The sequence below is a fragment of the Athene noctua genome, chromosome 12, assembly GCF_965140245.1.
Source record: "Athene noctua chromosome 12, bAthNoc1.hap1.1, whole genome shotgun sequence".
In the NCBI taxonomy this organism is placed as follows: Eukaryota; Metazoa; Chordata; class Aves; order Strigiformes; family Strigidae; genus Athene; species Athene noctua.
This window is the reverse complement of record NC_134048.1, coordinates 13,767,106-14,887,585: the sequence shown is the minus strand read 5'-3', so window position 1 is coordinate 14,887,585 and position 1,120,480 is coordinate 13,767,106. Positions and strand designations below refer to the sequence as shown.

The window sequence follows — 1,120,480 nt, the reverse complement described above, 5'->3', positions numbered from 1 at the left end:
AAAAAAACGATAATAAGAAGTTCCATCCCTCTTCCTAAGACAAAGCACTGCTCTGTGCTAGTGCTAGGGGAAGAACAAGCCTTTTACCTTCTGGTGGGAAGCACCTACAAAATTCCATGTCAAGAAATTATTAACTTCAAGAAACAAGAGCCAAAGAAAAGGCTTGGAAATCACAGATTTTGTCCTAAATATCAGCCTTGGCAGCAGATACTTTTGCTACATAACAAGAGAAGGAGGTGGGGAAAGGAGGAAGAAGGGACTGTGTGAGCTGTGGCACTTGGGACTTTTTGCCTGTGCTGTTTGCATATTAACTCTTTGACTCACCCAAAAAGATGGCACATCATCATGAACATTCATATATATTATTGTTACTCCAATGCACTCCTTAGGCTCCCACAAAGATGTTATCTCCATACCTCTTTTCCCCAAGATAGAAAGCATCTTGGAGCTACCAGCATATCTTCTGGCCCTTCTTTCCTGGGGCTAGAAAATCCAAGACCTTTTTCTGAAGGGTCCCCTGTCCTGCTTCTGCCTCAGACACCCCAGGTACAACTTTTCATATCTCTTCTCTAAGAAGCTGAAAGCCTGACCCCAGTCTAATTTCTCCTCGGGTTCTCATTAGACTCGTTACAGCCTTGCCTAGCTTGCTGCAATTTTCTGCTGATCAACAGTCTCGATGGACACACCCTTCAAGGAAGCAGCAGTTCCTAATTTTCTTTCCTATGAGATAGCCTCCTCCCTTTGCCATAAGTCTTCTTTTTATAACGCACTGCCAAACCTGCCCCTTGCCCAGAGGTGACCAGGCAGGGCTTTCTGACCAGGGGCACCTTTCTCTTTCACACGTCCTCAGGGCATCCCCCCATGCCAGGGCCCCTAAAAAGACCAGTCTTCCAAGACTCAGTGCTGTTACAAAGGCAAATCCATTTACACTCTATAAGACACCAAAATTAGGAAAATGGCAATACTTTATAGCAGCTTGGTTTCTCTTCTGATGGTCTGGTATGGAGTGACATATTCTTGTGTGGGCTTGGGCTGGTGTGTGATGAGTGTTACACTTTACTATGGTTTATTTCACAACTTCTCCTGCCTGACAGACAACCTAAAAGTCTGAAGACCATTAGCCCTGCCCTGAAAAAAAACCCTAAATGAAACTAAAAACCAGTCCATGACAAAGAGAGTGGCTGAGTTTAATTTATTGATCAATCAAAGCAGAGACCAATGCGCGATGGTCAAGGGAGCAGAGAAGAGTGTGTTTGATTGCAGGATCTGTAAGGGAAAAGTCAGGGCGAAGGGTATGGCTCCAGCACTCAGCATTCGCCACGGCGTTTGAGGACCAGAGTTCCCCGGCTAAACCTGAAGAGAAAGAGGGAGACCGAAATTACAGATGTGGATCTCAGATTTATAATCTAACTTTACCCAAATAAGACAATGTTCTTGTGCTCTCCAAGTTATAAAATACTTAATGTTTCACCTCTTTCCTTATTCCTCAGGTTACATGCTTTCTCACGTTAAAGAGATTTGGGGCAAACCCCATAATTTTGGACACCTCCTACAGTCACAGTTTAAATCACTGTGTCAGAGAAGGAGTCAGCAAGCTATGAGCTTGCAAACAGGGATCTGGATTTAACTGCAAGGGAAGGAGAAGACTTGCTTGGGCTTAAAATCTGCAGTACCTGGGGAGTGACAGAGGAGTGAGCATCAGGAGAGGAACATGGAGTGGGGATGGTTTTACCAAGTGGTTAACGGGAGCTCTGGGGCTTCCACACCAGCTGCCACCACTGCATGTGTGTGCTGGTTCCTCTGATTTCATGGCTGCGCAGTGAGCTCCATACTTACGAAACTGCATTGCAGAATTGGCACTTGTTTCCATAAGTTCTGCCATCAGAGCCGCAAAGGGGGTCATACTCGGCGGTGCAGATGAGATTGTTACCCTTGTGTTCACTGCAGTCAATCTCCTAATAATGAAAGAACACATGTTAAAGCTTTTGTTCCCTGTATTTTCTTACGTGAGTGATTTATGTTTATTTAATGTTTATGACATGGCAAAGTATAAAAGCACTTTTCAGGTTCAAGGCTCTGTTGTTCTAAGTAACTCTGCAAACTCCAAGGCAGAGAACGTGCTTTCCTGGGGCAGCCTGAAGTGGGCAGAAGGCAGGTGCCAAAAAAAAAAAAGTAATAAATACTATTATAAATAGTGAAATGACCATGCTGACATTTCCAGGCTGACCCTCCCACTGGTTGCTCTGGTTCAGCAGGCTAGCAGAGGCCAGGTTACAGAAAGTGGATGGTCGTAAGCCACACCACAAAAAGTACTCCCACCCAAGGAATTGCCACTACTAATAGCGCTGGTAGTTTATAACCCTCCTGCTCTCCTGCAGAAGGGCTGAGGCAGCCTCTCTTGCTCAGCCCCTTTCCCAGTAAACGAAGGTCTCACCACCTGGTGACTGCTGTGTGCCCAGGTCAGAGTGGGGACTGCATATCTGAGTGATGGATTTGGTTTAATACCCTTTGGCCCTGGCATACTTTAACTATTTTCCTCAAATCCTATTTCCAGGCCAAATGCACCAGGACAGTTGAGGCATTTCTATTATTTAGTTATGATTCAGTAAATCTGTGTTTTACAATATATTGTAACAGCAGTTAAGAGTGCAGGTTTCTGCACTTTACCTCAAAGCATTCTCCGATGTAGCGCAGGTTTACGTCCACTCCATTCCTTTGGGAAGAAAGCAAGTTGAGAATGAATGACCGCAGTGCAGCTGCTTCACGAGTCAAACTACCTCGTTACGCTCTAAATACCAACACGAGCACCTACTGATCTCGAAACCCACACATGACCCAGCCCCTCACTTACGCCACAGCATTGCAGAAACTACAGCGGTTTGTGTAGGTAACTCCATTGGTGCCACAGACGGGCATGTACTCCAGGGTGCAGGGAGTCTCATGACCATTGCGGGCTTTCAGGTGGCCGGTACAGTCGAGCTGAAACAGTCACAGAGCAACATTTTAATCTCTGCTCCCCTTTGCATTAGTCCTGTGTAATGGAGCATGGTGCAAGAGACATCTCCCCCTCTTTCCAGAACTGGAAGGGGAGAGGATCTTCCAGCCCCAGCATGGTGGAGTTGAAGAAGAACAAACAGTTGAAATCCTGCACACTGGTAGAGCATGACCCTGGAGTATCTGCTTTTTACCCTGTCCTGCAGTGGGCTTCATCCCTATCATACTGGGGATTTTCACCATGAATACCACCGTGAATGATCTTTGCCTCAAATGCTTTATGTGGCACCAACTTTTGCAGCAAAATATCAATGCCACTTGAAAATAGAGTTTATACTCACCTCAGTGTTTCTGTGGTACTCTGAGTGTACAGAAATGGAAGTTGTTGTATTATGTTAAATTGCACAGCCAGAGTGTTTCTTTATTTTATCTCTCTAAACTAAAAATAGAGATACTTCTCCACGGTGGCTCCATGTATTGATAAACAAACTTTATGGTAAACGTTCTGACAGAATCGCTTTTTCTGTTACAAAATTACTTTTTAGTCAAAATCCAAACTTCCTCTGGGGATTTCTTAGCTTCAACAAGCCTCTAAGTCTAAAGAGAAGTGTTTTGATAATTCTGAAGCATTACTGAAATAAAAAGTTTCCATTCTTAAGTCTAGTGTCACACACAAGATAATATTTTAAAACTCACCAATTTTATCTATTCAAACAAAATTTAAAAGAAATTCTTGCAAATCTGAAAATCTTCATTTTCATCTCATTTCTGACAGATTGAAATTGTATGTCTTTAATACAGAATTAATCCTAGGCAAGGTTTCTGTCTAGCTCTCTGCCATCATTTCACCCACCACTGCTCAGTGCAGCAGGGGAAGGAACCTATCTCAGACCGTACCTTAACACATCTTCCATCATGCTTCTTGTCGATGGCTCGGTTAAGGCTAGGGGGAAAGAGAGAGGAGGAAAGGAAGGATTAATCTCTTCATACCATGCAGTCATCTCACTCATTAAGTCTCTCCATCATAAATCCCCAGTAATTAATCAGATTCAGGAGCTTTGACACGGAAGATCACAGGCATTAGGGAAGACAGAAACTTACGAAAAATCTAGTCCACCCCACAATTAGTCACAACCCCAAAGGCTTTTGTCTGCTGCTTGAACTGGCATTGTAGGTAATCAGGAGACCTTATACTCACAAGATTTCTCTGCAGAGGGAGCACTCGTTGGGGTAGGTCACATCATCGGTCCCGCAGACGGGTTCGTAGTTGCGGGGACAGGCAAGCTGCATTTTCGTGGACAACCGGTACATGCCGCAGGAGGCCTGTTAAAGAGGACTCGTCATTTCTCCAAGTGGGGAGAAGGGCGTGCTTGCGTTAATCATGTTTTCACTGCGTTGGGAGACTACTGTTGGTCATTTTTTTTCTCTATCCTTCCTCCACGGTGAAGAAGAGGGAACAAAATATGCTGTGTTTCTTACATACAAAAAGTACCTTATTGATATTAAGACTTTCAGTGCTTTTGGCAAGAATTGCAGGCAAAAATGATCATTCTTTGGGGACTCAAGACAGGGAAGATATTTAGGCAGTTATTCAATAGTTCTATAGATTTTCTGCTGGCACTCTATGCTTTGCTAACTCTCACTCTACATTATTAATCGCTGTCTTTTTTGTCATCAACATGGTAAGTTATCTTTCTCTGATAAAGGTATTTTCTTACTTTGGGGAAAAGAGGTGGTTTAATACTTAGGGGCACTTTTTCTTCCTTTCTCGCTCACTCTTCTTTTTTTTCTCCCTCAAGACTTCCCTGGGATAAAGTGTGAGTATGAATTATTCATCTAGACTGAGAAATCAAGACCAAATGACAAAGAAGATCTACTACTCACCCTTTGTCGAGCAATAACAATATCTACAAAAAAAACAGAGATTATAAAATATAAAAACTGTACAACGTCCTTGACTAAAACTCCTTCAGAATCATCAATTTCCCAACAGAGTAACCAAAAATACACTTTCTCATTACTGAGAAGTGATTGTTTTCCCAAATGTCTTATCTACTCTAAGTAAACAAGAAATTATATACTAAGATTTTAAAAATCAATTATTCATGAAACCCGAAATTTTGACTCACTAAAGAAGAAATAGGACATAAACTTTTCTCTGTTTGCAGCACTATTATCCCCACTAAGGCTCCTAAGCTTAAATCAGACAAATGCATCCTGCCGATCTGTAGTATTTATCTGCACAATGATAAAGTTCATTAAAAGAGAGCCTGCGTATTACTAAATCGTCACATCTCCAAAAGGAAACTCTCCTTTAGGATGTATATATGTAAGGTGAAAGGTTCAGGAGGACTAGAGATATTAGCATAGACTGTACAAAAAACAACTTACCAGAAAGGCAGCTGAGAAGCACAAGCCCAAGAAGGGCGACACTTTGTGTTGTCTTCATAGTAGAGATGGTCGTATAGTCTGCGACTTGCAAAGATGTTACTGGAGTTCCGTAGATGGTTCTCAGTCTTCTCTCTCCGCACTATATATATACATCTCCCTGGCCTTATGAAGTAATCCCAGAAAGTAATTATTTGCTCTGTAAACTAAGAAAATTGTATTGATTATTGAGTTGAGCTCTAAAGAATACTTGTTTGTTAGAGAGATGCCCAGAAGAATTAAACAAAAATGTGAGCTACACCCAGCTTGTTAACAAAGGCGCCCTGCTGTACAATGAGTGATTTGTACTTTCCAAACAAGAGCACTGTCTCAATACTAGATGTTGTGAAATTACGTATGGAAGTTGGTAAAGCAAAAAAGCCCATTTGTTGAAAGTGTTTGAACTTATGTGCACCATACTACATACAGTAGACAGTATTTGGGCTCCCAGAGATTTGTATGGTACACCAGAGTGGGGGGACAGCAGCGTGGGACACTCTAAGCTTTTACAGACACAAAATTTGGGGTTTGGCAGGCATCAGTGTACTTTAAAGATGCTGAGGGCTCAATGAATCTCTCCACACTCTCTCCTGTATTTTCCTGGTACACTGGATTTCTCACCAACAGGAAGGAAACAGTCATGACAACAGGAAAACATTACCTGAAATTTCATAAGTTTATAAGACATTTCTATGTAGGAGCAAGAGTTATTAATCTGTTAGCAATGGGCATGAGTCTGATTAAGAAATGATGAGAATCAGTAGCCTTAAATCTGGACTGGGATAATGTTTCCTCTTAATGGCAAGTACGTGGTATTAGGTGCAAGTGAAATGGGCTTCTTAATACTAAAGACATTCAAGAAAAATTTGCAGCAGCTGCAAACAGAATGTGAGTCCTTAAGCTCCCCACTTCTCCCTCTATTATGTGGCATTAAATTTAGAGTGTCAGCTGGAAGTCATGTTTTAGGGCAGATAAGTGAAGAATAATGAGCTAGACTCTGTTAAGTGGTTCAACTCTCACAGGTATATGGAAAAACAAATAAGAAATATTGTATAAAATAATATATTTTTGATTTAAGGTAGCCACAGAAGGAAGTGAGGGATGGAATATGTTTGTGCTTTAGAAGAAGCTTGATTCATACACGTGGCTTAAAGTCAGACTGGGTTTTAAATAGAAAATCTGAATTGTGTTTCTTATTATCCTGGGAGATGTTCAAGTCTTGGCATGGGCAGATAAATCATAAAAATGTAGCTGTAAGTGTAAGGGAACTGTAGTCACAGAATAGAGTTTATGGGTTTTGGCCTGTTCATATCAATGAAATAATTTTCCTGAAAAATAAATGAGTAATGCTATTTGGATCTTATTCACAAATATCAGAAGTCGAAGGGTTCCTTTGAAAGCTGTTTCTGTTGTATTCTTAGCATCCTGAGTGACTTGACTTTCAGATTGCTTGAACTGATTGTGAGCATACTTGGAAGGGAAGCAGTAATCACAGAAGCATTAATACTGATTATTCTCCAGGGACAAGAATGCCGAAGCCTGAAAACAAGGCTTGCTCAGAACTTGCACCAGCCGCCAGCAGAGATGGCACTTGGTGGCTCTGTGCTGGTTAGTGAGGCTACAGGAACGTAGTCTGCCTCCTCTTCAGCCCTGCGACCCGAGTTCCTCCATATCCACCCAACTGATCCGAGATCCCCAGTTACCAGAATCTGTGCTGCTTCTCCAGTCGCCTCTCCTGCCAGGCTGAAATCATGCTGGTGGCTCAGGAGCTGTTGTGAATGACAGAGTATCTGCTAGGGAGCAGCACTGTTCTCATGTTTGGCCAACACCTGCCCTCTGATTAATTAAATCCACTGGGGAGATCACCCTCTGATCCATGTGCTGCTTCTGAGAGTCTGGGTAGCCAGCCAGGACTGCTCCAAAAGCAGCTCTTTTCCTCCAGTAATCCCTGCCACTTCACAGGGCAGCAGGGAGGAAAAGAGAAGAAAGGAAGGAGTCTTGCTACAAGGTCTATGAGAAAAGATGGGAGATAATTGGTAGCAGCCAGGGCAGGACAGTGAGAGCTGTTGGGCTACGTGTGACGTGGGATTGCACAAGGAGCTCCATTAGTAAGAAACAGGGAATGGGGCAGAAGTAATTGCGGGCGGCAGATGGGTTGAAAACATGTGTTAGGAGCATTCAAAAACAACTATCACCATGCTTTTGGAAGAGTGAGCTTTGGGAAATGTCATACACATGTTGCAAATGGGAAGGGCAAAGTGAACTCACCTGCCAAAACCACTCTGTGATATTCAAGAGTATTATGATGGTGGGCTCAGTAAAGTGACTTTGGGTATAGGATTATTTTAACATTTCTACAGATGTGATACCCATATAAAGGTTTAAATAAAACCCTGCTATTTCAAGTTCTTAGAGGGCAAACATTCAGGAAGGTTATGGCCACATGAATGGGATAAACATTGGTAGTCCTATGATGGATCCTCTTGTATTAAGGTACATTTTCAGTAACTCTGGAAATTCTGCCCAGTTTCTAATCCAGCATTATTTCATCCCATAGCAGTGATATCTTCCTGGGAATCTTTTCCTCTGGTCTTGAGACTCCCTATCTCAAGCAAGTCCGTAATTTACCACAACCTAAAAATTTCTTCATTTATGTTCCCTGCTTTAGTCTAAAACTTGTCACAGGCTTCATCTGGCTACGAAAAGAAATTATACTTCTTAATTTTTTTGAAAAATAGAAAAGATGGCTGTGTGCATGCAAGACCACACGTTGTTATTTCAGCAGCGGTATCATTGTCCTTGCTCCCATATCCTGCTGTCACACTCCATACCGTAATCAAGAATAAAGTGGTACTATGCTCCAGTCTATGGTACTGCAGACACAAACACAAAATGCCTTTGAGTAGCATGTGGCGCACTGCAAGAGCTCCCGAAACAGGTTGCTGTTCCCAGATCTCTGCACACGGGGGCAGAACTGGATCTTCTATGAGAATGGAATTCAATTTACAGCAAGCAAAGCCCCTGCTCTAAGCCGCACTCGTCTAATATTTCTCCTTGTAGTTCAGCTATCTGATTGCTGCCTGCATATCTCCAGTCTTTTAAGCATAGATGATATCACAGGCAAGAGTGTCTGGAATAATTTGACTGTCTGGGAGCTGCATACTAAGAGCAAAAGACTGAGGATCTGCTCTGCACATCCCAATCCCTCAGTGAATCTCGGCTCTGCCTCGCCACAATAGCTCTGACACAGCCAGCCCCCAAAAACGTCTTCAAGTAATTTCCTTTTAAAACATAATTTTATTTTTCTCTGCATCAAGAAACTACATAGTAACAAACCGTTTAGCCTGAATGAAGTCTCAGAGAAAAACTGCATTAACGGAAAGGTCTAGACTGGCCTGAGGTATATTTTGGCCAGCAACAAGTAGAACAATACACTAAAACAGAAGCATTGATATAAAATAGAGCAGAACAAAATAATGACATGCAATGTGTTAATCAGGTTGTGGGGTAATTGAATGGCATTTCCTAAATTGACAAATATCAGATAATGACATAAAGTGCCAAGGTACTGCTTGAAGAATTGTTCCATAAAATACCTCGGCAGGCAGACAATGTTTCCTGCCTTGAATTTCCTGAAGGGAGAGTTAGATTAGTAATGGTGAGAGGATTTTGTGTTGTTGTGGCAGGATTTTATTGAGCAGCAACAGAAAAAAATTATTTCCAGTGAGGTGCCTGTAGAAGCGGACTGTATTCCTCTCCATCCTAAGGAGCAGCCTCCCTGGGGCAGGGGGGCTGGGTTGCCGCTGGGGTCCTGCTCTGCCCTCGGTTACTCCTGAGTGATGTTGCATAACTCCGCATCAGTGTGGAGGATTTGTCCCTGTTCGTTTTTACTCACAGTTTCCCCTCAGTTGCCTGGTGGATTTTCCTGTTTAGCGGAGATGGCCCCTGAAAGATGCCCTCCGAGGACCACTGGGATCTTGAGTGCAATCAGGAGCTCCCCGTGTCTCCAAGGCATCATGGCTTCTGGGGGCCATCCTTATCCTCTCTGCTGCTCCCCAGGAAAGAATATAAGTGCTGGAGCTGGTGTTTTCTTACCCTCGACTCCCTTGCTCAGTGGAGGGGACAAGAAGGAGCATGAAGCTCCTGAGCCACACACCCCTGGCACTACCTCCCAAATCCTCAATTTGTCTTGGTCCTAAGAAATTGCATCTGGCATTGAAATGCCTTCCTGCACACAGACCTCCCTCTCACAGGAGGGGCATTCCAGCCCCAGGAAGGGACTTGGCACTGAATGGTTGCACAGAGTCATGTCTTTTGGAAATAAATTGTCTCCCTTCAGAGAGCTGCTCTCTCCAGTCTCTGAAAAGTGACACATTGTCACTTAAGATCATTAACTATTTGACTGTGAGACTGCTGCCTGTACAGCATGCCACACTGCCAGCGCTTCCCTGTTAATGAATAATAAATTAACGCTATGACTCTGAGCCCTTCTTTTCATCAGCCGAGATTTCCAGAGGCCGAAGAATCCAGAGGATCCTCTACAAGCGACAGTCAACGTAATTACCTACAAGTAGCAACTAAGTGGTGGGTGAGGTGCAGAACAGGGTGTAGTGGCAACTGCTAGCAGTCCTCCAAACATCAGGTCTGTTAGGACTGGCTACCCACTGGTTTTCTGCAATACCCCGCAGCAACGAATGTTGCAAACCCAAATGTGAGCAGCCAGATATCTGCCTGCCCAGAGAAAACATCCTGTCCCATTGCTTTGGGAAGCAGAGCAGATCACAAAAGGGCTTCTCTCACCTAAAGGTGGGTTTCCAACCCTGCTTGCAAGGGGAAGAGGTGCAGCTGGGAAACTTCCCTTCTTCACCACTTCTCTTGTGGGCATAGGAAATTGGGGCTAACCCTGGAAACTGAAACAGGGATGAGCAGCTCCTCATGCCAGCAAGACCCTCTGGGCCTCCAGGGCTTTTGCAGAGCAGCCACAAAACACAACACCTCATTGCACCAATCTTGGGACTGTCTCCAATTATGTGTATGTTCAGGTTTGCTTGGGGCCTCTTCATGCTGCTGAAGTCTACCATACAGTAACGCAGGGGTGAGGCAGCAGGTGTCCCACAGCAGAGGTTAGGAAGGCAGACAGTTCCTCTCAGCCAAGCAGAGTGTCTGCCCAGGATGCCCTTAGAGGAATAGATCAATTGGAGCATTGCACCAGGATGTATCTCCAGACCTGATTTTCTTTTGGAAAGCTGGATGAAGTCAGATGTCTTCAAGATCTACCGATTGCCTTTGGGGCTGGGGTTGATTTCTTTGTAGATCAGAACAATGTATTCCCTCTCCCTGTAATTTTCCCGTTCATACCCGCACCCCAGAATTGTTGCACTGATGAAATCATGGAACATCTTAGGTAAAACCAGAAAGAGACATATTATTAAAGCAAGACATAAATGCTGATGCCTTTTTTTATTAAGCAGAGACTTCAAGATTCATCAGGAGCTTTCAAGGTTCAGGACAAGGCTTTAGGGGAGCATCTGCCATGGGGAACATGGTCAGGGAGGATTCTTCTTTCTGAACTGAAGCCTATTGAGAAGTTAACACTCTTGAAGAGATGTCAAGCGAAGAGTTTGATGGCTTCTCCTGTGGAGAAAGAAATCAATACCTCAGAGACAGAACATCTGGGCTTTTACTGTTTGTCTCTTCCTCTGGTGAAGGATGTATCATAGAGGAACTTAAAACAGAAAACTTCTGAACTCTATTCCAGCTATTTCCTTTTATTACTAACATTCAGAGTCAAGATAAAGACTTAATTTAAAGGAAGAACAAATAGTTTGTACGAAATAGACTTCGTTTGCTGCAAGAAAGCTCTTCAGCAAATTACTTAAGAGGGAAATGAAGAACTCTATTAAATGTTACCTCTTTATACCCGAAAGAAAGGAATTCCTGGCAAATTCTCCCAATAAAACACTGACCCTTGCTAGTAAGAGAACAGGTAAACACAAAATAAAATAACTTTACTTCTCCAACCAGTCTCCAAGACTGATTAGTTTGTTTAAGCTCTTAGTTCACCATTAGTGAAGAGATTTATTTTCATACATACAGGAATGCATTGCAGAATGAGCATTTATTGGCATATGTTATGCCATCGGACCCGCAGTGTGGGATGTAATCCAAAGTACAGACGTCTGTAGGTACCACATAGTCACTGCAGTAGACCTGTAACTAGATGCAATGTATGTTCACAAAAAAGCTCTCAACAACATACACGTAAGAAAGGTGACATTAGGAGACCCCACACACCCTGAGCTCCCTCCAATACCGGCCAGCAGCAGATGCTAAGAAAAAGCACAGGGGCAGGGCAAGAATATGGTGGTACATTGCCTCCAGCAATGTAGAGCCTGTGTAATCATTGTAAGTGTTGCTGCAGTGACTTTGACAATAACTTGGACATGAACTGAATACTGCACTACTCGTTGAAACTATCATCAGATGAAAATGGCAATTTCACCCAATAATATCTGTGGCAAATATTATTCGGACAGCTGGATGACTCAGGATTTTCAAATGCTCGATCACAACGTGATTAGTAAGGATTTATATAGAAACTGCTTTAAGAAAAGAAATGATAGAAAATAGAAAGATATGTCCCTTACCTGCAGTGCATCAGTATCTGGAAAAAAGAAAAAAAGAAGGAAATATGATACAAATGCAATTCATGAGTTATGTTAGAGTTTAAAAAAACTGTGAATGCATGCCCTGCATTCTTTCAATTCAGTGTTTGTTAGCAACTTTCAATTCAGTGCTTGTTAGCAAATAACTTCTTAGACAAAATGATTTTCAGGCAAAATTTCGTGCCATATTGTATGTTAGCAATATTGATTTTATAGTATGACTTGTTTAATGAGGATTACAGCCAAGATGGAAAGGGGTGTACAAAAGTAAAGAAGAAAAATGCATTTTCCATGGTTCAAAGGATAACAGGACATGTACTCAAAGCTAAGCAAGTTATTAAGGCAAACAGGTCATAAAGCTGGCAAGTGCACAGAGGTAGTGTCTTGTATGCATTGCCACAATAGCTCTTAAATAAGAGTAGTATTTAGTGAGATGTAACTTTTATAAAGCTTCTACAACTGTTCAGACTCTCAAGTTACATCTCAGTTCGGGATGACTACAAGAAATGTTTGCTTTCATTCAGTAAAATAATTTGTGTTTCTGCAACATTTCAGAGGTTAAATACTGGATGTCTGAGTCTCCGGGTTGTACCACGTACATGTCACTTCTTTCATTATGCATAAACTAGCACTGAGAGTAGAACAGTTCCCACAGTTGTTCTTACCCACTCAGTTCTGTTGCTAAAATATTACCCCATAAGTGATAGTCTTTGATGTCAAGTCTTTTCAACACTATCTTTCTAGGAGTAAATAAGTCCTTGTAGAATGAAGCTCTTTCCAGTCTGAGGATGTTTTTGTGGTTTTAAAGACAGCCAGCGCTTACTCAAAGGCAGAGCAGGAGGCAGTAAAGCTACTCACCTGGGATGCAGCAAAGGGCTAGAGCAAGGAGCAGCAACACGCCTGCCGTCTTCATGGTGGCTGAAGCGTCTGCAAGCAGCAGAGCCTGTGTTTTGCTCAGTAAACGTAGCTCTAATTCTGCCCTCAGGTGGTAACCATGCTTATATGTATGTGCATGTTTGTTTGTTTGTGTGTGTTTGTGTGCATTCATATTTCGCTTATCCACCCTTATTCTGAAGTAACATTCCTGGTCTTCTGTTGGGGTGGCAGTCTTGACAGAGGTAAGCTGTGCTGCAAGTCAGGAAGAACGCTACTTCAGCAACAGCAGTCGCAAGTTTAGACATGTTAGACACACCTTCTGTGTCATTATTTCAAGTGAAATATGTGACAAGTTCCTTCTGAAGGACAATAGAAAATTTCTGCAGGCAAACGAGCAACTGTAGAAACCTAAGCACAACCGCTGTCGGATTTTCTCTGCGTACATGAGCAAAATGTTGAATAAACCACTTCCAGAGTTGAAAGTCTCTACTTTTATTTCCGTGATTCATCCCAGTAAAGCATCATTAATTCATAGCGAAACCAGGAAAGCAGTGAACTGTGAAGGAGAGCAAGAGGGTGCCCCAGACGCTAAAGAAAGTTCTTGGACTGGACAAGAGATGGCATATGCAAAGAATTTACATTGTTATTTCCCCTAAAAACCATTAGCATTGTGGATTAGATTAGCAGTAATGGACTGATAGGCTGATGATGACAGAACAATGTGAGGCCCTAGCCTGGATCCTAGAAAAGTTGAACCCAATCACTGCTTCAGCCATTTTTCCATCTCAACATAAATCCTTTGTTTTACCACCAAAACATGGCTTTTTTGGACAACAACATTCCATCAAGAAAATCAAGCATCCTCCTCCCTTTGGCTCCCAAAAGAAATGAATATGGGAGATAGTACTTTTTAGAAGGGATATGCTCAGTTTATTTACATTTCTCTTGTGTGGATCAAAAAACCACCAATTCAATACTCCAACAGAAGACAAGAGCAAAATAAATTTCATGGACTATATGCCAATGACAGGTCACACTCTCAAAAAACAGGAGGATACTTTGTCCTTGGATTGTGAAACACTGCTGAAATACTCCTTGGGCTGGCAGAGTATTATGTTATTAAAGACTAAAAAAGAAGACAGCTAGGCAGGAGTAAGAACCATCCCTAGGAGGGCATTTATCGTAAAACATTCGGAGGTTGTTAAAGGACAATTTAAAGATGAAAAAAATCTAGAAATAAGTCATTTGGAGGATCTAGACAAACAGGTAGGGCCCACTCACGTGTCTGAAAAATACGGGTTTGCTAACAGACTGCCCTTGCAGAGTGCTATGCTTCGGGTGAGGACTGTGCTCAGGAGCCCAGGGATCAGCTCTGGGTTCAGACACCACCGCAGCCTGAGCGGGTTCTGCTGATGACACCCAGAAAGGGCACCAGAAATACCTTAGGAGAGATCAGCTGGTGTCATTGCCTCCAAGCAGTATTTCAGCCCTTTACAATGTCAAACGTCTAAAAGGGTCTGAACACTAACGTAGGCTAACATTTATGTACAAAGTCACACAGCTCTGAGGTTTAATGCATCTGTATTTAATTTTCTGTCTTTTATGAGAGGAAGGGGAGCAAGATGTTGTTCTTGTTATATCCCAGAACTGTGAGCACGTAACCCATTCAGCCTGGCACAATCATTCAACAAATCAGAAGAAAATGTTTCATGAGACAACACATGAAACAAGACAAAGGAATGTTGCTGATGTAGTTTATTGAGAAAGAAAATCAGGAGTGAGCTGAGTTCCCCAGAGGATTAGATGAACTGAGGTGAGACCTTTAGTTGGGATTTGCCAGTGGGCATCCTGTGGTGAATTCTCTCAGCACTGATACTCAGCATTTTCCAAAATGGCTTAAAGTGAGAGTCTCATTGCTGTCCCTGAAAGCGAGGAGAGGAAAAAATGGATTAGACACAGAGTGCTGCCTGCTGTAATCTGTCCTTTTGCTTGACTCCTAGAGAAGGTGTCAGACAGGATCCTGCCACAGAGCCAAAGAACTTGCAGACTGAGAGTCTCATTAGTTATTTGATTATTAAGAGATGAGTGAAATTATTTAACCCATTCTTAAGACTGAAATATTTTGGAGGAAAGTATAATGAAACTTCAAATTTAATTTTCTTTGCAACATGCAAGAAAAATTCCATTGAGGTTAACACTCTTCAAACCGCTCACACTGACAAACCAGACATAGCTCTTTGTATTCTTTAATGAAAAAACCCTGAATGGTTGGCACGATGGCTGGCGTCCTGTCCTGTCCCAAATCCCTAATCAACACTGGTTAGCAAACAAGAAAGTGGCAACTCTGAACTTGTGCCTATAGGAGGCAACTGATAACATAAATGTGACCTATGTGTCTACATACACAACTGCATTGCAGAAGTTACACTTATTGCTGTATATTTTGCTGTCAGAGGCATGGAGTCAAGCAAGCAGACAGGCTTAGGGTAGTCACTGCTGTCAATCTGGAAAAAAAAAATCTAAACTGAAGGATATGAAGGAGTCAATAGCAGAAGAGTTTGAACCCCTAGCTACAGCTGCGGTGCTAATGATAATGATCTAACTAAAAGTAATTAACTTCCTTGCACAATCTGATATAAACTGAGGTGTCAGTTTTTCCTATGCCAGAAGAATTTAGTAATATAAAAATAGATCATAATTTCCTGTTTGAAGAGATGTATATCATAACCTGACCACAGCATTTCTAAGCAGCAGCAGTTCACTCGGTGAATGTGCCATTCTCGTGATCACATTGCACTGTGTTCCCAACCTGGCCAGGAAATTAAATAGAAAAACACTGGTGTCTGGAGAAGGGTAAGTGCTGATGCCTGTATAAAGGTCCAGTATCTCTCCTATACCTTAAAACAGGAAGATCAGCACTTAGCTAGATACTGTGAGAGTGGGATTTTGTTTCTTTGTGCAGTGGGTGCTATGCTTGCTGAGAATTATCGTAGTGCGAAAAACTTGTATGGATCCAGGAAGAGGCTGAGGAATTTCATGCAGAAGAAATTTATGGAGGCTTACTGACTACACAGAAATCGCACCTAGCTGAGGCCCATCACTTGAAAATATCTGGAGGCTGGAAGGGTAGAAGTCCCATACATACTCTACTCTCACTCCTACACAATCCTTACGACCCCTCTGTAAGAGCAGGCTTTGCATCAAGCCATCATGTGCTTGATGGATCATTGGTTGGGCTCCAAAAGTCATGCTCTGTTCTTATTCTCAGTTCTGCCCCGATGGATTATTTCTGATACTACTCTTTTACTGATCCCTTCTTGTGCAATCACCCTCTTCCTTTTCTGACATTAGCACAGATAATGTGTATTACATGTGAAGAAAGCAAAATCTTCCCTGTGCTTGAAGCACCGCAGCAGTGACACTCCTGTAGCACACTCTTGGTCTGGGGGCTGCTGCAGACACTGCCAGTGCTTCACCTGACATCAGTGGGACTGAAACATGGTCCCTCATCACGCAGTTCACTTACTGTAGCAATTTCCTTCTTACATTCACCGTCATACTTCTTGCCAACACCAGCTCCAGGCTCTCTGGGAAGGGAAGAGACCCATGTTAGGGAGCTCTGTGAGCAACCTGCTCTGCTGAGCCCACATCTCAGCAACGTAGATCAGCCTCAGGTACAACGTAGGGGATACAAGGGACATCCAGCTTAGGTTGTGTCCACATGGCTCTCATACTAGCTCAGGTGGTGACACAGCCTGCCGGAGTGCTGGTTTATAGCATGATGCGAAGGACAAGGGAGGGTCCAGGGTATTAACATGAATGAGGATCTAGGTTGTGTCACACTGTAGATGTACCTTAGGTTAGTTGCTGTCCTCTGCAAGGCACCATCTCCCACACAGACCCTTTTAACTTAGTCAGGAAAAACATTCTCTCCTGTGTTAGATCCCTACCCAGCCTTCTACTTCTCTCTCTAGATCAAAGGCATGGTTTTCCTTCTAATCACAAAGGAAAACAGGGTCTAGTTACCAGAGAAGAGGGTCAAAGTCCAAGCACCTTACAGGAAAGACCTTGGTAGAAGTCCTTATATTCAGAAGAGCAGCTGTCAGGAGTGCTAAGCACTCATTATCCCTCACGGTACTCACGGGTTACGGGCACACAGCAGGCACTCATTGTCGTAGGTGACCCCGTCAGTACCGCAGACGGGGCTGAGGTCTTTGTTGCAGAGCAACACCACTTTGCCTTCCTCATTTGTTGTGTTGGGATATTTACTGCAGTCCACCTGTTGAGGGAACACACAACAAAGTACTGGTGAAGGCTTACTTATAGGAAGCAAGTAGATATGGTGAGTGTGTCTGTCTGGCCACCTAGGATACAACCACAGCAGGAAAAATACTTTTTTGTGTGTCACTGATGACAGTTGACTTGAAGATGACCAATGCAAGATTCTAACATGTCATATGTCCTTTTATTTAGTGCTTGAATTATTTATTAGGGGAGTCAACAAGCAGCTTTGGCCACTCGGAAGCAGGACGTGCCCCTTGCCCGAGGGCAAAATGGTTTCACTTACAGGGATGACTTCCTTGCATTCTCCATCATGGTCTTTGCTGACATTGGTTCCATATTCTCTAGAGAGGGAAAGACAAATGTTAGGAAGTTCAGCAAAGACATCTTGCTACACCCTAGGTGCTGGAAATATATAACTAATACAAGGGAAAGCTGTCTTTTTTTATCAGTTAGGCTTATATATATATTTTTGAGAAGGTAGTGCCATCCTCCCTGACCAGTTAGCACTGAGTGGCTGGCAGGGATGTAAAGACCCTGAGAGCTTTAGGACCATTTGGAGCAGTTCAGAGTAGAGTATCTCTCCATCTTTTTGCTCTGCTTTGCTGTGATGAGATATGCCCTAGGGGCTGTCATCTAGCTGATCCTTGAGCTGGAGAATTAAAATCTGAATAAATTACACCAGCAAAGGAGACACATGGTGACTAAAGTGATGTCTAGGCAACAGAGTGCCACACAGTGATATACAAGCTCATTTTGAAGGAATTGACACAAGTGACATATGACAGATCACTGTTGAAAAGTGGTGCTGCCAGGAGCCCTAAGCACTGCTGTCTGAGATCTCCTATGCAGTACGTACTGGTTGTTGGCACAGAGCAGGCACTCATTGCTGTAGGTGACTCCATCAGTACCGCAGATGGGGCTGAGGATCTTGGTGCAGACCAACACCTCCTTGCCTTCCTCATTTGTAGCATTGGGATATGTACTGCAGTCCACCTGTCAAAGGAATGAACAGCAACAGGGTGAAGAGGACATTTTGCATTCACAACCCTCATTTCGCATGAAACAGTGACCAGATACAACCTGCAGTGGGTTTTTTCACTACTACAGCACGAACTTGTGTTGGTGGGTCAATCTGGTAGCAGGTGAATCCTTTCTGCAGAGACCTCCCCACACAGCAGGAAAGAAGGAGATGGCTGTAGCCATGCAGTGCCCCAGATGGGGTGTATCAGTGGTGGTCTCTCATGCTCACTCAGCATCATTTTGCGAAGGCTACTCACTGGTCCCTCATTTTTATATTCTTTGGCCTCTCCAGTGCACTTCTGTTATTACTCTTTCATTCTCAACATACTGTTCATGATTTTTTTACAGAGGAGCAAGACTGATGACCTGGTGTGTGGAAGCTGGAGTATCTCCTAGTATTTTGTTCTTTCAATAGGTTGTCTGCGAGTAGGTTCTGATACCACAGTCTATTGCTATCAGTTTAGAGCCAGTCATATATGACCAGTTTAAATCTTAGACTAGTTTAAAATTACTAAAAAATGAATTAATAAAAAAATTTTCTATCATTACTACTACTACAACAGTATTAACATACACCATAGATGTAGAGCCAGGAACAGAATCATTTGATGTTTTACACTGTAGAAACTGATTACAATGACACTAATTTTATGCTAAGTGAAAAACAGCTAAGCACCTACAGGCCTGAAGTTCTTCCTCATTCCTGAAGCCACACACCTGAGAAAAGAGGCAAAAAGAAATCTTCCACTCACCTCAACCCCAAAAGCAGCATCTGGAAAAGAAAAGAGGCAGAAAGTGTGAAACAAAGCCAATGTGATAAGACCTCAGTTAAAGTTGGAAATCTGGATGTAAAGTTCCTATATTCAGCACCAAACGGAATGATTTCCAGCAATTGGTTTCCTGAATGAAACAGGCTATGTATGATTTTTTTTTTTTTTCTATGTTGATAAGTATAATAGCTTTGCTTATTCCTGGCTGTGATGAAACATGTTTTTGAATAGCTTTATTCTTTTTTATTTTGAGATAGGTAGACTTATTAATTGAAAATAGAATAGCTTTTCCTTCCTTATCTTTTTACACATCCATTTTGACCCTAAAAAGCTGCTATTACATATCTGAAAAGAAACCTGAGTCAATACAGATAAATGCAAATGCAAATAGTCACCTACAGGATAAGCAAATACATACAGCATCTGTTGTCAAGAATATGCATTTTAAAGAAGCTAAGTGTAAAAAAAACATTGTCTTTGAGTTTGTAATTTCATCAGATGTAAATATGCAGCGAGAACATCAGACACTGGCTTGTTTTCATCTCCTGTTTCTCCATTAGCAGCAAAAGTACTGCAGGAAAGTTGCCAGGCCCCTGCAAAGAACTTGCTTGTGCCATTACAATATTTCATGACTAGTTACTAGAGGTCTGAACACCTCATTACGGCCTTGTTTCAAGTGTTTATCCATTTGCTGAAATAGTACAACAAGAATTGTAAGCAGCATAACAGTGTTAAAACAACAGTGTAAAAAGTGTAACAGCACCAGTTAGCAGCACAGAACTCTACTTGCAGTTATTTGTGTTTATGACAGACAACCAGCTATAACAGTGATCCGTTTAAGACCGTCCTGAAATTTTCTCTTACATGATGCCAACATACGGATGCAGCCTAGCTCTTTTAGAAGATTTTCTCTCTTTGAAGCCACTATCTTATCCTTTTAAAGACAGCCAGGACTTGGACATGAAGCGTCTGCGGCACCTTGAAATTTACTCACCTGGGAAGCAGCAAAGCGCAAAGGAGAGGAGCACAAAAACACCTGCCGTGGTCATGGTGGAAGTATTTCTTGAGTCTGCAGGCTGCCAGCTCCTGCTCTGCTCATGAGATGGTCTCTCTGAGGCCAGCTGCAAATATATACAAATGCAATGTCTAAACTGTTCAACTGTAACATAAAACAACCAGCAGAATCTGTCACCAGTACAATGAGGCTGATAATATTTATTGAGGTCTTGACTTTCAGGTAATGGTCTGCATCAGCTCAGCAATTGATTTTGGCTGGACATCTGGTTAACAGCTTGAGACAAGTATCACATGTTCTCAGTGGTCAAAACCAAACAAACAGACTTTTAGACAAAAGAAACCTCTTTAGGATTCTGGTAGAAACATAAGGAGCACAAAATATTGAGGGCAGTACATGGTAGGTCCTTCATTTATCTCTGCAGAGTGGCATCTCCCATCAGGGAGCAGCTTAGGCAGAGCATGTAGCATTACCCTGCTTGCAGATCAGGCTAAGAGTCTCTCCTTTCTGGTTTTGGATTGGTTTTTTTCCACATTCCCAGATATTCACAACTATGTATGAATACAGGTCAGGTGTGGCTTTCCCATCAGCAGAACTGGTTAAGCCTTGTCAGGTGGAGTCTGACAGAACTGTGTCTAACCTGTGAAGCTAATGGTATTTAGCAATGGTTTGATAAAAACCACTGCCTGGGTATAGAAGAGTTCAGTAGAAGACTTGAAAGCAGGTTAAAATTCTGTCAAATACCACTAAAAATGTCACTTGAACCTTATCAGCAGGGAGCACCTATTTACAGACCCAGTCACAATTAAACACGCCGACCGATTCAAAGTGTTCTGCCAAGCTATCTTAAGAACAAAAGACACTGAAGGTTTGGGAACCTATTTGCATAGCACCAGCTATGCTTGAAAGTACAGTAGGTCCTTTCCCCCTACAGATATTTTAGAAAATCATACTTAAAACATAGAGCCTGTCCCAATTTTCCTGTCTGTCTTGCACTTCCAGGCTTTGTGCCATCTCCAAATTGCTCCTTCCTAGGAGAGGTCTGGGCCTCTGCTGGTTTAGTAGGTGTAATTTTGCAGGAGTAGCTTCTGCCTTTAACCCAAGTTTCTCACCATGATCCTTTTCACAGGTCCGAAATGGGAAGCATACCTGCGTTTTTTTGGTCATGGGAGCTAAGCATTGTGCTTAGGATAGACTTCAGAGCTGTGGGAGCTGCAGAGCAAAAGATGCTTTATGGATGCTCCCTTGCACAAACAAGGCACCGCTCATTAATCAAATGAAACTCAGCTGAAATCATTGAAAGTTAGTCCAAGCCATTGTGTTAGTGTCTGATATATCATAGTGATCTAAAGGGTATATTTTGATCCTTAAATGTATAAATTTTATAGTGCACAGAATCACCTTACTGGGCACTGGCATGCTATGAAGGCCACAGCATGGCTGTGTGGATAGATAGGTTACATTTTCACCTAAAAGAGATGGGTTTCTTCACAGAGAGAAGCATTAAAATAATTATGCTGCTGGGTTCGTTTCTATAAATTACAGGGAGCATACATGAATATTTTAGATAGATATGGCACATCTTCAAGATGTATTGCCCTAATGTGCCTTGTGGATGGCCTCTCTGGAAGGAAAATACTTCTCCCAGAGTACATACAGGAGCACGCTGAGGTTGCTGTCATGTGCCATGCTGGTTGCCTGCATCAGTTCACCCGTACAGTCTCTGCACAGTGGGAGGGAGGTTCATCTTTCTGGGTCAAATATGAACTTTGCCACTGCCTTCTCCAGCCAGGCAGCGAGACCTCTGTGAATCCTCCTCACCAGCCTTCCCAGCCCCGAACTGGCGGCTTTTGACATGTTGCCTCCTGCCTGGTGCCCACGTGCTGCTGCCCCAGGCTACTCCCTGCCTTGGATGATGTTGTCCTCTAGGCAGGACCAACATATCTCCTGATGGGTGGAGAGCACCGTCCTGCCAAAGGCTGGCATGTGTTGCCTGTACACACCAAAGAAAAATTTTCCACTGCAACTGCCGGGTTCAGTACTGGGTCTGGCACTTCCTGGCCCCAAGCAACCCAGATTTCCTCCATCACAACACTCATCCAATGTTCAGCAGATCCATTCCTTCCTTCTTTTACCTACAGACACTTCTAGGGAGACTCAAGTCTGTGACAATTAACTGCTGACTGGGGAACACCAGTCTCCCTGAGCTCCTCAGGTACCCACTCCAGGAAAGCCACAGAAGTGACACCCAGGAATCTCTAGGTTTCAGATTCATGCACAGCCTCCCCACCTGGGGTCACAGCTCCAGATTATCCTGCCTCTGATAACAGTGTGGAAAAATTCCACAGCTGGCTAAGCTCATGCAGTAGGACAGGTTGCTCATTTGTTAGCTACTCCTGGAAGAACAGTTAGAAAGAGGATTTGGTCTGCAATCCTGCCACTGATCTCGTGCTGTAATCCACTTCATTAGGATCTTCTAATCCTCAGAGTCAGAGGCAGCATATGGCTAATGGCCATTTGGCCTCATATGTGCGGAAGCCAGCACAAGGGCAGAGACCCACAAGTAAGAAAATACAGTGCCACATCTCGGGGTACCACATGTTATGGTCCTGAGCACCAGAGGGTCTGCAGGCTGACACCAGGGCAGGATCTGGCCATTATGCAACATCCTCTCTCACTTACCCAAGGAATTTCTTCTTTAATATTTCCCACTACAGCTTTTGCCAGTATTGATTTCATATTCTCTGGAAGAATCAAAACTGATGCTGGGAAATTTTCTTATCAGATATGTGACTCCTCAGCATAAGTTAATATACTGATAAATGAATGACAAACTATTTAATACACTTTTCCAAACATTCCTGGGTTTTGTCACATTATTTAATTCCAAAATAGCTGTTGTAGAAGTGGGAAATAACAATAATTAGTTGTAGCTGTTTCATGAAATTTCCTCTAATCATTCCAAAATGCCTGCTAAATACAATTCAGACTGCAGTTTCCATCTTTGTCTTTCTCTTGGTCACAATGTGGCCAATAACTATTTGTAATGAGCCACACACCTGGAGAAACTGATAGAGAACAAATGGAAGATCTGCCTCTCACCTAGTGCCCAAAGGCACCATTTGAACTAAGCAACAAGCAAACAGCATCACTGATATGATTTAAACATATCAGTATGAAAACATATCCATGTGTTTATGAACTTATTAAATAGAGTTTGATTCAGGTAATGCCAGTGAATGTTTTCCTGAACTAATAAAACCATGTGCAGAACTTTGTACCCTGCAGGTGAAGGCTAACATGGTTTCACATTACTTATGCAATGAATTAAATGTACTTGGCCCCACTGCAAGGACAGATGTTGACACATGGGAATGAGTCCAGCAGAGGCCACCAGGGTGGTCAGGGGTTGGGGCACAGGGCATTTGGGGTAACCTGTAGGAGCTGGGCTTCTTCAGCCTGGAAAAGAGGTGGGTACAGGGCATCACACTGCTATCAGGTCCCTTATGGGGTTATAGAGAAGACAGAGCCAGAGTCTTCTCAGCTGTACGGCAAAAGGATTAAATTCTGACCAAATAGCAGGAATTATTCTTTGCCACGAGGGTGATCAAGCAGTGGTACAGGAACCAGAGAGGCCATGCATGTCCTTCCTCAGTGATTCTGAAAACCCAGCTGAACAACGAAGGCCTTGAGCATCCTGAGCTGACTTTACCTTGCTTTGAGCAGGGGTTGGGCTAGAGACCTCTAGAGAGCTCTTCCAACCTGAGTTATTTTATGTATATGGTACTTACATAACACTCTCTCCTATGGATAGTTTTCATTAACGAAGGAACATAATACTTCTCATTGACCCAGGAGAGCAGTCTCAGAGTTTTCCTACAATCTTTGCTAAAGGGCCACACATAAGTGGTACAAAGAGCTCTCAGCACATTTTTATGGGGGATGGCCAGTAAAATGCACAACAAAAGGAGTATATAGTAATCATTGTTAAAAATCACACTAAACTATTCAAACTTGAAAACATCATCAGCTCTCAAAGATTTCAGCCTGTCCACGTCTGCAACAGCTCAGGTCCTCACCATCACGACACTTCCCCAGAAGAGCATCAGCATTTGAACCTACAGCAAAGTTATCTGCACCACAGAAAATCAGTTGCCAGAATAGCAGCCACTTCACTGCTGTGCTGCAGCCTGGACCAGGCACAGGTCTCAGGAGAATGAACTCTGAGGACATGCAGTCACTTCTCACCTCACCAGCTCCAGCTCTGGGCAGTTTCTGGATGATGAGGATGTCAGGTCAAGGGTTCCATTACATAGAGCAAGAATTACTCATGTGAAAGCAGGAACATGCTAGAATGAGCAGCAGAAAAAAGGAGGCACTAAACAGCAGAACATCTGGCTGCACAACAGCCCAGGCTATCGCTCTTTGAAGTGAACGTACTGCAGAGAAGGCGGTTTGGAGGTAATGCGGGAGATGTTATCCTGCAACTAGTCAGAGGAAAAGGAAATCACTGGCTTAATCAGTTTTCCTGACACTTCAGTGATCTCAGCTGTGCATCACTGGGGGCTCCTTTCATCTTTGCCACGGTCCAGGCAGGAAAAATGAGAGGTGGCTGCAGGGAAGCAGCAGCTGACCTGGGATTGACACTGTTCATGGCTGCCTGGCAGGGGAAAGTCAATCTGGCAACTTCACTGCAAAGGTTGGGAAAGTCTCCTTCAGGAGCTGGGGTCAGGAGAAAATCTTCCAAGGGTAGGGGGGAAAAAAAAAAAAAAGAAATCAGTAGATTCTTATCTGCAAGCAGACATTATTTATAGCTCAATGTACAGTTAAAATAGAATGAATAAGCATGTTCTGCCATGAAAGCAAATTGCTTTGAGGTTATATAAACCAGGGGAATAGTTGAACACGTCTCCAAAGGACAGCAGATGAGGCATTTTCAAGCTACCAGTCATCTAGCAGCATGCACGTCATCAGAATAGCACACGGCAGGGGGAATGTGGCTGTGTCCCTTAGATATCAGACAGCTATGCAAGCCAGAAGAGTGTCGTTGCCAAGAGAGGCTTATAGGCACAAGTAAGATATTTTAATTGACTAACTAGCAGAGCTAGGAAAAGTTATTCAGGATGGTTGGGATGAGCAATTGCTTCATGCTACTGGGCAGCAAAAAGGAACAGGAAGGCCTCAAGGAAAACTGCATGATCCCTGGACAGCTGCAGTCGAGAGCCTGTTTACAGAGAGCTAAGCATCCTGAATGCATCTGCAATATGAAGGCTATGGCAAGGCTCACTGGGGAGACAGGTTACAGCCTCCTGTGAAGCACGGGGATCATCTCTTCGCAGTGAGCTGCCAAGTCTCATTAATTTATCATAGGAACATGCCTTCAGTGCTCATTCCCCTCAGTTGTGTTCCGTAAGATTGACAGACATGGCTATAGACCACAAAGTGTTCTTGACAAGAGGGTAATTAACCTTTGATGTTTACATCTCCCTCCTCTTGGTAAGTAACACACCAAGTTTGTGCGTTTGAGGGAGGGCTGTCTGTAAACAAGTGATAGTTTCCTTTTATGCTCTTGATCAGAGGTCAGGAGGATGAGAATAATGATTTTGGTGAAGTCTATGTGGAGTAGTAGTGCGGGAGAATTTCCCTGAGTAAATGGCCAAAGCCTCGGACTCAGGGCTCTTGGACCAACCCAGGTCTGTGAATGAGATCACCATCAACCTGCAGCTCCACAGCCCTGTGGGCCAGGATCCGGGACCTGCTTCATGCAAGCTCAGGACAGGGTGACCTGGGGCTCTGCCCAACTTGAGGGAGCTAGAGGTGTGGAAGTTTATACACAGGTATAGGAGAGAGAAACTGTTCTAAAGAAATTTCTAAGTTAAATAAACCTTTCAAGAGTGTGTGCCCCTCCACAAACCCCATATGGGAGGAAACAACCAGGAGTCCAAAGCAGCTGTTCCTGGAGGAGCTAGTCCATCATCACCACAGTATCCTGGAGGCATTGCCCTGCCTGTTAACTGCCCCAAGAATCATCAGTGTACCACATCCCCAGGCAAAGTTTTCTTTCCATGTGAAACCACAGGATGAGGCAATGCAGAACAGGAGCAAGTAGAGCAAGAGCATAAAACAGAAACACACTCCCATGCCTCACCTTTTCAGCCAAAAACCTAGTAAAAATTCACATGAGAAACAATGGAAAATACAAAGGAAGGTGGTTGCTTTCATTTATGGGAAGAAAATCAGGAACCTCTGGGATTTGGGATGAATGATGGTTTGCTTTTTAGGGAAGATCTTGTAACTAAAGCAGCAACAAGGGATTTTCTTTCTGAAGGATAGGGTGCAATAGGCTGAGAATGAAAAACCACTGCTCTCCCTAGTGGGAAAGAAAGGGAGAATAGGGTGAGAGACAGGATGCATCATGGTGCTATAACTTGAACATTTGGCTGGAATAGGAGGAACCGGATGGAAAGAATTTCTGTAGCTGAAGGGCTATTAGCATCATAACCATTGAACACTTCCTCCTTCATTATTAAGATCAAAAGAAAGGGCAACAATTTCCTTTATTCTGCAGAGCTGAGTTTTAAGGACCACTGGCTGATTCTTTGCAGCTGGAAATGGGTGAAGCACTGTTGATACTGACAGAAAGGAGCATGCTGCTGAACTACAGGATTTACTATTTCACGGACATTGAGGTAGATAGCAGGACTTCTACCATCTCTAAACTATTGCACTAGCAGAGTAATGCAGTTATTTACTTAATATGTTAGTATATGCATGAAAACTGCTATGTTGTACATGATCATATGGTCCCTACATCCCCTGGCCTGGGCATTGCGCCCCATTTGCAACCTGACAAAAATTCTCTCAGGAGAGCTGAATGCCCTGATATCTGCAAAGGTTTTGTGTGTCTCTTTTTCTGCTCTTGAAACAGGTTATGTTGCACTTACTTGATGCTGTCAGTGAAGGTTGTTTGTGCGTGCTTGCATAGCAAAGAAATATTTCTGCTTCTTGTCTCATATTTTGCATCTTTTTGCCATCCTTCTCTTCATACGTTTGAATGCAGCCTGTGGAGAATAGTGATATTAGAAAGCTAGCGTTAAATCACTGCCAAATAAAATGTCAACAGAAGGTATATGCATCACTTACGTCCAATCGTACGCTGCCTGCTCAGCATACTGCTGCTATTATTTGGGATGCTGCCACAGAGAGCAATGGGAGTTCAGGCTGCTTCTTGGTTTGCCTTCCTTCTTAGTCACTGGGCTGACTGCTGTTCCCGAGTCCCTGGGTGTCCCACGTTCTCCGCAGAAGGGAAAGTCTGCCATTAGAGACTCAGTATGACCATTTTCCCAAAGGGGGACGGGTGCTGGGCGTGTAAATAAAACTCCCAAATGACACAAGCGAAGGAGAGTTCATCTGAGTTAACCACCAACAAGGAAGTGGCTTTACTGTCTCTGACTAATTATAATCCTATCAGTCAACAAACCTATGCCATCTGAATATGCTGCATCATTTGGATTTCCACTGTGGCTATTTTCTTCAGCTGTTTTCTTTTCTCTGTTAAATCTTCACAATTTCCCCTCAAGCACAAACAGCAAGTGAAGAGGGAGGAAAGGAGGATAAGTTGGAAAAGCACAGGGAGAGGCCAGGGATTAGGGGACTGTCACTCAGAAAGCATGTTCTTTCCATCAGACTGACACATTATAGGCACAGATCCCACATTCATCGGTGTAAATGAAACCATCTGTGCCATAGATGTGCTCTGGAATTGGCCAAAGGGCCTTGACTGGCCATCCTCAGCGATGCCCCTGGGGCGTGTGCTATAGTTAAACTTTAAAGAGAACAGAGAAAAAGAGTTTAAAGCAATAAATTTCCAAACATTCCTCATTCTTCAGGGGTCTAGAATTAAATTAACGTTTTACTTCTATGAGTGAAAAACAGGCAGGATGCGATGCACTATGTGAACGCTCTTTGTTTGCAAATTCACAAGTATGTTTAAACTTATGGGGCTGCACCTCAGCTGGTGAAAATCTGGAAAACCCTCCTGGGCTGAGTGGATGTCTGCCAGCTGGAGACAGGCTCCCTTCCACTACTGCTTTCTGCTTTTTTCATATCTACTCGTTGATCAGCAGAGAGCACACAACCAGAGCCACGCAACCAGAGCATGGCAAAGAATCAAATAAAATTGTATCAAACATTAAATTACAACAAGAGAATGAACATTCTGGAGTGAGAACATACTGATGGATGAAATGGGTGGATACCAGGATTATATTCCTTTAAATATAAAGGCCTGAGGAAATTTTTTTCAGTTCCCAAACTATTTTCTTTGCTAACACCAGTTAAATAGACCTGTGTGACTGATACAATGAGTTTGTATAATTATTTCTAGATTTTTGGGGGTTTTTTTTGAGGAACACATATAAAAATGGTGAAAAAATAATTTAAATATTCTGAAAAGAGTTTTAAAAATCAGTGGAATGAGCTTTCTTACTCTCAACCACCCATTAAGACAGTGACAGAATATCTAGGCCCATCCACATGCCTCTCTAGCAAATACAGCATATTAAAATTATCAGCAAATTATCAGCAGATGTAATTTTGAAAGGTATAGATTGTAAAGTGTTTGAATGAAGTTTAGGTACATACACTATCAAGGAAAAGTTGTGGGTTTTTTTTTTTCGAGTCACAGATGGGTGAGGGCTGATAAATGATGAAAAAAAAAATCTTTTGGCTCAGTATGAAAAGACTGAGTATTGTTTTCTAAAAGCCACTTATCAATCAAGATTTAAATGATTTACCTCATTCTTCCTCCTCTTCGTGTTGTAAGAAAAATGACTGTAGACTCAGAAAACATCGATAAGGCTGTAAAGATAAGTTAGACAAACAAGGAAGGAGAGAGGACATTAATATTTTTAAAATATTGCCTCTGCGATATGTACTGGTGCATTTACAGGTCACGAATCCTGAGGCTGGACTGTCATCAGTGTGAAATATGTCGCAGTCTGTCAGCCCTTGGTGCGGCTTGAGAGCTCAGTCCCCGCTCTCCAGAGCCAGAGGGCTGCAGCAGTGGCTGCAAAGCAGAGTGTGGAGCTGGACCAGCTGTGTTTCAGCAGTAAATTTTAGATGCCTGATGTTGCAGTCATAACAGGCACTGGAAAGTCAGTTTTTTCTTCACTGCATCCTTGAGTGAGGGTGTAAGGCTGCGCCTGCAACTATTTCTGTTCATGGCAAGAGTGCAAAAATAAGAGCCCACTGAAGCAAGACTAAATCCATGCTTGCATCTGGTCCTTTTAGCGCCTCTTTCCAAGTTAAAAAACAGGCTTTCCTAGCATGACAGTTGAATGTTTTTTGAGAGTAACCCGACCATTTTGAAGCTGCTCAGGCTTTTGCTCAAGGTGAGTAAGAAAGTCAGCCTCAGGGCCCCGCAACATTATGCACCTGAGAAACGATGGAGCGGTAGGATGAGCAGCACCAAAGAGTCTATCACCCTCACAGTGGAGATGGTTACTGAATATATTAGCAGTCTGGCAAGCACTGAGCTCATGACGTGTTGCCTTGGTGTTCCCCAGCACAGTAATCTCTGTCTATCTATCCATCTATCCAGCCATTCCTCTATCTGTGGCCAAGCAGGCACCCAGCTCAGTCAACCATACCTTAAAAACACCTTTCAAGTCTCTTGGTGACAATTCAAAGCTGGTATTGTTCTACCTCTTTCCTAAGCCACAAAAATTCAATGCTTCCTCTTGAATGTGCTCGTCTTTGCCTGACCATTGCTTTCTCATCAACATAAAGTAGAAAGACATTATCTCATTAACACACGCTTAGTAAGTAACCCTGGAACAGCTGAAAAACAACTCCAAGGCACAGAAGACAGCTCTGTCCCTGAGAAGAAGGCTGCCCTACTTTTATAGAGCTATATTGCTTCATAAAACACCCCCCTAAGCCTAGAGAATATTTAAATTCCAATGTCTTTCCCATTCTATGGCCCAGTTTTAGTGATTTATTCCATTATGTACTTTTACATGAAACCTGCTAGTGAATACTGAATAGAACACTCTGTCTAATGACCACTTTGGCTTCTTCCCTGGATTGCCCTGACTTAATCTCAACTTTGTGCCTCCTTGAGTTCATGTTTGCCTTTGGTGTCATCAGACAATGAGCTCTGCACAGGCGGCTTGGCACAGCTTTACTCAGCTAATGCCATTCTCTTGGATCTTGACAGTTTTACTGCAAAGCCTTGCAAAAGCCAGCGGTCAGACCTAAGTCAAAGTGAGTCTGCCAAAGTCCACAAAAAAATTGTTCAGGTCTTATCCCTGGGGATAACCAAGTAACACTTAAAGACTAAAGCAGCATGTTCTACAAAAACACCTTAAAAGAAAATGGTAAAAGGTTATATAAACCAAAGGAACATTTACATTAGGACACAGACCCAAGAAAAGTACAATAAGCCATTGTTAGTTACAAATCATCTTGAAAAGTACATGCCAGCCACGGACACTAATGGCACAGAAGTACTATGGCCTCATTCCCTGGTACAATACCCACAGTATCTCCAAGTCAGGAACATTTGCCTTCAGCCTATTCTTCTAGGCTGACAATTCAAAGAGTGACTTTCCAAACTGATCCAAATAATTGTGTTATTCTCTGGTAAACTACAATGGGACATTGAATCAAGGAGGTGCTAGCTGTAGTCCAGAAGAAATCTTTTAACCCTGAAATATTGGACTTGTAATAGTTTCGGTGACCTGGTGTGGAGCTAGTGGTAGAGGCTGTACCTATGTTGCCCACAGATGAAGGATAGTCCCTAGGTCCCCCTACCTCCCTGCCGTCCATGTGGACAACAAAGAGACAGCAATTGTATCACCAGGTCCTGAGCTCTTTGACCTCAAAAAAAGTAGGCAAAACATGACTATCAGGCAGAATTGCTTTCCTATGACTTGTTATATATTCAGTTAAAACTGGTCACAAGTGAACCACCATATTTGAGAAGTCATCACAGTTCAGCAAAGTTCCTGCTAATTGGAAAAAGGGAAATATAACCCCCATTTTTTAAAAGGGAAATAAAGGGGACCCAGGGAACTACAGGCCAATCAGTCTCACCTCTGTGCCTGGCGAGATCATGGAGCAGATCCTCCTGGAAACTATGCTAGGGCACATGGAAAATAAGGAGGTAATTGGTGATAGCCAATGTGGCTCACTAAGGGCAAATTGTGCCTATTTAATTTGGTGGCCTTCTACATCAAGATTACAGCCCTGGTGAATAAAGAAAGAGCAATGGACATCATCTACCTGGACTTGTACAAAGCACTTTACACTGTCCCACACAACATCCTTGTCTCTAAATTGGAGACATGGATTTGGTGGAAGGACCACTCAGTGGATAAGGAATTGGCTGGATGGTCACAATCAAAGAGTTGTGGTCAACGGCTCGATGTCCAAGTGGAGAGCAGTGACGGGTGGCACTCTCAGGGGTCAGTACTGAGACCAGCACTGTTTAACATCTTTGTGAGTGACATGGACAGTGGGATCAAGTATATCCTCAGCAAGTTTGCTGATAACACTGAGCTATGTGGTGCGGCTGACACTCTGGAGGGAAGGGATGTGCCATCCAGAGGGACCTGGACAGGCTTGAGAGGTGGGCCCATGTGAAACTCATGAAATTCAACAAGGCCAAATGCAAAGTCCTGCATGTGCGTCGAGGCAATCCCAAGCATAAATAAAGGCTGGGCGATGAGTAGATTGAGAGCAGACCTGTGGAGAAGGACTTGGGGGTATTAATGAACAGAAAACTGACTATGAGCCAGCAATGTGTGCTCACAGCCCAGAAAGCCAACCGTGTCCTGGGCTGCATCAAGAGAAGTGTGGGCAGCAGGGCGAGGGAGGGGATTCTCCCCCTCTGCTCTGCTCTTGTGAGACCCCAACCTGCAGTGCTGTGTCCAGCTCTGGGGCCATCAACATCAGGACACAGACCGGCTTGATCAGGTCCAGAGAAGGCCACAAAGATGATCAGGGGGCTGGAGCACCCCCCTGTGAGGACAGGCTGAGAGAGTTTGGGTTGTTCAGCCTGGAGAAGAGAAGGCTCTGGGGAGACCTTAGAGCAGCCTCCCAGTATGGGGAGGGACTCTTTATCAGTGAGTGTAGGGATAGGATGAGGGGTAAGGGTTTTAAACTGAAAGAGGGTAGACTGAGATTAGATATAAGGAAGAAATTCTTTACTGTGAGGGTGGTGAGGCACTGGCACAGGTTGCCCAGACAAGTTGTGGTGTTCAAGGCCGGGTTGGACAGAGCTTTGAGCAACCTGGTCTAGTGGAAGGTGTCTGGGCCTGTAGCAGGGGGCTTGGAACTAGATGATCTTTATGGTCCCTTCCAACCCAAAGCTTTCTACAGTTCTGTGGTCCTTTTCCTTCTCAAAGGGCATTAGAAGGCAGGCAGCTGCAGTGATGTACCAGGGCTGTCCCCAGGGGTGATTTCTGTTCACCAGTCCTGGAGCTATTCTGTTGCGTTAATAAATCAAGATATTTCATGAGTAAACACTTCTGTTGTCTGTGACCGTGAAAGAGCTTGACATTCTCCTCCTGTAGATTGTATTCAATAAGAGCATCTACACTGAGGACAAATTCAGTGGGGACAGGCTGGGATCACCTTTCCTGACAGCAGCTGCTGCCTCTTCCCTCTTTCATGGGACAGGCTGCACAGGCAGTGGGAACCAGGACCTCTTGACTAGGCAGCCAGTTTCCCTTTCTAGCCCACAGAAAAGGGTTTTTGAGAGCAAACTACCACCCACATCCTAGACATTGTCCTGTGGAGGAGTTAAACTATGCCCTTGAGGTGAATGTCTCCCTTCACTGACTGTAAAGATGGAGTCCGTGATCAGGTCATACAGAGATATTAATACGTAGATGAGACTAATACTGACAAGGAGACTCTGAGAAGTAAGGAAGTGCCTGGGAGCTCCAAGGGGAGGCCAGGCCTTCATCAGAGCAGGGATGGCACTGACACATGGCAAGAGAAGGTTTACCCACATTGTCTGGTAGAGCAGAACAACAGAAAAATACATATGCACCACTAGAAGTACCATGTCAGGGAGGAGAAGGAGCAAAAGGGATGAGATGTGGTACTGAGACAGAGAAATGTTGCCAAGTGAGTTTATTGAACAAGTGCTTCAGGGGCTAAGGAAATGAGACAAACTGAAGGAAAGTTTCTGGGGAAGATCAGCCCATGAGGAAGTCACATGTAAGGGAGCTCATGCTTCTGGGCATGCAGTCATACTCATGAGGTTGAGAGTCCTTCTGCTTTTCCTGGCGAGAAAAGGAGAGAGAAGGATTAGACACGGAGCATATTCAGTACTGAAGCCCTGTTCCTTACTTTACTAGCCCAAGTGTTGGCTTAGTGTTGCCTGGAGACAAAGAACAGTCTCAAAAGCCCAGATACTCCCATTCATTATTACCATAAAGGAAAGATGAAAGATTTCACACATTTGATACAATCCATTTGGTTTGGTGAACTACCTTCCACATGCCCTAATGAACCTGTGGAACAGATTACATGCTGGTGAAAATGAGTAAAATATCTCTGAAATTAACAAACAGGAGGCCACGTACATATCATAGAAACATGCCCTTTGCATTTTCACTTAAAATGCAAAAAAAATCTGCTTGTATAAGTCATGGTGCACCAGAAATGTCCAGTATATGCCCATAAGCAGTTAATCAAAAACACATTATGACAACAGCTCTGCATCTGTAGTAGCTACAGGAACTGATCATGAAAGGAAGGGGTTTACTTTTGTACGTACAGATAAGCATTGCAGAAAAGACATTTGTTGCCGTATGTTGTGCCATCAGAGCCGCAGTGGGGCATATATTCCATGGTGCAAATAGAAGAGGGTTCTTGCAAGTCCTTGCAAAGATCCTGCACACAGAAGATAGACATGAGTGTCCCTGCCTGAGAGCAAACCATGGCCCCCCAGCATAAAGGATGACACCCCACTGAGACATCAAACTGTCTGTAAAATCATAATAACCAACTCAAAGTTTCTTCCTGGTGGCAGATGTGACCTTGTACTGTTTCTGCTCACTGCCACGTCTTTTCCTGAACCGTGACAGAGCAATGCGATGGATGTTGGCTGGTTTATGACCAGTGTGAAATTCCCAAGGGATCTCCTCAGGTCTGCACACCGTCACCCCCCCAGTTTGTAACCCAGAGCAGAGGACAGTCCCCCATGAGTGTCACAGACACAGAACCTTACTCTTTGTTCCCATCATTTCCCACTCACTTTTGCAGCATTTTCTTCACAACGTCCATTGCTTCTTTTGCCAAGATTGGTCCGATGTTCCCTAGAGGAAGGAGAGACTGTTGCTAGCTGCAACCTTCCCCATTACAACCGCAGTGCAAAACCAAACCTCACTCCCACATAGGGCACAGGAGATTTTCAGATAAACTAGCTCAGCATTGCCTGCACCACACTAATAAGAACATGCCCCTATGGACCAGGCACATGCCTTTTAGAATAACACTCCCCCCAGTTGATGCATCCCTCTTCGAGGGGCTCTGGACTCAAATGCCCTTGTCAAACAGGAACCAAGGCAAGCAGGAAAATGGGGGCTGATATACAGGACCCATCCAGCACACAGGTTTCAGAAAGCACCCTTACACATTACTCAGCACTAACAGATCCAACCACCACCACTGTAAAACCCCCAGGGAGAAAAATGAGTACTTACAGATTGTGGGCACACAGCACACACTCACTAGCGTAAGTGACACCATCGGTACCGCAGACAGGATCGTAGATCATCGTGCAGACCATCGTCTGTCTGCCGTCCTTCAGCACCTGAGTCTGGTACTGGCTGCAGTCAAGCTGGGGAACAAAACCAGCAAAAGCTCCGGCACAGGCTCTGCTGAGCAGGGGCACCCAGAAATAACCCCCCATGCTTATGCCTCTGCCTTTTAGGATCTGCCATAGGACGAATTATGGTTATGTATTAACTCATTCTTCATGGAAAACTAAAATTTCCTTTCACAGCCTTCTGCTGGAGAAGACTGAATCAAGGCTTGAAGGTGGACATTACTCATTTAACTTTGTATTTATCATGATGCCCCCATACCTTACTGATATTACCAAACGCAGCTCAAAAATAATCTGCAAATCAAAATGGCATGGTTGGTGCACTCCCTGCAAGAGAGCCGACTGTGACCAAGGTGTTTTTCATGGCCCACAAGAATGGAGGGGAGATGTGCTGACAGGCCCTTTGTTGCAATAGGACAGCTCTGAGCATTAAAATCTGCCAGCAGGACTGACAGCAGTTGAAGCTGATTTACACCGGTTGAAGAACTGGCCTTGTGTTTTAGCACTCCCAGTTTCTCCAATGTGGAATCTTCCTCCCTGATTTATGTATCTCACCCAGTCTGAGCACAGAACGTACTCAGGAAACAAAGGAATGACATTTCATAGTTTGTATAGAAATGAAATATCTGACTCGGGATGCTGACTCTTTCAAACACATGCTAATGAGATGGCTTTGTTCTTCTATTCCCCAGTGAGTGTAAATAGTTTGGAGCTGGCCAAATATAGTTAATCTGGTATTTTTACAAGATTCTTTGTTAGTATATATTAGATTACATTGCATTTACAAAAAAAAAAAAACAAAAAACAAAACAAAAAAACAGAGAGGGGTTTGAATCCCCTGGTACATTAGATATCAGCATTCAAAACACAGGCAATTTTCTAATCTTTGCAGAACATCCTTTTGTAAAATGCAAGCATCCAGGAGGCAATGGGTACCCTGGGTCCTCTGCATCCCCTTCCCATATTACCAAAACAGACTGCTAAGTTTCTGCAGCAGCTATGATAGGCTGCTGTGGGAAAGGGATTTCTTCCTGTAAAGTCTTAAAACATTTATACTACCTGTCTCATAACTCATTCTTCACCTCTCCTCTCCTCTTTCTTTTCCTGACTGCAGGCGGAAATGGGCAAGATTCCTACTGCCAGGAGGGGGATACTCACACTCAGAAGGAAGGACAGCACAAGCTGTGGCCCCCAGTGCAGGCTACACCACCAAAACCAACCAGCATTTATACAAGCAAACAGCACCAGCTCAAGATCTTATTTTTCTTTAGATTTCACTTACTTGGGGAACTTCCTCTATGCACCTTCCATCATGCCTCTTGGCAACACTGGTTCCAAATTCACTGGAAGAGAAAGCAGAGTTAAAACTGCTCAACAAGTAACTGCTGAGCAATCAAGGGGTGACCTCCAGGGCTTACATGTTATGGGCGCACAGCACACAGTCATTGCTGTAGGTGACACCATCTGTCCCACAGATCTCGCGCAGGATGAAGGGGCAGGCTGCGATGGCTTCACCAGTTTTGGTATTGGTCAGGTATGCGCTGCAGTCAACCTGGGGAGATACAGTAACAGTGCTGGGTCAGCTGCTGGGCAGTGGAAGAGTGCCTCATCTGCAATCTCTCCACTCTAATCCTCCAGATTTTAAAGGTTTCTGCCAGAGGAAAATTAGAATCATAGAATCATCTAGGCTGGAAAAGACCTTGAAGATGATCCCGTCCAACCATTGACCTAACACTGACAGTTCCCACCTACACCAGATCCCTCAGTGCTATGTCGACCCGACTCTTAAACCCCTCCAGGGATGGGGACTCCACCACTGCCCTGGGCAGCCCATTCCATCGCCCAACAACCCGTTCTGTAAAGAAATACTTCCTGATATCTAGTATAAACCTTCCCAGGAGCAGCTTGAGGCCATTCCCTCTTGTCCTGTCACTTATTACTAGGTTAAAGAGACTCACCCCCAGCTCTCTGCACCCTCCTTTCAGGGAGCTGTAGAGGGCAATGAGGTGTCCCCTCAGCCTCCTCTTCTCTAGACTAAACACCCCCAGTTCCCTCAGCCGTACGACCTGTACTCCAGACCCTGCCCCAGCTCTGTTGCCCTTCTCTGGACACGCTCGAGTCATTCAATGGCCTTTTTGTAGTGAGGGACCAAAAACTGAACACAGTCATTGAGGTGCGGCCTCACCAGTGTCGAGTACAGGGGTAAGATCCCTTCCCTGTCCCTCCTGGCCACGCTATTACTGACACAAGCCAGGATGCCATTGGCCTTCTTGGCCACCTGGGCACACTGCTGGCTCCTGTTCAGCCGGCTGCCAATCAACACCCCCAGGTCCCTCTCTGACTGGCAGCTCTCCAGCCACTCCTCCCCAAGCCTGTAGCCCTGCTGGGGGTTGTTTGGCCAAAGTGCAGAAAAGGTTAGAGTGTTTAAGTTTAGTCTTTCATTAGAAATGAAATAATTGCAGTTGGGTTTGATATTGTCTGCTAAGAGAGGGAAGAAAGGAACAGCTGGCCAAAAAGATTCTTTTCCTAGAGTAGTACATACGCAAGTTGTAAAACAAGCATTTAATTAACCCAAGGAATCTGATTTAAAGTGTTTAACATTAAGTCCAGCTTGACATAGGTAGTGAAATCCAAGATTTTGTTTCAGCTTTTCAAAAAAGCAGCAAGAACATTTCACCAGCTGTTGTTGCAAAAATATTTACAATCTATAAAATCTAACAGCTTAAATGTTTGAGGATAATCAGACAAACACCTATTGGGAGTCAGTCTGCACTAACTAAGCATCACTGACACTTCACTGTCATTTCGCATAGTTTCCCCAGTGCAGTGTCTATTACCCCTATTTCCCACATGGTCCAGGAGCAATTTAAAGCAAAACCAGCAATTTAACAATGTGTCTTTACTATAGAAAATATAGTGTGGTCCCCCAGGATGCATGAAATTATTTTTGGTGCTTTAGAGCTGCTCTGCATAAGCAGAATAAATGCGCTGAGTTATTATCAGCACATATTGTTACTGTGCAGGATAATAAAGCTATTTTTGTATGCATACCTGAGAGCAGATTTTTCCTGGCTGACCAGAGCGCAAGGATTTTTTTAACGTGCCTATCTAGTGCAATGGAAATTCTAGCACTGAATAAATACACAGACATCTAACATAGCCTTCCGTCTTCCCCTCCTACTGTGTTAAAATGGGCTACATGGTTCTTGGGTTGCCTCTGATGATTTTGGTTCAGAGATTGGCAGGACTGGGACATTTTGTTTCTGAAGTCCCCGCCTGTTCCCATTCGTTCCTGCCCTCATGCACAGCACATTGACAGCAGCCGCTGTGAGCAGCTAAGGAGAAGCACAGCACCAGCATGAGCACCATCCATCACCCCTCCACGCACCCAGGAGCACAGTGGGTACACCGAGCCCAGCCAGGGTCTTCTGGAGACTGGACAGAGCAGGAGATGGCACTTATTTTATAGCTAGTTACACTTACAGGAGTACTTTCCTCCTTGCATCTTCCCTCATGGCTTTTCTTAACATGAGTCCCGTGATCTCTGAAAGGGAGAGGTTGGCGTTAGCATGCTCACTGGCTAAGCCCTGTGACACCCAGGTGTCACAGAAAGCAAACCAAATTCAGAGACAATATGATAAAGGAAGCATCTGATTGCCTAATGAACCAGCTTCTCCTGGTCGTTAGCAAGAATAATCCTAAGTGGTAAGAGACCTATCAGGTCTCCCCAGTGTGTGCTATGCAGCAGCCCCATCTTTCCTCTGTCCAAATACCACAGCCCTCATAGTGTGCTCAGATTGAGAGCTGACTCTCCCACAGCTCCCCTGAGGAGCACAGAGCATCAGGGAACAAAATCAAGGTGACAGGAACTTCAGGAGGTTGAAACACAGAGAGACATACAGATATGTTGGTATCAAAAGAAAAGCTGTCAGGAGCACTAACTATGGCTAGTCACTTCAAAAGAGAGACCTATGTACAGTACTTACAGGTTATGGGCACAGATGCCACATTCGTTGTCATAAGTAAATCCATCTGTGCCACAAACTGGGAGCAGGATCCTTGGACAGGCTATCTTGGCTTTACCACCCTTCATCACTCTTGATTGGTATTTACTGCAATCAATCTACAGAAAGCAGGAGTGTCAAACCTGGGGAAGTCCTTGTTCTCCAAGAAAAACCCCAACGTAACCTCCTGCCACGGCTTTTATTCTGGGGTGCTGAGACAACACTAGTGCTACATCTCAGTTCTCTCAAAACCAGGCTAAGCCAGTTCTGCACGAATCCTCTCATGCACAGAAGGAGCTACACAGTTTGTGAGATATCAGATCACTAAGGTAAGTAGCTAGATCAATCTCAAATGCAAGATATGCCAGAAAAGCAAAAAACAGATAAAAACATAATCCCCTTTTCATTCTGCAGTATAGATATAAACAAAACACCAAAATCATTAAGGAATTTGGATTTTGCTGACAACGCAATTGAAGACCATCCTCAAAGGAAGATCTAAGCCCAAACCGACCAATTTCCACATTTATATGTTGGCATGTCCTAGACACCAGCTCTAGAAATTCTCAACTGATATACTCAGATCAAAACTTCAGGTGTGCTCCATATATCCCCACCCCAAAGGTTGGTGTAGGTGTGAATTCATAATGAAAACTCTCTGCCTAGCTCCCATGCTGCCCATTTGCCAGGGCTGTGTGGGCAAGGAGGGCCCAAGGACACCTGCCGCAGGACAGAGGGGATTTGTAGGAATCCTCAACACAAGGGGCTGACAAGACTTAATAGATATGTGGAGAAAGCCAAGCTTCAGGCCAGCTCACTTTCAGAGTAGATGTAGCTTCAGGGAACATTTCAGTTGATACAGCTAAGAGAAGAAATATGCCTTATATTGAATACTTACCTCAGAAGTCTCTGGTCTGCATTTTCCCTCATGCTTCTTGTTAACATGGGTCCTCTGTTGTCTGGAAGAGAGAAACAGTAAAGTCAAGGAACTAAATGCTTAACCTCTTGGTCACAGTCACATGCAAAATGAAGCAAACCATGGCTTCAGACTCTATAAGAGTGTATCAGAATAGCTACATTACTTTACATTACGCATTAACAAGCTCATCACATCTTCTCATAACATGCAATTTAAAACAATATTCTGAATTACTCCTTCCACTGCCCAGCCCACAGACTAACCCAAAGAGCTGCCACCTGACTCTTGAAGGTTCCCCCTCATGAGCACAAAGAAGGTAGCAGAAAGAAACTCAAGGTAAATCCAAACCCAACCCAGTTTCTAAAAGACTTGAAGAAATAGGCATAAGCAGAAATGTAGAAGGACGGTTCTCAGGACTGCAAAGCATTGCTGGCTACTTCGGAGTACTCTGTGTATGGCACTTACCCATTGTGGGCACAGATCCCACATTCATTATCATATGTAATGCCATCTGTGCCACAAACAGGATCCAGGTTCCTTGGACAGGATACTAATACTTTGCCATCTTCAGCAGTTACTGATGGGTACTTACTGCAGTCAATCTGTCAAGACAAGGGGAATTAGCTCTGGTGGAGCCCTTGCTATGCGAGAAAAGTCGATGCAAAACCTTTTCATCCTCTATGTCAGCCTCCATTGTTACTGCAACAGGACAAAGCTCTGATACACTAAAGCTAAGTCTTCAATCAGAAATGAACTTTCTGAATATTATCCTACTTCTCTAGGAGTCAAGAAAAATAACTATCTTGGAGAAGGGATCCTTGAAGCAGAACATGTACAAAATTTTGGGCCCATTCTCATTAAAAAAAAAAAAAAAAAAAAAAAGGGTCTTGAATTTAGTTGGAAATACTTTTCACTAGCTGGAAATCTGACTAATACTGGTTTGGTTTGTGTTGTTTTTCTCCCCACTTCTCCAGCTCTGTGATTACTTCAAATTCCCTGTAGTTAAGCACAGGATTTGAAAGGATAGATAAAAAATGGTTATCTATCAGTCGGAGAACGGACTTTCTATGTCACAGAATTTTGATGCTGAAATATAGAAGCTTCTCTTCCTGAGGCACCAGACTGTTGGCCTCATACAAATATACAACGAACTGTACTCTGTAAGTATGTATGCTTAGTGCTCTGTGTCTGTGAAAGCAATCAGCATGGGAGTTTTGAATCCCCACTGCAAAGGGTGGAAACACTTCTGATCTCCAGAAAGAAAACTGCCAACCTGCACAGCACGTTGGCAAGTGAAATCTTGGGCCTCCCCTTCCCCTGGGCACAAAAGCCAGCTGAGTACGTTGGGAAGCAAGTTCTGCAGCACTGGCTCACTGCAGCTTCTCATTTCATATCCATCTCCTTTCTCCTTCATTGGTTTGGTGTCATATGCATGGGATGACTCTCTCTTTGAAGCAAGGAGGATGCACAATCCATCCTTGCTGTGCAGAAAAACAAAGCATGGACTGGAACCCTTGTAAGCCTTGTCATACAGTCCTCTTACAGTTTCCTAGGGAAATCTGTGGGGTTCTCAGGATTCTATTAACAGCCTTAAGAGATGGATTTTTAATTTCTATTGCACTTACAATCTCCTGTTTGCATTCTCCATCATATAATTTGCTAACATTGGCGTCATGTTCCCTGAAAGAAATAAATGCTTTGGTTAGGAAGCCTTGAGAATAACTTTTCCCATTACACACTAAGTACTGCACCAAGAAAGCAAGGTCCCACTTGCCTTGTGGGACACTACAACTGCTTGACTTGTCTGAATGCACCCCACAGATGGTAGCAGCAAATGCATGGTATTTCCATATGACATGATAATTAAGTGTTAGGAGTAATTAGGTGTTATAAATAACACCTTAATCTGTTCATGGCTCTTCTTGGGATTGTCCTCTGATTTGTTTGTGATTCCCCTCATGAGCACAGACAGAAAACAGGGAAGAAAACTCAGGCTGGCTAGACAATTACAAGCAGTCACTTCCAAAGAGACGTACAGAGACACCTGTCTTAAGAAAGACTAGTGTTTTACAGATGTGCTTCTGAGAGCCTTAACTATTGCTAATTATCCAGAAGGATTTCTATGCAGAAGACTTACGCATTGTAAGCACAGAGCCCGCATTCATTGTCATAAGTGAAGCCATCTGAGCCACAGACTGGTTTTAGATTCCTTGGGCATGCTACTAGGACATGACCATCTATTTCAGTTCTTCTATACCTACTGCAATCAATCTGTAAAAATAACAGAAATAGAGAAAAAAAAAAAAAAAACCCAAACCACATTTTCAGTATAAATATATGACACTCCTATGTAGCTTGTTTATTCTCCCATAAATAAAATTCTTTATTTATGTCTTTTTGGGGACAAATCATACTAATTCCACTATCGAAAGTGAAAGCCAGAGTCAGTTCTGTGGGAATTCTGTCCTGCTTTAAAAAAAAAAAAAAAAGGCATAGCAAGAAGGACTGTGGATTTTGTGAGGTCCTTCATAAGACCCTGCTGGAGCTATCCAGGTGGTGAGATCCAACCTTCAGCCAACACAACATTTTCATTTTATTCCCAATTACATAGGCTAGAAGTAGAAAATGGCAGAGAATTAGAAAAGTGCAGAGACATGGTACCAGGTAGCCTCAAAAAACCCTCTCATCTTTGGTTATCATCAGATTTTAATGCCCTTTGGGCTGTGCAGACCAGCTGTGCATGTTCTGTTTTCCTTGAGTGGTGTTTGAACTGTCCCCTTTTACAGTCAGCTGAAGTCTTCCACAGATTTTGTCTTACCATGACAGGTTTCGGCTCGCATTCTCCATCATGTGCCTTCTCCACACTGGTCCTGTGTTGCCTAGAAGAAAGCAGACCTGTGTCAGGGATCGCAGAGAGCAGCATCACCTTGAGGCTGGCAGTGTCAGCACCCAGCTGCTAACTCACATTCTCCTCTGCCCAGTCCATCTTTGGGGGATGAAGCTGCCACCCTTACCTGGAGCCCCTGTCCCTACAGCTTCTGCTAGGCTTCCAGCAATACTCACTTGTTGTAGAAGCAGATCCCACACTCGTTGCTGTACGTGGTGCCGTCGGTGCCACAGACTGGTTTCAAGTTCCTCGGGCAAGCTACCCAGACCGCCCCATCCTTGCCAATGCCACTGGGATACTGGCTGCAATCAACCTGCAAAAGCAGCACAGAATCAGCCCCAATCTTAGCTCCCTCATGGAAAGAAACCCCCATGCAGCCTCCCACCACTGCCAGCACAGTGCCTGCAGCTCCTACCAGGAGGTAAATTACAGGTATTATTTTGAATCTGCTCAGGCAGTCAGGAGGAGCGAATCTTCTCTACAGAAGTTTCTGATTCTGCTTTCCTGCTGGGGTCCAGGGGAAGCACGACACAGAGGAAGGATTGCTGTGCGTGAGACAATGCCTAATGAAGGCAGCTGGTAATTGGGAGCCTGGATGAACACCAAAGCCCCTTAGCTCAAAATTGGATCATTTCAAATCATGCTGCAGTCTCTGGTGAGTTACAGGAGTCTCGTAACTGCGTGGGAAGAACCTGCAGATAAATCCACTGCACAGACCCTGCTGTTTTCCTCTCTATGACATAGGTATAGGAAACCTGTTCAAGGAACACAGTTCTGCAGGTCATACTGTATAGAAAAAAATATCAGAATCACAGTCTTTGATGCTTTCAAGCATATAATCTTAAAACACTATTCCTCACAAGGAGGTAATCTACTGCCTTTGGCTTAGAGTAACTAAACTATGTCTTAAGAGTTAATATAATAGGATTGTATAAGTATGTTTCACTTTATTTAATGAACTGAAAATATTGTAAAAAAATGGGAGATCTTTTACTTTCTCATGAAATTGGCAATATCATTCAATCACACACTGGGAAATATTATTTGAACAGCTAAGCTTTCATTAGATTTAATCCACTTGCTCATCGGGTAATTACATACTGTTTGTACTTTACCAGAAACCTGGAATAGAACAGAATAAACAGATCTGTAGCTCACCTCAACTCCAAAGGCAATACCTGACAGAAAAAAATGGAGACAGAAAAGAAAAAAAAAACTATTAATATGCAAATGATAAATGTCAATCTTTTCATGAAACTTAAATTCAGTGATAGTTGCTGACCAGTTTATTTGGTTTAGGAAAATATGGAGTTTTACATTATGCCAGTAAATGGTCATAGGATGTATTAAAAGTTACTAAATAAAGTTTAATTACACTTTTGAGGGGAGATAAAACAGGGGAGAGCACATACATTAATCCATCCCTAAGATGTTACAGGGAAGCGATACAGGTACTTTCAATTCGCTAGTCCTGGATTTTAACGTCTTTTAAGAGACTTTATATTTGATTTTCAAAAGTTTGGACGTGAGTGTTTAGAATGACTGCTGACTGCTGACATTGTTCATCTCCAAACACATTCTTCTCAGTTACCAGGAACAGCACAGTAAACTTACAGAGCAATCCTCGAGGTTAAAGTTTGCATTTATACTGCTCACATGGATAACGATGTGATTCTAATGATTTCTAACAGTTTTACTTTGCCATGGTACACAGTTACTCCCATGTGCAAGCTCCTGCCCTGCACTAGGACTGCTCCTTCAGCAGTTCGCTCCTACAAACCAGGAAGATGAAAACAGTCACTTTTATGAGGTTTGTTGACATCTCAGTCTTGAAGTCTAATTTTTTTGCTATGGTCTCTCAGGAAGAACATTTCTTCATGGAATAAGGTTCTCCTCCAAATTACAAGACTCAAATACTTTTACCAAAATGAAAAGTCAACTGTGATTCAGCTAGACCAATCTCTGCAACATCCCAAGAAATACTCACCTAAGGAGCAGCAAAGGGCTAGAGCCGCCTTCACGAAAACCCCTGTTACCTTCATGGCAGTCAGAGGTACCGCTCCCGTGCAGTCTGCTAGCTCTCTGTGCAGGAGAGGAAGATTGCAGGTCGGAGCAGGAATATATAGCATGCCACAATATCAAGTGGTCCCACCTTATTAGGTAACGTTCCAAGTCTGTCATCAACAATCAAAGCCAAAAATATATTTACCCAGCTCTAGATTTCTAGGTAATTATTGACACAGGCTTGTATGCCAGGAAGGGGCCTTTTGCACGGCTTGAGGGAAGCGTGGAGCGTGCCAGGACCCCACTCCTCCCGGATGGATCTGCCCCAGCCCTAGGCTGTCCCTCCATGGTTGCAGCACGTTTTAGACTCCCATCTACCCTGCAACTGGCTAAATGCAATTCGATCTTTCTCCTCCTCCTCTGCAGTTTTCAACTGAGCTGACAGCTGACAGTTATTCAACCTCAGAGCATGATTTTGTACTCTCCACCGCTGTATTTCATCCCAGTTTGAGTCCAGGCAATTTCAGCCCAGAAGGTCACCCTGCGCTCTGTGGGAGAAATTCTGCTCTTCTGTTTTAAAAAACTCAGCAGTGCCCCACTCCACGTGCCAACTTTTTCTGTACTACAGCAAGGAGTGAAAATAGTAAGTTTGGTTCAAAAATCCATCTTTTTCACTGATAACTCCCATGGTACCCTCTGCTCATCTGCTACCATCCTCTCCATGGGCAGTTCCTGACCCACCTCACCAAGCCTAACTGATACCATCCCACAGGGCAGCAGACAAAGTGCTTTTGATGTCTGCACAGACTAGATGTACTCTATTTCCTTTATCTAGGAAGCCAGCCAACTCTGCAAAGATTGATATTAGCCTACATATGGCTTCCTTCCTGAAAATTCACTATGTACATTATTTCTTTACACTTTATATCTTTAGTTTTCTTCAAATTTTTCCTGAAGGTTTGCCCACTATTAAGGTAACAGAACTTGGATTGGTCCTGAAGGCTTTTATTGTCCTTTATTTAAAGGTTTTTGGCAATTCTTTGCATTGATCTCAATCCCCGTCTTCTCAATTGGGATCCTAAATTCTCCAAACTTCTCACTAACTTTTAATCTTTCAAATTCTGTACTTGGTAATCAAAATCCTTACTTGCAGGTCTATTTTTGACATAATTTAAACAGAGTGAGCTTGTGTTGAATCATCCCAGTTTTATTTTCTAAGGAAAGGATATCTCCAACATCTTTCTCACATGAAAAGCAAATCCACAACACCACGATTTTGGGGATTACCTAATGGAAAATTCTATTTGCTTTCATATCCATGATCTCTGATAATATTAGTAGTTTGCAGTGTGCATCTGCAAAACTAAAGTCTCCCCAAATGCCAGCATTTACAGCTACATTAATCTCTAGTGACATTAGAGAGATCTCTATTCACATACCTTGTTTTCATTTCCTTCCACCTGATATTCAGCCCCAGATGTCTCCTGCCCTGTCCCTTATCTCAGTTCCATGAAGTGTCAAGGATTCCAGACCTTTGGACCAATGCAGGCCTCAGCTACAAGGACCTCTGTTCACCATGATTACAGTATCCATCTCTCAGGGCTTATTCCAGCCAAGACTACCATCAATTAATGCTTCCTGGCAGAGGAAAATGTATCTTGACAACTTAATTGCCAGTCTCTGTGAAAGCTGTCATGGTCAAGCAAATTCCTGCCAATGTCCACAGAGATGACACCTGAATCTTATAAAAAAGGAGATATTATTTGCAAACCAAATCTGCAGTTAAAATAGATTGACTCAGCATGTTCTGTCAAGACCAAAGCAATTCTCTTCCAACTAAGTTATTAGATTTGGGGAGTAATTTGCAACAAGAGACAGATTAAAGGGCCAGAACAGCAAACACCTGTTAAGGATCTGGGGAAGGAATTGGGATCCAGAAAACACCACCACTGCTATAGCACGTCTGCTGTCCCCCACGTCAGCCAAGACACCTACTGCTCCCCTTTGGGCTCCTGCCCCGTGCACAAGGAAGATTCATGCTGTGACCTTACAAGCGAGCCACCTGCTTCACAGAGAGCAATTCAGCAAAGCTTTTTCCACCAGCATTTGTCTGACAGGACAGAGCCTTTCAGGACCAGAGCAGACGCTACATCCCACCCAGGCTGGACAGGGAGATGCAGGAGATGGAGACCTTTGGTTGTCCCCATGTGTTTACACCCCTGTGTTTGTGCAATGCCCACTTGCAGTCCTACTGTGTTGATGTCTGCCTGTTTATTTTCCCTTTGCCAGGCATGCCAGGAGTGGGAGGGTCTGCAAAGTGCACCTGGCCAAGCAGCCCTGGACGTGAGCACTCCACTCCTTTCTTCTGCTCTCTCCAGGTTACCTCTAGTGCCAGCTGTGAATCATCTGTTGCCATTTCTGTAGAATTTCACTGAGACAGGCCAAGAAAGGAAGCAACTCCTTTGACACCAGAAGGCAGTAAAGCCAACTCACCCGTTTTTCAGCAATATATGCAGAAATTATCCGTGCTTCCCATCCACAATCCAAGTGTGTGATTGTCGCTACACCTAACACTAAATTGCTTCTCTTGGAACCTTCACTGTCAAGGATCTGGATTGTACTTAATGAGTATTGCATTTATATCTTACTATTTTCAGTGAACAATTTGAGCGGAGCTGCTCATACCTTCATGCAGGGGAAAGAATTGTAAGTTCTTGTGTTGCAGTCCCGGTGGGAGGGTTGGGCAGCTGGAGGGCTCCTGCAGCAGACTGGAGCAGGGAGAAACCAAGGAAATGGCCAGCACAAGACCTTCCTGTAGTAGGGATGCCCTTGCAGGAAAAGACAGATGTGCTAACAGATGCCAAAGAGAAGCCCTAAAGAGAGGAAAGATGGAAGTCCATTCAGCAGTCCCAAGGTTTATCCCAGAGAGGCCATGGAGCAGAAGTTGTGATAATCAAGGCAAATAATACTGAAACTCAAAGGTACCCATACACAGCAGTTTCTAAGTGGCAATGAGTGTCACAGAGATGTAGAGAGAACTAGAAAAGGGCACTCTGTAGCAGACTCAGAGGGGCTTCGCTGCACAAATGGCATCGGGCTCTCCATGTCACAGCTCACTCAGTTCTTGAAGAAGCAAATGCCCCTAAACTGTAAGGTTTCTGATACCGTCTACAGCAGCAGACTGCGAGAGGTCCCCTGGCCAGACCACACCATGCTGCCTTGTAGGGGTTCTCCCTCCATGGTGGGAAGAGCAGCAGGGAGGCAGTGGGCAGATCTACCAGGCTCCAAACAGACAGACTGCAGATTGAGAAACACCATGGTGAGTTCAAGGTCTGTTGAGGCATCTACCAGAGTCAACAGTTCTCGCTATATAGCAAGAACAGCATTTGCACGTCCTGAAGAATTACATAAGTACCTGACACCTTTTACGGAAAAAAAGCAAGAGATTCAAGCTCTCTGCAGAGAGTAGTTTAGCTCAAAACTCAACTGTGTTGAGAGACCTGGAGACCAAAGCTGTCAATTCATAATGCCAGTTTTGCAAAACCTCAGAAACTGCTATGAACCACATGGAGTCTGTGGATATTGGCAAGAGACACCCTTAATAAAGTGTAATTTACAGCAAACTGAAGAATCACTAGAGTGCTGGTACCTTTCCAGTTTTGTAGAGTGCTGTTTTGGCCTCATTACTGTGTTAGAGGGCAATGCAAAGGGTAACCAAGAGCAAATATAAAAGAAAGGGTAATAAATCCCCAATACCTCTCAAGCTCTTGCCCTCTTCTCCCCAGGAACCTCATAGCAATAACGTATGGCATGGCTCACACAGAGTCCCGCCGGAGCTCCGCTGCACACAGCAGTGCTCAGGACAGACATCACCAGTGAGCCCTCGGAGTCACCTGCAGAAAGGGGTGGAAAGCAAGACAGGACTGACCGGGCAGGGTGCTGAGAGCGGGAAGGAGTCACCTGCTAGCTCTAGTAGGGCTGACAACAGCAGCGCAGGCAGTTTTAGCAAGTCACTGTTCTGCACCTTCTCAGCAGACAGGTTTGGAATCTGATTAATGATCCCTTATTGCCAGCTGTGATTTTTATGGATGATAATTTCTGCTGGCAGCAGGAGACATTCAGAAGGTGCTCAAATACTGAGAGAAGAGGTTACTGGGGCACAGTCTTCATCAATTCATTGCTTTTGGAGCTCAGTTAATGTCGGTTTTATGGGTGATTATTTCAAAACCTAAATACTTGAAATCACTACAACTCATAATAGCTTTCAAGTGCACTGATTTTCATTTGCAAGAATTTATTTTAAGCCACAAATTGTGCACTGTTTTTATGAAATCATGTAGATGTCCCTGCACATTATTTTAGCTGGAATCAGTGAACAGACATCATCAGAGAACATTTTTACTGTCTGATATTCATCATTCCCAGGCTCCATAAATAATGTTCACTTGTTCCATCACAGTCCAAAGGCAGACAAATTTGCATCCCACAAAACAGCTAACCAGGACCAAACCGGTGACTTTCACCCTGCATGACTGCACTTCATGAGGGGATTTTCCACATAGAAATAGGCAGTCATAATTTATTTCTAAATCATAGTGTTTGCTCACGTTAAAAATCAGCATACAAAATATTAACGACTACTTATGTCAGTGTCTGCTGATAATAAATCCCGATTTTATTATTATCAGCAGAAATAAAATGTGATGCATGCGTAAGCATTTTGAGAGTTTAAAATCAATTCTCATTAACTGCAGTAGAAAAAAAAGGATTTGATAACTTAATTGAAAGAAAATCTGTGTCTTTGGTAGGAGTGAAATTAATTGGTATTAGGTAAAATCCTGCCAAAAATCTGAAAGAAAGTCACTTCAGCCTTATCTGTAACAGAAAGTGTTTACAGATCAGGTCACAGCTAAAATGGACTCAAACACTCTGTGTGTTCACTCAAGGTCTTCTGGAAATGTCCTGCAATAGAGTTTATTCAAATAAAGAACATATTTGCTTTAAGTAACAGCTATAAAAGAAAGTACAGGAAGTGCGTGCAAACTGCCAGCAGATTTCTATTAACCCACCACCACAGTCTCCTGCTTCACAAATCCCACCCCATTCTCAGATGCATTGCCCCCGACGAACCAGGGGAGCCCTTAGCTCAAAGATTTGGCTTTATCTTAAAACAGTTTTAGACTATAAATGAATTATAACTGATTTACAGACAGTTTTACCTCAAAACAATTATTACTTTACCTTAAATACCTTAAGCCATTACAACACTATGGAACTTCTCACTTCTCCATCTCCCCTAGCACCAGGACCCCTCCCTGCAGGAGACGGCTCCTGAGGTGGGCACTGGCTGAGCCCTTGCGCCCACAGGGCCTTGTCTGGCAAAGGAAGCTCAGGCCAAGGCAGAAGGGTGACCCAGAAGTGCATGGCGAAGGTTCATGCGTCATCTCATGGAGGTCCTGCTTGGCCAGCACTACCTCAAGGGTGCCATCAGTACTTCTGCCCTCTCAGAGCAAGACATACTGCGGGCCAAATTCAGACCTCCAGATCCAAGGCGCCTTCCCGGCTTGCCCCCAACTCCAGCTTCAGCGGGGGCAGGGCTCAGCACACCATCTAACGTGATCCAGGGTGTATCTGCTTCCCACAGCTGCTCAAAACAAAGTGGTCTGGATTTCCTGGTGCCTCAGAAGAGGACGCTTAGTGCAACAGCTAAACTGTCAGCCCCACACACGGGGTGCTTTAAAACCAATTTGGCTCTGTGGGTTTCCACTGTAAACCAATTAAATGTCAAAACAACCCTCTGAGGTAGGTAAATATCTTTTAATGTCCATTTTACAGGCAAGAGAAAAGGGCTTAAAGGGCGATGAAGTGATTGACCCAACACCCCACAATGAGTCAGAGAGAACCTGACCCCTGGTTCCTTTCACAAAACCCCAGATCACGCTCTTCCTCCTCAGGTCCAACATCTTCACCAGATATTTACAGCAGCTGGTGCACCCCAGGGCCTTCTGCACTTGCTTATTGCCCAAGAGGAACGCTGTGTAAAGCTGGAGTGGGGACTCGTTTGTCCCTCCCACAAGGCATAGTGAAGAAAAGTGACATGAAGCTGCTGAGTTATCTTTATTGTAGAAGCACGCTAAGACACAGCGAGGCAGCAGAGACCACAACGGCACACGTGGGGCAGACCTGGGAAGACACCACTGAGTCCCCACAGCCCTTCGCCCTCCACCTGAGCAAGGACAGGCCCCGTTCACTGCAGAAGGGGATGAAGGCAGCTCTGGCAGTCCCAGGGACTCGGCATCTCCCCTGGTGCTCAACATCAACTCTTCCTTTACTGTCCTAGGGAGACATGGGGGAGACAGTTTATTACTGTAGTCCCAGGAGGCAAAGGGACCTGAAACGACCACGAGGAAACCTCAAATCTGGGATGCTCCCATGGTCTGTAAGAGCTCTGAGCCACCCCTGTCTCCCTGCAACGGGGGAGAGCAGCATGCTGCTCTGCCAGGGTCCTCCCCTCTCTGCAGGGACAGCTTGGCTGAAAAAACAGAGATGGGAAAAGGAATGGGCAGAACCCAACATCAGGGGCATTAGAACGTTTGCACATTCCCATGGGCTCACCCCCACCATCCCCTGGCTGCAGCGAGAAGGAAAAGCATGCTGCAGAGTCCTTTACCCCAGCCCTGCAGTCTGTCCAAGCAAGGCTGGACACTCCAACCCTTGTGAAATGCAACCTCCAGAGCACAGGCTGGCCAAGAGCAGGTAAATCACTGCCCCTCTCTCTGTACCTTTGGTCACAGCTGATCCCTGGTGTTCACTGGCAGTCTGAACTCCATTACTTCTGGAAAGAAAGAGCAAAAAATAAGTCCATCCCCAAGCATGACCACTGCTGCGTATCAGTGTGACAGCACCCCCAGCCAGCTCTGCAGCCACACGAAACGACTGCAGCAGAGCCTGGCACCAGGGCAGGCAGGTTGGGTTGCTGCCAGCCTAGGAAAACAAGACTAGTTTCAGCCTGAAGCTAGGTGCTTTCCACACCTAATAACTAACAGGGAAAGGTTCTGCTTTTTCCTACTTCCACCACCATAAAAAGAAGCATGACCAAATAAAGAGCCTTGTAATAAAACCAGGACTTGCCCATTGCAAACCTGGGAATTGTCTCTTTGTTAAGAAATAGGTTTTAAAGAAAGGAGAAGCTGGATATTCCCTTTTTTCCCAACATACTGACTAACACGGGCAGACTGATAACTACCACATGGGTGATTTGTGGAAAAACCTTTGAACAAGTAAAGGAACTGTGAGATATGCAGCATTAAAAGTGAAATGTGCTGGGAAGACCCACAATTAATTCATCCATATGACACAGCACTGCAGCCAGCTAGCTTACCAAAAAAGATATCTAAATCCAGGACTCAGTCCTACATTTATCTTCAGTAAAGCAGAACAGGATCAAACGAATTTGGTTACAGCACAGAGGCACAGACCTTCCAGGGAAGGTGGGGAGCTCAAATGCTGGCCAGCCTGAGGCCCCAGGGACAGGCGCTCTCTGCAGCAAGATTTTCCACCGCAGCAGTGCACAGATATACTCTTCAGTGTCAGATCTCTCTCAAACCACACTGCTCCCATCCCTCCCCGACAGCATTCTGGTCACCAGGCATGGAGACCTGCCAGAAACACCTGGATATTCAGTAGAATCTTTGCAGGCAGGAGTGGATGCAGACACTGAGCTGCAAGGGATGAGGCAGTTTGGACACATTTAGTCAGGCAACCCAGAACCCTCCACGGATAATTTCAAAATACAACTCAAGGAAATATTACATTTTTGGGTAACAATTTCTTATCTTCCTCCAAAGTTTAAAGAGAGGCCTTTGAATTTTCATTCTGTACATTGCAGCTGTCTAAAACCACTTCTGATGCCAAATGCACTACTGGAGCTGGTTTCGTCCGGGTTTTAGTAGCATATATTGAGTGTTTGGATCTTCACTAGAAAGAATTCATTATACTGCAAGTGACCATGAATTTCAGTGCTGACAATAACATTGCTCTGTACGTTGTTCATAAGCTTCCATAAATTTCCAGTCTCATTCTTCAGGTGACATAATATACATAAATAAAGACTAAATCATTGTGCGTGGGGGTTTATGTTTGGCTTTTTTTGCCCCAGGGAAAAAGCTTATCGCTTTTCCTTTTAATTGCATCCAACTCTCCTTGGAATACTTAACATCACTACAAGCTGTCTGACTTTCAGTAAATGGCATATTCCTCTAATTGCAAAGGCTTGAGAGCTGTAACAGCTTGGTAAAATACAAAACAGTAAGGAATTCCAGACCAGGCACAGTTTTGTGGGAATCCTCTCTATTTTTCAGTTGCCGTGGTACACCCAATCTCATCTGCCTTGGGCAATCTGAGCACAGTCACCAACAGGATTGAGTAGTGCCTGGTCTCCCTTCACCCCCAGAATACTCAAGCCAACAGTGGCTCCATCGCACTAAAGGTCAAGACATGAAGACCTCAAAGTATGATCACAGGCAAAACTATTTCTCTGTGCCCTACAATTTCTTCAACTTTTGTTTAAAGTTGAGAGCGCTCTGCTGCTTTACAGAAGAGGGGAAAAAGAGCTGGGATGTTTACTTTTTAATGTTTTGGGGACCTGCTGGGATCCTGGCACTGAGCAGAGGAAGGCATGGCATGATGCTATGGCATAATAGCTATCCTGTGGGAATGTTTTTCGTTGCCTACGAACACACTGATACCAAATTCATATTTAGAAGCCAAAGTTCCCATCCAAAACTTTATAGAACTTCTCTTTGGCTGGTTCAATATTTTGATTCTCTTCAGGTTTGGAGTGGGAACAAATGTCAGTATTTCCCTGGGGATGAACATTCATTTTCTCAAGAGTTCATGCCAATACAGAGGACAGTCCTCCCTGCATGCTACAGGGCATCCCACACACTCAAGAGACACAAATTGAGAGACCTGGCTGCAAATCAAAGTGCTGGAGACTGCCAAGCTTCCACTGGTGGAAAGACAAAGCACAACTGAGAAATGTTTAACTCATCCGTTACATGGAATCGCACAAAGTATCAAGGCTCAAGACCTTTCCTAAAAGTGTGCCACCTAGTGAATCATTTTCATTTCCCAACCATCTCCCTAGATACTATTTGGGAAATGAGCCCTTTGTGGTTTACACAGTTCCGGTCCCTCTGGCCTCACCAATGTCCCACAAGGAAAGCCAAATGTTTTCCCAGACATGTCACTCTCTTACCATACAGCCTAGATACAACATGGAGACTATACCCAGGTTATATATTAAATCCAAATCTGAACCTCTGTCCAAGTCAATCCAAGTCAAACATCTGGACTATGAGCACCGCACTTCTGGGGCTCTAATAATCCTGCCACAGATGCAGGGGCCAGGCTGGCTCCCCAGCATGCACTTGGAGTGAGAAATGGGATGATACACACAGCCAAGAGGCACTTTAGGTGGCCATTTTCTCCACCTCTCAGCAACATCCCACTCCAGGGGAGGAAAAAAAAAAAAAAAGAAAATTTTTTTTTTTAAAAAAAAGAGGAGATAAGGGGTTCCAATACCCCTCTTCCCTCCCAGCCTGCAGTACAACCGAGCCCTCCCAACCTGCAGGACTCCCTGAGCTGACCCTAACAGTTCCAGAGCACGCTGCACCACATAGCTAAAGAGCAGCTGCAGAGCATGGTTTTAATTAACCCATTAGTTCAGTTAACTTGTAGTTTGATTAACCTGTTAGTTAACCTGCCTGCAGGGTCAAGGTGTTGACCCCCAGCTATTGCTGAAGAGCACTGCAGGGCAGCTGGTGACTACCTGCCACCTGCTTCTCATATTTCACTCTGCATTGCGGCTGCCTGGATCAGGCCCCCACAAGCTGAGATGGTGCCAACAGGGGAATTTCACAAGGGAAAGGGAAAAGACTGATGTTTCCCCAGCCCAGCCGTGGCATGCCGCTTACCACTTCAGGGGCAGGCTTTCGGCATTCACCTCGATAGTTTACCGTGATGTAGTTTGAAGCTCTCCTGCAAAGGGAGGACAAGACATTGCTTATTATTCACTTGCAATGCCACAGCTCTCTGCCATCGGCATGACAGTCCTCTGTGGGCTCCTTAATACTTTGATGCTACTTCCAGTACGATGGCATTTATTACTCCCCAAACAATCTTATGATTGGGCAGAAAGGGAATAGGGGACTCTGGAAACTTGTGTATCTTAATTAGCTGTCATCAGATTAATCTCAGGCATTTTGATCTATGTTTGCTTAACAGCAAGGCACCAAGGACACACTTGATAGTGAGTCATGATATATCAAAACAAACACTGTGCTGCAAAAGACACTCGGGAATGGTGGATGGCCCTGTATTACTGAAATCTCTCCGCCTACTCACATGGCAGCTGAACACAAGTCACATTCATTTTTGTATGTTTTCCCATCAGTGCCACAGACTGGTTGTGAGGATTTGCTGCAGAAAATCCTTCCACCCTTTACCCCGTGCAGAATTCGATCACAGTCCAGCTGAAGAGAGAAAGAAATCACATTTGGTGCTAGTTCACTTGTGAGACCCTCGTTTATGTGACTTAAAAGCACTCACAAACCAAGCCTTGCCATGGAATCCTTCTGCCCTGCAACACATCCATCACACCTCCAGCAAGGCCAGGCTTGTAAAGGGATAGTGTCTCTTGTTGGACTGGCCAGCCAAGCTTCTAGGGACAGAACCCACCCTGCCCCACTGCCGGCCACAGACCCACTCATCTGATCCACCTCGGCACCTTGGTCCAGGGCAGGTTGGCTTCTCTCATCGGGGATCTACAAGAAGGTGAAAACTTCTGCTACCTGTCCTTAGTCCTCCTTATCAGGGCTTTGATGCAGTTTCATCTCCGAGAATGAAGATGAAACCCACTGGCCAAAATTAAGAAAAAAGCTCTACAGCAGACTCCGCTGCCCGAGGGCGGTGCGACACGCAGCACAACTTCTGACACCCACTGAGTTAAGAGACACAAGCATATATGAGCAGCTATGACTAATTAAGGGTGCCCTCTTGTTTCCTCTCAAGCATGACAACAGGAACATTTAGACACAGCTTTCCTACAAACCACACTTGGCACAACCCGGACAAACTCACAGCACAAGGAGTGGTCTCTGGGGACCCCAAAAAGCCTCTCACACTGAGGTCTCCACCCTACAAGCACGCCAGGGTAGGGGGGAATGTTTGCAGAGTCATAGCAAATTTCAAACGGCAGAGGTCAGAGATACCACAGCCTGTTCCCTGGCACATACACAGCCCCTTCTTCACCCTGGCCCCCCACTTCTGCTCTAGATGTTGAAAAAAGACCAAGACAAAGGGAGTGACTAATGAATTCCCATCCCCTTCTCCAAGTGCTACAAAACACATTGCAGTGACTGTAAATGGTGCAATCGGAGGAGAGCTGCAGCTGGGATGGAGAACACATTTCTGGAGATGCAGCATTTAGCACAAAATGATGGTTTATCAACAGCACTATGGGACAGGAAACAACATAGGGAAGGAAAGTTTCATGCGAGGTGGCACGGAGGGCTCGGTGACATTGGGGTGCTGTGATAGCACCTGCTGGTTTAAAGTCACTTACTAATTTCATTAATGTGTTGCTTCCTCCCTCATCGCGGTAATTACCGATGACGTGAAAGCAGACAACCCTGACCTTTGCAGTTCTCTGCTAGGTGCCTCCCCTTGTGCCAGATGCTGCTGCCTCAGTACGACCCGTGTGCCTGCATTACTGCCCAGGGCAGGCAGCCCCCACCCCCCAGCAACCCACATGTCACAGGTCCCAGCAGCCAGTGCCACCACACCTTTGGCTCTGGGAAACTGCCTGTGACAAAACCCACGGGTGCCCCTGGAAAGAGGAGAGGAGCAGATTTGCTCCCTGAATCACCTCTAGTCAGTCAGGCTCGTCAGCATCCACCCCCCCTCCGGAGCTACCAGGAAATACCACTAAGCCCTGAAGCAGACTAGTGTTATTACACTTAATGCTTCCTCTAGAATGCATCAAAACTGCCTTACCTGAACCACCTACTGGGATTTTTAACTCAAATACTCCTTTTCTAAAAGTGGTCAGTGACAGAGGCTTCAGAGAGAGTTGAAGCGGTTTGCAGCGAGGTCCCTCCAGCTCCATAGAAACACATTTCCTATATCCCTTCCAAAATGTTATTTAAATTACTGTATGCAAATGCTGGAGGGACTAAAACATCAGGTCATTTTTTTTAATCATCCTAGCTCTTGACAACACCCCGTGACAGTGAGATCCACAGTTCAGTCACCTTTTTTACCATAACTTATTTTCTCTTATTAGTTTCATATTTTCCACTTTTAGCTCTATTGAAACTATTGCATTTTCTTTTCATGGAGACAAGGGAGAACAGACTCCCCCATCTTCCTCCCACATTATTCCATACACAGTCATCATCTATCACTCAGTGTTTCCCCCTTTAGCACTCCCTCCCCCTGTCAACCTTGCCCTCATCCCCTGGTCAGCTCCATCACCCTGCTCTGGCCATGGCCTTTGACTCAGCACCTTCTCAACATGTGGGGGCTGAAACTCCTACCCACTTTGGCTACATGTGGGGGGCAGGCATCCAGCCTGAGCTCAGGACCAGCACCCCCACAGCTGATATACTTCCAGAAGGAGCCAAGCTCACGAGCAAAACTGTCTTAGGAGGGTCCCATATGGGCACATCCAGCCCTACTCCACTTCCCTCTGCTTCAGTGCCAGGTGGTACAGGGGCTAGCATCAGGGTACAGATGCTTTCAGTCATTCAAACCCTTCCAAGGACACAGGGCCAAGTGAGAATATTTAGGGCCACAGCAAGAACAGGAGCAGCGGATGGGAAAGGAGGTGTTGGGGGCTCACACTGGCAGAGGAGCACCCCATGAGAGAGGTCCTCATTTCTGCCCAAACAGCTGCCATCCAAGATGCAGAAGGAGGGTTTACCAGCTGGTAGGCATCGGTGTCATCTCTGCTCTGTGCCTTGCGGCCAGGTGCGTGGTTGCAGTTTCTACCACTCTGAGCCACGGTTCCTTGTGGGCTGGCAGGGAGAGAGAGGGGAGAGGCAGCTCATCACACCACCCCTCCTAAACAGGGGGAGTACAGTGCACACCCACCCTCCCCACAGACCCCCACAGCTCTCAGGGAGCTGCTTGCACTATGGCATCCACTCGCCCACTGGGACAGGAGCGGGCGAGAAGCCCCCCAGCCACATGCTAACAGGGAGGCAGCCAACAGCAGGACAAACCTTGCCTTGTGCACAGCGCAAGTGCATCACCACCCCCCAAGGGCTCTGCACCCCTGTGTCTGATGGCATCACTTGGTGGATGGGGAGACAAAGGGACTGCACCAGCAAAAAGCAAGAAGTACCAGAGCTCCCCAGAAAAGGCTCTGAAAAAGCATCAGCCAAGTCCTGCTCAGGTCCAGCAGCTATAAAACAAACAGGAGTGCCTGACCAGTGCCCAGAAAGTAGTGCACCAGACACTGCCTCCAAGCTAGCAGGTGAGGATGAGTCAGGGCCAAGGCAGACACATGTGCCCTGTCAGGAGGCAGGGTTTGCTGGATAAAGGTGTCCTGAAAGGGATTTTGAGCACAGCAATCACTGATGCTTCATACACAGGAGTCAAGGCCAAAAAGGAGCAAGGGTTGCATGACAAACGTCCCCACTCTGCATCTTTTTGCCATCATCTGCTTAGCCAGTGGGGACAAGTGGTGTACTGAGCACCAAACACCGCAGTGTTCAATTCTCTAACCCAGACAGTGCTGCTTGTATGACACTGAAGCATTCCTGCTCCAATTAACATCCTAACCACCCCTAGGAAAACACATGTAGACGGAAGGGGACAGAAAACAGAACCAGGGCTTGTGGGGTGGTCGAGGGGACAGGCTGCCATCCCAGGTGCTGCTCAACTCACCCTCTGCTTGACGAGAAGGGACGTCTCTCATCCACCCCCTGCCGTGACCCTGAACCACCGCAGTTCTTCTGCAAAAGAGGCAGGGTCATGTTCAACAACCATAGTAACAACTTTTATACACCTAGAGAAGCAGCAAAAGTAAAGCAGCTCCTGTCCTTCCCCCTCCTCCTCCCAGACCCAGAGAATTACAGGGCTGTTCTTAGAGAAGCAGGTTTGATGCTTGCTTCATACCCACCAAATGTTATCATCTGAGGGCTTACAGGATTGTGGGGAGTCTGAACCCACCCTTTATCTTTCATATAGCATCACACCACCAGGGAAGCGAAAGAGACTGTTCTGTCAGGTCCAAACGTGCCTACTTTGTATGCTCATATGCAGTTCCATCCCACAAATGACTTGAGGCTTTGCAATGCAACCTGCTTCTCCCCCATTGTTAGCTGGCTCCAGCATCCCAAGCACCATGCTCACCCCAGGCTGACCACAGGCAGTCCCTGGCCATCAGGATCCCATAGACTCTCACCATCCACTTTCTCTGAGCTCAGGGCAAGCTCTAAGCTCCATCTCACCTGTTTTGTACTCTTTGAAGCAAGTGGTTTGTTGCGCTGGGCAGTTCCACCCGACTGACCTCCTCTTTGGGCTTCTTTTTTGCTGGAAGAAGGGGAGAGGAGGAAAAGGGAATGCTATGGCAGTGCAAGTGCCACTGGCACTCAGGGCTGCCATGTAAGCCATTATCATGCCATTAGGCACCACCTTCCCATCTGCAGTTCCTGTTCTTGGTGGTTCTGTTACTAATTCCCACCCCTAAGCCTTCTCCCTTCTCCTCACCATTCCCACTGTACGCTACATCCTGGATCCAGGTGGCTGCTTTCATATCAGGGCTGCTTCTGCATATGCTCTATGGGAGTAGAGAGAGAGCATCTGGAAGGCAAAGTACATGCATGGAAAACTCCTCAGGAGCTGCCCACACCCAACAGTCCCCTGGGAAAGGGGTTCCTCTCTATCAAACTTGCTTCTCCTCCTCTACTCCATGCTGCTTCTCACCTGCCCCTGGGCCCTTTGCGCTGAAAGGGAAGTGGGAAGAGTGGCAATGGCCGGAGCCCTACTGCTGGAGCATCTCTCGGAGGGCCACTGGGATTCAGGACTCTCTCCCAGGCATCGCCCAGATGCAGCTCCACAGGCAGAAGCTGCAGTTTTGCAGCCGGAGGTTTCCCTCTTTGCTGTTGTGGCTCAGAGGAAGCTGTACTCACAACTTCTCAGCGCACATGAGACATTTGTTGGTGTGCTGCTTGCCAGAGGAATCCCGAACAGGGTCATTCTCCCTCGTGCAGGACAGTCGTCCACCAGCTTCAAACTGGGAGCGATACTCACTGCAGTCATCCTGTGGAAGGAGGGCAGCAGTTAGGGTACCCTGTCCTCTTTGCCTTATTGATCCGATTCTTAGAAACTTGGGGTTTTCTGTGAGGAAAGCATTGAACCATCACAAACGCATCACAGGAGAGCCTGCGTATGGGCAATAGAAGAGGGTGTGCAGTACCAGACGCTTAGTAGATAAGCAGAGGACTGAGTCAGAAAAATTACGGATCCTTCTGCCTGCACAGCACGTGTTGGGAGTTTTCTAATATGGTCCGACTAATTATTATTCTCCCTGTCCTCCAAAGCATGCCAGTGATGCGACCGATACAATAATGAACTCCCTCCCACTTCTCTCAACATCCTTCATACACAGCTACAGCCTTTTCCCAGGTTGCAGCTCAGATAATAATTTCATTTACAAAGCCAGTAGTTTCTCCAAAACCAACAACACTTTGGGACATGTCGATCAAGAAGCAGCAGTTAAAACATAAAAGCACAATGCAAACATACTTAATAGTCCATGAGCAGTGGAAGGTTGTTTGGAGAGTGGATGATTAATTTGTTCCCTGTTCAAAATTGCTGTACAGAAACCTGTTATGCAACATGGATGTAAACATTCAATCCCCATAATTTCAACTATTTCAGACATGCAATAGCCAATTCCAAACAGCAAGTACAGAGAATAAGTAACTGGATCCCACTTACGCTTTGTTTTTAACAAATAGTTTTTAACACTTGAAATTTTCTGCCCATTTATAGGAGTTTTGACTAGCTTGCATTAAGGTCCTTAACAGATCACTGGCCTCATCCTTTGCTTTGCTCAGAAGTTTCCAGCACCTCATCCTCTCTGCCAGGGGAGGATTTCCCCAGCATTGTGTCCTGCTCCCATCCAGGGCACCTCAGCCTCTGGATCCTCAGTTTTGCTTAACACTGGCAAAACAGAGTACAAAGCCTTGCACTTCTCTAGAGCCAGACTAGCCATGGGTAGGAGAGACATGATCTGCACAGGACGAGCCTGCACCTGCTGTGGCCAGCAGCCACATTGCATTGCTCCCACCAGAAATAAATGTCGCACCCCACTTCAGAGGGGCTCCCCAAGAGCCTCACTGCTTCTCCCCAACACCAGTGTGTACTCACACCCCTGTGCAGTTCAGGCAATGCTTCCCTCCCCGACAAGCCCAGGAAAGCAATCCCAGACCCTCTGTACCTTGTTCCCTGGGACCAGCCCAGCTCAGCACCCTGATCCTCCAGAGACAGATCTGCCTTCCCCTAATTAACCCCTCTCAAACAGTCTCCCTTTGAACCAGCATTTCTGGAGCTCTGTTAACTTCCCAGCCTCTGCTGCAGAAACCTCGCTGAGTACATACAAGACTTGCATTTGCCTTTTTCATGGCCTGTCACATCCCTGACCCACTAATAAATGCAGGGCTTTCTAATCCTTTGTCACTTCTAACCGACAAGCAGGAATTCTTGTTAATCACTGACTGTGTGATCTTGCACTGTTATTACATTTTATCTTGTTTCTATTACTCCAGGCCTCAGTGCTATCCAATTAGTCCTGAGTGATCTGCTGATCCTCTTCTGCTGCTGCCTCCCAACTTTGCCATCAGCGAATTTCACTTATGCTTCTATTTTTTTGTGCCAAAGTCATTAGGAGAAGCACTGAAAGAGGATTATCCCCAAGACTGAGGCTTAAGGGGACCACACCAGTCCCTACCATAGCAGAAATTGAAAGGTAAGTGTTGGAAAACGATTTTTTTTTCCCCTTACAGAGCTGTTTTTGCCAGCAAAGCATCAGTGTGACGGTGGCTGCAGGATGACAGGGCGCAGGTGGTGAATGGCAGCTCTGTGAGAACAAAGTTTCCAGGAAGAAAAGCTGTAACTGAGCCACAGGTCCATGGAGATAGCGCAGGGCTGAGCTCTCCTCCCAGAATACAGGGATATCTTGAGCTTTGCAGAGTTCAGATTTAGATCTTTTCACCCTGACTTTTCACCTAATTAGCACCGCCAGCAGCACTGACTCCTCCACCCTTGAGCCAGTTTTCAGGACAGCACAGCACACCTGTTTTCTCACTCTGATGGGATTTGCCTGTCCCTAGATCCACAGGTCAGTAGGATAGACTGTAACATTCAGGCACAAATAGTTCACTTGAGGGATTCAAGAGCATGAGCAAGAAATAAAGAGGGAAAGGAAAGTGGATCTCAAAATTAAATCAGTGGAGACAGAGCAACTGAGTAGAATAATGTTGCCTTCTCTCTATCTTAGGTGAAAATCCAATAAAGTTTTATATTGACCTGCCTAATACTTTAATCTCACCTTATCTTTTCCTTGTCTGTTTTTAGATAACTTCCGCTCATTCTCTCTTTTGCTGGAAGAGAAGCAAGATGAGAAAGTGAATACCACAGTGCTCCAGGGAGCGAGAGATTTTCCCTGTCATCAACTGCAGGAGGGGCAAGCGATCCCATCCATATGCATCAGCAGTTGGGTCACTCCAGCAGCTGCTTTCTCAAAAGAAAAGGCAGGTTTTTTCTCTACTCACAACTTCTCTGCACACATGATACACTTATTGCTGTGTTGTTTCCCAGAGGAATCCCGGACGGGGTCATTTTCTCTGGTGCAGGAAAGTTTCCCTTTCTTAAACAGGTCCCGAAACTCTCGGCATTCATCCTATGAAAATGCCAAAAACAAGGGTTGACACAGGTATGCTGGCAGAGGGATGCATCTCCCACAAATCCACAAAGGATTATCCACCTAATAAATTACATTTCAAACACTGTTTTATTTCCTTGCGGCATAAGCCAGTGGAAAACTACAGTTTGCCTGATATGTTCTCTTAAACTACAGCATGCAATATAAGCAGATTTGTCTTTGCATCCAGGGTAGCTTTATTTCTATTTCTAATAGGTAAGACATGCAAGATCCTGCCTAAAGGACATAGGTTTTTCTCTAAGTATAAAAGCTACAATTTCTCAGTGAATTTTGAATAAGAAAGTAAATTTTCCCATCTCTCGTAAGAGAACACACTACCAAGAATTCTAAAATTCCCTGCACAGTAAAAAAAAAAAAATGCAGCTGCAGGCATAAAAATAATCCTTGCACACATCACATTTCCAGGTATGCTAGAGTAAGAGGTGGGTATTTTTACCTTGCACTTAACATGATGTTATGCGTTAACTGAATCAAAGCACTCTATTTCACAAAAGTCTTTTGTCACAAAACCTGCTTAAGCATTTCAACCCGGTCTTTACTTTCCTCTGAAGAGATATGCTATATCTTTCAGGGCACACAAGCAGGTTTGTAGCATAAGAAACACATGCTACATATGAAGTCTTTAGCTTCTTTTATGCAGCACTTTTAAGGTTATTTGTCATGTGATCTGTAATACATTTTTTCGCTCTCCCTTTGTGTAGAGGAGATGGTTTGATAACTTACCCCAGCTTTGCAGATGGGGAAGTCAAGCCTAGAAAATTACTTGCCAAAAGCCAGACAGAAAATCCATGGTTGAACAAAGAAATTCAGTGTAGGTCTCTTCCTGACACTGTGAAACTGTCCTTCTGCCTTCAGGACCACACTTTGGCAAGTCAGGTGTTTAAAAAAGATCTCCTTCAGGACAGCTGTGCTTTACAAAACCTTTAAATTGCCCAGACACACAAGAGCTACCCTGCTTAACCAGATGTAAAATAAAAAAAAAGAAAAAAAATAAAATCACTGCAACAAACACTTATCTGATGGAAACCAATTCGCTCCTATCAAGAATAAAAAACCCAAGGCTCAAAAATACAACTCCCTCCACATAAAGACCTGCTATCTAGAAAAACATCTATGGGTAAAAGAAACCAGCCAGGTGCATCAACAAGATAAACAAGGGACAATTAGAACCAGCCTGCTCCCACACCCTGCCCTAGTCAGAGCTCACATGCACCATCACTGCTATTAATTATCTGTCAGATGCCAATGGCATGCCTTATAAACAGGCAGGTATCCTCCTCAGACTATGCTCTGGGTCAGGCACAGACCATATTAATTGTCCGATAGGGACTAGATTGCCTGGGAGGAGTTACAAGTAGTTTTGATTTCTTTTGCGGATGGCACAAAGCCTCACACTCCTCCTGACCCTTTTCCCGAGGCAGAGCATGTTTGCCTTGCTCCCACTGCAGGCACATCGCTGGGCCTTTCCCCATCGGCCAAGCCAGCGTTTCCCACGCCACAGACAAGGAAATACACTCAGCACGCGGGCCAGAGGCAGAAGACACAATGCCACCTCAACACCCTGCTCCCCATCTGCCGATAAAACTGGCTTCCAGAGCGATGTTTCACCTCACCTCTCCCAAGGAATTCACGTTCCTGTTTGCCTCTCCACCACTCCCTTTGTTTTTTGAGTCTCTTTCCCTGCAAGAAAGGAAGGTGTGAGTGACAGAGCAGTGTGCAGTCCTCCAACTAAAGCCAAAATAGCTGGTGATTAAAGGCCCATCCTGCCAACCCCACCTCCCCATTGCGCAAGGGAGGACAGACCAGCGCCGGGGCTCCAGCTCAGTGAGACATGCCCAGGGTGTTTAGCATCTCCATATTGCGGGCATTTTGCCATCCTTTCTCTCCTCCTAATATCCAGGTGTTTCCGTCCTGTTAAACACCATCTATGGAAACAAGGAACTCAATCCCTGTATGTTTTCACTGTGGATTTGCTCCATGCACCCTGTGGTGCGTGTCCCCACCCCCATGCGATGAGCCAGAGGGAACTGCTGGGTTGACAAGTTTGCTGAAGAGCTACTAACTGGTCTGTCTGGCCCAGGAGTATGATTTTACAACACAAAGCCTCCTGAGGTGGCTATGGGAGGAGAGGACACGCTACAGATAGGGAGGATGGTTGCCGGAGCCAGCACGGGCTGCCGATACTCACATCAGTCTTTGGCACATCAGGCACTTGTTGAGGTCTGCTTTGCCATCTGGGCTGCTGACAGGCTCTTTGTTAGTGGGACAGGAAAACTTCCCACTGCGCAGAAGTGACCAAATTTTCATGCACTCACTCTGAAAAGCACAGAGGAGGACAGTCAGCGGAGATTCCCTCAGAGGCCATCAAGATCCCGAGAACAGTTTGTTCAAATTTAAGCTTTTCTGGGTGGGCTACGTGCTCTTGACAGCAATAATCTGTTCACACCAGGTCTGAAGCTACCACACCCCTCAACCTCATCCCTCACCACACATCACGTGCGGTACAGGCTGCACCCAGAGCCCCGCTCGTGGCTCCTGAGGCAGAAAAGACGAGAAAGTTCAAAACCCGTTGCAAGGGCCATTATTCATCGGAAAAGGAATACATATTTAATTTGCATACATCTGCAAATTGCTACCTGCTGCAGGGAAGGACTTATAAAGTTAGTCAAGAGTGGAAAATGTAGCCCTAGAAGTGCCAGTGGGATGCAAGAGTAATGAATCGACCAGAGTGACTGAAGAGCAATTCAGGTGCAAGACTGAAGCACAGAAAAGTACAGTCCTCTTAGGAGGCAAAGCAGTAATATTGTGTAATGCTGCAGCAACCAATTGTCTCTTCTGCTGGGTAACTGAAATGCAGACTAGGGAGAATCAATGAACCATTAAGTTATTTTTGGCTACTATGTTTTCCAAAAGGATCTTTATTAAGAAGAGGCAAGCTTTTTTTGATTAAAATATGAACGGAGCTGACTTCTCAGTCATTGAATCAAATAATTTTCCAAGGCCCAAAGGACTTGCCTTAATTCTTTTAATTATCAAACTCAGGAATTATCAGAAGCAGGGGTTTCTGCTGGATCAGAAGCAAAATTCTGAAATATCATTAGAAATATAATTCATGCCATTTCTAACTTCATCTCATGAGATTTCCAGCCCAGAGCTGTTCAGATACGTGCTCAGCATAGCACACCAAACTACACTGCCAGCTAGATCCACTGCTGTATTACAAAAGTATAGTCTGTAAACACAGAGAAATTCACTGCTTTTTCCACTGAAAGAGCATTATGACATCTAAGTATAGTCCGTCTAAATGACTTTGCTCAGAGCATGCATTAAGCAGTGTAGTCGGCAAAACAAAAGGAGAATCAGAATAGAAAAGGTTGGACTTGCCTTAATCGAAGCTTGGCTGGCAACATCTGCGACAGAAAAACCAACAATGAAACCATACAAAATCTTTGAAGGGAAATTTTAAATCAAAAGCATTTAATTAAAATACTTGATGCAGTTTCCTAATCCACCCAAATACCTCTAGATAAAAGCTAATCCAATGCATTATTGTACACTGATAGAAAGGACTGGGCATTAGAGACTTTCTGGAACATTGCACTTTTTGTCATTCAAATGCAAAAGCAAATCCATTTTTTGCATCTTTGTGTCCCCTTTCACTGTGTTACTTTTCTCAAGTTTAAAATCCAAGTTCCAAGGATGGTTTAGTAACTCTTTCTCTATTCTACCCCACTGCCTTGGTAGTTTTATCAACCTTACAAAAGTATTTTTTACTTTCTTCATCTTCACTTAAAATTGGGATACCAGAGCTAGGCTGTATCATTGTCCCAAACTTCAAATTCCTTTTCAAGGCCCATTCCATTTGCAATACTTCACATAAATTACCAAATTAATAATTAGTCAACTGATACATGTTTCTTTCTACTAAGCTACTTAGAGCTAGTATAATCAGTTTCATCCTTTTGTCTTGCATCATCAGTGGCATCACAGGGAACCATCAAGAAATCTTCCCTTAGCTCTTTTTCAGTAGGAATAGGCAATAAAGTGAAAGACCACTGCATCAAGCCTAAACTCCTGCCGAAGTCTGTCTGTTGTAACCATATAAAAATTCATTCCTTAGTAAGTGTTGACAAGAAATTCCTATTTTTCTGATTTTACCAAAAATTGTATTGCACTTTTGTTCAAAGTCAAGCTTTTTATGCAAAAATTCAGTCTGGTTGGAAACTTGCATTCCTCCACTTAGACAGCTGGGGGGTTGTTTTTTTCGTTTGCTCTTAAACTGTTAACTCTACTAAAAATAGACACTTTTACCTAGCAGTAGAACTGCACCATTTTCACATGCAAGAGAAAAAGCCATTATCAAGAATGGGTTATAGCAAACCAATACGAGTAGTACAGTAAAAAAATTATGGCCTTCTCATTATATCACTATACTTTTTAAAGAACAAGGGCTCTCTAATCCTCTATCTGTCTTTACAGGAACTCCCAGGCTATGTCCTCTGCCAGTCCCAGATTTTAGCACAGAGAACATCAGAAGTTACTAACCTGAAAAGAAGCAGAAAAATGCCAGAGCAAGGACCACCGAGGCACCTTCTATTTTCATGGTGAGGGTGGCAGCTGTTTGCCTATGTTGACTCTATTAGCGCATTGCTCAATGAAACCCAAAGAAAGGGCTCAGGTCAGATCACGTATATATAGATGACCAGATCCTCCGCCTTCATTATGACATAATCTTCCCAAGAACCATCATTAGTTGCAAAAACCAGTTTGATGACAGTAGCTCTAAACTCTAATGATCCCATTAACACAATTAATTTCCATAAGGATGGGGCACATTTGAGTCACTCCCTGCATTTTGTCAAGGTAATAAAATTATAAATAGATCATTTTGGTTTCCCCACAGAGGCAGAAGAATTCTTGCCATCTTTAGGGTGGTTCATAAGACAGAGGTACCCCAGTAGCACACCACTAATACCCTTTCATATCTCAACAAAATAGCTGAAAGGGTTTTATTTTAATAACTTGGCTCCAGGAGAGACAAGAGGAGGGCCACGTCACCCGAGACCTCTGGAAGTCAGTTTACTTTTATTAAAGCACCTCAGTATGAACCTAAATAGTAAATATTCAGGCAAGGTTGAAAAACATGAAGTTTGAGGCCTTGTTCAAATTCTTTGAGTTTGATGCCACAGTTCACATAGCAGCTGTGCTAATGAGAAAACCATACTGCTGAATCCTCAATCCCTTCCCTGTTTATCCCTGTTGTCTTCAGAAAAAATTGCGGTGTTATTAGTGAAAACCTTTCCTCAGTCCACATGAGACATGGCAAACCATACAGATACTGCTCTTTAAGCAGATCAGTGCTCACAGAGATGTGTTTTTCTTGATGCTAAAGGGTCCAGCAAAGTAGCCCTGCTCAGGTCTCTCCTGAAGAAGAGATAAAAAATGAAGGTTGTCATCCTGTGCAGCATTTCCCAAGAGACTCAGAGGAAAATAAAGATGACATCAAAGTGTTGGAATGTGATTTATGTGGAAAGAAGCAGCGTGCTTTGTTCTCCAGTAAAAAGAGGAGAATTTGAAGAGAGAAGTCTTTTGCAGGGTTTGAAACAGGTGGATAAATGAGAGAGTCAAGCAGCCCAGAGCAATGAGGGGCTTGAGCACAGGCAAGCAGGCTGCAGCTGTGCAGAGAGGCAGGTCATCACCATCTGAGGAAGAAAACATGCTTCTGCATGACATATTTGTTTGGCCAAACAGGCCAACACAGCTCCATATAAATCTTTATAATAAATCACTGCCACATGTTTCTCAGATCAGAATAGTTGTTCGTGTTCACAAGTGAAGCCAAAGCCAAGTAAGTAGAGTCCTAACTTGGTGTGTGGTCATCCCTGACATTTCATTTCAACTCAAACTGAAATTATGTGCAGGTTCACAGCAGAGAGTTTGGAACAGAGAAGTAAACTGCCTGAGGTCATACAGATGGTTCGTGACAGATATGAAGAGTTGTGTGTTGCCCTGAATCATAATTTCTGTATGTGTATTTGGTCATGGAATTAAAGGGGAGGCCAACAGGAAGAGAAGAAAACTAACCTGATATAGCATGTCTTGGTAAATCCTTGGGAGAGATTAAAAAAGATCCAGAATAGAAGCAAAAAAAAAAAAAAGCATATGGTCATTTAAAAGTGGATAGAGCTGGAAATCTATTTGAAGAACAAAACCAAAAGACATCATTTGTTACTGGGGTGTCTTCCCATGAGTCAGCCATGAGGTGATAGGGTTTGGAGAGGGGAGGTGCATTTCTGAATGGGTTTTGGTTTTAAAATTTTCTTTTCCTCCAAAAGCCCTATTTCTCTAGAGAAGTGAAACAATTCCTTGATTTAAGACAGCTAGATGACCACCCTGTTTCTGAAGGAGGTACAGTAGGTACCAGACCCAGTCAGACTGGCCAGGTGAGAGCAGCTCCCAGCCTGGCTGTGTAGACAGAGTCAAGGGAGAGGAGAGAGGTCCTGACCCCAGATGGGTCCTGTGACCACCACATCTCTCCCATCATCCCACCACTGCAGCACCCTGTCCACCAGCTATACCCACACTGACCTGTGGGAGGAGGTTAGAATGACCCAAACACAACCAAAACCATGTTCAGTACCAAACCTATAAAAAAAAAAAAAAGAGAGAAGGATTTCCCTCCCAATTACTACTGCATAACTACAGCCTCCTAACAAAACAGTTGTGGTATGAAATGCAATGACAGGGGATGGGGAGAACCCTGCAGAGCCATATGGTTTGAAGGATTTTCTCCTGTGTGCTTGACTTACAAAAGGAAACCTGAGCAGAATAATGAGGGATGACAGCAAGTGTGTATTAAACATAAATCTTGTCTGACTCACTCGATTGCCTTTATTGATGGATTTACACAAAGTCTCAATCCTGCACTGGAATCCAGAGAGCCCGTTAATTTCCATAGGAGTTTGTATTGCAGGATCAGATCTGTAGGAGAGATGATCCTGATGCTTTAGCAATGGGTTTAGTACAGCACCTAGCTACTCTTAATTTAAAAATGATGACAAACAGCTGAAAAGCAATATGCCACTGAGAGAAGCAGCTGAGAGCAAGAAGATATATTACAAAGACCCCCTTTGTTCATGTTTCAGTTAAAATTTTGGAAAAGTAAACAGCATGTAATGATTTTATGCCTGGTAGGAAGCTCTCGCTGTGTCCTTTCCACCACGTTCTCCTAGAAAAACAGGATAAAAATAATCATGGAGGAGCAACTAGGAAAATGCAAGGGGAAATGGAGCATAACATGAAATTAAGGCAAACTCTCGTCAGGGGGAAACCCTGGTTGTGAGGAGTCCTAGGGACAAAGTCCTACAGCCACTGAGCTGGGCCAGCACCATGGTAGGCAGGGCACAGCCACAGGGGACATTCACCTCTTTCCTTGTCAGGGGCCTGAGGAGAATGTGGAAGGGAGCCAATGAGCAGCCAAATGATTCACACCCCTATTAGTGATGAACAGGCTTACACTCCCTTTCCTATAACAATTCTCCCATTTTCTGATGTTCCCACATTTCACTCCTTCACGGGCTCTGCCTGCACAGGAATGTATCTATAGATATATTTACACAAATAATTGAGATGCCTTGTCCACTCAGAAAATTGTTTTTCTTCCCTTTAGTGACATGGCACTGTTTTGCATATGGGATCACCACCTTTCTAATGAGTTTAGCATCACTTAGGGATGTTTTTGTAAAGGAGAACTGGAGATGAGTCCCTTTAACCAAGTAGTAAGCAATGGGACAAGAGGGAATGGCCTCAAATTGCACCAGGGAAGGTTTAGACTGGATATTAGGAAGCATTTCTTTACAGAACGGGTTGTTGGGTGTTGGAATGGGCTGCCCATGGAGTCCCCATCCCTGGAGGGGTTTAAGAGTCGGGTCGACATAGCACTGAGGGATCTGGTGTAGCTGGGAACTGTCAGTGTTCGGTCAGTGGTTGGACGGGATCATCTTCAAGGTCTTTTCCAACCTAGATGATTCTGTGAATGCCAGTCTCCAGCCCAAGCAGCTCTAAAGGTGCCCTCAACACTTGAGAATGTGTGCTGTCCATCTCCATTTTCACACCAGAGCAAGGAAATGCTTTGGCTCAGGTCTCCAAAGCCACCACAGCAGGACAAAACGAGCCCTGATAAGGATCTGCAGCCCATGTTTCACCTACTTTGGCACCACTGCCAGGGACAGTCCCCTTCACAGCACCATTTGCCTTTCTGGTTTTCCCCCCACTGGAAAACTTGCATCTCTGCAACCAGTGCTGTGGCTTTGGTGTCATCAACATTACTCTCAGCAAGCAAATTGGACTTTACTCAACATCGCTGCTGGGTCCCTAGACCAGACTGGGAAAGCAACACGTGCTTGAGTCTGTGCTGCCAATGCTGCTCGCTCTTCCTCCTGAGTGCCAGCCAAGATCACACCACCACAACCCTTCACAGCCTCACAGGTCCCAGCATATGCTCTCAGGTGGTTTGCGCTCTGTCATCTCTCCAGGTGCCCTGTTCACACCAGCACAGGCAGCCTTCGAGACTAGGTCACATCCCCTGCTCTCCTCCAGGGAAGTGAACTCCTGTATCACTAGGAAAACTGCATCCCACTTATAAAACCAATGACATGCCTATATTCCCACCATCGTTGTCCTTTCTTGTCCCGACACACTTTTTACCTCCCTGCCATCTCTCTTCCCCTTCAGAGGAACCCCATCAGTACCACCGCTTAACACTAAACTTCTCTGAAATATTTAAACTTCTCTGTTTTCCAGCCAATCACTTCACTCCTCTCACAACCCAGAGATCTTCTGCACTAAAAGAGAAGAGGCATAGTTGTTTGGCATATTTAACAAAGGAAACCCAGACTAGGTGGCATTTTGCTTCACAGCCAAAGCAGAGTCCAGAGCTCTCAATTTCAGCAGTGTTCCATGAGTTACACCTCTGAAGTAAGGCATTTCAAAATGCAGGGACTTCAGAGACACTTACTCATTTTTAATCAGTCTCTCACCATTATTAACACTTCAGGTTCAGAGCAAGCAGCCCCTTGCAGCTCACTTTGGGCTCATCTGCAGCTGTCAAATAACAAATATCAAGGGAAGACTATTGTGCTGCCATGCTAACATGGCAAGCTAACATAGCCTTCGGGGCTGCATCTGCATAAGTGTTGCCCACAGAGGTGGTCTGTTCTTCACATCTTGCCTAGTGCCTTGGGAAAAGGACTCATCTCTGCTGTCAACCACCCCATGAAGATGGCTTTCTGCCCCCCAGAGACACCCAGTTATGCACCCACCCTGGGCTAGACCCTGCTGCAAGAAGAGCTACGAGTCTCACCCATCTCAGCACAACTTGGGAGACACCTCATCCTCACACATCCCATGCAAGAACAACGTTGATGACACGGGACAAAGCTCTTCTGCTTTCATGCACTTTTGTGACCAAAACCTAGTTGCTGATCATTCAACATTCAGCCCCAAGCTAGTGGAAATGAGTTTGAGTTTCTGGACTGCGATAACCGCGTCTCAGAGCTCCTCTGTTTATACCTACTGCTGCTGCAGCTCTCAGGTGAGTGCTGCCCAGATCTCCAGGGAAACAAGTCGGTCATCCTGAAATTCCGATGCCACTGCAGGTACCCGAGGTCTACACCATGGTCCTTTCCCTTCAGCCAGGATGAACTTCTTGAACCCAGAGCAAAGCTTCAACAGCCTGACTCAGTGAAAAGTCTGTCCCAAACGGCTGCTCATTTCCCACCGTTGTTGGGTACAACCCAGCTCAGCAGCACAGCAGCTGACTCTTCACCAGGCTGCATCGCTGCAAGTGCAAATTCAGTAGTGGAGTGTGTTAACTCTCAGCATCCTGGAACGCTATTCCCTCTCTGGTGGCTCACCAAGGAGATGAACTGCCAGAGGCCAGGAGAGGAATGACAGGAATTTCCTGATTTCATCCACCTCTGACGATCAGGTGCACAGCGAGTCCTGTGCAACTTAGAGCATGTGGAGCCTCAGCAAAAAAACATTTCAGAAACATGTCCAGAGCATGACAAAAATCTTTACTGAAGAATAAAACACACTCGGGGGAAAAAAAAAAAAAAAAAAAAATCTGTGTCAAGTGGACTTACTGTATCAGAAGGAAAGAAAGTGGATAAACTTAATTTGTATCAGTTACTTTGCAAATCTCTGTGCACCAAGAGCATCTTCCCCTAAATTCACCGTCTACTGCATCCTCCCATGGACCCAGGTGTCTCATGGGTCATGACCTTCCCTGTCACCAGGTTTCCTGTCCTGCCCAAATCTACCTTTTAGCTCTGATCCAAAAAGTCACAAAAAGCATCTCGGGTTATTAACTGTCTTGCACACCATTTGTATGTCCTCAGCACAGAAAGGTCCTGGGTCTCCTTGTCAAATCTGCAATGCAATGGCAGCAATTTCCAGCACTCTGCTTGAACCAGTCTGGGCCTCATCTTTGTAACCCGTCCCAGGCCATGAGCCACCATGACATGTGGCTGACTGTCCTGGACAGGCCTTTGTCACTGCTGACTTAGCTTGACGGTGCCAGGGAGGAGGGGGAAATGAATCAGGAAGTGAGCAAGAGGGGTATATCCAAAAGGCAGGGATGAGGCCAACGTTGGATGATCACAGTAATAGCATGTAACACATGCCATCTTCAAAGGACTAATGAATCCCTACGAGGTTCCCCTGTTATTATTTGCATTTCATAGATGGGGACATTAAGATGCAGAAGGCTGCATTATCCTCTGGGTCACACCTACTTCAGTCCATTCATCCCTGGTCTTACATTGGAACTCACCCCTGCGGTGAGAGAGATCCTCCCACAAGTCAAAACAACAATGCTATCTCTCACTCAGGCCTGGTACAGGAATCATTAGTATCAGCTATGGTCTGGCTTGCATGGCACACCAGCCAGACTGGTCCTATTGATCTTTCCTGGCCTTGAAAACTGATCACTTCTTCCCTCCCATCAGGCTGAATGATACAAGAAACTCTCGCCTCCTGCTAGTTTGGATTTTTTTATATATACTTATTTTTTTTCTGGACGTGAAATATAAGACAGAGGAATCCAGAGAGATGCATCCAAGTGTCTAACACACCATCCAGTGTCATTGCACCCACCAGTCTCAGTCTGCCTGTGGAAAGGTCCCACCTTCCAGCCAGGAGCCTCCCCGCAGCTCAACAACTTTTGTTCACAGAAGAATGAAGCTGCCCTGGGAAACTGCACTCACTGGGAGAGCAAAGTTGCTCCCCAAGCTATAACCAATGCCATGTGGGGTTGGGGATGCTGGAACCAGTCTCTGCATTCAGAGGAAGATCCAGATCGAAGCAACGAGCTCTCCCCGCCAACTCTGGGGAAGCAGCCTGCCATTCCTACTGTCAACGCTTTCCAGGGCAGTATTTGCTCACTGAAAATTGTTAGGCTGGAGATGGCTGGAGTTGGGTTTTGATCTACAAGGCCTCAGCAACTAACATCTGCACAGTGAAAAGATTTCTCATGGCAAAGCACCACGACATCCCACAGAGCTGCAAAGGACTTGCAGCCTCCGAAGGCCACCAAGATCTCTGCTCTGATGGGCCTTACCAGAGCTAGCTGATTTCACCTCAGTTAACAGTATTTGTAGCTTAGATAAGGGTAATCAAAATCTCATCATTCAGGGCGTAAACTGATCGCCTGCAGGGGTTAGAAAGGAATTTTACTTCATGTGCAGCATTGCATAACCGCCTAGATTCATTGTGGATATTTTTCAGCCTCTGCCGAGCACCAGCCATGGGCCACAGCTAGAAGCGAAGCATGGCACACCGGCTGAAAAGCCAGAGTCATCATGCAAAAAAACACAGCCCTATTGTTTGGGAACAAAGTAGAAATTTTTCTGACTCTGGCTTCAACTCACACATGGAAATAAAAGACAATGACTGTCACTGGGCTACTGAAACAGCAGAATTTCAACAGAGGAAGAAAAATCTGTCCTGAGATTATTTTCCTGTGGACAGCAAGAAAAGTGCCTGGAGAGTCCATAAGCACAATGCACAAAGGATTACAAAGGACAAAATGACCCGTTTGAGTAACACTGCCCCATCCTGTGCTGCCACAGCTGGACCCTGTAAGTGCTGCTCCAATGAGGGGTGCCAACAACCTGCCCTCCAGTGAGGACTGAACCCTTCCATGTCACACAACAACCCTCATCACCAGCCCTCCCCACCTGAACCACAAGGGACAAGAACATAGTGTTTTTCTCTCTGCAAAATTATTATTTATGTTTTATCAGTAGCAAGGATTCTATAGTGTCAGAATTGGCTGCAGGGTGTGGTGGCCTAAGTGCCAGTACCCATCGCTGCAGTAACAGCAGGAGGCCAAAAACACACTCCATGTGGGTGTTGGTTGGTCTTATAGTATCACCACACCCCACTCTGCTAATTGCACTATGAAACTCTGATCTCTACCCTATCCCACAGCCAGCCTGACGGCAGGTACTTTTAGCCACACATGTGATCCCTCAAGGCACCAGCCATTCCTCTAGAGGAATCTGTGTGGAAGTTGGATCCCAAATTTCTTTGCCCTGTAGAAGGTAACTGAGAATAAGGCATCTGTGTGCACGTATCTGAAAGACGACCAGTGTCATTACTAGACATATCTGTTGCCATGGGCTGTGACCAGAACTGCAAGCCAGTGGAGATAATTTTCAAAGAAAACTACAAACTTTTCACTAAAAAGAAATAAGCAGCTAAAACAGACAGCAGAATTTTGCATGAGAGCTATGGATTTTCCATACTCTTCCATTTCTCCTTCCATATCCCCCAAATTTAGGAGAGAGCATACAATTGACATGAATATTTGCATTTAGTCAGAACTCTTTTTTTTAGACTGAAAGCCACAGAATGTCTTCAAGGCACCCATAACTTACTTTTCAGCCACTGTACCACCCAAAGTGCTGATGATGTGGCAGTACTGGGGAAAAGGGACACTTGTCCCTTTATGTGAGATGTAAAAAGGTTTAAACACCTTTCTATGGGAAGGAGAGGCATGCTGTCAAATAGCATCATTACCTTCAACAGCATCACTCTGGTTGCTGAAGGAGTAGTTCAGCCTTATCAAAGATAATGGCACAGCCCTCGATGCTTCAGAGGAGAGAGGAGCCACTAGAAATGCATCAGGATTTTGGGGAATCGCTTTGGGTCTAACACACTTAAAGAAACAGTCTCCATTCTGTCCTCACAGCTCAGCTGTCTCCACTCACACACCAAAACCCAAGTTTCATGCAGTCATTTAATGTGTAACCCTGGAGTCTGCTCCTCCACACTGTGGTCAAATAATCCAGGGTGCAAGTCTGCGGTCAAATTCCTTGCAAGTTCGTACCTGATTTTCAACTAATGTGCTTGCTACTGAACTAATAATCCCTGTGCTCTGGCAGGAGCATTTGCTAAGCCATTTCTGGCAACAGTACTAGGACACCATGACAAATTCCAGCTAGCATAGCTTCCCTTACGCACAAACATGACTTCTGATGTTAGTGTCCCATGGCAAAGCCCTCTATAGTGTCTGACACCAAGACTTGTCCACAATACCGTCTGGCCAGATACCAGCAATGCTCATGCTGAGTGTAGAAGAGGTTGCTTTGGCTGTGCTTTAAACTGCACAAAGGCTGAAGAAATACCCCATGAAGCATCTGTTCACATGGCCAGAGAGCTGGAGCACACCAAGCCCAGGAAGACATGCGCCAAGTCCTGCACACCCTGTGAGTCCAGCCTGCCTCTGCACCTCTGTACAGGTATGAACCATCCCTCCCAAAAGGAGTGCTAAACACTCACTGATCAGTGATCTGCTAAGCTAATGGCACCTTCTAGCATCTCCAGCAGGCATTGCTGACTGCCATGGCAATCTTGGGGTTTTTTCAGCTTTTCTTCTGGAAGAGAGGAGTGAACCTTCTTCCTCCTCCACATCACCAAGGACTGCACCTACACTGTTGTCTCCTCTGTTTATTTCTAGACTTCTCCAGCCTCCCACTTGCCCTCCGTCAAAAAGGGGGAAAGAAATTTCCCAGAGAGTTGTGGGTCTTTTGGGCTCTTTCATCCTGTTTGTTGTTGTCTGAAGCATTCCCTCAGCCACTGCAAAACATCCTCAGAGTCCTTTTGTCTGCTTCTCAAGCACAGACATTTCATGGGAGTTCAGCACACATTTGACCCAACCTGTTTCCCCAAAGACTGTTACAAACCATGCCTTTTCCACAGGCACTCAGACACACTCAGAGCTCTGTTATCCCTGCAGCAGGAACATGCTCACCACGGGAAGTCCTGAGGTTTATGTGGTTACATTTAACAACCTGTGGCTTTTCGCTTGCATTTACTAACACCATTTCACACAACACACTATCCTATGCACCCATATCCAACTTAATAAGCATCCCATTGCAGGCAGGTCACCAGCCTAATGGTGGAGCAGATCAGCTAACAAATGCCTAATGACAGCAGTGGGAAGCAACATGTTCCCCAACAGTGATTGATTAGCAAATTGTCTAGTGGGAGTGACATGCAGCAGACACCCCAGCATCCCAGAGCTGAAACAAGGTCAGGGAAAGACCAAGTCAGTGCTATTTCGGTTTTGTTTTTTTTTTTCCTAGGAACATCTAGATCACAACCTGGCTCTTTTCTCCTCCAGTCAGTGCTTGGCAGAAGGGTAAAACCAACAAAACATCACATAAGCAGTGTGGGGCAAAGGAGCCCAAAGGTGCTCAAGGGTGTGTATCTTGTTCTAAAACCTCCAATATCATGGCTGAACACACTCCAAGTGTTTGTCTTGCACCATCACGGACAAACAGCAAAATTGTCTTTCCTGACAGACCGATGGGATCTCCCAGCCTGTGGCCCCTTTCCAGGGCTGGGGTCATATTAATTATTTATTTCCCAACTAAAAATAAGGCCATAATCTAAAATTTTGGTTGTGGAATGAAGCCTTCCAAATAGGATTGAATAAAGCTTGCACTTGCACCTTTTGTGAGAGTCATGGAGCTGAGGATGCCACATACAGACTGTTGTGTGTGAACACATCTGTACAAACAGGGCTGCACTTTATGCACAGTGTGAACCAAAAAGGAGACTTCCCCTTTGCGGCACTGAAACCGAGAGCCCAGTGACAGACAGAGCCCTGGGGCTGGGGAGCAGCAACTGAGCTGTTGCCTCAGGAATTCCCCCTTCATTTCAGTAAGTCTGTGCTTGTAGCAAGGTAAGTGTTGGGGTTTAACCCCAGACAGTAACTAAGCACCACAAAACTGCTTGCTCTCTCCTCCCCATCCCTGTGGGGGGGAGGAGTATCAAAAAGAAGTAAAACTCACAGGTCAAGAACAATTTAATAACTAAACTAAAATATAATAACAATAAAATATAATAATAATAATAATAATGAAAAAGAATAGAGAAAAAAAAAAAAAGACAAGTGATACACAATGCAGCTGCTTACCACCTGCTGACTGATGCCCAAGCAGTGATCTGCCCCTCCCAGCCAAGTCCCCCCAGTTTACGTACTGAGCACGACATCCCATGGTACAGAAGATCCCTTTGGGTAGTTCAGGTCAGCTGTCCCACCCATGCTCCCTCCCAGCTTCTTATGCACCTGCCTGCTGGCAGAGCATGGAAAATGAAAATATCCTTAATTTAGAATAAAAGCACTACTTAACAACAATTAAAACATGAGTGTGTTATCAACATCATCCTCACACCAAATCCAAAATACAGCACTGTACCAGCTACTAGAAAGAAGATCAACTCTATCCCAGACAAAACCAGGACAGTAGGTTTCCTGCATTTGCAGAGTCCTTTTCCTTTACTCTCCCTTCTGAATCTGTTACAGATACACTTGATCTGTGCTGCCTGCCCTACCATCCAGCTGTCTTCACTGCAGAGGCTCATCCTTGTCTGAGCTACTGCCTGCCCAGAAGGTCTGTCCATCCATCACTGGCTCAGGACCAGATGCAGCACACAACTCTATCAGTGTCCAAATGCTATTTTCTTCTCGCACTGATTGCCTTACATGTTTGGTCCCATGGGCTGTTTGCCTGGTGTGCTGACTTCAGGAGACATGCTTTGCGTTGTTAATCACAGTGGCTGGAGATGTGGTGGAGCCTGCTTCCAAAGATGCAGGACGGAGATACACCCATGATTCACTCTGGCATTAACACTGCGCTGCCTCCATGGAACACAGAAGTGGAAAGGACCTCCTGGGTCATCAAGTTCATCTGCCTGTTGTCACTAGTAACCACATCACTAGGAGATGTTTGATTGGCCTGTCACAGCTAATGGGCTCCTCAATCTGGCAGAGGAATAACAGGGTCTAAAGGCTAGAAGCCACAACAAGGCAATGTCAGGCTGAAAACCAGGGGTGACCATTTAACCGTGCCTGGGTCTGTGCAGGCAAAGAGCAGTCCAGAGCAACAAATTTTCAGACTAGTATTTTGCCAAAACAAGTTTATCCTGTGGCTTTCTGCCCCAAATCCACGAGTCTGAAAATCTCTGAACTGGTGCTACAGGGTTTGAGAGGTAACAAAGAAAAGCAGTTTTCATCACCTGTGTAATAATACACTTACCAATAAGGGTTTTTTTTAAGGAATTGCACCTAGGAGACATCCAGAAAAATCCACAAGCTGAAAGATTAAAAAAAAAAAAAAATCACTGCCCTGACTGAAACAAGAATTAACTCAAAACAACCTCCTGGTTACAGCTAACTGGCTTAAATTCCACTCTAATACTACACCCACCATCAGTTTTACAAAAGCAAACAGTTAAATGGAATTTATTATTTGTTTTCAAGGTATGGCATCAAATTAAATCAAGAAATACCATATCCACATGCCCTAGGCTTTTTCCCCCACATGCTTTTGAAGATGCTCTCCTAGAGATTAGCCTGACATCTAAGATAATTAAAATATCTTCAGCATGGAGATTTAATTAATAACAAGCAAATAAGCCTCTCATTTACTAAGAAACCTGGACAACTTTTGTTGTAATATTTTTCCTAACTGAATATGTATATGCTGCACCATGGTTATAGTGCTGCTAGTACCCACTTTCAGTTCACTATCAGTTCCAGAAAAAAAAAAGTTGAGGGGAGTTAAAAAAAATTCAAGCCAAATAAGATGTTTCACTTCATTCTTGTGTTTTCCTATAGTCTGCATTTCAAGTAAAATCAAAATATCTCACTTTTAAATGATGTAAATCACTGCAATAATGACTGCACAATAATGAACACTTTCACTGCATAGGGCTGTTTCAGGCTTGTTTAGCTCATGTCATTTAGTGGAATTGTCCAGAAGCCACAGCACATTCTATACAAGAGAGCCTGACTTTGTGGTGAGAATGTGATGGAGGGGATTTTGAATCACTAAGTGACAGGACATGAATTCACCTTGCTACTGAGCAACAGGACAAATAGTTAAGTTGTGCTCAAGAATGGAAGACATCTCTACAGCTTCTTGCTTGATATCTGTAGGACCTCTCAAAAAGCCTTGAAAAGGTGCAAAAATCCTATAAAAAGAAAAAAAGTATTTACCCCCAATTACAGTACTGTTCAAGGGAATAAACTACTCAGTCCATCCCTGTTTAATGGATGTCTGAAGACCCTTTTCAGATGATCATGCCATTTAGTCTATCTCAATGGGATCACAAGGCCTGAGCAGAGGATCTATGCTGAGGATTTGAGCTGCATTAGACTTGTTGCACGTACATGTGCAAAAAGCAGTCCAGCTGTGTCATTGGCAGATCACTCAGGTTGTCACGTTGTGAAGGGTACCCATGGACCTCAAAGACAAAGTGTCAAGTCTTGCAGAAAGAACAGCCAAACTGAAAGTGTCCTGGGACTAGAGAGATAGCAGCTATAAATTCAAGAACACCATGGAGCACTCACACAGACCAGCAGCTCCAAAGAAACCATCTGCGAGCAGTGCATTCTTTCATACTAAGGATATTCCTCTGAAAACAGTGAATTCTGCCAATAGGATGAAAAAGGTCAGTGCAATGGAAACAGGCAACTGAGGACCAGAACATCAATTGCCTGCTGGATGCTAACAGGGTGGTCTCACATCTGGACTGCCCCCTACTCTGAGCTGAGGAAGAGCTCATGGTGTGGTCCACATGGTCACCGCCAATGCAAGATGGAGAGAACAATCTTGAAGGCAAGATTTAGCTAGTAGCTACCAGGCTAAAGGCCAGAACTAACTCAGTTGCATGCTCAGAAATGCTTCCCCTAGTGCTCTATAATGAAATCCAGAGTCATTGCAAGGTTGAGAATATAGTACCTTGAAGACAGACTTTAACAGGTAGAGCCTATACAATAAAGATCCAAGTACTAAATCCAAATGAAAATGGATCAAGGCTACTGGCACATAAAGAAGGTCTTTTAAACTAAATATTGTGGGAAAGCCAATAGTTTGACAAGACATGTGGTTTGGGAAAATGCAGTCTCCAGTGGAGAAGTCAAGAATTTTTTTTTTTTTTTTCCTTGAATAAAAGGATAGGAGAGAAGCCAAAAACAGTCAGGGAGGAAACAGCAGACTGCAGCCCCAGCAGACATCCCTCTCAGGCCTGCAGAGAGAGAGAGAGAGAGAACAGAACAAGACACCATGTATGCATTTCTATCCAAGCACCAGTGGTCTAAAAAGGTGAGTGAACAGCAGTGCCCTGGTTTCAGACAGGGCTATTAACATAACCAGCACCTCAGAAACCTGGTGGAGGGAAGATAAGCAGCAGGACATTGTAATAAGTGGGTACAAATTATACAGGAATGAGAGTAGGTTGTGCGGGTGGGAGAGCAGAGCATCAAGGAGCGGGGCATTAAGGCATACGTTAGGGAGAGCTTATCAAAGAGCACAACCAAGTTAACTGTATCAACAAATGCCACAGAGTCTGTAGGATTGAAGGCCCATGCCCAGACATTATAGTATAGATTTACTCCATCATCTACCCATCCAGAACAGGGCAACAACTGCAAAACTTTAAGGGAGATGAGTGAGGCTGTGATGGATATAAGAGGATACAAGCACAGACAATGGAAGATGTCCATCTCCCTGTACAGATGGGATAACTGACAGAGGGAAGATGTCTACATTTAAGACAGGAAGCTACTGCTCCCTCCAGCAGCAATTAATGACCTCTGAAGCAGAGAGCCTCTTCTTCAGCACATGCTGAGCAGCACCCAGGAACTAGCAGCTTTTATTCCAAGTATATTGCCAGTGGCTCTTTGCACTTTAAAACTGACAATCTTGATGGTAGGCTTGACAACCTGCTACTGTAAGTTTAACTTGTAGAGGGAGCTGCCTAAAAACACAGACACTTGTTCAAATAAAATTTAAAAGGAAAAGCACACCCAGGAGGTGGGAAGACCATTTGAAGAAGTCATTAGAGTAAGTGTGCATCTCTTAAGGGGAAAAAATTTAGAGTAAAAGCTAGCGTGCTTAACAAAGTGGGACAATAAACAGTAAAATGAGGCTTTCTAAGCAGCAGCACTGTCCAAATAATGAAAGTGTAAAACTCAAAGTTGAAAACGTAAAATCTGCAACCATGCCAAAATACACTGAAGATTCTAAGTAGAATTTTCCAAGTCACAGGCACTAATAACAAAAGACAGCGAAGAGTCCATGATCAGCAGGCTAAGGGAGCCTCTAAGGAAGATAACACCATAGCAGAGAGGCTAAATTAACTCTTATTCACAATAAACGGATAAATCCCAATAACACAGAGCCACAGTCAGGGATTAAGCCCTGCCAGCTGCACTGAAGGGGCTCAAACAGGCAGTCACCCCGCTCAAGCTCCATGCTGCACTTTTGGGGGTGACCAACGGAGGAAGACTCATCACAGGTTTTGGGGAAACAAGTCCTGTCTCATCAGTCCATTTTGGGCTCTCAAGTGTTTCCCAAGTGCAGGCAAGAAATGGCACTGCTTGACACAATGAACTTCTGTTTCTAATGAACCAATTTCAAGATCTCTCCTCTAAAGGCTTCTGAAAAATGTAAAGTACCATAAAGGAGCAGCTTCTTTGAGTTAAAAACGGTTAAAATGAAAACAGTAATAAGAGGTCAGCTCTCCCACTGGAGGTGAGACCCAACAGGAATCTCTGCAGCTCAGCTTTTTATAAATGACTCTGAAAATACAATTAGCAGAGGGACTAATGGAATGATTCAGAAGAGTTCAAAGCTTCAAGTCAACTGAGAGAAAAGCTTAAGTCACTCATGACACAGTGGCTGGACAAGAAAGTGGCAGACAAATTTCAGTATTGAAAAATGTAGACAGGGGGAAAAGCTAGCTATACTATACCTGCATATTACAGTTCCACATTAGCAACCACTGTCATGGGGTGTATTATGGAGACATTGTGGGTAAGGTCACAAATAAATGTCACCTCGTTGTTGAGCAGCAATCAGAAAGCTTTAGCACCTGATAGGAACTGTCAAGAAACAGAGAGAATAAAACACATTATTTCTATCATGCTGCTGTATGACTGCTGGGTCTGCTCAGCTGCATCATTCTGCACAGTTGTTGCACCATGGCCACCTTCATCATCATCACAACAGGGATGTAGGGAGCTAGACAGGCCACAGAGAGGAGCAGAAATAGGAAGAGCTTTTATCTAAACTCACAGCAGCTCCTATGGTGGAAAACAGGCAACAGAACAGGGTATGGTTATGACAGGAGTGACCTAGAGAAAACGAACAGTAGATGTTGTCCAGGATTACTCACAGCACTAGAATTAAGGGATACTAAATAAATTATCATATAGTAGGTTTAAACAAACAAAAGGAAGTTGTTTTTTTTCCCTTCCTCATACAATCTAATTGCATTGTGGAACTCATCGCCCCAGGATGTTGTGGATGCCAAACACATCAAGGGAGTCAAAAGTCAATTAAACAAATTTATGGACTGGTCCATCAGTGGCTATTAAACATGATGATGGAGATGCAGCCTCTGGCTGGCAAGTCCCTAAGCCACATGAAGCTTTATCACAGGAAGAATTTCTTTGTGCTTGCCCTGTTTATTCTCCTCAGCATCCACAGCTGACCATGGTCAGATCCAGGAGTTATCCCAAGCTGGTGCAGGCTCTCAGAGTGGATGTGGTCATTCTCTGATCTCAGCTCACGCCAGTTCTGGTCTAGAGATCTGGACTGCCTCTTTGTCCCTGTCCTGAAGTAACACTAAACCTTCTGAAAACAGGATGGATTGCCAACATCTTGGGCTAAAATTTTGAGCTTTAAACCTCAGGAGATTCCTAGGACATGAAATCCAAAATCACACCCAGATGTCAGTCCTTTGTTTGGATGTCATGATTTATATTCTGAGTGACACTTCCTCTTCTGTCTCCCTAACAATGACAAAACAAAGACCTATAAACAAATCCTGGCTCCAGATGTTCTTTTGCCCTCATTAGCGACCAGCTTGGCTAATGCTATTTCATCAGCCCTTTGTTTCAGGGTGGCAAGCCAACATCAGCAAGTCAAGGACACTTTGATGGGCTCCCCCCCCTTGGGATGTGACAAATTCCCAGGACACTCCTGCCCAACACTCACCACAATAACGAGCATGGGGCTGAATTACTGCCCTTGACAACGTTTGGTACGTGGAAGAACTTGTGCTTGCTAATTACCACGATTGCTCCATAAAAAATCCCCCTCAGGCAGCCGCGTGCAATCCTGGTGAGCCACAGCCCTGCCCCTCAGCAACCCACTGCAGCAGCCCAGGTGGAGACTACATTTCCTCTCTTTGAAGAGCCTCCCCAGCGTTGGAGGTGTCCTACCCACTCAACAGATCTATTCCTAGACATATCAGTTTCTATTTATTTTCCCACTGAATTACGCTGGTGCAGAGCAACAAGGTTGAGAATCGGTCAGACCAGACGCATAAATAGGCTACAAAACAAAGATATTCCTCTTCTTTTGAAGCCTACTATCCATTATTTTTTATAAGAGATGCAGCATATTTATTTCCCTGGTTTGAGCATTCCTAAGCCTCTTTACTAAGCCTGGCAGCAAGAACCTCAAAGCAGATGCCAAACCCTGCAATCTTTTTATGTGTGGTAGAAATAAACCGTGTGCCTGGGAGAGCTGAACCCTGACATCCATGCGAGCCACTGACGGACTGGCACTCAGGAGCCAAAGCAGAGCCAGCAGCAGGGTCTCTTCTCCCTGCAGAGATCCAACAACCACATGTTCTGCTTTCATGTGAGCTCCAGACTCATTCATGTGCCAAGTTTGGAAAGAGATACTCAGATCTGACCCCAAAGCTCCTTAGATCTACCCATGCCAGGTCTCCACAGGGAGATTTGGGCAGTTTCCTCCCAACAAAGGATCCTTTACACTTCCTCCTCCTGCCACTTCTACTTTTAGGCACTTCATGAATTGAAGAGTAGAGCCCAAAGAAACCCTTCTAAAAGGGCAACACAGCTCCCAGAGCCAACCGTGCTTCCAGATAAACATGGGCCAAGCTAATGACACCCTTTTGGCCAGCTGGCTGCCTTGAACTGATGAAGTCAAACTACATGAGTCACACCACCATAGCCTAATCCCCAATACCAGAGTAATTGCAGACATTTTGAACCAGAACAAGCTGCAAGGGCAGAGGGAAGCTAATCATAAAAGAAATAAATCAAGGGAAAATACTTGACACTTCATTTTTGGCAGGGAGGGGCTGATCAACTTTTACTGTGGAGGAATAAGGAGGAGTGAGAAAGGGAAGATCCACTTTCACTTCACTCCCAGGATGCCCAAGGACTTTCACATCCCTGCACAGAGAACAGCTGCTGTAAGTCTTTACATCTCAATGATAGATTCCTCGTTTAAAAATAAATCAGTGCAGCCTGGGATGCATGCCAACACATTTCCCCCAGTTTTCCTACGTCCTACATTTTAAAGGCAGCTGATAAGCTCCATCCTTGCTGATCCCTCATCCTTCCTTTAATAACTCCCCATGTTCCCATTAAAACCAGTTCAATGCCCTCCTCACCTTTACATTTTTCCCAGAGCTGAAGCCCTTGCTCTGGCTGCTCTTGTTCAGTTTTGCATCCTATTGTGTTACTGCTTCAACAGCACCAATCTTTGAAGTTCTTTTGGTAATTTCTCCCACAGGTGTCACCACAGAACCCTTTGTGCACCAGGTCTGAAAAAAACACCTCTACTGAGTTTCTCTATCTCAGAAAATACAGGCAAATTAATAGTTCAGCACCAGTTGGAACCAATACTGTTATTCTTAACATATTGATCTTGACCTTCAGGTTGATATTTTCCCCTAAAACTTACAAATAGGGACCCAAGGTTTGCAAACAAGGTGCTCAAGCACGCCATGTTGTGCAACATGCAGGCTATCAAACCTGGGATCTCATTACACCCTCTGCCTCCCACTCCAGGTTGTGTTCCCTTGTTACATCTTGTTTCAAATTAGACTGAAAGCTCGTCATGCCAGCGGCAGTGGCTCCCTGTGGCACCACCACAACAAACAGGATTAATAAGCAAGACTAAAGGCAGCTCTCAGAAGCATCAAAAACCAAAACAAAAACCAAAGAGATGTTGGAAAGTCCATGCCCCTTCCCTGAGTAAAGAACAACTCTCAAGATGCTTGAATAACTTCAGGACATCCGTGAACTTGACTTCTCTATCATGAGTTTCATTTTTCACTTCTAGCCTCAGCACTTCGCAAATTAAATGATCCCAAGTGCAAAGATGCTTTGCACAGTCTGAGGTTTTTTATGTTCTGTTTCATCAGCATAGCTCAAAGATTTAACTAGTCCATTCAAACTGGGTCATTTGTGTTGTAGACAAGAGGGCACAATCAGTAAGCAGGGGATATAAGGATTTTGGTAGCAAGAAAGTAAGCAACCTGTCCTTTGTCAGCAGACTGCTCTGTCCTAGCCCAGAATCCCCCACCCCACCCCCCCAAGCATGGTTTTGCCATTGTCTTACTCCCCTGACTTCTGTTTTAGCACTTACCTAGCACTTACAGCTGGCTGGGGAGGTGATATCTGATCAGCTTTCCACCTAATTGCACCCTGAGCCCCAGGTGCTGCCCTTCCATTATGCCAAAGACCTGCCATTTACATAACCGGCCATCACCTCCTAGGGGCTTTACACCAACAATCATTTTTCCAAGAGTCTGGAGAGGCTGACCTGGAAGTATTGACTGTTGTTTATCAGCTGGACTATTGAGAAAAGAGAGATTTGCCACTCACCAACAAAGGAGTCAGTGGTTTGGGTAAGACACTCTTCACCCTCCCTGGAGCTAAGCCTGGGGTTCAGTCCACTGTCCCCCACCATCTCCTGAAACTTACACTGATCCACTGCTGAGGTGCACAATAACAGCACTGAGGTTTGGGAGGTGAGGGAGAGTTTACATTGCACAACCATTTCACCCTGCTGCAGCAAAGATAGTTTCATCCCACTTCACTGGACACGATTTCTGTAACAAGCAGCTTTCCATGACAGAAATTCCCAGCCCCAAAAGTATAATTCTAATAGTTCGGGTGCACAACAGCAGATCAGATATCACTGCTCCTCAGGAGGCTTTAAATCCTTTCTCCCCCTGCTCACCTTCCTTAAGAGTATCATCTCCACAGGTCCACCTCCCCCAGGCCTAGCACATAACCACTGGATTTTGCTTCTACAGGACCTATAGACACCAAAAAAAAAGTTCAAGAAGTGGTTCTGGTGATTTTCTCTAAGTAGGCATTATGGGACTGTCCTAATGGCACTGCTGGTTTCAGAGCAGCATATCCTTGGACAGCATCGCTGCCACTGGCACCACAGACCTCCAGAGAAGATGGGTCTCCAGGTTACAAAGGGACATGGAGGGCCCACACATTCACAGAAGACAACACCACTGGAAAGCAGAGCTGTCATTCCGTAGGAAATCCTCAAACACGATTAGTTTTGCTCTTTTAATCATCCTCCATCTAACTGGTGCTCAGGACAAGAGGACTGACAGGCAAAACTACACTCCCCCTCTTACCCTTTGCTTACAGCAGCAGTTACAAAGAGTCACAAATGAGACCACCATATTTGCATGCCATGTAACTTGGCGTTGCAGCTTTCCCGCTGGAAGAAAGGGTTCCTCTGTCTGGGTGGGGTAGGGCTGTCCAGGAACAACACCCCTTTCTACAGAAAAGGAGGAAGAAGTTAGTTATCTCCTGCCTCATCCCAGAGCTTTGGAGTGAAGGCACTTAGGGCAACTGCAAACAAGTGCTCAGCAGCACTGCAGTGATGTGGTTTAAGCAAAAATACTTTCCTGAGCATGGAGCTAGGCAGGCCTCAGGCAGTAATGGGCACATGATGAATAATAAACCCATCTGAAGCAACAAGCATGAGTCAACCCAGATGAAGAGTTCCTCATAGTTCCCCCCTCCCCACTGCCTTTGGCTGTTCCTTGGAAAACCCATATGCATTATGAGGGTGTCCATAAAACAAACATTTGGCTGCTTTCTTGAAGAAACCTTGGAGAGCCCAAAACTGTCTGTGTGGGCTGAGTCCTCAGCAGGGTACAGTAACCAAAGCAAAAAAAAAAACCCTCCTCAGGGCCTGCTATAGCATTTGGGATGGGGGGGGGGGGGGGGAAGTAGAGCAGAAATCTTTGTAAAAAGCTATTTACATCTGTTTGACCATTGTAAACAGGTCCCCAGGCTCTTGCCCACTTGGAGGCATTTAGATGACAGGCTGAAGCAGCAGCTTGATCCTTCCCAGGCAAAAGGAGTGGTGCAGAGCAGCCACAGGTAACCAACAAGAGGCATACACCGCCTGTGCCAAGGACTGAGTGCAGGCAGAGCAGTCCCACCTGCCATGGGAGGCAGGAGGGGGACCACAGCAGGCTCCCCGCAAGGACCAAGGTGCTGTCTGCAGTGCTGCCTCTCGGGTCACAGTCCCACGTTTGCAGGAGAAGCTAATGAAAGTGAAAGATACCTGCACCCTCCTCCAGACTCCACCTTGACACCCCAGCCTTCACCGACAGGCTGATCCTCCCTAGGTTACTTATCTTCTCCCACTCAAATCTCTTGATCTGTTTGCCAAAGCCCAGCCTGCTCCAGGAGGGTCTGGCTGCCCAGATACTGCTAATTACTGCAGGGCCACAGCTCAACTCTGGACTACCACAGTGCCAGGTGAGCTCTAGATCTGGTCTTCCCTTGTTTTGTCCTTAATGTCCATTGGAAGTCCAGAAATTCACCCATTCCAGCACCACACATTGGTCCCAGACCCTGGAAAGTCAATCCCATGAGGTACAGAGAAGAGGGAACCCATGTACAGAGAAGAGGGATCCCATGTACTAAGACCAAGAGAGTCCAAGACAAACACTTCTGTTGTTGCTGAAATTAGTGTGGATGCACAGAAGTGACCAAGCCATCCAGCAGCCAGGCACAGCTCTGAGCAGCTCCTGCTGGAGTTTGAAGTCAGGCTCACACAGCTCACTGCCCCAGCCTGCCTCCACATTTGCTACCCCAGCCTTCCTTACCCAGAGGCCAGCACCATCTCCAGTTCTTCCTGCATCACAAGAGGGACAAAACCAGAAGGACTGTGGAGGTGGTCTGCTTGCTAAGGAGCAAGAACAGTGGAGAAATGGGATGACAGAAACCAGACTTGCATTGTCCTGTATCCAGCAGTCCATCAGCAACTTTGTGCCATGGGAGGTGGACAACAGGGTCCGCAGAGGTAGCAGATAAATGCTGACTCACCTCCACATGCTCTGTCCTTCCAGAAGGAAAGTTTCAAGTCTGGTCTCATTCAGGACAGCACTGGGCGTGACAGCCAGCTCTGCTGCTGGCTTCTGTCACTACTCCTCATCCTGCAGGATAAAGACTTGCCCTGTCCACTATTTCAGGAAGAGAGAAAATCAGTTTTGAGCCCCTCCTCTTCCACTGTGGATGCCCTGCAGTACACAGACAATGCAGCACAACACATGGCATGCAGAGGGCACGTCCTCAGGCCTGGCACCCAGTGCTCTGCCCCAAACCCAGAGCATCGGCCACCCCATGGCAGCTCCCCTTCCCTTGGGGACAGGACATCCCATTGTGGCTGGGGCTCCCCCCAGCAGGCACCCAACACCATAAGCAGCCAAGCAAACACTGCCGCCTCCTCCTCCAGCCTATTGAGCAACCGCCAGTGGGTGGACACACACCCAGGCTAAACACAGCTCCGGTACCACCGCCCCCACTCGCCATGGCTTATACCCAGATCACCAACCACATTCTTGCTTTGGGTGCACTAGTTCTCACGCTCCTCCCCGGCAGGGAGCCTGCGTTGCTCAACACCACTCTAGCTCTGGTTTCCCCTACGCTGAACCCGGAACCAGATTTCACTCATCACAGAACGTGCCGGCCCTTCTTGCCCACACAGCTCTGTCCCAAGGACAGGGAGGATCCGATGCTGCCACCACTACAGTAAGAGCTGGCCTGCGCCTTGCCACTTGGGCTGCACTATGGCAAACTGTCCCTGCGAGCAGGGGTGCAGGCCCAGGACTTAATGGGGAGGGAAAAGTCTTGGTGTTGCAATTGCCATTCTCTCTAATCCCTGTGTTTGTCTGCCTCTGAGCACAGGTCAACCCGTGAGGCGCCTGACGTCTGAAAGACGGAGGGTTTAAGGCTCACAATGCCTCCTCAGCACAGCCTTTACCTCCACATGACACATCTAGCTTTTGCAATCCACGTTAGCACTCATCTGCCCTATTTCAACTTCAAAGCACTTCACAAACATTAACCAATTAATCTCTCGCCACCCTCAGAGGGAGGTGAGCATCTTTATTTTTATCCATTTCCCCATCAGCGAGAAGTGGAGAGTTAAGTGCCTCTCCCAAGGCCATCCCTAGCTGACTCCCAGCTGACTGCACTTGACTCCAAGCCCCAGACATACACGGTACACTTTGGACAGCAGGAATGCTGCAGAAACAGTCACAGCCACCTAAGCAGAGCTGTCATCAAGCACTTTTGATCCATGCCCCATGTGACGGCTTCTTGAGCATTTTCTGTCAGTGCTTGAGCATTATCAGTCAATGACCTGTAAGGAAAATGATCCAAGACAGGCAAAACAGAGCAGGCCACTGACACACAAGCTGTAGAGCCAGGGGCACACAAGCAATAAGAGTTTTTAACAGTCCCATAAGAAGTTCTACATCTTGCAATAAAAAGCAGAGGCCAGTGGGGATGGTACCAGATTATAGGGACAAACTTTGACACAACTGAAGTTAGACAGACAGCCAAAACACAACATGAGCTACTGGCAGTGCTTAGCTTTTGCTAAAAACTGGGGCAGAATGTCCCAGCTCATTCTGCTCTTGAAATCACACTTATTCCCTCCAACTTGGGCAGTTTTGTTTAGGGAAGCCCGCAACCCTCTGAGGCACTAGTAATGGTAGGGAGCTGGAAAGGGAGCTGGCCTTCAAGTGGGAGACTGCAGGATGTCAGTATGTGTCGCACCAGCATGGTAGCAGCTCACTCAGGTGGGACACACATCACCAGTTGCGACGCTCCCCCTCAGCTATCCTTGCCATCAGTCAGGACTCAAAACACTGCCAGCAAGCAGCACAGCATGCATGTTCAGCAGGTCCATCATGTATCTCCAAGGTGTAACCAGCCAAAAAAGTATTTTGCCACACAAAATTGCTGTTTCTTTGTTGAAGACATGGGCTGCACTCCTTCACCCAGCAGGCAGATGGTCAGAGCTCCCATGCAAGGGGATCCAGGTGTGCTCAGGAGAAGGGAAGGAAACGCCTCAGTTCCTCACAGCTCTGAGAGGACAGGGGGCTATGGAGAGGGAAAGCGACACGTGTGCACAAGGAGGGGTTGCACACCAGACTTCGCCATCAGGGATGGCTGCATTTATTATAACTTTTTCATGGATTAAACTAGTCACTCAGGAGAAGGGACCACCTGAGCCACAGGAGCACTCCCGCTCTTGCTGTGACGCCCTGGGACAGACCAGGCAGGGCTGGGAGGTTTCTCCCTGCTCCCTTTCACTTCAGCAGCAATTTCTGTCCCCAGGGTTCCTCGGAGCATGACAAGTGAAAGTCTCTCTGCTTTTGCAACAACATTGACCCGGAGTGGGACTCCTGCTCCTCCTCCACTGCTCCTGTGGCAGGGACAACCCACAATTGCAGGGTTTACAAGGAAGCACTGGTTCATTTTTCTCATCATTTCCAATGGCTGTGGCTCGGTGCTAACTGCTGACAATTATTCATTACCATTCATCCCGAGGTCCCAAATTGCTCACTAAACCCTGTGAAGATGCAGGGATCCCGAAGCCTTTTGGATGGAGAGGGGCAGCCTTTAAGCAACACTCTGCAATGTCAGATCAATACTGGAAAGAGCTGAAATCAGTCCAGCATCTTGCTGAAGTGGCAGGAGAAATTCAGGCAGATGAAATGCAATTCTCTAACTGCAGTTATTAGAGGCAGCAGGGGTAGAAGCCTTACTTCTATTACAGATACGATACCATCCCAAGGGAAGGCTTTTCTTAGCATCAAGAATCACTCTGAATAAGTGTTTAAAATAGTACATATAATGTGCCTTAAATTTATTGCTAAGCACAGTCCTTAAGCCACAGTAGCACCTTAAAAAGCCAGACTTGCCCACCTATGCAAGGGGCCTCACATCTGCACCTACAACGTGGTTGCAAACATGCCCTGGGGAGGGGAGGCAGAGGTGTGGCTCCCCCAGGTCCCGCAGAAGCACCCCAAGGTGCAGGGAGAGCATGGGGCTGGCTCGCAGCAGACAGTGCCACCTGCTGACACCCAGTCCCCAGCCCATCCTTCCCACTGGGGCCCCTGTGCACCCTCCCAGTTCATCAGTTCTATCTCACATGCTAGTTGGACCCCAAAAGCAGCAGTAATTCTGTAGAGTATTCTTGGATGCTCGCTGGGCCATTCCCCCTTTCCATGTGCTTGTGTGGGACAGACACTGAGCTGCTGGATGCCCCGCAATCGGGCCATGACCATCGCTGTAGCATGGAATGTGACACCACATGCCAAGAGTGTTCTTCAAGGCAGGGAGGAAAAGACAGGGAACTGCACTGGGATATAGCAAGGAACAGTTCCTGAGTGTGCTTTTGTCTTTCTCCCCAGCTGAAAACCCTTTTCTTGGATATCTTTCTTGAACATTGCCATCATCTGTTCCCCCTGAACCTCTCACCACTTTTCTGGGCACAGAGAGGAGTCCAAGCTGCTTAGATACACCTTGGGAATGAGCAGAAAGACCACCTCCCCTGTCCATACACTATTAGATGTGCATTTGGATACTGCAAATGCACTGTATGCCCACATGCCTAAAACTAGATCTATCCCTTAGATAGCAATTGCGGGGTTTAGCTTGACCCCACAGTGATGTAACATCCTCACAAAACCCTTATGAACTCCTCCAGGCAGCATTTACAGCATGGCCCAAACCAGAATCAAAGCATGGAGCAAAGCAACCAAGCTCAGCAGGACTCTGGGACCCTCAAGGACTGGGAAGGCCCTTGCCATTCACTACAAGAAGTTTAATACATGGGTGGATTCTCTATCATGTTCCCAAGTTTATAAGCCTTTAACTTGCTCTGTTTTTAGTTAAAATGGGTTGGAAGGTAGAATCCTCCCCAAGAAATACACTTCCTAGGCCATTTTCAAGCCCAAAGTTGTTTTTCCATTCACTGGCCATCAAGATCCTTAGCTCATTAACTTTTGTTGCCTTTGAGAAGTGAAGGAGAAGCCAAAGGATTCACTAGGACAGATATTTAAGCCAGCTTACAAAATGAAGTTCCAATTAAAGGGAAAATCTCCAGAAATAAGAGCGTTGGCATATTCTTTGTGTATGAACTACCATTATTACTGATTATTTACCCTGCAGCAGTCACTACAAGCCCTACTGCCATTGTGCCAGGTACTAGATAATATGCACATGTTAAAAGGCAATATTCTGTTCTGTAGAAACTGTAAAGAGAGAAAAGACAAAAGACAAGAAAGCATCGTTCTCAACTGGAAGCAAAACCAGAAATTAATTGACTAACCTAAATTATACAATGAATGGCAATACTGAGCTGTGCACACTAATTTGTGTATAGAACATGCTTATTAGATATATTAAAGGCCACAGGATGCTGCTATCACTTTGTATAAACAGCACCAGCCTGCACTACTCAATTCTCACTTATAAAGCATACCCCCCAAATCTTCCCTCCTCCTGCCCTGCCCTCCCCTTACAAACACTCTACTCTAATTTTAGAACTAATTAAATTAAACCTCTGAATCACCTCAGATTTCTGATTTAGGCTTACATGATCTTTGCTACAAGACCTTTCTATGCTGTTATTTGGCAACACTCCCCCAAACACACCCGAGACTGCCTCTTCCGCAGCCTGGCAATGAGCATCAGCTCACAGGAACATGCACAGGGCAAGAGCTAAAACCCAGGGAACTCTTGCCAAAAAATCAACCACCACCTTATACATCCATGGTTGGTTTGCACATTGCACAGCAGCACTGCACTGCCCTGACTCCATGGGAGGGCTTCCCTAGTGTTTAATTAACATGCAGGTCTCACTCCAGAAATCAGAGAGACAGCATCCAGACCTTTCCACTGTTACCCAACCATCTAATGTTCAGCCAGAGATTGCAGCCAGGCTCTGGATGTGCCCAAGAAGGAACAAAACCTCCAAACACTATGGAAATTTCACATAGTTTGCAAAGAGGGAATGAAGCCCATCGCCCACAAAGCCCCTTCTTAGAATCCTTTTCTAACAGAAATAGAACCAACACAAAAAGGAATAAAGTGACCTGTTTCTAAAGAACCCACTCTAGCTCTCTTGCTGTGGGAGTTATTGGCGAGCACAGAAACCAGTGCAGGTGCCAGCACAGCAGGGCTCCTCATAAACCTGGCACACACCAAAAACCTGCCCACCCATGAGCAAAGGCAGATGAAGGCACACCTCTGATGGGAGGGCTTGGTCCTCTGAGCCATCTGAGTAAGGTCCACCCTGGAGGGGAACCAGCTATTCAAAAATCACCTTTGCTGCCCACAACCCTCAAACACATGGCTTTGAAACTAAAAATACCATCATAGATCACACACCAGCTTTCAAATAAAGCCCTACAAAAGCAGGGCAATCCCTGAGAGTATACTTCTGCTTCCCTAAGTCTCATCATTACCTGGAATTCAATTTAATTTAAGAACTCACATTCAGTCTGCAGATCACTCAAAGCCCAATTACAGTAGGATCCATTTCTTCCTAAGGTAGCACCCAAGGGACTTCCCAACATAATCCCCCTACCCAAATCAGCCAGCCTCCCTCCAGGTGCAAGGGGGCACATATTTGTAATATCGGGAGGAGTCACATGCCTTGGGTCAGCTGAGCTTGTTTCCCAGTCTTTTTGTTTTTCTTTTCTATTTCCACTCTTTAGTCAAAGTGCTAAGTGGCACAGGAGAACCAAATTCAATTAGCAGGATTAATAGCAATTTAGCCCCTGTTGGAGTCAGGGTTGTGCTCTTTAGGCCTGGAAAGAAACTACATGTCACTGCAGCAAGATAAGCAGCAGGTGATGCCAGAAGCTTTTTACTTCCAAGGAGAAAATTGGTTGTCTTTCTGCAAGCCGCCTCCTCCTCCATTCTGATCAGAATTTGGCCCAGATGGAGCCAATTCCCTTCCAGCCTGCTTCTGCCTCAGCCCCGCTCTCTGCACATGGGAGAGCTCAGCTCCCCCTGAACACGTTAGAGGTCTGAATAAGCTGTCTTGAAGCAGCTCTTTTTTTTCCTGTGCCTATATAAAAGAAACAACCCTGTCTCACAGCATGTGTAGGAAAGAGCAGAGCACTTGGATGTGGAGCTGAAGTTCCCTTATCTGTGGGATTTGCTCATGACAGCCTAACCCCAGTGTGCAGGAGGCTCTCCAAAGAGGACTAGTCCCAGCTACTGGCACTCTGAGATGTTCCCCATCCTCTGCCCAACCTTTCCCACCACAGGGTCCATTCCTGCAGGCAGGAAGGGAGCATCACTCTGGTAATTTGTGCTCTGGTCTCGCTCTGTTATCACAGCGCCTCACAGCAGTTATTTTAGCTACAGAGCAGCTTTCTGGCTTCCTGTGTTGTCCCTTAGTGTTCTTCCTAATTGAGGGCTTTTAGCATTAACAGCATTTAGCAGCTGTTCTTCCACTGGGAGGGGGAGGGACCAAATCTTTTATTTAAACTTCTCCTGTAAGGACTGGAAACGTGATCTGCACCCTAAGCAGATACCCCTCAAGTGACAAGCCTTCCCCACTCTGCCTGGGGCTCCTTTTAGCCACAGGTCCTGTGAACAGTTGAATTCACCAGTCCATATGTCATCCCCAAGCAGGAACTAGGGGTCTCCGGCTGAATATTTCCTCCAGGGCCAGGCAAGGGGCTCCGCATGATTTGGTGGGAGTTGGTGGCTCCCAGGTCCAGTGCCAGGCCACCAGTGTCCTCTCCCTACTTTGCCACCTGCAGGTGAAATACTGGACAAAACTGGATGGGTTCACCAGCAGCTCCTGTCCATGGAGGGGCGGAGTATAGCTTGACCAACGAGCAGGGCAAGAGCAACTAGGAGCTGTGCGGTCTCACCTTGGTGCATTACACCGAGAGGAGCACACTAAGCAAAATGAGATGGGAGAGTAGCCAGTGGGACACACTGAGGTTCATGCCTATTTCTCTCCAGCCAGGGTGGGATCTGCACGGCAAAAAGCTGCCTGAGACCTCAGAAGAGGGCTAGGATGTACTTTTGTCAAGGTCTTGTATGTTTTGAAGTCCGGAGAGAGGCAAGAAGCAGCATGCTCCACCAGTGCCCTGGGGACATTGCAACAGAGTCACCAGCAAAAGCATTCAAAGATCACAAACCAGACCCAGATGATGATGAATCACAGCTTAGAAACCGCAAACGGTTCTTCAGCCTCTTCAAAATAATGGCATTTACCAACAGGCTCGTTTGGGGTGGTTCACATTTTCCAGCCTTCTTCTGAACCCGAGAGAGAGAATGGACTAAAGCAAAAGCAGAGCTCCTCTTGCAGTGCTGGCACCGGGGAATTGGGGTGATAACAGGGAGATGTTGCGACACTTGGCACAAGCTCACACGTTGGTGGTGCTGGGGCTGTGGGAAAGGCTGTGTGGGAGCTCCTGGAGCCGGTGAGGGTGGGCGAGGGGCAATCCCTCAGCACGCTGAGCCTGGACAAGCTCATGACACCCCTCTGGGGCACTGTGAGGTGACCGAGAAGCAGAGCAGGGGATCTCTAACCTGATTCCCAGCTCCCTCTGAGGCTTGTCTAACCAGGGGCACAGGTGAGGCCAGCCCCACCATCACATTTGGAAGTCTGAGGGATGTCAGAACAATTTTGTTTGAAAATGCTTCCCCTGCTTTTCAGCAAGGAACACACATAGGTGATACTAAGTGCACTACCATGGTAAAACACTGTGTGCTCCTTGGGTCCGAGTGCACGGGCGATCCCGAGGCTTCAGTCAGAGCAAGGCCTACATCCCAACAAAGTACATGCAGTAAAGCTCTTAAGTATCATCAATGTTTTAATCCCTGATTTAAATATTAATATAATGGAAGAGCATAAAAGCAGTATCCCTGAAAGCACAGGGTTGCCTAGTCCAGCACCGTGTCCTCAGAAAGGACCCAGAGACCTCCTCCAAGTTTTTTACCTCTCCAGTCCACTGTGGACTTTTTAAGTCTCATAATTTTAGTTCTAGTTTATAATAATACAGCATCATAAATGCAAAGCTGGGCATCATGATAATTATTTATGACATGTTTCTGGCCAACACTGAGTGTTTCTGTAGAGGCTTTAATTATCATATGTGCATCTTTGTTCCACGTCCATAAAAATCCCAGAGCTCTGTATGGGTGAAAGCTGAATTTATAGGATCTTGGAAAGGGCAGAGCCTGGAGCCAGTGAGAAAGGCTGCTCCTAACCACCAAAATGTCAGATTCAGTGAAAGGACATGAATGTCAGCAGGGCACAAAATGTAAAAATGAGGCAACAGGTGACAGTCCCAGCAGGTGGAACTGTAGTTCCCAGAGTAAAAGGATTTGTGGCAGCTATGTCTGTGCCTGATCTGTGTCTGCACCTCGATGGAGGTGACCGGGGAGAGGTCTCTGGATCTGAGGTCCCAGCTGAGCAAGAGGCTGACACCAGGAGTGTGGTGTGATATTCGGGCTCAGGGACACGGGCAGATGGTACACCCTCCGCCTGTGCTCTGCAGGGTAGCTGCACCCGGGGCTGCCCAGCCCTGTGCCAGGAGTGTCTGATCACCCTCCATGTAATTTTGGTGGATGCTCAGGGAGAGCGCGGCTGCTGGCCACCAGGCAGCTCTGCAGTTCAGCCTGAGCAGAGGAACTGCAAAGCACAAAGCTCGGGGATGTCTCAGCAAAACAGGCAGATGCAGGACAGCGTGATCAGCATCACCAGCTGCCTCCAGCATGCCTGTCACTATCTGCTCCTGGCAAGCATCTCAGCGCTGGAGGAGAGCTGCCCCAAGTCTAGGCACTATGGGGCTGCCTTGAGCTTGGAAGCAGGCTGGGTTTCTTCTTCCAAAAAGCGCAGAGGGAAAAATTCAGGATGCAACATCTCTGAGTATTTCCTACAGAAATCACAGTATAACATGAGAACCTCCTCTGGTTTTTAACAGGAAAACCAAGTCTCTTGCTAAGTGGGGCTTGAAATTATGACCCAGGGATTTCCAGAAGCTAAAAAAAAAAAAAAAAAAAAAAGAGAAGGAATGAAGAAAAGAGGATCTTGGCGGGGATAAATAAGGATAAGAAGGAAAAGCATACTGCAGGCAGCAGCCACAGGCTTTGGCAGCCACTTCCTCATGTAGAAGGAAAAAAAAAACAAGTTAAAAGCTGCTTGGGGAAAGGAGGTTCAGCAGTGGATTATTTCATCTCCATTACCAGAGCAGAAGGACTGCTCCTCATATCCCTGATGGACTGAACACAGTGCTTTCACTGCAAAGCACTTTGCTTTCACAACCAGGCTGAAAACGTACAAGGTATAAAAAATAATGTCACATTTATTAGGGAAGCAATTCAAGTGCAAAGCTTACCGAGGGACGTAGGGAGCTGATTACATGAAGAAATCAAAGGGAAACCCTTGATCGAAAATAAGTGTTTAGCCACTGTGTTCAAAGGCTCCCTAAATCAAAGACAAAATCCTTCTTTAATCAAAGCCATTGACTAAAGCTGAAAGCACACAGAGGCACCAACAATGCCTGCAGCATCACCTTTCATGGCAGGATTGCCGGTGCTGATGCTCTTATACCCCAGCACCTCTCCCCCAGTACCCCATTTCTGTGTCGTAGAAGCAGTTCTCAAAAGCACGGTTTTACAGAGACAATAAACATCAGCCATCAGCTGAGGTCCAATGCATCACAGTGTCCCTATTTTAGCTGCCTTAAACTTTCATCATCTGCCTTTGAGCATGAGCAGTCATTAGGAAAAGGAGCAAGAGTTAATTGGGCCTTATCTAATCTCAGCCCAACCCAAGGGTCAATAGCAGTCAGCCAAAGTTTATCAGCAGCAGTGTTTAACCATCAGCTTTGAGGAGCTTTTACTCAGACAGGTGCGTGGCATGCTGACGCACAGGTGGGGTCAGGGAGTATTGCTTGTCCACACCAGAGAGCAGATACGAAAGATTAACACAATAATAAGTGCACATTTATTGTGGCTAAAGCAACCAATGGTAGCACTAGATGCTGGCAGGGTAAGAGCTCGCCAAGAATAAAGTTCAAATTTATGAATGAACTTCTGAACTAACATGGGTCTCATTGCGTCTTGTGGCAGCATGGCTTCAAGAAAAAGCCATCTCTGGAAACAACCTCTGCTGAGCTTTTCTCTTCCCTTTTTTGGTATGTTCAGGATCAGTGTCCAGCAACAGAAACGTTATCACTAGCTCTAGCCCGTGTCCACTACTTTTTTCTTTTTCCTCCCAAAATCTCATTTTAGTCAGTCTGTGAAAAAGTGTACTCCTCATTTTAAAATCTCTCCCTAACCAATGGGAAGAAGAAATGCTGCCAGAAACGAAAGCCTTATTTCATAGTTTGCATTACTTTTTCCTTCTTTTCTGCATCTTTCTATTTTTTAATAGCCAGTTTTTCCCATGGAGCTAAGCAGTCTGAGAGCTCTCTGCTGAAAAACCTCATCTTCTCTAATTGTCTGAAATGGTACAGTGAGATGGACTTAAGAGTTTCGGCCTCCTCTAGTCACATATTTAATTGAAATCAGAAGTACAATAGGTTTTTTTTCTGGGTCTTGGTCCAGGGAGCAAGCCATGTATCAATAGTCATTAGCACTGCCAAAGGAACTCACAGGAGTAGCTAGAAATGCCAAATATTTCTGGGGTTGTGATGAAAGTCATTTGCAATCTTTTTTTGTTTATCAACTGGCTTATGAAGTGATGGAAAGTATTATAAAAACTTGACAAAAACTTTGACAAAATGTTTTCAAAAAAATTAAGAAAAAATGTGAAAATATTCTGTGTTTCAGACCTCCACTAAAAAAAAAAAGCTCCTGGTCTTGGGGACATCGGGTTAGTTAAGGACCACAGAGGCGACAGGCTGTTGTTTCTCTGCTGGTTTCTGAAAGCTTCTGTGGAAAATATCAGCTCATTGAGTCATGTTATGAACCTCTGCAAGGACTCCACGACCTTTTTGGTCCAGCAACAGTGTTTGGCCACCCTCATGGTAAATGTTTTTTTCCTACTACCCAGTTGGGATAACCAGCCTGTCTCTGCTGCCTCCCACCCTTTTGCTGTGCAGCTCCGGGGGGGCTCTGGCTCTGCCTTCTCCCAGTGACCCGGCCAATTCTTCACCTCCTTGCCCCAGCTCTGCACCAGGCCAATGCACCCAGAATTCACATGGACTTCATCCAACTTTCTAAAGAGTCAGTTTTCAGGTATAATCACTTCAAACTCACCTGGGTAGAGGGGACCTAAAGGCAACAACAGCTGCAAGCAGAGACTTTTATCCAAACAGGACAGGGCAATAGAGATCCAGGATGTTTATCAAGAGTGGTTAATACTAGAGCTCTTAAGTTACCCCACGCACACCTCAGAGCAAGGTCCAGCCCTGGACAAGGGACGTGGGGTCCTTGGGAGCTGGGGCAGAACTGATCTGAACTCTGCAGAAGGTCAGATTAGACCAGATCATCCTCCAGGAGTCTGTGACCCTGAAAGAAAGGTATATACCATGTGCTGCCCACCTTGTTTGGCTGTGTGAAAGAGGGAGTGGACAGGGGGTGCTGCCTCTAGTTCAGAGAAAGGGGGAGTGCCTTGCTGGAGGAGATTAACCATGTTTGCCCAATTATCGGCCACAGCGCTTAATCACTCTGCCCTGGATCTCTCTGGCAGCCGCAGGGGCAGTCGGATGTGGAGGCGGGTGACAGATAGGATTTAATAAAAAAGCAGTTTTATGAAGGAATTCTTTGCTTTTGGCATTTTCTGTAGGAGTGGGAAAAATGATGCTTTTTCTCCGATAATGCCAGGGAAAGCAAAAAGAGCAGAGCCCCACATTTCAGCTTCTGGGCAACTGACCCCACGTGCTCCCACTGCCTCTGCATTCCATGGAGATCCCCCATGGGAGCCAAGGTGAGGGGCACAAGTGATCAGGGGAGAAAGTCTTGCCAGGAGCCAGCACCCCCTGCACTGTTCCTGACCTGGGATCACTCCTGGGTGGACAATGGCAGCAGCTGCCCCATCTGCAAGGGACAGAGCCCTAAGGCCACTGCTGTGACTGGAGTTGACCACAGCCCAGAGGTATTCCCACCAGCCACGTGCCATCACCCAGTGAGCCATAGCAGATGAGGGAAAGGTTTCCGTGGACTGAGTCTGTGGGGTTTGGTGTCACTGCAGTGGTGGGAGAGCACAGGAAAACAGGCCAGGAGCTGGGCTGGGAACTTGCCCCCAATACGGGGGAGCTGTGCAATTGCACCCCAGCCAATTTCAGGCAGTAATCCTTACAAACACATCACCTGTCTCCAGCACGTTCCTCCTCCTCAGGAAGAATCTGATTGGCATTCAAGCATGGCCTCTTCTGAACAACCCAACAAGCTATGATTTATGTGATGCCTTCGACTTCAGACACTGCTGTCAGCAATATGCATTCTCAGGCAAAGCCTGCAGATTTACAAAGGTCACCATCATGGACACACTGCCCTTGCTGAAGGATAACAGACAGAAGCCTTAGTAAAAGTAGAAATGATCATTTGCTAATTTTCCCCTGTAGCTATGTTCAGGCCCCTCCCCAGAAACCAGAGGCCCCAGGGGCAACATTTCCAGGACAGAAGAAAAAAGAAATTGATATACTGTCCTGGGCTCCAAAGACTCTCCTGCAGTTTAAGAAATTAAGTGATATTTTCACAGCAGCTACTCACAGAATCCCTTTTCCTAAACTGTCAGAGTGTTCAATATCTTCCATGCACCCAGAGCAACAAAATAGCTTTCTCAGCATTAATGGGAAAGAATCCAAGACAAAAATCACTATGGACCAAATTATGGTTGTTTTTTTTCCTGCAGGAAAAATCAGTGTTTGAGCAGTATCCCCTGGATACAAGAGCAGCTGATCACTGACACCAGCTAACTCACCTTGCTGATGCAAAATGGCTTGATTTGTTTCCCGTGCCTGAGTGGATCCAGCTGTGTCATCTCCCTTCCTCCAGGTAACTTGCAGATCTTCCCGTGGGCTCCTGAATGCACAAACTACCTCCTCCTTTCCATGGGCACACCACTGCACGGTGCTTGCTCCTCTGCACTTCCTGCACTGACTGCTTTCAAAACTATCTGGGATACCATAGGCAAGGTCCTGGGTATACCTGCAAGCTCCACACCTGGCAAATCCAGCAGGTAACAGAGCTGTAGGGATTTTTAGCTTTAAATCCAACAGAAGCAGAAATTTTGACTAGAGAGAGCTTTCAGTATCCTGGGAAATGCCTTTTGTGACACCCCTGGGCTTCACATTTGATTCAGCCTTTCTCCAAACTTCACTCATCCCACCCATCACAGGGCAGCAGCAAACTCTCTACCTGCCTTGTTGACCAAACTGAGAAATAAGGATCCTCCTGCAGGTCCACAAAAGGAGCCTTCCCTTCATGTATCCCAAAGAAGGTCCCCACAACCTCCACCAAGGGATGAGGCTCAGAATTGCCACTAGCACGGGGCCATGGTGTAGATTTTGGCCATGCAGCCCCTCCTTGGCAGCAGGGCTTGGGACACCGTTGGGAGAGGGCCAAGGGGTCACCCCTCACCTGCATGTCCCAGCAGAGGAGCTCCCATACTGCCCCAGCACCACCAGCGAGCATGACCTTGTGCCAAGTGTCGCAACATCTCCGTTATCACCCCAATTCCCCGGTGCCAGCACTGCAAGAGGAGCTCTGCTTTTGCTTTAGTCCATTCTCTCTCTCTTGGGTTCAGAAGAAGGCTGGAAAATGTGAACCACCCCAAACGAGCCTGTTGGGTAAATGCCATTATTTTGAGGAGGCTGAAGAACCGTTTGCGGTTTCTAAGCTGTGATTCATCATCATCTGGGTCTGGTTTGTGATCTTTGAATGCTTTTGCTGATGACTCTGTTGCAATTTCCCCAGGGCACTGGTGGCTCTTCTGTGTACATCAAGTCTTCACAAAAAGCAGATTCCTGCTCTAGAACAACAAGTGCTCCTCCAGCCTGTCATGGATGGGCCATCACAGAGAAGTAGGTAGGTTCCCAAATTTTTCATTCCCCTGCAATGCAAATTTTTATTCATTTGCAACATTTTACCATGCAAAAAATATAACTTGGAAGCGTTCAGATTTGGCCAGATGATGTAGATCCTGCAGAAGGAGAATTACCTCTTTGGGGTGATCCACCTAGAGGCAGACCTGCCAGCTCAGCTTGGCTCCTCACCCACCGCCCCTTCCCCGCATTCCTTGTGTGGCAGCAATTTCCCCCCCAAGTGCCTCCCACAAGCCAAGACAAGCCACAAGACACCATCAGCAATTGCAGAGGTCTTCTGTCCCGTACCGTGTGTGGTGATCAACATCCAACAAGGTGACCAAGAGGAAGCCATCCCATACCAGCACCTGCTTTGGGACCTGCCTATCGTCTCCGTTTCTCTGCGACGGGCACTGTGCTTGGCAAGTCACACAGCACGGCTGGCAGAGCCGCCTGACTCATTTTTCTCTACTCCTCCAGCTGATGTGTTTGGAGGAACACGCTGCTCTGACAAGGTGACACATCCCGAAAAAGCCCACACTGCTGAAGACATCTCCCTGCTCCTTCTACCAGGAGCATCCAGCGCAATAGCAGTTCGCAGCTCTTTTTCATTCCTCCCCAGTCAAATAAGCCCCAAGCATTTGTGTTTGATTTTCCTGAAGGATATAGTATAGATGTCAATCAGGAGAGAGCAGCCCTGAAATCCCACATTTTTGAAAGCATCTCATAAACACACAGATGTCAGTAGAGGCGCTTGGAAAGAAAGGGCAATTGCTAGCGGAGAAACTGCATTAAAAACCTAGTGTGACTGCTGTTCGGCTGCAGCAGCATTAGCAGCCTATGTTGGATTCTTCTTTTGGCAGAGGCAACTGCCCTTGAATCCATTGGTTTGGCTCAATTTGCTGTGGAATAATTAAGTCCGGTCCATTGTATTGCATAATCTGGAATTTTTTTCAACATGCTTCAGTAGTGAAGTACTTACAGCTCTGGGAGGGGTTACGAACATGAAATTAAGTCAGTGCATATCTATCAGGAACCTAATAAGTGGATGAAGAGAGAATTGTCCGGGAGACAGGAGGGGTCAGCAGCCGGTCTCTGCCTTTGTGGAGGAAGGAAAGCAAAGGAGAAAACTATGGTGTTACACGCACTTGAAATGTCCCAGGAGCCAACAGTTCCCATCTGCAAAGCAGCTCTTGTAAATACTGAGGATTTACCCATCAAACTCAAGTTTGGAAATGTGCCTGGATGTTTCCAAGGAATCTGAGGAAAGATGTTTCTGTTTCTGGACAATCAAAACTATCACATTTCCTGGCTACAGCAAGGATCTCCAAAGTGAAAAATGTGCAAATGTTTTTTACCAGGAGCGGGCACATCCCAAACAAGGGTAATCTGAGAAACTCTTTTCAGCACTGCTCTATTTACACGTGTTACAGATTGACAAGGAAAATTTTTTCCACAGTTGCCCTGGTGTATAACCATCAACACCTTTGCTAAGTCCAGCTTTGGGAAGTGAGACCAAAGCACCTATTGGCACCTATTGGTTTTACTCACGCTGCGAACTTGGGGCAGGTGTGTTGGAGGAGTAACAGGGAACGGTGTTGGATTGAGATGAACCTCTTTCAGCTATAAAAAATGATCATACCTCCTTGTCTTGCTCCTCAGAGGGTGGTAACACCACATGAACCTTTGTCCCAGGCACACTAAAGGACTGTTGCTTGCTCACAGAGGTCCACTAACACCCAGCCCAGCTAGACACATCTGCTGAGCAGGTCATACCCAAAGCCAGCTTTACTCACCAAGATAATAAAATAACAGATGCCATTAAGAGCGGTTCTTTCAGCCTCATGCTGCAGTTCACCCCGGGGAGAGCAGAGGGAAGTGCAGATGAGAGCAGGGAAACTCTCCATCACCACCAGAGCAAACTCACTAGGGTTGTTTATGGCAGGGGGAAGCATCCTCCAGAGCCGCATTCGGACTGGGGTCTCCCTTGGACAGTGGAGCAGCTGCGGATTGAGCTGAGATTTCTGTCTCACAAACAGCTCCTTGAATTGCTCTTGGCATTGACTTTTTCCTGTTCAGCTAATTAAAAATCTGTCTTTGAGTCATAAGCCCCCATTAGTAATAATTTGCTTTGCACTTCTCCAGTGATTTATGGCTGAGATATCAAAGTGCTTTAGAAACATTAATTAATCCTTCTAATACCCCAGGGACTGATCCACTCTCCACAATGCACCATTGGTGGAGTAAATGTAGGAAACCCCCAGGGTTTACTCCAAACTGCAGGCAGGGAGAGGGGAAGGGAGCAGCATCCAACCCAACAAGCTCGCTTCGGCTGCCTGCCTGCAATCAGAGATGTGCAGTCAAAATAACAGCACTGGGTGTGCAGCCACAAGCGAGCCCAAGGCACATCCAAGCTCTCTGCTCTCCAGCAGCAGTTCTTGCTCCTGTCCCTATCAGTCCGGGGAGGGAAGGGGAGCTGTGACACCGCAGCTCTGCTCTGTGGATCACCCCAGGAAAGGCATGTGTGGAGTAAAGCCATCTTCACCCAGAGCCCTGCAAGTGGCAGTGGCAGGGTCGTTAATCAAAGCCACGCTGCTCATGTTAACACATGTATTTCCCTTGCCATCCTGCCCATTTCTCCAATCTGCTTGTGCAGTTGCTCTTTCCCAGCTTGCAGTGCAGACCCAAGGCTGTCTCCCACACCTGAGATGCGGCTCCAGTCCTTGCCAGCGATTAGGATCCTTACCTCCATTGGCTTCGGAGAGGCTTTCATCCTTGCGCACACCAATGAGCCATTTGCCACCTGGTCTTGTCCCCATACTTTGAATGTTGTCATCACAAGTCTGCTGGGTGGAGTTGGCCGTGCAGGGTGGTGCCAGAGACAGGACAAGGTATAAGGTCCCAGCATAGACTGCCAGAAGCCAGATCTCTGAAATCTGGAGAAGTGTTCCTTTTCCTCTTTGCTGGCCCCAGCAAAGCATCGCCTGGACCATGAAGGCAAGTGGTGTTTTCCTGCTCCTCTCCCTGGCACTCTGCTGCTACCAAGGTGAGTGCAACATTTTGCTTAGGAGCCATTTCCTCTCTTGGTAAAGCTCCCAGGTCTGTTGCGTGGGAAGGAAAGCCTGGGAACAGGCCAGCTGGTGCTGGGACCTTGCTGTGTCCCTGGGCAGGGAATGCTGGAGAATGCTGCAATGGCCAGAGTGCATTAAATCAGTGGTCTGTGAGCAAGGCTAAAGCAAAAGTTTTAAAAGGGTGTGTGGCACCTGCTCCCAAAAACGAGCAGTCCTGCTGGGCTGACACTCTTCCTTCAGGGCTAGGATTCGGCCTGGAGCTGGTGATTTCTAGGACAGTGCAATGCTTTTAGACTGAATAAGTGCTATTTTGGTTTTAGAAAAGCAAACCCAAGAAGATAGGAAACACATCTAGGCAAGGGAAAATGCAGCTCTCACTACCAAAGTCAATATTTAAGCCAACTGTGTTTTCAGAATCCCATATGGTACAGAGGGATGCAAACGTGAGCTGTTGCTGCTCTTCAGGTCCTGCTTACCAGGGATTTCTCTGTTAGTGGGTTCATTCAGAACAGGAAGGTGCTTCTGAAACAAGTCCTCCATCATCCTATTTACTGTGCAGCAGTTGCCACTGCAGAGCTGTCCGAGCACAAAATCTGGACTCATTTCAGATGAACTGAGCATGTAGTGAGCTATAGTTCCTGGATCTGGAGCAGTGCTAGTCCAAAGTAAAATCCCTGAAACATTAAACAGTGTGACTGTCAGGTCCTCAGCGCCAAACTGTTTCACTCTACAAACTCACTGCTACTGGGCTATACTGGTTGTTAATATAAACATAGTCTAAATCCTCCACATAGATGTCTTCTGGATCTATAAGCAACCCAAGGTCATCACTGCCTTTTGCCAAACAAATTCAGGTTGTTTTCAAAATACACCCACTGTATTTCCCACCCATACGATCCCAGCTGTCAGCTCAGGGCCAGCTTCTCCGTGGAGAAGCCCCCCAAAGTCACAGCTTGCTCCCGACAGTTTGGTGTGAGACTTCTGGGTCCAACCATTTCTTCTAGTAGACACCTTCAGCAACTTGTCTTTTGGTCTGGTTCCTTGTGGTACAAACCCACTGACACCAGAAAAATCACCCTGGAATTACTCCAGCACTGGTCCAGCATCAGCAGGAGTTTCTCAATTACCCATGAACACATGATAAGAGATAACAAAAGCCACCTTTGCTCCCTGGCAGCTGGCAGGGAAAGTTACGAGAAGTGCATCTGGCCTTGACAGGGCCTTGCCACCATCATGGTGTTTCTGCCAGAGGAAAGAAACAGATGCAGCAGGGAGGGACCCAGCTGCAAAATGGAGGAGATCCAAGGGAAGAAATTGTTTGCTGGGGCAAAGGTGTTTGAGTGAAGACATGTAGTCCTCACTTTGCTATGTCCCCCTTAAAACCAGGACAAGTGATGGGTGCTAAGGCATCTTCTCTCTCTCTCTCCACTCTTTCTCTAGGAAAAGCTGAGATGGATGGAGCTGCTGACAAAGGAACAGAGGTGAAGGCTCCTATTTTTGTGTAGCACACGGGTATGCCCGGCTTTAGTGAGACAGCACTAAACCATACACTGGGGAGCCAGCATTGCCAAATACAGTATAGTGAGCTGCTGGGTTGGGAGCCCAAAGATGCCAGTGCCTGGGAACCTCCTTCCACCTGCTGTGCCACAGCAAAATCCCAGTGATGGTACTGGTTTCCCACTGCATTTCCCCACACTCAGTGGAGGAAAACTGTTATTAAAGAGATGAATATTGGTGTTACCTGCCAAGATCAGAGCTCCTCTTACTCTCTGGCTTGCAAATGCAAGCGCAGGTATCGTAGCATGAGAATAAAAGCTGTGAAGAACATTATCAGGCACTGCCCATGGAGCATTACTTACTCAATATTGTTACTCCTAAGGGTATGCAGCAGTGCCTAGTGGAGCCAGTTGGCCAAGGGACTGCATGGTGACAGGCAGTCCCAGTGATTCTGAGAGTTCATAGCAGAGCTCTGAGCAAGCTGGGGCGGGTTATCAAGGTATACAAAATATGCACCTGCCTGTGAATGCAAAGCTCCCTTGGTAAATTGAAAGCATGTTTAATATTTTCAGCATTACCCTTTTGTGTCTCCAGGCAGCTTGTGGAAATTATGACCTAAAAAAAGGTTGTACAAAGATCTTTGACCCAGTCTGTGGCACGGACGATCTCCTGTATGGCAATGAGTGTCTGTTGTGCTTTCAAAACCTGTGAGTATCTGGACTTTCTGCAAGCCTAAATATCGTGCAGATGAGGGCTACCACATGTATCTGGGATTTCCTAGAAAGAAAGCTGTTTGCACACAGCTGGGTGGAGCATGGGCAGTGAGCCCGGCACATCTGGCATGAATCTGGCCTCCTGCACAGATGCTGCACCCGCTGCTCCGAGCATGTGGACTCTGCCTGCAAAGCAGGTCCGTTGCGTGTGGCTCGCAGCACACAAGCTGCCCACGAGCAGGGACCGCACGGCCAAAATCTGCCAACACCTGCAGCTGCCAAGCTGCAGCGATTGCTTGGACTGTGCTGGCGAGTGTCCAGGAACTCGGGCAAATGGCAAAGTCCTCAAAGTCTGCCCAGATCTAGCGTGTAGGCAGAAAAATGTTTTTTCAGGTGACCTCAGATGTGTGGTGGCTGAGGAAAAACTGTGTTTTTTCAACCCAGCAATTTATAGCTGAGCTCTTCTTTCTGTCTTCTCTGCCTATGAAAGGATACAATTTGCTCTGGGTATTTTTAAGAATGAGCCTTATATTTAATCTGTGCTGGTGCCAGATTTCACTGTCTTAGCAGAAGGCCGGGTCCAAATGCTAGCGATGTCTCTGGCAAGACTTGATTCGTTTCATCTGGCTTGAGCCCTAGATAATTTAGAGTGTATTTATACATTGGAAGCACTCTGGGTCAGACAAGTAAAGGAATTACTTACAGCTCAATGCTATTAGGTGGTTTGAAAATCTCCGTTGGGAAGATTGAGTCTTATCTGTAGCCAGATGTCCTGGTCGGCAGGGCTAAGGGAGCTTCACCCTTGACTTTACCTGGTGGAGGAAGGGATTTTTGGTGATCAGGCTCACACGCCCATCTGCCATCAGCAGAGACATCTCTAACAGAAGCTCAAATTCCAGCTTTTCTAACCCTGGATTAATGGACTTGTGGAGCCAAATTCTGCTTTTAGGAGCACTGCCTCCCAGCTAATTCTACAGTTACAAGGAACAGAGTCCAAATCACCAGGAAAAAGAGCCTGGATAAGAATTGTCGGTCTGGTTGTCTCCTCTTTCCTTCATTAACTCAGGCTGCTGCCCCATATTCTGCTCCTGGCCTGGTCAAATGCTGGTTTTACACTTTAAGGCTGAAGACGATGCAGTCAGGCAGAGACATGCTGAGCGGGATCTCCTGAACGAAGGCGCCACAGTTAATGACCCGGCGCAGCATGGCAGGGCGGTAATGACCACGCTGGAAGCCAGCAGCCCAGCACCAGCTGTCGGCTGTATTGTGCACCAGATGGGGGTGGGAGGTTCATCAGACACAACATTATTAGGGCTTTGGCCATGGACCAAGAGCGGAGTAAAGAGAGCGAGGAAGGTTTCAAAGCCAGCTACGCACAGAGCTGAGTGGCACCGAGGATGCTCCGTCTCCCCGGTGTGGAGCATGGCTTTGGAGGGGATGGGAGACTCCAGTGGTCACAAGAAGGAAAACTGGGGTACAAAAAAGAAAAAGACTGAGCCAGTGGTGTATCCAGAGCTGGTCAGGAATCAGGAGAGGGAAGGGATGGACAAGAAGCTGGTGCTGGCAGCCTCCTGGCATTGACAGGCGCTGCATCCCTGGACTTCAAACTCCAGTTTGTGCAAGCTCTCAGCAGCTGCAACTGGAAATGTGCTACTCCTGCGGATCAAAGCCCTGAGCCTTGCAGGTCCCCTGTAATATTCCCAAGCAAAGAAGTTTTGGGGTGAGGAGCAACAGCCACTTGGTCTCCTGGTCAGGGTGTCTGGGCCAGGCACCAGGACTGTGAAGCTGCCTGGAGCCAAATGTCTCAGGGGAGAGATTAACAGAGTGTCCTCATCTATAAAGCTTTGGTCCATGGGGAAAAGTCAGGTAGCCCAGAGGCAGGATGAAGTGTCATTTGCAGTGTTGTGTGTGCAACCGGTCTGACAAGAGCCGGAGGCCCTCAAGGAGACTGGGAATAACTAGTGCGAGAGCATCTGCAGCTGCGGTGTCTCACTTGTCACCTTTGGTCACTTCACTGTGACCAGTGTGCAAGATGCTTTTTGCAAAATACAAAGCAGCTTGAAAATCATCTTACCAGCATTTCTCTATGCACCTGAGAAATGTGTCTGTCTTTCCAAAGAGAATAACATCGTGATTCCACATAAAAACAGAACAATTCAGAGTAATTCAGTCCGCTACTGCACAAAAAATAATAACAATAATTTCTTGCAGGTGCCTTTTTAATATTTTTATCACTTTTGCTGCAGAAGCAATCAGGAGGGGAGGGTCCGAACAGTCCCAAGCAAGACACAATGGCAGGCATTTGTCTGTAAAAACCTACAAAACAAAGTCATAACCTTTATCATCTGCAGCCAGACAGGCATTAGAGGTTGTCTTAGTGCTGTCCTACAGCACAGAGGTGAATTACTCTGCCAGGATGTGTCAAGAAGCACCAGCTCTTGAGCTTATTGGAATTAATTAACACATGTCCATGGTAACCCTGAATTCCCTGTCAAGAATATGTGGCCTTACTTAGTGTGAATAACACTTAAATGATGATTTAAGCAGTATTTTCCTTTCTTTCTTTCTTTGTCCTCTGAGCCAGACTTTTCTGTGTATCAGGGACCTGAAGGCATCCTCTAGCATTTCTAACGTCTCTTCCAGGCAAAGAAACACTAATGTGCGCATAAAGAACAGGGGAATGTGCCAAAAGCCCTCTCCACGCTCCGACTCCGCTCAAAACTAAAAGATGCATCCGTTCCAAAGAAGATACCAGAAGGCTGTCCCTCACCTATACAAATGCCTAATAAAATGGAAGCATTGCCATGTCTTGCACTGGGATTTCTTACACACACAGCAAATCCCTTTCCCTGACACTGAAAATACCTTCCTGGAGAATATAGTTTGTTTTGGTAACGTCTGGGAGCAAACTACTGACAGAGTGCCAGGGACAAGGCTAAGACATGCCCAAGGAGAGAGCTGGGCTTTGGCATAACAAGGAGCATCAGAAATTTTATCATCACCTTTTAGCATCAGGAATTTTATTTTCCTTTCCTGAACGTCCAGCATCCAAGCAATAGGACATTTTAGCATTTTCATGACTTGCAATTACAGTTTCTAAATGCAGCGCATTAAAGCCCTTACTCCAGGGCTTTTGCCAGGAGGAAGAGTCCAAGTCACCTCCATGCTGACCTGTCTCCAGCCTTGTCCGTGTGTCAGTGCCCCATCATACTGTCCCTCGGAAAACGAAAAAAGGCCCCGTTTTTTCAGGCAAAAATCCTTTTCCCTCTAGTGGCCCCCCTGAGCTTTGCTGCTGGCACCCATGGGCGCGCCCCGGGGCTGCGGGCGGGCGGAAGAGGAGACGCGGCTCCCGGCGCAGCGGGACGCAGGGTGCGGGTCCCTGGATGGCGAAAGGGAGGAGGTTTCGGCACTGGAGGCCGCTGTTGCTCCGCCGGAGCCGGTGGCCGGTGCCGGAGCCGAGCCCCGCAGCTGGAGCCCGCAGCTGGCGGGAGGCGGCGGCGGCCGCGGGGCGGCTCGGGCGGGGCGGGCGGGGAGCGGCGCCCCGCGGCCCTCGGCGAGATGCCGGGGCTGCTCTTCCCAGCCCTGCAACGAGGCCGACAGACGCCGAGGTGGGGTAGCCGAAGCGCTCGGCCTCCCCACGTCCCCGTCCTTCGCACGACAACCCCCCCCGGAACCCACGGGCAGGTTTGCAGGGACCTCATGCTCCAGCCTGGGGGGTCGCAAGGACACGAGTGGCCCCGCAGGGTCCGTCCGCGGGAGCTGTGCCCGAGGGATGTGTCTGCCTGGCACTGGTGCAGCACTGCCGGCTGTTCCCCGGTGATTCGGGCACCGCTGGTGCCAAAGGACCGTCATGAGTCAACGCAGAACAGCCCGGGACAGGGTGGTCAGGGCTGGGGGTTGAATGCTCTTGGGTTCCCCATGAATTATAGCCCTTGAGTAAATGGGTGTTGGTACTTTGGGCAAACCAAATGCTTTGTTCTTAGCAAATCCTGGACTTCGCTTGGGTTAGAACGATGTGTCTGAGTCCTCTATGTTCCTTGAAGAAGTGGCTGAAACACCAAAAAAAGCCCACATGATCAAGCTGAGAGAAAGCTCTAGCTTTCACTTGAAATTTCAAATGCAACCAGATGCAGCTGGGAGGGGGGGCGGCACAGGTCCTCTTCTCAGATTTGCCAACAAGTCTGCCTGTGATCGAGGGAGAGATGAGAAAGGACTCACTTTGTCTGTATGTAAAACTAATGTACTAAAACGTAGTAGCCCCAAATAGGCTTGGGATGCCTTGACATCTTTGCACAAAAGGGATGCTGGAATTGTGCCTCCCTCACCTGGGACGTTTCTGATTCTGCTGCATCGCAAGAAGGGGAGCATAGCTTTTACCTGGAGAGGTCTCTGCAAGTGGGACTGGCAGGAGGGGAGGCTGAGCCTCCTCACACTGTTCGCTCACTGCTTTTGGACTTCGTGGTGTGGCTAAACCCAGTTCAGCTCCAAACTCATACAAGTTGGTTTCTTCCACCCAGAAGAACACTGGAGAGGTTGCACTGAGGCCAACTTATGCCAAGAAAAATATCTTTCCTTCCCATGCCACTTCTGGGAAATGTCACCCAGTATTAGCCAAGAGCGTTTCTTCAATGAAGTGAGGTGCTGACCGAGCTTGCAAAACAGCAGGTTGCATCAGCTGGATGGTTGAGCACGGACTGCATCTCCCCAGGCACTGTTCTGACGAGAACTAGCATTCCTGTTAAATGTCAGCCACATCCATTCTGCAGCAAGGTCCATATCAGGCTTGAGATTATGGGATGCAGACAGTCAAAGGCCATTCTGTAGGTACTGCACACATCAGGCAGAACCAGCAGCAAGTTTCCAGGAGGGAACAGTTCCTGTCCATATTCCAGTTTTGGCTTGAACAAGTGCAAATCTGAAGAAGATTTAGTAGGTGCAGAAGTGTTTTACTGACCCCTAGATAGGGTTTGGTTTTATTTATAGGAGACTCATCCTCAAAAGTCTTCTGCCCCCATAAAAATGAAGCTGAGGAGGGGAGCGCTTCATTTCAGCTGCTCCTCCACCATCTGATTGCCAGCAGAGCCTGGAGCCGTCCTGCAGGCAGCCAGCATGACTTTTCTGAGACACCAGCTTGCTTCCCCATGTCTCTGTGATGCTGTTTTCAGTGCTGGAGAGCTGGCAGGGACAGGGCAAAAGGGAGAGTGATGGGAGGAAGGGTAATGGCTTCAATTCTTCTTTGCTTTGTCTGTCTAAAGAGCTGCAGCTTTTCAGACCACCTTCTAAGGGCAGCACTTCTGGTGGTGGGTGTTTGGGAGAGCTCTGAATCCATTTTAAATGATGCAACTGGCGAAAAACAGGACTCACCAAAACACATGAAGAGCTCAGCCATCCACCTTCCTCCTCCTTCCCTTCTGGCTGCTCCCAGAGGGCTCAGCCAGGGCAGCAGAAAAGGCCAATGGATTCACAGGCACACGGTGGGCAAGAAGGAACCTGAAGGATGGTACAAACATGGGGGGCTCAGCATTTACTGCCTGGGAAAGCATGGGCATGGAGCCACGTGGTGCCTGCCCCACCACTGCTCAGAATAACGTGTTCGAATGACAAAGGGGATAACACTGAAAATAACCACAGTTGTGGCAGCCTGGGGCTCCACAGAGATTAGGATACCCACATGGCCCAGCCCCATGCCAGCCCTTGCCCTGCCCGCCCTGGGGAGCACCAGCACATCTACGGGAGGAGCAGGTGGTTTGCAGCTGGCAATGCTTCTCCTCCTTTCCCTCCTCCTGCCATCCAGGGGGCATCTCTCATGCACTCCTTTGCCAAGATTTGCTGTTCAGGTGGAAGCTTTTCAAAGCGGGGTTGCATCCTGCTCAGTGCCTCCAAAACAGCCCTGGGTACTGCCAAGCCTTAGGAATGTCACAAGAATGACGAAAAACAGACAGCTGAGGACAGATCGCCCAGGGGAGCATTTTTCTGATCAGAAAACCGTGTTTCTTCAAAACTGAGACTTTTCTGCCAGTAAAAATTCTGGTGAAATTCAGCTGGGAAGCCTTTCCCCCTCTGCTCCTGGAACACTTTACTGAAGTTCCCATCTGGGAGGAAATTTCCTCTTCTATTTCCATCACTGGTGATATTTGATATTTGATATCAATGTCATGATAGCAAACTGCAAAGTCAAGATTCGAAGTGGACCAGAGGACTTTAATGACATGCAAGGCCACAGCTGAGAAGCAGCTCTGGATTTCTGGTAGTTTCAAAATGTTCCAGTTTTCAAACCTATTTAGTAGGGGTAACCTTTGCCCACTGCAGCCTTCCCCAGACTTTCTCTGCTAAGGCATCTTCTATTTTAGCCACATTTCCAACATCAGATTTGTTTTTCTAGTCTGGAAATAAGCAGAGCCTTCATCAGATTTGTTGCAGATGCCAGAGGGCACTTTCCCTGGGGTGTGTTCAGTTCCAGGGGACTTTTTTTGGAGGGAACTGAATTAAACCCTGTTTGCCTGGTTGGCAAAGAGTTTCCCTTTGCAGATACCCCATGGGAACCTGCCTGCTGCGGGTGAAAGGCTCTGCGTGTGCTACAACTCTGCCACGTGTCACCTCCTGGATCTGGCCTTTTGCAAAGGGTGCAGTCAGCGGCATCCCCACGCCCTGTGCAGAGCAGAGGTCTGGAGCCTGCTCCCCTTTACAGATCAGGTCTGCACACCAGACCTACATAACCACTTCAGCTACTGCTGGGGTTGTGACAACCTCAACAAGAGATATCAGGAGTGCCAGCAAAAACAAACAGTTTTATTATTGCAGAGAGGCCGTTGCCCAGCACAGCGCAGCAGCACCGCTATGTTAGAGGGTCACGCTGCCAAGTATGAGGCCAGAGAAAGAAATACCAATTGGTCCCACCCGAGTAGGAAATGATAGTGTTAACTCTCTGCAAAGCAAAAGTCTCACTGAAATGGAAGGATGCTTTTAAACTGCAGATTCCCTTTCATCTAAACCACGGCTCAGGCTACCTAGGGGAAAAGCTGTCCTCAGCAAATGTATGGGAATGAGCTGGAAGTGGCTCTGTACCAATACAGACAGAGCGCACATAGGGCTTAGTGGGGCTGTAGCAGGATCATCACTAAATAAGAGAGCAGACACTTCTCACTGGCAGGCTGAAAGCACCATGATAACCACAGACATGGAGGAAATAGCCACTGCTAGAGCTGCAAATTTGAAGCAGGATCTCAGCTTTTGCTTTCTAATGTCTCTGAGCTGTTACAGACAAGTCAAATGACAGTAATAGTTTGTATTTCTCTCTATCAAAAGACAGCAAGCTTCCAGGAATCGGAAGCATCCAAAGTGCTCTGCAGACAGCGCAGACAGCGAGGCAGCCCTGCCAATGTGTCTGCACTAGTTTTCTGGCCTTCATCCTGCATCAGGCACACTCCACTTACAGCAAGGGACAGGAGGGGCTGGAAGTGCCAGCTCCGCACCTGAGGCTGGACTCCTCACGCTCTGCACGCTGCCGGAGACCTCCCGGCGCTGCAGTCGGCATTAGCACTGCGGGTAGATTAGATGCTGAGAAGTTCTGATTCCTTCCAGCTAAGCAGCACAACTCCTGGAAAGCTCCCAGGCAGAGGTCCTGTCCTTCACCTACGCCAGAACAATAGCCTGTTGTAGCATGACTCAGTGAGGCTGGATTGCAGGTTCCTTCCAAAAACTTAGGCGCTTTGCTAGTTTCAAAAGAATGCCACAAATAATAGAAAATCCCCTGTGCGGTTTAAATCCCGGTAGGGGCTGCTGGCCTCTGGGAGAAGGTCAGGTCCTTTGCACACACCCTGGCATGGAAGCATGTGAAGATCCACCCCCACACCTGCTGCACGGGGTGCTGGGAAGCTCTTTGCTGGCAGATGGTGCTAAGGTGGCTCGAAGCCACAAAGACATTAGGTCAGTGCAAGTGTCCAGCTTGCAGGTGGCATCACTCTCAGGGACCAAGATCTGATGCGTTAATCAGAGACCCCCTGTCAGCCCTCTTCTGCAGGCAGCATCCACACGGGGGAAGGGAAACAGCAGCTTTCCCTATACACCCTATAGCACGCTCTGGGGCACTGTGTCCCCTGCCAATGTCCTCACAGGTGCAGATCGTGTTTAACTCCAGTGGTAGGATGCCAAGTCCTGACACCAAAAGCCAGGATGCCTCAAGTTTCAGCTCCATGAGAGGCTGAAGCATGGTGGGGAAGAAAGGGCCGAGGCAGTACTGAAGCTGTAGGCAAGGCAGGGCTGGGGCAGAGAAAGACATCCCACAGTCCCTGCACTGATGGCTGCGTGCTGGCTGTAAGACAGATGAACTAATGGATACAGCAGTGAAATGGCACAAACACTTGCTTCAAAGTGTGCCAAAACCAGTGGGTAAAGAGAGGCTTTGGGTCCAGCCCAGCAAGATACTAAAGGTAGCTGCAGCAGCATTGCTGCAGTTGCTATTGGGCTGAAAGCGTTTCTGGCTGCTCTGGTGCTTAGGTAGGAGTTATTCCTCTTTCCTCACCCCACTCCTAGTCACAAATTCACAGGAATTTGTTAACCAAGGGGATTGTTCCCTGCATATTGCCAAGAGTAAGAGGGTGGCCAGATGTGACTCTCCTGACCTCCGCTGGCCTTCCTGGCTTGTTCGGGACACTGCCTGCATTGCAGACAGCCAGTGGCAATGCTGCAATGAAGCAAAACATCTGCACCAGGGCTTAGCTCCTCTCCTTCAGCTGGCAGCAAAACTCGAGTGGATGAAGCGCAGGGCAGGAGGGGAGCACAGGTCTTGTCCTGCTGTGGTGGACTGGATGTTTTAGGGGACAACACACATGTTCACCCTGTCTGGAAAGCTCCAGGGAACATGAAGATCGGGCTATGGTGTCTTAAAGCAAACCAAGTAAAAGCCACCAGGGACAGAGCCCTGCATTTCTGCTTTCCAACCCTTCCCTGGCCACTGACCACACCAGTGCCCCGAGCTCAGCCACCCAATTCAACAAGAGCTTCTAATTTTGGTGCTCAGAAACAGCCACTAACATGCCTGAGATTTCCAGTTTGCCTGATAGTGCTATAGATGAGAATAGCAAAAAAAACCAAAGACAGAGATCAAGGCCAAGGTTTTTCTCTGGAAAAACTGTTTGAAAGATAAAGCATAAACTAATTTGGCCATAATGAGTGCCCCATTGTTTCTGCTGTTTCTTCTTACTCCAGAGCCACAAATATCCCCAAGTTCTTGGCAAAGGAAAGCAGCTAACTGATTACAATTAACATCCCAAAAAGCAATTAAGAAAAGTTCAGTTCACCTCTATAGGCACCAGGGCAGACAAGCACCTTTTGGTAACAGGTGACACATGTTTCCCATGCCAATCCAACTCCTTTTAAAGATAATTCCTGCCTTGGAGGCAGCTAATTGACTGCAAAGGCAGGTCTAAGCTTTTCCAGCTCTCTTACAGGCAAAGTGCATGATTTTGGCCTAAATAGGACATCTGGACAAGGAAATATATATTTAGAGTTGCATAGTTGAACTGCCACTCTCCGAAATAAAGCTCATGAGAGCAAAGTTGCCCCCAAGTAACCAGTCCCGCCAGCAGAAGCACTTTCCCATGCAAACAAGTTCCTGTTAATGAGGGAAGTAGATGGTATGTGCAGCCTCCACAAGTGACACAGTGCATCACTTCCAGGATTTTGTAGCTAATCTAAGTCCATAACTCTTACTCGCTCATGGAAAACACTGCCAGGATGACCCCCTGAAATGCAAACAAAGGAAATGAGTTCCAGAGTCAGATCTTCAAGGATCGCAGCTGGAGACTGTATATGCTGGAAACAGTGTGGTTGCAGTTCTGAAACCTATGCAAACCTTCCTCACCCAAAACCCTGATCTGTAAATATAATGGCATCTAAATAGCCAGAAACATCTTAATCAAAGTGGAAGCTAGAAAATAGCACCTCTGTCACATTATCATCAGGTAGCCCAGCAAACCTGCTGTCATACACCTGCAGAGTCAACGTACCAGCTTCCACAGTCCCTCTCTGCTGCTGTTATTCAAAGCATTTGAGTTTGTGGAGCCCTTTGAGCAAGCCCTCGACTTCAGGTCACCAGCCCGACACATGTACACTGCGCAAAAGGGTCAGTGCAACTCCATGTCCTCGTTTACTTTGCATGTATTTGGCTGCAGATTGGCATTCCCCACATCAAGAGGAGATATTCCTGTGAAAATCTGATGCTGGGCAACCCACTGGCCAGCCTCTAGATGGGATCTTGTGTGAACACCTGCCCCAGGAAAGCCAGGAGGGAAAATGGAACAGGAAACGGCAGGAGGTGCATAAATGTAATTTTCTCTTTCTCTGATCGAGCGTGTTGAAGAATAACTTGCCCATGTTGAGACAGAGTGTGAAAACCACATTGTCAATAGATAGAAATCATGAGGTTGTTGCGCCAGTCGGGGCAAGAGGTTTTATTTCTAGACTGTCAAGGGAGAAATAATTCTTTAGAAAAATCAATTAAATTTAAATGAGTACATAGGAATGGCTGTTCTAGCCCCAAAGGTCCATCTAGCCAAGCACTATGCTTCCAGCACAATATGTCCTTCATCAGGAGAACATAGTTGTGCAGTTCCCAGGGGCACCATGAGCATAAGAGATGTGTGGAGATGTGAATCGCCACACAAGTAACTGCCATCCATTCCTACCCTCCCAGTTCACCCTCTGTCTGACCTCAGAATTAGGCTGCTTGGGTAATTCTGCTGGCAGATCTGAGGGCCTGGAAACTCCCTGCACAGCCTCAGCTCAAGGTCCTGGCCAAGGATTCATGGGAACCATGTCCCCATCGGCAGACCCAGGCAGGAGTTATCTCGGCAGGGAGCTGCTGCGTGGCAGGAGGGTCACATCCCCATCTGCATGGATGGATACAGAGGAGCTTAACTGTCACCAGAGACATACCTGGATCACGTCAGCTGGGTTGGAGGCCTCAGTCACACTCTGCCACCCCTCCCGAACCCGGGAGTCAGAAAAACATGTATGTGCCCAGCCATGGGGAAACCAGTGAAGTGTCTGCTGTGCTCCCATGCATTTACAAAGAACCTAATTAAATATCAAGAGATGCTTTTCTCTGTTCACAGCTTCCATTTTCTACTCAACACTCAGCCACCAAGGTCTGCAGTCTCGGCTCAAGACTTTGCCTTTGGAGCTGGTTCTGGCAGTGTCCCGACTCTGGAGCTCTGGAGTTGAATCCTTCCAAAATGCCATCAACAGCTGTGCTGTCTCTCTAATATCATGTTAACAACCTCAAATTAACACACTCATTAAAAAGTAAAGCTTGAAGGAGCCTAAGGACCTCAAAGCATAACCAGCTGTATCAGGTGTTTTCCCAGTTTCTTTTCAAAGGCTTCCAGTAATGGAATTTCTACAACTTCCCCAAGAAACCATTTCCCAGCATTTGTGTCTTTCTGGTTTGGCTTATGCTCATGACATCTAGCCATGACAGACAGAGAGAAAAAAGCATTTTTTTCCTCTTTTCAGTAGCTTTTTACACATTTGAAGAGCTTCACACCTATCCTGTTTTGCCTCAATCTTCAGTCAGCAATTTTCTTTCTTTCCATGTCTCCTTCTAGGTTGGATTTTCTCTCCTTCTCCCTGTTCCTACTGTTGTCATCTATTCTTACCCTAATCCAAACCTGAAATCTATGGCTGATGCTTAGGGTAAGCTCCATTGAGCCTCTTCCACCAGCCTTCTCATAGGAGACCTTGGCCCGCAAAGACCATGCATTATTCAGAGCAGTTCTCTGGCATTTCTGCTTCACTGACACACAACACAGCACCGATCATTTCACCTTTATAGCTCCCAGAAAAGCCTGTCAAACCTTGGCCTCCCTCACAACTACTTCTTTAGCATCCTGAAAGCCTTCAGAGCTCCTCAAAGCCTCACGCTGAGACTGGTGACTTCTTGCTCTTCCAGCCCTAACAACGCACAGGGCTGACTTCTAAGATTGACAATATCTCTGCAAAGGCGATGTGAGAATTTGTTTGCCCTCCGGCTCTTTAATTGCTGTTTTTTCCCCCTGAAGATCTGTGAAGTCACCAGCCATGATGAAATCCTGCATTTCTTATGTCTGTAAATATTTTCTAAAATTTTATTTCCTTCTTAAGACTTTAAAAACTAGGCCAAAAAGAACAACTGGGGTATTTAAGAATCAGGTTTGCCTTTGCCTTTTTTGATCAAGAATGCTTTAATGGGCTCAGCTGTCAACATCAAGACTAACTTAATAATAAATGTCTGACATTTCAGTCATTATTCAGAGGTTTTTATTCTTCCCCTCCCTCCAGTGCCTGGCTGTTTACTTAAAGATTCACTCATGTTGGTGTTTCCATTGTGGGCCTAGGAGCTGAAACAGGAGCAAAGCTCCTCATAAACACCCTTCAGTTGCTCCTAGTCAACAAGTCACTCAGGAAGGCCAGACAGGAACAAGTGCAGAGGAGGAGAGAATGCCCAGGGAGGGCAGTGCTATGGGAACCTGCTAATAAACCCAGCGCAGTAGTCACAGCTCTCTAAAGCCTGGGCTGACTGCCACACATTGGATTAGTGGTAGCATGGTGCTCCACAGGAGGGAAAAGTGACAAGCTGGGCTTTGCTGTGCAAGAGCCTTTGGCTTTCTTCACCTTTGTGGGCTCTTAACAGCACTGCATGGGCTGTTCACTTCTTTCTGGCCAAAGGAGTGAACCTGCTCTGCAGAAAAACTCGAGCTCAAAGAAGAAGAGTTGTCAAGCTTTTAGCAGAGCCTGCCCAGGCCGGCTTCCCCACAGGGACGTGTGCGGACTGCAGCACCACTGCAGAGTGGGAGGGGACAAGCAGGAGGGGACAGATGCAGCCCCAGCACCTCTGCACCACAAGTCATACCTGGAGGTGTCAAAACACATGAGAAGGGACAGCTGGTGCTAGGCCACTGGTTTTCATAAAACACATAATAAATGTTCAGGTTTTTGAAACTTTCCTCTCTTACTAATAAGGTCCTGGCTCAATGCGTTCTGTGTTTTGGGGATTTTTTTCTTTTTATGTTGTATATGGCAGCCTAATTACAGTCATTACACTGCTTCAAACTATTTAAAAGAAGTTGCTACATATAATTATGTGCATGTAAGTGAGAATAATGCCATGTCTAATACTGCGAGACTCCATGTAGACTAGAGGAATCTGTCCAGGCTCTCCCAGCAGTTATCCAAAAGGGTTAACACCACAGATTGGACCCAGACCAAAATGCATCTGCTTGGACCCAGGACCCAGCAGCATATTAGATCAGTTGCCCATCATCTTCATCCCATGATACATGTCACCATGGGTATTGTTTGCTATATTTAGCAAAACTAGAACAAATTTTCCTGCAGTGTAATGCTCACAGGTAATTGCCCACCCCACTGAAACCACTGCAGGCTGATTTCCAGCAAACTTGCAGCTTTCACATTACCCATTCAAGAGACGGTGAAGAGCTAAATTCCTGGAAATGTTTATTATGATTGGCTCATCCTGCCGATCTCGCCACAGCCTAACAGGCTCCCACCTTTTCTAATGAAAACAAAATTAAATCGCATGTTGATGTAGCTCCCACCCGGCTCCTTCCCGGGCGAGCCCACGCAGCTGACAGCATCAGACATTTGCAGAGACACGTCTTCCCAGGTCAGACCGTCGCAGTTAGTTCACTGTAACTTCAGCTCGTTTATTTGACTGATCGAGATCTGAAAAGACTACATAAGGCCCTAGGTGTCCTTCAGTATTCACAGCACTACATCACGCACACAAGGGAGATATGGGTCTCCGGGGAGGGATGCACAGCCTATTTAAGGGTAAGGATGGCTGCATGCCCAGCTCCATCCATTTGCTTCTGTGGCCAAGATCTTACTTTATGCTAGAGACTCAAGTGCCAAGCCCAGATCCTATTTTCATGGCCATGAGCACCGTCCCATCTTCTCACTCTGCTTCTCCACCTATTCAAGAAATCACGGCAGGGACTCGCTGCCTCGTCAGCTGGTTTGTTGCTGTATGCCCTGCTGAAAGTGTTCGCTGTTTTGTTATGCAAAGGATAGTACAAAGAGTCCCTTCCGTGCAGCAGCAAGCAACACAAACATTTCCTAAATGAGACCAGCCAAACCCAGAGGCAGATACCAGTTCAATCTATAGGGAGATGCAAATTATTCCGCTGCATGCTTGACTGCCAGGAGTTCTGCAAATGCTTTAATGAAGTCTGGACTGCACCAAGGCGAGGATGTCAGAAATTAATTCCTGATGATCTCCAGTACAGAAGCTCCTCTTTATTTGTCTTTCCATCCAAGTTGCTTGGGTTTGCTTCTTTTCTCTTTAGGAATTAAGTGAATAAGTAATTACATGCGCAGAAATAAAACTAGCAAAAAGAGTACAAGAGAAAATGCCTCCAGCCAACTGATGGAAGTTGAGGCAAGCAATGGCTGTAAGAAGGCGGCTGCCTTGCACAGCCAGGACTCCCGGAGCAGAGTTTGGTCAATTAGAGCTCTACCAGCAGCAGACTGACTTAAAAATACATAAACCAGCTGGCCCTGAAACTTCTGTTTTCCTTGTCTACCCTTTGCTGACAAACACCAGCCATTTTTACATAGCCTCAGGAAAGCTCATGCTCTGCAAATCATTAGTTTATGCAATTATGGGTTTCTCTGTTGAATGTCACATGTGCAAAGGTCATTGCCGGAGATAGGAAAGGGGCTTCTGTTCCCAGAAGAGGCACAAAGATGTGTAACATTTGACTGGAATAGGAGCTCTCCTTGTCCTTCAGCTGGCAGGACATGTGTCCTCCCACACATCACCAGCCTCTGGCTGTCCACTTTGCTGTGGCCTCTCTCCCAATGACCACATGTCCTCTCGCTGGGTTTCACACTGGGACTTCAAGTGAGAAATATGCTGCTGTTGATAAAAGCTGTTTGCACAATATATCTGCACACCTGGAAGGTGTGAACGGCATCTCAGCTCCAGCAGCCCAAGTGTTCAATAGCAGTCATTGAAAATGAGCAGGTCACCTGGAAGCTTGGGGATCTTGGTAGCCTAGGCTGGGAACGAAGGGTGAACGTACCTCCCTGATTCCTTACTGTCACTTAGACTAGCTTTGGGTTAAAATGATTGAAAAATCAGGACAAAGGTCCTGCTCTGGAAGAACATCAAAATCAACCAAGCAACCAATCAAAGATAAAAGCGTAACGACCAGTCCTTGGGATCATGTTTCTCTAGCTGGGCAGGTGACAACCTGTCTGGACTCCAGGCTCAGAGCACGGTGCCAAATCTTCCCTCCATGCTGGGCACTGAACAGGATGAAGCCCAAGCCCCACAACCAAAGAATCACTGAGCAGATACAACTGCATTAAAAATTTTGCCTAGTGCTATACTTGAAGTCTGGTGCTGGCCCATCCCTTGGTGTCATATCCCACTGGGGCCATACACCGCTTTCCTTTTTTTTAGCACTGCCAATCTATCACAAGCCAGGTAAAAGTCTTCCTGCACTGAGTGATTCAAACGAACTGTGCCTAATAGACCATCTATCTCATTTCTATTTGTTTTGGCATCTTTGACTGTTTTAAATCCCACTTAAAGCTGTCTCATAACCAAGATTACACCAGTCACAACTGCCATACAAACATCTCTGTTACTATCTGTACACTAGGAACATGGCTTTTTTTTTTTTCTCCCTTTTGCTAATACAACACTGGCAGTAAATCACACTGAGGTAGGAGGGTGGGGTGTGACGATAATTATGTTGTCCAAATCCAAGGTATGACACCAACATTGCCTGCTGGTATGAGACACTGTGGAAACCTGTGTAGGCTTGTAGCACACAGGCGTACTGAGCAGGATCCACAGGTGCCCAGTTTAATAGCTACCGCTCAGCACTGCCATCCAATTCTCCTCCAAATAATCAGACAAGCTTGGCTGGTGCCAGGCAAAACAGACATCTCCTCTAATACCAGACTCCCACTGAGAGCAGCTCTGGAGGCGCCCAGCCTTCCTGCACAAGGACAGGATCCGAGCTATGAAGCAAAGTGTCCAAAAGGATTTTGACCAAATGACATTTAAACAATGGTTGAAAATTCATCCAGCCCACATCGCCTGGTTGCTGCCAGTCTCTGGCTGTTTCCAGTCTCCTGGATGCATGTACACAGCTGCCCCAAAAGGGGCAGGGAGGGTTTTTGTGATGCAAAATTTAGGGCCACGATTTATGTCAGTTCAGCTGACGTGTCAATGAAAGCATCTCCTTCCAAGCTTCCCTCTGCCTGCTTCACATACCCCTTCCCAGGAACTCCCCAGCTGCACAGCTTTCCACAGGAAAGGCTGTTTTATGAAACAGAATTTTTCTATAGAAAGCTTTGATTTAATGAAATTTATTTTCCAGAAATTTGTTTTTAAAAATGAATTTTCCCCATCAGTTTTCTATTTCAAAATTATTCCGCCATATATTTCACCAATCCTATATATGAAAATATTTAGATTAGAAGACTTAAAACTCAAAAAAAACCCCAAAATATCCCAGATTTCTTTAAAGGGAGTAGTTCCTCTGTATGAACCAAGGGTGTCCAGGATTTCCTCTCTGAGGAATTTCTAGGAACTTCTAAAATGGGACATTTCCTGGCATTTCACACCAGACACACTTTGACATCCCAGACCTCCTACCAGGTGCTCCAGCTCCTCCACAATACAGTCTTCATGATCACTCTGTTTCTAAATGTTTCAGGACAATCCCCAAAGCATTTGCTCTGCACACGAAGCAGCTCTTTGAGCACCCTGACCGTCTGTGCACAGCATTTCATGCTTCATGAGCCTGCATTGAAGAAGGGGGAAAAATAGGATAATCCTAAAACCAGTTCTCACAGCCCTTACTTGTGTGCATTGCTCCAGATTCGTGCGGTTTGGCCTTGTTTGCATTTCAAGAGCCTTCAAGCAAACATTAGCTGAGAGGAAAAACAGATGGTGCAATTAAACACCGAAATTCTCCACCACAGGATGCCCCGCCAAATCTCTCAAACCTTCCCAGGATGGCTGAACAGGGAAGGCTGGAGCAAACAGGCTCTTTGCTATCTCAATGCTATGCAAGGAATCGGGTGAAGGACCACTCCTAAAGCCACTAACAGTTTCCTTAAGGCAGAAGGTCTTAGAGTCCTGGAAAATCAAGGCAGAAGGGCCCAAAATTCCTATACAGAACCTCATAGGGTCTTAAAGTAGGACTCACAGGCCCGCGCCTTCCTCTGTGCAGTGGAGGCAAAAAGCTGAAGCACCTCTGGAGGCAAGAGGATGGAGGCTTTGAGAGAGAAGCATGGGCTCAGATGCTGCAGCACCCTGTGTGCCGGGATGAAGCTGGAGATCATCCCACCCCTGTGCACTGGCCAGCGAATGTCCAGGGGTGCCTTGCAGAAAGCTGCCAGCAGCCGTCACATAGACAACCCTGCCTCCACACTAGCATCCTCCTGCATGACGGGGCCCAGGGGACCACTGAAGCGCTGCAGAAAGGCCTAGGGAAGCAGGAGGTGCACCCAGGGCTGCACCTGGAGGGGAGCAGAGGCTGTTATCAAGGAAGGGGCAGAGAAGTATCTTCCCTAAGAGCTCACCCTCACCTGCAGGGCTCGCCAGCCAGGAGGGCCTTGTCGGTGGGATTGTTTGCCTGCACTGCCAGGATGTGTCCTGTGTCACTCATTCAGGAGTCACATTAAACTGTTCTGCTTTTTCCCAAAGAGCTCCACAGAAGCTCCCAAATGTGATTTTTTTTAATATTAGTAACATTCAAGAGCCAGATATATTCGCCTCACGGCTTGTGCCACCAGCATCTGGCCTACAGCATACAACACTCTGGTTTCCCAGGAGCATGTGAACCTGTCTCAAAAACCCCCAAAACAACCAAGTAAGGTCTTGACAGCTTTGCCTTTCCTGACAGAACAAGTCCAGACCTCAGGAGCCAGCATGTGGCCTATAGCACACCCAGGGCTCACTCTTCCCTTTAAAAAGCTTCATCCTTTCTGTGTCTCAACTTGCTTGTTTTGTTTTGTGGAGGGTTTTTTTTTCCACCCAAAGTCAGTACAGCAATTCTATCAATCGCACTCCTAACAGTTCGCTTGGTGCAAAATACAGAAGGAAGCATTCATTTTTCCACACTAGTACAGCACAGGCCACCTTCTCAGTTTCACAGCAGAGACAGCATGAGGTCAGGGCATTTTAGACCCTCCACGCTCCTGGGGACAAGGACCAAATGTTGCAAAGCCCCCCTGTCTGCCAAATCCAGGCAGAGGCTGCCAGAAGGAAGCTGCCTAAACATCACAGCCAGAATCCACATACTCATTTCTCCATCCCAGGCAGAGTTTGGGATGTAGAGGATTAACAGTAAACTCTGCACCATTTCGACCAAACGCAACCCCTCTGCACAGGATGGTGGCAGCTCAGCTCCCAGGAAGCAGGGGAAGCCCCTGCCAATTTTCTGAGTAGAGCCCTTCTCTTCCAGGTACTGACACAGAGCGTTTGGTGAGTTCCACGTGACCTTGGCATTGCCAGAAAACGCTGCTGTCCAAGAGCAGTTGTGAGGGGATATTGAGAATAACGGGTGCTTCTCTCCATTGCATTCAGCAGTGCCATCACTAGCACACAACACACCACGAGTCTGGTCATATTTTAAGGAGTGTTTTTCCTAAAGAGTCCTAAAGGAGGAATTCAGCTTTTCTGTTGAAAGTGAAGTAGCCCCCGTGCTCCCAGACCTGCTGTTGCAGAAAGAAGTTTACCAAATCTCTGCCCAAAAGCACTGTCCTCCTGGACAGACAGCCATCCTTCTCTTTGCAAAGCTCTCTTGGACCTTCAGAAACACACACTATTTGAAATGACTCACACCCCTGAGAGATATTGAAACTGAAGTAACACCATGTTCTCACAGCCAGTTCACAGGGACTGGAGCACCAGTCCTGCACCAAACCATCACTGCCTGCCACCCACCCTGCTCCATACACACAAATAGCTGGGCTAGCTCAGCCCCAGGGCCATTCAGCCTCCAGCACAGACCAGTAATGTCACTTCGGTAGAGAGAGTGAAAACAGGTTCCCCAGATCACCTTCCTCACCTCTAATATCCAGCAGTGCAGCTCTAATATCCAGCACTGAAGCTCAACCAGCAAAAAGAAGCAGCTCACCAACCTCAAACCTACATCTTGCTGCAGTTTCTTACCGTCTCCTCTACCTCCCCTACCCTTAGCACACGTCTAAAAGCACTGCAGCAAGTGGTGTGGCCCATGCTCAGAGAACTTGGTTTTTATGTGCAATGCACTGGCTCCCTCCCCCAGACATTATCTATAGGGAGATCACACCCCTCACCTCAAGACACATACAGAACAAATCCTTGCTTTGCAGTGACAGTCCAGGGCTGAGGAAGGGACAGTTTTTACTACTCTTCCCAACTGTAGATGTTTGTTTTATTCCTGTAAGAGGTTTAATGAGGACATCTCTCAAAAAGCTCACTCTCCCACAATAATCCAGCCTGCTCCTTGCTTTTATCTCTGTAAGAAGGAAACAAGATCTGCTAACACAATCACTGTGCTCACTTGCTTTTAAGTCCACAGAATCAGGGAAAATATGCCTGTGTACAACACCAGCACTAAGCAAGAGCCATTTCCAAGTCATCTGCTTGGGTGCTTTATTCCAAAGTATGTTTGGTTTGATTTTTTTTTGTGGGGGCTTAGAGTAAAGATGCTTTCAAAATATGTCCATGAATCCCTGTGGAGGAAGGCTGCACAGCAGGTTGTTCAAATGCGTTATAGGAACTGTAATCGAAGGTGTAGGAGAAAAGAGCCAGAATTAGGATCCTCAAGCCAAGAAACGGCAGAGCCCCGGCAGCATTGCTGCCTCAGTCTTTGCAAAGGCTTTACAACCCACCTCGTTCTATGATGCGGTGAACAGTTTTCCATGACGCTGCTGTAGGAGCCTGTGTATTTCTGCAGTTCAGGCCAGCTCACATATGGAAGAAACCTAGTGTCTGTAAACAGAGGATCAGGATGAGAAATGCAGCACACAATGCTCCGAAACAAGGGCTGGAGCATCGTGACATGTTTCTAGTGACACGACCCCCAGACCTGGACTGGGGGGACCCCTGAGTTCCTGTGTCTGGCCCCACAGTGTCAGAGAGCTGATGAATAGCTGTTGAACAGTGATTGGCCCTGAGCACCTGCTCTGCACAGCACCAGGCACCCCCCGTGCCTTCACAGTCAGGATCCTTGGCCAATGGAAAAAAAAAAAAGCGCAACTTCAAAATCTCACGTGACAAGACAGCTAAAGTCTTGACATGTGTCTTCTGCTGCAACAAGTACTCAAAGTTAAAAAAAAAAAAAAGGGAAAAAAAAACAACACAAAGCAAACTACAACAAAGCTTCCTTTTTTAAACATGATCTCCTTCTTCAAACCCTATATTACAGTTTCTTTTGCCCACGCATTTGAGGAGACAACTTGCTGATTCTCTCACTGCCAGGAAAGGTCCCAGCAGCAAGGGTGAGTAGCTCTTCAAAGCTACATTTTCATTCTACCTTTGTTCTATTAAACTCCCAAATTAAGATTATTCCCAGCAACACACTAACAAGACAAATGCATCATTTGTACTCCAACTCAGCCCAGGCAGAAGCAGACGGCTGCCCTGAGAAATCCCTGCCAGACCCACTGCAAGAAAGGCGAGACAAAAATGTGATTTTGCAGCTGGGACTCTTGACTGTCTCCCAAAGTAGCATTAATCCACCTCACCTTCCTAAACTCCACCAGGAAATAGCTGCAAGGAAGGGGTGGAGTAGGAAAGAACCACTTATGAAGCATCAGCTGCAGTCTAATTGGAGCTATTAGCAAGCTCTTAGTGGTGTTTATTAGCCTTTACCCAACACTGCTGAATGAAGCAATCCTGACATCAGCCTTCTGGCTTGGAAAGCTGTGTTTCAACCTCAGCTCGAGGAAGAGAAGTGTTTAGAAAGGTCAAGCTTGTTATAATCACAGCTGTAGCTCTCCTAGCCAGCTCTAAGATTGTTTTGAGCTCACAGAAACTGAAGTCCCAGATAAGGGGACCCACTCTGTGTATGGGAGGAATAAGAAGATCTACTCAGAGGAGGTCCATTCTGATATCTCTCTGAACCGGAGGCCTCCTGCTCTAAGCTATGGCTATTAAATCGAGTTGATGGCATCATGCTGTCTTAGCTCTTCTGAGAGCTGGGGACTGCCAACTGTCTGCCCCAGCGTTTGGGGCAAGATGCATTCAGAAGACAAAGCAGCAAGCCCTGAGCCCAGCACAGGACAAGCTAGCCATGAGTCAGGCAGGATTAAAATAAGATTTACAACTTCTGATGTACAAAACATTCATCACTGGCTGCTGTTGGATGTCTTCAGCCTGCGAACAGTTTGTCTAACATGAGGTGTTTCTTAAACATGTCATGCCTTTCAAAGGACATGCAGCCAAAAGCTGCATGCCTCAAGCAGGACTAATCTCCCTGAAGTCACTTATAGTAACATTTTTCAAGGGTGTTTATCATATAAAAGGGACATTTAAAAATATACAAATGTATGTTATAAATCACAGCCTCTGCTGGGAAGGAGCAGGAGGAAAAAACCTATGTGATGTAACAAACTTTTAGAAATAACTCAATGCGGAGAAAATGTACATGGAGGGATCTTAGCTATGGGTTTGCCATAGCTAGTAATGGTTAGTACAGCGAGGCCAAAAACCACACAATCAGGCTGCCACAGTAAACGTAAGCACTTGGCAAAGTCAGAACATATTTAACCAGAGGAAACACTGAACTTCTATGTATCTTTCTCAAGAACATGCATAGTCAGGTAAGATCTTCCATATCTCTGTGACGGACAATCTGCCTTGATTTTGTGGTCTAGCTAGCACAGTTCACAATCTGTACTACAGCTTCCTTTTCAGATAAGCAAAAGTAGGTCTCTGCCATCTCAATGGATGGGTCTGCCTGTGCCTGAGGTGTCACAGATGAAGGAAAACCAACAGAAAGCCTCGACTCTTAGGACTGAGAGCCAGACCAGTACCCAAAAAACTGAGCAGTCCTCTGAGCTCTGACTCATTCCCAGGGTAATAAATGACCGAATCCAGTTTAAAATCTTAAACAAGATTTCCAATTTATTAAAAGAACAAAGGCAAGCAAACAGCGCTGGGTGTACCGGGAGCATCTGCTCTACCAGGCCACACACTGACCAGTTCCCCTCTTCGGTATTTATTTCCTTTTTGGTCTATACATATTCATAGCCATTAATACATATTCATACTTATTCTGAGAAAAGGTGGATCTATGTAGATGAGTTACAGGAACAGGCGTGTCTCTTTTGGCGCATGCTCTCTTCATCTGTTGGGGTCTTTTTACCCCCATCTGGTGGTCGTTGGATGAAGTCAATAGTCTTCCTCGGCCTGTCCCTTAGGTTACCCCGGACTTTGTGCATGCGTCTTGTAAACTTCTCCTTCTTAACCCTAGGCAGTTGTCAGCAACACCGGACGAAAACGGTTTGGGCCAGTATATTAGAACACAGAGTCAGGATGACTTTGCCAAAAAAAAACCCAAACAAACAAAAAACCCCCTATATACATATTACGTTACCCTACTTCCTTAGGTCTGTGGTTATACAGAAACAATCTAATTAAAGAGTACATATATGAAAAGAGTCATATTTTACTGTATAGTCCTAATATTGTTTTATATTAACACGAATCATGTAAACCCATTCCACAATCCCTCCTCTTCTTTTTCTATAATATTGATTCATGTTTTCATTTCCAACTGCGTTAATGCTCACTAGATTGGTATTCATTCTGGTTCCTCTTTTGTTTTTATTATCATCTTTTTTCTTTCCCTGATTCAGAATCAATAGATACAGCAGATATTTGCATTCCTTGTACAACCAAATGTATTAATCTGGTAAAACAGGGTATTAAACATGGAATTATTAACAATCCTCCGATTATTCCCAACACAATTGTTCCAATTTTAGTAAACCAGTCACCACTCATAAAGTCTCCCCACAAATTCCCTAGATTGATTTTATTCTAAGTTTGAACTGGAACATGGGCAATTTTCTTCATTTCTGTTACTAATTCGTTTATAGCTTTTCCCTTATCATCAATTTCTAAACAACAATTGCTAAGGTTAAATTTTCCACAAACACCCCCTTCTTGTGCTAACAAATAATCTAAAGCCAAACGATTTTGATATAAAGCAGTTCTCATTTTAGTATTCTGCTTTGCAATTAGTCCAAGTGCATCCCCAGTTTTATTCACAACTATTTCTACTACAGCTTGTAATCTTATTATTCTGTTAAGCATATATATTGGGGTCCTATAGCCCCAAGACCTGTCTTCTGCCCACATGGCTGGATCGTAATAGGTAATAATTCTCTCAGGAGGCCATTAGTTATCTTTCCAATTTCCAATTTGCAAATCTTGTTTATATCGGTTTTTTGACTCTTTTGTGTCTGTATTTACTTGGACTCCTAACCGCTCTCCCCTACTTATGGGTAACAGGAAAAAGCTCGGCCTTATAGTTCCTATTACACAGGATCCCGTCGAATTACTTGGCAAATAGGCATAAGCTAATTTGCCACAGATCCAATAGTGTCCTTCGGGAGTTGGCCAACCATGTAATATGTTTTGTCCATCAGTCCAATTTTTAAATTGCTTATTCATTTCTAGAGGGCTTCCCCACTTATCCCAACGCTTCCAAGCTTCATTCCACAGGTAACCTCCTTCACATTCTAGGTTACCCACTTGAATTCCGTCCTCTTTTAGGTTTTGCCAACAACCTCTCCCAGTTATATTAGTTTGGAGTATCCATTGTTGTTCCTGTTGCCTTTTCCCATTGTTTTCCATACTTGGGGTTCACTTATATTGCTCTCCATAGCCTCCCATGGCCATCGTTCACCCTGATTTTTTCCACCACAAACATAACAGTTAGTAACATTCAATGAATTAGCTGTTTTCGGCTAGATTTACAAATAAATTCTTAGCTACTGTAGGAATTTCATATTTTACTCCTGTTTCCATCTCATGATAAAATGAATTAAATAGTAATCAGCGTTGTACTGATTCTTTAGATCTCTCTTTTATTTATATATTCAATACAATGCCTGGATCTTCTCCTGTCACATAGATTTTTAGCCCAAGTTAAACTATATTCCTTTGCTTCCATTCTTTTGGGTTTTTAATAGTTATATTGACGGGATTACAGTTACGAGTAGTACACTTTCCTTTGCTCATATGTCCAGTGATTATGGAAGCCTGTATTCCCGGGCACTGCTTTTCATATCCCCAATTTTGGGTTGCCCAGCACACACACTCCCATCCTCTCCTGCCACATAGATGGGCTGATTGATAACTTGCTGTCTCGGTTCGCTTGTAGTTTGGGTCAATTTGACACTGTCCCGGACATAAGTATTTCGGTTGGTATGAGTAATATTGTCTCCATTCCACACTTCCACAATTTGTATCTGGATCGCCATCAGTTGCATCACAGGCATCAAAGGATATCCAAACTGGTGTGGTCAAATTGGTGACTACTTCACTGGATCCTATTTATCTTTCATTTTCATCATTTATTCTAATTTCCATCCAATATTGATAAGGAAGTTCTTTTGGATCATAGCATATGGTCTTGTTTTCCTCCTTGCACAAAGCATATTGGGTTTGATTATGGGTACAGCTTCCCATTTTCTGACCTTTACAACTGTAGACAGTATGGTTTACTAGAGCTTGGGAACTTACTCGTCCTATTCTTGTATTCACTATACATTGGCTATAATTATTTGTGGTAGCCAGGCTTAGAGAACTCACCCCGAGTAGGATCAGAAGAGGTCTGGTAAGGGCCACAGTGGTTGGCAGTCACCGCCCAGAGGGGTTGCAGCCCTTGGCAGCCCTTTTTGGCTGCACCACCAGTTCCCTATCCAGTCTTGCCCTCTTCCTTCAATAGGTGGTCTCTTAAGTATCTTAAAGGTTGTAGGGTTAGCTCCCAGTTTAATTTGTATGCTATGTTTTAGAGAACTTGATGGTTTTAATATTTTGAATGCTTCCCGTTATTGATATATATATATATATATTGTTTCCCCAATTACACAGGAATAGTTCTGATAAAATTCCCACAATAATTTGTTTTACACTATAGTCTGTTTTCTTATTTTCCTATTATTACAACCCAGTCAATCCGACAACAAAAATATCTTTTTCTTATTAACAACTCTAATTGATTAGTACGTTGACACCTAATACAAAAAGGAGATAGTGTGCTCACCAGACATACTCTCTGTGACCCATTAAATTGAATTATATATTTTCCACAATAATAACAATAACAAACAAGATATAAGTTACATCAGCGACAAATGGGACAAGGTTGAGTACTGGCTCGATTCGGGGTTCTGCTGTCTTGTGTTGTTAATTGGGGTGTTTCTCCCATCCAATGACAGCTTCAAATTAAAATCCCTTTGAATTCGAGTCTGTAAAAAACACACATATAACTTCTGCTCATCAATTATATAACCTCATTAAGTCCATCTGATGGTTAACTTAGTTTCTCCTGGTTCAGATATTACTTTCCACTCTTTCACTGGACCTTTTACCCACGATGCGTGTGTCCATCCTTTTTCGGCAGTTCTCACAGCTGTCTCTGTAGTTAATAAAACAAGAAAAGGTCCTTCCCAAAGGGGAGATAAATTCTCTTCTTTCCATGTTTTTATTAAAACTTTATCCCCTGGTTCTATTTGATGAATTGGGAATCCTAAGGGTGGGGTTTGAGCCACCATCTCAATCTCTCTTAGCTCTTTTAATCTTTTCCCAATGGCAATTATATATTTCTGAATATTATAATCTTCAATTACATTATTCCCCAGGGGCATTCCCTGGAAATAAGGCATACCATATAACATCTTGTATGGGGATAACCCAGTTTCACTATGTGGTTTTGTTCTTATGTTTAAAAGTGTCAATGGTAAACATTTCAAGGCATTTGAGTCTCAACCATTAATTTGGCTAATTGTTGTTTTATTGTTTGGTTCATCCTTTCCACTTTTCCTGAACTCTGTGGATGCCATGGAGTGTGGTATTCCCACTGAATACCTAATGATTGACTGAATAGTTTTATTACTTTAGAAGTAAAGTGTGTACCCTGATCAGAATCAATATATTGGATTATTCCATATCTAGGAATCAGGTGTTCTAATAAGGTTTTTACTACTATCTGTGCTGTAGCTCGTGCTACAAGGTAAGCTTCTACCCATTGCGTCAAATGATCTACTATTACTAATAAATATTTTATCCTTCCCAGTTTAGGTAATTCAGTGAAATGAATTTGTACCTTTTCAAAAGGTCTATGAGCTGGTTTTCTTCCTCCCATTACTACTTGTCGGAACACCTTCTTATTTATCCTCTGACAAGTTAAGCAGCCTTGTGTGATTTGTTTTGCTATTTCAAAAATTCCAATACAACCAAATTGTTTAAGAAAATGATCACTTAATGCTTTTGTGCCCCAATGTGTTTGTATATGTAAGTATTCTATTATTTGTCTGGCATAAGCTTTTGGTAACATCTCTCGTCCATCGGGCAGTATCCATTTTCCCCGTTCTAACTTAACTCCTATTTTCTCTAACTTTGTTTGTTCCTCAGGAGTAAACTTCTTTTCTCCTTCTTCCTGTTTCTCTTCACTAATATTCTCCTCTGTTTGTACTACATTAATTCTGGTGACTTGAGCCCTCAGGGCCGCTTCCTGGGGCTCTTTATCTGCCAAATTATTTCCTCTAGTTCGATAATCTAACCCTTTTTGATGTCCCCTCACATGTACTACTGCTATTTCTTTTGGTTCTCTTAATGCCTTTAAAGCCTTTACTATTAATTCTTGGTGTAGAAGACCTTTTCCCTGGGTGTTAATTAAACCCCTTTCCTCCCGGATCTTTCCAAAAGTGTGGACCACCTCATATGCATATTTAGAGTCTGTAAACACAATCCTACTTTTCCCTTTTAACAACTCCAGGGCTCTGCATAAGGCATACAGCTCACAAGTCTGAGCTGACCACGATGGCCTTAGAGGTCCCGATTCTATAAGTTCTAAGTTTTTATTAAGTATCGCATATCCTGATTTTCTTTCCCTCTACTACGTGGGAGGAGCCATCTATAAATAATATTTCTCCTTTCTCCAATTCAATGTCTCTTAAATCTGGCCTTACTTTGGTTTGAGTCTCAATTACTTTTAAACAACTATGTTGGAATTTCTCTGATGGTTCTCCAAACAAAAATTGGGCTGGACTTTGGGCAGAGGTTACCTTTAATTCTAAATTAGGGGATTCAATCAGTATTGCTTCATATTTTAAGATTCAGCTATATGTTAACAATTTTCCCGCTTTTTGTTGTAGAACACTTCTGACATTAGGTGAAGTATACACCTTTAAAGGAGAACTAAAGGTAATTTTCCTTACTTCTTTTATTAATAATGCTGTGGCAACCAAAGCTTGGAGATAAGCAGGCCATCCTCTGCTTACTGGATCAAGTAACTTAGAATAATATCCTACAGGTTTCTTAACTCCTGCCCAATCCTGAGTAAGAACCCCATATGCTGTCTGCTTTGGTGTATTCACAAAAAGATAAAAAGGCTTCTCCATATAGAGTAATCTTAATACAGGTGCTTGTATTAATGCCTTTTTTATTTCCTCAAATTTCTGATCATCCTCTGTAAACCACTTAAGTTGGTTATTAGTTAATTTCTCACATAAAATTTTTACTTTTTCACTGTAGCTTTCAATCCATGGTCTACAGTACCCTAATAATCCTAATACTTGTAGAATTTCTTTCTTCATTTGTGGGGGTCTTAAAGATAGAATCCCAGATACCCTGTCGGGGTCTAACTTCTTTTTCCATTCACTCAACTAATGTCCTAAATATTTCACTTCTTGTTCTACGAACTGTAGTTTTGACCGGGATACTTTTAATCCCTTCCTTCCTAGGAAATGTATTAGCTTAATGGTGGTTTTTCGGGTTTCTTCTTTAGTTTCTCTGGCTACTAATAAAACATCCACATATTGTAATAATTTCACCTCTTTAGGGAGCATGAAATCTTGTAATATTTTCTCTAGAGTCTGTCCAAATAGATTTGGTGATTCTGTGAACCCTTGCGGTAATATGGTCCACCTTAATTGTTGTTTTTGTCTTGTTTCAGGGTCTTCCCATTCAAAAGCAAAGTAATCTCTAGACCCTTCATCCAGAGGACAAGCCCAGAAGGCATCCTTTAGATCAATTACACTGTACCAAGTATACTTGGGGGATATATGGCTTAATAGAGTGTATTAAGGATTAGCTACCACAGGGAATTTAGTAAACGTTCGCTGATTTACACCTCTCAGATCCTGTACCATTCTGTATGACCCATCCTGTTTCTTTACAGGGAGGATGGGTGTATTATGAGGTGACATATGTGGCTCCAAGATTCCCTTTTCCAACTACCGGCTTCAATCCTTTTTGACCTTCCATTGGTATAGAATATTGTTTCACTCTGATTGGACGGCATGGGTCCATTATCTGAATACTTATGGGACCCATTTCTATTTTTCCAGATTCCCCTTCTTTATACCACACCAAGGGATCAATGGCTTCTTCATCTTCTTGTGTTATAGTATACAACTTAATTTGCAATTTATCCCCTTGACTCTGGATGCTTAGGTTCAATTTCAGAATTAAATCTCTTCCTAATAAGTTATATTCCGCTTCAGGGAGCAGAAGTAAATCATTAAGACAAATTTTCTCTTCTGTTTCTATTTCTATGTCTTTCAAAATAGGTACCTTAAAGGGTTCCCCTTTTGCCCCTACTACTGACATATAACTCTTCCTTTTTTCTATTTCCTTTGGAAGTTTCTGAATGGTTGATTTTTTGGCCCCTGTATCAACTAAAAATAAAACTTCCTCTTTGTGGGGACCAATTAACAATTTTATCAAGGGCTCTGTCGATGTTGAAGTCCCCGGAAGGTGTAGCCCCTGACACCCCTATTCCTCTTTAAACATTCTTTCAGCTTGCTCCCGTTTGTGGCAGTTCCTTTTAACATGCCCCTTCTTATTACAGTAGTAACAAACGGGGACAGCAGACCTTTCTCGGTGAGGTCATTCCTGGGATGGCCGCTCTATTTTTTTTTCCCTTCTTTCTCCAGAAGGAGTCTCATTTTTCTGACTGCCGCTACAAAGATTTTTGCTTTCGTCTTCTGTTTTTCTTCATCTCTTCTAACATAAACTTTCTGGGCTTCTCTAATTCTTCCAATCCCCTTTCTTGCCAATCTTCTAATTTTTCTATTTTCTTTCTTATATCACCCCAAGATTTTGCTACAAACTGTGTTCTGAGAAGTGCAGTTCCTGCCACTGTATTCAGATCAATGCCAGAATACATCTGTAAGCTTTTTCTTAACCTCTCTAGCCATTCTGTTGGAGATTCTTCATTCCTCTGTTGTTCATTAAATGCTTTATTAATGTTTTGTCCCCAGGGAACTGCTTCTCTTGTTCCCTGTATAATTAGCATTCTCAAATCCATCATATTCTGTCTTCTCTGAGGTTGTTGATGATCCCAATGGGGATCCACAATTGGCCACTTCTGGTCTCCCAGGGGTCCCGCTTGATTCTATCTTTCCCAAATTCTCATTCCAGTTTGCCTTATCATTCCTCTCTCCTCTGCAGTAAATAGGATTCCTAAAATGGACTGTATCTCTTCACAGGTATATGTATTGGGACCTAGGAATTGATCCAATTTTTCAGCTACTCCGAGGGGATCATCTAATAAGGTCCCCATTTCTTTCTTACAGTTTCTTACATCTGTGGCATTTAATGGAACTACAACAAACCCAGTGCCTCCCTGATTGCCTCCGAGGGGTACCTCTTGCAAAGGATATAGAGGAACTTCTTCAAATATTACAATTCTATTCCATGTACATGCAGCCGGAGGTCGTTCTATTTCTGGTGCTGTTGGTGGTGGAGGCAGAGGTGTTACAGCTGCAGGAGGAGCAGCCGCCACCAGAGGTGGGTTGTTAAGATACAGACGTGGCAAGTTATCTAGTGGTTCCCATTTATTATCTTTTTCTGTCCCTTCTTCGTTCTTATCCCCTTCTTCTTCCTTAGACTTCTCATCCATTTTTAGTGTAAGTATTGAAGCTGGTTAAGGACGTGAAGTCCTGATCCACAATTTCACATAATCACACTCCTCCTGACTTTTGGTTCTTTTGAGTTAATATATATATTCAGAGCCTGGCAAATCCAGTCTTCAAAAGATCAAAAAATAGGCCAAAAGGCATGTGGTTTTAAAGGTTCCTTTCGGCCATTCGACCATACAGTATTGAATTAATTTTAATTTACTTTTTCCTCTTCCGGGGCCCCTTTCATTCCAATTTTTAATCATTATTCCTTACAGACTATCTGGTGGTATATCTGGTAATTTGCTCCCTTTCTTCTAGTCCCGGGTCTTCGATTTCTTTTGACCCATCTAGGAATTTTACTGTGGCAACTCCTACAGCCCTTGGTTACCAATAAGAGTGCCTTGCAGGGGGCTTAGGACCTATCACCCACCCATGAATCCTATAGGAATTGCTTCGGTCCTTCACCGGCCAAGTCCCTCGCAGGAGATTGGAACCACGGTTAGAAGACCTCCACAATCACTTCGGAACTAAGTTCCATCTCAGTCACACTCTTACACACACAGGCAACCGAATCCCACCCAACCGAACGGTATACGCTTTTAACTTACGACTCCGTCATCTTTGTCTGGATCTTCACACGCAGAATTATGGGTTAAATAAACTGCTGCAGCCGACAAGGGAGCTCAGAAAAAGTTTTAAATTCTTTGCTTTCCCTTATTTAGGTTCAGGACGGCTTTAGTCCCGACCCGACCCAATCAGGAGCCACCAAATGGTAGAGCGCATCTCCTATATCGAGTCAGAAATCAGGAACTAAGACCATCCCGGATGAGCCCCCAAAATTGTAATAAATGACCGCATCCAATTTAAAATCTTAAACAAGGTTTCCAATTTATTAAAAGAACAAAGGCAAGCAAACAGCGCTGGGTGTACCGGGAGCATCTGCTCTACCAGGCCACACACTGACCAGTTCCCCTCTTCGGTATTTATTTCCTTTTTGGTCTATACATATTCATAGCCATTAATACATATTCATACTTATTCTGAGAAAAGGTGGATCTATGTAGATGAGTTACAGGAACAGGCGTGTCTCTTTTGGCGCATGCTCTCTTCATCTGTTGGGGTCTTTTTACCCCCATCTGGTGGTCGTTGGATGAAGTCAATAGTCTTCCTCGGCCTGTCCCTTAGGTTACCCCGGACTTTGTGCATGCGTCTTGTAAACTTCTCCTTCTTAACCCTAGGCAGTTGTCAGCAACACCGGACGAAACCGGTTTGGGCCAGTATATTAGAACACAGAGTCAGGATGACTTTGCCAAAAAAAAAAAAAAAGCAAACAAAAAACCCCCTATATACATATTATGTTACCCTACTTCCTTAGGTCTGTGGTTATACAGAAACAATCTAATTAAAGAGTACATATATGAAAAGAGTCATATTTTACTGCATAGTCCTCACATTGTTTTATATTAACACAAATCATGTAAACCCATTTCACACCAGTGTGTGAAACAATTGTCTGCTGGGGTCACAAGGTTTTGAAAGACAAAGACGTATCTTCCAAAGTTTGTGGTTACAATTGCAATCTGCTTCTGCAATTACTTTGCGGGAGGGTGTTGGTGGAAGCTACCTCTGGCACTGACTCTGCAGGCTGTTGGCGGAGTCATGCCTTAGCCACCGAAATCAACAAAACCTCCAATGTTGGCAGCACAATTTCCCCTCTTGACCAGCAAACGCTGTACACCATGAAGGTGTTGCTGCAACCACAGCCACCCACAAGCAGCAGCAGCAGCTCTTTTGGAAAACAAAATGTGTTGAAAAGAAACTTTAATTTCAACTTGTTACAGCTCAGACTCATGGCTTCCAAAAACCAGTCACATTCAGCAGAGACAGCCTGTGTCCAAGCTTCGTTCTCATGATACAGAGAAATGATTACTTGTTTTGAGATTTATTTACTTATAGAAAACTGCTTAGCAACTTATTTATTTACTTATAGCAAGTTATACTATTTTTTAAATATTGCTAAGAATCCTGCTTGCCCAGACTGTTCTGTGGAATTTTACCAAGGACTGCTGTGTTCATCAACACAAAGCACTGTGAAAATCCATCAAGGATTACAATATTCAGCAAAATATTACACTTTTGGCCTTGAGTAACAGGTGGCTCTAACTAGTTGGAATTTTGCTAATGAGTAAAGATAGCCATATATGAATGGTAGAAGTTCTATTGGTTCTCTTAGATAAGATAGAAAGTAAACCGTCTGGAAAACACTCTTATTATTCAAGAAATGGGCCAAGAGAATCTGCGCATGCTCCAGGGAAAAAAACCAAAGTGAGAAAGACTACGAGCCTTCCTCCCAAAGACCCCCAAAGATGCCCACCAGGAGGCAATGCGCAGGTGCAAAGATGACATAAACTGTTGACATCAGCCTTTCGAACTAACCCAGCCTTACTCATGCATATGTATGTTTGTGTTACATAGTCCAATGAATATGGACATCCACATGGTAAAATGTGCGGTGGGTGTTCAAGCTTTGTGGAGAGATCCCCTTGCACCCCAGCGCTGGAGTAAACATACCTGCTGTATAACTCTATTCGAGTTGTACTCACAAGCATTTCCTTGCCTCCCAGGTGCTGTTATTCATCAGGCCATGGTGCTGGAAGGTGGGTCCAGCTTGGTGACTTGTGCTCACCCAAGCAGCCCTGCCAAGTCAGCCTCAAGCTCGTGGGAGGGAGAAGCTGCTACCATGGTCCTGACCCGTGGCCCTTCTGCTGATCCATCCCGAGTGTCTTGGAGGGGGGACACCACATTCCCCTCTCTGGAACTGACCACCACAGAGATGGTGGGAAGGGTGAGCCGGCAGGAAGGAAAGCAAAAAGCAAATTATCCACGAGGAAATCTTGCCCCACCACCACCTTGGGTACTACCACAGAGGTCTCAGACCACATCATCCCATCCAGCCCAAGGTACACCAGCTGCTATGGCTGCAGCCCAGTGTGAACCACCCTGCCCTGCAAGGAAACGCTGCTTGGTCTCAGGGATGCCTGCAGGTGATGATGTGAAATGTGAATAAGGAAAGCAGTTTGTGCAGAAAAGTAATGATCCCTTTGGGATCTTCCTAGTTTATATGCAATTACACCAAGCAGCTAAAAAGGAGGAGTGCTCAGCAGAGAAGGGAGGTGGATAATCTGCCGGTGTAAAGCCCTGCAGCTCCCAGAAGCAGTAAGCGATGTAAAGCAGAGCTGACATTTGAGGATGCATATGATCTAGTTTACGTATGTCAGGACATCTGCTACTACAACCTCATACAGCTAAAACTACCTCTGTCTTCACCTGCAGCTGCTGCTGAGCGTAGTGTAGAGTAACTCACTGAGCTGAGCCTCACGCAGGGGATTCCGCTCCTTCATGCCAGTTTATAGCCAATTCAGGATTTCAGCAACTATTATTTATCACCAGGGCTCCCTGCTAACTGTTACCACACTGGTGAGGAGTTATTCAAAATGTTTCCAAATTAGCAACTCTGCATTCATTTCTTTTATGTTCGTTTCAGTTTATGAGGAATGTCAGCAAATCACAGGATCCCACTCAGGGTAAATTACCTGGGGATTTTACGCATGATCATTCTGCTGAGCTGCAAAGGCAGCCTGGCATGCTGCTCACAGTGCCTAAGGCACCAGGGAGAAGGAGCCCAACTGCTTCCAAAGCACGATCAGGTTGGAAAGGTGCTTAAAACATCTTGCAAGTACGGATAAGGCTTCCCCGTGCAGACTAGAGCATGCTCAGGCCATGCACTCATCTCGCAACTTCTGCAAGGTAATTTCCCTCTCTCCAAATTTATCATTACTGAATGAGAGATGAGACAAGAGCCTGCTCTCTTTCTGCCTGATTTTATTCTCTGAGACAAGAGCTTTTCTCCCTGGCAGAAAGCAAACCAGGGTTTATTTTGTTTAGAAGCGAAGAAATAGCAGGTCTTGACACCATGGATTTCTGGCAACAGTTACGCCTTGGAAAAACAGTTGTGTTGGCAGTAAAGTGAAAAGACTCCTGTCTGTTGGATCAGGCTTTGGCCTCTGTGGATCTTTCTCCTGATCCCAGGCAGATGGAGCATGTTTCCTACCCTGCAGTATTCCAACAATTTCTGCTATAGGATCCCTGCGCCAAGTCAGACCAATCTCAGCAACAGCACAAGAGTCAAAGCCAACGGTTCCCACGAGGGGCCTGGAAAAGGAGTTTATGTGCAGGCAGCAGAATCAAAGATTCCAAGGGATGTCACTTCTCTTTTCAGAGGTGGAGGAACAGGAGAACCAGGGGGATAACACTGAGGACCGGCTGCTCCATCACATCAGAGTGACACCGGTCACAGGTTTCTCAGGGTGTAGGGGTGGTCCTATGCAACAGTGTGGGGTTTTTTTATGCTAAGCTTTGAAGGACAAGGGCTGCCTGGCAAGATGAAAGACAATGCAGATGTAAAGCAGAAAGACCAGAACTAGAATTTTGCTCTGGCTGACATAGGCCAAAATGAAATTGTCCTTAGCCATGCCTGAAGCCGTGGAAGAGCCACAGGACATGGGAGGGAAGAAGCAAACTGTTTGCTTTTCTTGCAAACTCTTCTGGCTGGACTCTGCTTTATACCATGCAGATCCCTCCATTGCAGTAAGGATGGGTTTAGCCCTCAGTACAGAAATGACAAGTGTCTTGCCTGTCACGAGCAGCCAGCCAGGAGCTAGCAAGTAGCTGAGCTGAGCTTTGCACAGCAGGGTACAAGCAACTGCCCTGTAACAGCTTCCAGGGCAGCCAAAGCAGAGCCAGCAGAGGCACAGCTGGTAGGATGGCTCTGGCTGTAGGGAGGCAGGACAGTGAGCTGGAGGAGCTCTGCAGCCCTGGTCCTTCCCCGGGTGCCAAGGCCTGGAGAGACACTAACAATCTGGGTAGGACATAGCTCCAAATCCCAGAGCTGGCCTTTCCAAAACTGCGATGGCGTTTGGACAAAAGCTTTGGCCTTTCTTTTTTTTTTTTTTTTTGGCATGTGGCCAAATAAAACAGTGCTGTCGAGCTGCCTTTAGCCTTGTGCTGTGACTCCCTCCCTAGCTAATCTGTTGTCTGCAAGCCCCGAATCCTCTACAACTCTTATGCTCTATTTTTGCCCTACAAGATGGCCACAGCTGATTTTCACATTAAATTTCCTAGCCTGGAAAAAAGCAGCACGAGGAAGGGCAGGTGATATTTCTTTCCATTTCCCCCTTCAATGTAAAAGCAGGGCAAAGCTTGCGGAGGGACCAGAGCAGAACGGCTGCCAAGCTGCGGCTCTGAACATCGCTCAGTACATGGTGGTGCCCCAGAAATAGAAGAGCACTAGATAAAAATAAACCGCTGGGACTATTTCTCATCTTGATCCTTGGGAGCAAGGAAGTTCCTTCCTCGTGGTCCTGCTTCCACCCCTGTGCTGCTGCTGGCCCCCCCAGCCCCAGCCCAACGCCATGCTGCTGGCTGCCTTCCTGATGGACTCTGCTATGTGTGTGTCCCTAAGTATAAAACCAGATGGGCGGTGAGGCTGGGGACTTGTACACAGAGATGGCTGGAGTGTCCTGTAGTGGTTTTGCAACTTTGATCTCTGGAACATGTATTTCAAGCCCAGAAAGGGCTTCTGTGCTGGCCAAGGAAATAACTACATAAAAGGACAGAGAGAGCTGATAAGGAATGGGGTGAAAGGACTGTGCTGCAAAGGAAAAAGGCAGCCTACCCCTATGTCTTGAAATGCCCAGGACATAAAGTGAGAACTGGCAAAGGTCAGGCTTGAATTGGCTCTTGCAGAGAATGGCAAGCAAAATAACAAGAGAAGTTTTAGCTGTATACATCAGAGGAAAAGAAGAAGAAATGGAGCTCTTTTACAGAGGATGGGGTTTAGATTAAAGTTAGTCTGAGTATGATCCAAAACTAATGCATCCTCTTTCTAACACCCTGTCAGTGTGCAGAGGCCATGAAAGTGATAGGAACGAGGAGATGCACATGGAAATGTCACATCCTTCCAGATCAAGAGTCAGAGGGCAGCGAGCTCATGTCAAGGGCATTGCTGGTTCCTATGCCCCAGAACCAAACACCTGACACTGAAACCCATGGAAATGCTCATCAAGCATAGAGAGAGGAGAACAGAAAACACAGCACCTGGACTTAAGAAAGGAAGAAATGCCATTTTACCAACTACAGACCATTCAGGTGTCACATGCCAGGCATAGAGCAAAGTCCAAGGGAGGGGGGAGTTGGAGGTCGGAGCCTATCAGCCTGTTTTCCACTCTCCCAAGGGTGCCAGACAGCCTGATACTGCTCGTAGATAAGATACTGCCTCTGTAAATGGGAGGAATGGAGATCTAATCTACCTCAACTGCAGAAAAGTGTTTGCTGGAGCTCCATGCCACTAAATTCCTGATAGCCTGGGGGGACAGCAACTAGCCCGCTGGCTGCGAGGCAGATCAGCTCCAGCACCGGGCTCCTGGTCTGGCAGGGCTGTGGTAGGGGGCTGGGGCAGGCTTGGACAGGGTTTTCTGGATGGTCTCAGCCCAAAACCAAGACTGGGCTCACAGCGTTCACAGGCCTCAAATGTCCCAGGTAAATAGAGATCCAGAAGCAAGAGTCTTCGAGCATCGCTGTGGGAGTATCTCAGCTTCGTGACTTGGGACTAGTTTTGGTCCCAGACAAAAATACTGGAGGAACATCTATTCCCTTCAGCTCCTGCCTGTCTGTGGCATACGTGTGAGTGCTAATTCTCCTTCCCATAACTGAAGCACTTGACTTGCCATCTGATTTCTAGACATTTCTAGGAAAATCCCTAGCTCTGCTAAGCAGAAAGTCGAGACTGCAATGTGTCTAATCAGTTATGCTAATCTAATGCTGCCACGCAGAGCCAGCGCACGCAGCTCCCATCACTAACAGGCTCTTGCTGCATAGCCCAGCGGCAGCGTCGGTTCGTTTATTTGGAGTGATTTACCTTTGAATTTCTCACCCTCCTTCCAAGAAGCCAGCACCCCCAAATACAAATTGCCCCACTGCACCTACTGGTGCCTCTCCAGGTTTTGGAGATGGCCAGGAAGCAGGTCTGGGGGGCTCAGCTTGAAGAAGCTTAAGCAGGCTGCAGGGGAGTACTGGAACAACCACAGCTCTAATTCAGTTTCTACCCATTTTCCCTTTTGCCTTCATTTCATTACTGATTATTATTTTTTAAACTGAAGCAAACAGAGTCAATTCTACTTCCAGCTGAATTGCTTAAGGGCTGGCTCCTCTCCTCCAGCCAGCAGATGATACAATCTTTATGCAAGCTCCTCCTATTCGGACCTGCAGTCTTCAGGGAGCAATGCCTCATTTGGGGAGATTCCCTCATCTTTTACAGAAAGCAGCATTTAATTTCCAGTTAGTGGCTTTTTCATGCAGTTTTTCAACTAGGTAAGAAATTACATTAATGCACAGACTTAAAAGGAAGTAATTCCCAGCTTAAATTGGGACAAAAAGTTGGGATGTCAACATATTTTCCAAGTGAGGCATCCAGAACAATGACACAAAGGGTCATTTCACTTCTGTTTCCAGCCTTTTCTACAGCCCAACATACTTGTTATGCTGCAGATAAGTACAAATTTCTAAATAAGTTGTTTCAAAGCAAAAGACAAACCATTCTCCTTTGAAAAGTGTCAATGTGAGATTTCACAAAGATTTCTAAATATAGATACTTCAAAAGAACAAGTGCAGTAAGAAGACTGGTCAAAACGTATCCTTTTCTGGCAGCTTTGAAGAACCCACATTTTCTGATGAAAAGATGCTAAACTACAAATGTTCCCTGGGCAGGTCCCTGCACTGCCGCAGCCCCAGCTCACCCGCTGGTCGCAGCACAGCCAGTCATCCCGGCGCAGGGGGCTGCGTCAGTCCCAACCCAGCACCGAGCAGTGCGGGATGACAGCCTGACAGCCTTTCCCAGGGCCATCATGGATCTCTTCCACTTTCTTCACCACTTTCCTCGCAGTCTGGGGTCCCACTGGGGAGTACACATTGCTTGGGACAAGGGGAGTGCAGATGCTTCTCTGGGCTTCAGGACTTGGCTCAGCTGCCTGGTCAGGACCCCTGCAATTGCCCCATCCCTTGTCTCATTCCTTGTTTAATCTAAACTTGATGGGCCTTCCCGAAGGGCAGCAAATCACAGCTCTGATCCTACCGCCTCCTGCAAGGCTGCAAAGGTGACTTTGGTCTCCCTCAAACCCCATCCCCTGCCTCCCCACAGATGTCCTACACTGCGCCAGTGAGAGCCCTGCGGTCAGGGAATCAGTGCCCAGGCAGCTGTCAGCAATGGGGACAGTCCTGCCTTTCCTGAGCAAGTTAGTTGAATCTCACTAAAAGATTTCTGAGTGGTTTTTTAATTATTTGAGCTGTTCTGGAGCACTCCCTGCAGACTCCAGCCGGGTTTTGGGGGGAGCATGCTCTTCTGAGAGAGCTGTTTCCTATTTTTGTCAGCACATTGAACATAGCCTCTAAATTAAAATCTTGTATTTCAAGTCTATTTTGATCAACTCTGCTTCCTTCAGTTTAAAAGATACAATAAGAATAGATGAGCTCTTACAAATTAAAAGCCTTTCTTGCTTAACAAATTGTCTCTCTGTAATAATTAATTGTCTGGAGAGAGATTCCAGCCCTATGTTTTTGGCCTCATTCCAGACTGCATAAGGGGAAAAAAAAAATTATATTTGGGAAATTGTTGCCTCACCACACCAGCTCTCATGCTTCCAGTACAAGACAGGACAGGTCTGACCAGTCTACCTGCCTTTATTTTTTTTAATAGGTGATTATTATTAGACGGCAGGTTTTTTGCTCTGAGCCACTACAGCCATTCGCACTTTGATAGTTCCCAGGAGCTCGTGGAAGCAATGCATGGGTGCTCGCTGGCTGCTACTAGCTTGCCAGGTGCTCCAACTCTGTGCTGACTTTGGGACTTTGTCCAACCTAAACTTCCTTGAGAAATTCCTTCCAGTGTGTGACTATCCTTATGATGAATAAGTCTAAATTAATCTCAGGTTTTGCAGTCTAAGCCCTTGGCTGCTACTTCTCTCAGGGGTAGGGATCTTCTGCTCTCCTCCCCTGTGATGAAACTGTAAATACATGCAGGCTATGATGTCTGCTCCTTCAAAAACCTGTAAGTCTTTTCTCAAAGGACATGTCCTCCAGGCCTCTACCAGATGTGCTCCTCACCCTTGGAGCTTTTCCGCCAGAGAAGTCTTCATGAAGAGGAAGGTCATAGTTGGCTTTGCTCACCCTGGTAGATGCTTCAGGTCTTCCTGCACATGGGAGATGAGGAGGCTGGAATCAGCCAGGGTAGCCTGGGACTGAAAAATCCCACCTGCAGCAGAGGACATTCACACTGTGGGTCAGGGCAGAAAGATCCTCCACTTCTTTACCCCCTCCCATGTGCAGCATCACTGCAAGCCCAGGAGCAGCATCCCACCATCGCAGCTCCCATTTCTACAGTTACCTGCAGTGGGACACGAGATGGAGGCCGCAGCAGATTGGCACAGAGGAATGGCACATTACAGGGAGGCTGTCACAGCCTCTGGCCTGGCCTGGCTGAGCTTGCCCATGCCACTGCGAGGAGCCACCCTTGAAGCAATGCTGCTCCCTCCCTGGGTGGCCCTCACTGTCGTGGACTGCATGAGGAGACCAGCTGGTGCTGCACATCCACACCAGTGCCCAGCTCCTCATCTCAGGCTGGGAGCCGCTCAGCACCGCATTGTTTTCATGATTCCTCTACAACCCTCTGTCCTTGCAGGGCCTCCACGTGCCCTATCTGCCCGTGCTGGCAGAACAGGCAGGGGCACAGCAGGGTCCCAGTGCGGGGCCCAGGCAGGGTCTGAGCTGGCAGCAGCAGCCGGCAGCCTGCCTGGGCAGTGCCTGTGTCCAGGTCCATGCACTGAGCTCCGTGCTCCTTGCCAGCCCCATGGCGGTCCCGCTGCAGGGGAGCGTTTTGCTAATCCTTTCGTTCCTGCCCTGTGCCCAGCAGCACAACCTCCTGCCAGCTTTGCAGGGAAATGCTTCAGAAGCACCTGGGACTCAAACAGTCAATCCTTCCCTGCAAAGCAGCAGGGCAGGAGACGGCTTCCAGCCCTCAGAGGTCCTAAACCACCCAAACAGGCTCAGGGCCAGCACTTATATACCCTGACCAGACTTCACTGGTCCCAAGCTGAAACCAGACAGCTCATTCCTCCAAGAATTGGCTGACGTTCTGGTAAGAGAGCCCAAAAATGCTAGGAGGGGTCTGAGCAGGGCTGCAGCTCAGATCATCCCTTCCTCCCACCCTGCTCCTGGACCAGGAACAACTTGCGACTCAACCTCCTCCGCACCCAGAGAGGGCAACAGCTTTGCACAGCTGCAAATTAACCTGCTGCCACAAGATATTACCCAAGCCACGATCTCAGCAGTGTTTGGAGGAGGATTAAATATTTATCTAGAAAACAAGGACCTGCACAAGTGCATTTGGCAGGATTAGTTCTAAAGCCCATAAAAGACCCACTCAACAGAGCCGTAGCCAGTTGCTCCCTTCCTTGGGGACGTCTTCTGCACACCGATGGGTGGGTACACGCTGTGCCAGGGCTCCCAGCCCCCTCCCAGCCCTGTGGTCTGGGGTGGAATGGCTATCATCTCCTCCCATGGACCCCAGCCTTTCCTTTTTCTCTTTATGGTGCATCAGAGAGATTAAAACCCCTGTACTGGTGTCATACAAACTGCTCTCTCCCTAGTGTTTGAGTGAATTGAGGACCTTCCTTGGCCCTTGGACACACTGGAAAGTATGTGATCCATCAACTGCCTGAAGGATGTTCCGTACTAGTGTGAAGCCAGACAGCACCCTCCAGTTCTCGTTAGAGCCTGGAGAGCTTTGTATAACACAAATAGACCATCAGCCTGGAAATAAACCTCTACCATTCTCTCTCTCCACTAAGAGAAGTTTAAGAAATATATCACAGACTGTGCCTATAGTCTGACACTATATCACAGCAGATGGGAGCCTGCTAAGTCTCCTTGGGATCAGCATTGCAGCAACCAAGGGGGTGGGAAGGGCCTGAGTATCCTTTTCTTCTCCAGTACATGTGTCCTGATACAGGAAAGGTGCCTTTGGACAAAGATATTTCTGGAACAGCCAGGATTTATGGCATACCAAAAATATATATGCAAACAGGATGTTGCTCTGGAGCTCAGCCACAGCCCAGCGAGGGTCTCCCACTGCCGTGGGGAGCTGCCTGGTCTGCAGGCAGGAGCAGTTCCTTGCACAGCCGCCAGGCCCCCATGGTGGACTCACTGCAGCTATTTTACATGTCTTTTCCTTGCAATATTTGTTTCCCACAAGTATGCTCTGCCTTATACAGCCCCTGGCAGGGAATATTTCTGTCATAGTTTACCATTTTGTCCAGGACAGGATTTCACTGAAAGTATTTGTTTAAAAATTACAAAAACACATTAACATATCAGGGAGGTCTCTGCCTTTTATTTTCACCATGTATATCTACTGAAAATCAAAATGTTCAGATGATTCAAGTAAGCTACTGGCCTCTTCCGTCTAGCCAGGAAGAGCATCAGTCTGTGACAGGGTCAGGACCTTTCATGGCTTTTTAGTTTTTGTTTTTTCCAGAGAAAATAACACAAGTCCCATTTCCCTAACCCAGGATCTTCTGACAGAGTTCACATACACATCTCTGAAACCCAGCGGGATACCCCACTTTCTTCTCTCAGTCTGCACTGCCCAAGGAGCTGCTCCACACCCAGATCCTTTGTTTTCTAGGTATTTTCTACTCCTCTTCCCCTCCTCCTCTGGCATTTCCAAACCTGGCCCAGGCTGGGGAGAGCAGCACAGAGCCACACCTCCAAGCCCTTCTCAGAGCTCAGCTGCCATATGTGATCTCCCAGGTTGACTGACACCTTCCAGGCATAACTTCACCATCTGAGGCTTTTCAAGAGCTCTTGCATTTGCCAAATCTTGCTTCCCTATTCCTGGAGTCACAGACTTTCCCTGGCTTCTCTTTCAATTTCCAGCTCCCAGCATTGGTGTAGCCTTTAATAACTGCTGCTTTACACACACATACACACAGAGGTCATCAGAAGACCTCTCTCTGCTGTTTCCTGACTCATTACTCGCTTCATGGCTCAGCACAGCCCACTTGTGAAATGTCCCAATCTGTGAGTGTCTCTGGTTGCTGCTTGGTCCGTGCAGCCTGGTGAGCCTGGCCGAGGTGGCCACGCTGCCTGGGCATGTGTGGTGGGTTGGCTGTTGGGTCTGACGGATCTCAAGTGCCTCCTTCCTTTTCGGAGCTTGTCACCACTGGTGTTTTCCAGCCACAGCCTCTCCAGCTATTACATTTCCCACTTCCCAGGTGGCTTCTGCAGATGCACAGTGCACAGCAGCCCATGCCCCTTTCGCCTCTAGGCCTGGCTGCTTCCCTGCACCTCACTGAGCGGGCCATGCAGGCTCTGTACCTCTCACATCTCCAGTGCTATGTTCTCCAGTTAACTCAGATCTGCCACACCAGCCCATACAGCCCCTCAGAAGCTCCATTAGTCACCCAGCCATTGCACAAGGTCAGATTTCAAGGATCTCCTGCGCTGAGGGGTTTGTAGAAGTGGTGGGATTCCCCATGACCCAGATGCCCCTCGAAGCTCTAGACCGCTCCACCACCACACCCCCCCACACCCTGCACCTTCTTCTGCAGAGCTGGGACCGAGGGATCCAGCCCAGGGACAGACATGGCAGCCTGGCCCCAGCTCCAGCCCAGCGCTGGACTGGCTGCTGCGTGGGGTGGGGTGCTGGTCCAGGCAGCTGGGGCAGGCAGTGTAGGGGGGACGGGGCAACTGTTCCTCTCTGCTGGCTGCCTGTGGGGGCTGATGGAACCGGGTGAGAGTTTGAACCCTCAAGGCTCCTCAGAGACGTTGGGAAGATGGAGCACACTGAGCTCAGAGCCTGCCACGTGGGGTTCTCCTGCCTCCGAGGCAGCAGGGACCTTTTATTGAAAGGGATTAGGGAAAGGGGGCTGGAAAGGGGGTCCTAGAGTCCTTTATTCCTACATGGAGCTTCCCATCCTGAAACTGAATGAAACAAAGATCCCTCTCAGAGCAGAACCAAGCAAGGGGCAGAACTAAGCAAGGGGCCCTGGTATAAAGAAACACTCCAGTGACTTTAGCTGACGCAGACATTCCTGAGCAGATTTGAATCTTGTTTTGCAGGAGGGATCTCTGCGGCCACACACTGCACACACCAGCCACTTCAGAAGCTCCCAGCAGCCAGTCCACAGCTCTGCTACCCAGACACATCACAGGGCTGCCGATCAGCGGGAAAACTCTCCAGCTCCAGCAGATCATAAGCTTATTAAAGATAGATCTGTGCTTTGGTTTGCAGAGATAGACACATCAAAGGCATTTTGGTCTGTGTGCCAGTGCTGCCGGGATCCCCGTTTCGCAGAAATGAGGGCTGGGACATACTCTTCATTCCCAGCACAGAGTGTTGGAGGAGCTCAGCTCAGCTGCAGGAGCAGCAGGATCTGCCTCCTTCCATCTTCGGGAGCCCAGGGCCACATCTAGACTGTAATAAGTTAGTCCCTGGCTAATCACTTGGGTGACTCAGAAGTGGCTGGTGGGGACTGAAGCACTTCACTCACAGCGCATTGCTGCCAGCACTGCTCTCCCCAGGTCATGCAGAACCAGGGGCATGGCCAAGCTTTGCTGGAGCTCTGCTGACAGCCCGGGACCTGCTCAGCTCAAGAGGGAAAGCTAAAAGGGGAAACAGGTCCTCTCACAGCTGGCCCAGAAGTTGATACTTGCACAGTGCTTTGAAACCCACAGATGAAAGATTTAAGAGACATGAAAGGCTGTCACTGCCTGTTTGTCATTTGGTGTGGGTTCCTCCCTGCCATCGCACATGCAGGGCACAATTTTCAGCAGAGGTGAACGCAACCTTGCGGGAAAGCTGCCCAGCCTGGAGCATCGCTGACACTGGCCCAGAGCATGCGAAGCCTCTCCCTGCCGTGGCACAGAAACCCCAACACATCGCGTGGGCTCCTCCTGCCGCCTTGAGTGACATAAGGAGCAAATTTGCACCCCAGTGTTGGCTGGGCTCCAGTTTCCTCTGCCTGCTTTGCAGCTACCCCCCTTTTTCCTTATCTCTCCCCAGTGCAACCCAGGAACCTCAATCCTCCCTGCGGCTCCTGAGCCATCTCAGACCCAGCTCCAGGCTCAGATGTTCTTGCTCTCAGGGGGCTCACACAAATTGCAAAGCCAGGTTTGTGCTGGGAGCAAATGATGGCATCAGGCCTCCCAGCAACAGGCAAGTGGGTGCCTGCAGCAAAGAGCCACTCAGGAGGGAGGCTTTGCACATGGCAAGCAAGCAGCAAGGGCCCTTGAATCCTCAGCGTTAGCAAGGAAGGTGACGGTAGCACACAAGGAAGCAGGAGGCATCCCACACCCCTCCCTGTGCCTGGCACAGCTCAGTGGAGCCCAACACACCGCGTGCCTGGAGTACAGCTCACTTTCAGCATTTCAAATTTGCCGGATGATAACCTCAGTGTCTGAGTTCACAGCTCTGATCCCACCCACTTGTGGTCTGACTCATGTTGCAGTCACCGTGCTGCCTGGATATTGGTACGCGAGAAGGGAGGGAGGGAGGAGAGGAGAGGAGAGGAGAGGAGAGGAGAGGAGGCAGCCGCCGCTCGGAGCACACGCTTCTGCCTTCACAAACTGAGCCGCGCACGCCGGGGGAAAGTTGGAGGCAGCGCAGCCACAGAGGGCTTCCACCTGCTCAGAGGCTGTGGGAAAGCAGCACCTTTCCCAGGTAAAGCTTTTCTCTTACTTTTTGCTTGGTTGTTACACTGGTAAATCACTTTATAGGTGAGATCTCAGAGGGGTTTGTGGGTCCTTGCTGAGGTTGGGGTGTACTAAGCAGCCCGCAATGGGACACCCCAGTCAGAGCAAGAGGGTGCCGCTCATCAGACCTTGGCACCATCATCATCCTGTTGTGCCTGAAGCAGAGGCCAGTTAGGGGACTTTCACTGGCTGTTGCTGCCAGGGATTGCTGGAGCCAAGAACATCAGGGCTGAAGGGAGGACATGGGTAGAGCGTGTCCAGGGCACAGAAGCAGAGCCCTGCTCTGCCTAAGCATCCGCTGGTATGAAGCATCTCTGCCCAAGCAGCCTCCTCACAAGGTCTGCTGCTAAACCAACTTCTTGCACTGAGCTGCCCGAGCCCTTTCTCCAAGCTCCCCAGCCCCTCCATCCAGCCCTCCACACCCTGGCAGTTGGTGGGCATCTGCTGGAGCAGGGGTTGCCCCATCTGGGGGCACAGTTGGCTCTGTGGGGCAGGGTACCCCCAGGCTGGGCTGTAACGCTGGCACAGGAGGGTGCATAGTCCCCTGGCTGGAATAGACTTTGGCAGGAGGCTGAACCCTGGGGCTTCTGCTGGGAACTCATGCAGCTCCAAGCACACCCATGAGCCTGGCACCTCTGTTTACAGTTTCACCTTTCCTGGGAACTCTCCGTAGAATAGACTTTAGAAATTCTGGCTGCTCTACAGGTTTACAATTACCTCTTTGGGTTTTCTGCTTTCAGGGATCCCAAACTCCCTCTTACGCACAGAGCTCTTATCCTCCTGGAGAGCATGACTGAGGGCTGGTAGCTGGAATGGGGATTGTGTCCTGCCTCCCCCAGCCCCTCTACTCATGCCAGAGACAGTAATTGCTGCTGTGTATCAGTCAGAGTTTAGGCTGGGATGAGGCAGGAAGAGCACCAGGCTCTGGAGGAGACCAAGGAGCAGGGGCAAAAGCATCTGGGGATGTAGCCTGGCAGGATGTTGGTGTCTCTCCACAGTCCCAGAGAGGTTGCAAAGTGGCTTTGCAAAAATGAGACTGCATCTGTCAGCGTGCACCTGTAGATTAAAGGGTGAACTGTGTCAATCCACCTGAACGAGGGCACCTTGGATGGGTGAGCACCCACGAGCAGCACACCTGACAGCCCTGCCCCCGAGAGCGGAGGGGAGATGAGCGATTCCAAGGAAGAGATGGAAACGAGGGCGATGGGGCTCACCGAGCACAGGGGCAGAGGCACGGTGGAGGATGCTGTGGGGTGCAGCACTGCATGGGAGGTGTGGGGAGAAGCACAGTCCTTCCAGAAAGGCTGCTCATAAGCTAGAAACAATCCCACAACCTCACCAAAGCCTTCCATAGACAGCAGGGCAAACTAGTTTCGGCACCACTCTCACATTTGTCCCCTCTCACACGGCCTTCAAGCCCCAGCTCTAGCAAATTTTGTCTTGTCCCATTGTGAGGTAAGATCATGGCTCTCACACAGGATTGAAACAGCCCTTTGCCAGGGTCCCTGCAGCTCCTGGCACTGCCTGCGCCCCACCACTGAACCTTAAACATCCTCTTTCAGACCAGAAGAAATCCCCACCCTCCTCCCCATTTCACAGCCTTGGCTGAAGTACTTCTCACAGCATGCACAGATGTTTAATCTCTGGAAGCACTTGAACATAATTTCAGAAAAAGCCATGACGTTCTGCTGTAAGCTCTGCAGGGCCACGGAATTTGCTTTGCTCCTAAGTGACTTCTGCCAGCACTTTGCTCAGAAAGAAGCTAATGCAAGAGGCAGAGTGACATTTCAGGTCTGCCTGAGAGCTGACCCATCCTGTCCCCAGGGCAGAGCTAAAATGCTTCATGCAGAGTTTCTCCTGAGCCCCCAGTCATGGCTGTCAGTGCCCTTTTGGGTAGTGGGAAACACTTCCCAAAGACAGGCTGCCACATTCAGGCACTCTCCAAGTGCTCCTTTCTGCCCGTGTCTCCACTCATGGTGCCAAGGTATCTAGGCTTTTAGCAGATTTTAAACAAATTTATTATGCCAGAAGTAGAAGCACATGAATGGAGAGCAGCAAATGTACTACCTGCACTGCCAGAGCGGGCGCTGCATCTCATTAGTCTTGATGGGAAAGCACACAAAGTGCTGGAATAAATGACGCTGAGGATGAGGAGGAGGAATAGAAAGGTAAAATGCAACAGAAATTTCCCATGGATAAATCACAGCTCCCTCCCCAGAGGAGTTAATTGCCATTTTAAATGGGCACACAGTGGATCAAATGTAACACGAGCTGCAACAGAGAGGAAAATATCTATTCAGGCAGGAGAAGGCAGGAATTACTTTTAGCATTGTAAGGAGGCTAATGGGGAGACGATAGTACGTTACAATGGAAGAATCATTAATGCTCCAGAGAAGGCTATTAATAGAGTTCCTTAAAGATCAGCCTAGAGATAAATTTTTTTTAATGGTTTTCATTAGTGATCTTGGCTCAGAAAACAGGAGTTTCTCCAAGAAAATGTACTGGTGAGAAACTTGGGAGAAGTTTTAAACTGGACAAGGGACTAAGTATTACAGGAGAAGAACCAGAGGATCCAAAGATCAACAGAAACATAACGGTCTGGCACAAGTTCATATGCTTAGGGACTAACTGCAAAAATTGTTACTCTAAGCAGCTGAAAACACCGTAAGAAAAATATCTGGCTTGTAGGGAACCCTGGGATAATTGCAACAAAACAAATCCAACCTGACAAGTCTTCACAGCAGAGATATTGTCCATCAGAGCACCAGTGACCCTGGAAAAGGTGCTAGAAGGATGACCCAGAAGCGGTGCCCTACTCTGGTCCCTCACTGTCAGGAGGGTGATTTTGAACCAGGAACAGATCCAGGCTGTGATAATGAGGATAATCAGGTAAATGTAAAAGCTGTCTGGTGAGACAGGGCTGGAAGGGTATAATTTATTCAGGCTATTGCTAGAAAGGCTGCCATGGGAAACAGCTACTCCACTCATACATCAAGGAGGAAATGAACTCTCTCTGCCAAAATGCAACAGGAGCAGAGGATACGGGACTGGTATTAGAGGTGGCTGCGAGTGACCCGGGCAGAAAAACAGAAGCAGATGTAGAATTCCAGAGGGCCAGTGCTCCAGGAAAGAGCCCTATGCTGAGTGCACTGCCCTGGGAATGGTGCTCTGACGGCAGTGGGCTGATCCCACAGCCTGACATCTACACCAGCCCTCCAGCCTGCTTCTCCTGCAAAGCCACGTCCGGGGGTTGTGATCCCTCAGTGGACTGTTTCCATGAGATAATTTGGCAGATGAATAGGGGAAAGTCTCTCACACACCCATTACAGTTAGGGTTGCAACATCCAAGCTGACAGGCTGATCCTGTCCTGTCCCGTGGAGGAACAAAGTCCCAGGCAGCTGAGCCCTGCAGCCCGCATGTGCAGGGAGGGTGCCCACGACCAGGCTTTGAGGACAGCTGAGAGCCCAGCTCTACCTGGGGTCCTCTGCAGTGATGGGGACACCTCTGTCCCCTTCATTTGGGAACCCTTGCTTTTCCCTTCCACAGCTCAGCCCAGTGGCTCCATATCCCACTTGGAAACACTTTCTACTCCCTGCCTGAGGGTGGGGAGAGAAAGTGCCCATTTCATGCCCTGAGCTAATTACAAACAACAATGAGAAACAAAACAACTTCTGGCCAGGTCTGCAGCACAGGGCTGCGCTGGGGCCACCTGCACCACGGCGGGTGCCGAGCGTGCCAATGCACCCAGAGCTGGGACCCAGCAGCAGAGCCCAAGCTGATCCCCGGCAGAGCCCACGTGAGCCGCGAGAGCTGGTTGGTGGCAGGAGTAGGGTGTTGATGTGTGGTGAAGCAGCCACGTAGGAGGCTGTGATCCACCCACAGCATTTTCTAAGTGTGCTACTCCCCCTATAATTTATCCTGCCATTTCCACATGTTGGGAGCAATGAAAAAACATCCCTTTCACTTGGAAATACCCTTCTCTGAGAACAACCTGTTCTCGTCATTGCTGTCAGCAGGCAGGCAGCGCTCAGCTTGTTCCACGCTCCTTTTGTGCGCGAACAAAGAGCTTTCCATGGCAAGAGCCTGCGCTGCAGCAGGAGGTGAGGAACCGCTCTGCACGCTGCCGCCACAGCTGAAAGCATCACATCCCTCTCCCAACAGCCTTAATCCCAGCACCCAAATTCAGAGGACTCCCTGTCTGGCAATGAGTTTGCTCTGCTCAGCAGAAGGCTTCCCACAGGCCGGTTCATCACTTGTCATTCACTTTCAATTCCTTTAGAAACAGCAGGGCTGCAGGTATCATTGCTAATCTCACCGGTCCAGTCCCCATCTCTCCGCCATATGGCTACTGGCAATCAGCAGTTATTTACTCATGCAGTCTCCCCGGTATATGCCCTCCCATGGCCCCCATGCCTTTAACCTTGAATCAAAGACATAAATCATCTGAAGAGTCTTTCAGCCTGCTCCACATCCTTATCTTGTTCTTGCAGGGTGAGTTTAACGTTAAAAATCTCACCTCTGTCCTCTGCCAAGGCTGGACCTTTTCCTTTCCTGGAGTTTTTTTCTTTTTGCTCCATCTCTGCAGCCAGTTGCATGCTGCAGGGAATCAGCTCTACCTCCTGCACAAGCCTGTGCACCACCAGGGATAGCTTCACTGCTGATCCACGGGCTGCGGAGAGCCCGGGGAGCCGGGTCCTGCACCACCCATGGAGACGGCACTGCTGTCCCCTCCCAGCGCATTGGGGACAATGGGGAGACCCATCAACTCACCTGGGAAGCGCATGGGGGGAGACCACAGCTGTGGCACAGCCAGCTGGGCTTCTCAACCTTCTCCCAACCCCCTCTCTCCCACGTCAGGAAGGCGCATAAAGGGAAACTGAGGCACTGCAGCGATAAGAATGTTGCTTGCAATCACACAGGAGCCAAGGCCCTTTTGAATCTCGTAGCAGCATGGTCCTGAAGCACCGTAATCAGCAGCTAAAAGCTCTTTTGGTGATTAGAAGGGTTTACTGTGTTGTCTCTGCCCTTGCAAAATAAGGCATTTTGTTCTTTGCATCCAGACAGAAAATAGCCATTAAAAAATGTCTACAAGGGATGTTCTCCACTGTGTCCCTGTCCCACAGCAGGAGCAGCTCCATCCAAACTTTCCCTGAAAAACAAACCTCCATGCTGCCCTTCAGCTGCTAGGAATGGGACTGATGAAGCTGTTAGAGCCCTTTCCAGCCATCTCCTCCCCAGGACGTTGCACCGCTGACAAATGGGTTCCTCTTTCCTCACAGAGCACTGAGCAGAGTGCAGATTTCCTCTCCAGGCTGCATGGATGCTGCTGGCAGGGCCCAACACAAGGCATGGGCTGCTGGAAAATGCAGATACAAAGTTTAATGAGACTTAGAGCCACAGCTGAGCTTTGGAAATTACGTAGTGGTGACTAATTTTGCTAAATTGCATAAGAAAAGCATACTGCTTTCTCAGGAAAACTTTCCTCATATCCTCCCAGTCCTCCTTTTTATCGTAAGCCTGTAGAAACTCAGTCCCACCAAAATCCCTGCCTTTCCTCACGTCTCTACTTTACATAGGCACCCCTGGGGCTGGGAGGGGCCAGCTGGCAGAGACATGTGTGCCTGGCTGCCAAGACACTTTCCAACTCAGGTTTAAGTGGGCTGGAGCATCCAGGGAGGTGCAGACACCCTGTTTCTAGAGGGGTGTGAGGGGCAGCTGAAAGGACCTTTGACCACTGCAGCTCTGAATTGGTGCTTTCTTTGCAGATTGTCCTTGGGAGGTGGCAAAGCTCTGTGCTTGCTGGAGCACTGCTGACCGCTGTCACCAGCCAAACATGCAGAGCACATGAGATGCCACAGGACCTGACCCCATGGTCACTCAGAGGAAAGGAGAAGGCAGGAGAGGAAAAGGGAGCAGCTGGGACCCACCAGCAGCTGCCACAGGGGATCAACTCTAGCACTGAGCTCCCAGATGGAGCCAACAGGCACAATCAAGTCACATGGCCACATCTTTCCCTCGACCATGTCATTCCTAGCATATGAGGCTGAACACGTGAAGTGACTGCAATGTTCTCCAAGGTCACTGTAGGCCTAAGGTCGCTTTGGAAAGGGCTCTCGGGCTGCCTGGCAAAGGGTCACTCCAAGTAGCTTCAAAGCCAGTGAGAGCAGGACTGCTCCATCCACGCAACTGCACTATGGATCCGTGCTTCAACCATACAAGCTCTCAAAAAAGGATGGACTTCCCCCTGCAGGTGCTGGTCGGATCCTGCCTCGCCATCCTCATCGTGATCACTCTCTGCGGTAACATCATTGTCTGCCTGGCTGTCACTCTTGACCGCCGGCTCCGCAGCTTGACGAACTGCATCATCGTCTCCTTGGCCATCACCGACCTGCTGCTGGGCCTTCTGGTGCTGCCATTCTCTGCCTTCTACGAACTCACCAAAGAGTGGCCCTTTGGCAGCATTTTGTGCAACATCTACACCAGCCTGGACGTCATGCTGTGCACAGCTTCCATCCTCAACCTCTTCATGATCAGCCTGGACCGCTACTTTGCCGTGACCACCCCACTCCGCTACAGCCAGGTGGTCACTCGCTCCCGGGTGGCTGTGGGTTTGGTTGTTATTTGGACTGTTTCACTGATGGTCTCCTTCCTACCCATCCACCTGGGCTGGAACACCAATGGGACAGCAGTCCAAAACACAGTCCCTAACTGCAACAAGGAGTGCATGCTGGAGGTGAACCCTGTGTACGGGCTAGTGGATGCCTTACTCACCTTCTACATCCCTTTGATCATCATGTGCATCACCTACTACCGGATATTCAAGATAGCAAGGGACCAAGCCAAGAGGATAAACCACACATGGTGCTGCAGCAGCAACACCCCCATGCCACCCATGGTGAAAGAGCACAAAGCCACTGTGACACTGGCGGTGGTGATGGGAGCATTCATCGTGTGCTGGTTCCCCTATTTCACGGTGTTCACATACCGAGGGATGTGGGGAGACCGCAGCGTGAAAGGCACACCCATGTCCATTGTCCTCTGGCTGGGCTATGCCAACTCAGCCCTGAATCCCATCCTCTACGGGACACTCAACAGGGATTTCCGGGTGGCGTACCAGCACTTGCTGCACTGCTGGAGGACTGGGGGCCCCAGGAGCTCCCACCTGCCCCCGCTCCAGAAGGCCCAGTCCAGGGGCAGGAGCTGCAGGCGGGGACAGGGTGGGCAGGAGGGTAAACCTCTGAAACTGGAGATGAGGAATGGAAAAGGGATCTTGCTGACTGATGGAGCCCACAAGAGGTAAGAGCCTTCTTACACGTGGGGCTTTGATGGTAGGTCCATCCCCAGAGAGGAAGGCAGAGGTGGGGACCCCACATTGTCTGTAAACTTTTAAGCAACAAGCCGATGCCCCAGCAGGAGATCCTTGCCTAGGCAACTGTTGCTCTTTGCAGCCACTCAGAAATTCATCACCAGCAGCAGGGACCCAGCTCGCGTCTCTCCATACTGGTGGCACAGGTCCAGCTACTCCAGCTTCACATGTTGCTGGCCAACCCTGCAGTCACCACCCATTCGCAGGGACCACAAAACATCCCTGGCTTTGCTGGCTAATGGGGACGGTTTTGCCATCAGAATTTGCTGTACGGAACAGGGTGCAGTCATTAGCTGCTGCTGTTCCCAAAAACCAGCCATGTCCTGCTCTCTGGTGGCAGGTGGCCAGCAAAGACTGGGCAGACAGCAGAGATGCAGGGCCTTAGGAAAGGTGACTGTCCATCACAGGGAGGGCAACAGGGTGGTAGCCCTGGGGCACAGAGTTAAAGCACCTGCGGTCAGGCTGAAAGTCCCTGCAGGAACCAAGATCTGGGTCCCCAGCTCCCTGAAGAGCAGCTCAGCAGTTTCCCTTCCTGGCCAAGCCATGCACCCTCAGCATTTAGGCTGTCAGTTTGCATCAGCAACGAATTCAACGAACAGCAAGTTCCATTCCCATCTCTCGAAAGGAGCAAGAATAGCCAAAATTGTATTTCTAAAAACATTTGCCAATCTAAATACCTATGTAAAATTAGAGCCAAAAATTCCCTCAGCATCACCCCAAGCATGTCACAGGGTCAGGCCTCTTGGAGGGGTGCAGGTGTGCTGAGGGAGCAGGATGGGCGCAAGGCGGGCGAGCTCTGTGCCAGGCTGTGGCACCAGTCCCCTCCCTGGGCACCCACGTCCCTGCAGGGCTGGGCCACCCGCCCACCACTCTGCTCAAAGCATTCACCCGCCCGAGCATAAGGAGAAGAGAAGCACACTGTCTGCCACGGTGCAAGCTGCTGCTCCTGAGACTTTAATCTACCTTCTAGGCAGTATCTGATAAGAAGCCCAGAAACTTTCCATCCATAGATAAGGAGTCCTTTGACTCCCTGTTCCCAGCATGACAGCAAAGAAGCCGCATTCATGCTCTCCTGCGGCATGTGCCCTTGATCCTGTCCCAGAGACACAGTCTCAAGCCACCAAAAGAAGAATGTAGAGAGGTGAACCCAAGGGCAAAGCCATCCAGAAGACTCAGCCAGCAGCATCGTGCCTCCCCTGGGGCTCAGATGTGACTTTACCCAAGACAAATGGGCAGCCTGGGGCAGGGGAGACTGCCCCAGGAGACACAGAAGGATGAGTGAGTGTGAACAAATATAAAAACACAGTTCCTGGGGCTGCCTTTTCAGTTTCTGAGGAACTAATAATGTGTGCAAAGGTACAACATTTGGTAAACACCGTTGCAGGTTGTATATAAAAACATATGGAGAGCATGTTCCCAGCATGGTAGAGATGCTTCTGCAAACATACAGAGACAAAGAAAGAGCTTTGCTGTTTACTCACACACAAGTGCAGCTCCTGAGCAAACCAGGAGCTCACGCACCGCGGCTCTGCAGTCAGACAGAGGGAGCTGGTGATGGGAAACAGGCCGGTGGGACTTCCCTACACAACAGAGAGGAAGAAGAGACAAAAAAGTCAATGACTTCTCAAAGTGCTGCTTTACCACAAAGCGAGAACAATGAGTTGGAAAGAAATAAAAGGGGAAGAAAAAAGAGTTTCTGTTTTTCTGGCAGAGGTCAGGGTCACTCATTTCCTGGCTTTCCCCCTCTCAGCTTTCCCAGGTAGACAAGGTCCTTCCCCTGGTTCACCTGAGGGCCTGATCCTGCTATGGGAGTGACATCCAAAGCCCACTCTGGGGTTAGCAGCAGCCAGGGAACCCCTGTCCCCAAACTCTCAGCATGTAGGTGCCCAGCATCAGCAGGACTTGGCAAAAGCCCCAGCACAGAGACCTGGCGTGTGGCTCCAGACTGTCCTCACCCTTTCAGGGTGAAGCTCCCCCACTGCTAAAATCAACCCCAGCGAGTATCCCAGCTGGATTTGCTTCCAAGGGAGCAGGAGGTTGGAGGGAAGAGGGCAAGCGGCAGTCAGTCCACAACAGTGCAGATACAAGAACTATGGGGAAGCAAGAGAGGAAGACTCAAGCACGAGGACGTTTCTTGACCTTTCTAAATCCAGAGATCTCCTTCCCATCCTACACAACACCACTACTGTGGTTTCTGCTCGCAGTCAGAGTTGCTTGAGCACCAAATGATCAGTTATTGCTTTTACTGTCACTACTTCCCTTCTTAGCCTGCTCGCTTAAACAGGAAGGATATACCAAGGGTCCTGTGAGGTCCCTTCCAACCCTTTTATCCCCAGTCAGATGGATATAGACATCTGCTCTTCTCAGATGATCTGGATCAACTAGTACCACACAAAAGAAGTGGGCACAGGATTTACCTGTACACCAGAAGCCTGGCAGCCAGCCAATTTCACCCCAAGCATGAACCAAGCTGGTTCCTCTCCCCACTTCCCTTTCACATAGTCTCCCCACTCATCTGCCCTGGCCACGTTAACAGAAAAAGCAACACAAATCACTCCACAAACTCATAAACCCCCAGATAGGAAGGACCAGAGCTCAGAAGGTATCTGCTCAGAGCAGCTCCACAGGGTCATTCAGGGGAAAGCAGAACTGGCAATATTTTGAACCGTTGCCCTTAACAATATTCTTTCCAGTTATGACGCATAGGGAAAAGATCAGCAAAGAGTGAGAATACTGGAGAACTGCGGCTGGTCTCAGGGGTGTCAGGAGCAGGGAAGGAAGTCAGTTATCCCTGCTTTGGGAATCCAAAGGCCACAGGAGCACTGCAGCCTTTAAAGGGCCAGGCAGGGATGCAAGGGAAGACAGCTGCTTCTGTCTCCCCACCAGGCACCAGAGAGGCGAGAAAATTCACTTCACACAAAACTGGAAATGGAAACCACTACTTGTATGCACAACACCTAATGGACCCCAGGAACCTGCTTCGGTGCAGTGAGACAGGACTCTGAAGAAGAGCAGGCTGAGCAGTGGGCATGGCTGTAGGTTGTGAGACCAGTCCCTGAGGTCCAGAGAGATGAAAAACTCAAGAGAAGAAGCATTCAGCACTAACAGGGAGGTACTGGGCAAAAAATGCCGGAGCTGGGCCAGTGGCTCTGGGTCACCCTCTTGCATAGATCAGCTGTGCTCAGGGCAGTTTGGGGCAGGACTGTGGCCACAACATATGGGCAGACAGAAGCCAGTTGCCATAGGAAAGGATCGCTGTTCCAGTCACGACATGCCTGCCCCAGCCTGTCACTGTGGGGGGCAGACACCAGCCAGGTAGTACCTGGTGCTCCACAGAGCAAAGCTGGGCTTGACCAGACTGGCACTGACCAACTGAACTCTTCTTTTTCTTGCTTTTCTTTCCATCTGCATGTGCAATTTACCCCTTCCCAGAGCTTTCCCGTGAGTCTCAGCCAGCCCGCTGCCCTAGGACCCATGTCTCCCAAACTTCAACTCCTGGCTGCCCTCTTCCAAAATCCTATGAGGTTGGAAGGACAACACTCAGTTTTCCTCGGGGAGAAACTCAACAGCAGAGGTGAGGGCTGCAAGGTGAGTACAGGGCCAGGGTCACTGGGTGCAAATGAAGAGAGAGGGCAGCTCTCCATGCTGTGGCACCCACTGCATTTTCCCTGGTCCAGCCATCCTGTCCCAATGGTACTTGATGCAGAGGGTGATACTATCAGAAGTGAATCCTCACTCCTCTCTCCAGCACCATTTGCTCTCCAAACCCAGCCGCAAGCCCAGGGGAAGTACACAGAGATGTGCACCCCTTGGCTGTCCTGGAGGGGTGGGCTTACACAACCACCCTGCAGTGCCCTGCAAGATGCCTGCATCCTGCCTGTCCCTCCACACGCTGCAGAGGCAGCTGCATTCAGAGCATGGATTTCCAGCATTTTCATGCAAACTTACGTCAGCTCCACATAAATTGCTAGCAGCTTTTACAGGAATGCTGGCAGGGCTCCCAGGGTGAGGGGCTGTTGCTGCACCGGGCATTGCTGCTCTCTCCCAGCAGTGCTGGGCTGGAGGACATAACTGCCATGCATGGGGATGCCTCTCAGCTCCAGAGAGCCACTTTGTGCAGCCCTTCTCAGGAAGAGCCAGGCAAGGTCACCCTGACCTCTGCATGCTCTCCCTCCAACGCTGCATGCTGATAACCTGGGCTCTCCCATATTGACTGTGCCCTGGAGGGGGAAATACGGTCACTCACGTGCTGGAAGCTAAATACACTTGTCCCTGCCTCACACTGAGCATTACTAACCTTAGCCAAGGACATGGCGATGGCGAGAGACGGTGCTGCCTGCCTGCATGTGCAGCTGGGACAGAGCTGGGGCTGCTTCAGGAGAGCGCAAGGCCCCCACCCTGGGGCACAGCATCAGCCTGCACCTCTCAGAGGGACTCCCCGTGAATCACCCTGGAAATGCCATTGCCCATCAGCAGGAGAACTAGAGGCTTGGAGAGCAAGGTGGCAGGAGCAGGGCAGGGCAGTGAGGTCCCCGTGACCCCATCAGGCCCCGCTGGGCTGCACGTCCCTTGATGCGACATACCAAGGCACAAGCATCACTCAGCGGAGAGATCACAGTGCAGAGGCTGCTCCCTGGGGGAGCATCATCACAACCCCTAGCACTGCCCCACAAGAGGGAGCAGCATGAAACCCCATGCCTGGAGGGTACAACAGCTCACAGTGAACCCCCTGGCAGTGCAGACACCAGGCAGAGTCATCTCTGCTGCCATCATTGCCCGACAGCAGAGGCAGAGAGGACACCAGTTGAAGCTCTTCTGCTTCATGCTTTCCCTCTCTGTGCTGCACATATGTTCTGAAACTCATTTAGTTTCCATGAGGTAAAGGCGAAACACCAGCCATCCCCTGAGAGATTGCTAATCTAATCAGCAGAATAAAGCAAAATCGTCAGGGAGAGGTTTGCAGATCTGAGGTCCTGGTGTGGCCACAGATTTCCTCTCTGCACCATGGGGGCGGGGACAGGAAATGTCACTTCGCATGGGACACCTGCCAGAAAGAGTCCCCAACCCACGTGTGGTGACAGGGAGAGGGGCCACGAGAGAAGGAGCGCCCCAGGAGCTGCCGACCCCAGGACACCTTTTATCAAGCCATTTGCAGAGGTGGCAACCATGACACTGCTGGCCAGCCCAAGTGGATGGGGACAGCAGCCAGAGGAAGCCACAAAGCAAAGTGATACTACTTATAGGGATGTCAGATGATGGGTCCTGGGGTGACGCTCACCTCTACCCAAATGTCAGCATATAGCCATGATCTGCTGAGAGCACCCTCCGCATCACACCACAGTCCCTCCCAGGAACAGTGGGTGCTTAATGCAGCATCCGTTATGCTGGGGAGCAAGAAAAGAGAAGGGGGTGAGGGGAGACACCTACCTGCACCCCGCAAAGCTGTTGAAACCCCTTTCTGTTCCCCTGCAGGATCCCTGCTCTGGCATGCAGCATTCGCTCCATCCCCAAACACTGCTGGAGAGGCCCTTGTCTGCCCAAGTTTCTTCCCAGGAGGGTGATGTGTTTGAAGAGCCCTCAGAGGAGCTGCAGAAGAGCTTCTTCCCTGCCCTGTCGGGGCTGTGACACCTCCAGCACTGAGCCTCGCAGCAACAGGTCGTGGTGCCCAAGGAGCTGGGTCAGGAGCCAGCATGTGCCCCTGGCAGGGCTGGGATGGGGGTGCCCTCCCCAGGCCCAGGGTGGTGGGTCAGGCTGAGAGGACACAGGGCAGGGGGAAAAGGGCTATGGTCAAGGTTTTGGTGCCAGACAGACCAGCCTAGGACAGAGAAGGGGAGCACAGGCACTACCCTCCTCCCTGGTACCTTTTCCAAGGGACATATCCACCCTTCAGAGGGGGCAGGGGTATGCGGCAGGAGGGCTCAGCACGGCGGATGTCGGCAGCCAAGAGTGCCAGATGTCCGTGCACAGGACACCCAGTCCTCCAGCATCCATGCTGGGGCAAGACTGCCTCTGCCATTGGGAAGGTTTTGGCATTATCGGGGCTGTCCCTGCTCTCTGTGTCTGCTTCACACCCTCTGTCTCAGCCCAATTGTAAGAAGGAGAGAGGCCCTGGAGCCTGCTGGGCCATGGGGAGACACTAAGCACCCGGGGTTTGACCCTGAGCTCTGCCCTTCCCGGCAGCTCAACACTAAGATGAGCAAAACAGGATGTTTCTGCACTAAGCTTGTGCAGAAGTCATCAGCGGTATAAAAACCTATTTAACATAGAGGGAAAATTAGATGATTCATTTATTTGTGTATGGTCTGTCCTGGGAAGAGCCTCCCCGTTCCCCTGCACCCTGCTGTCCCATTCCTATCCCTCTGCTGGAACACAGCCTGGACACACACAACACAGACCCCCAGGACATGTGTTGCAACCACCCCAGAAAGGGCTGGCACCCCCCCAAAGAGCACCTTCCCCTGTGGGACCAGCTAGATGATTCCCCCCCAGTCCCTGAGCTGGTGGGAAGAAGGGAGCAGCAAGCAGTAAGGACCAGGTAGGACAGGAATGAACAAGGTGCTGTGGGGCAAGAGTTTTCTTCCTGGAATAAGCCTGACCCACGTTACCCCCGGGCACAGCATGCTCATTCTGTGCCCCAGAGCACCCCCGGGTCACAGCAGGGGACAGGCAGACCCCTGTTTGCGGGATCCCCCTGGGAAGGGAGGGCACTGACCCCCAGGCCAGCTGGTTTTGTGTGTGCCAGGGCTCTGCCCTGGGAAGGGGAACGGGAGAGGGCAGAGCTCGGACCCAGGTGCCCCCTCCAGCTGCTCGGGGACACCCCTGCCCCAAGCCTCGGGGGGCTGGGAGGGGCTCCCTGCACAGAGCCAGGCCGGGGTGCCTGACCCCCACTGGGTGAGTGTCAGGACCCGGGGGAGCGGGGGACACCCTGGGGGAGCGGGGGACACCCGGACTCGCACCGCCGCCGCGGTGCTGCCGCTCCCCCGCCCCCCGCTCCCCCGCCGCCCCCCAAGCCCCGGGCCCGGCCCGGCGCGGCGGCAGCGCAGGCTCGGAGCTCCCCCTGGTTGTTGCCGGGGACAGACCTGCCCGCCCGGCCCCCTCGCTGGCGGCCACGCCACGGGGCTTCACCCACGGACACAGCGGGCTGGGTACCCCCGAACACCCGCGGCTCGGGCAGGGCTCCCCTCCGACCCGGCGCACGGGACCCCGCTCCGCTCCCCCAACCCCGTCGCCACCCCCAGAGCCACCACAGCCTTTCCCGTCAGCACTCAACCTCTGAGCCTCTGTGGAGTTGGCTCTTCCACTAGTCACTGGTGGTTGCAAAGAGCAAACGGCTCCTGGAGAGCAAGGAGGGCCGGGGGAGGGAGGGGTTGGGGTCCCAGAGCCTCACAACACCAGCCCGGGCAGCGCTGAGCCCCACCGCAGCATCCGCGGGCAGGCAGAGACCTGCGGCAAGGTGATGCCCTGGCAGGTGGCATCCCCTCCCCGGGCCTCCTGCATGTGGCCTGAGGACAGAGAGCTACAAGACCCCTGGGGTAAGAACCCCAGAGCGGAAGGAGATATCACCTCACCAGCACCTTCCTTTGCAAAGAGGCTGGAAACGAGTCTCCACAGCCAAGCACGCGGAGGACTCATCTTCAGACAAAGCCGACAGGAGCAGGCCTTGAATCGCCTGTAGCATCCACACTTTGCTCCAGCTCAGGGAGAAAGAACTGGCAAACACACACCCAAACCCCTGCCACCTATGATAACAATTAGAGACTTATCTAATTGCAAAAATAATTGCAATTGAAGTGCTTAATTACCATACTAAGCAGGAAGAGCCGCTTCCGACTGTTCCAGTAGCACTCCCGATCCATCAAACAAGGTTTGGGGCTTGTTTGGGTGTTGGGTTTTTTTTTGATTATTAGATTGCAGCCCCAGGGGATGAAGAGATTTGCTAATTAGGGTCTTGGAGAACAGCTACCAATTCACAAGCACTTGCTTTTAATTTCAATACTAACGAGGCTGGAAGGGGGAGACATCCAAAATGCAGAACAAGTGTGGAAGTTGCTGTCTGTGGCATTACTGCCCCCGAGCCCCTCGGGGTCTGGCAGAGGCCTGACACCGCTCAGTGCATGGACTGGTCCGGAGGCCATGGGGGTGGGTTGGCTCAGTGCAAGCACAGGCAGGGTGAAGCTGCTGCTCCAGGTCACTGCTGTCACCATAGCCTACACGCTAATCCCACATCGACAGGCTTTCTCAGTGATGGGCTAATCCCAGTCCTAAAGCAGCAGTTACAGCCCCTGGGGGTGCAGCGGCAGGAACTTCTCCAGGTGACATTTGGTTTTGTTCTCTCCTAAACCTACAACAAAAGAGAATTTATATTCTCTCTCCAGGCAGTTCTAGGAGGGAATTCTAGGAGGGAAGAGAAACTGCTTAGGAAGCTCCTAACCAACATCTGCTTTCTCAGATAGGAAATATCCCCCTGCTAGCAGTGGGAGTGCAGACAGGGACAGCTGCCAAATGCATGGGGACACACCCATCCTCCTGTCCCTGCAGGGAACACGGGAGCTTACACTGCCCTGATATATGGGACCCCATCCCCACCCTGCTCCACCACCCACCCTAGAGACCTGTGGTACCTGGCTGGGCTTTTCCCACCAAACCACCTTCTCCATCCTTGCTGCGGCTCTGGGTAGGGTCCAAAAACATGCAGAGAAGAGACACAGGGAAGGGGAGAGGCACACGGGAGGCAGGAGCAGCCACAAGGTGTCCAGGCTTCCCCTCCCTGAGGAGTACAACTAAGAAGCGGTGGCTGCCATGGGCCAGAGGTCAAGAAGCATTTATTTCCTTTAGATAAAGAGAAACGTCAGAATAATGAGAAAAAAGTGTGGGGGCTTTTTTCAGGCTGTTGTGATTAAACACAGAGGAGACAGAAAGGTAACAAATAGCCCCAAGCAGTCAAAAAATGAGAATCTTTGTGTTAGAAATCTCAAGATTTTATTTTCTGGAATAAAATGCATATTGGGGTCACTCACCCAACAGTTTTAGCTGAGGATTCAAGCCTCTGGAAAAGTTTTGGTATCCATTGCCTCCCTCCAGATCTAAAAATTACATTTCCATGCCAAACCATCTTGAAACCAAGGAGAAGCACTCTCTTCCAGCCTGAATGAGATGACCATGGGGACAGCATCACACAGTGCCAAGGTGCGCTCCTGGCCTGACCGAGCCCTTCTCGTCCAGCGTTTCCCCACCACCCGGGAACGCCAAGTCTGGCAGTGCCAGAGGTGCAGGGATGGTGGCCATGGGACCAGGAGCGTGGCCATGGGACCAGAGATGGGTCAAAACCACTAGAGGGCACAAATATGACAGAAACAAGTCCCCATATCAAGAGACCTCCAGCTCCCCTGGGGCAGCAGTGCCAGAGGTCCCCAAAACCCCCATCACGCCCCCATCTCCAAGAAGTCCACCTGGGTCCTGCTGGGCCCAGGGCTTCGCTGTCCCCCAGGCACTGGGGTGGCACTGCTGCACCCACAGCTCCTGGTGCTGCATAACAGCGGTGTGTCCGTCTGTCCAACCACGTGTCCTGGCCCTGCTGGGAGACCATCATCCCGGACAGCCCCATAGCTGCAGCCCGGGGCGGTGGCAGCCCGTGCTGCACACAGGCCGTGCCTCCAGCTTGCTGCCCTCCTGTTCGGGGGCTGCATGGCCTCATAACACCCACCTAGCACCAGCTGGCACCCACACACCAGCCAGTGCCTTCTCACACCCAGAAAACAGGCTGAAGGAGACCCCCAGGCCATCACCCCTGTTAGCAGTGCACCTTCTGCTGGTAGCCCAAGACCCCATCATGCAGGGCTGGCTGCAGAGGGCCAGGTGTCCCCAGCCAGGCAGCAAGGCACAGGTCCCGCATGGGAGCCATCTGGCCATTGCCTAGGGCTGTGTCCAACGTCCTTTTGTCCTTTTCTTCTCCTTTCTCCCCCAGAGTGTCATTCAGGCAGGTGCTCCCCTCCCTGTGCCTGCAGCCAGCACCGCTTTCATTAAGGCTCTACCACCAAACCAAACACCATTTGTCAGGGAGACGGATGCCAGAGGCAGCTCTGCTGGAACAGATGCCCCCATGTCCCCCCCCAGCAAACAAACATTGCAACATCTGCTTTCCCAGTGTGCCGCACACCCGCTCACACACACACACACACACACACACACACAAGTGTTTGGGCTGTCCGTGTGGGTTTGCTGTCCCCAGTGCAGGATGAGGTGCTGGGTCACAGGGCACCCTCTCCCAGGCTATATTCTTGCACCCAGCACGATGGGCACCCTGGGACTCCCTTGCAGGCATCCGAGCTGCTCTCAGCACGGGGCCTGTCCTGCTGCAGCCCAGCCACCCACCCTGGGCAGGGCTGGCAGGGTGCTGCCGCCCCAGTGGTGTTTGCACAGCTGCCAGGGCCGCACACTCCCAGCCTGACCAGCTCTCCCTGCTTCCAGCTCTCATGCCAGCAACAGCAGCAGATCTCCTCCCGGCCGGCAGGAACTCAGAGCCCCTGGAAACAGAGACAGCAACGCCCTCCGACCCCAGGCATACAGGCACTGCTGCTGATTAAACGCAGTGCCAGCACTGATAATTAATTTCTCGGAGGATGAATTACTCGAGAAAGCTCTGGAGAGAATGTTGTTCTTCCTGCCACACACCCATCATCTCTATTTGGGCTTTTTAAAAAAACTAACATCAAAGGGGGAGGAAAGAGCATCCCCTGATGAACACCCGCAGCCATGCCCTGCCTGGGCTGGGGGTGCCTGCCAGGGTCAGAGTCTCTGCTGGGGGCGATGTTCCCTGGGGCCATGCAGATGCAGACAGGGTAAGAGGATGTGCTGGCACTGCCAGTGTCCCAGTGGGCAGGAGACCCTCATCGCTGGCTATGGACTCTGAGTGAACCCCCCCCCCCGGCAGCTCCTTATGCCCCTGACTCAGCTCACATCATGGGGATCCCAGTCTCCCCAAGGGACTTCCCTGAGGGATCACAGGGATCTGTGTGGAGGGCGCCCACCTGCCCTCCCCCCAGGCACTGCCTGTCATCCATGGGGTGGGTGACAGGCGCGGCTGTCCCCACCCCAAAGCAGCAGGGCCAGGAGCTCATCCCCTCCAGCCCTCATCTTCCCCATCAGCATGCAGCACATCTCACTGTAGCACAGCTCCCTCCAGGTGCTGGTGCAAGGCTACACTGGATGCAAAGTCAGAGCAAGAAGCCCCTGCAGACAGCACTATTACACAGGGCTCTCCATCCCTTTTGCTTAATGGGAGGCATTTTTCTGTTTCATTTCCCTTACCCTTGGAGCTGAAACCTCGTTTCTGCAGCAAAATGCACCAAGCTGAAGAAATCCTTCTCCCTTCCAGCTCACAAACTCTACTCTCTCCTCCACCAGTAGAAACTCCCACCGCACAGGCCACCCTTTCCCTGGGATATGTCGTATTGCCAGAGGGACAAATGGTCCCCATTCCATGTCCTCCCGGTGGTGCCATATCCCTGGGCTGCACCAACTCCAGGCTATGTTTAAGCCATTCATCCTCATTCCCCAGGCTGAGACGTGAAGCTGTCCTGTTCTGCAGGAGAGCCGGGCACCCCATAACCCCCCAAGTGTGGCAGCAGGGCCATAGCCCCTTTCCCTGGGCAGGAGATGGGTGCCAACATCCATGAGCAGGGTGATGAGACTGAGGTGGGGGCTGGCAGCAAGAGTGCAGCAGGACACCTTGGGGAAAACAGGGGCAGAGGTACCGAGGTACCGAGGTGGCTGCAGGGTTTTGTCCTCTCCATGTATAGATCTTGCAGATATTTGCAAATACCTCGCCTCACCTCCCCCCTCCCTCCCTCCCCCAGGGCACTTCACTCACTTGGCCTGCTTCAAGGTTGAGCTAAGTCCACCGTTCATTATTGGGTAATTAAGCTCTTAATTAACGGGCCGGTTTCCCCTCAGAGCCCTGCCAACATCTCGTGGTCCCTCCGGCAGCCGCTCCCCGGCGGGTTGGATGCTGCGGGGCTGGGGGAGCACTCCCCTCCCCGGGATGGCTCCGAGGCGTTTCTCCCACCTCCTCTGGCTCCGGGGCACCATGACTCAGCCTGGAGGCAGGATCCTGCTCCAAAAAGGTGCCTGGGGCACAAGTGAGGCTGATACGTGTCTTGGCTCAGTGTGATACTCAGGGAATTGGGGGCAAACAGAGTTGAGACATTCCCACCATGACTGATGCTTAAAAACTCCAAGACTAGAAAACATCTCAGCTTATAAATCATAAAAAAAAAAAAAAAATCGATATTGAAGATATTTCTGCCTAAAGAAAAAATCTCTCAGCAACCTCTGCTGCCTGCAGGTCCCATCTGCCCCTTCTCCCTGTTTTGGGACTGAGTAGGGAAGGGATGCAGCAGTGCCGTGCCCCGACCCCGAGCTGGCTGTACCCTAGGGGACACCATGGGGACCCTGCCCCCGGCTCCCCACCAGCCTCCAAGCCACAGAGAACCGCAGCAAACCAGCCATGATGAGCTGCTCTCCTCGGTGAGATGGCAGGGGCTGCCCTGCAGCGCTCCGGCTTTCCTGCATTTATCACACGTCGGTTCCCCTTAACAGTGACGAGAGGGTTATCCTGCCCCCGGGGCAGAGCCGCCGTCCCCCTCCCAGCGGGCTGGGGACGCAGGAGATTGGCACCGAGTGGTCCCCATCCCGCCACCCGGCCGGGGTGGCTGGGTGGGAGGAGAGAGGCGAGTTTGGCTAATCCAATTGGAAGCTAATTGTGTTTCATTGAGGTTTTATCTCTGCAACTGGCAACACGCTCCTTCAGGAGATTTAGTGGGAAGTTGTCTGGTCCCTGCCAAGAAGGCTGTTTTTTTCAAGAAAGCACATTATGCATCAAAGTTGAAATTCAAATCCCTTTTCCTCCATTCCCAGAGTATTTTTATGAGGCTCCAGATACTCCTCGGTGCATCGTGGTTTGCGGGAAGCCCCCAGACACTGCAGAAGCCCAGGACCAGCTCCAAGAGACAGCTTGAACTTTTTCTGCTTTAGGATTTTCCCCTTTGCTTAAATTGTTGCTGGGTGAGCAGAGGACTGGGGGCAGGCAAGTCAGGTGCACTTGGGGCAGGCAAGTCAGCTGCAGGCAGGGAAGAAGCCACTGCCTCTGCACAGCTCCAGGGCTGGGGACAGACCCCCATCCTCCCAGGGCTTTCCCACCCGGGGCTGCTCCTCTCCATCCCAGTCCTGCTGCAGCTTATGCCCCCCCCCAAGACCCCTCACCCCCTAAACCAGCTGCAGCCTGGTGTCTGCAGTCCCATCCTGAATGGGGTTGGCAGCAAATCGAGTGTTTTTCCCTAAATATGCTCTGGTTCGCTTCCCTCCAGAGAGGGGTTAGCAGTTTTCAAGCACAGCCATGCCAGGAGGTGAATCAACCCAGCCTGGAGCCTGCATCCCCAGGCAGGGGTGTGCAAGGGGGGGACACAAGGTGGGCACCTACGGGAGTGGAGAGGGGGCAACACAAGACCACAGCCGCCTCTCAGCCAAACCCTTTGGGGTGTAAACCCACTCGGCTTGCTGTGGGCAGGCCAGGAGCGGGGGCAGGTGGGGGGCTCTGTCACCCCCCTGCCCCAGCAGCCCATCTCAATGCGTCAGGACAGGCCCAGCATCTGCAGTAGCTGGAAAATCACGCTCCATTTTCAAAAGGGAAAGCAAAGTGTAAATCTCTCTCTCAGACACACATTTGTTCCTCTGCAGTGAGAAAAGTGGCGAAAGCTTTAATTTCCGAGCTGGGAGGGAGAGACAATGATACATCAGCAGCACCCCGGGTGCAGAGAAAGAAAACATCAATTCTGGGATTACACCAGTGGCTACTGAGATTTCTCCCCCCCTGGCTGTAACCCAGAAATACCGCAGGTTTCCCTGCTGGCTCTGCAGCTCTTACCTCTCCACCGTGTTTGGGGGAGGTTCAGACACCTTAGTGGTGGTGAGGGTGGTTGTGGCACGAGCGTTTGCCTAGATGGGCTGGGCTGGGGAGGGAGGCAGTTATTCCCTCCTCTGGCTGAATTTTGCATTCAGAGCGGGTCAGCCACAGCACTCGGCTTTCCCCAGAGGTTCCCTTCATAACAGGGAGCAAATTCCACTTATCTATCAAGGGAAGATTTGCATTTTAAACATCCCAACTCCAAATATCACCCAGTTTGATCCCCTAAGCTGTACAAATGCAATGGAGCAGGGAGGTGTCCGGGGGCGGCTCACTGGCGTTGGACCACAGGGAAGAAAGGAAAAATCCACAGTTAAAAGCATTCACGGATGTTTAATCTGGGCTCAGGTTGAGGGTGGGAGCAAACATGGCAGTGACCTTTCCTCCCTTTCAGGACACGGGGGAACAGGTATTGGAGGCTTCAACCATTAAGGATTACGGATTTCGTGTCTGAGATTTTGTTTACACAATAAGACTTAAGTGATTGCTGCATGGAGTGTAGGTGGATTCTCCCCGATGCCTGCAGAGGGATTAGTGCCTATAAAGCAACCAGAATGAGCTAAAAATTGGAGAGATCAAAGTGCAGGAAGAGGAATCCCACGTTCTCAGGGAGGGGAGGGGAGAATGAGGCCAGTGGTCAAGCCTGAGACAGTTATGGCTGCTGGCCCCAGAGAGCCCAGGGAAGGACATGGAGCGCTCCTCACCCTGCAGCTGCAGGGGTGCCAGGGGGCATCTTGTGGAGCAGCCAGACCCCGGGTGTTTTCCATCCTCTCCTGGAGCTGCAGAACCTCCCTCCCTGGCCGGCTCTTACCCCCAGGAGAGGGATGACCCCAGCCCTTTCTGAGCTCCCTGTGGCCACGGGGCCATCTCTAAGGAGTGCAGCAGAAGAGGGGTGTCCCACCCCAACCCCCTGCTGCAGCACTGAGGCATGGGGGAGGCTCAGCGCTGTGCCCTCAGGGGAAGGGGCTCTGGTCCTGCTGCACCTACAGGGTCCTCCATGATCAAGGTGACACTGCCCCATGTCAGCCCATGCCACACAAAGAGGGGACACACTTGCCTGTGACCCTCCGGGCTCTGCCGAAGCCCCAGCTGTGCAGTGCCCAGCCTGCTCTCCCTGCCTGCCTCTACCACCCAGCTGAGCAAATGAGCCTTCTCCTCTTCACCTTATTAAAACCATGAGCTGATTCGATTAAAACGAGGCACCAGCTCTCCTCCCCAGAAGGCAAATGGGATGAACGTTTAAGGCATGGAGTTTTCTCGCCCCCAGCACCTCGTTAACCACTCCAGGCCCCTGTGCACAGGGCACTGCCTCCTGCCAGCTCCTTCCCTGCCACCCACAGCAGCTGCCTGCACCTAGGGGCAGGTAAATGCACCCAGGGTGGGAGCTCGATCTATCTGCCAGCACTGCATTACTGCATCTTGGCCTAGGGACCAAGAGCCCAGCAGGGCCATGCACATGAAAAACCAGCCCAGGCAGGGCAGGCCCAGAGCTGCCTCTAGGGAGGCAGTCTGCGGGGGTCTCTGGTCACAGCAGCCCACAGCAGCAGGGCTCATATATCTGCAGGCAGCTCCTTTCCATCCTTGGCATCTGCAGTGACCAAGTTTACACCATCACTCAGTTTTCTGAGAGGCAGAGGGTGCTTGCGCCCACCTGCACAGCCACCCTGCATCCCCAAGCCTCTCCCGCACTCAGGCATGGGACACAAGTTTTATCCTCACTCCCGTCTTGAAACCTGCAGGCAGGCAGGCAGGCGCTTCTTCGCCACAAATGAGTCTGAAACGGTTCGGAGAAGGACTAATTCCCTCCCTCCTTAATGCATGGAAGCTTCTTACGCTAAATCTATACAGACACAATTAGCATTATTCATATTCCATATGCTCCGCTCCCTTGTGATGAATATTAATCTGTTCCCCGCTCCCAGGCATTGGAGATAACGGCGTTGCACCGTGCTGTGCTGCGGTGGCAGAGATGGTCTGAAGGAGCAATGCTGCAGGTGGAGGCAGCTTCACCCCGCCTTGGGAAGGGGATACTTTGTGTATTTTGGGAGGGGACTTTCTGCTCCCATTCCCACTGAACTGGTCCCTCCAGGGCTGCCCCAGTCCCCCCAAGGCATGCAGTGGCATCAGACAGTTCAAAGAATCCCTGGCCCTCCCTGCAGGTTTGGGAGGTGGGATAGGACTGAGGCAGATCATGTTTTCCAGCCTTTCTGAGTCCATGAAGTGGTCACAGGTGTTGCAGGAGCTGAACTGCTTCCCCTTGGCGTTCCCCAGGGCACGAGTGGCTCTGCCAGCAGCCCCAGGCATCCCTGCTGCAGCGCCCGGCCGTGTCCCCAAGGCCAGCACAGCCAAGCAGCTGTGGCACCTGGGTCCCCGTCCCAGCCCTGCTCCCACCTCACTGCACAGCACCTCTCCCATAAAACAGGCCATGGGGCAGCAGCATCCACCGGTGCTGCAAAGTAGCACAAGAAGGGGGCAGAGGAAACGAAGCAGTGAATGCAGTTCATCCACACGACTGTTGCTGTCTTGCAGGGACACAGGGGGGAATTAACGATTCAAAGAGCTTTTTCAAACCAGGGGCCATCCTGCACACAGGCAGGGCTGCACGGACATCCCCAGCCCTGCGTCCGTCTGTCCGTCCTTGCCCTCCATGTGTGGCTTCAGGCCAGGCCGGGGGTGCTGCGAGCAGGGGGCCTGGGGGCTGCGAATTTAAATGCCATACGCGTGGTGGGGGTGGAAAGGATACAGGCCAAGAGGCACTGCGTCGCTATACATCCATTTGCATGCTTAATCCGCTGCTGGGGAGTATAGCGTCAGGTCCCCCATCTGCTCCGCATCTCGCATCATTAGCTGGCTGGTTTCCGAGGCGGCTCTGAGCAGAGGTGGGAGTCGAGCAGAGAGGGGAGAAGAGAGGCTGGTCCCAGCGCTGTGCACCATCACATCGGCTGCCTGGGGAGCTTGAGGGGATCTTGCCCCTTGCTGGAGCTGGTGGACAGCACTTGGGGAGCTGGGGAGGGGCGTAGGTGAAGGGGGGTCGGTCCCTATGGCTCTCTGGGGTGATGCTGTGCTCTGAGCTCCCTGCAAGTCTGGGGTCCCACAGTGGCGGGTCCCCTGTGGACAGTGCAAGGGGGACAGAGCTTTTCCTCACCTCTCCCAGGTGCTGCCCACACTCCAGCTCTGCCTAGGGGGGGGGGCCTGGGGCAGCAATAGTCCCCACAGCTGGTCCGTCTACACAGGCAAGCCAGGAAGCACCCACAGCCACCCATGCACAAGGGAGAGCTCAGCTCCACCACACTGATCCTGCTACATCAACTCACCCGGGGCGATGGCACTGGGGCATAGCCCCTTTAAATCCCTGCACTCGTAGACCGGGCTGGGACACCGTAAAGGGAAAAATAAGGCAAAGAAATTATTTTCTTCTTGTCGGCAAGCCTGGAGAGCTGCCCGTTCCTCAGCAGCGTGCTGCCAGCCCTCCCACGCACCGCACGGCAGAGGACTGCAGAGGCCAGCATGGGCTGGGGGATGCCGGGGGGGCCGGGGAGCAGCGGGGCCCACCCCTGCAGGACACCCCGGCTTGATGGGTTGCCCACAGGGTGGCAGGACCTATGCGGCCCCTCTCACCCTGCGGCGCACAGCACATCCCTCTGCTCCATTACCTGTCCCATCTGTCCCGTTCTCCAGGACTATTCCCCATGTCCGTGCTCTACAAGGGCTCAAACTCACCTAAAATCCCTGATAGACTCCCCAGGTTGGGGCCGCAAGAAGCCACCCCAGCCAGCTGTGCTGAGCAAATTGGGGTTCCTCAGCAAGCGGTGATGATGGCCTGAGGGATGGAGGAGCTGGGGGATGAGGAGGGCTGGGGAGGGGAAGCCCTGCACCCTTCCAAGGTTACTCCCCTTCCACTTTCACGCCCGGCTGGGTTTCTTCATTACTTACCCAAGCTGTAAATTGTCTAATTTGGAGCACACCATTTATCCCTGATGTGCACTTGAGCAGTCAGATTTTGTTTTCAGGTGTGTAATTAATTTTTTTAACATGATTTCTCTCCTAGGAAACTGCAAACAGTGCTGGCTTTTGGGGCGGGGTGGCTCGGGTGAGTGTCAGGGCAGGGAATGGGCAGGAGAGGAGCTGAGGCCAGATCCTGGAGCCTTTGCCGCAGCTCCCCATGGTCCTGCTTTCCAGCCAGAGCCCCATCCTCCAGCACAGCCCTCTGCCACCTCCAACACTGGCACGCTCCCCATGGGCACCAGCAAGAGCTTGTGAGGGGAAGCAACAACCGCTCTCCCTGTTCTCAATTCAATCTGATGGGAATTACCATTTTTATTAAGACCCAACATGTCCTCAGCTGCTGGGAATGTGATTTGCTCCTGGAATGAGATTACAGCAGCTCCTGAGGAACCCACATTGGCATCCGTGTCACCGTGATGACGCTCTCATCCCTGGGCAGAGGCCCTTCCATCGCCGGATGCTCCCAGGCATCTCCACTTGGGCACGGTACGGGGGGATCCCTGCAGATGCACTGCCCTGACCTCTTTCCCCTCAACTGGGATGTTCGCTGTTCAGGGATGACACGGGGCTATTTTTACATTGCTCATCACCTCTCACAGGCCAGGCACAAGGGGGGATGGATGTGAAGCAACAACCGAGGGTGGGTAACTTCTGTCCTCACTGCACATCCCTGTGCCCAGCTGTGTGCGGGTCGGGGGTATGGGGGTGCTCATGTGCTGCTCCGCATCCCCAGCCAGAGTAATTCTCCTCTGATGAGCAGCACAGAGAATCACCTGCTGTGAATGTGCAAGTGCATCGCTTCAACTCTCCTGCTGCCAGGGAAGTTGTTACATGATTTTTGCTGGTGGTTTTCCAGATGAAAGGAGGTGAAAATCACCCGGACAGAGGCAGGTGGGAGAATCTATGGAGGGGGAACTTCGGTGCTGACTCTGTGCAGGTTCAGACCCCCTGCCCCATGAGGCCCCTGGGCATGGGGTGGCAGCCTGGGGGCATGCAAGATGCTTCTGTGCCACCCCCATGTGGGGATTCAGGCTAAGGCTGATGCTACAGGATTTTGGGGGCAGCTGGTGCAAAACAGCCTTACAGCTCTGCACCAGCCGCCCCCAAACTTCTGCAGTGTTGGCCCCAAAGAATACTCTGCTCTGTACAGGCTCAGCCAGCCACAAGGCTGGGGGCACTAGAGCTGGTGACACTCCTGAGACAGGTCCTCTGCACTTCTCTGCTTGCTGTCCTGCCAGCACAGCAGGTCCCACCGGCAGCAACTGCCTGCAAAATAAAACCACTGCTGCAGCCCCCCCCAAATGATCCTCCAGGAGTGGGTCTGGCAGTGCTGCCCCCCAAGCAGTAGATGCCACCATGGCCACCACAAAACAGGCAATGACATCCCAAGGGGGATGCCACCACCCAGCCCCCCAGGCCAGACTCCTTGGGGTTTTTTTTCCTACATGTTCAATTCTCTGTTGTGACTTTTGGGAAGGGATGGTGCAGTCCCTGGTGGCCGTAGGAGGGGGCTGAGCGCTCTGCTCCCACGTCCTGCTGCCCTTTGTGCTTTGAAACTGCCTTCCAAGGAGCTGCTTATAATTCGGAGCAGGTGCTCACGCCATTTCAGGGCAAAAACTCTCGTTTGCCTTCAAAACCGCATCGATCTGCAGTCTGACATAAAGGGCAGTGCCTGCCCTCCAAAACAGGACAGCGGGCACATGGGGGCCTGGTTTGGCTTTCCTAAACACAGATGGGATGAAGGGACTCCAGTCCATACTCCATCCTGCAGCAGCACCCCATCATCACACTGGAGCCACTTGCCCATCACTGCCCGGCTCTGCAAGCCCCTGGGTTCAAAGGGAAAGGCATCAAAGCCCCGATTTCTTTGATTTCCCTTCACTCTTTTTTTATCCCCCTCCTCTCCCAAAGGAGTTCAGCTCCCAGGTACTGCCTGCACAAGAGCAGAAATGAAAATCCCGGGGAATTACTGCTGCCCCTGAGAAATTCTTCCAGGGGTCCTGGCAGCTGAGGCAAAGCCGGTCACTCACTGCCCCATGTTTGGCCACCAGCAGGACTACGGGCAGGCTCCATCCTGGCTGCCCCCAGCATCCCCTCCATCACTTTCTCACCAGGAACGGGCACCTTTTTCCACAAGGTTTGGTGCCACATGAGTGTTATAAGCTCATCTGCCTAACAGGAACAGCTGATTTATCTGCCTTCCCTCTCCTGATAAGGGCCTTGGCTGCAGGCTCGCCAGGCGGAGGAGGTAATACTTAAATAGCTTCTTTTCTTATACTTCCTGTGGGGATTATAATGCCTGTCTTGAGTCCACCCCTGTGCTGCCAGCATGGGAAAAATCCCCGCAGTGGCACCATCAGCAGCACTGTCAGCAGGCAGGAGGAGACCGTGTCCCATGGCACTGCAGCCTGGTCCCTGGCACCACGGGCTTCCCTCTGCCACCTGTGCACAGCGGGTACATCCCCCCAGGCACCTGCGGTGGCACAGGCAGAGACGTGGAGCTGAGTATCTCCTCCTGCATTGCACACACCAACGCAGCCACTGCCAGTTGCCATGAAGTGTGAAACCTGTCACCACAGGGAGCCACAAGCCCGGGGACCTTTGCTCCTGAGTATTTGCTTACAACTAATCACAGCTACCCCAGCACCAGCATCCCCAGCCAGAGACTGGTGTCGGCTGTCCCTGCAGCCTCGGCAGAGCCGCTAGCTCCCCAGTGCCCAGTTGCAAAGCTCCAGGCTGTGGTACACACTGTGGCTCTTGGGGATTATAATCCTGCAAATGCAAAGGAGAAGCGGGTCCTGCTTCAACCTGCCTGTGACCAGCTCCTCCTGGCCACTCCAGGGAAGTAACAGGGCCAGTGGCTCCCATCAGTAGGGTGAAGGCTCAGGAGAAAAATGACTATTGATCATCACTGCGAGTTCAGCAGCAAGGCACACGCAACCCACAGCTGTGATCAAAAGTTCTGGGGGAGGCATCTTGCTCTCACTGTGATTTGTACATCCATCCGGGGCTCTGGGAGGAAGCCTGTGGCACGTCACCATCCAGCACATGTCCTGCACAGGTGCATCCCCTGTGGTGCATCCTCTGCTGAGCTCTCCAAGCCAGTATTTCCCTCCGTAGAAGGCAGTAGAGCAGGCATGTTCACTCATGGACAGCAGGGGTGAGCAGGCAAAGGCAGGCATCCCATGACCAGAGCCTCTCCATTCCCTCGATTCCCACGCTGGTGGCATGGAGACAGCCCCAGGGACCCAGGGGTGGCAGGCAGGGCTCCCTGCTCAGCCAGGGATATCAGAGCCACCTCCCGGCCTGCTCCCTGCCCTCAGGACTGGCTGCCCTGGTGCTCCACAGGACAATCAGCCTTGGTGCAACGGGAGGAATGGGGTGAAAATGAGACATTGCCATCCCTCCAGGAGAGGATGTTGGCAGGGAAGACAGAACTACGCTTCCCAGAGTGCTCCTGGTCCTGCCTGCTGCCGGGGGAAAGGCTGAGGGACCCAGCCACCAGCTCCTCCCTGCTCCTAAATGATTCTCCTTATTATTTATTTGTGGTTTTTCTGCACTTAACTGTCTGCCTCGTCCACTTAATTGGGGATTATTGCCACTACCTGCCCGTCCGCCAGAGCCCAACTCATTACTGGGGCTTATTTATTAGCAACGAGGCAGCAGAAACGCACCCTGCAGCTCCCTCTCCTCCGGCGCAGGCAGCTGGACGTGATGGAGGAAAGTGAATGGGGCCAGTAACGGTGGGACTGGCCACGGTTCAGCCAGGGCCAGGTCAAAACCAGCCTCTGCTGGGCACCATTGCATCACAGCAGCCTCCTCCAGTGTCTGGCGTCAGCCCAGGACACCGCTATTCTTGGCAAAGCACGGAAGGAGCAGTGAGAGCCTGGCTGCTCCTTAAAAGCGCTCCCTGAGCTCTGGAAAGGTCAGTCGCACAGTGTTGTCCTTTCGCTCGCAGCGAGGGACCCCGTCTCCTCGGCACAGTGGCAGCTGAGTGACAGCCATGTGGCAGGGTGATGCCAACAGCTTGGAGGAGCCCACTGCGGGAAAGAGAAGGGACTGATGCCCCCCAAGCCCAGGAGGAGCTGGCAGCACCCTGCAGCCCCTCTCCAAATTGCTGCTCCCATTTCCAGGCAGGAGAATCCAGGAAGAATGTGGGACAGCAGAAGCAAGCCTGCATATTGAAAGCTTTGATAAATAAAACATGGCGAGAAGGCAATTGGAGCTGCCCACTTGGCTGCGGGCAGCTCTGCGGAGGCTGCATGGGGGGAATTCACAAACGGTGCCACCCTGGCCATCAGGCCGCCAGCCCCAGTGCTGCTGCTCTGCTCACATCCAAGATTTGCTGCCTCAGCACCGAGGGGGATTGATTTATTCATCAGCCTCTCCATCCCGCAGCAGCCCTGCAAGGAGTGGTGCAGTGAGCTGCTGTGTGATGTGACGAGCAGCACGGCAGGGAGCAGGGAGGGCTGACCTGGAGGTGGCTCCCGCCTGACCCGCATCCCACCTGCCATCATGCCTGGTGGAGGAGGGACTCCCCAGGGTGGGAAACATGAGCAGCAAACTCCCCCAGGGCCCGGCTGCTGAGCCCTCCTCAGGCACTAAGGCACAGCCATCCCACACCCCTTTTTCAGGATGGAGAGGCAGGACTCCTTTTTTTCACAGGGCGATCAGAGATCCCCATGGATCAATTGCAGAGACAAGTTGCAAAGCGAGGAGCCAACCCCACACAGCACCGACCCCAGAGCAACCCCAGGGCTCGGTGGGAGTGTTCTGCACACCCACAAACCCAAAGCAAAGCCCAGGGGAAGGAGCGCTTTGCCTGCCTGCCGGGGAAGCGCAGGCAGCAGCCTGCGGAGAGGAGCCCATGGGGGGCTCAGGAGTCCTCGTGGCTACGCTCTGCACCAAGGGCTGGGTGCTGAACACCAAAGTTTTGGTTTCTTAAAACTACTGGGGGCAAGTTCTTGCTCTTTGCCCCACTCCCCCCTTCTGCCGTTCCCTGCCCCACCCAGCAGCCTGCCCACATCCCCGGCGCAGCCCCCATCCACAGTCCCTCTGCTTGCTCTGCTCCCCTCGGCTTCTCTGTGAGCCCTGCGGACCCCAATGGGCCCCCAGGTCTTCATCACCCCCCCATCCTCAGGACACCTCACAATAGACTCCAGGCAGGAGCTTTGTCAGGTGCAGTGAGGGTCTCTGATTTGGGGAGCACCCCAAGACACCCAGAGATGCCCTGTCTAGAGATACCTCCTCAGCTCTGAGGGGCGGGTTGGGTCATGGGAGGGGAATCGCTGACCCTGGGGGCGAGAAGTGCTGGGTCCTGGGGGCAAGATGAATATAGGAGGGAAATGCTGGGTGAGGAGGACTGGCAGGTGGGATGGACAGGTACTGGGGAGAATTGCTGGGTACTGGGGAGATGGAGCTGGCCAAGAAATGAGCGGTACTGGGAGGCATGGCCAGGTACTGGGAGGTGGCTGTTACGGGCACTGGAGGTGCAACTGCTGGGGCCCAGGTGTGTAGCCAGGTACTGGGAGGGATGCCTGGGTACGGGGGGCAATTGCTGCGTGCTGGGGGGGCATAGCCGGGTACCGGGGGTTGGCTGGAGAGCAGGGGGCAACTGCGGGGTACGGAGGGAATGGCTAGGTACTGGAGGAGCAATTACCGGGAACTGAGGGGACCTGCCGGGCAGCGGGGGCACAAACGCCGGGTACCGGAGGGGACTCGCCGAGTGCGGGGCCGGGAGGCCGGGGCTGGGGGCTGCCGCCGGGGGCGCGGGGCGGGCCGGAGGCGGGCACGGAGCCGGCCCCGCCCGGGAGGCCGTGCGGCGGAGGGGGAGTCAGCACCGGGGCCCCCCCCCGTACCGCTACGGTTCCCGCCTCCCTTCCGGCGGCGGCTCCTTCCCTGCGCCGGGGGCGGTCGGGGCGCACCGGAGCCGCGCCGAGCCCAGCCAGGTGGGTGCGGGGCCGGGGCCGGGGCCGGGGCCGGGGGCGGGCCCGCCGTGCCGCAGAGCCCGGGGGGGGGCCGGGCACGGGCACGGGGACCGGCCCGCCGAGCCTCCCGGGGCCGCCGGCTTATGTAACGGGGCGGCGGCCGCGGGGATGCGGGATGCGGCATGCGGGGAAGGATGCGGGGAAGGATGCGGGGCGAGATGCGGGCTGCGGGTGGAAGATGCAGGGCTGAGCGGCGCGCCCCCAGAGTGCCCCTCCGCAGAGCTGGGGTGTGTGGGGGGACACGCCGATGTGGAGGGGATGGCAGGAGAAGGGCTGTCACCCCCGGACTGTGCTTTGCATCCCCCCCTCCAGCCCCTCCGTGCCTGGCCGTCCCCTGCGGGGGGGCTCTGCAGAGCGGCGCCGTGGGCAGGGAGAGGAGGCAGCCTACTCCCCACCACCACCCCCTGCATTCACCCGGGGAGGCTCCGCGCTGCCTTCTGCTGTGAGGAGCTCCTGGTACCCACCGGGCTCTTCCCACGCCTCTCCATCACCGGCTCCTTCCTCCATCCAGCTCTCCGCGGCTAAGTCCGGCCACTCGTGGAGCATCCCAGCTGCACAGTCCCCTGGGCTCCAATCCCTCTCCTCACTGCACCGTCCCTACAAGGTCCCTCCTATGCCCCACGCTCCAGCCCCTCTCCCTGCCGTGTCCCCAGCGCCCTGGCTGCAGCACACAGGGCAGGTGGCTGCCGTGATCCAGGCCTGGCAGCACGCGGTGCCACTGCCACCCGCATGGCACAAGCATGACCGGGCAGCTGCTGCCCGAGGCAGGCAGTGCGGTGAGTCAGAGCAGCGAAGCAGGGCTGGCACCTTTGCTCAGGACAGGGCTGATGGCTCAGGGCTTCTCCGTGCAACCAGCCAGGCTCTGCGGGCAGTGGCCGAGGCTGGTGAAGGAGCCAGAGCGATTTGAATCAAGATGAGGTGCTGGGTTTGGCAAATAGAGGATGAGGAAGAATGGACCGGGCTCAGGGTGCAGAGAGATGTCCTCCCTACCAAACCTGCTCTCGTGCTCCTGAGGCCGCGGGATCCCAAGGGTTTCCAGGACAAGGCTCCAGCATGACCAGGGGAAGCAGGGAGCTCACCCCCGGGTGTCAAACCCTCACTGTCCTGGGGAAACCAGAGACGGCTCAGCTGAGACAAACCAGCACAGAAAAAATGTCTTGTAGCCTCCCTTGGCTATGGGCTGGGTGTTTGTTTCTTCGATTGCATCACGTGATAACATCATCAGTATTGAAATGACCCCATCCAGACAGAGCTATTAACACCCGGCAGCGCTGGAGGATGATCGTGGTTCGCACCTTGGCTTTTCCCCGGGTTTCTTCAGAGGTGGCTGCCAGGAGCAGCCCACCACCAGGCCCAGTGCTGCTCGCTGGGAGCTGTGCCGGGAGCCAAGGGGAGCCACAGTGAGTTGCCCAGCATGGTTTAAGCACTGAAGCTTGAGAGGTCCCAGCAGAGGTCTGGTACTGCAGAGAAATGTTCCGTGGAAGAGACGGTGATCGCTGTCAGCGTGGTGCAGCTCTGTCCCCACCACTGGGCACCTACATGCCCCCATCGCCTAGAGCTCAAGAGGTCGGGTCTGGCAGGGGGGTATGGTCACTGCAGCCCAGGCTGCTGCTTCCCACTGGCACCGAGCCCAAGCCCTTGGGCATCATGCGCTGCCCAAACAGCCAGGGCTGGACCCCCCTGCCCAGAACAGGACCTTCCCGGCAGCCGGAGGATCTCTGCTCTTGCCCACAGCCTCCATGTGTTCCTGGCCAGGCCTCCCCATTTGTTCTTATGCCAGCATCATCCTCGAGTTTAAATGATCTTTCTCCCTCCCCGGTGTTTACTCGCCGGGTGTATTTATAGAGAGCAATCAGGCCTGCTCAGCCAGAGTAAACAAGCTGTGCTCCTGCGGGCTGCTCTCGCGTGAGCATTCTCTGCTCACTTGTCCCAGGAGCTTTCCCCTCTGCCTCTCCTGGCTCCACAGAGCCTTCCTGGCTTCAGAGACCCAGACTGCCTGCCTCTTCCAGCTGTGGGCTCTCCAGGCGGTGCCTCCAGGCTCTGGTATCTCTCTAGGTCTCCCAGTGCCTCGCCAGCAGCCACTGTCACCTTCTCTGTGCTGTTCTGTGCCACAGGTGCCTGCTCCTCCTGTAAGCAACCAGGCCAGCCAGTCCATCCCTTCCTAGCTGGTGCCACCAGCTCCTGCTGTAACACTCATCAGAGGTTCAGAAACATTGGTCATCTCAGCCAAATCCCAGACCCCTGTGATGGTGCAACCCAGACCTTCCCCGGCCTGTGGCAAGATGAATTGTGCAAGAGGCATTGAGGTTTTTGAGACTGAGGGTCTGCTTTTTGAAGGCAGGGCAGGTTGGCTCAGGTACAGAGCCTCAGCTGGGAAATGCCTCTGGGGGCTGCCCGGTGCAGTGTGGCACCCTGAACCCTTTGAATACCTGTGTGAGAGCCAGGATGGTGCACTGCTGGCACTCAGTCACACATCACTTTTCCCTAGCATCATGGCTCTGAGCCTTCCTCCTTACCCCAGTGCTCAGACGTGAAGCTGATGCCAGCCCCAAGCCAGGTCATAAGAGCATCTCCCTTAGGCAGGAGAAGTGCTTTGAGATGTTGTCCAGAGTTTCCCAGCCCATGCACCCCACTGCTGCCCTTCCCGAGCCCACCCTCCTCCACAGACATTTGGACAGGCTCAGCTATAAAAGCAGGGTGCCGAGAGCCAGAGGTGCCAAAGCAGAAGAGCTGTGGAATTGCTAATGGTCTTATCTCGAGTATTAAGTTTTCCCTGGATCCTGTGTCTTGTGTTCAGACCTCAGCTGGAGAAAAGCATCCCTGCCAGCGCCTGGGGGCACCGCAGTCCCCGAAGCTGAGGGTGTCCTGGCACTGTCACCCTGCTCTGCTCTTCCCTATCCTCTGCTTTTGGCTGTGGTTGGTATCTGGTTGCCTGGACAGGCAGACAGACAGAGCTAGTGCACTGTCCAGGTGAGATGCATCTTCGTGGTACTGGCAGGCTCTGCCCATTGCAAGGCAGGAAAGAACACACTTTGGTCGGCCCCAGAAAAAAAACACCCTGCAGGGATCAGAGCAGCGCCCCCCAGGACCCTCTGCACCCTCTCGGGTACCTCTTGGAGCCTGCTCGTCCCACCCTCTGGGGTTTCAGCAAAGAACGGCTGATTTGCACCCCAGGCTATGCCTGGCAAAGCAGGGGACAGATCCTGTCCCAGCCCAGCTCGTCTCCTTGGCACTGAGCTGCCCCGAAACCAGCCACCCCCAGGCACGTGTCCCTGCAGCACTCTGCAGCCCATCTTACCCCGCTCCCAAACCTTCCCACATCCCAGAGGAGGCAGCAGTTGTCCCCAGTAAAGGTCACCTTCATGCTGCTGCTAAGCCCTTTCCAGGCTGAGCTTTTAGTGCTGCATTTCCCAGGGAATCAGTCACCATTCCGTGATCTCCTTGGGGTCCCACTGGGGACCCTTTGCCCCTTCCCGGCAGCCCCCAGAGCTCGGGGTCCCCGTGGTGAGCCTTTACCCTCCCCAAACCCAGTGCTGCGCCTGGGGGCTGGCAGTGTCTCCTGCTGCCGGGGCTGGGATGAGGCATCCCAGCTCTTTAATGCTTTTAAAAATGCAGGCTCCAGCCATCCCAGCCTCTGCTCCTCCAGCATCGTTGTTTGCCTGTGTTTCCCCCAGCTCCCCTGGGTCATGTGTTTATCTCCAATTTGCCAAAACCTCCCTCCTCCTTCCCCAGGGTGGAGGAAAAGCCTTTGCTCGAAGTCAGGGTGATTTTGTAACTTCCCCAGGAACCTGCTCCTCCAGTCGCAGAGCACAAATCACACTCGTGGCACCCATCGTGGTGGCACCGGCTGCACAAGGGACAGACCACCCCAGAAACTGCTGGCGTGGCACCCAACACCCTGGTACCTGGGTCTCTGCACAGCCCCTGCCCAGGCTAGCGTCCTCTAGGAGCACCCCCTGCATCTCCCCAAGCATCACAGGGGGATTTAAAGGACGTTCAGGGAAGGCACAAGATCCCCGGGCAGAAGCTTCCTGAGGTCCAGCAGAAGTGGGGAGCCCAGAGTGGGGCTCAGATTGCAAAGTCTGAGCAAGGGCGTTTGTTTGTCAGCTTGGTTTAACTTGCCATTATGTCCTCCAAAGAAGAAATTCATCATTTACAAGCTGAGGAAGGCAGAGTTAATGTGAAATTTTAAAACCCTCAAAGAGTTGAGAGCCCTCTAAATATTTAATGAAGGCATCCAAACTGCCGGGTGTCTGCAGAGACAGGCAGGAGCCCTCTGCCAGCAGTGGAGGTGGTGTTCCTGATCCAGGAGAGGACCAAAGACCCCGACAGGCTGCCACCTCCTGCAGCCTGTCACCTTCTGCACGCCCCACTGGGCTCCCACCCTTGGTGGCTCTTGGCAGCAGGTTGCTCCCACCCTTGAAGTTCAGGATGTGGGGGGGTGCGCAGACCCCCTAGGTGGGGAAAAGGGCAGCGGGCAGTGGTGTGCTCCATCCATCACCCATCAAGTGATGATGCTATGTCCACCCTCTCCGGTCCTGAGGCCCCACTGTGGAGCTGATTCTCTCGCTGTTGGTGTGTCCTGCAGGCCCTGCTCTCCCTGCGATGCCCAGCCACCTCCGCGAGCTCCTCGTCCCCCTGCGTTAGGTGCCGAAGCCTGCAGACGCCCGGCGCTGCACACACCAAGGTAGGCAGCACTGCCCCAGCTCTGCACGCCACCACTCCTGGGGGGCCCATCTCATTCCTTGCGGTACAGGGGGCACAGGGCAGCCGTGGGATGGATGGGGGGGTGCAGAGGTACCGCCCAGGGCTGCCTCAGTGGAGCCAGTTGGGCATCCCAGGATGGGGGATCCATCATGGGCATCCTGGTGAGACCCCAGTGCAGATCAAGGGCATCTGGACCAGCTCAGGACCAGGCTGAAGTCATGGGAGTGGGGAACAGCTTGGGCTCTGGGGCGGATGCTGGGCACGATCCTGCCTGGGGAACATGGCAGGTGACAGTGACTGTGGAGCTGGTGCAGGGCCAGGGGGTTTTTTCTTTCTTTCTTTCTTTTTTTTTTTTTTGCCTTTGAAAGCCCCCAGATGGGAAAGGTATGAGCCAAACCCCACTGAAAGCAGCCAAGAATGAATTTTCTGGCCAGAGCCCCAGCAGCTCTTGGAGCAGCGCCGTGCCCGCCCGGCGTCACACTGCAGCGGAAACCCCAGGCGCAGGCAGGCTGGGGGAGTTCTCAGCCGGGGTGGACAGTGAGACCCCCACCCATCCCAGCTGCCCCCCAGTATGGGGGTCTCACCCCTCCCAGCGCTCCAAGCCAGGGCAGTGCAGGCTCATCCTGCTCCCACCAAGCCACAGCTTGGCTGCAGCCCAGACACCCAGATGTCCCCCCCATGCTGCCCCAGAGCCCCCCACCATGCAGCCATCTGCTGCTGTCAGAGGACAGGGTGTCCCCGGCATTGTGGCCCTCACCCAGCTCTGTTTCCTGGGGCACGGGGCATCTCAGCTCCCAAACCTTCCCTCTCATGGGGTGCAATGGGCCCTTCTCCCGCAGGAAGGCAGATGCTCTCCCAGACCCAGGCTGAGAGTTTGAGTAGAGTAGGACCAGCCATGACAGCATCCCCACTGCCCTCTCCCTCCCACTCTCCAGCCTCGGCAGTGCAGGGGAGGGGGTAAAGCACCCCATGGTCTCTGCCCTCATCTCAGGAGCCCCAAAGAGCTTGCAGGATCTTTGCAAAACCAATACCTCTATCAGCACAAGGCTGAGCCCCAGGGGAGCAGTGCCCAGGGTCTCATTTTTGAGGGCACTTTGGCTGGAGGGGGGTCAGGCAGGGGCCACTGCTGCTCTGCTGTGGTCTGGATGCCTGGTCTTGAGCTAATCTTGCCTTGTCCTTCGTGCCTTTCCCCAGCTGGTGCAATGAGGGTGGGTATAACCCCCCCGCAGCTCTCTGCAGGGAGCAGGTGCCCAGATCCCATCCCAACACGAAGCTAGGAGGGGACTCTCAGACATCTGCTCCCCACACAGTCCCAACCACCTCCGCCATCAGCACCTGCACAGGCCCTGCATGTCCCTGCCAGGGACCCGAGGAAGGAAATCAAGATGTGCCCAGGCTGGCTGCTTCCCCAAAAGTGATGGCTGGGGCGGCAGGGAGGGATGAGGAGGCAGTGCAGGGGCTCTTGTCTGCTCCCTGAGCAGTGCCTGGTGTGCTGCGCCCAGCTCCGCTCTGCACCGGTCCCTGCAGAGCTGTGCGGGTGTGCGTGCCTGCCATAAATATTGATGGGGTGGACTTAGCACAAGTGTGCCTTTATATACAGCGATTGGGATGTAAATGCTATAAGTACCTGCTGTGTGGGCAGGAGAAAGCAGTGTAGGTGATAGCACTGAGGCTGAATGCACAGTGGCTTTTTTACAGGGAAGGGGGATCCCTCCTGCGCAGGGTGGGGAGGTGGCAAGCAGCCGGTTGAGTAACCCCAGGGGTCATAAACCTGTTTGGGGAGTCGGCCAGACCCGCAGTGAGCCTAAATCTTCTGGCTGAGACTGCAGTGAGCCGCCGCGGCTCCCACAGCCCGCTCCCCGCACAGCCACACCAGGATAAACACCGAGGGGCTGCAGTGCCTCTGTTTAATAATGCATGGCACAGAGGCACCGGACGCACGCCGGGAGCCGCGGGGACGAGGAATCACCACTGCAGCACTCGACCGGCGGGGTCCATCCTGGCGTCCCCCGGCGCTCACGGGACGTGGATACCTCTGGGCTCTGGGTGGCCCTGAGAGTGGGGTTGGGTGAGCAGAGCTCCCCATCGCAGGGCACAGAGCAGTGCTGGCAAAGCCAAGGCAGTCGGTTGCACAGCAGCTGATATCCCAGCCACGCTGGATGCTTCTTAGCTGGAGCCTGGAGCTAGGTCCCTGTCCTCTTGGGCACCCTTGCTGGCAGATTCAGCCCCTCCATCACTGTTCCTCACACAGATGTAGGTGTACATGGTCTTTTTGGGGAGCTCTCGAGGGCTGAGTAGCACTGGGAGCACCTCACCCTCTCTGGCATCCTCCTGGGATGCTGCCATGCTGGGAACAGCTGGAAGCTGTGGACTCGGTCCCCTCCTCTCCCCATCCCTCCTTCAGCCGCAGCCATCCTGGCTCGCACACTGGCTGCCATGCCCTGGACCAGCAGATGAGTGCTGGGGCCCTGCAGGCACCAGTTCACAACCAGTCCCTGCAAATAGCCCCCCCCGGGGGACACACGTCCCTCATTGCACGAAGTGCCGTGATCCATCCCCACCGACCATCTGCTGCAGCAGCTCCCCGCCACCCACTCCCCAGCCCACACTGCACCCCACAGCACAGAGCTGGGCAGGGATGGACTGCCCAGTGCACCCCCCTGCCCCCCGGGCAGGAGCCTGGCAGGAGGGGGCAGATGGGTCCACAGGAGCAATGCCGACAGGGCCGCGGTAGAGATGCAGATGGGTCTGTAATACTGATGCCGACGTGGCCGTGGTATTGATGCAGAAGGACCCGTGATAGTGATGCAAGAGAGCAGGAAAAGCTGCAGCGGCAGCCCGGAGCCCCTCTGGCTGCAGGGGTGCTTTGCTGTGCCCGTGCGGAGCAGGGCATGGGGAGGGCAGCAGGCAGGAGCCTCCCCCATCCAGCCAGTAAATCCCAGAGCAAGGGAGACCCTGAGGCATGGGGCCAGTAGAAGTCACCCTGTGACAGTGGCTTTGGCCTGTTTTCTCTGTCCCTCACTGATGAGCTCAGGGGATCCTCCCCCCCCCCCCCCCCGCCCCGGCCCTCCACTGCCGCGGTTCTGCTCCCACAGTTGGGCAGAGCATCTCGGTGGAGCTGGGGTCAAGCCGTGGCACAAGCCCACCTCCCTCCCTGCCAGCCCCAGGGCTCGTGGCACACTCCCACGCCAGCCCTGCAGTGAGACGACCCACGTTCACACCCTGTGCCTGGCATGGTAGTGATAATGGGGGAGTGCTGGGGGGGGCACCCACGTGTGCTGGAGCAGGCTGTGACTTGCTGCAGGGACAGAGCGGTGGCCCCGGCATCACCAGGGGCTGAACGTGGGCAGCTCTGAGCACCACAGGCTCGCTCTCAGCACAGTGGCATAATGGAGTGACCCCGGGTCCCCTTCACCTCGCGTGGTGTCACCGGCGGGAGGGACAGCAGGGGTGGCAGGGGCTGTGTCTGCAGTCTGTGCTCAGCCGCTGCGCTGGAGGGTCTGGCTCCAGACTGACGCTACAGCACGCTGGTGCCTGTCCCCATCCCTGTCCCCGCCGGGTGCCAGCCCCAAGGGGCCAGGGCTGCTCTTCAGAAGCTGCAGCTGCTGCGTGTTTTGTGCTGCCTCTTCCCCTTCTCTCCGCTGCTGTTTTTGTTTTGTTTAAGAGGCTGGGTTACGAATTTTAAACAGGCTCCTGAAAAACCCAATTACCTCCAGAAGACAACCTGATAAAAGCTGCCTAAGTGGCACTGTGGAAATCGCCTTGTGCAGCAGCCGAGGGAAAACCAACATAACAAAGCCTTTGGAAATGGAGTTAACCACTTTTAATCCCTTGGTGCGATGAGAAGGACCAATAATTATTTTCTGCAGAGATGGGCTGGGGGGGGGAGGGGGGGAATAAGTAAAATAACTGTCCTGTGCTAATGGGTGGCAGCAGGCCAGGCTGGTGATGGTGCAGGGATGGGTGCAGGTACTCAGGCACCCGCTTCCCTCTGCCTGGGAGCTTTGTGAGGGCCCGCAGAGGCTGTGACCTTGCAGGGTCCCCGTGTGGCTGTGGGGCCTGGGGACGATGCTGGCAGCAGGGTGGGCAGGAGCCACTTGGGGTGTTGCTGGCAGTGGATGTGGTGGGCGATGCGGCAGCGGCAGCCAGTCCCGTGTCCTTTCCCCAGGCGCTGGCGGGGAGTGGAGCGAGGCGCTGCCAGGGTCCTGGCACCCACACCGGCTCTGTCCCTGCCACGCTGCCCCTGCAAGCCGGCACGGAGGTGACTTGCAGGACTTGGCATGACTGAGAGCTTCCTCCTCCATCTGGCCACGGCGCTGCCCCCCCCATCCCTCCCCGTTCCTTTCCTTCCTGCCTCCCCTGGCAGCAACAGGCAGCCACCCAGCAGGTGACACTGCCCAGGAAGATGCCAGGGACAGCTGTGCCTAAGGAGTGCCCATGCCAGGCGCAAGCAACCTCCCAACACCAAGAACATCCTCCAAACACCTGCCAGAGCCAGCTCAGCTCTGGAACTGCGGGTTCCCCTGGGCTCATCCCCATTCTGGGAGCAGGGGTGTCTGCAGGGGTGTCTGCAGGGCAGGAGGATGGAGGTGATGCCCAGGGCAGGTGACAAGCCCCTGGGTGCCCTTCCTGCAGGAGCCCACCTGGCAGAGCAAAGCTGGGCACCCACCAGCCCATCAGCTGCGGTTGTGCTGCCAGCACCAGCGGCTGGAGCGCCGGGGCGGTTGGCCACAGCTCACATGAGCCTCGTGCTTCCCACAGCAGCAGGGACGGAGGCTGATTCGCCCACCTCCCCCCGGCCACCCCGCATCTCGTGTGGGGTCCCACGCTTGGGGACAGTACTCCAGGCCACTGAGCTCCAAGGTGGGCAAGCCTGGCATAGCACAAGAGATGGCCTTGCTGGCTTGGCCACAGCTCGTACTGGGAGCAGTCCCTGGGCACGCTGGGAGCTACTGGGGGAGGATGTGCTTAATGAGCCGAGGCATCTCCAAAGATTGAAAGACTCAAGGACCCATCCCAGGAACAAAAGGAGGCGTTTGTCAGGCGCTGAGAGACGGGCTCGTTAATTCCTCCTGGCTGTCACACTTATCTGTAATGAATTTGTGCTCCACTGTATTATTTTTAATACAATAGGAGCGGTGCCGCCCGCCCACCGCCCGGCTGCCGGGAGCGCTGACGTCAGCGCCCGGAGCACGGCTGCCGCAGGACAGACGGACAGACGGACGGACGGGCCAAGCACAGGCCTGTCTTGCCGCCTGCATGCTCGTCCCACCAGCCGCCGGCAGGCAGAGTGGGGCTGGGTGCGAGGGCAGGAAGCATTTTTTCTATGGAGGTGGAAAAAGGAGTTGTTGGTTGATGCCACGGTGGAAGGAGGCAGAGGGCTCAGGGCTGGTGGAGATGGGGTGCGCTGGGGGGTATTTTCGGGAGTGGTGAGAGGGGGTGAACACGAGGACCATGTCCTTGATGCGTGGTTCCTGTGCTGAGACCTGTCCGTGGCAGCGGCCGTGTGTCGGGGCAGGAGCCAGCAGTGGGTGCACACACACGAGTCTGTCGGTGCCGCGTTCCTGTGGAGGTGCTGGGCTGGCACTTGCGTCCTGGCTTTGGCCCCCCCCGACTGCAGGATGGCTCCCCACTGCTGCCCCACACCCTGCATCGCCCCCGTCCTCCCCACAGCAGCCCCAGCGATGCCCGGCAGCCCCTCCGCAGCCCACGTCGCCAGGCTTGTGGGGGCAGCCGCAGCCTGGCTCAGCTCCCCGCAGCCTCCCACATGCAGAGCCGGGGGGGGTCCCTGAAACGACCCCACACCCAAACTCTCTCCAGCACTCTCCCGGGCCATAGCCATAAGATTCCCTGCAGGGCTGCTCCTCCAGAGCATCACCATTACACACCAGCTATCCCCAGAGCGTGGCTCAGAGCACCACTCATCTGATTCGCAAAGGGCTCATCTTGTTTCTGATAACCCAGGGCTGGATTAATTAGGAGGTGCCGGCTGCCCCGGTGCGGGGTGGCGGGGCTGGCGGTGGGGCGCACGCTCGTCCCCAGCACCTCTCCATGCACCAGACAAGGATGGGGGAGCCCTGTCCCGCAGCCGGGGGGGAGCAGGAGGGGCTCCAGGAGCCCATCTCCCTTTGGGCAGGTGCAGGGGGAGCCGGGGGGGTGGTATGGTGGCCCCCAATTCCTCCCCAAGGGACCTCCCCACTGAAGGGGATCCTGAGCTCCGTGGGCATCGTGGCCTCGACGCCACGGCGCAGCCCCTCCCAGCATCCCCTGAGCACCCACCACCCACCGCGGGACCCCTCTGGGGGGGCAGCACCAAACCCCAAAGCTGGGGCCTCCGAGTGGCGGGTGTTGGCGGGGGGTGTGTGTGTGTGTGTCCCGAGACGATTTATCAGGGAGTTTAATTAAACTCCCGCAGGCACCCTGCAGCGCTGCGGAGGGGGACAGGGTGCTGCGGCTCGGAGTGCTGGGTGAGGGAGCAGAGGGGTGCGGGACCGGGGGGGCGGGGGGGGCTGCTCCCCGGTGGCTCCGGCTGCTTAATGCCTCGTTTCGCCCATTAATTGCCGCGGAGGTGAATCATTAACCCCGCGCAAACCGCGATCCCCCCCCACCCCTCCGCTGCAGGAGCGCGGGGCGGGTGGTTGGGGGCTCTGGGGGGGCCCCGTCGGCATCCCGGGATGCGGACGGGGCCCCCTCCCCGGTCACCGGGACGTTTCCCCGGGGGTCGTGTCCCCGCATCCCACCCCACCGTGGCGGGGGGCTGCCGGGCTGCGCGGTGTCGGGGCGGGGGGGTGTCGCTCCGGGCGGGCCCACGCGTGTCGCCGGGGGCGGGCGGGGGCCGGGCCGCGGCGGGGCGGGGCGGGCCGGGAGGGCGGAGCGGCGGCAGCGGAGAGCGGCGGCGGAGCCGGTGAGTGCCGCGCCGCGCCGGTGCTGAAGGGACAGCGCCGCCGCTGCGGCACCGGGCGGCCCCGGGCGGCGGGCGGGGCCCCGCGCCGCATCCACCGGGGGGTGGGGGGGTGGGGGGCGGCGGGTCCCCGCGGTACCGCGTCCCCTCCGCGACCCCCCCCCTCACCCCCCCGCCGTGGATGCCGCCCTCCCCGTGTCCCCGCGCCGCCCCCCCCCCCCCCCCCCTCCGCGTCCTCGGTGTCCCCTGCGCCCCCGGTGCGCGTTCTCTGTCCCGGGTGTCCCCCCCACCGCATCCTCCGTGTGCCTGCGGCCCCCCCCCGACTCCCCCGCGGTGTGTCCCCCGCGCTCCGCACCCCCCCCTGCGATCCCGGTGTCCTCCGCATGCCGGGTGTCCCCTACGTCCCGTGTCCCCGCTGTCCCCCGCCCTCCCGGCGCCCCCCCGTGTCCCTGCGTCGCTGCAGACCGTGCGGCCTCGGTGTCCCCGCGCCTGCCGGTGTCCGTCCCCCCCCCCTCCTCCGTTTGCTGTGTCCCTCCGCATCGCCCGTGTCCCTGCACCCCTCGGTGTCCCTCACCCCCCGACACGCTGCGCCGCCCCCCCCCTTTCCCCCGGTCTCGGTGTTCTAGTGCCCCCCGTGTCCCAACGCCCCCCGGTGTCCCCTGCACCCTCCCTGCGGCCCCGGTGTCCCGGCACCCCTCCGTGTTCCCACGTCTTCGGTGTTCCTCGACCCCCCGCTGTAGCCCCGGGGCTCAGCACAGTACCTCCTACAGGAGCTCCCCCCCTGCCCCTCCCGGTGTCGCGGGGTGCCCCGGGGCTGGGAGCAACAAACTTCCTCGGGTCCCGGTTCGTGGACACCCCCCCCGCAGCCTATCGGGGTCCCGGGGAGCTGGGGTGGGGGGACCCACGAGGCTGCGGCACCCACCGTGCGCACACACACACTCACACACTCTGTAAACTGCACACCCAGGCTGTGAGCACAGCCTGCAGCCCCCCCACACACACAGGGCATACGGGGGGCACAGGCACACACACCCCCCTCCCACCCGCGTACACACACACACACTCACACACACTCCGCCTGCAATCCCCCCCCCCCCCCCAAGAGCATGCAAACAGCCCGCAACACTCCCACACGTACACACGCGCAGCAGTCTGCGAATTTGTGTGCACACCCCCCCCGTACAGCCTGCAAACCCACGGACCCGCACACCCAGCCCCCCCGCCCCACAATAACACAGCCTGCAACCGCCCCACACAGTGTGCAAACACACACACGCAGCACAAACCCACCCAGCGCACACAAACACAGCCTGCAATCCTCTGCTCGCCCCCCCCCCCCGCCTTGCGAGCCCTTGCACGCGCACCCACAGAGCTTGCAAACCCCCAAACTCACACGCACTCACACTCAAAGCTTGCAAACAGGCTGCAAACCCTCACACCGTGTGGGCACACGCAGCCTGCAGCTCCACAAACTTATATATACACATCCCCCCCCCGCCCCATGCAAACACAGCCTGCAGGCACCCGCAAACACACCCCTTGACCAAACACAGCCTGGCTGTCCGGCTCACACGCACACACAACGTGTGTGAACACGGCGGGTGTGCACACACACACACATACGCACACGCTCAGTCCTGCACCTGCAGTGCCCCTGCACGCCGTCACCCGTCCCCAGCACCCACCGGGATCACACGCACACACCGAGTCACAGGCGCCGCAACCCCTACAGCCCCCAAACACTGTCACACCCTGCCAACAGCCTCTTCGCCAGCCCTCTGCAGAGCACACGCATTGCGATAGGCACACACGCAGCACCCCGTGTCTGACTGCGCCGCGCTGGGATCCCCAGCCAGGGTCTGTGTCCGCCCCCCCAAAAGCAGAGGCAACGCAGTGGGTGGTGACGTGGTGGGTCCCCATCCCGCCAGCCCCCAGGCAGCACCCTGGGGTTCCCGGGCTCTTACTGCCCCACCGAGGGCAGTGCTGGGGTGGAAACTTGCTCTGGGGTCCCTGCCTCGGTCCCTCCACAGGTCCCCAAATGCCAGCGGGGATGTGAGGAGGGGGCCGAAGGGAGCAGGCACTGCCAGCAGGCAGATCTGCCCACACACTGCCTACAGACCCCAAAAGCTCCCTCTGCCCACTCTGGAAGGCGTTTGGGGCTGGAGACACAGAGGGTGTGAACTGCAGCCCCAGGGACAGTCCTGTCCCTCATGCCTGGGTGGTGGGGACCCTGGGCACAGTGTCCCCGACCGTGTCCCTCTCTGCCCGCGCAGGTGGCCCTGGTCAGTGAGCCCGGACGGCAGTGGATGAGCGCTGGGCGCTGGCCTAGCCACACGCACACACCGGCACCATGGACTTCGTCATGAAGCAAGCGCTGGGTGGTGAGTGGGTGCTGTTTCCCTCAGGGTCCCCCCTCCAGGAGCGACACCGACCCGACACCCTGGGGAGCACGGTTGGAGGGACATGGTGGGGGGGACAGAGCCATGGGGAGAGCCACTGGCAGTGGGGAGCTGCTGCCGGAGCCCTCCGGGGCTCTCGTTCCCAGCGCCCGCAGTGCCTGGTTGGGGAATCCCGGCTCTCTTGCCGCTAAGTGGGATTCCCCAGCGGGTCCCCTGGGTGCCAGCGTCAAAGGAGCTGCCGGCATCTCCCCCGGCTGACGCTGAACTAGGGCAGCGCAGCCAGCCCACGGCACTCCCCATCCCCGCAGCCGCCAGAGCCCATCTGCAGCCGGTTCCGGCACGGGTGGCCGCGGGGATGTCCCCGGTTGTCCTTGCCGGGGGGCTCCGTGCCCTCCCTGTCTCTGCAGGGGCTTCAGCAGCCAGCACCAGGCTGCAGCACCCTCGAGGACCGGCCGGTGGTCTTGTGCTGCACAGGGGCCACCAAGGACATGGGCAAGATGCTGGGGGGTGAGGAGGAGAAGGACCCCGACGCACAGAAGAAGGAGGAGGAGAGGCAGGAGGCCCTGCGCCAGCAGGAAGAGGAGCGGAAAGCCAAGCACGCCCGCATGGAAGCGGAGCGGGAGAAAGTCCGGCAGCAGATTCGTGACAAGGTGGGCTGTGACAAGGAGGAGGGTGGCCCAAGGCGGTGGTGATGGGCATGGGGCACAGCACGGGCAGCACCCACTGCCCGCCCTGCTGAGGGCCTGTGTCCTCACAGTACGGGCTGAAGAAGAAGGAAGAGAAGGAGGCGGAGGAGAAAGCTGCGCTGGAGCAGCCGTGTGAGGGCAGCCTGACACGTCCCAAGAAGGCGATCCCGGCAGGCTGTGGGGACGAGGAGGAGGAGGAGGAGGAGAGCATCCTGGACACCGTCCTCAAGTACCTGCCCGGCCCGCTTCAGGATATGTTCAAGAAGTAACAGCACCACCAACCCTGCCATGGGGTGCTGGGGCACGGGCGCCCTCTCCCCTCCGACCCCTCCATCAGTTCCCTTGACCACGGGGGGGTCCCTACACACCCTCCCCACCCCCTCCTGCCCTCTCCCCCCCCGACCAGACCAAAAACCCGCCCCGTCCCGTCCAGGCAGGGCCCCCCCACCACGCTGTGCCAAAGGGGAGCGGCCCTGGCCGGACAGGGCGAACCGGGACCAAATGCACTGATGTAACCTCGTGGCAGGCTGGGGGCACCCCAGGCCCTACCAGCCCCCCCGGGGTGGCTGCCCGTGCCCCCTGCCCTGCCCCTCCTGCCCTCCCAGGGAACCCCGGCAGGCCTCTGCTCGCCTGCCCTCGTCCCCAGCACTGCCATCCCCCTGTCCCGTCCCGCCCTGGGCCAAGCCCAAAGCACAAAGCCAGGCGCCCTGCCCGCAGCTCCCCCCCCCCCCCCCCCCCATCCCCGGTCCCCGGGCACGGGGGTCCCCCGGGGCTGCCTGGTGTGCCCCAGCATCGGGGGGTTGGAGGGGACCCCCCTCTCCCCGCATCTCTGGCCCCATAGTTAAAGCCATATCAGTTAGACTGCAATACTTCAGCACCGGGAGGAGCGGGCGCCGCGCTCCGCCGACCGTGTACAAAGGCACGTGTGGGGCAGGGACCCCCCTGCCTCGTCCCCCCTGCCCCGTCCCCACCGCTCCCTCGTCCGTGTCTCGGCCCCGCTGGCCCCCGTTCTCGCATTAGTGTCTCTGTGCCAGGGTGCGCCCCGTCGCTCCATGCGTCCTCGTGTCCGCTGCTCACGCTCCCCCCCCCATCCCCGAGTCCCCTCTGTCCCCAGGGCCACCCACGGCGCTAAGCCGAGAGCCCCCCGCCGCGCTGCTGGGGCCCCCCGCTCTGCCCCCTGCAATAAAGCCAGTGTGGGGCCGAGGGCTGCAGGGCCAGTCCCGAGCTGGGAGTGCCTGACTGCCCCCCACCCGACGCTGGACACACGGGTCCCCCTGGGCCTGGGAAGGGATCCCTGGGCAAGCGCCCCGGGCACGTCCCAGGAGATGCTGCTTGCACCCCAAAGGGGGCACACAGGGGTATGCCCTCACCCCAGCCCAGCCCTTGCCGCACCGTGCTCCCCCCTCCCTGTGCTTCCTCCGCCACAGCCCCCGGCTGCTCACCAGGGCCCTCCCCGGGAGGCAGCGGGCAGCTGGGGGCCCCGCAGACATGCTGTGATCATCCTGCTCGAACTAGTCTTTGACAAACTAATAAAATAAAGGGATTTGTACATTGCTCTGGCCTCTTCTCAGCCATTGCTTCCCTGGGGTCCCGCATCAGCTCCCTCACCCCTCCATTCCCCTCAGTGCTGAGACCTGGAAGCTCATCACACTACCAGAGGCCACAGGTCCCAAGTCAGGGAGAAGGGAGAGGCCACACTCCGAGCTCTGCTCAGTCCAGCTGCCTCCCCACAGCCCCGTGTCCATCCTGCAGGCACCCTCTATGGGGTTGAGGACACAGTAAAAGGGACAGGTGCTGGTGGGCCTGGGTCCCACAGACACGACAGGGAAGCTTCTGCCCCTTCCCCTCAACTCTGGGACTCCCCTCACAGAATGACTGGGGATTTTCCTGGGGTACAAGGGACGTTTTGGGGTGCGGGGGCAAGGCTGTGACCCACAAAAGCAGGGGCACGAGGCTACAGGCAGGCCGTGGGTAATGGGGCACATCGTGTTCCCCAGCAAGGCAGGGCCCCGGGCAGTGCCCAGGCTTGGCACAGCCCTGGAAATCCTCCATCCAGAGCCAGCCTCGGCTTTGACTGATTTGCCATCATTTACCAGCAAAGAGCTCAGCTGTTACCCAGGCAGCATCAGCAGAGCAGTCACCTGGAAAAGCTTCTGTCAGAAGAAAATACTAGGGTAGGAAATGATAGAGATCTTGCAGGCAAGGTCTCCATCACAGGCAGGGTGCGCCTGCACCAATTCTGCGGTGACCCCGCACCTCCTCTGCGGTGACCCTGCGACCCAGCGTGCCGAGGCGGGGGGTGGAATGCAACCCCCACAGCTCTCCCTGCGGAGTGGGGACAGGGGACACACTACTCGTCACCCCAACCCACCCAGGGCCGGTAGCGTGGGACAAGCAGCATCTTCTGCTGGGGCCACGGCCATGCTGCACCCATGCTGGGGGGTGCTGCCAGGCGGGAGCAGGGTGATGGGAGCAGGACAGGGCCCTGCGGCTGTCCCCATCCTCTGTGCAGTGTCCCTCATGTCCCCTGTCCCCAGCGTGGGGGCACAGCGCCGCCTGGTGGGGTGACAGCACGGGACAGCAGGTGGGGACAAGCGGGGGGGACAAGGTAGACAGCGCCCCAATACAGATCCCTCATCAGCCAGGACCTCGCCGTGGCCAAGGGGGAGGAGGCAGGGAAAGGGAGAGCAGCTCAGCACCCCCCCAGCAGCCACAGGCACCTTCATTACAGAAGAGGATTTATCAAAATTAGAAAAAACAACCACACATACAAAAAAAAAAAGCCCCAGCTGGGGAAACATCCCCCAACTCACACCCCTCCTACCCTCCCCTCACTGCCCCAGTGTGCAGAAGGAACGGGGGATGTCTGGGAGGGGAAGGGGCAGGCTGTGCTCCCAGGGCTGCCCTCGTCACCAGAGCAGAGCTCCTCTCACAGAGGCTCCTCCCCAGCAGTCACCCTCAGTGACTGACTTTCTTTGGCCACTTGCCTTTGGAACAAGCCCCCCCACACCCCAGAGAGGAGGCAGCAACCCTCAGACAGCAAGAGGGGCCCTGCTAGAATCCCCTCCATCCTCCCCAGCACACAAGCTGCTTTTTTACAAATGCTCCCAAGAGCGGGACACAGAGCCAAGCCAAAGGTCGCAGCACTGCCAAGGAGGCAAGGAGGGGAGCCATCTCCTTACCCCGACCTACACTAATTAAGCACTCTCCCACCCCCGAGAGCAGGGAAGCGCTGCCTCCCCCAGTGCGGTTTCATTAGGAGTCATTGGGGAGCCCAAAGAGCTTGACGGTGCCTGCCTCCCGGCTGCTGTCGTATTTGCCATCTTTGTCGTCACAGGCGAAGGCCAGCAGCGGCCTCTTCGGGTGCCAGGCCACTGTGAAGGTGGGGGACTCACACTGCACCTCCCAGAGCTTCTCTCCTGCATGGAAAAGGGGCCACGTCAGCCTGGGGAGCCTCCGGCCCTCCACTGCCTCGTAGCATACACCAGAGCCAAGCACCTGCTGCTTCTCTCCCGCACAGGGCAGAGGAGGAACAAACGCTGCTTCAGCGCCTTTTAATCACCTGGTGACAAGGCACAGACATGACACGCAAATCTACAGCAGACTAACAAGGCAAAGGCTCCCCCTCATGGCACTCTGCTCTTCCTCAGCAGACACATATACCCAGTGCCCTCCCAGCTCCACCTGCACTTCTCCATCCAATTCCCTCCTTGCTGTTCCCCAAAAGCAAAATCGTTACCTGTCTCCACCTCTGCAATGTCAATGAAGTGATCTTCTGATGCTGATGCCAGCATCTTCCCATCATGGCTAAAACTCAGAGTTCGTACAGGCCAGTCAAGCCTGCAGCAACAGAGCGAAGCGGGCAGTGAGCCATCTGCACGGTCACCAGAGAGGGGAGGCAAAGAGCTTTGAGACAGCACTACCTACCTCGAGAAGCACCTCACACACACCAGTTCATCCACGTCCCAGAGGCTGACTAATGCGTCAGCACTGCCCGTGGCAAAGTACTTCCCCATGGGATCAAACTTGATGCAGATGCAGTTTGAAGGATGAGCGTTGATAGACTGAATGGGTTTCAGCTCTGGGTAGCTGTGGAGAAGAAGGGAGAGGGCAGGAAGCAGTGAGAGGGGCGTAGTGCTCATCTACAAGCAGAGCAGGCACGAGGCACAGCGGGACTGCCAGCAAACCAAGCTGGTGCAGGGCCACACTCTTGGAAACCTTGAGTGCTGAGTGAATGGGGCAAAGCATCAGGGTCACTCTCGGGAAGCCCTGCCCAGAACTGGGGCAACCTCAGCTCCAGGCACGTTTGTTCCCATCAGAGGGTGGAGAATCGCTGGAGTATGGGACTTCAGTTCCCCAAAAGCAACAAAGGGGCTTGTAGACAGGTATCTGCCACAGCCAGCCCAGCTACCCTGCCCACCCACTGCCACAGGCGCCTACCTGAGGATGTTGATGCAACCGTTTCCATTAGTGAGGAAGAACATGTTGTTATCGTTGTTCCAGGAGATCTCGTTCACCTCAAACTTGAACTGTTCCTCAGCTTTGGAGCGATGCGTCTTGGCATCAATAAAAGTGACCACGTCATCCTTGTTCCCCACTGCAATGGTCTGTCCGTCAGGGCTCCAACAGATGTTGATGTTCTCCCCTGGAGGGACAGAAAGGCAGCAGGTCCCTCTTCCACGCAACAATCCAGAGCAGCCATGAGTTAAGCAGACAGGCAGCTTTCATTCCTGATTCAAGGCCACAACATGCTCTACTAACTCCAAACCATTCCCAAATGGGAAAGATTGCCCGGTCTGCAGTCTAAAACACAAACCCTATATAGTAGCTCTCCAGCAAACACAGTTATTGAAAATCAAACTTAACAGAACTGCAGCTTTAAGCCAATGTGACCGCATCACTGCCCTTCCCATTTCAGCCAAGATGGGACCACAGCAACCACCAAACAAGGTCAACTCAAAGATCCTCTGAATCCAGTAATCTTTGAGATCCCAAAAAAGCAGAAGCCAACAATAAATACCTATGAATGAGGGTAAGAACAAGGCAGGCTGCAGTAATACCATTTCCAGCCCGGACAACTCAAAACTGGAGATTTACAAGGGCAGAGATGGCATCTGTGTTAACCAGCATATGAATTCAAGTAACTGTTGTCTGAATCCACACAAACTTCTACTTCCACCATGGCTCTCTGCAACCATGTCTTTCCCCAGTCTCCAACCTTGCAGCCCACAGACTACAGAGACAAGTACAGAGGACATTTTAACAGTCAGCATCATATATCAGTAGTTTCTCCAGTCCTGGCACCAAGTAAATCAGCCCTCGCATTCACTGCCGCTCCTTACAGATGGGTGCAACACAAAGGTAAAAAGAATTGGGAAAGCTGCCCCGATTGCCAAGACCCACAGGAAGGGTCCAAAGCACTGCACCACTGCAGATGGGTCCCCAGCAGCTGAGGACCCCACAGCCCTCCCAGGAATGCAAGGACTCACCTTTGGTATTGACAGTGGCGATGCACTTGGTGGTGCGGACATCCCAGATGCGGATGGTTTTGTCCCCAGATGCGGTGACGAAGAGGTCAGGGTTGCTGGGGTGCCAGCAGAGCTGATCCACACTGTCCCCGTGGCCCCGGTAGTTGTTCTCCTTCACCTGGAGGGAGAGGACAGCCGCTCATGGGAGGGATGAGCCCATCTCCACCCACCTCCTGCCCTCAAGACCAGTATGCTGCATCCCGCTCCGCTGCCGGTTACCGGATGGGGCTGGAGCCCAGCCCAGAGCCCCACCGCCACTTCAGTCACGCTCCCCACCCTTGGCCAGCCGGGATGGAGGAGCCCTCCCCACCTCCCCAGCCAGCCACCAGCTCCCGGCCCGGCTCCCTGGCCCGGGCACCGGCCTGCGGGGTCCTTGGCGACGCTTGTCTCTCGGGACAGACCCGAGTACCCGCTTCTAGCCCTGGTACCGACCACCGGGGCCCACTCCCGGTTCGATCCACCTGTCCGAGCACCCAGGCCAGGGGGGAGTCCCTGGTACCGGCCCGAATCACCAGACCCAGCCCAAGTGCTCCTGGGGTGCCCCGGTAACCGGTCCAAGCGGCCGCTCCAGGCGTCCCCCAGTGCCCGGTAAGGAACCGCCGCCCCCCCGCCCGCCCGGTGCCGGGGGAGCTCACCAGCCGGTCCTTCTCGAGCAGGAAGACGCTGGCGGTCTTGTCGAAGGAGCCGGAGGCGAGTCGGCGGCCGCAGCAGCTCCAGGCCACCGAGTGCACCTTGGCGCCGTGCGCCGGGAACTCGCGGCTCCGCGTGTTAGCGCGGAACAGCTCCTGCATGGCCTGCACGTAGGGGGACAGCGCCATGGCGGCGGCGCCGCGCCGCGACCGGGCCCGCCGCCGCCGCCGCCCCGCCCCGCCGCCGCGGCTGACGCAGCTTCCGCCGCCGCCCTAGGCCCGGCCCGGCCCGGCCCGCGGCCCGAGCGCTGCTGCCGCCGCTGCCAGCCCGTGGCGGGTTGAGCCGCCACCGCCCGCCGCGAAGATGGCCGACGGCGTCGTCCTCCTAAGCGACTCGGACTCTCAGGGCAGCCGCTCGCCGCCGCCGCGGCCCGCGCGTCCGCCCGCTACGGTGAGTCGGGGCGGCCCCTCGGGCGGGGAGGGGCGGCGGCGCCGCCTGCCCTCACCAAGATGGCGGCGCTTCCGCCGCGGGCGGGGACACGGAGCCTCCAGGGCCGCGGAGAGGCGCAGCGGGCCCCGAGCCCCGGCCGTGCGTTCCCGGGGAGCGCGGTCCCCTCGGTCACGTCTTTCCCAGGATGGTCCCAGCCCCCAGGGATCCCCTCCAGTCTCCCCCAGGAGGGCTCCTGCCCCCTGGGCCGCCTCCCGTCAGCAGAGGCCCGGTCCCCAGGCGTGTCCCCCCGGGGTTCTAGCCCCCTTGGCCGTGTTCCCCCAGGAAGATCCCAGCCACGGAGTGTCATGGTCCCCTCGGCTGCAGCTCGAGGAGGGTTCCAGGCCGCCGGGGCTCAGCCCCCGGTCGGGTACAGCCCCCTCGGCAGGGCGGCCACCATCCCCCTCACCTGGGCCACCCCGCGGCCGGGGGGACGATGGGCCGGTGCGGCGACAGCGGGGCACAGCCCCGGCTCTGGGGGGAACGGTCTGTCCGCCCCCCCGCACCGGGTGCCGTTGGCCCCGGTTCTGATGCAGTTTTCAGATACCGGCAGCTGCGCAGGACGGGCCGGAGCCGGGGCGGCCTCCAGCCCTCGGCTCCACCGGCTTCCCGGAGCACGCCAGGCCTGCTGGGTTTTGCCACCTCCCCAGGCTACATGCGGCCCCTCCTTGGGAAAGGCAGCAGGTCTGAGTCAGGGGAAAAAAATGGACTTAAATTGTCCGCAAAACGTGTTCCTGCTTTAAGATGCTGAGGGTTTGTGTTTTTTCTAAGCAAACAGGCGCTGACCCTTCCCAGGCATGTCGAGATCCTGAAAAGTGCCGTGTCCTGCCTGGCAGTGGTGCAGACAGAGCTGCCTGCCCCTGCTGCCCCTCGGACAGGCACGTTCTTGGAGCTCTGGGTGCTGCATCACCTGGCGTGTCCTGGGTGGGAGTCTCCAAAGTCTTGGGGCTGCTGTAGCTCTGCCTGGGTGCCGTGGATGTGACGGTAGCTCTGTTCCCCGACACTTCTGTCTCTGTAGCGGGTGAGGTCGTGCCGCAGGGTGGGATGCTGCGGGTCCGATCCTGCACTGTTCCTGCTGGTGCTGGGCAGGAGCCCCTGGGGACAGGAGCACTCACTGTGCTCCCCTTGCCCTCCCCAGGCACCCCAGCAGGGCCGGCATTTCCCCACCCCAGGAAGGCTCCCAGACCTGCTGTGGGTCAAGGCAAGAGGTGTTTGGAGCAGGGGATGCAGCCATTCGCCATAAGGAGCCCCAGGGGAAGCAGGGGGTTTGTCTCTGCCAGGAGCAGGGAAGAAGAGCCTGGGTTGGGCTTGGGCTCAGCTGTGCTGCCAGGGCAGGCCAACACTAGAGCTTGGGGCTGCCTCCCCACAGGCTGTCCCATCCCCTCGGCCAGGCAGTGGGGTTTTTGCCCCTGGTTTCTCTTCCTGGGCTGGTGCCAATGAGCCCCTTTTCCCCCTTGGGCTAGAGTGACAGTGCCACCATAGCAGAGGTCCCTGGTAGGGGAGGACTAAGGCACTCAAGTGCCACTGTTGCTGATAGCGCTGACCCCTCTGTTCCTGCAGGAGATCATCGATCTGACCTGCGAGGACACGAGCACAGGCCCAGCGCCATGTAGCAGCCTCACCATCATTGACCTGACGGAGGACACATGCAGCCCTCCCCACAGCCCCAGCTGTACTGACCAGCACGCTGAGCCTGTGCCTGCTGTCTCAGCAGCACACACATCCCATGTCCAGCTCTCATCCACCACAACACAAGAAACAGAGGCAGTGGTGAGGCCGAGCCCTCTAACACCCTGGCATGGTGCTCCCACAGAGCCCAGTGCCACCACGGACACAGCAGAAAGCACAGAGAACTGGAGCTGCTACTCACCCCCCTCCAACTGCCACAACTCCTCCTGCAGCCCAGAGCAGAACTGCAGCACTACCATTTCTAACAGTGACTTGGGCTCCCTGGCCAGCGCACAGCTGGACTTAGAGCCGCTGGCCCTGTCCTTCTCCAGCCTGGACAGCAGCAGCAGCTCGAGAGATGGTGACGCAGAGGAAGAGACTCCCCACCTCTACTCGCAAAAAGAGCTCCCCCCAAGGCTGAGCCCTGCCCCAGCCGTCCCCACAAGCCCAGAGAAGCCCCAGGAGCCTTTGCTGGTAACAGATGACTTACCGCCACACAAAGCAATCCAGCAAGTGGCCCCAGACAGGACCAAGGCTGACAGCAAGGCCTGGCTGAACAAACTGCACTATTTCAGGAGGAGCGGGGTCCAGCACCTCTTTCTCCAAGGCATAGCATCCAACAGGGAAACACAGCAGGTAAACAGGGTTCAGAGCATCTGCTGCCAAGCCCAGCCAGAGCCTGCTCAGAGTAGCCCCTGTGGTAGAGGATGGAGCAGTGGCAGTCCCTGCTCCGCTTTACCTTTTGAGGGAAGCTTTGCCGGGCAGTTGGGATCTCTGGTTATTGCAGTTCCCTTCATGGCAGGTTCCATGTCACAGCTGGGTCCCTCTGTGTCAAGGGAGCTGGCTTTCACCCGTTGCTTTGCCTTGTATGCAGCAGGAACCTGAGCTCATCTCCAGAGGGAAGCTGAGCATGGTGCACACCACCATGGAGGAGAACTTCCTGGAGGGCACCTTGGATTTCCTGAGCGAGTTTGTCTCCGGCCAGCGCTGTCCCCCCCAAGAAATTATCTCCCACCTGATCAGACAGATGCTGTTGAACTCCCACCAAGGGGAGATCCTGAAGGACACCTACATGTTGCTGATGAAGATCCAAATGTACGTGTTCCCTTTGCCGTGGTGCCCTGGGGCTGTCTAGGTGTTCCCAGGGGCCTGCCCAGCATAAAGGTCCATGTGCTCATCCAGAGAACAGGGAGCAATTTCCCCTGTAGCCCAGAGTGATCCTCCTGGTATCAGCACAGGCACACCCTGGGCTGTCTGAGGGTGGGTCAGGGACAGCCTGTGACACCAGGGAGTCCTCTAGGACAGAGGAGTGTGTTTGCCTTGCTCCTGAAGCACAGATCTCATTCTTCACTGCAGTGACATGGCAGAAATGCCTTCCCAGGGCTGTAGCGGGGCCCATAGGCTGGAGGTGGCTGGATTGGTTTTCCTGCTGCCCTCAGGGTTCCTGCGGAGAGGCACAATATTTTATGAGGCCACAAGCCCAAGAGTCCTGAGCCTCTCCATGGAGCACAGCCCCAGTCAGGTGCTTTCAGAAAATGAACATAATCAGGGGAGGAGAAAGGGAGAGGGCAGAGATGGAGAGAAGGCAGGGCAGGCCCCTGAGCAAGTGGGGGTGGGAAGGGCTGGGGAAGGGTGGGGGGCTGCCATGCTTCCAGGCAGACGGTCGGGCAGTTCAGCACAAATGGACAGTGCTGTCCTTGCAGGCTCCATCCAGCCAACGCTGCCACAGTGGGATGGGACTGGATGCTGCTGAAATACATCATGGAGGAACAGGTACTTGGCACCACGTGTCTCACATTGGGCAGGGATCATCCAGGACACAGCCTGAGGGTAAGCATTGTCCCAAGGCCTCACATGGCTGTGCTCTGCTGCAAAATGGGCCAGTCCAACATGTAGTTTTATTGCAGCCACTGAGGGCAGCAAGTCCCAGTTGGATATCCCACATGCATTCACAGTGCTCCCTATCCTGCTGCTTAGCTGGAGGCAGGTTGTGTCATCTGAAGAAGGCACAGCAACACAAAGCCTCTGTGGGTCACAGTGGTAGAACTGAGCCAGCCAGCCCTTCCTGGAGCTATTCATCAGTCATATCTGCTTATTCCCAAGACAGACAAATTCCCTGGTGCTCCTCAATCTGTGGCTCTGCCAGGCTCATACTATCTACATCTGCCCTCAGAACAAGCCCCCTGGCTGGCTCCTCTTCCTGCAGTATGTTGTGCAGACCCTGGAGGACGACTTCCAGCAGAACCTGAGGTTGCGCCTCCTGCAGAAGTCGATTGCCAAGAAAGTGCTTTCATGTGACAAGTGCTTCAACAATGTCAAGTAAGGGATGCCACCGCCTCCTCCCCCCCTGTTCTCTAACCAGATGCTGAGAGGCAGGAGCTCAGGCAACATTTGTCAAGACTCTAGGTCAGACTTTCAGACTTTCCAGGAAACAAGTTTGTGAGACAGAGGGAGCTGTAAGGCCCAGGTATAAAGAACAGGGGCAGGTTTACAAAAGCAAACCAGCAGAGATGATGCAAGTCATTTCCAGCTGCAACCTAGTGGGTTTTTCCCAGGAATTAGGTCAGATTTGTATTGCTTGAGACAGGACTGAGGAAGAGGCAGGTCTGTTGACAAGTGTATATATCCACTGCTCAGCACAGCTGCTCCCTAACCTGTCCAAGTGGGTGGGATGTATTCTTCATCCTTGGGGTCTTTCCTCAAGCTCCAAGTGGATCTAGAGGTCAGAATGCAGCAAAACCCGGCCCATCCCCACTAAAGTTCCTGTTTCTGTCCCAGGGAGGTGGTCGAATGGTTGGTCATAGCAGTTACGGGAGTCGGGTTCTCCAAGCCCCAGAAGCAGCCGCAAGAAACTACGCCCTCTTCAGCAGAAGCAAGGGCCGAACACAGCTCATCTGCACCATGTCAGGCCAGCACTGACCAGGCAGAGGTGGCTCCACCAGCTTTCTTCACCCAGAAGTAAGCCCCAGAAGCCCCAACTCCTCACTGGCATCATCATGGCGCCCAGGTCAGGGAGGAGCCAGAGTGGCTCCCTGTCAGGTCAGGTGACCGGTTTTGCTGGGTCTCCTTCGGGGTAGACATAGATTTGGTGAGCAAGAGACTTCCTCACCTGGTAGGAAACTGGCTCAGTAAGCTCCTCCTCTTGCATGTAGTGTAAGGCTGGAGCTCTTGGCCCACAGCTCAGGCTGCCTAGTGTTGCTCCACCAGTGCTCAGTAGAGCCACTGAGACCTCCTGAGGGCCTGTCTGGGGATTAGCTCTGCTTCCAAGAGCATCAAATTCAAAAGTCACCAAGAGACATCAAATCTAGCCTAGTGTTTCCTACGTCCCTCACTGCAGGGCACAAGGCTGAACAAGGTGCCATCCCTACTGCTTTACTTTGCAAGCTGAGGGGTAACGTCTCCTAGTGTTGACTGTCTCTCTAACCCAGGGTGATGCTCCTGCTCCAGCGGATGTTGTCCATCGCAGTGGAAGTGGACAAATCCCCGAACTGCAGCTCCTGTAAGATCGCAGATGTGATATTCCCATTTATACTGAACATTCCCCTGAGGAGCCAAAGGTGAGAGAAACATACCCAAGGCAGCATCTGCCTGTGCGAGCAATAATCTTATTCCCAATTTACGTCCAAGTCTGGATGCATAAAATACCATAGGGTCATTTTTGACCCAGCCAGCAAACACATGGCTGTTGGACTGACAGATCCCATGGAGACAGAACAGCACCAGCTGAACACATCTCCCCAGCTCCTGTGTTGCTGAGAAAAGTTGATTCTCCCACTTGTTATAGTTGCAGTACCTTAAAACTGTAGAGGGTCTGAAAAGTAGCACTCTGCATCAGCATGGTCAGATACTGGCAAACACATCACTGATTTGCAGGGACAACTGAGAAGCTCGTCAGAAATATAATGCAGTTTTTGCAGCTCTGCCTTGACATACTTTTGTTTGCTTCTCTAAGAAATGCAGCATCTGAAGCCAAAGCACAAGGGTTCTAGTGTAGACATGAGACCACTAGACCCACAGACATTTCAAAACCGTGTTTGCCAGCACCAGCAGTCAGCCCTTTCAGACCCTTTTAGCAGAACTTTCTCTGACCACACACCAGGTCTAATCAAGCCAAACTAACTCTAACCAAGCTATTGCTCCTCCCAGCACAGATCTCCTAGATCCGGCGGGCTGCTGACCCCACTTCACACTTGCTTGGCTGTGCTCCCTGCAAGTCAGCAGGAATGGGTAACTTCTGCACAGGCTGCTGGGCAGGGTGAAGTGAAGCAGCTAAGCTTGCTTCACAGACCGTACCGACCTCGAGTTGCCACAGGTCAGACCTAAGGATGTAAATATGTCCATGGCCAAGCTGCCTAACGACGGTCTCTATCGCATCTGGTGGTTTTCCTTCCACTGTGCTGCTGGGCAGCCCCTGCAGCAGATCAGCACTGATGGGACACCAGGAACATGCTAGAGCAGTTGTCCCAGGTCAGGCTGTGCTGTCTCCCTCAGAATAAATCCCTTTGTCTTCCAGGGAAGCTTTCTTAAACACCATGGAGAGCCAGCTCCTGCGCTGCAAACTGCTAGAGCTGCTGTTCCAGCATAGTTGCGAGGTGCCCACGACCTTGCCCTTGTCTCTAGCCAAGATCCTGTACTTCCTGAGCCACTCCTCTGTGCTGCTGCAATACCAGGTATCTGGTCCAACTTCTTCACCTTGTTTTCTCATGGGAAAACCTCTTCTAATAACCAGTTACTGTCTTCTGTCATAGGATGAAACAGCAACATGGCAGAAATGGGATGAGATGCTGCAGTACTTGAGTTTGATGCTGACGAGTTACCAAAATGTAGTACTGGGTAAGCAGCTTGTTCTGATCTTAATAAACATGCTCTCATCAAGAGTCTGCAGTAGAACAGCTGAAGTACCCTTCCTCATCACTTTTTAACTCATGGTAACCGAGTCTTAGAAATATAATGTGCCTCTGTCTGTACTAGTAACTGTTCCCAGCAGTCAGAGCAAAGAAGTCCTGTCGCATCAAGCAGAGCACCCAACTTGCTTTGTCAGGTTTAGCCCCTAAGAAATAGCCTACTTCCTAAAGGATCTATCCCAGCACTGAGAATTACACAAGGGTGTGTTTGTACCCACTAAGTTGCACACATAGTGGGTGGAAGAAGAGGGGGGTTTAGGAGGAAAAGCAGAAGGCAAAGGGATGATAAAGCCAGGATACACTCAGCACTAGGTAAGATGGGGCAGGGAGCACCACCCACAGTAGCCATGGAAGGAGCAGCATTTCTGACCCGAGGAGAGTGGCACAGTCAGAAACCACTCCTGAAAACTTTCTAAAGTCATTTTACCAGAAAGTTCTGAAGTCTTTTCCCAATTTCTGCTGCTTTAGCCCAGGGTTAAGGAGGAATGGAGAGGAAACCACCATCTCATGTGCAGAGTCTTATTCTCCCTGAAGCCCTAGACGATTACTGTTGTTAAGCTCTTTGGAGACTCTCCTCTGCAGCTGGACAGCTGTCCAGTCTGTCACTAGCACAGGAGAAAAGGATGCTACAAGCCCTGCCCACTCCCCACTTCTTGGGCTCTCTCCACATGCAGACTGACTTCCAGAAGGGGACTGTTCCTTCTTCCACCAGGCTAGTCTCATGCAGAAGCATCAAGGATAACCATGAGAGGACCAGCACAGTTGCCAACCGCTCCTCACCGCAGCTCAGCGCTGCCTGCAGCACGCTGCGATCTGTCCCTCAACAGGTCAGGCAGCCCACTGTGTGTTGCCTCTCCCCACCAGCATTTCCTCTTGCAGAGCACTTGCGGAGCTCACTCACCGACCGGATGGACTTGATCGTTCAGAAAGCCAAGCCCAAGCTGCAAGATGATGATGACATCAGCCATCTGGACATTCAGCTGAAGATAGAGGACTTCATCAGCCGCATGCAGCAGGTTCTGGGGCAACCTTTTCCCCTGCAGATCATGGAGAAGTTGTGCATGCTTCGGGAGTTGTTCCTCATTATCACTGCTACCTGATGGAGACAACCACCGCAGCAGGAGGCACAAAGAGCTTGGTGGTTCTTTGGAAAAGTGTCTCATTTATATGGTGTTGGAATTTCTTTTTAAACTTGCTTCATCCTACAGTTTCACAAGGCACTTTGTACACTTTTAAAAAATAAATTATTTTTGTATTTGCTGAGTCTTCTATCTTGGTGCCAGCTGTGCCCCAATGAAGTACAGAGCATTGTCAGCTGTATCTGGGGATAGCATTAGACTAACACAGCCATAAACTGACAGTAGTTTGCACAGCAAGCAAAATGCCAAATCACTTTTTCAATATTTAGGAAAAGGTAATAATATTTGAGAAAAAAAAGCAGGTGTCAGCTGCAGTGAGGGCACTCGCAGTGCAGCGATCCCTGAGCAATGCTGCTCAGTCCTCAGGAGAGGAACATTTCTGTTCCCAATCAAATACATCTACATGACTGCCTGAGGTGATTAGCATGTCAAGAGGGAGGACTGGAGAGCAGCATTAGCTGAAAAGGCTGCTGCGCCTCTTCCGGATGCAGGAAAATGTCTGCACTGCAGGCAAGCATGCATGATGAATATTCAATTCAAATATACTGCCATCAACTCAAATCACAGCTGAGGTCAGGCGGCAGTCAGACGTTTCTACAGGTCTCTTCACACCGTTCAGAAGAAACACAGGTTTGCAGTGGGAGAAAGATTCCTGTAGCTGCCCCCCCACCCCTTTATCTGCCCCTGGGGTAGTCGAGCCTTGGCAGGGTCCTAATGAGGAAACAGAGCCTCACAGCACCAGGCAGCACAGTCAGGGTCAGGAATGGAGTAGTCCTGATGTTGGTGCTCACCACACAGCAAGGCCTCATCCAGAAGACTGGCTTCAGTTTGCCCAGAACTGTTTGGAAGGGTTTGACCTGGGGCTCACAGGTTTGCTCCTTGTTCTTGAGGAAGCCTCTTCCCAACTGCCAGAGGGAGAACAAACCACTGCCCCTCTAATCCAGGGCTAAGCCATCCAGGGAAAAGTGAAGGTCTGGTTTTGTGAGTAGTAGCCAGAAGTATTCCCAACAGTAACCTCCCAATACTCTCTGCCCTAGAAAGCGGCTCTCCCTACATGGCATGCTCATTCACATATATTTTCCAGTTAGGTCCTTTTAAGTGGATTAGACTTCTATAATTAGATGAGAAAAGAAGCCACATTCCAGCAAGAGGTCCATAGTTATGGATGTTATTTTCTAATCTGTTGGTCACATCCCCAAGAATGATGCTGTAGTAAAATACAGAAAGTAGAGCAAGTATATCACACCAAGAGGCCACACTCTAATCCCAGTCTTTCCAAACTGAACTATGAGATTAGTCTGTGTAACCCAGACATGCAGCAGCAGCCTGTACCAGAGTACCTGGGTGCTTCAGGATCTATTTCATCACTTTTAGTTCTGCTAACAGTCTAGGAGCAAGGAAACCCAGTGTTCAGTTCAGACATCCCCAGCCCTGGAGAACCATGTGCTCCATCGGCAATACCTGGGCAGCTACAAATGCTACAGCAGCACTCAGACCAGAATTTAGAAGGTGGCAAAGCAGAGGTGGCCACACCCCTGGGAGCTGGGCACCTCCAGGTAAATACCAGCCCAGCTCCCACACTTGGGCCCACCTCCACCATACAGGTGCAAACAGCACACAAGCTGCAAGTCTCAGGAACATGAAGAATCACCATTTGAACAGCTTAAGAAAACAAAGATTTCATGTTTCATCTGCGTCTGGCTTTAAACCTAGTTTCCCTGTCAAAAGAGAGTTTTACAGAGCAAACATTCCACCCTAGCACAAGTGCTGCCAGAGCCTTATTAACTGCACAGCCCCATATTTCTTCCACAGATGCTTTGTCAGCACCAACACACACCAAGTACTTCCATTCACAGGATTTTATTTTCTTGTAACAAACAAACAAAAAATCATACACATTAGAGACATGGATACAGACAACAAATAAATTAGTATCAAATGAGTCACTGATTGCCAAGGTGCAAATGAGTGGTGACACTGAAAACTGCTTAGCTGGGTGGGACACTTTCAACACAACACATCACTGGCAGTGTTGTCAAAGCTCGAGAGGAAGCAGAGCCACAAAACGTGCTTCTTCAGAGGGGACAGCAGCTAGCTGAGAGAGCCAACCCTGCCTCAGCCTCCGGGAGGAATGTTTGGTTTAAGGCAGCAGAAACCCCAGAGCTCAACGGTTACCAGTTGTTAAGTAACCTCTGTATAATGTCCTGGCAACGGAGAAGCTCCCAGTACCAGACGCAAGGCTGCTGCCGCCACCTGGCAGCTACAGAAAGCCTGCTGCTGGCTGAAGGAGCTCTGCAACAACCATGGGATCGAGAGGACAGCTGTTTGCCACAGGACAAATGATTACAGAGCAATGCTGCCTATAACGTTTAAGGGATTAGATGGTAGCCAGGAGTTCCTTCCACTTCTCACGAAAGCAAATGTTAACTGTTCCCAGTAACAGGTTCTGACTAGGCCAAAAATTACATACAGCTGTATCATAGCCAGAAGGGATGTTTAAGCTTGATCTGCCCTCAGTCCTCTCCCAGCCCTGAAAAATGCATTTATTTAATGCTGAGGAAACAAAACACCCTATTTGAGAAGTGCTGCTGGTGTCTAATACACTTCTACAGAATTCATACAAAATGTTAGGGGGAAAAAAAAAAATAAAACAGCACCCAGAGTGCCAGAACATCTGTAAGTCTGTTGCCTAGGAGAGAGCAGGACAGTGTTGTTTTGCAGTAAGGAGAGGATTACTTCATTCAAGCCACACCAGCTCTGGTCATTTCCACATTTTTGGAGAAACAGGAAGAGTTGGCAGAGAAGCAATTCTTGCTTGTTACTGCCAAGCCCTATTAGATTCTACTCCCTGCCTTTCTAGAAAGTGCCTCAATGGTCACTGGTCCACTTTTCCTTTAAAAAAATTCCAAGAACTAGGTGTTAAACAATAAGGTCACACTGGATAGTAAGGGAGTGACACATTTAAAACTGACCCACCACATTCCCAGAGCAGCTTCCTTCTGGCAGTTAATGTTGCAGTTTTCAGTGCTTGCTTGTTTTCATCATTTTCTTCTGGTGTTCTTCATATACCAGACAGAACCCCAGTCCTCCTGCAGGTACTGCAGCACTGAGCAGGACAACAATCAGACTACAGGTAGACAAGCCAGCCTGCTTGTACGCCACACACAGTCCTGTCCCAGGGAACGATTCAAGGTTTGACTGTGGTGTAGAGTACTGGGAAGCACATCTAGTGCAGCCTAGAAGACCCAACTGGTGCAATACAGCAGACGGGATGGTTTACATTTGTTTAGTACTAGTGCAGGAGTTTTTCCAAGACTGGCTCTAGGAGGACAGTCATAACTTTTTCTGAGATGCAGAGCTGAAGGGAGACTTTCCTACTTTACTGCAGCACAGTGGGACAGGGAAGCAGAGCCTAGACACCCTGTAGCCCACTAAAGACACCAGAAGCATTCTTCCTAGAACCCAGTGGGAGTGAGCACGTTCAGATCCCGAGGCTTGATATTATGGGAACGTGGAGATTGTTTCCTCCCTTCTGCAATTGGAATGTCCATTTTGGGGGGCTTGAAGGTGACTGGATCCTCTGGCATCCTAGTAGCCTGAGCACGCATCAGCTCCATTGGGGATGGCTTCTGGGCACCTTTATAGGATTGGATGGTAAATCCTCCTGATGAAGATAAAAAAAAAAAAATAAATCACAGCATGTAAGAGCTAAGAAAACTAGCCAAGTCCTTTTTCCACTGCTGCCAGGAGTGAGCAGTGTCACTGATGCCCAACACTGCAGAAAACCTACACAAGACCCAGCAGATTCATGTTATCTAAAGCCTATTCCACATCAGTGGCTGGCACCTCCAGTTCTTGTTCCACCAGAGAGCAGAAAAAGTAAAAAGCTGTCACCTCCACACCCTGCCCTTCCACTGCAGCTCAGTGCAAGTTATTCCTACTTTCAGATTCTTGGCACAGGTTTTATCTAACTGCTTTATATTTAGGCAAAGAAATTATATGAATAGCACACATTCACAGGGTGATCCTAGAAAGTAACAAGGTAAGCTCCAGAAATAGCTAGAAAGTTTGTTGCATGACAGTTCTCCCTTAGCTCTTGCACAGCAGATTTTAGAGGACATACCTGGATCAGTGGTGGATTTCTGGATGGCTTTGGGTCCAAAAAAGCTCCATCTTTCTGATGGCAATTTGTCTCCACCAGCTTCCATGGCAAAGTCTGGGCCAGTGAGAGAACTAGAGGATCCCTGACTAAACCAACCCCTAGGGAAAAAAAAAAATCACTGAGATGTATAAAACACAAGAATACATACTTCAAGTGGCCTCACTGTGTCAGGAACTTTACATGTAATTATCAGGGGCAATTTAAACTATCTTAATAGGTTTGTTACCACCCAGGATGAAGATATGTATAAGTTCCACAGGCTTTCAACATTTGAACCTATCCAATACAGATGCACAGCAAGCTCTGAATTTCACCCCACAGCCAGTCCCTCACTGAGAAAGAAGGTTATTTGTAGCAGTTCCCACATCAGCAACCTGTAGGAGACCGAAGGAGGAAGTGGTCTGCCAGAACAGAGTACCTGTTTTTATGCTTAGGAGAAGAATGGGGAGTGCTGCTTGGAGTGGACTGAGCAGAAGTAGTCTGTCTGTCATCTTTTGTCATCTCTCCACTCTGCATTTTTAGCTTCTGTTAGGAGAGGCAAGAGAAACACAGAAGAAACAGAGCTTAAATACAAGACATAAGGAATAAACATCCCACTTTATTGTCAAAACTGGACAATTGTTTATATCACAGGCGGTAAAAGGTTTAAATGTCACTTCACCTAAAGTTAAACCCAGTATTACAATACTTGCATACACCCCTTAAGCTTCTTTCCACATCAGATATGAGCATTTTGGAAGTCTGCTATGCTCAAGGCACATCCTCCAGGCTAGAGAAAGCAAAATAACACCTACAGCTTACTCTGCAATTCAGCATCACTACCCACCAGTAATGCTTAATACCAGTATTCATAGTGAGGTTGCAGATGTAGCAGAGATAGCTTCCACAGCAGCTCAGCTACCTGGTAACGAGCCCAAGTGTCACGGCAGCCATTTGTCTGCAGCACTTTTCAGAGCAAGAAAGCTTTCGGTCCCACAAGTTCTCTAATGAAGGTGAGACCAGACCTCGTACAGAAGGTACAAGGAGTGCTAGACCCTGAGAAGTAATTCACATACAGCAGGATGAAAACACTGCTCTAGAACACCAAGATAAACCACATTTGAAAAGTATGCCTGGTCATAAAATAAACAGGAACTGGGTGTATGTGAACCAGGTTATTACAAGTCAGACAGTACAAACTGAACTTTGAAGAAGTCACTTGAAGGGCAGTTATAGTTCAAACACTGACAAAGGCACCTTCTCAGAATGTTTCCTGTGGCTATCCAAGCCACACTAATGCAATTCACCAACACACACCAAACTTTGACCTTGTGGGAGTACACTTGGAGAGTTCACTATTAAACTCCAACTGCAAGATTACTGTGGGCAATAGAGCTCATCAGAAGCATGTTGATTCAAGACTTTTGTCTTTATTTCCAGTAAGAGGCAAGCCCAATTTCATCTGCTAACTTCCACATCAGAAATGCACAGTCTACACAGTCTCTTGAGACAATTACACAGTCACAGGGCACCAAAGGTATAGCAAGAAACTAGATTCAGTGTAGGGATATCCCCCCTTGGAAAGACACTGACAGTCTGACATGACTGTGAAATGAGATAGATTTCAGAAAAAAGTTTGTTTCAAAACTATAAAGGCTAGTGTTAACTTCTATTTTAAAGTATGTAACCTTTTTTACACAATGAGCTAAAAGCCTTCAGAGGAAGCAGTTTAAGCAGAGTTCTAGCGACATGCGCCAAAAGTTACATCACCAGATAGGTGTTAAGCTAGCACAACAGAGAAATTCAATGCAAAACAAGCCTTACGTGGACTGCCTCAGCTACCCGGTGATACTTGGTCTCCTCAGTAGTGAGGCCTTTGTGGGGAGTGTAGCCAGCGTCTCTCAGCCCTGCCTGCTGCTCAAAGCGCTGAATGCTCTCCTGAGTCTGCTCTGGAATGGACAAGAGCACATATTCACACAGAAATGCCACCACAAGCAGTTCTAGCAAACAAAGGCAATTGAAGCAGCTGAATATAAGACCCTTTTTTCATCATTCATACCTACGTGTCGTGATGAGTTGACACAGGCAGCAAGATGAAGCTAAGGAGAACTGAAAACTATGTGAATTGAAAACTATCCTGAGTCATAGGGCTGAGTCAGATCAACAGTGATTTGTCTCAAATCACCAGATTTATTACAAATGCAACATCTGTAATTAAACCCATCTCACTCAAGAAGCTGCATCACTCCTAATTATAACTTTCTAAATCTAGGAGACCCCAATAAACTGGACATTAAGTGACCCTCTAGATTGAAGGCAGGGTTTTTTGGCCAACAGAAAAATCAAGTCTTTCACCACCCCCGCTATGTAATCTGACAGTCACAGCCTTGCAGAAGAGGTGGTAGACACTCCCAGTGATTCTAGATGAGGTAAAAGAAGATATTTCAGCCAAACAGAGAATCTATAGAGCATCTAATACACTGATATCAACTTCCATTCTGAAAAATATAAGCACTTCCCCCCCACTACACTAAGAAAAAAGTCAAAAGGAATTAGAGCGCAGAAAGATTATTGGAAAAGCCTTTAAAACAGATAACACTTCCCATATTAATGTTATTTGCAGGGATAATGCACTGTATATATAAAGAAACCTAAGGACCTTTGTTAATTTCTAACCTGTGACTGAATGTTCTTCCTGAGAGGGGCTGCTGACTTCTGATAACACAAGAAGATTTTTAGGCTATCATGGTTTTAACTAGATTAGTATTTTATCATTAGACTAAAACAGGAGCTGCTGTCCAGAAGTCTATACTCCTGGATGTTATTTTCTGATATGTTGGTTATTTGAGTTATTTTTGAGCCAAGACTGAAATAAGTGCAAATGTATAGCTATTCCAAAATGCTGGTCTGAAAAATCCAGAAGCCTTTACAAGCACAGCTTGGAGGAAAAGATGAAGCTCATATCCCAGCTACTAAGAGGCAGCAGGGACAGATTAACACATGAATAATTCCTCATTGCAAATGGGCATGTCTTCTCTGCACACATAACTGACCCAATTTGATTTTAAAGGATCATGCTTTAGGAGGTTTGTTTTTTTTAAGTGTTACTGTTGAGACAGCTGCTGCTGCTATTAACTAACATAAATGCCAGCAAGTGCTCCATTAGCACAGTATGCCAGCTCTCCACACCACTCTGGTTAATTTTAGAGCTCTACCTGTCATTCAGAAATAGAAAGTTAATAAGCAAACAGAGCAGCAGCAGCCACCGCCTCTGCACTACAGCAACAAGGCGGCACGGACTGCCGTGTCCTATCAGCAGATAATGTGCCCTGCACGCCTCCCCATCACCCCCCTCCAGCACCTGGAAACAGAGGCAGTAATTGTGGCCTATTCCCTAGTTCCTTGCTTCCTTCTAGAAGCATCCTCCAAAGAAACTCATACGGCTCAAGAGCAGAGTCTAAACCCACAGGTTCTCCAGTAACCCTGGTAGTTACCTTGAGGTGTTACCAAACTATAGAGCACAATTATGCCGTCACCACATCAGAGGTGAGCATTCTTACTTGTAATTAGAGAGTTCATGATGATATGAGTGGCCTTGGCCTTCACCACAGGTATCTTGTTCACACTTTCAGTGGACGATGAAGGAGTTATGACAGGTGCATTCATATTAGCATCCCCTTCCTCAAGCTGTAGGGAAGAAGCAGGGGACAGTTTAAGATGAGAAAGTAGCTCAGCACCTTGCCAGGACACATCTTTAACTACTCAAATGAGACAAGGCCAAGCTGCTCTAGCAGCTATCCTACATCCCATGAGAGAAACCTGCACACTTTTCTCACTACAGCACAGGAACATTTAGAGCTTGAACTTTGTAATTCTTAGCCATGGACAAGCAACTTGCATCAAACATTTGAAAACCTACCAAGCTCAGAACCAGCGAGTTGTTAGCCTAAGTATAAAAAGGTCAACAGGATAGAAACCAGAACATACCTACTTCCGTTCTCATAACTGCAAATCAGACTTCAAGATCAACTGGGCAAGAGCACCCTTCCATAGACAGCTCAAACACAAGCTATTTACAGAACAGCAGTCTCACAGATGACAGGCTGGTGTTTAGATCTTGTTTTTCCCCTCATTCCTGGTATCAGTTTCCTGCTCAGTGTATCTAGTGGTCACAGCTCTACCACTGATTATGAGACCCTAGCAACAAAGAACCAGACAATGAATGCTAGAAAACAAGAAATCCTGTGAAACTGACTTCCTCCTCCTAACACAGGAGTTACTGTTTCCTGACATGACAGTTTGCTTTTTGCACCAAGCCACAACTTTAGGTTTTCTTCCACAAGAAAGATTTTAAAACAAAATAAGGCAAAAAGTAAAGGTTAAACTTAAAAGCATGCAGAGTTATCTGCTTCTATTCAACATCATTTAACTTCACTTCAAACTTTAGAAAACAGCCTCTAAACTTAAAAGAGTTGATCCTTCACTCAAAGGCATCTCCATAGTAATTTCATAAAGTTTGGGCCAGATGGGACCTTCAAAGATCATCTAGGACAGCCCCCCTGCTGCAAGCACAACTTTCACTCAATGAGGCTGCTCAAAGCATCATCCCACCAAAGTTTGAACACTTCCAGGGAGGGGAGATTCACAACCTTCTGGGCAACCTCTTTCGGTGCCTCACCACCCTCACCATAAAGAATTTACATCCAACCTAAATCTACTCTTTTGCTCTGGTTTAATTACACCTGGTTACAGCTTGAAGCTTCTTCACCCATAAAGAAGCTCACATAACACACCTATCTCAGCCATACCTCAGTGTTCTCACAACTGGGCCTGGCAGCAAAGCCGGTCTCTTGTACCCAGCCCCCCCCCGAGGGCCCAGCAGGTCTCTGCTGCGGAGCCCGTGGGGGGGCAGCTCGCCCGGTGCGGTGCACCGGCCAGGCAGGAGGGCTGCGGGGGACACAGGGGCCGGTCCCGGGCCACCGCGGCAACCGGCCGGCCCGTACCTTCGAGAGCTCCTGGTACTTTCGCTCGGGGATGACCGGCTGCTTCCAGAGGACGTTGGCGCACAGGTCGGCGGGCGGCGGCGTCATGGGCGCCGTGTCCTCCAGGGCGTCGTCGTAGCTGAAGGCCCGCCGCGGCACGCCGACGGGCAGCGACATCTTGCCCGGGCGGGCCCCGCCGCCCTGCTCCAGCGCTGCGAACAGAGAGGGCAGCGCTCAGCGCCGCCGCGGCCTACCCGGGCCGGTGGGGAGCGCGGGGGGGGGTACGGGGGGGCCTTACCGGGAGCGTCCGGCTGCCGCGAGTTCATGGCGGCGGCACCGCGGCTCGACTGAGCCTAGTGAGGCTCGGCGGGGGGTGGCGGGCCGGGGGCTGGCGGGCCGCGCAGTGCCATGGCGGAGCCCGCGGGGTACCGGGACGCGGAGCCGCCGCCGCCGCCGGGAGGGGCGGGGGCCGCCCCCGGGACAGGCCCTTATAGGCGCGTGGGTCTCGCGAGAGCTGGCGGCGGCGCGCGGGGCACGCCGGGAGGTGTAGTTCGGACCGGGGGGCGGGGTCGAAAGGAGGGGGCGGGACCGCCCGGAGGGGGGCGTCCCCGGGGGCGGGGCTTGGCGCAGGGGTGGCCATCGCTGCCCATCCCGGCCGGACCTCGCTGCCCGCCCTGGCACGGCACGGCGCGGCACGGCACACCCGCCGCCTGCTCCTGCCCGCTCCCACCCCTGCCCGACCCTGCACCGGCTCTGCTGGCAAAACGTGTCAGCCCGCTGGAGGCGCGCCCGGCCCACCCATGGCCCTGGCAGCGGGGCTGGGGGTCCCCTCTGCATCCTCCCTGAGGGCCGCGGGGGGCGGGCATGGCGGCTCCACGGACGGTCCCGCAGGCCCTGGCGCGGGGCAGGGACGCGTTGCGCCACCGGGGAGGATTGAGGACAAATGTGCCCCGTGGGCAGCGGGCGCGACCGCTGGGCCTGTTGTGCTGGGTGTGGGGCCTGGGGGCGGCTCACGTGTCAGCACACTGGACGGCTCCCTCCCCCCTTCTCCCCACCATCTCTTCATATTGATCCGGCCGTTCGTCCATCCGTCCCTCCCTCGCTCGCTCGCTCGCTCGCTCCCTCCCTCCCTCCCCCCTGGGGTCGGAGCGGCCCCTTTAAGCGTGACCGTGACGTCAGGGGCGGCCACCGCTGGCGCCCGGCCCGCGGCCACAGCTGGCGGAGGGGGGGGGAGGCACAGCTGCGTCCCGGCCGCGTGCTGCCGGTGCCGCTGCCGGTGCCGCATGGCTCCCCCCGGCGCCCTCCGGGACCTGACGCTGGCCCTGGGGGCCGCCGTGGCCGCCTTCGGCTCCCTCCTCTTCATCGCCTGGAAGATCTACTTCCGCGGCATCGGCACCGGCATCGGCTGGAGCGACTGGTGGGAGCGGGAGCTGCAGGAGCTGCGGGACCGAGCTCCCCCCGGCGACGCGGTAAGGAGGGGACGGACCCTCGCCGGGACCCCCGGCCCATCGCGGGACGGGAGGGACACAGGGTCGCGATCTCTCCTGGAGCCCCGGTACCGAGGACGGGTCAGCGGGGCCGGGATCCCTCCGGGTTCCTCACACCCCCAAGACCGTCAGGCTGGGGTAGGAGCAGGGGTCGGGATCGCCCCGGTGATCACCAGGCTGGGGAGGCCTCTGGGTGGCCAGTGGGATCCCTCTGAGCACGTGGGGCTGGGGAAGGGGGCACAGGGTCAGCATATGTGCCCTTGGAACCTCACACCAGGATCCCCCGGAGCCGGTCAGCCTGGGTTTTCCAGGATATTCCGCAGGGTGATGGCCCTTGGGGACCCTCCTGCAGCCCATCCTGCTGGGAAGGGGTCCCCAGTCTGCACCACCTCTGGGGCCCACTGGGCTGGAGATGAGGGTGCAGAGGCTGGGGGGGCTGGCAAGGACCCCTTGCTGCAGGCTGGTCCTGAGCACCGGGCTGTGGGTCCTGGGACCGGCTTCCCCCCCACCCCACCCCCTGCGGCATCCCCACAGCTGGACTGGCGGCAGGTGCTGGTGCTGGGGCTGGACGGGGCCGGGAAGAGCAGCGTCCTGCACTACATCTGCAGCCAGACGGCCAGGGAGCACATCGCACCCACCCGCAGCTTCAACTCTGCCCAGCTCTACGTCGAGGGGCTGGAGATGGACCTGCTGGAGGGTAAGGCTGGCCTGGCCCCACCGTGTGCCCTGGGGCTGAGTCTGCACGGCCCAGAGGGTCCCCCCGCCTCCTGGCACCGGGCTGGGGTGCAGAACATCGCAGGTGATGGGAGTACTGTCTCCCTGCGGTGCTACGGGGAGGCGGCAGCCCCGCTCCCCCCCGGCACCGGTGCCTGATGCCACCCATCTCCCGCAGTGGGTGGCAGCCAGAACCTGCGAGCGTACTGGCCCCACTACCTGAGCCAGGCCCATGTGCTGGTGTTTGTGGTGGACTCGGTGGACAGGTCGCGCCTGCTGATGGCGCGCCAGGAGCTGCACACGCTGCTGGCCGCGGAGCCTCGGCTGCCCCTGGTCGTGCTGGCCAACAAGCAGGTGGGTGTCCGTCTGTCCGCCCGCTTGACCCCACAGCTGCTCCCAGGACTGTTTCCAGCAAAACTATCCCTCCCCAGGGCCCTGAGGGGAAATCCTAATACTCAGAATCTGCCAACTCTTGCAAAATTTGATTTCTCAGGGCCTGTCTTCTCCAGTCTTTGTTAGGAGGCTTTGGCTGCCACTACCAGTGTGACAGCTAATGAGTTTTAGGAGAGCACCCTGGCAACAGCGTGCAAAATCCCCAAGGGGAAATACATTCCCCAGGCAGGCGACCAAGAGCATGCCCGGTGCTGCTTCCCATTAGCTTGCGCCAAAGCCACACCAATGCAAGAGCGAGGCAGCCCTGCCTGTGCACAATCCCTGCCAGGACCACACAGGCAGGACAGGCTCCTGCCAGCCGGCAGTGCTGCTCCCGGCGCTGCTCCCCTCCTGAGCGGCTGCCTCTCTCCCTTACAGGACAAGAGCGATGCCCTGAGTGCAGCAGAGCTGCGGGAGGAGCTGGCCCTGCACACGCTCAGTGAGCAGCGGGAGCTCTTCCTCCTGCCCACCAGCGCGACCTGGGCCAGCCTGAGCACTGCCACCAGCGTCCTACGTGTGAAGAGCCTGTTGGTCACCCTGCTCTCCCAGCTCTGAGCCCGTGCCGGGGGTGGACAGGCCCCTACCTCCAGCACAGTTCCTCTTTGGGGTCTGTAGTGCGACAGTGGAGGCAGCTGGGTGGGTGCAGGTGAAGCTCAGACTCCCTGGTAGCAGGCTGACAGTCCTGGGGTGTCTGCTGCACCCCATGAGGTTTGGGGTTGAGCTGTGGCACAGCTGCCCTCAGGGAACACGAGTAGCAGGCTCTGCTCTCTGCTGTGGGGAGAGGGCAGCTGTCTTCACCACTTCAGGAACAAAATCTCCCTTGGGATGGAGGCACAAGCACGGCTCTTACCTCCTGGTGAGCGGGAACGTGCAGCACAGGGCAGAGCCCCACAGCTTCATGGCAGCCCTGCAGGATATTAAATGAATGGGGCTGAATAAGCGAGGTAACCCTCTCGTCTGCTGGCACGGACAGGTCATCCCAGGAGATGGGCTCTCCTTCCTGAAAAACTTGAGGAGTTACTAGTGGCACAGCCCTGCTGGCACAGTGTGCGCCAGTGGAAATAACCAGCTCAGGATGTCCCTTACTGGGGCTGAGCGCAGCTCTCAACTCCCCCAGTATTTAAAGCCCTGTTTAGGGGAGATGAAGGCAGGTATCACGCAGCTCTGCACTGCCCCTTCACCCTGAGAAAGGGTGAAGATACTGTTTGTTAAGAGCAGCACCCAGCAGGCATTTCCCCCCCCCGGCCTGGTCTCCCTCCCTCTCCGCTGCCCCAGGAAGAAGGGGAAGGAGCCGGGCTCAGGACCGCAGGAAGCCCTGCCTGCAGGCAGCAGGAAGACTGATTGTGGAGGCCAGGGAGCACATCAGGGACAGGGAGTACGCACCGGCCAGTCTCTGCTGCGAAACCTTTTGTAAAGTCTCTTCCTTTTGTCAATAAAAGAGGCTGATCACTCTGCGCTGCCCTCCAGCTCCTTGGCAGGGAAGGGGCCCCCAACCTGCTCTCCCGGGCTGGGGGCAGGAAGGTTGTTCATGGGGAAGGAAGCAGCATGTGGCCCTGCTCCAACCTCTGCTGCCTACAGGGAAATCAGCAAAGGCCCCAGTGCTATCCACAACCCATGGGCCCCCAGCCCTGCTGCTGCAGAGGGTGACACGTGCCTGATGCCCATGTCCCACAGGTTGGCACCGGGGGCTCTCCAGAGCGGGACTGCGCCAAGCAAGAGCCCACGAGCAAGACATTCACATCGGTTTGAAATTTATTTATTTAAGAAGGTAAAAGAAGTGCGGGCTGCCACACAGAAAGGGAGTGGCACGGCACATTCAGTCCCAATGCCACAAGCCACAGCCAAGAGTTTTCCATGCCTGGTTATAACTGTCTCTGTCTAATGAAGGTCCTTCCTCCATTGCCAGAGGCTTTGCATAGCTCAACTTGCAGGCACTGAGCCCGTGAGTGACTGTCACCTGTCTCAGTCCCTGCTTGCTTCAGAAAATGGTCAAGTCAAGCCTGCACTTGCAGGCAAACCTGAGGAAAAAGGGCAGTCACTGCACATCCATCTTTTCCTGCTTGAGTGATGCAATGAAATCCTTGTACTCCTCGGGATAGAAATTCTTGTACACATTGATCTTTCTTTTTATCTGCTTGGGAGTATCCTGGTAGTAGTTCTTCTCATCTCGAGCCATTTCCTGTGACAAAGGAGAGGGTAAGCCAGAGGAGTGGCCCCAAGAGCAAACACCAGACCAGCCCAGCCACGCTCCAAAGGCCCACGCAGGCTGGCTGCGATCGCTGCCTGACTCAGACAGGGATCGGCCAAGGTTCAAAGTGCTGCTTCCCCTTAACAACCTGCTGACTGCAAAACAGGATCCAGGACAGAGAGGATTAGCGATACTCATCCTGCAGAAGATCCAGGAGTGAATCGCTCCGGGTGCTCCTCACTCTGGGATAGCTAGTACATACCTTGTAGTTCTCCCCGTGGTTCTGTATCATGTACCGCACGTAATCAATGAGGTCTCGTGAGAGGGTGTTTGACTTCTTCTCAGGGAGACTGGCCTCATATTCCATCTCTAGGCAGAGAACAGATACCATGAAGCAGGGCAGGGAAGCAAGCAGCACCTCAGGAGCTCCCCAGCCTCTTCCCAGGATGAGCCCTGCCAGTATGTTGAAAGGAGGTGGCTCCTGCAGCACAGCTCAGCTGCTCGCATACATAAGGCTGCTTCCCAGCACAATCATGCAGGAAAACAAACAGGACAACAGCCTGCTGCATAGGTTGCAGGCTCCCAGGCCTGTACTGCAGCAACTCCAGCTCCCACCAGGAAGAGTGGAGCCTTTCTGCCCAGGCTGCAGAGCATGATTGTGCAGAGCTGCCCAGCCCACCACTAAAACACACTGGGTACTGCAGCCACAGTTTCTTGTCCCCCTGGTGCCAAACACCAGCACGTTTCGGAGTGATAAGAGCCCTCTTGGGGCTGCAAGTAGAAATACTGTGAAAAAGGCAGCACAGAAAAGTAAAGGAAATTCATGAGACAGAGGACACACAGAAACAGCAGAGCTGCTGTCCTGGCTCTTGGCTCAGCTCCAGCCTGGCTGGGAACACACAGCTGCCAGCAGGGTATTCCCCTACAAGCCCACAAGCCTGGACAAGAAGTAACACCCTTCCCCTACTCCTGGCACAGCACAGAGATGAGAAACAAAATAACCCACAGGGTCTTGGGAGAACCCCAAATGCAATGGCAGTGCTGCAGTTCAGCAGGAAACCCGCCAGGGCTGAAGGTGGTGAAGCACTTCTTGGGGAGGACAGAAGTGGTACTGACCATTCACCACGTAGGGCTTCCGCACTATTTTCTTTCCTTGTCCACTGCTTTCCATTTCCATCCCCTGTGTTAAATGAGAAAGAAGGCAACTCAAAAAAAATAATTTAAAAGAAATCTGTGTCTCCATATGTTGCTCCCAAAACTCCAAACTGCTTATGCAACTGCTGCTAGGACCAGGAAATCTCAGCTGACTTAAACAGAGCCTTATCTGCGCTATTAGGCTAGCCCATGGGCAAGACTATCAGCCAAGCAATACTGTGTGAAGAGAGACAAGTGGCAAACAAGTCACTGCTGGTTTTTTACATAAGTGTGATGTTTTGTGGGGCCACCTTTCACCTGGAAGCATTGCCACCAACGCAGGCAGCCTGGACTAGCACTGCTGTACACCAGAAGGCTTTCTTTGTGACCAGAAGCAACTTGCTGCAGCGTTCCCAACCCCACCTCCCTCTGGCAAGCCCCAGGAGACTGACTAACGTTATTTATGCTTGCTCCAAAGACCATTATTTCCCTGTGACACTGTAGCCTGTTCCCATCCCAGGATCTTGGCAAGAAAAGCTTAATAATAAAGATAAGAAACCCATCCACCTATAGACACTGATCCAGACACGCACTCCAAGGCAGGCTGCTCTCCACGCTGCTTTTTCCCAAGCCCGGCTACATGTCCTAGGGGAGGCCTGACCTTCCACCCCCCACAAAGGAGCAGCCCCAGCCGAGCCCCCTTGCCCTTCCTCATCGGCCCACGGTTGCACTTACCAGCAGCTTCTTCCTGAGGATGGGGACGGCCTTGTTGGGATCCTCGGCCAGGCCCATCTCGGCCAGATTCTGTGCCACCGACTTGGTCGGGTCCCAGGCATGGCGGATATGTGAGCTGCGCGGAGACAGGCACCAACATCACGGGCTGTGCTCACCGTCCCCACAGACACGCGTCCCCCAGGCGCCCACCGAGACGTTCGGCAGGTCCCCACGTGGCCGCCCTGCCCGCAGCCCGCGCCCCGCTCTGTGCCCACCCCCACGGCCCTCACCAGGCGATGCGCGGGGCGGCGCGGCGGCGGGCGCTGCGGTAGAGCCGCTTGCGGTTGAGGTTGTAGGAATACTTCTGCCGGCGGCTCTTCCCCTTCGCCTTCGGCATGGCGGCCCCCACGCTGCTGCCGCCGAGCGCTGGCTGAGCTGCGCCGCGAGGCACCACGGGAAACGTAGTCCCGCGCCGGCAGCGCCCTCTCTAGGCGCGCCTGCTTCGGACTACAACTCCCGGCATGCCCCGCGGCGAGGGGGCGTGGCGTGGCGGCCTTCCGGGAGCGCTGTGCGTCCCTTGACAGCCGGGAGCGCGCGTCGGCTCCTGGCTACGGCGGCCGGGGAGGGTCGCGGGTGGTCACCTTCCCTGCAGCCATGGCGGCCGCGCCTCCCCCGCCGCTGGAGTCCAGCCCGCTGCCCGTGTTCAGCCAGGAGGGCTTCGGGGACAAGTTCCTGCGCAAGACCCGCGAGAATCCCCTGGTGCCCCTCGGTAAGGGGGGAGGGAGAAGGGCCAGGGCGGCGGAGGCCGGTGGCGGAGGCCGGTGGCGGAGGCCGGTGGCGGAGGCCGGTGGCGGAGGCCGGTGGCGGAGGCCGGTGGCGGAGGCCGGTGGCGGAGGCCGGCCGTGAGCCGTGGGTCGGTCCCTCTGGAGCCCCCGCTCAAGGGCCTGCCCCCGGGGGAGGCACGTCTCCTCCTTGGGGGTGCTGTCTAACAACCCAGCAACGCTCAGGGGTGGGGGGAGGCGGGAAGGAGGTATGAGCTGGTCCTCGCAGCCCCTGCCCTGCTCCCCTGAGCCGTCCTCCTGTCTCTCTACAGGCTGCCTCTGCACTGTCGGCGTCCTGACCTACGGACTGATCAGCTTCCAGAGGGGCAACACCCGTCACTCGCAGCTCATGATGCGGGCACGTATCCTGGCCCAGGGCTTCACCATCGTGGCCCTCCTGGGAGGCATGGTGGTCACAGCCGTGAAATCTAGAAAGTGAGATCAGGAGAGAGGGAAGCTGTGGCCGCAGGTGTGCTGGGTGGATTCTGGCTTTTCTGAGAGACATTTGTGATGCCTGTGGAGCCACTGTTAGAGAGCGTCTGTGTTCCAGAGCACTGGAAATGCAGCTAATACATCTCTGTGATTAACCTGAAACATGGGCTGTGCCATTTTTTGATTTCCTGAGTGCTTATCCTCCTGCAACACTGGAGGTTGCATCTCACTAAGACTCTCCACCCCTGACAGACCTCTTGTCCCTGCTTGGTGCTGTCACAGTCTGTTAAAGTTGTGGGTTGTGGTCTTCACTGAGGTGTGGCTTTAGTCAGGTGGTGCACCAACATTTGAGAAATGAGTTGCGCGGGTTGGAACAGCTCTGTTTATGGCTTGATCTTGGCAGGACAGAGTTCATAAGCAGTGGGTGAGTTGTGTGGGGACAATGTGTAATCTGTCCAGTTGCAACAAGTGAGTAATAAAGGGAATTGCAGCGAGGTTCTGACTGATACTGGATTGCAGAGCATTGAGAAGCCAGAAGAGTAAACAGCATAGTAAGGAAAGGGAGCAGGCGCGGCTGTCTCAAAGCTTTGGTGATGCAAGCAGGATGGAAGAGATGTAACTCCCTGTGAAAACAAGTTGGGAACTCGCATTCCCAAAACAGGCCCTAGCCACGTTCTCTGGGACACGCTGCTGCTGCAGCTTCTTTTGCTGGGGAGTCAGTTCCTGCACAGCTCACTGCTTCGTGGGAGCTGGAACTAGCTGCTGAGCAAGTGCCCTCGTCCCAGAGGGAGCTGCACTGCCTGTGTCATGACGCTGTCATGGGCAGCTCCAAGTCCCACTGTTGGCATTGGATTGTTTGGATCATACCAGGGGTGCTTTATGAGCAACAAGGCTTTGCCCTCCCATGTCAGGGCAACAGAGCGGGGAGGAGATGGAGCTGTAGGCTCTGTTTGCTGTGTGGCTGCAGCAACTTGTACCTGCCTGTAGGCAGAGCATATCTCTGCAGGGGAAAGGGGCACAGGCAACACTGCCTTGTGCTGAGCTGCCTGGAGCGTTCCCAGGCTTCTCTCTCTGTGTGTCTGCATGTTGGTGCCTGCGCCCTGGCCCTCCCTGCTATGTGGTGGCTTTGTGAGCCCACTTTGCCCTTAGAAACTTCTCCGAAGGACAGGGTGTGAGGTGTAAGTGTGCTTCTGCCTGCAAACAAGTGCTTGGTTTGTCCTGTCCTGTGAATTGTGCTGGTGGGCCTCGGCAAGGAGAGAGAGAAGGCTCTTGCCCACCGGAGCTGACTTCTGAGATGTGAGGGTAGGGGATGAGCCATCGCTGGCACTGAGCAGAGTGAGCTTCAGCACCGGGGAGCCTGAGGCTCTGCCTGCCTTCCCTGGCTGGCTGCCTGCTCAGCACGTCTTTCCCAGAAGCAGCTGCTTTTGGCTGCCTCGCTGGCACTTCCAGCCCGGCCAGCTTGGGGCAGGGGTGTGAGAGGCAGCTGGTGGGCAGACCTGCAAGCGCCATCCCTCAGCAGCCCTGGCAGCCTGGAGATGGGCGCAGCGGGCTGGGGAGCAGCTCAGCCTGTCTGGACAAGCAGGAGCTCGCAGGGAGCAAAGCAGAGCCCCCCAGTCCTGCTGCCACTGCTTCTGCCCCGGCCTAGCACAACCCCCCTGGCCCTTCCCCTCGCTCCTACTTTTTCCTGTAGGATGTGGTTACCCTCCAGCCCCGTCCTTTCTGCAGGAGGCTTTGTGGCCGGGGGCTCTCTTAAACACAGACGTGCTGCTGAAGCATAAAGACAAGAGTGCCCTGTAGGATTGGTGATGTCGGTTTATTGTAACAGGTAATTTGAACAGTCACAGATACCAAAGCCGAGGGGATGTAGAACAGCTGTGGGCACAGCTCCCCGGGAGCTGGCTGCCCCTGCCTGACATGGGGGGGCACAGCAGCTGGGGGGCCCAGGGGCCCAGCTGCCCGCAGGGGCTGGAGGGACAGAGTGCAGGGGGGCTCACCACCCCTGGGAAGCAGCCAGAGGCGCTTCCTGCTGCGCTGCAGCAAAAGGCAGAGGCAGGCAGGTGAGTCCCGAGGTATCATCCTGCATCGGTGTCCATCCTGCACCGCAGCAGAGCTGCCTACGCATGCTGGAGCGCAGGGGGACAGAGTAGGAGCAATCAGCCCTATGGACAAGGGGGCACAATCCCAGCACACACCACCCAGTGACTCCCTACACATCCATTTCCCTTCCCAGCCCGCTGCTGAGCCAGTGCCCCAGAGCCGGGATGTCTGGTCACCCCACAAGGGCTGCAGCAGCAGGGCAGGTGATCCTCCTGACCTGTGGAGCTGTAGCTGCAGGGCAGGAGAGCTCTGCATACTTGCTTTTTGACTGAACAGGGCTCTGCAGTGAGGCTTAAGCAACCGTTTTGTGGGCTCTGCTCCATGTCCTCCCAGCCTGCTACTGCAAGCCCTTCCCAAGCCCCGACGGGCCAGACCCTGGGCACAGGCTCAAGGCTGCCCACAGCAGGGTGTGCACAGGCCTGCCCCTCTCCTGCTAGCCAAGAGTTTTGTAGGTTTCCAGGGCTGGTGCTGGCCCTGGCAAGCAGAGGAGAGAGCCAGTGTTTGGGTTGGAAAGCATGTGCTTTGTGGGGTGAGGAGCAGGGCTGAGGCATCTTGCCATGCTGCCTTAGGCGTGTCCAGCAGAGGACTGAGAAAAGCCACAGAGCAGCTGCAGACAGATGTGTGGGTTGTTCTCCAAGGACAGCACAAGCCCAGCACTAGAACACTGCCCAATCCTGCTCTGGGCCCCTGGGTTAGGGAGCTCGGGGCTCAACTTGCCCCACAGCAGCTGGACCTTCCTACCCCTGCAACCACACAGCCTCCATCTCCCATCCTAGTAGGAGGGGAAGGAGCAGAGCAGAGCCAAGGGCCCCTGAAGGCTGGCACCCCCCGTTCCCAACTGCTGATGGTCTGGGGTGAAGCAGAGAAAACATCCTTCACACTCATCCTGTGTCCCCTTCCCAGTACCCTGCAGCACTGTGCTGCCTGGCACCAGCAGCCCCACAGGATGGATGGGACACACACACACTGCAACTGCTGCTCAGAGTCCCACCAGCTTTTTGGGGTGCACAGCCAGGCTGGGGAGAGTTCTGCTAGGCTTAGGGCAACTGCTGGCAGTCCTGGCCCAGCCTGGGTGCCTGCACTGACATTCCTCAGCCCCTGCTAGCCCAGAGCATCCCACTGCAGCCATGCTCCTGGCAGTGCGGAGCTGAGTCAGGGCTGTTCTCCACCCTCCCAGCCCTGCACTAGCTCTGCTCTAAACACCACGGGAAAGGCATATGGCAGCCCGGGGTCCCACTAAGATCGCTGCCTTGGGGCTAGGACCCAGGCCCAAACACGGGGCTGCCATGCCTGCAGCTGCCCAGTGCCAGGACAGCCACAGGCAGGTTTATTCCCAGCACAGGGGTGAGGTGGGGAACACGGGGTGGGGTGTTCCCCCTCTCAGTCAGCCAGGCCGCTGGGCACAACCTGGCCGGAGGCTCCCCCACTAACTCAGCTCTGCCACCCAGTGTCGTTTCCCGGGGAAATGCCACCGTAATAAATAAGTGTAAAAAGAAACCGATGCACCTTTTAAGCAAAGGAAAACCATGGGGAGAGTTACAACCAGTGACTCGAGCACAGCCGAGGCGCGCACCAGGGAGCAGCGAGCAGGCAGGGTGAGGCCCCTCCTGGGCTGACCCCATGAAGCCGCCCGGCTCGGTGGGCCTGGCCTTGCCCCGCCGCGCTCCCGGCTGTGCCAGGCGGCAGCTAGCGGGACAGGGGCGTCTGTTTGAGGGAGATGAGCACCGAGCGCATCCGCGAGACATCCTTGCTCTGCTTGCTGCTCTTGGGGTTGAAATCACAGAGCTGGGCCACCTTCTCCCACTCGGAGCCTGGGCTTTCCTCCTTGGACTCCTTCAGGAATGCTTCCTCCGAGGCCCTGCAGAGACATTGAGGGTTATCACTGGCAGAACCCTTTCCAAGTAGACCCTCCCCTCTCTCTGGGAACCCCTCGTGTCCCCCTTCCTGTTCCCTTGTTCCAGCTGATGAGCTCAGCATCCTCTGGGATCCAGAGACACATGCTGCTCAAGGCTGCTGTTGGCTGCACTCACCCAAGACATCATTCATCCAGGGGCACTGGAGTGTCTGCCCGCTCCCAAGACTTCTCCACCCCCAGAGCCGTCCCCCAAAAGGCAGAAGACCCCACAGCTTTGCCTCTTCAACCAGCCCCTACAGGGGCATTTCCAGGAGCTCCACTTGCCTCCTAAGACTTCACTATTTGGAGACACTCAGCTGCATTATCCTTCCTCCAGAACCTCGCCAGGGCCCAGTACCTCCCAGCATCCCCCCTTCCCTTGGCTGGGCAGCCAGAGCTGGGGCCAGGAACCCCCAGACCCTGCGGGGCAGGATACGGTCTGTAAGAGGCACATACACATAGCCAATCACATCGGCGTCCGGCTGCTGGTAAAAGGCTTTGTCAGCGATCCTAGCCCCCGAGGCACAGACAAAGAGAGAGCCAAGAGCGGACAGGCAGGCAGAGGGTTAGAAAGAGAGAAACAGAGAGGGGGTTAGCATTCTTCCGCAGAGTGTGACCCACTCATCACAGCGTACACGGCACCAGGAAAACCTGCTGCTGACGGCAGGGCTGCACAGGCAGTGCCTCAACTCTGCCCCACTGCGAGGCCCAGGCCGGGGACCGGAGGCACTGAGATCCCAGGGTGGTCCCAGACAGGGCGGCCCTGCACAGTCACTGGAGCTGCTCAAAGCCCTGGGACCTCTCCCCTTGCCTGGCAAAGCTCCGTCCCTGCAGGGCTGGAGACCCCCAGACACCCCAGGAAGGCAGATCTGGCTGCACAGCAGCTCCCATCGTAGCCCTCATGGCTGTGCTGACCCCAACATACCTGTTGTTTGCCCGGTTCTTCTCCATCTGCTCATTCTGACGCAGGTTCCACTCCTCCAGGTCCTTCTTGGCTTTCTCACGCCATTCCTGCTCAGTCACCTTCGATGCCGCATCTAAGGCCAGAGCAAGACAGACCCCATCAGCCCGACTGGCACCCGCTGGGTCTGCTGGGCAGCCCCTTGGCAGGCAGGACAGCTGCAGCCCCCCAGGCCTGTCCTCAGTCCCCACGAGTACTGTTTGAAAGGCACTGCTGCCCCAAGGACAGCAGAACTTTGGCAGGAGCACCCACACAGTGTGAGGCACAAGAGACACCTCTCAGGGACGCAGCAGGGTCACCCCCACATGAGGGACCCCAAGAGCCCTGACTGCTATGTCACAAGGTGACACAAGCGTGGCCACACATGGCCTTGGCTCTCACCCAGCTCCTCCAGACGCTTCTTCTGCTCCTCCCTCCACTTGCGGATGCTCTCAGGTTCCTGGGTCAGCCGGTCAGCCTTGGCTATGGCTGCATAGGCATCCGTGGGGCCATTGGACTCCTGCAGGACATAAGCATCTCACCACCAGCACCAGCTCTTCCCACAGCCCAGACACCTCAAAGGGCTGGAAGCAGGGCAGGACTCCACACTCCCAGCACTCAGACAAGCCAGGATAGGAGGTAGGGACATCTGTGACAGTGTCCCCAAAGTGCTGCTCAATCTGCTGTCCCAGCTCCCAGCCCTAGGCCCTGTCACCCAGAAAGACTTCCACTCCTTGACTTACTGCTTGCTGCCAATGCAGCTCTCACATCCTCTGGGAAGCCCCATGGCAGAGGACAGCCACCAGCTTTGTGACATGCTCCCCACCAGCACCAGGCTTCACCAGCCCTGACTCGGGCCAAGGCAGTCCCAGGACTGAGCGTCATTACAGGCTTGGCCACAACAGGCGGGGAGAGCCCAGGCGAGAGGCAGGGCTACCGCTCTCTGCGGGGGCACCAGCCCGCAGGCAAGAGCCTCTCTCGCTGCTCTGAGCTGAGCTGCCTGTACGGCTCCTGCCAGGCCCAACACCACGCTGGCTCAGCACTTCTCTAACACCTTCTGCATGTCCAGCCCGACACCAAGCTCAGCAATGGGATTACAGCTTTCCTCCAAGATCCCCAATCTAATTAAGTCTGTCTCGTTTCTGATGTGATTATCATCCCGTAAACTAGGCACGGGCAATGCACATGCCATATGGCTGAGCACTGAGTGGGGTGAAGGGCTTGTCAGATGTTGGCACAGCTTCTCCTTGTAGCCAGCAGAGCTGGGCTTCAGGCTTCCAGAGGACCTGAGACCCATGTGGATGGCACCCATGAAACATCCTTGGCCATGAGGAAATGAGTTTAATGGGAAATGCTGCCAGGTCAGCAAAGTGAGTGTCCCATGGTGGCCCTGTCCTGCTTCTGGCCTCTGCCAAGAGATGCACCTGACTGCTCCAGAGGCCTCCAGGAGCTACCCAGGCTGCAGAGAGGGGGCTTCTGTGGGAAATGGAGGATTTGTCATCTGCTCTTAGGACCCAAGCCACCTACAAACAGATTTGGGGCAGGTCACGGAAGGTAGGACCAATCTTCTCTTTAATGAGGTATGAGAATGGAGCAGCCAGGACTCCCCCATGAGACCCAGACCTTTGCAGGAACACTACAGCTGTTTTGTGGCTGGATAGCAAACCAGTCAATCCTGGGAGCAGAGGCCCCATACTCACCCAATCCCCTTCAGAATCACTGGGTTGGGGCAAGGGGCTGAGCTCTCACCTGAAAGACATCTCCATTGACAGTGGCTCCTCCATTCTGGAAACCAGCTAGAGAAAAAGAAAGAGAAACACAACTTTGGCAGCTGCATGTGATCCCAGAGGGGCTGGTGTTCATGGAACTGAAGCAAATCAGTTTCTGGGAGTTTGTCTGTGCCATTTCCAGCCCAGCACACCCATCCACAACAGCACCACATATGTGAGCCAGGCCCCAAGGTCTCCTGTCCTTGGTGGGACTCAGACAGCACCTCTCCCCCAGACAAGCCTCTCCAGGCATTTATGTCTTTACGATGTTTTCACTGGTGTTTTATCTTATCTGAAGGTTAGGGAAACTGTTTCAGGCACGAGGCTGGACACAGGCAGGTGCTCTGACTGTAGAAAGACAACCAGACCAAGCCCAACCAGCAAGCGACCAGGCAGAGGCTGCCGATGGACACAGACAGCTGACCCAGAAGCTGTCGGCTGAGTGCCCAGCAGTGCAGGGCTGCGAAGGGAAGGCAACCCTGCCAGAGTCAGAGCCCACAGAAACACTGCAGTGTGCTCCACCAGGAGAGGAGGGCAGGCATGCACACCAAGGTCCTGGAGAGGCCAACTGGGGGGATGCCCCTGGGATGAGCTGCAAGGTTAGGGCTGGGAATGAGGCACCTCTGATGCCCACAGCTGGGGTACAGCCCCATCTGCCCCCCAGCCCCCGAGAACACTGTGAGCTGCACACCAGGGTCACAAGGCCAGCCCCAGGCAGGGAGCTCCACTGCCAGGAGAGAAGAGGCTTTAAAAGAGGCATACTCAAGGCCCTGACCTCTCCTCAGTGATGACCACAGGGCTCCGACCAGCTGGCTAGGTGCAAGCAGAGGCAGCCACATAGCCACAGCATAGCTGAGGCAAGCACAGTCCCCATGGTGCTCACCCCCATGGTGGTGGCTCTGACTACACCCAGTTCCAGCCTGTCTGACTGCATTTATCACTGCGGCTGTCAACACCTCTCCGGGCCCAGGTCTGCCTCCACAGCCCTGTGTGTGGAGAGGTGAAACCACTACTCCACAGCCCTGTGGGCCTGACTTAGGGGAAGGAGCAAGAGTTTGGTGTCAACAGCATCCCTTCGTCCAAGTGGAGAGCAGAGCCCTGAGGCCCTGCAGACTGGAGGCCAGAAATCAGGATTAGCACCTTCTACCTGCAGGGCCTGGGACCACAATGCCCTCAGTAGAAATGCACACCATTTTGCACACCAAAGGGCTCACCGGTCTGTGGGGACAGTGACATGGATGTCATCGCTCCTCAGCTCTGCCTGGATGCCTCCCACATTGCCCTGGCTGAGGGCACTAAGACATGAAGATGGGGATCCACCCAACCCCTGGAACCCAGCCTGAGCACAAGGGGGAGAAATTGCCCCACAGCTGGCAAGTCCCAGCTCAGGTTTCACCCCACATCCTAAGGTTTAAGAGGGAACCCCAACATCAAGCCCTTTGGGACCAAGCACAGGCCCCAGAGGGCCCTTTCCGGGATGCAGGCCTGGTCCCCTGGGGAACCCCATCGCCTGCCCACCGGGGGTGCAGCACGGACCCCATCACCCACTGGGGATGCTGTGCATCCCACGGGGAACCGCAGGCCCACACCCCTCCCCGCCCTCGGGGAAAAGGGGGCACAGTCCTCCTTTACGCCCACGGGGGTAGCAGCTCCTGCCGTGCCCGCCGGGCGCGCAGCCAGGCGGACCCCGCGGGCCCCCCCCGGCCGTGCCCGCCCGGCGCAGCGCGGCGCTCACCCGGTTCCGGCGGGGCCGCCTGCCCAGCCGGGGCGGCGGCCGATTCGCCGTCGGTCGGCCCGAAGCCCTCGTCGTTCTCGATGCCCGCGATTTCGCTCTCCTGCTGGGCCAGGAAAGCGGCGGCCGGATCCTCCTCGGCGCCGGCCCCCTCGGACGAGGAAAAGAAGCCGAAGTCGTCGGCCATGGCCGGCCCGCCCGCCCCGCTCCTGCTCAGGCTGCGCGGCTCGGCTGGGCTGGGCCCGACTGGGCCCGGGCGGAGCTGTCACTGCGGCGGCGGCGGGCGGGGCGGCCGCGCTGACATCAGCGGCGGGGCGGCCCCGCCGGGCGCGTCCCGCTCCCCCGCCTCCCGCCGCATCGGCAGCCCCCGCCGCAGCCCGCATCGCCGCTGCCGGCCGGAGCCGGTACGGGCCGGGCGCGGCCCCACCGCGGGCATGGGGGGCCGGGGCTCCGCGGCTGCCTCTCCTGCGGCTCGCAGGACCGTGGGCCCGGGGCACCCTCCCCACCCACGCGCGCAGTCGTAGCTCTCCGGGGCGGGAGCGGGCGACCCCTCAGAGCCACCATCTTGGCTTGGCGGCCGCCATCTTGGGTGGAGCCGCCGCCGGTGGACGGGCGAGCCGGCAGGACGGGAGGCGGCCGGGCAGGACCCACCCGGTGGCTGACAGGCCGCCCCGGTGACGGGCAGCCCCCCCAGCTCCCGAAAGGCTCCGGCCCACGTCACCCCCTCGGGCTCCGCTCCCACAGGGGACCCGCTCCCACAGCCCAAGGCAGCCGCCCCCCCAACCCCGGCCAGCTCCGGAAACGCCCGAGCGGCCTTCGGCACACTTCGGGACTCCTCGTGCGCCCGGCGGGAACACCCGAGAGCAACGAGCCCCCTTGATAAGACTCGGGTATCTCCGGATCGGTCCGGGAGCCCTTCGGCTTTCTCCGGAACGCGATCGAGCACTTCCGGTTGCGGCCGATAAACGGCCATAGGCTTCGCAACGGTGCCCCGCGAGCGCGCGCGCGCCCCGGAGCGGAAGTTGCGGGTGTAGGAACGTCAGTTCCGGAGAGTGACGGAGCGGCGGGTCAGAGGCAGCGGCAAAATGGCGGCGCCTGAGGAGCGGGAGCTGACGGCGGAGCAGACCGAGAAGCTGCTGCAGTTCCAGGTGCCGCGTCGCAGGGGGGGGCCCGTGCCGGCCGGCGGGAGCGGAGAAGGCAGCGCACGGGCACGGAACGGGCTGGGCTGGCCCCGCCCCACCGGCGTTGGGGTCCTGCCAGCCCGCGCCGGGCCGGGGGGGGTTATGGGGCTCACTGAGAGCCGGGACAGGCCCCGCCTGGAGAGGGCCCGGCGGTGTGGGGATGTCGGCCGGGCCTGAGTGGAGGACGAGAGGGGCGAGTCCCGTGGTCCCGGTCCTGGCGGGGGCAAGGATACTTCCCATGGGGTCCTGTGTGGGGCTTGGGCTCCCCGGGCTTCGGGCTCTCCTGGGCTGGGGCCTCGCTGAGGGGCCAGCCGGTGCTATGCATCCCCGAATGCTTCATTAGGAATGGTGTTCTGTCATCGTTAGTTGGCGAGGCAGGAAATAAGCGATGAATAAACCCCATTAACTCTGTACGGGAAAATCTCCTCGGTAAGTCCCGGCCATTTTAATTAGGTGGTCTGAAAAATTCCTTTTCTCGTCATTAGTGGTGAATGGGAAAGCCTTTCCTGGTGGCTTGGGAGGGTTAGACAGTGGGTTTCTATGGAATGCGGTTTCTCAGAAGATTGTTTCTAACCCTCAGAGTTTGGTAATGCCTACTGGGGGGAGGCCACTGGGGATTGTAATGATCTAATCTTGCTGTCTGCTGCATAACATGGGCTGGGTCGCTTAACCTTTAGTTTGCCAAGGCATCAGGGCTGTGCAGCAGCTGAATAATTAGAAAAAAAAACCCCAATCTGTAGATGTGGTTTATTGGTGAGAAAGCAGTGCTGTGGAGGTGAAATACTAGGGTTGCTCAGTGAGAAGTAATTAAACATGCTGGCCAGTAAAAATTACCTTCAGATGTCTTGGGTTTGTTTCTGAATTGTAGGGCATCATGTGGTGTTCCTTGGATTGCAGAGTTCTTTTACAGACACAATATTTACTTTCAAGAGTCCTTTGTCCGATTTTGTTGCTTCATGGTTTTTAAGGACTGTTTTGCATTTTTTGGTGTGATTTAACTGTAGAATTACAGGATTTAAAGGGACTTCAGAGGCATGTAGCCCTGCCTTCCACAGCTGAGATAGGTGCAGGTGTTCCTCATCATTCCAGGCAAATACTTGCAAAGCCTTCATCTCTGAGTGAGAGGGGTTCAACAACCACCTGAACTAACTAATGCATTTACAGATATCCCTTCTAAATCTTTACTAAAAATTAAACTGGTTAGGCATTCTTAACTTACAGAGGAAGAAGCAGAGCAACATTAACAATTGCTTTCCCAATGTTACCATTTCTCTGGTAAGTATATGAGGTTTAAGCCGTTGCCTTATGCTGCACATATATATGTGCAAAAGCTCTCCTCCAGCTCCCATTCTCTTGCTGTAAGATATCATAGTGCTTATTAATCTACTGAATCTGGACAGATAGGACCAGCTGCACTCATCAGTGCCCCTGTTGCTATTTTCAAACCCCTGTGGGCAGCTGTGAAACTAAAGAATCCTGTTTCCTAATGCTACCTGGTGTTGCCATGGACAGCAGGCTAGGGGCTGGAGGGGCAGGAGGAATCAGAAGGAAAGATTCATGTTTTCGTCCAGCTTCCTGTTGAGCCTTGGTTTGAAGTGGAGGGAAATGCTCCTTAGACTGTAAAGGGGAGAATTTTTTTCAGTTAGAAGATGGCCACTGTCCAAAGCCTGATGTTAAAGCTGTAGTCCAGATGGCTTGGATACTAGGGTACTCTCATTCTTCTGTCCCCTGGGGTATATGGGATTAGCTTTTCACCAGAGCTTTGCTAATGACCGACTTCACTGGTGATTCCTTCTCCTTTGGTACATCCCACCTGGCTGAAGGGGGCTCAGGTGTGCAGTTGTCCCTGTTTCTTTGAAATGGCATAGAGTAAATCTGTCTACCTGGAAAAGATTTTTTTTGTTCCTGTTTCCTTTAGCTGGACTGTGTTAAATATTATTTGCTGTTTGAGACTAGCCATCCTCTCCACTAAAATAATTTGTACATTGTTTTTTCTGCAAAACACTGTCACAGTAAGCTTGTAAACCTTTTGGGAATTCCCGCTGTCTTGGCAGGGAGCACTTAAATGTTTTCAAACATAACTACACTTTCATTATGATGCAATGTCATAAATGATTTGTACAGTGATCTGTGGTGGCAGAGCACTCTACTTCCACAGAAGGTGGCATGTCACTGCAATGTGAAAAAAGCTGGAGAGCGGACTAAGAAAGGAGTGGATGTAACAAAGATGAGGTAAGCAATAGCCCTCAGTAGTCTTAGTTAAATGGAGAGCCAGAAGGGAAGCACTGAGCAAGAGCTATAGACTGCTATTTGCCCAGCAAACAGCTGGTCTGGCTAAAGATGCTGTTGCCCTACAGTGTTCATCTTCTGGTGGAAATTGTTCTTTCCAAGGTAGAGAGGTGAATGTGTGCTGTCCCGTTTGTGTCCCAGTCCACCAGGGTTACAGTTTAAATACATGCTTTGTATTAATTCCACTGATGTTTGCTTGATGCGTTTTGATAGTGCTCATACAAACAGCTCTGCTGGCAGAATGCTGAAAGTAGCAGCTCTCTTCTGTGGACAGGGCTGGAATAGGACAGTTCTCTGCCACCCTGCTGTGGCAGGTTAATGGAGTAAAAAAAAAAAAAGGACCATTATGGAGAGATAATTGGGATAAACTTGAAATAAAAGCAACAAAGCACTTTTTCATGCTTTCAGCCTCCTTTTTACTGCAGAAGCATTGGCTTATAAAGGAATAAAAGCATCTAAATTTTTCATCTGTCAAGACTTGGCTGTCTTGACATCTGTAGAGAGAAACTTGATGTGTACAGCTTATGCTGTGGAGATACAGTTCCATTTGGGAGACAGAAAAAGCAGCAGAGCAGCTTTTGTAGGATCTTGGTATTGATCTGTGCCCATTACACTTGGGTTGATGTCTAATGTTATAATATGCTAATGTAGAGTAATGGAGTGTTATTTGCAAAGGAGAAAGTTAGCACTCATGATACCATCTCTGACTTCAACTAGGGAAAACAAAATGCTCAGGACTGAAAACATCTCTAATTTAAAGAGGAAGGAGGAAACAAACTTCAGGCATGTTACCTACTTGGTGTATTGCATATTGATCAAAACCCTCATAAAGGCATTTGCTGTTATATGCAAGAGAAACTGCCTCAGTAAAGGCTTTTTTCTGCTTGAAGTCAGATGTTCTCTACCCTTGGAAACATAATTCTCTGGAATTTGGCAGTGGGTTGGGAATTAAGAGCAGTGCCAGTTACAGTCCTGTGGATTTGCATCTCTTATGCTGTGTTTCAACATACAAAACTGTTCCCTCTGCAGATACGCTTGTAAGTCCAGTTTACAACCTTTGTCCACTCGGGGATATTCCTTCCTCTTTTGAAGCATGGAATTTCACTTTCCATTGCTTCAGTATTGAGATGATTGTAGCATTCTGAACAGTCTCAAAGGTGAGAGATACAAATAATTGTATCCAGCAGTAGCTTCAGTATGCTTTAGGGTAGGAGTCTGAGTAGTATTTGGGAAAGCAGTGTTGAACTTTCCTGGCATTTGTGGTACTTAATATTTTGTTTTCTAAATATTAGCCACTGGCTTCAGCTTGGATCTGCATTTATTTGAAAGTTTGAGGATGCTGCTTTAGTGGGATTAATTTTAACTACAGGAAGCCGTATCTTTTTATTACTTACTATGTCTGTGTAAGGTATATGCTCTTTGAGACAGCTGAGAGACTACAGTGAGTAGGAAACTAGCAGTTAGTGACTGATCTGAAGATACTGTTTGTTCTCTTAGCCTTAATGATACTTAGAACATGCTTGTTTGTCTGGCACATGAATAACACAGTTTGCAGCTAGCCATGGGATTCACCAGAAATGCTATGGCTGGTGCTGTGGAAATGATGTGTTTCAAGTTTCTAATCTATTTCTGTGACTAAGGTGAAGCAGTGACTGTAAAAGGTACTGAGATAACAGTATGACCAGTCATGGGGAGTGATGGTGAACAGTATTGGTGTTTAACAGCAAGTGTTCTCTAAACTGACAGTTGAGCTGCCTTCCTGCAAGTTGTTCTGAACCCATGTGTCCTACAGAACATCCCGGAGCTGTAGTGTGTCTGTCTTACGGAGCACATCAAAGTAACATTCAAAAAAGTGTTCCGTTTTAAAAGCTGTCTTTACACAGGCAATTTCTTTTCCTGCAATGTTTAATTGTGCAGCTTCACTGATCAGAAGAGTGGTAGGAGTACTAGGCATGGTGCTGCCGGGGTGGTTTTGTCACTTACGCTTCATGTCGAGAGCAACTGTATTAAGAAGCTAAGAAAAAAAAAAATATTCACCTCTACGGGGAAGTGCCGCTGAAGAAGGCTGAGATCTGACCAACAGCGTGCCTGTTGCTGTAACGGTGGTCGGGAAGGGGTGAAGTTAGCCGCCCCATAGTGCCTCTCTGGAGCTCAGTATATCTTGCAAGTGGTGCAGTGATTCAGTGCTCATTAAATGCTTGTTGATAGTTCTGCATGGCTGTTAATTTGGTGCTGCTTTCTGACCGAAAACTGCTAAAGCATTTTGCATAATTTAAAAAGGAGGGAATGTTCAGTCATGAAGCCCTGTTATTAGCGCTGAGCCATAATCCAGACATTGGGAGACAAAGGTGTGAATGAGCTTCTGAATCTTGTAAATTTTGCAAATGCCAGCAGAATTTCCAGGGTGTTAAGGAATGGTGATCAGAAGACTTTAAAGGCTTTGAATACATGCATTGTGACTCCATTGTAAAATCAAATAATTGAGAAAGTTGCAGGTGCCTTTAAAAATGTCCTTCTAAAAGGACAATGAAGTGCCTTCTGTAGGAGTTTAGGGTAAAAAAAAAAATCAGAATGTAAACCCTAAATTGTATGTGGTGAAGCACCTCTTTAAAGAAATGTAAATAAACTAAAATTGTAGATTGTGAAGCTGAGTGATAAACGCAGGTATCTTGGCAGCAACAGCTGTATTCACTGACCTTCATTTCTTCTATGAAATTCACTTCTGTAGTGCTCCCTTGCAAGGCTTGCTGCAGACTTAACTCTTAAATAAACATGTATACAGCACTGGGCAGTGACTTGGAAGTGCTTTTTTTCTGAGTGACTGCAATCATGTAGTTAATGTCAGCAATGCTTTAAACAGTCTGGTTCTGCACAGTAGAATGAAACAATGATTTCTACCTGGTAGACTGGGGAGAAAGTAGAGATCTGTGGAGACTTCATGAGGAAAAAGCAAAGAAATGTTAAAAAGCTTGAACGAGCCCAGAGATTGAATAGGGCGTTTGTCCACAGTGTGACTTGGGTAGAAATAGCATGTGGAATGTATGAATGGGGGCAGGGAAGGAAATAGATACACCATCCTTCTACAGTTAAAAACCCTCAATTCTGTTAATTCTTAAATGGTCAGCTTGTCAACACTGCCTATGGGGCTTTTAAATGAAGCAAGAAATGGGGGAGATGACGAGCAGAATTAAATAGGATTGCTAACAATGGATTGGATCTCAAGGTGTGGTAGAAGCTGTGCATAAGGATTTATATCATCACTGCTCTGTGTTCATGCTCATCATAGGCTGCCTTCTGCAGAAAAGCTAAGCTCTGCTGTATGACAGACATGGGGAGCAAAAGTTCCCTGCTGCTTGCCAAACTCCTGCATGGCAGAGATCTTCTCAGGTGCTGCGGAGAATCATGTGTGGAACTGGCAAGCAGAGCACAGGCAAGGCTCTTGTGTAGGTCGGCTCGCACAATCTCTGTAGCTCAGCAGGCACCGGCTGTCACCCTGTGTAGCAGCAGTCCAGAGGGGAAGCAGCCTGCTTCACTTCTCAGCGTGTCCCTGAGCCACTCAGGGAGGTGCACCCTCTGTTGTGTTACACCAGCGGGCTGGGGAGGTGTCTGGAGAGAAATCCACCAGGTGAGGACATGAAGCATCAAGAATCTGCAGAGTTCTCTTGGCAAGAATGACCTTGCTGGAGGAAATGTGTCATTTCAAAAGCCTCCTTGTATCGCCAGCACATTTTAATGTTGAATTTATTACACTGCTTGTGACAATTATCATTGCTTCTGCCAACTTGCATCCAAGCTTAATAATTGTTTCTGAAGGTATAACTGTTTTCTTGGCTTTCTGTAGCCCAGCTATAAACAAACTTTTTTACTCCTTTTAATTTTAAAATAACAGTAGTTTCCTTCCAAATGACCAGCACTGTTAATGGTGTCACCTGTAATGATCTTTCACTAACCAGTTCAAAGGATTGTTTTTAAAAGGGTAGCAGCAACACATTTGTGGCTTGATGCTTTCCCATGGAAGTGTGTGCTTTGGCTCTGTGGTGATAGTGCAGTACACAACCCTGAAATGTCTGTTCAAGCACCTTACAGCGAGTGGTGTGGGGAGATGTGTTTCTGTGGCATGGTGGCAGGGATGGTCACTTCAGCAAAGATTTGTCTCTATTCAAGAGGTGCTGACGTGGCCTCCTGTGATAACAAATACAGTTGTTTGATCTCTTGTGCAGAAGTTCTGATTGGCACGGGGTTGAAATATGCCTTCCCAAACACTGACGTGAGAGCTCAGCGGCTTTGAGGTCTGCTGGTGTGTTTGGACAATGTTTTCTGGTTTGGGTCCTGTCTCTGTTGGGCTGCACTTTTTTTACTGTATAATTCCCTGTGATGCTGGATGATGCTACCTTCATTGGTGCCTGGCTTATTCTGGTTTTAGTCTCTATGCTTTGCAGTGGGTGAAGTAATGGTCATCTTGGGTTTTCAGAAACGCTTTGCCTGTCTTAAGTTGATATTTTGAGGGGACGTTTGAGGGCTTCAGTGTGGCATATCCTTCTAGAGTGAAACCTGTGGGCAGCATTATGTTAGACTTCTGACTGGGCTGAGTGCAGTTGTAGTAACAGAACTTGGGCACTGCTGAGACTTGGCTAATGCTCAAAGAGTGCAAAGGCCTGTTTGAGGCCTCCTGTGTGTGTATGGATTTGAGTTGGCTCAGGTTGCTCTGCTCTTAAAATGAGAGCAAAACACTAAAAAAAAAAAAAAAAGTATTGTAGTAATGTATTGCAGTAATTCCTGTCTGTGCTCACATATTGCAAAGAACAGTAAAAATACAGCACTTCCCTGGCACTCATCTGTGTTTATTCTCTTTCTTTAGGACCTGACTGGCATAGAGTCCATGGACCAGTGTCGTCACACGCTGGAGCAGCACAACTGGAACATAGAGGTACCACTGCAAATAAGATTTGTAGCGGTTTCCAAGTACCCGGGTTAAATGGAGTACTCTGTGGAGAGGGGGAGCTCTACAAGTAAGATTCAGTCTGTTGATCCCTGAATTTATACTAGTAGCTCTGTATAGCAATAGCTTGATACATCTGGAGAGATGGTTTCAGAAGTACACAGCAGAGTTGTTAAGGCTGTGAACAGTCACTTGCCTGGCACTTTGTGTAACTCCCCATAGTGTGTGTGTGTCTTTGCAGGCTGCCACAGAGAAGGCTTTCCCGGCAGAAAGGAGTATTGGTGGTTACAGTTTATAATGAGCTGTGCTTATCCAGTGCTCTGGGGCTGTGGACAAATAATACCTACTGTTAGTGTCTAAAGTATAATAAAGGTATTTCCTGCCATCCTTAAATATCTGAAACCTCTTTGCTCTTTCTTGTGTCAAAGGCAGCTGTACAGGACCGACTGAATGAGCAAGAGGGTGTCCCAAGTGTCTTTAATCCTCCTCCCTCACGGCCATTGCAGGTCAATACAGCCGACCACAGGATCTACAGCTACGTTGTCTCAAGGCCACAGCCAAGGGCAAGTTATCTTACAGTGGATTTTTTCCTGCTTCTTGGGTGATTATTTGTGAAAAACAGAACTTGCAAACAGGGAAAGGAGTTGTTTTCTTTGTATGCTGTTATCTCCTTTCTAAATATTTTATCTTTTGAGAACATAACATTAGAGCTACTCCTACAGTACTAACAGAGGCTGAAGATATTTTCTCCCCAGTGTGATTCACAGTATGAGACAACCTTCTTTGTGTCATAGAATGTCTTGATGTGGCACAGTAAAGCTTTTTGATCAGTTCAGTAGGAACAAAGGACTGTCCCCTCCTCATGGCAGGGTGACAATGTATTATTTGTTTTTAGAACACCTCAAATTTATATTAATTTGAATACAGCATCACTTACTTGCATTAATGTTTCACAGACAAATTTGTCTGAGGACCTGTAAGACTCAGTGCTGTTCATCATTCTGTACAGTTAAGAAAATTAGCACAGAGCAAAAGCATTGCTGCTTGAATAGTCAGTGACACCAGGTTTTAGACATGTCACATTGAATTCTGAATAAATCAGGTTAGTCACTTAAATTTAATTTGACGTGTCCAAAGCCATGAAATATTGCTGAGGTCTTTTGTACTGGTTAGAGCACTGATACTCCCATGTGTGCCTGTGTGCTTGATGCTGGTGGACACTTTGCTTTAGCAGGCCTGTTCCTGGTGTGGAGACTGTTCTAATTCTTTATTTGTAATTTCAGGGCCTGTTAGGATGGGGTTACTACTTCATAATGCTTCCATTCCGATTTACCTATTACACATTACTTGATATATTTAGGTAAGTACCTTTTTGTGCTGACTCATGTATTGACTGCGTCAAGGCACATTCTACAGCTTAGGTTTGGCTGTACCTCTGTCACTTGGATCTTTAATGCCAGATTTTTACATTTATTTGCTCAGCTGGCTTTATCTGTAGCTTTGTAAAGTTCCTACACTTTAGTAAGAAATCTTATTGCAGAGGAGAAAGAGCATCTTCCAGCTTTATAAATGAAATATTTAATTTGGAGTTTCAACTCCATGTGGCTTTACAGTTTGAGTGTCACACAAAGGGGATGCAAAACAGTGTCATACTATCAGGTATTTCTGAACAAACAACTTGATCAGAATCATCTCCCATTGGGCTGGGCTGCGGGTTAACCTGCCTTAATCCCTCTGTTGTTTGGTAAAACCTGAACTGTAAACATTGCTGCTTTTTTCCCCTTTGGTGTCTGTTGCCTCTTTTCCCTTTACTGCCCTGAAGGGCTAGTTCATCTTGCCTCCTTACAGCATTGATAGAGAGGAAAGGAAATATTGGAAGGTGATAAATAGCCAGTGGTCATGCATCTGCATTGTTTTGGCCATTTCCCCTGTTGTATTACTTTTTTTCCCATTAAAGATTTTTTCCAGAGTTCAGTGTAACTTCTATGCATCAATAGAACTAAACAATATTGATATCTGCTTTGGAGTTAAGCTTTTTCAGCCTCAGAGGAATAACTGTTTCTCCTGTTTTCATTGGACTCCTAGTGTAATATTCTTTTTCTGCAGCTCTTTGCACTCAGAATTGTTAGACTTGGAATAGCAGAAGTGCAGTTTTCAAAACTATCTGGACAAAACTGTGTGGCTTTTAACACCCTGTCTTTGACTAAATTCCTCAAACCTCATACTGTTGGTGTGGCTTATGCCTGATGCTCCAGAGGAAGTCAAAACTGTTAATCACAAAGAATTCAAATACTTGTTGATGCCTGGTATGAGATATTTGACTGGGGGGCTTCTGTAGCAGTGGTATCAGTTTGGATCAGGTGGCAGTTTAGGTTGTGATTATAAATGTTCAAGGGTCCCAGCTCTGACTTTTTTCCTCCTTATGAATACCAGTGACTGTCTGTGGAAAAGAAAACCTGTTCTTCAGAAAGTCAGTAAGCTGAATTTCCAGTGTCCTTTGCTTCTTTCCTAGGTTTGCTCTGCGTTTTATACGCCCTGATCCTCGTAGTCGGGTCACTGACCCAGTGGGTGACATTATTTCGTTTATTCATATGTTTGAGGAAAAATATGGGAGGATACACCCTGTCTTCTACCAGGGAACTTACAGCCAGGTCAGTGTCACATGTTGGTGCATAGATCCTGGGGAGATGGAGAGTGGGGATTTTGCCAGACTGTATCAGGGCCTACATGGCAAAATCACTTTTAAATTAAAAGCCCAGTGTTTGTCCCCAAACTTCTAACAGGGTAATGGAGAGCTAGTGAACAAGTGTGTTGGAAAACCAGTGTCTGCCAGGCTTGATGACATGCCAAGCCTGCAAAGTTGGAAAGCAAAGCTGCTCTGACTGTTCCTCGACCGTCTGTATGGCTCTGTAGCCAACAGCTATTCTTTGTAATCCTGCCTTTGTTTTTATAAACTGATGTGGTATGCCAGAGTCTGTCCTTCTGTTGACCAAATTGGGATTGACTGCCTGGGTTTGTATTATAATGAAACTCTAGAACTTGGTGCAGGACCTCAAAATTGAGAGAGGGAGCCCCTGAAGAAATTATGTGAGGTGAGAGTCCATATGTTAGATGTGGGCTGATGGCGCTCTCTGTAGAAGAGGGACGTCCCAGTGGGTGCTGCCTCTTCCGCACCTTCTCTCAGCCTAGCCAAGGGAAGGGCCTCCTGCAGTGCATCCCAGCAGACAGTTGGATCAGCACTGCTTCCTGAGTGCCAGGGAAGAATGTGGAGTCTGTATCTGTTCCACACTGCACAGCGATGGAGCTCGCCGCCTCCGCAGCTCTTCTAGGCCCCTCTGTCTTGTCTGGAATCCAAACTTAAATAACCATGGAATGGTTACGCTACCAAAACTCAGTGCCAGTAAAACAGGAAGGCTATTCTGCACTTATCCTGTGGTCTTGTTAAGAAATGCTCTTTGGTGGGTGGAATCCAGAGGCTGTAGATGCAAAATGTTTTGGTTTTGTTTTGTTGGGGCCTGCAGCGTTATTGAGTTACCTTTTTTAGTAGTGTTTTCACTTGATGTGGTCTGAAGATTGTCCTGTACAGGCTAGAGTCGAAAGTTCAGCCTTGGCTGTTGCGAGTCTGCAGGGTAAAGGAGGGCTCTTCACTGCCAGCTGAGTCTGGCAGGGCAGTGGGGGGGTGTTAGTCCCCACAGTTGCCTACCTGACTTTGCTCTGACTTCAAGTGTTCTCCAGCACCACATCCTGAAAGAGGTGTGAAAACACCCCAGGAGCCCCCTTAAATGAAGGTTTGATCAGGAGGTCTGACAGGTTCATCTTCTATTGCTACTTTATTAAAACCACGCTAGTGGCAGAGTCATGGCCCGAGTAAATGTTGCTGAGCTGTGTCACGCAGGTCTTGTGGGTGCCACTTTCCCCTTGCCTAGAGACCCTGTAACTTTACCTCCTCTGCTCTTATGCCAAGGCACTGAATGATGCCAAGCGGGAGCTGCGCTTCCTGTTGGTTTATCTTCATGGAGATGACCACCAAGACACAGATGAATTCTGCCGGTAGGTAGGACAGTTTTCCAAATAATTATCTATGCACTTGAAATGCAACTTCATTCACATGATCTCTTCTCATCCCCTAGCAATACACTGTGCGTACCTGAGGTGATCGCCCTCATAAACACTAGAATGCTCTTCTGGGCTTGCTCAACCAATAAACCAGAGGGATATAGAGGTGAGTGTGTCCCTCCTGGGCTTTACCTATTCCCTCCCATCTCTAGACAAAGACAAATGCTCTTTGACAAATTTACGTGTTTGAACACACAGTTGTTTTTTGTGCAGACAAGAGATTTCAGGATTGCATGGGGAAATATGTGTTGGTTTCCATGTAGTATCTTAGAGGGCTTGTTTGGATGCCAGGGAAATACCTTCTGCTCTTCACCTCCACTGTTCCATGTGTTCCTGGGCAGTCCTAGTTGCATGCTCTTTGCTGTGGATATTCAAGCTGCTTTCAGTACTTTGTTAATGGGAGTTGGTGGGTGTGTGCTGAGGATTAAACTGAATGCAGAAACAAGTATCTAAATAGCTGTGCCCTTAACACCAGCTCATATTGTGCCTGAGGTGACACTTAGGTGCATTCTTTCCTTGAGACAGTCATCTTTACTCCACACCCAGTCTCACTGTCTCCTCAAAAGCCCACAGTGAGATCCTTTCAAGTATTGTCTTTCCAGAGCTGTTGATACCTGGCCTGCCATCGTTTTGATGGGGTTTTGCTGCAAATGGAGCCTTTTCCCAAAGTCCTGTTCCTGCTTTCTGTGTTTCTTCTCACCCTTCCTGTTTCATAGCAGGAGAGGCCAGAAGTTCTGATACCAAGTCATTCTTGGCTTCATAGTTCAGCTACCAGCTCTGGACACCTTGTAAGAATGGCTTTCTAAGGAGACATTCTTGTACTTACTGCTCTTTCATTGCTGCAGTGCTTTGGAGTCACAGCCTAGAAAGCAGAGCTGGAACGGATTGTGGCCTTTTGTTTAATCCATGGAGTGCTCTGATTTAGTTTGGAGGGTTCCACTTGTAATAACAACTCTCAAGTTGTGTGATGTACTATGTGTGTTTTAAGGAGAAGCCACGGGCAAACTGTAATTTAAAAGTCCCTGATCTGCTCCATTCCCTGCCCAAAGACAGTGCCTGCCTCTGGCAGAAACAACCTAATTTTCAGAAGAATCCAGAATGGACTCTCTGGCGTCTTCCCCATGACAGTATCTTCCAGAGTCTAGCCATCCTTAATTGTCTTAGCAAATGTTTTCCTGTGCTTGACCTGTACTTCTCTTCCTGGAGTTTAAACCCAGGGCTTTTTCTGTCCCATTCTGAATGGACATTCAGAGCAATTTACTTCCTGCTTGAATTAAAGAACCTTTTTCGTTACTTGAAAGTTTGGGTTTTTTCCACTCTGTTTCTATGTTCCAAGACACTTCCTCCCTTTGCTGATTTTTAGGGTTTAGTTTGACAAAATGGAGCCTGAGGCCTTTTCTGCCTTGGAAGAGATTGCAGCTGTTTTCCTAGGCCCTTGGTGATGGAAAGGCTTTGTGCTGTACCCCTTGCTGACCCTTCCGGATTGGGACAGTTACAGTGATGTTTGTGCCTGTTTCCCAGTCTCCCAGGCTCTGCGAGAGAACACATACCCATTCCTGGCTGTGATCATGCTGAAGGATCGCAGAATGACAGTAGTTGGACGTCTGGAAGGCCTCATCCAGGCTGATGACCTCATTAATCAACTGATGTTCATCATGGATGCCAACCAGACATACCTGGTGTCTGAACGTCTGGAAAGGTATGATGGAACCTGAGCTGCAGTAATGCAGACCTTGTGGAGGCAGGCTCTGCCCCTTCCTCCCTCCACACACCACTGTAGACAAGTAGCTCAGCATCTCCCATTCTGAAACACAGCCCCTGGGTTCCCCTCTTCCCAGTGGGATCATTGGTGCGTAAATTCAGGCCACCTTGTAGCCAGGGAGCTGGATGTGTTGCCCACTAATGAAAGGTGGGTGTGAGTGCTCTACTGTGTTCCGCAGGTGGAGCACACCTTTAGCGTGCTGGAGCTTTGCAGGTAAAGCTTGGACAATAGCTGGTAGGAGTCAAGTGAGAGCAAAGCAGGCAGGAGGAGAGCTGGCATCCATAGCCAGTTGGTGGGCGAGTGTTGCTGCCTGGACTGGCTGTCCTGAATTCCAACTGTGTTTTTGGCAGTGCCTCACGAGCACAAGCTCCAGTCCCTGGTAACTGTAGGGATTTGCAGGCTTTGTCCAAAGTAGGATGCTGCCTTCTGGTGTTCTGTCTGCCCCTCCCCTGCCCCATGGTCTCTGTGGGAGACCCAGTAACATATTTTGATGTCTCTGGTTTCTGAAACACACAAGGAATTACCTGAAGGAGATAAAACCTTAAAGAGCCTCAAGTATGAGGCATAAATCCTGAGCATTGCTTATGTGCTGTCTGTCCACCCTGTCAAGCTGCAGTGGGTGAGAAATCTCTTGTGTTCAGTTCATTTCCATTCAGGCTAGAGAAACAGTTTGTGTGCTGGGGACGGTGGAGACCACTTGCATTTTAGGAGCTTGTGGTGTTCTAAATGAGACATTACCTGATGTGTGTGCTCCTATGAGTTTGAGGCTGTACCCGCACCCTCAGGTCTGCCATCGGCCTGCCGTGCCCTCACTTGGGGGCCTGCTAACCCTGACCGCTCCCTGCTCATGTCTGCAGGGAAGAGAGGAACCAAACCCAAGTTCTGAGGCAGCAACAGGACGAGGCATATCTGGCATCCTTGCGTGCGGACCAGGAAAAGGAGCGCAAGAAGAAAGAGGAACGGGAGAGGAAGAAGAAGAAGGAGGAGGAAGTGCAGCAGCAAAAACTAGCAGAGGAGAAGCGGCGACAGGTGAGAACAAAGTGACTGCTGGAGAGGCTGCTGTGCCTCGCTGGATGCTCACCCTGTGCAGGAGCAGTGCCTGCAGCAGGGCTTTCTTGTCTGTTTGGAGCTGCTTGTCTTGCTTGGGGCCTGGGTGTCCTCTGAGCCTCCTGGAGCAGCTCTGTGCAGGGGACAAGCATAAAGGTCAGCTTGGTGCATGCCCGTTGCTCCTGCTCCATCCTTACTTCGCAGACGCTGCAGGAGGAGAAGGAGCGGAAGTCTGAATGCCTTCCTCCCGAGCCACATCCCGATGACCCAGAGAGTGTTAAGATCATTTTCAAGCTGCCTAACGATTCCAGAGTGGAGCGGCGATTCCACTTCACACAGTCATTGACGGTGAGCTTGGGGCAGAGCTGATGGGATTCCCAGAGTAAAAGAGGGGTCGAGAGGTTCTCTGGGTGGCTCAGCAAAGCCTTGGTTCCATTGGACTTTGTCAAATGGTGACCTTTGCCAAGAGCCTTAGCAGTCAGAGTTGTTCCTGGGTAAGGAGGGTGTCGTGAGGCCTGGTCCCACTAGCTCAGAAGAGAGAGATTAGAGAAAAAAATGAAAAACTTTTTTTTCTTCTCCTGAAAAGCTGAAACTTATTGCTCCCAACTAAATGGTGTAGGAAGTGCCAGAAACAGTGTGGACTCCCCAGGTACTCTGTGACAAGTCATGTTTCATATATGCTAAGAAAGTGGCTGTCTCCTGTCTACAGTGCAGTGATGGTGCAAATTTTGGTAACCTGCCCCCTCTGAGATGCCACAGATGCAGTCTGGCTGTGTCATTGCTCTCCCAGCTGGCACTTATTCCTGTGCTTCTTTCCCAGGTGATCCATGACTTCTTGTTCTCCTTGAAAGAAAGCCCTGAAAAGTTCCAGATTGAGGCCAATTTCCCTCGCCGTGTCCTGCCCTGCCTCCCGACAGAGGAGTGGCCCAACCCACCCACGCTGCAGGAGGCCGGACTCAGCCACACGGAAGTCCTCTTTGTGCAGGACCTCACGGACGATTGACACTTTTCCAGAAGACACGAAATGGAAAGAGAAATTCATATTATTATTATAATACAATATTTTTTTTAAAAGACTGCATACAAACGAGGGATCAGAGACCACATCGCCTGTGCCAGCTGTGCTGTGTGTGTGCACTGGCGAGAGGAAGTGTGTGTGCATCCTCACACACCCGTGTACACAGCCATCCCCTACACTGGGAGGGCAGAGCACGAGGGGAGCTGGTGTTGCCCCTCCGCCCTCCCTGGGGAGGAACAGGAATGGCAGCTCTCAGTAATTATGCTTTTATTGACAACAATAATAATAAACCCCAAGAACCTGACATCTTGTGAAGATTTGATACTCTGCTGCTCCTGACAGCCAGAAGACCGGGCACCTGAATGTGCTGGGAGTGGGGTGGGGGGGGAGGGCTGGACAGAATCTCTTCAGCTTCCCTCTGTATAAATATCTTTCTTTTAATATTTCTCTTGCTTTGTAATGACCAAAGGAGAACGGGGTTGACTATAGTATTAACTTTTTGATAAAGAGCTGGTTCGATTCTTACCCATGTGGGGTCTTGCCCAGGGTTCTTAGCCTGCGTAGTGTAATAAACTCTGCCTCTAGCATGTCTGTGCCCATGCTTTCTGCCCCTGCCACAACCAAGCACTGCGTACACTTAACTTCTGGCCTACACTTAACTTGGGCCAGCAGAGCTGCTGGTGTAGGGGAAACCAGAGTGTGTGCGCCAGGGGGAAGGCAGGGCTGGAGTCCCTGTTCTGCTGCCTGCCTGTGGCTGGTGGGAGGGAGATGGCCCTTCCTTTGCTTGGAGGACTGGGGCAACCCTCCTCCATCAAGATGTGCAGGGTGGGTGTGAGCCCCCCCAGGGGCTTGGTCATGACTGTGGAGCAGGGCTATGGGCTCCTGCCCGCAGCAAGAGGGGTTGGAGCCTGTTCTTTCCTTACCCAGCTTTGCACAGGTAACTGCTTGCTCACCTCCCCAGAGCACGGAAGGGAGCAGGGAGATCTCTCCACCCCCACCACTGCTGAAGCCTGGAAGCAGTGGTAAACCAGCCTCCTTCCCTGGTGGCTCCAGGGCCTGGCATGGCTTCCTTTAACAGGGAGAAGAGATCCTTCCTTTTCCTCCCAAATGAAGAGCTGTTCCCTTTCTGGCCACAGAATCTTCTGGAGCAGCAACCTTGCTCTTATCCTTTGGGAGCCTGAGCTCCTGCCCTCTGTCACATGGAGGTGGAGGAGGCTGTCTGCCCTGCTCAGCTCTAAGTGGTGCCCAGCCAGCTGGGGGCTGCAGGGCTCACCCCTTCCCTGGGGGTCACAGCCATGCTGGAGGGTTGAGCTGTAGGGGAGGTGGAGGGTGCCCCCCCGGTGTTGCTGAAGCCCCACAGGAAGCAGTGCTGTCCCAGGACAACCCATCTCAGTACACGCTGCCGAGGAGCTCAGGGGGGAGTGAGGGGGACACACCCCTCCGGGGCAGAGAACTCAGCCAGCTCCTGCTTCCACCCCTGGGCTCCCTCCTTCCACCTGCTTGGAGATGGCCTGGGGAACCCTATCCCGGACCCCATTCCTGACCAGAGTGTCAGCCGGGCCTCCGTCCCCCCAGCGGGGCCACCTGTGGTCAGCCCAGCCCCCCTCAAGCCCTCGCCTACCCGCACCGAGACAAGAGCCAGGGCACAGCGCATTGGTATACATCATACATTTATTAGTGAATATCCCTCTCAAAATCAGCCACAACATTAAAAAAAATAATGATTGCACTACTTGGTCAAGCAGAACTAGCAACTTTCATTTTAAAAAAAGTACAAATCTGTTAAAAATTTCAATCAGTATAATACACATATATATAATACAACATACTAGTTATGTTAAATGCTACAAAACCAATATGATTCCAATGGAATGGAAAAAAACCAAACACTTTTAGAGCTTTAAGAACCTTTTTTTCTATATATTAGCCTTTTTTCAAATACATACATGGGAAAAATGAGGTAACTGTAAAATGTGCAAGTAACAGAGCAAAAAAAATTATATATATATATTTATATATATATATATATATATATAAAAACTTTCTAACACAGAACACACGTCCTAGCACCTTCCGGGGAGCCGCGGGGGCCGCGGGGGTCCCACCGGAGGGCCCGGGGACTGGTATAATAGAACAGTAAACAGTCCACTATCCCACCACAGGAAATCATTGGTAAACAGTGGTATCTACAGCGCAGTCAGCAATCACAAACACCCTAAATAATTGGTTTTTAGTATTTTTTTTTGTAATTTTTTCTTTTTGTTATTTTTTTTTTTTAAATGATACTTTTAGCTGCTCATTGGAATAAATTCTGCAGCACACGAGCTGTGAGCTTTCGAGTCGCCGTCAAAGGACCGTAAGGCTTTCCTGGCTCCCTGGGCACCGCGAGGGTGGGAGGGGGGGCGTCTCCGGGGGCGCGAGGCCGCCGCCGCGCGGCACGGGGACTCCTTTGGTTATCTGTCACTGAGCGAGGGACGGGGAGGGGGCCGGGGTCCTGCCCAAGGGGCACCGAGCCCAGCGGTGCCAGCGCCCGTGCCACGGTGGAGCTGGTGGCGCCGGGCCGGGGCCTCGGCCTCAACGCTTCGCATGGCGGGCGGCCGCCGGCGGGGCTGGGAAAGGGAGGCAAGGGGGAGCCGGCCAATAGCGACCCGCCGCTCGCCGCCCCCCGCGCCTGACTGGCTGGGGGGGAGACCGAGGCCCGCCCATCGGCGTGCGGGGAGAGGCCTGCTGATTGGTGGAGGCAGTGCACGGCCCCTCTGCCAATCGGGAGCGGGCCTACTTCAGCCGCCCGGTGATTGGCATCGCCCCTCTGGGCCTATGGCGCGGCAGCGCGGGGAGCACCGTCCCGCCCCCCCACCTGCCGGGCGCGGCCCCTCGCCTCACGCCCGGCCCCAGCGCGGCGGCCAGGGCCAGTGCCGGGGGCCAGCCCCGCCGCCTGCCCCCCGCCCCGCGGGGAGCGGCCCCCCACCCCCCCACCCCGTCCCCTTGCACACGCCGCCACCGCGGGCGCCCCCCATGCCGCCGCCTCCCGCTCGGAGGGGCGCAGACCCCGCGGGGACGGCCCTGAAAGTCTCACGGTCCTGCTGCGGCGTTGCGGACATGTGCAGTACAGTGCATGGCAGTATCAGCTGAGCACAAAAACCCCTCTCCCCACCCCCCTCACCCCACAGCCGGCTAGACGTAGCCAAGACCACGTTCCAAGCTGGTCAGACATGCATGCATATTTGTGAACATTTACATAGGGCTGGCGTCCGCTCGGAGGCTCCCAGGCGTCAGCAACACGCGCCGCGAAGGGAGGGCGGTCCTCTCACCACCGCCCTCCCCGCCACCGCCTCCCGTCACCCTCCTCGCTAATTAATCATGCAAAACAACGGCCACGCGGGATTGCTGGAGCCGGGCGGCGGCTGCTCTCCCAGCCCCGCGCCCCGGCCCTGGCACGGGCAGGGCGGGGGGGATACGGCGGCGAGGGGCTGCTCACAGCTCCGCCCGCACCAGCCGGGCCAGGGCCAGGGGTAGCACTGAAAATACACCATGAGGTTATGGATAAACACACCCCCCCCCTGCTCTGGGGGCCGGGGGGCACCCGCCGCAGCCCGGCCGGGCCCCGCTGCCCACCAGCTGGGGGCACCGCGCCGTGCCGTCCAGCCAGCAGGACGAGGCGCGGAGCTATTTTGATTTACGGCAGCGGGACAGAGAAACATCAGCGGGAGCCGGGCAGCACACCAGGGACACCGCACACCCGTGGCCGCAGGGATGGGAATGGGGTGTCCCCCACCCCGGGCCTGGCTGCCTCACGGGACGCCACATGGCCCCGGGGCGCTGCTCCGGCCGGGCACAGGGGAACGAACGGGGAGAGGGGCCGGGGCCGCACCAGCACCATCCTCCCACCGGGAAAAGACCCCAGGCAGCCATAACCCTCCGGGGCTCCCCAGGGCAGCCGAGGCGGGAGAGGGGCCGCGCCGGGCTGCATGCGGGAGCGGGGACAGAGGCATTCCTGCCCCAGCCACGCCGCGCGGTTGCTGGTGTCCCACCTTGGCCGCACTCCGCCGGCCACCTCCTCCAGCTGCCCCCGGGGCCGGCCCGGCGCTCCGGCTCGGGGTGCCACCGGCATCAGACCCGCGGTGCTCCCTCCTCTCTCCTCCCCGCGCCCTCTGTGGGCAACGCCGAGGGGAGGAGCCGCCTGCGCGCCACTGGGTCAAACGGCCACGGAACCAAAAACGCGACAGAAAAGGAAAGGAAACAGGAGAAAAATAACTCCAACCTACCATGAAAAAAAAAAAGTGACGAAGGGAACAAATACTAATTCCCTAGCGGAGTACAAAGACCTGGAAAGTGATGGAGCAACAACAGCGTCTTTGGAGCATGGAGGGCACGGCCACGCGCCTCCCGCCTCCAGCACAACATGATTCGGGGCCCCGGGAGCGCAGCGGGCAGGCGTCTGGCCGAGTCCGTGCCCCGGCGGGGAGGAGGAGGGCTGGCCGGGAGCCCGGACTGCTCAATGCTCACCATATCCGAGGAGAGGCTTTGGGGAGGGGGGGTAAGCGCAGGGTCAGGCCCTAGCAGCGGGCAGCGGCCCCCGCCCCTGGCCCAGCGTCCTCGTCCTCTAGCGAATTGTGCGGCACAGCGCCCGCCAGCCTCAGTCCGCCTCCCGCTGCACCTCCGACGCGTCCGCCCGGCAGATGGGGCAGGTGCGGTTCGCCTGCAGTCAAGGAGAGGCAGGGCCAAGTGAGCGGGCCACCAGCTGCACCTAGGGCCCCCCCAACCCCACTGCCAAGGGCTGGAAGCACCCCAGTGTGCCACAGACCAGAAGTGCCCGATCCAGCCTGGCACGGTGCTCAGCCCCTCTCCCAGCACATCCTGTGTTGCACGGCACCGAGGCCACCCAAAAGGCAGCACCATGTGCCTGCAAAACCCCAAGAAGCCACCCCGCTCCCCACCCAGCTCCCCACAGCGGGCACAGGCACGGGCAGTACCTTTAACCATTTGTCGACACACTTGGCGTGGAACTCGTGGTTGCAGGGCAGGACGCGGAGAAGCTGCCGGGCCTCAAAGTCGCTGAAGCACACGACGCACCTGGAGAAGGCAGCCATCAGTATGGCCCTGTCGCACAGCCACAGGCCCCGGCCCCCCACCAGGCACCCCCGTACCCCCCCGTCTGAGCCCCATGCTCACTCACAGGGTCTGCTCAGACTGGTGGCTCTCAGGGTTGAAGCGGTAGGACGGGAGGTGCTCGATGTCTGCTTTGGTGAGTCCCCGCGGCTTGGCCTCCCCCAGCCGCTCGGCCAGGTTCAGCAGTGCCTGGAGGGAGATGCAGAGGCTGGCTCAGCTCAGCTCACACCCTGGCACAACACCCTTCCAGGTTCTCCCCACCCAAAGCTCTCCCCTCCCAGCTCCCCCATCCCGTCACCCCGCAGGGAAGCAAAAGCCGACGCACCTCATAATTCTCCATCTCCACATCATCCACGTCCAGGTCTAGGCTGATCGTGGGACCCACAGCCGTCGGCGACACGGGAAGCATAGAGCTGGCGGGCGGGAAGGACGGGGCGGTCAGTGTGGGGCCCCAAACCCCAACCTCTGCCCTCGCATCCCCTGTGCCAACGCTGCGCTGCTGTGCACCCCGTCCACAATGCCCCCCCTGCCCCGCGTGTCCCACCATATCCCCCCAGTACTCACAGGAAATAGGGCAGGAAGCTCGGGTAGTACGGGGGGGGCGGCGGAGGGGGCGGCGGGGGGGGCAGCGCCTGCTGCAGCCGGTACCGCTGGGTGTTCAGCCGCCGGGGCATCATGTGGGGGTATGGCTGTGGGGAGAGACAGGGCACTCAGAGCTGTGCCAGCCCCACGGCATCCCCCCACCCCTCCACAAAACGAGCACTCACCACACCAAATGGCAGTTCTTGGTGCAGCGGGTCGTGGGGGAGGTAATGCAGCGGCACAGAGGGGGACAGCGTGGGAGCGTGGTGGGACGAGGGGTACGTGAAGCCTGCGATGGGGTGCTGCTCCCCTCGCAGGTCCACGTCATTGTCTATCCTCTGCAGAGGCTGTGGAGGAAACAGTTAGGCTGGGAGGGGTGTCCCAAATTACACCCCCCTGGACAATAGCAGGACAGAGGCACCCTGGGGCATCCCACACATCAACTCCAGCTCAGGCCCATGGGGGCTGCAGGAGGACAAGACCCCAAGGTGGTCTTCTTTGGGCCGTGGGGTGCACTGTGTCCTCAACCCTCACCCCCACCCCAACTCACCATGCGCGGGTGCTGGGCTTGGAGAGGTACAAACTGCCCCAGGGGGGCCATGTGGGGTGGCTGGTGGGGGGGCACTGGCGGCGGGGGCGGGTGCAGGATGTAATGGTCGCTGGAGATGATGGGGGGGAACGTCTGGTAGGAGACGGGGAGCTGTTGCATGGCGCATGCCTGGATCAGCTGTGGGGGGAGAGAAAGAAAAACAGGGGTCAGACACCCACTGTGGGCATGGCTGCACCCTTGCCCCCTCCCCAGGGCCTCCGACAGACCCCGTGCCCTCAGAAACTTGCACTCCAGTGGGCTTGGGTACCCACGCGACCCCCGGGCACCCACAGCCCAGGCTGTCCCCAGGTGTCCCCGGCTGTGACTCACTGGGGGCGGGAGGCAGCAGAGCGGGTAGTGCTGTCCACTGAACATCACTGAGCATGCTGGGAGCTGCTGCGTGCTGCACCCAGGGATGTGCTGGCCGGCGTGGATGGGGAAGCCTTGCGTCGTGACGGTGGTAACCGTGTAGGAGAGAGGGACAGGTCCCTGGTGCACCTGAGGACAAGGCACCGAGGGCACGGTCAGAGTACAGCCCCGACTCAGCTGTCCCTGTCCTGGCAGGGTGGCAGCAGGGTGCTGAGCACTGGCACGCAGCCACCCGGCATCTCTGTCCCACTGGTGGGGGTGCGTGGTGTGTGTCTGAGTGCAGGCTGGGTTCGAGGAGAGGTCTGTACCCCTCTTTGCTCCCCGCAGACAGGTTAGCACGGCCTCCAATCCAGAACCACCACCATGGTTGATGGTGACAGTTGTGACATGAACCATATGAGGGGAACTGTCCCCAGCCCCTGGGAGCAGGGACCACCCTGGGCACACCCAAGCTGGCAGGGGGACCCCAGGGTTTAAGTACTCGGAGGACAAGAGCACTGGCAGCCTCAGGGCTGGGTGCTCCCAGCAGCAAGCGACTGGCCAGAGGGGACCCAGGGACGTGTCTCGGGACCGCCCCAGACACCAGCCCGGGGCCACCACAGTCACCCTTAGGACTGGGGCTGGGGGCTGCAGCACCTACCTGGTCATGCAGATCCACCATGAATGGGTTCTGGTGGGGTGGGTGAGCTGCCGGGTGAAGCATTCGTGGCGGCGTGCTGGGGAGAGCGTAGGAGCGGGGCTCATCTACAGGGATGTGCGGCTGCTGGGGGAAGGCAGGGTGCAGCTGGGGCTCATCCTGACCCAGCAGGGTTGCCAGAGGTCGGTCGCGTCGTCCCCACTGACGCCTGGCAGGGGGGCTGCGGGGCCACCGCAGGAGAGAAACAGAGCAGGAGTGACCCCTGGGCCAGGGGCACCACAGCCCCGGGCAGGGTGGCCGCAGGCGGGTCAGTGGCAGCCTGGCTCCCAGGGCATCGTGCTGGGCCAGGGTCCCTGCCAGGCCGAGGAGCTCCAGAACTGGTTTCTCTGCTCACCCTGCATGTGGCCCCCCACACCCCATGTCCTCAGCACAACAGGGACGTCTGCTCCCCAGGGACGCATTGGCGGGGCCAGGTAGATGTGCTTCCCTGCTGCAATCTCCCCCCCCCTACCCCCCAGGAGTTCGTGCCTTGCCCCAGCAGGACCACAAAACGGGTCCCGTGTCCCCACACACCATGGGTGACAGGGTTTCACACCACCCTGCACCCCGTACCTTCGCCGGAGGTGATCGGGGCTGCTGCAGGGTCCCCCCGAGAAACGGCGCTGGTTAAAAGGGGCAGAGGGTGGCCGCCTATTCACTGCCAGTTCCCATGGTCGCATTGGTGACGTCGGGAGGCGGATGGGCACGCGGGACCTCAGGCTCCAGGCAGGGTGAGACACCAACACCTTGGATCCTGCGAGAAGGACAGCAGGTCACGGCACCCCAACCCCCAGGGCTGCAGGGGCTCCAAATACTCTCCACAGCACCACCTACTTTGGGAGAGGGAAGGGAGGAGAAGCACAGGGCGAGGCCAGGACAGCCATTGCACCCACAGAGCGAGGAGGGATTGCAGCCCACCTGGCTCCTTTCCCCATGGCCCCCCCACGCTGGGAGCTCAGCCACCCACAGCACACAAGTGACTCTGAGCCACCCCAGCACCACTGTCCCCCCACAGCTCAGCCTGCCGCTCCCTCCCCGCAGGGATGGTAACGCTGATGACTGGAGCTCTTGCTGCTTCGGGACTAGACCTGCACCCACCCCATCTCCTGGTGCTGGATGCAGCCCTGGGGAGGGCTAGAAAGAGCCCACCCAGCCCACCCCACCCCCCAGTTACCAACCCAGTTACCATCCCTCCACTGTGTGGCCAGAGCCACCCCCCCATGCAAGACACAGACACCGAATGAGAGAGAAGCACTTGTTTTTGGCACAGAGAAAAGCAAGCGGCGAAGGGTCCTGTGGGCTGCGACAGCATCCCAGGCTGCTCACTGGCCGACTGGGAGTCTGAACCGGGGCGGGGGGGGGGTGTCCAGCATGTCCTTGGCCAAGACAGCTCCAGTGCTGCTCCCCCGTGGGCTCCTGCACGTCCTACTCTGGACTGACACTGCCACCCCGGTGACAGGCACAGGGTGCTGGTGGGGGACAGGGAGGCTCAGTCTGTGCATGTCAACTCCCCACTGCACACGGGGCACAGCCACCCCTCCCCATGAAGCCGGGGGGACAGCCATGGGTTGCAGCTGAAGCCCGGGCAGGCAGCTCTGCACCCCCGTCCGCCCCCAGAGGTGGGGGTCAGCGGGAACACAGCCCTGGGCCCAGCCCCATCTCCCTGCCCGCACCCAGCCTGCCTGGTGTCCCTGTGCCAGAGCCCCCCAGCCTGCCTGGTGTCCCCATGCCAGAGTCCCCCTCTCACCACACAGCTCGGCACCCCCAGCCCCAGCCAAGCCTGGCACTGCACAGAGCAGACATCTGCACACGGGGCTGCGCCTCTCTAGGCTCTGTCTCCCCCGGCCCCAGAAGGGCTTTCCCCTCGCTCCATGTGTGTCCACCCCCCTGCCCACTGCCCAGCAGGTCCCTCTGCCAGTCACCCTCGGCTTCCACAACCATGGCCAGCAAGTGGGAGCAGCCGTGGCCTTGGCACTGCACCCCACGTGCTCCTAAATCCAGGCCGCCTGCAGGATGGTGGTTGTGCCCTCCCAAAGCGACTTCTTCTTCAGCCCAACCTCCTCCTCAGTGCCAATGGCAGAGCCACACTGGGGCCAGGAGGGGCACCCTGAGCCCCGGGAGCACTGCTCAGCCTCAGGAGGAGGCTGGGGGGCGTCTCACCCCAGCAGGGAGAAGGCTCAGTGTCACACCTGGGTGACAGGCACCATGAACCACCGCGGAAAGTCACCAGGGTGAGCCCTGGGCCACACACGGGTCTCTCAACCTCACCCATGGCTACCACACCAGTCTGGAAGCTGAAAGCAAAGTTCTCTCTCTGTTTTGGGGGGAAAAGGAAAAAAACCAAAACACAGAAGACAGGCTGAGATCCCTAGGAGCCTGTCTGCAGCTGCTAATAGGGAAGAGGCCGTGCACAAGGACAGGGGTTTGCCCCACGGGTGTTTTATTCTGCCCCTGAGCCTCCATCTGCGTGCCAGGCTGGTGGCCGAGGTGCAGCAGTGGCCCAGGTTTCACCCCGCTCCCCAGGAGCCTCCCTGAGGCGTTACGGCTTCCAGTTCCGCATCCTCACCCTCAGAGCACACACGGTACAAAGGCCCGTCGTGACCCAGCGGGGACCTTCCAGACCGGACACCCCAGCGATGGGCTTGGGGACGGGGAGCGCCTCCGCAGAGGGACACTAAAGCCACGGAGGGGTTCGCCTGTTCGAGGGAGCCCCGGAGCAAGGAGGATGCCCGGGCTCCCGGGAGGGCACTCCGAGGACACGATTCCCGCTGGCAGGACGTCCCGGACTGGCCGGTGGCCGAGGGGCAGGGGGGTGGCACGGCCCCCCGGTCCTGCCACAACCAGCACCCCCCCACGCACCCACCCTGTCCCAGACGGGCACACCCGGCTCCCTCCCTCGCCCCCATGGCCAGGAGCCAGCGGCCACCCCGTGCAGGGTCACCGTGACCCCACGGAAGCCACCGCAGCCCCGGAGCGAAGGGGACCCCGGGCCCCGCAGCCCCTCGGTGGGGCGGGGGGCGGGGGGAGGCGGCTCCCGGGCCCCGCCGAGAACAAAGTTAGCAGCGCGCCAGCGCTCACGCCCGGTACCATCTGCTCGGGCAGAGCCAGGCTCCGGGGCTGCCGGGGGAGCCGCCCGCCCCACCACCGCCTCCCCGGGGCTCCTGCCACCCATCGCCGGCTCCGTCCCGGCACCCCGGGCTCCCCCGCCTCCGCAGCCCCTTTCCCCGCCGTTTCCGCGCCAGCGCCGCCAACTCCCCCAGGAGCAGGGGGTCACGGCTGGCCCCGCCGCACCAGCAGCCCCTTCGGAGGGCCGCCCCGGAGACCCCAGAGCCGAGCCCGGCCGCGGGGGTCTCCGGGACGGCGGCACACGGCGGGGCGAGCGGTACACCCCGGAGCACCCCGACGGGCGCAGCGCCCCGCCGGGGCACCCCACTTCGCAGCGCCCCAGTGGGGCACCCCCGCCTGCAGCCCTCCGCCGCGGGTGCACCGCGGGGCCGGCAGCCCGCGCCCCGCGACGGTGCCGGTGCCGGGCCGGGCGCGGAGCTGTGGCTTTAAGAGCGGCCGCTCCGGGGCCATGTGCTCGGCGCCAAACAAAAGCAATAACAAAGGCGGCCGCCGGGCCCCGCCGCCGCCGCCCGGGGCAGGTGCCGCCGGGGGTCCAGGGGGCGCCCCCCGCCCCGCTCCCGCCCCCCCCCCAACCCTCCCGCCCGGACCTACCTGCACCGATGGCCTGGGCCGCCGCTCCGGTGCCGCTGCGGCGCCCCCGCCCCCTCCCGCCGCTCTTTGTTCGCCGACGCCGGGCCCGGGCCTGCCCCCCCGCCCGCCCGCCCGCCGCCGGCCCTCCCTCCCTCCCGCCTCCCGCCCCCCGCCGGGCCGGCCCCCTCCCCGCCGCCGCTGTTTCCGGTGCCTCTTTTGTTTTCCGCGGCGCGGGGCGGCGGGGCCGCCGCGGTGGGCCGGGGCAGCCTCCGCCGGGCCGGGGGGCGCGGGGGGTGCCTGTCCCTTTAAGAACCGGCGGCGGGACGCACCGGACCGAGTCACAACACTCGGGAGGCCCCGGGGACGCGCGCGGCTGGGGAAGGGGGGGGGAACGGGGGAGGGGGGGAGGCGCGGCGCGCGCGCGACCCACGTGACCAGGCGTGTCACGCTCCGCAGCCATCTTGGAGGCGCGGGGCCGGGCCGCCACGCGGGGCAGCGCCGGGCCCCCGCCCCGGGGGGCGGTGTCCTAGCAACGGTCTCCACGGAGAGGGGCCCCTAGCAACGGGGCCCGGGCCCGGGGGCGGCCCGGCCCGGCCCGGCCGAGACACACACACACCGGGCAGCGTGCGCCCCGGGCCAAGGGGCCCGGCCCCGGGACCGGCCGCGCCGCCTCACCCCGCCGGGACGGGCTCCGCGGGGTCAGGCCGAGGCGGCACCTCACCTGCGGCTCTGCCCGCCCGCCACCGCTCCCGGCCCACCAGGCCCCAGCCCACCGGGTTGGCAGCTCCGTGAGCCCGGTGGGGACGGGCAGCACCGTGTGCCCGGGCGTTCCCGGCCAGCCCGTACCGTGCCGCCATGCTCCTGCTGCCAGGTGGGCAGCGAAGCCCGGGCAAGGGGGAAGCTGAAGGCAGGAGCTCGGCTCCCCGCCACCCTCCTGCGCTGGGGCGGGGAGGGGACAGAGAAGCGGCTCCCCTCGCCCTCACCCGCACCGGCAGCCTGCCAGGCCCACGCAGCCCTCCCAGGGCGTCTCTACCCAGATCAACCTGCCAGGCACCAGAAAAGCCCCTTTTGCTTCAGAAAAGCCCCCTGCTCTCTCCACTCGATTAAACAAGGAGCAGGAAACTCCTCGGACTATCTCCCACAGGTCAGCAAGCAAGTCACCCGGCTTGTCACCGAGAGGCTGTGCTACCGGCTCCCCGCACGCCCCCGGCAGCATCGTTCAGGGCCAGTCAAACCCCTGCGCTCAGGAGAGCGGCAGCTTTGCTGAAAGCCAGATGCTGCATCCAAGCCAAACTTCCCCGGGTTACGACGCACACTTAGAAATTCCCAGGTAGGCAAGCGAGCCAGCCAGCAACCCTGATGTAATGCCTATAAAGCAGCCCTCCCCTGACAGCTGGGCTTTAAAGTGCTAACAACCAAAAGGGAGCTAATTAATTTGTATCATCACCCCTTTTAAAGAAAACCTCAGATCGGTGGCAACGATTTAACTATTCAGTAGGCTCATCATTCCGATTAGCAGTTGGAGTCATTCTTGCCCCATCCCAGCCCCCTGCCCAGCTCCTTCTAGGCCCTTCTCAAGGCCAGTTTGTCAGCTCTCACCTCCTCACCCCAAATCCAGCTGCCCAGGGAGAACCACAGAGGCCTCGAGGATTCCCCAGGACATGGAACATCCTGGGGCGAGCTCCCTCTGCCACGACTGTCAACAGCACCACAGCCAACTGCTTCTGTCCCCATGGTAGGGGACACATGGAACATGAAAGCAGCAGGGCAGGGCATGGGGCAGACCTGTGACAGGGGCAGACCCATGTGCTCAAACAAGCACCCCAGGAGGAAACAGCCAAAGGACTGAACGATTACCCTCAAGGTCTGCTCCACTCCCACCTCTTTGCTTAAGTAGCTGGGGACTAGAGGGAAGAGGAAGAAAACAGCACTCTGCACTTTGACCTTGCCACTGCTTGTGGGCAGAGGCAGCACCACACCTTTACAAGGCTGCCAGGACACTGCCTGATCCTGGGCAGCGCACAGACAGCAGGCAGAGGCCACAGATGGTGGATATCTGTACAGACACTCCCTCCCGACCCAGCGTCACCAACTCCCACACGGCCAGCAGCTATCGATGTCCTCAGGACGGCGTCGGGAGAAGCCATCAATGGAGCACAGCTCGCCAGCAAGGTGCTGCTCCTGCTCCCTGCCCAGCCAGTCTGGACGGATCCTGTGGCAAAGCCAAGCCCTAGCCACGCCGTGTGCGGCTGTGCCGAGCCTGCCCAGCCAGCTCCCGCGAGGACGGGGCACCGCACGTCCAGCCGCAGGGCTAGAGCGTGTGGAAGCAGCTCAGCCCACGCCTGCCCCGCGCTGTCTCAGCAACACAGCCACGCGCACAGCCACCAAACATCACACTGCCCCAGGTCCAGGAGCTCTACCTGGAAGAGCCACGTGAAGAGACCAAGCGATGCCCCTCCGATGCTACAGCAAGGCTGGCCACGGACAGCAGCACTGCTCAGTGCTTCTGGGCCAGGACAAGGGGTCCCCAGCCAGCCACCGAGAGCAGCGACACCCCCAGCGAGCGGACACCCTGTGCCAGGCAGCAGCCTTAGACAAGCTCTCTGCTGTCAGGGGCTGCTCGGGCTGAGCCCGGCCACTCCGCAGCCAACGGGCAGCCCATCCTCGCCCTCGCGAGAGCCAGGGGCCGGCAGAACCAAAGCCTCCCCGAGCCCTGGCTCCTGAAGACACCATCTGCTGCCGCAGACGTGTCGCCTCCCTTGCCCCAGATATAGGTCAGGTCTGTCACAGGATTAGCTGGGGTGATTCGAGTGGCGTGACCACGTCTCTGCTGGAGCCACGCTCTGCCCCATCCCCTCCCCAACGCCTCCACGTTCCCCCTGGGCCTTTCCCCAGGTCCAGGGAGAGGAAGAGGCCTCCGATCCTTCTCTCCCCTCCCCAGTGCCTGGAAAACAAGTGGGAAGAAACCAGCACCAAGCACCCAGAAGCTCCCAGGCTGCGGAGTCGGGGGGTGCGGCAGGAGTGTCCCCACCCTACCCAAGGCCTGACACAAGCACCAGGGGACATGGGACACCCCAACACCAGCAGCTAACACAGGGTGAAGCGTTTCTCCACTGGGGAGATGGGGTGAGGAGCTCCCTCCCCGCTCTACACACCCCAGCGGAGCCGAGTTCACTGGCTGCGGAGGCAGGACGCCTCTGCCATGATCACACGCCACCCACTCACACCCCCGGACTGACAGCACTCCCGTCAAACGCCTCCAGCCACACACACGTGGAGGATGCTGACATGAGGAGCGAGTAGCTGCACAGGCAGCGGAACTGATAACGCCCGGTTTCCTGCCGATCTCTCCCACGTGGATTCTCTGATGTCTAATAGCAAGGCTGAGCTGCACTGCAGAGGGAGAACTAGCAACACCTTCCTCACCAAGAGCCAGAGCCCGCAGCAAGCCAAAACTTTTGAGACAGCTACCAAACCTGACACCTACCACAATGACACCATCCAGCAAGTTCAGAGAGAAGGAGACTCGCAAATAAACAGTAAGCTTGCACAAGCCTTCATTTCCTCAGGACAGGGTAAATAATCTGCAGAGATATCTCCACCTTCCTTCATTTGCCCTGGAAATACCAGCGTGAGCTGAATAGCATGACCAGAAGGCTGCTGGTGCAGCGGCTGGGCCCAGCTTGGGTACCTCTGTAGCTCAGCCACATCAAGCAATGGGTTGTGTCCTCTGCTCTCCTGGGTGGACTCTTCTGCCCCAGACAGCAGCACATTGAATCACGCTCACTTTTTTATGTCCTGGTGTCCTGCAGCAGCCAGCTGCACGTGGGTAGGGGGAGATGAGCGAACGCCGCCACATCCATCCCCAACCTGCTACCCGGGCAGCCTCTCCAGTCCTCCCCTTCCTTCCTACCACAAGACACCACAGTTCAGGACTCTGTACTCCTTTCCTCTTCATGTTTTAGTTCTCCTTTCAGAGAGCTCTTTCCTAAAACAGACCCAATCTCTCCTTGGGCAGAGCCGGCCCCCTTCTCCATCCCCACACAGCATCCAGCTCATCTGCCACCTTTCCTCAAGCACCCCTCCAAGTCCAGCCTGCTCTCTACATGGTGTGGACAGTGTTAATAGCATCTGCCAAGCAAGCAGCCAAGGGCAGGAGGGGCTGGGCTCCAGACACCTTCCCCACTGCTCTGCCGGCTGGGCTCAGGCGGAGCGGCAGTCTCTGGTGCCGTGGCTCCAGCAAAAGGATACGAGCAGACCCAGAAGCTGGCTGGTGGATGGCAAAGAGCAATTTCGTTACCGCTCAGCAAAACGAAGCGTCTCTTGAAAGCACTAGTGACAGTCAGGAAGTTGGGTTGGGTGTTTTGTTTTGCATTTTAAGAAGCCTGCAGGGACCGACAACCTGCAACGATTTTTTTCAGAAAGGAGCTCAGAGAAATCCATGGTTTTCAGCAACCATTTACCCTCTTTTGTCCTTGATTTAAAAATTGCCAAGAGGCTGCTTACAAGATGCACCAAGACAGGCAGTGTCCACTGCCTTAAGTGCAAAGGAGGCTTGCTGCAATACCTTCCCAGTACATCACTCACAGAGAACCCCACACCAGTGCCTGGGGATGGTTTTAAGAGCAAAAACATGACTTCCAAGCTGACAGCCCCTGTGCACAAAGCACGACTGTGCGGTGACAACAGAGCAGCCTGGGGCACAGGAGCTGGCTGACCTCCGCTACAGCTCTCGCAGGCCGATTTTTATTGTTCACCACTTTCCCAAAGCACAGGCACGGAGGGAAAAGCAACTAAGACACTCGGCTCAAAATGCAAACACAGCCAGGGAGCCCCATCAGCACAGCAGGGAAAAGACAACCTGCCAGTGGGGACCACGGCTCAGCACTGCCAGGCTGGGGCGAGGAAGGACCAGAGCACAGGCCCTCCCTTCCCGGGGGTGACAGCAAGGGTTGCTGGAGCACTGGGTCACCACGACACTGGCTCACCCGAGAAGCAGCAGCTCCTAACACACAGCAGCATCACAGGCCTGTCCTCCGCTCTGCATGGTTGAGCTGAAATCCCTTATCCTGCTTTCCAGGGTAGCCAGCTCTAGCTCTGCAGCCAGCAAGGCCAGGTCTCCAGGGACCAGGCTGCAGCTGGAAAATAATATTCCCCAGGCCTGTCACGAGCGTTGCTTGCTGGGGACACTGCTTGCCTCGCCTTATGCCATTCATGCAGCAAAGTAGGGAGCCCTCCCAAACCACCCTGCTCCAGAAAACCCAGACATCCCATATTGGACCCAGGCTCCCACCGGCTGCTCGTGCCCTCCAGGAAATGCCTCCTGCCCTGACAGGCTGAGGACTTGCAGGTGCAAGGGCGAAGGAAAGGATAAGCTCCCTGAGGTGGCTCTTCTGCCCAGAGAGTCGGCCAGCTGGCTTCTCCCAGCACCCTCACGAGCTGACAGCACAGATCCACGCTGCTCCCCTCCAGAACTGACCTGTCCCAGGGAGCCACGCAACATCCTCGTGCAGCTCCATGACCACAGGGCTCAGGGCCTGGTTGTCCTGAGTTCCTGGCATGCCAACGTCAGAGGGCCTCTGGGAGGGCTTCCTAGCACCAGCAGCTTCCTCAGACATTTTAGCAGCCTCTGGACACATCAGAGTGGCACCCTATGAGCAGTGCCTGCCTGGTGGGTGCACAAACCCCTTGGCCAACCATTCACCTACACAAGGCAGGTGACAAACCACGTTTCTCCAGCTGGCCCCGAGCAGGGAGCCAAGGAACGGTGGAAAACAACATGCGCCAGCTCCTCGATTCAGAGATGAAAACCCAAAAGCATCCAAAAGCTCCATGCTTTTCTGCCGAAAACCAGCACCGTGCCGCTTGCTGCCAGCTGCCCAGCCACCACCTCCCCAGCCGTGCCCCGCGGCTGGCCTCACGTGACAGTGAAGTGGATGCACACAGTAGGAGTGGCTGTAGTGACAGCATTACAGCTTGTGTCCGACACACAGCTAAGCCCAGCAAATCCCAGCGCTCTGCAGCTCTCATTTACAAACCCCACACGCTCTGCGCAGGTACACAGGCTTCAGTGAGAGCTCAGAGCTCATGGCCCCGAGGAAATGACACCTGGAAGGAGACAGCACAGGGCTCCCGAACTCTGATGTCCACCAGCACGAGGACAGGCCCACACCAAGCCCCAGGGAGAAGCAGAGCTCTTTTTACACCAGGCCCTGCTCAGGCTGGGAGGCCACCTTCTCAGGGTCAGCCCAGCCCCTCTGCTATTTCAGCACAGCTACTCCAGGGAAGCAGGGACACCTGGCAGGACAAGCAGGACTTCACCCCATCCTGCTCAGCTCTGAGCAACTTCGCTTCACTCCCCACCACTGCCCCGGGGTGGCAGGACTTCGACAGCTCTGCAGACACCTGGAAGAAGTGCTGTGAGCTGAAGCCCAGGCCCTACCTGCCGGCTGTTATTTCATTCCTCTAACAGGTCCATAAAACAGGCATAATTAAATCTCCCCTAAACTCTCTTCCATTTAAAATAAAAATCTATAGTCCCTATTTCATTAGCTGGCTCTGGGTTTTACAGCTTGATCAATTCCCCTCGCAGAGCCCTGGTCCCAGGCACAGGCAGATGCAAACACAGCGGGCAGCTTCCACGGTGCAAATCAATGGGGATTCGCAGAGTCTCCTCTCCCGGTTCTTTGTTCCTCGCTCACCAAAGGGGAGCCACACAGCGCAGCAGGTAGGGACAGTGTGTTTCACCTCTCATGGGAACATCACTGCCATGCACGGCCTCAGAGGTCAGATTTAGCACCTGGCAGGAGCAGAGGCAGTGGCCATGCTCCCCCTCCAGTGAAGGAAGAGCCCAGCACAGGGCCCCAAAAATGCAGCCATGACCCCAAAGGCGAGGCAGCCCAGCATGCAGGTGGGGTGACACCTCTGCACTTGCTCCAAGGTGAAGAGGGACAAGGTTCAGCTCTCAAGGCTGATGGCCAGAGTCAGAGCCCTCCGCCAGCATCAACTGGGAACCAAGAACAGCCACCACCGCTGTGACCTCCCCGCGCCTGAAGCGGAAGACACTCATCGCAGCGCCCTGAGCGCACAGGCTCACCATTTCCTGCCCTTCCCGGCCCTCCACTGCTGCTCTGCCACACGCCACCTTCCCCCTGCCAGTGTGCCAGGCTGGTGGCTGGAGCCGCCGGAGCTCCAGATAGCTCTCGCCACCCCTGCAAGCCTCTCCCTCCGCTGCAGTGGGGAGCTACCGGCTCCTGGCAGCAGACGGACGGGCTGCAGAGCAGCGAGAGCTGCACAGACAGCGGATAGAGCAGAGATCAGCACCCATCACACCATTCCCCGCCGCTCCAGACACGTGTCCTTCCCTCCCGCATTTGCTCAGCCAGAACACAGCAAGATGCCACTGTCCCCGACCTACCAGTGCCAGGACATGGCGAGGAGGCAGCCCTGGGGGAAAGGCCTGGCAGCCCCGGCCCCAGTGAGCTCTGCCCTGGCTGCACAAACCAGCGATGAACAGACTGCACCACCGGGACCTGAACCCTGATCTCCAGCAACCCGCCTGCGGGCAAGCCAGCACGCTGCTACCTGCCAGGGGATGTCAGGGCAGGTCACTGGGACACGGGAATAGCCACTGGCCAGAGCGCCCAGCTCCAAGCAAGCAAGGCCGGGGGGCACAAAGCCCTGCCACCCCACTGTGACTCCATGCATGGCTGCGCACCCGGGGGTGACACTGGAGCCTCCCAATCACACCCAGATGGCTCCCACCTCACCTCCCACACCGACACCTGCCCCGGCTCCACTGGTGCCGCTGCCTGAGCAGAGGGGCACAGAGGGGTGCGGGGGGGGCACAGAGGGGCCACAGTTCACCTGCTAAACCAAACCCACCACCTGAGGGCCACGACACCACAGAGCATGGCTCCCGCCGCCCACCTGGCCTCAAAGCAAACACCCAAAGGTGACAAACAAAGGCACCCAGCAGGCACTCCGCATTAGCTGTATTTTTAGACACCGCTATGGAGCCGGCCTTATTATTTTCATTGCAACGTGCATAATTACCCACCATGCACTGCAGTGACATCAGACGCAGCCTGCTCCCCTCCGACAGCCGCCGAGGCCAGCGCCTGCTCCTCCTCCCAGGGCTCCTGGCCTCAGGGACCGACCTGTCCCCCCGGGCTCTGCCCTGCACATCTCCCCAGGGCATGGGGGCACCCGGGGTCCCTGGGGAGTCAGAGCCGGTAGCAGAGCAGAAATGGGTGCAGGTGGCAGAGGGACGGAGCGAGGTGGTGACACGGGACAGCGAGGAGGCCAGCACGGGGACACGCTCCAGAGCGCAGACACGTACGGCCAGCAGTGCCGGAGCACGGGGCCGAGGTGCCAACTAGGCCATGCTCGTGGGACAAGGGGCTGTCCCTGCACAGAGGGACAGCACCTGCCTTGCCACAGGCTGCCCGTGGGGCTCAGCTCCCGCCCGGGAAACAAGCACCTGGAACACACCCCAGGTGCCCACAACCCGGACCCACACGTCCTCCGTGGGACAGGGCTGCCACGGGCTCCGCACACAGCCGGCGTGGCCAGCACTCACAGCGCAGGGGCAGTGGCACGGCCTCTCCCACAGCCCCGGGTGCCACCGCCTCTGCCCCATCCTTTGGGGCTTATTTGTTTCCTACCTCTTCTCCACTTAAAACTTTCCGAAGAGTTTCGCCACTTCCCCTCCCATTCCCTCTCACACGCCCGGGGCTCGTTCCCAGTCGGGCCCCACTTACCGACCCCGGGTCAGGCAGCAGGGCCCGGGGGCTCCGGCAGCGGCTGGCGGAGCACGCCGGGGTGTCCAGCGAGTCGGGGACACGGGACCAGCCTCGGCAGGAGCCACCGACTCACAGGCGGCCCGGGGAGCCCCTCGAGAAAGGGCTGCGGCCGGGGCAGGCTCGGGGCAGCCCCCGCTCCGCCGGCGAGGCCCGAGAGGCGGCAGGGCTCCGGTTCCGCCGCGCTCCCCGGTGCCCCAGGCAGCCCCTGCCGCGGACAAGCCACCCCCCCTCCCCGCGGGTCTCCCCGAGAACCGGGGGCTCCTCCCACCGGCGTGCGGCTGCCGGTGCACCGGGCCCTGCTGACCTTTACGGTCACCTCCCCTGAGCCCCGGTGCCCCACGCAGACACCACCCCCGCGCACCGGGCCCTGCGCTCGGCTCTGGTGCGCCAGGCCCCCGCCTGCACCGGCCATCCGCCCCCTCCAAGCCACCGCGCACCGGGCCCGGCCCGGCCCTGCCCGGCCGCCCCCCCAGGCACCGGGCCCCGCTCGTCGCTTCGCCCGTCGCACCGGGCTTCGCCGGACCGTGCACCCGCCCCCCTCGCACCGGGCCCTGCCCGCGCCCTGCACGGGCTCTGCCTGCCGCCCGCCCGGCCGCACCGGGGCCCGGCCGCACCGGGGCCCGCCCCCCCTGCACCGGCTCTACCCACCTCCTTCCCCAAGCCCCGGGTCCTGCCCGCCGCCTCCTCCCGGTGCACCGGCCCTGCCCCGCGCAGCCCGGGCCCGCGGCCGCCGCCGCGCCCCGTTACCTACCGGAGGCGCGCCCCCCCCGGCGCTCGCGGGCCGCTCGGTGCCTGCCCCGGCCCTGCCCGCCGCTCAGCCCGCTCGCATGGCGCGGCGGCCGGGCCCGCCGGGCTCGGTGTCCGTCCCGGTGCCGCTCCCGCTCCGGCCTCGGCCCGGCCTCAGCCCCGCCTCATGGCGCCCCCGCGCCCGCCGCCGCGATGGAACCGGCCGCGCCGCCCCCCGCGCCGCCACCATGGGCGCGCCCGTCCCTCTCCCGCCGTATTGCGCCCAAGAGCGGCGCCGCACAAAACCGCCCGGCGGGGCGCTGCGGCCGTAATGCTCCGAGTGGCAGCGGACGGCAACGGCGGCCCGGGGGGGAGGCTGCTGGGGAAGATGTCCCGGGCCAGCCCTTGGGAGGCGTGAGGGTGTCCCGGGACAGCCAGGGGCAGTTTGCAGGGGGGTGTCCAGCACCAGCCGCCGGGGGCTCAGGGGGTTCATCCTGGGCCAGCCCTCGGGCCTCCAAGGGTACCCCAGGCAGCCCATGGGGTGTCCCTGGGGGTGTCCTGGGGCAGCCTTCTGAGGGGCTGCGGGTATCCTGCACCAGCCCCGGAGGCTCTGCTGAGGAGGTCCCAGGCTGGTCCTCTGTAGCCCCTTCTCTGCAGGCTCCCTGACCCAGGTGTGGGGTGAGATGGGGACCTCGGAGCAGGGTGGGTATCTTCAGGGGGACCCCAGAGCTTCCCGGACATCCAGACCACACGGGTTCCCCAGGGAATAGGGGTGAAGAGGCCCAGGGCCACAGAGGCAGGGGTCCCACAGGCCAGGGCTGGCAGAGCCCCCCCCCCCCCCCCCCCCCCCCGCCACCTCCCAGCCCTCTTCTGCCTGAGCGGAGCTGCACAATCCGCCCTTGTCCCCAGCGGGTCCAAAGTAGGTCAGGAAGGCTGGGCTGAGCCCCCGTGGAGGAGAGCGGGTGGCAGGGGGGTGCAGAGGGCCCCAGGCACCAGCCCCAGTAGCCACAATACTGGGTTGGTGCCCTCCCCCTGTCCTGGTGGGACCCCGGTGTCCCGAGCCCAGGGGATGTGGGGCATTTCCCCATGCCCTCTCCAGTCCCGTGGGGTGTTTCAGGATCCCTCCGCATCCCCACAGGTTCCACATCCCTCCTGGGGGCCGCAGTCCCGTGGCTGCAGGTTGGGGTGGCTGAATCTTGGGGGATGGCACCCAGTGTGGGAACCTGTGGGCTGGCGTCAGGGAGCGTGGGGCTGGACTGGGTGGGAACTGGGGGCTGAGCACAAGGAATAAGGAAGATGAGAGAGGGATTCCTCACCCCTTAATTGCAGTTAATAATTGATGGACTTGTTTACTGCAGGAGGCAAAGGTCTCTGTCGGTGTCAGGGTGTGAGTGCAGACCAGCCCTCCCGGCAGCATCCCCAGTGACACAGCCACAGGTAAGGGATGTCGGCCCCTGCCACAGCCCCCCACGGGTGCTGTGGTCCATCGTGGGGGGAGGTGGGGATGTCTGTCCGCTGTGGGGCTGCCCACAGGCTGTGGCAGAAGGAGGGGGACACCATGGTGGTGTCAAGGATTGCTCTTCGTCTCTGAGCGCTGCCTGGGGTGGCTTCATTGAGCCCAAGCGATGGAGCCTCCAGCCATACCCAGGAGAGGCTCCTGGGGTCCCCAAGCACCCCCATGGTCTCCAGCACCCGTAGGCCAATCCTGTCCCCCCATGTCATGTCCCCCAGGAGCCTGTGCCCAGGGGTCTAGAATGGAGCCTGGTTCTTACTCACCAGCCCGGCTCAACACAGGGGACTGTCCCCACCAAAGTCCCTCCTGCCCCGGTGGCTGTTCCCCAGGAGGGATTTGGGGTGGCTGGTGGGAGGAGGCAGCCGTCAGCCCCAGGCGCTTGTTCTCTGGTGTGTGCCCGCAGGCTCGCTGGCAGGATGGCATGGCACTCGCTGCTGCTGCTCCCCTTCCTCCTGGTGACAGGTGACGACTTTGCTCCGCAGCTGGCAAGAGTGGTCAGGAGGCATTGGATGTGCTTTCAGCCCCTTCAACACTCATTCCGAATTCCCTGAGGGCAGCTGGGACCCCCAAAACAGCTGCCCACCCCGCTGGCACCATGGAGACCCAACGGCAACCTTGCTGCCCCTGGGCAAGGCAGAGCGGGCAGGGGGCGGGGCGGTGGGGATAGCATCCAGCATGGGTGCTGCAACTGGAGGACAAGCGTGGGCTTGATGTGGGGGGTGGTGGGTTCCCCTGCCTCCTCTGGAGACCCAAACCATGGCCGAGAGCTGGGGCTGGAGCTTGGTGGGTGCTGCCAGGTGTGCAGGGGGCAGGCAGAGCCCGGTACAGAAGTGGTGCTCAGCACAGCTCCCCCTTGTAGTTTCAAGCAACACAGCCCCCTTCTTCAACATGACCATCGTCTACGTGCCGGAGGACCTGGAGTTGGGTGAGTGGGACAGTCTCGGGGAGGCCCTGGGGTGCAGGAGGAGTGGGTGGGGGGTCCTCAGGCAGGGGCTGACACTGTCTGTGCCCCCAGGCCAGTATGCTTTTCAACTGAAGGCTATTGACATAGACGGGGACCCGCTCACCTACAGCATCAGTGGGCCAGAGGCCTTCTACTTCTCTGTCAATGCCCAGACGGGCAACGTGACGCTGAGGAACTCCCTGGACCGCGAGGTGAGGGCAGAGACCGGGGCAGATGTCCCTGCCCGAGCTGGGGAGTCTGGGGTGATGGGGATGGAGGGCAGAACTGTGAGTCCTGTGGGACAGCTGCTCATGGCAGTACTGGGGGTCACTCCCTGGTCCCGAAGCCCAGCTCCGGGTGGGAGAGTCCTCTGGAAGAACCATCCCCCCCCAGGGCTGGTGGCTGGGAGGGTGTTGGGGCTCAACCATCCAAGGATAGAGCTCTGCCTGGCCCAGACCAACCCCTGCCTTGTGTCCCCCCAGCTCCAGGCCAGGCTCACCATCACTGTTGGAGTGTTCGATGGGATGAACGATGCAGTGAGTGCCAGGGCATGGGCTGGGTGGCTGCAGCGGGTGACAGGGACAGGGAGGGGAGCGGGGTCTCAGCGCGGCCATGGACAAGGCTCAGTGGGGAAGGGGGTTGAAGGTGGGCTTTGCCCAGGGATGGGTGGTGCTGGCTGCCTTCGGAGTCAGGGTGGGCACAGGGTGCTGAAACTGCACCCAGCTCTGCCAGTCACCATCCTCCACACCCATCCTGCACCCTCCCTGACAACCAATAGGTCTCCAGAAAACTCACCATCATCGTGGAGGACCGTAATGACAATGCCCCAGTCTTCCAGAACCTGACGTATAAAACCTCCATCCCCGAGGTATCTCCCTGGGCCTCCCCGGCTCCCCCGGGCAGCAGGACAGGGGGGCTGGGTGGCTCCTGTGGTATGGGTGTGCCAGCAGCAGGAAAACAGTGTGCTGGGAACGGGGTGACCTCACGCCTGGCTGTGCAGTGACGGTGTGTCTGGGCGTGGGGCAATGGTGCAGCCGACTGACTCGGGAGTGCTCTGTGCCAGGGCAGTTCCCGGCGGGCGCCTCTCTGACAGTCTGAGGCACTGGGGCATGGCTGGGACTCTGCCCCTGAGATGAGTTTCTGATCAGGAAGTGCCCAAGCTGCCCCTCAGCCCCAGCCAGGGTGAGGCTGGATCAGGGTGCAGATGGGGTGTGGGGCTGAGCTCGACCCCCTTTGAGCAGCCCAGAGCTGGGATGCAGTCCCTGCCCCCAGGGAGCCCTGGGAAAGGTGTCAGAAGGGATCCAGCCTCTGCTCAGCATAAACAAGGGCAGCAGCTCATCCCTGCTTGGCCCACAGTACTGGGCAGCCCCTGGAGCCCTGCAGGGCCAGAGCACCCCAGAGCAGAGGTGGCAAGGGCCGGGCCCAGCACCACCACCCCTGCTCTCCCGGGTGATGCCATCACCCCTTCCCCGTGTGCCCAGACCACGAAAATCGGCAGCGTCATCTACACTGTGTTTGCCAATGACAGTGACACCGGGAACGCCTCCAAAGTCACCTACAGCATCGAGGAGGTGAGCACAGCGCACTGCAGAGTGGGGCATGCCATACCTGAAACCCATCCCTGAGCCACCCCCATGGGACAGAATGTGCTGGGGTACCCGGCCAGGGGCAGCCCCATGGCTCTGGCGGAGCAGGGGTATGTGTTGGGTCAGGAGGGCTGGCTCTGCACCCGCTGGGCAATGGGTGCAAGGTGCTGAACAGTTGCAAGCTGGGGACAAGCCAGGTGGTAGGGGTTCCCCATGGCCCATGGCCTAAGCCTGGCAGAAGGATGGGGGTTGAGCTCCCATCTCTACGGAGGCACCTCTGCCTTGGTGACACAGGGTGATGTCCCCTGCTCAGGTGATCCCAGACAACACGAAGAATCATTGGCTCTTCTACATCCTGGCCAATGGGAACGTGGTGCTCAATGGTTCACTGGACTATGCCAAGAACACCTTCTACCAGATCAAGATCCTCGCCAAGGTGGGAGAGAGCCAGGCTGGGTGTGCAGGGCTGCCAGGTAAGGGTGCCTTGGGACTAATGGGCACTCTGCTCCCCAGGACGGTGGGGGGATGCTGCACAACGTGTTGACCTTCCATGAGACCTCAACCTACCTGTCCCTGACCATCGAGGACCAGGCCAACCTGGACCCACGGTTCCTCAGTGAGCCCTACTCTGGCTCCGTGCCTGAGAACTGCGCCCTGGTAAGAAGCCCACCTGCCCCAGTGGCATGTTCCTACCCCTGTCCCTCCCTGGGGCTCTGATGGCCTGGGGGGTCTGAGTCACCTCGCATGGGGGCAGCTGGAGACATCATAGGTCCCTGCTGTGATGGCCATGTCCCCCACAGGGCACCACTGTGCTGACTGTCACTGCCATGGACAGAGACACGGGGGTGAATGACGAAATCTTCTACAACATCACCAGTGAGTGATGGGGCAGGGCGGGATGGGCAGGGGGTGAGCAGTGGCAGGGTGGGGTAGGCAGGGGGAATGATCAGACAGCAAGGGGCACCACAGGGACTGGTTCTGGGTTCCCAGGTGCTGCCAGCCTGCCCCGCTGGCAGACAGAGGGCCGGGCCCACATTTCCCAGTGGCTGAAACTGATTCCTGCTGTCCCCTCACCCTAGATGCCAGCGTCCCCTTTGCTATCAATGCCATGACAGGCATCATCACTGTGAGCGGGCCCCTGGACCGTGAGCAGCTGCCAAGCGAGGAGGTGCTGCTGGAAGTCACAGTGAGTAGGAGGCAGCAAAGGGAACTCCATTCTCTTCCTCTCCCTGGTCCCTCCAACCCACTCTCTCCTCCTGCCCAGGCATGTGAGAAGAACCTGGATATCCACAACAAGGTGGCCCAGGCCAGCACCCTGGTAAAAGTCGTGGTGACCGATGTCAATGACAACAAGCCCAAGTTCTACCACTGCTCCCTCCCCAGCTGCAACTTCCCCACTGGTGCCCAGAACAACTTCAGGGGCAGCATCATAGAGCACTCCTCCTCCAGACTGCCTGTGTCCAACCTCAGCATTGTTGCCCACGACCCAGATAAGGTGGGAGCCTGTCCAGGGCACTGGACCAGGGTGCAGGTATCTGTCCTGGCTGAACCACCCCCTCACTCCTGCATGTCTTTTCCCGGCAGAGCATCAACAGCAATTACAAGCTGTACCTGCAGGGTCCAAATGCCAGTGCCTTCACTGTCTCCCCCCCAGAGATTGTGGGCACAGGGGAGGTGCAGCTCCTGGTGCAAAACCCATCTGCTGTGGACTACGAGATAAGCCATGTCATGGTGGTGCAGGTGCGACCCATAGGGCTGGCTGGCTGTGGGGACAGGGGGGACACAGCCTTTCTCCTGCAGGGTTCAAAAGCCAAAGCCAAACATGGCTCTGCCCTGTCAGCTTGTTTGGTGCAGGGGAGCTGGGCTAGAGTGTGACAGGTCACTTTCTCATGTTTGGGAACCCACGTGAGACAGTGTTTCTTCTCTGTTCTGCAGATCATTGCTAATGACATGGGGAACCCCACAGACTGCTGCTCCACAGCCACTGTAACCATTGACCTCATTGACAGTAATGACCACATCCCTGAGTTCCCCCGGAGCACCTACAACCTGAGCGTGATGGAGAACAGCCCTGCTGGCACCATCATCTCCTCAAACATCACGGTCAGGCGCTGGGCAGGTGGCGGGCACAGCTGATGTCCCCAAGCAGGGTGCTGGCCATGCCTGGCACTGCTAGTGCCTCTCATGTTGAGGGCACTCGTCTCTCCATGCACACAGGAAGGAGGAGGTGGTGCCAGCGGGCACACAGGGTGTGGGACCCCATTCCCGTCAGGGCCACGGTCTTGGGGTGCTCACCTCCAGCAGCTGGTGCCCCAGACTCATCACAGCTCTGGGGGCTGAAGCAGGTTGACCAGATGCTTCCTCCTCTCTTTTAGGCTTACGATCCAGACAGCGGTGCCCTGGGCCAAATCACCTACCAGCTGCTCCCGGAGAGCATGTACGTAGGGGTGCAGTTAGCCACAACCAGGACATTGTCCTGGTGAGGGACAATGGTTTGAGCCCTGGTGACTGCTCTGTGTGTGCCATAGCCGTAAAATCTTCGCGGTGAACGCCACGACTGGGGCAGTGCTGGTGCAGAACGGGAGCTTGCTGGACCGGGAGACTCGGTCCATCTACTACGCCAACCTCCAGGCCAAGGATGGGGGCAACCTGGTGGGCACCACGGTGCTGGAGATCACTGTGCTGGATGACAACGACATGGCGCCCATCATCACTGGCTCCTACTTCATCTCGGTGGAAGAGGGGCAGAACATCAGCACACATATCCAGGTATGCGCTGACAGAGGCAGAGGGGACCACGGGGAGGCTGTTGGAGAGGAGCAGGGACTGTCCCCGAGGTGCCATACAACACCATTCCAACCCCTGACCTTTTCAGGCCATTGACAATGATGAGCCTGGCAACCACAACAGCAAATTGGGCTTCAAGATCTTGCCGGGACCGTTCAGCGACAACTTCACCATCAACGCAGCCACAGGTGAGGTGTGCAGCAAGGAGCCGCTGGACCGTGAGGCCTTGGAAGATGAGCGGGGGCAGATGGTGGTGACGGTGGAGGTGTACGACCACGGCGTGCCGCAGCTCAGCACCTTGGTGAACATCACCATCACTGTGGGGGTGAGCCCTGGGCACCAGCGGGGACATGCTGGGGCCGGCCAGGACTTGGAGCTGGGATGGATGGGCAGGGAGGGGATGTGGCATCCCTGGCTATGGCAGGGGCACCGCATCCCCAGGCTCTCTGTGGGGGCAGAGGGAACAGTTGATGCAGGCCGGCAGGAGAGGGCTTCTGTGTTTCCTGCCTGCGGGCAGGCAGGTGTCCACACTCCTGTCCCCAGCCTGCTATGGGGCACCCCGTTTCCTGGAGCAACTCCAACCATGGGCTTTGTCTCCTGCAGGACGTGAACGACAACGCACCCATGTTCCTCAACCAGTCCTATGAGTTCTCAGTCTTTGAAGACTCTCCAGGTAGATGTTGCATGCTCAGGCTCGTGGGACCAGCGGTGTCCTGGAGTCACTACCCACTGGCTACCGAGTGTCTGTCTCCACCTGCAGGGTCCTTCGTGGGTGAGGTGGAGGCCACAGATGCCGACCGGACAGAGATCAATTCCCGCATTTCCTTCCTACTTCAGAGGGGCAGTGGCTCCAGCAACTTCTTGATCCGCTCATCCTACCGGGCGACAGGGTACTACATTGGTCAGCTGTCCATGGACCCCGACATGTCCTTGGACTATGACACCCTGCAGCAGAAGTTCTTCTCCTTGGTGGTGCTGGCAGAGAACACGGCCACAGACAACGTGGGGGACACTGCCAATGTCTCGGTGGTGGTCCACATCCTAGACATCAATGACGAGCCCCCCGCCATCCTGCCCGATTCGCTGCAGGACGTGCGTGTGAGCGAGAATGGCACACAGCAGGGTCTGGTCTGCACGCTGGCTGCTTCCGACCCAGACACCAACCACTCACTGGTCTTTGAAGAGCTGGCAGTCACCTGCTTCAAGGGGGCAAGCAGTGCCGGGGAGGTGTGCTGGGACTGGTTCGTGCTGGCACCCAACGGCTCAGTACTGGTGAACAGCTCGGACATTGACTACGAGCTGTGTGACAGGGTGATGCTCACGCTGAGGGCTGAAGATCTGTACACTGAGAAGGGCAACCGCTACAGCCAGAATGGTATGGCACCCACTCACCGCTCCTTCCACTGCCACCGGGCACAGGGGGAGGTGGGACCTGCCTCTCCCACCTCCCAGGAGGAGCTGTGAGGAGCAGGGCAGGAACCGGGCAGTTTGGTGATAGAGGGTGTCCCCAGCTCATTTGGTCCCTGCCACCGGGACCTGAATGTGCTGGGAGGACAGGACTCCCAGGGGAAACAGAGGTGAATGCTACAGGGCTGCTCTGTTGGTGACCAGAGCTCTGCTTTTGGGGCATTTGCAGAAACCCTGAGGATCCTCATCACCGATGTGAACGACAACATGCCTGTCTTTCTGCCCATCTCAGAGACCTTTGGTGAGCAGCCAGGCCTGGTGCATCCTGTGGGCTGCTCTCTGCACCCACATGTGCTCTGCCATGCTCCCCGGCGGTGAAGACCTTCCCCCAGCCAGGGCAGGGCTGTGAGAGGTGCAGGGACCAGGCTGGGGTTACTCGATGCTTTCCATGAAGGCTGTGGGGCCGAGGGCAAGTGGGGGGATGCTTGGAGCTCTGCTGAGCCCTGGGGCTGTGCGGCTATGAGGTCTGCAGCAACTCTGGCTGCACATCAGCATTACGGTTGTCTGTCTGTCTGTCCCTGGCAGTGGTTGTCCCTGAAATCTCTCCTGTGGACCTGCAAGTGGCTACTGTGAAGGTGAGGAACTGTGTGTATGTGTCTGTCAGCCTGAGGAGCCAGACTCTCCCATCCGCACCATGGGCAGGTTGTGCCTGTTTCCATCCATGCTCTGCCACGCTTTGTCCCTGCAGGCCACGGATGCTGACTCGGAGCTGAAGGGAACCATCACCTTCTCCATCATCAGTGTGGTGCTTGTGGAGGACAACGGGGTCAGCCGGCCCTTCGAGAGCCTCTTCAAGGTGGAGACAACACCTGAGCAGGACAGCTACATCGGGAGCATCCAGTGAGGCCATGGGTTTGGGCCAGGGTGGGGGGAACATGGCTCAGCTTCTGCCTGCTGCAAGGCAGAGGTGCAGGCAGGGCCAGCACAGGCTGGCAAGGGGACAAAGCCATCCTGGGGTGCTGTCCTGGGCATGCAGGCAGGGTGAAGCTTAGGGGATGATGGTGCGCTCCCGGGGATGTCCCGTGGCATTGCTGATGTCCCTGTCCTCACAGGGTGGCCAGCAACCTCGATGGCTCGCTGAAGGGCGAGTACCAGGTGACGGTGGAGGCTCGGGATGGCGAGGCGCCAGGGCACACAGCACAGACCGTGCTGAATGTGAGTGTCACTCCCGTGCCCCCATCTGGGAACACCCTGCACCCTGCCCAGTCCCACTCACCCCTGCTCTCCCCACGCAGATCTTTGCGGTTGATCAGAGCTACCGCGTTCGCCTCCAGTTTGTCACAGCAGTGGATGAAGTCCAGAGTAACTCTGAAAGCATCAAAGCGTAAGGGGTGCTGGGCTGGGGAGAGGGGGTGCGTGGCTGTGCAGTTAGGGACAGTGCATGCAGGCCAGGACCCACCAACCGTGTCTCCCAGCGTCACAGACTGTGAAGGGGACTGAGGCAGGCAGGTCCCTATCGGAGCTGGGGGCTGCAGGGCATCCAGCTGCTTCCCGTGCACACAGGCAGAGCGGCAGCACACCCGGCCCAGCCTCCCTCCTTCCCTCCTGTTCCTAGGGCCCTGACCACCGTGACCAAGGCAGGGGTCTACGTGGTGGCCATCCGGAGCACGGAGGACACCCGTGCTTCTCGGTGAGTGGGGCCACGCAGGTGGTGGGGAAGGGCACGTGGCAGTGGCATTGGAGGGGTCACCCTGGGGCAGGACACCGTGCCCTGTACCCCGCTCACCCCATCTCTCTGATCCCACAGGGTGAAAGCCAAGTCGGTGATGGAGGCGTACTTTGTCTACAGCAATGGCACTGCCCTGGATGTCAACGAGCTGAGTGTGTGCGTGCCAGGGCAGGGGCCACGCACGGGCACTGCCACGTGCCCGGACTGGCCCAGCTCTCACCCCCCCGCTTTCCTTGGCAGGCTCATACAGTCCGACCCGCTGGTCCTGGCTGAGCTGGTGAACCTGGGCCTGGCTGTCATCGTGAGTGGGGCCGGGCAAGAGGCTTAGAGAGGCCACCAGCCCCGTGTGGGGTTGGGGGGGGGTTCTGCTGGCCAGGGCTGTGCCCTCACCCCTGCTCTGCCCCAGGGTCCCGGGGAGGTGGCAAAGCCCACAAAGGAGACGGAGCTGATCGGCATCATCGCAGGGCTGGCGGCATTCCTGCTCATCTTCATCCTCATCATGACCCTGGTCTTGGTTCTTACCACCAGGAGGTACCGCACCCCCTCCTGCCTCCCCCCCACCCCCCATCCTCACCAGCACCACCAGACCCATCCCTACCCTCCATCCCACTCCTGCCCACCCCATCCCACAGGAAGCTCCCTCCTGCCCCTCTCACCTACCCCATCCCTGGGTATTGCAGCTACAAGAGGAAGCTGAGTGCGATGAAGGCTCTGAAGGTGGCCACGACGTTCAGTCCTGCCATGGCACAGCAGGGAGCCGGCATCCCTGGCACTAACCAGTACAACGCAGAGGGGTGAGTGGGGGAGCTCCCTGCGGCAGGAGGGTAGAGCCCAGGCATGTCCCCACACCCCGGGGCTGCAGGGCTCGCTGTCACACCCCTCCTGCCTGGGGGACATGGCTGCCCTGGGCTGACTCCACAGCCCCACGAACAGTCACTCACCTGCCACCCATCCCTGGCCAGGGCCAACCCCATGCTGAACCTCTCACTTAATCCCTCCCATGACCTGGGCTTCCACGAGGACTCCATCTCTGTGGCCAGGTGAGCTCTGCAGGCAGATCCCAAAGGCCATGGGGCTGTCACCCTGTGTCCCCACTCTGCCAGCGCCTGAGCCCTCTTCTACCCCTCCACTCTCCACAGCATGAATTCCCTGGATGAAAACACAGTAAACTCACCGGGGGACAACCACCTCAGGGCCAAGGTGAGTGTGCAAAGAGCTGCTGGTGCCCAGCAGGGAGTCCTGCCATCACACCCCACGTCCCCTCCTCTCCGCTGTGGTCCCCAGGCTCCTGGACACCTCATGTCCCTTCCTCTCTATCCCCCTGACAGCCCCCAGCTCCCAGGAAGGACAGGAGTATTCCTGTCCCCTATCTCTGTCCCCATCCCCTCTGACCACACTCTCCTCCTGCAGCAGGATGACATGCAGCTCACAGACTCCACCAACGATGAGGTGCTGGTGGCTGCCCTGAACATGAAGGAGCCCACCGAAAAAGTGTACATCAACACCACCCTCACCACCACAGACTTGTGAGCAGGCACACAGGGTGCAGCAGGGCCGGAGCAGGACTCGGGCAGCTGCTTTGCTGATGTTGAGTTCAGAGGTCCGCAATAAACCTGTCCCACGGGGGTCACGGTGTCCTGTGGCCATCAGCCTGTCTGCTCAGGGGGCTCAGTCAGCTTGGGGTCATCTCTCCCAGCATGAGGTGCTGGTTTTGGTCCAGGCTGGTGCTGGAGGGGAGTGCTACCGAAGGGCTCCTGGCTTCTCATCCCCCAAGACCCCTTCCCTAGGCTGCCCCACTGCCCCCACTCAGCCCTGTGGAAGGGAGGTGAAGGCAGCCCCGTGCAGAGGTTTGTGCAAGGTTTTATTACCCAACAACCACGTTGACAGGTTGGTCCTCCCGCCCCCTTCCTCCCTCCCACCCCCAAAAAAAGAAATGAAGAGGAAAAAAAGATGTAGGTGATGAAGCCGCAGTGTCGGTGTGCCACAGCTTGGCAGTGCGGGGCTGGAGGTGGGGGACAGCCAGGGGTAGGGTGGCAGGGGGATGCCCCAGGGTTCCTGGTCTTCCCCAAGTGGCCGTGGCACCGCTCCTGTAGCTCAAAGCACTGAGCAGAGCTGGCTCCGAGTGAGCGCCACGGCACAGGATGGCCACTGTCCATGACTGCCAGCTGGTGCTTCAGCAAGCCCTTCGCAGTTCACCCCCCTCCAGGGGCAAAACACAGCCCCACAGGGCAAAAACAAGCCCAGGATGTACAATGGGGGCTTGGGGGGGCCAAGACTTGCCCCTTAAAGAGGGGAAGTGGCTGCACTGATGACCCTGGCCCCTCAGGCCCTGAGGGGATGGGGCAGCTCCCCAGGCAGCCCCCATTTGCAGCCTCCTGCCCATCAGGTGCTGGGCATAGGCCTGGGCCCCCCCGTCAGTGTGGCCCTGCGGGGCTGGTCCTTTGCACAGGGCCAGGCTGGAAGGGCCAGGACCCGAGTCTCAGCAGGACACTGCGGTGCTGCCGGCACAGGGATGCTCATCCAGCGTGGGGATGCTCAACCTCCTGCACACCAACCCTTCGGTCCCAAGGCTCTTCAGCCCGGCAGGGCGCAGGCAACATAGGAAGTGTTTGAAAAGAGGGTCATGGCCCCACAGGCCACCGGGTAATGGGTGGATCCAGACAGGACGCGCACGACTGAAAGTGTCTCTTAAAAAGCTCCAAAAATGCAAACACGGTTCAATAAAAGCCCCCCTCCCCCCCATCCTGTAAAACCCCAGCTGTAAAAAGTGGCAGCGCTTTGCAGCCATCACATCCCCAGCTGCCGTCAGAGGAGAGCAGCCATCGGGGCCGGAGAGATGTAGAGAGCAGCACGTGGGACCTCTCCGGCACCGGGGTGGCTGGATGGGCCCGGTGGCAGGACAGGCTTCATCCCCACTGCCAGCCATGGAGAGGATGTGCCCTGGGCTCTGATGGCCTCTCCCAGGCAGGTCCCCGGCCAGGGAGAGCTGGGGGCCATGGGGACAGACTCCCCGAGCACCTCCAGCCACAGCGATGGGGACAAGCGGCTCTCTGTCTCTCCCATCTCTCCCATTTGAGATCTGTCCTGGTGCCCCACATGGCCACGTCCTCTGAGCTCTGGGGTCCCCATGGCAGTGGGGCAGAGGACAGGGCTGTGGCAGGCTGGGCTGAACACGCCTGCCCAGGGCAGCCATGGGGACCCACGCGTGCATGGCTGTGGGCTGCTCGGAGCATGGCTGAGCCCCGGGCAGGGGAAGCAGCGGCACAGCAACGCACCAGCGTCTCTCCAGCACGGGGAGCGACGCTGCTGCCTGGGGTGCAAGCGAGGCCAGAGCTCGGGGAAGCCAGCAGTGACCTGCCCATGCCTGCCCTGAGCCCTCTCCGGACCCTGGGCCCACAGGCAAGAGACGCCTTGGGCTGGAAGGAGCCACGTGCTTCCTCATGCTGAAAAAAACCCACCAAGCACAGAGACAGAGCACCAGCCTCGTGTCCCAGGGCACCTCCATGGGGCTAGGCTGCTGGGGGGACCCCCGGTGAAGGAGATGCCTTGCCCCAGCGTGCAGTGCTCCATCACCCCCTGCCCCAGCCCCTGGAGCCCCACACACTGGCAGCGGGCGTCTCAGGACGCCGGGGCAGGGATCCCTCCCTGCTTCCCCCGAGAAGCCCTGTGGCACCCCCACCCCACTGGGGCGAGCAGCAGCTCACTCCGTGGCGGGGCCGGCGCGGGAGCAGCACCGGGGCCGCCGGACGTTTTGCAGCAGAGCCCGAAAGACACTGGGTTGCCTCTTGGCCTCGCCTTTGCGGGGGGCTCCCTTGATGGAGCCAGTGCGGGTGCTCTGGGGGGTCATCACCACCTGCCGACCGTGCTCCTCAATTTGCTTCTCGAGGTGCTTCTGTATGGCCATGCCCAGCACCTCCACCTCCATGGAGGCCCCGTACACCTCCCACGTCATCCCCTTCTCGTCCCAGCTCACCTCCCGGATGGGCTCCGGAGCCTCCTCCACCACCGTCCCCTTCACGTGCACCTCGGGGTATGAGGCCTGCGGGGACTTGGCCACTGGTGTCATGGGCCCGGTGGCCACAGAGCGGGTCTCCACAGGCATGGACACCTGCATCTCCGCGTCCTTCTTAGAGGGCTCTGGGCATGGGGGAGCAGCAGAGCCTGGCTCTCTCTTGGGGAAGGTGAAGGCAGCAGCCCCACCTGGGGGGCTCATGGGGCTCAAGGCCACAGACACCAGGGATGCTCGGCTGTCCACTTGCGTCCCCATGTCCTGTGTCCCCACATCCTGTGGTGGGGTCACCTCGAAGGAGTAGGACTCACAGAGCAGCTTTGCCGTCCGGGGCTGCTGGCTGCTCCCGGCATCTGCACCCTGGGCTGGGCTCCCCTCGGCTGTGCCCTGGCCCAGGGCGGTGGGGCTTGGCCCTGCCTCACCTTGGCTCCCGCTCCCCACAGTGCCGGTGCCAGGGGGGTCTGCCGTGCCCCCTTGGGGGTGCTTGGGAGCCTCACCACTCCCCATCTGGGGTACAGCACCCAGGGATGTCCCTGTGCCACCCTGGGGCTGCTCCTGGCTTGGAAGCTCAGCTGCTCCGGTGCCCACAGCAGGCTCCACGAACACCACATGTTTGGCAGGAGCTGGCGTACTCCCCATGTTCTTGCTGGGTGCTTTGAGGCAGGGCTCGGGCAGGGAGGGCACGGGGGCCATGTTCTCCATCTGGGCGCTAGGGACCCCCATCCCCATGGGACCACAGGCAGAGGCAGCTCCACTTGGTCCCCCGCAGCTCCCCATCGCTGCCACCACGCTTGGCTCCACGCTGGCGTCCAGGAGAAGCGCACTGGGAGCCGATCCTGTTGACAATGGCACCTTCTTCTCCACCACTGGGCTGGCCGTGGTGGCCTGGGTCTCTGGCTCCGCCACGCAGCAGGTCCTCATGGCACAGTCCCCCGCGGCACAGCCAGAGCCGGGCAGGCACTCGCCAGCCGACAGGCAGCCAGGAGAGCTGGCGCCGGGCTCACAGGCGTCCTCGGCCCCGGCCTGGCGGCTCAGCAGCTGCAGCCCCTCGGGCTCCTTAGCACTGCCCATGCCCGGGGAAGACTTCTCCCATGCTAGTCCTGCTGCGGGTCTGCAAGAGAGAGGACGGGGCAGTGAGAGGGGAGCAGCACATGGACCCCCAGCCCTCATCAGTTGCCAACTTCTTCACGCCACCCATGACAACAGGTTGGGCAGCTGCCCGGAGCACCGATCGGCCCCGGCGCGGTGTGTGGCAGCACCCAGTGCCCAGCCCCACGGGAAGGGAGGAATGGTGCCAGCCACCTACCGTAAACGCCAGCCTTCCCCCGGTGCGGCCTGACCGGGAGCGAGATCCAGAAGCTGCTGCGGCTGCCGGAGCGGGGGGATGTGGCGCAGGGACCCCTGCGGGGAGAGCAGCAGCTAGGGCACGGTCTCAGGCACCAGGCAGGGAGCCTGGGGGGGCTCAGCACCCCCCAACTGCCAGTGGGGAGCTGGGCACAGCATGGGGTGACAGCAAGCCGGGCCCGGGGGCCGAGGGGGGGCTGCAGGGCAGCCTGAGCCCTCCCCTTCGCAAACTGGGATCAGCGTTCCCAGAGCTGGGAGCGATGCGTGTTCTCCCGCCACGGGAACCCCCAGCTCAGCGCCTACACCCCACGCCGAGGGTGCGCCGAGCTCCCGGCCATGCCGGGCAGAGCTGGCTGCAGGCAGGCACCCCGGCACGGGCTGGTGTCACCCAACCGGCCCCAAACCCTCCCCAGCCCCGCGGGGCAGCCCTGTAGCAGGAGCACGGCTGGGAGCCCCGAGCTCTCCGGGAGCCCCCCCAGCTCTGCCAGTGCCAGCGAGTCCCCCCAGAGCTGGGAGCACACGGAGTAGGGCCCTCCACGCCTCCGGCCACGGCCACTCGTGGGTCCCGGGAAGGGCAGAGCCGAGCAGACACGGCTGGAGTCGAGCGAGTCCCCCCTCAAGAGAAGCGGCAGGAGCAGGGACCAGGCTGGCACCGACCCCCCCGCGGCCGCCCAGCAGCGCCGGGGCGCCGGAGGCAAGAACACCGCCCCCCGCCCCGTCCCTGTCTTCCCACGCAGCACCCCGCTCCCGGGGGGGTCGTGCCGCCCCGCAGCCCCGACCTGCCCTGCCAGCGCCCTCCGTCCCGGGGGGGCTGTGGGCGCCCTGCCCCGGAGGAGCAGCGAGCCCCGGCACACGCGTGTCCCGAGGCGCAGGCAGACACGCGTGTGCACACGCACGGGCACGCACACGCCAGCACATGGCTACGGGCACACCCGCACGCACGGACACGCGTGTGCACGCCCCGGTTCCCCGGCTGAGCCCTGGACAAAGCCGCCCCCCACCCCCGACAGCCCCGGTCGGGGGGAGGCCCCCCCCACCTCGCCGCCCCGTCCCGGGGGCCCGCGGCGCCGCCGCCCCCCGCCCTGGGGGTACCGGTACCGGGTCGGGCGGCGACCGCGGCGCCCGGCCGGGCCCCGCCACGTGCGCCCCGGGGCCGCCGTTACCTGGCGGCGGCGGCAGCAGCGGATCCTCCCGACCCGTCCCGCTCCGCTCGGCTCCGGCGCGGCGGCGGCAGCGGCGGCGAGCATGCGTGGGGCGGCGGCGGCGGGGGCGGTACCGCGCCCCGGGCCGCTCCCCCCGGCTGCCGCCCGCCCCGGCGCCACCGGGCAGCGGTGGGGAGGCGAGGGAGGGCCGGCGGCCGCGGGGAGCGTGGGGGTCCCGGCACACACACACACTCCGCTCCCCTCCCGGTGTCGTCGCTGTTACCGTCCCGGGAGCCCCCCACAGCCCCCCCGACACCCCCCAGTATCTCCACCCCGTATCCCCCAGGGACGGTCCCGCCGGCACCCCCCGGTGCACTCGGGCACAGCGGGACACGTGGTCGGCACCGGCCTGGTCAGGGGGTCCCCGACCCTTAGCGTGAGTCCCGTGGGTGGGGGGTGGCAGCGACACAGAGCCCGGTCCCCCTCCTACCTGGTGATGGAGATGGCCGCTTCCCTCCCAGGCATCACCGGGGCGGGGGGGGGCTGCACCCCAACCAGCCCGAGGGACGGCGACAACGTGCCACCGCGGCGGGGATGGGGGTGGGTGCCCGCGTACCCCTCGCCCAAGGGTGGGGGAGGACGGGGAGGGGAGAACGTCCCCGGCTCCCTCCCAGCAGCGCTTGCCTCTGCTCCCGGGCTCAGGCTTTGTCTAACTCCTTCCCACGCACTCCCGCTCGCGCTGCAGGGGGGAAGGCGGCCTGCTCGCCTCGCCTGCATCCCTGCATCTCCCCCAAACCCTCCAGCATCCCCCCAAAACCCCCACAGCTGCTCCCCATCACCCTATAGCATCAGATTTCACACACACACACACACACCCCAGGGATGTCAGCGCCGGGGCAGGAGCTATATAGATCTATAGAGTGGAGGAGGAGGGTGTGCTAACATTAAGCCCAAAACAGGGGAACCCCATCTTGTGGCTAATGTTGGCACAGACACCCCCCCGGACCTATAGATCTATAGGATGAGGCCAGTGCAATGGGAGCTGGCACACCTGGTTGCTTGGAGACAAGGGAGGTTGGAAATGCTCCTTCCAGTAAACAGCCAGTCTGGAACAAAACCCCGAAGGCTAAAAATAGGGAGGCAGGATATTGAAATAAAACAAAAAGCGTTGCTTTACCCACCCTGGGGCAGAGCAGGGCACCCCCATGTCGCCACCAGGCACCCTAATGGGGGAACAGGGTGGATGGTGTGGGGGTACATCGCTGTACCCATCAGTGTGTCCCCCCCTCAAGGTGTTTGTCACCACCCATATGGTCCTGTGGGCTGGTCCCAGTCTGGCAGCATTGACTGGGCCCAGTTGCCTGCTTGCAGTGGGGGGGAGCACAGTGTGGGGCACAGGTATGGGTTTATAACCCACACTGCATGTGTGAGATCACACCCCAGGATGGGCACAGACCCTGGGGGACACAAGGGACACCACGGGTAGGATCTTGTCCTGGCAGAGGAGGGGACTGAAATGTCCCCCATCTCCTGGCCAGGACTTTGTCACAGGGCAGGGGGCTGTGGGGTCACATCCGTCTGCCATTTGCTTCCACCCGCTGCTCTCCCTATCCCCATCTGCATCTCGGCACCCCACACGTCCTCTAGCCAGGGCGGGGGTGGGTCATAGGGAGCATCCTCCCCTCCCCACAGGCAGCCTTCATCCCAAGCCGGCTGCCTCTTCCTCCTCCTCTCCCCACCCGGGCACTTCGGGGCTGGCAGGAGAACAATAGCGAGGAGGATGAGTAAGATGGTCCCCATCGCCTTGGCAACGCACTCCCGCGCTGCCGGCGTGCGAGGAGTCAGGCAGCTGCCTGAAAAGCGCATTCTCTCTCTCGGCGGAGGGGGCTGCCGGCACAGGTAGCATGGCAGCCCCCTCCTCGGCGCCACGGCCCACCTCCCACGCCCGCACGGGCAGCGCCACGTGAACGCGCCGGGCTCCCCCACAGCCGCCAGCACGCCGCCGGCATCCGCACACGCCGGTGCAGGCAGACACACGCGCCCGGCACACGGCTCGGCCCAGGCTTGGCCCCTCGCCATGTGGCTCGCCGGTGCTAGGTTGTGCCGGGATGCGATGGAATGCAGCTGACAGGGTCTGGCTGGGAAATGTGTCCCGTGTGGGGCTGCCCGGTGGGCAGGTGATGGGTTTCCTGGTTCTGCTCACAGCCATGCTGCCTTCACGCACGGCTGCCCACGTTATCTGCGGGCAGGGCGGCTGGGCTCCGGAGCTGACGGGGTGCTGGCAAATGGGAACAGCAGAGGATGCCCGGGAGCACCGGGCTCCCATTGCCACATGTGTGTCCCACATTGCCCTCCAGGCTCCCCTCCCCAGGACAAGCCGTGCTGCCAGCAGAAGGACCGTCGGCATGGCCAGAACTGCGAGTGCCTTGGGATGGCAACAATGCCACTGTCAGACCCAAAAGCACCAAGCACCCGAAAAATAGCCCTGCCTTCGTGCCAGGCACTGGGAGGGACCCAATCTCTGCCAGCATACTCCGCCCTGGCTGCCCCAACACGCTGCCCATGGCTGGGGTTGACCTGCCCGAGCCCTGCAGGGTGGGAGGGCACCGTGGCCCGGACACTACAGCCCAGTGGCCAAGCACCGTGCCCTGGGTGCTCCTGGGTGCAGGCAGGGCCCCAGGGCAGGCAGGGACACAGCCCCAGGGCTAGCTGGGGGGCGCAGGGAGGGACAGTCCCTCACGCGGGGATGGCGGCGTGGGGCCGCGCAGGCCCCGGGAGCTGGGCGAGCTCCCCACTGTGCCCCGGCACCACGTCCCGCTCCCCCTGCACCTGCCCTGCACCGCCCCTGCTGACCCCGCCCTGCTGACCCCACCCCCTGCTGACCACACCCCCTGGGGGCATCTTCTCCTGTGCAGACTCTGCCCACATCATCTTCCCACCTCCCATTGGCCACAGAATCCACCAATCAGAAGAGTCTTGAAGTACACACCCTGCCCATGTCCCACTCCACAGCGGCCCCCCATGGCCATCCCGGTGGGGATCAGCCAATCAGAGAGCCGTTTGCTGAAGGGCGTGCCCTCAGCCACCCAGGGCACCCCTTATTGCCCTCTGCCCGGGTGGTGGGGTGGGGGCAGCCATGTTGGGGGTAGCAGGGAGGTGGCTGGGCTGGGGGAGCCCCATGGTGGCGCTGGGGTGGTGCCGGGGCACGGCCGGCCTGGCGGGGTGCAGCCCGCCATGGTGGAGGCCTTCTACAGGCGCGCAGCCGCCAGGATAGAGGCGGGAGCGGCCCAGCAGGGCGAGCTGCCCTGGCTGCGCGTGATCCTGGAGACCATCCGGCGCTGCAGCCACGTCCTGGAGGTGGCCTTCCCCCTGCTCAGGGACAGCGGTGCCTGGGAGGTGGAGCGGGGCTGGCGGGCCCAGCACAGCCAGCACCGCCTGCCCTGCAAAGGGGGTGAGGCAGGGAGCCACAGCCCCGCTGCACGCTTCTGCATCCCGGCCCTGCGGCATGGGACTTGGCTGGGCTTGCCCCGCCTGGCTCGGGGAGCGGGGAGGCTGAGTGGGAGGCATCTGCATTAGCACAGTGGTGGTCAGGATGTGTACAGAGGTGCCCAGGAGGACGCTGTCCTTGAATGCATCCCACAGAAGGACGGGAGGCACCTGGGGGAGGCAGCTCTGCCAACCTCAGCTGCAGCCCAGCTGCTCCAGCTCGCACCGGAGCACAAGAGCTGCGTGGCTGGCAGCCAACCTTGTGTGCGTTTGACTCCTCATCCTAAATACCATACACTTGCTGCCCTCAATATACCTCAAAGCAACAACAGTTGTTCTGAGCCTGCTGGGTCCCAGCCTCCTGTCCCTTCGCCCTGAGCCTGAGGCTTTTGCCATGCTGCAGCTGCACTGTTTGAGGCGCTCACCACAGCAAAGGCTGTGGGATGGCTGGCAGGTAGGAAGCTGTTTTTCATTCTGTGGTGATCTGGAAGAACAAGTCTAGCTGAAGCATTGCTGATCACCTATTGTGACTAGATGCTGCTGTTTCAGAAGAGTCAAAACCTTTCCTACAGTGTCTCCGTGCCATTTGTGGTAAAAAGGCAGGGACTCTTCACTTCTCCTCCTTTCCCAGGGGTTCGTTTCAGCAGCTCAATGGGTGCCGATGAAGTAAAAGCCCTGGCTGCATTAATGACATACAAATGTGCCGTAGTGGGTAAGTACAAGAGGAATGTAAAGCATGTGGTGACTTGGGCATGGGATGGGGCTGTGATACAGTGAGTCAGAAAAGCTTGTGAGGTGCTTTGAAAATCAGAAGTGCTCCAGAAGTGCAGGATGTTCCTCTGGGCACGGATGTGCAAGGGCAAGGCTTGCTGGGGCTGCAGAATACGCCACTGGCAGTCTGGGATGTTTGTGTTAATCAGGGAGCATCAAGCATCGTGCTTCTCAGATGCAGTCTCTGTGCTTGGGTTGTCATGGATTCAGCTCTGGCTGGTGGTGTTTGTGGCAGGCTCAGGGCCCATATCCTGTCCTGCCTTTGGCTCTGCTCCGCAGAGGCCACGTGGCATTAGAGGGGAGCCATGTGCGGGGTCGGGAAGTGCTGGCTCCTTGCCTGGATTCGCCAACAAGGTCACGATTGCCATAGTCACCTCCTCCCCCGGGGAGCAGATGAGCTGGCAGAGAACATCTGTCTGCCTTACCCGTTTTTTTCCAGATGTGCCTTTTGGTGGTGCCATGGCAGGTGTGAGGATTGATCCAAGTAAATACTCGGTGAATTCACTCCTCTCCTCCCTCCGCCGACAGACCATAACTCACGCTCCATTTGCACAGCCCTCCCTCTGTGTGTATCACAGCAGTGCACTCTGACAAGCGGGGGGAGATGTTTGTGGTGAGTAACACTCACCCAGCAACTGTGAAAAGCAGCTTTGGGTGGGAAGAGGGGTGGGGAGCTCTGGTTTATGGGTCAGCGCATCTGGCCAGAGACATGCTGAAGGAGTCTGGAGTAGGGATGCTCCTGCTGCTGCCTGCTGTGCTGGGGGAAGGTACAAATCAGCGAGGGGTTGGAAGAGCAGTGAGCAAAGGCACCAAGAGTTCATACATCTATTTTTTTCAATCCAGGGTCCCCAGCTGCTGTGAATTAACTCCCTGGAGATGTCAGGGTGTGCCCTGTACAGGCAGAGCAGGGCAGCTGCCAGATGCTATACCATGGCTCTGTGATTTTTCTTGAGGCCTGTAGTAACAACTGTGTTTTGATGTTCTTGTACAGGAACAGGAACTGGAGAAAATAACGAGGCATTTTCCCGTAGAAATGGCCAGGAAGGGATTTAATAGGTGAGAGTTGTTTTGTCCCAGTTCTGTAAGCAGTGTGTGGCTTGCAGGCAGGGGAACAGGCAGTGGCTGCCTGGTTGGGCAGGCACAGAGGCTGCCACTCCCTCAATGCCTGTCAGCAGCACTCTCTGCCCTGGTACTCTGCTATCCGATCACAATTTTGCTCTGTCTGTGCTGTGGATTTGGAGCAGAAGGAGCCTCCTCCAGCGCCAAGCACTGTGGGTCTGGCCCAGGGTGTCTCCCAGTTACTGCTGGGCAGGGTCTCACCTGGATGTTACCCTCATTCCTGCCAGCCTGCGCAATCACAGGGAGGGAGGAGTGAAGGTTTCTCCTGCCTCAGTGTGTGACAGAGAGCTCAGTGGGTGCTGGTCACCAGGCAAAGACCTTTACATTATTTCTTTACTTGGAAGTACTGAGAAGGAACACATCAAAGACCCTGTGAAAGCCGAAGTTATTCATGCCTGAGAGAAACTGAGGAGACCCTGGGTCATGGGCAGCATCATGCTTTGGTCAGGGGACTCCTTGGTGTGCCCAAGAGCATGACCAGCTTGCAGAAATCATCTGGCTGTACACATGCCATTGGTTGGAGCAGAGCAATCAAATTGCAAAGACAGGATTTGACAGATTTTTCTAACTCTGTAGGATCTGGGATTGATGTGCTGGCCCCTGATGTCAATACTGGAGAGCGGGAGATGTCCTGGATAGCTGACACCTACACCCACACACTGGGGTACCGCGTAAGCTCCAGCAGTGCTGGTTTGGAGCCAGGGATGCCTTGGGCACTACGAGGGTTTGAGCCCCAGAGGCTTAGGAGAGTGTGAGGGAATCTGAGGCTTGGGGAAAGTCCTCTCTAGAAGACTTGCTCCAGGTGAGACCTTAACCTTCTCTCTCCCCACCCTGGCCTTGCAGGACATCAACACCCAGGTGTGTGTGACAGGAAAGCCCATCAGTCAGGGAGGCATCCAGGGCGACACTCCGCCACAGGGCGAGGGGTCCTGCATGGCATCGAGAGCTACATCACCAACACAGAGTACATGGACTGCACTGGCCTGAGCCCCGGCCTGCCCAGCAAGACCTCTGTGCTGCAGGTGAGCACTCAGCCCCGCCAGAGCTTTGAAAAGGACACTTCCTCAGGACCTTTCTGCCCCTCCTCTCCAGAACAGCTTTCAGTGTCACCTCCTGCAGTGCTGCCTGGACATGATTTCCCAAATCTCTCCTCACCCTGTGACAGCTGGCACTCTTTTGAGCAGTCTTTCAGACCTGCAGTGCACGAATCTGTTCCTAAGAGCTGATCTCTTAGAAACTCAAACCAGCAGTCCAGGGGTGCTGCACTGCTCAGCCGGCACAGGCATTCCCAAGGTTTCTCTGTAGCCATCCTGTCTGAAAACACTCATACAATGGAAGCTGCGGCTGACCCTCACCTGTGCAGTGGGCAGAGTGACAAGGTGGCAGGACACAGGGAACTCTGCCAGACTAGATGGAAAGAGGCAACCCCAGCAGCAATGCTGCATTTCTATCGCCTCCAAACCACTCGTGGCAAGCCGTGATGTTACCTATGGCAAAAGTCCTGCTTGTGGGTGGAGCCTCGGTCTCTTCTGGGTGCTCTGTGGGTCTGGCCCACACTGGCCTTGCCTTGCTCAGCAGCCTGGGAGCTCGGTGGGACCCTGAGGGTGCCAGCCCTGCCTTTCCCCTCTCCTCCCAGGAAGGAGCATCCCTTCCCCGCAGCCCAGGGCCTGCTCACTGCTGCGGTGAGGTGCTTCCCCCTGCTGTAGCTCCAGGAGCTCCTGCTCCCGGCCAGGCACTGCTGCCCCGATCCACTGCCCACTCTGCCTGCAGCTGCCCGTTTCCTGCTGAGGCCACGGCTCTCTGCAAGGGAGAAATAAACTGGAAACCACGCAGCTGAAGTCTTGCCTGCGGCCAGCACTCTCTGCTTTCCTCCGAGCGCTGCTCCCTGCCGCAGCTCCCTGCCGCGGGGAAGAGGCTTCGAACCGAGGCTGCACCCGGAGCTGCTGCCCGCAGTGCCCTCGGGAACGGCCCTGCCTTTGCTCATCCTTTCCTTTCCACACATCCTTCTGCTTCACTGATACGGCAGAGAAGGAGAAGGCTGACGTCCTTGGCTACCGTGTGTGTAATTGTGCTGTGTTTGGGAGCTGTTTTTGCAGTCTCAGGAACCACTGTTGCTTTTAGGAGCTTTACCAAGCTGGCACTTGCTTTGGGGCACACGGTGCAAAATCATCCGTTCCCGTAAGGAGAGCTGAGCTACCCCCATGGCCCTGCCCTGTGCCAGTGCCGTGGCAGCCGATTGCAGCCCCTCAGCATGAGGTGCAGGAGGATTGCTCGGATGTGCCTAGATGCTGTATTGCTCGGATGTGCCTAGATGCTGTGTGCTGTCCACCAAGGGACTGGGTTTCTCACTGGATTTGTTTTCTAAGATCAGCTCTTAGAAACTGAACGACATGCTGTGCTTGGAATATCACGTCCAAGAGCTTTGGAGGTGATAAAGACAAGCTGAGCTGGAAGTCCTTATCCCATGGGTTCTGCTTTTCACAAACCTCTAACTACCCAGGAAGATCTCTGTCCTGCCAGGTCCTAGTCTCCATCCAGCCAAACCCAAGAACTGCTAGCTAGATCAGGGGTTCCTGGTTGTGCTTCTCAGCTCAGGCTCCTGAGAGAGGGCCATTACCAGAGCAGCAGGTCTGTTTGCAGTGTTTGTCCCCACAGTTTCCCTCTCCCCAGACCATCTCTGCTCTGTGTTGCTGTAGGGCTTTGGCAAAGTGGGGCTGCACACCATGAAGTACCTGCATGAGTACAGAGCCCACTGCATCTGTGTTGGGGAGACAGATGGAACCATTTACAATCCCAGAGGCATCGACCCCAAGGAGCTAGAAGATTACGAGCAGGTGAGTCAAGCCCAGTCAACCCAGCCCCTGTTCTTAGGGGCGGGTGGTCAGTGCCTGTCTCTGGCACACCCACAGAAAAGGGGGCTGCCCCTCATCTCCTGAAGAGCCCAGCTTTGAGGGCAGTGCTCACCACTGCCAGGCTGGGCCCAGCATGACTCTCCTGCTCATTCCAGGGTCACGGCACCATAGCTGGCTTTCCAAAAGCAGAGTTCTATGATGGCAACATCCTGGAGGTGCCCTGTGACATCCTCATCCCTGCCGCTATTGAGAAGAAGCTCACGGGGCAGAATGCACCCTGGGTGCAAGCAAAGGTACAGAGTACTCGTGCTACACACTCTAAACAGGCCCTGCATCAGTACACGAGTGACGGCAGCCCAGCCAAACCTCCATTTTTGGCACTCAGCACCTCAGGGATGTGTCCCATCACTGCACTGATAACTTGACCACTGGGACAGAGGGACAGGGCGTGAGGCACGGGTGGCAGATCACATAATTTAGCAGAGGAGAAAAGCCCAAGCCCTTCCCTTTGCAGGCAAGGAGCAAGGATCACTGGAGTGACCTTTGCTGGCTCTTCTGGCATCCTCAGTCTTCATTGCTGTATCAGATCCTCCTCCCAGGGCAGAGGAGATCTTACAGCTGAAGGTACTGGGTGTCACAGTGTTGACACTGAAAATTATAGGCAGCAGATAAGAGTGAGCGAAACAGAGGACTGCTACAAATACCAGCTTCCTCCCTTCACTGTGAGCTCCAGGGACCAAAGGACAGGGCGGGCTGGGGCCTGGAACTCCGCCATGGCCAAGGTCTTTTGCAGGCTGAGCCCTTATTCATTCTGAGTGAAACACGAGGTCTGAGCTTTTGCTCATCCTGAACAGCTCCAGTGGGGAAGCGAGTGCCCAGACCCCTGCCACCAGAAATGACCTGGTGGGGGGATCCCAGCACTAGGAAAAGCAGCCTGGAACTGATTTATTATTTTATTTCTTCCACCTATGTCACCTCTGCTCTGCTCGTGCTCTCAGATCATTGCAGAAGCTGCCAACGGCCCCACTACACCAGCAGCACACGAGATATTCCTGCAAAGAAACATCCTGGTCATCCTGGTATGTCCATATGTTGTCAGCTGCTTCGATGTGGATCCAGCCAGGCTCTGGGACCAGGCAGCACTGATGGTGTTGTCTCAGTCAGCCTGTTCCCTGCCTTGCCCCCAGCTCCTGAGCACTTCTCAGATGCTGGTTTCCCTTCTAAACCCTTCTGGTTTTTGGCTGCAGCAATGGTAGACCATGGGGCTCCTGGCCAGCACCGGGATGTCCTGCAGCCACTGGTGGCCAACAGCAAACTGTGCCACATCAGACGGGGTGTCAGAGCAGCGGGTGTCTGCTCAGAGGCAGTGCAGAGCCACTGTGGCTCTAGGATTTGGCCATCCAAGTAACCTCAGGCCTGTCCCTGAGGGCAGCACCCAGGGGTATGGGGAGGGACCCAAGGCAGAGGAGGGGAGATCCCCGGATCAGTCATGTGTCTCGGGGTCACCCTAAGCAGCAAAACTGAAGCGTGTACTGCCCTTGGCAGGACGTGTATGTGAATGCAGGTGGTGTGACTGTATCCTTCTTCGAGTGGCTGAAGAACCTGAACCATGTTAGCTACGGCCGCCTCAGCTTCAAGTATGAGTGGGACTCCAGCTACCACCTCCTGCAGTCAGTTCAGCACAGCCTGGAGCAGTGGCTTGGCAAGTCCAGAGGGGAGATCCCCATCATCCCATCCCCACAGTTCCAGGCCCATGTGACTGTAAGTGCCTACAACCATGGAGGGTTGTCCTGGCTGACCTGTTTCACGTTCCCAGACACTCCTGTCTGCTGTCTCAGTGCTGAAAGCTGAGCTTTGGCACACACAGAACCCCCCATGCACTCATCCCACTGATGGAGGGGATGGGGTGGAGATGCTGTGTGTAGTGCTGTGTGCTGGAACCTGCTGCACCAGCAGTGGTCCTGAGCTGAGCAGAGGGGCTTGATAAATGGGTTTGAGGGGCCAACCTCTAGCTTCTCCCACAAAGGATTCACTTGTTGTCCCCCTCAGGGTGCCTCAGAGAAGGACATTGTGTATTCGGGACTGGCCTATACCATGGAGCAGTCAGCCAAGGTACCTCCAAGGGCTCTTTGCCTTGCCCATCCCTGCTTGTGGGCCCATTGCCTCGCTGCAGAGGCTCTGGGCTGTATTTGAGGGGTGCCCACACACAGCACCCCATCACCACTCCTGGCAGGGCAGCACGAGGCCCAGTGGTGGCTGTACCCACACTTTGGGCAAAGCCTCATGCTCAGCAGGGTCCCTTGCTGCTGCTGGGTCCCTGCCACCCTCTCTCCATTCACGCAAACCCCTGTGCCCCATTTCCAGGGTTTCTGAGATGAGCCGGGGGTGCAGTGCTGGGGGGGGTTTCTCGTGGCACCCCTCAGGGAGGCGGCTGCATGCCGTGCTCAGCAGTGGGCACCTGAAGCCCACCCGTGGGTGCAGGGCCTATCCCCAGGGGAGCGCCGTGGGGCAGCAGCGGGAGATGCAGCTCCAGACCTGCTCGTAGGTGGCTCCAGGTCTTACAGAGCCGCTCCCTTGGTCATTTGACACGGGGGTGACATCTACCCCCTTGGGTGCTCCTGGGGTCTGGCCTGGTGCTCACCTGCGTGGTGCTGCCTGCACACTCCTCACTGAACCCTCTGTCCCCCCCTTTCCCCCAGACCCTCCCAGCACACACCACCCTCACAGCTCTCCTCTCTTTCTAGCAAATCATGACTGTGGCTGCAAGGTACAACCTGGGCCTGGACCAGAGAACCACTGCCTACCTGTGCGCTCTGGAGGTGTTCACCATGTACAATGAGGCTGGCTTCACCTACTGACCCAGCATCGGCAGGGCTGCCCCGGGCCTCGCTGCCAGCCACACGGTGAGGGTCATAGTCCTGCTGTGCAGGGACACTGCGTGCGGTGCAGAGGGGACACCCCTGTCTCTATAAATGGTTGGTTTGAGCACATTGTCTCTCTCTGCTGCCTGGCTCTCAGCTCTCCTGGGCAGGGGGGGGCTGTCTTCCCCCACACCCCCTCTGCCCCAGCCCCTTTACAGCCTTCCAGACACTGGAGGAAGCTGTGTTGATGCTGTTTTGGGTCTGCTTGCCCACAGCTGGCAGAATTGGATAAAGGAAGCAAAATATACAATTAACTCTAGGGGAGGGGGCAGCCCACAGCACAGCCAGCCCCAGAAACAGCCGTCTTGGTCCATTTAATAACACACAGTGGGCGCTGCAAGTACTGCTGCAACTGGCGCAGACATGGGGAGCAGAGCCAGGGTGGGGATTTGCAGGCATCAGCAAACCTGTTGTGTGTCCGTGCTGACTGCTGCAGCTTCGGTCTTTGCCGGCAAAGCTGACGAGCCAGCACGAGTGGGGGATTTAATCTGATATTCATGGCAGGGAAACTCATCCCAGACTCTCACCCTGGCCCATACTGCAGCCAAGGGGCTGGAGGCTGGCTGGGGACTTGGGCTGTGTTGGTGGCCCTGCCCTGAGGGGGCTGAAGGCCCAAGGACAGCACTCTGGGGTGGGCACAGGACCCCCTGCTGTGGCAGGCATCGCTCCATGGTGCATGGCAGCCAGCTGCCCTTGCGGTGGTCACGCTGCAGCTGAGCAAGCCACGGGTGCCAGCCATGTCCCTAGACCCCTGAGGGGAGCAGGGTCACGCAGGAAGGTGGGGATGGCAGAGCAGAAGCTCCCCATTGCTCTGCACAAGGTTGGGGCGCATCCCTAGGAGGTACCTTACAAACAGCAGCACGGTCCTGCTGCAGGGAGAGCTGGGGCGAGCCTGTGACCACCACCTGAACCCCCTCTGCTAGCACAGCCAGTGTCTGCAGGGAGGGAACCTCAAGCCCAGACTGTATCTAGCCTTGTCCTCAGCCCCAAAGGGCCCCTGCATTCACCTGTGGATGCAAAGCACTGCAGCCAGCACACAGGCTGGTGGCACAGGGACATGGCCTGCACCCCAGGCCTCAGCCAGAGCGTGGCTGGAGGCCCAGGGCACGGTGACCTTCTGCTGACACAGCAGCGAGCAGACAGGAAGGCATTTTGTCCTCACAAAGACCCAGTCCTGCCCACTCCCCCAGACTAGACTCAGCAAGTCTGCCCCAGCCCCTCATTCCTCTTCCCAAAACTCTCCCTGCCACCAAAGCGCAGGCCACCCCTCTCCCCAGGGAACCCACAACCAGACAGGGGGCTACAGACAGGAGTTGGCTTTATTCACGGACACGGGGGCAGCTGTGTCACTGGCAGCTGCCCTCGTATTGCACATCCAGCGACGAGGGCGGGGGGATATCCATGCCACGTCACAACACAGCGTCGGCACTACGGGACCTCGGGGAGGGCGCAGGCACCGCCACCACCCAGCAGGCTGGGGAGCGGGCTTGGGCGCCAAGGGTTCACAAAGGCAAAAGACCCGTCCACCCATAGATAGAGAGAGATATATAAAAAAAAATAGTTCCACAATGACCAGAGCAGAACCACAGGGACACGCGTGCAAGCAAAATGTACAGCAGCCCGCGAGCAGGTAAACATGCTTTGTACAGACACAGACACACCAGGACGCAGCCAGGGTTTATGGCGCTGGGAGGGATACAGAGCCACAAACCCGGGCTTCACAGACACACGCACACACACACGCACACCAACCCCTGCGGGCAGTGCCCACGGCTCGGGCACGTGCCAGGGCTCGGGGGCTTGGACATGGCGGGTTTTTCTCACTGCTAGACACGGTACAGAGACACGGACACGGTCCCTTGGAACGGAACTGGAGGAAGAACTCGTGAGCGAACAGGGCAGGGACACCCCTGCTCCTCCCCGGCATGCGGGCACCGGCCAGGGCCGGCTGGGGAGGAGCAGGGGGCTACCGGCGGTTCGTTGTGCTGCTGGTGGAAGAGGCGAGGACAGGGGTCCATTATGCCTCTGGCTCGTATTCCTGGTATTCCTCCTGTGGGGTGTGGAAAGAAAGAGCCGGTGAGAGATCTCAGGTCGGGCACAGAGCCCTTGTCCCCCCCAGCCCTGGGCCAGCCTGCCCGCGGGGCTGCAGGCCTGTGTGCGTGGGGCACCTGGGAGCAGGCAGGCTCTGGGCTTTGCTCTGGACAGCGATGGCCACCAGCACGCTGAGCACTGACAGCCTGTGCCCTCCACAGCACCCTGCACCCCTCTGCCACCCCGTCCCCTCACCTGCGGGGGCTCCTCGTAGTTCTCCCCCTCTGGCTCCAGCAGCGGCTCGACCAGCGGCTCCTCAACAGCCTCCTGGGCCACCTCCTCCGGCTGGGGGTGAACAGGGGGGTCAGTCACATGCAAACAGCCCCCTCTCACAGCATCCCACTGTCCCTGCCCCTGCCAGACCCAAGAGGGGCAAGGGGCGACCTGGCAGAGACCAGCAACACACCCGCCATATGGGGGTCTCTACATGGGGAACATCAGTTGGGGGGAGCAGCGGAGACCCCAGGCACACACCAGCCCACCAGGCCGGGAGGTGACAGGGGGGCTCTGTGGGAGCAGGGTCTGGGTGTGCGTGTCCCCGCACCGCTCCCAGCCCTGGCCCCAGGGCCCCAGGCAGGTGATGGGTGCTGGCAACATGTGGGTGCCGGGGGGGGGGGGGGGGAGTGCGGAAGCATCCTGCATCCCTGTCAGGGGTGGGTGGTGCTGGGTAACCCCTCCCCAGGGCTGGCAGAGCGGCTGACAGGAGGAAAAAGGGGGGGGCGGCCGATCCCCCCATGCAGCGGCGGTGGCCTCATTTCTTCAGCTGATGCTATTTTTGGGCTAAGCTGGAAGCCGACGGCTCACGGGGGGCGGCGAGATGCGAACCCCGCCGCCCCTCCCCACCCCTGCACTCCCGCAGCTGTCAGGTCACCTCGCAGCCGCTGGAGCGATGCGTCGCCGGCCGCCATGCAGCAGCCCGCGCACGCACACGTCCGCAGCATCCACGCACGCAGCCGGCACATGGGGGGCCCTGGAGCCTGCCCGGGGCAGTTGGGGACCCTCGGGGTCCCTCCCACAAGGCTGAAGAGCAGCCGAGGGGCTCCCCGCCAAGCCTGGGGAAGTGCCAGGCTCCCTGCGGTCGTGACAGTGGCTGGGGGGGGGTCTCACCTTCAGGTCCGCAGGGAACTCTTCCTTCTTCACCAGCCCAGTGGCCGCCGCGATGTTGCCCGCGCCCGAGAAGGCTGCTTCACCCAGCTGGGACGCCTGCTCCTTGGCTTTCTCAGCCACTGCAAGAGCCAGGGGTGCCCATCAGTGCCCCCCTCCCCATACCAGGGAGGGGTGCTCAGCCATGGCTCCATGCCCTGCATCACATGGTGGGGGGGTGCTGGGGGGGGGGCTCTGGGCAGGATCAGGCCCTCCCTGCCTCCCTGCCCAGGAGCTGGGGAGGGGAGGGGGCCGGGACACTGCTCTGCAGCTGGGCAGGGAGTGTGAGCAGCCGCCGCAAATCCTTCGTTGCGGGCCCTGTTATATAAGAGGCTTTAGCCGGGTGACATCAGCCCCTCAATTAGCCTCTGATCTCGTTAGACATGCTCTTGGGGCTGGAGGGGTACCGCGGCAAGGAGCTGGAGGAGACCATACCTGAGGTGACGCCTTGCACCACACCTTGGGTTTTACTCCCTGGGGGTAGAAAGAGACAGAGTTGGGGTTAGAGAGGCCAGCGGCTGGGCTCTGCCATGTGCCATGCCCAGGAACCTGGCAGGGCTCTGGGAGCTGGGGCTGCATCCTGCCCACACCCCAGGGCACCGCCGTGTGCCAGGCAGGACAGAGACCCCGGGGTCCAGTGCCATGCTGGGGCACGGTCGGGCAGGGTGAATGTCGGCTGGGCCACCGAGCAGAGCAGGAGCTGAGATCCATACCCAGAGCTGGTGCAAACATGGCACAGGAAGCCCCACAGCCGAGTGGCCCAGGGCTGGGTGCTGCCACTGGCCATGCCACCCTGCCAGGCTCCCTTCAGGCAGCGTGACTCTGCCCGCAGATGCCAGGACATCCCCCAGGATGGGAGCGGGGTGTCTGCAATGGGGGCAAAGGCAGGGTCTGGGCAGCTCCTGCGGGATGGGGCTTCGAGGCACTCCTTGAGCTGCTGGACCCCCGTTCCAGGGCACGCACCCCTGGACAGGGGTAGGGGTCCAGGGCAGGCACCCACTACCACCCGGAGGAACAGCTCCGGGGCCTCAGCCCTCCCCAGAGCTGGTACCCCCCGGAGCGGGATGGAGCCCCAGCCCTGTGCCCTCCCTCCCGCTGCGGGCAGGGGCAGCCTCAGCTCCCCCCACCCCGAGCAGCCCACCACCACAGCCGGGCACACTGCCTGCCCAGGAGCTGCCTGCTCCCTGCCTGCGAGGTCCTCTAGGACTTGGCCCGAATGGACCCCGGCCCCGAGGGGCAGCACGGAGGGACCCCCCAGCCGCCGGCTGGGTGCTGGAGAGATGCTGGCAGAGCCGGTGGCGCGGGATGCGCTCCAGGACACGGCCTCTCCGGGAGGACAAACGTGTCCCCAGTCCCTCTGCTCCGAGCCGGGCACATCCCAGCACGGGGGTCACCACCTCCATCCTGCCCCAGAGCATCCTCGGCGAGGAGCCACGGGGGCTGCAGGGGGGCCGGTCCCCGGGGGTCCCACCCACTCAGCGTGGGGACCAGCCTCGATCCTGCCACCGCCCGCGGGGCCCCATCCTCCTGCCTGCACATCCCCTGCGGGCACCGGCCCTCTGCCCCCGGGCACCCCGCCGGCAGGGTGGTCGTGGCGGGGGAGGGGAGGGGGGGTGCTGGGGAGCGGGGCCGGGGACGGGTCGAGGGGGAGCAGGGGGCTGGGCTGGAGGACGCAAGGGCAAAGGCAGGAGCGGGCAAGGGCAGGCAGAGGGGGCATGCAGGGGACGGGCAGGGATTAGCCGGGGGACAGGCAGGGAGCAGGCAGGCCGAGCCGGCCCTTACCGACATAGAGCACCCCCTCCTTGGTCTTCTCGGCGGCCTCAGCCACCCCCTGCTTGGTCTTCTCGGCGGCGGCGACCACCCCCTCCTTGGCCTTGGACAAGCCCTTCATGAACACCTCCATGGCGGCTCTGCGGGGAGAGGCCGCACGGCTTCACCCCGCCCCGGCCCCCCCCGGCCGCGCTCCCGCCCGCCCCGCGCATCCCCGCGGCCCCGGCCACGCCGCCCGCCCGCCCGGCCCCCCCGGCCCCGCCGCCCGCCCGACCTGGCTCGCTGGCGGCGGGGACGGGCGGGCCGGGCCGGGCCGGGCCGGGCTGCGGCGGGGCGGGCTCAGTGCGGCTGTGCCGGGGCCGCGCCGCGATGCGCTGCGCCGCGATGCGCCGTGATGCGCGGGGGGGACCGGGCTGAGCCGTGCCCGGCCGTGCCGAGCCGTGCCCGGCCGCCCCCGCCCCGCCCCGCCGCGGCACCCCCGGCCCTTCCCCGCCCCGGCCCGCGGGCTCCGTCCCCGCACGGCTTGGCGCCCCCCGGGCGCTCCCATCGCGTCGCACCTTCTCCCCGTCCCCACCCGCCCTGGTCCCGTCCCACGCGGTCCCCACGCTGTCCTGGCCCGGTCCCCATCACGCCCCATCCCCATCCCGCCCTCGCCCTGTCCCACCTCCTCCCGATCCCATCCCCTCCCCTCTACAGGCTGTCCCGATCCCATCCTGTCCCCTTCCCACTCCTGCCATGTTCTACCCTGTCCCTATGCCATTCCCGTCCCCCATCCCATCCTCATCATGTCCCTCTGCCCGCCTCATCCCACCCCATTCCCATCTCACCCCGTCACCACCCCATCCAGTTCTGATCCCATCCCCTCCCCACCCCATCCTACACTTTCCCATCCAATCCCATTCCTATCCCGTGTTATTCCCATCCCATCCCACTTTGATCGCACCCTCCCCATCCCATCCCCACCCCCCATCCTGACTCTACCCCCCCCTGCCCTGCCCCATACCACACCACCTTGATCCTGCCACACCTTATCCCATCCTACCCCCCATCCTGATCCCATCCCACCCTGAGCCCTTGGCCTCATCCCTCAGCTCCCTGCGAAAGGGGGGGAATCCCCCCATTTCCCTACTCCCCAGGAGGGGCAGGCACCCCCTGGCACCCCCTCCCCAGCACACCGCCCTCCCACCCCACCAGCTGCAGCTGGGATGGCTGCCTCATCCCACCCGCCTGTGGGCACTTAAGAGCCGGGGGCGGCCCGGGGCGGGGGGGCTGTGTTGGGCAGGATGGCTACTGGGGAGCAGGTAGGTGCTCTCCCTGGGGCTGGGCCTAGCAGCAGAGCCCAGGCAGCCCTGCCATCCCCTCGGCTGTGGGATCCGTGCCACGGTGTGGGGGTCGCTGGGGGGCTGTAGGCTCCCTGCTGGGGTGGCTGTGGGGCTCCTCCAGACTGTCCCTCCTTTCGCAGAGGAGGCAAGAGGAGCGGCGGCGGCGGAGGGCTCAGCAGCAAGATCTGCTCCTGGCAGAGAGCCTGGGCAAGCACCCCCTGCAGAACAGGTATGGGGGGGGTCTGGCCATGGGCAGCCTCTCCCAGCATTGAGAGGGGTGTGCTGGGGCTGGAGGGGGGTTCCAGCATGGCTGACCCCCCCCATCTCTCCTGCCTTCCCCAGGTGGGCGCTGTGGTTCTTCAAGAATGACAAGAGCAAGATGTGGCAGGCAAACTTGCGCCTTGTCACCAAGTTCAGCACTGTGGAGGACTTCTGGGCGTGAGTGTCTCATGGGTGGGCAATGTGCCCCCTCTGGAGACTCCCTGGTGGGGGTGTCTGGGCCAGAGGAGGGTGCTGGGCGTCCCTGAGACACCACTTCTCACCGGCTTCTGTGTCGTCTCTGGTGGTGCAGGCTGTACAACCACATCCAGCTTGCCAGCAAGCTCACATCTGGCTGTGACTACTCCCTCTTCAAGGTGAGACACCCCCTCTGCTGCAGTCCTTCCTCAGAGCCCCTCGCAGCACCCACCATTACAGGGGCACACTGGGTGCTAGTGGGGCTGGCAGGGTGCCCTGGCCCAGGACGGGAAGCCTGGCTGGGTGCTCGCAGCACCCTGAGCTGGGTCTGGCCGGGTGCTCAGTGCCCCTGACCATCGCCTTGCCCATCCCTAGGATGGCATCGAGCCCATGTGGGAGGACAGCCAGAACAAGCGTGGTGGGCGCTGGCTCATCACCCTGGCCAAGCAGCAGCGGCACACCGAGCTGGACCGTTTCTGGCTGGAGACGGTGAGTGTGGCCCCGCTCGGGCTGGCCTGCAGGGTCCTGGCAGTGGTGTTTCCCCCTGCCCCAGCACGGAGTCCCAGTGGGGACTGTCCTGGGCCCCCCTTCTCTTCCCGGCAGCTGCTGTGCCTCATCGGGGAGATGTTTGATGAGTACAGCAATGAGGTGTGCGGGGCCGTCATCAACATCCGTGCCAAGGGGGACAAGATAGCCATCTGGACCCGGGAAGCAGAGAACCGGGAAGGGGTCACCCACATCGGGTAATGTGGCTTCGGAGGGAGGGTCTGTGTGGGACCAGGTTTGGGGGAGGGGGATCTCTGGGCAGGGAACCAGCGGGAGAAGCGCTGCTGTGCTGTTCACACAGCCCTTTCCTCCCCCAGGCGTGTCTACAAGGAGCACCTGGGCCTCTCGCAGAAGGTGGCCATTGGGTACCAGGCCCACGCGGACACGGCCACCAAGAGTGGCTCCCTCAGCAAGACTAAGTTTGTGGTGTGACTGTGGGGGGAGCGGGGTGCTGCCTGCAGGGTCCCCCTGTCCCATCCCACAATGAATGTCTGCAGCTGAGTGTGGTCTGTGTATCCAGGGCTGGGCCAGGACTCTCGCACCCTGGGGTGGCTCTTGCTTGGGAGGGCGATGATGTGTTGCTGTCTCCTGTACCTGCCCGCTAAGTGAGAGGGGCCAGGGGCATCCTTGTGGGTTTGGGGCACAGCGTCTGTCCCCCTGCCTCTCCCAGTGCCTGGGACCAGTGTCCCTCTGCTCTGGGGTTCCAGAATAGTCCCCAGGAAGAAACTGGGCTCTGTCCTCCCCTGGCCAAGGCACAGGCACAGCTTGCTGCCCTGCGAGCTTGGGCGTGGGAGGTGGTACCAGCGCCCAGCTCCTCTGGGCCAGCTCAGCTTGGGAACATGGTCCCCATCTCTCCCAAGCCCCTGTGCACCGGTGGGATGTGGGTCTGCCTTCTTGGGGAGAGCAACTCCCCAGTCCAGGGCTGCCTAGTCCCGCAGGGTCGGTGCTGGGGCTGCAGAACTGCATCATCCCCTCACCCCCATGCTGCCCACCTCAGGCTGTGTTTGCTCATATCCCCTCCCACAGGCACCTGCAGCACAGGTCGCATGAAACTTTTTTGCTTCCTAAGGGTTTATTGGTGCCAGACTTGCAGGTTCATAGCCCCAACGAGCCCCAGGAGTTTGCTGACTCTTCTTTTCCATGGCCCGTGCCCTCTGCTGTTCCTCCTGACTCTTCTGACTGCAGAGGGGGTCCCTTAGTCCTTCCCTCTCCCTACTTCAGCATAGCCCAGCCCACGCTTTGTCCTTTAATCTTTTATTTGTGTTTTTGATTTTTGGATTCGTCCTTCCACTCTGCCTATTCAGGTTCTTGGGGTGGAGCTGCCTGCTCACCTCCTGACAGTGCTGCCTGCACTTATGCCCTTGCTGCTGCTCTCCTCCATCCCCTCCAGGAGCACGCAGGCAGCTCCAGCTCAGCCCAGGGTTGCACCATGTCCAGTGCAGCACGTCCAGCCCATCTGTCCCTCCCCGTGAGTCCAAAGTCAGGGCCACTTGTCACCCACCGCTGCGTGCTGCCCTGCCTGCACCTGGGTTTTGCAGAGGGCTGGTTCTGCAGAAGGACGACTCCGACGGGCTGTGCTGTGGCAGCTGCCTGAGGCGTGTCTGGCCCCGGTGCTGCAGGCGGGCGCTGCGGCTGTGGCACCCCGGGCTGCCCGTGGCGCGGCCCGGCGGGCTCCGGGGGAGCAGCCTGAGCCCTGCCCTGCTCGGGGACGCCGCACGGAGCGGTGTCCCTGGGACTCGGCTGCCCTTCTCCAGGGCTACCAGCCCTGTGGCTCCCCTGGGGTGGCTGTGCCAGGGCTCTGCCTGCCCTCTGCCACCCTGTGTTGTTCCCTGCGCCAGGAAGACGTGTCACCGGGGAGGGGGTTCTTGTTCCTGGCACAGAGTGTGCCCGGCCGTGTCCCTGGGGCCTTGTGTCCCGCGCTGGGCCTGGGCTGTTTCTCTGCGCAGGTACAAGGGGGACAGGACCCTGCTGCCCTCCTCTGTAGGGCAACCAGGGCAAGGGTGCTGCAGGCCACGCTGGCCCCGTGGCTGGCAGCAGGATCCGGCAGGCAGTTGTCGGGGGGACAGCAGTATGGGGGTGTCCAGCAGGCCCAGATCTGGGCTGCCTGCAGGCGGGGGAGCCGGGGGAAGGGGGGCTGCCGCCTGCCCTGCCCGCGGTCGGCCCGCACGGGCAGCGCGCGCTGCCTGCACTGCCGGGCCCTCGCCACGCGATGGTGCCGCTCGCCCGGCCGTGGCCAGCTCGGCACGGCGGGGCTGGCAGCCTGCCTTGCCCGCAGCGGGGTACCTTCTGCCTGCGGGGGGGCAGAGCCGCCCCGGCAGTCCCCCCGCGTGAGAGGCTGGCAGGAGCCACGCGTGGGGCTGGCAGGGCTGGAGCTGAAGGGCGGGAGGTGTGGGGGGTGCGTGGGGTGCTGAGACCCCCCCCAGTCCAACGCACCATTAATGGTCTCTCCTCCCCCCCTTCCCCAGCAGTGGCAGGATGAAGTGGGTGAGGACCAGGGACTGCCCCCTCGACCCCCTCCTCTGCCTGGCATGACCCCCCCATAGCCCCCACCTGGCTCTGGGGCCGAGCCCCTGCCAGGCCACACTGTCCCTGTCCCCTCACCCCATGGTAGGTGCAGCAAGGGGGCTGTGGGGTGCCCTGCGCCCCGCCATGTGAGGAGGCCGAGGGTACGTGGGGGGGCTGGTGGCAGGGGCTGCCGTGGTTCATTGCCATTCGCACGCAGCTGCCGTGGGATTCCACTGGATTGGGAAAGTAACAGGGGCCACTTATCTCTATGGGTTTATGGGCTCCCCGCAGCCCAGCCTGGCCGGGGGGCTGGCAGTGCCCACCCAGAGCCCACACTTTGGGGACATGATGGCTTCTGTCCTCGGGTCCTGCACCCCAGAGTCTCTGCCTGAGGGGCGGAGGGTGCTGGGAGGTGGGGGGCAGTCGGTGACCCCCTGGGTGGCCACAGCAGTTGCCAGGAGCCACCCAGCAAGCAGAGCAGGACCAGGGCTGCCCCCAGCCTGTCTCATGCTGGGCAGCTGTCCCAGCTGGCAGCCGAGCTGGCAGCCCTGTCAATAATCATAATTAAAAATTAATACTAATCAAAAGGGAGAGGCAGATGGCAGCAGACATGCGGCAGGGCTGCAGGTGGGGACGGGGGGCACTGGCAACAGGGGGGGACAGCAAGGACAGGAGGGTCTCAGCACCCCACGCTGAGGGGGGAGTGTGTGCAGTGGGGACCTGTATCTCCTGATATGGGTCAGGGTGCTGTGGGGTTCAGGGGGATGGGGGGGTGCAGAGTAAGGGACCCACATGGTGCAGCAAGGATAAGGAATATGGGGCTGGGGTTGCTGTGGGACACAGTGGGGACAGGGACAGCAGCACGGAGCTGGGCTGGCGCAGGGATGGAGACCCGGATTCCCCCTCTCCGGGCGGTGCAGGTCAGTGGTGCTGGGTGCTGGTGCAGGGTCACCTTGCCGGTGGCTGGCGTGCAGCCAGGGCCAGGGACTGCCGGCCCGCACCTCGGCTCGGCAGGCTGCCAGCCTGGCCTCTCCCTGCGCCACCGGCTCTGACGGCTCTGGCAGCGAGGACAGATCCTGCCTCCTGCCCCCCCAGCACGCAGCTGGTACCAGGATGGGTGCAGGCACCCATCCCATTGCAACCAGTGGGTGCTGCAGGATTAAAATCCCCCAGAGTAACTGGGGAAGGAGCTGCTGGCTCCGTGGAAGGGTGCGTGGGCCAGGGAAGAACAGGCAGCGCTGGCTCACCGTGGGAGTGGGCAGGCAGCGCGGCTGCTGGCGCTGGGGCTGTGCCACAGTGTTCCCGTGGTGCCTGCACCCATCTCCCTGCCCCATCACTTTCCTGGGGGCCACAGGGATGTTCTGGGCCCTGGCAGGGGGTACATGGGCATGCAGAGGACCTCCATCCCTGGGTACTGCCAGCATCCCTGGGGGGACAAGTCCCCACGAGGTGCCCGGTGCCCACCCTGCTGGCCCCTGGCGAGAGCCCAGGCTGAGCTCACCCTCCATCCAGAATCACCATGGCATGTGAGGAGGGGTACCCAGGCTGAGGGGTACCTACAGCACATTGTTCCCATGACAACCTCCCCAGAGACAGCAGCCAGTGTGGGAGATGTGGGAGGCGAGGGGCCCACAGACCCCTCAACGCTTGGGGTCCCGCTCCTTGCAGGACACAGCGGGGTGCAGCAGAGGGGCTGCACCCATGGGTCTTGCTCCTGTCCTCAGGCTCTGCCTGCCTCATCCTGTTCCCTGCCTGCTGTCCCTGCATGGCAGTGCCTGTGCTGGGCTGCTGCCCTCCAGCAGCTGGTTTGCACTGGGCGGGGGTTGCAGAGGGTTGGCATGGAGGGGTCTGTGTGGAGGGGAAGGAGTTAAGTAACTGCAGGGCTGTCCCCAGTGCCAGAAGCAGAGGAGGGGGAGAGGGGGACAGTATCTCCTGCCCTGCGCCTCAGGGAACCTGTACCTGAGAAGGGTCCCTTGCTGTCACTTCTCATCTGGGTAGCAACCAGGCTCCTGCAACACGGCTGAGCACTCTCCTTCCCCGCAGGGACGGACTGGCACTTCCCGCTCGGCAGAGGCAGGGGGGGAGCAGCCGGGTGGCATGGGGACAGGGACAGGAGCTGTGTGGCCACAGACCTGCAGGCATCAGACCTGCAGGCATGGCTGCAGCACGGTGCTGCGGCAAGCTGCAGGCAGTGCCCTGCTGCAGGCAGAGCTGTCCCTGCCACCCTGCCGTATGTTCCCTTGGCCACCACCCCTTTAGGGTTTGCTCTGCTGGCCCCATGCCATGGTCTGGGTGGCCCCTGGCTGACTGGCATGTGCTCACAGAGCCCTGTCGCCCCCAGGGGCCATGCCCATGCTGTCCCCGAGCCTCCAGCATGGGCACAGTGAAGCCCCTGCCCACAGCCCCATCCCTTGGCTCCCCCAACATATACCACCAGCTCCAAGGGATCAACAGCTGGGAAAAGGGGGGGGTCCATTAGCACCCCCACATCCTCCTGGTGTGGCACAGGGACCAGCCACTCTCCTGGCTCCGTGAAGAGCAGCTGCCAGCCCTGGCGCTGTTGGGGCACAGGGTACATGGTGGGCGGTGCCACCTGTCCCTGTCCTTTCCCTCCTGGCCCTGTCTGCCCTCGTGTCCCCTTGCAAGGGGCTGGTGATGCTGCAGCCCACAGCTAGCCCCTGCCTGCACCCAGCCAGGGGGCTGCCAGGCTCCCTGCCTGCCCGCCCCAGCGACACGTCTCTAGCTGGGAGGGCTGGTGTTTCCCAGGCGGTCGATGCGCCCATCGATCCCGCACAGCTCCGTCAGCTGCTCTCCCACCACCCTGCTAATTAATTGTCTGCTGCTGCTGCGGAAGCTCCAGGCACTCGGGGTGCCTGGGCTGCCTGCACCCTGCCCTGCCTGCGAGCTCACAGCCCTTGCCCCACACACAGCCTGGAGGCCCCATGGGAGCTGGCACCCACCTCAGACCCACACCTGACCCACCTGTGGAACAGAGAAGGGGTCTGTGTCAAGCTGGGGAGGGGGCTGGCAGGCCCTGGGCTGGGGTGAGGTGGGGGGCAGCACACGGCCACTTTCAGCCCTGCCATCTGCCCGTGTCCAGAATACCCTCCCTCTGCTCACAGCCGTGCCCTCCCCAGCCTGTGCCAGCCCCCAGCCAAGCACGGGGGACAGGGACGGGGACAGAGACCCTGCCTTTGTACTGGGCTGTAATGAGATTTCTGCTTGGCTGCCTGGATAGAAAATCCCAGCCAGAGGATGCAAAAAGCTTCTCCAAGCCCCGGCAGCCTCCTGCCCCAGCCCGGAACACATGGAGATGCCCCACCCCAGCACCCACAGCGCTGCTGGGGGGCATCCGACACCAGCTCTGTCTGGGACCACCCACTGCACTGGCTGGCACAGGGTGCCCATGGCATGTGCAGGCCAGTGACTTCGCTACCTATTCACCCCACTCCCCCTGTCCCAGCCCCATGCTGCCACTGGTGCAGCCACCCCACGCCCAGGCTGGGGGTGTCCGGCACACCCGTGAGAACCTGCATGCCACCACTAACACTGCCCGGTGAGGCAGGGTGTCCACAGGACCTGTGTGTGCAGGGTGGCACCATGCTGTGCCCCAGCCCCTCCAGCCACCCTGGCTTTCCCCCATGACAGCAGCAAATCCATCTCTTTAAAAAGTGGGGAGCAGGCACTGGGGGCTGTGAGAAGTGGGATGTGTCAGGATGGGCTTTGCTGTGTGTCTTAATGGAGCCCTTCCCGCCCCCGGCGCCATGCACCGTTAATCTGCTCTTGCAAATGGCTAATTTTGAAAATCCTCTTATCAGAATTCGGTCCTCAACATCCATATTTATTTACTTTTCATATTCATTATCTTTCTGTTCCTCCTGCAGTTGGAGTTGTTCTCACCAGCTCCGTTTCCGAGCATCCTCATGCAGGATGAGGCGCAGGATGTCCCACGCCATGCCGTGCTGTCCCATGCCGTGCCATGCCACGCTCTGGCACATGTCCCTCACACGGCACACGTGTTCCTCACATCCTCAGCTCTGCCATCAGCAGCAGCAGTGCACCCTCCTGGCCCCAGCACCCTGCACAGCCCAGTCCCCGTCTGGCGCCAGGGTCCCGGCCACATCCTGCTGGCGGGGCTGGGCATTATGCATTGTTTATTCGTCAGCACCTTCCCCGTTTGTAACTCAATTAAGCAGACGGCGGTTTTGCTAATACAATGGTGTTTAATATTCAACTTCCTTAAATACCACAAATGGATGGGGAGGCAGCAAGCGGGTGATCCATTATACATGAGCTCAAATACCGATTTTAATATTTGATGGGAGTTTAGAAAATCTCGGGGCTGTCCTTGCCGGCGGCTGCCGGGGCCAGGCAAGAGGTCGGGCACAGCGTGGGCAAGGGGATCTGCTGGGCCTGGCAGTGGGTGGGAGCTGCCTTGCCTTGGCTGGCCCGGCCAGACACGCACCTGAGGAATGTGGTGAGGGAGGAGTGGTGCCAGGGTGGTGACATCCCTAGGGAGGTGGCAGCCACAGCCCGCAGAGCCTGGGTACCACTGCTCACTGGGTGATGCCCTCCCTCCACCTCCACCCCAATCCAGTTTCTTTCAGGAGAAAGCCCTGGCACAATGGCGGTAGCATGCGGCTGAGCCATGACCGTGGCATGCTGGAGAAGAGAATTAATTTTTAATTCCATCTTAGTTACTCTGAGTAATAATCCATTTACAGCACCCAGTGGGGCCAGTGCTTCTGACATCCCCCTGGGGCTGCAGCAGTCACGGGACACCCAGGCTCTGAGCGCTCTGTGCTGGGGGCACCAGCCTGGCTGAGCACCGCGCTCCCCTCCTCAAAGCCCCCGAGTCCCGCGGCTCCCCATGTGCTGCCATCCCAGTGGATGGTCAGGGGGTCCCGGGTAGCCCCGTGGGCATGAGCCAGGCTGGCACGGCCCCTTGGCAGCAGGGCTCAGGGCTCCGGCAGCTGTGGAACAGGATCCATCTCATCCGTCCCCTTGGCTCCTCCTCAGCAAGAGGGAGAGCAAGCGGAATTGAAAGTGATCTTCCCAATCTGTATTAATTAGAGTCTATTAATTCGTCAGTGCGCCCTGCCGCTTCCCCACTGACGGCCTGGCCATGCCGGCCCGCGGTGCAGGGGGGACGTGGAGAGTGACGCTGCGTGGCCTCAGTACCAGTGTGGCACGAGCACGTGGTGAGGGAACTGGGTGAAGCCATGGCAGGACCGGGCACCACCAGCACCCCGGGGCAGGCGCCGGGGCAGGGAGGATGCGGTGGGCGCCTGGGCGGTGGGAGTGTTGTTGCTGGCACCGCCGGCACAGTGCCAGGAGCGGAGCTGGAAGCCGTCCCGGGAGAGCGGCGCAAGGAGCAGATGGGGCTGGCACCGCACCGGGGGCCCCGAGTCCCCTCCCCGCCGCGCTGCCCCGGGCCAGCACCGTGCTGGGTGCCCTGCGCTGGTGCCATCCCATCCACGCTGGGTACCCCCGCCTCATCCTGCCCCGCTGCCTGGCTGGGGGGGTCTGGCCACCGCGGGAGCCCGGGCTGGGGGTCCCAGTGCTGCAGAGAAGCTGGTCCCGGTTCCCATGGCAGCCCCCCGGGAGCTCACGTGCAGCGCGGTGACTTCAGCAGGAGCAGATGGAGCCGCGAGGAGTAAAAACATCCTGTTTCCATGCAAATGCCATCAGTAATAATGAGCCAGCCTGAAGGAGGTGGTTATCACCGCGCCAGAGCTCTGCCCACGGTGGGGCTGGGGGTCTCCTCTGCCGGCTGGCCCCCACCAGTGCCCGTGCGGGGTGTGTGGGAGCCCAGGGCGCTGCCTGGGGCAGCACGTGGGGACGGGAGTGGGCACCCATGGGTGCCACCCCGCGTGGGCTGCTGTGCCTGCACACATGGCCGGTGCACAACTGTATGGGCACGGGAGGACCCCGGCAAGGGGCGTGATGGTGGGAGAGGGCTCTGGCCGTGCCCTGGGGCCTTGCTGGCCGCAGCCTGGGCTCTGCCCGGCCCCGCCGGCGCCGCGTCGGATGGAGGCCACGGCACAGCCGGTGCCACCCGGGAGAGCCGCGCTGGCCTCACACCTGCTTCAGCTCTTGAAGGCGTCAGAGCAGTTGTTAATTGTTCCTGGAGCTGCTAATGAAATTATCGCTGCACGGCACTGGGAGCCGCTGCCCGGCCCTGCCCCTGCCTGGCCCCTGCTGCTGGGGACGGGGCTGCTCGGCACCGCTGGTGCTGGCTCTGGCTCCTGCGGGGCTTAGGGAGCACCTCAGGCACCCCAATGCAGCGTCACCCCTCTTCACCCCTCGCCCCTTGCCCACTCTGCAGTCTGCCCGCCGCTGACGGCAGCACTGCTCGCCGGGCACCTTGGCTGGGTGCAGGGACGGCAACGGGGAGGGAAGGGGCCGCATCCTGCAGCCCGGGCAGAGCCAAACCCCCTGGGATGAGGGGGGAGTTACCTGGGGGCCAGACCCCCACGTCTGGCGGTGAGGTGAGGCCCCACGGGTGGCACACGTCCCGCCAAGATGGTGGCCCCGCTTCCGCGACATTTCCCAGCCCGAGACACCGCGCTCACCCGCCGGAGCCGCGGTGGCCGGATGGTGCGGGGCTGGGTGCGGGCAGGACCCTCCTCTCCTGGGGTTGGGGGGTGTGTGTGTCCCACCCGTGGGGTGCCCGCCTGGGCTGGGGGACCCCTGGGCATCACCTACCCTGGGTCGGGGCACAGCCGCGCGCGGGGGGGTGTCCCGGGGGGGTGTCCGCTGCGCTCGGGGCAGGGTGCGGACCCCCAGCGCCGTCCCGGGGCGGGGAGCGGGTTCGGGGGGTGCGGGGGGTGGGATTCAGAGGGGAGATGCAGCCGCGGGGGAGGGGTGCGGTGCGGGGCGGGGGGGCGGCGGCGGGGGCGCGCCCAGCTGTTGCGCCGTCCCTTCCGCGGGCGGGTCCGCGCTCAGCGCCCGCATTGGCGGCGCCCGGGCGGAGCGGAGCGGCGCGGCGGCGGCGGGGCGGCGGCAGCAGCAGCAGCGGCGGGGCCGGGCCGGTGGCGGTGGCGGGGCCGGTGGCGCCATGGCCCGCTGAGGGCGCCGCGGAGCGCGGCCCGCCCTGCTCCCTCGCCCCGCGCCGCGCCGCGCAGCGCTCCGCGGGGCGCGCCATGGGTGCGCGGCCGCGCCGCCGCCGGGCCCCCGCCGCCGCCGCCGCCGCCGCCGCCACCACCGCCGCCGCCGCCGCGCCGGGGCCGCTCGGTGCCCTGCTCGCCGCTGCCCTCCTGGCCGCCGCCGGTGAGTCACCGCGGGCACCGGGCGGGGACGGGGCGGGGGGCAAAGCGGGGACCCGGCACCGGCACCGGGCGCTGGGCAAGGTCACCCGGGGAGCGGCGGCGGGCGTCCTGCGGGGAACCGGGTGCCCTCTCGGGGACGAGGTGGGCGGGAGCGGGGGCCGTTCCCTGTGCGGGGTGCCTGGCCGGCCGTGGGGTACGGGGGGGGTCCGCGGGGTGCCCTCCCGGGAAGGGGGCGTGCCCCCTGCCCCGCGACAGGCACTGCCGCCCCCCCGCCCCATGCCCACGCGTGGCCGCACACGCGTGCCCAGCCGGCTCTACCCCGGACGCTGTGCCCGCACCGCGAAGGCGGGGGGGAAGGGGGGGGCTGGGGGGGGGGGGGGGCTGGCGCTCGCCGCCTCGCCGTCACGGCTCCGCTCTCCCGGGACTCTGCCAGCCTCGGGCACGGGTGTCCACACCGGACCTGCTCCACGCGTGGGGTCCCTGCCCCACGCACGGCGTCTCTGCCTCACGCACAGCATCCCTGCCGTCCCCATCACCTGCCGGGACGGGGGGGACCGCGGGGACGGGGTAGCCTGGAGGGGTGCTGTCACGCCGCGTGGGTGGCCGTGGCGTGGGGGGGTATGCGGGACTGCATCGGTGTTGCTGCAGACGCGGCCGCTCCGGAGCCCGGTCGCCCCCAGCTCTGCCCGACCCCCCGGGCAGGACCCGGCGGGTGGGGGTGCGGGCTGACCCCGACCCCCAGGGCTGAGCGGCACCGGCTGCCGGGCCGGGGGGTGCGGTGAGTGCCCGGGGCTGGCGGCTGCTGGCAGGTGTCACAGCAGCCTGGAAGTGGCGGCTGCAGACAAAGGACCGGGCTGGGGGCGGGGAGCTGCGCGGGGCTGGACGTGCGCTCTGCGGGGGGTCGGGGGGGGACGAGGGTCGGGGGACCCCCTCTACGCGCGGGGGTCCCGGCCCACCGACCCTCCTGCTGCCACTGGAGACGTCCCGTAGCCTGGCCTCGGTGTGCCGGGTGGGCACCCAAGGGGGGCTGCAGCCCCCATCCTTCCCGACCGGGCACCTCGGGGACCCCACGCCCAGCGCTCCCAGCATGGCCCCGTCTGCAGGAGGGGGTCACCGCAGAGCCGGAGTGGTGGGTGGGCACCCCTTGGGTGCAGGGAACCCCATAGGGAGGGTGCTGTGGGTACCGACCCCTAGCTGGGCAGGGAGCACTGTTGTCCCCACGGCAGCCGTGGGGCCGTGGTGATGTATGGAGCTGCGGGGCAGTGGCACAGGGGGGGCGTCAAGCCACACCACGCGGTGGGAGGTGTGGGGGGTCCCGGCGGTGCCAGCGCCAGCTCGGGGCGGCGCGGTGTGGGAGCTCGTCCCCACCGCTCGCTTGGCAGGCAGCTCACAGCCGGCCGCGGCGCGACTGAGCTCAGCCACCTGCACGGCCGCCGCTTGGCACAGACGTGTCAGGGCTGGGCCTCTGCTCACCGGGTGCTGCTCCCACCTGGCACGGCACGGCATGGCATGGCACGGCACGGCATGGCATGGCACGGCAGGGCACCCCTTCCCCGGGGACACCGAGGCACAGGTTGGGGACAGGAGAACCCGGGTGTCCAGGCGAAGGGCCCCTGCCTGCAGCCGTGGAGCAGCAGCCCCGGTGCAGGTGCCCGTCCTGCCGTGCCCACGGGAGAAGGGTGAGAGCAGCAGCGAGGGCTGGGGCTCGCCCGTGGGCAGCAGTGGGGGCTGCCCCACTCGAGTGCTGTGCTGCTGGGCGGGCAAGGGCAGAGGGGCAGGTCCTTCCCCAGAGCTACCCCTGGCCCAGCGCTGCCGTGGGCCCTTCCCCTTCCCTGCAGCATCTGTGGCAGCCGGTGCCAGGCCCTGGTGCGGCTCCTGCACCCCGGTGAGTGTGACCCACACCAGCTCCTGCCCCAGCTCCTCTGACCAGGGCCACGGGCCCTGCTCTCACCGCGCATGAGCTACATGGTGCTGACGGCTTCACCGGGCTGCCAGCGACCCTCGGGCTCTGGCAGGCAGCCCCCCGACCGCTGCACCCCGCGACCTGGCACCCCAAGTTGCTGCATCCCATCAGAGCCCCAGAACCAGCGCCTGGCTGGGCAGCGGTGCCTCCGTGGTGCGGGCAGGACGGCGGGCAGGGCTGGCGTGCGCCGGCGGCCGGGAGGCTGCCGTGCCGGCTGTCAGCGTGAGCACGCGGCAGACGCAGCCCGCCCAGGGCTGTTTGTTCTGGCTCGGTGCCACGCGGGGTTGGCACTACATCAAACCGTGCAGAGCCTGGCAGGTGCTTGCAGGAGGGGACCAGGGTGCTGGCAGCGCCACCAGGGGCTGGGCAGCCCCGGAGTCACCCTGCCCAGGCACCTCACAGCTGTGGTACGGGTGAGTGCCTGTCCCACCTGGGTGGCCATCAGTGCCCAGGACCACCCCACGACTGGTGCTGGTGCCCGAGGGATGATGGCACGGGGACTGTGCACTGTGAATGCCCCACTGTGCCCTATCCTGCACCCAGGGGTGCACCCTCAGTCCCAGCACCCCTCTGTCTGTCGGCACATCGCTGAGTCCATGCGTCAGAGGCTGGGCTGAGCTGGCTCCAGACTGGGCACGCTGGGATTTCACGTAGTCAGGCCCGGTTGCCCAGTACCCCTTGGCCCTGCAGGCTGTCCGCTCTTTGGGTGCTGCTCCCATGTGGGTGTCAGGCAGATCACAGCTCACCCTGCCCCCCTGCCCAGGCCCTGCCCTGCCCAGGACTCCTGCCCACAGGATGGGGGTCTCAGGTCCCAGCTCCCTGCACCAGCCCTTGCTGCCGCAGGGCTGTGGAGTGCCGGGGCTGCTGTCACCACCGTGTGCCACCCATGGGTGGGAGGGGGAGAGGCTGAGGGGCTGGACCCTGCCACCCAGGACTGTTGTCTGGGGAGAGGGGCCTTCCCAGCCCCCCACCTGTCTCCCCTCCCTGCTCCGTTGGGGACGGCAGGCCTGAGGGTGACCTTGACACTCCTCCCGGCAGGGCCAGGACTCGGCAGGAGCGTTTGCTCTTCACTGTCAGTTAAAGGAGAGCCAGGAAAGCCACTTGGCTCCCCAGGCTCTGGACCCCAGCGAAAGCCCCAGCATGTGGGATTGGGCCAGTCCTGTCGCCCCTACCACCATCCCGGTGCCAGGCCCCCTGTCCCCCACCGAGCCAGGGCCAAGTTGGGAGACTTTTCCCAGGCAGTGGGATTGCTGCTGACTGGGGCTGGCACGTCTTACCATGGCATCCCATGGGCAGGCTGGGTCAGGGGGGGCTGTGGGGCTCAGTGGATGCCTGGGACTGGTGGGGAGCAGAGTTCTGTGTGTGCCATAGGGCTGAGAGGGAACTAGCTCCATGGGTGCTTGAGGAAGGGTGCCCGGCACTGGGTGCCAGGGTCAGTAGCCCCCAGGCAGGCAGGGGTGGTCCTTGGGGAGGGGCTGCCACCCCCGGCACCGTTGTCCCCAGACCCTGGGCACAGGGCAGCGTGAGCCAGGCTTGGGCATGTCTGGGGCCATGCAACCCCCTTGGTGGGCGCTGGCACCGTCGGGAGTCCTGCCCACCCTGGCACATGCTAATTGCATGTAATGGGGAGAGCGTTATCAGCTCAAATCCGTAATTAGGCAGCTCCATTGTCATGCAAACCCGCCTGACTAATTCATTCATAACAAGCGCTCGCTTAATCAGCGCCCAGACGCTGCCACGCGCTCGCAGGGAGACCGGCACCCTCCGGCCCCCGCCACCCCCACCCAGTCTCTCCCGTGGCCGTGGGGTTGGCACGTGTGGGGCACACGCCTGGGGGTCCTGGACAGCAGCCAGCACGTGGGGACACACCGGGAAATTGGGGACACGGTCCTGGGGCAGGTGGGGGTACCCCTGGGGGGCACTGTGCCCGTTGGAGCACTGGGGACGCATCAGTCAGCACTCTGTGCCCATCGTCACATCGCCCCCAGGGCTCGCCACGTGCCAGACTGGCCGGGAGCCGGGTCGTGCTGCCCATGTTGGCATCTGACCCTGCTGGCTCCCTGCCCGGCCAGGGCTGGCACCAGCACCTGCCTGGCGTCACCGTGGGGGCTGTGTGGGGTGGGAAGGTGGGTGCGGGGGGAGTGTTTGACGATGCCCAGATGCTTCAGGTGAGCGATGGGGCAGGCACAGGCAGCCGGGCAGTGCTGGGCGATGCCACAGCCCCTGGCTGGGGGGTTCCCGACAACAGCACCAGCTCATCACGGCGCAGAGCCAGCCTCTCCCCGCAGGATGGTGCCCGGCTCAAAGCCTCAGACAAGCTTTTTGATGGTGGCAAGTCACGCCAGCTCCCCTCCTCTGTGCCCTGCAGAGAGCAGGGTGCTGTCAGCGGGGACCCCTGTGTGCAGGACAGTGGGCAGGACTGGGACCCCCAGACTCCCCTGAGCACAGCCTAGCATCCTCTGCCCGATGCCCATCCTTCCCTCGTTTAGGTGGGTGCAATCAGCAGCAATTATTGCTTTAATTACCTGCTGCTGGGGCACAGGCCGAGCGCCGGCGAAGTACAAGGAAATCTTTCATGTTAATGGTGTGCCAGGCCTGGCGCGGGCGCGATGGATGGGACGCCAGCTGGGATGGAAACTACTGGCTGCAAAGCCCGCAGGGATTTGGGGAGGTCCCTGGAGGGGGGCACAGCAGCGGAGGCAGATGTTGGCATCGAGGTCCCCACGCTGCCACAGGGACCCCCAGGGCAGCAGGCATAGGTGTGGGCAGGGGATGGGGGCAGAGGGAGGCTGGGGCAGGGATGGCTCGATGCCCTCCAGGATGGCCGGTGTGTGGGTCCCACCTGGGCAGCACTTTTCGGGGCAGACCCGTGCCATCGAAGTGTTCTCCCAGTGCAGGCAGCTGCCTGCTCCCTCCCGGGGGCAGCTGTGCCAGGCAGACGCACACCGGCGTGCTGGTGCCGGGGCTGGTGCTGCAGCAGCCGCCAGCGGGCAGCCCCTCCTCGCCAAGAACACGCTGACCTTCCCGGCGTCTCCCGCAGCAGGCACCGAGGCGCTCGACGTGCTGCTCTCAGCACCGCCGGGGAGCGTGGCACCAGCACCGGGGGCAGGATCGGCCCCTTGAGGACCAGTCTTGGGGGGGGCACCCACCAGTGCCTGCTGGGTTCTGGCAATGTCCTCCCCCAATACTGTGCAAAGCAGCCTCCTGCAGCCTCTCCCTGCCCAGTAACACCAGTACATGCGGTGTTTCTGATGCTGGGGGGCCCAGGCGCTATGGTGAGGGGCTGTGTGGCCACCCGGGGTGGCAGCGGCTGTGGGGCGCAGGGAGCAGGGGGGGTCTGTGCGTGGGGAGGGGGCCGGGAGCCGCTGGGGGTCCCACGGTGTTGGGCTGAAGGCAGGTGTGTGCTCAGAGCCCATAGCAGGGTGTCCCCATCCCTCCGTACCCCAAAGTGGGTGTCGCAGCCCTGCTCCCCGCACCCTGCCCCTCCGCCAGGCCTGCCGGCGTGCTCGTTAGCCCACGTGGGCGGGGGATAATTGGTAATAAAGCCGCGCTTAATGCACTGGCTTTACCGGCTGTGATTTATTGGCGCTGTAGCAAACTGCGCTCCCAATTACCCCTTTGGCTGCCGAGAGAGCGGCCGGCTGGGGCTGTGCCCCCTGCCACGGCGGGGGCTGTCCCCGGAGCGAGTGGGACCCAACGCCCCACTGTCCCCCCAGTCCCTGTCCCCCATCCCCTCCCAAGTTCCCCGGTTCCCTTTGCCAAGGTGACATAAGCATCTCGCCTGTTTCCATGGCAACGCAGCGGCAGGTGAGCGGCGAGGCCGACGCGGTGCGGGAGCCGGCACGGCGTCGCGTGGGGGGCCGCTGCCCACGGGGCGCCCACGCTACGCCCGTGCCTACGGGCTGGGGGTGCCCACGCTGTGTGGGGTGTCTGTGGCGGGGGGGACGGGGGCTCACAGAGCATGGGGGTGTCTGCAAGGGGAGGGTGCCGGTGGCGCATGGGGTGCCCGCAGTGTGTTGGGTGCGTGGTGGTGCATGCGGTGGCCACGGGGTACCCGTCATGCGTGGGGCACCCACTCCTTCACCCCCTTGCCGGGGCTCCAGGGCTGCTCCAGCCTCCCGGCCATGCCGTGTGGCTCCAGCCGTGACCTCACCACAGCACAGAGCCCCACCGGTGCCCAGCATGATGCCAAGCAGCAGGATGCCATCCCACCCGGGGGGTCTGTGGGGTGCCTGGCAGCCCCCCTGCTCTGCCGCTCGCTGCATGTCCCCGGCTCCATTTGCTGCCCGTGGTCCCACCCTGCCCTGGTTGGGTGGGCAGCGGAGGGGCTCTGTGCTCATCCTGCTCCCCCCCCAACCCATCGCTGCTGGCCCCGGGCTTCCCGCACCCGTGATGGACAGACACCCAGCCCGGCCACCGCTGTGATCATTTCACATGTGATTGAAAGGCCAGTCCCCGCAGCACCGCTCCCCCGTTCGCCCAGCGTGCCCGCTGCAGCCGCCCAGACAGGGCGCAGCAGTGGTGCTGTGCAGCAGCAAACCTGGTATTTAATAAATAAATCGCATTGCCTTTCTGCCCGTCTCAGCCCCCAAGCCGACGTGGCACAGAGCCCCACGTGCCGGCGCGGGCAGTGCGGCGTGAGCACCCGGGGTGCCCAAGCGAGCGGCGGGTGCTGCGGCGAGCCATGCCGCAGCCGGCACCGGGGGTGGCACCGTGCTGGGGACCGCAGCGCCTGTCCGCACCGTGACCCCCCGGGCTGGCCCCGGGCTGCGGCTGAGGGGGGGTCGTTAAACCAGTGAATTATGAAATGCCTGTATATCCCCGACAGGGGTTTTAATTAAATTAATTGCCAGCGACATTGTAAAAGTGCTGATGGGGTAATAACTGACGCGTTATGGTGGCCGTTTATCTTCCCCGCGTAAATTAGCTGCCGCACCTTGCCCGTCCCGGCGGGCATCGCAGCGGGCTCACTCAGCACCCGCACCCTGGCTCAGAGGGGCCTGATCCAACTGGGGGGAGCAGTGGGGCCTAGAGCCCCCTGGGGGGACACAGCCAGGGCCTGAGGGACCCCATTGTCCCCTGCATCCCCATCACGCAGGCAGCTGTGCCAGGCGGGAGCCAGCCGGGGTGGGCACGGACAGTGGGGGGGCAGTGGGGGTCCCACAGGCTTGCGGGGAGCAGCGGGGGTTGCCAAAGGAAGGCACTTAATTACTGCGCATTCCATCCCATTTAATTGCTTATTAAATCCTAACCAGCCAATTAGCAGCAGCAATTACAGCTTCATTCAGTGACACAATCGCTATTTTATCGTTTGTTAATCAAATGCTTATTTAGGGCCCTGGTTTATTAACTCTTTCTGCAGCAGGTGCTGGCAGGGTGGGGGGAGTGGGGGCACCCACCATGTCCAGTCTGGGGGACATGGACACTGTGGGACCATGCCACATGCTGTGTCCCCAGTGCTGCTGTCCCATGGAGACCCTGCCCTGGTGCATGGCATCCACAGCCCCCAAGCAAAGCTGAGGGATGCTCAGCTCCCCTGAGGGAGCCACCCTCTGCTGCCTCGGAGCCACCTCTGCCTCTCTGGGGACACTGAGGACAGCCAGCCCCCCTGTGCCATGCCTGTGCCACACTACTGTGTCCCCCAGGCCGTGGGGTGCGCATCCTACTGCTCACCCTGCATCCCTGTGCCACCCCAGGCCTTGGCGGAGCAGGATGCAGGCCCCAGCCAGCACCTCGCAGCATGCTGGGGACAGGAGGTGACGGGCGCCCCGGGAGGCGTGAGCAATGGCCCTTGTTGGTCACACTACATTTCCTTTTCATTAGCGCTAAGTGCAGACATGAGGGATCGGCGCGGGTTCAGCAGGCGCAGCCACCACGCGGCTGCTCTCCCTGATGGATGGCGGGGCCGGGGGGGGGCTGCTGCATCGCTAGCAGCGGGGGGACAGCGACGGGGCACAGGGCCGTGCCGGGACGGGTGATTGCCCAGCCCAGGCATGCTGGAGGTGGCCGAGCCCCCATCTCCCTGCAGGTGCTCAGCAAAGCGCGACCGTGGCCAACCCCGTGTCTGGCGCATCCTCGGACCTGCTGCCGCACTTCCAGCTGGAGCCGGAGGACGTCTACATCGTGAAGAACAAGGCGGTGAGCCTGGCCTGCCGCGCCACCCCCGCCACCCAGATCTACTTCAAATGCAACGGCGAGTGGGTGCACCAGGGCGACCATGTCACGCAGCACAGCACCGACCGCGGCACCGGTGAGCGCCAGCGGGAGGGATGGTGCTGGCCCTGGTGACGGGGAGCTACGTGCGCTGCTCTCCGGGAGGGGTTGCACGGGGCTGAGACTGAGGGGACTTTTCCCGGTGTGCCGGTGCTGATGTGCCGCCCGCCCGGTGGCAGGGCTGCCGGTGATGGAGGTGCGCATCGAGGTCACCCGCCAGCAAGTGGAGAAGATCTTTGGGCTGGAGGAGTACTGGTGCCAGTGTGTGGCCTGGAGCTCCTCTGGTACCACCAAGAGCCAGAAAGCCTTCGTCCGCATCGCCTGTGAGTGTCTGCGGGTGCCTGGATGGGGTGTGGGGCGCTGGGACTGGCCCTCTCCTCACCCCCACGCCTCCCCAGATCTGCGCAAGAACTTCGAGCAGGAGCCGACAGCTAGGGACGTCTCCATCGAGCAGGGCATCGTGCTGCCCTGTCGCCCTCCTGAGGGCATCCCCCCTGCCGAGGTGAGCCCCCGCAGGGCAGGATGCGGCCAGAGGGGCCCCTTGCCCATGGGGACGCCGTGTGTGCTCCTGGATGGGGTGGCCCAGCCAGGCACCTGGTGACATCCCCTGTGCCCCACAGGTGGAGTGGCTGCGCAATGAGGAACTGGTGGACCCGGCGCTGGACGCCAACGTCTACGTGACGCCAGAGCACAGCCTGGTGCTGCGGCAGGCCCGCCTGGCCGACACCGCCAACTACACCTGCGTGGCCAAAAACATCGTGGCCCGTCGTCGCAGCGCCTCTGCTGCCATCACTGTCTACGGTACGGCCCCACCGCGCCTGTCCCCGCCGTGCTGCCCCGGTGTCACCCTCCCTGTCCTGTCCCTCCCTGCGTCCCCTGTCCCGGCGGGGCGCTGACGGGTCCCTCTCCACCCAGTGAACGGCGGCTGGTCGACGTGGACGCAGTGGTCGGGCTGCAGCACCAGCTGTGGACGGGGCTGGCAGAAGCGGAGCCGGACGTGCACCAACCCCACGCCTCTCAACGGGGGGGCTTTCTGTGAGGGCCAAAACGTGCAGAAAACCGCCTGCACCACCCTGTGCCCAGGTACCCGCCCTGCCCAGGTCACCGCCGCCACCCCTGCCATGCCGATGCTGCACTCCCCGCTGCACCCATCGCAGTCCCTGCCCCCCCGGGTGTCTCGTCCTCCCACCCCACCATGTGTCCGTCTCCGCCGACCCTGGGGCAGGGGAGGGGGATGGCAGCAGGGCGCTGACCCCTGGCTGTGCCCACAGTGGACGGTGCCTGGTCGGAGTGGAGCAAGTGGTCGGTGTGCGGGGCCGAGTGCACCCACTGGCGAAGCCGGGAGTGCTCGGAGCCGGCGCCACGCAACGGGGGCCGGGATTGTCACGGCCCCGAGCTGGACACCCGCAACTGCACCTCTGAGTTGTGCAGCCACGGTGAGCGCAGCAGGGACGGCGGGGTTGTCCCCTGGGATAGGGGACCAGGACGTGCTGGTGGGTGCTGATGCCCTGTCCTGCGCAGCTGCCCCCGGCGCGGAGGACGTGGCGCTGTACGTGGGGCTGGTGGCTGTGGCCGTGTGCCTGGTGCTGCTGCTGCTGGTGGGGGTGCTGGTGTACTGCCGCAAGAAGGGGGGCCTGGATGCTGATGTGGCTGACTCCTCCATCCTCACCGCTGGCTTCCAGCCCGTCAGCATCAAGCCCAGCAAGGCCGGTGAGCGAGGGCTGCGGGGATGGGGTTGTGCACCCACACTGGGACATGATATCCCTCGGGATCTGGGGGTGACCGTGGCCCCGGGGGGGCTCTGGGCAGGGGCTGTTGGCCCCAGGGCATCCCTGGCCCCAGGGTGGGTTCTGTGCCCCATGGGGTCCCTGGTCTTGAGTTGGGGCTCTGTGCCCTATGGGATCCCTGGCTGTGGGGACACTATCTGACGGGGTCCCCAACTGTGGGGTCAGTGCTTTGTGCCACATAGGTCCCCAGCTGTGGGTAGGGCCTCTCTGTCCTGTAGGGTCCCTGGTCTCTTTAGGGCCTGTGCCCTGGGTTGGCCTGTGTGCTCTGGGGACCCCAGGAGTGACTGTGCCCCAAGGGTCTCTGCCATGGGGTGGGAGCTCGATGCCCTTTGGACCCCCAGGGGTGGCTGTGCCCCATAGGGCCCTTACCATGAGGCAGGGGCTGTGTGCTTCATGCCCCCGGGGCTGGCTGTGCCAATGTGTTGCCAGCAGGGACCCCGCTGTCCCTGCCATGCCCCAGCACCACAGTCCCCTACTCTGTGCCGCAGACAACCCCAGCCTGCTCACCATCCAGCCTGACCTCAGCACCGCGACCATGACCTACCAGGGCTCGCTCTGCCCGCGCCAGGACGGCCCCGCCAAGCTCCAGCTGCCCAACGGGCACCTGCTGAGCCCGCTGGGCGCTGGGCGGCACACGCTGCACCACAGCTCGCCTGCCGCCGAGGGCGCTGACTTCGTGGCCCGGCTCTCCACCCAGAGCTACTTTCGCTCCCTGCCCCGCGGCACCACCAACATGGCCTACGGCACCTTCAACTTCTTGGGGGGGCGGCTCATGATCCCCAACACAGGTACGGTTGGGTGGGCACAGGGTGCTGGAGCATCGCCCAGTGCGGGCGGGTTCCCGTGGGACTCACACCCCCGCCTGCACGCCCCCACCCAGGGATCAGCCTGCTCATCCCACCCGATGCCATCCCACGCGGGAAGATCTACGAGGTCTACCTGACCCTGCACAAGCAGGAGGAGGTGAGGTAGGTGCCGTGGCCAGGGCTGCTGGAGCGCAGGGCTGCTTGCGGGTGGGACCATCCCTGCTCAGCTGCCCCTGTCATTGCCCCAGGTTGCCCCTGGCCGGCTGCCAGACACTACTGAGCCCCATTGTCAGTTGTGGCCCCCCCGGGGTTCTCCTCACCCGTCCCGCCATCCTGGCCATGGGTCACTGTGTGGAGGCCAGTGCTGAGAACTGGAGCATCCGACTGAAGAAGCAGTCGTGTGAGGGCACGTGGGAGGTGAGTGTCCGCTGGGGGCGAGGGGGTCGGGGTTGAAGGGGGGGATGCCCATGGCTGGGGTGCATCTCTGCCTGGGTGCCGCAGGACGTGCTGCAGCTGGGCGCCGAGCCGTGCACGGAGCTGTACTACTGCCAGCTGGAAGCGCAGGCTTGTTACATCTTCACGGAGCAGCTGGGGCGCTTCGCCCTGGTCGGGGAGTCCCTCAGCATGGCGGCCTCCAAGCGCCTCAAGCTGGTCCTGTTTGCGCCGGCCGCCTGCCCCTCGCTCGAGTACAACATCCGTGTCTACTGCCTCAGCGACACCCAGGACGTCCTCAAGGTACTGGGGGGGTCCCCATGCAACACCCCCCAGCCCATCTTGGAGCGATGGCTGCGCAGGCAGGGCTGGGCTTCTGGGGTGCAGCATCTCCTCCTGACCGCTGCCTGTGCTGGCAGGAGGTGATCCAGCTGGAGAAGCAGCTGGGGGGGCAGCTGATCGGAGCCCCCCGGGTGCTGCACTTCAAGGACAGCTACCACAACCTGCGCCTCTCCATCCATGACATGCCCAGCTCCCTCTGGAAGAGCAAACTCCTTGCCAGCTACCAGGTGAGGAGCTTGGCTGGTGAGTGGGGACAGAGGGGGTGTCCCTGACACTCTGACCCCACCCCCCTAATCACTCTCTGCAGGAGATCCCCTTCTACCACATCTGGAGCGGGCTGCAGCCCTTCCTGCACTGCACCTTCACCCTGGAGCGCCTGAGCCCCAGCACCTGCGAGCTGGCCTGCAAGATCTGGGTCTGGCAGGTGGAGGGTGACGGGCAGAGCTTCACCATCAACTTCAACATAGCCAAGGTGAGGGCAGGGCTGGGGGGGAGCACTCCTGGGGGTGACCCCACAGGATGGGCTCACACCCCCCCACACCCCACCGGTGCTCTCCGCTAGGACACAAGGTTTTCAGACTGGCTGGTCCCTGACAGCGAGGTGGGCGCCCCGGCCCTGGTGGGCCCCAGTGCCTTCAAGATCCCCTTCCTCATCCGCCAGAAGATCATCAGCAGCCTGGACCCACCGGGCACCCGGGGAGCCGACTGGAGGACACTGGCCCAGAAACTCAACCTTGACAGGTGGCCCGGGATGGGGACAGCGCTGGGGATGGGGATGGCGTGGCAGGGTGGATGGGGACAGGGGGCTTCTGGCCTCATCCTGAACCCATGGCTGGATGCCGGAATGCTGTGGGACTCTGGGAGCAGGATGGAGCCCATGGCGAGGCCGGTGTGGGGCTGATCCCAGGGCGCGGACCCATCCCTGCACCCTGACATGGTCCCTCTGTCCCCCCCGCAGCCATCTCAGCTTCTTCGCCTCGAAGCCCAGCCCCACGGCCATGATCCTCAACCTGTGGGAAGCGCGGCACTTCCCCAACGGCAACCTCTCGCAGCTGGCCGCTGCTGTGGCCGAGGTGGGCAAGCAGGACAGTGCCCTCTTTGCCGTCTCCGAGGCTGAGTGCTGAGCACGGTGGGGCGGGGGGCCCAACCCTGCTCCGTGGGGGGCAGGGGGAGGGGGCCCTGGCCGGCCCCCAGGCCCCTGCTGCCCCACAGCCCGTGGGGAGGGCTGCCTGGCCCCCTTGCGAGAGAGAGATGCCTGTGCCCCACCGCGGCCGGGCCCCCCCTCAGCGCTGCAGCGGCGGGGCTCAGCCCGGCCCCGGGGGTCCCGCAGCCCCGTGGCGGGGGGCCCTGGGTGTGCGTCGTGCGTGCGGTGCCGTCGTGCTGTCTGCGTGTGGGGCCGGGCAGCCCCGGGCCCCGTGCCGTGTTGTGTAAAGACCGTTTTTTAAATTCTGTATTAAGTGCATTCAAGTATTTACACTTGGCCTTATGTACATAGCGGTGCCGCGGGCGGGGGGTCTGCCGAACGTGAATGTAAATAAATTCGATATATATTGCTACGTGGGGCTGTGCCCGGCCGTGCGCTGCCTGCCCTGCCCCGTGCCCCCCCACAGGATTCGGAGGTGTGGAGCCAAGTGCTTTATTGGGGTGCCGGGGGTGGCAGCGGTGGCTGTCCCTAGAGCTCGGCCTCACGCCAGGCCACGGCCGCCACGAGCGCGGCCCCTTTCCCTGAACCATCCTCCGACTGCAGGAGGGTGACGGTGCAGTTGGGTGCCAGGTCCCGCAGCATCTTCTGGAGGTTCTGGGAGAAGCTGGGGGGGGACAGGAGGGGAGGGTGAGGGCTGGTGCCCCCCATGGTCCCCCACTGACCCCTGCCATAGGGCAAGGGTCCCCACTGAGTACCTGCCACCCCCAGCCCCACTCACTGTGGGTGCATCTTGTACAAGGTGCCATCCACCCCCACGGTGACGGACAGCCGGGCCAGGCCCCGGTTCTCCCGCATCTTCTCCACCACGGCAGCCAGGCCGGCAGCGCAGAGCTGGGCCGCTCGCAGGGACACGGTCTGGCACACTTCCCGCACCAGTATGCTGTCCTCAAAGCTGGCCTGGAGGTCCAGGTCCTGCAGGATGGCCCGTACCTTCTGCAGAGCCAGCCCATCCCTGCCATGGACCAGAGGCACTGTTAGCACCACTGTCCCCATCCCTGTCCCCATCTTATGGGCTGGAGATGTCACCACCCTGCAGGTGCCCATCCATGTAGCATGGCCCCTCTCTTGGGGCTCTGGCTTCACACCCCCCAGCCCAGGCTCAGGGAACCCACCGCAGCCCAGCACTCACGTCTCGATGGTGGAGAGGAACTTAGTCTGGAAGATGTCCCTGGTTTGGAGCTTAGGGCAGGGCTTGCCACGAAACAGGACCTGTTTCTCCACCAGCGCCAGAAGGACATGACGCACAATCTCACCCAGGTACATGCCACTGATGAGCTTCTCGAACCTGCCCCAGGCACAGCCTTAGCCAGGCACAGCCACTCCCACCCAGTCCCTTCCCCTCTCCAGGGTTCTCACCCACCTCTGCTTGCCCATGTTGATGGTTTTCTCATCCACCAGCCGGTCAAAGTTGGTGAAGAAGTCATCCAGGCAGCCATTGTCCCCAAAGGCTCCCCACTCCATGTTGATGCACATGCGGCCCTGCTCCCCCTCCACGGTGCCCACGTTCTCCATCTCCTCCATGTAGCAGGCATTGGTCCCTGTCCCTGCAGGCCCCATGCTGGTGTCACCCCTACCACAGCCCTGGCATAGCTGCCTGGCACCCTGTGCCATGCCACATAGGCTGAGGGTGGCGGGGAGGGGATGGGAGACCCCCTGAGTGCAGAGGTGCTCCTCACCAACGATGAGGCCGATTTCACATTTGGGGTCTTCATAGCCACAGGACATCATGGTTCCCACCGTGTCATTGACAACAGCCACCACCTTCAGCCCTAAGTGCTGCCAAACCGGAGATAGGGACACATGTCTTAGTGTCACCCAACCACCTTCTTGGGCTGGCACCGCCTGGGTGCAGGGTGGCACCCCGGGGACAGGGGCTGGACCCCCAGCCCTTCCCTACCTGTTTGCGCTGGGCAGCCTCCCGCAGCAGATGGACCACATCCTGCCCCACGCAGCCCGAGGCGCTGAAGCCTTTGGTCCAGCTCAGCAGTACTGCCTACAAGAGGCAGGAGCAGGGGCTGGGCAGCTGCCTCACACCCTGGGGCCCCCCTCATCCCCCTGGGGCCAGAGCCACCCCCTCACCTTATCCAGGCCCAGCTGCTGGCAGGGGAAGGAGAAGGTGAAGCCCAGTGGCAGGACCTGGTCCATCAGGTTCTGCTTCAGCTGGAAGTCCATGATGCACTCGATAATGTGGTCAAAGAGCTGCAGAGAGTGGCTGTGGTCAGCAGGGCCCAGGCTGGGGAGATGCCACAGGAGCTCTCCCCGCCCCAGCCCCAGCCCCGGGGCAGTGAGGGAGGAGGCAATTCCCACCCCCTTGCCCCATCCCTTGGCCACGGGTCCTCAACCTCACCGCCTCGCCGGTGCCCTGCATGACGGTGGTGGGGATGACATAGATCTCGCTGGCCATGTGGATGCCGTCCTGTGCCACACGCACCACCAGCACCCGGAAATTGGTCCCCCCCAGGTCCAACGCCAGGAATTCTCCTCGCTCTGCAGGGAGCCAACACAGGGCATCAGCAGGGCCATGGCCCCCCTGGCACTCCCTTCCTGAGATCCCTGACCCTCACCAGTGCCATCGGGTGTGCTGCGGACATAGGTGGGCAGCATGCGGACGGAGGAGTTGGCATTGCTCTCACGGCCCAGCCCCAGCTCCATCTCCCGCCTCATCAGCACCTGGACACGCTCCAGGTCGGCGTGGCTGAGCCGCAGTGGGGCCAGCAGCTGTTCCACCTCGCGGCGCTGGGCCGCCAGGCGCAGAGCCACCGCTGTCACCATGGCTGCTCCCCGCCCGGTCCCATCCACTGAGGGCAAGAGGGTGGCCCTGCACTCAGGGGCCAGCAGCCCTGTCACACTCTGCAGGATCTCCCCAAACCTGACCGAGGTAGAAGAAGATGGCAAGGGCTGGATGTGAGGCACCCTGCAGGGGTGGGACCCCACCAGGAGTCCCGTGTCCCTCCTCACCTGCTGTGGCCCCGGTACAATTTGCTGTCCACCCCCACATTGACCACCATCTGCTCCAGCTCCCGGCTCTGGCGCATGTGGCTGAGGATGGCAGCCAGCCCGGCGGCACCAAGCGCGGCGGCACGGCTCACCACCGCCCGGCAGATCTGCTGCACCCGGCAGCAATCCTGCTCGCTCGGCTGCAGCCCCAGAGTCTCCAGAGCGCTCCGTGCCATGGCCATGCCTTCCTCATTGCTGCAAGGGAAAGCACAGCGCTGGCTTACAGGGCCACTGGCTCACAGCTGCGGGCATCCACCCATCATCGCCCATCCTCCCACCTGCAGCAGCTCCTGGTCCCCTGACACTCACTTGCTGATCTCCAGCACATGCTGGGTCTTGAGTACATCCTTGGTCCTCAGGACGTCAATGTTGCTCCCAATGAGGAGTGCTTTCTCAGCAGCCAGGGCAGTCAGCACATGCCGGACGATCTCCCCCAGGTACAGGCTACCCACCAGTTTCTCAAACCTGTATGAAGCCTGAGCCACAGTCAGCTGTGTCCCCCCCAGCACCCCTTGGCCCTTTGAGAGCACCCAGGAGCATCACAGGGGGCCATGTGTTCCTGTTGGTGGGCCTGACGTGCTCTGGGATGGACAGGGAGCCCCAGGAACTCTGCCCTAGCTAGGGGGGTGGGTGCACCTCTTCTCCCCGGGGTTGGCAGATTCCTGGTCCACACGCTGGTCATAGGGGGTCAGGATGTCGCTCAGGGAGCCATCGTCTCCAAAGCAGCCCCATTCAGTGTTGACACACATCTGCCCGCTGGCCTTCCCTGCCATCTCCACCTGCTGTGCCTCGGCCATGAAGCAGCTGTTGGTGCTCGTGCCTGTGGGGAGCGGTGGGCGTGAGCACTGGAACAGCCCCCCCACACCCACCACCCTGGCACGGGGGGTACCCACTGCTCACCCATAACCAAGGCGACCTCACAGGGTTCCCCCTCCGTGCTGCAGGTCATCATGGTGCCCACAGTGTCGTTCATCAGGGCAACAACATCCACATGGCAGAGCTGGCCGGGGGCAAAGTAAGAGCATCATCAGCTGCTCCACAGGGTGAGACCCCAGCCAGGCCCCCCCCACCCCACAGTCACCCACCTCCTGCTTGTTGATGGCTGACTGCAGCAACTCCACAACATCCTTCCCCTCCACGTCACTGCAGCTGAAGCCCTTGGACCAGCAAATGAGTTCAGCCTATGGAGAGCACGTGGCTGGGCCATTGGTCTCTGGCATCGGGCCAGCTTCGCTCCCCACCTCTGATGTGCTGGGGAGGAGGTGGCTGCAGCTGCAGCCCCGGGACAAGGCTGCCCACTCACCTTGTCCAGCCCCATCTGCCTGCAGCTGAAGGGGAAGACGAAGCCCAAGGGGAGGCGTTGCTGGGGGCTGCTGATACCAGCCAGGAACTGGCGCACGCATTGTGCGATGAAGTCAAAGAGCTGCAAAGCCATGGCAGGGGGTGACCGGCTGCTCCCCTTAGGCAGAACCCAGGCTGCGGGAGGCAGCTCAGGGCCCCAGCACCGGCCCGGAGCCCTGCCAAGCCTCCATGGTGCCAGGCAGTCCAGCACCAGCCACCCCCTGCCACGGCCTCCTCGTACCGCTTCCCCCTTGCCCTGCTTGATGTCCCCTGGCATGTCAAAGATCTTGTACATCACTTCGGGGCTCTGGTTCCCATAGCCTGAGAGGGTCATCCGCAGGGTACGGACGTGGCTCTGGCACAGCTCTACCACCAGCAAGTCACCCTTCTCTGTGGGGTAGCGGAAGCAGTGTCAGGCAGAAACCTCCCCTGTGGCATATCCCCTAAAATCTGCTCCTCACCCTGTCCCAGGGACAGTCACTCACCCATGGGGAAGGCTCCCGAGAGCCTGACACCACCCTAGGGGCCAAGGGAACCAGCTCCTGGACTCTGCCCCTGCACTGGGGACTGGCAGAGGCAGTGCAAGGGCAGCTTATGGACCCCATAACTTGACCAGAGACCAGTGCACCCCTCCCCAGCACCCCCAGGGCCAAGTCCAGAGAGGTGTGGGGGGCTGCAGGTATCTGAGCAGCCCATCCCCAGGCCGGGCTGCCTTACCGGTGCCATCGGGCACAGAGCAGATGTAAGTGGGCAACATCCGCACGTTGGCCTGTGCGTGCATCTGGCGGCTCAGCCCCTTGCGCATGGCCTGCAGCATGCGGCCCTTCACCACCTGCAGCGTCTCCAGAGGGATGGTGAGCGCTAGCAGGGCTCGTTGTACCTGGGGACAGGTGGTTAGGGCGGGTCTGAAGGGCAGGGGATGCCTCTCGCTGGGCGCGGGGCAGGGATGGGCCTTACCGGTGTGCAGCAGGGCCCATCGCTCCGGTGGCCCAGCTGATGGCTCACTGGGGACCTGCGTGGAGGTAGGTGGCATGTCACCCGCCGAGCCCCGGCCCGCAGGAGGACAGGACACACGGTGCCCACGTCCAAGCACATGAGCAGGGCTGGGCGGGGGGCAGCCCCCCGGTCCTCGGCTCTGCTTCCCACCTCCCCTCTGCGTCCCTGCTCCATGGGGCCGCGGTCTCGACGGCATCGTCCCTTTGCAGTGTCCTCCCACTGCAATCGCGACAAAGCAGCCGGGGGTAGAGGGGGCAGCTGTGCCCCACGACAGCGATGGAGTCGGGGCTGTCCTCCGGGGCTACGGAAGGAGGGGGCTGCCCCTGCCTGGCCCTGCCTGCGTCTCGCCTCCACCTGCAAGAGGCCGGAGGCCCGTCTCTCCCCTGCCCGGGGCGGTGCAACACTCGGGGGGCAGGGGGAGCCCGCTCGGCCTCGTCCCCACCCCCGACCGCACCTTCCCCACACGCGGCTTCACTCGGCCGCCGCCGGGCCGGAGCCCCTCACCGCTTCAGGGCCGGGCGGCCCCGCTCCTCCGGGCCCAGCGCCCACCGGGAGGGGCCGTCCGAGCTGGGTGCGGCGGGACTGTGCTCCCGGGAGGTCCTCGGCCCCCGGCCCAACCGGGACAGGGCACCGCGGCGGCCGGGGCTGTCCATGGCTGGGGCGTCGGTGGCCGAGGGGGATGGGGGGTCGCTGGCCGAGGGGCGGCCGGTGCGGCGCGGGGGGAACCGTTGCCAACGCCGCTGCCGTTGCCATGGCAACAGCATCAGCGCCCGCGGGCGCCTCGCCCCGCCATTGGCCGGCCCCGCCGCGCCGCCGGCCCCGCCCTGGCCAATGGGGGCGCCCCGCGGGAGGGGCCGCGCCCCGCGGCCGCGCAGCATCGCCCTCCGTTCCCCCCGGCGCTTTTAAATTGGAGAGCGAATTTTAATTAGCTCTGCATCAGCTCGTCCCATTAATTAAGCAGCACAGTGATAAGCCCCCCCCCTCCTCCCCCGGCGAGGGGCTCCGCGGCAGGGTGAGGAGCGGGGGACCCCCACGGCCCAGCCCGGGGCTCCGTCCTGCCCTGGGAGCCGCCCGCAGGCAGAGCCGCCCCCCGGCCCCGGCGGACAGGGAAGACACAAGGACACGGCCGTGGCAGCTCCGGCACCCAGGGGCCCTCCGCCGCTCCCAGAGCATCGGGCAGGGCAGGCTCGGGAGCGTCCCCGATTAGTGCCACCCCCCAGCGCCCGAGGACTGCCCGCGGGCGGTGTGATTTTGGACGCAGCGTCTCCTGTTCCTCCTCCCTCCAGCGCCTCCCATTCCCCAGTGAAAGATAGCACAGCTCCTCCGTGTTTCTGCAGTTTCATAAAAACATACATAAATATATTTCCATTTCTTTAACAGAGAGCAAAGCTGCACAGGCACCTATAAAACACACAATCACTTCTCCACCCGGCCCTCCCTGCACAGGTCGTATAAAACATATAAAAGGGGGGTGGGAGAACAAGGCTGCAGGTGAAGCAGGGGTACAGTGCCACGCAGACCCTCGCTGGGGTGCGGGGAGCCGGGGAGGGGGGGTCCTGCCACACCTCTGGCCTCAGAACTTGCGCTTTCTCCGGCGGCAGCCTTTGGTCTGCTGCTGGCTGCCCAAGCGCAGAGCCGCACGCAGCTCCACGTCTACCCCGGAGTCTGTGGCTTCTGAGGAGACGCTGGGTTTCGCAGGGGAAACGTCGAAAGGAAGGTGCCAGAGGGAGCTGGGGCTGTCTGCCACCGGCCCCCCATCTCTGGCTGAGAGCATGGGAGGGGACTGTTGGTCTCCTAGTCCAGCGAGGGGGGTCCCCGCATCAGCACCTGCAACAAGAGCGAGTGTCAGCCCTGCCTGCCTGCCTGCCCTCCAGCATGAGCCATGGTTGCTGGGAGCATTTTCTCCCCCCTCGTCTCCTCCTGCGCTTGGACCCGTGGTGGGAAGCACCGGCACACAGTCAGGGACGGGAGGCACCCCGCCACCCCCCGGGAAGCTGGACATTTCTTGGTGCAACGGTTCAGAGCACACCCCTACCCCTGCGAGGGCTCTGGGCGCTGGCAAAGGTCCCGTGGGCACAGGCAGGGATGCATGCAGGCAGCTGGGGGATGCCAATAGCCAGCTAAGCCCACAGCCCCCTGCTCTGCTCAGGAAGAACAGGCCCCTTCAAGGGGAATTTGCTGTCCCAGCACAGCCCAGACTGAGCCAGGAGTGAAAGGAGAGAGCAGCCCTGACCCAACCAGGCATGCACAGAGCAGCTTCCCACCTGCAGACTTGCTTTCTGAGAGCTCCAGCATCCTGAGGAGTCCCCTCTCCTGCCTTCCACCGTCCTGCCAAGGAGAGAAGAATCACCGTCACAGTGCTGCTTCGAGGGAGCCCCGTAGCCAGGGCGGCCCCGTGGCCACACATTCCCCCAGCTCACGGGGTCAGGCTGGACACAAGCGAGAGTCCTGTGGTGCCAGGACCTCCAGCTGAGCACAGCCAGCTGCCAACGGGAAGGGCACTGCCCCGTGCCCAGCCTGACTGGTGCCTAAGCAAACGTAGCTGAGGGCAGTTAATAAAGCAGAGCCCACTAAGGAGGGAGGCCAGGGTGCAGGAAGACACCCCCCAAACCCAGCCAGCAAGCACGGGGCTGTAACAGAGAAGTGTGGGCACCAGGGGCTCTGCCACGGCTCAGGCACATCCCAGCACTGCACCTCCAAGGGCGGGCTCCATCCCGCTCCGTCTGAGGGGCTTGCTGCTGGAGGAAAGGGCCTTCTCCAGGGCACAGCCAGACAAGGAACGCACATCTTGTGCCCCCTCTCAGCCCTGGGGAAGATTCAGCCACGCCGGTCATGCAGGCTCAGGGAAGACCACTTGACCTGACCGCTTTGAGCCTTGCTGGCCCAGTAAAGTCCCCTCTCCTGGCTGCTCCCTGCCCCCAGAACTGCTCTGGAAGGCACTGGCATCCCATCTGCGGGGTTGGAGCTGCAAAGCACCCCAAAACGGGCCGTGGCAGGAACCCGCCAGCCCAACAGTACCACTAGGAAGCTTTCAAATGCCCCAGCCCATGCCCAGGCATGGCCTGCCCTCCAGTGAGCTGTCACCTGAGCTGCCCCCTTGGCACAAGGCAGGGCCAGAGGAAACACAGAGCCTTGCCAAGCTGTCCCCAAGGGCCGCCCAGCTCCAGCACCTTTCCCCCATGCCCTGTGTCTATGTCTGTGTGTGGGACCCCACAGGCCAGCCAGCTGTGGGGCACAGGGACAGTCAAACAGCCCCCACAGAGCCGGTCACATGCAGGAGCAGCCGTGTCCTGCAGCACTCTGTGAACCACACAGCACTTGGCTGTGTCCCAGCCAAAATCATCAACCAGAAATCTCATCATTTGCATCTGAATCCCCAAAGGGCTGGGGCCTGTGATGGATTTAAGGGATTATACGAAACTAAGACATCATGTTGCATCTTCATGCTGAGAATCACATCTCTGAATGCAGGCAAAGCTGCAGCACTAGCGCTTTGCCCAAAGGAACCAGTAGGAAGGCCTGGAAGGACCCTTTCTGTGCTCTCCCGGACTGCCACAAGCAGGAAAAAGCACAGTGGGGGCCAACACCTGGCGAGTGACTGTGAGCCAGCTGCTACCCACACTCCTGCCTCCCACCTCCTCTAGCAAGGCACGTCTCCCACACCCGGCATATCTCCACTGCATTCGCTCCCCCACATTTCTCCCGGGATGCTGCCGTTTGGTCCCAGCACCAAGCAGCTCCCCCTGCTCCAGCTCTGAATGGGAAAGAGCTTGTGGACAGTCAGATACGCTTGTCACCCTGACACTGCCCTCCATCTATATTCAGCCAAGGAAGCCCGCAGGACTGAGGCACGCTGTCTGGCAGCGGGACAGCCCTGGCTGCCTGCCTGCTGGAGAGGTTACTGGCAGCTCTGCTGGATTAGCTCACCCCTGGGACTGGCCCATGCTCTCACAGAGCATCGTGGGAAGGAGGGCAATAAGTTCTCTGGCCATGGTGGCCCACAGGGACCGGCAGTCCTACACCAGGTCAGCTCATCCCGTCAACCAGGGAAACAGCTCCTGCTGCCAACCCAGCCCCAAACCCAGCACAAAGCAAAGGAGACAGTCTGCAGGGTTGCCCCTCACCTTGGCTCTTCGCAGCCTCCTGGTTCCCTGAGCTTGCCTAGCAGCCTGAAGGCAGCTGTCCACATGCCTCTGATACTGCAGCAGTGGCACCAGTGACTTACAGAGGTAGCACTTCTCACACCTGCCAGGCAGCAAAGGACAGAGCACTGCATTAGGATTCGCCCTGCACCAGGCTCCCGGCCATCAGCAGTGACTTTCCTCCTCCAGGCCACACCACAGAGAAGACATGTCACCAGATCGGGTCTTGCTCAGTGGGGTCAGGCTGGCACCAATCGCAAAGACTGAGTGATTATCAGTTTTCCCTGCCTGCTCCTCTGTATCCTGCTGCTGCAGCAGCGGGACAGTAATCAAATCTGCTCATCTAACTATCTCAAACACCGCTGATTTCTCCCCAGACATAAAGCACCCTGTCAAAATCCACAGAAATGAAGCACGAGGGCTTTGCAAAGGGGAGTTGAATTCTGCCTGAAAAGCAAACCAAGTGTGTTAAATCAGAGACACATTTTACCAGGGCTGGATGAACTTGTCTGACTAGTAAATCAAGTCTTTCTCTGCACTGTCTCCATTCCACATCATGCCATGTTGGGAGAGGACTGCAGAGCATGTGCTCCTGCTGTGGGGCTGGCACAGTCTATTCCTCAACCCCCCCCATTTGTGTAGAAGATGCCCAGGCTCATGCAGAACAACTGAGTGTGCTTGGGATGGAAATTATCCTGGGTGAAATGAGAGGAAGGTCAGGTGTGGATTTATGCAGCTACACTCACTTCCACACCAGCTCTCGGCGGGGACTGAACCGTGCAGGAGAGGGCACCAGTTCTTCAGGAGGGGAGTGTCCACCCGGGGAGCTATTCAGGAATGGACCATCTCCAAGAAGAGACGAGCCCCCAGGGACCAGCCCCAGCAGCATTGTGTTCAGTTTGATAAGCAGTACTCTCCTAGTAAAACTCACCCCAGGCTCTAAAATGTGTACGGGAGAGCCCCCATCGAGCAAAACTCTGCAGTACTTTTCCCGTATTTTCTTTTCAGTCAGTGCTGATTACCCAGATAATGTGTCTAAACAGAAGCTGTCCTCTCTATAATTAGCCTAATTCCATTAGTGATGTTGCCATCCACTGTTTGTAACAGCAAAATTGCTTCCATAGCAGGGATTTTACTGTCAGATCCTCTCTTATGATGCTTTGTGTGGGTGGCAGGAGGAGGAGCTGCATGGGAAGAGATTAAACAAAGCCACTGCTATTCTGAAAGTCTAATTTAATTAAGAATATCACTACAGGTGCCATGTTGACAGCCTCCCTGTCCTAGCCTCTTCTTTTCCTGGGGTTACCAAGCTCAAATCTCCCATTAGGAACCGGCTGAGTTAGCAGCATTTTAGCTACAGCTTCCCCCACAGCGGCCAGAGACCACGCATCCCTGACCCACCATGGCTTGGGCTGAAAGGGAATTAGTGCAAAAATAAACAATCTGAGAACAGCAAATTCCTCTTGCTTTGGTTTAAATATAGCCAGCACTGCAACAAAAGGCACCGAGGGAAGGCAATTTCTTAGGGAAACACTGCTGTAAGGCCGATGGCCAACATTTATACCGGAAGAAAGACATCCACAGGCAAGCTAGAACAGAAGCACAGAAACAGTCCTGGAAGAGCAGGCATACCTACTTACTTGTCAATGTTTAAAGATGTTGGGCTGCTTCCACCACTGGCAGCTTTTCTTCTTGCCTCTCTCTGACTCCGAGTGAGCACTGGGGGAAGAACAGAAAGGGTCACCTGCCATCCAGCTCAAAAGCATCCCTACAACATGTCTGAATGCAACAAGTTTCCATCGCTTCTACTCCAGGCTGTAGCAGAAGTGATGGCAGAGGCAAAGAAATACTGGACTGGGATAGGCAGGGTCTTCTTCCTGCAGAAGAGGTAGCTGGCCAATTCTTTTTTTCTGGGGGGATACTGAAGAAGTTACTTTCCCTGCACTTAGAAGCCAGCTAGCCATTTCACACTGCAACTCGTCTTCTGCCAGAAACAGCTGTATCAACAGTATGTAGTTTACAGTAATTTTAAAGCTGATGCTCAGCACCGCAACAGCCTGGGAGAAGAGTTACACAGCTGCTCCAGCAGCACAGCACCGCTCCCTGCCAAACTAAGCGCCCGTGCCTACTGCAGGGGAGGGAGCGCGGTGCCTGTGAGCTGGGGGGAAGGAGAGCTGCGGCGGGGGCTCTGCGGAGGCACCAGCCCTTCTGCAGATGCGGTAGGAAGAGCGAGTCTTGCTGGGGAGGAATACAGCTCACGCTAGAAAGGGAAGGTGGCAACAGTTAGCCTACACTCGCTGCTTTTCGCACTGCCCGTGTGAACTGGGGATGATCTGTACTGTTCTTTGTGTACAGCCCTGTGGGGCCTCTGGATGAAGATCTCTAGCAGGGTTAAGCATCAGTGGTGCTGGTCTCCAGCGGCAGCGGGGAAGGGCCAGCTCGGACACACGTGGGTAGCTAGCGAGATCCCAGTGTGCTGATGATGGCTCCAACAATTTCTGTTCCTTCAGCAAGCCCAAGCAGCCTTCCCAAACCTGCTCTCCAGGCATCTGCAGGGAGCACGTCGGAGCGTGGTCTCTCTCAGTTGAATTCCTCTCAGCGTATTCCTGTTGACACACAGCAAAGATCCTCGGGGAACATATCAGATAGCTTAGCTTGCTTCACCAGGGATGTTAAAGACTCTAGCTCCAAAACAGATGTCACAGTAAGCACTCTCGGGCAAGCTGGCTAAGGGGACAATGCAGGGAGTTATTTTACAGCCCAGTAACATTGCTTCCCTCATTAAGAGAAAGGTCTGAATCCAGAGTAGAGGCATGGGAAACCTGTTACTGTTGGCACATCATCTGTGATAAAGGGATGCACAAAATTTTGTGCGGAACAAGTGGAATCCCTCAGAGTTTTAGCAAACCCCCATTTCCAGAGTGTTAGGCAACCCCAACATCTATCCATGATGCTGATACAGGATGGTCTTTCCCTTAGTAGCAGTCACCGATCTGCAGCCACAAACAGCAAACGCACTGCGAGATGCTCAGGAGCTGCTGGGGCTGATGGGAGACATCCACACTGAAGAAAAAACGCTCGAGAGTTTCCTAGGATGTGGGTATTGTCTTGTAGGCGATGACTGATACCACAGCTCATTTCTGACAGGCACTGAAGCGGACGTCTCTCTTTAACTTAGCCTGGCCCAGATTCGAAGTGGCAGCCCGACGAGTTGGGCTGATAACCACGGCCACCCCCCAGGCCACTCAGCCTCCCAACAACCCAACTAACACGTGTGTTTGACAGCGTGGTGAAAGCTGCTCTCCAAATCAGCGTGCACTCGTTAATATTCCCTTAACACCACCTCGGGAGCCTTGTACACCAGCTCAGGTGCTAATCAGTTCTATTTTCTTCCAAAAGCAGTGAACACATCTGGCATAATGGGCCCATTAGAGATGTCTGGGACCAGCTCTGCAGCTGCCCAGGGAAAGACCCCCAGCTGTGCTGCTGGAAGCAGAGGCACAGGAGAGAGAACAGGGCCAGCTGGCAAGGCACGACCCCTGCCAAAACACACTGGCCGCCCGCAGGAAGGGAGTTCAGAACACATGAAAGGGCTTGCCGCGGGGGAAATCCTCACCACAGAGCAGTGCTGACCCACTGTGTGACAGGAGCCTTGTAACTCTCCCAGATGCAATGCTCTTCGCTGGGTCAGACACACTCTGTAGTCCGAGAAAAATCTTTTCCCTGGCTCAGCATTTCTCCTGGTCGACAAATCATCCTTGGCCTGCTTGGCTCCAGCTCACACCCTGGGGAAGAGGAGCAAACCCTCCCCAGCCCAGGCCCGCTATCAGCACGCCCACTGCAGGCACCTCCTGGGGCTGCCGGGTCAGGTCGGTGTGCGGAGCTGCGAGGCCACAGTCACCAAGCTCCTCGCCTCGCTGCACAACCCACCAGCTCCCTCCCCATTCTCACCAGCAGCCACACCACTTTCTGTGCAGGATCCTTTTGGTGGCAGGCTCGCCAGCATCTTCTCCTTTCTCAGAAGTGATGAAGCTTTCCTCCACACCCATTCCATTACTTTCTGCTGTATCAGTGCCACTTCTACTGATGTCAGAAGCTTTTTAACAGCACCAGTGCTGCTGCTGAAGACTGACAGATGGATCATGTTGCATTTGAGGCTTGGAAGGAAGGGACATACCCAACCCTCATTGTCCTGGGCTCACTTGGGAACTGAAGGGTTGGGAGCATGTAGATAGAGGGCAAGAGGAATAGAGTACATCTCAAAGCTTGAGACTCTTTGCTGTACTCAGTAGCAGCCAAGACTTGCTTCCAGACCGAGACCAGCAGATTCCTGTGTTGGCAGCAGCAGCAGGCAATGGATGCGGTGACTGCAGCTGAGAGCCCCTCTCACACCAGCCGAGTGCATGAAGGAAGAGGGAGCTGGCACAGCACTTCCACGGCTCCACTCGTTCACTTGGAATTAACACCAGTCACTGAGCTGGAAACACAGGACCTGAACCTTCCCCAGCCTGGTACAGTAGCTAATGCAATAGCAGGCTCTTCTTTTTTATTTACGCAGAGCACAAGAAAATGGAAATTCATGATCAGATTTTCACACTGCCCAGGTATGTGGTGGTCTGGGCATCCAGCCAGGGCAACCATGTACATATGTAGGGGAAGCAACTGTAACTCACCTTGCCCAGCTAATTCATTTGAAAACCTGTCCTTAAATATCAACCAGGCAGAGCTGGCCTCCTGATAGATAACACTGGAAGACTCTGGTGCATGATTAGAAAAAGGAAGAGGAGAAGTAAAACCAGGAAGAACCCAGCCTTTTGTAATTTTAAAAACGAAAACCACTGACAGCTATCGTCTGCAGGACTGCATAATCTGCCATTCTAGAGACATCAGGAGTAAATCCAATTAGTAAGTCCAAAACCAGACCAGGAACCCCTGACCCAGTGCACCAAAGGAAAACTGAAGCTGTCTTTTTGTAACAGATCAAGTCATGGCTTAGAGGGCAGAACTTTGATTTTCTCTCACACAAGGCCATTGCTGTGCTCTCAAGGAAGCCAGCAGCCAGCCAAGAGCACACAGTGCTGCAGCAGTAGAGAACAGCTTCTGGACCCACACAGGAGCTGCCATTTGCTTCAGAAGACAATTTTCCCACCTCTTTTTCGTCCCCATGCATTAGCTTTACCTATGGGTTTTGTGCTAGTGGTGGATGCCAAGGTAACAGCCCTGCAAACAAAGTCCTTTTGTACCTGTGCAGCTGTGCCCAGCTACTGTCTGGCCTCTGCTCAGAGCCAAACATCCTCCCTGCCTCTTCAGCCCAAACCCCACTGACCAGCCCATCAGCTGAGACCTCTCCGGGTGACTGTTGCCCTGGGACCGGACTGAGGTGCCCCCAAGCCAGAGCCCCAGTGGGCAGGATTCTGCCCCACGTTACGTGCTGCTCCAAGTCCAGGAAGCCCGCGGTCCTGCAGAGTCTTGGTGCAAACAACACAGGTGTCACAGACTGTTATGGCTAATAAAGCCTGGTCTCTACAGGGAAAATACTAGAATAACTGGCAATAGAAAACCTGAATTACTGTGATTTTGTCCCAATACCATTGCTCTGCTTAGAGCCATTATTGTAGATGAAAATCCTTTTTATTCCATGCTACTTTTCTTATGGGGGGATTGTTCTGAACAAGCCAGAACAGCAGAGTAGCAATTCCAAAATAACTACCCTTACAAACATCCCCAAGGAGACCAGTCTGGAAGCGGAGTGGAGAGGCCAGCCTTGAACTCTGTCCTGCTGAAAACCAACACGAAAAGAAAGAACAAATTCCCCTGCACTGCCAAAGAATTCAAAGCTTTTTCCTGATCACAGTCAGGATTCCCCAGGATCAATGGATACTCACAGTCCAGCCACACCAGGGATCCAATTACCACAGGGCCAAAGACATTTCTGCTGAAAGGCATACTAAAAATTCTGCTCCGTTTTGTAGCACTGATAAGACCTTTATCAGTGTTGAGGATGGGACAAGAACTGTGATAATTTGTGATTTGCCTGAGTCGAATGTTTTTCATTAGTAGCTAGTTTGTGCCTGCAGAGAGAACTCCCCACCAAAATTAAGCACCAAGCAGTATCAGCCACTACTCTGGCTCCTGTTATCTTGACAGGATCCATATCACATTCCCAAAGAATCAGTATAACGGGACCTTGTATTTTAAAACTACATCAACTCCGCATTAAGATTACATGGTGAAACTTCCTCCTGCTAGAGGAATGCAGAAGCTACACTTCTTGTACTAGCTCCGATTTGCTCAAATTGCGTAAACATCATAGATTTAGGTTGCATTTAATAACCTAGTACGTAACTGAAAATTATATATTCAAACCTGAAAAGTTAATCTTATTACAAGCTACTACTTTAATATTACCTGACATTGTGCTAACACAGACTTTACATTTCAAGCAGCAGCTAAAACATAACTTATTGAATATGTTGATAACCAACCAGTGTATTTGTTCACTTAAGCTCTACAAGGTTGGTTATGGAAAACTGATATGGAGAAGACTGCAAAGAGGATTAAAACAGGTGTTCTGATCGTGCTTCTATGCCTCACTCTTCACATGAAGGAGAAAAATCCAAGCTCCCAGATCGATAGCTATCATTTTGCAATTTTAGAGGAACAAGAGGGAAACTTTTCTGCAATCTCTTGCAGCTGAACAAGCCATTTTTGCACATACAAATGTCAGACTCATTGCAGGTCGTGCTTGGAGTGGTACAGAACATTCTCCCTTCTCAAGAGCCCTGAAGGATGTTCACCCGCGTGGCTCAGCAGCCTGCCGTTTTCTACCACTGGCAGATTCTCTGCAGGTCCTCAACAAAACACACAATAGACATGTCTTATGAGTACTGCTTGAAGCATCCAGGCCTAGACCCTGGGGTAGTATTTGGCTTATACGCTTTCTAAGGGACTAATAACGTGATGAATTACAAAGTCGATCAGAGAGATGTCTCTGTGCAGGAGGTGCTGGGAACACAGGAGCCTCCAATAACACTCTCCTTGCCAGCTTGGAGATGGAACAAGGCAGAGTGGAGAAACCTCCCTACACGCCACCAATGAACCAAATAACCCGAGAGGTACAAGACAGCAGCACCTAGCCACAAGTAACAGGACAGGGGGATGAGCACAAAGAGCAAACATGCAGAAGCAGCGCTTGGCAGACCTGGGCTGTCCTCACCAGGCTCCTCTCCCACGATGCCGTTGCAGTACATGGCGTGCAGCTCGATCTCCGTGGCTGGGAAGCCTTGGTCACACAGCGGGCACGACACATGGTCAGCAGCTGTAGGACTGCACTCAGACACAGTTCTGCCAGCATCTTCATCTCCACCAGCCTAAGGAAGAAGGAGGAAAAATTAGCCAGACAGCTAATTGTGCCATTTCTCTTTTTGTTTGCCAGGTGCAATGCTCCGTGCTGTCTGGTAGCTACTCACCCTCCCACAGACTCAGATTTTCTTGGAAATTTTTATTCTCCTTTCATCACATACTGGTCAGAAATAACACCACTGGCTGAGTAAACTGTGCAGCACTAGTAACTAATTCTTCTTCCAAAGGCAACATGTCCTTCTGAATCGTGGTGAAACCTCCCTGCACAGCCATGCACACCATTTAAGGCAAACATCACCTGTACTACCGCAGAAAAATGGCAAAGCTTCCATTAATCAGGAAAGCTCAGAAGCGAAACTGATGGAAAATTCATGGGGCAAAGCAAGAGTTCAACACCTGACTTGTGCTCATCAGTTTCTGGACACGATCCACACTACACAGGCAGCACTGTCTGGGAACACAGCTTCCCCCAGGGATGAAGGGAGGGTGCTGTGCTCTGAGGGAGTCTGGAGAGATCACTAGGAAGCTCCTCCTCTCTAGAGGAGGTGGCTGGAGCAGTCATCACAGGGGACACAGATCAAGGAGAGGCAATACCATTAAAAATCCATGTCACACAAAATAACTAGCAGCGGCTTTTTGCCAGGGCAAAATGTCACAACCCGTGTTTGTTACCAGGTGCCATTACTACTCACCGATACTCTCTTTTTGCATTGGTTACACAGCTGCAAAGGTGCTCCACTACCCACCTGCAGAGATACAGCCTGCTCCCTGTGCTATTGATGTTCCCAAGACGCAGCAGGCTGCTGCCATCTCACTTATATCTCTGCCTAGTCAGGCTTGCTACAAGATTTTTCCACATTTAAGAAAGAACCTTTCCCTCCCTGCAATGATTTAAAAAGTTATTTAAATATTAACCATGTAGAAGAAACCTATAGAAAAATAATATAGGAGAATTTTCTGTTCTTAGGGTTAAGCAGTGACACGTAGACAGTATGCAGCAAAATTGCTGTCTGCTTCCCTCCAACAGCATAATTTCAGGGAAGCAGTAATTGGGGTCAGTCATGATGCTCAGTGCCACTGGAGCGCTTTGTCATATTACTCGTTTTATTACTTGCTTTTCCAAATGAGGGTCTGATCCTGATTTTTATGTCCTAAAGGGAAGGAGGGTGCTTTGCTGACTCAGAGGAGCTATGCAAAAGATTGCAGGACTGAGCCTTAACCTGAGAATCCAGCTCACAAAATGCCTTTCTCCCAGACATGGGCTGAAAGGCTACAGCTCCGAGCCCCAGTTACACCTCTCTCATTTCCACGGAGGCTCTCTGCCCTGGATTTCTGCGGAGGAGTTGCCACAAGAGTTCCTCCAGCTGAACACAGACTGTTGAAGTACATCACTTACAGCATTAGCACTCATACCCTGCTCTCACATCTCAGTGTCACTACATCTTGCGAAGTCCTCACCGTGGGGCGTCACACAGAGGAGCCGTAAAAAAACAAGATGTGTCAAATATGAATGATCAGATCAAACCTGCATTATCCTACTCAGACAACACATGTAAAAAAATATGATGGGAAAAGCAGCAGGCACTGCTCCTTCTAGCTGCCATTTTTAAAGCAATCTTAGATCACCAGTTCTGCACACCCTGCCCGCCTACATTCAGTGGTAAATTACTAATTTTAAATGGAAATGCAACATTCTGTAACAAAAGACACTACAGTCCCAAAACTGCTTGTACAAAACCTTGGTGTCAGTCTGGAAAACCTCAACTGCAGAACCAATCACCCCTGTCAGAGGCAGAGACTGTTGCCTCTCCTCTTTAGCAGAGAAAATTGCCTACAAGACATAGTACTTGCAGCCAACAGCCAACCAAGAGCGATGCTAGAGGCTGAGCTCAACAAGAAGACTCCTGTGTCCTGGCTCAGCATTTGCTGGGAAGAAGTCAGTCCCAGCAGTCTGCGCCCACTGCGTGCTAACCGCTGATGCACAGGGTAGCTGTTTCTGCCGTCTTCCTGGAGGACTGCAGGCTTCAGATTGGTACTTGCTGACAATAACAATGTTGTCAAAAAACCCCTAGGAAGCCTCACAATGCTGCTCCTGAACACTGTGCTGGTGATCTGGTGCTGTCCAGGCAGAGCTGTGAGACCCGGGCACCCTCTGCAAAGCACGAGGGACAGGGCAGTGTCCTGGCCACAGCCAAACGGGTCATGAATGTGTTTTGGTGACTGAGGCTACTCAGCTCAGCACAGGACTGCTGCCTCTCCTTGCTGCAGTCTCTAATTGACTGAGCAGTGCTTTGAGATACCTGCAGAATGAAAGGCACACGAGAGCAGAAGATGGTTTATTAAGAGGCCTGTGACAATGAGACATCGGAGCTGCAGACGCACTGTACGAGCTGCAGACTCCCAGAATGAGCTTTCCACAAATGAATCCTCTTGTCAAGAGCTGTACGATTCTGTATTCATGTACCCTGCCAGAGGAGTACTTGGCAACCCCTTTGATATCACTCTCTAAATTAATAGACAAAGGGAGTTTTATCAGAAGCAGGAACTGAAGTCAGATGTTGGTACAGCGACAGCTGCAAAGCAATTGCTGCACAGGTGTGACAACACGGGGAAAGAAGCCACACAACAACACACATCTGCATTGGGAGGTAGAGAGGATGGCCCTGCCACTGACTTACTATTGCTATTAACTGTTACTGCACAGTAATCAAGATTACTGGGCTCAGGTCACTCTGCTTGGACTGCAAACCACCACCAGCTCTCAACACTCCAATGTCATATTTAGCCCAGCCCAGTCTCTGGGTGAACCTCTCCTCTTGGAGATGGTCTGTGGAGAACAAACACCAAAGTTCAGAGGACTGTAATGGAAAAGCACCACAACATGAGTTGGAGGACTCCCCTCACAGCTCCTGGGATCCCTCTGCATCACTGACCATCACACAGCATTGGGCAAGCCACAGCACTGCTGTCCACACGGATGACATCCTCCAGCACAGCAGTGCGTGTGGTATAAAAGAAAGAGCTGGAATTGATAACCACTCTCTAGCTACGGTACTGAAAGGCTCCAGAAGCAGCTGCACGCAGTCCCCAGCCAACAGAGACTGGAGTTATGAACCAGTGGATAAAAGCAAAGAGGGAAGTTTTTGTGACGATCCCAACAGCAGAAGCCCAAGCTCCCACTACCCAACGGGAAATGCCAGCACAGCGCAGCTGAACCAAGATCTAGAAGGCATGACTGGAAACAGGATCCTTCCCCAACCTCAGGCTCTTTTACCTGCATAGGTGTGTCTTCGCTGCCCGAGCAGAGCTCTTCTCTCTCCGCCTCAATAGCTTCCAGTGGACTCGGCTGGGTCTCTGCAGAAAAACACCTCCATGTCAGCGCAGGGTTACAGCCCCCAAAGTACTGCCTCACTTGTTGATGTAACTTAGCCCATTTCTTAACAGCATTTTCACAGCTTCAAAACAGTTTTTAGACTTGCCACAAATGTTATCAGACAATGTGCAACAACGCAGCCGGATGAGGGGTTAAAAGTCACAGCACGGTGGTGCGAGGACAAAGCCACTGCAGCTTTACAGCTTCATAGGGAGTGAGACTAGACACAGGCAAAGCGTGTGGGACACTTGCTGGGATAGAGACAAAGCAAGAATAGAGCTCTCCCTCGCATCGAAACAAACAGCTCCCATTCTGTGGTCTGCCTCGCAGTCACACCTTCTTCAGACCTCCACATCTTCCTTAGCAACAAAATATGCCTCCAAGCACCACCATGACCTCTCTCTCTACAGCTGCTTGTGAACAGGAGTGGTCTCTTCATTAATTTTCTCACTTAAAACCCCGGACTGGAAAAATCTCAAACACAGTAGGAGAGACCAAGGAAGAAAAACTCGTTGGTCCCAAATATGTTTAATTAATGTAAGACAAAAACTATTTCAGCTCTCATGCTTTACACATATCTTGACACTGAAAAATCTGAAAATTTCTTGACTGCACTGAAGAGACCACTCCTGGCACCTTGTTTTGAGTGATTCCTCCAAATCAATGAACATCCTGGTGTCTTTTCAGCAGCACGTCCCCAGCAATCTCCGGTCACAGAACTGTCTTAGAGGAAATGGGTCCAAAAACCAGGGAATCAAACTAAATTACCTGGATAATTTCAGCCCTGACAAACAGAGCTGGCAAAAAAATCTTATTTTGTTCAAATAACCTGAAAATTCCCTTTTCTCTGATTTTTATAAGTGTGTAACTTTTGGTATAAAATTCAAAACATTCTCAAGTGCCTCTTACCTGGACAAACAGAGATCTCTTCTTCAGCAGAGTTTTCTGTAGCAATATCTGGGCTCCTTTTACTGCCAAGTGGGGTCAACACAGAGATGCTGCTCAAAATATAAATATAATATAAATCTCCAACGCAGTAGGTGTGACAACACACACTCGCCTGTCTCACGCAGTTCAGAACAGCAGATAATGCCAAGTGGTCAATAACAGATAGCCAGCATGGACCTGGATAACAGCAAAATATGGGTACAGAACGCTGTCCTAAGCAAAAACCCCAAAAGGAACATTTTTTTCTTCTAGAAGTCCTTGACAAAAAGGCACGAAGAGTCACTATCTCATGTCAGGGGAGCAAAAATACCTGCTCACAGCTGTGGGACTCTCTTGACTCTTTCTACTGTTAGCAGACCTGAGAGTTGTTGCAGGTACCAGCACTGTTCTTCCTTCTGTCTGGGGAAGGAAATCCTCAGAGAGGAAAGACACAGGCTTGCTTTATCCCGCATTACCCTCTCCCTCCTCACACTGTTAATTTTCTTCCTTATCGCTGTGCACGGCAGCCAGAAGCAGCATGGATGCAACACAAGGCAAGGCTTCCCTGCAGCAAAGTCCTAACAGCATTAGCACAGCGGTTCCTCCAAGCAGCACCGGGTACCGCTTCTCTCATTTTAACTTTGATTCCTCCTTTTTTTCCTCCCCCCCACACTGTACAGTGTCTTTCCGAAACAGGCAGGCATTGCTGAGTAAGTCTGGCACCCATGCTGACACACTCCGCGCTTTGCGTGGCTTTCTGATTAGTCTGATCAAGTATGCAAGAACACACTTTAAAAACATGAATCCCCATACTGACAAATAGAAGATTTATTAAGCTCAACCACAGGCCTTAGAGAGGAGAGAACAGCCACTGCTGATTTATGATAAATAACAAAATTCTGATAGGAAATCACAAGTGGCTTTTCTCTCTAAATAAAGCATCTCAAAGCATTTGTTATGAATCCAGGCTGAGCGAGTTTTACTCTGCATCTAACATCAGGGCTCACTTCAAAAGAACTCGCACAAAACAACTTGCTATGACATTTATAAAATGGGCTAATCAATTTGAAGTCAAACCACATTTCTTGCTACACCAACTATCTCCTGGTAACAAAGCCTATAATCATTTATTAAAACCCCAATCTACCATGCTCCGCACAAAGTGTAAAACAATCAGGCAGAGCGGCCCGCAGAAAGCAAAGCGGCCCCTTCTCACTGCTGCCGCTTCCTAAACTGCTTCACTACCTCCAGACAGCTCAGAGCCTGTTTTCCCTATTAAGCGCTGCCGAGGCCAGCCGGCCGGGGTGCCTGAGCCTTACCCGAGAGAGGACTGTGCTTGGCAAATTACCAGGAGCCAGATGGCAACACTTAATGTGCATGAAACTGCGAAGACGGCAGCCATTTCTTGCCTTGCTGCAGATGTGCCAGCTGCTCAAGGAGGGGCCGCAGCACCCAGGTGCATCTCAGCCTCAAGGGGGGCAGCCAGGAGCTCCTGGACAGCCTGGGGAATGTCCCAAACTAACCCCGTCAGCTACATCAAGGGAACGAGGTCCCTCTCTCTTCAGATTCAGCCCTGGCCTCTTCTGCCTTGAGCAGGCGGGAGGCCAGCGCTGCAGAGCGCACACCTCGGTGCCTTCTACACAAGCACACAAGCTCAGACCTCAGCTGTCACAGACTCATCAGCCTCAGCAGCCACAGGTTCCTCCTGCTCCCCAAGGCAAGCTTTAAGCTTGTTAGGAAGGTGCAAGCAAGAGGGATTTTCATTCTCTGCATATTGATATTAACTGCTCAGGCCAAGTGCTGTTAGATCAGAGGAAAGTTGGCAGGTTTGTTCCAAAGCAGGTTTAAATTATAAAACCCAGCAAATTAAAAACATGACATTATCTGCCCTCTCTTGTAACTTGTTCCTTGAATCCTCTCTCATTTGCCCTTCTTCTCCCACAGAGAAGGAAAAAAAAAAAAAAAGAGGGAGTAGGCTTAAATCTGAAGAAAATCATGTTGACTTGTCCCACACCTGTCATCTGCTGAAGTGGCTTTTCTGGAGCACTGCACTCTATCTTTGGCTGATAGGCAGTGCCGTCTGGCTTCCTCCTCCCTTCTTTCCTCTTCAGCAGCAAGGCAAGAACATAAAAATACACACAGAAATCCAGTAAACCCTCCACCATGCTGCCTATGTGCCTTCCCAGACAGGCCACGTGATGGTATCGCTGTAACTCACCTACCCATCTCCACAGCTTTGCTGCACCATGTCACATTGCTTCAGAGGGAAAGGATCAAGTCCTCATACTTGTACTAGGATGTGCCTTGCACATTTTAGAAAGTAGCAAGAGTAACCTATCTCTATGTCCCCATTGTGTCCCTCCTCTCTCCCACACTGCTCCAAAGCCACGTATTTCCAGGGATATCTGACAGCAGCGACTGCAGACAGCCCTTCCAGCAAGCCCTGCCACCAGCCCCTGCAGCAAGCCCTGTTGAGATTGCACCCCAAAATACTGCCGGGACAGTGGCACAACCCACACCACCAGAGCAAGCCCCATGTTCTGAAATCAGCCTACTCACCTCTGGGCAATCTGCATGGGTTCCCCATCTTCATGCACATCCTCTGTAGGCAGCACCTGGGAGGCCTGGAAAGGAAAATTCTGATATTATATAAAATAATGTACACAGCTAACCAGGACCTGCTGGGTCATCAGTTTCTGTCCATGACATTGCACCCAGTCTGTTAAGTATTTTTTTCTGAAAATGGCTAATTCATCCTGAACTAGTCAGCTTTTTCCCTCTATCACTCCTTTTGGTAAGGCATTTGAGCAGCTCCCTCCAATAATGCCTGGCAGTACTTTTTGTTACCTTGCTGCCTAGACACGTTCCTGGACAGTCCACGCCCATCCACCCATGCCAATCTTGTCCATCACCTTCCACACCCTCTGCCTGTTCCTAGCATCTACCCTGATGTACCTGTAGGCAGCAACCATAGCTCTTCTCCATCTACATCTGTGCCGAGCTAAACAGCCTAAGGATTTTAGCGTCCCCTTGCACTCCCTCAAGCACCCCAGCAGCCCTTACCTATTCCAGTTTAAAATCTATTTGCCTGAGCTCGGATGACCTGATCAACAGGTACAGCTGATGTTTCACCATGAGAAGTACTTTCCTGAAATTTCATATAGATAAGATCTCTTGCATTTTTCTTGACTCAGAAATCAGCTATCCCATCAAAGAGGGGGAACAGATTAACCTGCACAATCTGCAGCTGGTAAATCTGTGTGCATTTTATCCCATTTTTCATTTCACTCTACGACTCCACTTATTCTTTCCTTTAAAATTTGTTCAAAAGCCTTATGCACTGCCGAGGTCAGGCTAACATGCCAGTCATTACCCAGATCCCTTTCTTCTTCCTCAGTGTACACGTTACACTTGCCACTCTCTAATCAGGTGGAATTACAATGGTTTATTAGCAGTCCTTGCTGTCAGGCCCGCGATTTCTCATGCTAGTTCTCAAAGAAATCCAAGGGGCTTTCCTCCCCCTTCTTCGAGTCTATTTAACTCTCTGAGTTTGATTTCCACCACAGGTTTCAACTTCGATTAGCTCCAGTCCTGGCTGGCTGATGTACTTCCCCAGCAAGCCCCAAAACAAAGTCTCCTGCCAGATTTCCCCACAGTGACTCCAGCCCCCAAATACTCTGTTTTATCGACACCGTTCTTTATTTCTTCACAGCCTAACTCGTCGTTAGCATAAAATACCACACCTTCTCCTTTATTTTTATTTCTCTTTTTCCTGAACTGTGCATATCTTAACAATGCCTCTGCCCTGGTCATGAATACTGGGCCATGTTTTTGGTTTTCCTAGCACATAAGTTGTAAGGTATGGCACTAATTCAGGCCACCAGATTAAGTCTCCAGAATTGGGTCTTTCCCCTCAATCTTTCAAAGACCAACTGTCTGCTAACCTTATTTGAAAGGCTATGAAGGAACTGATTCTATTAGCACTGAAGTTCGTTAGTACAGGTTCACAGCCTGTACCTCCTGACAAGCAGGATTTGCTCTGTGCAAATATCCCTTGGCTGCAGGTGGCAGTGGCAGGAGTCGGCCACTGCCAGGGTGGAAGGTCTCTGCCCGCTCCAGGTGAGGGTTTCAAAGGCAGGATCCCTCCAGCACATCACTTGCACCTCCATTTCACTGGTACAAGCATGAGGCTTTTCCAAGGACAGCTCTGAGTCCCCGTGGATGGTTTCTAGCCTTGGCACAATCTCAAATCTCCCACCAACCCCAACAGCAAAGCAGCCCTGGTGGCCCTGGGGGAGCCCCAGGGCAGTACAGGCAGCAGGGGTCTCAAGCAGTGCAGTACATGGGGGGACATGACTGCTCTGGGCCCCTCCTTTGTCACTGCCAGTGGAATTGTATTTGATAGAAGGAAAAAAATGGAGACAAGGCACAAGCAAACATCAAACAGATCGATCTTGCAAGCAAACCACCTGCGCTGGCCTCAGTGTGTGACTGCACAGAGGCAAAAGAAGGGAGCAACCTCTCAAGCTGGGTTGATAAGGCAGATGAAAGGGCATTTAGAAACTATTTTCTATCAAGTAAATAAAAGACTGGCAAATTTTAGGCTAGGGTTGAAATTTTAAAGTCTGCTCCCCCTCCCTTTCCTTATTTTTTCACCTTAAAAATATCAGAAAGACTACATCTACATACACATTATGGCTCTTTGAGAGAGCTCTTGTGGTCAGGATGAGTACATTACAAGTTTCCACTCAGCACCACTAAAACCTCTTTTCTCCCCAAGAATTAATTAGGTATTAGCATTAAATGGATAATAAAAAAAAAAAATACCCCACAATTTTCAATACTGATTAAAAGTTCACGCCCTTCTGAGCTGCTGTAGCTTTCCAAGGGCTTTAGTGTAAACCTCCACAGACCTGCAGTCACCCCAATCTTCCAGATTAATGACACCTCCATTTCCAAAGGAAAAGAGACAGAAGAAAAAAAGCAGTTTGCCTTAAGAACCTTTCAGGTCTTTCGTATCTATCCTGAGGAAATGAAAAAGGGCACAAGTTGGTTTCTTTCCTCTGCAGGTCACCTCTAAAGCTTGTTTAAATCTGTATCTGCTAAACCCAAGCCAAAGCACTGTCACAAAAAGTCACATTTCAGCACAGGCTGCTCTGCTCTTTTTCTGCAACCAGAAAATGCAGACATGACGTTTTTCCTAAGTGTTCAATATTACAAGACAGAATATAAATATCACAAAACAAGTTAAGTATCTTTCTAACACCAGGGTAAATGATCAAATACACTTGAAAACAGGAACAACAGACCCGAGGCTTCAGTCATAGAGAAGATAAAGTTATACAATGATCCGGGAGTGAAGTCATTATGAAAAATGAGGGTTGGAAAAGGCTGACACAAACCTAAAATACAGCAGTAATAAATACTTCATCTGACTAGCAATCTGTTTAAACTTAGCAGTGACAGAAAGCTGCCTTCCGCTCCAACAAGAGAGTCCTGACAGAGACAGAGGCTGACACCTAGCGTCTAGCAGACCCGACAAGCAAGCAGGAGAGAAGGTGCCCAGCCACCAGAACAAGGACGATGAGCACAGCCGGTCTGACAGATCACCCCGGGGCAGGCAGAAGACGCCTGTGAGCACGCAAAGCCTCTCCCAGCCGCAACCGCAGGACCACGAAGGAAAAGAGCACTTGCAAGGGGAAGCATGTACAGACACAGAGGAACAAGTAGGTGCAAAAAGGAAAGGCTGCACTGCAAGGACAAAAGCCACATTCCTGTCTACAAAGGAAAAGGCAGAGCTCCCCACACGGCCACAGGGTTATAAGCTGGTTTGCCAGAGCTGGTGGTGGCCAGCATCATCTCTGTGCTCCCGACCCTGACACACTGCCAGGCTACACCCGTAAGAGAAGGACAAGTCAGCTGGAAGTCTTTATTTCAGTGGTGCATTAATGGAAGACTGCCAGGCTGCATGATGGCCCCTACCATTTGCGAGCAGGGTATCAGCCTGTACGCTTTTCCTCGTCCTTTCGTAGTAAGCCGTGTGGCTAGGGGAGGAAGTCCCTAAATTTAAGAGGCACATTAAAGAGCAGTGCCTGCTTTGCAGAAGGGACTGGATGCTAACACGGACAGAGGAGCAGGACTGCTCAGCGGCGAAGCTCTTACCTGGCAGTAGCTGGTGGTCGGTTCGTCATCGGAAGTAGAGTTCCTCTCTTCTTCCATGCTGTGCCCTGGACTCTCTGCCTCCCTCCTCTTCGAAGGGAGGAGCCAAGTGATGCTCTCAGACTCCTTCTGCCCATCTGGGTCTCCATCTTCTGTATCATCAGCAACCCCGTTCTCCGTGCTTATCTGCTCTCCTTTCCCAAGCTCATTCTGGCTCAAGGAAGAACTGGGCACAACTGGGTTACCAAACTCCTTCTTGTGCAATAGCTGCCTCTGAGCCTGCTTCAGGCTCTTCTGGTAAACCTCCAGCTGACACAAGATGACTTTGGTGTACTGGTTGGGGTCCACCCCTTTGGGGCAGAAGGGGATGCCCCAGTAATAGTGCACTGTGTCTCTCGCCTCCTCCTGCTTGTGCTTCTCCTCCACTGCATTCAGTACACCAAGCTCAGGGGTACTGTCAGGCACCTGGTTCTGCTCTGCTTGCTCTGTGGCAACACAGACTTTGGCGGCATGCCTGGGCTGCGAGGTGTGTTTGGTACCTGCTCCTCCACCACTCCTCCTGGGGCTGCCACATCGTTCCGCAGTCCAGCTCTTCCAGAGCGTGGCTGAGCTCCCAGCACCAGCCTCTCCTGCAGAATGGCCAGTGCAGGGCAGGGGCTGCTCTTTTGGTTTGTGGTCTGTTGCTTCGGAAGAGCTGGAGGGCCTTGTGAACAGCCTCCGAGGTGTCAGTTGCCAGGAGCCTGAAGTCACCCTGCCAAAGGTGGGACTCAAAGAGATGAGGTCCTCTCTGAATGTGCTGGGTAACATGTTACTAGAATCACGTTTTGCTGGTGAGGAAGGCTTTTCACTTGACCTTGTCACAGGCTGGTCCTTCCCCGGAGACACGATTATGCTGGATACTAGTGAGCTTTCTATGATTTCCTGGCTTAACCTCCTCAACACTACCAGGGGGCTTCGGGCGACATCCATCTGTCCATTCTCATCAGCTCTGGCGCTCTGTGAGTGGGAGCTGCACTCAGAGCGAGGGGTGTCGGGGCAAAGCGCCAGACCTCCCAGGATCTCAGAGCCCTCTTGCTCAGTGGGCTGGCTTTGGCCTCGCAAGCCCAGCACTTCGGCAGACAACTCAGGGGTTGCATCAGAGGAGTCCGAGGGCTGACAGCTCTGAAAAACAAAAGGTTGATTCTCTGAGAGGCATGTTCTCTATCAACAGAGCATACCAAGGGCTGCCTCAGCACACTGGCAGCTATCACCTGGACTGCAGACCCCACTGTACTGATCAGAACTGTGTACCCCAAAATGGGGGACAGCTGAGGTTAGACTTCATCCGCCCCTCTCACTAGGAATGGTACAAAACAACTACCCTGTGACTGCTGTAGTTTCAGCTCACACTGGAAATAGCTAGGCCCCAAGTAAAGCCTTCTTTTGTGCAGTGTGGCAAAGCAGGCACAGAAAGCAACGTTGCTGAAGAACCCTAGTAAGCCTCTTCACAGAAGCGCACTTACATTAAGGCTCTCAGCAATGGCCTTCCTCAAGAGCTCCTCCTCTTCCTCTTCCTGACAGTTCACTTGCCTGGCTTCTTGCTCACTCATTTTCAGGGCCAGTGCAAACTGTTCCTCTTCAGTCATCTCTACAGCAGATGAAATAGGATAACGTCAAGTCACAAATGGAAGTGTAAGTAAACACTCAGCATATCCAACACGTTGGGAGAAATGTCCAAGGGTCCCGCCTCCCCAGGAGGGATGCAGAGCAAAACATCTAAACCTCAGCTTTCCTGAAAACGTGTCACCAAAACCAGAGCAGGCAACACTATGTGAAAAAGGCAACCCAAATCAGGAACTTCAGTTAGGGTTTCTACAGCAACCTAAACTCTGACTCCCTGGGTATATTAACTGCAACTGAACATTTTATTTGCCCTCATCAAACAACACAGTCTACAGCTGTAGATCACATGTTCAAGGAGAGAGGAAAAGGACAAATTTCCAAAGTGTGCTCATTTTTATGTTGGATTGGCTCAGCAGCAAGGCAGGATAAAGAACACGTCATCTTTGATACACTTTTGTACTAGCCAAATAGCACGTCTCACTGCCTTCTGACATGCAGATACCTGCAATACCACAGGAGACCTACCTGAGAGAAAAAGAGCTACATGTTGTTCACCCCGAGCCGCAGGTAGAAAGCTCTGTGGAGGATAATGTTACTTGCTTAGTAGTATTATGGAAGATCTCTCCCATGCATACATCCTCCTTCTGCTCACATCACCAATCCACTGCATCACTAAGTCAGTCATGCATGGGAAACAGGTTTCCTACAATTGTAACTGCTATTTCAGCAGAAAATTTCTTCCTGAAATATTCCTCAGAGCAAACCAGAAGCCGAGACTGGCTATTTAGAAACAAAGCAGTTAGTTTCTTTGGAAAACACTTATTTACTTAGATTCAATCCAACACTTGCACTGTGCTTAAAATATACAATGCCTGCAGAATGGAGTGCAGCTTGGAAAACAACTCAACAGCACTCTCAGGAGCTGAAAAATACATCTTCTCACTTGAAACAAATTGACAGATTTCCTTCAAAACCCGCTCCCTCCTTCAGGCAGAATCCTGCACACGCCATCTCATGCATGAACCAAAAGGCTTCCTCTCCGATGGGCTAGAAGAGCTCTAAGAGATGCAATTTGAACAGGAAGGCCACCCAAGCACAAAATATGCCTTCGCTACAGCCAGTTTTGGAGACTGACGTTTCCCTGGATAAAGATGCATTCAGAAATTGCAGACTCCCATTTTCTAACCCATCGTCTTCCTACCAGCTGCCACCAACATAGAGCCTCCTTCGAAGCAGCCTGGGATTGCACTGGTCTTTGCACAGCCTGTGCATCACGGCACTGCTGCAGCGAGGAGCATCCTCACAGCAGCAGGCTTGGCTTTGCTTTGCCCTTCCCCCAGCTCGTTGCTAATGGCAGGCTGGTTCTCCCCCACCCAAGCAGGATTTGAAGCATTTTTGGACTGTTCTGACTACCAGTCATAGATTCCTTTCTGTGTCCTACTAAATCAGTACTTAGCTTTGGGTTATTTGATGGGTTTTTTTAAAATTTCTTTTAAAATTAAGAAAGGGGTTGAAGTGAAGGCAGACTGCAGTGCACTCAGGGCTCGTAGGGATCTTTTGTCCTTGGACAAAGTCACTCTATGATGTTACAGCCAGGAGGGACCAGGAAAAAAAAAAAGCATCCTTTAATGGAAAGCACACAACAGTCCAGTGTATGAAGAAGGCTCCTGTCCCCAAGAAGAGCAGTAATACACAGCATTTTCACAATAACAAACACCTCCCAATCATTCAGTAAATGTGTGCTGATTTGTTTCCCTGCCCAAACCATCACAGCAATCAGGCCAGATCCTGCAAACTCTGACACGTGCAAGAAAACGGGTGCATGTGATCAGTGTCCCGCAGCACAAGACTTTCCACGTGCTTAAAATAAAACAGGGGCCCAAATGTTCGCCAGTTCAGGCTATCAACATCCACGAAGCTTAATAAAAAGAAACATTTTTTGGCGACTTACTACTGTACATTTTGTTTTCTTCTCCCTCCCTGGCACAGTAATTTCCCCTCTGGGGACCAGGAACGTGCCAGACAAATGCTGCCTCTGGCAAAGAAACCAGAGACAAACAAGATGCACTTAACACACGTTCCAGTTGAGTAGGTGCTCCGGAGACAGGGAGATCTCGAATTTAGATCCACCTGGCATTACGGTAGAGAGAGCGAAGAGCAGCTCTGCTCATGCCTTCCAGGAGACTTGACCTGCTTTAAGCTGAGCGGTCTGGAGCTGGCGGCATTTTGTGCTCCACGTCTGATCCATTTCTCAGCACTGTGCATTTTATTAAACTGGATGTTGATTGCACCAGTCATAATTTATGAGGATTAGAAATCCAGAGTGTTGCGTTAGACCCCAACTGGTGCGTGCTAACAGGGAGCGAGCACTGAGTGTGCAGCAGAGGTGAGCTGTGCTCCCAGAGCGGGGCAGGGGCTCCCGCAGCCCTTGGGAGGAATGACCCCTCTCTGTCTGGGCAGACACGCTCCGTTATGCTCAGCTCACACACATCGCACGCCTCGCAGAAACCCGTTCCCACTGTCGGCTGGGGAAGCACTGGCACCTCCGGCTGGGAATTCTGCGTCTCACACTCCAAAATCCACTTGCCACACATCCATCCCAACGAAGCACTAAATCCCAGCGTCTCTCCAGGGACCAGGGCATCCAAGAAACCCACAGATGGGAAGGAGGGGTCAGGGAGAAACTGTTTTTAAGACATTGCAGCCCTAAACAAATTAAACCATTTCAGAGCCTTTTTAAATGCTAATATGGCAATTTGCTAAGCGATTTATGTTCCATTTTGACATTTGCAAAATGAATTAGATGCAAAACCCCACTAGTTGTAGTTCTAACACTTACTAATAAGAGACTTACTCAAAAATAATGGAAATGCAGGATCTCAGTATTTCCACATATCCAAAGTGCAATTACAGTAAAAACATTCAAATGTACTTTAAAGCATTGACTTCCTCCAGAAAAAGAGAGAGAGACTTCTTTAGGTTTTGTATTTCCATTTATCCTGTCAGGATGAAACGTCACAGATATATTTTAGTTATGGGTTTAGGTTAAAATTAATAAAACCACAACAAAGCAAAAATGGGAGGATATGCTTTATAACCAGAGCCTGCAAATATCTGAAATTTTCCAGTTTTGAGGAGAAAGAATTTGCTCTACCCAGAAGCACCAAATCTTTACAAAAGACCAATTTGCCTCACAATTCAAAGAATTTATTTAAAGACACTGAGAAAAATAATTACTACTTCAAATCTTAATTTGCCTAAAAGCAAACACCAAAAGTCTAATTATAGCTTCCTACAAACGAAGAGAACAGACCCACCATCACACGTGCTTAAACAAGCGATTGCTCTTCGACCGAGCGGCGACAGGCACCCCCAACCTCCTGCACTTCGAGGAGACAGAGATGCACACTTAAAAAAAAAAAAGGCAACTGTTCCCCCAAGAGGAGAAGAACTATTATCAACAATTTCAACATCTAGAAACACAGCAAAACTCCTCTGTTCTAGAGTGGCTAAAGAGCCAGGCCTGTTTCCCACAATTTTTTGGAGGACACCAAACACCTTTTGCACAACACCAGCTCCTGAAACCCAGAGCACTCAACGATGCAGTGAGGACACCCAACTTCAGCAACACCCTGTTCTTAGCACCTTATATTTGGTCCCATTTTAATGGCATCTCCAAGGGGGGTGTTAGCTTTTATTTGGTGTTCTGTTTCTTTTGGGAGACAAAGAAGAAAAAGGAAAAAAAAAAAAGAAAAAAAAAGAATAACTCTGCCCCCATCTTTGACTTTGCTATCTTACTTGTTCGACACAGGACACGCACAGTGGGTTTCAACTCCCACAAAGAGCCAGGCTGTTTCATGCTATGGCCTTAGGCCTCTATTAAAAACAATTTAATTCACACAAGCCCTCTGAGGACTGACAAGCCCAACTGCTGCTGCTTGCAGAGCACTGGCGTGCTCCATTTTGTTCAGTGATTGCTTTGGGTTTTGCAGGAGACAACATCTCTCCCATTTTAAAACACTCTGAATTTAACACGCTAGCTGGAGCGCTGCCTTGCGGAGCGCAAGAACGTGAGCGCAGTTCCTCTGGGGCAGAGCAATGGTCCACCTGCCTGGCTCTAACAAGTGGTGCTGTCCGGGGAGCACAAGCAAGCCTGGCCACGCTCAGTGGCCCCTTCTGCTTGGACATCCCCGGCATTCAGAAATGTTGTTTGCAGAATATGAGCGGGAACATCTCAGCCTGTTCCCTCTGGCATCTGTTTACAGACCTACTGTCCATGAATGCATCTCATCCCTTATTAAAGCTACTGGTACTGACCCCTCCACAACCTCCTGTGACAAAAACTTACCGGAGTTCACTACATGCTGTGTGAAGTATTACTTTCTTTCACCTGTTTTAAACCTATTTGTCTCCTGCTATTTTCACTGAGTGCACGAGCTGGTAAGGCGCTGCCTTCCTGATGTGAACTCTGATCCCACCTTCCTGTCTAACTGAGCAGCCCCAGGCTTCCCAGTCACTCCTCATAAGGCAGCTGCTCCCTCCCCTTCATGGCTTGGGCTGCTCTTCTCCGGATGTCCCCTGACTCCACTGTGTCCTTGAGATGTGGAGACCAGAACTGCACACAGCACTGTTGATGTGGGTGCAACAACACTTTATATAACAGCAAAATGACGTAAAACAAATCTCTTGTTCTTAACACCCTTCCTTATGATGCCCAACGTCGCTGGCTTCTCCAGCTGCCCCCGCGCTACGAGCAGATAATTTCACAGAACTGTCAGCTGCGACTCAGATCTTTCCCGAGCTCTGACTGCCAGGTCAGAGCATCACGACATTTCAGGGAAAGACAGCAGCAGAGGGGCCTGAGCAGCAAAGCAGTTTGTGACTGACAGTGCTTTCAGATCGGCTTCAACCAGTTTTGAAACTCGGTGAGGTACAGACACCCTCACACACTTATTTTGGAAGTGCACCAGTCTGCGCACACGCCACCTGGGGAGAAAACAAGTGACAGTGTGCCTATTCAGAAAGGCAAATTTTACCCCTGAGAAGGGTCTGCTCCAAGAGCTGTGCATCCCCAGCCACATCACAGCCTTTCTGCAAGGGAAATGATCTCTAACACAAACAGCAGAAGCTGCTCAGCACCAGTCTACTTCCCCAGCCCCACACTTGAGACCTACGTGCAATTTTTCTTTTAGCAGCAAACTTTGTTCTATCCAGCTGCTGTTTTGTTCTCTTCTTTTGCAATCCGCTCTCTTCCTTTGACTCCTGCTGCAATGGAAAAAAATATGGTGAGTGCATACAATATGTAAGAAATACTACCAGGCCCCTCCCCCCCACTACTCAGACACAAACACTGGTTCAAAAACAAGCCTCTCTATGTGTGTGAAATTTGAATTTCAAACATAATTCAAGCACATTCTGTAACTATTAAAAGCTGTGTGATAAGCATAATGAGCAAAAAGAGTTACAGACTGACATAAACAGTGAAGTAGGAGAGACAATAGACTTCATGCCAGTCACCACCATGCACTGCACCTGCTGCCCATGATTTTAGAGAGAATTTGTTTGGCCCTGCTAAAACATCGGTATTGGTAAGCACTCAAAATGGAAAAAAACACCTTTTTATAATGGAACATCTCACACCTGTAAGCCAGGACTGTTTCCATGCAGCTTCTAATACTCTGCTCAGACAATTTTAGGTGACCAAAACTGGAATCCTAACCATGTTGGGGACCCATGCTAATGCACCCCGAGGACAGGAGAGCCAGCTGTATTTACTCCTGGTGCTATTCTCTCATTGTATTGCCACAAGTGTTTCATTTTTAAAGCTTGAATACTTCAGAAATTTGTCGACTCGAGGCCTCCTGGAATAATACCCACACAAACAACCTAAGTGCTTGCTGCTTTAAGCACATGGACTGCAACAAGAATGGTCGCAGGCTTAATTGGCACACATTTATGCAAGTTGCTGTCCTAATGGCTTAAGCGAGGGCGTACACATTACCGAAGGCTGGCACTGGGCCCCTTCCAATTCGTGTCTCTAAATCAGGTAGGATTAGAATCAAAGCCAGTGTTTCACGCAAAGACCCACACCAGGCCAGGAGGGGGCTTCACACAGCTCCACCTGCAGCTGCAGGTGTTTTTGCTGTCTATAAGACTCACAGCAAACTGGTCACACACTTGTGCCTCATACAGCCTCCAGTGCTGGGAAGGGGGCTTCAGGGTGAGGCACGTGGCTTGGGCTACTTTAATGCAAATGGATACGCTGCTTATTTTCAAGAGTAATCAACTTCTGCGGTCCATCACCCATGTTTCTGAACCTGTGAAGTCCTTTGGACTGCACCTCTATGCTCTTTTATTCAAGACATCTCCAGCTTTAGTGTTATCTGTAGATTTTATTAATGTATATACACCACTTGCTCCCTCTTACAGATCATTAATGAGGATGTTAAAACACACACAGACCTAATATTGATCCTCTTGGCCTCAGCTCTACATCTCCCCCAAATGAGCCTCTCTTCTGTTCATCACCAGCTTTTGCTGACAGTCTTTTAGCAGGATTTCAATCCAGGAATGTTACTATCTAGACCAAATTGAATTATTTATCCAACTAAGATTTTGCAAAGACATACTATTAAGTGGTTTCCTGAAACCCTAATACATTACAGCTTTTACATGTCGTAATGCCTACACCATTCCTCACTTCCACTGATTTAAGAATCAGCTCACAAAACAGCAATCATGCTCGGCAACTACACACACACACACTCATGCTCACACCTGGGGGTTTCTTCCTTTGACCGATTCCTTCTGTTCCCCACCCAGCCTGGTTTTGGTAGCCCGTTTCTAAGATCTGCCACTGTGTCTCCAGAAGGCTGCTTCACAGCCAGATTCTCTCTTGCTAGAAGATGGATGCCTAGCTCACGCTTAGCGGGTGACATCCTCTCTCTTCCAGGGCCCTGGCATGTTGCCCTTCTCCACAGTTTTCCATAAACTACAGGTTCTTCTACTCTGAATTGCCCTGTCTTGCTCTGCAGCAGCAGCCCCATGCTGACCTTGCGGGCAGCTCACACCTAAGGGAGTGCGGAATAGTGTAGGATCACACCAGGATCACGCTAGGATTATATGCTGAAGGAGGTTAAGCAACAGCTCTCCCACTCTCCCCCAAAGCCCCAACTAACAGTGCTAAACCTACTTCAGCTTAAGACAGGGGCGATTTAATCCTAGCAGGCTCTGTAAATCCCCAGCTCTTCTCTCTAGGCATCAATCTTCCCCTCATCACTCTTGCACTTGCCGGAAGGTCAACCCTGACACTCTCATCTGCAGCTCTCTTCCAGGGCATGGATGTGATTTATGAGCATACCAAACTTTCCACCACTGCCAGCGTCTGCTCTGTGCACAGGGACACACGTTTACAATATGCACCACAGGACAAGACAGGGCTCAAACGCCTCCAGGGCTTTGGAGGGGAATGGCATGACCGGTGCTGGGCGGGCTGCCCGGTTTCCCCACGCAGCCAGATACGTGCCTCGGTTCCCCGTGCTGGGTCCTGAAGCATCTCGACATTTATAACGGTGGCTGGAGCAAAATTATTGCAGGACACGTGTTGTATGAACCTCATACATTTGAGAAAGATGTTTAAATTGCTTAGCAGTGTTCTACCGAACAGCCACAGTACAGTGAACCGCTGAAGCAAATCCAATTAATCCTGATGGGCCAAAACATACACACACATCTCAATTGCAAGAATTCTTAAATCTTCTTTATTTTTAAACCCAGAAAATAAAACATACCTTTTAATTAGGATTTATGGCTGTTTGTACCTCTGCTGGGAGAGAGCCCCGCAGGCCCCAAAGTGCTCTGCATAAAAGCAAGCACGGATGGTAGAAACAGAAGGGGCCAAGAAAATTCAGAGAAGACAACAGGGCTTGCTCTTTCTGACCCAACCTTTTAATGCTCATCTGTCTACAAGGATAATAGGAACTCAGGGGGCCACTCAACCAACTGCCTTTCTAATAAGATCACTAGTCCAAAAATAATCTTAATCAATTAAAATATTCCCAAACTGCAGCCAATACTCTTAGTTACAAGGTCATCTCCAACACACAACTTCCAGGGGAAACTAATTATTATAGCGGAGGCGAGGTGGGAACTGCACACCTCTGCTCAGTGCCAGCCTGGAGAGTGTCTCTCCTCCTTTGCCGTCAATTTAAAGCATAACGGCCAGAAGGAATCCAAATTCTCTTCCTGTGTGTCAGGCTCTGAAGTTTAATTTATGATGCTCTCTTATGAGCAATTTCACTGTCAGCATTGTACACAGATCAAGAAAAAGACGGGTTTCCAAAGTTCCCTGCACATTTAGTGGAAGGCAGCCACTATTCTTCTTCCTTGTTTTTTTAACCTGCTTGGTTTCACCAGACAGCAGGAAATCAAATTCCCATTTAAAAAATGCTTTTGCACATACTTAAGAGAACCTGACTCTGCCAGCAGAAACAGATACAGCTCCACTCACTTCTAAAAGCCCATAAATGGAAGCCAGTAGCCAGCCTCCCACATCCTGCTCCCTCGAATCCACATCATAAACCACAGAAATCAGCTTCTACTGACTCAGGGAAGGAAAGGCTACAGAAGAATGTCTCCATAGCTAACAGTGCAGACTGCAAAGTCAAAAGGTCTGGGTAATTTTACTGCTCAACAGCAGTTGGGACCATCTAACAATAGGGCACAGCCAAACACCACACGTCCTGCATGGGAAATACTCAGATGAAAACCAGACTAATTTATTTTTAAAAGCCAATTAGATGTTGGAAGTGCCACGTTTGGCTCTAGCCAAGGCTGCTGCTGAAATTAATATCACACCCTACTTTATTAGTCTCTGACTTCAGTTCAGAATCTGTTTCAGTTCTGCTCTGTCTTTCAGCTCATTAGAACAAACCTGCTGGAAGTGGAGACTTGAACAACGAGACACCACAGGGCTCGTGCCAGACATGTAGTTCCTGACACACAGGAGGGAGGCCTCTGTAGAAAAAGGGCTTCTACCGGGCTGTGAGGAGCCTGGATTCAGCCCAGTCTGATTTCCAAGGAGTGAGTGCAGCAGAGCCTCCTCGAGAGCACACTCACGCTGCCTTCTCCTCTGGGAAGGGGAGGCGGCGGGTCCCTCGGTACCTCAGCAGGGCCCGTGGGGACAGCAGGGTGCTGCAGCGATACTCCCACGTGGCTCCGCTGCGCTCGGATGGTCAGTGGTGCGAGGTGGGCGCTGCCATCCTCGCTGTGACGCTTCCAGTGCCATAGCAAGATGCCCCTCAGGCCGTGCCTGGTCCCAAGACAAGTGCCCACTGCCACAGTTGATGGAGAACATGACAGGGCAGGGGCTGGGTATTCCAGCAGATGCCTAAACACACGTCCCTCTTTCTACCAAAACCAACAACTGATCAGGAACATCAACACACACTGCTATTTATCCAGACTCCAAGTATCTCCAAACACAGGAATACTCAGGCAAAGGGAAGTTCCACACCAAAGGGAGGACAGGCTATGGATGCCATGCAGGAATGGATGGCACCATCACCCTGGAGTCTTCTCATATGTTCCCCAAGGGCTGGCAGAACTGATGAATCTGGCAGAAAGAGCTTGTGAGACTTCATGCAAACTCTGAGTGGAGGCAGGTACTCCCAAAGGATCTACCCAGGAAAAAGGGACCCTTCCAAAAGGTAGTAGATCAGCAGCGTGTGGGGATCAACTGCAGTGAAGGCTCCAGATCAAATAGGTTAGCACAACCCCTGGGTCTCTGGCTGTGCTTGATGCTCACACTTGGCCAGGCCTCCTGCTGGGTAACAATCATCTTTCAGATGTGGCTTCAGAAAATCTTGGACATCAAGAAGTCTTTATCAACAGCCCAATTCAAGCAGGAGGCTCATAAGACAGACCAGGAATTGCTATGCCTGCAGAGAGCACTGTTGAGCACAATTTGAAATATTGTGTATTTGTGAATGACCGCCCACCTTCTGGCATGGGCAACCAATTCCCCGCAGGATTTAAACAGTCAGGGGAGACAAGAACCAGTTTGCTCATTTGTGATGTTTGCATTTTTAGAGACACGTCTGCAGACAGGTCATCTCCTCTTGTTTCCACAAAGCCAGAGAAACTGTTCTTATTTTGTCTGACCCTTCGCAAAAAGAAAGAAGTGTTGCCTGAATCCAGGATTACATATAGCAGAGATCAGAAAGCCCCATGTCCAGAAAACTTCCTTCTGATGCAGCTCTGCAGATGCCACAGCACAGACATGAGCAAAGAAAGAAAACTTGGCAAAATAACATGGATGAGCTTGATAATCTAGCATGACTGAAAAATTCCTGGGAGAGGCAGTCTGCCAAAGATCATCAAAAGTGAGAAGCTGGAGGCTTTCCAGGTGCAGCTGCTACAAGATCTGCTGGTCTGGAAGCAGAACTAGGGACTTGTTCTATAGATACCTGCCAAGAGACTGCCAAGGAAGAAAGCCATCGAATCAATGATGCCCAAATTGTCCTTGTAGCTTTTGATTCATAAGGAACCATGTCCTAACAGATGCAAGATTAATTGAGAATGTATTGTTCTCTAAAATTGCTATTGATCTGAGCTTCCCACACCTCTTCTTGAACACATAACAAGGTCTTACTAGAGCAAGAACAACAGTTACAAGGTTCGAAATTGCAATTCAACTTGATGTACACTGAAGAGCTGAGACAGTTACAGAAGCCAGACAGTTATTTTTTTGAGATCCCAAGTAAATCACATTTTTGGGTTTGATTTTGCAGAAAACAACACGACAAGAGACTGTGGCACTGGATCTGGAAGCTGATGACTCACAGAAAGAAAGAGACTGAAATGAATAAATCCACTCATTCAACTCAGTGAACTGTTGTCACTTAAACAGAACCTAATTGGCTCTTTAACGGCCTCTCTGAGCATATCCTTTTCTGTAATATGACCGATTATGCCATCAGAATTTATTGTTTATAGACAAACTTACAGAACAGTCAGGGAGCCTAACCTTTTTATAGATGTGTTTTAAGAGACGTTTGTTTCCTCTTTTTCAGATACGTGCACATTGAGATGAATAATTGCAGACAATAACAGGTCCTGATCTTTTATGTACTGCAGCAGCTCTTATAGCTGCTGATTTCTTTTTTCCTTATAGGTTTCACAATAAAGGCCAGTGATGCAGCAGACATCTGAAGTTAACTTAGCATATTGCAGAGCTAAGGGTTTAACCCCACTGAACTATTACTGCCATATGTTCCATTTCTTTCAGGGAATTTCCCAATGGGAAAGAACTCAGACAATGTGAAGAAAAAACATCCAATATCATTTGCCCTACAGCTTTTTACTGTTTATTTCTAGTGCTTTTCCCCTCCTCACATGATAATCGCCTTATTGTAGAGAAGCATGCTGCAGATGTGGGAGCGAAAGGGACCTGATTTAAGATCTACAGCTTGAGAGTGAACTGAAACGCTTTTGAAAATGGTGGAATTACAAAAAGCAGCTTAGGATTCCCAGTCACCAGCAAGACAGGGCAAAGCCTTAACAGTCGTACATAAAAAAATTGATTCTGAGTAATTTCCTCCCACGTACCTCACTCAGTTGAGGACAGATTCTCAGGTCTCTGCGTTTCCCCCAGGCGGGAGTTCCTGCACTCATCCCAACGCCAGTGTAACAGACATCAATGTTTCAATCTTTTAGGGTAAGTCTGATGTTTGTAAGACAACGCTAAGGATCAGGGATCTGAGCCTTTATGTCTTAGCCAGGCACATCCACACTGCAGTTCACCTTTACATCCTACGGAAGTGGGTTAAAAACTCAGGCTTCTGTAATTCAGGAGCAGTTTACCACACACCAGCTGTGTCTGAACTACTCGCAAGCCTGTGTTCTGAATCATTTTCTTATCTATTTGCACATAATACAGAATCATGTTTCTATGGTTAAGCTGGAAATCAATCAAATAAAAATTATGAAAAAAGATTTGTAAAGGGATTGAGGAAAGGTTACTTTTAAATTACGTTTCAAATTCAGTTCTGAGAGGATTTGGTTATCAAATCCCAGACTCATAACTCACCCTCACGAAGCACACCATTCATTTCCTAGTCAAATAGGATTTGATTCATCTCACACGTAAGAAAAGGAAGGGCACAATACGCTCTGAGCAAAGCCTGACCTCGGCACATACAGGGTAGGATGCTCGGCCACTCTTCTGCAACAGCAGGGCCCAGCACAGGCTCTGGACACCACAAGCTGATCACTGACCTCTCCATCGCTGTCAGATATAACAATAAACGCATCCACAAAACTGCGCTTCTTCTTGGCATTAGCTGGGTTCTTCTTCTCTTCCTCCTCTTCCTCCCCATCCTGACTGCGAGAGTCCAGGCCCTCTGTGGGCTGCTTCTTCCTCGGCATCCTTCACTCTGAAACAGAGGGAAAGATTAAAAGCCATTTGTTTCCTTCCGATTTAGAACTCCCTTAACAGCCATCCTTTTTTTTTTGCTATTTTTAGGCAAAATACCCCAGGCATTGGAACCTTATTACAAAGCATGGTGGATTTAGTGTTATTGGGAGCCACATGTACTAGTCACCACTCATCTAGTTATGAATACTTTATTATTGCTGATTGCTAGGAAGGGGTTTCAGGGGAACGGCAACACAGACCAAAGCCACTCTGAATGCCCTTGCTTCAAAGCAATGAGGCTTTTGTCTTAAAGCTATCAGCAAACTCCTCCACAGCATCACTTCACAGCAGGTCTCCCGCCCTCCAACACAGCCCAGAACTTCCCCAGCTCAGCCTCACCCCTTCACCATCCTGATGCAGAACAAACCAGGCTGTGGCAGTGGATCAAGCTGAAACTTGCATGCCAGAACAAGAAGCCACCACAGCACAGCCATTTGTCAGCTTTTATATTCAACAAAACAAGTGGGAAAAGGCATGTTCCTCAAAGGATGCTGCTTTGCTCAGCAGCTCGGTGGAAGGCTGCACCAGCACTATAAAAAGAGAAAATGCAGGAAACGGCTGTAGGCAGGTTAGAAACAAGACAACAGGTTTATCTCACAGCCTGGATTTCTCAATGAGCATCAGCCCCCGGAAGTCCTCTGCGCAGACATGCCTGAACCATTCGTATTAAAGGCACTTGACAAGCAGGGAGGAACCTGCTGAGCATTATTAGTGCAAACCTGAGTGCTCTATGAGCAGCACAATTGAGGGCAGGTGCCCACACAATGCAAGCTAGTACTTCAGCATCTCCTTCCCTTGCCAGCCCATAGACTGTTGGAGAGAGAAGCTCAGCAAGCGTTAGCTGCTTTGATCAAAAAGGACTCAGACGAGACGATTGGGAAAGGTGGAGGAGAGCAGCAGGGCGGCACACAGAGTTAAATCACCCTCTCCTGTCTATGTTTGCTGTTTGGCAAGTAACTCGACAACAACATTCAGAGCTTCCTGAACTGTGATCTAAAAGAGCCTTACAAAGCAGGCTGAGCACGATCAGCTCTGTTTAAGTTAGAATTAAACATGTGCAGAACGGTTAAGCAACAAGCCCTTCGTTACACACCAGAGAATGGCAGAGCTGGAAATGCAAGTCAAGTTGGCCGGTTCCCAGACCAGTGTCCTTCCACAGGATCATTCTGCCTTCCTTCAAGATCACTGAAATAGCTCAAATGTGCTGCTTAGATCTAAAATAAGAGTAAGAGAAGATGCGACAAAGACCCTACATTACCCAATATAGAGCCAAACCCTTCTCTGTAACACCACAAAATTGCAAACAGCCACTGTGTGTAGAAATACTAATGAGCAAGAAGTTCAAAATCCCCATCAGTGCTAAGAACAGCAGTGCACTGCTCCATCTACAGTCCGAGGCAGCAAGGTGAGGCTGAGAGAGGAATGCATGCCTTCCCTCCCTACTATCTGCAGCCTTCAAAAGCTTCCTTAGCCTCTCTGCCTCCATTCCTCTGCAAATACATGCACACACATGCCTAGAGACAAAAGATGATTATCCTGGTGAGTCATGATTTGCACCGAAGGTTTGCTGAGCCCTCTGAAGACAGAATATTGTACAAATGGCATGCACACCTCCAGAAGCAACTGCAATGACCACTGCAGTCCACAAACGTTTGCCTGCTTAGGAAGGGGAAATAAAAACAAGAACTGCTTTTGGAAAAGCACTGGCTCTTGCAAAACAAAGCTGTTCTGCTCCAGCTGAGCTGAACTCAGGTCTTGTTGGAATATCCTCATTATACTTTCTTCATATTTTATCTTCTGCTCCAAACGGTCTCTTTGCCCTCTGCCTGGAGAGATGAACCAAGCTTCACACCCAGCTGCTGAGAAGAACCCCCACAAAGGGAGTCCATCGTGGTAGGAAATGCTCCCTTATCAGAAGAAAAACACTCACACAGGCATTTTGGCACGGCGCTGGGGAGGAGCATTAGAGAACCGTGCCTCCAGTACATGAGCCTATGCAGGGTCACTCTGGTTTTGGAGAGACAGCCTATAAACCTCTTTACCACCAAAACAAAAACAAACAGCAACAAGCAACTTCCATGCTGTCTTTTTTTTTAAATCTACACTGGTATCACCAGTTCTCCTCTGACTCTGCGATACATCTTCTGCTTGATGCACTGTGCTAAATAAGAGATCACTGAGAAATATCAGCTGGAGTTATGATGAGTCACCTACCTTCAACATTTAAAGGAAAGAAAAAAAAAGATGTAAGAGATGTAACCACACAACTCCCACAACACTTCTGAAAATGAAGGGACTTGTGGCAAAGAGACTCTCTGTAAATGTAACTAAGGGAACAAGACAAGTAAGAGATCACTTGTAGCTGTGCTAGTCTGAGGCTATGAGTAGGAGAGCAGTAATAGCTTTTATTAGGCAAACTGGTATAGCTGAGGGAAGAAAACACGCATCAGAACACACACACACTCCCCCCACTTCAGGTAGGGAAGTTAAAACACCGAAGCTGATTTTGCTTTTAGTGCTCTTGGAAAGGTTCCTAGTATCTGAGGTGATGATACTGGCTTTCAGGCTCAGCAAAAAAGGCCAAAGACTGAATTATCTAAAACTACCTTTGCAATCTGGCTCACAGACTCATTTTTCAGTTATCCATGGTTTTTTCCAACTCTGAATTTAAGATAATTTCTTTGTAAATGCCCTGACAGCAAAGGTGACCTCCTGACAAGGGACTCGCAACATGCCGCGCTTCTCCAGTCACATTTTTAGGGATATCCTTGAAGATCCCCAACTTGTGATTATTTGTCATTTTCCCTCTCATCTATCATTTTGATGAATCAGAAAGCAATTACCGACAGAATAATTCTAAATCTTGACACTGCAGCTACAGACCTGCCAAGCTGTGACAGCTTGAAAAATGCTTGAAAATGAAGCCAAAAATGAATGACTCTCATCCCCGGATGAGTTTCTGAGCCGTTTGAGACACAGGCTGTCGCTTTGTAAACAACTCCCCCCCACCTCGGGAAGAAGAGGCACGACGCTCCCCTGCAGCACCGCGAAGCGGCTCCGTGCTCAGGCAGGTCAGCACCACACGCCTCCCTGGAAATATCATCCCTGGACCCTCGGCTCGACCCCGCATGCAGGGCCCAGCTGATGCTCTGCGACCCGCAGGACACGAGGGCTCACGGTGCCCCAGAGGGGAGAGGAATTGTTTACAGGATTTATCCGTTTATGGAGCTGGCTCTTCACAAGAAGGGACAGAGGGACCGCAGAGGCCAAGCATGCCCAAGTGCTGTCATCTGCAAATGTCAGTGAGCTCTGCAGGAGATGCTCACTGCTCAACCTCCCTCTAGCCCAGACCAAGCAAGTCCCGCACGTAGCAACTCTCCCTGCTCCAAGGCCAGGCCCTGCGTGGGGGGAGAGCAACCCCCTCCCCAGCACCCACCCGAGATCCTCCCGCCCCCTTCCCGACCCACTGCCTTCGTAGGGTCAGAGCTACACAAGCGCTACCCTGGGGAGGCAGCATGGAGCGTCCCAAGGTGGGATGGGGGAGCTCGGGAAGAAGGGGATCAGCCATAGGTGGGGTAAAGCAGAGGGAGGGGAGTGTGTTGGGGATGCCCTCGAAGGGGAGGGGGCCAGCCCTGGAAGAAGGGAAACAGAGGGGCAGGAGGTGGCCCCAGGGCCTAGCCTGGGGGGGATGCCTCAGGGGATGGGGTCAGGGGGGGTCGGTTTTGCGGTGCCCTCTTCAGGGGACAGCCCCGGGAGAGGAACGCCAGGGTCACCCCCCCGGGGAAGGGACACAGTATGGGGTCACCCCCAGGGCAAGGGGCTGGGGTACAGCCCTTGAGGGGAGAGATACGGGGGTGTCCCCCCCACCCCCGGGGGACAGGGCTGGCGCTGGGGGGCCGGTCCCCGGATCACCCGGGGCGGGGGCCAGTGGGCGTGCCTGGGGGGGTCAGCCCTGGAGCTGCCCCGGGGGAACGGGCCGGGGAATGGCCCCGGGGGTCACACACACACACCTCCCCCCGGGAGAAGAGTCGATCCCGGGCAGGGGGGCTCGGCGCCCAGCTCCGGGAGCCCCGCGGCGGACGAGCCCCGAGCGAGCCCCGGGGCAGCGGGCCCGGAGCGGTGCGGCAGGCCCCGCGGGACACAGGTACTCACCGGGCCCGGGCCTCCCGCGGGCCGGCGCCCCGCCCCCGCCGGGCCGCCCCGTTGCGCGGCCACAGGCGGCAGCGCCGCTGACCTCCCCGCCGGGCCGCCCCGCCGCGCCGGCCCCGGTCGGCGGGTCTCTCACCCGCACTCAAGTTGGCGGCGGAGGCCTCATTGCCCTCACCCAAGATGGCGGCAGCGGCTTCCCGGCGCATCACGTGGCCGGCGGGGCGGTGAAGCGGGCGGTGCCATGCCGCGGGCGGGCCGGGCGCTGAGGGGGGTGAGGGCCCCGACGCTTCGTCCTGAGGCACGGGGGCAGGTGCTGGCGTTGTCGCCATTTTCTCAGCCCGGTGCCGGCCGGTGCGAGCAGGGCAGCGGGTGCCGGTTCCCCAGGAGGAGGCTAGCGCGGCGGGGGCGCCTTCACCCCCCCTCCCTGTGAAGCCTCGGTCCGCCAAAAGCTGCGCGTAACGCCGTCGCTGCGGCAACCGCTGCGCCGTTTAAAGGCCCGCAAAGACCGAGCCCCGCGGGGCGGGCGGCGACCCTCGGGGAGCCGCCGTCCCCCGCCCTCCTGCCCACAACCGACATGGCCGCCGACGCCTCCCTTCGCGGGCACGTGCGGGCGTTCTCGCGGGAGGTCGCGCCGCCGTTGCTAGGCGCGGGGGGGGGGCGCGGGCGGCTCTCGCGAGAGCGGCGGGGGGCGGCGGGGGGCGGGGTGGCGGCGATGGCGGACGGGGCGGGTAGCAACGGGGACGCCGCGGGGCTGCCGGTGGGCAAGGAGGCAGGTGAGGAACCGGGGGGCAGCCGGGTCCCGTGGGGTTCGCTGCGGCCTGGCCGGGCCGCTGACACCCCGGCTGTGCCCACACCCCCCGCACCTCCCCCCGTCTCCCGCAGTGGACCGCCTGATCCGGGAGAACGGGCACATCTTCACCGAGGCCCAGTGCAAGGTGTGCAGCGCCCTGCTCATCTCCGAGTCCCAGAGGCTGGCCCACTACCAGGTAGGGCGCGGGGCGGTGGGGCGCGGGGCCGTGGGGCGCGGGGCGGCGGGGTGGACGCGTTTCTCTCTGCTTTTCTCCAGAGCAAGAAACACGCCAACAAGGTGAGGCGGTACCTGTCCATCCACGGCGGAGAGGAGCTCGCCCACGGGAAGAAGATGAGGCTGGATGCGAAGCAGGTGAGGAGAGCGTAGAGCCCTTTGGGCCTAAATACCGCCGAGCGGGAGCTGCTGGGCTAAAGGCTGTTGTATGGCCAGGGCACCTTTATGAATAAATGAAGAAAACGCTCTCAGAAAGGGCACTATGAGAACTGAAGAGCTCAGTGGCAGGTGTGTCGCCAAGCCTTGTCTCAGTGAGGGCAGTTCTTGCAGCCCTTTGCATTTAAGCAGCCTCTGTGAGTATGTCTTCCACATTTAAACAAATGCACATTGCCTTTTATTGATAGTCCTGCTTGAAAGGACAGGAAAAGGTGAATAGGAGCAAAGGCTTGTCAGGAGTGTCATTGTGTAACCTACTGTCACAGAGACCACATCTACTGGAATTCTCTTTCCAGAGCAATCCTGCTTTTACTTATTTAGGTTTCCTCAGCTGGTAGCTGGGGTCTGTTGGTCAGTAAAGGCACTACGTTCCACTCGGCCATCTGTCTGCCCTGTGACTCATTTGGGAAACAGATTCTACTTTTATGATTGCTTTAGCTTTAATCCCTAACCCTCCAACATTTGTGGCGGGGGGGTGAGGGGTAGAGACGGATGCCTTCGCACATAGTGTTGGTCTTAGAAGTGACTGCTGCTGCCTGATCTGCTGGCATCATGTTGCAGATGACCCAGCTGATTGCGATGTTTGTGTTGCTCACTTCACACCTTGCAGAGTAAAAGGCTGCCTGTTCCAATTGTGGCAACAACACACTTAACCTTGTCCTTAACCCATACAGGCCAGGGCTGCCCCTCTGCCTGGAGTCATTCACTAATGGGTTACAAAAAAATAATGTGGCGCAGAAACACTCTCCAGTGAGGGAGAGAGTGATGTTGCATCATGGAAGTGCTACTCCCACTACTTCAACTGATCTCCCAAATGTCTCCAATTACCTTGTTTTCTTAAACCCCCAAACCTTCGTGTTTCTTGTCATAACAAGAAGGTTGGACGAGGTGACCTGCAGAGGTCCCTGCCAACCTCAGCCACTCTGCGGTTCTGTGTGCACAGGACAGCAAGCAGGAAGGCACCAACGGGGAAGACAGGAACAAGTGTTGTCCCATCTGCAACATGACCTTTTCCTCTCCAGCCGTGGCAACATCTCACTACTTGGGCAAGACTCATGCCAAGAACATGAAGCAGCAGTCCACCAAAGTGGAAGGTATGACTGTCTGCAGCATCTTCGTGCTGTACCGAGGGGCTGTTCAAGCAATAAAAAACCTGAGAGGCTCATTGGACCCCAAGCATAAGCTCTTGTGAGAGTGTGCGTACTCTTTACTGTGAAACCGAGTAAGTCAGCAGTGCATCTCCAGAGACACAGCTTCTCTCAGCAGCCTACTTCATGGGCTGGTGCTGACAAAAAGTTGTGCGGGTTTCTTTTTTTGCTTTGTTTGGGAGAAATGCAGCTTGCATCATTGTACCCATCCTGTGTGCAGGGACCAGGAGAGAGCCAGTCTTCAGGGAGCATGATGTTAAGCTGTAGAAATGCCTGTCACAGGATACGAAGCTCACTAAAAGCTTACAGGGCTTGAAGTGACTGGTAAAACTCAGATTCGGCAAATTCATCAGGCCTGCTCGACTACAAAGATGTAGCCTCTGAGGTTCGGGGACTTTTGAGCTGCAGGTAGCCAGGGACTGGGAGAGCACAGCTGGGAAGTATCAGTATGTGCTTGTCCTGACCTTGTGCTTTTCCTGTGGCACCTGCCGTTGACTGCTCCCATGATGGGTTGCAGTCCAGGCAGACCTCGGGGCTGACCTAGTGCAGCTGCCTGTGTGTGCCATCTCATTGCTAGCAGACAGAAAGGCCCAGTGAGTGGGGAGAGAGACCCTCTGTCCAGGGTGGATAGGGGCAACCGAGAGCCTGGGGTGCTGTAGCCAGTCAGGACAGAGGGAAAACGCAGCCTTTGAGTGCACCTAAGGATGGCAGCTTGTGCAAGCTCTGAGCTGGGATCTTCCAGGCAGAAACTTTGTCCCGGGGTGTCTTCATGGCTTTGCTAGGTTGTGCATGCACAACAAAGCCCCATCTCTGGGGTCTGGGTGGCCCACAGGATGTTTTTGTTCTTTGAAGCCCTTGCTTTTGGGTATGAGAGGAACCTTCAGGAAGGGGTGGATGTACACACGAGCAGTCTGGTGCGTACCTTCCATTTTGGTGTGAGAGGAGCTCTCTGGTCCTTGGTAGCCCGTAATGAGAGGGTGCAGGTTTCTCTGTCAGACAGGAGAGACGCTTCTCTGTGTGGATTCCCTGCGTCAGACCTAGTCCCGCCCGTGCTGTTTCTCAGGCAAGACTCCTCATGACTTCAGTTCAGGATCGAGTCCTGTGGCTGCACCGTGTTTCTAGAAACCCACTTGCCTTTGCTGCACAGGTGCTTGTACCCATGTTCTAGCTGGGTGATGATGATAGTAGGTGGAAGCTCATTCATGTCCAGGGTTTCTTGAAGACAGACATGCTTATGTTAAGGAGAAATATGCAAATATGTTGGGGTTTTTTTAATGCTAAAAGTTTTTCTGTCCTACTCTGGCTTGTCTTACCACATGCCTTTCAATTCTGCAGTGTTAAGGGAAGAGGTAGGAGCAACGTGTATTTATCCAGATGTCTTACATTCTCTGTCTAGGTTTGGATTTTAGGTGTCATGGGTTATTTTAATACGGGGTTTGGGGAAATAAAGTGACAGGTTTTTAACTCTGAGTTCTGTGACTGACCAAGAGTTTGGATTCACCCTACAGAAGCAGTGCCCCCACAGAAACATCCTGCTACCCTCCCCACCTCTACTGTGTCTTCTAACGAAGAGAACAAGGACATTACTGACCCAGACAAGTTCTGTAGCCTCTGTCACGCCACTTTCAACAACCCCCTTATGGCAAAGCAGCATTATGTAGGCAAGAAGCACAGAAAGCAAGAGACCAAACACAAGCTGATGGCACACTATGGCCGAACCCCTGATGCATCGGCATCGTCCTTCATGGGTGAGTTCTCAGCAGGCCGGCTAACAAATAGCTGAAGCAGGGTGGTAGAGTGACAGTATGTGTCTGACGGGTGTTTGGACAAGAGAGTCCATGCAGAGGGAGCAGGGGAGAATTGCTCGTGATGAGAATCTTGATTATACACCATAAGATTGATTTGGTTGATGTTCTAACCCCCTGGCAGCAAGAGAGGTTTTAGGCTGTAGCCGCTCGTGACAAGCTTTGAGTTGTGTTTTGCAATGTTGTCTAATCTGGGACACGTCTTTTTTATTCTCTGTGGATAATCCAGGGATTTTGGTCAGTACTGTTTCTAGCTAGGTGATTGCATCCAAAATGGAAAGATAAAAGTGGCATTTAGTGCTTAAAAAATGTCTTCAGAGGGGACTAGCCAAAGATGGAAGAAATAGGTTTAACTGCACCTGCTGCTTCAAAGCACATGAAAGCTAGAGAGATTTCTCCCTGAATGCCTTTCTACCTCTGTGTGGGCACTTCCATCTGATGAACTAATGCATCTCTCTCTGGAGCAAGCAGAAATGGGGGGGGGGAAAGACCTATTAAGGAAGAACTTCAGTCAGACAGTTAAAACTCATTTGGTTTATGATCTGCTGCTTATGAGCACTTCTACATGTTGAAAGCCCTTGGAGTCCCATGAAAGCATTAGGAGCTCACAGTAAACTCCCTTGTTCCTCCCAGCAGCCTTCTGTTGGACCTAGAAGTCTTAGTACCTGCTGGATGCTTGAGGTAAATAATAAGCAGACAAATCATTTTAAAATCTTCTTCAAGGGCTTCTTTCTCTGTTGTAAAAGCCCACACAAGCAGAAGATTAATTCTAATTCTTTGCAGGCCACCTTTAGATACTGGTAGCACTTAAGAGAAATGAGACTCAATTATCCAAGTAATATTCTCTCCCACATTGCATAGTCGTGTGGGAGATGGAAAAGGTGCTTGGTATCTAGTGTTACCCATCTGCTCTTTACCTAATTAGTGGGGCCTGATGAATGGTTCCACTTCAGTGTGACTCAGGCGCTGACAGTGGCAGGAGCCCCAGCCCAGGCGGGCTGGGTGGGCGGGCAGTGCCCTTGCCTGTGTGAGGGGTGTCTCCCTTGAAGCGCCGGCGGTACCCGTGTACCCACAGACACATCTCCATGGCACTTCAGCTGTTGAGGGGAGGTTTCAGAGCCTGGGATGTAATCGAGGGCTGCTCAGATGTGATGGGCTGCACTCAGGGATGTTTTCTCTTGCTCTCTTCGCCCATCTCTGTGTGCTAACAGCCATGCCTGTCCCTAAACGTCTTTCTGACTGTCAGCAGGTAAAGATGTGTTCTTCACAGTGCAACACTGAGGTGTTTGTCTGCTTAAAGTTCCTCTATGAACAACCGGTTTGGGCTGCAGGAGTGCAGTTTAGGCAACCTTGTGCACACACCAGTTTGCCACATTTGCAACAGAGAGATCTTGACCTTGATGCTGCAGGGAGGGCTGTAACGGCTCCTCTGGCCTTTCCCACCCAGGTCCAGCTCTGTTTTGAGAGTTGAACATCCCACTAGAGTATGAAACCTCTCAGAGGTGCAGCAACCAGGTGGGGAAATGTCTGCCACATCATGTGTTTGAGCTTCTCACTCAGTGATTATGCTGCTCTGCACCCCTGGGGCGAGTCTCCCTTTTCACCTTAAGGAAATGTTTTCTTTGTGAGGCTCCCAGGCAGAGCCCTTCCCTAGCAAGCCAAAACTGAGGAGCACTTAATGTCTTGAGGACAACTGCCAGGATTTTCCCGTGTTAGAGACTCTGGTGCTGAGCTGTGCTGCCGTGCTTGCCTGTTTGCTATCTGTGACCTTCCGAACTTTCATTCCAGCTGGAGTTGTCATGTTACACAAAACCATTGATCTGTCTAGTACAACTATTGTTGGAAACTTTTTTTTTTTTTTTCTGGCAGTTAACTGATACGCTGACTGTAACCAAACTGCTTGAGGATAGAGCTTAATATTCTCAGTTGGCACCTCAGCAAGGCTTAGCAGAATGCTGCATTGTGGAACTGGACATTGTGTGTAATCTCCTCTGGCTGCTTTTTTTATTGAAACACTACAAGCTTACAAATTAAGTATCTCCCTCATTTTTTGTTATGAGATGTACAAATCAGGAAAAACGGGAATTTGGGAGAGAAATGGCGTTGCAAAGCTAGTATAGCACCAGATTTGGTGTCCTAATGCGGAGATTTTTACTATGTCTGGTACTGTGAACTGTTTACAGGAAATGTGTCTTTGTTTTTATAGATAAACAAACCCATGTTCTGACCAGGAAAGCTTTTCTGGCTCAGTGATTCCCTCGCTGTGACTGGCTGATACATGGTGGGGTAGTGGGACTCTGCGACCTCCCCGCCTGGTCAGGCTATTGACTTGTTATCTGACTTTGTTTAGCGGTTGTTTAACACATCAAGTGATTGATTATCTCACTTGTTTCTACCTCAGGCACCAAGTTGTTGGCTAGCTGTGTGTGCTAACATTGATGTCTGTTTCAGCTGGGAAGGGGTACCCCTGCAGCACATGTAACATAGTACTGAACTCCATAGAGCAGTACCAAGCTCACATCAGTGGCTTCAAACACAAGAATCAGTAAGTAATGTTGTTGTCTAAGTGTGTTTACAGCCTCACTGTTCAAATCGATGGGTTAAATATAACTTGAAATGCAGTTTTGAATGCGTATTTCCAGCTGACTTGCAAGCAGATCAGCAGGGTTTGCGCAGGCTTGCGCTGTTTGTCCTGAAGCTGATTCACTTCGGCAGCTCCCTCTGCAGCCAGCTCTGGGATGCTGCTCAAGTACAAGTGCCCTGCGGTTGCTTTTGGTTCTTGATCAGTTTGGACCTTTGCTGTGAGCATATCAAGCCTGACCCCCATTAAACACTGTTTGTGTAACAACTGAGATTTTAATTTAATTAAAGACTGGCCCAGTGGAGATCTGCTTGCCATTTTAATCTCTCCCAGGGTTGCTTGTCTTAAAATTTGGCATGTAGTCATTACGCTCCAGGTACCTAGATTGGTGAGTTAAATAATGACATCCACTGCATATATTATCCAAAAAAATTGGGCTGCCAGATGATCAATACCAAAAATACTTGTTCTGGACACTGTCAAAGTTCAGATCTCTAATTTCAAAGCTTTCGGTAAAAAAGACTCAGTAACAACCCTGGGTTGGTACAGAGAGCTTCTTAGAAGAAAGAGGTATTAGGAAACCCTAGCTGAAGTGAGGACAGGCTTCTAGCCAAATGTCCCAGAGAGGACAGGAGGAAAACTGAGATCTCTAGCTGCCTGTCTGTAGAATAGCAGCCCCATGGTCCTTTGGCTCTCTGGAGTTCTGGATTGGAAGACACATGCTCCATCTGTCATCCTAAAACAGGAAAGTTTTAGCTCTTGAATGGCACAACCAGATCAGTGAACAGCAAGAATCCTGTTCTAGATAGGTAACACTGAGGATGTTCCCAGCACACAAGCATAAGTGTTCCCTTTCAGGATATGGATGTTGTCCGAGGTTTTGCAGCCACATAACTCCCTTTCAGAAAGCTGCTTCTGGATTCAGCCATTCAGTCCTGTTCCAGGCCAGCTTCTGCAGTCTGAGGACATCCAGGATACTTGCTTTGTAATGGAGCTCTTTAACAGTCCTTGAGCTGTGCAATCGCTAATTCTGCCGTGCTAAAGGTGTCTGTTTACACACACACACGCACGGAGGGCAAGGATGCACTTGGAAGCTTTTCTGGCAGGTTGTTGACTTGGCTGCAGTAGGCTGTCACTCCACTGACAGCCATGCCTGCTGAGCAGTGATTGCAGCTGGCAGAGTTCAGAGCACTTTTGACATTGTCTCCTTTTTTCCCTTCTCTTCCTCTCGCTCCCCTCGATGTCCAGGATGCCAGGAGCAGTGCCGGTTGTCGGACCGTTCCCACCACAGCAGTATGTCCGGGAAGAGTCAACTGCCCCAGGAGGCTACAGTTATTTCAGCCAAGACTTCTAGAGCAAGTTTCAGCACTGTTCTTGGAGTTGTTGGTGGCCCAAGAACGCACATCCTTTGCCAGCCCACAATGGTTTCATTATCCCTCTGGATAAGCAAAGCCCTACCCTCCTGTATGCACCCGTTGAGCAGAACGGGGACTGAATCTGTCAGAAAAAGGATCCAGCTGGAAGAGACTTGCTAGACAGCAAATACTTCACTCCCTTAGAGTAGTTTTCATTGTGTAATTGCTTCCTGTGAAGGTGGGTGCGGTGTGAGAGGAAGTGTGTATCTGGTATAAGGAGGGTTTGGCAACAGGCTGGTAGTGGCCACCTCCTCCCTCACCAGAGCAAGTAATGGATTCCTGCACCTGGAGGGCCAGCATCCATGCTCAGAGGTGGTTTTTGCTGGAGAAGAGCTCCTAGACTGTAGCAAGCAGTGCTTATGCAGCGTGGATGGGCAACAGTGCAGGTCGCCTGGCTTTGTACAGGCCTAAAATAGGAAATAGAGCGTGGCATCTCTTTCCATGCCTCCTCCGGTCAGGTTTGTGTGCAGAATTTCATGAGCCACCAATTGCCATCAGAGCCTTTCGCAGTACTGCAGCCGTTGGTTCTGGAGCTGGGTTGTTTGGGTCTGTCTAACAACTATTTACAACTTCTGGTGTGCAAACTGCTGCTGGTGGGAGCGGAGGGCTGTGAGAGGGGTTAGAGCTTCTGGCTCTCCACAGCCCTCTGCTCTGAGGATTTCCATGTGGAAGGAAGGAACTGTTTAGCCTGGTTTCCTATGGAAACAGGTGTACGTGATCATTCACCGTGTGTGTCTTTACCCCCTGTGACTTAAGCCAATCTCAGCCAAACTTGGCAGCGGTGGAGATCTCCAAGATCTGAATGCAATCAGCAGAGGAAGGTAGAGCGGGGTGAGTTCATCTCTAATTCTGGCAGGGTCTGCATGGAAGTGCAGCATTTTCCCTACTGCCACCAAAATACTCTTGGGGAAGGAGGGTTTTAAGGGAAAAGAGAGGAAATAAATCTAGATGCAGCAGAAAATTGTCGTATGACTTGATCAAATTGTTAGCTGACTAAAAAGCTACAAATCCTTTGGAAACCTGCCTTCATTAGTCCTTCATTAGACACTACTTGCCCAACCCCTCTCTTCAAAGTTCTTACACATTTGTACCATCCTGGAAAATGGATGTTCTATATTTCAAACCCAGAAATTAGGACTGATGGCCTCTTCATGATGCTGATGTACTAGATCTGTTAGAAAAGGCCCCAGAAGGAAGGGCAGGCATCTGAGACGGCTGTGCATTTTGGGCAAGTTCTTTAGATGTTTTGCCTTAAGCTAAGGCATTGCCTGTTCTCTGCTAGCCCACCGCAAGAGCCCTGTGCGTTGGACTGGCCTCATGTTTGGCACCAGTGCTCTGAGTCAGGCGCCCCGTGGCTTTGTCCCAGCGTCAGTGCCTCCATGGAGCTGAGACTTTGCTAGTCCGTGGCAAACATCCTACTGTTTTTCTTCCACGGGGCAGAAGGATGTGAATGGGGCTCCTCTGAGGACTACCCTGGCCTGTGGGGCTCCGTGGGGCCGGCAGGAAAGTGGGTGACGGCCATGGGCATGCTGTGCTGCCAGCGTGGGCTGAGCCAAGCTGCTGCCTCCCATTGCGTGGCACCAGCAGCTGCTGGAGGGCACTCTGGGGCCCTTGACTCCCAGCGTTTTGTGCCAGGGGAGCATCTGACGCCTTCACGGGGCTGAGAGCCAGGCTGTAGAGGCACTTCCAAAATCCGGTGTGTGTGCTGGTCAGGTTAAGCAAGGAGAGAGAGAGCTGGTTGCTAATCTCAGTGCTTGGAGTGAGTGCCTTCCCTTCCCCACTCCAGGCTGTGCATGAGCTTTGTTTTTCTTCACCCTGTGCAGAATCCGCCATCTTACCCTAGGACAGGCTCCTGCTGGTCTGGGTTCGCCTTCCTAACGTTTTCCAGTCTTGCTCCACTGCTGAGGACTGACCTTAGTCTCCTGCTACCGAGGGAGTCCTTTTAAACCTTGCGAGCTGATCAATGAGCAGAAAATTGCGATGAACTGAAGGAAGCATTGTGCGCCTGATAGCCCTGGGTGGCCTCCAACTCCAATCTCTGCTGCTTAGCTCTCGTCCCGCTGTGCCAGGGCAGGTGCCCGCTAGATGTGCTGTGCATCGACACCAAGAGGGATCCATTTCCAGCACTGTCTGGTCTGGTGTGTCACTCCTGTCTGTGTACTGACAGTTTTGCCTTCCCCTGTACACAGTGTTTATGTATCTGCTGTTTCCCTAAGGTGAAGCTCTCCAAATAGAGTGTTTATTACTACTTTTGGGTGCTGTCTCTCTGCTAGAGCCCTTCCTGGGATTTTGCCATACTTCAAGGAACAGGATGCAGACACATTTGAAAAATTTAGGAGGGGTGGGAGACTTGTGTTGCCCTCTGTCCTCCCAGAGGCCCTGCTCTCCTCCACAGCACCCTGAGGTCCAGACGGAGCCTTCAGTCCCTTCCTCTGTGCTGCTCTGACAAGCCAGCGAGGTCTTGGGCATGCCGCAGTCCCCAAGGGGAAGATGGGACAATCTGGGCTGGGAGACTGCTGGCTCTTCTGCAAACTGTTGTACAGCTTGTGCCAAAAAGCTCTGTGACTGCCTCAGGACGCTGGGCTGTTTCCTGGCACTGCTGTGGCAGCGCAGGAGTGCCATCGCAGCAGGGGTGCTCTGCTGCTGTCTGCTGAGGCGGACTGGGGTGCCCGGTGCCACCTGTCGTGCTCCTCCGTGGGCAGGGCTGCAGCGGAGTGCAGGGACCCGGCCTGTCTGGGCGCGGTGCAGGCCCTTGTGCTGGCACTGAGGGTGGCACTGCCATCGGACGTGCAGGTGGCGCTGGGGGGGGCGGGCTGCATCCACTTCTCATGGTGCACAGCTCTGCCAGGGCAGTGTCCCTGCTGCTGCCAGCCTGTCCCTCGCTGCCCCCTTCCCCTCCTCACAGCAGGGCTGTTGTGGCTTTGGCAGCTCCCAGCCCTTCCATGGGTGCAAGCGCTCCCCGGGGCAGGTGCAGGGGAGGCAGCGGTGGCGGCCAGGGGGCTGCCGTACCCCTGGCACGTCCCTGTCCCCAGTAGCAGCAGTGCCAGGACACAACCAGGTGGCCCTGCCGGCTGTGCTGGGGGTTGCAGTCCCTGTGGAAGGTCCAAGCACGGACCAGGTGGGTGCCAAAATCACGCACGGGTGTCCCTGCTCTGCTGGTTGTCCATCCTGTTGCTGGTCTCCCCCCACGGGCCCCAGCACCCACAGGCACTGCCGGGTGTGACGGGAGGGGGGCTGGAGCCTGGCTCCACCAGAGCCACCTGCGTGTCAGGGGAGGCAGAGGACAAGGGGTTGGCCCTTGTCCCTTGGTTGCTCCCCAGTGCCAGCGTGCTGCCGGACCAGTGCCCTTGCCCAGCTGTGGCCAGGGCTGCCCAGTCCTGCTCCTCCCCACAGGGGCCTCTGCGGGCAACACCTCTCCGGGCCAGGGCTCTGGCTGCCTGCGCCGGGCCGAGCCCCAGCACCTTCCGGGCTGGCAGGCGCGGTGCAGGGCATGGAGCCACCCGCCAGCCACGTCCCCCGCGGAAGCACCGCCGTCCCCTGCCCGTGCCGCAGCCAGCTCCATGGAGCCTGCCCGTCTGCTCCTCCGGCAGCGCGTGGGGCTGGGCCCCGGGTCCCCCCTCAGCTGGGGGGAGCGCAGCCACAGCCCCAACCGCTGCCATCCCTCGTGGCCCCGCTGGCTCCAGCGAGTAAATCAGGTGCAGATGTGAAGGCAGGGCCGGGCGCCTGCTTGCGATTAGGGGCTGGGAGCATCGGGGTGGCCCCGTTCCTGTATTGCAGCCGCTGCTGTGGCCACACCACTCCCGGGAGGAGCCCCCAGTGCCCCACGATGGGACAGGCCTTGTTCCAGTCCCACATGGGCATTGTGGTGTCCAGCCCAGCGTGTAGTGTGGGCCATGTCCCCAAGGGGAGCAGTGCCCATCCTGGCCCCATGTGCCCCATTCCCTGTGCAAGCTGCAGCCCCAGTGCCAGCCAGGACAGGCAGGGGCAGCAGGGCTGCCTCTTCTGTGCTGCCAGGCTGGCCCCAGCCCCACGTGCTCCCAGCTCAGCCCTCGGCACCCCAATCTGTGGGTGCTCCTGTGCCATGCTGGGGGCTTGGCCTAACCTCGGGCTGCACCTGCAGCCCCCAGGCCGGGCCCCATGTTCTCCCTCTCCCAGAGGGAGCAGCAGGTTCATGTTTGCCAAGTTCTGCCTGGTTAAACCTTAACCAGGCCGGATTGCTCCATCGGTCCCTCCCCTGATGGAGATAAGGATGGGCAGGCGAGACCAGGGCCTGGCTGGGAGCGCTGCCCTGAGCTCAGCTGCTCTCCTCCAGCGCAGGACCCGGCCCCTACAGAACATCCTGCCCAGCCTGGGGTGGGCTGCCTGCCCCTCCAGCTCAGCCCCTGCCCACCTTGGCAGGTCCCCGCTGATAGAGGGCAGCAGGTTGTGGCCAGGGCTGGAAGCCACCGTTTGTCGAGGCTGGCAGGGCTGGATGGGGCCAGGAGGCCTTGTGCTGGGCCAGCCCAGGACCCCCAAGCTTTGGGGTCAGCCCACTGCCTCGGTGCCGAGGGGTTCACATCACCCCGGCACACGGCATCAGCCTGACCGGCCTCAGCCCCCGGACCCCGTGCACGTACGGAGCGCTGGGAGCCGGGAAGCCTGCGCCCCAAACAACAGCCGTTCAGGGGAGGCCAAGAGAAACTTCCAGGAGGGAAGAGCCCCCCGGGCTCCGGCCCCCCCAGGAGCCACCGTGCCGCGCGCACTCGCGCTGGCCGCAGGTGCCACCGCAGCGGGAGCGGCGGCGAGCGCTGGGGCCAGGCACAAGGGGCGGCTGTGTTCCCGCAGCCCCGGCTGCCTTCCAAGAGCAATATTGTTGGCACCAGGCAGGCTCCCTGCGCCGGCAGCACATACACGGGCCTTTCATGAGGGGAGCGGGGATGATTTACTGCCTGGGGGAAGGGGCAGGGGCGGGAGGATGGAGCCCCAGCGTGCCGGCCCGGCGCCCAGCCCCTCATGCGTGCTCACTGCTGCAGAGCCCTGCACACATGAGCAAGGTTGTGGGTCTGGCTGGGGGGTCACTTCTCACTCAGGCATGGGGTAGAGGGGGTCCCCCTGCCCCATTTGCATCGTGCCAGCCCCCTCGCTGCCCTGTCTGCAGGGCTGCGCTCCCTCCGTGGACACCCCACTGCAGCTGCGCTCCCATCCTCTGCGGCTCAGTGGCCAGAGGGCTACATGCCCCTTGCAGTGCACGTGGGAGCGCCTGGGGGGGACAGGGGCAGCAAAGAAGGGTGCTGGAGAGGTGCACCCACAGCGCAGGATGCCGATGCTGGCACAATCCCCCCTTGTTGAGCTGCTGGTGTGGTGGAGGCCATGGTGGTGCTGCCGGCAGCAGGCGGCAGGCGGTGGGGCTGCGCTGCCGTGAAGGGCTTTTTGTTTGCCATCAGTTGCTGTTATAAATCAAGGCTGGCGGCCCGGCCCAGTGCTGCCCCATGGCAGGGAGGGAACCAGCTCCCAGCCACCTGCAGTGCAGCCCCAGCCTGCGCCCGGCATCGCCCTGGCCCAGCAGTGACGCTTGGTGTGATGCGGGGTGAAGAGCCAGCGTTGGTCCCCTCCCAGCACCGGACACAGCAGTGGGGGACCTGTCTGGGATGTGGGGGGATTTCTCCATGCCCATCCCAGGCTGTGGCTCCCACAGGCTTCCCCAAGTCACAGCTCTTCCCCAGCAATCCCAGCACTGGGAAAGACCCCGTCTCTCTGGTTTTAATTTGGTTTCGGTTCGAATCAAGCTGAACCCAACATTTTTTCTGTGCTTCCGGCATGCTGCGAGCTCTGCAGGGGTGGCTGCTGCTCCGTGAAATTGATGTTCTCGTCCGCTTCACGCGCCGGCAGGAATGAACAGCTGCCAGGGGCTGCCGGCCCTGGGGACTGCTCTGTTTGCCCCTGCCCCCCAGGGGGGGACCAGCACCCCAGGGTGGGGACCAGCACGTGGTGGATGGCACTGTGGGAGATCATAGCACCAACCAGCCCTTGCAGTGAAACTGTGTCGTGCTGGAAGTGGCTGGTTTCACACACTGGAGCAGCATGGACAAGGCTGTGCCCTGCTGGCGTGGCCCTACGGGGTGGGGGGTGACAGTAACAACCGTACCCCTCGCATGGAACCACAGGATCCACACTGAGCATGGGCAAGACTGCATGCAGGGCTCACCACGGCCCCGGGGGGGTCTTGCAAAGCAGAAAGACGATGAAGCAGCCGGCGATGCAACGAGGCAGAGCAGCTCTGGGGCCGGATCCTGACCGTGTGCTGGGGACACCCTCTGTCCCCTCTTTACTGGCAGCGGGATGCTCGGGGGAAGGTGTGCCTGGGGACTGTGCTGGCTCGGGCAGGTCTGAGGCTGGGCTTCCTCCAGTGCCCAGGGGTCCTGTGTGGGCAGGCAGGCAGCGGGGCCTGGGCACGGTGGGGTCTGCCCACCCCAGTGCAGGCAGCAGCATGGGGAAAGCGAAGGCGAAGTGTTTATGGGTCGGATTAGGGCCACTCTGAGCTGGCTCGCAGCCTCGCGGTGTTTTATGACGCTCCGTTATGGGCTCCTAATGAGGGTCACAGCCGCTTTATGGCACCGGCAGCGATAACCCTGCAACTAATTGCAGCACAACTAGCGAGCGGGCTGCCGGGCACCCGGCAACACACAGCACCCAGCCCGGGCCAGGGCCACCCAACCGCGAGGGTGCTGCTGCCGTGGAGCCCTCGGCATCCCCGGGGTCGGGGTGCTCCCAGCAGTCGCGGTGCCACAGAGGGGAGAAGAGGGGGGCAGAGGCGGCCTTGCCTCCCCCTCCCCGATGTGCTGCTCCGGGCGTGGGGGCCCAACATGTGGGGTCTGCCTGGGGGGCGGCAGAAGGGAGCAGCCGCGGGTGCCCCGCAGCCCCACGCGTTCTCCACCCGCGGGACGATGCTGCGGAGCCGGGACGGGATGGGGGGAGTGCCCGGGGGCCGCCCCCCCCCTCTCCCCAAGCTCGGCGGCGGGTCGGTTTGCAGAGGATCCGGCGTCCGGTGGAGCGGGGCCGGTTGCAGCAGCCGCGGCTCGGGGCCGGACCCCTCCCCGCGCTGCCCGCCCCTTCTTCCCCCCCCGCCCCCCCGGCGCTCCGGGCGGGGCGGGCGGCGCCGCTGTAACCCGAGCGCGCCCCTACAAAGTGCCCGCGCCCGCCGCCGCGGCGGCAGAGCGGGGCCGGAGCGAGCCCGGAGCCGGACCCAGCCCGGAGCCGGACCCAGCCCTGCCCGCCATGGGGCCGCGGTGCGGGGCGCGGCGGCGCTGAGCCCGCCGGCCCCCGGACTTTGCCCGGGCCCTCCCCGCGCTTTGCGGGCGGCTCCGCCGAGGGAGCCCCGTCACCGCCGGTAACGCCACGATCCTCTCCCTCGGGACACTCTTCCCCCCCCCCACACGACTCCCCTCCCTGGAATCCCCCTCGCCCCGGGACCCCCCAGCCCCCCCCGCCCCGTGCCCGCTCAGCCTCTCCCAGCGCCCTGGCCGGAGGGGTCGGGTTCCCCGCGCCCAGCCGGGGGCCGTGTCCCCCCACCCTCGTCCCCCGAGGGAGCGGGCTGGAAGGGCTCTCACCCTGCCCACGGCGCCCCCTCCCCCTGCCATGCGCACCCCCACACACACCTCGGCGTGCCCCGGGGACGCCGCGTCCCTCCCCCGGGGACCAGCCCGCCCCCGGGAGGGGGCTGCCAGCCCGGCCCCGCTCACCCCGGCCCTGCCTGTCCCGCAGGGTGGGAACCACCGCGCCGGAGGGGCCTGGAAGATGCGGCCCCTCTTGCAGGTCCTGGTGGGGCTGGTGCTGGCGGCCGCAGCTCAGGGCAGGGCGATGGAGCCAGGTACGTCTGCGGAGGGGGTGGAAGGCGGTTTGGGACCGATGGGGGGCAGGTCCTGCTTTGTGAACACCGACCCCCAGCTGGGCAGCTGGGGGTGCCGTGTGCTCGCCCCGGGCATGCAGCCCCACAGTTCTGACCGCGGGGCTGGGCTGGTGGGAGCGGGGGGGGCACAGCATGGGGGGCCGCCTCTCCATCACTGGACGAAGCTGTGGGGGGGTGGAAGGAGCAGGGTGGCTGCGGTGGGTTTGCTATGGGGGCGTTGGGGTTGTTTCTGCTCTCCATGTGCACACACCTGCTGCCAGCCATCGGCAGGCAGACGGCCACTGCCCAGCCTGTGTGTCACCAGGGCCAGCCAGGCTGTGGGGGACCCAGTTGTGCTTGGGGCACATGGAGGTCCCGCAGTGGGTGGGCAGGGGGGTTTGTTGCCCTCATTTGGTGCTGTGTTCGATGAGGCAGGACGGGCTGAAGCACCCTGTGCCGCTGGGAGAGGCGTCTGTGGAAGGACGGTGGCACGTGTGGCCTTGAACAGGGACATGCCTCTGGGGAAGCCATGTCCCCATGCTCCAGGGCAGAGTCCAGCCCTTGCCCGCTGCCGGGGTGGCAGAGTTGGGCACTGGGCTGTCACACCATGTGCTCTCCACACTGGGCTGGGTGCGTGGTGTGGCCCTGCTGTCGGGGAGGGGTGGGCACCAGGGTGGGTGCTCACAGCATCTCTCCAGAGCTATTTGAGAGCCCAATGCTGGAGTCAGAAGAAGAACATCTCCTGCTCGACCCAGGCAACACGTTGAAGCTGTACTGTGACGCCAACCAGAGCGGTGCCAGCGTAGTCTGGTACAAGGAGTCCAGGCCGCTCATCCCGGGGGATCGCATCCGTCTCCGGCAGAGCCTGCTGGAGATCTCAGAAGTTGCCTACGAGGACTCGGGGCTCTATGTGTGCCGGGCGCGGGGAACTGGGGAGATCCTGCGCAACTTCACCATCTCTGTAGTGGGTAGGAGCCCCGGCAGGGCCCAGCTCCACCCCGGGGCAGCAGGCAGCCTGCCCTGCCCTGCAGGCAGGGATGTCTCTCTCAACCCATTTACCTTTGTAGACTCGCTGGCGTCGGGTGATGACGATGAAGACCGTGATGGGGATGGACCCCACGGGGACCGAAATGAGGAACCTGTTTATATGCACAGAGGTCAGTGCCACCCCAACAGGAGAGGGCAGCTGGGGCAGGTCCCGGAGCGTGGGGCACTGCTGCCTCCTGCTCACAGCACGAGCATCCGGGAGCAGCGTTGGCAGCCTCCATGCTGCCCCTTGGCCCCCTGCCACTGCATGCCCCATGTCTCCCCAGCTCCTTACTGGACTCACCCACACCGGATGGACAAGAAGCTCTATGCGGTCCCTGCGGGGAACACGGTGAAGTTTCGCTGCCCAGCCTCGGGCAGCCCCAGCCCCAGCATCCGCTGGTTGAAGAACGGGCGCGAGTTCCGGGGGGAGCACCGCATTGGGGGCATCCGGGTAAGGGCCGTGTCGCCCCACCGCAGCCTCCCCTCCCGGGGTCTGGCCTCACCATCACACCTCGCTGCCTTGCCTCTTCCCTCTGCAGCTCCGGCACCAGCACTGGAGCCTGGTGATGGAGAGCGTGGTGCCCTCCGACCGAGGCAACTACACCTGCCTGGTGGAGAACAGGTTTGGCAGCATCCACTACAGCTACCTCCTGGACGTGCTGGGTGAGGGCTCCTCAGTGCGGCGGTGGTCCTGGCTCCCCACCCCCAAGCCTGGCAGAGGAGTCATGGGGAAGGGGGCGGAGGAGCCTCTGATTGTGTCCCTTGTGGGCACATGGGAATGGAGCCCAGGCTTGGGTTGCACTGGTCTGCTGTAATGCTGAGGATGGGCTCTCTCTGGCTTCATGGTGGGTGGAGAAGGAGGGAGACAGGAGCTCCTGCTCTGGGCCACTGTGTTGGTGACACCTCTCTGCTCTTCTCTGCTCAGAGAGGTCCCCGCACAGGCCCATCTTGCAGGCTGGGCTGCCCGCCAACACCACGGCCCTGGTAGGCAGCGATGTGGAGTTCTTCTGCAAGGTCTACAGCGATGCCCAGCCCCACATCCAGTGGCTGAAGCACATCGAGGTGAATGGCAGCAACTATGGTCCCGACGGGGTCCCCTACGTGCAAGTGCTCAAGGTAACAAGGGCTAGAAGTGCCTGGGTCCCAGACACCCACCCCGAAGTGGTGACAGGGGATGCACAGAGCCCCCCAAGGAAGAGGGATGCTGACCATGGATCCCTCTCCCTGGCAGACTGCAGACATCAACAGCTCCGAGGTGGAGGTGCTGTACCTGCGCAATGTCTCTGTGGAGGATGCTGGTGAATACACTTGCCTGGCGGGGAACTCCATCGGCCTCTCCTACCAGTCTGCCTGGCTCACCGTCCTGCCAGGTAGGGGTGGGGGTCCTGATGTGGGAGCTTGGACCCCCCCAGCATGCAGAGACCATGGCTCAGGCCAACTCACTAACTTCCTCCAGAAGAGGAGCTGGTGCGGGAAGCTGAAGCCCCTGAGGCCAAGTACATGGACATCATCATCTACACCTCTGGCTCACTGGCCGTGGCCATGGCCATCATCATTGTGGTGCTGTGTCGGATGCAGACGCAGTCGAGCAAGCAGCCCCTGGAGCCCATGGCGGTCCACAAGCTCTCCAAATTCCCGCTCATCCGACAGGTGAGTGCCAAGCTGGAGCCTGGGAGGCATGGGGGTTCCTTGGTGACTGACCAGCTCCATGAATGCCACTTGCAACCATCACACCTTAACCCACCACCTCATGCGGCTCCCTCGCCCATTGCTCCGAGTGAGGGACTCTCTGCAGCACCGTTGGGTCTGTTTGGTCCTGGAGCATGGGGTGGGATGGCTGATGTCTCTTGGCTCTCTCCACAGTTCTCCCTGGACTCAAGCTCCTCCGGGAAGTCCAGCACATCCCTGATGCGCGTCACCCGTCTTTCCTCCAGCTGTGCCCCAATGCTGGCTGGGGTCATGGAGCTGGACCTGCCCCTTGACGCCAAGTGGGAGTTCCCCCGAGACAAGTACGGTGCTGTGTGGGGCAGGTCTGGGACTGGGGGCGGCTCTTCCCAGCTGCCCTGGGGACAGCAGCATGTGGGTGCTGAATGGGGAGGTCTCTGGCCATCACCGGACACCTCAGCACCGCCGTACCCCAGGGCTCTGGGACTTGGCTTGGACAGAGCAGAGCAGCCACACCGCCTCTGCCCCTCAGGGTTTGGCCATGCAGTGGTGGGGAGCAGGGCCATCCCTGCGGTCCCTCACGGTTCTGCCTGTCCCTGCCAGGCTGGTGCTGGGCAAGCCCCTGGGGGAAGGCTGCTTTGGCCAGGTGGTGCGGGCAGAGGCTTACGGCCTCGACAGAGACCGGCCGGACAGAGCCATCACCGTGGCTGTCAAAATGCTGAAAGGTAACGGCTCCTCTGCCAGTGTCCCAGGCACAGAGGTGGCATCAGTGCCAGGCTGCGGTGTCATCCCAACTGGCACGGTGACATGGCCCTCCTTCCACAGACAACGCCACCGACAAGGACCTGGCTGACCTCATATCTGAGATGGAGATGATGAAGCTCATGGACAAGCACAAGAACATCATCAACCTCCTGGGGGTCTGCACGCAGGACGGTGAGGGGGCTGTGCAGGCAGGGCATGGGCATGGAGTGGTGGGGGGAATGGGGATTGCTGGAGTTGATGGCAGGCAGCATGGGACAGACAGGGGCTGAGCAGAGTGGATGCCCTTCCCAGGGCCGCTGTATGTGATCGTGGAGTTTGCTGCGAAGGGCAACCTGCGCGAGTACCTCCGTGCCCGCCGCCCCCCGATACCCGACTACGCTTTTGACATCGCTGCAATGCCCGAGGAGCAGCTCTCCTTCAAGGACCTGGTCTCCTGTGTCTACCAGGTGGCCCGTGGCATGGAGTACCTGGAGTCCAAACGGGTAGGACTGGCACAGCCTGTGTGGGCTGCCTGTGCTTGGCACAGCCTGGCGGGGAGTGTGGCCATGACAGAGGAGCTGTGTGTCCCTGGTGAACCCACTGTCCCCATGGAGAGGGGGCCCCCACTTAGCCTGGGCTGTCCAGAACCTCCCGACCACATACTGCCCTGAGCTTTGCGGAATCTCCCCAAAAATGTGGAGCTTAAAGCCTGACCCATCTCCACAGCCCGGTGTGAGGGTGGCCCCACCACTGCAGAGGTGCAGGCGGTGCCGGAGGGTTATGGGAGGGAGGCAGTGGCTCCGAGTATGGGGAGGGGACACACAGAGCTGGATCTGCCATCTCACACCCTCTGTGGGTGATGATCCCCCCCGGCAGTGCATCCACCGTGACCTGGCTGCCCGCAATGTGCTGGTTACAGCAGAGAGCGTGATGAAGATCGCTGACTTCGGCTTAGCCAGGGATGTCCATGACATTGACTACTACAAGAAAACCAGCAACGTGAGTAGGGGTGCTGGGAGAAGGGGGTGGGGGGTGGTGTTAGAGGGACCCCCAGCCAGGGCTGAGCAGGGGGTTTGCTCTCCCATAGGGCCGCCTGCCAGTGAAGTGGATGGCACCCGAGGCCCTGTTCGACCGTGTCTACACCCACCAGAGTGATGTGTGAGTCCTGGGGCTGAGGATGCTGTCGAGTGTGGGACGACGATGCTGTGGGGTTAGGCCAGTGCTGGAGTACTGGAGGGTCCCCATGAGGAGGACAGGGGTACTCCATGGGGCCAGCAGCAGTGGGGCACATCTTCCTCAGGGGTGATGCCACCCTCTCCCATCCCTGCTCCCATGGCACCGCAGGGTGCTGTGGGGCGAGCCACAGCCCTGCCTGCCCAAGGAGGGTCCTGAGACATGGTTGACCCCTCTTTGTCACACATAATCTCAGGTGGTCCTTTGGGATCCTGATGTGGGAGATTTTTACGCTGGGGGGCTCCCCTTACCCCGGCATCCCCGTCGAGGAGCTCTTCAAGCTGCTGAAGGAAGGGCACCGCATGGACCGGCCGTCCAACTGCACCCACGAGCTGTGAGTACCGGCCAGGCAGGGCGGGCAGGGGGCATGGTGAGACCCCACTAACACCCCCTCATCCCCCCTACAGGTACATGCTGATGCGGGAGTGCTGGCACGCTGTGCCCTCGCAGCGCCCCACCTTCAAGCAGCTCGTGGAGGGGCTGGACAAAATCCTGGCAGCCGTTTCGGAGGAGGTGAGGGGTGGGGGGGTCCGGTGGGCGGTGGGGTGGGTGCTGATGGCACCGGTGCTGATGGCACCATCTCTCCCTGCAGTACCTGGACCTCTCCATGCCCTTCGAGCAGTACTCACCCTCCTGTGAGGACACCGCCAGCTCCTGCTCCTCCGATGACTCCGTCTTCACCCACGACCCGCTGCCGCTGGCTCCCCGTCTCTTCTCCTACCCCAGCGTGAGGACTTAAGGGCAGCAGGGAAGGGTGGTGCTGAGGCCGCTTCTGCCCTTGCGGGGAGCGGGTCTGGGTTCCCGCAGGTTCACTCTTCTGCCCGGTGTGAGTGGTGGGTGGGCAGGGCTCCGAGCCACAGTTCCAGGGCACAGTGTCCCTCTCTCCGGGCTCCATTTTGGCACTGAGCCTTCAGTCCTGGCTGAGAGGACTGCAGGGCAGCAGGAGCCAGAGCCTCCCTGGGGCAGGCACTGCCAAGGATGCCCATGGCATTGCCCAGGGAGCTGGGCTTTGGCCAGCACTTTGGTGGAAGTGTCTCTGGACAGGAGCCCCGCTGCCTGCCAGGCTCCTGCTGTGTCTGTACATAGCCATAGAGATGAGTATTTATGTACATGAAATATCGACCTGATAAATTATTTTTTTGGAATAGACCCCAGCACAGTTTCTGGGCTGCTCCTGGGGGGCGAAAGGCCCAGCTGAGCTGGGAAGGCGGGTCAGGGGCTGCCTCCACCCCCTAGCCAGAATGGGGGCCTGGGATTGTTCCCGGGGGACACAGAGGCAGTGCCACAGGTGCAGGAAGCGATGTCCCCACTCCCGTGCCTCCAGGCCCGCTCCGGCACAAAGCACCCTCGCATCTGTTCCCCATTAACCGCTGCTACACTAAGCCACCGTGAACTCCGCTACCAGCATCACCCTGAAACCGATCCCCCAACTGCCACGGGCTCCCAGTCTGGGAAAGCGCTCTGGGGCCCAGCCCCGCGTGCTGGGGACTGCCTGCGTCCCCCCTGCCCAGGTCGGCCCCGGGACTCCAGATAAGTGAGTTATGGTCTCTGTGCTGCCTTCCCAGAGCCCCCACACCCCTGGGAGGAAAAGTTGGGGGGCTCTAGTGCCAGGGCCCTGCAGTCTGGTGCCTGCTTTGCCCCCCCCCCCCCCTTGCCCCGCGGTGCCCGGTTCTGCCGGGAGCATGGGTAGGGAGGGCTGCAGCTGTCTCACCCCCTCCTGCCATCCCGCTCCCTGAGTCTAGGGTTTCATCTAGGGCCGAGCTTTGCCGGCCGTTAGCCACAGGATCTTGTTTCCTCCTCCAGCTCCCAGCTGCGCTCACAGCCCCCCAGCCTGGAAGCTGACTCTCTGGCTCAGCCTGCCCCAAAGCAGCCTAAGAGGAGGGGGCCTGGCAGGCGCTGTGGGGCAGGATCTGGGCCTGGGGCAGCTGGAAAGTGGGTCTCTCAGTCTTCCCTGCTGTTGCAAAGGCACTGGGGTCTGGGCTCTTGGGAGATGCAGCTTGTGGCTGACCTTGTGCAGGGCTCGGCTGAGCCACGGGTGCAGTGACTGTCATACATTGTGTGTGCTGGGTAGCCCAGTGGCTTGAAGAGCCATCCTGGGGTCCCCTCCTTGTCATCCCCTCACAGGGCTGCTGGGGGGAGCCCAGCCCTGCCAGCATGGTTGCAGCCTTCATCCCCAGCCCTGCTCTTTTGGGACAAGCCCCCTGCTCCAGCACAGCAGGCGGAGGCAGACAGCCCCTTGGCAGGTGTGAAACCTGCCCGTCCCGGCAGCCTGCCTGCCTGGGAAGGATCCCAGCTGTCTGCTAATGTGCCAGAACCAATGCATTTCGCACAGCCCTGAATGGGGCATTCACACGCTGGAGGGCAAACTGCCCAGGCTGCCCACAGGGGCTGCCCAGCTCCCGGCCAGGACCAGGGGTGAGCATGAATGAGCGCGTGGGGAGCGGGCTGAGTCCCTGGGGGCTGTGCCAAGCTTGCCCCTCACCTTGCTTCATGCTGGGGTCTCCATGCTGGGGGGTGGGCAGTGCCTGGTGTGGTCTTGCTCTCTGGGCACTGCCTCTTCCCTGGAAAATGGGGCCACAGCCAATTTTAAAGGGTGAGGCGGAGGTGGGTTTGTTAATCCTAATGCCAGCTGGGGGGGGCACAAGAGGACATGGTAAGTGGAGACCTGACACCCTCTGCCATGGCCTCGCTTCATCCTCCCTCACCTAGCGAGTGAGCCGTGGGTGCAGGCAGTGCATGGGTGCAGGCAGCGCCTTGTGCCAGCTGGCTGTGCCAGAGCCAGCTCTGCCAGGCACGGGGCAGCTGGGGCCGTGGCTGGGCTGGGAGGCAGCGCAGGGCATCCCGCAGCCCCACGACAACTGGAGGCAGTTTTTATTGTTTAACATTCCTGGTATTTTCTGTCAGGGCTGAACCAATTGTCCTTAATCCGCCAGGCTCTGCTGGCCAAACAAGTGTGGCTGAGCCACCGGCATCCTGTCCCCACGAACAGGCCCCTTTTGTGAGGGGGATTTAGCATGTAGCCCAGTAAATCCTGCTGGTTTCCTGAGGCAATGTTCCCACACACCACCACCACCAACCCCCTCGCCTGCCCCCTCCCTCCCCCCCCCCCCCAGGCCCTGTCACTGCTCCCTGGCTCGGCCCTGCCTGCCCCAGCCCCGGGGCCAGGTACCTGCTGCCTGACCAGAACCTGCCCACTGGGGACTTCGTGTCCTCCTCGGGTCTGGGTTCCCCCTGCATGTTGCTGGGACATGTCTGTGGGTCCCTATGGGATGTGGGGTGTCAGTGGGGCTGAGGAGCTTCCCAGCCACCCCCCTGCACTGCTTGGTCCTGGTCCTGAGGGAGGTGCTGTGGTCCAGGGTGTGTGTGGGGGGGATGCTATAGCCGTTGGGCGGAATGCTGAGTCCTCATGGATATGACGCTCGTTCTGGGCAGGATGCTGAGTCCTGGAGGAGACACAACACCCCAGGGGGCAGGACACCGGCTGGTTCCTCATTCCAGCTCCGGGATGTGGCTCCCAGCCCCTAGCCCGGAGATGCCTTTGCTTAACGACTCTGTAATGGGGCCGGGAGCTGCTGTTGTCTTTTCTCCCTAAAACAAAGGCGACAGGATTTTATCTCCAGGGAGAATCTGCCTTTTGTGAGATGCTGAAAGCCTACGCCCGCGGGCAGGGAGGGATGACGCTGTGGGGGCTGAAAGGCACCAGGCTCCTGCCTCCCCCACCTGGCACTGCCCCTCTGCCTGCTCCTGCCTGCTCCTCCCCATGTCCTACACCCGCCGCGCCGTGTCCCTGCCCTATACCTGTGCCCCATGTGCACCACCGGTGCGAAGGGCCCCCCATGGGCTAGCGGGCTGGGGAAGGGGCCCATGAGCACCCACATGTGGGGGTACCCCGTGCTGCGTCCCGGGCACAGGCTGCGGCAGGGGCCTGTCCTCTCCCGCAGAGGGATCCGGACACCAGCAGTTCCTGTACCCCCGGACACGGCACACACAGATGTGTGCACACAAGATGTAGGCACAAACAAGTAAACGCCCCCCTCACACCTCCATGTCTGCACACACCCCCCAGCCATGCACACACACCTTCCCACGCACATACACACACACACAGAGTCGTGTATGCACATTTGCACCCCTCTGCGCACACACACCCCCATCCCTCAGGCACCCCCCCGTGCATGGAAACCCACTCCCCCACCCTATGCCTGCAGCCCCCCCCCAGCCACGCACACCCACTACACCCCCCGTGCACACTCATACACCCTTCCATGCACGCTCCTTCCACGCACACACATCCCCATGCACATGTACGCCACCCCCCGCCCCCTACACCCCCATTTACACACGCACAGCCATGCACACCCCCTTCTCCCCACCTCCAATGCAACTCCTTCCCCCCCGCCCCGGGCTCGGAGCGGAGCCGCCAGCCCCAGCGCTGGCTGTGGGCCCCGCGCTCCAGCCACCCAAACTGGGGCAGACCTAGCGAGGGCGGGCGGGGGGCTGCCCCGCTGCAGCCCCCCCCTCTCCAGGCTGCAGCCCCCCCTTCTCCAGGCCGCAACCCCTTACGCTAGCCCGGCCGGGGCCGGCAGCCGGCTGGCGACTGGGGAAGCCGGGCTGCGAGCCCCATCTCCTGGCCAGCGGGAGCAGCTCTGCACAGAAATGGGACCGGGCGGGCGCCCCCCCCCGCTGCACACCCCCGCCCTGTCGGCTGGTGACAGTGGCCTTCGCGGCAGGCCAGCCCTGGGGCTGTGGTGGCGGGGTGACAAACTCGGCTGGGAAGAACAGGCGTGGGGACAGATTCTGGCTCGGGTCTCCATCCTGTCACCCTTACGGGTGGATGGGGCTGGGAGTGGGGCAGGGCAGGGGATCTGGGCTGCCGAGCTGCACCATGTCCTGACGTGGATCTTGCTCGTACCCACTCTGGGTAATGGGGGCCAGTGTGGGAAGGGCACCCCATGGACACGGGAGCCTGGTGGCCCTGGCTCTACCTTGGGTGGATGGAGCAAAGCCCAGTGAGGGCTCAGCCCTGCTACCCAGAGGCTGGGGCCCTGTACACCCCCTCGGCGGGGGGGGGGGGGCAGCATGTCTGACTGAGGGCTGGGGGAGCAGGGAAGTCTCTGAAAACAGCTGCAGCACCCAGTCAGGCACCCTGAGCCTCAGTCCCTTGGGGACTATCCGCATGCTGCACATGGCTGCTGTGGGGACAGGTCTGCAGTTGACCCCAGGGACAGCTCTTCTGCACAGGACAGAGGAGCCCAGTGCTGATGGCTCCTGTCCCCAGCAGTTTGTGGCAGGGGTCCTGCCCCCCACCCACTACCTTTGTGTGTCCCGGGGCTCCTCCTGCCCTGCCTGTCCTTGGGGCTGCCCCCCCAGGTTTTGGGGGGGCCATGGGAGCAGCAGGATTGAGGGGGCTGTGAGGTGGAGGAGCTGGGAAAGCGGGGTCACCTCGACACAGGGAGCAGACCCCCGCGCCAGGCACACCGGCCCAGCTAGGAAAAACCACGGGCTGCCTCTGCAGGCAGATGTGGGCAGCCCTGTCTGCCTGCAAGCGCGGAACTGCGGGCTCGGCGCTGCCGGCACGGAGCCGGGCTGAGCCCCGCCGGCTGCCCCGGCTCTCCGCAGCTACGTCCCCAGCGGTTTCAAGCCCCGCAAGCGGTTTCCTGGGGGAAAGGGGCCCCCGGCAAACCCTCTGGGCAGGATGCTCTCCTCTCCTCCTCTGCTTCCTTCCTCTCCCCCGGCCGGGCCAGCCCTCCCCTTGCCCGCCACAGCTCCTTAACCCTTTCGCCCACGCTGCCGGCCATGCGCCAGCCCCACGGCCACGGCTCCCGCCCGCCCTCCCCGGCCCTTTGTGCAGGGCCCCGGTGCTGCTCCCTGGGGCCGTGCTCCCCACGGGCCCCCCCTCGGCCCCCCCTCCCATCCTCCCGTGTCCCCTGCGGTGCTCAAGTGCGGGGGCACTCGCAGCAAGCCCAGCATGCCCACGGCTCCCGTGGGACCTGCGTGGGCCACAGCTCCCTCTGCGCTGGGCTCTGGGGCTCCATCTCCCCCCATCTCCCCGGGGGAGAGCCAGCGGGAGCCCCTGGCGTGGGGCCGTGCTCCCTTCTGCATCGCCGCGGCGGGGGGGGGGAGCATCTATGGTGGGAGTCGGGGCTGTGCGTCGGGGATTGTGTACCGGGTGATGGGGAGCAAGGGGGGACAGGGCCGCTCCCATGGCGGGGGACCGTGCCGGGCTGTGAACAGGGACCGGGGCCTCCAGAGGGAGCCCGCAGTGCCGTGCGGCTCCGCAGCCGCCGGCCTGACCGGCTCCAGAGGCCCCAGAATGCTCTGGGAAGCCAGGCTGGGCCGGGGGGCTCTCCTGAACGCGGGGTGAGGAGCTTGCAGGCAAAGCCTGGCAGCGGGGACACCTCCCCGCAAGGCTGCCGTCCGCCTGCGCTCCCCGCTGGAGCCCGCGGACAAAGGCCCGTGCGGCGGCGGCAGGGCCGGCCCGCGCTGCCCGCTGTGCCGCACATCCGGGCGGGAGCGCGGCGGCGGCAGCCGGGTGCCATTTGCCTGCTCCTGTGCCGGAAGAGAGGGGCCGGGGAAGGGCCCTTCCCGCAGGCGCTGGCTGTGGCACGGGGAGAGGTGACACAGCAGATGGGGAGTGCATCTGAGGGCATCCTGCCACCCCCGCCCCGCTCCTCCCGCCACCAGTAACCACACGGCTGCGGGGAGCGGCACTGGGATCACTGCAGGGCCCCGTTGGGGCACCACTGGCAGGGATGTGCCGGGGGAAGGGGGGGGCAGTGGGATGGGGACAGGACTGAGGATGCCACCTGGGCACCACTGGACACCCTGCCCACCCGTGTCCCGTGGGGTTGTGCTGTGCCATCTGCTCACGAGTGGAGGGCCCAGCCTCTGGTGGGTGGCACCCAGGGGGGACCAGGCCAGGCACGGGGCCAGTGCCCAGGCTGGGATGTGCCCTGCAGATGTCCCTGGCTCTGCAGCATGAGAGGGGACAAAAGCAGCAGAGTGAGGGCAGCTGGTGCCGGTCAGGGTGCTGGCTGCCGCCCCCCTCCTTGGGGACAGTCCTACACCTCTCCCCATATTGGCCCTCGCTCGCTGGGTCTCGGGCACCAAGCTATGGGGAGACACAGGGTGCTCCCGCCCTGCACAGGGCCCTACCCACCCCCGGGGGGTTATAAATAAACCATTATCTTTATTTTGGGAACGTGGCGGAAACGTGCATGGCAGGTTGCTCCAAAGAGAAAGGAGGAAAGTTGGCTGCCAGGCCCCCGCCTGGGTGTGCTGGGGTGCAGCTGCAGTGGCTGGAGCCGATCCCCAGGGAGATGGGCTGTGCCCGATGCATTTCCCTGTTCGGGGCGGAGAAGAGGGACCCCAGTCCCACTGGGTGCTGCCCTGTCTCTGTGCAGGCGGGGAGGACTGCGTGGACACGAGGCCTTGGTGCTGAGCTTGTGCCACACTGGGCACGGCGTGGTCCCAGCTCCCACGTGTTGGTCACCAGGTGGGATGACCCAAGGCGGGTTGGGTGCTGCTGGCCGAGCCCCAGGCCGGGACCTCGGAGGTACAAACATGTCACGAGCAAAACCTCTGACCGTGGCGCTTCCTGCCAGGTCACCCCACCCTCCATGGGTGTGCTGGAGCAGCGCGAGGCTGAACATGGCGCGGTGGCAACACACTAGAACAGGGACAAGGGGTTGGGGACATCGGTGTGTGGGGCGGGTGATGGGGAGCGATGGCCGCCCCATCACCAGCTGCAGAGAAAGCGGGAGGGAGTGCCCGGGCAGGGCCGAAGGGGCAGGGGGGGAAGCCGGGAGCTCTCGGAGGAGCTGCCAGGGTGCGGGGGCTGCCCGCGGCTCCGGTCCTGCTACCCCGCCGAGGCGCCAACCCGCAGGCGATCCAGGCCGGTGTTTGCGGCTGGGGCAGGCTGCGGGGCGGCGCGGGCCGGGCGGCGGGTGCTGCCTGCCCGAGTGTGCAGAGAGGCTGCTCCGGGGCCCTGCGCGGCGGGGGGAGCGCGGCACCAGCACGGCCGGGGGCTCCCGCACGGCCCGGCCGGGGAGGCGGAGGGGGGGAGGCGGGGGGGGGGGGGGGGGAAACAAAGGGCAGCGGCGGGCGAAGGGGGGTGGGGGGGGAAGCGGGTCCGCCCGGGCAGCGCCGCGGCGGCACCCAGCTCCCCGCCCGGCACCCCGGGGGGCGGCCGGGCCCTGCCCCCCCTGCGCGGCCCGGGCAGCACCGCCCCGGTGCCACATCCCCGCGCTGCCCCGGCCGCTGCCCCCCGCCCGGCCGCCCCCGCCCCGTGCCTGCCCAGCCGTGCCGGTGCGGCGGCGGCGTGGCGCGGCGCCCAGACCCGCGCGGCTGGCGGCGGAGACCCCCCCCGGCCCCCCATCTGGAGGTAGCGACGGAGCCACCGCCGCCACGGGCCCGCCGGCCGGTCGAGGTGGTGGCGGTGGCGGGGGGGAGCGGCGGGGGGCCGATGGCGGCCCGGCCCGGCGGAGCGGGCGGGCGCGGGGCTGGCTGCGCGCCGCTCGGCGGCGGGAGGGCGGGCGGGAGCGCGGCGTTCGCTGTCCGGGAGCGGCGGAGCCCGGCGAGGACAGCCAGGCCGCGGGCACCCCGGCGCCGCTCCCCGGCGGGCGAGGCTCGGCGAGGCTCGGCACGGCACGGCACGGCGGGCCCCGCGGAGGGCGACGGCCCGGCCCGCCGGTGCGCGGGGTGGGGCGGCGGGGGGAGCGCGGCCGGGGGCGCCGGGCCCGGTCCGCGGCGGACAATGGCAGGGGGTAACCAGAGCCCGGCGGGGGCGGGCGGGCGGCGCGCGACCCCCGCCCCGCTAGCTGCCCGCTGGGACCGGGGCCGGGACCGGGGCCGAGGCGGGGCGGGCGGCCCGCGGGGCCGGCGGGCAGGAGCCGCCGCCCGCCGGGTGCCCCGCCGGGGCGCAGGGCCCAGCCGACTCCATTTTGTTGGCTCCCGCTCCGCCGCCGCTCGCAGGCCCGCGGCCTGCCCGCCGGCCCCGCGGCCGACGAGGCGGAGGGAAGCGGGAGGAGGGCGGGGGGGGGGGGCGAGGGGGAGGGCGGCGGCCGGCCGGGGCGCCGGGGCCCGCAGGTGAGGCGCGGCCGGGCCGCCCCGTCCCGTCCCGCCCCGTCCCGGCGGGGCCAGCCGGTGCCCCCCGCCGCCGCCGCCGCCGCCGCCTAAGATGGAGGGTGGGGGCGGTGGGCCCGAGGGCGCCGAGCCGGGCCGGGCCGCCATGTGCGCGGGGCCGGGCCGGGCCGGTCGGGCCGGGCCGCAGGCGGGGAGCGGGGCCGCGGCGGGTCGCGCCGGGGGGGGGCAGCACTGAGCGCCCCCTCCCCCAACCCCCACCCCGGGGCGGGCGGCGCGCGGAGGGGGGGAGGGGGGAGGGGGGCGCCCGCCGAGGGGGGGCGGGGGGGGGCGCGCGGGCGCGCGCTGATTGGCCGCCGCCGAACCCCAAGAGCGGTGCGCGGGGGGCGCGCGCGCAGGCGCGGGGCGCGCGCCGGCGGGATGGCGGCGGCGGGCGCGCGCATGCGGGGGAGGGAGGAGGAGGGAGGCGGCGGAGCGGCGCTGGCGGGGCCTGGCCGGGCCGGGTCGGCGCGTCTCCCTCTCGGCCCGCACCGGGGGCAGGCGGCGAGCCGGCCGCGGCGGCGGCCGCAGGTGAGCGGCGGCCCCGCGGTTGCGGCGGCCCCCCCCCCCCCCCCCCCCCTCCCCGTGCGAGGCGGGGGCGGACCGAGGCCAGGCGAGGGGGGCCGTGCCGGGGCCGGGCCGCGGCCTGGGCCTAGAGCGGCGACGGCGGCGTCGGCCCGCGCGGGGCCGGCGGAGCGGAGCGGGCCCCCGGGCGCGGCTGCCATTTTGCGGCGGCGGGCCGGGCTGACCCCATTGTGCTGTGCCCGCAGGTGGATGCCCGCGGCCCGGCATGGAGCAGGCCTGCGAAGTGAGCCGCCGCAGCTGCCTCGTCCCCTTCGGCACCTCGCTGGCGGCCGCCGAGGCCAAGGGTGGCCCCTTCGGCGAGGGCCGCGGCCCCGAGCCGCCCGCCATGCAGCTGGCCGCCGCCAAGCCCGTCTACGGCCAGGACCCCTCGTCCTGCTACATCCCGCTGCGCCGGCTGCAGGATCTGGCCTCCATGATCAACGCCGAGTACCTCGGCGGCGCCGCCGACGGCGCTGAGGCCCTGCCCGACCCCGGCTCGCCGCCCCCCCGCCTCCCCGCGGCGCAGGACCCGGCGGCCGGCGCCGACGGACCCGGCCCGGCGGCCGACGCGCCCCGCGGGACCCTGGCCTTCCCCCTGTTCCTGCGGGACGGAGGAGTGGAGGCGGCGGAGGAGGAGGAGGACGAGGGCGCCGAGACGCCGGAGGAGGAGGAGGAGGAGGACGACGACGACGACGACGACGACGACGAAGAGGAGGAGGAGGAGGAGGCGGACGGGGAGGAGGAGGAGGCGGCCGAGTCCGGCTCTCGGAGCCGGGGCCGCCCCGGGCCGCAGCAGGGCCCCGCCAGCCCACCGCCGCCCCGCTTGCAGCCGGCCGAGCCAGTGCCGACGACGGTGCCGGACGGCGGCCCCGGGGAGCAGCCGGAGCCTTCCGCCACCGCCGCGGCGGCGGCCCTGCAGCTCGTAAGCACCGCCGGGGCGCGGGCGGCGGTGGCTGAGGAGGTGGCGGGGGGGGGGTGTGCGCGCCGGGCGGGGGGCCGGGGCCGCGGCCGCTGCCATTTTGCGGCGGAGGCCGGCTGCGAGGCGCGGTGCGGCGGGGACGGGCCGGGCGCCCTCGCCGCCGGCACCCTCGAGGGCGGGCAGCCATCTTGCCGAGGGGACCCTGCCGAGGCGCGGGGGGAGGCTGCCGGCCTCGGGGGCGCGCTGTGGCCGCCGCCGGGAGCCGCTCGGGGCCGCCGGGCCACGGTGGCCGGGCCAGCGCGGGCTGTCACCGGGCCCTGCCGCGCACCTGTGCCCCCGGCGCGGCCAGCCGCGCTGCCCCCGCCGCCTTTTTTCCCCTCAGGAGCAAGAGGCACTGTCCCTCCGCCCGAGAACAGCGGATCGCTGCCAAGTTCGGTGGAGTTTTTTCCCCGTTACAAGCTTGGCTTTTTTTTGTTGGTTTTTTGGACGCAGTGGAGATAAGCAGGGGAGGAGGAGAGCTTTCTCCTCTCCTGCCTGCCCCGGCTCTGGCGCTGTCAGACGGCTCTTTGTCTGGCCTGGCTTGAGGTAGCCAAGCTGTGAGACTTTGGCGATGGCCAGGGAGGGGCTGTGTCATGGCCTGACAGACTTCACGGGCAGGAGACCTTGCTTGTGGTCGAGGATGACTTTTTTTTTTTCCGAACTTCTCTGCACACACAAATTCTTTTAGCTGGTTTTCTCATATTCCTAATAAGAAATAAAACTGATGGAACTCTTAGAGTTCTGAAAGGAGTTAGGTGCGTTTAACTTTTTTGTATAATATGCTTTTGAATGCAAGTATAATTTCTGGATGGTTTTCAGCGTGACTTTATTTGCAGATATATATATACTTCCTGCAGTTCTTCAGTAATTTTTTGGGTGTATTTCTTAAATATATTTTTGCAAACTTAAGGTTTCTCACTGGAGGATACTCTGGGTTTTAAGTATGACTTGATGCAGGGTGTGAAAATTCACTCGTGACAGCATTGACACCGAAACCATGTTGCTCTCTTTAATTTCAGTAGAGCCGCTGATGCCGGACAGATGCTACTAGCGCACACAGTGCTTGGGGAGACATACTTGCTTTCACTTGTGTTCATTTGGGAACATTCAGTGTTCCTGCTGTGTGCTCTGGTTGCTGGGGGAGAGCTTGTCACAGAGTGCCCACGGAAGGGGCGATGTCAGGAAGATGCTGACAGCAGCTTAATTTGTGGCATGGTTAAGCTCCGCTTTGGGTCGTGGATCCTCTTGACCATTCCTTGGGAAGAATCCGTCTCCTTGTGGAGACTCAGTCTCTAGTCATTGGGGGTAAGAGGCTGCTGTCGTCTGAGGTTTGTGCATATACTTAGCTTTGTTTTGCAGAGCAAAGCAGGGATCTCTCAGCAGACATGTGCTCAGTGATGCGGTTGTGGGAGGGTCTCACTTTGTAAACAGAAGCTAGCAGAGGTACTTTCACAACACTTGCCTCTGCTATCAGTGGCTTTACAGCGTGCTCCACAGAACAGCAGCTTGTATGGTGACAAAACTGTGGTGGTGATTGAGGCTGTTATTTGAATATGCAACAAGGGGTTGACTTTTCAGTAACACTGCCTTCCTGTCTGCTGTAGTACGAGGTTAGCCTTGCGGAATTGTTCTGGTGACTTTAAAAGCATAGCTGAGTTCAGAAAAAAAATACAAAGAAAAACATTTTTTAGGCAGCCTGAGACCCTTCTCTCCTTGAGTCTCACTCTCATTCTTCCTATAGAAAGTAGGTGCGAGTTGTCTGACTGGACCTTTATTTTAGCCCTGCTGCTTGTGATATGGGAAGAGAGAGAGATTTTTCTCTGTGCCAAGTTACCATTGAGACGGTTAAAATATTTTAGTTGTTGAACATGCCATAGTGTCTAGAAATATCATGTCTTCATGTAAGCATTTAATTCTGTTCTCATTTGTATTTGGGTAACTGAAATCAACTTTTTTTGAGAGCCTGTTAAAACTTGAAACAAAAAACTACCCCAAAACAACAACCACAAACCTTCGGGAGTTCTGCACTGCTCTTCTTAGGGTGGCTTGTCTGTGCTACTCTTTCAGGTAATCACCTAGCCTGATGATGGGGCTCTTCCACCTTATAGCGAGGCTTTTGCAGAGCTTTTATTCTTGAAGCTCACTGCTTTGAGTATGCCCACTGCTGCTCAGACTTCCTGTTTCGCCAAGAGGAAAGATGCATATGTCTGGGACCTCTGTGTCTGCCCCTTGCAAGTTTTGAATTTTTCACTTTGAAAGGGCTTAATTTCCAAAATGTCAAGAGTGCTTCCCGAAGAAGGGCCAGCATTTGGTTAAGTCTTTAGTGGGATGCAAAGTCCAGCATTTAAGTAATGCCCCTGGGTAGGAGAGGTGGTGGCAGGTATTGTTTTGCATGGGGATTTGTTAATAGCCCTGACATCACGCTTGTACTGACACACTGCCCCAAACAGAGGAGAAGTTGCTCAGGTAGCATTCATTTGTAAAGAGACATGTGCATATTCTGAAGTGATTTTAAGTTTCAGGTTAATCTTGGTGCTCCCAGCAGCTACTGGCAGATTTCCTGTTTGAGAGAAAGAAATTGTATCAGGGTTCTGGGTCATGTTTCTGCTTCAGAAGTGACGATAGAGTGACTGCTGGCAGCTGGTGCCTTACTTCCTTGTGCACGTGGTGGGTTACTGCCATTTAAATTTAAATGGGTGGGGGTTTTTAAATTTCTCCATTGTTTTTTATCATCTTGACTTGAGCTTGTCTTGAGCACTTCCCTGGCCTTTGCAAGTTGTAGTGCTCCTGGACAGCGTTATGTGGAGTTGGAGAATTGACCCCAGGCTCCAGCGCTGGGGAGGAGGGTCGGTGCAGTCTCGGAAGGTCTGAGCGCTGTGGGTCTTGCTTGAACTCAGTTGCTGAGGAACTGGAGCAGGTGGACTTGTTTGACAAATCTTGTGCTGAAATTTTGCTTTTTATGTAACTTTTGGTGCCGTATTACTTGGCTTTCTCTTCGCCAGTTTGCTGGGTTTGACTTCCTACCGACAAAGTATGTTAGAGTCATTTGGTTTGCAGAGTTGAGCACTCAGAAGCAGAGAGTTTTTGGATTCAAATATGCCTGTGCCGCTCTTAGTGCGTGTACGCTACGCAGTCTATGATCTCGGGTTATGCATTCACAAGCTGTTTTTTCCACGGAACCCTGATGGCTTCAGGCTGCAGGATGTGCAGAGCTGGCATGAGGCACTCACTCAATGTTGCTTTTCATTCTTCTCATACTATTTCCTTGTTGTCCAGCTCCACGCTGTAGGGAGTATGATGTTCGGGTAATGGCAGTGAGGAAATGAGGTACAGGGAAATCCAGAGCCAGATCTTTCATCCCTAAGGATGGTTGCTTCCAGTGGCTGGATGTAAGGAATGAGCAGGGCGTGTGTGTAAGGCTCCTGGAAGGTTTTTCCTTTACCAGGACCACACCGTATGCATTGTGTTAAAAGTACGGAAGGAAGGCCCCCAAAGTCCTCTCTTTAAGCCTAGAATTAATCTGTGAAGAACTTCACAGTTCCGTTGCAACCTGCAGTTGTGGGAGAATACTTTCACTATAAAGTGTTTGTGTCCCTCTTTGAGGGGTGTTCTGGTTCTTCATTTATTAACTGACATGTCTAGTGCCATTTCTCCACTAAAAATAAAATAAAGGAACCAATGCCATGTGATACTTGCTACTCCTGTAAACATTTCTGAAAGAGTTCTTCTACAGACTGTTGATTTGAGGTGTAGCTAACTACTGGTAATGTTATATCCCTGAGATGGAATAGGCATGGCAGTGGTTTGTTTGAGCAGGGAACATAAATTTCCTTGGTCAGTTGACATCTTACTGGTGCGGAGATTAATTCCCTTTGGCTGTCTGTGCTTCCTGCAGGCATGGTCTCCCTCTACGTGCATCTGGTGAGAACAGGCTCTCGGTGTACTGCTGTCCTTGTGTGTCTGATCTTGCACACACCCCTATTTGCCACTAAGATTTACGCTGTTTGGAAGGCCTTATATTTTTCTCAGAAAAGAGCACGTAGCTGGATCTTGCCTGGCTTTGCAGTCAGCTGGTATCCGCTGGGCCCCTGTACTGAAGTGCACTTGTGTCTTGAATAGCTCTAAACTTACCCACAAAGGACTTAAGACATGGTGGGCATCCAGAAGAAAGGGTAATTCCATAGTTAGGGCACTGTCCTGGGCTGTGTTATCACTCGACCATAAATTTTTGAGGTCCTTAATGGCTTTGGTGCTTTTGTGATGTGGTGACGCAGCATCTCTTTCTCGTGGTGGTGTGAAGCCGGGTGGGTGTTTAGGTGCTGCCACAGCAGGACTGTACCCTGGGTGCGAGGAGCAGCTTGCTTTGAGTGACTGACGGCAGGTTTTTTTGAACAGTCTGTAGGATCTAGACCTCTCCTGGCAGGGGATTGGATCCTGGAAGTATTTATTCTAGCAGTTGGCTGTAATTATTCTTACTCTCCTTGTTTCTTTGTTATTTAATCTTTGTGTATGTGATGTTACAGAAAATGCTGTTTCTCTAGTAAACATGGATGTTCTGGCTACCTTTTGTGCAGTGTGAAATTTGAATGCTTGATGCCCTCACAGTTCATGAGGGGCCATGCAGTGCTCTGAAGCTGAACATGTTATGTGCAAAGAGCAAACCGAGGTGTTTTCTTGCAGATTGAGCAGTTTGAAGGTGATGTTTTGCTGAATTCAATGGCAGAAACCTCTATGTTGGTTCTCCTTTTTTATATTTCAAGCTTATTTTTAAAGCTTGGGTAAGAAAGGCTTTGTTCAAGCAACGGCCTGGTTAACATGCTCTCTGCAGTCATAAATACTTCAAGTCTCTAGTGAAGATTGTTGCCAGAGGAGTGTAGACTTCACTCAGCTATTCAGCAGTGAAGTTCTGCTCTATACTTATACTTAGTATATCACCTGCTACTGTTACAGGAAAATAGCCAACAGTAGCAACAAAATCGGTTTTTACAGGTGCTTTTTTAGGATGCATGCTGCCTCTTGAGACCTGCTACCTCTGCTAACCGCCTTTGTATCTACTTGCTGGTGGTTTCTTACGGAAAAGTGAATCTCCCAGAACCTGAACTTTTTTTTTTTAACAAATATTATGTTGTTGATTCTAGTTCTACTGTTATAGCTTCTAAGCTTGCTAAAATCGGTGATAGTGGCTTGGTTGATGCTGTAGCAGTAATGTTCAACTTCAGGGCAATGTGTTCTGTTTTGCATGAAATCATAGATTTGTTGATTGCCTCTTGCAGTATAGTAACTTCTCATTGTACCCTGTTCCCAGAAGTGGGATTAAACTGTGTGATATGTAACAATTATTAGTTTGTTTTTTTAAAATTTCCCCAAGTCAACTGAACAAATATGTAGCTTACTGAAGAGGTGTCAACTCTGAATGGGATTAACAAGCTACTTGAGCCCCAAGAAAAAAAAAGGTGGTATTTTCTGAGTTATAATTGAGACAGTATTTCTTAAAGACATTCTTAACTCAAAAATCAGTATTATGGGTGATGATCAACTTTCAATCTAGTTGCTTAGAACGTACTTTGTTTTTCTTGCCTGTGACTGACAGCTTCTTGTATATTGTAGTTTTGATTGCTTTTTCAGTTATTTGCTCTGGCATTTAGAAGGGCACAGGGAATAGAAACACCTGGAGAGGGAAACTCAATCCTAGCAGGGGGACCTTGTTCTGGGAGTTGAAAACTTTTTTTTGTTTTAAATCAAGTTAATGCCATTTTTAATACCAGAAAAATATGACCTATGTTTTGTTCTGTCTGCATAGAGCCATCTGTGCCGTGCAATGCAGTCTTCGCTCAGTGAAATGGGAGTGAAATCCTTTATGGTGGTTAAGACATCGCCAGGATTTCCAAGTTAATGGGTGGAAAAGGTCTGTAAGAGAGTCTGCTTTGAATTAGAGCAGCAGTTTTCAACCTCTGTTGATTTGTGGACCCCTAAACACTTCCCAGGTGCAGACTCTTGTCTAGTGAATTTAGACCTATCAACAATAGCCTTGCTTGCTTTCATATAATTTCATGGCATCAGAGTATTTTTCTGCGGTTGTGAGTTTGCTGACTGCTGAGTTACAGAAAATGTTGCAAATGTGAGCTGCAGTGTCTGACCTGTGTGGATTTTGTGTTGAGTCAAATAGAATGTTGCATTTGTGCAACTGCTGGAACAGGCAGGGGTGCCCTCCCTTGCCTGACTTGCTCCTGTTGTGTTTTGCAAGAATGCTTGATAAAAGTTGCAGTTTGCTTTGCTGAAAGTTATTGGAAGTTTAAATGTTACTTTCATGTGTGTTGGCGTGAGTTTGGTGTTACCAGTTAAGGTCATGCTGGTGTTGGAAACTGCAAGGGTGGTGACATCAAAGAAGTGACTTGACACTAGTGCGGAGGGTTTAGGGCTTTCTGGTGTGCTGTGGGACAGGACTGTGGCTGCTCACTGGTGCTGCTGTACCACTGCTCTGTGGGGAGGCCAGTTGGGTGCAGGTGGCGTGTCCTGTACTCTTTAGGTTTGTAAAGGACTGAGTGTAGCCCTTGCAGGTGTGCTTGGGGGTTGTAGAGGCCTCCTTGCTAAGCTTGCAGGGTTTGCTGGTGGTGCAGGAACAGGGTGCTGGTGGGAGTGTTACTGAGGACACGCGCAGGGCATGAGCATGTGGGTGTGTGGGCTCCCTCAAGAGTGTGTCACGCTCCTCCTGGCAGGAAGCTGCAGCAAGGGAGCTGAAGGGTGGCATGAGGGAGTTCAGCATGCCTGCAGAGCTGCGCTGCCATGTGGAGGCTGACTGGAAGGTGGAGAGTTGGGTGTCCCACTGGTTCGGTCCTGGGTAGGAGTGTGGGCTGATCTGGGCGGGTGCTCCTGATTCCAGTGCCCAGGAGAAGGAAAGATGCTGGTTTGTGTTGGAGGCAGAGACTGTCACCCCTGGCAAGAGCCAGCTGAAGTCCTTGCTAAATTAGAAATCTGGTTTTGGTGTGACTTCTCACAGTAGCTTTGTAGCAGTGATTAAATGTGCAGCAGAGATAGAGATGGACTTGGTGTGTGCCCATCTCTTGTGTGTCCAAAAGTACTGATGAAGCCAGGAGGAATTTCAGCAGTGTGCTTTGCCTCTATTGAATGATGGAAAAGCACTCATTACAGTTCACATGCTGTCTTTCTGTGGTTACCATTAAGAATACATCAAGATTTATCTCACCTGGGTCTTTGGAAGAATAGCAAGGAGAAACTGGGAGAAAAGTCCTTGTGTATCATCTCTCTTTACCAGCTACTTGTGAGGTCAGGCTGATTCTGGCCAGGCTCCTTCAGTTCTGTCTCTAGCACAGCCTGAGCAACAGATCTGTACCGAGTTGACCCACTCAGCTCATTGTCGGGTTTGGTTGTAGCCTCAGCCGTGAAGGAGTGGTACGATTCACAGATGGATGGCTTGTCCAGCAGCCAGTGCCATCCGTCTGCTATCTCTGGGGCTGAGTTGCAGCCGTGACTGTGCAAAGCAGCAAGTCTGCAGGCAAAAGGGCCACCGCCTGTGGTGTGCATGGCATCCGGGAGGGGAGTGGTTCGGGAGTGCTGTCGGTGGCTGAACCCTCTGGAAAGGGCAGCACATCTCCAATCCTGGAGGCTTCTCCACGTCCCTCTCCATCCTCTTCCTCATGGGGTGCGGGTGGGTGGAGTGCTGGGGCAGGGAGCAGCAGGTGTGGTTGCCAGGCAAAGCTCTGTGTGTGTGAGTTCTTGACAGGGGACTTGTTCTGTGGGTTACATGCTTTGGAGAGCTGCAGATGCTGCTGGAAATGGCACATTCACACTGCTGTGGTCTTCAGGAAAAAAAGGTTTATAGGTATTAAAATAGCAATGTAACGTATTAACTTTCAGACGCTCATCAGAACTAATGCATGGGGACTCATTCTTGATTTTCAGACATGCAGAATTTGAGGTTTTTATGTGAGAAACCAGAGGTGTTGAGTTGGATAGAGCAATCCTACGTAGTGTTGCATAGTAGCCAAAGGATGGGGTGTCTTTTGGTTTCGTGTGCTTTAGGAAGAAGTGAACAGATAATTCCTTGCACAGTAGTATCTCAAGCACACTGGAAACCTCCAGCTTCTTTTTTCAGATCCTGTAGGGCCTCTGGTGCTGAGTATGCAGCGAGGCACTTGCCCTGAGCTCTGCTTGAAGTGTTCATGTTCCTCTTGTTTTGGAGGAGTCTATTTGTTATTTTCCCTCCCACTGCTGGTGGAAAGATAGAAACCTGGTTGTTGCCTAATGTGAGAAGGGCAAGGAGCAGGGTGGTTATCTGCCTTTTAATAGTTCCTCTGTTTGCCCTGATGTTACTTTGCTGTTTGGTTTTCCCAAGCACCTGTTCAGACACTTCCTACTATTCTGGCTAATGCTGCAACTGCCCACAGATTTCTAAATAGCAGCAGCGAAACAAGTCAGATTCTTCTTAATTTTAGTTGGCTGTCTTCTTACAGTATGAGTGTGATTATGTTTAGGAAGCCGGATTCACAACATAAAGGTTAGGAAGCCTCTCTGAAGCATGAGTTTGCAGAACCTGATGACTGAAGCGTGAACCTGACTCAGGGCATGGCTGTAAGCATGGATCTCAAGAAATAAATAACCGCAAGATAATTTTATTGCACTGCTAGTGTTCAAAAATTCTGATTCTGTTTTTAGTAGGGATTCGGCAAAAGCAGTTGAAATTTTAAATGCAAATTATAAAACAATTTTATATGAACAGAACATATTTTAGTTGTTGTTTTGGAAAAAGGGTTCACTTGGGCAGGGGGGACTTGCATGCTAAATACCATTTTGTTTTGAGGAGGCGGTGGTCTTGTGTAAGTGGCATCTTTGCATTTGAACTAACAAAGTGGTGTTGTACCTCCGTCTTCTGTGAGCGCATCATAATTTCTGCAGAAGATTAAATTTGCAAGCCCTGGTTAAATATTTGTTGCTTTTGAAGAAGCCTGTGGACTTTTTTTTTAAAAAAAAAAAAGAAAACCCCAAACAAACCAAAACAACCAACAAGCAAGTGTTAGTAGTTACACATCTAATTCAGTGCAAGCTTCCAATTTTTAGCTGTTAAGGTTCTAATATGGTATTCGGTCTTTGCACTGCCATGTACGTGTTGTTCTCCAGTACTGCTTCATTCTGGTTACAGCTTAAGCTGCAACGGATACAGTTCACATATATAAATTAGAATAGCCAAGCTTCATTTGGCGCAGTTTGAATCTGTTTTTCATTTCATGGATTTAAAAACTTCATTTCTGAAAATGAACATTGCATTTATCAGATGTCTTGCTTGTGAACAGTTCATTTGATAATATAAAGAAGCACAAAAGTAAGGCTGTAAAGGGGACAGATCTGATGGCTTGGTTTCAGTTGGTGTTCTTTTGCTAGTTCTCTGACATAAGGTATTTGTTGGTATTTTCTCTTTGTGAGACTTGGCAAAGTTCTGGTAATGCCTGCAGTTCCTCTCTTGCTCAAAACAGTGCTGATTAAAAGAACCAGATTTGAAGAGAACTTGGTTTATCCTTTAAAATGTATGCAGATAAGTAAGTGTAAGAGTTTTTCCTCTGTTTCAGGCTCCTGGCAGCTGTTTGAAAACTTATGTATGTTTGCGTGTCTGGATTTCTCTCCTGGGGATCTGGGTGAGATTGTACGCCTTCTCTCCCACTTTCTCCTCACGTTTTCCTCAAACCTTGCTTTGAGGTGCATTCCTGGTTATTAGGATGCTGAAGTGCCAAAGCTTTCTATGCACTGCTGTTCTAGCCATTCTATAAGAAAAACGGTATCCATTAAGGAAGTGAAACAGGGATGCTGTTAACCCCGTTATCTTGGTTCCTGAGACTTGGTGTTCTCTCATCAGTATGTTCTTTATTTAAAATCTGTACATTTATAACTTGGTAGAAATACTTCAGGATGTATGAATTACCCAGTGTAGTGCAATCAGCTCTCTTTATTTTAACCTTTTGGGGTAGTTCATACATACGTATCACCCTTTGCATTTGTAGGCTGCCGCATCCTGGAGAAGAGTACTAAAAACTAGCCAAAGACAACAAATACCCACAAGCATGTAGATAACAGAAGTTTGGCTTGAATCATAATCTCGGCTGTATTTTTTACTAGTGAATATTTAATTAGTGAGTATTTAACACTTCTGTGTGATAATGGTCGCAGATAAGAGGTGGTATACTTTTTCAGACATGAATGTAGGTCAGACGCCTGTTTGCTTTTCGCTGCAGTGCTGTACCAAAGGAAGTCTGGAGCAGTGGTGGGACAAAGAGCATGTCCCCTGGTCCCCACCAGTGCAGCCTGCTTATGGGTTTCCAGCAGGCTTCTCTTGTCTTTGACTTGAAGCTTGCCATAAAGTTCAGTGCCAGTGTGATGGTTATTCTGGTGAGGGGGGTGTTGTTTTCAGCGGATAAGCCACGCAGGTGTTGTGGTTTGGGTGTTTGGGGTTTTTTTACATACTCAATTGGGCTTACCCCTTTCCCTGTGCAGGGATTTATTCCTGTAAGTTTTCTCACAGTGGCGTGCAGAGGGCTGCTGCTCTGCCTACATGAGTACAGGTTCAGCGTTGCAGCCAGCCTCTCTCTGTAAAGGCTTAAAGCTTGTGTGCTTGGTAATGCTACTTTGTACTGGAGGAAACTTTGATTGATGACCTCTTTTTGCTTGACTTCAAATGCTGCCTAAGCTGTGAAGTAGATATAATTTAATTTCCTTTCTATTTTAGTTTTTTTTCTACCAATTGGTTTTGCTTTCAGAAAACCTTCTTTAAAACAAGAATCTTTGTTAATGAGAATTTATTTTTTGGCTTTCATCACAAGCAGTTATTAATATCAGTTGTTGACTTTGACTTTGCTTCAGTGTTGTTCTTAATCTTATCTCATTTTTACCTTTTGATGCAACATTCACAACTGAAGATTATTTCCTAATTCCTGTTGTCTTTCCTTCTATCTGTTTTCATTTATTTCTTAGTGCATGAGTATTGGAACTGATTGAAATAATGAACAGTGGATCACTGACTTCTTTCCACCCTCCCATCCCTAAAAGCAGGACAGTGGTAGGAGTTGCACTTTAAACTGTGTCTGATTGTCAGCAGCAGTCACTGTATGAGAGTTGCAGCCATCACTGCTTCATTTCTGTGACTGGAGTTAAAGGATCTGGACACCCCCCCCTGCTAGGAGCTGTTTAGACTTGGAACAGAAGGGTAAGCCTGAGCTCTGAGGGCTGAGGCTGCTCTGCTTTGCCTTAAACTGTAGATTTAACTCAGTGAGGTTGAACTTTAGCTGGAGGGAAGCACCATCTCATGAAAACTTTTGGGATAGCTTTCTTAATGCCATTCCAGACTAGTTCTGGGACAGCTTTTAATAGAATTTGCCCCAGTTGCTGCCCCTCCTTTGGGAGGGCAGAGGGTGAGTAACCTGTTGTGTGATGGTGAAATGGCTGGAGCTGGGAGTGGCATGTCCTAGGCATGGAGCACCTGTGGCACCAACCCTGTGTTAGTAGATACTACTTCAAGCAGACTGGCCTGGCTTACCCAGGTGGCTTCAAGTGTCATCTCTCCCTCAGGTTTGCTTTTTTAGATTTTTTTTTTTTTCTGGTATGAAGAGCTGCCGATCTTCAGCCAGTTCAACCATATCTGGAGGTTGATTGGTGGCTTGTAGGAATTGGGTGAACTGCTTGTTGTCTCATGCTGTTCAGGAAAAAAATAATGATCATTAACTTTAAGGAAAAGAAGGTGGAGGGGGGGCAAAGACAGTGGACTGACCCTCAACAGGCTTCCAGGTCTAACTAACAAGAAGTAGATACTGGGAACAGCTTGTTTGCAGTCCTGGAAGTAGATGGGCTCCAGGGGAGAAGTGCAAGAGTTGCTGCTTCAGGAATGAGAAGGTTTGAAGAGAGCATTGGAAACTTATGGGGCAGAGTTGTTGCTGCCTTCTGCCTCTGGCGCAGATGTATGCCCTGGCTCGTGTGCGGGGTGTGACTTACCTGGCAGCTACTAGTGCGGTGAGATCTGCTCACGAGATATCCAGCGCTCCTGCTGCAGGGCCCTGGGCAGGTATCTGCTGCGTGCTCAGCGGAAAAGGCTATTAGTGTCATTGTTTATACTGTATTGTTTAATTATTGTTTGGATATGGCTGCCTTCTTTTACTTTCTTCCTTGGCTTTGATTCTGTCCACTTTGTGCCTGAAACAGGCTTGGCACGATCTTCCTCCGTTATTCTTGGGGGTCCGTGGCTTCCTTCTTGCTTTTCTCCATCCTTGTTGCACACAATCTCTTTTGCTGCCCCAGCCTTTCTCAAGAAGCATGTTCTGTCCCTTGCTTCACTGAATAATGTCATGTTTATAATTAAGTCAGGAATAAGCTATAATAGGGCTATTTTTGGCCAAGCATTTCCATGATAGCTTTCCAAAGCAGGCCTGAATTTGAAGTGTGCAGGGCTACGATGGCTGCAGCTCGGGGCTTAACCTCTGGATGGCTAAGCTCTTTGGGTACATGATATTGAAAATGTTGACCTGTAACAATATATATCTGCCCCTTTGCATGTAGCTTGGTCTTACTGTGGCTCTGCCAAGATGGTTACATCCCCAGTCATGCTGTTGGGGCATGTGGGGTGTCTGCAGCAGTGCCACACAGTGCTGGAGGCGATGGTACTGCCCTAGTTGTTGCACAGAGATGACCAGCACTGCAGGGAAGCTGCATCCTGTGTCTGTCAGCATATGTGTGTGTTTGTGGACTTGTGCTTTGTGCCACTTCTTCTGGCAAGATTAATGGATTGGATAGCAGCTTCAAGTGATGTAGCCAAGAGTGGTTGCTGGATGAACATTATTTTTGTCACTTTTTAATGATGTTATTTTAAAGGGAGGAAGATTGGTGAGAGACAGTCAAGGACCAACAGTATTTGTACAATAATAAAATCACTGAGAAATGTAAGCTTTCTTTGCTCGATTGATGATCTTAAAGGTTTTTTCCAACCTAAATGATTCTGTGATTCTGTATGTTTCATATTTGTCTTATGGTGAGAATTTTGGGACTGCAGAGATGCTGCTTGTTTAGTTGTCTTGACTCTGAGAAAACCTTCTTTCTCTTGAAAATACTGTGTCAGTGCTCAGCTTCACTTAGTGAATTGCAAAGACTGGTGTGTTTGGCATAGTGCAAATTCAGGAGGTAGTTTTCAAGGTAGATGTGTTTGTGTAATCCTTCTGCTGAACCCTGGCTTGTGATCATTTACTCAGCAATCAGTGGTCATTTGGGGTCTTGCATTGGTGGAGAGGATTTGATTAAAAACATCCACTAGCTATGTATTTGTTTTTTCCAAAAATAGCACAAAGTGATCTGAAATAACTGTGTATGGTCTAGAATTTACGCTATAGCTTGTCCCATCTGAACAGCAAATCAATGCCAAACAGTTGATAACAGTAGACACTGACACCCTTTAGGAGAAGATCTAACAATACAAAAACTGTGATTGTTGCTCACCGACGGAGCAAGGCACTGCCCTTCCCTTCCTCACTAACCCAGTCTCATGCCTGCTTTGAATTTTGTTACTGTATCTCCACTGGAGTTACAACATGGTACATAACTGGTGTACAGTGGTTCACATGCTCTGTAGATAAACCCTCAATACTCTGACCATATGCAGGGATTACACCTGAAGTTACTTTTGTTTAAAAAACTTGGGCTTTCCCTAGCTCACAGAAAAGTCCTCATTACTGCAGGGCTTAGTTTTTGGCCATCAGGATGTATTAGCAGTTTCATCTTGGCATAGTAGATATTAATTGCAATAGGAATGAATTTTGTATTCTGACCCAAGCAATACATGCCTTGGGGACTGTAATTCTGGCATTGCACAGCAGAGTTCAAAGGAAGAGACTTGCTGTACCTGGAAATTGTATTAACTGCTGCTTTCACTCCTATTTTTTTTAATGTTACAATTTTAAACCTCCCTAGCAGAATTTTTGTTTCTGTGGGAATGTAAAGGCATCTTTGGCCAGGTGGTGGGATTTAGGGAGAGTAGAGAGGAAGATAGTGCAAGACTCCGGCCTGCTGCAAAGCTCTTCCTCGGGATACAGGGCTTTCTGATGTGCCTCTTCCACCCCACAGGTGGGGCTTTGTGGTGAGTGATGATGAGACCAACATCTGACTGCTAGTGCGGGAAGGGAGAGCACAGAATGGGGAGGAATGAGAATCGGAAAGGGGTAACTGTTTAAGAATTGTCTGAATAGTTTCTTGAAAGCCACGTTTTCATCAGGTGTCTGTGTGGGCTATTAGAGGGTGACAAAGAGTTGATTTAAATGCAGACTTGCCTCTAGGCAGGGGTTGTGGGTGTCCCTCAGGTGGATCAGTGTGAATGGCTTGGGCAAATCTCCAGCATAGTTTTACTGCTCAGTCCAGCTGACTTCGCTCAGGTTACAGTTGTCAGTAAGACGCACATACATTGTGTACTGTGCACTGCATTTGGCATAATCAGTTATGATATAGATATGCCCCTTAAAGCCTTGGGTTGAAAAACGTGTAAGAAAAAAAAATGATGGAAAAGTCACATTTGTGAAAAGAACACAAGCTGGACACAGACAAAAAAAAAAAGGCCTTTTGCATCTGAAAGTGCATCTGCATTTTAAAAGCACCAGCAAAGGCAGCACTTATGGTTCCCCTGCTCACAGATGCATATTTTTGTTCCAGAAAACCTGTCTGTGGCACGGGGGAGGCGTGGAGGCTGCAGCATGGCGGTGACAGAGTGAGGGTCTGCAGCCCCCTGCCCAGTGCTCCTTCACGTTCCCCAGTCCTGAGCTCCTGCTCAGCAATAAGTTATTGTGTGGCTTTTGATGACTGAGTGAGAAGAATTCCAGCAATGTAGTCTGTAACATCATTACCTGCTTCTTCTCATGTAACAGAGGAGTTTATCCTTTTTTATTTTCTTTAACCACATGAAGCAAACCCATAAAACTCAACCTGAAGCAGAATATACCATTTATTAGAGAGGTCTGTTGCATTTTAGTTGCTAGGATGTTGAACTGTGACTGGCAAGAGACATGCTTAGGGAAGGGTGGTGAGCAGGACGGAGACGTGAAGTGAGAAGGTGCATATTTGTGCTATGACAGCTTTAATGAGGAGCATATTGCTGATGCTTATTGGCAAGAATAATACCCGCAGTACTTACTAGAGCTCTTAAAATGCTGAACCCACCTGGGACATGTCATTGGCTGGTGCTGGTAAACAGGCAGGATACCCCACAGCTGGGCATGGGGACTCCTGTATCCTGTGACGACCTGTTTGTGCCCCCTCTTGGCTCCATTAGTCACATCACCAGTAAGCTCCTGAATGCTCTTCTTGGCAAAGGTCCTGTTGGTAGCCCAGCATCCAGCCCGAGCATGTGTGTACTTAGCGAACAGCACGGGATCTGCTCTCTGCTCTTCCACAGCGAGGCAGGAAGGGCATTAAACAGCATTAGGTTTCCGTGTGTTGAAAGATTTTGACCTTCTTGTGATCACTGCGCAGTCTTGGGAAGCAGAGCGAGTTGGGGTGACAGTTTCTACAGAGTTGATACTTGTGAGCAGGTTTTGGAGACAGGCAAAGTCTGTCTGTCTCCTAGAGGGGGGGTGACTGCCATTGTGCTCTGTTTCTCCTGCTCTGTACTTTTGTGGCAGAGTAGCGACAGTTCTACTCATATAAACTAAAAATGAGGACATAAGTGTTTTTTCTGATTGTCTCTGCCTTTGGTTTCAAATACTTTATGGTGAAGCTTTTTCCTGAGCACATCTGAGAAGCAGGGAAGTTATTAGCTTGTACATACCAACTTTTTTTTTGTTTTTGCAATTGATAAACAATTTGCTGTTCTCATCAGATTCTCATTGTCTCTTACTACTACTTTTTCTGTACGCTGCAACCTTTGAAACGAACAAACTGGTGTTAGTGAAGTAATGAGGGCTGGTAGTGACTCTGAATATTTACCTTTGCCAATGTGTGAAGTTTGAGCATAGTCATTTACCAGAGGTCATGTTCCTTACTGAAAAATAACAGAAAAACTCTGAAACCTGGGTTTATGTTTTGTTCTTTCAGAAGGATGGGGAGAACCATCATGTTCTTTGAAGGTGTAGGACCCACTAAGTAAAATCAGGACTTGCTTTTTAATGTAAATGTCTCTGGTGGCCAGATGTAATCTGCGCACAGGGGGGAGGAAAATCTCTTAAAAAACATCTGGAGCTTTAGTGATTTCTTGTGTTCTGGTTTTTCCCCAAAGATCCGAGCCAAGAAGAAACCTACTCCAGTGAAGTATGAAGTTGGGGATCTTGTTTGGGCCAAGTTCAACAGACGCCCATGGTGGCCATGCACAATTTGTCATGACCCAGTGCTGGACTGTCACTCAAAAATGAAAGGTACTGTATCTGCTCAGACCACAAAGTGGAGGCATTGTGTATGGCAGGGTGCTGCAGTTTTTAATTAATTTAAAAACATTTCTGACTCTTGAAAGGTATGAAGAAGTAGTCACTACTGTGTAAGACCTGGATCTGTAAAGTAGACTTAGATCAGGGAGGTGACAGAAGGAAAATGGGACTGAGGCTGATTCAAGTGGCAGAGGTAGCTGTTGGACATGAAGGCTTTTCTTTCCAGACTATAGGAAGGGTGAGTAGCTGGGTTGAGCTCAGAGTGGTGCAGAAGAAAGAGCAGCCCAGCAGCCCCTTGAAAAAGTGATGTAGAGAAAAAGGAGGTGGGTCAGAGAGCTGAGGACAGAGACATGCAATGGGTGGGCAAGTACAGCTGGGAAGTCTGGAGTGTGTGAGAATAGAGTCATGCAGATTTGGAGGGCAGGAGGCTGGAGAGGCTGAGGAGTGGGGTGTGGGCTAGCAGAGTGTAGCTGCTGAATACCTGAAGGTGTGATGGGAATGTGTGCGAGGAAGTGAAATTTTTTTGGTCTTGTTTGGCACAGGGAAGCAAGGGACTGTTTATGGGAAAATACCAGAAAAACGTGGAGATGAAGCTGCATATGTGAAAGTTTAGGCCATAGTGTGTCAGAGAAACTAAGAGCCAGTGGAGCGTGAGGGGAAGAGAGGGGGGAAGTAAGAGCTGTGCACGCATGAATGCAGGGGAGAGCTGGGAAGGAAGAGAGTCTTAACAAGCTCAAGGCACAGAAGTAAGTGTAGGTGAGTGATGGAGGAAACAGGGGATGTGATTGGTTTGTGTTTAGGATCATACTAGCTGCCATGGGGAGAGTGCTACAAATGCAAAGGCTTATTTATTTGTGCCTTGTTTCCCTTTCTGATTCTTTTTGTTCTGTGAGCAACTGGAAACCCCTTGAACTGGTGCTGTCTGCCACTGACAGCTCTGTAGACTGGTGAGGTTGCCACTCATTGATGTATTTTCAGTTTTTGTGGCCCTTGCCAACCTAAGAACCAAGTGCTGAGAGTGAGTAGACTTTTTTTTTGAGTGTCCATCAGCTCAGAACCCTTTGTCTATTTCTCTAGAGACAAGAAGTAGCTCTTCCTAAATTGTGCTCACATCATCCCAAAGTCTGGTTGCTGTAGTCTTGTTATTTCTCTACCTTCCTCTTCATCCTCTGGGAGGCATTCATCCTGATTCTAGATAATACAGAATTTTCTGTTTTAAGTAGTCCCTTTCGAGCTCTCAAATTCCTGTCGAATATGTTGCTGGAAGATCTGCCAGACATATTCTTGCCTGCCGCCCCGCCCCGCCTCCCCCCCCCATCCTTCCCCATGAAGTTTTGGACAGGATTTAATGTATATAGCTGTCCAGTAATCCCCTCAGTCTGTGTGTGAGGATTTCTAATAAAGGAATTCTGCAGGGAGGAAACATGCTATTAACAAATTCCAGCAAGGTCTGATCTCCAGCTACATGATAGACTCTCCTGTCATGTTTTATCTGTGTTCAGACCAATAGAGCTCTGGAGAAAATTGCTTTTTCCAGTTGTGGCTGTATGTAATCTGCTCGTCTCCCCTTCCTACGCTGAGGTGGCAGAGCGGGTGGATCTGAACTCGGGTGGTTTGGGGAGCTGCTGGGGCTCTATGCGCTGTAGGAAGCACAGTCCTCCTGCCTTGGCTCTCCCGTTGCCAAGGGAACGAGCCCTTCAAAACAAGGCAGGTCGCTTCAAACTTATGACTTGTGCAAAAACCTCTTCTCCTCCTGGGTTTGAGGCATGGTGTTTTGTTTAAAGGAGTTTGCCTTTTCTTAGTAAGCTCTTGGAGATTTTTTGGAGCTCAAAGATTGAGGCTCAGTAGCTTCAGTCCCAGCACTGTGAATAGGACAGATGAAGTCTGTCAGTATTGCCCTGGTCATTATTTGTCACCTCTCCGTGGTCTCGATCAGAATCTCAATGTTGGCATCACTGAAGGCCAGGCTGCTGCACTGTGCTGGCAGTCCTGGAAGAGACAGCATAAACCAAATGGGCTGTGAAGTTAGCTACATATTTAGAGGGTGAAGGTGTTCCCATGAGAACGTGAAGCACATGTTGCAGCAAAATGCAGGCAGAAGTTTACATCCCTTGTCCAAGCCTTGTTTGCTGTCTTCTGATGCTTATAACCTGTCCTTTTTCACCAGCACACCCAGTACTGGTTCAGCTCTTAGTTGTACTGTGTCTGTTCAGCATTCTTGCACAGAAAGCATCTTTGAAAAATCTTTGATTGTGCCTGTATGATTGAGTTTCTTCTCTTGCTCTGCACCTTTGTGCCCAAAATATGAAGACAGTCATTGCAATTGATATTTTGTCATGTTGCACCTAGTCCTTGTACAGTGTGTACTTAAATACTGCTGTTAATGTTTTATGCCCTAAATAAGAGTTTGTTTGGTAACAAAGCATTGAACAAGGTGGGATGCATCATGGTGGTGGAGGCTCAACCTGTATGAGTAAATTCTATCCAGAAGGATGTAATTTCTGGCTGTTGCTGGCAGACTGTTGCCTTTTCCCCAGTGGTCAGGTGGACTGGGGCTTTTAATCTTTAATCGGGGAGTAGCAAAAAAGATGTGCTGCCAGTATGTTGTGTGTATCAAGGAAAAAATATTTGGATATTTTTGCAAATTTTTTTGCAGCCAAACTAATCATTGTTCTAGGGAGATAACCCATCTTAGATCTATTAATTGATTGTAAGGGAAAAAACCCCCACTATTTAGAAATAGAGAGTAGCAACACAGAACAGAGACAGAAGAGATCAAAGGGGTTTCCCTTAGTTCTGAATAGAAATTTCCAGAACTGGCATTCTTGTGGGAACATTGTTAAGCAAAAAGCCATTGAAAATTACATGGCAAATTGTTACCTACTTCTGTGATTCTTTTTGCGTGTATTTATTCTGTTATATGCAAGGGGTTAATTCTGTTAAATTTCTCAAAATAGTTTCCAATCGGAGACCGTATCGAGAGTACTATGTGGATGCCTTAGGAGAACCTTCAGAGAAAACCTGGGTTGCTGGGAAGGCTATTGTCCTCTTTGAAGGAAGACATCAGTTTGAAGAGCTGCCTGTTCTTCGAAGAAGAGGAAAGCAAAAGGAAAAAGGCTACAAACATAAGGTGAAGGATCTGTTTTCTCTAATATGTTTTTGATTCTTTGAATCTACACAGTACAAAGTACTCCTTTATGCCTGAAACTGCACTTTGACAGCTTTCTTCTGTGGCAGTGACTGTAGCAACACAGCCAGGGAAGGGATTCTTTACATCCTTATGAGCATAGTGTATAAGCTGCTAGGAGTTTCCAGGCTCTCTTTTGTGTCAGGGTGTGGCCTGCTGCTTTTATTGCCCTCGACAGCTCCGAGAGGCAGAGGAGTCAGGTCTCTGTCAGTGTGAGATTTGTTTAGCAGCCCAGCCCTCTCGTGATGTCTGTTACTGCAAGCTTCTAAATAACTTCCTGTGCTCTCTGGCAGCCTCTTTTGGCGTATCTGAAGCAGAGGTGGAGTTGCACACTTCACTAGATTACTGACTGAGATAAAGCAGTGGGGTTTTTAGGCCTGCTTCAGTAATTCTCTCTATAGAAACCTGTGAGGACTTATAATTTGACTTGGAAAACGCTTTGTTGGTGAGCCTGTGGGAATGAGTTTTGTGGCTCATCATATCATCTCCGTTTCCAAACATAACAGCCCTGATCAGTGTAGCCACTATAATGTAATGTGACACAGGAGTCTGGACTACACCTTTAGGAAGGTGACTGGAGGAATTAACTTTCTAGAATTACTGAAGTGAAAAAGTACAGGGGTTACTGTGTTACTGTAAGAGAGCAAATAGTCATGCTAAGCAATGGTGTCTGGTTTTATTTTTTCTCTGTTTCCAAGAGGTTTATTAGCAGTTAAGTACTTAACCCACATTAATGCAAAACTCTCAGATTAAATGTGCTCTTGCAGATGTGAATCCCTGGGTGTTATGCTTTCATTTGGTTTTCCAAGGGCATGTTCAGTATCTTCTCTAAGTTCTTCTCTCCTTGTGTTCCCAGCCCCCTAACAGCTAGAGACATGCTCACAAGTAACTTCTGGTTATAGAAGTGCTGCATGGCTAGAATCTCATCCTATATGTCAATGGCAGTGCCAGTGTCACTGCAGTGGAGGGGAATCAAATGTTTGTTGCTCATGTAAATGTCCAGGTTTACATCACTGGAAGCCAAAATCTGATGCGAAGCTGAGAGTCTTTGACTGCCTTACCAGGCTCCATAGAACTTTTTTAATCTGCTGAGATGAGATTTTGTTGGTGTGAGGGTTTTTTGTTAAAGGAAAAGTGTCAGAAATGTGAGTTGTTCTTCCTGACTTGGACATGGTTTTGATCTTAGGGGCAACTGTGAAGCCTTTGACTTGCAGTTGTGCAGCCAAGAACTACACACGTGGATAAAAACCAAGTTTCTTGCTGGTTTTAGATGTTAGCAGAAGTTCCTGTCCAGTATGGAGAGTACTTATTGTTTTATACTAAAGGTGCAAAGTTAAAGTTAGAACACTTCTAGGTAACGGAGGTCTTGGATTTAATAGAGTGCATCTTAGTAGGGTGCGTGTGTATCATCTTTGTACCAAGGTGAGTTGATGGACTTGGAAGATTGAATCATGCTCAGAGTTCACGGGGTGCAGAAGAATCAAGAATGAGTAAAGCAAATGTGTCTGCTCAAATATTTTGAGGAAAATGATACTGTGTTTTCCTTGAGGTGCTTGTTGGCTGTTGCTTTGCATTTCTGTGCCAGGGATCCATACCATTTGCATTCCTCTTTACTGACTGTTGTGTTTCGGGGTGTGCTGGGATGCCAGGACATCTGGTTCCTGGGAGACCTGTGCTTGCAGGGACCTTGTTGCTGTTTTGGGAATGCACAAGGATTTTTATTACGCTCAGCAGGAGTGCAGGGTACTTACCTAGGAGGAGTATTTTCTGTGTCCACTAGGCACAGCCTGTGGGAATCCATGTGATTGTCTTAAAGATGCAAAATGTACAACTATCACTGTTCTGTGCCTTATGCACCTCAGTCTCACTTTTATCTTGTTGGTTACCACTCAAATTTTTTCTTTCTTTTTTTGTTTCTTCCAACTTTAAGGTTCCTCAAAGATTTATGGCTAAATGGGAAGTCAGTGTTGGACAGGCAGAAGACATTCTTCTCGGGGGGCCAGAGGATCAAAAGTGCAGCCAGAACTCCAGCGAGCTGGACAGCGAGAAGGAAGTGCGGTCGGAATACTATGCCAATGGCCCTGGAGCAGAAAGGGACAGGCAGCTGAATGGATGTTTTAAATCCTTGGCGTTTGAGTCCAGACACCCGGCCAGTGAAAAAGGAAAATTGCACATTAAGCCACATGGGAAAAAAAGCTCTGACAGCAGAAAAAGGACTAGAGTAAAAAAGAGTGGCACAAGAGGGGAAGCATCTAGGGGAGAAATCAAAGAAAAAACACCAGACAGCATAGTTAGAAACATGATTATTGGGGACCTACCAGGTAAACATGCATCTCATGAACTTCGCCGTATTGCCAACAGCCTAACAGCATCCAGTAGCACCAGGGAAAACCATTTGCTTTCCTCCTTTGGAGAAAGACGTTTTGAAAAGACAACTTTGAAACCAGACTATGAGAATCGTAAAAGTGATGCTATGAAGAACACTTTCCAAGGGGATTTGTTTTCCAGCGCATCTTTGGAGAGAGAGAAGAGCTCCCTGGGCATTTTGTGCAGCTCCAAATTACAAATACACTATTCTGCGTCTGATGCTGGTATTGAGAAAAAGCAAACTGAATCAGATTCATCCTCTTCCCTCTCAGATGGTGGGAACAGTGATGTAGATACCATGGACCAAAGTTCAGAGAGAGCCTCTAGTGCTCTTGAAGTTAGTGATTCTTCAGATAAAATGGAGAAGGAATTTCCTATGACGTCAAGTGGAAACATTAAGCTTTCCATGTATCTTTCTCAGAAGAGCAACAGAAGGGCCAGGAAGAAGTCATACAGAGATCGCAAACCTCTGGGAGGTTCAGTAACCAGCAGACTTGATGCTGAATTTGCAGATGGGGAGCTTGAAGTAGGCTTCTCTGATGCTGAGATGTCATTGACAGCTCTTGAGTGCTCTTCAGATGTGAGAAATGACAATCTTTCCCTAGCAAACAAGCACACTACTCCCCAAAGTGTTTCCAAGGACAGCTCCTGGCCTGCTGTTGCAAATCAAGCAATCTTAAAACCGAAAAGCGTGAAATTGCCCCGAATCAGGAGTATAAAATGCAAACATAAAGAAAAAGTTGCTGGCTTGGAGCCTCCTCTTGCAGAAGAAGAGGGTGGCATGAATCGCTGCTCTTCTGATACCAAAGGTTTCTCTGGCCTTCAGAGAGATTCTCTTCAGAGAAGCGGAAAAGTTGATGGTCAGAAACTGTTAAACAACATGCATGAGAAACCCAGGGATTCTGCTGAAATAGAAACAGCTGTGGTGAAACATGTCTTGTCAGAGCTGAAGGAGCTGTCTTACCGGTCCATGAATGATGATGCTAGTGACTCTGGTGCTCCAAAGGCCACAGTACCTTTACTTTTCTCTTCCGCCTCTGGTCATGGTCGTTTGCCTATTGAGCCAGATTACAAATTCAGCACCTTGTTAATGATGTTGAAGGATATGCATGACAGTAAGACAAAAGAGCAGCAACTGATGACTGGTCAAAATATAGTCCCATTTCGAAATACCAGCACAGCTGATGGTTCTGGAAGCAATTCTGCAAGTGGTCTGAAGTCCTTGTCTATTGTAGGTCCCCCATATAAAATAGAAAAAAATGGAGATTGTGTCCAGGAAACAGTAAATCCAAACTCCGCTATAAGCAACTCCTCATATTCACGCAATCCTCCAACCAAGTTGATGGGGATTGGTACTAGTAAAAGGGAGCCCGCGAGTACTGCTGTTTCTGGGACAAACGGCACAAATTGTGTGCCTAAACGCAACTGTTCAAAATCTAAGCAGTCATCAAAGCTTGGAGATAAAACAGTTTCAAACAGAAAGGACTTAAAACCAGGAGGGCCAAGTAAGTTGCTAAGTCGGTTATCCAGAGATTCAGGAGAACATGCATTCCGCGTTCATGGTTCGGTTACCAGTCCTCTAGGTAATGAAGCAGAAGATACTGGGAGAAAAGAGTCTGTTGATTTAACAGAACATTCAACTGATGAAGACTCTGCTTGTTTATCTGATGACAATTTAGATCGTATTGGAAGGAGACCTGAAGCTGGTAGAAATATTGAGAGCTGCACTTCTGCTGAAAATGGGGAGAGTCCAGACTTGGATTCAGAGGCAAATAGTGAGAGCTCTCTTGGTGATGAGTCTAATGATATAAATCACGTAGCACCCAAAAAGCGATGGCAGCGTTTTAACCAAAGCAGTGCTAGATCTAATAAGCACATCAGTAGATCTAGGGAACAAGGAAACTTGGAGAGTGCCTTTGGCTTGAATTCTCGTGGCTTTTCACTGAAGGGAAATGAGTGCTTGGGACGTAGGCATTCCCCTCATTCAAAGGTGCTTGAGGGAGACCTGACAGATCAGAACTATAAGAATCATTTAGACTTAGTTGAGAAACATTTGAATGTATGTGGTAAGCCAAACAACAGTGTGATGGACTCAGAAACAGAGCTTGGCAACTTTGCTCCCCAGTCTGAATTCTCTGCACAAGGTAAGGGAGCTGGACTTGCGCCAGAGTGTGTATTTGTATACATTTTACTTTTTCATTTAAAGCATAAGTTATGGAACTCGGGGCTCTTTGACAACGTGGAGATGTATACATCTGAGCTGAAGAAAGTGTGTTTTGAGTTCTCTGTAAGCGTGGAGAACAAAGGCGGCAGAGCGACCTTGGGATTTTGCTTAGCTTTTTGGTCAGAAAGTTTAAATACATTTACAAATCATTAGTTCCTCCACTGTGAAAGGTAAAATAAGCATCCTTCTGAGTTTGGGAATTTTTATTTTTTGTTTTAAACTTAGACCTTCAAAATGTGTTCCACAGAGCCACCTGCTTGGTGTTAGCTGATAGATCAGTGCTATAAAGTTGTGGGAAACTGAGCCTCGATGGCTGCTCTTACTTTTTTAGTGCTGTTTGACATAGACTCCTTTTGGCTTGTTCTGAAGGATTTCATGTAGGATTTCAAGTCGATGTGCTGGACTTCTTTTGGCATTTTAGTGTGGAACTTTATTAGCTGCTAATAACAAATTGGGGAACCCCACAGACTTCCGAATTTACAGCTCTGGTCTGGCTACCTGAGGGGTGAAGGGGAGAACGGAAGCGGGGGAAGCTGCCAGGGAGGCTGGGCAGGAGGTGGGTCTGGAAGATGGCAGAAGTAAGGCAGCATCACTGCCAGGGAAATGACCTTGGAAGGAGGAGGCTTCTGAGGATTGCAAGGTCAGACAGCCGTGCCTCTCCCACAGAGATGGGGATATTTGGTTAAGGCCAAAAAATTTTAAAAAAGCATGTGTGTAGGGAGTAGGTCTAGCAGAGCCGTGTTCAACGCACACCACCATCATCAGGCTTCTGCAGAGAATCTGGGGAAGCAAACGTTGATGAAAACAACAAAATGAGATTTTTACATGGATTTCACCAAACTAAATGACTCTAATCTATTTGCAGTATCATAAATTAATATAATTTGACAGAATTTTGAACATGTGTGCATTTTGTTGCTTATGTGTTCCTTCAGTGCACGTTTTGGTGTGTGTATTTTGCTACTAGTGGTTCCTGGCGGTTGTTGCCTGCACCTCTGTTTCAGCGTGGAAAAGGCAGCTCCTGGCTTAGTGGTCATAGGACCTGCCCCAAGACAGGTTACAACAGGCACAGAAAACAAGCCTGTAGGGTGTAACACAGGGTAAAAGTTCTGGTTTGAAGTCACGACAAGCATAATCGTTCACTGACTCCTCTGGCTGTTGCTGCACGTTTTTGAGGACTTAAGGCTTCACAGAGCAGGCGGGAGGATGGGTCCTGCTCTGGGGCTGTCAGGGCTCTGCCACAGGAGTGTCGCAGCCCGCTGGAGGGAGTGAGTGCCTGCTTTGCACAAAGATGCAGACGGGCTTTCAGGGCTTTGTGGCGGTTTTGCAATTGAAGCATCCCTGTAATGTGTTGATATGTGGTATGAAGATGCAAGTCTACAGAGGGGTTTAGAGAAGAGCTGCCAAAGAGGTGGTTATGGTAGGAGAGAAGTGACAGAGGAAGGCAGCAGGCTCCCAGGTGAGGTGGCGTTGGTGATGAAGAGTGTGGAGCTGTCCTGGTGCTTCACACAGGGATGCAGTGACATTGAGGGCCTGGGTTTGCTTTGCAAAAGTGACAGATCAGCAGCTGCAGTGTAATCCAATTCCCCTGCCCTAAATAGCACGTGAGCCTTGAAGCACACCTGCGTCCTGTCTGCAGATGTGCCATAGGGAGGCACCGGAGCCTCTGTGTATGAGGATCTGTGTGGGCTGCTGTAACACCCCCACCGTGCTGGTGGTAGTGAGTAAACCTCTAATGCTTTGAAAAGCCCATTCGTGGAAACCAGTCTTCCTTTTATATCAGGCAAGGCCAATTACATAGAAAGTAGAGAGGATGATGCTGGAAGTTAGACTAACTGCAGCTTACAGAAGAGGAGGTGTTTCTTCTCTGCCAGTGCTTTGAGGAGACATGGCTAATCCCTGTCCACAGCAAGCAGAGTGACAGTGTAAGAGATCACAACAGATTGCAGTGACAACTGTGTAATTTCCACTAAGTTCAAACTGTATGAAGTCTTCATCATGGTTGAATGACAACATTTGGCATATTTTTGCTACAAACTTTGCGGTGCAATTTAGAGCAAATAAGGCAGAAGTGAAGATTGGTGGAATTTGCTGACGTGAAACACTTTTATAAATATGGTTTCATCAGGTATGTGATTTGCCAGTGCCCGTCAGACTGCATTTGGGATTCTTGTATGGGATTCGCTTTGGGTGGGAAAGAAATGCAGTTAAGCCAGCCCTTCTGGCACAGTGCTCTGCTTGCGTGGCTTTGGGGCTCTAAATAGTTGCCCAGTGAGATTACTAATCATACAACTGGTTATGTGCTGAAATGTGTATTTCACCCAGACACCTGTGCAGAGCGTTAAGAGAAGCTGAAAATAGCCGTGTTTGAGAAAGTTGTTCCTTTCTTCTCTTTTGGCCAAGTTTGACGTTTTCATGCTTGTTTTAACCACAAAGCCACAATAAAGTGTAGCAGTCTTGTCCAATATCCCCGTTCTGAAGCGTTGCACTGGAATGCTTTGTTATAAAATGTTTCCGTTTTAAGGAAGAAAAAAGCCACCTCCTACACATGAAAAGAAGCAAAGAGGATATTTGCTGCTTGTTCCTAAACTTCCAGGAGACCACAAGTGTTTTTGTGACTAGGAAAAATCTTTGGACAATATCACTTAATAATTTTGAAAACTAAAAAAGGGGAAAAGTCAGAGGCGTTCTGGGAATTGGTAAAAACATAAACTTGCATCATCTTGCTTTTGCAGCTTGCTGAGTAAAAACGACATAGAGCATCAAGGCTCCTTTTTTTTTTTTTTATTTTTTGGAGGTTGCTGTGCACTGGAGTGTTGAGGTGGTATAGCACGGGTGGTTAGGTTTTTATCAAGGAAATACCTGTTACTAGGTTTCCCTTGTGGTGGTACAGTGTTGTACAAACACAAAAACATAGGAGCCCTGAAGAGCTTGGAGTTGCTGGCGAGGACTGTTTGCTCCCCGATCTCATTGTGGAATCTATTGTCAGGAAGCAAAGGCAATAAATGGGCTTGCAGTAACAGATGGGGAGTACAGGGCTCTTGTAGTATATACAAAAATATGCCAGAGAGGAGGGGGAGGGAAGGAGTTAGGCTTAGGTGTTACTAATGAAAGTAGTGACTGAACCACATTGTGGGAAAAAAGTGTTTTCCCATGTCCCTGCACTAAAACCAAAGGAGTTTCGGTTAACAGCAAAAGTAGCATGGTGAGTCTGCATTGCTAATGGTCTTAGATTTTGGTAAAAGTACTGCAAGAAGGTTAGGTGAAGTTTGTCTAGGGAGAGGTTGAGTGAAATTTCAGGAGCCCTCTGTCAGATATCTAATATTATTTGATTTCTTATCTGAACTGCTTGAAGTTTCATAGGTCCTTAAAAATCTCACCTGCCATGTCTGGATTGTGGAAAATAGGAAGATCAAAAATTATAAGGTTGTTATCAAAGAGAAAGAAGTATTGGGGCTCTTCCCACTTGGAGCCTCTGGAAGAGAAGGCAGGAACAACTGTTATCTACAGATCATGAGGTGAATGTTGTCTTGTGATCATCTCAAACACAGTCTTGAAGCTGCTTTCCTTTTTCTTAGTACATTCAGAGAGGAAACGCCTTAGAAAGCCAAGTAAACGGCTTCTGGAATATGCAGAAGAATATGATCACTTATTTGCACCCAAGAAAAAATCAAAGAAAGGCCAAGAGCAATTGCAAAAGGTGGGTGAAGGCTAATGTGCTCTTCATGGTTATTACTCTGGGGGATTCGGTCTGTGTGCTTTTGATGCTTTCTTGCTGGCTGAGTGTTCTTGCTGTGTGTGGTGCCGTGCAGGATGAATATTTTCACCAACATATTTCACTGTGCTAGGTGAATTCTGTGGTGAGGTCTGAATTTGAAGGAGGTCTTCCTGCACGATGCAGTCCTGACAGAGATACCCAGCGGGGGCCAAGTCCTTTGGTTTCAACTCCATCTTCAGCCAAAGAGTCCCCTCCCATCCTTGAAGCAGAGTGCTCCTTCTCAGAACTAGGATCCCATCCTAGCGGTCAACTTCTAGAAGGATCTTCGAGTTTTCCAGAGCTGGTGCTGTCTTCATCGGATGTTTCTGAAGTTTCTGCTTCTCCAGATGCAGAAGAGAGATTCCTGAAATCAGGTATGTGGGAGGCTGTGTGATTCTGCTTCCGTAAGTGAACACATCACAAGTTCAGTTGAAATTGTCACTTTGGTTAGCGTGAGAAGGTCAGTAGCTGTTAATCTGTTAGTATTTTTTTTGCTTCATTCAGTGACCATTCCTGGTGCTGGGAAGGGAGGGAGGGCAAGTACAGTGGGTGACCTGGTGAGCTGGATGGTTACACTTACACTGTTAGCTTTCTGTGGTGTGTGATGGTCCTCCTTAGGTCATGGCACAGAATACCCCATTGTCCAAATGAGGAAAGTCACAACTCCTTCTCTGAGTCTTTGCCATCTGTGCTTGCAAACAGTGGCATCCCTTCAGCTTCAAGGTCTCTTGCTGCCTGTAAAACCCCTTGGATGAACGTTGCTGTGCTGAGGTTGACACACAAAGTCTAATCGTTGCTCATGGTGTGACCTTTTGCTCTCCTAGGGAGCTTAGGGAGTTGTAGCACAGAAATCCCTCTGGAAAAGCTTTTTTTCCTTAGAGGTGCTAAGCATTTGTAGAAGTTGTTGGAGACTTGTACTAATAGCAGGCCAGGGCCTTAGCTTTCAGTAGGGTACAGTATACGGAGAGCAAGTGCAGTCTGATGGGCTTTTCCCCTTTCCAGCAGAGTCGGTATCAAGGTCTACTCTGCAGTACGCTCATTCTCTGGTAGTGTCTGAAGACATGCCCAGGGTTAAAGCCTGGTGTTCTGACTTGGGAGGGGACATTGTTCCTGTTCTAAAGGGCCTGTGGTCAAAAAAATTGAACCAAGCAGAGAGGTACTGGGAAGTCAGCCTGTTACGTGAATACCATGGGGACTTGTAGGTGTCGGATGGAAAGTTGGATTAAAGGAGGAAAAACTGGGGATGTGAACCTGAGGTTGGAGGTGCAGGAGAACAGTAGAGTGTGCAGCAGTGGAAGCAACATCTGGTATGCAGAGGTTGCATAGCTCTTCCCCTTCCTGAGAAAACTCTCCTCTTGCTGAAGCCTGCAGAGCCCAAGCTGTGGGCAGAGGCTTGCCTTGACAACGACGCCATGTTGTCCCCCCATAAGTGTTTGATGCATAAGCAATGCGTGAAGAGATGTGTCATGGAAGGGGCACAGCTGAGGCTGATAAAGCAAGCAGATGAACAGGGTAAGATGGGTAGAAGGCTGTTTCTGTGGAGTGTCTTGCACTCAGCGTCATCATTTCCTGGTCGTTCTAAGTTTATACTGTTGCCAAAATTAGTGTGGCTGAGCCCAAGTCTAGCAACTCGTTACCTTTTGCGTGCCAGCAAAAGGCTGGAGTAGGAAACGGTGCAGGTTACAGCTTGCTTGTTTGGTGTGTCTTTTCCCAGGTAGTTTTAACCAGGAGCATGTCCTTTAGCATGTTTACTATGTGCAGCATGAATGCTGATGTGAGTGGCGTGGGAGTAGAGGCAGGGCTGTATTTGTCAGTGGTAAGACTGGCTTATGCCAGATCAAAGTGATTGGGAAATTATGATTTCAGCTGCGCTGCCAAGATGTCTTAACCTCCTGGCATTGACTTCATAGTCTGTCTTCCGTGGGTGGATTTTTGTATTACATATTGAGGTATGCCTGAAGGTCATGGCAGACTGTGGTCCATTCTTGTGGAAGTTGTACAGAAACAGGTAATTGGCATCTCTACCCAAGGAGCTTATGATCCCAAACACAGGGTGAAGCAGATTGTTTTGAACTGTTGGCTGATATTTGTTTAATAGTCTGATTGAAGAGAAGAAAACTCCCATTTACCTGATGTGAAGAGTTTCATTGCAGGAAACTTCGAAAGCAAGCGTCAAAGGAAGCCCACTAAAAAGCTCTTGGAATCCAATGATTTGGACACTGCCTTTATACCAAAGAAGGATGAATGGACTCCCCCAAAGAAGGTACTTTCCTTCCAGCTCTTTTGAAAAACCAGATAGAAAACGAGCCTAGACAGCAGACCCTGCTGACTGAGACACAGTGCAATGGGCTGTGGGTTTTTGTTGGCAGTGGCCCAGGAGCAGAGGTCCACCCTTTCCAGAGGTGCTTGTTGCTGTGTTGTGATGAAGAAATCTGCTGAATCCAGATGTGTCCCCCACCCCTCCCCAGTTGTAATGGGGATTAAGTGTTTTGGCTGTAAAATCTCCTGTTCATTGCTTTATATAGAAAAGGGGTTATCCGGATGCTGGCTGGGGAGGTGTGAGCAGGAATGTTCTGTGCAGGAGCTTTCTGTCACTTACATTGCAAGGTAGCTTGAACTTAAACCTAAGGCTTTGTCCTTTTACGTCAGATTTCCTCTGAGTAGTGTTGCCTTTGTTACCTTCCCAAGTGAGCTGGTGAATGGTACGTAAATGCAGAACTGTAGCAGGATAGAGGCTTGAGTTGTATCGCATGTCGTATACAGTGCTTGGTGCAGATTTTTAAAGAAAATGCTTCTCTTCTCTGCTAAACACCCGATATTCAGTGGCATGGCTTGGAAAAAAGCAACTTGTGGCGAACTGTTTCAGGTGGTATACCTGCACAAGACTTGTTGTCACTGTTTGTAAGGCTGATTAATAACAGTTTTCCTCCTTTCCTTTTTCTCTGTGTGGCACAGTCTTAATGTAATTATCATGGTTGCAGTAATGTAGAGGCCAGTGTATTTGGTCTTAAGCTCAGTAAAAGTGTAAAGCCAGAAGAGAGTTTCTCTTCCCGGCAGCTTACAGGGTGTTAGCAGTGTTTTTGGGACAGCTCTGGAAACAGCGGATGATGCTGGTGAGCACAAGACACATCAGACTTGGCATTCCTTCCTGCCCAGAGACTGACTTTTCCATGTGGGATCTGTCACACACACAAAACAAATGTTTTCTTGTAAAGTCTCTAATCACTGATGAATTCATGACCTGAACTGTAAGTTACATGTTGCAGTCATTTGTAAAGGCTCTGAGTCGCTGAGGAACATGCGTCTCTGCTTTGCATCTGGTGATTTGACTCTGTTGTGTATTCGTAGGGCACGGGCCCTTCCGAGAGCGACAGCTCTGAGCTCTACTCGCCAGCCCACTTCTCGGACCTGGGAGAAGGTAAGTGGAGGCAGGGCTGTGGGGGTAGGCTACTGGTGACATTAGGGTCAGTGCCTGTGGCACTGTGTGTGTGTGTAAGGGCTTATGTTTCCTGGGCTTTCTCAGAGGGTGCTTGGCTCAGGTGAGGCAGTGGCAGAAGAAGTAAGTACTGAGATTGTTTACTCATGATACTGTTATGTCTTTGATTTCCCTCTGGAAACTGGAGACAGTGGGCTCATCTTTCCATGAGAGGACGTTCACTTCTCATTCATTGTCTGGGTGCTTGAAGGAAACTTCATCAGCACAGGTCCTGTACCAATACACTGTGTTTTGCCTGGTGACATGCTGTGACCAGGCTGAATGGTGGCTGCCCTGTCCCATGGACAGCTGTGCAGTTGCATTGTGCTCCCTCTCCATCTGCCTTTGTGTCACATTGGTATCAACATGAGGAAGTTTTTGTTGCGGTGCAGTGGGAGGAGGTAGTTATCAGCAACATAAGCTTTGTGTCGGTAACATTTCTGCTTTTCTGTTGGGGGGCTGTCACAGGAAAAGTCAGTGATACTGTTCAGCAACCCAGCAAAGGAAGCTTAAACCAGTATGAACTGGTGGTCCTCTGATGGTTGCAGGACAGAGGGCAGATTGCTTGGAGGCTGGTATTGCCCCAGCCCTTTTGCTCTCAAAGACAGTGGGACCCAGTCTGAAGCTCTCAGAAAAGGTGCAGAACTTGCTGGTGGCACCTGTAGCAAGGGAATTATTTCTGCATTTTCCTTGAGTGGTCTTTCTGTTGCATCCCAGCTTCTGAAAAGCTCTTGGAGAAGCAGCGGAAGCGGAAGAGACAGCGCCATCCCTCTGCTGCAATGCATTCCAAGAAGGAGAGAAATGAGGAAGGGCTGGGGGAGACCCCACACTCTGAGGTACTGTTGGGTATTGCTACATGCTGTCATCCCTATAACCTGTCTGCTACTTCCCAGGGCACTTCACAGAGCCTAGGACAGGTCATCTTTGGCTGGCTGACGTGTCAGTTGGGAGTTTGTCCTGCTGATGCAGTTGCATGAGCTGGAGTTGAAGCTGAAGATACCACCTCGATTTAGTAGCCGTTTTGTGATGATTGCTTAACTTGGGCTCAGTTTTTAAGCTGCTACTCAGCTAATCCTCTAGGAGAGAGGCTGTTCTGATCTGATGGAATCTCATCAGAACAGGATCTGATGGAACCAGATTTTTGCCTGGCATCTTGCTTTGCACGTCAGAAGATCTGTTGTAAAAGGTCTTCTTTGGTGGTGGTGGTAATCTTGCCCTTGTATGCACCAGTATGAAGTACAAGCACTAGACTGTGGACTTCAACCCCTTCTTCCACTTGCCCCTGCACACCAGGGTGAGCAAAGAAGCACGGTAGAGGGGATGTGGGGGACTGTATATGGCTGCTCACAAGAGCCTCTGATTATGTTCTGCCATCCAGCAGAAAGGGATAACTGGGGCAACTCCCTTCTTCTGCATCCCAGCAGTGTTGGTGTACAAGTATCTGACAAGCACATTTTGCCTTTTAGGAATGAGCCAGGTATCACCAAGTGTAGGGGAAGCAAGACTTTTCCTGGGAGAGGTGGGACACCTCTGGGCCTCTCACCATCGCCTCTCACTTCCAGTGGCCCAGGTTCAGCAGCAGGCTGTTCTGTCAGGATAGTCAGTATGTATTTCAGGAGCTAATTACAGACCTATATTGTTATATTTGTTGTTGTTATACAGCTTCCAGGAGAGCACAAACCTCACACTACTTTGAGCAGTGCCAGCCACCCTGCTGCTACTGCTTTTTGAAGAAGGTGTTTCTGATGGGGGTGATAAAGTGGGGTAATACCCCCGGGCTATGCAAGCCTTCCTGTGATGGTGTTAGTGGTCTTTCTGAAGTGTGCTCATCTGGAATCATGTTTCAAGAAGCCTGTACAAATGTCTTTGCCAGTGCTGGGGGGCAGTTAAAACTGTCTGCTCTTAGGTACTAATTAAGAGACTGGCTCAACTCTAAGCCACCAAATTCTCTGTGAATCTTTTATAGGGAAGAAAAGAGGGATCAATTCAGAGCAACAAAGTAGCTAGGCCACAGCTCTGAATCCTGTGCTCACCATTCACTGCAGGGGAAGCTCAGGGAGTCTTAACTGCCTCCAACCTTAGATATGTGTTAAGTACCTGAAGTTAGGTATGGTAAACCATGCCAAAAACCTCCAAAACCAAAAGGCAATGCTTGGCACCTTTTGCCAGCATCATTTCTCTGTGATTGTGTCTCTTAAGCTGCTGTGAGTGTTCACCCCTTGGCTTAGGTGAGTATATGGGTACTGGTGAATATTGGGGTGCCATGGGAATGCAGTTGCGCTTTCATGTGGAACTCAGACCATGCTGGTCCCTGAGTGACTTTCCACACACCAGGCAAGGAACTCCACTTTGTGCTGAATGGTGCTAGAAGAAATAGACAGTCTGATACAGCACAGCGAAGCCTTGGATCCAGCTGCTTTCAGAGGAAAAGAGCAGAGGAAAGCTTGTCTGCCTGGGCTGATCTAAACAGCTTTCTCTGTCCTTGCCTGTCTATGGAGCCAGGAGTGCAAGTTTACAACATCAGGGCAGCAAGAGACTGAGAGAAGGGGATGGAAAATGCTGTTGAAATGGTTGTCAAGGTTATGAGCCAAGGTCAGGCTGTGCCAGAGAACAGGCCAGGCATTTGAGGATGTGCCAGATACAGCAGCAGAGATAGCTCTGGAAGAAGACCCAAGATGAGACACCTGCCCTCTGTAGGAGGTATGTGGTTTTGCAGTGCTCATGCTGGGTAGGGAAGGAGGGGGAACAGTGTGACAAGTTCTTTAAAGTGATGGCCTTGAATGGTGAGCCCCTTCTCCATGTTTACAAAGCACAGGTATCTAGCGTTGCCCATCCTATGACATTGCCTTCCCTGTGTGGCTCTGGGAGCACTGATTAAAATAAGGCTAAGATCCTGGCCTGTGGAACATGCAGACTGGCCAACTGTTTGCAGAACCAAATAGGATGGGTTTAGGCTGAAAGAGCAGGGCTATAGAATGCTGTGCCGCACTGGGCAGTGTGGGCCCAGTTGTTAAGGTAGCATTGCTACTAACAAATGCTTTTGGATCTGAAGAGGGAATTGGTGATTAATGTTATATGACTCCTGGAGGCATTTTAGTCTCCCATTGCATTAACATGTAAAACACAGCCATCAGGACTCAAACCAAGTCGTCCTAGCAGCCATGGTAGAAAGCAGCCAGAAGGATTGAAAGACAATCCAGTTTAAATCTCTCATACCTCTGTCTGGAGCAAATCTGAGTATGTCCTCCCCCTTACAAAACACTGTCTTGAAATCTTAGCTACGGCAGGAAGCTAGTGCCACTGACCACTGGATCGGTGGGGCTTGTTTACCAGCACCCTGCCCCTCCTGACAGGGACCTCGTTGACCTCAGGAGGGGCTGAGCTCACCTTGTCTGTAACACTGGGGCCCCAGCATAAGCAGAAGCTATAGCTGATGTTATTTGCCCATACCAGTAGCTGATTAACCCGGCTCTTGTTCTTTGTTACAGTGACCCCTGCAATCCTGAGGTCACTGAGCTGAGCAGAAGAGGGAGCACCTATGTAGGAATAGGAGGACCTGAGCTCTACCCAGTCCTTGGAGCGCTGCTCACCAGTGCTGCTCCTGGAGCATTCCAGGAGCCAAAGCAAGTGCTTGGGCCAGAGAACTGCCTTGCAGCAGACTACATAATTCCTAGCAGAAATACAGCTGCAGGAGCAGAAGTATAGCACTTAGCTTGAGAAGATGCTATTGCTTATAGAGGCAAAGGTGGCTGTTGTGTTGTTAGATGGTCTTTTTACCAGTGATGTAGAGACCTTTTCCTTCCCTCTGCCAGGGCTTTGTGGTAGGGTGGTAGCAGCTTACATGCTCCTTACGGGTATTCCTGCAGGCTGCGTCACTGCCAGCCTTCCAGTGAGATTGTGATGATAGTCTGCAAGGCTGTTCGCTGTATGGTATGTTGGACTGGCAGTAGTTTGTAGGTGGGACTTTGCTTTTTTGGTGCTTAATAAAGGCAATTTATACCATACATCTTTGTATTGTGTTCTTTAATATACTGTCAGTGCACCTGTCCATCAGTGCTCCACTGTAAAATGTCCCCGAATAAAAGCATACTGCTACATTCAGGGAATGGAAAAAAAAAAAAACAAAAACAACAACCCAACAAACCACAAAACAAAAACTTGTCAAAGGAAGCATCATTATCTGGCCAGAATGTCAACTCCTTTAAACTTGGGGAAATCTTTATATCCTCCTTTTGCTTCGACTAATAATATGTTCAGGGGCTATTCAGTTCAGCTTAGAAGCTTTAGTAGCACTACAACTCGGGCTGGTACTCTCCCATACAGAAAGTGGTGCAAAGCTCCCTCTCGTGATCATTAGGTGGGCTGCAGTTTGAATTCCTCACAAGGTCTTCCAGGTGTAGTCTGTGTCTGGGCACACACTGGCTATGGCTTGGTGACCCAAGGAGGAACTGCCAGCTGTGCACTGAGAGCAGTCAGCTAACTGCAGTGAGCTGGGATATTGAAAATGGCAGTGTCCTTAATATGTTCTTGCTTAAAGCACTTAGCTAAAGGCATCACTTTGGTGCAGCCACGCTGGAATGGCAGCTGGGGCTGTGAGACTGCCACAGTGCTGCCTAGGCTGTACTGAGGGGCTGGGAAGCTGGCAGGAGGGTGTTAACTAGCCCTGACAAAAGTGAAGGCAGTGCTACCACGTGCAGCTCCAGGACAGCAGTGTCTTGTGGTAGAAACAATCTCTAGGACACATACTGCTCTCCTTCCCTCTAACAGTGTCTGGCCAGGTCCCATGGACTTGTCCAAAGGTGCCCTTCCACCTCTGGAAATGTTACAGCAGGATCCCTGACTTGGCCCATGAGGGTGTAGTTGGGCCTTTATCATTTGAAACCTATCTTCTTGGCAGGATGCTCCTTCAGCTGTAGCTGTTGGGGTCAGTGCTGTGATACTCATACAGGACAGATGCTTATAAAGGACTCACTACTGCAGGCAGGGTGGTGGTGTAAATGCCCTGCTGCACTGGTCACTTTGGTGTTGGCCAGCTAGTTCTTACTAGCACAGGCCTCAAGTACCTACATACTTGTATTTCACGTGGGTTAGGACAGGCTGAGACAAATGTGAGGAAAACTCTGGCTCGTTTTCTGGGTGACAACTACAGTAGAGGTTGTTTGAAGTTTTAATTTGCATTTCCACTGCAAGCAGACATTGGCATGCAGGATGCTTCAGGCTATTCCAGCCTACCCAATTTGTTTCTATGCAGGGCAATATTTTTCTTCCTCAGCCATAACTCCTTCAGAGAAGGGTTATGCACAGGAAAATAATTGTGTTGAGTGTTTATTTTTAAATAATCTAATAACTTAAGAACTCTTTCCTTTTCTTTCTTGTAAGTCTTTTGATGGAACTATTTGGGGGATGTTCTCTCCAGGGTGGATAACACATACAGATCAACTGCCAAACCTGTTCTGTGCTCAATGGCTGAATTTGTAGTTTCCAGGTCAGGACAGCAACTACTGACAGCCCTGATTCTGGATTTCTTTTTAAAGGGCGAAACATCGGTTCACGGGACTGCTGCAAGCCCCAAAGAGGGTAATGAAGAGGGGTCAGAGAACGACCATGGAGTGCCTTCATCCAAAAAGATGCAGGGGGAGCGTGGTGGAGGAGCAGCTCTCAAGGAGAATGTGTGTCAGGTAGTGTCCTTGAAACCTCTTTGAAACTTTATCTCTCTAAAGTGTTTTTGTGTAAGTTTGGGGACATGCTAGTGCCCCAGGTAAGCCCAGGTAGCCTCAAGGTGCTTGTTATAGAATTAACTATCTTTTTGTGGTTCTGTATTGAGCCTTTCCTCTGCTATTGCCTTTTCTACTGCTAAATTTCACAGATGTTAGGGATACACGACCAACATAAGATTCATTTTAGCTGATGCACGGTAACAGGGACTGGATGGCAAATGGCAGTGGTGATGCACAAACCACCTGAATTTACTAATACAAGAAAACCAGCTTTTTTCCACAGGAGTTTCTGCTGGCAGTCCTGGCCAGCACACAGATTGTTGCTGTCTGGGATGAGCGGGGGAAGGAGGTTGCTCAGAGCTGACACAGTGCTTCCTTCCCCGCAGATCTGTGAGAAGCCAGGGGAGCTGTTGCTGTGTGAGGCGCAGTGCTGTGGTGCTTTCCACCTGCAGTGCCTTGGGCTCTCCGAGATGCCAAAGGGCAAGTTCATCTGCAATGAGTGTTCCACAGGTACGGCAGCTTTTGTGAGCGCAGAAGCACAGGGTGCTTGCTCACCTCGTGCTTCCTTTGCTGGAGTGATGTGCCTGCAGTAAGGCCGCTAACTAGCTCTCAGTCCTCTGATTATCGGTTTGATAATGAATGACTTTCAGATTAACTGATCTTACTGTTGATTCAGGCATGTGGGGTGTGAAGAAGTGAGAAGGGATCTGGTGAGAGAGAAGGGGTAATTCTTCTTATCTGGGGAGAGAGGGCTGGTGGAGAGGATGAGTCTGGAGCGGGCTGGAAAGTGGGGAATGTCTAAGTAGGGTTTTTGATTTTTGGTTTTTATCTTATTTTTCCCTGGCTTGAAATCACAGCTTTTTTTTTTTTTTTAAATCTGGAGTTTTATTGCAGCTGCAGGCGAAACCAGCCTGCTGCAGAGACCTGTACTTTGGGATAGGTACAGCAGGTTAGGAAGTTGTGATGTGCTAATACGCAGCCTAGTGGAAGTGTCAGGTCTTCATTTAACCTTTCTACGTGACTGGTTTTACATCTGCTGCTCTTTCTCTAGGGGTCCATACCTGCTTTGTGTGCAAGAGCTGTGGGGAAGATGTAAAACGGTGCTTGCTGCCCCTCTGTGGGAAGTATTACCATGAAGCGTGCATACAGAAGTACCCGCCCACCGTCATGCAGAACAAGGGCTTCCGATGCTCCCTGCACATATGTATGACTTGTCATGCTGCTAACCCGGCAAACATCTCTGCATCTAAAGGTACCAAAATCTTCTAGGGTGCTCTAGGGGATGCAGTTCTAAGCTTTCTTTGCTTCAAGTCCACTGTGCAGTTACCTGGTTCTTTATGTAGATCTTGTCTTTGCCACAGTGCTTGCTGTAGCGTTTTCTGAGGAATAGCTTCTCTCAGGAGAGTGGAAGGGGTGGTGTCAGTTTGCGAGGTTGCTGCTCATCAGCACTCCTGATGGTCAGACACGGCAACTAAAATGTTCTCGTCTGTCCTGACGCTTGGATGCCTGCACGTCCCGCGATGCCACATGCCTCTCTGGGGTTTTGAATAAGTCTCTGGAGCTGTATGGACACTCTCCTGTTTCTCCTATGTACTTTACACTGTGCCACTGCTACAGATGGCGCCTGCTCAGCAGCACTGGCTATCAAGGCAATGGCGTAGAGACCACTGTAGTAAAAACTATGGTACTGTTCTAGTTCATCTTTTTTTATAGTGCAAACTCTTTGTCTTGTAGTAGTGACGGCCTTGGGCTAAGCTTCTCAGGCAAACATTTGTTTGAGCTGTTTGCAGCAATACCTTGACCTTTATCTCACATGATTAAACTTAACTTTTTTGTGATTGCCATGTATTTTTGCTTGTAAACCTGCCTTTCTTTAAATCCTCGGTATCTTAAGTGACAATAAGATCAGCTCTTATTTTTATCCTGAGGGTCTGTGTTAAAGTTGTCTTTTTTTTTCCCCACGTATCAGTATTTGGTGTAGAAGACAACACTAAGGCCTAAAGCCCACAGCTGACCACTTCCTCACTCAACATTTGCATTGTGTTCCTCAGGCTGCTGCCTTTTGGTGGTCAGGCTTACCCCTTCCCTCCCACCTCTTCTCCCTTTTTGTAATCTCCTGTGAGGAACTGAAAACAGGCTCTCAAAAGCCTTGGATAAATTAGGCCTGTAGGCAATTCTGAATTCTGCATTCCGGAATTTCAGGGTAAAATCTGATAAAATGGAGAGGCAAGTGCTGATGTTTTCAGAAGCTACACAGATTGGTTTTGTTATGTGTAGCTAAGCACTTGGAACACCCTTTCTGTAATTTCTGTCTGAGCTGATTTACTAATTATTTGTGTATGATAGGAAGCAGTCCCAGCCTATGAACTCGTGAACTGTCTCTGCACAGCATGCAGGAAGTTTTTCACTTCTAAATAAGACAATTTTATATATGTTATATACAAATATCTATTAAAGATATTTATAATTTTAGATATAATTTGTTATACTAGATACCCATTAAATTATTTAATATAACATGGACAGTCTATAAAAATTAAAGGTAGGTTTCCTTTTCCAAAGATCACCTATGGTTGCTGGGTTTTAGCTGAGGTATCAATAAAGGCTAGTTTTGGCAGGAAACAAAAAATTGTCCTCCTTTAGAGGTTCACAGTGTTCCCAACATGTTCTGGTGCTAGGTCGCTTGATGCGCTGTGTGCGGTGTCCGGTTGCGTACCACTCCAATGACTTCTGCCTGGCTGCTGGGTCCGTGGTCCTCGCCTCCAACAGCATCATCTGCCCCAATCACTTCACTGCACGGAGGGGCTGCCGCAACCACGAGCACGTCAACGTCAGCTGGTGCTTTGTCTGCTCAGAAGGTAAGACGGTCTGTGCTGGGTCCCCTGTCACCAAGGAACGGCCTGACAAGAAGTCATTAGAGCAGGCAGAAGCTTTCTCTATCCAGAGTGTGCCAGTGAGAACTGCAGAGAACGGATTGCATTCCCATCCATCCACATTTAAGTCCAGTTTCAGGCTAGGATGTGTTCTGGATCCTTGGAACGGTTCTTTTTGCAGCATGAGTAGGGTACAACTTTTGAAAAGGGTTTGCAGAAGATCATCATGCCCTTTTCTCAGTGGCGTCTGTCTTAGAGTGTGGAGTTCAGGGCTCTGTACAATGACTGATAAATTCCTCCTCTTTTTTGCAGGGGGCAGCCTTTTATGCTGTGAGTCGTGCCCAGCTGCGTTTCACCGTGAGTGTCTAAACATTGAGATGCCAGAGGGAAGCTGGTATTGTAATGATTGCAAGGCAGGCAAAAAGCCACACTACAAAGAAGTAGTCTGGGTGAAAGTTGGGCGCTACAGGTAGGTGAAGGTAGAACAGACTTGTCCCCATCTCTTGCTCATGCTGTGCTCATGGTGACTGAGGTGAGAAGCTGCTCCTCTCTGCAGGGTACAGTGCAGCAACCTGTGGCTTTTTTGCATGCATGTAGTGGCTAGTAAAATATGTGTTTTTCTCCTCCAGTAGCCTCTCGTCTCCCCACCAGCCTTGTTGGTAGCCCTCACAGACTTTTTGTCGGTGTCTCCGTGCAGTAGTATACTTCTGAGGCGGTTGGAAGTGGGGAAGACAGAGGTTTCATCTTGCCCTTCCATCTTGCAGGTGGTGGCCAGCTGAGATTTGCCATCCTAGGACAATTCCTGTCAACATCCAGAAAATGAAACATGACATTGGTGAGTTCCCTGTGCTGTTCTTCGGCTCCAAGGATTACCTGTGGACCCACCAGGCCCGTGTGTTCCCTTACATGGAAGGTGATGTCAGCAGCAAAGACAAGATGGGGAAGGGCGTGGATGGCATATACAAGAAAGGTAACTTGTCTTCATCCAGGGAGGGAGGTACATGTTCTTTTTCTTTTCATTCCCATTTGGAGAGTGGCATTCTTGTAACAGAAAAACGTTGTCTTAGAGCTAAAGTGAAATTAAATCTGTAGAATGAGCCGCTGCTTATCTGTCATCCAGCACACTCAAAATGTCCATTGGTCTGATGACTTCCAGAGAGGGAGAAGGGTATGCAGATCTTGAATGCTTCTCCAGCTCTGACATAGCTGCTCTAAATCCGAGTGAGCTGCTACTTTGTCATCATCCCTGTGTCTAATACAGTCATTATCTGTGTATACAAATGGATCTGCCTGACACCTCTGCCCAAAAGCAGGCAGAGCTAGCTGACAGTTTGAATGCTTCATCACCCATGGGCAGGTACCTTCCTGTAACTCCTGTAGCTGCCCTACTGCGCTGGCCTTTTCTTCACCCCCCTCCAGTGAACCTATCTCTCAAGTATGTGGCCAGGGAGGTTTGCTTGTGGAGCTGTGAGCACTGGGTGGACACTGGCAGCCCAGCTCTGGGTGAGGGGAGGATGTTCCTCGTAACACAGCCTGTTCTCTCACTTAGCTCTCCAGGAGGCTGCAGTAAGATTTGAAGAGTTGAAGGCACAGAAAGAACTGAGACAGCTTCAGGAAGACAAAAAGAATGACAAGAAACCTCCTCCCTACAAACACATCAAGGTGAGGGCAAGTGAGGGGGGACAGGGGCAGAAGAGAAGTCTTGAGCTGGCAGTGCAGGTGGTTTACAGGTATACAGAAACATTTCTACTGCTTGGGCATCTGGCTGCATTTGAAGGTTATTTGGGTCCTCTCAGTATCTTTACTCATGCTCCACAGAAAGGTTTCATGTGTGCACAGGACTGTGTGGAAGCTGGACACCAGTAGTACAGGTACTCTGATTTACTGGAACAGATCTGGACTTCTCTGCTGTTCTGTGTCAGTTGTGATCTGAAGGAAGTCCCTCTGTACTGTGGGAACTTAGCGGGGAGTGCTGGTAATACACAGTGTGCTCAATACTGCGTGCTACTGACGGCAAGGTGGGCATCCCAGGTGGTGCAAGGTAGGAGATGGTCATGGTGCAGTGGAGCAGAGCTGTGTGGGGGATGGTAACCCACAATATCCTGTTTCATCTCTGCTGTTGTTTTATATCTTTCTATATCAGTTGGTGACTGAACAGAAATAGTAAGAGATCTATGTGATGGAATATCAGGTGTCTTGCTGAATTTTGGGGAACTCTTCATGTTTAGAGCTGTATTTTGAGATATAATTGAAACAACAATAGAAGTCCTGTAGGATGGAGGTGACTTGAGAAGAGAGCTCGAGTACGTGTGCTTGAGATGTGGGTCCAGACTGATCCGAAACCCAGTGACTCAGGGACTGAGTTCTTTCTTCGTTGCCTCTGTCTGCTCCTTCCCTTTCTTATGTGGCAAACTATGAAAGCTTAACTGATTGCTGACACTTCCTGTTTCTAGCTGGGATTTCTAGGCAGGCAGGTATATCCTGCATGAGTTACTCTACAGTGTAAAGAACACAACTGAATGCTGTGGCAGCACTATGGGTCGGGCAGCTTCAGTGGAGGAAATAGTTTATCACTACAGGTATTTTTAAGCCTGTCTCTGGCTGCAACATGAAGGAACTTTGGAAGCAGTTGGAGCCTTTGAAATATCCTTTTAGTATAAATAATAATGGTCATGATCATTAGCCATGGCAGCTCTTCTGAGATCTGTGTACAAGGTGTTTGTCTCTGTGAAAGCAGAGCAGTTTGCAGGAGCATACAAGGAACTGGATGGAGAAGGCTTTAGGGTGGAATGGCTGAAGCTGGCTGTGTCTGCTCCCATCCCGGCATTCTAAGGAGATCAGCATCTCGGGATCCATCCCAAGGAGCACCAACACAAGAGGCTACTGCAAAATACACTTGGGATCCTTCATTGGATCAGGGTTGTGGCTAGTCCAAGCATTGTGTCCTGTTTTGGAACTGATTTTGTACCAGCAATGCCTCGGAAAGTAGGGCTGGCCTGCTGGGTGTGCATGCCTGCTGAGAGGGGCACCACACCCAGACACCGTGGTCACTTGCGGTGGTAGTGCCAGAGCCAGCAAGGGCACCTCTGCCCAGTGGTGGATGGTCCTAATCCTGTGAGTCTCGTCACTCTTAACGAGGTGATGAGCTGACACTCTGAGTAAGGGATGGGAAGCAGTGGAGGAAAACACAAGAGTGACAAGGAAAGTTGGAGGTGGGAGACAATACTAGGAGGAAGGGGAGGCTGTGTTGAAGAGACTATTCAGGAGTTTCTTCAGAATTTGCTTTTAAACAGAGGAGGAAGAGGATGATCAGGGCTAGGCCAGCCTCAGGCAGGCTGCCAGCATGGAACCTGCTCAGTGGTTGGGACTAGATAAATTGTGTGGGAGCTGGAATAGTTTTGCTAAATGATCCCCTTCTTTTGTGTCCCGGGAGAGGAGAGGGTGCTGATGGTATTGCTCACCTGGGTGAAGAATAGCAAGGAGCTTTTCTTCAGTGTCTCTCTCAAAAGTCCTGACTTTCTGTTGCCTGCTTTTCAGCGTTCGCTACCTTTAATCAAAACCAAAGGACCCTGCTCATGCCACAGACACGCCAGTCGCTTCTCCAGCCGGTGCTGCACTCTGCTTCCTTCTGGAGTGGTTTTTAGAGAGCTCCTTGTCTTAACTCTGAGCTCCAATTTGGGCCTTCCAACCCCAGCTTTGTGTGGTTTTTATTTCATTTACATCCGCAGGACAGTTGGGTAGGGAGCTAACTGCTTGTGGCCTGGTACAGAGGTGGGCCCTCTGTACTCACAGGCACACTTGCCTGGTTCTCATAGTGACTGCTGAGAGCACAAACCAGCTTGAAGGTAACGCATTCAAAAATCAGGGCTGTAAGGAAAAGGACCTGACACTTGGGAGACTGGAGAAGGTGTTGTTTCACGCAGAAAATGGGTTTGCTGTCAGTCGCAGGTACGGTGTGCACCCAGCAGGAGCACTGGGTCACCTGGGCTGGATATAGACACAGTGGTGATGGGGAGGGGGACACTTGGCAGCCTCTCTCCTCTCCGGGGTCACAGAAGACACACTGCACCAGGTGATGGTCACGGGGAACCCGCATATTCCCTAGCTCTCTTCCCTCTAACCTTTTGAAACAGTGTGCTCAGAAGTACGTATGTGCCTGTACTTGTGTTCTTCTGCCCCTCCCTGTAACTAACTCACACTGCAGCCCATCAGCTCATGGGTGAGGGTTGAGTGTAGAAGTGACAGTCAGGAATACCTGTTGTTCTTAAGAGCTAACGTCCTTTGTGTACATTCAAGGTGAACCGGCCGGTGGGTAAGGTGCAGATCTTCACTGCAGACCTGTCCGAGATACCACGGTGCAACTGCAAACCAACAGATGAAAACCCCTGCGGCCTGGACTCCGAATGCATCAACCGCATGTTGCTCTATGAGTGCCACCCCATGGTGTGCCCTGCTGGGGAGCGCTGCCAGAACCAGTGCTTCTCCAAGCGGCAGTATCCCGAGGTACAAATCTTCCGCACCTTGGCACGAGGCTGGGGCTTGCAAGCCAAAACAGACATCAGAAAGGTACGTCCTCTGTTTCTGCATGTAATTTTCTCTTGCCACTTCTCTCTTGCTTGTTGTTGGTTTTAATAGATTTGAAAATTACCATCTTCCATAATTTGAAGGACTTACTACTGTAGAATGCCGTTTAGGAAAGAAATGGATGAATTTCACTTTTTCAATCCTGACAAGAAAGTTTTGGCTCAGCTAACCAAGAAAATGGTTTGCATGTTGGTGTCTCACAGGGTAAGAAAGGTGATTGCTCAATCTGTCTGCTTGTATGGATGATGGGCTTTGAGTAGACCCAGAACACTGTCTTGAAAACGGTGTGTTCAAGATTTCTGTTTGGGGAACAGTGGTTAAACCTCCCCCCCCATTCTTGAATAGCCAGGCATTTCTAGCATGAGAATCTTGTATCAGAAACTGAAACCAGGGCTTGGCTCTTGCAAAAGGATAATGTCTTGGAGATACCTGTTTCAGAAATAATAATAGCTATCTCCGGCTAAAAAAACACTTGTATGTATTTTTTTAACTCCAGAGTTTTGCGGAACCACATCTGCACTGAATGAAGGAGGAAGAATGTTAAAGCAAAGAATCCTGAAGCTAGAATAGGGTGAAGTGAACAGAGGACAATTAGCATAGTAGGAGAAGAATGTCTGAAAAAGGAGTAGGGACAACATGCTAGGGTGGGGGCTTGATAGCAGAAGTAAAAATGTGAGTCTATCCTGTTCATGCTTTGCTGCCTGCTGTGATGCAGGTTAAAGCTTCTCTGCTGTTCCACGCACCTGTTATATTTCACTTTCAGCAGATGGTCTGGAAGCAGCAAAACGTAGTTGTTTAATGAAGGCACCTACTAGCCTCAGTGTGGCAGAGCTGGGGTTCCCTCTGAGGCCTGAAGTACTGTTTCTGTGGTACTTCACTGCAGGGGAGCTCCATGGATTTACTGCAGGAGCAGGTGCCTTAGGTGTGGTTGGTCCCCAAAGGATTACTGTTTCCAGATGGAACATAGTTAGGCAGTGCTTTGAGCTTTGCTGCAAAGAATTACTCTTGTGGTTAACTTTATGCTGTCCCTCAATATTAATTATTTCAGATTATTCACAAAGAATAATCTGATGGCCATTGCTGCTTTATTTAATTTAGTTCAAGTTATTTGTTGAGCATGTGAAGTTGGATGTATGACTCTTGGTGAAGATAAGTCAAACTGGCTGCAAAGTATAGAGGAAGATCTCTAGGAAAAGGTTTCCACAAAGGAAATGGGAACTATGTTTTGTTGCGAAGGTGGATGTTCCTCCATCCTGGAGGGAATTTGTCTCATCTTACCGTCTTGTTTTCTCTCTGGCAGGGTGAATTTGTTAATGAGTATGTTGGGGAGCTAATTGATGAGGAGGAGTGCCGAGCCCGAATCCGCTATGCTCAGGAGCATGACATCACCAATTTCTACATGTTGACACTGGATAAGGTATGTGGAAGCAATTTTTCTTGCCAGCATCCTAGACAGAAGTAAAATAATTGCAAGGAAGGCTTGATAGTGGTCTTCAGCAAGTAAGAAGGTGCTAAGTGTTGCTGATCAGCTGGTCTACATTTCCACTGAAGGGAAGACTAAAAGGATGGACTTAACCTACTGTAGAGAAGCTTCAGACTGGGTATTAGAATTAGGAGGAAAGTCTGAACTGACCTCTTTGAAGTTTATTCAGAAGAGGGGAGGCAGTTTTCTGAGGGCAGTTGTCTGAGGATTGTAGAGCCTACTTCAGCATAACAGGGTGAATTTTGTAACCTCAGAACCCTTCCCAGCAGCTGAACCGTGGAGAGTCCAGAACTGTGCTGGTGTGTGCCAGAGAGGCATTGGCCCTTAGGTGGACAAGTATCAAGTGCAGTGAGACCTTCATTTAAGTTCAGATCCCAGATCTTGCAGATTTCAGTAGATGGGTGGAGTTTTACACCCACAGACTTCTCAGTGGGTCCTGGAGGCTGGGTTGTTGATGTGAGTTCCAGGGTTTCTCAGGTGAGTAGTTTTGTCAGCTGCTTTCCACACTTTGTCACTCAACCTTGGGGAAGATTAGAAGGAAACTATGAAAGCAGGCACAGGAAGATGCTGTCAGTGTGGGACAGGATAACAAGGTGACTGCTTTCTGGCTCTCCCCTCCTTTTGCTGCAAATTCTCACTGACCCTATTTTGTTCTCCTTGTCTGGCTGATGGGTGGGAGCAGGAACAAAACCAAGTGTTAGTATCTCCCTCATTATTACAAAACCAAATCTCAGTTGCAGCTGCCCTCTTGTCTCCAACACGGTCTAACAAATGATAGTGTACTGCACAGAAGTGTATCTCGCACATCACATACTGTTCTGTTTTCTTTCTGTACATTGAGGTACAAGAAAGAGGAATTAATACTTTGCTTTTAAGCAGAAGTTGGAGTCTGAAACTGCCAGTGATGCACTGGAAGTGTGTTTATCCACTACTGACCCCGCAGGGAGAGCTGACTTCCCAAAAAGGAGCAGTAGCACTTTCCTGAGTGTTCGGGAGCCCCTGTGTCTCTGAAGAGGAATGTTGTGCAGGAGACTGTATTGCCATGTGATCTGCCATCTCCGACCAGAGACATCGGTGTGTGGGAACTGGCTGGGTGTCTGTTGATTGTGCAGGCGACACTCACCCTTGGTTAAAACCCATTACAAACTCTGTGCTTTCCAAGTGTCACCAGACTTTTCACTACTGACTAATGCTTTCCTGGTATGCTGCTACCTGTGCTGCAGTGGCTTGAACAGGAAATAATAGTTTACTAAATATGTTTTTGTGGGTTTTCTTTTAAATTTCAGGATCGAATCATTGATGCTGGGCCAAAGGGCAATTATGCTCGGTTCATGAACCATTGCTGCCAGCCAAACTGTGAGACTCAGAAATGGTGTGTGAACGGCGATACTCGGGTGGGGCTCTTCGCAATTGTAAATATCAAAGCTGGTAAGGAACCCCTTTCCATCAGTACCCACAGTTAAAAGCGTGGGAGTGTTTCTGTAAGGAAAGTGGAGGGTTTGTAGCTCCCTGGGAAGGTATTTAATTTTTGTTTTCACATAGGCAGTCATAAGACTTAACACCAGCACTGACATAATGAAACACATACACCCATGGTATAAATGGAGGCTCATAGTTCTAATTTACAGGGTCAAGAAATGAAACTAAGCATGCTACAGTGTGGCATTGAACGCCCTTTCTGGCGTGGGGTTGTACTGAATTTCCAATCCACACAGATCTATGGGGAGATTAATACTTGGTATCCTTGTGTAGTTGTGACAGTCATTTGTGTCATTATAATTTAAAAGTGCTTTTACTTCAGCAGTAAGATGTTCTGCTTCATAGTTCATTACAACTTGCTTGGTTTTGATCTGCTTTTGTGCCAGGGACTGAGCTGACTTTCAACTACAATCTGGAGTGTTTGGGAAATGGAAAGACCGTTTGTAAATGTGGTGCCCCAAACTGCAGTGGCTTCCTAGGAGTAAGGCCAAAGGTATGATGCCCCCCTTTAAGCTTTTGTTCTTCTGAAGTGTATCTTTGTTGCAGAGATCTCAGGAAGGGCGATCCGTTTTCAGTATGACCATGAAAACACTCTTGAAATGAGTTGAATATCCAAGTTTTCATTCTGAGAGTGCAGTTCTTAGACCTGAATTATTATAGTTGCTATAAATTAATGACAGGAAATTGTATTTTACAGCAAAAGAATAAATGAAAGCTTTTTTTCAGACTTTTCGGCTTACTAGCATGACAATTTCCATCACATTAGAGGGGCCACAGCTCAGCCCATCTCCCAAAGTAAAGGCCTGAGTAAATTGTGAACATAATGGAAGGCCCGCAAACTCACATTCCTTCAGACTTGGAGTTGATTTAGAGCCAGAAGGCTTCTACATCACCACCTTCACTGCAGTAAGAAAGTTCCTGGGTTTTTTTCCTTCTTTTGGTTAAGTGACTGAAGTGCAGACAGGAACAAGAAATTTCCCATGACTGAGGTAGAAAAATCACTAGCTTTTAGAACTACCTGACTTTTGAGAGCTTCATGTTGTAACTGTAATATTGCAGTAACAGGAATTGATTTCAGTTACCTTCTTGTGTGAGCTGCTTCTCACTGGAAAAATGAAACAACAGGAGCAGTTGGCCGAGTTCCCAGCTGTCACCAGCTACATCTATGTCTCAGCTGTTGGTTTGTTTCAAGAGCTTCACCAAATCGGTCTGTAATCCCTCTGCTCTGGCATGTGGGTACTGGCGGCTTACCCACAGTTAAGGGTTAAAAGCTCCAGCAACACGGTTGTTAAACCCCGTCAATATAGAGGGAAGGTTTTGTGAATTCTCCAGAGAGCTTAGTTCTGCAGAAAAATTAACTTAGGGTAAAAAACCCCCGATGTCTTTCAGAAGTTGACAGATGAGGTGAATTACACATCTGATTTATGTAGTTCTTTTTTGGGTTGCAATTTAAGGTTCAATTGATTTTGTGCTGCTCCTGTGTTATACATGGCTTGACTGTCATTTTTTCCCTGAAATTGCAGGTTGCATGATGGAAATCAGAGAAAGGTGCCCTTTAGTTGGCATTAATGTTCCTTTGTGATGCCTGAGGCGACAAATTCCATCTTGATGAGATGGGCTAAGAAACAATACCCAAGAAAACAGTACCTTGGTGTTTGTTTTTTTTTTTTTTAAATTCATCCCACAATAGATACATTTTTAATCTTCCTGAAGATACAGCAAGACAAAACTTGATTATGCTGATTATACTCGAGTTCACTCTTTAAAGGGACCTTTCTAACTGCGAGTGTGGAAGAATGCTTGGAAGTCCCTTGTACTGCAGTGAGCAAGTGAGAATCGCTTAGTCCAGCTGTTAGACCTTGCTTAGACATTCAAATTAGCTGTGAAAGGTTTTCCTTGTTCTCTTTGTAATTAGCTGGCGGAGGTGCTAAGCGCTGAGAATAGGTGGAATAGTTTAGGTGGAGTGATTTCACTGTCACCGTTTTCGGTTATAAGAAAGGCCTGACTTGTCCCCATTGTCAATGAGAATGATGGTATGAAAACAGAACTATCCACATGTGAAGGGGAAGGAGGCAGTCAAGAGGTGTAGCTCCCTGGTGGCAGGACGCCTAGCTAACTGCTGTGGAATTTTAAAATTGTAGGTCTGGAGACAAATGTTTTTAAATGTTTTTGTGTTGTTGTTTTTAATCGTGATAGAAGAGTGATGAAAATAGTGCCCAATATTTATGCAGAATAAAGATGCAAAAAATCACCTCATAGGCATCGTCTCAGCACACAAAGATTTTCTGCATGGAAAACACGTATTGGGACACGAAGATATGTGTAAAATGGCATAAAATTTAGTTCGTGTCTGTTTAGCTAAACTAAACTGACAGTGATTTGATAAGGTCACTGATTGGGACAGGTAGCATATTTATGGAGTTGAGTGTTTGGTACAGCAGTAGGCTTAGGCTGGAGAGGATCCGAGCTATGGGGTCAGGAGTGGTCTGAGCACCTAGCTTGAAGTGGGGTGGGAGGCAGCACTGGAGGAAGCCTTAGGCCAGAGAAGAGACCACTTAAGCCATTTAGATGCCAATCTTGGAAGCAGTGTGGTTATTTCATTACTGCCTGTAGCACAGCTGTTGGAAGTAGTAGTGGTTGAACTGTACTAATGACACAAAGATGTCAGGTGGTGTTAGTGTGGGAGAAGGAGAGGATGGAGCAGTTGCAAAGGAGTAGCTGGATATAACTGGGAATGGGCTGGACTTCAGAGATTTGGCATGGCAGAGTACACACCTGGAGGTTAATAGCAGAAACAAATCTGCCATGAGGTCATCAGTGAGCAGTCCTGGTGAAGAAGGGGCCATTGTGCAGTTCAGCTGCTGCAGGACTGAACTGCTGTTGGGACGCAGCTGTGAAAAAGGGAAATGCAGGTGGAGCTTTGGGAGGGATTTCCTATTCTTTTGGAGAAGTGTTGATGTCATTGTACACTGCCTGTGGGGTGTCATCTAAAGTAGCATGTATAATTCTGTCACCCGTGTTTGAGAGAAATAAACTCAGTAGGGGCAGAGAAAAGCCGTTAGGAAGGCAGGGTACAGACTGTGAAAGTGCTTGGTTTGTGAGAAGGAGAGTGTGTCCTGGTGGTTAATTCAGGGATAGAGAAAAACTTCTGCCAAAAAGAGCAGCATTGACAGTAGAACAAATAGGTCTAAACTGATCACAGATAAATTGAGACTGAAAACGGAGAGATGAGTGAGGAATGTCAGAGTGCAGGAAGGCCTGGGAGAGTCTCCTCATCAGTCATGGGTACAAGGAGACCTGGCTGCTTTGACTGAGGACTGAAGAGTCCATGAGAAGTGGCATGAGCTCAGTGTGACACCAGGCAGTCCCTGCTTCCTCATTCTGCTGTTGCTAATTGTATATATCCCATGTTTAACCAGCCTTCGGTGCAGAGCTTCCAGGCTCTTAAAGAAAAAAGAACTATGTGCTGTAGTAAACTGATTGACAAATCTTGATAAGCACTGTAGAGATGCTACGTACGTTGCAGGTATGGCTGACAGTGGGATTTTTATTTCAGGGTTTGTGATTATCTCCACTGTAGCAGGAAGGGAACAGATGGAAGGGACAGAGACCTGCATTAACTGACATTGTCTCACCCGCAGAGCCAACCCAACCTCACCGAGGAAAAGTCCAAGAAGCTAAAGAGACGGCCGCAGATGAAGCGCAGGTCGCAGGCGGAGGTGATGAAGGAGAGAGAGGATGAGTGTTTCAGCTGTGGGGACGGAGGGCAGCTAGTTTCTTGTAAGAAGCCAGGCTGCCCCAAGGTGTACCACGCAGACTGCCTCAACCTGACCAAGAGACCTGCAGGTCAGTGCTCTGCACAGCTGGGCTCTGCTTGGGTCACGGCCTTGGCTGGAGGTGTCCCAGGCACTGCCCACCACTCTGCACTCACTTCACAGCATATTAAAATTGGAGAGATCTTACTCACTTGAAGGGACTTTGTGGCCCACATGACACAACCCTGGTTTGCACCCCCCTGTGACTGCAAAAAGAATCATTGATTGCTGAAAAGAGAGCTGGTCCTTGCCCATGAAACGTGCTTGTGAGCTGACCCCATTGTTGGGGCCTGGCAGAGGATAGTCCCAACAGCAGTTGAGATATTGGTTCCTCAGATTAGCCATTTTCCCAAAGTTGAAGACAATTGAGTGAATTGAATGGTGAGGAAAAGCATTGGTGGAAAATAGGAGTTTGAGAAGAATGTGTTAGATGTCTGAATAGCCATGAGTTCGTAGTTAAGAAAGAGAACAGTATCAAAGCATATCCTAGTTTGCGGTGAAATGAGGGCAGACATTTGAAATATAAAGAAAAAAACCTCAAAAAGTATGTCTAGTTGTGTGCAGAGAAAGAAATAGTTTCTCTGCATGACTGATAAAACAGTTTCTAGTTTGTTAGCTCAAGATGTGCAAAGTAACATCTATTGAAGGGAAAGGTCTAAGTTGCATTTAAAATTCTTAAAGGACCTGGTTGAGGAGAATATGTCCTCTGTGGTTTTGGTTTGTCTTGGTTACTAAAGGAGTTCCTGCAACCGTTCCTGCAACCTGTAATGAGTGTTCAGGTTTAACCAATGCTCAGAAAGGGAAAGAGTTTGACCTGAGTCTTAGTAGGCTGGTTAGCCTGATTTCTGCCAGGCCAGGAGGATGGAAAAGCTGATACGAGGTCAAGTGTCAAAGAACTAAATGTTAAGAGTCTCAACAATGCTAGATAGCAAGTTTTTAGGTGCAATGAGTCATCAAACCTAATGTAGGTGTTTTGCTAAGATAATAAATTTGGTTAATAAAAGCAACTTCATTGAAGTAATTTGTTTAGGGGATTGTAAATACTTTGATTTGATACTGTAAGCACTGTGATAATTAGTAGTTCTCTTTGCAACTCTGTGCAGTGTTTCCTGAGCACGTCAGAGGCAGGCTGAGAAACATGGTACCAAGCGGTCTCTGAAAGCAACTGCCAGGAGAGTCACGGTGACAGTGTTTCTGTTGTGCACTGCAGGGAGCCAGAACTGGACTTTCAGCACCTCTAGCTGTAATTTGGCAGAAGGTGTAGAAGGGCTAGTAGCATATTTTGTAGATGACAGAAATTATGTGTGTGCATGTGTGAAGTTTTGGGGAGAATAGGGCATTTATACAGAAGAGCTTGATTTGCTTGTTGAACAAACGCTGCTCAGGTCATTCCTATGGAACATCATCATTCAGGGAGAGGGAGTCCTGAATACCATCTTTCTATACAGTTTTGTGTGCAACATCCTGGCAGGTTTTCTGTGCTTTTAAGTCTTGAATAAAGGAAAATCTAGCCTGTTCTCCTGCTTTCCATTTGAAAAACTTCTCCTAACAGCCTGACAAAGGATTGCCAGCTCTCTAATATCCATTTTTTTTACATACTGGGAGACTGTTGTCTCCTTAGTCCCTTTCTGGCTGAAACAAACGCAGCCTCTCCTTGCAGCTCTTATTTTCTAAAATTATTATCCTTCATCTGCTCTGGACTGTGTTCCACTTGCCTACGCATTTTTAAAACTGTGGTAACAGGAGTATTTTAAGAGTACTGCAGCTGAGGCCTTACTAACACCAACAAAAAAGAATAATTATGGTTTGTGTTTTACATAAAATTTCTCGGGAAATAAGATTTGACTTGTTTTGCAAAAACAACTTTTATATTTGTATGTTTGTGATTTGCCCTATCTTCCTTGAGTCCTTGTCTTGATCCTTTTCACATACTTATTATTTCTTCCTCCTGCAGTCCTGCTTTGCACTGGTCTTTATTTAATTGCACCTTGTTGGTGCAAAAGCATCTGTCCAGTTTAAATTCTGAGCCAATCTAATCAGATTTTTGTAGTCCCTCACAGCCTTGTTATCTACCCATTTCTGTAAGAGTATTTGCTGTTCTGTTTCCAGAAGTTTAAAATAAAATACAGACTAAAATAGACTCCTGAAGGATGTCATTGGAAATGCCTTCTCGGTTTGCCAGAAGACCATTAATAGCTGTTTATTGAGAATGATTTTCAGTCAGTTGTAGCCATTTTACTCTTTTTACTCATGTAGGCTGTTATTTTTATAGCCTGCTCCTTTGAGTATCGTGCAAGACATGAAAGGTTCAGCACTTTTTACTTCAGATGTTTCCTCTGCCATGGGTATTGCTGTCAAGTAATTGGCATTTCCTGCTTGTTTGCATGTTGCTAGTTGTGTGATCTTACTTCTGAGCTCTGGGCTGTCTCTGGAGAGGCTGCTTATTCATTAGGCCTTTTATCCTGTCAAAGACCATTAGAGTGGTTTGATAGGATTTATCCTTCCTGCAACACAGTGGCAGGTTTTGACTTATTTTATTTTCCATCCATACAAATGACCTGTATAATAATAGTCCCAGAGTCTTTCCAGTGGCCAGGTTGAGTCTTGAGTGTGGCTCTCTGTGTTGCTGATGGTGCGGAGGGAGCAGTGACAGCCTGTGCTGCAGCACTGTCAGCCTGGAAGGGGGAAAAACACGTGTAGTGTTAAACATCCCCACGATGAAAAGGATGCTGAGAAACTGGAAAAGACAGAAAAGCAGTGTGTATGTGTTTTGGGACTGGAACAGAAGCCTTGGACTGGCTTCAAAGGAGGGGCAAAACATGCTGTGTGTTGTCTCTAACCCTGGGGGAAAAACAAGGTGAGAGAGGGGAGTGGGAAGCTGAACTTGCACAAGTGCATCAAGAAATGCCCACAGCTGCTCAGTGCTGTGCTATAGTCATGCTCTCATCCAGAGCTGGAAGAGAGCTGGTAGATGAAGCCACAGATGTGCGGGCTTGGTTCAGGGAGACAGCGAAGTGCCCTGGCCCAGCTGGTGTGCAGGGCTGCTCTGCAGGGAGCTGCTCTCTGAAGCAAGATAGGGAGCTGGGGGGCAGGGTGTGGGGTGCTGGGTGTAGAATAAAGGCAGCAGGAGTATTTGGTAAGGCAGAAGCGCTGCTGGTGCTGTGGTGAGAGGTCAGGAACTTGGCTTTGTGTATTCTGGGTGAAAATGGCCTCCCTGTTCCTTGTGTTTGTGAACTGGTGAGAAGCGTTTGGCAGCAACAGCAGGAGCCTTGGCTGGGGGAGCAGGGGCCTGAGCTGGTGAGGTCATCGACAAGTGAGAAAAGCAGCAATCTCTGAAGTGTAATGTGGGTTTTTTAACTGTGATGGTGTTGATACTGATGGTGAAAGATTCAGCGTGGACGTGGAGCTCCTCGGTGAACAGCTTGGCTTTGTGTTAAGCAGTATTTTCATCATGGCCATACACAGAGGTTAAGGAAGATGCCTTTGAGTGCAGACAATAGAAACCTGCTCCCTTGAGATCATTGCCCTCTCACTTCTTCTTTCTGATAAACAGGAAGGGAGGTTGTTGGCCCAGAATTAACAAAGACTTAGATGAACCTGAGGCATCTACTTAAAAAGTTCATTGGGTGTATTATGCACACATAACTCTGTTGTCTGTGGAAGTCAGAGCCACAGAGATGTGCAAGCTGGGGGTGTCTGCTCTTCTCTAGACACACGTATTGGTTAGTGTGGTGCTGAAGTCAGATGGGGTTCTGGTCTGACTTGGTGTGGCTTGCTTGTGTTTATCATGACTGTCATCGCCCTTGTTACTTCTGAGGATGCAGGTCCCTGTTAACTGCCCGTCGAGCCTGGGAGCTATGGCAGAGACTGAGGAGGACACATAGAGTTGTATGGGAGTATTACAGGGGTGTTCCCACTCTCACCTGAACTCCCTTTGCAGCAGGCTCTTCCCCTTATACCACTCCTAAGGTATGTCTTCTCTCCTGTGTCTGTGCTGCAGGAAAATGGGAGTGCCCATGGCATCAGTGTGATGTGTGTGGTAAGGAAGCAGCTTCCTTCTGCGAGATGTGCCCCAGGTCCTTCTGCAAGCAGCACCGGGAAGGCATGCTCTTCATCTCCAAGCTGGATGGACGTTTATGCTGCACAGAGCACGATCCCTGTGGGCCTAACCCTCTAGAGCCAGGAGAAATTCGTGAGTATGTGCCTTCCATAGGAGCCCTGGCTAACGGCGAGGACACCCAGCCACCTGAGCAGCCGCCTGCAGACACAGACCTGAGCGTTGAGCCTGTGGACAGCCTACCTCAGCCTGTGGCCCTCAGACTGCAGTCACCAGAAAAGCCCCCTGCTACCCTAGCACTGAGGCTGCCGCCGTCAGACAAGCCCCCCACCACCGTAGCCCTGAGGTTGCAGCCGTCAAACAAGCCCCCCACCACCCTGGCCCTCAGGCTGCCTCCGCCAGACAAACCGCCAGCTACCCTGGCGCTGAGACTGCCACCATCAAATAAACCCCCCACCACCTTGTCACTGAGGCTGAAGCCATCCAACAAACCCCCCACCACCCTCTCGCTTCGGCTGCAGCCTTCAGACAAACCTCCCACCACCCTGTCGCTCCGCCTGCAGCCGTCAGACAGGCCCCAGGCTGCCCTGTCCCTAAGGCTGCAGTCAGAGAAGCAACCCATCATCGTAGCGCTGAGGCCTCAGGAGCCTGACAAACCTCCCACCAACGCGGTGCTGTGGCCACTGGATGAGTCCTCCAGTGATGCCTCACAGCCTCATCTGCCGAGCAAATCTCCTCCAGGAACTCCACACTCCTTGGACGAGTCGCTTGTTACTGCTGGTGCCCTGCAGCTCCAGCTGTCGGATGAGTCTCCTGCTGACCCCGGGGTCTTGGGGTTATTGGACAAGTCCCTCATTGACACCAGGACCCAGCAGCCTGAGCTGCTGGATGAATTCCCAACGAAATGCCTGCATCCTCAACTGTCAGACAGACTTCTTGCTGTAGCGGGGACCCTGCAGTCCCAGACGGTGGATGAGCCTCTTGTGGCCGATCAGCCTCAGCCATCAGACAGAGCTTCTGCCCAGAGCCCGCAGCTTCGGTCTGTGGAAGAGGCTCCCAGCTCCTTGGTGCCGCAGGTCCCAGCATCAGAGATGGCTCCTGGTCCTGGGGTGCTGTGGCCTCTGGCCCTTGAAAACGTCCCCAGCTCCCTGGTCTCACGGATCCTGCCCATGGAGAAGGCTTCTGGGTCAGCTGTGTCACGGCCCCCACCTCCAGAGAAGGCTTCCTTCTCCGGGGCACTGCGGGTCTCAGCCGTGGAGAACGCTCCCAGCCCTGGGACGCCCCGTCTCCTGCCTCTGGAGAAGGCTCCAGCCTCGGGGATGTCGCGGATCCTGCCCGCAGAGAAGGCTCCCAGCTTAGGGGCACCGCGGCCCCTGCCTCCAGAGAAGGCTCCTGGCTCCCGGTCACCGCATGTCCTGCCCATGGAGAAGGCCCTTGGCTCAGGGGCCCTGCGGATCCCGCTCACACAGAAGGCGCTCACCCCCGGGGTGCTGCGGTCCCTGCCTCCGGAGAAGGGTGCCGACTCCGGGGCCCTGCGGGTCCTGCCTCCGGAGAAGGCTCTCGGCTCTGGAGTGGCTCGGCCTCAGCTCTTGGAGAGGCCCCTCACTCTCACAACCCCGTGGCCTCAGGCATCGGACAAGCTGGCAGCTGCTGTGGCTCCTCGGCCTCAAGCCTTGGACAAGCCTCCAGCCGTGTCGGCTCCGAGGCTGTTGCTGTCAGAGAAGGCACTGCGGCCCGTCGACCAGAACGCGCAGCCAAAGGAGAGAGGAGCCCCAGTCGTGGAGCTGAGTCCTCAGCAGAAAGAGAGGACCATGTTAGCTGGCGAGCAAATCTCTTGGTCTGCTGGAAAAGCGGTGACACATGTCGGACAGGTACCTTGGCCTACGGAGAAACTACAGACACACGAGCAGACCCACTGGCCCACTGCAAAAGCCCTGACTCTTGCAGAGCAGCCTCCCCGGACAGCAGAGAAACTACCAGAGCAGACCCTTCAGCCCAGCTGGGAAGTGGCCTCAGCCCCTGCAGAGCAAACCCCTTGGACATCAGAGAGATTGCGTGCGTTTGAGCAGACCCCTCGGCCAGCCAGGGAAGCACCGGTGCCCCCGGAGCAGATGCAGTGGCTTGTCACGAACATTCAGACAATTGACCAGATTCCTTGGCTGAGTGGAAAAGCACAGACTCCTCGGGGGCAGGACCCTTTGCCTGAACAAAACACAGCGCTAGCCCGTAACCAGGATTCTGTCTGTCGTGAGTTGGCCGACTCAGAGCCAAAGTGAGGTTGGTGAATATGGGAGGCAGGTTTCAGTCTTTTAATGTTTAGGGAGGGGGAATCTTTTTTTTTTTTTTTCATTCACTTCCCTGAGCCCAGCCCCTAACCCATGCACATCCCATCCATATTCTCTCGTGACATGAGCAAGGACATTCATTTCAGTTTGAGTGTGGCCCAGCCAAAGGGAGAGAGCATCCGTGACCTTTTCCTCTTCCTTTTACAAATGGTAAAGCTGAAATAAAGAGTCCACTCTGGGTAAAAATCTCCAATTCCATTGAAATGGTCACATTACTTGATCCAGCGTGTTCGAGCTCCAGGTCTGATTCGTAGCCAGGTTCCCAGGTACAGCTAGGGGTCTTGCTCTTTTTACTGTATTTAGAGGAAGCAGATCAGTCAGGCTGCCCTGGGACTGGAGATGTTTAGGGATCAGGCGGTGAGCAGTCAGGTGTACGCCCTTGCTGGACTCTGTAGAAGCAGGGAAGGGGTTTATCTGTCGTCTGCCCAGGTCTCTGTCTCTGCAGGGTGTTGCTTTGCGAGGTTTGTCCATATGTTCACTGGGACGTGCTGCGTGTGTGGTTCACTGAAGGACAGGTATCATCTCCAGCTGAGCTGGGAGAGGAGCCCACTGCACTCGCTCAGTGCAGTTTTCTCCAGCAATAGACAATATCCATTCAGGCTCCGTTGTACAAAGCTGCGACTGGCTAGGCCCGATAAACGGGGAATCTGAAGGAGGTCAGGGAAAAAAGATCTTGGAAGAAGCCATCTGGCAGTTTTTTCATTCTTGTGTCTTAATCCTTTAGCACAGGATATGTAGAGTGTTTTCTGCACTTGAAAACATTGTGACCTATAAAGCAGCAATAGCAGAGTAGGGCAGAGCGGGTTTTCCCCAAGGTGCTGAGCACCACCCTGGCAGGGTGGTGGTTCTCCCTCTCAAAGTTCCATCCAGTCTCTCTTGACCTCTGTCGTCACCGTGAGCCAGCAGACTGAACAGACTTTTCTCCCCTTGCCTCAGAGGTGTTCAGGACATGGGCGCACCACGCCTGCTCTTCCCAGCAGCAGGATGCGCTGCCGAGCTGCACGTGAAGCCTGTACCATTCTCTACACAGCGCAGAGGCAAGGGTGCCGTAGCTGTTATCAGGACCCATCTTGACACCTTCCCCTTGGGTAGCTTCTGGCTTAACTCTTCTACAACCAAAGGAGACTTGAATTAACTGGACTGTGTTGGAGTGTGTGTGTGTGTGTGTGTGTGTGCGTGTGTGTGTCCTTCCAACTGAAAAGTAGTTCTCACACTGGAACACGGTGGGCTCCGGCAGCTGGCTGGCTTTCTTTTTTCCTCTTCTCCCTTTTCCAGTTAAGGAGATGTATAGTACCTGGTGGTCATCAGTCTGGTGTCCAGACTAGGCCTGCTGAAAGGTGTTTGCTCAAGCATTGAGGCAGAAGTTCAGTTGGCCGTGGTACTGGTGGAGCGAGCAGTAAAGTCCCAGGGACCTGCAGAGTGGCATCTTGTGACCCCTGGCACCCTCGCAGGCAGGAGGAGGACAGGCCTCCCTGGGCGGCACTGCTCGGCCCGGATGGGGTCCGCATCCTGCCGAGGAAGCACTGCTGACCGCTGACCAGTACTCTCCCACTCTCACAACACATTACCTCTGTGGTTTGCCTGAGCTTGGCTGATCCGGGTGCCTCAGCCGCGGATCTCCGTGCCCGCCCCCAGTCCCACGCGCAGCTCCAGTGTATCTCTCTCCTTCCAGGCAGACCCGTAGGTCCCTCCCCAGAAAGGGAGCGTGCCGCTCCAGGCTGACCCTCTCCCTCCCGTGTGGGGGCAGGTCCTTGTTCCCACCTGGCTTGCAAGTGCTCCCAGAGCAGACAGTCGTGAGCTTTGCAGTTGTCTATGAAGGGAGGCAGACACTTGTACCAAGACAAATCCCGATCCATCTCCTTTCCTGATGTACGCACCCCAAGACAACGTCCTGCTGTAAAGGCTGGGTGTGCTGGGCACAAGGGGACATTACCAGTGCTACAGTGCATCTCTTCTCTAGTCCGAATCATTTCAGATACTTTGTAGAATAGTTAGTGACTTCAGAAAGCTTTATGGCTTATGGAAAACTTACTGTTTAATGTTTTTTTCCGGGAAGACTGGCAGGTTAGTTCCTGCTTGCTGCTGAAACTGGGGAAATGCAAGCAGCTTGCATTTCTGCGTGACTCCTACACAAAGGGAATCAGGACAACTCCTCAGAGCCATTGAGAGAAGATGATCTAAGGGCATTCATTAACTTTTTTAAACAAAATTTAAAAAAAAAAATGGTAATGACGTTCAGTATATTAAGTATTTATCATGTGTGAGAATGAAAATAAATCTTGAATCTACATTTATAGGCCTTCCCATGAGCTGGACTTAGTCATGTAGATTGTGTAAGTAGGGTTACCTCCGTGCCAGCCGCCCAGCCAGCTACAGCTGTAACCAGAAAGGTATCTGCACTGCTCTGTCCACCTCCGCTTCGCATTGTCACGTGTTAACTAGTTACTTGTTTCATGAAAAATAAACTGTGAATATTTTTGGTGCAGGCTTTTTTAAATCTGTAAAATGGAGAAGTTCTCAATGAATTCTCGTAAGTGCAGGTTTGAAAAAAATAACTTCATTAAATTGTGTGCTCACATTGTAGGGTGAGGTTCACGGCAGCAGCAGCCTTTCATGCAGCAGGCTCTTAGCCAAAAGCTCGTTTTGAACAGTAAACGTGGATTGAACTGTTGCATGGCATTTCAAACCCACAGCCTTACTCCTGCATATCCCACGTCTCTTGTCTCCCTTCATGCCTTTTCCATGAGGATCCAGGTTTCTCACTTGCTACCTTCTAGCTACTGTCAGAAAGTTGACTTCAGTGTAACTGGGAGGCTGCTCGGTAAAATTGGCGTTTGGAAACTTCACTGAAGGAGGAAGCCAGGAAGCTGATTTTTCCTTCTTGCCCTCCCTGGGCAATGCTCTGTCAGATCAGGTTGGCTTTTTCAGGCACGCGGGGCTTGCGGAGGCAGTAGTGGTTCTGTTAGGAATGACAGACTGCTGGGTCACATCAACAAGATGGGCAAGGCCTGACCAGGTGTGGAGATAGGTCCTGGCAGCCCTACCCTGCCCCACCTGCCTTCATCCACAGGGAGCGTGAGCATGGGCTGAGAAACAGCTCCAGGCAACAAACCCCTCATGAAGGAAATGTGGGCTTCTTCAGCACTTGAGGTTACTTGCTGGTGGTGGTGGCTGGTAGCACTGCCATGGAGGAGAGGGAGATGTCTGTACCGAAGTAGTTGGGTTCATTTTCTGCAGTTCATTACTGTCTTTGGAGTTTAGCCAGTTTGAATCACTGAGGTTTGTTAAGATAGAGGAAAGCAATAGATAACACATACCCCTGGCTGACTGCTCCAGTAGAAGAGAGACTGCTGCAGCCCTGCTCTGACCTCACCGAGCCCTTGTGCTGGGCTTGTCCAGCTTTGCTGCAGCTCTCTGGCCAAGGTCATGGTGCTTTTTTGATGGGTTGGAGGGGTCTGATCACTCGGCTGCTAACAGTCTCAGGTCAGCCCTAAATGCACCCAAGGTGGGTGAGAGGTGACTCTTGTGTTTATTCACTGTTGTGTGGAGAGTTGTAGAAGCAGAATCGAGGGTGTCATTATTTCTGCTCAGAGCTGTCTGTTTCCCTGCTGTCTCAGAGAGGCTCACAGGAACTTCCCAGGCTCATGAGCCCATTCCTGCTTGTAGGAATGGCTCTCCTTCCCAGTTCTGGAGGGGAAGTGAAGGATTTGCTCCCATACAAATGCTTCGCTGGTCGACTCTCTTACTGTCAGGGTAGCCTGGCTGCCCCTGCTCCGAGCGGTGGCTTGGGGTCCCTGGCTGTGGCCTCTGTCCTGCAGCAGGACCTGCTTCAGTGGTGGAGTTCCACGGTGGGCAGGAGAGTTCCAATTGATCTTTGGTGATGGAGGAGCTCTGGTGAGGGGTGATGGCGTGGTCAGGGACTTTGATGGGCATGACCTGCCTGCCCAGGCAGGGGAGGAGGGTTGCAGAGGAGGAGCCACTGCAGGGCCTGTGGGAAGCATGGGCAGGAGGGAAGCAAGCACAGGCCACCATCCTGCGTGGCTTGTCCCATCTGCACCAGCTCACAGGGCTGGTGCCCGCTATCAGCCAGGGCTCTGGTGAATCTAGCAAAGTGGCCACTGTAAGGGATAATCAATCCCCTACTGCACGTCTTCAGATACTAACTAGCTCATGGTAGCTTGCTTTATTGCTATTCTCAAGTTAAAACTTTTCCTATTTAACAAAAAAAAACCCACAAGAACAAGATTCACTCCACAATGCACAAAGTATCCAGGTGGTACTGTGGGAGCATGCATTATAATTCAGGGTTAAACCCTGCACAGGCTTCGCTTTGAAGGTGTGGTTGTTATTAAAATTGAGGAGATGAGATGGTTGAATCTAAAGGACAGTTAAGGTGAGACGATGTGGATTGAGTGTGCTAGAAGAGCTTCAGCTCAATTTTACAGAAAAAAAGGAAGAAAAAGGAAGAAAAAGCAGCCCTAACCTTGATGCATCTCGGCAGTGGTTTAACCTGAGCACGCTGTGGATGTGTGCTGCTCCTACCTGGATGCCACAGCCAGTGTTGTGACAGGGCAGGAGGAGTTTGTTTGATAAACCTCAGACCTTCAACACCTTCTGATTATTTTTAATTTCAGCCTTAACTTCTGATTTTGCTTGATGTTTGGAATAACCGTAATTGTAACCTGCTTGTAATGTGCTTTGCCCTAAATTACTGATGAGGCTTTCGGCCTCTGCCAGCCAGTGAGTGTTAAAGCGAAGTGGCAAACCGTGCAGCTACTCTTGAGAGTAAAAAGGGGGCCGGTGAGGGCTCATGCTGTGTTTGACAGCCTGGACTTTGTCCACACTAATTACTCCCCTGTGATAGTGATAATGCAAGTGGCAGCATTTGCAGCTGAGGCTGTGCCTCTTGCAGCAGCATGGCCCGGCTGATGGGATGCTGGGGACTCCCAAGGCCTGGGAGATGGGATGCTGGAGCTTGGGGACCTCTCTGCCACTTGCCTGGCTTCAGTAGGAGTCTTGCCTGCAGGGTGGCAGTGCCCTTGCTTAGCAGGAGGTGGGAAAAGGCAAGATTTCTGCTCCGAGTCCTCCACAAGCCATCTAAGGAAAGTCGGGCGCAGGGGAACAGCATGCCTCAGCTTGGGCTGGAGAAGTGGCAGTGATGGACAGTCCCTACAGCACTGAATCTACCTCCTAGGGAAATCTGAGAAATGGATGTTGCTATGTCCTATTTCAAGGTAAAGTTTTAATCAGTTTGCCCTTGGCGAAGCACTTGGGCTATTGTGGTGCTATTGTAAACCGTTCGGCAGCTTAGCACAGTAGGGCTGAACTCACGGCTCCTGGCCTGCGGGCTGGAGGTTTCTTCGTTGGCTGAATCCTGTCCCCCTGTAGCTGGGGCTGGGCTTTGGCACGTGTGATGGAAACAGGACAAGGTGTGACTCGGTTCCTTCGATTTATGATGGCTTTGAGACTCAAACCAGTGTGCCAGTGGGGCCCCGTGGGCGTAGGGAGCGAGTGGAGCCACGTGAAGCAAGGCAGGTGTCCGCTAACTGCATGTTCTTTGTGTCCGTTTGGTACTGAGCTGGTTTCAGTTTTTGTTTTTTTTCTGATGTTTCCGAGTTGTTGACTTCAAGGAACTGGGTTTTGTGTATTTTTTTAGACACTGGGAACTTGTTAAAAGGAAAAGCAGCAGCACCGGGAGGCTCAAGGTGGAGCGTGGCTGGAGCTGAGGGCGGCCCAGGCCAGCGCGGGTGGGAGGAGGTCAGATGTGTCAGCAGCGGCTGGCGCAGGCAGGGAGCAGCTCTCCCTGCGACAGGCAGAAGCCTTCCCGCGCCCGTGCTCCCGGCGTGCTTAACTGTGGTGCCGAGTTCACCGCCCCGCCAGCCTGCTCGCCTCCGAGACACCGAACGTGTCCGATACCGCGCCTGGCTTTGACTGTCCCCTGCCACCCTCCGGTGCCACATGCTCTTGGCTGGGGTTCTGCCTGCCGGCTAGGCTGGGGGTCCCGGGGGGGCGGCCCTGGCTGCCCGCTGCCCCCTCCTCGGGGCCGGGGAGGAAGGACATGGGGGGCCACCCGTAGCAGCGGCATAAGTTGTGCTGAAGCTGTGAGCGGGAAGTTTGCTCAGAGGTGGGGAAGCCTTGCTGTGAGCAGCCCCACGCTGCGCCCTGCCCCCACGGAGGTTTGTTTGCAGCAGAGGGGAGTCCCCCGCAGGATCCCATCCCCCGCAGGGTCCCGTACCCCGACACGGTGGGAGTTGAGGTGCCTGGCTGAAGCGGGAGCTGGCCGGAGCTGAGGGCGGGTGCTGGGGTGGTGGCCGGGGTGAGCACTGTGGGGGACGCAGGGGTGGTTGGCCCTGGCTGGGACTCACCTGTCAGTTCCAAGCGGGGATGCCAGGTGAGAGAAACCTACATATTTCCAGCATGTATATTATTTTTAGAAGAGGGAGAGGGGAGAGTCTTGGACCATTGATTACTTTCATTTTGCTCCCCTTAGACTGTTGGCTGTGTATGTGAAACTTATAATGAAATGAGGGTTGCCCTGCCCAGGTGCTCCCAGAACATGTACTGTAATTCTTTGTATATAGAAGAAAAAAATTACTGTAAAGTAAAGTTTAACTTTACTCTCGATGTCCTCTTGTTGTTTGTCTCGCCAAGCGGGGGGGTGCGGGGGGAGCCCGGCTGCGCCCGGACACCCAGGGCAGGGAGGGGAGAGCCCCGACAGCCTTGCAGGCAGGGGACGGCTCAGACCACAATGAGTTTTATTTACATTGTACACGAGAGAAGACGCTTAAATAAATCTGCAAAGAATCAGGCAGCATCTCCGAGAGAATAAGTTAATAGCCACCGCTGGGCCACAGCAGTGACTGGGGGGAAGCGGCTCCCGCAGACACCGGCTGGCAGGGAGAGGGTCCCCAGGGGTGACGGCCCGCGGCTCCCGGCACCGCAGGAGGCTCCTGGCACTGCAGGGCAGCCCTCGGCCGCCCCACACACCAGGATGAGAGCAGTCTGCAGTGCCGCTATGTTGCGGACGGGCCCGTACAGCTAAAACACAGCAGGTAAAAACCCAGAGGAGTCTGGCGTGTGCTGGCTGCCCGGCCGGCAGCAGCAGTTCCCTTTTGACAGGAGGTCTCAGTGGTGGCAGCAGCTGTAGAAGTAGGCACCGCTCCTCTGGCCCAGGTCAACGCCCTTCTCCTCTGGAAGAGAGCAGGAGTGGCAGGCTGCTGGCACATCCACCCCGTGAAGTGGAAGCCATGTGGGAGCCCAAAAGCTGCTGGTCCTAGGCCTGGGCCCTGACGGGTCCCTCGGGGAGGGGTTCGGTGCCCCCGCAGAGCAGCAGCGAGGCTCATGGCCACGGCACGGCCCAGGGCTGCAGGCATAGCCGGGCTGAGCAGGCCTGGTGCAGAGCTGAGAGCCAGTCCTAGCTCCTGGCTGCCCGTTTGCCAAAGGCCACCTGTGGCCCAGTTGGGCAGACGTGCCGAGCCTGGCCTGAGTCGGGATGACGCCGTGACAGGACCCAAGCTCTGCAGGACAATCCCTGACCGCAGCAGCCCCAGGGAGCGGGGAGGTGAGGAAGGGTCAGACCCCACAGCACTCATCCTCCGCACCCTCTCCAGGGGCACGTGCACCCCCTGGCACAGGAGAAGGTATTTGGGGAGGGATGGGTCCTGCCTGCTCACCTGTCATCACCTGGAAGGCGGTGAAGTGGACATAGTCTTCGGCCACCTTCTGGAACAGCTCATCTGGGGGCAGAACGGGCAGGGTGGCTATGGGCAGCCCCACCACCAGGCACAGATTTCCCCCCCTGCCCCGGGTCCTGCTTGGGCAGGGGCACAGCTGGCAGCGAGAGGGCTACTCACCCACACTCTGGCCTGTCTTGCTAGAGGTCTCGAAGAGCTCTGCCTTGATCTCTGAAACAAGGGCCTGGGTTAGTGCTTGCTGCGGGTGCAGGATATGGCCCCATGGGCTCAGCTCCCCCCTCCGGAGTCACCCCTTGAGCACAGCTGCCAACAGCAGGGGCCAGGGCAGGGCCTCGCACTCGCAGCCCCGCTGCCTTGCCTGTGTCAGGACAGGCTGTGCCCAGGGAGGTCCCTGGCAGAGCTGAGGCCTCACCGCACCAGGAGCCCTGGTGCCTGGAGCCACCAGGACGAGGGCAGAGCCCCTCGCGCATGCCGGGCGCACAGAGATGCAGCAGCTTTGTCCCCCCTCGCTCCGCACCAGGGAGCCCGGGAAGGGCTGTCACCGCCCAGCCACGAGCATCCTGGCCCCATGCGGTGCCCGGCCATACCGTCAGCGTAATCCTGCACGTCGTGGAAGTCGACCCCTCTCTTCCTCCTGTCCTCTTCCAGCAGGTCACTCTTGGTGCCGCACAGGTAGATCCGGCAGCCCTGTGGCAGGCGGAGGGGGGAGAAAGTGCCCACGGGCCCAGCACTGCCACCAGCTCCCCTTGCCCTCCAGCGAGGCTCGGTGGCCCCCCTGCCCCCCCCGTACCTCCTCGCAGTTCTGCAGCTCATTCACCCAGAACTTGGCACGTTGGAAACTGCTGCTGTCAGTGAGATCTGGGGGAGAGGGCTCAGGGTTTGCCCCCTCCCTCATGCGCCTGCCTGCCACCACCCCAGCCCGTGGCCTTCACGGCCGCCAGCTCCCTCCTCACCCCACAGCACCGTGCCCTCACCGTAGCAGACGACGGCGGCCCGTGCCCCACGGTAGTAGATGCGGCTCATGGCCTCGTAGCGCTCCGAGCCAGCCGTGTCCTGGGGGGTGACAGGGAAGCGCTCAGGTGTGGGGGGCGGTTTTGGGGGTCCCCCCGTGTCAGGGGGGTGGCCGGGCATGGTGCTGGGGTGCTGGCACTGCCCCCGCGCTTACCCAGATGCCCAGAGTCACCGTCTGGTCCCCCACAGACATCACCTTGGCCACGAAGGCGGCCCCGATCGTCTGGAAGAAAAGCAGGAGGAGCGGTGGGACCGGCCCGGGGCCGTGGCGGGGGCCTGCACAGGGATGTGGAGCGGGGACCGGGGGGGGGCACCTGGGGGGGAACCGGCCGCAGGGACACGCGGGAACACGCTCGGGGACGTGGGAGGCACCATCCCGGGGACACGGTGGGGAAAGAGCCCGAGGGCGCGGGAGGGAGGCGGGCACCACCCCGGGGATGGGGGGGGCCACACGGCCCGTCCCGTGGGCAGCGCGGGGGGCGCGGTGCGGGCACTCACGTTCTGGTAGGGCCCGGGCCGGAAGCGGCGGTGGGCGCAGCGCTCCACCAGGCTGCTCTTGCCCACCCCCTCCTGCCCCAGCAGCACCACCTTGGCGTCCACCCGCCGCCCGCTCATCCCGCCGCCGCCGCCGCCGCGGGGCGGGGCCGGGGGGGCGCGGGCGGGGCCGGCGCGGCGGAAGCGCGCGGCGGGGCGGGGCCGGAAGTGCGGCGGGGCCGGGGCGGAAGTGCGCGGCGGGGCGGGGCGGGGGCCGCATGGCGGCCGCCCAGCAGGCGCGGGCCGGAGCCTGAGGCGGAGCAGCGGCGGCAGCGGCCCCCCATGGGGAAGTACTGCGCCAGCCTGGGCGTCCTCAAGGGGCCCTGGGACCAGGTCTTCGCCGCCTTCTGGCAGCGCTACCCCAACCCCTACAGGTGCGCCGGGGCCGCCCCCCCACCCCCCCCGCTCCGGGCTCCCCTCGGGGCTCTCCCCCTTCCCGCGAAAAAAGGTCCCTCGCCGGGATCTGCCGCGGCTCTCTGCCCCCTCCAACGGGCCCGCCGGGCTTCGTGTCGTCCGCGGGATGGCGTCGTGTTCCCCCCCCCCCGCCCTTTCCCGGGGTCCCACGGGGGCAGGACCCTCTGCTCACCCCCCACTGGAGTTGTCAGGGATGGGTGTCCCGCACCGGGATGCGGGTTTTCCCTCTCCCTTAACACCACAGACCTTTCCCCGCAGTGCCTGGTGGTTCCCAGCCCCCGGGGCAGGTTGGCTAGGAGCAGGGCTTAATGTTTTTTTCCCCCCCCCTCCTCATTTTAGCAAACATGTCCTGACCGAAGACATCGTACACCGGGAGGTGACGGCGGACCACAAGCTGCTCTCCCGGCGGCTCCTGACCAAGACCAACCGGATGCCCCGCTGGGCAGAGCGCTTCTTCCCAGCCAACGTCGCCCACTCCGTCTACATCCTGGAGGACTCTATCGTGGACCCCAAGAACCGAACCATGACCACGTTCACCTGGAACATCAACCACGCCCGTCTCATGGTAGGTGCCTGCGGGTGGGCGGGCAGCTGGGTGGCAGCGGCCAGTCAGTGCCCACAGCCGGGTTGTGCCTCACGCAGGTGGTGGAGGAACGTTGTGTGTACCAGGTGAACCCGGAGAACAGCAACTGGACCGAGGTCAAGCGGGAGGCCTGGGTCTCTTCCAGCCTGTTTGGCGTCTCGCGGGCTGTCCAGGTGAGCACTGCCAACTACTTGAGCAGCACTGTGGGCCCCCTGTTTGGAGAGGCCAGCTGCTCCCCCCTGCTCTAGCTTTTCCCTGTTTTTTCCTGCCCTTTCCTCTCATTCCCCCCATCTTTATGAGCTCTTGGGGCACCCAGAACCATCACAGCTGGTGGGCACGAGCCCATAAGATGTTCGGGACTGGACAAACTGGGACAAAGCCCCAGGGGCTATGTGTGACATGGGAGCTGGGCTTGCACCTTCACTGACTTTTCCCTTGCAGGAGTTTGGTCTGGCCAGGTTCAAAAGCAACGTGACCAAGAGCACTAAGGGATTTGAATACGTGCTAGCAAGAATGCAAGGTGAGCACCCGAGGGCAGGCTGGGGCTGACCGGGACGGGTCTCTTGGAGTTACAGGTCCCATTGGGAACACTCCAGTCTACAGGCAGGTCATGGCTTGAACTAATCTGACTGTGAAATCCTCATCCCTTGCCTTTGCCCCCATGTCTTGGCACAGCCTGCTCTTCCTGAGCAGAGCAGCCAGGCAGCACTTACAGGGCCAGGCAGGGGTGGAGTACAGGCAGGAGGGGGACGTAACGCAGCAGCAGTCACATGCCCGCAGTTCCCCTTCACAGCGTGGTCTGACGCATGCAGGTCAGGACCGCTGGGCTCATCTTCCCCACTGTGTGGGGAAGTCACCTCCATGCCAGGGTGACAGGACCGGTCTAGGTTGCATCAGCCAGCACACTCCTGTGCCAGGACAGGGTGGGGGCCCGCTGGGGCTGGGCTGACAATTTCTGTGTTACAGGAGAAGCTCCATCCAAAACACTGGTGGAAACAGCCAAGGAAGCAACCGAAAAAGCCAAGGAGACAGCTCTGGCTGCTACAGAGAAAGCAAAGGATTTGGCAAGCAAAGCAGCCACTAAGAAGAAGCAGTACGTGTGAGGGGCTGGGCACAGACAGGCACCGGCCGCACCAAAACAGATAGGAGCCTCCTTAGATTTTATATTTTTAAACTGTACAAGTCTGACAATCAGCTGCTGTTAGATCCTGAGATGTAATTATCATTAAAGAACTTACTCCCACCTCTGACTTGGCCTGGGGCTGGCCTGGTGCTGCACGCTGTCCCAGGGGTCCAGCCCGCTGCTGGGGGTCTGGGCTCGCAGGCAAGACACAGGCAGGGGTTTCACCAAGTGCCTTTACTATAAAAGTGTCGGGTTATGTACAAGAGAGGCGGGCGGCTGCGGGAGCATGAAGGCAAGTTGCTTAATGCATTTTTTTTCTCCTTCCTGGCTCTCCAGGGGCTGCGGCAGAGCCCTCCTGTAGCTGTGTCTGAGGGGGTGTGCCAGGCAGCCCCCAGCCTGCCCGGGGGTGCACCGGCAGAGGCAGGAGGGTGTCCCCGTGACGCGGGCCCTCTTCGACTGCCTCTTCCAGCACATTGTGGTGTGCAGCGGGTGCCACAGCACTGTGTCAACCCCGTGGCTGATGCTGCTCAGTGGCCCGGCCGCAGGGGGCCGAGCCAGGTGCTTGCCCCTTACCTGGGCAGCCGTGACGAGGCCAGCAGAGGCTGCGTTGCAGCAGCAGCAGGCAGAGAGGAGGCAGGCAGGGAGGGCAGCGAGTGCCATCAGGATGCGGGGCTGTGGGGGCTGGAGTAGCTGTGGTCCCTCCCGGTGCCGAAGGCAAACACGGCACCGTCCACCTCTATCTCAGCGTCCTCTGGGGCACCGGGGGGGGCGGGGGGGAAGGCCGGGTCAGGCCCGCAGCGGCCTCCCCTTCCCTGCCTCACTCACCTCCCCCTCCCTCTCCTCACCTCCCTCGGAGGGTTCCGAGAGCTGGGACGAGTCCAAGCTGTCAGCACGGGCCCGTTCTTCGCCGACGGGCGAGAGCAGCCGCTCCAGCTGCTGCCGCAGGCTCTGCTGCCGGTTACGTAGCCGGTCCTTGGCCCTCCGTGCACTCAGCTCCTGCTCCTCCAACCTCTGCGGGGACCCGGGGAGCCCTGAGCGGGGACCCGAACCGGACCCCGGCTGGAGGGCCCCGAGCAGCCACACGGCCACCCCCCTCACCTGGATGTGAAGCCGGGCACGGTGCAGGAGGCTCAGCGTGGTGGGACGGGCCGGCCCCGCGCCCACAGGCACCTGCTGCTTCAGCCGCTCCAGGCAGCGCCGGAGCTGGGCTCTCCTGCAGGGGGACGGGGTGGGGGGACACGGCGGTCAGCCCCGAGGCGGGCGCAGCCCCCCCGCCGCGCCCGCCGCTCCCCGGTACCTGTGCTTCTCCAGCGCGTTGTGCACCGACCTGCGGGAGAGCCCCCGGTGATCAGAACCGGCGCCGCCGCTGCCATCCCTCCACCCCCCCGGCCCCGCGCCGCTCACCTGCCGCTGCCCGCGGCCCGGCGGGACCGCGCGGGGCACAGCGAGGCGTAACCGTGCTCGGCCTCGGCCAGGCACCGGGGGCTGGCGGCCCCGCGCTCCCGCCGCTCCAGGGCCTCGGCCGCCTGCAGCAGCACCTGGATGCTGGTGGCCGCCGGCTCCATGGCTGGGGGGGTGGGCGCGGCAGGGGGAGCCGCGCGCTGATTGGCTGCCGGGCGCCCCGCGGTGCTGACGTCACCGCGGCGGGGAAACAACTTCGGGCGGGAAAGCGCGTGCTTCAAATTTGAATCGGCGGGAGCCCCACGCCCCCCCGCCAGGCCACGCCCCCCCGTCGGCGCAGGCCACGCCCCCGGCGGTTGCGCCCCCTCGCCGTGTCCGTTCCGCGCCCGCCTGGGGCCCGTCGGCGCGGCCACGCGTGTCCGCGTTAATCCAGCCGGCAGCGCGCCGCAGTGCGCACCCCCACTGCCACCCAGCCCACCCGGGGCACCCGCTGCCCGCAGTTCCCCACCCACCCCACCGCCCCCCGCCCCCTCGCGTGTCCCCGGGCCGGCTGTTCCCCCCCCGCCGAGAGCTGCTGCACCCCAGCGGCACGGAGCCCGGCCAGGCGGGTTTAGCTCTTTATTAAAATCCACGGTCTGGAGGCGGTGGGGAGGGGAGGGGAGCGCCGGGCCCCACGGGTGAGGGCCAGCCGCGGGGCACGGCACGGCCCGGGCGGCCCCGGGGCACCCGCCGTCACGTGAGGGCTGTTTGCACCTTCTCAGGCCGGGCCCCGAGGGGGCGGGGGGGGGGGGGGGGGGAGACTCTGCCCCGGGCCCAACAGCAGCCAAAGTTCACCTGAAAAAAAAACACCACGAAGCACATTTCCAACCCCGGGGGGGCAGGTGTGCGGCGGCAGCAAGCGGCTCAGGGAGAGCGGGGTATGTGGGGTGCAGGCGGTCCTGCGCCCACCCCGGCCCCACCAGCGTGGGGGCCGGGCTGCCACAGCACATGGGGGGCTCTGCCGCCGTGCGTGGGGGTCCTTGCCCCCGTGCCCACCTGGCCCCGAGGGGAGTTGTGTGGCTGAAGGGCTGCCCAGCAGCCCCAGAGCAGCCTGGATTTACCACCCCCCCCAGCCTTCGCCCTCCTGCGGATGCAGATCCGGCGCGGAGGGCGCTCACTGGCACGGGGAACGCCGGGGCACGGGCGAGAGGTGCGCAGCGTAGCAGTGCGTGCAGACGCGCACGGGTTTCGGCTGGCTGTAGTGCGGCAGCACCGCGGTGTGCGGCGAGCAGCGGGCACAGAAGATCTGCAGGGAGAGGGCCGGAACGGGGCTGAGCTGAGGCCGGGTCCCCAGGGGGGACCCTGCGCGTCCCTGCCTGGCCCCCTCCTACCTTCCCGCAGCTGCGGCAGTGGTGCCTGCGGCGCAGCAGGGTGAAGGGCGAGCGGCAGGCAGAGCACTGGCTGCACGTGCTGTCTGGCACCCACTCGGGCAGGCGGCAGGTGCCTGCTGGGCAAAACACATCGGTAAAAGCCCCCCACCCTGTCCCACATCATCACCCCAGCCCCAGGAACGTCCCCGATCCCTTGGCTGGACCCATCCTCCTGGGTGTCCTGTGGCTGCTCTGCTGAGCCAGCCCTAGACAGGACATGGCAACTGTCCCCATGCGCCTGGGGCTGCCCAGGACAGGCAGACACCCCCCAGGCAGGATCAGCCCCAGCCTCGCACCCTGCCCCAGAGCCGTGGCACCCTGGGCAGCCCGTTACCTGCCCTCCGGAGCCCGGCCGCCTCCGCAGGGCTGGAGCACAGGGGACAGTCGGCCACACGAGGGGCATCTGCCACACACAGGTCACCGTCCTCTTCCCCTGTGGGGACAAGGACTGTGGTGTTCTGGCCAAACCAGGGCTGGGCTCAGCCCCATGGAGGCTGGGCACTGTGGCTGTGTCGTCTCCACACCTGGGGCTGCGGCCTTGTCTCACCAGGGCCGGGCGATGCGCAGGGCAGAGAGGAGGGGTCGCCCGTCTCTCTGGGGGTTACTCACGGCTGGCACTCGGCTCCTCTGAGGGGTCCGCCTGTGAGGCAACGATCTTGAAGACTGTTTTCAAGATGCTCCGCAGGTCACTGGCAAAGTTGGTCTGGAGCTGATCAGCCACCCCTGCAACCGGGAGGGTGGGGGAGTCAGGGTGCTGGGAGGGGGGGGTCAGGTGCTGGGAGGGGTGGCGAGGGGGTCACTCACCCGAGATGCAGACAAAGAGAGTGTGCAGCATGTCCTTGGCGCTGCCGTAGCGAGAGCGCAGCTCTGCGCAGTGAGCACCTGGGGTGCCATCAAGCCCTGTCCCTGGGCTGCTCCTGGGGGGCTGGGGGCTGCACAGGGGGGAGGTGACAGTTACTCCAGGGGTGACATGAAAAATCCCTATCCCAGTGGGTGGGGAACTGCCATCTTGGTCCCACTCCCTCCCTGCCACACACCCCCACCGTCGGTCGGTGCCTGGATCATTCACTGTGCTGCGGGATCCGAGGTGCATTGCGCATGTGGAGGCTGGGGGGGTGGCACAGGGGACCTCCAGGAAACCCCAGGGAGTGGGGGGCTCCGCTCTGGGCACAGCTGCCCCCCAAGCTGGGGGGGTGGCCGGACCGCAGGGCTCCTCAGGTTCGGCTGTGCACAGGCTCCTCTCCAGCAGGCTGAGCTCCTCCACCGACAGCACCCGCAGCAGGTCCCTGCAGCAAAGGGACAGTGTCAGCCCCACGTCACGGCCCCACTGCTGCCCCACTGTAGGTGCTGGTGCTCATCACCCCCCAACACATACCTGATCTTTTTCAGGAGGTTGTAGAAGGGGCTGAAGACACGGGACATCTGCTCAGGGCTCCGCTCCAGGCTGAGGGGACCCTCGGGGTAGATGAGGAGGCCGCTGCAAGGGGACAGAGCCCAACACAAGTCAGGGGGTTGCCCAGGACCCCAACTTCCCAGGGGAAGAAGAGGCTGGTACAGGGGAGCACCCAATGGCCCTGGCCACCCCCTTCTCCAGGGGGCTGCACCCACCTGATAATGGCCAGGCGAGGGATGGTAAACATCAGCAGCGGTTCGTAGCCATCGATCATCTCCTGGGTCAGGTAGCCCAAGCGCAGGGCTCTGGGGGGGGATACCCTTACAGCAGGGCCAAGCCCCAGGACGCTGCCCCATTCCCAGGGCTGGGGTCCCTGCCACCCCTCTCTGGCACACAATACCCCTCACCTCTCCACCGTCTCACAGAAGAGCACAATGATCTCCTGCTGCCTGTAGATCTCCTCGGGAGACTTCACCGCCACCAGCGAGGACACATAGCTGGAGAGATGGGGGGACCGTGAGGCTCCTCTGGCCCTGCCACAGCCCCCCCCCTCACCCCAGCACCCTAACCCTGGCCCCCACCTCAGCTCAAACTCCGCGAAGAGCCGGTCAAACTGGACAAGCACAGCCCGGACGGGCTCCGGGTAGGAGCTGGGCTGGCTCAGGCTCTGCTCCCGCAGCACTGTCCGCACCAGCTCCAGGCTGCACAGCAGGTTCCTGGCTTGGGGCCGCAACTGCGCCCCGTCTGCCTCCTCCACCTCCAAGAAGGTCCCGGCCAGGAGACACTGTCGGGACCCGGGGCCGTCAGGAGCCAGCGCCTGAGGCAGCACAGCCCCTACCCCCAGGGTCAGCCCACGGTGGGGTGTGCCACCCTGGCTGGCACCCATCGCCTCCCGGTTTGGGGAGCCGGACCCCATTGCCTGCCCCAGGACAGCATCCCCGGGCGCACCTCGGCAGCAAACAGCATGTGGTTCCCCAGGTTGTCCACCAAGAGCTCCTCAGGGAACTTGACCAGGTAGTCACGGCTGTGCCGCTGTGTGGGGATACACTCCTCCATGATCTGCTCCAGGACGGCCAGCAAGTGAGCCTGGGGAGGGAGGGATGTCACCCACGGCCACCCGGGGGGACCGGGGTCACACCGGGGTCCGGGCTGCCCCCGTACCTGGCTGAGGTGTAGCTGGTTGAGGAGCACCAGGTACTGCTGCGGGTCCAGCTCCGCATCCAGCCCGTTGATCTCAGCCACCACCCGCGTCACCCTCTCGTCGGCAAAGAAGAACTGGGAGAGCAGGCGGGGGTCGGAGCGCTGTGGGGAGAGCAGAGGGGCGATGGAGGGAGCAGCCCACGGTTCTGGGGGCTGGGCTAGAGGGACCCCAAACCTCCCACGCCCGCAACTTGGGGCGGGGGGGCTGCTGGGGTTTGGATCCTCTTTTGTGGGTCCCCATGGGGCAGCCCCAGGTCCACAAACACCCACTGGGGCAGGTACGTGGGACCCCCACGGCGGCTCCGGCTCAGCCGAGCTGTGCCAAGGGCAGGGGGGAGGCAGGCGGCCCGCGGCCGAGCCCTCCCGGGGAGCGCCGCCGTCCCCACCCACCCGTGCCTCAGTTTCCCCAGGGGCAGAGCAGGATGAACAAGCTCGGCCGCATCCCGGGAGCGTGGGCACGGATCCGTGCGCGCTGTAAACACTGGCTCAGGTGAAAGGTCTGCGGGGAGCCCCCGGCAGGGAGCGGGAAGCCCGGAGGGCCGCTCCTCGCCCCATCTCTCCCCCAGACCCCCCCCCACGGGGCCGGGGAGATGGAGGAGGCCCGGGGGGGTGGGGAGGCGGGGATCTCCTCTCCCCGGGAGCGGGCGGCGTCGGGACGAGCGCTGAGCTGCCCGGTCCCGCCCGATGCTGCCCGCACCCCCCCGCCGCACCTCCAGCCCCGGGGCCGGGCACCGCTTCCTCCTCCTGCTCCACCCCACAGGGCCCCCGCCGCTCCCCCCGCGCTCCCCGGTGCTGGCGGAGCCCTCGGGCAGCCCCGACGGGGCGGGGGCCGGCTCCGGCGCGACTCCCCCCCGGCTCTCACCTTGGGCCGGCGCAGCCAGCGGCGGAGGGCGGCGGGCAGCATGGCGCGCCCCGCAGCTCTGCCGCCGCCCGGCTCCCCGCGCCCGCCGCTCGCCGACGGGGCGGGCCGGCACCGGGCACCGCCCGGGGGCGGACCCGGGCGGTGTCCTCCCAGCCCCGGCACCGGGACGACTCGGCGGACCGGCCCCCGCCCGGCCCGCGGCGGGACCCGGGGCTCTCCCGCTGCCGGGTGGCGGGAGGCGGCCGCCGCTCGACGTGACCGATTCTCTGTGGCAGGGCGGGCGAGAGCGGGACCCCCCGTGAGGCGGGCAGGGCGCCCAAAACGGCTGCCCCGGTTCCCCCCTCCCAGTGTCGCTCTCCGGTCTTGGTTCCTGGATCCGATTCCTGACTGCAACCCCCAGGCTCTCAGTTCTCCCCTCCCGGTGCCCGGGCCCTTCCGGTTCCCTGGATATTCCCTACCCGTTCTCCTCTCCCGACAGACCCCCAGGGCCCAATATTCCAGGGACAGGGACAACTCAGACATCCAGACTTGCAACCAACCTAACCCCGAGCATCCCCGGGCTGGGGTGGCACCGGGGGGAGGCACCCGCAGGCACCTGCCTGCTCTCTGCTGCATGGCGTGGGGTGCTGCAGTGGGAGGGGGGCAAAGCAGCTCCTCGGGGGGAGCAGAAGGGGCCAAGCAGCTAGGGAGGGGCCCCGGGGAGTGCTTGGGGTGCTGGGCACAGCAAACCGCCCCAGCTGCTCCTGTGCCACGCCATACCTGGCACTGCTGGCCACAGGATGTGGGTGCCGATAATTCAGGTAGCTGAAAGCCTGATGGGGTGGATTCATGGGTAAAAAATTCACCGAGGAAGATTAAATAAACACCACCTTGGCTTGAGGAAGTCCCTGAGTCACAGCGGCCCTGCAGCACCCAGGCTGAGCCAGCTGGGTGCGGGTGCAGCTGATGCTGGGGCTCCGTGTGACCCCACAGCCCCCGGCTCCGGTTTGGGCTGGGCAGCGTGTTCTGCCTCCTGTGGCTGTGGCTCCCTGCATTGCACAGTGAGCCTGGAGCCCTGCCTGTCCTGCAGCTGCAGGCAGCGCTGCCATACCATTCTGGGGGGGAACACAGTGGGCTTTTGTTGGCTGCCCAGTCCATGTGTCCCCGTGTCACCAGCACCATGCTCTGCCCTCCCCCAGGAGGGCAGCTCTGGTGACATGAGGTGTGGTACAGAGTGATGCCTGGCCTCACACACACCAGTGGCAGGGAGGCAAGGGACTGAGCTCTCATACCCCGGGGGGCACCCCAGGCCTGAGGGACCTGGTGCGCAGAGGGGCAGCACAACCACGCAGGCAGCCTGGGATCAGGCAGCAGCAGGAAAGCTGGGGCAGTGAGCACGGCGCTGCACGGGGGGAGCAGGGGAGCCCTGCCTGGATGGGGTCACACAGCTCCGAGGGTTCTGTGGTGCTGAGCATGGCGCTGCACAGCCAGGGGGCACCCAGGGTACAGGGGAGCACCGCTACATGGGGATGGGGTGCAGACAGGCTAGAAACCCACACATGTGCCATGGGCTCTTCCACAGTGGGAAAGCTGAGGCAGTGGGCAGTGTGCTGCTCACCGCCACTGCACCGGGGTACCCGTGTGCCAGGACTGGGGTGCAGGGGAGCTGCAACCCATACATGGGCCCGAGTCTCTGTGTCTGGGGTGATGCTGTGTTGAGGATGCCGTGGTGCTGAGCATGGTGCTGCACAGCCAGGATGCACCCAGGGTACCAGAAGAGCGTCGTTACATGGGGACGGGGTGCAGAGGGGCTGAGAACCCCCATTTGCACCCCGGGGTCATGCCAGTAAAGCCTGGGCAGCGTGCTGCAGAGCTGCAATGAGCTGGGGGCGCCGGTATGCCAGGACTGGGGTGCGGGGGAGCTGCCAAGGCACGTGTGGCCGTGTGTCTGGGGCCGAGGACACCACAGTGCTGGGATGCACCCGGGGTACCCGGGGAGCTCTGCTTCACGGGGACGGGGAGCAGAGGGACTGGCACCCACGCGTGCATTGTGGGGTCTTGCACTACCGGGAAGGCCGGGACAGCGGGCAGTGTGCTGCTTATGCTCCACGGAGGTCTGGTGTGCTAGAAATGGGGTGCGAGGGAGCGGTGCCTAAGTCTGGGACGCCCCGAGGGCACCGGCGGGCTTTAGGACCCAGGAGAGGGGAGGGGGGCAGAGACGCGGGTCGTGACGGTGCCGCCACCTCCCCCCGCCAGGGGGCGCGCTGCCGCGCCTCGCTGCCCTCTCGCAAAATGGCGGCAGCGGCTTCAGCTCTCCGGGCCTTTCCCCCCTCCCTCCTTCCCCCCGGGCAGGGGCTGGACGGGCCGCGCCGCCATATTGGCTGTTGTCCTGGCTGCGGCGGGCGGCGGGCTGCGCTCGCCATGACTCGCAGGCGGAATAAGGCAGCAGCAGTAGCAGCAGCGGCGGCGGCAGCGGCAGCAGCAGCGGCGGCGGGTGGCGGCGGCTCCGGGCCTCGCCGTGAAAGGGTGGGGGGTTCCGACGCTGGTCCTCCTCCACCGCCGCCGCCACCGGAACCGCCAGCCCCGCCTGAGGTGGTGGTGGCGGCGGGTAGCAGCGGGGAGCCGGGCAGAGCCACCGCTCAGGTACCGGGTTAGGCCCTGCGGCGGGGAGGGGGCTGTCTGAGGGGATTTCAGTCGGTGCGGGGATAGGGCAGGGCCTCCGCCCCCCCTAAGCCCTGCCCTATCCCTGCACCGACCCTGGCCTCGGAGCATCCCTGAGGCACCCCGCCCCTTGAGGCCCTGGTGCCCCCCATCTCTCTCTTCCCGTTTTTTGAGGGTCCTCTGCGGCTTCGGGGGTGGTGGGGGGGAAGCCCCGATGGAGCCATGTTGCTGGGGTGCACCTTGGTGGTGGTGGGGGCCCACGCTGAGGTGAGGGGGGAAGGTGGGAGGTGAAGCCCAAGCCCTTCTCTGGAGAGCTTGGCTGCATTGGGATGTGGGAACCACTTTTTACAGCGTCCTGGGGCACGCGTGGGGCTGGGACGGGGACATGGGCAGGGCCTGACCTTGGCTTTGCTGGGATGGATGGTGGAGCCGGCTCGTGGCCTTGGGTTGCGGATGTGTTGAGCTGCAGTGGCACTTTGGGATGCTTCTGTTAGATGGCCGGGGTGTTGGGGCTCCCACTGGTGCGCAGTGTCCTTGGGGGGCTCATCTCTCCCAGCGGTTAGGGTAAGCTGATCTCAGCCTTTCCTGGGGAGGGTGGATCAGCCAGCGAGCCTGTCCCCCACCATTGCATGCTACTCCCCCTGGCATGACCAGCAGTCTTCAGCAGCGTGGGAGCAAAGGCCACTTCCAGCCCAAGGGTCTGTGTGCCCCTTACTCCATCCCCGAGCATGTGGGGGATCTTGCAGGTCTGCTCAGGAGACTTGTGTGCACTCTGTTGGGCTGAACCCCGGGCTCGGGGATGGGCGTGCTCATCCGGGCGGCGTGCTGTGCTTCAGGGGGTGTTCCCGCAGCCCCTTCGTGCGAGAGGGTCCAGCCCTGGCACGGGGTGATGGCAGGTGGCTCGCGCATCTGCCAAACAGGCTGCGGGCTGGCTCCCGCGCCTCCCGCCACTTGACATCCCTTGACACGCCTGGCTGCTGCTGCCTGCTCCGTGTTGCGGACAGTGAGCCCGAGGGTGGGTCCCGGGTCTGGATGCACTGGGAGGGCTGGGGAGAGCCGTCCTCTTGGCCTGCTGTGCGCGGCGGTGGCCGCATCTGTCCCTGCTGAGACATGGGGTGGCCTGGGAGCCCCCTCCTCCCTGTGGCCAGCTGGGCGGGTGGGCAGGGAAACTGTGCCCCCATCTGCCCCTGCTCTCCTTGGCCTCTGACCTTTTCTTCACCTTGAGTCTGGAAGACGCCATCTGTTTCGCAGCAGCAGTTCAATGTGCGGCTCATTGTTGCGGGGCCCAGCCATGGCAGCAGACAATGGGGGCCCCGTCGCCCGCGCCATGCTGGGCTCGTCACGGCTGTCACGCCTCGGGCGAGCCTGCGGGCTGCAGCCCGGCTCCTGCCTCAGCACCGGGTGGGAAGCCCCAACCTGGCTGCCCTGTGCCGGGAGAGTGCGAAGCAGCGCCGGGGGCTGCACCCCACCCCGGCGCATCTGCGCCGCTGGCTACGCAGAACAAAGAGGTGGGCGGGAGGGCTGGGGCTCTCGGGTAACGCAGTGGGGGGTCTGCGATGGGCAAGGAGGGAGGGTTGTAGTTGCCAGGCCCCCCTTCATATCCCTGTGTGGTGATTCTGTGGTTTGCTTTGCCCTGCGAGTTCCCTTGGTCCTGCTGTACTAGAGGTGATAGGGGAGTTGCTGGTGGCCTCCCAGCCTTGTTTGGTGGTGGGGCTGGCTCTTTGGCATGGTGTGATCTTCCCAAGGGTCCAAAATGCTCCCGGCTGGCATATGGCAGCAGATGGGAAGCCCGAGGCTGCTCTCCTCCAGTGGGAGAAGGTGCAGTCCCAAATGTAGCCTACAAGAAATTCTCTGTTTGGTTTCAGTGTCTCGAGGTCTCGTTTGCCGCCTCCTCTGCCCTGTACCTGTGTTGACCTGGCGCCCTGCTGTGCAGTGGATCACACCTGGGGTGACTCACTGTCCGTGTGTACTTCTGCAGGTGCTGCCCACCACCAACCAGTCAGTGCAGACGTGCTGCCTGCTCTGTCACCGGGAGCGCAAGGACTGGGGAGGGCCGTCCCACAATGGGCTGGTTTCCCCGGGCGAGAGGCTGCCACCAGACTTCGTGCCAACGCTTGTGCAGAACCTCCTGGGAGAAATGCCACTGTGGATCTGCCAGAGCTGCCGGAAGAGCGTGGAGGAGGAAGAGCGGCGGGCAGTGCAGGAGCAGGCCCTGGCGGTAAGCGGTTATGGAGCTGGGGTTGGAAAGGCTGGGGCTGTAGCTCCCAGGACGACGGTGCTGACCACCCTTGGGAGCTGGCTAGGTGTGCGGGTGCCCTCCCAGCTCAGAGCTGAGCCCCTCAGACATCCCAGCCTCACTGCTCCCTGCAGCCACGCTGCCCTCCGTAGGGCTGCAGCCGCCTCCTCGGGGACACCGCGGTGGGGCAGAGCATGGCACCATGGGGGCTGGGTTGGAGCTGCCTGCCTGGCGAGGCTGGCAGTGCCGCTGCTTTTCTGCCATCTCTGCTCCATTGTGGGTTGTGCCGCGGCCCCCCAGCCCGAAGGCTGCTCCCCACTGTTACACTGGGTCTCCCTGAAGCGGCAGTGTGTGCGAGGGCAAGTGCCTGCCTGTGCATGGAGCTTGGGGGAAGAGCAGCTCTCTCCTGCTTGGCTTTATTTAACCCTGCCCTGGTTTAAGCAGGACCAGAGCAGGCGTGTGGCCTTTGGCACGATGTGGCTGTGCTGGCAGGGGCCCTGGGAGTCAGGCTGTGTTGCTGTTGGACAGATGGGCTGTTTGCCACCCCTGCAGCAGTGACAGGAGTGGCTCCTGTCTGCTGAGCCCCTGCCTCATGGCAGTGGTGGGGGTCTTGGTGCTGTTGCCCTGGGGCCAAGGGCCTCCCGTCCCAGCCTGCTGCTGCTTCACTCTGTGTTTTTCTTGCCAGGTCTCGTTATCCCACACATCCTGCAAGTCGCAGTCTTGTGGGGGTGGCTCCCACTCCTCTTCCTCCTCCTCCTCCTCTTCTTCCTCCTCGTGCCACGGGAATTCAGGGGACTGGGACCCCAGCTCTTTCTTGTCTGCTCACAAGCTCTCCGGCCTCTGGAACTCGCAGCACACCAACGGGGCTGTGCAAGGCAGCCCCCTCGGGGCACCCCCTGCTGCACTAGGTGAGTTGAAGCTGACCACAGGGTTGAGCAGAGCTTTCTGCCTGGTCCTTAGCTTAGGTGTTTTCCTTGTGGGCACCCAGTTGGTGGGCAGGGGTAGGCAGGCTGGGCCTCTGAATGCCGGTGCCAGCAGGATGCCTGGGTCCCTTTGCAAAGACAGAGGGTGCTGAGAGCTGGCCCTAGCTACGCTTTCCTTGCAGGTGACAAGCACCCCGGCCTTGCTCTCTCTCCAGAGTGCGCCAGCCAGGCGCCTGCCATGGCTCCGGGGCTCAAGGCCTGCCCCTACAGCCACGCAGCCTCCCCCACCTCCAGCAGCGCCGCCCCGGGCTCGCCTCTGCCTACCTCACTCGACTTTTGCAAGACGCTGCCGAAACAGTTCAAAAGCATGTGCCGGAGGGCCACCCCGCCAGGTGCGTGCCCAGGGGCAGGGCCGGCCTTATCCTCCCGGCCCGCTGCTCCACACAGCCCTCGCTGCCCCAGTGCCTTCCCCTTGCTCTGCTTTCCCTGGGGCAGGACTGAATCCTGTGGCGGAGACATGGTCCTGCCAAGGCCCTTGTGAGCAGGGATGGCTTCTAGCCTGAGCCCCCTGCTGCCTAGGGGGAGGGCAGGGTTTCCCTGTGGAGAAGCGACCTGTGCAGAGGTGGTGGGTGGCTCTGAGCCGGGCCCTGGCCCCTGCGGGACACCTAGTGTCTGACTGTCTCTGCACCTGCCCCTCTGCAGGTGAGGCCTTCCACTCCTCAGAGCATCATCAGCACTCGGACCTCACTGCTCCTCCCAACAGTCCCACCGGCCTCCCCTCCCAGCCGCCAGCGCTGATCCCCTCCAAGCAGACGCCTGCCCATCCGGGGCCCTTCGGCTCCCCGCCCCACGTCCCGCTGGGCACCGCTCCGCAGGCTGCGCTCTTCCCTGCACCCAGCACACAGGTGGCAGCCCCGAAGCCATTGTCAGAGTCCCCTCCTGCTGGCACAGTCTCGCACAGCCCGGGGTCGTGTAAGAGCCCTCACCTGCCCCCTGCCAACGTGCCGCTGCTGAAGATGCCGCCTCCGCTGTCGGGCTGCACTCATCCCTGCAACGGGCACTGCAGTACATCACTCATCCCTCCTGCCTCCCACCAGCTGCCCAGCACAAACAGGTGAGTAGAGGAGCCCTGCCTGCTTCCAGCCTCTCTCCTCGCTGGTCAACGCACCCTTTCTCCCACCCCTGCCAGCGGATGCACTTTTCCCTGCGGAGGGACCGGTTGCCCTGGTGTGGTGGTGGTGTGGAGAGCCACTGTCTTTGCGGGCCAGTTCCGCTGCTACAGACCCCTGGTTTCTGAGGGTTGAGCTCTTTTTCTCCCCACGTGTCTTCTCCCTGCGGTTGTCCTTTAGTACTGTGGTGCAGAAGAGACTGTGCTTGCTCCTTCTCCAGCTAAAAGACCCAAAGGAACCACCCGGTCAACCTGCTGTTGGCCAGCAGGACCTTTGTCAGTGAGACCCGTCGGGCAGCTGTGGCACTGAGCAAAGGTCCTCGAGAAGATGAAGCCTGTGGAGTTGTTCTGCTCGCCTGCTCCCCTGGCCCTCTCTGGGCTGCCTGTGCCCTGGAAGAGAGCACGCTGAGTCGCGGGCGCTGGTTCCTCTCCGCTGATTAGCGCTCCCTGCGGAGGGCCAGCCGGGTCCCGAGCTGGAGCTCGAGGAATGGTGCTGTGGGCCGTGCCCTGGCCTCCCTGTCTCTGAGCTGGGTAGTCTGTGCCTGTGGGAGCCGGGCCTGCCTGCACGTGGGGATGTCTGGCAGCTGCATGCAGTTCCAGCGTTTCTCACCTGTGCCCCCAGTGAGTACCGCTCCCTGCCCTGGAATCAGCTTGTGGCCTGGCAGAGGGACTCTGCTTTCTGGAGCTCTGGTGCACCAGCCTCCTGCCTGCCAGAGGCCCTGGGGGGCGAGGAGCTACAGATGTCTTCTGCCATGGGCTCCTCTGGCATCTCCCCTGGAGGAGGAGGATGCAGGGGAGGGGGTTTGTCTGCTCTGCAAATCCATCTGCTTGGGCACAGGCTGCCCTGGGAGGGGTGTTCTTACACGCCTAGTGTGGGATTATTTTTTTGTGACCCCCAGGCTCCCCCTGACTTCTTGCCCTTCTCCCCTTCTCCTCAGGGACCCCTCTTGCAAAGGGCACAAATTCCCAAACGGTACCAGCTGTCACCCGCCGCAGCCATGTGAGGCAGATGAGGGGCTCGGGGAGGACGAGGACAGCAGCTCGGAGCGCAGTTCCTGCACCTCCTCCTCCACCAACCAGAAAGACGGGAAGTTCTGCGACTGCTGCTACTGTGAGTTCTTCGGCCACAACGCGGTGAGTGAGGGGCTGGTCTGCAGCCACCCCCGGTCCTCGTGCTCTGCTCCGCGGCGGGACGTTACACAGTCTGTGTGTGCTGAGAGTGCGGAGGCGGGCAGGTCTGGCTGCGGCTATTCCCTGCCAGTGTGTGCGTTTCCTGCCCCCCCCCAAATTTCCATCTTGCCTCATCAGTCTGCTGGTCCCCTTGCTCCCAACTCGCAGGCACCTGCCCAGCCCTGGGGCTTGGCGCAGCCAGCCAAACCCTGTGGCTTCGTGGTGGAAAAAGTTCAGCAGGGGCTGTGCTGACTTGTCTTGCTGAGACCTCGGGGAAGGGAGCGGTTGTGGGGGACTGGTGTGGGAGCTGGGGCTGCCTGCGCGTCACGCTGGCTTCGCGTGCCTGCCTGGCTGACAGTGCTCCCCTTCCGCAGCCCCCGGCCGCTCCCACGAGCCGCAACTACGCCGAGATCCGGGAAAAGCTGCGTTCACGCCTCACCAAGAGGAAAGAGGAGCTGCCGCAGAAACTAGGGCACAACAGCAGCTCGGGAGAGCCCGCTGTGGACCACCGCAACGTGGACGAGCTGCTGGACTACATCAACAGCACAGAGCCCAAGCCCTTGAACAGTGCCAAGGCGGCCAAGCGGGCACGGCACAAGCAGAAGAAGAAGGTGAGGCTGGGCAGAGGGAAGCGCTGCCTAGGGCGGGCTGCAGGAGGGAGATCAGGGCAAGACTCCTTGCAGGGCTTTGCCCTCTCTTCCCTTGTATCCACCTGGTTTCTTGAACTTTGTGTTCTTTGCTGCCCTCTCCCCTGAGGTGACAGTGGTGTCTGGCTGCACGCAGGGCTTCCCCTGCATCTGTTCCTGCAGATGGTGGCCCAGCCCTCTCGGGTGCTCTGGGCTGTGCTCTCCTACCCACTCTGTGCTGCGGCTCTGACAAACGGCATGGGAGGGGCAGTGCCGTGATGGTTCGTGCTGGCACTTTGTGCTCAGAGCAGTGTCCAGCATGCAACATGGTGGCTGTTGTCATTCCCACGGAGGACATATGACAGTTCGGGGGCTGCAGAAGACATGGGGTGGCCATGCTGATTGCTGGCCCTTGGGTTTGCTACCTGACAATGCTGGTGCAGGGCTACCCCCGTGGCCTGCGCGTGTGGCACTGCAGGCCAGGCCACCCGAGCCTCATGGCACCTGTGTTGCAGGAGAAGGAGAAAGCCCAGCTGGAGGCGGAGGCCCAGAAGCGGGCTGAGCGTGCCCCTGCAGCCAGCCAGGCCAGGGAGCCGGCCGAGGAGAAGCTGCTGGAGTGGCCAGAGCTGGAGCTGGAGAGGGTGAACAGCTTCCTCAGCAGCCGGCTGCAGGAGATCAAGAATACCATCAAGGACTCCATCCGGGCCAGCTTCAGCGTCTATGACCTCAACCTGGATGTCAATGACTTCCCCAAGAAGGCAGCTGTCCTGGAGCAGAAGAACCTGCTCTCTCACCTCAATGGTTCCTCTGACCTGCAGGACATAGACCTGGCCCTGGCCCCGCTCAGCCTGGGCCCTGCCAAGAGCCACACGCTGCTGCGGGGTGAGCTGGGTCCCCGATGGGGCGAGGGGCCCGGGGAACCACCACCAGCCCCAGCGGCCGAGAACGGAGTGGTGAAACGCCTCAGCGCCGTGCCCAGCCTCTCCCGCATGATCTGGGTGCAGTCCAAGGCTGCGGACTCTGCCGCGGACGCCAGCGGGCTGAGCCCGGAGCCGAAGGAGGGACCGCAGCCCAAGGGGCCGGAGCCACCAGAGCCGGTGCCTGCCGGGAGCCGGCAGCGGAAGAACAAGCGGCAGAGCGGGCAGGCGAAGAAAGGGGAGGGCGTTGCTGCGGTGGCCAGTGGCCAGGTCCGGCTGGAGAGCCCTGGTGTGAAGGGGCAGGTGCTGGGAACCAAGCACCCTTCCAAGGCCAGTGCTGCGGAGCCTCAGCGGGCGGGCGGCTGTGCCGAGCTGGGGGAGAGCGGCAAAGGGCAGCCCTGGGGCTGTGGTGGCGGCAGGTTGGAGAAGGAGAGAAGCGGCGAGGGGAAAGGCCGCAGGGGAGAGGGCAAAGCCGAGCTGTCAGAGCTGGCGCAGCAGCACCCGCCTGCCCCAGCTGCAGACCGGCAGCTGCCTGCCCCCGCTGCCCTGGGGGGCTCCCCCCAGCCCAAGGGCAAGAACAGGAAGAGCCGGAACAAGGTGGAGAAATCCAATACCTCGATTGGTGAGTGCCGGGAGCGCCGCTCTGCACCGCCATCCTCCCTGTGACCCCGTCCCCCCTGCCCTTCTGGCAGCTCTGAACCTCTCTCTGCTCTTCTGCTTTGCCAGATGACGTGTTCCTGCCCAAGGACCTGGACGGGGTGGAGATGGACGAGACTGACAGAGAAGTGGAGTATTTTAAGAGGTGAGGGGTCAGCACTGGGGGGCCAAGCCCTGCCGGTGGGGCTGGAGGGGTCTGCACAGAGGGGCTGGTGGCTGACCAGGGGCTGTCCTCTCCCTGCCAGGTTCTGCCTGGATTCAGCCAAGCAGACACGGCAGAAGGTGGCGGTGAACTGGACCAACTTCACCCTGAAGAAAACCACTTCCAGCGCAGCCCAGTGAGGTGCGGGGGGGGGCCGCCCCCCACCCACGGCCGCTTGCGCTTGCCTCTCCTCACTGTGCCCCCCGCCCCGCGGGCCCCTGCCTCGCCTCGGTGGGGTCCCCTCCTCCGCGGGGGGCCCTGGTGCTCTCCTGCCCCGCGGGGACCCCTGGGGCGCCTCCCCATACTCCTCCTGCCCCCCCCCCCGCGGGGTCACCCCGGCCGTCCCATCCCCCTCTCCGTGGGCGCCTGGCTCCCTGCGCTGCGGGGAAGGACCGTGCTGGACCCAATAAAGAACTTTTTAATTTTTTATTTTATTTAAACCCCGCTGTCTGCTGCTTTCTGCCGCGCCTGGGGGATCCGGGACGGGTGTAGGCGGCGGGGAGGTTTAGGCGCCTCCATGCGCCTTCTGCAGAAGTGTGGCCGCCGCGGTGACCCGTCGGGCCCTGTCCGCGCGCCCGCGCGGGGAGGGGCGTGGCAGCGCGTTGCTGGGCGACGGCGCCCGCCCCGGGTCCGTCACTTCCGGCGCGCGGGATTTACGTCCGGGGCGGTGCGGCGGTTGCGCGGAGACGGCGCCATGGAGGCCGGGGCTGACCGGAAGGTAGGGCCGGGCCCGGCCGGGTCGATACCGACGGCCCTGGGGGAGCCGGCGCGGCCGGTACCGTCCCGGGCCGGCCTCACCTCGCGTCTCCCCGCAGAGGCAGCGGGAGGAGGCGGCGGCGACGTCCGACCTGTCCGGGGAGGAAGATGACGATTATGTGCCCTACGTGCCCGTCAAGCAGCGCAAGCAGCAGATGGTAACGGGGTAACGGGGCCCGGCGCTGCCGGGGGAGGGCTCTGAGCCTCTCTCCCGACGCGGGGCCGCTCACTCCTGCTTCCTTACAGCTGCAGAAGCTGCTGCAGATGCGGCGGAAGGTGGTGTCGGAGGAGGAGCAGCGGGACAGCGGGAGCGAGCAGCGGGGTGACGAGGATGATATCCCCCTGGGGCCGCAGTCCAACATCAGCCTCCTGGACCAGCACCAGCACCTCAAAGAGAAGGCAGAAGGTAGGGGAGCGGCTGGCGGTAGGGCCAGGTGGCTTTCAGTGGGCAATGAAACCTTCTCACTGTTTCCCTGACTCACCCCCCAGCTCGGAAGGAGTCAGCCAAGGAGAAGCAGCTGAAGGAGGAAGAGAAGATCCTGGAGAGCGTGGCAGAAGGCCGAGGTGAGTGGTGGGAGCTCCGTGTCTCAGTTCTGCTTCTAGAGCAGCCTTGTAAATGCTGAGGGATGTTCACAGCCACGGTGGGACAGATCACGATGGGATCCTTCAGTAAGTATGAGGTTAGCTGAGACGTTGCTGTGGCAGGCCCCTAGGCATGGAAGGCTGCAGCATTTGGTGCCTCTGTACCTAGAGGGGCTGTCAGGGGTGCTGCTTTCCCCCTTCCGTCTCCGTGCATGGTCTCCCAAATTTTTATCTAGATATGGAAAGTTTGCACTGACCTCATCAGCTTTGTTCTTGCAGCTTTGATGTCGGTGAAGGAGATGGCAAAGGGCATCACCTACGATGATCCAATTAAAACCAGGTGCGTTTCACAATACAGAGGTTATCTTCCTCATGGCTGAAGAGAACTAGAAGCCCTGCAGCCTTGCAGGAGGAGCTCTGCTCCGTGGCCACTGGCTTCTCTCTTACTCCCCTGCTTGGCTTCTTCCAGCTGTGTGTAAGACTGAAGGCTGTTGAGTCACCCTGGATGTCATTTTATATGTAGTTGAGATTTACTAGAGTATGTTTACATTAAACTTGGAGATCTGAGGTGAATCTTCAGATCTTGGAGGTGATTAAGCTGGAGAAGGAGATGGGGAGGCCACAGAGCCAACGCTGCTTGAGGCAGTGTCAGAGAGATGATTGAGACATGCCCGAAAGATTTTGTTGTTCCATCCACCATCCATAGACTGTTCTTGTCTGTTAGCTTGGGATTTGTTCCTCAGACTTTAAGGAAATGTTTAATGCATGAAACTGGCTTGAATCTGCTCCCATGCTCACACCATGAAGCCCCTTAGGGTTACCTGTTTTCCCTGGGGGGATATCAGAGCCTGACAGGGACTTCCCCTGGGCCTGCATGGGGGCTGCTGGCTCTGGAGCCTCAGCCTCATTCTGCACCACATTTCTCTGTTGCCTTTGCAGCTGGAGAGCACCTCGTTACATCCTGGGCATGTCGGAGGCACGGCACGATCGCGTGCGCAAGAAGTACCACATCCTGGTGGAGGGGGAAGGCATCCCACCCCCCATCAAGAGCTTCAAGGAGATGAAGTTTCCAGCAGGTGGGCCAGGAGAAGAGCCTGGCAGGGCACAGGGCAGTTTTTCTGGGAAACGCATGTCAGTGAGTGAAGCTGTTGACTCTTAACACTTAGTGTTAGTGGGGTCGCAGCTTAAATTCCCAACAATGTTTGTGTCGCCTAGCTGCTGGCCCAAGGGGTGTTTGTCACTGGTGGAAGAGCTGTTGCTGGGACATGAGTGGGAGGAAGAGAGGGAGATGATTTCAGGTTGTGAATGTGTTCCCTTGTTCTCTGACAGCTATCCTGAGGGGCCTGAAGAAAAAAGGAATCCAGCAGCCAACACCCATACAGATCCAAGGCATCCCCACGATGTGAGTGCTCTGTTCCTCTCCCAGAGTGGGGGTGGTTGCTCCCTACAGTGGTGTGAACCAGGTGCTCTTCCCTGGTGACGGGTGCGCCCCATCCCCTTGCTCAGCCCCGGAGGTCTGAGCTGTTCTGTGGTGCTCCTCCTCACCACTGGCCCCATTTCTCTGCCAGCCTCTCGGGAAGGGACATGATTGGCATTGCGTTCACTGGCTCTGGGAAGACCTTGGTGTTCACCCTTCCAGTGATCATGTTCTGCCTGGAGCAGGAGAAGAGGCTGCCGTTTTTCAAGCGAGAGGGACCCTACGGACTCATCATCTGTCCCTCAGTGAGTGTCAGGAGGAAGCTTTGATTCTCAGTGGCAATCCCAGATCCTCCCTGCACGGGGGTGTAAGAATAAGTAAGTTTTGTCTCTGCAGCGGGAGCTGGCCCGGCAGACCCACGGCATCATCGAGTACTACTGTCGCCTGCTGCAGGAGGATGGCCTGCCCCCGCTGCGCTGTGCCCTCTGCATTGGGGGCATGTCTGTTAAGGAGCAGATGGAGACAATCAAACAGTAAGACCTTCTGGGGTGGCTTTGTGGGGCTGGAGCTGTGCTCTGTGTTCTGGCAGGGGACTAAGGAGTGACACCCTGGCCAGTTGGCTTCAGGAGGGTGTGGGGGCAACAGTGATGTGCCAAGCAGGTGCTGCCTTCCCGATGTGTCACTGCGTGGGGCAGGAATCTGAGTGCCTGACCATGGCCACCTCTCATCCCACAGTGGTGTACACATGATGGTGGCAACCCCTGGCCGCCTGATGGACCTGCTGCAGAAGAAGATGGTGAGCCTGGACATCTGCCGCTACCTGGCCTTGGACGAGGCTGACAGGATGATCGATATGGGCTTTGAGGGGGACATTCGTACCATTTTCTCCTACTTCAAGGTACTGAGCTGGCATGGTACGAGCACTCTGAAACTCATTCCCTGCACCTGCCTGGTTGGGTGAAAGCTAAATCCTTATCGACACTGTGTTCCCTGTGCAGGGCCAGCGGCAGACCCTCCTCTTCAGTGCCACGATGCCCAAGAAGATCCAGAACTTTGCTAAGAGTGCCCTGGTGAAGCCCATCACCATTAATGTTGGGCGAGCGGGTGCTGCCAGCCTGGATGTTGTGCAGGTGAAGTAGCTGGGAGCTCGCCTGTGCGGGAGGCCAGCACTGTTCATGAGGGCGCTTGATGCGGCCCTTGTCAGGGAGCTGGGGTTTGTGCCCTCCTTCCCAAGAGATTAAGGGTTACCAAGCAATGACGCTTTCTCTGTTGCGTGCCTGACTCACCTCTGTCCTTGTTCCTAGGAAGTGGAGTATGTGAAAGAGGAGGCCAAGATGGTGTACCTCCTGGAGTGCCTGCAGAAGACCCCCCCGCCTGTGAGTACTGCGCTCTGGCAGTGCGGCTGACGGTGGCGCGGGCGCGGCACAGCCCCGGCGCATGGGTGGGGACATGGCTGCGATGCTGCAGGGCTCTGCTGCGTGTGGGACAAGTGTGTGGGTGAGCTGTGCTCTGCATATGAGCAGGTCCTGGGTCCAGGGCTGCTGTGTGCTCCGCTCAGCAAGAGGGGAATGGGTTTCCCAGGGGTTGTGCTGGTGCCAGCAGTGCCTGTCCACACACACAAAGGCTCTTACATAGTGCCTGTGCTGTGGCAGGTGCTGATCTTTGCAGAGAAAAAGGCGGATGTTGATGCAATCCATGAGTACCTGCTGCTCAAGGGTGTGGAAGCTGTGGCCATCCATGGAGGGAAAGGTCAGTGAGGGCGTCGGGGAGGCCTGAGCTGTGGTGTGGCTCTGTCAAGGTCGTATGTGGCCACAGGAGGTCCCAGTGTGGCAGCAGTGATGGTGTGAGGAAGGGCTGTGGCAGTTTGGGCTGTGTAGGCTCTCTCGCTGGGGGAGCCTTTGCTTGAACGATCCTTGGCTCTGAGGCCATACTAGTTGCTGCAAGATGCAGGACTGGGAGCTCTGCCCATGGTGATCTTTTCTGCTGGGCCTCTGCAGATCAGGAGGAACGGACAAAAGCCATCGAGGCCTTCCGGGATGGGAAGAAGGATGTCCTGGTTGCCACTGATGTTGCCTCCAAGGGCCTGGACTTCCCAGCCATCCAGCACGTCATCAACTACGACATGCCGGAGGAGATTGAGAACTACGGTGGGGACTGGGCCCTGGGGGGCACCAGCGAGGGCCCGGCAGGGTGGGTGCAGGCCAGCAAGGCTCTGCACTTGTCTCTGCAGTGCCTGGGGGCAGGGGTGGTCTGTCATGTTGCACTTGCTCAGGCCTGATCCTGTTCTTTTTCTCCGCAGTTCACCGTATTGGGCGTACAGGCCGTTCGGGCAACACTGGCATTGCCACCACCTTCATCAACAAGGCCTGCGGTGAGAAACAGCTGGGGGCTGCCTGCGGGGGAGCTGTGGCTGTGGGCGGCAGCTGGGAGATGGAGCTGCCTCGGCAAGGGCAGGGGGATCCTGAACGAGCAGGGATGAGTCGTGATGGCTCGTGGAGGGGAAATGGTGGCGTGGGGCTGTGTCCCCCCCAACCTGCTCGGGCTGTGTCTGACCCATGTCTCTGCCCCATATCTTTGCCCCAGATGAGTCGGTGCTGATGGACCTGAAGGCTCTGCTCCTGGAGGCGAAGCAGAAGGTGCCACCTGTGCTCCAGGTGCTGCACTGTGGGGACGAGACCATGCTGGACATCGGAGGTGAGAGACCCCTGGCTCCACAGGGACCTCCTGCCCTGGGCTGCGGACAGGACTTTCCCCCTGCCCCCCAGCTCCCAGGGCAGTTCCCACCCCCCTCGGGGCTGTTGTTGCCTGGCCATGTGGCAATGCTGGCATAGCCCCTCTGCTTCTGGGGTGGGGAGGCCACTCCCCTGGTGTGGCACGGCTCCCCCTGACCTCATCCCTCCCCTTGCAGACGAGCGGGGCTGCGCCTTCTGCGGCGGCCTGGGCCATCGCATCACCGACTGCCCCAAGCTGGAGGCGATGCAGACCAAGCAAGTCAGCAACATCGGCCGCAAGGACTACCTGGCCCACAGCTCTATGGACTTCTAGCCTGGGGAGCACGTTGCCCAGCGCTCCCCCCACCCCACAGGCCTTGGTTCCCTTTCAGTGGGGCATCGCCACAGCTGCCCTCACCTTTCCCAAGCCCAGGGCACCCTGTCCTGTGTTGCTGTGGCCCCTTTTCCAGGCATTTGGCCACTGGGGATGTTGTCAGCTCAGCCTGATGAAGCTCCTGCCTCTGAGGAAACTGTGGAGCTGTGCTGCAACAGCCTGTTACATCAGCGGTGTGTTGGGCAAGCAGGTAGCAGTGCCCAGGGGGAGAAGGCCCCAGGTGGGGCGACTGGTCTGTGGGCAGCTGCCTGCTGTCCCTGCCAGCCCCCTGCAGTGGCATGGCCAGACTCTTACATCGCTCCTCAGCAAAGCCCCTCAATTCCTCCAGGGCCGCATCCCCCTTACCTGATTTTGTGCATCCTCAGTTGGTGGCTGTTCCCGTGTCCCCGAAACACGCTCTGCTGCAGATGGGGTGAGGTGGAGTTTGCTGTGCTCGTGTCGGGCGGTCCCCGCAGTGCTTCCTGTGCTCTGCCTGCACCCGTTCTGCCCCACTGCCCTTCTGCAAGGGGGAGGGCGGACGGACGGACACCTCCTGTGGCCCAGCCTCTGCCCCTCATCCCACACACCAAAAAGGGGAAGTCGCCGAGAGAAGGAAGTCTGCCCCGTGCAGTTGCTTTGGCTGTAGCAGTCACATTTTCTCCGCTGCTCATAGTTCAAGTCCCTCGGTCCTTGCGCTGGCTGCCAGGGCGACTCTGGGCCCATGGAGAGACCGGTTAAGGATGGGATCCTCTATGTGCAGCACTGCAAATTTGGAAAGGTAAAGGGCGGGTTCAGGGCTGGGTACAGGGTTTGCCCTGATCTGTCTTGATGCCAGGCCTGGGGTTGGGCCCTCGGCAGCCTGGCAAGGAGTGGCTGGAGCCAGACCCCTTGGAGCCGCCCCGGGGGGGCTCTGGGCTCCACAGCCCGCAGAGCAGGGCTCTCCCTGCAGCCCAGGGGACTCATCCGTGCAGGCACCTGCTCAAGCTTGCCCCTGTGCGCCGGGTCGCTCTTCTCGCTTGGTCACCATGTGATTCGCCATGGAACAATAAATGGGTATTAATGAGGCGCAGCTCCAGCGTGTGTGTGGGGGAGTGGGGTACCTAGGCAGCACGTGGGAAGCGGCTCTGTGCCCAGCCCTCTGGCAGCCTGGCCCTGGGAGGCCACCACCGTCCGTGGGGCACCCCTCACGGCTCAGCCTGCTGCCCTGGGCCCTCGGGGTGGCCACTCGGTGCTGCAGCCCTCTGGGCACAGTACGGGTGACACGGTGAGAGTCCCCGCAGGGTCAAGCCAGCTCCAGTGAGATGAGTGTTGGTGAAGTAGGTCCCACTGGCGCGCTGGCCTTGCCTCAACAGCATCCCCCCTGCTACAGTGGGGTGGCCGTGCTCCCGCGGAGGGGCTCAGTGGATACGATGGGCTACGATCACGCTCCAAGCTCCCTGCCGAGTAAGAGTCAAGTCCTGGAGCCCAAGTGGGCAGACTCTGGGTGCAACGGGGCCAGTGCCCTGTGTGTAGGAGGCAGGCTGGCAGTGGTGGGTATTTTGGGTGCTTGGCTGCATCAGGGCGGAGGCTCTGCTGCGCTTTTGAGGTATGTGGGTGCACACGCCCCCTCTATCCCATGATGAGCCGGGAAGGTGCTGGTGCCACAGAGACTCCCCAGGGAGGAAGCGGGCTGCGCACTGCAGGGCTTGGCCCTGCTCGGCAGATGTGGGGCTGCCAGCAGGAGCCTCAGCAGCTCAAAATGGCTTTAATTTGCATCGGAGTCTGTCCCGAGAACAGCTCGAGAGCTCAGCTGCGGCAGTGGCAGGCCAGCACTTGCAGCGGGGAACAAAGAGCAGGACCTGGTGCTCAGCGAGCCGGGAGCGAGCATGACTCATTCAGCTTGCTCTGGGCAAGGCCCCCCCTTGACCCAGCTTTGGGACTGCCCTGCCCCACAGCCCCAGGGCTGTGCCCTCCTGCAGCACACAGCAGCTGTGGGCAGGGATCCCCCAAGTCCCCTCCTGGCTCCCACAGCTCTTCCTGAGCACTGCTGGCACCACACGGAGGGCAGTGCTGTGAGAGCACAGCCCGCATCTCTGATGACCCTTTTTTTCCCTGACTGTGCTCTTTCCATGCCCTAGAGGTCCTGGAGGAAGATGCGAGCCCAGCTCTTTGCTGCCAGCCCCTCTGGTGTAGCCCGCATGGAGAAGTTTGATGTGCGGGATGATGGCACGGTGCTGGAGAAGACCTCTCTGCGGCGCTGTGCCCGCCGGGTCATCCGCCTCTCGGACTGTGTCTCCGTGGGCCCTGCAGGCACCGAGAGCTGCCCCAAAGCCACCGCCGCCTTCTACCTCAACACCACAGAGAAGAGCTACGTGCTGGCGGCTGAGCAGCGGGATGAGTGGATTGCCCAGCTCTGCCAGCTGGCCTTCCAGGTACCCTTGGGTCCGGCATAGCTGGGCCCCCTCGTGCTGCTGCTGGCTTGGGTGAGCCAGGGGCTTCGGGGTGTGTGGGCAGGCAGGGGGGCTCGTACTCCCCTAGTCCTGGGGCCGTGCTCACATCCCTCTGTTTCAGGGTGCAAAGGAGACGGCAGAGAGCAGCGCCAGGCCCCAGCCCAGCCCTGCTGTCCCCATGGAGGAGAATTCCCTCTACTCCTCCTGGCAGGACTGTACGTGTAGGGGTGGTGGATAGGGCTAGGGTGGGCTCCGGCTCAGTGCTGCAGTGCTGACCCCCACTTTGCTCCTGTAGTGACTGAATTCCCAGTGCTGGTGGTCTGGACAGATGCAGCCGCCCGCTGCGGCCTGCACGGGCAGTACCTGCTCTCGGCCCTTCCCCAGAGCCTGACGCTGAAGGATGCGCAGTCCCGCCAGCCCCTGCTCACCTGGCCCTACCCCTTCCTCCGCAAATTTGGTCAGGATCAGGTAGGTGCCACCTTCCATCCTTGGGGCTGCTGGCTGTGCAGGGCCAGTGCCAGCCCCTCACCCTGCCCTCTGGCCCCACAGACTGTCTTCTCCTTCGAGGCTGGCCGCCGCAGTGACTCCGGTGAGGGCACCTTCACCTTCAGCACCCCGCGGGCTCCGGAGCTGTCCCGGGCTGTGGCTGCCGCCATCGCCTGCCAGCGGCAGGGCAAAGATCCCCCGGACCCCCGGCTCTTCTGTCCCCTGGACCCCCAGCTCTCTGGACAGGGCCCCGAGCCCCAGCACTGGGGCCCTGGGACTGAGGACGCCCAACCCAGCCCACCCGTGGGGGGGGCACAGCCTGCTTCCCTCCCCCCTGCCAGCCTCCTTCCTTTCCCCCTGCCCGAGCCCGAGGCCACAGGCCCCATCGTCTACGCCTCCATCGCTCGGGGCCAGCAGTCCCTCTTTGCGTCGGGGCAGCCAGGCTCCAGCAAGCCCTGGGCTGCAGAGAAGCTGCCCCCTGAGCATCTCTATGAGAACATCTTCACCGCGGAGCTCGGTCCAGCTGGGGCGGCGGCGGAGGAGGAGGAGGAAGGGCAGTGGGAGCTGGGGTGCCGGCAGGCCCCCGAGGGCCACAGCAACGAGCCAGGCCCCATCTATGACAACCAGACTGCCTTGGCCCAGCTCCCGCGGGGCAGCGCCCAGCCCCCCGAGCAGCCCTGGGGCCGGGGGGGGCAGGAGCCACTGCCGGGGACCTCCGGGAACAAGCCCCCGAGCAACCTTCGGGCCAAGCTGGTGCGGCTGCTCAGCCGGGAGAGCCCAGGCCCCCGGGACTGGGCCTGAGCCTGGGCTGGGTGCGGTTCGGCGGTGCGGTGCAGTGAATAAACAGCCTGGGCCGGACTCGGCTCTGCCGGTGCTGCGGGGGGGGGCGGTCCCGGGGCCGGGGCCGCGGGGGGGCCGGGACCGAGCGGGGGCAGCCCGCGCCTCCCCGCCAGGGGGTGCTGCCGTGCCCGCCCCGGCCGGGGCAGGCGAGCGCGGGGATTGGCCGAGCCGTTCGCTGGCTCCGCCCCCTCTCATTCCTATATAGGGCCGGGCCGGGCGGGGGCGGTGCCCGGGTTCGAGTCCCGCGTCCGCCTGCTCCGCTCCGCCGCCCGCTCGGCCCCGCTCCGCCGGGGGCCCGCCCGGCCGCGGGTGAGTGAGCGCGGAAGGGCCGGGGCGGGCCGCGGCAGGGCTGGGGGGTCCTCCTCTGCTGGGGAGGGGGCGCGGAGGGCACGAGGGGTGCAGGGCTGGGAGGCCTGGGTCTGGGGGAAGGCGGTTGGTCGGGGTCGGGCCCGTGTGGGGCAGGATTGGGCCGAGCCTAGGGCCGGGCTACTGGGCTGTGTGCGACGGGATGGGGAGGGGGCCTGGGGGTCCCGGCGGGTCGGGGTGGGGAACGGGGCCCGGGGGGCAGGGCTGGCGGCTCCTCAGGAGCAAGGGGGGACGCCCAGCCCGTCCCCAGCCCCGCGGGGGGCTGCCCGCCCGCCCTGCCTTCCTGCCTGCGCTCCGGTCCCGGCGCCTCGCTGGGGCTTGCGCGGCTGCCGGGCGCCGGGAATGCCTGACACGCAGCCTTCCCCCGGCCCTCCCGAGCGGGGAGCGGGCTGGTGTCGTCTTACACGCCTTATATAGCCCGCACCGGGCCGGGGAGAGCGGGGGCACGCTGGCCCCCAGCCCTGCCGCCTCCCCGCTGGGAGCCGGCCGCCCCTTGCGAGGGGTGGGGAGGGCCCCGGGACCGCGGAGCTGGCCCTGGCCCCTGCTTGCGGGGGGAGAAAGGTCCTGGGGGGCTTGTGGAGGCCCTTCCAGGTGAGGGGTGGGCGGGAGGCTGGGGCCGTCCCGCCTGCCCGGAGCCTTGGCCGGCTGACAGCTGTCAGCGCTGCCCTGGCAGGCAGGGGAGCGCCGGGATTCCCTCCCCGCCGAAGCCCCGGCTCTGTGCGGAGATGGGCTCGCTCCCAGGTAGCATCTGCTCGGCCGGCTGCCGGAGCGCCAGCCTGGCTGCTCTGCCGGGCGCCTCGGGTGGCATCACGCAGCTCCTGCGCTGCTGCTGCTAATTTACCGTGTTAAAACGCTTCTGGTTCCCATCCTTGCGTACCTGCTGTCACTTCCCCGCAGTCTCAAATGCGCTTGGTGTTCAGCAGTATGTTTCTGGGGTGCTGCAAGGGAGAGCACATCCCAGGTTTGGGAAAGGGAGAGCAGATCCTGCAGGCGCTCCACTGCATGTGGCAGAGGGGCTGTGCCTGGCTCTCTGGCACTCATCAGTGTTAGCCTGGGCCCCTTAGCTCTGACGGTGATGGAGGAGATGCTGAGAGATTTGGGGTGCGTCTCTAACCACAGTGTAGGATGGTCAGGGTGGAGTTACTGTTGGAAATGTGACCTGCCTCATCCTGCCAGGCACTGGGCCCTCTCCTCGCTTGCTCTCCCTGCCTTGTTCCCATGTACCCTAACATTAGGATCGCACCCTCTTCCCTTGCAGAGATGGGCGACATGGAATCCTACAAAGTGATGCTGAATGGGCCGGCGCCCTGGGGCTTCAGGCTGCAGGGAGGGAAGGATTTCAGCATGCCACTGTCCATCTCCAGGGTAAGCAAAGCCAGGACTGGTGACACCCATCCTTCCTCCTGCCTCTGGGGGTGGGAGGCCGTGGCATCTGCATCCAGGTGGCTGAAGCAGAGCTGTACGGGGGATGCAGATGAGCCGGGGCCCTGGGAGTGCTGTGTCCTGCCCTGCCGGGCTCTGCGTAGCCTCTTTGTGCCTTATCAGCTGCAGTCTGGCACGGGGGTGTTCCGGGCAGAGGACTGCAGCAGAGATGTGAAATGCTGCACAGCCTCTGCAGAGTCATTCTGGCTGTTGGGGGGGCAGAGGAGGCCCCTTCCGGAGCATGCCCACCACAGGGGGAGGGGAGCTGCTCTCACCGTCTCTGAGCTGTGGGGCCGGCCTCCTGGTCCACACCATGACGCTGGGCTCAGCGTCCCAGGACCTGGCTCGTGCCCTTCTGCCCTCTCTCCTGCTGCATGGCTTCCAGCTCCACACCTGAGCTGGCTCCTGCTGACACGGGCAGGGAGGGGAGGAAGACTGCACTTCTGCCTGCACTGCTGCCTGCACTGGGACATGGTTCCCTCCGCAAAACCAGCCTGTTTCTCCGACGTGAGTGAGAGATGTTTGCTGCCGGCTGGTTGGGGCAGAGGCACCTGGTGCAAGCCATGCCTGGTGCACTGCTCGCCCAGGCCGGGTCTGGCCCTTAGGCATGTGCGGGTCCCTGTCCCTGGGTGGCCCAGTCCCCTGGGTGGGTGCTGACTGTGGCTCCGGCCACGCAATTGCCTTATAAGCCTTGGAATGCAACTGCATCGTCTGTGATGCTGACGCTTAGGCAGCTGGCGTAGAGGCTGCTTCTCAAAGGACAACTTTGGTTGTGGCACCGAGCACTGCGTGGGGGCCTGCCCCCCGCACGAGACTGGCACCGCGCGCCTGTCCCGGGGTGTGTGGGTCTCGGCAGCACCCCAGCGTGGAGCACAGACCCTGAGGGCACTGTGCAAGGCTGGAGTCACCAGTGCCGCTGCCCCAGGGCCTGCCGATCTCTGCTGAACACGCAGAGATGGCTTCAGCGAGTTTATTCTCTAAAAAATGTTTCTCTTGGCTGCGAGCCAGTGCTTAACAAAGGGTCTGGTCGGATGGAGGAGCCTCCCAAAGCCTGGGGCAGGGGCCTCGTGAAGCAGCGGCCCTGCTGTGTGAGCAGGCCAGCACTGCCCTCAGGGCTTGGGCAATGCTGCTGTCCTGGGCAGGGCAGGCAGGAGCAGCAGCAAGGGCATTCCCGGGGATGTAGCCAGCTTTGGGGGGCTCTCTGGTGAGGCTGGGCTGTGTGGCAGGATGGTGGGCTCTGTCTGATGGGAAGGGGTAACCCTGTGCTACTTTGCACCCCAGAGGCATCCCTAGCCCTAAAGCTCCTGCCTGGAGCATGTTGCTGTCCTTGGCCACGGCTTGTCTTGAGCAGGGGCACTGGCAGGCAGGGCAGGCTGTCCTGCCAGGCCTGGGGCTGCCAGAGTGGGCTGGAATGAGACATCCTGCCCTGGCTTTGGGGGCTGCAGTGGGGTCCTATTCTGTGGATCTGGGGAGCATGGGGAGAGTAGCAGTGGTGTGTGCTTTAGGGCTCAGTTGTGTCCATCACTGTGATGCTACTGGGTGAGTTGTGAGGCTGCTTCAGCTCAGTGGACACACAAAAGAGATGCTGCCCTGGTCCTCTATGCATACGCCTCTTGTGGCAAGGGGCTCTGCTGGGGTCCTGACACCTTGGTTAGGGAGGCTGCAAGACCGTGGTCCTGAGCTGCTTGTTGTGGAGCCAGAGTAAGGGCTGGTGTCTGGGGAGCTGGGTGCTGTGCGGCACATCCTGGTACCTGCCAGCTGGGGAAGAGGAGACACCGTCAGTGCTGCAGGCAGGAAGGCACTGGGAGATGCTGCTTGGGCCCTTGTGCAGGCACCCAACTCATGTCCATGCTGGGTGAAGCTCTGACCAGAGTGCCCAAGCCCTGGACAGGGGTGGTCGGTGGGCACCTCACCGGGTGTGGTGACGGAGGCTCAGGAAACAAAGGCCTGGCTGGGCGGAGAGGGGAGGAAGGAAGCTCTGGTTAGCGGGGCCAGGCGGGAAGCGAGAGGGCTGGGGCTGGCACTGCCAGGGCTCCCAGCTGAGCTGGCACCTGCCGAAGGGGTTTCCTGGCGTGCCAGTGTGGAGGGGGAAGGGGAGAGTGGCGGTGCTGGCCAGGTTGGGTGCGGCTGCGTGACGCAGCCTGCTGTGCTCTCCCCTTCCCAGGCAGCTGTGTGAAAACCTCTCCCAGCTCCCACTCCTGCCTCCAAACCCACGTGGCCGCCCTGTGCCTTCCCCAGCCCTCCAGGGCAGCAAGCCAGGACTTGCAGCAATTGTGGCCAGGAGCTGGTCGGCTCCACTTGCCGCCCAGGGCACTCTCCTGTGCCAGGCAGAAGGAGCAGTGGCATGGGTGCACCAGAGCGGGTAACCCTGTCCCGACAGGGATGGCAGTGGGATGCATGTGGAGCTGGGCCACGGCCAGCCCGGGTGTGGGATTTGCCCTCACGGGGAGGGCCAGTGTTGGTGCGGGGAAGGGGAGTGTGGCTTTGGGGCGAGCCGGGCCCTGTGCATGGGCAAGGAGGAGCTGGGACTCGGCGGCAGGGATTTTTCAACCCTCTGACGGCGCTGGGAATCTGGCTCGCTCCTTTTATGTTCATGTCGAACAGGACTTGAGGAAATACTTGGTCCGGGTCCAAGCGCCTCAAGTTCTTCCTTGCTGGAGGAGCAGGAATGGCTGCAGCCTGCCCACGTCTGTCTGTCTGTGTGTCTGTCTGTCAGTGCCTGGGAGCTGCGTGTGACGCTCAGGGCCCTGCTCTCATTTGGCTGTGCATCCCCGGCGGGAGGGGAGGGCAACCTCTGCTTCTTGGCATCGGGCTGATGTAGATCCATGCCGTAGAGCCGTGCTGGGGACAAGGTGCATCCCCAGCACTGTGGCCGGGCAGGGGAACCTGTGGCCGTGCTCCCGGCTGCCCCGACGGGGTGAGGTCTGGGGGAGCAGCATGGGTGGGGGCGGGTGTTTCCCTGCCCTTCGGGGGGCTCCCGCTCCACTGCTGGGATGAGGTAACGTCTGTGCGTTGCCGGCACCAGGACGGGAGCACGGGTGGCTGGGGGGAGTGCCCGGGGGCTGCCTCCCCTGCCCCGCTTCTCACCCCAGGCGAAGGGCTGGACATGCCTGTGGTTTGCAGCGAGACGTGGGCTGCCTGACGAGCCCTGACTCACTGCTCTCCCTTCCTGCCCCAGGACTGCTGGGACGGCTCCGAGGGGCGTCCAGGCCTCCTGCCAAGGCTGAGCCAGCACCGCCTCCGCCGTGTTCAGCGTCATGGGGACGGGGCCCCGGGGTGCTGGTGTGGCCTTCAGCCATGCCAGAGGGCAGGGGCTGGGCAGCGCCCTGGGGCAGTGAAGGGGGAGAAGAGGCTGCTGTGGGCTAATGCACTTTGAAATGGGTGATCTGGGGGTCCCTATCTCCCCCTGGGTCAGGTCTGTATGGTGTCCTGGGCTGGGCTGGGCCTTGCTTGAGGGAGCTCGGGCCCCAGCAGACCCCTGCTCTCATGAGGACGTGGGTATCCCTTTGCTCCTGCGTTGCTGCTCGGCCGGCCTGGCTCTCCCTGACTGTGTCTGTCCTGCAGCTGACGCCGGGCGGGAAGGCAGCCCAGGCTGGCGTGGGAGTGGGCGACTGGGTACTGTACATCGACGGGGAGAGTACCAGCTCCATGACACACATCGAGGCCCAGAACAGGATCCGTGCCTGTGGGGACAGGCTCTGCCTCACCCTGAGCAGGTAGGATTTGTGGGTCCTGCAAACTTGGGGTCCTGGTGTGGTGGGAGCAGATCCAGGCCCTCTGCCCAGTGCCATCTCCTGGCATCACCATTTCCCAGCATCACTGCTGCTTGCTCAGAGGCTGGCAGCCTCTGGCTGGGTTCAGGGGCTCTGCTTGCCTGGATGAGGCTTAAGCCTCGCTGCTGGCCCTCACCTGTGAGCCACGGGGCAGTGCCAGCTGGCCGTGGCTCCCCTCAGGTGGGTGCTGCATCCCTGGGGTACCAGCACCCTGGCAGTGACTGGGCCGGTTCCAGCATCTGCCCAACTGTCTCCTCTCTTGCAGAGCCCAGAACCACCTGGGGAAGACGCAGAAGGTACGTGTTGCTCCTTGCGCTGCAGTGGCAGCTCAGCATTGTCTCAGGGGAGGGGAATCTCTGAGTGTATATGGACAAATGGACTTTGCTTCTGGGGGGCCGGGGTGTGTTTGGAGGGCTGGAAGACTCCCTGCTGGAGGAGCATCTCTGACCCCTGGCAGCACAGGGATTTGGAGGGAGCAGGATCTGCCCAGCAGGCACCCGGGCCCTGGCTGCTGCCTGTCTGTGCCCCCGCTGGTGCTGGGTGCAGGCAGGGATGCAGAGGGGCCATCACAGGGGATGAGGCCAGGCAGCCACAGCATAGCCTTGGGGCCCCTTGTTTGCTAATGCTGGGGTGTGCCCTGGCACAGGGAGGCAGGGTGGGGGCCGGTGACCGGCGGCTCCTGGATGGAAGCCACCTGCATGTGTTTGACATCGTGGGGCAATTGTGATTGGCATGTGTGCATGTGCTGCCCCGCTGCAGGGAGCAGTGAGCGTCCGGGGCACTTACTAATACTCCAATGACCCTCAGGCTGGGCTTGTGACCTGCTGTCGCTGGGCTGGGTGCCCTGCGGAGAGAGGATCCAGCCTGGCAGACCCTGGTACCTGAGGTGCACGTGCTGTCCAGCTTTCCTACCTGGCTGCCTGCTGCGTTGCCTGGCCCGGGGCTACCCCTTGCATGCTGCTTGACGTGTGAGCCCATGTCTGTGTGTTTTGTCTTGCTCAGGACTCACTCCCCTGCTCTGAACCCCTGAAATATAACTTCGCTCCCAGCACCGCCCTCAACAAAACAGCTCGGCCCTTCGGGGCCGGCTCGCCTCCGAACCCACGGCCCGGGCTGGTGACGAAACCCGTGACGTACACGCCCCTGGCGCCCACCTGCACCCCCCAGCACAATGGGTACGTTGCTGTTTGTCCTGCTCCCTGAGGATCGGGGGGAGCCCGCTGCCTGGCCCTGCTGCGCCTTGCATGCCAGGCACCCATGGGTGGGAGTGGGCGACAGTGCCCATGCTGGGGTGCCCTGATGGCTGGCGCTGAGGTGGCACAACAGGACTGTTGCGTGTGGGGACACATAGCCACGCACATGCTGGTCCCTCACTTAGGGACGTGTCAGCCTGTGGGGAATCCTGCAGGGCACAGCACGGCAATTGCAGCAGAACACTTGCTGGCGTCTGTGGCAGCAGGGAGGTGGCGGCTGCGTGGTGGCCACCAGCCAGCGCTTGCCTGGGGATGTCCTGCTGATCCCTTAGCTGCCAGTATGGGCTGAGCAAAGTGAAGCCCTTGAGGCCTGGGCAGTGCCGTCCTCACCCTGCTGGCAGGGAAGAAGCTCCCACCTCTGCAGGCTGCCCACCCGGCTGCTGTGTGTCCGGCAGCTGCCAGTCCCTGACCCTCCTGCCGAGAGCTGCCGTGGTGCCCTGAAACTGGGCAATGGGGGTGTGTGTCCCTGGCTGCCCTGGGCACCCAGGCCTGTTCTGGGGGGCTGAGGGAGGCACGGTCTGCTGCATCAGTGTCTGCCCCTGTGTCCCAGTGTGCTCCCAGCCCTGGGTGAGCTGAATCTCAGGGGTAGGGTGACTGGTGCAGTCCATAAGTGAGCTCTGGAAACTTCTTGGGTGCTGCGGGTCTAATTTCACCTTCCTTTTTCTTTCTTTCTCTCCTCCCTTTCTCTTTCCCTCTCCCTTACAGGTGCTGAGCCTTGACAAGTCAGTAAGCCTTCTGCCTGCTCTTTCTATCCTCCCTGCATGCCTCTTCCCTGCTAGTGCCCCATTCTCTGGGGCAGGGACAACCCCGGGGACAGGCAGCACATACTGCTCTGCCCATGTGGGTGGGTCGCCCCTGGCAGCAAACTGTCCCTGGCCTGAAGGGCGAGCATTACCTGTCTCTGCCAGCTGCTGGGGCCCTGCAGTGTCCTTGCACGTGATCCCTTCCCTGCTCCCCAAGATGTGACTTGGCTGGGCAAGAGCTGCCGTGCTGTGCTGGGCACCTGGGCTCTCATCCAACTCCCCTGCCAGTGATTTTTTGACCTTAGCTTATTCTTGTCCTGTCCTTTTTCCTCCAGGCCCTTTGGGCCAGTCTCAGACTGCCAGGAATGGTGGTCAGTCCCTAATGGGCCCTTCCTCCACTGAGGAGGAGTAGGGGGTCTGGGGAGTAAGGCAGCGTGTGGCGTCTCATGTACTGGTGTGCTGTGGTTCTATGCTGGGGGAGGTTTGTAGTAGCCCCCGGGAGGTGATGTTGTGGGGATCTGTCAGATTTGACAGATGACTGTCACTCACAGGCAGCTCTCACAGCCACTGGAGCCCCCCAGCACCCCCACGTGTGACCCTGTGAAGCTGCGGCTGATAGAGGATGCTGAGGACTGGCAGCCCCGCACCGGGACCTCCCAGTCCCGCTCCTTCCGCAAACTGGCCCAGCTGATGGGCACAGATGGCCGTAAGTTCCTGCAGGACCCAGGGCTGGCTGCCTGCCCAGGGGTGCCCAGCTTTGCTGGCACAACTGGAGTCAGATAAAGGCCGTGGTGCATCGTGGCACTGGAGTGTTGGTGTTGGCCCTGTGTGGCCCCTCTGGGGGGGCTGAGGCAGTGGGAGCTGCTCAGGGCTGTGCATGGGCTCCTGGTGGTGATGCTGGTCTGGGGCCGTGCTCTGCCCCAGGGCTGGGCAGGGACGTGAGTTGGGGCAGGAGGGCAGCAGGAGGAGAGGTTGGTTTTCCTGCCTTTCTCTTCCTGCTGTCCCCGGGCCTTGGTTGCCACAGACTGACTGTGTCTCCTCCGTTCTCTCCTGCTGCGCTCAGTGGAGGATCAGGAGGATGAGCTTGTTAAAAAGCCCAGGTAAGGGGAGCGAGTGCCAGGGCGGCAGCAGGAGCCACGAGGGTGCCCACCTGGGGCTCAGCGCACCCAGCTGGTTTGCACTCACTGCTTGCAGTGACACTGGTGAAGCTCTTTGCCTGTTGTTTCTTCTCTTCTCTCCTCCTGTTCCCCCTCTGTCCTCTCCTCCTCCCCAGAGCCGAGCTGTTGGCAGAGCCCACCCTGTGCTCGCCCCGTGATGGGCACCGCCAGCGCTCCGCCACTGCTCTGACCATCACCTCGGGAGGGTCCTGCCCTGGCACCTGCCTGCCAGACAAGCTGTCCTTGTGCTGGGTGTGCTGGGCAGGACCCGCTGGGCACTGCTGGCACGGAACTCGGGAGGCTGAGCTGCACCGTTGCTTCTTGAGCAAATGGGCTCTGGAGGAGGCTGGTGGCACTGGGAACACCTTGCTGGGGGTGTCAGGAGGTGCTGGGCAGCACCTGGACGTGGGGCACGATGTCCTGTGAGCCTGGCGTGGAGCGGCTGGGCAGAGCTGGGTGGGTGTCACTGGCTTTTCTGGGGGACTGGGGATTGGCCACGAGGCTGGTCTGGAGTGAATGCTGCCGGCTTCTCCATGGGGTTGCGGATAACCGAGGTGTCCCGGACATAGTGGGTGGCACTGCCAACACCTTGCTGGGGGTGTTGGGAGGTGCTGGCCAGTGCCTGGACCTGGGGCACGATGTCCCACGGGGATGCAGGGTGGCTGCAAGGCTGGTCTGGAGTGAAGGCTGCTGGCATCTCTGTGGGGCTGGAGCCTCTGTGGGGCTGGGGGTGCATACGGGAGGGGTGCACTGAGCCATGGCTCATCCACTGACTGTTGTGCCGCCGTTTTTTTCGATGCCACAGGGATACCCATGGGTCTGGCTGGGGCACAGGGGTGCAGCGGTGAGTGCCAGGGTCTGCTGAGGGGGTCGGTGTGTCTGAGGGCACCTTTGGGAGTGCTGCCCAGTGCTGCAGTGCTGGGTCCATGTCTGGTGCCAGCTGAGTACCTGCCCTCTGTCCCTCGCAGGCAGCTCTCACAGCCACTGGAGCCCCCCAGCACCCCCGTGTGTGACCCCGGGAAGTTGCGTATGATAGAGAATGCTGAGGACTGGCAGCCCTGCACCGGGACCTCCCAGTCCCGCTCCTTCCTCAAACTGGCCCGTCTGATGGGCACAGACAGCAGTAAGTTCCTGCAGCATCAGCACTGGCTGCCTGCCTGGGGGTGCCCAGCTTTGCCAGAGTAGCCAGAACCCAACAGAGGCCTAGGGGGCACTGGAGGCTTGATTTTGGCCCCGTGTGGCCCCTCCGGGCAGGCTGAGCTGTCGCTGTCGGGAGCTGCCCAGGGCTGTGCGTGGGCTGGGGACATGGGGGGGTACGTAGCGGTGCTGTTGGGCTGGGGCCCTGCTCTGCCCCACGGCTGCGCCGGAGTCTGTGTCTGAGGTGTTGGGGTGGGAATTCAGTGGGAGAAGAAGTCGGTTTTCCTCCTTTCCCTTCCCTTCCTACTGTCCCTGGGCCTTGGTTGCTGCAGACTGACTGTGTCTCCTCCATTCTCTCCTGCTGTGCTCAGTGGAGGATCAGGAGGATGAGCTTGTTAAAAAGCCCAGGTAAGGGGAGTGTGTGCCAGGGCGGCAGCAGGAGCCACGAGGGTGCCCACCTGGGGCTCAGCCTGTCCGACTGGTTCACCCTCACGCTTGCTGCTTGCAGTGAGACCAGGGAAGCTTTGTCCTGTCACTGTTGCTGTTTCTTCTCTTCTCCCCTCCTCCTCCATCCTCTCCCCAGAACCGAGTTGTTGGCAGAGCTGCAGAGCCCACCCTGTGCTTGCCGTGTGATGGGCACCGCCAGTGCTCAGCCACTGCTCTGACCATCACCTCGGGAGGGTCCCTGCCAGGAAGGTTGTCCCCAGTCGGGGTGACCCCACACTGAGCTGTCCCTGTGCTGGCTGTGTGGCAGGACCTGCTGGGCACTGCTGGCGCTGAGCTGAGGAGGCCAAACTGCAGCATGGTGTCCCGGACACTGGGTAGGGGCAGCTGGTGGCACTGCCAACACCTTGCTGGGGGTGTTGGGAGGTGCTGGCCAGTGCCTAGACCTGGGGTGTGATGTCCTGTGGGGCTGCTGGGCTGGTCTGGAGTGAAGGCTGCCGACATCTTTGTGGGGCTCTGGGGCTGGGGGTGCATACAGGAGGAATGCACTGAGTCATGGTTCAGTCACTGACGTGTGCTGCTGTTTTTTCTGGTGCCACAGGGATGTCCATGAGTCTGACTGGGGCACAGGGGTGCAGCGGTGAGTGCCAGGGTCTGCTGAGGGGGTAGTGTGTGCAAGTGCTCCTTTGTGAGCACTGCCCAGTGCTGCAGTGCTGTGTCCATGCGTGGTGCCAGCTGAGTGCCTGCCCTCTGTCCCTCGCAGGCAGCTCTCACAGCCACTGGAGCCCCCCAGCACCCCCGTGTGTGACCCTGGGAAGTTGCGGCTGATAGAGGATGCTGAGGACTGGCAGCCCCGCACTGGGACCTCCCAGTCCCGCTCCTTCCGCAAACTGGCCCGTCTGACAGGCACAGATGGCCGTAAGTTCCTGCAGGGCCCACTGCTGCCTGGGAGTGCCAGACTTCTCTGGAGTAGCCAGTGCCCGGCAGAGGCTGTGGGGCGATGTGGCACCAGGAGCTTGATTTTGGCCCCAAGTTGACCCTTCAGGGTGGCTGAGGCAGTGGTTGCTGCCCGGGGCTGTGCATGGGCTCGTGGTGGTGCCGCTGGGCTGGGGCCGTGCTCTGCCCCGGGGCTGGGCAGGGCTGTGTGTTGGGGCAGGAGGGTGGTGGGAGGAGAGGTCGGGTTCTGCCTTTCCTTTTCGTCTCCTTCCCTTCTGCTGTCCCTGGGCCTCGATCACCGCAGATTGACTTAGTCTCCTCCTTTCTCTCCTGCTGCTCTCAGTGGAGGATCGTGAGGATGAGCATACAAAAAAGCCCAGGTAAGGGGGGTGTGTACCAGGGAGGCAGCAGGAGCTGTACACAGGGCTGCATGTCCTGGGCAGGACTCTGGGCACAGCTGGCACTGAGCTGCACCATGGCTGCTTCGACAAATGGGTCCTGGAGGAGGCTGGAGGCATTGGCAAAACCTGGTTGTGGGTTTTGGGAGGTTCTGGGCAGTGCCTGGTCCTTGGGTGTAAGGACATGTGAGTCTGGTGGGGGCTGCAGGGTGGCTGGGCAGAGCTGGGTGAGTGTTGCTGGCTTTTCTGTGGGCCTGAGGATGCACTGAGGTGTCCTGGACACAATGGGTAGGGACAGTTGATGGTGCTGCCAACACCTTGCTGGGGGTGTTGGGAGGTGCTGGCCAGTGCCCGGACCTGGGGCACGATGTCCTGTGAGGCAGCTGCAAGGCTGGTCTGGAGTGAAGGTTGCTGGCATCTCTGTGGGGCTGGGGGTACATATGGGAGGGGTGCACTGAGCCATGGCTCATCCACTGACTGTTGTGCCGCCGTTTTTTCCAATGCCACAGGGATGTCCATGGGTCTGACTGGGGCACAGGGGTGCAGCGGTGAGTGCCAGGGTCTGCTGAGGGGGTTGGTGTGTGCAAGTGCTCCTTTGTGAGCACTGCCCAGTGCTGCAGTGCTGTGTCCATGCGTGGTGCCAGCTGAGTGCCTGCCCTCTGTCCCTCGCAGGCAGCTCTCACAGCCACTGGAGCCCCCCAGCACCCCCGTGTGTGACCCTGGGAAGTTGCGGCTGATAGAGGATGCTGAGGACTGGCAGCCCCGCACTGGGACCTCCCAGTCCCGCTCCTTCCGCAAACTGGCCCGTCTGACAGGCACAGATGGCCGTAAGTTCCTGCAGGGCCCACTGCTGCCTGGGAGTGCCAGACTTCTCTGGAGTAGCCAGTGCCCGGCAGAGGCTGTGGGGCGATGTGGCACCGGGAGCTTGATTTTGGCCCCAAGTTGACCCTTCAGGGTGGCTGAGGCAGTGGTTGCTGCCCGGGGCTGTGCATGGGCTCGTGGTGGTGCTGCTGGGCTGGGGCCGTGCTCTGCCCCGGGGCTGGGCAGGGCTGTGTGTTGGGGCAGGAGGGTGGTGGGAGGAGAGGTCGGTTTTCCTGCCTTTCCCTTCCCTTCCCTTCCCTTTCCTTCCTGCTGTCCCGGGTTGCCACAGACTGATTCAGTCTCCTCCTTTCTCTCCTGCTGCTACTCAGTGGAGGATCTTGATGATGTTTTTGTTAAAAAGCCCAGGTAAGGGGAGTGTGCACCAGGGCAGCAGGAGGAGCCACGGGGCTGCATGTCCCGGGCAGGACCCGCCGGGCAGTGCTGGCACTGAGCTGGGGATGTTGAGCTGCACCGTGCTGTCCCGGACTCAGCCGGTCGGGGGTGGCTGGGTGGCACAGGCAGAACATTGCTGGGGGTGTTGTGAAGTGTGGGCAGCGCCTGAACCCTGGGACACAACGTCCCTTGGGGCTGCAGCAGTCAGACAGCTGGGCAAGTGTCACTGGCTTCTCCCTGCATGGGGGCAGGGAAGGGAGCCAGGGCTGGGGGTGCTGCACATCCCCTCCCTGTTTTTGCCTTCACCTCTCCACAACACCTTTTGCCCTGGTGCTGTGACTGTTGGGTCCTAGCTCTGCCCAGTTTGCTCTGTCACAAATAAATGCTCCTGATTTTGTAGCCATCTCCTTCTTGTCTTTGCCCTGCAGAAGCACAGAGCCATTGGCTCTCCCTCTGTCCCTGTCCCCTTTCTCCGATGGGCCATGTCTCCCTGGCCCCAGATTTCCCTGCCTGCTCTCAAGCTCAGTGCTGGCAGCCTGCCGGGTTGGGGGGTATTACAGGCCTTGCCCCTCCCAGGAGCAGCCTGGCCCTGCCTAGCTGGCAGGGGTGGATGGCAGAACCCTGCCTGTCCCCAACTCTGCCAGAGCTGGACCCCGGGGCTCCCCATGGTGGGTCAGGTCCAAACCCCTCTGCACCCTCATGCGTCTGGGGACAACCATCATGTGTGAGCGGGCAGCTGGGGTCTGTGTGGTCCCCGGTCAGTCTGGAGCAGCCCAGAGCTGGGTGTGGGAACACAGCAGGCCTGTACTCCCTGCTGCTTCCCAGACCACCACGGTGGATGCCAGAGACCCCGAGGGTGCTGTGTCTTTGCAGGGCTAAAGGTGCTTGGCTTGGTACCCCATCACCAAACCAGCTACCAGCTGGGCACGGGGGCTTGGCTGGCTCCTGCCTGCTTGTTGGGGTGGGGGTGCCCGTGCCTGCACTCACAGGCCCATTGGGCAGTGTGGGTGAGCAGGGCAGGCTGGATTAACTGCTTGTTCTGTAGCCAGGTCTCTGTGCTGGACCCGTCCCCAGGAGCAGCGATGAAGACCGAGCCGGGCATGGGTGAGCAAAATGTTTCCTCTGGGCTTGGGGGGAGAGGGATGGGGGTGCTGGGGGTTGCTGCTTGTCCAGCCACAGGTGCTGGGGGGGGGGCTACTGAGGGATCAGGGGCACTGTCCTGGAGACTTGTGTGTGTGTGTAGCCCCCAGGACCCCCACCACCACCCCTGGCCCTGCCAGCCGCCCACCCTGGGCTGTGGACCCCTCGTTTGCCGAGCGCTACGCCCCGGACAAGACGAGCACGGTGGTGAGCAAGCACAGCCAGCCGGCCACGCCAACCCCCATGCAGAACCGCAGCTCCATCGTGCAGGCGGCCCAGCAAGCCCCCGAAGGGCCTGGCCGCACGCCCCTCTGCTACAAGTGCAACAAGGTCATCAGGTGAGCCCTGGCCACCACTGCCACCACGCCAGTGTCCTGGGCCCTGGTGTGGCTGACGTGGCTTTGTCGTGCCACAGGGGACGTTACCTGGTGGCGCTGGGACATTATTACCACCCCGAGGAGTTCACCTGCTGCCAGTGCAGGAAGGTTCTGGATGAGGGTGGCTTCTTTGAGGAGAAAGGCTCCATCTTCTGCCCCAAGTGCTACGACACGCGCTACGCTCCCAACTGCGCCAAGTGCAAGAAGAAGATCACTGGGGTGAGTGTCACTCAGCCTGCCCCACACCTTCTGTCCTTGCTCCCTGCTCACCTACGGGTGCCTGGCTCTTTCCTATCCCATCCCATGGGACCCCTTGTCCCTTCCTGCCTTGGGTGGTGCTCCCTCGTAGCGCAGGGTGTCCTGCCCCTGGCTGACAGTAGTTCCCCTCCAGGAGGTCATGCACGCACTGAAGATGACCTGGCACGTGCAGTGCTTCACGTGCGCTGCCTGCAAAACTCCCATCCGCAACCGTGCCTTCTACATGGAGGAGGGACAGCCCTACTGCGAGAGAGGTAGGACCTGGGGACCCCATGTGTCACCCCACATGGCCCTGGGGTACCGGGCACCACCATCGGGGCTCAGCACCTGCCCACAGGGATGGGGGGGTGAGCTGTCCTGCACTGCAGGATTCCCCCTGCACCATGGGGAACACGGGGACACCCCTCCCACAGCCCTGAGCCCTCTATCCCAGGTGGGTAGTGCCATCACTCCCGTGTTGCCATGGCAATGACAGAGGATGTACATCAAAGGCGAGTGCTGCATCCTGGGAGATGAGGTTTGTAACCTCCTCCCTGCGGCCCGTTGGTGGCCAGAGCCACCCTGCATGGCACCGGCATCTGGCCCAGGTGTCTCGGGTATCGTCCCCCCGGGGCTGGTGGTGAGTCGTCCTCAGGCTGTGCCTGTGGGACCCCTCCCGTGCCGCAGCCCTGCTGCCCTGGGACAAGGGGCTGTGGTGCAGGGGAATGCTGACCTGGGCTCTGCCTCTCCTCGTAGACTACGAGAAGATGTTTGGCACCAAGTGCCGTGGCTGTGACTTCAAGATCGACGCTGGGGACCGGTTCCTGGAGGCGCTGGGCTTCAGCTGGCATGACACTTGCTTCGTCTGTGCGGTGAGCCACGTGTCTCTCTCCCCGGCTGCTGGTGGGGCCGGGGCTCTCCCTGGCAGTCATGCCCTGTGTGGGGTACACCAGCAGCGTGGGGTCCTTCCTGCCGCGAGGTTTTCCCCGCTTGGCTCTGTGCTGGTGGCTTGGGACCCTGCTCTGAGCTCCCTGCTCCTTGGCATCTGTGTGACACCAGTGCTGAGCCCTGGGGCTGGCTCAGCCCCTCTGACCTGACCTCCTGTGCTCTCCTCCCCAGATCTGCCAGACCAACCTGGAAGGGAAGACGTTCTACTCCAAGAAGGACAAGCCGCTCTGCAAGAGCCACGCTTTCTCCCACGTGTGAGGGGCCGGAGTTCAGCTGCGCCCACGCGTGTCCCTGGCCCTGCATGTTCCTCTCCCCCCTCCCCGCCCCCGCTGCCCCCAGGGAGCCAGGCTGGGCCCTCACCCCTTCCCCTCGCTCCTGCCTCTTTCCTGGCAGCTCCTGGCCTGGCTCCAGCCGGAGGCAGGGCTGGACCCAGAGTCCCTTAGAGCTGGGTGGCCTCTTCTGTGCCCCCTGACTGGCCCTAGGAGCCCCAGGAAGGGGACGCTGCATGGATCTCCTGTCCGCGAGCCACGCAGCGTGGTGGCCGTGGCTGTGCCGAGGCTGGAGTCAGGGAGGGTCCGGCTCAGCCGGGCTGCTCCCTTGCTCGGCTGGGGCCCAGCTGCCTGGCAGCTCAGCGCCAGGGCAGGGATGCTCCTAGCACATCCCTGAGGTGGTGAGGACCAGCCCCCTGCCACTCTCTCCCCCACCTTCCCTGCTGTGTGCTTAGTGTGTGGGGCTGGAGACCCGGCCCTGCTCCCCTGCGGGGGCCCTGGCTGTGGTAGCCCCCCCCAGCTGCCCTGCAAACTGCTGCGGTGGCTTCCTACCCTGGCTGCATGCCGGCGAGGGTGGTCTGTGCCTCGTGTCCCCCCCACCCAGCTGGAGCCCAGCCGTGCCGGGGAGCAGAGCAGCGTGCCAAGCCCGCCCCAGCCATGGGCTGGCAGTGTGGGCTGGTGGTCGGCCAGCCGGCGGGCTCCCGCGAGGCTCGGGCATAGCTTCCTACCAAAGAGCGCTCTGCCACCGCTGTCCTGGGCCTGTAAATGCCTCTCCCAAACCCACACTCTCCGGCTGGGCTGCTGCTGATGTAGCCATGGTGCTTTTAGTGCCTTTAATAAACACTTCTCTGCAAGTGCCGGCTGTCTCGAGGCCTGCGGTTTCTCCGAGCGAGGTGTGGCTGGCTGGGAAGGTCACGGTCAGCCTTCACCCTGCTCCCCTCTGGGGCCTGACTCAGCTCCTTCCAGCTTCCCGGGGAGAATCTTCACCTCGAATTTCTCCTCCTCTGCCTGCGTCAGCCTGGGCTGGACTCCTCATGTCACCTGGCTCGTCCCTCTCTTCGTAGCAGGCAGGACTGCTAACGGAGGTGGTAATTAATCTGGGGGGCAAAGAAGCTGCAGCAAGGGGAAATGGGTGTCAGACCCTGCAGGGGGTCCCTGCTGTGCCTTGGCCCCAGATCCTGCGCAGGGGACAAGAAGTCACAGGGCACGCGTGGGCCACGTGCACCAGCGCTGGGCGCGCTCCAGCGTAGAGCAGCCAAGTGTTCGCTCATGCGATGCAGCTGCTGTCCCGAAGGATGGGTGCGAGGCTGCGCCGGCACCTCCGGCTGGAACGGGCTCAGGGGCAGCGGGTGTGGGGAAGAGCCGCTCCTCCTGCTCTGCTTTGGCAGCTGGAACGGTCATTAATAATTGCAGCTCTTACCATGATGAGCAATCATAAGGAAAATTGTCTTGCTAATCTGCTGGAAGGTTCTGCTGGGGGCAGGAGCTGGCTGCGGGAAGCCAAATGCCTCCCAGCATCACCTAGAGCGGGCCTGCAGCTGCAGTGCCACATCTCCCCAGTGCCACATCTCCCTGGTGCAAAACCCCATCAAAAACAGGGAGGGGAAAGTGGGAATGATGGAGGCAGGGTGGGGCTGGGCTGGGCACTCATGAGGGCTGGGGCACATGCAGGCGGTGGGACGGTCACATGGAGAAGCAGCAGGACACAGCTGCGAAAAGGGACAGAAACAGCCGGTGCCTGCCTGGGATGGGGTAAGTGCCAGAGTGTGAGTCCCAGCTGCGCTGCCAAGGTCAGGGGAAGCGCAGGGGAAGGTGAAGTGACCGCGGCCCCACGTGAGCAGTGACGGAGCCAGCCCTGGCTCAGCCAGGACAGGAACCCGTGAGCGGGGAGGGCAGGGAAGGGGCAGGGGCAGGCAGCCGTGCGGGACGGAGCCTGCTGGTGTAGCACGGCCTGGGAACAGGTTGTGCCAGCTCAGCCCCAGGTTACCCGGCCTTGGAGCAGGGCCAGAGGAGAGCTGTGGTGCCATGCGTCTCCCTTGTGCTGCTGCAAGGCCTGCACCCACTGGAGGCTCAGCCCCTCTGGTTGGTGCCCTGTTGCCTCTGGTCCCTACTGATGACGCTTCTTGCAACCCACGGTGCCTCCATGCTTTGCCAAGAGCAGCTCTTGCCCACCAGCTCTGCGCACCATGTGAGGAGCTTGTGCACAGGCAGCGGAAGGAGGGTCTCGGGTGGGCTGCGGAGGTGGAGCCTGGGGAGGGGCTGCGGCCGTGCTGCTCTGAGAACAAAGCCTGGCGGCAGCGGGCTCAGGGCTCCCACCATGTCCCCGAGCGGGGTCCCACCACATCCACCCCCAAAGCCAGCTGAGCTGCTTGCGAGGCGCCTGCCGCAGCCCCGGCCCCCGTGCTGGCCCCGGCAGCTGCTCCACAGCTGCTCGCAAACTCTTGCAGCGTCTTAGGGCGGCTCCGGCCTGGCGCAGAAATGCTGGTGCAAGGAGGGCATGCAGGCATGGGGGGACAGGCAGCACAGGCAGGGTCCCCAGCACCCTGTCCCGTGTCCCACTGAAGGGGGGGCTCATCCACAGGCTGCTCTGAAGGGTTTGGTTTGGGAAGGGCCACACCAGCATCAGCCCAACCTGGGGGGATCAAGGCCCTGTGCGCTGCTGCTCTGGCATGGAGCCCCCTTCAGCACGGGGCTGGGATGCGGGCAGGGCCGGGGGCAGCGGGGGCGCGGGCAGGCAGGGTTGGGCAGGGTGATGCTGCCTGTCCTGGCAGGAGCGTGCGGACCCAGGGGGGAGCCCCCGCAGAGCCCTGTGTGTGTCAGTGCAAAAGCAACTTTGTGGGTTCACACAAAGGCAAAACCGTCTGGAAAAGGCACCGACGTGCACAGCCTGGCAGGGTCCTGAGGGGACCAGAGGGGTTGGGGAGAGGTGGGGGATGGAGGGGCGGGCGGGCAGCAAAGAGGCACAAAAGCTGCACCCACTGACACCCTGGGAGGGGCAGAGCCCATGGTGCCGTGTCCTTGGAGAGGAAACCTCAGGGCACAGGGTCTGGGGGTGGAGGGGAGCTGAGGGCACTGGGTTCCCGGTGTGCCGTGTCCCCAGGGTGGAGGGGACATGGGGCAGGGGAGGGGCTGGGGTGCAGAGGAGCACCCAGCATGCGAGGTGCCCAGGGTGCAGGGTCCCCGGGGGGGTGGCACCGGACGCCGGTGCCCAGGGCAGGAGCTCAGGGTGCAGAACCACCCGGGGCGCGGGATCCCAGAGGGACCTGGGCCGGGGGGGGCAGGTTTCTGGGGTTCAGTCTCCCTGGGGCGGGGGATGACCCGGGGTGCGAGGGCAGAGCCGAGCCCGGGCTAAGGGCCCCGGGGTGAAGGATCCCGGGGCGAACCGTGTGCGGGGGGGGCAGCCCGGGACGGTGAGGGGGTGGGGGGCGATGCTGCCCGCACCCCAGGGGTCCCGACGGCGTGTCCCGGGGGGTGCCCCGGGGGCCGGGGCGGGGGCCGGGGGGGGGGTGTGGGGGGGCGGAGGTTGTGGGGGGGTGGGGGGGGGCCGCCGTTCGCGGCGCTAGGACCGGGCGCGGCGGCGGGCGGAGCCTCCCCGCCGCTCGCCCCTCCGCCCGGCCGCTGCGGCAGTGTCTCGGAGGCGGGCAGGCGGCCGGTCCCTCCGGTCCCCCCGGCAGCATCCCGGCCCCGCCATGGCTGGCGTCGGCTTCGCGGCGCACCGCCTGGAGCTGCTCGCCTCCTACCAGGACGTGATCGGCGAGGACAGCCCCACCGACTGGTGAGCGCGCCCGCCGCCGCCGCCGCCCCTTTGTCCCCGCCGCCGCCGCCGCCGCCGCCCTTTGTGCACGGAGCCGCCCGGTAACACCGGCCGCGCCCCGCGCTGCGCCCCCCGCCGCCCCGGGCCCGCGCTGCCGGGAGCCCCGGCACACAAAGGCGGGTGGGGCGGTGTGTTGGGGGGGTGTGGGGGTGTGTGTGTGTGTGTGTGTGTGTGCGTGCGTGCCCGGCCCGCCGCCCCCGGTGCCCGCACCTGCCCGCCGCCGCCGCACCGGGCCGGGGCGCGGTCCCCGCTTTGTCTGCGCCGGGTCGGCACGTGCGAGCGCCGGGACCCGCCGCCCCCCTCCCCCTTCCCCCCCCCGCTGCCCCGGGAGCCCCCGGCACGGCGCGACCCCCCGCCGGGCAGCGAGTGTAGGGAGCGGGGGGGTCCGCGCACGGCGAGGAGGGCCCGGGGGTCCCCCCCGGTGCTGGGCCCGGCCCCGGGTCCCTTGCCATTGTCTGGAGCCGCAGCCGCGGGCAGGGGCGCCCGGCGGGGTCGGGGAGGAGGGGGGGAACGGGGCGCCCCCAGCCCGGCCCCGCGCCCGGCCGGCCCCACTGCCCGACGGAGCGAGGCCTGAGGCCGCGGCGGCACCGGGCATCACCCCCACCCCGGCTCCGCTGTCCTCGGATCCCGGGGTGCCCCATCCCCGGGGGGAAGCCGCGGTACGTCGGCCCGGGACCACCCCGCCGGGCTGAGGCTGCTGCGGGCTCGGGGCGGGGGGGATGGCCTTCTCCGACGGGTCCCCCCGGGCTGCCGTGCCCTGCCTGTACCCCCAGCGCGGGGCACCCCGAGCTGCGGGCGCCGGGGCCCGGCCGGATCCAGGCCCTGCTGCAGCCGGCGCAGCAGCCCGCGGGGAGCATCTCCCCACCGCCACCCCGGTTCTCCCAGCGCCCACCCGCATCTCCCAGCCCCACCCGGGCGCCGTGGGGCTGGCCGGGGTGTCTGCCCCGGGACCCCCTCCTTGTCCCCCCGAGGTGCCTGTGCCGTGCGTGTGTGGGGATGCTGTCGGCTCCTTGGGGTGCCGCTCGCTGGGCAGAGCCGGGGTGCTGGGCAGCGTGGGGTGCTGGGTGCGTGCTGGGCATGCTGCTCTCCAGCGGGGGTCCCTGCCGTGCACCCAGCATCCAGCCGGGGGGCACCCGCCGCCAAGCTGGGGAGCACCCGGCCGGGGTGCACGCCGCTCTCTAGCCGGGTCCCTGCTCTCGGGACAGGGCTGGGAGCCCCCCGGTCTGTGTGGGCCTGGATAGGTCCCGCTCCCCACCAGCTCTCCGGGGAGCCCTGCAGTCCAGCCGCCAGCCCAAGGGCGCCGTGGGCGAGCGCGGTGTGAGCTGCCGGCCAGGAGGCAGCTGTCAGCCCTGGGTACATCTCGCTTCCCGGCATCCGCTGCAAAGGAGCCCTCCCTGCCAAAGCTGCTGAGAGCAGCAGAAACGGTTCCTGGGAAGGTGAGCGCTGGGGCTGGGCACCCCGCGCGTCCCGCACTGAGACCTGGCTGGGCAGCGAGCCCCCACCATCCCCATCCTCAGGGCTGAGCTCGCCCCGTCAGCCCCAGCCCCTCCATCCTGGGGCCACCGGGGATGCCCAGCACTTGGTGCCAGTGGGAGCAGCATCCCCGCTGCTGGGCCCAGTGCCTGGGTATGGGATGAGGGGTGATGCTGGGGGGGGCTGCATCAGGCAGGGTGATGGGGACCAGCCCTTGGCGGTGGCCCAGCCTGGCTGAGCCAGGGACTGTGAGGACACTGCTCCGGAGCCTGGCCCTGGGCTGGTGCCGGGGGATGCTGCACTCTTGCCCAGCTGGGATCCCTGTGTTTAGTCTGGGATTTCCCCCACTCCAGCCCGGTCCTGGAGGGTCCGAGCGTCCCCTCCCCCTGCCCGGCCCCGCGGAGGCTGCTGGGGCCCATTACTCGATCAGAAAGGAATTTGGTGCTGCTTTCTGAGCACGCCGACTCCCTGGAGCTCCCAGCCACATTGGAAACACATGTGCCCGGGCTGGGGCGGGCCGGCTGGGGCGATGCTCCCCCTTCCCGACTGTGGCGTGGGGGGCCGGCAGCTGCGGGTGCCCCAGGTGCTGGCACCCACGGATGCTGCTCCGCCTGCTCTGGTGAGCCATGGGGCCACGCGAGGGCAGTGGGGCCACTGTCCCCTTGGCGGGGTGATGGGGGATCCTTGCCAGAGTCCCCTGGCTGTGGAGACCCCTCCTCCCTGGGCTGCACGAGGCACCACCACCCACGGGTGACCCACATGCCTGGAGCCCAGCAGGTGGGAAGGGGCTCTATGGGCTGGGTGGAGGGGGTTAAAGCCCATGGAAGGGGGTCAGCAATACATGATGCTGCCTGCACCCGCTGTGGCGCTGCTGGTCCCTGCTGTCAGGGCCTGTGGTGATGCTGTTGGGCTGTGGGTCCCTGGGGACACCCCTGGGGATGCTGCTAGCCCCAGCATGGCCCCACTGGCCCCGGAACTGGTAACCTCTGGATCCTCCATCCTGGCACAGGGTCAGACCACGCCGCTGGGCTGCGCCTGGGGCAGGGCTCTGTTTCTGTGTCAGGCCCTGGCTGTCCTGGGAGCACCCCTGGGTGCAGACAGCAGCACTGCGCTCAGGTACCACCCTGCATGGCAGGGTCCTGGAGGAGCGAGCAGGCAGTGGGTGTCCCCAGCACCTTCAGGGCTCCCCAGGCAGCCATGCTGTGGCTCTGTCCTATTTGTTTACCTCCTCTCTGCAGCCAGCTGCATCCTACCCTGTGAGCCCCCAACCCCTGCCCTCAGCCCTGGGCTCCACCAAACTGCTGCCATCCTCCCACCAGTCCTGGGGGATCACAGCAGGTCCCCCAAGCCAGGGCTGCAGTTGCAGGCAGGGGCTGCGTTTGCCGCCCTTCCCCATCGCAGATGATGCTTTGCAGCTGCTTTGCCAGCTCCAGGCCGGGAGCTGGCGCCGGCTGGGGCGGCCGATTAGCGGGATCGGGATGTGCGGATTAAAGTCAATCTTGTTGGTGCAATTATCTGCGGCTCGCTGCCAGGGGCTCGATGCAGTGGGTACCAGGGGGCGGAGGGAGGCCCCCTCCATGTTAGGTACCTGCCTGCCTTCCCTTTGTTTTTCAGCTGCTGGGGTCCAGCCATGGCCCCGCTTTGGGGTTGGTTCTGCCTGTAGGGACCCCCCCCGATTCCCATCTCTGAGGCTCTGGCTGGAAGCTGCAGGCTCGGGTGAGGACAGCTCTGCCCAGCACCGTGGGGATTTTGGCTCGCTGGCAAGCACTGCACGGGCTCTGCCAGCCGAATGCCGATCGGCAGAGCTGCCGAGCTGCCTGCCCACCCCGGTGCAGGGATGGGGGGGGGGCATCCAGCACGGGCGGCCCCGGCTTTCCGGGTGCAGTGTGTGACGGGTGGCAGGCAGGTTTGGGTGCCTGCCAGGCCCCGGCAGGTCCCCACTGCCTGCCTGCCTCCCCCGCTCCCCTCCACTAATCACCTCGTCATCGGGGCGAGCTGCATCCCAGCTGGGATGGGGGGGGTTGCCATGGCAATGGAGGATGCTGGTTGCCTAGCAACATCCATCCCCTCGCCCACCCGCCCTGGACCGATTTGGCATGCGTCCTCCCTCCCCCCCCCACCCTTAACTGGCTGCACACCCCTGGGGAGGTGCGGGCTGGCGGGGGTCCCACGGAGCCCCGGGGGGGGCTGGCTGGGGCGCAGTGGGAGCTAGAAGGGGTTTCCCATCGGCTGGGAATGGTTTCCAAGGAACAGTCTCCATGACGGCCCCATCACACCCCGGCGGCACATTGATTTGCTGCTGCTGGTGCTCCGGCGTCCTCCCCCGGCCTGGTGCCTGCCGGGCTGGCGGCTCACGCAGCCGGGCACGTGAGCAGCCCCGAGTTCCCTGCTGGGACGCAGGGCTGTCCCCAAAGTTGGTCGGTAACCGACAGGGTCGAGGGGGGACAGGGATGGGCATGCAAGGAACTATGAGGCTGTGACGGTCTGCAGCACAGCAGCCAGCAGGGTCCTGTGCCCAAGTGACCCTTCTGTCCCCAACCTTGGGATCCTGCCCTATGGCTGCCAGCCAGCAGGGTGGGACTGCCTGAAGTCCTGTCTGCTCTGCCTGGCAGCCTGGCCTTTCGCAGTGGTGATGGACAAGGGGTTGTGGTGGTTGTGTGGCAGCTTGGGGGACACCTGACTGGTCCCCCAGGACCTGCCCTGACCTCAGTGTTAGCAGGAACCCCTCTCCCCATCACCCTGCACTCCCCCTGGCCATGGCTCACCCATGCTGTCTCCCCAGGGCCCTCTACACGTATGAGGATGGCTCCGATGACCTGAAGCTGGCAGCATCAGGAGGTAAGAGGTCCTCTGTCCCCGCAACTGGCTTGGCTCTGCCAACGTTTTCCCCGGCACCCATCCCAGTGCTGGGTGGACGTGGGCTGACGGTGCCATGCTAGGCGGAGGTTTGCTGGAGCTCTCTGGCCACTTTGAGATCCAGAAGGTGATGTACGGCTTCTGCAGCGTCAAAGACCCCCAGGCTGTGCTCCCCAAATATGTCCTGGTCAACTGGGTGAGTGGGGGGGGGGCATGCTGGGGGAGGGCTGCAGAGTTGGCAGGAGCATGGCTGGGTGCGAGGGAGGAGCCTGCCGTGGCCGGGGGGTGTGTGCGGGTGCCCCATGGCCCCGCTGCCCTGTGGTGGTCAGTGGGGTGGGGGTCACCCTGTCGCCCCTCCCTGGCTCAGCCCCTCCCTGGCTGCCACAGGTGGGTGAGGACGTGCCGGATGCCCGCAAATGTGCCTGCGCCAGCCACGTGGCCAAGATCGCTGAGTTCTTCCAGGTGGGTAATGCCAGGGAGAGGGACAATGCCACCGGGACACTGACCCTGGTCTCTGATGGCTGATTGTCCCCTACCCAGGGCGTGGACGTCATTGTCAATGCCAGCAGCGTGGAGGACATCGACCCAGGGGCCATCGGACAGCGGCTCTCCAACGGGCTGGCCCGCGTCTCCAGCCCGGTGCTGCACCGCCTGCGGCTGCGGGAGGACGAGAACACCGAGCCCGTGGTAATGTCCCCGTGGTGGTGATGGCAGCGATGGCGGCGGGCGCGGGGCATCCCTCCCGCCCAGGGCTCCTGTCTGCCGCAGCCCGTCACCCCGTGTGCCGCTTACTGTTATTCCCCCTCGCTGATCCCAGCCCCTCCGCCCCCCCTGCCTCTCCTCCGTCCCAGGGCACCACTTACCAGAAAACCGACGCCACCGTGGAGATGAAGCGGCTCAACCGGGAGCAGTTCTGGGAACAGGCCAAGGTGGGGTATGGGGTGGAGGCAGCTGGTAGCTCTTGGGGAGCAGGGTGAGCCGCTGGCGGGCTGATGGGCAGCCCCGTCCTTCATATCCCCCCACCCCAGAAAGAGGAGGAATTGCGTAAGGAGGAGGAGCGGAAAAAGGCCCTGGACGCCCGGCTGCGGTTCGAGCAGGAGCGGATGGAGCAGGAGCGGCTGGAGCAGGAGGAGCGGGAGCGGCGCTACCGGGAGCGCGAGGAGCAGATCGAGGAGCACAGGCACGGCGGGGCCGGGGTGGGGCTCCTGTGTGAGGATGTGCCTGTCCGGGATGGCTGTGCACATGCTGCGAGCCTCTGGGTGGGCGCAGGGGTGTTCATTCAGGGGATGGGGTTGGGGCAGGGACTGGCAGGAGCCGGTGCCCAGCCCCTCTCCCATGCCCCCGTCGCAGGAGGAAGCAGCAGAGCATGGAGGCGGAGGAGGCCCGGCAGCGCCTGAAGGAGCAGTCCATCTTCGTAAGTGCTGCGGCGGGCGTGGGGCTGGGGTTGGAGCTGGAGCTGCCACCCGGCATCACCCCCGGGGAAGGGCCTTCCCTAGCCAGGTCCCCAGGACGTCCCCGGGGCTGGGGGGTGACACCACATCTCTTCCCAGGGAGAGCAGCAAGAGGAGGACGACAGGCAGCAGCTCAGGAAATCGGAGTCAGAAGTGGAGGTGAATGCGGCGGCCATGCCCAGGGCCTGTCCTTGCTGCCCAGCCATGGGGGGTGGTCCTTCAGCCCCATGCCACTGGGGCGGTGGGTCTCAGCCTCCCCCATCCCTGCAGGAGGCTGCTGCCATCATCGCTCAGCGGCCCGACAACCCCAGGGACTTCTTCAAGCAGCAGGAGCGGGTGGCATCGGGCAGCAGTGACGCTGTCTCGCCGGGCAGCCACAGGACAGGTGAGGGGTTGGGCGGGCTGAGGGCACCGGGGAGGGCACCGAGAGGTCAGGGGGGGCTGCAGAGCAGGTGAGTGCAGTGCTGCTGGGGCTCCCTGCAGGTCGCAGCAGGAGCTGGGGAGACCAGGGCTGTAATGTCCCCTCCGTCATCCTCGGTGCTGCGGCTGTGGGTGCCGGAGGCACGAGGACAGCAGAGGATCGTCCCTCTCTGCTGTGCCACCATCACCGCCACTGCCACCGCACCTCACGTGGCCCCTGCAGCTGGGGCAGCTTGGCAGGGGCTGGATGCTGGGGTGTCTTCAGCAAGGCGGGGGGCTCATCCTGCTCCCTGCTGGGTGCTGTCCGCTCACCTGTCACGGCACCGCGCCGGCAGCTGGCGTGGCAGTGTGGTCGGTGCGGTGGGGGGGGGGCAACTGGAGGTGCAGGTGTGGCTTGGGGAGGAAACTCATCCCACGGGGGGCAGATAAAAGAAGCAGGAGGGAGTGGTGCACCCGACATGCTCCCAGCTGGCAGGGGGTGCCCCATGGGGAGGCTGGGCTGCCCCACAGTCCAGGGTCCAGCTCTGGGACTCTTTGTGGCTCGAGGGCAGAGGCTGGCTGTCCTGTTGGTGCCTCCGGCTGTGGGGCCACGTCATGAGGCTGTGTGGGGGGTTGTGCTGGGGTGCTGTGCTGGAGGGGCTGTGCCGGGGTCGGGGGGGCCTGCGATGTGTGTTCTTGCCGTGGGGTCATGTCATGGGCTGTGCCGTGGGGCTGTGCTGTGGAGTTGTGCCTCGGGGCGATGCTGTGGGGCTGTGCCGTGGGCTGTGCTGTGGGCTGTGTGTTGTGGCCGTGCCGTGGGGCCGTGCCGTGGGTTGTACCGTGAGTTGTGCCGTGGGTTTGTGCTGTGGGTTCGTGCTGTGGGGCTGTGCTGTGCCTGAGCAGATAGTTGGTCCCATGGCCGTGTCCTGGCCTTTCTCCCCACCTGGCCATGTAGCACTGCCTCCCATCCTTCTGTCCTGCTGTCTTTCCATCTTCTTGTCTCACCGTCCTCCCACCCCACTGTTGGTGCTGTCTCCCATCCCTCCATCCTCCCATCCCAGTGCCCCGGTGCCCTGGCCCCGCCATGGCTATGCTGAGCAGGGACTGACCCATCTCTTTGCTCTCTCTCTCTCCGTCCGTCCGTCTGTCTGTCTTTCTCTCAGCAGGTCGTCTGCACTGTCCTTTCATAAAGACAGCTGACAGTGGGCCGCCTTCTTCCTCCTCCTCCTCCTCCTCCCCCCCACGGACCCCCTTCCCCTATATCACCTGCCACCGCACCCCAAATCTCTCCTCTTTCTTCCCATGTAGGTAGCTGGGAGCCCCTGAATGCACAGCTCCGGGGGGGTCGAGCCACGGGCGGCCACCCCACAGCCCACCCCAGCCCCACGGCACACTGGACTGACAGCAGAGGCAGCGCCCCTCATGCAGGCACCCCGAGGGGGCTGGGCACCCAGACAGGGACTGTACCCGCACCCACGGGCACCCCGCACGCCCTGGCTGGGGCTGGGCCCATGGTGGGCGCTCTGCCCCTGGGGTGGGGGATGCATCAGGTTGTGCCTGTGGGACAGGTTGTGCCCATGGTATGGGGAGAGGGCAGCGGGCAGGCTGTGCCTGTGGGACAGATGGGCACAGGGCAGAGCTGTGCCTGGGGAGATGATGCTCTGCCGTGGGATAGAGCAGGCTGTGCCCGTGGGACAGAGGAGCCACAGGGCAGCTCTGTTCACAGGGCAGAGGTGGATGGAGCAGGCTGTGCCCATGGGGCAGAGGGGGACAGGGCAGGCTGTGCCCTGGACCACACAGGACTGTGCCCGTGGGGCAGCACGGGATGGAAAAGTCTCTGTCTAGGATCGTGTGGGGCTGTTCCCGTGGGGCAGAAGGGGCCAGATGATGCATGGGGCCGTGTGGGGCTTTGCCCCCTGCCCCCAGCCAGGGGTAGCAGGGCACGGAGCTGTGCCTGCAGAGGCGAGGCTGTGCCAGGGCCCAGCTGGGCGATGTGTGGGCAGGGCCACGTGCACCACGGCGGATATGGGGCTGCCAGTCCCTGTACCTGGCAGATGTGGGGGCTGCAGCTGTGTGGGGCCAGTGGGACGCCCCAAGGGGGCATGGTGGTTTCTGCACCCATGGGTGCCTCTGCCCTGCCACCACAGGAGGGGATGACGTGGTGGCAGGTACATGGTGACGTGCATTTGACACCTCATGGCCAGGTTGGCGTGGGGCAGGAGCAGGGGCAGTGCTGGGGTGCTGGTCCCCCCTCCATGTGGGCAGCCCCCCCACGCCACCCCCTCTCCCTTGTCTGCAGGCAGCCAGTCGGACGCCTACCGCAAGGCCTCAGCAGCGGGCTGCAGCCCCTGCGAGTCCAGCCCGGCCGCCACGCCGCTGGGCGAGCCGGGCACCCGCGCCTCGGGTGATGAGACACCGGCAACGCCCAAAGGTGGGCGCTGGGCTGGCGCTGCCGGCCCCTGCCTGGGGCTGCCCGAGCGCATCCCCGCGGTTCCCTGCAGCGCTTTGCCCCCCCTGCAGAGCTCCCTCAACTCCTCTGCATCTCCCGCTGCGGCCCTGATGCTGCAGCCATGCCAACCTCCCTTGCATCGCTCAGTTGCATCCGTGCTGTCCCATCTGCATCCCTCAGCACAGCCCCCGCTGCCTCTGCTGTGTCCCCCAGCACATCCCCGCCGTATCCGCTGCGCCGATGCATCCCCGCCGCCTCTGCTGCATCCCCCCTAGTGCAGCCCCGCCGTCATTATTGCATCCTCGCTGTCTCCAGTGCATTTTCTAACACCAGTGCATCCCTGCTGTCTGTGCTGCACCCCCAATGCATCCCCCCCATCTCCAGTGCATTGCTCCAGCCAGTGCATCCCCCTGCTGTGTACATGCCCCCCCCATCTCTGCAGCAGCCCCCCTGACTCTGCTGAGCCTCCAAGTGTGACTCTGCCCTATCTGCGCCATCCCCCAGTACGTCCCTGCTTCCCTCCCCCCGTGCACCCCCACCGTCCCGCTGCAGCCCCAATGCATCCCTGCCAGCTCTGATGCAGTCCCCATGTGTCCCTGCTATGTCCCCACTGGCCCCTTTGCATCCTCTGGTGCATCCCAGCTTCCCTTCTGCATCTTCCCAGTGCAGACCCCCTCCCTGGGCCCTCCACACTCCCCCTGTGCCTCCCAGCTACTCCCCCCACCCCAGCAGGGCCTGGTGTCCGTCCCCACCCCACAAGGTGATCCCACCTTGCCCCCCAACTTCCATGTCCCCCTGGTCCCTTGGTGTGTGCCATCAGTCCCCTCCCTGCCCAGCCACTCCCACCCGTCCCTGCAGCACCTCCTGGCTGTGCCCAGCCCAAAGGATCCCCTCCCATCCCCCCCCCAGCTGCAGCCCTGTCCCTGGGTGTCCCCCAGTTCAGGACAAGGGGGTTCTGTCCCCACTGACTGCCATACCCCCCCTTGCAGACTCCCCCAGCCCCAGCGCCCAGGAGGCCGGGCCAGCCACCCCCGAGCAGCACTGGCCGTTCCCAGGGCCTGAGGACAAGGCCACCGAGCCCCCCGGGGACGAGCCCACCCCCACGCCAGTGTGGACAACGGGGAGTGACGCCCTGGGGGACCTGGTGACCCTGGAGCCTGCCGAGCCCTCCCCACCACCCGCAGCCGCTGAGCCCCAGCCGGGGGGGGCCCCGAACCCGGAGAGCCTCATTGACCTGTGGCAGAGTGACGGGGCACCCCCCGCTGCTGCCTGGCCCCTGCCTGCCACCCCTGTTCCTGAGGGCCCCCCAGCCACACTGCCCGACGAGGGGGCCCTGCTGAGCCTGGACGAGCTGCCTGAGCCCCCCGCCACCTTCTGTGATGCGGAGCAGGAGGAGGAGGCAGCCAGTGGAGGGGACCCCCACCCCCGGGGGCTCGGCTGCCAGCATGCCCCCCAGGAGGACACCCCAGGCCGAGAGACTCCCCCTATCACCAATGGGGAGATGGCCCCCAAAGATGGGACGCCAGGCCGTGGGGAGCAGGTGAGCATTTTGGAGGGGGTGTGTAGGGGTGTGTGTGTGGGGCCTGTGTTGTGTGTGTGGAGTTGGGGAGGTGGCGGGGGTGGGGGGGGTCCTGACCACCTACACCCCCCCCCCCCCCTCAGGCCAGCGAGGGCTACTTCAGCCAGTCCCAGGAGGAGGAGGTGCCCCCCACTGAGGAGCCATCGGCCAAAGCCCCCCAGCCCATCTTCTACAACAAGCCCCCAGGTGAGTGGGGATGGTGAGGGGTGGGGGGGAGTCTGTCCCTCTGTGGGACACCCCCCACTGCCCTGACACCCCCCCTCCCTGTCCCCCAGAGATCGACATCACATGCTGGGATGCAGACCCCCTGCCCGAGGAAGAGGAGAGCTTCGGGGGGGGCCTGTAAGCCCAGGCCCCGCTGCCGGCGCAGGCAGCCCACCCCGGCCGGCGCAGGGCGTGAGGGGGCCATAGCTGGGGGCCGGGTCCCCCCCTCACCCTGCCGGGGCCCTGCAGGATGAGGCCTCTGGGTGGGGGCCACCCCACTGCGCCCCCGCCCCGGGGCATCTTTTACAGCCCCCTCTCTGCCTCCTCTCTTTTTTAAGTTGTCGGTAGGAGCCGTGTCAGCCCCCCCCGCCCCCTCCGTTAGCAGTCCCCCCCTCGCTGCCCCAGAGCCCTTTCGGGGGGGGACACACACACGCTCGCATCCCCTGCCCGGCTGTGGGACAGGGGCCTCGTTCTCTTCGTGCCCCCCCAGGAGCCCCCCACTACTTTGCACGAGTTCAAAAAAAAAAAAAAGGAATAATAATAAAGGAATATGGCAATAAAGTGACCTGACCGAGGCGAGGCTGCGGCCAGCGGCGCCCCCCCCAAACCCCGGCAGGGAGCTGGTGTGGGGCTTTTACCCTCCTCCCACTCCTTCCTTGCCGGGACCCCCCCTCCCTCCCTCCCCCCCCCCCCCGCTTGGCCCCCGCTTGGCCCTTCTTCCCCCCCTACGGTAACTGTTTTTGGAAAGCACAAGTTCTGTACCGGCGGTGTGCTCATGTCTGTTAATAAATAAAGCGACTCCCACAGGGGCTGCAGCCTGCTGGGGGGGGGCATGGAGGCCAGGGGCTGGGGAGGGGGGGTCCTGCTGCCACCTCGGGGAGGGTGGTGGTGGGGGGGGGGGTGTTCCCATGACGCCAGCCCGCTGGGAGGCGAACCTGAGCCACAAACTTTTATTCTCAAACTGTAACAAACAAAAAATTTAAGAAACAGAGCAGAGTCCGGGTCCCCAGCACCCCCGGCCATGGGGGGGCCGGCGGGGGCCAGACGGGGAACCAGCCCCTTCCGCACCGGCGGCGATGGCCCGCGCCGGGGCGGGCGTCCCCGGGGTGACGCGGGCAACCGAAACCACCCCCCTCACCCCGGTGCCGGAGGGGTACCGGCGGTGAGGTCCGGGGGTCCCCCGGGGCCGCCGTTAGACAGCGGTAGTCCTGCCGAAGAGGGGCATGGAGACCGGGAGGTGCCAGGGTCCCGGCTCGTAGGTGTCCCTGCTGCTGAGCTCCGAGTCCGTCCAGCTGGGAAACATGCGGGGGGAGCATTCTGCCTGCAGGTAGAGGTCCGGGCAGGCAGGGCCGGGGCTGGCCGAGCGGGGCAGGTGCAGTGCCGAACCGTAGCCGGCATCCAGGAAAAGGGGTTTGTAGCTGGGGGGCTGCTCCTGCTTCTCCAGCCGCTCGTGGCTCAGGAAAGGGGCGTTGATTTTGCGGTAGAGCCCCCGCGTGTCCATCAGCACTTCGCTGTACGGCGGGGGGGGCTCCGCCATCAGCAGCGCCTCTTCGTAGCACGGCGGCTTCGACAGGTCCGACTCTGCAAGGCAAAACCCCCCCCGGACCCCCGTTGCCATCAGCGTTGCACCCCGGTTCTCGGGACGTATCCCCCCCCCCCAAGAAAGGGGGTGGCACACATGCTCTGAGGATGCAGAGAGCCCCCCCTGCTCCTTACCATGCCGGCAGCTCCAGGGCCGGGGGGGCGGGATGTGGTGGGGGTGGTGATGGTGGGGCTCGAGGCGGAGGCGGTGGGGAATGGCGATGCCGGGGGGGCTGCCCCCGTAACCCTCGTAGTGCAGCGGCTCCAGCTCCAGTGCGCGCAGGCTCTGCTCCCGCAGCCGCTCCTCCTGCTGCCGCTTCACCCGCCGCCGCAGGTAGCTGCAGAAGCAGCACAGCAGCACGATGAGCCCCCAGATGAGCCAGAAGCCCGCGAAGCAGGTGAGGAAGGTGTAGGTGCCCTGGGACATCACCATCTTGGCTGCCGGCCCCGGGGGGAGGCCCCAGCCTCTCCCTGCCCTCGGGGTGGGGGACGGGATGCTCAGGGCGGCGGCAGGGCCAGGGCAGGACCCGATGCTGTCAGGGCCGCCGAGGGCATCTCCCCGGGTCGTGCCCGGCGGCGTCTCCTCAGGCCCGCGGGGCACCCGCTGTCAGGGGTCCGTCCTCGCCATGGAGCCGGGGAGGGGCTGGAGCGGGTGGGTCAGGCCTGGGTGCGCTGGGCGGGCGGCGGGGCAGGGGGTCGGCGGGGCGGGCGGCGGGGGGACGGGGCCGGCGGGGTCCCGCTGCCCATCGCTGGGAGGGGGCCGCCGGGGTGGGGGCCCTGCAACGAGACAGACGCGAGCGTGAGCGTGGCGGGGACGCGGCCGCCCCGTTCCTATGGCGACTCGCTCCACATGCGCAGCGGCGCCCGCAGCCGGCGGGGAGCCGTGCATGGCCCCACGCGCGCCCCCGCCGTCGCACCCACGGCTGCAAACCCGCACCCCCCCCACCCCCACCCCCAGCACCCCGCCACGGTGCTGCCGGGCACCCCAGGGCGGGAGTTGGGTGCTGCGGCCCTGCGGCATCGACACCTTCAACATCACGGAGCGTCCGCTGGCGTCCCCCCCCCACTGGTGCCCACCCAGTGCACCCCAAATCAGCTGTAGAGCCCGGGTGGCTCAGCCCCCCACACCACCCCACTGCAGGGTGCCCTGTGGGGGGGGGAGAGGAGGGATGCACGGAGCCGCCGGCTGCCTGTGGCACGTGGCGCTCGCAGGAGCACGTGCAGCGCGGCCATCGCTGGCCTCACAGCCACGGGGAGACGCAGGGAAGGGTGGCACCTCCACAGGGCGATGCAGGTGGTGGCGATGGGAACCGTCACCCCTGCCAGGTCCCTGCCTTTAGGCTGGGTGACAGTGGGGTCACATCCAGCTGAACACAGGGATAGTGCGTGCTGGGGGGGGCCGTGCACATCAGTGAGCGGGGAGCAGCACCCATGGGTGCTCGCAGGCAGGCACGTAAGCACCCGTCAGGATTATTAGGGGGTGTGGGAGAAAAGGGGCTTGCCAGTGGGAAGGAGGGCGAGTGCCGGAGCGGCAGCGGCTGAGGGCAGGGTGACCACGGAGGCACCATCGCTCCGCACAGCGAAGGGGCGCGGGGTCCCGGGCAGGGCCACACTGCCGGCGAGGGGACCACGGCAGGGCCACCGGGTGCCGAGGGGGCTGGCGGGGCAGCGGGAAGGGCGGCGGGGCCGGAGGGCCGAGCCCAGGCGGAAGGAAGGAGGGATGGGGGGAGGAAGGGGCCGGGGAGCCCGGGCCGCGCTCCGGCGGGCAGCGGGGGCCGCTCCGTCGCGCAGACAAAAGCAGAGGCAGCGCCGGGATGTGGGTCTCTGGGGAGGGGGTGCCCCTTCCTGGGGCGCCCCAAGCCGCCACCGCCGCCCGGCAAAGGCCAGCTCGGTGCAGGATGAGCTCACCGGCCCCGCCTGCTACAGGATCCCTGCCGGCAGCCTGGGCATCCCCGGGGAGGGGGGGGGGCACCGTGCGGGGAGGGCCATGGGACGAGCACCGGGGTAACGGGAGGGGGGACACCGGGAACCGGGGCAGGGCTGGCTGGCGGCGCCCGGGGGCGTTTGCAGCCGGGGACGTGCGGGCGGGGGGAGGCGCGGGGCCGGGCGGGGAGACACCCACGCTGGGCGGGGAGCGGACCCGCCGCCCGGCTGGGAGCAGCCGCCGAGCCGGGCCCCGCCGGTACCCCCGGGCCGCTCCGCTGCCCCCGGCCGCGGCCTGCGCCCCGCTGTCCGCGTCGCATCCCCTCCCGGTGCCTCCGGCGGGAGGGGGACACCCCGGCGGGGACCTCCCCGCTCCCGGTGCCGGGCGCGGCAGCCCCCTCCTCCTCCTCCTCCTCCTCCTCCTCCTCCTCCTCCTCCTCCTCTTCCTCCTCCTCCTCCCCCGGCGGCGCGCGCGCGCCCCGGTTCGCGCCGCGCGCCTCCACCTCGGCCCCCGGTTGCCGGCGGCCCCGCGCGCCCCCGCCCCGGTCCCGCCGCCTCCGCGCCGCGCAACAGGCGGAGGCGCCGCGCCCGCTCCCTCCGCGGCTCCCGTTACCGGCGGCGCACGTGGCTCAGGCGGCGGGCGGCGGCGGCTCCATAGGGTGGCGGCGGCAGCGGCGGGGCGGGGAGGGGGGGGAGCCCGGTGCGCGCCCGGTGCGCGGCGCCGCCGCCGCCTCCCGGCGCTGCCTTTGTCTCCGGTGAGCGCTCCCGCGCCGCCGCCGCGCGCCGCCCCGCCCGGGCTCCCGCCCCGCCGCTCCGCCCCGCCCTCGGCTCGGGGAGGGACCCGGGAGCCGGCGGGGCCCCCCCGCACCCCCGCCCCGGGACCCGCCGCCGAGCGGGGGCTACCGGAGAACGGGGTGTTGCCACGGGAATCTCCCCCCCTCCTCCCGCCCCGGGGGACGGCCGCGGGCTGACGGTGGCGTGAGGGCCGTGGCATCCCCGGGGCGGGGGGGGGATCCCCGGGTCACGGCCCCACGGTCCGGTTGGGGTGGCGGCCCTACGATGCCCCGTGGGGCGGCGCCGCGGGCTCCCCCCACCCGGTGTCCATGCACTTGCCCAGGCGGTAGCGAGGGGGTGCCAGCCCCCCACGGCACCGGTCCTAGCCGCAGCTTCCTCCGGGGGCGAGGGCAGCTCAGCCGCTAACGGGACCTTGACAGCCCCTGGGGCGCCGCAGTGGGACCCGTGGCTGTGCCGGGCTGGATGCGCCAGCCTGGCCCCGAGGACAGCAAGGGTCAGAGGTGCGGGGGGGGGACACGACACACAGACGACTCCCCTGGGGGCACTCCGCACCTCAGGGGGCTGCTCTTGCCCCTGAGCAGACCCCTTGCCCGCCTGGCCTGAGCGCTTGGCCCCCTGCGTTAGGGCTCCCCTGGCCCTTTGCTGTCAGGGGGGGATGTCGCCATCTGTTTGTCTGCTGTGCTCGAGGCCAGTGGTTGTGGCCCCCATGGGACAAACACACACACACCCCCGGACCCCTTGTGCTTGCACCCACACCGGGGACAAGAGCACCCGCTCTCTGCCCCCACTGCGCCCTGGGGCTGTGCCAGGAGCAGGGGACTGGGGTTACAGGGCAGAGCCCTGCCCGCTCGGTGCCAGGGCCCCGAGGCCGAGGGGGGGTGACAACAGGGTGTGGGCGCCTGGCAGGGGTGCCCCACGCGGGCCGTGACCTCGTCGCCGCTTCCTCTCCGTGGGCAGGGCGGAGGGCGCCCGCTGTGGCCGCACACACGGCGCATTGTTCTGCCGGGGCCCGGCCGGAAGGACTTCCCCCCTCCATCCATCCCGGGGAAACCGGCCACCGGCAGCCCGCTCCCGCCAGGGGCCGGGCAGAGCAGCCCCGGCAGGCGGCCAAGCCCCGCCGCCTCGCTGGGAGCAGGCCCGTGGTGGCCATGGCTCCCCCGGCCCCGACTCACCTTGCTGGAACTCGTCTCCTGCGATCGGACCTCACAGCGCGGCCGTGGCAGCCCGGCAGTGCCCGCTTGGCGGTTGTGGGGGGGCCCGAGCAGCACCCAGGGCGGGCAGGGGGCTGCGGCCATGCAGGGGGGTGTGGGTGCTCCCTCGGGGCGTGGGTAACGCAGAGGTGGGGGGCACGGCCGGGCCTGCGGGCATCGTCAGGCCAGAGCGAGGGCGGGCGGGGGGAGCCCAGGCCTCCGGCCCCGCCAGCGCCGGGGGCCGGGAGCTGCCTTCCCCTTCCCCACGGCGGCGGGGGGAGGCAGGCGGGGGAGCGCTCCCCGAGCCACATGGTGGGCTGGAGGAGGAGCCGTTGCCCAGGCAACAGCTGAGAGCATCCTTCACCCCTGAAAATCGTGTGCCGGTGCTGCCGCCACAGCCCCACGGCTCAGGGCAGCACCCAGGACCCCCCCAGCACCCCTGGGCCCACCGAGAGCTCACCCAGGGCCTGCCCTGTCTGCGGGGCCCAGACCTGCCCATTCCAGCTCCAGGTGTACACCAGCACCCCCACACTGCTCCCCCCAGTAAGGACAGGGAGGGGGATGAGGCCCCCGCAAACGCTGGGGCTGGGAGGCAGCTGGGCAGGGGGGCGCTTGGGCCAGGCAGAACCCCTTCCATGCCCTGCTCACAGCTCAGCCACGGGCTGCCCACACCCCAGCCCTGCCCACAGAGCCACACTGACGGTGTGACAGACACCCCTAACATGTTAGTGACCCCAGGACCTCGGCGCCAGGGTGCCACAGCCCAGGAAGTGCGGGCAGGGCGGCACAAGCATCCCTGGCCAGTGCAGTGGAAGCAGCAATCCCCAGGCAGTCCCCATCCCCCCACCCTGCCTTCCTTACACGGCTGCAGAAAATTCCTGGATTTTACCCCAAGATGCCCCCTCTGAGTGTGAGAACTCCTCCTCGGCCCGCTCCCATAGCAACTGTTCCCTAGCTACCCAGCCGCACTTGCTATTCTCATCCCTGTGCAGCTGTGTGTGGCCCCCCCGCGCTGCGCATGGGGCTGCCGCCAGCCCCGGACCCCAAACCTATCCTGCATCCACCCTGAGCGGTCTGACCCCCTTTGCACCCTCCCCCGTGGGGACGGTTGTGACCCTAACCCTGCTCATGCCATGTCCCCCCTTTGAGGGGCTGTCCCCTGGGCTACAGCGGCAGCACTTGACGCTGGCACCTCTGCACAATTCCCCCCACACCCCCCCTGATGCACAGCCCCCGGAGGGGAGCAGGACTCTGCCCCAGCCCCAGAGCACACCCGTGACAGCCTGGGAGGGGCTGTGCCGAGGGCAGACAGGGGAGCGGGGGGGACATGCCCCTGAAGGGGACCACAGCAGACATGAGCACCCCAACAACACAAAGCCTTGTACCAGTCATGCCCCCGCACTGACCCGAACCACCCAGCAGAAGCCACCAAGGGCCACCCTCAGTCCCCCGGGCTCAGCATCAGCCCTGCAGGACAGGAGCACCAGCGGAGCCTGTGGCAGCCCAGGAAGAGGGGTCCCTGATCCTCTCCTCCTTACAGCCACCCCTGTATAGCCGAGAGCAGGCCCCCTTCACACGACAGCAATACAAGGCACAGCGAATCTCACGTTTAACAAAAGGTTAAAAATTTAAATACTCTCCAACTTTAGTGCAAGGCAAGCAAATGATACCACAGGTCCAAGTAGGTGCTCAGCCCCCCCGGGGGGCCTGGCTCAGAAAGAGCACGAGGCAGCAGCACGCACACGCGCGCGTGCGTACATACACACAGAGACAAATTATTGCATGGGACACGGTTGGGATGAGTGTGCACGAGAGGGGACAGGAGAAGCAGAACAGAGAGGTGGGCTGAACCCCACGCTGCTCCCCAGGGACACGCAGGGTTCCAGCCCCTCCACTCCTTCCCTTGGGCACCGGAGCTGCGCTGGCTCCCCAGGACGTCTGGGGACACACACCATGGTGGTGCGGGGGGCAGGCTGGTCCCAGCCCCACTCCCTCTTGGGTCACAGCTCACAGCATGACCTTGGGAAGGGACATTCCCTTTACCAGGGCATTGCTCCCCAAGAGCAGGGTCCTTTATGTGTCTGCTCCTCCAACACTGAGCTGGGCCTGGGGACTGCGGCACCCCTAGCATGCACAGATGGCTGGTCCAGAGCTGGTGGAACCACGCTGGGGCCATCCTGCACCACGCCGGGGATCAAAGCGACCCTTTGGACAGCAGCAGGTACCTTCTGAGCAGGTGCCATGGGAGCAGCCGTGTCCTGCTGTGCCACAGGCAGCCCGCCGGCGGTCTGGAGAAGGGGCTGGGATCAGCTCCCCGGCGCTGGCAGCATGTGCGAGACGAGGCAGGAGGAAGCAGGCTCCGGCAGACAGGGAAGCAAGGATGAGGCAGTGACGCTCTGCTGCCAGGATGCAATGGTAGACGCTTTGGCACACCGGTTTCCTGTGCCTCAGGGCTGAGCAATGGACTCCGCTGGAGCCAGGGACGCCTCAGCATGGCCAGAAAGGTCCAGGAAAGAGGCTTTAGACACCTCAAGGCACAGAAGGCCTCTGCTCAGGACTCCCTGGTACAAAGCTGGGACCGTCACTCCCCCCATAGGAGGACATTTGTGCCTGTGACAGGGTGGGGGCAGTGCAGGCCCCCACCTATAGATTAAAAACCAACATGTGATATGTACAGACCAACATATATAAATATACATCAAACCTGCAGCGCCGCTTTGGCACCGTGGAATGTGTCAGCAGAGCTGCTGCAGCCTGGCCTTGGCCCACACCAGTGCAGTCCCTCCCTCCCACCCTGGGCCTGGGAGGGCAGTGGCAGCCAGCGGGCAGCAGCAGTACAATCCCAAGTGGCAGATTCACAAGTGTCCAGGTCTGTCTTGGGGACAAGGGCTTGCCCATGGCACCTCAGCCCAAGCTGTGTGCTGCTGCTAGCCCTGGAGACATCCTCACCGTCTTCAAATAAAGACGCGTAAAACTGTAAACCAATCCAACTTGCGGGGCCGCTGCTACCTTGTCCTTCAGGCTGAGCTGTTGTTCTGCTGGGCACCCAGAGAGGCAAGGGGGTCCCAGGGGCTGGAGAACAAGCTGTGCTCTACAGCCGGGTGGGCTCTTCCTCACTGTCGCTGCAGTTTCCACAACAGTCCTGAAGTCAGAAGGGCAAGGAGAGGGAGGAGGGAGAGAGAGGAGCACAGCAAGCAGAGGATGAGCACGGTCACACAACCCAGCCTACAGCTGCCCTCTGGCAGGGAAGGGCCAGGCCGACCCCCAAGCCTGCGTGTGGGAGAGCTACATGGAGGCAATGGACTGGAGGGGACCCCCAGTCTGCAGAGAAACAGTCAAGCTGCATCTAGGGGTTCAGCTCCTGGCAGACAGGCTGGTGAGCACACAGCTGACTAGCTCAGAAGCTGGGAGGAAGACGGGCTCTGTGGACTACAGCCACCCAGGGAGACAGCTCAGTGCCAGCACAGACAATCTGCCCTGCTCAGGGCTCAGCCAGCCACAGAAGCAGCTGAAGCCCTTTTTGCTGGAACGCGAGTCTGAGCATGGGGCAATGCCAAACCCTTCATGGTTTCTCAACCCTTACATGTGTCCCGGACATCCAGAGAAAGGAGTGAAGGAAACTTCCCACAGCCGCCTGGGAGCGGAGCTCCCAGCAGTGGCAGTGCAGGGGCAGCTTTGGCTCAAGCTGAGGGTGAGGCCTCTCCCACAAAGGCAGCGAGAGCAGGGAAGCAGGATTAGTGGCTCAGGGGGCAGTTAGAACAACAAGCAGCTTGTGCTCTGCTGGGGGAAAGGTTTAGGCACTGAAGGACAACACTCCTCTTTCCCAGATCTTGCCATGTCCGTGGGCCACCGGGTATTTCCCTGAGCAGAGCAGCCAGGAGAGACTGCTCACCTCTGGAAAGAGAAAACACGTGGCAAATCACAGCTCAACCCCTGCTACAGGCAGCCGCCCATCCTCTGGCAGGTCCTGCCTGCCTCGGGAAGGGCCGGGTATCCCAGCCCAGAGCTGGCTCTGGCTATGGCAGCCCACTGAACAGTGAAGCACAACTGGGAGCTCTTCGGGGAAGCAAGAGTCAGCACCGGGTGGCTGAGAGTGGGTCCTGAGCCAACCACGTTTGAGTCCCACAGCTGCAAGCAGCTGTTGAGATACAACAGCCCAGACTTTGCCAGCCCTGGAAAGAAGGCAAAGACTGTTCTGGGCAGAGGAGACAGGCAGGCAAGCAAACCCATAGCAGCTGCAAGACGTTTCCGTTTTCCTCATCCCTCGAAAGCACTGCTCTCTGTCTGCTCAAGGTCTGGCAGAAATGCTCTGGGGAGCACAAGAGCCTATTCCAAGAGCAAGGTCTCCTTCAGGGATGGTATTATTCATGTAGGAAAGGAGTAGACTTGCTATTTTAGCACCTTCAGCGACATCCCTCTCCCTGTGTGACTGCAGCATGTTTAGCGAGGACATTCCATCCCAGCCCCCTTGACTTCTCCAGCACAGGGAGTGCCAGCCAGGCGAGGGCTGGCTCCCTGCAGCCTTGCATGGCTACCCCTGAGAGCCCTGGGGTCTGGCCACCCAGCATAGGGGAAGAGTTTGCCTGCTTCCCCCTCATGCCCACCTCCCTGACAGGTCTGCCTGGCACAGACAGGAGCAGGCTCAGTGCTGCTAGAGACTTGCTGGGGAGGAAACGCTGGGCAAACACTCTTACCTGTCTGCTGAATAAGCGTTGTAGTAACCCTTTTTTGGGCTGTGGAGAAGGCTGCCCTTTCCAGTCTAGGTCTGGGGGCACCGTGCCGTCTGTGCTAAAGACATTCAGCTCCTTAAAACACTCAGTCTCAATCATCTGGAAGAGGACAAAGATGGCTGCAGCAACTGCCACACAAAGCCCATCACCGAGGGCCCAGCAGAGAACAAGAGCAGCAGGGACAGCACGAACCCTGTGGGACACTGCACATGGCCGTGGTGGGCACAAGTGGGAGCAGAGACCTGTCCTGCAAACCTACCTCATTCTGCCAAGGAATGGGCACGCTTCCCGTAGCAAACTTCTGGTAGAAGTCATTGTCTGTGGGCTCCAGCTCCACCCCTTTCACGGTGGAGAACTGCTCAATGTCCAGAACATCCTTACAGTAGATGGCCTGGGGCTAAACAGCACAAAGATTACTCTAATGCCAGGCTCCATGATGCCACCGCCTCAAACAACCATGGCTCGTGGCCAAGCCCAGGCCACCTCTCCCTACAGCCCAGAGCTTGCTTGACCCCAGTTCTGCCAGGCTGCAGAAATAAGAGGGAAGGGGACTGGCCCCATCTCCTCAGGTGACCCAGTCTTGCTTCCCTTGAAAGCACCACTGACTGAAGGAGTCAGGATGCAGACAGGCACTTACATCTGGCTTGAAGGGAGGGTCCAGCATGCCTGCTTCCAGCCTCCTGAAGTTGAGGTGCTTGAAGAGAGGGTGCTCCTTCACTTCCTTTGCCCCAGCTCCTCGGCACCCCAGGCGCTCCAGAGGGTCTTTGCACAGGAGCTGTGACACAAAGGAAATAAGTGCCCTGGGTGGAAGGTGCTTTGGGCAGGAGCAGCCCCGAGGCCGGCTGGGCTCCTGCAGTATGTTGCTAGGTACTGCAGGGGCCTGCGAGGCAGCTGGGAGAGTGAGGAATTGAGGCATTCTGGACCCTCCTGCACTGCCTTATCAGAGACAAGGGAACCTGGCTGCCACCAGCACCCCTACAGCCTCGATGTTCTCCTGCTGCCTGCAAAGAGGCAGTGGGAGCAAAGGGACAGGGATGCACACTCGTACCATGGTGCAGAGGGAGCGGGCACAGGGTGAGAACTTTTCTGAGTACTCCTCCTGCACTTCCTTCACCAACCGCTCCACCTCCTCCCGCTTGATCTTCTTCTTGCGCTGCTGGAAGGGGGACTGTCCCTCGATCATCTCGTACACCAGGCAGCCCAGAGCCCACCAGTCTGGGCTGAATGTGTAACGTTCATTCTTCACCACCTCGGGAGCTACACAGGAGCAGGGGTGAGGGATGTATGAGGGCAGGGAGAGCATGTGTGCAGTCAGAAACCACTTTTTGATGAAACCAGGGCCACTTACCCATGTAGCCAACTGTCCCCACCCGGCCCTTGATTGTTTGGCCCTCTGGTACGTGCACAGCTAGCCCCAGGTCTGAGATACGGATGTGACCTGCACAGAGGAGAGGCTAAGTTAGCAGGACAAGATCAAGGGACAATGTTTGAAGCTGCCAAGAACACAGAGCAACCCTGGTTCAAGCAGAGGAAGAGAGAAAGACTCAGGCCCAGGGCTCCTCTTAATGCTGCACTCACCATGGTCATCCAGCAAAATGTTCTCTGGCTTCAGGTCCCTGGGAAGGAAGAGACTGGATTAGCAATAAGTCTATTGTCAAACCAAGCAACAGCAAAGAAGTCAATTGACACAAGCAACAGCAACATCTCAAGAAATCACAGAGAAGCAGCAGAGGGATGCAATGTCCGTCTCAGGCACACAGATGATCTTCCCCTCACCCTCTGCCCTGGCTGGCCCTGCAAACTCTCCCCTCCCAGGCAGAAAGGCAGGACATGACAACCTTCCACCCTCTGCAAGGAAGCAGTGAGCCTGTGGCTGATTCCCTCTTTGCAGGTGCAGAACTCACTATGGGGCAGGCCACGAAAGAGAAGGAGCAGAGGCTTTTCCTGCTTACCCTGCCCCAGGGCAATGCATGGGGTCAGACTAGAAGGGACCTCCCAGTCCCTGTGTTTAGGCATGCTATCCCCAACACTGCACCACTCAAGTACAGTCATACAATCAGCTTGTTCTCCCTCCTGCCCAGCTCTCTACAGGGCAGTGTACCCTCCTTTGTTCTAGTGTCAATACTGCCTGGGGAGTTAAGCACCCAAGTGCCTGCCCCAAGACATTCACAGCATGATCACATCCTGTTCTTGGCCATCATTTACCAGCTCCAGGAAGCCAAGGTCTCCCATCTCTCCCACGAGATCAGTTTTCTGTTCCTGATCCCCTCACCCAGCTCCATGCTGCTTTCAAGCCTGAGCTTTTTCTTGAGTGAACAGACCCAGCTGGGCTAGTAAAAGCAGCAGGAACCCTCTTGCTTCTGCAGCCCATACGAGGTGTCCCAGCAAGGGCTAGCAGCGCGCACCTGTACACTATCCTCTCCTGGTGCAAGTCCTCGAGGCCACAGCAGATCTCAGCAGCATAGAAAGCTGCCCGGGGCTCCTCGAAGCCAGCCTCTCCCATGTGGTAGATATGGAACTTGAGGTCCCCTCCATTCATGAGGGTCAGCACTAGGCAGAGAGCATCTTTAGTTTCATATGCATAGGCTAAGCTCACCTGCAATTCAGGGCAGAAAGGCTGTTAGGAGACACAGCTGGCAGAGGGAGGTGTGCACACTCTGACGGGCACTTTGTCACCCAAGCAGCAGCTCATGGGGAGCAGGACTGGACCTCTGCCAGCAGAGGAGGCAGAGGGGGGAACCGTACAAACCCAGGGAGGACATAGGAGTGCCCAGCAGCCCCTGCACACCCCTCAGCCTTCCTCAGACAGGGGGGACACTGTTTCCCTAAGCCAGAACTGCTCCCCTCCAGGACAGGGAACACCCAACACCAACCTTGGGGCAGCATCTGATGAATCCTCCATAAGGGGAGGTTTCAGGATGTCCACACCTTAGTGCAGCTACAGAGAGAGCTCCTCACCACACAGCTCAGGGCTAGGCATCTGCCCACTTGGCTGTCTGGAGAGACAGTTCTCACTGCTTTCTTGTGCCCCAGAGGTTAAGGTGCCTGTGAGACCAGGTGAGTGTTTGGGCCTGACTCTGGGGGCATTCTCAGCATCTTGTGGAGGCAGTAGGAGGTCTTGCCAGACCCCAACTTTGTGAGAGATCTGCAGCCACCAGGACCCTACCCCATGGGCAGGGCCTGCTCCTGCCTCTCCATGCCAGGTGAGGAGCACAGAGGTGCTGGGCCAGCTGGCTGGAGGAAGAATCGACCACTGCAAAGTGAGAGCAATTCCTATGTACTTACTACAAACCTACTGTTCACTTTTTCCAGGATCTGTTTCTCATTCAGAGCCATGGCCTCTCCCTTCCGCTTTTTGATCCGTTTCTTCTCCAGCTTCTTGCAGGCATACATCTTCCCCGTGGCACGCACTTGGCAGGCACAAACCTGGAGAGGGGACAAGTCTCAGCACTCTCAGCACTATCGTTTCCAGGGTCAGGGTGGGGGTAGTGTGTGTGTCTAGGTTCTGCCCTCGGGAAGAGTCACGGGAAGGCAAAGATGTCCCTGTCCCCACCTCACTCTGAGGTTAGCGAGAAGCCCATTGTCAAGGACAGAGGGAGCAATGACATCTCCAGATGTCATGGAATAGCAGCAGAGACCTGCAGCAATGCCCCTGCCACCTGGAGCAACACCATGACTGGTGCCTGGGAAGACAGAAGGCCACTGCAGAAGTTTTCAGGAGTGCAGATTCCCCTGCCAAGACACAGGGAACAGACCTGACTGTGCCCATGTGGCAGTATGCAGCACAGGGCACACGCTACCTACCCTGCGTAACACCTCCCACACCTCAGTGCCCGGCCAGAGGGGATCTCCTGCCCCTCGAAGGGGAACTGCCAGATCTCACGGTGCCCAGAGCACAGCAATGCCCAGCGCAGAGCCCCCACAGCCCACCCAGCCAGCAGCACCTGCCTCCAGGTACTGGAGCAGCTTGTGGCACCCTGATGGCCAACCCAGGTTTGCATCTAACAGCAGGCAACGGTGGCTGCCGAGTACCCCAAATACAGAGGAAATGGTGGTCACTCACCTCCCCAAAACCACCCTTGCCCAGCACACGGTACTGGCGGAAAGTGTTTTTGGTCACTGGCTGCCTGTGAGGGAAAGGAAACTGGAGTGAGATGGGAGCAGGGAAGAGAGCAGGGGCTGAAGCCCAAACCACCCTCATGGCCCGGCCTGTGAGACTGTGGCTCACCCCAAAACCCCTGCTCAAGCAGACCTTGCTTCCCTGCGAGGCAAGCAAGGCTGGGGCTGCTGATGGTGACAATAAGGGGCCCTGAAGGAAAGCAAGAGCAGAGAAAGGCCAGGCCCTTGGCTCCTGCCAGGGCCCAGCATGAGAAGGAGCCCAAGGGATCCCTCAGGCAGCCTTTGTAAGGAGGGTGCAGGTCTCCCAGCGATGCCAGGGAGCATTACCGTTCCAGCCATTTCCACTGCAAGAAGCGGTTGAAGTACAAGCTGTCGAGGTAGTCAGCAAAGGGAGCCACACTCAGGTAGTCGTGGATAAGCCTAGGAGAGAGCAGAGCCAGCAAGGTTCCTGAGAGCTGATCACAGCCACAGAAGAAAGCCAGGGTCCAAGGAAAAAGGAGGTGAGCAGCCCTGAGAGCCTGCTTGCTTTGCCATCCCCTTATCCAGCCTGGTGCTAAATCACCCACATAGCCCTGGCCCAGAAAGACCCCCTCCATGCTAAGCCTGATGCAAAAGGAAGGTGCGTTGGAGGTACCACTGTGACAAACACAGCACCCTGGGACAGGGCTGGCACTGCTAATTGTGGCCTCTCAGCACCAGCCTGGGCTGTGGGACAAGAGGGGATGATGGGACTCTTTGCAATTTCCCCTCTGCTCACAGGGCAAATGCATGCACAAGGCTGTAATCAGCTGCCGAAAGCTGCTAGGAATGCTCAGCACCAGGCGCTGAGTTGTTCAGTTTCATATGAATATCCAGCACAAAAGGCCACAGGGGATCCTGCTCGAGAGAGCTAACTGCCTTGGAGACCAGTGCCAGGGCTGCCCAGCAGAGTAAAGAGCCTTAGACATAGTGTCTAGACTGGAGACATGCATCAAGGAGAAGCGGATGGGCTCTTCCCCTTTCAGAGCTTGCCAAGAGCAGGCAGGGCCCAGCCCGGAGGCTCTGCATTCAGACAGCGACACTAGTTACCACACACAGAGCCAACGCTCCCCAGAAGACTGCAGCAAGCCCACTGCCACAGCCCTGCACTCGATTAGGCAACGTGCTCCAGCTACTGTTCAGGGAGGGGTGGAGGCCGTAGGCCTGGTTTGCCTAACAGCTTCCGCTTTGCACCCGGAGCCGGGACCTCAGCCACTGCTCTACGATGGGAACCTTAGTGACCTTAGATCCCTGTGGCAACAGCCAGCGTAACCTAACCACAGTGGCCACATCGGCGGCCAGCGGGAGAGGACTGCTGGCACCAGGACTGCAGCTGCCAGCTCCGTACTACAGCTGCCTACAAGATCCAGGCACAAGACTAGGAACAGCGTGGCCAGATGCTTCTTGAAATGGGCTCTTCCCAAACACAACTCAGACCCATGGCAGACTGAGTGACAGAGGTTTCTGCAGCAACTTGTGGCTTCCAGATCCCATGGGAGCTCTTTGCATTTTCTTTCCTGTAGCTGTGCTGCAAACCACTACCCCAAAACTCCCCAGGCTCCAGTCTTAGCACCAGACTTCGCTCTCCCAGAGGAAGGGACCACGCGGGACAAGGTGAGTTAGCTGCAGCATCTACCCCGTGCTGTCGTGTGATCTGAAAGCAGGTCCCAGCCCTCTAACTTACTTAGTGGATTCCTTGAAGAGCTCCTTGGAAGGTTCCTGCTCCAGCCTCTCACAACAGGCATCCACCAGCTGTGAGGGGACTTCAGGCACATGGTCCTCACTCTGGGGACAAAGGGATGGAATCAGACATAGGGAGCAGAGCACAAGGATCCTCCCAGGAAGAAGCCCAGAGGAACATACACACAGGTGCCCATCTGCTTTAGGGCCAGCGGGAAAAGCAGTAATGGCCACTTGTAAGGTAGTGGGGGGTCTCTATACTCTGCCCTCACCGTCCTGCCCAGCACATTCACTGTGGCAGGACACAGGTAATGACAGCTGTGAGCTTTCCAACTGCTCTACCGTTGCAGGCAGCAAACACAACCTTCTTACTCACATTTGGCTTCAAGTACTTTTCAATCAGGTGCTGCCCACATTCCTTCCGCTTCTCATCTGGAGCCACTTCGTACCCTGCCTGCACAGAGCAAACAGCGTGAGGAGGAGGTCCGGCCAGGAACTGAGCCTTGCTACCGTGAAATGCTGCAGAGCAGCAACACCCTCTGCCCAAGGTTTCCCATGTTTTCCTGGAAAACCAGATCTCCAGCAAACAGCTCCCTAAGCAAAGGCCATATCTTGGAGAAACTGCAACTCACAGGTTTTTCCTTCAGGAAAACCCTATGTGACCAGAAGTACCTGGCAACTGCTAGAGCACTCAGGGCCAACCAATCCATGCCCAGGGCACCAAGAACATCCCTGCCTCCCCCAGCAAAGCACAACGGGCTTTCCTCTTACCACGGCATCCAGGAACTTGACGCAGCGTGACAGCTCAGGTCGTGTCTCGCAGAACTGCCGAAAGAGCATGTGTCCGATGGGCTGCTTCTCACACAGGCTGTGGTAGTCCCGCTCTGCAAATGTGGAGAAGATCACTCACTGCCAACCCCCAAAGGAGCAGGTACAGCCCACTGCCCCAGCCACAGGCAGCAGTGACTTGTCAGCTGGCTGCTCACAGGTCCCACCAGCCTGAGACTCCCAGGAGTGAAGTGCACCCAGTGGGGACAAGAGGCATGACTGAGCTTTTACGTTCCCTATGGAAGATCTTCTTCCCTGAAATAAGTTTGACTTGCTGTTCTGTACAGCCCGCCTCTCTTGTTTCTAGCAAGGGACCTTTGTGACTCCTGCTTGCCTGGAGGCTCTCTTCTCAATCCCACAGAGATTGACTGACTACTCCAGACATACAACTTTCCCTGGAACATGAGGAACATGCTGAGTTTATTTCAAGGCAGATCTTCCAGGCCAAGAGTTGCTCTGATGACTCTTACAAACAACTCATATTCCCAAAGGCCCTGCTGGAGGCAGCAGCCTCAAAATGGGAGGCACCATTTCCACGGATGTTCCGTTAGTTCTGCACACAGCAATTAGACCCCCTAATCCATGGGGCAGCCACTTGTTTGTACATCAACTACTGCCCTCCAGAGCTTAGCTTCCCTGTTGATTCTTTTTTACCCTCTCTGAAGTCTGGCAGCCCAAGCACAAACCCTACTGATTATCCAGAGCACTTCCAGTTCTCTGCTTTTTTCCCCTCCCCTTCCACTCATAAGACACTGTCTGATTGTGGACCAGAACAGATTTCTGTTACAGCCATTGCCACTGGAGGCTGTGGGCTGCCTGGGGTGCAGATGTGCAGCCATCCACAGGCTCGCAGGGGATCTCCCCGCACTCCCTGGCGCTGGGTACTGCCGGCCTTCCCCTCCCTGCACAGCAGTTTCTCCCGAGGAAGCTGCGGCTTCCTGAGGGTGCAGGAGAGCTCAGAGACAGCCGGGCTGCGGTGGGGGAGGAGGCCGCCTCGCCAGCTCTGCTGCACCGGCCGGTTTTCTTGTGTCTGCAGGGGAAGGAGTTGTCTTCAGCTGGGGAGGACAAGAGTTTGCTGTTGGCGAGATCAGAAGCTTTTGGCTATCCTGGCTGCTGCCCAGGCTCATGCAAGGTTGCTCTCTGTGGTCAAGGAACACAAAGCTTAATTCTGCAGTGGGCAACCAGCCCACCATGCCCACGGTCCTGCCAAGCCTCTGGAATAGGAAAGACATGCCTTTCTAAGCAGGCTGCAAGGGGAAAACAAAACCATTCCAGCCAAAGAGTGACCAAAACACAAGGAATGGGGTAATCTTTCCCATGGGGAAACCAAGCGAGGTGGCTGCCACCTGGGCCAGAAGCACTTTTCATATGCCTCCCCAAGGGCAAGTGGGGACACGGGTGGTGACAGTCAGCAGCTGGAAGGGACTTGCCTCCCAAAGCATCACAAGGTCACTGCCCCGGCCCGTGAATGGCAGAGACAGGCAGACCACCAGCACCCAGCACCAGCAAACAGGCAGCGCAACAAAGGTGAAGTTCAGTGCTGGAAAACATGTCATGACACTCACAGGAAGGGTGGCTGCAGGCAGAGGATGGGCATCAGCTGAGGGAAATATCTGCTGAGGGCACACAAGTCAGAGAAGCAGATGGGGTTGGGATGGCCAAGATGGAAGCTGCAAAGACAGCCTGTGACAGAGCTGTGTTTGGTACCCAGAACTTGCTCCAGAGAGGCAGCCTGCAGCAAAACCAAGGGTAGACTTCCCATCTGACTACACTTGGCAGTGAAGCTGGCCCCACGAGGTGGTGCATGGCAGCAGAACCAGGCTGTTGTGAGTTTGGAGGTTAAGGTGTGGATGACAGAGGTTCAGTTAATCCAAGTGTTACAGTCCCATGTGCCCTTAAAGGGAGTCACTCCTCTCTTTGGGGCTGTTAGGACCTAGAAAATCTGGGCAGGGTAGAACTGGGGACTGGAGCTGCAGAAACCTCCCAAATCCACTCAGTGCAGTGACACCTGCTCTGAAACAAGGCCAGTGCTGTGCCGTTCTCCAGCTGGCAGCTGAATCCGGAGTGACAACTTAAACAAGCTCTCCCCTTCCCAGGAAGCAGAACATTCCCACCCTTCATGCCCCAAAACAATTTCACATGATCTCAGGACCAAGCCTGCTGCACAAACAACATTAATGCCACGAAGAGTACAAAGTGCAGTATTAAAATGACAGGCCAAGCCCTGCCCAACTGTACAATTCTTATCCATACCACACAGCAAGAACCCAGTTTTGCTTGAGAAAAGCTGCTGCATTAGTGTTAGAAGCCAACGTCTGCAGAGTAGGACTGAATCCCAGACAGGGAGTCTAGAGGATGTTAGCAGGACCTTTGTTATTTATGTAAAGGCACCCTAGAGTGATGCTCCGAAACTGCAACACCAAGCAGATCTGTTTGCACAGAGAAGGTGGCATATCTCTAGTGAAGCTCATCACAGTCTAGAAGGTGTGTGGGTACATCAACAGGCCTCATCTGGTGAGCATCATGAAGCTGTGATGCATCATGAAGCATCATGAAAAACCCATTGTTTTTCCACCCTGCAGCCCGAGCTCTGAGTGATCCTGGACAGGCTTTGGCTGACACGTGTCCCATTATACATCCCTGACCCTCGCACAACTCAATTTTGGGTGCACAACACCCCCACATGCTGCCACCAGCCCCGCTCCGCAGCAGAGCCCGGGTGCTGTTCAGCTCCCGCCAGCCATCGCGTCTCACCGAGGGTTTGTCGAAGATCCTCGCAGAGGCTGATGTGGGGGAACTGCAGCATCTGGCGCCATTTCTTACTCTTGCCTTTCCGGTTTCCGCCACCACCTGCAGAACACACAAAATGGAATGAACAAAGTCACCGTCAAGAACATGAAGACCCTTCACTTGGACTCACATTTAAGATGGGAGAATCAGGGCAGGAGTACCTACAGCCACAGGTTAATCTATGCCTGCACAAGAGTTCTGGGTGCCCAGGCCTGTTCTCGGAACCTCTGCATAACTCACCACCTCTCAAGGCCAAGTCTTGCCCAGCATGGAGCTCTTCCTGCTGTAGTAACCATGATGTTCATGCCACCTACTCATTCCAGACTGATTGCTTACTCCAGGGAGGGGCTCTCACAGGGAGGACATGAAGCTGGGAGACAGGAATTCCTGCTCTAATGCTGGCTCCACAGACAACTCACTGCATTGCCTGGGGCTCATCACTTCAGTTTCCCACCTGTGAAGTGGGGACACTCCCACCTTTCTCCAGAGATAAACCAGCCTCAGAAAAGCAAGATCCAAGAATCAGATATTATTCCAACTTCAGTTGCTGGAGTAAGTGCCCAGTGCTGTAGGACAGGGTGGGAAAGCTTCTAGATAGACCAAAAAATTTACATCATAGCAAGCACCAAGTACAGAAATACTTGTAGTATGCCTGATTGCTGGGATCAGCCAGCCTCCAGGGATTGCCTTCCCCCAGCTTGGTGCCAACAAACACACAATCTCCCACCTCCCTTTGGAAATACATTAAACCACCCTGCCAGAGCTGGGCCAAAGGCACAACTTTCTGAAATCAGGGGTGGTTGAACATCATTTATCAGCTCTTGAGAAACACTTTCATAACACTTTCCTCCACTGTGGATGCAATCCAGCCCCCAATCCTAGACACAGTCCCCAGGCACCGAGCTCCCCACGCCGCAGGAGGCCTTGGCTGGACAGGCAGGTGGGATACGGCCATCGCAGCTGGCCTTCTGCAGGCCAGCCCCAGGTCCGAGCCCCTGGCACGCTACATCTGCCCTGCACCAGCGGCTGGGCTGCACGATTGTACAAACTCAGGAAGGAAGTGACTCAAGGGTAAACAGGGGTGGAAGAAACCAGCAGCACAGACACCTTCTTGTCAGCCACTGCTTGTGGCAATGAAAAAGACAGGGGCAACTACGTGAGTGCACGGGAGGACAAGTCATCCTCACCGCAAGAGTGCTCAAGGAAAGGCACAGCAATGCCCCACAGCACTCAGAGGACAAGGACTGGCAGCTTGCATTTCCTCAAGTTGTTTGCTTTGAAAGGAGGCTCCAACACCCTTCATGCTGGGTTCTCCCCCGCCCTCCTGGAACTGCAGCAAACAGTCCAGCAAGGACTTATCTCCTGCACACCAACCACCCAGCACCCCCCCATTTTGGGGATGGGGCAAGAGGTGGGTCACCTCCACCCAGGGAGCTTCAGGCCTGGTGATAGCTCAAAGCTAGTCTGTTGTCCCTCTGCCAGAGGCCAGAAGGCAAAGACAACAGGGGAAGGATCCTTCACCTTACATGGGCCAAACCCTCCGAGAAGAGTTTGAAGGAAACACAGAGCACAGTCATCCTACGGCAGCGGATGAAGATGGCTTCCAGCAGCTCCCCCCAGCACACCCAGGGTGATCTCAGCCCTGCACTCCCACACCAGACCAGGAGGTTCCCAAAAAGGCCCAGCTGAAGCAAAGCAGACGGTGCTGCCAGACCTGGCTAGCAAAGCGGCTCTGTCCTGTCACACAGGCTGCCAGAGCTCACCCCAGTGGCCACTGTGGCCAACTAGCCACAGGTGGGAGAGCTGTGGACAGGCAACACGGCCGCCCATGGCTCTCACAGGCCAGGAACCGTCCAGCAGGAGTGTGCCGGTGGATCGTACCTGCTGGCAGCCACACTGCCCATTGTCTGCTGAAAGGCACCACAGCAACTGTCTGACGCCTCGCTCTGCATCAGCACCCAAGCTCCACTCTGTCAAAGGCAGAACAGGAGCCAGTCTCCTGGTCACTCACTCTGTGTGAAGCAAGGCCTTGTGTCTTCAAGTCCCAAATGTCACTGTTTGGTTTTGTCTGGATTTGATTTTGCACCAAACCTTGCCACTACGAACCACAATGTCATGGTCTACCACAGTCACTGTGCTTAAAGCACCTATACTAAGCCTGATTTTCAAGCAGCTCAGAAATGTTTCTGCCAATGTAAATTTAATTTTGTTGCTCTTTGCTCCCACAAATCTAATCTCCAAAGACCTCTAACTGGATTTCAGTGGGCCCCACAGGCTCCAGGATGACTTGGTCTGGCCAGCTGCACACCGTGGGCCAGAAGGGACTGTACTTCCCCACCACTTTACGTGATCTAATGAACTCCCCGACGGCTGGCTGAATCAAATCATCTCTGCAAAGGACCAGGCTCCTGTGTGACAGACTTCCCAGCTCTCTCCTTAAGCCATCCTGAGGCTTCTCAGCACAGCTCCCCTGTACCTTCAGGACAGCGCCGCTGCTGGCAGGCTGCATCCCACACCCAGGCCCTGCGGTTCCGCCGTGACCCCTGAAGCAGCAGTAGGTTTGTGGCCCCGCAGCACAGCTCCTGGCGCTGAGCGGACCAGAGGCCAGGGTTGGTGTGAAGGTGGTGGATGGGTGGGGCTCACCATCACAGTTTCGGGATCAACCCTTGTGTGGAAAGTCACAGTTTACCAGTCTGAAATCAGATTTTTCTCCCAGAGCTGCTTTTCCTCTCTGCCAGGAGGAGCAAGAGTAGCCTCTGGAAGGGGTAAGGCTGGAGGCTGCCAGCACCGGCGGGAGGCAGGCGGGCTGCAGGGCGGTTTCCATACAGAGAGGCAGCAAGCCCACCCCGGGAGGGCTCGACCTGCCCCCCCGGAGAAAGCACAGCACGGGGCGCTGAGCGAATGCCGGGTGCAGCCCCCTGCGGCGGGGCTGCAGTTCGAGCCGACTGCTTTGAGGCGGCCTGTGCCCAGCCTGCGCCGTTACCTCCCCGCTGCCAGCAGCGTTGCGGGCAGCCAAGGCCCCAGCCCCCGGGGTGGGGCGGCTCGGGGCCGAGGCCCGGGGCCAGACCCTGCCGGAGCCGGCAATCCGCCCAGCCGCAGCCCGGGGGAGCGGACACCGCTCTAGGAGGCGGCCTGGCGGGCGCACAGCTCGGGCCACCCGCCAGCCGGCACCTCCCGGGCGCTGGGCTCGCTCCGCGGCCGGGCTGCCCACCCCGCCGCCCCAGCTCCAGGTACCGGCGTCCGCCTGCCGCTGCCGCTCACCTTCGCGGGCCTTGAGGAGGACGGTGTTGGCGACGATGTTCTCCAGCTCCATGGGCCCGGGCGGCACCGCCGCCTCCCGCCCGGCTCGGCTGGGCTCCGCGCCGCTCCCCTCCGTCCGGCCCGCGACCCACCGCCGCCGCCTCCCCCAGCCGCCACCGCCGTCGTCACGCCCCGCCTACCCGCGCCCAGCCCACCAATGCCTGCCCACGCTCCTCCCGCGCCCGGCTTCTATTGGTCTAGAGCCCTCAGGAAGCCCCACCCCTCCGCCGCGCCGCTGCCCTACTGTTGGCCCCGCGGAGGGCGGAGGTGTGGGCGGGTGGGGCGGAGAGAGAGAGAAGCGCGCGTCATTCGGCGGCCATTGGCGAAGCCCTCCCGGGAAGAGGAGGCGGATGCTGATTGGAGGGGGAGGTGTCACTCAGGGGACGCAGTTGCAGCTCCGGGAACAGATTGGGTGAACGTCAACGGCGCCCACCACAGGAAGAGACCCTCCTTTTGCGGCATTTGATTGGGTGGAGAGCTGCCACTCCGCTGCAGAGCAGGGTAGTGATAGGGGCATTCCGTAGGGGTGGGGCCGAGCAGCAGTTTATAAGGGGGTGCTTGGGCGGGGGCTCTATTGCGAGTTTAGGCCCCTTCTGCCGGGGGTCTGGGAGCTGCCGGTGGCCTCGCTGAGGTGTCCGGTGAGAAGCAGTTATGTGTTTAGGGCAGCCCTCCCCGCTCTTTCCACAGCCTGGGCCTGTGTTTGCGGTGGCCTCAGTAAAGTCTCCCAAGCACCTCCGTGTCCGGTGTTGGTCAATCCCGGTGTCGTGGGGCGGGTGACGCAAGCTCTGCTGCTGTGCCTGGTCTGGCCGGTCACTGCTGCCACGGAGGTTTGTGGTTTCCTCGTCCCCCGGCGCTCTTGGCGGTGGGGGGTGCAGCACGGCCAGCCTCCTCGTGCTGCGGCTGAGCCCAGCTCCCCGCTGATCCTGTGTAAAACTGCTCGTTAACCCTCATGCCCATCAGCACGTTGTGCCTGCCCCACTTTCTGCTCCTTCCCGGAGCGTTTGGGCGTGGATGCCGCCTCTGTCTCCCGACAGCTCCTATCTTTGGCTCTACCCCATGGGTGATGCCTCCTTCCAGCCTTGTGTGCAGCAGCTGGTGGCAGTGGGGCTGCCCCCGGTGTGAGGTTGGTGGTGGCCAGGACAAGGAGGAGCATGCGGTGCTGGGCAGGTCCTTCCACTGGCCCTTGCCAATGGCAGCCTGCTGGTGGGGACCAGCCTGGACCCCGAAGTGCTGCTCATCTGGGCTGTGCTAGTGAGCAGGAGGGAAGGGGTTCATGCCCTCAGGCTGTAGTGAGACTGATAATAACACAAATTATGCCAAGCACTCACTGCCCATGCAGTCGATACTGACTGAGGTCTGCCGTGCCCTTCAGCATCTCATCTTCTGGTTACAAACCCACAGTGATAGCAAGGAGGAGGATGCTTTGCCCTGCCGTTCCTCAGAGGTAATCTCCTGTGTCACTCTGCCATGAAGGATGAGCTCAGACTGCGAGCTTTCTTCTTTTAGAGCTTCTTTCCTTTTAAAGGTGGCACATGCTTATTTTGAGCTTCAAATGCAATGACTTTGTTTCCATGCATTTGCATGGCTTACCCTTAGGTTGCTACTTTCTGTTTCCTCCCAGCTGTCATTTGCAGCACCATTCCCACCACCAGCAAGAGTCATTGGCCACAGGGTGCTGCCAGAGCAGCACGAGTGTCTGGAGGGGTCTTGGTGTCTCCAACAGAGCTGGAGCAGCCCAGGTGGTGTAACCAGGACTCTGCTTTTTAGCTCTGTGGAGGAGATGTAGCTGGAGAGGGAAGGGAGCAGGCTCCAAACCCAAGCCTATCAGGGGCGTAATTAAAAATAATCTTGAGGAATTGGAGAAAAAGCCTGAAAATGCAGGATGCAATTCCAGACAGATGAGTGCAGGTGCTGCAGTTGGGCAGGAGTAATCAGCACTTTGATGGGAGATGCTTTCCCAGCAGTACTGGGGTCATGGCAGTTTGCAAGTGGGGCAGGACTAAGGGTCACGCTGTGGCAGATTGGATGGACTTTGTACAAACATGGAATGGAGAGGACTGCTGTGGAGAGACAGAGACCTGGTTGACCTGTCTGCTGCAGGCAGGACGGTATGGTGGATGGTGATGCAGCAGGAGATGTTCGGTAGGTGAGCTCTCTCCAGAGCACCCCAGCACCCTGGTAATGCCTGGGGTGAAGGGGGGGACCTGGTCCTCGTGGACCCTGTCCAGCCCTTGGGATATGAAGTTTTAGACCTCAGACTGAAGCTCCCTTCAGTGGCTCGGATGTTGCCCCGATGCCAGCACAGGCTGGATGTGCTGGTTACTCCTTTCCCAAGCAGGGAGGTCCCTGCGTGCCCCCACTCCAGCTGGTCCCTGTCCCCTCCTGCCCTGCAGCATCCCGGAGCTGTGCACTCATGGCCAGGAGGAGGAACGATGCCTCGACCCCAGCAAGGGTGAGGGCAGGGCTGGGCAAGGGTGAGGGCAGGGCACACTAGCCAGGGCACTGAAGGGCCCCGGGGTGCTGCCCACAGGGCTGATGCCCTTTGGGGAGAGCTTTTCTCCCCAGCCGAGCTGGCCTGGCCAAGTCTGCATCAGGCGCCCTCATGTCCCTGGGTATTTTTAGAAGCAAAACGCTGTATAACTGCAAAAAGGCAAAATGCGGCCACAGGAGGGGAAGCCAGGCGGCAGCGATAGGGCAGCTCCTTCCGCAGACAGTGCCAGCACAGCTTCAACCGCTGGGTCCGGCTGCCTCTGGGGGGGACAGTGCTGCACCCCCATCCCGGCATGATGCCACTGGGAGCCTCTGCTGACCCCAAAGCTCATGCCATGACCCTCTACACATGGGGCCACTGAACACAGGGGGTGGCTCAGGCATCCTCACTGCTGTGAGTACCCCAATCCCTTCCAGCTCCTTGGACCCCACGTCTGAGCTGCACCCACCCTGGCAGGGGCTGGTGGAGGCCAGCGTTCTTTGGGCTACAGCTCCCAGGCACCGGCGGCTGTTTTTAGCCAAGTGAAAGTCCGATGTTTTGAGATTTTCTATTTTGAGCAGCAAAGCTGGAGAAGTGGAGCAGCCCCTGACCCCTGGGTGACTGTGCAGAGCAGTGCAGGGAGCAGGGCAGGGCAGGCACAGGGCAGCTGCTGCCCCTGGGGGAATGTGGTTGCTCCTGGGTCTTCACCCTACAGTTGCCCCCATGGCCCCTCGCACCTCAGGCTGTGCCACAGCTTGTTCCCACGCAGCCTCATCTCCCACACTCTCCCAAGGGAGGACAGCCTTTCTGGCACTGGCATGTCATTCCTCCTTTCCTTTTTTGTAGCAAGATCCTGGTGAAGCCCCTGAGCAGAATGTGGGGTGTCCACCCCAGCTCCACACCCCTTATACCACACTGTGTGGTATGTATGTGCTCCCACAGAGCCCCCATGGGTGGCACAGCTACGTGCTGATGGGCAGCCAGAGATGACAGCCCCACCAGAGAGACACAGGGCTCAGACTGGGATGCTGTGGTGGCATGGCCAGCTCAACCTGGTGCTGGTGACACTGTCACATGGGGGGTTTTGTCCCCCCGTGCAGCAGCTGTGGGGTCCGTCCCCTGTACAAGAGGATGCTGGGGCTCACAGGCAGGCAGAGGAGGTGCCATGGTGAGTTGTCAGCACCAACAGGTCACTCACGCTGCAAGGGGAACAGGTGGAGTGACCTGGGTGACAACGGGTGCCGGCGCTGGGTATCACTTGCTGGGCTCCCAGGGGCAGATGCCAGCCTTGAGCACAGGCTGTGGCCTCATTTTATTCAACCTCGCGTTTCCAAAAGTACCTCAAGATGCACTCTGGCACTGCAGTCTGGGGTCCGTGGGGGGTGGCCGGGTGCTGCCAGGACAGAGTGGGGCCAGGGGCCACATCCCTGGTGTCCTGGCCGTGCCCTAGGTGCGGTGCCGGCGGGGGATGGCGAGGAGCCGGCGGAAGGCGGCGCGGAAGTCCCGGTTGAAGAGGGTGTAGATGAGGGGGTTGAGGCTGCTGTTGCAGTAGCCGATCCAGAAGAAGAAGCTGAAGAGTGGCTTGGAGACACGGCACCCTTCCCCACAGACTGCCCCCAGGCTGTAGGTGAAGAAGAAGGGGAACCAGCACAGCACGAAGGCCCCCATCACCACAGCCAGCACGACGGTGAAGCGCCGCTCCCGTGCCCGCACCAGCCTCTGACGGCACAGCGACACGCTCTGGTGCTGGCTCCGGTGCCGCCAGCCCAACATCCCGACCCCCGTCCCCTTCTTGCTGGTGCCAGTGGGGCGTGGGGCGCGGGCAGCGAGGAGGGTCGCCGTCCGCCGGGCAGTCAGGTGGTAGATGCGGCAGTAGACGGCGACCATGACGAGGCAAGGGGCGAAGAAGGAGGCGGCACAGGAGGCCAGCACATACCAGGTCTCCTGGCTCAGCTGGCACTCCCGTCCCCCTGGCTGGGCCCACAGGAGTGGTGGCAGTGCCACCAGGGCTGCCGCTGCCCACACTGCCCCGATCATCCCCTTCACCCGCCTGGGGCTGCGACGCAGGTTGAGCCGGGCCGCCCGGGTGACAGCCCAGTAGCGGTCGAGGCTGATGGCGCAGAGGTGCCCGATGGAGGCTGTGCAGAGCAGCACGTCCAGCGCCAGGTACAGGCTGCACCACAGGCCACCAAAATACCAGTAGCCCATCACCTCGTTGGCCAGTGAGAAGGGAAGGACGAGGATGGCCACCAGGATGTCTGCTGAGGCCAGGGACACCAGGAAGAGGTTCTGCGGAGCCCGCAGAGCCCGGCTGGTGGAGATGGCCACCACCACCAGCGCATTGCCCACCAGTGTGGCCAACAGGACAGCCAGCGCAGCCAGCAAGATGAGCCCCGTGGCTGCAGGCGAGTGTGGGGCGCTGCCAGCACCGCTGTCATTACCGGAGGTGTTGGGAAGGGCACTGGCTGGCTCCATGCTGGCCCGGCCCTTCAGGCAGATGAAGCCCCATGGGGCTGCCCCCCGCCGTGCGCCCCGCTCACCGGCCCCGCCGCATCTCATGGTGCAGTGCCGGCATCGCTGAGTCCCGGGAGGGACGTCCCAGCCACCACTGCTCCAGTACTGACGTGGTCCGGCGACAAGGCAGAGGTTGTCCTGGCCCGGTGGCCACCCAGCTAGGCACACGGGGCAGCGGCGCTGCCGGGAGCCCCAGAGCGGCTCCCACTGCAGCCCCGCTGGCTCCGCTGGTCCCAGCCCGGGAGGAGGGCGGGCGGGAAGGAGGGAGGGAGGGACAGGCTGATATCGCTGGCAGGAGGCCAAGCATCTGTGGGCAGTGGGAGAAGCAGTTATTACCAACACTTAAAGGGCTCCTGCCAGGGTCACCGTGACAGGTGGGCTTCTGCCATGGGTGTTGGGGTACCCGGCAGGCTGCACACACTGCTTGACCATGCCCAGTCAACAACCTGCTGAGCCCCAGCCCCGCAGCACCGCAGCACTTCACCAGCTGCCCTGTGCTGTGCCCGGCTCAGCAACACACGGCCGGGGCACAGAGTGGTGCAGCACGGAACCTGCAGGCTCAGCCCTCCAGGGATGAGGCAGGTGGAAGAAGATGCTGCCTGCGACACGTGGGTACAGGCTGGCTGCAAACCGCAGGTGCGGGGTTTAGCTGCAGTATTATCAGCAAGTGCCCCCACAGCACCAGCAGCACATTTGGTGCATAACCAGCACTGGGCACTCGTACAGGGCCAGGCTGTGTAGTGGTGGTGTATGGACACGGGGGTAGATGGTGGGTGTCTAGCACCTGTGGCTCCGGCTGCGGCTCTGGCAGGGTTTGCAGAGACAGGAGCAGAAGAGACACACACCCGGGGAGCGGGCGTTTGGCATTTATTAGACACCAGCTGAGAGGAGATAGTGGAAACTGAGTGGCCACGGGAGCAGTGGCCTGGGTGTGCAGTGCCGGCTAGAGCCGGGTGGCACTGTGCAGGGGTGGGCGAGGGGAGCCCACCCGGGTGGCGGGGCCGGGCACCTCCTCGGGGTAGGAGAGCGCAGGGTTGTCCAGCCCCAGCCTGGCCTTGTCACGGGGAGGGCCCTCGCGTTCCTCCCAGCCCTCGGGACTGCGGCAGCGGTCGGTGCAGCAGAGGGTGGCCCGGGTGATGAGCTGGTCGAGGGGCTGCAGGGAGTGCATCCAGGCAGGGAGGAAGTCCCAGGTCTGCAGCCATTTGGGCAGGTGGCCAGGGCTGCGCGCCTGCAGCGCATTCACCAGCCCCACGAAGAAGAAGAGGCCGAGGAAGGGTGTGCCCACCCCCACCAGTGCCCGCCAGCCCGCCATGGAGATGCCAAAGATGAGGGAGGGCAGCAGGAGGAAGCAAACGATGAGGTACAGCACGGCAAACCAGCGGTACTTGGCTGTGCGCTCGCCCAGCGCCTTGGCCATGCGGATGGGCAGGCGGGTGAAGGGCAGCGGGTACCACAGCAGGATGCCGGAGATGTTGAAGAAGAAGTGGCAGAGGGCGATCTGCAGGGGTGGCATCCCCGTTGGGCCAGGCACGTGGGGCTTCCCCCAGTCCCTGCCTTGCCTGGTGCCCCCCACCAGTCCAGTCCTGGCCTCAGGCTGCCCGTACCTGGAAGGAGCTGGCCAGCTTGTCGCCCGGGCTGGCCAGGGCGGCCAGGATGGCGGTGGTGGTGGTGCCGATGTTGGAGCCCAGGGTCAGTGGGTAGGCACGCTCGATGCTGATCACCCCCAGGCCTGCAGGAGAGGCACCCGGTCCCGTCCCATCGCTCCTCACCAGCACCATCCCCACGCTCTTCCAAGGAGGGGTGGCTCCTCCCACCCCTCCAAGCACCCTAGCACCCACGGGCCATTGCGGAGGGGACCAGCACATGGCAGGGGACCCGGCATGGCTGGGACTCACCAATCAGGGGTGTGATGGCCGAGGTGAACACAGAACTGCTCTGCACCACGAAGGTCATCCCAGCACCCACCACCATGGCAAAGTACCCGGTGAGCCAGCTGAGCGGGTGCGGGAGGTCTGCCACGGCATGGACACAAGTACAGACACGGGCATGGACACGGGCATGGACACATCAGCTGAGAGCAGCCCGGCGCCCCTACGTGGTGCTGGGGAGGGGGCTGTGGGGCCAGGCTGTGGGTGTGGGGCCAGGCTGTGGGTATGGGGTCAGGCTGGGGCTGTGGGGCCAGCCTGGTGGCTGGTGGCCATGATGGCTGAGGAAAGGGGATGTAGACACCAGGAGGCCATGACAGCAATAAACAGAGTGGGAATCAGGGGCAGGCGGGGGCATGGGAGTCAGGCAGGGATGGGGGTTAGGGACAGCCAGGGATGTGTCTGAGGACGGCAGGTGAGGATGGGGATGGGGCTGGGTGGCTGTGGGGCAGGCAGAGTCCCATCCCACCCACCCCACAGCAGTCCCTGTTCCACTCACCAGTGTTGATGACCTTCTGGATGGCTTTGGCCACCTGGCCCTTAAGCAGGGAGTTGAGGAGTTTGACCAGGAGGATGAGGCAGGTGCAGAGCACGACGAGGGACCCAGCCAGCAGCACCAGCCCCACGGCCAGGTCAGGCAGTGGTGTGTCAGTGAAGAGGTGCTCACCTGCCCCACAGCACGGCTGAGCAAGGGGCTGGCGCTGGACCAGCCCTACTCACAAACCTGCCCCACTCCCCAACAGCCCCACATCTGGACCCCAGCCCAACATCTCCCAACCCTGCCCCACATCATGTCTCCAGCCCCATGTCCAGCACCTCTCCATTCCACATACAGCCCCCCAGCCCCACCTGCACCTCACCAGCCCCACGTCCCCCAGCCCTGCCCAAGCCCCCCACACCCACTCACACTTCTGTCTGGTGACATTGTGGAGGGTCTCAATGCCCTTAGTGCTGCAGTGGCTGGGAACTGTGCAGTTCAGGGGGGACCCAAGTTCCACAGTGGCTGTCTGTAGGGAGAGGATGGGCTGCAGTCAGCTCCACAGCATCCTAAGCCAGCCCCTTCCCACAACCCACCCTCTGTGGGATTGTTTGGTGGCCCAAACAGGGCCATGGGGCCCTCACCTGTGGGGGTGCAGGGCCACACCAGACACGGATGAGACTTCGGTTGCGCAGGCTCTCATCCCCCGTTGCAATGCCCGTGATTACTGACTTGTCCAGCTGCAACAGCACACATGTTGGAGAGGGCCCTTGGGGGCTGACAGGACCCACAGCCTCGGGACATCTTCACTGGGATGGGGACACCACTGCCAGCCTGGGGATGCTTGGATACAACCACCATCAAAGGGACACCAGTGCTGGGGACATCACCATCAGCCCTGGGACAGCAGTGATGGGCAACCACCACCAGCCTGGGGACACCACTGCCAGCCTAGAGACACTTGGGCATGACCACCATCAAAGGGACACCAGTGCTGGGGACATCACTACTAGCATGGGGGACACTAATGCTGGGGGACCACCACCAGCCTGGGGACACCACCCTGGGGGACACCACGGCTGAGGAGACCTGGATGATGAGCTTGGTGAAGGGCTCTGTGATGATCTTCAGCAGGTCGGGGGCATCCTTGCCACTGCGAATGTTGAAGGTGGCCACGACCAGGCGGGTGACATGGTGCAGGTACCCACTCACCACCTCCAGAGGCAGCAGGACCAGCACTGACAGCCAGTTGAAACAGTCATGCACTGTGGCACCAGCAAAGGCCCTGTGTGGAGGAGCCCATCGGCATGGGGTAGCCCCTGGGGAGCAGCTCCCAGCCCCCCAATTCCCTGCTGCCCTGACCAGCTCTCACCGTTTGAACTCACTGCGGTCGCCAGCCTGCATGAGGGCCACAATGGTGTTGGTGACAGAGGTGCCAATGTTGGAGCCCATGATGATGGGGATGGCAGAGCGCACCTCCAGCACTGGGGACAGAGAGATCTGCTAGCCCTGCATGGCTCAGCTCAGGGTGACTCCATCCAGCCACCTTGTCCCCCAGCCTCAGGTCCCCGGGAGCCCTGCAGGCGCACTCACGCCCCGAGGAGACCATGCTGACGATGATGGATGTGGAGGTGGAGGAGCTCTGCACCAACACGGTCACCAGGATGCCCACTACCAGCCCAGCTACGGGGTTGGAGAGGATGGCGTTGTCCTTGAAGATGTCCCCAGCCACCTTGCCTGCAAGAGAGTGCGAGCGGCAGGGTGCTGGCACGGTGGGTGCCACCAGCTGCCCAGGAGCCCCTGCCACCCTACCTCCGGCCAGCTGGAAGGCAGAGCTGAGCACATCCAGGGAGCACACAAAGAGATACAGGAACCCAAACATCAGGGGCACCTTGAGAAGGGAGACACAGATGGACTGGACCCTGGCCCAGCACCCCAGCTCTGCGCAAGACAAGAGAGAGCGTTAAATGCCGGCTGTGGCGTGGCCCTGCTTGCCGGACCCCCGCAGCCCTGTGCCATCCTCCAGTGCAGGCTGGGGCTCTTGTCCCCAGCCATGTCACCACTCCCCGGGTCCCCTCCATCTCCTCCCACCCTGGATCACCTTGTGCCAACCACCCCCTCGCCCCTCGGCTCCACCCCTGGCACCCCGGGTTGCTGGGGGTCTCCCCCGCTGGCAGGCAGCCTGCCATGCTGGGGATCTGGCTGAGGTGCCAGCACGAGGACTGGCACCATGGAGCAGTGGGGAGGAATTGCCACCAGTCCCAGGGACAAAGTTGGGGCACCCTGAGGCCCTCCTGAGTGCCTGTGACAGGTCTCTGGGGGTACTCCCCAACCTGGGTGCTGTGTGCCCACCGCCGGGGGTCTCACCTGGCTTCTGCAGCTCATCCAAGCCCAGCCGGGGTCCCTGCCAGGGCAGCACGTCCAGCTCGTACCGCTCCCTGCCCTCGGCCAGGCGCCCCGGGGAGCCGGGGCAGGGGAAGCCATGGTCAGGGCAAGGCACCGCACTGACGGTGAAGGGGCAGGTGTGGGCACCCGGCAGCCGGTGCAGAGCTGGGGAGAGGGGACACGCGTGTTACGGCCCCGTCTCACAGGGACCCCCGCTGTGGCAGAGGAGAGCCAGGCACTGCCTGGGCCAGGGTCTGGCCAGGAGCAGAGCTGAGCCCGGCGGGGCGAGGACGGGGAGGATGAGGAGGGCTGGGAGCACCTACCTTGGGGGCTGGGGCAGTAGGTGAACTGGGGCCCGTGCACCACCCTTCCTCCCCGCACCGGGCAGCGGGGCAGGGCCGGGCTCTCCCTCTGGTAGGGCAGCATTGCTCCCGCTGAGGCTGAGCAGAGGCGGCCGCGCGTCACCACGGTGGAGCCACGGCTGTGCCGTGCCGACAGCCACCGGCTCCCCAAATCCCTGCAGTGCTGTCACCACCGAGGAGCACCATTCCATCACCCGGTGGTCCTCCGGGCTACCAGCCACCGCCGTGCCACCCCAGTGAGCTCCTGCAAGGGCAGGCAGGGGACATGGGGAGGGGACACCCCCCCGACCAGGGCCCTGCTCACCTGGGGCTGTCCGGGCACTCAGGGCAGCGCCATGTCCACATGCCACATCCACGTGTCCCTCCAGCAAAGTGGCCTGTGGGGCACCGTGGCCCTTTATACACACGCCAAGAGCAAAGTCTAAGGAGCCCCACGTTGCCCCTCGCCTCTGCTTGCTGCTCACCTCCTCCCCAGAAATTCCTGCAGTTAATGGGTAACCCCGCGGCATCCCACGTCAGCTGCAGCCCCGGGGCAGGACGGGGCACACACCCCCGGGGTACAGCACCACCAGCACACCCCGCCTCGCCTGCCCGAGGCTCGGCATCACCCCTGGGCCAGCGGTAGCCAGTGTGGTGGGGAGAAAAGCCAGGGCAGTGCTGGAGCCCAGTGCCTGAGGGGTGATGCGGGAGCAGCCTCAGCTCTCCATCACTTGGTGCCTGGTGCTTAATCCCCTGCAAGAGACTAGGAGCAGGAGGAGGAGGAGGAGGAGGAGCAGGAGCAGGAGCAGGAGCAGGGCAGGAGGAGCAGAAGGAGGTGGAGAGGGCTTGGTGCTGGTGCTGCCGGAGTGTCCCAAACTGGAGGTGAGGCCACACACGCATCCACCATCCTCGGAGCCATCTGAGCATCCGCTGTGGGGGACCAGGCTCTGCCCAGGGCACTTGCCATCCCCACTGCCAGGGGGTTGGCAGTGGGTTACGTCAGCGCCAGCGCGGTCCCTGTGTCCTATTGCTGGCAGTGACGGTGGCACGTGGCCTGGCTCAGCCTGTGCCAGCAGCTCAACATGGAGCAGCCGGCAGCACTGCGAGGGCTGTGTGGGGCAGAGCCTGCATCTTCCCGGCACGTGCGACGCTGGGAGGGCAGGAGCAGTGTGACAACAGTGTTGCCGTCACCACCTTCTCGATGCCATTTATTATTACCCGCTGTTTACCGGCCAAGTTTCCATCCACCCCCAAGGTGCCCGGCCAGCTTGTGTCCACATCTGCCCAGGGCAGTCAGGGGCCAAAGGCCCCTCCAGCCCCCGTGCCTGTGGGGAGCGGGCACAGAGGGGACATGTGGCTGTCACATCCCCATTCCTCCAGGATTGGGCACTCCCGGGACCCATCACCATGGACAAGCCAGCTGTAGTTGTATGGGGGGAGCAAGGGGAGATCTCTCAGGTACCCCAGGGTGCTCGGGGAGAGCCTGGGGACATTCCTGTCACTGCTGGAGCAGCACCGAGCCTCCGCTCGAGTCACAAACCAATGGAGCTGAATGCCTGGGAGGTGCCACAGCAGGGGACGTGTCCCAGCTCTGCAGGGCCTGGGGACCCTTCTGGCAGGGTGGTGCAGCCAGTGGCACCCGCAGAGCCCTGTGCCAGGCTGTGGCAGGCAGGAGGCCGGTGTCCGCACTTGCCCCGTGCCTGGGGTCTCTTGGCCAGATGCCCCCACAATCATTAACCCAGTGAGGCCCTGGCCGCTCTGGCTGTCACTCATTGACAGGGTCGGGGCTGAAGTCCTTGGCCATGCCGGCCCCGCAGCTTCCCCTACATCATCAGTGGTGCCAGGAAAACAAGCTCCTGGCACTGCCCCTTGCTGCTGGGCAGGGTGGCACTGGAGCCAAGGGCTGGGTGAGCCCTGCCCAGACCCCGGTGGAGGCTCTGTGGGGTATGAGGGGGCTGGGGAGACATCACTGCTGGGAAAATCACTGTCTGGCCTCAGCAGAGGAGGAAGAAGAGGGAGACGTGTCCAGGCAATGCTCTTTATTTCCCCAGGTTTCACACCACAGACGGGACTGAGCAGCACCACAGAGACACAGTGAGGCTCTGACCAGGGCCATGGGGCTGCAGCTGGCCATGGCAGTGTGGGGATGGGTGGCCATGCCCCCCATACCTGTGTGAGCCCCGGGGCTGCCCTGGGCCACCCCTCTGCCTCTGCCTGGGCAGTGGTGACACAGCAGTGACCCAGGGCACAGTCAGGAAGGGCCCCAGCATGCACAGACAATGGAGGGATGTTCTGGCTGCTGTCAGGGGGCTGTCTCTATCCCAGACTTGGTCTGGGACCTCTGGGGACACCAGGCTGATGGGGATGGGGACCCAACAGGGCACAGCCAGGTCTGGCAGAGCCAGGCTTAAGGTTACAGTCCAGAACAGCTACTGGCAGGGATGCCAGGCTGAGCACATGCTGGGTACCCACACATCAGGCTGAGATGCCCAGCACCCAGGGGTGCTGCATTCCTCTGACACCCCACAGGCCTGTCCCCAAGGGCTGAGCACCCACAGCCCCAGGTGGGCTGGGGCAGGGGACCTACAGGGATCTGTTCCTGCAGGTTGCTTCAGCAGCTGCCCATGCAGGGTCTCCCTGCGGGGAGGAGAAAGGCTTCTTTGGCACGACCTGCTGGCTCTGCCTCCATCTGCTTGGGGCAGGAACCAGGTGCCCTGCTCTGCAACGGCAGTGCTATCATGGCAGGATCAGGCCCAACCACATCCATGCAACGCAGACAGTAACAACCTGTCTGGGGCACAGGCCCTCCCCAGGAAGGGCAGACCCACACATCAACAATGGGGGAAGCCCTGTTCCTGGGGGGCCAGGGACCAGATCCGGCTCTCAGCTCCAGACACGTGTTCTCCTGACTCTGCCTGCCCACACCACCGGGGTCTGAGGCTGGTGCCTGTCTTGCCACCCCACCCACCCTCTCTATTCTACATGACCTTGGTTGGAAGGGTGATTTTCCCATCCAAAGAGTCAGTGGGGCTGTGCCAGCCCAGCACAGGCAGGATTCACTGGGCAGGCAGCTCTGCCACAGGCAGAGCAGGCAGAAGCACTGGGCAGGACAGTGCCAGGCGTGTGTGGGACGTTGCAAAGTGCTTCGCAACAGGGGTTCAAACTATGTACAGGACTCCCTTGACGTGCACCAGGATGCGATCCCACCATGGGGCATGGCAGCTGCTCAATCACTCACAGTGACACGACACGACAGTTTGGGACAGGACGTGGATGAATCTGCGGTCCAGGCAGTGTCGGCAGTGCAGGGCAGGGGCCGTCGAGCCCCGTGTTGATCCCCAGCATGGCCCAGGGTGGCAACACGTGCCGGGTGTGGATGTGCAGCAGGACTCATCGGAGCTCGTGGTCGACCGGAGGCTGAGCTGGCATGGGCTCTGCGGGCGGTGGGTGGCTGTTTCCCTCGGAGCCTGGGCGAGGGGCATCGGGCTGATCTGACCCCTCGCAGGTGCTGTTGTCCTGCTCGGGGAGCTGGAGGAAGTCAGGCAGGACCAGGTCCTCCTTGGAGAGCAGCCCACGCTGGTCGTTGGCCCGGCAGCTCTGGGCACGGTTCAGCAGCTCCACCAGCCCTGGGGGAAATGCAGGTCATGCACCCGAGCCCAGAAGTTGGGCTCCTGTCCTAATGCCTCGGCTGCCCTCTCCAACTGACGTGACCCTGAACATGTCCCAGACACAGTGCCTGCAGCTTCTCCCTGCTCCATGCCAGCACCTGTGAGACTCTGCACCCATCCCTAGTGCACCGTGGGACCCCAAGTCCCCCATTGCCCATCCCCAGCTTCACGGGACCCTGCACCCATCCCCAGCAGACGAGGGGCCCTGCATCCCTCACCCTGTGTTTTGCCCCAGACCCTCAGGTTTCAGACACACCAGGTCTCACCTTCCAGGTCGTACGTGCGGCGGTTCAGGTTTGTGGCAGCTGAGGACCGGGGCCGGGAGAAGGAAGAAGGCATCTCCCACAGTGTGTCTGGCTCTGCTCCTGTTGGGCTTCCCTCCTGTGATGAGCAGCCCAGGCCTCAGCAACGGGGCAAGGAGGCAGCGCTCCCTCAGCCCACATCCCCATCACCCTCTCACAGCCTGGCTCCTGCCTCAGCACCCACTGCCCAGCCCCACAGCGTGTGCAGGGGTCGCAGCAGGGCACCCCTTCCCCATGGACCACAGCAGCAGCCATGAGGGAATCTCTGACTGGGGTGGTGGGATCTTGAGCTCACCTCGCTCCGGAGCGGGGAGGGGGCAGCTGCAGCCTCGGCACTCTCCATCACTCGCATGTCTGCAAGGTAAGTGTTGCTCAGCACCTTCTGCCAGTGCCCTGGTCCTGGCCCGGCTGCTGACAGGATGGAGCCCATCCCAGGGAGCAGGAGTCATGGCCAGCAGGAAGCAGCCTGGCTCTGTGGGTGCTCTGTGGGAGCAGTGGCTTGGCAGGGGAACACGGCTTGTTGGGGGAGGACGCTTTACCTGCCAGCGTTTCCAGGACGAGTTTTTGAGCAGCCACCGTGCTGACCAGCTTCTCCAGGTCCAGCGCAGCCAGCTCACCTTGCTGCAACAGGAAGAGCCAGCCAGTGTCACGCTCACTGCGGCATGGCAAAGGCAGCCAGGGTGAGGATCTATGACCTCCCCAGCCAGACCCTGCCAGGTCATGGGCTGCACAGCACAGAGCACACCCACCAGTTCCCCCCAGCCCACAGCGAGTTGCCACAGCCCATCTCAAACACTGGTGACTCTCCACGAGCCCACAGGCTGCCCCTGGCACAGACTGCTGCTCCCCACTGTCAGCAGCCCCTGATCCAAGCCCCGGACCCCACCAAGGTGCGAGCCCTCACCCGCCGCAGCAGCACCAGCTCCATCCTTACACCGTACTTCCCCAGCACGGGCTGCAGCGCTTCCCGGATGCGCTTGGTTGACTTTGCTGTGATGCGGATGGTCTTGTTGAGGGAGGAGATTTCCAGGCTGCAGAGGGGAGAAGAGGCTGTCTGCAGGCATGCAGACAGGCAGGACAGGCAGGGGCAGAGCCAGGGCATTGGGGACTGCCTGGGGGGTTGGATGTGGGGCACTGTGGGTGGCCACGCGTGATGGGGACCAGATATGTGTGGGTAACAGCATCAGCCCTGAAGCTCCCACTCACTCAAAGCTTATCCTGTTCTCCAGCTTCACCTCCTGGTCTGCCAACACAGAGCACTCCTGGTCCAGCACTAGCGCTTTCTGCAAGAGCCAAACCATCAGGAGGGAGAAAGCAGAGCGGCACATGGTCCCAGCCTGGGGACAATCCCAATGGCAGGACCCCCTTCTCCCCTCTGCCCACCCTACCTGCTCATTTCCCACCAGGTAGACCTTGATGTCGGGGAGGCTGAAGCCACGCTTCTCGCATATCCCCGCCAGCATGTCACGGATGGAGTGGCCGGGCCGGACGGAGGCCAGCGAGGCCGTGCCGTCGGGCAGGTACACACAGCAGTACTTCATGGACTTAGACGGCAGCTCTGCTTCACTGCCCCCCAGGCTCTTCCGATGGCCCTGCGGGAGGGTGTGACAGGATGAGCCCAGCCGGTGGCAGCGTGATGCTGTGGGTCCTGTGCGGCAACTACTCACCTCAGTCCAGGGGCTGGCGGCTGTGCTGGCCGAGGACAGGAAGCCCAGGTCCAGGCTGGCGGAGGAGTTGAGCGAGCCTTGGGACTCCCGCCATAGCATGGCACTCCCACCACCTTCTCCCCCCTCTAGGACAGACAGAGGGACAGTGGTGGGGACCACAGGCACCCTTTGGGGGTGGCACGGCCCCTCTGCCTCACTCAGTACAGCACCCACCTGCCCAGGAGGGCTCCCGCCGCTCTCCCTTCCTGAAGGACCGGCGGGGGCTGCGGTTGGAACCACTGCCTGCCGTCTCCACACCCAGTGGCAGGGACTTGCCCAGCTTCAGCTTCGACTTCTGGGGTGAACAGAGAAACATCTCAGCATGGGGACATCTGAGGCTGCCCCCTCCCTTTCCTCAATCCCCTGACTGCTCCTCTGTCCTCATCCTGGGGCTGGGTTTGCTCCAAGCCACAGGGAAGGGACCCAGGACAGTTTTCTCAGGTGAAGGGACAGGTCTCTGTGCCCCCCTTCCCACCCTGTTCACCTTGCTGAGGTCAGGTGGGGGGCTGCTGCTGCGGGAGTGGGGCCGCAGGTCAGGCAGGGGCTGCCCCTGGCTCTCTGCCCGCAGGCAGGCCTGGTAAAGTGGAGACTTCACAAAGCGCGTGTAGCTGTCAAACTTCATCAGGTTAAAGATCTGCAAAGGGAGGATGTGTCTGCTTAAGACCCCTGCGCACCCACAGCTCTCTCCAGCCCCATGGCACGGCCCCACGGCAACAGCAGCAATGCTAGGTGAGGCGTGGGGTGGTCCCACAGCCCCCACCCTGTGGGTGAGATGGAGCATGGGTGCTGCTCGTACCTGGAGCTGCTGGACACGAAACATGTCTGGGGAGGGGCTGGCCAGCGTGTCCTCCCCAATCCAGGCCTGCTTGTCAATGTTCACAGGACTGACTGAGTGGCTGGAGAGAAACTCATCGTAGATCCGCCGTGCCTCCTGGGCCAGCTGGGGAAACAGGGGGGTCAGGCTGAGAACAGGAGCCCCCTCCTCACTGCTACCCTGTAGGGAGCCCCTGGCTCATCCCCCAGAGCCATCTGAGGGGCCAAGTTCCCCGTGCAACCAGCTCGGTATGGGGGCTTCAGGACGGGCATCAGAGCCAGCCACCCCCACCCTGCGCTAAGCTCTGGGCACAACATGCTGGTGTCTCCATGAAGGTACAACCCAAGGTAGCAGCTGTCCCCTCCAGCCATGTAGCTCTGTCTCCATGTTCCCCAGTCTAGATCTCTGCCTGTGACTCTTTTGTCCTCCCAGCAGCACTCTCCAGCTTCTGGTCAGGCTGGGCTGGAGAAGCTGCCCTGCTCCGTGGGTCCCCAGTGTGGCTTTTCAGATGCAAATCCATCCAACTCCTTACTCCTCTGGCAACAGCCTGCTCAGCCGCCCAGAACAGGGGTCTGCTGGGATGCTGGGACATGCAGGCATGACAGCTACTTCCACCTCTGCCCATGTCCCTCCCAGCAGCTGTGTGACCCAGGCTCAGCCACACTGTGGCTGCGTAGAGGCTGGTACCTGCTGGGTGTCGCTGGCTGGGATCTGCTGGAAGCGCTCGCATGCCTGCCAGAAGTAGACATTTTCAGCGCTGAACTCCTTCTTGAGGAACTCCTGCAGAGGGGGGCAGAGAGAGGGTCTGGCCTGGCCGGCACTGCGGCTGTGGGACAGGCGGTGGCCAGCGGCGGACGGGAGCAGGGACCGAGTTTGGGGCTGTGGTACTCACAGTGAAGTAGGTGACAGCCACGCGGTCCTGCAGCAGCGTCTCGAAGGATTCGGCCCAGCTGACCACAGAGCCCTGTGCAGAACCACAGGTGGCTGGTGGTCCTGGCAGGCTGTTTACACTGTGGTTGCTGCCATGGGCCCTGGAGGCATTTAACTCTGAGAGAAAAAGGGTCAGTTCTGACTGCCTGACTGTCTCCCAGTGTCACTCCCCATCACCAGCACCCCTCTGTGTCTGCAGCGAGTTCATCCACCCCAACCCGACTGGAGCCGTTGAGCCCTCAGGTAGGGAACGTGAGGAGCATCACAGTGACATTCTCAGTGGATTGAGTGCTGTGATGCCATAGCTGGCACTTTACAGCATGACAGCCTTCCCTGCCAGCATTGGCCATCCTCCCCTCCACTGGCCATCCTCCCCTCCCCAGGGTGTCACGGTGACTCCACATGTGACTCATCTCCCAGGGGAACAAAGCACATGCATAGGAAAAGCACCCAGCTGGGGAGGGGAAGCAGGTAGAAGGGGACACGGTGGGGCACACGGCATGGAGGGAAGCTTAGAGGATGGGTAGAGGTGCTTGATCTTACTTTCTCCATTCCTCCGGCCACAACAAAGAACAAATCCAGTGAGAGGGCACAGAAAGTGTCATCCCTGGCTCACAACCCTGGGGAAACCCTCCCTTGGGGAAAGGGAAGGTGGTCATGCATTCAAATGGAGTCCCTCCATCAAAAAGATGGAAGTTCCCAGGGGCAACCCCAGCTTTTGAACTGGTTTGGCAGGTAAGCACCAGAGAGCAGAGGGTCATCTGCAAGAGAAGTTAAGAGTATGGAAACAGGGCTCTTCTGGTAAAGCCAGCAGGAGCAGAGGAGATGGCAGGCTCCCTGGATTTGCCGGGCTCCCCACCCTTCTCCTCCTGTCCAAAACACGACATAACTGTGCACACCCTGTGCACACAGGTGGGAGCATCAGCCACTGGCTCCCCATGTGAGAGGGATCCTGCAGTGGGGCTGAGATGGGCGGATGTGCCATCTGAGATATCTGACGCACAATGAGACAGACGGGCACGCAGACAGTCTCCCTCAGGGAGCCTGGGGCTAGCTGGTACCCAGGTTCTGCTTACCCTGGGAAGCCCCTCAGCCCCCAGCACCCAAGGATGCCAGCTGAGCAGCCAGAAGGAAGGGACAGGCACAACAGGGCTGTGCAGGAAGGATGGGGGGCTACAGCATGTCCCTGGCAGAGGGCTCAGCCAGCACTGCAGGGGCCCAGCCATGCACCCGCCCACGGCACAGCCTGTGCTGACACAGGACCTGGCTCTCTGCTGGCTCCGTGCCCCTGGTGCCAGGCTGGATGTGAGTTTCCCCCTCCCCTGAAGATGATGCTGGCCTCCCGTCCCAGAGCAAAGAGCAGCCTTACCTCCATCTGACACAGCCGGGCCCTGCGGGGGTGGAGAGAAGAGACGTGAGAGGGGTGACACGACGGCTGCCAGCCCGGTGGAGCGATACTGGAGCAGGCAGCAACATCAGGGCAAGCCCAGTCGGAACCCAGGAGCAAAGGACACGGGCTGCCAGCAAACACTGCTCTGGTGTTTTCCGCAACTGGGATGGCTGCCCCACGGCAAAGGCAAAACATGGGGCTCCCAACCCGGGGGCAGTGAGTAGGGGTTGGTGCTTGCAAGGGGTGGGCAACTTTTCTCCCACGTCCTGTGCTTCTACTGCCCTAGGGCGAGGCCAGCAATTGGGAAAGGGCAGATGCTATCAGATGTAACCCTGCCACCACTGCCCCGGGGAGTAGAGAAGCAGCCTCCTCGGCACAGGAAGAGGAGGGGAGGAGGGGAGGGAAGGAAGGACAACCACAGCCCCAGGCAGGCAAACTGCCTGCTCCCTCCTTCCTTGGGGCCTGGGGCTACTGAGGGCAGATGCCCCAAAACGGGGACAGCGTGCCGTCCCAGATACCAACCACGGGGATGCGGTACCGCAGGACCCACAGCAAGCAGGGAGATGGGCAGAGCCTCTGTAGTCAAAACCCAGCCAAGCACACCCTGCACAGCACTGCCTCTCATCACCTGCCTGGGGCCACACTGAAGTGGTGCCCTCGACCTGGCTGGCCAGTGCCCCCCATCCAGCCTGTCCCACACACCCTCTGCCTGCTCCCAGCCCAGCCCCACACACCCCAGCCCCCATATCCCACCCCTGCCTGTCCCTGCTATACCACACCACATGCTGCTGCCATGCCCCTTACGCCAGCCCCACACATCCCAGCCCTGCCTGACACTAGCCCAGCCCCACATACCCCTATCTTGCCAGCTCCTTGCTCTTCCTCATCCATCCCTGCTGCCCACACCCACACAGCTCTGCCCTGCCTGTGCCACGCAGCACCTTCTCCACCAGCACTGCCGACTCCTCTAACCCCATCGCCATACATCACTGCTTGCCCATTACCCCAGTGCCATACATCCCCACTTATATCGCTGTCTCAGCCTCATAAACCCCTGCCTGCTCATTATCCCAGCCCCATATGTCCCTGTCTGCCTGCTACCCAGCCCCACATACTGCTGCCTGCCCTAATACCCCTCTACATCTCTGCCTGCTTTGGGTACCCAAGCCCCACATCCCTCTGCCTGCCCAGTACCCAGCTGCACAACACCCTGCCTGCCCGTTATCCCCTCCACACCCCTCTGCCTGCCTGTTACCCTGCCCCATACATCCCTCTGCCTGCCCGTTATCCTCTCCGCACCCCCCCGCCTGCCCGGTGCTCGGCCCCACGCCGTGCCGCCGCGCAGGGCAGCCCCGGGGGATGGGGACCGGGGCCCCGGGCCGGTCCCGGGACTCACCATGCGGCCGTTGTGGACCACCAGCAGCTTAGCCTTGCCCTGCATGCCTGGCACCGCCCGGCCGAGCGCGCTACCGGCGCGGCCCGCGGCCCCGCAGCATCCCCGGCCGGCGGCGCGGCTCTCCCGGCCCGGCGCGGCCCGGCGCGGCGCTCCCCGGCACTACCGCTTTCGGCTGCCACAGGAAGTGTCGCCACGGGAACCGAGACCGCAGCGGGGGGAGCGGAGCCGCCCTCCCGCCCCGCGCCGCCGCCGCCGCCGGCCCCGGCACCGCCCCGGTGGGCACAGGCTCCGGGCCAGGAGGCGCCGCGGCCTCGCCGCATCCCCATCCCGGTCCCCGTCCCCATCCCTGTCCCCATCTGCATCCACATCCGTGACCCATCTGCATCCCTGTTCCCATCCCAATCCTGATCCCCATCCCTGTCCCCATCTGCATCCCCATCTGTGACACATCCCCGTCCCCGTCCCCATCCCCCTCAGTCCCCCCCACCCGCACGGCCTGTGCTGCCCGGGGGTCACCACCCCATCACCACCACTCCCAGCAGCCCGGGGGGGCTCCTCCCGGGCATTGCATCATCTGAGGGAAGGGGGGTGCAGGGGCAGGGGGGCATCAACATGCCCAGCACAACCTGCCACCAGCCTGGTGCTGGTTGTGGTGGCCCCAGGGCCATGCTGCTGTTAGCAGCTGGCGTTCGGGGAGAGCCGCCCGCACCGTGGACGCCGGCAGAGCCTGGCAGAGAGGAGCGGTGGACGTGCAGCTCCGAGTCACCAAACTGATGCCTAAGCAGTTCTGCCCATCTCCTAAGGTCGGGGTTCCATGTTGATCAGCAACCACAAACCAGTTGAGGATATTTTAGGATATTTGTTAGGAAATATAAGTAACTAACAGTTACAGGATAAACCGCAGAGCACCATGGCAACCCACTCATGGAAATGCTAATAACTGGGACGTAAGGTGGGTGATTAACCTATCAAAAGCAGAACCCTAACATTAAGTTGGGTGCAGATCTATGCAGAGAAAAATGAAGTGTTCCCACTGTGAATATGCAGCATGGCATTAGCAACCACAGCCCTGGCAGGGTCTCTGGGCAGGGGGGAATGGAGGGTGGCCCCTGCTGCTGCCTCTCTGCCCCCTGCCACGGCATGGAGCAGCAGTGGGATGGGGGCGATTGTGCTTCTCCCCTTCCCTTTGTTAGAGCGTAGCTGTGTCGTTTGGCTTGGCTTTGCAACAGGAGTTATAAATAAAAATGTCTCACCAAGAGTGCGTGACTCATGGTCCTCACCACAAGGATAACCTCTCTGCTAGGAAACCTGATCCGAGGACCAAACTGCAGCAAGCAAGAATCAAAGACATCACTTAATATATTTAATCCAAATGTCAAACTCACGAGCCTCTTGCCCCACCTGGGCTGGGCTGCTGGGGAAGGTGCCTGTGCCCCTCCAGAGCCCTGTCCTGTGCCATCCCTGACCTCCAGCTGCCAACAGCCCAGCCCTCGACCTGCTCCAGGGCCCAGTGGTTTCCCTCGGACAGCAGCAAGGAGCTGCGGAAAGTGCCTGACGTGGCCTGGAGCAGCTCCAGCCTCAGGCGTTACCTCCTGCCACCCTCCGAGGGGGCAGCTCATGGGTGTTGGTGTTGCCTCATCCTGCTTGGGCGGGGCGGGACGTGGGGATGTGCTGAGGCATCACCGCCTCGCCCGGGAGGCTGTGTCAGCCCTGTGCACCAGGACACGGCCATGCCTGTGGCCTGTGTTTGCTGCCTGGGCAAAAGGCAGCGTCCCCCTTCGGAGGCTGGGCCTGCAGTGCCTCTCCTGGGATCACCCGCTGGCTGTGTGGCTCCATCCCACCACCACGCTCTGCCCGCAGGGATGCCCGTGGTGCCTGGGTACTGCATCCTGCTGCTGTGCTGCCATCCCCGAGCCAGAGCCTGGCCCCGTGGGGAGAGGGACACCCTGTGCCCCAGTGCCCCAGCCTGCTGGGACCTGGTATATCCTGGGGGTAGGTGACGGTGGGGTGACAGCTGGCTGGGGGATTTGCCGAGGGCATTATTTAATGCTGTGGGTAAAAGGAGAAACAGCAGCTAATTCTGGAGCCCATAATCCTCTTCCTCCCCTGAGGAAGGGGTGTGTGCTAGTCACGCAGCCACTGGTGAGCCCCGGGGATGAGCTCCTGGCAGCTCCCCAGCCGTGCTGTGGGCCAGAGCGACTCCCAGACCATGGGTGATGTGCAGAAGGTAAGCGGGGTCCGGTGACAGCCCGCTGCACTTGGCACCAGCTCCCAGCTGTGGTCCTGGGTGGGCTGGCAGAGCAGGACCAGGGCTTTACCCTGAGCATGTGTCCCCAGCACGCTCAGGAGATGTCGGGGCTCCCAGAGCAGGGACAGCACACCTGAGGGGGGGATTGGGGCTGGGTGGATCTGCTGTGGGGATACCCCGAGCCTGGACACCTTGGAAGCCTGGAGCTCACTCAAGCCATAGACACAGGGTCCCCATGGCCAACAGAGCACCCAGCTCCGCCCTCTGAAATGAGAGTGCTCTGCACAGGGCTCCCCCAGCACCCCACACTCCCAGGGGCTGCTCTCCGTCATCCAGAGGCTGAAGGGTTCCCCGGAGCAAGAGCTCCGCATTGTCTTGCTGGGGCTGGACAACGCAGGGAAGACCACGCTGCTGAAACACCTGGCGTCCGAGGAGGTCAGCACCATCACCCCCACCCAGGTAGGTGCTGCTGGGGGCCATGGGCAGTGGGAGGGTGGCAGGTCCTACCCTCCCCTTGGGTGATGCTGGGGTTCATGTCCCCACGCAGGGCTTCAACATAAAGAGCATCCACTCACACGGCTTCAAGCTAAACGTCTGGGATATTGGGGGGCAGCGCTCCATCCGCCCTCACTGGAGGAAGTATCTGGGCAGCACAGACCTGTTGGTGAGTGGGGCAGCCACCTGCAGCTCCCCCCTAGCCCCGTGTGAGGACAGCTGTGCCCTCTGTACGGGGCCCTGTACCTCAGCAGAGGCATGCGGCCCCTGCAGAAGGCAGAGGGCTGTGCAGCTGAAGAGGAGGAGCCGCTGACTGTCCCTTTTTTCCCCATGGCAGATTTATGTCATTGACAGTGCAGACCAGAAGCGTTTTGAGGAGACAGGACAGGTATGAGGGGTCTGGTGGGGAGTGGCTGTGGGGTCCTGGGGCTCAGACCCATCTGGCACTAGCTCTTTGAGACTGGAGCAGGGAGCAAGACCATGCACCAGCACTGCTGTGGGGTCCAAGCTGCCCCCAGAGCTATGTGAGAAGGGCTCATGATAAGAGTCGTGGCACACAGAGTCTCCCCATTCTATGGCATATCCATGCCCAGCAGCTCCCCCCGAGCTGGGTGTGGTGCCCCAGGGGTACCCAACACAGACTTGACCCTGCCCCTCATCAGAGTGATCCCTCGATCGCTGGCCCTCCTCCCACCTCCCCAATGCCAGGTTAGTGATACGCCCCAGCAAAGGTTTATGAGTAGCAAATTCAGAGTTACAAACCCTGGGAATGAAGCTGGAGAAGATAAGAAGATGAGACTCCAAGTGCCAGTCTCAGCTATACCAGCACCAGACGGCAGCATGGGTGTGCCAGACATCACGGGGCTGACAGCAGCCTCCTGTAGCTGCCCTTTGCCCAAGGCTCTTGGTGCCAGGAGTGCTTCAGCCCTCAGGTAGTACTGCACGTGGCTCCCAAGTTCTCCCTCTCCCAGCATCTCAGGCAGATGGAGCTTCAGGGGTGCATGTCTCTCCCTCAGGATGTCATGACCTCACAAATTCTTTATCCGCAGTTAAGAGCACCAGATAGAGGGGAGTGAGGCACTTTGGGGGACTGAGGTGCCCCAGCCTGCCATGGGCAGCTCTGTGGAGGAAGGCAGCAGCGGGCGATGGGAGATGGTTGTTTCTTGTCAGGAGCTGGCAGAGCTCACCGAGGAGGAGTCTCTCACGGGGGTCCCGCTGTTGGTGTTTGCCAACAAGCAGGACCTACTGACTGCAGCACCTGCAGCTGAAATCGCAGAAGGGCTGAGCCTCCACACCTACCGGGACCGGGAATGGCAGATCCAGGCCTGCTCAGCCTTGTCTGGGGAAGGAGTGCAGGTAGAGATGGGGGCCTGCAGGCTCTGCAGAGGTGGGAGAGCACCCAAGGACCTGCCATGCTCTTGGAGCTGTGCTCACATATCTCTCTTCCCTCCAGGATGGGATGAACTGGATTTCCAGCCAGATCATGAACAGGAAGAAGTAAAAACTGCGAAGTGCCAGATGGGATTGAGCTGCAGGTCTCTAAGCCATGGCCAACCCCCCTAGTCCCTAGACTCCTCACAAATGTTCTGCTGGGCCCTGAGCCTCAGACTGCCATGCTCAGATGGGCTTCCCACACAGTTTTTCACTAATCAGTCGCTTACCCTCTTCCTGCCTCCTGGGCTTCCACAGGCTCCTTGCACCCCCTGACTCTCCTGCAGCCCCCGTGCTGTTGGAGGAAAGCACATGCGCCCCTGTGTCAAGGGCTTGCACACCTCCGGAACGAGAACCTGCTCAGGACTTGTCCATCCACACTGCTGGCACACCCTGCAGAGGCTGCTGCAAGGCACACACTGCTCAGGGCATGCTGGGCACCCCGCCATGGCACCTGCTATGCTCTCAGACATGGCATGTAGAGCCAGCTGAACGGTGTGGATTCCCCTCTGCTCTGGTAGGATGTGACTGGTGCTGCCCCAGCCACAGCAGCTGGCTCAGGAAGGCCTCAGTTTGGTATCTTTTGCTGGCCAGAGAAGCCCCGATGTGTGTGCAGGACCTGGGACAAGCACAAAGACACAGAGAGGACCTGGCTGGGCAGTCACCAATGGAGAGGTTTCATTCCTTCGTGACAGCGTTGGCCGCAGCCACACTGTGCATGCCACACTCTAAGAGCCCCTGGGAAGCGCATTGTCCTAAACGCACCTGAGCTGGGGCTGCTGTCACCGCGCTGAAGATGCCTGTCCTGAGGGCTGGAAGGTGCAGCTCCCCGGGCACTACACAGCTGACGCTGGCAGAGTGCCTGCGCCTCTGGGGATGGGTGGGAGACAAGCTGCAGCGGCGCTGGGGGAGCCTCCTGCTGTGCCAGGCCCTGGGGCCGCCCTGCAGTCCTCAATAAAGCTGCCTGTGACCTCCACGCTGCCTCGGCCAGTCCTTCCCGCGGTGCCGGGACAGCGCTGTCCCCCGCCCCGCTGCTCTGCGGCCCGGCGAGGCCTGCGGGACCCGGCGCCGCTCCTGGGCGGGCCAGGACCGAGCCCCGTCCCTAACACCTAGCGCCATCTTGTGAGGCGTTGCCATGGCGACAGGCTGCCGGGGACCGTCGCTTCAGCGCCGCCGGAGCGGGTCACGTGTCCCGTGGCCGGCACGAGCCGCGCACGGTCCCGCGCGCACGTGACTGGCACGAGGTGAGAGGACTACAGCTCCCGGCATGCCGCGCGCCGCCGCGCCCGCGCAGTGCACGCCGGGAGGCGCTCTGCCGCTCCTCCCCCCTCTCCCAGTTGCCCGCCCAGAGCACGGCGGGAGATGCGCACGGCCCTGGCCCCGCCCCCTCCTCTGCCATAGGCGAGCAGGAGAGTCGCTCACCCGCGGAGGCGGGAACGTGGTGGTGTGGGGGTTTCTGATTGGCGGCGCTGGCTGCTGTTCCCGGGCGGGGCTGGGGGCGGGAGCGGCACGCCGGAAGGCGGAAGCGGAGGATGGCGGCGGGTGCGGGCGGGCTGCTGGCGGCGGCGGCGCTGCTGTTGGCGGCGGCCGGGCCGCGCCCAGCGCCCGCCGAGCTCACGGACGGCAACAGCGAGCACCTGAAGCGGGAGCACTCGCTGATGAAGCCGTATCAGGGTGAGCGCGGGGTTGGACGGGCGAGACGGACGCCCCGCGGCGGCCCGGGCTGAGCCGCGCTTTCTTTCTGCCCGTTGCAGGCGCAGGCTCCGCCGCGATGCCGCTGTGGGACTTCCAGGGCAGCACCATGGTCACCAGCCAGTACGTCCGCCTGACGCCCGATGAGCGCAGCCGGGAGGGCTCCATCTGGAACCGCGTGGTGAGAGCCCGGGGGGAGTCTGGCGGGGGGTGCGGGGCCCCGGCGGGGTCCTAGGACGGCCCCAGCACTTCTCCCGTCTCTTGCCCTGATGCTCTTGGGCGGTCTCTCTGCACAGCCCTGCTTCCTCAAGGACTGGGAGCTCCACATCCACTTCAAGATCCACGGAGCCGGCAAGAAGAACCTACACGGAGATGGCCTGGCGCTGTGGTACACGCAGGAGCGGCTGGTGCCGGGTACGGTGCACAGCTGGGGCTGCCCCTGTCCTGGAAAGTTTCTTGCCAGGGACGGTGTTTGAGGGTTTCACTAGATGGGGATGGTGTGTCCTGCACCTTCTGCCCTGGGAACAGGTGCCCTCAGTCATCTGCCTGGCAGTAAACAGCTCTTACAGCTCTTTTCGGTAGAAGTCTCAGATCACATACTCTGTTTGGAGAGCCTTCTGTTTCCAATATTCTGCCCTGTTCCAGGTCCTGTCTTCGGCAGCAAGGACAACTTTCATGGACTGGCTATTTTCCTTGATACATATCCCAACGATGAGGCCACAGAGGTGAGTAGTTCAGGAAGCTCGCTCAGTGCTGAGGTGGCTGTTTCCTCACAGCTTTATGCTTCATGCCTGGACCGAGGAAAGGTTTCCTCGTGTGAGAATGGGCTGCTCTTCCTGTTATGGGAGCTGGTAAAGAGATAAGAAGGACCCTGCTCCATCTCCTGCTGTCAATGACTACACAGATGTTTTGTAGGCCTTTTCTCTTCTGCATGAGAGGGTGGCACAGGGATGGTGTAAAGTATGCACTACCTATTAAGTAAAGTTAGAGGAATCAGCCTAGGAGTATATTCATCCCAAATGTCATGTCTTGAACATCTCTGTGCTTTGTTTACTCATTCCGTGTTGTTTCTGGCCTTATTCTCTGTTTGCAGCCTGGGAGTCTCTAAAAGAGAAACTCCTGGGCTGGCTTTTTGCTCCAGAATTCTCCATGGCCAAAATACAGATCAGTCCCATAGGGGCTGGTGGTCCTTTTCTTCTGTCCTGCTCCGTGTTTGTGAATCTCATTATGGCACAGTCAGAAAATGTGCTAGTGAGATCTGTTGCATCAAAATGTAATACTTAAGTCCTAAAGCACCTGGAAATGACCCATCTCCCTGTTTTTGATGCTCGCTGGGAGGTGAATTCTTGGTTCTAGCTGGCCTCTCCTGCTGTATATAATCTACTGACTAAAAGCCCTGAGTGTGTTTTTGCTGCTTACGTGAGATTTCTGCTTGTTCTGGGCCTTGGGCTGTGTTCTTATACTTCTTGCCCAGTCTGGTGCCTACTCTGCAAGTTTGGGGTGGTCTTGTTGCCCTGGCTATGTGGTACAGTGTGGGCTCAGGACAAATCTGGATACAAAAGGGCAGAAATGGCTACTCAGCTTTAGCCAGAACAAGCTCTCACTCAGTCTAAAAGCAGCTTTAGGTGGAAAATGAACCTCGATTTCATCGTTCTGCCTGTTCTGACTGTGTAGCAGAGCTGTGGCTCTGTTGCTGTGCTTACCTGAGATCCTGCTCTCGCTGAGGTTTCTGACCAGGCAGGGGAAGGTGGTTCTTGGTCTGCAGCTCAAAGGCACCTGCAAACTGAAAGCAGCCGCACTCTCCTCTTTGCAGCGCGTGTTCCCCTATATCTCTGCCATGGTGAACAACGGCTCCCTGACGTACGACCACAGTAAGGATGGGCGCCGGACGGAGCTGGCGGGGTGCCCTGCTGACCTTCGGAACCAGAACCACGACACCTTCCTGGCAATTCGGTACTCCCGAGGTCGCCTGACGGTGAGATGTGGTGGACGCCTTCTGAGGGGTGCCTCATGCACGTGACGTGGGGCAGTGCTGAGGGGTGGGTGTTGCTGTGCCAGCGGGTGACCTGCAGCTGGTTTTCCAGGCTTCACTGCCTGCCTCTCCTGCACCTCTGGCTCCAAAAGAGCTGCAGGCGGGCAGGATAGCAGTGTGCATTCCTGGTGTGACGCTCCCCTGATCTTGCAGGTGATGACTGATGTGGAAGACAAGAATGAATGGAAGAACTGCATTGACATTGCAGGGGTGCAGTTGCCAACCGGCTACTTTTTTGGTGCTTCTGCTGGCACTGGAGATTTGTCTGGTGAGAGGGGGCTTTGCTTGCAGAAATACCTGTTGTTTGGAGCCTGGAATGTAATGGTGTGGATGCATTGGATAGCTTCAATAGATTCTTTTCTCTGAATTGTTAAAATCTTGAAACGCTGTTGGGTAGGGACCTGTGGCCTGAGAAGGGAGGCACCGTAAGAGCTAAGGAACATCTCAAATTGGATTTTGATACCTGGGGTATGAGAGCATCTTGAGAGGGAGGGAGACCTGGACCTGGCAGAGCACGGTCCCAGGGGTGCTCTGAGTGTACAGACATCTCTCAGAGCTCTGACAGCGTTTGGTGCTGATGGTTATTTCCTAGACAATCATGACATTATCTCGATGAAGCTATTCCAGCTCATGGTGGAGCACCCTTTAGAAGATGAGACTGTTGACTGGACCAAGATTGAGCCTAGCGTCAGCCTCCTTAAATCACCCAAAGGTGAGTCTCTAAGCTTTGGAAACCTTCAGTGGGGGATTGGGATGCTGGGGATGGACTCTTAAAAGATGTCAGAGCTGTGATACCCTGTGAGACCTTGCAGGAGCTGGGATTGGGTTGGTCTCTTTAGCTGTTCTTACACTTCCAGACAACGTGGATGACCCAACAGGGAATTTCCGAAGCGGGCCTCTGACAGGCTGGAAGGTGTTCTTGCTGCTGCTCTGCGCGCTGCTGGGCATCATCGTCTGTGCTGTGGTGGGAGCTGTGGTCTTCCAGAAACGCCAGGAGCGGAACAAACGTTTCTACTAGGCAAAGACCTGGGCCCTGGCCTGTGCCCAAAACCCATCTTTTCTATGGGGAGCTGTAAAAACTGTGGTTTCTAAAAGCTGTTTCTGAGAAATACCAGAAGTATTTTCTTATCTGTCTGTTTGGCTGTAGCCCCTGCCTGGCCCTTGGTGTCCAGCAGGTTGGACCGAGGGGGGTGATGCCCACTGCGGCCCCCAGGCCGGCGGTGGGGGAGCCTGGAGGTCGCTCTCCTGTTTTTTCCAGTGCTCCCCCCGCCAGACAGGACCTGCCATGCTGCTTGTGGCAGGGGTTGAGCGGTGGCGGGTGTGAATGTGAGGGGGCTGTGAGTGGGGCATTAAAGGACTGACACCACCCACAGCTCTGGCTCTGTCTGTGGTGGGAAAAGGGGGGCGGGGGGTGAGATTCTTCTTGGAGGGCTGGGGCAGGAGGCCCCGGGGGGGGCTGGGGCAGGAGGCCCCGGGGGGGGCTGGGGCAGGAGGCCCCGGGGGGGGCTGGGGCAGGAGGCCCCGGGGGGGGCTGGGGCTGGGACTGGGACTGGAGTATGGAGCAGTTGGTGGCAGGGATGGAGGTGGGAATTGTGGGGTATCCTTGGGTGTTTGGGGTGGGCTGGGGAGGGGGTCCTGGTTTGGTGGCAGGTTGTCCCTAGAGGATCCCAGAGGAATTCAGAGGGGGCGGGCAGTGTGTTCCCTGGAGGCTCCTGGAAGGGGGCGCTGAGGAAGAGGGGGTGTCCCAGAGGTTTCTGGTGCGGTTCCCTGACGCGGAAGTCACGGACACAAAGTACACGACCACTGTGATCAGGTTGATGCCACTTTATTAAGGGATACGCAGCAAGTTATACTTTAGCACAAAGCACACGTGCTAAGCTGTAGCTGCTGACAGGTTAAAACTATGTGTTCACATGCCCTTCTACAGTTGGTCTCAGTGCAGTGTTTATGTGCCTTGTCCTGTGACGCTGACATCCTGTTTTTCTTAGTGTTTCAGTCCAACTTATCTTTCTGCCATGTACTCAGTTTCTCAATCTATCTTGGCCTTGCATACGTCCTTCACTACACCCGCGGCCTACAGTTACAAACAGGCCACTCGGTCTGGATCACTCATCATATGTCCATTGTCTTCTAACCATTCCACAAATCCCCCTTTTTGTTTTTGAGCAATCCAGACCCTCTTTTGTCCTTGTGCCAGAAATATTGCACTGACAGTCCTCTGCAGGGTCCTTTGCAGAAGATTGATAAGACATGGCAACATTAAGAGCACAGTCACTACAATCAGAAAGACCACTCCTACAGTTTTGACTAATGTTATCAATCAACCAGATAATCCCCAACCTTTAAACATCCTTGTCAGCCAGTCCAAGCCATCATCTTCTGTTAAACGTTTCTTTCAACTGTTGAATGCTTTTATAAATAGATTCTGACCTATCGGATAAATTCATACAACACATTCCTACAAATTCATCACAACCATGTCCTTGCGCTAGAAGCAAAAAATCAATTGCAGCTCTATTTTGTAACGTAGCATGTCTAACACTATTAGGATCAGTTAAAAGACCACTTAGAGCTAAGGAAGTAGCATTAGTTTGTTTGGTAAACCAACACCCTAATTTATATAAAGTAGTTAAAACATTTGCAACGCCAATTCCTGGTGCCAACACGGAGGCCGCTATGATTTCACCTGGATTCCAAAATTCAATGTTGTCTTTACAAGAACTGCTAAATTGATGAACAGCCCTTCGGACTTGCTTATGACTTTGGGTCACGTTCAAAATCGTTGACATGTTTGGTGTTAGTAATGTAAGACATCCGAGGCTACACGGGCCTCCATTCAATTTAGATGGAATGCCACCCCAGGCACGATCTCCACAGATTAAAAACACACCAGGAGGTAGTGCAAGAGGAACAACAGAGGATCATGAAGCATTAAGTACGGTATAATTACACCATGGCAGTAGCATTGCGATGGTCCTTTCCATTCTCCTGTAGTGACATCTTTGTATTGAACAAAACCACTAGTTTCACACCTATTTATACCGGATTTCAAACCCAAACTGTGTATTACTACTGGTGGTTCTTCCTGATCATCTGTGAGCCGTAAATAAATTAACACATATACCACTTTTGCAAGTTTCTCTGCAGCAGACAAGACCTCTTCCCCTTTTTATTTTTGCAAAAGGGGTTACAAGATTTGGTGCACTCTCTCCACGATGGCTTGTCCCATGGGGGAGTGTGGTATACCTGTGATGTGACGTATACCCCAGAGTTGGCAAAAATGAGTGAATTTTTGAGAGGTATAGGCTGGACCACTATCAGTTTTAATTTACACGGGCACTCCCAGTGCCATAATTGCAGCATGCATGTGTTTAATTACATGTTGTGCTGTTTCTCCAGTTTGTGCCGTTGCCCAGAGCACTAGAGAAAAGGTGTCAATTGAAACATGCACATATTTGAGCTTGCCAAATTCTGGGATATGGGTTACATCCATCTGCCAAAGTTGTAGAGGCTGGAGTCCTCTAGCATCAGCTACAGGAATGTGAAATTGCTTAGCCAGCACTTTTGCTGACTGATGAAAAAATTCATGTGACAACCTGGCTTGTTCAAAGGTTTTAACGACAGGACCTTCCAGGCTGGAGCAACAAGCTGATCACCCCGAGCGTTTCCCAATGCGAGACCTCCACATTGCTGATGACTACGAATATGCATAATAAAATACTCATCCTTGTGGGAGACATCAGCCTGTCAGCCCTACGCAGCCTCTGAAAAGCAGCTAGGCTTTGATGAGAAACAGGCCTTGGGAGAAAGATAAGAAACTGCTGAGTTGTGCCAAGGTGGCAGGGAAAAACAACGGACAGCTGCAACACTGAACTGTGGAAAAGTCCTGAACTGTGAGAAGTTACCGCCACCTGAACAGCGCGTGAATGAGAAGTTGATTGTTCTGCACAGCACGTGTTAGAGTGGTCTTATGCTGATAGGAGAAAAAGTTGATAACTGGCTAATTGCTGATTTGCTAACTATGGAGCAAGAGCTTTGGCGAGAGCATAAGTATGTACTATTAGAAGAATAAGTGGCTTTGCATGTTATAGAGTTGTGCAGGTTCGATATCCTCCTGCAACACATCCTGATGCTGGTTTAAAAGGGTTAGTAACTGTAACAACAGAGTGTAACGTAGGATTCTTTACAGGTTTTACCATGCTGTGTTCTAGATGCTGTACGGTATAATGAGTCTGATACTACATTGACAGGTTCTTCATACCAGTGCTGAAATGCCCAAATGACAGCTCAGAGTTCTAAAGTCTGTAAGGAGTCTCCAGACACCTCTGGGAGTATTTTGTGTTCCCAGGCCTCCCCTTCTTTCCAGGTAACTGCAGCCCTCCAAGATTTTCGTCTGGCATCAGTGAAAACAGTGATACCTTTCACTGGAAATTCTGATTGCATGGGTACATTTTCAAACCGCTGGTGGGATAGCAACAACAATAGCTTGTCTGAAGGATAACTATTGGTGATAGTTCCTAAAAAATCAGCAATTGCTATTTGAAATTCTGTCGAAGCGGTTAGTAACCAGTCCAAATATAACTGAGAGACAGGAACATAAATAACTATTGGTTCAAGGCCTGAGATGTCTACAATTCGCTGTCTTCCTTTAATGATAAGCTGCAAGAACAATTCATGACGTGTAACAATTGTTTTCCTGGGCTGGAAGGGGAGAAAGAACCATTCCAAAACTCGTAAATTTGGTTTTCTCTCACTTAGCTAGATAATAAGCCCTAATGGGTGTTCACGCTCACCTCCAGAGTTAATTAACATTAGGGAAGAGCTTTATCTTCCAGTCCCCTGTGAGTATAAGCTGTTATTATTTTATGGGTTATGACCTGCAGTGCTTGTCATTGATCCTCATCCAATTGACGGCGCTCCTGAGCTTGCACAGACGTTCCCAGGAGCGGCATCAATGGTTTCAGATCATAGTTCGTAATTCCACAGATATTACAAACCCACTGGATGTCCCCTATTAATTTCTGTACATCAGACAGGGTTTCTATTGTTGTGTTAACTTTTACCTTTTGGGGACGAACCATTCCATTTGTAATGACCCAGCCCAGATACAGCCATGGTTTATTTTTCTGAATTTTTTCTGGCGCTATCTTCAACCCTCTTTTCCCAAGACTGTATTGTAGCTGTCCCAAAATTGTCTTAGAGTCCAGCTTTTTTCCTGCTATCAAAATATCATCCATATAATGATAAATAAATAAATGAGGATACTGTTTCCGGATGGGTTCTAAAGCCCATGCAACAAATGACTGGCACATCATGGGTGAATTTTTCATTCCTTGAGGTAACCCCACCCAATGATACCTTTTTGCTGATTCAGCCTTATTTACCGATGGCACTGTAAAGGCAAACCTTTCAGCATCTTCTGGATGTAAGGGGATTGCAAAGAAACAGTCTTTTACATCAATTATTACCGGATCCTAATTTTCTGGCAACATAATTGGGGAAGGCAAGCCGGGTTGCAGAGTGCCCATAACACATATAACAGCATTAATTGCTCATAAATCATGTAATAGATGCCATTTCCCAGATTTTTTCTGAATTGTAAAGATTGGGGTATTCCATGGGCTAGTCGAAGGTACAATGTGTCCAGCATCTAGTTGTTCCTGTATCAAATCATTAATAATTTGCAGCTGATCCTGTTTCAGCAGCCACTGGTCAATCCATACTGGATCATCAGTCCTCCAGCTTCATTTTAGGATTGGCTGCTCTACCATGGCCACCCCTAAAAAGGCAAAGTAACCAATCAAGCTCCCACCTGACCGAGCAGATCTCTTCCCACCAGTGCCACAGGCAGATGCATTACAGAGGGACGTGTGGTTACTTCCTTGTCATCAGAAAACATAAATGCGATTACATCCCTACTGATGGATGTGACCTGAGTTCCTCCGACCCCCACAATTCCTGGACTTGCTGGCATTAAAGGCCACTGCCTAGGCCACTTACAAAAGGGTACAATTGTTACATCTTCTCCAGTGTCTATGATAATTTGTAATTTACTTGTCTTTCCATTGGGGTATCTGCTCCTCTGGCTTCCCTTGACTAATGTCCATGGCTAACAGAACATCTGGTTGTCCGGTGGACCCCAAACCATTTTTTCCCCTCTTCCTCTGTTCTGCATTGAGTAGTTTTGATTCAAATGGGATTAACTGAGCAATTTTTGATCCTTCCATTATGGTTAAAGGAGGAGTGAGTATCATGGAGTGATTATCAGGACCATAATCTTGATTTTTCCCTCAAAGTCAGCATCAATAAGTCCTGGGACAACAAAAATACCTTTCCTAGAAGCTAAAGAATGTCCGATTAATAAGGCACTTAAACTGTGTCCCAGGGGTCCTGTAAGATCTGATTCAACTAGTTGTACCACGGTATCTGTAAGGGTAACAGCTACAGCTGTTGCCAAGTCCACTCCTACACTTCCAGAGGCGGCAGTGGAGCAGCGGTCTGAGCACCTTGAACTTGTGTCGTAGTGCGAGGGCAGGGCGTGCTCCGTGTCCCGTTTCTCTTTTTTCGACATTCGTTGGTGTTATGATTATCTTTCTGGCACTGCTTGCACCATTTTCTTTGCCGTGGCACACCCGCCACTCCATTGTGCAGGGGACTATGACACTGCGCTTTAAAGTGTCCTAATTTCCCACAATTAAAACACTTCTTACTTTTCTTTTCCTTACTGCTTTTTCCCTGTAAAACCAGTTTCACTGCTGCTCCTACCGCAGCAGCCATAAAGGCAGCCTTTTCCTGGTCTAGCATTCGCTCTGCTGCTCCCAACAGCTGATGATCTGTGAATCCTCGTGGCAGGAGACTCAAAGCTTTCTTAGTCTTTTCATTAGCATTTTCATAAGCCAACACATCAAGAAATTTGACTTTCATTTCTTTGTTCAAATCCGGATTACTGTTAATAGCAGCACGTAACCTACAAATAAACTTTGGAAAGTGTTCTGTGGGACCTTGCTTTATTCTTGTGAACGTCAGCGTCACTTTCTCATTGTGCATGGCCAAAATAGCTTTTAATGCCAGCTCTTGGGCTAAGCGCAATACCTCCGGCTGAACACCTGCTTGCCAATCAGGGTTAGCAAATGGACCCGACCCTAGCAACATCTGGGACTGTACCCCATATAAGGGATCCCCTTGCTGACGGGGTGTGGCAGCTGCAGCTTCACAGGCTTCTTGCCAGTGATGGAAAAACTGTAATTGTTGAGACGCTGTTAACAATGTCTGTATAATCATACGCACATCGTATGGCGTTAACAGGTTCGCTGTAAAAATATACTGGATCACAGAAGTAGTGTATGGCGATTTCAAGCCATATTGGGTGACTGCTAGTTTTGCTTCTTTTATCATTTTCCAGTCTAAGGCCTCCCATGCATTACCCGGTGGAGCTGCCACCACCGGGAATGCCGTTGGCCCAAGCTGATTAAACTGCCCCTCTATTACTGCATCTCCAATAACTCCCCACCAAGGATGTGCTGGATTGCTATTACCACCCATGTCTCCCAGTGCTCCCCCCAACATTTGTGTCGAAGGCGGTGGCAGTCCGGCCGCCAATGCTTCCTCTTGACCCCCCAACTCCATATTGCTTTGTAAAAAGGGGTTATTGGGAAAAGTAGGAGGTGGTGGCGCCGTAGGAACAGGCCGAGCCAATTCTTGCATTCGCATTTCAAGCTGCTCTAACTTTCTTATTAAATCTTGTAGCTGTGAGTCTCCAAAGCCATGACGGTGTTCTTCATGCAACGACTGGGGTGACAGCGGTGAGGACAGGGGTAGAGGCGGATGGATTCGTTCTGGAGATTGGTCCCTCGGGCTTGGTATCAGGGACTCAGGTGGTGATGAAATCTTTGGGGGTGTGGATGGTGGATCTGCTACGGGTGCCTGCTCCCGGTTCTCCCTTCTAGATGAGGGCAAGAGCATTGACGCTGCTTGCGGGACGGTTCCCTTGCCTTTTCCCGGGACTGCTTTTGGGAATATGGGCCCCGCAAACATCATCGATGTGGCAGATTCTTTAGAACTTTCTGCCTCCGCTGACAAGGCAGCAAAAGTGGAGTCGGTGGCTTGCTGTTCCACTTTCATGTCTTTTAAAGTTTCTTGAATCAACCTCCACAGCGTAGAGAATTTTACACTTTCCATTGAACCTGAGCTAATGTCCTCCCACAGTGCCGCACCGATCTTGTCCCAAGTCACCAACTCAAAAGCTGCGCTCACTGAGGGGATTAATCCGCGCTGCCGAGCCCATGATAGCAACTTCCTCAGGTTTCCCTCATCATATGATAACCCTCTCTTAGAGAGAATATGTTGGAGGAGCTTAACCACTGCCGCTTCTTCTTTGCTTAGTGTGGACCCCATCTCCTCCCCAGCTGCTCACCTGATCAGGACGAGATTCCGACGATTGCGTTAGCGTCTTCCAGGCACCGGGGCAGCGCCTGCTACGGCTGGCTTCCGCCCCTCTGAGCCGTCTCTTCTGCTCCGGGAAGCACCGACGGGAGGGTCCCTGTTCGGGCACCACCTGGCGCGGAAGTCACGGACACAACGTACACGACCGACGTGATCGGGTTGATGCCACTTCATTAAGGGATACGCGGCAAGTTATACTTTAGCACAAAGCACACGCGCTAAGCTGTAGCTGCCGGTAGGTTAAAACCGCGTGTTCACACGCCCTTCTACCTTCTACACTGGTCTCGGTGCGGTGCTCACGCGCCTCGTCCTGTGACGCCGACGTCCTCCTGCCCTCAGTGTTTCGGTCCAGGTTCCCGGTCTTTCTGCCACGTACGCAGCTCCTGTCTCGGCCTTGCAGACCTGCGCTACACCCGCGGTTGCAAACGGGCCGCCGCTCCGTGCCGCTCCGTGCCCACCGCCTCCCGCCCGCCCCTCAGCTCCCGGAGGCGGGGAGCCCGCGGCAGGCGCGGGGGGTGGGTTGTGTCCCCGCAGGCCCGGGCCCGCCCCCGGCCCGCCCCGCCGGGCGGAAGGGAGCGGGGCGGATCGGCGGGGCCGGGCCGCGTTTCCGGGCCGGGGGGCGGGGAGCGGCGGGGAGCAGCCAGCGTGTCCCGCGGCGGGGCCGGGCGAGCGCCATGGGCCCGGCCCGCCGCAGGGCCGCGCTCCGCCTGCGCGGCGGCGGGTGAGCGGGGCGGCGCGGCGCGGCGCGGGGGGGGCGGCTCGGGCGTCCCGGCGGGTGTGTGTGGGGGTCCCAGCCGGCCGCTGACCACCCCCCCGCGCTGTGCCCCAGGTCCCCGCCGCTCCTGGGCCTGCTGCCCGGTAGATTCTCCGTTTTCCCGCTCTTCTTCCTGGCGCTGCTCCTGGGCTTCGCCTCGCTGCTCTGGCTCCAGCTCAGCTGCTCGGGCGAGGGGCCGCTCCCCGTCGGCGGGCAGAGCCGGGGGGTTCCCCCCCGCCAGCCCTGCCCGCCCCAGGCCCCCCTCTTGCCGGCGGAGGACGAGCCGTCGTGGGGTCCCCACCGCCTGGCGCTGCTCGTCCCTTTCCGGGAGCGCTTCGAGGAGCTGCTGGCCTTCGTGCCCTACATGCACCGCTTCCTGAGCAAGAAGAGGATCCGCCATCACATCTTCATCCTCAACCAGGTGGATCATTTCAGGTAGCGTCTCCCCTCGCCACAGCGAAGCCCAGCAGAAAAAAGGAGTGAGAGGGGCCCTTCTCTGAAACTTTGTCCCCGCTGAGAGGGTCTCCCGCTTGCCTCTGGTGGTGTGGAGAAGCAGAGGGCCTGACAACAGGGAGTGTGATCCTCTGCCCAGATTTACTCACGCTGGTAAAGGACAAAGCAGTATTTTGCTTCTCTCTTCCTAAGCAAGGAGAGATTTATCTACCTCCAGATATTTCAGCTTTCTCCCCAGTATTACAGGTTTATAGCAGCAAATGTGTGGGGACACTGAAATTCAAAGAAATACCATGGAGTGTTTGGAACTGCTGTCACTCATCCCCTGCCTGCAGCCCTGGTGGGTGCTGTGCAGCTCCCCAGCTGGCCTCGGGCAGGACAGGGCTTGCTGTAGCCCCCTGGGGTCTGCAGTGGCCAAACCCCTGTGTGTCACCGTTGGGCTCAGCATGTGCTGCCTGTGTAGGGAGAAGCAGGGGTGCAGTTTTGGGATGGGCAGCTATGGCACGCCGTGCTCCATGTTGTGTTTGTGTGTGTCCCTGTTTGGGGATCGGTCGAACATTTAGCACTGAGGAGCACAGGAGGGGCATGTGGAGGCATGGTGGCTGCTGTGCGTGTCACTGAGAGTCCCCAGTCCCGTGGCAGGTTTAACAGGGCATCCCTGATCAACGTGGGCTTCCTGGAGAGTGGCAACGACACCGACTACATCGCGATGCATGACGTCGATCTCCTGCCCCTCAACGAGCAGCTGGACTATGGCTTTCCAGAGGCAGGACCCTTCCATGTGGCATCGCCAGAGCTACACCCTCTCTACCACTATAAGACCTACGTGGGCGGCATCCTCCTGCTCACCAAGCAGCACTATGAGATGGTGAGCATGTGGGTGGGATGTCCTGGCCAGTTTGGGGCTATGACATTGTCTTGGTGAACAGTCGTATATTTTGTGCTCCATGTTTGGGAGGGGGGGAAAGGCGTCAACAGGATTTGGGGACAGAGCCTGAGGTGGAGCTGGTGGCGGGCAGGAGAGGGGAAGCTGTGCTGGTGCTCAGGGCTTGCGATGCTGGTGTCTGCTCATCTGCGGTGTGTAGAGTTGTGCTGGACCAGACCTTGGCCGGTATGGTGCCCCTCTCATTCCAGTGCAATGGCATGTCCAACCGCTTCTGGGGCTGGGGACGGGAGGACGACGAGTTTTATCGACGTATTAAAGGAGCCGGTCTCCAGGTAATGGGTGTTCCATGGCCTCCTAGATTGAAATTGCCCTTCTCCTTGTCTCCCCACCTGATCCCCAGCTGTAGCTGCCCAGGCTGGGACCTGGGGAAGGCAGCCCTTCGGTGCTCCCTCCTCCAGTAGCAGATGCAGCAAGTTTTTCAGTAGCTTCATGGAAGCTTTGCTCACTTTCCAGGTTCGCCGTCCCTCTGGAATCACGACTGGATATGAGACTTTCCAGCACCTGCATGACCCCGCCTGGAGGAAGAGAGACCAGAAGCGCATCGCTGCGCAGAAGCAGGTGGGACCTCAATGTGGCCAAGGGGAACCACAGGAGATTTGGGTTGCAGTCACCGTGTGCTCTGAGCCCTCCTCGCTTGTGTGCTCTCCTGTCAGTTCTGTGGTCACTTGCTTGGGTGCTTCCTCCTCTGCTGGAAGCCAGTGTGGGCTGAATGGTCTTTCTTTTCCTCAGGAACAGTTTAAGGTGGATCGGGAGGGAGGCCTGAACAACGTGAGGTACCGAATTGAGTCACGGACAGCTCTGAGTGTGGCAGGAGCCCCTTGCACCGTCCTTAATATCTTGCTGGACTGTGATGGAAGCGAGACCCCTTGGTGCACGTTTGGCTGAGCCTGCCTCCCGTATGCCAGTTTGCCGAGATGCCAGGGCTGCCACCAAGCTGCTTGGAGCACGTGGGATTTTTGCAGCAGACGGGCATGGCAGTGCTGGCGAGATGCAGAGGAACAGAAAAGGCCGAGAACCGGGCTTCTCTGGGACCAACAGAAGAGGCTCAGAGCAGGACTCAGTGGTGTCACTGCAGATGCTGGTGCTGCCTCCCAGGGCAGGTGCAGGAGGCAATTTTCCTGCACTGGACATGGCTGAGCTGCCACCCAGCTCAGAAGACAATAAAGAACTGTCAGGGCACCTGTGAGTTGTGAATGCCCTGGGCCAGGCCGCACTACTCCTTTTTCCTGCTCCCTTCACCTTACTGGCTTCAGCACACCCGTTTCTGGCTTGGCCATGGCTATGCTCTTTCTGGGCAGGCGATCTGCTCTGGTTCAGAGGCCAAGCCGGTCTGAAATGGGCTCCAGGTGAGATGGTGCCTGTGTTTCAGCTGCCAGGTACCCCCAGGGCTGTGCTGTGGTTGCTTCATTGCAGAAAGCGGCTGTGGTTGAGCCATGCCCTGCGCCCCAGTGTCCGCAGCTCTGCTGGATGTCAGCAGTTGAGGTAGCCCAGGACTTCTCTCTGTGGAGTAAGGAGGAAGCTGCTGGCTGAGCTGCTCCTTTCTTTGCCTGTCTTCTGTAGCACATGGTGCCTCAGCCTTTTTGGTGGGATTGGAGTACCTGATGTACCCCCAGAAGCGCTGAGGGAAACTGGGATCTGCTGTGGCCCTGTGTGAGGTGTCCTGGGAAGGACTGGCTGCCAAGGCTCACCACAGTGCTGGTGGAGCTGGGGCGATGGCATGGGTGAAGTGCAGGAATTAGGATGGTTGCCCCTAGCACCCTGGAGTTGAGAGGAACAAGAGCTTCTCTGGGCAAGGCAGGGGCTGGGAAGCTTCCCTCAGAGGTGGGAACAGGGAGGTTGGGTAGATGAGGGAGAGGCAAGGCTGTGGGGTACCCAGGATGCAGATCTCACCCACTCTAGCTGCCCAGCTCTGCCTTGCTGCCAGGCTGGTTTCTCCCATGGCATGGCAGGACGAGGGCCCAGGCTGCCCCTTCCAGCAGGGTAGGGGGGTATTTACTTGGTGAGGGTATCATAGCGCTGGTCCCCTACTGCTGGCAGGGCCTGCGAGGACTCTGCTGTGAGCTCAAGCCCTCCACTGTGGATGTGGCTTGTTTGGGTCAGCGAACGGCTCAGGGAAGGTGCTTGGGCAAAGGGCTGTGTCAGCCTTGGGGTGCTGGTGAACAGGAGGTGACTGGATAGATTCACCCTGCAAACCCTGGGTCCCCAAGAGCCCAACCCCTGCAGTGATGTGGGGACCTGCTGCTGTCAGAGCAAGAGCAGCCTTTGGGAGGTGGCAGAAGCACAGATGCTGTGTGCTGGGAGAGTGCCCTGGGACAGGGGACATGAGGAGGAGGAGGAGGTGAATGTCCTCTGGCTGCTGGGAATGTGCCTGGGTGCTCTGCAGTGCTGCACCCAGCAGGTGGGGAAGCTGGGAAGGTCCCAATGGGTGAGGCAGGGTACTGGGGGCTGCCAGTTGTTTGGGGTTGGTAGAAATCTGCCACACCAGCTCCTTTTGCTGAGAAGTGGGATGTATAGATCTGGGCAGCAGGGCCCCACGCTCTGCTCAGGACCCAGCTCTTGAGCCCCAGGTGGGAGCAGCGGCCGTGGAGCAGCGCCTGGTCCTTGCCTGCTCGTGCTGGGAGCAAACAGGCACTGGGCTCCTCTCCAGCACGAGTGAGGGTGCTTGGGCTGGCTCACAGATGGTCCTGTGTGTGGGACTGCATTGCGCTGGCTCTGGGGTCTTGGCACACGTTTTGGGTGCTGCTGCCTCCAAGCTGGGCAGACCCAGCCGAGCAGCCAGTACCCCTCCGTTCAGCCCTGGCACCAGCGCTGGCACCAGGCCCCCTGCGTTTCCTGGCCCCCTTCTGTCCTCATCCCCTGCCTGGTGCTTCCTGGAGCAGTTGCTTTGCTGGGTGCCTGCAGACGTCCCCAGACAGAAGCTGTCACCATCCCCGGAAGATGTGCGGCCCCAGGGACGTGGCACCTCCGGGGAGGAGTGCTGGGATGAGAAAGGCAAAAGTATCAGAGCCAAGTGTGGGGGTCGTGTACTGTGTAGGGACAGCAGGATGAGGCGTCTGGAGAGATCTGGTGCTGTCTGCTCTCCGTGCTGCTCTGGAGCTGGGTCAGGAGTCTGGAGCCCTGTGGCCTGGGGTGTGCCTCTTGAGGAAGGGGTCAAGGTGGTGGCGCAGGGCAGTGAGGATCAGGCCATGCTGCTTTGCATCATCCAAGGAGCAATCAGGCCCAGCGTGTCCTCCTCCCCAGCTTGGGGCCTGTCCTCCCCCCAGGGCGATGTGGGGACATGCTGCCCAAGAGCTCCCAATGGCCTCTCCAGCCCAGCCGTCCCAGAGCAGCGCTGATATCTGGCACAGAGATTGCAGCTGGACTTGGTCACACAGTGCACTGCTCCAGAGGTGTTCCCAGAACTTGTCATGTCCCTCGCTGTGGTCGGCTGAAAAAAGATGTCGGCCCAGCGGCCCCACTCCTGTCTCTCCATCACAAAGGTTTTGGGATCAGCCACCTACTTGTATTCCAGCCACTTACCGGTGCCTGAACCGCAGCCAGGGCTGGCGGAGGCAGATCAAAGTATTTCTCTGTGCTTTTCAAAATAGATGACACAGTTTCAGGCAGGTTTCATGAAGACGTAGATGTGCAGAAACAGAGAGCATATGTGCACCTCGCACTTCGCTCAGCGCTAAAGGCTCCTCTCCCGCTGCCTGGCAGCTATTTCTCAGCTCTGCTCGCAGCCCCCTCATCCTCTGGTTGCTTTTGTGGAAGAGGCACCGTGCTGGAGACCCAGCTTCCTTTTATAGCCCTGAATGTGACTTGGAGGTCGCTCGGCTCTGTTCCCTCCCCCACACACTTCGTTATTAGCAATGGCCCAGCAGGAGGGAATGAGATTTTTCCCCATCGCCTTTCTGCAGATGGATAACACCCTGCCTGCTGTCCCGGGAGCCCTGCAGAGCAGAGCTGGAGGCCTCCTGGTGTTCCCCATGCTCTCAGCAACCTTGAGGCGGGGGTCAGGATGCTTGGGGGCATAGAGAGCCTGTGGAGTCACAGCCTTGCCCCTCTGTGACACCCCTTCTGGGGCACAAATTGCTGTCAGCGAGGCCATGCGGGGGCTGTCATGGGCACAGCAATCGGCTGGCTTTTATTGCAGGGTTGTATTAAACCAGGTGGTTCCTGGAGCAGTTTGCTGGTGGCCTCATGAAATTGCTGCAGAATTGTGATGTGGGGGGGCCGGGGGGATGAGGTGAGTGGAGAGAGGAGGCTGGGGAAAAGCTGATGGGAGGCAGGAGCATCTCTGCCCAGGGAATGGGGCATCCCTGGCCACTGGAGTGACCCAGGCAGGGCTGAGCCCCAGGGCCCCGTGGGAGCTGCCATCCCAGGGAGACAGGCTCGGGGGAACACAGCCCGTGGTGGAGACGTGGTGGCAGGAAACAGGGCAGACAGGAAGGAGGGGGGCAGACGTGACCAGCACTCGTTGAAGTCAGCCCAGCATCACTGCAGCCTGCCTGGACAGAGGCCCTGGTGGGATGCCGTTACTGCCTGCTGCTGCAGGCAACTGCCTGTCCCCATGGGCTGCTGGGGGTGCCCCATTCGTGGCTGAGCTCCAGGCAGAGGGCTGGGGCATCGCAGATGCGTTCCTGGTGCCAGCAAGTTGAGAAACAACACCGTTGCGAAGGGCCCCCCTATTCAGAGGCCACGTGCTGCCACTCTGGTGTGCAGCTAGGCAGTGAAGAGGAGCTGTGGGGAACAGGGAGGCCGGGGACGGAGGGAGCAGTTGTGTGCCTTGGCACCGCATGGAGGATAATGTGAGCATGTGAGCCTGGCGAGCCGGGACCAGGGACAGTGTGTGTGTGTGGGTGAGCACTGGCAGCACAGCTTGAGGACTCTGGTGTGCGGCGGGGGGAGCTGGCAGCGAGCGGGGCCCTGGTGTGCGAGCACGCCGGATGCACGTGTCCCCGAACCCAGGCTGGGGACAGAGCGGGTGCGATCCCTCCCCACGGAGGGATGGGCACTGTGCACGGGCTGCTGTGGGGACGGAGCAGGGCTGCTGCAGGTGTCCCTCTCCCCTGGTCTGCCCCGTGCCAGGTTCCCCACTCCCTGTGCCTGGCACGCTGCAGGGGTGGTGAGTGACAAAACCGGCTCCTGGCCAGGATGTGGCAGGGCTGATTCAGAGGGATGAAGCGTGTCGTGTCTCACTGGTGCCAGGCCAGGCGCTGGGGCAGGTGGAAGCCCCACGGGGGTACTCTGTGCCCCCTGCCGCGGCGTGCCATGGCCTGTGGAGCGATTGCTGCAGCACAGGCACCTCCGGCGGCTCCTGCGCACCCGTGGGTGCTGTGGTGGGGGGACAACGAGGCTGTCCTGCAAGAGGAGGGTGCTGAGTATATCCCACGGAGCTGACACCCCTCTGCCCTCCGCAGGGGCTTGGCGCAGCCGACGAGGCCGAGAAAAACGCTCTCCTGCCCCGGCAGACCAGTCTGCGCCCGGGGTGCTCCTACAGGCCCCCCACCACGGTGAGGGCCACCGGGGGCCGGCTGGCGACTTGAGCCGCTGCTGCCGGTGCCGGGGCTGTAGCTGAGCGAGTGGAGATTTTTTTGGGGGGGAAGGTGGGGGGTAGTGGTGTCTCCCCGCGCTGGGGGTTTGCGCAAGAGGTGCTCGGCGCTGCAGGCAGCCAGCCCGCTCCGGGCCCCGCCCCGCCGGTGGGTACGATCGGGCCGCCCCTCTTCCTCCTCCTCCTCCTCGTCGTCGTCGTCCTCCTCCTCCTCCCGCCCCTCCGTGCCGCCGCCGCCCGCCTCCGCGCCGCGATTTGCCGGTGCCGGCTCCGCCCGCTGCCCGCGCGGCCGCGGCCGAGGGGCGCGTTCAAACACGGCGAGGGAAGGAGCGGGGAGAGGAGCCGAGCGGGATCGCAGCGTCGCCGGCATGGTGAGTGCGGGCCCCGGTGCGCTTCCCGGGGGGCCCCGGTGCGACCCCCGCCGCCCTCGGTTGAGCTCCGATGCGCCTCCCGGGGGGGACCCCGGTGCGACCCCTCCCGGTGCTCTCCGCCGTGCGGTGCTTTGTCCCGGGCTGCAGCGCGCTCGGCCCGGCCCGGCCCCCGGCACCGACCTCCCCCTCCGCCTTCTCCGTGCCGGAAATTCCGGCCGGGCTCGGTGGGGGCTGCGGGGAGGCGCAGGGGGGGGGCTGCGGGGAGGCGGGCGCGGGGGACCCGCGCCCGCCTCCCCGCAGCCCCCCCCCTGCGCCTCCCCGCAGCGCCCCCCCCCCCCCCGCCCCGGCTTCACGCCCGAAGGGGATGGAAAAGGGTTTGTGGCCGATTCCTGCCCGGGCAGGACTCGACGGGGACAGGGCTGGGATCGGGACCAGATCTCGTCCGCCATCCCGGGAAGGAGCCAGGCTGGCCGGACCGGTGTTTTGGCGCCTGAGGGGTGACACCCTTCCCGCCGCAGGCAGGACACCTTCGGGCTCTCCCGGCGCTTCTCAAACCTCCCCCAACCTGACCTACTTCCTCGGCCGACTGTGCCGGGAGGAGCCGCTGCGGGGCTCGGCCGAGCTGCTCCCGGTGGATGCCCCGGTGCTGGCGGCTGGATGCTGGCAGCTTCCCCCCATGGGGACATCCGTGTCCCCCACCCCCGTGCACACTCGGTGACAACCGCAGGCAGCCCGCACCCTCCCAGAGGCTCTGTCCCCGCAGCCCTTCACGGGGTGCCGATGCCCGAAGCAGGTGCTGGGCTCGGGGAGGGAGGTGACAGCACAGGCCGGGAGCTGTCAGACAGGTTTGTGCGTGGCAGCAATTAAAAGCGGGGTGTTTGTTTACCCGGCGTGTGGTGCTGAGAACCAGGGCAGCTTCCTGGGTGTAACCCGGCCCGTGAGCCCTCGGCGAGGCTGGGAGCCACGGTGGGGGCTCTGCCTGGCTCCCACCACGCTAGCCATGTCCCCTTGGCCAGGGCTGCCCGTGAAGGGCTGTGAGGGCCATAGTCGCCCTCCCTGGCGCTGGGGAGCTGGAGCAGAGGCCGAAGGCATCCTCTTGTCCTTCCTCCCCCGGCCACCTGCGCAGGAAGCTGCATTGTCCCATCCGCATCCTGCCCCTTCCCGCCGCCCTCCCGCCGTGTCCGGCCACGGGGTCACCCCCACACACGCACGGAGCAGCTGGGCTGTGGCTGCCTCATCCCTGCCCGGCGGGAGGGCTTGGGAGCTCGCCCTGCGTGGGGCGGGAGCCCATGCTGTGCGGGAAGACTCCCCGTGGGGCAGGAGAGATGCCCGTGCCCTGCGCACCCAGGGGAGCCTGAGCCAGGGGACATCCTGGGCAGGTCTCCGGAGGGTGTCCAGACCCCGAGGTCCCGGTGGGATGGCTGGGTGCCGCCGGGCCGGGGCTGGCGCCAGGCCTGGGCAGGTGCTGCCGGCTCCCGAACTCGCCCGCCTGGCTGGGCGGCAGGTGCCTGTTTTGGTGGCAGCCCCGGCCGCGGGCGGGAGGTGGGGCTGGGTGTGGGAGGGAGGCGCTCCGCCATGGGGGGGGCAGCAGGGGGGAGCCCCGGCCCCGCCGCAGCTTGCCCGGTGCATGCTGCGTGGCGGTGCCCTGCTCGCTCGGCTCCGGGTCCCCCAGGGAGCCGCCTGGGACTTGGTGGGTCCTTTTCAGCACCAGGAGGCCATGTCTGTCCTTGGGGCGGGCTGGGAAAGGGGGTGCCAAGGGGGCTTTGGAGTCCCGGCCGCTCGGCGTTGCTGACTTTGTCTCTCCTTCAGCAGTGCTGGTACCGGGCTTTTCTCTAATTCTCCATGGCAGCAGCACAGGGTCCTGTGACCTGTGAGCCCGACACCCGTGTCCTTGGCACCTACCTCTCCTCAGAGCCCGTCGGCGTCGTCGGCAGCATGGGCAGCGTGGGCAGCCTGGTGGAGAAGCAGGATCTGTCCCCCCTGGAGCTGCGGGCCCAGCTGGGGGGCTCGCGGGGGCTTCGGCAACCCGATGGCTTGCTGCGGAAGGGGCCGAGCCAGCGGGAGCTCTTCGGCTACCTGCACGGGGCCAAGAAGGAGACGCGGTCGGAGCGGAAGCACCAGACGTCGGGCGCCTGCTACAAGCGGGACTACGAGAGCGACCGCGAGAACCGGTCCCCTGAGCGCTGCTCCCGCGAGCATCACCGTGGGGCCGACTTCTCCAAAAGCTCCCTGCCTGAAAGGGGCCGCTTCGACAAGGTGAGGCTGTGGGAACCATGCTGGGCTCTGAAATATGTCCCACTCTGAGAGGATGGGGCTGGAGCAGAAAGGTCTGCGCCCTGGATGGGATCTGGGGATTTGAGGATGTCCAGGGATGTGGGGCAGGGAGCAGGCGGGTTTTACCTGGCTCCAGGTGCCTGTGGAGGCTGTTGGGCTTGTCCTGACCTCGTTCTTGTTTTGCAGTGCCGTATCAGGCCCTCGGCCTTCAAGGCAGTAGCTGGGAAGGGGCTGGTCTCCATGCAGAGCCTGTCCTCATCCAAGGGGCAGAAGCTGTCCAAGAGCAACGGGAGCCTGCACACACTGCTGTCGCAGAGCAGCACGGCGCCCTCGCAGCACGGCCCGCTCCGCACCCACCTGCTCCACGCCATCAGCCTGGATGAGGCCTCTGACTCCAGCCACAACTCCATCCAGAGCTTCCCTTCCTACGGCTCCCGCCTCAAGCCTGCCCAGAGCCAGTTCAGTGCCTCCATGGGCCACATCAACCACATCGGGGGCTCCTTGGACAGGGTTTCCCGAAGCCCCAGGGACCCCCTGGCCCCTGAGAAGGTGCCCCTGTCCTGCAAAAGCATGGCCACGCTGAGCCGGCTGCAGAGCCCCGGCGAGCCCCCACCGCCCTACGAGTTCACTTACTCGCTGGAGGACGCGGTGAAGCAGCTGGAGGACCGGCTGCAGGAGACGGGAGGAGAGTTGCGGCAGCTCAAGAGGAGCCTTAGTGAGACTGAAGATCCCTTCACACAGGTGAGCTGTGGGGCTGGGGGTGCCCTGGGCAGGGGTGCGGGGCAGCGGTGCCTGGGTGGAAGGAGCGGTGGAAGAGCTAGTGTCCTGCTTTAGTGGGCGATGGGCTGGCAATGTTCAAGTGCAGAAGGACCCAACATCACAGAACCTTCCGGGGTCCCTCTCTGGGGCTGCCCGGCACAGGGGCAGGTTATGGACCCTCACCAGTGTCTGCCTGTGCTGGCAGGCGTTTGAGGATAAGCAGCGGCTGTGGCTGGACGAGCTGGAGGATCTGAAGCAGATGTACATGGCCCGGCTGCAGCAGGTGACGCAGCAGGCGCAGCGCGGGCAGCGGGCACTGCAGCTGCAGCTCTACAAGGCACAGCAGGAGAAGAAGCGGCTGCAGGAGGAGCTGAGCATGCAGCAGTGCCAGTGCGAGGAGTCCAAGCTCAGGCAGCCTCAGGGCGAGCGTGTCAGCCCCAAGCTGGAGGAGACCAAGTGGGAGGTGAGTCTCCTTCCCTCCCTGCTGCCACCCTCCTGGCCGTGGAGCTAGGGCAGGAGCAGCGGTTCCCTGCTCTGGTGTCACTTGTGGGCACGGGACAGGGGGGATGAGCCAGGTTTGATGCTCGTGGTTTCCCAGGGGTACTGTAGTGACAACCTGGGCTGCTGCCACCCCTGGGGTCCTGCTGCTCCAGCCCTTCCTCATGGCTCGCCCGTGCCCTGCAGGTGTGCCAGAAGGCCGCAGAGATCTCCCTGCTGAAGCAGCAGCTCCGGGACACCCAGGAGGAGATGGCTCAGAAGCTGGGTGAGATCTTCACCCTGAAGACACAGCTGCGGGAGGCCAAGGCCGAGGTCCAGGCCAGGGACTCCCAGCTGGCACAACTGGCAGACTCCTTCCAGAGCCCTGCGGAGCCCGGCGCCTCGCTGCCACTGGGAGATGACCCCATGCCAGCATGCCAGGACTTCCCTGGCTGCGAAACTGATGACTCCAAGTGCCGGGGCCTTCACAGCGACACGGCAGAGCCCCTGGAGCGGCAGGTGGAGTGGCTGTGGGCAGAGCTGCTGCGGGAGCGGCGCCAGGGCCAGCTGCAGGCTGTGAACTTTGAGCTGGAGAGAAAAACCTGGCAGGAGGAGAAGGAGAAGGTGCTGCGGTACCAGCGGGAGCTCCAGGCCAGCTACATGGAGATGTACCACCGGAGCCAGGCACTGGAGCGGGAGCTGCGGCAGCTGCGGTCAGAGCCCAGGGATGTCGGGGCTGACTCGCCGTGGATCGAGCGGGTGGAGTCCTCAAAGATCTGAGTGGTGGGATGCCAGCGGGACTGTGAAGGGGGAAAGTCTCTTGCTGCTGCAACGGGCTGATCTCAGGGTCTGCGCAAGGACTGGCAACTCAACTCTGCCCTGGGGAGAAGGACTGATTGCGACAAGGGAGCTTTTCCTTCTTGCAGTGCTTCAGGCCCTCCTGGGGGGGTCTCTGGAGAGGGTGGGTCATCTGTGCCAGGGTGGGGGTCTTGCATGTGCCCCATGCTCTGACTCCAGAGGCGTTTGCCCTGTGATTCCTTCTGCCATGGGGGCAGAAGCCAAGCGCCCTGTGAGACATTCCCTGTCCCTCCTGCTCTGTCGCCCCTGTTCCCTACAACCCAGTAACTTAATCTCTTGCGAAGGAGAGACTGAAGTCCTGTCCCCAACCCTGCTGCCTTGCTGTGGGGGTTCCAGCTGCTGCTTGCAATGGCTGCCCTGTCAGCAGGGTCCTGGACACGGCGCTGTGGTGGTGCCCTGTGCCTGCACTGGTCTGTTTTGGTGCCACTGGGAAGGCAGAGGAGGAAAGCCTCACTAGTGCTGGTACTGCTGGGAGGGGGGGTAGCTGCCCCAGCACCCCTGTTAGGGCTTTCTGTCACCAGTATTGGGGATGCTCTGCAATGGCGGGTGGTTAATGTGGCTTCCCAGCAGGGAGCCTTGTGCAAGGAGGGACGGGAACCTGGAGCCCTGTCACATGGGGAGGCCTTTGGGGAGGGGCAGGAGGACTGGGGCATGTGGGCAGGGGGCGCTCCTCAAGCTGGGGAGGAGGCTGCGGTATCCCCATATCACCCCTCCCTAGGTGGGTGAGGGGTAGCTGAGGAACTGGGCCACTGCTGGGGGACACCCGGTCGAGAGGCGCTGGAAGGAGCCCTGCTCCATGCCTGTAACAGCGGAGCCACGTGAAGGCCAGGCCCGGCTCAGCTCTCCTCGGCCTTTCCTGCAATAAACCCAGATCTGTCTTCTGGCCTCTGCCTTTGCTTTCCTCCAGCGCGGCGGGGCCGTACCGGGGGCTGGGGGGTGCGGGCTGGCCTGGGCCCTGGGAGGGGGCAGTGGGGCCGCCTCCCCCTGGGGTCCCCCCTGCCCCGGCCGCGCTGCCAGGCCCAGCGCCCGCCCAGGCTGCCGGGGAGCCGCCGCGTCGGGGAGGGATGGAGGGAGGCGGCCCGGGGCTGGCGGTACAACCAGTTGGGGCATTGCACGGGCTGAGTCACGGCGGGGCCGGGGCCTGCGCGACCGGCTGGGCCCCGCGGGGGCGGGCGCTGCCGCCGGGATGGGCCTCGCCCCCCTCCCTGGGAATGCTTTAACCCGGCCAGGAGACCCCACGGGGAAGCACACACAGAGACTCACGGGGACCCAGACCCACACAGACACCCCGCACCCCCTCCCGGCACCCCCTCCCCACCCGCACTGGGGCTGAGCGCGGACGCCCCCTGGCGGCGCGGCGGACCTCCAGCCACGCCAGCCCGCCGCACCGGGCCCGGGCTGCCCCCGCCGGGCCCAGTGCCACCCCCCCCGCTCCCCAATACGGAGTGCCAGGACCGCGTCCTACAAACCCCACAGACACCTTTATTCACCCCCACAGTTCTCATCGCCCCCTGGTCAGTGCTCTCAGCAGTGTGTGCGTCCCCTCCCCTCCAACAGGGGCCCACGGGGCACAGCCCATCCCGGCTCTTCACAGCGGCAGGGGCAGGGCCTCCACCTCCTCCAAGCACTCATCGTAGGTCTCCTGGTACTCCTCGTGGGGCTTGATCATGATGACACAGGTCGGCCGCTTTGAGCCGGCAGCAGCTCCCAGGTCCTGTGGGAAAAGAACGAGGCTGTGGGGGAGGCTGTGGGTCATCGGGTCCCCTCCCAGGGGAGGTCTGACACCCAGACAACATGCTTCGTGCCCTAGTCTAATGCAGGGAAGACATCTCTGCCAGTTCCTCAAGTCCTCTGGACTTGGGCTGGGTTTAACAACCTTTTTCCCAGCATGTCTCCTACACCCTGGAAGCAAAGCACTGGGCAGGCACCTGCCTCATGTGCTGCACCCCTTCCACAGGGTCTGCAGAGCTGCCTGTACCGAGGGTGAAGTCCCAAAGACACTGACGCTCCACCCCCAACTTCCAGTCTACAAAGCAGAGGATGTCCCACCAACACTACACCTTGGCCAGCATCTCTTTTCTGCAAGCAGCCCGATCCCAGCTCATAACTAAATGGGGAAAACGGACCCTTGCTCTGTCTCAGAGAGCTCCCACCCCAGCTGCTGCAGGGACTTGACTAGGGCAAACAGTTCTGTGGTCGCACTGTGAAGCACTCTTGCATCTGAGCTGCAACTGTTTGTCCCTCCCATGCCCCGGCCACAATCACCGGGTGCTTTACTCAGGCACCAGTTTCATGCCTCCCCGGGAAGGTTCCTGCCACAGCCCGGGCCGGGTGCTGCCCACCAGGTGTCCTTTTGCAGGTCTGGTTCCTCCCAGTTGTACAGCCCCAGCCTCTTACCGATTTGGACGGGACGTATGCGTAGGGGATGCTCCTGTCCTCACACATGATGGGGATGTGGCAATACACATCGATAGGCAGCGTGTCGCCAGCCAGCACCGTGATCCTGCAGGGGAAAGCCCGTGTCAGCGGCCAGGCCGAGCCGTGCCGTGCCATGCCAGGGCAGCGGGGCTGGGGCAGCGCTTACCCCTTCTCGCCCTTGTTGATGAACTTCTGGACCTCCTTCACACCGCGACGGATCTGTTTGTGCTTGGCCGCTGCAAGAGAAGCACACCGTGAGGGGGCTGCGCCGCCGCGGCCCGATCCCGCTCGGCCCGGCCCCGCTCAGACCTTTCCTGATACACTTGTAGAGCTTGCGCGTCAGCTTGCGGGAGGCGAGCGGCTGGGCGATGGGGTTCAGGTAGTCGAGCTGCTCCCGGTACGACCGCTCGGGCGTTCCCTCCGCCTCGGCCGCCGCCTCCGGCTGCTTCTCCCGCGCCATGGCCGCGCCGCGCCACCGCTTCCGCTTCCGGGGCACACGGCGCGCAGCACGAGTGATTGACTGCCTCCGGATCCGTGCCAGCCAATCGGCAACCTCCTCTGGCGTTGCCCGCCCACCGCGCCGGCCAATGGCGAGCGGCGCCTTCCCGCCTCCTGCCGCCCGCCCTCCCCCGCAGCCCGCGGCCTCTCCCCCGCGGCTCCCCCCCGCGGTGTCAAACACGCGTGGACAGGTTTTCAACACGGCCTTTACTGGGGTTAGCTGGCGCTGGCCTCCGCACGGGCTGCAGGCCGGGCACCGCGGGGCTCTGCTGCCCTCACAGCCCGGGACGACACGGGGGGGGGCAACACTCAGCCCCGACTGAACCCCAACACTGCGACGCCGCAAACACACGGGGAAGGCAGCGGACAATGGAGCTCCCCTGCAGCACCCTGGGTGTGCAGCCAGTCACCTGCACAGGGCTGGGCCCTGATTCATCCCAACAGGTCACAAAGATGATCTTCTCTCTTTTTTTGTCCCAGGGAATGTTTTCTCACTGCAGGGCTACGCTGCTGCTTTTCCCAGGGAGGAAAGGCGGTTTCCTTTCTTGGTGCCCCTCCTCAAAACCACTCTGCTCCTTATCCCATCAACCTGGCAGGCACCGCTCTGGGATAACTAGGTCTGCCGGAGGCCACGGCTGCAGTGCCAGCACATCCCCTGAGCCCCAGCAGACCTCTTGAGCCAGGGAGGCCACCCTGCTCCAAAAGAAGCAGGCCTTGCGCTTGTTACCTTCTCCCCCACTCCAGCCTGTCCCTTGAGCACAGGAGGGCTTCACCCAACATCTGCAGCTGCTCCAACACCTCTCGCTGCATCTCCATGGCCATGTGGTGCACGTGGTGATTGAAGCTGTTGTACATCACCGCATTCTGGAACATCAGCATGAGGTCACGCTGGAACTGGGCCATGGACTGAATGTGTCCCTTTGACAGTCTTCTCTTTATGCTGGTTAAATCCATGGGTCTACAAAACATAGATAGAAGGAAAATTAAGTTGCAACCCAGGTGTTCTTCAGGCTCTGCATGAACATGCTTATTCTTGTTGCAGCATGGCCCCAAAACCACAGCTATTTTCAATCCATTTTATTGCTCAGGACAAAGAGGAGGAGTGAGAAATGTTTTTCTTCTAAGTCAGACGAGTAAGTTCGGCCAATGCGACACTTGCTGTCCAATCAACTTGGCAGGTCATTAGCAGTCACCTCTAAAAAAAATTTGATGTTGAGCTCCAGAGAAGGCAAGCGGAGTGATTGTAGTAATTAGTCTTCATGAAGTCAGACCAGGTCTTAGTGGAGAAAGAGAAGTTACTAAAATAGGTATCTATTAAACCCCCTTAAAATCGAATGGTGCCACTAGCAAAAATAGCAGTGCTAATAAGGGGAACATGATGGAGAATAAATATTACTTCCCTTATTTTGACAGAATGAGAAAATGAATGGCTGCAGAGACGACAACTGTGACCAGAATAGAATATGATTCAGCTCTAAAAAATGCCCTTAATCTCTCTGGGAAATATTCTTATGACCCAGTTCTCCACTGAGAGTAAAACAACTCAAGAGCAAGTAGTGGATGAGGAGAGGGTATTGACTGAGGTACACGCTTCCAGCATGGGGAACTGCTGAACTGCAGAAGCTGAATCCCTGTTCAGGAAGGGCTTACAGCTGCATGGATTGTGCCTGGAGTAAGTCAGCCATGCAATACCAGCAAAGGGCAGGCACAATTCCTATCAGCACCACAGTCGATGCAAGTTTCCAAGTTCTAATCACCCAGAAGGGAGTTTTAATAAAATAAATCAGTGGGAGATGCTGGTGACAGCCAAACTCTGGAAAAGGAGGAAGGAAAACATCCCACTGGCCCTTTGGAAACCAGAGAAGACAGAAAAAAATGGAGAGAAATCAACCAGTGAGCACTTCCTCCACAAACTCACCTCTTCACCACATCCCGGTATCCAGGGGCTTGTTTCTCTGACACTGCCTTCAGGAATGGGCCACTGTATCTACAGGGACAAGCACAAAGAATGATCTCTGTCCGCATCTCTGCTAAAGACACGGCAACACAGGCCAGAGCTTGCCTCTCCCTGCTTGCCATGAGGGCCACAGCCGATTAGGAACAGACAGTATCTGGTGGCTGGCATGACTAGGCATGGGAGGAGGCTGAGTCCCTCACTGAAGCTGGCTGTGCCAGCTGTGTAGGAAGCAACATTTGGGCTCCACCACATTAAGCAGAGGAAATAAATATGCAGTGTTCTCTCCAGCTTTGTAGCATGCAGCTGTTTTTGCTGTGAGGACAGCCAGAAGCAAAGCCATGGAGAGACAAGCCAGCCTGTTGGTGGCTGTCATGGAGGGAGGACATGGCTTGGTGACACAGGAGCTGGAAGTTAGGGCAATGTGTTCAAGAGCCATGTCAATCCAACCCTTTTCCCCCACATACCTGTGACTGACTACCATCTTCCAGATGGACAACAGAGTTCTTTTGAAGAGAAAATGCTGCAGGGGGTTATCCCAGTTCAGCTGCACCCTGTGGAGCGAATATATTGCAAATCATCACACTTGAGACAAAGTAGGAGGTGGCAGTTCTCCTAGCACCCGCCACATCCAGGTGGATGAAGTGCACAGATCCTCTGCTGTAGCTACGCAAAGCCTCTCAGGGTGGGATGGTGGAAGTGTTCTGCATCTCAATGCACAGCTAAACATCCAGAATGCAGGAAGGTGCTGGAAAATAGGCAGAAACAAGATCTGAGCTGAGCAGCTCTAAAGGCCAGACCAAGTTGGATAGAAAATCTCATGCTACTCTTAAGTTCAGAACTTCACTGAGGTAGTTTTTATTCAGTTCTCATTCCAAGAAACTATGGTTTTCCTTCGAAAGGCCAGGTGATCACACATATGGCAGAGCCTGCATGTGACTGACATGCCTGCACCTACCTGAAGGGGGCTGGTAATGCCCCTCTTACGAGCTGGACTGGACATTGCCTGACAAAGCATGACACCCAGCTCACACAAGGCCCTGAGGAAACAAGTATTTTCTATCTAATCTCTACTCTTCTCACTTCAGCCTAGGATCAATGCCCCAGAATTCTGGCAGATCCACAGAGACAGCACAAGTTACCTCCTTTTCTTCTATCCTCCTTGGCTATTTCACCTTCCTGGATGTGACCTGTGCCGTATGCTTATCCTCAAGTGAAACAAGGGAAACAACTCTGTTCTGCTGTGCCTGCAAGAAAGCAGGAACTACTTACAGCTGCGTGTTGGCAGGGCTTGTGGGGTTCAGCACTGGGGCTGCAGAGGTGCTATCACTATCATCTTGATCCTGCGCCTGAGTACTCATCTCCTGTGGATGCAGCTCACTTAAAGCTTGTTCTCCAGGTGTCTCTTGAGTCTTGTCCTGAAGAGCACAGAGGAAAAGGAATATACATTTAAATGGCAGCCCATCACCTGAATCCTTTATCTAGAAGCCACCATGCTGCACATCCCTTTACTGCATCCAGTCTCATACCTTCATTGTGCTGCCCAGCACTCCAGTGAGAGCTGGGTCTGATCTCTTGGATCATAACCAGCTCTGGCTAACACAAACACTGGAGCTGACTGGTGCCCAGTGTTGTGTCTGTCTGCTTTTCTGGGAAGAGTCATGGATGTGAGAGGGCAATTAGGAGCTGAGATGAGACTGCCTCAGGCTTGTTAAAGCTCGAGACACAGATAACAGGATCCCCTAGAGTGCAACAAGGTTGTTTCCTCACGAACTCCTACACGAGTATGACAGAGAATAGACTCAGCCAGGAAGGAGAGTGGTGCTGTTAGTATAGTGATTTGCCAATAAAATGTAGAGAGTGACAGGTGCAGGGCGAGAGGCTCTTTGGAGTCCAGAAGTGGGCTTATGTGCAGAGACACCCGAGAATTCCTCAACAGAAGATCTGAAGCATGGAGCAGACTCCTCAGGAAGAAAGTGGACATTGTGATGTGTTTGAATTTGACCACTGGAATTAACATGTCCTGACTGAACAGGTACAGTGTGAGAACACTGGAAGTTATTTCTGTCTCTGGTGTCTAAGTTTGCAAGGGAACAAATGTGAGTGTGGAAAAATGGCACTGTTCTTCCACTGCTACGTTATCTCGCAGGCTGGTGGGAGCCCACAGCCCCTCTAGACACAGGACTGATGCAAACCCAGGCTAGACAGTGCCTGCTTCCAAGACATGACGGTCTCTAGGGGCAGATGGTTATTGCTATCACAGCCACGTGGGCCTGAAACGAGCCAAACTGTGTGCTGCGTAACACAGCAATTAGAAGAAGGCAAGTATTCCAGTCTTGCCTTAAACCTAAGAGCAGACTGCCAGCTCTCATGAGTCAACTTTACACTGCCAAGGAGCAATTCCTCCAACTTAAATATCTGCAACAAGCTTCCTGTTCATAAAGATCCATACATAAAAAACATCCTCTCATACATTACTTCTGCATTCTCCTCCCTGCTGTCTCCTCCTCTGTGTCCCTGTCTTTTCACTTGGAACCTGGGACTTCCCTATATCTTCTAGAGCTGATTTCCTTCACTATCCTCACCCAGGACCAGTGGATCTCTTAGGACCACCTCTCCCCTACCTCTCTTCCTGGGAAATGTTCTTTCTCATCTTCTGCCAGGATGTGTTGTTGACTTTCCTCTGTTCCTGAGACTGCTGTTCTTGTGGTCTTTTCCTGGCACCTCACATCTTCCCCATCACCCTGCTTCCCAGAGCCACAATAATCCCCCCGAGTCTGTGATGACTCTGTGCTGCCAATGCGGAGAGGTTCCATCATCTGGGTTACCTGCAACACAGAAATGTATTGCTTCAAATTGTGGAGGCAAAAGGAAGAACAAATAAGCAGCACAGATGCTATTTTTGCTTTCACTCATGAATGCCTTTCCATTTTTAGGAATCCTTGCAAAATCTTCTGATGAAGCCCTGTGTTATTATTACCATGTCAGTTCACTGACATCTCTGTGCTTTAGGGTGAGCTTGTTTTGGCAAAGCAGCTGCCTGGCTGTGGTGCCAGCTTTAAATGGGAGGAAGGGCTAGGCTTGGGACAGGGAGCAAGTGAACTCCAGGCATCTGCTCCTCCCCCAAACTGTTTCTTTGTGTAAGGATGGTGGAGACCCTGAAAACTAAAATTTTTCAGGATGGCCTGAACTACGCCACCCACCTTCCTGTAATCTAAAGTCCTACCTCTGAGAAGAGCTGGAGAAGACTGTCATCTTCACATGGTCTCTCTGCCTTTTGGTAGTCTTCACTATCATCCTCCCAGAGAGGCTCACTGAGTTCCAGCTCATGGCCTGCCTCTGGGCTGCTCTTGTCTAGCTTCCCCATGGCCACCTCTTCAGTATTCCTCCAGCTCCCCACGTCCAGATCCAAAACTGAATCCCAGCTGTGAAGAGACTGGAAATCACTGTTCTTCTCTGACTCGCTGGGAGACTCCGTCTCAGACTCCCACCACACCCAGGCATGGCCCACCTGCAAACAAACATAAAGAGAGAGACAGCAATTTCTTTGTACCCTGATCCAGAACTGCAAAGTCCAGCTCATTTCCTGACATACTCAGACAGCCAAAGTATGGGAAGGATTCCATGAGGCCAGCAGCCTACACCTGAGCCCACACTTCACAGCACGTGACAGGGCTGTAGCTCTGCAACACAAACTGACATTTCAGAGCAACTGAATTTCAGGTTTTCTGTGTTCTTCCCCTGACCAGGCGTCAGTGGGTTACTGTCCTCAGGGGATGCTGAGCTGCTTTGGAGCATGCAGCTTTGTTGGATGCTAGATATATAAGGTGCTGAAGGCAGCCAGCAGCAAGCTCAAACCAAGTCATGTTGGGGCTCCTGAGCTGCTGATAGTTGTGAATAACTAATGACTCCAAGGACAACTCACTGAAATTCCCTTTGCTACCCCTTGAGAAATTTTTATACTGGAAATAACTTATTACAAATCCTACAGACACTTTGCTTTGAAAGTGACAGATGTGATTTAGCTGGATGGTGATACCTTGTGTATCTATCTGAGCCAGAAGAATTATAAACATGCAGAGTCACACGCTGACAGGGGACAGTTCTTCACATTTAATAAAATAAAAGTTAGCATTCTCTTAAGAAGTAAGAAACCATTAATTTAATTTCTGTTCATTAGCCCATACTGCACAAGTCCATTATGATTTCTCTAAGTCTGGGAAATTGCTTAGAGTCACAGTAACAACAGTAAACAGATGTTTGGTAGAAAAATCTGTATCTTGCTACTGAACTCAGCTGCATGAATGCTGTACCTATGGAGAATTCTATGCATTAATTAGCAGTGTCCTTAGAGTTTTCAGTTAATTACGTACAACCTAATTTTTCCAGAATTTTGAACAAGCACATTTCTCACTGCCTTCCTCTTGCATTCTCAGGACTGCTAGCACAGCTACAAATAAAGCTTATGGTGCATACCTCGGAGAAATAAGGAATCCGTTGGGTTTGGGATGAGAAAACTTGTTTGCTTATTTTATGAATCTAAAAGCAGAGCTAGGATCCGAAAGGCCCTCCTTCTGAAACCTCTTTCAAAGCTAACTTCAGCGGAAGCAGATAAAATTTGATGAGGTAAGAGATAACATTACCTGCTCTTGGCTTCCAGCTGAAGGAGTTGGGCAAACTGTGATATCATCTGAAGAGTAACCCTGTGCCTAAAGTGCTTTCCTGCACCATCAGCAGAGCTGGCCACACACGCAGAACCAGCCACCGCAGCTCAGCCAAACAGAAAAGCCTTAGCCTAAGGTAATCCAATCACTTGTGATCATCCTTCTGTACTCCAGCTGAGAGGGATAAGCATTTAAAAATCAAGAAGCCTAGGGAACTTGGGCATAAGCATCAATTAAAAATTGATCTTCATCAGTCTTCAGCCTTATGTTCAGTTTTACTAAATCTTGGAAGACTCAATATGCCAGAGAGCAGAACAGCAGCATTAGTGCAAGACAAGCGGGATGAGTGAACTAATTACAGACTGCTTAGTGCCACACCAATTCTGTACAAAAAAATAAGGAATAAAATGATCCAGACTTCAACTTTTAATTAAGAACTGCCTGAAAGTTCTTAATTATGTTGGCTACATAAGTCACCAGCAAGGAATCATTATCAAATTGGAAAGTTTTAGTTAGCTTTGCAGAGATCAGACACTGCTCAACCCTTGCTGATACGAGAAAAAGCTGTTAGAAGTAAAAAAGACGGCCTTTAAAAGGAACTTACATGTCAAAACAAGAAAAATGATAAAAGACTGAACTCTAGAAAATGAAATGTAGAATCCACAAAAAGAACCCCAAACAGAAAGAAGAACAATTTGCTAAAGACATAAAAGCAAACAACAAACCTCATCAAAAACATCAGAAGCAGAGAGACGCCAAATGATCGGGGGGATGACGCATGATCAGTGCCAAACATCTCAGTGGAAAATAGGGCCAGTTGGAAAAACCAAATTAATCATCACTATCAGCAGTTGCCACAGAGATCACACGAGACTTTCTCTTGGGATGGGTCTGAGAGACTGTTTCTAATTAAAATGTCAACAGGGGAGGTTTTAGAACAATTTGAAGGAGGGACTAAACCTTAAAACCAGTTGAGATTCAATTGCAAGTCCTAAAGAAGCTTAAATATAACGAGACCTACGCCATGTAACCTGTCATTTAAATTAGCCACACCACAAGAAAACCAGAAAGATGTGATTGTTATTATCCATCTATAAAAGGGTGGATAGTTGTGAGATGCAGCACAGTAAGCCTGCACTCTGTCCTAGGCAGACTGAAACAAAGGATTAGGAAGAACAGAATTAGTCGTCAGAACACAAGATGATGAATTAGGAAAGGCAATGGAGCTCGGTGGAAGAAAATTCTATCTTAGATTTTTAAAGATCTTAAACATCATTAAAGGCTATTAAAATGTTATGGGACAAGAGAAAAAACTCTTTGAGGGAAAAATACCTGGTTAAGAGAAGAAACCAAGGGTAGGAACGAACAGCAGTGCTTTCCATAATGAAATTAAGTTACTAGTGGCTAGGATAAAGGTCCTCCCATGTGCTACAACTTCAATTTTTCAACATGGACAAAGATAGGGCAGAAGTGTTACAGAGGAGACGGAGCCAGACTCTTCTCAGTGGCCAACAGTGAAAGGAGAGGAGGCAGTGATGACAAGCTGCACCAAAGAAAATTCAGACTGGACATAAGGCAAATATTTACTCCATGAGGGTGTGTAAGCACTGAAACAAGTTGTCTAGAGGGGTAAGGAAATCTCCATCCTTGGGAGAGGTTTTCTGAACTTGACTAGACAAGGCTCTGAGCAACCTGAGCTACATCTGAAGCTGGCCCTGCTTTGAGCAGCAGGTTGGACTAGGTAAAACGTTTAGAGGTCCCTTCCAACTTAAAATTATTCCATAAAATACCAGAAACCAAAAGAAAGCTGTAACTCTGTGCTACAAACTTAACAACCTGTAATCTCTGGAAACTGAGGCTATAAAAATTCAAGTCAGAAATTTATTCCCAACTTCAGTAGTGAAGGAAATTTAACCTAGTAAGCAAACCAAAGGATTCTACATTTCTAGCATCAAATGTAGAGTGAGCCTTGGTGGAAATATACCCAAGCCAAAAATGGGACTCTGCAGAGCAGGCACAATCAATTTCAAAACAAAACTTGTGAAAATCGAAGTATGGTAACAATACAATCCTTCCGGTCTTAATCACAACAACTGTTTCCTACAATCTGTGTTTCAGAAAACTGTACCCTGTACATGCTGCACAAAGAAGCGTAGACCACTCCCAGCTGGTGCAAGCATCAGGAAGGGTAACATTTTGGTTTTTTCTTTCCTCCCTGGAAGGTCATGGGGGCAAAAAAATACATAAATTTACTCTCACAGGTTATATGAACAGAAAGTAAGCTGGTAACTTGCAAACTGTCACAGAGAACTTAAACCTAGGTTAAACACCCATGTTGCTGAGGAAAAGAGCTGTACTTTCCAGTAAACAGTTCACAAGCTCATATATGAAACCAGGTACTAGCATGCCTACAGCTGCTGGAATCACAGATTTTCACTCTTGACTAGTGCACCCTGTACAAATCTCCAGGGGAAGAATTAAAGGCACATTTCAATACAACGGTCTCTTAAGGAAAGCTCTAACAAGACTAGTATTTAACTTCGCATGGTTATATCTCCTGTTTCATCACAACAGTGCCATATTCTCACACACTCAAGCAGGGTATCTTCCCCTCCATCCAAGCACTATGCAACATTCCCATAATTAACGGATTGTCTCTAACGTCAAAGCTCTGCCGTGCTTGTGTGCTGTAGGGTAACTGGAAGAGAGTTGTATTTGCAGACATTCAAGACAGGTATGCACGCTTGTACAAAAACAGGGTTCCTCACTGCAGAGAGCTGTGATGCTCAGGACACTGCACACCGTACACTGGATTTGTTCCCAGACTTTAATATACATACACATTTACACATCACTAGTAAAAATCTGTACACTTCACATTACAGTACATACGAGCCACCAGTTGCTAGCTAACACCAGAACACTGATGAAGCCCAAGACGACTGCCCTAAAACAGGCAGGGGGGCTAGCCTTCCCCTCCAGGGAAGTTTCTTTGGGTTACACATTCTGACGAGACACTGCTTTTCAGAGGGGCAAGCAAAGAAGGTGGGCCAGGTCCCAGAAATGGACCTGCAGCTTTTCTTCCTCCTCCAACAGCTGTTAACAGCATCTTGCTTGTGCTCCAGCTCTGGATGCCAGGTGCTGGGATTTTCTGTCTGCCTGCAGCATCATTTCTTCATCTTCATGTCTGCCTCGATGGCACAGCGACGCCCTCTGGTGCCTCCATCCTAATCACAAGGCAAACAAAGAGAGAGTTATGCAACCCTAAACACAGAACACTTCCTCCAGCTCTCGGGGAGGTAAGGAATTGTGCATCTGGCAACAACTTTTCATGCCTTCCAAATGGGAGAAAGGGAAGCTGTCCTAAGAAGGCCTGCCTGCAGACCTACCTAAAATTCACTCTGGACACAGCACAGGTGCTGGGATTTGCAGCATCTCTGTGCACTGCTGGCAGCCAGGGCAGAGGCAGGCAACAAGGCTCTTGCCCAGACAGATGCTTTTGGAGCCTGTACAGTGCAGGCTTTCTCCTAAGCGGCAGATTCTAGCTTGGCTCTTAAGATGGGAAGAGGAAACTGCTGACTAACCTACCTTATCAGCTGCTGATCCCTACGGGAAGTGCTCCTCCAGTTGAGTGACCCTGGCACTAGCTCCCTAGTTTCTCCGCACAGCTCCTTTCCATGAGCAGAAGGCGAGCTGAGAGCTTCCTTTGATCCGCTGCCCTCTCCCTCTGGCTGACATGCTGACTCTCCCGGAGTACTCCTCTGTCTTTAGATATATGCGAGAGAAAAAAACAACTCTCCATCTTCCTCCCCTCTCTCCTCCCCGCAACTCAGAGACTTGGGGTTTCCCGGAGGGAATATTTTTCCAGACACTTCCAGATCACCACAGGCACAGAGCAAGGTATTTCTGCGGAGCATCTTATTTGCTTTCTGGACCATGAATGATAAAGGAGTACACAGCTGACTCCTCACTTTCCCAAGACCTTTTGTACTGTCTCGAACGTGCAGAAGGGGCAGCTGTATAAGCATGAGAGATGCAGGAACTAAAGTACTGCACCACTTTGTCTTCCCACTTACATGGAAATAGAGCAGGAGAGAAGTTGTGGAAAAAAGCAAAGGCAGATGACAAAACAAGAACACTTGGAACCAGAAGAAAAGACTGAAGCCCCTCCCACTCACCCACGCTGAGAATAAGGGACTGAGATGTTTCTTCTCTAATGATCATGGTTGTACAGCCCCTAAGTTAAACACACACCACTGCAATGCTAAGGATGCTGTGACAGTGCAGCGATCACCCAGACAAGGAGCAGAGCACACTGCCAGCAGTATTGCAGTACTTGCTGGAGCCTTTCAATACTTACAAAGAGAGAGAGAAGGAAGGCAGGAGAGCCCATTGGGACACTGTCCTGTTAAAAGGCCAAACAGAAGGACTTATCAGATATCAGATATGGAAATGCACACACCACACAGAAGCACTGAGCCCACACATGAGCACAGAGAAACACGTGCCCCACTCCCCTTCCCGCATAGCATCAGTCTTATGCAGCAGGAACATAAAAATGGACAAAAGAGGGATACTGCGAGAGCCAGAATGCTAGGAAAGGGATATTCCCTCCTCAGTCACAGCAAGGCCTGGTCTACCAAACAATTCTGGCACTGTGCAGGTGCCACAGGAACTAAGCAGGCACTCCTTGTTGTCACAGTGTTGTGTGCAATCAGCTGAGAGCACCTGAGATTATTTAATCAAGTTTGGATGTATCTTCACAGAAGACAAAACCCAAACAAACCTACGTTGCTTTTAGTTTAGATCGCTGCGGAAGTCAAAGATTCTCTGGTGTGTTTTATACAGCAAGTTAGACTGCAGTGACTCCCTGGTTCTAAAAATCTGGGTAGGAAGTGAAGGACCTGGCAGAGGAGAGCCTTCCAATTCTCTACACCTTCACCTTCCTGACATATCACAGCTTTTCCGATACTTTGTTAATTTTCCTAATTTCTATCACCTGTTTTTAAAAACAGGGAATAGCTCTGTTGGGATTACAGAAAAATCTCGTAAGACCTGCCTCTGGGATGATGTATAACTCCAGAGCTGAAATCTAATCAATGGACACATTTAAAGAAAAATTTGTTCACGTGAAGATGCTGGAGCCACTGCAATCTCGAAAAACATTCTGCCTCTTTGGTATGGGAACTTCATACAGTATCTTGGGATTCTTCAACAGATGTCAAGTGCCCTTCTACAGAGGGTGCAGCATTCTCACCTTCTCCGAAGCATCTTGCTTGCGAGTGGAGTCTCGCCCACGCAGGCTCTTTGCACTGATCCCCGACTCTGATGTTTGCATGATCAGCTGTGTGGCCAGAAATTGCTGCAAGAAAACCATACTCTGTTAAGATTCTCAGGCAAAACAAGCTCAGTTAGTGCATGTCAGTTGACTATGACAAACCACAGGCCAGCAATGATTGGGTCAGAGGCAGTTTCAGTTCCTTGTCTGCTGCTCAGAATAAGTTCCCCCGTTTACCTCAGAAACCACAGGTCCTGAGGAACTATAAAACCCCAGTTCAAACTCTTGTTAGCCCTGCCAGTTGGGCCATTCTACTTCACAAGAAATTTTAACTGGCATACATTTACAGGACGCAGTTTCATGTACATTTTATACCAGCATAAACCAGCACAGCCACCAAACAAGCAATCGCGTCCCCTGTCATTCACCATTCTTGTTGCTTGTTTCTGTTCCCAAACCACACCCTGGTTCTTGCTGGCCTAAGCATTTCCCTGAAGGAAATTACTTTTGAAATTGGTCTGGGCTGAACCCAAAAACCATTTTGCTGCATTAGTTTTAATTTATCTACAACCTAGTTCACCACATCACCTGAGTTAGCACAACAGAGATGCAGGGAAAGATGGGACTACTTCATTCAAAGACACTGTGAGTGAGACTGTGGTCTCACATCCAGAAGTCCTTCCCATACTTATGGACCAAGGCAGATGCTCTGTCCTGCACTAGCCTCAGCTCAGTACTTTACCTGGATCTGCTCCAGGACATCTCGCTGCATCTCCACAGCCATGTGGTAGACATCATGGTCAGAGCTGTTGTACATAACTGCATTTTGAAACATCAGCATAATATCACGCTGGAACTCAGCTGTGGTTCGTATCAGCCCATTCTCAATGTTCTTTTTGATGGTGGATAAATCCATTGGCCTATGAAAGAAATGCAGTCAAAATAGTAACAGAAATATTTAACTCTTTCCCCACTCTTTTGCTAACAGTCCTGGGTCTGTAACATGTTTAGTTAGACCACCTCTTTAATTTAGCCAAATGGGTTCTCCCCCACACAGGCTGTGTTCGCAAGTATCAAGGCCTCGGGTCAGAAGACACAAGCTGTCCAGCAGGTACCAATGAACGGTAACAACGGTGTGGCAGATGCCCCAGGAGAGGCATTTGCCTTCTTCAGGCATCACTGAAGGAGACTTAACTAAGGAACTAAAGCTGCAGTCACTGAACTGTTTTGGAGGGATTTTGGGGGCTAGCAGGGGATTCTGGCAATTCTTTCAGAAGAGTCCACTGTCTGGGACAGCACAAAATGCTGATTAAAAAAAGAGAGGTCTTTGGAATTTCAAAGATTAAATCCTATCCTTGGGTAGAAACTGGAAGAAGCAGATCAGTCACATACCACCTTACTGATAAAAAAATGTTCTGTGTAAGTCAGTGTACTTAATTCAAAGACAGAGCTGTGTAAAGACATTCATCTGAATATATATATATTCAGTATATATACTGAAGATGACCCTTTTCATGGGGAAACCTGTTTCTGACTGAAACATGCCAGAAAAAAATAATTTTCCAAGTCTTGCAGTCTGCATGGCAGGCAAAAACTGCACCGTTCCTGCTAGAAATCCCCACACAAATATGCAGATATACAGAGTTCCAGTGACAGAAGACTGCTGATACTCACCTCTGCACAATACTGTGGTAGCCTGGTGCTATATCATCAGTTACAGGCTGTAGGAAGACATTAGCGTACCTGCAGAGAGAAGGAGTCCACTTAGTGCCCTGTCCTTGCTAGTAAATATTTGTTTCATGCTCTCATGTTTATTTGTCTGCTAACGGTACGATTCAGCACCTCCCAGTACCAAGGCAGATGAGCCTCAGAGATGGGACAACAGATTTGCCTAGGATTAGTCCACTTCTTTCTGCCACTTCTCAAGATATCAAACTCACCTGTGATTAGCTGCTGCTCTCCAAACTAGCATGATGGCTTTCTTCCAGATCTTCTGGGCCTGTATTGCTTCCTGGTCCTCACTGCACACTGAGCTGGGAAGAAAAGAATAGGACTTCCTTCAGGAATCTGCATACTGCCTCAGAGCAGAAACTTTATAGTTTATTTTGCTTCTGACATACCTATGCTAATCCATGCCAAAGACAGTAAGAAAAAACCGGGACCTGGTACTATGGTGCTATCTGCACACTTATACTTGTAACCAAGGAAAATCAGAAAATCAAGAAATTTCCCCTTTGGACCCACTCAGTCAGCAAAACAGAAATGAGAATCCTACAGCCCCTCCACAGAACAGTGTGGGATCTGCACCTGCATGCCTGAGAGCGTCACTGATACTCACAACTGCGAGGAGGCTGGGCTGCTGGGGATGGAGTCGGCTAGCGTGTGAGACTGTAAAGGTGCATTATGGACACTGAAGCCATCATCGCTCTCACTCACGGGGGGCTCATTATCCATCTCTGACAGATATCCTTCACCCTGATCTTCTTCTTTGGGTTCCTCCAAACTGGCAGCCTCACTGGCACCATCCTCATCATCCTCTTCACCCTGCCCATCCTGAAACATACAGTTCATGAGTCCCCAGAGCCAGCTACAGCAGCAACTCAGAGCCTCCAAAGCAACCAGGGTTCAGCAAGCGAAGTGGTTTTCTTGCTACACTGCTGACAACTATACAGGTACTTTCACAAAATCCTAGTGACTCTCTCCTGCCCTGCCTCCCACCACAGACACAGAAAGACACACACAAACTTTACAGTGCCTGAAGCAATCTCCCCTTTAGCTCCAACTGCAGACTGCCCACCTCAGCGCAAAAGGCTGAATGCAAGCTTTGCTTTTCAGCAGATGGGAGCTAGGAAGCAGCAGCAGTGAGATGTTACTAATAACCTCAAGATGACTACAACCAATTGGGAATTACCTTCATCTGACTCCTAAACAGGACTTGGGCCTCCTCCTTCATTGACTCTGTGAAAGAAAGAAAAGCAGAAAGGTTGATTCTCCACAGCAGTCTTTCCTACAAAAGCTCCTGCACCAACGCCTACTGTCCTGCAGTAATTACCACTGTTCCTACACATATCTTTTCTCCCTCCTCCCCAAAAAACCTGAACCAGATCACTGACAACTATCCAGCTAATAATGTTGCATGTAAAAGATTTCCTAGCTGAATTAAGTTACCTGACAGCTCAAATTTGTGCTGAACATCAGCCTGTGAGGAGTCTTCACTCACATTTGGGACTTGTGGAGGGGATGAATCATCATCAGGTGGGGTCTGGAGGGAAGAGAAATGCACAAATCTAGATGTTTGTGTCAGCTTACTTCAGTGAAGGTGGGGGCACATCTCACTCACCCTAACCTAACTCAAGGCAATGAAGTTCACTGAGCACCTTCCCAACAGCAATTCTGCACGTGGATGGGGGGGAGATACACAAAGGTACTGCCTAAAGCAGAGAGCTTCTCTGCAGATCGAGCAGATCAGCAGCATGACTCCCAAGAAAACAGACAGTCACATTCATTGAAGGGTCACCTTCAACCCAGCAGGCATCCTTCCTCTAAACTTCTCTCCTACCTGCCACAACTGCTCCTTTCTTTCCCCACACCAGTTCCAGCCAGCCTCTCTGCTCACATACCTCTGTCTTCACTGTATTGTGCACTGCATCTTCTCCCTTGGCCGATTCTATCTCAATTTCAGAAGTCTCTCCTGCTGCTACAGCTGTTCTTTGATCCTCTTCTATCTCTTGACTTCTAAGCTCTGGTGTTTCTGTCACTCTTGCAGTTGCTGGTATGGTTTCCTCAGGGTCCAACTGATTCTGCTCCTGCTCTGCAGGTTCTGTCTTTATTTCTGGTCCCAGCTCGCCAATGACCATTAGTTCTCGAATTCCCTTTGCCTCTGGCTCCTCACACTCCAGTCTCTCCTGCTTCACAGTCACAGACACTTGGGGTATCTGGGCCTGTTTCTCGTGCTCCTGACGAATTGAGTGTTCCCACGGGCCAGGCAGGGTCTGAGGGTCATCGGTATCTTCGCAAAAAGAAGACAGAGCAGCTTCAACAACTGCTGCATCCAGGACTTCAGGGTGGTCATCTACCTTTATTGCCAAAACAAACACACAGCCGTGCAGGCCAAGGTCAGAAACGATTTAAAAAAAAGTTTGTGTTATCTGGTAATGAGACAACTGTGAATAACCTGGTGTACTGGGTTTACAAAGTTGCCTTTTGCAGCCAGACTCATATCACTCCTTGCAGTCTCCTGTGGAGCTTTGGTTTCAGAAATACAGCACTCCTGGAAAGCATGCTGCAAGCAGTGCTCATCTGTCTGCCAGAGACATGACCCAAACTATACCCAACATGAGGAAGAAAGACTTCTTTCTGCACTCTGAAGAGGAGCACCAGACTAAATATGGCAGACTAGCAGCAGTGGTGTCATAGGGTCATTTCCTATTGATCTGGGCAATGCTGGTAAGAATGTGCATTTTTGAATAGTTATTTCTTACTTGTTTAAACTAACTAAATTGGTGAATAGTAATCACTTGAGATTAACTTAATTGGATGTGGAACAAAAGGCACTGGCACTCTGCTTTGCCTGTTTACCTTGTCTTCAATGATAGCTATAATATTTCCAACAGTATCGAAGTCCAGCTCTTCCCCCGTATAGGACACTGCAATATCCATTTTCTCAGCCAAATCCAGGTCTTCTTTCCCATCCATGCAGTGATCTTTGGAAGACCCTGCAGCGCTGCCAGCCCCAGACCCCAGGCACTCTTTCTTGATGGAATCAATGATCATGGATATTTCACTGCTGTCCATGGACACTGTCACTGTATGGGAATCAGACACTGCCTCCATGGAAACACAGGCTTCTGGCTGGCTCACTGCACAAGGATAAGAGTGACAATCAGAGACCAGTCTGGAGAAGTCAAGCCCACACAAACAGATACTGCAATGGATAAGAGCAAGTACCAACCACAAGTATCCCAGGTCCACCCACAACAGCACAGCTTAGAAAAATAAAAAATAAATACAGGTTTGCTTTCCCACAGTAGAGATAAGGTGGGATTCCAGCCCTTGAACCACAATCCAGCAACATACCATCAGCACCCCCACCCACCATATCCTGTTTAAAACCATCTGTTTATTGCAGAACCCAGCTGTAACTGTTCCTTCACCAAGGATGGCAAGTCCGAGGTGATAAAAGACCAGCTGAGAGCTCGCTGGGTGCTGATCCCAAGGGAATTTCTGTTTTCCAGCAATGCATGACCTATGAGTGCGTAGTTCAGGAACGCACCTGTGGCTACGCTTTCTGGAGCTGCAGCTGGTGGCACAACGGATGGTGCTGACAGCGTGGGCATCATGACAATGGTTGCCTGGGACACAGGCTCTACGGGGGGTGGCAGGAGCTTAGCTGGAGGTTCGCTGGCAACAGCGGAGAAGGAAGCAAGAGGTGAGGTGAACTGTGCAGGACCAGCTTCTAAAAGCCGGGAAAGCGTAGGAGCACCTAACAGAGAGTAGAAGGGAAAAGCACATGAGCAAGAAGCAGCCACCACTGAAGTCCACAAAGCCATCACCGGGCTCTTCACTGTCTGGTGGCTTCTTCCGGGAAAAAGACACTGAGAGGTACCTATAAACAGTCCCAAAAGCTACAGGGAGAACCTGCACCAAAAATGCACGACTCCTTTGTGTGAGACAGAATCATGCAGCTTATGGGACACTGTGTTCAACGGAAGGGCTGGACAGGCTATGCCACACATGCAGAGAGATGCCCTTCCAAAGGCTCATCCCAATATAGTTATGGGAAATCTGAAAAATAGTGCTGAGAGAACCACACAAGGTAAGCCAAGACAAACAGTCATCACAGAGGCATGGAAGGGAGTAGAGGGGATTTCTTTATGGGTCTTTCCAGGAGAATTCCTCTTATATCAAAGGTTGCCACTCAGCTGTAACTTCCAGTCTGAATTTACTGAACTGTCTGGACCAAATTAGCAGGTTTTAAAGAACAGACATGGATAAGGAAAGCAAGATTATTCATATGGAATTCCAGATGAATGAGTGGCACAAATCCTCAGTTGCAGACAATGTGATTAAACCACTGGTTAGCATGAGCTGAGAAAAAACTTCACCTTAGACAAGTTGTTCTGAAAAGGCCCAATACAAGGACTTGCACTGTCCCTCTCACCCCCCACTCTGTGGAACTTACTCTGGACCTCACAGTCCACTGTGGTTTAATCCTCAACAGACCTCTAAGCTAAAGCAGAGGTAAGACAGATTAGTTCTCCGGATTCACAGGGAGCTGCAGCTTGACACATCAGGAATCAGATACCAGACCATTTTTTTTTCAAAACTCCCTGTCAACTAACCCTTTCTTTCTACACTGAAATGCCTGGAACTAGCCAGTGTTAAAAACAGAAAACTAGACTGCATGGACCAGGATCCAATCAAGCCTAATAGTTTCAGTCATTTTAAGTCACTCTTTTTACTGTAAGGATTAGGCTCTTCTTAAAAAAAAAGTAGGGATGAGAGGGATGGGGGTACAGAAATAGGAATACAACTCATAAAGAAGCCCAAAAACCAGATGTCCTTCATATCTCTCCAAAGAAAATTCACAGAACAGTCTGAAGGTACATCTGAAGGGAGAACTGTACAGGGAGAGTCCCGAGTTACCTGAAGCAGCAGGAGATGCAGGGACAGCACCAGGTGCCGACTGCATTTCCCCACTGTGCAGCACTGGAAGGACGCTTCCTACCTCCAGCAGGACTCCTGAGCTGTTCATGTGACCAGAAGCCACTGCCATTTCATTTTCACCGACCTGCCAAAGGAGGACACAACTGAAGTTCCCATCACATCAGTGATTCTCTGCCAGATATCCATGAATATGTCCATCATTTGCTGTCTCAGCATTTCTTCTGCACCTTTTGTCCAGTCTAGTCCCTGCCTGAGGGTCCTTATGCAAGTGCACAACATGACAGTCTGAAACTGGTTGTTCTTCAGCTACAGCTGCAGTGCAACCTTCCTTTGAAGTTAGGCCAAATACATTATTTGCTCTACCTTAGTCCCTCTCTTCAAGGGCCTCACAATACAGATACCAGTCTTTCTACACCCTGAGATGGTACAGAATTATCCCTTATTTTGAGCTGAGGGAAACTGAAACACCAAGATAGAAAGTAATGCTGTCAAGGTCACACAGTAAACCTATGACAGACCTTGAGGCAGATGTGAAACAGTCCTGTTGACACAAAGAAAATCCAGCTTTCCACAGCCACTACCTTTCCTTGCTCCACCAATGTTACATTGCACCCTGCAAACAGAACCCACAGAACAATTACCCAAGATAACAAATAGAAAAGACCACAGAGCTGACTATTAAGAAAAGAAAGTCAACAGCAATATACCTATTCGATCACACAAGCACTAACACAGGGAATCCATGCCATGGGCAGGCCAATGGCTGCTATTTTCAGACGGCTCTGAACAGTGTCAGCAATGGTTGCCCTCATAAGATTTCCAGAGTCACTAACACCAGATGTGGGTCATCATCACAGTGATTATAATAACTGTCTACAATTAGAAGAAAACTGGAGCACTTCAATAATGGTCATAAACCCCATTAAAAGGCTCCCTACTTCTATGCTAAGACCCATTACAAATACTGAAACTCAACTTCCTGCCAAGATGTAAAGAAGAATGGTGAGCCCAAAGTAGAAATCATCAAGAACACCTGCACAGAGGCTGATCAGGACAATGCTGACTAACATGCTCCCTCCCTGCAGGGAGAATGATTTCCTCTAGCAAAGCCTGCAACTCCAGCTCCTTGAGACTGAGGGGAGGCAGCCAGTCCTATGTGCTGAATGATCCCTGCAGTCCTGCACCCACAGTACCACTGGGAAAGGGTCCCACCTCTGTGGCTCATGGGGGTAATTATATCTCTCAGATACCACTTCTGCTGGGACTCTCACAAAAACTGTACGTTTTTAAAAAGCCTTTGCAGCTCCCCCTTTTTCAGTGGGAGAGTCTGGAGCAAATTGTTTGTGTGCTTGCATATATGAGCAGAGAGCTCCATACCAGCCTGGGGCTTGTGGGCAGGAGACTGCCCTTCTTCAGCAGCTCTGAGAGCAGAGGGGAAGGAGGCGGAGTTGCTTTTTGTCCTAGCATCTTTTTCTGGGGTGAATCATCAGTGACTGGGGTCATGGGGGCATCCAGGGGAGCAGAGCCTGGAGGGGTGTCAGGGATTCCAATGAAGGAGGCAACTGGGGTGCTGGGCAATGTCCCTGGAGTGACCTGAGAAAGAGAAAAACCACACTGTTCAAAGCCACACTCCACCACACGGACTAGCCCCACTTGCTCCTTCCCCCAAGAGCATTGATCCAGCACACCACGGACACCTACTCCATTCACTCACTACACCTACTCCAGGCATATGCTCTCACCCTTTCCTTGCCCTGTAGTGCCATTTCCCAGGCACACACACAGAAGACTGCCTGGCCAGCCCACAGATGCCCCTACACAGCCTCTGATCCAGGCACCTGATTGTCACAGACATGGAAGAGGACACATATCTCGAGCAGCACTGTACATCAACCACACTACAGCACTACCACAGCAAAAAGTCTGCGAGATAAGGCAAGGGCTTCTCCCCAGACTCCTTTTCCATGATGGATGCAGAGCCCCATGTCCCAGGCTGGTCTTTCCCTCTTACCATGAGAAGGATCCTTACCCCTGGACTGGCCTCATCCACAGCAGGCTGAGACAGATCTCCCAGAGAATAGTCTCCCCCGGGGGAGGTTGAGCCTGCAGGGGAGCGAACCATCACACCTGTCAATCGTCGTGGCGGATTCTTAATGGCCTGACGAGCTGGAAGAGAACAGAAAAAAAAAAAAAAAGTGAGATTCCATGACTCCATCTTGGACAGTCCTTGAGTTACCTCTGACTTCATCCTAAAGAACCCTAAGAAAATATATTGTAGAAATTTCTTGCACCACACTAGGCTCAGTTCACAATACCAGCATTGGGTAATGCACTTTAATGTCAGTTCTCCCTAACAGCTCAGTATTCGCCACCTCCCACCACTGATAGGTTAGCTCACTGAATTGCCCCAAGAGGTATAAAAGAATGAAACATTCCGAACCAATCTCTCTTCCTTTCATCTTCAGACAACAGTAAAACTATAGGGAAAACTAAAGGGGTGAAAAGCCTCACATTCTAACAGACAGCTCCTTGCTAATCCCGCTTCCTCTTAGATACACCTTTTCTACAGAATTTGTTCCTTTCTCAGAAGTCTCTGCATTTTGCCCTGTTACAAATATAGTGCTGGAAAGCAAATACAATATTTCTCTCCAAATCTAGGTCAATGAATTTGTCCTGAACAGGTCTTAACAAGACTTAATTTCCCAAATGTTCTTATGAATATATGTATCTCTCTCCAAGAAGTAAGGAAGCTCATTTCCAGCTTACCCTGATAAGCAGCATCTGTAGCCTTCCTCTTGACTTCCGCCTCCTCTTCCTCCATTTTTTTCTTTCTGTACACAGAACCAAAACCTACTGTCACAGAGTGTCCCACTTGACCTTAGTTCCTCCTCTGCAATCAGCTTACTGACCCCCATTATCTCCAGACAACAATGAAACGCCTCTGTGGACTCAGGCTCAAATCCTCCCAGGAGGGAAGGTCAGTCAGAGAACAACCCACTTGGCAGGAAACTTCACTTCCAACTGGTTATCAAAACAGAGGAGGCAAGCATGATGTTGCAAGCCATTACCAAACTCTTTACTGAGAAACTCCAAATGATGTTTCACACAAGCTGGTGCCCCCCAGTCTAAACTAAGTCCTCCCTCAGAGGCCAATGCATCTGCCCAGCTGCCCCATTTCTCTTAACCCAAAGTACGCGGAGTAAGAGATGTCTGACAAACACTCAGTGTCAGGGAACTACAATCCCAGAAGAAAGCATAACATGGAAATAATTAGATAACCCACATCATAATCTCATTGCACAGCTCCTCCAGTCTGTTATCCATGTGTCCGGCCTGGATCAGTTCTGCATCCTTCTTGAGTTGCCTGTAATCAGAAAATCTTCTTATTCACTTATCACTGACCAATACATCCTAAGCAGCATTTTCACCCCAAGCACTATCCCACTTAGGCCACTTTTTCAAGACAGGACTCTCAGACGCACTACAGCTTAACACCTCTGCCACATACCTATATTTTTCCTGTGTTTCTTTAATCATTTTCTTCAATTCCTCAACTCGTTCTGCAGTCAGTTTCCGCACAATAACATCTTCCACAGTTTCCACAACCTCCCCCTTCTCACCACGTTTTCTCCTAAAGAATAAATCAGTTCAGACATGAAACACAGAAAACTCCAGTTCTCCTTTCATAAATGGCTGCTGTCTTTCCTGACACACACATGCACATAAAAATCAACCTCTTCAAATCTTCCTTAAATGATACTGAATAGCACAATGTTCAAACAATCTCTTCTGAAAAATGTATCTAATTCTTAAATGTGTCCAGTGTTAAAGACTTCAATAGACTGAAGATGCAAACCTACTGCAAATTCTCCATCTGAAAAAAAATCAAACATTCCACTTCAGAGAAGATTCTTACTACTCACAGATGAAGAAACATCTATTTTTTTCTTTAATAACCCTGCTAAATCCTGTGTCTTGCAACTCTAGCGCTGAAGATCATTCAGCACTATCACAAATACTACTTTTAAACATCCTGCCTTTAACTTAATTTGATATGAAGTCCTAAACCAAAATGCCTGGTTACAAGTGAGAAGTATCTGAGACCACCAAGCTGTAGTGATAGCACTGATAAGAAAACTGTAAGAAACTGCTGCAAAACAGAGACAAATATAAAACGTTTCCCCTTTTCACTCTTCCTGTCTTTTCTACCCCTATTCTGAATGAAAATGTTATCTCTAAAGCTTCTGATCAGTAAGATTAACATGAAGTGTTTTATTCCAGCCAAATAAATGTTTTTTTCTGCTGCATTAAGTCCCCAAATGCACAGTGCAACTTTTAGAAATGGAGCTGTGGCAAAGAGGCCTCAATTACCCTGCCATGTATTTGTAACAACGGTAGGGGCATATAGAAGACACTATCAAGTACACAGTGACCAGTTTTAGAACCACGTAATACTGAAACACTTCAGCCTTATGAAAAAAGGAGACAAGGCAAAGACATATGGGAAGCACGTTCTAAGAAATACCTTGGGCTTGCCAATCTCCCCCATCTGCCATACCCTGATCCCACTTTCCCTCACACCAGCTCTCACAACTGAATTTCCTCATTCCTGTTGTGCAGGAGCACTATCAAGTGATTTGCTGTAAGAACTGGTAAGTCCACCACAAATTGTTGCAGGCTGCACTTGTGTCAGCCTTTGTACTCACTTAGGGGTCTCCGTAGTCTCCAAGAGCTCTGAATACTGAGATGCACAGTGCTAGGAAGAAACAAAGAAAGTCAGAGGACACCAAAGAGTCAGCTTCAGCAAAGGAAGGCCTATCAACAACGCCTACAGTTACTCCTACTTCTTCAGAGGTCTAACACTTTAGGAACACATCTGACAGTCTTCTTCAGAGTTCCCCCATGGCTATAGTTTAGAATAGCTCAAAATGAGGAAGTGTATTCACTCTTTTACTCTAGCACTGCCCAGGCTGATCTTCAAAACAGAGCTAATGAACAGATGCTCCCAGCTGGCAATTTAGAAATCAAAGCAAGCAAGCATGATTAGGAAAACTGTAGCTGTAATGTTTCAGTCCATGAACAGGAACCAAAAATATTTCAATGGAGAAGACAAAATAACATTTCATCAAGGTCAGTTTCATCGCTTAACAGAAATAGTAAGCAACATAATCTTCCCAACTTCTCCTCCCTTGATTCTCTTAGTCTCTGTCCCTTAATGCAACAAAAATCCCAGGTGCTTGCCCAAACAGCAGGACACACCAAAATACATGGGCATCCACAGATTCCTGGTGGAAGGAATTCCACAGCTTAATTACATGCCTGGTGAAGAACAATCTCCTTAGGTTTGCTTTGAACCTGCCTCTTGGTAGTCTTACTTAATAGCCTCTAAATCTTGTACTAGACAAAGCACTGAATAATTAATCCTCATCCATCCTCAGCATACCACTTATGATTATGCAGACATCTGTCACATTTCTGCTACTCATCTCTTTTTTTTATGTTAGGGGTTCTACCTTGCTCAGCCACCCCTTACAAGGAAGCTGTTTCACATCTTTGATCATCCTTGTGTTTTTCTTAACACTATCCAACTGTAAACTCAAATTTCATTTCAGAAACAGGAAGAAGTATTTAATCTGATTTAAATATTTTTTTAAATTTATTTTGCTCTTTTTTAAAAAAAAAAAAATTTTGGCTGGGAGTTAATTTTCTTCATAGTAGCTTATATGGGGCTGTGTTTTGGATTTGTGCTGAAAACGGTGATGATAATAGAGGGATGTTTTAGTTATCGCTGAGCTGTGCTTACACAGAGTTAAGACCTTTTCTGCTTCTCACCCCACCCCACTGGGGAAGGGGCTAGGAGTGCCTAAGGAGCTGGGAGGGGGCACAGCTGGGACAGCTGACCCCAACTGACCAAGGGGATATCCCAGACCATATGGCATCATGTTCAGCATATAAAGTTGGGGACGGAAGGGGGGAGATGTTCAGAGTGATGGTGTTTGTTTTCCCAAGTCACCGTTACACATGATGGAGCCCTGCTTTCCTGGGGATGGCTGAGCACCTGCCTGCCGATGGGAAGTGGTGAATGAATTCCTGGTTTTGCTTTGCTTGTGTGTGTGGCTTTTGCTTTACCTATTAAACTGCCTTTACTTCAACTCACAAATTTTCTTTTAGTCTTCTGACTCACAGTGAGCGGCTGTGTGGGGCTGGCTGGGGTTAAACCATGATGCCATGGAACTCATTTTTTCCAAGATTCAAATGTCAGTGTCTTACCTTTTGTGAAAACCAGTCAGGTGGGCGCCCTGGCTCTGCAAAAGGTTTGATAGCTCTGCTGACTGATACCCTACAGGAGAGAAATGGCAAGACGCTGTCAACTTACTTTCTTCCCCCACTAACATGTAGAGAATCCATAAGTGAATAGCCCCCATAAATAAAATGAAATTGCCAAAGAGTTTTTAGGTTTGGGAATTACTCAAGTATAGCTCTTGGACTCAAAAATATTTGCATGTTTGTAATAAAACATTGCTTCACTCCCTTGCTTTGAAAAGCAAGTTTCTAGCTTCTGATGACACCATTACAAAAACCTGACTTTAGTGAGGGGGAAAAGACGGCAAAACAGAGCTGCAAGTGCAGGAGCAGTGCACAGGGATCCGTTATCAAATATCTTTCTCAACCACAACTAATCTCTTTCAATTTATGAACATGTAACTCTTTTTTAACACACGGGTTTTTACACAGTAGTTCCAAAAGAAGCAAAAGGACTGTCGAGGTACAGCTCTAACGCCTCCACCTTTACCCCCATCTTTGTTTTGAACAGAAAGCAGAGGTGTTAATGACTAGCTGTGCCAGAACGGACCGGCACAGTGACAGGCCACAACAGCCCGTGTTCTACGGCGGGAGCCCCGTGTCCGCGCACACCCGAAGGCGGAGGACGCTGCCGCCGCCGCGCCCCGCTCCCTTACCAGTTCTGGTCCCCGCTCCGCATGACGGACGAGGCCAGGCAGAGCTTCTCGCGGATGGACCACGGCTCCGTGGGGCCGGCGCTCAGCAGCTTGTGTTCTGCCGGGAGAGGCGGAGGAGTGCGCGGCCCCGGCAGCGCCCCCGAACCCCGCCCCCCGCGCTGGCCCCGCCCCTCCCGGCCCCGCCCGCCCCCGGCCCCGCCCCTCCCCGAGGCCGTTGGCTCCGCCCCCCCGCGCCACCGTTGGCCCCGCCCCCCCTCGGAACCGCTGTGTTCTCCTCGGGCCGTTCCCCCGCTCCCTCCCCGCCCACGTCCCGCTGCCGCGGGCCGTCCCCGCCGTTCCCTCTCCGCTGCCCACCCGCTCCCCGCCGCCTTCTCCCGACAGGCCCCGCACTCACTGCCCGTCCCCGCCGCCATCTTCCCCGCCCGGCCCGAGGGACAGCGGGGCGGAACCGCGCGCAAGGCCCGCCGGGAGGCGCGCGCGCGCACCCAGCAGCCGTCCCCGGGCGCGCGAGCGGCGGATCGCTCGGGCCCCGCCCCCGCTGCCCCACGGCGGGCGCTGATTGGCCGCCGCGCGGGCGCGGGCCCCCATTGGCGGAGCGGGCGGGCGGCGAGGTTTGAAACCCCAACAGTAGGCGCCGCGCGGGGCCGGGGGGGCGTGAGGCGGCGGAGCGGGCCGCGGCGTCGTGGGGTCCGCGCGAGGAGCGGGGCGGCCTTTGTAGCGGTCTGCTAGCGTGAGGGTGGGTTGGGGGGTCTGGGGGGAGCGATGGTGGCGGTTTCGTGTGCGTGCGGAGATCCCTGTGTGGCCGTCTGTACCTGTGCGGGCAGGCCCCGCGTGCTGGTCTCGGGGGAGGGGGGGGGGGCAGTGTAGAGCTCCGCGGGTGGTTTGTGTGTGTTATGTCTGCTGGGTCTCGTAGTGGATGTGGGTGTCCCTTGTGTGCGCGGAGGGGCCCCGCGTGGCGGTCCGTGGGTGTGAGTGGTCTGTCTGGGGTCCTGCGCGGTTGGGGGGGAGAGGTGGGGGGTGCGTGTGCGTTTGCAGCGGCATCATCCTGTGTGTCATGTGGCTGTGCGTGGAGGGAGGGTTCTGTGTGGCAGTTGGTTGTTCGTGGGGAATAGAAGGATATGGTAGTGGTGGGCAGGCTGTATGTGGTGGGGTGTACACGTGGGGAAGCAAAGCCTGGACTCCTGGAAGAATGCAGTAACATCACCCTATCCTTACTCTTCCTCATTTTCTCCAGGAGCTGTGTGAGACGCTATGGCACAAGCACTTGCCTCCCCAGGGCTGTTCTCTGATGATGATGCTGCGGCCTCCCCTGTTCTTGAATCCACAGCAACAGGGTTTGGGGCTGATGTGCGCAAGGACCTGCTGTCAGAGTTCTCTGCCATCTCTCCAGATCTGGAGGGCTGCCAGCAGGTGAGGTGGGCGCTCTTCTGTCACAAATGGGCTGCCATGTCTCTGCACAAAGGTGGTGTGATGCGTGGCCAACAGATTCTTCAGAAGAGTACAACAAAATGTTGCATTGCGGGGAAGCAGTTCCTGTTGTAAGCAGGGTACTGTTAAGGGCACAGTCAGTAAATGCCTCTTAACACAATGCCTTTTTGTGTGGTATTTAGTCTGGGAGCTGGTTTTGGTGTCAGGTCTTCAGGTTGTTGATCTGATTCGTTAGATAAGCAAAAGAAATGCTGGTGTCCCTGGAAATGCCTAAGAAAGCTTCTGGCATTGCTGGGGATTTTGGGACCAAAGAAGTGTCCATTAGTGACTGAGCACTAGTTAGGGCAGCCATGTGTGTGCACCATGCTGTGGCTTCTGTTCTGATGGATGGTTGTGCACTGCCTCTGGCTACCATGTTTAACCTGTGCTGATTTCTGCAGGCTGTAGCTGAAGATAATAATGGAAAATTAAAGGTCTATCTGAGAGTTCGACCTCTGAAATCTACAGAAGTGGAAAAAGGGGAAGACCAGGTGAGACACTGAATGAAGCAGTCTGAGCTGTGTGCCTGCTGGGAGATGCTATCAGCTTTTGTTGTCTATGCTATGGCCTCGTCCAAGCCATCGTGATGATGGGGTTTTATGTGTTCTTTAGGGTTGTGTCTGCATTGAGAATTCAGAGACCCTTCTCCTAAAAGCCCCCAAGGACTCCTTTACCATGCGGAGCACAGAACGCGGAGTGGGACAAGCAGCACACAGATTCTCTTTCACCCAGGTAGGTAACTGGGACAAACAATCCATCTGAAAGTTTTTGGAGCTTAAACCAGCCTTAGAGCTTGAAAAGCTGACTTACAAACACACACTGATTCCAATGCACTGTATGAACTGTGTACTTGTACAGTCCTTTCTACTTAAGTTTGTTTCTGTTGCTGTTTCCTTATTTTTTCTCTCTTTAAGCTGATCCTGACAACTTTTTTGGTAGAAAATGCCAAATTGTTTTGCTCATGAGGCTCTAAACATACTAGAGGCTGTAGTGATGCCAGATATAACCAGATTAAGCAAGCGAACAGCTTGGTTTTGCAGGCGACTTGGACTGGAATTACTGGTGGGTCTGTTGCTCGGGATGTGAGGCTAGTGAAGGGAACAAACGACTATGTACTATCACTTGAACAACCATCAGCAGTCAGAAGACAGGAAAGATGTACATGAGGCCATTTTTCATGTGTCTTGTTTGCAGATCTTTGGACCAGATGTGGGGCAGAAATTGTTCTTTGATGAGACAATGAAGCAGGTGGTAAAGGATGTACTGAATGGGCAGAACTGGCTGGTTTACACCTATGGCATCACCAATTCAGGGAAGACTCACACTATTCAGGGTAAGGAAAGCACTAGGTGTTAGTAGCTTGTTGAGGGAGTTGTCTGCTTCTACATGTGAATCCTCAGCTTGTTGGTTGTCCTTGCTTCAGGCAGCAACAAAGATGGGGGGATTCTGCCTCGGTCCTTAGCGGTCATCTTCAACAGTGTGGGGGACCGGCTGTACCAAGCCATGGATCTGAAGCCTTCCCTCTCCAATGAGGTGGTCTGGCTGGACAGCAGGCAGGTGCGACAGGAAGAGGCCAAGAAGCAGACCATGCTGCAGGGGGGTCTGTGGGAGGTAAGCATGCAGCTTCTCGGAGATTTAATAACAGGGTAAGGATGGTGTCATACTACATACATGCTCTTGTTCTTTGTTTCCTTCCAGGGGGAGCTGTTAACGCCACTGAAAAGAAGTCACAGTGCTGAATCTCAGCTCCAGGCCACCACCAGTGGCAGTTTTGACAGTGGAATTGCTGGCCTCTCTTCATCTAGCCAACTCACCAACCATTCAGACGTCAGCCAGACAGAAGGTATGTCTGGAAGCATGTGGTATACTAACAGCTTCTTGTTGTTGGAAGATGGAGGAAGAAAGGGGGATGGCTATTTGGATGCTGTGTTGTGGGTAAGGGAGACAAGGTGCTGCAGTCTCACAAACTTTCCCTTTGACAGATAAGAATGTCAGGGCTGAAGAACTCTGTACGTATGTCTTGCCAATATATGAAGAATTCACCACGGCATAGTAACCAAGCCTTAGGAAATGAAAGTTAATTGACACCTGCTTACTACATTCAAGGGATGTGGTTATTGAGCAGCTGAATGCCATGTGATGGGGATAGCTGGCAAGCAGGGTGCTAAACTGACATGCTGCACTTAACACTGTGTCCAGACTTTGCAGCCTAGGAACTACTGGCTGATTAGGTATCTAGAAGCATGGAGTAATTGAGGGAAAAAGGGCTAAAACTTACACAGGGAAGGGTTCATGTTTGAAATATCCTATACTCCTGGAGTCAAGATCAAGTATGCAGAAAGTTCTCCCAGAGAAAGGAGGATACTGTGGAAGGAAACTTTATGTTGTCTCGCTGGGGACAGGCATTAGAGTAGGTCCAGATGGGATGAGGTATATAGGATAATTGGAGTCTGGGGTAATGTTCCTGCTGAAGTAAGATACCTCATTCTATAGCTAAACCATTCAGGTTGGACCTGTGAAAAGTTGCAGGCATGATTTTTTTTTTCTTTTTTTCCTCCAGAACTGGGCCCTCGCTGGGCTGACTTGGATCGCATTTCACTCACCAACACAGGAGATATGCAGTTCTCCATCTGGGTCTCCTTCTTTGAGATTTACAATGAGTTAATCTATGACTTGTTAGAACCAGCTGTACCTGGCCAGAACCGCAAGAGGCAGACTCTGCGGCTCTGTGAAGACCAGACTGGCAACCCCTATGTGAAAGGTAGATTTACCTGAAAGATATTTTTAGTGGCCTGCTAGGGAGACTTGAGGACTGGGTGGGTGGCTTAGCAGTGATGCACTGATGTCCTCTATGGCCCCTCAGAGGTCTCTGATGTCTGGATTATGGGAATGTTAAGTTTGTTAATATCAAGGAAATACAATGGTGAAGTCAGGGCTGAGATAAGTAAGTTTTCTACCAGTCTCCTAACTGCCTTGCCCAATGTGTGCTTGCTTTTCCAGATCTGAACTGGATCAACGTCCGGGATGCTGATGAGGCCTGGAAGCTCCTGAAACTGGGTCGGAAAAATCAGAGTTTTGCTAGCACCCACATGAACCAGAACTCCAGTCGCAGGTCTGAAGGGGAAGGGGGGTTGTTTAGGCAAAAATACAATCCTGAGGGGCTTTTAAAGGTTGCATTTCCTTCTTAAAATATCTGCATATTTCTTTACAGTCACAGTGTATTCTCCATTCGGATTCTGCACTTGCAAAGAGGTGGCAGTGAAATTGTTCCAAAAATCAGCGAGTAAGTTTGCTTTCTAGGATTTGGGGGTATTCTCTGTGGACTCAACTTTTCTGCCTCTTTTATTGTGGATCTGGGGTATGGGAAGTACCTTGAGGAAGGTTATTTGAAAGTACTAAAAAGGAGTAAACGTTCCCACTCTTACGTCTTGGAACTGACTAAGGAGTTTGAGGAGTACTGCAAAGTACACCTTGAGGTAGTTCTCAGGCTTTCTGAATGAAGGTAAATGTCAGTAACCTTGCCCTTGCAGCAGGGCTGATTTAAGTGCTGCTGATGCCTGTTCCTGGGATGTAGTTATCTGGAAACAGGTTGTCTCAGTCCTTCCCAGGTTGTCTCAAGCTGTCCTGAGGACTGGCAAAGGATCTTTGAACACCACAAAGCTCATGTTGGTACTACCTTGTGTAACCCCTACATTGTGGTTAGGCCTTTCTGCCCAGCAACAGCCCATATACCCCAGAAGAGCTTTCTGTGCCCTTATGGTGAAACTGGGAAAGTGAGAAGGGCAGGTGATCACAGGGTGTCTGAACTGTAAATCTGGTCAGAACAGGACAAACCTAGTAGGCCATGTGAATATGGCCTGTGTTTTCTTCAGGTTATCCCTGTGTGACCTGGCGGGGTCAGAGCGCTGCAAAGACCAGAAAAGTGGAGACCGAATGAAAGAGGCAAACAACATCAACACCTCCCTCCACACACTGGGTCGCTGCATTGCTGCCCTCCGCCAGAACCAGCAGTCCAGGTGTGCATCCAGAACTCCAGAGGGAGGGTGTGGAGAGGCTGGTTTGCTTTCCCTTGGCCTCACTCTTGTCTCTCTCCATAGGCTGAAGCAGACTGTGGTTCCCTTCCGGGACAGCAAGCTCACCCGCGTGTTCCAGGGTTTCTTCACTGGGCGCGGGCGCTCTTGCATGATTGTCAACATCAACCAGTGTGCATCTACATATGATGAAACTCTGTATGTAGCCAAGTTCTCAGCCATTGCCAGTCAGGTAAGTAGCACACAGATCATGGCATGGTCAGGATACATCCTGCTTCTGTGGGAATGGGCCCCTTTCCATCAAAAGGCAGGGGGAATATTTGCGAGTCTTCCCTATGTTTTTCCAGTGGATTATTACCTTTACAGTATTTCTAGATTCTGCTAAACTAGAAGGGTTGACAGGTTGTAGGGAAGTGGCATGTTTAAAGCCTACTCAACTTCCAGGTTGACTAGTAATGATGGCCCTTTCCCCTTCAGCTTGTTCAGGCACCTCCCGCAAAACTTCCATCCATACAATCAATCATCAAAGAGCACAACAGGCGAACCAGCCAGGGTCTGGAGACAGAGGCAAAGGAAGAAGTGGAATCAGAAGACAACAGTGAGGATGAAGCAGATGTCTCCATGTATGAGAAAGAGGTGGGTTGTGATTTGTTTTTATGGATAGAAGGGGAAGAACAGGACTGTTAGCTTTGGCCTGGGAGGTGGGGCTAGAGCTCAGCACTATACCAAGAGGTGACAGAGAACCTCAAAAGGATATGGGACTGAGGAAATATGGAATCCATGAGGAAAATGTTCCACTGTTGGTCTGGATCTGAAACACATGCTTAATTTGGAAACATTTTATCATCTGTGGAATAGGGACAGTAAGAGCTCGGGTGCAGACCTATAATCACTAGTCTTCAAGAGAAATCTAGAGATCAGAAAACATGCAAAACAGATGGCTAAACTGAGGAAAAATAATGTAACTTCCTAGATAATTAAACTAGGCATCTGGAATAGCTGAAAGATCAAGATGGAAATCTTAAACCTACAGCGACTTGAGTTCTAGTGTGTCAAGGTAGTAAATGCTGGTGCATCCCTGGGCCACGCTGTAGGGAAAGCTGCTCTGGAGATAGCTCCATGTGGAGCTCACTGCTGTTTAAGCCATCTCACAGGAGAGGAATTAAGAGTAAATTTTGCAACTTCTCTTTCCAAGTGACTAAAGAGAATCTTAAACCTAGATCACACCTAGATCTTTAACCTACAGATATGGGACCACGTAGTTTATTCTAGGTCTTAAGTCTGTTGTGCAGTGTGGGCAACGGAGTTTGTGTCCTTCATGCAGGACCTGTTGCGTGTAGTGGAAGCTGCACGAGAACTGCTGGTGCGAGAGCGGCAGGAGAAGCTGCAACTAGAAATGCGCCTCCGTGAGGAGATCTGCAATGAGATGCTGGAGCACATGCAACAGAAGGAGCAATGGTGCAGGTACAGCTTATGGTGATCTCCCTCCCTTTGTTCAGGGTGAGCTGCAGTACCAAGAACCGCCAGACCCTGACATGTAGTTTGCTCTCTTTGTAGCCAACATGTGGATGCTCAGAAGGAGCTGCTGGAGGAACTGTATGAGGATAAACTGAATAACCTGAAGGAGTCACTGACTGACTATTACCAGGAGGAGATCCAGGTTTGTTCAGGGCAATGAAATGACATCAGGAAAGTGGCAGTGGGTTGGGAGGGGACTTGGGGTACTTCAGTCCAGGAAGGTGACTTATGCAAACTGAAAGATTTTGCTTTTTGTGGTATCTTTTTGTGATATTATTTGATAGCATGATCCATAAATTTTTTCTTGTCTACTGCTTTATGTAGTTTACTAGGCTTTTTAATTTTCAGCCCTTAATCTGGATGTTAATGTTGCAACCATTCTAACTTCTCTATTTGTGCAACATGAATCTCTTCCCCCCCTTACACTTTTAGCTAGTGGCTTGCTTTGCACTCCTCAGATTAATACAAGTTCTGTGAATTTCTCTTCTTACTCTTAGTTGTGATGATGGGTTTGGACCTGTCTGTTTTGCATGCTATGGCATTTGAGTGGCCTCTGGAACTTGCTGCAGACCTGTCTGAAGATGTCAACTCTCAAAATCCCTTGTCTTCAGAGGTTGTAAAAAAAGTGGTTTAGGCTCCAAGGAAATGAGTTCACTGTTTTCACTTAAAGGACATTAAAGGCTGGGTCCAATGTGTGATGTGTGTGATTGAGAAAGTTGCCTGGAAGAAAGACATTGAAAGTTTTGGAAAAGCTGTGTTAAGAAAATCCTGTTGAATATTTGAACAAACTTGCTTTCAAAGGAGCGTGATGAGAAGATTGAGGAGCTCCAAGCTGCTCTGCAGGAGGCAAAACAAAAACTGGAGAGCCTGGATACTATGCAAAAGGAGTCGGGGCAAAGCTTGCGTCGATCAAAGCGAGTGGCTACCTCATGTGCTCTGCAGCAGGAGCTGGCAGATACTAAAGCCAAACTGGAGCAATGTCAAATGGAGTTAAATACTGCAACAGCAGGTAAGGCAGTGATGCTGCACTGGTTCTGAACTATGCCTGAGCAATTGTAGAGAGTTAGGTACTTTTTTCAGTAGAGGGTATGTTGGATTCAGAGATCCCCAAACCACTATTCTAAGTTGCGGATAATAGGGAAAATGTGCTGGATGGGACAGGGTTTCACTTCATTTTTACATGAAAATGGACTTTAGGGCAGGATCTCTCCTTTTTCAAATTATAAAGTCGCTTTGCATAACTGAAAGGGAGAAGCCTGGAATGTCTGTGCATTCTGCACAAAGTCAAAGCTTGTCTCAGCTTGCCTGTGGCAGCTTGTCTCAAAAGAAGTCCTGACTTCAGAAAAACTGAAAGCTTAATGTACCGTTGTTCACTACTTTGTTCCTAGAGCTGCGCAAGTACCAGAAATTACTGGAGCCACCACCCTCCACCAAACCCCTTACTGTGGATGTAGACAAGAAGCTGGAGGATGGACAGAAGGTAACTCCATTTCTGTGTTAGAGGGCAAGGTGGTCACCAGTTTAAACAGTGTTTGGAGCTGCTGTTTCCAAGTTTTCAAACAAATGAAGTTGAAATGGGTCTGTTGAAAACAAACCCCTTCTTAGATATGTGGAAAGCTGTGGTACCTGTGATCCCAGCGTACCTCACTCAGATGGGATCCTCCCTCAAGATTGCGTGTCTGAATGACCTTAGAGTGGCTTTGTTTGCAGAGCAATGACAAAGGTAGCTATTGTACTAAACCTCTTTCTCCTGTAGAATGTCAGATTGCTGCGTTCAGAATTACAAAAGCTTGGGGAGTCTCTTCAGTCTGCAGAGAGGGCGTGCTGCCACAGTACCAGTGCAGGGAAACTTCGAGAAGCCCTCTGTATGTGTGATGACATTCTGGCTCGACAGGTAATGTGTCTGTTTTGTTGGGGGTTGCACTGGGGGATTTAGCCTGTGCACTTTGCCAGTCAGCAGAATAACCTAGGTTCTTGCAGCTGCAGATAAAAATGACTTATTCTTTAGACAAATACTGCCTATTACATGAAGGGAGCTATATTACTAATTTTTCAATGGTTGAGTCAGACTGCATATTTAACTCTCCAAGGAGACCCAAATTGTCCCTGTTCAGTCAACTGACAGCCTCCACTTAAAGTAGGAGAATTTGAGTTCTCATTTCCTTGTCCAGTTTACTCTATCACAGTTGCTATGGCAGCATATTTGTAGCAGGATGGATTCAGCTTTTTCCTAGCCTTACTGTTCCTATTTTGTTATTGACCTGCTACACTGTTGACAGTAGAAGCCTTTAGGCATGGCCTTATTTAGCAATACCAGCTAGTGAATTTTGGCAAAGGCAATTTATCTTCTTCAGTTCATAGTAACCAGGGAGTTTAGCAGCTTGCTGTATCTTTACATATATATTGCCTTCCCTTTCTCAGGACCAAACACTGGCAGAACTGCAGAACAACATGATGCTGGTAAAACTAGACCTGCGGAAGAAAGCAGCTTGTATTGCTGAGCAGTACCACACTGTACAGAAGCTCCAGGCTCCCCCAACATCCACCTTAAAGAAACGGTTCTGTGCCAACAGGGAAAACCTACAACCTAACCAACCTCCTGGTAAAAAGCCCTTCCTGCACAACCTTCTGTCACGTTCAGCCACCCGTCCTGCTGCTGGCAGAGGGTGGCAACTTCGCTCAGTTGCTCTATGACTTTTCAAAAAGATCCCTGCCCCGCTATTACTGGAACAGGTGGCAAATTCAATATAATAGCATCTATTTTTCTTTGTGTGCTTGTTTATTATTGTAGCTGCTTGAGAGCTTATGTAAACATTTTTTATATGTATGGTTAAACTTTTAATTGATACCAAAGTGGACAAAATGACCTTTTGTAATTTAAACACTACAATGAGGAAAGTCTAAATACAAAATGTAGATAATCAAAGTTGTTTAACAAATGGACAAGTTAAAAGTGAGTTCTCATCTTCAACTATGTGGCACATAACTCACAAATAAGTTCACAAGATCCTTCTTAAAAGAAATTTTCCCTTCCTTGAATTATAATCCTTTATTAAAGTATACACGTTCTAGGTCAGGGCTGTTCTCTCGGATCTTGGCTTGCAATTCTGGCTCCAAGCGTGTAACAGACATAGAACTAAGCAAAAGAAACAGTAAAATGGTTATATATAACAAGCACTTGAATGTAAAATAAGATGGACGATGCATCTGGTTCAACTTCCTGCATTGTGAAAAGCGTTTTCAGATTTTTTTTCCTAACTTCTTATGAAGGACTCATACTCAGAGACCAAGGGCAAATTAATCCCTGCTTAAAAGAGAGCAAGATAGTCTGTAGAGTCAAGAAATGGCTGAGGCTACTACCAGGAGGGTAGGAATCTACTTAGTTGCTTGAGGTTGTTGCTGGCAACAGAAACCTAACTTCCTAAAGTTGTTTTTATTAAATATAATGTATTTGCATATTTAACTTACTGCCTGATTTTATTCAATTGAATAAAAGGTTTATTTTTGGGAGTCATCTCACAGTAAAGTGAATTAAACTGCCAGGTCACTTAAACAGCTGCAATTTCTTAAATACAGTTTAAGGTCTATAATCTTCCTGTGAAATGGAAAGCCCTGGTTAAAATCAAGAACTGTACCACACTTGCTATGCTAGTTTCTCAAGCTATCTCCAAATAGCCTAGTGACACTTATCACAATTCTCTGCTCCATGCCAGGCAGTGAAACAGATGGTGTCAGACTGCTGCTTTATACTCAGTTGCATCAGATGAGAATTACGTATTGTTTTCTGGAGGTCAAAAGCTACTTTAGTTGTTCAATATTTTAATGGATTCAGCTCCAGCCTGCATCCTTTAATCTACCTTAGGCAGCTTGTCAAGTTTTTAGACAACCACTAATAAGAGGGACAACCCAGTTGAATTTAAGACCCTGTTCATACTGTGAATTGAGCTAACTTTGTAGGTAACCCATCCAGGTTTCATTATGATTTCAGCTATAATAAATATTGTTTCTAAGACAGTTTTCAGTACTCAGCTATTTGTGTATTGATGAAGAATTATTTCTGGAAAAATATTAATCAAATTACAAATAAGCACATATAGTCAAGTGCTGTTCTGTATAACCAGAGGAGTTTCCAGCTGAAAATAAAATGGGATCTGACTGTATTTAATGAAGCCATAAGCTTACTGGACATGAATGTATTGTTTGGACTACATTAGCCTTTTTTATGAATCATTCCAGTGATTCTTAACTGTATTATCAAGCTCAAACTTCTCAGCTTGAAACAGCATTGTTACACTATTCACCCAAACCTCTTGTTCACTATCCCTATGTAGCTGCATCTCAAGCTGCTAGGAGTTTGTAAACAAGTGAGCCCAATTCAACTATTATATATTACCGATGAGTAGCATAGTTATTATTTCTCTGAATATTCTCATGTTTATCACATTTGTTATATGGGAATTAAGACTACGCTCTAGGAGGCAATGACCACTTGTTTCTGTCTTTTTGCAGTACCTTGCATGCATCTGGGAATGTAACATTAAAGAATAATGTAACAGGAATACGTACCTTTTTTGAGGAAACAGTGCACAACACAAGGGTGTTGCAAACACGAGACTAGAGGAGACAAAAATGGGTTTACAATATTTAGGGTGCTAAAACACAATTCAGAACCCTTAGGCATGGTCTTCTAGGCAGAAAGCTGCTTTTTTTGTATAAAATGAGGTACAGTTCCATGAAGTGCTATGTAACCTTTATTTCTCACTGCCTTATAACTTATGAATTCATTTAACCTACTATGTACTAAGTGCATCAATACTATGTTTGCAAATGTGTATAAAATTATCATTTGATGTCCTTTCAGCGTTCTGCATTGGTGTGTATGACAACATAAAATGCCAGACAACCACAAATGAAACTCCATTAACCAAATGTTTCAATAATTCAACCTACAGGATGAGATTCCTATTACTGTTTATGGAGGTAGCAGCCAAAGCATCTTTTCTAATCTAGCTGCTACATGCCTTTTTTTGCCACTCCCTTTCTTTCTTTCTGCTTTTCTTGGCAGCTTCTTCATTACTAATGGCTTTTCTTTTTAATGTGGTATTATCAGTTACAGATAGGAAAGTGAAATAACTTGTATACTCGTTAACTCAACTATTTTTCTTTAAATGAAGTGCAAATATTGCTACTTCCTCAAAAAAAAACCCGCTACAAGTATCTTAAAATAGCAGGCACAACCTAAAGAAATCACTTACCAGAATCCAACTAATCCAACTTGAATGGGAGCACTCATCCAAGGAAACCTCTGTTAAAAATAAACCACACACAATAAGTATGGTATCTTTTCTCCTCTGCTTCCCACTTTCCTGGAGCTCTTGTATTCTAAGAGACAGATTGTACCTAAAAGGGTCTTGGACACAATGAAGGCAAAACAATTACCTGCATACTTTAAACTGAGCTCCAATCTGAGAGCCCAATCCCTTTGAAAAGTAGCAAGAAAATTCCCAGTGCTATTAATCTACACTCATCCTGAGTAAGTGTCCCTTAAACTACAACAGGTGGTTGCCTCTTAACTTATGACCTGATCTTGAATATGTGGGCCAGTTCTTTGAGTGCCACAAGCTCACAAACAAGCTACAGTGCCACAGCCTGGAGCGGTGCTGCAGGTGCAAGGCCTGCACACCTAAAGGCACAGGGAATTTTGCCCAGGCATCCCTAAGAAGATAGGCTAGGTCTGCTTACAGCTCTTATCTCTTTGGTGACATCAAATAGTTTTAACTTGAAACTGGAGATTTACTTTCTGAGCAACAGCAACTGCAGCCACCAACCATAAATAAGGGAGGTGTCAAGGAAAAATGCCTTTTCTCCTGTCTTATGATTCACTTTGATTTGTAGGAACTTGTTCCTGTAGCACAGTCTGCTACACACCAGTTCTGCAAGAGTTCACCTTATATTAAAGGAAAAAAGGGTAGAAGAATTGGGGTGAGAAAGCAACACAATCTATGGATGCATTTTTAGCATATTCCTCAGTTCTGTAACTTTTGCAGGACATATTTCAAGAAATATGATAGTTTTCTTGTAGGCCTTTAAATGGTTTAGGAATCCACTCCCCCCCATGTTAGATTTTTAGTTGAAATTAATTACTAATGAAATAAAACCAGACCTGTTTAAACAATGCTACTGCAATAGCCTGTTGCTACAATAAAATCAGTGTCTCCAGTAAGTAGGACAAACACAACTGCTACGATACCAGGAAGTTGATTTTAAAAAACAGCTGAGTTAAAAACCATGTTACAGTGGATGATGGTTTCAACAAAGATGATGATTCTTTCTGCAAGAAGCATTTCTTAAGATGTACAAGTTAGAGGGGAAAATGGATGAACAAAAGATGGGCATTATTTGACAGTAGAAATAGAAAAAATAAGTTTAGAAAGCTCTGTAAGACAAAGCTTGGTGCTAAGGAAGGTCACAGCAGCATAAGAGGCATGGAAAAACAAGCCTGTGTGGATTAAACTCTCCAGAGCCTGAGGGAGAAGAACTGGTGTAGAAGACTGCTGCTTTCCCCCCCGCCCCCCCCCCCCCCCCCCCCGGAGTCAATTCATAATCCAGAAGTGAGTGCAGGAAGAGTGCAATTCAGCAATAATCTGCAATAACAGATAACATGGGGAAAGACAATAGGGAGAAGGAGAAAGAGTGAATGCAGCAGTGCTCTGATGTGCTGGCATCCCACTAAACACACCTTCATTTGACTTTCAGTGGAGATAAATTCACTCAAAATGCTTTACATTTTAAACATTGGGAGAGTTCATGAGAAGTGATGGTGTGACTGACAGTGCAAAGGATGTAGGACTGTGGCACTGGTTAATATTACCCATATTTGGGAACACAAGTCAAACACTACTGCAAATTACTTCAGTCTCTGAGGAGAATTAAGGGAGAGGGATGCGGTGCATTGCAGTGTGAGGGAGAGATGAGATACATAAAAGCCTCAAATATGATTTTATAATTGAAAAGACTTGTAAGGTGTCATGAGAGTAACAGATGATTTCATGCCTTTAGCAGAGTTGGTCATTAATCTGAGAAGTGTCTACTAGTACAGACAATATAAACATTATTTCATGTGGTGGAACATTTTTTGCCAAAGCACTTGATCTGAGTTACATTCTATTTTTCAAGAATGTTACCAGGCTGCACTAATCAAGAAGGATGGTGAGGTAAAACTAACACTGGGAGGTCAATATTAAGAATTGGAGCTGTCCAGGGAACAATGTAAAACAATAAAGCAAAACTCAAATGCAGGCTGTACATCCCTACAAAGACATAAAACGGAGAAGTACAAGACAGCAGAAGAATTTTCTTTGTTAGAGAATTATCATTTAACTCTGGAAGAAGACAGCTCCCCATGAATTAGGTTTTAATTTCCAGATGTCTTTATGGCATCTGCAGTGGTTAGTGCAAACAGAGAAAATGGAGAAATAATAATTAGGCAAACAAAAGCTGTAAGGAGAATCAGGTTTTTTTCTGCTTCCTTCCATTGTTGGATCTAAGAAATCTGTCAGCTTTCCCAGGCTAGTTATGCCTGCTTTTTTAAAAAAATAAAAATAAAAATGAAATGACAGTTAAATTAGGAATGCATGGAGGTCTCTAAGGCATAAGACATTCAAGAATGATGCTGAAAAAAAAAGGTTTTCTGTTGTAGTTTGTGACCATTTTGAATTCATATTTTAGTTGCAGATTAAGAAACCTCAAGGAGCTTGTTTTAAAGATATACAAGGAAGTTTCTGGAATCAGCTTGACTGTATGCAGAATAGAGAGCAACAATAGCTGAAGCTGTAAGAGTAGTAATATAAATTAAAACTTCAGTGTTGATTGGAATTTTCAGAACTTTCTATGGACATAAAAAACAATTTCTTTCCTTAGGAGAAAGGTTACAGGTAAGTAAAGTCTATAAATGCCGTGCCTCAGAGCAAGGTTGTTTATGGATTCTCCTACTGCAGCAGATAAAATAACTTAGTTCTGCATAGAACTAGTCAAGTGTATGTCAGTAGGGTTAATGAACATAGACATTATACAGCCTAATCAAGAACTACTACACTGCATAATCGCATAAAAGGCAGCTGAAATCTATAGCAAAAGCACATATATATACAAAAAATATGTTTTCAAGTCAAGAAATAATTAGATTCTTTTTGAAGCAGTAATATGTGCTTGTGATCTAAAACACATTCTTCAGTAATTTTCTAGCAATAACTTTTGGGAATATTGTTAATTCATACTAATGTTACCATCAAAATGTCCCTGTGCAAAACAATGTTGGAATATGGGGGATGAATAGTGCTACATAACCTACATCTTATTTCAAGTACCAGAGGATGATAGCCTGCTATCACCGAGACCAGCATCCCAGAAGCGTTTCTTTCTCTCTCTCGTGGCAGAACATAATTCTATTTTCTGCATTATTTCACAACCATTTGCCTATTTTCTGGCCTTGTGTGTGGCTTAATAGGCTTTGGCAAGCATACAAGAATTATTTTCAAGAGTGATGATGCGCAAAGCAGAGGCTAAGAATAATGAGTTAGTAAAGCATTGCGTGGATGGTGTTGGAGTACTGCAAATGGGATGGTGCTTCTGAAACCTCAAGAGGACATGCAGAAGCTGCGTGTTAAAAATGCAGCTCATTCCTTAATGGTTTTAATACTAATCTCTACCAAGTGTTACCACTGACTACCTGGAGAGCAGTGTTTCACCTGAACTCACAGTCTTTGAGGCTGAGGGGGAGGAACAGGTGAGCATAAACGGTCATGATGGTACCAAAGACCACTGAGTAGTCACCGAAGAAATCGCTCATTTTTGCTGATCTGAAAAATTCACAACACCCTTATATTGATTATACCACACAAAAACAATAGATATTTGTCTCCAAACCCTGAAGATGGCTACAAGTTCTTCACAAATGCCATTTTTGTATTTGTCAGTTGAGTTGATAGCACTTGTGACATTTCTTCTATGTCAAATACATATAAAATAATCCTTGCTCTAAATTTGAGGGGTTTTTTTTAAACAAGGGCTAATGTTTCAGGCAATACATTCTCAAGAATGTAACTATCACAAGCGGCTTAAAGCTACTCTGCAAACAGAGTATGAGTAAAGAAATCAGCAATTAAGAATTAGCCAAATCAGTACAGGGGTCTCTATGCTGCAGAGAAATAGTGTATTGGATGTGCTGCAGTCTCACTTCTTTCAGGAGACATAAGCAGCACACACTGACTTTCACTCTAAAACTCAAATGCCACATTTCCTGTTTTTACATTCTGAGCAATAGTGTTTTCTGTTAAGGGGGGAGGGAAGCAAAGCATTTCAGGAAGAAGTAGTTTTTAAAATTGGAAGACACTTGGGACCTCTTTCCAATGCCTCATTTATATATACAGAAGCACTTCCAAATGGTGTACATAACTGAGTAATCTACCTATGCACAAGAAAAATGAAGGGCAGAAATAATAAGAAATATGATTTAAATATTTTAGAAATCTATCTTAGACAACCAAAACCAGGCAACTTCCCCTGCTTGTCTTCCCAGTCCCCACCCAAATCACTTTTCCAAGGGAGGGTCTAGAGACTCAGACCTCGCTTTCTTTTCCTAACTTTTTCTAACAGGAAGGAGACAGATTCTCTTAGGCTATTGTTCCCAGCTTGCTGGGTGGGCTTCACAGGGAGAAACTTTGCCTGGAGATACGCAGTAAGTAAATCAGTGATACTGGCTGGTGAAGATGAAACTCCCTTTACTGGTAAAGAATTATAGAGGTCCTCATCTGAATAGTATTTCTCTTGTGTTAGACAACCCCATAATTAATTTAATTGTTGTTCTTTGCCCTCTCATGTACACATAGTGCATAATGTTGATTTAGTTTACATATTTACTAATATCAGGTGTTTGGCTTCACACTACATTAGCATAAACAGAATACAGAAAATAAGTAATCTTTGATGAAGCATGCCCACTCTATGCCTACCCTGAATTTGCTAGTCCAATAAATTTAAAAGGGTAATTTTCAAAGAGATTACTACCATCCCTATTGTTTTCAAAGTCAAATTGCTACTACAGCAGCTAAGTAAAGCCTCCTTATTGCTATCTTGAGAAAAAAGCATTATTAAAATTTTGAATATTTTTCTCATAAACTGTATTCCAAGTCTCAGTATAAGGAAGGTTGATTTACTAGGAGGAACTCTGCATTTTAAGAACAATTATAAAGATAACAAAAATTTCTCATTTTCTTAATGTTATTTTTTACTGTGATAAAAAGAACCAAGCAATCCCTGTCTAAGAAAGGCATAAAGAAAGCGACAGCTGTAAAGCAAGCTCTACAGTGTTGTCCTCCCAGGGTGTGTGGGAGGCAAATATGAAGAGTCAGAAAGTATTTAAAATCCATTAAAATATTAACTTAGGATATGAAACACATAGACAAAGTTTGTCTAAGACTAACCTTTAAAAAGGCTCTCTTCTCCAATGTATTCATTATGAAGGGAGGAATCGCTGCAAATGAGAAAAGAAAAAAAAAAAAGCATTAACCTTGGAGAAAAAGGCACTTTTAATTTTCTGTTAAGATTAACTAATACCGTAGTACAATTCTCACAGCCTTTTGTCATTAACTGAGCTTCCATTTCATGCTGCCATTTCACATTGCCAGTGGATTGGTATCTACAGAGATAAATTCTCCCAGTAGGCAAAACTTCTAATTTTACATGCTACTGAACCTGAGCTCAGTAACTTGGCACTGGTCAAAGCATCCACTCTTCATTAAACCTATTTCACTCAAGCAGAATTTGCTATCATTCCTTTGTTATCTGTACCTTTCTGTAAAAGTATCCCAGGAGCTTTTCTGCTATACTTCAGTGTAACACACTGCAGATGCTTTCACAGTAAGAAACACACATTTCTCTGTGGAACTTCTTAACAGAAATATAAATACTGCCTGTATGACTGTAAGATAATATGGCCTCTGAGAAAAATCACTTAAATAGAATTTACACACTCTCTCACGCTAGGAACTGATAATCAGGAGCTGCACGTGACTGCAGTTATTCTTACCCATGCCAGGAGCAGCCATAAGAATCCTTGATATAACCACCTGGGTAATTGCCTGCTGAGCTGCTTTTGTTGATTCACCCAGTCTGTTTCCGTTCTCATCTGTGACAGGGATTCCAAACTTGAGCTCTCTGTTGAATAAGGGGTAAAAATAAAGCAGCGACTGACATGCATTTATTCATCTTTTTTGTCCCCTTATCTTTGTCCCCTTAAAATTGTCAATTACATGAATTATGGTTTTTATTTTATTTTCCAAGTTAGCTTGTTTATAACGCTCTTTGGCACAAAAATGTCAAAAGGCACAGAAAGATCTTAGGAAAAACATACTGAAAAGTAAGTAATTGAATATTTGTAACAGCAATCTGCTGCTTGAGCCTGGTCACATGCATTTCAAGGGGGAAGAAAGGAGATGTGTTATTTCTGCAGTCCACAGAAGGGAGAGATTCCTTCAAAAAACCATTCAGAAAAGTGGAATTTTCTGAACCGCTCTGGAAGTAGTCTGTCCTTTCTGCCAGACAACACAGGAAATACAGGAAGATTAGTTCCACTGAAGTAAAACAGAAGTATTTGTGAAAATTCCCCTCTGGCATTCTAGTCTGAGGTTTTATTTGAAAGTATAAAAGGATGCACAAAACAAACTACATTTCTGTAACTGTATTATTCTCTATTAGATCTTTTGCTCGAGTGCAGGGTTAGGTGTTAAACTCACATATTGGGGAGAACTTCTAGGGGAGTGAGAAGTAGACAGAAAGGCAGATATACTGGGGACTGCTTCTATTATTCTCCTCATCTTTTTTAAGAGATAAAATGCTACCGTGGATTGAATTTAATTGTACATACAAACCTTAAATATTCACTTTTCTGCCCATAACATTCTGTTTATAAGAGGATGCTTTTCATTTGTTTCCCCCCACTTCTATTCATAGTCCTAGTCAAATCAGAATACATAGGAAATTTTGTTTCTGAGAAAGTACGTATTTTTGTAATCTCAGATGATTAAGCAGAACTGCAAAGCCTGACTTTTATGACTAACTTCTGCATGTGGGTTTTGAAGCACCATTTTTGAAATGACTGTATTGTTCCAAGTGGAGTTTGTACTAAAGGCTCCATGTGACCAAGTTTTGAAGGACCAGTACCTGATTTCTGAAATCTAAGACTAAAGAACTCTATGGATATTTCTCTGAAGAGAATGAAGATGCTCTATTTCATATATGTCACAACAAGATCATGCATGAGGTTTTTGCAAAATTCTGAAACAAGCTAAAGATACATAATGTGCTTTATTTAGTAACTTGCTGATCTAAAAACTCAGTAACATCTTTTCTTCTAGAATGAGTGATCTTTGTTCTTTTTCCTACCTTTGTCTCATTAGTGGAATATTAATGCAGTTAGCAGCAGCAACTGCAGCAAAAGGAACAAACCGTCCTATAAGAGGTGAGACGTGCTGTAAAACACACAGAGAGGGAAAAAAGAAATTAAAAAAATTATATAATCATTTTCTTTCCCAAAGGTCATATTAAAATGCTTCATGTGCTAATGATAGATCAGACTTATTACCTTTTAATTTAAACTCAGTGAAAACTCACTGGTCGTGCAGAGGTAAAACCACAAACAAACAAGACAGAAGTCATAAATACTTGAGTGAGCAGTGGCAGGAGACTGGCAAAAACAATCGTAATTTAGTAGTATCACTGCAGGAAGCTTCAGCTTCTGAGCATGCCTGTCAGCCCAAGAGCAACACTAAATAGACCTTTAGTGTCTCTGCTGGCAAGGTCACAGCCAGCAACATCCATACCAGCTGCTTTGCATCTAAAGGCACTGACTATGAAGGCTATTCATTTCATCAGTGTTTTATATAACCTTAATTCCTCTGCTTAGAATAGTGTCTCAAATAGTTTGCCAATTCTATACCACTCCCAGTACATTAAAACCTAAGCAGAGGAGTACAAAATACATTTTTGCTGGGTTTTTTTTGGGGTAAAGGACCTTTTTTCCTTGATTGTGTTATGTACTTGTTTAAAGAATTTGAGTTTTCTACATTTAAGAGCAGCACCTCTGAACAAGTTCTTCAGCCAGTCTGGAGTAGGCATCCATGTTTGTAGAAGTGATACTGCACCTTAAAAACACACCTATACAGTTTATGGTATAATGAGTCCATATTGTTGTAATTACATATCCACTCTAACTTTCAAATGCTATTAGATACTCTGATATGTAAAAAAGAAACTGCAAAAAAGTCACCTTATTAGATACAGTTTGTGTTATCAGGACACAAGGCTGTTTGATATACATACAAGGAGGACAAGGTGTTTGAAATACATATAGAACCATCTACATGGGGCAAAAATAAGGTTGGAATCTAAAGAAGGGAGCTTTCAAAGGCCATTATAACTCCATACTGGGAGCTATGCACAACATGACATAGATACATAGGAGGAGAAATGAGCTGTTAGCATCTCATAGAACACCAAAGTCTAGCTAAGAATGGAAAAAAAATATCAGCAATACCTTTGTTAGTGCATTAAGTCCTAAAGCTGTTGCGACAGCACCTGTGGTAGCAGAAACATAGGCTGTTCCCAGCTGGCTAAAACAAAAATAAAAATGTTTGCACATGCACAACTACATTTATGTTACTTCTAAAAAATAAGTATATTTTACACATGTAGTCATGTCCCATCTTCCCCCCCCCCGCAAGTAGACCCTTCTGTGATACTGCTATAAGATGTGGATGGAAGATTCACTAAATTAAACCCTTTTCTTTCACTAGAAGTAAAAATCACATGCAACATCTAAACGTTGAATCAGGTCCTGCTGGTTCTGCATTGCTATCTGTTCAGCATCTTCTCATGTGTCTGAATAAACACCTTGAAGGATTTAGTTCTGTATTTAACTTCCTAATTGCTTAAACTAATAAAATCAGTTTGGATTTCTAAGGCCATGTCTACAACAGTAATTAAAATCAGCTGTACTGAAACACATACATGCAGACTAGCTATGCTGCAAACACCCAAATCCAACCTGATCTGCCCTAAAACACACTTTACATACTTCCCAGCTAGGAGGTGCCTGTATATCCTCAAATCCAAAGCTTTCTCCTGGACATCTATAAACAATCGAGCCTCAAAACCAGGAAGTCAAGCACTGCAATTCCAGTTTCCTATTCACGATTTCTAGCTTTCTGCATCTATTTAGTCTCTGTCTTTGCCTTCAAGTAGAAACAAGTCCTGTGCAGACCAGTTTCTTGAAGTGTTCTTTTTGTAAATAAGCACACAGGGTGGTGTGTGCTATACTGCAGGGCACTGAGAAGATGGCACAGAGACACCTGAAGGTCCACACAAAATATCAACTTAGAAAAATCCTGGTGTAACACCAAACCGATGAGACCCTTGAGCACACAGACTCCTATTAAATCCTACACTGTTAAGTGTTTATGATCAAGGTGCTTAGGCTTATCTTAAGGACAGAAATAGAGTTTCTCACTTCCACAATTCTCAGACTTCTCATCTGTGCATATCAAATCAAAAATAAGCACAGATGAAAAAACTTTTTCCTCTATCACTTCAAACTTTAAAGATCAACCATGTTCCAGTACATCAGAGAGCAACTTATAAACACATCAGAAGTATTATATGTGGTTCAGTGTCTGACCTGACAGTAATTGGGGCATCACCGCTCCTGTTTGTGTAATTTACTATAGCATTGAATGACTGGTTAATCCACTGCCAGAAAACCACCGCTGGTGTCGTTCTTGAAAAGAGAAACAATTATTATTATTATTATTAAAAACACAGCTGAATCAACAGCACAGAAAAATGATGGCAAATCAAGAAAAGCCAGTGCAAGCAGTAAGCATGCAGAGGTTCTTGTTTATCTGAATGAAACAACACTGTCAAAGAGATACTGTCTTGACAATGAAAGTACTACTACTTCTAAGAATAGAATGTAAAAGTACTGTGATTAAGTAGCAAGGTTCAGTTGGGACAATGGTTTGTTGTAATACAAAAGCATTATAGCAAACCGCTCCATAAAAAACACACAGAGAAATATGAAACACTAATTTCTAGAATACTTTTCCAGGGTTATTGTTCCTTTATAGCCTGCTAGTTGTCTTTGAAGCTCTGTAAGTGACTGAGAGGTGGATTTTAGGAGACAGGGTTTATCCTCTCATTCTTAAAAAGCTAATACGATGCCTTTTAATAAATCCCTGTGACATTAAAACATTCAGTCTCATGTAGAAACAGATTAAAAGACACGTAACTCCAAAATGAAAAGTTATTTTCATGCAAATATCTGCATGTTTAAGAAGTACAGGTACAGCACAGAAATTATTCAGGTTCAGTACAGCATGAACCAGATGACCAGTCATTGAAAAAAAAAAAAACCACCGAAACCAAAAGCTTCAAGAAATCCTCATAAATTCTGTCACGCCAGTATGCAGATGCCTTAGGACAAAATGATGATAACTTGTCAGCACGGGTGGGGGGCTGTGAAAAAAATAATAGCCTGTACAAGTTGCAGAGTCCCCATTTAACAAGCTAATGTAGTCCCTGTTAAACTGCAGATATAATCATTTTAAAAATGGTTATGCTGATAAATTACAAAAGTGACAGTCAATTTTTTTCACAATGTATGGGGCTGTCTTGTGGTGCGATGAATGCTTCTGCTCTCAAAGTAGTTAGTATATCTAAACAACAGGACAAACTTATAAAAAAAGAAATTCAGTAAGAGCCATTAAATAAAACACTACCTCTGGATCAGAAAGTTCCTAGTGCACAAACAGCTGGAGGCTAGGAGTATACCAGGGAAAAAGTGTTTCTTTGTGTACCAAGACCACAAACTTTGCCCCCAGTGGAGACACCACTGAAGATTCTGCTCCACCAGAATCTGTCAGGGGAACCAGGCTACCAAAACCAACAGTTGCTACTGAAAACTATTTCCTGATAATTAAAATAACTTTTCACAGGACTTTAAAGCTTATATGTAATCAAATTATTTAATAACACAGGCAGTAATGGTTAAAATAAACATGGTTCTCACTTGAGGGCTGATATGGAAATTGAGAGTGCTAAAGAAGCAGTAGTTGTAGCAATTATTCTGTAACAGACGGGAAAGCAAAGAGGAGATGCTAGAGTAGAAGGTGTGTGTGTATATCATGAGGCTTTGGTTCTGAAATGGGAAGATATGTTTTTTCTTTAAATTGAAAAAAAATGAAAGATTTGGGAGATTTGAAAGTGTATTCTTATTCCCTCTGGTTTCCAGTATCTGAATGAGATGCTGTAGTGATAAACTAGATAAGATTTTTTCCCATCAATACTACTGTTTTTCCTTCTTTCTTCCTGTGCATGTACAACTCTTCCTGTCTCATCTTTTCCTGTTTTCTTGCTACTAGTGTGCAAAGGATGTTAGGCCTGCTATAAAGTTTAGTTGGGACTCACATTGCCTTACTGCACGCCCAAGAGCCCTCGTAGGTGTAACGAGGAATTTGCTTCTTCCAGTGGCCAGCAATAACCAGAACACAGTGATGTGCAATAAGATGGAGGCCACACTGCATCATCCAAGGGCTTCTACACGATCCTGTTTGCACTGCTGAGGGTTTGGTCCAAAGAAACCAATGTCTTCCAGGCTAATAAAGCACCTAGTTTTGAATCTGAGTGACTACCGATAATGCAAAGAAAAGGTACATAGCTGCTATAAGTATTAAAGATAATAACAGAACATGCATAACAGAATAAGCAGTTAACAGGAAGAAGTGCCTGTGAATGGGCAGCTGTATTGATGGCTTTATTCATATTCTTGACTGCTTTTTAAAAACACACACATATATATGCACCATTCAAAATAGCTGTGCCCTTCTGGAGTGTGAGTCAAGAATTTGTAAAATCTCAGAATTACTATTGTTATTTCCCCTGAACCTCCCACCAGATCTTGCTAACAAAGCATTGTGTCACAAAAATATTTCTGACATGGAGTTTACTAACAGATGATACTGGCTTCTGCTGCGGGCTTCACTGTAGTGGTGCTTCAAGAACTATTGAGGAAATGGAAGGAACAAACCAGAGCTGGAGAAACTTGATGACTGATGGACTGAAGCATATTGAGTACTCACTCAGCAGACAGAACATCCTACATGCCAGATCTCTAAGGTAAGAAATTCCCAGGTATCTCCTCCTCTTTGTCCTCCACACAACCCTCCTACATGGATGGGATTTTTGAACATTCAACTTTCCCAGTTTGAGGAAAAGTGGGATGGTGAAGGAGAGGGGCTAAGGGCTTATCTCTCAACTACTTCCAGAGAAAATCATTAATCAGTGTGAGGGAATGCAGAGAGAGAAGAGAAAAGGAAGCAAAATGTTACATTTTAAAATATTGATCATAAATCTTCTAAAATGCTCTTTCAAGAAAAACATTGATTTTCACTTATCTAATTTGTAGGAAAATATTTTGTATGTTATATTGCCATCACTTACCTATAAAAGGTCATCATACAACCTGTGATAGTCATGTTCATGGGTACCTGAGCTGACATTCGGCCAATTAAGACCATCTTTTCACCAGTGTCTGGGTGAAAGGCTGAATCATAGATATATTTTGCTCTCCACAAGTCATCTTCTGTCAAACCAGGTGCCAGGATACCTTGTCTTGGGACAAGTTAAAAAACAAAAACAAGACAACAGCAAAAAGCACAACAGTTAGAAAATGCTGCAACCTCCAGTGACAAATGTGGCATCAGAGGATTTTGAGATATTCATACGAAGTTAATGTAGCTTCATAGTCAGCTTGTAGATCTTCAGCTTTTAAATGGACTGGTGAAGTAAAAAAGAATCAAAACTCACAGCAGTGGTTATGTTGGCTGAGTCCATATATCCAGCACCAAATTTCTGTTTACTCAAACTTGTACTAGATTTTAGAGCTAAAATGTAGAGCTAAAATTTCTGGATTCATTAGCGTGAAACTTTGAAAATTTACTTTGAAAGTATTTAGGAAACTACTTGCTCCAAACAATACAAAACATAAGAGGAAGTTTTAAACTCTGTTGTCATATTAACTGTTTTCAAGATTAAGATACTTTTGTATTTCAGATTACTTAATAGGGGTTCTCTGTTTTAATAGGGTTTTAATATTTCCTTTTAAATATATAACCATGTAGTTATCATTGACATGGACTTTATGGGCCAGCAGTAAAAGTGATCAAGGCATACCTGTAATCATGCACAATTTTTCTTGCATTTTCCAGTTGGGCATCAGATAACAAAATATTCCGGGGGTCTGTTACAGTAAAGAAGTGACTGGCTCGTCCAACAAAAGTGCTTTGATCCCATCGGGGCTCCTTGATATTAATATTTAATGGTATATCTGCTGACATCTTCAAAAACTCTGTGAAGAAAATATGAAAATTTGCAATTTGGAATTCCACTTATTTTGTAACGTATCTACAATCTGCAGGATGAAAGGTTATGCTTAGATTAAAAAAACAGAGAACAAACTGATGATGTCAGTTATCATCGTGGGGTTTAATGAGGTTGGAAGGAATTGATAGAAGTTAAAAAGCAAGAAATTACTTAAATGTCTATAGATGTATTTCTGTGCCCATTTCCCCAAGACATTTATATATTAAATCTTTGTAAGAGTATGCATATCTCATTATGAGATAGAGGTACGTCATGTAAAAATATCTGAGGATGAAGCAGATGCTAAGAGTACAGAAATTTATTAATAAATAACAATATACTAATCAGAAGTGTGTTTCATTTCAATGATGAATTAGTGTTTGCTGAAAACACCATTTTGAAGGGAAGGAGAACTTCAGCATTTCAAGACATGACTGAAGAGCTCCTATAAAGTGCAGTAATGGAAGAAATATTTAATAAAATCCAGTTAGCTTCTCTGGCATAGCAAAACAAAACAAAAATTAGGAACACAAACCCAACAATTTATTTTAATAAATGTTGTTTCTCTAAATCCATGTTTTAACTAAACAAAGATTATATAATGCAACAATTTGCCACATTATAAACACATGACCAGATCTCCTAATGATACTTCAAAGACGGTTAAAGAACTACAGTGAAGGGCCCTGAACTAACATAGTTGTGCATTGATGGAGCCTAAAGACCTGAAAATTAAAAATTACTTCAGGATGACTAAGTTTACTTCAATCCTTCATCTAATGAAAGAAGGACAGTCCCTACATAGCACAAGCTATATGAACTTTAACTTTCTTGAGAAATTTCTGCAACATATTCAATAGCCAGTTAAAAAAAAAAAAAAAGACCATCCTCCAAATAATTCTTGTAATTCAAATGGCTGAAGTAAATTGATCTCTAAAAATACAGATGATATCATGTAGCATTTTTTCTGTTTTAACAGGAAAAACATCACCATGAGGACAACTGATACATACAGTATAAGCTGCCACTGAAGAGTATTTTCTTTTTAACTCAAGACCACTATGAAGTTGTCTGAGACATTTTGGTCAATTTGATGAAACTTACAATGAAGAACAGAAAAAAATTCACAAAAAGAAGGTAACTAATCATGTAAAGCATCTCCATCATAAATAACCCCCATGAACTTCATGGGAGAAAAGGAAAGACCGTGAAATTTGAGGAAGCTATTGTCCATCTCTCAAATGTAATTATGATCCTTCTCTTTTACCTCAAGTGGAAAAACTTGGAAGACTTTGAAAAAGTAAACTTCCAAAGAAATAAAGGCTTAAGTCTCTCCATCTATCATAACCACCCCTGAATCATCAGCTTTGAGCAACAGAAAGGAGGAGGAAACAAATATTTACAAGACACTACAGACCAGCATTTATAGCAAAAAAACCACCACCCAAAAGGCCCAAAAAAGTCTGTTCTTGAAAGCGAGCTAAGTCAGCTCATAGTTGTACAAGAAGATTATACACCTTTGTAACATCTCTCACAGGCACCATGAAATCAACTTTTTAAGCAGTTGAGGACTGTGTAAAAATTATTCTGCCCTGAACCACTTACCATTCTGAGTTGCTCTGAGTGGGAATTATTCAGGGAAAAGTCTGTCTCCCCTGCATTTATCCAGACTTAACATTTTTATGCTTATGTAACAGCACAAACATGATTCTTATTTAGGACTTCTGTGGTTATTATTACTGTGATTTAATGACAATGAAAGCCTAGTGGCCACATACTATTTTATGGCGTACCGTACAAACAATAGGGGAAGTATTTGATTTTCTGATATGCCAGGAAGAACCGCTGATGACACTGAGATTGTTCCAGTTCTTCTCAATGTTGTACGTGCTCATGAAGTCAATAGAAACTGTGTATGCATAAGGCTGATGGCACTGAGCACCAGACATGACTGTAAAGCTGTAAAGATAAGGTTGCAAAAATGCAGAATAACTGCATTATACAGGAAGATAAGCCGCATTTAAAGAGGATTTGGCAAGAACATTCTACTTAGCACTACTGAATATCGGAGGCAAAGTTGCACATGTGGTAATGAAGAAAGCGAAGTAACCTACTGCTAGTACACAAAACTTTGAGAAGCCAGAATGGATTAAATAAATAATAATGAAGGGTTGTCCTTCACAATCACAGCATGATTAACAGCTGAATGATGGAAATGTCATATATCAGCTAGTATTACTAAATAAATTTATTAGTAATTTATTAGAAAATCCTAATTTGGTGCCACTCAATAAAAACATCCTTCCTTTTGTACATTTATTGCTAATTAAGGATTCTTTAAGTTAAATAATCAGCTTCTATTGAAAACTCAAGGAGTTTGTTTTTATCAACTGAAAAAAAAAGTTTTAGGATCTTTATGTATTATTTTTATGTTTAGCTTGTATTATTTCTAATAGAACAGTGAAAACCCAAAAACATTAAATAAGAAAGATCTCTGCTTTCTACCAGACTCAAGCTTTTCCTTCAACAAATAATCTCCAATTCTACAGAACAGATCTTACTATTGAATTTTACACATGCTAAATCAATTTGATTTTAAAAAAATCACATAAAAATTATAACTACCCGCTCTCTAAATTTTCCTGACATCAGGAGAAACTCAGAGCTGTACTGGCAAAGCAGAGCCGTTTGCCTTTGCAGTGTAGAGACCAGCTGTGCAAAACCAAGCTGTGTTGCTGCAGATATTGCTGAACTCCGGATAATCATGAACTGACAGCACAGGCTGCAGGTAGCACACCAATAGGACTGCTTTTGCTTTTTCCTGATAAACTGTATTAAGAGCTTAAATGCTCAATTAATCCTTTCCAGACAAGTTTAAAACTCCCAGTTTCCACTCCAAGTCATCATGTGCATGGTTGCTTCAAAGACTCCCGAAACAGTATAAGATCACAGCTTTTATTGCAATAATTAACACCCCCCAGCTATTTGACAAAGGCATAAATCATTCTGAATGCTTGGATAACGGAAAATATACTGAAGTATCTGCAGAAAATGGTACTGTTAAAAACGCATGATCATCTGAAATCACAAGGCCAGGGTTTTCTATACCCGTTTCCATCCAATGCTGTGCTCTTTCTGTATTGTGAAAATATATGTGAAACCAGAACAAGTGACGAAATAAAGCTAGTGTCTACTAACAAAAATTAAGACCTTCTTACGACCAGCACTGACTTGACTGAGCACAGAGCACTCAGAGCTGGATTTATGCCTTTCTTAAGGGTTAAAAATCTCTGTTCACTTGGCACTGACCCCAACCAGCAGCTCTGAAGCCCTGGGTAAGATGAAGTCTCCTTCAGTGCAGTATCTTCTTTCCTACCAGGTGTATACTACATGGAATATGAGCTATTTGCTGCAGTGAGTTATCACATACTTTTAGTTTAATACAGTAAAATGGTACTGTGAGCTATTTCCTCTATAGTTTTACCTGTTCAGGAGGTGATCCACTACTGCATAGAAATGCTGCCAAATATGTGTTTCAATGATTAAAATGAACATCGATAAGTTTATTTAATATATTAAATCCGGCCTACTTTCTTACTCTTTCACTACATCATTTTTCCCTAGTGGCTTTCAGTTTTTCTTTGGTACAAGAGACCTCAAGAAAACCATTGTTCCAAAGCCCTGTTCATGTATTAAAATTTGCAGTCATTAACTCAAATAAGTAAGCATAAAGCAAGTATACAAGGACCATCAGCATTGCTGCTCCAATTTACAGTAAATATAGTCGTGATTCAACAGCTCTCAGATCTTGAAAGTTTCACCATCAGGTTAGGGAAGGTCCTGAAGCTTCCCAACATACTAGAAGGCTAATAAATGTTGTATAGTAGGGGAAACTAATCTTTTCCTGCTTCTTCTACTCCTTTTCACTATTGAGTTCATTATTGTACAGCAGCTTCTCTTATGGTCTTTACTCTATGCTGAGACATGATTTCCCTACAGTGAAACAATAAATCTTACAAACTTCAAGAAAAAAAAGGTGCCTTAGCAATATATCATTTACTAAGCTAACCCTGAAGCATGAAGGCATTTGTACCAGAATTATAAATAACTGACATCAGACCAGTAAAGCCTAACACTGCTTCTTTTTGCAGCTTACTCCAAAGACATTCAGAGATGTTACCAGCTTTCCAGCACTGTTAAGGTGCATCCTCCTCCTCACACACAGGTAAAAGAAACAGACAAGTAAATAACATAACTTGGCTCAAGACCACAGTCCATGTCATAAATTGCAGAAGAACCTAGAACTCCTGACCCATGCTCTAAGTAGTGATATGGCAAGACACAAGTTATTATTTCACAAAAGTATTGATGAGAGATGAAAGGCACTGGATAAGAAGCAGAGAATTCATCCCTCGCTTCCAGCTGAATATTCTTGGTTTTCTATTCCATGTTCTTGTTTGCTGTAAGTACTTCCACAGTTATGAAAGTTTAAAATGCCACAATAAAACGACACCTGTGGATTAGTAGCATTATTTTTATCTGACACTTTTCTCACCAGGCATGTCACAGAATGAACACAGATCATGGAAACGAAAAAAGACTCAGGACAGATTTGGAGAACAGAGTTCTCATGCAGAGTGCCTGAATAGGAAATACTCCTTAGCTTTCTTTTCCCTTTCTTAGTACTATACTGTTAAAGACACCCATTTGTGAACAGTGATATATTATGGAAAACCAGACCATCTTCTGGTCTAAAATGGTAACTGCTGGTTTTGCAAAGCAGCATCCTATGAAAGCTGGGTGAACTCATTTATTCAAAAATTCTTTTCCACTTAAAAAAAAAGGTAACATTTCTACATTAGGGCTGGTAAATCATACTGAGTGTTTCCCTATTGGTATATTATTTGTAGGAAAGTCCAAGTTTGTTATAATTGAAATACCAGTTTCATTAACAATAAAAACTGCTTAGGATACTTATGTATCTTAACCTGTTTAAAGCTCTATAAATGAACGCTTAATAAAGCAGTCCATAACTAGAAGTTCTGTTCTTTCTTTTCACTTGGATTAGCATATATACCACTGGGTTGTCTGTGAACAGTTTTTATATACTTATGATGCCTCTGTCCACAAAACCAAGTCCTTTAGTAATAAGAAATCTAAACAGTAAGAATCTGCCTTCACTGCAGGTGGTTCATGGTTCAATTCAGGATCATTGAATTCCATTTCAGTTACACTACCCCAGTGAAGGCGGATCTACAGAAAATAGAAGACTTACCACTTCCACGTCCTGTCTTTATCTCCTTCCCACCTGATCTACTCTGTGTCCACTCTGATGCTCCTTGAAGCATGCGTGCTGATATAACTTACTACCCTAGCAGAAAACTAATGCAGCAGAAAGAAAAGAGAGGCCAGGTCAGACTCCTTGATTAGTGTGTTGAACTGGCACAGTAAAAGGTCTGGGAGCACAGAAGGTCTTGAACTCTCATGCTCCTTCAACACATTAACCAGTGACTACCTTGGGTTACCATTTTGCTCAAGTTCAGGACCTGCAGATGCAGGAGGAGCCAGGTGTAATGCAAATCTTGAAGCCTAGCCTTAAATCTGCAGGGAAGACAATGAAAAAGAAACATAAAGCATGAATAATTTAAAACTTTTTGGTTTGCCAGAGTCAAGGTATTGGAAGTCTACATTATGGACCAAGAAAATGGGTACAAGAGAGACTCAACTTGCTGTAAACTGGAAAAACTCCCAGTCTTTGTGTGTTTGTGTAGCAAAAAAAAAAAAAAAAAAAAGATGGTAGAAAGAGCTAACATGACCTAAGTATTAGGGGTAACAGAGTAGCCAGGGTGGCTGTAACACATGCTAGAACAGTAAAAGCACCCCAGAGACACACAACCATTCTTCACCAGCACAAGGTAAAACTCCTTTTCCATGCCTTTCTTGCTACTGTTATCCATGCTAGCCAGAGTAAGCTAGCAGAAGCATGCTGGCACATGCTTTGGTCTCTCCTTCTGTTTGTAAATCTATCAAAAAGGGTTAGTGCTGCAGCAGGAAAAAGCAACCTAGCAGAAAAATGGAAAACATACATTAACGGAGGACCCTTAGCATGTGCCACAACAAAAGATCATGCTTGAAATCACTGAGTCTGTTTAGAAAGATAGCAACAGAAAACACTGACTTTAATATTACTAATCTTAATAAAGATACAGAATAGTGTATAGCCTCCAGTACTGCATAGGATGGGGGGGGAAAGGACAGGTGTCCACCCTGCAAAAGATTAGATCTCATGCAAAGAGGGATCAAAACTTTAGGTGACAGCTATTTAAGTAAACAAAACCATTTTCTTCTAAACGATGTGACTGACATAATTGATTTGCACTTTAAGAATATACATAAGAACAACAATGTTCTAAATAAGTTTAAAATAAAAATCATAAAGACTGTGGACAGGGACAGACCAGCAGCGTCCACAGAGAAGGAACAGAAGTCATGTATACAAGGGAGTGTAAAAAGTTCGGACATTAGAATAACATCATTTGGAGACACATAAAACTTGCAGTGAAGTAAAAAAAATTGCTGAGTTTGTCAGTCTTGGGACTCTGAGTCACAGACCTGTTAAAATGGTGCCTCAGAGAACCAGTGAACTTCTGTCTTGAAAACTTACAAGTTTTCCAGCAAAATATTTTTAGAATAAAAGCCCCACCTCTTGTATAAAAGTAACTGCATGATGCTACTCATGACTTATCAGACCCTATTAGTAAATGGTGAAAAGGGAAATAAATCCCATAAAGCAAAACCATAAGCCAATAAAATGCCTTTGTACTTCAAAGGGATCCTCTTATAAAACAAAATGTCCAACTACAAAGTAAAAATGTCGACTGTGCATAAAATGTTTTCATCAATACATTATCCCACAGCCATGCAGTCATCATCATAAACTGTACAGCTTTTTTAAAATGTTATGTTGTATTTAAACAGTGAGACTGTAAAACTGCAAGAAATAGGTACAAAATTTAAGTTACTGCAACAGTATTTTACTTAACTGTCACCTTAATTTTCAGATACAGTTTTAAAGGGGTGCTGCTGTTTACCTAATCTATTCAAATACTCAATAACAAAAGCACTGTAAAAAAACTATTATTATTATTTTAATGCTTTATCAAGGGTGTAACTCCACTACCTTTAGTGATATAATTCTCCATATACATTATTTGCCCAAGATTTAAGTTTGCATTATCCATATATCCATAATAGAATTCTTTGAAAAAAATAATAAAGGACATTTGGGTTAAATCAAATTAAAATAAATCCATCTGAACTCTGAGATAAGTAGAAAGTTTGCAAAGGGACTGGAAAGCAATGCATAAGTCCTCTAGAACAAAGATAAAAATGTTTGCTTTGTTACAGTCAACTAATGAAGGCAAACTTCCACAACTACATAACACTTAACTGCCTATATATAAACATCTGAATTTATTACTCCCGCACCTGTTCCTATTCAGTAAGTACCAACAGAGGGGAGACCACCTGTGAAACTGGACAAAACTTTGAATCAATAGCACCTTACATTTTAAAGTGGAAAGGCTAGCAGTAAAATTACCTAATCTGATCTTGAAACAACTCTCTTCCTCAAACAGCATCATTAACAGAGGATTTGGAAAACAACGTTAATTTTACAAACACATAAGATACTGCAATGATCCATACTGAAACGTCACTGAGGTCATGTTCACATGGGAGATCAGCAGTACTGGAAAGGATAAAAGACAACGTCATAATGCCGTCAAACAGTTAACATCTATCACGGAAAATACACAGTAAGGAAGGAAATAATACATATTTTTGATGTTTCAAACAGATCAGTTAGGTATTTAATAGAACCACTTGTACCTGCAAACCCTGAAGCTGGTAATAGTTCACACTAGTAAATTAAACCAGGAATAAAGAACCATCTATGCTCTCTGGCACATTCATATTATTAAACCCTCTTAGTTTCCAAACTAGGGTGGCTGTATCCAAACTGCCCATGGAGAAGAGCAGCTAAATCCTCCCTTGTGCTGCTGGATTGTCTGGGTGAGCATCAGCTGTTCTGAGCAAAACCATGCTGTGTTACAGAAAGATAACAATACAGAGGACTGTGTTCCCATGACTGGGAAAAATTTTTGGTGCTGTTAGCTCCCCAGCACTGATGCAGAGGTTTGATTATCCACGTGCTTCACACTGCGGCTCTTCCTATGTATCAAGGCATATTTTCAGAATCATAACTGTGATCGTGTGTTCATAAAGTTTTTCATAAACATATTACTGTCAAGGTAAAGAAATGGCCACAGCTTGCCACGTACTTGGCACCAAAAGTTGCACTGAAGGGGTGGTTCTGTAGACTGGAAGCAATTAGCTATGGCAGATCACAGAGTGGAACTGCATTCTCAAGTGCTTTGAAGCAAATTTCACTGCCAGCCTTGCCTCTACCACTCTCTTACCAAATCTCCTTGCTGCTGCCTCCTCGTTCTCCCTCCGCAACGCTCTCCTAACCCTAGTAATCAGAAAATTAAAAAAAAACAAACAAAAAAGCACAGTAGAACTCACTGGCTAAAATGGAGGTCTTTGTTTATCTGAAGAGAAACTCCCAACTCCATACTTTTAATAACCTTCTACAAAAATCTTCATTTTAAATCAATAATTCTTTGACTATCCTTCTCATCTTGTATTTCAATCAGAAAGTGACACTGAACTGAGCTGGAAGCTCCAGTACCAAGCACACCCAAATTTCTTGCCCCCTCTGATATCTGCCAGCTCAGGATCTAGTGTTTAATACTAATATTAACTGGAGGGAAAAAGGGACTTAAGATAACTGAGAGTGACCTCTCTTGAAAAATAATTACATAAAAAACAGCACAAAGTTTTAGTACAAAGGCTACATTTAGATATTGCTGCAGCACCAGCAATATTAGAAGACTTTAAACCTTGTTTAAAGGTTAACAACAGCAGTTGCAGCAATTCTACAAAATGCAGATTCAGGAGTTGTCAGGAGTTCAACTCTCTGCTGTTCCTTTTCAAAGTTCACGTTTTAAACATCATACTGAAGGTCATATAGTTGCTTTTCAAATCAAAGCAATAGCCAAAAGAAAAGCAAAGAATAGCAAAGACTATTTAATTTATTTCAGATAGTAACATACCACTCGATTTTGAACAACCCAGACATTTGATCATTTATTTTAAACCCCATTACATGACTGAATAATCCAGATGAGCACATGATCTCAGAAACTCTGGGCAACTAATGCAGAAGCACACGAATGATGAAAAGCAGCTTCGCTACCTTCCTTGGAACCATTTACATTTTCTTATGTTACTGACACTTCATATTTTTACCCAAATCTTGAAAAAAATCCATTCCACAATTAAGAAACTTTGTCAGGTACGTCATTAGTTTTTCCAGTACCTAAGGTAAAATTGGGAGTAGAGCAACAGAAAAAGAAATTTCATAATGATATAACTGTAAACCCAATTTTCTATATCTGATCTAACTACACATTTTTAAAGCTACAGTCACTGTTCTGAGTCAAGAAGCATCCCTAACGGCAAAATGTCCATTCCTTGAGAGATGTGGATAGCTTAGGTTGCCAGGAGTGCACTATTGTAAGAGAATATTTGTGAGAGAAACTCGCCTGAGAACTACCCCAGAAGTAGGCTTTCCTCAACAGATACAAACACCTGAATTCTCTTCAGTGAGGATCCTTTGGCAAACATCCTTAGATTGGGTACCAGATAGAGTTCTGCTTCACTCTCTATATAGAATTTTCTGTCACTTTGCTTTTATGGGGGCTGGAGTCCAGATTATAACCTCCTGCACCTTCCCCTGCAGAAGAGGACTATTAATGAGAGTGGCCTTTCACCTCTCTTGCATGCAGTTTCAGAAAGTCAGCAAAAACTGAGCTGGGGGAGGGAGAAGCCTGAAGAGAAGTCCATCCAAAAGCAGGGCAGATATAACTGTGATAATAAAACATTGTGACATCTCACTTCTTGGTGCCCAACTCCCAAACTGCAACCCTCTGTTATAAAGCATGGGACACGCTGGGTACTCTAGCTTAGAAAAGAAATCAAACTAGCCTGCACACAGGAGGGCAAGTGAGCAACCTAGTCAATGAGAAAAAAGTGTAAAAAGAAAGCTGTAACTTGTATGGTGTCCTTTACCAGGACTTAGATCCCTAACTTCAGGTGATGTAAAGACGCTTAGGTCAGATCATGATTCTCAAAATCTCCTAGAGGCATTTAAGGGTTCCTTTTTTGAAAAACGAGTAAGGCTTTTCCCTGAAAACCCAGTAAAAATAGAAGGTAACAGCAGTACCTCTTTCTTACCAAGATCCTAAAGAATAGGAATAAGAATAGTTCAAAAGTTAGAACCAGGTGCTGCTGAAAACATTTCATGTGCAGATTCACTGGGAGAGAGAAAAAAAGATTTGACACACTTAGGCCGCTAGATCTCCATTCTTCAAAGCAGTCCCCTAACAGCCTGATGTCCAGCTGCCAACGCCCTGTTCTGGACATAGAGAGTCCAGAACCCTGTTCTGGACAGAGAGACATAGGCTGAGAAACTGAGGTTGAGAAAAGTACCTGCTGCTATAAAATGGGGTGAAGAACAGCTTTTCTCCCTCTGACATGTTTATAAACCAAAGCACCCAAAGCTGCTTGTTTTTGCAGAGCTGAGGTTTTTTTAGGCATTTCACATGCTGCTTTGATAGATAAATACTTATGGATCCTGTGAGGCCTCTTTATTCCTCAAATAACATATTGGCCCTTTTTGGGGCTCCTTTGCCTAAACAAACGTAGATTTTTCTTTTCCATGAGCAATGCCCACCACAACAGCTGCTATGTCAGCTTAGGAGAAAGGACAGGAAATTAGCTACCCTCTGATTAGTAAAAGGTGACCTATTCTACTGTAAAACTACACCACATTGGCAAAGCAACAGCAGAAAGGCAAACCCAGCCACTACCCATATTTTAATTGCTCTGGAAGAGAAATGAACACAATACATTCTCCAGGGGTATCAATCATGGCAGTGTAATTAGTTCAAATGAGAAGCACTAATAGATTTTTAGGGAATGAAAGCATTTTTGTGTGACGGCAAAAGACGTATCAGACTCAGTGGGGTCATTGAGCAATGGTATTCCTCTATTTGGACGATGTTTGCTATCACAGTTTCAAAGAAGCAGCACGGCTGATGACTAGGAGAAGTATGATGCAATGTACTTACACCAAATGTTAACAAAGCCACTTGCCAAGTTCTTCTTCCCCAAAACAGCTTCTACCAGTAAATATCTATTTAAATCACAAGGAAAAAAAAAAATAAAATCTTTGTCTGCACTATAATTCTTCCTACTGGAAACATACAAACAAACTAAACACTGGAGAAGGGAAATCATGGTAACACTACAAGATACTAATTTTTTTTTTGTTGTTGCTTATAAATGTACGTGCTGCTTGTAGCCTAGCAACAAAAGCAGCAGTCTGTGTTAAATGGATAGAGCCTGCTGCCGGGGCTCTCTCCTCAAAACAGCAGCCATCTTTGGCATGTAACTTGACGAGAGATTTCATCATTCTGCATTAAAGCTACCTCCAGATGTTAGAGGTTGCTGCAGCCAGCTCAGCGATGTTGGCTTTCAATTTGCCACCTCTTCTCCCCTCGCATGAGGTGCATCGCTGAGACATGTCACACACTCACTTCATCTCTTCATTAAGAAGAATAAAGATTCTTTGCTAAAAATGGTTTGTGCAAGCTCTTACTTTCAGTCCCGATTGCTGCAAGCTTGACTCTGCTCCTTATTTTTTAATTCCCCCCCCCCCGTTAAACTGAAGTAGGATTATCTGGTTCTAACCAGGCATGTTCATGGCCCTCTTCTGTAGTTTTTCACTATTTCATATATCTTTTTCTTATTGGATCCATATAGATGGGTTTTTTAAATTGAACATTGGTACAAAGCCAGTATTCACCACCCTCCAGTGCCTGCTATAATCACATATTATTTCTAATTCAATAAATTTTTAAAAAAATCAGTACTTATAATTAAAGTCCCTGCCTCTGGCTACCAGAGGTCTGACCTCCAAGTCAGTCGTCGTGTTCCTCCCCTGGAAAGGACGATCCCCCAGCAGGGAGGCTTGTTTCCCGCAGGCCTGGATCTCTGCCGCTGCCACGCACCACCCTGTGACACAGAGCCCACGCTCAGGGGCCGCTCGTGGCCGGCGGGGATCTGGGGAGCAGGTGGGGAAGCAGCAAGGGAGGAGGCGCCTGGTGCTGTGGGGGTCCAGGCAGCACCTCCCCAGGCGAGAGGTGACCCGCCAGGACACCAGCTCTGCTGCCACAGAGGGACGGGGCGACACACGGGGCTCGGCCCCTGTGGAGGGGACGGGGGTGACACGCGGGACTGGGCCTGTGGGGGAAGGACGGTGGTGACAGGCGGGGCTGGTCCCCTGCCGAGGGCACCGGGGTGGCAGATGGGGCTGGGCCCGGCGGAGGGACGGACGGGGGTGACAGGCGGGGCTGGTCCCCTGCCGAGGGCACCGGGGTGGCAGATGGGGCTGGGCCCGGCGGAGGGGATGGACGGGGGTGACAGGCGGGGCTGGGCCCCTGCAGAGGGCACCGGGGGTGACTCCGGCGCTGGCTCCCCCGCCCGCTCCCCGGCCCTGGGCGCAGCCTCACGGGGGTCCCGAGCCGCAGGGTCACCCCTGCCCGGTCCCGGTACTCACCGCGGCTGCCGCACGCCGCCGGCTCCGCGCCGCCCCTCGCCCCGCTGCCCGGAAGAGGGGCCGAGGCAGGCGGTCGGGCCGCCCCGCTCCGCGTCGCTCCGCCCCGGCGGGGCAGGGCCGGGCCGGGCCGGGCCGGGGGGCGGCGGTCGCGCTGGAGCCGGCGCGGGGCTGCCCGTCCGCCCGCCCTCCACCTCCCTCCGGGCGTGCTGAGAGGCCCGGGGTGACCCGGCGGCCCCAGCACCCCGGGCTGCCGGGGCAGGGCGGCGCCTCCCGCCCCTCGGTGCCGCCGCTGAGCGCCCTTCGCACTGTGGGGGCGGCTCAGGCCCTGCGATTACTGTTAGTGAAAGAAAAGCTGTCCGGGGAGTTAGCGGGGGTCTTACCGGCCACCTCCGTAGCGGGACAGCGATGCCCAGGTGGGGGACAGACGGATCCTCGGCCACCAGCGAGAGCGGCTGCCGGAGGAGGGCGGCCGGTGGCCCCAAGGCACCCGGGGACGGCGAGAATGGGTTTCTCCTGGCTTTCTCATTTTCATCACTCCCGCTTTATTAAAGTAAATGTATGGCAGAAAACAGCCAGCAGTGAGGAAATGTTCATAGGAAACCACAGTGAAAGAACCCTTAGGAAAATAATTTATTCTTAGGCCCTAACCTTAAGAATAAAAAATAATAAAGCAATTCACTCCAGATGAAATTCATTCCAGCTGATAAGAATTTTCTTGTGTAAGGTGCCTTAAAAAGGTTAAATAAACACAGTTTCTTGATTTTGTTGGAAGGCTGAGAATGGATTTCAGAGCTTTTATTTCCTTTTAGTAACTTTGGTCAATCCACATTTTATCTTTACAGAATCACAGAATCATCTAGGCTGGAAAAGACCTTGAAGATCATCCAGTCCAACCACTGACCGAACACTGACAGTTCCCAGCTACACCAGATCCCTCAGTGCTATGTTGACCCGACTCTTAAACCCCTCCAGGGATGGGGACTCCCTGGGCAGCCCATTCCAACACCCAACAACCCGTTCTGTAAAGAAATGCTTCCTAATATCTAGCCTAACATTCTAATATCTATCTTTATAGCATCCAATAGCTTCTCTGTTTGGCATTAGATGTGCAATCATTTGATATTTAATAAAAATAGTAGGGATACTCAATTACACTGTTTATGTTCTTTCTCCAGCCTGACTTCCTGATGAACATGGTGATAGATGTACAAACTAGATTCCTAACACACCTTTCAAGAATCAGCACATTAATGCTTAAGTCCGATAGTGTTACAAGTCAGCAACACATGAGCTGGTCTTATCCCATAATCAACGCTGAGTCTTCTGTGAATGTGGTAAAATGTGTTCAGATACAGCCCTACTGCATCCATTTACAGCCTGCAAACAGTGCTAGTTTACTGCTTTGATGGACCAGAATAACTTGCCAACACACAGAGGCCAATTGCAACTACTGTCTGTAACCCAGTCCAGTTCCTCCATGGTCTTCTGTTAAAATTCCCTTTGTAACAACGCTGCTCTGTCTACAGGTCTCACCCCTGAAGGGGTGGCAGCTTTGCATGCAGAGCAATCCTACTCATACTCTTTAAATATGGGGCTGGCAAGCTCTGATCTCCCTGTCACTGCTTGTTGCGGGATGCTAAATGGGAATTTTATATTAAAAAGCCAGAACTCTCCCCAGGTATTAAGTGTTTGTGGAGATAAACTTACCGGTGAAATCTTTGCTGCTGTAACTCAATCTCTGTGAAAAACTGGTGGGTTTTTTTTGTTTTTTTTTCATAAAACCATAATTGTGTAGGCTGGAGTTTGTTTTCAGCTCTTAACTAGCCTACTCAGTTTATGATTTTCAATGAAAAGTTAAGATTCAACTTTCATTCTGACTCAGACACATCAAATCTCAGTGTCCACCTATCTGTTTCCCCTGTGGCTCCACAACTTAGGCCTTACAGATATATATGTGACAACTGCAGGTGCAAATATACCAGGTGATATTCTGTCATGGAGGAGTAAAAAATGGCACCGATACCCTTGCACTGCATTTTTCCTATACAACAAAATTTGTTCACAATTTATGTACTTTACTAATAGTGTCTTCAGTTCTTTTTAATCTTGTCAGGCAGACCCTAGTCTCCACGACCACTGACAGATCCAACACTGAATACATCTTTGATGATATCCAGCCCTAACACTTGTTGCTAAAAACATTACAATGACTGAGCAGGAAAGACATCTCATTCAGAAAATGGAGACAGCTGGATGTTGTGCATAGAAATAAGTTAGTTGTTGTTGGCTATAACTGGTACTGTGGTTTACATTCTGAGGACTAATGTCTTCTGCCTCTAATAATTTTCTTATATGCCAAAGATACTAACTTTCAATCAGCTTTAAAACTACACATGGTCTTTTCTGGATATTACAATAGAAACTCTGCTTGCAGACTCTTTAATGTAAATATATTAATACCTAAATATTTTCTCTTGAGTTGCTACATGGAACCTCGAATTAGTCATTTGCTTTATATTCAGTGCAGATGGTTTTGAACAGCTATGTAACTTCTCTTTCACTTGACAAGTCATTCCTCCAATTGCTGAGAAACAAATCTGATTTTTTGCCATGAATCCTGAAAAGTCTTTAGATGGCTCTGACCAACCAACAACAATTGCTCATAAGCCACAAAACTGGAAGGCAAATGGGTGAATATGGGTAGTCACAAAGAATATCTAACCTCTGGCCACATGTGTTTCTTCATCTGCATTGATTTTCATGCTAAAATGTTTTTGGCTGTATTAAAAAATGCGGAATCCAGGAGGCTGTGCCAGCTTGCAGATCCAGATGTGTGTTTTGGCCTGATCCTGTTTCCATTCTGCGGTGAGATCTGGTGTACCAGATGGTGGGTGGCTGGAGGGGCTGCCATAGTCTCCAGCCAGCTCTCTGCCTTGGAGGCTCAGGAGGAACAGACCCCAAAATGTCATTTTGAGCATACTGATCTGCAGCTGAATATTGTGGATTTGTTCTTCAAAAGTTCTGGTCGCCCAAAAAGACCCCTACACTGACAGTCCCATGCGATCAATCCATGTAGCTTAGTCAGTGACCCATTTGTAAGCTCAAGTGTGTGTTTTCTTACAGATTCATACAGAGTGTAGCATCTTGCTGGTAAAATTACAGTGCAAGTACTAATGGTACATACAGAAAGCATGAACCTAGAGACTACGGTTGGATTAATCAAATGAGCCCTACCTCAGCTCCTGTTGAAGCATTCAGTTCAGTTGCCTTATTTCTCAAGAAATGTATTAATAAGCCTTCCGCAAACCTCCGCATGTACACTCAGTCCTGTACATTTGTTGAACTAGGGATGAATTTAACCATCTGCGTGTTTCCACCTGGAAGAATTCCTGGACTATTACAGGGCAAATTCTTCCCTATGCTGACCACAAAGGAGGATTTCTGTTCCTTTACAGTTACTGCTTCCTCTGAGAAATAAGATTTACTGTATTTGCTTTCCTCAAGCTTTCCTGTATTCATAATATTTACATTGGACATGAATGCTTTTTATGTTTTTTACCATTCCAAATTGGCACCGGGAATCAACTGAGAAAAATTAAGAGCTGCTGCACATTGCTTTTATTAACATAAAATGTCCAGTAAGTGGCACTGCAGGACCAGCTTTTCCACGTGCAGGCAACGAGAGTAAAGGCAAGCGTGAGCTATGTCAAGATATTTCTGCTCCATGAAAAAAAAGTAGCTGTAGAGCAGGTGGGAAATGATGTGTGGTGACGGCCCTGAAGGTTCAGTGCAAGGAACTGGGGTGTTATTCAGCTGCTGGCTGTGGAAGATGGTGTTAGGAACTGGCCTTGGCACCAAGCTGGCTGTTATCAGGGGTTTGACAGAAGAAACCAGCAACATTTCTGGGAACTATTCATTAGCACTCGATGGGAGGTGCCTGTGAAGGCTTTGTGCTTCGTTTTGCTATCAGGAGCGGAATATCGGGTGAGGTGAGCCATGTATATACAGCATTTCCTATGGTCTACTGACCTGCTGTACATAAATTTTATGTAGAAAATCCAAACCCCAGACTGGAAGGGACGTCAGTACAGCCTGAGAAATGTCCACAGAATCAACGATGATTTCTGTAAATAAGTTAGGGACTTCTGAGAGTCTATGTCAGTGTATCGGAGACCACCACCCTGTTTTCCCAGTCTCAGATAACAATGAATAAACTATTATCAAGGGAAATTTGGTCAAACAGACAAGTTACACTTCACTTTTTGGCAATACAAACTGTAATGAAACCCTTATATAAGCTGATAGAGGATTGCTTGCAAAATCCGTTAAAGGTTTTGGCTCCATCTGCAATATTTGAACCAAATTTTAGTTTACTCATGCTATACTGTGCCAAGGTAAACTCATCCATACCCAGTTTTCCTATTTATTTAGATGCATAGTTATACCAGATAAGACTGGAAGGGAATGAACATGAAAAGCCAATCTGTATTTAGAAAGGACATAAAGCTATGTTTAAGGGGATAACATGCCTTTCAAGGGGATTAAGAAGATATGATGTGGCTGTTTTATAAATGTCTCTTGTGGGATCATTCTTGCCCTGAGGCATCTGTGCCAACTGCTGTCAGCAGCAAGACCCTTGACTAGTCAGACTGATCTGGGCTGTCAATATGCAGCAATGGATGTAGCATGGGGGCAAGAGCAGGTATAGCACCACCACGTAGGGCACAGGGAACAGTCACAGTGTCTCAAAACAGCTTCAACCAGGCCTGACATTTTTTTCATCATCCTCTAGGGACCAGATATCAGTGACTCCTAATAATTTCACCTCCTGAGTCTTTCCAATGGCTTTCAAAAATAGCAATTAAAACTATGCACTCTCAAATGTTTGTTCCTGCAGCAAGATGGGATGGCGCTTGATGACCTCTGACAGCATGCAGAAGCAGAAGATGACACACAAGAGTATGCCACAACAACATGGGAAGGCATGCGGCAATACAAGCAAACAGGTGAGAATGAGATGTGGCAGCACAACATATGACAAAACAAGATGCCTCAGGACAACTCAGAATAGCATACAACAGGCCACAACATGCAATAGCATACAGCAGCACAAACAGCATGGAACAGCACTTGACACCATGCCACCGCATGATAGATATACCCGGAAAGCCAATAGAAATGCCTAAAGAGCAGGAAATTTTTTTCCTAGAAAATTATGGAAAATATCTAGAAAAGCATGGGAAATTCTTAGAAGACTACAGGGAACTCCTGGAAAATTATGGGAAAATCTTAGACAGCAGTATTGAATTCCTAGACAGCTGGGGGGGGGGGGGGTGTGTGTCTCTGGGAAAGCAAAATGTGAATTCTGAGAAAATTGGCTACAAACTGCTAGAAGGCTGGAGGGAATTTCTTATGGAACAAGGAGAAATTGCTGTAAAGCAATGGAGGAATCCTAGAAAAAAATCAACAGTTCCTAGAAAGCTGTGGGAGATTTCTAAAGAGCAGAAGGGAACTCCTAGAAAGCAGAAGGGAATTCCTATAAATAGTACACACTTACTAGAGAGCATCAGGGAAATTTCTAGAAGAGCATGAGGGATTTCTAAAGAGCAGCTGGAAATTCCTAGAAAGCAAATGTAAATTCCTAGTAAGGTGAAAGAAATACTTGCAAAGCAATGGAAAGGTTTCCTAGAAAGCAATATGAAATCTCCTGAAAGCTGGGTGGTAATTCCTAGAAAGCTGGAGGGGACATTCTCAGAGGAAAATCCTAGAAAGGCAATTCCTAAGAAGATGTAGAATACTGCAAGAAAGTCAGTGGAAAAATCCTGGTCGAGCTGTACATCATGTAGTTCCTAAAGACCTGGGGGAAGCTCTTAGAAAGTAATGCTGAGAAAAGCAGAGGAGAAAATCTGTAAAGACTGGGGAAGAAAGTGAAGATAGAAAGTAGATAGGATGAGATCCCATAGCCTTTCCTGAAGTGTAACTTGTACCTATAAGACATCCCTAATTTTAATGTCTCCTAAATGGAGAGGGTAAGTTTGATGGACTGAAGAAGAGACACTGAACACCTGTGTTGGTGGAGCTGAGCCCTAACATGCACCAAGCCCAGCTCTGGGCAGCTGAGCTTTATGGGAAGGGATCACGGGGAACTTGATGACTTGGAAGGCCCCTGACCTTGAGACGGATTTTGACAAGTGAATGATGAAACTCAGGGAACATTTCCAGCCTGAGAGAGTACTATCTGTTAGAGACTGTCACAGCAACACAGGGCAGGGACAAGCCAAGGGCATCAAGGCAGGCTGCAAAGAGGGACGTGTTGCCTGTGTGGCTGGGATGAAACAGTCCTGCCTGATGTGGTGAAACAGGCACAGAGGCTGGAACAGGAGAACAGATCCAGATGAGCTAGGATGAAAGTGAATTTAGGTTTGTATCATAGTTTGGAGTAGTACAGTCAGATCCCTGCTTTTTTCAAAAGTTCAAATGAAAATTGGGGCAGGAGGAGTGAAGCAGCCCAAAGTTTAGACCTTTGTGTGGATTCTTGTTTGGAATATCGTTCTAGTGTTTTAACTTTAACTTACGTTTCTGACTGCCATCAAGCCCAGACTGGGTGATTTGGAAAGGACTTTCACAACTAGCATCTTGCCTCCAAGAACAATTTAATCCCAGAACCTGAAGGTGAGACTCTGGCTTGATACAGCTGCAACATCACAATGGCAGCAGGACTGTCTGGGGAGCTGCAGAGGGGAAAATGCTGCTTGAGACAGCAGAGCTCCAGGACTGGGACATCTGGAGTGGTCTGGACGTTGCTAGACTGCTGGTTGACCCTATCAGTTGTAGCCGGACCTGCTGCGCTACTGTGTGGGCACGGTGGGGCTGCCCCCCTTGCAGAGAGCCCAGGCTGGGTGTCCCTGGCAGAGCTGCCCGCTCCTGTGACTCCCTGCAGCACCGGTGTGAAATGTTTCTGTCAGTCTTCACTATGAGCAAGTGATGCTTTGTGCAGTAACAGCTTCGATGTTTTTGGTAAGTATTAGTTTAATTATCTTTAATTCAAGGATTTGTAGCCTGATGATAGCAGGGCTCTGGATCCTGACCATACTGGATGTGCAACAATGTGGACTTAATAATCAACTGTAGTGCAAGCTACTGCTCACTTGCTCCACTAACCCTTAGAGGCAATGGCCTCCTGCAGGTACCGAGTACACTCTTCATTGTCACATGTCCTGCACCAGAAAACCACAAAAATCTGCTGGTAGAAGTTCCTCTCCATCCATCAATCAGGTGCTGGGCTGGAATATGGGGAAGCATCCATTTCATGCTGGCACGCAGCTCAGGAGTAAGTCTGTAACACCAGTTTAGGAGGGGAGAGTGCCACCTACCAAGCCATCTGCTAAGAAAATCATCTGCAGTTTCATCCACTCTTGCTAGAAATCACTGTAGCACTCATCTGTGAGGAGTTTTGCTGCTAATATATCTATTTGTATTCTTTTTATCCATCCACTCAGAATTAATTATTTCTCAGATTGATTTCATTCTAATGATTCATTCTGTATTACTGGCTTTATTTAATTTCTGAGATACTAATTAATATGTCAAAGACATCTTTAACATTGAAAGTGCTGTCATTTTTTCCGTGACTTTTCTTTTGATTCATATATTCAACTCCAATTTTTTCTGAGGGCCTAAAATGTCCATCCAATGTGGAATGAAAGAAAAAATGCAAGCCCTACAGTATTAAAAAAAATTATGCATATGTAAATAAAGCATAAATTGGGAGGCAATGGCCCAGTCTGTATTTTTGTGTTGACTTACTATTTTATGTGCTATTTCATATAGTAGGTCGTCAGTGATCAGCTGTGTAGGGTTTTTATATACATGGAATAATATAAATAATATAATTATATAATATATATATAAAATAAAATTCAGCAGTACATTGAGTGTCTACATTTGTCAGTGAAATGTTCAGAAATTTTGAAGTATTTTGTATTTGTTGGGTTAGACTAGGTTTTAAAGAAAGAGTCTTATTGCTTTGCTGTGGATTTCCTGGCACTGTTCTGTCGTGCCACAGGGACGAAGCAGTCAGAGGAAGCGTTTTTTTTTTTTTTTCCTTAGAGCTCTCCTCTCCTCTCAGTTCTAATTTATTCTCATTATCCTTTGCAGTTTGGCTCTCTACCCACTCTGGAGGGAAGTGTTGGCAGGGCAGTAATTCCTCTCCTACCCCATATGTGGCAGATGGAAATCCCAGAAAGAGAAGGGGGAAATCTTAGGCTTCCCTGATTGAGCGATTTCCAGGGTGATTTCAGATCCACTAATGGCCTTTGGTTTGACGGAGCAGGCTGAGCTGTGAGAGGGAGGGTCACTCCAAGTGTTCATTGTGGAAGACTTTTCTTTCTCTGCTTCTGTGGGAGTGAGGGGGTGGAACTGGAAAAACCCCATAAAAAGTCACTGCACAAGCTCTGTTGATTAAATAACACGGTTATTGGCAGCATCACACCGAGCTTAAATTACCATGGCTCCTGCGTGGCAGGAGGCTGGGGACTGTTTAGATGACAGCTTCTGCTCGGATCCCTGGCCACAGGTTTGGTGTTTCCTTCTTTCCTGTCTTGCACTTCTCTCCAAAAGAGCCATTTTGCTGTAAAATCTGGGGGGTTACAGCTGAAACCAACCAGCTTCGCTCTGGGTTCGGACTGCAAACGTAGAGAGGGATTCTGGTGAGAGAGCAAAGGGGGAACAAAACCTGAACGGGCTCTGAGCAGGAGCAGGGATGGGAGGGGAACAACCAAATTATGATTTTTCACCACTCCTTAAGGTTGTGTGTGCAGAACCCTGCAGACATGGGGCTGCTGCCTGATCGCCCACAGAGCCAAAATCCTTTCTACAGGCTTTCTCTACTGTGGCCCGGGGATGGAGGTGGGCTCTCGCAGCTGGGACTGGGGCAACCTTTGAGCATCAGTGTACCAGGGAGGGGAGATGCCAGAGGGGCAGCAGTGTCTGGTCCTGTCTCCTGAGCACCCCACAGCCAGTGCATGAGCTCCAGATCCCGGGAACCAGTAGCACTGCCCAACAAATCCTTCCCATTTACCCTTCTTGCATTACCCTTTGTGTCCAGCCCTGCTGCTGTCTGAATTAGCTGCTTCAAACAAGTAATTTAAATTCAGACTTTTACACATGGTGTTTCTGTTTAGGCTTTTTACCTTTTCCCTGTCAGTGTCCAGACTTCTGCACGTACTTCACCAGTGACCTGATACCCAGGGATGCTTTGTGTACTGGTTGCCATTGGAAATAGGGCATGGATGTGCTTTTTGAGATCAGTCCTACTGAATCCCCATGACTCTAAGGTACAGCTGCAGATGGATATGCTCTACAGTCAAAAAAAAAAAAGCACCCACACTCAATACTGAATATTTAGGCCTCTTGTTGTCACTGTTTGGGGACTAGAAATAATTTCTCTCACTGATCCTTTCTCTCTGCTGGTGGATCTTTATCATTCAAGAATGAGCTTGAGATCCTTGGAGATTTTTTTTTTTAAGCAGCAAATAGTTTTTTCTGCTGCTATTCTCTGCTCTGTGCTTTGTACTCACTACCGTGGTTTTCTCTGTGGAATGCCCAACATGATAATATCAGTTTAACCAGTGTGCTTCACTGATCTTTCATAGCTGTTGTTTGATTTCCAGGAACGCTTTATTTTTCCGAGAAGGTTACATTGAGGTTAAAGTTATCTTGCCTGATTAGTATAACCAGTTATTTAGAAACCTGACAGCTCTTTTAGACATTATTTTGGCTAGCATGCTTCGGCTGATTTCATGTTTAATAAACCCCATGCATACAGACTCAAGAAGTCATCCCAGGAGTGATGTGAGTACAATGTATATCCATGTACTGTAATATTATTTTGAAAATTAAGCTGCTTTCCTCCAGCTCTAGTATGTGCACTGTTTTGTAGATTAAAGCATGTTTATCTCTCAGTGCAAGATCTGGACTTTGTTCAACTCTGTCTTGGTCTTCCAGTAGATAATTACTGTTCAGATGAAGATCATTTGGCTCAAGGTGCTACTCAGTATTTATATTTTAAAATCTTCATATGGACCAAATAGGCCTTTCTCCAACCAGAGTTTCCTGGGAGGAGCAGGTGCCTCACAGGGTGGTAACAGAGACACAAAAGCTTTCCTTTGCTGGGCATTGCTTTAATTTCAGCATCAGTCGATAGTGATTGAAAAGCATGAAATAAAATTAAGCAGCTGGTTTATGTGGGTACCCAGGGAGAATTAAACAAGCTCTGTGCTTCCTTCCCAATCTCCAAGAAACACCTGCACCGTCGTCCTATTGATGACAGTTTTAAGCAAGTCCCGACCTGGACGGGAGCTGATCCTTCTCGCACTGGCTGGAGGCAGGTTAGCCAGAGAACAACAAAAGGAAAATTCACTCTGTACTTTGTATAACTGGCTCCCAGAGTCATGTCAATCGGCTGCCTAATCCCATCACTAAATTTACTTAAATAAGAATAGGAGTTTAATGGATTTCACTTTTGCTTCTCACCTGGGTATGACTATTAAGTCATGAAAGTTTTAAAAGCTTACAAATTAGCTGAAGTGACAAATGAGTACAGCAGGGTGCCCTGCATGAAATGCTGGTTAAAACCTGCGTAGCCGTTGAAGGGGCTTTGCTCCACTAGTACAGTCTTGGCTGAGCCAGACCTCTTTGCCATCCCTGAACTGATCACAAAGACTTAGAGATGAGACAGGAGGGAGGCTCTGGCTTCTGGACAGGTATTTGAATTGCCAAACAAATAAGAATTGTGAGATTCTTGTAGGCTGCTGTGAGTAGGAAGCTAAAAGGATTTCTAAAATGTCAGATTCAAATGGAAGTTTTAAACCCTCACCATATGAGCAGCATTAGATTCTTCCCACAGTGAATTCATCCTCTTCCTCAGGAAAGGCTACTCCCTATCAAGAATGAACAAAAAAAGAGTCTGCTCCATGATCTGATAAGCAGATGATTGAGAGAGCACACTGCTCTCTTCTCTGCAAATGTGTACCTCAGCATTTCTCTACAGTATGCCTTGAAAACTGTGCTGTTTGTATATTCTGGAGTTGTGATTTCCCCTGGAATAATCCAGGACGGCTGCAGTAGAAAGCCATTTTGGAGGAGCCTCTGGAAGTTGTTACAAATAAAATCAAATGTGCTCACTGACTTCTTAAGCAGGCAATGTTTCCCTCAGCCTAGGGTTTCTACTGAAAAACAGGAGTGTGCTACAATTTCAGAAGGTAAGTATCACGCAGTAAACCTCACCTGTGTTGTGCTTTAAGAACAGGAGAAAAAAATATATCTTGCAAATAAAAAAAGAAAACTCAGTGAATTTCATTAGAGGTATCTATTACCAAACATCACAGAATTAATTTTCTTGCCTATTTTCACCCTCCTGTGGGGATGGATGATGATTAAAGGATGGGATAATAAGAAGGGGGGAATAAGAACTCGCTGAGAATCAGTTAAAAAGAAAAAAAAGAGAAAGAGAGGAGAAAAAGAAAAATGTTTTAGCTAGTCAAGGTTAGCTTAGCACTGTATCTGCTTTAACTGACATTATGAATAATTATAGATGGCACAAAACCAACTTCACTGATGCTGAACCCCACGAAATTTATCTTGATAACTTTGTGAGCTTATTTGTTCTTCTAGGAGATTTTTAACCTCCCTGTGATGTCTTTTATCTTAATTTTCCGATTTTTTTTTTTTTTAATAGTATGATTCTTATGCAAAAGTAGCAACTTGCAAATCAGCGTGTTCATCTTTCTTTGCCTGTTGCAGCTAAGGTAAGAAAGAAAAAAACCCTTCTGGAGAAAGAAAGGGTTCGCGACATAACCGCTCTGGTTTTGGTGCTTACTACCGAGCCGGAAGGCTTTTTGCAAAGCAGAGAACACTGTTTGAAGAGAGTGGCGGGTTTTTGCGCGCAAGGACGGCAGTTCCTCGCTCTGTGTTTCTTTCCTCTGCCGACACGAAACTCCGCATCTGCCACCGGGGGTGCCCGCTCCGAGGCTCCGCCGGGTCGGAAGCCGGTTTGTTTGTTCCTCTGCTGTCCCCTCGCCTAAACAAGCCAGTCAGGGTGCGGGTCCTCCGGCAGCTGCACCCCTCTGTGAGCCTGGCCTTGGGGTGAGCCCGGCCTTGGGGTGGGCCCGGCCTTGGGGTGAGCCTTGGGCTGCCGCCGCCCCGTGCCCCGGGCGCGCCGGGCTGGCGATGCGCTCGCCCTGTGGTAGGAAGCCGGAGGTTTAAGCCGGTCCGGCGGTGGCTCGGCCCGGGACAGGGAGGCGGGGGGGGGCGCGGAGCCTCCCGGCGCGGCCCTGCCCCAGGGGCTGCACCGCGCCCGGCGGGGCTGGCGGCCGCCTCCTGCGGGGCGGCGCGGTGGGGCGCGGGGCCGCGGCCGCCCAGGAGAGGGAGCCCGGCGGCCGCGGCTGCGCCGGGCGGCGGAGAGGCGGCGCGGAGCGGTGCGCTGCCCTGGCCCCAGCCCGCCGCCAGCCCCGGCCCTCCCCGCCGTGCCGGTGAGTACCGCCGCGCTCGCCGCCCCGTCCCCGCTGCGCGGGAGCGGGTCCCAGCCGCTCCCCACCCCCCGCCCCTGAGCGTGCCCTGCTCCCTCCCCTGGGGGTCGGGGAAGCCGGGGGTGCCCGGGCCGGCAGCCCGCCTCCTGAGCATCGCCCAGCCCGGAGTTAGGTGCCGGTACTTACTTTCCGCATCAGTCATTGGAACCCGGGCGGCTCGCAGCGCCGAGGCATCGCGCAGCGCCCCGGGCGTCCCGCACCTCGGCACGGGGCAAAGTAATCCCGTTTGCGCTAAGCTCCAGCACAGCCGCTCCAGGAGCCCGGCTTTGCCTCTCGCCCCGGCTGCCTGACTGGCAGGGACGTTATTCCCCAGGACGGAAAAAAAACCGGGGAGAAGCTGCCCGGGAGAAGCTGCGCCCGATCGAAGGTGTTAAGAGGAGGCGAAGGGGCGTTGCTTGTTGCCCTCCATGCCTGTCTTTCCCTTGTCTTAATCCTTTAGGAAGGAGGCTCCGGGCAGGCAGACCTTTCCTGGAGGGGCGATGCTGCCGAGCCCAGCCCCGGGCAGAAGGAAGCCTCTGCCGCCGGGACCCGCCGGCGCCGGAGATGCGCGGCCCGGGGCGGGCTGCGGGAGAGCGTGAGGAGCTGCCTCCGCCTGCGCTTTTCTGAGAGGGGAAAGAGCATGGTAAAAGCTGGACCCGATCCCTGGAGAGCAGCCCCGCTGAGCGGGAGGTGGGATTATTCCGGGGTAGTTACGGAGAGCTATAACTTGGCAGCAGAGTGTTAAAGCGACTTGGCCCCGCTGGAAGAGGACCCCCCGTCGTGGCACCCCGCGTCGTGGCTGAGGGGAGGCCACTCAGGTCCTTCTCCTCCTCTCGTCCTTCTTTCTCCTCCCAGTCAACGACTGAAGAAAGGACTGGTACTCGGCTCTTGCCAGTGTTGGGAATACCGTGCCTTTTGCCTGGGATGATTTGCCCTGATGTGCCGCTTCAACGGGATGTACAAAGTGCGACTGGGACTGACCTGGCCGACAAAGTTTGCAGAGTGATCAGCAGGGGCCATGGGATGGAGGTAGCTGGGCACACGCTGGTGGGGTCCGTCACGCACGGTCCGACAACACAGACCTGCTGCTCCCTCGAAAACTAACTCCTGATGGTCTAACTCTGCCGGCTCCTGTCTTTACTTCTCCCCTGCCAATTTGCACTTTCAGGGAAAGAAAACACACCCGATGCAATGCAGTGTTTCTGTGTTGGTTGTGTATATAAGATTTGCTATGCAATTCCAAAACTAAAAGAGGAGGAGAAACGGCCCTGCATCCCAGAGCAAACAGAGAATCAGAGGTGAAAGGTAGGAGTCAGCATTTCTGATTTAAATAAAACTAAATAACCTGAGCGACTTCTTACTGAAAACCTTTAAAACACACCTAGTGTATGTTTATTTTCTTTGTTTTGGAAGTGTAAACCAGTTTGAAACAAAGTGAAGATTTGCTTTCTGACACTGCCCAGAGAACAGAGAACTGATGCATTTTGTAACAGGAGTGTACCAAGGAGGAAGGATGGAGTGTTTCACCATTGAGACACTGAGGAAGCTAGAGAAAAAGTACCTGGTGTAGTATGCTTCAGTAAATATGAAAGGCTAGTGCAATGGACGCTGGAAACACTCGATCAATAGCCTGTTTAAGTGGGAATACATGCAAGCATGGAAAAGTGATTGCTTTCCTCTCTGTGGGGTATCTATGCAGAGGACAGCAGCAGAACATTTGCAGGTGAGCTGTCTGAATTAGGCTACTTCATGCTGGGGTGGTGCAGTGTGTTTCTGAAGGGATTGCTTAAAAAAACAGTCTGTAGGGTGGACTGTATGTGTGCATTTTCAATTCCTGCTCATAGAGCTTTCAGTGTTGTTCAGGATGATTCAAAGTGGGTGAAGTCCATATGGGGGCGAAGGGACCATAAGAAAGGACCTTTGGTCTGTTTGGTGATGAGTAATTAATGGACATTTGATGTCTCTGATCTCTGCAAGCAAAGGAGCTGATGTCGTCATGAAAATCGTGATCTGATTTTCCCTCAGGAGAAACTATGACTTGGAACGACACCACTATGGACGGGGAAGGGTTGCTGGTGGAAAGGGACTCTTCCTTTCGGATCCTCACGGGCTGCTTCCTCTCACTGCTGATCCTCTCCACGCTGCTGGGAAACACACTGGTCTGTGCAGCTGTCATTAGGTTTCGCCACCTCAGGTCAAAGGTGACCAACTTCTTTGTCATCTCCTTGGCCGTGTCAGATCTCTTAGTGGCAGTTTTGGTCATGCCTTGGAAAGCTGTGGCTGAAATCGCTGGTTTCTGGCCTTTTGGTTCGTTTTGCAACATCTGGGTGGCCTTTGATATTATGTGCTCAACAGCTTCCATCTTAAATCTCTGTGTCATTAGTGTGGACAGATACTGGGCCATCTCCAGCCCATTTAGGTACGAGAGGAAAATGACCCCCAAGGCAGCCTTCATCATGATCAGCGTGGCGTGGACTTTATCCGTGTTGATTTCCTTCATCCCAGTGCAGCTGAACTGGCACAAGGCTACAACCACAAGCTTTTTGGACCTAAATGCCAGTTTACAAGGTATAAGCATGGACAACTGTGATTCTAGCCTAAACAGGATGTATGCCATCTCCTCTTCTCTAATTAGCTTCTATATACCTGTGGCCATCATGATAGTAACTTACACGAGGATATACCGGATTGCTCAGAAGCAAATACGGCGCATCTCAGCTTTGGAGAGAGCAGCAGTGCACGCCAAGAACTGCCAGAACACAAGCGGCAACAGGAGCAGTATGGACTGCCAGCAACCTGAGAGCAACTTCAAAATGTCCTTCAAAAGGGAAACAAAGGTTTTAAAGACTTTGTCGGTGATCATGGGGGTGTTTGTGTGCTGCTGGTTGCCCTTTTTTGTATTGAACTGCATGATTCCCTTCTGCGAGCCTACTCAACCGTCCAAGGGAGCAGAAGCTTTCTGTATTAATTCCACCACCTTTGATGTTTTTGTTTGGTTTGGATGGGCTAATTCTTCCCTCAACCCTATCATTTATGCCTTCAATGCTGATTTCCGGAAGGCATTTTCGACCCTGCTAGGATGCTACAGGCTTTGCCCTATGTCCAGCAATGCTATAGAGACTGTTAGTATTAATAATAATGGAGCGGTTGTTTTTTCGAGCCAACACGAGCCTAAGGGGTCCAGCCCCAAAGAGTCTAATCTGGTTTATCTGATTCCACATGCAATTATCTGTCCGGAAGAAGAACCTCTCAAAAAAGAAGAAGAGGGTGAACTATCTAAGACCTTGGAGAAAATGTCTCCAGCACTGTCGGGTATCTTGGATTATGAAGCTGATGTTTCTTTGGAAAAGATCAATCCCATTACACAAAATGGGCAGCATAAAACCTGAACAGCAAGGTTTACCCAGCAGGACATAATAGTGTGTATTGTAATAATCTTTAAAAAAAGAAAAAAAAAAAAGATATACAAGATTTTTTGGTAAGAAACTAAGTTCTAGGGAGAAATACACATTTACACCAAGCCCAGAATTAATTTTCCTGGCATTCAAAGCAAATTTAGCATTTTAAACAATAAACTGAAAAAGATACTGAAAATTGGTTGTAAAAAAGGATGTTAAACTGTACTGTTCATGCTGAGGAAAATATATGAATTTAGATACAGTGCAGTGACAAAGAAAATACTGCTTCTTCTCTACACAGAGGAACCAATTTCTAGCTTAAAATGAGGCAAAAGATAAATGTTAAGTATTTAATGTTTACTAGAAGTTAAAAGATTGCTGTGTCTTGTGATAGTGGGTGTTAACAGGTCCTAATTAAAGACTGAGGAATTGTAAAGGTAGGTAGATGCCTTCTTAAAATTATTTCTGACAAATAATTGAGCCTTATAATGAGAATGGTTATTTTTAAAGCTTTGGGAGGTAATATGTTGATACTGGTTTTATTTATTTATTGTTTTAAATTGATATTTTTCATATGTTACAACAGATCTAGCTTTATTTATGTTATTTAAGATGTCTAAATAATGGGATATTTTTTGAGTGTCATAACTGCATTTTGACCAGTCAACCAGTCAGCACTTTATTACAAGCTCTGATAGTCTGGAGAGCTGGTGAGGGGAATGTAGGAATGTTAAGAAGCTCAGCAAGAGATGCAGGAATCAACAAAACTGATGCTGTGTGGAGTTTGTTTGCTTGTGGGCTTTTTTTTTTAAAGTGGGGTTTCTTTCAAAAGATAGGACCAGCGTTGACTGAGTTGTGAGTTCTCTTCCCTTATAGAAATAAAAGAAATTGCTGCTATTTATTTTTAAAAGTTTCATGTTACAAAGACTTTGCTAGAATGTCAAGTTTGTGGATCTGTAAATACCTTAAATATGACTACAACCTTAAGAAGAATCCAGTTTGAGAAGAAAAGCTTCTTAGATAACAATTCTTAGTACATAATGTTTTGTATTTATGTAAGATAAAGAGCTTTCTCAGACTTTTCTTATTTCAGGTCTTGGATATCTTTTCTGAACAAACACAATTGGTTATAACGGTAGTAAAAATGCCAAACCTCGTTATCATCTGTATTATTGCAGTACCGCCAGGATCATTCTGTCTGTCTGCTACTGTATCATGGTCAGAATTAAAAAGTGAGGTACCTAGTGCTTTACTTTGGAAACTAGGAGGACATTACATTTTAGTAATTACCATGCCGATAGTCCATTCAATACGGAATAGTGCCTCATTAACATTTTGGATTAAGACATTTCTAAATAATGGATGGAACTGCAGCCCCCACCTCAAAAACGTCCTGTGAGCTCCAAAAAAGTTGCCAGTGTTTAATCCAAAAAGCCTGCTACTCCTTCATTGTCTTTCCCTGCGGCTTTCCCTTTGTAACGCCAAAAGCAATCAGTGAACATTAGCAACAGGAACACTGGGTGTTAATATTCAGCAGCGTTCAAAGCAAGCTATTTGTTTTCTGAATGGGAGAAAAAACCCTTTGGAGCAACTTTTTCATAACATATATTAAAAAAAAAAAAAAAGTGTTGTCAGGAAAAGAGAACTGAGAGGAAAAAGATTTAAAGTCTAATGAACTATATACATCCTGCATCAGGTCTGTGTATTTATGTATTGTGAATGTTTTCATAATTTTATTGCCTGTATGCTGCTTTCATACATATAATAAAATTATTTTGTGAACAGAAGGTCAAATAAAGCAATCTACATTGCATTTATTAAATACATGCTCGTTTTCAGCAGTTGTATTGATCGCGTTAAAGGCAAGGACAGTTCCTCTTTTTCCATTTGCCCTTATTTGGGATCCCACCAAATGGGAATTTTTATTAGAAGCAGGAGAAAGTCCTCTCTAGTGAGAGACCTCTGAGCCCTTGCTCTAAACTAGGATTTGAAAGTAGTAAATACAGTTTGGAAACAACCACACTCTGCTTTAATGGTGACTAGTTAAAATGTGTAAAGCTCGACATACTGGTGTCTCTTATTTCAGTGATTTTTTTGCCCTGGTGTAACAGAGTAGTGAACTTGGTTTATAGCATGCTTTTATTGTCACTTTTTTTTCTTCCCTTTTTTTTTTTTTTTCCCCCCAAGCTGTGCAGTACATTTCAAAGCCTGATACAGCCCCACTGCTATTGTCTTATTTTTTTGAACGCAATGAATTGTTTCAGAAGCGAGGTGACGGTGGGTGCAGCTGAGGTACAGCAGTGTCCCTCTGTTCATGGTAGCCCTCTGCTTTGTTTTTGCCTCTGTCAGCAGATTCATTTTGAAATGAAGAAACAAACAAATGTGGTCACTTTGCCTCAAGCGTTACCAGCGTGACCCATTCAGCAGCTGGGATCTGAGCTGGGGCAGGGGCTGTGGTGATGTCCAGCTCCCCCTCCAGTGCTCACTTCCCTCGGTCAGTGACTGCAGCGGGTCTGACAGCAGGCAGGATGCCATGTCTGCCTCCAGGCTTTCTTAGCTCCTTGGGTACAATTTCCTTGCATGGTGCTGATGCCAGTTTGGTTTTGTTTTTTTTTTTTGTACCTTTGAGGAATTATTTTACTTTTTAAAAAGCACACAGGCCAAAGATAAAAGTTCTGTGGTCAAATGCATCTGACTTCAAGAGCTTTTACGCTCAAAACTCTCAGCAGTCTGATATAATAGAAAAATATAAAACATGATTTAAGGAGATAATGTAAAGAAAGATGCTGTTTCTGTACTAGTTTATATTGGGTTGACTTGTATTCTGAAACAAATGGTTGCTCTAGTGTGTCCCAGGTCCTTCCTCCCTGCAGACGGATCTGAGTTTCAGAGGGGCACTGCGGAGGTCGGTGAAGCGCTACCTGCTATTGCTGCTGGGTTCTTCCCTTCGGTGTGATAGGCACCCTGCTAAAGGCAGGGCAGGGGAGACACTCTGATGAGTTCAGTTTATTGTTTTATGTCTCAGTCTATTTAATTTTTGCTTCTGACTCCTTTCCCTTACATATATTTTAGAATACCATGCATTCACCTTGATCCTAATTTACTGATGTACCCCACGTAGCCCTTCATTTTCCAGCCTTCCCAACACAGGCTTCTCTACCTGGTCTCTCTGCCTTTCCTCCCACTGCTGCCAGAGCCATTTGTTTGGCTTGTTGGCCCCAGTAATCCTTTCCTTGGGAGAAAGTCCAAATTAAACTGCTGCCCCCCCCCCCCCCCCCCCCCCCCCCCGCTCTGCTCCCAGCACAGCCATGAATCCTCTTCCCACATCCTGGACACAAAATGTCTCTCTTACCTGTTCAGAGCCTGGAGACCAGTGTCAGGGAGGACTAGAAGGGACAGCATCATGCACCCGCCAACTGCTACTCTATTTATGTGCTGAATTAATTGCTCAGAAGCTGTATTACCTGTTCTATGCCTGGTCCGCAGCTGCTCGAAACCAGTGGTCTGCTGAAAGTACTGGTCACACTAATGTCAGGGTGCACCCCAGGGGCTGGAGACATGCCAGACCCATGCTGATAGCAGGGAGTTAACTGGTGAGGTCTGGCTGGAGTAACCCTGTGAGTAACCTGCGAGGAGTGCTTACTGCTCTGTGCTAGCAAGCAGCAGCAGCCTCTCTGCTGTGCTGGAAGATGAGAGCAGCAGAAGTTCATTTGCAATAACGTCATGTTTGAGATAACAGCCACTTTGGTGAAACACTTCCCAGGAACATTTTTCTCGACATGTGTTGCGATATGGAGGCAGAGGTGCCAGGACACCAGGATGTCACTGCTCCCACCAGGACAGCCACCTTGTCAACCTCACGGGGCATCAGGCACTTTCTGCCTCCCTTGCCCCCCACAAGCAGTGTTTCCCTCTGCAGAACAAGCCTTGCTGTGCGCCTTTCCGATGTGCCCGCACATAACCTGTGTAACCTTTTTTTGGCATTGCTTCCTTGTGACTGAAGGCATTTTTCTATTTGTGGATGGAAGAGGTTAATAATTCACCTGATAGCCTTGATGAAGGAGCTGTTTGCAATGAAAGAACCATAATCACTAGATTAAATCTGAATAAATTTCTCCCTTCCCTTGGCAGGCATTTTATGCTGATTTGGGTTTCGAACTTAACAAAGCGTACAAAAGATAGAGGATAAAAGAGTAAATGCCTTTGCTGATGTGCAGTTTTAATAACACAGTTATTGGGAGCCAGTTCTGGATTTTTTTGAATCAATGGTTTTCAGAAGCACCCAAATCTGATTGAAATGTCAAAAACCTGCTTTGATTAGTATCTTGAGAGACAGATTATTCCAGTAAATATTTTGGGGTTTTGATATAACGATAGTAAAATATGTTCCTAGTGATACCACTTCTGTGGCCACACAGCGAATGTAACTTAGAGAATAGGGAAAACAATGGTATCTGTTTCTTAACTTTTAAGAGATTGAAACACATAATGTAAAATGTTCTTGCACTGTTCTGTCGCAGTAGAGATGGGCTGAAGTGAGTGTTGGGCCCCCACCACGAGCCTCAGATCAGGCTGGAGTTGATCTCCACTTTGTGAGTGGGTCTGGGCTGTCCGGCTGCCTCCTCAAGCCCCACGGCTGCCGGGTGTGCACGGTGGTGCTCCTTCTCCACGCCAGATCTCAAAGTCAGGGATGCACCTGTGAACACCAGCCTTATCAGGCAGATCTGCAGAGCCCTGTGCTGCTGACCCTGCAGCCCTCCCCAGCCAGACACAGCTCTTCCCAAAGCACCACTAGAAGCATGTTTCTACAAATGTAGTTTTGAGGCTGGACCTGTGAATCAAGTATCTGATGGCTATTTTCATGTTGGTTCTCTTTACAGTCATGGTCAGAATGAAATGGCAATTTTCTGCCGTGCCTGTTTTTATGCTATTTCTAGGAAAAACTCTGGAGAAGGCTACTGGCTTTGCTGTGCTGATGGACATTGCTTCTCTATTTCAATTGTGTTTCCCTTTTGGTCCTGCCAGGCTGTTCTTTCCCCTCTCCGGGAGGAACGTTCCTGTTGGTTCTTTGGTGAAGAAGTCTCCCCGGAACCTGCATGTGGGCAACAGTGATGGGTGGTGCTGGCGGGGTGCTGCAAATCTGGCTACAGTCATGTGGCGCAGCAACAACAGACCTGGGCACCAAAATAATATGATTGACGTCCACAGCATTGCTTTAGTTTCTGTCCCTCTGGATAGGGTTGGTTTCACCTAGAAAGGCAATGTGGGCATCAAAGGGATACCCTGGGCCTCATTCATCATCAACCTGTGGACCTGGTGAGATGGATGATTTGGTGCGAAAGAGGCATAAAAGAGCAAGTGGCAAAGGGGCACCAGGACTGGCTGTGGGGGAGCAGCATCAGGGATGGTGGCAGTGGGGAAACCCTGTGCCCCAGCTCCCCCGCCACAGTCCCAGGCAGCCAGAGGAGACTGATGAAGGAAGAGCTCAGGTCCAGCCCTGCCCTGGCCAGATCCAACCACCTCGGTCCCCGCAGCACCCCAGGGCTGGCTCTGGGTCCAGCCTGGGTCCAGCCCGCACTGCCCCGATGGCAGCTGGTCTCAGTCCAGCCTGGGAGTGCTCAGCACTGCTGGGAGATGCTCAGCTGAGGAGCACGTCTGGCTTCAGGCTGTCATTTGACTCAAAAAGAAATGAAATTTGTAATAATGTATGTGGTAGGGGATTTGTACAGCTAACTTACACTTTGCTTTTCTCCACCTAACTCATACATTTGTTTTTCTTGCACCTCCATATCTGTTATGTCAGTAGGTCCCCTTTAAATCAGTTGGATTTTTTCCTGTTTGAATAGTTTCACCCAATGGAACTAGAACTGTTTGTGAGATATTTCAAATAACAAAAAACCCCCAAACAAACAGTAAAACTATTCTTTGAATATATAATCCGAGAATGTTTTGTCATTTTCAAAATGAATTTCTTTATTTTTAATTTACTTATCAGTTTGCAGAGTTAGATTTTTAAAACTCAAATCAGATCTCTGTCTTGAAAATACTGACAAAGAAGTTAAATATTAAAAATAAAATGAAATAGTTTACTACGAATTGCATTGAACAATTATATTGTTCAAAACTTTTTCCTGCTCCTATCCCTTGATTTTCAGATCATTAAATTCCTGTTATTTTCACATTTTCCTAAGACAAGGAAATGTTTTGGAATCTTGAAAGAAGACACAGTATGAGGGAAGTATTTGCTTCCCAGATTCTCCTTCCAGTGATGTGAGCAGAGAAGTCAAATGTTTCACTGAAGTAAACTACCATTGCAAAGTTTTTCTTAAACTCAGAGAGAGAAAATTACATATTCACTGAGACATTTTCCTCAGTTTGTGTGGGTTTTTTTTCTTTCTTTGTGAATAAAGGAATTTTTTATGGTTTTACTTTTCCTAATCTTTTCAATGCCATTCTGTGTAAGTACCAACAATTTTACTTTCATATAAACATACATACACATATACAACATGCATTGTGCTCAATAGTAGATTCAGAGTGTGGTTGGAAGAAAAAATAGCTCCATGTGAAGTTATGAGAGCTGAACTTAAATGAATGTATTTTCTTGCTATGGAAGCAGACCACAGAAGATGACCCAGGCCCGTATTGCCTGCTTTTAAAAGGATAAACCTGTCAGGACTGATAGATCTTTAATGCCAGCAGTCCTTCACATGTGACCTTGGGCTCAGGAACATATTTCACCTGTCCCACACTGGAAATGGGCAGCGGCTGGCAGGGGCTGTGCCACAGCTGTCAGTGTGGAAAGAGCGGTTAATAAGAGCTGGTTGTGCTTTGCTTGTTTGGGAGTGCATGTGTGCCCGAGAGACAAAACGTTCAGAAAATTGTAAAAACATAGCTCTGAAATTGCTCAGTAAAAGGTGTTTTAAATAATAATAAAAAAAAGACTTAATGATGCTGTTATGTACTTTTTCACTTTCTAGTTTTCTAAAGCTTTTGTAACTATTTCCATAATGATTTCAGATTTGTAAATGGTACCATTCAATTTCATTCTCTTTGGTCTTCTGTGGTTGCATTAGACTTTGATACCGATTTGTGTTCTCAGCTGAACAGACTCTGCTCCAGCAGCTCCTCCAGCCGGTCCGTTGGGATGTGGGACAACAGTGAAAGGAGCCCCCTGGAAACAGCTGCTTTTGAAGAGTGGGAAATTTTTTTTGAGCAAAAAATTCACTTGCCAAGTTGGTATCTATTTTGTAGGTCCTAAAACGAATCCATTTTCCTATTTTTCCTGATTTGTTTGCAAACAGTTTGAGTTAATTTTCTCAAAAGTAAGACTTATGGCTTAAAGAACACCAGTATTTTCTAAGTGAGAAATATTTAAACATTCTAATAGTTAACATATCAGAAAGATTTTAATTAAATATCATTACAATCCTTACAAAGTGGAACATTTTCAATGCATTTTGTTCATGTATGACATTCTTCAAAATAAGAGGATAATTTCTGTTGTGAACAGTTTAGTGCAGAAACTTCCAGTCATATTCTTTCTTTCTTGAGAGGATAAAATACAGTGATAGGTAGCTTTGTGATAGCATATAGCACTATTAAAAGTGTTTCCCAGCAAACAGTGTAAGCAGTAAACTATTGATTATATTTGTAAATAAATAATTATCTAAAGATAACTTCCACCATAATAAGTGCCATTAATTGGCCTTTTGATGGGAGTTTCAGCAGATCCCCTGAGGATGGAGTCCTGGCCAGGACTTAGGGGGACTTTTACCCCTCTAACTGGCATTTTCATACCCAGACTACAGCCTGTTAACTCCAGCTCTCTGCATCCATACCGTCAACTTTCAGCAGGAGTAAATTCCTTCTTCCCCCTTCCCTGTCCTTTATGCATGTTCTCTCCATTCTGCCTCTTTTTCCCTTACTTATTAGGATAAAGTAAATTGTAGGAATGTGATTCGAATTGATATGACAAACGTTTTTTTAATAAAACAACACAAAACCCTGTCTCTAACTCAGCCAGTCCCAATGTAAAGACAGCCACAGTCTAAGCTTAACTCTGATCCTTTTCACATCCCCTGCACACACACATGTACACAGACAGTGTCCTAGGGAGGCTAGGACCTCCCCACTCACAGCCCTGAGTTGAGCGATGTGCATCTTGAAGTGGGATGGGGAGAGTCCCAGACAGTGTATTGACTGAGACATTCTCAAGAAAAGGCTAAAATTTGATGAGCTCATACCCTTTTGTCAGTGACAGTATACTTAACCCCTGAAATAGCACTCCTCAAGGACTGACAAGCATCTGCCCTTCTGAGCTCAAAAAACATTTTCAGTGATTTATTTTGCAGCATTTACTCAGCTCTAATGTGCAGACATGCAGATCTCCTACATACAATTTAAGTAAAGACCCATTTGCATGATAAAAGCAAATAGATTATCAAGTATAGTTATAAATCCTGACACACAGTAAAAAAAAACATTAGCGAAGGGCTGGATTCCCATCCCCTTGACACGGATGTAAAGCAGGGCAACAACATGGAAACTGTGTTGACCTGATGTGGTGTGAGCAGGAAATCAGGCCGGGGTCTCACCCAGTGACAGTGCTGCAGTCTGGTCTGCAGCACACATGCATTTCCACTTCCAAAACAACACAATAAAAGAAACACTTTACATGCCATGGGCTGCAATCAATGGAGCATTCAATATTTCAGTCATTTTCTTTTTCAAAATGACTGTTGATTCTTCTCCGCCCCCATTTGCTGGCTGCGCTCAAAATTAAAGGTAGGAAAGAGTCACCAGTCAAAGCCTCTGGGGTTTATAGTGCAGCCGAAATGTTGCAGAGAGGGATGTGTGGTATGGGATGGCTGAGGAGAAAGTGCACTTTTCCTTAAACTGGAAGGGCTTCTGTGATTTTATTTTATTTTATTTTATTTTATTTTATTTTATTTTACTGCTTTCCGTTGCTCATGGCTGACAGAAAATATTTCCTGAATGCTACTTTCCTATGTGTTCTATGTAATATTTTACAACTATTGACACCTGTAGATAACGAAGGCACCAGCTTGCTTGTTAAGGTCTGCCTCAGCTGCTCCAGAAACGGCGTCCTAGGAATACCATGGACAAACCTGGAGACACTGAGCTGAGGAAGAGGTTAATGTTAGGAAGGAGGACCTTCCTTTCTGAGAAGCTGTTTCTGGTCTCTGAAGTAAGGATTTCCCTTCCTTGGGCTGAATGTCTCATTTACTGAGAAGGACTTCCTTATTTTGGGTATATTGTTGGGTTTTCCCCCTCCTCACTCAGCTGACCGAAACTGGGAAATTCAGCACTGTTTTGTAATGTTGCTTCTTTTGATAGCAGCAAGTATTAGATGTTTAGTTGTATCCGTAACTCAAGTGCACTAAGCAGACTATAATTGTTTCTACAGTTAAGTTAATCAAAATGCCCCTTATATTTTCATTCCTTAAGGAAAATAAAACATGGAATGCTGCAGAGTAGTTCCTCAGTCCTGAAGTTCTCTCTCAGGAACATGTCAGCTACAGTCTGCAATGATGCACAGTCACAGCATGTGTTGTTGCTTGTGTGTATAGTGCACGGAAAAACTGTACAAGAAAAATATACACATTAATAGGCCTCATGGTACACAGGCCTCATGGTACACAGTCCTACTCACCACAGACAGATCTGGGGATATTTGCAGTTCTAAGACATACTTAAATATTATGATTTCTGTGATTGTTAGTCAAGCCAGCATCCTGTGACGAATGTACTAACTTTTACTTGGGATGTCAGGGAGGACACAGTTACCATTTGTTACCGCAGGTACAGTGTGTAATGCCATTTCATACTTTAATTTCAGCTTGTTCCAGTCTATCAATCACATCTGTCTCAGTGGGAAGCTGAGATGGGAGGAACATGCAATGGGAAGTTTTGCTTTCGTGTCATTAATTTTTGTCAATCTTGCAGGAGCCATCACTCCTGTTATAGCAGTCCTGGGCGGGTGGGTTCAGTGGACATAGCTGTTAGGTTTGCTATGAGGGCATTGTTGTAATTCTCCCCAATTTGTGTTCAGCATTGTTGTCACATTGTGCCCCATGCTGGCATCCCAAACAACTTCTGCTTTCTCTGTTCCTTTTTGAAATCAACCTCTCCCATAAAAAAAAAAAAAAGAATTACCCATAACGGTCCCTCAGTGAGCAATTTCTGGGGGCAGGGTCAGCTAATTCTGAATGCTCTGAATGCTTAATTCTGAATGCTCCATTTCAAGTAGATGGAGACATTTCCACCCATGCAGCTGGTACGTGATGAGTGACAGTGTGGGTGCTACCAAAGCAACCTCTCTGTGGTGCCGTGGTGCCTCCCCTCAGCGGAGCTCAAGGGGCAGATTTCCATCACTGACAAGAAACCATTGCTGTGACTGCTGCTGCTGGTGTTATTGGGACTGCCCAGGCAAGCGAGCACTTCTCTGGTGGGCAAAGACAGCCTGGGCTGGCCGGGGTGGTTTTGCTTTAGGAAAACATGGTGATTTCAGGAGACATATGTTACTGACCCTACATACTCTGCAACTGGCCATGGAGCCTTTGGGATGCTCAGCAGGTGCTGCCTAAGCACAGTGCCTTCTGCATGGCTGATGTTGGGCACCCCTGGGTCCCCAAAGGCTGCACAAATTGCCTCCCTGTTATCTCCCTGTCTACAGCTCAGGAGCTACAGCAGGAGCCAATGCTGGAATTTCAGTGGCAGCCTTGATTGTTTTCATTCTGCAGCCAAAATTAGGCCACCAATGCTGCCAAGAGGCACGCTTTTTTTGTTTGATACATGGAGAATGCATTTTTAATGCTGTAAGTGCTGTTCTCTATCATTGGCCTCCCATGTGATGCATAACTGCAGTCAGAGCCTTGCAGTAAGGCAAGATTTACTTCCAAGGAGGACAGAGAAAAATACATCAAATAATATTTTTTTCATTAAAACTGAAAAATATTACTTTTAACTGTCTAGCCTCTGACCTTTCTCAGATCTCAATCGCCAAGTAGTAATTCTGTCTTGTGAGGCTGGAATTGGAGCAAGAACAATTTTCTAATCAAAACCAATATTTACCACTGCAGGAAAATTTGTGTGTCTAGATATGGGGACCAACCTTCAGCTGAAGTGGAGAAACATTTAGGATAATTTTTTTTCTTTCATCCTGGTCATGCTGTGAACTGTTCCCTAATTGTAGAAAAGATTTGTGATTAAATGTGAAGGCTTCATGAATTTGAATTCTGAGCTGAGCAGAACAAATTTAACACTGAAAATCATTCCCCCCAAAATCCCAAACTCCCCACTGATGCAGAACTCACTGTGAGGTGGAAACAAATATATTTGATTGTTGGAGTTCTGTAATTCCTTTCAGTCACCCCTATCAACATACGATAATAATTGCAAAAAACATGGGCAAGAGGATTAAAGATGACTTTCCTGCATGAATATCCACTGTGCTCTAGATGGAAGAGAAACTCTTGCCTTGAGTTACTCCACAAAATAAACCTTTCTGGGTCACAGACTGTTGCCGACCCTTTATGCAGAGTCATTCGAAAACATGTGGAACATTGCACTTGCTTTCTCCAAGTGAACTGGGATCAAAGGTATTGGGGTGCTTGCATGAGGAAGGAGAGCAAAAACTTGGTGGTGATTTTAGGTCATAGTTGCCAACTCTTGATGCAGCCTGATGCTGCTCACTCAGTCACCCTGGTGAGAAAGGTTTCTCATCCCAGAGATTTTCTGATTGCAAAAGCTACCTGGTCAACACCTAGCAAGATGAGTCATTGCAAAAAATTATTGAGTCACCTGAAATACAGTCACATAAAATTATGATATTTAGTGGTAAACAATGAGTTATGCAAAATCTAAGCAATTAAGTATTCACTTTATTGTGCCTGTCGCTCTCCTCAGCCACCTGCAGCAGGAGGGAGCGGGATCCGGCTGTGCCCCTGTCACGACACAGCATGCTAAAACCGTTCCCTTGCTCCTGTCTCGTGGTAAGGGTTGGGAGCTGCTCTGCCGTGTGGGATCTGTGTGGAGTGGGTCTGGTTAACTTGACTATCTCTGTCATTTGGAACAAGATTAGAAACAATGCTCAGACAATCCCTGCTCTGCCTGGGAGCACTTTCTAATCAGCAAGTTTAGGGAAAGAGGTGGTGTCAGACGAGCAGCTACTTAAAAAGCATGCAGAAAGTGGAGTACATGTTTACAAGAAACTGGACAATTGGTTTCTTTCTGGATTAATGCAAAAGGTGTTTTCAGGAGAGAAATGCAGAGGTATGAATCCTCTTGAGCTTTGAGGATTTTCTGTTTTAGATCCTCACAGTCTGAGTTTATTGCTTTTTTCCATGTGGGGTCATGGTTACATATTGGCATTCATATGAGACAGGCGGCCCTGTCCTAGAGCAATCGTACACTTGAAATTCTCCCATCGACCAAAATCCAATTGTTTTTTTCCTCTGTCTCCTGCTTAGCAGAAGAAACATTCCTTCCCACGGGGATGCATTAGCAGGGAAGAGACTGTACACACAGGGAAGATATGATGGAGTCACTTAGGGACTAATGCTGATCTGTTACATCTGAATAAATCCACAGTAATAGAATTTATTCCCTGGGATTGGTATTAGGTTTATCCTGCCATATATGAGAACACAAAGTTTTGCACACATGGTTCCTCTGTTGATTAGCACAATGCGATTTGGAGGAAATTCCAGACCAACTTAAGACTGTCTGATATTTCCCTCAGAAGACCCTCTTTTCAGTTGCTTATCTCTTTGCTGAGCTTCAGCCGTCTGGATAGACATTTTTCTATGCTGGATATGTGCCTCAGGCAAACCTACAAACTTTTAAAGTGTCAGTCACAACAGTGAAGTCAATGCAGCGTAAGAGAACAGGAGAAAAGGAAAGTTGCATTTCCCACATGAAAATTGATGGCTGTTGTGAGGAGAAGCTCAAAGGTTGCTGTGATTTGGAGCAAGGGCAGACAGTTCTGCAGGTGGCTGGTGCTGGTGGTGCCTTCTGTTGGATTTTGCTATTCCATCGGTGAAAAATATGTCTGAACTTCATCAATTTAGGTGTTTCTGGAACCTCTTAACTTTGTGTGTGCTCGGGAGTATGTTGAGCACCTGTGATGAATGCATGCCCACCAAACATGTTCCTTCTCCTTCCATCTGGAACTGGGCTCACCTCCACTGAGCTTTTGAGTGTGACCTAAGACAAAATGTTCAGGGGCAGATGAGGACTTTCTCTGCCTTGACTATGGTGGCACCACAGGTGAGAGGAGAAGCAGTGTCCATCCTGTTCCTTCAAAAACCTATTTTGATGCTCACAGGGATGTCTGCACCTGCCTACCTGGGACATTTCTGTTTAAATACGAGATTAAAACTGCTGTTGTTGCAGCATCATCATCTTATTGCACGTGGATAATGAGATGATTGGTGACAGCCAACATGGCTTCACTAAGGGCAAATTGTGCCTGACAAATTTGGTGGCCTTCTACAATGGCATTACAGCATTGGTGGATAAGGGAAGAGCAGCTGACATCATCTACCTGGACCTGTGCAAAGTATTTGACACTGTCCCACACAACATCCTTGTCTCTAAATTGGAGAGACATGGATTTTATGGATGGACCACTCGGGGGATAGGGAATTGGCTGGATGGTCGCGCTCCAAGCGTTGCGGTCAATGGCTCAATGTCCAAGTGGAGAGCAGTGACGAGTGGCACTCTCAGGAGTCACTGTTGGGACCAGCACTGTTTAACATCTTTGTCAGTGACATGGGCAGTGGGACTGAGGAAGTTTGCCGGCAACACTGAGCTGTGTGGTGTGGTAAACACGCTGGAGGGAAGGGCTGTGTCATCCAGAGGGACCTGGACAGGCTGGAGAAGTGGGTCTGTGCAAACTCATGAAGCTCAACAAGGCCAAGTGCAATGTCTTGTACATGGGCTGAGGCAATCCCAAGCACAAACACAGGCTGGGCAATGAGGGGATTGAGAGCAGCCCTGCGGAGAAGGACTTGGGGGTATTAGTGGATGGAAAACCAACTATGAGCCAGCAATGTGCACCCGCAGCCCAGAAAGCCAACTGTGTCCTGGGCTGCATCAAGAGAAGTGTGGACAGCAGGGCGAGGGAGGGGATTCTCCCCCTCTACTCTGCTCTTGCGAGACCCCAACCTGCAGTGCTGTGTCCAGCTCTGGGGGCACCAACATCAGAAGGACACAGGCCTGTTCAAGCAGGTCCAGAGGAGGCCACAAAGATGCTCAGGGGCTGGAGCACTCCCCCTGTAAGGACAGGCTGAGAGAGTTGGGGGTGTTCAGCCTGGAGAAGAGGAGGTTTCAGGGAGACCTTGTAGTGGCCTTGCGGTATTTAAGGGGGCTACAGGAAAGGTAGGGAGGGACTCTATCGGTGAGTGTAGTGACAGGACAAGGAGTAACAGTTTTAAACTGAAAGAGAGTAGATTCAGATTAGATATAAGGAAGAAATTCTTGACTCTGAGGGTGGTGAGGCCCTGGCACAGGTTGCCCAGAGAAGCTGTGGCTGCCCCCTCCCTGGCAGGGTTCAAGGCCAGGTTGGACGGGGCTGTGAGCAACCTGGGCTAGTGGAAGGTGTCCCTGCACATGGTAGGGGGCCAGAACTAGATGATCTTTAAGGTCCCTTCCAACCAAAACCATTCTGTGATTCTATGATGAATAGTTTAACAGATATGAGTAGCGGTACTTTTCAGTTGTTATTAGAAAGAACAAGGCTGAGAAGGTTTCCTGCCCAGAGGAGGCTGCCCAGCTAGACAAGGAACCTCCTAGTGAATGGTACAGAAAAGCTACAGGCAAGTGAGAAACGGTGATGAGGATGGAAGTTGGGAACCCCAGACTCTCCACTTCCAGCTCCACTGCGTTGGCTGTGAAGCTGGCTTTTTCCCTCCAGTATTAAGGGTTTATTATTAAACAATAACAAAGAGGGAGATATTTTATTTGCATTTTTTGGTCTTTAATAAATGGATAGGCCAGATGTCAGAAAGGGAAGATATTGCTAATTGTTTGCTTCCATGCATGTGTTTAATTGACAGTTGTGTGCCCAGGGTGATTCCAGCATTGCCATCCAGGAAATTAAACCAGCAGAAGTCTTTCCTATTAAAGCTGACACAGCTTGAGAGGACTTAAACAACGAAACTAAAAAGGGAATAAACAGCTGGATCTTCCATCCACATTGAGCCAAAAGATGGGGGAGGGTCATGAGGGATTTGGTGAATCTGAAAAAAAGGAGTAGTGTCACACTCATAATATGCTGCTGACAGCAAAGATCAATGCTGGTGAGTGTCTGCTCCCACCCGTGATGCCCAAACCTACTCCAGAAGGCTTCCTTGGACAGAAGTTTAGGGGGAAACAGTCCCCACAAGGCTATCAGCTTGCACTGCTGGAATTCGCACCAATTTTGTCTCATACTAACACCGTATCCAACTCATATTCCCAACTCATCATGCAGAGATTTTCTGTGGTCTGGCTTCAGGCATCGCATATAAATTCTTTGAAGCAGGAATTGCTTGCAGCAGCTTTGCAGGATTGCATTTTCTTGCAAAATGTTATGCATTTAAAATAATCTGTGATATTAAAAAAAAAATTTCTCTTCTGTATGTTACTAGTCTCTCTGAGCAGGAATTTTGATGATAAGGGCTTTACAAAGTGGTCTGAAATAAAAGCAAACTGCATTCTGGCTGTGTATTCCAATTAGATGGGGCCTTTCTGAGGTGTTAAAATGAGTGCAGAGAGGAAGGAGGATTGTTTAAATTAATTTTTATGCCCATAGGCATCATAGTTACCTTTTGTTTTCTTAGCTGACTGAAAAAACTACTTAAGTGACCCTTTTTTCTTTGTGCTCCTATCAACTTTCCAAACCCAAGCTTAAGGAAACCAACTAAATTGCTGATATTTATCTGAGCCTTAAGAAGCAGAATCCTTTACAATTCTTGCATTGCAGGAGTTGAGAGGCAGCAAAAACATGGCAGCTCCTTAATTTGGTTTTACAAGCATGCTCAGGCAGCAAGTGTGACATCTTGCAGAATACTTACAGGATCAAAGGGAGACTTTTATTACCAGAACTGAAAGACAAATCCAGAGTTTCTTTAAATGATTCATTTCCACTTCAAGTATCCAGGTCTTTTGATGGATATAATTTTTGATGATATGAAGAAGGACAGGAATTGCTTAGACTGAGGATCTGAGTTTGTCTGAAAGAATCCGTAAATGGGTCAAGCTACAGTTTTCATTTTCTGGATTTTGTTCAGAAGGAACGGACACCTCAGTGCTTTTGTCTCTAGCTCCTAAAAGTATTTCTTTTATTTTACTGATGTCCTCATGTTCTTCCAGACTGATTTTTCCAGTGTTTGAAGCTTTCTAGAGAGAGGAGACAAAGCTTGGAAGATATACTCCACTGCCACATGTCACAGGGGGACCTTACATTATGGTCTGACAACCCCATAGATGATTTCTTCTTTAGAGACCCAAAAGGCATCCCTTCCTCTTGGGCTCTGTCTGCTCTCCTGGCCCACCACTAACACTGCAGCAACCAGCTCCTCTCTGCCGGGGCTAGGAGCTAGTGCTGATTTGCTTATTTTCCCCTAAAGCTCATAGAAACCTTGGGCGAAGAGAAAGAAACCATCTAGGCTGATAAAAAAGCTGCAGTCTCGAAGAGAGAGAAGGAAAAGGAGGGAGAGGACAAAACTAGCCTTCATATTCCTCTAGGTCTCATCCTCTCACTCATTTTCAGCACCTACACTATTTTTTCCTGCTATGAGCCACCTCCCCACCATGGACCAGGAATACTTCCTATCAGCAAGAGCAAGCAAAGCCCTGCCTATTTCCTGCAGGGAGCAACAGAATGTGTTCATTTATGTATGGGTGGCCTCGTGCTTCATCAAGAAAAGCATTTCCCATCAGCTAGAGTGAATGGCCAAGCCCCACCCTGACCTGTGGGCAGCTGACCAAGGCTGTGACAGTTACAGAAGATCCTGCTTCTGGGTGACATGGGTGAAGCACAAAACCTTTGACTTCTCCTTGGTCCCTACACCAGTGGGCACAACCTTTGGGGTTGTTTTCACTTTGCTGTCCTGCCTGTGTTGGTGCATGGAGCTTTATATACCTTGGGTAGAGCTGACAGGCTCCAGATGGTCAACATGGTACCTTACAGAAGAGTCAAATCATAATTAAAAAAAGCCACATGAGTGATTTTGAAAGTAATAAGATAATGTTGCCATAACATGAGGGACCTGGGATCAGAAAAGCAATCACTTTTGGATAAGTCGTTCAGCCATTTAACCTTCTTAGCATCTGAGAAATCCCCTGTAATGGACTAGCAGTTATATAGTACCACCCCATCTGTGAAGCAGACACTAATAATGTCATTGTTTTATCTCCCTTCATTCTGCTGTCAGTTAACCACTGTTTTCTCTGTTAGATAATAATAAAGTTGATGTGCATTTTACTGTGTTCAGATATATTGCTCTCTAAATGAGAGGAAACAATTTCAGTTTAATGTCAGGCTCCAGTGAAGGAAGAAATGAACATGAAAAGCAAGTACCCCCTTGAAATATTTGTTCCAAAATCAAAATTATTACTGCATACTGCATGCCCATTTTTCATCAGTGTTTTGTATAGTCACGGTGAATTACGTCTAAATTGTCACAGCTCCATTGGCTTTAATAGCACTGCACTTAAACACCTCATGTTGAAACAGTCCTTTGGAATGAATGATATTTATATATGGGTGTGAATATTGAGAAGTCACAAAATTGAACCTTTTTGCTGAGGCCCATGAATATTAGCTTGCTACCACATCTCTTGTCACTCTTCACCTGTTTTCCTAAAAACCAGAAGATCTGCCAAGAGCTTGCTCCATTGCCTAACCACCCACGCAGACAGCGTTATCTCCCCTTCCATATTGTATTATCCATCATCTGATTTTATTGTCTTTTATCCTTTTAACAGGATTGCTACAGCATATGTGTGTGAATGAGGAGAAGGTGCCAGCTCGGACCTGGGAGACTGGCTCTGCTACCTTTGTGCAGGACCTGCCGCAGATCCATTTCTCCCCTGCTACTCTGCTGCTTCTGCCCTGGTGCAGGGGGTGCTTGGGGGGGATATAAGACTGTCAGAGAGCAGTGGGTGTCACAGGCAGGGTTTCATCCTGCAAGGTGCACGAGTGATTGCCTACTGCCTGTCTGTGCTTGTTACTTTGCTTTCAGCACGCAACAGTACCTCTCACTGCGCTAGCTTTCAGGGATAAGGTAATGTGAAGGGTTATACTTATTCTCAGTTACTGCAAAGAGGTTGCATGGACAGCACTGTATTCAGAATTTCAGTCTGTATTTTCACTTTCCTTGTTATACCTTTGCATGCCCAAGATTTTATGTGCACCTCTGATTTTAGCTTGAACTTCCACCTTATCATATTTATTATCCATTATTCAGATAGCAATAAATAAGTCTTCAGGGGCTTTAAAAAAACTCAAGAAAAACAAATTCTCTGATTGGAATCAGTTGCTTGTTGATTGTTTATTTCTTCAAGAAATGTCTGCTTTCAGATTTGAAGTACAAATCTTATCGTAGCATACATAGACTATGGTAATCATCTAAAGAAAAAGGCGAGATACTCTCTTCTGAAGCCTTTCCTTCAGCTGGTGAGCAGGCATGTCTGATGGATGACTATTTTCAGACAGGACGAAGAGCTTGAAAGGCTAAATAGGACGTCTGCTGGAAAATATACTCAACAAAAGCATCAATTTGTCTCAGAAACAATCTGGTATTTTCAGTGAAGTCCACTTTGTCCTGGAAAGCAAATTAAGAGAGGAAAGGCTGATGGGGCTCAGGCTGTATGCTTAAGATACAATAACAACATACAGTGAAGGAATTCAACAGAAAGAGAGTAGTGGATTCAAACAAAAAAACCCCTAAATTTTAAAAAAAGGGTCACAGATGGTGTATCTTTACAATATTGTGGAGAGAAATTAGAAAATGGCCCCAACCCAAAGCAGACTGAGACTGTAATGTGTGAGTCACAGGAACTCAGTTACAAGCCCGAGAGGTAGAAAGTGAGCTCATATTTTCAGTCATCCTCTCCAGGCAGGAATGAGTCAGACAAACAGACATTTGATGATGCTTTTTCCAGAGAGGAACTGGAAAATCTGCAGTGGGAGAAGAGCAGCCAGCATGCAAGCCGGATGGCTGTGCAGAGCACCAGGAGATCTCAGGCCAGGGCTGCTTGCCAAGGGAAGCTACAGAGAGGTGTCTGAGGGCAGATTTCTAAGTGGTCCAGCCTCCACGATGCTCTCATTAGGAAGGCTGAGATAAAATCCTCATCCAGATGTAACTCTTGTTGTTCTGGCCCTACTACAGTGTCATTTAGCCAATCCTGTAAATAAAAAAAAAAGAGCATTCTTTTATTGCCTTGTAACCTGGTCCATCCTTGCTTTGCTCTGGATCTTTTGATGTTGACTTTAGAGCTGATATTCTTTGTGGCTCTTTCAGATTTGACACTGGAAATTTACAGTGGGAGATCAGCGAGGTGCATTGAAATGCCCAGCCCTGGCGCTGCACCTCTGCAGTGTGCAGCTGCTGTGCAAGCCAAGACCTTGCACCCTGCCTGGTGCTACACAAAGGAGTCTGGGGGTGCGTTGGTGATTCGAATGCAGGAACTATTATATATATTGTTTAGGAGAGACTGTAATAGAGGAGGCTACTTTGGGAAAATAAAAGGTTGGAGACCCACACAAGCACAGAGAGCTGCTTGGTGTGCCCCTGCGCTTGCTTTGCTGCAGGATGTGGGGAGGTTTATGCGTGGGAAAGTCACGCGCTCCTGGCAGGAGGGACTGGCTGTTAGGTGACATGATGGGAGAAACTGTCAGAGCAGCATCCTGGAGCAGCTGCAGCAAGGTTCTCGCTGTCTTCCCCTCCCAGCAGGCTGAACCCCTCTTTGTGTGTGCAGGGATGGGTTAAAAGGAGTGTCCAGACCTATGGCTCCCCAGCAAGGTTTAGAAGTGTGCCCTGCTATTTGAAGGACCAAGTCATTAACACACAGCGCACGGGGGTGCAGCAGGGAATGTGTCTCTCTCCCCGGTCGAATTAGACCCCCCATACTGTGAAGCTGTGAGGAGAGAGCTCTGCAAGGACTTCAAGTGAAATGAGAACCTCTGTCCCAGTCTAAAACTTGCTCGTGGGTCTCAGTGCTGGTGGCCCAAGGAAGCCCTGTCAGGCTCCGTTCTTGCCAGGCTGCAGCGTGGGGAGGTCCAGCCTCACCTCCAAAGACAGCAACTTGCTCTTCCCCTTGTCCAGTGACATTAGGTCTAATCAGAATCACAGACATGTTAATGCTGAACCATGGAGAAGACCTGTTAAGATGAAGTAAATGCTTCAAGCCTAACTCCTTTCAAAATTTTCCCCAGTATCAAGGGTCTTTTAAAATGAAGGTTTCCTTTTATTATTTTTCCCCTTTCTCTCTTTTTAAGTGGTTCAAAGACAATATGCTGCATTACATAACTCTTGTTATTTTTCCAAATATTTAAAGCCACCAGGCAGAGCTACGCGGGTAAGTTGGGGCTGGCTAGAGGTGGCTCTAAATTAGGTGATCCCTGGGCTGGGGGGTAGATGTGGCACCCAAATCCAGGCTACCGATAGCAATAGATGCTCTCTGTTGGGCTCTGACCCCAAACCCCTGGTGCTGTAGGTAGTTGAGGCATTTTCTGCTCCTTCCACATCTGCTCATTTCTTCTGCCAAGGTACCCTTTAATAAGGAAGCATTAGACACAGATGGATGGATTAAGGGTGGTCTGAGCAATCGATGTTTTTCCTCTTATACGTGCAAAACAACCATAGAAAGCATCATTTCCTATGTATGTTGCCCCTACCTCTTCAGAAATTTTTATAAGATTCCAGGCTCTGAGTCTGGATGAAGTTCTCCTCCCACAGAAAATGTAAAGATAAATGATTTGGTTATAAAAGCAAATTCTTATTTAGTGTGAATATTCTCCTGAAATAGAAGAGAGCATTATAAAACCTTTTGTCTTATAAAATGAAGCTCTTTCACAAAAAGAAGAAAGAACATTAACTCATTCAAAAGGCTCAGGACTGTTTTTTTGTATGTCATGGAAAGCACGTGGAATGCATGCAGCAAAATGCTAAATACCTGAAATCCGAGCATTTTTGAATGTCCCTGAAAATACACAGGGGGGCTGGTTTTGTGAGATTTTCAGTTGGAAGGTGATATTTTCCAAGCAATGTTTCCAAAGACATTTTCTAACCCATTTATGTGTCAGTGTGGCTATTTCCCCAGAGTGCAGATTCAAAGCTATATCAAGCAAAAGTAAAACCTCCATAAGTTTAATATATATTTAAAAATAAAGGGAGAGAGACAAAACTGAACAGTAAAAGAAAGAAAATTTTGCAGTTTCAGAGTAGCACAAGATTAAAGTGGGTTTTATCACTTTGGATGACATCTAGATTATTAATACATCAAATATAAAAATTGGGCTATTTTAGAGGTAACCTGGAAGGTTTCTTTTAGTCCCTTCCTGAATAACAGCATTTATCCCATTCAGCTCCTTTGCTTATGTTGCCCAAACATATTAAGGTTTATCAGCCAGACAAAAGAGGGTCTGCAGAGCTTGCAAAGATCACCTTTGATTTTCTCTCCCCGAAGCTCTGTTCTTCATCAGCTGCTTTTCCTCCGCTGTGCACGCACAAGGCTTTCCCCCCAATCCCTTCCCTGCAATAGAGCCTTAAAATGTCTGTATTTTTCTTTACCACAAGGGAGCTCTACTGTTGTGCTCAGCATGCTAACGGGGGCAGTTTGTCATGACATTTTGCCTGGAAATTCCCATTGTCAGATGTAGTTATCACAGAGGATCACTCCTTCTCCGGGGCTCGAATAGCTGCTGATGAGCTCCGGGACCTCTGCGGCAGCTCTGCTTGGTGTGCATGTATCTCTGACCTCTCACATGCACAGGCATCTTCCATCAAATTAATGCCCAGGCTTTGCTTTAATTATGTGAGTAAACCCACAGAGTGACTGGGGCAGTGTGTTTGACTGCTTGGTTCGGTGAGGACACAGAACAGCATCCAGCCACATCCCCATCACTTCTTGGGTTGTAATTCCAATGATTAAAATATTTGTTGAAGAGGACTCAGCTCAGACAAAGAACGGGGCTTTTAGTGGCATAGATCATTGAATTCTGGACAAGATACAGCCCTGTCAGGGCTAATTAATTTCTAAAAAAATTCAGTTGCAGTGATTCTTGAATGTATTGAGTGAGATTTTGTCCACTTTAACTGAACAACCAGGTACACAAAATATATTTTTGCTCAGAACTCAAGAACATCTTGAGGACAAATTTCATTGTAACAAACATTTTTATTGTCCTTCTCCTTCTAAGGAGCTGTCTGAAAATTTATCCTTTTATCCACCATCTCCCTGCAGCCACTCCTGGGCTGAAATAACAGCCTTTTTACAATGTACATCATTCAGTGCAAACCAGCTTGGGGCAAGAAGGGAGAACATGCCCCGTATCTATTACATTTGAAGGAGAATTTGAGGTGAAAGGCAGTTAACTGCTCATACAGAGATTCAGCAGAACGGGAGAAATCCTCCATACTAATTGTTCGATCTTTACTAAGTAATGAAAGCCAGATCTTTGCTTTTGTGTTTTGTTCATATAAAGAAGCCTAACACAGCCTGCCACTAAGATAAAGTACATGACTGACACTGATATAAGCAGTGAGCTAACAGTAGACCTTTTACCCCTTCTAAACTGTATCTACATGAATTTTCTTTAGATGTCTAGGATCCATGACAGATCCAGCAGGATCTTGCTTAAGCTGTCATGATACAAAGAAATCAGAGCCTGTTGGTAGGCATGCATGTATGTGTGAGGTTGTAATCAAATATTCAAAGCTGCCAATAATGAGTGATGCCAATGATAGCAATGATGTAACTGAAGTGACAGTGTAGAAATGAGTCCTGTGATCTTACATATACAAATTAAAGCTAAGCTGCATCCTAACAACTTTCATGAAGTTGCTGTGATGCATATTTTATTTTTTCCACTAAATAAAACGACGTGCTCTTTTGCCTGCAGTTCCCTAGCTCTTCCTGTGAAGCCTTTCAGGATGTAATTTTTCAAAAAGTTCTCTGGAGTAAGTCAACGCACAAATGAAAGAATGAATTAATAGGTCAACAGACTTGGGATGGGTGGTTTTCAGGGAAATAACAGTTCAGTAATAGAGGAGTCATCATGTAGAAAGGTGCCATCCCACGAGTATTTCGTGTCTGATGAGTGTTTGGATGTGTTCCCCAACAGCACACTTGTGACAGAGCCGTGAGAGTGCCATTACTATCAATGATTCTGGTGTGCCTAATCCCCACGCACAGGTCCACACACTCAAGATATCTTGGCTACACAGAACTGCCCAGATACTTGTGAACTGTCAATTTTCTGTTATTAGCCTGCCATGCCTGGTCATTCTCTGAATTTATATTGCAAGGTTGATTCACCTCTGATTTACACCACTGTGTCACTGAAAGTCTGCTAATAATTTCCTTGCTGAGAAACAGTACTCCCTTGCTTCACATCCTCTGCCTGACATTAGCAGGCAGAGGGGATCTCATACTCACTACCTGCAGCTCCCCAGAAGATGTATTTGCAAAGACATTGGGTACACCCATTCCCTTGCAGTAACCTGTTTACCGTGTGACCCACATAAATTAAGGAGTGAACTTGCTCATGTTCCATTATCTCACCTTGATGGCTATGGCACTGCTTCTAGAGGAAGGTAGTATTATTGCTGTAAGTGGTTGTGTTACTAACCATGTAAGTGGTTGTGTTACTAACCATGCTGCCCTGTGTGGAGTGATGCTGTCAGATTTCAATATTGCAACACAGATTGATTTTGTACATTTTATTTTTAAGGCAAGTGCAGCCAAAAATGTTTCAAGAATAAAATGTTTCTTCTGCAAAAGAACCAGCTGGCTGGGGCAAGGCAGCTCCTGGGAGCCACGCTGGTGTAAGTGCTTCTGCTGAGGCTCGACAGTTCAGTTCAGGGTGCTATGGGTTGAAGGACAGGGGAATCACCATGCTGCTCTGCAGCCCCCTCCAGCCAGGGACATGAGGGTGCCAAGAGGTTCTCGTGCCCTGGGAAGCCCCACCTGGGCCCTCATCCACGCACCCTGTCCTGTTGGCCACAAAGCTGCATTTTGGCTCAGCCCCTCGGTCGCTGCCTGAGCTGTGCTGCCGGGGTGTTATGCCCAAATTTGTGCCTTGACCTTATGGCTTGATTTGCAGTTGCCCCATCACTATGCACTTGCCTGGAGCTCTGGACGGTGGCTGACCGTGGCTGTGGCCACTGGACCTGCCCAGCTCTTGCCCAGATACTAGGGGGCTAGAAGGGGGTGCTGCCCTGCATCCCTAGATGGGGGTGCTGCCCTGCTGTCACCTCCAGTCCTGCTTGCCTGCCCCTTGCAGAGCAGGCTGCTCTGTCCTCTCCTTGACTCTTCTACCTACACTCTGGCTGCAGTCAGAGCAGTGATGAACCAAATTCTTAAATGCTGGGGCAAGAAGCAGGGAATAATAGTTGTTTTCCAAATGCATAGTTCCTCTTGAGCGCAAATTTTTCCTCTGCACATATGGCTGGAGGATATGGCTACAGAAATCTATGAGAAAGCACTGGTTAGAAATGTGTTAGTCCTGAAACATGTTAGTTTATAGCCAGGAAGAAGGAAATCTCCAGCCCTTGTCTTGGTGACAATGTTCTTGGCAAGAATAAAATGCAAATCAAAAATGCTTTTTTTAAAATCTGGCCCTGTGAAGGAGAAAGGAAAGAGAGATGCAGAGAATGCACACAGTTGCAGAACTGGGAAAATGTGATTTTCTGGGCTTTGGGAAACTTAACATCTTGTCCAAAGCATTTGGATGTCCCTATCTCGTCCAAAGCATGTTACATGGCTGGATGATCCAGCAGCACAGAAATGTGCTGTCAGTGATATGGAAGCACTGCCTGAGCTAGCAGAAGGTGGTTACAGTCCATCTGTGAGCAATAAATCAGGAGGATACACTCAGGTAACAGCACTGGCCAGACTGCAGGGTCTGGAGGGTGTTCCCCTAGAGCTGCCTAAACTGTGGCTAAAGAAGTTAACAAGGCAGGAGAAACGATGCTTTGGACTTTGATTTTGACTCTTTGCACCTTTGGGAGAAATAAAAATAACCTGTGCTTTGCCAGCAGGCAAGGCAGAAGAAATATGTTTTAATACAAGATTAGAATATAAAGGGAAAATGAGAAAATTGAGAGCTGTGAGAAGTGAGGGGAGCAAAGAGGGCACTGGTGCAATGAGTTTTGGTTGGAGATGGGGAAAAAATGTCTCATGGGAAATTGGTCCAGGTGAAGATGCTGTCTGCTTCTGCACCAGCGGTACTAAGCAAGTCTCTGTTTTGGAGAAAATAGAATAGTTTTCTTCTATTTCTTTTCCTTTGACATGCCAGCTGAGGCCTTAGAAGGTTCATGAGGGCCTCTGCTCCCGTTGAGGCTGTCAGGCGTCTGCCAGGCTGGCTGCTGGGGGCTGATGACAGACCCTCCTCCTCCTCCCTTGCACTCTGCTGCAGCCTTCCTCCACCCGCCCTGCTCCCGCTGCCAGCTCTTCTCCCTCCCCAGGACTTGTCAGCTCCCTTCCTTCCCCACGGGCAGAGTGTGAGATTGAGAAGAGTCTTCCAGGCAAGCAGCCCAGGAAATGTCACAGAAGAACACCAACATTTTTTCCAGCAGAACAGAACATTTCAGGCAATGTTGCCAAAAAAAACCCCAAACCCAACAAATCAGGGGCCTACCAGAATGTTTTGCTCAAAAGAGAGAATTCTTGGCCCAGTGAAGACTGCCAGGTGAAAAGGTGTGAGAGGATGGGAGCCCAACTGTGAGAGGTGCAGGGAAGGTCCACCAGGATGGTCAGGAGAAAAGAGAAAGCCTGCTGAAAGCCAGGCATGCTTCCATGCCTGACACGAGTGCTGAGGGGAGGTGGGATAGATATTATGAATGCCTTAGGGAATAAATACCCTGGTAGGTTAGTGGGAAAAGCAATTTATTTGAAGAGGGTAGCTCACAAAGAAACTGGTACACAGAGGTCATGGATGAACTTTGGGAGGAAATGACGAGGTCTCACCCTTGGGATGCTGTGGCTCTGGGGCAGTTTGTCTCCTCCTGAGGTGTAATGTGGGTGGGAGGCGCACATGAGGGCTCTGAGTGCATCTCAGCAGCTCCATTGGGTTGTGGAAGTGGCTGCACGATGCTTGTGCCTGGAGCGGCAGCTGGGCTCAACGACTCGGGAGGTCCCTTTTAATGGCAAGTGCCTGTATTTGCTCATCTTTCATGTTTTTTCACTAGTGCCTATCTGTCTGTTTCCTCAAGGAATGGAAATAATTTTTACCTTGGCTGAAACTTGATAATGGCAAGAAAAGAAAAAGGGGAAACAATGTAAGAAACATACTGACACCATCACTGTCAGAAATGTTTTACTTTTTCCCCAAAGCCACCACAAATCCACTCTGAGTCTATTTTACATTCGCTTTTGAAACATCTGCATTCAGAAACTGTGGTTCAGCTCAGCTCTGTCATCTTGTCTATTATGTGCAAATCATTTACTTGCTTACAATATTAATGTAAAATTACTTGTATTATCATAGTTGGAACTCTTTTCCTGGAATTTATGTACATATTCTTTATTTTGGGAAGCAGTTAATGTGATGGAAAGGCATAAAGCAATGTCTGATCAGTAAGCAGTGGATCAGAAACTTCTCTGCGTGTCATGCTACGTGAACATGGTGATGCTGGAAGGTAGGAAGCTGCTGGCAGTGAGGAATAATTTCATGAAACATTCACTTAAGCAACAGTGATTGAGAACAAGCATTCTGACAAGAATTCCAAAGGAACTTGGGGCTTATAGGAATATCAAGAATATTCAGTTTTCATTAGTGCTTATAAGTAGAATTTTGGAAAAGTTGTTCAACTTTGTGCATTTCATTGCTTATAACCTAGCTAGTGGTTTTCAAATACTAAGCCACTGCCTTAGTCATAAACTGACATTAAACCCAGAAAATGCTGCCTGAAGGCTAATTCTGTTTAAGTTGCTGATTAATGGCCATTTCAGTAGATCAGTGGTTTCATTTCTGTCCTTGGTGGTCACATGTGGATGTGGAAGGGAACTGTTCTGTAGGTGCCCACCTCCCTGGTATCCTGGGTGAGAGGGGGAGCCGCTAGGCAGGTCATGGAGACGGAGCTATTTTATCCCCTAAATAAAAAGATGAAGTCTCTGGGGAGGTGCATGAGAACTTGTCCTGCTGCATCTGTGATATTGCCATCTTCGAGAATGAGGATCTTCTGACTCATTATGAAAAGGGAAAAAAACATTAGCATTATCCCCAAAGCTCATTCGTCTGTTTAAATTCTCGCACTCAGTTCTTTTCTGCTGCCTATCTACTATATTGCTCCCTGAGGAAGAATTACGGACTGAAACACTCCTCAAATAACGCTGGAACACGCCTCAAATAGTAAAGGGACAGAGAAAGAGCAAGGACAAACTGTACCATGGAGACGGGGCTGGTTAAAACAAAATGTCTTGAAAACAAGAAGTGCTGAAATTTTGTGTCATGTTTTTGTTCCAATTTGGAATGAAAACCATTTTGGGGAGGGGGCAAAAATAAAAAGAAATATGAAAAGTGTGTTTTGTAAACATTTTTTGTTGATGAATTGTGCTTCAGGTCCAGTTAGAATTGTTTGCGCTTCTCTGTTTTTATATTGGTCTCCTTATATCTTTTTCCACTGTTTCAGTGATGAAATATGACATGAAAAAGTGCTAATGTGACCTTATGAATCCTACATGGAACAGAATACTAATCCAAACCATCCATGATGATTTTAGTCTTTATAGCACCGTGTTCTTGAATACCTAGTGGAGACATTTTAAATTTTTTCAATTTTCAAATATTTTGAAAATATTTTTTTCAAACAATAAAGAAACACAATTAAGATATGCTGAATACTTTGTCTGCTTACACTCAGAGGTAATGGCCCCCACTTCCAGAAACGACACCTCTTAAGTCTTCTAACTGACCCTGGTGAATAACTGAACTCTGAAAATTATAAGCTTCTGGAAAAACTTGAAATTTCAGACCAGAAAAAACTCTGGGAATCCCAGCCTGATTTTCCTGTCATCAGAGCTAAAGCAGAAGGAGCTGGAGGAGCAGCAGTGCCCTGACCTTGGCCTGGAGGGTGGATCCTTCTGTGTTCTGACCAGCATGGGTCCTTGCGTATTTGAAACCTTATATCTCATTAAAGTAGTAGCAAGCTTGTAATGAAAATTTGGGTGGTATAAATGTAGGGTTTTTTTATAGCTCAAACTTGATTATCACTTGTTACAAACAAGCTCACAACTTTATATACCTAATGTAAGTGAAAATGAAACCATCTGTTGAATGGCTTCCTGCTATGGAATAACAGATGAATAAAACATGTGCCATAAACGGTGCTGGTGGCTTTGAACCTACTGCGGGAGGCCAGATTGTTTTCAATCTTCTCCTACAGTGATTGATTACTCTGTGGGTATTGCTCAAGTGGCATGTTCTACTTTTTGTCTAGCATGAGGCAAAATTGAGTAAACTGATAGCTATTATTCATACTTAAGACACAGAGTTCGGCATCTACTGGACTTCCTCTCTCATACAGCCCATCAAGATGCACAGTGGTTTCTGAATCTAGCTCAGTCTAGCTGAGCTAAATAAGTGATTTTTCAGCCCAAAGAATTTGAGGATTCCTGACAGCTTTGCAGTAGAGCTATTAATACTTGTGTTTCAAATTTGAAATGTACACACCATATACTGTTGAAGTCACTTGCACGTATTTCACAACAGTTGTGCAAATGATAGGTTGAAAACCCAGAGTGAAATTATACATTTTAGCTTGAAATATATGCTAGGATTCCTGTGCTTCAGGAGAGAAATGTTTGTCTGCACAAACCAGCCTGCAAGATAAAGGAGGATATAAAAGATACCAGAATATATAGGAGCTGTTGCTCAAGGGATCTTTAAAGGCTGTTGCTGCTGGTAAGCCCGTGATGGGGAGTGTCTTTGTGTTTGGACCTTCATGTTGGCTTTTGCTAGTGAGGGGCAGAGTGTGCATCAGGCTAACACAGGTTTTGTTTAGTGACAGTTCTGATAAGCACACACAAAGATGCACAGAGGATAATCTTAGAATCTTTTTTTCTTTTTTTTTTTTTCCATTATAGCTAGACCCATACTTTGATTTCATCTCCTGCTCTTCTGACTTTGTCCTGAAATTGTTCCATTTGACACCTGCCATTTTTGGAAGAGCTTTTGTTTCTACTGCCTTCAGCAGTCTGGAAACGCAATAAATTAAATGCCCATCAGATAGTTCACCTTTGGAGGTGTGATTACAAACCACAGCATTTCAGGGTTATTTAACAGTTCTGTTTGACCTTTTCCTTCATTGACAACATATAATAGATAGGATAGAGAACAACCAGCCTCTAGTTTATCTCAGTCGAGTCTTAGTTCTCTCATTATCTTGCACAATCAACCCTTGAACAAATTTAGTTTAATGACATTTTGTGTTGGGATAGACAAGCATTTCTCAAGAGCTCCATAATAGGGTTTCTTTAAACACATATAACTTCTTTAATCTCCTCATCCTTTCTTGGCCTCCTTTGTTCATTAGTGAAAGTACTTTTTGCTGTAAATTTTTACTGTCTACAGAAATGCAGAAATTCAGATAAAGTTTTTTTAAAGAAACTCTTAGGCTTTTTAAAATATGTGAATACATGTAAGCGAGTTCTTTGAAGATCACTTTTGGTCTGCTGAGGCTCATAAAAATCACTGAATATTTATAACAACCACCACAATAAAAGGAAAGAAGAAAGATATCAAGTATAGACTAGAGAAACTGCTTTAAAAAGATCTTAATCTCTCTGGGAAATGACTGAATGCAGTTGTCAAAGAAGCCTCAGGTAATTGGGTGCTCAAATTCCATTAAACTTCATAAGAACATAATCATCTCATCACCTTGGTCTCCTAAGTAGATCCAAGTTATGTTCTGAATATTGTTACAGAAAGAAGTGTTTCAAAATTAATGATTTGTGTCTCTTTTAAAAACACAGGATCATTTGATTTCCTCCTTGTTGAGAAGATCAATTGCAGTTTTGATTTGCAATAAAGAGCTTCATGAAACACAGCAGGGCAACACTGCTTCCATTCCTGCCTACAAATTCTGTTTGGATAGAATTTAAGGATTTATACATTTGTCAAGGATTTCTCAATGGACCTGATGCCCAGCTGAAATGTTGAAGAGTGCAGAGGGGTTGCAGTGTGTCCAGGGTCCAGCACAGATTTAAACTGCTTGGCTTGAGAAATAGGTGGGGAAACGATGTGTGGGTGACTAGATGGCAAAAAAGTAAGTTCTGCAAGGAAGGTGGAACAAGCAATGGATCTGGTGAAAGCCAGTCATGGGTCTCACGCCTATAATAATTTTGAGATTAATCACAGCCTGAAAAGACCAAGTCATCACACCAATACAAAATTCTGTTCTTGTATAGGCATAAAATTGGCAGGATCAGGCCCAGAGTTTGCTCCTGATCCTGAACTCACCAAAAGAAATGAACTGGCTCTCTGAATGGAGTTTGTCACTGTACCAGCTCATCAGCCTGGCTAAATTAATTAATCAATTACATTACAAATATGATTTGGATGGAAGAAAAAACACTGAAAAATTAGGTTTTGATTGAAAAATTGCATCCCATTCGACCCTTTAGTAATACATTCATGAATTTGTTTCATTTACAGATTATTCCTTCCTTAAAAAATGTATTTAAGTTAATATCTAAATCCAGTTTTTCACAGAAAAAATCTCTCTGGCTTTTCATTAGAAAAATGTCAGAACCATTTTTTTTCAGTTTTGAAACTTTCGTCTCTGGTTTTCTTAGCTAAACCAAGTCAATGTATTTGCCTCTCATACTTGTGAATGGTTTCAGTTGATGTAAATGTTGGGTTTTTTTCTTTGTTTTGCTGTAATGCTGGGTGGCAAATCTTGCACAACATGGTCATCATCTGATGGGTGAAGCAACTAATCATTAGTTCATTAATTTCACCTTCCAAGTTCCCACATCTAATTTCCTCTAAAGAACATTAGTAAGTTTGAGGTAATTTGTAAAGTCTTTGCAAGTCAAGTTTGGTTGTAACTCCATCTAAGAAGCATAAAGGACTTTGGATTTGTTCTAGAAGAATTTCAAACTTCATTTGGACAGCAAATAAATGAAGGAATAAATGAAGGAAAAACAAAAACTGCAATGTGTTTAATGAAAAATATACTTCACTAAGAAAGCAACCCCTAAAGGTTTATTTGTCTGTGCCAGAATTACTTGACAGAAACCATATACTAAATGATGCCAAAGTGGAAATCCAAGGATCTTATACGGCAGTGAAAAATTTATACAGTGTCCCAGAGCTTGACTATCTCCTATTAGCTGTTGATGTATGAACTATATTCGTCATGGCTTTGGCTGTTCTCGGTACCTGCAATGGGTTTAAGCCCAAGCAGACTGTTGTGAATGCCAGTCATGCCACAGAACGTGCCTGAAACTCATTACTCCATGCTGCAGCAAGCTCAGGGTTCAACATCATCACACTATCTTCAAAATGAAACTGAAGTCCACAACACCTGCTGCATTTTCCTGAATATTTTTTTTTTTTCTAAAACACAATAGCAAAATGTCTGAAGAAGTTCAGATTTTGGTTTTCATTTTTTTTCCCAAGGCACAAATACACTCTTTGTTGCTTTGAAGAATATCCAAATGAAGACATGGAACTACAGCTGCTCTAGACTTATGGTTGAGGAAATGCTGCTTGTAAGGGTTTATAGTGCCAAGAGGCACAACACCCGGACCCCTGTGCTTTGAAAGGACAGTTTCCTCTCAGGACAGACATGCTCCAGACTTCTTCTGGCACACAGCACTGCGGGAGAGGAAGAGCAGAACTGATTCATTGTCATAGGGTCCTAGGTCACAGCTGCTCTGTAATGTGCTTATTTGAGCATTTGAACTGTCTCTGTGTGGCAGGGCTAGGAAAAAAATAAATCAAGGAAATGATTGATGGCAAACAAGTGGCAATACCAAGCACCAATCCCCTCATCAAAAGTCGACCTCTCCCAAGAGACTGGGTAGACATTGCTCTAGAGATGCTCTTTTTCTGGGCTGACTAGCTGACACAAAATGGTATATGTCATAGTTGTCTAAGATGAGACAAAATAAATCCCTCTCTGCTGTTCAGTTGACTTCTGTTTTGCTTGTTCTCATCATTTTGTGACAAGTTACATGATGCCAGGCATTTCTTTCAAAGCTGAGTACTTTCAGTCATGCAAATATATCAGTTTTGGCTTCCTAATAATCCTCTGAGCTTTGTGGCTGCAAAGAATAAACAAACAAGATCTCCAAACGATCAGGATCATATATACATATAATACACACGTATAGATGCTAACAGAACAATTCTATTAATCTTCTATTTTGGACTTGCAGAAGTCTGGTATCTGAAATCCTAACAACTGTGTCCATTTGTAAACTTTCAAACCGGGATTTAAATGCTTTTGTGATCAGCTTTGTACCATAAATACAAAGAGTCTGAATCCTTTCCCATTATAGTTAAGGGAAGCTTTGAAAACTAATTTAGTGGACATTTTAAAGTTTAGATTAAGATATTTAATATTCAAAAGCGCATTCTCCAAAAAAATTTCCTTGAATTAAAAAGGAAGCAGGAGCTGTCTCTTATTTACTCTTGTGTAGGTCTGTTCCCATGTAACAGGCATTATCTTCTTTGTGAGTTTAAATTATTTCTTTTTCATCCTTTCCTCTTCATCCCTGTCACTGAATTCATTATTCATTTTACTGACACATCTACTAAGTGAGCTAAGCCCTATTATGATTAGCTTCAAAATATGCAAATCAAAAAGCCTACTGTATAAATATTTAAATTTCAGATTTTAGTAACTCTACCTTATCAGAAGTAAAAGGAAAGAAAATGAAGCAACAGAGCACATGTATTATGTATACTATTATTATAGCAATGTATGAGAAAGACTCCACCGAAAGCCTCAATTTTTAACTTTTTTTTTTTTAAAATAAGAGTCCTGTTGAGAAACGTTATTGCAGTGAGTAGGTAGGCAGCCTATACCTACGCAGTGATGGTAATTAGAGTGGTGCCTCTTGTTCTGACAGGCAGCATTGCTATGGCTCAATCCACCTGATCAGCTGGATTCAGCCCAGCAATATTTTCACACTGAACAGTCAAATTCTTTAAAAATATTTAAATGTATCTGCATTTGGGTGACTCTTACCATACATTTGGTCAATTCAACAAGGACCAGGGCCTGTTCTAATACCCACAAGTCACATCAGAGTGCGTTTCCCTCTCCCAACAGGTTGTTATGGACTGGGGGAGAGACTGCCAGCAGCACGTGTAGTCCCATACAGGTACCTGTGCATCATGTGGGTCAGAAAGTGGAAGGGCTAAAACCTGTCAGGGAGCCAGAGAGAAGTCCTGTCAGAAGGGGAAGAGAAACAACAGCTTCCTGAAATATCTTCCTAAAGATGCTTATCTTGGCCTTCACACGTTTACGTGCCCAGGATTGTGCTGGAAGGAAACACCACTCTCCCAGCCAGGTGTGCATACTTTAAGAAGTACTGGATAGGGGAGAAAAATCTCCATTAAAAAGATGCAGTCTTTGTTGCATTTGTTTGTTTGTTTTTGCCTCCAGAGTTTCCTGAAGTTCAATATTCAAATCTCAATTGATTTAAGAGTCCATGACCTACAGCTTTTGTTTATAGGGTATTTTGTGAGTTGCTCAATTCCTTATGTTTTGCACGTCAGCAATAAACATAAACACCTTGATCTATGGATGAAAAGGGACTAAATTCTGAATCTGTGTTTAGTCTTTATATTTTGCTGTTCCAAAGGGTTTGGGGCCCTCATGCATTGCCAGTGAACAGACAGAAAGGAGGAAGAAGAGGCTGTCACATTGCTTGCGTATTTGTCCTAACGCTAAAAGAAAAAAATTCTATAAGAAGAGTTCTGTGTCCTTGCTGTCGACGAACAGATGGAAAATGTAGCTAGTGGAGAAGTTTCATTTGCATTAGATTACTTCCTTGAAAACCCTTAGGAACTACCATTACTGTGCACACATTCATAATTGATTAATGGGACAGTTTTTAGTGTTCTGTTGGTCTGATATATCTACAAAAGTCTGAGATATGTGAATCCATGCAAGGCCAAATTCTCAGCCTTTTCCAGGATGGTTTCACTTAAAAAGTTGAAACATCAGCTTCCTGCAGCTGTCTCAGGGTATCCATACACATAGGTTTATCCCATTTTAAAAATCCGAGGGTTGCCATGAATCTTTTCCAGGATATATTCTTTATCTTATTCTGTACCTATACCTTCCACTGAATAATTATTCTGTTACTTTACAATTTTGTGCGAGAATAAAGAACTGTGTATCTCATGCTGTATATTTTTTATATTTGACATGAAGGGTTCTTATTTATCTATATAAAATTGTTAAAAGCATTAAAGGGAAACCAAAATCCACTCTGATCTTATCTTCCAGAAGTATTTCTACAGCTGAGAACTACATTTGAAAAGCCACTAAGTAGTTAGGTCAAAGCAGAAACATGATATGGAGTGCTGTCAATGTTACTTTGTTTTTTCCAATAATATTCTTGTTGCTATAAATCTTTTCAGACCACATGAGAGAGCATAGAATCCCACATTCCTACCAACCTGAAATAAAAAATATGCACAGTATGAAAATATTAGCAATCAATAATTCCCAAACTGGTTTCCATCTGTGGCTATCCAAATTTACCATACTGCCTGAGGACAATTTCCTGCTGAAAACCCAGTCTGAAACAAGCCATTAAGTGATGATAATGTGCTTTGAAACTTAAGCCAGGGGTGATTAGATGTCTGTGGGTAATAAACAGAATTATAAGTATTTAGGAAACAAAGCACAACATCGAACACAACCAGAGCATAGTATATCATTAGCTGTTGTAAGCAAAAGACATTCATTTGTGGGATAAGATAATGGTTGGAAGTGAGAAACTGTCTGCTCTGTTAACTGCTGTTTTCTCCACTCTTTAAAATGCCTCCCAGTAAGCTAAAGTGCTGTGTTACAATCATTTAACATGCTCAATGATACATTTATACATTTCATAATCCAAAATTGCTTCCATGCCCTCGAAAGTCTCTTTGGAAAATGCTATTTTGTAAGGGATAACTTAACAAGAAGAAAATATGGCTCTTTTAAAAATGAGCTTACTCCTATGCCACATGGATCATGGTGAAATCTGACTGGGAGAAGCCCTTGGGAGTTGAACTAGAACATATCAGCTTACATTCTGAGCCATTCACTTGCATCATATTTTCAGACAATAAAGGATAATCATTCAAGATTTAAATTTTGATGGCTTCAATTGCTTAGCAACAGATTCAGCAAACCGAGATTGTTTTAACTATGAAATTGAAAGAACTATTGGGATTTGGAAAACAAATGATGTATTAATCTATTTTATTTCATTATTTCTTTTGCCTTAATTGCAGGATAGCAGATCAGGTAAAATCCAATACAGGCAGTCATTGTACACTGAAAAAGCAAAGTGATTTGGCCTTTAAGGAAGCTGTTAATAAATCTTTCTATTTTGGAATATACAGGCAATAGCACAGAGTTATCGGAAATAATCTTCAGAGCTTGGTGTTCAGCAGAGCGCAAGGTTTGAATCAACAGGTCCTCATTGTTGTCAAACAGATTTCCTGATTAAAAAAAAAAATCTATTTTGTGCCACTAGATAGAGTCAGTTGAAGCCTGGGGATTTTTGCTATAAATATTGATACACCCCCACAATTGCTATTCTGACTCATCCGCTTTCTCTTTCCTGTTCCCCTCTTTGGCTTCAGTTTTCACGCTACTGTTACACTTCTTACTCACCAAGCGGTACAGCCACTGCTGCCTTCAGCACAACTTTAAAAGCCTTCCTTTCAAATCTTTGGAGAGAAAGCACAGTCTGACAGATCACCTTTTATTTATCCTGTCTGCTTAGGAAGCCATCTGCCCAGGAAGCCAGGCTTGTATCGAGGCAGCACCTGCACCGCATCCCCGCAGAGGAGCTGCCCTCATCCTAACATGGGGTCTGGTTGCTACTGGGCTTGTTGGAAGTGTTCCCCTTCCCTCTGATCCTCCTGTCCCTCTGAAGCCTTGTGCAAGCTCTGTTGGAATGGTCAGATGGAAAGGTTTCCGTGTGGCATAGTTTGCCTTTTTTTCCTCTCTTAAACAGGTTGCTCTAAAAAGAGCAAAAAGCAAATCCCAAAGAAGCCACAAGAGCTTTCCCACCGGTGTTGGATGAGGATGAAGCACTGTGAAAGGCACATTTTTAAAGGCAGGTACAGTGACCCTTGTGACTAGAGGATAAGCCAGTTGAAACATGCAAAGCATGGAAGCGTATGACTGACTCTTTGGTTAAAGGGACGCATCGATTTCACAAGATTTCATGGCTATTGTCTAGCTACATGCAGAAGTTTGCAAAACCAATTTCCATTCACTTATCTTTTCCAATTTTAAATTTAAATTCTACAGGTTTTCAAGGTGCTTCAGCTAAAATCATGGTTACGCAGGAGACATGAATTTCTGATCTTGGTTTCCCACCTTCCTTCGAGTCAGTTTCCAGTTTTGCTGAGGTAATTTCTTTTTACTTCAGTGGTTTTTGAACTGGGTTCTTCGACAGTTTTCAACCATGGCAATACTAGCAAGTTGCATCTAGAAATACTTCGATTTTGCATCTAGAAATACTTTGTTTTATTAATAGTGTTTTTTGATGAACCTTCTTCAAGGAAACTCCAGATGGACTGTATCATTTATTTTTTCCTTTTGTTTATTAAAAGGACGTCACATCCCGCTCAGATGAGGGAGACAAGTGACTCAGGTTCATAAATCCCCAACAGAGCGGACAATGGTGAGACAAGTCTCAAAGTCCAAACATTTATTAACTTCCCACAGTGTACTAAATGGACACATGATAATTGGCTAAGTATATAATGAGCACACAGTACAGTATGCCTTGCATTTCTTAGTGAAGGAAAAGGGGAAAAAGGAAAGGAGAGAGATGGAGGGAATAGAGGAATAGAGATCACCGGTCTGGGTACCTGTGTCGATCCTGCCAGTGAGGGTTCAAGGAGGCATCCATCTTCTACACTTCACTTCACTTCACTCTCTGGGCCCCCCAAACCCTTTCCTCCCCTTCAATTTATACACACTTGCCCTGAGTCCGTCCCCTAGGTCAACCCACGTACCTACGTATCCCATATGGGGAGGAGTAAAGTGTTTCATGGGATGATGTGATTAGCATGATCTTGTTAGTCTTCATTAGCATATTCAGGGGTGTTAACTTCAATAGGCATTTTGTGGATAATGAAGCAAAGGTCATTCACGGGACAGATGGCCCCTGAAATCTGACCAGGTGCCCCAGAGCAGAGCCGTCCTGTCTCTACAGGGTTTCCCCTCCAGCTGCATCCAGTGTTATTGGGGCACTTTATCAGTTTCGATCTCCACACCATCCACCCTGTGACTATAGCTTCGTTACTTGCGAGTGTTTGAGACACTCCTTAGCTCAGAGGGCCTCCACTCCCCCTGCTAACTTTTATCTCTTTCTCAGGCTGTTTTTCTCAGTCCGTGTTTCTCACAGGCCTGTTTTTACAAGTTGTCTCTCACGCAGGGTAACATTACTGGATTGAACAAGCAGTGTTCTCCTGTAAATAGCTCTTTCTGTTTGCTTTGTAACTCACTCTGATCTTCTAGTAATTTTATTATTTTATCTCTTTTTATATTTTCAATCTATTTCCTTGTAAACTAGGTCAAACTTGTTAGTTAAAAACTCCTGTAATCAAGGTCCTGCCTTTCAAAAGAAGGCTCCAGACCTCGGCTAGAGTTTCCAGCATTTTTATTAACATTATTATTAACTAATTTTCAAGATCTTTCAGATCTCTTGCATGAATAATCTCTGATCTAATGACCATTGTCTGGTCTTTAACCAATTTATGTTAGCCACTGCCCCAGGCCTTTTCAGTTTATTACCTTGGTTCAATTTGTAAATAAAAAGAAAGGACAGACTTGTCTATATTTGAGATGTTATTGTCTGCTCTTGAAATGTAAAAAGGGTTTAAAAATAAAGCAAGACCCTCTCCAAAATGAGATGTTAAGATGTTCAAACAGAGCTGACAACTGAATCAACTATTCAGTCTTGCAAGCATGCAAAGTTTTCCTTGCAGAAATGTGGCTGTAGAAATGAAATCTCTAGTCCATGTAGGCTGTTCTGGTTCAGTCTTGGGAAACATTTTTAGTCTTACCTGAACATTTCCCCTTGATCCCTGGCTTCAGATCCCTGCCCCATGCTAATTCTTTTATCATTAATTGACCTGCTATTTCATCTTCACTTTCCAGTCCTGTGCATTAAATTGCAGTAACCCAATTTCTACACCCTTCTGCCTCTAGCCTGGAAACAGCCCAATCCAGACTGTTTCAGATTTATGCTGGAAAATAATCCTGAGCTTCTTGATTACATTTCTCAATCTCTTCATATTCTTGAACACTGGTTGATCACCCTTGGGCTCTGAGCATGCAAAGAGGCAAGGTGATGGCATCTGACCCAGCTTGGCTAGTGGCTGGCAGTGGTCATCAGGTCTTCTGTGGGCGTCTCTGCAGGGAGGCCAGGAGAGTCAATGTCTGCCGCTCCCTGAGGGGATCTGGGCAAGACAGAAAGGAGACAGCAAAGGGAAGAAACAAGAGGGCATCTGGGCAGGTGTCTGCCGTGCTCCTGCCCTTGATTTCCCTGATTCTTGACTATAAATAGAGATGCCTGTCTCTAGAGCTGTCATTCTAACGTCCTCCACCCTCATGAAAGTAACTTTTAAAAAGTGACATGGATTGAACATGTAAAATGCTTTTTAATTTTCATGTAAATTCATCTTTGCTCTCCTGAGTCTGGAGGTGTCCAAAATTTGAGAAGCAGAAAATAGAAGACTAAAAGAAACATTAAGCTATTTGCTATCTTCTTTGTATAAAAAGCATTTAAATGTGAGGGGTTCTGAGTCTTTAAATACCATGAATGGGGTTTTATAGTCTCACTTTTTTAAGCTTTGCCCATGATCCATATGTCAATAAGTTGAGCTGTTTGTTGTCCGAGCACTTTTACTTTCTGTTCTCCAGAGTCAGTGTCATCATGACAGGCAGATCTATATTTCCCTCTGTTTGCCAACTGATCAGTTAATTACTGGTCCTCACCCTCAGCATGCTGGGTTATGCCACCCAGCTGAGGTTTCAGCTGGAAGATTTGCTGAAATACAGTTTTAAAATGCTTATGTCACCGTGTTTTAAGAGAACAGGAGCTGGGCACTGTAGGACATCAAGATGAAAATTAACTGATGTCCCTTTTTGATCTGTCCATGTAGCGGTTCGAATCTTGTAAAGTCCTCTCCCTGCCTGCCCCCCATGGCTGCCAGCTGTGGCATTGCTGCAGCAAAACTGCTGTTTCGGGAGGGATGCCTCAGAGGAGAGGCAAGATACCTCAGCAGTATTTAGCACTTGACTCACGTGGTTCTGGTTAAAAAATTTAATTGCACTGGAGAGCTAAAAGCCTCTGTAGAGCAAGCCAGAGCCAGGCTGTAGTACTTTGTGTGCCTGCAGGCAGATCAGCAAAAACTTGTCAGACTTATTAAAGGTCCCTCTCAGAAGCCTATTTTCCAGGTTTCCAAAAATGGAGATGAAAATCCATCCTTTTATCATCTCTGAAAGGTTTCCTTTTATCCTTAAGTATACCCTGCTGTGCACGCACACACCCCTAGGTACACTGGGAAACTAAGTTATTAATACAGTGTCCCTTAACCATACTTAATTTTGGTCCTGGCTTAGAGAATTATTGAAAAAGGATTAATGTTGCTTTCAGTCAGCTGAGGATCTGGTTCATACAGTGCAATTGTTGAATAATGTTGAGGAGGTGAAACTATTTACATGTGCTCAGAAGACTGAAACAAAGAGGTGGAGTAGACTAGCCCTTGTGTTTTATTATGGGGTGAGCTAGGGAACAGCGAGCTAAGCAAGAAGGGTGTGCAGGCTGACATGTGCACGGCTTTGTCACGGGGAAAAGTCCCATGAATGTTTCAGTTGACAGGTATCAACTGATACGTCGTGATGTTTTGGAATTTTTTCTCCTGTTCTCCAACCATTGAATACAGAAGGAATTTTCTTTAAGAAATTTAATCCTGGGTTTTCAGTGAGCCTGGTTCACAGAGAATATATGGGAATTTTGACATGAAAGGTTGGCATTGGGGTTATTACAGTGTGAAAATGAGGCTGGTGAATTGATTCAGAGAGATTGTTCCACCTTTCTCGAACATGACAGCTCATGTGCAGCTTGTTTTCTACCTCATGCTGAATACCAGGGGTCCCCTTCTGGGGTTTTCAAGTTATCTAAGGAGACCTTGAAACTAAAAGGTGTTTCAGGGAATTTTGTCTGTTTCTGACTGCATACTTCCAGCCAGAAGATCACCCCAGATCTGTGGGTTTTTGCTCTTTGCCTACATTAATCAAATGATTCCTGTGAATGGTGCTTGGTTTGTGACATGCTATAAGTAGTTTGTAATCCTTAACTGATGTATATCACTTCAGATGTATGAAACACTACTCCTTTTAATGCACATTATAGTCTTATAGTATATTTTTCTTATTTGAATGGATTTATAAATATGCAGAAAAGCTTTCCAGAGGAATATCATACCATCCTAATTTTACTTTTGTTGAATGATGTCCAATCTCTTCTTAAAATTCCCTGTTCTGATGGGTATTCCAGCTGGCAAACTAGAACAGTCACAGTAAATTCATTTCAAAGTGCAAATTAATATTTGCCAAGATGCACTCACTCTCTTTGCAGCATTCAATCAATCCTCCCTAAAGCGTAACGGGTGGAGAGACTGACATGGATGAGATACCTATTGCATTTCACATTAATGTTACTAATGGGAGTTCTAAATGAGAATTGGATCAGGCACTAGATGAATTAATATGTCTCTCTAGTACTTAATTAATCAGTCAGTTTATCAGTAATTATGAATACAGCACTTCTGATCTCCAGGAAAAGCTCATCCCCCTCCTAGAAACCATGCACATATCTGGATTTCATGACTGAGAAGCATACATTTATGAGTTGTTCACTGCTTTTTTTTTTTTTTCCCTAAGTAAAAAGTTTCTTGCTTTTTCTGTTTTTATTATATGGGCATTTTCATATAAAGCACATGTTCCCACTGAAAAATTTATGTGAAACAGCCTTTTAATCACCTTTTATCAGGACTGTTTTAAACATTCTCTAGCAAGCTGCAGAGTTTGCACATGCTGAGTATCCCCAGAAAGCTGAGTGTTTTAACAAAGTAGGTAGAAAAATTTTTATGCCGTATAAATGTTTTTATTTTTTCTTAGAGAACCACTAGAAGTGTTTCTGCCCAGATGTTTTGAGATTGTATTCATTTATTATATTTAAGACTGTTTTTTTACTGATATTTTATCAGACAGATAGAGCTTTACTGGGAGATTTCAAAATTAGTGATAGATTCACTACAAAGAAATTATTTGTTTTGTGATTGGAATGTAACAACCAAAAGGGCTGAACAAACTTCAGCTGATTTGCTGGATGAAGAGGAAGAATGTCACGGTACAGTGTGTTCAGACCCTGACACCTCTTCCATTTTAGCTGCTTAGTTGGGCTGGGCTCATCTGGAGAATGAATGGTCCAAAACACTGATATTCGAAATTATTCTTGAAGTTAAGAGGCAAAGACAGTGCAGAAAGTTGTTAGATGTGTGGGAGTGGGACCTGTGAAAAAGCAATGTTGGTAACAAGGACACTAAACAAACATCTGGGTTTAAGCCTAACGGTAGTTGCTGGCATACTTCAGTCCCAATGATGACTGTTCTAGGTGATTGGGTAAACTTTAGGTTTGGAGGACTTGTAATGAGAACAGCCTTGGAGGGATCCCAGACTTGAATCATTGGCAGCAAAATTTGTATCCCAGTGCTCCAGCTTTCTAGACCGTGGTAATTGTATTGAGATTCCTGAAAGAAATGGGAATGGAGAAGACAGGCAGCTTGGAATTACTTCTGTTTCTTGGACAGAGGTTGGAGATGGAGTAAATGAGTTTGAATACAAGGTTTAAAAAAAAATTCTGTGGAACTGATGGTAATCTTGGCTAGTGACTTCTCTGGCTGTGCCTTCTCATGTGTGTCTTCACTGAGACCCTAAATGAAGCATGGCAGTTATGAGGCTAAGATAATACATTTAAAGTTTCTTCTTCTGCTGTGGCTTGAGGTTGGGGTATTTTTTAACAATGGCCTGATCTTTGCTGGTTTATTCTGCATATCTTCTGTGTCGGTCTTTGTTGCAGTGGGGTAGAAATCAAGACTAAGACATCTAGGAAGGAGAGGATTACAGTGTACGAGATTAAGCTCGGGGGTTGTTGTCAGTAAATCTCTCTTTTGTGGATAATTAGTGGGAGAATGAAATGAGACATTTTAGACTCTCATCGTGAATAATCTGAATAACCATACTAGAAGCTGGCAAACTGACTTTTTTGGTTTGGCATTAATTTTACCTTTCATTTTGTTCTCTCTTTTGTAAGTTTAGTATGCAGTTTTCACTTGCAAAGATGGTTGCATTTTCAATATAAAAGATATTTTCTAAAAAAAAAAGGAAATTAACTCTATTATTTGTTTCCTTTGAAAACTGACATATTAGCTATTTTTTTCTAAACCTTCTGTAAAGTCAGCTCAGTTTCAAACCTTTCAATCTAGGTAGTTGTAAAACGTATTAAAAAGCTTGAATTTAAGGAAGCTAGCAGGATATTTTTTTAAGTCAATCCCTCTGTCAATTTCCTTCCATATAGAATTTAAAGTAGACTTGCATTAGGTAGCAAATTTTCACACACCAGTAACCTGCCTTATGGGCCATTCTCTTTCTATAAATATTGAAGTTTATACTGGAGAGCACAAAGCTTTCCAAAGGTAGTAACACTGTGCCCTTGAATTGCTTTATGCATTGCTTGTGTGGAGATGTGAGAGCACTAAAGTATTCTGCTAAAACAATCGTATTCAGTCTGAAAGCATGCCAGTCACAGTTTTCCTTCCGTTTTCTCCTCTTCACAGCCTTGGTGGCTTTTCATGGTTGTAGTGACATGAAGTAAATCAGCCCCTCAGCCTAATGAGTAGCAGTTAATTCCTGTGATTGATACATCCCTGACCACGGCTGTCACTGAGTGCTGGATGCAGAGTATGCAGAGTGCTGGATTTTGGAATATTAATCATCTTCCTGTATATTTCTGCTCTTCTTCACATTGTTGTGACAGAGAATGTGCAACACTATAAAAAAGGTCCCAAGGAGCTGAGACTGAGGCCATGGTCATAGCTGTATCAGAGGTGAAAGGTCTCTGCCTTGCTGCCAGCTGTCCCTGAACTGGGCTGGAGGATTAACGTGGCTCAGAGTGAGCACCCTGATGGTGGAGGGGCTGGTTCACCAACTGGGTCCCAGCATGGAGAAGAGGTGCTCGTATTCACGCTGGTTGGTCCAGGGAGCTTGAGCACTGGCTGGTGTCCAACAGTCCCACACTGGATATGCGTGAACACTCTCTGTGCTCAGCTAATATTGCCAAGGTTTAATAGATATTTTTCCAACAACAGTTTGAATTTCAGTGAGTTGGTGAGCCAAACTGTGGGAGATGTAGTACCTTGCCTGGCCTCGGTGGACCTTTCACTGCCAGCTGCTAACAGCTATATAATGACTGATTTTTCTTTGATGTTCTGCTAATGTGCCTTCCTTTGCTCCCTTGTAGTAGGTCTTTTCCAGTTCCCTAAGCTTGTTTACTGCCTGGTTGAGCCAATAGCTTTTCCATTTTAATGAGAAAGGAACGGCTCCTAGACTGGAGCATAAAACTATTTCTTCACATTGTACATGCAGGCTGGAAGGAATTCCTTTAATTAAAGTTCTGAGAGGTCAGAGAAGATATATGGGATGAATGAACTCAATTTATTTATCAGTATATGTACAAATATGCACAGATTCAATGAACTGGTGAAAGCACAGTAAGTATAATTCATGCAGTGAAAATTTAAAACATGGAAAGGAAAATCCAGGAAGGCTTCTCTGCCTAAATAATCAAAGTGGGAACAGAGCAGAGATCAATTTAAGAAGCAGACATATGGCCATACTTCTCTGTGTTAGGAATACTCCAGAAACACTGTTTACTTGACAGATAGAACTGTACTCTTTGTTCCTCTCTGAGAAAATGTCTAAATATTTTTAGAATATTTTTGATATATATATTGAATACAATAAATAAAAGGAAGATGAGGAAGACATATAATTACAGAAATACATGCTAGTTCTGCCCTCTGATAGTGCAAGGTTATATTTATAAACTAATGATTTTGGATTTGGTGATTTTGGAACTATCAAACCTGTACAGGATTTCAGTAGTGAGGGATTCAGCATGTCACAAGGTCTGGGGGTCTCTGTGATGGAATGGCACTATGAAGTGAATAATTTGCAGTTGAAAAAAGAAATCCAAGGCAAGAAAGAATAGGTATTTAATAGAGTTAAATAAAGTGTGTCTAATTTAGAATTTAATGAATTTTTAGGTTTTCAATAAATTTTGTTTCTGCAATGGAAACATAAGGTTCCTCCAGCTCACCAGTTACAGACATCAAGTGCCATGCAGTGCATCACGGTAATATACATCTGAACCTAAGAGGAGAGCTGTAATGTGGATGGAGAAATTCCAGTTCAGAAGTGGAAGAGCAGAGCTGCCCTGAAGCCTCCCTGTAGTGAGGATTTGAGCCTAGGGATAACTGAACATCTGTTTCCAAACATCCATGTGTTTTACTCAGAGATAAAGCAATAGAAAATTCTGGCTCCAGGGAATCACCAATCTCCCATTAAGCAAATGACATTGTGATGAGGAGCATACTGAGACTGAAAGATTCCTTTCTGGAGTGTAATTTGGGTATCGCCCTCTTTTGAATAGTTCTGCTTTTGGTCATCTCTGCTTAAGGAAGACTGTGCTTGCTGGTAGCACTTCCAGAATTTCCCCTGTTACTCAGATAATCCATGTTATTCCCTTGGTTCTATCACTTCTTATTCCCACACATTTATTTCCCTGCCATTCTGGGTCCAGATCTATTCTTGTGTTGATTATGTTGTTTGACACAATCACCACTGTAGAGATTTCTGGATCAACAGAAATTTGACTCATCATTTACCACTGCCCGTAAATTCTTCAGCTTCTTTATATCCCTTTAAAAATACTAAGTGAGTTCTTGGTGTCTGGCCTCATTTCTCACCTTCAGTGAATATGCTCCATTGGCTCAGGCAGCCTTTCTCTGGGGACTCTGGAAGCACCCTTTTCTGTGACTTAGAGCATCTCCCTCTGCAGAGGCTGAGCCTGTTGGCCTCAACACTCAGTGCTGTACTCAAGGACATGCTGTGCTTCATGCTTCGTTTTGTTCATTTATTCACATGGAATTAAAAGTACTTTGCATCAAAAATAATGAATAAGTAGGGCAGGGTAGGGAGTTAAAAATAAGCTGTGACATGCTTCAAGCGTTCCTTCCTGTCCAGTTACATCTGATTACTGTACTACTCGCAGTGACCACTGTCACAACCATTTCCCTGGCACGGCTAGAATAGCTAATACAGCAGCTTCCCTACCGCTGGGCTTCAGGACTGGAACTGCAGAGGAAAATGCAAAGCTGCACTATCCTAACCATAGCATGTGGTGAGAAACAATCTCTGTTGGCAAATCCAGCTTTAAAACGCTGCACTGAAAACATTACTCCATTATTTAGGAGGAGTGGGTGGAGCGCCTCTTACCAGCCACTGCTATTACTCTATTACTGATGCTCTAAAAGTTTTTGAAGAAGACAAGCTGAAGTTGCTCAGTTATTAATAGAGATGTTATATTTTATTCATTTCAGATGAAAAAAACATAGAGAACGATATAAAATTCCTTGAAGGGAGACATGTTTTCAGCACATTGAATCATTGAAAAGAAGAAGTCGAGTGAAGTGACATTATGAACCGTGCATCTTATGGATGTTTTTTACACACATTTCTTTAAGTGGTGTCCTCATACCATCCAGCCAACCACAACAACTACCCTTTAGGTCCTCTCTTCTCTATGAGGGACTCTTGCAAGCATTCCCATACCTCATTTACTGTGAAAGGGCCTTGAGTACGACCCTGCACCTCTGCAGTAGCACTGAGCTAAAGCAGGTGGCTGTTGTGACTGTGTTTACATTCCTGCATGCTGTCAGGTTGTATTGTCAGAGGCTGTCTTAAAAAATAGAGGGCTGAAGTTTTGGGCATGCCTTTTGCCTTTGGTTTAGGGCAAGACTCTGAACACAGTGCTAGTGTTGGGTGGTGGAGGAGCATCTGCACAGTAGCACAGACATTTCCTTCTTGTATGAGCTGCAGCATAGGATTTGTTGGGTTGTGCTAATGTGGGGACAGAGTTCTTTTGATATTTTCATAACTTCACCCTTGCCCACAACTGTGAATAACTCATCTGCTGAGTAACAGCATTGGTTTTACTGGGCAAAGTTTACTTACGACTCACAGCTTTGATGGACCGGATTCTTATAAGGCTTAGGTTGTATTAATGCTCAGAGGCTGTGACAACTGTAGTGCACTTTGGGGTTGACACCTGTTCAGTGCTGGTTAACCCTGAATTTGTCCCATTAAAATACAATCATGCTGTCATTTCAAATGTGGCTGTTTTCTGTACAGACATGCACAGAACTGAAAAAATCTTTTATTCCACTCCAGCTGCCTGGAGGAAATAACTCCTATCTATATCTCAGTTCCATGCTTTATATCTACCAGAGGCAGGAATCCAATGCATAGATACCACTGAGGCATCACAGTTTAAGGTGTGGACAGATATAAATATGAGACTATGGACAGATGCATATTTTGTAGTTCTCCTTTACACATTTTGTTAAGGTGAGTTTGCAGGATTCCTCCCCTGCCATTTTTTTAACCATCAGTGTTCTCACTGTGCATCTGCATTTGTGGCCTAGCAGAATTTGACCCAGTTTCTCATCTATTGATTCCTCAGGGTTAATCCAGTACATTTTTCCTAAGTGTTAAAGGGAAATTGTATCTTGCAGGAAGAATAAAGTGCTTCATCAGGTAAGATGCTGATACCAAAAATAGCTTCACAAATAAATTGAGAGCTAAGAAATAATGTCTGTTAATCTGTTGGAAAGGTTCTGCTTGTAGCATCAATATCCACATAGAAAAAGCCCAGCATAATATGAATGTTAGCAGTTGCAACTGTATTGAATACATGAGCAAAAATACTTCTCATCATATTTAAGTGGGATAAACTTTTGAGGGAAGGACAGAGAACATTCCTTATTTTGTAATTTTTTTTCCATTTCACTATTTTGTTTGTCAGCCTTTTGACTGTAATATACTTAGTATGTTACCAAATGACATAGACTGTAGGACAGTGATAATAGTGCACCACAGAGGAAAAAAATGAGCTACTTCTGACCCAGAAGGTTTCAGTTTGCTGCAGCTATTACTTGTGATCTCATTTTCTGGTCCCATTTCATATGTTGCGGTTCTTTGGGGCCACAGACAAGAACAGAAATGCTCAAGTTGGTGCTAATATGGCTCATTTCACTCAAAAATCACAGTGCCCTCTGGAGACCACTTAAACTGAGCCTCTCTGTCCTGCCTGTGGAAGGTATGAGTCTCCCATTTTACTGCTGGGGAAAAGGCTGTGAAGAAAGACTAAGTGTTTCTGCTGGGTGAGGTGTGCTATCTACTTTTTGTGCCATGGTCATGCTCCAAACTAGACTGTCTTCATTTATTAACTTAATACCTGTATGTCAACTCAAACCCATACATACTAGCAAGGTGAGATGCTAGGATGGAGGTGAACAGTAGAAACTCACACTGAGACAAGTCTTGAGAAGAGAACTACATTGAACAATATTTTTCCATTTGTGACAGCAGAAATAGAGATCACGGAGAGACTTTTCAAAGTATAAGCAGAAGATAAACACCTACAAGCAAATGAACATCAATGGGAATCATCTACTATCATATGCACATGACGGGTCAAACTCAGAGTGGAATAGCCCAGCTAAATCTGACTTCCAATCTGTGTGTTAATATAGGTTTTACTACGGGATTATTCAGAAATAGTAAACACATAGGAAAGAAAATGCCAAAACCAAAAAGCTACAGGAGATACATGCTTTTATATTCATGGGGACTTCAGAAAATTAGAATAAACCCCAACCTTTTCATAAGACCTGCTTTAGGTCCTGGATAATTGTTAGTGAAAGTTTACTGGTGGTGTTTGGCTCCTATTCTCCCAGCCATATGCAGACTCATGCAAGGAGACATTAAAACTGGTACCATCTGTGGCTGATAGCTTATAAGCCTTAATTAGTCAAAGTTTATCCTTACACTGAACACAACCAGTGTGTTTAGCAGACAGTAGGCCCACACATGTCAACAAGAAGATTTCCTCTAGAGATGCCATCATCCATGTCAGAAGAGTGGGAGGGGAGCTTTAAGGAGATGGCTACAAATGACTGCAAAGAAAAACTTTTCCCTGTGGTATTCCAAGGGCAAGGTTAACAATCTTTTTCATATGTCCCATGGAAGATATCTTCTCTGTAACTTATTAACTGATATTGAAACACTTGCATTTGAAATTACTGTAATAATTCAACTAAAACGGATAGTTGGTGTGAACACATCTTGATGACATTTGTCACTGCCAGGAGTGTCACAGAAGGACTCTAAGGTCTAGAAAATCAGTTTTTGACTTCTTCAGACTACTTTGAATGTGATCTATCTTGGACTGGGATTCATATAATCTGATATTAGCCAGGCTTGATTGTCAGTGATACTCCCCATCCTAAAATAAGATGAGTGAGATGAATTGTCTGTCTCTCTCCTCTGACTAGTTGACTAGCTTTGATTAAACCTTCTCCTTTCAAGCTTAGGTGAGAGGAATCCTTTGGTGTAGAGGCACTTTGAAATATCCTCTATTGCTTTCACCCTAACTCTATTACGATTTAGCTTCAGGTGTCTGGAACTAAAAAACAGTAGTCTAATCCTTAAAGTCACTGATCCAGTTAATATCTGTTTCTTGCATTGGTTCCATCTAGCTCCGGTCCTTGAATATCAGCAAAGCTAGGCCAGTGGTTTGCTCCAAGCAGTTCTGCTGAGAAAAAGAGATAGCAGAGCTTGAAGGCTAATCCTTTTGAAAGATGAGGGATCATAGCAAATATCCTCATCTAAGAGAGCATGAACTATCTCACTGCTTCATGTTACTGACTGATAACTGGAGCAGCACTGGCTGCAGTTTTGGAGGCAGATGCAAAGCAATTCTTCCAGATGGAAGCCAGAGTGAAGCAGGCAAGATGCCATCTGGAAAGAGAGGTGCCTTGCTGTGCAGATGCACACTGCAAAAATTATAGAAATATAAAATTGGAAAAAACCCATATATGGTGAATGGGATAGTTCACTGAGTATCTTGTTGCTGACTCCTGCCTTTCCAAAGAGTGCATTGTGCACAGTGGCATGTAGCCTGGTAATAAATCTCAGAATAAGAATCTATTTCCTTCTTTCTGGATTTAGCTGGGCTTTTTTTTTGAGGCACTGTTTATTTTGCAGCATGGGGTTTAGCCAGATTTTGTACCCATCTGAATGTCCTATTTCCAAGAGCTGTTGCAATTGATGAGAGGTTTGGGCTCTTGCATTTATACAGCTCCACACTCTCCACTGTATTTTGCCCAGGAACTGAAATGACAGACAGGAGGTTTTGTACAGTGGATAGACGAAATTCCACTATGGAGTTAAAGGATGTGTTTCTTAGAAAGTACTTTTCAGCTTGATATTGGACATGTTCCTTCACAAGAATATTATGCGGTCAGAAACAACGGACAAGTAGGAGAAAGTGTGAAAGCAAGGATGGTCTGGCTGGTGAACAAGGGAATCCCAAACACCAGATCTCTTTCTTTGTGTGTCAAAATTATCTTCCAGGCTATTTCTATACCGGTATTTACAATTGTTCTCAGGCAAAGCTCATACCAGTGGCTCTTTGTAGTAGACCTGCCAGTAATCTGCCCTCGGAGGCTGATGAATTACTGGTTGCCTGACCATTCCTCTCCAGACTGTGATGGGAACTCATCTGTACATCACAGCCCTCTAGTTTGCCTTGCAAGGCAGATGGCTTGCGATTTATCTTGAAACAGCATCATTTATAGAGTATTAATTCATAACAATCTGAGGATTGCTGGATGTAAATTCATTACAGACTGAGGACAGTTTTCTGAGGCAGGTCTTCAGTGCAATCCTGTCTGTAGATTTGTGAATATATTTATGTTCAAGAGCCATCAAATCTCAGACAGGCTACATCTGCCACATCAATTTTTTAAAACTTTTTGTCATGGGAACAAACATGACAGAAGTCTGTGAGAAGCAGAAATAACAATGATCCATTTCAGCTACTCTTCAAATACCCTGATGAATTTCAGATTACACATGGATGGAGTCAGAACTGCTTGGTTGTGTGTTGTCACAGTCTATACTGTCCTCACCTAATGAGGACTTAACTTTAGGACCTTTTTTATTTCAGATGGTAGACTTCTGCAGTCTAGAAGCCAACAACTGTAAAGGAGTTGCTGAACAGTGCCTGTGACTGTACAGCAACAAATATGTGACAAACGCGAGAGTCTTGTAACACAAATTCAGTGACTTACTATCAAACCCCAACAGTCCACAAAGAAAAATCAAAGCTCTTTTGTGTCATTCTGCAACATTAGGACAGCACAAGGTAGGTATGGCTGGGATAATGTCTTGAGCAGTTATGAGAAAGCTCTCAAATTGGATTTTTGGTTATAGGAGAACTGGCATTCTGGGTACATAATGAGTGCATGTATTTCTGATAGGTGTACCGGGGCTTTGGTCTTGCCCTTGTTTTTTAAAGAGAACTGTGAAAATGCAAAGACGACAGCACTTCTCATCCACTCTCTGGGCTCTCAGAGATGAAGCCTCAGGAGTTTCAGGCTCTTATCTCCTCTGGTATAGAAAATCCAATGGTCCTCCCATTCTTATCCCAGAAAATTAGACTGCAAACATTGTGCTTCAGGCAATGTTTTTGCAGCTGAGCTTACCGGACTTAAGAGATGTAACTCTTAACTCTAATAACAGCTCATAACCAGTAGTAAATATCCAGCTGTAGGAATCGCAACCAAAATTAATTGAGATTCACACTCCTGCAGGGACAACTTTTGTCCATTTAGAAAATCCATTAAAATCTACACAAATCCCTAGAAAAATGCACTGGTAGAAGAAGCCACACTGAAGGATCAATGGACAGAGAACAACTCTGAAGAAACTGTGAGAAGAGGCACTGTGATGCATCAAAAATCAGGGTAAGAGTGCTTGGGGAAGAGATCTTTGACTTCAGCCTTAATAAATCTTAATGTGACTATACAATCTAAAGTGGTGTTGTTTATTCATGCCAATCAAAATAGCTGCCCATGTTTTTCATGTATAGCCCTAGAAACCTGCTGTTTGAGATATTGAATGTTTGCACTGCTTTCAGGTAAACCACTACGGAGAGTATGTACACTAATACAAAGAAAATATGAAATGAGAAAAATATCACAATCAGATATTAGTACTAAGAGTGGGTGGATAATTGGTGGTAGGGCTCTGAACCCAGGGGGAGGTGGGAGCTTTGTGAAGGAGTGAGATTCCACTGACCAGCTGAGTGATGCCTTCCTGCTCCCACAGCACTGCAGGCAGACAGCAATTCCTGCCCTTGCTGGCTTTCTGCAGGAAAGCTAGGCTATTTCTGCTAGGAGAGATGGTGCCAAAGGGCTCCTGCTGAGCTCCTGAAAGGACTGCACAGAGGGCTAAAGGCGGCTGGCCACACAGCCATGTGGTTAGCTGTCTGGCCATACATCTTGGGCTCTGGTTCACCAGCCCCATGCTCACGTTGACTCAGAGGCAGTGGGAAGTTACTTGGCAGCTGCTCATCAGCAGTGTTTTACCTCGTGGAAGGCACTGGCTCCTGATGTGATTTTGTGGGTAATGAGAAGACAGCTGCTTACCTAAAAACTGCTTATAGTCCCTGACTTAACGCCCTGAGCACTGGAGTCCAGGTGTAGTCAGAGGCACCACTTTGCTGATAAAACTGAATTTTTATTCAGATTATCCAACAAAAAAAGCAAACTGGAAAAGATTAGAGCAAGGAGTCTGGCAGCAAAGCCTTTTTTTTTTTTTTCAAAGTGCAGCTCTTAACGGTGTTCCTAGGCTGGAACAGAGAAGCTGAAAGCAGCAATTCAAATTTTCAGTTTCTCTACTAAGCAGTATTCATTAGGGTCTAATGTCAATTGACTGCACTGTTTTTTGAATCAGTCTGTTAGTGCTGGACTGACACCTGACAAACTGGAAAAAATGAGCAGCTTTGCAAATCTATTCTCTGTATACTGGCAAAGATGAATGATTCAGTCAGGAATAAGATGGAAATGGCAATATAGAACTGAAAGCTGTCACAATACTGGCCAGATGTACATGAGTGATCAAAGAATAAACAAGTCATTAAGTGAAACAGTTTCCTTCTGGTACCATTACTTATCTGAAGAAATGAAAAGTGCAGCCAGTCATTTAATGGTTTTAAATTTTGGGTGTCTATATTTTTCTGAATGTCCCATTCCCAAATATGAACAGCAGCGTAAGAAAGTGTAGGAAATGACCTACTGGATGAGACCAATAACCCAGTGCTCTCTATCCATCAGAGACAGCAGGAGCTGCAATTTAGGAAGAACATAGAAAAATGGTCACACCCTCCAGTCCATTCCCTCTGTATCCCTGGCACTCCCAGTTGCTGTGTTTAGGATATCAGAGGGCACGTCCCTACCTGGTCCTCCAAGTATCCATTCAGACACCTGCTGTGGAGGAATTTGCCTTATCCCTTTGTCATCCTGCTAATACTATTAGTCTCCACAAGTGCCTGAGGCAGCCAGTTTCAGTTGTTCATTGCTGTGTAGTTACTTTTATTTAGCATTGCAGCTCTGTATTCACTTTATTCACTTTCTTAATGAATTTTGTCTGCCCCAGCCACCTTCTCTCCAAACTGAAGACATTTTTTTTAGCCACTTATAAAACAACTTCTTTCCCCTGATCATTTTATCTGCCCTTTTTCTCTTCTCTGCCTTCACTACTTCTTTCTTGAGGTGTGGAGACTGGGACTCCACAGTGCTCAAAGACATGAGCATGATGAACTTTTACATAGCTGCAGAATGTTGCTGTCTTGGCTCCGGCTGCACAATGTCCTGGTGATTTCTGGGAACTGTCACCTATGACTCCAGGATCTCTTTCTATAGGTGTCAGTGCCTGTTCTGAGTTCAGCCTCATGTAGGCATGGTTTATATTCTTTTCTTCTAGAAATTTATCTATCTTGAAGTTCATCTGCCAGTTTTGTAACCCTCACTTGGTTTTGTGAGGTCTTATGGATCTGCATAATTTTGCTGTATTTGCTAGCTGACAGAAAGCCTGGTTCAGTTGGAGGAGGCTTGTGATGAACTTAGCCATACTGTAGCAGGGAGCCAGTGGCAAAATTCTGTACTGCAAACACCTAACACTCTCTGTCCTCTGGAAAAGCAGTCAGACATGTTCTAGCTCCAATTCCTAAGGGGATATTGTACTGTGCCTAATTTTACTCATATCAGAAATCCCAAGGAAAGGTTGCATACCCCTAAAGTTAATATCTCAACATCTTCCTAAACTAAAAGCATTATCTAACAACCTGCTTAAGTTACTCAAGCCCTTAATTCTCTCTCATACACGCAGGTTTTACTGATCTGGAAGAAGATTTCTTTGAGAGCTGCAAGGGGCCTTCATCCCAGCACCACAGTTTAAACTGTCATCTTCAAAGACGGTGACAAGCCGACAGCTTCCTAATAAGAGCCTAACATGTTAGCACTGCTGCCCCAAGGAGGGCAGAAGAGCTCTTTTGCAAGTGCTGCAAATTAAAATCAGTGTGTCTTTGTAATATGAGATAGTGATGTATGGGGAAGGAGGTATCTGGCATTGACAACAGACAACGAAGATACTTGTTTTAGTGTGAAAAGTGGATGCTGATTAGAAATGTACAGTGAGCTCTCCATGTGTGCTACTGCAATATCTGTATCGAATCTCCACCTTGCTTTTTTCTGTGACACAAATGAAAGCCTGGCCACTTGGAAGGTGATTTTTACTGATAGAAATAGATTCCTTTATTTAGTTCATAAGGCAGCAGGTGGTGTTTAGCCCAGTCTGTGTTTTGAGAGGCATCAGAAATGATCTGACTGGGAGTTTGTACACAGCTTCAACTTCCATGTCTGTGAACGTCTACTTAAACCAGCATTTTGAAACCCCCCAGCTGTGCCTCCACAGCTCCTTCATAATGCCTTTCTGTAGTACAGAGATAAAAAGCACCAGAACGTTTTTCTTCTCTTTCTCAAAACAACCCAGAATTAATTACTGTCTGTGGGGATGAAATGCAAAACAAAGCATAAAGATAAAAATACTTGCAAATATGCCTGCTGGTTATCGAATAACTATAGTTGTTCCCTCACCTTGTGATCAGTAACGTGATCAATAACAGCGTATTGGCAGTTCATTAAAAAATTCTTCCCTGTGGTTTCTTTTTCTGATTTTTCATTAATAGTCTAACATATTTTATTGTCTACTCTCTAACCACACACCTTGGCTCTGTCACAGCTTGCTTGTTAACAGGAGAACAAGCAGTTCAGAATCAAAAAATTCATATTCCATCAAAAGTCCTCATAATTTTACCAGCTCCCCTTCACAAATCCCTCTAGTGACACTGTGAAAATTATTCTGAAAGTCGTTTATTGGGCTATTGGGTTTGTATGTTCTTTCTTAGCAAAGAATATGCATAACTTTCTACTGATAGATCTTAAAAATATTTGTCATATCTTGCCAACTGCTTCAAGATGTGAGCTGGTGCAGAGCCTAAAAATAGCTACTTGGAAACGATTGGACTGGCCTAAAGCCAGGCTGGGATCAAGAGGAATAAATGTGACTTAAATTCACTTTTGATCACTCATGCCCTAAACTCTGACTGAAGACTGGATGAAACTAATTCAAATGATATGGCTGTGTATAAAGAGTGAGAATGAGAAGAGAGTGAAATTTTTACTCCAGTTCCCCTGTTGTTTTCATCACTGACTACAGTAGCACATTGGCCATGTTTTAGGCACTACAGAGTCTGTAAAACAAAGAAGTTGGCAGTCATTGAAGAAATCAGTGCAAGGTTGTTTCCCCAAATGGAGAGTAAGAGGAGGTGGAGAGGGAGCTGCCTACCTCCCTCTCAAATTGCAGCTTTGTACAGTATCATCTCTTCTGCAGTTGAACCCTTCTTTAAAGATAGCATGGCATGTTTCTGAGGTAATTGAACATCTGAGTCACACGAATCATTGGAATCACCATAGCAGTAACAAATACATCATTTAGAAAAAAAAATCAGCTGTTTAAGATGGACCACCAGCACCCCTTAAATAGATCCTTGTTTAACATTTGGGATTTGGAAATCTCCATGTATAGTAATTCTGATGAATGAAATGCCATGTAATGCCATCTCCTGTGTGGCTGACTTTGACATTTCCAAGCATAGCCTCTCTCCTGGGCCATCATTTTGCACCCACACTTGTCTGACAACTTGCTGAAGAAATGCATCCAAACAGACAATGAAATGCCTGGATGATTTATGCAGGAGGGAAGTAAACAAAATATCACTGAGAATAAAACCTTTTCAAATGCAACTATAAAAAGCAGTATCAGACAGTTCCAAGTGCTGGAAAATTGCTTTTCTCACTGCCGCTTGGCTCATTTCAATTCACCCCTTTTGGAATAAGATTTTTCTTAATGAGATTTGACCGGACTTTGATTTAAACATCTGAAGGCTCCACAACAATTGTTGCTAGGCATTTGATGCCGTTCATGTTTGGACAGTTAGCTCATAGCTATGGCACAGAGAGAGTGATTTTCTTAGAAATCTGCTGAGAATAAAGACATTCAGTAAATCTGTACGACAGGGATTGTGAAAGTGTCAAGTTCTCTGTCCTATTCTATTGCTCAATTTTCATAAATGATGATTACATTTGTGCATACTACAGCTAGAAATTATTTTGTCTGGGAAATTCTCCATACTTTAATTTTCACTTGGACTCATAGTTTTATCTCCTTTCAAATAAATCTTTGGTTTCCAGTGTTAATCTTTGTATGCTCTCTCCTTTTCCCATTTCCCTTCATCATCTTATTACCTCTTTCTTAATAATGAAATGCAAAAATGAAATGCAAATGGTGATTTACCCCACTTTACCCAGACAGTATGTCGAAAAGCTAGGCACAAAATCTGTGCTGTGCTGTTCAAACAAATGACACATTCATTAGATTCAGTTGAGCATGGGAGGAATATTGAAGATGATGTGCAAACTGTAAACAGGTCACCTTCTCCAAGATAAAGTGGATTACTTCAATGCAAGACATAATTAAATGCAATTTCTTTGAACTCTCCCTTTTGTGGTCTGATGTATGCCTATTTGGGAAAACAAGATTATTTTTTAGCAATTCTTACTTTCCTACTTATGGATATATTTGTTCTAAATTCCTTTTTGGCTCCCAGGGAACTTATCATTTATGGATCAGGATTTTGGTATGTGACATAGAATGACATCCTAGTTTGAATAGATCTCCTGTTTCAAATGAAAAGATTAAAATATGGAGAGCTATGTCTCCCACTTGTGAAATGCAGTTCCTTATGAATGCACTGATTTCTCCATTGTGTGGGAAACTGGTAATGCACTACATAAAACTGTTTGAAATATGTTTCAAAGCTGTTTTCTGCAGAAAATTCCACCTCTATAGAATAGCTTCATCCAGCTTAGCACTGGGCCAAGGCAAGTGAAATTATTTAAAATATAGGCATCTCCAAAACACTTTTCTGGTGAAAATGTAATTGCTTTGTTTTGAAAGTGCTTAATGATCCAGAAATTGGCTTGATAGTTTTCAGATCTGCAGAAGCTGACAGAGCAAATTGAAGAGTGGACAGAAACTTTGTTTTCAGTGTCTCCTTTTTCAGACTTTAAAAAAAAGACTGCTGCCTGAAAAACATTAATCATAGACAAGCACAGGGTAAGGGATAATGTTCTGGAGAGTTTTCCATCTACATAGGCTAGACACTTTTCACAGAAAAGCAGGGGACAGAGTTATTTGAATTAGATGTATCTTAGGCAACCAATACCTTCTCAGCTGTTTTTTACTCCGAGGCACCATAATATCGTAGGTGCCATATTTTAGTTATTTATTGCCATAAAGTTTCCTAGATGCTTATAAAAGTGCCTGTGTACCAGCCTAGAGTGGCCCAGGTTTGAGAGGACTGAGTGGCTTACCCATATCTCCACCTGAGGTTGAGCAATGGGACACTTCTCTGTCCCAGTCTCCAAAGGGAGGAGGTCTGGGCTTCCTGGGCATGATCAACATCTGTCTTGTCAGCTTCTTTTGAAATGTGGTTATTGGAAGGAGGAGGTGATGTTGACAGGGGAATGAGGCAGGGTCAGCCCACTCTTTGTCCAGAGGGATGGAGTCCAGCCCTCAATTTCCAGGCTCTGGATTACTCTGGAGAGGGTGTGTGTGAGAGCAGGCAGAGGAGGAGGAAAGATGCGCTGGGAAGATGTGCTGCATGTCTGAAGAGTTTAAGGTGGCCAGGGCACTTTCCTCAGAAAAGAAATCCTAAATTTTGTATTAATCTTCAGGGAGGAGGAATTCCTGCTGGTGGGAGAGGGATTAAGTGCATCACCTGTCTCCTTTGGTGATGCTTCTAGCCACTGATTATTGTGTAAGGCAGGATTACTGTCACCTTCTCATTCTCCAGTGACTGCATTTTAGTCAGTCATTCCTGCCAGCCCTGTGAAAGGAAGAAAATTATCTCAGATTAATCCCTGTTTCCTGAATTTTCCTGTTGACAGCCCTAGGCTGATGCTGGTTTCTTGGTTTTGAGCATAATTTCCCTATATACCATGTAGGGACCTTATGTGCCTATTATCCCTAGGGTGCCTAATATTTAAGCAGCAAAACACCTACATTTATTTACTGGATCTGGCCAAAAATGTCTTCCAAGATCATACTGCATATCAACAGAAGGAACAAGACAAAAACTTATTGAGTACTGATTGTAATTAATAACCAGACAGAAGTAGCTGAAAGCTTGCAGGAGTAATATGAACCAGGAAAGCACCTGTTTGTCCTTACTCCCCTCCATCCTCTCCCCGTGTGAAAGCTCTGCTTTGTACAGGCGGAGAACAGGCAAGAGTAGAGCAGTGTTGGTCCTCCTAGTCTTCGCCATGGAGAAGTCAGCAGGTTTTCAGACAGGAGTAATGCATCCTCATGATGTCTTCTGACTCCAGGCTGGAAAGGAACCATCTGTTTGTTATACCACACGCTGAGCCTGTGCTGTTGGCAATCTTCTGGGCTCTGATGAAGCCAGCTAAGCTTTGCTCTGGGGATTGCATACAGTGGGGCATGGGGCTAGTTCTTAAATTGGAAGCTGGTGAAAATGGGTCCAGGGAAGATATGCAAAACAAGTACCTATTAAAAACAGGCCTATTGCTGCATAGAAACTAAGAGAGTAGCTTGAGGAGCAGCACAGGGAGAAAAGAAAATTATATTATGTGATATTCATAGTGCATGGAGGCTCTGGGGAAGAAACATGTTGGGAGGATGCTAAGTGAGAGCACGTACTGTGTAGAAGAGTTGGGGGGAGGAAGGGAGATGCAGCTCCAGAACATGGTGGGTGGGAAAACTGATCCCAGCAGAGTGAGGACAGGCAAATTCATCTTAAGAGAGGGTCACTGCAGCAGTGACAAACCTTAATTTCACAAGATGTTTCTTATTTCTGTGTGCATATGAATACGTAAATAAAAACATTGTAATTTCAGTCAAGGAAACCACGTCTTACCTTCAGATGAGAGAAATTGCAGATATGGGGGTGGAAATGTCATCTGCACTGGGTGTTGAGACTTCAGATTCAGTGACAGGTGATTCCTTACTCTCTACAAGTAATACAAGCACTTAGCCTGTTTGCATTAGGCTCTTGGATTTTTTTTTTTCCTTGATGGATTACTCCAGTCAATCACGGCATATACTGCGACACTAATAGCTAACCACTGAGGTGCTCTGCAGCAGAGCAACATGGACCTGTAGTATTTCAGTTAACTAAAACTGGCATTACTTTAATGCCAAAATGAAAATGCTGAAAATAGACCCTCTTTACTGGCAAATTCTCATTTAACAGAATCACTCTTCAAGAGGTTGCTGGTGCTAACAGCTTTGAGGGAAAAATTATAGGGAGATTGTAAACAAGATGTTGACCTCTATGTAGAGCAAACCTATCAGGTAGGTGCAGGGAGACCTGGGGTCTTTTGTTCATGCTCCAAGTTGTTACATGCAGAGGACTTCTGGCTGAGATGTCACACACACTCATTAACCCAGTGCTATGCACAAGCAAACACATTCTGACTCAGATAAGCTTCAAAAGCCACCCCAGCAGGGCATTTTAGGAGACTAGCACCGATTGTGCCTGAGTTAAGTTCGGAAAGTAAGCCTTTATACATGCATACACACACACATACACACATATAAAATGCAACGCTTATATATATTATATATCTACACGTAAAATGCAATTTATTTTTTCCAAATTCATTTTGGAAATAGAAAAGTAAATATTTGAATATATTTTCTGAAATGTCGTTGCCAATAAGTAGTGACAGTAGATCAAGCTTTTGAAGGCAGTAGGGATCTGGAGATCTGGGAAGTCAAGTAGTCTGCATGTTGCCCTCTCCTAGCAGCTTGTCTGGGGACACAGCTTCACTAGCAGTGGTGTACAGCTGCAGCACTAGAGATGATTTGCACCTGGACAAATCCAAATGGTCATGGAGGAGCTGGGTCTGCCTGTATCTGCCCATATAGATATACCAATAGATGGCAGACACATGCTATTGGACCAATGGCAATATTCACATATAGCACTATACATAAGTGCCCCAAAACAGACACTGGAGGGAGAACCAGTGTAAATCTTTAATAGAAATGCTTTGATTTGTTCTCTGCTGCATAGCAAAGTGAACAAAACGAAGTTTGAAGATGGCAGAGTCCTGGAGAGCTCTAGACTTAGGAATGCAAGAAACAGAGGCAGAGCATCAGATGCAAGTGCAGAGGGGTGAGATGGGTTCTCATGACTGTGGTAGAGAGGAAATAGTAGGTGGCATGATCATGTCTGTTATGAAGGGTGACAGAGAAGTCCAGACTGCAAAGGGACTTCAAACAGACTAGTGACAATGTTTGTAAATCTGACTAGACAAGAGTTGAACTAAGATGGCAAAGAGATGTACCAACTGCAGTGTGTTTAGGGAAGCTGACCTAGAAATCAAGGGTCTTCCAAGAAGCCCTCGGGTGTTGGTATATGCAATGCATATATTTCTCAGTTCCACTAACAACTGTTATGCTCCACTTAAGTTAAAAAGGTTTGTTTTTCAATACTGGTAGTCTCCAAGTAACAGCACTGAAGATGGTGTTGCTAATTAGGGTGATCACACAGTTGTTATGAGTTAATTTCACATTTTGAATGATATTATAATTGAGCTAACATTTTAATAAATAGTAGGGGAGGTCTGGAGAGCAAGTTTATCTGCAGTCTGCTATTAAATACCTGCATGTGTGCTGGATTCAAGGAATATAATCTCTGGCTTTAATATACAGACACATAAAAAGAAGACTGTGTTTCTAAAGATCTTAAGAAACATCAAAGGTCATTGAAAAGTTGAGTAAACAGACACTCTTTTAAAATTGTCCTTCTGATCTTATTCAAATATTGTGCTTTTTTTTTTTTTTTCAGAATCTTTATTTAATCTTCTAAACTAACCTCACAATAATAAAGATGATAGAGAGATGTTAAAATGTAAGGTGGAAGACATCAGCTTTTTAATTAACCACTATATGCTGAAGATTACAGTGTGTCTTACAAACACGGGTACATGAATAAATCAAGAAATTGGGTACTTTGCTGTGAATTAACAAAAAATGTGAGTTCTATTATGAGTTCTGCTATTGATCTGACAGTTGATCTTGGGCAAGTCTTTTCAACTTTCTCTGACACTATTGGGTGTTGTTTTTTTCCTATTCTTCTGCCTCATCTGGTTATGCTGAATATTCATCTGAAGAGTTTTTCCTGGTGTGAATGGCCAGTGCCCAGCAGTGTGAAGCCCTGGTCATGGCTACTGTGCTAGCAGTGCCTAACCCTTTAAAGTCTGAGTTACTCTGAGGGCAGCTTCAGAGTGGTATTGGAGTCAATGCAGAGGGATGCTCACTTGGAAAGGTGCTGCCCAGGGGGCTCACCATTCCTGGCTCAAGTCTCCTTTGCAGGGACAGGGGTGATGCACGTGATTGCCAAACGGGGAATTTCATCCTTGCCAGTGGCAAGGGAACACAAGGCAACATGAAGTGCTCTAACAACTGATTTCAGCACAGACTACTTTATTAAAATACCTGTGCAAAATAAAAGGCTTGTGCTTTCTAATGATTACAGATTTCATTGCACAAATGTGCCTCAATGTGAGAGCAATCACCTGCACTGCCAAGGGGGGGTCAATGCACTGAGAGCAGCCTGTGCTGAGAAATCACCCCGTGATACCTGCATGAGAGCTGTGTTCCTCACCCCAGCTGCAGTGGAGACACTATAAAACATCTCTGGGCTTGCAAACCCAGTCAGGGTAGAGCTATCTAATGAATTACCATTGACTGCTGACCCCAGAGTTACCTGCATGCTCAAAGCCCGTGGTGAATGGGAGGCAGGTTGACTTAGTTCAACAATAAAAGGTGGATAAACTTAGATCAGATTGCTGTAGCTTTGGGTTAATAGCTTGCACATAAATGGCTCGCATGATTTGCTAGCTGCTGAAACTTGAATGTGCCTGTATGCCAAATACTGCTTGTATGTGCGAATTTGGGTCATGATTTATGAAACCATGTGCCACAACTGCATGTTTGCAGCAGTTAAATAATATACCAATTTTCTAAGGAATTCTAAGGCTCTAGCAGTGACCCCAGGTTTTGCCTCCACTACCAGATGACTAGATGAAGATGCAGTGGGAGCAGCTAAGTATTCAGCATTTTTCAAATCAGGACAATATTCTTTACAAATCCACTGGACTGAACTGTGTCTGTATAATCTCATAACCTCCTAAAAATGAGGTGCACAGAGATAGCACTAATTTTAATGTAACCTTCATTTCCAAATATATCACTCTAACACAAATACATGCTGGAGGAAATTGAATCTTGGAAGTCATAAAGTTGTGGGGCTTAAAAGTCAACAAAGTGCCCTGAGGATCCTGCTTAAAAGAACAATTGTTTTTCAGTCTGGATTCCTGTCTTTCACTGCACTTCAGAAATTTTTAATGTGGTTCACACAGGTCAATTTCTATCGAGCATTAAAGTTATTTATAAGTGGAAAAAAAAAAAAAAGGTGAACAGATCACTAGAACTGCAGTCTCTGCACTTGTATTAACAGGGAATTTTTATGTTTGGGACATGCTTGAAATTTTCCCTCCTGGTTTAGTGACCCAAACTTGCAGAGCTGAGCCATGCTTTTCCTTATTGCCATTAGTAATAAAGGTTGGATTTTTCTCCTGGCTTCTGAGGAAAACCTTATTATTACTGGGCAGCTGTCACTGAGACAGTTTGCATTCAATCTGACAGATTATGCAATTGTCCTGGTTCTGACATAACTGCAGCATCGTCTCATCAACTGTAAACACACAGCTACAGGAAACATGCACTGGGGAGGCAAAGGAGGAGAAATCTCTTCTTCAAGGGGAAAAATGAAATTTGGTTCAAACCTTGTGAAAACAGCCTGTATTTGGTTTTAAGGCATTGTTGGCTTGGCCTTATAGCTTTCTTCCTGTTTCTTCATCTCTGGCATTTATTGATGATCCTTTAAATTAGAATCTCTCATTGAGCTACCCAACAGACACATAGAGGGAAAGCTTTATACGTGAAATAGAGCTGTGTATGTGTTAGCAACCCTGCAGCAAAACCTAGGATCCTCAGCTATAAATGGATGCACTAATTAACGACAAGGTTTCGCCCCTCTATTAATTTGTTTTCTTTATTTAGATCCTTAGCATATTACCATAAAAAAAGGCTCATCATGTACGGTCAAAGAGCAAGTGGCTGGGAGGTGAGTTCTGCTTTTCTGACATCTCTCTGACATTCCTCCCTGCTGTGTAAGCAAGCTACAGGCTGTTATGAAGCTAAAGTAGCTGCTGAGGACCCTAGAAAGCCTGGACATCATCCCAAAAGGATGTCACAACTGGTATCCTTAACTGGGCATATCCTCCCTAGGCCAGCAAGAACACAGAGAAGAGGTAGAGTTCCTTTCCCCAGAGAATACAAGTGAAAGAAGCAGGTGATCTACAGTGGGAAAGTGAAAGATGAAAACCTACTTAAAATATTAATCTGTCTAAACAGTGGATACAAGAGTCTCTTCATCTCTTGTTGCCTTTAACTAAAAAAGACAGGAAAGTCATGCACAGCTATTATCATAGCAACAGTTTATTTTCCAGGAGGGTGGTGTGGCTTAAAACAGTCAGGAATGCACTACACAGGGCAAAATAGGATTAAAACATAGAAATACACAGGGTGTCCTACCCAAGGCCCAGGAAGGAGTCTGAGTTACCTAGCAGCACCATAAAAATCATCTGAATGGACGGGGTTTCCTGTCCATTCATTAACCTGAGCTTGCAGAAGCATGTAGTAGACAGCACTGTCAGCTGGCAGCAGTGTGACTGAAGCATAAGTTTCCAGGCATCTTTCACCAACATCTGGAATTAGCAGGTGGTTTTCTTGATGTCTGAGTTGGTGCAAAGGGTGTTGAGGAGGCTGGGGCCTTGATTTTTCAGCTTATCCTTGCCGTGGTGGAGGAATAACAGCATGTCCACCAACTGCTCCCTCATGCACATGCACTGTAGCTGCACATGGAGACAGGAATCACTGGTCGGCATCTCCTTTGTGGTGCCTGGCTCCAAGCAGAAGGCATGCCTGGGGGGAGTCTGCAGGGCATGAATAGGCAGTGGAGGACATTGTCATCCCAGGCACTCCACCCTTCATAGACACAGCCCACCCCAATGGCTGGCTGCAGCTGCGGCTTGAAGTTTTCATTCCCAGAAAGTCTTTGGCAGGTACTAAGAAGCTTGTCTACCAGCTCCTCCACCAACCTGCATGTGTCAGCCATGTATGACACTGGCCACTGGATGCAACTGGCCACAGAGCTCCTCAGATGTGTCACCAGAGACATCATTGTCTTCTTCTGCTACCCTTCTCTAGCCATGGCACTTGCTCTCAAATGTCAACTTTGCATCTTTTCCTTCTTAGATATGCAGGGGTGATAACACAGCCATACCTACTCAGCCAAAGCAAAGCTAAGCAGCATCCAATGCCTGCTACTTGTGTCCTCACTGTGTCAGACAAAGAGAACAAAAAATCTCTCATGCTTGTCACTATAATCCAGTAGTTATCTAGGATCAATTTGGGAGCTAATTTCTTCACTAACAGATTTATTTCTTCAGGGCTTTCACCTTCTTCAGTTACACACCTAATCAGAGAGATGAACTGTTGGGAGAGAGTGGGAAAGGCCAAGAGCACTAATACTGTGGGACTGGGAGGGTTAGGGAGCTGGTAATACCCTTGTATAGCCAGAGAGAGCGGCTGAGGAGGCCTGGGAGGGTCCAGGATCAATTGTGGTTAACACCTGCACTTGTCAAAATGCACTAACCCAGAAAGCAGGATGTTTTCTTCTGGGAGCCAAACAGAGGCAGCCTCCTGCTGAGACTAAATGTTGTCCACCCACTGCAACTGCATAGCTGTGGCTGAAACACAGATGGAAGTGATAAAACCTCCCTATGAGGACACCTACACCCAGACAGACCTCCCAAAAACTCAAAGAGCTGCTCAGACCCAAAGTTGTGTGGAACTCCAGATCTTGGAAGTCCCCCTAGGGTCCAAAGGCAGAGATGGATGTCATAGGTGTAACTGTGACCAACTGGAGGAACTTTTCAAGCAAGTAGCTGTGTATCAAGAGGAGCTTAACAGACAACACAGTATCTGGGTATCTGAGCGAGAGATCTATGCATGGTGTTGTGCACTCACAAGCTGAGCAATAGCCCTGCATTCACACTTTGCAAAGGGGAAGCAAGCTTGCTTCCAACCCTGAGCTGACAGACTCAACTAAGTCACAAGACAAAGGAGACTGGATTCTCATGTCTGTTCAGGGCAGGAGGAATCATTTTCCTTTTCCACCTGAAGTGCCCCTACATAACAGATATGATACCCTGGGGCTGGAGAACAAAGAGATCATGAATAATGAGCAAGACCCAGGAAAAGCCATTTGATCGTGCAAAGTTGGTCCAACCACCATCCGCATTAGAACAGGTGCAACCAGGAAAGTACATAGGGTGTTAGTAATCGGAGACTCCTTGCTGAGAGGCCCTTTTGTCATCCAGACAATGTCTCTAGAGACCTTTGCTGCCTCTTGGGAACAGGCATCTGTGATGTCATGGAGAGGCTGCAGAGCCTGGTAAAACCTGCAGACTATCACCCATTCCTACTTAACTTCAGGCAGGGTCAAATGATGCTGCAACGAGGTGACTCAGAAATAGACTCAGAAATATCAAAAAAGACCTTATATCCCTTGGAACAATGTTAAAGGCATCAGGAGCATAGGTGGTGTTCTCTATCCTCCCAGCCCTCCCAGTCTGAGAAAAAGGAGATGCATCAAACATGTGAATGACTGGCTGCATAGCTGGTGCCATGCTCAAGGTCTCGTCTCCTGTGAGAGGTGGGCACACCTTTGAGACCAGGCCTGTTGACAGCTGACAGGGCTCAACCAACCAAGTGGGACAAGAGTGTTCTGGGCAACAAGCTGGCTGGACTTATAAAGAGAGCTTTAAACTAGATTTAGTGGGAGAAGAGGATGGAGTTCTAAGCGCTAAAGAAGAGCCAGTGGCTGCTGAGGCATTAGGAAGCAACAAGAAAACATCTATGAATTGTCTCAAGGGAACTAGGATGAACTCCTCTGAAAAGGTGATGTGGCTGTTAGGCCATCTGAAGTGCCTCTTCACCAGTGTGTGCGGGATGGGAAACAAACAGGAGGAGCTGGTAGCCACTGCCCAGATGGAAAACTATGACCTGATTGCTATTACAGAAACTTGGTGGGATGAATCATACGATTGGAGTGATGTGATTGATGTCTATAAACTATTCAGAAGGGAGAGGCAAGGAAGGAGAGGTGAGGGAGTTGCCCTCTATACCAAAATTGGGATTGATTACACAGAGCTATCTTTGAAGAACAGCAATGTGCAGGTTGAGAGCTTATGAGTGAAAATTAGAGACCAAGTCAACAAAGGAAGCTTTGCAGTTGGTGTCTAGTACAGACCATCTGATCAAGATGAGGAGGTTGAAGAAGAGTTCTTCAGCTGCAGGAGACATCACTCTCACAGGCCCTGATTCTGATAGGGGACCTGGACATCTGCTGGAAAAGTGACAGAAAAATGCAATCAGTCCAGGAAACTACCAGAGTGCACTGATGACAGTATTCTACTACAGATGATGGAGAGTATGACCAGAGGAGAGGCACTGCTGGACCTGTTGCTCACTGATGTGGAAGAACTTATTATTGGAGAGGTCAAAATTGGAGGTAGCCTGGGCTGCAGTGATCATGCCCTGGTAGAATTCTCAATCTTGAGGGGTACAGGACAAGTAAAAAGTAGAGTCAGGACCCTTAACCACTATATTGGGTGTCCATGGCAAGGTGAGGGCAGCGGGATGTTGCAGAGGGGCCTCTGTGAGAAGAGACCAGGGGTAGCTCTCTGATGGATGGAGCTGGTCCCTCAAATGACACTGAGCCCATCAGCCAAGCTGGCAACATCTCTGTGGAAATGTATGTAAGAAAGGGAAAATGCAGCACAGCAGTGAAAAGTGATGGAAAACCTGTGAGAAACAGCCCTGTAGACACCAAGGCAAAACAGTGAGGGGGTGGGGTGCTTGCTCAAGGGGCTGGAAAAGATATTCCCCTGCAGTACATGGAGAGGACCATGGTGAAGCAGCTATTTCCCTACAGCCCATGAAGAGGAACACAGTGGAGCTAATTTTCTAAATGAAAAAATTGGCATTTTGAAACAAATTTTAAAATTTTATACAAAATTAATTGCTTAGCTTGACCTCTATTCATGAAAAAATGTCTTTCCCCTAGAACCTAATAATCTGTCTTGCTGACTGTTCTTCATAAAAATTGCCATATTCTTATATCAGTATTTCAAAAACTGTAGAGATTTGGCAGTTTAAACTCTGAACTGTAATGGAAACTTTATGGAGAAAGTGAACCAAGCCATTGGGAGATAAGGGCAATTTTATTGTTTCTGTCTAGCATCGCTCTCTAGGCAATGATCAATCATTAAAGCCTTCACTTCTTGAAAGATACCAGAGAGATTGTGAGAAATAGTGAATATAAAAGCAATGACAGATAGTAAACAGCAAAAGACTTACACACTGTCAAATCAAAGTCTCTGACCCCTGATGGTAGGAAAGAAGACTGGTGCTCAAACTGAACTTATACTACTATAAGGCAATGTTACTCATGAAAACTTCAACACCTGAATTCCTACTGTATTGATTTTGCAGTAAGTGCTTTGGACTTGGTTTGGACGTGAAGATTGATCAACTTTCTTCCAGTGTTCATCTTAGGAAGCCTGAGTCTGCAGTACATGCTGTTTTGGGTCCAAATTGTTCTCCAGAAGATAACAGAGTTCAATCTTTTACTCAGCAGTCAAGGCTCCATTTCAAGTTTCATTCCTTGATTCTATGGTCTTGGATTTATCATCCTGTTTTTCATATATTAGAATCTGAGTCTAACAGCTCAGGACAGACTTTAAAAAAATCCCATGCCAGGATCACTTCCTACTGAGTTTACACTGATTCCACTTTAGTCCAGCATGAGTTGAGTTCTCTGTGTGTTTCATGATAAGGGGAGATGACTCATTTATTCACTTGGAATCCCTTTCTTCTTCATATGTGGATTCAAAACTCATCATGCAGATCTACTAAAAAATGAGGTCCTCCATGTGGGAGATGAACAGCCAGTTAATCAGCTTGTAGATTGGCTTTAAGTGTTGCCAACAAAGAAGAACAATCAGCACAAAGAAATAAAAGACATTTTTCTGCTTAAAAAATCTGACTGCACAAGAGAAATTTGTTGCAAATGCCAAAACCAAGTTTATTTGTGTACACAATTTTTTGCACACTACATTTCAACCTGTGTACACAGTCATGTGATAGCAGGGCAGCTCTGTCCTTATTTGTTACACTCTATATAATATCTTGTCCCATGAACTATGAACCTTCTTTCTGATTTATAGCAACCCCAGATTGCTCGATTTCCTGAACTGAAACACTTAAATGTATACCATAAAGCTATGATGCTGTTGAGGAGTACTTACAACAAAGGTGAAGACCCAGATGAAAACCGAAGAGGAATATGAGAAAGACTCCATGAGAAAATTTTGAATAAATAGCCTTTTTATGGACACGCTGGGTCTCCTTGCTGCTCAGTCTGCCGTATATCAAGAGCAGCTCCACTGACAACAGTGCAACTCCTACTACAAGAAGAGCTTAATTGTGAGAAAGAGAATGTGTTTATGAATTTCTATTGCTGGTAGTTTTTACTGTGAAAATGTGATTGAAACAAGGAACAATCACTGCTTTCTACCTTCTGTTCTTCCTGGAAACAGTGTAGCACAACATATGACAGGGGTAAGATAAAATCACTCAGCCAAAACAACTAATGTCCATTTGAAAAGGGAATAGCATTTGCTGCATTTTATAATATCCCAGCTAAGATGAAGGAAAAGATAGCAGACTGCAGATATATACACCGTATTATGTAAAAGAACCAAGAGATTAAAGACTGACTGTGATCTTGTTTGCCCAAGATTTAAATTGATGACTCTCATAGACATCCGTGATCTTAACCTGCATTTACAATGGCAGAGAAGAATATTTGGTCATAAAATCTGAGGTCTGACACAGTGTTAGAGAGAAAAACTAAAAGCCCTTCAATATTCTGCAACATGATAGTCTTTCCATTTGATCTTGATAAGTTATTTAACTACTTGGTGCCTCAATTTTCCCAGTAGTAAACTGGACATAAGACTCTCGTGAGTGCCACAGTGCCAGAATCTCAATACTAGTGAAATGATTTGAGTGTCTGAATGATAGGCACTAAAAATAGGGGGTTTTACTGACATTCTCTGCATGCAATGTCAAGATACCAAAGTTTTCCCTCCCTCTGCTAGTTGAAATAATTAAGAATCTTTTCTCACTTAAGGTAAGTGCATTTATTGCTCCCCAGATCACCCCACTATCTGCAGCAACCAATTGAAATTACATGGAGTTGCTCACTGGCATTTCCAGTCTAACTAGTGAAAAAAAATTGTTGCATTTAGCTACAACATGGTCAGTAAATAGACATTCTGATCCAATTTCAAGGTCATTGCACATCAAGCTTGATTCAAATGGTGTGGTGCGTTACCCATTGTTATTGAACTGTCTAAAATATTCAAGAGGACTCTGAGGATTACAGCATGCACTGGAACTGTAGAAAAAAAAAAACAAACTAGAAGAAACTTCTTTATTAATATTCTCAAATCTATGAGAAAAGACTACGAGGACCTAGAGAGCTCTTGTTACTGCTTCCATTGCTATTATTCATAAGTTATTAGAAATAATTTAGCCTGGGAGTTTCTTGATTAGGTTATACTGGCTAAAACCAGCACTGCCACTGAAGGAAGGGTCTACTTTTCTCCAGCACCTGACCTGCTGTGCCCTCCAGTGCTTTGCCTCCTGCAAATGTGAGACTGTGTGCTGAACCTTACAGGAACCTGGCATAAGCTAAAATGAGAAACAACATAATTCCTACACTAAGACTTCGTGTAGAGTGTAAAATTGCTTGAATTTTCATAAAAATATCAAGATTAATTTTAATCTCTTGCACATTTTTAAGCCATGCAAAATAATTAAATTTTGTGAAAACCACTTATTTTCATTGGTAGAAGACAGACCACCATCTGCAGCCACCATGTAATTTGAGAACTAAGAATTTTTTTTGGATATTCTATAAAATGACCTCCTGAAGCACGTTAAAAAAAAAAAAAAAGTACCAGGAAGGCATAAATTAAGGTGAAAGACACAGTGGGAGTCAGTTCTCTTCTCCCGCCTCCCTCATTACACCCACTGAATGCAATACTAATATGTCTCACTATTTTCCCGTTTCTCCCACTGCCTTCAGTGAGATCTGAGTTTGGCCTATTATCTGACTCACTTGTATTGGATGTGATATGACATCATTTAAGTAATTGTTTGGCCCAATGGGACTCACTTTTTCCACCCACTGACTTTGTACGCAAGGGCAGAATTAAACCCACTGCATTGACTTTCCCCTGTATCAGCATGTCAAAAAACATTCAGAGGGCAGCATTATTCCTTTTCTTAATTAAGAAGAATATGAGCAACTCTTTCTTTGTGAAACATGCATTGAAAATTTGCTTATAAATATTCATAAGTGTTAACAAATAAATTCTATCCTTACGTACAAAAGTGACACTTAAGGAAATGAGAATTCACACACACGCGCACAGAGAGCGCTATGCTGTATTACAAACCACTGCTATTACGACATGCTCCAAGTAAGATTTATTTCAGAAGTTGTGAACACAGATCATGCCAGTAAGATGTCTCCTTTAGACACATCAGTGGTTGTTTGTGGCATAATAGCACAAGCATGTTTTAATAATTGAATTACTCCCAGTGTGAGCCCTTGAACTATGTTTATTTCCTCAGTGTTTATGCAGTAATGTATCACACATTCTTAACAGCAGACAAAATACTTGCAATGACATTTCTAATGCTGGAAATCAGAGCATTTATGCCTGTTGTAGATTCAAAATTGTCTCCATTTTCCACAGCATCCTAGTATCATAGCAGATTTTCATGGGAAAAAAAAAAGTTTTTATTTTAAATGGTAGCTGCATGAGATGCTAGCTGAAACTATGAATAGTTCCGATTATTTTCCTTGTTCTCTTACCTAAAATAGAGCTAACCAGATGATAACTATTCATTCTGAGGCTCTCACACGGCTGATTTCTGGGCTGGCTGTTCACCAAGCCCTGACCCAGTTTGCTGCCCTGCATTTGGGGGGACTCACTCTGGTCCACGGTTTGGGCAGCAGCTCTCCTGCCTCTCCTGGGTCAGACTCACTCTCCTATTTCTACCTTTGTATCACTTCAAGCAGTTCCTAACATAACCCCGGGGTGGGTTATTCCTTTGACAACAAAGCCGAACAGTTCATCAGCCCCGGATTGTGGGTGTCAGGCGCAGGAGATGGAGAGTCCTCTTCTCCCAGTGCTCTTGCTGCTTGTGCTGCTCAATCAGAGAACTAAAGCCAGGATGAGCTCCTTGCGCCCCAGCTCCTCCATCTTGAAAATACTTATGTAACCTTTTGTATCTGTGAGATTTCAAAGGATACACAAAGGTGTCAGATACCCACATGCTGCCGATGCTTACAGAGTGCTGAGTGCCATGAATCAGTCCTGATCCCTACAAACATCTTTCAGATGAAGGTTGTTACTTCAAGGCGCCCTTGCTTTTTTCCCCTTTCCATTTCCAGCACTTTCCCTAAAGTGCTTTTGAGCTGCTGGAGCCAGAGAAATTGAGGGATTAATATGACTGCATTTGAAAAAGAGCAGAGAAGGGTGGTCCCAGGCCTGGCTTAAGTGACAGGTTGTTTGTCCTGTTCTTCATCTCATGACGCCAAATCTGGAGTTTTGTGTACCCCTTCCATTTACAAAATGAGACAACGCACTGCTGTGGAGAAGGTGCAGGACAAAGAACCTGCAGCCCAGTTAGTGAGAGTTTTTCCACGAGCTCATTGGCACTCAGGAGGCTGGGTCAGGATGAAAGATCTGACTTCTGAGGGGAAGTGGGTCTATAGTTCAGTGAAACATTAACTCAATGTGGCGAACAAGGCAGAGAGGGGAAGGCATGCTGAAGTGAACTGAGGATCACTCACTAGTGGTTTTGAAAGGGAATGTCTTTACAGGAGAATAATTAGTCTTATTTAGTTAGGATTTTCACAGAAAGCTCATAGGAGGGCTGTGAACAGAGGAAAAGGGAAGGAGCAGTTCAGAGTGACTTTGTGCATTGGCTGGTTTTATATTCATCATCCAGCTTTACTAGGGAGCAAGAAGAAATATCTGGATTTTAACCTGATATTCTATGAGCTACTGTTAAGAGGCACACCAAAGGCTGTCAGGCGTCTACATGAGCAACCCTGAAGGCATCATGTGTAAGTAAGCAATCACCAGCGTAGAAGCTTTGCTGTGGGGTTTTATTATCTAAGCAGATTAATTTTTAGTGTCTGACAAATGAATCATCAGATAAAGCTGTGGCAATTGCCTACCTTAGCAGGCAATTATTTCCCACACCTTTGGCTTGCTCACATCCACTGTAGGGTCTACAGAGGTATGGTACCTTCACTGCAGGCACGGCCCACCACATCAACAGCCGAAAATCAGCACAGCAAAGGATTTGCCCCAACAGAAAGTCTGAAATTGCCACCTGCAGAGTCTTTCTCAGAAAACCAGCCACAAAAGGCAAGGAATCACTGTCAAGGGAATTGCTGCAGAGGGGAGCTATATACATAGCTATAACTGAGATCTTCACTCTGATCTATAAGTCCTAACCTAGGCTCAGTGTGCAAGAGTGATGAAGGTGCTCAGGCTGATTGATCTGCAGGTTAAGCATGGCCAAAATACATCACAGATATGAAATGACACCAAATTCACAGAGTAGTGTCATGAAAACTGGAATTCATCACAGTGTATTGTGGGATGGGGTCATGCTTTATGCTGGCTTTTCTTTCTGCTTACATAGCATTTCTCCCAGCTCCTCATGTCCTCATGCATACGCTGTGAGACAGCAGACATAAAGCAGCTTGTTTGATGCAGTACTGCATAATTTCTTTGAGTTCAGCTGAGAATTTCCTTGCCAAAGGAGATGAATAGAGGGCTTGGAACATGACCTTATAGATGTTTTCTGTGCAATCATGTGCATGTCCCAACTCCTTTTGGGCATTAGTGGTTGCAGTTGTGAACCTTGAGAACAGGTATATGAACTGTAGGGAAGGAAAGAGACAAGGATAAAGATTAGTTTCTGTCGACAGGAGAAAATAATCACATTACAGGGGGAAGAAGAAAAGAAGAGAAGCAGAGGCAGGTAAAAATCACATCCTGACTTCTCTCCTGTTCAGTGTCCTTACATTTGTTGGGATGCTGGTTTTGAGCTCTTGAACGGGGCAGTATCTCTCTCAGTTAACCTTGCACACCAAACTGCACCAGACAGAGAGCATAAAATAAAAAAAATAGGAAAGATCTCTGAAGTCATCAGCGGTTTATCACAGTCCTTGAATAAACTGCTCTGAAAACTTCAGGCTCTGCCCCTTTGCGTTTTCTTTCCTCAAGGATGGAGGTTGCAGAGGACATTATGTGTCTGTATAGAGTCTTCCCTGTCCAGATCTGGAGGCAGAAGATGCTGAAGACATAAGGATGGTTCTGGTGCTAATCACAAAATCCAGACATGCCATCCCTTCTTCAGCCACCACCAAAAAAAGCAGGTGGTCTGTTTTTTAACCAGCTGCACAGGCGCAGTCTGGAAGAGGATTAGTCACTAGAGAAGGACCAGGAGGCAGCTATAGACCTGTCGTTCAAAGCTAGGGAGGGCTCTGCACAAGGATTTATTCCAAAGTGCCACATAGTTGACCTGGAAGCACCAATCCATGTGGTGGGAAGACGTGGCTTTTCCCAGACTGCCATGAACATCTATATAGTGAGTCCCATGCTATAATTCCTGTTCTGAAGGCCAACAGCCACCTGTAAATGTTCATGAACTAGAACAAATAAGGCAGATATCATCAAACAGCGAAACCTGACTTTAAAGAGAGCTGTTGAGTCAATAAGCCCATTCCCCTCACCCCCCTGCTTTACATGTACTTAGCCAACACCAGCTGTGGCCCAATTAAACTCAACTGCTTACAGAAATGGATCTGTTACAAACAAGTACACAATGGATTATGATTGTAATCACTTAAGAGGTCACAGCAGCTCAGTGCTTGTGTTTCCTGATTTCTGTATGAGATATAGGACTGAAGTTCTGACCCACTTTGAGTAGCTACAGAGCCTCCAGTCCCTTGTTTGTTAGGATAGTAAAATACAACTCGCTTGTGGTGTCAGTGATCAATTTGGCACCCTTCTTCTGTGTACTGACCCTCTTAAATTAGTGCAAAAGGTAGGTGCTGCCATCAGATGAAGAAGGAGTGCATGAGAGTAGCAGACGAGATTCCTCCTTGGAATATCAATATGACCATAAGTCCAGGCTACTAACTCAAGTGACCTAAGCATGAGATGGTGGAAGCACCTGGGTCTTGGTGCAGATGGGAAAAGAACCTTCAAACCCAAAGATCCTACAAGGTAAAATGCTCATGATGGTTTTCCTTGTACAGCTCAAATCAGTGTCTCCCATGGTCAGAAGTGTACCTCTGCTGCCCTGCTGCGAGCAGCACCCTGTGTGAGCACGCTGCCTCCTCCATGGAAACACTGCTTGCTCTCCAAAATGGCTCGGGGACTTCAGGCTTTATGCCCGCGGAAATAAACTCTCCTGGTGCGCAAGGTGCTTTACAATAGCATTTAATATTTTGCTGTTGCTTGAGACATGTAATCGTTTTCTGTCATGACTATCAGTCTTGACAGCTACGAAAGATATTACCGACACTGGGTGCAGCCCTTTCTTATCTTTTGAGTTCTTTTCTGAAGATCTTTCTTTATTGGACCTCCCTCAAGGCATTAGCCTATAATCTATAATGCCATCTGCTTTGCTGGGCTATAAGCCAGGTCACTTTATTAAATCAGCAGGGAGTAATTTATGACATTGTTTTTGTCAAGTGACAGAGCTGTGTCAGGGAAGCGGAGACAAAGATGATTTTGTGCTAGAGCAGAATAGCACATGCACTTCAGTTCTCAGCAACAAAAGGGGGAAAAATGGAGTTCCCTTTCTCTTGGAGTGTTTTTCCTTCCTGTTTGGTTTCTGAATGATACTGTGATCTTCAAAATTGCTGCTGAATGAGAAGCACTGTGGCAGGGCTAGATTTTGGAAGTGAAAAGACCGGTGGCATTTTTAGAAGTAGGGCTGAGGTGAGGATTGAGGTGTGAGAAGCTACAGCACAAAAGAGCAGGAAGCATTCATTATGTGTAAGAACCAGCTAAAATCTCTTTTATTAGAAACTTATTCCAAGCAGAAGTCTGCCTCTCCTCTGTGCCCAGTCCTTTTAGCTAAACTTAATTGTGGCTGCTGCTACTTTGTCTGGAAAAGAAAATCCAAAATTACTGCTAGAGAGCCACAGTTTATATTCTTTAAGGTGCCTTCCTAAACAAACCATTCTGTGATTCTATGATGATTCTATGGTTATACAGATATACTTGAAGCTGTCTTGCTCAGCTATCTGAATGGCTGTAAGAAAATAGCGACATGATGTAGCAATCCCAGTTCTTGCTTTACATACATATAAAAGAAAAAAAACCCCTATCTTCTAGTTGGAACAGCAGCTAACACCTTTGCTATAAAAAAAGAATTTGAAAGAGATGAAAATTGATTCCAAAGTTTTGTAAATATTTAATTAGGCCTTTTGTTGTTTTCCACCATCTAGACTATATTTTACTTATTTTCACATTGGACAAGGGGCTACATTTTTATTATTTTTATTAAATTAAGCTCAATCAATATTTACGAGGGCTCTGGGCATAGAAGTACTAGAATATATAATTGTACTTAGCGGTGTAAATATTGAGCATTAGACAGAAAGTGAGCGATGTTAAAAGAACAAATACATGGTAACAGGTAATCCATCAAATGAAAACACCACCATCACCGTCACTAAATAATAACAATAACAACATCATCATTAACAACAATAACAACGACAATGATGATAATAAATAAAAATATGGCAAATAGTATGCCTGCAGGCTGCCACAGTTATTGTATCTCAGAACAGATTTGGAAAAGTACGTAAATTAATTTTGCCAATTATTATTTAGTATTAATCTATATTCTTGAGTATAATAGACACTAAACTAATTGGAATCCATTTAAAGAAAGTCCAGGCAACACCCTTCTGAATCTCTAGGACTTACAATGAGCAATCAGATGAAAAAAATCCAGCCAATAACAACCAGGCCAGTGTTTACAACCAATGAACCTGTTGTAAGCAGTCTAGTGATTGCACAGTATCTTTAACACACTGTAAGAAGCCCCAGGGATACAGCTGGTTTTACAACATAAAGACTACAATAAAACACCTTTCAAGCTTTTATGAGCTACACAGGTCATGAATGCACGTTACCCAGGTCACGAAAGCACTAAGAGTAGTCAGGCACTCACCAAAATATACAGATTATTCCAGGGAATTTTAATCTTTCAAGAGTAGATTTCATCCTCTGATGAGATTAAAAAAATTAAAAACAGTACTACTACTAAAAAAAAAAGATGTGTTGGAGAACCTGCTTTGGTATGAACTGATGTGATTCCACTGGAATTACAGTCTAATGGTAGCTAGTTTTGCAATTTTTCCCAATTTACCTTGGAATATTTATGTTCATTGTCTTGGGAAACTCAGGAAAACTGTCATCTTTTGGAAAACTTCAGTCTTACCTCTTCAAATGGACCAGAAAATATCTTAAAGGACGATTTGCCATTTCTTTTGTGTGTAGCTGATTCTGAATAGGAAGTTGCAAGGATTCTGAGTCATAGCAATTTTCTATTTTCTATTTATTTCATTTTTAATTTTTAAAAGAGCTGGTTAGAACATTTTTAGTTTATGATGATGTAGGCTAGTGTTGTAACACATTCAGAGCCTCAGGACATCAGGAACTTGAGAATTAAGGGTGAAGAGAAGCGTATCGAAAGCTGGTTTTGTTTTCCATGCATCTGAGGCCTTGTGAAAACAACATTTCTTAATATAACTTTGCTCAAAATAATGTCAGTATTGCTAGGTTAATTATCATGTTGAAATATCCACTATGATTTTGTTAAAAGATAACAAAACCAGCTTGAATAAATGTGTTGATAGCATTATACTGCAATCCGATCACCTACTGTCATGAAGTGTGAAACCAATTCTTCAGCTTCAAACAAATCTACAGCCAGTCTGAAAACTCTCATACTGCATTTTTTAATATTCCTGTCTTCCACCACTCTGGCTGGGCAGCTTAAAGGCAAATTGTTCTATTAAGGGCAGCAATGAAAAACGAAACTGTCCTTGTTAACTTAAACACTGTTAAGTAAAGTTAATCTTTTAAATTTTCAGTCCTCTTGACATATGGAGTGTTCAATGTCTTCTGAGTAAGTGAGATCCAAAGACTTAAGTCTCTAAATGAACAGAATAGATTAGACCACCCTGAGAATTTTGGATGCACAATCTAAGAGATTTCATTAAAGAGGGTAGAAAAGGAGAAAGGATGGAAAGAACTCTACTTCTAGTATAATGGAATACAATATAATGTAATAATTATTGATAATATTAGAATTATTTCTCTAAGTATACGCTTATGATGGAACCTGAGGTTTCAAGGCTAGCTACAATAAGAGAGTTGTTATTTTACCCAGAGCGGAGTTCATTCTCTTTTAAACCCTGTTAAAATCATATAGATGCATCCATCAGCTACTATACTGAAAGGATGTGATGACAGGATACGTTTTGAGAAAAGGAAAAGCCAAAGGATGGCAAAGAGAGGTAGGATTAGTATAGATTATAATACTCATTTGTCTGCATGAGGGACGTGCTCTGAGTTTTAAGTGTTTTAAATTAAATTCAACTTCAGATGATCTCCATGCCTGCGGTCTCTGAATAATCCTTATTTTCAGGTGCTTTTGCAGAAGGGGAAGGAGCAGTTCCCCAGAGTTGCTTATCTTGTGAAAGCTACCCTACAACAGTAAGCAACTCCTCTATCACTGATGGAAGTTGGCAGTGTTTTCTCAAGGCTATCTTATTTCCACTTCTTGAGTACCTAATATTTTCCCAAGTTTTTTTCCTCTATAAGAATTCAAAGCTTCATCAGTCAGGATTAAAACAGTGATAGCTCAGAGTCTTTTCAGAAAAGAAGAATTCTGCTTGGTTCCCTGAACTGGAAATCCATATTCCTAAAGTTATAACTGGGTCACTGAAGGTTTTGGATTGAAAGAGTCAAGAATATCAAAGCTGAAAATGGAAAATGTTATCAATGGCCAAAAGGCTGATGAAAAATGGTCTGATAGGGTGGAATAATTAACTGGCTAAAACCCAGAGTAAAATCATTATCCTCAAAAGGAATGCTTGCTGTGGATTAAGGCCACTGACTTATTGCATTGAGAACTTTCTTGTAGCCTTCTCATTGAAAGGCTGCAGACTTGCAAAAGGGAAATGGAAATTAATGAAAATTAATGGAAATGTGTGAAGAAATCAAAAGGTTGAGTCCTACCCAAGAACAGTGATAGGTAAGGTGTTCAGCCAAGCATGGTCAGGGATGCCTTTAACTGTTGATTGGACTGAAGACAACAACTGGTAAAAGACATTATCCTATATATTTTACTAATAACTTTTTAAACAACAAAAAAATAAAGTTTTACTTCTCATGTGATTTTGCTGTAAGCTTGCATTTCAGTAGGAATGCCTTTTTTTTCGGAAGCTATTTTTAAATTTGCATAACACTAAAACCACAGCAGAATGCTCTGTAGAAATCAACACCTTGAAAGCTGATTTGCAGAAATTATGTTTAAATGAGGGAAGATAAAACCCATATTATTTGTCAATGAAAAAAATCTTGCATCTTTAATAACAGAAAAGATAATTTAATTAGAAGACAAACACTCATATATGAAACAAATCTGTTCTGACTGGAGGAGAGATGCCCTTGGGAGATCCAACAGCCTCTAAGACTTCCAGAGCTGGCAGAGTTCTGTTCTATCCAAGAGAAATGAACCCCAGGACAATTGCAGCTGCAATGGATATTTCACATTGTGCCTAAACCACCAGAATATGCTTCTGAATAGATTCCGTGGAGGGTGAGAGCTTGGTGTCTGCCACTCGTAACACCCTTAACCTCTCTACCAAGATCATCTCGGAAGGCCTCTTGCACGGGTTCCTCTCTGCAGTGCTGAGTGCTGATCCTGAAGGAAGATCTCACTACACCCCGCTTGGCCTGTGTATTTGTGACACCTTCACATACAGGCAGATGCAACACTGTCCCCTGTTTCCTTCTGACTAGTGGGAAAACAATACAAATAGGAAGCTGTGCTCAAATATAACAGGGTGGGGGGTAATATTAGCTCATGATGCAGGCTGAATGGAAAGAGTCAACCTCCCTTTATATTGTGGGAAAGGGGAAGAGATGCTGTCTTTAAAAGCTATTCAAACACAGTAAGAAAATTTAACAGTATATAGCCTCTTCCAGGGGGACAGTGTAGAACTGCGGGTTATTTGACATGGACAAGCCTCTGAACAAGCTGTAATGTTTTATCTGGGCAAAGCCTCACAGAAATATTTTTCTGCATTACTGGCCTTCAGCTCCTGAAACCTGCTGAGTTCCTTTAATGCATTTTTGCCTGGATGGGCGTGAGTGTGGTAGTGCAGAGGAGGAGGCAGCGCAAGTTTGTGGAGCTGTTTGGAGTGCTTTGTGGTCTGGGATTGTGGCTGAAAACATGAAAATACAGAAAAGGGCTTAGAGGCAATATGCAGAGCTCTGGGATATGCACTGTGCACTAAGAGACTAAGGGCATAATCTACTCAGTTATCCAGATGGAGACAAAAAATGGGAGTAGATGAATGTAAAGCCTGTTTGGAAAAGATAATTCTCACAGTAAATAACACTTTAATCTAGCAGGAGAAGAATAAATAGTTGGATGTTTTAAAGTAATAAAGCACTGGAAGCCAAGGATACAGAGAATTCCTCTTCATGTAAGATTCTTCATATAAAACTATGCCTTCGATGAATCAGAAGTCATTGTGCAAAGCTGAAATTACCAGGAAAGACGTTTTATCTGTGCTATGCAAAAACTCAGAATAGATGGTCGTAATAGTGAATTCTAGTCTTGAAACCTGTATTCTGTTTTTTTCTTAAGTGAAAAATAGTATGGGGCAAGGAGGACCTGGGAATTATACCACTGCATTTGGTCATCTAAAAATGTTTGCAAGATCTGGAGCTGCAAGGACATGACCAGATGCTGAATTCTAGATCAGCAAAAGAAAACAAAACTTTTATAAAATTTCTGTACAGAACTCAGTCAAAGCTAACTGTTGATACAATCATTCTCTTCCTCATTTTTCTTCATGACTGCTGGACAAGATGCCTGAAAATAAAAGTGCATTTAAAATGGCTTGTTTGAACACAGAATGATCTCATGACTTGTGTCAGATCATACGGGAATTTATCCTGTCTTCTCCCAGTCTGGATTTTGTGCCTGAACCAGAAGTCCAAACTTCCTCTCTGCTTAGTGGCACCATGCAGCCCTTTCTCTTCGCTGTTAAGGGAAGTAAGAAGGTGAACAATTTATTTACTCAGTTTGAGCCCATCTGAGTTCAAGCATCCAACACTGAGGGCCTGGATGGATACTTATAACAAAAGGGAAAGGAAATCCAACTTGTGCAAAACACACAAGAGAAAAAAAGAGTATTTACCTTGCAGTGGGTTCAGCAAATGACTAATGGTGTTGCTGTGATTTCACAGTTTTATGGTGAACTATGCATTAACAGTGACATTCCAACGAGTGGAACACAAACTAAATGACATTTACATTGTGGGGTTTCCTGCATAATGCCCCAATGGTGCGATGATTCTCTGCAGCCAGGAAAGAGAATTCAGTAGTGGCAGGAGAACATGTTCCTGCTCCAAACAAGGTGGTTAATACATACTCAGTCATTTGTTGGTGGCATATTGGAGGAATTCTATGAAAGCTACAAAGCTCAATAGCTTTACATTGCCTGGGCTGCGTTAGTGCAAGCAGTAACTTACCCCCATCCTGAACATCTCCCAGGCTTGAGTTTTTAAATTTTTGTAATCTGTGAAATATCTTGTTACCATTCATGTGAAAAGATTACATCATATTCAGCAGTTGGGAGCAGTAAACGTGCCTGATACCCTCTTCCTTCTACAGACACAGACAAAAACAGAGGGTAAGGGAAGAGGCAGATGCTTGCAGCTCTTTGACAACCAGGCCCTTGGAAGATGCCTGATTCTATATAAAGTACCTGCATACAGTTTTCAGCTGCTCGCACCTTGAAGCAGCAAAGAGGAGAAGCCTTGGATTCAGTTCAGCTGCAGCTCTTCGAGAAGAAAAAAGGGGAGGAAGTTTTGTTTTTGAAGAACAAAGTTCCCTCATCACAACTGACTGGGGGCATGTTTGGAGCAGGGACACTTGCAGGGCACCATGAGATGTAGGTGATTTCTTTATCCAGCAGTACCTTCCGTGGGACTGGACCTACCAATATCAGCTCATTTGAATTATTATTTTTAGAAGAACATTGAAAAGATGTCAGGACATAATTTCTGTGGCTCAGGGGCTTTGCAAATCACAAAGGACATAGCTCATCTTAAGCTTTCTCATAACATGTAAAACATATCGTGATGGATTCTCTTTCTGGAGAGCTGTATCATAACCTGTTTTCTTCCCTATCTGTGGACAAGTCTGCACAGCTCCAGCCATGTGCAGTCCAGACAGCTCATCCAGAGATTTGTTTGTCAGGCCTCATCATAAAGCAAGCTTCATTTCCTTCCCTGGCTCTTCCTTTAGCAAGGCTCTTGTAGGAATAAGAAAATGAAAAACATGCAAAGGCAGGGCCCACTTCTGTGTTAGAGACGCAAAGATAGAGACACACAAGGATCTTTGGAACTTTTACCTTCTGAACTTTTAAAATACAAAAACCTTCAGAGGTTGATCCATAAATAGCTCCTTTTCAGTTAGTCAGCTGTGAATATTTCTGCTGTTATTATACAGATCTTGCAAGCTCAAGTCAGTGGCTAAAAAAATACTAAGCACAATGACTTTTATTCCATTGTTATTCAATACACATCTCAGGAGAGGTGACTAAGAGGTGAATGAGAGATTACAAAGTATCTTAACTCTCTAATTTTGCACACAAAAAATAACTTCGGTGCAGAACATAATTTAAGATCTGGCTGAAACTCTTAGAGGAAGTAATTCTCTAATAGATTTGGCCTTTTTTCCTCCTAGGGTAAATTTAACAAAAAAATAACAACAAACCAATAAATGTTTGTTAACTGCAACTACTCTAACCCTATGCAAATGCATTTCAGTTTATGGTGCATTATTGAGATATTTATTATGAAGAATAACACTGCTCAGTCAATATACAAGCTGTAGAGCTGTGGGAAGTTGATGAATTTTTTGTTGCCCCTCAGTGAGTGACTAGTTCTGATTGATTGTTAACACAAATTTAAAAATTCATATACAAATAAATATGTCAGTATTCCATCGTTGTTCTAAGCATTTACAAATTAAGTTTAATTTATTAGTATTATCTGTAGGATACATTGACACAAAACTTTGGGAGCTAAAGGATTAAAAAAGTTATTTTGCCATGTTGTTTTTCATCCTAACCTATCTTTCTCTATATCAAAACCAGTGCACTTAGCTCAGACACTTCTATATGTTATACAATGCAGTCATGCACACTGTTTCTCCATGTTTTTGTCAGTGTTCGAGTAATTTTGACTAGGTTGTGTACTACAGTAAGTGTTGTTACCATAAGTAGATGGTAATTTAATTCAATCTGCCGTGCTGTCAGGAGATTTCATCCCTCTGTGACAAAAGAAGGGCATAAATCATAGTACCAGTGTCCATGGAAGAATAATACCCTGCCAAATGCACAAATAAATTCCTTTAACACCTCCTGTAGGCCACCTTCTTTTGCGGATTATTTTCTGCATGTGAGAGCATACTTCATTTTGCGAGCTTTCAGCTGAAATCAACACAACATGTTCTTGTGAATATTTACTCTTGGATATCTTATTTAATGGCCACCTTTGATGGGTAGACTCAATTTTGATACATTAGGTATAGAGAACACAAAAAGGCTGCACTTACTGCATGAAAAATCCCTTTTCATTTTCTCAGATCTCTGTTTTTAAACCATCAACACCAACATTTTATATTCATAGTGAAACTCAAATGCGTCCTCTCCTCTCCTCTCCTCTCCTCTCCTCTCCTCTCCTCTCCTCTCCTCTCCTCTCCTCTCCTCTCCTCTCCTCTCCTCTCCTCTCCTCTCCTCTCCTCTCCTCTCCTCTCCTCTCCTCTCCTCTCCTCTCCTCTCCTCTCCTCTCCTCTCCTCTCCTCTCCTCTCCTCTCCTCTCCTCTCCTCTCCTCTCCTCTCCTCTCTTGATATGTGTGTCCTCTCATTAATATTTTTAGTAATATATGACTTCTATCCACAATGAGTCAAAGACAGATTTAGCTGGCAGTTTTTGGTGGTGTTAGTGCTGTCAGAAGCATGTGTGACCAGAGTGAATGTGTTTCTGGATCAGTGACACTTTAGCACATGAACTGTGTAAAATTAGGAGCTCAACCTGAGAAGGGGCTTCAGGGTCTCCACAAGCACTCCCACATGTCAATGTGAGCTGAAAAATGTTTATTTTGTAGCAGAAGGCATGGAAGAAGCACAAATATTTCAGCACAGGTGCTTAAGAGCATGACTCCATGGGAGGTGACTCACTGCCTTGCACTCACACTGCTCACCCTCAGGCTCTCTGTGTCTGAAATTTCTGGACATACTGGTGTTCAGCCAAGTTATTCACACTGCAGGATCCCACCAGGAGCCTAGCCTCAAAATCTTCTCTCATTTTTGGGAGTATAACAGTATATAACAAGGAGTATAACATTCCAGGTCCTTCACTGTTCACCTAAATCAAAGATGAAGTTTCAGTCACAACCCTCCCTGTGAGCATGTAACCCAGGGTGGCCGTTTGCCTGGTCTGAACATGTGAGAGGAAGCTGGAATGAGTAATGGGTCTCCAGTACTGCAAGGAAAAGTCTGTCAGTCAAAGCATTGGAAGCAGCAGGATTTTATAATTTTAACAGGTACTAAAAGGAAGTTACTAATGTGAATTATTGGCAGGTCCTCTTATGGTGCCTATTGGCCTGGCCACATGCCTTGCATAGAGCAGGTCAGGGTAGTGGCCATGGACAGACACAAAGGACCTGTGGACGCCAAGCCGTAATGTGCTCCCAGTGATGTGCAGTGTGGATACTACGGACACATTTCTCCAGGGGTGCTAAGTCTGAGCACCATTGAGGACACCCACTGGGACACAGTAGCTGACCTAGGAGCCAAGAATCGCTTCCCAAGATGGTGTGTGAGCTGTGACCAGGGAAATCTGTCTGTCACTGATTTTAGTGCAAACCCAGTATTACTGACAATCTTTCATGACTACTGGTTAGGCACCAAAAGATGAATTGTCAGCAATATCACACCAAAATATTGTACAGTTGTGGCATTTTATTTCCCAGCAATGCATATGGACACAGAGTTTATTGCTCCTTTCCTTTTATATTTTTCCCCCTTTTTTCATCCCTGAAGTTTTTAATGAATAGTTTCTCTTTCAGAATTCATTTTCCCTGAAGGCTTAATATTGTGCTGTTGTCAGGATTAGGAAGAAGGTGATCTTAATTTGGGACTCCCATTTCACTACTGCAACGCTACTGTATTTATTAATGGTGGGGAATAGAGCAAAGCAGGTTGGATAGTATAAATAGCATCTTAAAGGATTGTTTTGTTCACCTTGGTGTATGATAAAACTTTAATGGCAGTGAATTTTTTTCTCCCTAGCTTCTAGCTTTTCACATAATTTAGGGAATTAGCTTTTCTTCTGGACCTTATTTTTCTCCTGACACATGCTATATTTCTGGGAAAGCCATAAGAAAGAGCATTATGGACAATAGATGTCCTCAGGGGCCTATCACAGGAAAATGCTTCAGGAACTGAAAAGCCAACTATGATGACAGCCTTCATTTCAGTAGTCTTTGGTGGTAACACTTGGGCTTTTGTTACAATTCTGATATATTTTTCATTTCAATATAGATATCACTTTGCTTGCACTGTTGTTAAGTGTGTCTTTTACTTTGATCAAGGGAGCTCATCCTTACAGCACGGTGTTTATATATTATATACTCAAACTGAGCTCCTGAGGTTTCAAATCTTTTTAGGATATCAGAAAGCAGCCAGGATGGGAGAGGCAACTTCCCAGATATGTAGTTACATGAGACAGAATGAAGCTTCCTTTAAAAAAACCCAAATTATTTCCTTTTCAAAATTTAGCCCCTGCACAAAAAAAAAAAGGCTTTGTATTGCTTAATTTCTATTTTTATTTTCCAGAGATTTAGTTGCTTTTGGAAAGTGAACCTAACAAACAGAGGCACTGTTGGAAACAAAAAGCAGTGATTTGTCACTGACAGTTCATCATTAATTAGCATTTTATTTGGGCTGAAAGATTGTGGGGAGAGTAGTCAAGACTGAAATGAAAAACCCAAAGTGAATGTAGAAAAATAGATCACAACACCCACGCACAGCCAAGCTAGCACTAGGTAAGAAGCATCCTCCTGTTACGCAGGCGAGGAGGGCGCAGTCAGTGACCACACAGACAGATGCAGATAGACAAGTCTATTTTAGTCCTGAGCTCTGGAAGTCCGGGGTAACAGGTCTGCCTTTGCATGTTGCCTCCTGCACCACATTGCTGTTGTGAATGGGACAGCCCCAGGGAATACAGCCATACAGAGGTTCATGAGCCAGAATAAAGCCATGCCTCATCAACTGCTTGTTACACATTTCCATGAGGACAGGGGGAAAAGAAAAACAAAGGCAACCTTCACAACAAAAGCCAAGTATTTGACTTGTCAGCTGAAAGTGGTTCATTTTATAAGAAGGGTTTGACCAAGGTTATGAGGGTTATCAGTCTGTGGTTATTTTACAATGAGAATAACGTCAGTATACATAGTGCTTGCAATTGAGTGGATGCAAGTCTAAAGGAAGGAGACATGGAATGGGGTTTACAAAACTGAGATAAGGTGTGTGTTGTACCAGCTGTTGCTTCTGGAAGGAGGGCAGCAGGGTAACCTCCTCAGCAAATCTGAGTGTGCCTGAGAGACCGGTGAGCAACGTATTACCCACATTAATGGTAAGACAGCTCCGCTCCTCAACAGCAAAAGGCAATTCAGGGAAAAGGCAAGAGCATTGTCCCTATTTCATAAATGGATAACTGGGAGCAAAATTAAGCATCTTGCCCAGATTCAACACTTGAGCAGGGTCCATATGTTCACCAGGAATCAAACTTGCCCTTGCCTTCATATGTCTACAGTCACATGGGAAGGTTTTTCTAGGTGCTATCTTATTAGCTGGAGCTGATGCAGCATTAAGAAGCGGACATACTGTTCTGTCTCCTGGGAGAATGTGTTTTTTTCATGCTAGTTTTTCTGTTATGATGAAAGAAAAGTCACTTGTTAATGAAATCGTATGGTTTGGATGCAGAGAAAAATAATAGAGTCCAAAGTAAATACTATGAATCAAAGTGGAAGCCTACAGGTAATTTAATTATTCAAAGTTTGGCCAAATAACAAATCAGTGAAAATGGAAGTTCTGAATTATCACTTGAACAGCAGCTAAAAATATAGTATGACACCATCTTTTGCTGTCTTTGATTAGCTATCACACTGAAATATCAGAAATAAGGTCATCATGGAAAGTTAAACACAGAGCCTTTCAAAGCCAAATACGTTTGTTTGAAATATCTGTATGCAAAGCCACTCAAAAAGACTGGTGTATTCTGTCCTTAAAAGTCCCATAATCTCTCAGGAAAACTACCCCAGTGATTTAAGATGCTGCTTTCTTTTAAGAACATGTGCACTCCAGAGCCATTGTTGTAAGTACTATAATGGAGTACTTACACTGGAGATGGAGCTCTCCAGAAGGTTGGTGTGCTCTTCAGCTTGAGGAAATTCAAGTGTTAGCCATGCATCACGACAGGAGTGGTCATGCTGCTAGGGCAGAAAAAGATACAGAGAGAAGGGGAAGGTCATGGGGAAAGGTAAAGGAACAGAGGGAGTCCTTCATGTAACCTTTCTTCCAGGATTTATTTTTTTTTTTTTTACTCAAGCATTACAAATGCAGACTGGCCCAGAATAGAGCAGTTTCTAGGTAGGGGCACCTGAACCAGCAATGCATTCAACCCAAAGGGTGTTACACCAGAGCCTGTTACAGGAGCTCCATAATCAGACAGTATCTAGCTAGCTAGCTTCCTCCTCCTGACCACAGCAAGCTAAAAGTTCATTAGATTTAGATCTTCAAAATATCCCACAAAGAGTGCTCAAATCAGTCTCTAACCCAAAGTCCCACACAGTGACTGCATCAAAGCTGGGAGCACTAATCAAACATCTCAAGCACAAAACCATTCTCCATTCTGGTGTGAGAATAAGCATTTCCCCTTTTACAGAGGTATATTTAAGAATCACCAGGGTGACTCTATAGTACTAACAAAGTTACTATGGTAATTTCATAATTAAACAACACTGTAAATTGCCAGTCATGATCCTCACACAAATGAATATTTTTGAGAAGTACGTTTTCATTTTGGCAGGCTTTAATTTATGCCTTACTGCTCCTGCTGTAAGAAGGATTTATATGCTACACAGAGTGAGAACTATGGCTGCAGGTACCTGCCTCACTCGTGATGAATGAATGACACCAGGGTCCCTGCATCTGTCACAGCACGGGAGAACGTGGTGCAGTGCTCTGGGCGTGGGGATCGTGGTGCGACTGGGAAGGGATGTCTCCACTCTTATTCAAAAACCAAGTTAACCACCTACCTCCCTTCCTGTGCTGCTGCTGAGCACCCTGACAAGATAACTAGAAAATCACGTGTGTCCACAGTCTGGGAGGCTCAAGCGTGTTGCAGCTGCACCTCATGGACTTGGGTGACTCAGCTTCAATGTTCAGTATTTTCCAAATGCAGCCACTTGCTCAGGGATCTGAGGTCTGACAGACAGGGCTCTGACCAGCTGCACTAAACAGACAAAACGATGAAACCACCTTGAACTAATTTCAGTGGATTTGATGACTGATGCTGTGTTTCTCTTACATCCCACCACCCTTAACTGGTATCAGTCATGAGTAAGTTGCCTTAATTTTCACATCTCTTATCCCCTCTTTGTCCTTCATTTGTCATTTCAACCAGAAATCAGCTCCTGCTGTCCCTCAGGCTGCAGTGTCTCACTAGATCACATCAGATTTTCAGTCAAGTACTTCCCTGCTTCCTCCCATGTGGCAATTGGTGCTTCAGAAGAGTTCACCAACTTCCATGCAACTACATCATAGTTTTAAAGTCCTCCAGTTGCTGGGATGTTCTAATTAAATTTACTAAATTAGGTGCCAAGATTATTATATATCCCACAGATGAGTATTGGCTTCCACATCTCGCACAACACTGTGCCTATTACCTATTAAGAGAAAGGGCCATCATTTTTTTGTGTGCGATGACCAGAATAAAGGGTCTGATCCTTGCTGCAGTAGTGAATCTCTGGTTCATAGTTCAGACACTGCATAGATCCACATGCAGTGGATCCCCTATACCCAGTCTCACTTTGGTTCCTGGTGTATGGTGATGCTGTTTGCTGTAATCACTTTTAGCTCTCATGACACTTGTCACATTACCTCTGAAAACTTTGGATATAGAGTTAAAGCCAGCAGTTTGCTGGGCTTTGTTGTTGCAATTGCAGATGTCTTCATAAATAAGAGCAGTCTTTCTGAGCAAGAAAGTCAAGAATGTGCACAAAGAAAAGAAAGAGAGAGAAATTCCTACAGAGAAGTTACAAAAGGTATGAGAAGAAAGCAATTTTGCATGAACTGACTTCTACACAAATTTCTCAAATAATGAGTTAAGGAATTTCTGAATGGATGAGCTTATGGGAAACCTAAAACCACCATCCTTCTGCCTTTATAATATTAGCAAGAAGAGACTACTTTAAATGCAAACAATTCCTAAAAGGCCCAAAAGAAGGGAATGTTTTGTTCTGTTTTAATAAACTATTTTATATTACCACTGCTTACTGCTGCTGTTGTTTACTGTCCTATATATGTTGCAGCACATAAAACTCTTCTGTAAACCTCATGCACTTTTTATAAGAGATTAGCTGGAGCCATGAGACCTTCAATAACCTCCCTGCTTGGTGGTAGGGTTTCAGCACAGGCTTTTTGTTCACTCCACAAGGGAAATGCAGTCAGAAATGCTGATCTTGAGCTGAGTTTCAAATTGAAGTTTGCCTTTCTTCTTCCATCAGACTCATAGTCAGGAGTATTTAAAACTAGTATGAATAGGAACAGAAGTGTCTCCAAATACAAGAAGACTGAGTAGGGAGCTGGTTTGATCAGACATCAATATTCAGTATTATCCAATGCAACCTATTATACACAATTCTGCTTATAAAGGAAATGTTGAAGAGTGAAATCAGAGCAGACGACACTGTGTGTTTATCACTCCTACACTGAGATCCCAAGTCATCCAAGAACTGTGAGATTCAGCTGCTTTACCCCTGAATCCCTAAAATCAAGAAAACATCTTCAGTATAAAAAGAAAGCATCATTAGAGTTTCAAAACCAACAAACACAGCTTTTTCATTATACTGTATAGCTACATGATGTAAATGTGTACTATATACAAAGCCTTCGCAATATTTGAATGTTTGAGTCCCACATCCTATCTTCTTTATTAGTGATAATAGATAAGTACATCAAAATTACTCGGGGAAGACTCTGGGGAACTGTAGAAATCAACTAACATTTCCTTGAGAATTTTTGTATGTATAATATTATTTATGAAACATAAATATATATGTCTAGAAGCACATTCCCTTAATACTCATAGCATAATATACACATATATGGTACTTCTGCCACGTCTTATACCCATCAGTCCCAGGGTGCCCATTGAGATGGCACATGCAGAATCGTGTTTTCATTTAATTAAATCTGATATAATTGTAAAAGTATTATGACAAAACCCTGCTCTGGTGCAGGTCAGCTTTATTTCCTTCAGAAGTATCAAACCTACTTCTAAATGATTTGAGGAAAGTCACTGATGATGAGGAAAGGAGGAAAAAGATACTGTTTTTCCCCACAGTTACATGATATAATTGTGCTGGTAGTCACTGACTTAATGCAAAAGTCCTTGAGTTTATCTTCCAAAGTACCACTTAGTAACCTAGCACCATTTCACTGGCCACTTGTATAATAGGCTGGGGTAAAAGGATGGAGTTGAATAGGCTCTTCAGGTAGAAAAGACTAAAAATCCCTGAAGAGGGATATTTGGCACTGGACCTGCTGACTGAACACAGTCCAGATCACACAACTCTGGGGCTCCCTTTTCTCATCATCTGGGTTTCTCTCTTGCAGGCACCCTGGGGAACCTGCAGTTAACTCGAGAAATACATTTAGCATCCAGCTCTGGGTTGGCTGGATGTCACTGCCAGGACAGGGCTTCTGGTACCATGAATAAAGGATGGAGAACACCCTGGGTGGTTGCTTTAGAGCAGCAGCTTGCACTGCTGTTGACAGCTGCAAGCAGTTTAAAATATACAAGTCCCAAACAGGCATATATATACAGCGTTTACAGCTTTTCTAATTAAGTCAGTGATGGAATTAAATTTTGCCTCAAAGCTTGTTTCATAATAAACTTTCCAACTGCACCTTCCTAAATTTTCTACCATCTGAAAAAAAGAAACAGTAGGTAGAGGAAGAGCATGACCTTCAAATATTTTCAGTGGCTTGAAATCACTTACCAGAAGTATGCAAGGGTTAAGCAGATTTGATCCTGCCTGTTTCCTGCTGTGATGCAGTTTCTCTAATCAAATATAATTAAAAAAGAAAAAAAGAAACAGCAATACAATACTGTACACATAGAAAGAATAATCACAGTGGCAGCAAAGTCACTTTTATGCAGTGGTGTGTATCACATGCAACACTAAATACAAGCTGTTGCTCACATGAGTATTGTTGTTCATGGAAACAGCCCACTGGTTTTTCTGGGTCTACCTGTCTGAGAAAGGTTTCACAGAATCAAGCCTGAACAGTGACAGACATCTGGTTCTGCCACAACTGTAATTTTCACATTGTGATTATTATGTTAGACCAAGTGACATTAAGATTTTAATTTATTTGTTTCTTTTCATTTAGGTGACATTTGCCAGATGAGCTGCAGAAAAACCTGTGATTGTTGGTAAGAGGTGGTTCTGCTTCCAGATGAATTCCCATACAGGCAAAGAAAAGAGCTCTGATGAACACAAATGCAATACAGTTTTTGGTATCATTTATTTTTCTTCAGATTTGCTAATAATACCTAATTATAATAATAAATATTTTAATTTAGTCGTGGCATTAATCATCACCTTCATTCTCATCTCATGTCAGCTGTGACATTCAAATAATGCTCATGACTTCAGTGGAATAATTCCAGATCTACACTGACACTCCCAAGTAAAACGGCTCTACTTTAACAGGACTGTAAAATACAATTCTCTTTCCCAGTTAAGCCCCATTGCATGGGGTTCTTAAGAGGGGAAAATTAAGTTGGTTTAAGATATGTAATTTCTGAAATTTTCCTTTGCTTCCCAGCTATGTGTGCCACCCAAAAATCTCAGTGCTCGGTAAAGTTGCTTTACTAATAATGATTTTCTTTTGTTTCACAGGTTCGATTGTAAGGCTGCTTTTTCTTTTTGTTATGGCTGACCAGAGAAATTGTTACACAGAAAACAAAACGTTAAAAATAAAGGATGATAAAGTAAAAAATGATGATTTCTAGAACTATGTTTTAAATTAAGATTTCTAGAACTATATTTCTGTTTAATAGAATAGAAAAATTTTCTGCTATATATATATATATTTTTTCAATTAGGGTAGCTGTTTTGCTCTTTATAAGAAATGAGATAAATTAAGCAGTTTCAATTAAGCTCATCTGATTTTCATATTCCTGCTTCTCACCCACACTATGATGGAAGGTCTGAAAAGTAACTGTGCAGGAACACTGCACTGCAAGAACGAATTCTAATTATTTAAAAGGAAAGTGAAAATATTTTATTTTCAACTAATTTTTTTTTCCTTTCTGTTTAATTTTGAGAGCAATATCTTACTGCTGTTCATCTCTGTTTTTCCCCTGAGGCAGCTTATGTTAGAGAAATGTTGATACATGGCATATAGTTAGGGGATGATAACAGCAAAATGAAAACAAATGCTGGGGAGCTGACAAATACAGCATTATCAATATTGATAGAGAGATTGCTCCTAGTACTAACAGTCCCATTCTTCACAGGTTGGAGGACAGGGCAGCAATTATCCCAGCTATCCGCTGGGGCTGAACTGGGCTGTTTGTGTGAGTAGGGCTCTACCCTGGCTTGCCTGCTGCACACACAAGTGCAGCCTTGAAATCCCACTATTCACACCAGTCCTGCGTCGCTATGGATTGATACAGGACACAGCTTTTGGCAGGGAGCTGCCCCTGTTGGAGGGGACTGGGCTGGGGCTGGGGCTGTGTTGAAGAAGGAGAAGGGATGGGCCAAGGCTGATCATGATGCTTCCACCCCAGAGTTTCTCACACGGCTTTGCCCATGGTTTCGAAGTTCACGGTGCTTCGTGCCCTTGGTCAGTCTCCCTGGCCCTGGCACACCTGGCAGTGAAGGAGAGTGGCTGGTATCCTCGAGTCGGTGGTGCCAGCACTGTTCACTCCACCCCAAGACTCTGCCGGACCAAGCCCAGCATATTCCTGGTCCCTGACTCCTGTGCTCCTTCTGATGTTCCTCCCAAAGCAAAGCTCCCCAGAATGTCACCAGTCCCAGGCCCTGTGCATGGTCAGCGTGCAAACTGTTAATGTTAACTCTTCACCAAAAGTCACTCCTCTGGAACACTATTAGTGCTGCAGAAATTAAAGCCCCTCAGATGTAGGGCTTGATACCAGCATTTCACAGGCATTTAGCTTCAGGGATAAATGCATATAAATTAATCCAACTTGCATTTAATTTTTGCTTTATTTATGAGGTACTTTGCAATAAAGTTGTGTTATTGCAAAATATTATTAGAGATAATATTTATTATTACTACATCCTGTAAATAAGGCTGTACTAATATTTCCTTTCATAGCTCCCATGACAGTGTGAAATAGTAACTGAAATCATGACATGTGATCTCCAGTGACCGACAGCTTTGGTTTTTAATGTAGCTATCAAAGGAGAAGGACACTATCTATCTGTCTGCCTGTAAAGGAAAGGAAACTAGTAGAGGAATGCAAATCCCTTCTCTTCTCTGTGGGTTCCACATGCTGGAAAAACTGACAGAATCAAGACACAGAATCTTGTAGGTCATGGTGCTGAAGAAATCATTCCTTTGTTTTACCTTCTATACCTCCTGGCTAATATTTTGGTTTTTTTCACGTAAAACTGTGCTTTTATAGACTCCTCCCAGATAAATAGTCAGGTGTTTAATTTAGTACGTTTTTGCAGAAGGGTCAGAAAAAACTGCCAATGAATAATGGCAAAGAACTTGAGGTAATGTACCTTTTTGCAATGATGAATAAACCTTGCTTAGAAACATCAGTGAATCTATGCAGACAACAGCATAGCAGTTGCCAAGAGTTCAGTGGGAGCAGCTTAAGTAGCAAATGAGACCAGTCATCAGCTTTCCAAAAGCATTCAGCACCTGTAAGAGGTCTGCAGATCTCTCCGTTTAAGACTTCTGTTGTTCACTATTGCACTCACTTTGATTCAGCTTTTCCTCCTTCATTAGCATTATTTCCTGCTCATACATGCCAGATAACTTCATGGCCATGCACATTTGGCAATGTATTGAAAAAGGATGTCCTCTCACATCACTAAAATAAGTAGCCCCATGAGCACGCCAGAGAGGTTTTATCTTCTCTGAGAGAAGAAACCCCAAACCCTGCAAAGGTCACTGCACTTATCTGCCCTCCTTCCTTTTTATAAGAAAGTGAGGAATATTTATTTTTTATGTCTTTACATGCAGAAGACTTTTTGAAGTCTAGTGCACAAATATGAACTAGTTAAAGCCCACACAAAATAGGAAAAGGACCCCTGCTTTGGTGACATTTACTCTCTGAGGCAGAGCATTTGAGGTAAAATAACTGTTCTGCATGGTAGGAGTATCTTCATTTGCACCTACAGCAGATATCGTGCCATGAGCCCTTAGCATGTCTCAAGGCTAGGGTGTCCATTGGACTTGGTTCTTTCTGATTAGCCCAAGAGTTCAAGGATAATCTGAAACCAGAAAGAGCAGTGGTACCATGCAGCCTCGCACAGAGCTGAACTCTCTGTAATGTAAAAAGGATAATTGCATACTTCAAAACCATCGAGAGGTTTGCAGAATTAAGACAGACATTCCAGTCATCCCTCGCACAGTCAGGTCTTTTCAAATCTCTTTTTCTTGAGTTTAGGAAAGAGCACAAGTCTTAACCAGTTTGTCAGTTTGTGTCACAACAATGCAATTTACTTGATGAGGCATCCAGGGCTTTAATATGTACTTGACTGGCAGTTTCAATCACAATGTTTCTCTACTGGCCAGCAAGCAGAAATCAATTGGTATAGGAAGCCCAGAGTGTTGGCAAGTTTTGCAGCAAGCTGTGTTTGCATTAGCAAGTGTAAATAGGTCTCTGGGAGGAGGCATAAAACATCATGCTTGTGTTTTTTTCCTCTGTGGTTGCAATTAGCTGGGAGGGGAGCACAGATGTTTTGCAAAGAACTCCTATCAAACTTAAAGATGCAAAATTGTTAGGGTGGCTCTAATTAATTTTATGCATCAGTTTAAATGACTTCTTTATATTGCGGTACTGTGTGCAGGATGTTCTGAAGTGACTGACCAAAACTGCCCACTGAATTTTGCTGCGTGAAATTAATTTTGTCTGTTCTGATGAGCAAGTGTACTGAGGGTATAATTTTATACAGTCCCCAGACAAAAAATATTTTCCAGAATACATTACTGGGTAGTCTGGTATGTTTCCATTGTTTATTGCTGTTGTAATTTGTCCTAATTTATTCTCACTGTGCTAGTGGAAGGCCCCACAAGCCCCATTGCCTGTAGTGTTTACAGAAATCTATTAGACCAATCTAATCTGTTTGGCTGGAACAAACCGAAGTGTTTTAATCTTGCTTTAGCCCAGTGCTTGATTTTGACTGGTGAAAAACTCTCAATGCGGAATGCCTCAGAGTGTATGGACTGCACAAACTACTGTTCTCACAGCCTGACCTACAACAGCATTATACATGTCCCCGTTCAATATACATGTGGGAAGTGCACCGACAGACAACAGAAGCACCATATAGATATTTATAGCATGTAGGAAGCCATAAACTGAGAAGAAGTCACCTATGACAAGTTTATGTTATACTCTCCTCCTGGCAGTATTATAAGTTTGGAGTGGCAGAAGTGCAACCAAGGAAGTTTTGTGTTCCTTGCAAAGGCTAATTTGAGGAAATAATTATTTTGCATGATTACAAAAAAGGATTCTGCTGATCTACAAGTGGTTTTTTCCCCATTAACAACCTGGCTGATTACGGAAGAAGTGATCCTTTGCACATTGGAGTATTTGGGCTGTATTGAAACAGCATCTCGACAGGCAAGTCTGATGCTGAGACTGTAATAATTTATACTGGCCTGGGAATAGTACAGTAATTGTCCCGAGAAGTCTTTAATGTGCAATGTGGTTAGCTTATTACAGGGTTTTTAACTGACAGCTTGCAGTCCCGTGGGAATCCATAGACTACTTTTAGAACATCAGCAAAGATTAAGTAAGTAAGGAAAAGCAGCAGTAAACTAAGATTTGCTGGGCCAGACTCCACATCTTCAGAGGTCCAAGATGCTGTGGCCTGCAAGAATAAGATTTCATTCTATAGTAAGGGACTCACACTCTTCAGAAGTGTTTAGGAAAATATATCCATAAAGTTGGTAATGACAGACTTTACATATTTTTAGTTGCACTCTAGGCATTTATAAATTGAAATTTGCAGTTATTCTAACTCAATACTCAATATTCAAAGGGTGTTGTATCCATCCTGAAAGGCAGTGTGGTAGCCCTTTCCGTAGTAAGCTCCCACGGTGTAATTCAAACATGACTAAGCAACATCTTTTTGCTACAAAGCAGGGGGAGGAGGTAGGAGCAAGATAAGGGTACCATCACACTCTTGGCAACCTAGTTTTCAATCCAAACAGAAATCTAGGAGTTAATGGAGAAGATTGATATAAATAGCACAAATAAATGCACTTGTTCTTAAAATGCCACAAAGTTTCACTTGAGGTGATCCTTGAAAATCAAGAGAAAATAGCATCATCTATTTTGCCTAGAGCTGGAAAGTCAGTGTTCCGAAAAAAAAGTGTCAAGGAAAACAAGAGGGAAAAAGAGGGAGGTGGAAAGAGGGAAAACTGCTGCCCAACTGCTTTGGAGCCTGCAGTGCAAGCTCTCTTGAAGACAGCACTGTGCGTGGCTACCAAAAAAAGCTTTGCAGTGGATTGTTAGCAGAATATATTTCCATGTGTGTAGATGCAAGCAGGAAATCATTTGCTGCCACTGTGGAGGCAGCCTTGCCAAACCAGCCTGGGGGAGACCTCCAGAGCATCTAGGAGCAGCCATGCTTCACTGCTTTGCAAGTTCATTAGGTAAAGGATTCTGCGAGAACAGCCAATGAAAAGACCCTTGCAGCTGAGGTCTTCTTTGAGCCAAATGCATTGCTAAGAATGCTAAATTTAGGTTCTTGAATGCAGGAGAAAACCAGGCATGAGAGCTGCTGTGTATAGGTCACTGCCCTGCGGATGCCATGAGATCTGAACCACAAATGGCAGGACAACCTGCTGTACTTTCTTTTTGAACCGTTGGGTCAAAACAGAAGAGTTAGCAGGGACTGACAGCACTGGAGTTAAACTGTGCTGCAGTCAAGCATTAGCTTGTGCCACTTGTCATGGGGAGAGAGACAGCAAAGACACTAAGCAGATGCTGCAACAAAAGGTCTTAGATATTCCTCTGCATAGGGGCTTGATGAAGAGGGAACAGTGTTTTCTTTCAAGGCAAGAGGAAGCTATTAAGCCATCATTATTATGGGGGAAAGAAAATATTTATCACCATCTTTATTTCTCTTCATTTCATCAAAATAAGTGAAAATTCTGTTTTTGTCAAAGATTAGGATGACCGTACTCATTCTGAGGATGAAAAATCTGCTCAGCAGTTACCCGTATATCAACAAGACGAATGCAAGGCTGAAAGCTTTTGCAGCAGCAATCTTTGCAGCAGCTTTTTGTTCTCGAGTTAATTTATGATAAAGACATTGAATTAAAAAAAGTTCTGCATTGTTCACTTTCCTGTGCACTAGAGTTAAATCAGTGAATTGATTTTTCAGCTGGTCCTTGCTTTACCTTTTGGCATGGAACCAGCACTCCCTAAGCCCCCAGGTCTAATGAGCAGCACTGTGGGGTTTATTACATTTATAAAGCACCCTTTGTGATCAGGTTTCTTTAACAGAAGAAATGACAGCGTAGCAAGTTAGGAATACTCATTCAGGAATGCAGGAATATGGAGTATCACAGCCCATAAATTAGGGCCCATGAAAACACAACAAATCTTTTGTCCTCAGTGTCGATACACATTGAAATGCCAGAGGATGGACTTTTGGCCAACACTTTCCTAGAAACTTCTAGGAATTAGTGATGGACCTGAACTTTTCTGTTATGGGAACAATAATTAGCTTCACTGAAAGAAGAATAGAACCACCAGGAAGAGAACACTGCACGATTTTATCCTTTTGCCTATTATTGGTCAAGTGGGACAGATATTGAGAAATGTGGAAAAGTGTCTATAACACTGCAGCAATAAATCTGTGCTCAGAGACTTCCTGGAAGATCTCAGAAAAATCCCAGTGTCACCATGATTTTAAGAAGCTTTCCCTGGCAGCATGTAATGTCCCAGCCAAAACTCTGGCTCAAATTTGAGGGGTATAATTTCAGGTGATCACTGCTATTTGCGCAGGTGTGACTACATATTCCAGCAGACACCACAGATGGATTCTCTCCTAACTCCAAAGCTTGTCCTATGCCACAGCATCCTTTAAATGTGTTAGCATTCCTTGGGACTTTGGAAGTCTGTACTGACAGGCATCCATCATCTGTGTTGTTAGTAACATACTTTCCATGGCAATATGCACAGGTCTCTGGTCAAACTCTTGTAGCAATTGGACTCTCAACCTGAAACCAGATTTGGGTTTTGCGTCAGATTTGGAGTTGTAAATATATATTTTCTGGCCACTCAGACCCTACTAAGGCTATATTCCATGATTGTGAGATTTGCCTTTATACTCTCAGAAGCAAGAACAACTGCACAAGCCAGCCTGGGACAAAAGTTCAAGAGAAATATCGTAGCTGACAAGCACAATGTGGGAAGGGTCCAGAATGACTAAAGAGTAATGTGCCAGTGAATTGCTGGTTTTCATGAATGCCCCAAACCAGAAGAATCCCAAATGACGTCTGTGAGTACAATCATTTGACCCAGCCCACAGACACAGATGGGTATTCAGAAACACATGCCAAACTGTTCAGAAGGCAGATGGAGATGAAATTAAATGATATCAGCTAACTCACTCTGAACACTGTAGCTGAAAGTTAGCTTTGCATATCCTCAGATTCAAACCAACGTACTCTCTGTCTTTGTAGACATTTGTAAAACAAAATGTTGAGAAATTAAGACAATCCTTCATTTTTACAGGTAACTGTAGCAAAGTTTCTTGTACGCTAATGGCTTTGGATGTTTTTCCAGAGTTTGTTGCCTTAGCTAGGAGCTGCTCAGTGAAATATCATCACAGTGGTTATTTTGTTTAATGGCATAGTGGCAACAATAAATATCACCACTAAAAGCAAGTGGTTTATTTAAGAAAAAACTAAGGGGGGGGGGGGGGGAACATAAAACAGAGCATGTCTCTTGCGCTTCAGGGACAATTTAGGCCAATTTTAAGTGTGCTCGAGGATCACATGTTGTATTGTCCCCACCAGTATCTCTCAGGTGAAGTCTCATGATATAAGTCTCAGCTCCTCTTTTTTTTTGTTCAAGAACAGGACACTCTTAATGGAAATGAGTGTCTCATTTTCAGGACTAACTCAAACTATTTTAATTGAGGACTTTGTACAATATTTGCTGGACTGCCTGAAAAGGAAGGGATGGGAGTTCAGTTATCAGCTATTTAATTGTCCTAATACTACTGTCATCACTCTCTCGCTCTGTGGAAGGTGGCGGGTTGGGGAGAAGGCTGTCTTCTAGGACAACCACCAGCTGCCCTGGCAGCAAAAAGGGTCTCTGATGACTGGCCAGACTCACACCATCTCCACAGAAGCGTGCAGTTGTCCCAGCTAAAAAGGAGTCAAACAGATTCAGAACAGTATTTAAAGAAGCATTAGGGAGAAGCTGTTGAGTGAAGCAAGCCACTCAGATCTACAGAATTAGCAATTATTTTTCTCTTGAAATGCCTCTTCTGAAGCACAGTCCTCACTGCCAGAGATTTTCACTTTGGATACCACCATGATGCAGACATCAAATGTCAAATGCTCTTCTGGATTTTCTTGAAAGGGTTATTTTTTTTTCCTACTTAGACAGATTTCTGCTCCTCCTTCTCAACTGCTTCCATACCCCTTTCCTAAAATTGCTTATGACTTACAGAAAAGCTTGCATCCTTTTGGAATTACTTGAGCAAATTGGTGGAATTAAGAGGCACATTGTAGCTTCTTTTGAATCCACAATGTGGGAACAACAGGTCATTTTCTTTTAATGTATGGGTGCAGCTTTACTTTCTCACACCCTCCTTCCCATGAAGCCAGATTTTTCCAGTACAAACTGGGAAAGTCTTGGTATCAGGATAATACTTTCTAATCTGCACAGGTACAAATGCTTCTTTCTGGAACTAGTGAGCGTCCATAACAAAAGGAGAAAGAAACGGAAGGAGAATTTGAGAAGGTTTTTTTCTCTGCAGTGGTCCATATCATCATCATCAATTTTATTTTATTTGTTCCTGAGCCAGCAAGACCTCAGAGTGTGTCTTCTCCATTCTATTCTTGTTTTCAAGGTACAATGAGCCAAATGTAGCTCTGTTGACTGCTGTATGTACAGAAAGGATGCATTTGGCCCATTATATGTACTATGAAAAACAACTCATAAACAACCTTGTAGATTCATGAAACCTAGACAAAAAGGGGATAAGGGGTTTACAATAATTCTGTCCTGTGTCTTTCCATGTTGAGACGCATGAACCATCCCCACATGCTTATGATAGATGGGCATATCCTTCAGTGCTGCAGGGTGGGAAATCCCTCACTGATGGCTGCTTTTATCTTTTTTCCTCGCCTGTGATTCTCCTCCTCTTAGGCTATTAGGAGCACTAGAGCTGTCAGATGCCTTTCGCAGAGCGGGGTTACCTCTTTGCGTCCGAGCGGGCTAAGCTGTAAGTGCAAGGTCTGGTTCAGTGGCTTATTGGTGCCTACCCTGAATCTGCAGTTCTGCCTCCTGGGCAGAGAGCTCCTGCGTGGGCACTGAGCCCAGCACTCCTCAGCTGCAGATTTATTCAGCCTGGATGAAAACTCATTCTAGCTATTTTCATGTGCCAGTTACATATGAGTTTATTTACCCAGTTTGTTTTATGCCTTTTCCATTTCAGCATGTCAGCTCTGAAGCGGGTTGTACAACTTCGATTAAAAGTATGAAAAAACTCTCAGCAGCACCATAAATCAGAGATTTAATCTCAAATGATTACAAAATCAAAAAGTGTAAATCAACCCTAGTCAGCAGATTTACCTGGTTTTGTGTAATATGTATCTGAGAATAAATAGTCCTGCTCTGACATCAGTATATAGCTTTGAATTTATTTTGTTTAAAAAGCTCTGTAGTAATTAACGGGTCTAATGGGAATTGCACCTTGATTATTTTTTCCTGAAGATTTATTCATCCCCTTCCTTTATTCATACTCCTCGAGATCTGGATGGGCTTTTGAATAATTTGCATTCATTATGATGCAATGATACAGGATCAGTAGGGAACATCAAGAAGAATCACTGACATGAATTTTCATCAGTTCTAATAAATGTTGAATGCATTTTTATTAGTTTTTTTAAAAAAATATAACTATGTTAGAGCTTGCATGTTTGTAAAGGAGTTAGGTGACTGGAAAAGGAAAAAGATTTTCTTCACTGTGTATTTCTGTCTAGCAGTTATTCAAGTATAACAGTTTATTTTCTTCTTTTCTGCTTAGGACCCAAGCTATGCACTCAGTACTTTTAAATGGAACCTTGCTCCTAAATTCTAGATGGAGAGATAGCAGGATTACTTCAAACAAGGTCCCTGGGAAAGAATTACAGAATTTGAATAATCTATATCTAATTATACAACATTTGTGGTTTCCTTTTTTAAATACACTAAGGGTCAAGAACTATATGGTATAAAATGTGAAGACATGAGTAATTCTTCTTATTCTCTTTTCTTTGCAGGGGGGCTTCCTTATCTGTACAGAATTATCAGTGGTAAATTCATTTAACTGAGCAGCACAATAAATTGGCAGGACAGAAGGAAATTATATTCATCAAATCATCTTCACTGTGCATGTAGACACACTGCAGAATTTCACACAAAGTGTTACGTACTTCGTGTTTGCTGAAAAATCTTTGCTCTGATGAAAATGAAGCTAGTGCAGGATTTAAGATCAGATGCAATGTTGGAGAAAGACATAGTGCAAGCCTGCCTTCCACTAACAGATTTTTACTGGCTTTTAATTAGCATGCGCCTGCCCCTCAGTGTGAAATGGCCCAGCAGTATGCTTGAAGGGCACCCTCCAAGGGTGAGGTTGGAAATGGAGAAAAATGAAGGCAGCAAAGGGGTTTAAGCAGAACACTTTTCCTTCTCTGGCTGTCTCAAAATCTGCCCCTCACCCTGATACGTGTGAAGCAGCTTGCCCTAAAGACCCAGTCAATGGCCCACTGAAATCTGTGGCAATATGTATGGAAACCATAAATACTCTGAGCTATGCCCTGTGCTCAGAAAAAATGCACAGCCCACATAGGCAACTTTATTTTGATTCTTTTTGTACTGTTGCAATGACCTTTATTTCAGAAATACTGTTTTCCTGTTTTAACAGTGGACAAGTGAAAGGCAGTTTCATGTTGGCTAGAGTCTAAAAGGGTCAAAGCTTCATACTAAATGTCTTTAAAAAAGGAAGTAGCTACTGCAGTTTCTAAGGACTTCTGTCTTTTTTTTTTTCTATGATTATTTTTCTGTAGTTTTCATATGAAGCCTATGGCTTATGCCATTCTTAAGTGGGAGAAATCAATTTCAATGGATAATAATTATTTTAATCTAAAGACAGTATATGAAAACATAAACCGTGACCTGACTAGCTTCATAAATTTTCAAATAAATTCACTTTGAAATAGGCAGCACTGTGAATGTCAGATATTTTCTGAATCATAATAAAGGTCTGGAATAAAATGATAAAAATTTTCAAAAACATTATCAGGTAAATTATCAGTTTTACAGGGGTTTTACCCACTCAGCTGCACAGCTACTCAGACATTTTCCCTACAGCATTCTCTGATGCTTTAATCTGGAGCACCCGTGAACAACGCATTTCAGATCAGGCAAACCTGGATTTCCTTTTTGTGGTCAGATGTCACTGTTAGTGATGCTAACTGACATCTAACAGACTTTTGAGACTGGCTGGATATTAATATGCTAATACCATGCAATTGCAATTTTCTCTCTATTATTTTAATATTTTCATATTTTTCATATTTTAAAAAGTTTATTTTCTCATATTACTTCCCTTAAAATAGTCGTAATAAAACAAGTGTCTCAGTAACGAGATCATGCAAAAACACTCAATGCAGTCAATATAAAAATGCAGAAAAATGTGATGCAGCTCATTTTTGTTAGCTGTGATTTATGTGATGTACCTAAGCTCTAGTCTATACAGAAAATATTATCACAAGCCCTGTGCTACCTCAGTGCACAGCATTCATGGGATCTGGGCTAAGCCAAATGCAGTACTGTTGGTAATCTAATAGAAATAAAGAGGACATACTAATCATCTGAATTTCACCCAAGTATCACCCTTCTACATGAGAAATTCAAAGACTCTGCTGTGACACTGTATGAGCTATTATACGAAGAGTAAAAGAGGAGTGCTGGAGACTATCAGTGCTGCGACTGTACAGAGAATGGTACATTTGTGTGGTATATTTACATGTATTTTCAGTATTTATTTTCACAAATGTATTTTCATGAACTATGACAAGGTTAAAAAATTCAAAGTTGTACCAATAAATGCAATGGCAGAATGTAGAAACTGTCATAGCATGGTGACGTATGTGCACTGAATTTTAGAGAAGACCCCTCCTGTTCATTCTCTCAGCCATTATCTAGGGCTGTAACTCAAGGGCTGGAAGACCTCACTGGTTCATCATACAAAAATAGAGCATCCACTATGTCAATGCAATTATCAGTTGTTTCAACACGCAGAACTCTACCCTAACCTTACAGCCAGAGAGCTTGATTTAGAGAGGTCTGTCTCTGAGCGCACACAATACCATTATCAGCTTTCATTCAAGCAGAGTGGTCATCCATTGATGTGTGGAACTTGCTAATGGGGATTTTACCCATGGCCTGGTTGTCGATAATTACACCCTTTTGACCAACATGTATTAAGTTGATTATGCTGTTAAATACTTGTTCCCAAGCATCCTCGATGAAAATCGTATTGCCTTTTGCAGCTGAACAGTACAAAAAACTCTAAAAAAATTACCACCATTGAGAGCTATAGCCAAAGAAATTCAAACCATCTGCAAGCTGATCTAATACAGCTCATGCCATTCCTGATTATTCTCTTTGTCCATATATTGCACAGTCTAGACAGATTTCATGTTCACCATCACTTTTAGTAGACATTAACGATACAGTGCTCGCCTCCACCCCCTCCTCCCACTGACAGCTCATGAATGACAGCTGCAGTATAACCCTGCTGAGAAGTTAATCTCCAGAAGCACGATGACCAAAGCAGCTCTTTAAAAAGTATATGAGCCTGACCATGTTCTGATTAGGATTCAGACTTAAGCAGGAGATGGGGAGAATGGCAAGTGTGAGAGCAAGGAGTGTCCTAGGACTGAAAGAGATTGTGTTAGATTGGACATGTTCAGCAAAAAGCAGGATGCAACTCAGCAGGGAGCAGTCAAGGCTACACGCAATGATGAGTAGCGAAAAAGGCGTGGAATCAGTGTGGCCGTTCTTCAGAAATGGATCTTGGATATTAATCACAAGATGGGCTGGAGTGAATAATATTGTTTGGTTGTAGAAAAAACATCACCACCCTGAGACCTCTGAACTGAAGTAATCCTGTGTTCAGTTTGGGGCATGACATTTCACAAAAACACACATCTGCTGAAGAGAGTCCAGGAAGATGAAATGTAGTGAATGAAGGACATGACCTAGGAGGAAAGACCAAAACACGTCATAGTAAATTTGTGGTCAGTTGTGTCAACACAATGAGACCCCAAGACCCCATTTCAGTCTCTACTGCTACCAGCCTTTGGCATTCCCATTACTTCTTCTAAGACCTTTTATATATGAGACAAGGAAGAGTGGAATAAATCATAGGCCTTAACTTCTGCAGACAGTGTAGGAAGTAACAGGCTTATATTACGGGAGAGAAGATGAAGGTTAGACATTATGTAAGCTTTCTGACCAGGAGGATAGTGAAGATTGCCCGGGAGACAGGGTTTTAGAAAATATATGGAGATTACTATATTTCAGCATATAAATACTCATACTTGTATTTTATATTTTACCTTTAAATATATAGATATGTTTACATAATAAACCAAATCAAGGTTAAGACATTTATATTTATACTTATATTCATAAAATAGAAAATACATTGACCATAAACATGGTACTTGCTACTCTGGTACACAAGATGAACTCTTTGCATCCTTTCAGACCTATTTTTTTCTGATTTTTCTATGATATTTATGATGTAGTCTCTCCTGTAGGTATCTTAAGAGGATGTGTATGTTATGCCTCACTGATATCTTCCTCAGTTTTGCTGATTTACATCTAACTCACAATTGTTAACATCTGATATAAATCTTTGTTTGCTCAGAGAAATTCAGGCAAGTTGCTTAAAGCAAACATGTTTAAGTGATGTCAGAAGGAGCTGGCAGAGTTTATGTAAAGTTTATAAATTACTCTTATATGACCCCTCACTTGCTGTAGAAATTCCCTTACTTTTCCTTATGCCTTAGCCCGGTTCTTTCAAAGCATGTTAAATCCATCAAGTCTTGACATCAGTCATGAATATTTCTGAAACTCATAATGTAAAATTTTGTTAGCATAGAAAATGCAAATCCATAGAATAATTTTTTTTTTAATTAAAGTTGTTGTCTGCATCTGAATATTTCACTGCACTTAGATCAACTGAACTATATAAAAATACTTTTATTTTATTCCAACCAATATGGGAGAAGTTAGGTTGGCTAAATATAATTTTCTACTTTGGTTTTTACTGTCTACATATATCAAGGCCAACTGGTTCCCAGGTACTCTTATAAATCAAGAGTAGCATTGCTGACTTACATGCAGTCATACCCATGTAAAAGATTCAAGAACTAGGTCAAGAGAATTTAGAAATTTTTCACAAGCGCTCTCTTTCAAATCATAGCAGGTGTAATGGAGTGGGGAGCCTGCCTCAATAGCTGCTGTGCTGTACCTCCTGCCTGAAAATATTTATGCATGCTAGCAATCTTTTTCTCATGAAAAGAAATAGGATGACAATAATAAAGGTGAAGCCAAACAGTACTACGGCTGGCTTTTGTTGTTAATGAAGTAGTCATCTCACTGACTTGCAGTATATTGAAAAATCATACATAGCCTGAAACCTACATATTATACATGCTGGAAAGCACATTCCCAATGCAAATGCTATGTTGCAAACATTGTAGAATTAACATATGCAGCCTGTAGGAATGCTTTGGTATAAATACTATACCTAAATACAGATGTGTATTTATTTTGGATATAGAAAACATAATTTTATTTACTGTAGGGGACTGGATTACAGGATCTAGCTGAGATAATATTTCTTTGTAATTCAGTAAGGGTGTACATCAGTTGGATCTTACTAATTTGCAGTGCCTGAAGACCTCCAGGTGAAGCCGGTAGGAAAATGCAATATATTGTTTTTTGCGTAACTTCTCATTACATGCGTGTTCTCTCAGTCAACACACTTCAGATAGCCTTGTACCTTATTCTAAACACGCAAATCAGGACTCCTGCCAATCTCAATTCATTTTTCAGCTGAGAAAAAATGTAAAATAACACCAACAGAACCAAAACAGTTTTTGATGCCGAGGTACGGTAAGTGCATTCATCACTGGTCCTACAGAGAGATGTATGAATACAAAAAACCAGGCTCAGATCATACTCATCTGTGTCTCAGGTTTTGTTCTTAAAAGTATATCCAAGGCCCACTTATCTTCATACACTTGCTGTCCTCTTGTTGACACCTAAAATCTTGAACCACCAATGTGACTCTCTCATGCTGGTGCACTCTCTTGTCTGGACAGAACTTCAGGCCATTTGGGATGGGGACCAGGTGGGGTCAGAGGAGAGTTTTGGGGATGGCTGAGGTGTGGGAGGAAAGCTGGGAATACTGGGGGTGTTGGGATATTACCAGGGGTGCAAGTGGTACCCACGATTTGTCTTTCTCCGGCAAATGACCATTGCCTCAATTAGTTTGAACTTGGAGCATCGGTTCCCTCTAATTTCTTCTCAGCCATTAGCATGTGCCCCCTACCCCAATCAGAATGAGGGTTTCCTCGATTTTTTACACTGGAATGGGACATGGTCACTGTACAATGTTGGAAACATTAACAGGTTTTGATTATTGCTTTTTATGAAGTTGGCCCTTTATTTGGATATGATTTAAACATAGGCTTTGAGCTTCATTAAAAAATAGTTTATAGTAAATTTTGTCTTTAATTTTTGTTGATATTAAGAACAATGCTGTAGAAAATAAGAGTCAGATTCTTGTTGCCTCAAACAATGCCAAAACAGAACCTTTCACAAAAATCACGGATGCTTCACTGCAGGAGGATCTAGGCGAAAATGTCACCTGAGGAAAGCACATTTGAAAACATAAACCAACTTTTATGTTCTTATGCTGATTATCTGATACATGAAGTGAAGTATTTGAGAGGTAAAAACTGGGATTTTAATTTTTTCGAGTCTAATTTAGGGGCTTTTAATCTGTGCTACTATCAGCACTGAAAAAACAATACTATTTCTGACTCTTTACAAACTACTAGGTGCTTCAGAATTCTGAAAATATGTTGTCATGAACGAATTTAATGGGGAATAAACCAGCTGGAACACCAAAAGAACGAGCCACTCCTGTAACAGTCTGTCCATTACAAATTCATATTAAAATATCTGGTTATTAAAACCACTCAAGATTTCGGAGAACTCTTTCCTTATTTGTCATCCTTGTCAGCTATGTAAAGCTGACCTTGTCTTCTGAACAGCTTAAACCTTGGCAAAAATCCTTCCTAATTTAACCAGTTGCAGTGGTAAAAAATAGAAAATTGCCTACTTTAGCCACAGGTTGCTGAGAGACAGGAGGGAAGTGAAGGAAAAAGCAGTTTATGTCTTGTGCTGGAAAACCTTAACACTGATCCTAGCAATGGTCCATCAGGCAGCCTGCACGAGGTGCACAGCAGCTCTGTTATCAGCAGTTTATTAACTTGCCTGGAGATGTAAGACCCAAAAACACAGGCTTGCACACCTCCTGCTTTATTGGTCACAGATCCTGCAAACAAGATAGCATAAAAGAGCAAAAGGCCCTGCCTAGTAGTGTGCAGTATTTCTCATGTTCCTTGTTCCCCGGGTGAAGCTCTGGAAGCTGATGCTGCAATGGCAAACTGGATACCAGTCCCTGCAGTAACCCACTCCCAAATCATTACAGTATCACTGTCTAAGGGAGGGGGCTGGGGTGGGTATTCACCCCTAACATAAAACAGCATTTATCTTTCAGTTTAAACTGAAAGAAATTGAATTAGTGAGTCACACAAGCAGGATCTTGATATTGCTAGAGGTCGGTTTGCTGTGTTGCTTGTCCATTTGAAGAGAGTTGGAGCCTCCCAGCACTTTGTTGTTTTAATCCTCAGAATTTGTCTGGTGACTGCTTGGTTTTAGTTATGGGTTTGGTAGAGATGTTAAAAGCTTTCAACGAACAAAATGGAGATCATTAGTGGAACAAGTTGTTCCACCTTCAAGAAAACCTTGGAGGGTTTTTTTGGAACACACAGAAGATAAATTTTTCACAGCTGATGTTGGCAGTAATAAAGTATCTCCAGGTTTTATGGAGGCTAAGGGTCTCATTTACTAGCAAATCACTTCTATCTATCTATAAGGAATATAGCATGTATGCTGGTATGTGTATCTTCTACACACACACACTGCTTAAGCTGCTTTTGAGCTTTGCATAGCTCCTCTTCCTCAGTGAATGAGTGAAATTCATCTCTGGACAGCTGGTGATTTGAGCTAAAATTATTATTCTATTTGTATCATTTATATTTCTATTAAAAGATGTCCCATTCTTCCGTCAGGATATGAGTGCCTTTTCATCTTGTGCTTTACAGACACCCATTTGGTGGTGCTCCATTCACCAGAGAGCTTACATGCAACCTTTGGCCTTGCTCCTGCAAGGAGTCAAACCCTGCTTTTCTCTACGTATTCTGAATACAGGAGACTCGCACCCTGCTTTTCTTTACATATTCTGAATAGCATCATTAACCCTAGCAAGACAATCAAGATTTTGGAAATGGGAGACAAACAATATGTATGTTTTGTGTATGTGCACATAGACGTCCATACACAGGGACACCAATTTAGATTAGCAAATGAACGCATATGGGGAATTGTTTTCTGATATCATATTTGTTGAGTTCCTGAGGTTTGTCCCCTGCGTCACCTTTCCTTTCCCCCCAGTGGCACATCTCTTCTCAGCCTGGAGGGTGTTAGAAAGGAGAGTATTTGGCGACCTTATGGATTAGTTCAACAAGAACAGGTCCATAAGGAAAGATATGTAAGACATGCTATGTCAATTTTTATGATACACGCCGAGAGGCAGCCTCTGGCTGTAACTGCCTATGGCTTCAAAGGTGCCAATTACAAGCGTAATTTTATTTTTATAAAATCCTATCTAGACAATCCTGTCCAGACTCTTTCCTGTAGCATGACAACAACTTTCAGTATTCCTGCAAACATCCCCACAGATGTCTTTTACCAGCCATCTGCAGCTCTCTTCAAAAATACTGGAAACAAGCAGTTTCAGAGAGAGTAATGACACAGACAGGCATTACTTTGGTTTTCACGTCACATTCCCCTCACAAGAGAGTTTTAAGAGATTTAGTATTAAAGAAAGATTTTTCATAATGCTGCAAGTGTGGGGTTTATTTCTGAACAAGCATAATAATGTCTGTACTTATAAATTTAGGTTTGCTTCACCTTGGAGGGAAGGTGAAAGGGGAAGGCAATGTTATTCATGCTTAGCTGCAGTGATAGTCAGGTAAATAAAATTTATTTGCCTTCTCCCCATTTAAGATTTCCCCAGCTGCCTCTATCAACTCTCCCTCATTCTTTTTTCATATTTTATCCTTAGTTTTAAATCTTACTTTGAATGACAACATTAGCTTTCTAAACTACTCAGCAATATCAGTTTTCCCCTGAAGACGTCCCTGAGGCTGATTTGTATAGGCTGCAGTCATCTCCTTTTTTTTTTTTTTTAGACTTACATTGAACAATATCCTCACTAACGACATTTCCCCAGCAATGATGCACCAGGGAAAAGCATGGAATGAGAAGTAGGGATGATGAATATAGCCTAAATGAATGGAGAAGGAAGTGCTACAATTTGCTCCTGTATCACTTCATAAAAACTACAACTCTTGTCTCTTTCCATCTACCATAAAGATGAAGCACCTTGCTGCAATATTCTTAGCCGATACATCAGGCGTACTATTGCATAATACATTTTTGCATTCTTACAAAGAAGATACATGCCTAAGCTTGCTATATGTGTTCTGTGTCTGTCTAGATAGCCTGATAAAAAAGCCTCAGCTAAAAGAAAAGACTGAAATAATCTTGAGGTAAAAATGCAATAAATAACTTCCTGCAATGAGAGCAGGTGATATGTAGAGGCAGGATCATTCCAGTTTGGCAAAACCAGGCATTAAAAATCACCTCCAGTAAGCCGTATGCCCGACTACTTCTCCTCTCCTCCCAAAGCTGCACTTGGCTGTATCCTTGCCTTGGTGGATGATTTCTTCCTCTCCTCTGCTTGTCTGATCAGGAATAGATGCTGAAGTCCTAGCAACCAGAAGGGCATGTTTCTTACTGAAGCCTAGTCTCTGCATGCATGTGCTCCTCGACTGTTGACATTCGTTTCATAGCCCAGCCTGTGAAAAGAAGACTCATGATCTCCTCTATCCCCTTGCCCCTTATCAGGTGCCACTTGCACCTGCCCACAGCAGTAGATAATGCCACAGTTGATGTGTCAACAGAATGAACTTTAATTCAAGCTGTGAGCTCTTTGGAGTGTGCATGGCCAGCTTTACTGTAATGACTTGTAGTTTTAAACTTTTTCCTAAGGGGAAAGCTGTGGGAAAACCATCCCCATCAAGTTCTCTGAAGCTGATCACAAAGTTGTCTCCTTCCTTCCTTGCAGTCGGGCTGCAGAGCTCCTTGAAGTAGAAATCATTGTAGATGCTGACAGCCAGGGACTGAGCAAGAGGTGTAAACAATCCATTTTCTGTTTACTTGTAGTACTTGCTTGTTGTAACTGGAATTTAATGCATTTGAATTCACTGACAGCAGAAATTATGCTGAACTATCACATGCTTGCACTGGAGAATTTCTGGGTTACTTAGCAATGTCGCATAAGAGAATAGAAAATGTCATTTTTACTCAGCCATCACAAAGTGCCTTATAGAGTGTGTTATTATTGCCTTTTTATCTTCACTTCTCAAATAACATGTATATCTCAAAGCTATCAAATCCTGTTTAGGATCAATCTAACTCAGAGAAGTAACAGAGGCAAACTTGAGAGGGAACCGGTCAGGACGCTTCAGGTTCCCCTCTGAGAACTGGAGACTGCCTGTGATGCTCAGGCATGGGGGAAATAACTGAATGGGTGATATGCTTGGCACCAGAATTAGATCTGAATCTAGGAGTTCATCTCCCGGTCCTCAAAGCTTAGAGTACACTTCACTTCTGAATTTGCCTTCTTTTTGTTAAAAGGAATTGTGTCATGGAGGGAAAGGACAAATGAATAAAATCAGAGGGACGTCTCTGTGAACAGGATGTTTTCAGAAGCATGAGCAAAGATAGACTGGAGGATCAGTCTTTGATAAAAATTGTAGCTTGAACTTTGAGTATCAGTAACTGAACCAGATGAAGAAGTGGCTTTGCATTTTCATTTCACAGACTTCCTTTTCTAAATGAGGTGTTGAGACCATGAATTTCACAAGAAGATTCAGGTACTGGAACATCAGCATACTCCAGGATGAAAGTTATTTCCCTGGAGGGTTTTAAGATTTTGGAAACAATCCTAAGATTTTTCTGAAATTAGTTTTCCTAGGATTTCCCTTGAAAGCAACAATATAGAGGCTTGATTTTCAAATTTAGAGCATCTAACCACCTCTGACCTGTTCCTCTAAGTTAGTGCTGACAGATCTAAAGAAATTAATTTGCTTTCAATCTGAAATGTGTGTAAGCCTGGGATACTGTTTGCAGTCAATGAAACTCTAAAGAGAAAACAGAAAAGCAAAACTTTTCTTTTTTACAACAGGCGGTTCTATAGGGTCATAACCAATGATTAGCTTCTATTTATCACTTATTCAATCTCAAAGTGTGTTATGCAGAAGAATGTGTGATTATCACTCTAAAATGAAGGGTGATTGAAGCACAGGGAGTCAATGTGGCTCCTGGAGATTGTGCAAAATTCAGGCCAGGAAAAAGGCTAAACCACGTCCTTGACGATGACCAACCTCTAAGCAGGAGGTCTACACTCTCTTTAGGCCAACTCCCCAGGTGAGAAACTCTCCTTTCTGCCACACTGCAGACCGGACAAAAATAACACCACAACAAACTACCCAACAGAGCTCAGTCAATACAAGCCAAGCCTTGCAGCTTTTTGTTTGAATGGCTGCAAGGTTACATCCCATGCAATCATGGCCACTGGCTACAATACACCCTTCCTGCTCAGGGAGAAGCTCATTTTTGGGATAGAGCCTTAAAGTGATTCCACATGAATCAATTTCTCAAAACCTAATGATAATCAATCAGGCTCACTTTAGTTTCATTATCTCTAGCCATCAATATGAAGACTGGCTCTCCCCTCTCCTGCAGTCTGTATTTTACATTTGCAGTCATCCTTTACAAAGCTTAGAATTGATTATGCCAATACTGTGTTAGTGAACACTGGGTTGAAAACCACGTGACACTGTCAGGTCGATATTGTCTGACTCCGCTTGAGAGTCTATTTTAGGAACTCATTGAGTTGTTTTGGGACTATGTCACATGCACAGCTAAAATTTACAGCAGTCAGAAAGCATTTCTAAATATTTATGCGTATACACTGGGACAAGCAAACATAATCAAGCCTGCAGGTTCCTACTGTGCAACTGATTTTATTTAAAAGGATTGTTGGAATGAGAGTAGAAATGACCCTGCTTCAAATTATATCTTCCTTTGGCCAGGTTTTGTTATCTGTGTGTTGGGTTGACAGAACACAGAGGATTACGATCTTGATACAGTTGCTATCAAGTTTTTACCATGCAAAGCAGGACACTGTATCCGAGAGCATTGAAAGAACTCCCAACACCTTGCCTCATGTCTATAGCCCACACTTCCAACCACTGAAGGCATTTTTGGAATAGACAAACAATTGGGAACATTTTTACTCTTTTGTACTCTTCAGCAGAGGACTCTGAAGTTAAGAGGCATCAATTTCAGCTCCAAGAGTCAGCCAAAAAATCCAAGCTGTGTATTGCAGTGCATTGTAGAGCTGGTCTAACAACAACTGGAGAGGTCTTTAAAGGCAGCTGGGCTACTTGATTTATCTATCTTCACTTATGTAATATTTACAACACCTGGGCACTAATTAAAATAAAGCTCTGTCTGCAAAGAGGAGAACTTAGACTTCTCATCTGATAAATTCAGTGTTTTGAACTGTCCAGAAGTGATTGCTTTGTTAACTTTTACTTAAGAATAGATTTTTCTGGCTTCAGAAACTTGGTTGCCCAATGTGCAGTAACAGCAAACTCAATGAACTGGGTATACAGGAGAAATTATCATTGAGCAGGTCAGTTACTGTATGTTATGAACCTGAATCATTCCTCTAACCTTCTTAAAAACTTTTCAGTTTATTTACAGGTAACTATAACCATGCATGCTTTATTTATTGAATAGTGAATAAATATCAAACCTCAGAAGCTATAGTGAAGTGTTTTGGTTTGATTGAAACCATAACTCATTTTGCATTATTGGAGCCAAGAGAAAAGAAAGGTACTTATTCATTTTGTTGTGATCATGTAAAGCCTTTGATTCTGCTCTCTCAGGTATGAGCTGCCATTAGAGATGAGGAAAGCTGCTCTTCCCATCTAAGCAGAAGCATTTTATGGCAGTATATGAACTGATCTGCTGTGGAGGGATTCTGGTTCACATAAATTCTCGATTATAATACTAAATCTCCAGTTATTTCAGAGTAAGTATTTTCATTTTCTCTATTAGTTCTTTTTAACTCATTAGCTCTGTGCATAGCAACAAGTCTACCTGTCTACAAGAATGTAAACAGAAGATGTAAAGCAAATTGAGACTGAAAGAATAGGTATGACATTCTATAATTTCCTTACTGCCTGTTTACTTTCTCAATTTCTAAAATAATTTCTCTCTTCAGCCCAGGATTTTAACAAGAAAATTACTCTAATTTACACTAAACAGTTTTACTAGAGTCTTCTTAAGACCTTTTAAAGAAGTATAGGTTTGCTGGAGTCAATGCTAATGACTATTGAGGGGCACATGTGAGCAATTAAAGTCTTGTTTTAAAAGCTTCACAGAATTTGTCTGGAAATAATGTTGAGATAGCAAGAAATATAAGGAAGAATCTAAACCACAAAATAGATCATTAAAACAGGCATATTGAAGAATGGAGGGTTGGGGTTTTTGTGGTGTTGGTGTTTAATGGAGAAAAGGGAGATAAGTTAAAATAAACAAAGCATGCTGAGATAATTTTTTTCAGTATTTTAATTTCAGTTATTTATCTACTGCCTTTCACTTATTAACACTATTTTATTTTTTTTAACCTTGAGAGTAAAGTGCTATAGTGCATAAAAGGTAATATGGACCAGAAGTGGCCTTTGGGTGGATGTGGGGCACATGGGCAGGGAGGAAGCAACTGTATACCCCAGCAGCATCCTCAGAGACAAATCACAGAGAGTACCTGCCTGCAGGACAGCTTCAGCCAGCGGGAGAGCAGTCAGGGCCCCTTTCCAACCCGTAATCACCATGATGCAAGTACAGTTAGATAAGCTGTAAATGCAAAAATTTGCAATCAACAAAATTAACATAAGCTCCATGCCAAGCCATAATTAATGATAATAAGAAAAAATAGGCATCAGCTTCGAAATGCAAGTGCTTAATACTTCCAGAAAATGTTAGTGGAAGAGAAATGTTCAGTCTTAGGGATTCCTGGTCACAACTGTCAGAATTTGGAAATATGAGTGTGAAAGGTGTATAAAGCAGTTCCTCTGTACCAGCTCACATACCTTTGGAAAACCTTTTGTTTCTTCTGAGTTCCTTTTCGCTGGTTGAAAGGGTTCCATTGTTAAACTGGTAGAGTCACTTAAGACTTCTGGTTTAACTGGGACCAGAAAAGCCTAAGTTTGAAACTACTTATTGGGTATGAAATATATCTTAATTTACTTATTCTTACAAGCTTGTATGGTTCCAGCTCCCCTCTATGCTTTATTTCCTCCCTCCACGTTCCCAGACTGAGTCTCAGGGTTTCTTGCTGGTGCGCTGTGGTGGGAGGTTGTTTTGAAGCTAGGCTGTACAGGAGCTTCATATTCTGAAACCCTGCTTTCTTATTACAAAATATCTTAATCTCTTTTTCACAGAGTAGCTGAAAATAAAGTAAAAATGAGCTGGCACTGAGAATTGGCATGAAGATACACTTTGCATTATTATGGCATAAACACCAAGACTAGTTATGTCTAATGGAAGCCAGAAACTACAGCTTGGTGCAGTAGCCAGAATTTTGAGTGTGCAATAATGACAAAAAAACCCCAATCCAACAACAACAACAAACAATCCTTTGCCCATTCAGGGAGTATCCGATGACCTGGACTGTGAGGACTAAGAATCCTTGTATTTTAATGCTTGCTATTATGATTGATGATACTATTCTTAGTCATAGAAATGTGTCATCCTATTTTAAGCTTAAGTAAGCTGTGTGCCTCCATAGCAGCTTGCAAATGTGAGTTCCAAAGAGCAATTGCTGAAACATGCCTCAATGACTCCACTGTTATTATTTTATAACATCGAAATAGCAGATGATGCAAACAGAATAGATACATTGGCTAGACATTTTGGTACCTTCCTGTTCATCATTTAATGAATTTAATAAATATCACGCATACTCTAAGGACACCAGTCCTCATCTTTTCAATTAATGTAAAACAGAAGCAAGATTTTAAAGAAAACCCTGAAGCAGGGAGGATTAGATCATCAAGACAGGACTCAGTGCAACTCACTTGCAAATATTGTCTTGCAAACTGATTTGTACATGGGGCACTTGCTTTATTCACCCAAGAAACTAAGACTGTACACTGCTTGCACTCCTCTCTGCCACAGATCATCACACTGCTCTCAGTGTGACTTTCAAGCCATCACCGTGCAGAGGACATGACGATTAGGTAGGAAGGCAGCTGATTCAAGTCTTAGCAAACTTTCCTTCAGTCTGCTGATGTATCTGTGGGAAGGCTAGTAAATGAACCTGTGAGGGAAGACGAGAAAACATTAATAAACAATTTAAAAAGGAAAAAGTTTCATGTTTGGAGAAGTGCTAACTCCTGAGCTGGATGTGATGTGACACTACCATCTGTTTATCTCTGCACAGCTTAGGTGGGAGCAGTTGAGGTGTCCTAGCAGTGCAGCACAGAGAACAAGGAGAGCAAGAGGAGCTCCCATCCCTCTGCTGACTGCCTGCCCTGATGCAGGTGGATGTAACACTCACACACTCTTCTGTTCTTCCATTCACTTGAGTCTTCCAATTTGCAGTTAGTGATTGTGAAATGTGCCAGAGTAACAGCACATGAACAAGAAATCTCCTGTTTAATCACAGGAAGTTTACAGGCTGAAAAGTGACATTTCAAGCTGTTCTTCAGATCCAGCCCTTAAGACCACCTGGGGGGTAACAGTACATTTAGGGGCCAGATTGTAGCCGGCTGCTTGCAAGCACAAGTGTGAGGGGGGGAAGGGTGATGTAAGGGAATGTTTCTAACAAGTCTCAGATGCCTAATTTAGGAAGTACTCTTAGAAATATCACAAGGTAGCTCTCCAATTTTGTAACCATGGACCCATTAATCTTTTAACAGGAAGCATCCCAAGCAAATCTAAGAGGATTTGCTCCTCATCCCAGGATTCACACACTCACTTTGAGAAGCAGGGAATACTGCTAGCTTAAACTCAGATCTGTGAACTTTAAGTGCTTTGGGGCTTCTGCACTGATTTGCTTAAAGAGATCCTCACAGTAGCTCGCCAGTACCTTCACCACAAGCAAGGGAAGGCATTGACTCACTGTTTTTCCAATACTTGCCATGCTTCATTGTCTCCAGAAGGTGAACTGGGATTGCTATACAAACTCTGGGAACTATTCATGACCTGTTCATTACATATGGCATAAATAAAAAAAATTATTAGATAGACTGAAGCAGGAGTGACAGATAGACAGAGTGTTCTGATCTACAATTAGCTCTTGGTCACACCCCTGCATCACAGCATGCACTACTAGCTGAGCAGTAGGGCAGGTACTTATCAATAGTAAGGGACAAGCCTGTATGCACCCAAATAAAGTGCTCAGATTTAAAATCTTTAATATTTTGGGTATATCTAACTTAATAAAGAGTGGAAGTTCACAGCTCCTGGGGCTGTGCTTGCAGGAGTAACTGCATCACTGTGTGTGTGAAAACACATATTCCACTTTAGAAAGTTAAAGATACTCCCTGCCAGCTCTTAAACTCACTGTGCAGCTGGAATTAGCAGCTCCAGGGTTATCTGATAGACACTCCCACAATATTCCTTTTGTCATGTGCTCCTGCCTCTTTTAGAACCACAGTGGCACAAGAGGTGAGGGATCTCCCCCATATATGCTGAGAAAACCAGCAAATTCTTTGGGTGAAGAATTATTTTCAGCATAAGAAGAGTCTTTTGTGTCTTAAAGTTGGGCCAAATTTATACAAGCAATGAGGTAGTCAACACTTCTGGTAAGTGCCTAGTGTCTTGGAATCAGTGGGAGCAATCAGGAAATTTCTGTCTGCGTCTTTAGGTACTTAGTTGTTTTAAGTGCATAAAATAATTCTTGATATAAAGTATTAAATAAAGTGTAATATAAAGATAGTTTTCTTGAAGACTCCAAGGTTATATATATTTCTCATAGAAACCCAAACTCTTCAGCTTCTTGTAAGAGATCTATAAACACAAGAAATGTTTCAACAAACTGAGTATTTTTTATAAATAGAAAACTAACTTCAGCGGGGACTGAAATCGAAGGAAATAACTATGCTGTTTCTAACCTTTACTATTACTAGGCTATAGCTTCACAACTACATTTGTACTTCTACCTTTTGCTGCTCTGGGAGCACATAATTGTCATTGCTTTTCAGTTGTTCCTGCCTCAGCTGTATCATTTTCCACAAGTTATAGTTCTTTCTCTATTAGATTGGTGGCTCAGAATATTCCAGATCTCAGTTTAGCATATGCTTTCTTTGGCTACCTACTTCTCTCCACAAACTCCATTTTAGCCCTTTTGCTAGACTGTACTTAAATGTCCTGTGGGGGCCAAATAAATTACACTTCATTGTCCAGAATGAGACAGAAGTGTACATTTCCATGATCCTTCTCAAATATATTACTTTAAAAATGTGTTTTCCCTCCATCTGTCAATTGATTGCCTTTTGTGTCAATTTTTTTACCACCTGATTATTTTTTGTTTATCCTAATAGGATAAAAGCTTTTAAAGGTAACTCCCAATTCAATGATGGATAACGGCTAAACTGGTTATTACTAAAATTACTGAATAGATATTGCCAATTTCTTTCTCTTTTATGGTTTATCTACACAGGAAGGCTATTGCACAGCAAGACAGAACATGGATTCAGAGCAAAGTAACTATTTCACATTAGCTTCCTGCAAGGATACTGCCATCATGCACACAGGTTTCACTTAATTCACGCCTAAAATTGGTTAAGAAAACTTGCATAAATGTATTCTTGCTGTGAAATGTTGTCTACATTGAGAATTAAATATGAAATAATTTTCCAAGCTTCCTTCTGTAATGGCAAAAACTTACATACTTTTCTGCTCCCCTCTGCAGTGGTACTAGAGTGCTTCTGAGTTTATAATGTATTTATTCTCATAACTCTCCTAAGAGGAAGGGGAATCCTTGTTGTCTTTCCCAAGATTGTGCAAGAGGGCTGGAGTAGAACAGAAAGATGAATGCAGTTTTCCCAAGTCAAAGATGGCTTTGTCACTGCTGGGTCATCCTTTTACTCTATGAAAGGCCTATAGATCCTAATCCTGTCTGCTAAATCATAATTCTGTTTATCCTCCAATCAGGTGTGCCTCAGCTGCATAACAACACTGATGGATCTTGTAAACTAAAGTTGTTATTCCCTGACAATGACTGGCCATGTGGCTTTATGATGTAGGTGTTAGTTCAGGTTCTCATTCACATTCAGCGAAGGTAGAGAAAAGTTCAGTGACATATTTTGATTCAGATTATCAGAGGTTTGATGCAGTTGGGAACATAAGTCCCATGAACTTTAAATAACCTTTGAGATTCTTATTTAAACAACTGTGATTGCTCTTTTTTAGGAAAATATTGAATTGCCTGTTTTAAATCAGCTTGTGTTCCCTGTGCCTTTTTCTCTTTGAGGAGTTGCATTTGCATAGAAAGAGGATTCTTTAAATAAAGGCACAAACTCCTCTTTCTGAATACAGAGAAACTCGGCAGCCAAAACTAATATTCAGGATCAAACATTGCCCTTCCAACTCAATAATGGACTGAGTCAAAACTCCACAGCATTTTAATGAATATTAAAATTAGATGGAGTTTTAATTATCTGTTGATCTGCTTATCCATTTGCCTTACTCTAAGCAAGCAGAAGATTCAAGATTCCTTTCATTTTGCTGTCCAAGATCTGATATTAGAGCAAAGGGGGCCTGTTTTGCTGTATCTTACAGAGAGCTGACAACCCTGCAAGTAAAGATGAGGTTAGGGGTCAGACATCAGTTCACCAAACACTGAATTTCAAAATGCCAATGCATTTTGTTAACTCTGAAGACGTTTATCTTAATTCTTTTTGTTTCATGGCACAAATGCAATGAAGAGGTGAATCTGAAGTAATCTATTTTATTTGAAACCGTGGTTGCTTTACCTTTTTTCTGTTCAGAATTGCTTCCGTGTCTTGGTTGTGATTTACTCTTTCCTGGCTTAGGGTCCATAATGTGAGCATGTGAGTAGAAGCCTACCCTTTGTAGGCCACTTGTCAAGGGAAGGCAAAGGTTGAATACATCAAGAGGGGTTTCTCCACAGTTGTTGGCTGGTTGTTTTTTGAGCTTATTTTTTTCTTTCAGTTTTCCAGAGTTACTGTGAGTGTTTTGGTTAGTAGTATGTTTTTGTGTGGGTAGAATGTCCTGCTTGCAGACAAGACACTTTAAATCCCTAGAAACTTTTCCAGCCTGATGCATTACTAATAATAGGAGTAACCATTCCTTTCAAATATTGCCATTAATGTGGGATTTTGTTTAGCATATCGGCATTAGTGATATTAGCAGTTGCCAGATCCTCAAGACTTCATCCAATGCCTGAGCTGCACAAAATGTGTAGGTAGTTTCTGCATGGTCAAAACCTCCCGTTGGCAAACACAACAGGCATCTGCGGGGACTTTCCTGCCTGTGGATGGAAACGCAAACTCCTGCCCACGCAGAGGGTGCCTGGGCTGCCGGCAGCACCTCGCTTCCTCCCCTCCTGTTTTCTGCCTGGGAAATGCTGCTCGGGGGAGACTTCACCATGTTATCGCCCACTGCTGTGCATACTCCTGGTCTCACCTGCTCTCTGCACTGCTGTGCATCCATTACCAGCACATGGATTCAGCTAAGCATTTTTTTATTTAATAATTGGCTCACAAACAGTCACAACTAACTGCAGCTCTTGCCTCCTACTACCAGATTGGTTGGGGATTTGTTTAGATTTTTTTAATACCTGAGGTCTCTAACTTTGGGTAATTAAAAATCCTGGATTATTTTTATTTTAACACTAAAATAAAGGGTTCAATCTGTTTGTGATAATAGCGCTGACTGACATTGTTTCAAAGCAGATTTAGAGATAAGTTTGGTCCTGACATTTAGTCAGCAGGTGGGTGTTGTTTATTGCCTAGCAATTAGAACTTATATTAACATAATATCTCCTCAACTTCAAAAATTTCTGAGAGCTCTCCGTGAACAGATTCCCAAGAGCTCTCCCCTGCTCTCTTCCCTTTGTCTTTTCACTTTCCCACCTCCACACCCATCCACCCACCTGCCTTTAAATGTGCTGTTTCAAATTTAGAGTTCCAGAAACTTTGTTTAAGTCTAAATCATGAAAGATATTTTCTTCTAGGGCAGAAGCAGCCCACAGCCCCTTTATTTTAAATGAAGTTAAAACAGTGCTTTTTAATCTTCAGAAACTTTTTTCACTTCTAATATTTCTCTGTGAGCACTCCACTACAGAAAGTGAGTTTTGAGGAGGATGGAGCAGATTCCCCATCTTGAAATGGTCCAGGTGCAACAAGTATTTTCTTTCCCACCTGCATTGTCAAGGATCCCATATCTCTCAGTATTCTCTCTGATGTTGTTATCAATTTATTGTGGAGACACATTCACCAGTTCTATATTACATCTGCTTATTATGAGAATGTCATATTCATTTTGGCTTCTATGCTAATGGGTTGTCCGCAGGAGTATGTGAAAATGAGCTAGCTTGAGCTAAAGATGCAGCGAAGGCGAACAAATGTGAAAAATTAACTGACTAGAAAACCTAATTCAAATATATTGCTTTAAAAATTATTTGTAATTGATTTCAAATTCAATTCAAAGACCCTGCTTTCCACTCTATCACAGGCTTTACTCACAAATTTGGATTAGCAAAATGACAAGAATTTCTAGTGGAATTGAACAAAAATGAACGTTCTTGTGCATTTTCACCTGTGTATATCCACTTGTGCACACATATTATTAAAGCAAATTTTCATCCTTCCTTTTGCCCTTTTTTTTTTTTTTTATGCTTAAGTTCCATCATTTCAGTAGTAAGGAATATCATTTGGTGACACTATTCTGTTTTTTTTTTTCCCCAACCACTTAGAGTGTACTTTTGTCATCAAAGAAGACACCTTCCTCTCTTGTCTGGAAGAAATCAGCTCTGGGGAAAAATCAGTGCCTTGCTCTGATCCTGGGGCAAACCCTGAAAGATCAAATGCTGATTCCCTCTGTTGCAGCCATCATCGTAACAGTCACATGCAACTGGTTTAATAAATACTGCCACCCTAACCCTCTATGCCGTCACTTTGCTGATGAGCATGAACAAGCTTGTTCATTATCAGATGCTAAATTGCTGTTCAAACTCAGATTGTTAGGAATTGAATGGGAAAATGATGAGGAAGAGATCAAATTCTTAAATCAAGTCAAGTCCAATGACTATTCTATCGTATTAGTAGCTTTTTCCCCCCTCTCTGGCAACAAAATTGAAGTAGCTTATCCTGAAAGAGAGCAGCTAAATTGATGTGAAGGCTCCCAGTGTAAGCAGCTGTGGTGCTGCTTTGCGATAGGAGAGTTAGTAAAGGGAGTCACAGTAAAGGCAGAGTGGGCATGGTGGCTGGTCCCTGGCTGAAGCCCCAGGAATGGGGATGGCAGCATCGCAGCTGGCTCCTCTGATGGATTACAAGGGAGAGAGCCATCACTCAAACTGCCGTGTGTGGTTACGGCTAGGAGTGATGGCTTGGGTTTTCATGGCGAATGGGAAAATGATCAGTTGAAACATGTAAAGGCTTTTTTTCAGCCTTAGCTGGAAATGAGGAAAGCAGCTTCTCTGCTCATTAAGTAAAATAGCTCCCTTGAGGTCAGAGCAGTGCCAGCTTACTGTAACCAAAGCTCTCGTACAAAGAGTTGACAGCAGTCTTTATCCCCTGGATAGCAAGCTTGACAAGTACCTTTGCCATTTGAGTACACTGAATTCTCAGAAGAGCTTTGCATGAATAAATCATTACCTCTTTAGCAACTATCCAGAATTAATGATCCCCCACCTTTTCTGACAAGCCCTTATTTTGCTGTAGGTTGTGACTTGTGGCTCTTGAGGTGTCCTGGAGGCTTTTGCTTTCTCCTTCTCAGTAACTTTTCCTGTGACTGAATAGCTGAAAAAAAAATCTATAATTCTCACAAAGGCTAGCATTTTCAGAATAACAGCATAGAGCTGGGAGAAGAAATCCTAAATGAACTGAAAACCAACATGTTAGATCAAAGTCAGAATCAAAATGAAGATAAAACTTTCCAGAGGTTGAAGCGTAGGATTTAAGTACTGTGCATATTGGGGCATTTCTTGCCTCTAGTTGTAATTAGGAACACATTAAGGTCTGAGGAAACACCTTTGTTTAGATACTTCCATCCATGGGGAAAATCCCCGTATATTGTTGCATGATTGGAATATCAAATGAACGTGACCCTTTAGTCCCTGATTTTTACTTCCATCAGTGTAAGTGATTTGAATGTAAGAATGAACTGCAACATGTTTTTCTTATGATTGTATCTCATCTAAGATGATTGTATAACTTGGATTGGAAAATTAGAGGACTGGCTCCAAGGAAAAACTTTAAGTTCGAATATGAACTTTCCCAAAATTCAGGGTATTTCAGTCTTTGGTACTGTGAGAGTTATTTCTGTCACAAAGTGTGACTGTGTCTTTTCTTAAATGACTTGATAGGTCATTAATATATCTTTAATCTTACTTTACTACTTTATTTACTTCACTTTACAATTCTTAAAACTTCAGTGCAAGTTTCGATGAGTAGCCACCTCTCTGCCCTTTGGGGGATAAGTGAGTAACAATTCTAATAATAAAGAGAAAAAGTAGAAAATATGACTGAAGACCTCACCACACTAAAACCAAAATAAGACATAGAAAGAATCCAAAAGTCCCTAACTTTTAAGATATTCACTTTGGAAGGAGTAGGAGAAAGGTCAGCATGTTAGCATTCCCGTGCTGAAAAGAGAATAAAATTACATTTGGCCTGAGATTCAACAGGTCTGGAGGAAGTACTAACTCTGCTAACTGGGATAATTCTTAGCTGTACAAAGGAAAAGTTTCAGTGCAGCAAAACCTTTAATGTTTTAGTTTCACAGCTGTGAATGCCTGACACCTTTAGAAACACTCTGCTAGAGTAACGGGATGAAACTTCACCTGGGTATATTCTTCCCCCAGAGTTTTACACTGTTGTTACCAGGCAGTTTGTATAGCGTGGGATCAAAATCTGTTTTACAGCCAGATCTTAACAAGGAGGAAGATGGAGAAAATGGGGAATGAAGAACTTTATTAAACCTTGGTATATAAATGTTGTTTTTAAGTAACAGTTTCAAAAGTACCCAGCAAAGAGATGACAATAGAAGCAAAATATACAGAATAACCACTTTTATGACTGAAACAGAATAGCTTAGTGTCAAATGTATTCTCTCACAGCTAAATATGCTTGTTTTACAAATCTGGACCTAGGTCAGAGTAGTCTCGATTATATAATCTTTATCTTTGTGTTGTAAAATCTAGCCCTATATGTAACCACGAAGTTTTAAAATTATTATTTTTAACATTAGAATTGGTTAAGATGTTCTACTGATCTATGTCAGGAACCAAATTAACATACCTTAAATTGAATTTGCATAACCTGAAAAAAAGGTTTGTACAGCCTAATATAAATTTACATTCCTAATAAAGTATTAACATATCCAAAAATGGATTTGAAATAGTACCACTATATTTTAAATCCTTCCTGTATATTCTTAACAAACAGCTTTCATTTGCATGTCCTGACTTTGCTGTGTAACATAGAACTAATAATTCACTGGTTTATAAATCAGCCTTTTAATCCTCTGCTGTTGCCACCTTTGTTCATACAGCTGAGAATTAACAGTGCAAAAAGACAACCATAAGCTTTGCCTTTTGCACATAGTAGAACTGAAGCTAAAACCAGAGTTTGCAATGGGAGGATGTTTCAGGGGGTGATTTACTTGACTCGGCTGCAAATTTGGGTGCAAAGCTTAGACCATTGTTTATGCATTTAAAGGTTGGTCTCAAACCCAGGACACCTCTCTCCCTCACTTACTAGACAAAATCAGAGTGGGGAATTTGGGCTGCCCCTTAAGTGACTGTTCTACATTTCATTCCCTGTGAATACACGATGTATGTTATTCGGCAGGACAAGTTTTTTGCTGAAGCCTGGAGAAATTTCTAGAGGGAGTTTAGTAGAAGCATGGTAGAATGAAAAGTCAGTAAAGAGTGTGATGCATTTACCAGTGGGGGAGGTCCTGACATGTGAAAGCCAGCGACTCACCACGGATGATATTTGAATATCAGTACTTGAGTCTGTAGCCACTGATGCATAAACGCGCTGATTCAACAAGGTACTTAAGCTTTAGGAGTCCTACTGAAATCAACTGAATGATGCATGTGTTTAAAGTTATGCACATAAAATCTTGCTGTAATGGAGCCAAGAGCAATTCCCATTGAAATCTGCCATCAAGTTTACTCTTTTGCTGCAACTGAAACACTTTTTAATATAAAAACAGAAGTGCAACCAAGCAGTAACGTGTTGCCTTCAGCTGTTACGGTTTTCTAGAAGAGATGGTACAAGCTGGCAGTGAAAGAAGGTGAGGCAAGGGGAGACACAACTCTCATTCTCACTGTGCTTTCCCTGAAATCCTTTCCAGGAGTTTTAATGGCCCTGTTACCGAAAATCCGGAATAAGAACTTATCGACACCAGTTTGATGCAGATAAGCAGACACTTCTTTATTGACGGCCGGACGTGGAGGAGAGTACTCTCACCAAAAACACTTGCCGGGCACCAGAATCATACACCTTACATAGAACTTACTCATACATATTCATTAAGTATCTATACATAAACATACAATCTCCAAGAAATCATTATCATATTCTCCTTCTATTTCCGATCCTGTGCAGAGAAGGTTAGAGATGTCTAGAAATGGGTCTGGGGTGTCATGTGAGTATGTGGTCCATGAGTCGGTGGTCGCGATCTCCCCCTGCCGGAGTTGCCTTTTGCTTAAGGACACGGTTTTCTTGGCAGGTACCTGTAAGCTGTTACAGTTACTTCCCTCAGTTCCCATTAATCCTGGACCTTGACAACAACTTGCATTCTTCTAGTCCTATATATGTATTATAAATCAGTTTACAAATTATCTTGTGTTTTGTTACCTAGGTTCTAACCATTCCTACTAAACAGTTATGACCAATCCCTTCGGCCTTGGTACAAGGCTGTACAGGGGATTTTAGAGTAGCAGTCAGTTGCTAGATTCAAAATACAATAAATGTAAAATGACTTTGACTAAAATATGTCTTAATTCTATACTTATATTAAAATCAAACACAATTTAATTTCAGTTGATAATAAAATCAGTAACAGCCCCTTTTGGTTCAGCTCTGCGCTGGCAGCTGAATTATTGCCAAGAGGCCCAGATCACTAAGCCAAACCCTATGGCTGGGTAGGTAAAGCTGTTTCTGTGACTGAAGATGTGTTGGGAGGTTCTTAAAATAAATTTATGACTCTAGGAGTAGAAAAGCAGAAACCAGTATACAGTTTAATTTGTTTAACAAATTCCATCCCCAGCACCCTCACAAGATTGTGCTATAGTGAGTGAATAGCTTTAACTTCAAACCTGCGATGGGATGTTAAGCAGCTCAGAGCAAGAGTCTGTAATATCTGGATAGTCAATGGACTCCTAGTGTCCACCTTTACAGCTGTCTAACTGTGCCAACCCGATTTTAGCTGTCACGAAAGGATCCTTTTTAGCACAGTGCATGCATAGATTACACATATGAGAAAATAAAAATTCTGAGCCAGGTCTTCAGTGGCTGCAAGCCAGTTGTAGCACTGAAGCCCAGGGACCAATACCAAATGCACCAAGTGAGAGCCTGGTTCATTGTTTTATATTCTGACTTGTGATTCTCCTTGGCAAACTGACCACATGGTAGGAGCTTTCTCAGCCTATCTAACCTTTCTGTCTTCTTTATCTCTTTTGCTCTACTCACGAATTTGGTCAAACTACCAGGTAAGGCTCTGACTACTGTACTGCTACTTTTACAGCTGATAGTCAAAGCAGAAAAATAGATTTTTCTGCAGAAAAATTGATTTTTTTTTTTTTCCTGGTATCCCTAAATGAGTTTGTTCTGCAAGCAGTTAAGCACAATTCCCTTTTGACTGGTACACTGTGTGGAAATATGGCACATAAAGATTGTGTGGACAACACTGAAACAGAGTAAATAGAGAATTTACATGATGTTATTTATAGCAATTACAGTTTTAGAGCATAATACCAGGTCTTTCTAAAGACTTTTGTTTGCCTTTATTACATAATACCACTGCCCTCTCCATATGGTAGGTTTTGCCTGTGGTTACGAGCCAATAACACGTCCTTTGGAAAAGAGTCCAGAGAAAAAAGGACAATAGGTACTGAGATTACAAATATTCAGTAGGTGATTACTTGTTGTTATTCCTGACGTGCCCTCCCTTTTAAAAACTCCTGGAATAAAACCAAGGGCCTCATTTGAAAGCGATTTAGCCTCCAACTCTAAGAACTAGGGCCAGCCACTCTGAAGTGCTGACCAGACAGATGGGTTTCGTCTGAGATGGTACCTCATCCCAGGAAGCCAGAGAGTATTTCTTGTGTTTAAAAGAAAACACATCTAGCTTAAAAGAAAACACATCTAGTTGAATATGTCCCTGCTCATTGTTGGGGTGGTTGGACTAGATGACCTTTAAAGGTTCCTTCCAACACAAAATTATTCAATGAATATCCAAAGTATTCTCCCATAGACGGTGTCATCAATGGTGCCTTATGGTCCAGATTTTCTCCTGTATTTACATTGTCACAAACACAAAAAAAGTGACTTGAAGGGACGTCCTGTTTCCAACACTCCATAGAGTAATGTGCATGTGAATATGTTTCATGCAGATTGCCTGTTCCAGAATACAGCCAGCCCTGTAATGACTACATTAACTGTTGAAAGATGCAATGCTAGTGAAAATCATACCTTAATAAGGTATGAACAGTGGTATCAGCCTCTCCAAAGCCTTAGGTGAAATAGGTACAGGACATTAAAATAAATTTATCTTTCACTAAAATATGTAGTCATAACACAAACTATATTGAATCATTCAAAAAAGTTGTTATTTGAGATTTTTATTGGACCAGATCATACCTTGATGATTCTGTGATTTTATATATGTTAAATACGTATCCCTGAGGAATGCTAATTTTATTTCTGCTGTTGGGAGAGCCAAATAAATCAATCTAAATTCCCTGTTTGCTTTACTGTGGGAATCAAGCTGCACTTTCTGTTCCATAAACAGAAGAAGGAAAGCAAACTGATGAATGAGAATGATTAAAATGTGTTTATCTAAGCGTTTGTCAAAGTTAAATCCAGATCATAAGATAAAGAAGATGGAGAAAAGATGTTCATGCAACTATACAAAACATTTATGCTCACTATACCCAATAGAAGAAAAAATCCCACTCTTTTCCTCACTTGTAAGTCGATACAGTAATTCGTCTAACTGCATCTAGATCTTATGTGTTATCTCTCTCATTTCTTCATAGTAATATCTGCACATTCTTGACTTATTTATTGATTTTTCACCTCCAGTTTTAAAACACTTTGTAGAACCACTATACCATAGGTCTCAAATGGAACCTATGTAGTTCATGACCTGTTACATGAGTGGCATAATTAGGGGTATAACCACAACCTTCTACCTCAGGTAGATTGGTTGTTTCCTTGAGTAAAGGCTATAATGAGCTGTCATAGAAAAGTCTGAGCTCTAACTTCACGTAACCTGCTCCAGGAGGCACCACTCAATTGATAAAAATCAGCGATCAAGATTCAGCTCATCTTCCAATTACTCCTTTTAATTTTCCCTAATACCAGGCTCTTCTTTGGTCTTGGCTGTGGTGTGATTCTCATGTGTGTTATTAACATTGCAAAAAACAAGTCCTAACGATAGCTGCCTTGATGAGAACTGTCGAGAAAGTCTCTCCACCATTCTTGCCCATCCCATAGACTGTCAAGCCTGTCATTTTGGCTAGGTATGATAAATTTGCCAGCAGGTATATACATATTCAGAACACAGCACAGAGATTATTTGAGAAACTCCACTAGCTTCAAATTCAGAACTGTCACTTTATTTCTCTAGCAGACAATATAATTATTCCAGAAGAATTAGGAAGCATAGAAATCCTTTAAACAATGGATGCCTATGTTAAAAAATAATAAGAATTTGCAGAATGTATAAAACATGAGAAAGGTTTATATACAGAAATTGAAATTGAATGCATTCAAATCAAAGACAGGCAGAGAATGAATTAATTTGTTTCAAATGATGGTATATATTTTAGTCAAGTTCTATAATTTAATTTTAGTGAGCACAGTACTTCTTAATTATCTGTATACTAGCAGATCCATAAATAAAGCATGGATTTTCTTTCTTGTGTACCAAATGTTCATATACAAAAAATCTCCCCAACGCAACATATTGGTAGCTATAATGTAAATAAGCCAACTATAAAGCAGGTAGCAGGCAATAGCAACTTTATGTGAACAAAAACGTTCCCATGAAGTTTAAAAGCACCTGAAGACGAGCAGTAAATTCTTACAGTTCCTCTGTGAAGATCACTCAGTCTATGCATGAAAATTGGAGGTACATGGAGAGATGCCTTCTTGTGAGGCAGGGAGTGTAGTTACATTTTTTGATAGACTAGGCTGTGATGTTTACTGGGACAAAGTGGAATACATAAATATTCCTTATTTTGTGGCTGAGCCACAAAGCTTATAGCTTAGACAACCCCTACTGAAGAACCAAGAAAAGATTCATTAAACTATGGGCAGGTATGAGCCGCTGGAGAGAGATCAGTCTAACATAAAAATGTCTGTTTGTCTCCTCTGGTATCATCACAGTAAGAATTAGAACCCGTTTTGATTTCTAGGTGTTGTCCTGTAGAAGCACCATGCAGGGAGCATCAGGAAGTCAGTTTAGGGAAAAGTCAGCTGTTCTTGGCTTTTTGGAGTCCAACGGGCAGTTTTTAAAGCAGTCGGAAGTCCAGGAGGGGTCTGAAGACACAAAGACTGTCAGGAAGTGTGACCAGAGAAGTATAGGTGACTGATTCACTGGATTTTGTACCAAGCTAAAGAATTTTCAGGACATTTTTGTTGGCATTCTTAAAAACAGTCAGGAAATAAACAACTCAGTAAGGAGAAGTCAGACAAACAGGGAAAAACAAGCCCAGAAATAGAAAGACTTAAAAGAATTGATATAAATCACATAAATTTGACTGAATATATATACATATACCACATATATATATATATATCTAAAAGTAAACTCCCTTTCTAGGGGGCACAGGCTTCAAGGTTTCCACACAGGCAGATCTGTAATGGGAAGTGAAGTCTTTATCCCGTATCACTACATTTTAAAAATAAATTTTCCTTACTCCTAAACCTTACTTCATGACAGTTCCTATCTAGACTGGGGTAAGACCCATGAGCATTATTTCTTTCCGTTACTCTACTAGACAGATTTGGAACATGGATTTTTCTTTTTGTTCCATGTCTGTGCAGCACCTGGTACAGTGGTGTCCCAGCCTATGCACAGAGCACCTGTGTCTTCTGAAAATTGTGCTCTGCTGGTATGGAGAGATCTCATATTTCATTACTTTAGCCCAGAAAGCCAGCTTTACAGAAGTAAGAAACCACCACAGATCATACAAATCTTAGAAGCCTTCCAGTTTGCTGCAAAACCAGAAAATTCCACTACCATGACGCTGTGGTCTCACTTTTGCAGCCTTTCCCAATATCAGAGAATCTTTTCCCACTCTACAAAAGCATCTACAAGAGGTTAATGGACTAGACCTTGACAGGACATGTCCTTAATAATGACTGTTCATTGTAAACATGTAGTAAGCTAAGGAACCTGATCGAGTATGGGCTTGCTTCCTCCTCTAGAAGAATGAAATAACACAGAGGGGATCGAAGAACATTTTTGTTCTGCATTTGCACTCTGATTTGTAGTATTCCACTCCAGTTATAGTACAGATCATTGTGATTAAATCAGTCAGCAGTAGCTCAAAGCCACCACTGGTTATCTTTCTGCTCTGATAAGCAAAGATCTCCAAGTATACAGGCTTTGGAAAAATTTCGCCTTGGGTCACTTGCTTTGCTGGGAAGGACGTTGCAGTATTTTTAACAATATGTTTTACTTTGAGAGGTCAGTGACTTTTGCCTCAATATTTTTTGTTCTAAATATAACATTTCTCTAAATGTTCAGAAAAATCCAATACATCAAAGTTTTCTTCACACAACATTTTAAGTAACAATTTTCTTAGTGTGTCCTAAATGCCCTGTAATTTTCATGGAAGAAGCAGAATCAAACTCAAGTAATTTTTTACTGTTCAGAGAAATGAAAACAGAATTACATGATTATTTTAAAGTACCCTTAGAGATATCTGGTTTTAGGAGGATTCTCATAAAAGACTGTCCATCTAGATCGCTGGTTAATAGCTTCCAGGAGACAAAGTGCACAATGCTGAGCTGTTTGTGGTTTGTCATGTGAACTGTACGGCCCTGATTATGTGTCTAGAGCCATTGAGCACAATTCTGTACCCCTCTGCCAAAAAAGACAAAGATTGGGGGCAATTCTGTTACTGCAATTAAAGTACGTCTCAATCAGAATCATAACCAAGCATTCAAAATCACCCGAAGGAAGTATTCCTTTATCATCTTCTCTAAAACGTTACTTGAACAGAGTGCAGTATCTCCACTGTTTGACTCAAGCAAATGTAAGTGTTCTGCGATACGATGAACTGTGCAGAGCTGTTTTCTCTGAAAACCTGATACTAACACATCCCTACAACAGTCCAGCTCACCGAATAACTGATAGTAGATAACTTTCTGCAATGACTTCAATTTGCTTCGTTTCATGAAAAAAAATAGATTTCTTCCCAAATGTACTACTTGAAATTACTGGATAATTTTAGCAAGCAGCTCTGCATTTTCTGTTTGTGAATGAGTAGTTCGCTGTGTATATTTAGAATTCAAAGCTGAAGTAGTTTTGCTCACAGGTGTAGAATTTGGTTGCAGACAGGACATTTGACATCTACACAGCTTTGCTTTCTGATTCTACAATGCTAGACAGCCCTCGCCCTTCACTCTCCACTTTTAGCACAAATGTCAGACTGATGTGGGGTTTACATTACACTGAAATTTCAGGAGCAATCTCCAAAATCACTGCTCTGGTTTTGCACACACAGACAAGATTATTTTCACATGATATGTCATAATCATCAGATTATTCTTTAGATGAATACACATCATTACAAATATAACTGTGATTATACTTTCGCCCATAGACAGGGGATGAAAGGCAGAGACAATGAGAGAGATCTGTGTATTTCAGCAGCCTTAAAAAAGTCCTGTATGGAAAGTATTTTGTACTATATTAGTATGCCATATACAGTATTCTTTAGTATCTGGCTTTTTTAGGCTGTCAAATTTCAGTAATGGAATTTCAGCAAATGATAAAGGCAGCACGGTCCATATATGTTGTTTCTTCTGAATTTTGTATCTTGACAAAATAATAGCTAGCCACAACATTTTGATCTGGTTAAGTGCTCTTCTGTCTAGGGATATTTGCAGCAACACTCTACAATAAAAATTAGCTGTCAGTCATTTAGCTCTATTTTCTGGTTTTTTGTAAGGTTTTTTTGATAGCCTTCACTTTTTGTTTCACTGCAAGGATTTCTTTAGCTGAAAGACACTAATCCCATGGTAATAGCGATAATGTTCTTAACACTTCCAAGTGCCAGCTTTGCTAGTCTTTCTTCAGGATAATCAGATCTTAGACTACAAACTTTTCCCATTTAATTTCTCTTCAGAATGATTTCCTGAAGCAGAAGCTTGAAGAAACAAAAATTAACAGAGTGAATGCATCTGATTGAATGAGATAATCAATATGAACATAATGTATTCATGATCCATTATTAACAACCCGAGACAATTTTCTGTCATAATCTCCGATGTAAGTACCACGATTCTCCAAAATTGCAAGATAAAGGTCAAAAAACAATCTTCACAAACCGATTAAAGAGCTTTTCAAATGTGGCCTTCAAATCTAAATGTTTTTAACCTCAGATGGATGTCTTTATGAGCTTACCAGCTACGCTTAGACTCATACGTAGCTCTACAGTATTGAATTGATTATGCATCTTTTATTACAGTTTTGGATCATGCATCTTTTATTACAGTTTTACTATGGTTAGTTTATATCTTAAAATGGTCTGATACATGCTCGTCTATATTAAGATCTGTATTAGAAAGAAAACTGGGTGGGAACTTTGCTGGAACTTGCTTTTTCTCATTATTGGGACCAGTTTCAAGGACACAATTTATTGCTGCTTTTTTTTTTTTTTTTAAAAAAAAAGGAAAATTCCTCCTAGAAAATTGCTCTAGAATACTTGAAAAAGGTGGTGTTTAGACTGAAAGATAAAACATGAGCAGAAAGAAAGGTATAATTTGTTTTGCTGCTTTCTCGGAAGTATGTGTTTAAACTGGGAAGAAATTCCCCATTCTTTACCTCTCTTGAGAGAAGGAGCTAGAGGTAGTCAGATCCTGCAGCTGATGCAAAATGCTCCTGATCAAGTTTAACACCCATTCCTGGGGAACATACCCAGGTCAAAGTGCCTCTCTGGATCTTACAGAGATGGCCAGAGGGGAAAGTTCTGTCTTTTCGCAGCTAGTGATTGCTGTATTGCAATGTGTTTGGCTTTTCACTCAGATATTTCAGCCTTTTGAGGGTTTCAGGTAGGACAATTTATAAGCGAGCTGGATCCTGGACATAGTTAACGGTGAATGCTGGTGCCTGAATTAGTGAGATATATGAGGAATATAAATCACAATTTAAAAATACAGTTCAAAATTTATTCCTTGTCATGTACAAAAAAATGTTCTTGAACAAACAAGAGAGCTGCACAGGAGTACAGTAATTTAATTAAATGTAGTTAAGAATTGGACACCAATTAATTTCTGGAGAAATGGAACTGTAAAGTATTTTTCATTAATTGCAATGTCATTAACTTACTATGCTACTGCACCAATTGAATGTAGAATTTAAGTAAATTCAAACGCATTGTGTCAGATTCAAGGCTCTTTCAAATGGTTTAGGAAAGAATGAAGTGTTATACTGAGATGACAAGTATAAGGCTTGAATTTTTTTTTTAAGTGCACAATTTGCACGTCAAATAGATGGATGTTCACAGAATCAATTTATTTCTGAGACCTTTGATCAAAGATTTGGGGGGAGCCATAAAGAGCAATTCTCTAGAAATGTTTGCTGCTCTCTAATGAGAACTGGCACCATTTGGGTACGTAGATGAAAGCACACCTAATCTTTTTTACTCCTCCTTCTTAATAATACCCTTGGATTCAGAAATTAGGCACAGCAGGAAGAAAGGTCCTGTACAGCACATCTCTGTACTAATAAAGCAAGCTGTCTAACTTCTGAAATAAGTAGATATTTCTCATACAGGAAGTCATTTGTCTATGGGGGAACGGGACAAGAAAGTAGCTTTAATTTTCACACAAAATTAAGGATTAAAGATTTGGAACTGTGCCCATGAAGGCTGGAATAACTTCCATAGCCTGGGATAAAAACATCTCCAAGCAGTAAGACTCTGCTGCATAAGGAAAGATCATGATAGAAGATCCATCTTTAGGATTATCAGAGCAAACAGTCCCCCATGCTGAACTGCCCTCATCCCCTAAAATCAGATTTGAGATTCATAATTCTGAGAAGGTCTCACAGCAGAAGACATCAGTATTTCAACTCTGTGTTAAATAGAATTATGGACTGCACAGCAGAAAGCATTCTTCAGTGGACAGGAGTAGTGTTCTATTGCTTCAAAATATTTCCTTCTTTTTCTCACACTACCATTCAACTCACTTTCCAGAAAACCATTCCCTCAGCAGAATGGGGAGAGAGGGATTTTTTTCTGCTACCTTTACAGGGGAACTGTGCACCTTCAGCCTTACATTTGTGACACGTTTTATGGGCCTGTGCTCTGCCATGTACAAAGCTATAGTTGCCTGCTCACATGCTGGGGATTCCTGTCTGACCGTCTATATTGACTTGATGGTCTGTCCTTCTACCAGAGCCTGATCCTCTACCCAATATGGACATGGCATTCCAGGAAGAGTGTTTTCTCAGTTTATTATCACTAAGATTGATATTTGAGGATATTCTCTCTGAATGTCTGGAAATGCATGACATTTTGTCATGATAGAAATGAAAGGAGATTTTTTTTTACATTGTAAAATGGAGACTCTGAAGTTAAATAGATCCTTATATTTGGTAGTATTTCATGTTAATATCGATGACATTTTTCTCCCTCTTTTCCAGGAAGCTGTTAGCTTTTATTATTTTAGCTGCATCAGATTATCCAGTAATACCCAGTGCTGTGAAAAACATGGCCTCAGAAGTTTTACAAGTTGCACTGAAGTAGAAAAGTTAGATGAATTAATGTAGGGCAAATCCTGAAATTAAACTACTTGACCCTTATTAAAATTTGCTGCTAACACCACTTGGAGTTGTGCTTAATGTTTGAAATCACTCTATCATTTAAAATTACATTGTGAAGTGGTATAGTTGCTTTAAGACATAATTTTAAAAAATGAGGGTTACCATGTCATTTGCTGCAAAACTGTGATTCCCAGGAGAACTGAGTTGTTCCTTCATGTTAAATTAAAAGACATTAATCTTTTCAGATGCAGTATCCCAGATACAAATTCCCTTCCCTTCTTATAGATGAGTCTTATCAATGAGTCTTACCAATGAGTCCATGTTTTTTATTATCCCTTTCCAAGTTTAAATTGTTTCTACTACAATTAAAATATTTTAACCAGTTGTTTGGTGTCATTTCACCTTAATTTAACACGAGGGGATCATGAAATCTTTATGACACCCTGGACTCCCAGTCTGGGTCATCACAGATATGCTTCTAAAAACAGGGCAATATCTCAGCCTTCCAGTGACAGCAGTCAGGCTACTCTTTGTATGACCTTAAGTATTCCTTGAATATGGGGGCTGATGGGCATCACATTGTGTCTTCAGGGCAATATCTATTAATAGGATACCAACTCTGCTGTTTTCAAGATTCAGATTTGAAAAACTTTCATGTGTCTCCTTTTACAGTGTCTGGCATAGAAACAGATTGTATGGAAAGATACAGATTGAACTGGTCTAAGTCTGGTGGTGCAGGCAGATATCCCTGGCAAGTTCTCCTCCTTATTCAGCTTGGCTTTCCATCAGGTTTGTGGTACTTCATATCCTTCTTTGTAAATTATCATCTTGTTCAGAGCAGATTATTGCTGTTGGGAGTCTAAAGAAAAATACCAATGGATATGGCTTTGTGCTCCACCAAGTCCTGTCTTGTCTTTCTCGTCTTTGGTACCACTTCTGATTTTATCTGCACTTTACATGTTTGTGGCAACAATGAAACAAAAGAAATAAAGGGTTTACAGTGAGTTTGTTGGTAAAATGAATACACACTAAATTTAGCTTGATGTTTTTCTGCATGATACCCCTTATCTTCCGTTGATATAATATCTAGCTTGAAATTTAGTACAGCAGTAATGATTGCATTGCAGCCCGGGGCACAGTACTGAGGAAACAACAAACTACAGTGCTGAATCAAGTCAATTCCTTCACATTTGAGAGCAGCTATATGGGCCTTTGTTATCATTAAATGAACTTCATGGAGTTGGTGAAGATATGCAGAGACAAGCTTAGTGGAACTCCTTGTATTTCATATGAAAGGAGGATCCATCTCACCCTAGCTGTATACACAGTGAGAGACTGTAGTGTGCATTTAATTCTGTTAATATTCAGTATAAAATGGAGACAACTAAATTTAGGCATCTACATTTAGGTTTATACATGTGAGCAGGATGTCTAAATTCCTAATTTAGTCTATGAATGGAAATTTGCCAATACAACCCATGAAAGAGAAAGTTTGGGAGCTCTTCTTACCCTAAAGAACATGGAGACACTCCTCTCTCCAAAGAGTGATGTGAATCTTCTTTCTCCTTTTTATCTGTGGGGAGAGCTGACAGCAATTGTGTTCTGAAATGGCTAAATATATTAAACTAAATACGATATGTGGTAAGTTAATGAGTGCTAATCAAGATTAATACACTGAAATCACTGAGATTCATCTTTTCAAGAGGAGGATAAGTCAGAGGGAAATCAAGCTGCATATGTCTGATAGCTGCACAAGATTGCTCTAGATGATTTAATGGGTCATTTTTATTATTTATGCTGTATACACTCCAATTCAGTAAGAAAAAGTCTTGCCAGCATGAAATTAAATGAGGGATTATTGTGTCAACTAATATCTGAAACTGGATCTAAATATGGTTGAATTCACCAAATGTATGAAATACTCAGAATTAAGGGATATGGGGGCCTGAGAGCACCACGCACTCACTCAGGCTAATGCAAACCCAACTCTGCATAAGAATAGAGGATCTCTTTCTCATTCTCAGGTGTAACATAATTTAAGAAATACCCTACATCTTGTATTAGTTACATACTGTGCACATAAATATCTGTGGACAGTGAAGTATTATATCTAAGGATCTGTTAGGAGAGGCAAGAAACTTGTGAAATGTAGTTTTGTTAAAGGAAAAACATCCAACAGTGATTTACATACAATGGGACAGCACATAAGAGGGTTGAGGCAATAAATGATAGGTCTGCTCAGACATTTCAGCAGCAAAATAAATAGGAAAGTACAAGATGATGATGGGGTCAGAGAAAATTATGGAAATACAGTATTGTAGGGAAAGAAAATAAGGTAAAAGCTGTCTAACTTATAACAGGGGTTTTTTTGTCATAGTGTTTATCTCCCACTGCAGGAGTTACACACACTGTTCATTTTATATTTATTTCATATGCATGGAATCTGAAAGGAGAAAACTCTTTTGTTATTTGAAGAGCTTGTACAAGAGCACTTTCATTGCTGAGACCTAACATCTCAGTTCAGCTGTTCATCAATGCAAATAATTCTAGATGTTCGTTTTGGAGAACCTGACAGTGAAATGCTACCTCTATGCAATCAGATATATTCAGTAAGACATAACTGGTAATTTGCCTATGCCTATCACACCTGCTGGGGTATTTTTCTGAAATGTAATTCATCAGAAAATGTTGATTTATCCATATTTGTAATTATATTAATCAAAAGAAAGGATCAGTTTTGACAACTTTCTTCACTCTTAATTTCTATAAAACTTTGAATTGTTTAATTCTTCTAAGATTTTCTTAAATGAGGAAATATGGTTTTCAGTTTTTGAAAGAACTTTCATTTCAAAAAGTAAGCTATTTATAAGGAAATGTGTTTAAAAATAAAGACATGTTGAAATCAAAATGAAAGCTTGTCCTGAATCTATTTTTTTTGCTGTTCAAACTTTCAATTTACAACAGCTTTTTTACCATTCCATTTCTTTTGCTTAAAAATTTTTACGAAGCATGAGGGAAGCAGTTCTGGATGTGTGAAACCTCATGCTTTAAAGAGAAGAGACACATCTCTGGACTCAGATGTGACAAACTTGGAATAGATGAGTTTTTCACCAGGATAGGTAATATTTTGGGGTATCATTTTACTTCTTGTTTCTAAGCCATTAGGACACCAGATTTTTTTTTAAATTCAGGAAGCTGAAGAGGTTTTTTTGGCTGCTTGGTTTGTTGGTTTTGTTGGGGTTTTTTTTTTGTTTTTTTTTTTAACAGTTGCAGAGCCTTTCTAATGGCTCTTTGGTTTCTGGAGCTTTACTCAAGAAGAAAAGCTCCAAGTATCACGAAGCCCACATAGAAATGCAGGTGCAAGACTCACTCTCTTCGTCTGCATTTTTAAGACAGTTAAATGTTTCCAGAGAAGATAGTGACATACTATGAATTTTCCTTTTTTTTTTTTTTTTCATTTCCAGTATGTCACCCATGTACCATGATGACTTAGGGGAGAGCATCTGACACTCTCACCCAGATAGCCTGGCTAGGTGGACAGGTATCAGAATGGAGCAGCTGCTGGAGCTGGCATGAATCACAGAGCTGCTTCATTTCCCTTCACAGACTCTTGCTTGACTCATTTTTCATTATGTAGCTTGGCTTCCTGTCCCTGGCTCTCTCTAGGCAGCTGAAGTTTCATGGTAAAAGCAACAAAATCATCCTATGAGTCTCCAAATTGGACTTTCCTGACAAAAGAGGCACCAGGGCTATCATTCAGACACCAGTCCCTGGCTCAAGTTTTTTTATTTTTTAGCAAACTTCAATCCCCACCACTTTGGAACAGTCATGTTCTGCTAGTTCAGAGGCAATCAGTGGAAAGAGATAGCCAGGGACTCTTTCTTGTGGATGCTTCTGTATAAAGATACAGCTCACATCAAGCATGATGTTTTCTCAGAGATTTCTGCATCCAGTTGAGATTTCATTGAAACTGGCACTTTTTGTAAGCAATGAGACCCATCAAATGGTTAAATAATTATTTAGATGGCACAACATTTCCCATTCCCTCTGCTCTCACAGATTATTTTGTTAACATTGGTAGAACCAGCAGTTTTCCCATTTAACATCGACCCCTGGAGAATTTTGATCGCTCAAGTTTCATGTAGTTGACAAGAAAATATTCAGGTAAAGGTCCTGTGACTCAGTAAAGGTCTCCCAGAGTCCTCACTCCTTCAGTGCTTCTCTGCCTGTATGCTTTAATTTCCTGGTCTGTCACAATCATATACATTATATCATTACTATACACTGGGCAGCAAGATAGACTTTTGGATATGTACCAGTAAATACAGAAGTCTGTGTTTATACCTATGGAAAAGTTAGCCATACTTCACACAAGAAAGAAACACAGAGCTGGCTGAAAAAAATACAAATCAAATCCAAACAAAACCATCATTCCAGGCTTCATGTTATCTGCTAGTAGTATTACATTGAAAATCTAATTAAAGTAACGGGGACAACAACTTCCTCATTAATTTCCAAAGCTTTCAGTTGTACAACAAGCAGGTTGATAATAGGTATACTAGTAAATGTTGCCATATAAACTCACTCATACCAAAGCTCACTTTTGTGGGAATAAAAGGAGGAGAGCAATAATATTGATAAATGATAAAAATACACAGACTTATTGAGGTTTTCCTTGGTAGATCTCCGTGTACTCCAAAGGAGGAAACTATTCATCATTATCCTTGTTTTCTGCAGGTAGGGAAATGGAGGACTTGCCTATGCTGTATTCACCATGCATAGCTAAGCTTGCCTCACATGAACCTATCTTGAGGGTAAATACTGTAAATCATTAGCTCACACATGTCTCTGCAACTGAACTGTTACCAGCAGATGAGCTATAGACAGCTGAAGATAAACCTACGTTTGGATAATCCTGTGCTGTATTGCAACCAAAGAAGTGATGTAGTGGTGGCCTATTGTTTTGCTGATCAGGGATACCAATTAAACTCAGACACCAGAGTGAAAAGAGTAGGCATATTTTACTTAAAATAATTAAATAATGTAACAGAATAATATAGAAAACATACAGTAAGAAAAAGTCAGAATACCTAAGCGAGCAAATGGAAGAGATGCAGCAAGATCAGTTACTACCACCACGAATCTAGTGAAGTCCTGTTGGCTCTGTCTCTCCTGAAATCCCAGCTCCAAGCCCCGAGAGAGAAGTATGCAGGCCTTTTATTGTCTCAGTCCTTACAAATTCTCCAAAAAGTCCGCCCATTTCCATGAAGCTCATTGTCATACATGCCGCCCCGTGTTCCTTCATGCATGCATACCCAGGTGTTCACAGTGGTGCTGTTTGGGAAGGGGTGTCAGCCTCCGGTGTCTTCAGCCTCCGCACGCCTTCCTCACCCTGATTTCTTCTCCACCTGGCTCGCGCACAAGCGCAGCTTGGCAGGCACTGCCAAGGATGTTGTTCTGGCTTCCAGCGGATATGGTGGTTTCTTCAGGGATATTTCATCTCCTTTGGAGCATGCTCCTCTATGGCGACAGGATGTTGAGGCCAGGTAGTGGCAGTGGTGCAGCAGCAACGTCAACACAGTCTCTCACACCGCCCCATGGCTCGACATTGCTGTCCTCGTGGTGGCGTGAAGGATAGAGACACAAAGAGAGAGAGAAAGAAGACAGAAATAGCGTGCAACACAATAACTGACAATATTTCTGGTTAACGTATAACTAATAACATCTTTAACAGATATATAAATTTTCTGTTAATAAAAATGTAACTAATAATATCCTCAGTTAACAAGTATATAGCTAACAACATCTCTAACAAATATGTCACGCTTAAAATTAACTAACTCTATAAAACCAAAACATTCTACAAACTGATTTTAAGGTTGCAAGGAATCAGTAGAAGAACATGATGGCAGTTTACATAGTGGGCATTTACAAGGACAAAAAAGACATACTACAAGAGTAATTAACATAATAGTTAACAAAGTAAAGGCTATAAAGTGAATTGGAATCACCACTAACATGTGATCCATTATTTTTCTGCTGTTCTGACAATATACCACTGAGTGTTGACAGCCCTGGCAGTCCACGCAGTCTGTTGCCCTGGTCTGCCAAAGTTGGGGTCAGCATACGCAGCAGGAAAATCACTTTCCATGCCGCCTTATCCTAAAGCGCATGCATCATCTAGGCCTAGAAACTTCTATCCTGGATTTAAACAAAGGTAAGTGAGCAATAACACCAAAAATAACAAATAAACCAATATTAACACTAACAATAACAATGTCAATTAACAATATTTTAACCAAACATATTTAACCAAAATGTGGCCCAGGCTGGGTCTAAGGATGTGCTCCCGGTCCTTGGGGATTGGGGGGAGAAGGTGGTTGTCTATATGAATAATTACAGGATGTTTTACATGGACACTTACAAGACTAACATATACATCTCACAAGGGAAAATATTCTGCGTTTGTTATCAGTTGTGGAGCTGAAGTTGGTGGTCTGGCTTGCTGGAGTTGGGGGTCTGCCTATACAGTAGGAAAATGGATTTTCTGTCCCCCAGCCCAGAGGGCATGTGTGGTTTAGGCCTTGGTACCTCCATCTTGCCCCAGGCCCTGTTAACAAAGGGACCTTCCCCTGATTTGGTGTCTGTTGTTTGCTCATAATACTGGCAACAGAATGACCTAAACCCACAAATTTGTTTTCCTCCCACTCTTGGTTAACACTTCAAAAACTGGAACTTCCCCCAAAACCAAGGGAGACGTGAATGGTCAAGCAAAGCAATTTTTGCAATGATAAACAGTACATCCTAGAAATATTAATAAGACAATGAACATAAACACTTCATAAAAATATAAATTTACATAAGGATCCCCAGTCATGACTCAGGATATCTTTCTCCGGGGGGGGTTCACCTGCAAGAAAAAGGAAAGAAAAGCTTCTCAGTTCATTATGAGAACCAGAAGTGGGTTATAATTAGATGGGATAATGCACCTTATACTAATTTTGTGCTCCTTTCCATGAGCATCTTTGGCTTTCCAAGTATACTGGTTTATTGGGGTATCCAATACTAATGGTGCTGCTCCCACTGTGGGGAGTTCGACTAAGACAGGTTGTCCTGGAAAATGAGATGGAATTTTGGGGTGGTCAGGGCCATGTGGGGCTGACTTGATGCCTGCAATGCCACTGAATTCCCAGAAACTTCACTGTCTGTTACAGTCCTTGGATTTTTTCAGAGTTAATGTCCCAACCCTTCTGTTTCATATATCTACCCCTAATTCGAGAACTTGTTGTATTTCCTCCTCACCATTTCCTTGAATCAAAATATCATCTATATAGTGGCTTAATTATGTGTGAGGACGCAGCTGTATTTCATCTAAGTGTTCAGCTACAATTCTATAACAGATAGTGGGGCTATGTAGCCACCCTTGTGAAAGCAAATTGGTCCTAATGCTCTTCTGCAACTGGGATAGTAAAAAATGCATTAGCCAAATCTATTACAGCATACCAAGTTCCTGGATGTTTCTGAAGTTCTTCTATTAAAGTGACAGTGTCTGGCACAGCTTCTGCAAGAGGTGTAGGATGTCTGTTTACTTCTCTAAAATCCACTGTCATTCTCTAAGATCCATCACTTTTCTTGACAGGCCACACCGGACTGCCACCTCAAAACTTCTACATCTAATAAATCTCTAATTGTCTGTGATATCTCTTCATGTCCTCCCAGAATTCTGTATTGCCTCATTGTAACTAACTTAGTTGCAGTCGGGATCTGCACAGGAGGCATTTTTACTTTGCCGACCATAATGGGTCTGGCACTAATACAGGGTTTACTGACAATCAGAAAGATTTAAAGTTAGTCTTTTTAGAATGTCTATACTAATTATATATTCAGGAATGGGGACAATCATGACAATATAATTGTTTTGAGAGGTTTTTTATTTTCATTTCTATTTATGTTTGTACAGCTTTAATTTATTTTCCTCCCAAATCTGTAATAATTATAGGTTGTCCTTTAAATTTCCTGGGGATCCTATACATTAAGGAGGTCTCTGCTCCAGTGTCAATTAAGGCATTTACAGTTTGTGGAAACTGGTTGTTTAAAAAAAAAAAACAAAACCAAAACCAACCAACACACAAACAATAACAACAAAAAAGCCTTTAAGTTCTACATGGGGCTGTCAGTCCTTCTGCACCCACTGCCCTGGAGCTTGGCCATTAATTCATTTGAGCTGATTATGATATTGATTCACCTCCCTTGCCTCCTGCAAAGGGTACAAGTCAGAGAATGGGGACCAATCCTCTTTCACCCCTGGAACCGGTGATCACTCATAGGGGGCCCTCCTTGAGCAGATGGAGGGTCCTGTCGAGGTTCGAGAAGGGGCACCATAGGCTGAGTTGTCCCTGGATTCTTAGTTTTAGAACTCTGCACTCTCTTGATAGGTTTATTCAGCCCTCTCTGTGTATATATTTGCCACAGCTCGTTAGTTGGAACACCATAAATTTTTTCATGAGACATGATGTCTTTTAACAAAGCCGTAAACATGTCCTTATGAGAAATCCTGTTTTTACTGTCTTTAGAGCTGTCTCGAATATCTCGATTCTCTGAACTCCTTTGGGGGCCTCTCTCATCAAGCTCACATAACTGTTGCACTTTTTCAATTACTTCATTAAGGGGATCCCCTATTTCATTAATGCAAAGGGGCATAATTACATTTTTATATGCTGGTGGAGAAGTTTTAATCACTCTGATTCTTATAGTGACAGACAAAAAATATTGCATTAAAAGGTCAGTGTTTCCTAAAAATATAGCTGCTTTCATCCTTTCCTCTTTCATTCACTGTATACAGTCTCACAAAGTATACCACAGATGATTAGATGCCAGTCAATCATTCTCTGTAGGACATTTGGTATTATATCCCAGAGCAGCCAATGCTAACAAATCAGTATCTTGAGTATTGTTTTGAAATGTATCCTGCACAAAAGAATCTGAACTTAAAATCAAAAAACCTTTTAGAATCTCCTGCATCTAGGGTTATTCCTGCAGCTCCCTGATTATGCGAACACCACCATCCAAGAGAGCAGGTTTTCCCCTAGTCTCTGCTTAAAACTTTCGGTTATATTGTTTACTTCATCCTCACAGGTTGCCCAGTATAGGATCTTTACAAGGATCCCACTGCACACCTGCTTCTGCAATCACCACATGCACTTTTTTACATTTCACTCGCCCCCTCCTTCTCATATATTTATATTGTGCTACTCGCACCGCAACTTTCTATGTCACTGTCTGATCAATACCCAGCTTATCAGTAAGCAACTTATTCTGGCATTGCAACATCACTATTTGACTCTGCAAATCACATATCTGTAGCTCCATTTGGGAGTGCTCTAACAACAGCCTCTCTTTACTCTGGTGTTGTTTTCTACATGTAGTTAACAAAATCCACCCTTGTTTACCTAAATTTGTAGCTTCTTTTCCTTTTTCAATGGGTACCTTTTCATACAATTTAAAACATCCAATGATTATTTGGCAATTAAATGGCAATTTAAATAACGTAATTTTTGTCGTATCCCACTTCTGACACCAATTTATGTTTTGCTGATCAGGGATACCAACTAAACTCAGACACCAGAGTGAAAAGAGTAGGCATATTTTATTTAAAATAATTAAATAATGTAACAGAATAATATAAAAAACATACAGTAAGACAGAACAGCGCACTTAAATGAATAGGAAAATAGTGTAATGCATCAAATCATTAATACCTGAGAAAGAGAATAGTGATTAAGAGAGATACATCACCACTTGCATACGTTACCATCATCCAGATCCGCAGTCACTGGGCAGCCCTGGTTACAGCGAGGGTTTGCAGAGCCTGTCCCAGCAAGTGGGAAATCCTGCGCGGTGCGTCCACCCATAGGTGAGGCTGCCAAAGTCGCTGCAAGTGGGTCCAGCCTTATATACTAAAAATCAGCAAGCCAGAATAACGAGCACCTTTGTTTTTGAGCGGAACGTCTGGTTTCACTCTCATTAGATTTCCCCCAGAGCCTGGCCAGGGCTTAAGGGAGAAGCTAAGGGAGTTTCCCTGCTTATCTAATTTATTTATGTTCCTTTTAAAACAAGGCCATACGTCTGTCCCAAGGCCGGACAGCTATCTTCATGGCTTTGTTAACTTACCCCTACACAGAGAAGAAGAAAGATATATTCAGAATAGACATGTTTTCATTACATCCATCACCAGTAATAACTATATGATATCTAAGCTACATCTTTCATAAATGAGCATACATATTTTGTCAGTGACTACACACTAAGTTAGCAGCTTCAGCTCGAGGCCTGTTGCTCATGCTTCAATACTTCCACCTTTTACATCAGAATAGGTGGTTTGTTATAACTTAGTGTAATACCTATTAGCACAATGGTTATTAGTTATAAAATATACAGGATTCATCTATAGGTCAACTCTGGCTTGGGCCTATTGTCCAAGCCTTAGCACTTCACCTATGCAAAGCCATGATCTGGAGTAAGAGATACCCAGCATCAGTTGGATTTTGATTCTTAAAGACCCACAGATGGAGGCAGCAAAATTCTTGGGCACTGATGAAAATTTGGTCCAATGTTTTTGGCCACAGTCATGCAGTGGGTCCGTGACTGCTCCAAACAGGCAGAAAATAGCAGTTCTGTTTCCTGATAGCTTTTTGGTTCTGAAGCGTGCTCTCTTTCCAGGCAGAATCATGACTTCTTTTCACAGAAAAACTGAGTCTTGTCAAAACATGGTTAGATGATTTCAGATCATCTATTTTAGCTATTTCTTTCCCTGGAAATAACCTTAGAAAATTTCCTGTTGGAAGCACCATTGATACTAATAACATGTCCACTAAATAGATCTCTGGTGAAACAGCAACGGAATTTTCCTTCCAAAACTCACATAAAGTATTCCCATTGTGAATTTTGTGACTGAAGCTTAAAGTAACAGTAGTCTGACCTTTCTTTAACCTACCCTTTGGGCTATACTACTCTTTAAATACTGATACTATATCCCTAGCAATGCCTATTCAGTCAGAATGCACTTGGACAAAATGTGGAACCTGAACTAACTTCAGCCTTCACACAGCTACCGAGTATAGGAGTAGTCCTAATATTCCTAAATAGGAATAGAATATTATATAATAGATATTATATTGATAACATTATAATGTTATTGTATTATTCCTAGGAAAGAGTGGGAAGAGGGAAATTGTCATTCATGGAACATAATTATTAGGGTCTTCTCTTTGGTGGCGATTCCCTGATTTACCTGGCTCATTTCTTTCTCTCTATACAGTAGAGAGATGGTGCTAAGGTACTACTTCTTTCCCATCTCACCTCTGCATGGAGATAGACTTGGGGGAGTTGGTCTGTTTAGGAGCTATGCTGGAGCTACTTCGAACTAGTGTTTTTTTGGAGATACAGCATCACATATCACACCAAATGTATCTCCAGCCTTACTGGGAGACCTCATCCTTACAACCAAAGGCAGTCTAGCTCCAGTCTTTTTTAAACAAAAAAAGTTATTTTAAACAGAGGTATAAATAGCTGCACTCACAGTCACTCTAATGTGCACGGTCCAGTAGAGTCAATATGAATATATGTTGCAACAGGGTAATGATCCCAGAGTGTCCATTGTTACAAGGAAGATACTGAAGAGAACAATAGGAAACTAAAGGAAAACATCCATGATTTTGGACCTACAGCCTCTAACAGCAGCCTGAAGTTCTCGTTGCAGCAGGGTTTTATACATTCATGTTAACAGCAACTCTGTTTTCCTTATACTTTGATCTTTTGTTTACTCTTTGTATGTAATGATTCAATTTCATGGAGGATGTTATCCTCTTTGTGGAGTGCCAGACATTGTGGGGTTTCCCCTACAGCCATATCTTTTATGGCATCCTAGGGGTAGGTGCTTTGATTAACTTTCATATATATATAATTTGGTGGTTTCAGGGACCAAGTTTTCCCAAGACTAAAACAAGGGAGGGTTTTTTTTAGCTCTTTTTCATGTAACTGTTGCCACGATCTAATGGGACTAAATTTGGTTTCCTTCTAAATAAATCTCACTGTCATTTAACGAGACTGCAAAATTAACTAGATGCAGCAGTTCTGTGCTCTGTAGCAGGAAGCCAAAAGCAAAGATATTTTAGATTAACAAATGAGGTGGAAATGACTTTCCCCCCAAGGACTTATTTCCCATGGGAAAACTAGTTTTTCACAAAAAAAAGGGTTCTAAAAATAGATTATGTCACAGAGTTCTGAGCCAGCCTGCATCTTCCTCATCGTTCATGGAAAAGCACGACACACATGTGTTCTGTGGTCTCCAGGAAGACTTGGGCGGCTCAGAAACATTTTGATGGTTTAACAACAGCGGCATCAGTTCAGAAGAGCAGATGCGTAGGGATGTGAAGGTAATGCCGGTGTGCAGCTTACTGGAGTATTAATTAGTCTGAACAATTATAAAGGGTAGATAAATTCAGCTGGTGGAAAAAAGCATTTTGCTGCTAGCAAAAAGATCGTGAAAACACTTTGCTCATCTATGGAGACTGCAAAGAATGTTCTGTCCTTGCACTGCTGCGATAGAGCTAGGAAAACATCTAATTTATGGAGAACATAATGGATTTTGTCCACAGCTGACAAACATGAAAGCTGTATCTTTTCAGTATTCTAATTCTTATCTGGATGGACACTTACTGATGTCCACAACCTGCATGCCCTACCCTGTCTCCACTGTTAAATACCTTCAGGCCTTGCAAAACTGACTCCATTCTGTTCCTGCTGTTCAGGTTAGAGTTAGAGACACACTGAAGTGTTCAGCCTCACAAAGTGATGAGCACTTCTGCTAAGTCACTTGGGACCCAAAGATACCCCATAAAGTATTTTGTACTTTGTGAGCTGCAGCCTGCTTGCACTGACAGACATGCCGAATGGGGAGGAAAAACACCAGAGACTCAAAGTGGGGACCGATACCAAGGAAGATATATCAGAAAGTGGTGCAAAGCCCTCAGGACTTGTTCTCCTGAGGACTTGGCTGCAAATGGCAGAGAATGACTGAGTCAAACTGGACTTGTGGTATTTTTGCCTCTGGAAAGGGACAAAATATCTCATGCTTTTATATAACTTTTGTTGTCCAGGGTTATGTCTGAAATAGGCTTATATTTGTCACCAATGATTATTCGTCCAGAGCGCTGGGCAGGTGAGTCAGTGTTTACTGCTAAAACACTGAAAACTCTCTTACTCACTGCACTGTGGTCACAGCCCTTCATATGGGCTAAGTAGTTAAAATAGGAAATTCGCGTGCAATATTTTAGCTTCAGTCCCTTTATATCTATAGTTCACCTAATGCTTATGAACATGCAGATATTAGATATGTCATCTAACAGCTTCCTTCAGTAGTTTTTATACAGTCTGAAAACAATTATGGAATTAAATAATTCAATTGTATTAATACTTATTACTTTTCTCCTTGTGAAACCTGGGAACTAGGGTAATAAAAATACTTTTTATAGTATTACCATATTAATTGAGATGGAAATTTTTTAAGATACAGACTTTTAAAAAGTCTTACATCTTAAATTATAATGAGATGAGGAAACACTAAATGGTTAATTTACACAAAAGTTTAAGAAGAAAGACTGTTTGAACTAGTAGTATCATAATTTGTAGAGAAATGAACAGAATAAGATAAGCCAGAGAAAGAAATTATGACATTTACCCACAATACTACCCAAAGCCTGTTAAGAGCCATGGTAAAGTGATGAAGACCCAGAGTGGTTTTGGTACCGAGGGAGGCTGTGATAAAACAACCTGTCATGTAGAGAGAAGAACATCCCGTGTTGTCTTCCTTAACTAAACAAAAGTTCTATGAACTTCTGCTAGAATAGCATTCATCCTCTTAGACCAAGAAGTCTTTCCTTGGTAATAAATCTCTTATCCCTCCAGTCTGTTGCCTCTGCAGGACTCCAATGTACTGCCAGGAGGGAGTCTGTCTGTCACTGGAATTATTAGACTGGATATTAGATTATTAGACAGGATATTAGGAAGTATTTCTTTACAGAACGGGTTGTTAGGCATTGGAATGGGCTGCCCAGGACAGTGGTGGAGTCCCCATCCCTGAAGGTGTTTAAGAGTTGAGTTGACATAGTGCTTAGGGATATGGTGGAGTTGGGAACTGTCCATGTTAGGTTAATGGTTGGACTGGATGATCTTCAAGGTCTTTTACAACCTTGATTATTTTATGAATTGATGCAGTCTTTCTATTCGCACGAACTTTTTCTAGTACATGGCCTCTGATCTAGTAACAACCATTACTTTAAAGGTATTGAACTATTGTAAATATCTCATCAGTTGAGTATGCACCCTGGGAAAGGCTAATGTAGGCCACTGAGCACCAGACACATGTTTTGAGAGGTGAATTGCAGCAAAAAAATAACTGTGAGAATCACAGGAGGTTAATAATTGAAATAATAGAAATATTATTTTACATCATTAAATTGATCTTTTTAGTCATACTCAGAATTAACAGCAATATACGTGTAATTGAGACATTTATTATTAGAATAAGTGCCTTTTCGAAAGTGGGTCTGTCCTCTTCAGTACATAATTCAAGAACAACCCAATGGAGACAGCAAACAAGAATGAACCCTTGGGTCCTTTTCATATCACAAGTATGTACTAATGCATTTTTTGGCAAAGTGACAGAATAGAAGAGAGAAAAGCTAGAGATGACTGTGTTGTGGTGAGAACAATTTGATGGACAAAAATGCCATTAATGTCAGAAAATGGCACATCCAGGATAGAATTTATATCAAAATTTTATCAAAAGGCAATGATAAAAAATAAACAAACAAACCATGGCAATCAAAAAGAAGAAAACTAAATTATCGCCACCCTCAAAACTTTAGTCATTACCCTGCATATTGGGCTTGTCTTCTGATCAACTGGTCTAGTCTGTAATATAGAAAATTCAAGATGTGCATCAGTCATAGCAATACAAGCTACAACCGTCATGGAGAATCATAGGTCCACCAGACAAGTGTGATTTAGCTTATGGTTAAGAAAAAACCTTGGGTCTGGATTAGCCTGATAGCTAAATAAATTTGGCTTTGGATCAAAACTGTAGGTTTGCCCTAAAAAGGGTTATGGAACTGAGATGAACATATTCTCTGAACTTTGTAAAACTCTGGAGATGAATGATGATGTTTATGCTCATGTCTATTGCTTAGAAATGGAATTGGAAGCAGATGGGCAAGGAAATAACAGAGGAAAAACCCTTTTTTAAATAAATAGCAGCATTTTCTGATATCTAGTACAGAAATATCAAGAGGGCTGAAGATGAAACATAAAGATGTTGTTCTGGGCAATGGATTTAATCTTAGAAATCTTGGCTTCTCTGTGCCATTTTAGGCACTATTAAAGTAAGAACACATGTCCCAGCATCAGTGTTGCTGTCTCCAAGGCATTCTGGAAAGTAAACAGTGAGCCTATGGAGGCACAATACCCGATAAAAACACAGCCCATCCATCAGCAAATGAGCACTTTTCACATTGCCATTTAGTCCTGACTGTATATGGCCCCCAGGTGAGTAAGGGAAGTAATTGTCTGCTTTTGTCATCTGCAAATGACATCTGCCGGTACATCACCATAAGCTACTTTGCTTTGGTCCCTTGATGGGGAAGTTGCCACTGCCGCCTTCCTGAAGCTGTATCCCAAGGTGAGCAGAGTAAGTGTGCAAGGCGAGATGTTTTATGCACAATTTTAAGCTGCACATTGCAAATGTTAGAAATCAAGGCACCATCTTTTTCTCGTTATTTCTTTCCAGATATTATTCATTAATGAGAAGGCTGGTAGATAGTGTCCAGAATGTCCCATATGACCTCCCACACTTATTCCCCAAACATAACTCCTTTAGACTGTGATCATCTTGAGAAACAGAATGGCAGAACTACAGGATGTGCCTCCTATTACTTACTGGGATGAGTCATATGATATTGTGTATGATACTGTAAAAAAATTTTTTTTCAAAGCATTCTGAAAGAGAAAATAGATTTATTCTGAGAACTGAAGAAAAGTTTCTTCCATTTGTTTCCTTTCTAGAATGTTAAGAAACCTACAGTATTTCCTCAAATACACCGGATTCCCACTGACACAAATAATTCCAACTGTGATCAAGGCACGCAACAAGGTACCTTCTTAGCTTAAGCAACTGTGCTGACTTCCTGTGCAAATTAGGGAGCTGTCTATGCTAATTACCAGCTCTGATCATTTGTTATCAAACTCATGCTATTTGTGCACACAGATGAATCAAGTGCATGTGGATCTGGGACAGACGTTTGCAAATGCTCTGTGAATGTATAATTGTCTTTTTAGTTCCTTCAGGAGAATTAGAACTATCCGAAATACAAACCACAGCACATACAAAAATTAGATGACTGTTTAGTGGGTTTTAGCTCTCAAAACTGTGTTTTCTTTTAGACAAAATAATTTTATCGTAACATATCAATTTAGTCACTAAAGCAGGTTTTTTTAAAATGTTGCTTTATGCAGCCATAAACCTTGTTATCGCATTATCCCACAAACTCATATAATTGAAACATTTAGTTGTTGGGTCATTCTGGGGAGCTGAAAACTTTAAAAATTTTAGCTAGTCTACTCAAGAGTACTTGACATTCAGACCTCCTACATATTTGAATACAGCCACTATTACTCAGGTACTATTTGTACTGAAGTACTTCCTGGGCTTCCAGTCATGGAGAATGGCATCGAAAGGGAGTGACTTTGGTTCCATCTTACGAATCAGTGTGATTTTTTTTGGTCTATATATATGTCTGTATAACATTCACTGTACATTTGTATGCATAATGTCTGGGTATTTTTGGATAAAAAAGCAGTTATATACATTCATACTTGTGTTACAGGTAATTTTTGCCTAAAAGAAAAAACCCAGCACTGCAGATACTTCATGCATTCTCCTACTTTCTTATCTGTAATACATATTTAGTTTGATCAGATTTCTTCTCCATTACTTAATTTAATTCTCACATTACTGAATTTTCAGTTCAGTTTTGTTTTAGTTGGTGACTACTGTGAAAGCTGATGAGAGTAGTCATCAATATAGAAAGCTCTGAGAGGTGGCACTAGATTTACCAGTGGATAAAACAGAGAGGCTAGTACAGGGACTTACATGTTTCTGCTATGCTTGTCTTCTTATCAACAAGAAACTTTAAGATACCCATCTTCTATGACAGTAAAATCAAGTCTTAAATCTTCTTTTGGCTGAAGGCTGCAGAATGAACTTAGGTGACTTTCTATCCCTCAGATCTTCACTGACAAGACTCATTGCGTATTTCTTTGAATCACGTTCACTACTTTGATGGTAATACAGATTTTTCCCTATGGTGAAGGTTCATTTAGTGAGTCATTTTGCTCTCCTACGTAAAATAGCTTCTACATTTTTTTAAATGCATAGCTGATTAAATCACAAGTAATTGCTCCTCAGAAAGAACAGTATTTTAAATCTCTTAGACTTTCTGCCTTTCAAATCAGAGTTCAGTGAATCATTAGGCATTTCAATGTATTAACAATTTCAGTGGTTTGAAGAAAAAAACTCCTCTTATTTCCTGCTCTGTTAAAGTTACTTTTGTTCTTACTTATTATCTACTCAACAAAATTAGTGTTGCTAGCTCTCCCAGCGTGGCATATATTGATGATTGTGTGTACTATATTAATAATACAGCAGTGACTTCCATTTGTTAAAGCCTTGAACAGGTCCTTGAGCTCTGTATGCAAAGCTGACACTCAGTTGCTGACCTGTGGAAAGCTATGCTGCAAAGAATTGGATCTTGCTTTATTTAAAACACACACAGGGGTGGCAGTGACAGTATACAATAGCAATAAAAGTTTGGGGGTTTTATATATATGCCCTGAGCCCACACACACAAGCATATACTGGCTGAATTGCCAGTTAGAAAGAAAACTGCTGGCAATGGACTGATGTATTGAAGTATTATATTATTGGAAATCAAAAAAGCCTGGACTGAGTCATTATTGTTATGTATCTTCAGACTAAATGGCTTTTATTTTATACCAAGCTGCTCACTTTGCCTAAAATGCCCTACAGGATTGTTTGCATGAATCAGGCAAGTGAACTCCTTACAGATCCTATTGATTGAACCAGATGAAGAGCCTCACGCTTATAGAGTCAAGTCTTTGATTTGATCAAGCCAGCTGATTCACTTTAAATCCAGTTATATTCATATCTTTACACTTAAAAAAGGGGTTATCAGATTTCATGCAGTCCTTCAAGATGCAGAGTGCATGGTGCAACGTGCTTAACATTCTCCATCGACTCCAGGAAGTACAGTGGTCCCCAAATCTTGTGGGGACTTCGGTCTCAGCCCAGAAAAGCCAGCATCTTTCATACTTTATTCAAGAAGTGGAGCTGCTCTTGCTGGTGTTCATAGCTGCCTGCTGTGATCATTCAATTGCCTGATACATCATTTCAGTTTGAAAAAGCTGTTTAATGCATTGATAGTGGTTTGCCCAGCTGGAAATGTGTGTGTAGTACTTTATACTTTGTGGCAAGGAGCTGACATTTGTTTTCATTAGCCACACATTATGTTGTTATGTGAGGTAATTGTGTATAGTAAGTTCACATAAAACCTCCCCTCAACTGGTGAGCTAAAGATAATCTCCCCAGCGATCAATATTGACATTAAACCCAATTCTTTTCTTATAATAGTGGCATTTTATCTACATTTCATATAAAGGAAATGAAGGAGAAAATTATCATACAGCAAGTTTTTGCAGGAAGAAATGTCCATGATTCACTAGTTGCTAAATTAAAGTTATGACCCAGTATCTGAATTCCTTATAAATGAAATTATTTTCTACTAATACAAGCAAATGAGTCAGTAAAAGGACATGATATTCCACATCTTCCTGAACTGAGCAGTGTTGTAAATCACTGAGTACACACTATGTAGTTTTTTTGTCTTAGGGAATACCTGCAGAGCAGCAGGATGTGGACCTGGAAGATGGGCCAAGATGCTGTGTGGTATGTGAGAGGGTCCACATTCCTTATCACATCCACTAGCTTGGGATGGGATTAGCACGGTGCTGAGTGACTAAGAATGTCAGCAGGCAAGTTCAGGTCAGTTATTGCAAGCTCCTACAGATAATTATGTAGGCAACCTTAGAGACTCAGGCATAGATGGGAGGTGTGTTTCAAGCATAGGGTGTTCTGGCTCTGCCTGTGATGGTTGCTGAAAAGCAATGTCACATACTTCTTGTTTTCAAAGGAAGCACTGAGGAACAGGATATCTCTCAGCAGGATTAAAACTAGTTCATTGGTTCATCTACTGCTCCTGAGTAATGTGTGGTAAAGACAAAGTACAGAAGAAACACATGGAACTTGGCACTCAGCCTTAATGGGTTGTTCCTCAGCTTATCAATGAGTATATCTGCTCCTAGCTATGGACTTCTACAGCACACTTCCTAGTTTCTGTGGATTGTCATCATAAAGGACATGAGCCTTGTTGAACAAGAATGGAGAACTAACTCCAAGCTCTTTGATTTTGCTGCTTTAGCTATCAAGTGACTGCTTGTGAAGCCAGCACTCAGCAGCATGCCTTGGAAGTTCTACTCAACATCACACAACTGTCAATGGTTGAATCAGAGATACAATTCTGCTTCTAAAAGCCAGAAATAAAACCAGGATAACTTCTGTTACAGACATGTACCAGTTTTGTTTTGCCTCACTGTGGTGTCTGGCTATTGAGCTCATTCCACATCTGCTTTTCAGCTATTCTGTACCTCTAGGTTACTTCTAGCTAGATTACTATCTAGTTGGAATATAAAATGACACTGATCCCAAACAAAAGGGGTAACTCCATAGACAATGTTTTTGCCATATAAAAGTAATTATTTTTATTTGTTGCAGTTTTGTAATGTTGGATTTTTTTAAAAAAAAAATTACTAGCTCTTTCTTTTCTTCTTCTCTTTTTCTGTTCTTTCAGATCTTAAGATTTATTTATTCCCTCTGTACATTCCTCTGCCTAGAGTTTCCCACCCACTATTCCTCCCTCAGAAGTAAATCTGGTGCTAAACTAATTAGCAGTGCTGTGCAATGTGTGCAGAAGCACAAGGGTGTTGGTATGCATTTTTCAGGTGTTATTTATTCAGATGCAGAAAGATGCCCAAATGACTTCCTCTGGGAGTTAGGTGCTTTACACTTAATGTCTCTATTGCTGGGGCCCTTTCAGACTGTGCCACTAACTGTCTCTTTGCTTCTTCCTTTAATATTTGTGATGTGATAGAAAAAGTTCTTAGCAACACTTTGACACCAAGTGATCTGTGAATCTGTACCATTTTCTGAAATAAGGTGATACTCTAGAGCTGGCAAATTAGTGGAGAAATATCATTAGTGGAAAATTTTATTTCTTGGCCACTGATGAAGAATGTATTTAGCCAACTGCAGAGCTGACTCCTTCACGGTAAAATATAATTTGGCCATTCTGATAATAGTAACTACCCCTTCAAAATAGATTTCCTAATTTGTACAGTAGGGGAGCAACTCAAGTGCTGTAAAGTAGCTTATTTTGTCTTCTGCTGTTGCTTCAGAAATCTCACTAGGTGTTAGATACTATCTGCCAGTCCTGAGTAGAGATCTCAAACAGTAGATCTGTGTCCAAAGTGGTGCTGTGTGCCCAAGTTTGAGGCTCTCCTGAATTACTGCCTCATTTTTTATCATGTGACAGTATCACTGCCTGTTTCTAGACCTTTATTTCTATTTGGTTTTAAAGTCACTGTAAGCCCAAAATGTATTATCAGTTATGGAACTGAAATATCTCATTTTTTTAAGCTTTTCTTGCCTTACCTGTAGTGCTTAGCTGCCTTATATGACATGTTCCAATAATGTTCCATTCATTCAGGACACGCCTACTACTTGAAGTCTGTTTTATCCACTTTGCAGCTTACTGGCAGATCTAATCCATCTGGAAGACTTCTTCACCCAGCTGACAGCCTTTTGCTAGAAGACAGGGGTGTCTGCACTTTGCACCCTTCATGGTGTGAGCAGCCATTGCCTAGCCCAGGGAGAGCCCCATTTCTGGGCACAGGAGCATTTCAGAGCTGCTGCCCTGTGAGCTGGGAGATTAAGCAGACAAGAGGAAACAAACTTCAGTAGATGTTGATGAGCATGTTGAAATAACAGTAAATGAGGATATAACCCAGCGAAACTTACCTTTGGTAGTCAACAAAGTGGAAGGATGCCTTTCAAAGTGGCTTAGTTTATCTTCTAAACTTGTAATCAGAATATTTAATATCATGATGCTGTTAAATAAGGTTTGAACTGAAGACCCTAACTCACTTTGGGTTTAATTACCCACATGTCATTACTACAGGGTGAAAAAAAGGTGTAGCTGAAGTCAGTGGAGGCAATTGCTCTTAATTCCAAGGAGGAGGGGATTCATCATCTTGGCTTTTCCTCCTGCCATTGCACTTCCATTCATTAAGCAAACAACATCATGAGGATAAATATAATGTCATTTTCCACTCCAGGATCCTGGATTTTCATACACAAGGGGAATGACACCTACATGTCAACACTCCCTCCCCAGTGATTTCACTCATGGTGGCTCCATTGTCAAAAAAGTCTTCTTCATAGACAGTTTAGATTCTGCTTTCTTAATTTGTTTTAATCTTCTTAGTTTGAATCAGTGCCTTTTAGTCAGTTGGGTGGTCTTTAATCATATTTTTCAAATTGCTACTCTAGAGACATCTCTGGGTGGCTCTTTAGTAGCTGCATGACTTTTATTATGTCTTAAATAGTAAATTCAGGACATCTGCTCTTGGATTACTCATTTTGCTCCCACTTTGAAAAAATAACCTAACAAATCAACCCCCAACCCAAAAGACCTATTTGTGTTCCTTTCTGCAAGGAAATTACAGCAGTAGCAATACGCCCAAATGGCTAAATATGTATGGACTTGACAACTGATTACAAATGGAGTGCTATTATTTGGCACTGGGAGATTAATTTTGTTTTTCTAATCTCTTTGAAGCTGGAGGCTGGCAGAGGTGTGTGAAGAAATAAATACACTATATTTAGTATTAGTAACTACCCTATGTCCATACTTGGTAGTTGACTCACCTGAGGCAAACAGTGGAAATGATTGGCCTGAATGCAAGTCTCACCGTCGTTTGGTAGTGAATACTCACGGGCTTGAGCAAAACCTCTCTAAAATAGAGGTACTGGAGTCTCCAGGCTGAAACCAAGTGTCAATTTTCCTACAACAAGTTGGAGATCTAGCCCTTGTTTAATGCATTAGAAGAGAACAACCTTCCTTCTTCCTAGAGACAATCATAGCCTCTCCTGTCTCACTGCAGCATAAGTAAAATATTCTTTTTGTGACAGTAAAAAAAGAGGAATAAGATCTCTGTGGGCTAGTGATGCAGACCCAAGAAAAATCAATACCTCAGAGAAAGAAAAGATAAAACGGTAACTTTACACAGAAGGCTTTAAAGAATTTAGTTTACTCTGGCCCTGGGGAAGGCTGGTTCTGCTTTCATTATTCAGGAGTGAATGGACAGGGGAAGCAGGGAGGTCTATCTGCCTGGTTTTGTAGGAAATCCCTGGTGGGATGAAAAAGGACAGAGAAAATCACCTCCATCTATCATAGATATGAGGCATGCCTTGGTCCAGGACCTGCTCCACAGCACAGCACCCCAATGACTCTCAGAGCAGGCAGAAAGGCATTAGGAGGCTGCACTAATGACCCCACTGGCTGTGAAAAATAAAAGCAGGCAGGTCTTGTGCAGCTCAGGGACTAGTCATGTTGAGCAGGTATAAATCTATGTATTAGCTTCCCTGTGCAATGTTTTTTTTTCTTTTCCTTATGTTAGTTCCTGCAGTCTCTGTTGGTAGCTTAATTGCCCCTATGCACTGTTGTTTTGTTCATTATTTTGCACTGTGCCTATTTTTAACCACAATCCAGGCAAGAATTACGAGGTACTCCCAATAAAGAGTGTAAATGTGTGGCTGGGAGTGTGGCAGTCACTTAACTAACAAACGCCTATGCAGTTAAGACAATTTTGCAGCATCAACTCTTCAGCTCATGTTGATGCTCTAAAAGAAGCAGATGCAAAAGACAGCATTATTTATTTTAATCCCATATATACAGTTTGTGCTTTCATTCTTTTTACAGAGCAGCTGGTTCATCATGCAAGGAATTCTACTCCTTTATAAACTTTCTTTTTGTACAGGATAGAAATATATACCTAATTTAGCCTATGTTGACATCTATGGCTTCAGTGGTGATTGTGTCTGTGTAAGAGTGGTGTTAAAATTGATTGAAGAAGTCACAATTTTGTCTTATGGATGGTTTGTCTTATGGGAACCCTAATGGTTGTGACAACATTGTTCTTGCAAAAGCAAATGTTGTGGTTTAACCCCAGCCAGGAAATAAGTCCCACATAGTCGCTCACTCACTCCCCCCTTGGTGGGATAGGGAAGAGACTCGGAAGAGTAGAAAGGAGAAAGCTCATGTGTTGAGGTGAAGGCAGTTTAATAGGTAAAACAAAAGCCACACACACAAGCAAAGCAAAACAAGGAATTCCTTCAACACTTCCCATCGGCAGCAGGTGCTCAGCCATGTCCAAGAAAGCAGGGCTCCAACACACGTAACAGTGACTTGGAAAGACAAATGCCATCACTCTGAACGTCCCCCTCTTCCTTCTTCTTCCCCCAGCTTTATATGCTGAACATGATGCCATATGGTCTGGGATATCCCTTTGGTCACTTGGGGTCAGCTGTCCCGGCTGTGCCCCCTCCCAGTGTCTTGTGCACCCCCAGACTCGTCACTGGTGGGGTGGGGTGAGAAGCAGGAAAAGCCTTGACTCTGTGTAAGTGCAGCACAGCAAAAAAGGACAATATCTCTATGTTATCAACACTGTTCTCAGCACAAATCTAAAACATAGCCCCATACTACCTACTACGAAGAAAATTAACTCTATCCCAGCCAAAACCAGCACAGCAAAGCACTTTGCTTTTATTGGTTTTGTTCCTCCCCCTTGCAATTCACTCTTTCTGTTGATAGCTGCTGCTTTCCTCCCTCTGATGCTCCTGTACCAGTCTGACTCCAGCCTGTTTCCTTCCCATTTTTCTTCTCATTTCCCCTCTCCAAGCAGTCTTTCCTTAAATGATGTCTCTTTGGTCAAGTGCCTCCATAAGACAAATTTATCTGTGAAACTTTCTGAAGCTCTGATCCAACAAAGCACTTCTGTAGGATGGCTGACCTGCTTAAAGCAACACAAGTGCTTTGCTTGGAGGCGACGGCTCTTTGTCTATTGTATTTTCTGTTTCTGAACTGCATTTTAGAGCAGACTTGTAAGCACCTCTGAGTGCGCTGCGCTTTCTTTTCTGTTTCTGCAGTACACTAAGCATACTTGATACTCACTAAACAACAATCATCACCCTGAGTGTCACAACACAAGCTGTGGCTCCAGAAATCAATACAATGTCATAAATGCAGAATGATTAGCCTCAGATGGCAGATAAAGGGGAAGACCAGGTTTATTCTGAAGCAGTATGAACTCAAGCTTTTGTATGTGTTTTTCTGAACTGTGACAGACTAACTGGTGTGAAAAAAATCAAGGCTGCTATCAAGCAGAGTGCTTTTTAGCATCTCCCATGGAGCTTCAACCCATATTTAATATATCAGAAACTACAAATCCCATCAAGCAACTCAGAAGGAACACAGAGCACTTTGTGTCCCTGGTGTCTAACACTGCTGTTATGTGGATCCCTGAGCAAGGTTTCAGACTGAACACCCAGAGAACTCCTGACTTTAGCCCACTCTACTAAATGTTGGTCATATGGTCTCAAGGTGTAGTATCTCTGATAGCTTATTTTCATAGCACATTTCAATTTGCAATTGTAGCATTTACCGACTACCTTAAGCTAGGGGAAATAAATAAAAATGAGCAGGAAATAACATTTTAAAATATCTTTGTCATTTACCATTTTCTCTTAAATTAGAAGCAAAATTGAAAAGTATTTTACTGCACCAGTTTTCAGCTACTTCCCTTAAAAAGAAAGCAATGTGAATGCTGTTAGTCCAGCCATATAAATTACAAGCTCTTTTTCTCTCTCAGCACTCTACCAGGTGCAGTAAAAAGACCAGTTAGCCAGGATCTTGCCCTCCTTGGAACAAAACTTCTAAGAACCATACAGGAAGGAAGATGATGGAAATGGATAAATTCAGACTTAAGGCTAACTGGTTGCAAAACCTTGTGGTTTTTGAAGGCAGGCACATAGGCACGACTCCTAATCTATCTGTAGTCTTGGGATACTAAACACCCTTAAAAAACTGCACATAGGAATCTGACTTTACTGTGGAACTACACTGTTAGGTACAGAGACACAAGCTATAGAAAAACTAGCTTTGGGGCCCGATGTAACCTAGCTGTGTTGTGCTCAGTCCCAGCTCATTCATCTTGCTGCTCAGAAAAAGCAGAAGCAAAAAGCAGTTACTCATGTGGAAACCCAGACAATGTGCACCAAGACATCTGAATGGCCTTTCATGGGGAAAACGCTAGACTTGAAGGACACATTTCAGCAAAAGTGTAGTAGCAGAGATTTGCCTTCCACAGGTACCTGGGTCATGGCCAAATAAAAATAGCCTGCTGGGGCCAAAATAGACAGAAAAAACCCCAGCTTGTTCACAGTCTGCCTTCATCTCCCTACCCAACAGTTTCCCCAGTGCTCTCTATATGCATCCGGAGACAGACAAAGCTTTGTTTAAAGTGTAATTAATGTACAACCTTGTGCAACCTTCCTTAAATCATGTCAGGCAGATGACACCACAGCCACTCAGAGCTAACTGGAACAAACAACATAGTTGCCAGTACAGCTACTAGCAAAGCCAGGCAGAGATCCAGCCTCTGAACTAGATGATGCTCTTTGCTAGAAACAAAACCTTGTATAACAGTAAAGTTCAGATGGCTCCAGCAGCTAATGAAGCTACTCCTCATGGTGCTGGATGACAGGACAACTGAGGAGTTAGATAGGACCAAACATACTAACAAAACTTTGGTTTGCTTATGAAAAATATAGAGCAACTGACTGAGAATTTTAATATTGGGCCAATAGGTAAAAATAATTGCTGGGTGAGTAGGATTTATGAGGTACACAGGTCTACTGATGGTTTCCTTTACATGCTGTAAATCCCAACAAGTACATCTCACCTATTATTCCTGTTGTCAAGAGAAAATCCTGAGTTAAAGAACATAGCATATAAAATACATTTCCAAGTAATCTCCAATGAATTCAAGCTGCATTGTGTTATCTGTAGCGATGGGCAATAAGCACTTACTACTGCCTGCTTCTTTCACTTCTCTAGGACAAATTTATTGAGTTTTCTCTTCTGAAATGCAATTTATCATACACAAAGCACCACACATGAATAGAATAGCATAGCACAGCATAGCATAGCATAGCATACTTACTCTTAATCTCTTTGTTTCCTTTAGACAACAGAAAGCAATAAAATAAGAAAGAATCAGACAGAAACGGGCATCACAGCATCTATGTGTCAGTCAGCAGAGGCAGCAAACCACCTCTCTTAAAAGATAAATGGAGTCATTGCATTCACAGAAGTGTAGGAAATTGCTTACCCACTTCATCATCTTCTCACAGGCAGTGTCTGACCCTGAAATGCACCATAATATTAATACAAAAAATATTCCATGTTTCTTCAGAATGCAGAGTCTTAAGCCATACAAGACTGCAGAATTACAGCCACTCAAGACCAGACTGCCATTCTTTTCTGTTCTCACACATATGTATCATACATACACAAACCACACAACTCTCCCAATTTTCTAAGAAAACAAAACCATTTCATTCAGAAGTCTCAGAGTTTCAAATCTACAATTTGCTCTGCGTATTTCTAGGTAGAGACCTATTTTCATAGGGATGAACGCTAAAAAATATGCTGAAGAGTATTTTTCTCTCTACTTTGATGTCTTGTTGACCACTGTCACCTCTTAGTTGATGATATTGTCAGAGCATAGTCATCAGAGCTGGTCTCTGGCTATGTGACAGATAACAACAGTATCTATCCTCTTGAGAGGTTTAATGCAGCGGAAACTGAAAAGGCTTATGTGGACAACCTTGACAAAAATGCTGTTTTCTACCTGAATTACCTGCCACTCAGTGACTATTCAGTGTGTGCTGTCAGTGTGCTAGAATATGCCATGTAGAGAATGTCTGAATGAAGGTGGTTGTGCTGGGACCTCAGCTTCCATCAAAACAGAGCTGGAAAGTGGGGTACAATAGACATTTCTCTTACATTCCACTTCCACCCATAAGGGAAGAAGAGAATAAGGCCCAGTGGAAGAGTAGCAAGGGGATCTTGAAATAAAATTGGGTGACTACAAAACTACAGACTCTTGGTTTAGGTAACAGCCTACTATAAGCATCTCAACAAAAAACTAAGCTGAAAGATAATTTGGTACATTTAACGTATATCAAGCACTGGAAGTGGAAAAGACCTGAAAATCTCTTCACACTGGAAAGTAAGAATAATCTTTACAGTAGAACTCTAAATAGTCCTAATTTCATAATGTCTCAGTGGAAAACTTAATCAAGAGACCAAGGAGTGAAGACAATATATGAAGCCATGAGATCCACTTACAATGTATAATTATGATCAAAGTCCACATCAACACTAGTATGTCCACTGAACACCATGTGAAGACCATTGCAGACTTTCATCTACATCAAAGCCCACCACAAATATATGAACTTGGTGACCGCTGGCAGAATGAATGGGAGGAAAGCTTGACATCAGTAGTGGCAGACACAGTTTGATGAACTGGCAGACTCAGTATCAGTGCACTCAAAAGACAGAAAACCTCCTCTGGAGCTAGCCAAAGGCTTCGAACATTCTTCTGAGGGAGAGCTTAATTTTTGTGCTCTCCTTTGCTTAATTTCACAAGGATTGCCTAGTTTGTTAGTGCAGACCTTGAGAACTGTTTGATTTTAGCTTCTTTGAGCTGTTCCTGGTAGCAGTCTAAATCTCATTTGCTGCCAAACCTCTCTGACCTTGAGTCAATTCATGTCAAAATGTTAATAAACAAATATATTTCATCTAGATTTGTATTTGTGACATGCAAAAAAAAATGGGTACAGTATTATACACACAACACTGATGATGTTTTATGGAACCCTATCATTATTTTTATAATTATAATTATCTTGGGAGAGTGTGGCTAGATAAGTTTCTACACTTGAAATTATCCCAGTGTCAATATAATAAACTGTCAAGACCATGCTGCATGTTTACAGGGAACAGAGGTTATCCTTCCATATAGATCTTAGTGCTTGACTAGCAGAGCTGTTGCTAGTACAAAGAACAAGCAAAAGCATTGCTGGAATTTTTTAATCTTTAACAAGATATGACCAAAATCCCAAGTTCAAACACCGCATAGTCTTTGATTTGTTAGAAATTTGTACCTTTTAGGGATAGGCAATATAAAGAAGAAATATTTGCAAACATTTTATGAAAGCCTGAACAAAAATCCTGGATTCAAACAAAACCCTTGGACCTCCCTCTTGCAATGTGATTCTCTCTTGCCTTTATATACTGTTGCTATCATTAAGTCTACAGTCTTGTGACTGCTGTACAAACAAGATTTCAGCCTGAGGAATAACAGAATTCAAATATATTACTGGTATTAAAAATTGTAATGGTAATATTACTTCAGAAGCTTGACAAAAGAATACCTTCTCAAAATGTACATTTGAAACAATACATGCAAAGCTTTCTTCATAGGATTTTTGTTGTTGGAATCATAGGTTTTAACAGCAATTCACAACAGAAACTAGATGTTGAAATGTCATTTTGATATCTCCTGTGTCAGAAAATTTTGAAAACATATCAAATCTTCACAGTTTCTTTAGAAGTTTATTTAACGGGATTTTAATTTTTAAAACTATGCTAAATTTTAAATTGCTACATGTCAGTAATAGCATACAAAGAATAGTGTCTTTATGTATATACATATGTATTTATGTATATACATAATTCTATCACCATATAGAATATAGAATATGGTAGCTACTGAAATATTGTTTCCTCTTTTTTTGATTAAGTAATGTTACTTTTTACTTAGCGTGATGTAAAGATCTTTTCTAGATCAAACTGTCTTCTGTTTGTAACAGAGAAATGTGCTTCAGTGGTGTTCATGCTATCTGTTTGCAAGTCAGAGATCAATGATAGAAACTCAAAGTTCCTTAAAAGATGAATGGAGAGAGGGAAGTAACTGCAGCGAACGTTCAAAACAGCAGTGAGGACACCTCTACTGTCAGAACTGGATCAGTCTCCCTGTCCTTTCACCACTGTCAGCTCACGAAGCAGGTCTTGAGTTGGCTGCAGTTTGTGGTCTAAGTATTTCAGATAAACCAGCCTCAGTTCTGGTCTACCTCATAGTGATTTTATTTTTTTGCTGTGTTCCACAAAGTCATGCACATGTAAAGTACTGCTTTATGTCTGTGTCACAGTATCCATTTTGCCACTGCTTCTGTAATCTACTTCATACAGAAATAAAGATAATTTTAGTCTGGAATCTACAATCTGCACTTTGTATAGTCCTGGGACTAAATAAATTCATCATTATGTTTTCCTGCATTAAAAGGAAGAGGTAAGGGAAAATCCCTACACATATTAGCCAGGACTGCTGGTTATAGTTCCCCAGTATTTCACTGTCCTACATTACAGTCAGCTCTTCTTGGAAATTAGATGCTTCTGCGTTCCCAGCTAAATCATATGTGTCATTTATAATAGAAACATAAAGGCACATATAGTCTTGTATGGAGAAAGACAGAGGGAGAATGACTGTTTTCTCAATACTCAGAAGTGATTTTTCTCTCTCTCTTTGTCATACCAAGGAAACTTTTTTTCTGTGACTTTAACTATGACCTTTGAAAGACAAAAAAGGAAATATATAATTATTGCCACTTACTTCTGTGATGTTCCTCTATTATGCTATCACTGAAGACAACCTACAATGTTCTTTGAAGTGGTACTGTGAAGTTTCACCTTTCAGCATGGTATTGGCGGGAAGAAAGGGGCTGGAAAGCAATTTAAAAGCTGCCTCCTATTTCTTTGTAATAACTGATGTCTTCACAGCAGAACAGTTATATTAAGAAAAGTGTCTAGTTTGACTTACCTAGAAAGCTACACATAAAGCTACATGCAAAAGATGCACATCTGAATTACTCTCCTTCTCACAAAAGGACTTTTCCAGTTCTAAACCTATTGACGTGGTATTCTATCTGGTCATTGAGATGAAATATCCTGTCCACAACATGGTTTGGCCTCAAATGAAACACCTTTATCAATTTAGCTTTGGTTTCCTCTTGAGTGAATTTTTCTCAGTTGTCCTTTATGCTAACAATCTTAGATAACCATGCTTAAAAGGCAACCTGCCTCCCTACTGTAAAAAAAAATATAAAATCTGGTTGGAGAAGTGCTTCTTCAGTTCCCATATCCCACTTAGATTCTCATCTAGTGCTTCTATAATCTTCCACAAGATGTTCTAGGTCAATGGCTGGGGCTTTCATTGTGGGAAGCAACTTTGCTGCCACTGCTGAAGTTAATGGCACAGAGCTTGCAATACTTTTGCCAGTTACTGGCCAGGGTTATAATGGCAAATTCCCCTTGGGTAGTTGCTGCACAGTGTTATCACCATGGAAGTGCATCTGAAAAGTGCACACTCTCTTAAATGCACACTTATTTTTTGTATATCTTCCCTCCTTGGCGGTCCCTGATGTACGTTGAACCTGGTTTATATAGTACTGTGGCACAATTTGCATCCATTTTACAACACTGAGATGTTGCAGACTCTAAGAAAAAGCAGATGTCGTTCAGGTGGTTGGGTACAAATTGGTGAAAACTGCTGGTTCACATCCCCTTGTTCTACATGGTCAGGCAAAATATATAAGGTGTTCTTGGAGCAGAGGTGGGAACCTCTAATCTCCACAGTTTTGGCAACACACTATGTTGCTGTATCAGACTTGGGCCCCTACAGGGGTCAGACTTGCCCCATACATCCTGAAGTCTTTTCTGAACTAGAAAACAGCTTCAAGAGGTCTCCAGACAGTAGTTTGAGGTTTCCTAGGTGGAGGGATTTTGGCTGCATGCAAGAAGTCGAACTGCTGTGGTTCTCCCATGTGTCCTCCTCCAATATGTATTTGAGAAGAGACAGACTTGTATTTTTGGAAGAAAAGCCAAAGCACATATCTTCAGATATAGCTTCTAGGCTGAGAATCCATAAAGGGTGCAGGTCCTCTACCCGTCAGTTAATACTGGGTAAAACATTTAAATCCTAGGGAGGGGAAAGAGTCCAGCTGCACAAATGCTCACCTCGCTGTCCTCACTAGTGAAGTTTTCAGCTAATTCCTTTCTTGGTGGGTCCCACTCAAATATTGTCAAAATGCTTGATAGATAGGAGGATGGATGGAGAGCATCTGTATATACCTCCTGTATCATCATATGTATTTCTTAAATTTCTTGGAAGAAGATGGCAGTTATGAAATAAATACAAGTGCTCCCATGGAGAACCTGTGATGATAGTGCAGGAGAATCATGCAACAATGCATAGAGGAATTCAGAGATAGTAAAAAATGTGGAGTTAACAGAGGCTGAAGAGGTGTGTTGGCTTTGAAATTAATTTAGGCAGTAAAAGAAGAGACTATGGAGTGGTAAATTAACCTTTATCATTATAGCATTAGGCAGGTATTGCATAACTCCCCAGCTCAGCTCCCCATTTATTGCAGCTTCTCCACATGAATTGCTTTCAGATTGCTCTTTGCTCAAATAATTATTTCTAATATAGAGCTCACATTCCTTAGGAATTATGATTCTAAGAGGACATTTGGAAAACCTCAATTTCAGTATGAGCCTGGGTAGAAGAAAGAGCATTTTAATGTACTTTGTTCTGATAGGGTTCTTTTTCCTGGCATAAAGACCCTCTGCTGAGGTTCTGTTGCGTACTGCTGCCTAGTTTATAGTGGCATGAAAAAGATACTCAGAACACAAGTAAAACAAAACTTGAATTCCTCGAGGGTTTTCTGATGTATATGCAAATTTCAAATCAATATTGTTCTCCCTCTCTTGACCCCTGTAAGAATTCATCCAGAGCTGATTTTTTTCTCCTCTCCTGGGCTGGCTGAACTCCTTTTTTGTCCTTTTTTCCTATCTAATTCCATACAAGAAAGTCTGGTCTCAGACCCTCATGGGTAATATTTTCACAACTGTGCAGCATTATTAGAGGTCCCAAGGAGTCTGTGGTTCTCCTTGCAAAAAGACTGGTGGTTATATAAATGTAATGCAATTCTACATGGCCTCTAGTTGTGAAGTATGAAGATTCTGTAATGGGTGGCATTATATACATTAGTCTTTGTGATATGGCAATATATACATTAGTCTTTGTGATATGCTGGATATTCCCTCTGTTTCATCATATAGCACCCCCCTTTTTTTCCCTTCCTGCACTGCAGACTGGTAGTTGGATATTTCTGAAGTAACATTATGAAACTTTCTGACACTTCAAAGTTACTTTGGGGATTAGTCTTTCTTCAGCTGTGGAGGATGTTTTTGTAAAGCCATGGGAATAGAAGTAAAATGAAAAAATGATAAAATTTTCTGCCTTTTGATTCTTTTAAGATCTACCCATTTTTTCAGGTTAAGGTAACTGAAGAAAGAAACATATAAATGAGTGAATGCTTATCCTCTTGGAAAGTATGATTATTGTTACCTTCAGCAGCACCTGTTCAACTATTCTCCCTTAAAAGGATGAAGCACAAAGGTTTCATCAGCAAATGAAGCAGGCTTTTCTTGCAGTTGATGAAAATTTAAATTAATTCTTTTGAAAATTTCCAATTACCTAAATAATTTTGCATTGATCTTTGTGCCTATATTGTAATACTGTATCTGTCTTTAAACACAAATGTGACAAATGTATGCACTGGCTTGGAGACAGAAAGATAAAATCAGGCAGGTAATGTGTTTTATTATGCTTTCCTACACCCATGACAATTATTTCAGTCGTCTGGGGTACAATATGATGAGATTGGTAATATCTACACCAGGGAAAAAGCAAACATTTCAAGTTTGCCCTGCCACAGGTTGCTACAGGAAAGAAAGAATCTTGTCATTTTGGCTTCAGGCACAAAGCAGTTGGCCACCTAAATGCTCTCCCCCAGTACAAACTTGCGTTCAGAGACACTGAAGTAAGATTCCAGCGGAAATTGAACTGGTCATGCATCACTTGATTTATCAGCACCACTTGGCTACTTTTTTCTGGTGCAAAGACCTACCAAGTCAGGCAGATATGGTGTCCTGAAGAATCTTGAGGCACAGAGATTGATTCTCTTCCCCTAATTTTCCTGTACTCAAAAGCATATTTCCAGAGCAGACACAATGTAGTAAGTGTTTGTGACTACAGATGTGTCATGAGGTAGGTATCCCCATGAGACAATATGATATAGAGTAGCCTGAGATGTAAGCCCTCTGGAAATTATGCCATGAACCAAACTGTCCCAGGTTTCAGGGAGCTCAAAGGTGATTTAAAGCTGAGTCTATTTGTATTTGATCTCACTGCAAAGTAAAGCATTGATCTAAACTGACAATCCCAAACTCGCTAGTAGAGAGAGATGTCCTGCAGAAGAGGAAGATAATTTCCAAGACATGCAGCACTGTGGCATCCTGAACCCATTTCCATCTTCCTTTACTATCAGCTTTGCCACAGCCATAAGAGTTTAATTTCAGAAGAGGCAGTCAATATCTAAAAGTGGATAGAAAAACTGACATGCAAATGTGGAAGGCAGAATTTGTTTATTTGGAAAAAGGCAGCTATCCCATTTCTCTATCTTCTAGATTTCACTTATATTTACATTCTTTTAATATGCACAGGGAGGCAGAATCGGCTATTAGATGTGAAAAGAAGCATTTCAATCTGAGACCTTGAGTCAAACTTAGGAAGTACAAATCATTTCAGTTCATACAGAAGACATGTCATCATGGGTGCTCCTTCTGTGCATCATCACTAGCTTTCGTTTGTTTTTGTCTTATGCTCTCTAATAAGTTCTCAGGAGGCCAAAACTTCAGCTGCTGTTCAAAAACCATTCCTTCAGAGAGATAAGCACGGTGACACCATATCACTAAAAATATGCTCTCACTGAAATTAATGAGAACTCACAAGACTCTCTATGAACAGCAATAATGAACGAGAAACATGATAAACTAAAAAGTAACATTTTAAAGGTCAGCAAAAAATCTTCATGATTCACAGATTTCCATGGGAGTCTGGGTGTGCATGATCTGCGATTGCTCAAGACTGAGATCTAGAGCGAAAAAGGGATGAAGAACTGAAGGTGCAAAGCCTAAATACAGAAATAAATAATGACCTAGCTGAACTGTTGTAGGCAGTCACCAGTTTGCCCAAATCTAGCTAGCTGTGAGCCTCTCACCCACAGCATGCTGTTTAAAAGCAGCTGGATGTCTTTTTAGAAAAAAACTGCACAGATTCTAAACCAGGACAGGGAAAGGCAGCACCAGAAAAACCTTTTCCTATTAGCCCCATGGGAAAGGATCCTACAGCGGACCTACATTTGCACAGAAACTACTGTGAGGAAAAGCTTTTAAAAATGCAAATATTTTGTGTTTTTTCCTCCTTCCCCCTCCTTTGCCTGCCCTCTCCCTGCTCCCAAAGCTGGCTGTATGGTATCCTCCTAAAGAAAATCCTCCAATAGCCATCTCTGCCTGCCCTAACAGACTGTGAAATATTTAGTCCAAACTTCTGTTCTGATCATGTCATGTCAGTTCTCTCCTGGCACGAGGGGGCACAGACCAAGTAAGACAGATGCTTCAATCTTCCAGATAGTTGTCACTTCCCATGATTGTCACTTCACAGAATTGTGACTTTCTAATATAGCAAACCCTGTAGGGAAGGGAAAAAATAACTCACTCATCTCATTCCTGACCACTTTATGTTTTTTTAGCTCTCTCCCTGTGAATGACCCTATCAAGCACACAATAATTGAATGAGGGGCGCTGATTGTGCTGCTACAGGACAGTGAACACAATAGGTTTAAAGTTCTTACTCAGCTGATCTATGATCTAGACACTGTCCCGTTGCTGTGAGCAAGCAGCACAGTCAACCCGAAGTGCTTGCAGGAAGGTGGGGTAAGTCTGGAGGGACAGACATGAGTCACAGGAGAGATGCTTAAGCACAGTTCCTCCCTTTGTGTTTACCTATATATGTGGAAGGTTGTTTCTTTGTTGTGTCCTTGCCTTGTTTAACACAACACGAATTTCTACGTCTGCAAGTGGAGATGGAGGTTGTGCAGGCTTTCGGTACACACACACACACACACACACACACACACACACACGACGAGGCGTTTCCTTGGCAACAGAAATGCCATAAAAGCTATCTGAAGAATTCCTTGGGGCTGTGCAACAAATAGAAACATTAACATGCTGAGACCTAAATATAGCTACATTTTAGTGCTGTTCATCCAAGTCTTTACTTAGCTTCAGCTTGTATCTGAAACAAATGCAGTCAACAAGACATATAAGGATGTTTTCAATATTTTACAGTGTTTTGCTTTTAAATAGTGCAAGAAAAGAGATGGGGAGGGGGTTACAGATGGTATCAGCCTGCACTTTACTGCAGAATTACAGCCTTGCCTGACTTTTTGCTTTGAAGGTGCCTTTGGTTACCCAGTGAAGGGTCCTCACTTCGTGAGCAGCACAGGTTGAACCCATGTGGGGAACAGCTGAGTTCTGCTCATTGGCCTCCAGAGCAGTGAGAAACCAGCTTTGACACTGCTAGCACTGAGGTATGCAAGAATATATTCAAAGAAGCTTTGACTGAGAGTAGTTAATAGTTTTTTTCACTGCTGGGGTGTAGGGTTATAGCTGAGACTTCTTTCATGTGACTGGAGTTCAAGTACATATTTGGCCATTTTTGTCTGGGAATGCTGTAAATACAGCATCCAGACTACAAAATAATTAAGCAAAAATGTTAGGACTGCAAACAAAAAGGCAGACAAATAATATTCAGTGACTCACAAAACGGCCAAAAGATGAACATAGGCTCCCTAGAAATGTGGCCTTTGGACAGCTAAACCTGGATCTGGGCTCACTCAGAAGTTTCTTGAACCAAATTAAAAATGGTCAGAGATTGGTTCACATTACAGATTCCTAAGAAACCTAAGATCATGTAATTGTTGATCCTCACAAGCTTTCCTTGGTCTGTTTTGTATGCTCATTGTGGTTTATGGAATACAGGCCCATCACTTTTGTAGCTACTACTTTAGTAGCCACAAGCTGAGCCACAGGGCTGGAAAAGCAAAGGCTGGATTTAATCTCTGGTGTTGCTCCCTGGTTCATCTGTGATTCCTCTCCATGAGCCAGCCTTCCCACCTGTAAAACTGCAGCAGGGAAGCTTATCTTGGAGAAGTACATGAAAGGTTGCAGATCAGAAATATTTTATGTGAGCTAAGAGTTATTTTAAAATGGTGAAGCTGATGCTGGATGGCCAGTGTGCAGTTCTTCATGCAGGCTCTGTTGCACTCTCATTGATTTCACTGTGTAATTCAAGAGGAGGAGGATGAAGGCAGTGGAATCAGCAGGAAGATTTGTTTAGTAAAATATTACCACAACCATCCTGTGTAATGACTAGTGCAATATATTCAGGAGGGAGGTGAAGAAGAAAGTGACCTGAAGTTTTGATGGATAAATGTCCTATAACAGAGGTATAGTGTCCAGACATGGGAATTTTATAGAACCCTCAGAGAAACTGAAACAGACTTTACACCTTTATCATAATAAAAATATGACAAAGTTTTCATCTAATGCAAAACCATTCCACATTTCTTGTGAGGAAGCTGATATATCTTATGGGTGATTAAAAAGTTCAGAGGAACCTGTGCTAATGGCACCTCTGAGAGAAAGCTCTCCAGACAAATGTGGCAGAAGCAGCTTTCACTGAAAACAAATATACACAGAATTCTGGAGCTGTGGGAAGTCTGGGCTAGAAAAGTTCATCTAACCCTGGTGGTCTTCAGCCACCCTGGAGACTGTAAAACTTCAGACACTTGTCGATGGAGGTATGGTCCTCTTTAGAAACATCTCAGGCATAGAGTGCTATATAGAATCCATATATACTTTTCTTGATCATATTTGTGAAACATTTGAGAATATCTAAACCCTTCCCAAATCCACAGAACAGAATATGAGATCCACAAAGCGGCTCAAAACCCTCTCACTCTGAAGCAAGAGCCCAGGCGTATTTTCCCTATCTCTAACAGAAGTTTTTCTCACCTATTCTTAAAAGGAGACAGGGATTGATGTTCTTTCAATGATTTGTGTCAAAAATGTTTTGAAAATGCATACAGCTAAATTGACTCAAAATTTCAGTGGGAACTTGAACCTTTTGTGATATGAGATAATTCCTTTAATTATGTTTGCCTGAAGCTTTACATGTTAGAAGTTCAGTGCAAATCACTGAGTAACAAAAGAGTTTCACAGAGTGCAAAGAAAAAAGCCTATACTCAACCAGATCTGTTTTATCTGATTTTCCCTTTGCTACCTTTAATAAACGTCCCTAAAGCAAATGTCCTTATATAGAAAGTACTTAAGCACCTGCCCAACTGCCTTCTTGAGCAAAGATGGGGTAAGCACACATGAAGGCCATCCTGAACTGAAGTCACAAGGTCTCCAAACTCCCAGGGACATCAGAACACGACTCTGGCAGGTACCTCAGATGCAGCGTAGCTCTCACCCAAGAACAGTCCTCTGGGGAGATAAAGCTTGCCAAGGGTTATAAGCTTGGAATCTGCAATATAGAAGTTTCTGATCAATGTACAAGATTGAGCCAGAGTCAGATCCAGCTCAGGGCTCTCTGAGACGTGGTCTGTGGCACTGTGGGGCTTATCTTGCACAGAACTGGTTAAAGTGTCTCCAAACCCTGAAGGTACTGCTTCTGATAAGGGCTGATGTCCCATCACATCCAGACTGTATAGAGGCAGAGAGAAAGGCTGTGAATTTACAGACGCTGCAGTCAAGGGCTGGCAAAGATATCAGTTCACGCTTAATTTCACATGTTGTGACTTTGATTTATGGTACTTCAGCTGGAGTTGAGGCCCTAGATATATGAGCATCCTATTGACTTCAGCGCTCTGCTCTCAGCACACGCAGTTAGGTGATGTGCAAACTGGGATTGAAGGCCTGAACAAAGATCAAAGCCTGAGCATGAAAGAATAACAAAACAGACAGAAAAAGCAGTAAAAATATATGTGTCATAGCAAAAGCAAAGAGCCAATAACTCACAGGGTAAATGAAGTCTTATTCCAGAACTCAGTGCTGATGTGACTCCGTCACAGCTGCACACAGGCTGCACTGAGGCCCCCAAAGTCTCACCATTTTAGCATTAGCCTTGATTCACTTAGTGCTGGAGGTACCTTAACTGTAATTGTTACTATATTAGCAAGCAAATATTAAGTTAATATAAATGAAACAGTCTACAATAATTTGGCTTATTTATCCGGAGAGAAGCCTGGCATGAGGGTAAACAGCTTTTAAATTGCTAAATAATTTGACTCCCCATATAATTGCTTGTGTAATTTGTGTTAATTGCATGTCAAGTGGAGGTTTTCAAATATTCATCAGTGCTTATTTATATTATTAATTGACATTATTATATTATGTTTAAATAATCTTGCAATGGTGCAGTTACCAAAGGACCTTCTTCTATTCCGGGGTTTTTCTCTTGTCGTTTGCAAAAATCTCTTTCAATCCCACTAGTGAGTCGCATACCCCTAATACAATCTAGATGATTTCACTTACTACTTTCTCCTTCATTAAGATTTGCCACTGTGATCTCTCTATTAGATACCAATTCCTGGGTGAAAAAAGCTGGGCAAGAGACCATGTGAAACTGCTTTATGTTGTAAGGAAGGAAGCACAGGTGAATGATTCAAAGCTTTCACATTTATCTACTTTTAACTTTTCATAGCGTGCCTCCCTGAGTTACCCATTGTCTTGTTCAGCTGGGGAAATACAAGTTGATCTTAAGTCACAGTCAGACCTTTATCTGTTGCTGGAGAACGAAATATCACTGAAGATGTTTCAAATGAAAAAATTCAAGGAACTGCACAATAGCTTCCTTATAAATAAGTATATACACCACAGTGGTTTGTGCATGGATCAAAATTCTGAGTTATGATGTTGCATAATGCTGGAAGAAAACCCTTTATTCCTATCATTATTTTAAAGACCATCCCCCCAGTTTTTGCAAATTATGTTGCTTGAATGCCTCTCAGAGCTCTGTGGTTTATCACAACAACTGAAAAATTAATGGAGAATTATCAGATTAAAGTGGTAAAACCTATAGCTATGGGGTAGCTCTAAAGATACCTTTCTTCTCTTCTTTCAAATGCAAGGGCATATAAGCCACTTGTTTTTTGTCACTTTATGGATGTAAAAGCAGCTCCCTATATGACTCTAGTGTAATCTTTCAATCCCTTGCCAAATTAAGAAATTCTGTTTGCTATATTTATCAAGGCTCTGTTTCTCTCAGCAGCTGGAGAGCTTCTTTTCATATTAATTTTTTTTTTTTTTTAGCTTTTCCAGTGCAGCAGGGAGGATTTTCTATTTAAGTACATCACCTAAACTTTTTGCAACAGATTAACCTCCCAAAATTATTTAGAAATAAAACAGCACAGTCTGAAATAGATGGAGTAAAAGGAAATGGACTAATGGATTCGGTTCTGAATATAACATAATTGGCAAATTAATGTTATTTTCTAAAATAAAAAAGGATTATTTTATAACAAATATAATGCCTTCATTACCGAGGTTGAAATTTGTATGAAGGCATAAGGAATGAATGTTCTTATCTTTTTCTTTCAAAGACAAATAAAGACAGTCCAATGTAGCCCTCATTATTAGAAAATAACTATGCAAAATCATTAAGAATATTAATAAATTGTAATTAGTTACTTCCAACAGTTGCAGAAAATTTTCTTGCAGAAAATTAAGAACTTTATTTTTCCTTAGACATTATGGTTTAAAATATGCTGGCATTCCTGATATCTTGGATCCTCATTTGTTATGGAAATTAATTGTTTGATTTTATTTAGTTTTGAGTAAATAATACTATGTTTTGTTATTTGAATGGTAGGGTACAGAAAACTATCTGCTGTAATTGTAGATGAGGTCACCTTGCCCGGATTGTAGCCAGTACAGAGAGTGATATTATTACTTTCAATGCCTATTGAGACAAAATTTTGTTGGCAATCACACGCTGCTGACAAACCCTAGTGAGATTTCACTGATTTCTCTGTAGTTATTGCTGTTCTTCACTGGCATCAGATCAGACTCAATCTACTTCACATAATCCTGCTCTCAGAACCATGATCATACGAATAGTTTGAAGGGTCCTCGGTTTAGTCGTCTCAGATGAGTTGTCAATATGCTGTGAAGGACTGATGCAAAGAAGAATGTTGCACATGCCATCACTGTGTGCAGAGTCTGAGGAAAAAAAATGGATTTGCACCATTTTTTACTGACACGTACGCTTTAAGTAGTTATTTATCACACAGGTCAATGAGTAAACTCACTGGGATATGCCACTTCCTTTTGTGTAATTGTGTACTTTAAATATGCATTAAATGTGTCTCTTCTTGTTCATAACAACCCATTTCAAACGAAGCATTTTAATCACAACCAAAACCTGCTAAATATCTTACAAGGCAGAAAAAGAGCCATTCTCTGGTTACAGGTTGAAAACTCTCTTCTCAAAAAATTCCCTCAACCAACAAACAAATGAACAAGGTACACATCTGAACAAAAAGAAAAAGAAAAAAAAAACGTGCTGTGTGTGTGAATGAAACCTACTGAACATCATAATCTAAATTCCCTGCTTCTGCTATGAGTTCTAAAAAAAATTGCACGTGAAACACTGAGCTCCTATTATACATTAGGAAGGACCAACAGATGTGTGACTCCTTATATAACACTTTTATATGCTGCAGTCGTGAAAGACCTGTTGTGTCATGATCTAATGCCATTACGTTTCTCGGTCAGTAAGTTAAAAAGGCTCTGTAAATATCATGGATGATAAAGGTTTCCTACATGAATATATTGATCTATTTTAAGGGATCCCTTCTAGCAAAGAAATGATATTCACCTTCTCATAGGACAAGGAAAATATTTCTTACTACAGCAGAGGCAGAAATCAAAGATTGCTAACAAGTGCTTTGGTGAAAGGCAATGCTCACAGGTCATCTCTTTTCAGAAACAGAAGGCTTGGTCCAAAGCTTGCTGAAACCTTTAAGAATCATAGGCAGAAATATTTATGGTTGAGTCTGTAAATAAGATCAAAGGCCCAAAAGAATTTCTCTGAAAAAGGTTTGAGCACTTCAGAGAATAAGAAAACTGCTTAATCTACACCGTCTTCAAACTAGTGGTCACTCCTGTGGTATCTACAGTGCAGATATAAAAGTCACTTAGAGAGAATTGAATGAAGATAGACCCTATAGCCAGAGTATGGAATTCTTGAAAATAATGAAAGTCATTTTGTAAAAGTACAAGCCTGTACCAGAGATTTATGATAATATTTTTTCCTAAATTACAGTGAAATGTTAGGACCAATGAATACAGAAATGCATTTTAAAGATCCTAAAGCTTTAGCAGAATCAAGACATCTGTGCAGATGTCCAATGTTCTTTCTGCCTAATTTACAGCTTGACTTTAAATGCACAAAAGACAGTGTGTAATTCCATTATAAAAAGTAATGAAACCAATACTTTTTCAGACATCAATATTGTTTAGAAAGAAATCTCACTTGGCTAGCTGAAGAACAAAGATTAAATTAGTTGGAAAAATAGCTAAGAAATGGAGAGGACGATTCTCCTATGCTAGGTTTATATAGGAGTGTCACATGTAAAAGATTGCCTTCCTCGCAAATAATAAAATGCAAATAATATTCCCAGAGACACACAAAATATCTGGTTTCTCTTAACTATATTTTACCAACCCTGACACTTCTCCAATTATTTGCATTTCTATAGTCTCTCCTCTATATTTCCAGGATCCATCAAGGACTGGAAATAAAATATCCAAGGACAGAGAAGAAAAGAGGAGAAAGACAGGGAAAAGAAAATCTCATGATAAATCATCTTTAAGGACATCAAAGCAAACCTGGAAATTTCAGGACCTTCAGATAATTCATATAATGGACAAATAAAACATATTTGCTGCCAAACTCTGTTTTCACGGAAGTCAGTGCCAACATAAAATTTGCTCTGTTTTTATTAATTGATTGAATCCATGTTTCTGTTGTTGGAACTGAAATCTGATCTAACCACTGTTCTGGAGCTAGGAACATCTGAAATCAAATCTTTTCCTCTGTCACTGACGTAGGCCAGACTCATCTCTTTGTAACACCAGTGTAAATCCAGAATAACTCCGGAAGGCTACTGAAGCAAATTCCACACAGCTTTATCACAAACCTCTGGAAAGATATGAAGAGCAATAAATGCTGAAATTATCATTTGGGACTGTTGTCCACGCATCTAGAGAAAACTTTCTAGTCCCTGCTCAAGTGGATACTTCCACCTTGGAAACCTTCCCTGAGGCAGTGTACATCTTCCTGAAGACATGGACAATTTGGGGATGGCATTTGGTTACCAACCTCCCTCCCATTCTCCTGCAAAAGGCTGTTCAGATAATAGCTGTAAGCACTTTGAAATTTCTTCAAGTCATCAGCTGAGCTGCTCCTTGGAAAGCACACATCTACATGAACAGTGCATGCAAACGTACACCAAAGAGGCCCTTCTGCTCCAGGATGCCAGTTCGTCAATGATATTAATATTTGGCTTGAGAAAGCTCTCTTGCCTCAATATGGGAGGCAATGTATGTGCAACCATGTTTAACACTGCTATCTATAAACGTGGTGTAACTATGAGACAAATGGAAAGGGACTGGAACACAAGGCAAATTCCCTACACCCTATAGCTTTACATAAACGTACATAGAAACTGCAGTACAAGGCTGTCTCTCTAGTTCACCAAATAAGCTCTTCAACCAACTGCATGGAGAGGTTGAGCTCTTTTAGATGGCTGACTTTGTGTTTAAACAGGGCTGAATCCCTGGCATGCAACATATCTTCTAATAGCAGCTACTCTGTAGATATTTCGTAAACTGTCAGTACTCATTGCAGAGTGAATACGATTGGACATGCTTGCTGAGCAGAAAAGATCAGAACACATAAAGGAACCTGTTAGAGAAAATGCAAATGCCAGGGAACAAAAATACCTCCCAAATGACTCATCATGTACAAAAAGTGATGCTGAGAGATCAGAGGATATCTAAGAAAGTAAGTCATCAAGGAGAGAGCTTTGCCACACCTGCACACAGCATAGCTGGAGAAGTGAATTTGTATTGACACCATGCTGCAGGGCTATTGGGATAGCTGGTTAGGTATCAGGCTTGCTGTGGATGTCCCTGACTCATAATGGTCCAAGAGAAGTTTTCTCTGCTGATGACATCCTTTCTTGTGCCAGCCAGCACTCAGCAGTGCAGTGGAACAGGAGGCAGGGAGGGCTGGCGGTGGCTGTGACACAGGAGGATTTCTGTCCTCCCGGAACCTGCCAAGAATCTGGGGCCACTTGCTGGTACTGGGAATTTCATAGCAGGTTCCCCTTACAGGTGAATTTTCAACAGATTTTGGCAAGTTGATCTCTTAAATTCTGTTGAAAACCTAACTAGCAGCAAGTGTCTGAAATCACAAGAACTGTGACGTTGTTCCCTGTGAATCCAGCCTGCCCCACAAGCCAGCCCAGTCTGGGTAACACAAGGTCTGAGCCAGATTGCTACTAATGACGAACAAAATTATTGTTAACTCCATTTTTAGGTCTAACCTCTAATTTTTTGACATTGGCTCCATTTAAAAGGAAGATGTTAAAAAAAATTTGTCACTTTTCCCATTTCTTACTAACACTAGATCATTTCTTGAAATGTGTTCTCAGGGGCACTAGTTCAGGAGACTGAAGTTTCTGCTTATAAGCCAGTCCCACCACTTCTCATATGAGTTTATTTCACAGTCTAATAAAACTAAGTATTAGAAACTGAGCAGGTCTTGAGGGAAGACAAGTTGAGATATTTTTCAGCCTGACAAAGCTGAGTCTGTGGTGTGAAAATGCCTGTTTGGATACTCAGGTGTGCTACCTATCCACTGAGAGACACATGAACCTGCTACCCTCAGGACTTAAAATCTCTAACAAACATAATATCTCCTGACTGTGCTTCCCCAGAAATAGCTGTAGTGTGGGTTAAGATTGGATGACAGTTTTGTGCATTGCTCCTGAGTCCTATAGACTGATTTTAGAGCCTTTAAATATTATTATAGACCACATACAGTTTTCCCCTTTCCATGGTTACAAAACCAGATGACACTGTACTTTCCTCCATAAGAATTTGAAGAGTCTGCCTGTTCATATCTAAGACTCAAAGTCCAGGAGGGTAAACCTCCATCTTCCTGACTGCAAGTTGCACGTAAACACCTTTACACTGCAATGGCAATATAAAGTAGCTTTAAATAAGGTGGGAATACAACCATATTACTGTCCCAAAGGCCTCAAGCTATACAGGGACGAGGCTGCCAAAAAGCAAGGTGTCAGGCACTGGAAGTGAATGGTCAGTTATTCCTTGGCACCGTGGGGTTTTTTCTGTCTAGAAAGGGAGCTGTGGAATTGGCAGTGCCCTTTGAGCGGCCACCAGCACTAGTGGGAACACAGGGAAATCTTGCTTGAGGACCTTCCCTCCTCACTCCAACCTGTCCTGACATGCTGGGCACCTGAGGAGAGGGGACAGATGGGCCCCTAGCCCCTGAACTGATAGGTAGCTTGCTTTCCCTCTTTTCCTCAACACCAGCCTCACATTTTCATTTTAAGAAAAGAAATTTACCCAAGCAGATACATTCCCCCAGCCTAAAGAAGCTCTTTACCATTAAACCAAGAAAAATGAAGGCAAACTCTGCTGTAGGCTTGTTTTAGACTCTGCATTTGAAATCAAGAATAAAATCAATAGTTGAAAGAGCAAAGACCCTTTTCTCAATGTGTTCCAGGTTAGTATTTGCCTCCTGTTTTATTGTGCTGGAAAGGCAGCAGAGCCCTGCTGGTCCTTTCAGCCTGCAGTCCCCAGTCATGCAGTTTTCTTCTTTAACTAATGGCCACCCAACAGTCCTTTAATTTCTAGAACTTTCCTTTTGCCCACGGGCTCTACCCTGGAAGTGTTGGGGCCTTTTCTTATTTCTCATAATTAACAGCACTGAGCTACAATGTTAAGTGGTTAGGGTTTCCTAATTGGCTCTTTCCCCTGAGGACAAGAAGGCTGAAAAGAGTGAACTTTTATTTTTATTTAAAGGGAGAAAAACCAGGAAACAACCCGCAATTAAGGTATGAATATCAACTCAATGCATTATTTAATTACTTGTTACAATCCTGATGCAATACACATGTATGGCAAGGTGGCAAAACGCATTAAACCATGCTCACATTTGCTAGTTATCAAGCCTCGAGCATCTGTTTTCTGTTGAAAGATATTTTCATCTTCCAGCTGCCTCTGAGATGTGGATATTGAGAGAGAGAAGAACTTTTCCCAGGCTGGAAAAGATAATGCAGTCTGCTCAGATACAAGCCCAACAAATTACACTCGGCGTTCATGAGGCAACTGGTGATATCAGCCCCCTCCTCATAAATCAGCTAGAGGCTTTGCCATGAGGACAAACCCAAGCAAATGGTGTTCTGGGTTCAAATGCTGCATTTTTCTTGTATGCACAGTGCCAGGCTTATCTCCTTGGAAGAAATAGGAAGAAAGTTTGAAGAGTGACAAAAAATAAGGGTCCTAGTTGCATCACATTGAGTAAAATATTTTCCCCATCTTCTTTGTACTCTTTAATTTAAAATAATTCAACCACTGTAAATAATACTACCACTGGCACTACGGTGGCTATACTGTCTGGCTGGGACACAAGGGAACAGGGCTTCCATCCATCTGGGAGTGCTGTCACACAAACTCTGCCACAGTGGCACTGCCTCTGGCAGCTATGACAGCACCAGGATTGTAGCCACAGTCCCCAGAGGGGAAGCCAAACAGCTCTCTGATGCTCTTCCACCTCTCTCAGGCCTTACAAACATGTTGCATGGAAGAAAAACCTTTATCTTTAATTTTAAGAAAAAAATCAAATCAAAGCTGGTACAAACTGCTGGAAATCAACACAACTTTTCAGGGTTAGGGCAATGTGCTGGCAGGTATTGAACTCCAGTGGCAGCTACAGCCTTGGTTAAACGGGTCTAATACAAAATTTGTTAAATAGCAGAAAAGTGCTTTGTTGATAGATAATGATGAAGGGGTCCCTTTTCTTGTCCTTTCCAGCTTTCCTCTCAAATCCACATCAGTGACTGCACACCTGCATAACATATTTTGAGGTTCCCACTAACTCTGCAAATGGAATTCTTGATAATCCGTTATTTTTTACTGCTTAGATATTCAGTTTTTTATAGACCCAGTTCCCACTGCCTCTGTATGTGTTCTTCGATTATCAGTTGATACTTTTCAGATTTTTTTTCATCCAAATGAAAGTCTTTTTTTCCTATTGAAATAAAAATCATCAGTGTTAAGTCTTCATAAGTAACTGCATTAATGAACTTTTGTTTGCAACTAGTTTCCAGCAACAACACTGCAACAGCTACCCGGTGGGTGGTCATGGAGTGAAAATTCATACAAGGTAGATAGAAACTTTCAGCTACAAACTAATGCTTTAATAATAACAACCTCTGGAGAAAAACAGATTAAAACTCTGGATTGTTTTAGCATGGAATAGGGGAGATCTACTGAGACCAAGACAGAGCATCTGCCATACATTTTGTTTTAAACACAGCTGATGCCATATAGAGAACTTTGAAAACAAAGCAAAAGCTCTGATTCTCTCCGACCTCATTTGGTCTTTGTCTTCCAGGAAAAAAAAAAATCAAGAAAATAGGACATCAAGATGCACAATGTCAATAGAAATACAGCAGGTATCATGAAAAGATTTATGACATCACCACAGAGACATCAGTGGGGTCCTCTGTATCTGACACATTTATCAACATCATTCTGCTGATGGGAAATAAGCCCTAATAAAATATTCAATATTACTGCTGTCTTCAGAAATGAAAAAATCAGGTGGGAATATCACCTGGCCAAACTGAACACGTTTTGAATACCTCCCTTTCCCCTGTTATTAAGGAAACTATTACTTAGTTAATGATTACATGTCAACAATAATAGGTACTCAAGAGAAGTAGAGTGACATTACAATACTATGAAAGTGCTGATTTCCCATAGCAAGATCCTTTTAAATATGGGCTTTAACATGCTCTGTTGCCTGTTTAGTTGTTTTGCAACCATGGTATCTGCTGGCAGCAGCTATGTGTTTGGGGAGTGGAGGCAAAGGGACTATTCAGTGCTGGAGCCCCCTTCCATAATGTTAGTGGGTGGCAACCCAGTGTACACCCACATTCATTCGCAACTTGCACAAAAGCAGAACTGCTGTGGATGGTTACCCCTATTATATATCAGTTCTAATATTCTGGGCATGGTTCTGAATGTTTCCCCAAATACAGACAGAGCTTTTTGGAAATGCTTGGACCTCAAAATTCACGTCAGTGGCACTTGCAGGAACATGATTTTTCTCCGTTCTTGTTTCTGAGATAGGTCTCAGGCAGTTTGGAAGAGCAGCAGGGCCTGGTTTGAACAAGCCATGATATAGCTGCAGATCAAGAGCTCTGTTTTCAAGACTGTTGACCACCTGCCTGTTTGCAGCTGCAGAAGTGGTTAGGTAGAGCACAGCCTGGCATCTACTGAGCACTTGTGCACAAGCACCTGGAGATCCACATGCATTTGTGCAAGGAATCAGACAGCTGTGGCTGCCTGGTCTGAGACCCCAAATGTATGGAAATAAAACTCCAGATGTTTCTGATTCAATTCTAATTTCACTCAAACAAAAGCTGTTGAAAAATCAAATTTTGAAGGGAGAGAATTGAGACACCCCCAGACAGCCAAGAAACTAGTGCAAGTTGGTCACTATTACTGTATTAAACAAAAATACTGCCTCTGTAAACTAACACTTTCATATTGCTCCTTCCCTTTTGGTTCAGTGGGCTCATTTTATTAGATTTTATTGATATTTTATTAGACTAAACCTGGAGAACTCTGCAGCTTTAGCTGAGATTTTTGCAGTAACCAATGACCCAGCTTTACTGTAGACTGCATATATCTAACTCATTTAATTCTTATTTTGTTTTCTAGAAGCACCTTGTTTGTGCATGTATGTCAAGAAGGTAAACACAAATGAACTTTAAAAACATTAGGAATCTGCCACACACTTTAGAAAAATGGAAAATGCTGCTTATACAAAAAATGTCTACTAACGATCCAATTCACACTTGCAATCTGAAGTCTCAAACAACAAATAAAGACAGCTTTTCCATCAGCAATTTATGAAGGCAAATTGCTGAATGCAGGCTGTAAAAGGGTGAATTCAGCTATATTTTGGCTGGGTTATATATAGCAGGCTGCCTTCCAGAGCATTATTATCTGATGCTGGGTCAAGCATGTGCTTTTGATTTTCAGATCACATGCACACGATGCAGGTGCATTTTACACACTTGAAGCTCAGACACATCTTTCAACTTGGTTCACGTTAGTATTAGTTTACCGGTGACATCAAAATAGCCTCCAACCCAGTCACTTTGAACAGGTCTGAAGTATCTAGTCCAAATTCTGGGAGGTGGTTATTATTTTTAATGCTCTTAGATGCTTTTCATGATGGACCCTTTTGTTTACCACCCAGCAAAGTCAATTTTCAGTTAATGTGTTTTCCTTTGCAGGAATCAGTCTACCACTGGTCCTGAATCTACTCTAACCACTTCCAAAAATCCAGTCCCACATTACATACCCCATGCAGAACGTTTACCTTTTTTGCTGCGAGTTTCTGTCTGCAGGTAATGGTTTTTATTTTCAGGGCAAAGGCCCATTCAGAGTGCCTTAGATTAACATGCTTGCTGAAACAGTTGCAGTCAAGTTACAGCTGCTGAGAAGCAGTACATCAACTGGGGGATGGCACTGCTGCCTTTTCAAACCCATTAGCAACGCTGGCCCTGGCTGCAGCTGAAACACCACAGCACTTTATTGAGATGGATAGCCTTACATCCTCACTAGCACCAAAGAGCTGAGATAAGGGCTTGATATTAATTGTGAATGGCCCCTTAATTGCTGTACCTGACACACTTTGGGCTGCAATACCCACAGCTGTGTGCCTTGATACTGCACCTAAGCACATTCCTCAGGGGGGGGGTGTAGCCATATTTTCTTGCTTGCTCTGAAACCAGACTAGAGGCACAGAAATGAAGCAAAATGGTGGACTTGGGTTTGCCAGTGAAGGTTTGATCTGATTTCATTTTTCTAGGCTCCTCTCTTACAGATCCTTGCTGAGATGCATGTATTGTAGGTTGCAGAAGCAACAAACTTTTCTGACAGGTCTTCAAAGCACTACAATTCATGTTGCAGAACTTTTTTTATTTGCTTGTGTAATTTAATTTTTGTTGAATACAGTGAGAAAGTTTCTTTAATTAAGATGATGGTAGACCTACTGTGTTTAATTAGATGACCATAAAGCTCAATACTCTGTTCTCAAACTTGAATTATAATCTACAAGACTTGTTTTGATCTCTCTAGCTGTCATCAGAAAATGGATTTGATGATGAGTCAGTCTCTGGACAGACCACCCGGAGACATCATGAATAAGTTAATACATGGAGTGATATATTTACCACCTCCTGCTGCAGATCTCTGCAGACACCAATTAGAAAAGGACCAGTAGTTATATGCATGTGGAATTTATCCCATATTTACATACTTCAGGAATACAGCTCATCATTAAAATAATGACCACTTTGTTACATCCACCATTGGGAAAAAAATGTCAGATCTAGCACTCCCTTTCCTCCCTTTCAAGCCAGCCATTATCACAAGCTTGACCCATTTCTGTTTTAAGCCTTAGTGATGCCCCAAGTCTACAACCTCAGGTGATCATTACTCTTGTGGGGCACTCATCACAACCACCTTTAGATATGCACAAGATGGACTTTCCTACCTGAATTAGTGAGATGAGGCTCTCTGTATAGTTACAGTGAGAAGATAGACAATTTCAGATTACATCTCAGTAGTCTATTTTCATTATCTACTTTAAGACAGGATAAATTGAAGTCCAGACTGCTCTGACTCTGATGCCCAAGAAGAGACCTGCAGGTGAATAGCTCAGGCAAAGCTGTTTGCATTTTTGGATGCTGTCCTTAGGGTAGTAACTCCATAGGTGCCCAACCAGCATAAGAGAGAGGTTGAGCTGATGGGAAGCCTTGTATGAAGTAAATTGATCTTAGTATTTCTTCTAAATCATCCCCAAAGACTTGTGAAGAATAATTTTGAGCGGAAAAACATTAGATTTCACAGACAACATGCTGTACACTAAGGCAAGTTCCTGTATAAACCACAGCTGTAATAGTACAAAACTGTGTGATAGTTTGGCATCCAGGTGTTGGATAAAGGACAATTGCTTCTTCTTACTGTATTTACATAAAAATACAGTAGCTAAGGCTTTTGTGCAGAACTCACTACAGGTTGGCACTACAGAACCCCACCAGAGACTTCTGGGTAAGTCAGGCAGCAACCTGGGAACACATGAAAACTAGTTTTGATGCTTTCCTAAAGGTACCAAGCATGTAAAGCCACTCAAGAACAACAGTCCTTGCCATGGGAGGCATGCTGACAGTTTTCAAAGAAAAAATGACCGGAATCATGATCTTCTATCTAGTCTTTAACCCACTTTACAAATCTGGAAGCTGTGAAAATTTTCAGACCGGTTAGTTAAACTCTAATAAAACTCTAAGCAACAACTGTGTGATCTTACAATGAAAAGTGACAATAATCTTAATTATAAGCTTATAAACAAATTAAAACCACATAAATGTAGCAACATTGTATAATCAAATAATGGGATTTTCTGTAAAACAAATGAGGACTATAAAGGTGATGAAAAAGAATGTATATTAGTATTTTACCACCACTTGATAATAGAGTTAACAAGTGACAAAAGTTCAGCTAAAATAGTGCTTTTTAAATATATTTGCAAGATACTCCTTCATTTTTCTTTTATGTACTTAGCAAAAAAAAAAAAAAAAAAATCCCCCACAAAACCAGCAGTTATTTCTGCAGATTTCAGCATGTACTCTGCAAACAAAAAATAATTATAGCTAAGCATTAGAAGAGCTGTGGCTTTTAGTCACCTATTTTTCATATCACATTTGGTACTTGTTCCACCCTGTGCTGACATGCAGTACTGACATACTCTTGCATATAGCATCCCCCAAAGGCATAAAACTTACAACATTTGCATAAAGAATCCTTTTCCTTTGAACCAGGTTAACCGTAGCTGCATAATACCAGTAGCTATGCAAGTTACATTGTGCAATCTTACTCCGTGGTTAGCATTCATTCCCTTTATGCCTCCGTTGCACTGTTACAAATCTGCCAGTTAAACTCTATGCAACTCCAAAACGTATTGTCTGGAATGAAACAACCAATTATTTCTTCAGGTTTTGTGGCATAATATCCTAGGAAACCAGCAATTACAGAATCAAAGTGGCATCAAATGGCGTAGAAAGGAGTTAGCATGTATTATTCTTTAAATAGCAGTTACATGAACTCATAATAAATGGGTATTAAGTGCTAAATGTATGATAAGTAATTCTTGACAATGCAATTATCCAAACAATACAGGAAAAAGCTGCAAGATGGCATTGTCAAATTCACTTGTGCAAATTCTACTCTGTGAAATAACAATATTGAAAACTGGTTTCTGTTCATGAACACCCTGGAAATAAAATAGTGCAAGTACCTGTGAGCAAACCAAGCAGCACATTGTTCTGGATTCCTAGCAGCTCTAGGCTGGTAAATGTCACCCACTGGTTTGATCTTTCCTGAGGTTAAAACTTTAATTTGCCCCAAATAAGCAGAAGGGAGCAGGATACTGTTTTAACCTCTGAACATGTATAGTATGTTTTGAAGGAAGCACAGAATGAAGATGGAGAAATCATGTAATGTGGGGTGCACTTAAAGAAATATTAATTAGAAGATTTCAGTTTCACTAGCAAGGTTACATAGTCGTTATAGCAACAGGCTTGAAACTTGAGGAATTTCCAGGGGAGGCACATCCAAATGTGAAATAATAGGAAAGTGTTGATGGGACAACACATTTAGTACCTTTAGACTCTTCTTTTTGCCTTAAGAAGAGCTTGGCAACTTGTTTAGCTGGGCAACAGATACAGTCATCACCACCACAAAAAACTTTGTCATAACAAGAAACTCAACCTCCATCTGATGTCAGTCTTCCACTAAAACGGAGGAATTTCCTCTGGACTGGAGAGAATTTCTCTGGAACAAAGAGAACTTTAAGGGTGACTTATCTTGACTAGCTGTGAGCCAAAGGACTGTATCATGCCTATGCTGTCTTCTAAGAATCTCCCTAGAAACAGGCTTAATGTTGCTGCTAGTCCTCTGTTCCCCAGCCTGGCTTCAAATTTCATAATTTCCAAACTACATAATTTCTCCCTCTTTCCCTGCTGCCTCCTTTTGGGCAGGTCACTGCTCAGGGGCAACCGGACCAAATGTAAACCTGCAATATCTGCCAACAGCCAGAGCAATAAGCAGGCAGTGAATCTTGAGTAGCACAACCAGTTAAAACCTAGGGCATCCCTCAGCTTGCTAGAGGAATAGAAAAACAGACAAAACAACTGTTTTCCTAAGTAGGAAAAGAAAATCCTGTTTCCAAGTGAGGTTAATGAGATCATGAGCCGTACGCTCTGCCCGTGCTCCTCCAACGTGTTGACTATAAAGAACTGAGGTACAGAACTATATTTATATCTGTAACCCAACAAGCCCCTCATGTTGTAAACATTTGTGTGGATTTTTCTTCAATTCTAGTATAAAGGTATGTCCACAATGTACCCTGCTCTGTTAAGGGAAGAAGTGATGGTATCTCTAAGCTTGTTAAGGATTTCAATATACGAACACACTTAGGAAGGTCTAAGAGGAGATGCTATAAAAACTTTAGACAAACAGAACAAAAAACTCATTACAGAATAAAGTTTAGGCCTTTACCATGCATACTGTTTATTATTCATTAAAAGATGCAACAAAATTCTAGCTATATTTCGGGAGCTTGCACCTGTTCAAGTCAAAATTTGCTGTTGCCAAATTTGTTGGAAAAATCGAATGAGAAAGGAGTTTTAACTTTGAGGAAATATCTCCTCTGGACTTATTTCAAGAAACTAAGTGACAAGGAGTCACTTCTGTTCTACATGTCATAATTTCCAGCTGTGGAACCATGCAGTTCATAAATCCAGATCTCCTTCAGAGAAGATTGACAGATTTATTTAGGACAGGAGGACTCTTCAAAGGATGCTTTTTTTTAAAAAAAAAAAAAAAAAAAAAAGTAAAAGATAGAAAGTATTGTCTAAATTAATTAAATGTTCAGAAGAAAAAAATAACACATTTGGAGAAATAGCAGAAATCTTCAATTCAGTTCCTCTTTCTTTTCCTGTAATAACATCTGGCACCATATGTTAAAACATTCACTCTTCCTTGTTAGTCAAGAATTAAATTTTATAATTAACTTGCAGATTCACAAAACTGAAGGATCTGAATAATGAGCTTCCCAAAGTTTATCTCCATCTCCAGATCTTCATGCACATATTCAGATTCTGGTCTGCCTCACCTGCTGCAGCTCCAGTTCAAATTGTTCTCTTTGTCCTTCTTGAAGTAGTGTCAGTCCTGACTTCCTTATCTGGATCTCAAGGGAAACTTGCCTATTGTGCACCTGGCAATGTAGTCTCTGTGCCCACCAGAAAACCTAAATCCAGAGTTGCAATGAAATGACTTAAAAACGTGTTATTCATCTGATTTCCTGGCTTGAAATTTAGGCATATGTATGTGCTTAGTTTTAAGAATTTGTCGATGTTTGCAGTGGAAGTTGCTCACTGTTAGAAAGTCCAACGAGTGCTCAAAAAAAGACTGCAAGAAGCGATCTCTTTCAGAGGTGATGCTCATTGGTAGTGTACTTTATGATGAAGCTTGCAAACTGCTGTCACTGACTGGAACATTAATGATGTGCTAAGAAGGCCCGTATTACATCCACACACACAAATACATACTTGTACCTATTCTGAGATTTATACAACATTTAAAAAGATTACTGAAGATTACTCATTCTGTGAAAGGTCAATGGTAAAATAATGCAGTCAAGATGTAGAGCTCTTAGGGTTTCAAATACAAAAGGAGCTAGCTCATTACAGAGTTTCATGCAGTGTTACGAAATATCAGTAGTCCAAGGAAAGATCTGAGAAATGCATTAGGTACTGCTTGCACATCCACTCATATGTAAATAAAAATATTTTTAACTAAGAAATCAGTCTACACTAATTTTGATACCTGCCAAATAAAATTTATTTCAGGGTTTTGTTTCCAGATTTAGAATGTGTTTATTCTGTAATGAGATGAAGTTCATCTGAATGAAATCCAGAAACTTAATACTATGAAATCATGTATAATCAACACATAATGAACTTAAGGTTGAGGAGACAAAACATCCCATAACTTTATACTTTAAAAAATTTTGTTATATCCTTCTGTGGGTGAGTAAGTGTCAGAGGACTACACACTTATTTTTGAAGCAGGGAATCTAATGCCTAGAATGGTACAGATCAAAATCTGAAAAAGCCAGACATGTTCTGTGCTCAGATAAGGTGTGGTCATGGACAGATCACTTCAAGATTAATTTCACTAAATTTTAGCTTAGCATCTGTTTTAAGTTAATGTTTCTTAAGGGGACAATTCATTGCATCATAGAAATTTTATCTATCTTAGATGAGATATATTGCCCCCCAACATGGATAGTTAGGGAAGATTAGTTTCACCTTAAGTGGAAATAATTTTCAAAAGGACCCGTGGGACATGAGAACATAAATTGTAATGAAAGAGAAGTTCTGCTTCTCTTTCTGCTCTTAAGTCTTCTCTTTGAAGAGAGAGAAGAAGAGCGAACTTTTCCATGAAATATCAGTGGAAGTGTAGCATTAACTCCCAGGAAAGAGAGGAGAACCAGCTGGAATACACTGAACAGCTAAGCCACATCTTTGGCTGAGGTTAACTGAAGCAGAATTTGGCATTCTACAGGGCATCATCAAGGCTTGGTCCAAACTGTCCTTCATGTTATTTACAATTCTTACATCTTTTGTTCCTGATAGGTTGGTTTTGTTGCTTTACACAATAGATGAAGCTGTGCACTTACATTTGACCAATACACATAATACTCACATGAGGATGTTGTGGATGCAAGAGAATTGTTTGCAGCATCAAGAGAAATGTGTGGGAAGTTTTTGCTGTACATAGGTCAGCTCAGAACAGCTGTCTCCTCTCTTTCATATGATTTTAAGACATGCATGCATTTAAGCTTGTCTTGGATAATCTCTCTGGTTATTATGTCACCTATGGAGGCACAGTAACCACAGGAAAAAAATATCAGTCATCTGGTTGAGATTCATAGGAGATTCAAGAGCTTCTCCTCTGGTGGGAGGCTGAAGTACCACTGCTGCTCAGATGATCTCTGGATCGTGTAATAACTTATACAGCAGTTTCTTCCAAACACAGAAAACACAAGCACGTTTGGACTAGATGTTGTATGACATGCCTAGTCTTTATGCAAGAATGAAGCTGGGGATTGGAGAAAGCTATTTAACAACAGAAATTTCCAGTGTGTATGATAACCACAAATCATTGGGAAAATATAAAACTGAATTATGCGCATGACTCTGTGACCAAAGGGAGACAGAGGTTCCACCTTCACTAATCTTTGGGGTAAGATATTTCATTTCCTCTCTCCTTGCATAGTCAAGCAGCTCTTTGGGCAAAGAGAGGTGAGCTCCCTCTTGGGACCCCAAAGGAAGGAGGATCTGAGCCTTCAGCTGCTCTCACCACAGGTGCTGTTTCCCATTCCTATGTGTTTACACAGCCCAGCACCAAGTGGTTGTCAGTAGGTTTCTGATCCAGCATTCCTGTGCCACAAAAGGACTCCAGGAAGGAAAGGGAGGTCTCTTTCCCCCAGCACTGAATTTTCAAGAGGAACTTCTGCAGACTGTTTCACAAATGGCTAAAACACAGTCTTCCTCACTATGATATCTGTCAGGTGTCACTGCCTCATGGGAAGCCTTTGGATGACAATACGTATCCACATGTCTACTGTAGGTTGAGGCAACACAGCAGAAAGAGGCCAAGTCTTGCATAATATCAGTCTGTTCTCATCATCCCTAACATGACTGGCACTTCCGGCAGCACAGCCCTTGGACTAAACAGATTGTATGATGGATTTCTCAGTGGAAATTCTCAGAGCTGTCACTGTACATGCTCATTACGGATGTCAAGAACAACAAACAAATCAGAGTGATTGTGGGTAACTAATGTAATTAATTATCCACATGGCAGGCAATTTCTACGGCAAATTCCATTACCTTATCTTTGAAAATAATACAGGTAAGAATTCTTTGTCAACATTTCTTGCTGTTGTAAAAAGAGAAAAGAGATGTTCACAGCAAGTGTCCTGAATGAAAAAAAGGTAGAAAACACAAGACATCTGGGCACCAAGGAAGGCTTCAAACATTACATAACTGTGTATATTCATATACAGAACATATTCTTCTAATAACTGATCCAAGAAAACCCATCCTTTACATTGTTTTAATGTGATTGTATAAACTTACTTCTCAGGACACTTCCAACCAATATGTAAATATGTCACCATGCTCAAATGTTATTCAGCTTTCGGTGACAGCAGCATGAACCTTACAAGCTGAAAATGTGACAAAGAACAGATTTCACTGCACATTAGATCTGCATCTTAATCAGGGAACTCTTCTCCCAGATTGGCTTTAACATGAGAGCAGCTTTCCCACATTGTTTGTCAAGTATTTACAGCTTTTAAAGACATCCCCTTCTCCCCAGGGAAGGAAGATATCTTCCCCAAAGCACTACAACAAAACAATGAATGAAAAAATGTGGCTTTACACCTGCTAGTATTTTTTCAGCAGATTTAGAGTGTGCATTGACAATAATGATATATCCTAAACATTCAGCTAGAAGAGAGTGATTTGTAAGCACTAAAGATGGTCCTGTTTGACCATTGAATCAGTGTGGAGTCACTCTTTCAACTTAAAAATGCAAGTAACTTCCAATACATATTTGGCAAAAGTTATTGTAGTTGTTCATGAACTGACCATCGAGCATTTTTCTACAGAATAAAAAATTGTTGACAATTGTCTACAATTTTAAAGATATGGACCTTTACACTCAGTGATTACATTGTTGTAAATGGCAAAATATGCATAAATGCTCTATTAACACTAACAGAAGCCTAAAATTTTATATATTTTGACATACACATTCAGACACACAGTTTGTTATGTTTAGGTGCCTCAGTAAAATTACAGCAGTCTTTTTTTGTGGTGCTGTGAGTAAGTGAAGAAAGAAGAGATCTGTACTGAATTAATGAACTCTTTGGATTAGAGCTGCTGTTGAACTGCAACTCAAATGCTTTATAAATATCACCTAAAACCAAAACATTATTATGTCTGTTTACCTAGGACAGGGAGGTTATAGAATATGCAATAAAATAATCCTCAGCTAACTAGCTAAGTATTTGAGAATCAGTTTTTATCAGTTTTCCTAAAATTACTCGCATAGAATTGGTCATGGAGTGAGGTTCTCTGGTAAACACCTTTTTGTCTCTTCAACAGTTCCAAAGTTTTCAAGGATATAATTTGAATTTGCCCTAAAATTTGAATCAAATATTGCTCTATAAAATGGGAAATGTGATTTGTTTTTCTTAAACTGACCCTTTGCAAAGAAAATTACAGAATCATAGAATACCAGGTTGGAAGGACTCTCAAGGATCATCTGATCCAACCTTCCCAGCAAAAGCAGATGATCCAGGCCCAGCATCCTGTCCAGCTGAATTTTAGAAGTTTCCAATGTTGGGGAATCCACCATTCCCTGGGGAGATTATTCCAGTGGCTATTGTTCTCATTGTGAAAAATTTTCCTCCTGTGTCCAATCAGAATCTCTCCAACAGTAACTTGTACCCATTATCCCATGTCTTTTCCATGTGACTCCTTGTAAAATGGGAATCTCCATCTTCTTTGTAGCTACCTATAAATACTGGAACATTGTGATAAGGTCTCCTCTAAGACTTCTCAAGTCTGAACAAACCCAATTCTCTCAGCCTTCCTTTACATGGCAGGCTTTCAAGTTCCTTGACCATCTTTGTGGCCCTCCTCTGAACCCTCTCCAGCCTGTCCACATGTTTTTGTATAGTAGTGACCAAAACTGAACACAGTATTTCAGGTGTGGCCTGACAAGCGCTGAGCAGAGTGGGATAATGACGTCTTTATCTCTGCTGGAGATGCCTGTTGTTGATGCAGCCCACCACCCCATTGGCTTTCTTTGCTGCTGCAGCTCACTGTTCACTCACATTGAGCTTGTTGCTCACCAGGACCCCCAGGTCCCTTTCCACAGAGCTGCTTCCCAGCCAGATAGATCCCAGCCTGTGCTACACTCCTGGATTATATTTTCCCAGGTGCAAGACCTTACATTTGTCCCTGTTGAACTTCATAATGTTCTTGTTAGCCCACTCTTCCAGCCTATCCAGGTCTTCATGTAGGATGGCTCTCCCTTAAAAAGTATCCACTTCCCCACTTAATTTGATATCAGCAAACTTCATCAGTTTGATTCCATCATCCATATCACTTACAAATATATTAAACAGCATTGGACACAATAGTGATCCCTGGGGGACTCCACTTGTGACAGGTTGCCAGTTTGAAAAAGAGCTATTTACCACCACCCTCTGGGTGTGGCCAGTCAGCCACTTCCCCACCCATGGACCACTTGTCTAGACTGTAGCACACCAGTTTCTCTAGGAGGAGGCTGTGGGGAACTGTATCAAAAACTATGGAGAAATCCAGATAGACATTTTCTGCCCTTCACTCTACATCAACCAAGCAGGTTACTTTGTCACAGATGATCATGTTTGCCAAGAATGACTTGTCCTTGGTGAATCTGTGTTGGCTTTTCCCAATCATGTGCTTCATTTGACTTGTGAGAGCCCCCAGGAGGATTTGTTCCATAATTTCCCAGGGACTGAAGTAAAACAGATGGGCCTGTAATTTCCTGGATCCTCTTTTAAACCCATCTGGTAGAGGGGGGTGTCATTAGCCTTCTTCAGTCTTCTGAAATGTCCCCCGATCTCCATGACTTCTCAAAGATTATGGAGAGTGGCCTCACAACGACATCAGTCAGCTCTCAGCACCCTCGGATTGATAACGTCAGGGCTTGATTTGTAGGGGTCAAGCCCCTGTAATGGTTTGCATACCAACTCTTCCTTCGCTGATGGTCTGTCTGTGTTTTCATTGACCTGGATTTTTGTTCCCAAGGCCTGGGGCCCAACAGTGCTGGGTGTTGAAAAGACAGAGGGGGATAGTCTTGAGAACCTCTGCCTTTTCATCATTGCTGCAGACTAATTTACTTCTCCAGTCAAGATTTAGACTGCTTCTCCTTAGACTCCGGGACAAACACTTTTCTTACTTCCAGTATAAAATCAATACAAGCCTCATTCAAAAGCCATTGCAGTCATTAAGAAACTTCCTTCACACTAATGGGGTTTGGATCAAGACCGTGTTTGTGTTACACAGTTCAGGGTACTCTGTATTTGTCTCCTTGTTAATAAATTCTCCCTCAACTTGTGTTTTGCAATACAACACAGGCACAATGTTTGTTTAATAATTTTTAGCATTAAGTTACTCAATTACATTTCTTGGAGCTAACAACATCAGCAATGTTTCTCTCAAGTGATTACACTGAGTTTAAATGTTCTGTAAACTGTGGGCTGAACAGTGGTTAAGTGCAAAGTGGCTGATTTATTTTGGTTGTTACAAAGTATTTACTACTTTTAAGAGTCAGATCAGAACACTGCATAGACAAGCATGTTACCATATTGCTACAGAAATTAAAGATTTCAAAGTAACCTTTATAAATGTGTATATAAAACCCCAGATACTTTCTGGAAAGCACAGTTTTCAGTTCCTTTTGCCACATTTTATGGGTTTTAATTTTATTCTTATTTCCTTATTATCACACCTTTTATCTGAAAAGTTAATAGTTATTCTTATAATTTATTCTCGTGTTGCTCTGAGCTATTCTAATGCAGCTTCACATTCATCATGCAGTTTCACTTACACGCATCTGGAGCAGATCACCTAAGAACAGCATCCATATTTGTATCATATTCATAATTTTTCAAATCCTTTTTTTCTCTCTATTACTTAGTTTCCAGTGGGGTTCAGAGACACAGCAGCACAACATGAGAAGGCCATCACAGCCAGGCCAGCCAAACCCAGTTTTTGACCCTGTGAGATTATTTTCTGCTACTATTTCATACTACTTCTACATGCATGGCTCTTTCACCTCCAGAGGACACCCATTATTTTAGGCAAGTATTGATTTTCCAAGCATCTGTTTCATTAATATTCTGGTGCTGGGCATTTTCTTTTGTCATATGTTTGTTTAGCAGTAGAAGCCATGATTTAATTTTGAAGCAGCATATGTCTGAGTACACAGTGTTTTCATAACTTCTTTGACTAGTGTTGATTGACTTATTTGCTGTTTGTATCCAGTGTATTAGCTTGATTCCTAGTGGATGATCTGATTTGAATATGACAGCAATCTGTGGTGCAGAATGATATCTCCATAACTGATCTCAGATTCCCATTATAGCTTCAAACTTCTGTTGCTTTACTGCAGCATAAGCATTATCTGAATTTTCCTGTGTTCTCCTACTAGTAATTCATCAGGCTATCCTAAAATGATAAACTAATTATGATAGCTATATATGAAGCCCATTTCTTGGTGGACCTTGGTTTCATTGTCTAGGGACAGCCTAACAAAGTAATTTCACCTCATTAATGACACAAAGTGAAATGCATCAACATTTAGTTTTCAGTGGACCTTTTTTTTCCTCAGTTGTTTATTAAAATGAAATATAAAGGGTCAGCTGATTTCATTCTTGCTGGGATAAATTGCAAAAAACTCTAGAGAGTTCAGAGAATTTATCACACTGTCAATGAAATCAGCCTGGCTCAAAAGATAGCAATTATTCTAAGAAAGTGTTTCACCAGAGGCCTTCAGCCAAGACTGACATTCAATTGTAACTGAACCAGTTTTATGTAAATGGTAATGTTATGTTTACTATATAACCTATCCTCAAGCAGAATGTAAAGTGAACTGCCTAGCTGCAAGGTACTGCTCAACTCACAGCAGACAGTACTTTCTATTTGTATTCATAGAGAGAATCTTCAGCTGCTATTGCTTGGAAAATGAATCCTTTATGATGATGGTATGGATTATGTGTTGTCTGAAAGACTAGACAGCTGAGAAATCTCTAATAATGCAGCAAAGATTAATAAGTGTCAGTCAGTCATGCCTCTATCAGTGATCTCCATCTAATTATTTTTGAGTCAGAAGAAATAAGGAGGACATTAGCTAGAACTTTTTAAAGAACTGTCTTGAGACACCCTTTTCCCATCTTGTTTCTTCTGTTTGCAGTCTGTGGGTTGCATTCTTTAAAATAAAAGGAACTTTAGTCATAGCTCAAGCTGTCTTAAAATATTGCTTTTAACTCTGTGGGTTAGAATCTGAAGAAAACTGAGAGCATCTTCAAGGGATAAAAATTTTCAAGAGAACAGTCCGTTGATGACCAATAGAGATTGAGTGTTGGTGTTTAAAGTTTTGCTGTTATTTGGCACCTCTCAAATTGCCGAACCATTTTCCTTCAGCACTGCTGGCCCTTGACACATCAGCCCATTACTTTATGGAAATCATAACTCCAAAAGAGTTATGATTTTCTCCAAAAGAGAAAAGTTTGCCTTATTGACAGAAAAAGTCAGATCAAGTAAGACCTCAAATTAATTAATAACGATTTCCCCTCCTAGCAGTCAAAGATTTAGCATCATCAATTCATCTTTCATGTCATAATGCTCAAGTAGTCATCATGAGACTATCTGGAGAAAGGGAGACTGTGCCAGAGCTAATGCTTGTGGTCATGTATGTGCCCAGTTCTAACAAGGCATCCCAAAATAGAGGCATTTCAAACTACTCCTCAGGACCAAGAACCTTTGTAATAGGGGAATTGACTCAGAAATAGGAGCTTTGTTTCCTTTTCATCATTAATTTATTACACAAAAGTAACAAGTAAGCTTGTAAGATAAAGGGTCTTAGCCGAGTCTCATACTGAGTTTCCTGACTTATTTGTCTAATTAGAAGAAAATGCCTCAGTGTCCCCCGTCCCCTCTCCAGTTTTGGATTCAGGTCCTGTAACTCCTACTTGCAGGGGAGTTTGAAATCAGGCTAACAGCCTTTACTCACACAAGAATATCTAGGCCAAAATTTTCATTCTTGAAAATTTCATTCAATGCCAAAATTGCACCTGGAAACAGTTATCACCTAAATGATTAGTTGCACTTTTTTATCACGTGATTTTTTAGAGCAAAATTGTTGATCTTACATTCTGTGGCTGCTAAGTAATGTATTTTCACTTCAAAAGTTCATTCCTTAGAGACCCCTATACTCCCTTTTTCCTGAAAACTCAAATCCTCAGGTAGACTGAAAAATCAGAGGCAAACAAGTTTTTGACAGAGGAGGAACTGGAAAAGAAAGGGTACCTGGGGTTGAAAAAAAAAAAAAAAATTAGCTGCAGATGTGTTCACCTTGCAGTTTTGTGTTTTTAAACAGACAGACATGATTTGTATTTGTGCAAATGCAAAGCTGCTCCTGTTTGAAGCTTCAGAGTCTTTGGCCTTTCCTTCTCTTCCTCTGACCCACCATATTAAAGGTCTTAGGTTTATTAAGAAATATTAAGAGGTGATTTTGGACCCTGGCATGTGATGGGGATATGGTGTGAATGGTGTCTGGACATGTTCTGGATGAAATGTCATTACCTGGTGGCTGAGACCACTGAATCCCACAGCCCAAGTGGTCTCTTCCAGGGACAGTGTGTGAAAGAACACTGACTGACAAATTCTGTGTCAGTCATCCTATCAACACCTCTTAGTTTCAGGGAAATTTTCAAGAAACATCACCAAATGACAGCAGACTGGTCCTGGAGCAGATACAGAAATGGTTGAACAAAAGCAATATGATGTGAGCATTCATGTGGAAGATTGATGGATCAAACTGAAAATTGTTGCATTTGTTCTTCTGAAGCACTAAATCTCTCTTTTTGCGTATGAATTATATTTATATGGTATGGCATAGCTTCACACAGGGCTGCTGCGAATACGGTCCTCAGCAGTGCAAGGCTGATACACGGAATCAGTTCCTTTGCCCCATCACAGGCATGCTCCAAATGCTGAACGGACCTGGGGAGAGAAACACGGCTTTCTGCTGTCTCTTCAGCACACCTGCCTTGGGGCATCCACAATTCCCTCTTCTCTTGCTGTCTTGGACTCACTCTTCTTCACATTCCAAAATGCATAAATAGCAGAGATGGGAGCAGATAGGACCATAGAAAGAGCTAAATTCTGGTCTGTTATTTTTGTTGTGTATTCTGAAAGACTTGTATGGTCTTCTTGTGAAGGAGCCCTTTTTAAAGAGCCAGCTTTGCAGCACATAATGTTCAGCACATGATTTATTATATACTGAACTGTTTTTATAAATAAATTCAATAAAAAGATGCATCATCATTATAAACACACTGATTACAAGGCCCAATATAAACAGCATAGAGTGGGAAGGAGGACGATATCTCAGTCTGACTTTGTATGTAGGCTTTGCAATGACAGGCTCTTGCTGGTTATTTGACAGAAGCCATCAACAGGCATCCTTAGAGGTGAATATTTAATGTAGGATTCATTTTAGTATTTGATTCAGCGGCAATTATTCCCCCAACATTAACTGTGAAATGACACTAATGCACTCTGCGTTTTGCTGTTTTCAGAGATTACACCTGGGTCACACAATGCTGAAAGGGAGAAAGTAAGCACTGGAACAAGAACAACCAACAGTTTGTACACAGTTAAAACTTAATAGTCTGATATTTCTGAAACAGGCCCCTCTCTTTTTCACTCAATGGATAAACTTCAGATATTTATCCCTCACTTGATCTTCCTAACTGTGAATTGTGGTATATCTTGTGCCTGGATATCAGCCTTCTGAATGTACCAGAGTTGATAGACGAAATCTCAACTACACAAAAATATTTGTCATCTACCTTGTGCTGCTGAACCTATGCACCTACGAACATGCATAACTGCATATTCTCCCTAGAAACATGATAAATATATTGAGCCAGACTCTTTTATATTCCTGGCTGAATTTATCCCCACAGAACTACATACAGCATTTAACAAAAAAGAGCCACTAAATCTGTAACAGAATCTTTCTACTTAGATACATCAATAAAAAAGCAGAGGGTGTGAAAACTTGTTAGAAGACTCATGGAAGAAAAAGGAAATTGTGGCAGTGCTGAATCTAGAAAAGATGCAAATTGAGAAGAATAGGCTACCTTTGAAAGCACTTTTGTCAGCTGAGAAGATGGGCAGAGTAGCTGTTTTTTTTAGTTTGATTTGAGCCAGTTCCTCCACTCATAGGCTACATCTGCTTTAGGTTCGTTTGTGCATAGTGAACAGGTTGCACTTCTCAAAAGAACAAAGCTGGGCATCAGCTTGGAATTTTGGAGGTTGCCATGGTTTCAATATTTTTATCTTTTCTGCAAATAATTAAGATTGCATTGCTGTCTTCAGAGCAATTACACCTGAAAAACAGGACATTCTTGCTTATAGAAATGAGTGGTCTAACACACACATGTAAAAACAAGGGAACTTGCAAATATTGTGGCCCAGAACAAAACTAATTATCAACTGGCCAAATAGTGACAATTCTGAGCCAAACATACATATTTCTTAAAGGGCCCATGAGTCAATATGCAAATTATTACAGATTTATAATGTAGGAAAGATGTGGAGTATTCAGTGAACTTTTCAAAGCAAGAGCTTGAGTAGGGAAAACCACTGAAAAAATTATTCCAATTAGCAAAGCCCTTTACCGGGAACAGAAAGTGACTCAGAGAAAATATCAGTGGGTTCAGCAGTGAGCTAGCCTCTCTCTGTGGAGAAAGACAGCTCAACCTTCTGGAGTCTGATCTGGCTCATCCAGAGTGAGCATCTTTGCCTTAACACATCTCTGAGGTCCAACTGTTCCAAGAACAACTTGGTTTTACTCTTGCAGGATTAAATTCAAGATATATGGCAAAGCACACACTGTTCTCTCCAGTCAGGGCCAACTCTGGTCATATCCTTTAAAGAGTCTGGAATTAATTGTATAGCCTCTCCAGACACAAGTCAGGATTTATCTGCTTGAGTGAAGTTTTGTTTATCTCATAAATTAAAATCTTCGAGTGAAAAAGCCAAACTGCCTCTTGGCTTGCAGAGGACAGAAGGGAAGGAAACTGGGGTTGTGTGGAGGAGGCTACGTAATACCAAACAGGCAGGAGCAGTGACTGCTTTAAGTGAGATGTTCCTCTTCTGCACAGCAACGCTGACCTGCCTGCAGTAACACAGGCTGTGCTCTGAGCAGGGTGGAAGCTTTCCTGGGGCCTTGGTAAAGACAAAATTTTGCTTTCAGTACTGTCTGGTATAGGTGACCCCTTCTCATTCTCATTGAGCAGACTCCTCAACTGTTTTCTGGGTCTTGTGCTACATCGATGTTTTCACTTAGTCAGGGATGAGTACTCACGTCTGAGACCTTTTCACCAAAAGGAGTTGTGAGAGCTGTGGTGAAGACAGAATAAGTAGAAAACCACGGTAAGTTGGAAGGGAATACACCAGTCCTTCTAACATGGCAGCAGGAAGCCAACCCACTCTGGCTGCAGTGCTAAACATCGAGAGTGCTTCCCTCTATGGGGTGGAATTAAATAACACATTGGTTCTGGAGCAGAGGAATCGCAAACACATGTGGGCTTTTACACCGGGAGGTATTTGTATCTTGAATCCAGATTTCTGCTTTTCTTAAAATGAAGTACTTTAAGTGTTTTTAAATATTCTCTTGGATCAGTTCCCCATTCAAGCAAGATCTGTGGGGCTGAGATGTAAGATCTTTATGTCTGGGATGTTTGCATTTAGCTCTTTAAGTACTGTTACACTTCTGGCTTTCTTTTATCTTTGTTCCTTTTTTTTTTTTTTTTTTTTTTTTCAGAAGTCCAGTTATTCATCAGTTAATATAAACCCATTTATTTAGCCATTAAACATCCTACATCCGTCTCACCACAGTTCTAAAATGTTAGTTTACACCCTCAAGTCAACAAACTAGAGCCACACATCATCTTCTAAGCAGAAAACACCCCCAACCTTTCCAATTACAGCTCCACACACTTTAAAACCTCACTGCTTTAGGAACTGTACACCTTCTAAAAACACTGTGTAGAGCTAAAGTGTCTCTCCTTTTGAATCTCCATGAGGTTATAGGCAGCTTTTTATGTAGTGTTTAATCACAAGCAAGCTATGGTGCAAAGTTTATATTTATGATCCTCCTGGAGAAAAAAAGATAAGTGTCTAGCATCAGGAGTCCTCATGAACATGAGCTTTCCAGGCAGCTGCCTGGTGCTAGAGTAGCCAAGCTCATGGCTTCTGCTGGCTCCTGTGCTTTGTTGACTAATTCTTCATTCCTGTAGAGTGCACTTACCATGTTAGAATCAACATCTCAGAGGGAAAAGAGGTCTTGGAGTTAAATAAGGTCCCAGTGAACTGAACTTATTAAAAATGCAAGATCTGGAGCTCCAGTCTCAACTGATGTTTCAAAAGGGAAGCAAATGTCATGACTCAGAATTTATGATGAAATAAGTGGACTTTTCTTTCCAAGCAGGCCCAGAGCTTTATTGTTTATCAGAATCTCTCAGTACATCCTCAGTGTACAGTGTTTTGCAGCTAGTAAAATAAGTGGCTACAAATATGTGAACTATTGTGGTGAGGTCTGCAGGTCACAAAGTCCCCTTTTCAGGGAGAGAGGGGAAAAGAGTTTCTAAGAGCTGTTTTAGTGCAGGGTCCCCAAGAATATCACTACAGCACAACTCAAATACAGGGACAGATCCCTTCGATCATGGTGGAAGGAAGCCAGTAATTTCCTATTATTTCTCCCATTAATATAACCTACATTTAACTTCAGAGAGCTTTCTTCCTTCAGGCATTGACCTGTCTGAGGTTACAGGTTCTCAGGTGAAACAGTTTATCATGGCTAAGGTATTTGCTGCTAGATATCATCCATATACAAGTGACACATAACTTCATGTTGTGCTATCAGCTGCTCTACTGGCTGCAGATGTTTGGTCAGGGAGAGGGTACCAAAATGTTCAAATAGCAGCATTGTGGAGACATGCAACTTAAATCCATCAACAGACAGATTGGCAGCTTCTAATGTTTCCTGGACTTAATCTTATCACTATCATTTCCTCCAAATTTGAGACACACCAAAAAAATCCAACAACAACAGAAAATGGAAGACTCGGTCACAGTGAGATTCCTGTTCTTTGCAAAGAAATGGGACAACCATCAAGCACTGAATGGAATAAAGCACTGGGTGACTCGGGTCACATTGTGACCATACCCTCTGCTGTCCTTATTCCAGAAGAAGGAAAGCAAACAAAATTACAATCTATGCCATACTGATATATTTCAGTGTGAACCAGATATGCACATCCTTTTCTGAAAGGTCCAATGGTGTCCACCTTCCAAACAAGGAGCTGACAAGATGGATCAAGACTATTTCTTGATATAACGTTTCTCCTGTCCATTTTACTAAACAGCATGATTGTCACTGTTAACAACATTCACACATCTTCATCTCAGAGAGACGAGCATTTGTAGACTGCTGAAGGTGCCATTTCACAACGGATTTGATAAGAGATAAAAGGGTTATTCCTGTCTTTAACCGTCCTGAGCAAACCTCCAACTGCACTTGCTGAACTGGATCACCAGATTCCCTGCCAACTTCCCACTGTGGTGTAATGGGATGTTATGAATTTAGAGGATATAAAAGCCACTGGAGGACTCTAAATATGTGTCAAACCCCTGATATTCACAATGGTAGAGCAGTGTCTGGGTATTGCTACTCCTCATAATGTTGTCACGAGCCTTATGGATGGTCACAGGACAGAGCCAAGGCTCAACACACACCAGGTTCCTGGGCAGCAAATCCTCCCTGTGGGAAAATACACCAGCCCTGAAGTGAAGATAACAAGAAACTGTGTTAGGCAGCTGAGCAAATTCAACTCTGCTGTAACACTGCCAGTCACAGAAGCATGGCTAAAGTAATGCAATGCATCTTCAGTAACACCTTAAGCTGATTTGGCTGGAGCCTCTAGTGCATCGTGCCACTCTGGGACAGTTAAGGTTATGTGTATCTTCGCCAGTCACTCCCTACCTTAAAATATTTCAACTTAAGAGTAGCTTAATTTCTGACTTTGCTAGATGTGTGCTGTTTGGTTTGGTGTTTGAACTTAAATATACCGTGATGATAACTGATTTTTGTCTCACAGCAGTACAACCAAACCTCCACAATATTTTTCAGTCTCACTACCAATTAGTTGAAGTACAATGTAAACATGCTGATCACTTTAACTAGTGATCCTGGTAACTAGTAGTAAAATTTAGTGGCATCTATGCAGGGCTTAATGAGGGCTAATTTACTTACACTGGCATAACTACTTCTCCCCAGAAGTTCATTACACAAAATTAACATAACAATGAAGGAAGAAAAGGAACATAAAATATGTCAGACCAAAAGAGAAAAAACACAGCTGCATATCTCTCCTAGTTACAGTTAAACATTTACCTTCTTGTAAACAACATCTAACAAAGCAATCAATAGGAAGAAATTAGAAGATGAGGGAGGAGTTAGAGAAGGTTGACCACATGTAAAAGGTTGCAGGATCTGAAGCTCACAGATAAATGATGATACCATTCAGTTCAGCTGAATAGTGATTTTTAATAAATTACGTTTTCCAAAAGGACTGAAATAAAAAAAAAAAATCAAGTGGAGAAATAACAACATGAGAATGATGTATATTCATTTCTAATATAAGATAAGCATTAGGTGAAGGTTTAACAGTTTTAAAGGGGTTTAGGGGGATACACAAGGTTGATATTTCCCAAAATCTGTGATAAATAGATCTCAAACTTGCAACGGGAATATTACAACATTCCATTGCTGGGAACTCTCAATTCAAAAGCAGCCAGGGCCAAATAAAAGGCAGCGATGACTTAGCCTTGACATTTTTTGTTTCATTTTACAATAATGACACATAAGAATGTTTCCACTGTAACATTTATGTCAAGTGAAAAGCACATTTTAAATGTTTGATATATTTTTTTAAGAAAGTTATGATTATTAATTTTTTTTTAAAGAGCAGCTTTTCCTAAGAAAATGCAGTTATGAAGCAGAAATCAGGGAGAATGTCAGCAGTTCAGATTTGCAACGTGGGATCTCATCTACTCCTGTCACGTGCCCATTTGCAATTCCAGCACCGAGTCCTTATTAGGAAGCTCACATAAGCCTTATTTTTCTTTCCTCTAACCTGCTGTTGCACTATCACTGCTCCATTAACTAGGCACATTAAACATTTACCATAGCATTAACAACAAATAAATCTGTGGTCATACAGGAAACCCTTCACTGACATAACCCCTTCTAAGAGAAAAGGGCATTGAATCATCCCATTGCATGAGGGCACAAGAAGGGAGTACACAGCCAGGCCAATGCCATGAGCCTTGATTTGCAGAATCTAGCAGATCCCTCAATCTAAGCACTTTCAACAGTACTTGAGTTTGAAAGTATTCATGAAAGACGCTACATAACACACTATCTGGGGCTTAAGAGAGGTTACAGAGATAGAAAAACAGCCAAAGGCTTGCACATCCAGGTGCTGACATGAATCTTAGCTCACCTTCACAGAGCTGTTCCATCTTCTTTTTCCGGCCATGAAGACCTGATCTTAAACTGCCAGGGCTTAGCAAAACTCAGGGATGATCAACACAGATCTGGTTTTATCACTATTAGTATTGTTTTGCTGGTGTGGATTATCCCCACCTAGCACTCAGCGCCCAGGTAGATGCTCATATGCCTCCTGTGCTTTACACTGTCCTGAACACGCTGGCTTGAAGGAATCCCACTTGCCCTCAGGATTCAGTTTCAAGCCCCACTTGTACCTCCAGAACAGTCCGAAGAGGGCTAAATGGTGCTGGTATGATCTCTTCAGAGTTTACTGTTGAAATCTCTATTGCCAGTATTTGAATTTGAGCTTCTGAGCTCTAATTCTGAGGATTTAACTTCACACTCACAGAGATAAGTTATGGTCTCAAGCTGTGACATGACTCCATAGAAGCCATCTCTACACTGTGGCTTTTTGTACCTCTGAGAATGACTCAGTAGATAGAGGCCGTAAAATGACAAGTAAGAATCAAGGATAAATACATGTAATAAGGTGTAATTACCCCAGATCACTTGCCTGGAGTTACTAAAAGGGAGGGAGAACAAACATGAGTAAAACCAATGATTTAAAGTCCACAGTTTGTCACCTGAGGGAAAAAGTTAGCTAGAACAGGCAAGATTTAAAGTAACTGTGTTATTCCTGGGTTGATTTTTATAAAGGCAGAACTCACTATCAGCTTTGTTAGACTCATTATGGCTTTACTGTTTATCTAGAGAAGGTGTTGAGGGGAGTGAGGATGGTAAATAGTTGGAAACAGCTGAAGACAGTTTTCCGTAGCCATTCAGGATCCATTTCCTTCAACTAGGTACTGGGTGGAGAGACAGGCTGCGGGTACCTCCTGTGGCTCCTTTAACCATCGGCTGGCTGGGGGAAGAGGTTGGGTGGTTTCATGACTCAGGCTTTTAGTTTGAGAAGCATTCTCCAGAGGACTCTTGGGTAATCATTTGGTTTTGGGGGTTTTTTTAGAAGGAAACAACTACAACTTATCTGAGAGATCGCATTTGTTCTTGGAAAGTAATTTGTCTTTCTACATTTTTCAATTAAATAATTATGCACACATTTATTATAATAATTCAGTGGGATTGCTGACAAGCAATTCCCTAGGTGTCAAATTCTCAGCCCTGTGCTAAGAAAGTGTGCAAATGGGAGCATTTTAAGTAGTCACAATGTGAGATTTAAATGAAGGATAAGACCTGCGCTGGCCTTTTGCACAGAGGTAAAATTTCAACAGATGACTCCTGCACTGAATTCATTAGCTGTTGTTCAGGATCTGTCATTCCTCATCAATCACATGAGATTTCTGTTTTGTTTAGGCTCACACAGACCTTTCAAGACAGTTGCACAAAAGCACCTTCACTTTGCCATAAAAAAACCCCGAGCAAATAATTTTGTATTTATGAAATGTTTCTGCAAACAAGATCTAACTTATTTCTTTTCTCCTCTCCAAAACCCAGATATTATTAAAGGAAGCATGCAAGTTTTTAATTGGAAGAAATAAAGGTTGTTCATGGTCCAATCATGCCTTAGGACAATAATCATGTACCATGACCTCTTTTGTCTATACACTCCTCATTTTTTTAAAATTCTGTCAATACACTGGTGATGATGGGACTAAACAAAGTGCTTCTCTTTCCATTTCTGTGGGCCAAGGGTTCAATGTGATGTTACAGCTGGGTCTGTCTAAGAGGCTCATGTGTCTCATGTGTCCCGACTGCTCCCTGCCCTTGGCTGTGTGGTCCCAGCCTCCCTGGCACACATGCCAAGGCTTGGCTGACCTCTTGGCGAGCTACCTCACCAAGTTAAAGCCGTGGAAAGTTATTCTTCTTCTCAAAGAAAGCGATCAGTGTTCTGCCAATTTATGTCCCTAATTAAAGTCCTAAATTTATGTCCCTTTACCAGTGCAAAAGAAAGGGTGGAAGTGTGCATATGGGCTGGGTAGTGTAAGAGGAAAATACCTCTTTCAAGAGCAGCTGGAAATTATATTGGCTTAACTGCAATTTTAAATCTCCTTTAATATTCAATTTTAATAATAACAATATTCAATATTAAAATATTTTAAATTTTTGTCTCATCCATGAGATCTAGATCCATGGTAACTAAAATTCCCAAATGGCTCCTTGTCCAAATATTTGGTCATGTCCAAGTCTTCTGGGTGTCAGACAACAGACAAGCTCAGGTGAATTAATCCCCCCATCCTATATTAATCATCATACCTTGTGCAGCTCTCTCAGCTTGCACAGACAGAGATCAACCAGAAAAATAAAGGCTGTCCTTCCTGCATCCTGCAAAAGATCTAGGAGACATAAACACCACATCCTATCAGTTGCAGATTATAAATACAGCGGAGGAGAATCAAACAGAGGGGACAATATGGAAGGCAGAGAAATTAATTATGATGCTGGCATCTGATGGAAGAGCTGCCTGAGAAAGATGGGCCCAAAAAAGAGGGATGTATGCAAATCAATTATAATTTTTTCATAGTCAGTATTTTATTCAACCTACAGAGCCCTGCTAGCTACACCGGGATAACTTTTGATGTCAGGCATTATGTGGCAGAACACTGATGTATGCTCATAAATGAATAGAAATACATGTATATACATTTCTGTGCAGGAGCATTCAGGGAAGACCAATTAAATAGATCTTATTTTAGAGACTACCTTCACCAGTCTGGAATCTAGCTCTAATTGTGGCGAGTAAGAGAATTCAATTGAAATTTAATCAGCAGAATGAGCATTGGTAACTTTTGAGAGTTAATTAGGGTAATAATTACTGAAGAAACAGATTTGCTGCTTCGAGGAGAAGTTGCTATGGTATTCACATATATATATGAGAAAGCAATTAAAAAATCCTCTGATGTAGACAGAATAGCCACAGATAAGTAGAAAGTTAAATGGGCAATGCATCAGAATGTCAGGACAGTCCAGTGCTACCCCAGTTCAACTCTTCTTTCCTTCCTAAGGTGTTTTCTCTTCAAATCAGTCCCAGATGCTGATGAGGCTTCAGACTGCCTGAATGTACCACACACAGACATACAAGAGTGAATGATGCAGTTATCCTCTGTTCATAGTTTAGTTGGAGGGGATGGTTTTGACTGTCAGAGAGATGTCAGGACTGGTGATGAGGAGTATGTTGTAGGGAGAAAGAAAAAACACTTTAGAAGGAAATGTCAGCATCAAAGGTCTGGTCTCACTCATTTGTGTAGGAGAAAGTTCCAAAGAGATTGTGGAGAACCTGACTGACAGGCTGGATAACTTGTCACTTGTGAAAAAAAAAAAAAAAAAAAAAAGAAAGAAAGAAAGAAAGAAAGAAAGAAAGAAAGAAAGAAAGAAAGAAAGAGTATATCTAGAATTCATTTTTGACCAAAATAGGTTTTAAATAGAAATTAACAGCAGGCAAGGATGATGAGATCTCTTAGACAAAGGCTGACATCCAGGATAGGGTGCAGAGACAGGTCTGGAAATAAAGGGAGAAAAAAACCCTGAATTAAGAGACAGTAGCTGAACAGAACATAATGGGTCTACAGGGACTGGGCAGTAGGGAGAGAGAAAGAGCAGGATAGACACAATTCCAACAACAAGCATGCAGTCAGTAAATTTAAGAGCACTGAGAAGCCGAAGAGGCTTTAAATGGAGGGGGTTCAGCTAGGGACACGCTACAATGATCTTGTAAGAATGGTTCTTTAAGAGCCGAATTGCAGCCAACTTGGGATAGCCTTGGAGCAGAGAGACAGAAAGGCAAGTCTGTAGGCGGCTTGCTTGTTGTACAGAGAAGATGGATGGAAAGGCTGGCAGGGTCAAGGGCTTCTTATTTATATTTAGTTGCACCAAGACATAAGAGGCTATGTAGGGTGACTAAGCAATGGCATAGTGACAGTGGTAGGGATATTCCCCATGTGAACAGACCCCACACAAACACACTTTTAGCAGAGCTAGATCTACTTCACCTTCAACATAATCCTGTTGTTAGAAACAGGGAGAGTATGCAGGAACATTTATGTTAGAAGCATTCTTCAGCTCAAATCTGTCTCTCCAGGTATCTCAATTCTGTGCCTAAAATTGCTGTGAAAAAAGTAAGAAACTGTAACAAAACTGGTAATTACTCTTCCCTCCACCCTCACACATCCTGGCTTCTACACCCAAAGCAAGACAGAAAGAACAGAGTAATTTGGAAGACGAGAATGAGATACAGCTTTGTTTCTTAGGATATTTTTCTGTTCTGCCTGCTTTTGTTGCTGTGGTATTAGGAAAGAATCTCCTCACAGAAGGACTGTGACCCGAATTTCCTGCGCAGTTTTTCAAATATATTTCAAAAGAGGAACATTAAAGTCTATGACTTGTGCATCTAAAAATTTTAAAAGAAAAATATTGATTGTAAGCAAGACAAAAGGACTGTCTCTTAGCACAGTGTCTCAGTATCTAACTTTTAGGATTTTTCTGTGTTGATAATGAGCTGCTATAGCTAATAGCTGCAGATAATCACAAGGAAAAGAGGTAAACCACATTCAAGATCAGCCATCATCTAACTGCAACATGCACTCAAAAGACTGAGAAGCTACTAAATCTCTCACTTCCTTAATGAAATACTGTCCTGAATAACTTGAAAATGTTCATATTTGCAAATACTTGTAGTGGATGTGAGATAACCAATTATTTCTAGGCATACATATCTCAATAAACTTATTACTGCAAACACCAATTCTTTCACCAAAATTTCTTGCTGTGTTTAAATCTGAAAAGGTGGCACATGGCATCCTGCTTCCCAATGCATGCAGGCACACAGCAGCCACACTGAAAGTAAACCAAAGGAAAATCTGTGCAGTGAAGCAAGAATCATGCAGGACCTCAAAGGGAAAATCAGATCCTGCACCACACTCAGCCCATGGATCACTGCAGAGATTTGTGTGAGCAGATTTACATGCAATAAAAAGTAAAATGGGTGATGGAGCAAGCTCTAATATCTATTTTTCAGTAGAGATTGTTGGGGGGGCTTCAGTTTATTTGAAAGCCTCTTCCAAAACAACGTGACCAGCAGTAGACTCAGCTGTAGGATGTGATATTCGGTGCTTATTTAGCATAGTCTGTTGGATGCAGATTTGCTACACGTATTTTTTTTTTATGTCTTTAAATAGTAACTAGAATAATAGATACTATACACAGTGGAGATGCAAAAATGCATAATGCAGTGCTCTTTCAGTGGCAGAAAATTGAGTGGAAAAAGGGTGCTATGAGGTCTCTTGGTAACGTGTGGAGAAATAAACTATATTTTAACAAAATGAAGAACTTATGTAAAATGATGGTGTTCTGTATTTTCATTCTAAATGTGAAACAAAGTGTGAGACCTTCATAAAACTTTCATAAAGTTCCTTTTTTCAGGGCCCGTGTTCACAAATTCAAATGACAGTTCAAGCTTAAACTTTCTAAATCTTGCTTTCACTTGCATGAGTCAAACAAATCTTAGTGGAAACCTAATGTCATGCAAATTTATTTTAATGACCCTGACAACAGTGGGGTGTGTCATGTCCTGCTCAGATGAGGGAGACAAGGGCCTCAACTTTTATCTCTTTCTCAGGCTGTTTTTCTCAGTCTGTGGTTCTCGCAGGCCTGGTTTTTTGTCTCTCATGTCATGCTTTTCTGTTTGTTGTTTTACGCTCATCTAAAGAATAATTAAATAATTATTCCTACCTATTTCTTCCAGTGTTTAAGTGCTGGCACTGTACAAATTATTCACAACAAAAGACCCCAAACCCCCAAATTAAAGCAGATGGTAAAACAGTCTAAAACTCAAATTCTTTATAAGATCAGGGCAACAGTTGACAAATCCTGGTGGGATAAATTACTCTTCCCCTAATAAACTAGGTCTTTAAAGAAATAACGCACAGAATTAGTGTTCCCGTTTATCTTCTGAGTCAGCGTTTTCTCCACTTGGAGATAAGAAAAATCTGTATTTCGGTGATGCCCCATAAATCCGTGCCCGCACAGCTGCGATGCGCCCGGCGCAGCCCCGCTGCTCCCCTCCGCAGGTGCGGGGGGAAAATAAGCAACCTGCAAACTCCCAAAGCAGCAACATCCCCCTCCAGCCTCACTTCTGCAGTGTCCCAGAGTCTCTCCCTGCTCTGAGAACTCACTCACTCTATTTAAGCTTTACAACTTCCCCACCTAGTGGAGGTTCAGGTATTTTCTTTCCTCAAATACATCTCGGCTATAAAGGAATTTTAGGCTCATGACAATAGGTGAGTGACAGTTTTATGGGGAAGAATAAAATACAGAGAATCACTGTGCCTTTATTTTTGTTATTTGTTCTGGTTTGCTATACTATGGTGGTTTGAGATATTTGGTGAGAGTCTGCTGAGAAATGGAAGATAAAATATAGAAAGAACACAGTGTTAGGGGGATAACACAAAAAGATAGTACAAAGAGAAACATAGAGCATGACAGTATTTCTTGTTAAGCCAAAATTAAACTCCCAGGTGGCTTTCCTAAACGAGAATGCCCAAATGAAGGGCTGAGGATCAGCAGAAGACCTGAAAACCCTTGCTGCTCTTAGGATCCAGGCAAGCCTTCCCCTCCTCTTTTTGGTGGCAGGGCCTAGCATCAGGCAAGTAACAGCAGTGAAGGTTTTGCCTCCATTGGGATCTTCTCAGCAGTAGCTGTACCAAGAGCTACTGAGTAACCCCATGGGGTCCAAACCCAGGGCTCAGTGCAAACCCCACCACTTTGAACTTATAGGGTGGGGAGGGAGAAGGATGTGAAAGAAGAGTTGCTGGTGGATTTGATGCTTTCTTTAATCCTAAGTGTTCTGCATAGATTATTACAGCTAAACTAGGGCACTTTTCTGCACAGAACATTTGCTTCCACTTTTTTCCCCTCTGTTTTGCTAAAGATGTAAAATGGTAAATTAACAGACTCCTGGAGAACTGAGAATACTTCTAAATAAACTTTCAAATGAATACTTCATTTTTAAATCATAAACAGATGTATGATTACTTTCTATTATATATTTACATCCATATTCTTTTCTCAGTTGTTTTTTGGTTTGGCTTTATTGAGTGTGTTTTTCTGATCACGTTACGCTTGATTGCTGTCTGTCTGGTGGAATACTTTGGGAACCTATTACTTTAAGATCTGCCCTGTAAGAAGGGAGCAGCAGTTATATAAAGGAGCTTTGCACCTGCACTCTCCTCAAAAATGGTAGTTGCTGTTATTTGGAGTTTGTATGTTTGTGATTTAAAAGTGCTTGTAGTGCTTTTTGAATCTTCTTAGGCAACAGATTGAGTGACTCCACTTTAAGTGCTGATAAACTATCTGTCAATGTTTAGGTGAAAAGGACTGAAATTGCTAGACCAAGGCTTTATCAATTCAAAGATATCAGAGTTTAAAAGACATTTCTTTAAGCAGAAGTTGAACAACTGGTAAGTGCAACACACTCTCTTCCTCGCTGTGTGCTGAAGCCTGCACAGCTGGATAATCACTGCCATCCCTCTTCTGGAGCAGTGACAAAGGACCACTCATATTTTCTCACACTCACAGGTGCTACCTCGGCCTCCAGGGAAACAGTACGGTTCCGGGGGAAGAAAGATGAGCTGAGAATTGAGGTTGAAGTTGGCTAGATGGCAGCAGAGCCCAGGACAGCAGCAGCAAACATCTTTCTGGGGAGACAATTCCCGAGGGACAGACAATTCAGCTGCTAGAGGGAGAAATTACAGAAAAAAAGAGAACTGTCTGAAATTTGATACATTTGGGAATGCTAAATACAGGGACAAAGAACTGGGTTTCTTTTCCAGTTCAGCATAAATTTCCAGCTCTCACCAGGTTATGGCTGACGGCAAAATTGGAGAAGTTGCATGGTAGCAAAGGAAAGAAAACAAATGGAAAGTCTATTTATATCAGAAAGTATGTTTTACTTGTACTTTTACAAGATGAATTCTATTTATATTTTTCATGGCCCTTTGTGGAAAAGTAGATTAACGGACCGTATTCTTGGACTGACAGTCACAGACAGGCAAAACACAACCAAATTGTCATGGTTTAACCCCAGCCAGAAACTGTCCCACACAGCCGCTCGCTCACTCCCTCCTCGGTGGGATGGGGAAGAGACTCGGAAGAGTAAAAGGGAGAAAACTCAGGGGTTGAGATAAAGACAGTTTAGTAGGTAAAACAAAAGCTGCGTGTGCAAGCAAAGCAAACCAAAGAATTCATTCACCACTTCCCATCGGCAGGCAGATGCTCAGCCATCCCCAGGAAAGCAGGGCTCCGTCACGCATAACGGTGACTTGGGAAGATAAACACCATCACTCCAAACGTCCCCCTCTTCCTTCTTCTTCCCCCAGCTTTATATGCTGAGCATGATGCCATACGGTCTGGGATATCCCTTTGGTCACTTGGGGTCAGCTGTCCCGGCTGTGCCCCCTCCCAGTGTCTTGTGCACCCCCAGACTCGTCACTGGTGGGGTGGGGTGAGAAGCAGGAAAAGCCTTGACTCTGTGTAAGTGCAGCACAGCAAAAAAGGACAATATCTCTATATTATCAACACTGTTCTCAGCACAAATGTAAAACATAGCCCCATACTAGCTACTATGAAGAAAATTAACTCTATCCCAGCCAAAACCAGCACACAAACCCATCTGGGATTCTCTGCGTGACTCTGTCACTGAGTCACTATGGAAACCTGGGATGATCCTGGATCTCTTCTCTTTCCAGCTCTCACCTGCAGTTCCCAGCTCTTTGTCAAGCACTTCGACATGCCGAGTTACTGGCATTAGTGGCAGTGAGTAATTGAAATAGAAGATGGTCTTCAATGAGGCATAATCTGTTCAGCAGTGCAAATGGATTAACCAGATCTAGAATTTCAACTTTAATCATCTGTAGAACTGGGTTAGCCCAGAAAATCAATTCTGGTCCACTCTTGTTTGTAGCTATGGAGAATAAATAACTTGCCAAAGTCTGTATAAAGTAAAAAAAATAAAATAGAAGAGCATGTTTCACACAGTGGTATAAGAAAGACTTCACTTAACACTGTGATGCAGCAGTATCTGAGGTCACATGAAGTTTCTACTTGAACATGGCCATAAGATCCCTAACAATTTTTTAAGGAAAGTTTTGCTGAAATTTCCCAAATCCCAAGAGTACTGAATAAATATCTGGGAAAGGAAAACAGATTATATTCTGAGTGTGAAACTAAGAGTTCTGCTATCAACTGCATACAGATTACATAGGTCCCAGCAGGTGAATTAAAATTTACTGTGGTGGCATAAGTTTTAATAGGGGGCTGAGGAACACTTTAAGAACAAACTGATTTTTAAGATGTAGATTAAATTCATATGTTTTTATGATCCTGTTCATATGTAAGTTGTAGTTCTCTTGACAAAGGAATGAAAATGTAAGGATAAAAGAGAGGTATGATTTACAGAGAGAAAAACCTTTTACTAGATCAAACAGATAAGTTTTCAAGCACAACAGCTCTTTAAATATGTAGTTCTCGTTGGTTCTTCTTAAGTATTGCAGTGAGGTATGTTAGCATTACCGGCTGTTTCTCTGTGTATAAACTCAAATCATCTAGTTGCATCTCTCCACCTCCCTTGTGTCAGCCATGTCTATGATACACAAATGAACTGATAGCCAAAAGCAGAGAAAGTTTCCTAGTAAACACTCTTGTCTGTCCATGAATATTCACACATATGCCACTGCCTTTAAAGGAAACATCATTTTTAAAATGCCTTTGCTTTTCTTTAGACACTGTGCATGCTGAGATGCATTTTTAGATGCAGGTGCCAAAATTTTTAAATAAAAAAAATGCAAAGAGAAATATATTGGCTGACATTAGGTCAATAAGCACAGAAAGATGACAGTTCTGGTCAAGCAAACCAGAAAAGCCACCCACAATAACATGTCTCTGAGCTCTTACAGATCTCAGGTTCATTAGGTTTATGCAGCATTTCTGACAAGTGAAAGTTGGAATATTTATGTGATCAGGGATTCTTGTAACACAACAAGCTAGAAAATATGTAAGGCTACTGATGATTTCATATATGCCTACCAAAACCATCAGAAGATAGAAGTCAAGGAGCGTTAAGAACTAACTGGGATTTAGCCACCATCAGTACAGACATCAGTACAGACCTGTAAGCACTGGGCTTTGCACTGCACTGCTAGTTACTGACTGACTTACTGAGAACAAAATTGCTTTGCTATTTTTAAACAACACTGTCTTTTGCCAACTGTTTAATCTATTAGACCCTGATTTTCTCCTCGTAGAGCTTTAAATACTGAGAGTTTTGTTAAAGATAAGGTCAATAAAGATAATGTTTAAATTGATTATTTTTATATATGAAAACACATAGGTATTCCTTACTGGGAATTCCTATTGGATATAACATTTGTATGTCACTGAAAATAATCAAACTGTATTATTTTAATCAAAGATAGGAACAGATGATGTAACAAAAGGAGTCAAACCTTGTTTTATATCAAGAGATTGAGATTTGGCTCAGTATTCTTAAACCAAGTCAATGGGAATGCATTTTACAATGTTTTCAAACAACACCGTAAGCTCCAATTGAATACAAATAAAGCCACTGGGATCAAAAGTGATGCAGGAGAGGTTAAATATTTGGAACAGACCTTGCTACATTGAGAACAACTGCCCATTCATTTAATATCAGTATAAAAACCGTGGGCTCGATTGTAATTTCATTTGCTTTGGATTAACTCTGGACTAACTCCCCAGAGGTCAATGGAATGATACTAGTATTAAAAAAAGGACAAGAGATCAGGATCACGTTGAGCTGTGTTCTGTCTGAAATACTCTGCTACCATTCCATTTGTAAGCAGGATGATCTGTATTTCTTGTAAAGGAATTCACAATGTTTTAAAGGTTTTGTGTACCGTTAAGTATGAACATAATAAAACAATATTAAATAGTACTAATCTTGCAGACTGAGGTAATTTTAAGTGAAGTATGAGAGAAATAGTACTTTATCCTTAGAGGAATTTTGAGAATTTAGACAAGGTGTTTCTAATGTAAAAGGGTTTAATTATTTTTTTATATATATGTAAAAATAACATTATTTTGCCTTCAGATGACATCACTCTACTTTCACACAATGATTGTCCTTCCAAAGAAATCTTTAAATCAGTCAAAGCATGCAAACTAGCAACAATCTATTTCTGAATTGTGCACCTTGTCTGATGTTCATGATTACATCCACAGAGGCTGACAAAAGGATTGCTAAAGCAGCTTCATTTTTAATAGAGCTTAATGATCACTTTGTACAGAACGGATGGCAGGAACTAGGTGATTTGTTAAAGTCAGATAAGCCCCCTGAAGTACTCCAAACAGATGGAATTTATGTTTGTTTGAAATCTTCAGTATGAGGTGAGTTTATCTGAAGAGCAAAGACTGATTTGCCAATTTGCCTCAACATAAAATAGAAACAATCAAGGTAGAGGTAGAGAAGAGTGAACTCAAGCACTCTTGTAAAAAGGCACTAATCATTAGCAGTAATCTGTGGTATGAATAATTCACAGCTTCACAGGATTTTTGCATGAGAAGTAAGTACAATACTTCTTCCCTCTCCAAGATTGTCTCATATGCCTTTCTTTATCCCCTCTAAAGTCTGCAGAACTCACTCAAAGTGAGTCTGACAGTGATGTCCCAGAAAAGCAGTCAGCTGTATTTGGGAAGATGGAGCAGCAGACTAACCTCAGAGCTATCACACAGCCTGGAAGTGGGCCACAGAGTGCTATACAGACGGTAACGTCAACTGTCAAGTCTAAGTCAGCATCCAAAATATCAGGAAGAAATTAGTCTTGTGTTAGGCAGTGTGAAATTGTTGAGGTATTTTATTGGAATCCCCCAGAGCTAGAAAATGTAACAAAAACAAAACAAACAAAAAACCCCAACCCTCTGGTAGATTCATATTCCAGAGCATTTTTTTATCTCTATATAAAAAGGTATAATACCACTTTGTAGCATTGTATAAATATTTACTTGGTTTTCAGAGTCAGCCCTTGATTAGTGTGCATATAGCTCCTTAACATAAGCAAGGAATTTATCTCTCTGTAGCTCATTGGCAATAAAAACAATCTTTGAAACATTCTCAGATGCAGAAAAATACATTTTACTGCAACTACGAAATGACTGTAATGAGCAGCAGGACTGGAGATAAGGCTTTAAAACTACACTGCTCAGCCTCATTTCCTTTTCAGAACACACGCACTGAATTTATAATTCACACAGTAACCATAAGAGAAATAAATTTAATTTTTAAAACTGTTTTCTATCACTAGGATTTAAATGTATAAAACAATTGATATTAAGGAAGAAAATTGCATTTATGAAGGTTGGATTCTACTATCAAAATACCTCAAGATTTATGAGAACTCTCATGAGAAAGAAATTTTGTAGCAGTCCCACCTTTGGTTGTGATTTCATTTCGACTGCCAACAAATTTTTGAGAAATATTGTTCTGATTACGCAGCTCTAGGTTTCTCTTTTCCATGCCTCATTTAAAGAAAATATTTGAAAACATGACTTCTCTGAGCAAATCAATTGCAACTCTGTCGAGTCAATTAAAATGCCTTCAACTGTAACCTCGCTTTTAATCAATACACAGCAAGAGGAAATAACAATTTTTTTTGGATGCCACTGAACCATAAAGTTTATTTTCCAAGCAAGCATTTTGCTGCAAGTGAAATACATGCGTCAGAAGGTCAGCTTCTTTAAAAACAATTTACCTATTTCCTTCTTTCTGTCCGTAAGTGGAATAGCATTTATTCCATTAGCTAGAGCAATCTGCAAATGAAACAGGAGGAATTACTCCTCTGATTGCAAATCACGTGACTGTTAATGCCACTCTCTGTCTGAGCTCAGTCCTGTGATTACACTTACTACTAATGTACTGAGGATCCCATTGACTCAGGGTCATATTCAGCACCCACTTTTCTTCCACCATGTAAGAGGATGTAAAGATTTCCACCTAGAAGAGGCAGGGACATTTGTGTGTGGAGAAGACTCAACCTGAAGAAGTTTGTCTTGGTCACTTCAGTGCGAAGGGGAGAAAAGGGCAAAATAAAAGTAAGTTGGGTTCTCAGCTGCATCCCTGATTTAGTCTAATTGCATTGACCTCAATAGACATGTACATGTTTACTCTAAGGCTCTAGCTTGTGATTTATAAGCAGTAACATAATTGTCCCAACAGCCTTTTATTCAAAGTTGTAGGTTGTGCAACTCAGTTCTGCAAACACACTAACAAACTACACAGTCCCTGAAGAACACATTTACTAATTCACTGCCTTTGCTAAAAAGTGACTAATCTTTCATCCACTGTAAACTGACCAGATGTTTTGGTCCAGCTGCACAACCCCTCAATTTGGAAACAGGCTGCCATCAGCCTTTTGATCATTTCCCTGAGAAAACCATCTGCTCTCTGTTTTCCCCTTCTTCTGCTCTTTGTCTCCACAGGCTTCCCTGAAGGCTTTCCTCAGCACGGTGTTATTCTGAGCCTTAAGTCTAAGGAGGATATATGGTAATTTCATATACTCTCAAAAACTGGTCAGGCAGGATCTGTTTTCCCTGATGTAACTTCATAAAAGCCACAGGGATGTCTTCCGAAAGAGCCATGCAGACATCTGTGTTTTCTATTTTGCTTTTCCTACTTCCATGCCTCAGATTTGTGCACACATCTCTACCCACAGAACCCTCAGAGACACAAAATGAGAACTGGCACATTATGGTCTCCACTGAACTCAACAGCACCGAAGAGGACACCCCAGTGTTGGGCATTAGTTAATGAAATTAGAATCAGATGAGTTACTGGAGCTGAAATCACTGTGATTTTGTCTCTCCAGAGGCTGATGGCTATGGAAACACTCTTGAGGAGCACCTTCTTGCCAGAATTTGTTTCATACTCACCTGAAAAAGCCTCAATGAGCTTGCAAGCCAAATTTCAGCAAATAAACTGCAAGGTCCACTCAGCTCCTAGAGGGTAACTAAATGGATAAGAGTTGAGAAATCATGTAGCAGGGGAGGTCTTGGCAATACCTGAAATATAGTTGCTTGTTTGTGTTACACTGCAGCTTCTGTATTTCAGTAAGAGATTTGCATGCCTCTGAGAGGTGCAAGGGATATATATATATACACATATAAAAAAATGGGTAAATAGTACTCTGAAGAAAACTCACATAAAAGATGTGTATTCACAAAACCTATGCCTGCTATTTGTAATCATCTTCATTGTGTCCATCATTTTTACTGTGATCTGTAGAGATGAAGATAAACGGATTATTTTTTATTTTAACAGAAAGCAGGGCAAAAGCAGGGTGACCGCTGAAATTCCTGAGCAAGCTTCTGGGATGATGATCAGGGAGAGTTGCTAGTCAGACCACCCTGAACTCTACAAGGAGCCTTGTACAAGTTTATAGTGGGAATTCAGCAGCAAGATCCTGATCCCACCAGCAGCAATGGGTATTTTGCAACTAACTTCAGAGGAAGCAACTCTGACATGAGGGTCTGCACAAATTAGATGCATTCAGGAAAGCTCCTTCTCACATGTCTCACTAGCAAGTTTTAGTGCCTTGATTTCTTTTTAAATCAGAGGCATAATAATCATCACCATGCACAGAAACAAATTTTATCAAAGGGGTCATCTGGACAAAATATGAAAGGCAAAGAAGAGAACCCATAAAACACTCAACTAAAAGTCAAAAAATCTCACTAGCAAAAGTTCCAGCTTCTGCCTTCTCTGTAATTTTTGGTTTCTTTTCAACCTTCCGCCCATCTGCCTCATCCTTGAAAACTGTCATCAGCCTTTTGGCCACAGCTCAGTCTTTTAATGCCATTGTTGACAATGCTACACCCATATTGATTGTTGCCTTTAATTAGCATGGAGTGCACAGTAAGGAATGAAATTAGTTTGTTCAGTTTCATTACACTCATGACATTATATGATCCAAGTGTCAATAAATTATCATTCTTTTTATTAAACAACAACAACTCTCTTTATTATCTAAATTACAAAAGGCTGCATCACTTGGTTGCAAAAGAGAACTTGCACAGTAATAAAGGGATGTAAGAGCAATCTCTCAGCAAGGTTGAATAGGAAAATGTTAATCATCTCCTCATAAAGCACTACTCTTGGCATATTTTATTTCAATCTCAGAATGAGCTACTCACCTCTTCAACAGCATAAGTTTAAAGAATCGATAATGCCATGTGACAGAGCAATCCATTTGTAAATAGTTTATTAAAATCATGTAGGTATATACTAATTAAAAGCTACATAGAGTTGCTGTCTGTGACTGCCTTAGACAGATGAATTTGAAACAAAACAACTTGTCGAGCCACTATGTTTTATTGATATTTTTGCCTGCTGAAGTGATGCCCAGATTCAACTTCTGGTAAACACAATGGTTCCATCATTAACTCTGGCATTCCGGTATGAACTGAAAAAGAGATAGAAAATACCATTCCTTCTCCAAGGGCTTCCTCCTTGTTCCCACCAAAATGCCAGGTGAGTTCTGGGGGAGACAGACTAACTTGAAATAGTAGGATTCATACCTTCAAGTTGGTGTTGATCCATGCCTTTGGAAAGGGCATAGGCTTGGCGCTTGCAGAAGAAAGGGCTTTGAACCGAGGAGGCAAAGAGGGACAGCAAAAAGAGAATGGGTGGGAACAATAAGCAAGTCTTAAAGAAAGAACCCATAAGAACTGGAGCTCGAAGCTAGACATGTCAGTATTAACTTTACATTGACATCTTTTCACAGGTCAGTATTAAACCACTAGATGGTTTTCTCTCTGAAGGCACAGTATTGCATGTTTTTATACTGTCTGATGCAGAACCAGTTATGTTTATTTTAAATCAGGATACTACTATTGAAAGCAAAAGTGAAACAATCCTGCAGACAATACTTGTGGTTTTCTTAGCAGAAAACACAGCCTCTTTGCCTCACAATATCTGGAGCCAAAGTGATGCCATAAGTATCTTCCGTGGGTCAGTGTACATGACCTCCCTGTTTCCCAAGATTCAGAATACCATGGTGCCATTTCATAGATGAACAAACCTCTTTACTAGCTAACTAAATAGTTTCCCATAGCATTCTTTTAATTATTAGCTCCATTTTTATTTAGAAGATGGTTCGAAGGTCAATATACTTTTCAAAATTAAATGTACATATTACTTGCTACAATAAAACAAAGCAAAGGTCAGCTAACATTCACATATTATATTACTTTGGAAAACATCTCTATTTCCAGTATCGGAATTGAAATAATACACTTCTAAATGAGTTTACATATTCCTTTTATTTAAAGAATTGTGTTAAATTAATTGCGTTTCATATAAACAACATTTTAAAAATTAATTACAAATAAGGTGGAAGAGAAATAGAATTAACCAGCTCATAAGGAGTGGAATTGTCCCTGGGGTAGGGCTTTAAGAAATCAAAAATGACACAATAGATTAATAAAGCTTTTTATAAATGAGTTTCCATTTTCTCAGCAACATGTGATTAATCAGCATAATTGCAAGTCGTACTGTGAGTAATATAGAAGTTTAATTTGTATAGGCTTGATGATGAAGTAAGTCAAATGAGTCTTTCACCTTTGTTCAAAACCTTTGTTTCAGACACAGGGTTAAATATGATTTTCTCATCCTATTCTCTCTTGGGACACATCAAAAAAATTACCAACAAATCTGGAAAAATTGCTGGTACCTACTCAGGAGAAGTGATAGAGACAGATGTGTCAGGGAGAGCTGTACATTGGAAGATTGTAACATACTGGGCAGGATGGCTACTGGCATTCATCCATTGGTCTAAAATATACAAGTCAAAAATAAAAACTGTTTCAAAATAAATCAATAATCAGAGAATTAATATTGCAAGATTTATTATTATTTTTAAAACCCATCATCAAGTAGAACATCCAGAAATCAATCTGTCTCTGAGGTTATTACCTTGGAGTAATGTAGATTTGCACGTCCTAATGAAGGCAAACATCACCAGTTAGAAACAGAATTATTCCAGAAATACACCTTGGGTATCACAAATGTTGCTACAGCCATTCAGAAGTCATAAGGCATTTCCTAAAGTTTCACCAAAATTTTAAATCCTTGTAGAAGACAGGACTACACCCATAACTCCATTTGGAAATGTAGTATTCAGACAGTCACTCTGGGAAGAGCTCATTCTGTTTCAGATACTGTAGAAGTTGTGGTTTTCACCAAAAGAGAAGCATATAAATGCTATAAACAGGAGATAAATGTTTATTCTATAAGTATCAATGTCCAAACATTAGTGCAGATATTTATCCCTCATCTAGAACTGTAGCTTTCAAAAATTAACATATATCAGTGAATAGTGAAATCTCCTTCATAATTTGCCTCATTAGACTGGATGAACTTTCCTTCCCACCCTGTGTTGCTATATTTAAAACCAGACTGCATTCAGTATGGCTAATTTTCTTCAGGAATAAAAGCTACCCTGGCAGGAGCAGGGACGGAGATCTCGCAGTGCTTTACCTTCTGAGTGCTTCCTCTGAGTCCTTTGGGGACATTGGCACCAAAGGCAGGAAAGCACATGCGTATGTATGTGTACACACAAATGTGTATTGGAAGTGACTTGGGGGAAAAAAAAAAAACAACAAAAAAAAAGAAACCTACGTGGAAAATTATTAGGAGGGAAAAAAATCAAAGCCAACATTTTGTGCCAAAGTTAAGAAAGTACCTCTGTTCCAGCAGGCTACTGTGTTGCTGTTTTTAAACTTCAGGCGCTCCGGTCGGAGCAAGCAGCCCATGATGCTCAGTAGTTTCCTTGCACAGAAGAGGAGAGTGTGGATGTGAAGCAGATGAATGACAGCTCTTGTCAGGCAGCACGGCAGCACTTCCAGATGTAATACTGACTGAAATTCCATTACCATTTTCTTTTTCTGAGGAAAATCTGTTTGGGGGGAACAGTGAAGGAAAGACAGCCGAAACAACCCCCAAAGCAGAAATATTTCAGGGAAAAATAACTTGCTGAACAATAGCTTCCTACATAAAAGCTGATATTTTTCAAGCACTCCAACCATATCTGGTGGTAAGTGAGTTTGCAGTGTTCATCCAGCTCGGCAGTAGTAAGTCAGGAGCTGCATTATCAGAAAGGCAGGTAGTACAGACTCATACCACAGCACGGACTGGTAACATAATTCAGAAACTATGATGATCCGAAACAACAGAACAAGTTCCACAGTGTCATCCTTAGAAAATGAGAGATATCTCTTATCTCAAAACTTTATTAAATTTAGTACACAGCAACATATATCAGACTCAGATTTACAAAAAGGCAACCAGCTCCCTGCAGACTAAGATAAATTCAACTAAGAGAATTATTTTTTTTTTCATGTTCAGGCATAAAATCTGATAAAATTTCAGGCTTTACAGATTTGTAATTGTTTGAGAAAACACCTGTAGAGCAGCCATGCTGATCATATCCAAAATTAACTACTGAAATACACTCAGCAACTTGACTACATTAAAGCGCTACCAGATCTGTTGTAATTAATTTTTCTTGTTCTTTAGTAAGGAAAACAAAGCTATATTAAACTAAGTTTCATCAAAGTTCCTGAATTAAAATGCTGTGCATTCTAAACAGTCTGTGGTTTGAGATCTTTCTGTAATAAATAACAAGGAATGTGCTTGCACTTACGGTGTTCGGGCCAGCATAATTGCTATAAAAATAATTACCAGCAATTTTCCTCTTGCATTAGATCAGTTGATGAAGATGAATAACAAAACCCTTTTATTCTCTTTGTAGTTCAACACACGCAAAACAATAGCATTGAAATTCAAATGATACAACCTCTACGGGAGGATCATCTGATAGTACACAATATTTTTTTAAAATAGCTGTAGTAAGTGTTTATGGGAGATTGAGTCCAGTGGGACTGGGAAGGTATGTAAATGTTTATTTCTAGCTCCTGTCTGCATTTTGATTTTATAGGGATTCCAGATGAGACTGAGCGGAGAGAAACATTTGTCCTAGTTAGTCAGTTCCTTCTTCAGACTGGTGCAGTCCAGATTCACACTGCTGCTATTTGATGCCTGCCTATTCTCAGGAAGAAAAAAAGTTTCACATTAAACTCCAGACTAACTGGCTGGCATGTTCTTTGTGCCATCTGCCTGAAAACGTAGCAAGGAAAAAAAAAACCTTGTAGTCCAAACACTACTACTTGACAGGGAACCAAAGGTGGATGACTGTAGGAGGAAAGGGTATTCTGGTAGCAAGGAGAATTACCTGGACTACAAACACAAGAAACTTTGCAAGCTGGGATATTATGAGAAATCAAATAACCTTTTGGAAAGAGCCTTCAATGGGCCCCATTACACTTATTGCTCCTGCTCTGAATCAGTGAGCACTACTGAGCATCCAGTTTCCTAGGCAGCTGCTTGGCAGAGGAAATACCTGTTTAGAGGTATTATTAAAAAAATCTCTGATGTCTTGAAAGGGAAACACTTCTTCAGAAAGCATATTTGTACACAAAAGTTTCAGACTGGCATTTCAGTAACCCACAATTGTCTTTGAAGAACTCAGAACACCAGTGGATATCAATAAAGTTCTTCTAATGGGGAGTGGGTCCTGAACCAAAGCCAGCTCGGATTGATTAAAAGTTTTGCAATGATTTCAGTAAATACTGAATTACACTTAAAGGGTTCAGGTACCAATTCCTCACAGCTGGGAACGAGCAAGATGAATACAGTTGCAAGCAATTGTCCAAGGAGTACAACCACCTGGAAGCTGAGAAAGAGAGGCTATTTTTGGCTACATTTTAGTTAAGTGGGTTTGAGTAGCACAGAAAGCACCAAGAACTTCTGGAAGTTATACCAGTGCAGTGCGCAGGATCTCACCTGACCTGACATTAGATGTGCTAGTTCAGAGATTGCTGGGGCCACACAGGTTTCAGATTTGCTTGGGATTCCCAGCTGCTCACCACCATGGCATACACAGTCACTACAGTTGCATTCTGTTGGCACCAGCTGACATGGGTAAGCACCAGGGGCAGACAAAAAGGCAGGTCGTAGCTGCTGGCATTTCCAATTTACATTACAGGCTGTCTTGGCTCATACTCGCATAGAAAACAAGTGGTCACTTTAGTTGTCTCCTTCCAGATAACATTCAACGTTCAGAATGGGAATAAGCTATAGGACTGGCTGACCACCTGAGTCCTTGCGTAATGTATTTCCCTACTGTGGAGGGAAATATTGGCTTTATAAATTTGCTGATGGTTCAAAACCTCTTTTTGTCAGATCTGCAGCCAGGAGTGTATCCAAGCCATTTTGCTCCAGGGAAAGAACAGATTTTTATAGAAATGATCTTCCTCATCCAAAACACTGAGAGGAAAAAAAACCCAAAAAAACCAGATGGAAAAGTACAAGTATTGGATAATTAGGAGTCACAGGGCAAAAGAAAGCCAAAACAATTTCTCCTGTTTCTATCGAGTGGATATCATCCACATGTAACAAAGGAAGTAAAACAAAAGAAACAGAAAGTCATTTCAAGTAATAACCTAAAAAGAAAAAAAAAAATCACATGTGACTCATAGAAGCCACAATGATATACATGGAAAATATAAATATAAACCCTTGAATCTCAAATTAAATAAACCTTCTAGATACATGTGCGAAACTTTCAGAAATGTAATCTAAATTTATTTAATTGACCTCCAACTTGCAATTGGGTTTACCAAGTATATGGTTCATGTTTGTTTAGAAATACAGTGTTTGAAAGACAAGAGTAAATTTTTTTTTTCTCTCCAAGTTATTGAGAAGACTTTAAAGAAAGGGAGCATCTAGGTTCACTTTGAGTTTCACTTTTACACTTGGGAATTACGTCTCAGAATATTTTTTTTTTCCCTAAAGAAGTGAAAATGATCCAGGGACCAGATTGGAAAACACTGCCTGTTCTTTTCAATTCCACAGTTATTTGCAGATGTAGACTAGGTCACTTGGACATGATTTACAGGTGCAATTATGGCACTTAATAAGCTGGATTGCATTCTTAAAATGCTGCCAGCAGAGAAAAGCAAGCCCAATTAAGACCAGACTCCAAATCTGGCCTTTCTCCTTAGATTCTTGTGCTGTTTTTACATATAATTTCAAATGCATTCTTCGTTATTCACTTAGCCCATAAAGGATTCAAGGTAGGAAAGGCTGGGTTAGTCTGCACCAGAGGATTGCAGAGTCCCAGCTGGCATAGAAAAAAAGGAAATTATGCCTGTGCACACCTAAAGATTAACAATAAACTAAATCTCCCTCAAATATCTTTAGCCTTTGAGGAGCGCCAGGTCAAAATTCTCCTCTCAGCAGCTAGCTCTCTCATTACTGTAAACCACACACTATCCTGACTCTAATCCCTCAGAATTTGGGCATTATTCAGACTGTTACCCTTTTCAAAATGTTTTCATATGGAAGTGAAGCTAATGCAATCACACTATGCATAATGAACTTCCATGTGCATGCATATGTGTCTGCCTCCTAGAAAGCTTTGAAGCCCTTGACTAATATTAAATCAATTTTGAGAAGAATTTGGAAAGCAGAAAGGTATTCCTTTTTTTTCTTTTTTTTTCCCTAATTTTGTGCAAACAGGCTACCCAGTGAAATCTTCAGCAATATCATCACTGGAGAAAAAAATGTAGAGGCACCAGATAAAGCATAGGTTAGAGATGACAAAAATGTCTTTACCATGGGCAACATGTCCATAAAAACTCAGCGTACAACAGACGCCTTTACAAGAACCTGCAAGACACAGACCCAACAAGCCAGCTCATTCCAAGCTACAAGTATTTCTTGTGGAAAGTTTTGTACCCAACTCTTTCCCTAATGCCCTTTCAGTAGGCCTAAAGATCCTGTGAGCAGAAGAGACACCTGAGAGCATGGCACAGGCTCTAAACTTTGGTGTGGCACCAGAATCTCCCCTGAAACACAACTACTGGCAGCACCACAGCTGACCAGCACAGACCAGCTCTCCCAGGACCCACTGGTCTTTATGGCCAGTCTTACAGTCCTCAAACTACATTATACTTTTCTTATTATTCCCTTTCACTGGGTCAAAAGTTTTAATAAAGAATTACAGCCAGCACCACTCCAGAGCACTGGTGGGAAAACCAATGACAGTCAATGCCTATTGCCACAAATCATGCACCAGCACTGTTTGTTTTGGAGGTGAGCTCCAGTCAACCAGAAACTGTTATTAGGGAATGATTAAATTTTTTTAAAGGTCGTATTTCTCAATATATGGGAAAGGAACATTTCAAATCCATTCAAGGAACCTAAAAATTATCACTGCTTCTGAAGCTCTACCCAGCCAGAATTGCTGCGGATAGTAAAGACAAGAGACATTAATAACAATTACTGCTCAATTAGCTGCTGTCAAATCTGGCCACCAGGGTGTTTGCTGCTGGAGACAAATACATACATTTCTTCCACTATACTGTGTATTTTAACTACTAACTGAACATTTACATTCATTTGTAACTTAATTTATTCATGTCTCTTCTTTTTTGGTGGGAAGGATAGGCAGGCATGCAGGAATTGCTTTTATTCAATGTCAAATTTTGCCTGCTTTCTTAAGAGCCAGAAGGCTCACAGATATACTGTGGATAATTCAGCAAGAAAGTCCAAAGAAACCCTTTGTCATTAAAGGTTTAGCTGCAGAAGGGTGTTTTCAAAGAAGCCTACTCGTTAATACCTTCTCTTTTATATGAGTAACACTGCAAAGCCCTTAATGTTTAATTTCTTTACATCTAAGGGGAATTACCCGTAGTGACAAAAGCTTCATTTTCACCAAGGGCCTAAGTCAGGCAAGATGTGGTCAGACTTAAGTAGAGCAAATAACTACCTTCCAAAAATGCAGAAATGTGATAGGAAATGGTAGGAAAATAACAGGCAGACATTTTAAAATAAATATGCATGTAGTTTTTAATGCTCTGATGGTCACCGTTGTATCTGAGCACGTTCCAGTAGTCCATAGAGGAATACAACTGCACAGAACTGTGTTATATGTCTCCCTAGAGAGAAGAAGGTGTAATCTGAGGGACATCAAGTTTGGGGCTTGACTTTTTAAGATACAGTTGTTTTCTATGACTTAATGTTTGTGAAACTAAGTCAGAACTGTCTCTTGCCCTTGGAGCAAAAAATACCAAGATCTGTGATGATTCTTGAGGTCTCAACCCATTGCAGCTCATGAAAATCTCTCTCTGGCACAAAGAGGGTTTTTTTGTGTGAAAGAAGTGCTTTGCCTAGTCTTAGATTTTTTGAGCAAGGCAATACCTTGAAGATAAAGCTCAAGTTCTAGATATTTTATAGAAACCAGTGTGATATTCTTGATAATCCCACAGATGCCTCTGTCAAGTTCAGTTCTAGGTGGGGCCTCTTGAAAACTTTCTGCTGAAAAGACATCGCACTGCCCTGCCCATGTGCAAACTGTTGAAGACCTGAGCAATAGCAGCAAAGTCGTTAGCTGAGAGGATGAGAGTGTCATCAGTGTGTTTGGAAGTTGAACATGTATCAGTGTTTCAAAATGATTAAAACATGACAGGCATGAAAGTCTGCTTCCAGCATTCATTTTCCCCACTGTAAGTGTAGCCTGTTGCAATGCAGCACCTGATAACTATCTCTGTTTGTGTCCAGAGGGTGGATTTGGAGAAGCTAAGTAAAATAGTCCTTCCAGTTATACTAAAATAAATAAAAGGCAAGGACAAGGGGCCAGAGGAATGAAATCTCAATTATCTGCTACTCCTAAATACTTCCTGCTAGAACAATTTGTAAGTTGACAAACTTAATTAGCTTCTTTACCAATATTTTCCAGATGTTCAGATTTTTGTCAGACTACTTAAAACAGATGTTTTCCATATTTAATCATATGACTGTGGCAAATTTTTAGTCACCAACAGACCAATAGGCTATGAAAACTAAGCTCATCCAAGCAGTCAATGCACAGACCATTGCAATATATCAATGAGTTAATCCCCAGAAAATGTAATTGTGAACTGCAATGAAGTCATACATATGTGACTATGGAAACAAATAACTTTGTAGCTGAACAGTAAAAAAAGTAAAATCTTGAAAGTTCAGACTTGTACAAATGATGTTAGTGACAAAAGCTCACAGATTTTAATGCTGCCAGCTTTATAAAAAAAAAATCAGTGGCTTTACAAAGGATCTTTGGAGACCAATAAAATATTTCTTTTTGAGACACTGAACAGTTGAAGAAATAAATAAATAAAATAAACAAAACTTTTTCCCTATGATGGCTGATGATGGGAGAAAGATTTGACACCTAAGCTATATATAGAGAGAGTACAGGTGCCATTTTCCTCTTTTGATAAACATATATCCAAAGGGGCAGTACTATTATCTTCTCATTATTATCTCATTTTTTATCTTTAAGACAATGGATCTAGAAGAGGAGTCAGACAAGACATGACTATTTCCAACAACAAAAAGCTATGAGCAATTGTGAAAATAATTGCTGGCACAAATTCCAACTTCCTCCCATTAAATGTTTTACAACATTATAATCAATGTTAGGTAAAGATTAATCCACTATCATTTGCATTGCTGACAAATGTCAGAAAGTGAAAAAACAATGATGGTTGTGCTGTCTCTATTTCAAAGTCACACACAACCTTTAAATCAGATTGCATGGGGAGAATTCCCAAACTAAAAAGAGCAGAAATGTAAATCAGAAGTCTCCACACATTAACAGGAATTTAATGTTTTATTTCTCATCCATTGAACTGCATCATTAGCCTCTTTGAATCCCCCTACCTAATTTTCCCTAATCACTATTTCAAGCATAAACTCTTACCCCAAGCTTGTGCTTATCAAGATGCATCACATACTGAGACACATGAAGTACATTTAGACTGCACAGAGAAACCCAAACTGGCTACACACAAACTAGCTCCTGGACCTGAATTTATAAAGACTCTTGAAAAGGTTCTTTGGAAGACAGCACAGTAGAGCCAGAACTATGATGAATTAGGGTAGACTACACCAGCTGGGGTCACCTCCATCATATCCTGAGCCTATGGATCTTTTCTTCCTTTGCATTTTTCTGTGGCAAAACCAAAGTTCTTGTTGTGTTCCCTCAAACCTACACAATAGAAGACAAAAATGCAAATAGTACACCAGTACAAGCATGCACCAAGATTTAAAAAAAAAAAAAAAAAAAAAAAAGACAGACTTAAAATCTCAGTCTTTTTGAATTCTTGTGAAGTTACAGCCTTACAAAGGTGATCATGAAAACATTATTGCAGGGTGTGGTGCTACATTTTACCCTGGAAATTGGAGGGAGGGAAGAGAAGAGACACACAAAAGAAAAATATTTCTTCTACTTGAAAAAGCCACATACATAGTAATATAAGGAAATTAAATTTTGAGTGAGCTATTGAAAAGGTCTCAATTTTCTTTTGAAAGGGCATCATCATCTCCATCAAAATCGGTAGCAGTTAACAGAAAATGTTAAAAAAAATGGTCTCATCTATCACTAATAAAATGTACTACGTTCTGAAAGCACTGTCATTCTCCAAACAAAGAATGAACTCTTCCACCTCCTCTAGGTGAAAACAATTAACAAAACCAGAAGGCTAATGATATGCAAATTGCCTTCATGGAAGAGTAGTTCATTTGCAATTCTTTCTCAAAACACCTTTGTTAAAGAGATCTAGAAAACAAGGTCTTCCCCTACTGTACAGTCTTTGGAGAAACAGGTCTTTTTCTTGTGCATGCTAATATTCCTCCTACTATCTCTGGAACACTTCCACTGCAAAGCTGGTTACCAACTGAGTGATTTAATGACTATTTCAATGCAAAATACAGTGTCCACCCTTTTGAGCATATCATTAGAATTTATCAAGCAACTGTTGGACATGATGGTTGGACCACTCTGTCAAATGAAATTACACTCCACAGCAGTGTTAGGTTAAAGAGCTGCACAGAAAATCTTTCAGCAACAAGTTACAGTGGCATGTAAGGGGTGGAAGATAGGCTCTGAAGAAAAAAATGTTTAAATAGAAGCTATTTGATGGCATCACTGCTGCAGCTAAAAGTATCCTTTAGTACCATCTGCACCTCTTTCTAAAGTCTGCATTGTGTTATCTGCTTGAAATGAAAGCCACTAATAACCCTGAAGAACAAATCACAAATGCATTATGCTGTGGTCCTACAGCTTGCTGGTGGTCTTTGGAACTTGTACTCAGCAGCTCTTCCAAAAGGTGTAGCTGTGCTGATCCAAAAGTGGAGGCATCCTCACTCTGTGCTTCCTTTTATCACCATTTATGAACGCCCTGACAATCATATCTAATTAGGAAAGAACAGGAACAAAACCTGGTTAATTTGCCCTCATCTCCTTCACTTCAAACACTGCAGGACATGGATCCAAGTGATCAGTCTTTTCTACTGTGTGTCAAAAACAAAAGGAAGGAAAAAAGTACACACTCAAAACCGTTGTGAACTGTCCTGGCTTGGCTTATTTATATACTAGTTTCTTCAATATTTTACGTTAGCTAGTCCTTTCTATAGCATATTCTTGAAAAAAAAAAACCAAACAACCCTGAAACCACAGTTCTGTAGTACATAACACTAAAAACCAGGGTCCCATGGGCTCTACCTATATCAAATATTCCCTATGGCCACAGACATGAACTATGAAATACAAGCCCTGGTCAACATTTGAAACAGAATTTTAACTCAGATGCATTTGCTAGGAAAGACAGCAAGAGAACTTCTCCCCAGACAGCATCATCCAAGCCTGCAGATTGTGGCTGTTGGGGGCACCCCAGTTTGCAGCGAATTCCCACCAGCTGATGACCAGCGTTCCCTGGTTGCCGTAGAAGCTTGTTGTATACAAACAGACCTTCCGCGGCTGTGCTGCCGTGAGAGGGTGCCCATCTTCGCCTTGCTGCAAAGGGCTCCCTGGAGCTGAGCCGCCAGCACAAAAACTCTCTGCAGACTCGGTGTGATGCGACGTTCATCACATCCTCCGCTCCCCCGTGCGCATTAACGGTGCTGTGCTTTGCTGAAAAGGACACCCTGTTCCACTCCGGGTGACTTACCTCTGCCAGTAACTAGGGCTAGACTTTTTATTTAGCTGTCTGCCTGTCTCGTGAAACATTTGGGTAATTTTGAGGCACTATGAAAGCGTTTAGAGCCCATTTTACAATCCTGCTGGTGCCATCTACTGCTGAATTTCGGCTCTAACAGACTGTGCTTTCAGAAGGGGAGCTGGGGGTCCTACCTGCTCCTGATGACTGTGGAACTGCCCCTCTGTATCATTTTTAACACTCAAACAGAACCGCAGCACAAATTGCACCTATGCAACCTGTGACCTGGCTGAAGCTAAAGCACCTCTGGACATAGACCCTTAAATGCTACTTATGGCTGAGTAACTGTAGCAGGTAAAAAAGTCCTCCAGATGTGAAAATACCGATTCAGAAAAATGACACTGATGGAAGATTTGCCCATTGAGCAGACCCGTGAGACCCCTTCTTCCCTCTCTAGGATGTCAGCACACTGCCCCCACTTTTCTTTGTGTTCCTAATCTGTTAAGAATTTCAGTTTTGAGAGATCAGTTTTTTCACAGCCAACCAGAATGACAGGTCTCCTCTGAGTCAGGTCACTGCACTTCAGTCATTGCAACACCCACCTGTGTATGCAAGGGACAGGACCGTTCAAGTCAACCAATTTAGTGAGGTTCAGCTACTGGTGTCTGGCCCAGGACAGCAAGGGGTCAGTGCTGGGACCCAGAAGAAAAGACAGGCAATTAAAGAACTTGTGTTATCACATCTAAGGCTGAACAAAAGACACAAAATACACCCACCATGAACTAAGTCATAGGCAGTTCAAGAGACAACTCCCTCTGCTCCCTAGCACTTGTAGCATAAGCCAGAAAAGCTGACTTACAGCCTTACTGTCCTCCCACCTAAATGTGCTCCTCATCAAACAGTTCACAGGGAGGGAAGCTGTCAGAATATCAGGCAATTTCCATCCTAGTTTCTTCTAGACTTTTATAACATCTGTAGTTCTCAGGGAAGAGCATAATCCTTCACACAATGGATTGGAGGGGAAAATAATTGCATTTACAGCATAAATGCCACCTATTGCTCTTTCAGGAGCCAAACTGTGCCCTTAGTGAATCTGTTCTGTGAACCAGGAGCATGGGGAGACCAGTGGAATCAAACCAGAATAACTTCACCCATGTATCTATTAAATTTGCAGTCTGTCTTTGGGTGTTTTAGATAGAACACAGTATAGAGAACCAGATGGAGCTTTGATTGTTTTATGAACAGGATCATTTAACACGGTTGCTTAAAATAGCAGGGAACTAGATGGGGCTGGAAGACCTTACATCTCATATATAACTAGAAGTGGCTTTATAAACCTTCTCCCCGAGTGTAAACATTCCTGTTTGTTTTCAATCCTCCATGCTCTAATAATCTTTCCTCATATAAATAGAAACATGACAACCTCCAAGAAATACAATTCCTGAGGCCTCAAGGTGCACTAAAAGGACTGATCCAAACCCACCTAAAGCACAGGTGGCTGCTGAAACGCTCACACCAGTCAACAGTACAACCACTGCAGGTCCTTCAGACTGGCTGGAAGCTAAATTGCCAACAATTATGATGAACTTATTTGAAAAGGAAGCCCTTAATGTCTCTCACTGGAGAGACAGAAAATCCCCACATCCTAAGGAGATGAATTTTCATACCTTGTTTGCTTGTGTTTATACCCATACTTTGCAGGACAAAGAGAGCAAAGTATGCAGAAGAGCTGCCTGGCAGGCCAGCAGACTTGGAGATGCAGACAGGACAGGATGATTTGCTCCAGGACTCTTCTAGTGCAAGACAAACAAGAGCACAGGCAGTGCTCTCGCCAGCTGAAATTCCCAAGCTGCTTCATTTTGGGTTGTGTTCAGCAGTCTCACGTTCTTTCCTCAGCCGTTGGCTGTTTCTTCTTATCTGTTCCCAACAGCAAAAGAGAAAAGGGAGCTGAGACACCATAGCTCTGATGCCACAAATGTGTACTGTGAATACTCATATCTTACACATTTAAATAATCTTGCTTTGCCCGGGGCTCTGCAAACACTGCCTTAGACAACAAGCAAGTGAACTTAGAACAGCCGAAATAAATTATCTGTTGTTGACAAAGCCACCCACCATGGGCTGGTTCAGGTGGGCTGAATGATGCTGAGAACTTAATTGTCTATAAAACTAAACATCAGATAATTGAGGCTGCTTAAATTAATTTCAGAACAACAAAAAAGATCAGCTTCCAAACAAAATCCCAGTGTTTTCAATAACAATTTTGCAGCTGATACACCCTCTAGTGGCAAACAGCCTTTTCTCTTGCTGTAGTATCAAACCAGATGTGAGCTTTTCCTTTTTTCTACAAACTCCTCTCCGTCCCTGGGGATCAGGGTTACACCGTTCCAGGAGGAAGATTCCTAATGTGCTGTAGTTCACGTACTGCTCTTGTCATACTGCTCTAGATTAGTTTTGCTAGCAAATACCAACAAAAAAGCAAGCAGGCAAATTGGAGCAAAAGGCTCAAGCCCAAAAATAAATGAAAAAAGATTACTTTGCTGCATCTCACTGTAGCTATTTCAGCCCAATAGTAACTAGTCCAGTAGGGGCCTTTTAACTAAGCTGGGCAATGTATTAAACTTAATCACATTTTTAGATCTCCTGAACTATGTATGAGCTGTGTTTATTACTCTGTAACAGCACAGTCAAGTGCTGAACTGAAAGCTCATTTAGTTTGAGCAAAATCCAGAGTTGCAGCCAGAACTCCTCTTCCTCCCCATCTGACCTAAATCTGTACATTGTGGCACCTCTCTGAAGCAAGTCATGCTTTTAGAAGTCAATGAGAGTCTTTGATACACCACTACCAGCATTCCTCTCCAAAAAAATAGCCCAAACCTCCAGGCTAATAACACTAATGTCTGTAAGACTCTACTCCTTTTGAAAGCTTCATCTGACATTTGGGATATTGTCCCTCTCTTTCTATCAAGTCGATACCATCTTCCATTCAAGAATGTTTATAACTTGTTTTCTAATGGAAGCCTATGAGATTTTTTTAAAGAGCAATCTGCTTGTCCTAGGCTTCATACATTGATTCCCAGAAAGACAGTTTTTGTAGGGACAGTGAAAAAGCCATTTTCAAAAGGAAGACAGTAGATTCCCACAGAGCTTACAACCCTGGAGATGTCCCTCAGAAGAATTCCTTTACTCCACAGCTTGCTCAACAGACAAAGCTAAACTCACAGCAGAAATCAGCACAGTACATCTAACTAAAGCCAGTCCCCACTCCCTGCTTGGGAAAGTGTTTCCCCTGCAGCCTTCCTCTTGCCACCATACCCAGTTGACTCTGCTTCTGGCCTTCTGGGCAGCCAAAGAAGCTGCTCTTCAGGGTCAGAGTTTCCCAAAACCTCTGTTGTGAACCCTTAAAAAAATTTAAGCCCCTGAAAATCTGATGCTGCAGTTATTTCTGGGCAACCTCTCCAGAAACGTTTATATGGTGGGCTCTTTATATATCAAGGAGGTCAGCGTGACCAGGGGACGTTGTATAGCCAGTCTGCTTAGCATAAAGCTACCCAGGAAGAAATTGCACGTACAGGGACAAATCCAAAATACAGGATTTTGAAGAAAAAAAAAAATTAATCTGTCAGCATTTCTTAAGTTTCGCTGTCATATCCAAGCTTTGGTTGCTCTTTCCTAGTCTGATCTTATCTTGCAAACCACATGCTCTCACTCAAGACAAAGTCATAAAATGCCTGGTGAATGAGGCATGCCTTGTATTAAGGCTTGAAAGCCAAATCACTCAGGTTATCCAGACTTCAGGATGATGACAGTTTCCAGAGAGGGGAATTGTCCTGTGTCTATGCTTAGTTATCAGAACACCAGAGCTGTAAACTTCAGCCCTCTATTTGATCAGAGCATCTTGACGTTAACATACAAGGAGTCAGTTGGTCTCCAAGGAGTGCAGAACCAAAACATAATGAGTTTTAAAGCTCAAACCACAAACTCTGAATTATACTCCACCTGCATTTCATAAACAGGATTATGCTGGACTAGCCTATTTTGAAATATGACCACTTCTCACATGGCTGGGCTGCCCCAGTTCTGCCTCAGGCCTTGGACATCTGCCTTTACGGGCTCTTGCTAGTTTGTTCCACCTTCATCATCAACTCATGTAAAAGAATGGTCATTAGGTTTCTTGCAAGTTTTCCCTCTGCTGTGCAATGACTATCACAGAGGTTTCTAACAGAGGTTTTTACCAGTATCAGTTTCTACTTTGGGTTTGGGAAAAAAAGTAATTGAGAAAGGAATCTCCTTCTGAATTGCTGTTGATTTTATTCCAGCCTGTAGGACATCTCTCATTTGAAGCAAATCTTTCCCGTCTGGAACAAGGATATACTCTGCAGTCCTTCAGAGCTGGGCACCATTTTTCCAGGTTACATTATTTGACCAAAATGGTCCATGAAATGCTTGCTAATTGCTACAAGATTTAAAAAGGAAAAGAACGGACCTGTTCAATAGGGTTCCCCTAAAGCATTTTTGCTCAGAATGGCACAGTGGTAGAACAACAATGCAAAATGTGCCCTGCTTACTGAACACCAAATTACTGGGATCATTTTCTAACAGGGAAAGAAAGAAAAATATGTAAAGGTAATTATGACATTTTTCATTGTTTTCAATAAATCTAAGCCTCTAATTACCCAAACTATTTATGGGAGGGTTTAGACAAAGTGTGTTAGCTCTCTCTTTCCTCAGGGCTCAACAGTTACAGGGCTTGTTACAGTAATCCCAGATTATTCTCTCATTTTACCTGTCCCCTTGCTCCATTAACCTGTTTGCTTTCAGACATCTATTTAAAGAAGTATGCAGCATTTACACTGGTGTAATGCTATTGATACAGAAATTACTTGAGCCTGTTTCAGTCTGTCAGCTTGACAACAGAACAGAATGCTGTGTTTTCAGGAGCAACTATTTACCATACAGGATACTTCTAAAATTTTTAGGTTTTTTACATACTCCCCTCAAATTTCCATTAATTTCAACTGGTAGTCTGGTACCCCGTTTGTTACTGTATCAGTTTAGTAATCAAACCAGTAAACCAATTCAAAGTGAGTCTAAACCAGATCCTGAGAGTGGACACCCTTAAATCCCTTAAATGGACACGGGTCCGTTGGAAACTGGTTTTCTAGGCAAATGTTTCTGCCTAAAGAGAACTAAGTCCAAACCCACAACTGACAAGATGATGGTTCCAGCTTTGGACTTCAGGTGCTTTCATGTGCCTTTCATCGCCACACCAGACTGGAAGTGCCTCACAAGCCCATCTAGCTTCATTGCAAGGTGTGATGCGTGGTTGGGAGTGAGGGGCAGTGCTGCTGAGCCAGACCTTTACAGATGCAGTGGTAGGAGTTACACATCTCATCTATTCAGCCATGTTAGACAACTCCTCTAGGAGTTTTAACATGCAAGTCTCAGGGTCTTTCCTGTTGTCACATCAAAGGATCAGAGGAGCTAGGTATGGGCTCCAGAAAGTAGGGGGCTTTCTACACAGATGCTGCCCCTGTTTCTTAAGGGTTTTCCATCCCCAAGGCATCCACACTGCATACAGGTTAGTTCACAGGCAGGTTCCTCTTTAGCGGACAGCTGTGGCAGGGAGGCAGACGGACTAAGGGATAGCACACCCGGAGTCCAGACCTTGTATGGACAACAGGCAATCCACACTGCCTGACCTGGAGGTCACAGGGTGAAAATATGTGAAATACATGCATTATGAGCAAGGCCAATAAAAGGCTTAGAGTAGCTGCTGGGCTGTGCCTTTGGTTAAAATATGAACTCTGTGTCATGGATTAGGATCTAACCAGAATAAACCAGTAATCAGATTTTCAGAGATAGGGATCTATTTTATATGGTGCTAAGCATTCTGGCCTTGATCAAGCAGATTATTTCTGAACAACCTTAAATCAATTGGAACAGTTCCTGGATATCCAAAACCTCATTTATGTGCATCTGAAAGATTATTCCAATTACATCAGCTGTTTTAATAAAAAACATTGGCTCTGCTTACCGATCCTGACTTGCTTATGTCCTTAGACCATCATGGCTATACTGCTGCTACCACTATAACACAATAGGGCAAGTATATCTGCAATCGTATGGAGCCAATTAGGTGACTCATTGACCATTAACACCCGTCATTTGGATAAACATACCTACATAATCCTGTGATTTCAACTTTTGAAGGGACAGGTCTGAGGGAATAAGGTAAAGAGGTTATCCCCACAAGAAATACCATGGTCCTCCTTCACTTCTTACCTAAAAGCATACTGGACTCCTGGTCCCTGCTCTCAGCAAACATCTAAGAAGCCAAGAAGTGTCTCATCTCCTGCTAGTCCTGGTCCACACAAAGGATGCTTGAATCCTAAGCTCTCAGTGGTGCTGCTGGCTCAGGTGCCAGGGCCCAAGGGATATCCTTCCCACTCAGATGGAGAGGATGCTGTTTTTCATGCGTTTTCTGGTTAGTTAGGAAATTAGCCAAAACAAAAAAAGCCCCTCTCTATTAAAGCTACAAAGTTGAACATTCAAAACTAGGAAAAAACAATATTGCGATTTGTAGGAGCATTTTGATCTGCTCTCTGTGCACATGTCCTGTATATACGAGATCACAGGACACCTGCCCTATTGGTGTCCAAGATAGAATTGCTCTGGGGTTTCATCAGGGTTAACTATCAAAGCAAGAAGTTGTCTGAAAAACATTTGGTTTTGTTCACCAAACTATGACAAAAGTGTGTGTTCCTGGTTGGGTCGATATATCTATCCTTAGAAGAGGTATCCTTCATATCAGAAACCCCAGGACTCAGTTCTAACTGCCATGTCCCAATAGGGTTATTGCGTTTTTAAGCTCCGGAGCAGTCCGGGCTGGTTGAAGAACTGGCAGCTGAGTGTGCTTAGAAGTAGGTCACTAAAGGACCTTCTCCCCTTACTAAATTAATTCATTTTTGTGGATCCTTCTTTTTTCTTATTGTTCTGATCCAGTTAAAGTCACTGCAGCCAAATTAAAGAGGCATAACTAGCTTATTGGGTTTGGCAACGGTGATTGTTTAAGGTTTTAAAATCACATGTTACTTAGTTTAATGTACTTTAAGTTTGCATTTATGTTTTGTTCATGGTTTGAAGTCCTGGACAATTTTTCAAAGAACACTTCTAAGTTATCACCATTTTTATTCCTGCTAGTATTGATCAGCCTCAGGGGAAATAACAAGCCATTCTCTTGTGCAGAACTGTAAATGCAAAATAACGTTCTGTTGAAATACATAAACCTTTTGTGTCTCACCACGATCTGAGAATTATTAGCAGGGGCGTATCCTTTAATAACTTTGAAAAACGAACAAACTTATAACAGCTGGGAAAGGTTTTAACATACAGCTGTTATGGGAAATTTGCTGGAATTCATGATTCACATCTGAATATAGAGACTGGATGAGATTAAACATTTTCTACAAATAGATCTTCATATTGAGCTATTTGGATTCTGGCTTTTGAACAAATGTTAGACTGTCATATATAATCTAAAAGCTTCTATTGACAAATGAAAGGGAATTGTGAAATTACTTTTCATAACCTTTGTTTTAATTAGGTTTCCACTTTCTCATTATAATAATAGACAGTCCCTGAAGACTTTCAAATTGGTATTTGTTTCATTCACCTTCTGAATCTATGAAATCTCATCACATATGTTACTTCAAGTCATCTGGTAGAAGCCAGATTACAGTAAAATACAGGCTGACAATTCTACAGGCTACATGTTACAGGTGAGTGTATACCTGGTTGAAGCTGTATTCTCTTTGTGCAAATCTGGAAGCACCTTTCACTTTACAGCCAAAATCTGCATTAATTGTAAAATCCACATCACCTGCAGCAGAATTAATACCTTGAGGGTGCATACCTGAGGTCATCTAAGAAGTCCTTTCCTTTTTCAAAGTTGTATGGAAATGGGTTTGATGTGCAACCAAAGCCGTAAACTCAGCAGCACCATGGATGAGGAGATGGTAGGACTGCAAAGTTGAAAAGGGCACTGACACAAGGACTGGCATGCTGCTCTCAGTTTGTTCACCTTCAGCCCTTGCCTTCCAGATCCGCATCTTTCCTCCCTACTCTCACAGACCTGGGGCTTAGGGATTGTCTGGTGGAGCCACAACAGTGAAAAACTGAAGAGCCATTACAGTGATGGGGGAGAAATGCACAGAAAAGAAGAAAACACTTCAAGAGGGAAATGCAAATGATAAGCAAATAAATAATAATGAAATGGACTATTTTAGCAACAGACTTGCTGATGTACTGCAGGTTAGAGAAGCTGTGGACTGCTCTGAGAAGAATTTTGCTGGCATTAGTTGGTGATTCTCCTTCTTCCCTCCTTATTTCTACAGGGAGAGTGGGAAATCATTGGAACTTGCATGTTTCTTCGATTTATGGCCCCAGAAGCAATCAAATCCACAGTGCCTTCTATGTTGCTCAGAGCAGTGATACAGAGCTCCCCATGGCCCAGAGACATACACATGCTCTAACCTTGGCTGAACCCTTCTACCATTAGTCTTGATAATTGATGGAACCCAAGGAGAAATGACTGCAGTTTAATAACATTCGATGGTTTCTGGGTGACTAGTGGTCTGTGACTAAAGCAACATTTAGGTTAGGCATTACCCAATGTTTTTCAATGGAGGCCGCAAGGGTAAAGGAAAGCAGGAAATGTGGAAGAAGAAGGTCTCAAAAAAATGGAAAATAATATCTCCATACTCCTATTCTGAGTTTCTTCCTTATGAACATGGCATTTTGTGACCTGTTGATGTGGCAGATGATGGTCTTTGAAGAGTGTTCCTCAGGTATGAAATCATTGATTAGAACTCGCATAAATAAGCAAAGCAGTTTTACATCTGTTTCCCAGGTACATCAGGACTTAAATCTTCTTGTCTCATTTTCTGCTGACATAAGAGCAAAAGTAGATCCAACAATAATTATGGAAAATCTTAAGGAAACAGATTTATTAAGATCCATTATGCTGGTGACCTCTTTGTAATATCTTGCAGGACCAGAGCTCAATCATGTGAAATACCCACCCATGCACCCCCAAAGCCTCAAATATACCTAAGCAAAATGGATGATATTACTTTTTAACTTTGAACTGTCATTATTCCTATCTGCCATATGTAGATATAAGTGCAACATTATGCATGAGCAGAGATTTCACTTAGATCATGCAGAGCTGATCAGTTTTTAGTGATCTGAATACTATTCCTTTAGTGTACTAATATTACTAATGTTGCATTGCCATCTTTCATCAACATAGTGAGAAAGTCAGGCCAGCTCTCCACTGGAGAAAATTTTTTACTCTGTAGTTGTAAGGTCCCTAAAATAAATGCCACTCACACTGGCCTACTAAACTGTTTAATCAGTAGAGTATATATCAAGCTAAATAAACTCTGGTTTTTTTGTTTGTTTGTTTGTTTGTTTTTCCTGGAATAATCATATGCTAATGGTACAGAAAAAAAAGCCCCACGTTTTGCACTGACAAATTCCCAAGAGATGCTCCATATATGGGCAAATTTCCATCCTGACAGAAATTAGCTGTTTCCAGTAGGTAGTATCAAAGATACCACAACCTAGAACTTTGTAATATGAAAAAATACAGCTGAATATTCTGCACCAAATACAAAGTCTGTACCTTTTCAACTGAAGGAATATCACCAGTGATTGATAGTTGTTAAGGACCATTAACATACAGGTGATAAATTCTGCTAGCCGGCAGCACAGGGCAGTGATACCTACAGGATTTAAAGCAAACCACTGCAAAATTTCAAACCTTTCAAGCTTTGACAGCTATACAGTAGATATTTGGTCCAGCAAGTTGGTAGGACAACCTGTGGGCTGGAAACTATGAAATACACAGCTCACAACACCCAGAAAATACCTACATAAAACCTTTGGTAACAGAGATCAGAACTACTTAGCTCATAAGAAGAAAGCAGAAGATGCCACCAGCTTGCTAATTCCTTGCCATTCTGGAGAATGTTTTTACCCTTTCAACCTGAAGATATATATCTGAATGGAAAGCAAAATAAAGGATCATAAGAAATGTCAGATCTCATGGTCAATATATTACCATGAGCTATGGTGAGGAAAGTGGTAGAGTAGAATGGTACTCATGGCCAAATTTTCAGGAGCTCAGCATGCAAAATGCCAAGTTGTTTTAAAAATCAGACTGCTTCTTCTGGAGTCTAGCTGGGAGCTGATTTCTTTTGAAAATCTGGCTGTAATAATGCATAAACAATGTTCTTCTAGTAAAAGAGCCCCTGTTGGCTGCATGTTTAATTTATGTGTATTTAATCATCCATGATAATACAGTAAGTCTTGTTGAGTACAAGATGTGAGATCAGACTGCTGCCCATATGTAAAGAACAAATTCATATTAACCACAGTAACACATATGCCTAACTTGGCCAAACCTCTTAGCCAAATCTGGGACTTGCTAACGTATCAATATGGAAGACATATGTTCTTCAGGATATAAATTATGATGCTTTTCATCATATTACTTGTGCAGTCCAGTTTATGGAGTAAAGCAGCTTAGCAGGGATGTTTGGATGGATGGAAAAAGCATGAATCATAAGTGAAATTCCCATAGCTCTTATTTGATAGGCACCTAGTTACTCTGGACAATGTGGGTTAATAGAGCTAAACTAATAGCCAAGATGAGCAAGCCTTCCCATTCTGTGTTCCATCTGGAAACACAGGTGACACAACTTGTCTGTCACAGACCTGCTGTCTTTATTACACACTCAATTTAACCAGAGGAATCAGAGCTTCTATAAAATAGCTGTTATAAAAAACACTTGTATACGTTTCACTAGACAATTATGAGCCTTCTTTACATTATTTCAATGGTTGTGGCGAGTATTTCTCAGGCAAAGCAATTAATTAAATTAATGGTTTAAAATACACAGATGCTGCACCTTGATTTTTAAAATTCCTTCTTTAAGCTGTTTATATGCTGAATATTCTAGTGCTAAGACAACAGATTCCCTGGATACTACTGGGAATGTACGTTCATTTCCAGAAAATTTTTAACACTGTTTCCTTTAACCAGTATTGCTTCTCCAACATGAAATCCAGAAGACCATTCCTTACAAATAGCTGTTAATTCTGAAGTACCTGTAGAAACCATCTGCAATTTCCATTACCTTAGATGAGTAAGGCCATCATATACGGATAAAACACATACCATGTCACATTCATGATTTGAGAAAAACAAGCAGTGCAGAGCTTTAATTTGGTATTAGCTTGAACAGAAAAACAACATTAACACTGTGATTACTGTTGACTCCAGTCTGATAGGAAAGGTGGGAGATTACAGTTTATCCGTCCCAGCACTATGGACCTTATACTCATAATGCAGGATTTGTAGCATAGAATTTAAAGACCAGATGGGCAGTCCAGAACTCTGGCCTGTATTCAACAAGAATGTATCTATCAAAGGTCCTTCTTGTTGAATACAGGCACAGAGAGATAAAAATGCTGATTTTTCAGTATCCTTCACTGTAGATGCTCAGCAGATGTTTGGTTTAAGACTAGATGGGAAATGAGACAGTGTTGTATGTGCTCTCCTTACTGCAGATATCTTGGCAGGAGGGGTTGCAGGCAAATAACAATTCATCCTCCAGCACCAACCCAGAGCTGAAAATGTGGGGCAGCTCAGAGCAGAAACCCAGGCACGCTGGGAGTTACAAGTCAGATTTAGGTCTAGATGCAAGGTATTTATGTTAACATGGCATTAATAGGAACTATTAATCCAGAAACTTCCTCTAGTTCAGCCAGTGGTTTCCCCCGTGCACTAATGAGAGCTGCTGAGGGTCGGAACTGTGCTGTGGCTGAGCCAACGATTCTATGTGGTGCAGGTTCATCACCCCTTATCTCTGCTGCTTTGGTCAGCTCTCTGCAATTCCCAGCTTCCCGGCACTCATGTGCCCTTGAAAACTGGCACATCTCCTACCTCTGTTCAGCATTTCTTGTTGGAGATCCGATGCAGTGAGTTTTTAGGCTCGAGGAGTTTCCCTGGTACAGCAGAGAGGCGTAGCCTTACAGCCATGAAAACACCCGGCATTTGCTTAGGTGTCCAGTCCACCTTCGGCTCCTTAGTAGAGGTAGGAAACATCCTGAACACAACAGGGTTAAAACCAATCTGACAAATGAGGCAAAGCATGGAAAATATGAAGACAGCTATTTGGTAGCACATCTGAACCCTAGCACAGCAATACCATCTGCAATCACTTAGAGGTGCCCCAGTAAAGCACAGCCCGGAATGCCTGGCTAATAAAGTGTCAGCAGCAGGGGGATTACGAGGGAGATTTACAAGAGTGCATGAGTTTAGTTGCTGCTGGAGACATCCGATACACTCTGTGTTTGATTCCAGGCTTTGAGACGGCAATGAAATAAGCCCGCGGACTTGTGTCAAAAAGCATTTTAAAGTGAACACTTCTATCCCGCGTACCTGCAGGAGTCCCAGCAATGCTGCATCCCAGCACCTTGCTTGCCAGATGACTCTGAGGCAGGGTGCTGCTCACATCTCATTTTTTAAACAGCAGCAGAGGTAGGCAGAGAGGCAAACTGCCTGGGTCCCTGGCTCCCACAATGACAATCCTGAGAGAAGACCCAGAGTTAATGCCCTGATGTGACATGCAGCTTTCTCCTTTTCCCACTTCTCCCCTTAAAGCTTGTGTGCAGTAGAGTATAAATCTTTAAGTTTGGGCCAAAACTTGCAAGAGTAATGGGGAAGTAAGATCTGAGGATTTTTCTCAGGCTCATTTCTAATTTTTAAATAATAGTCTTAAATAGACATATGATTGCTATTTAAATCTAAATTAGATGAAGCATGAGTAAACATACTGTAGGGAACACATCAACCCTGGAAAGCTTGATTAGAGGAACAAACGCTGCTTTTTCAATCTATAAGTGATGAACTTCCCAGCTATGTTTTCAAATGTGTTTTCCTTTTATGAAGTGGATTTTCCAGGAGGCAATTAGAATGATTTGGGCAAAAACAAAGAGCAAAATATTTTCCCTTCATTGTCTAAGGCAACATAAATAAGTACCGAGCTTATTACTCACTCCTTTAGTAAATGAAAAGAGAAAATGTTTTGTTCTTTGTTTCTGCATCTGACACATAGAAGTAAAATGGGTAAAAACCTCAGCCACAGCTATGTCACTTGTGACAAAGCTGGCCTATGGCTCCAGTGGAATCACCTATATGATAAAACTTTGTATGTGCTGAAGTGTTTGCAGGATGAGGCTCCTCACCACCTATATATCAGACTGCCTCTTGGCAGTTCATCACACTGACGGCCCAGCAGCCCAAGTGCCCTATTGAAGATGTAAGGGACTATGAAAGCAGAAAAGGAATGGGAATAAGGAATGCACTTGCCCAACCTAAGAAAGTAATTGGAGATATTGTTCACTCTGGATATTCATCAAGCCTGGAGGCTAAATTCTGGCCCCATGGGAGCTGGTGGCAAACCTCCATTGATTCCAGTAAGGTCAGGATTTCACTAGTGATTTATGGAATGAACTAACATGACATTTTAACAATCAGTTTTAGTAGTTGGAAGTGTTATTCATTGCAGAGGTACAGCATTGTTTGATTTTATGTGACAATGTACCTTTAAAAATAGGCATCCTGCAAAGCAACAATATAACATGCAGCACTTAAATTACATTATGATGAGGAATGACACCAGGGAACGAAACCAAGGAAATGTTCCCTTTCATTCCTCTCATACTTTCAGCAGTTGTGAAGACAGTGTTACTGGTAAATTTAGATCACCTTTCCTCAACTTTGGAGTTGATTGTTTGCAGTTTCTTTCATTTCTGGCAAAACACAGGGGCCTGTTTTTCAATGTGAACTAAGGATTTTTCTGAGCAGGGATGACGATCCACCAACACATAAGTTGTTCATGGGGTGTTACAGGACAAAGAAGAAAAACCAGATCGCCTATCCAAACACATGTCTGACTGAATATATATATTAATAATAGCTATAATAATATCTTTGTAAACTCTGTTGTTAACTCTGCTGTCATAATCGTTTCCATTTTCAGCTCCAAGTTAAAACACCACCAGAAAAATTGTATAGTAGGTCTTGGGACAACTTAAAAATTTTCAGCCCTTTATAAAAGAATGACTTGCTTCCTGTAAAAATCAGATCTTTCTGGTTTGAGATTTTCTGCTGTCATAAAAAAAAAATGCTCTAAGCAAGGGCATAAAGGCATATTTACAAATAGCCAATAGCATGTGTTGATTTCTGGTTTGATTTTCCTTTGCTCTGTTTTGCTTTGGGATTTTTTTTGAGAGTGTGTATTTGTCATTAAAAATGTGACTGTAGGAAGAGAACTGAAATGTAGCTCCTTCTGACTTCCCCAGCTACAGATCAGGACCAGAACACATTTATCCCATAACAGGAGATAAACTTGCTCTTTTTTCCATGCTCAGGGTAGGGACTGGTTTAGTTTTGAAGCTTTTCAGCAGACTTTCTTTCCAAACACTGTCAGCCATGCTGAATTCTGTCTGCTCAGTGCCTGCCAGTCTCAGCCCTAGCTCTCCAAAGCAGCACTTGTGTGATCACAGCAGCAAGACAGAGCAGCACAGCTCACAAACATGCTTTGGCATTTGAGAAGTTCAAAGCCCATTTTTCCTTGTCTCCTGGAAGTCACTGTTTTAAATCGGATACCTTGTCCTAAGTCCACAGAGGATAATAGAGCTGATGAATGGGACTGTCCACTGGTGTTCATGGGTTTTGAAGGGACTTTGTCGGTGCTGTGCATGATGCTTTCTTGGCCAGTTTTGTTTTGAGGATTTTAACGTGCAGGTCTGGGGAAAAAAAACCTGTCACAGTAATGGGGGGTGATCACGTTTTTTCGTATTTTGTTTCTTAACTGAATGTTTTGGTAAATTAACTTCTAAAGAAACTTAATCAGGAAAGCCCTTCATTCTGCCTTAATTTTTAAAAGAAGTCAGCAGAGTTCCCAGTTTTCTTTTTGCATGCTTGTTAACTTTGTTTTTGTAACCTCACTATCATGCTTCTGCCAGTTAAGCCATTCCCGATCGTCTATGCTGCATTTTGCATCAACATAAGACAAAAGATCCAGTCCTGGCAGAGGCTCAGGGATTCCTCACTCTTAATAAGCATTCTCCAGCCCAATTTAGCTGTTAGTTGCCATTAAAAGCAGCCAATGATTCAGAGGATGAAGCCCTGCAAGCATGTTGATCTTTTAAATTGTTCCTTTATACCAAAGCAGTAGTGATTCAAAGCAGTTGCAGGTTTGCCTGGATTTATTCAACAGACCCGTTCTTCCAGTCCTTTAGAATTATCATTTTGTAATTGTCTAGGAAAATTTATTGTTTCTTTCAAAACAATGAGGAAAATAAAAGCCTCGTTCAAAATCAAATGAGTTTTAATAACCAGCTTTGCAGTAATGCAAACTGCAGCCTGATCCTGCCATAGTGATTGAAGTCCTGGGGTTGCGTTAATAAGTCAACTCTGTTAGTGGATAAGTGACCCCTCCATAGTTTAGATAATTAGAGCTGGTTGAAATTTTCCACTTAAAATACTTTTATTTCTATTTAAAATGACCCTTTGGAAAACAACCAAAATATCCTCAGGACATCTGGGGTTTCATTGTCAAAATCTAACCTTCCCAATTTTTTTGCATCGTCAATATCAAGAGAGAAAATAATCTCATTTATTTATTGACATTTTATTTACTTGACCACTCTCTAACTTTCCAAAATTGGCCAAATTTGGAACATTCATCAAATATGAAACAGGAGAAAGGAAATGATCTAAACACCATCCATTTTGATAACAAAAAAGGAAAAAAGAAGATGAAGTATTAAGTCCATAGTATTCCAAATCTCAGAAGACTTTTTGAAATACTGAAAACCTTATTTTTTCTCCTGAATTCCTCAAAATACAAGAAGTTTTAGGCTTTCAAAACTTCCCATATAATTTTCTGTTTGAGAGCTGCTGGGATCATAGTATAAATATAATTTCATGTAATTGATTATATGCTCAGAAAGAAAGAGACATATTTGCATGCATTGTAAAGGTGGAAGTTTTCTTCTGTTAAACAGAAGGGGAAAAAAATGTTATCACAGAGGCTGCTTGGTCTGGGACTAGGGCTTGTTTGGGGCATGCAGCTTTTTATACCAGCCACTGGAGTCAATGGGTAACTTGTAGCAGGGACCTAGGAGAGGAATGGAGATACCTGGCTGGTGTGTTTTGAAGACTTATGCCAAACAGACAAGAAATACATCCCTTGCTTCCCCCCAGTGCAAAAGCCTGACCCCCATGCCACTTTCTGCACTTTTTCTTGCACATTTGCACCTTTGGTTGGACTCACAAGCTTCTTCAGATCTCCTAGCTCATCCCCCAATTACACCATCCTCTCTGCTATATTACTGGAAAAAAAACATTTACATCTTCTTCATGGCTCAGTCCCTTTGGAAGACTTTTTTTTCCCCTTCATTTTTCTTATCACCAGGAGTAAAAAGGAATCCAGCAGTGCCTCAGCACTGCTCAGAACAGATGTTTGCCAAGTGAGACATTTCCTACCAGCAGCTGGCAGACAGCCTCACTGCCGTGCCATGCAGTCCCCTCCGATAAGACCAGCACTGCTCAGGCCAGTGAGTAGCTCGATACTTTCACCTCCGACACCACTGAGCTGTAGGGAAGCCCCTGCTTCCCAGCCCCTGAGACTTTCTGACCACTCCAAGGCATTTAGGGGGCATCTGTAAACTAATCCAGATTTGTTGGTAAAGTTTTGTTCATAGTTCCCCTCTAACCAAGGGAAGACCAAATGCAAGCCCAGCTTGATGCCAGAACAAAGTGATTCAGATGAGCCCAAATTCCCAGCGGCACGAAGCGTCGGCACCATCAGCAGATGACACAGCAGCTCGCCGCGACTTTCACTATCTGATCAGACAATTTCTTAATCAGCAGAGACAGTGCTCACTGTCAGAAAAATGTCATATGAATCAGCTTTCATCTGCAGAGAACAGGTTCTGCTTTTGCAAAACTAATGGGTGTCCAGTTGTTTTCCATATTCATCGTGCCGTACAGCACTTTCCTGCTGTTCCCAGGCTCTCCCGGCCCTCGTGGCTGCAGAGGCTCAGCACGCAAATGCAAACGAGGTTTCAGCAAGGGAAATCAAAGCTAGCCAGGGCAAAATGACTCTTGGAAGTGGAAGCTGGATATTCAAGCACAGTGAGAAAGTTGTGATTATAAGCATCTGAATCGGCTTTTTTAATATTTCAGCAATAGATGTGAAACATACAACTTCTCATTTCAAAGAAGGGAGTTTTTCAAGTAACCGATTTGGTATTAGAAGAGTAATAGATGCCAATAATTTCCATAATAAACATCCTCCATTTAGAATTAGGAGTAGAAACTGTCAGCTTAGTTAACATAAAATTAAGGCATGATTTCTCAACTCCTCGTGAGTTTTCTATTTTGCTGAAGTAGTTTATGTACCACTTTTACCTCTAATAAAATACATGTATTTGCATATCACGACCACAAGAGAGAGCTTTAGTGTTGGATGTCGTGCACTGCTGTGGCAGATGATTCAGGCAGTTCAGTACCCCGGTATTTTCAACTGGCACTTTTTAAGAATGTTGAGGATAGCAAAGCAAAACATCTAATACAGACAACAAAACAATTCTCCATTTTCCACTATACAGGCAGCCTCCACGTGTCCTGAAGCACAAGTGTTTGAGGGGCAGGTTTTTGAAACTGTGCCATTTAGAAACTGCTACTTTTTGCCCAGCAGAACAAGTTCCTCTGAAAACCTGATCCTAAAAATTTATGAGCAGTCTCAAGAAGATGAAATTTGATGGAATGTTTCCAAAAAGAAGGTGTGACATCCATTTTAGCTCTGTCTTTACAGACTGGGCTGGGTGATATAATCTTCTATATAACCTTATATATAAAATTTGTATATAGCCATATATAAGTGTGTGTGTGTGTGTGTGTGTGTATGTATGTATATCCAATCTTTTCCCTACACCACCCTTCTCTGCTTAAACAGCTTCCCAGTTCTGGCCTGCTAAGCATCTAGTCTCATTCCATTCAAATCCTTACCCAAGACTAATTTCTCCCATGATATCCATAAGGACTTTAATAATAATGATTATACTGCAGTTCAACCATCTCAAGCTCTCCACCCATCTCCTCCCTATTGTGTATTGCCTTCCACTCATTTTCTCCCAGATAAAACAAACTCTTGAGGGCAGAGACCTGCTGGCTCTTCTAGTCTTCTTCTGGGTGTTGTAAAAGTAATAAAGCAATATCACACATAAAGCACAGTATTCAAATGATACTGAGTCAGATGTAAATGAGGAAAAGCAGGTCATTCAGAGTTACCTCACCATGAAGTGTCTAGGTGCATTGCATTCCTGCAGCTTCCCGGATATGGTATGTAATGAAAATGGTGAATAATCCTGTGTGTGTATTATACCTTTCATCCCAAAGAGTACTCAATTACTTTACTAATTGACTGTGCAAAGTGTCTGCATGAGAGCTTCTTTGCTCATAAGCAAAATGCAGCCAGAGTGCCGGCAGAAGCACAGGGCCAGCAGGATTCCCAGAAAGTCTTGAGACAAAAATCAGGGGCTCTGGGGAAAGCAGAACAGAGGAGGAAAATGAGATTTTGAGATGACCTTTAACTTGATGTTTCTCTGCCTTTGCCCAGTTTCAGCAGAACAACTGTTTGATTGTATGCAAGACATACATTTGCACACAGTCACCATTAAGCAGACCACATTTGCAGGAGCTGATGTGATACTGGAAGTTGCTCCTTCCCTTTGCACTAAAATAAGAGGCCTGGGACTGATCCTGAAACATGCTGAGCACTTACAATTCCCTTGGATTCAGCAGGACCAGCCCTAACTGTAGCTCTTGAAATACCACAGTACAGAGAGTATTGGCAAAGGTTGTTAGCTATGTATTCATTTGTTTTTAAAACATATCCCCTGGATGTTTCTGAGTTACTTTTTTTTTTTATATCATTGACTATTTTTAACTAACACCTCAGAAACTTTCCTTAAAATAGCGGTGGCCTATTATGCATCCAAAAATATGAGAACAGCAAAACCTGTCCCTAGAGAGAACATTTTTTCAATACCAAAGCACCTGATGATGTAAATGATTTTACTATCTGTCTTACAAACAGGGAAACTGAGGCACAGAAAGCTAAACAACATACACAAAGCCAATCATCTACTAAAAGCAGACCAACAACCCAGGGTCAACACTAACTTTTGAAAAGACATGCTTGTTCCAAACATGTAGACTACCTGTGGTTGCTTCAGAAAGTGCCTCCATTTGTTGCTTGAGTCCTACTTACAGTAATGGGATTTTGAATAGTTAAAAGAATCTGTGCTCACAGATCTTGTAAACATGGAGCCAGATATATCCTCTCATTTTATAACATGCATATGCATCTTCTAACAGGCATTGTCTATCTCTTCATCTGTACCACACTCATCAGATTAAACTATCGGAAACTTCTTTTTCCCCCAAGAGATCATAAAAGTTTCAGCATTTACTCAAAATGTTTTGTCATGTTTTCAATTTGACAGACTGTGCAATGGCTCCAAAGATAACACGGCAGCTGCCAGTGTTTCTCCTGTGTTGAGCTGAATTGTAGATGCCTGTCTACAATGGCATGTTTCCTCAGTAGTTTTAGATACTCTGAAACAGAATTTTCCAGTCTTCTCAAATATGTAAGATACGGGATGGCCAGCAGCTATTCAGGTTACACAACAGTGACATTTTTGAAAGCCAAAAAGAGGCAAAACAACAGTCCTTGTGGTGCACAGCCTCCAGCAGAGCCCTTCTCCAAAGCACCTTTGGTTTCCTCACCTCTATACTCTGCTCAATGCCCTGAATTAGCTGTTTGTTACCCATACTCATTTCTTTGCCTCCTTTCTTGCTCTCAAAGGCTATGGTTTTGCTCATCCCTGTAACTTTTGATGCTGAGGCTTCAGCAGGAGACTTGTGGCCTCGAGACAAGGCTCCTAGCACAGTCTCTTTCTGAAGACATCTGGGAGTGAGATGCTCAGAGGATGACATGTCAAGAGCCAAAACCGCCTGAGACATTTTCTTCTGCTTCCTATCCCCATATAACTGCCCAGTAATTTCTCCAGTTCCTGGAAGTCCTTCTGCCATTGTATGGAAAGAGACTGTTTTCATTTATACATCTCTGGTGCAGGCAGTTCAGTGTGGAGGCAGAGGGCAGGGTGCAACAGTAATTTACACACTATAAACTTTTGTAGGTTTTATTCACCTCATTGGTCTGGTATTAAACAGCATCGCGTGGCAACTGTGTAAGCTGGGAGCAACCGTGCCGGCTGTTGACTTGATGCATACTCTGTCACGCAGGAGTTTACACCTTCCTTCCCTGCCAGCTGTGGCAGAGCAGCAGAGAGTGGGAGAGCTGCTGAGCGGAGGAGAGGCTTGTGATGGAAAAGAGATGGGAACAGAACATCCACCACATCATCAGTCTTACATTTATTAAACTAATACTTAGAACTGCTAGGAGCTGTATGTATGTAGCTATATACACACAAAGATGCAGTCCTTGCCAAAAACCAAAACTACACAGAATCTGCCAGGAATTGATGAAGGTAAATGAAGAGACCATTAGGATGCATAAGACAGGGACTTTTATGAAAAATATCTCAGCTTAGGTCTTTCCTGATAAGTGAAAAAACATATGAGAATAGCAGTATTTTGTCCTCTATCTGAGGGCTGTAGGCTGTGTTTGAAATAGGAGTCTAGAGAGGTAAAGAAAGTGTGATTCAGACTATTTATCCAAATCCCACAGGGTACACAATGATTCACGTTCAGAGAATCCATGTATTGATTCTTTTGTCCCATGTGTAACACACAGAGCTTAATAACAAAGCTAGAAAAATAAAAGCAGAAGCGAAACAGGCTTCATTAAGGGGCATCATCAGAGCAAACCTGCAGAGGAGATGCAGAGCTTTAACATCTGCCAAAACCAGTGCGAAGTTTCCTTCTGGAAAGGCTCCTGCTCCAGTAACTGTAGTTCCTGGTGGGGTTGTTCCTCTCCAGTTCCTCTCAAATTCCCATAGAGAAAGGTCCCAAGAAACACTGTCCTCACTTAGCTGGTTAGAATTGTCTGTGTGAGATGTAGATGATCTTTTCAGAATTTGATTTTGTCCAGTAGCACATATAATGAGTTAATCCATTGGTGTAGGCATTATGCTTTTTTTGCCTGTCATATCCTAGTTAGCACCAGAGTGTTCTTTTGTGAACCCTATTCTTGCCTAGAAGAAACTGCACTGGATAAGTGTATTTTTTTATTTTAGGCAACGAAAGGGAAAACGTTCAAGCATTATTAACAGCTCAGCCTTTTCTGGACCAGAAAACAACTCTAACATAGAACAGCTGCATCTGCAAACAATGTTTTTAATGCTCCTGCATTGCCTCACCTGAATAATAGCATTCAGGGCCTTGCTTCAAGACTTAATTTGTTATAGGAAGTTAAAAAAAGACACGCACGCAAACAACCCTGTGGAAACTTTTGCCTACAATAAGTGTCAAGCAGAAGGAATGTTATTGATCGCAATAGATTTACACCCATAATGAATTTGGCCGGCTGGTCAAAAGTCTAGTGGGTGTGTAAATGGGGAGGTGAAGTGGGGAATGACGTACGTAGTGGTTTATCTGGAGAGCCGAGCCGCAAAATGTTGTAGTTACACTTAAGTTTTATTAAAAATGCCATTCTAACGAGCCCTAGTGGCCCCAGCACATGGAAAGTGGCTTGCTGTGTTTTGAATGGCACTGAGTAACACCCCAGGGCCTTAAATCAGTTCAAGATGTGTTGGTGGCGTCTGATGTTAAGCATAGAAGGGAAATTCAAAGCAATATAGATTTAACCTACGGACCCTTCTTTTGCCTGATGCTTATCAATAATGCAAGCATAAGTAAGAGCCAGAAGAAATTTGGTACCAAGGCAGAGTACTATATGAATGTGTTATTTTATTAGTAATATTTTTACTGTGAGGTTTGGATAACCAATCCAAGCAGCAAGACATTGAAATGTGGACAACAAAGAGATAAAGTCAGATATTCTGTCTTGTGCATTTCTGCAGACATTACCTGATATAGTGTGCCCAGGGAAAATTAAACAGCGGAGAGGGGAAAGAAACAACCTTTTTACAAGGAAAATGGAGGAAGAAGAAAAGCCACATAATGAGTGGACAGAAGAGTCTTGATACACATCTCAAGTTAGAGAGGTGGTTGAGGGATTTATTACACTGCAACAGCTGACCACAGAAGACACTAACGACAGGGGAAAAAAGGAAAATGTGAAAATATCACTAATCCCAACTGTAAGGAACTCACATGTTTCTTTGCAGTTATACACAATGCCTTGCGAAGAAATTCAAGTGGAGTGCCAATGCCACGAAGGGTGGATAAAATGAGTCCTATGTCTTCAATCCAGGGCTGGGCTTCCAAACTTTGTCATAGCTGGGACACTTCTACAAGAATGTCTCAATGTCTCACCTGTTTTGATGGGACAGTGAAAATTATGGTTTCAGAGGTATTACTAATGCCAAGAAGGATTTGCCAGGCATTTGGATTTCACATAAGCTGCACATATTTGCCACCTGTCAGAATCAAACCTTTGCATTCGAGACTCTGGGATGAAAACCAGAAGAACGAGGTGCACCTCTAATGCCATATGGATGCTGTGATGACCTTGGATGGTTTAATTTGTCAATGGCCATAATGGCAGCAGGAACTTGAAATCTGTTGTAACCCTGAATGTCCTTTACTCTCTATCTATGTGGTCTGGAGACAGACAACCACTGAGTCATGAACAGCAATCACTAACTTATGAGACTCAATTAGAAGGGAACCCCAACAACCACCTAATGAAATGCCAAGGACTTGGCACAAATACCTTTGGTGATACAATGAAGAAGGAGTCTTAAACTCTTACCTTGAGCACTGCTTGCTTCCTTCCCACACTGACAGCTTTAGCAACAACGTGACTTAGAGTGTCTAATTATAGGATAATTATTGTTGTTGCATTTGTAAAGGTCAGTCAGTAGGGGAATGGAGAGGAGGAGAATGGAGGGAGGAGAACCCTAAGGGAATGGAGACAAGAAAGGTGAAGAAGGAAATGGGAGGAGCACAGTTCATGGACTTTTTGACCAAGAGGGAGATATGGCCTTTCTCTGTAACTGGACCACCATTTGTAGTTGTGTAACATTAATGGCTCGTGCTCACAACTAAAGGACAATCCTCTCTGGTATAAATGTGAGTTAAGATTCAGGCCATGTCTCCTGCCTTTCTCCATACCTACAATGCCAAAGACTGAAGCCACTGTGGTGATATGGCCAATTACAATCCAAATAGGTCATTGCGTCTGAAACTGTCTGAAACTGTTTTCCTTTCCTGCTTCCACACTGCTTCAATGCAAAGGACACAGTTTCTGGGCTGAAACTTGATTTTTGCTCCTAAGATTAAGGAGAAAGTAAGAATTTGTGAAGGAAGGAAAGACAACTCCAAAGATAGCTGGCATAAAAGGGCAGGGAAGGTGGACTCAGAAAATGAGTATCATAGTATTACTCCCATATTCAGTGACTACCATCTAAGAAACCAGAGAACATAGTTCAGATTGATAAATTCAATCTCCTTTCAAATCCACGAGAAAGAAATCACCCATTCTACAGACACACTAATGATCCTGTTGCTCTTTTTCCCATTTGAGCCTCCCACCCATTTTTGGGCACAGAAGTGGGTACCGCCACACAGAAGATCACCATACTTTTCAGCACATTTGCATTTGAGTCTGTGAAGGGAAGACTAACATTTGTCACCCAGGTACCGAGGGCATGCTGTAAACTACAGTATATTCTTAAACACTATGTCATCACCAGTAAGTAAGTAAATAAATAAATCTGTGCGGAGATGCTGATCTACATCCACCGCAAGAGCTTCAGTTTTCACTAGGAGAAAACATGAAGCAAGACTGCAACCAGCAGAAAGGAATACTTGGATTCAGGACTTACTTTATATATATAAGTCCATATAATAAAGTGCATATATATATATATATGGACTCCTACCCCTTGTACGAATAACTGTCTGATCCTGGAACAAAAATTAATTTATTTAGTGGCTATAACAAAGTCATTGGCAGCAATAGTGTTGTCAGAAACCTTGAACTTGTCTTGTGCAAATGGGATTGACACACCTAATTTATTTTTTGTAAGACTTCAAAGAAAATAGGTCAAAATTCCTCACTGCAATTAGTTCAAATTAATATATGCATTTTTCATCTCTTAAAATCTTGTTATACTTTTCTAAATTATCTTCATTTCACTGCAAATGGCAAGATATGAAAGTATGGATCTGAACTTAACCATTGCTGGTGAGCCAAGCAATGAGCCAACTTCTTTACTCCTGCAGTATTCATTTAGTATTTCTGTCACTTCCACACTAGTAGAATGAAAAAGCTTTGTAAAAAACTAATTGGATAGATTTTAGATTTGTCAAAAATAAATAGAACATTAGTTTAGCTTGAATCCATATGATTTTAGCACCCTGTAGGATCCGTTTCCTAAACACAGAGCAAATTCAGGGCATGGTCACAGAACACTATTCTAAGTAGCCAATTTCATAGCACCATAGGCATTGACATTAATAAGAATTATCAGATCAATCAGACATAAATCCTAGCCCTGCTGTTTTCCTCTTCAAGCATCCTAAACATTATTCCTAATTCCAACTGCATTTCTAAGGACATTCCTAACCTTCAGTATTGAATTATATTACACAAGTAAAAAGGAGAAATCATCACCACAGTATGATGAGAAAGGAAAACTTTTAAGGCAGAATTTAAAGGGCTAAAATGACCTAGTGGGAAGAAAAACAGAAGAGTTCTCGATAGATTGGTCAAGTCAAGGAGAGAAAAACTTATTTTCAACTCTAATGGTTCATGGGAAAGGTAAAGGAATGAGACCTAAAATGGAGAAATAAACTGAATATATATGTACAAAGAGGATAAAGCAAGGGTATTAGAACTCTAGGTGAGATACAAGTATCCTCATTTTCAAATATCAGAAGTTATTTATCAAAAGATGATAAATTTTTGTAGTTGGAAAAGGTTTTACAAGTAAGAGATATTTATAGATGTGATCTTACAGATAAAACTGTAAGGGAGGGAGATCGTAACCTGTGTTTGGCATTTCTGAGTCCACTTCATTGTTCTCCCTTGGTACCCCCATGTGTGTGTCTAAGGAGGGAAAGGGAAAGAGTAAATGATCCAGGTAAACAAGCATGTTGTGCAACACTGCGTCTGGAAAACTGTGTCAGCCTTTAACTTGTTTAACTGGCCCTCCTATAGCAATAACACATCATTACTGTTTTCCGGTGTTTATTAATGTCATTTTTATGGTTTATTTGTAGCAAGGTTCAAATTCCATGCAAATAGATACTTTAAAAAATCAGGGGGTTCATAGCCTTCATTATTATATATTGTAACAAGGAGATATGAATGGGGCAGAGAAAGAGGCTAATGGAGCAGCATTTTGAATAGATTTGTGGTCTTACACAGGATCCCTACCTCATCAAATTCCCTGAAATCCCATAGCTACCAAAATAAACATTCCAGTCAAACCTGCCATTTCGGACTAAAGATGCTCAGTTCTGCTGCACTAAGGATTTTTCTCTATGCCAAAATGGTCAACGTACTCTGAAGAAAATTGGTGGAGATTCATTCCCAAGCGTGGTCTAATGTCCAGGACTTCTCAGAATTAGTAGTCATCATTCCTTTAATAATAGTGTGCAAGACAAAACTGTCATTCCCAAGCCACTCCTGGCCTGCTGGCACAGACGGACTGCAGCATGCAGTAATGTGATTCTTCTGTTCCCTCCAAGGGAAAGGATGCAGAGGACTCAAGCATCCCAAATGACTAAGCACCCACCAAAAAGGAAAACTAGATGGTTAGTCATGAAACTGAGAGAGCAATCATTCACTGAATGGCAAGAAAACTCTTTTCCTGAGCTCAGACTTAATATCCAAGCCCTGTGGAGAGCCAATAGGGAGCTGTCTGCTGTTTTTACGCCCCTTTTTTTTTCCTCTCATGGAGTCTGAAATATGAATATATGCATGTCATCTTCTGCATGTAAATCAGTATAAAAAACTCACTCTAAGGATGCTCTTTTCACTACAGGAATGCAAAAAGAAACCTTTAAAAGGTGTTATATTTGATTTAATTTGAACCCATATATTCAGTGAGTTCTCCAAATACCTAGGAAAGGATACTGAGGCTTTTTTTCCCCCCAGATGACTCACAACATAATTTCAGTGATAAGTTCTCAGTCCGTAGGTTGACCATGGCCTGGTTTCATAAATAAAATCCAAGCCTCAAAGTGGGAATAGGTTATGAGAGGATTTAACAAGTGACACTTGTTACTGGTATGAACATTCATCATTGCATCCCAAAGGAACAGTCTTGCTGCAAAACTTGTTTCTCCTTTTATTCTTCTCATTGCAGTTAAAGGAGGAACAATGTATTTATGGAGTTTTCTTCACAGCTAGAGCAGTCTGTAGTACTGGTTCTTGGCAGTAAGACTTAGTCGGAACAGGTAGGGGGAACTGGCTGGGCAAATTCTGCTAGGGAGGACATCACTAAGACTGTAAACTGATTTCCAGGGAGCCGCCTTCCTTCTAGTTTCATAGCTCAGTTTGGTCAGAAGACTGAACCTACATAGGTGTTATTGTGGGATAGGGGTTTTCGCTATAGTCTAGAGAACAGTTTGAAAATTCAACAGAAAGGTTTGCTACATCCGAAAAACTTGGATAGGTGGGAATTTTGGTTTAGTCATCTATTTCAGACCTTCTTCTTTTTGAAGTTTAGTTCAGGTTTAAAAGCTCATTTCAGCCTGAAGGACCTCAATATAAGAAAAGGCTAATTTTAGGCTAGACCCCAATACTGATAGAGATCTGTCAACATGACTGTGAGAGACATATCCTTAGACTAAAAGCTATCAAGTTTGGCAAGTGAAAGTATTATATTTTGTTATGACATTTTCAGTTTCCCTTTTTGGTTTACCCAAGATATCTTTGAACTTGCAGATCTTCACATGCTGTGTTCAATCTGTCTTCAGTGCAAGAGATGCTCTCAGCTAGCAGGGAGAAGATGCACTTTGACCTTATGATAGCTGAATATGTGACTTAGAATCAGGTTTTTCCCCTTGTTTCTTGTTAAGAAATCACATTTCTGTTTCTGTTAATATTCTCTGTGCCTCTTTCCAGTTACCTGCCAGATCACTCAACAGAATATTTGAGTGTAGCAAGCAAAAAGGATCAGAAATCAGCCAATGGAAACGGGCTGAGGATTTTCAGTCATGCCTCTCAGGTATGTTATGTTCACCTGGTCTGGCTGAAGCCTGCATCTTTCCAAAGGCAGAGATTTGTAAATGCCTGTTTTCTCACAGACAAGCAATGGGGGGGGGGGGGGGGGGGGTGTGTGTGTCACAGAAGCTGTACTAACAGGACTGAGACAGGGAAAGAAAACAAGCATGCTGTAAGGCACAAACCTGGCTGTGAAGGCAAGATGACCTATGTATGTTGCTTTCCTCTTAGGATGAGATAGTACTAGATCTCCTCCCAGATCATGCTTCATTCCATCAGCAGCCCTGCTGACTTCACTGTGACTATTCAGTCCAGTTAGAAGACTTGCAGTCTGGCCCTAATTTCTCCCCTTCTTAATTTAGGGATGGTAAAGAGACTTAGTCAAAATATCTAAAAGCCCTAGACAGTTACTACCAATTGTAACAGAAAAACTTTGCAGAAGTAGATCAAATCTGGCCCTGTTAGCCCTTGCCAGCCAATGTTTTGGCTCTGGGTATTTCTTAAGTTCCTTTCTTGTCACTCTAAATCAGATGATTCACGCTGGTAACATGTTGTATCGCTTATCCAGTAATGCAACCTAATAAAACCCTGCTTAAAACCATTTTCCTTAAAGAACCAGAAGAATTTGTTCCTTGCAGAATCAAACCTGTGTTCTTAATAAAGGCAGATTGAATAAAACAAGCCCTGTGAAGTAAAGGGACTAATTTAACAGCTCGCTGATGAAAATCTGTGGCTAGCTTCCCCCTCCCTCACCCCTTGCATGAGAACAGATGGTTTAACACAAGTTTTGAATGCAAAGTTAATTAAAAAAAAAATCCATTCCTCTTACAATCCTTGGGCTAAGACTTTAAAAGTTCCCTGCTAAAGCGGAATGCCAATGCTCTTATTTTGAGCTCTGTAATAAGGAAACAGACTCATTAATGTTCTGCAATTATTGAAGTAGAGTGATGGTCATGGATTAGTCCTTGAATTGAGCACGGCAGGCTCCCTTGGCAGCTAGACATCAGAATGGAATTTGAAAACCTCTGTTTTGTTCCATTTTCTCCACTGCTCTTAATCTGGTGCTGGAAGCAGGTACAGTCACCTTGATGGCAATGTCCCCAGAGAGAAGGAGAAGGCATTCAAAATGCAAGATCATTTCTCATAACAAGAACAACAGCAACTTAAGTGTTAGATTTCAGTGGACTCAGCAAAAAAACCCAAATTATTCATCTTGGACTGGAATGTATCTATTTCTGCGACAGAAGGTAATAGTTTGTTAATGACAGCAACCGTGTATAAGAATCAGCACAGGACGTGAGAAAACTAGTATTAAATTTGTTCCTAGTATTGCTGTAAGATTCTGTCCTAAAGACCTTCCAGTCTGAAAAATCACTTTAAATAACTGGGAGGAGTTTGGGGTAAGTGAAAAGTAATTGCCTGAATTAGAATCGTCTTGGCTTAATGCATTTAATACTTTCACACGACAAACATCAGAAGATCTTTAAACAACCAAGTGTGCCTGGAGAAGAGTTTTGGTTTACCTCTCATTTACAACCAAAGCATCTCCCAGCCCTGTCCCTGGAGACTAACTCCAGATGAAAAGTCACCCCTAAAGACTCAAAAATATTTTCTTCTGTCATTTTCTTCACCCAGCTTTCTACCCCAAAATGGTTCCGCCCAAAAAGCTTTAATACCAGCTCTTAAGAAATGAGAAATTCACAGGCCTACAGGGATGCCTTCTGATTGTAACAAGAGTCCAAATTTATGGTGAATTTGAATAGGATTAAATAATTCTGATCTTTTCAGAATCATAATCACAAGAGGACCAAAGCTAGTAGCGAAGTCACTCTTCAGTCCTTGTTGAAGCCTATCTTGGAGGGGGAGCTAATTAACTACCGGGAGGCAGAGTCCTTCCAGTTACCTTATTGATTTTTGATCATATCTTTTACAGGCTCCAACAGCAGCACTCAGAAACTAAAACAGACACTGATCATTTGTTTCACAAATTATACATATGAAACAGAAATATGCAGCCATCAATATGTAGACTGAATAGAACACATAACTCTGGAGTTGCGGTGGTTGTTGTTGGGTTGTTTGAGTTTTTTAAGTCAGTCCTGGATTTTTGCACCACTACTTGATCATGGATTGCAAAACCCCAAGAGCAATTAACAGCAGAGACAAACTCTTACCCTACTACAGTCTAATTCCTTAATAGCATCCTTGATTCAAAGAGATGTCTAAACATTATCACTCACACCTGTGATTAATAGCTCCCACAATCAATTACAGATGCAAACATGCAGGAGCAGACTTCGCCCATACTGTGAATGGAGGTACCATATATGTGACCAAATGTTCAGTCTATTTAGCACCCAGCACCGGCATTTTATAGAGCCAAAGTTTTTACAGTTTATCCTGAACTGAGCAGACTAGTGAACAGCTTTGAAGAGATGGAACATGATCTACAGATGATGGCATAAATATTGTTAATAACATTGTATCCCTCCAGCTCAGGTGTGGCTGATACTCTGCCTGATGTTTTAATTGGCACGAGAGCTCATGGTAATCATGGTTTATTGGAACCAAAGGAAGTCTTTTGACTTCCAGTCTATTTTTTTCCTTCTTCATTGCTCCTCAAGTGATTTTTCTCCATACAGTAGTAACTGGTAGGACTTCTGATGGACTGCAGTGAAAAGTGCTTACACAAAAATCCAGTGGGCATACAAAAGATGCAGTAATTAGGGCTAAATTGGTAGCTGGCAAGCAAAATGGGACAAAGCAGTGTACATCTCTTCAATACGAGCAAGTGGTAACTGGGAGTCATCTTTCCTTTATCTTCTTTCTTCCTCACCTGTACTCTCCTCATGATGTACCTTCTATGTTGTTGAGACCAAAACTCAGTGACTTCCCACCAAAATCACAGAAACATTAGATCTGGTAGATCATAGTGAGCCTATGAACCAATGCAGGCTTACTTAAAATTTACAAAAAAACCTCCAACAGTTGTTGAGTTTCACATGATTAAATGCTTAGGCAAAGAAGTTTCTCGCAGCTTCAGTTACTGTGAAATATCCCTTCTCATCAGCTCTCTGGACAAACTGATATCCTAAGCACGCAACAGCAAGGTGTTATCAGGGAACAAGACTTTGCTATCCCTCTCTCCCTTCCCCCAACCACCCTAACTTCTCAAGATCTGGTCTTGCATCATACAATTGTTCTTCTAAACTGCTTCATCATTTTCAGAACCACAGATGAATGAAAGGGATTTTCTTTGCCACTGACATTGTGGGTTCATACGTGCCTCTCTAATTCTGGGCTTTGCATTGCTAATCCCATTTTCTGAAGGGCAGATTGTTCCCATAAATTTTAACTGTGGGCTCTGCCTCATCTGTGCTGGTCTCCGCTGCTGCTGTCTCAGGCCGAGTTATACTCGTGGGGAATTGCGACCGGCTTAAATATAACCTAAATGTGATGTAGTATGGTTTCTCCAACTTTGCACCTCCTTAAACATTCAAAACTCAGGCAGAAAAAGTAAGATGTATGCAGACACAATGTCATCACACAAAATTCATTCTCACTGAGAAAGTCGTACAGAACTGGTGGCTGCAGACAGCAGCATTAACCACTGAACAGCATAAATGAAGGGCTTTCTTCTCATCAAGTTTTCTTTTCACTGATTCATTATTATTAAGGAAATGCATGAATCGGCTAGGATAAAGTAGGGACTCATTGTGGACCTTCATCTTTTATTAGACACCTTCTGAGAGAGCCTGACTGAAGCCACAAAACTGAGGTCTTCACCTGACCTTGCACCCTTCCCCCATCAGCCGAGGGTTGTTCAGAGCTTGGGTTCTTGTTTTGGCCTATGATAGAAGCTACACATAACACAGGGCAGCTGTGAAATATAGATCCCAAGCCAAAGTCTGATTTATGAAAACCTCATTCAGAGCGGTCCGTACGTAATGTTTTGGGCTGGAGCCATCTTTACCCAGAATTGGCACCAAGCACCTCTTAAAAGTTCCATAGGAATTTGGTTGATTTTTTTGCTTGTTTTGGTTTTGGTTTTCTCTTGCTGACTTCCCATATTTATTCTGTCTCTGCATATCCTTGCTTTAACAGGAAATAGAAATGGAAATACTGAAATATCCTCAGAAAAACCTTGTTTTGCTTTGATTGCTAAGGTATTTCAAGCTCAACAAGAAGCAAAAACATTGAAAACTTTACAAAGAAGCTTATAAGATAAGACAAACACCCACTTTTTTCTTAGAGGTATCCTTACTATGAGTATGGTTTAACTCCTAGCAACATGAAAAATGTGGGGCTTCCTAAATGTTAAATGATCTATGAAATGCCCAGCTTTGATTGAAGTTCTGAACAAAAGCCCCACCATATGGGTTCAGTCACAGAATAAACCCACAGTTATCACAGTCAAATCAGTATTTGCACCTCCCAGAATGTAGCATCACTCTGTGCTTTGGGAAGGAGAGATGAAGAGACTAGACTCCACAGAAAAAAAAAAAATCTGCTGTTAATGTTGTTAAAAGGTAAAAGAAATAGTCATGAAGTTGTGGAGTTCCAGTGTTTGGGGACCGAGATCCTTTCTGGCCTCTAATTAGAGCCCCCACACTAATTTTTCTCCACTTGTATATGGGCCATGCAGAATCCCAGTCTTTCGCTGGAGGATATATGGCATTAGTGCACCTCTCATTAAGGGTATTTATGCCATAAATTCAGTTTTCTGCCAGGGGTGTGTGATTCACACATCCTAAAGAGACTGAGTAATGTACAGCTTGCTTCCAAGACAGAGCGGGGTACCTGGTTGGTCTTGTGGGACAATATTGGTCTCCATCATTGTAAAGGACAAGATTTCAAGTTTGAGTAACTTAAAAAATGTTTCCTTTCTCTCACCACCATATCCTCAGACATGTTATGTGATCTCTGAGGATACTGGTGCTTGCTTAATTTTGTGTACTGGAAGGAAAGAGTGGAAATTTCTTTCTTGGCATATACAAGAAATTTGACTGGTTTGCCCCAAAAACCCTATCTGGCAGCTGAGCATCTCCATTCAGAGAAAGATGGGTGGAGTTTCCATGAATCTGAAAATGGGACTGAAAACAAAAATGACTGCAGAATTCTGCGTGTGTGAATTAGCACTTGCACTTTTAGAGTGTTGCCTTATATAGGCAAGACTGTGACGTCTGAAGAAACAGTAATAAGTTCTGGCTTTCTGTGTACATGTGCATGCAAGCTTAAAGCTGCACTACAATGCACTTTCGTGTTTGGCCCCACTTTAACCCTTCCTAGAAAGTTAGTAATTTTGCTATAGCACATGGACTGTACAATAGTGTCAGTACAAAAGCTTTGTTTCTTCTTAAAGAAAGCTTGTGTTGTAAACAATGATCAAAAGGAACAAGAAGGAGTAGCTGTATGGAAAATGTTTGCAATGCTCTTCGGTGCATTCACTTCCCTAAGCCCTTAGTGCTTTGCTATCATGGTTGGCCTGTAATTTTCAGACAATTTTGGAAAAGGTGATGAATCATAACTTTTTCTAGATCTCAGAGGAAAGAAAACGAGTAAGAGCCTACAGTAGCATTTCCTGGTTAAATATACTTTTGAAGCACAACATGAAGTGCTGGGTTTAATGAATAGCTGCAATTTACTTATCTTTTGAATGGATCACTTTAAATGCATGTTGGAAAGTACCTTTCACCAAACTGCCCATTAGAAGTGAACTACAAAGTAAATGGATTGTATAAGGGAAGTATTTCTTATCTCTGTGAGTGCAGTACATTGCCTGCAGAGACTTTTTTTTTTTTTTTCAAATAGAGGATATTTAATAATGTCTTTTAAAATTTTGATAAAATTAACATGTTTTATTTTCTCCCTCCTACAAGAAGGTTGACTAACACTTTAAACAATGGTAATCTGAGGGGTACAGGCACAGGTGTACAAATTAGGTGCTTAAAATAATAGGTAAGTCTTCCAATTAAGTATCTCATCGAGCTGCACTTTTTATATTATAAGACAATTAATGCTACACAGGAACACATAGGACAACAGGAAAAGAGTGTGTTTGCTTATACTCAGCATGCCGGATTAGCCTCTGGTACTTTCCAGGGAATACACCGAGTATTTGAAGATTTGGTGGCTCGTCTTTGCTTTTTTGGGAGAGGAAGGGCAAGGTCTGGATCATATTTATTAAGGTTTGCTCTTGCTGAGCACAGCACAGGCAGTCAGTATTTAGTTAGAAGTGGATTATGACAGTCCATTTTTTATTGGTATTTTGCCATCATGAAATATTCTAATGTGCTGTTTCCCTTTCAGCTCACTATGGTCATGGCTCTAATGTCACTAATGGTAACTGTTGAGGGGGCTGAACTGTCTTTGGAGACTGCAGAGGTCACCTCCATATCCACCACTCGGGGTTCCCACACAGTTGGAAGTTAGTTTGATGTAAGACATGGCTCAGGAGGAGATTTCTGGTCAGAAGTCTGAAACACAGTAAATGCCTGGCCAAGAGAGTCTGCAAAAAAAACCCCACTGGGATTTTACTGGGCAGTTCTGAGTTCCCATCTCAGAATCATCTGCTCACATGCATTTCTCCCAAGGTCCTTTCTGAATACAGTAAAGGTGTTATCAAAGTTACTTCATCGCTGTCATCATACCAGTAAATGAAACAAACCAAGTATTTCATGTGCTCTACGTCTTTAATTTGAGCTATTAATTTCAGGCTTCCTGACTGCCCTACATGCAGGTGTATACATTCGGCTCTGTAGCCAGTACAAATAAAACAGATAAAGAAAAGCAAATATTCTGATTTACCCAATTAATTCTACAAAGCTGCCACCATTAAAAGAACATACTCAAGCATTAGCCTGGCATTGTCTTTGTGATGGCACCAGAAGCAGACACATGCGTCAGACAAGAACATCCTTTCTTCCCTGCACATTCTTTTCAAGCAATAGCTATTATCCCAGTGACTCATGGACAGTTAAACCGCCATCAGCATCTCAAGGAACAAAGAAATAATATCTGTTGTTAGGCTTGGCAGAATCCATTAAGCTCAAAGTGATGTGTCCTATTTTGTGATGACAGCCAAGTTCAATTAAGTTCCATTTGACATCTCTTTGGATGCTTCTCCAAACTTTATATGACCCTCTTGGCACTGTAAATCTTGCAGAAGTGGTTTTCTTCATGAAATTTTTGTTATCATTTTAGTTTTGGATGGGACTGCATGTGAGAGTGAGCACAACCTTCCACTTCATGCACTAGCACTCCTGCTTCTAGAAGCTTTAAAGCAAGCAAGAAGAGGAAAACCACTGGACAACTTTGAGAAGAGGCAGGAAAACGTGCGTTTTTCTTCATGTTTTGGGCAAAAGATCATTTTGGGGGCAAAGGGAATGGCTGTCTTATTTTATCTGAGTTGACTTCTCATCTGCTACTTGAGCCTCTCTAGTTTTTCTCCTCACTAGGAAACAGCTTGGCTATGGCCATCGCCTGACTGGTGAAGTCAGGGTCAATTTTTTCCATCTGGACTGCATTAAGCGTCTTCCATTTGCTCATCTCCCTCCCCCCAGACCACGCCTGCTTCTCCCTGGCCTCCCTTCTAATGCTGATGTGCTGCCAGGCATGTCCCATTTCACCCACAGCCAAAAGGCAGCTCCAGTAGGATCTCATTAATTCACGCTAATGATGGGGAATTTGGCAAATTAGTGAATTGACTTGATTCTGCCATTATTAATAGCTTTGCCATTGACTTCAGGCAGAACCAGATTGAGTCCCTGAATTGATAACTCTCTTCAGACACTAGAAGGGGATTATGTTTTATGAAATAGAATGATTTTTGTTTGGATGGTTAGAGTTTAGTGTTATGCTGGTGCATACTACAGCAAAAGCAATGAACTTTAACTAATGTGATGGCTCACAACAGCTTTTCAGCTATTAAATCTCTGTAGAAAGGAAATGAAAGCAAAAAGATGAGGTTTTCTTCCCAGTTGGTGGAATGCAGGAACTTGCACACTGAGAGTCACTGTATGTCTGTTTGGCCATCAAAAGGTTTAGCCCAGCAAGGATTTAGCAGATGGGACTCTGCCAGAGATCTCCATGTGACTGGGGTGAATTCCTTATTCTTTTTGTGCCTGAGCTGCCTTCTGGAGAAAGAAGATATTCTTTCTTTCTACTGTGCTCATCTATGTCACTTGGCTGATAATATCTTAAATCTAGTCCAAAAGAACTCTGTTTGTGGTATAAGGATGCTCTCTGAGCAGTAACAAAGAGAAATCAGTGATCCACTGGTCATTTCTGTCATCTCTTCTCAGCTGTTACAGGTTATGTCTGAGTTTCCAGTTCACCCATAAAACACAGTCACATCAATCCAGGAACTGATGTTACTATGCCAGTGCGAGCTTAGCAGCCCCCAGTGATTCTTATGCTCTCACGATATCACAAGGAAGCAAGCTCAGTAGCATCAGTTGAAGTCTGTAGGAGTAAAAATTACTCTTCTCAAGGTTAATGTATTTTAATTTACAAAGAGCAAAACAAATATATATACAGGTCTATTCTCTTAAAAGCACCAAAGGAGACAACTAGGTTCTCCCTTTGGTGCTTTCCTTCCTAGAGGCAATGCATAATCAACTTTTGGTCTTCTCAAAAGTTTAAGCTAATAAGCCAGACCATGAACGGGAGCAGCTGAAGCACAGACACGTTACCTTCTGCCAACTTTTGTGAGTGGGGCGAGGCAGACAGCTGGAGGCGGTAACGTCTTAAATCACCTCCATTGCGCAGAGCCTGGATACTATTGGGGAGAATTGAGGGTAGGGTAAGATTAAGATGACTGTGGAAAGAAATCCAATGTTTCTACATCTCTCCAGTAATGGACTTTTTATTTCTTAGGCTTGATCACGTCAGTGGGAACTGGAGCTGGAATCTACTTTGCTGTTATTCCAGCCACATAAGATGACAAAAACCTGCCTGACCCCTCAGACAATCAATAAGTAATATCCTCAGAGCTTAAGAGGAATACAAGAGCCTTATTCCTCCTAACTTTATTCCAGGAGCAGCAAGGAGGTGGGAACCTAGGCCTGTCCTCCTAGAGATCAGAAAGGTAACTCTCAGCTCCCAGAAGTAAATTACATCCCTTAAAGACAGTGGATTGAGGTTTCTAAGCGGACATTTTTCTCCTCTATGGCAGCATTATCACATGGTGCTTCCCAGTAGCTGCTCTTCTTTATGTTCTTGTTGTTCCAGACAGAAAAATGCTTTCTGTGAAATAGCCTTATAGACAGTTTTTTGTCTCCTACAACATACATAATCTTTCAGCCAAAGACTATACTACAGAAAGCCAGCACTTTGCAGATATCATATCTCAGTTCTCTGTTTAAGACCAAGACTAGAGGGAAGACTGAGCCTTACTTCATCACGCGTGAAGATGTGTGAAGTCCAAATTAGAACATACCAATACCGATTCTAATATGTTCAGGATTTTTGTTCATGTGGCTTTGAGGACAGAAATTAGGTATTGAATAAATAGACTGCTTCAGATATTTAGTGGAAATGTTGTGGTTTAAATTAATTGGTGATTCCACTTCATGCTGTGCGGTTTGATCTTTGGCCTTTGCTGCTCCTTCACAAACTGGTTCCCACTCCAATTTCTACATGTCCTAGTGAGGCCAGTCCTTGGCTGGCTCCATGTGGAATTTCCATCTATCTATCTATCTCTTCCCATGCATTGCTTTGCATTTGTAATGATTTTAGATTATTCCAGTCTTGCATACAATGGACTTTCATGGCATTCCCTGTTTTCATTCCTTCTTCTTCCCTTCCCCCCTCACCTCAAAGACCAAAAAGTCTTAAAAGAAGGGAAATGGTCAGATCTGGGGAAAAAAAAATAAAGGAAATCTGCCAGAAGGGATTAGCTGGAGTATGCGTAGGCAGCTGTGTGCTCTGGAAGGAATCTGGTCTTATTTGTTTTCCCTTGTTCTATTTTTCCTAAGTTTTCCTTTAGTTTATCCCCAATTTAGCTGTGTCTGATGCTAAAGTTAGATTCCATTCAATGAGATTCTTCAAATCTTGAACTCCTGTGGGTGGTGAAATACTTGCCAGCTTGACTGCCTTCCTTAGGTTTCAGAGTTAAAAATCCAAAGACATAGAGTAAAATAATTATCTCTCGGCAAGGAACCTGGCTTTTCTACAGGCTCAGAAAGTCTTTTGTATCTTGTTCACATTATATTAATTTTCAGAACTGTCAGTGCTGGGAGTATTTTCAATGACAACAAAAACATTTGTGCTTTTATTTTTATAAACGACAGCTCAGATTCTGAGACAGCCATGAGCTGGCAATCTGGCTAGCTGAGCTATTCCAAACTGGCCCAGTTTGACTTGGCATCAGCAAGGAGGAAATATCTCATTCTGCACTTGGCTTGCCAGGGAAGGTTTCATTGCTTTTGTAGCAGTGCAGAATGACTGGATGCTGCCCTTTGCTGCAGTTATGAATCGTGCTCTCTCTGGACTAGGAAGTCAAGTGTCTCCCATGAATGGGTCTATTTGCCAGTTTACAGTACCACCCACCTTCCTACTGGCATCATCTACCTAAACCTGGAAGCATGGCAGCACATACCAACCTCAAAAGCCAGCACCATGTAGCATCCAGCTGAGTATTAATTGTATCAAACGTGAATTAATAGAATTGTTTTCCAGGCTAGACTGAGAGTGCAAGAAGCAAAGATGACTTCTTATAGGCAAAGTTATTGCTCGAGTTTCACAGTCTAAATAAAACTGTTTGTTCCTTGATCTATTTTACTACTTTAAAAAAAAATAAATGTTAAGAGCCTGAGGCTCATCAAAGTATTTGGGAGAATTTTCATTCTTTCTCCCCTCCTTGCCACTTGACAGGGTTTGGATTAGTCTATTAAAAACAGTAACTTGGTTTTCTACATGACTCTTAAAGAGATAACACAGACATCGAGGAGGCCAAAGTCTCTGTTGTACAAACTCATGAACACTCATCTCCCAGTCTCCTAGGCCATTACCAAGCCATGGGCTTCCTCAAGGCAGCCTGGAGGGGGTTGTTTGTGTAGTTTGCTGCCCTGGATTATGCTGTTAACCACAGTATGGAAACTGTCTTAGAAGACTCTGCCAGTGCCAGATCTGCCCCTTGATATTCTGCTGCTCTTCAAGTTAAGGGGCAGTTTGGTCCAGAAAGTATCGAAGAAAGATGAATACAACCATTAAGTATTTCCTCAAGCAGCAAAACACATGAAGCCTACTTTTTGGTAATTGTGCCTCATAGCTGCTGTCTCTAGTAGCCAAGGTAGAAACTGCTGGGATGTTTGTAATGTGCTCACTCTCATTTAGCTTCTCTGGTGTTTCTTAAGAGTTGAGCTCTGGTTACAGCCTTAGTAGGGATTTAGCAGGATCTGTCTCTCTGCTATCCAGCAGTCTATTTTTCTGAAAATCACAGCAACCTGATTATTTCTAAGACCTCTGCCCCCTTGTCAATTTTGATTGGAGTTGGCCCAGGAGTTCAAAAGGCTGTAACAGTTTGATCATATAATCCTGGCTTCCTTAGGAAACCAAGCTAAGGAACAAACAAACAGAAGTCCTTACAGAAATAGTCCCTTGACAGTTGAGGGGTTTTTTTAATCAACACCTTGACTTCTATGAAGATTTTTACCTTCACTTCCCACAAAGATTGTCTTACATATCAACCACAGAATGTGCAGAAGCAGCTCTGGAGTGGCACCATTACAGGCAGGTTTGCATTAGGGTTAGTCTGTATCCCAGTGGGAGCCATGGGAAACCAGTATGGGACTCAGGTGTGTCCTGCCAGCATCACCCCCTACACCTAGTGCAGAAGATGACCACTTGCAGAGTAATTAGCAGATATGATTAACTGGAGCAAAGCTCAGAGTTGAGCTCTTTAGTGGATGAGGAGTGCAGAGGGAGAGAAGTTCCCCAGATGGACAATTCCCTCTGAACTGTCCACCCAGCTCAAATCCTGCCCTGAGCTGCTGTGTTGGGTGGTGTAGGGGAACCCGCTCCGCCCCCTGGGACTAGGGCTAAAAACCACCCCCTAACCGTGGTCCCAGCTGGTTTCCTGCCCAGCTTAGTGGGGTTGCTCTCCCCAAGGGGTGCAGGGAGCTCTCTGTGTCACCGAGGGACCCCGATTCAGGCGCTGGGAGCGGAGCTGAGCAAAGCTCTGCAGATCACAAGCTTTGACACATCCATCTCGGAGCAGCGTGACTGTAGAGCAGGAGCGCCTCGCTCGGACTCCTCCAGGTTAGCGGCCAGCTTCTCCCTCCGCTTTCTTTTCCCTTGTTGCCCTTTCCATGAGCCCTGACAGCAGATCTGCTGAAAGGGCAATTTTACAGCCTAATCCCAATAAAAGACAGCAACTGCCGGTGCGGAAACCCTGGACAAGAGCATGCTTGGATGGTTCGAAGTAACATGTTCTGATATTAACTGCAAACCCTTTTTGTATCTGCCACTTTCAGAGAGTTCTTAAAAGAACATTAATGGAATGACAAATATGCCAAAAGCTATTATTTATGCACGTTCAGCGTTATTTGATCTCGGTCAATTACTACTATGTTCCAAGCAAGAGGCTGGAAGTGCAAATTTTTTTTTTTTTTTTTTTTTTTTAAGGCAATCAGAACTAACATTTTCACGTCGTCAAAAGCGATGACGCCTCACTCCGCTAGCCAGGATCTTTGAACAGAAAACACGCCTTTAAGGGGAAAGCTGACTCAGTGGCCGCACGCTGCAGTGAATGACACGGGAAAAGCGGGGGGGAGAGGGTTTTTCCGCGGAGCGGGACGTGGCGTCGGCGCTGCCCGCAGCAGAGGCCCCGGCACCGCACAGGGCTCCGGGATTTACCGGGCTATAGATCAGCTAAATAGTGATCGGGAACGGCCTCTCCCAAGGCAGAGCCCGCATCTCCTTTCCCCAGGCAAAGGGAACAAGAAACAAGATCTCTCTTTTTTATCTTTTCTTTCCTTACTTTTTTTTTTTTTTTTTAAACATAGCTTTTCCTTCTGTAAGAGGTGTACGTTTAATTATAAAAGGGCCTTTTTCTGTTGTAATCTGTTTCCAGTTCAATTCCTTTGCTGGATAAATCCCTTAAACGTGTTGTCATTCCTTATTTATTGATTGCAGGTATTTGGGGTTTAATTGAGCAAGTCGGTCGTGGCCCAGGGCAGGAGTGGCGCTACATGAGCAATTAAATCTGATTAGCCCGAGCCCTTTAAGCCCCAGCTGGGTGATTGATAACCGAGACCAACATTCTTCAATTGACTCGCTACATCAAAAAGGAGAAAGGCTTAGAGGAGAAACGCATGGGTTCAACATGAAAAATAGCAAAGGAGCCGAGCAGATTAGATTTGCAAAGGAGCTGCGCTAACGGCGAAGGGAGCAGGGAGAACAGTCCTGGTCAGCCCATAAAATAAATCCGTAAGTGTCTCCTCCTTTAAAACTCAGCCAAGGCTGAGGGTTTTTTTTCCTTTTTTTTTTTTTTTTTTTTTTTTTAAGAGGTTAAAGTGACCCGAGCTGGAGCGAGAATAGGCAAAGGCGACGGAACTCGGATTTTAATACCCCTCAGCCCTCGGAGCTGAGCTCCATCCATAAAGCTGTCGTCTGTTTGTTAGTGTGTTTGTCTGCTCCGTCATTACATTTTTTGCCCGGTAGTTTAAGAAAATAAACTAGCAGGGAGAACAGGAGTGAGTAACCCCCATTTATCAAGCTGATGGATGTCCCGTGTCTCCCTTTAAGGGGGGCAGCAGCCCGGCGCGGGGTGAGGGGTATCCCTGTCCGCAGCATCCTCCTGCCCCTGCAACCCGGGGAGGGGGGGTAGTACCCGCCGGTGCAGGGGCCCTGCGGAGGTTTGGGGGACAGAGATAATCCAGGTTCAAATCATCGCCCTGGGAGAGGTCGCAGCACTGCTCTTCTTGGCTGAGCTGACTGCTGCGCCATGAAGATCTCATGAATTAGCCCTGTTAAATTCTTGGGAGCAGCTACGGAGAAGCAACCCCCCACACCCCCCAAGACACACACCCACAGCCCGAAGCAGCCCAGTTTTCTGCTTGCCACCAGAAAAGGGGGGGCGCAGGCAGCTCCCGGATCCGCGGTGCCAGACCTCGGGGATCCCGCCGTACGCACGGAGCCACCGCGCCGGCACCGCCCGCCTCATCCTAAATTACAGCCAAAGCGACTTGACGGGAGAAATCAAAGCGAGGGAAGAGGGCAGGGGGGGAAAACCCTCGGGGGGGGGGCGGGGGGCGGGCAGCGGGGACCCCGCGGGGCAGCGCCTGGGGCTGGGGCGGGCGCCGCTGCCTCTGTGGGGCGCGGGGTGCCACCCCCGCCGGGGCACCGGGGGGGCTCCGAGGGCGCTCCCCTCCTGCCTGCCGACTTTTCCCTCGGATCAAAACAGCTTGAAAGCAGCAGAAATCATTGGGGAGGGGAGGAGGACGTCAGCAGGAGCTGGACTTCTAAAAACCGTTCCGCCCCATAGGCTTTAATATTAAAAACCCCCTAGGAGTCTCAGACACTGTATTAATTAGTGCAACCACCCATGAAAAGTTGGGTTTGGAACAGCATTCTTTGCCCTGTGTGAAACAGCAACCCTAATAAACAATTGTTAACTTGGCCTATTGCCTCTGGTAAATTACACAGCATTAAAAAATAATGCTTTTCATATTAGGCAGTAATTAAAGGTTGGGACAGCTTTAAAACAAGAGGGGGAGGGGGAGGAATCAAAGAAAATATAAAAATGTTCTTTCAAGAGTTATGGGAGGCTAATAAAGTATGTCTGTTATAGTGCACCACTTTGCCCCCAGCTACAGCCAAACTGGAGCCACTGCAATTGCCTCTCAATAAGATAATGATATTCCTTTCTCTGCTATTAAAAGGCTCCCAGTGCAAACTTAAAATGATTTATTTAATTTAAGAAATTATGAGGTGTAACTTCAAAGCGTAAGCCGTTAGTAATGGAAAACACCAGGTTGTTTAAAATTATAATAATAATTGTTTGGAATACAGTGACATCAAAGTGCTTTCATCACCAAATAAAATATAGCACAGACCCCCAAATCCAGTGGAGTTTATTGAGTAGACATTTTTTGGTGTGTTTTTATTATTTCCTTATCAAGAGACATTATTTTAGCAGCTCCTTTTCTCAGCTTTGATGTTTTGACAGTCTTAAATTAATTTTATTGCATTTTTTTGGCTCGGAGATGGGAGATTATTCTGACTGCTTATTTTTCATTATGACTTTTTTGTTTTCAAGAACCGGTTTGTTATTTAACACAGCACCTTGATAAGCGCAGTTGAAATGAATTGGCCATTACAGGTCATTAAAAAGCAAAGAATTCTGTTTTCAAGCAATCCATTACACGTCTGGGAAAATATTCCTACTTAAAACAAACTTTGAGTTGAACGCTGGCATAATCAGTTTAATAAAACGGGTAGCTCATACTTTTAAGGAACATGTTTTTTTCTTTACGAGATTCTTGCTTATTCAAAACACAGCAATCTAAGAAATACATATACAGAACATTTTGCCAAAAAAGACCTGCCTTTACAGTAAGAATATCACAGAATGTTTTTAATTTCCTTGAACAGTGTTATAAAACATTCAGCGTATATACATTGCTTGAAACTTTCCCTTCCCAAGCAAAGCAGAATTATTCCAATCCCCTTAAAAAAAAAAAAAATGGTAGCGTTTTAAAATATACTGCAGTTGCAGCTTTATAGACCGGTATTTCCACTAAAACAGCAGGGACAGAATTGCTCTGGTGTTAAAAGACTGAAATATAATGGATGGAAAGATTTTTATTCCTTTCGTGCAACTAGTTGGGAACTGCTAGTAGCACCCGCCAAACGCCGTATGGATTACGGTGGGAAACACACACCGAGGGACTAAGGGAGTCAAACCAAAAAAACCTCAACAACAATAAAAAGACCCCGAAGTAACCCCCTCTCCGCGGTGGCGTCCGGCACCGAAAAGGAGCGTGAACCGTGTAGCGGCTCGTTCCTGGGTTTTCCAATGCGGGGATGAGCTCTGCCCTTTCCCTGAGACCCCTAATGCTTTTCCTTGGAAAAATACCCCCGCCCCCACTCTGGAAAGGAAAAAAGTCGGGATAACCGCTTCGTTTTTATTTTGCGAGAGAGACTTCCCACGCAAAGAATATGGGCACTGCTGAAAGTAGGTTAACTTCGAGAAATGACCCCTGGAAAAGGCTTTTTTAAATCTCCGTGATCGATCCTAGGCACGAGAGAAATCCAGTCACGCTGGGGGGAAGCGTCGGGTTTTGTTTGTTTGTGGAGATTTTTTTTTGTCCCGTTTAACGATTTTTATTTTTTTTTTTAAACTAAGGACATACACGTTAGTCTGCGAGGATACTAAACCGGGGATAAATAGAGAGGGGAAATACACTTTAGAGAAAACAAAATGATAACTTCCCTATGTGAACAGCCCTGGGGGCGGTGGGAACTGGATCCACCGCAGCTGCTCCGCGGACTCTCTGGCTACTTGCGCGGGAGCTGCGCGCAGCCGGGGGGCGAGTGCGTGCCTTGGAGCCTCCTTCCGCAGCCTCGGGGCGGCACGGGGGGACCGGGGAGGTGGGCGGATGGGTCGTCCTTTGTCACCCACCCTCTCGTGCCCTCCGTGGGCTCTCCTCCTCCTGCCGTGCGTGTCCAGCACTCACCCCCAAAAAACCTGCCCCAGGTGTGCGCAAAGCGGGCGTCGGGGTGCCTATGGCGTGCGGGACGCACAGGCACCGTACGGAGATCTGCAATGTACAGCTCACAGCTATGGAGATGCGCGGGTGCGCACACACGCGCGCGTATCCGCACGGTGCGTGTCTGCGTGTGAATCCCCGGTGCGCGGGTGCCTGCGCCAGGATGGGGGGCTGGGAGCCGAGGGAGGGATGCAGGACGCCGCTTGACACCCAAATCTGCCCGGCCTGGAGGTTAGCTGAGCGCCTCGGACCGACCCCCCCACCCCCCACCGGGATCCGCGGAGCAGGTGTCCGCTCCTGCGCGGAGTCCCTGCGGCGCGGAGCCTTCCCCGGTGCAGGGAGCCGGTGCCCGGCCGGGAGCGGTTCCCTCCCCGGCGATCCGGCCCTGGAGACCGGCGAGGGGTCGGGTCCTCCCGGGTCGCCACCGCCCCGCCGAGCTGGGTGCCCGCTGTCCGCGGCCGCGCAGCCAGCGAGGCTCCCGGCGGAGATCAAACCCCGGCGCTTTCGGGCGCGCCGGCTCCCAGACGCGCCGCAGCCAGCGAGTTTTCCTCCTTTCCCATAAAATGCAGGAATTCCGGGCTTTGACAAGGCAACGTGACAACATGAAATGCAGGCTCCGAGCGCCCGTGGCTTTAGGTAATGAACGCTTGGCCGTAGCGAGTCAGGAAGCCCATTCCTAACTGTTTATGTCAACAAATCCCTACCTCGTGAATTAAGGTCCCGGGAGAGCTGCGCCGTGCCCGGCCGGCCTGAGCCGCCGTTCAGCAAGTCGGGATTTTAAGGATTGGGATAATTTATCGCGTTGTTTTTAATGTTTATTATTTATTGCTCTAATTATTTTTCACTTTCTATTGGAAATTTAAAATATATAGATGTACCTGGAACAGATGCCAACTCCTTTCAGACTCACTCAACTTCTAATCATCGCATCTGCTTTGTGTCAGAAAATACTTTGGGAACAATTTAACTTTGCATTAAAATAACTAATTAAAGCCACACCTCCGCAGCCTCTTGCGAAAGTGGAGGAGGAATTTCAGTAAGTGCATCGCTTTTAATGGTAGCATTCTGATTTCCCTGCCTTGCTGTAATTTATTCAGTTACAGATCTGCCTGCGGGGCAGCTCCCATTAGGCCGATGATGAAGTCTCATGAGTAAAGCTTGACACCTCCCTCCTAATAAAATATAATACTCAATTAACTCGGCCTTTCTGAAGGCTTTAATTGGAACAAGTTAATAATGGGCGCAGGGTGAATTGTCATGCCATCCGCAAGCTCGGGGAAGGTGTCACGGATCCGTCCTGCCTTTCCCATAGCAGAGGTTGTAACCGAGATTTGGAAGCTTTTCCTTCAACACCCTTGTGTTCTGCAATAAATCTGTATCCATTTAAAGATCTATCATAACACACACAAAGCTCCTGCGCTCAAAGAATTTCCAGCGAAAAGATTTAGCTGTAATCCCTGACACAGCTGATTTATACTGAAGGTTAAAAAATACCGCTGGTTTATTTATAACCGGCCCAGCTCAGCTAAAAAAGCACTCGGGACAATCGGACGGGGAAGGATAGGGATGAGGGGGGCTTCACCCTGCCTTGGAATTAGGGGGGCAATACTTCAGAAGGAGGGAGCCCGAGAAAGAAGCAGTTGTCTCCGGTTTTTATGCGGCAGTAAATGCTAATTTGAAAAGTCTGCATGGAGATTAGATTCCCCCAGCTTTGTTCCCTACAGTTTCGAAGCGGGAAGGTTAACAGGGTGGGTTGCTTTTTTTTTTTTTTTTCCCGGAGCCGGGAGAGGGGTGAGCAGAGCAGGATCCGCGATGCCCGAAGTTCCCTGAGCCGCTAACTCAGCCTGCAGCCCCCTCCTCACAGCCCAGCTCGGAAAGTGGGTCCTGTGTGTGTGTCCCATCCACCCACCCACCCCCCCTCGCCCTTTTCCTCCTCGCACAGCGAAGGCCCGATCTGGCAGGGTGCTGGGCGCTGCTCCCCGGGTCCGGAGGTCGGGCGGGGATGGTGCTGGGGGGACTCTGCCCGCCGGGAGAGCTGCAAGGCCGGAGCGGAGGACAGCTCTCCCCTGCGCAAGCTGGGAGCGTGGCCGGGTTAAATCGCCCGGCTCTTTCAACAGAGGCAAATACACCTTCTTCTTCAATTGGGATCCCAAAGGTCACTCCTAATCCGAATAAGCCTCCTACAACAAAATTTACATTGGACCAGCATGGGCCTTGGGTGTAACATGGCAAACTACCCCTGACCTCCCGTGCACCCCTCTTATCTGAGCAAATCCAAGCTTCCCTCGCCAGAAAGGGGGGGGGGGGCGGGGGGGAGTCCAGCATCTCTTCTCCTGGCAGCGCAGGAGCACATCCCTTGAGGGAGGCTGCCCCAAAAACTCTGGGAAGGCTGACAACATATGGGAGCCCTGAGATGCAAGTGTACTGAAGTATTGCAGGGTCCCTGCCAGGTCTTACCTGGACAAAATTACCCCCAACTACCACAAGGGTCAAGACTAGTCTCCCACTAAAGCACAGATTTGAGGTCAATGGAAAGGCAAGTCGGAGGGAGAGTCCTGAGCACCAGAGAAAGGCACACGAGCTAAGAAAAGTGATGGAAACATCACCAGAGTATGATGTTGTAAAGAACAGAGGCGCCTAAAAGCGGTTGTTAAAAACAAGGAAACCTCATAAAAGGTTTGGCTTTCGACTTTGAATTGTTGACTTGCAATTCACCTTCATGTGCTGCAAATTTGGCTTTAATTCAGATTCAGAAAGGGGAAATAATCATAAAGGCAATCCAAACATTCCTTTGAACTTGACCCAGCAGTGCAAAACACACACAGAGAGAAATTACTTTTTAAAGAACTCCAAACACTCACAGACCCACACGCGATTAAACATGTTTTTTCTTTTTTAATTTAATTCGAAATAAGAGATAAGAAATAATAAATCTTCAATAAAATATATAAAATTGTACAAGGCATCCCTTTCAAAGGGACTTTCCTATAATGGAAGATTGGGGGTAAGGGAAGGGAGAAGGGAAGTTTATCTATAGTGGGTCCCAGGTGACGACAGTGCCTGGGTCAAAACAAACCAAAACCAGCAAAACCTTGTGGCCTTTTTTTTTCCTTTTCATTTTTCTGCTTTTTTGTTTGCTTTTTTTTTTTTTTTTTTTTTAAATTCTTCCACAACAACATGCTAAGAAAATAAATCCAGGAGAAGCTCTGCCTTCAGTGATCCACAGCCTTTGGAATAACTTTCTCACAAAGTTTAGCAAGAATAATACACATAATACAATAGATACAAGGAGAAGCCTGGGGAAGATATTGCCAGCACTTGGGGAGCTCCCACGGGGACAGACAGGTTACGCAGTCTCTTGGCACCCCACCGTCCTCCTAGTAGGGTTGTTTGTTTGTGATACCTGGATCTCTCTTAAGGCCTTGAAGCATGAGTCACTTGTATTGGCATCCTTAGCAAGGGAAGGAGAGGAAGACTCAGGGGGTTCTTCTATTTAATACAGACTGTTGCAGATACTAATAAAAAACCCCAAACATCTCCCAGAAGTGTTCAACAATCCTTTGCTCACCACCACTGTGGAAACAACCCACGTCTTGTTTCCCCAGAAAGCTTCCTTCCCTCTCTCCTGGTTTTCAAAGAGCATTGCAGAGCCAAGATTACCTGGCTGTAGCCAAAAATTTCTAAGCACGCCAATAGGAAGAGATAAAGACCAGACTGCCTAATAACCCTCCCTTGCACTTCACCTCCCCTCACAGTGCTTTACAAACGCGGAAGCTATTTATACAGATAAAGGCATTACAGGAGCCAATGGTGGATAAAGCTGTGCTCTACATTTAGGGGCCCTGATGCTCATCTTGTTGCAAACATCTGTCAAGGTTTGGGATGCAAAAATTTTCCCTACCCCCAGAAATGCAGGAATTTGCTGGCTCTGAACTTCACTCAGACTCTACTGGGTCTAGTTTCTATTTACACGGTGTCTCTAGCTAAGGGCTCTGCTTTCTTAAAAAAAGCCAAAACAAAACAAAAAACAAAAAACCCAAACAACAAAACTTTGATTATACCTTTTTATTTCCCTCCCCCCTGCCCTCATATTAAGCGATGGCGACTCAGAGTGTGGGTTTAGGGCATGCACTCTTCTTACTTTAAACATGTGTTTGGCCCCATCAGGAAGGCATCGGGAAATCTCTGCCTCCAGAAGATGGGATTGCTTTTTCACCCGTTCTTTTTTTATTCTGGTTTTACGTGCACTGTATAAAACCCTTACATTTGCTCAAATGTTTTTTCTTTTTTGCTTTTTGCTTGTTTGTTTTTACGTTTTTTTTTCTTTGAGGATCAGACTCTGAGCACTCAGAGCACTCTCAGAAGCCACCCAACCCATAGCATACAGGATGACTTGCTTTGCTAACGCAAACTCGTGTATGCTCAGGATGGCGGATAGAAGTGTGCAGAAAGAACGGCCAGTACTGGATGGGGTACTGCCTTCTCAGGGTTGGACACAATCCACCAGGAAGTCTCTCTCACTGTCACTTTGTCTTTCTGATCTTCTTAGGATAAGTGGTACATGCTATATCCAACGGGAGTAGCATAGAGTCCAACGGGCGGGATAGGAAGGACAGGTCTGTGAAAGGGGTAGGAAGTTCCATACAGTGAGGCAGCCTGGATGGGAGAGTTGATGGGGAAAGGGAGGCTGAACCCCGATGGCAACATGGGCTTCGCTGCCATTTTGAGCTTCTCTAGTTCAGCCTCCTGCAGTCTCTTGGCCTTGGCCCTCCGATTCTGGAACCAGATTTTGACCTGGGTCTCTGTGAGGTTGAGGGAGCTGGAGAATTCGGCTCTCTCGGCGATGGACAGATACTGCTTCTGGCGGAACTTGCGCTCCAGAGCCAGCAGCTGGGAAGTGGTGAACGGGGTTCGGGGCTTCCTATTCGTCTTGTGCTTCCTCAGGGTGCAGGCAGTGGGGCTCAGGTGTCCTGCAAGGAAGGGAAAGGCCGGTTATCACAAAAGCAGGGAGACGTGGGTGCTCTGGAGAGATGCTGCACTTGAGAAGGCTGGGGTGGGAAGGGAGCATCTTGCTAGGTGATACCCTCAAAACGGGACTCTTTTGCAAGTGGCTCTGAAAATATTTTTCTGGCCCAACTTATATTCACAGGACTCTGGCAGATGGCCTGGGAAGTGGAATTTTGCCTCTGATTTGGAAAGGACAGTTTGTAGGCAAACAGGGCACAAAGGATTTGTAGATACACGCACAGAAGCTGGCTTTAGGAATCACATCATAGGGGTCTAGAGCACACAAAATAGCTGTCTTGGTAGCTGCAGAACGGGAGGAGTAACTCCAGCAAAGCACAGGACAAACATATATGCAAAAGCAAAAGATTCATAAAAGGACAGTGGTGTAAGAACCAAGCCCAGCACAGTCCCGCTCCAGGATTTCTCCACCAAAAGCAACAAGTCAACCCTATCTTTTTTCTGACAGCTGAAGAAGTGTGTCTGATAATTTTTTATGGTTTAGATAACTGGGAATTTTGGAATTTTTCTTGTAATTTCTTCTTTGAGAGCAAGTTTTTCCTCTGCTTAATAACTTTAAGGAGTATTTTCTGGTTTTCAACAAGTATCAGAAAAACAAGAAAGCAGCACACTTTTCAATCAACATTTAGCTTTTATGACATTTGCCAATTAAAAAAAGAAATCCACAAAGCTGCAGCATCTGTAGCCAATACAAGTCAGGAAATCTACTGCCTTTTGTAGTTGCCTTATAACCCCAACCAGGTTAGGCACACGTGCCCAGGATGGCACACGGCTGACTTGTCTTTAGACTCATTTTGCATTTCACTAATAATTTTGCAATCTAACGAATGATTAAAAAGTGTGCAGATGACTTCAAAAGCTTAGCAATTTGGCTGTGTTTTGGATCACTCCTAGGGCATATTACAAGCCACCCTGGCTCCCCAGCTTGATGCAGAAAGTGACACACAGGCTGCTCTCAAGAGGCTGCTAAATTTTGTACATGCTGTAGAGTCTAGTTCAAACTCTTGTCAGTACTTGCATGTCTTGTTTTCTGTACCCTTTTCACTTTCCTCTTTATTTTTAAAAATAAACTGGACCACAAGGCTGTTTAACTGCATATCATGCAATTAAAAAAATCCCACGAGGAAAGTGTTCAAAATTTCAGAAAGGGATGGGAGAAAAAAACTACAGCAAAAAAAGTTAAACTTCTCCTCTTACTATTCTTCTAGACACTGAAAGTGAAAAATAAAGCCCTCTGAGACTTGTCAAATACCATCTTATGATCATATAAGGGCATTTTAATAATTAAAGTGCTCACCATGACAGTTGGTTCACTCCTAAAACTGCTCTAAATTCAAACTACACTGAATAGACCCTAAATTCACTACCGATCACCCCACTATCTCACTCCGTCTTTCAAAGGCAACCTGCTTCTTAAAGTGGAGTTCTCCGAAGACCCACCTAAGGGGGGGTGTGGGGGGTGTCCTACTAGGAGTGATGGGGTTCACAAGGGCGACCGGTCACTCCGGGGGTTCCCCCCCCTTCCCCTTCCCGGGGCCTTCCCGGCTGTCGGCTTAGCCCGACCCGTCCCGACTTCTGCTACGCACAGGGGAAACCGCAAAAACATGGTTTTAAATTAAATCCCGGACAAATATTTCCTCCGGAATACACCCAAACGTTCACGGACTTCTTCCCTCCCCATCCCCCAAGCGACTGCCAGACTGATAAGCAGCAGGGACCGTCGCCACCGCAGACCCTGGAACTGCGTTTGTGCCCTGCCAGTCCTCAGGCACTTGCTGCAGTGATTTGTTTCGCTATTTTATTTCTGTTTATCCTGTTTTCTGGCCAACATCGGCCAAAAATCATCACTTGGAGACGGTTCCCTTTCCATGTTACTCAAAAAATCTGACTTTTACAGCTCTTCCCCCGTTCATACCACCCGTCACATTAATAACAATAAATCGAGGAGTTGCTTCTAATGTTAAAACCCTCCACGGACAGACGGGCTTTATGCGGGAGAACCGGTCATTGCCGCTTGCTGTCACACCAGCTCCGAGGGAGCCGAGCACCGGGAGGTGGGAAATCAGGAAAATGATCGAGGCCGAAAGACCTTCCCTTCCCCGATCATCATTTTTCTCCCCAAATCCCGCTGAAATCACCGGACCTGAACTCTCGAGCTATTGAAGTTCTTTACAAAGCTATTTTGCAGATCTCACGAAACGCCGATTTTAATGAAGAGGAGGATTTTCGAAGGGGGAAAAAAACGGTATCAGGAGAAGATTAGGCCTTGTCTAAGTCTGGGATTTAGGGCAGCTTTAGAGAAGGGGGTCCAGGTACTCCCCTTTTCACGCTTTTCCAGGATACTTGAGAGTATATGAAAATCGCAAACAGAAGCTGCGCAGGGAGTGACATGGGTGAGCTGCTTTCCTCCCGGCACTTCTCCCAGCAAGTTAGAAATCGAATTAATTCGGGGTAATCGCAAAGGAAAGGAAGCGGTTGAAAGCCCAATCGAAACGATTGTCCAAAGGAAAAAAAGAAAAAAAAAAAAAAAAAAAAAAAAAGGAACTGTGATAACACTAAACTTCCTTCTTGTAATATTAGGTTATAGGAGCAAATTATGCGAGACTGCCCGGCTCAACAGTTCGCGTCTGTAAAGTCACTAATTTAAATAAAACAGAGCATTTAATTTACATCAGGCAAGTTAGGGATGCGTGGAGGAGAGCGGATCGATCTGCTAATACAGGTGTACGGCCGCCAAGGCTCTTGGCGACGGGAAGGTGGAAAGCCTAGAGCTGCCCGGCTACGCTTTTCACCCTTTCCTGAAGGTAGTTTGGGGGCTTTTTTTTTTTTTTTTTTTAAGCGTTTGATTTTTTTTTTTCTTTTTCTAAAGCGATCTCACCGAAAGCGAAATGCAGTTCAGAGCAGACACAGCAGCGCGGCTCGAACGGGGTTTTAAGAAGTGACCTGTCACCTCCGGATCGCGTGTCCCTAAGGCTGTGGGGACGGGGTCGGGAGAGATCGCAGGGGCTGAAAGGGTCAGGCCCAGCTCGGGGAACTTGGACAGGCTGCGTGCAGCGAGGGGGGGAGAAATAAACCCCCTGCCAGGAGGGACCGCGGCGGCAACCAGTGCGCAGAAAGAGCGCAAGGCTGGAAGGGACAATTCCCGAGTTTAAGGGATTGCTCTGCAACGTCTGGTGTAAGGGAGGACGAAACAAGGAGAATTTCCAGTTCTCGTTGCAACGGGATAACATAAGTGGACGAACTGGCAACTGGAGAGCCATGTGTCGGGAAAATGAGCCCGTCCGCCGTAGTCCCTGATCTTTCTATGGTTTTAAAAGTACTATACATTTGTATAGACACGTATAATAAGATATATAAATATAGAACTGTATAAATATATATATGAAGAAATAGGTAACATACGTATAAAAACCACACACGCGTAGGTATAAGTACATATAGAAAATATAACATATAGGCGTATATCTAGGGTGCTTCAGTTCATCTCGGCGCCCGGGGGGCAGCGCAGCTCGGGGGCCGGGGCTCGGGCCGGAACGGTGCCCGCCTGCCCTCGCTCCCCGCCCGCCGGCGGCTCCCGCGCAGCCCCGCGCAGCCCCCCGCCTCCCCGGCCACTTACTTGGCGGAGGGGAATATCTCCCGGCCTCTTGGATCCAGGACGTGCCGTCCTCCGAGTTCTCCGATTTGACCGAGGCGGTGTCGAAGGTTTTTGTAAGCGCCCCGGGCGGGCTGTGCGCGTCCCGGGAGCCGTGGCCCGGCAGCAGCAGGTTCCTGGAGGTGCCCACGGCCGCCCCGTCGGCGCTGCCCCCCGCCGCGGCCAGCGGCAGCTCTTTAGGGGGTTTCTTGTCGGACATGAGGGCTTCCACGCTGAACGGCAAGCTGGACACCTTGACTTTGTGGTGCTCCTCGGCGCTGGCCGCCGGGCCCTCCTCGTCGGAGGAGAAAACCTCCTTCGCCTTGGAAGGAGAAGCCATCACGGGTGCGGAGGGAGGCTGGAGCGGGGCCGCCCGGGGAGCTTCGCTGCGCCTCTGCCCGGCCCTGCGCGGGGACTGCGCGAGTGAGGCGCTGCGGTGCCGCCCCCCTTTTCTCCCCCCTCTGGGGGCTCCCCGGCTCTTTCCTCCTTTGGGAAGTGGAGTAAACGCCCCGCGGACCAATCAGAGCCCGCGCTGGGGCCTGACGTCGCGGGGTGACTCATGCCATTGGCTCGGGAGCGGGAGGGCGGGTAGAAACCTTTTTTTTTTTTTTTTTTTTTTTTTTTTCGGGGCTTATTTGTTTGGGGTGTTCCCCCTCCCCCCGTCCCCTCCGAAATGAATTAGGAGTTAATGACACAAGCAGCCAGCGGAGCTGTGCTATTAAGGAGCCGTCCAGGACTATAATCATACCAAAGCAAGAAAAAAAGCCGCCGGGGTAATTAAGGCTGATGATTAGGCGAAGAGGAAACTTTAGAAGATCGCGGCTCTGCCTCCTCCCGCCGCCGGCCCGGCTCCTCCCGCCCCCCCCCAGCCGCGGCCCCGCCGACCCATCGGGTACCGCCGCGCCCCAGCCTCGCCGGCCCTCCCGGCCCGGGGTCTGCCCGGCCCCGGCCCTGTCCCCTAAACCCGAGGTGTTTTCCCGAGAACAGAGGGGTAGGGGGTGCGGGATGCTGGACCCCTGGTCAGAGAAACACCCTGGCGGAGAAACGCGGGCGCTTGTTCTGCGCCGCTCATTTTTCGTCCGAAAAGGGGCTTTTGGTTTGCATTTCCCCGGCAGCAGGACCGAAGTCGGGCAAAACCACTCTGCAGAGATCTGTAATTATTATTTTTTTCCAGCGTCAATTACACACGTGATGAATAGATGAGCTTTAATAAATTAGGGGCATGCAGCCCGTAATTAAGAGGCATATCAAACCAGTACTATGAAAGGGATTCTGTCACTTTTTGACTTCCTACCAGTAGTATGAATAAGGAGTATCCTTTAAAAAGTGTTTCTAATTACCGCGTGGATAAAAGCAAATACGTATTGTTCTTTTCATAATTATTTTAATCTTATGCCGGGCGTTATTTCATGCTGTGCCCGCAACTTTCTCTGTTGTTTGTTTGGTGTTGGGTTTTTTGGGTTTTGTGTGGGTTTTTTTGTTTTGCTTTGTTTAAAAAAAAAACCAACAACCAAAACGTCCAAGAAACGTAGATTTTTGGGAGCCGGTTTGGTGTTATAATTTATAACTGAGGCTCTAAAACTAAAATACTCTGGGAAGGCAGCTGTGCATCTGCTCAGGTCGGGGGTTGTGTGGCACAGCTTCTCGCCCCAAGCCCCGACTTCAGGCACGGCTCAGACAAAGCTGCATGCTCAGCCCTGGGTGGCTGCAGGACTCTGCTCCCTGCAGTTTTGGTTATATGCCTTCCACAAAATATGCAGGATTTCACTAGCTCATCCTGTACTCGATTTGGACTTCTGACTTTCCTGATGGCCCATGTATCAGACTTGGAAGTCCCCAGTCCTGCTAACACAAATCAGGACTTCCCACTCCCTCTATAGCCTGTGTGTCTCTACCTTTTCCTAGAGGACAGTTTGGGAGCTGATTCTGGGAGAACTGGTCTGGTGTGGATTTTCTTTGGGCCATGCTCCTCTGCCCGGGCCAGGCCAGAGAGCACCTCGAGGATGGGGCTGTATTGAGTAGCCTGTGCTGGGCCCAGGGGTCCCCCTGACCCGTTACAGCCCTGGTCATCAAACCCCCTGGTCAGCCAACAAGTGCCTGAGTCAGGCCAACCCTGACAGCATCTTGCCTGGTGCAAACTGGGACTGGGGCATGTGATTGCTGTGTGGGAAGGAGTGTGGGAGGACGTGTACGAGAGGCCATGTTACAAAACCCCACTCATCAGTGGGGCTAATTGTAGGGTTTGCACACTCGTTACTTACTGCTAAGCAGTGTTACTGCAGACCTCGATGGGTTAAGGATTAAAGAAAAGCAAAGATCTGCAGAGAGAAGTGATACCTTTCACTGCCTCAGCCCAGCTAAACTTTGTGAGGAAGCCTGCAACACTTCAGGTAACAGGGCCCTGATTTAGGCTTCTCTTCAGATGTGAAAACAGTAGTTGGTCCCATAGGATGATGCCTCTCCAGTTGCTCTTGCTGCTACTTCCCCACAGAGCTCCTCTCTGCTGGGAGACAGTGGCAGAGAGATACAGGACTGCAGTCAGCCAGCCCCAGCCTTGCAAGCTCTGCGGCTGCAGTGGGGTTGAGTTTGTCCCTCTTCTTTCCCCCCTCCCCTTCCTTTCCCTTTTCCATGCTTTCTGCACCGTGACAAGTAAATGAGAATTGATGGACATGCAGGAACAATGCATGTGTGTCAAGAACAATGCACTGCCCGTGGAAAGCCATTGTGGGGCTACTGAAAATGCTACAGATAATTATACCGTGCTCCCAAAGTCAATGCCCGCTGGAAGGGCGCCTGGAGAAGGAGAGCTCGCAGGAAGGCAGGTCACAGTGACACTGATCACATCCCTTGGGTGCCGGTTCTCTCCCTGGGTGCCTGGCTGTGGCCTGGGTGTGCAAGCTCCCACAACGGTCCCCGTGGGCTTGGGGTGGCTTCTCTGTGCTGCTATCCTTTGGGAGGCTGGAGGAAGGAGGGGGACCAAGGGATAAGCTTCTCTTGACCCTAAGAAGCACGGAGCAGAAGTTGTGACATCCAGTGTGGTTTGGGTGGCTTTTGGGTGCCAGAGGGGCGCCCGAGATAGCAAAGTGTGGCAGGGTTTGCTCATGGTGTTTGCCCATCTCGAGGTTGGAGCATTTTCTGTCTGAAGTCTGAACTCGGAGGTTTCTCTCCTCCCTTACCCCTCCCCTCCTTCATCCTCCTCCTATGAGTTAAACAGAGGAGAATGAAGCCCCACACGGCACTGAATTCCGGGATGGAAACCTCGCCGAGACGAGGTTTGGGGAAATTTCTAGGAATTAAGACTTTCCCCCTACCCAGGATCTCAGAGCGGCCGCCCAGCCTCAGACCAGCAGGGAATTCTCCCGGCTCGGGGAACCGACGTGAGTCCGGGGGCTTTCCCCTGCGTCGGGCTCCCCCTTCGTGTCCCCGGTGAGACCCCGCTCCCGGGGAGGGTGGTCCCGGGGGCTCGTCGTCGGGGTTCGGCGGGAACCGCCCGGCTCTCGGGGCAGCCCCTCCCTCGGGCTGTTTCCCAGCCCCACGCCCGTGTGCCCCCCAAATCCGAGCCGCCGTCAGAAACCGCCTCACGGAGCACGGCCGGTTCCCGAGGATGCTCAGAGAGCTCCTAATCCCCCCCGTGCCCCTCAGCCTCCCCCCGCCCGCCTCCGGCAGCATCAGCCCCCGTGAGCCGGGCGGGCTCTGGGCGCCCCGGTCCTGGGGCTCTCAGCTGGAGTGGGACGCGGAGGGAGGGAGCGCAGGGGGAGGAGAGACGTTGCAGACAAACTGAGGCTGTTTTGCAGGCGCCAGGAGCGGGGAGATGAAAGGGAAGCTCCTGGGGGAAGTGGCTGTGCCGTTTGACCGGCTCCAGCAGCAGCAGCAGCGACGGCCCGTCCCGGGCAGCTCCGCCTCCCGCCCCCCCCCGCCTCCCCCAGGCTCCAGCTGCCCCTCGGCCCACCTCCGCCTCGCCTTTCCCAGCCCGGGGGCGGAGGGAGGCGGCGGGCCGGCACTGCCGCAGCATCCTCCCTCCCGTATCCACCGGGCCGTGGGCAGCATCCGCACCACGAAATGCCGCAGGATAATTAGTCTGTGATAGCTGGTGCTGGAATTAGGGCGGGGGGGGGGCGGCTGCCCAATATCCCCAGCCCCCCCAGTCGGTGTAAATCAGGAAGGAGCCCATTCACGAATTATGTCCTGTATTCCCAGTCCAGGCAAAGCACAAACCCGTGTCCTTTACAGGCTACTGGCGGGGACACTCCCGCGGGCAGTGGGGAGCGCGTTTAGTCTCCGGGAGGGACAACTCCACAAGCATTTCCCCCTCCTTTTATGATCGATTTGGTTAATAAACCGTTTTCTAAAGAGAGGAGATTTTTTTAACTAGCCACCGTGAGGCTGGCGTGTGGAAGTCCTTTAGGAAAGGCAGATAAGGCTCCCGATTTGACTAGAAAGAAAGGCAGGAAAATGCAACCAGGGTGTGCATCAGGTCTAAGTTTTACCCCGAAACGAGTTGTACACCGAAGTAGTATTTGATGTGTCAGAGGTTGGGAGATTTTTGTCTCATCGCCTTGTTCCAGGTGAGACCTGGAGCCAAGAAAAAGTCCGTGTGATCACAGATATTACGTATTTATCTCCAGACGCTCGAAAGGAATTAAAAGGAGCTGAACATCAGAGCTTCCGAGGGATCGGGTCCGGTTACCGGCGCTTCCATCCAGATCCTCCTCTTGAGCCTTTCGGACTCGGTTTCTGCAGCCGTTTTGGCCGATGGCTGTTGGTTGCGGAGTCACCTCCCGGGCGGATCGCGCGGGGGACCCTTCCCCGGAGCATCCCCCGGGACACACACGCATGTCCCGCGGCCCCGGGCAGCGCGGGGTGGGCGGGGGGGCTCTGCCCGCCCTGCGCGGGGGGACGCGCAGCCCCGCTCAGCGCCCGGCTCCCGATGCGCGGGGAAGGTGGGTGCGATGGAGCAAATTTGCGCTATATTCGGTGCGGGAAATGGGCAGTAAGTGCAATCACGCGTTATAATTGTCCTCTGTGTCACCCGACAATGGTTCCTATTTATCGCACCGGTATCATCCACTCGTTAAGACAGTGAGTGCACAATGAACCGTGATTATTGCATAATACGAGTGTCTCCTTTCCCACCCGCCGAGGGTTGTTCTCTCTCTCCCTCTACGCAGGTATTTAATTTACGATCAGATATTTATTCTGTTTGGCAAGAGGCAGGGGATAGTTCTGAGAGATCAGATGTCTTCCTGCTCAAAGCAGTTAACAGTTTTGCCCTTAAGGATTGAAAACGATTTTTTTTTTTCCGAGGTAATAACTTTTTAAATAAACACATGGGAAAGCTTTGAGGGAGGAAAGCGCTGTTAGAGGGGTTATATTTACATGCAGAAAACTCGCGATCAAGAGGATCGGATGGAGACTTGGTTTTCGGAGGCGATGCATAGCCCCTCGCTGAGAAGAGCGGGACTCCGGGGGGGTGCCCGTTGCCCTGTATGGTGACAGGGCTTCCTCAGGCGACCCCGGGTCCCAGTGTCCCGCTTTGTCCTGGAGACGGGGGCCGGACCCAGCTGCCCTCGCAGGCAGCCGACGCTGCTTCCCGAGAGTGCAGGATTGGGCCCCGAGGAGAGACACCCCGGGCACCTGCTGGCGTCGTGCCGCTCGGAGCCGGGACCGTCCCGAGACGCCACAGAGGGACACCCCAAATCCGCCATCGAAAAAATAACGTGGGCAAAAATACTATTGGGGTTGACTCCAGCCAAGTGCAGGGACGGGCGCCCGGTCTGGCCGAACCCCCGCCCCATCGGGGGCAGCAGCGACGCGTCCCCGGAGAGTGGTGCCCCAGGGCGGACGGCACGAACTCTCCAAGGCTTCGCAGACCTCTCTTCTTTTTTTTTTTTTTTTTTTTTTTTAAGAGGGAGATAAAGGGGAAAAAATTACGATCTATGACCTCAAAACTTTTTTTTTTTTTTTTTTTTTTTTCTCCCTGGGCTCTGTCTTTCCGTTTGCAAACGGTTTCCATCGAACTTGCTGCAGTGAATTTTAATTATTGCACACACCTTCCTGCTTGTCTGGGTTATGAATACATGAAAATGATTCACCCCAGTGCGGAAAATTATGTGTGGAGAGTTATAAACTAAGAGCTCCTGCACTTAGATTCAAGCACCCGATTATTCCCAGAGTCTGCCTACGCACGCCCATCTCCCTAAATGAACAAGCAGCTGGGTTCATTTTTATATGCGCATTTTACTTTTATTTGTCAGTTTTCATATACATTCGTTTTCGATGCTTTGCCTGCTTCCCTTCACCAATCTAGAAAATATAGAGGAGGTGGGAGATGGGAAATATACTAAATTATTCTGTGTTCAAACGGAGCTCCTATAAAAATCCTATTATTTATGCAGTATATGCGCAGTGTGGAGATGCGTCCCACGCTTGATGCAGTTCTCGAATTACAATTATCTGCTGTCAGTTATTTTTTTCCCACTCAGCGCCCCGTCTTTATTTTCCAAATCTGTCCCGAGCCCCCTGAATGATCGCAGCTTTGCGATAGTGTCGTTTGTCTCCCGTAGCTGTCCCTATCCTTCTGATTATCCAGGTTGATAGAATAAACCAATCAATAAACCGCTTTTGGGTTACAGACTTAGATTTGGTACAAATTGATTGTGAGTGTGCCCGACTCTGTGAGATCATCTGGATGATTTCTTTACTTCTCAAGTACAATTCCTTTAAAGAAAAATTTTCATCAACTTTTTTTTTTTTTTTTTTTTTTTTTAAGAAAAAATATTGAAATGGGATTAAGGACTTCCAAAAATTTTTATTTGGCAGAATAAAGGCGGGGATTGATCCATGCAATCCAATCTAATAAAGCTACTTTGAGTCTAGTGTTAGTTCTGCCCGATGACTGAGACAAGAGATGCTTTCGGTGGGACCCAGCCCTGTGCCTCAGAGAGCAGCGATTTCAGCTCAGCCCTCCCGGGTGGCCGCAGCAGCGGACCCGCCGCGCTCCCCACGCGTGGCGCTGCGCCGGAGCCCTCGCGTGTCGCGCCTGCCGTCCTTGGCCGGCCGTGCTGGGTGTGAGCTCACAGCTGGCTGCTGCCAAACACACGGGGTTCCCCGCAGGAATCTGGAGAGAGCTAAAACCCTCAGCCCAAACGTGCTTTTTACACTCAGCCCTGTCCAGCTCATTGCCGGAGCTTTCTTACCCGGGGCTCGGGATGTGCGTGGGGTGGGCAGCGAGCGCCGGAGCGAGCACATTCCACTCCGGATTCCAGCCAGCCCTCCAAGGTTACGGGGATTTTTTTCCTTTCCTTTCTTTAATTACATTCAGGGCTCTTTCACAGAGTTCGCAATTACTCTGATTGCATTTCGAGATGATATTAGCTCTGCAGAGAATGCCATCAGGGTCCCGGCAGGCAGGGGTGGGAAATTTATTTGGATGCTCCTAATTCCTTTGTAGATTGTATCAGCTCCAAGTCTATTTAAGAAGGGCAACGCTTTTTATTTGTGTATATATACGTATTTGCACGGAAGGTTGTAATAAGCAAAGCAAATCATACTTTAGAATATAACAGATGTTGGAAGGATGTTAATTTAGCAAATGATGAAATTAAATCCATGCAACAACTTTTTACAGCTTTATTTTGCACAGCCTCTCAGAAATCAGTGAAGAATCACTAACTCATACAGTTTGCGGTCCTCCGATCCCTGTTAGTGTAGCTTTCCCTCTTGCCACACATGTATTGCTACTTATGTAAGGTTGTTAGAAATATCCTACACTGTCTTATTTCCATAATTTCCCTCTGGAAAATAACCATTTTTTCAATGTAAGCACTATCTTTGCCTATGCACTTACAAAATATATTTTAAACAACTTCATTTGTAGTCTCTAAGGTAAAAAAAAAAATAAAAATCAGTCTAGCTCAAGGTGGCTGCTTGCAGAGATTGTGAGGAGGGAGCACTTTCAGAGAGGGTTTGCCATCAGGACAGTAGCGTCTGGTATATGGGTTTTTGCCTCATGTAATGGACTGACTCAGGTTTTGTGTGCTTTTTATTAAAAGACTACATTTTCTTCTGAACGCACAATCCCAGGTGGTTCCACTGGAAAGTTCCTTCGACAGTAGCTCCCTGCAGTTCCTCATCTGTAAAAATCTCAGTTACCCTACAGTCAAATCAAATTGTTTTTTCAACAATTGTTGGGTTTGGTTTGTTTTTTGTTTTTTGTTTTTTTTTTCAAAGTGGTGCTAACAAGACCACTATGCTCAGAGATGCTCTCAGTATTTAAGGATTTGGTTTGTAGCTGGACCCTGATCCTGTCAGTGGCTTGGCATTGGTCAGCTTCCACAACTGAGCTACATAACAATGTGGTTCAAAATATTTCAGGATGCAGGCAACCAGCTCAGTCTCGATTTCCTGAACAGCAGTGACAACGGTGAAGAAACGTGGGAAACACAGATTTGTATCAAGCAAAGACATTTTTGCAATGTCAGGGTGTTTGACCGTGATAATGGCGAGCTCTGGATATTTAAGGTTCAGTTAATAGAGGTTTTATTTCATTTGATTTACTCCAGATGGTTCTCAGCCACAACACAGAGACTTAGACAGCAACCAGAGCTCCAGCGTGCAGGAGTATCTGAGTAATGAATTTTCATTTGGCCCACAACAGATAACAGCCTGGGCAACCCTTGGATCTGTAGCAGTTTGGATTCCAGAGCCATATGCTGCACAGGGGAAGGAGAGGGCTAGGGAGGGGGCTGCTGTTCTTTAAATCCCAGTGAAAGGCAGATCCACGTATGCCAAGAAAATAATCTTAAAATTATGTTAACAGTTTTCTACACTGCAGCGGGATAAATCTTGAACTAACAGCAATCAGAAGAGTTTAGTCAGCCTTGGTCTGCAGTGATATCATTGGCTCTGCTTCTCCATCATTATCAGTGTAGGTCCATCAGAGCCAACCTCATTATGACCTAACTTCACTTCAATTACAACTGGCCTAATCAGCCCAAGGTCTAATATGTTAACAAAGGCTTTGCATGATCCAAAATTCCCACCAGATCTACCGGAGCATGACCAGTACTAGCTAGATTTGCAACACATCTCTGTGCTAACGTAGACACAACAGAAAGATAAAGTATCCTTTATCTCTTTTGCACTTCCATTTGTGCTTTAAATCAAACATTTTTTTTCTGTGTGTAAACACATCTTTCATAAGTTTAAATTCTTAGTTTACTCATGAAGATTTTGATTTCTTTGGTCATGTTTCAAATAGGTCAAGATTAAATCCATGATTACAGGAAAAGAGGGAAAATGCCTTGCTGTGAACATCTACCACTTAGTAATAAAGGAGAAATTGGCAGGAGACCTTGGAGGTAATTACTAATGGTACGATTAGAGTTATTATTTGTGTGGTAGAATTCAAAGAGGGTAATGCAAAAGACAGATTATACTCAATAAATATGAAAGTTGCTGATGCCTTCTGGGAAACACTGGAAGCTTTACTCCATAGCAACTATTTATTGCAAGTGTAACATTATTGTTGATGATTATCCCTTTGCTTTTCTTTACTAGCAAAAAGGCTAGCATGTAAAATCAGATTTTGGAGAGTGTGTGTGTGTGTATGCATTTTCCTTCTGCAGATCAGTTTGCAGCAAAATGCAAAGCGTTCTCTTTCAAGGTGGTGAATGCCAAGAAAAGCAGCTTCTGCAGGCTACAAACAGCACAGAGCAAATCACGGGGCATAGGTGTCCTTGATTTACCTTCATCATTCCCACTGGTGCTTGTATTCAAATACAGAACATCACTGCAGGCATAACTTGTGCTGCAGGGGCCAAAGGGTCCTGAAGAAATCAAAGGGCTCATTCTTGGTTTTGCATTGGTCTTGGCACGGGAAGAAAAGCAGATTAGACTAAAGTAGCAAATGCCCACATGAAATAACGCTTGTATAAAGTGGCATCTGCTCCCCCTCCCTCAGATCATTGTCAGTGACCCCAGGAGGCTGTTGGAAATGACCTATAACTGGCGCGTGTTCTGCTCTGACCATCCTTACCTGCCGCACAGCCCTGCATGCAGAGGTGTGCCATGACTTTACAGCTGGCTTTCCTCAGCCTGGCTACATGCCCACAAGATGGGCAAGGGAAAAGGAGGGATGAGACAGCATGAGGAGCTGGAAGTACACCTGGAGAAGGACAGTTTCACCCTCTCTCCCTAGTGCTCAGGATCTCTTCCAAGCAGCCCATGGACAGGGAGCAGGCTGTCTCCCCACTCACCTCTGCTGCCCCCACACTGGCTTTAAACACTGCCTCCAGCCCTGGGCTTGATTCAGCAGACGCTGGAGCACTGCCCGGGTGTGAAAGGAGAGGCTGTGAGTTTCCATTTTGCCTCTTCAGTGCCTTCCCTCCTGCTCCCAAGAGAAGCATCTGTCCTGTTTGTGTTTTCCTGCCCTTATTGCACCCTGGTTTCATAGCCTGTGCTAGGCTGCTCTAACTTCCACCGAAGGGCTGGCTTCACAATATGAGGAGTGGAAAGGTTGCTTCCAAGTCTTCAGATCCATTTCCACTTCTTTTCACTCCAACAGTTTTTCTTCAGTCCTTCTACTAGGCTCTAGGCTGGCTCTTACGTAGCATATGAATGGTGTATGTTGCCCACTGTCACAGGCAGGAGGATGACACTAGCACAGAACTTATAGAGATGAGGGAAGAACAGAATTTTCTAACCACCACAGAGTGTGTGTCTCCGTCAGAGAGGCAAATCAACTCTTGTCTCCTCTTTTTTTTTTTTTTTTTTTTTAGGTAAAGGCTTCCAACAACAATATAAAAAGGTAGGAGAAACATGAGATCATCCAGCGCTGGATTTGAGAGAAACAGACACTCCTTCATGTGTGTATTCTCCTGCTAGCTCTGTGCAGTCTTTAGGGAGAAGCATAAATACTGAGTAATTTTATTAACTGGCTCTTCTATGGGCTTGTTCAGGCCAAATTTGGATTTTGTAAAACAAACAAACAGTGTATTTCTTTTTTGAAATCAAGAATGTAAGAAAGTATAAACAGGGAGATATTAAGTTAACCAATTAAAAGAATTATCTTATATAATTAAAATCCCCACTACCACCTCCCAAATTCTGTGGTGCCAGGAATGAAAAAAGAAAAAATTCAAATAACAGTAACTTTTTGACTTCCACAACCCAAGCAAAATGAATGGCTTGGTATGAGAGAAAAAAACAGAAAGAGAAAAAAAAAAAGCAATGATTGAAATTCTGTTTTCTTGAGTACAGGTGTTAGTAATAGTAAGAGAAATGTTTATAGTTTTTAGGCTGTTGTTCTACTGAAGTTTCTGGACTGGTAAAATGGAGATCTGAAAAAAATTTGATCACCAATTAAATGGGAAAAACATACTTGTGTTTAAAGGGGAACACCAGAAGTTAGTAACAGCTTTTTCAGCCCTAAAATTTACTCTGGATATCAAGAGCAATGTGTGTTTGGTATCTCTGGAGTGATGTCTTAAAAATCATTTGCCGTTCTCTGAAAATGTTTGGTTTATTATCTATGTTCATGATAACTGATGAGTTAAAAGATGGATAGTGCCAGGGTTTCTTTAGTTACCTCCAAACAAACTCTCTTTATATTCTTCACATTATATCTTCATCAAACAATAACATACAAACCCTTGAGATCTGATCTCAAATATCTTTTTTTTTTTTTTTAAAGTATGTGTGTGTACATCTCTCACTATACATGTATTTATAGCAACCACACAGAAGAGAATCTCTGCTGCTGAGATCTCAAATCATTCCTAAAATTATAGATTTAAATTAAAAGCTGGTTAACACAAAGAGAAGAGCATTAAAAGATTATTGTCTACCCTTAGTTTTATAAATCAGTGGTTGAAACAGAAAGTAAGCTGTGAAGCCCTGACTTCCATTTGATTGAATGACTTTTGAATCACATTTCCCACATCCAAAGCCAGATCTAAGTTAGTTGCAATTTGCATTTTAAGTCAAAGGAAAAGCAATATCCAGTCAAATATACATTTCAATTGAAGTTGGTTGATTCAGTCTTGCCACCTGTAAGTGCTTTGAGCCAGCAGAATTCTCCACGGAGTTTGCAGGAGTGGTATTTAACTTGCATCATATGTGGCAAATTGCTCGGTGCAATTTAAGCAATATTAACCTAAAGGGAAAAGAAAGGTCTGTCACTTAAATCTGGGCTGACTCCTTCGTGCAACGTCGTAATTGGTAACTTTGCTTTCATCCTCCTCTCGTTTGTTTTGTCATGTTTGACAACGTACACATTTGAAAATTAATGGGTTAATCACCTGCATAATGGCTTCATACCAACCGCCAAAACGATCTTACTGGATTTTGTTTGCAAGTTTGAATAAGCATCTTCATTTGCACTGCTGGGAGAGCATCTTTATGAAGCTGCCTGGTTTCAGGAAGGAGAGCTACTTTTTCCTTTTTCAAATTCTGGAAATATCAAAAACAAGTTTTAATTTAAAATTTGGCATTTCTCTTAAAAACAGAATCAGTCAGTACCTATGTCTGTTCACTTCATTGAGTCTCTCCTTTGAAAACAAGATTTTTTTCATCACTTTTGTTATAGAGATGGATTCAAAGACACAATTTAACATGCACTGTGTTTTTAAAATTTTTTTTAAAGTATCAAATATGACTTTCCAACACATTTCTAAGTATATTTTTATTAAAAAGTGAGATTAAAACATCCAAAAGGTTTTGGAAAAAAACCCCAAGCAAACACAAAATCCAATACTTTGATGCTGGGAAAAGGGACATTATTTTAGCAAATTTTGAAAATGTCCAAGTAGCTCAGTGTAGCATTTTTAGAAAATCTGTAGCACCTTGTGCTGACTGACAGGGCGCAAGCTTCTGGAAACATCTAATTGTAGCTCTTCAGGCTTGTAGCTTATCACAGCCATTTAAATAGTCACTCTTATACAAATACAGGAGTAATATGATACCCAGCATTACACCCTCAAACCATAAAGTAAACTTGTTTTTCCATGAAGCAATTAGAAGGATACATTTAGACATATCCTTAGAATAAACAACACAAGCACATCTGAAAACATTATTTAATGTTATAACTTGTGGGTTCTTAGAATGACAGTTTACAGTGACTGAAATAGCAGAGAAAATATTGATCAAGACATACAGGGAACATACATGGGTAAGCCAGGGTCATGACTGGACAGATGAAGGAATTTCTATTCTAACCCTGATTTTGCACAATGATTCCCCTTCTCTCGTTTACAACCCAGTAGGGGGTAAGTGTTAGAATACAGGAAAACTTCCCAGTATCTCACATGCTTCAGGCCCTAGCACATTTATTTGCTTTTCTATATAGCTTCTTGAACTATTATTTCTGTTAATTAATTCATTAATATAAAAAACCTCCTGATGCGATATGTCTGTTACAAAGGAAATTACCTCGTTATCTTATATTGTTTAATTCTGAGCTTTGCCTAATTTACAGGAGGAATCCATTGCTGTCCTTACAGCCACACTAAGACCCCACTCAAAGCACCAGTAGTCCCTGAAAGCAGAAGTGGCAGGACCTGGGATCTGTGTCTGCATTGCTCCTGCTTTGCCAAAGGTCCCGTCCTGACTGCTGCTGGGTGTCGCCTCGGCCAGAAGCTTGTGCCGATAACAACACCCGTCCCAGACACCTCTGGAGTTAAGGAAGCACAAGCCACTTGTATTTTTCCAATGGCCTCTTAGCCGGAATTAATTTGGGGTCCAGCCTTGCAGTGGTCAGTGTCTTCTCTAGAAGGTATCAGGTGTCCATGCTGCAGACTTGGGGACTGGGTGTCAGAGCCCTGATCCTAACCTGAGCACGGGAACAGGAATATGGAGCTATTGCCCAGGGTCTGCAAACCTCCGGGCACAACCCTTTCTGACTATACCAGCATCCCCTGCTTTTCCTCCTTTATCCCTTTGGTGAAGGTCATGTTTGCTGAAACAAACACAAAGTGGGTAAAATCTGCTTCAAAAGTTAAAGATAAGCTTCAAAAAGGCAAAGAATCTCAGCCCATTTATTATACCTCTCTAGCCAATGATGCGTATTTCCACCCCCTTAAACCACTGGTTTTTTGCTTGCTTATTTGTCTTTTTTCGAGAATTTTCAGATGCCAGTGTAACCACAGTTTTCCTGTCAGAACTGCTACACTGAAACATCTTTCAGTGGATCCAGTGTACTCTGTAGTTTCTGGAGTTTATAACACAGCCATAAAAAATTGCTCAAGGCTGAATCTTGGCATAATAAGTGTCATCACAGAGGTAATTGCTTTTCTTTAAACACCTAGAAAAAAAAAAACCCAACCAACATCTGAAGTTGCCAAAAGGCTATCATGTCCAAACACCTACACTTCCACAGAAGGTTTTCTTGGCTTTTATTCTAGTCTTTCTTTGCATTTTTTTTTTTCCTCTCAGCTGCTTTTGCAATTGAATGTAAGCATCAGAAAACAAGCGAGGTTATTAACCCACAAAAATGTGTCCATTTAACAAAATATTAGGAAACACAATGTCTAGGACAACGTGTCCTTATTGCACCCTTCTAACACAACAGGCTCTTGGCTATTAGAGGAGTGAGTAAAGCATGGGACTGAGGTTTGACTATGGCTCTTTTATTAATCCATTGTCAAATCTGACAACAGAAATACTCCAATTCAGTTTATTTCTTTAGTCCTTCAAACTTTGTTACAAGTCAGTAAATTCAGATTTGCACAGATTAAGTCCTGAAATAAATTGAGGATGGGACCACCCTGGATTTTGAGGCATACTCCCAGAAATCTGCAAAAATTAGAGTACAATTCAGTCCTGAAAACTGCTTTGGGTTCCTCATTCTGAAAAAGCTTCCTCTAGTACTGTCACCTAGTCTGAGAGATCCTAACTTTCAATTTGCAAATAGTACAAAAATATCTTTAATTCAAGGAGTTGTTTTGACTATTTGGATTATTTACAAGGAAATTGGAGGACTGTGAATGAATAAAATACCCTAAAATAAAAAAACCCTGACCAAAAAAAAAAAAAGGTAAATAAGTAGTAACCAAGCCAACCATTCTTCTAGTGTGTATTTCTGGTGTGAATTTCACCATTTCTCATAGCCTTTTGGTTATGGTTTTAGACATTTCAATTTTTTTTTCAGGAATCAGCCAGTCTTGTCACAAATCGTTATTGTGAAGCATTCTGAACAGCTGAATGACCCCACTGTACTCTCTGCAGCCTGCATTAATCCGTCATGTTCTGGTTAATTTTGCGTGTCTGTCACTTTTCAAGTATGTTTGGAGAATGCTACTGTGTGGCTGATCTTTCATTTAATAATATCTCAAGCTTGCTCTGTTTCTCGCATCCAATCTGGAGCTCCAGCTGTCCCAGTTGTGCCATTGCACTGCAATAGCCAAGAGCGTGGTGCCAGTACTTCATTCCATCTGACTGATAGATATACTGCTGTCTTTAATTAATTTTGTTTAGTACGTAAGAGTTTCTGAGTTGAGTGATATGATGGTAGGAAATAATGTAGATCTCTGTCCATGCGATTTTGAGCATGAAATGTGGGTGCTATACGTAAAGAGGAGCACGACAGCTGTCATCTCCTTCTGGTGAGGGGTTCAGAGCATGTTGCTCCTGCTCCTGGTGGCTCTTGCTCTGCTCTTGTTCTTCCTAGGACCCCCTACAAGTATAAGAACTCCCTTTAGACCCCTCTTAATCCAGCCTGTGCCTCTCTGGCATTGCTGTTGCCACATTTGCCATGGTTGTTTGTCTTTTCCAATCCTTAAGAGATGGAGTCGTGGCTCAGGAATGAACACCACATCAAAAAGGTGCACATGAAACCAATACAGTTCTTTCCAAGAACGCTGCACGCTTGAATGCAACCCTAAACAGTCATACCAATTAACATGCGTATTCCAGCATTTCCCATAACTAAGTAAGAACGTCTTAGTCTGTCAGCACTTCAGGAAATTTCATCACCTCACTGTCCACTTCTTTCTGCAACTCATTAAAAAAACCAACACATTAAATCTCGCTGCTCTGCAGTTCTGACATGAGAACAATCCCTGGGTTTGTCTTTCCTTTGCTCTGGGGGTTACACTGTACCAACTGATACTTGGCAGTTTTAAGGCAAGAAGATACTTTCTCCCTTGTCCCAAAATGGTGATCTATTTTCTACAGCTACCCTTTACAGAGAAGCCCCATACAAAGTCTTCTGAAAACCCACTAAAAGCCTCTCTGCCCCCTAACAAATGATCTCCATTCAAATGCATTTGTTTACCATGACCTACATTTGAATTTCTCGTGAAGAAATATTGTAGTTAATACACCCATCTGGACAGGTACCAAGATGACACCACATTGAAGCTATGTCCGTGGTACAGATAAATCAAGGGTATAGATCTTGGAGCCAGGGTATTTACTACAGCAGCACAGTGCAGAGGATGGGCAAGCTCTGCAGATGGCTTATGAGCTGCAGAGCAGAAGTCTCTGAGGAGGGTTTTGATGGAGGACCAGAGACAAACAAAAAGCCATGCTGCATTTTAGGAGAAAATCAAGGATTTCTTGGCAGGCTGTGCATTCATAAGCAGATAGGTAGGTGAAAAGGAAAGGTAATTTTGTGGTTAATGTTGCGTACTCTCCCACAGGAAACACTGGTAAATTTTTAAGCTCTGGACATTGTCCCTTGCTTTAAGTAAGTCTGATGACCTCTCTGAGCCTGGGGTTGCCATGTATAAAATGGGAACAATTGTATTTTCTTCCTTCTACCCTTTGTCTCCTGATCCCCTGCCTGTTTATTTTAGCCATTATATGTTTGTACAGTATTTAGCACAATGAGATCCTGTTCTTGTCCCAGACCTCAGAGAACTTTCTAACACAAAGGTTGGATTAATGAGAGAGATAATAAACCTCACTGAAAAAAAAAAAGAATTCTTGTCATTTTTGTTGGAATTCCAGTAATGACCAGCTCTAAGCAACTAAACCCCAAGTGACTCATAGAGCAAGGAAAACATGCAGCAAGTTTTTCACAGTTGGTCTCCAAACATGTTGTGTTGTGTTTGGTTTTTTTTTTTTTTTTAAACAGCAGCAGCAGCCCACTTTCCAAAGATCACAAGTTCCCTGACTTCTGAAAGGGGAAAATAAGAAAGACACCCTCTTTAGTGTAATCTGACACTTGCAATTCTTGGCATTAAGCTTTTTTCTTTTGGGGTTATTTGACATTCTGCTAGTGCTTCTGAGATGAATGATGTAAGATAAGTGTTCTCATCTCACGACACAAAAGTCAGTGATGCACCCTAGTAAAACATGACGTTTCTTGCAGGGACGAGTCTCCCACCTTATTGCATGGAATTGGCCAGCCGTTGGGATCCCCCTCCGGCAGGTTTTCTCATCCTTTGTTGGGAGCAAGTTTTGACAACAGCAATGCTAATTGATTAAACGTTCTGATCAGAGATTACAGCTGAAAGAGAGATAACATTTTTATTTCATTGTGTCTCTGAGAACATTAGCCTGTAAGGATCCAGCCACTTTGGCCGTGGAACTATATCAAGCTGTATTAATCAACTTGCTTCCCCTTGCTCCTTTTTTTTTTTTTTTTTTTTTTTTTTCACTGAATCCCCGAGGTCAGGTATTTAAAAACTCATTTAGTATTTATGACACATCTTTCACTAGGATTCAGGTGGGGGGAAGTGTCTTTAAAAAAGCTTTTGCAATTTTTATATTTCTTCTTCTTTGGTAATTTTTACATCTAAAGCCAGCTGGCATTCACAGTAGGTGTTTGGAAGCATAAACACTCTCACTGAAGAAAATTACATAGGTTAAGCTACGGCTAAGATGTTGGTGGTGAAAGGGGCTATGTCTGGAACTAGATTTCCACAATTATTTAACTTACATATGAACAGATCGGCAGCATGCAAAAGTGAAATGAAAGGATCATCCTGTGCTGAGACAGAATAGAATATTCTTAAATAATGAAGGGCAGTTAATTTGTCAGAATTTTTCTTTAAAACTTTTCTAAGGACTATAAAAATCAGGTGTGTTTAACATCTGATAACATAACATTTAGAGTATGAATAGGTGTTTTTTCAGATTAAATTAAATGGTGTAATGTGTGAGGGAATGGATGAGTGCACAGGCTCTGGGAACTCCTGCAATCTCAATCTGCCACTGAAACCAATTTCCTGTGGGTCTTGGGCACGTCACTTCTATTGCTTTGATATCATCTATAACAGAGATAGTTATGTTTACTAATGGGCAGAACTAAAATCTTTATTTTGATTCCTTTTCTCCTTTATGAACCGTGTTTGTGTGATTGATATCTTTCAGATTTCAAGGAAAAATTATTGCAAAAAGTTTCCAAATCATGTTTCCTAACAGGGCACCTGAAGAATCAACAAGCTCATCTCTGCATCACCTTTAATAAAACCAAGCAAATAAAAACCCACCAAAAAATCCCCAAATACACCCCACCTATGATGTAATTTTAATGCACAAATAATTGATCATTAAGATTTTGGGTTTTTATTAATTTTTGAAGGATAATGCCAAATTCATCTCACAAACACAGACTGATGCTACTACTGGAAGCGCAGTTTGCAGATAGAACTCTTCCTCACATCCTCTGAATAATTTGCCTTTTTAGTTTCACAGTAAAATATTTTAATGAAGTGCAACTTTTGTAGGATTTCATGAATATAATTAGATGCTCAGCAGTGGTTGATACTCAGATTGGTTTTTACATATTGATACTGCTAATCATATAATACTGTCATTTTTGTAATTGAACCCAGCTATCAGCTTTCACTTCTCTTAAAAAAAGGGCCAGGATTAGATGATTAGAGAAAATCTTGTAGTCCAAGTATGTTAGCAGGAAAACTCTTCAGGAATGTAAGAAGGCATAAGATAAGAGAAACATAAAAATATGCTTGTGAATAGGAAGGGTAATATTCAGGGCCAGATTTTGATCTTTATTACAGTAGTGTAAATCTGGAGTAGTTCCACAGACCACAGTTCAGTTGCTTTGACTTTGCAGCAGATTATAGATACACAGTGTAAATCACCAGAGAGATAGCTTTGTATCTTTATGAGAAGAGGTGGGTTATAAATATATACAGATATTTATGCAAACATATGTGGCATGAAAACATCCCAATGGTTGTTTTTATATGAACATGTCCAATGTTGTTTAATGCAACCACCAACTCTGATGCCTCTGTGCTGATGTCTTCAACCCCTTGCCCTCAGAGACTGCACAGTACTACTACTACATTAACATTCAAGTAATAGCAAAGGGATTTTTGGCAGATTTTTTTTTCACCCTGTAACTGTGTTAGGAGACAATGCCTGCTGTACATAAGGAAAGCATCAAACAAAGTGTCAGATTATCAACTACATGTGAAACGAAGACACTGGTATAATTCTTACTGATGATTTTTTTTTTCCTTTTTTTCCCTGTCATGTAATCAGAAAGAAATCAAGCCCAGTGTTTGCACTCTGTGCTCCCATGTGTTGACTCTAGTGATAATTCACAGTAGTTTTAAATTTTTTAATAATTTTTCCCATTCAGTGTTCTGAGCATGGAGTTCCATAAGGAATTCCAAGAACTGAAGGTTCCCCTGCCTGATTGCAGCTGCAGGTATTTCAGGTGGCACAGGGCATGGGCATACTCGCTGCCCTCAGTGGCTACTACTACTGCAATGCATCTGAGACTCAAAGAAGCAAACGAATTATGAAAAAAGTGATACATGCATATGATACATGCACAGCAAGAGCCAAGAAGAGAAGAGACCTTTGATATGTAATTATGACTGATATAAAAAAAATATTTGTTGCCCCAGATTTGAGATATTGGCACTCCTGAAAGTGTTCTGCTGCTACAGTCTGTAAGGAAGAGGAGCTATTACTCAAAGATCACATACCTGTATGAACACTTGCATCATCTTTCCATTTCTGTGTACCCTGGAAGCAGATATCCAGTGGGCCAGAAGCCCCACCTTCCTCCCCTTTTTCTATTTCCCCATTTGCTAGGAAGGACACAATATTTGATGATATTTTAATTTTTGCTGCCTGTTACAGCAAACACTATTTACTTTTTGCTTTTCTGGACAGTTCTTGGGCTCAAAGGCCAAGTTTGTTCTGAGGACTGTATAGGTCTGCTGCAGGACAGGGTGGCTGCAAGTCATACTCATCTGGTCTCCCTTCCCACTCTTTCAAAAGTGCTCTCCTAAATCAGATGATAGATTCAGAGAAGGTGTAGAAAGAAACCTGGTTTGAAAGAGCTCTCATTAGCTCCCAGCTTGATACCCATAGCCTCACTGGTGCTCAGTGCCTTGCAGGAGATTTCCTGCAGATGGACAGCACTGCTGGGTGTTACATATCTTCCTTGATGGAAAACATCGAGAATCTGTGAGATGGGGTTCTCTTGGGAATGTGGCTGCAACCAACTTTTCCTTGTAATTTCCCTAATTTCATTAGATTTGACAGCTATGTGACTGTGCTTTATTTTGTGTTATTTACCGTTGTAAATGAGTCGGGAAAAGAATATTACTTTGGAAAAGAATAATACATTTTTTTTCCTTTCCGTCTCTTTCCTTGAATTTGATTTTTCTCCTCAGTTAGTAGTCACATATGTGGGGACCTCCTCTGTTCTCTCTGGAAGCCTCTGCTTGGGTCAACTGCTAGCACAGGAAAGGGAAGTCATGCTGCAGAAATTAAAATGGGCAGTGTATAGGAAAACTACTGTGGGAGGGCAGCTGGGAATTTAGAGGCAGAAACGGCTTCATTCTCGTATGATATCTCTTTTCTACAAGCTTCATCAAGCCATACTTATTCAAAATAAAGTTACACATAGAAGAGTAATTCTTTTGACTTAAGCCTGATCAGAAGTTCAGTTTTTGCACAGAAAAGCCATTAGCACCCTTTTTACTGTGGCTGGGAGAATCTGTACATGCAGTTCAGGTGTTCTGTGTTATTAGTAACAAATAGTAATAATGATAATACAGAAAAAAAGGAAGTAATGGGAACTTTTCTATCTGTATGGTAAAGGCAAATGTCTGCTTTGAAACCCATAGGCAAATTTTGGTAGAGCTGTTCTGTCCTCCTATAAGTTAATTTCTTTTTCCATTTTTGTGTCTTTTTTTTTCCCAGGCAAGACAAATCTTGCATTTTTATTTTTTTTTTACCAGTTCTGATTAATGCCCATCTCAGTCCCCTACCACTCTCTTTGAGTTTTTCATTTTAATGGCACACAACTCAGATTTTCTTTTTCCTAGGGGAAATAAGACTGTTCTTGGAAGTTACCTCTACACCATTCATGCAGAGTATTTTCTAGGGTGAGTTAAGGGCAAAATCTCCACAACATTATTGCACCAGGTTTGTCATCTCACATTTCATAAATCCTTGAAAATAAGCTCCTGAAAAGCAGGGATAAAGTGACATTTGGGAATGGAGTAAAATCACAACCTAAATGTGAACTCGAGCAATGGTCGGGAGTTGGGTTACCAGCTCCTCCGTCTATTTAGAATGGCTTAGAGCTGGATCGGAGCTGTTTGCTTAGCCCTGTTATGAACACAAGCGTTGAACTCCTGGCCCCCTCCCTCATAAATAAACTGATGACCAGGCTAAAGTCAGATGCCCATCTTTTCTTGAAGTGACATCTACAGCTCACATCCAAAAAAATCTCTGGGGTGAAGAGGGTTAAGAAACATAAATCTCAGAAAATAGTTTATTAATACTATGATAGAAGCTCATGCCTATGAAAGTCAGCAGGATGGATTAGGCTGCCTGTGTGTACAGTAAGGAGGGTTTTTTCCCTTCCTCCCCTCCTGCCCCTTTTTAATTAGAAGCAGATTTAGAAAGTGGGACTTTCCTGAATAATCAGCCACAGTAAACCTTTAATCTTGGTCACCTCCATGAGAAAAGAATCGAAAATTGATGTGCAGAAAGAGGGGAGCCCCAAATAAAGAGAATGACAAAGGAAGGACAGGTCACTGAATTCACCCTTTTATTACTGTTGCTATTATTTTGCATATATGTATGTGCTGGTGACTTATACAGTTTAAAAATCCTTTCTCTGAAGCATTCTCCATGTAAGATATCAGGAACCAGAGCACAGAGATGCAGAGCCACAAATATGGAGCTGGCTGAAATCTTTTTCTATAAAAATCATCCATGCATGCTTTTGTTTGCATTTGTTTTCCAGGATATGAGCACTTTTTGTTGCACACAATTGGTGGTATCTTCAATCTATCTTCCCAAAATAATAAAAAAAAGGGTCCCACGGGGAAAAGAGGTATAAGCAGCTCTGAGTGTTGGTCTGGGTCCAGAAGAGCCGTGTTCTGGATCCTGCTGCTGGTCTGGGGGCAATCTGGGCTGAGTAACATCGCTGGATGGGATCACAGCCACACTGACTGTAAAACGGGGCTAATGATAACTGAAACCCTCTGCAAAGCACCTGGAGATCTGGCAGAGAAAAATTGTATAGAAAAGCTTGGTAGCAGTATTATTCAATGTCTCTGGTCTATTCAGATTGATGCCTGTCTTTGTACTGATGTCTTGTTTGTTTTTCCCACCCTCAGCAGAGTTCCAGCAAGAGATCTGTGCCCTTCTTAACTCTATATTTGAATTGCACCTTCTCTGCTTCACCATAATTAAAATTGCGTTTGCTACAAGCCATGACTTGCACCAATAAGCTAAGGGGTTTTTTAGATGTATTCCATCCCTAAGCATGGCCTCTGTAAGCCTGGCCTGCCTCTTTCTGCTACTCCATAAATTGCAACACATCTGATTCTGGGAAGGTTCAGAGTAGTCCAAGGAAGCCCAATAGCCCAGATTTTCAAATGGCTGGAAAGTATTCGAGCAACAAAATAAAGGATATCTTTGTAATGGTAAATTTTGCATTTTTTGCTTATCCTCTACTTAGCTTTTGCACATGAGCAAAGTTGTGAGTTTTGCCTTGATGGACAGCCTCTCTAGCTAACATTTCCTTTCTTCAGGGTTTTGATAAAACAGATGTTTGTGGTATGGACTTCTCAGTTTTTAATGCCATCTTTTCTTCCCCTGGGATCTGCTGAATTTGTTGTTTCACTGCATGCAGCATTTCCTCTATATTTATGTGGATAACTTTTTTTTTCAGCCTGCACAAATCCCCCAAGCTTCTCTGACTGCAATGTATGAGCATTATTTTTTTCAGACTCAATGTCACACTTTCTTTCACATTCTAAATAATTGATTTATTAAACACAACATTTTGCAGAAATGAACTGATGATGATCTGCGACTGAAAGCCTCCTGATACGGAAGTTCAGGGCCATTGACATGGACAGTAGAAGTCCAATGAAGCACACATTAGCACCAGAACTGGCAATGAAACAAAGCTGGTTTTGGACCCTACTTCAATCATTTCCAGTTGGAAACCCCCCAAAGCCAATAAAGCAAATACGTTAATATGATTAGCTTGAAACAATCCAAGAAAATGGTTTGTGTATACATCTTGGCACAGCTTTTGACAAGTATATGAGATAAATCAGAATAAATTTACTTTAGTGAACAAGTGTGAAGTGTTCAGTTTACTTAGTGCTGGGATTGCATCTGACTACAAGTAGGGCAAAGTGGTTCCTACTCTCTACTAACTTTATGATTGTAAACTGGGAGGAGGTGGGGAAGAAAAAAAAAAAAGTCATTTTTTACTCAGTTTATCCACAAGAAATACTCTTAATTTATTCACTTAGCACCATTTGACCTGATAAGTGTCTTGTAAAACAAACACATAAAGAGAAAAAAATTACTCATATGGAATTAAATTACTCATCATTAGTAGCCGCTGCTTCTTCTAGATCAGGACTAAACTGTGATTTCTTACCTCAAAAACCACTTTTCATCTCTAGACATCAAAGTATGCAGTAATATTGAATAAATGTTGGTGGGGCTTTTGAAAAGAGGAGTCAGACACAGTACAGAAATGAAGAGCTGTTTGTTTCTCTCGGGATTATCTTCTAAGATAGACAAAGAACCACCACTTGAACTCATCTGACTCGACTCCAGCCCTGTGCTAATACCTTATGACTGTTTTTCCCCCTTTCCTAAATAGGGGTGAGTCTGGAAAGAGGAAAAATTAAGATATTTTCTACACACATACCACCTACATACTTCTCTCATGCCTCCCTCCCTCCCTGCTTTTGTGGGCAAAAATCCCTTATGATGGGTGACTCTGGCTACTCAGTTTGCTCCTTTTCTCATTTCTTCCAGTTATTACCTGAAAACCAAACATTATTTGTCATTTGAGAAGTACCAGAAATGTTCTAGACAAAACTGTTTGTATGAGATTTCACAGTTAAGTTTTGAAAGTCTGAAGTGGATAAGCTTCCCAACTCATAGAAATTTGACTCCAGTATTTGAAATACCATTTTTTTGAAGTTTCTCGGCCTGTAAGGAGCTTTGAGATGAATAAGGGCTTGCACTGTAGCTCTGTAAGGTGTCTTTTATTCAATTAGAATATGTACCATGCTAACATTCTTCAGTGTTGTCATAATTCCTCTGTTTTTTGTTTGGGTTTGGAGTTTTTTTTTCAGTGAGAATTAACTTGTCTGCTGTGAAGAAGCTTAGAATTTGTTCATAAATCATTTTGCTGCAGGGTAAAATTTGACATGCTGTAGGTAAACACATTTTCTCAGAAAAAAAAAAAAAAACCCAAGACAAACATATTATTACCATTTTTCCCCTTTAGAACAGTCTCTGATGTCTCCAGTTTATGACTGAAACCAGTTTTCTCAAAATTACATTACAGTGCTTTATTACATTGTCAAGGCAAGTTATCACCACAAGGTTGAGAACTGCAGCCAGATCAATAGTGGAACAATTTCAAAATTTGGCAAGAGATTAATTTTTGATTCAGATTTCTGCTTTGTGCTTGTATCAAGCTGTCTCTTCTTTTCACCTTTGTGCATGTGAGGCTATAGGATTTTCAGGATTATGACCTGACCTTGAAAACCCTCCAGACGTTGGTGAGAACTATTCCTGGGGAGAGCTTGCTAGATTCACCCTGAAGAGGCTACACAACAATTCCGTCTCTTGTATTTTGAGCATGCCTCACTGTGCCAGCACTGTTGATTTGCTATTGAGGCTGAAAATTTTTGACAAGTGACTCATCACCACTCCAGCAATATGTTACATTTGATCATGGAGTCCTAGAGGGTTTTTAGCAAGCAATTAGGAGGTGGATGTGAAAATAATTTGTACGTTTGTCTGTTTGCTGTTTGTCTCCAGCTCTTTTATAATCAGCTACCTCCCTCCCTTCCGCTGTGGGCAGGAGGGGCCAAAGAAATGTGGCTGTGGTCCCTCTGGGCAGGCTGGGCTTGAGCTCGGAGGTGTTTGACCTAGGTATTTTGTTTCTGGTGTACAGCGTGCACTCTGGGAAGATGGGAGAGGGTTATTCTGAGCAGTCATGCTGCTGCTTGTCCTCTTCCCCAACGAAAATGCTCTCCACTAACAATTACCGCATCGATGCAAACAGACTGAAAAGAGACATGATGTAAAAATTAAATTACTTAAAACATTTTTGGGCTAACACTTGGCTTTATATAAACTCAGAGACAATCCTATAAGGCACTCAGGGCAGATTATAGGTTTGGGCAAAGCTAGAAAATTGCTGCCATTATATTGTTATTATTAACACCTTGTAATTAGCCCTAAGGAATCCTGAAGTTCTCTCTCCTGATTTGGCTTTAATGAAGGAAAATTGCTACCTTTGCAAGTTGGATGGCGCCCGCTCTGATTAGTCTTAAGTATATAGGACTATTATTTTGAAAATGTTTGTTGTCATGTGAATATTAGTATTGCATGTAAAAGGGGGGAGGGGAGAAGGGTGGGCTCTTTCATTTCTTGATTATGATGAGTCACATGTTCACTTCAGTTACGGTCGTCCCCTTAAATATCAAGAATGGAAACCTTGTCAAGGTATCCTGACCACAAGCTAATGAATTCAGGAGGATCCTGTGGCAAAGGCTGCCAGCTGCCCTACCTGCTGATTGCATTGGCTGATGGAGTAATTGTTGCATGGAGATAGTTTTATGATTGCTTTAAGAGTCTGAATGAGATCATGCATGAGTTAGCACACTAAGTGCAATAAAAATGATTTTATTTGCATGTCCCAGAGCCTTTCCTGATTCCTTTGCTGCTTTCACAGGCAACGTCTTCCCAGTGAAATCAAGCCAACATTAATAAAACATCCCTTCCATACATCTCCACTCCTCTCCTCCCACATACTGTATGCTTTCATTACCATCTCTGGGAAAAAACTGACATTAAAGAAAATTCATCTGATCTTATCTGTAATTAATTTGTATTTTGATAATATAGAAGAAGAATTTTTGCATGTAATGACTTACCTGTTCATTATTTCTCTCCTTTGAACTCCTGTGACCGCTTAATAACTCATGCCAAAGCAGAACTGATTATGACATTTTCCCCACCCACCATCCAGGAAGGTTGAAGGTGTTGCCTCTCATACTTAGACAAATTGCTCCAAATAATGACTTTGTGCAAAATTAGTCATACATAATTGAGAAATTCTATAGATGAATAGGAAAGTAACTCGAGATGAAGTTATCATTTTAATGTTTTTTAAGTTAACGTGGGATTTGACGTACCGGTTCAGACCAGCAGTCCACCTATAACAATCAGCTGCCTTTTGTGGGAATGGGATCAGAGCCCACTTCTGTTGGAAGCAATGAAAGGTTCTTGGTTGTCATCATGGAAGGTGCAGAAAGACCTGGAGGGTACACTGGATGGCACCAAGCTGTGTGGTGTAAAACAACACGAGCCACACTGACTATAGCATCCAAGAGGGCTCTCCCTGGCTGCTTGGTCTTGGCTCTCAGGCTTCTGTCCCTATTCTGCCAGTGACAAGCTGGCTTTCCCAGCCTGGTGGCACTGATAGACTCCACAGCCAATGGTAATTTCTGATGTTATTTGTATTCATGTAAAATGGTGATGTGGCATAAAGTGTCACGTTGTCCACTCAACACACTGAGGTGCTCTCGGCACCTATCAAAGATTCATTAATTGACTTAAAAATAATTCCTGAGTCCCTTCGACACATATGAATTACGGTTTCAAAATCCCTTCTCCGACATGGTTTTTTTTGGTAGAAATTCCTATCTTTCTTCCTCATCCCTGGGAGAAATCTAACCTTTTTTATGCAACTGTCACATCCAATAAGCAGGTCTGTTATGAAAGATAGCTCATATTTCATGATAAAAGTATCACAGGTGGTACCAGAGAAATCAAATCTAACAGAAATAAGAATCAGGTCCCAATTCTCCTATAACAAGTGCAAACAAACTGTACAATATTACATCAAACAGGAGACATACCTTCCTCTTTCCCCAGGGAAATACCAGATTACACCATGAAAGCTCTACCTTTATAACTGCCCAGGCCTGAATAATAAAACAAGTGTTCAGCGATCACAAAATGATCCAGTCCCTCTTTTAAAGAGCTAGAGGAAAAAGGAGGAAAATGAAGTCAAATTTCCAGCAATGTAATGGGATTATTTATAGGTTTTATGTGTTAAAAAGGAGAAATACGAAGTCTAGAAAGAGGGGTGAAACTTAGGTCTGGGGTTTCTGGTCTAGCCCATTGTAAAGCCATGGGTCAGCTGAATGGGTCAACATCTGAAGGTGTTCAGATTTCAGAAGCTTGGCTCTGGCCCTCCTCTTCATCTTTCACTGGTGGATTATCAGAATTGTGCCTTAAATTTGCCACACTGAAAAACCAAACACACCCATTTTTCATTATATTTATAACTCATTCTATGCCTTGATTTCAATCATAGGGAAATATATTAAACAAAGCATTTATTTTAACTGAGTTTACAACTACTTTGTTAAGGTTATTGTGTCTCTCCCCTCTCCTTTGCTCAGATTATTGAACATTGCCTGTACCATAGTACAATCTATCTTTGGCATATTGAAGCAAGAAAACTGGGACAGGGCACAAATTAAAAAAAAATCATATTTAGAACTGAAAAAGTTGTGTGTTCACTGTGAGGAATCATGATGGCCATAAATGCAGACTGAATGCAGGTGCCTTTTTCAGTTCCCCGATGAAACTGCTGGCCCTGTTTCTGGCTGTAGGGAAAGGTAATCACATTCTGCTGGCAAAATTAATGATAAACATGACAAAGACAATGATGGAGAGTTGATAGACATATTAAATCTGGGAAGAGTGGTTTCAATTGGTTTGTGGGATATTAGCCCAGGCCCCTACTGGGATTGGAAGGCAACAGAGAGAATTTATTGAACTATATATGTTTACTGCAGTGTGTAACATTTAAATGTGCCTGGTTGCTGCCCACAGTGACTTTGGTATTATTTAATTAAAATAATATAGTGAAGAGCAAACTAGCGTCTACCCACCTGACATTATCTAAGCCTAAGTGGGCTGGTCCCAGCAATTCTTTAAACGAATGCTTCATCACATCCTGGCTTTCATCAGGTATTATCATTAAACCTACTTAGAGTGAGTTAACAGGTTGTAGACAGAAAATGGAAACAACGTGCATCATAAATCAAACCAGAATAAAACAGGGGACATATGAGCTTTTAATTCTTTGGCTACATAGGATGCTTTTTAACACAGGATGAGAGAATCCATATGCAAGCCCAAGTCTATGGTTAAAACCTTACATGAACAAACCAATTCTCATAATGGTATTCAGACTTCTGGTTGGCTTTTATCAATAATGGCCCCTATTACCCATACACAGCCTGATGTAGAGAAGAGGAGGGAATGGTACAGAGGATTTGTGGAAAACAGCATCTTCACTGAAGCACATTCTCACCATATTGTCACCTCTGATTCCCCCCTGGCTGCCAAGAGAGAACTGATTCATCTGGCTGAGTGGGTGGGTGGCCAGGATGGGTGAGGAATTAAGAAATTCATTTCAGTGCTGTTCAATTAGGCATGTTGTCTGTGAAAATGAGTGCTTATGATGCAATTTGTAGTACAAGTTCTGCTTCTCTGAGCAGAAATACTCCCTTTCCACAATTTGAGCCGACTATGGGAGAGGCAATGCTGTGGGAGAGCAACATTTCAAGAGGTGTTAGTGCTCCAGTGGGTGTTCAGAGCCCAGTGGGAATTCAGACCTCTTTACAGTCTCCAGGAGCTGATGCCAGAGAGCCTGGATTAATCTTTGGGATTTGTAAAAGTCTCCCGCTTTGCAACAGCCCCACAGCTCCCAGCCTTGCAGTAAGCTAACTGTCTAGAAATAGCACCCCTGTGGAAGGTGTCCAACCATGAATGGTTGCCTCACAACTTCACTTGACTACAAACTCATGGAGGATTTTTGGCACTCAGCTTTCACCACTGGGAGCAGCGCGTGTACACACCGGGTGAAAGAGCCCAGTGGAGGCAAAGGTGTGATTAAGATGTTCTGTTAGAAAGGTAGAAAGGTCCTGTCTTGCTGCTCCACAACAGCACGCTTAATCATGTGCTAAAATAAATTCACTGGCGTCAATGACACATCTGTGTTCCTTTAAAATCAAAGGATGATGGTAACATCTGCAGATCTGTCGCCATGAGACTTCTGCAGACTGAAATCCTCTTAGTACGTAGGCAAGCAAGACTGCCTAGGTGATTTTCCTACCATGTAGGCACCAACTTGATCTGAAAGAGTCACATCAGCATGTGAAGGAATGAAATCTGGATGCTGCTGTTCCGTGAAATGGGAAAGGAGAAAGATAATGAAGGCTACACAATTAGGTAAACATTTCTTTCTCATCTGGTTGGGGAAAGTACACAAGGCATATATCAATGCAGTGATGTTAATATATGTAATCTCGGAAGATCCAACCCTGAAGTTAATTATTTCTTTGGGATCATCGCTGGGATTTGAAAGAAGGACGTCATGGATGGTAGCTTTTCTTCAGTGTTGGCAGCTATAAAATTTGATTGAAAAGACCAAATCCAAGACAATAAAAGGCCAGCAAAGACTAACTGGATGTTTTTAAAAAAAAGTTCTTAGACATTTTGTAAATTTAAAAAGGCCATCTGTATAACACAAAGAGCCTTTCTGTTCATTTTATCTTTCAATTGCTGTTGCTCTTTTCTTGTTTCCAGTCTCTGTAATGGACATCCAGCCACTGCTCTGCAGAACAACAGAACAGTAGTTTCAGTGTCGTGGTTTCAGTGAAACGAAAGCAGCTTCGGGTGCTTAGCCCAAGAGCTTGGTGATGTAAGTTCTTGCAGCAATTAGTTGCTTCGTCTCCTCTTCCAGCTTCATGAGTCAGCTGCACAGATCAAGAAGAAGTGAAAAAAAAAGCCCACAAAAGACTTCTATAAAAATTCACAACAATTATTCTGCAATGACTAGAAGCTACCAGGATGCTATAATTGTAACACGTTTCAGGGTGTATAATAGTGTGACCTTTATATAAGGTGCATTGCACTATGATCTTTCCAAGCACAGAGGAGAAACTGAACAAAGGACTTCTCAGACTTCTGAGACTTCTCCCTTTCTAACTTATGATTACCTCATCTATTTACACTAGGTGAGGAGAGATTTTGTGTGCTTTAAGTACATGTACTGCTTAGTTCTTCAGCATAGCCTTCTTTTTATAGCCTCTGCATCCTTTAATCCTGGCTGAGTTTAGTACCTACCTTTCTGCCTATCTGGCTGCCTGCTGGAAGGCCGTGGTTCTCTACTATCCATGTTGTATTGAAAAGAAATGTTTGAAGGGACCCACCTTCACTGCAATAAAGAATTAGAGAATGATCACGATGCCCTGATGAGTATCTGTACTTCAAGGTTTCTTCCCAAACGACAGACATTAAGAACTAAGCTTTGCACTTCCTTGGAGTACAACAGTCATTAAAAGCATATATAACGAACTGCATCCCAAACTAGACCATACTCCTAATTGGAGATTTGAAGAAATATGGTTAAAGTTTCCTGTAACATAATTAGCTTTGAATTCTATATTCTATAGAATGGAAATTCTTCCAGGTACACCCATCACCTTCACTCCAGCCTCCAAAGCATTTATGATGTTTTTGATTCCAATTGAAAAAAATGTGAACTATTAGTATGAGTAGACAAAGGGCCAAGGGTTTTCTTTATGCAGGCATAAAGGCATTTGGGGCAGGCGATGCGAAGCATATGAACTGAGGAAGGGAACCCTGCTGAGCAAATTATTTGTGACTATTTATTGGGAAAAGTTTTATTTTCTTTGTGTGGTTTGGTTTTTTTTTTTTTTTTTTCCTGAATTATCCAGGAACATTTTTTTTTTAACAAATTTGTGCATTGTTTGATGATTAGGAACATATGCTTACAGGAAATGTCATCCTGGATCAATCAGAAGTCCAGCAGGCTCAGGGGGTGGGATTTCAAAAGTGCCTAAGTGAGTTAAAACATAAATCCCAGAGATTTTCCACTGGTCAAAATTTACTCCAAACCCTCATTAGTCAGGAGTTCACATAAGCCCTGAAGAATGTAGGTTTATAGCTCTCTCAAAAGTCTTATTTATTTTTTTAATCTCGATTATTATACCTGGCTATTCTTGTTACTGATACATATATCTAATACCTTTTTGAATCCTGCTAAGCTTCTGGCCTCAGCAAGACCTTGTGGCAATAAGTTTCCTGGGCTAACAGTGTATTCGCTTTGCACACCAGCGGATCATGGTGGGATTTCACTTTCGATGCCAGATGACTGGTCACATGTGATGGACAAAAAGATGTCAAGAAATCCAAGGAAATGAGTATGGCTGGGCAGTTTAGACTCAGGCAAAGTAAGAAAAAAGGATTAAAGAGATGAATGGCAGAACACCAACATGCATAAATTCCCTCTGGAGGTATCTTTGTCTCTCCCTTGACTATAAAGGGAAGCCAGAACCAACTGGGCTCCTGATTTGAGTGTCTAAATTTAGGTGAGATGAATTTGGCCCAATAATATTTTTCTACCTTCAGAACCTCTGAAGTGTCAGAACAGTGTTTTCTGCCTTCAGACAAAGGAATAAGTAAACAAGAAGCCGCTCTCCAAAGCTCTCCAAGACTGATGGAGTTCTTAAAGAAATGTTAGAAGGCACCTTAAAGCTTGATGCACACCCAGGTCCCCTCCTCGGTTCCTGCTGTCCTTCAGGAGGTTTTCCAGGGAAACCTCTTCCCTGCATCTTGCCACGATTACCTTTAGAGATCAGAGATTTTATTCCTCTCTTAAAATAACTCAGCACTGATACTTTTACTTTTTGAGATTAACGCTGAACCTGACACGGGGATTAGGAGCAAAGGTTAAAACCATGTCAGACTGAAGATAAAGATGCAAAAGGAACAAATGACTTGACCAAAATTCCTTCTTTAAAGTGTTTCATGTCAGCAATTTAGCTGGCTCTTCATTTAGCATTAGCCGGCGAGTTTCTGCAGTTCAAATAAGATGTAAAGGAGAGGTTTTCACCTGTTGGCAACTAAAAACCCAGGGAAATTATTATTTTTCTGACCATTTAATTGTGCTTTGCCTCGCACCAGCTTTTTTTTTGGCATTGGGAGTGTTAGCCCTTGTGATTTAGGCAACTGGCCTCTGGGTATAAAAAACAATTTATAACACAGAGAAAGAAAACTTTAAATATACAAAACCTCTTTCATTCCTCATTTTCCCTAATGTTACTAAACCCCAATAATTACACATTTTAAATTTGAAGTTCCCCCCGCCTCCAATGACTGAAGAGGAAAAACAAAACCAAAATAAATGACTAAGAAAATAAGGGATGTAAAACAATTCAGGCTGAAAACAGAAAGAAATAGAATTACTGACTTGGGAACAATGGATCAAAGAGATAAGTAAATGATGCACAGAACTCCTCTAAGCTTTAGCAGCAGTGCAAGTAACCTCTAAAATAAATGAAACTGGAATATACAAGCTGAAAGTTTCCTTGAGGGTTGGGGAGGGTTGAGTTTTGAATCCAGTTGGCATGAGAAGAACCTTACCTAGAGTGAGGTGTTTTTTGAGGTCAGGGCTCTCAGATTTGGTGTTTGGAGAAAAAAATTTAGTAAAGGGGAGGATGGGAGACCTGAAGGAATATGGCAGTTTTTCCTATGTTTGAAGTATCTGACTTTTGGCAGGATTCTTTCAAGCTGAACTGACACTGAAAACATGTTGAGATTTGACCATCATTAGTCCTAAAAAGGATCCCTTTGGCTGTGTATTAAAGCTTTGATATAGTATCTGTTTGTAAAAAAGGGAGGGAATTTCTCCCGATCGACTCTTCTTCATCCCTGCACCCCTCAAAATCTGAGGGCAAAGATGGCTCTGTCCCCCTTGATTCATCCCTCCCTCATTTCAGTTCTGTCTGGGGGCCCCATATTCCTATTACCACACAGTAAGGGGTAACTGCTCAAGGTTGTTGTATTTGGCTTCATATGAGTCAGAGCTATAGCCAAGGACTAATTTTCTTTAAAGAAAGAAGCTTTTACTTTGAGCAGCCACCCCTTGCCCTATCATTCTGACCAAACAGAGTTTTGGTTCTGCAAACTGCTTAAGGAAGGTTAAAACAATTCCCATCCTTTATTGACGTGAATTCCCCTCTTCTTTTTCATCTCTCCTCTGTTTTGGTATGCTGTAACCCACATTTTCCAAACAATGAAAAATTTTCCCTCCACCTACCTACCCAGTGGTTTTCTGGAGTGATTCTGTAAGATGACAGTATGTTGGGGAAACCTTCCCATCAACAGAGTACTAGGTATCTATCTATCATTCTATCTATCTATCTATCTATCTATCCCTTCAGAGTGCTGAAATTATATTTCATTCTGCTTCAGAGAATTCCTCTGGTTTGCCACAAATATCTGAGCATTTTACAACCTGGCTTTGAGATATATTTACATCATGCTTTCCACGGTACTCTATGGATCAAGGACTATATTCTGCTTCTGCAGAATCTCTTGATGTTGATTTGGAATAGTTGTAACTAACATTTTTTTGTGTATGCAGGCAGTACAAAGGGATTGTTTTACTTTTTGCTGGAATACAATCACCTCTGGGGTGCAACATCTTTGCTATTTAGCGACATACGACCATGTTCCAGAAATGGAAGAACAGCAGAACCATACCCAACAGAAGCTGCAAGGGGGACCATGGCAGGAAGAATGCAATTTACTTCAGATGAAATTGTCAAACCCTCCTCCTCCAGGGCTGCTATTTTTAATCTTGAGAAAACTATCATGGGACTTTTAATGACCATAAGTAGTCAAACCTTGGTCTTCTGTCTCATTCAAATAAGAGTGCCTCCAGCTCTACCATGCTTTTTACATACAAAGATGGCTGATCAGTCCTTTGCTCCAAGGACAAGTCCACTTCAGAGGAACAATCCAAACTTAGCTGTAATCAATGGAAAAAAGGGTAAAAAAAGCTTTTGTGGTCTTTGTAACCAACTGGGTGGACTTTTACTAACAGAAAGGACCAGTGATAGATGCTATGTTTTTGTTGCTGGATGTGTCGATATGGGTCTGTCCATCTTCCCCTTTCATTCCTCTGCAGAACAGTGAAGAACTGAGTGACAAGGAAGAGTTAGACTGCCCTTCATCTAGCTTGTGGTTAGCAGGCACTTTGTAGACGATACTGTATAGATATTTCTAAGTATGATTACTGAGAAAGTACAGTGACTTCACCACACCCTTGGCCCCTCAGGGTGGTGCATCTTCTTAGAGAGGCATCATGTCAAACAGTAAGATGTGATATTCACAGCCATGGGCTGTATCACAAGATAATGTATCTGCCTGGGAAATCTGAAAAAAATTCACTGACAACTGCCTCAGGAAAAAAAGAGAAAGAGATGTAAACCATTATTGTATGGAGAGGAAGAGAGAGAAAAGAGAATATTTACAGTTGAAGTTTTGCTTCTAGAGACCTGACTTGCTGAGTAAATAACTTCATCAAGTGTTGTCTAATGTACAAAATTACTTCTAACTGTCTGCTACATAGGACAAAACAGCCCTTGTTTATGAACTGTTTATCAGCATTTATGTCTTTTATTAAATTCAGCACTTAAAAAACAAGTCTAGAAAATGAACTTCGTGACATATCTATCTTAATGCTCTTTCAACATCACAACATTGGATACAGTCCTCAACTGCTATAAATAGACACAGTTCCAGTAGAATGAATGAGCTTACACTCCTCTTGATTTACAGCAAGAAGCTAGCCCAGCATGTTTGACCAAGCAATTGGGGCCAGTCCTATCAAAATAAACCTGCTCCAAAGCAAATGTATTCTAGGATTCTCCATTCCACCCACTTTCTCCTCTCCAGTGTCACTGCCATGCCCAGTGCTGTCATGTGTATCACATATGTGCCCCCTTGCTTTCCCTTGTTCACCATGTAGGGAGGAGTTATTACATATTCCATCACTCTTAACCCAGATGAAAGTCCCCCAGCAAGAGACAAATTTTTCCTCCACTGTCCTTTAAACTATTCTGACTTATAGAGTTAGCCAAAAGTATAAATGAGATAAACTAGCCCTTTGTCCTTTAGATAACTTGGGTTCATTAAGAAATCTTAGTGTGTTGTTATTTATTTTTAAGCAGTAGGTTCTAGCAATAGTATAACTTTAAAAAAAGCTTTTATTCAAGGGAGCGGACACTGAAATACATCATGCTGCTAATCTTCAAGCGCAAATGTCAACATCTTGAGTAATGCCAATTTAGTGTTGTCACTTGCTTTTTTTCCTTCCCTTTCCCTTCAAACAAAATGTTACTGTTTGAAAATCTATTAGAGAGATCAAGATGACGTCTTCCCATGACACAAACAAAATCAGAACTACATATCCAGGCAGAGGATCAGTGGAAAAGTACAGGCGGAGCTGCTCAGAGTAGCCCAGCTGGCCTGGATTTTGTCAGCGTGATGGGCCAAACAGGCTTGAGCATCTCCAGAAGATTGTCCTAACCCCAAGGGACACCCCTGGGCACTGCTCTGACTTGATGTGGAGATTGCACTTCAAACTGGCATGGTGGGGAGCATGTCAGCCTTTGTTGTCTTCCCAAGGGCATCAAGAACCATCTCACTTCAGAGTGATGTATCTTAGTCCAGAAATAGATGAGAGGAAAAAATAACTCGGATTTAACTGAACTTTTCAAAATTCAAAATGAACATTTGGCTAACAATTTGTGCTGGATTGTTCTGCCTCCTAAGTGGTTATCCAGTCCCCAGTCTGGGGGAGAGTGTACCCATGAAGGTATCCTTTCTTGCTCTTCCACATGAACAAGTAGTTAACTGTCTTTGCTTTTCCTGGTTTGACTTGACTTTTTTTAAAACTGTGTTTGGTCTCACATATACAAATATGTAACTGCCAATTATAGGATTACAGCATTTATTAGCCAGGAAAGTTGTTACAGTGCCTTCATGCCTGTAGCAAAAAATTGTGGCCTGCCCGCCTCCCTCCCCCTCCAATTCATAAGACCCCTTACATTTTGTTGATTTTTGACTCCATCTCAGTCAAACCTTAGAGATTCACTTCTGATTTCACTTCATATTCTTAGGTGCAGTTTTTCACATGAGACTTTTCACAGCTCTGCTTGACCCTAACAGGACACTGATTTTGCTGTCAAATACACTGATGGGAAAGAAGTAGAAATTTTCATCACAAAGTGTTTGAAAAATTTTTTCTATTTTTTTTTCTGTAACACAGAAACTGACCACATTTGACTGCCTTAATCCCATGGTGGGCCACAGAGAACAGTCTGTATCAGGATGCCATTGTGGCAGGAAGGCTTTTTCCAGGTGTTATTTATCATACAGGGCAAAGTGGTTGTGGCTCTGTTACAGGAGCAGGCAGATGAGCCATGGGCAACTTTGTTTTGCTGGAGGAGATCTGGCTGTGAACACAAGGATCTCCTGTCAACATTTTTTGAGTCCCAGAACTTGGACCTGAGCTTTGGAGATCCTGCCAGCTTTGTGCAATCTAGAAGAACTGGATTAATACACTGTTACATAATAAATGAATGTTGATTCCCCACCCTTTTTGTCCCTTTTTCTGTTGCCTGTGAAGAGTTCCTAATGTTTTTTTTTTGGCTCCTTGTTCAGAATTGGCTGGCCTACATTTCTGATCTTCAACCAGAAGTTGCTTGAAAATGTTTCTTGATGGAAGCCATCAGATCCATTTCTTCTGCTTCAGAGTAGGTTTGTTAGGGTCACAAATAAGCCACAAATAAGACCAGGAGAAAAACAGATCTTGAACATCTTTCCTGGCTCTTCTGTTGGCCACAGGAACCAGGCTCAGTCTCACCACAGTGTCAGAGCCACCAGAAGGGTCAATAGCCAAAACAAAATATTCAACACCATGTTCCAGCCCAGAAACATGCTTCTTTCTTGATGTATGCACACTCTGGGAACTGTTAAGAGCAGTGTGGGGGAGGTATCTGGTTTTCTTTCAGTTCCTCAGAACAGCAAAAAATGTCCAAGAATTTGCTTACTATTAATGTTCTGCACAAGTTGGTTAAAATGGCTGCTTCCAGTCATTTTATTGTTAATTAGACTTGTCTAGAGTTGAAAACAAAACAAAGCATAAGTTCTGGGAATCAATTCAGAGCAAAATCTCTCTTTTTCAGAAATGGATAACTATTCATGGCCATGCCTCTTATTTTCCTTTTCTCCAGATCAGTGGCATGCTTCAAAGTTCAATAAGATCAGTGTCCTTACCCGAATTATACAGTGGTGGTGAGTGACTTTGTGAAGCTGTATTTATCAGAAACAATACAGAGATCACCATTCTCCCATTGTGCCTCAGAAGGATTACTATACAAAGTATTACAGTATTTCAATCCCTGTCCCAAAGCCTATTTGACCTATATCTTTTTCCAATTGTAGAATTATTTGGCTGTTGTCTTCATTGGAAAGGCACAGAAAGTACATGGATGAAATGAAAAAAAAGAGGAAATTTCTGAGGTAGTAATGTATCCATAAGGCCCTTAAAAAAATTCAGCAGGTCTTAACGTTTATAACTGCACCTGGTCCACTGAGGAACATGGCAATCTTACCTCTCATAATTTTGGAAAACAGCCTTTTGGGACCAGATGTTGTTCATGCTGCTTCCCGTTGCTGGAAGAGCTGCCGTTTGCAGCAAGACGATAGGGTTTAAGGAGAGCAAGGCACCACTGCTTGAAACAGTGGAAATTAGTCAAATGTGTCCGTAGAACAGGCTGGGTTATTCCTGCCTTTGCAACAGGTGATTGTTCCTCAGCACATAAACAGAACAACAGCTGCAGGCGATTGTTATTTCCTCATTAATTGCATTTTAGGGCTCACTGAGGTTTTCTGTGCTGCAGAACATTCCCAGTCCCTTGAAATGCTAATCGAAACATTTGAATATGTTGTTATCCTGACAGCACACTTGAGGAGGTTTTAAAACTGCCCAGCTGTCTAACTACTCCTTATAAATCACTTGCCTTGACCTAGCGGTACATTCTTCTTTTCTTTCGTGTCTATTTGCTGTTTGACACAGGAGTCTGTGCTGTAACTGCTTATTTAATACCAGACAGTGTAATACCCTTGCAGCCTGCCATGATTGTCAGGTTGATTTCATTAGTACGATAAGATGCATAGACTCCTTTTTATCTCTTGTATTCTCCTTCTCTCTCTCCCTTTCTCTGTAATTTGGGTCTTTAAAGTCCCTGCTGTCTCCTGATCTACAGATAATTGTTTACTGTAATACTAGCCAGGAAAAGAGCTGATAAACTCCAGATGTAGCTAGGTCTTCAAATTCACTTTTCTTGCTCTATGCCCATGGCTATGGACCTCAGATAATATTTTGCTGCTGTCTGGGGTCCTCTAAACCTACTAATAAAAAAGGGCTATTTAAGGAGGGCAATGATTGTATCATATATGATCTGGGTGGCTCACTAGGGTTTCTTTTCTGTTTGGGGGATTGTTTTGTTTTTTTGTTTTTTTACAAGCTTCTTACTAGCCCCATTCTTGTTGCCTGCCTATATCTGCCCTGCACTGTACTCTTTGAAGTCTTATCGTGCTTCTCAGTGACAGGAGCCAGGATGCTACATGCTAACCCCCATAGAGCAAAGAGATGAGACTTCTTTTCCCTCTTCAAAAAAGAAAAAAGAAAGAGTACAATCACTCTTTTCTGCCTTGCAGGAGCTTGTGGCTCATTTGTTTCTTTGCACAGTGATGTTTAGAGCAGGCAGATTGTCAGGGGTTCATAAACAAGAACCAAGTTATTGCCTCCAGCTTCAACCGCTCTTGAAACAATACCTTTCACAGGTTTGATAGAAGTTCCCTAGTGTATTTTTAAATTACTGTTCCTTAGTTTTACATAACTCTGAACTTCTCCCTTCTACCCAGCACTGAAAGGCAATGTGCTATCAAAGAGGCAGTTCTCATATCTCTAGCCTCATTCTAAGGACCAAAAATAGCCCAAACGGCCCTGCCTACATTTCCACTGTGAACCAAGTTTATAATCAGTTCATGAAAAGGTTGACTATAAATATTTTGTGCCCACACATAATGTGGTTAATATGGCTAGTAGTTGTGACATCCTCGCCTGGCACATGGAGATCTTCCTATAAACTGGTTTGGCACATTATTTTTTGCTATGAATTCAAGACCACCTAACCATGCCTGTGTAACCAGTTTGTCTGGCTCCTCTATGCTGCAGACCTGGGTGTGGTAGGATATCCTCGGATGCCTTGTCTCTCGTGCTGCTGGATCAAGCCAAAGTGTAAGGTTTTTGAGCATTCTGGTACGTGTTCAAGGACTGTGGGATATCAGCCTGACCTGTGTGCAAGCCTTAGGCAATATCCCTGTGGACATACCACTGTGCAGCCTGTACACTATACAAACACCACATGGTCTCTTTCTGAAAACAGCCGCTATGGGGATGTAGGCAGATGTGTGCTTGTGTCACAGGAGAGGATCGAACACTGGCTCAAAAAAACTCCAAAACCCCAACATGATCAGACTGGTCCTTTAGTTAGAACCTGGGCTTTTTTGACCTGAGAATTCCCTCTTAATTTTAAAAAAATCAAAATTAATTTGGATTTGGCCATTCCAATTCTTGGGAGAGGACTGAAACCTCAAAGCTGAATATAAATTTTATAAAAGTGTCAATTAATATAATTCATTAGCCATTTTACATACAGCAGACCAAATTCCTTGTGCATGACCTCCCCATAGCCTGAGGTTTTGGAAGGCTCTAATGTCTGAGGCTAGATAAGGAGGTTGAGTGCCTTCCACAGGATGCCCCTTGCTCTTTTGCCCTAGAGCAAGAGAGATTGGCAGCCAGTTGCCATCCCTCTGCAGTGGCATACCTGTGGAGAGGGCATCTTTCAGGAACAGCGAGTGAGAGTTCAGCTGCAGATCTAATCTGGGAGGTACTGACTCTATGTATCCCTGCTCTTCAGGCCTTCCCATTTCATGTTCCCCCAAACTCCTCCTTATTGCAGGCAGCATTATCAGACTCCACATCCCAATTACACACCCAGAATTCTTAGACAAATACTTTGTTTCCACTTAGTATTGCATGAGATGAGTGTACAAGTCCATTGCTTTCAGCTTAGAAAGGGAGCTGGGCTTCATTAGCAGGGTAGTAGAGGAGGCAGAAGAAATGACAATCACAAAAGTGATCAGCCTACATTACCTCAATCAGACTTTTACTTTCTCTGTGGAAGCATCTTTTCCTCTCTTTTTTCAGCTGTTTCATTTCAATGCAGGTTTTCTCCTGACAATGTGGTCCTGCTGGACTGGGTAGCTAGGCATTTCCAATAGGTAATGAACAACATAGCTTTAACTGCTGAAGAGAGGAGATGATGGGCACAACCATCTCCTCAAAGGCCGGATTGGCTGCCACCCCAGATGTCATCAGAGACTTGCAAGACCTACCTTCTCTAGCCCAGTATCATTGAAACCCTTGGATTAGCCATCAAATTAAGTTGAAATGGATTGGTGTAACTCTTCCCTCGTAATAATGCTGTTTCATTGTGTTGTAATCCACTTTTAATTGGGATTTGCTTCCTGGCAACAGCATGTAAACAAGGAGATGGTCAAAGGCGGCAGGGGGAGGGGAGGGAGTAATGCAGAAATGGTTCCCCCTCAGTCCAGCTTCCCCTCTCTAAAATTCCACAGTCTGGGTTTCTTCCACAGTTGTTTTGGAAAATGCCTTTCCTTTCCCCCTCTTCCCCCAGATTTAAAAAGGGTCTATTCTCCTCCCCCCTTCATGTAAACATCACTTATCTTGTTCTATAGGCAGCATAACTAGCAAGAGCAAGTACTCACAAAGTGTAAATTAGCTAGTGACAATAAATTGTCAGATTGCCTCTGAGGCAGAAACAAATGAATAGCTTAGTTTATTAATCACATGGCACCTTCACCTTTGATGTCTTGATGTTCCAGTTTTGGTGCTCCATTAAGCAACCCTGAGTGACTGCTGCAGCAGCCTCCACTAAACCAGAAATTTTGTTGGCAGCACATTTCAGGACTTCAAAGGCGGTAAATTACCTTGAGATTGTTTCATTAAAGCGCCCTTCCCAGTGTGAACAGCAATAACAGGAGAATCGAGATCAAAGAGCATCCATCTTTCTAGATTTGTTACATAGAAAATTACATGCTGAGGGTGTCTTTTTCACAAATCATTTCGCCTCCCATTTCAGCAAGAATGGTTCTAATTAGAGCAGAAGCCTCCCTGGCTGTGCGGAGAGTTATGATTGTCATTAATACAGCACTGGAAGCTTTTTCCTCTTTGCACTCCCCAGACCCCTACCCAATTCTCTGCAAAGCTAGCAATGTTTGTGATGTGCCTCTGGAGCCTAATTAGAAACAATTATGCTGATTAGCTGATTACAGGCAGTTCTCTACAGATTCTTGGGAAGAGCTTTTCCTGGGATGTATATTTGTTTATTTTAAATATTCTTTCATTTCCCTTCCCCCTCCACCCCCACGGGCTGTCTAACTTCACATAATCCTGTGCTTTGCTTTCTTCTGTCTAACCATCAGGGATGCAACCTAAGCAAATTGTGCTGGAGATGGACCAGAGAGCAGGGACTGCTGGAGGTCCTCCCGGTACATCTTCTGTTTGGTGTGATGTACCAGGTGCAAGCCAGCCAGATGAAGGATCCATAGCCCTGATTCCTGCATAATTTGTTTTCATTTTCAGACACTCAATGGTTGGCTTCAGCCTTCGGGTCATGAGAATTTTCCATAACAAGTTAAATCCCAGCAGTACCAGCTATAAAGCATACAAAAAAACAGAGACATCACCTGTTGACCTGCTTCTGTCTGAAATGGCTGGTACCTTCTCAGAAGACCATTTGGAGAAGCATGGGGTGGAGCAGCCATGGGCAGGCAGACACCGATCCCATGGTATAACTGTCTCTTCCCATCTCACTCCCTGTGCACAGGTGTGGAGGGAGACAGGCTGGATGGGCATCACTACACAATTAGGGCAACTCTTACAAACTCTGAATCATCGCTTCCCAAGAAATCCCTTTATCAGCAGGCTGTGGAACTTGTCCTCCTGACTTCCATTCCTTGCAGCCACCCATGTTCTTTGTGTGTCTCTTCAAACACAAAGGCACCTCTGTTGTCTAACATGGTATGTACTTCATGATTTTGCAGAAACAATAGCAGCCCATAGAGACTCTAACTACTCCATAATCGTGGCAATTCAGTCTGCTTCAGAGGAAAGTGAGAGTAACTCAGCAGTAGAGGCAGACACAGAGAAATCTTCCATGGAAAGGCTCATCCACTGCCAGATGGTTAAAGGCTGACTTCTATATTCAGGACACAGCATGTTTACATCTGTCCACTCTCTGGTTTGATTCTCAGGTCTTACTCACTTTAATCTGATGTTCTTGCCATCTAGATAAACATCCATCACAACATATGTCAGGGTAAAAGCTTAAAAGCTGTCCAAGGTCTCTCTTCTAGTGGTGTTGCACTTGGATGCTGTTTTTTTTCTGGTCCACTGTGAGGAATGGAGGCATCAGTTTGGTCAGACAGATTAGAGAGTGTTTTAGTAAACTTTCTTGTACATCTCTTACTAATCTTTTCTCTAACTAAGTAACTAAGAAACTTTGTAGTTTCTCTGAATGTATTTCCTTTCTAGACTTCTAGGCCAGAACAATTCCAGAGGTGCCTGTAACTTTTGGAGGGTTCAGTAGCATTGTCTGTCCCATTCTTTAGGTTTCCTAATATGTTTTGGTTTATTTGCTGCTGCATAGCTCCCTAGACTTTCAGTGCTTCAATCATAAGATGACTTTTTTCTCCTTAAGGTAATATAATAATTTAATATACTGTGTTATAGCATCATGAAACTGGAAAAAGTAAGAGGGATGTATGCACTAGATCTCTTTCATATTCCTCCAGAAAAACATTCCTGTTGGCAATGTCCTACTGAAACATTCCCATTAGGGGTACATGAAGAAAGTTTCTTTATCAAAGACCATAAATCTATTCATGTGCTTAATGCTCTGACAAAATAATCTAACACTCTTTCCTGGTTATATTCATTTGATATGGAATATACAACTCTATTGATATCTTTCACGAATTTGGCCCCGATTTGCAAATCTCCAACCACAAGCAGATGTGAATGAAACACTCATAGCCAGAAGTGAAATAATTCAGATTATAGGGTTTGGAGGTTTTCTGGGGGGTTTTTGTTTGGTTTTTTGTTTTTTCATAATTCATTATAAATTTGAAATAGGATCAGGAAATCTCTTTAGTTCTGAAAAAAAAAAAAAAAAAAAAAAAAAGTCAAACGCATCCATTTTCCTACAGGGTTATGGGCTTCTTGAAAGTGAAAGATGGTATCAAAATGTAGAGCTTGAGTGATATGGACATTTCATTTTACTCTTGTGTTTTATGAGACCTTTTTGTCAAACATCACAAGGGAAGAAAAACATGAGGAGCATAGTACCGTGGGAAAAGCAGCAGCAAAGATTTTTGTGTGAAATCCAGTGGAATCTCTTTCACCAGCTCTGTGGCACTCTGAATCCAATCTGCTGGATCCTGTTCCACAGAGAAGAGATTGAGAAGTATAAGCAGCATGCAATGATTTGTTGGATTCTGGTGAAGATTTACCACGCCTAATTTCATTGTAAAAGGAACATACACAGCCATTGATCAAAATGTCTTTGTCATAGCTGGAGTTTTGCCAGAACTATTGTGGTATTTCAAGAAAGATTCATGTTGCTTTTCGTGATATGAGTTCAGAATAAATTAAGTAGGGCCTCTGACAGCTGATTTTCAATGATAATCTTTATGTTAGGATTGACCTGTTTACTCGACCCAGTCAATCTCTCATCAAAGAGACAGCTCAAGAGCACCGTAGATTATTATCCCCAAGTATGCATAAAGATCCCATCACTTGAGACAATAAAAGCTGATTAGTACAGAATTAGAAAATAAGACTGAATGAGAAGAAAGCAAAAAAAGATCAGAGTTTCTGTCTCTGCCACAACTTAGGACAGAACATGTTGAAACCCAAACTGCAGATATCCTGTGTCGGGATGGCTTGCAAATTTGTGATGTAGGAGAAGCAGTAGTCCTTGAAATCTGATGGGTCTTTCTCCATTGTAGGGCTCTAGGTTACTCTGTGTTGTCATATCTGGGTAAATGGATAGTGGCTCCATTTGAAGATACTGGAATTGTACCATCATAAAACAGATGTATAAATGTAACATAAACGACAGGCTCAGAATTGATGCCTGGCAGATGGTACTACAGAACAAGGTTGCAAGGCACCGTATGAGCTGTATGGTGTGTAAGGTTAGAACAGCTGGCAACTTATATACTGTGGTTGTAGAAGTATTTCAGTACAGCTGTTGGTAGTAAAGTCTGAAGTGTACTTGTCTGAACAACTCCTGTAGAGATTGATTTTTGTTTATCACTTTTCTAAGTGCAAAATTTACACATGAAATTAAAAAAAAATTATAGTAGTCTTTCTAATTGTGGTTGAATAGTCATCCTGCTAATAAGTGCACAATATAACTGTAAACAGATCACAAATCTGGAAACATATTCATTTATGTTACCTTTGTTCTCATTCCAGGAAATACAAGGATTTGATAAGTTGACATTGATTTAATAGTCTGAAAACTGGAATCAATCTTTCTTTTCAGCCTTTTATTTTTCCTCCTGTTGCAAATTACAAACACATTTCTGCTTCCTGCAAGCTGTGCATATATTTCCATTGCCATCTTGAAGACCTCTCCCCCTCCCACCCCCACTCTTGCCTAAGCAAGAAATGTCTTGTTAATTGAGGTTGCAATTCAATGTTTAGTGAAGGAAACGAGCACAATACATTTAAGGAAATGCAGATTCACTGTGTGTTCGTTCTGCAGTGGCTGATCACTTGTGTGATGATGATGATGATGATGATGATCAGATGTTGTTTGAGAACTGAGATACGGTGATTGGTTTTGATAACCTGAAATTAACAACTGGATTTATAGCTTGTAAATATTCCTTGTGGTGAATTCTCGCATTGCTGGCATAATCCCCTCTTCCTGTACAGACCTCATTCATGAATCCCAAACCAGTGGCATTATCCCCAGGATGTAAGACAAGACTCTCTTCTGTAATGCACACAGCATTTACTGAGTAGTCAATAAAGTGGCATTCTCAGACTTTTTATGTGGATTAAATTGTATGTGACTGTGACAGTTAAATTTACACACACTGACCTACTGCTTGGTTATAAAACTGCAGACTCTTACTTGCACAAGATTTCTATTAGAGTGTTTCTTCTTAATTTCCTCCTTTGTGTCAAGGAAAGATCTCTTATTTTAGGTTTTGCAATGTGATACAGACACTCAGTGCCAGTCTGGTGCAATTTGCCCGTAAGGCAGTGGCAGGATTGCCCTGTTAAGGGGTGCCCTCCAACAGCACTGAGTCACAGTAGTTGCACAGTGGGCGCAAAAAGACACCCACATACCACTGCAGTGCTCCTGTCAGCCCACTGTCAGCCACTGACAGTTGGGATAAGTTAAAGCTCCTACAAGCTGCTTCATCCCGGTCTTGTGGAAATGGCTCTTCTGGGCTGCAACTAGAAAAGGCGATGCAAAGATCAGGTGGATTTCACCTTCATATACAGCCCCTTTGACTTCTCCTTTTCTCACTGCCTGCCTCTGAGAATATGGGAATCATGTCATGCCAGTAATTCTTCCGGGAGCCTGAGACAATTATCAGAGAAGGGAGAAATATTCTTTCTTAATTGAATAATTCTGAAACATTTTAATGCAGTTGCATATTTTAATCTGTTGAAGAATATATTTAAATGCTGCTTCAGTTTTAGTTTCCATGTAAGTCACGAGTACAAACACTGAAATAGCGATGGAGATGTCTGTTCGGTGGGGTCCCAAGATGATGGGGAAAATATACAGCGGTGTCCGACTTTTGGAAACATTTAGGCCAACATTCTAATCTTTAATAATACTTATAATCCTCCTGATTTTGCTTGCTGGTAATGATGAGGAGTGAGCCTTTCCAGTCAGGAAGCTGACAGATACAGGAACATCAAGAACTTGTAAAATCATTAAGCTAATCTTTCAAAACCCATTACTAAGGCAAGGAGTAGGCAAAACTGATGTGAAGTTAAATAGTATGAATCGTCCCATCTTATTCTCTCTGTGTTGCTTTCGGTTGACATGAAGTTCTTTACTGAACAGCGTTTTAGAAAAGCTGTGACTGGTGGTTCTTTCCCAACAACGGACCCATTTCTTATTTTTCCAGAAATGCTTTTCCCATCACCAGAGAAGCTATACTTGGGGTCTCATTTGAAAATATCAGAATGACTGGAGCTTTGTTGATGATTGTGACCCTTTCATGATGTTGAGATTTCTAATTCTTCTTTCTGGGGGCACCACCAGAGAGCAAGTTTCAGCTTTGGGCCATGCCATATTGTGCTGTGCCAGAGAGACCATGGTTTAATGTTAACTGAGAGGCAGGAGGCTGGAAAAGTGCCTCCTTATCATGCTAGAGAAGGGGTGCTCTCTGTGGATAGCCAGGGCGCTGCCCAGGGCTTCCTCTAAATACTTCTGATGTGCTCTAAAAATTTGGAGAGTGCTCTAACAATTTTGATGTGCTAAAAGATGCTGGTGTCAGGAGGCTGGATAACAGAGATTTGGTCCAGGGAGGGGTGGCCCTTGCTGAGCAGCATCCCCAACACTTGTTATCATGTATGTCTATATGCCTATGCTAAATAGACACGTAAGTCAGACTAAACTAGACCTTTAGTTTGACTAGACTATGAAGAGTTTTGGTAAGAGTCGGGGCTAGGTATTATAGAAGAAAGGAAGTACAAACATTTTCATGTATATTTATGGGATATTATATCCAGGAAGAAAGCAACCATTTTTTAAAAAATTCCTTTTAAAAAACACAAATTATTATCCTTTGTTGGTACCTGTATTGTCTGTTGAATATTTTGCAAAGTTTATATGCAAACCACTGAATATTCAGGGAAGCGTAATTCTGTAATTAAAGTATGTTTATTCAGTAAAGTGCAAATATGATTTCTGCTTGAATAGTTCACTGAAATTGGGACCATTGCAGGTCTCAAAGGCCTTATTCTGTTTTCAATACACAGTCAAAGCAAGTTACTGAAAGCTCTTCCTGGGTAGGCAGATGGTAGGCATCTTTCATGCTCATTCTGTCCTCAAGGAGATTGTCCTGCTTTTTAAACATGAAATGTGCTATTAATATTTTTCTTAATTATCTATGGCTGTTAATACACAAATTGACTTGTCATTGTCCCCACCAGGAAACAATGTAGCAGAAGTGTATTTTTATAGGACTGAGGAGGCCACAAGTCTGATACACTCAGTGGACCTGCAAATTAGCATGATAATAGAATTTATAATCTGTTGAGGTAAATAGAAACCAAAGCCCACAGAGACATCCACATGTGGTAAGACCGGTTTGCTAGCCAAAACAAAGTCTACTTGTGTTGTTCACATTCTTGAAGAATCTGAATATTAGAAGATGTCTAGGACACAATGAGGTAAATTTCCAGACAAGATAAATACAGACGGAAATATAAGCTGAGAGTGAAGAATAGGGCTACTGTAGGAATTTTAGCACTAAAAAACTGAGTGAGTTGTGGGAGGCACACCCAGTTGGGATTCTGGTTTTCACAGGCTCTTTGCTTGTCAAAATTAATATCAAGTAAAATAACCTAATTTGACTTGGCAAAGGCATATAGTATATAGACTTGATATCTGTGACAGAGGCTTTTGAAGTTTCTTATAAACAGTGTTTTCCTTGCTTTGGAAGGGATGGTTGAATAATAAACAACTTTCCCGATTCTGACTCCTACTGCTGAAAAGAACAAATCGTAAGTAGTTCATCGGCAAAGGAAATCCCTCTGCTCAGCCTGTCTGCCAAAAAAGGACTTAATAGTGTGCTCAGTCTTAGGCATGCTCTTAAAGAAGGCTTGAGTAAGGGTGTGTCACATTTTTAGGGTTTTTGATCCTGTTTTTTTCTGACCCATGACCTCACGGAAGTATGCTGCAGGACTGTCTTTCAGGCAAAACATGTGCTTTTGCTCTCCTGGACCTTTTTTTTCCCCTCTCTCTCTTTATTGTGGATTGATGTGAAATCTGAATGTGAAAAGATAAGTCATTTACCCATTAGGCTATTATTATTATCACTATCATCAACATCATGATTACTATTACTATTATCCCTGATTAGGAAACAAGCAGAAATATGTTGCAGAAAGGATAACAAAAATATTTTTGAGGAAAACTTAGACCCAAGGCAGAAATGCATTAATGTGCTTGAGATGCGGTATGTTATATTTGGAAACAGAGCAGATTTAGCCACTGGTTAAAGAAACATTAACTAGAGGGTGGTGATGGGGAAACAGTCAAAGCAAATCCCCAGAAGAGTATGGTTTTGACTTCTTCCATGATGTCCCAGTTTCCTAGATTCCCTGAGTCAGATTCAACACTGAAATACAGAGGTACTGTTCTCACTCAAGTTAATAAAAGCTACATACTATTACTTTCGAGTTTTCATTTATTTGGTGACCAGAGCAAAATAGGAGTGGCATCAGCTTGCACTAAAACAGTGATGAAAACAAATCAAGTGTGTGGCTCACAAAAAGAGCTGGGTTTTTTTCACATCTCATGCAATTAGCAGATCTCCATCTCTCCCACCTAAGAATTAATCATTCCTTTCTTTTTTCTTTCCAAAGTGTGCTTTCTTTTGCCATTACTCTCCCTGTCTCTGTCCTTTTTCTCTTCTGCTGCCAGTTTGCAAATGGATTTATGCTCAGTATGCCAAATGAGAAGGAGCTCAGAGTTTCCTTTTGAACCTCAACTCTTAGTATTTAACTACTTGGCTTGCATACTTTAATTTGCCTGATTCCTGCAACTTTTATCCTATTGATAATGGATAGACTGTTCCTTCCTTCCCAATTTCCTTTATTAGTTACATCAGGAAGTTTATTGGTGTTCCTTGCATGTAACTCAAGAAGACGGATAGCGCCACGCTTGTTTTCAGGCCTATGTAAATTAATACTGTCCAGAAGTCTAAAGGCAAAGATCAGCAAGCCTTAAAACCCGGAAGATATCTGGTTACACGCCAGAGGCCTCCTCTTCAAATGAAATGACAGGAATCTGGGGCTGAAGGACTTCCGTTCGCTCTTAATGAAGTTGAGTGGCTCTTGCCTATAACCAGAAATGATATGCAGACAAACAGCTCCTAAGACACATGTCATTCCTGTAGCTTGCAGTCTATTATTACTTTTATTCTTTCCAGCGTCCCCTTGTTACACTGCAAGCCTGAAGACCAATCATGTAAAGCATGAATAATAAAGTGCCCAAGAATGCTACCACTGATGTCAAAAGTGTCTTTTCGCCAGAGTGGAAACAGAAAAGTCTGATTCCGTAAAATCTGATGCGGCTCTTTGGACAGACTCAGCTGATCTACATTTACGAACAAAACTCAGGAGGATTCTTGGATTGGCACAGCTGGATTTGAAAGATTCACAGGTGTCCCTTGATCATGAGATCCAAACATTTTCTCTTGCCATTCTTGCTTCACTTGAATCAAGGTGCTGGTGTATCTGTATGTGCCTTTGAACAGATAAAAAATAATCACAAGGGTTTGTAATGATTTACTATCCGTGGTCCTCTACAAATACACATGTGAATATAAACACATTTATTGAGGAATAATAAAGGGAATTTAAAGCCACAATATAAAGAGCAGTGTATGAGAAGTTACCCACTCAAAATGTGGGTGTGTATAAGTCTCTCAGATGTAACAATTAAATGCTAACATGTTGTAATAATACAATAATATGGGCACACAGTGTTTCATTCCAGTGGCAATCCTAATTATAACACTACTTAGTACAGGAAATTGCCTGTTGAACTACTCTGCCTGAAAACCTTAACAGAAAGCTGTTCATATGTTTGCTTACACAGTGAAATATGATGCAGAGCTGACTCTAAACAGCAAACTTCAAGATCTCCTTCTTTCCTTTAAACCTTCTCTTCCCTCCAAAACTGCACATGGTAGAGTAGCACTGAGACTTACTAGCAGCATGAAAGTGAGGTAAGAGCATGGTTACAAAAGCCAGTGGCATATGATAAAATGATGGCTCAATCAAATGGTCATAACATGCTCAAAAACAGACTGGAAGGGCTGTGTTCCAGCAGCAGCAAGGAAAAGAGCCTGACAACACTGTGTGTGTTTTTGTCCACATAAATATCAACGGCTGTAAGTGAACTGTGCTACCTGGACTTGCTGAAGTAGTTATGAGACATCCCCTTCCTCTCTGGATTCTCAGGAAGCTTTTGGAGAGAAACAAGCCAGATATTTATGAATTAAAATACTTTCAATTCCACCTCTCCCAAGAGGGAGATAAATATCAATTTGGTGTTTATCTGTGCTAAAAAAAAAAGGGTGTTTGTGCTTTTTTTGTTCCTTGAGAATGAACTGAAGCATTTTTTTCTAAAGCTTTACTTTTAATCTTTAATATAATAAATTACTTTAGCCTTCAAAGCACGTAGTTTTCCAGTTAGTAAAATATCTGGAGGCATCCAGCTTGGGCTTGGGACAATGGGATGTATGATTCTGGTCTCTGTGTTGTTCAGTCCTTTACCCTCCTTGACACACTCTTGATTACAGACTGGAAAAGATCTTGTTAATAACCAAAAACTCAGATGTATAATAGCAAATTTAGGCACCAGTTCAGGAAAGTCCTTAACCATGTGCTTAAACTTGTTGCTTAATCATGGCCAAAAGAGCAGACAAAGAACTCAAGTAGAACAATACGTAGACTTGAGAAAGTCTCTGCTGGGGGCTTTGGTTTCTTAACTGTGTGTGTACTCCTGTCATTCTGTTGACCTTCAACATCTACAAAAAGGCAGTATGATTTACTGGAGCAAAGCTGTTTTATGAGGCTTGGTTGAGACTTGAAGTTCTTCCCAACAACAAACAAGTGCTGAGTCAGCAGCTGGACTCTCCTGCAGGAGGGGAGACTGTGACTGTGGGACTGACAGTTTTATACTCCTAATACATCTAATCAAAAAAGAACTAACTGTATTTTACCCCAGAATAAACATTATTTACTGAATAATATCATGTGACTTGACAGACCATATTCTTGATACTGCAGTGTCTTCCTAAAATTCCTGCTCTCATTGTCTGTAGCACTACTCTCACTGTTTCTTTATACTTTCTTACCACTCTTGTTATAAACCTTCTAGCAACAATTTACTGATGTCTGATTCTAATTTGAGCACCCCAATCTACTGTAACACTTTGTAGATAGAAAAGCTATTGGCACTGGTCTAGCATATCAAATCTTGAGGTTTACTTCTCTAACTTTACAGCTGTACTGGCATCTTTCTGTTGATCTGATTGTGCCAAAGGTTAATGTTGCCTAGTAATAGACCATATCCATTTAATTGGATAGATTAGCCTGTGGAAAACTCTCACTTGTTGTGCCACAGGAACAGAACCACCCTTCAGTGTGGCAACTCCATCCACTGTCTTTTTCAGTAATGATGTGGAAGTTGGGGGAATCTGGGGGACTATAAAATAGTACAAGACAGGTGCTTCGACTCATCCAAAATCAGTAAAAAATTTGAATATTAAAGAATGTCATGAATAGGTGCAGAAACCTTAAAAGGGATATTGTATTATCTTCTGATTTCAGTGATGTTGGTGCAAATTCTGGTTAGACTACTGCAAATTTAATTCCTAGCCCTGAATCTCCAGAACAGATTTTCATCTTGATGCTATGACCAGCTTTCAGAATTAAGTTACTAAAAAGTGATGGAAGAGAATGAATTTACATGTTGTTTCTTAGGTCAGTTTTATGCCTTTCTGACTGCGTCTCATTGTGAAAGAAATTGAAGTTTAAGGACATCATTAGACATGGATGACTGTATGAATCCCATTTCTAGTGGTAATAGATGAAATATCCTTGCAAGTGATATAGCAGTCCCACGTCTAATTAAATCTTTTATGTACACAAGTATTTCTCTTTAATCATCTGTCTCCTCCTTGCCTCTTTTCCCAGTTGTCACAATTCTACTTCTTTAGCCTGCATCAGCCATGCTTAATATGTGCCATAGCTTTGTTTATGGATATATTTTACTAATTCTTATTTATTAAAATAATTGCCTTAATTAATCCTAATTGTTCGTTGTTAATCACTCAGTAACACGCTTCCATTTGCTTGTACATATATTTTTGTATTAGTCATTATAAAAGCATACATAAAGCAAATGGTATAATTACTCACAAAAGACTGGGAGCTCAACCAATAAAAATCAAAGGGGAGAAAATAAAATGCTTTCAACATTCCTATATAGTAACTGGGACATCCTCTGTCACAAATGACTTTATGAGCTGTCTGGAGGTGGGATACGCTTCCAAAACCCCAGGAGGCTAAGAAATGAAACGAAAAGCCATCTTACAGCTAGTTTATGTTTCCAAATTGGCTTCTTTCTGTTTGTCAGCAAGACCGGGAGAGAAGGCAAAAGATGTCAGTACCCTACTGAACTAAGATAGACTGCCTGGGAGAGCCTTGAAGGGAATGAAATTTGAATAACAATGTCAAAACACCTCAGAGCTTTGTATTTTATTTTTGATTTTCTTTTGGAGGGGAAGAGAAAAAACAACTACCTACTGTTGTTAAGCAAAAGCTCAGCAATATTTTAATGGTGGTGGTTACCGAAAATCACAACATGATTTGATCTGTTTGCACTCACACTAGGTCTGTTCAAGGTCAGACAATGGTATGGAGGCAAGGTAAGAGGAAGCCTTGCTGAGAGCAATGGCAGTGCCATCACCCAGCTGGGTGGTTATCTCTTCTGTAATTCTAGCCTTTCCCTAAAACCATATGTAAAAACAGTACCAGGTATGAGGCAGCATGCAAAGGATGTGCAGAGTTACAGGGACAATCTCTGAAGAAATGTGTCTCCAGAGCAGTCCTGGGCTGGTAAAGATATTCTGGCAGAACAAATATGGACTCACTTAAGCAGGACTATCAGCTATCTTATGTCCTCCATGCACATGGCCTCTATCTCCTATGAGAAAACTGTTTTGTTTTTCTCATTAGCTGGAAAGTAGCTTTCACATCAGACAGAAATGGGCTACTCCATTAAATAATGCTGTTAATGGTGTAGGTCTTGCGATGTGAGTCCAAAAAGGAGACTAAACTCCCCAGGTGCTTGTTCTACTTCACCGGCCCAAAGTATCTAAAGTACATGGACTTCAGGGGATACCATGCTACTGCTACCAGCTGAGAGACTGATCAGTGTTTATCTGTAACATACAGATCTTTCTGTAATTTTGTGATATTATAATTGTCCTTAGTTAAATTATATTCACAAATGATTTATTCAACAGTTGCAGTTCCCACAGTTCGAAAGCTTGTTGACTTCATATTCTCTGGGTAAATTATTTATGGCTTGATCTGCTGGCAAAGTCTCAATTGTTTTGAGGTAGTTATATTAACAAAAGTTTTGTCCCAAATAAGTAGATTTTCCTCTCTAGCTGACAAGGTTTAAATATCTGTTGATGCAAGCGCAATCTCTTTTCTGTAGGAAAGATGGTAGTTTAAAGTCAGTGAAGCATTTCTCAACTCACCTTCCTTTTCCATACACTGACCCTCTGTAGTGAGGGCAAGTCCATCTGCAAAAGAACTATGAGCTTATTCTCCCATATTTCCACTTATTTTTGTCTTTGATTCTATGAGGTCTCTCAACAACATACGGTCAGTGGGAATTTTTAGTGGCTTCTGTGTTGTGGGAATCTGACCTGCCACAAGAGTTGACAAATCCACTTCTGACACATCTACAATCCAGAGTCACACAACAGAAGGGTTTTCTGTATTATGTCTTCTCCTTCCCTATTGACCATTGTTTTCCGTGCATAAGCCAACTCACACTGCCTATCAAAACTGGTGAATGCAGTAGGAGAGAAACAGCTTGCCTGAACAGCCACTACAGGTTGGTGAAATCCTGATGATCCCCTTGTTGGTCACAGAACAGAGTTGTCCTATGGAATATATGTGCCAGCATGTGAAGTGAGGGTGATCCTGTAACATGAATCTGCAGTTGAGAATGTGTGTCCTGAGGGCAGCTTTCCCTGGAACCATCACACAGATAGAGCAATCATGCAAGGTCTCTGGTGGCATAGTTGTAGTTGCACTCTGTAGAAGACAGCCTACAACTTGGCAAGCCCACGGACTGCGTGCAAGAGTGGAGAGATACTACATACCCTTTGTCACATCTTCAAAGAAATGACCCAAAAGCCACTGCTCTCACTGAAGTATGTAATTTTAAACCTCCATACTTCTTTAGCAACCCTGTGTGATGGAGGTGAGTGGTGTTCCTCAGGTATCAGTACTGGGACCAGTACTGTTTAACATCTTTGTTGGTGACACGGACCGTGGCACTGAGTGCACCCTCAGCAAGTTTGCTGGCGACACCAAGCTGTGAGGTGTGGTCGACATACTGGAGGGGAGGGATGTCATCAAGAGGGACTCCAACAGGCTTGAGAGGTGGGCCCGTGTGAACCTTATGAAGTTCAACAAGGCCAAGTTTAAGGTACTGCACATGGGTCAGGGCAATCTCAAGTGCAAATACAGGCTGGATGGAGAATGGATTGAGAACAGTCCTGCAGAGAAGGACTTGAGGCTGTTGGTTGACGAGCTCAGCATGACCTGGCACTGTGCATTTGCAGCTCAGAAAGCGAACTGTATCCTGGGCTCCATCAAGAGAAGTGTGACCATCAGGTTGAGGGAGGTGATTCTCCTGCTCCACTCTGCTCTTTTGAGACTCCACCTGCAGTACTGCATGCAGCTCTGGGACCCCCAACATAAGGACATGGACCTGTTGGAGCAAGTCCAGAGGAGGCCATGAAGATGATCAGGGACCTGGATCACCTCTCCTGTGAAGACAGGCTGAGAGAGTTGGGGTTGTTCAGTAGGGAGAAGAGAAGGCTCTGAGAAGACCTTGTATCAGCCTTCCAGTTCCTAAAGGGGGCCTACAAGAAATCTGGAGAGAGACTTTTTATAAGGTCAGATATATCAAGAGGTAATGGCTTTAAACTGAAAGAGGGTAGATTTAGATTAGATGTAAGGAAGAAGTTCTTCACTGTGAGGGTGGTGAGACACTGGCACAGGTTGCCCAGAGAACCTGTGGCTGCCCCCTCCCTGGCAGGGTTCAAGGCCAGGTTGGACGGGGCTGTGAGCGACCTGGGCTAGTGGGAGGTGTCTCTGTCCATGGCAGAGGGGTGGGACTGGATGATCTTTAAAGTCCTTTCCAACCCAAACCATTCTACAATTCTATGAGACCACATCTCTGCAATCTAATGTTAAATCTATTGGTCAACTACTGCTAAACATATCAAATGAAGTAAAAGACACGAAAGGGGAAATTTTAAAGGAGTGAGTTAATGGCTAAATTAATGCTACAGCTCCTCCTACAAATCCTCACTTACAAGCTCAGCAGGTTTTTCTTGTTTATCCACCCAGCCTGTCCTGGAAAGGGACCTCCTACCTCCTTCTTCTCTATTGCTGTTGCTATTAAAAGAGATTTTTGTAGTGTACAAAAGCTCTGATTGTCCTCTCACTTATACTAATTTTGCAATTGTGTAAATCCATTGACCTGAGCAGAGTTATTTTTGATTGACACTAATGTATGCTGGAGGAGAATCAGGTTTTAAATATCTTTGAAGGCAGACAAGCTTGGAAAAAATAGCCTTATTTTTAAACTCCATAATCGTGACGATGTCCTTTTGTGCTGTGCTGTTCATTTGTTATTTGAGTCACATTTGTCAAACATTCATTCAGGTCAGATATTTGTACATCCATTGTGTATTACCTTGTAAATTTAATTTAATTTGTTTGTAGTTTTTCTTTATAAATAACTTCACTTCGAAGTTATTTTAAAGGTTTTAAAGATCATGAAGCCAAAGTGAATGCATATGAATGGCTCAAGTTCCTAACGCTTCAGTATCTTCCAGGATTTCTCTTACCATGGAATTAAATGAGTCGTTTATATCTTACTATGTGATGTGATCATTCTGTTACCATGATGTAGCTAGACAAGAACTCTGTCAATGATTTACAGTCATATGGTTCTCCCCATAAATCAATGTATTACACAGTTTCATATGCATAGTCTTCAGTTTAGCCTCTTTTATGAAGTATTCAGTTCAGCTGAGCTGTGTAAAGTACTTCGTCTAACCACCAAGATGAGTCACTACAGTGTTATAATTGCTCTTTTCTATTTATTTCTTTTTTGTTGTTGCCATTAGGTCAATTGCTTACCTTCAGGCTTTTATAGGAATAGAGAGACCCCTCCCCTCTGAACTCCTTTGCTTTCTACTCTGCAATGTATTATTGGGCAAAGCAAAACACTCAGTTGATTTCATCTTGAATTGCTGAAGCAGCTTCCTGAAAATTATTCAATAGCTTAGTTTTTGTGGACGTTTTCATCAAAAACTTTTGGCCCCATTACTGGCTTGGCTTTGGGCAGGATTACAGCAGGAATTGCAACACTTCTTTTTCACTGTGTTGTGCGTGACAAGTAACGATTTATAAGCCTGTCCAACACAGTGGCCTTTTGCATACTTCAGAGGCTGTGGTCTCTAAAGTAACTTGCCAAAGCCCTTGCTATGTAAAAACCTGTTGAGCTGATGTAGTATACATATATATGTGTATTACATGTATGCACTCCAGGTATTTCAGTGAGTCAGCTTGAAAATCCAAATCAAAATTCAGAAGTTGCAACCAATACTGTGACTTGCACTTTAAAAGGAACATCTCGGTCACTCTGTGCTGTTAAATTTTTGTCTAACCAGTACACATTACTGCTAAGCTTCAAAATCAGAAACTTTCTTCTGTAACACAACATCTATTGATAAAAATGGATGCTCTCTCCTTGAAAAATTATGTGGCTTGTAGTTGGTGTGAAACTATTAATGCATTGACTTACTGTTCACTGTAGTTAGAAGAGATTATGTTAAATGTGGCATCATCCCCTGGAAAAATATACCAGGGAACATTTGGTGCTGTTCCAGCCCTGCATTAGCCCAGCTGAACATGCAGTTAGCCAATATTATACATAAGTCTAAAATAACTGTGCAAATTAGGTGCATAATTGCATCCATAAATTGTTGGAAAATCTGGCTTTTAAATTACACATCATAAACAATAATAACCCACTGAGATGATTGCTGTCAGTTTACCTTACCTAAACTGCGTTCCTCTTTGTCCAGCATAAGAATCATGGGATGGTCTCTAAACTTATCAGGGGGCAACTTCCAAATGAGCAATGAAAGCATTTGCTCACAAAATGTGTCAACAGGGTCTGGACATCACTGCTGTAAGGAGCTGTGGGGCCTAAATCATAAAAGACAGTTGCATTTTTGGTAGACTGAGGCCATCAGCTGCTCTTAATGGTCTAGTTGTGTTTTCTGGATCAGCATGTCCTTGTATCGTCTAGCCCTGGAAGCTGGGAGGACATACAAAGAGAAGGATGACTCTGTACCTTTGTGTCATACAAACACAGGATTTGGGCTACATGAACTTTGGTCTGGCAGTTACAGCTGGTTTTCCGACCTTATATTTCTTTACATTACTTTGCATAACATTTCTGTTTCAGACTGACGTTCAAGTCATAAAAGTAATTATTACATTCAAATCACTGTTATTGGTTTTTATTTTGAATATCCATAGTTAGATATGTGATTTATTATTATAATTGCTCTTATTATTAGCATCTCATAAACTTCAGAGTCTGAATCTGACATAGAGAGAAATAATCTTGCTGGGATCCTGACTCCAACTCAGTGTAGAAAGCCGATGAAGTAAAAAGAATCAATTTAAAGCTTAATTTTAATATTGGAATAGACCTGATAGTTGTTCAAGCTAGACAGTAATTAATCTAACCATTCACATTAAAGCCACTTTGGAGGAAATTTGTCAGTGTGTGACAAGAATAGATAGGTCTGACCACCAAGAGGAGCGATAGAGGATAGAAATAACACTTAAAGCTCACACCTCCAATTACTATGGTATTGTCTATCTTTTAATAATGAGAACATCACAACAGGGAGGTATATGAGCTTTTAATGACACTCAGTAAATGAGTCGGCTTGCAAAACAGCAGCACATCCTTTTGTAATGACTTGACAACATTTTGTCTAGAGGGCTATGAAATTTTCCTAGCCTGGGCCATTAATCTCAAAAGCAAATGGTGCTTTTCAGTGAGAAAGCTGCACAAACTGACTCTCCTTGATTGTGCACTGTCATAGCATGATACAAGAGCTGAAGCAAGTTTGTCAGAGCCCTGAAGCAAGGAGCCATAGAGTCGCCATTAAAATGCATGGATCTCAATAGCTCTTGAAGCCAGAGTGGTGTTTCTGAAAAACACAGCCTTGGTCATGTGTGGATCTAGTGGAGGGTTTTACTGTTTGGAAGCTTGTGGACCCTTTGTGAAGTACCATCTAATACAAAATTCATGCTTAGGGTTTCAAGGAACTGTTCCGCTTGCACGATTGTGCAGTAACTTCCTTTCCACCCTCATTTGCAGGTAACACTGGCTCTAGCATGTTTATGGGAGAAATGAGAAAAAAGAAGCCCCCATTCACAGTGAATGTTACAGTTCTAGATAGGCTTTAGAGATTTAAATACATGCATTGTTAGACGTGGGCTCTGAGTTCAAATAATGAATCATATGTATTAATGGGAAAGCCCATAATAGCATTGCCCTGGGTGTGTAGAGAGTGATAGAAATTCTAATGTATTTTAAAATTAAACTTGACCTACAATCCTACTCCAATCTCAGATCTGTACAGAGGCATTAATTGGACTTATTCAACTAATTACTTGTTATTAAACTAGTGTAGAGACTGTAAAGACTTGGACAAGCAATTATTTTCTATAGACGACAACATGAGTTTTGGCAATATTATCTGAACTGGGATAAAAGTTCTTAAACCTTCAGAAGCTGAGCCCGCGGCAGCCAAACCTATGAAGCCAAAAGATTATGCCAATGTTCTCATGGTTTTCATTGTGTTATTGGATGAAATTATTGGATGAAATTATGCCAAAATGTGATGATACTGTATCAGAAGTTGCGTGCATATTGTCTGTACAGAACCGTGAGGTTTCAGCAGCCCATTCTAACCTAAGCAACAATAGGCAGAGATGCCCGCATCTCACTTAGTAACCTGAATGCTGAAAGATGTGATAGCTATAAGTGCTCTAGAAGTAAAAGATTTAATTCGTTTAGGGAATGGAAAAATTACAAAAGCATGAGTGTTTCCAGCTTGTGATCAAGACAGAAATTCTAATTTCTTATTTTAACATGTGTTCGCTGTGGGTTGTTGACATCACTCCCAGGCATGAAATTAAGTATAATGATTTTAGTTTGTGTACAGATAATGCTCCTGCATGTCTTTGGGTGGCTATGACGACTCAGAGCAATGAGGACCAAACCTTTGTCCTGTTTTGGAGGTTAGTGATCGTCCATTGGTCAAGGACAGGAAGGTATAATGTGAAGTTTTCCTTTTTCCAGTGAAACAGTAATTAATGAAGTTTTATAAATATCAAGGAAAGCCCACTGATCTACATGAGGTTTAAAAAGTGGAAGAACTTGGCTCTAATAAGATCAACACTGTCCTTCTGCCTGTTCTATAACTGATAAAGAATATAGTTAATTGCATAGATACAATCTTGAAGTGTCCCAAAGCAAAATATTCAGTTATTTTTTCATATATAACACAAGAAAATTATTTATTTTCCATCAAACATTTTGATTCCATAGAATTCCATTAATTCCATTGATTCCAGTGGAAGACTCTTTACCTGAAAATTGTTTAGCTGCAATGAGATACACCAGTTGCATCTTCTGGTGATAAAACCATGCATTTCAGTAGCTCCATCATTCTAAGTACTCAACTATTTCTCAAACACACTCCCTGTGAGGTCAGAAAATGCTATTCTCCTTTGGCGGCGAGGAAACTGAGTCACAAAGGGACTAGGTGATTTTCCCAAGGGGAACAGGAAGTGTATGAAAGGGGTAGGAACCAAATCCCAGCTTCCCAAGCTCATTAACCTTGCTCTTCAAATGTAATGACTTCTTACTAAGTCAACTGAAAACAATTTCTGTGTTTCTAAGCTGTACCTTTGCTATATGCGGGGACCCATGCTGTTCTGAGCTTTGTAAAGCTTCGGACCTCTCTGGCAGGAGCTTTAGATCATTAAAAAATATAAAAATGAGGATGTTTAGAAGGTGAAAACATTTTTATTTTTTTTTTTCAGTCTCTCTTTCCTTTTTTTTCCTTCTGGAGTCTAACAGATTCCAAATGTTCCAGAGTGTCTATTTTCGTTGAGTTTTGGACTGAAAGTGTTGTTATTGTACATTGCTGCAGTAAAGTGTTTACACAGAAAACAGTCTAGTCTGGAAAAGTAACAATTTGTTCACAGGATCATATAACATATTTGCCCAAATGAGCTCTTGGGAGTCAGAGCAACCAATCTGTCTTCTCTCTTCAATGAATGTGCAATCTCTGATTTCTCTTTTCACCCATGAAATCTTCATCCTATTCTCAGTGCCAACTATAGTCTGTCCTGCTATTAACAGCAACAGCAATAAAGGAAACATAAACTTCTTTTAGTCTGTAAGGCTTTTTGAGAGTAGTGCAGAGCAAATAGCTCATTATGCTTGCACGTCAGCATCTTGAGAGAAGTGCTGGCAGCCCAGGGAAAGAAGGAAGAATAAAAATCCCATCAGAAAAATATTCTTTGCTCTGTATAATTCTTCTTTGCAAGTCTTGAATTCAGACTTCTTTATTAAAGGGAATGAGCAGTGTACATGCAGAGCTGTATGTGGTTTCCCTGTTTGTGCATCCAAGGTATGACACAATAAGGACAAATATCCGGAGGCAGGTTCAGAGACATTGAGTCTAGATCTTTAATTAATAGCTGGAGATCAATTGCATAATACCTGAGCAAATAGACACGTGCATTTATTATCTGAAAACAAGAACTCTGCAATTACAGTCATAAAGAAAATGTCAGAAAACAAGAAGCAACAAATACCCATTGTGGAATTAATAAGAACAGTAGTTCCCCTCCAGTGGTCACTGAGTAAGCAAACATTCTGGTTAAATAAACTGAAATGGAGCATATCTGGGCAACACATTTATGTGCTGGGTCAAAGCAGAGGTTAAATAAAAATTTGTTTTAAAAAGACCCAAAAGAACACAATATGACTCCCTACCCCATGCACCACATGTTGTTAAAGGAGCGAAGAGGAGTTTTGGGTACTTTCATGAGCGTGCTGTGTGACTTTGAAGTGGAGCTGTATGGAAAGCAGGGAGCATTCGTGTTTATCCCAGGCTCCTAGCAACTTCCCTGCTCACAATTAATCTTTGGCACTGAGGATGTATCGGCATTCGGCAGCCAAACACAACTCACCCCTGCCAACACCATGGTGACGGGCTGACCCTTTCAGAACACATCAGTATTAGGATTTCAAAAAGGGCAGATTTTCAAGGTCGATGTTTATTTCATGTAAACCAGCCACCTGAGGTTTCTGAGGTGCTGATCCTTAATTGGTCATTACAATAAAAACACAGGAGTAATTTCATATTATACTGATGCCTCAGCATGTCATTCCAATATAGGTCACTTCATGACCAATGGATTTTTGCAGCTTCAAATGCATACTTGCATGTCTACTACAGTTAGATGCATCCAGCCACTTCAGAATAATTATTGTAGCTACCTTTTAATAAATAACACAAACCAATCTCTAGCAGTTGAGTGTGGTTGGAAAGATTTATAGCTGATATTCTAACAGCTCCATGGTGATTAATACAGACAGTGATTTTGGGGGCTATACAAATAGCCCTGTGTGCTCATGTGCGAAGGAACTACATACTGACTCTAGGTTCCCCCAGCAGGTAAGAGCAGGAATTATTCACAGAGATAAAAGGGGTTTTATCACGGTAAAAAAGCCTCTGACCAATCTAAGGACGAGGGCCTACTGAGGCTGAAGGGAATCCAGCTGCACTCAGAAGTGCTGACACAAATGATCAGCCCTGAAAGGAGTTGTACTTTATGCAGATTTTCCTTCAGATTATATACAGAGGCAGTTTGCACAGTTTTACAGACACCGTTTTGAATATCTCATAACTCCTTCTGCCACATCTCTTTACATTTCCAATATACCTAACTAATCCAGTAATTAACCATAAAAATAAATTACTTGTATAGATTATGTAACAATAACAAGGCAGCATGAGTCACTTTTCTTTGTTCTCTCTTACTAGTGAGCAACAACATGGGCTCATTAAATAGGTACCAGAAGTTCAATATGGAGAAAACTCAGATCTCAAGGCTAGATAATTTGGCCTCCATTTGTTTGCCTTTGTTCTCTTTTGTTTCCAGATTAAAAGGGCACCATGTACTTTTAGTTTCTTCAGGTAAAAAAGACATCAGGAAGCTGTTCCTTCATTGACAGCTGACCAGAGATGGGTTAGAGCCTACACAATAGTTGCTCGCTTTGCATTTACAGTTTAATCTGGATAGAGAATTAGGAAATGGACCCCAGTGACATGTAGACAATGAGAAACTAAGTCGCCAATCCATTGCTACAAACTTATAAAAGTTTTTGTGAGCAATCAGAGATTTACGGTGGAAGGAGTACAATCTCACGCTCTGTAACCACAAAATCAGTGTCATGACTCCTTCCAGGTCCCTGATGATCTGACCAGTTTGTATCTACTTGGTACCTTTGTAGAATGGCATAGACCCTGGATACTCCCATCCTTACTCACACACAATCCCATATATATGTTGACAGAAATAGCTGCATGGACGTTCCTATAACTGATCCTTCTGTTGAGTGGGAGGAGGACTAGTTGATCTCTTGAATTGCTTCCAAGCCCTTGTGCGGAAGAACTGCCTTATTTATAGATGAACAGGAGATTGCACAGCCTCAAGAAGACACAGAACCACCCAAAGCAGGGGATATTTCTGGCCACAGCTGAATAGCATTGGGGAGCAGTGTGAGTATTGCCCCATCTCAGAGCAGGATGGCATTTGGACCATGGGGCTGCAGTTTGGCACTGTGCAGTTCAGCAGCAATAACCGTTTAGGTGTTACCTCCTATCCTGCCTTTTCTGTCTCATTCCTCTTTCCCATTCTGTAGGCATCATCTTCCTCACTTGTGCCAGCACACATGTTTCTTGACCTGGTCATGGAACCAGACCAGGGAATTCACTTGACTTGGGGAAAAGTGCAAAAAAATTTGCCTGTTTATTTATTTCAGTCAAATATTTTCAGTTCCTTCAGAGACATAACTGAGGAAGCAGCAGGGTAAATGGATGAGTACTGAAGGCAGGGCATGAGAAGAAAGGGTGTATTAAGACAGGACTTCCACTCAACCCTTTTTTTGCAAATACATGGCCCAAGGAGCATTAATGGGAGTTTATACTCTGAACATTCCCAGTAAACCTGGCTGTCATTTTACTTCAATTTATATTTGTCTACCTTTGGATACTGCTATCTCAATGGTTGCTGAGAACCAGCCTATTAAAGCATGAAGCCTGTTTCAATATGAAAATCCCAGCAACAAGTAATCCCAGCAAGCTTTCCTCAGTCTCACTGACTTAAAATAATTTAACTATTTTTAAAAGAACCCAAAAGCTAAATAGGGAAGTGCAACAGTTTCATTTTGAACCAAAATGACAATTTGTTCTTAGTAGACATGCGCCAACTAGATGATTTTCAGTTAAACATCTGGATCAACTTTAGATAAAATTTTCAAAGGTAGCTTCATATTCTCTGAAAATGTAGTCAGAAGTTCTTAGAACAGTTCATCATCAAGATGGCAGAAATCTCATAAAGTTAGTTGATGCCATGAGTTTTCCATCACTAAGGGAGTCTGATTTTCAGGCTTGTTTTAATATTGTCTGTTAAAATCAGGTCACTTGAAGACATCTTCATTTAAACATCTGGAAATTGGAGTGCCCAAAGTCATTCATCATACTGAAAATACTTGTGCTTTTAGCTGATTTGGACTTGAGTTTGATTATAAGATTAGAGTTTGAATATCTAAACTCCAAACCTGAGACAGGTTATCAGAAGGGTGTTCCTAACTCTGATTTCTTTTATCTTTATTTCATCTGTAGTTCCAGCTCTGCAAAATCACAGTTCTCTGAATCAGAATTACTATATATTTTATGTAAATGAAATGACATTATGGTGCCAGTTGGCTCTTGAGTCAAACTAACTAGCAAAGAATTTAATTATATCCATTATTAAATGTTTGTGCTCCACAGATCCAACTTCTTAAAAACAACAATGATGAATTTACAGATTCCTATTACCATCTGTTGCACTCTCTCCAAGTCTGGCAGGGGGTAGAAACCTTGCCGAATTAAAAATATTGCTATTTAAAGTCTTCCATGTATTCATTTCCTTAGACATGTGAACTTGTTCAGTGGCAGAGCCAGCCTTATGGTTTCTGTGACTCTGCTGGCTGCTGAACTTGGAGTCATTTTAAACAATGCAGTGGATTCTCACAAAATGTATTTTTTTTTAAGCTATATCCCTCAACCACAGACCTAAGTGGACTGTCTTTTTTATTTTATTTTTTTTTCCAAGGCTTGAAAGCAGAATTGCAAGGAGTTAAGAGAAGGGAAGAGGTGACTTGCCAGAGTTTCTGGCTTCACTGCAGTCTAGAGTTGTTGCCTGGGCGATTGTGTTCATGGGAGGTCTTTAACTGGCAAAGCTGCCTGCTCAGTTTCACAGGCGCCACAGCTACTTCATTATTTCATCAAAGTTCATTATGTTGGGGAGGGTACCACCAGTAAAATGAGATTACAAGTGTCTCAATGAGCCCTTAAAGACATAATTCCTGGTTTTACCTTTTGCCACATCCCTGTCTGTGGTCCTATAATGCACAGAGAGATTTGCACCTATGATATGGACTATCCCACAGCTTAATTGAACCGAAAAAACTCCTGGAAGAATTTGATTCAATTTGTCTTGCGACAGAACCTTCCTTTGTTTTCTGTGGAGACAGAGTTCTTCATCTAAAAAAGAAATCAGAACAGTTTAATCACATGTTTTCAGGGAGGTGGGAGTATTTGAAAGAAAAGAAACTAAGCCCAGAGTAGATCTAGAACAATACTGATCTATATTAAATATTGATCAATGGTATTTAATGCTCAAATAATTTCCAGGGAGGATTCATTCTAGTTCAAGGGGGAATCAATAATCATGGGCCATTTATGGTTCTGTGCTTGGTAAATCACATATCCACACTTTATCAACTGCCAAGATCTGGTCCTAACACTCCTAGCATTTTTCTGCTTTTATGCCTCTTTGATGCAAGTTCATAATGTATTTGGTCTTGATGTGAAATTATATATATCCAAAGAAAGAGAAAAACAGATTCAGTGTGGGTCAGTATTTTTGTGCCTTACTATCCTGCCTACACAAATTTAAGGTATTTATTCCTGGCTAACAGCAGTTAGGAGAACATAGTACTCTATCTCTGTTAAAAGGTGGAATAGAACAAAAGAACCATTAAACCCTCTATTTCCACATCTTGCTGGGTTTTGCTTTGCTGTGGATATCTAGGGTCAGATGACAACTTCAAGTTCCTCTTGGTTCTCAGAGATGAATACTCCAAAGATGAATACTGAAATATCTGCTTCCCTGATACAACATGTACATGAGCTATTTGTCTTGGAAGCTGGTCACTATGTAATTTATTTCAAGAAAAGCTTTTTAGACAAACTTTAAACTGAAAAGTCAAGTTTTAAAAGGCCATTGTTTTTATTGCTCATATTTTTAGAGAAGTTGACAGATTTTACACTCCAAAATAATGAGAAACGTTAAACAACCTGACTATGCTGGATTTATTCTGCTTCACGGTATCTCTGTACAGACCATCAGTGGACTGACTCTTAGGTTTCACTGGCAAGGCTAAGAGAACGATTTTGCCTATTCCATGAGCTAGGTGAAAATTTTATCTAGACCAGGATATGTAGGACAAATCGGGTCACATCATTGTAACCGCATTCTTTTACCTCAGCTTTCAACACTAGCTCCTAGAATTACATAGAACAATAATACATAAGGAAAAACAACTTCAAATGTCACTATGAAAAAAACTCCAACAATTTATTAATCCAGATTGTGTTGTGTTTATAAATTGCACATCTACCATGAAATTTTATCCAAAGTCCAGTTTATTACAGTAGGATTGTGCTTCTATTCTAGAGAGATACATAGGATTTTCTACACTGGCCTTCCTCCTTCTCCCTCCAGTGCCTCAGATTCTCCAAGCGTTTCTGAGAACTCTGAACAGTCATATATTGGACAGCATTGGACAATTTATATATATCAGGAAACACAGATGAACCTTTGTCCTCAAGGGCTCATGGTCTACGTTTGTGATGTGCTTAAAGAAAGTCAAGATCTCATGAGCACACTGGAAAACAAGGTGCACCAATGGTTCCAAGAAGGCACATACGTTCAGAATGCAAAGGCACATATCTTTCTCTGAATGAATGGGTTAACCACAGCTATTTCTGATTTCATTTTCACTGTTTCAACTCTGAAGTGCATGTCCAGACAATGAGACCAAGAAGTGACAGAGAAGGAGCTGCAAACAGCTTCAGTGAATCCACCAGCTACAGGTATTGTTCAGGTGAAAATTAAAATTGGCATGAATTTTTGAGGTAATGAATCACTGTCCTTATGGTCTTTAGCGTCTGCTTTCAAGCATTTGTTTACTAATATTTGAAGCATGTTGGTATTTTCCCTTATTAAAAGTGTTTACTACAGGAATGCTATTGGCCCTGGAGTCTTAACAACACTGGATGAACTTTGTTCTAGCGGGCACCCAACTGTCACCATTACCCATCTGTCAGGGATAGGCCAAGATACAATATCTTAGAGGTCAACTGGAAACATGAAAGTAGTGCTGGCCTCACTCCATGCTGTTTTACCCTGAAACGTGGCCTTCCCAAGGTATGGTAAGACAGCTTTTTCCCCTAAGTATCTTACAGATAACTTTATCTCATACTCCACCACTGGTGTTGAACAGAGTGCACTGGGTGAAGTTCTCCAGCTGCTCATGTTATCACTCATTATGCTTAGTATTGAACAATTTTATATGTTGTACCAATGAGAAAGGGGAAGTTCTAGTGCTGGATCATCTGTTTTGGAAGGGTAGGGTTGGTTTCAGCCTGTTTTATGCCTCCTCTCTTCCTTTGTTTTCCCATGTCCCTTGAATTCAGGGAGTAAGTGTATAGAGTTTATTTCCGAGATGCTGCTCCTCAGCACAGTATCTCAGTCATGTGACTTCAGGAGATTGTGTTGACACCCCCATAAACACACATAGTGAAAAACTATTTGTGTACCTTGAAATCCAAGTACAGGGCTGCCTGATTTCCCAAAATGAGGGCTCTGTTTGCTAAATACCTTGGCATTACTACTCCGTTCATTACTGTATGATCATTTCTCACTCTGTTTTCTCAATGTATTTTTTACATAGACTATAATTATTACAGCCTAGCTTCTTCTTTTTCATTTTGATCCTTTGTAAACCTAGTCATTACGCTGCCTCAGACTGGCTTCCCAAAATGTCAAGATTAAAATGGGGCATGAAAGCTTATGCAAGAGTGAGTCAGTGGAGCAATTTGAACCAATAAATATCAAAGCAGTCTCTAAGAAGTAAGCAATTCATTTGATACCACATCTTTCAACAAGTCTTTAGAGGATTTTCCTCTGCAGGGTTACACCCTGATATTTACGTCTTGATCTCTCCACTGTGCAAAAGTCGTAGTTTGCCTCATTAATGTGATGCTCTGTCAGGCACACATTTCTGTCTGCAAAACACATCAGATTACCCTCCATTCTTAACACTCAGCAATGATTTGCAGTGCTATCTGCTATCAAAATAAATAGTCCAGAATCTTGGCTTGTACCACTGTCTCTGCAATTAGTGATATTTTATTAGTTAATTAATTAGTTAATGTCAGATATGGGCCGAGAAATAAGGAATGTGCCAATATTCATTTTTTATGTCACTGTAGGTAAATGAGTTGTCAAGACAAAAGCTTTGATATAAAACTGCCAGTATGACTTACTGAGTATAATAGGGTACAAAAACAATGAGTCTGTTTTCACAGATATGTCCTGCTGCTACTGCTTTTTTCCTCATTGCTTTCAATCTGATGAGTGTAACAACTCTTGCCTTTGATTTTTTGCCATGGACTCCTGCACCATTGTCTTTTTCTCTTACGTTATCCCATTTTCTTGCCAAGGCTATGTTTTACTTTACTCTTATCCAGGGACCATTCAATAAAAGCTAAGACCCCTTGAAGAAAATTGCAGTACTGGAAAATTCCAGCTCTTAGTTGTTACGCAAAATCTGAATTTCTCAAATGGCATTTCTCTCTACAGAAGGCCCAATCAAAACCCTACTTAAATGCTACTTACTTGTCTCAGGATGAGTATGGAAAAGTATTGTTTTATACATACCAATCTTTGTTTATTAATAATTATTCACTCAGTACAAGGTGTGCCCTATGCTTCCTTTGCATGTTACACTCGTTCACCTCATCTGCTTTATTCTGTCTTACATGTTTTTACTGCCTTGTATGGTTTTGCATGTCCCTGTCTCTTCCTCTGTATCTTGAGGTGGTTTCAAAGAGATCACATTTAGTGACCCCTCCTAATTTCTCCTTGCTCTAATTAACAGACAATGTAAAATAGTATGAATTGTTTCCTGCTTGCACTTGAATTCTATGCAAGCACATTACTCTAGACACACATGAGGTATTATATAATCAAGAGCAAGAAGGATTATCCATGAGAAGATCTGTTATCTCAAGTGGAAATGTTAGAGAACTTCTGATACAAGATCACTTTTGCAATATGTATTCTGTGATTTCTTCCATCCAACAGTATCACACATTAAATTTAAATAGCTTTTGCACAAATGTTTCTTTAAAATTAAAAAAAAATTACCTATTGTCAGGAATTGTTGCAGTGTTTTCCATACCAAACCCCAAATCTTATTTAATACTATTTTTGTGTCTCACTTTCTAAGGAAAGAAGGTCATTGTTTCTTTTCATATGCATGTGTGTCTCTCTGCATTTCTACTAACTGTTGAACACATGAATTAATTTCAACTTTATTTTACAAGGGGTGGAAGGCTGAAAGGTACTGACTTCCAACACTTATTGAGAAAATGGATAACCAGGAAGAGAAAAGAGTCCATGTTAAATGCTTCCACAGAGAGAAAGAACAGCAGTGTGAGCTTTTACATTTATTAGACCGTAAGTCCTCATTCTTGGAAAATGACACTTTTTCTTCATGTTTAGAGGACTTTTTGGTTAAAAACATTTTAGCACCATGAGGGTTTAGGTTTCATTTAGGGTAAAAAAATTATACCCACAATATTCAGTTCAAGATTAAAGGTTGACAAAGCCTTACAACTTGGTTAGCACTGAATAACCCCTGGAAGCTGAACATGCCAGAACTTTAGGGACAAGTGTCCTAAAGACAGCTATGAAGTGTAGCCGTCAGAACACTGAATGCTTTTTCTCATTCTTTGTTCATTGTCTACCTCACATCCCACCCAATAATTAGTACTGGCAGCTTCATATTGGTGCTTTTGTTTTCTCTCTTTGTTTACCTATGATGATATCACAAAAAGCATATACATTTCATTCTCTTTTTCTTTTTTTATTTGGCTATGGGCCTGTAAGTACTAATACAGAATCACTAATTGTACAGTAACAAGCCAAGTGCTTTGAAATACACTTCATAATAATTTTTTTTTTTTTTTTTTAAAGACATACAAGCAGAAAGAAATAGAAGAAACTCATGTGGATTTCTTTGAGCAGAGAGGTTTCCACAGTTCTGATAATAGTTGCCTGACTTTGCAGAAAATTGCAGGGGCAGAAATAATGTTGCTGTATTCTAGGAAAATCAATCACTTCCAATGAAGTTTAATGAAATTTCACCTGAGCTATTCTGAGTAAGGTACAAGTAGAATGGACATTTACTGTGCTCAGAAAGCTTGTAGCTTTGTGATGAACAGAAATCAGGTAGTTTCATGAAGGCAGTTTCTAATAAGGAAAATTTGAAGATAGGAGTTAATCCTACCATCGCCAAATCTGGGACAACCTATTGCCCCAAAGATGGCAATATTTCACAGCACTCAGTGATTTACTTTATTTCATATAGCTGTGTGGAACGACACAGAGGCACATGACTCATATGGATATTTGTGCACCACAAATCATGGTGTTAAAAGAAGAGCAGCTATCTTAGCTTCTCCTGATAAATCTGTTCCTGTCACAGAGGTGCTTCAGGACATTCCTGAGACTTTAAGGAAAAAAAAAAAATTTGTTGTAGCAAAGTTTGCAGAGAAAAAAACCCCAACAGTCCCTGCCTTGACACTATTAGGCGATAACTTAATTTCTCTTGATTAGAGCAAATTCTGTGATGTTCAGAAGAGTTTTCAGAAAGAGATGGGTACCTCACTGTATCCTAGATTGGCTGCAAAGAACCAGGGCTTCACCTGAGAACAGGCAACACTTGCTCATCTTATTCTTTCCCCTTCACTATATTTTTGGAAAGTCTCTTACATCTGACTTTCCCTTACAGAACTTGTGGAAAAGGGGGAAAGAATCCCTCTTGAAATCAGTAGGTCCAACTACAAGTTGGAAGTCCAACAACTGCATGTTCACTGTATTTTACAGTAAATCCAAGACAGGAAAAGCAACAAATGCACTAAGTTGTGATCCAGTAAGAAAGTCTGAAGGCAAATGGCTATCTTTGCTCTTTACTGATGGTTGTTTTAAGAAGATATGTGCAAAGTTCTGGGGTCTCCCTCCTTTCATAATTGTCAGAAGGGCTTAAAAATCCATGCCACAAAAATGCTTTTCACTGTTAAATGATTAAAGTTGGATGCTTCATATGAGCACAGGTTCATTCATTTTCTTGTGCTTGTTAAATCTTTCTCCCTGTAAATGCAACACTTACTTTTTGATGGCAGAATTAATTTTCCAAAAACTTACAAGGAAAACAGCTCATCTCATGGAACTTAAAATAAAGAAGGAATAGATTCTTCAATAAATTTTGCCTTCCACATCTGACTTTCCTTGTCCAGAAACATTTAATAGAACATTACAGACATTCCCCATTAAATTAAAATTCATAGAAATCTTATACAAGGGCTATATTTGAATCCGTTTTATGGGCCTAATGGTCATTTTTTTCCCATGTTTTTCTTAGTAACTGAAAGTTCCTTCTGTGGTAGAAGCTGCCAAAACAGCAAATATAGAGAATTCCCCGGGGGATGCCACACGAATTCCACTTCTCAGACTGGCTGCCATTTCATATTGATCTCAGTCATGATGAAGTATTAATTTGTACACAGTTGAATGACCATGTTTTTTAAAAAAACATCTAATTCAAATAGCTATGAAACCTTGGCAGCTCTTAACAAAGATGAATTCTTGCTTCACTCTCCTGTGAACCAGCTGTTGGCACTAGCTATATTATGGACAAGGAGAAAGATCTCCTAGGTCATTTAACTCAGGTCAGTACTGTCACAGAAAACCCCATAGAATAATGAATTTATCAATCTATACCTCAATAGTTAAGCTTGTAACTTTCACTTTCCAAATATAAGCTTATTTCAGAACATCACTACCCTCACAGCCTCGATCCTCCTCACTTAGAGAGAACTCCACTCATGGGCAATTTATTCCCATTCTTGCTTGTGTTAACATTGTGCTTTAATGCAATAGTTACCCTTCCCTCTCTGTAAGCTGTAATGTTTATAAGGAAAAAATCATATCCCCTCCCTGACTAAATTTTGCTTGATTTACTCTGATTAAACAAGGAAAGCTCTTTTAGTCTTTTCTCATATGAAAAGCTACTCTGATTATCCCAGTAGAATGAGAGGTTTTCCCGTGACAGCAAATGTTCTCTTGAGAGAAAATGATAATGATGTTTGATGATAACTTAAAAAAAAAGAGATACTTCAAATGAGATTTCTTCCTGAAAGTGGTCAGAGCCAGGAATGATTGCATGGAATTTCCATATCATTAATATATATTTTCTTTTCTTCAAGTTTAACCTAAATTTTGACCTTTGGGATTTTAACAGGTTTGCTTTTGTGATACAGTGTTTGTAGGGCTATTGGTATTACCCTAAATTGCCGTTCTGTAAGGTCAACCTTAACCCCAATGTAACATAGCTTTGCTTTTTTTTTTTTCTTGCGAAAAAGAATAATAAAGAATTGATGTTTTCCCAATTATACATTATAGCCTTTTGAGATAAACCTTAAGGCAGCCCCATTGTCTTGGGCATGGTGGAATCAATTGCACAATTTGTGGATTCCTGTTTAAGAACATAAGTAGATGAATTATCAGTGTCTACAAATGATCTTCTAAATCAAACCTAAGAAGAGGAAGAAATTAGTAATGATGTCTTATTAGTAACATGAGCTCTATAGAGCTCATATTCTGTGAAGACAGGCCTATCTGCTCTTGTCTGATGCAATGTATTGCAACACTAGGTCAGTGCCCCACTTGGTTTGGAACCTACTTCTTTCTTTAGTAACCAGCAGCTCGAGAGAGGTAGGCTATTTTTGTTCAGAAATCCAAGTTTTGGACTTTTGACAGGGAAGATGTAACTTAGGAACTTTCTGTCTCTGTGTCCTGTGGCTGTCACAGCACCTGTGCCAGGATCACCTACCAAACCTCTTGCCTGATGGATACCTGGCAATGATATTTTGGGTACATATTTAAGTGATCTTGCTGATGAGGTCCTTAGAAATAGGAGAAGTGGGTTCTTTTCTGAGATCTATTTCTTCAGCCATCTTTTCTCAGTCTATTTAACTTTTTTTTTGTCGTTGCAGTGCAGCGAGGGAAACCTGTCTCTCATTATCTAGTTGTACACTGGCCATCACCAGGGCCTTGATCTCAGCTGGGGCCTCAGGCACCACAGCAGTATAAATACTAATAGCACAGGGGAGTCCTTTGGTGAATATTTTTTGTTATAGATTTTGTAAGATGCTTTAAGGACTCAATTTTTGATGGGCCTATTTTACAAATTTTACACATAAATCAAATAAATATGGCAGTAGGGAACAGACTTTAAAACCTAAACCATTGCGGTAGAGAAGTCAGACAAGCATATGGCAAATATCTTGATGCTGCTCAGTTGTAGTATGTATCTATATGAATGCAACTAGAACAAAGCTTCTTTTTGAACTGCTTTGGTATGAACTGCTTGTGAGTAATATGACCTCAGTGTGTGCAAGAACATTAGTACAAAATTATTCATCAATAAATCACTCAGCAAATAATTCTCCCTCTCTGACATCCTGATTCTTACTTAATTACCTTGCTGTCTTTCGTTTACTAATGGCAGCTAAATCTCCAATCAATTACCTAGTATGGAACTTAGTGAAGAAAAAAAATCAGTGGAAAGAGATTGTGCAAAGGAGGAACATGTGATAGCAGAGTTTGAGGAAGGCCACACTGGAGGTTTTAATAGCTTTTTTCCTTCCTTTCACCCTTTGCTTTTCTGGATTTCAGGGATTCTCTTCTTCACTCATCTGTTCTTTGTTCCACTGTCCTCGGGCATGAGAGTGGTGAAATTTGTAGTGGCAGAAGATAAAAAGCACTTCATGGATCTTAGCAGTCCTTGAATTTGTCTAAGCAACCTTTTTGTGAGGTTCACTTTCAAAAATATTGGTCTGCCAGGGGAGAGGGTCACTTGAACAAAAGTAGGGAACGAATACTGAGAAGCAGTAATTTTATGAGTGATGCTCCCTGCATTAAACATCTTGTTTTTCTGACTTCATATCACATTATGCCCTGAGGCAGTATCACATCTGGCAGCTGCCAGCATGCCTGCCTCTACCTTACCACTGGAACAGTCTGACATTCTGAAGCAAGGGGAAAATACCCTAGTCAGGAAGAGATACCAGAGAAGCAATGGGTTTACATATGCTATTCTGTCCAGCTTTGCAGACTCCAAAATCCAGGAGACAAGATGTTGCACAGTTAAAGCAGCTGTAGCAAAAGTGGAGTCACTTTCATTTGGGCCAAGCACATACTCACAAGTATGTTAGTAAGACACTAATTTAAAAATTGCTCTGAGGATCAAAGGAACCCTTGCTTTCAAAATATAAATGTACTCCTGCTTCCTACATGTATGGTAGTAAAGGGCAGGAGTCAAATGGATTTATTATAATAAAAATCCCACTCCTTTCTTTCTCCCCAGAGAGCACAGAACTGCACCTTACATATCTGTTTATTTCCTTTTCAAAACTCCTAGGATGGTTGCACTGTTTCTGTTGGTTTCTAGGCACCTTTCCACCTCAATCTGCCTTGCCAAAACCATCAGATATCTCTGTCATGTGAACTAGGCAGCGAGCCAGCAGGTCAGAGCTTACACAATTTGTGGCGCCTACTTAAAGTGTCTGAGATTCTTACCAATCAGTCTGAACCTGGGGGCAAAGTGTAATTCTTTCCCTCTTGCCCGTATTTATAAAATCACACAAAAGGTGAAGTATGACACTGGTGGATTTCTTTGGCTTTTTATTTTTCTGTATTGGGGAACTCAGAAAACTTCTACATCTCTTTGACTACAGGTTAATCCCTGCTTTCTGGTAAAGGTGCAAAGCAGCTCGTGCAACAACTGTCAATAAAAAATAGATTAAGTTATCTCTAGAAACCGTATGCTTAAAACAGATTACAGTGTATGAGGCTTACCCAGGCTTTAATTACTTCTTTCTCAGGCAACATTTTCACTGAGCTGAATTTTAGGGTTCTTTAGTCACCTAAGGATTTTTAGACATGGTGCAGTTTAGACTTGGCTACATAGGATTTCATTGCAAATATACACCTTTTTCCTAAGTACAAGTGGTATTATAATGGTTTTATCAATATGCATATGGAAAAAATAGAGTTGGTCAAAAGATGACCTGGGGAGAAGGAATGAAAAAAAATGCAATTCTTTTAGTTCCTACTGCAGTTTCTTTCTCCTCAGCTGCAAGCTGCCATCTCTTTACCCATAGTTTTATTGTGCTCCTCCTCAGAACATTGCTGCACCATTTCTGGTTATGACCCAAACACACCCACACTCTCAGTCTGGTTCTTGACTGTCTTCCCAGTCTGAATTTTTATACTTTCTTCTGTGCAATACCTATCAGCCCATTTACTAGCGGCTTGAAAGCACACTAAGATGAAAGAATAACCCTTCTGCATGCCTATCATTTTCTTCCTCTTTCGTTTGAGACCACAGGAGGAGACTGAAAGTAACGTGCTACCTGATTATTCTATAACCTCCCTATGTCAGGGGCTATATAGATCATATTGTTTGTACAGTGCAATGCAAGAATTTGGCACTTACAGTTTAATAAATGTTTCAGGCCGCAGGCACATTCGAGCTGGCTTTTGGCACAGGTGAAGCTGGTGGTTTGCTGGGGCAGCAGGTTGCTGCGCTTTCTTGCAGATACCAGGCTGCCCCTCCAAAGCGGGGCTTGGAGCTGCACAGCAGCAGCGAGGAACACCACTGCTTGTCTCTCTCAGGAGCTTGAACACATGGCTTGACTTTGCAGGGGTCTTTTCTTAGCTCCTCAACCCACAACTGCCCCTTCCTCCAGGACAGAAGCTGCGAAGCAAAGAATCAGTCTGGCCCTCTCTCCTCTTCCCAGGGGCAGCAAAATTCGGTTGCTTCCAGGTTAGGGAGCTCCAAGCTGCCCCTGGGTTCCCATCACTCAAGTCTGGATGGCTCCCTTTCCTCCTGTCCTCACCTAAAACACATTGAGTAAAAGTGAATTCCCATCTAGCAACCACTTAATAATTGGAACTTCAGATGTTGTTATGTTGCCACGCTCCTTTTACATATGTTCAATACATTTAATCATAAAAGGACCTCATGTATGGAAAACACATGCCTACTTGTGGGTAGGCCAGAATTACAGCTCTGAGTCAAATAAACTACCATGGATATACCCCACAATTCCAGGAAACTTTTTCTTTAGGATACACACAGAACATATAAACGAAGTTATAAAAATCAGCTGTGCTATTGTGCTTCATTTCATGCTTCAGTTGTTTGGGTTTCTTTCACACAGAAATGGATATATATCCCCAGGCTCCTAACAGTGTTGTCTATCCTTCAGTGATACATTTTTTTCTCTGCAGAATTAATTTGTACACCAAAGCTGTGTTAGCATTAGGACATGGGATGAAAGCCACAGCAGACTTGTAAATTATTTTTTTTTCAGACAACTGCAGGAAAGGATCACACTTCTTCAGTTTTCTAGGAATATATAACAGCTTTTATGACTGGAAACAGCCTAAAGTTGGGCCTACACAAGCCCAACAGGACCTTGCAGAGGCCTAGCAGAGGCCTAGCACAGGGTCGGTGTGTTAGAGTAGCTGCCAGGATGGTGTCAAAAGGGAGTAGTGCTGCGAGCACACACGGTGCAGAGGGGAAAGAGGGATTTAGAGGGATTCTGAGAAAATAAAATGAGAGATGGTGCAGGTTGACATTCAGCACAGATGATCTGCTTCATCCCCTCTCGGCAGACTCATTGCTGGTAATCACACAGCAGTATTAACACTTCTTCTTGCCAGCCCCTCTTCTGTCAGGGGCATCAACCCAGCTGTGACTGTGAATACTTGAGTCCGGCCTCCCTTCAGATTGCCATGCCCCCATCTTGGGATCAACTGGCTAGGAAATGATTTTCTGGTCTTGTGCAAAGGTGCTGTACTGACACAGACACTCTGCCCTGAAGGATTTATGAGAGATTTACAGTCTAATTAATAAGGAGTAAAGGGTGACTGGTGGAAATACCAACTTGGTAGACATCCCTGACCCCTGGAAGAGACAGAAAGCTGGAGTACATGAGGGCTGACTGCATGCATTGTTTCTGGGCCTCTCTGTCCCGTGAGGATGGCCAGATTAGGAGCACGAAGTTTTACCAGCACAGCTACAAAAGTGTTTGGAGCCAGTAGTGCAGGACCAGAGTTACATCATCCACTCTCGTGTTTTTCTTACTCATACCCAGAAGTATGAGGAAATATTCTTCTTCAAAAGAATATTTTGCATATCAATAACCCGCTTCATTCAAGATCTCAAAGGGTTCTATATACAGTCATTAAGTGCAATTCCTATCACACTGCTGCTCATGGAGAAACTGGTAACTGAACTCAGAAGAATACACCCACGAGACCTGACCCCCTGCACTCTTTCTTAACCTGCAAATTACATTTTCCTTAAAAACAAATAAATGACCCTAAAAATCCCTAAGAAGCTTTAGTTACAGAAAGAACAGCAAGAAGCACAGTCTTGGTTAGTGACATCACAAACCCCCATACTTAGGCTGGAACTGTTAGAAATGTTCAAGCGCATGTGTGGAAATATAACTGTAACCATGTGGCTTTGGGAAGTCATGGCATGCCCAGCCTATTACTTGCTTCAGAAGCTGGGTGCAACTAGTTCAGCATTTATAAAAACAGCAAGCTGGCTGGGAAACAAGGATGCGTGAATTCCTGGGAGTACAACATTCTCCAATGTCTGATATTTCCTCTTTGCTGATATGATGATATCTGAGGCTGGAAGCCTGGAAAGCCTGGCAAATCATGCTGGCAAACTGGCAAAGTATGACAGTATTCTTTTGATTCTGAACACAGATACCTTGACAGTGTGCAAGTGTTTTAATCTCGGGACAGATAATAACTCAATGCATGAGGATGGGAAAACAGAAGAGAAAAAGGAGTTAACTGAAGTCAGACATCTCTCTCTTTTGTTCCAGGTTTAGCTGTTTTGGTGACAGGAAGGATTAGTAAAATTCTTACCTTACAAGGCTGGCACAATTGTGATGCACAGTATGGAAGAGGAGGGTGGAGAATCCTAGGCAAAAAACCAAAATCTGTGCATGCAGTAGATGATCTCATTCCAAACTGAGACTGCCTGGGATAACGTGTGCCCACCTGTTAGTGTTTCAGCTACTGACAAAGCATAATACTATGAATCTGTATTGTGCAGTTTCCAAGGACTTAGGCTACAGTTCAGTCAAAACTTCAAAAAAAGGGTTTGCCTGTGTTAGAGTGCACATATGAAGACTATTTATGATGATGACCTGTCATTGCTAAAATTGCTGAAGAATGCAGGTAAGAAAACTTGCTTGTGTCTGAGATGTCCAAGCCATGTGTGTGAGGTTTATGCTCCCAGATCCATTAACATTGTCAGTATTCACAAGCTGTTCGTCTCTTTATATATTCCTCGATGGCTCCTTATAAAACAAAATTACCACATTCATGCAGTTTACAGTCCTGAGTACTTCCAGTTCTGTTTCTGGAGTATGGCACTAAAGCAGTTGTGAATTACATAGCATCAGAGACACATGTAGATATGGGCTTGAAACAAGTGACATGTCTCAATGCCTTCTTAATCTGGTAATATGATAGAGTATGATTATGTAGGAATTACAGGAACTTCAGGAAGCTGGAAACCTAAGTTTTACCTTTCCATCCTCAAGGGGAAAACAGAATGTTTGTAATAATTTCAATGCCACACCACAAAACCCCCACCATTCTCAATTAGAAGGCTGACCTTGGGGACCAAATAACAAAGTATGGAAACCGTCTCCTAGGTCTGAAAGCTCCAAACAGGATTTTGAAATACTTTTCTTTAAGAAAGAGTCCACACTGACGTTATGACATCCCTGCCATTGTCTGATTTTTCTGATATCTGACACCCTTGACATGAGTTTGGAGGTGAAGATAACCGAATGCAAACATCATGTTTAAATCCCAAATGAATAATCCTGGAGCCTGGAAATCCAACTATTTACATAGGACTTGTTAATAATTCCAAAATCTTTCTCCCACTGCCTGGCCAGTGAATCTTAACACTAACAAAAATGAGGATGGTCTAGTCCCACTGCCCCTTCAGTGCCCTTGTTATCTGCTGACCCTGAGGACTTTCTGTTCATAACATTGGTCTTAGACACAGGTTCCATTCTCATTCTTCCATCTTAAAAAACAACTCCTTAAGATTACTATATACTCTAACATGGACAGCTATAAAATACAATTTTGGTCTTGTTTTTCCCCTTTCTTGTTATTTTTAACCATGAAATTCAATCAAAGCTTGACAAATAAAACTCTAGCTTCTTGATCAATGCAAAGTATTCTGATCCAGCATGACCTAGTAGCAGATCTTAAAAAGAATATGCAATATTTCAAGCAATTTTCATGGTACAGGCTCCCTCTTTTTTAATGCAGGAAACCAGAAAAGAAGCAAAGTGAAATGAAATGGTCCCTTCATAGAAAGACTCCCATCTGAAAATTGTTTTAATTCAGGGCAGCCGTGGGTATAGTTTACATAATAAAAAGCAGTTTTACTGAAGTGTCTGTGGTTATACTAACCCAGTGTAGAGGTTCTGATCAAAGCTGCCTTGCAGCCAATGTCATCAGCAACCCGACAGCATGATTTCGTGGAAAGGACTTTCTTTCTCAGCTGGGATGGCTCAGACCCACTCCCAAGAAAACCAAAGCTATGCAGGAAAGAGGGTGTAAAATCAAGACACCTTTTCCTCTCATTCAGTATTATGTATTAAAGACAGGGAGAGCTTGGATGGAGATGTATACATAAACAAGCCTCCAAAACCATCCAGAGTTATGGCTTATCAGACTTGGTGTGAGCAGCCATGAGTTGGGGACTGTGACTTGTCTGTTGAAAACTCTGCTCCTGTAGTTCCTCTGCTTTACTTATCAGCTGCAGGGAGAGATAACGCTCAAACAAAGTAGGCCTTGATCTCTGCCAAATATATTTTCAGAGCTGAGGAAATAAACTGAGAATGCATTCTCCTGATCACAGAATTGATTCATTTCACAAAAGTTAAACAAGTCAGCTTGTTTTCCTTTCTGTTATTTCACCAGCTTCAGTTCCAATCTGCAGGCCTCGTAGAAAGGAAAGTGCAATAATGCAGTTATATGAGAAAGAGAGACAAGGAGGGGCAGGCTATTGCATTTGCAAAGTGCTTCCCTAGGTGATCCACTATTAAGCATATCTCACCCCACTAGGAGTCTTTTGTTTTTAGGTTGCCCCTTGGTTTCTTCATTTTTCCTCCCTCCCCTAGGTATGTCACTTCTAAACATCAACTGAAAACTTCTATGGGCAGAAAATGAAGCCGCTACAGGCCTTGTTCTTTTGAACTAGAACCCAATTTGATTGGCGTCTCTTGACTTTTAGTAAACTGTGTTCTGAAGTGTGAGAGAGATCCCTGCAGCAATAATGTCCATATCAAATCATAATTAAAAACAGCAGTGAGGAATGTGCTGAGATTTGAACTGTAGACCTCCCAGGCCTAAAGCCCAAATTGCAAAACAGGACTTTAAAGGCTCATGGAAGCTTTAAACATCAGACATTTAATCACAACTAGTCTGTAGGGATGATTTCCAAAAAAAGAAACAAAATCGCACCACCACAGAGAATAATAACAAGATCTGAGCTTATGTTGTAGCAGGGAGACAGTTTCTTCACAAAGAGGTCACACGCTGTGCATCTACTTTTCCATCTACCAATGACAGCTTGAACATTTTCAAAGACATCTGCAGTGGGAATCATATCAAGCCAAACCTGGGGGAGAGGGAAGGAGGCTCTGAAGCAAGCGTACAGTATGCTTGTGATCCAGTGGCATCTTGCCATGAGTAGGAGGGCTCCACCCAAAAGTATCAAAAATAAATTAACACACATATCTTTTCTTAGACTTCTTGGAACCTATACAGGTACTTCTGTCAACCTCCCTACTACAAGATCCACTTACCCCTAACTGAGGTCAGCAAGAAGGTGAATGGATAAACAAGCTTAAGAAAGGTCAACTACACTTGGTCAGGCCAAGGAACTGTCTAGCTCAGTATCCCATCCGTAATAGCAGATACTTAGGGAAGGCATAAGAAAAGGGCAAGCGTAAATGATGTGATCCTGCTCTTCTTTGAAGTGATATCTCCGGCTCACTAGTAGGACCAATGAGTTGAAGCAAACCTGAATTGAAAAGACACTTGAACTGCTATTTTTCTTGTAAACTAGAATAGGACTTGAGCAATCTCAGGTACCACTCATGCCAAATCAGGACTGAGCTTAAAGTGTGGGTTTCTGATGATGTGTTGAAGACAAATGAGTTGGGCCCTGGATGGAGCGTTGCCCCTACATTGTGTATCTGTTTTACTGATAGAGGAGAGGTACATCCTGAACACTGAACACTGGCTTTATGTTAATTATCTGGGGGAGGACTTTCATTTCTATGCAAGTCCTTGGATATTTCTCACAGTACATCTTATGTGTTTGATGACTTTCAAAGGTCACTGTGATACTGAGTCTTTTTTAGTCTAATCATTAACAAACTGATTACTCTAATTTAAGAGAGCAATGATTTTATTTTATGTTATGAAAGCTGTGTTGAGCTTTGTGAGATTTCCTGGCCTTTTCCTATGACATCTTCATATTGCTGATGGGGACAGATTCTTGGCTGTCACAACTGTATAGGTACACTGAAGTGAATAGGTACCTGAGCAAGCTGTTGGGGAATACCAGAGATACTGGCATCTAGCAGTGTGGGAATTTTCAGGGAGAGATTTGAACTTAAGCTTTCTTAAGGCTGAGGTCCATTGTAACAAGAGAGTTGTGTTTCCCTAATCTTTCTACCAGCAGAGGTGAAGGATGGGGAATAGATCTGATCATCTCAGGAAGACTCCCTGGTGCCAGTATTTGTCTTAATACTTAAATGCACTGATGTTCCTGCATTTAAGGGAACTTTCTTCTGGTGGTGGCTGCAGTGGACATCTGCTGTCAAGGATTCCCACTGACTGAGGCAATGATACTAAAGTTAGAACAAGAGTGGAATATAACTTAGGAGAAATAGGACTATGCTTTTTCTTTTTGAAGAAACTGTCCCAAACTGATGTTTAATTTCTTAATTTCATGGCTTTTAAGATAAGTTTTTTCTTTCACAAGACCCAAAAGAAGGCTGTATGTATATATGTAAATACATGACAAAAACTTCCTGGTCAGTGTCCACCTTGCCTCTGGGTATCAGCCTCACTCTGTCAATTTTTGTATTTAATCACACAATGAAGTATTCACCACAGAGATGGTACTTAATAGGAAGAATTTGCTCTGGAGGGTTCCTTAAAGAAGCTGAACTCCCATCAATGGAGGGCTTAAAATCAAGAATGGCAGAGTTTGGAAGAACAGACAAGGTTGATGCTGTCTGGGGCTCCTGCTCACACTGTATCAGTACATAAAACACAGGAGAGACGACAGAAGTTAGTTCCTGCATTCTGTGAAATGAAGTTACAGAATCTACAAATCGTAGATGGGGAAATTTCCCCTTTAGGTGCTGCTTCTTAGTAATTGTTACATGAAGATGCAGCTTTAGCAACCTGAATTTGTTCAAAGCCAGACCTCAAACACCTTTCAGACCCTGAAAGCATCCTACACCATAGAACCCAATGGAATTGTCACTAGAGGCAAAAAAAGGGGAAAGCCTTCTTCAGCTGGAAGAAACCTTGCCTTCTGGGATGTCCCAAAAAGGAGACATGGATTAGGTATGGAAATTGTAACACACATTTGAAACCAAGCTATAACTAATCAAACATGTACATCATGCAAAAGCAAAGAGTGAGACAAAAAATTTCCTTACCCAGATTGTCTTTTCTGGCCACTTAACCATTCTCTGTCCTAGATTCAAGCACAGAGCTCAGTGCATAGCTACGTTGGAACTAGAATGTAACTGAGACAAAAGCAAGTGAGACATAGGAATAATAAAGCTGAGAAAATGGAAGAAAGGGATCATGGGCATGACTGTGAGAGGCAGGGAGAGAAAATGGGCAGATGAGTGTAGCCATGTACCTTATACCTGCTCAAGTTAATGATGTTACAGGAATCTCAGCCTGAATTTCACTGTTCAGGGAAGTGATTTTCAGACTTGCTAGAACTCCCATGTTTCAGCCTCTTGTCAGTATTATTATTCAATAACCTATTTTGATTTCTAAGAATTTCTCTGTCATATCCTCCAGCATCAGGACTTACTTACACTTGGTTTTGTGTAAGAAATTAGCTTTCAGCTTGGTCTTTGGCTCTTCATATGATAACTGGAAGGAGATAGGAGAAGCATCTGCCAAATGTTCCTTTAATACCTGAACCAAGAATCCTGTTCTACTGAGTGAGAAGAGTGGGACAAAGACTGTGAGGGTATCAGAAGAGAGTATTAGAACTGAAGATCACAAAAGAGGCCTATGCATTAGTGAGAGACTATGCACTAGTGAGAGGCAGATAATCTCCAGTCTGATCTTTTCACGTGGAGGCAGGAATGCTATTGTTGGTACATGATATCCCCAAGAATACATGTGGCAAGACACTGATGATGACATAATTATTATGCCTTTACAGCACCTAGAAGCCACAACTGGGATCAAAGACAAAATCAGCCATGCATTCCTACAGTAAAAACAAGCACAAGGTGAGAGAAAGAGAAGGATTGTAAGAGTGAAGGAACATGAAAATGGATCCCATATGTGACTTTACACCATCCAAGACCAGGGTTCTGAGCAGATGCCACTCACCTCCAGCATTCTTTCTCTGGCACTATTGTCTTGCAAAGACATGTTGATTCACCTAGGTCTATGTACACACATAAGTTCCTCAGGAATTATTTTTTGAGAATTTTTGGATTGTCTAGTTTCCAAAAACGGCTTTGTGCAGCTTAGAGGTTCTTATGCCTCTATAGTGCTTGATCCAAAGGAGGGTTGTATACTCTATGCCCTTATGCCACTTTGCTTCATTTCATTTTATTCTAATAAATGCAGATCTTTTTGTTCCACTATGATACAGAACAGTTTGAAATAGAAGTGTTCACACTGACTCAAATCAAGCCACCTTGAATGCTAGGGTTTGTAGAGCTTCATGGCTGCTCAGGACTCCACCTGACCTGTTTGGACTTGGGAGCAAAGACATCTATTTGCCCCAGAAGAGAACCACATTAATGGTTTGTGCTGATGTTCGTGTTAGTGTTTTCAGATCATTTATTAGTTAGCACTGTGCCCTGCAGGACTCATCCTCCATCCCTGGAGGGAACTAAGACAGCAGGATGCCTTCTCTACCACACCAGTCTAAAAATAGTCCACCAGAACAACAGGCAGTAGAACAACTTCTGCAAGATGTTTATGTCCTAAGTTCTTGGCCAACTTCCTTCCTAAGCTGCCACATTCCCCAGCCTGTCTGAATCCCATCTACAGCTTCAAGAGTTTCCATCTCATCTTGTGCACAGTCCATGAATAACTGCCTTGTTATGTATATGCAGTGTGGAAGGGTGGGGTGGAAAAATCTCTGGTAGGAGCCTGTCTTGAGCTTGCAGTAAATACTTACCCAACAGAAACATCAATGAGATTTGGCAGCTGTGAGGAGGACTTCTGGAAAATCGTTTCAGGTTCCTAGGAAGTGAGAGAGGCATTTGGTAATGGGTGGGGACATTTTTTCTTTCCCTTGCCATTTCTTGTCAGAGAAAGGGGAAGATCTAATTCCTCATTACTGATCTAAGGAAATCCCCTTTACCTAGAAACAATATCCTCTGCACATAGTCTATGCTTGTACTGTCTTTAGAGAAGTCTCGGGAGGAACCTTGAGTAGTGTAATACCAGATCTATCACTCTCCAACAGTCCCAGTAGCTGTGGGAATCATAGAGGCGTCCTGTCTAAGAATATCAAGCAGAGAAAGGCAGAGAGCACAGTAAAAGCTGTCAGGAGATATCACTTCAAATCACTAAAATGTTTCTGTTATTCTAATCCTTTTAACTTCTGGGTAATACAAACAAGGTAAAGCAATATTTTGTTTTTCACTTCTGTACTGTATTCTGTTGTCTTCCTTGGCATTGGCACATTACTATTTACCTAGCAGTAAATAACAGTTGAGGGTTAAGCCTCCCTCCTTAATTCATAGTAGATGAATCTTTCAGTGCAATGTATTTCTTTTACTTCACTGTAAAATTTATAAGAGCCTGGTCTTGCAGCTACACTTTACAAGGTACTGAGCATTCCTGTCCCAGTGATAAAGGATGGGCACTTGAATGGAGAAGTACTTAAAATTTACCAGAATTAGAATTTCATTGTTTTACAGATTTATTTTTTTTTTTAACCAGAAAAAAAATCCTTCAGTACTTAACCACTTGCTCACAGAAATAAACATGTGTGGTATCTGAGGTATATGAAGTAATTGTTCCACTGCTCAGCACTGCAGTTTCAGACACAGAACCCGAGAGACATGGCACAGACAGGTTCCTTGGAGAACAAGAATGATCAGAGCTTTAGAAAATCCAGTGTGAAGATACCATGAAGAATTAGGCTGAGTAGGGCAAGAAACAGCCAAATACCATATCAAGATAGTCATCAGGTGCATAGAAGATTTCCCCAAGAAAGCAGGCTCTTAAATGATTTTATGTTCAGTTGGTATTAGGCAAGAAGTAATGGACTCGTGAAAATAAAATAGGGGATGGGGGGGGGGGCTTTGAGTTTAGACACTGATGATCCTTCAATACTGGATGAGATTCTCCAATTATGGAGAATCTTATGACCATTTTGCTTGAAGTGCCACCAAGTGTTATTCCCAGCCTATGAGGTGCAAAGCAGCCAAGCAGCCTCACCCTTCTGAGAAACCACCTGCTCTGGCAAGATGTGAAAGGGTGGGAGTCCTGGACCTGCTGTGTTGCAAAGGGCTGGGCTTGGGGCTCTTTCCATCCTTACAACTCCATGATATACTGAGAGAGTGTGCAAAGAGAAGTCTAGTCTCCACTATGTGTATGAACTTTGTCAGGAATATGAATGGGAATAGGGGATGTAACTGGTTATTTCTAAATAAAATCAGCACTTTCAGAATATTTGCTGTTGTACAATAGCATTATCTAACTTGTAGATATTTGTTGGTATCTTTGTTTGTGGTATTATAGAAAAAGTATGGTGGACTTACCACCACTTGTACAGCCACAAGAAGTCCAACTGCACTAGAGGAAGCTTATTTTGAAAAGTAAATAGAAGAAAACATTGGATTCCAATAATTACCTCCTTTCTTCCATATTTTTAGATTCCATCTGGGATCAGCAGAGTTTCAATTAGTAGGTTATGTCAAGTGGGGTAAACTCCCTCAAACTCTGGACTGTTCACATTTTAACACCCATCCAAAGCTGTGAGCTTTGGAAAAACTCCAGAGTCCACTGGGAGAGAGAACTGGAGCACATCTCCCTCCCTGCAGTATGTGTAAATTGTGCCTGTGTGCCTGACTCTTCTATCACATGTTTCCCGAAATGCCTCATGGTAATGTCAGGGTGCCAAATCAGAAGGATCCAGGAGGTCTCTGCACCATGAACAGGCAAAGGAACTGCAGTTGTCTGAAGACTGTATGTTACACAACTCAGGAAGGCAAGCTGTGTTAGAGAACCTCTCTACTATTCTGTGTCTTATAATAACAGTATAATTTATAAAAAGATACTATGACTTAAGGCAAAATTTGTACCATCTTGGAATAGTTTCTAGGAAATATATTCATCTCAATCACCTGGATTGTCTGAAGATTATATTATTTACATATTTTGTAAATATTCTCTATATTTTATACATACTACATTTAAAATAAAAAATACAAGCTCCATAATCCAGAGGGCCGTAAGCATATAACAGAAATCTTGTGAGTACATGCCCTTTAGAAAGAATCTTTTTAATATGTAGGTACCGTATATAATTTCTTCTTCCTTCTTTCACTTTGCTGCCTATTTTTATGATTCTCACTGCTAAAATTGTTGCTAGAGATGGATCAGAAACAATACATTTGGCTTTAGCCTCCTCTGCTAGTCAGAAAAGTTGTTGGTCCAATAGTGGAATTACCTTTAAGTGATGCTCCATTTGCTTATTACATCCTTGTCATCCTTTCTGATGTCACTCCTGGAGGGTGTGAAGGTTCTAAACATTAAAAGAAGAACAGAAACGAGCAAAACATTGTGCCTATTGTGAAGCTCAGGTCTCACACTTACCCCAGGTTGCGATGATCGCAGCAAGGAGTCTAGACAGACTGAAAATACTCTGTAGCTTGATGCAACTCTGAGGAGTTCTATCTTTTTGCTCAATAGCTCTATTCTTAATATGCAGCAGAGCATATATGGAGACACACAAATTTTCCTCGTGAAAGTTACACCTGCCCTCTGGGTGGTAATAGTTTATAGCTCCTCTTGTTTTCCTCACAGCTTTTTTATTTGCTTAAATGTTTATATGGTGCTTCCATCCTGTTTGAATCTACAACAGCTTGCTCTCATGTAAAGGGTGGAGGCATCTCTCCAGACACTGATTCCTGTAAACTAATGGCTTTGATTAGTTTAGATGAAAGAGACACTTATTATAAAACATCCCATACTGGGTGCAGCTATGTGGGTGGATTGTACACCCGTGAAAAAGAGAAGCACTCTATTAATAAGCTAGATCCAGCACAGTGGGGTTTGATGCTACATTAGCTCCATCTGTAGTCATCTAATATCATCCTTTTTAATTCTATCAAATACTATCTCTTGCAACACCTGCTGATAAACTTTTTAAGGTAGATAGGAACAACCAGTTGCATTCGGTCATCATGTAAGTGATTATGCCTTCACAAACTGAAAGGCTATCCTGCATCCCATGCATGAAGTCTGGGGAGGATTAAACCACAAAGCAAGTCCTCTGCACAAATCTAAGGATCTGTATTTGGAGCAAATGAATATTTTCTTTTGTTTTCCTCTTTTTTACTTTTTCGCTCTCATAAAAGAACAGAAAATGTGGACAGTGCTCTCTACTATAAGGATTATTGATGATGTGTGATCTTTTGGGGAGCTGTAGAGGAAGAAGTGTAATCTTTAATAGAGGGATCTTCAGTAGAAACAGGAGCAGGATGCTGCATCAAATACTCTGCCTCTGACACAAAAGAAGGTTTTTTTGTCAGTTAGGTAATAAGGCAGTAAGGCCTTGTCATGTTTTAATTTGTGTGAACAGAATGTGTTTAGACTGGGTGAGGAGGATGTTTTGGCATTGGGTGATGAGGATGTTTGGTTAAGCCACTTGTTAAGTTGGGTAAATCTGACATCAAAGAGTTTGATAAGATATTTCTAAGATCTTTGTGACTTCAGTGATGTTGTTAGTACAGAAATGATATAAAGATAAATGAACTGACACTTAACCAATGAAATAGGTTACCCCCAAGCATATTGTAGGGTAGATCGCTGTATAAGGCCCTAGATGAAGTGGGCCAAGTTGTGAAAAGCCATGGTTTCACAGAGCTTTCCCTGGCAAATTTAACAACTAACTGCAGGTCATTTCCGTCTACTGGGCAAGTGTGGTGTGTATGGAAGGGATCATGAGCTGCAATAGCTGCTTCTTGGGTTCTGGTAGTAAGTGATGTCAGACAGAAATCAGGAGACTAGTTTAAATTTGCATGTGATGACTTGCAGTGCTTTCAGTATAACTAGTTAGCAACAAATGTAGCAAAAACAACAAGTACGTAATTAGACTCTTACCTAAACAGAAGGCCAACGCGAACCTTTGGCAGCAAAGCTCCATCAAGGAGCTACAAGTACAGGAGACCCAAGAGATGTAAGGATGGTCTAAACTTCTGCCAGATCTCTGTGAGGTGCAAAGAAAAACCTCAGTGTCTCCCCTCCACAATGGCAAAATACAGAAGAGGGTCTGTAATCTACAGCTGCTATGACCTTTTTGAATTTCTGTCACGTGAGGGAAGATTGGTGCCCAGGACAGCATGAACCCTTGGGGAGACACTCAGCACCTCACGTGATGAAGCATCCATGTGGAAGGGACTTTCTACTGCATTTAGTACAGGGGGACATTGGTGTGATTTAAGTTGTGCTAGATAGCTATACAGAAAACTGTGAATGCTCTTCCCAGTAGACTGGAGAGTAGGATTATCCATGTGGGCTCCCCAGTCAGGGTGTAAGGTTTGTTTTCTTTCTTATCAGCACATGGGTAAAATCACAGGGCTACTTTGCTTAGCTTCAAATGGTAGATGATTGCCCTCAGTCTCAAATCAGTCATCCCTACTGCTTTCTACCACAGCAGAAAGCAATGATTTTAGTGGAACTAACAGAGGAGGTCAGCAAGGTCTTTCACCTAGAAGCATTAAGTTTGAATTCTGCCCCATGCCAGCTCCTCCACTGTGCTGGGTCAGGACTGCACTAATGTCTGCAGTTGTTGCCCACCCTTCCTCAACACCTGTACAAGTATTTTGGGTTTGGACCTAATCCAGCAGTCACCAAGGTTTCTGAGAAGACTTTCTTTCACCTCAGTGGGTATTAGAGCATAAAAGCAGCTGGATGAGCAACTGGTTTTGGTGTTCTCCATTTAATTTTCTTGTAAGTTTATGTTTGGAAGTAGGTTTTTATTCCTAAACTGTGTCTAGTGGGAGAATGAAGGTGATATGAAATAAGGAGAAAAGGAGTTGTTTTTCTAATCAGAAAAAGAGACTTTCTGCTCTGGAGTAAATCTGAGTATCCTTTCTTTTCCAAGGACTCAATGCAAAACATGGGCCAAACCCAGCTAATGAAATTCTATTTGTTTTAATAATCCTCTGGGCACAAGAGATCCTTGATGATCAAACTGAGATGACACCTGCCACTATTAAGTTCTGTTCCTCAAAACTCTGAGACAATCCCAGCAGATAAATGATATAACATGTTTCTCATTATGGTATTACCATAAAGCCAGACAGCCTTATGTTTACCACGTAAATAATTAGTCACCAGGCAAATTAGAAAAAAAATAAAATAATCCCACCATCACCTTAAATTACCTGTCAAACACTTACCTCCGTTTGTCTTTTAGGGCACTTATTTTTTGCCGTGTGGTCCCGGTTCTTGATTAGTTTAACAACCCCCCTGCATTTTGACAGCAGAAGAAAAGAAGAGGTGATTATTACAGTTACTGCTCTTGCTTTGCCTTGAAAGTCCATTCTAAAGAAGGCATTAGAGAAGGCTTTCTTGTGGCTGAGAGATCAGATTACCACAATTAAAGTAAAAAGGTGTGGTGCTATTTACTCTGCATGTTATGACAGATGAAAGAAAGTGATTCAGGCAAGGAAAATAATTACACATTAATTTGTGTTTGGCAACTTTGTTTCATATATGTGGCCCACAGAGCTTAGATAAAAAGCTATTTTGTCCAGCATGTTCTCTGTGTAAGCTTCGAGGAGGGCTTATGGTGCTGTGCTACATTTTATGAGGAGCTGTCTGTGTATGTCTGTGGGGATGTAGGGCTAACCTCCAGGTCCTACGCTATGGCACTACCTTTCATCATGAAGCCCCATACTACCACTTGGTTTCACTCAACTGAAAAATTGTACTGCAACCCAGAAACTCTCCCCAGATTTTACAAAACTCTTGCAAAAATGAGGAGAACACGTAGAGTGTCTGAGTCATAGCGTTGTAGGTAGGACTTGGGTGTAAATAACTGTGAAGGTGCAACACTGAAATTGGCTAAATTCAATCAGGTTTTTATAAACTAGGGAGTAACTGCAGTGTGCTCTCAGCACAGCTCGAGAGTAAGTTCAGTCTGCAACTGCATCATATGTGTGCAATAAATCTTGTGTGAACTCCTCTTGTGCCTTGAGAAAATATCCCCATTATTATATGGGCAATAACGCACATGGAGGCAAGCTCCAAAACGCCCAGGAGGGTTTCAGTGGTGTCACACTAGGTTTAGCAGTGCATTAGAAATGCAGGATGTTAGAACTGTGAAGAATAATGCAATCTGAGCATGACTAGCATGACTACAGTAGAGGTCCCTTATAGAAATAATTTCAGCAATAAATTCTTGACAAAATCAGTTAATTTCAGACAGTGCCATTCCTGTGCTAGGCACATGTTAATTTTAAAAAAATGATCTTGAACTGGCATTCCTGCAGGTTTTCATAAAGTGATACACAGACACACTTATCGGGTCTGTGAGCACAACAGTCTCTTCATTAGAGAAACCATCCTCAAAATGGAAGAAACAGCAAAAGAAGCTTCAGAAAGAAGGTCTGCTATCTTGTTTTCATTTCTATTTTCAGAGGATCTCTCCACATAAGTTTGTACAGTTCTACTGACTTCAGGAAAATCTAATGTTAATGGGACAATGACAATAGCAGAAGATTTGGCCCTCAGGACAATATATGCATATTCCTATAGCAATAACGTAGTTCAAGGAAACAGCAGTAATTCATAATTTGAAAAGAACAAATACATGAAATGTAAACCCACAAAGCTTCATTTTCCCACAAAGTAAGTTTTTTTGCATAAATCATCATTACCAATTGCAAGGAGGCAGTTTTAATATTAATGAAAAGTTTGCTGTTCTTATATCAATATGTATGTTGGACTGATTGCCTGAGTATGGAAAGGAAATGTATTTACATTAGTAAATAAAATAAAATTTCTGAACATACAGGAAAAGTCCAGCCAATGGAATTGTGTTTGTTTTCTTATAAAAGTTTGTGGAACAATTTTTATGGAACAGTCTAAAATGGTATCATTTATTCTGTGTGCTGGTTAAAAATTATATTGATTTAATTTGGCAATTATTGTCTCTTTTCTTTTTGCCAACCTGTTTTTAATCTTTCAGACAAGAGACACTGAGCTTTTTAACATAACACTACAAAGCATTAATTCTAATCTGTGAGCTACAGAGTCTAGGGAATGCGTGATACTTCGGTAAAATGCTTTTATTGGCATGGGACTGGGATGGCTGCATTACTAGCAACTGGCAGAGAGATGTTAGTGCCTTCTGTAAACTACAGGAGTTCCACATAATCCCTTGACACATTTTGCGTTCAGTTTTTGCAGTGGTTGATCTGGGCACTGTACGCCATGGGTAACACAAGCACAGCTGCACCAGGTAAAACTGGAGATCTGCCCAGAGCAGTAGCCTGTCTCCAGCGGTGGCCAGTAGCAGATACTAAGGGCAGAGCATGCGAATAGGACAAGCATGTGCTGATTATTCCCCGGCGTTTGCTCTCTGCCTCCAGCTGCTTGTGGCTTAGGGATATCTCGAGCCAGAATTGGTGCCTGCCAAACCAAGAGCTCCCAGAACATCAGACATGCAGAAAGGCACTTTAATGTGTATCATGAGCAGGACAAAGTGTGTTTATGAAAGGCTGCTAAATGTCCATTTTGAAACACTAGATACTTCTAAGAAGAATGCAAATGTTTCTCTAAAAAGATAAACATGCAACTGGTGCATCCATTTCTGAGTGCTTTTGAATGTTCTGTATTTACTGGCAGGTGTCGGCACTAAGAAACACAGTTAAGGTCTCAATAATCCTGGATCATAGTGGTGCCTCTGCTAGGTAGCTTCAGTTGCCTAATGTATACCTGCCCCAGGGAACTTGGAATGTGGCCAGAATCATTGACAGGTTCATAAAATGTAGGTGTACCCTCTAAAGTCCCAGAAATGCTTTCAAAAAAGAAAAATAAGTGTAGTGTTTCCATTGTGCTTCAGAAAACAAACCCTTCAGGAAGAAAAAAATAATGGAAACATATGAAACGTAAATTGGATACACTCAAAGTTAATGAAAGGAAAATCTTTTTCCATTTCAGTTAATGTCTTAAATTAGAATTTTGGTATAAAAGCTGGAAAACAGATGGAGAGGATATATTTTTTTAAAAAAATAATTTGTTAGTGAATTTGAGGCTCATGAATGAGAGTACCTAATAATAGCATTGGCTAGAGCAACACTTAGTGTGGACTGCAGCTACATTGGTTTCTCCATTGTAGTTCTCCCACTGTGTTGCAGGAACCTGTCCATGCGTCCTGCAGCCACATCTAATAGCACCTCCTGTTGACCTTATTCAGACAGAAAACGGCACCTGCTCCACTCTTTCCCAATAGTACTGACTTGGATTACTTTTTTTTTTTTTTTTCTCTTGTTTCTCCATTCTTCCTTGGGCTCTAGCACAGTCCATTTCTGACAGTCTGTATGGATATCTTTTGCTCTACCTTGCCCAATCTGATGCAGCTTGTCTTGAAAACCTTATACTGTCCTCATCTTCAGACCTTCCCAGTTTTTGCCCTCCCTTTAGCTGGAGGCTGCTCATTGTATCACATTATTCATACTTTCCAGTTGTCCTTCCACTGCTTTTGATAAAACTCATCAAGCTGTACATTTGCAATTTACACTAACAAAAGTAATAAGGAAAGGTTATAAATCCTTGTCTTGAAATTGCCCATCAAATACTGTTTTTCTTATAAAAAAGTAGTTCTCTTTTGCCATTCCACAGCTTCACATGTATTTCTTCCTCTGTTTTTATCAGCCATCTTGTTTGCATAGCTGCTCCCCAGAATATTTGTCACGGCTGGCTTACAGCACACTCTGCTGATTTACAGCAGCAATTAATAATTTCATATCTGTTGGGAGGGGATGGATTTCTATCTTACAAGGATGAGTAATAAATGATACCCACAAGTCTGGAAAATGCTGATGAGCATTTTTTCGTCCAAATCGAAACACAGGGTTCATGCACAGGTGACAAGCTGGAGAGGAAGAAGTTGAGCAAGTGTGGAGGGCATCAGAGAGCTGCTCATAACCCCCAGGTGGGAGTGAGACTGACGTTGTGTCCTGACTCAGTGGTGTCTATCCTTCCACCCACTGGGAGAGATCTTCCACTCCTGTTAGTCCAGCTGGCCCCGTTGGCACCCCACACTGGAACTGGCTGGCCCTGCTTGAGCTCTAATACTGTGGGTGCTGCAGGTCAGTGGCTGAGAAGCTGTGAGCAAACTTGTGAAATTAAACTTGCAAAGCACCAACCCACACTCTAGACAGCCCTATCTGATTCTTAACTTTATGAGCAACCACACCAACACACATTATTGATTGGCAGGGAGAGAGAAGGTAAAAAATGACCATGTTTGCTGCTTTCATTTAACTCATTCTGGGCCAGAGCTTTGGTCTATATCCTTCGTATGGTAACTCATAAAGGCAAATTTGAGCCAAGAGGAGCTGCTAGCTTTCTTTGCAGAAACCAAACAGCATCAGAGTGAAAACCAGGAGTTTTTACTAACATGAAGCATCAAGGGACCCTTCTTTCAATCTGCTCTCTTATTGCACTTATGGATATTCACTCAGGTTAGAGACAGTACTGATTGTCTTAGACAATGGACTGTGAAAAGCCTGCAAGTGTGAAAGAGGCGCACAGAACCCATTGATAATAATAATAATCATCATATTTAGTAGATGTCCATGAATTTTTCCCATCCCAAATACTCTTTATTTCAGTATACCTGAGTGTTCCTTGGTAACAGTATAACTGGACTTCTTAAGGCTTCCAGAACTGTCTTCGTCCTGATCTTGCCTGGCATTTAAACTCCTTCACAGCTTAGCACATATTTTACCTTGCTCCATGTAGGCTGCATGGCTTTCCCTTCCCACGTGGCTAATCCACCATTCTCTCTTTCTCCAAAACTTTCACACAAACGCACTAAACCAAGTTGGTAGGGAGCAGGTACAAGAATGCTGAGCTGCCTCCACTGCTAAATCTCCAAGCTCAGACTGGTTTCTATGTTGCCTAGTTTATCAAGTGAGGGGAATATCTATCAGATGAAGCCAGTTTTGGGGGTTTTTACTGTTCAGTGCTGAGTACACTGTCAATATTCAAAATACTAAGAAGTAGCAAGCACTGACCTGAAACATGTAACAGCCACACTAGTATTTTTCTATGTATTCCTAGGCATAAACTTTAAACTACTGGAGGAACAGGCAAAGGGGAAGGGGGAAAGTCTCCCTGGGTTTTTATTGAATGCTTTTAGTCATTTGAACTGACCATAAGCTGAAGGTACCTTGGATAAGGCCTGAATTACTGGCTTTGTACATGTGTATAGATCCCTTTAATAACCTGGATGTACACAATTGCCTTTCAACCTAGAGAATTATATAACACTTCACATGGTTTTGCAAGGAGTGTACCAGGGAGTATTTGAAAGGATCTGAGCCAAGAAGCTGTACAGACAGCAAGGCGTCTGTGTTGCCACTACAAAGTGGATGTTAATTACCTAAAACAATACATGTAATAGGCGAAGAGAAAAATGCTCTGCATTGCCTTGCCATACCCACTCATCTAGTGCATCTCTAACTGCACAGTTATTTAGCCTGGAGGGATCATAATTAGCTGCTTCATAAATTAATAAGGGAAAGGAGGGGGGAAGGGGGAAAACTACCAGTGCAAGAATGGTGGGAAACTTTAGATAGGATGTTTCTCGAAGAATGTCGTTAGCACACATAATTGCTTCATTAAATAAAGACACATAAAAATGCACAGGGATTCTCTGTCCCTCGAGAGAGAAGGGTTGCTTGATAAGCACTGTGTGGCTCCTAGTTGAAGGACACCCTGGAGATGCCGGGCAAAGGCCAGGTGACTGCCACACTGTGCCCAGCATGCTGAAAAGCTTCTCAAAGAACATGGAAAAGTGGTATGTGGCCAAGTGTGATTCATGACCCCCTCTAACACCTTTCATCAAGCCACTGTTGCAAGCACCAATTAGTGAAGTCTTGCATGGTTCACCATGAGCAAGGTGAAGACATATATCATTGCCCCTATTCTACAGATGGAGAAACTGAGGCAACCAGTGACATGTCACTTGGCATGACATGACATTGACTCCAAGTCACTTGGCAGGTCAGGATCAAGCCAACTGCACTAACCACCACTGCCAAACTCCAAGTGGGCATAATGAACCTATTGGAATCCCATTTACATTAGTTAATTATGAGTTCATAAAAACAATGGGTTTTATTTCCTCTATTATGCAAAGAATTTACAAGGTGGGAGAAGCATCTACCCAGTTTGCAACCAGACACTAGACCCATTTAGCTAATTAGCTGGTTCCAGGCTGGCAGTTGGATGTATTTGTACATCTTCATACACCATTACCACAGTCTGTTTTGGAACCAAATCCTCTTACAAGACAGCGGAAATTTCTCCAAAAGTACAGGGAAGGGACACATGTTCTATCTGACCAGAGGCACTGCACCATGTTCCTCTTTTTTGTGAATTTTTCTTCACAGACTTCCACACTTTTAATCTGTTAATCCACAGCAGCTCATCTTGGATCCAGAGCCTGACTTTATGGGCTGTTTCTGCATATTTTTTCCCTTAAAAGCCAGGCTTCTTGAATCATGGGGAGGTGAAGGATGTGACTTGACTGTAGTCCAACAGCAAGTCTCAATGATTCAAAGTCAGAAGTGGAATTCAGCTCCCAGGCTTCAAGGAAAACTGGGCCAAAAGGAAACTCTGCTTTTCCCATTCTACGTTGGCCAGCAAGCTAAAAGTTAGGCAAATAGGAAGCATGTCCCACCCTGAGCAATGTGGAGAGCGTGCTTTTTAAAACTGCAGCTGGCCTTTTTTGGTCGTAACTAGCTTTCTACAGGAATATGTGGGATTTCAATAGAAAGGCATGTGGAGTATTTTCCGTTTGATTTTAAAGTATCCCCTGTGTATGCTTATTTGCATTCATCCTTACTAAACACTTCTTCTTCATCTCCTGAGCTTCTTTCTGTTCCCTCAGTACTGGGTTTGTTTTTTGCTGTTTTCAAATATCTTTACACTTGTCATCCCTTTTCTCTTTCTGGCCAAGGTTCTAGTGATTTCTCTAATGAAAACAGTTGCTTGCATCCAGAAAGTATTTTTGCTTTACATTAAAGCCTTACATTCTTTTTTTTTACCCCACTCCTGAATGACTATTTTAGATGGTGCATCTCTTGCACAGTCTTGCTTTATTTCCTTAGCTCCCTACATGCTGTCCCACTATTATGGTGTTGTTGGCCTTCCTGTTTATAACTGCACTGATTTCTTAGTGTCTAACCATGATTATGTTCCTGACTGCCTTTTCCTTTTTTTCCCCTCTTCTTGGAGCCTCCTTTGCTTTCCCCAGCCTATCTCAGGCTTCCCATTGTCCTGTAAACCCAGGACACATTCTCATGCTTTTGTTTCCCCAGAGAAGTAACTTTCTTCCCAAGTTATTGAATTCAGTGATACCATTTGCAAAATAAGAATGGGATATACCAGCCTGCCTTTGAGTTAAATACTGTGGAAGTGAATGTGCAAATCTTATTTCAGAAAATTTCTGGAAGTCTTACTCTACACGACTGGATTACTCTGTCTGACTCTGCCAGCTCCCTGACTGGATCTCCTCTATCCCTTCACCATGGAGGAAGGCTAGAGAAAAGCTTTCCATCAAAGACTGAGCTGGCAACAACAAGACTTTCCCCTCCCTCCCCTTTTCTCATTATAAATTTCTATGGCACAATAAAGCATTTTTCAACCAAGACTAGTGCTGAACATATTGACAGAGCTAAATACATTGAGCCATTTAGATTTGGGGTTTTCTGGTCAGTTGGCTTCCTAAAACTGTTGTCTTTCAATGGCAAAGTTCCCACTGACTTCACAGGGACTTGGATTTCACCCTGTGTGTGGTTAGAGCATCTGTGACCCTGTCTTGTGTGAAGTATGTCATGATCAAGTTCTTAAAGGTAAACAAGCACAAGTGGCAAATACAGCAAACTTCCAAATCCTTCCATCTATAATAATTAGTTATTAATTTCTTACAGTGCTGTAAAATGTATAAAGTATATCCTTTCAAATAGATTTTTGCACTCTTAATTAAGTGTTGTTTTTCAATTAAGCATATGCTTTTTGCCCTGAGGGTATTCAATCTCAGTCCTTTCACCCACTACAGAAGCAGTGAAGAGAGGTTTATGATAAGCAGGGACTTTTTAAAGATTTATTCTGCAAGCCTGAGTAGCTCCTTGACAGCAGTGATAAGAAACCTATAGTTTTCTGGAGTTGGAAAATCTCCTGTATTAAAAGCCTTGGAGTGGTTTAGTTCTAAGTATCTCAGATTCCTGACTTCAGGCCTCATCTTAATTTCATATACTTAACTTAATTGATTTCAATGGGCTTATGATGACTTACAGTGAGGTAGGTGGGTCAGGCCTCTCATTTCTATTTTGATTGTGTAGTGTGGTTCCATAAGCATTCAGATAAATCTAGTTTTCTCTCCGTGAACATGACTCATTCACTGTGTGGTGAGAATGCGAGGTCTCGTCTTCTGGCATTTCCTGCATGCAAGTGAGCTTATGGGATATCAGATGCCATGGCATTGCACTCCTGCAAAGCACTCACCAAAAGAAATGAAAAAATGAGATATGTGTGAAACACTCCCCCGGGGATCACCAGAGAAAAAGAAATGACCTTCCACTAGCTGTCCCATAACCGTACCTTCATCCACTCTTCCTAGTGTTGCAGTCTGTTGCTGCTCATGAAAGGGGCTGTGGATAGCTCTGGCCATGATGTTCTCTCCTTCAGTAAAAGTGTCAGCTCAGTTCTTTAGGGATAAGAATAGTCACATGGAGATGGGTGCCATTGTCAGGAACTACATCTTAGCATTAATTCTGGACCCCACATACATGGAGAATTCGATTAAGTCTCTAGCAGTGGTCAGGATTTCAATCTCCTTCAGTTGTGGTGGCTGATGGCCTCATACTCTACTCAAGTACAGCATGCAGCAACTGCCAGTTTTGTCTCAAAAGTCATCAGCAGAGGCACAGCTCTTTACTCCAACAAGTACCTGGGCAGTACTGACATTATCGCTTCAAAAATTGCCCAGCAGACAAAGCCTCTGTCAAATATAAATTCAAGTGAAGTTCAGAAAATATGAATCATGGACATATTTGAGTCAGTTAAAACCCAAGCATTTCATTCGTGCAAGCATGAGAGTAATAAACTTTTCAAAGTCCCAAGATCTTGAGTGTGAGGCAATTACAGTTGCTCTTCAGATAGCTATATGTAAGCATGGATTCCTCCCTGCTGAAACCGTCCCTGAAATCAGGCAGTATTGGCACTGTTTGGGGTTTTCAGTGGACCCCCTCTGTCCTTCCCTCTTCCCTTCTTCACAACCCTGCTCTGCCAGAGGCCTGGCAACATGCTGCAAAATGAACATATTGCAGAAGCAAAGCATGGTGTGAGGTCCCTCTTCCTCTGCTGCCTGCTTGGGGACATCAAATGGTGTAATGTTTCATCTTGTGATATCCCAGAGTGTTTTAAGACCTATGAATCAACATGTGCCTGACTCCTGCAGAGGTAGATAAAAAAAGCAGACATGAGGGACTGAGACTGCAGCAAGGAGTTCTGCATTTAGGACATTTGGTTCAAGGGGGCACCAGTCCTTCTGCACAGCCAAAGGGACAGGGCTACCATTGTCCTGGGATATTCCTCATGCCTTCCCACAGCCTGCTGTGAGGCAGGAGAGCTGTGTATATGGCATTCATTTGGAGAATGTGTTGGAGAGCAGACTAATGCAAGGACCCTCACAGCACAGCTGTGCTATCAGCCCAAATGTCAAATGTCTCTTCACACCCTGTATAGTGACTTGCTGCCTTTAAGATCATAAAAAATAGTGCTCTTTGCATTTCTCTACTGTCTCTGCCTCAGTATTTTAAAGCACTTTATAAAGCTGCTGAAGCAGTCTTCAACTCCCCCTCCTCAGTAAATGTATGCCCTGCACTGCTGACGCACAGAAAAGTTAATTGACTTAATTTAAGTCACACCACATCCTTGGCAGAGCTGTGAAAGGAACCTGGGAGACCTGGGGAGGGAATCTCTCCTCTCCTCTTTCTGTGGGGTTTTAACAGCCATGCTGTCAGCTAGGAGACAGACTTCATCAGCACAGAAGTGTCACTGGACTCTGCTAATAAACAGCTTTATGTGGTCTCCCTTACAAGATCTAGTATATGACAGAACTACAAACAGGGCTGAAAAGCATGTTGGGGAGAGGATTTCAGTAATGCCAAGTGGCAGGTTAGACATAGGGGGAGTGTATTGCAAAACAGTGTTTTGCCCCAGATGAGTCCAGAACTGCCGCATAAAATTTTCCCAATTCATACAGTTAAGGGCTCTGTGTCCTTCCCTCAGACAATGCTACAGGACTGAGTTTTGTCTTAAAATTCATATAGGTGGATAGGGGAACAAAATGGGAGAGCCAAAGAAAGGAACTGATGAGTCTCCCCTCACAGAAAATTGAAAACCCTGCTCTTGTGATATTTCTCATAAAAAAAGGAAAAAAAAAAAAAAAAGGAATTGAAAGGCTAAAGAAGGCAGACTTAAATCTGAATCAAAACTTGAGCAAGCAGGACTTGAAAGAGAGTTTGTTTCTTTTCTTTTCTCTTTTTTTTTTTTTTTTTTCTCCTCGAGGGATCTTAGGTAAATAAAACCTGGCACGAACCCTCCTTAAGAAACATGTTCTGAAGAAGGATGAAATCAACAGGTTGAGGTGCTCTTTACATCAGAATTAGTCAAATTAGTTGAACCAGAAGCAATAGATTATCATACAGCTCTAAATGTCGTTTGTGGCTTCTTATGCCAGCCATGTGACACCTGTCTTTGACATTCAGCAGCCTCACACAAGACTCTAAAGGGGAAATTAATTTCCTTTCTTTCTTTTCTCTGGCCCAGGAAACTGTCTCCTCTTTTTTTTCTACTTTTTTTTTTTTTTTTTTCTGTCGCCAAGATTTCTGACTCATGGCACATGGAGATGGTATTAGTCACAAGCTATTTCCTGTTTTCCAGATAACCTCACAGGCTGGGGCTTCACGGTCAACAGCACAACCAGGTGGAGTGCAAGGTAGATGAGAACCAAGCACTGGCAATTGCCAGGCAGGCATAAAACCTGCATGTAACTGTTTGTTTATCCTCACAGGCATCTTTTTTGTTGATGTTGTTGTTGTTATTTTCTATAAAGGAAGGGCTTTATTTTAAAGTTCTTTATATTCATATATTTGTCTCCCACGAGTTTTCCCAGACCAACACACCAAACATGTCTTTACTCGTCAGGCTCTCAGTACAAATTTGATCGTTAGCTTTTAAAGGTGAAGCTCTTGTCTTTCTGCAAACCTATCAAGTGCCAAGTGAGAGGACCATGCCAAACAACTGGGAAAGGCTCAGAATAGTTTGCTGCAACCAGGGCATCAGACTCTTCTCCATCTCATTTTCTTATAGCATGTTTGCTCTGCAGATGCTAGCACAGAGGGGAGACGTACCTCAGTTTTACTGTCCATCCTGTTTTAGCCCATGGTGTGGCTGTGCCTTCGGGTATTGCCTCCTAAAAAGCAGATCCATCTGATGCCAGTTCATCAGTCAGAAAGCAGAGGATCACACCTTCATCATCAAGGAACCTACTTGGTTTCAGGGAGGCCCCTCAAAAGGACAGCAGTCAGAATTGCCCCAAAATGGATCCCTATGGTCCTCATTCATACAAGATTTTATGGATGCCACATGAAGAGTTCACTGAAGTCACTGGACCAGCTCACCTCCACCTCTCCTCTGTTGCATTGCTGTCCTCCTGGCTCAGCTCCAACCTTGTGTGCCAAGCAGCTTGGTACCAGTCAGGACTGGCAGTGCCGGAGAGGCATGATCACACCGCGAGCAGACATCCCTGCCTACCTCAGGTGTAACTAACATGACATCATGGCTCCATGAGCTCCTGCTGCTGACCCAGGCAGGTGTATACAGCCTATATTGAAACTGAGGGTGTCACAGTTATCAATTACAAAGACAGCAAAATTAAAGCTTGCTCAGGAACAGGGCTGTAATCGCCACCTCTGAACTTCACTATGAGCTATCCTTAGGCGTGTGGGATAGATGTTGCCCCTAATTTATTACTGTGCATGTTGATAGCAAGTTTGTAGTGCTTCCTTTCCAAAATACGTTAATTTTCTAAAGTGTATTGAAACATGTTTACCCACCCTTGGTAATGCAGCTAGCTCGGGGGGAGAAAATGGTTGCTGTTTTAAAGTAAACTGTAGCATTAAGCAACTATCTTGGATAAGAAGACAAGGCTTTACCTAAAAGGAACTGCAGGAGATATGAAAGCAGAAGGCAATTATGCAAATTGCAATTGGAACAGGATTACTCAGGTTAGAACCATTTACTTTAGCAAAGCGTGCCATGGGTTTTAATGGTATGAGTGTGCCAGGGGGAGTGGGGCTGGCCATACCTGGGATTTGCCACTGCCTGTACCTGGGAGATGCCACCGCCAGCAGCATAGCAGCCTCAATGCCACTGAGAGCATGAGAACACCAGCTCAGGCTCCACTGGACAGAACAGCATCAGTCTAGGGGATGTGGATGTACTTATGGTCCTGTGGTCCCCATCCTCATCTCCTACTTCATCATGCTAAGGGGACTGAAGGATGGAGGAGACTTTGGTTTAGTGTGAAGGACAAGAAAGGCTATGGCAAGCAAGAAGAGGAAACCAGGTGCAGTGCTGCTGAACCAGCTGGGACTTGGCTTAGTTGTTTGGAAGGAAGGTCTCAGAGTGTTTTTATGGCTGTGCCCGGGCAGATTTAAAGGGCATTGCACCACCTAGGTCTATCCAAATGCAAATGTGCTTCTGTATATAGAGAAATAAGCTACACTGGAAACCAGATTTCTTACCAGGAGGAAAACATGCTTGTGGTTGTCATCTCTCTATGTTGTTCTTGGTACATCTCATTCATCCAGTATTCCCATAGCTGCCAACTTGAAGATTCAACTAGGCTGATGAACTCTCTTCCCAAACATTTTTGGGGTTTGAAGAAAAAAATGAAGACTAATGAAAGGTGATTTCATAACTACCTTAAATAGAAGGAATGGATAGCAACTCCTTAAGCTTATAAATACGGGCCAGTATGTGCTGAAAGTAATCGTTTTCACCATATGTGGTTAAAATTAGTCACCATCAAGTTAAAACTAAGCATTATGTCGAGGTCCACTGCTGAAATGCCCTTGCTACCGTGTACAGGATAAAACTCCCACAGTAGTCTTTTTTGGTTGGTTGGTTGGTTGTTTTTTGGGGTTTTTTTGATTGGTGCTAATAGGGCAGGGAATTTCACACTCAGACATCAGTAAATATCAGTGAAACTTCAGCTTCTGGTCTCAGCCAAAAGTAGGAAAAACAAAATGAAGATTTTCAAATCTCAAAATGCTAATGACATTTAGGGTGTTCAAGCTATCTATTACTGCCTCTGTGATCTGTGCTTTTGTGCTTTAAATCATTTTCCAGAAGTTACAGAGCTCAGTCCTTTGGGTACCAGTTGCTAAAGGAAGAACCTAATCATTAGAGAACAGGAAGAAGACTAAATTTTTTTGCTTGTCCAAGCCCTCCCACCTGCGTTCTTTGTGATCTTCAACAAATGACTGAGATTTAAGGTTTTAGTTGTCACGTACTTCCATGTTTATGAGTTGCCTGTGCAGCACTGAGCTATGCACTTGCTATAGGACATTTTCTCTCACATCTGACAGATCTGAGTACACCTGAGGCTGAGCACACTTTTTAAAATGGAGACTAAAAAGTGTCTCTCTGCCAAAGTTGTACTAACTTAAAAGAAGTACAATTATACCTTACCTCTGCACTGGGAAGGGGAGTTACAAAGCTTGATTCTGAAATGTTTTGAATAGGATCCTTGGAAAATCTCTGGATTCTGAATGGAAATTACCATAAGAGTTTTTCTAAATACTTTTGCTGTAAAAGAGTGATTTGCACGTAATCAAAGCCTCTTAAACACACAAGACCGGCTGCCATAAGACTCCTTTAACCTACTAGTTCCATACCCTGTTCAAAAATGGACAAACCAAACCCCCAGATTATGAATCCAGTGTAACATGAATACTGGCAGAGACTGATAATTATGTATGGGTGCGTGTCAGATGGGATTAAAAAACCCCAAAATACCACCACAAACATGATCCCCCTCAGTCCTCTCCTCACAGAAGTTTTTGTCCTGAATGAGGAGCGCTTCCCCAGCTTATTTAATGAATCCCACACAACCAGGGAAAATCGTTGAGGTTTTGTGATAAGTTTCCTCCTGGTGTTCCCTTCACTGAAAACCAGTGTTTACAGTCTAAGGAGTTGGCACCATTTTTTTCTCTGGTATCACCCTGAAATTTCACCAGCTACAGTTCTGTCAAAATGGAAGCACACAGGGTAGCCACTGTATTGAGGCAGGGTAAAAAAGAGTCAGAGAAAGGCAAATAAAGCCTCCTTCTTAACCTGCTCAAGGAAAACTGAGAACCCTTGTGAAAGACTTTCATATCTCTGGATGCTGTCTGTGATCCTCTGGTTGTGGCAAAGGTCTTCTCTGAGAGACAAACTCACAAACCCACTCAGAATATAGCAAGTAGACCAACAGACAGTGCAAACATGGTCAGTGTGATGGATAATTTCAGAGTGGTGGTAAAACTATTGGTTTTGAAGCTAGTAATTTGAAGCTGTACACTGCAATTTTATAAGTGAGAAAAATGTTATTCTCTATTTACAAAAATAATCTTTTGATACGTGGGGTTAGGTTGGTGTAGTCCTAAATCTCCATGAATGTAGTTGTAATTCCTGTTTAATAAAACTCCAGAGTTGATCTCCTTTTATCAGCCTATCATCTGTAATTAAGGCATTTAATATTCAAACTCTTTGATGTCATGTCATCTTTGAAACATAAATAAGAAGTTTGTCTCCATCTTAGAAATTCAGATAAATGAGTTGTAAGGGCAAGTCCCCAAATATACTTTTAAAAGCTATTTGGATATTTTAATACCAAAATATATATTTTAATACCAAAAAATAGCAACAATAATATTAAAAACCCACACTGGTAGTAAGCTTAAAACAGTCTTATAGGAAGTGAGCAATATGACTTACATCTCAGCAGAGAAACCTGGACATAGTCCGGTTTACTACTGTTTGTTGTTGGGTTTTTTGGCCCAGGCAATTTGTAGTGAGAATCTCAAAGCACTGAAATTAATTCCCAGTCACCCTCTCTATTGCTATCAGATAGAAAAGCAAGTCCTGGCACCCCATGAAGCTGTGCCAAGGACCTGATGTACTGAGATATGGAGGACACCTCATGTTACACATCTTTCTCTACCCCATTATTGAATAAGAAAGCCAGTGGGAATGTGGCAACCATCTGGTGGGGCATCTGCCCCATATACTGGTTTTGGATGAAACTCTACAGGGCATGTCTGCAAAAAAGGGACCCTCTCTGCACAGGCTGTGGCAAAGCAAGTTGCTAGGTATGAGGTCAGCCTGTCACAAAAATTGTGGGGAGCAGTGCATTGGGGAATGCCCTCCTCAATCCTTTTTCTCTCTTTACCTGCACTGGTGACATAAGTCTTAACTAGACCAAAGCGGAAAACTCTATCAGAAGACCTGGGGCTCCAGAACTCGGCCTACTTCCTAATCTTATGGCTTAGCCACATGATTATCCTTCACCCACACTCAAAACGACTAAAGGATGTGCAATTTTTTTCTGCCATCACTCTTCCCTTCAAACTTGTCAGAAATCTCTTGCTCGTTATTCTGGCATGAGGCCCACTTCCACTCTCTTTATCCCTCTGCTGATATCCCTGGATCTCAGCCAGCTTAGATGTGAGCTCTCCTTCTGTCTGCTTATAATTAGAATGTGCACACATTGAAGTTTATTTTATTTCCAAGGTCTTATTGGTTGATTAGAGGGAGCAGCATGTAGGAGGGGAATCGCATAAATCCTGTTATTTGTAGGTTCAGAGTGGTACAGGGGAGGAAGATACAGAAATCCCATTAGTCATTAATAAGATTTTAGTGCAGATTCCTTAAGCAAGGCTTGGAAAAACTCTTTCTGGCTGCCTGTTCTGCTGGTATCTAGGTCTTCCTTTGCCCCACCACTCCATGCCAATTCAGACTGTATGAGTGTCCCAGCACATTGGGTTGCCACCTCTCCTCCTCTTCCTCCATTGCAGCACAGACTTCCTTTTATTTCTGTTTTGAATCATGCAGAATTCATCTGGACTGGCACAAATTTGCCAACATCTTTATTTACTATGAGAGTTTCAGAGAGAAACTGAAGCAGCAACATTTACGTTAAGGTCTTGCTTTGAGCTCTACAATAGGACAGTGGTCTGTACAGACCCTCTTCCAATCCTGATTGTTCTTTTCTGATTACACATACACATACCCCCCACCCCACCCCCAAGCTTTTAATTTCCAGATGGAGTAAACAGTTCTTGGACTTAAAGGTAAAAAAGCCGATATCCAGAACTTCTCATCCTATGGGGATCTATCCTCTTTTTAATGTTTTAAAGTACTTGTCTAAAGTTTTACATGGCTATGCATTCTTCTCTTCTGAACACAAGCCATCATGATTGATTTGAGTATTAATTAGCACTATTAATCACAGAAGACCAAAGTATGATCTTGCTGAAGTTCACAGAGGAGCTATGAACAGTAAATATATGAGGAAGAACAGGTCAAGTGCCAAAGAGATGACTAGACCCTGCCCTGAAGTGATTATATTCTAAAGGCACAAGTGAAGAAAAACAAAGACAGACAAGACAGAACATATACAGAGTGGGAAGTGGGTATTCAGGCTTGAATGTTTCTTGAAATAGGTGGGGTCTCAGTGTCAGCTTGCTAAAAACAGTGTGGGAGCTTAGCTCATGGTAGCATTCTTTTTGGCAGGCCATGAGGTGGGGTTGTGAAAGGCTGCCAAGATGGGTGGATGAAGGAGACAGAATTATTGGTGACTGATGCTTGAGCAAGATTGTAACCGAATGGCAGATATTCCATTTTCTTTAATCTCATTTTGACACCTGTTTCTTCCTGGGCTGGATTAATCACCACTTGTCAGGTTAGGTAAAGCTGCCCAGTTACCTACAAGTCTGGTTTTAATATGGCAGCTTCGTCAGCTTTTCCCTGACAGTTGTCTAAGGTAGTTTTGATAGGCTGTAATTGATTGGACGAGCTCATACCTCAGTATTTGCAGCCTTTTCTGTCTCGGCTGACAGCCCCTGGAACTTGGGCGACTCGAGGGAACGCCTAGCGGAAAGCTCTCCCAGTGACGGAGACTGCTCTGCTGCAAGTGATGTGTTTCACATTAAGCACCAGATGAATTTTCCATCCTTTTTAGTAGCCCCTTTAAAATGGAGATTAAAATCCCAAAATGCACAGCTCTGGAGCCCCATCTCAACAGACCCACCAAGCTCAAGAAACCCACCCAGCTCAGAAAGACATCCTGTACTGTAGAGAACAACGTGTGGGTGGCAGTTGAGCTTACCAGTGTCTGCTCCATTTGTTTAAAGAATTGCTGAATGGCTGGTTTTTAATTTACAAGTATTTAGGAAGTTTTGAGATTCCCAGACTATAAATGCTATTCCACCCTCTGCAGACTTGAGCTAAGCTGTTGTTTCACAGTGCATCTAATGATTCAGGTGGGGGAAATGTTTCTGCTGTTGTTCTGCTTCTTTGCTGTTTTTTTCTGTGAGATGAAGAATCCTTTAGACATGGAGTCTTTCATGCTATGCTTCATCCACTTGAACCTTTCCTTCCCAGACTTAAGGCATATAAGAAAAAACCCAGATGTCTCAGGAAAAAAAAGTCCCCCAAACCCTAGCTTTACATGCACTTGGATCTTTCATTTTATAAAAACAGTCAAGCCACAACCACAAGATTTCACAGATAAGAGAAAAAATGTGGATTGTACTTAATTCAATATTATAAAGAAATGCTCTTACAGGGAGACGGCAAGCTGAGCCAAAGCCAGACCAAGACTGCTGACTGATCTGAAAAATGTGAATATTATTCACACTGGGACACCACATCTCATAATGCTCCATGTGTGCTATAGTATATAATTATGAAATGTTTGCATTAAGTAACTTGGGTGCCTAAATACAGATGTTCCTTATTGACATTAATTGGACTTGACATATCTTTGGCCTGCTTTATAACAGTCACCAAAGCATGCATTTCCACTTTACCGTACATATTCTAAAGGAGCTCTGTTCCATATCGAGCTTATTAACAGAGAAAAACATTAGTGCTTTTGCTATCTGTCATATATTTCAGGTAAAAATGCAATTGGTTTGCATTAGAGAGTGTAGTTGCTGGAGACTGACCACAAACATTATTTTCTGTTCTTTTTTATTTTTATTTACAATGAAATCTGTCCCCAAGACTTAGAAAGTTCTTTTTTCTTTCCAAAACTGTCAATGCATTGTGGTGCCATTTGCTCTGTTCTTCTTAGTACCATGTCTCAAATGTCAAGTTTCTGAAGAAAGGAAAGAAAGAAAGAAAGAAAGAAAGAAAGAAAGAAAGAAAGAAAGAAAGAAAGAAAGAAAGAAAGAAAGAAAAAGAAATTAATTGTACTTTAAGCCCCATATGAAAAACAAACTGCTTTTGCACTTGTTAGTTTAACTTTTCTACATTATTTTGCAGTGTGCCTCATTGCAGTATCTGGAGAGAAACCCTAAGTGTTAAAGAAAAACAAGGGTACTGATATTTATGAACTTCAACTAGTCAGTTCAAAACAGGTTTTCCGAATGAGCATCCAAGGCCTACAGTTTCATTTGAGATAGTCTGTTTTAGATGTGTCGTGCAGTTGAGTTCCAGATCTCAGATACTTCAGAATCCTTATGGAACCTTAGGTTTTAAGCAAAACTTTCTAAATAAGCTTTATTGGAAATGAAAGACTTGTTTTTGAAATTTTCATCTGAATTTGTAATGTTCAGCTGTGCTGTTAATGAATAGGAGGTGTTTAAGTGGATGTTCATACTTTTAAATTATGAATACAGAGATGAAAAGGCATTTGGAGTTTTGTCTAGAATTCAGACATGAAAATTTTTTCTCCAGGTATTTAGGAGAAACTTCCTAAACATATCGTTCCAGGCAGTTCATGGACCAGGATAAGTGCCTCTTTTAAAAGGGGTTTATGCAAAATCCTAGTTAAAATTGGGAAGAATGGAAATGAAAGTACACAGAGCAGAAAGCCTGTGATTTCATTTAGTCAGATTCTTCCTTTTAAAAGAGGTGATCATCTTGCCTTTCTTGAACCCAATAGTGAAAGTATGTATGTTTTCTGTGTCAAATTCAACTTTCCTGAAGCACGTAAGTCTTGTCTAAAAGACAAATATCTGCCCTTTCCCTAAATATTGTAGAAGAACTTGTTGCATTAAAGGAGTGCTTTCCTTCTAAAAAAAGAGTTAAAAATGATTCAGAGATTTTGTATAGGCTGAGGACTTTTGCCTTACTAAAGCAATAACATTGTTCTCTTTCATAGCAAAATACACTTTCCATTCTAAAACTGGTGGAGAAAAAAATATCCAAAAAATATTGTATTTTCTCTTTGATGCTGCCATTGCCAATTAACACAATTCCAAGAATCTTCTGCTTGGAATATACCTTTTGGTTTCCTCACAGCAATTTAAGCAAGACAAGCATGAGATGAAAAGGGAGCTTCCCAAGTACATGCAAACACTTATTACAAAAGGAAAAGTCACATGGAAAATTTTCCACAGCACAAGTCATTATTTTGAAATGTATTTCAAGACTAAGCATATCTGATCACATTCAAGACAGGAATATTACTGTTTATAATGTCATTGTGAGCTGTGAGGAATAAAGTCTTCAGATACGTCTAGAAATCGATGACGGAGTACTAGTATCTGAAAGGATCAGTGGATTGTTTTTGAAGCAAGAAAGATAAAAATGATGTCATATTAAGCAAAAGGCTGTAGTCACTTCAAAATACAGGAAAATAATCTAGGCAAAATCATACGTGCTTGAAATTGGGTGCTTTAACACCAAAGAGTTTGTACCTTTTCACTTGTATTCAGCTGGTGAGATATTGCTTGTAGCTGAGTGTGACATGAGTAATAAAATATTCCTTTTCTTTTCTATAGGCCATGCCAAATGGACAATAAATGCCTGACAAAATAATCTAAGTTCATCAGAGGTCATTCCAGGAAGTTTTTATACAGGCATGAACATTATAATGAACTGATGATCTGCTGGGGTCTGTCATTTATGATTTTTTTTGTAAAAAAGCTTTTTATATTCAGCCTGGTTTTTAATTACAAAAGTGACAATCCATAACTAAAATATGGTAAACCTCGAAGCTGTTCAGTACCTCTCTTGTTCCCAATGACGTACTGAATGTCAATGGCTCAGGTAAGCACATGCTCTGCTCTGAGATAATCCCAATTTTGCTTACTCAAATGATGGCCTTCTCAGCCCATCTCTGTTAATGCCAACAGGGCAATTGCCTTATCTACAAGAGCAAATAGTTCACAGGCTGTTATTTTTTCAGCAGTATCTAGCTATATAAAAACACACCTTACTTTCTCTCAGGATTTTCCTCTCCTGGAGGTTATTTTTAATTTTTTTACCTTGAAGATGATAAGCCCTAGCAAAACAAAAGAACAAATTTTCTTTCTGTCTAAGCTCTCATATAGAGTTTTAAAGAGGTACAGTTAAGATCTGAGAGAATACAGCCAGTAACAAGTTATGACAACAATAGCCTGGCTGCAACGGACAATGCTGTTCATCTCTAATAACTTCTGTGGATTCCAGCTAGTCATTTTTATACAAGTCCATGAAGGTAAAAAGGTTCTTTCAGGCCACAGTGAACTACCAGCACATGAACAAACAACTATGCTATGTGAAATTGCAATAAACTCTAGTTTACTTCCAGCACTATCATATCTTGTCAAGAAATATCAAACAAAGGAATTAGGAAACAAAATACAATCTTTACCTTCCAATTCCCTTATCCTTGCAAAGCACACTCTGGTACACTTTACCCTCAATTTTGCATACATTCTGGGAAAACACCAGCAAATTTGGGTAGAGCAGGCAGATTGCCAAGAATTCCTTCCAAGTTTGGAGAATGGGCCCAAAAGTAAGTAATGAATCACTTCAAATTCTCCAGGGCCCCAGCAGTGGTGGTCCTAAGCCAAGATGCAAGGTTCATCTCTCCTCGCCCTACAAGAGAGGGACAGACTTGCAACTCAGAGGTGCCAGGAATCGAGAAAATAATACACGTGAATTATAGCAAGATAAACTGGACCCATGGCTTTGAGAATGAAAACATATTGCAATTAAAAGATCAAAGGCAATCCAAATAAATCAACTCTGTTTCAAGGGCTAATGCCAGGAACAGGCTTCCCTTTTCATGATATCAGCAATCCTGTACATGCCCATCCTAAGCTGTCAGTGCCCTGCAGGACCTTATGACTCGGCCTCCATATCACGTGGTTGGGCAGCATGGTGCAGAAAAAAGGATATTTTCTGCTTTTAACCTAGCTCTAGCTCTTGATGGTATTTCAGTATTGCCAGTGGTTGGGTTTTTTTTTCCCTTAGCCATAAAACTCACTGAGCACCCCAGGCAACACATACCTGCAGGTGGGCAGGTGGGGATTTGTCAGAATGTAGCAAAACACAAATAGCAAATTATGAGTGTTTAAGCCATGGAAGTCAAGTTATGACAGCTTGTTGCCAGGAATATTTGTACCAGTGGGTGTGCTGCTCCCTGCGCCCATTGTATTCCTTTATGCATCTGTTTTGATGAAAAAGATGGACTTAAACACTGAAAGTGTCTATCGAGCAAATAAAACCACACAACTTTCAAACAGTACCACTGTGCTTCCCACGATTTCTTTTAAAGGTGATTTTCAAGGTAGACCTGCATCTCTGATTAATGTGTCAGACCAGACCCACGAGCTGGAAGGAATGACTGGTGGTAGTACAGATAAGCTGAGATGACACAGATCCTTATCTGGAAACATGTTTCATGTGAGCCTTAATGCCCAGAGCCAGGGAGGGTGGAAGATGGTGGAAGATCTTTGACTTTGGAAAAACTTGACTTCACCTAGTTCCAAAATGCAGTAAGAAATGAGTTTATTGATTGTTTCTGTTACTCAGGAAGCCCCTGGCTGTATCCTGGGGATCTATCAGCAAACAAATTGCAAGTCTAATGACATTACTTCCCTTTATACCTGATAAAACTGGGATGGGAGGGACTTGGGGATGAAGGTAGCAAGTTGAGCTGGTGCTAAGATGGTGTAGGTTTTTCAGGGCACCTTTCAACTCCACACACTATTAGGGCTTTCCTTTCAAAACTACCTATATTGTGCATTTATTATTACTGTACTAATTATATTACTGTTATAAATATTGAACAACTTTTCCCTTTGTAAGAGCTTTGAAGCACCTGAGAAACAATGACAGTGCCAAGAAGGGACCATTTCTGTTTTGGAGAGAGCTTATACAGTGGAAACAAGGCCACTCACAGCTTGTCCATATATTGCCGGACAAGCCTAGTGAGACCGTATTTCCTGAAGAGATGAATCACTGCAGCTCTGCAACATTATAAATGAGGTCATGGCAGTCACCCAGAAGCTGCAATAAGCTCAGGATCTGAAATAAGGGCTTCTCATGCTCAGGAAATAGAAGAGGCAACCCACAAAGGTGTCTGTAGACAGACTCTCTACGGGACACCAGCTGGCGCATGACTTGACCAAATTATTCATTTTTGGGGCTGCTGTGAGTGATTTACTGCAAACTAACAGGATCCTGGAGCTCATAATCACAACAAAAGGCAGGGGCACTTTGCACATGGCTACAGGCGCTGCCATAGCAGGATTTTTGCAAGCAAAATAGAGGCCATCATTAGGAGATGCAAGGTGTGATGCTGTCTCCACTGCTTGCTGTTACAGAGTTGCCTGCTGTGCTTCACATTGCCACTGGTCACCCGCTCGGGCCCATGCAGTTGGCTAAAAAGACTGTTAAAATTGCTCAGACAGCGGAGACTGCCGCTTTGATCTTGAAACAGACAGTTCCCTTCAGTCTTACAGCCATTTCTCTTTCAGTGCCAAGAAGGAAAGCAAGGTTGGAGCACCACATTTTTAAGGCAGCATAAGCTTTCGAAAAAAAAAAAAAAAGGAAGATTGGAATGGAAGAAGAGGCTTATTTTGTTAGTTGGAAGGAAAAGTCTGGAAGGCAGCAATTTAAAAAGATATTGAAAGGATTTAGTGTCTGTCTCTTCCTGAATTTTGGAAATGGAGTCCTTTCTTGAAGAAGGCAAAAAACAATGGTCTTCTGGCTTGTCCAACATTTTACCTGCAGAAAAGAACCATGTCTGAAAGGAATACAAAACGCTGCCTTGTTCAATGCAGTAGCCATTAAAGGATCCTAGGGAAGACTGGTGAGGAGGTGGAAGTGAATGCGTATTATTATTTTTCTACATTTTGACCCCATTAGACATTCCAGGCACAGGTCAAGTGCAGCAGTTTATCTTCACCCCAGGGAGGAGTCTGATCTGTTGTCTTTGATCTATCCTGTGGTGATGAGTCTGATAATGTTTCCATCTGAGAGCACTAAAGCAAGTCAATAAATAGTAAAGCAAAAAATTCCACCTCTGCCATAAACCAGAAGGGGAGAAGGGGAGGGAACCTTGAAGTCCCTATTGTGTGGGGTTTTTTCCTTTAAGAAGCAGTGATGGGAGCATTAAATATGATTTCCACTTTAAAAACTCTCTATCCAAAAACTCTCTCTTTTAAGCATCATTATACTTGATCAAAGGGGGTCCAAATAAGTGCCATTAGTCAAGAGATCCTCATTTCCAAATGCTTCCTTGAACTTTCTGCTGTTTGCTGAAGTTTTAAACTCTCAAGCAGGGTCTGCATGTCAAACTACAGAGCAACAAATGAAATCAAGAGTAAAAGGCTGTCTACAGAATGTATTCCTAATTTCAGTCTCAATTATAAACCACAGGCAATTCTGTTTAATCCCTGAAGAAAGGGGATGCTTTTACTTGGGCTGTCTCAGGAACTGATCACAGACAAACTATGACTCCCAGAGCCTCTGGTTGCCCCCATGCTAGGAGAAAAAGTGTTTGGACCAGCTCTTCTCACAGATCTGCTTGTCTGGCCAGGACACTGAATGGAGGAGGCCAAGAATTAGCTCCTGAGAAATATAATTTCCCCCAAACCGTAACACAGAGATATGGACCTCCCAGAGGACTGGCCACTCTGCTGACACTTTGCAGAAGAGGGAGAGTCAGACAAAAGGGTTGCTTTTCCCTCCCCACTGTTAACATGGAGAAAATGGTTAAATGGTTCTTTATACCTGCCTCTGCTCAGGCAAGAAGCCAGAATCAAATTGTATCCTCCATGGGAGGAGAGTTAGACACAAACAGGATATTACCAATGTGATAAAAGCACACTAAATATCCCACTCTGTGTTAAAAGTAACATCAGTTGAGACAAAATGTTCTTGTAAGAGTAGTTTATTCCTCCCTCTAAAAGAAGTTTCTGCTTCTGACTTAGAAATGCTAAATTATCTGGAGCAATTTTTGATTAATTTTATTTAAGACATTTTCCTGCCTCTGGATGACTTCGGGACTGTAACTGTTTCTTTGATCTATCTGAACTTCTCAACTCCCAGTCCAGGGTGAAAGATGAACAGTTTTTACTGGTTGGAAAGTTCCACAGAAAAGGTTTAGAGTAGTTTCATTTTTAAATTTTGGATTTTGACATTTCTAAATTAAAGTATTTAATTCAGTGAGGCTGTGTACTTGTACTAATCCATATCATCAGTGTCATAGCCTGAGAGCCCAGCTGGGTTACATGTCACAGTGGACTGCAAGAAGACTGTAGGCCCTGTCAGAAAAAGCAGTACATACGGAAGAACATGACCAAGTGTGGACAATGAATGTCCAAACCACATTCATATCCCATGAGGCAGCACGTCCATTCAAGTAAAACCTGTCTTTGACTGCCTAATAGTTCAGCTACGCAGAACTCCACAAATTTCTACTCCTCACATCCATATTCAGTGGTTATAGGACATGAGCCTAGCACCTGAACTGTGTTCCTTCATGATGACAGTGCCAGAAGATAAGAGTAGAGTTCCCCATGCAGTGGTCAGTGGAAAGCAGGCAGGACTCAAATCCTGCTCAGAAGTATCTCCCACTTGTGTTTTGTTTGTGTGAAAACCAGACAGAGTCAGGGTCTGTTTGCTGCCATGACATTATAGTCATTAGCCTCATAGCTTTTCTTAATTTATCTACTTTTTGTTGCCTCAACATCTGAGCACATCTTGAGCAAGAGCTAGATCTCTATATCTCATTAGAGGAGAAAGCTGCCTTGTCTGGGTTTTGAATTTGTCATGGTGGAACATCCTAGGACTGAATCATGGCATTTTGTCATGGCTAAGTTCCCCCCAATATCTCCAAAAAGCAAGGCAGACCAATAAGATAAGAGATTGCTTCAAGAATACAATGACAGACAGCAGCTTTATGATAGAAGGAGTAGCTAACTTTCACCTGGTAAAAGCTTGCTGTTATTAAATTACTCTTTCATAAGAAACTGAACTTATTCTCTGTGAAACTGAGAATCCAAGAGAGAAAAAATTGAAACAAATTTGGGGCAGCTACAGAAGGTCTTTCATCCTTATGGAGGTACACAAACCACCAGCAATGGGCTGAACTCTCTCTAGGAAGAAAAATAAAACCTCACATCAGCACATTTGCACAAAATGGTGCAAAATGGAATAACATCAATTTCCTATTACACAGTTTCTTTCTCTCAAAATACTTAAAGCTCATTTTCCCCTCCCTTTCTCCTGCAGTTCTGGACCTTGTGCAAAGGAAGTCTGGACATCATTACTGTAAGTGTTTCCCTCAGGACTCAGACTTACAAATATTCTCTGATCCCATGTAAACAGGATAATGTATTGGACTGTTTGTTTATGCCACACTGTAATTCACCCTTTGACATAAACCAGTTTCAAGTGATTTTTGCCGTCTCCTTGTCTTGGAATCAAACATCACCTGCAGGTTTCCCTGCATAATTAGATAACAGTAATAGCAGAATATTGGCCAGTAGCTGAATAGTTGAGCCAAGGTCATGGTCTTGATGGAATGGCAACAAGGACTACCAGTAAGTGCTACTGCTGCCACAGAAGAACCTTGTGGTGTCCTCTGGCTAAAGATAGAAATCATCATTCATTTCTCTCCAGCCTAAATGGCAGTTGCAGCAGCTAAACCTCGCTGATGCTTCAGGTAACTGACTGTGTCCATTGCTGATCAGGATCCTGTATCATCCCTCTATATTCTGCTGGTGCTGACTGTTTTTCCTATAATTTCTTCCTTCTGCTACTACTCATTAAGATAGATCTGACTGTAAGGATGGTGGCTGGATGGAAAAGGCAGAATTATGAGGCCCTTCTGAGTCAGCAAAGGCAACTCCGTGGTAAAAGCAATACTGAGAAGCAACAATTTGCTTACAAGGGCATTCCCACCTTACTCTGACAGAGCTATGCTGACACTGGAAACCGTGAGAATTTGTAGGGAGGGAAAAACATGCAAATAATACCAAGTGGTAACTAATATATTCATGTTTTGGGAATATGGTGAATGTCTGGCCCTAAAACTGGGATTCACAAGGGAATAAAGAAACAGAAAACACCTACATGTCTAAAGAAGCTGACAAGTACTCACTGAGTTTCTCAGGAATACCTAAGCCATTTGGACCTTTAACTTGCATGGATTTCAACATGCATCTAGGTTTCAATATGCATCTAAATGCATGTAAAACTCCTATCACAACTTTATCCAGCTGAAATTCAGATAATATAGATGAATAATTCACTTAGGTTTTTGTTTTGCTCAAGATCACGGAACTGGTAGAATGGGTAATGAAGCACATTCTCTTTTCTATCCTGATAACTAAAGCACTAAAAGATGTCAACCAAGCATAAAAACTTTCTATTGCACCCTAGGTAGGCAGGAAAAGTTAATTTATCTACACCCAGATCTCAGTGCTGATCTGTTCTCAATTAACAATGCATTTTGGGAGAAAAATATGATTTTTTTCCTACCACCAGATTATTTCTGATTTTAACCATGCTGTACAATCATTCCCTGTTTCTTGGTAATATCTTTCTTTTTATTTCTCAAAATGAAAGTAATGGACAGCTTAAAAACACATCAGTGAAGCGGTGTTTATCCCAAGGGCATTATATTAACATTTCTTGGATGACTGAGTGTTTGCAGTTGTCTGATAAACAGCCTTAGCCTTTCCCTTGGCAGTTAGAAAAATGGCAATAAAACTCTCCTTGGGCAATTGGTTGATAGGACCCAGAGCTCTTGCATTTACCAATGCAAGTGGCAGAAAAAGTTTAGTAAAAAGAGGTGATTTGTTAAAAAGGATTCAATATTGCTGTTGCAGCAGGCAAGATGGAAATGGTGTGTTCCTCCTGGGCTCAGAAGAAAGGTGGAAATTCCTCTGCAGCTCTGAGTGATAGAGATTGTGAAAAAGCTGATTCAGACCCTAGGTTTTACCTGGTCAGTTTGAAAACATTAGCATTTTCCTAACTTTATCTGCAGACTCAAATAAAAGTTAACCCAGATCTTTCCCAGGCAATGAATATCAATATTTCCATCTGTAACCTTGAGGAAGATAAGCTCAGAGGACAGACATAAACCCAGATCTAGTCTTTAGAGGACAGGTCATGCTGAAGACTCTCTCTATTTCATTTAACTAGATGTGCGTGGTATCTGAGTTCAAGCATCTTTGCACCACTTCTGATCTCATGAGACCGTTTTCAGGAACTGCCTTATGTTTTTTGATATAAGCTTAATTGTACTGCTCAGACCTCTGATGAATCCATGAAGAACTGAGATCAGTGAACAAACTGCCACAGCCAAAGGAGCACCAAGAGACTCTCTCTGAAAATGATGCTTGGTTGATTTCCCCACCAGCAGATCAGGTCTTCCTTCCTCCTAAACAGTTGAGCTTGGGTTAGAAAGTAAAACCATCAAGGTGAACTTTTGCTCCTTCTGTAAGGAAACTGTCCAGTTTCCACCAGAAAAGGCGAAAGACTGATCCATGATATTTTAATCTTCTGGATATGCTATGGAACAGTCAATGGCTATTAATTCTGTTTGTTCATATGATCTTTCCTGCATGTGATTCTGCAAACATATTCAGAGCTCATAAAATGTTAATTAGGAATAAAATAAAATAAATAAGGCAATAATCTGAGCCTTCCGGTCCCTTTTGGCCCAGGGTACGTACTTTCTGTTAACTATTTCCAGGCCGTTCACAAACAAGTGAAAATCTACCAGAACAAGCGTCCTTATTCAAGCTTTTTTTTACGATGCAATGAAAAGAGAAACACAGCCCAGTAAATCATATAATTAACACAAGCTTGGTGCTTGGCGTGTGAAATTAACCCAGGGAATAAACAAGTGGCTGGGTTAATCCCAGCGAAACTCCCGTTGTGCTCTGAGAAGTGCTGGATATTCAGGCACTGTAACATTGCCTGTCTCGTACTGGGGCAAAGTAGTATCCACCATTCCCTCTGCAAAGGTATGGCCATAGCAGAGACAGCTGACCTGCAAGTCCTGGAAGATTTTTGAGACATCTGTGGATGTCTCCTGTCTCACTGTGATCACAGCATCAGGATGTGGAGAGACAAGCTGGAGGGTGTCAAGGATCAAGGTGAATTGACAGTCATGGGTGAGCACTGAGCAAAAATCTGTATGAAATCGCTTCTGTCCTGAGGAGTTTATGGTGGAATAGACACGAAAGAGCAAGCAGAAGAGGAGAAAGAGGATGAGGGAGGGATGGAGTGATGCGTCAAAGGTCATTGGTGAAAACAAGACTAGGACCTGGTCTTGTGAATCCCTGCCCGGTGTCCTGAGCTAAGCAGGTGACTTCATATTGCTCCTTTGGAGAGCACCAAACCTTCACAAAAAGCATAACTGCAATCACACACACATGCACATACACACACACAGAGAATGAAGAGAGCTTCCCAGCATGTGAGCATTGTCTGTTTCTGAAAAAAACTTAAAAATGCTTAGCACTTTACTGTTAGTAATATAGGGCTTAAATGAAGAATATTCAAGTTAACAACATTATTTAATAGATATTTTAGCAAGGTGTGTTCATGATTTTGGTGAAATTTAGTGTTACAAATGTGAGAAGAAATTTCTAGGACAGCTGGAAGAATTATTGTAAATCAATGCTCTGCAGCTAGCCAAGATAGAGTATTTGTGAATCAGCATTCAAGTTTCTGCCTGAATATGACTGAAAATATACTGAGTTTGTGGCTTGCTTTTTAACCTGTTTGTACTCTAAGGGAAGGCTCACTTCTTACTGGCAATTTTTAGTCAAGGACTGCACTATTAAACCAAATCGTAGAACACAATGGTCTGCTTGGAACCTCTTGTCAAATTTATTGAGCTTAATCTAATGAAATTCATAAATGCTGAACTTGTTCATGGCTTCTCAGAAATGTACCTCATCCAGATGAATATTTCAGTGCCCACTGAAAGTATTTGAAATATCCCAAACAGCCAGTATCCCAAACTTAAAATCATCCAGATTAGAGTAATATTTGGTGTGATAGGAGGAGAAATTTTCTAGAGAAAAATGTTTTCAATGATCACTGTGATTTCTGTGGAGCAGGATCACCAGTCCACACTGCCCATCTGAAGTAGTGATGTAAAGCACCTACCTAGCATAAAGATTTATCAAATGCTTGGACAGGTTGGGATGGTGGTGGCTTGGCTGAAGATTAGTGGTTTGCTTTTAAAATAGACCATATTAGTCAGTCAGAAGTAGTAAACAGCTGGTCTGTAATTTACCTCACATTAATTGGATTCTAAAGAAAGAGTTCTGACTAAAAAACAGGTTCCCGATTGACACCCATCATTAATCTCAGAAAAGGGCAAAACCAAGAAGACTGAATTGTATTCTCCTTTCCTATGTATGACTCTCCATCTTCTGCGAGGGTGCAATGAGCTCTGCAGCCTACGGTTACTTTGATCAGACCACGGCAGCCAAAACAGAGAAGTGAAAGAAATAGCATAGGGGAAAGCTTATTTTCTCATTACTCACTCTGGTCTTTCTTCATGGACAAACTGCAACACAAGCAAGTATTCACCAAAAGACTTGTAAAGGATGACCAAATGTCTGTGATGAAACATTTAATATAAAGTGGTTATTAGAAGTAAGGAAGACAGAGAAGAGAAACCACACACATCAAATCCATTTCCAGAGTGAGGCAAGAGATTCAAGAAGGTTTTTATCTTAACATAGTTATTTGTTCTCTGGTTCCGTTGCTTATATGAAGGATATACTCTAAAAAAACCAAGTCTTTATAAAGTCCAAGGTATGTGGTGGGGAAAAACTGGATCCTGGATTGTATGAGTGCTGTCATGTACAATAAGGTCATTAAAACTGCTTTCAATCAGGTTCCCTCCTGACCTGCCATTTTCGGTGCAAAATTCAGAAGCAGAAAACAAACCCACAAAGGGAGCAGCCATTCTGCAAACAACTTTATGTATTTCTGTTCAGCTCAGTCTCTTCCTCAGCACGTCTACCATCTTCCTTTACTTTTTTTTTTTTTTTTTTTTTTCCCTAAGTAGCTTGCTAACATCTTATCTTCAACAGCCTTCTAAAAACAGACCAAAGGGGATGTCACAAACTTGAGGCAGCAGTCATCACTTCATCTTTGACTGCCTGTTCAACCTGGGCCATCTCAAGGAAAATACTCGTGGTGGCCAGAAGCTTGGGTGTGTTCTAGGATGTGTATCAGGTGGCACAGGAAAATGAAAAGAGATTTTTGGAGAATACGAAGGTGTCTGCAAAATGAGAAGTGGTCTCTACTCAGTGCTACACAGCAACTCCACAGCACCTACTTGGAGCTGTGGGCAGGAGGTAAATGTGAAACATCAATAGCTATGAGGTAATTTTTCCTTCTTCCCTAAATCTATGTTGAAGAAGACTTCTGGGAAAGACTAACTATAATAGGAAAAATATAAGGGGAGTTGGTGAAAGCAGATTTCTTTATGTCTGGCTCAGTCAGTGTGTCAAATCTGAGCTGACAAGTTATTTCACTCCTAAACTCCACAGACTGTTTTTTCTGATGCACCTCAAACCGTCTGCATGTCCCCTTTGAGGTTCCAGCCTGGTGCTCTTACATAGCTGTACCTACCTGTGCAGGGGACTGCTCATCTATCCAACCTGTCCTGCTGCCCATGGGAAGGCGAGGACTAGGGATCACAGCTTGTGTCAAAAAGGCAGAACCATTTGAATACTTCAAGAAAAAACAAGGCTTAAAAAACAAAAAACACAGAAATTACACTGCATATGATGTGATGTAAGCTCAGATAGATCTGATCACAGTTTTCCAGCTCTTGTGATATTTGTGGCTTTCTAAAACTCCAGCTCCTGGAGTCTTGTGATTATTTGAGAATTACAGCATTAAAAAATAACAACAAAATTTTTCAAAGGGATTTGAAGAAGAGATGTAATGCCTGAATAATAAATATTCAGAAATCAGACAGCAGACAAAAGGAATCCATATTGAGAATTTTGGAACTCCTGTGATTTTGATTTCTGGGACTTGTGCCATTGCTTTTTGTCACTTGAGACTGATGTCCCATGATTATTGGGTGGTGCTTGTATAACTCCCTTTCTCCTGCCTAAGTTCTCATGCAAAGCTATTATTCCTGACACAGAAAAAGATATACAGTTGATTGAGATGTATGATTCCTAACTTGTTTCTAAAAAGGGGGCAAGACATGATATTGTACCTTTTAGAAGTACAGCCTGCACTTATTTATAAATTAGAACTAATTACAGGTAACCTGTCTTTGGCATAAGTAAAAAGAAAAATCTAATTTTCAAATCTTGGCAGATGTTTCAGTGTCTTCCCATTATGATCTCAGTTGGCTTTATCAAGTGATACCACATTATAATTAGCTGAGGTATATGCTACAATTCAAAGGAGGATGCCCAAGAGCAGAAGCTGAATCTAAAGATGCCTCAAGCAAAGAAGCTAATAAATGATACTATTTCAATTAGGCAATTACCTGTGAAAGAGCTGAGAGAGCTGTACTGAAGACAGCATTTCTTAATGGATTGTTCAGCGCTCAGGGCTCTTGAGCAAGATGTATGGCATCCCAGGAAAAATGAAAGCATTTTTCTTTCCTGGACAGAGAATTTTCACAGCACTTGAAATGTGTCTTGAGAGTCCCCCTTCTCATAAACAATGCTAAGTGTATCTGGATCAGCCATGAGAAAAATTTTCCTAATTTATTCTTAAACTCTTACCAAAAAAAAGCTTTCTTAAACTTCCTTTTTTGGAGGCAAACGAAGTCTACATATGAGAATAAATATCCATATTACATATTTTAATTGCTTCCTGGCTCAAGAATAGTCAGTCTCCCTAACAAAACAGAAACATTTCTGAGGCTACTATAAAATTCCAAAATGTTAAATCTTCACGCATTCCACTTCTGGGCTTTATAGGAACAACTTCTAAGCTTCAGAATTTTGAATGTTTCACATAAGATTAATATTATCATAAAACAAAAGCAAACAGGCAAAACCTCTTGAAGAACACTTGAGGGGATAGAAAAAACTCGTTTCTCCCATAAAATACCTGTACAAGTCCCATGTCCACCTGAACAATTTTTGGCACCTGAAACATGCAAACACTGTGGATGCAGGCATATGCTGGGAAAGCATCGATACCAAGAGGAGTGACTACTAATTCCTTGCTTTTCACCACGTTTTCACTGATGTCTTGCACTGATATAAGATATTGCTGAGCTGCCTCTGAAAAAATAATATATTTGACTTCCCATGCAGACTTCATGCCGTCCTGCTGACACCCACAAAATCGGATCTCAGTTCATAACTGTGGTTCCGCGTACTATTGTCAGTGTCACCCTAATGTTTATGGTAATATTAATTATGATGGTTATAGAAATAGCAATAAAAAGTAACAACATGTACAGAGTAAGGTCTTCACAGCAGAGGTGCTTTTACTGGCTACAGTCTTTTAAAGGAGACATTAACATTTGTTGGCTTTATGTTGTTCTCATTTAAAACAAAGTTATTCATGCCAAATAGTATGTTTGCTCCTTTTCATCCAAATAAAAACCATATGTGGACGACTGAGCATCCTCAGCAAGCTCAACTGTGGCTATTTGCCATACATGGCACAATCATTAGGTGTTCTTGTGCCAGGTGAAAGACCTTTGAGAAAAGCAGGAGGACTGGTGAGGCTGGACGAAGCCTGTCCACTTTGCACATCAGTTTTCTGCTCAAGACGTGTGTTTAGCTTAAGAAGTGCTGTGCTGCCCTGTGCCCAGAGCCCTCCTGCTCTGCTGCAGCTGGACATCCCTGCCTGTACCGCAGTCGTGCTGTGACTCTGCACACATATGCCAGCTGGGCATTATAAATGCTGCTGGGATTTTACGACGGTCGATTAGCACCTTACACACAGCTCTGAATGTCTTAAAGAAAATACAGAGAAAGTGTAAAGCAATGTCTCTGCATGGCTCAACTTTCTGCTTTGCAAACTCTGTGGAATGAGGGGGGACACCCAGGTATTGGTTCAGGGCCCATTTCAGGCACTCTGAACTGCCCTTGGAAAACCCTCCTTCACTCTCCTGACAGTATAGGGAGCCAGTCTGAGTTAAATACCTAAAGATAGATGGCATAAATACTCCCCCTGCATCTCCTTAGAGGGAGACTTTCAATGCCCCTAAGCCAAAATGTTCCCTGAGATTTAACCTAAACTGAAATAAAGTCTTACTGTTTGATGCTATAAAACAAACATGGCAGCTCTTTGACAAGCCTAGCAATAGGTCAGGCTTATTTGCAGAGAGAGAATGCTAACATAAGCTTGTCTCTGTAATATACTTCTTTATAAACTGCTACTTTTCCAAACTGATTGTATTTGAAATGCTGCAAGTTCACTTGACCTCCATTCTCTTTGGGGTTAAGTACATCCTTGGGCTAGAGTTTAACACAGCACTTTGGGAATGTAAAGACTTAGGGTGCCTTTGGCCTTTCTACCAGCTCCATAATCTGCTTACAAGCTTGTCCTGAACTTTGACCCTTTGGAAAAACGTTTGCTCCACTTAAACAGGGACATTCTGACTCTGTCCTGTGAGAGAAAACATGCCAAGGTTTTGAAGTTAAGGACACAGAGAAGGGGGGCAAGATTTTACCTGACACAGAAGCTCTGATTCCTCCAACTACATAGCAATTAATATCTGTGACCCACAAAACCCATGAATCATCAGGGCAGGCCAGTGGTTAAAGTCCAGCAGGGCACAGAGGGCCAAGCTCTGTTCCACACTCTGATGGGAACCAAAGGCTTGTCTCTAGGCACTGTGTGCTCACAATGCAGCTCAAGATAAGCCTGCGTTTCCTAGCAGACATTACACTACATATGCCCCACCTCTTGCTTTTCATATTGGCACTTGTCTTGTTACTCTACCTGCCTTTCTCTGATATTGCACAGGTTTCCTGGCACTGCAGAGAGAGGCATTTATTTGGGAAATGGAAAACACCTTTCTTTGTATCAGACCACAGAGGTGGTGTTGGTCATCTATTCTCTCTTGCACATCTTCCCATCTGAACTAATAGCTTATGCCATAGGTTGGGACTATGAGCAGCTCCATTTTGCAAGGAAGTGACTTGCATTGCTGGGCTGGTGATGGAAGGTCCTTCTGGATGCTCTCTTAGGGCTCAAAGAATGATAAACGGTCCTGAAAGATCAGAATCATCATTGTTTTTCCACATGCTTTTTGTTGCTAGGTATTCCCATCATATTTTCTCAAAAAAACCCATATACAACTGTATTTCAACTTGTTACTAATAATAGACAACCTGAAACTCTGAAATTGCCCAGACTGTATTTCTAATTTACACACATTATGTATCTAAATACCACCAGAATGACAAACCCCAGAGAATATTCCTGAAACAGTTTTTGTACTATGACTATAGGCTGTGCTCAAGAACATACATAATCTTACCTATTTGTGCAGTGGGATAGTTGAGCATGCTGCCTGCTACATCATCAATCTGAATGGCCTCCTGTGTTGAGTGTGTCATCTTTATTGCTAGCGATGCAAAAGAAGACAGAAAAGCATAAAATGATTTTATAGTCATTGTTATTTATTTTTATTCCTGTGTGTCTTGGAAGCACGTAATGGACACATACTCCACAGATGTGTCCAGGTAGAGAGCAGAAGGCCATTACCCAGAAGACTTTACATGCTGACTTGTCCCATTCCATTACTAAAATCCCATTTGACCTCTGGGCTGAAGAATTTGATACAGATTCTTTAGGGAAATTAAAATTTGGAAATCTACAACCTGTTGTTACAGCTGGAGCGAGCTACAGCTGTACTTTAGAACATTTTTGTTTTCCATAGCATTTGATTTCTTTCCTCTCCTTTCTTTATATCACAGCCAGGGAAGAGCTCAAAGAGGGTAAACACTGACTGTATAAACCATACTGGGTAAAGCAATGAACAAAATACCTGGAGGATCTCTCTGCAGAAAGTCTATAGCAATATGTTAATCAGTACAGTTATTACTGCAGTTTCTCTCTGCACTGGGTTTGTGTGGCAAGGCTCTGGTTTTGGGGGTCTACAGGGGTGGCTTCTGTGAGAAGCTGCGAGAAGCTTCCCTTGTGTCCAGCGGAGCCAACGCCAGCCGGCTCCACGGTGGCCCCACCACTGGCCAAGGCTGAGCCCAACGGCAACGGTGGGAGCGCCTCTGGGATAACAGAGTTAAGAAGGGGAAAAAAAACTTGCACAACTGCAGCCAGAAGAGCGGAATGAGAATATGTGAGAGAAACAACTCTGCAGACAGCCAGGTCAGTGCAGGAGGAGGGAGGAGACGCTCCGGGCGCCGGAGCAGGGGTTCCCCTGCAGCCCCGGTGCGGGCCGTGGTGCGGCAGCTGGGCCCTGCGCCCAGGGCGGCTGACGGAGGAGAGAGACCCACCTGCAGCCCGTGGGGGACCCCACGCTGGAGCGGGTGGATGTGCCCGAAGGAGGCTGTGACCTCGTGGGGAGCCCACGCTGGAGGAGGCTCCTGGCGGGGCTGTGGCCCCGTGGAGAGGGGAGCCCACGCTGGAGCGCGTTTGCCAGCAGGACTTGTGACCCCGTGGGAACTGCACCCCATGGGGGACCCACGCTGGAGCAGTTCATGCAGAACTGCGGCCCGTGGGAAGGACCCACAGAAGTTCATGGAGGACTGTCTCCCGTGGGAGCGATCCCACGCTGAAGCAGGGGAAGAGTGTGAGGGGTCCATCCCCTGAGGAGGAAGGGGTGGGAGAGGCAACATGTGATGAACTGACCACAATCCCCACTCCCCATCTCCCTGAGCCGCTGTGGGGGACCAGGTAGAGAAATCGGGAGTAAAGATAAGCCCAAGAAGAAGGGAGAGGTGGGGGAATCTGTTTTAAGATTTAGTTTTTATTTCTCATTACCACATTTTGATTTGATTAGTACTAAATAAAATTAAGTTTTTCCAAGTTGAGTCCGTTTTGCCCGTGATGGTAACTGATGAATGATCTCTCCCTGTTCTTAACTTGACCCACAAGCCTTCTGTTATATATTCTGTCCCCTGTCCAGCTGAGGAAGGGAGCGATAGAGAGACTTTGGTGGACACCTGGCATTCAGACAGGATCAACTTATTCCAAAATAGATGATTTTGAACAAAGATGATTTTCTACACATCCTTTAGGAAACCTCCAGTTTATAACCAGCTCCCATGCTTCATGGTCTCTTGTGCATAGAAACATATATGTGATGATGGTGGAAAATTCACAGCCTAAGCACTATGACCTCTGACAGCAGCACTGTTGCCTATAGTTCCCCATCACAACAGTCCCAACAGGTGGATTCTTGGCATAGACGCTGATATGAGAGCTAAAAATATTTGAGATAGTCTCCATCAAAATCCAAACCTTCCTTCTACCCTCCTCTAAATCTGTGGATACTCTTCTTGGATGCTGTTAACAGGGACAATATTCATGGCAGCTTCTAGATTATCCAAAAGGCCCCACTGATGCCTTAGAACTAGTGTCGTCATCTTCCAGGGTTAAAAGGAAGTCTGTATTCTGCATTCTATGGTTTGAGTACAAACCTGTCCAGAAGATGCAAAATTAATATTTAAAACCGAGACAAAATTACTTCCAGATGGTCAAAAATCAGTATTCCACCTATAAATGAGTTGCATCCATCTCTTCTAAGTGTATCTGACAATACAATATACAAAAAAGATTTCATGTATTCCATAAGCTGCCTATACCTCCCTCTTTTACAGGAGATAGCCTCCAGGAGTTTGGGTGGGTCCAGAAAAAAAAAGGGAAAAATCATTTATTACTCCGTATCAAAAGGGGGTAGGGCAACCTTTTTTTTTTTTTTTTCCCAGGATGGCAGGCATATATATAATGTATAATTATTGTTTATTCTTCTAAAATAACAGAACAATGCCCTCATTGGTATCACAAAATACAGCAGTAGTTACATTGCAAGCCTCAGCTTCTCATTTATCTTATTTCATGGCTGGTGAAGACAATTTCTAGGCAAAGTCATGGAGGCTCTGGCCAAACTCATCAGAGGCAACTTTCCACCAGGACCCAAAGGCTAAGTATTTCCACTGATTTCCACAAGAAACAGCTCTTTCTGAGGCCCAGACCATTCACTTTACAAAAGCAATGGTGGAAATATTTTTAGTTGTAAGAATGTTTGCCAAAAGCCCGTGATGGACAGGTCCCAGTAGTATCTATGGTTTGACTTGACTTCATTTGGCTAGCACCACTCTGTTTTCATTTGTCTTCATTTGATTTTGGCTAGACTGCAAAATTCTAGATCTTTTCCAAAGCTCTTGCATCTTACAAAATACCCAGCTATTTTCCTCAAATAGACTCTTGTACAAGTAGAAATGTCAGTACGATTTTAGAAAGTACCCATTAATGTCTTTTCAACTGAAATCCTCACATTCTTTTTCAGTTACAGTCACAATCCATCTTATTTCTTGCACACGTTTCTATGAGCTGCTGTTGAGTGAAACATATCTGAGAAACATACCCTGAGAACCTTCTTACAGCTACTTGAGTAGAGTTTATTCTCCCCCCCATTTTAATTTTGAGATTTGTTTTTACATTTTCTGTTTACTAATGCTTGATCAGAAATAATTTTATGTTTGATTATGAACAACCAAGTATCAAATAATTTCAAAGCCCAGTAGAAATGAATCAATGGAGAACTATTCCTGTCTACAAGATTTAAGCAGTTCTGGGAACTAAACACATTTGTAAAAAATCAAGATGTAGAAATGTTAGTTCATGATCACTGTAAAAGACAGGACTAGCAAGGAAATTGTGTGATATGAATGGTTAAGGGAGGAATAGTTGTCATGCTTTCCTGGTTCTCTAAAAACAGTGAAGAAGACTTACACCAAAGCTATAGAAACCTCCATTCCTTGTTCTGAGTAACTATTTTGTATTTTAAAGAGTGGGAAAAGAATGTTGTCCAATTGGGTATACTGTTAATGCTAACATAAGTACTTTGTAGTAGATCAGTTAGGTTTTCCCTTTAGTTTCTAGCTGTTATGATGAAACAAGAGCCACTGTTAGCATAATCTTTTCTTGCCAAAACCCAGATCACCACACGGGGACCACACCACATCTAGCTGAAACATATAAGATCAAGCATTGCATTCCCAAAGCTGACTAAGGGGCCATGATGTCTACTTCATGTTAAGTATCTAAATTACTTAAACGGCTTGGAAGATCTCAAATGTATATGCTCAATTAATCTTCTCAGATTGTCAAACTGCCCCATGGCATAACATGTTTGGCACCAAATTTGTTGAAGTGACAGGGGCCTCGGTACATGCTTTGTTTCCAAGACTCAGGAAGCAGAATACGTTAACAACAACAAAAGGTGAAATATCAAAGGTTCTTTAGAGTTAGCAGCTTTAAAGCTTTCTCATAAAGCCGTCCTGTGACCCTCCAGACAAAATGGTGATGTTTCAATCATGTTATTACCTGCGGCAGATTACAATTTTTTTTAATTATTCTTCCCTTCTGCTTTCAAAAGGCTTGTTTTTAAGTGGGAGGAGAGGAGGCTGAATAGTGGAAAGGGCGTGTGCAGCTGTACCATGAAAAGTACATTTCAATACACATAAATACACCCAAAAGCTTTATATATGTTGCAACATCCCAGACATCGGTGCTCCTGAGGAGAGAATAAAAGAAGAGCAACCCTAAATCAGATAAATGCCACAGTAAATCAGCTTCAGAAGAGAGAAGAGGGGAACATAGACTCTGGTTTAGTCAAGTGCTGGGAGACAGAAACCAGTGAGTGGGGTAGGAACTTGTTTTCCTATTCTGTGCTGACACGAAGCTACGTTAAGTCCTGTTCCCTCAAGGAGCCTGGGGTCTGGTGGCATTCAGTTTGGGTGGGAAGGGGACACAAATCCAAATCCTTCTGTCTGAGTCTCAGTTTCTCCCATTTGTGGTAAATCTTCTTCCTAATAGGAAGAATTTTTCCTGGTCAGACAGGTTGTCCTTTTCCACAGAAATTTTGTGTTCAGGAAACCAGCATTTTCTCATGAAAAACACTCCCTAAAATCCCCAAGTCAATACAGCTCCAGCATCAGTCAGGAAACATGTCTTTTTCTTGTATCTCAGGCATTGTGATCTCCAGCAATTTAATTTAATTGTCCTTGGGTTTCCCCAGTGATAAACAACAAGCAATAGCGACAATAACATTCACTTTCTTCTTTGAGGTCCTGAAAAAATTTACTCTCCAAATTAACATAATTTTCCTGACATTTCTTGCTATTAAGGTTGGTTTTTCCTTAGAGAAAGGTTAACTGGGGCTGAAAACATAAGCTCTGACCCAAAATTTTGCCCCAAACTCAGCAGAACGTTGTCCAGCCCGCATCATTATTTACCACTTAATGAAGCCTCGCAGACATGTTAGTGTCTAACTGGTGTCTAACAGGTGTCCAGCACAGAGCTGCCTGCAGAGCTACAAGCACATGGTTCTCTTCAGAGTTTCTTTCTGTTCTTATTGTTTCCAAAATGATGTGTTTATAATGCTTTTCAGTGGGAGGACACTGGAGGCTTTGTTATATTAGGTACTTATTTTTTTAAAAAAAGCAGGGTGCCCTTTTTGTTAACATGGTAACACTGTATTTAAATTATCATCAAGATGAATGATGCTGCTGTTATGCATCACTCCACAGCTAAAAATGCCATCTGTGGCTGGGCTATGCTCACTACAATGACAGGAGGAGGTATTATCTACCTAGAGTACACAGCTACAAGCTTTAATAGCTCACAGCTGTTCTTTAAGGTGCAGAGATTACTTTATTCCCAGTTTATTGAAATATAACAGAGGCCTAAATCCTCAAAGGTATTAGCAGTTAAAACACGTTGAACTCAGCTAGAGTCAAGCATTTACATACTGGGTGAGCCAAACATCACACAAGCAGTCAGAGGAGGAGCAGAAAACCAGCTTTTGGCTTACACTTCAAAAACTACTACACTGTTTTTGCCTCTCTTGAGCATGTCTTCTGCTTAGCTAGTACCTGGCCACGGATTTAGGGCTAGCTAACTCTTGAGCCATCACTCAAGAAGATAATTAATGTATATTTCTGCACAGAATGTAGAGGAGCTAGAAGGAAATTCTGCATTTCAACAGACATTTTGAGTTACCTCTTTGAAATTGCCCTTGGTTTGGGTTATCACAGACCTGGGGAGCTGTAGAAGAGCTGAAAGAGGAACATCAACTAAAAAAAAAAACCCAAAACATGGCAAAGACCTGAAGGGGCTGATTCATGAAGAATGTGAGCAGTAGGTTTAGTTCAGGAGAGCAAGGAGTGAAGGTAAAGGTTAGTTGAAGCAGACAAGGTGGTGCAACCCTGTGGCCATGGCCATGTCCTCAGCCCAGAGATGGACCCATATCAGACTGATGATCAGAGCACGTACAGGAGTAGCCTTGTTTGCCCATCCTCTCACAAATATCAGCAGTGGATTAATAGAAAGAAAGGAAACTATCTGCAAGAATACAAAGAAATCTGTGTTTGGCTGTTGGCCCATTAAACCACTGTGTGATCCCCCAGAGGAGCACTGCATGTTTGCAACTCTGAAAATGCCCTTAGCATTCAAAGGACCTTAAATGATAGATGGGAGAAACTAGTTTGATGTAAAGTGGCTTGTCCATCTTTATCTCCTGACAGTCTGCGTTGTGCCCTTCTCAGTCTAGAAAGGAGAGAAGCAGACAGGATCACAGGAAACCTCTTCTCAGGACAGTTATGTTTGAAGTTCAATGGGATTTTTTTCTCTTTTTTTTTCTTCTTTTCTTTTTTCTTTTCCCTCTTGGCGTGTGACTTTTTCATGTTGAACTAAGGGGGTCTAATGAATGGAAAACTGAAATTGGAGGATTTTCATTATTTAAGGAAATTAACCCCGTTTAAAGGAAATGAGTGTTCAGAGGCAGAAAGGAAAGTCATAATTTAAATTATATCAGAAGCTGGTTTTCCTTATGTAACATATTATTAAACAGTGGGGAAAAGCTTTCACTAGGCAGCCTCAGGGAGCACTCAGCAACTATAAAGAAGGTTCACATGCATGGCTCTAATATGTTAATAAATTATGCTAATTACAAGCAAGGGATTAGAGAAGGGGAAATCAAATAATGGTGCAGTAACTGGGCCTCTTTCAACTTAATTTGCAACATTGCCTGTCTAGGCTCCTTGTTGAGTTACTGAGTTTGTTTTCTTCTTTCAAAGACTCTGAACTCCTCTTTTGTCCATGGGAAGATGGTGGTGTCACCATCAAGAGATAGTGGATTAAAAAAATGAAGTGTGAGGGGAGCAAAAGCGAGAATGAACCCTCTCCCTGATGAGTTTCCAATGACTGAAGGCTCAGAAGAAACAGCAAAATTCCTGCTGCTTTTGCACTGTGCCAGCCTGGAAACGTGGTCGAAAAATCTTGTCAAATAGTATGTAATGGATCATGTTCTATTTCTTTTCCTTTTAGAGCCCCTGTAAGGCAAGAACTTCAGAGGGCTGCTGGAGGAGAGCATGTGCTCTCAGCTGCTAGCTCTTACTGTCCTGATAACCTTTTATTCCTTTGGTTCATAAAAAGCGATTCCCACATTTCAGTTATTTTCACCTGAATGGTGCTTTTCCCCAGGATGTAATATCTCTTTTCTTATTTGGAAATGGATCCATTCCTTGCCTGGGGGCTCCTTTATCTCATTGGTAGAAACATTTTGATTGACTTCTCAGTGGCTTTTGGATCATTGATCTCAATTTGTTTGATAGATGTCTTCCCCTGCTGCTGGAGTTTTCTCCCTTTTTTTATCCTTCATATGAACATCTCAAGTGGTTTGTCAACTCTATTTACCTTTTCCTTTGTGATTTGCTGGAATTTATGACAGGAAGAATTGGAGTGAATTAGAACAAATAAAAGTAAGCAGAAATGTGTTTCATTTGTACTTTTGCAGTTAATCCAGGGTGCAGAATACCATTGTTCATCGCATCCTGGCTGGAGTGGTATGTCCTTCAGGGAAAGGTAGAGGTCGGAAGGAGAAAAAGCTGAGTCTTTATAAGGAAGGATGACATTGATACAGAGACAGGGAAGCTCACTCTCTGCAATGTGAAAAGCACTACACAACAGTTTATCTATCTTCCTGGGAAGAGCTAATGGAAATGGATGCAAATGAACATTCACGAAACCCAATTTTCTCATTAAAAAATACAGAGAATTAAAAAAAATTGACCTAACCCAACTGTGTTTAGTGTCTTTAATAAGACACTGCATTTTACCCTTAGGAAAGAGACAAGTACTCATTTTAATAAATTCCTTTTTAATAGTTTTTTCCTTCTTTTTTCCTCTCTTTTTTCTTTCGCTTTTTCTCTCCTTCTCTCTTTTTTTCCCCTCCATCAGCAAGGGGGGTGGTGAAAGAAAACAGAGACAAGCCAGATGCCTTTCAGTGCTTTGATCAGTTCCTCTGCAGACAGCCAGGCTGCCTCCTAGCACCTCTTTAACTACAGCTTGCCAGTAAGAAAATGAGCTGTTTTAACTCTGCAATTACAGTGCCTGCTGAATGCCTGTCATCACAGCAATAGGAACCTGATCTGAACTGTATATCCACTGGAGAGAGAATTACAGCAACCAGGGCAGAAAGTTAAATACCCCCTGTGGCGGTGAGACTCATATAAACGTAAAAGCCCACATCCCAGGCCTCCTCTGTTGGTGTAAATATATAAAACACTGACAATACGACACAGAGCTGCTCAAGAGAGTTAGAGAAGGGGTAGCTGTAGGGTGATGCCATCCTGTTGCTTTCAGATGTTCTTGGGAATGATAACTGAATGCCTGTGGAAAGAGAGAGTGGTGGGAGAGGTATATATGGGGTTAAAATACATATTATAAGCAAAGACATATGTGCACTTGGTACTGCTCTATTCATGGCACAAATAGAAATGCATATATGGAACCAAGTCAGAAGGTAATTTGCCTTTCAACACCATCTCTTTCTTGTTGCTCTGCTATCAACATACAAATGTGGATGGGCTGGTGAAGCTGTGCAAATAGGCTTTGTCCCTGTTTGAAGGGCAGAGGCGTGAAAAGTTTGGTGACTTCACAAATATGCAGCCATTCGGGAATACGACTGTGATTTCCTCCTCCCTGGAGGTTAAGCTTTAATCACTAGATCGGCCTTCCCTTAGGCAGACAGCAACTTGTTTGAACCCCTGAGAATATTGTATAATTCTATTGTGTGCATTCATTTTTAACCCACCCTCTGTTAAATTATACAAATAAAAAAACACAACCTATTTGCATTCATGGGCATTTTATGTACTGGCATTTCTTTGGGAAATATGCAAACCAATTGCAGTTTGAGCCTGATCCAATGCATACTCAATCAGACAGCCCTGAACTAGACCCTTCCTTTATATGGGCAAGCTTTAATAGTGTCCTTGATTTGCAGTTTGTTTCATTTACCTTGAAAATAAGTGCGTAGCAGGCACTTCTTCAAGGCTTCTTCCATCACAACAAATGATCTGCCCATCAAGAGTATATGAGGTTAGAATTATACAGCTTTAACTTACTTGAATATGTGGGAAAAGATGGATTATAAGTAGGCAACTCAAGCCAGAAAGTTATTAATTAGTTAATGGATGTTTTATAGAAGTATTTTCCCATGGATTATGGCCTGTTAGAGGAATAAAATCAGATAACTACTTCTGTAGTGCTTAGGATAAAGCTCTAAGAATTCAATCTTAAGGGGTTTGTTTCTCATTCTTTCAACATATATTTTTATTGGAGTAATTTTAATACCTGCATGCTTAACTTTCTCTTCTGAAATGTGTGTTCTCATCCTTAGTTATCTCGGGGATGAGCTACAAGTACTAATTGCATCCTGTTATGTTTACAAACATTAAAAAGTTCAGGCAAATGTTTTCACACTGAAATGGCAACACACAAGTGCCCTGCTCAGTTACTGGCCACTGCAAGGGATGACTGAGCCGTCCTCCAAGGGGCCCTGAGATCCAATGAACAACATGACTTTTATGAGAGCTGCTTGGGTAACTGTGCATTATTTGCTTTGGTTGAAGCAGCAATGCCTTTGTTAAACACTACAGGCCCAGGTAGCTGGAGGGATGATCAGTGCCAGCCAGTGAGCTCATAGCAGTGTGAACACATCCACAGCACTCGCCTGGCAGCCCCTCTGCCTGCTTCCCCAGGACAATGCAAATAGTTTGCAGATGCTTCCTAGGACAACACTCGGGTACAGGGAGAAGAGCTTCCTAAGAAACCCGGTTTTTGACTAATTCCCTGTGCCACCTTCCTCCTGATCCATGCAAGACCTACATCCTCTGCCCCAATACCCAAGGGGTGTCACTGAGTGGCACCAAGGGTACTTAATCCCATCCCTGGTACAACTCAGACTAGTCCTTCAGCTACTTAAAGTCACTCTGGTTTCTTCCTGCACTGACTCGACCAAGCCTAGGACCAGCACAAAGTCACTTTTCACATGGTTTCACCCCCATCTCAGACTGCTCTTTGACTTGAACCCAACATGGGAGTCCATCTGGAAAAGGGCTGCTGGTTGGATGCATCCAGCACATACTGGATCACCCGATCCGCTTCAGATCCAGAGGGCAGAGCAGCTTTTCAGAGCTGTTCCCAAATGCCACCATTTCTCTCCTCATTTACGTAAAAATGTCGGTGGCATTGAGATGTGCTGACAGACTGGGGAGAACAAGTCAAAGTGAAGGCAGCGGCTCTTTGCTGTAGACTCAAGCTCCCTCTGCTGAAGAAAATGAGTAAAACAGACGTTAATCATCGCCGTTGAGTTGTTGGACTTGAGTTGCTTCCGTGTCTGATTAAGTGACAATATAAACACCTTAATGATCTGCATGGCACATGAGGAATAAGAGATATCCCCTTGTAAAAATATAGTTCAATTAAATATATCCCCACCCTTGCAATCTGGCTGCTGTGGGATATGGGGTTTGGGGCTATTGGTGTAGAATACCACAAGTCCTTTTCTTTATAACTCTAATGACAAGGGACTGCTCTCATCATCTGCAAAATCACCTATTCAAAAGGACAAGTGGCAAGTCACACATGAATTGCTATCATATGGTATAATGTATGCTCCAAATATTTACAAGACAAGGCTGCACTTTGCTCTCTCTCAAGAAACCACATGTATTTACAGATGTAAGTGAAGGCAAAATTTAGCCAATAACATCTCATCCTTATATTAGACTATTAAAATACTGTGGCTGAAGCTGTTTCCTTGCTGATTTAATGCATCCTGATGCACTTATCCTCCATATTTTAACTACTCAGGGGTGTAGAAATATGATGCAGATTACAGAGATTGCTACTCTTTTGGTAGCTGTGGGTTACTGTGGACATCTCAGGCAGAATTAATTTGTTTTAGCATCAATGTCTGATAGAGAGACACTAAAAGCTGAGCTAGTTGCCCTATTCTCCCTTTGTAGAGGGGGATATCTCCACAGGAGAAACTGTATTTAATATCACAGTCTTCCTCCTCTTTGCAACTGCCTTTTATTTGTCATTAGAAGATGGTATAGAAGCAGACACAATTGACTGGGAAGTTTAAATATTATCCTGCTTGGGAATTATAAATAGGTCAGAGCAGCTGCTTATCTTATATGATGTTCTTACCTGAAAGGCAGTGTCTTCCCATGAAAGGAAAATCAAAGATGCATATAAAGGCACTGGAGATATTCCTGATTCTGCTGTAATTTTCAGCACCCTTTGTCTAATTATTTATGATGCTTGACTTCTGAGTTTAAGTTATTCAGAGAAATTAGATCTCCAAAAAAGATCTTACCTGAAAACAGATGTTTGTACTTCTGTTTTCATTACATGCTGGTCTTTGATGAATAATGGATTATAGAATAGGAAATGTCATTTCTTTTATCATACTTCAAGTATAGCCAGGATTGTTTGGATGGTGGAAGCAAGTCTCTAAAAATCTAACAGTGCTTTCCATGATTGTAACCAATTCACAGTAATTAGATTTTTGTTGATTGCTGGTTGCTTTTGCTATATAATTTGCATTTTATTCTTAAAAGTGTTTAAAGCATGTACAGGATCAAGGCATGATTTCCTCTGCCTGCATGCTATATGAAAATAAAGGAGTGTATGCACTGTAGGGGAACATGACTTCATTGTTTTGTGTGTGTGAACAGGGAGAGAAATACCTCTTAGAAATAGCTCAGCAGAGGAGAAAGTTCTCCATGCACTGACTTCAAATCTGTTACATTTGTACCCCTCGTGCATTCAGTGACAAGATATTTTTTTGCACTGCAGATTTGGTTCCAGAAAATAAATATTCCAAATTAATTTTGGGCGTAAGATATTTCAAATGATTTGGAAACGGCTGGCATTTTGTCTTTGTTGATTTACCCCAAATTCAATTGCCACTGTTTCATACTTGATAACTTGCTCAAAATCTAGTCTCTACATATGACAGACTAATTTCTTCCTAGCAGGGATGCCTGTGGGGAAATCTATTTTGCATGCTCAGAAGGAGAAGCCTTTAAAAGCACCTACTTCTTCTCCACGCTGTTGGCCTAGTTCTTAACTCCACAAGTCTTTCTCACTTCTTTCTTAAGAGCATCAAAAGCCTGTGGATGTAATTAACGCTGTGTTTCAGTTATGTTCATCCAGTACCAGATCACAAACAATACAAAGGGATTAAGCAATCATACAGCAACAATAAATACACCCTTGTTCACTAAGGAGTTTACCAGATGGGGTAACTTTGCTTGCAACATTGTACAAATTATTCTGGTTTACTAGAAAAAACACAGGTGTCTTTGCATAGGGACCACAGAAAGGTGAATTAGATTAAATGGGTTAGATGGATTTTTTTTTTTTTCCCATGCATCTAACATACATTTTTGTATGGCATAATCACAGATAGTTCAGTGGCAAGAATAATGAAGAATTGTGATGACTACTACATAGGCCAGTGGAGACATTTCTTTTTCATCTACAGCAACTTAACTGTATTCAAGACCATCAAAACTGTGAGTGTCCAAATGAACAAAAGTTACTTACTTGAACAGAGATGAGGTTAAAGAGTAATCTGATCATAAGAATCTTTACAGAAAGCAGGGATATGAAGGAAACATTTACTGGTCTGTCTGACCAAACCTTTACATAGTTGCTCAAACCTGAAATCCAATAAATTCAGCTGAGAAGCACAGTACAAAATCTTCAGTGATACCCTTATCTAAAGATATGAAGGCCTAAAGCCAGGAAAGGGTGTATTTCTGAAAGGCATGCTCTTTCTAGTCCAAGTAGATACTCTGGGAGAGACACAGGCTCCTCAGGGTGCAATTCTCCAGCTTATATGATGCCAGACCAAGAAATCAGAGGAGATAATCAAGAAGGTTCCTTCTGGCCTTAAAATCTATGAATTTATGATTCATTTCATTTAACTGCTTTAATTGTGGGTGCAAGGTTGTACAAATATCTCATAAAGTCAGTGATAACTTTGTTTCAATGCAGCACTGTGTTTGGGAGTCTCCCATGCTGGGCTGCACCACTAAAACAGATGACGTGCAGTGCTCACTTCAGATGGAAAGTCAAATATGCTTTGAAATGTGTTTTAGATTTCTGGTTTCTAGCTGGAAAAATGAAGATGACCTGAGCCTGGTATGCATAGATGGGCCCGTCAATACTGAATTCTTTTTGCACTCATCAGAGTTGGGTGTGAAAGTCCATGTGTATGTATCGTGTCGGCTACCTATTCTGTGCTCACATCATTCCTCAGCCAGCAGTGAGCTGCCAGGGAGGGGGTCTGATGTCCTGTGTGGTACAACTCATTAGAGGCCTTGACAAGAACCTGATGAGATAGCAATCATGGGCTGTGATTGACACTTGCAAAGTGAGTTTAAAAAAAAAAAAAAAAAAGAAGAAAGCAAACACTGAGAGCAGTGTGGTTTGAAATCAAATACTTTTTTGGATACCACAGTCTTGTGGCATTTAATATAATAATATTTCATTTTGTTCAATGACTAGCTTTCATCTCAGACAACTCTCCCCACCCCAAACGGAGCTCATATAGAATAAATTAAAGATGGTGTTTGGTGTGAGAATATTTTCTTTGGTCTCATTTAGAAAAGATGGGTTTGCTCTGTAAGGTAGCACCTATACTTCTTTAAAAAGATCTCAAATCTCCCAAACTGTTATTGCCCTGATGTGCTGTAATGGTCCTCTCTCTTGCTTCACTCCAGTCCCACCACCTCCTACATCTGCTTGTGCACATATTTTCCTCCCTTTGCTGTGGCCTGAGCAACTCATTTTGTACCGAAGCTCACTGCCGATACACCTTGCTGTTCTCTTGCAAACCACGCTGCTCTTTCAGCTGTCAGCAGGATGAATTAACCAGCTGGCAGAACGCAAGGACCTGGCAAACCTGTGTGATCTCCTCGTCAAACTGCTCCCAAGCATTCGTCAAAGAACTTAGTCAGAGTTGAGGACCACCACTCTTGGCTGAACAAAAGCATCTCTCCACACTCAGATTCTTATAGATCTTGGTCAAGCTGCCTCCTAAGATTTACTTGGATAAATGAGGTCGTTTCCTTTAATGACATATTCTGAAGTGCTTTCACTTTTATAGATCATTTACTTCCCAGAAACTTTGCAATGTCTTCTTTTATAATTGGGGCTTTTTTGGTCCATAGACCTTGTGTAGGTTTCCTCTAAAGGAACGCATGTCACACAGTGGTTACAAGTCTCCAATGGCCAGGCCATTCCCTTGGGTTTTGCCACACTGCAAAGGAGGTGCTATGATCAAGAAAAAGTTTTCAGATCCTGGAGACTGAAGAAGCTGAATGGACATTAGAAAAGGCCGGGCACATAGATGCTTCTTATTTTCTGCACAGTCTGGGTGCACGAAGAATTAGACAAGGGAGAGAACAAGTATCATAGTGCAGAAGCTGTAAGTGGTGTGTGTACTTCAGCTGTTACAGGATTTTCATATGTATCTTGCTTTTATCACTAGACTGGGTTACCACAATGTGCTTTCCTCTTCTTGGCCCAGAAAACTGTTGCCAATGTTCTATCCAAAGGGTAACAACAAAAGGAACTTAACACAGTGCTGAGTTCCCTCAGTGCTGGTTAATGCCAGGTTTTATTTTTCATGGCACTGGACCTATGTGTGAAGTCTGCATCTGGATCAGCAGGTGGTTCCCTGACCACCTTCAGCCTCTGCATGAGCTGTCAGTCCTGCAGGCCCCCTTGGAGCTATGGGCTCCATCAACCTGTTCAGAGAGGTGCTGGCCTCTGAGATGGGTTACTGCCTGATGTGTAGGGACTGCCGCTAATTTCTCCTGTGGCTCACTGCCATCCTTGGTTTGAGCCTTACCTGGTCCTTGCTTGGCACCCAGCATTTCTAGGATTTCTGAGCATCAGTCTGTCTTCTGACCTCCTTGTTTGCCTCCCTTTTTGACTGTCAAAGTCTTTGGCTCCTGATCTTTGTTGCCCCCATTAGCCTGTCTGTCTTCCTCCTCCAAGCTGACTCCAGGCTTAGCTCTCACCACTGGTCAGGATTGCCCACCCTCTTGTGAAGGTGTCTATAAAAAAAAAAGGATAAAGAACTGAAGTAAACTGTCTCCTCTTATGAGTAAAAAAGTCTTCTGACAATATTCCTCTCAAAGTATACACAAACATGACTTTTTACTGCAGATGATACCAGATCCTAGCTCATTCCATAGCTTCAAGGTCTCTGTGAGTTTTCTTTCAGGCCATTCTAAAAGTAAAGGGCAAACATGTGTGTGTGCCTGGATATGCAAAAATTTCTCTATAGATAAAGATAGGTGTGGATTTATAGGAAAGGGGATCTAAGAGGTGGTGCCGTCTATAAGCCCCACCATTCCCACTGCAGCTACACTCAGGCCTGGATATGAACACCAAAACTGGCTGCCATTTCATTGATATTTCATTACAGCATTTAATGTGGCCCATTTCTCTTGTTCCTGCTGAGCAGAGTTCTCTACCATCCCCACTCCATTTCCTCATGACCCAATAAAAGCCGCATGCTCAGAACTAGCGTTACCACTGATGGCTTGCTACAGTCACTAGGGCACTAATTACCCCCTCCCCTCCCAGTGTTTGATGTCATGAAACTCACAGGACGCATCATTACTTTGGGGATTAGCACATTCAGACAAGCTCCCCTCCCTCTGGGGTTGTACCTGGTGAGGGTGGGCCCTGAGCTAGCAGCAGCCTCTGCCTGAATAGAAAAAGCAGGAACACCCCATGGCCAGCCCTTGGCTCCTTGTTTGGGGCAAAAAGGGTCAGAAGTTGTATTCAGGAGCAAGTTTGGACTCAGCTGAAATGCTTTGATTATAAACTCAGCATTTTTCCCAGCTGAATCTTTGTGTCCTCTCCCTTTGTTATTGGACTATTTTTTTTTCCCTACCATGTTTTCCTCACTGTGTGACATTCATCTGGGCTCTGCCATCATGTAAACTGTCCCTCTTCATCCCTGGTACCTCTCAGCAGTGTTTCATTTCATTTAGCCACAGCAGAGTAGGAGCTACTTTGGAATAGACAATTAGGCAGAGGAAGATACCTCCACCTCAAATCCACATGGAGCATTTTCCCATCCAGAAAGTCAAAGAGATCATGACCTTGCAGATGGAAAGCTAGGGAGAAAAGCAAAAGATAGGCCTAAATTCACTTTCCAGGCTGATAACATCCAAGGAAAATCAGGCAGGGTAGGTGACTGGGAGAGAAAACAAACCCCCAAAATAAATACCAAAGTTATTCCCATGAGACTAAGCGGTGGTGGCTTGTGTACAATAGGTGCAGGCAGGGGAAATGTGACCCACTAAAGAGCATGGCTATCGTGAGGCAGCACTCCAGCTCTGGGCTGGAGGCCCATGGGCATGGAGCCAGGAGGGTTTGAGGGATAGGAGGAGGGAGAGACCTGTTTTGCTCTCTACACTCCTGGAAAAAGTAACTTATCATGACAGCCCAGCTTTCCTTTGAAGCCTTGCACACACCTCATGATAAAGGACTCAGAGCCCTTATTGCAAAAGTTTTATGGACTCACTGAGGCTCATCCATGGGTTGGCCCATGGCAAAATAGCATTATCTGTGAGGATGGTATATGGGCCTCACCACAGCTTCCTGCTTCCTTTTTTTCTCCTCCAGGTCATCCAGTTTTCTAACCAGGCCATCTCTGTGTGGCTTCTGCAGGAATATGAATTCTAAAAGACCTCCCTTGGCCTTGCCCTCAGCCATGCTTCATAGGCAATATAGAGTCCTGACACACACAAGAATGAAACAGAGAAAAGAGCAAGAAATGCTCTGGGGAAAGAGGTAACTTTAGCCTGGCCTGATAATACACGGGCAAGTACAGCAGTTCTGACTCCAGAGGTGTTATCTCAGATGTAGTCTCTCAGCTATTGTGAGAATGCTTCTGCTGGAGGTCACTGCTGGGTGAGATTGACTGCATGATCTTACTGGACCCAACAGGTTTTCTTTCCTGACCATTAGACCCATGCTGGCAATGGAAATACGCTGTGGCTAGTCATGCAGGCAAGATCTATGTGAACATTGTATCGACCCTTCTCTACAGATCCATATCTCATCTGCAGATGATTCCCATACTTCTGTCACTCTGGGACAATGACCAGAAAAGAGATTGAAGTTTGAGCACATAATGGCAGCACGTTGATAAAACACAATTTGATTTTTTTCCATCTGTCTTGCAGACTACAGGGAATAATTAGAAGATAATCTCTCTTAATTCCACAATATATAAAGCAATAAAACAGATGCCAGGACTGAACGATCACTGGAGCCAAGTTACGCCATCTAATCTCTTTCAAAAGCTGTGATTTTTCTAGAATGTTGCAAAACCAGAGAAATTACTCTTAGTACGCAATGCAGTAGTTTGGGACAAAGGAGCCATATCAGCTTTCTTTTTATATATTTCAAAGGAACTGGAAGCCTGGCTTTCAAATGAGAACTTGAGAACAGATCAACTCTGGACATGGTAATCTTCAACATAATTAGCATACTAATGACTAGTACATTTATAATTAGCACATTTCTGTAGGACTTTTACTGAAGTATTTTCATAAAGAAAACTGTGGTTTTCAGGCCCATTTTACAGATGAGCCAACAAAAGTTCAAGGAGGGGGAAGTATTTGCCTGAAGTCAATAAAAGGCATCTGGTACTGAGCGTGTTCCTTCTCTTCTGGACCACTGCTTTTCTGGCATGTGAGGCACCAACTGACTGTGGGTGTAACTTGTCTGTCTGGATAATTGTTTGATAATAAATAACAGATCAAAGGGAGATACTTCTCTGGATGCTCAGAGTCTCTGGGAGGGCATTAGTGGCAGGACATAAACTTAGAGAGGGTATAACAAACTGCAATATTAAAAACCTAATTATAAACCCTTGGAAGGGGAAAGACTGAGAAAACTGGATTTATACATTCTAATGCAATTTTATCTCATGCAGAAATGTGGAGGTGGTAAGATTGCCCAGCTCTAGTAATAGGACTTGCATGACATCTTACACACATATATTCCTTAGGCAGCGCTGCAT

The 1,120,480-nt window shown here is 48.8% G+C and overlaps 50 protein-coding genes across 120 annotated transcripts; 26 read left to right on the top strand and 24 right to left on the bottom strand.

Moving 5' to 3' along the window:
• Positions 1-1,285: 1,285 nt before the first annotated feature.
• LOC141964959 (ovomucoid-like) lies at positions 1,286-20,117 on the bottom strand. The gene is made up of 8 exons (XM_074915912.1): positions 20,031-20,117; positions 19,019-19,038; positions 18,103-18,239; positions 17,530-17,587; positions 17,105-17,241; positions 16,489-16,549; positions 1,837-1,952; positions 1,286-1,353 (listed from the first exon to the last, which is right to left on the bottom strand). Exons 1-8 carry the CDS (start codon positions 20,083-20,085, stop codon positions 1,308-1,310), a joined length of 630 nt encoding a protein of 209 aa, XP_074772013.1. The 5' UTR covers positions 20,086-20,117; the 3' UTR covers positions 1,286-1,307.
• Positions 20,118-33,179: 13,062 nt separating this feature from the next.
• Positions 33,180-44,788, bottom strand: LOC141964958 (ovoinhibitor-like). Its single transcript, XM_074915911.1, has 16 exons — positions 44,694-44,788; positions 43,865-43,884; positions 42,883-43,019; positions 42,638-42,698; positions 41,957-42,090; positions 41,445-41,499; positions 40,285-40,421; positions 39,799-39,859; positions 38,883-39,019; positions 38,380-38,440; positions 36,315-36,448; positions 36,179-36,239; positions 34,772-34,908; positions 34,324-34,384; positions 33,844-33,959; positions 33,180-33,346 (listed from the first exon to the last, which is right to left on the bottom strand). The coding sequence occupies exons 1-16, from the start codon at positions 44,746-44,748 to the stop codon at positions 33,292-33,294; spliced, it is 1,422 nt and encodes a 473-aa protein (XP_074772012.1). The 5' UTR covers positions 44,749-44,788; the 3' UTR covers positions 33,180-33,291.
• A 61,624-nt stretch (positions 44,789-106,412) lies between these two features.
• On the top strand, positions 106,413-111,427 carry SPINK1 (serine peptidase inhibitor Kazal type 1). The gene is made up of 4 exons (XM_074916557.1): positions 106,413-106,467; positions 107,933-107,973; positions 108,584-108,696; positions 111,346-111,427. Exons 1-4 carry the CDS (start codon positions 106,413-106,415, stop codon positions 111,425-111,427), a joined length of 291 nt encoding a protein of 96 aa, XP_074772658.1.
• Positions 111,428-153,557: 42,130 nt separating this feature from the next.
• HRH2 (histamine receptor H2) lies at positions 153,558-167,312 on the top strand. 2 transcript variants are annotated; one of them, XM_074916031.1, is made up of 4 exons: positions 153,558-153,685; positions 159,484-161,014; positions 164,517-164,658; positions 166,557-167,312. In XM_074916031.1, the coding sequence occupies exons 2-3, from the start codon at positions 159,912-159,914 to the stop codon at positions 164,527-164,529; spliced, it is 1,116 nt and encodes a 371-aa protein (XP_074772132.1). In that variant the 5' UTR covers positions 153,558-153,685; positions 159,484-159,911; the 3' UTR covers positions 164,530-164,658; positions 166,557-167,312. The 2 variants fall into 2 exon arrangements, with proteins under 2 accessions (XP_074772132.1, XP_074772131.1); XM_074916030.1 differs by having other exon boundaries at positions 164,517-164,672.
• A 17,569-nt stretch (positions 167,313-184,881) lies between these two features.
• CPLX2 (complexin 2) lies at positions 184,882-201,283 on the top strand. 2 transcript variants are annotated; one of them, XM_074915895.1, is made up of 5 exons: positions 184,882-184,997; positions 189,625-189,723; positions 198,918-199,025; positions 199,518-199,693; positions 199,801-201,283. In XM_074915895.1, exons 3-5 carry the CDS (start codon positions 198,995-198,997, stop codon positions 199,996-199,998), a joined length of 405 nt encoding a protein of 134 aa, XP_074771996.1. In that variant the 5' UTR covers positions 184,882-184,997; positions 189,625-189,723; positions 198,918-198,994; the 3' UTR covers positions 199,999-201,283. The 2 variants fall into 2 exon arrangements, with proteins under 2 accessions (XP_074771996.1, XP_074771997.1); XM_074915896.1 differs by lacking the exons at positions 184,882-184,997; positions 189,625-189,723 and adding an exon at positions 196,598-196,647.
• An 891-nt stretch (positions 201,284-202,174) lies between these two features.
• Positions 202,175-206,123, bottom strand: THOC3 (THO complex subunit 3). The gene is made up of 6 exons (XM_074916064.1): positions 205,893-206,123; positions 205,219-205,375; positions 204,170-204,374; positions 203,657-203,818; positions 203,469-203,569; positions 202,175-203,148 (listed from the first exon to the last, which is right to left on the bottom strand). The coding sequence occupies exons 1-6, from the start codon at positions 206,073-206,075 to the stop codon at positions 202,985-202,987; spliced, it is 972 nt and encodes a 323-aa protein (XP_074772165.1). The 5' UTR covers positions 206,076-206,123; the 3' UTR covers positions 202,175-202,984.
• SIMC1 (SUMO interacting motifs containing 1) lies at positions 206,122-214,203 on the top strand. 8 transcript variants are annotated; one of them, XM_074916056.1, is made up of 10 exons: positions 206,122-206,337; positions 207,934-208,677; positions 208,919-209,136; positions 209,745-209,871; positions 210,215-210,360; positions 210,820-210,999; positions 211,470-211,598; positions 212,555-212,711; positions 212,790-212,874; positions 213,810-214,203. In XM_074916056.1, exons 1-10 carry the CDS (start codon positions 206,251-206,253, stop codon positions 214,043-214,045), a joined length of 2,109 nt encoding a protein of 702 aa, XP_074772157.1. In that variant the 5' UTR covers positions 206,122-206,250; the 3' UTR covers positions 214,046-214,203. The 8 variants fall into 8 exon arrangements, with proteins under 8 accessions (XP_074772157.1, XP_074772160.1, XP_074772158.1 ...); XM_074916059.1 differs by having other exon boundaries at positions 208,916-209,136; positions 209,745-209,814; XM_074916057.1 differs by having other exon boundaries at positions 208,916-209,136; positions 213,825-214,203.
• Positions 214,204-215,928: 1,725 nt separating this feature from the next.
• On the bottom strand, positions 215,929-223,680 carry KIAA1191 (KIAA1191 ortholog). The gene is made up of 7 exons (XM_074916253.1): positions 223,506-223,680; positions 223,229-223,419; positions 221,786-221,912; positions 220,050-220,174; positions 218,665-218,771; positions 218,208-218,344; positions 215,929-217,748 (listed from the first exon to the last, which is right to left on the bottom strand). The coding sequence occupies exons 1-7, from the start codon at positions 223,531-223,533 to the stop codon at positions 217,540-217,542; spliced, it is 924 nt and encodes a 307-aa protein (XP_074772354.1). The 5' UTR covers positions 223,534-223,680; the 3' UTR covers positions 215,929-217,539.
• A 792-nt stretch (positions 223,681-224,472) lies between these two features.
• ARL10 (ARF like GTPase 10) lies at positions 224,473-227,240 on the top strand. 2 transcript variants are annotated; one of them, XM_074916094.1, is made up of 4 exons: positions 224,473-224,676; positions 225,229-225,391; positions 225,587-225,762; positions 226,219-227,240. In XM_074916094.1, exons 1-4 carry the CDS (start codon positions 224,491-224,493, stop codon positions 226,393-226,395), a joined length of 702 nt encoding a protein of 233 aa, XP_074772195.1. In that variant the 5' UTR covers positions 224,473-224,490; the 3' UTR covers positions 226,396-227,240. The 2 variants fall into 2 exon arrangements, with proteins under 2 accessions (XP_074772195.1, XP_074772194.1); XM_074916093.1 differs by lacking the exon at positions 224,473-224,676 and having other exon boundaries at positions 224,939-225,391.
• A 340-nt stretch (positions 227,241-227,580) lies between these two features.
• NOP16 (NOP16 nucleolar protein) lies at positions 227,581-230,298 on the bottom strand. Its single transcript, XM_074916006.1, has 5 exons — positions 230,167-230,298; positions 229,898-230,012; positions 229,145-229,208; positions 228,291-228,397; positions 227,581-228,019 (listed from the first exon to the last, which is right to left on the bottom strand). Exons 1-5 carry the CDS (start codon positions 230,271-230,273, stop codon positions 227,876-227,878), a joined length of 537 nt encoding a protein of 178 aa, XP_074772107.1. The 5' UTR covers positions 230,274-230,298; the 3' UTR covers positions 227,581-227,875.
• Positions 230,299-230,444: 146 nt separating this feature from the next.
• On the top strand, positions 230,445-231,291 carry HIGD2A (HIG1 hypoxia inducible domain family member 2A). The gene is made up of 2 exons (XM_074916080.1): positions 230,445-230,645; positions 230,970-231,291. The coding sequence occupies exons 1-2, from the start codon at positions 230,531-230,533 to the stop codon at positions 231,134-231,136; spliced, it is 282 nt and encodes a 93-aa protein (XP_074772181.1). The 5' UTR covers positions 230,445-230,530; the 3' UTR covers positions 231,137-231,291.
• Positions 231,292-232,923: 1,632 nt separating this feature from the next.
• CLTB (clathrin light chain B) lies at positions 232,924-239,871 on the bottom strand. Of its 12 annotated transcripts, XM_074916563.1 has the most exons (7): positions 239,565-239,868; positions 239,283-239,297; positions 237,810-237,856; positions 236,463-236,580; positions 236,046-236,157; positions 235,577-235,630; positions 232,924-235,084 (listed from the first exon to the last, which is right to left on the bottom strand). In XM_074916563.1, exons 1-7 carry the CDS (start codon positions 239,746-239,748, stop codon positions 234,913-234,915), a joined length of 702 nt encoding a protein of 233 aa, XP_074772664.1. In that variant the 5' UTR covers positions 239,749-239,868; the 3' UTR covers positions 232,924-234,912. The 12 variants fall into 12 exon arrangements, with proteins under 12 accessions (XP_074772664.1, XP_074772662.1, XP_074772668.1 ...); XM_074916561.1 differs by lacking the exon at positions 239,283-239,297 and having other exon boundaries at positions 232,924-235,108; positions 237,810-237,835; positions 239,544-239,871; XM_074916567.1 differs by lacking the exon at positions 235,577-235,630 and having other exon boundaries at positions 239,565-239,871.
• A 108-nt stretch (positions 239,872-239,979) lies between these two features.
• On the top strand, positions 239,980-256,493 carry FAF2 (Fas associated factor family member 2). Its single transcript, XM_074916558.1, has 11 exons — positions 239,980-240,709; positions 247,890-247,958; positions 248,399-248,533; positions 249,254-249,330; positions 250,483-250,621; positions 251,935-252,020; positions 252,101-252,192; positions 253,608-253,785; positions 254,706-254,877; positions 255,100-255,243; positions 255,716-256,493. Exons 1-11 carry the CDS (start codon positions 240,647-240,649, stop codon positions 255,896-255,898), a joined length of 1,338 nt encoding a protein of 445 aa, XP_074772659.1. The 5' UTR covers positions 239,980-240,646; the 3' UTR covers positions 255,899-256,493.
• A 2,407-nt stretch (positions 256,494-258,900) lies between these two features.
• Positions 258,901-276,638, bottom strand: RNF44 (ring finger protein 44). 4 transcript variants are annotated; one of them, XM_074915939.1, is made up of 11 exons: positions 276,490-276,638; positions 263,812-264,071; positions 263,203-263,419; positions 262,524-262,691; positions 262,155-262,331; positions 261,790-261,951; positions 261,587-261,711; positions 261,348-261,435; positions 261,090-261,211; positions 260,887-260,986; positions 258,901-260,612 (listed from the first exon to the last, which is right to left on the bottom strand). In XM_074915939.1, the coding sequence occupies exons 2-11, from the start codon at positions 263,916-263,918 to the stop codon at positions 260,550-260,552; spliced, it is 1,329 nt and encodes a 442-aa protein (XP_074772040.1). In that variant the 5' UTR covers positions 263,919-264,071; positions 276,490-276,638; the 3' UTR covers positions 258,901-260,549. The 4 variants fall into 4 exon arrangements, with proteins under 4 accessions (XP_074772040.1, XP_074772039.1, XP_074772043.1 ...); XM_074915938.1 differs by having other exon boundaries at positions 263,812-264,068; XM_074915942.1 differs by having other exon boundaries at positions 263,812-263,992; positions 276,490-276,637.
• Positions 276,639-277,412: 774 nt separating this feature from the next.
• Positions 277,413-287,994, top strand: CDHR2 (cadherin related family member 2). Of its 2 annotated transcripts, none has more exons than XM_074915943.1 (33): positions 277,413-277,481; positions 277,823-277,901; positions 278,381-278,439; positions 278,837-278,902; positions 278,993-279,132; positions 279,403-279,456; positions 279,699-279,788; positions 280,402-280,491; positions 280,820-280,942; positions 281,020-281,163; positions 281,307-281,382; positions 281,586-281,692; positions 281,771-282,001; positions 282,091-282,246; positions 282,442-282,609; positions 282,882-282,943; positions 283,035-283,275; positions 283,382-283,618; positions 283,897-283,966; positions 284,054-284,668; positions 284,930-285,001; positions 285,286-285,335; positions 285,449-285,600; positions 285,813-285,915; positions 285,996-286,084; positions 286,316-286,390; positions 286,508-286,585; positions 286,670-286,730; positions 286,836-286,960; positions 287,110-287,223; positions 287,392-287,469; positions 287,569-287,629; positions 287,840-287,994. In XM_074915943.1, the coding sequence occupies exons 3-33, from the start codon at positions 278,394-278,396 to the stop codon at positions 287,957-287,959; spliced, it is 3,894 nt and encodes a 1,297-aa protein (XP_074772044.1). In that variant the 5' UTR covers positions 277,413-277,481; positions 277,823-277,901; positions 278,381-278,393; the 3' UTR covers positions 287,960-287,994. The 2 variants fall into 2 exon arrangements, with proteins under 2 accessions (XP_074772044.1, XP_074772045.1); XM_074915944.1 differs by lacking the exon at positions 277,413-277,481 and adding an exon at positions 277,571-277,643.
• A 1,503-nt stretch (positions 287,995-289,497) lies between these two features.
• Positions 289,498-293,044, bottom strand: GPRIN1 (G protein regulated inducer of neurite outgrowth 1). The gene is made up of 3 exons (XM_074915722.1): positions 292,946-293,044; positions 291,745-291,839; positions 289,498-291,549 (listed from the first exon to the last, which is right to left on the bottom strand). The coding sequence occupies exons 1-3, from the start codon at positions 293,027-293,029 to the stop codon at positions 290,130-290,132; spliced, it is 1,599 nt and encodes a 532-aa protein (XP_074771823.1). The 5' UTR covers positions 293,030-293,044; the 3' UTR covers positions 289,498-290,129.
• Positions 293,045-296,158: 3,114 nt separating this feature from the next.
• LOC141964873 (glutamate dehydrogenase 1, mitochondrial-like) lies at positions 296,159-304,010 on the top strand. Its single transcript, XM_074915723.1, is given in 13 exon segments — positions 296,159-296,375; positions 297,042-297,122; positions 297,621-297,676; positions 298,173-298,233; positions 298,874-298,971; positions 299,144-299,195; positions 299,198-299,322; positions 300,997-301,134; positions 301,308-301,445; positions 302,151-302,231; positions 302,698-302,913; positions 303,202-303,264; positions 303,897-304,010. Coding segments are annotated over 13 exon segments (1,440 nt in total).
• Positions 304,011-305,374: 1,364 nt separating this feature from the next.
• Positions 305,375-309,479, bottom strand: SNCB (synuclein beta). Its single transcript, XM_074915851.1, has 6 exons — positions 309,352-309,479; positions 309,090-309,217; positions 307,743-307,781; positions 307,272-307,390; positions 306,360-306,449; positions 305,375-306,123 (listed from the first exon to the last, which is right to left on the bottom strand). Exons 2-6 carry the CDS (start codon positions 309,208-309,210, stop codon positions 306,091-306,093), a joined length of 402 nt encoding a protein of 133 aa, XP_074771952.1. The 5' UTR covers positions 309,211-309,217; positions 309,352-309,479; the 3' UTR covers positions 305,375-306,090.
• Positions 309,480-310,248: 769 nt separating this feature from the next.
• EIF4E1B (eukaryotic translation initiation factor 4E family member 1B) lies at positions 310,249-311,869 on the top strand. 2 transcript variants are annotated; one of them, XM_074916012.1, is made up of 7 exons: positions 310,249-310,378; positions 310,540-310,628; positions 310,742-310,837; positions 310,971-311,034; positions 311,231-311,344; positions 311,459-311,598; positions 311,719-311,869. In XM_074916012.1, exons 1-7 carry the CDS (start codon positions 310,361-310,363, stop codon positions 311,831-311,833), a joined length of 636 nt encoding a protein of 211 aa, XP_074772113.1. In that variant the 5' UTR covers positions 310,249-310,360; the 3' UTR covers positions 311,834-311,869. The 2 variants fall into 2 exon arrangements, with proteins under 2 accessions (XP_074772113.1, XP_074772112.1); XM_074916011.1 differs by having other exon boundaries at positions 311,231-311,598.
• A 9,182-nt stretch (positions 311,870-321,051) lies between these two features.
• Positions 321,052-334,288, top strand: UNC5A (unc-5 netrin receptor A). The gene is made up of 16 exons (XM_074915653.1): positions 321,052-321,178; positions 329,169-329,390; positions 329,533-329,676; positions 329,752-329,855; positions 329,974-330,154; positions 330,269-330,436; positions 330,625-330,789; positions 330,875-331,063; positions 331,629-331,928; positions 332,021-332,108; positions 332,195-332,363; positions 332,448-332,681; positions 332,798-332,947; positions 333,028-333,192; positions 333,283-333,461; positions 333,679-334,288. Exons 1-16 carry the CDS (start codon positions 321,052-321,054, stop codon positions 333,842-333,844), a joined length of 2,751 nt encoding a protein of 916 aa, XP_074771754.1. The 3' UTR covers positions 333,845-334,288.
• Positions 334,289-334,380: 92 nt separating this feature from the next.
• Positions 334,381-340,136, bottom strand: HK3 (hexokinase 3). Its single transcript, XM_074916484.1, has 20 exons — positions 339,763-340,136; positions 339,409-339,612; positions 339,220-339,274; positions 338,980-339,142; positions 338,504-338,652; positions 338,225-338,344; positions 338,007-338,102; positions 337,822-337,921; positions 337,558-337,741; positions 337,231-337,386; positions 336,883-337,116; positions 336,489-336,793; positions 336,272-336,411; positions 336,004-336,123; positions 335,822-335,917; positions 335,601-335,700; positions 335,285-335,468; positions 335,054-335,209; positions 334,643-334,876; positions 334,381-334,528 (listed from the first exon to the last, which is right to left on the bottom strand). The coding sequence occupies exons 1-20, from the start codon at positions 340,134-340,136 to the stop codon at positions 334,393-334,395; spliced, it is 3,306 nt and encodes a 1,101-aa protein (XP_074772585.1). The 3' UTR covers positions 334,381-334,392.
• A 450-nt stretch (positions 340,137-340,586) lies between these two features.
• Positions 340,587-379,554, bottom strand: UIMC1 (ubiquitin interaction motif containing 1). 6 transcript variants are annotated; one of them, XM_074915804.1, is made up of 13 exons: positions 379,451-379,554; positions 375,100-375,257; positions 367,998-368,088; positions 362,724-362,848; positions 361,225-362,382; positions 357,622-357,686; positions 355,045-355,133; positions 354,037-354,116; positions 350,602-350,770; positions 345,041-345,119; positions 343,383-343,503; positions 341,523-341,586; positions 340,587-341,085 (listed from the first exon to the last, which is right to left on the bottom strand). In XM_074915804.1, the coding sequence occupies exons 2-13, from the start codon at positions 375,247-375,249 to the stop codon at positions 340,832-340,834; spliced, it is 2,445 nt and encodes an 814-aa protein (XP_074771905.1). In that variant the 5' UTR covers positions 375,250-375,257; positions 379,451-379,554; the 3' UTR covers positions 340,587-340,831. The 6 variants fall into 6 exon arrangements, with proteins under 6 accessions (XP_074771905.1, XP_074771907.1, XP_074771906.1 ...); XM_074915806.1 differs by having other exon boundaries at positions 350,617-350,770; XM_074915805.1 differs by having other exon boundaries at positions 367,998-368,085.
• Positions 379,555-380,009: 455 nt separating this feature from the next.
• ZNF346 (zinc finger protein 346) lies at positions 380,010-389,884 on the top strand. 4 transcript variants are annotated; one of them, XR_012634410.1, is made up of 8 exons: positions 380,010-380,220; positions 380,330-380,433; positions 380,514-380,609; positions 381,631-381,781; positions 383,344-383,583; positions 386,092-386,185; positions 387,470-388,467; positions 389,460-389,884. XR_012634410.1 is itself a non-coding variant. In XM_074915993.1 (7 exons), the coding sequence occupies exons 1-7, from the start codon at positions 380,022-380,024 to the stop codon at positions 389,512-389,514; spliced, it is 939 nt and encodes a 312-aa protein (XP_074772094.1). In that variant the 5' UTR covers positions 380,010-380,021; the 3' UTR covers positions 389,515-389,884. The 4 variants fall into 4 exon arrangements, 3 of the variants coding, with proteins under 3 accessions (XP_074772094.1, XP_074772093.1, XP_074772095.1); XM_074915993.1 differs by lacking the exon at positions 387,470-388,467; XM_074915992.1 differs by having other exon boundaries at positions 387,470-389,884.
• Positions 389,885-394,857: 4,973 nt separating this feature from the next.
• Positions 394,858-401,287, top strand: FGFR4 (fibroblast growth factor receptor 4). Of its 2 annotated transcripts, none has more exons than XM_074916541.1 (18): positions 394,858-395,002; positions 395,377-395,482; positions 396,256-396,468; positions 396,568-396,657; positions 396,814-396,980; positions 397,069-397,192; positions 397,455-397,645; positions 397,761-397,899; positions 397,986-398,179; positions 398,393-398,538; positions 398,798-398,919; positions 399,020-399,130; positions 399,251-399,441; positions 399,815-399,937; positions 400,026-400,096; positions 400,368-400,505; positions 400,579-400,684; positions 400,764-401,287. In XM_074916541.1, the coding sequence occupies exons 2-18, from the start codon at positions 395,410-395,412 to the stop codon at positions 400,908-400,910; spliced, it is 2,346 nt and encodes a 781-aa protein (XP_074772642.1). In that variant the 5' UTR covers positions 394,858-395,002; positions 395,377-395,409; the 3' UTR covers positions 400,911-401,287. The 2 variants fall into 2 exon arrangements, with proteins under 2 accessions (XP_074772642.1, XP_074772643.1); XM_074916542.1 differs by having other exon boundaries at positions 396,199-396,468.
• Positions 401,288-408,479: 7,192 nt separating this feature from the next.
• On the top strand, positions 408,480-475,179 carry NSD1 (nuclear receptor binding SET domain protein 1). 4 transcript variants are annotated; one of them, XM_074915792.1, is made up of 23 exons: positions 408,480-408,554; positions 410,062-410,777; positions 427,057-427,192; positions 430,159-430,331; positions 432,319-434,899; positions 438,558-438,679; positions 438,828-439,110; positions 440,890-440,999; positions 442,085-442,154; positions 442,929-443,047; positions 447,746-447,889; positions 448,315-448,438; positions 448,980-449,180; positions 450,607-450,786; positions 451,114-451,270; positions 451,566-451,771; positions 452,351-452,463; positions 455,098-455,367; positions 456,686-456,802; positions 458,155-458,296; positions 458,734-458,840; positions 461,989-462,193; positions 466,163-475,179. In XM_074915792.1, exons 2-23 carry the CDS (start codon positions 410,082-410,084, stop codon positions 468,493-468,495), a joined length of 8,589 nt encoding a protein of 2,862 aa, XP_074771893.1. In that variant the 5' UTR covers positions 408,480-408,554; positions 410,062-410,081; the 3' UTR covers positions 468,496-475,179. The 4 variants fall into 4 exon arrangements, with proteins under 4 accessions (XP_074771893.1, XP_074771891.1, XP_074771894.1 ...); XM_074915790.1 differs by lacking the exon at positions 408,480-408,554 and adding an exon at positions 408,767-408,862; XM_074915793.1 differs by lacking the exon at positions 408,480-408,554 and adding an exon at positions 409,721-409,822 and having other exon boundaries at positions 432,319-434,260.
• A 117-nt stretch (positions 475,180-475,296) lies between these two features.
• RAB24 (RAB24, member RAS oncogene family) lies at positions 475,297-477,915 on the bottom strand. Its single transcript, XM_074915794.1, has 8 exons — positions 477,768-477,915; positions 477,424-477,492; positions 477,233-477,311; positions 477,049-477,116; positions 476,846-476,945; positions 476,418-476,468; positions 476,238-476,300; positions 475,297-475,754 (listed from the first exon to the last, which is right to left on the bottom strand). The coding sequence occupies exons 1-8, from the start codon at positions 477,882-477,884 to the stop codon at positions 475,690-475,692; spliced, it is 612 nt and encodes a 203-aa protein (XP_074771895.1). The 5' UTR covers positions 477,885-477,915; the 3' UTR covers positions 475,297-475,689.
• Positions 477,916-477,987: 72 nt separating this feature from the next.
• PRELID1 (PRELI domain containing 1) lies at positions 477,988-480,050 on the top strand. Of its 2 annotated transcripts, none has more exons than XM_074916008.1 (5): positions 477,988-478,177; positions 478,557-478,782; positions 478,860-478,973; positions 479,242-479,320; positions 479,800-480,050. In XM_074916008.1, exons 1-5 carry the CDS (start codon positions 478,086-478,088, stop codon positions 479,901-479,903), a joined length of 615 nt encoding a protein of 204 aa, XP_074772109.1. In that variant the 5' UTR covers positions 477,988-478,085; the 3' UTR covers positions 479,904-480,050. The 2 variants fall into 2 exon arrangements, with proteins under 2 accessions (XP_074772109.1, XP_074772108.1); XM_074916007.1 differs by having other exon boundaries at positions 479,767-480,050.
• A 500-nt stretch (positions 480,051-480,550) lies between these two features.
• MXD3 (MAX dimerization protein 3) lies at positions 480,551-481,488 on the bottom strand. Its single transcript, XM_074916181.1, has 5 exons — positions 481,328-481,488; positions 481,221-481,250; positions 481,022-481,136; positions 480,769-480,934; positions 480,551-480,674 (listed from the first exon to the last, which is right to left on the bottom strand). Exons 1-5 carry the CDS (start codon positions 481,486-481,488, stop codon positions 480,583-480,585), a joined length of 564 nt encoding a protein of 187 aa, XP_074772282.1. The 3' UTR covers positions 480,551-480,582.
• A 691-nt stretch (positions 481,489-482,179) lies between these two features.
• LOC141965233 (lateral signaling target protein 2 homolog) lies at positions 482,180-486,251 on the bottom strand. The gene is made up of 13 exons (XM_074916483.1): positions 486,189-486,251; positions 485,288-485,428; positions 485,075-485,212; positions 484,708-484,910; positions 484,534-484,623; positions 484,342-484,431; positions 484,109-484,210; positions 483,771-484,019; positions 483,538-483,665; positions 483,343-483,456; positions 483,068-483,166; positions 482,695-482,807; positions 482,180-482,609 (listed from the first exon to the last, which is right to left on the bottom strand). The coding sequence occupies exons 1-13, from the start codon at positions 486,228-486,230 to the stop codon at positions 482,478-482,480; spliced, it is 1,641 nt and encodes a 546-aa protein (XP_074772584.1). The 5' UTR covers positions 486,231-486,251; the 3' UTR covers positions 482,180-482,477.
• A 2,289-nt stretch (positions 486,252-488,540) lies between these two features.
• FAM193B (family with sequence similarity 193 member B) lies at positions 488,541-497,130 on the top strand. 2 transcript variants are annotated; one of them, XM_074916249.1, is made up of 10 exons: positions 488,541-488,810; positions 490,807-491,046; positions 491,750-491,972; positions 492,203-492,379; positions 492,690-493,101; positions 494,094-494,289; positions 494,700-494,936; positions 495,467-496,490; positions 496,595-496,670; positions 496,771-497,130. In XM_074916249.1, exons 1-10 carry the CDS (start codon positions 488,589-488,591, stop codon positions 496,865-496,867), a joined length of 2,904 nt encoding a protein of 967 aa, XP_074772350.1. In that variant the 5' UTR covers positions 488,541-488,588; the 3' UTR covers positions 496,868-497,130. The 2 variants fall into 2 exon arrangements, with proteins under 2 accessions (XP_074772350.1, XP_074772349.1); XM_074916248.1 differs by having other exon boundaries at positions 492,170-492,379.
• Positions 497,131-497,373: 243 nt separating this feature from the next.
• On the top strand, positions 497,374-503,279 carry DDX41 (DEAD-box helicase 41). The gene is made up of 17 exons (XM_074916142.1): positions 497,374-497,445; positions 497,543-497,641; positions 497,730-497,889; positions 497,973-498,047; positions 498,345-498,405; positions 499,005-499,141; positions 499,395-499,467; positions 499,634-499,787; positions 499,879-500,015; positions 500,218-500,380; positions 500,481-500,612; positions 500,787-500,858; positions 501,135-501,231; positions 501,480-501,629; positions 501,782-501,853; positions 502,066-502,176; positions 502,391-503,279. Exons 1-17 carry the CDS (start codon positions 497,422-497,424, stop codon positions 502,525-502,527), a joined length of 1,854 nt encoding a protein of 617 aa, XP_074772243.1. The 5' UTR covers positions 497,374-497,421; the 3' UTR covers positions 502,528-503,279.
• On the top strand, positions 503,230-506,329 carry DOK3 (docking protein 3). Its single transcript, XM_074916144.1, has 5 exons — positions 503,230-503,344; positions 504,684-504,977; positions 505,117-505,210; positions 505,291-505,463; positions 505,545-506,329. The coding sequence occupies exons 1-5, from the start codon at positions 503,288-503,290 to the stop codon at positions 506,280-506,282; spliced, it is 1,356 nt and encodes a 451-aa protein (XP_074772245.1). The 5' UTR covers positions 503,230-503,287; the 3' UTR covers positions 506,283-506,329.
• A 210-nt stretch (positions 506,330-506,539) lies between these two features.
• On the top strand, positions 506,540-523,021 carry PDLIM7 (PDZ and LIM domain 7). 4 transcript variants are annotated; one of them, XM_074915797.1, is made up of 22 exons: positions 506,540-506,630; positions 507,946-508,052; positions 511,674-511,825; positions 512,148-512,178; positions 513,841-513,857; positions 514,430-514,584; positions 514,942-514,978; positions 515,841-515,879; positions 516,004-516,158; positions 516,544-516,580; positions 517,218-517,256; positions 517,380-517,534; positions 517,896-517,932; positions 518,460-518,498; positions 518,623-518,777; positions 519,141-519,177; positions 520,250-520,308; positions 520,448-520,682; positions 520,760-520,940; positions 521,113-521,233; positions 521,715-521,830; positions 522,078-523,021. In XM_074915797.1, the coding sequence occupies exons 2-22, from the start codon at positions 507,948-507,950 to the stop codon at positions 522,162-522,164; spliced, it is 1,989 nt and encodes a 662-aa protein (XP_074771898.1). In that variant the 5' UTR covers positions 506,540-506,630; positions 507,946-507,947; the 3' UTR covers positions 522,165-523,021. The 4 variants fall into 4 exon arrangements, with proteins under 4 accessions (XP_074771898.1, XP_074771900.1, XP_074771902.1 ...); XM_074915798.1 differs by lacking the exons at positions 506,540-506,630; positions 507,946-508,052; positions 511,674-511,825; ... (2 more) ...; positions 514,430-514,584; positions 514,942-514,978 and adding an exon at positions 515,238-515,491 and having other exon boundaries at positions 515,841-516,158; XM_074915799.1 differs by lacking the exons at positions 513,841-513,857; positions 514,430-514,584; positions 514,942-514,978; ... (7 more) ...; positions 518,623-518,777; positions 519,141-519,177 and adding an exon at positions 512,885-513,057.
• A 2,756-nt stretch (positions 523,022-525,777) lies between these two features.
• DBN1 (drebrin 1) lies at positions 525,778-537,106 on the top strand. Of its 6 annotated transcripts, none has more exons than XM_074916242.1 (15): positions 525,778-525,950; positions 530,245-530,300; positions 530,402-530,514; positions 530,706-530,780; positions 530,859-531,005; positions 531,170-531,247; positions 531,347-531,498; positions 531,669-531,732; positions 531,869-531,928; positions 532,040-532,154; positions 533,335-533,472; positions 534,468-534,599; positions 535,607-536,157; positions 536,280-536,382; positions 536,472-537,105. In XM_074916242.1, the coding sequence occupies exons 1-15, from the start codon at positions 525,865-525,867 to the stop codon at positions 536,540-536,542; spliced, it is 1,941 nt and encodes a 646-aa protein (XP_074772343.1). In that variant the 5' UTR covers positions 525,778-525,864; the 3' UTR covers positions 536,543-537,105. The 6 variants fall into 6 exon arrangements, with proteins under 6 accessions (XP_074772343.1, XP_074772342.1, XP_074772344.1 ...); XM_074916241.1 differs by having other exon boundaries at positions 533,332-533,472; XM_074916246.1 differs by lacking the exon at positions 525,778-525,950 and adding an exon at positions 529,160-529,178 and having other exon boundaries at positions 533,332-533,472.
• Positions 537,107-537,336: 230 nt separating this feature from the next.
• PRR7 (proline rich 7, synaptic) lies at positions 537,337-538,564 on the bottom strand. The gene is made up of 2 exons (XM_074915776.1): positions 538,117-538,564; positions 537,337-537,981 (listed from the first exon to the last, which is right to left on the bottom strand). The coding sequence occupies exons 1-2, from the start codon at positions 538,412-538,414 to the stop codon at positions 537,593-537,595; spliced, it is 687 nt and encodes a 228-aa protein (XP_074771877.1). The 5' UTR covers positions 538,415-538,564; the 3' UTR covers positions 537,337-537,592.
• Positions 538,565-543,503: 4,939 nt separating this feature from the next.
• On the bottom strand, positions 543,504-559,455 carry GRK6 (G protein-coupled receptor kinase 6). 3 transcript variants are annotated; one of them, XM_074915772.1, is made up of 18 exons: positions 559,316-559,455; positions 556,019-556,114; positions 553,208-553,320; positions 552,813-552,890; positions 552,441-552,541; positions 551,066-551,158; positions 550,683-550,746; positions 549,905-550,045; positions 549,025-549,215; positions 548,198-548,235; positions 547,968-548,057; positions 547,668-547,876; positions 547,257-547,394; positions 546,879-547,016; positions 546,584-546,718; positions 545,782-545,783; positions 544,899-545,031; positions 543,504-544,532 (listed from the first exon to the last, which is right to left on the bottom strand). In XM_074915772.1, the coding sequence occupies exons 1-18, from the start codon at positions 559,365-559,367 to the stop codon at positions 544,419-544,421; spliced, it is 1,926 nt and encodes a 641-aa protein (XP_074771873.1). In that variant the 5' UTR covers positions 559,368-559,455; the 3' UTR covers positions 543,504-544,418. The 3 variants fall into 3 exon arrangements, with proteins under 3 accessions (XP_074771873.1, XP_074771875.1, XP_074771876.1); XM_074915774.1 differs by lacking the exons at positions 543,504-544,532; positions 545,782-545,783 and having other exon boundaries at positions 544,874-545,031; positions 551,066-551,203; XM_074915775.1 differs by lacking the exons at positions 543,504-544,532; positions 545,782-545,783 and having other exon boundaries at positions 544,874-545,031.
• Positions 559,456-563,270: 3,815 nt separating this feature from the next.
• LOC141965058 (alpha-2Db adrenergic receptor-like) lies at positions 563,271-564,299 on the bottom strand. Its single transcript, XM_074916147.1, has one exon. The coding sequence runs from the start codon at positions 564,297-564,299 to the stop codon at positions 563,271-563,273; it is 1,029 nt and encodes a 342-aa protein (XP_074772248.1).
• Positions 564,300-565,281: 982 nt separating this feature from the next.
• Positions 565,282-569,552, bottom strand: SLC34A1 (solute carrier family 34 member 1). The gene is made up of 12 exons (XM_074916076.1): positions 569,450-569,552; positions 569,109-569,291; positions 568,554-568,682; positions 568,335-568,478; positions 568,114-568,225; positions 567,831-568,026; positions 567,386-567,481; positions 567,171-567,270; positions 566,763-566,930; positions 566,234-566,350; positions 565,943-566,067; positions 565,282-565,836 (listed from the first exon to the last, which is right to left on the bottom strand). The coding sequence occupies exons 1-12, from the start codon at positions 569,550-569,552 to the stop codon at positions 565,282-565,284; spliced, it is 2,028 nt and encodes a 675-aa protein (XP_074772177.1).
• Positions 569,553-571,501: 1,949 nt separating this feature from the next.
• On the bottom strand, positions 571,502-579,824 carry RGS14 (regulator of G protein signaling 14). The gene is made up of 15 exons (XM_074916312.1): positions 579,674-579,824; positions 578,257-578,278; positions 576,850-577,004; positions 576,645-576,737; positions 575,940-576,083; positions 575,628-575,777; positions 575,318-575,438; positions 575,105-575,229; positions 574,826-575,029; positions 574,644-574,720; positions 574,342-574,468; positions 573,977-574,058; positions 573,733-573,791; positions 573,402-573,516; positions 571,502-573,093 (listed from the first exon to the last, which is right to left on the bottom strand). Exons 1-15 carry the CDS (start codon positions 579,716-579,718, stop codon positions 572,858-572,860), a joined length of 1,755 nt encoding a protein of 584 aa, XP_074772413.1. The 5' UTR covers positions 579,719-579,824; the 3' UTR covers positions 571,502-572,857.
• Positions 579,825-581,796: 1,972 nt separating this feature from the next.
• LOC141964963 (ADP-ribosylation factor-like protein 3) lies at positions 581,797-584,815 on the top strand. Of its 5 annotated transcripts, XM_074915918.1 has the most exons (7): positions 581,797-581,900; positions 582,210-582,380; positions 582,469-582,585; positions 582,754-582,804; positions 583,587-583,772; positions 583,870-583,951; positions 584,106-584,815. In XM_074915918.1, the coding sequence occupies exons 1-6, from the start codon at positions 581,829-581,831 to the stop codon at positions 583,915-583,917; spliced, it is 645 nt and encodes a 214-aa protein (XP_074772019.1). In that variant the 5' UTR covers positions 581,797-581,828; the 3' UTR covers positions 583,918-583,951; positions 584,106-584,815. The 5 variants fall into 5 exon arrangements, with proteins under 5 accessions (XP_074772019.1, XP_074772023.1, XP_074772018.1 ...); XM_074915922.1 differs by having other exon boundaries at positions 583,656-583,772; positions 583,870-584,815; XM_074915917.1 differs by having other exon boundaries at positions 583,870-584,815.
• Positions 584,816-585,358: 543 nt separating this feature from the next.
• On the top strand, positions 585,359-588,937 carry LMAN2 (lectin, mannose binding 2). Its single transcript, XM_074915926.1, has 8 exons — positions 585,359-585,521; positions 585,602-585,720; positions 585,836-585,953; positions 586,185-586,264; positions 587,353-587,514; positions 587,725-587,839; positions 588,164-588,283; positions 588,429-588,937. Exons 1-8 carry the CDS (start codon positions 585,380-585,382, stop codon positions 588,587-588,589), a joined length of 1,017 nt encoding a protein of 338 aa, XP_074772027.1. The 5' UTR covers positions 585,359-585,379; the 3' UTR covers positions 588,590-588,937.
• Positions 588,938-589,392: 455 nt separating this feature from the next.
• Positions 589,393-596,446, bottom strand: LOC141964932 (uncharacterized). The gene is made up of 2 exons (XM_074915866.1): positions 596,284-596,446; positions 589,393-596,181 (listed from the first exon to the last, which is right to left on the bottom strand). The coding sequence occupies exon 2, from the start codon at positions 595,963-595,965 to the stop codon at positions 594,037-594,039; it is 1,929 nt and encodes a 642-aa protein (XP_074771967.1). The 5' UTR covers positions 595,966-596,181; positions 596,284-596,446; the 3' UTR covers positions 589,393-594,036.
• Positions 596,447-596,608: 162 nt separating this feature from the next.
• On the top strand, positions 596,609-599,369 carry B4GALT7 (beta-1,4-galactosyltransferase 7). Its single transcript, XM_074915867.1, has 6 exons — positions 596,609-596,734; positions 596,843-597,202; positions 597,863-598,088; positions 598,355-598,438; positions 598,620-598,724; positions 598,896-599,369. Exons 1-6 carry the CDS (start codon positions 596,688-596,690, stop codon positions 599,049-599,051), a joined length of 978 nt encoding a protein of 325 aa, XP_074771968.1. The 5' UTR covers positions 596,609-596,687; the 3' UTR covers positions 599,052-599,369.
• Positions 599,370-603,952: 4,583 nt separating this feature from the next.
• On the top strand, positions 603,953-609,059 carry N4BP3 (NEDD4 binding protein 3). Of its 6 annotated transcripts, none has more exons than XM_074916360.1 (5): positions 603,953-604,070; positions 605,883-606,326; positions 606,531-607,085; positions 607,384-607,566; positions 607,788-609,059. In XM_074916360.1, the coding sequence occupies exons 2-5, from the start codon at positions 605,913-605,915 to the stop codon at positions 608,358-608,360; spliced, it is 1,725 nt and encodes a 574-aa protein (XP_074772461.1). In that variant the 5' UTR covers positions 603,953-604,070; positions 605,883-605,912; the 3' UTR covers positions 608,361-609,059. The 6 variants fall into 6 exon arrangements, with proteins under 6 accessions (XP_074772461.1, XP_074772457.1, XP_074772459.1 ...); XM_074916356.1 differs by having other exon boundaries at positions 607,309-607,566; XM_074916358.1 differs by having other exon boundaries at positions 604,000-604,070; positions 605,880-606,326; positions 607,309-607,566.
• Positions 609,060-609,897: 838 nt separating this feature from the next.
• Positions 609,898-611,334, bottom strand: NHP2 (NHP2 ribonucleoprotein). The gene is made up of 4 exons (XM_074916155.1): positions 611,166-611,334; positions 611,023-611,092; positions 610,836-610,941; positions 609,898-610,152 (listed from the first exon to the last, which is right to left on the bottom strand). Exons 1-4 carry the CDS (start codon positions 611,314-611,316, stop codon positions 610,027-610,029), a joined length of 453 nt encoding a protein of 150 aa, XP_074772256.1. The 5' UTR covers positions 611,317-611,334; the 3' UTR covers positions 609,898-610,026.
• Positions 611,335-611,801: 467 nt separating this feature from the next.
• On the bottom strand, positions 611,802-637,322 carry BRD8 (bromodomain containing 8). 4 transcript variants are annotated; one of them, XM_074916065.1, is made up of 26 exons: positions 637,270-637,322; positions 636,876-636,972; positions 636,187-636,256; positions 634,623-634,672; positions 633,425-633,547; positions 633,200-633,280; positions 632,683-632,747; positions 631,946-632,082; positions 629,896-630,040; positions 628,523-628,732; positions 627,829-628,109; positions 626,871-627,326; positions 626,419-626,512; positions 626,162-626,208; positions 625,589-625,803; positions 625,191-625,283; positions 624,925-624,993; positions 623,993-624,170; positions 623,230-623,334; positions 622,333-622,377; positions 616,535-616,819; positions 615,933-616,136; positions 614,581-614,726; positions 613,776-613,862; positions 613,273-613,341; positions 611,802-612,312 (listed from the first exon to the last, which is right to left on the bottom strand). In XM_074916065.1, exons 1-26 carry the CDS (start codon positions 637,286-637,288, stop codon positions 612,078-612,080), a joined length of 3,606 nt encoding a protein of 1,201 aa, XP_074772166.1. In that variant the 5' UTR covers positions 637,289-637,322; the 3' UTR covers positions 611,802-612,077. The 4 variants fall into 4 exon arrangements, 3 of the variants coding, with proteins under 3 accessions (XP_074772166.1, XP_074772167.1, XP_074772168.1); XR_012634414.1 differs by lacking the exons at positions 611,802-612,312; positions 613,273-613,341; positions 613,776-613,862; ... (1 more) ...; positions 615,933-616,136; positions 616,535-616,819 and adding exons at positions 620,782-621,199; positions 621,561-621,737; positions 631,294-631,509; XM_074916066.1 differs by lacking the exons at positions 611,802-612,312; positions 613,273-613,341; positions 613,776-613,862; ... (1 more) ...; positions 615,933-616,136; positions 616,535-616,819 and adding exons at positions 620,782-621,199; positions 631,294-631,509.
• An 804-nt stretch (positions 637,323-638,126) lies between these two features.
• Positions 638,127-646,585, top strand: KIF20A (kinesin family member 20A). The gene is made up of 18 exons (XM_074916130.1): positions 638,127-638,285; positions 638,744-638,833; positions 638,955-639,074; positions 639,537-639,675; positions 639,766-639,953; positions 640,041-640,185; positions 640,903-641,103; positions 641,343-641,454; positions 641,554-641,625; positions 642,215-642,358; positions 642,440-642,605; positions 642,851-643,009; positions 643,698-643,837; positions 643,931-644,033; positions 644,693-644,900; positions 645,280-645,371; positions 645,648-645,785; positions 646,313-646,585. Exons 1-18 carry the CDS (start codon positions 638,127-638,129, stop codon positions 646,583-646,585), a joined length of 2,649 nt encoding a protein of 882 aa, XP_074772231.1.
• Positions 646,586-646,921: 336 nt separating this feature from the next.
• Positions 646,922-694,508, bottom strand: SFXN1 (sideroflexin 1). Of its 8 annotated transcripts, XM_074915767.1 has the most exons (13): positions 675,108-675,224; positions 674,463-674,563; positions 673,618-673,682; positions 662,174-662,348; positions 661,442-661,612; positions 658,623-658,721; positions 657,483-657,558; positions 656,333-656,418; positions 654,978-655,105; positions 654,373-654,422; positions 649,147-649,196; positions 648,458-648,505; positions 646,922-647,027 (listed from the first exon to the last, which is right to left on the bottom strand). In XM_074915767.1, exons 4-13 carry the CDS (start codon positions 662,335-662,337, stop codon positions 646,931-646,933), a joined length of 969 nt encoding a protein of 322 aa, XP_074771868.1. In that variant the 5' UTR covers positions 662,338-662,348; positions 673,618-673,682; positions 674,463-674,563; positions 675,108-675,224; the 3' UTR covers positions 646,922-646,930. The 8 variants fall into 8 exon arrangements, 6 of the variants coding, with proteins under 6 accessions (XP_074771868.1, XP_074771869.1, XP_074771870.1 ...); XR_012634404.1 differs by lacking the exons at positions 673,618-673,682; positions 674,463-674,563; positions 675,108-675,224 and adding exons at positions 652,639-652,749; positions 687,821-687,930; XR_012634403.1 differs by lacking the exons at positions 673,618-673,682; positions 674,463-674,563; positions 675,108-675,224 and adding exons at positions 652,649-652,749; positions 687,821-687,930.
• Positions 688,870-692,897, top strand: DRD1 (dopamine receptor D1). Of its 2 annotated transcripts, none has more exons than XM_074915765.1 (2): positions 688,870-688,978; positions 689,699-692,897. In XM_074915765.1, exon 2 carries the CDS (start codon positions 689,707-689,709, stop codon positions 691,060-691,062), a length of 1,356 nt encoding a protein of 451 aa, XP_074771866.1. In that variant the 5' UTR covers positions 688,870-688,978; positions 689,699-689,706; the 3' UTR covers positions 691,063-692,897. The 2 variants fall into 2 exon arrangements, with proteins under 2 accessions (XP_074771866.1, XP_074771864.1); XM_074915763.1 differs by lacking the exon at positions 688,870-688,978 and adding an exon at positions 689,257-689,396.
• A 278,035-nt stretch (positions 694,509-972,543) lies between the features above and the next one.
• MSX2 (msh homeobox 2) lies at positions 972,544-977,418 on the bottom strand. Its single transcript, XM_074916113.1, has 2 exons — positions 977,064-977,418; positions 972,544-973,392 (listed from the first exon to the last, which is right to left on the bottom strand). The coding sequence occupies exons 1-2, from the start codon at positions 977,416-977,418 to the stop codon at positions 972,968-972,970; spliced, it is 780 nt and encodes a 259-aa protein (XP_074772214.1). The 3' UTR covers positions 972,544-972,967.
• Positions 977,419-1,120,480: the final 143,062 nt, after the last annotated feature.

What these genes read in the sequence shown, in the direction of transcription:
- LOC141964959 (XM_074915912.1), bottom strand. Translation starts at nt 20,085, where the DNA reads ATGACCACGGCAGGTGTTTTTGTGCTCCTCTCCTTTGCGCTTTGCTGC. An exon ending in ATGCTGCTTTTGGGGTTGAG is followed by an intron (nt 18,240 to 19,018) that starts GTGAGTGGAAGA and finishes TTCCTTTGACAG; the next exon opens with GTGGACTGCAGTACATATCC. An exon ending in AATGCAAGGAAGTCATCCCT is followed by an intron (nt 17,242 to 17,529) that starts GTAAGTGAAACC and finishes TTCCCTCAACAG; the next exon opens with GTGGACTGCAGTAAATATCC.
- LOC141964958 (XM_074915911.1), bottom strand. Translation starts at nt 44,748, where the DNA reads ATGAAGGTAACAGGGGTTTTCGTGAAGGCGGCTCTAGCCCTTTGCTGC. An exon ending in GGGCTCTGTGCTTACAATGC is followed by an intron (nt 41,500 to 41,956) that starts GTAAGTCTTCTG and finishes TATTTCTTTCAG; the next exon opens with GGAACATGACGCCAATGTTA. An exon ending in GTGAAGAAAATGCTGCAAAA is followed by an intron (nt 33,960 to 34,323) that starts GTGAGTGGGAAA and finishes TTCTGTGTGCAG; the next exon opens with GATCTTTGCAAGGACTTGCA.
- SPINK1 (XM_074916557.1), top strand. Translation starts at nt 106,413, where the DNA reads ATGAAGGCAAGTGGTGTTTTCCTGCTCCTCTCCCTGGCACTCTGCTGC. An exon ending in GGCACTCTGCTGCTACCAAG is followed by an intron (nt 106,468 to 107,932) that starts GTGAGTGCAACA and finishes CTCTTTCTCTAG; the next exon opens with GAAAAGCTGAGATGGATGGA. An exon ending in CTGTTGTGCTTTCAAAACCT is followed by an intron (nt 108,697 to 111,345) that starts GTGAGTATCTGG and finishes CGTCTCTTCCAG; the next exon opens with GCAAAGAAACACTAATGTGC.
- HRH2 (XM_074916031.1), top strand. Translation starts at nt 159,912, where the DNA reads ATGGATCCGTGCTTCAACCATACAAGCTCTCAAAAAAGGATGGACTTC.
- CPLX2 (XM_074915895.1), top strand. Translation starts at nt 198,995, where the DNA reads ATGGACTTCGTCATGAAGCAAGCGCTGGGTG. An exon ending in CATGAAGCAAGCGCTGGGTG is followed by an intron (nt 199,026 to 199,517) that starts GTGAGTGGGTGC and finishes TGTGCTGCACAG; the next exon opens with GGGCCACCAAGGACATGGGC. An exon ending in GGCAGCAGATTCGTGACAAG is followed by an intron (nt 199,694 to 199,800) that starts GTGGGCTGTGAC and finishes GTGTCCTCACAG; the next exon opens with TACGGGCTGAAGAAGAAGGA.
- THOC3 (XM_074916064.1), bottom strand. Translation starts at nt 206,075, where the DNA reads ATGGCGCTGTCCCCCTACGTGCAGGCCATGCAGGAGCTGTTCCGCGCT. An exon ending in TGCTCGAGAAGGACCGGCTG is followed by an intron (nt 205,376 to 205,892) that starts GTGAGCTCCCCC and finishes CTCTCCCTCCAG; the next exon opens with GTGAAGGAGAACAACTACCG. An exon ending in CGCCACTGTCAATACCAAAG is followed by an intron (nt 204,375 to 205,218) that starts GTGAGTCCTTGC and finishes CTGTCCCTCCAG; the next exon opens with GGGAGAACATCAACATCTGT.
- SIMC1 (XM_074916055.1), top strand. Translation starts at nt 206,251, where the DNA reads ATGGCCGACGGCGTCGTCCTCCTAAGCGACTCGGACTCTCAGGGCAGC. An exon ending in ATCCAGGACACAGCCTGAGG is followed by an intron (nt 209,872 to 210,214) that starts GTAAGCATTGTC and finishes ATCTGCCCTCAG; the next exon opens with AACAAGCCCCCTGGCTGGCT. An exon ending in TTACCAAAATGTAGTACTGG is followed by an intron (nt 212,875 to 213,809) that starts GTAAGCAGCTTG and finishes TCTCCCCACCAG; the next exon opens with CATTTCCTCTTGCAGAGCAC.
- KIAA1191 (XM_074916253.1), bottom strand. Translation starts at nt 223,533, where the DNA reads ATGAACTCGCGGCAGCCGGACGCTCCCG. An exon ending in AGTACCAGGAGCTCTCGAAG is followed by an intron (nt 221,913 to 223,228) that starts GTACGGGCCGGC and finishes TCTTCCCTACAG; the next exon opens with CTTGAGGAAGGGGATGCTAA. An exon ending in GGGTAGCTGAGGCAGTCCAC is followed by an intron (nt 218,772 to 220,049) that starts GTAAGGCTTGTT and finishes CTCTCCTAACAG; the next exon opens with AAGCTAAAAATGCAGAGTGG.
- ARL10 (XM_074916093.1), top strand. Translation starts at nt 224,947, where the DNA reads ATGTGCCCTTGGAACCTCACACCAGGATCCCCCGGAGCCGGTCAGCCT. An exon ending in GGAGATGGACCTGCTGGAGG is followed by an intron (nt 225,392 to 225,586) that starts GTAAGGCTGGCC and finishes CATCTCCCGCAG; the next exon opens with TGGGTGGCAGCCAGAACCTG. An exon ending in TCGTGCTGGCCAACAAGCAG is followed by an intron (nt 225,763 to 226,218) that starts GTGGGTGTCCGT and finishes TCTCCCTTACAG; the next exon opens with GACAAGAGCGATGCCCTGAG.
- NOP16 (XM_074916006.1), bottom strand. Translation starts at nt 230,273, where the DNA reads ATGCCGAAGGCGAAGGGGAAGAGCCGCCGGCAGAAGTATTCCTACAAC. An exon ending in TCCTCAGGAAGAAGCTGCTG is followed by an intron (nt 229,209 to 229,897) that starts GTAAGTGCAACC and finishes CATTTAACACAG; the next exon opens with GGGATGGAAATGGAAAGCAG. An exon ending in GAAGCCCTACGTGGTGAATG is followed by an intron (nt 228,398 to 229,144) that starts GTCAGTACCACT and finishes TTCTCTGCCTAG; the next exon opens with AGATGGAATATGAGGCCAGT.
- HIGD2A (XM_074916080.1), top strand. Translation starts at nt 230,531, where the DNA reads ATGGCGGCCGCGCCTCCCCCGCCGCTGGAGTCCAGCCCGCTGCCCGTG. An exon ending in GAATCCCCTGGTGCCCCTCG is followed by an intron (nt 230,646 to 230,969) that starts GTAAGGGGGGAG and finishes GTCTCTCTACAG; the next exon opens with GCTGCCTCTGCACTGTCGGC.
- CLTB (XM_074916561.1), bottom strand. Translation starts at nt 239,748, where the DNA reads ATGGCCGACGACTTCGGCTTCTTTTCCTCGTCCGAGGGGGCCGGCGCC. An exon ending in TGAGCGCCGCGCTGCGCCGG is followed by an intron (nt 237,836 to 239,543) that starts GCGGGCACGGCC and finishes AGAATGGAGGAG; the next exon opens with CCACTGTCAATGGAGATGTC. An exon ending in GAAGCGTCTGGAGGAGCTGG is followed by an intron (nt 236,158 to 236,462) that starts GTGAGAGCCAAG and finishes CTCTGGCCTTAG; the next exon opens with ATGCGGCATCGAAGGTGACT.
- FAF2 (XM_074916558.1), top strand. Translation starts at nt 240,647, where the DNA reads ATGGCGGCGCCTGAGGAGCGGGAGCTGACGGCGGAGCAGACCGAGAAG. An exon ending in AGAAGCTGCTGCAGTTCCAG is followed by an intron (nt 240,710 to 247,889) that starts GTGCCGCGTCGC and finishes CTCTTTCTTTAG; the next exon opens with GACCTGACTGGCATAGAGTC. An exon ending in GTGTCTGAACGTCTGGAAAG is followed by an intron (nt 253,786 to 254,705) that starts GTATGATGGAAC and finishes TCATGTCTGCAG; the next exon opens with GGAAGAGAGGAACCAAACCC.
- RNF44 (XM_074915939.1), bottom strand. Translation starts at nt 263,918, where the DNA reads ATGCGACCATGGGAACTGGCAGTGAATAGGCGGCCACCCTCTGCCCCT. An exon ending in TGGTGGATCTGCATGACCAG is followed by an intron (nt 262,692 to 263,202) that starts GTAGGTGCTGCA and finishes CCTTGTCCTCAG; the next exon opens with GTGCACCAGGGACCTGTCCC. An exon ending in TCTGCTGCCTCCCGCCCCCA is followed by an intron (nt 262,332 to 262,523) that starts GTGAGTCACAGC and finishes CTCCCCCCACAG; the next exon opens with CTGATCCAGGCATGCGCCAT.
- CDHR2 (XM_074915943.1), top strand. Translation starts at nt 278,394, where the DNA reads ATGGCATGGCACTCGCTGCTGCTGCTCCCCTTCCTCCTGGTGACAG. An exon ending in ATAAAACCTCCATCCCCGAG is followed by an intron (nt 279,789 to 280,401) that starts GTATCTCCCTGG and finishes CCGTGTGCCCAG; the next exon opens with ACCACGAAAATCGGCAGCGT. An exon ending in AACCAGTACAACGCAGAGGG is followed by an intron (nt 287,224 to 287,391) that starts GTGAGTGGGGGA and finishes ATCCCTGGCCAG; the next exon opens with GGCCAACCCCATGCTGAACC.
- GPRIN1 (XM_074915722.1), bottom strand. Translation starts at nt 293,029, where the DNA reads ATGCTCGCCGCCGCTGCCGCCGCCGCGCCGGAGCCGAGCGGAGCGGGA. An exon ending in GCTGCTGCCGCCGCCGCCAG is followed by an intron (nt 291,840 to 292,945) that starts GTAACGGCGGCC and finishes CTCTCCCCGCAG; the next exon opens with GGGTCCCTGCGCCACATCCC. An exon ending in GGGGAAGGCTGGCGTTTACG is followed by an intron (nt 291,550 to 291,744) that starts GTAGGTGGCTGG and finishes TCTCTCTTGCAG; the next exon opens with ACCCGCAGCAGGACTAGCAT.
- SNCB (XM_074915851.1), bottom strand. Translation starts at nt 309,210, where the DNA reads ATGGAGGTGTTCATGAAGGGCTTGTCCAAGGCCAAGGAGGGGGTGGTC. An exon ending in GGAGGGGGTGCTCTATGTCG is followed by an intron (nt 307,782 to 309,089) that starts GTAAGGGCCGGC and finishes TTCTACCCCCAG; the next exon opens with GGAGTAAAACCCAAGGTGTG. An exon ending in AGTTCCCTGCGGACCTGAAG is followed by an intron (nt 306,450 to 307,271) that starts GTGAGACCCCCC and finishes GTTCACCCCCAG; the next exon opens with CCGGAGGAGGTGGCCCAGGA.
- EIF4E1B (XM_074916011.1), top strand. An exon ending in ACTGTGGAGGACTTCTGGGC is followed by an intron (nt 310,838 to 310,970) that starts GTGAGTGTCTCA and finishes CTGGTGGTGCAG; the next exon opens with GCTGTACAACCACATCCAGC. An exon ending in GAAGGGGTCACCCACATCGG is followed by an intron (nt 311,599 to 311,718) that starts GTAATGTGGCTT and finishes TTCCTCCCCCAG; the next exon opens with GCGTGTCTACAAGGAGCACC.
- UNC5A (XM_074915653.1), top strand. Translation starts at nt 321,052, where the DNA reads ATGGGTGCGCGGCCGCGCCGCCGCCGGGCCCCCGCCGCCGCCGCCGCC. An exon ending in TGCTGCCATCACTGTCTACG is followed by an intron (nt 330,155 to 330,268) that starts GTACGGCCCCAC and finishes CTCTCCACCCAG; the next exon opens with TGAACGGCGGCTGGTCGACG. An exon ending in CGTGTGAGGGCACGTGGGAG is followed by an intron (nt 332,364 to 332,447) that starts GTGAGTGTCCGC and finishes TGGGTGCCGCAG; the next exon opens with GACGTGCTGCAGCTGGGCGC.
- HK3 (XM_074916484.1), bottom strand. Translation starts at nt 340,136, where the DNA reads ATGCTGCGCGGCCGCGGGGCGCGGCCCCTCCCGCGGGGCGCCCCCATT. An exon ending in GGCCGCCCGGCCCTGAAGCG is followed by an intron (nt 339,613 to 339,762) that starts GTGAGGGGCTCC and finishes GGCCTCTTGCAG; the next exon opens with GTGGAGGCGAGACGCAGGCA. An exon ending in CTCTGTGCCCGATGGCACCG is followed by an intron (nt 338,653 to 338,979) that starts GTAAGGCAGCCC and finishes GCTACCCCACAG; the next exon opens with AGAAGGGTGACTTGCTGGTG.
- UIMC1 (XM_074915804.1), bottom strand. Translation starts at nt 375,249, where the DNA reads ATGCCGAGGAAGAAGCAGCCCACAGAGGGCCTGGACTCTCGCAGTCAG. An exon ending in GCGAAGACACACCTATGCAG is followed by an intron (nt 350,771 to 354,036) that starts GTAAAAGAGCCT and finishes CTTCTTCCTTAG; the next exon opens with GCTGGTGGAGATGAAGATGC. An exon ending in CTCAGAAAGCAAGTCTGCAG is followed by an intron (nt 341,086 to 341,522) that starts GTGGGAAGCTGC and finishes CTCTTGTTGCAG; the next exon opens with GTGCTGATGCGGGGACCCCC.
- ZNF346 (XM_074915992.1), top strand. Translation starts at nt 380,022, where the DNA reads ATGGCCGCCGACGCCTCCCTTCGCGGGCACGTGCGGGCGTTCTCGCGG. An exon ending in AGAGGCTGGCCCACTACCAG is followed by an intron (nt 380,434 to 380,513) that starts GTAGGGCGCGGG and finishes GCTTTTCTCCAG; the next exon opens with AGCAAGAAACACGCCAACAA. An exon ending in ATCGGCATCGTCCTTCATGG is followed by an intron (nt 383,584 to 386,091) that starts GTGAGTTCTCAG and finishes TGTCTGTTTCAG; the next exon opens with CTGGGAAGGGGTACCCCTGC.
- FGFR4 (XM_074916542.1), top strand. Translation starts at nt 395,410, where the DNA reads ATGCGGCCCCTCTTGCAGGTCCTGGTGGGGCTGGTGCTGGCGGCCGCA. An exon ending in AATTCCCGCTCATCCGACAG is followed by an intron (nt 398,180 to 398,392) that starts GTGAGTGCCAAG and finishes CTCTCTCCACAG; the next exon opens with TTCTCCCTGGACTCAAGCTC. An exon ending in TGGCAGCCGTTTCGGAGGAG is followed by an intron (nt 400,685 to 400,763) that starts GTGAGGGGTGGG and finishes CTCTCCCTGCAG; the next exon opens with TACCTGGACCTCTCCATGCC.
- NSD1 (XM_074915792.1), top strand. Translation starts at nt 410,082, where the DNA reads ATGGAGCAGGCCTGCGAAGTGAGCCGCCGCAGCTGCCTCGTCCCCTTC. An exon ending in GTCTGAATTCTCTGCACAAG is followed by an intron (nt 434,900 to 438,557) that starts GTAAGGGAGCTG and finishes CCTTTTTCTTAG; the next exon opens with TACATTCAGAGAGGAAACGC. An exon ending in TCAAGGAGAATGTGTGTCAG is followed by an intron (nt 447,890 to 448,314) that starts GTAGTGTCCTTG and finishes CCTTCCCCGCAG; the next exon opens with ATCTGTGAGAAGCCAGGGGA.
- RAB24 (XM_074915794.1), bottom strand. Translation starts at nt 477,884, where the DNA reads ATGAGCGGGCGGCGGGTGGACGCCAAGGTGGTGCTGCTGGGGCAGGAG. An exon ending in GGCCGCCGTCGTCTGCTACG is followed by an intron (nt 477,117 to 477,232) that starts GTGAGGGCACGG and finishes CCTCTCCCCCAG; the next exon opens with ATCTCACTGACAGCAGCAGT. An exon ending in CGCCTTCCAGGTGATGACAG is followed by an intron (nt 475,755 to 476,237) that starts GTGAGCAGGCAG and finishes GCTCTCTTCCAG; the next exon opens with AGGAGAAGGGCGTTGACCTG.
- PRELID1 (XM_074916007.1), top strand. Translation starts at nt 478,086, where the DNA reads ATGGGGAAGTACTGCGCCAGCCTGGGCGTCCTCAAGGGGCCCTGGGAC. An exon ending in GCGTCTCGCGGGCTGTCCAG is followed by an intron (nt 478,974 to 479,241) that starts GTGAGCACTGCC and finishes TTTCCCTTGCAG; the next exon opens with GAGTTTGGTCTGGCCAGGTT. An exon ending in CGTGCTAGCAAGAATGCAAG is followed by an intron (nt 479,321 to 479,766) that starts GTGAGCACCCGA and finishes TCTGTGTTACAG; the next exon opens with GAGAAGCTCCATCCAAAACA.
- MXD3 (XM_074916181.1), bottom strand. Translation starts at nt 481,488, where the DNA reads ATGGAGCCGGCGGCCACCAGCATCCAGGTGCTGCTGCAGGCGGCCGAG. An exon ending in GTGCCCGGCTTCACATCCAG is followed by an intron (nt 480,935 to 481,021) that starts GTGAGGGGGGTG and finishes GGGTCCCCGCAG; the next exon opens with AGGTTGGAGGAGCAGGAGCT. An exon ending in CTCGGAACCCTCCGAGGGAG is followed by an intron (nt 480,675 to 480,768) that starts GTGAGGAGAGGG and finishes CCGGTGCCCCAG; the next exon opens with AGGACGCTGAGATAGAGGTG.
- LOC141965233 (XM_074916483.1), bottom strand. Translation starts at nt 486,230, where the DNA reads ATGCTGCCCGCCGCCCTCCGCCGCTGGCTGCGCCGGCCCAAG. An exon ending in ACCAGCTACACCTCAGCCAG is followed by an intron (nt 485,213 to 485,287) that starts GTACGGGGGCAG and finishes CTCCCTCCCCAG; the next exon opens with GCTCACTTGCTGGCCGTCCT. An exon ending in ACTGCCGCAGCTGCGGGAAG is followed by an intron (nt 482,610 to 482,694) that starts GTAGGAGGGGGC and finishes CTCTCCCTGCAG; the next exon opens with ATCTTCTGTGCCCGCTGCTC.
- FAM193B (XM_074916248.1), top strand. Translation starts at nt 488,589, where the DNA reads ATGACTCGCAGGCGGAATAAGGCAGCAGCAGTAGCAGCAGCGGCGGCG. An exon ending in GAAATCCAATACCTCGATTG is followed by an intron (nt 496,491 to 496,594) that starts GTGAGTGCCGGG and finishes CTGCTTTGCCAG; the next exon opens with ATGACGTGTTCCTGCCCAAG. An exon ending in GAAGTGGAGTATTTTAAGAG is followed by an intron (nt 496,671 to 496,770) that starts GTGAGGGGTCAG and finishes TCTCCCTGCCAG; the next exon opens with GTTCTGCCTGGATTCAGCCA.
- DDX41 (XM_074916142.1), top strand. Translation starts at nt 497,422, where the DNA reads ATGGAGGCCGGGGCTGACCGGAAG. An exon ending in CAGATGGAGACAATCAAACA is followed by an intron (nt 500,016 to 500,217) that starts GTAAGACCTTCT and finishes CTCATCCCACAG; the next exon opens with TGGTGTACACATGATGGTGG. An exon ending in TGCAGAAGACCCCCCCGCCT is followed by an intron (nt 500,859 to 501,134) that starts GTGAGTACTGCG and finishes GTGCTGTGGCAG; the next exon opens with GTGCTGATCTTTGCAGAGAA.
- DOK3 (XM_074916144.1), top strand. Translation starts at nt 503,288, where the DNA reads ATGGAGAGACCGGTTAAGGATGGGATCCTCTATGTGCAGCACTGCAAA. An exon ending in AGCACTGCAAATTTGGAAAG is followed by an intron (nt 503,345 to 504,683) that starts GTAAAGGGCGGG and finishes TCCATGCCCTAG; the next exon opens with AGGTCCTGGAGGAAGATGCG. An exon ending in CTACTCCTCCTGGCAGGACT is followed by an intron (nt 505,211 to 505,290) that starts GTACGTGTAGGG and finishes TTGCTCCTGTAG; the next exon opens with TGACTGAATTCCCAGTGCTG.
- PDLIM7 (XM_074915797.1), top strand. Translation starts at nt 507,948, where the DNA reads ATGGGCGACATGGAATCCTACAAAGTGATGCTGAATGGGCCGGCGCCC. An exon ending in TGGGGCACAGGGGTGCAGCG is followed by an intron (nt 517,257 to 517,379) that starts GTGAGTGCCAGG and finishes TGTCCCTCGCAG; the next exon opens with GCAGCTCTCACAGCCACTGG. An exon ending in GCAAGAAGAAGATCACTGGG is followed by an intron (nt 520,941 to 521,112) that starts GTGAGTGTCACT and finishes GTTCCCCTCCAG; the next exon opens with GAGGTCATGCACGCACTGAA.
- DBN1 (XM_074916241.1), top strand. Translation starts at nt 525,865, where the DNA reads ATGGCTGGCGTCGGCTTCGCGGCGCACCGCCTGGAGCTGCTCGCCTCC. An exon ending in ACGAGAACACCGAGCCCGTG is followed by an intron (nt 531,006 to 531,169) that starts GTAATGTCCCCG and finishes CCTCCGTCCCAG; the next exon opens with GGCACCACTTACCAGAAAAC. An exon ending in CGCCAGGCCGTGGGGAGCAG is followed by an intron (nt 536,158 to 536,279) that starts GTGAGCATTTTG and finishes CCCCCCCCTCAG; the next exon opens with GCCAGCGAGGGCTACTTCAG.
- PRR7 (XM_074915776.1), bottom strand. Translation starts at nt 538,414, where the DNA reads ATGGTGATGTCCCAGGGCACCTACACCTTCCTCACCTGCTTCGCGGGC. An exon ending in GCCCTGGAGCTGCCGGCATG is followed by an intron (nt 537,982 to 538,116) that starts GTAAGGAGCAGG and finishes TTTGCCTTGCAG; the next exon opens with AGTCGGACCTGTCGAAGCCG.
- GRK6 (XM_074915772.1), bottom strand. Translation starts at nt 559,367, where the DNA reads ATGGAGCTGGAGAACATCGTCGCCAACACCGTCCTCCTCAAGGCCCGC. An exon ending in CTCTTCAAGGAATCCACTAA is followed by an intron (nt 551,159 to 552,440) that starts GTAAGTTAGAGG and finishes GCTCTCTCCTAG; the next exon opens with GCTTATCCACGACTACCTGA. An exon ending in GCAAGGGTGGTTTTGGGGAG is followed by an intron (nt 550,046 to 550,682) that starts GTGAGTGACCAC and finishes TCCCCTCTCCAG; the next exon opens with GTTTGTGCCTGCCAAGTGCG.
- LOC141965058 (XM_074916147.1), bottom strand. Translation starts at nt 564,299, where the DNA reads ATGGAGCCAGCCAGTGCCCTTCCCAACACCTCCGGTAATGACAGCGGT.
- SLC34A1 (XM_074916076.1), bottom strand. Translation starts at nt 569,552, where the DNA reads ATGCTGCCCTACCAGAGGGAGAGCCCGGCCCTGCCCCGCTGCCCGGTG. An exon ending in GGATGAGCTGCAGAAGCCAG is followed by an intron (nt 568,683 to 569,108) that starts GTGAGACCCCCG and finishes TGTCTTGCGCAG; the next exon opens with AGCTGGGGTGCTGGGCCAGG. An exon ending in TCACCAAGCTCATCATCCAG is followed by an intron (nt 567,482 to 567,830) that starts GTCTCCTCAGCC and finishes GTGCTGTTGCAG; the next exon opens with CTGGACAAGTCAGTAATCAC.
- RGS14 (XM_074916312.1), bottom strand. Translation starts at nt 579,718, where the DNA reads ATGCAGGGCAAGGCTAAGCTGCTGGTGGTCCACAACGGCCGCATG. An exon ending in TGGCTGTCACCTACTTCACT is followed by an intron (nt 576,738 to 576,849) that starts GTGAGTACCACA and finishes CCCCCTCTGCAG; the next exon opens with GAGTTCCTCAAGAAGGAGTT. An exon ending in AGCTGGTGCTGCTGCGGCGG is followed by an intron (nt 574,059 to 574,341) that starts GTGAGGGCTCGC and finishes TTCCTGTTGCAG; the next exon opens with CAAGGTGAGCTGGCTGCGCT.
- LOC141964963 (XM_074915918.1), top strand. Translation starts at nt 581,829, where the DNA reads ATGAGCTCCTGGCAGCTCCCCAGCCGTGCTGTGGGCCAGAGCGACTCC. An exon ending in GTTTTGAGGAGACAGGACAG is followed by an intron (nt 582,805 to 583,586) that starts GTATGAGGGGTC and finishes GTTTCTTGTCAG; the next exon opens with GAGCTGGCAGAGCTCACCGA. An exon ending in TGTCTGGGGAAGGAGTGCAG is followed by an intron (nt 583,773 to 583,869) that starts GTAGAGATGGGG and finishes TCTTCCCTCCAG; the next exon opens with GATGGGATGAACTGGATTTC.
- LMAN2 (XM_074915926.1), top strand. Translation starts at nt 585,380, where the DNA reads ATGGCGGCGGGTGCGGGCGGGCTGCTGGCGGCGGCGGCGCTGCTGTTG. An exon ending in GCTGATGAAGCCGTATCAGG is followed by an intron (nt 585,522 to 585,601) that starts GTGAGCGCGGGG and finishes TGCCCGTTGCAG; the next exon opens with GCGCAGGCTCCGCCGCGATG. An exon ending in ACTCCCGAGGTCGCCTGACG is followed by an intron (nt 587,515 to 587,724) that starts GTGAGATGTGGT and finishes CTGATCTTGCAG; the next exon opens with GTGATGACTGATGTGGAAGA.
- LOC141964932 (XM_074915866.1), bottom strand. Translation starts at nt 595,965, where the DNA reads ATGGGGTCCACACTAAGCAAAGAAGAAGCGGCAGTGGTTAAGCTCCTC.
- B4GALT7 (XM_074915867.1), top strand. Translation starts at nt 596,688, where the DNA reads ATGGGCCCGGCCCGCCGCAGGGCCGCGCTCCGCCTGCGCGGCGGCGG. An exon ending in CTCCGCCTGCGCGGCGGCGG is followed by an intron (nt 596,735 to 596,842) that starts GTGAGCGGGGCG and finishes GCTGTGCCCCAG; the next exon opens with GTCCCCGCCGCTCCTGGGCC. An exon ending in CCAAGCAGCACTATGAGATG is followed by an intron (nt 598,089 to 598,354) that starts GTGAGCATGTGG and finishes CTCTCATTCCAG; the next exon opens with TGCAATGGCATGTCCAACCG.
- N4BP3 (XM_074916356.1), top strand. Translation starts at nt 605,913, where the DNA reads ATGGCAGCAGCACAGGGTCCTGTGACCTGTGAGCCCGACACCCGTGTC. An exon ending in AAAGGGGCCGCTTCGACAAG is followed by an intron (nt 606,327 to 606,530) that starts GTGAGGCTGTGG and finishes CTTGTTTTGCAG; the next exon opens with TGCCGTATCAGGCCCTCGGC. An exon ending in TGGAGGAGACCAAGTGGGAG is followed by an intron (nt 607,567 to 607,787) that starts GTGAGTCTCCTT and finishes CGTGCCCTGCAG; the next exon opens with GTGTGCCAGAAGGCCGCAGA.
- NHP2 (XM_074916155.1), bottom strand. Translation starts at nt 611,316, where the DNA reads ATGGCGCGGGAGAAGCAGCCGGAGGCGGCGGCCGAGGCGGAGGGAACG. An exon ending in CTACAAGTGTATCAGGAAAG is followed by an intron (nt 611,093 to 611,165) that starts GTCTGAGCGGGG and finishes CTTCTCTTGCAG; the next exon opens with CGGCCAAGCACAAACAGATC. An exon ending in ATCAACAAGGGCGAGAAGGG is followed by an intron (nt 610,942 to 611,022) that starts GTAAGCGCTGCC and finishes TTTCCCCTGCAG; the next exon opens with GATCACGGTGCTGGCTGGCG.
- BRD8 (XM_074916065.1), bottom strand. An exon ending in CTGTGCAATGAGATTATGAT is followed by an intron (nt 632,748 to 633,199) that starts GTGGGTTATCTA and finishes TTCTGTGTACAG; the next exon opens with AAAGAAAAAAATGGAGGAAG. An exon ending in TTCTCCAGCTCTTCTCAGAG is followed by an intron (nt 616,137 to 616,534) that starts GTAGGACTTTAG and finishes TCTGTGTTGCAG; the next exon opens with GTAACCCAGATGATGGAACC.
- KIF20A (XM_074916130.1), top strand. Translation starts at nt 638,127, where the DNA reads ATGGCACAAGCACTTGCCTCCCCAGGGCTGTTCTCTGATGATGATGCT. An exon ending in TGGAAAAAGGGGAAGACCAG is followed by an intron (nt 638,834 to 638,954) that starts GTGAGACACTGA and finishes TGTGTTCTTTAG; the next exon opens with GGTTGTGTCTGCATTGAGAA. An exon ending in CAGAAGGAGCAATGGTGCAG is followed by an intron (nt 643,838 to 643,930) that starts GTACAGCTTATG and finishes CTCTCTTTGTAG; the next exon opens with CCAACATGTGGATGCTCAGA.
- SFXN1 (XM_074915766.1), bottom strand. An exon ending in TATGGCTGCTCCTGGCATGG is followed by an intron (nt 654,423 to 654,977) that starts GTAAGAATAACT and finishes TCTCATTTGCAG; the next exon opens with CGATTCCTCCCTTCATAATG. An exon ending in AGAAGAGAGCCTTTTTAAAG is followed by an intron (nt 649,197 to 654,372) that starts GTTAGTCTTAGA and finishes TATTTTTAACAG; the next exon opens with AGGTTTCCTTGGATGAGTGC.
- DRD1 (XM_074915765.1), top strand. Translation starts at nt 689,707, where the DNA reads ATGACTTGGAACGACACCACTATGGACGGGGAAGGGTTGCTGGTGGAA.
- MSX2 (XM_074916113.1), bottom strand. Translation starts at nt 977,418, where the DNA reads ATGGCTTCTCCTTCCAAGGCGAAGGAGGTTTTCTCCTCCGACGAGGAG. An exon ending in GAGATATTCCCCTCCGCCAA is followed by an intron (nt 973,393 to 977,063) that starts GTAAGTGGCCGG and finishes CCTTCCTTGCAG; the next exon opens with GACACCTGAGCCCCACTGCC.